The following is a 1,108,677-nucleotide window of genomic DNA, read 5'->3' on the forward strand; positions in this document are numbered from 1 at the left end:
GCGTCTGGACCTGGACCAGACCCTCGAACTGGCTCCGAATTTAATAAAGCAGCGCCAACTGGATGGACCAAATGGGGCCAACCCACAACCGACTCGGAGTGAACTTTAAGCAGGGCACAGCCAAATTGCTTGCTTATGGCCAATGAATGCAAGACGCTGCATCGAACTGCCAAAAAAGGAGGAGTGTGGGGCGAAGAGGATGGCGGACACGAAAACGCAGGGCCGGAAATTGGCGGCCGCCATTGGCTTTAAAGACTCCGATGACTCGGACTTTTGCCGGCCACTTTTTGTTCATAGCCGTACGTATAGAGTTTTCCTCTTGCCAGCTGGCGGGGCTTTCATTCAATCATCCATTTATTTTTTGACCATTTTCCAAGACAACTTGGTGGTCACGCTGCTGTGCGCAGGAGGAGATGCTGTTCGCCTTCGGTGGACCGACGGAGGAGCGGAGGAACTAAGTGCGCTAAGAAATTCTTTCAGCCGGAAGCGGAGAGATAACATTGTGTGTGTAAGTGTGTGCGCCAGTCTGACGCTTTGTATATAAATGCAAGTAATGCGGAAAATATGAAAAATGTTTGGAATCTCGTAGGGGAGGGGGAAACGCAACAGCGGAAAGAAATGCCCTCTTCAAATATAGGAAAATATTCAGTGCAAATAATAATAAAGCACCATTACAAAGTGGCATGCGTTATAATTGAAAATAAATACGACAATAGAATGCGCTCCTGCGGAGTGGGAAACCGAAGAAAGGACCTTGAAGGAAGCGGAAACAAGAAGAAAAACAAGCATCAGGGCCACTAATTGATGACTGAGCTGATCGTAGTTGCCTCTTCCCGCTTTTCTTCTTCAGGAAAAACCCATGGCAGTAGATAAACTTGGTCGGATTCGCCGGGTCATGCAGTAATCAACAGCTAGAACTACTGATTTCGACTGTTTTCGGACTGATTTTGATGCATTGAGTGCGCTAATCTTATGAACTACTATCTTATGGCTACTGCTTTAGTTGGTTGAGCTGGGTAGGTAAATTTATGCATAAGACTGTCGATTATTCTGCGATGAAGATTTTATCATTTAAGTGTTTCTAATAGAGATACTTTATTTAAAGGGGAGTAAAGGGAAGTAAAAAGGGGAGAGGTTTTTTGGCGCTACTCATTTTTAATAGTATTTGTTTGTTAATAGAATATATAGCTGTTATAAGGACATGTTTCAAACTACAAATCTTTAAAATGAACTTCTTCCAATTTGTCTTTTTGACCGCAAGTAAGTTTTATTTAAAATTAGGAAAATAATTGGTACGTGCTATCATTAAATATTTAATAAAGACAACATTTAAGAATGTCATTTTGAGAAATACAAACATTTTATATTTTATTGAATTCCATAATAAAAATGACCAACCCTCCGAGAATTTGAAGTATACAAAGTAAACATAGGTGAAATCTCGAAGCACCTCAGTTTTTTCCGTGGCGAACCATATACAATCATTATATTTTCTGCGATCCTTTCTGGACTCCAGTTGGCAATAGGAGTACTCGCTTTCTTACTCATACTCCTAGGCCTAAGCTCGTTATGAAGGTTTGGAAAACCAGGCCGAAAATGAGTTACCGCAGCTGTTATCCAATTTCAAAAGATCCTCCGCCAGGTGAGGAGGGCAGCTCGGATTTCGGATTACGCCCATCGGGCGGCTGGAGTGTAACCAATTAATTCCCTGCAGCTGTTGACGGATGGCCAACAATGCGCCGCCGCTTACCTAAGCCAACTTACATAACAAACAAATTATCCCGGTGACCAGAGCCCACATAATTATGGAGACCTGGGCCCTCGATTCACAAGGAGCCCCAACGTCCAATTTCTGGCACATAATTTACGGGGAAAAAGAAAAATCGCTTTTCAATTGGATGGGGTCTGTTTGAATTGCGATTGCTGTGGGGTGCGGGCAGGGTATAGGTATTGGTATGGGCATTGGTATGGTATGGTTATGGGTGCTCGGGGGAGAGAAGGGGCTATATTTTCTTCGATCCTGTGCCGGAGAACAACATCTGTGCTGTGTTTCGGAGGCGCAATGGCAAATGAAAATTCGAAAAATATTGCACAGCAGAAGGAGCCATGAAAAGCCGGAGGCACGGTCCCAGTCACAGTCGCAGCATCATTGAAATGTTTTTGGCACTTTCGGCGTGAAGTTGCCGATGAAAATGCCGATGCCGATGCCGATGTCGATGCCTTTGCCTTTGCCGTTATGATTATTATTATTATTGGCAGCACACCGCCCCGAATTTCCACACCCCCTGCCCGCCTGCGCCACGGACAACAATGCATGGATGAATTCAGGAGTAATTTTCCGAGTCGACAAACGACAAATTTCCTTGCCTCCTTCGACACTTTCCACCGGTCTGGGCCATACGTTCTGGCCCCGACTGCTGGTGCTGCATTTGAAATTTATGACTTTTTGACTATTGGCAACAGATTGTCGAGCGGCTTCATTATTTGGCTGGCAAACTTTTGAATTTTAATTTGAAAATTATGCCCCATTCAGCCGTTTTAATGAACTGTGCAGCGCGGCCCACTTGAATTACCCTTTTATGGCCTCGCCGCCGTGTGAGTAACGTTTTTGGGACCTAATTACGCCGAAAATACATTATACATTAGTGTGCCTGAACTCGGTATTTGTACTCGGCCGTTTATTCAACAACCTGCCGCCGAAACGTGTAAAGCAAAACACAGTACAGATAGAGAAAAAACGGCTTAGAAGGAGAGCTATCGGCTGAAGTTAAGTGCGTCCTTCAAAGCTTGTTCAAAATGTCATTGAAAATATCTTTCTGCAGTCCTTACATTACTATTACATTAACTATTCACTTTATGCTAGATTTTAAAGTAACCCTCTGCTCCAAGCAACATTGTATGTATTTTTTTCTGTGCTGTTTCCGGAGCACGCACTGGACACAGGAAACCGGACTCCTGACTCCCCGGAGGCGTTAAGTATGTGCTCTGCAATGCGTGTCGTGATTCGCCAAAAACTAGGAAGGAATTTACCTCTTCAAGTGACTCCCAAACACACTTTAAAATATATACCTGAATAAAGGCATTAACAAGTGCATACAGTATGTATGTGGTTGCCAGATCAAATCGATAGATCGTTATGGGTTAAATATGGAAAGAAGATAATGGTATGCATTAGTTTGATTACATGTAAGTCAAATTCAACATCCGATGGCTAAAATCGTCTTAGCTTAGTCATCACAAATAGGAAGTAAGTAACCAATAAGTAAAAACAATTAATCGAGGCAGAACGCTATGGTCGCTTTGCACCACTATCAGATACCCATTAGTCAGCTAGGAAATATGCCTCTTACAATGCAACTGACGTGTAATATTTTGATAAACTTAAAGGGCGAAATGTATTTCGCAGCACTGCTGACGAGTTTGGAGCAATAGTGAAATTTTGGAGTTTCCAAGAGCATTTTCCTAGCCCTCAAACAATGTAGCAACTACAGACGCGGTGCTTGGAGTGGGCGAAAAAATCGAGTTAGTTGCCAGCATTTATGCGCGTTTCCGGTTGCAATTGTCACGGGAGCCAAATACAACAGCGAAATATGGGGGCTGGGAATCGGATCGGGTTGGAGCTGGAAGTCTGGGCGATGCAGGACCGACTGTGACCCCCATAAAATATCAGGTTTATGCATTTAGCTGGCCAAGTGCACACACAAACTTTTAATTTTATTTCGGTCGTCAGCGCGAAGCCAAAAGCTAAAGGCGCCTGCCATCGACCCTGTCCGTCGGGCACTTTATGCCCCTGGCTCCTGTCCACCTGGCCAGTTGGCCACCTGGCTCATCCATATTGACTGTCGGACGCTTAAAGTCGCGGCGCAACTCTGTGCCGCAATTATGCCTGCCAATTAATTTAGCCTCGCAAGTGCATTGATATAGATATGTGTTCACCGCCGCTAAATCGCACCTGCTGCCGCATTGTGAATGAATAATGCGGAATAATGCTGGCAGTGGCTTATCTGCTCGGAAGCACAAAGCAAGTTTGTTGGCCGGCGCTTATCGCCGCGTTAGCCAAAACTTAATGCTCGGCAAGCCGGTGGCGATTAAATTGCAATAACAGAACCAGACCAGCCAGCCATTCGTTGGCACTCAATGGTCGGATGGGATATTGTTGTTCAAAAAATGTTACATCGCCGCAAATGTGTTTTTCAATTATCACCGGGATTATGTTAATTTGCGCTTCTTTCCTGCGCTTCGCAGCCGCAGCAAATCGCCGATTTATGTGCATTTAGTAAGTAGATTTTACAGATTTTACAGATTTTACACATGTTATGGCATTAATTTATGGTTATGCGAGTGGATTTTGTGTTGGATATAATGGTCACGATAAGCGCCCGACTTGATGGAGAACTCTTTCGCTTTAATGGAGTTTTAAAACGTTAGTAATTGGTGTAAGTTGGCTTGTAATTTGACGTGACTGCAGTGATATGTTGATTAAATATTTAATGAGTAGGTCTTTGAAAATCTGTTCTCTTGTGCCCATTTCTAGCATAACTTTGTTATAAGTCGAACCTTCACCACGATTGAGGGTCCATAAATAGCACTTAGTATGAACCAGAACAGATTGCTTCCCGCAAGTTTCATCCATTTGCATCGTTTTTTAGGGCGCAAGGAAGGCCACCAGTTAATACAAGTTTGATTCCACTTGTAATGAATCTTTTGAACTATTTCTTTATGCGGCACTCACAAAAGGAAACTTTCGCAGCGACACAGATTTCGTTTCGGAGCATTCTGTTCCATTTACTGACATAGTTCTGCTGGGAATTTCGGTGCTAGTTTCGCACTTTCAGCACGAAGAGCTCGTCATTTAATTACAATGGGTCCAGAAGGAGGGGAATCGGAATCGGAATGAGAATGGGATTGGCAATGGGATCGGGCATAAAAGAGACATTCCATTTGGCCGGCCAACATGAAAGTATCCAAGTTTAGGCAAATTAAATTACATACTTTAGTTTCGGGGGCCAGACACCAAATCAAAGATGCGGCAATGTGTTAACCATGCCCAACTTACGGACAATTCGGATTAGCAAACACAAAATATCTTAAATTATTTTGCCAGTCCGGTCCGCTTCGAGGGAATTCGGAACTTTGCTCCTGTTTTGCCACACTTTGACACATTTTGTTGATTTTGCTGCTGCGTGGCTGGTGACGCCCACGGGGCGCATTAGAAATGTTAGGAATGGCATGGAATGGCATGGAAAGGAATGGAATGGAAGGCCAGGCGAGCCATGTCGGGATTGTTTGATGCTTTTAGCTAAAGGGCCAATATTGATTTCGATCTTAATTAACTTTGGCACATTTGCAGCGGCCTCCAGCTGCCTCCCTCCCGCCCAGAAACACAAAAAAAGACAAAAACACCGGAGACGCTCGGACTTTTTGCCCATAGAGGTCTATTTGTGCTTGTTTTTTTTTTGGGTTGCTCCTTTTGCTAATTTGTTTGTGTGCACCTCACTGTGGCGGTCACTTGAGCACTGAAAGAAAAGACGGCTGACCAGGAGTCGTGCTTATAACTGAATTCCACGTTTAAATTTAACCATTTTGCCATTTTTTACAAACTTACAAGTTTAAATTGCAAGTTTATTTGATAAACTAACTTTTCTTTCTACCTTGTTTTTATTATTTACTGAATTTAAACTTGATTATTCGACTGACTATTTCAATAGCGGACAAGAACGAATGTAAGCAGTAAATAAAGGGTTTCCAAACCATACGTTCAATAATAGTTTACAAATACAACATGTTCGTTCTTTGTAAAAAATATTTATTTATTTAGAACTGGGCATCTCCCTTTTGTGTTTTTCCCAGTGAACTCAGTCCCCCGCTGACTCTTAAGGCATATTGATCTCGGCTCGGAGCTCTGAGACAGCATTCTTGGAGCTGAATGGGCGAGGTTTTCCTCCGTGTGCCACCCGGATCGTATCTATCCGCTATCGTGTCTATCCGTTCCATGTGCGGAATATTCTAAAGCGCAGCTCAAATGGGTGTCAACCCTTGGCAAAAGTTTCTACTGCGGCCAGGTGCTTTGGTTTACTCAGATGTATCGCTCACAGCACTGGCTCTTATTGCGTTTGGGTGGACAGAGGGAGGTCCCTGAACTTTGGCCATTATCAGTGCCTGCCACCAGGACATGCCACCCAACTCGGGCCTCGAATCCAGAAGCGAACCACAGTTGCTCCTCCCAGGTCCGCACTGATATGGTATTTTTTGATTGGTTTTACAGGGACTTCAAGTGGCGCTCGCTTTGCGTTTTAATTGCCAACTGAATTTTCGCTACAACCGTGCGGGGTGGACTGCCAACAAATTTAGGCAAATATTTTTCAAGGCTTTTGTCTGCAACTGCCAAAAGAGTGAGGAGTGAAGAGTGCTGATGTGCTCTGCTTCTGGCAAATCCAATCAAAGAATCAGCCCATTTCTCTTTTGGCAGTCGATTGATTGGTCTGAAGAGTTGTTTCTTTTATTTATATCTAAGCTCTGTTCGTTCCACTTTCCTTCGTGGCAAGGGAGCTGGAAAAACCACCACTGGTGACAGACTAAACTACTTTAAGTTTAAATCATTTCTTCAAGGCTCGAAAATTCCTAGTGCGCCCAACTTATGTAGCACACTTTTCGACTGAATTTCTGAACTCTGTGCTGCATTGAATTATGTCTTATTGCCAATATCGGTGTTGATATCGCCTTCTCACACTCCAGAGCTCAACTTTCTGACCCCAATGGAATAACTCACTTCACTTGCGCTACTTGCGCAACGGCTGCCAAGGCATTATTAATTGATAATTTGTTAATTAAACTCACTTTGGTAGGCGAGGCACATTGTTATGCGCAACATCTTAGCGCGCTGACTTTGATGTGACCTTAAGTAGGCATAATTATGATGCACACTGAAAGCCATATTCGGGCATTCAGCACTGCGTATTTATTTAATTACAATTGGGCAACTTTCAACTTGAATGGCTGCCCCCGCCTTCATGCCGCCCCTCATCGACGAGGGCACAAAAGGCCAAATGCGGACAAAAGCCCAATGAAAAGGCATTTAATAATAATATTAGTCAACCGATGGCTGAGTTGCCTAGCGTTTAATTAATGAAAGCGAAATGCTCGCTTCTTGCATGGAAATGTTTAAGGCGGCCAGGCGAAAGGGGGCGGCGAAAGTGAAACCTCCGCGGAGGCGGGAAAATAGGAAACAAGGCCAACGTCCTTCAAGCATTTCTTATTTGGCGCTTTCTCAGCTGGCTGCTCGAAAGTTTTAATTAAACAATTTCTGGCCTGGCAACGCCGAAAAAATATAAACTTCTTACGACAAATTGCATGAAAATAGAAAAACCGAGGCAGCACACTTATAGCCTCACATTAGAAAGTCCGCCCAGCATTTAGATCTAATTAAATTCTGACTTCTTCCGTTGTCATGCAAAGCCGAATAAATTTGGGCACACAGATCCCATCTATGGACTGAATTCCCCATCCCCATCCCAATCGGTCGCATCCGAGCCACATAGCCATGGCAACAGATGAGCGGAGGGCTTAAAGCCGAGAAAGAAAAGAAGTTGACAGAAAGTTTTAATAAGGCGAGCGGACTCAGGAGCGGACTCTGCCTGGAAATAAACAAATATACGAGTAAGTAGTACGAGTAGTGGAAGTGGGCAAATAGAAAACGCAACGGGGCGAGCTGCATTTTCAGGCAGGAGGCATTCATTAGAAAATTTCTGGCCAGCTATAATTAAAGTTTACTTTGCCCTGTCCGCTGCAGCAGCAACTTTCCTACTATTTTTAGCTTGACTTGTTTTTTCAGCTATTTTTTATTTTTCATTTTTCATTTTCGGAGCCAGCAGCCAGCAGCCAACAGCCAGCAGCTAGCTGCAAGAGCCCGATAAAAAACTTTCTGGGCGGGCTGAGTTCGGGCCATGATTTTCAAAAAGACATTACACATTACGAGGCTTAGAAGCGGGCGCAGCAGCCACAACAGCAACAGCAGCCATTAAATTGACATCGTTTGCATTTATTTGGTTTCACTCGGCTTTTTGCCTGACATTTTAGCATAGAAATTCGACAGGAGGTCGACACAGGACCTGGGAAAAAATTTCCATTTCCATAGCCGCGGCCGCGGCCTCGGCCGCTTCGAGCGCGTGGGCCAACCCTTTTGATGTAACCATGCTTTTGACTGGCGAAATCAACACCGCAAAATGCGAAAAAACATGGAAAACTGCCAGCTGCGGGCTATGAATCCCCGAATACCCTTGTTACCAAAGATTCCAGGACATGCTGGGGATCCATTCGGGATGAGGTGAATGGATTTTGAGCTAGTCGATATGGGGGATGTATTGACAGCTACGATTATTAAGTTATGAGGCCAATTCACACTTATGAACTTGAGTTCATATTAGGTGAGATTCTTAGAAGAGTAAAAATTGCATATAAAAATAAAACGCTGTGGGATAAAATTACACATAATAATACCTTTTGCTTGATAATAATTGTTTAAATACAAAATGGTAATGAAATATATAAATTAAATTCACCCACCAATTAAATGGAGAAACATTATCTCTACCTTTTGTCAATTAAAATAATATTAATTCGCATGGTTCAATGATAGTGTTACCTTGATTCATGTGTTGATAGGACGCTCTGGTTAAAACTCCTTTAATATATCCTTGTAATACTCCTGGTTTTCTACTTGCCCTTTGCAAGGGTATGCAAACGGAAAAGGTCTCCGGCAAGATGGTAACGCTTACGGAAAACAAAAGGCGAGAGCTGCTCCAGCTGGCAATTTGGTCCTCCTGCCTTCGCCGTCGACGTCGCCGTTCGCCTTTTGCTTTTTGTTTGCGGCCGTGTCATTTTTACAGACTAAATTAAAATATCTGGCCCGAAAAAACGGCGGTCTAATTTACATTTGCAAAGCGAGTGCCAGAAGCCTTTCTCCGCCGAGCCAAATCTTAATCACTGTCAAGTTCAAACGCCCCGAGCTCATGAATATCAATGACCATCCTGAGCAGGGACACTTTTGCTCGGGCTCAGCTTGGCGTATCAAATTTGAGAGTGGTCAAGTGTTAAATGGATTTTTATGCATATTTATTTTGGTATATGAAAACTGCGATTTCCGGGGGCTGCGCGCTGGGTGGGCTGTACTCTCCATGCCGTTTGACATTTTATTTAATAAAAATAAATTGAGTTTACTTTGTTTGGTCCGGGCACGTGGGATGAATGCGTTTGTATGTTTTGCTCTTAATTAATTTTTAATGACGTACAATTTTGTGTATTTATCAGCAATTTAATGCCCAAATGCATAACGTAAATTTGAGAACCGAGTGGTCAGCATGAGACTATCCGCCAGGACTATTTCGCCAGGATCCAGTTAGTTTAACTATTGAAAATAATTTTCCCTTTCTATAATTTGAACTATATTTGTGTATCGTGTTTGCTGAATTTGTATTTACCCCTGGGTGATGGAAGCTGCATAACAAATTTACAAGCCAAGTGAACTGTCGATCGGTACTGTTTAATTATGGCCAATATTTCCGTTTCAGATACTCCATGATATCTCAAATCAATATGTTATTCTTTTCCCCTTTTTCAGGTATCTATCTTGAATCCCAATTTAAGTGTTGTATATAATATAATATTATTCAGCACCCAGCAATGTGGAAACCTATATTAATATCGCATTCCTTTACAGAAGAAAATGTAAAAAATGCAGTGAGTTTCCACAAGATTTTCCTGTTAACAGAGGTATTAAAAGCCGTGACAAGCGAAGTGCCTCAGATCTGCAAACGGCATTCGCTGATTCTTGGTTCAATTAGTATTGCGCTAATAACTGGACGAAATCCCCGCCGGAAAAGCGACCCCGTTGCACATGTAGACCCAGTTGCAGTTGCAGGGCCAGTAGCTTTTCCATTTCCGTTTCCCCTGGCCGTTGCCAGCCGGCTATTAGAGCACAGTTTTCAAATGTGTGCTTGGCTTGCACTTTGGCTTAATGCTTTCATTCGAGTGGCCCGCATGCTCAACTTGCATTTAAGTGCAAAACTTTCTAATTATGTGCCCGGGGAGGCAACTGGCCAACGAGAATGGGCTGATGTTGATGCGATGTTGATGTTGATGTTTATGTTTATGCTGATGACGACTTGAGACGCCAGTGGCGCTGCAACGGCGACTACAACACGCTCTCGGCAAATTAATAGACTGTGAATATGTTAATGATGCAAGTTGTGAGTTCGCCTTTGAGCTGCGTGGCATTTTTGCAGACGCCCCTTCTGGGGCATTAATAATGATCTCGACAATAGGGAGTGGCAATAAAAATATTAAATTCGCCACTAAATTCAAATGCCCGACTCTGACCTTGTCCAGTTATTTATTGTGCGTACTCTGCCCTGCCTAGTACTAATTTAAATTTATTGGGCCCTAGCAGTTTGCAAGTAGCCCGCTATAAATTTCAAATGCTAAGCCGCCGCTCAAGCCGCAATCATTAATTATAATTCATTGGAGCTGGTTATGCAGCCCCTGTGCTCCTCCATTACTCCTTCCATGTCATTCGTGGCCCAAAGCCTTATGGCCCTTTGATGAAATGCGTAGCAGGGCTCCCACAATCCCGCCAACACCAATCGATTATGTCCAACAGGAAAAGGGCCATGTCTATGTATCGCACATTAACTGCTCAAACGCTGCACTTAAAGAAATGCCAAAGCAGGTAAGCAATTCATTATTTTCTGCTTAACTTGACTGCCCATAAACACTCAAGGCATCTCTTTAAACTGTTTTGAGTATGCACTATATATAATAAATAATATTTGGTAGCTTGTTTTGCTGCCTTAAACGATGTTTGTATTTTAAGGCTGGCATCAAAGCAAATGAAGCCAACAAATTACTTTTTGATTGTCCCATTGTTCCGCTTTGCAGTCATTAGCAGTAGATTGAGTTGAATAAAAATAAAATAATGCGGGCTATAATAAGATCTCATTTTATTGCCTAGCCAATTACTGTTGCCATTTTCGATTTCGAGGGGAAATTCCCATTTGCATTTGCTTCCGCAGTGTAATTTTCTATCGGACTGCAGTTCGCTTAACGAAGTTGTCGTCCAGCTGTCAGTGGGATCCTAGTCCTGCGGTCCCAACCACTGACGAGGAGCGGCAACTTTTCCAGCCCGGAACGGTCCAAAAAATTACACATGTAAATTGCAAGTGCAAACCGCAAACGAGTTGTGCCATTTGCGAGTGTGTGCGTTGCCAAATAAGGTGTCAATAAATTGCGGAGCCAGGACAACTGGGCCTTCGAGCGTTTAATTTGCAAGTGTCAAATGTCAATAGATGGCTGTTGCCGCATTAAAGTGCATTATTATGGCCCGGAGCTGCCGGCCAGGCTGCCGATGACAGCGGCGACTGAGCCAAGTCAAACAGTGCATAATGAAAATGGAAGGACGCCCACACATGCCAGCCCGAGCTGGGTGACCCCTGGAGTTGGCCACTCCTCCTTTAACTGCGGCGCCAGATGCCGAAAACTTTAATTACAACGCACCAGCCATCTAAATCTATTATTTGGCAACATTCGGGCGGCGGCGATTAAAAATTAATTTGACACTTTGCGCTTGCATGTCAAAGTATGCGATAGGTCCTGTCCCGAACTTTTGCCGGGCGCTTAGCTTGCATAGTAATTAATGAATGCTGTGGGCGGGAAACTGGGACCCGGTGGGGTTGGAAAAGTGGGGAAAACTGCAATGGCCATAATTAACGCGTTTCGTGTGCGACAAATGATGGTGCTCAAGGCGGTGGAGTGCGGAGGGGCAGAAGGGCTATGTTTTAGCTCGCATTATTTTTAATGGCGCTGTGTGTTTTGCTGTTATTGCAATTAACTTGTTGCCGCAGTCCGCCGTTTGTTTCATGGCGGTGGCCATTTCCATGCACTGCACTGAGCCAAACCGGGCTACTGAAGAATGCTCATTTTATTCCCATTATGTCAATAATAGTATTACAACAAATGCTTGTGTTATTTGTTTGCAACAATCCACTCTAAATTGTTTAATCAAAACTGCAAAACAAGTGTGCGAGTCATTCAAAAACTGCATTTGCCCTTGTAGAAGCCTTGTGGAATTTCCCTAACTGTGGTCTTGGCCACATTGGACTGGGGCCAACGCGGCGTATGATTACTCCGGCTGCCATTTATCGCGTTATGCCTTTTCGCGCCTTGGAGAGCGGAATTTGATTGCCGAAGGCGGAGGTTAATGTTAGCGGTTCCCGTTATGAAAGCCGCTTGGCAGCGGCGGGTTGAGCGGGTTGAGCGGGTTGAGCGGGCTAAGCGGGCTCAGCGGTCATAAGTCTTTCAATTTGGCTCGGCACGTGATGGCCACTGAGCCACTAAGTCGCCGACATCCCTGCCACTCACGTGCATCGATAGCCGGCTTACAGCTACTTAAGCTTTTGGCTCACGGGTTCCCATCGCAGTCACGTGTGTCCGCAGGTTCTGTCAAACTTAATTTTGGCATTTTGGCATTTTTGCTGCTCCGGAATTGGGTAACAAGCCAGCTTCGTTGGATTAAAATATGAGCTTGACATCTGCTCAGGCAATCGCAGTGCACTTGCGCAATTTTCCTATTTTTGAATTTAGTTTGCCAAGTGTCTGAGCAACTCAGTTGATATGCACTAAGCAAAATAAGAGAGCAGCAGCAGGTGCTTTTCCCGGCCAAAACGGGGGGCTTTAGATGTAAGGTGATTCGTCACCATGCCAGCTAAGCATATTTAAAGGACAAATGAAAGGTCAAAGGGGGGAATTTTTAACTCCATGCTTGGGCACTGCGAGAAAACACGACTTTTAAATTAAACAAAACTATATATCAATTTAAGTTTGAGGTTGCGGCTGCATATGCAAATAATATGAGTATATTTATATATTATATCAATTTAAGCTTTGACCTTTCCGCAAAAAAGTAAACTTTTTGCCCGTCATCTCCTTCGGTGCATTACTATCTGGATAAGAGATGTACAAAAGATGTTTTCAGCTTTCATAACCTAAGAGCGAGGTGAACCATTGCTGCTGCAGTTACCAAAAAGCGGATGACGAACTACTTTGTTGCATTATTTTTCGAGGAAGGCGATACAAAGCTGGGGCTTATTTAGGATTTGTGCTCTATTACAACGTTTTCCAAATGGGATCCAGCCAGGCAAGGTACTTGGAAGGAAGGGCAGTAATGAATAAAACAAGCGAAAATGTTAAATACATTTTATCCAGCTGCTGCCATCTGGAATTGCATAATTGTCGCGCCTGATCGATGGCGCTCATAAATCGACCGACTGGCAATGACCCAAAGCATATTTAATTATTTAATTAGCGCTATCTAAAGAGCGCATCTATAATTTTATGCATCGACAAGCATTAATGGCGTCATAATAAAATTAATATGTGGCTGACAGCCGCTGCAAGCGAGCTGCGTCCTCATAATTATATTGCCCATTCCATCCCATGGCGCAGCAGCTGGTGCTGCTTTAGATGTTGCTGCTGCAGTTGACGCTGCTGCGGCTGTTGCAGTTGCAGTTGCTCTTGCTGTTGCTGTTGCTGTTGCCACTGCAATTGCAGTTGCATCGGGTCACGAGTTCCGCGGATGCGCTTGCATTGCTGATTGAGAGCTGCGCATAGAAATTGCTTTGATTTCATGGATGATTGAAGTGCTCGGCTCTGGAATATGATTGCCATTAGTGAACAGCCAGCAGGAACTCATATAACTCATACAAATCTACCAATTAGGTTTGTACTTTCACATTTCCAATGCCATTCACCTCTTTCACTTGATCTTGTCTTAATGTTCGTTAAACAGATAACTAAGTAATTCAAAAGGATTGACATTATTAGCCTTTGGCCGACTAACTAATGCTAAATACTATATCCCGATATCTTAGCCATTCCTGAGTATTTCATATACATATGTTCAAGTAATCTAGCACTCTACGAGTAACGGGCTTAAAAATGTTTTGATTTTGTGCCCTTTATTATTGTCTTGCCAATTTCTATTGGTATATTTGACACAAATTTAAGATGTATCCGTATCTAAATGTGTACATACAAATTCACATAATAGAGCCTAGCATCAGCAATTAATATATTTGACTGAAATTAACAAGCAGCTTTTAGCTTGTCAAAAAAATGCAAGTGTTCCTTTAGTACAAAGCAATATTTATTTGCAAATCAAAAAGAGCAGGGACTGCAGATTGTGGGCTTGCCAATTGCTTAAAATAAACCGCATATATTTATTACCAAAGCAATATCCACTCACTTTTAGTTTACAACCTCAGCCAGATGTGATTGAAAAATGGTAATATATTTCCCGGCGCATCTTTGATTGATGCCACCTTTCAAAGCTCGACTTCGCGGCAATTGAGTTACGTTCGGTATTTCAAATATATCCCATTGTCTACGCGAACTTGTGGATGTCGGCGTGTCAAAAGAAGCGCAAATTGGAATTGAATCTGACATACGTTTTTTGGAAGAGCGATATTTGGCTTTTATGACATGTTTTCGCCCACACAGAGCAATCGTAATGGGTGCGTGCTGCCACGCCCACAAAAATAAAGTACTTCGAGTCCAGGGCTCGGATCGCAATAAACCAGTTGGGAGTGTTGGGGATGACACTCAAAAATTGCAGGTCCGGACACATACAATCATGGCTTAATTTGTGTGTTTCTAGTTTTTGGTTCTCCATTTGGCAGCTGGCTATCAATTGCCGCTCTGTTCGGCTGTCATTTATTCATTTGCTTTGCGTGCTGCCAAATGGATTCGCAATGCGATTCGACTGCAAATGGCAGCCAGCAATTAGTGTGCGTTTTCTAATGACAGTCATCACGGCGTTGAATATTGAAATGGAGCCCCGGTAATCTCATAAAAGGGCCCTGCCAGCCCTCCGGCGTTCATTGTAGTTTCAAAATGGCCAAATACCTGCCACTGATACTATTTACGCTTGGCTGTGCAGCTGCCCAGGAACCAAGACGCGATGGAGAGGTTTTCCCGGCTGGAACGTGAGTTTTCTATTGTGGTTTCTAATTTTCGCAATTTTTTCCAGTGGCCTCCCCCCGCGACTCTCAAGCTGGCAAAGCACTTCCATGACATTTGTGCTCCCAAAACCGGCGTTACTGACGGTAAGTTTTCACTTCTAGGACGCGGGGCTCAAAAGGCTAAACTGTTAAAAATCAAATTAATTTGCAGAGGCCATCAAGGAGTTCAGCGATGGGCAAATACACGAGGACGAGGCCCTAAAGTGCTATATGAACTGCCTCTTCCACGAGTTCGAAGTGGTCGACGACAATGGGGATGTCCACATGGAGAAGCTCTTCAACGCCATTCCGGGAGAGAAGCTGAGGAACCTTCTGATGGAGGCTTCCAAAGGATGCACGCATCCCGAGGGCGACACTCTGTGCCACAAGGCCTGGTGGTTTCACCAGTGCTGGAAGAAGGCCGATCCCGTGCACTACTTTTTAGTCTAAACGTGCTTTTTAAGACATTTTAAGACGGATATTTTCAATGCTTGTAACCCAAGACCCATGTAATCGCTTGTTGAATAATAAATGGTATAAGGACTTGCAAAATAAATGCATATGACCATAATGCAGCTGTCGTAGGAATTATTTTTGTGCAGCACAATATATTGAGTTATTTCAGCTCCTTCCATGCAATCGATTAAAGACCAACTAAATTTGTAAGTAAGCTTGAGCAGTAAATTGGCTCAGTCGCCCTGCACTTCACCAACGTCCCTGCAACTTGATTTACCTGTTGGTTGTTTAGACAAGGCAGAATCTGGCGTATTCGTAGAAGTTCGAGTGGATTTCCACCCAGAAAGGACACTCCGATATAGAGCTACTTACCGAATCTGTCCGTCTAGCCCGGATTGACAACAAAAGCCCAACTGGCCATTGGGGGATTGCTTTACCTTGATTACTTTTGCAGCCAGGAACTTTCCGTTTTGCATTTCTTTCGCTTCGTCTGCCCCGGAAGTTGATTTAGCCTGCAATGGCTGACCCACTAAGCATTTTACACTCGCAGAAGTTTGTGATAGAGGCACTGCATCATTTATAATTACTGATAAAAATTAAAAAAAATTTTACATGCATTTTGTATTTGGAAGAATTGTAAGCGATAGGACCTCCTTGCGACCCATTTGAACTGCAACTTGCTGGCCTCTAGCATTCCGAGTGTACTCTGGAATTTTCCGCCTAATGATTAGAGACACGCCAGTGGGCGTAGCCCCGAGTGGCGACCTGCACTTATATGGGCGATGCCATTACAGAGACATTCGGCTCGGCATGAAGCGTCAATTGGCCCGATAACTGAGTGTGGCAGTCAGCTGTGGTCTTGTGAACTTGGCCAAAATCAATATAAAGCCAAGCGCTGCAAACGGCAATAAAGCAAATTCAATTGTGACTGCGGTTGTCAAACAATTCTTGCGTGTCGGGTGTGTGCAGTATCGAGTTCTGGCCATAACTACTTCTGCTAAAAGCGAACGGTAGGGCAAAGGACCAGCTGCCACTTCCTGAACGGAAAAGGACCTGCCAGGGGTGGCCAGGTGGCCAGGACGAAGGCAATGGGAGGTCGAAGGTTGCCCAGGCATAGGCAAACGACGCGTTGCAACACGAAAATTGAAATGGCAATTAAAAAACCATCCATCGTTCCTGCCGCACACAACTGCGATACTCGCAGTCGCACAAACCTCCATTCATACTACAAATATGTGCTGTTGCTGTAATTTCATTCGTCCTCCATTTTTGTGCGAGTGTGTGCGTGCGAGTGTGTGCGAGTGTGTGCGAGTGTGTGCGAGTCGAGGGGCGAATGTCGTTTTGTGGCTTTGTTTCGGTTGTTGCGTTGACATTTGATGAAACAAAAGTGACAGTTGTGCACAAGTTGAAGTCTTTGTTTTGTGTTTTTCGGTTGTACAATTTCAAAAGAAGCAAGCGAATGGGAAATTTTATATTTTGATACCGCGGCATCCGGCGCAAAAGTGGGAGGATCGGTGTTGTGAATGTGGAATCCACTACTTCCAATAATTGCTTCTAACCACCAGTGTAATCTCGAAAATAATTTGTATAATTTTGTGTATTATTTTGAAAAAAACAATAACTTGAATAAAATCGTTGGAAAATCGAATATTTATCACACGGTTGACCTGGAAATATTTCAATATTCGCTTCATCCTTATTCGGATTTTACGGCTCCCTCCGATCTGTGTGAAATACGTTTATATTCATTTTAAAATTAATCAGTGCTGTATTCATCTGCATATGCATTTTTGTACAAAGTTTTCTATGTTCTCTATTACATTTTCATATTCCTAATGAAAAAGTACATGTTGCATTGGAGCCTTTAACTTTTATTAAGAAACCCGTTGAGTTCTTTTTATATTAAAAGTGAATCTCACTTGGCTTGTGAAAAATGCCAGTTGCCTCCTCATACATCATAAGCAATCCCCGAATCCTGGAATCCTTAGCTAGGCAATATATCACCGGCGACCTGGACGAGGGATTGCAAGGAGCGGTCGGGGGCATCCACGTGGCCATGTGTTTGGCAGACGGAACACGACAATTGTAGACTTGTGACGACTCGCTGACGTCTCGGGCACAGTTCCGTTTCCGTTTTGGCGGTCGCTTTTTGTTCGGCCATCAGCGGTTGGAATTAATTTGGCGTGCGCTGAGCTGGCGAGAAACAAATGATATTTTTAGGTTTAGGTTTTCCTGGCTTCCGAAAACACAAAATACAAAAAGTACAAAAGTACAAGGATACAAGGATACAGGTTCAGAAAAGGAAGCACTCCATGGCTTAGGAAAGCACGCTCTTACACTCTAACTAAACATCAAAGGAAACAAATTGTATTTTGTAGAATACTCTTCAAAATGAGTTAACAAATTATAAATATGCATTTTCCTTGAAAACGTTATTGTTCTTCCCATTTCTCAAGCCGCTCCTATAAATGAAAATATTTGTGGAGATTTGTGGTATTTTAATGGGCTTTCCTCCCAGTGTACCCACATAAAGCCACACCCATTGTCATTGTCCAGCTGTCACGCGTGGCACATCGTCGTCAACAGCAACTGCATCCTCATCCTCATCCTTACTCTGTTTCTCATTCTTGTCCTTCCGCCGCTACCCCTCCTCCCTTTGCATCGCCGCTTTTGTTTCACGTTCCACGTTTCTCGTTTCTCGTTTATTTTTTTACAGTGCTTGTTTTTGTTTTATTCAGAGCTCGCAAACAAGGCCGAGCCGGGCACAATTTTTGCTGTTTCACGGACGGACCAGGAAGGACCACGCAGCAGCGGAAAGGAGCGAAACGGAAAGAGCCACATTAAAATGGCTTTGAATGGCTTTGGTCGGCGTGTCAGTGCGTCTGTCCTTTTAATCGCCTTGTCGCTGCTCAGCGGAGCGCTGATCCTGCCGCCGGCTGCGGCGCAGCGTGACGAGAACGTGGGTTAATGAAGTGCCCGGCCGCTCTGCTGCGCCTCCGCCCTGCCACGCCCACTTAAGCAACAATTTTTAATTGCAGTATCCACCGCCGGGCATCCTCAAAATGGCCAAGCCCTTCCACGACGCGTGTGTGGAGAAGACGGGCGTCTCCGAGGGTGAGTAGCGAATGGCAATGGTCCTGCCCCGAAAGTGAGCCCATAATTGCATGGCCTTCATCCTGCACTAAGTGCTGGGTATTTAAAAGTCGCAAGAATTGAATCACTTCAAAGTTATTGCTTGATTATCCATAGGCATTTGTACCTTTCTTTTAAACTTTCCATTCAGCTGCCATCAAGGAGTTCAGCGATGGGGAGATCCACGAAGACGAGAAGCTCAAGTGCTACATGAACTGCTTCTTCCACGAGATCGAAGTGGTGGACGACAAGGGGGACGTGCACCTGGAGAAGCTCTTCGCCACCGTCCCGCTCTCCTTGCGCGACAAGCTGGTGGAGATGTCCAAGGGCTGCGTCCATCCGGAAGGCGACACGCTGTGCCACAAGGCCTGGTGGTTCCACCAGTGCTGGAAGAAGGCCGATCCCAAGGTGCGGCCGAAATCCGAGATTTGAGATTGAGACCCAATTTTAAATCCTCTCTTGCAGCACTACTTCTTGCCGTGAACACCTGGCCGAGCTCGCTCCGCGGATCACCCGTTGCCGACCCCGCTCTATTTATGTGGTAGCTTAGTTTCTGCTAGTTTTCAATAGCTGTCGAGTAATAAACGTAGGTGAGTTGTGCATGCAAGCTGAGCTTTCAATTATTTGCCGACTGCCAAAAGGGAAACGCTCAATGCGCTGAAAAGTGTGCTGCAAAAAACGGGCCGCACAAAGGACGACACACACACATGCGCTCGCTTTTGACATAATTTACACGCATTGTGAAGGAGTGTACGCTTGTGTGCCTGCGACCGTGTGTAAATAAAATTATGCGTAAACTTCGTCTGCTCGTTGACGCCGACAAGCGTGTTACATTGCGGCATTTACATGCGAGCTGCTGTTTTGCGCTTTTTGCTTTCAATTCGCTGTCAAGAGAGGCCAAGAGCTGGAAAAGCATTTAAATAAATGTTTAAGCCGGTCAGGGGCTTGGAGAGTCATTAGTTCGGCTCCGGAGTAGCAAAAAATCGCCCGGTTTAATATCTTATTGGGCATCAATCACTTTGCATCAGACAGAAAGTCAAGAGTTGTTTGCGCCCCGGCAAAAACTTCATAAACCTGTAAAAACAAATAATTCGACGCTAATTGACGTGCTTCTTGAAAAAGCTTTAATTGAGCGTGCGGATTATTACACTGAATAGATATACATACAAGCAAAAAACAGTGTCTGTCAGCAGGACAATTAAACACATTTTATTCCACATTTTATTTGTTGCAAGCAACATTTAAGTGCTTTAACTTGAAGTTACCCAGCTCGATTAGTTGCAATCAGCTAGTTTCATCAGCTTAAAGTATTCATTGTTTCCAGTTGATAGCTTTTGCACCAAATTTTGCCTGCCCTTAAAGTAGAAGTAAACTGCACTTTAAAGACTATTCCTGCGGTTATTACATTGAAACATCGAAATAAAATTCCATTTAAGGTATTCGGCTCATATTTCTGCTGCTGCGAGTTTTTCTTCCGCCGGCATTACATTTCCACAGCCATTAATTCTAATATTTTTTCAATTTAACATATATTTCATTCCTGTCGGTCAAATGTTCGCCGGCACCTTTGAACCCACAGAGTGGGGTTACCGCGCTGGATTTTGGATGGGGTTTGGTTTTTTATTGTTTCGACGACTTGTTGCGCAAAGCTTTTCATTTCAGAGTCAATGATTTATGTTTTCACTCGCGCCCTCACCCCCATAATGCTCTTTTTATTATTTATGCGTATTGGTTTCCATTTTTCTCCGCCGCCTGAGTGAAAAGTTCGCCTGGAAAAATGAGCTTTACTGCGCCGATGGTTTTCCGTATCAGCCCCCATCGCTGTAATTGTCGAAAGGAGCTTAAGGAAAGCGGTATCTTTTGTGCCGGGCAGCTCATTATTGTCAGCTGGCGATTTTCAGTTGGCGTTGTCATCATTACATTTCACTTAATACTAATTTCCTTTCCTGCCTCTGCACTGCTCAAAATCTGTGTGAGATCGAAGGCAATGCAACAATTAGGCAACAAAAGTAGCATTAAGTTGTTTAACGATTGAACCTATAGTTATAGGGGTTTCGTTATTGTAAGAAAGCTAATTGGTTCTGAAAAATGAAAAGCTCTGTTCTTTATATTGCCTTCTAAATTATTAAAAAAATATTGAGTTGAAAACTGAAAGGCATATATATTTGTACATGCTTTTAGTAGAACTTTTCGTACTGTGTGTGGGATCCTTCCGCTTCGAGCCCACACATCTGCCGGACTAATTTGGTAAATTGAAAATTTTTTGACAGCCTTCAATGAAGTGTGGAAGACGACACTTTACGCTGTGCGGTTCATTGGACTCGGAGCAGGACCCTCAATGGATTTCCACACGAGCAGCTTGAGCCATTTAGGCAGCCAATTAGCTGCCCAAATGTTGGTTAATTTCCTGGGCGCCTGTTTTTGTTCCTAATGATACAATCATCTAATTGATTCGCCCCGAGGCGCCGTTTCCACTTCCAATGCACAATTCACCGCGAATTTGCAGACTGACCTGTTTGGGCAAGCAGTCCATGCATTTGTAATTCGAAACTGACACAGTTGGCAGTGGAATGCGAATGCGATTGCGATTGGATTGGATTGGAGTGGAGTGGACTGGCTGGGGCAGCGGCAGGAGTCTGGGCCACGTGGCGCTGACCGGGCGCACAATTAATGGAAGTTTAACTGTTCAATTGAAGCTGATTTTTTGCCTTCCTCCCTTCCGGGCCTCCTCGTATTTTTTGTGAATTTTTGTGTGATTTTTTGTGTGCCTTTTTTGCGTTTTTTGTACTTCTTGAAATGAGTACAAGCGGCCGTGTGCCCTGCCATTAGGGCACTTTGTTCATTTTTCATTTCGCTGGATTTTCCGCGTTTGCGCTGGCCAAGTTCCTTTTCTTCGCTAAACGCCGTCCCGCTGCCTTTGCACTTATTTTACGCTCTATTGTTCCTTTTGCTGGCCACGTCCCGAGCAGAGCCCCATCACCACCAGCCAACAGCCACCATCCTTCAGCCCGGGTTGACCTGACCATTCGGTCGAGCCATTCATATTTTCCGTGATTCTCCTCCTTTGCAATCGCTTTTCGCTCACAACTTACTCCTGTCGTTTCCCGGGCAAAGAAATTCAAACGGAATTAAATTTTGCCATGCCGTGTTCGCGTCGCCAAAAATCGAGGTTAGTCGCAATATTCCGTATAATTAGCATATAGCTCCACAATTGGCCACAGTTTTGTCTTGTCTTCTGGGGAAGGATCCGCAAGTGCCGCCAGGACTGGCAATGCGATTTGCATAAATTGACATTGAATGCAAATTTCTGTCACCACGCCACTGCAACGGCGATCAAAATTGTTTTCGATGTAACGCGAAGGCGAAAAGTGGGGAAACTAACGCGAAAATCGCCGGGCTAAGCGTTAACAAACAAAACTCGATAACGAAATAAGAGCGGGAGTTCTCCTCGATTTGTATACAAAATTAAATTAGAGTCCTGAAATGCGGCGAAAGGCGCACTGGCAAAGAATCACTACCAATGGTACTAGCCATCTGGCAATAATTTGTGCTACTTTAATAACTTACAACTCACGGATACTAACAATTCCTTTTATATAAAGCTGCCATCACATCACATAAAATATACAAGTGTGTCAAGAATATATTCAACGCATGAGTAGATATTTCAGTAAGCTCTGTTCACATCCTGGAGGGGATTTCTCTCAGTGTTCCCTAACAGAGACACTTTCCCTCGAAAAGCGACAGCAACTGCAGCGCAGTAACTGAATTGAGGCATTACAAAAAGCTACAGATCGGTTCGGCTGGGTTTGGTATGGTCACAAGGCCGGGAGCAATCAGCTCTTACCACCATCCACCAGTTCCAAGCCAATAGTGCTACTGCAACCGGCCATGTTGCACCGATTTTTGTTATCCCTTTACACATATCTTTTATTGTTGCAGTTATCGGATTTTCGGATTTGCATGCCCGGTTTGTTGAGAAGCGAGAAGCCGAAAAATTGTTTAAAATCGAGCGCACTCTTTTGTTTGTGGCGGCTGGCAAAATATTTATGATGGCTTAAGGAGCACGGGCTTCGCTAATGATGATGGAAAAGATTACCGATTGTTTGGTCGCAAATTGGTTATCAGAAAAACACGAAAAAATGGACATTTTTAACGGCTAAGCAACTATATCAAGCTTTTTATAAAGTATTACGTTTTTACTGAAAAATAAAAAGTAAGCAAATACAAATAGACGGTGAAGCGTCTTTGGTAAATGGTAAGTGTCTTATTGACTGTCAGTTTTCAGCTTACAGCTTAGCAGAGGGTATAAACTTATTGCAGTTAACTGACTTTCTTGTTTTTCACTCCGGCTCTTTGTAAGGTTCATTTGCCGCGCATTTTTCACCCGGCACAAGTAAATGTTAATAGCTGCAACATCGACGGACAAAACATTTGGGGAGCGGGGGTGGCAATTATGCTCAGTTGCATCGTGTTGCATTGGCAAATGGCCTCATGCTGCATTTAATAATTGCGCATACGCACCGTTGCCCCCAAAGCCGGCCAGCCTGCAACTTGCAGCGGAAGACATTTTATTGCCCGACACATATAGCGCAGAGAATAGGAATACAAAGCAGCCGGACTGCTTAGATTTCAAAACATGTACTCGCACATAAGAACACATATACTTCGGCTTATCCTTTGTCTTTGTTGCAGCATTGTTGCACTGCAGCATTGTGTCCACGTCAGCCCATGGCGATTCATCTGGCAGCGGCGGCCACAAACGGCGGCCCTAGTCAAATTAACCTCCATAGTTTAATGTTTGTGTGCCCGACTTGTTACCGCCTGACATGGTAGTGTCGGCTCAACCCAATCCGAATGCAATGTACACATGTCCCAGCGGCAGGTTGATTATGTCCTTCCCGGGGGACCATCACCTCTCGATGGGGATGGATTCGTGAGGGCTCGTGCTTTTCGTTGATCAAGTCCTGTCTGGGCAGAATAATATATAAAGAAAAATATTTATTTATTTACTTTATTACCTTTAGATACTCCTTAAGCGCATGTAGCTATTTACTGAGCTGCAGTCGTCTGCAGGTCGCTCACTTGTATATTGTCCTCCAAAAGGATAATGGGAATGACCTTAGGCTTTTAAACACACAACGTTGTGATTTACTTATATATAGATTAGCTCAAAACCACCATCCCTAGTCATGTTCCCCTGCCAGAACTTGTTGCAATCGTATGCAAATTGTGTTGAGACTGCTGCCTGCTCTCATGTTCTATGTAAATAGGCCGACGGCCAAATGGAAAACAAGACGCAATCGTAAGCCTGGCCAGACCATTAGGCCTTAGATTGGCTGAAAGAGACTGGGACTTAATGTGAGTCGGAGTTTATAGAAATGCGGCGGAGTCACATTACCAAAATGTTAATGAATCAAAGGCTACGGAAAGTTTGCGGAAAACTACAAAGGTGCCGCAGGAAACGAACGCCGGAAAAGAGGCGGTGGGTGGGTGGGTGGTTGGGTGGTTGGGGGAGGACCGAAAGTGATGTGGGCGTGTTGATAACGAGCGAAGGCGCCAAAGTCATGCATAATTAATCATTTGTTAATTATAGACTTTGACCAGGTACAGGTACTCAACGGACTCACCTGTCGTCATCGCAGGAGCACCGCACACACACACCCACACCCACACACCCACAGCCACACACTGGTACGCACACACATTTGACACCTGGCAAAGTAATTGCCTTTGTCCACTTTGAAGTTGTTTAGTTTTTGCTCTGGGCTCATTACAACGTGGGCGTGGCAAACGCCCTCAGACGAACCCAAGCGCCTCCCGCCCACCAAGAAGCATTTATATAAATGAACTCGTCGCACTCGCAGCTCTCCGCCCGAGAAACACAAACTGGGTTCTGGCATCGTACACTGCGAGAAACTTCGATTTTGGCGAAAACTAAACACCAAAACACAAGACTGTTGGTTTGGCTCATAATGTTGCATTTGAACTATTTTCAATGTAAGCATTGTAACTTCTAAATAACTTTATTTGATGTTTTACAGTTAAACACTTTGCAATAATTTCACATATCCTTATTTCTTTGAAGATAGTTTTGAAATATATTCTAAAATTACTAAAACAACTCATACTGAGTATTGCATTTCTGCATTCCGGGCTGTTATTTCTGATGGCTCTTGCCCACCCGGACAAAGCGCAGTTTTTCTCAGTGTCCGAGTGTTTTGGTCATAGTTCACGTGCATGCGTCGCCCCTCCCCGCTGGCCACCCATGTCCTTTGGGCCAGGACATGGCGGGCAGCTGGTGTGCGAGTGCTTGTATGCTGACTGTACCATGTTTGCTGCGGAACAGGAAATGAGCACCTGCTGCTTATTTATATTTTCCGCTCACTTGAATGTAAAATTACATAATATTTTGTTTTCCTTTTTTCCTCTCCTGATGCGGCTGCTGCTGCTGCTGCTGCTCCTGATGCTGCTCCTGCCGCCCGGCACTTCTGCCAGTCTGAAAATTGCTGTGTGAAAATACTTCTAGTGGAACATTTGAAGACAGCTGGCCGCGGAGGAGAAGAGCAGATTCATGGTGGCCTTTTAAAGAAGTCGAATCATCAGAGCGGGCCTTCTTAATTGCAAGTGTTGTTCATAAATTTAAAAGCAATTTACTTGCAGGTAGCTGCCCCTGTGCTACATGAAAATGTGAATTGTAAGCCTTTCGGACACAAAGGTGTTGAATAGAACTGAAAGGCGAATCAGGGTCCGAGCTGAATAGCTGTAAATTGAACAGATATTTTTCCGTGCGGAAAAGGGTTTGCGCAAAGCAACATCATTCGAAATATTAGTTAACTATTTGTTCAAAATGTTTGCATACCACGGACATGGACGTGGAGGGCTCTCCCGACCGCTGCAGAAAAAGTTCACTATTTGTTGGCTGTTTCGGTTGCAATGTGGTAGCCACAATGTACGTGAAGTGGCGATGGGACAGCCAACTGGCCAACTGGCCAACTGGCCAAATGCTCATATGCGAGTTGTTTATGTTGTCGTTTTGGTTTTGGTTTTTTGGTTTTTTAGTTGCTGCTTTGCAATTTTGTTCTTTTTGGCCGCGCAGCCCGCCCGCATAAATTGTTGCCGCTTTTGAGTTTAAGCCAACAGTTTGTTCGCCGGCCACCCGACACCCGACACCCGCGCCTCACCGCCATCAGTTAATTGCCGTGGCCGCTGCAACATGATTGCACTTATTGGTCAGCTGCATAATCAAATGCGCAACTTTTTGGCATGAAAGTTTAATTAGAGAGCTCGCATGCGCAGCGCGTAATGTGATAGGGTGCGCTGCGTTTAAGCCAAACTAATTCCAACTCATAATTAAGCCACTTGCGCTGCGAGTTCCCCCGTAATCAGGCTCTTTCTCCAACTTCAGCTTCGCTCTGGCTCATTAAAATGGCAAACAAACCGCTCTCACCTTACACAGCTGCCGCTTCCTGGGCTGTTTTATATAGTTTCTTGGACCCACTCGAATGCACGGCAATGCAGCTAACTCAATTTGCAAGCCAACTTTTGTTGGCCTAATTGAGGGCATAGCCATTCGCTCAGGCTTGAGAGCGAGTTGCCCTTATTATAAGTCAAGCCTAGTTCGCCGGGAAAGATAATTTCGAGCTTAACGTTTCATTTAATATTTTGCCAAATTTACTCGGTCACATAAATCAATGCCAAACAAGGGGCCAGGGGCTTCCAATCCCATATGAATACTCAAGTGTCTCGCCGAGCAACAAATGGGACAAATTTCCATTTCAAGCCAATGCCGCATAAATGGCACATAATTTACGATATGAACAACGGCGGGGAGCGGCAGGAGCAGCTAACCAAACATGCAGCTAACTATCCAAAAGCTGGTAACAATATTAGTTAGCAAGACCGGCAACAGCAACAAAGGCTACAGCCCCACACTCGGAAAAACAAACTGTAAAATCTAAATTCTAACTTCTAAAATCTAACTTCTTAGGGCAAAAACAAATCGCATTAGATTTCTGAAGTTCCACTCTTTTAAATGGACAAAAGTATGCTGCAAAAGAAATGTATGCACACATTCCACATACGATACGTAAAAACCGCGAATTCTTCAGGATCGTACATCCTTTGCGTTTTTATGCACTTCCCTAATTGTAATACACACTATAAACACAGTGTACGAGTACGTCTAGTAAGACCAGCAATTAATGGCCACAATCCGCTGTATCGAACAACTACGAATTTTTGAATTTTTCGAATTTTTGAAGAAAGCTAACCATAGTATGGGATCAGTAATTTCCCCCGGTGCATCGGCACCATCGGAATCAGAGAGTAAACTTTACATTTGTGTAGGTCGTTGTCTGTCGGTTGTGGCTGGGAATACCAGCACCCGAAGCTGGTTGGCGTCAATGTGTGAAGTAATTAATTACAAAGCAACTGATGTGTATCTGAGTGTGGGCGTCCGTAGGAGAGGAGTGCGTGTGAGCCCTGGGTTTTGGATTATGATGCATGATCATATAGCTAGCTGCACGCACTCTGGAAACCCAAACGCTACACGCACACTCCGAAACAGATAGGTAATGCTATCTGGACATGTGCACATGTACCTAGCCCCCGTCCCCTTCTCGGCATGGATTTCCAGTGGCCAAAAACTAAATTGATTTACACCTGAGGTGAGAAAACGGATTGGATAACCCGGCCCAATGCAGTTCAGTGCTTGCACAAAGCAACCAACGATTTTCGAATCGGCTGAACTGAGTTGCCCGGCAGATGGCATCGTAATGAGTTCACTGAACGAAGTTTACCCTTTTTAGTATTGTTTAAGATACTTTAGTCTATAAAAACATACTTTATCGATCAGTGCCAACGAGCGATCGACCAAACCTACACTTCTTCTATGCAAGTATTATATATTAGATGCAAAATCAAACATGTATTAGATACATTTATTTACAATAAGTTATCCTCACTTTGATGCTTAATTTTATGCAGTGCATAGTAGTAAAAAGGAGTATCAACGAATAATTAATATGTAAAATAGAAAACCTGCTTTGCATACCCCTTACTAGTTACTGGAATCATAGTTTATGGCTGTTTGGTGTGACGCGTTTCACTTCGCTGTTCTGGCCCATAAAATTCATATATGATTACGATTCCCACATTAATTCCAGACGCACGATGATTCCGGTTCCTTGCAACCCAGCTAATCCCAACAATCAAAAGGGTATTCCCCATTAGCACGGCAACTTTAGGCGTTGTCTGCCATTGGGAGCTAATTGCGCCCTGGCCGAAAGCAAAACCCGTGTTCTCCTATGAACACTTCGATTTAAAATTGCGGCCCGGGAGCTTCCAGGATATTTATGAATCCCAAACACGTGACGGGGAATAAAAATGCCAGGAGGGACGGGAAATGGGGTGCATTTAAATTAATCACAGTAAGAGCGAATTGCCCAAAACAATGTTATATCCCGTGCAAGGACCTTTGGGAACGGAAATCTGTAAACCGTGACGAGCCCGAAAACCAGAGCATGTCACTGTATGCGTGGGTGTGTGGGTGTGTGCGTAGGTGTTGCCCTGTTTGCTTGTTTGTTTGTGTGCGTGCGGTTGCTCAAATTAAAACAAAGTGTCGTGCTTTTGATGAAATGTAACGCATTTTGCTCAGCCAGCCAGCGACGCACATAAATGCTAATTGGCTTAAATATATGCGTGTATCCCCGTCTGCGTTAGTGTGGGTGGGTGGCGGTGTTTTGGCATTTGGGAAACCGTTTTCCTTCTCTTCAGGTGTTCAAACTTAAACATTTTATAGTTCGGCTAATTGTCAAAACCGTTGCAAAAGACAACCGAGCTAAAAGGGTGTGCCAAACATTTGATGACTCAATTATTTGATGGTTTGTGGTTATCCTGTGATGATAGGGGATTACACAGCGGAACATGACCGCACAGAAAGCATTCAATAATTCGATTTTCCCAAAATCTGACCTAGATTCATTATAAATTCATTCTTTTAAGCTCCATGCCCTAGGTAATAAAATTATAAAATAAGGTCCACGATCTCCCATTTTGTTTAGAAGATTTCCTGTGGGTTTCCAAACATGTTAGACACTGTAATTATTTGGAATTATTCAAGTACCTTCGACCTACTTTTAGGCAATGCGTATTCGCTGGCAACTTGTTTCAGTGTATTGGCAGCACACTCTGATTAGCATGACCCCTACGTGATTTCAGCAACAAAAAACTGGCAGTGCTGAAAAGTGAAAAAGTTGGGCGCTGAGGAAAATTGAAAACAAGTGAAATAAAGTGATTGGCCATAACATTTGCGCGTACGCGTGCATTTTCCATTCGGCGAGTTGGCTTTCCCGTCTCCCCTCGCATTTCCCGTTCGCCTGCGCCTTTGTGTGCCCACAATTCTATGCTATTTTTATGTTTATCTGCTTCACTCCATTACGACTTTATGCTCTTTAGCAGACAATCAACATTGTTGCCGCCGCCCCCGCCCACACCGCCCGCTTTTCCACCCCACCCCGGGCGTTGGCAATGGGAATTTCCCGGAGTACCGTTGGGTACCGTTGGCTGGCTTGCTGGGCGGACGGACAATGCCCGTGCGAAAAATGCAAATTGCGAGTGGCGGAGTGGCGGCGTGGAGTGAATGGGCGCCGAATGATGGAATGAATGAGTGAGTGAGTGATTGTTGCTGGGAGCCTTGAGCCAGACATTTAGAGGGATTCGCGCGGCGCGGCGCTGCCCTGATAAATAGCAAACGCTTGGCCTAGCTTCATCTTGGACTGGCTCACATGGCATAATTTATGCAAATTAATTTATAAAAAATATATGTGGTTGGACGCGGACATATTTCATGCAAGTGCGTCAGTTTTCCCGGCAAGTACATAAACATAGTGTGCCCTAAGTAGACCCATTTATATGGCTTTATGCTTTATGCGTAATTTCAGGCGCTGACATTTATGATGAGTGCCCATTTACACCGGCCTTCAATTCACTAGACATCGCAGATGATTTTAAAACGCAACGCAAAAAATCAATGCATTTACCAAACTTAGAGTTTCCACAAAATAAGTCGAGTTATTTATTAAAAGAAACTAGTTTCGAAACATGTTTCCACAGCTAGCGATAATAAATTATTTTGAAATGCATTCCCCTAAATCCTTCGTTACGCATGTTTTTGATTCAGCCCAAATAATTACTTATTACCCTTGAGGGGCAGTAATAATAGATCATTGTCATCCGTCTGCTGCTGTGTTGTAAGTATATTTACGAGTATGAGACTTCAGCCAAGTTGCCGTGACGACTGACGAGTGAGTGGACTGCCCTATGGCCTGTGACTGGAAGTCAGACTCAAAGTCAGACAGGTATTCGTTTGCATTCTGAAAGACTTCATGTGAATCTGATTCGATTTTCGAGGCATATAGTGGGCGACCACATTAAATTCATTCGTTGGTGCTCACTAGTGATTGAAACATGTGGAAATTTACTGTCAGTAGTCTCATATAACTTTTGAAACGCGCCCTGAAAATGCCTGAAAAACCAGCAGCAAAGTCAGCTCCAAGGCCCCTGACCAGCATAAAGGGGACCAGGCCTTCCACGTCCTCGTCCAATCCCACCTCCAACAGGAACAGACCCACAGGAACTGGAGTTGCTCGACCTCCCTTGCCGAATACACACGATAGGGTAAGATATATAAGAAATATAATGGATAAATTAGCACTACATCGTAATGGTTGGACTAGATTCGAGTAACTATGCATGTGTAATTAAATTTTCATCATTATTTTAAAGTCATTTTATAGTCAATGATGTGAAATGTAATGCCTGGAAACCAAATTTTAATGGCAAACTAATTTTAATTTAGTTATTTCTGAAAAAAGTAGTTCCCAAAAAATATCCCTTATTAAAGATATTAACTTTAACAAATTTTACAGATTTGGAAGATAATGAAGATGTAATTCTAAAAATATTGGGTAAGTGATTTGAATTTGAAGGAACATTGAGCTAAGTCTTTTTATGATTTTAGGTCCGCAAATTGAATCAAAGTTTTAAATCCCGATATTCGTTATTTTTAAAAATGTACGGATTCTTCGACTTCTAGAGCGCTGAATAAAGCGAATAAATCCCAAAAGGAAATTACTCTTATAATTTCTGTTATGCTGACTGGAAGGTGGAGCAAGCGCAGGCGCTGGTTCTTGAAGAAAAGAGAAGTATTTAAATTTGTAGGGAAATTTTCTCTTTCATAGGTACTTTTTATCGCAGTTTGCCTGAAGCTGGGTTTGAGGTAAAAAATATTTAAGTCAATAAGAGTCTTAACTGGTATTATTTTTACTATAAGGGGCTTATTAAAAACGTCAAGAAACTTGTCCGCTGTCCTTTTTTATGGATGCTAAATACATACAGTAAGTTGCAGAATAACTTTAGATAAGTTGGATGTTTTTAAAATGGTTGGTGGTTGAAGAAGGTAGTTCCCGGTTGTGATGTTGATACCAGCATGCATAAAATAACAGCCAAGAATATAAATGCCATGAATATAAAACCTAATGAAGAAATGTACTACGCATATGAAGCGCTAGCTAACTTTACTTCGTTTAAACAAGGCTAAGCTGGCTTTTATTTGAAATCATCCTGCAGGCAGGACTAGAACGCAAACGAGCTTGGGATAGGCCCACTTTGGCAGTGCCTTAATGCAATTTAAACCAAAACAAACTCAAACTGCCGAGACACTCTCTTTGCCGAGCTCGGGCCATTCTTACTTTCATTCGGTAATTGAGTGAAAACGAGGTTGCTCCTCCGAAGGAACTCTTCGCGTGACGAGCCCAAAAGTCCCCGAGATGGAATCGACCGAGCCAAAGGATATTTTGGTGTTCGGCAGCGTTTTTGCCAATGCCGTGGCTCAGTTTCGTATTCGTGTCGGAACGTGGCGCTACGGTGTTCTGCTCAAGGATACGCGAAAGTCCAAAAATCCAATCCGCTGGAGGAGCAAAACGCGGCGCGTGGAACCCACAAAACAAGCAGCCAAGCCAAACGAGAAAAGAAGCAAAAGCGCAACTGATTCGGTCGAGTGTGCCTGTGTGAGAGTGTGTGAGTGCCGGAGTATCTGTGTGTGTGGTACGGTCCTGTGCCGTTTGGGCCATTTAATTTTATTAGCGCTGCGCGATGCGTCATGAAAATTGCAGGCAAAACACAGAAATACAATAAATGAAAAATTAAATATTAATTAAATTTTGTATACGAATCGAGCGGCGGGCGCTGCGATTCCGCTGATTGAAATGTTAAATAGATATTAAAAATTAATGGTGTATTCGGCCACACAGTCCTCTGTCCTGAGCCGTGGCCTCCATAATACGTACATACATAAACATCCTTACAATTATGTGTATTGGCATCTTGGCCAACGGGAGTGCGTGTATATGACTCTATTCAACTTGTAAGTCCGCACATTGTTTGTGGACTTTGCGACTGCTCCAGATTGCCACCCGATTGTGGTTGCACTTATCGCGATTGCCGCACGGATTGCTCCACCTGCAACCTGCCACCTGCCACCTGCCACCTCCTCGAAAAGTGCGTATGGAACAGCAAGTTAATTAAGTATTTGACTCTGCATATGACAAATCCCGGCTTAAGCGGAAAGCGAGCACGGGTTTCTTTAATGTTTATCGCCTTGTACCGATTAAATCGGCTGTGGCGGGCGTAATATATTCATGGAATCCTTCTGCGTGCTGCACTTAATTGCATTTAACTGGCAGTTAATTGCTTTGAGCTCAGCCACCCACTGGTCAAGGAGTCCGTGTATTTGTTTCGTCATTTTTAATGTGTTCTTATGGACATTTTTCAATTAAAAGTCTCAGGCGAACGCATAGGGTTATCGGCCACACAAATGAGTGAAAATATTCCCCAAGCCAATTGAACAAAGGGAAATAGAAGACGAATCTCGAAAATGATTACATTCGGGGAAGGCAATATGCAATAAAATTTGCCAAATCAAAATAAAAATGAATGGGCAGACTTCTACCAGCATTTGGCCGAAGTTTACGGCCTGCCTGCTGCACAGAGTGGTTCAAGCCAGTTAGCCCGGCATGAAAGCTCCTTACAACAAGCCAAAGAGCACGCCAAAAACCGGGACCAAGCTCCACCACACAGATAGGCCCGAGGACAGACAATCGGCAAGTGGCTTATTTGCAAGGGCCGGGCTAAGCATTTTGGCCAGACAGCCGGCATCTGCACTTACCTATCTGCGGCAGCAGCACGTTTTATAATATTTATGCATGTCCTGCCAACAGGAGATGTGCACTCGTAGCTGAGGGGCAGGGAGCTTAGGGGTTCATGGATCTGGAGTGTGTGTAGAGGCACTCTGACATTTGCCAAAAGTAACACTCCACTCTGAAGTGGGCCATCGCATCCCAAGCGCTGCATGCCCGAGTGGTAGGCGCATCCGAGAATTACATTTAAAATTATTTTACTTGGCAGGGGCTAGGGCAAACAAGCCAACACAAACACAAACGCAAATGCAAATACGGATACAGGAAAAACAGAAGGCAGGCAACAGATGCCTCAACAACAAAATTAACGAAATAAAAACATGCCAAGGAAAACAAAACAAGTGCAGCCAGAGCAACACGCACAAAACGTATTTTTAAGTTGATGCGGAATGGAATGGAATGCTCTTAACCCATGTTGCCTAATTTTTATTGTGCTAGAAAATGTACCAAATTCTACAACTATTCCTTATCAAAGTTTCCTTTGCCTACTATTAATTTGAGGACCTGCAGCATGGGTTTTCCTAAGCTGTTGACGGTTCTAGGCGGTCTATTCACTTTAGAAGGCTTAGATGTCGCAGGATTTCGCCAGATCCTGGGCAAATAACGGGTTAACTGCGAGAGTCTGGCAGATAGCTGAACATCCCGACGCCCACTTCGCTGTTTGCTCGTTTACACAAGCTCGACATTTTTGACAGTGGCACTCGCAGCACGAGAAACATGTGGAGCAGCTGCGGAAAAAGATTGATCCTTGGCTGCTCGGAAACGCAGAAAAAAGGACGAAGTGCCGTCCGTGGGTCCTTGACTTTTCCTTTGAACTATTGCAATGGCCGAGACCGTTTGTTTTGCTTATTCCCCATTTGTTGCATGCTTACAGCTGTCCGAATTTATTACGGCCAAAACAAATCGGTAAACTTTCTATGCCAACTTGCAGCAACTTTCACGCACTGAGGGTTTCCCTTGCACTTGCTCCTTGTGCGCATTTGTGTTGGCCTTTTGTCATAAAGCTTAACACATAAAAATGTTATTGTCCGATGTGGAGTTGTGTGGCTTATGCTGATTTGTGTTGACCTAGTGAGCTTGCAGTGCCCAGGGCAACGGAAGGAATCGGACTCAGAATAGGAATCGGAATGAGTATGGACGTTTTATGGTAGTAAGGCTGATTTAGGATTCCCAAGTGAATGCTTTAAGGACTCCAAACAAAAGCGCTGTGAGCTGGACGCCGAAAGGCGTTGCATATTCGGGCAGAAATTATAGGAATGCTCGTAAAATCCGGGCTTACCTAGAGGGAATGTAAAGAAATGTGGCTGGCACAGGTCTATCTATAAGTTTAGAGCAACTAATTCCCTTCGGTTCGGTTTGGGTTATTTTTTGTGCAGGAAAAGTGGTTTGGTATCAGCTGATAAAAGAAATACGACAGGAATTTCTTTAAGAGCCCCAAGCGGAGTTCAAAGTTAGTTTATTTAGTAAAGCAAATTGTATTTAGCTGTTAAGCAATAGTCGTTGCAAGCAAATAAATTTCACTGCAGTATAATAAAAGTAAATTATACAATTCATTGACAGAAATATAGCTCTTTTAAAATGAGCAACAAAAACTAGTGGTAATTTTAGCCTCATTTTTACTTTTAGCTTTATTGCTACCGTAATTTATACTAATAAAGATAGAAGAAACAATTTCGAAATATTAGAAAACATATTAATTTACCTCAAAAATAATGTATTGCAAACCTAAGCTTTCTAATAATAATAAAAATTAATTTTATGACTCATATTTTTGGGGAAAGTACTTCAATATAAAGTTTCACATTAGGCTTTTTTGGACGAGCTGAATCACAAGTGACTGTGTGTGGCTTCTGTATCAATATTTGAGTTGGTTGTTTTCAGTTTGCTTGATATTTTTAAAAATACGAACTATTACAGTATAGCTAGGCAAAGAATGAGTCAGTAGGTTTGCTTAAAATTGTTGGATTGAATTTTGGTTTTCTTTAAAAAGTGGCATAATAAAATTAAATGGCTCATTTGTTTTACTTACAAATTGTAAAAATTGTTCTGCTATGAATTCGGACGTATATGTACAAGTATACTTGGTTCCTGTAAGATACTACACGTTTCGGATTTATTCCCCCTCCACTTGCCTGCAACAAAATTGAAAACAATGAATTGCTAAGCCCTTTCAAACTGAAGAGTTATTCATTTAAATAATAAACAAAGCTGACGTAATGGCGGACACTTAACCCTTATCGAGTCCAAAGTTAACCTGTAATTGCGCCACTTGAGCATTTAACTCCCAGTAAGTCGGTGAAAGCATTATGGGGCTGCGCTCTCGTCGGGAATTACACTTCATTTGCCTAACCAAACTGGCCCGAACAGAGTTTTCCGCCGGAGTTTGCGCAAAGTTTTAACTCTTATCTGTTGTCTATCAGGAAATTTTATGCGATTTTGTTTACCTATTTTAATGAGAGCCGAAAAATGCTCGCACAAGAGCGGCGATGAGCGAACGGAGACGGAAAGGCAAGGAAGCACACACAAACTGGCCGTGCCTGGTGGGAAAGTGGGAAAAGTGGGAAAAGCCCTGGCGGAAAACCAGGTCAAAGCAAACAGAACGAAAGGGCCGAAAATTTATGCAAAACTCAAAAAAACAAAACAAACCGGGAGCGGCTGGGAAAAAGGCACGAAAGGACATACACACAATGCAAGGACCATGTCCGAAATGAAAGTGCGAATATGTAGTCGGTGGGCCTCGTAGGTGTGTAGAAATGGCGTGTATTGTATCAAATTTAAATGCACAGCAGTAAAATAATGAATTCTTTTGTTTGTATTTGCATCTACGCCTGTTGTTGTTGATGGGCGCGTTGGAAGCACCTAAAACAAAATACAAAACACAAACGAACCAAACCGAACCGAAAATAAAACAATGAAAGCCGACAGGACTCACACGTCACTGCTGCACTGAAAACAAATGCTGTCATTTTTCGGGTTCGGTTTTAGCACTTCAACTCATTCAGGATTTTTTATGTAGTGTTATGATAATCTTATTTTTTATCTTTAATGGGTTTTGGATAATTTGTAATCCTAATGAGTTGGCTTAAGCAAGTATTTTACGCAATTTGTTTGGTTTATCTCCAAAAAAACAAGAAAAAGCAAAGTATGGATTTAATTTTTTCACAATGCAGCAATAAATTCTTGATACAAATAAATGGAAAATTTTTTAATCTTTTCGCCATGTGTACCAAATGAAACTCAAGTTCCTGGTGAAAATGTATAATATTTACAGCGTCAGAGACGAAAGGCCAGATGGAAATTACGCTCATATGGAAATTAATGCGTGTACAATGAAAAGTTTTTTCGCTTTGCACGTGTTCGACAAACAAAAATTTACTCGCAACGGACAACACAGTTAGTGCAAAAAGTTGGTGGCCTAGTAAAAAGTGCTTCCTTATTGTCCGTTTTGCGGGTATATATAATAAACTACAAATAGATTCGTTTACTATTTTTTGTTGAACTGATAATTCAACATGGGGGTGTCAGATCCTACCTTAAAACTTGTGGTTTGAATGGGTCCATGTAGCAAATTATATAAAAAAGCATTCCTTGCCAAACTATCATATTTAATCTATCATAAAATCATATTTATAATAACTAAAATACCATTTAAGTTAATTAAATGCAACTGAATTACATGCTAAGAGAAAGATCCGCTTTACTATGTAGCATCCGCGTATTACCATTAAATTGGGCCGTCTTTCTGATGCATGATTAGATTTATACTTTTTTGAGAAACGTGAAAGGAAGATATAAGCAAGGACTTGCTCGACGTCTGTGGGATCCTTTTTCTTTGTATTTTTGCTGGCTAATTGCACGCCTTTGTGTGGAAATGCAAAAAGCAATTAAACTTGTATTCGAAGGTTGTTCGCATAATTGCATGGCTCGGACCGAAAGGCAAGGAATTCGGGGAAAATTATAATTTCAAGCCCTAATAACGCGGTAAGGTGTAAGCTAACGAAAAACGCTAAGTGAGGGCGTGGATTAGGGGGCGTGCTGTGGGTCGACTATAACTCAAGTCAAGTTGGGGTCGTGCAAAAAGGGCAGAAAATAGATCTCAGCTCGCTTGAATTTGGGGCGGAAAAATACCAGGTCTACTTATCGGGGCTGAACGGATTGCTAATATTAGCACGCGTGGCCCCACATCTAATAGCTATCAATAAAACATTGCGCAGGGCGGTTTTCCAGGTCATCATTTCAAACTACACCTCTCAGCCACTGCTTATATTTAGCTTATACTGGGCACTTTATGTGGCCGCAAGCTGCCCGCTCCCCCGCCCATTTTTATAGCACAAATAAGAGCTAAGGCAAACATTTCATTTAAACAATCAACGTCAATGATCTGTAAACAACAATGAAAAGGGTTTTTACTGCCGCCGAGCATTTCGAAGGAGGCGTGCATATGCACACTATACATCATACAAAACATCCAAGACAGCTCCAAACTCCCACTAGAGCACACACACACACACACAGAGGCGGCCATTGTGCTGGGCATAAACACACACTTTTAAAACACATCAAGCATACGCCGTGTATGGCGCAGTGGTATGTGGCATGTGCTTCTGCGGGTGTGAGCACATTTGATATGAAGGTAGCTCGCGGGTTACTTTCGGTCTGCAAACCGTGAAAATGTTTTATTCAGCAGCAACCAAACCAAACTAAATAGAACGAAAAAAATGTGAGTCTACAAGCAGACAGGCACTCTCGGCCCAGAAGCACCGAAAGAAATCGGGCTGCACATTGGAGTTTTTTAGAAATCTTAGTAATTGTGTAAGCCTTCAAGTTTATATCTTGTCTTAATAGCTTACGGCTATTACGATTCCAGACAAAGCGTTATATTACTGGTTAGTAAAATGACAATGAACTAGGAAATGCAAACATACACTTTTTCTACAAGTGCGCACAGATATCAAAGTTAACCACGAGCTACAGCAGCGGAAAACAACAGGCAAAGTTTCCGCCTTCGATGTTTTGTTGGGTTATTCATTTATTTTTTGTTTGCTGCTTGCTGTTTGCAGCTCCAACACATGCGGCTAACAAACAAGAGCGCATAAAATGTGACTTTTCCAAAAATAAATAAGCGAAAGCGCTAAAAGCATTTGCTGGCGGCATGGAGCTACGCTCTTATGGAGGTGAGAAACCGCCGAAAGTGGTTTAGAAAATGCTCCATGCTAATTTGGGAACGAGTCTGACTTGGTTTAAAGCTATATGGCCGACAAAGGTTTAATTTTAAGTGCCAGTCTAGAAGGTAATTCAGTTTGCTTCATCAGAGCAGCTGCACATGCGACTTGCAGCTACGGAAAATTGACAAGCAAGTTTTTGGGAGCTTACTTAACACCAAAGCAAACACATGTTTACAGCATGTCATTTATATATACAAACGCTCTTGGAGAAAAGATCGCAGACAAAGTCTGGCTCATATAAGTACACTGGCAGAAAAGCGAAAAATAAGTATCTTTGAAGAATAGTTGGTTCCTGAGTCCCTAAAGCATGACTATATAAGCTGTACTCTGTTAAACATTAATTGATTCGATAATTTAATATAATTTAGGTCGAGTAGGTGGCTTCCGTGTCCTGTAAAGTGTCTTACTTAATAAGCAATGTGCCTAACGCATTTCCTAAGTGTACACCACAAAATGCTCAAGTAATTATTAAGTGCTGCTCCTTGCGGCAACTGAGGAGGGCCGGGTAGCATGTTGCACTTTCCTCTACTTATGGGATGTTACCAAGAGTGTTCGAGAGCCTTGTGGAGTTTTTTGCGGAATATTTTTGAGGGCAAAAGTCGCAGCCGCATTGTCAACAAACTTGAAGGATTATCGAAGTCAACAAATGGCGAGGCAGCCTGTGTAGTTGCTTGGCTGGCAGGGCAAACAAGTCGAGTCGGCCAAGATGCCCACTAAACTATTCAAATATGCATTTGCGGCCCGAACATTTGCCTGGCTAAATTCGATTTGCAGCAGCTGCTCGCCTCCTGAGTTTATATCGAACTTGCTCCGCTGAGGCCTGCCTAATAATTTAATTTTGCTGTAAATATTTTGCGGTCATTTGTTTTAAATTCAAATTCAAATTTAATTTCATTAATTTATTTGAGGCCATAAATTGCCAGCAAAGATATTCCGGCCGAACCTTGGCCAATTCGCATTCACAATTACGTTGCATTCACATGCACAGGCATTTTAAAAAGCTTCCATTCCGGCTGAGTGTGTGCGTGGCTTGTCGGGCGGAGAGTTGGCAAAATTAGTGCTCGTTTTAATTGAGTTTGTTAATAATTCAGTAATGGCCACTACATTCCATCGGTCTCCGAGCCAGAGAGCTTTAGCCACATGCCGGGAAGTGGATGTGGACGTGGGACTTTGGCCAAATGGTTACATGGCAGCTGCCAACGAATTTCCAGCTGCCAGTCGTGTTCGAGTTCATACAGTTGCGGTTGAGCTAATGGATAGACAGTTTTGTACCTATCTTTAACTTCAAAATAAGAATACTAGGGGAAGTCGAGTACTAATAAGCTTTATTATAGTGCTAATAACATCAGATTATACAGGATATACAGTTTTGTATCTATCTTTAACTTCAAAATAAGAATACTAGGGGAAGTCGACTACTAATAAGCTTTATTATAGTGTTAATAACATCAGACTAAAGTTAAAAAGAATATAATATTTTTAAATTATTTTTTCGCTGTCTACAAATAAGAGGGATGCCTTGACTGCTATCAGAATGACCGCCGCTGTAGGGCCTTAGATAGCCTCACATGTAACTGCAACTGCCGAGCGTGTGTGTGTGCGTGAGAAAAACTAATTAACTAGTTTTGCATTTGGCTCATTTCATTTGGCTGGGCTCTCAGAGCTTTTTATGATTTTGATTAATTTCGAGCCATAAATATTTATGCAACCAGCTTTATTATTCCGCAGCAGCTGAGCTGGCTAAGGGCATTTAGCTTAGCTCCAGATCCCGATCCCGACTCCAACTCCTAGACGCACAAAGCTACCAAAGCAACCAGGCCACCCAGTCAGCCTTTAATGTTTTCCGGGTCAGTCACAGTCACTCACTTCCCTTGAGCTCGTTGTCGGCACTTTTGTTTGTCAGCATGGACGATGACACCGCCGGACAGCCGGACAGCCAGACGTTCAGCCTGCCGGACGGAGTGCGACAAAGTGGGACGATCCCGGCGGACGGATGGCGAAGGACAGAGGACAGGGGATGGGGATGGGGCTGGGGCACCGGGCCAGAACGGAACAGAGGCCAGGGAACAGGCTACAGAGAAGAGGCCATGCCAGAGCCGCTGGCTGCGCTTTTCCATGGGAAACCGGCATGGGAAAGCAGTGGCCGCTTTGGTGGCACTCAGCAGCAGAGAAAAATGTTTCCTTTGCACACAAAGTTACTTTTGCTTAATCAACAACTCTGCATGAAAATGTTCGTGAATTAACAAAGTGAATTATATTTCTGCCTGAAAACACTTTTTATCAACTATAAATTACCTAAAATTTTTCGGCCCTCCCATTTTCTCCCAGTGCAAGGCAGACAAAGAGTTCGTCGGTTCGTCCTGGTGCCATGCACTTGGTCGCCTAAGCTGCATCAGCTCACTGGGCAGCAGCTGTAGCCTCCTCTGCCGACAAATAAGCACGGGCACCAGTCTGCCGCCCACTTTTATGCGGACAAATTGAGCAGGACATTGAATTGTCGACCAGGGGCTACGCAGCAGCCCTTGACGGCCTGACGAGCATTGCACCTCCCTCGGAGTTCCACAGTCGGAACACTCTGCTTCCAGATCCCGACTTCGAACCCCCGACCACTGGCAACTGCGTTGAAAAGTCGCTGTCTCCGGCGGGGGATGATTATATTGTTGACGTTGATGTTGATGAAGCATGATTCGGATTTTCATCTTTATTGCATTATACTTAAAAACTATTAGCGGCAGTCCGACGGCTCCACTGACTGCGCGCAGTGCTACGCAGTTGGCTATTCCGCAGAAGCGGAGAATATTCACAGCACAGGGACTTTCCTTTGATAATAACTAATAATGCATTCGTTTGAATGCAGTGTGTTGGTGGAAATTCAGTCGGATGAAAACTCTGCAAGTCCCGCTTTTGTGCAGAACTATGAGCAGCTATTTTAATGGCTATTTTTAATGGCCAGATCCAGCAACTCTTTCGAATATGAAGCAGGCAAAAGTGTTCCTGACATGATTGCATTAGCCGCGAATGGACAGGAGTCTAGACCAACTACTAGCAACTAAGCCGGTCCTCCGTTTTCTGCGTGGCCGTTAAGTGATTTATGTGATTAGTCGCGTTGCCGGGCTTAATGCAGATGAATGATGCTGTTAAAAATTGAGAAATCAAATGATTCGCGGGCAGTCGCTGTAATTTACGGGCTGATAAAAAGTGGCACTTAAGTCAACTGCGAAACGCTCGTTAGCCAACATTCGGTGTGTATATAAATTTAACCAGCCAGAAAATAATGCCCGATAGACAAATGGCCAAGGGCCCTGTTCCCGAGTTTCCCTTTCCCCATTTCCCATTCCCCATTTCCCACCGACGACTTATCTGCAAGTTGCGCAGCTCGGTGCGGAAAATCTTGATAATGGAAAATTTATTAATCCCATCAACGACAACAATAACAATAAAATGTAAACAAATGACTGGCGGCGAGCAGAAGCTCCGTGGGCAAAAGGGTGGCCATAATGTGGCTAACCCTTATGGAGGTGTTGCACGTCAGGCGAGTCCATCGATACAAATCAAAATCGGCCATTTCGGAGTTTTATTGGAGCTGAGAAACTATGACTTACGAGTCGAGTGGGTTCTAATCAGGTGATCGGGGTTCTTTATATTGAAAATATACATTATTCCCGCACGCAACGGTGGCCTTTGTCTGGATTTTACTTCCATTCCGGCGAACCACTATGATGATAAAAACTGAGTTGATAGACAGTCAATGCTGTCAGTATTAACTCAATTGGCAAGATCGATGGCGTTTGATATGGGCAGCCAGGTTTCCGAGCCGTGAATTTATGTTCTATATAATGTTGGTGATTATCAAACATTTTATTGCGCCCCATAAGGGCCCATTGTTCTGATTTGTGTGTCTAATCCAAGGGCCAATTAACTGGGAAAATGCGGGCCAAATGCTTGACAACGTGCAATGGGCACGATGGCTGAAAAAAGCAATTTAGCAAGTGTCAAAAGTGGCCAATTTACTTGTTACTCTTGGCTTTTGCGCCCAGAAACTCCGACTAGCGACTGTGTCAACAATGAAATCGGTGAAATTGGCTGGAAGTCCATCAAAAACCCGCTTAGAGAGGCGAACGGAAACGGAAACAAAGTTGAAATGAAATGAAACTTTACCAACTAATAGAAATGTTATTATTTGTCTGGGGGCTCCAGTCAAATGAAATATGAGGGGCCACAAAGTTGCGAGTTCCGAAGAGCATTGAGTGCCCATTCTGTTTTTCCCTGTTTTTCCCCTGTTTTGTTTGTTAAATCAACAATTTGCTTGGCCTGAAACTTCATTAATTAAATACTGTATCCGATCGGGTTTTGATTTGTGCCTCTAACCTCGAGCAGTCGAAATTGTTCACTCGGCCGCATCATCAGCGAATCAGCCAGGAAGTCCCTTCATTAAACTCAGAAATATTGAACTTTGCCACTAATTAACATTCACGCACCTAGACCACCTAATGCCCCACTCCCCTCGGCCCGCTCATCACGCCCTTCATGTTGCGACTTAACTTTTCAGCGCTGAATTTATACAAAGTCATCTGGGGAGTTGGACCCACCGTCTTGGCCCGGCATCAAAATAATTTAGTTACCACCTTCATTCGCCTGCAATCGATGGCGGCTGTCGGAAACTTTAAAACTTTCCCCAACTGTTTGCACAATATCGCATGTTGGCAGCTCGGCAGCGCCACCTGTGGGCGGGCGGGGTCACCACCTTAGCTCCAGACGACATTCCGGACGCTATATTATTACAACAGTTCATCAAACCGGGAATCAATACACTGCGGGTATTTTGGGGTGAGTTGGGAGAAAACTCGGTTTCGTTCCAATTCAGCCAAAGGTCTTGAAATAATTGTTAAATTCGCAGGTTTCCTTTGAGTTCAACGTTTTTGAAAGCTAAACTAATTTATAGTACTCAAAGAAACATTGATATTAAAAACTAAAAAAAAAATTTTATATTTTTAGTTCAGAATTTAGCGATATGATTTTGAAACGTGCATTGGCGTCTATAAAAACTTTTCCACGATTCAACACCTACTCGTTTCGCTCAGTGCATCGAACTACATTTATAGCGAGTATCGCTGTCGATGCCGACGTCCTCGCTAATGTAGATGTAAACGGGTAGCCCCTGGGAGTCACTTTTATCAAACAGCCCATTGGGTATTTGGGCTGGAGCTTTGGTAAACTTTGCCCCGGCTCCGCAGTTCACCTCGGGCACCACATCCTCGTCCTCGTCCTCATCCTCACCTGAGCTCCAGCCGGGAGAGCTGGCAAGGGGTCTGAGTCACAGAAAGTTTTCGCTTTCGATTTGCTGCTTGCAGGCCCCTTGGCCATACCCATTTTGGTGCCAGGCCGTGGCCAAAACGCAAATTGTTGAAAGTTTGCACTAAAGTCGTTGATTTCATAGCTGAGAGGCGAGCTCAACTCGTTCAGAAAGTCTGCCAAAGTAGTTGACGTGAATCGATGAGGGGGGTGTCCTGGGCCAGGAAGCAGCCAGCAAGGCACGTAATTGAGTAAAGTTGCTGCTGCGGCGGTGCAAATGCGAGTGCGGCTCCACTTGAAAGCCGAACGCAAATGTTTCGATATATTGCGTCTGGCAGCCGTAGCGCGACAATGAAACTACAATAACTTCCATGCAGCGGCCGAGTTCCCGCTCCCAGGAGCCACAAAGCTAAAATCATGGGCCATGCCCGGAGGACCCACATCTGCGAGGCTCAAATAGTCGGCATATACTCCTGGGCTCTTTAATTGTCCGCTCTCGAGCGAGTGTGCGTGTGTGCGTGGGCTGGTACAGTTGGGGTCAAGAACGATATCAGAACGGTGGGCTTAATTAAAAAAAAATCTTGCATTTTTCGTGCATTCATTGAACATGTGTTTTAAACATATTAGTGGCCATATTAGTGGGCTTATAATCAATTGAAGCACATCACAAATCTCGAAGGAGCAGTTGTTATCCTTTTGACGAGTAATTCTAATGTTACTTTGAATTAATCCGCAAGCTACACAGCATTTTTAAGATAATTTATTCACGTTTTGCTGAAGTGCATGCCGAACACTAACTGCTGGATTTCAGCAGCTTAGATGCTACTGTTTTAGCCGCGACTGTGCGCACAGTGTGTGGCCGTGTGTGTGCGACCGCGTGTCCGTGTAAGGACTTTGATTGTTTTCTTGATGGCGATGTGTGGGTGAGTTTTGCAATGCATTGCAATGGCTTCCGCCGGGTTCAACTGGATAAGTTTGTGTGTGCGAGGCCGCTTTATTTGGCGAGTGTAGCTGCGCTTCAATTTATGACATTTTGACAGCAGTTGCTGCAGTTGAATCAGAAAGTTGCTCTCTTGAGTAATCACACAGCTTTTCACTTACAATCGCGCATTTTGTGGATTGCGCAGAAATATTCAGATATCTTATATGTACGCCTAGACAGCAGTTAGCAACGGAATGCGAATGAAATATTTATGTTTAAGCGTCAAAGGAGGTTTGTGTGTGCAAATTCTAAAGAAAATATTGAAATATTAAAATCACATACTCCTGCGGTATTTTTCTCTTTTAGCGTTATTATACATGCGATTTTAAACTTTCAATTAGTACACAGCGCATTATTGTATTTTTCTCTCAATTCTTTAGAAATGTTATTGAACAAAGCATAAATACTTTTTATGGGTTTTCTGGCACAAAAAAAGTAAATGGCTGCCATCGCCAGTGGAGCTGTCATTACTAATTTGTTAGTCGCTATTTATTGCAAGTGAAGCAGTTTTGAACCAATAAAAAGGGGAATTCCAGGCGCGATAATGCGTTATTACCGATGCGTTCGGTAAGCCGATAATTAGGGCAACAATAAATTAGGGCAATTGTAATGTAAAAGCCTTTTACCAGATGAGCTATTCAAAACATCATTTCCGACGCATACCACTACTCAACCTTAGTCACCGGAAGGCAGCTGAAATTACAAGGCACACGGCTTTGTTTGCTCCGAATGTTTGAGGAGGAAATGCTGACGCACAAATACAGCGAGTTAGCTATTAAACATATTTGACTTGCCGTCGAAGTGAGCAAAGCACACACACACATGCACTCGAATACCCCTTAGTGGTGGCTGAGATGCCAAAAAAGCTTTTCTTTGGCACAATATGACTGCTTCGAGCCCTCAAATTCGCCTGCAATCGAGTAGTCTTAAAATATTTCCAGACAATGCTATAAATTTTAATTGACCCAATCATCTGTTTGCATTAAGTGTGAGATTAATTCCGGCTTACATCTTTCAGTCTCATACCAAGGAAATAATATATACTTATATAATATATAGGAGATATAGATTTATTACAAGCTCACATGCTCTCAAAAGCACACACCAAATCTATCTATCTATCTTATCATTGTAACTATGGCTAATAACGTTCTAATAATTATTTGAAGTATGGCAAGCATGGATGGCTAATTTCATTATTAAAAAGGGAAATATATATTGATTTGCACAAAGTGTGTGCTATTTCTAGAATATTAAAAATAACTTCTGCTGACCCAATATTTTAGCTCCTTCGAAGTATAGTTGGCAGCACTGTCGGGATGCTGAAGGCTTTTCCGCAGGTCCGTGTTTGTGTGGGTGAAGGGGTGGCGGCGTATGATAATAATTCAACAAATTGTTGTTTAACAAGGAGAGACAGCCACAGTCACGCGAGGCGCTGCTGCCTGCGTTCCCCTGCTCGTCCTTCGATCCTTGAACCCCTTGAACCCCCTGAGCCCCTTGAACCCCGCCCTAATTCCCGACCCTCTCGAGCGTTCGTCGTGTTAATCGCTTTATATGCAGCGCCTTCGAGTGTGAGTGTGAGTGTGAGTGCGAGGTGATGTCTTGTTTTAATGCAATGTGTACAAGTGTGCGAGTGTGTGGGTGTGTGGGTGTGTGAGTGCCCGGGGCAATACACGCACAGCTGCCGAAATATCTTACCTCCGTTTCATGAAATGAAACAATTAGGAGAAAAAGTTGCCTCTTGCTAAGGACACTTTCCCGCCGCCCGAACTGCTCGTATTTCCGCAGGGTTTCGGGACATCCAAAACCCAACCCTTTTTATGGCTCGGCAAACATGTGTATGGCTGTAAACAAGGCTGCCTGCTTGTGTGTCTATTTGTGAGCGTGGCTCTGTGTGCGTTTAATGACAAAATAATTAGAAAACTTTTTGTGTACTTTGTAGCAGGGCCCGGAGTCTGAGTCTGAGTCTGGGTCTGGGTCTGAGTATGTCGTAGTGGCCCGGATGTCCTCCCACATTCCGCCCTGTCAATGTCACCGCCAATTTGCTACTGCTGCCTCCTTTTCGGCCCAGCTCCTCCACTGTCCGCATAAGTGTGTATCTGCTCCTGGCCGCACACATCTGGAAATTGCCAAACAAGGACGACGCCTCTGCCTCCAACGGCCTTGGTGTCTCTGGCAATTACCGAGCTGGGGTTGCGACATTGACACCTGACTGCTGGGGGTTTTTCAGGGGGAATCATGTCGAAATGTTAAAAATGTAGGCAACTAAGCGCTTAATATTTAATCAAAGGCCCTGGGGTTACGGCGCCGAGCAATTTAAAAGCTGCTAATGTTGTTATCTAATTAGGTAGCGTGTTCTGCGGGAAACTTTGCCGCTGAATTACTGGTTTAAACTGATTTTATTCATTTCCTAAAGTAAGTATAAAAAATAAATCAAAAATGTTTTCTTCATTCAAAATAAAGATCCTACAAAAGTTTTGGATACAGAACACGAAATACTTCAATATTAATCCAATAAACATTTTGTGGGGTGTTTGTCAATGGAAACATATTGCTCTTTTAAACCAGAATATAATTATTTCAAATACTCTTATATGATATACTTTATGTATATGATATATCATTATATATTCAATAAAAAATAGGCTTTTAGTTTCCGTATGAACGGGCTGAAAAACATGGCTTTTCATAGTTTAAGAATAAACAAGAGAGAACGCTATAGTCGAGTTAAACGATATCTGGTACCCATTACTTAGCTGGTGGGGAAGTACGAACGAGAAATTTCAACATTTTTCTGGCATACCGATAGAAATTGTAAGAATTAATAACAAAATTTAAAAATAAGTTTTTTTTTGCGGCTTGTGGGCGTGGCACCTTCTTTTTACATTTACATTACTACCTGGTACATACATTTTGACGAATCTAGCATACCCTTTTACTCCACGAGTAACGGACATAAATATTTGTTGTTGTCTTAAGAGAGCTTACGTACCCTTTAAAGTCTCGAAAAAAGGACATAAAATTGAACATCATTGCATTTTAATAGCTTCCGGGTGATAAGCCCTCACGTAGAATATAGAACTTTCAGGCGTGGGCGCGGATTAAATGGCTCAGAGGATATTATTATTTTAGGCGCCTGGAGGCGGCGCTGGCTTTGCTATCGGTTTTTAATTATCTTTGAATAAGTGCCATTTGTACCAAGCTGAAACCACAGCAGCCACCGCCACCAGGGTGTAAGCCACCGATTGCCCGAATATTTTATTGGATTCGGCTAGCAGCTACTTGGCATTCAGTTATTAAGCACTTGCACACATGGCGCCGCCAGAAGGAGGCCAAAACCCTCCGCCAGACAGACACCCCCACACCCACAGGGTCCGCCCACAATATATGCTGCCAACAGACTGCGCCACTTTATTCCGCCGCCGGCCCACATGGCGTATGCGTATTTCCGGAGTCGTCGTCACGAAACTAGCTGCTTACCGGCTGTGTACGTGTAGGTGTTTTTATTGAAGTGCGTGGCGAAACACTTTAACTCGTTGTCCGAATGGCACGGAGCCGGAGTTCGCGATCTGAGGAGCTCCTGGCACGACAACTCCTGGCTCCGCAGACCCACAAAACGTGCCAAATCGATGACTTGCCATGGCGCACAAAAGGCGGGAACGCGGAATGGAGAAAAACTTAGGGGAGGACCACAGCCATAAAAGAAATTACGCAGTTCGCACTGAAAAGTGGACTGTTTCTTCAAATAAATTGAGTGAAATTGAAGTAAACTGATGCTTCAGTGCAGAAGTATCTTTTACATTTCCTAAACCAGCATGGAAACAAATTATTTTTACATACAGCTTGCATTACTTACAGCTACATTACAGTTTAGGCATAAATGAATGGCTAAAGCATTTTCTATCAGACATTGTTTTTACTGCAGCTTAAATTGACTGAAATGGTTTGTTTAATTTTTTATAATAGTTCCACGACCTCTTAATGTCTAGGGGCATATTGTGCATTTCAACTTGTGCCTAATGCTTGAAATTAAACATTTCTTTTTATTAGAGAGTACGTTGCCTAATGCTCTTCAACCAGCAATACCTATAAAGTAGTCAGCCCCATCAAAGGCCAAAAATTCGGGCTGCCCTTTGCTGAGATGCCGAAAAGGTTTTCGGTCAGCACTGAGTGCTGGCCGATAAATGCTTACATGGACTCATACTGGCCAAATACTCGTATGAATACATACGGACCGAGAGCACATTCACTGCCAAGTATTTGCGCTGGCCAGGAGGAGGAGAAGGAGGAGCAGGAGGAGGAGCGCAAAAAGGAGCAGGAGTCGCCGTGCTGAGGGCAAACTTTGTGCCACGTGTTCGGCAGGATTGGGGGCAGCAGCTAGTTGATTTCCAGCAGTTGAGTCGAGTTTATTTTGCCGGCCAGGTGAGACTGTTGAGGCAGGGAGCTGGGAGGAGGAAACAGGGAACAGCAGCCGGCATTGCATACATTTTTGCTGCGTGCCTTGGCAGTTTTTCTACCGCTTTCTGCCATTTTCTATCCGAGCTGGCCAAGTCGAGCGTGAAATGTTGATGAAGTAACCGCACATGTTTGCCGTTCGCCTCCTGTCGTGCATAAGTTCCACTCAAGTGAGTGTTTAGGCGCAAACTTTTGTTCTGGCCCTCAATCTAAGCGCAAATTGGTTTGTCCTGCCAAAGGGGGCAAAGTTTGGGCCTGTGCATCAGCAAATTCGTGTTGCCCATTCCAATTCGACCACGCATTGGACGCCACTTGTCCCACATGCATATAACTAAAGCGATCACAAATAAAAAAGCACCTGGGCAAAAAGTGGAGAAGTGTACAAGTTTCGCAACTAGAGCATGTCATGATGCACGGCCACCATGGATGTGATGCACATGCAGCGCCACCGAAACAACCATCAAAAACGAGCAAGGCAGCCAGGATGCCCGGCTCCAGGACTCTCACTCTGATTCAGTTTCATTTTCAGTTGATGTGGCTGTTGCTGCTGCTGTTGCTGTTGCTGTTTCGGTTCCAAGGACAATGTAACCATGTTAAACAGCAATCAGAGTGGAAATACAAACCACTAGCTGGTAATTTTGCATGCAACGCTTAATGCTTGTGGCGAAAGTGGCGTTGATTTCGGCAGACAACTTTTTCAGTTTTCCGCCTTTTTTCCCCATTTTTTCGGTTTTTTCCAGCCCGGTGTTTTGTTCTTTCTGCATTACATTCCCCCATCCAGAACAGTGTCGCTAAAGTTTTTCCAGCGGCGGGCTGAAGGGGGGCTCTTGGCAGCGGCCAAATTAAACGAAATGTATACAAAATTCGCTGCACTCGAAATTTGAGTGAGTGGCTGCCTGCATAAAATTGGGATCGGGGAGTGACTGAAGGCTGAGCCCTGCACTGAAAGAAAGAGCTGTGCATAAGGAATGGCATCTACATTTGTATAATGCTTGAAAACCAAGCCATTTTACTACCTCTAATAATGCGCCTGCTATTAATTTGCCTGCTTTCTGAAATTCCTCTAATATTCCTCCCTTGAATAACTCGTTTTTTAAAGGAGTAGGAACTTTCTGCTTTGCATTTAAAGAACTTTAGTTTAGTTTCGGCCAGTTTCCTATTGATAATCATACATTTTCGGGAAACATGTTGTCCGAGTCTCAGTGTTTTTGGCCTGGGCGGCTGGGATGTGCAGGCAGCCATGGCGTGAGATGTTTGCCAACATGTACAACAATGTGCTGCAGCTGCTCCTGGTGCTGCCGCGTTGTCTAAAGTTTGAAGTGCGCATTGCAAGACGGGTGAAGGGAAGTGGATGTAGCCCATGCCACCATGCCAAATTAGACACTGCAGATAGTGCGCCGAAATGTAGGCACCGTTTTCGGAGGCCAAAAGAAGTGAGAAGTGGTCCGCCGAAGGAGACTGGGGTTCAATGAGCCCGTCATCATTGCGCAGCTTGTTAGCTTTCGAAAGTGAAACTAATTTCCGCTCTACGTGGATACAACTTGCGGGAAACTAGGTCAAAGAGTAAAAGTTTGTATATACTGTAGGCAGCAGTTTCTTAATGATGCCTAACGAATACAAAGTAAAATAATTTCAATGACTCTTATAGAAATGGAAGCGTTGCTACACAAATGCCGCTGAGATTTGCATGGGTTATTCTTCTAGAGAGGCTTAAATGCCTCTTAACCCTTGTAGTCCCCTAACTGTTTACTTGCTCCTAATTGATTTAGCAAGTATGCGTGCTCAGAAAATGTTTAATATAATAAGAATTTCCCAGCTCACCGCAGGCTAAGCCACTATGCACTTCCTTATTAGTTAAAAAAAAACACATTATCTCATTAGCCAACCTGCAATTAGCTTACTATTAATCCACTTAAAAGGGATTTGTGTTTCCCCCGCTAACGCCAAATTATGATTCTATTCACCTCTCTACTCTCCGACCTCTCAACCTCTTGCAGAACACTGAAATCGGAAAAACAATGCAACAATTCGAGAGCTTCGCACACCTCAGTGCAACGCAGCGGCGGCAACATCAACGGCAGCAAAATCAAAATCAACGGCAGCAGCAGCAGCAGCAGCGGAAAAGTTGTGCCCCGGGCAAAAATTGAAATGGAACAACTTAATTAGTAGTAGTCGGAGTCGAGAGCAAAAAGCCGCGCACTCCCAGAATTCGGAATCAGCCCGGCTGGAGGAAGTGAAGGAGGAAAGCAGAGGTTCGCCGAAATTTAGGGAACACTTCGACGAAGGAGCCAGCAGCTGCGATAAAAGCGCACTTTTTCGAGAAAATTAAATTGAAAACAGCATCGGCACAGAGGCGGTAAACACTCTGAAATACGATTCGGGCCTGCATATAAATGGCTACACTTTACACAATGGATTTTCCAGCGAAAAGGACTTCCACAATGCCCCTAACAACTTCCTACAACGCCAACATCAGACGAAGCTGCCTGGCTTTGTTCACGCTCTTCCTGTTCGCGGCACACATCAGCCTGACTTCCGGTCAAATCGATTGGGACGACGACGATGATCCAGGTGAGTGGATTTGCATGCACTGAGAAAATTAGGACTAATATTAGAAGCACCATAGGATAATCTCACCGAAATAAGCGAACCGCAAGGGCTTGTACACTCGCAGGAAAAATAACATGTACTCTTAATTATTATATATTATATTATAAATCTTAGAATTAAATAGCATGTATTCTTAATTATTATATACAACATAACGTTTTAAATCTAGGAACTAAATAGAGGTCCTGATGTACTAACTTTAACTAACTTAAAGAAAAGACAGCTGCCTTTTAATGAAATCTGTAGTAACAACATGGGTGTCAATAGCATTTCACAGTATTCAAATATTGCGTGAATCTGCTTTTTCTCACTGTGTCGATGCGCATTCAAATGCGATTCGAATTCAAAGTTAGGCAAAACAATCCAGTCAGCGACTAGCTACTTCTTTTATTCCCGCCCACCTGGAGCGCCGTGATTTGCATAAATTGCAAATCGCTGTCGAACGGACAGCTCAATCAACTGAAGATTCAAAGCAGTGGAAGCGAAGCATTTTCCAATCGAGTTTCGGTTATGTTTTTGTAATTACGTTTAATTGCCAATACGTATACGCCCAGGATGCCACAAACAACGGGTAACGGGAAAGCTGAGAACGGGGCTTTTAATTAATCGCAGATTTATGGCTCGAGGTGTGTGTGCGGCCATATAAATGGAATTTTAATTATTCAAAAGCTACAATTAAAATATTTAATGAATTCATAAGTCTGACAGTTTAATTGCAAGAGTTTGCCATAACTTTGGCTGCGTCGAGCAGAATATTTTATATTTATAGAAGCGGATAACTCCTGTTGTGGCGACAGGCTCAAGGAAGCACTCAGCTCCTGTGTTGCGAATACCTGTTGGACACACATTTTAATTTATTTATTTGCAGCAGCTGTGGGCGAAAAGTTCAATCTGCGGCCGCGCCATTAGCACAAATATTCATAAACTTTTGTTAGAGTTGTCAGTCTTTCTTCGGCTTTCCGCTTCTTTCTTTCCCCCGAATCAAATTTATCGGAATAATTAATTTCTGTTTGAGCAGGACGTTTTCACGGCACTTGAGCCACACCCACCGGCGCACGGATGGCCTTGTAACCCCCGCACTTTTCTATTTTGTGATCAAAATGAAAGTCCTTTGTGGCCCCGAGGGGGCAAATCACACGGTTTGTCTCATTTATCGATTTTCGCCCCATTGTGCGAGGCGCTCGGTGGCGCCCGCTTTTAAGCTAACGATGCAAACTGAAAATGTTGACAACCAACATTTTTCAAGCTGTGAGCTGTGTGAGCCGTGTGTTGTCCTTGTCGCAAGGTAGCCGAGCCTTAAACAAATACAGATAGAGCTCTATTCCCCAGCACACACGTGTGTGTATGCTGTACTTGGGGTGGAAGTAGGCACCCCGCCGTGATTCCATTTCAGCCCGGCCAACTCGGCGATGCCGGCTTTTACAGCTGGGAAATATGGTTTTGCATAAAATGGCAAATGAATGCTGCGATATGAGCCAAGGCCCAGATTAGCCAGGCATAACTTAAAGCACCGTTTTGTGCCGAAAATTACAAAAATTAATCCAAGGAGCAGTCGAAATAAAATGCCGCCATTCTGCACGACTCGCACGGAAAAGAAAATCATAAATCACAGAGCAATGCACACTGCACATTTTTGAAGAGGTCCTATTGCACTTCTTTCCGGAACAAGCTTTCAGCTATTCAGCCTTACCTTTTTTTAAACAATTTTTAAGGCTATCAGCTTTTTCGCAGTGCATAGACAACGTCGCACGCCAATGGGGCTGCGGCTATAAACAAGGAGCATTCCTCGTTGCCCCACCAACACTGTAAAATTATGAAATCATAAAAATATTTTTACGATTACATAAAAAGTTGCGAAAATGTGGGCGTCGCTACAATGTACATACGCCGTGGTCCCAGACAGAAAAGCGAAGCCCGGCAATTGCGTGATAGTGTAAAATTCAACTTGGGACATATGACTTCATTATTTATCAACGGCCAGCTTGAGAGCCCGTGTCAGAAGGACACAGTGTCCCGGAATAGTTGGCGCCCAACCGACCGCACTCCCCACATTGACCTGTGGCCGGAACCGAAACCCAGTGCCATATATTCAAATTACGTGTGTCACACGGCGCCGAAGCCAAGGACCAATTCTACTTGCAAGGGGACCGGGCCAGAACGGAAAACCACATTCGAACGATTTCATTAAAAGTGAGCCACATGTGTGGGACGCTTTTCGGGCTATTTCATTTGCTGAACTCTGCGGCTTTAACCCTATTAGCCTTTCGCCCCTGCCGGCCATAATTCATGTTGTTTTCATTTGTTTTGATTAGCAAATGCGGCCGGATTCTCGCATTTTTGGCTGCCTGGCAAATTATAACGTGCCTCGCGCGCTCGCCTAAATCGCTAAAAATCGTATTTGGCGTCGGGTATTTGGCTCTGTCTCGTGCGTGCTTGTTTCACTTGCCACACGCAATCCGCAATCCGCAATCCTCAGCCCGAGCTGTGAATTGCTGTGGCCCAAAGCACACCCATCCCAGCCCAGCCCAACCCAGCCCATCCCATCCCACAAGGAACTGGAAGGCGAACGCGTTGGACATAAAATTTTAATTTATGCCGTGTTGAGTGCGTTATGCTCCAGTTCGCCACAAGTGCGCCTACTTTAGATCTCCCCATATCACACAATGTATGCAGATAGCTGGCACACCAGCTAACAGTAACTCTGCTCCAGGAGAGGGCACAAGTATCTCGCTACTAATGAAACGATTGAGTCAATGGAATGTGAGGAGAAAGATACAAAGGTATTTGTACGCCAAACGTTAACTGATACTTTGCAGTACATTTATGCGCTCTGTATTGTTGAACCTTTTTATCCACTGATTGGTTATTCGATGACAAGGCTTTAATCAGCCAAATAATATGGGTAAAATATTCCTTTTTAACCAACCATTCTTTTTTTGGCTTGAGCAGCGCCTTTAAAAACTGGAGTACTGTGCGGCTCGAAGGCAGACCACAAATCGGCACTTCTGACGCGATTCGAATGGCTCATTTTGCTGTCGTTCGCGAGGCGCTGGAAAATGTTGGATTTGCCCGGAGCACGCGATGGATTCCACTTCCATGGCCCCAGCGGAGAACTGGCACGACGATGGCACATGGAGAAAGCAGACCGCAAATATGTAAAAATTATAATTCATGTTACTTATTTGATGAAACACATTCAATCATTCGCCCGATAATTACGCATTTCGCCTTTTTCGCAGTGTGGTTAGGTTATTTTTAATGACAAATGACCGGACCCAAAGTGTTGGAAATTTTTCGGAGCTTATGCCGCATATTTCGGCGCCCGGGTGTTTATGTGCTGGGCGTGTTTTCCCCACCCACCTTGTGTAACTAATTTTGTGTCAAAAATACTTAGCGGTAACAGCGATAACACACACTCGTGTGCGCGTGTGTGCGGCAGAGCAACAAGGAGCAGGATGTGGCAGCGCAATTTGTCATTTGTCAGAATCTAATGCAGTTAATAATTAGCTAGGCCGTCTAATGGCAAGGTGTCCCGATTCCTCCCGACCATGTAATGCTTGACTTCGCTGCCCCCTTGGCCCGGCTCCCGAAATCTCCTCTGGGCCATTAGAGCGCCAAGTTACTCCGCGTCGCGGGTCTACGGGGAAATCAATGAATGATTAATTGCGCCAGCTAGACTGGCACGCGCTGCTCTTAAAGGATTTCCTATTTTCGTACGGCTCTCTGAATACATGAGTGTACAATTTGTGTAATTATTTTGCAAGTACGGAGCTGCCAGAGTGGGACTTTGACTTTCCTTAATGTGTAATAAACAAGTTAAGCCTTGCCTGAGGTCTGTTCAAATGAATTACCTATTTAACTAGTAATTAACCTATTCGACTAATAATTTAACAATTTTTAAAGCTACCTACCTTAGGCCATTGATCGGGCTTAATTGTCAGTTGGAATGCGATCTGGAAAAAGAGTGTTATTACACTTTGCGAGAACTGTCCGCCCTTAGTTCATTTTCTTATTTTGGAAGCAACAAAATGCTGAAACCCCTAATTTGAACAGTTAAACGTCTAATCAATAAAGCCCGATTTGCATACTGGCGAGAGTCCTGGCTGTTGACAACATCAATGTGCTTATCCAGTGATTTAGCCGACTTTGGCTCAGCGGGAAACTTTGGCCAGACAAAGCAAAGGCAAAAGAAAAGCATTTCAAATGTCATGTATAAAAGCAAGGAGAAGTCAAAAAGGAGAACTAAAGCTGGTAGAACACGCGAAATCCCAGACCCCCAGACTGTCGCACAGCAGACACGCTAAAACTGTTCACTTGGCGAAACGTATAAATTTTCTATTGATTTATGCCAAGTTCGCATGCCATTTTTTTCGCTTTGCATAATTTCTGCTGCTGGCCAAATTGCACTCCGCAGAAGGACGAACGCGGCAGGACGAAGGGCGGGGCCCAAAGAGGGCGGCAGGACCACGGCAAATACAATTGTTGCGATTGCGACTGTCTCTTCGCGGTCATGGCTCGACTGCTACTTACCAACACAATGGCGAACGCATTTCCATGTGCCCTGCCACTACACGGAGAGAAATAAGCTTTTGTTTCATCTCTTCGGCATGGTGCTGCAATTAACTAGCACAACAGTGTTTAGCACCCGATAAGTTTACTTTCAGTTGGAGCTTTGTTCCTGAGGCCTGCTGTGCAGTTACCCATTTTATTTCCCAGTGCACCACTGCGGCAGTTACAGTTTCGTTACAGCAGTTACAGCAGTTACAGCGGCTGCAGCAGCCAGTGGCATGAATTGCGATGATGGAGTTATCCATTTATACTCGCATTTGCATAGAACCAGCGTCTCTGATTGCCGCTGGGCGAGAGACGCTGCGCTGACACATGACATGGAAAAATGAAACGAAGCCCGTCGTGCAGTCGGACTCCAGTCGCTCTTCCCCACTTCGAGCCCCATCCTCCAGCTATCTGGTCTGGGCCAGAACAAATGGTCAAACAGTTGCTGCTGCAAACCAGCCCCTGACAGCTCAGAAACTAGCAAAAAGGAGCAAAAAGCGGAATCCTGGAGAGAAACTGCTTTTTCAGCTACAGCTGCACGGGAAATGGTGCGATGTTGGAGAGCCTGCCAGATACATATATCTATGTATCTATATATCACATGTAAATATGATTGCCGCTGCTATGCAGACGATAATGGCCGCAACTATAGAGCTACAAATGCACCTTTCATATATCATATATCGATTCATATTGGGAAACTCATTAAATTGTATTTCCATCACTTGCTGAATAAACATATTTTTTATTTAAGATCTCGTCGCAGTTAGGGGTTCCTAGAAACAAGCTGCAGTGCCCTTCATCAACTCTTAGTCCATTTTAAAGTGATAAATGTTAAAGTAAAAATGAAGCCGGGTCCTAACTGGCGCCCTTTGGCTGTGGACCCTATCTGCAGCCTGGAAATGTCAGAAATGTGCCTTTCTGCTTAGCTTTTCACTTGCACGCTCAGTTGCAAGTCAGAAGCATGTTGCACATCCATCACTTGGAGTAAACAATTTTTGATAAATCGCCGCCACCGGACCGCGACTGCGAGTGGAAATGGGAAGTTGCACTTGGTGCAACATTTTCCAATTGCAGGAAAGAAAACAAAAAGCCGGGGCACAAAGGAAAAGCACAACAAACTGTTTGGCACGTGCGGCGCAAAAGAGTCCCTAAAGCACTGGACATGTGTATACTAATTGTGGAAGGGTGGGTGTGGCAGCCGCCCTGTTTTGGCCAATGCAAATTGTGAGGCCTGATTGCTTTCTCGAACGCCAACCAGCCAACCAGCCAACCGCCCAACCGCCCGAATGGCCAACAGCCATCAACCAACAGCCAAATAGGAGGCTGAGGCCGAAAAACCAGCATCAACGGCCTCCATTTGGCTTTTGCATATTTGACTCCGGCTCTTTCCGTGCGGCAATTTGTGCCGTCAACCGTTGTTAAGCCTTACAACTTATCAAAGTGATCGGGGCAGGCGGAGATGGGGAGTCTTGGGTCCGAGGACACCACTTAATGGTGGTTTCTTTTGTGAGTTTCAATACATATTAAACGGGTTATGCTGCAAAAGGATTACAACACTTGTCCCAAAGCATATCATTATGGTTAAACAATTTTTTCCGACAACTTTATTAGCCCGGCCGAACCGAGTGACCCGTGCGCCGAAAGGGTTTTTCCCAGAGAGGCGTGCGGAAAATTCTAAACAAATAAATAAAAGGCAAGTTTGCAACCGGCAGGGTCAGTGTGGAAAATTGCTATGCGGCATGCGTCAGTGTCGAAAACTATTTTATAGCTGATTCGTGTTGTCATTGCCATCGGAAGAGCAAAGAGGCGTAGTGGCCAAGGGGCGTGTTAACGTGGCTGCCGGCCAACAGGGCGGATGAGTGGCAAATAAGTCAACGTGGCAAAATGTGTCAAAATGTGCAATTTATTTAATTCTCCACAGCTGGACCCTTTTCCACTGGTTATTTACATCACTAAAAGAAAGTGTAGTTTCCTTTCAACAAATGTGCCTAAAGATAAGCGAAATACAACACCATTCGCCTAAAAGTACGTGCAAAGAAACGGGACTTGGAAATGTATTATTATCAATGTTAATATAAATATTAGATTTTGTGTTTTTTACCACATATTCAGAAGTACATTTTGCTCAAAATCCCAAGTCGAAGGATTTTTTCAGCATGTGCGAGTAAACTCATTTTCATACTTTGTTTTTCGATTCGACTTGGTGCTATTTAAGCGCAAAACTTTTAAGTTGTTTCACAAAGTTTCGCAAGCAACATAAATTGGATTAAACCAGAAAGATGGCACCAGCGCGGCCAAAGGGCCAAGGCGAAGTCACCCAGCTTGCTTTCTGTTTTCCAATCCTAGTTGGCTGGAAACTCAGGAAAAGCCCTTTCCAGCTTTCCCTCCGGACAGCAGACCGTTCGTTAATGGGTACGAATTTCAGGGAATGCACGTGACGACGGCTGAGGATTTAAAAGCACCCAACTAGACCCAATGGCTGGTCAACTCATTAGCCAAATGTAGCCAGAACTAAGCGTGTCGCCTAAAAACTTTCGGCGGGCAGGCCGACTGTTCCGATCGGCAAAATCGAATACGGAGCTGGGAAAACTTTGGCCAAGCCCCGGGGAAAACCATAAATGTCAAAGTCAGCTAAAAGTTTGCATAGTTTTTGACTTTCAGCAACGGCCCGAGTGCCCCGGGCTCCCCCGGATGCAGATCCTGGCCCGAGGCCCATGTGGTTGACATATTTGCTGGGGGATTATTAATTGAAACAAGTTAATTTGCCCACAGTATTCCAGGGGCCCAGGCACAGAACCAAACCAGCATCATGGGCACGGTCATGGTTGGGGAAACTACGACAATTACACAGTAGACATGGCCAAAAGCTGGGCCACGCCCCTAGACCCACCGCCCTCATTTCATGTTCGGAACGGTCGAGTATATATAATTGTGTGTGTTGGCAGGATAACAAGAAAGAGCCAAGCAAAAACGAGGAAAACAGCAAACAAAATGCTGGCAAAAAGTTATTAAGAGACATCATGTTCTTGTCCGAAGGATAAACTTTTCATATGCTTTTTGAATTAAACACTCAGTAATTTTTCTATCGCATGTGCACTTTATATGTATATTTGTGTATATGCATACATTTGTTTATTTGGCATATGCATATCTAGTTTGAATAAAGTTTCACAGTCTGTGTCTGTGCGCAAAAACAACTTATAATTAGCATTTAAAGCCAAGGAATTTGGAGACAACTTTTCCCCGCAGCTGGCAGCTCCGCCAGTTGAAGCCGAGTAATTCTCAAAGTCTGCATTTAATTCGAGGCATTCTACAATATTTTTGAGGCTCAAATCGTGGGGAAGAACGGCACACAAGAAAATTACTTTCCGACAGACTAATGATGCCTCTCTTTGTAATCAGTGCGCCTGGGTAATTCAAGATTGATTGACCTGCCAAATTAACTTGTCACGGAAAAGCAGAAGATCTTGGAACTGATGACTTCTGCCTCAAAGGGGTAACTCAAGACCCAGTCTTATTACTCAACGGAAGTTTAAAGTATGCAAGTGATTTAAAATCTAAGAAATTTCACTAGGTTCGCTCACATTTGAATCCGAACGGGTAATTCTATGTCAATCAAATGTATACATATAGAGTGCAGTTTTATATGCAGTTGAATAAATATTCATAAATAATTCCTGCAAGTTAGTTACCAAAAAATGCAGCTTAAAATAAATGCCCCCCTTAATATAAAGTTTGGGCTTTATTTAAAGGAATATGTTTGTCAATATGGCTTTATTAATTTGGCCTGGGACTGGATTTCCCTCTACCCTGTTGACTTTACGGCTTAGCCTTTGGTAGCGTAAAACTTAAAGCCGCAACCAATATCTGGTTATTGTTACTGCCAGGGCTCATTATTTATGCCCCAAGTTATGCGGCCAACAGAACATTAAATGCAAGCTGCACCATCAGCAGGAGCAAAGGACGAAGGAGCTGAATAAGGATCTTCCTCCGCACTCCATCACCGTAGTAAACTTTACCGCGCTCGTCTGTCCGTGGGTCTTTGTCTTGGACTATAATTTTTTTGCCTATTTATGCTGCAAGTGCAGTACAAAAAATAATGTAGTATAAGCCGATGCATAAACATGGTGCAAAGATACTTTCTTTTAGCTTACCTATGACTGGGTTTCATAGTCAATACTTACTATTAAAATGTGAATAAACGTCTTTAAATCGGCTATACATCTCTAATTTCTAAGAATAAAATGCTGCGCCATTTTTTTCAGTGCAGACCCAAACAAATGTTTTGTGGAATGCGCTCGAGTCATAAATTTTACAGTACATTGGCAGCGGCTGCCTTCGCCGAGGCATTGCCATTGACTTGCACTGACTGTGTTTGTCTATGTACTTGGCGTTTACTTTTATATTTACTGCAGCCCGCAGGATCTCAGTTTTTCCCCTATTTCCGCGCCCTTTCCCGGTTTTCCCCGCTTTTCCCCGCTTTTCCCGCTTTTAGCTGGGTGTAAACATAGCAGACGGGCCGCAAGCATTCCGCTTTTATAGTTTATTGATGCCAAATGGGTGAAACTCGCGCAGTATTGACGCTGAAAATATTTAAGCTGCTGGATAGCAGGGTGGCGTGGAGGCAACTTATTTGTTTTGGCTGTTTGAACTTCATCAGGCAGCTCATAATGCTCATAACGCTCATAATGCCGGCGATAATCGCCCCGCAGGGCGTTACATTTTTAAGCAGAAAACGCAGCAGAAGAACGGTCTTCTGGAGCCAAAGAAGCCCGCACATGACAGCGGAAATGAATCAAATGCACCGCACACACACCAAAAGCCCTCCAACTAATCGGATTCTAATGGCAAAATAATTATCACAGCACTTCGCACACTCGAGAACCCACACTCCGGCACAATTGTGCACATTGCATTCATAAATTTCGGAATGCCATTAGTTTTACATTTGCGGCTTGTGCTCGGGGATAACCGCAAAGTGAAAAGCCGCAAAATTTTCAAGTCATACGGAAATGAATGCCGCTTGTCCGGCGACAAAACCGAGCGGCGGGGGGTGGCCAGGAAAATGGCAAAGGAAAATCCGCACAAAGTCGCACAGACAGACTCTGCCAGACCAAAATGTGGGCAGCTCGGTTAGCCCACAACATACATATCCGAGTGTTGATTTGTGCCCTGTACAAACTGTACAAACTGTACAAACTGTATGTGTTTGCGTTCAATCAGAGTTTTCAATTAATGTTACATCTCCGCCTGGCACTCGGATTAGGTGTGCTGCATCCCGTTGAGTTCCTAGGATAAAGCCGACCTTTTAAATTTGATCGCTGCCTGCTCAAACTTATTATTAGTTTAAGGTATTAGATGGCTTAGTAAAAGGCTATATCACCGACAGCAACATTTCCCCGCCCGATACTCACATTCTGTTCTGTCAATTAAACTCGATACCAGCAAATAGAAAGCAATTGCCAGCCTGGCAAACACCGAAGTCGTGTGCATCAGCTGAACGCAGCGACCAGCAGCTTTTCCATAATATGCAATTCAATATTTGAAACCGCTACATAAATCCAAACATTTGCTCGGCCAACGACCATGGTTTCGTTTGGTAAATAACGCCAGAAAGGATGGATTTTGACAAACGTTTGAATTGGTTTGAAACTTAACCCTGCAACGACTTGTGTCACTCAATTTGGAGTTAGTCGTGCATTTTAAATGAGGTTTCGATTAATACTTTATAGAAAAGTATCGATTTCGATGAGTATTTGGTGCAACTCGGCGATTCTACATAATTATGCGGATATAGCTAATTTTGTTGTTAAAATATTTGTATTTATATTAAATATTAAATATTTGAGTATCAGGTTCCTTCCCTAAAACTAGTATTTTGTATATTTAAGCAAAAGGAAACAATAAGCCACTAAGTTGGATATAACGTTTGAATTGGTTTGAAACTTAACCCTGCAACGACTTGTGTCACTCAATTTGAGTTTAGTCGTGCATTTTAAATGAGGTTTCGATTAATACTTTATAGAAAATTATCGATTTCGATGAGTATTTGGTGCAACTCGGCGATTCTACATAATTATGCTGAAATAGCTAATTTTGTTGTTAAAATATTTGTATTTATATTGAATATTTGTGTATTAGATTCCTTCCTTAAAACTAGTATTTTGTATATTTAAACAAAAGGAAACAATAAGCCACTAAGTTGGATATAACGTTTGAATTGGTTGAAACTTAACCTTGCAACGACCTGTGTCACTAAATTTGAAGTTATTTGTGCATTTTAAATGAGGTTTCAATGCTTTATAGAAAAGTATCGATTTCAATGAGTACTTGGTGTGCATTTAAAGCAATAAATAGCAAATTTTGTTTCTAAAATATTTGTGAAATATTTCCCCAGAGCGAGTATCAGGTTCTCCCCCTAAAACTAGTATTATGTATATTTGAGCAAAAGGAAACAACAAGCCACGCAGTTGGATACACCCACCTACAGCTAGCCATCAATGGGTTAAGTGAGTGAGCATTGACGGACTAGATTGATTCATATAATGACACAACGGCAGCAGTGAATATTGTAATTATAGTTGGCCCGCCGGGGAAGGGGGAAATAATCAATAGCGCGCCAACTGAATTAAGTCAGCACTCGTGCGGAGCGAAGCCGATGAAATGCTCAGCGTCCATCTAGCATCGCTCACCAGGATGCCTCCTGGCATGGGGATGGATGTGGGGATGGCACCGATGGCGACTCCACTGGTCAGCGCTTAATGCGAAAATTCAATTAGTGGCATAATTAGTTGTGGCAAGCGTTGAAGTTCAGATTTTCGGGCGACTCGCGGCGAAGTGAAATTGAATGGATGCCACACACACACACACAATGTCCGTTGATGAACAAAAAATAAATAAAGCTGGGGCTGAATTTTACTGCCATTCTGTCTTTTATGTGATCTTGCACTGCTGTGTCTTTGCGCTTGATTAATGAGCATTAATTAATTCGGGCTAATTTACGAGCGGCCAAATCCACAGAATCCCGGTTCCCAAGTCCCGAAACCCATTTTCATTTGGCAAAACCGTAAGCCCTGCGCTGCGCAGCGCATTGGTGTTAATTAACTAAATGCAACTGCAATAAAATTGATTGTTTTCACTTTGTTTGCAATGCAAATTGCTGCGCCTAATTCCCGCCAGCAACCTGCAACCTGCAATCCCAATCCCAATCCCAATCCCCAGTCGGCGAACCAGGAAAAACGTTGAGGTCAGCCAACCAACGCCGCCACTCGGAAATGCCCCAAAAACTGTTTGGCTCCGGCAGGGATTCGTGATTCGAGTCTCGCTATTCGCTATTCGGTATTCACTATTCACCATTCGCTCGCTGCAAATGACACTTTTCGCTAACATATTCGAGGTCCTGCGGTTCCGCGCAGCCAAATTGCAGCGCCGGCAAATTTAATTAGAGTTTGAGCGGGCCCGCAGACAAATGCGTGTTTGTGCATCGGGATATCTGAAAATCTGGATATGTGGATATCTCAATATGACGGTTTCTGGGCACAGATGCACAGCGCAAATACACAGGGACAGTCGTGCAGCAAGAGACGCCGCAAGCTCGCGAAACAAGGCAAATAACAAGTCACGTTCCAGCGGCTAATGAGGTCATGTGTAAGAGCCAATGACGGATGGAACTAGCCAGGCATGCACTTAGAGAAAATAAAATGGGGCATAGTATTCTTAAGCCTGCGTAGCGACATTCAGTTGCATGAAATAAGTCGATTAAAGCCAGCCTACTGAATTACTGCAACGTGATGAAGCGGATTGCCATATGCCTGCCAACCCTTTTCTCCGAGTGTCTTCCACCATGGCAATCCATAGGCGACAGCAGCCATTGTTGGCCAGGTGGAGGCGGAGCGCCTGCAGACTGTCACTTGGCCAGGCGGGCACGTTATAATAATGACGACGTGCAGCGACGGCAACAAGAGCAGCAGCAGCTCAAATGGAGGTCGTCTGAAGTGCCACCGACGGATATCTGGCTGAATGACTAAAGTTAACACTAACTTGGCAAACAAATAAACATGGAAACAGGGCTGCGACTGGGATCGAGACAAGGAGCAGTGCCAGGACCAGGACCAGGACAATATGTCAACACACATGAGCACTTCGGCTTTATGTGCCGAGTGTGTACATAGGCATATAATTTTACCTTCCGACTGGGGCGCCCCTTAAACTGTTTGCATTATTGTTGCTGGCTGCAGGCTGCGGGTTGCGGGTTGCGGGTTGCGGGCTGTTTGCCCGTCCTGTTTGGGCGCTGCATTACAATTACAATTACAATTAGAAAAGTGTATTTTGTAATTGTATATTCAGTAATTTGCCATGCATGTGCGGCGCACAGATGATGACCCAGGCCATTAACCCGGGTAGCCACTCCTACTCCTGCCTTGGGTACGCCCCAAAAAAAACGACCCGGAAAAACGTCAAGAATGCCAAGGCTTTAACTGGGAGCTGAGGGCCATGCCCACCGTTGATATGATATGATATGATATGGTAATAAATGTTTTAGTTTGCCGCATCCAGCAGGACGTAGCTCACAACGACTTAAAGTTGTAATTCTCCGTTTTAATTCTTCGGGCGCAAGCAGGGATTTTCCAATATATTTTAAAGTTTTCCCAGAAAATGCCAGTATTGGTTGCGAATCGCACAAACAAGGAACTTTTACTATTTGAGCTTAATATGTTACGGATTTTAATTGACTCCAGCAACCTACAGCGTATAATCGTGTCCATAAGAAGAAACTTTAAGAACTTTACATGGTACTTAAAGTGCTTGGGCTAATCAATATCTATGCACACGGCATCTCAACTAACCCAAATGCAAATATGCGACCTCGGCGACCCTCGTTTCAGCAGTTACTTGAACTTAATCCGATTGTTGTGCACCTTCATAAATTTCTTATCGGGTTCCCTCTGGAAATACTTAAGATATTTTTTTGGCACGCTCAGTTTCATTATGCTAATTATGCAAAAAATGCAACTCAAAATCCAATTAATTCTCAAATACATTATTATAGATATTTTCAGCATTTAAGGAGATGGTTGACGATTTTAAATATTTGTAGAGCTTATAATACATTTAAATGGGTCAAGCGAGTTTGATTACACAGTTTTATTAAGGTGATAATGGAGTTGCTGATAGAAAATCGCTTGTAAGAGTCCTTATAACGGAGTCACGTCGCACTTCTAACAAAATTGCGATAATCCGAGCCCAAAGTAGCAGTGGCTGAAAAGCCCGGATCGGCCTTAAAAGTTTCCTATCGGCACACATGTGTGCCGCACTTGGTGTTCGACTTCAGATAGGAGTGCTGGCAATTAAGCAGCCAACTTTTTATGGGCTGGCTTTAATTTGATTGTGGGACTGGCAGCGATACATTTGCATGACAACTACCAGGTGGAAGGACTCATCCACTTGTGGAAGCACGTACGCGCGAGCCGAAAGGAAAACACGGACGCGAATCCGGGATGGGCAATAAAAACATGTGCAAAATATTGCGTATACGCACCGGTGGCAACAATAGAGGCCGGATAATCAGGAAGTGCTGGTGACAGAGCATCAAATTGATTTCTGTGCCTGCCTGGTCGGTAATCGATATCGCTACAAGTAGTAGCAACGTGACTGCTCGCTTGGGCCAAACAATAATAATTCATAGTCCTCGCAAAGGCTTAACGCTTTATCCGGCCCAAGCGACACATTTAAGCGCACTTCCTGCAGCCGTCGCTGATATGGCCCACCCCTCCTTATCCGCCCGTCGCGTCCTTGTCTCTTATCAATATGCACTCGCATTAAGTGAGTTTATATGCGATAAAAGTAGCTCTAGGATCCTCTGCTGGCATTCCCACGCTGTCTTCGTTGGAAACCCACACGATTTCGGGGCAGAGGAATATACATAAGCCGTTCGTCCTCGTCTGCCACCTCGTCTATGCGTTCCCGCCCATTTTTCTCTTTTCATAAATTTTTGAGTGACATTTTTGATGACATCAGAGCTTTATGCCATATGCCCTGCCAGACCCAACTAAAGGCACCTGTCACCGTTGCCAAATGTGGCACGGCATGCTAAAGCGGCAAGTGTTAAGATGTCAACAGGAAAGGGGCGACTCAAACGCTGCCAGTTGGCAAGTGGCATGATGCACAGGCAGCCTTGGGATGGCGTAGTAATAGATGAAAAATGAAGGTGCTATAAATACAGAATATATATGCATGTCTTAATTACAAGTATGTATTTCAAAATTCCCATCTTAGAGAAACGTATTACTAAAACATCTAGCCACATTTTCTGAGTTCCCAGAGAGTTGTAGAATACCAATTTTTTCAGCTCGTGAGCATGTCAATCATAATATTCTGTCAATTATGAACAGCACTTACCCAGAAGTGGCACAAATAAAATATCCACAATAGTTGTGCACTCAACCCTCCTAAATGAGGGCTCAGGATGAGTTGCAAACAACTTGACAAAGTCAATGGCGCTCGAGGACTAATAGGGTCTCCCTGTATCCTTTCACCTTCGCAAGTGTCTGAGGCTCCTTTGACATTGACGCAGACACAGACTCAGGCGGCAGGACGAGGGGTCGGAGGGTCGGAGGTCGCGAGTCTAACAGGATTATCTGCGAAAAGGTTACGCAATGCGTTATCACGTATCATAAAGCGTAATCTCAGGCGCGTGGTTTGTATTTACATGGCCCCTTGGATTGCTGTTTAAAATTTGATGCGTGGAAAGGCGGAGTCTTTGTCTTGCGCCAAATTAAACAAAGTCAAGTGGGTGGATGTGTATCTGTGTAGCTACGCTTAAAGCAACCTTGAAGTTGCTCGGCTGTTGGCGAAAAATCAATTGAGCCTAGGTGAGTGAATCGCGCCCAGCGATTTATTCACTTTTTCACGCGGCAAGGCTAATAAATGGATTTTCGGCGGCAGTGAGGTTTACGGATTTTCGTGGGTGCAGATTCCCAGCGAACTGGAGCTGGAGCTGTCATGTCGCGGCTTGGCAGGGAAAATGCTGCACGATTTATGCGCCTTACACGCTAAGCTCCAAAGCATGCTACATAAGCTGCAGTGGCACTGCACTTGGAATATTTGCTAGCGAGAAGCGAAGGAAGCAGAGGGTATTTATGCTCTCGAAACGATAAACCGATTCAGGCCAATAGCGAATACTAGCGGCCTATGATGAATGAAGGAACTACACACATTAAAGTGGAATCAAGCTATGGTGGATACCAGTTATAGTGGACACCATGCTTCTGTGACCAATATGTATTTATTATCCTTGTTCGAGACTGAATTGGGGTACATTATACAATTGGCAGTACAATTTTTGAATTTTTCCAAGTGCCGAAAAGCCAGCGAGCGACGTGGAAGGCGCTGCCACATATGTTTGGCTGTTTGGTAAGCTGAAATTCAAATTTTTTCACTGCCAAACGGAAAGGGCGCAAAAAGGGGTTTTGGCTTAAATGCGCCACGCCATTTGTCAGCGTAATAAAAATCAAACACACACATACTCGGCGGGGGAAACCTCAAAACCGCTCCACGCAGCTCCGGAGTAGGAATTTGGGGTGGCTTCGGGTCGGGGTGCGAAGGAAGCGCCAGCTATTGGGAATTTATATTGGCCACATTTGTAGCCCTTGGCGGCAGGGCATTACCTTGAGCGCTTTTTGAAGTTTTCGCATTTATTTCACTTCGCTGGCTCGCTTTTGGGCCACCCACTCATTGGAATTGTGTGTGCACTTTACCTTTAATGCGGCACCGTGTCAATTCGACCTTACCCGGCTCGAAGGACCTTCACTCAGCCAACCCGCGTCGATGTCGATGTGTTTTTACGGCGCAATTTATTGCGGCAATCCTCGGCGCAAATGCAAATGCAAATGCAGGAGATTGGAGATTCTACGCGACCGCTCACCGCGCTGTTTACATTAGTTATTACGCTTATTTATGGCATTTTGTGTGCCGCCACTTGACTAGAGTGCCGCGTGGCTTCAAAATTGATGCGCACTCGCGGCCCGCGATTGCCGCTATTAAATTAAGTTTACTGCGCGCGATATGGCCAAGCCTTTTGTCTTTCGTCCTGCCACCGGCAGCTCCGCCAGGAGCGTTGAGAAATCACCAAATAATTGCCGCGCTTACACTTTGTCGCTTATCTCGGGGCAGCTTTTGCAGCAGAACATCACTTGCGAAAATATAGCAAGCCGGGAAAAACTAAATATTCGCTTGCCGAATTAAAACGGAAATCGTACAGCTTCTTACACCTTTCCGTGCTATTCAATTTATTTTGGCCCAGGAAACTGATTTATACTAACATTTGTAGCTAAGTGGAAATGCCGAGTCCTGAAGGGCAGTTTTCTGCGAGTGTAGCGCCACTACAAAGCATCGCTATTCCTATGGGAACGGGGCAGGCAACAAATTACAAATTCAACAAGCGCCAAGTGGACAACCCTCATTAATTTTTGGACCCCAGCTACCCGCGCCCCTCCCTCAGCCGCAAACTTTTCTATTAAAATTAATAATGTTGCTAAAACAAGGAGGCGGCAACAACAAAGTCGCCCACTTCCCCGCGATCTCCTGGCAACGGACGATGTCACATTGAATTTATCAGCAGCGCCATCAATAGGAATTCCACGGGGTTCCCAAGGTGGTCAAAACGGATGGGTTTTATGAGTGTTGGCCAAATGGCCGCGGAAGGTGTAAGGCGATACCTTTCACAGGCGAAACGCTGCGTATTTCAGGTGTTTTACATTGTGGTCAAACTTACTAGATGTCAAATAAGTTCAAAGCCCCTCTTTATTTGTGGTCCAAGTGAAGCTTTTAATTGGGGTTGTAAATTTCCCAAAATGATTTATTTCGACTTTGCAGCGCGCTTAGTTAGAGCTTGTATTGAAATAAAACTATAGGGGCCTTAAATTATTAATTAATGAGTTTGCTTTATCATGAAATTTTTAAAATATTTTTGCTTAAAGCTAGCTTAAATGTACTTTACAGAGATTAGATTTTTGGGCATCTTTACAACTGCAAAATTTAAATTATATTTAATATTACAATTTATTGATTCAACATTTCAAAGCAAGGAAAAAGTGGTACAAAAAACCTTGAGCGGATGAACTTTGAACTATATTATAACAAACTTAACAACTAAAGAGCCAAAAATTCAGTAAAACTAACTTGGGCTACTGAGTGAAGGATAGATAGATAGATAGACGTTAATTTGAAATTAAATTTATTTTTGTTTCGTTTGCTTTATCGTGCTATTTACAAGTTGAAAAATAAAAGGGAAGATTTCCCCAAATCTCAGAACCGTAAAGAATAGTGGGTAGGAAAACTTGTTTGTAAATTAGTAATTTATTTTTAAAGGACAGCTTAGAGTTCCGATTTATAAGCGGATATAATATGCGAATGGTCTTATTTATTTTGTCAGCTGTTTTATTAATATCTTCCTTGAAGATAATCTTTTTATCAAGATGTATACCAATACCAATACCTTCTTTAACTCAATCAACATTTTTAAATGAAGTGTTATTTAACTTAAGTCCATGTGTGTCCCCATTATGTTTATTCATGATGTAATTCGATTTAACAAAAAAGTCCCACCTGCGCCCCTTTAATTCGATTTAAAAATGCAAGCTAACGCATTATGGGCCAGACAAAGTAAATGTAAATACTCTGCCATGGTTATAATATGTTAATTACATAGATGCAAAAATTTTAATGGAATAGTAATGAGCGGGTTGCAGACAGGAAACACCATTTTAATGTGTTATGAGCTCACAGCTTGATATACAAGTGCCAATGGTCTTCTGTTTAATCGAGGTGAAAACAAACAAACAACAGACTCATATAATTTTTGACAGAATGGGATTCTAATTTAAATGGCAGAAAGCACGTCAGTTGCAGGTAACAGTTGTGGCCATGCTTTTGGGGCAACTTCTTGGGAAACCAGCAGCTTGACGGGTTTCCTAGAGGGTTAATTGAGTTTTGAGCTCGAGGACCAGCTTCATGCATGCCAGCTATGCCCCAGACAATAATTCATTTTCCCCGCGGCAACACATTACCCATGTCAAAGGGCAAAAGTCAAAGGCCACCCGCCGTCGTTTGTCTAAGCTGGTAATTGAAACTTACATCCTTGGATTCCGATTCCGGCTGCCTTTGTCGCCGGTGTAAAATAATTAGCATGATGCCACAGCATTCGATGGCTGGGCTACTTCCATATCGCCAAGGTTAGTTCTAGTCTGCCAACGCGCTTTCAAGTAAAGCTAATTAATTGAGTTGCCGTGTTATGAATACTTCATGATGGCGCCCGAATCCAAGATGGGGGCTCGCCAAATAACCGCAGGTAAGCTAACGAAGCTTGCTCCGTGTATAAATATAAATATTTGAGGCAATTTTCAAGTGCGCCGAGGCCCGTGGCCTTTGTCTTTGTGCGTGAGGAGTAAATAGCGCATTGGCAAACAAGCCGGGGAAAGCGGAAAACGGAAGCCAGGCGAACAAGAAGGCCCAAACTGGTAAAGCAATCAGAGAAATTAGCAAACAAAAAATAAGAAAACCCGGCACAAAAGGTTACCAAGACGGGAGGAAGCGGAAATGGCAAGAAGGAAGAACATAACGCAGTGCAACGAATATAAATAATTCAATGTTTCCACTTCACTTGATGGCTTGCTCTTTGTTTGCGCTCTTGCCACTCTTTGTCTGTCGGAAAATAAGCAATTGAATGCTCGGTTAAATGCAAGAAAAATCAATTTTCCAAACAATTTTACGGCTGCCCCTGCCCCTCCCCATCCCATTTGGTTGTGTATTTTTATGCACTTGTCGCCGGCTGCGGGCAATGCTCTTTTTGCTGCTCCTCCAGCTCCCACGCTCCCCTTTCTGCTCTCCACCGGGCTTTGTTTTGCTGAACAACCCGGCAAACCCTGCCCCAAATCCTTCCAAAAGGGCAATCGAAAGCACGGCAAATCAATCGACGAATCACTTGAGTGCGTTCTCCTCCGCCGCCCGAGGAACTTTCTCTACTGCGAATAGGTACTCCTCTAATCGGCTGGAATATCAAAATTATATGATTTCCAGATTCCTTTCGCTATCAATTGGGTTCCCTCAAAGTGGGAATATATTCCAGATCGGGTGCAAGAAAACTCTATCGCTAGGCGCCAGAGAGTAAGCAACCTTGCAAATCTGTTGCATACTTTTGGACACTTTTATAAATCATTTACCTTAAGCTCTAACTTATTGCATCTTTTTTAATCGGTTTTTAAGTGTATAAGCCTTACAAAACCAATCGTAAATTATATATTCAAGCCTATTCAATTTGTAAATTTAAATATTCTCTGAGAAGCGCTTGTCGGGAGCTCGAATATCCGATAAAAGGGTATTTGAAAGGGAATAAGCCCAAGCTGAGCCATCCAACATCATTTCTGTTGGTCTATTGTTGGTCTATTCCCTTCCCGCTGCTCCCTCTTCTTCCCAGAGATTCGTTTTGTTTTGTTTACCCGTCAGTGCGATGCGACCAAAATGGCCGGCTAACGATTCCTCCGGGTCCGATAGCTCGACTCCGGCGGATAGAACGCAGGAGATAAGCATATTCTCTTAGCTCCGCTCAGCTCAACTCAGCTCAACTCGGTTTGGCTAGAAACTGGTTGCGGCACTCAAAAAAATGTATTACCTTTATTTAGCCACTTCATGTGCAGTGCGCTTTTTGTGGCCAACTATTGTGAGGTATGTATGTCCTTCTCTGAAGCACACCTACGTATATATCAGGATCAGGGAGACTATCTGGGAGACTGCCAAGATCCGGACTTTAAGGTGAAATTCCCTAAAAGTATCTTGTTTAGGCACCTTTGTGAAGATCTCTTGATCTTGGCACCGAATTCGTATTAATTGTTGTGATTTTTCCCTGTGTACGAGCTGATTCCTGGTTTCAGCTGCGACTTTGGCCTGAGCTTTCGGCGTTTTAGGCGCTTCAATTGTGTCACGCATGCACGCACGTTGCTTCCGCTTTTCCGGTTGCCGGGTTTGCTATTTTTCCTGCTTCCTCCCTACTTATTTTCCTGCCAGCGCTTTGGGAAAACAACGGCGCGGCCGAGAAAAGCCGGGTACCGTGCCAAAAATGAAAAACAACTGGATGGGGATGGGATGGGGAGGCAGCGACAGACTGGAAAATTTGCATGTTTGGACATGTTGAAATCTTCTTGGGAGTTGCTTGCGGTACGGAGTACGGAGTTCCGAGTTCCGAGTTCCGAGTACCGCGCTTCTGTTTTTCTTCTCGCACTCGATTTAGCCTAGCATGAAAATGAAATTTGCATTTGTCAGTGGCGCTGAAAGGCTCCCCGGGGAGCCCCGCTCGGAAAATGCTCGAAGTTTGCCGGAGTCGAATTAATTTGCGCTCAATCCTTTCTCCAGGTCCAGGTGAGCCCCTGACCACGGGTCATCCAAATGCCCATGGACAACCTACCAGCGTCCACTACGCCCATGAGTCGCCCTTTGTTTTTTGTTTGTCGGCACATTCGTCTCAAGTGTGCGCATGCATTCGACTAAGTGGACCAGTTTTCCGGGGGAAAAGCCTGGCCAAAAGCATTGTTTGCCCACTAAAAAAGCCTGAGCGGAAAAAGATGAAACAGAGCAGGAAGCAGATCACATATAGAAACACGTGTTATTGCGTTTTAAAGAGATTTGCATGCAGCACACTGGACCATAAATGGAAGAATATCAACGAATGAAAGAAACATTCAGTTTACATTTCACTGGCCACTAAGAAAATTTCCGTTTAAGAATATTGAGGCTGCTCCACCACTTTTAGATTCCATATCTAAAGCAAGAATTATTTCGAACAATTTATGTACATGCATAACATGCCAGGATATTTAATAAATATCAAGTCAAAGAGTTATTTGCTATGATGTGCATTCTACACTGAGCTTAAATTGAGGTGGCTCGTTCATGAATAATTCTAGCTGCATATGAAGGGCTGGCCCAAAAGACATTGCAGACTGCCCAGAAGCAGCTAATGCTAATAAGCAGCCAGAAGTTCTGCAATTGGTTGACATGCATCTGGGGCTATTGCCATATCGCAAGCGGAAGATGCTAAGCAAATTTAAGGCGGGCAATCGCCCGAAGGTCATGTTGTCGTTTCCTGCGGCAGCAGCAGTGCCAGAAGTGGCAGCAGCAGCAGCAACATGAGCAGCAGCAGCAGTTGGCAACGCACACAGCTGACACCGGATGCCCGGGGAAGCTCGTGCCACAGTTAAAAGTTCAATTTGCGCAATAGCGGTAAAGGCATTTCCACCCAGCCAACCACGCCCGCCCACCACCGCCCACACATCCTCGAAGGGGATCCACTGAAGCGAAAGGAAGAGGAGCTGGAACCCAGAAGCAGCATCAGCAAAGGAAATTTTTCGTTAAATTATTACTTTCCGTTTATGCAAAGCATTTGAGCGCACTCACTTTGCTTTAACGCTGCTTTGTGGTTATGTTTTCTGTTGTGCCCCAAACAGCGTCCTGCGAACAGTTGCGTCCAAGACAATAGTTCCGGGCTAGTAATAGACCCCTTAGCTCAGCGGGAGGAAAATTATGGGAGTCTGCATGGAGGAAATATTATTAAAGAAATGCCGACTATGTTACCCGTGATCAGAGCCTTAAAGGACCTTAAAGGACTCACTTGAACTTATTATTATTATTATTCCCTTACCAGACGCACCCGAGTGTGCTTAATACATGTTATATGTGGCAGAAGGCGACTGTCTATCCGGACTGTGTGCGAATTAGTATGTGCGACAAGCAGGGAAATTGCAATAGCATCTCATGATGCCACTAAATGCAACGGCGGCGCCAGCGACAGCAACAAGGAAAAAGTTCATTTGCTGCATTTGCAAAAAATGTTCTTGTAGCCGAGTTGGGCTGTCTGGGGAAATGAGGGGTGGAAAAGCGGCGGAAAAATTAAAATAGAAAAGGGGGCACGCTGAACACACAACGGCAGCTGTGGCACACTAACTGAAATGAAACGAATCGTAACGTGGAAATTGCCGGCAACGCCACTGTGTGAATGCATTTTAAAGTAAACGCCTCGCTTTTGTCATTTTAATTTTGCGGATTTTCCCGTTTTCATTTCATGCCACCGTCTTCTGCTCCTCCGCTTTTCCTCAAGGTTAGGCTGTATTTTAATTGAAAATGTTCTGGCAACTGCCAAATGACAAGCTGCTACTGATACTGCCACTTACAAAAGATGTCGCAGTAGATATTTAAATGTAATTCCAATGTACACGTATGACTGATTTACTGTAATTTTTAACAACCATTAAAGTATTCCGCAAATTGTTAAGTGCAAGCAATTTATATAAACCACAAGTAGTTTATAAACATCTTCCAAAGGCAATCATTTTTGGCTTCAAAGGATACTTTACCCGCTTTTGTAAAGAGCCCAGCTCCGAACTGAACTCCAGTCGAGTTCACCAGTTCACCAGTTCACTTGGCCCGCACATGTTGGCCATTTATCTTGCTCAAGGTAATAAAATGTCTATAATTAGTCATTTAATATACAGATTTCCGCTCTGCGTCAAGGGGCGAAAACTTTTGCAGGCTGCTACTTCCGGGAAATAGGAAAAGCAGGGGAAAAACCCAAGCAGCACCCATCGAGAATTGAGCACAAAGTTTTTCCTCCTGCTCACATGTGGGCGGTGCCTGTTTGCCGGGGTGGAGTAATTTAAGTACGGCGAATGATAAACTACTAAGCAGCGGACTAGCCGACGACTTGGGTTGAATCCCTAGTCCTGCCTCCTGACTGCACGGCGATCCTAAATAATGTGCAATTAAGAGCTGCTCGCCTTAGTGTTCGACCGCACAATTTGCTGCCAACTTCTGGCCAGTCCACTAAATACTTACAGGGCGTATGCAGGCACTGAGAAAAAAGTCGTTAAATTATTGAATGGCACGAGGAACCAGCTTTTCTTACTAGGGGAAATGTAAAAAATAAGCAGCAGTAAACTATTCAGAGTTGTGCCTCACTTAATAGAATACTAAAAAAGGTCGCAAAATTTTAATTTGAAACTGGCATTTAATGGCATTTAAATATATACAACAGAAAATATTGGTGCGAATCGTTGGTGCAATCTTAGATAAATGCATAATAGGTAAATAGTTCCGCAAGCTGAACTGAATTAAATGAAATTAAGCTAGTCCAGTGTTACACATATATTTTCTTAGTGTTGCTATTATGTGTGGATGTGTGCACGTGCAACTTTTCGAGTCTGTGTGTGTGTTGGGCACTTTTAACGTAATATGCTGCCGCTTGCCTGCCTGAGCTATGAGCATTTTTATAATAAATCTTGGTGCTTCCGTTTTTGGTTTGCAAACTTCCTGTTGGCAACGTCTTTAGTAGCCGGCGGTGGCAGACAGAAGGACAGCGGAGCAGAGGAGCAGAGGAGCAGAGGAGCAGAGGAGCAGATAGTTGAGGAGCCCAACCCATGCCGACGCTCTGCGACTTGCACGCAACATATGGACTGCGCTGTATCTGTATCTTTGGCTACGTATCTGGCTGTGGGTGTGCAGCTGCGGCTGCAGCTGCCGCAGCAACTTCGGGGAGAAATAAATCTTTAAGTTTTTGCTTTATTGCAGTTGTCCGACTCAGGATCTCACCGACAGCCAGCCTGTGCATCGATATGGCCAGAGATTGTATCTGCCACGCTTTAAGACATTTACATAATCCACTGTTTCAACCTTTTCGTAGTGACGCACGCAGTTTTATTGCCCATTGTGTGTACTTGTAGCGCGGGCACTTTAACGAGGTCCCAAATAAATTTTAATGTCCTTTAAATGATTTGCTGGGTGGCCGCAGAAAGGGCCTGATCTACGGCCCATCACTCCCGCTGACACCACTTAATGGCCAATATTCTACGTGTTTACGAGCCCGCTTTGCAGGCTCAATACCCGACTTAGTGTGGTATTCAAGTCCAACCAGGCGGTGAGAGATCCTTCATAAATACTCGGCTTGGCCAGAACATCTGCAGTTGTACATGACACGTTGAATACACTCGCTGGCTGTGAATAAAGCCTTTGGTGGGGGCGAAAAGCTGAAAGGAAACAGAAAGTACACGTGGAAAATCAACAAAAGCTAGACGAAACAGAAAAGTCGAGTTTAAATGTTTCTTTGCAACTGCGAGTGAAAAATGCAACCATGCCGTCTGTGCACAGACATATTTCTGCTGTCTGCTCTTCGACTTTTTTTTACCATTTCTTTGCACTTATTGCTTGATATTTCTGCAGCATCCGGAAAAAATGTATTCCCCGGCCCATTCAGCTTCAGATTTCCAGTGGTAACGACATTTTTCAAAGAGATGCCACCAATTGTGGACTAAAATTCTCATTTTTCCTGGCCCTCAGTCGTTCGACACCTCGAACATTCAACTGCCACTTGTCATAGGTATAAACTAACCTCGAGAGGGTCGTTAAGCAGTCTGAAAAGTTTCATTCCACAGAAGTCCTGATTATTTGTTTTAATTGTGGAGATACCCAAAACTTGGCATGGTGGGAATTTAAAGGTGCAAGTGTGTTTTCTATGATTGCATAAATAAATATTTCAAAATTTCTTTTCGGGCTTCCTATTTTAAAGCAAATTAGGTGATTAATTTGCAATAATGTATTAATGTCCTCCTCGACCATTTCACCAGGCAAAAGGGATAATAATGACGGTCATAACATATTTATCCTTTATTGTACACCTTGAGCACTTCCACTTCCTCCGCGTCGGCAGTGGATGGATCAAAGCGTAAATTATAAAATATTTTAATTCAAAAATCTGGCCCGGCTTTGAAGGTCTTTCCCTGACCAGCCGGGAGGGTCCTGGTCCGGAATATCCTGTTTGTCAACCAGCCAGCCCAGTTTCGCAGACTTTGTCTCCGCGGTGCCTGAGTTATGGCTCGTGGCTGTTTTCGAAAACAAAATTAAAGGCAACAAAAACATCGAGCGGGCGGGCGGAACAAAAATTGAAAAAATTGTAATGCAAATTTAATTAGGTTTTAAGTGCCTCGCCCAGGCAAGGACATCGCAGGCGCCGCTCTTGTTGTTTCTGCTGTGTCTTCTCAAATATTTACATGGAGCGCGGCGGAAACAACAGGCAAAAAGGTTGGCCATTCCAGGACCATTCGACCTTCGCCGAAAGGGAAGGTAATGAAATTTTTCGCGCCGAGTTTTGAAACAGTTTAAAGTTATTACGCCCGACTACGTGTCCGTTGGCGGGAAATTGATTTTCCAAGCGCCGGCTTTAAGAGGGATTCCGGATGAGCCGGCACCTGGGCACCTGGGCACCCCGCAAATATTTGAGCATTTTAGATATAATATTTACCTCAGTTCTTCGGCCTGCAAGCCGAAAGCTAATTAGCGTCACCCGCATCGCATGCAAATCGAAGCGCGAACAGAGAAATCCAATTGGCTTATTGTCTGGCGAAAGTTAGTCAATGAAGGTTTTTGGCGTCCCGGCAAATATGCAAATATTTGCTCAACTTTATTAAAATTCATTTTTGTCATTCACGGCGTGGGCGGCAACTCTTGACAATAATTTCGCCAACTTGCTACTTCCAATGTGGGCACGCAGGCATGCAAGGAATTTGTGTGCTAAGCGGCAATAATTGCAAATTCCACTGCAGCACACACCCCCACATACACACAAGCACACACACACACATGCCCAGGGAGCAGGACTCCAAGGAGGCGGTAAACTTTTGCTGTCTAACTGTCGGCAAATCGCAGAGCCGGCGAAATCTTTGCCAAAATGTTTGCCATAGGCATGCTGGCAAAAACTTTCGAGCTCTGGCATAAGTATGCTGCGGCTTTTTATATGGCCGCAGTGCATGCGGCTGTGTAAATTGCACACATTGTAATCTATGACACGCCCACAACCGCACACGCACACACAAAAGGGGGCGGCGTAATTAAAACTGATTAACAACAGCTGAAATCCCTCCATAAATGGAATAATGCCAGTTTAATGCCCATTCGCTTGGCTTCAATTAGTGCACCGAATCAGAGATATTTTTCTACCGGACGCCAGACTTTTCATATGTACAGTGAAACCTCGCACGAACGCATTTCTGCTTCCGGCAGTTCAAAATTTTTTTCTTGCAACCCCAATATGCCACTCATTATTTCGAACGCTGATAGCAAATTAAGTTAAAAGAGTGTTCTTTGAATCTTTTGGTTGCAACTGCAGGCAAGCCACAAAATGTAGTGAATTTTTAATTGTTGAACTCAGTAGTCAAGTCATAAATTTCTAACTGATAATGCATTAGGTGCATAATTAAAACAAAACAGCAGTGAAACACAGCTAATTACAATTCGAATTTAATAGGAGCATATTGCGATATAGAACGATCCTCTAATGAAGCATTACCCTCAGTGTGTTCAAAAAGTTGAATTTAGAAATAAAACGGTTTTGGAATCGACATTATAAATACTGAAGGTATACATATTATGTATATTCTGGTAAAATCTAGAGTGGAAAAGTCCTTAGAGCATGTAGAAAAACTCCCTGCCATGAAATTGTTTTTCTGCAAACAGTAAGTTGAGTTTTTTGGAGTATCCCGCATGCTCTTTTTGCGCTACATTTGTTTTTCGCGTCGCTTTTTATGAAGCCACTAAATTATGCGGTGCACAGCTTGGCCAGGACTGTCAATTGCCGCCATTATCATCGCTGGCGCGAATTCACGCGCACAAAGCGCTCTTGGCCAGAAAAAAGGAGACCGCAGTGAGTTGATAGACATTCCGCTCAGTAGTCAAGCAGCGGAAACGTTACGTATGCGACCCGTGAGCCTGCCAGCAAACATAACTAACAGTTCAGTGCACACACTTTGCTCCGACTCTCGATTTTTGGGTCTTGGAGCACCGAGCAGCTGCTCCAATTGCGACGTGGGCCAGGCGAAAAAAGGATGGCCAAAGGTGCCAATTGTTTGCTGGTATGCGGGCACGTATGTGTGAATTTATCGGTTGACATGACAATGCAGCTGCAAAATGCTGGCGTCGAACAGCACTCCAATGTGCTGCCAGCCAGTGCCGGAGTGCCAGATTGCCAGAGTGCCATGGCTTCCCAGTTCCAGGACCAGGTCCTGGCGCACGACCAGTGCCAGTGCCATTGCCGTTGCCAGCGGCCAACTACTCCGCCGGGCTGCCAACTACCTTGTCCGACCGCCTATTCCCATCCCATTCCGCACATCCGCACATGCTCACTATCCTGACTCCTTGCTATTCGATCCCTCGTGTACGAGACCACCATTAGGTGGGATGGCAGATCTGGGCGAGCTCGCTTGTACTTTATGCCTCGACTAGTTCTGGAGTCCGAAGAGTCGCTTTTCCAGCCACGGGCGTTAAAGGGGTGGATTAAGGAATTACAAATAGTTGTTTAACTACATTACAAGGGAAAAACTTTGTAAGTTGGCACAAACCCTTCCTATTTGAGTGATGGAAACCATTCCTTGAGACCAGTTAGCACCACGGCTGTTCATAATATTTTCCAAATAATTTGAAATATCTGCTCGTCAATGGACAGCCATTTGTGCCATTCGAATCAGTCGACCCTCGCCCAGGCTTTCGTCCTGGCCAAGGCAACTTTGTTGGCAGCGAGGGCGCACACCTCTAATGCGACCTCAACGTAAAATAATTGCTGACCAAAGTGCACTCAAATGCAGACACATGGCCACACGTGATGACCAATGCACTTCGGGTCAAATGTACACAGTGCAAACGAGTGGAACGACGACGACTTTTGTGGAACGAAAAAAACGAAAATGGTTGTGGGGGCCGTAAGGCGCCGGCAAGGTCCTGTTGCCCAACTCGTTATTCTTACTTTTACGGTCAGGTCGGTTTGAAGAAAAGCCGGCTCTGTAATTGATGTAATCCCTGCCATCCCGGGCATCAAACTACACAAGGCTGCGAACTGGAGGTCCTTGTTTGTGCGGTCAGGATCTGGAATCCTGCCAGTTGATTCACATGCCTCGGCACTCTGGCACTTTGGCACTCTGGCACCTGCCCTTTGACCAGGTTCCTGCAGATTCCTGCGCTTAAAGCGACGAGTTCCTTTGCCTTTAAGCACCCAGGCCACACACATATTCAAATATCGATTGGCGGGCCATGCCATGAGTGGGAAATCAATAAGCGAACACCCACTCATCTGCGACAAGGCCGAAGGTCAATAATAATGTACAAGTAAACTGGCAGCGGTGTGGCAGCCTGTCAGCTTGTTGTTTCTTTCGTTGTTTTACGGGGCCAACAAAGAAGCAAAAGTATTTGCCATTGTGCCACTTTTGTGACTGCTATCATGACTGTCACGATTGCTCTTGGCCCTGGCATTTTATTTATCATGTCGGAATTGAATTTGTGTTTGTTGACTCGGCCCGTCAATTGACATGCTAATTGCGCGCTTCCTCTGAAGGATCAGAGCGAATGAAGCGGCTCTAATTGCAGGCTATGCAAAATTTAAGCGCAGAAAAATTACTTTGCTAATTACGCGAGGAAAGTGCGAGGTGTAGTCGGAAAATGGGCTAACACTTCTCAACCAGCTGCATCAAAAATGCAGTCCTTGGCTGAGAATCTTAGGATTGTGCACTGGAAAAGATAGCTAGCAGACTGTAGGAATGTATTTAAATTCATCACTTTTTGGGCTTGGTACTAATTAAATGAGTCTTTATTATTTAGAGGAGAAATATGAAGGGCCTTCAGACATTTTTTCCTTAGTGTGGTAACCAAACTCCCCTTCCCCCCCATTGCTTGCGAATCTGAAAGGCGAAAATTGAACAAAAGACTTTGTTTGTTTTTCAACTAAATTAGTGCAAATAGTGCAAAGACACAGAAACAGCTGCACACACGCACAGTGGCACACAGTGGCGCCACAAACAAAACGAGGGCGTGGCACCTGAGAACGTGAGAACCCGAGGCTGAGAATGAAAACTGAGTGGGAAAAGTGAGGATGAGGCTGCAGCAATGCGACTTTACCTTGTGCCACTTAGGCACTACGGCAGCGGCGGCAACAATGCCACTGGGCTGTTGTTTTTAGTGGCATTCACTTGCCGCACACACACGCAGGTGCTCATGTGAGGCACGCAGACACACAGACACACCGATGTGCGTTGGCATTGTCTGCCGTTTTGCTAGCTTGCGATTTTGGCGCTCGAAAGTATGCTACGCTGGCCATTAACTTTCATCTCAATTACACACACACGCGCAGAAAGTCTTTCAGACTTGTAAAATGCAAAATGCAGGACTTACTGCGTTTTTGGTAATACCTTCAGTCTTATGAACAGCTCGTTAGCTTAAATCACATTGCTTGGAAAACTCAAAGGCATCAATTTCATTCTTTGATTGCTCGAGTTAAATAAGATCTAATTTGTTGCCGTGCACGCCTTGAAAGACGCTCACACACGCTCGTTCGTATGTGCATGCGTATTTATTTAAAGAATTTTCCTGCACCCAAGACAACAATAACAATGCAACAGCAGCGACTGACGCAATGGCACGTTTATGCCACACGTGACCTGCTTTGGCTCCAACTCGCTCCAGCTGCAGCTTTCGGCCAGGGTCGACATCAGTGGCTGCCTCACAGTCGCACGCTATTTTTACAAGTGTCTACGGTTAAGTGCTCACACACACACACACACACACACTCGTGTACACAATCACACTCACACAAGCGGCCATCCAGGACCTGCAGAAATTACCATGCTCAGGACTCGTTGTCGCTGGCATCCCTGCGGTTGTAGCGTGAAACGAGAAGAAAAACTTTGGCGCTCTCTTAAACAACAACACACGCACACACACACTCGCACACACACAAGCAGACCGCCAGCGCAAATAAGAAGAGAAAGATGAATAAGCCAAAGCGCAGCAAAAGCGTTGCCGCGAAAGTGGAACGTGGAAAAAGGCAAGCAGCCCAAGTCAAGTAAAGCTAAGAAGCTGCCGTGGTCTTACACTGAAAGCAAAGTAGCTTAGCTATGATTTAAAATTGCAATATAGGCGTTAAGGCACACCCACACACCCACATGCATGATACAACATTGAATCATCATTGCCTGCTGTTAATCCGATTTTTAAGGATTTGCCCATTTTCGAACTTTCGTTTGCTGCAATCCCCTTTGGCATCTTATTTCTTGCAGTGCACCGAAGGATTTCATTATGCGCATTTTCTACAACTTTTTGGAGCAAGGCGCGTTAGCATTGCATACTCTTAGGCGCTGATACCGCTGCCTCCTTGCGCCGCTTGCGCCGCTTGGGCTCCTTGGGTTTTGTGCCGAGCTTTTGCGCAGACACTGAAATGCAATTTGCATAAGTTTCACAGCTTCTTTCGTTTATATAGGGCGAGCGGGACGTGTTGGCAACGGCGACTTTTCTATATAAATATAAATACTATGTGCATAACCCAAGTGCGCCGAACGACGTGCCGCAGTCAGTATGTGCCATCTATCCACTCCCTGCATCTGTATCTCAGTGTTTGCCTTGGTGCGTGCTAAGTATGTGTTGCCTAGCTGTTGGCAATTTTCATAACAAAAAAGTGCGGGAAATCGTGGAAAAGGGTCGACGGGGAGAGGCGGCGTGCAGCAAAATAAAATTTGTGTTTGTTTTCTACTCTCGCCAGCATAAAAAGTGAAATGACACTGGGTGGCTGTGGCGCAGGAAAACGTTACCGAACCATATAGGATCCAGCGGAAATCACCAGGAAATTCCCATTCGCTTGTTAAGATGTTTGCTGTGCTTTGGTGTTTCTCCTCTGCTTGGGGCAAAATGTCGTTAATGTAGGTGAAGGTTCACGCTGGAAAATCACTCGATATTGCAGATACGGTACAGCTTAAACTATCTATTCTAGGTATTGTAAAAGTTCCTTAGGGTTCCTAATCAATACCTATCAATGCCAGCCTATTACACAATATTTTGCAGCATTGCAGATATTTGCTCTTCATTGTATCTTATAAATGTATGTATAACTATGAAATCTTTGAAGTTACTGTTGGTTGGCTTTTGGGCTTAGAAACAAAATACCTAATACAAAGTTCCTTTAAACTATTAATTCTATGGTATTTTTATTTGAAATTCACCATAATGAGGTAACCACAGTGACATACAAAATCAAAATAATTCCATTGGACAAGCCAAGCCAAACTAAAGACAGCAGCTACCCGTCTTGAAGAACACGAAAGGATTAAGTTGTTCGCAGTCCCTGAAATCAATTTGCTAAAAATAGCTTCGCCTTTGATTTGCACTAATAATCCCAAATTGACCTATTTCTCCGCCCGCACGAACTCAGGCACATATTAACCCGGCGGCACACACGCGACTGGATGGAGTGGCATTTGTCTATCCGAACCGAGCTGAACTGAACTGAACTTAACTGTTGCCGCTTGTGGCAGCCCAATCCGGTGACCTCAGAAGCAGCTTGCCACCTAAGCCGCAGCACGCGCCACTTTGTCCAAAACCCAGTTGGTTGGCAGTTGGTTTTGGCTGCCTGATTCGTGGTCTGCGGATGGGCCGGGATTGGAGCGCCCCAGCCATCGCATCCGCGAGTCCCCAGTGGGCGCCCCAGGCAAATCACTCATTGCACACTTACGCTTGCGCGCCGCTGACGCTGACGAGCGGCGGGATGATGGCGCTGCAAAGGAGGAGCAGCAGGAGCAGGCAGAGGAGCAGAAGGAGGCGGCGATGGGGCGCATATCACAAATTATGTCAATTTGCTGCAACAGCCCGCGCGCCTTTGGGACTCTGAGGCAGTGACAGAGCAGGACCGGTACACTGGGAGAAATGCTGTGCTGCGAGGGAAAGCGCATCAGCAACACTTGCTGATTGGCACCACCTCCAAATCGGGAAATGCCGTTGGTTCACTTAAATGCTGGTTCCCAATGCTGTCAATCAACTACGTAGCTTTCGCTCAGTGTACGGACCTCACCCAACTGAGTCTGCTCGTCGAGCATTTGACATCTTACATGGGAATTACAAACGCACGAAAATTGCTACCATGCATGGCCCACTCACCAATACAGCTGTAGCTGCCCACCAACACTCATGCACTCATACACGATGTACACGTGTATGTCTGTGTGCGTGTCTGTCTGCTTGTCCGTTTGTCATTCGGTTTTCCTGCGTGGGCGAGTGTTTTTCGGTGGGTGGCGCTGGGTCGGCGTTTTCATGTGCAAATTTCTGTAGTGTGCCATAAATTATCCGACTGGGAATTGCTTTTCTATAAAACGTGCGCATATTAAATAAATGTCAACAATTTTTGGCATCGTCTGCACTTGGAGCACTGGCTACCCTGCGCTCCTCCGGCGCCACATTTTTATTCCTTTCGCTCGTTTGGCGGCTGCCGAAATTAAATTACGCGTAACACGATTGTGGGGCTCCCTTTTGGGTATTAATGAGCACGGGGCTGCAAAATAGGTCCATGATGGATGTGCTCGAGTTTCTGGATTCTGACAGCTGGACAGGTGAGCAATTGGATTTTCAATTTTGCGCTAAGAAATCGATTCGATGAGTGTGTCGGTCGTCAAGCGCTGGAAAATATCTCTGGCAAATGTTCGCCTGATTTGCGTGGGGAATTCAAAGGATATTCAAATTTCTTGGCCATTTTATTGGGCACACACGGGAAATTTGGTGGCACCAGGCACGATTTATACTGGATATGTTTGCCTACTGTCACTTTAGTTTACTGTACGTCACAGCCCAATCCTTTCCTAATCAATTTATGGAACTTATTGGCTACTCCTCGATGGCTATTAATGTTTTATTCAGCCCGCTGATTAATGGCCATGCATTTACAGTACCAGTTTCTCGTATTAATTTACGACTTGTGGAGTCGGAACTAACTAAACATCCGACACCCGCCCACTTCCACCCGCCACCCTGCGATCCTGCTCACGCCAAAGGACAATTAGGGGCTTTAACTTGATATCAGCCGGCTGCCTTTAATCCATTGTCATTCCGCCGGATTGATTGGCCGGAGTGGGGAAATCGGCGGACCAGATTGGATTGGGAACTCCAATCCTCGCCAGCCTCAAGCGACGACGATGCCCTTAGCATTTATCTATTGCCAGCGGCATCAATTGGCAGTTTAAATGCAAAAGATGAGGCCGTTGAAGTCGGTTGAAATCGCAGACCGGCCATCGTCATCACCATTGTCGACGTCATCGTTGTCGTTAGCTCCAATTTGGCATTAATATTCCCACTCACGTACTTGGTTGTGATTATGCGAGTACAACGATGAACGTCAGCGGCTATTGCGGTCGAAAGGAGCTGTGTGGTTGAAAGGATCTGGGCGGCTCCTGGGTGGTGTGTGGTGGGTGGTGGGTGGTGGGTTGGCTGCCTTGAGGTTGTCGTGCGGCTGCCGCCTTGCGTGCTCCGCGTTGGGGACGGCAGTCTCGACGTGACACTTAAAAGGCAGCGTTTTGTTGACATTTGCTATGAAATCGACGAAGGAGTCGAGTCGCAGTAATTGTGGCAACACCCCAGAAACTCAGCCCGGGCCCACGGCAAAAAGAACATTTTCATATTGTGTTAATGACTTTGGCAATAGTTTTGTCATGACATTTCAAAGGAGCCACCCCACCTGTCGTTTCATTCAATTGCATTGGGTGGAAACGGTAATGATACACCCAGGGAAAATGAGTTAAGGATTACAAGCCAAACTTGCAGTCATTCGGACTAAAATCATTCGGACTAAAATAGCCGCTGTGATATAAGTTGCCTGCTCAATGTCATAAAGAAAATAGAGTAAAGATTAAATATGTGGTATAATTATGATAAGGTCTTAAATTAATAGTTGATAAGCAGTCCAATATAATTGTTACACGTAGGTTTTTGCCTCGAAATCTAAGCTGCACTATAAATATTCTAAAATAAATAGTTTTGTATTTAAAAACAAAAATTAATATCGTTAGTTTGTGCATTTTTAAATGACAACATCCATATGACCCGTATTATTTCTCAAAGCCTTCTATAATACGAGTAATTAAAGTATCTTCTATTTGATGGCTTTCGTACGTGCCTTTCCAGACCACATATGATTATTTTACCGCAGTGCACTCATAATTGTGTTTCCCTCCCCTTTCAGTTTCCACAGTGGCCGTGGAGGCCGTTCTGGGACGAACCGCATCCTTGCCGTGCGACATCGAGCCGGAGGCGAAGGACGACCGGGTGTACATGGTGCTCTGGTTCCGTGAGAGCGCCGGAAAGCCACTTTACAGGTAAGCAGGAGCCCCCATCCGAGGCAGTCGAATTTGAATTCAGGTTAGCAGCCACTTGCTAATTTTATAGTCTCTTTGAGATTCCAAGTAGGTGGATGTGGATGTGGAAGTGGATTTCTGTCTATGCGGTTGACAGGAGTTCCGCCCTTTTCGGGATGGCCAACTGAGTCCGTATTCCGATTACCTTTGATTTATCAGGTCCACCAAAGGCAACTCCCTCCACTTACGCGACCCGACAGCTTCATGAGAAATGGCAGCAGTTCATAATTTTCAAATAATTTATTATTTTAATAACATCATCAATATCAACACAACTGAAGTCTGCTCGGCTGGATATTACACTGGGCGGAGGATTGGACGATAAGTGATATATCAACTAAACGGGAATATCAACTTGAATAGGCCGCACGCGAAACAATCGCAGATTGCTTATGCCAAACTTAAATAATATTGAAGCTTTTCTTTTTACCCCTTTGAGTTAGAAGATATTTTTTTCGAGTGTGCTGCCGCACGAGCCTAGTGCGGGAATTCGGGCCAGGACATGGCTGCAGGAGTGGGTCAAAGCAAAACAAAGCAACGGTATGGCAGGCAGGCCAACCTGGGCGACTTTGGCTCATATATTAGCCGCAGGACCCGAGGCAAAGGACATCCTAGGTGAAAAGCGGGGCAGCAAAATAATGGTGTCCAAAGTGAAAACTGTTTTTGGTGGCAACTTTGATTGTGGGCCAGGGCGGAAGGAGCTCCACGCCCATCCACACCCACGTCCCGCGGCGACGTACTCGAACTCCTGCTGCTGTTATTTATAGAGCTCGCTGGCGAACGTGTGCTTAGGTTTAATATGTTGCACATTATAAGCAGACATCGATATCCTTTAGCCTTGTCAATTTTGCTTACATGTGCTTCCTTTTCAATATGCTGCCGGCGGGTGGACGGGGCTTTTCGGCACTAGGGACAAGGACACCAACGTCGACATGGATATGGATACATGGATACATGGATACATGGATACATGGATACATGGATTCGGATGCGGATGGGGATACGAATACAAACGCACGCGTATCTTAGGGCGAGCGCGAACTGTTCACGAACCGTGTTGCCCAGCTCCCTGATCCTGGTCGCTGTTGTTCCTGCCACTTCGTGCACTCAATTGGAAGCAATAAATTTCAGAGCAGACAAAGAGGAAAATATGAGCGAAGGAGGTGAGTGCTTGGACCCGGGGAAACAAACAGCAAAACAAGAACGGAAAACTAGAAAAATGTGGAAAACAATAATGTCGCAAAATTTCCGACTTTATAACCAAAAATATCCGAAAGTGATTCGAAGTCGATTTCCCTTGCAGGACAAGCCGGTGCACATAGAGAAAGGAAAACAAGAAATATAAATGAAATTGAAGGAAATAAATAACACTGGCGAAAGCAGGAACAACAAAAGCATCTGCGCAGCCGAAGGACAGCATTCCAAGGCAAAAACTCCAGAAAGGACTTGGCTGCGGCGCAAAATTGCCAGCTCTGCGTGAAATCGAAGGACACGGAGCGGCAGCTGAATGGGGCTTAGGAAAGAATCAAAACCAAAGGCTAAAACCTAAAAGGCGCCGAAATTGAAAGCAGCATGTGAAGGGCGGCAAAATGGGGCCGGGGTAAATAGGGCACCGAACGGGTCCCCCAAGGGTTTTCCCGATAGTACACCGAGCGAAATTCCTAGATCTAAGGCGACATGTTGCATGTCAGTCAGCACAGTACTATTTAAACAAAAATGGCAGTACTCCACATATGACGGACTGATATCCTTCAGTAGCTCGGTAAAAAATGAGCTCGGACTCAAGTTATCACTCAATTTTTAATGATGAACTGAATCCAATATGGAAAATGGAAAATATTCCCTTCATCTGATAGTTTCCAAGCCCGTAAATTGCATTACCCAGCTGATCCTGATGTTTCCCCAAGTGTCGAGCAGAGCATCCTCTTTGTGGACCAGGCTTTGCAACATTTCCAAAGGCACGTCACAGCTGGCAGCCTCACCTAAACACCCACATCCACGCCCACTCCCACACACCAAATACCCTGTGGAAAGTGCTGTCTAGCAGGTCTCTGCGTTTGACAGCTTTACACCCGGATACAAAGCAAAAGCTGAGCCCCGAACAAAACGATGTCCTGCCCAGGAGGCTAAAAGCAAAAATATTAAAAATTATAATGTTAACTTTTGCTTTGTTGTTTGACTGGCCGACAAGCAGACAGTTTTTTAGGGTTAGGCTATTTCGGGTTTCGGGTTCATTTTTATGGCCCGGATAGCTGGCCGGGATTTGTTTTTGCCGACTTTGACCCTTGAAATGCGATTTTCATAAGATTTTTATACATTTATTTGTTATGAATCGTGGGCAATATGGGGACACAGGTCAGGGGGCGGCTGCTTGCCCTTCCATTATTAAAATTAACATTTGCCATGACAGCCACCTGTAACGAGCGGCGAACGGGAACGGGAAGCTCTGTGGGTCGACAGGCCAACTGTCACGTTCAATATTGCAGGCCGTCAATGGCATTGGCATCCGCCTCCCATCCACTTCCATGCCCACGCCCACCGCCCCCGCAAAGCCCCATAACAAACAAAAGGCAGATCGAAATGGGCATGGCTGGAGCGATACAAAAGACAAGCAGGAATGATGCATCCGCCGAGTGCCTTGCGATGGGGACTCCCGCTGGGATCAAGCGAAATGAAGCAACGAAAATATATAAAATTAAATTAAATGAAATTACTGCCTGGCACTTGATGAGCGGCTCAGGTGGAAATACAAGTGTATTCATTTATTCAGGTCATTACCGGAAATTTAAATCAATAACGAGTAGTAATGAATAGTAATTCGTGAATTAAGACGACCTTGTTATGACCTGGTTATAATCTCTTCATATTCTTGGTGAAATAAACTTGAGTTCCGCTGGATATTTTTTTTCTGCTTCTGTTATCAATATATTAGGCAAGTCCAAGTGCGCGGAACAAATATGCCCCGTGCCTGGAGCAAGCATTCCACCTACGGCGACTTTAAGGGGCCACAATCAAGGTTAATTGATTTTTAAAGCTCACCTGGGCGCCCGGCTGCTGGGCGCGGGTATCCGTAGGTTCCGTGGCATGAATAATTAAATTCGCCGCGGACTGGATGGGTCCGCGTCCGCATCTGCTCCACCCGCAGCCGGCGCCACTCGGCGGAGGACTGGCTGTCAAAAGAGGATAATCTGAGTGCCACGCTAACTGCCATAATCGCCGCCAGCCGCCCATAAATACAGTCGGCGGGAAAATCCGGACGGAGGGGCCAATCGAAAGTGCATTTACTACCAAAGACCGGCTCGTGTGGATTGGGCGGCGTATCTGGCTGCTTGAGGAGCGGTCCCGCAGAAGTAATAAGCCACAAAATGGTATTCAAAATGGCTGGCAATAAAGGCCAACGGCAGCCAGCAGCGCAAGTGAAGAGAAGCTGAAGATGGCAGAATCACAGCCGAAGTAGAATACATCTACACGTGAATTTAAATCGTTTTGTGCGGTTAGCTTGGTTGTAAAATAGTTCAAATATAGTTTAGACTGGAAGCTGTTTAGATATACAATTTAGGATTGGAACTGCTATTTAATAAATGGTGGCAATCATGGTGGGACTCAATAAGTCCTTGTGAGAAAGTCATTATTGAAAAGTTCATATCGCGGAAGAGTAAAATTATAGAAATAACCAAACCAAAACCAAAAAAGCATAGGAAACATTACTCTTGCGATCGTAAAAAAATAGATGTAACTATTTTGTTGGAACGAAATATTAATATATTAATAAAGCACGCTAAATAATTTTGTCGAGTGTGCAAAGCAGGACGGAGGAGTCGTGGTCCAAAGGCAATTAAGTCGAGTGCATTTTCGGGCCATTTTACGAGCGGCAGGCGGCTCTGGAGTCGCACTTTGCGCGAATTTCAGGTTAGATGGGATATTTAAAACTGTAATTAAGTTTCAAATGTATATGCGGTCGTGTGGGTGAGCGTGTGTGTGTGGGTGTGGGTGTACTGGTGTGCGTGTGTGGCAGCGGAAATGCAAGTGGCGCATGCAAATCGATTTGGCCAACACTAAGCTCCGGTTTCCAGCGCCGACAGAGAAATGCCAGCGTGGGGATTTTCTTTGCTGGGTCGCCACTTGGTCACAGTCGGAAATGGTGGTCCAATCCTTCCCCTGATTGCGCATTCCAAGGCGGGAGGCCGATTACCAAACTTCGCTCCATTTTGTGATTAACTTTTAATGACTTCGATTTCAGTAATTGGACGGAAGGAATTCACAGTAATTGGAAAATTCTGTGAACTTAACATCGTTGTATATTTGAGCAATCTGTTCTTGTTTAAGTTCCCACAATTAAGTATTTATATTCGATTTAATGGACCGGCGAGTAAATATCTGAATTCAATTGAATTGTTGCCAAATCCGCTTTGGCCTGAATTGCCTAGTAATTAAAGTCGATGATCCAAAATAATATAGTATACCACGAGTGTAATGGAAATCGTGTTCCAGGAATAGTGTAACTCTCTTTCAATTTACTAAATGAATTCCCACAATTTTTTGTTTATATGAAACAAATAATTACTACTCATTTGCCATTCCTGACAGATCTTCTCCTTACAAGATACCAACAAAATGTGTGGTCCCTTTCCGAGCTAATTTTTAATCCCAATCAAAATATTAAAATCTGGTCTCGGACTCTCAACTGGAAGTCTGAACGGAAACCCTAACTTGCGACACAAAGTGCCGAGAACCAAATAGGCGAGCCGAGGATAAAAGTTTTATTTTGAATTTATTGCGGAATTTATTGGGCGACACTGCATAAATTTGAACTTGGCTACCGAGCGAAATGGCAACGGCGAGGTCTGCCCTTTTTGTTTCTGCAGCCCCCCGACTTTTTATTCCTGTGGTCCTTCATATATTCATATGCTACAAATTATATAGTAAAAGTTAAGAAGAAGATGGAGCGAAAACGAAAAAAACGCCAACACCAGCGGCAACAATGTGTGGAAAGATGCCAACAAATGTCAACACCGTTCGCTGGAAAAGCGAGGGGATCGGGAAAATTGGAGGGGGCTGGGGGAAAACCGTTGTTGGCAATAACAAAAGAAATTTACAGATATTACACAGCATGGCTCCATAATAATACCAATACCCCACCACCCCCCCACCCACACGCACACAAAGGACGACTCGCCTGCAAAAAAGTGGGAAAAACAAAACAAAAACAAACACAAAAACAAAGGAGCAGTAAAACCATTTGCATACTTTTGTGTGTATCTGTGTGTGTATATGGGGGCGTGTAAACAGCCCCTTTTTGGTGCTATTATTGTTTCATATTTCTCTCGGCGCTGCGTTTCTTTTGTTTGCCGCTGTGTGCGTCTGTGTGTGGAAACCAATTTTAAATTTGTTGCCACTTTTGTCGAGTTACGGAGCACACTTTTTGGCGCTGCGTCCCAAAAACCCCCGTCCCCCGCCCCTGCGATAGGGTTCTTTATGCATAATTTGATACGGGCCGCCAGACAATGTGCGGCGCCTATTCCCACCTGTCTAATTTTGTCCATACAGGTGGATGTGGATACAGCGGCCAAAGTGGTTCGCACGTTGGCTGAACCTCATGCCCTCATAGTTTATTGCCTTTTCCGAACGCTGCATGGTTGAAAGGCACAGCTAAGTACCCTGTAAGGTGCCTTGTGTGAGGGGAACCAAGCTGCCCGTTGAGGGCGAAGTTGCAATAAATTAAATACACAAATATATGTGTAAATAACAGTCCATCGCGAAGCTACTAAGAAATCCGTGACTGTAATTTAATTGGTTTTGCTTTTTATACACTTTGTGTGCTTTGCTTATTATGCTCGAGAAATTCCACAATTCCACCCATGCTTGAAACATTTATTTGTTCTCTATAAGTAACAAAGTTTAATTCATAATATTTAAAATTCTATTAGTCTATGCTTCAAATATTAAGAGAGCAATAAATATTTTAAATTAGATAAATACAAAAAAGTTGACCAATCAATTAAAAGTCCTCTGACGCCTTCGACATATTTAAGCAGAACCCATCGAATGCCATGAGTAATTCTCGGTCGGGAAAGGAATCTCGGATGAAAAGGTTCCCACGACAGCAGCATCTGTTTAAACTGTCAGAAAATACCGGCACACACGTGAGCACACACACGCACACACTCACACACTCACACTCACGCACACACCGACACGCTCTGACACATATTGTCATAAAATTATTCAATGGATATTGTGAGTGCAAAAGTTTTCGGTCCTTTTTTTATTATGTATTTTTTTTTTCGAGCTTCCCAGCCCGCCCCTTTCAGCCCTTTTGCAATCTTTTTGAATAGGATTTTGTAAGCGTTACAAACTGAGGAGCGAACAAAAAGGAGAAGCATTAAATGGCAATATGAGAAGCTTGCTCTGATATTGGATTTCGGGGCGGGGTGCTCGGCTGCGAATACTAAATTCGCAAGGACGAGGGGAAGGACGAAGGGAAGGCGGTCAAAGTTGATGCCAAGCCACCGAAAAAGCCAAAACGTAATTACCAAACCATGCAACGTCCAGTTCAAGGTCCGCCTCGTCTCGGGATTTGTTTAAAGAACGCAGCTCATTCATTCAGCCCAAGATAAAGTGCTACCAATTAACGCAAAATAAATAAAACTCAACTAATTGTTGGAAAAAAGCAGACCATCGACAAAGAAAAGCGAACGGTGGGCGAGGGCGAGGGGAGGGGAGGAAAGCCAATGTGAATGGGCCAAGTGCACTGCGAAAAAAGTGTGTAGGGCGTCAATCAAAAAGCGATATGATAATGCATTGCATTCATTAAGACTTAATATATAGCTATTTACGTTTCGGAAATTCGAAATATGCTGTTGTTGGAAGTTCTAAAATTGTAGACCAACTTCATAGCCTTTGATAAAAAAAAACTGCGCATATTATTTAAAGCTTACATAGATCTAATTACCTTCTTCATTGGAAAATGTTTTTGAGTGCAGAGCAAGCTCTTCCAACGGAAGTCGCGTGGTTGCGTCCACTTGTCTCCTACGCTCTCCCACTTTTCCCCGAACTTTCTCCGCAGCTTTCTCAATCTTCTGGCCTTATTGGTCCACTTTCTCCCCGAGCCCCCCTCCTTGCCCTGTTCCTCGACGACAGTCAACATTTCTGCAACTGCCACAATGTTGTCTTCTCTTCTTGGCTGGCCCATTTTATTTTGCTCCTTGCCACTCGTTTGCTTTCCCTGTTTTTCTGCTTTACAATTTTTACTGCCCGAGCATTTGGCGTTTATTTTTCTGTGTTTTCCGTGTCCCTTTCTTTTTGGCGCCCCCTGCTGCTGTGCTCATTGTGCAAACTCGGCATTATTGTTTCCTAAGGCCAACAACGAGAAAACACAACGTCAACAGAGGGCAAGCCGGGCTAAGACCGGCGTATTCTGGCCATATTTGGGTGACGGGCAAGGAAACTCCATTTCATTCCACTCCGTACCATGCCTTTCCACCTTTCCTTATCGCTATGGCTCCTCCGCCTTTGTTGACTATTCGGCGTTTCTCTATTGTTTGCAAATGCGCAAAATTAAAAGCGGGAAAAGCGGGAAAGCAGGGAAAAGCGAGGAAAAGCGAACCTGGAGCGCGGTTCTTTGAAGAAATTTTCGCAAGGAGTTTCCGCACTTTGCAGTCCGTTATGTTTACATTTTCGCGCATATATTTAATTAGGCTAATTAGGGAACGTGCTCTGGCTTTGGGCAAGGCTTAGGATCCGTAATTTATTCGCCGCATGGCTTACTGCACTCGGAGCACAATCGGAGGAATGGCCAAACACATGAGAAGGTGACGGAGGAGCAGCGCGGCCCCAGTGATAAGCAGAAGAAATATGAGCACCGGATATAAATTGTGTCAGCGGCAAAATGATAAAAAACCACTTAAAGGCGCAAACAATACGGCCGCCGGGAGGCCGCGAAGAATCCTGCCAGCCGGCACAATGACAAACCGCTCCGCTAACCGCAACTGTGCGGAGCAGGAGGAGGAGCAGGAGGAGCAGGAGGAGGAGGTGGAGCAGAGATAGCACAGACTGCACGACGACAGCGGAAGCAACAAAAGGACACAACTGGCGATGACTGCGCAAAGACGATGTGCGCTGGTGTGCGGGTCACTAGAAAGGAGCACTCGAAGAAAAGGATCCAAACAATCGAATGTTGTTAATAATTTACCTAGCTCAACTGTGCCACTGGCGTCGGTTTTAATTAATGACCAAACTCGCATTTTGTTAAACGATTGCTGATTAGTCAACAAATTGAAATCCCAAGCAGACGCACTTCTAACTGTTTAACTAGTCGATTTGAGGTCAGTCCAAATGCAAATGTATTGCCATTTCAGAGCAATATGTTTGCCAAACATGATTTCCCACAGAACTGATTTACCAGTACGCAAAATTTGCATTTTCTTCTTACTGCAGTAATCAGAAATAAATTATGTTTAATTGCAGACAAAAATTACTTATTAATATACTTTCAATATTGCCTCTATATTATTACCGATTATAAGCCATGTAATGGAGAGACAGTATGGACTCGACTTACTGAACAAACACGCTTTCCCGGACATATTTAAACGTATATATTTCTTTGAGTGCCATAAGGAGAATTGTGGCAGAGCTTGGCCAACGTCAAGTCATTTATGGGGTGTCGCTGGGGCGGCAGGAAGGGCAGGCGGTGGTAGGGGGCGTGGCATCCGAAGTCCTTCGACGGACATTAACAAATACAATAAAAGCGCCAAAGATAGCACGTCAGGCTTTTTAATGCGCGAAATTGCAAACGTTGCTGGTTGCTTCGCCGGGCTGCGAAAATAAGAAAATAATGCTAAACGGAAGAAATTAGTTGCGTGCAAATTTATGCTCGGGTCGTTTTGTCGACCCCTGGCTCCGCGGGTCAAAGGAGACAGGAAAAGGGTCATTTTGTAGACGCGTGAAAACCCAGGCGCAGGCCGCATTCGAGCGTGTTGGTTCTGCAATTTTCCATTCAATATTTATGGTTTGCAGGGAAAAACGGCCCAAGCTGGCCTTGTTTAGTGGCCTCTCTGGAGGCCTTAAAGCAGACTTTATAAAGAGCCTTCCCCCACCCTGTGTCCTACTAAGTTTTCAGTTTTCCAGAGTTTAGCTCAGCTTAAGTGTTAAGTGGCAAGTCTAGCTCTGCTCCCATTCCACTTTCATTTTATGGCTACTTAGCATTTGCATGGAGCGCCATAGGTGAGCTCATGTGAGTGTATTCGAGTTTATGGCATTATTCTGATTTTTATTCGACTTAGTTTGTGCTAAGCTACTAAGTCAAACGTTAGGCGCAACTACAATTGCAAAGAAAACAGAGTACTTGGCTATATTTTGTATACAAGTGAACACAAAAAGTGGCGAAAGCAGGCGAGCTCATGACAGCATCGAATTAAGTCTTTTTGCCCACAAGGACGATCCATTTGATGTGCTTAAAACATAAGGACATCCTTCGAGGTCGCACGCCGTGGAAACTTTCACATAGCATTAAAATTTACGACCTTTGGCTGACACAACTTATCGTCAATATTTTGGGCTTATTTCCCTTGTTCGCATTTATTCACATTTATTCACATTATTCACGCGTTTTTTGCGTTCCCCTGCGGCCGTTAGCTGCAGATAACGAAGGAGCAACTACTTAGGCAACTTTTAACATTTCCCCTCCGCTTTTTCGCTTTTCCGCTTTTCCAGCTTCGACGTCCGGGGACGACCCTTCGAGAAGGCCCTCTACTGGTCGGACACCAACTCATTTGGGCCACGTGCGTACTTCGTCACTGGACAGCAGCCGGCCAAGTTATCGGTGGACAACATCCAACTGGACGACGAGGGCGTAAGTGGCTCCCTTGCCCGAAAACGACGCCTTCTTATTGTTTGTTTTCCTTTGGACTCCTCAACAGGTTTATCGCTGCCGCGTCGACTTTCAGAACTCGCCCACGCGTAATCATAGAATTAACTTAACGGTTATTGGTGAGTACCCGCAGCCCAGCGCCATTAAAGGCAGCCCTCAAATACACTCTAAAAACACACCCAATCAATGTAATTTTCATATGCATATGGCTTTTGATTTGAACCCATTAATTTAAAGTTACTGTAGTCGACCAGAAAAGCGAGTAATTTAGCCGGATTAGCTACTAGCAGCTGGTGAAAGGACCGCTTAAGGTCCTTTTAGTCGAAGCCCTTGAATCCAACTTTTGCTAGTGCATCCTTTTAGCGACGACTGACCCGCTTTCTCCGCCTTCTCGCCCTCTCATCTCTTCCGACAGTTCCTCCCCATCAAATACTCGTGTACGATGCCTCCGGACGCGATGTTGCCGGAGCTGTGGGTCCATTGCTCGAGGGCGATAATATTGTGTTGACATGTGAAGTGCGTGGCGGTAAGTAAATCATGATAAACGACACCAATGCATACACGTACCCTCTGCCACATAAATGTGGCACACAGACAAAAGGTTATCAGGCTGGGGCGGCACAAAAACGCAGCTGATTCCACTCGTGCACTGTGATAAATAAGAATCAAACTGAACTGAAATTCCTGTCCATACTGAGACACTTTTTAAATAATCTCTGGCCTATACCTTTCATGCACTGAATGCCATAAGGGGGAATATCTTTTTAGAAAGACGAACCATTATTATTTAAGCAAATTCTTTATGAAAAATACTAGTTAATAGTGCAACAAATCACGAACTACTTTATTTTCCGTGCAATCCCAGCATCCTTCGCAGCCATGCCCACTCGACCCTGCCGGTCTATTTAAGGAATTAAAGATGAGGAGCCCAGATAGGCCCAGCCGTGACCGAGAACCAGTTCTGCCGGTTCGAGTGCGAGTGGGGGCAGGACTAAGTCATCGTAAATAATAAAAATAAATGTATGTCAAAGTCTGCGGTGACAGCGCCGCTGCGCCAGGACAGCCGCCAGGACATCGTCTGCGGAGGATCCTCCAGCGTCTGCGGCCCTGTCAGTGCCAGTTTGCCAGCTCGCAGGGCAAAATGCAACAATTTGAAGCGTCTGCCGTGCTTTTGTTGCGCACACACCACATCCTCAGCCACATCCTCAGCCACATCCTCATCCACATCCTCATCCACATCCATTGGCCAAGCTATGACCTGTAGGCATATGCGGCATCGTAAATCTTTAAAGAGGTCCCCAAGGTGAGGGGAGGCACATCCCTCTGCAGCTCGAAACTTTCTGCTCGTCCTTTTTCAGCTGGCAAGTGTGAAAAATTTTTGCACAAGTCGCTCGCTTCACTGGTCTGGCTTGAGGGCTCCTCCTTGCATCACTGAGCTCCATGGATACGAACCGCACCGAACCCAAGCCGGCGGTGCCGGCGATGGCGACGAATGTCCGACATCAGCATTATAAATCATTAACTTTTCTGACAACAATATTTTCGGCGCACAACCCAGACGTTTTCCATGTCAACTGGCAGCGCGATTTGCGGGCTTCATTTTCCTCCGGCCATTTAGTGTGGCTTTTCCCAGAGCTTAAAGTCTGAAATGCAGCTGATGGCGTGGAACTTGTTACTGATGCTCGTAAAAGTTTTTAAGTCTGCTAGATAGCGGAATTAGTTGATTATTACAGACAACCAGTGGCTACAGTTCATTGAACTGGCAGAATGGGCTTGCCAAGTTGGTAACAGTAATAGCACCAAAGGTACCAAGCCTTAAATAAATTGCATATATATTATAGTGCTTTCACTTTAGCTCTCCATACTGGTTAAAGCAATTGGCAGGGACTGCTTGAGCCAACTTTCCTTTTCACGAATGCCAAAGAGAAATCGCGAATAAGCTTCTTTGAGGCCGTTCTTGAACTCCATCGGGCTCAAAGGCCCGCGGTAGTGTCCCAATTTCGGCTGAAGGACCTCGTCCTTTGTGCAGCAGCCTCTTGGCAAATGCTAGCTCATTATTCGCCTCACCTCTCGAAAGGCAGGTGCCTCCGGGAGGCTCAGGGTGGCTCCGGGTGACTCCGTGCTCTGCCCAGGATTCAGCTTACGCCTTGGCATTCCGCCTCTTGGTTTGCTTGCCAGCAGTGCCTCACGTCGCCGCTTTGACTAACCGCATGTGAATGAGCTGAGCAGCAAGTTGCCAGGGAGGGGGTCCAAGTGGAACTGCGTCGACGTCGCCAACATTCCCTTTTGACACCTGCTGAGCGACACGCTTCTTGGCAGGTGGCATTGCCTCTGATTTGTATGCAACATTTCCCGCACAACCCCAAACCGCCAGCCTGCACTTAGCCAAATTGCTTATCCCATGCTGAGATACAACTTAATTCCGAACGGTAATTTAAAATACTATTAATTTGGCCTATTCTGTCTATAGACAGACAGATTGATGGTTCTCCTTTGCACCATTTTATTGTCCTTTGATACAGTGGGCACACCACCCATTATCTCAGTGTACGGGCTGGCTGCTCGAAGGACCGCAATGCAAGCTCGTATTTCATTGGGCTCCTGGCAAGGGCTCAAAGCCAAATTAACTAATATCGCAACTTCAGCGCCACATGGCGTCGACAGAGCGAAGTTGAGGGATTGCGATTGCGGACGGTGGGTGCTGGCAGCCTGATTAGGGCTAATGCAAATGCTGGCGCTATTTTTATGGCCGGCCACTAATCATAGCCCCGGGCACGATAAGCGATAAACGCCAAATGCCAAATTGCTTTATCAAGTTTATTAACTTCGACTAATAGCAATTAATACCGGCAATAAAAAGCTAATCTAGGCGGCTGCCCCATAAAAGGGCCCGGGTTACACCCTGTGTCCGGCTCCAGTTCCGCAGTCCTTTGCATATTTGGCCCCCACTCTGCAGCAGCATTGTCCGGCGGAGCAATTGTCAACAAGCGTAAGTATGGCTTAGCAAATGGCAAGCGCGCTGTCTTCATTACACAAAGGAAGTGGGTCAATGGCTGAGTTGGGTGGCAAGGAAAGAAAGTGGCCGGAGTGCGGATGGGGGAGGTGGGAGCCAGCTAAATGCCGCAGGGAAACTGTTATTTGTCTATTATCCCTGCATTCCCAGCCCATCCCAATCCATGCCATCCCATCCCATCCCATCCCATCCCATCCCGCCAAGCAATTTGGCGTGTGTGCGTTTGTCCTCGCTGGCTTATTGTCGCCGAGTATCCTTTGCAATCAGCCAGCACTCTGGCAGTAAATTCCCAAGTCCACACTCCAGCTATCAGCTACTTTCGCCCTTCAATCTCCAACCCCGAATCCAATTCGGAGTCCTCCACCCCGTGCCCAAGTCGTCGGCCAATGCCAATCCCCGCTGCTTGTTGCTATTGTTGCTCATTTCCGCCGCATTCACTTGGCTCTCTTAATGGCCCAAACCAAACCCAATGGCTATGCCGGAGGAAGGGCTTTGGGCCCGAAGCTTCGGCTTTGGGCACTTAAACGGATTAAAAATATTTTCGTACATTTGATATGTGAGCGTGGGCATGCCTTTCCCTACCACTTTCTCCGAGCGATTCCTACATTGAGCGATGGCAGCAGAGCGAAAAAGTGATTGCAGAATTTCAATTGAAATGCCGGGCTGCAGAATCACAGAACTGCATCGAGAACTCCCTCCCGACTCTCTGAAGAGTAAATCGATAGTCAATCCCACATATGGCCGAGTCATATTTTATTAATTTAATATTCGAACTCATTGGCAAATTGAGGCAGGTAGGGATTGGCTTTCGCATGGATGCTGGATAAGAGATGCTCCGTTTTCGTTGGAGCATCCTTCTTGTGGTTGATCTGCTCGAATTAACAGCTTTAGTTGGACTAACTCAGCAGGGCTTTCTTTTTTAATGTATCCTAGAGCCCAAAAGGAAGTAACTTAGTAACTAAGGTCTTTCCAAAGCGGATTGGCTTAAATGTGGCTTACTTTACATGACTAAGTTTAGAAAAATTGACCAAGGGAATGAGCAGTTGTTCTCAATCAATCTCAATCTCCTTTTTTGAAGTATTTTTGCATTTCCCATGTGAGAAACACAACTCAATTGGCCCATAAAATCGCCAGAATTAAAATAACAGATTCGGAAATTCACTTTTGCTTATTATCTATTATTTGGATCAGCCCTCTAACTTTGTGATACAATATATGCCGGTATATATGTATTAAAATGTGCCCCTTATGCGATCTTCCCTCGCGATTATTGTTTTCGTTTGGGGTCCTCCGCATGTCCCCAAAACTTTCGAGTCTCCCCGTTTGTGCCACAAACCCACTAATTCAATATTCACGCTTATGCGTTTCCTGGGTTCCCATGACCGCCTCCTGTCCTTTTTCTGTCCATCCATCCATCCATCCATTTACCCATTTGGCCATCCATCCCGGGCATCCAGTGGCCGAACTTTGCTAGTTAAGCTGGCTAAGCCTTTTTTAAAAGCCTTGGGTACACACTGCTAAATGCGCATTATCATTAAAATGTTGAAAGTTTGCTTTTTTTCGGTCATAAATTTCGAACGCGGCTCTGTGGTCACGCCGCTTCCGTTAGAAAACCACCTCGGGAAAACTCTCTCTAGACGGGCGGGTTAATAATGCATGAGTGGAAAAGTTTGCTGCCAGCGAAAAACAGTTGGCACGAAATTTAAAATTAATTTATGCATTAAACATTAATTTAAATTTGAACTGCCAGGGTATGACTGCAGCATACCCTTACTGTTGCTTATTTACTGCCTATTGCTCACTAACAATTTGGATGTTCATAGTTTCGTTCAATCAAAAGCTTCATCACAGAATAAGTGGGAAACGAATCATGTTGTGTATTCAATTTACATTTTTCTTAAAATCAAACATTCAAAACATTCGCTTTTGTTTCCATGCTCTGCCAAAGTGCTGCAAAATATAACTAGTCAAGTTTTCATAAAGTTAACAAATGCCCGTTGACTGACTTTGACTGAATAAAAGCATGATTGTGCTTAAAATGTCACATGATACAAAGGAGCAGTATTTAAAAATAAATACAAACACTACTGGTGAAGTGTGTTGAATTTGAAGAAAAGAAGATGGATAGCCTTACACACACCACAAACATGAACCAATGAAGTTAAGGTAATACCGCTCTATCAACAGGTCGACCCGAGCCGACGGTGATCTGGCTGAACGGAACACGGACCCTGGAGGCGGGCAGCGGAGTCCCGATGGGCCGCCATGTGACCGTGAACCGGCTGGAGGTGCCCCAAATCTCGCGCTCCGCCCTGAACAACACGTACCGCTGCCAGGCGTCCAACACGAAGCTGGTGGCGCCCGTGGAGCGCAGCATCCGCATCGAGATGTTACGTGAGTGAACGAGCGAGCAGTCAATATGGCCAGTCACGCCTAATCCCTAAACCTTAAACTCCCGCAGTCAAACCCACGTCAGTCAATTTAACCAATAAGTTGAAGGTCTTCGCCTCGAACACGCAGTACAATCTCACCTGTATTGTGGCCGGCTCTGTTCCGGACACGGAAATCAAATGGACGCAGAATAATCGCCCCTTCAAACGTGGCCTGGTAAGCTCCCCCTCTCTCTTTCCCAGGCGAAGGGCCCACTTATGAGTTCCTTGCCCGGTGGCCAGCGGGCACCTCTCTAATCGATTCCACCCCATCTCTCTCCCCGCCCATCTAGTTGTCCACCAGCCAGGGCAACGGCAGAGTCGTGTCCACACTGACGTTCTATCCACAGCCCGAGGACGACGGTACCATGCTCAAGTGCGAGGGCTCCAACCCACGGCTCCAGAACTCGGCCATAGAGGACTCGCTCCTGATGAATGTCATCTGTAAGTGGAACGCTTTATGAATGCACACTCAGCTTAGAGAGATTATAGGGGAAAAACTCATTTTGGCGGGTCAAGTTGAACTTAAGTGCAAAAAACTGCAATTGATAGAAACAAAGGTTCGGAAATACATTTCCTTTATTGAAACTATGATGGGTGATTCATTTTTCATTTAGATTGCCGACTCAAACACCTCAAATGTTTGGCGAGAAACCATCGTAGTTGCTATAGTCTAACTATCATGGAAATTACGGGAAAATACGAAAGCAGCATAACTTTAATTGGTTTCATATTTAGAAACACGATACGCGAAGTTTTTTTTTCAGCTGGAGCTAAAAACCTGTTTGTAATTTAAGTTTTCTCTAAATTACCACAGAAAACAACGTAGATACTTTCCAGCTCGCGTACATTTTTAAAAAGCGATTTGAGTTTTCATAAATTCCGCCAGGACACAAATCAAAGTCGCCTGTGCAAATAAGCCCAAATTATGTGACATTATTTACGCAGCCCACTGCCAATTCATTGGCATTGGCCCAGAATGAAGCAGTTCGCCTGCATGTCAATATTTATTCGGCTGACTTTTAGCGTGGCCATAAAAAGCTGGAGCCGAGTTTGTTGCCTGTTTTGCTTCGCTGCGCATATTTGCAAATGCCATAAATTGTACTTTATATGATTATCAATTTAGAATGAGCATCAATCGCGACCGCCTACTTCTTAAGGTTTTCTAGGGTTTTCCTTGGGCCAGTTATTTTGTGTTGTCACTTTGTTTTGCCAGCGGTTTTCCCTCGGATAATCATACATTTATTGGATTTAAAGCCACGCATAGATTCCCGCAAAATTCGCCCATAAATACTGAATGACCTTCGCGTAAGCTGCCAGCTGAAAGTTGCAGAAACTTTCTCTGCCCTTTGACCCGGCCAGGCGTGCAAATATGAAATTAAAAAGCGCACAAATACAGAGGGAAAAGCTGCCTTAAAGGATTAGCGCAGATGGCTTAAGCCTTTAATGGACCCGCGCTTGCGATCGGAAAATGGAGTAGGGAAAATGGGGGACCGTGATTCATGCTGCCCCCAAAGAAAATGCGAGGTAGCTACCTTTACAGTTTCCAGTCTGGTTAACCCCTTCGCAGCCATTCTCGGCCATAACAGTAACAATTTGTTGCTTTCCTTCAGGAGGGCTCCACTTTCCTTGGCGCGCAATCATGATGTTGTAAAATCGGTGGGGCGGTGGGAAAACACTAAATATTTTATATGATCCATCATTGATATTGGGGCGTTGCTCGCGGCGGCGGAACAATTTTAATTTAAAAATTCCCGTCATACCCATTGGCTAGCCAGTTTGGATACGGTTCGGCGGCTTAAAGCCCCAATTGCGTCGCTGCGTTGTTAACATTTATGGGCTGCGCTGCGGCGTTGTAGATTGATGACAACAAGGCCGCGTTTTATTATGCAATAATATTTTTCGATTTATGTTTTATATGAGCCCGCCAGCGGCAGGGTAATTTGAATATATAAAAAGCGCGCGGAGCAGTGAAATTTGCACATTAGCGCAGGCAATTAAAATGGCAGCCCAACTACTACATGTGGGTTTTTTAACGCCCTTCCAGATCCGCCCCAGGTCACCTTGTCGCTGGGCTCCACACTGCGTCCGGACGACATCAAGGAGGGCGACGACGTCTACTTCGAGTGCCACATCAAGTCCAATCCCAAGGAGCATCGCATCATGTGGTCGCACGACGTGAGTCTTGGCCAACTGAAAATGTTTAGCTTGCATAAATTAACTGCTTGATTTACCATTCTGCACTAGGGTCAACCGGTCACCCAGAATGTGTCCTGGGGCATCATCATATCCACCCGCTCCCTGGTCCTCCAGCGAGTGGGGCGCATCCACTCCGGGTTTTACGCCTGCTCGGCGGCCAATGACCGCGGGGAAACCCAGTCGGCTCCGGTCAACTTGAGGATTCGATGTAAGTAACTTGGACCTTAAGGCATTTGCCATATGCGGCGGTAGCTCAAGAGTTGCCGCCATTTTCAAATTACTGATATAATATCTTGTGGCAAAACATAGTAGCCAACTTAATTTTGCTAAATTTGCAACTCAATGTTCCGGGGGAGTGGAGAATCAACTCAAACTGTAAGGCACGCGGAGCAGCATAAAAATATACATAATTTTCCCATTTAAAACCGAGATCAGTGGAGCTCTAAAAACTTTATAAAAATCCCATTTTGTATTATTAAGCAAAAACAAAGGAAACCAACAATTTGCACAAAAATTATGCTGACAGTTGATGTCAGTGGAGCGGAGCATTAAAAATACATATGCATAAATTTATGCGCAAATTGACACACACCGAGAGAAAATGGGCAAGATGTTGTCGCATTCCCAAATCTATTTCGTTCCGCTCCCCCCGATAAGTGGGCGGGGCCACGCCCACATCGAAAATCGACAACAACAGCGGCTGTGCACTTGACAAAATCGCACAATGTCCTTGCTGGAAAGCCCCAAGCCGCCCATCCGCCCACCGAAAACACAGGATGACAACAATGTCCAAAACTAAAGTATGCTAAAATGACAGAAAATATTTTGTGCAAAAAGCCGTAATGTGCACTATGCAATGGATATACGAGTATGTACGAGCTGCTCCGCTGTCATCCGTTTACATCGCACACACTATATAGATAATGTATTTTATATACGAGTGCAGTAAATATGTGGGCTGCACTTCGAGTGTGTGTTTCATCAAACAAACGACACAAGGTTGCAGTTTTTTCGTCGGCAAATATTCCCATTTCAATGCAAATTCACAAAATTAAATCGAAACTGTATATGTATGCGGTCATGTATTTTATTCGCCTCAAATAGGCTTCCCCTATTTATTCAAGTGCATTATACAAGCCATTGGAACTTAACCTTTTTAAGCAAGTTGCTCTGTTGCTCTGAACTTTGCTCAGACTGGTAACGGGTATCTAATAGTCGCTACACTCGACTGCAGTGGCTTCGATTCACTTCTTTTTAAGTGCTAATAATTTGCACTATTGCACATGTAATAAATTTTAGTAAACAATGGCTGGCGAAGGCTGAAGCTCTTGCTCCAATAAAAACCAATCGAGTGTCATTTCACATCAAGAGCCCGGAGTAGAATGCTCCACACCTGGCATAGTTCCCAGGGCTCCATCCCACTTAATTGACACTTTTGTGGAATCACCAGCCCTTTTAATGGACGCCAATTACAGCCAGTCAGTCGGAGGCAAGCGGCTGCTTCTTGTGTTGATAACAACAGAAGCGGGCCGCAAGTGTAAATTGAAACCAATCAATTGATAACTCAATTGATTTCTAATTGTCACAGCTCCGATTTGCATGGGCCCGTTGGCAGGCAGGCCACTTTCACACTTCGGGCCCGAAAGTGTTTGTAATTATTATTTGTGGACAACAATCACAGCGCCACAAAACACAAAAATAAATGGCCGCTCGGAACCTTTGTGTGCACATATTGAAAATGTCTCAATTACCGTTATAGAGCGTTTACTTCCGTCTGTGTTTCTAAATAATTAATGATGCTTAAATACCCAGCCGTTCAAGGGTATGTGTGCATAAATATGCATATGCGCCCATAAAGTATCCCTCCGCTCTTCATTTCCACCGGGGCCAAAAGTTTTTGCCCCCGAACTGGAACTTAACGTGTCAGTTGGGGGGCGGGCGGTTCACCATGGGGGTAATAAAAATGAATGATCTGCTTTTATTATCGAAGCCCATAGTCATTATTAAACCATTTATAATTATGGGAAAGGTCAGGCGGACAGGCGGACAGGTGGACAGGTGGGTGCACACACGTTGAGCAGGTGCGGCGGGGATATGGAATTCAATTTGTATTTTGCATATTTAATGCAACTGAAAACCAGAGCAGTGCGATGCGATGCGCACAGAGGGCAGGTTAACGAATATTATTTAATTAATTGGCCGGCTAAATGAATATTTTGATGCCATTTAAGCCCGAACTTGCACGGTTAGTTAATGAAACTAAAAAATGTCATTTTCTGCGATTTGCTCGCTCCGCTGCACAGATTCTAAAATTAATTGTGTGGGACTTAAGCTTCAACAATAAGAAAGGATTTATAAACTATAAAATATTATTTTGCTCCCTGGAAAGTGAGTTTTCACAGTGAATTAGAATGCCGGAAAAACTCGTAATTATCCCCGATTTGAGCGCCTCGCTGCGCGGCTGCCAAATGGAATTGGCCGGGATGCCGACCTCCAAACTCAAATAAGTAGCTGCAACTGTTTGAGTTCGTGGAAAACAACATTTTCGCAGCATCAGCAAGGGGATGTGGAAATCAGAATCAGAAACAACGGGCTGAAAAATGGAAATCGAAAACGAAGACATCAGCAAACGTTTGCTCTGCCTTGCCATTATCGAAAACTGGGTACTGTACTGTATACCGAATACCCAATACCCGTTACCCGTTACCCTTTTTGATAATTACGATAATTGAAAGTAAATACGAGTACAATGCATAAGGATACACCGCCACCGACTGCTGTGCAAATACTACGTGGGCTATTTACACGGGCATCGCGCATACGCCACGTAAACATTTGCATACCGCTGGGTGGCGGATTGATGGTTGATTGGATATGGATGAGATAGCCTGGAACAGCATGGGCTGGCATGGGCTGGCTGGGGGAAGCTCCCTGGGGTGCCTGGGGTGGGGCTTCTTTGTTGTGGGACCGCGATTGAGATTAATTGATTTACGGCTGCCAGCAGCTCGCGCATATCTTTCCAGAAATTAATCAGCAGAGGTTACATTTGTAGTTATACGATTTCGAGATTGAAGCTGTCGTAAAAATATTATGGATGCGGCAAACTGCTCCATGTGATAATAAAACCGAGCAATCAGCTGCAGCCTTATCCCCCTAGGTGTTTATAATAATCCGAATTGCGTACTTGTGCCCCAGATCCGTGGCACTTCCTCGCAAATTTGCATAGCGAAAAAGGTAGCATGCGCTTGAGTTCATCATCTTCTGCTCTGCAAACAATGCTGTGGGTTTTGCTCCTCTTGGCCATCTAATTGGTTTGTGACCGTGCGCAGTTCTTGGCCGCAGTTTTCCCACTGAAGTGCAGCTTGTGCTCCGGGGAATCGCGCCATTCTGGAGCAGGCGACATTCAGGATGCATTGTGGAAGGGGCTTTAAAGAGTTTAAATGCGAACCATTTGATTTGGGAGTTGGTTTGAAAGCGTGAAACCCACAAATCGTATATCATGCAGAACTTTCGCTATTCAGAAGCTCATTTTTTGGCTAAATTTCTTACTCAACAGCAGTTTGCAGTTTGTTTTAAGATCTCCAGGTTGTGAAACGAAATCCCAATCCACCGATTCCAGATTAGACATTGTTTATGCAACGTGTACAAATATTTGTATACAAACTCATTACACAATTTCTGCTACAGCGGGACACACCTCAACTTTTCAAATAATTTTCAATAAAAAAAGGGCAAAAAGTGTTGCGGCCCGGGTAATAAATGCCTCCAGGTGCTTAGAGTGCTGCGTGTGTTGTCTGCCGCGTTGTTTTGGTTGTTGTCAGTTGGTTGTTGCTCTGCGTTGCCATGTTGTTTATGACAGGATTCCGTTGCCACGGGCAAACAAGGAGCCGGGTGCCACCCACATCGCACACTTGGCGCAGTTTTCAAAAGTTGATACCAAAAGTTTTTCCCTGCGTGGGAATTTTGGGGGTGGGGCGCATTTTTGGCTTGCCTTGTGTACGACATAAAATTTCAAGTTCAATCGTTTCTAGCCAAAACGCAAAATGAGTTTATTTTGAATAAATCATGAGTAAGGCAGGGATGAGTTTAAGCTGTGGCAAAACTTACGCGTTCTAAATTTTTTACTTAAATTCTCAGAAAGAATCTGCCAAGCTAAATATTTGATGTATATGCACGGAATTATGGGCAAGGGAACTAGTCATTGTTAAATTTAAGCATTCATGAAACTGATGGCCTGCCACTGCGTAGTATTTCTATTAAGCATATTCATTTATTCATTATTAGGAGCAGTGCAGTAACATAATACCCCTGTCCAAGATAGGGGCTTTAATTTAGCACCCGTACCTGAGGAAAAAGCCATCGCCAGCTGCTTTGCTTAAATTGAAAATCTGAGCTGTCAATTCGCAGAGCACTTGCGCATTCCTCCGGCTGTCAACAAAATGTTTGCAATATAAATACTTGATGTAGACAGAGCACCATTGGACAATTGCAGCTGCTCATTATTTTGCATTTTCCCCCAATCCGCTCGAGTCAGTTCCATTCTAAATTCGATCTGCCAATCGTGTCGCCAACAGATGCGCCCGTCTGCAGCAGCAGCTCCATCACCGTGATTGGAGCCTCCTTGGAGGAGGCCGTGCCCATCCCGTGTCGCGTCAACTCGGACCCGCCCGAAATCGACTTCGAGTGGACATTCTCCACCAGCGGCGAGCACTTCGAGGTGCCCTCGGGGCACTACGCCACCATCCAAGACCCCACCATGACCACCACCAGCGATGTGCGGCGCACCGTCGTCGAGTCCAACGAGACGCACTTCGAGAGCTACGGTGAGTCCATAAACAATGACTTTGTACAGCTTTCAAAAAGGTTTAAACAAGGTTCTAGTTCAGGGAGTTATTAGGTACCTGATAGGTACAGCTTATATTCTAAAGGTATAACTTAGGTACATTATTAAAGGTACAGCTTACATTTTCAGGGTATGACTTAGGTACCTGATTAAACGTACAGCTTATATTCTCAAGGTCTAACTTAGGTACCTGATTAAAGGTACAGCTTATATTCCTCAAGGTGTAACTTAGGTACACTGTTAAAGGTACAGCTTATATTCTCAAGGTGTAACGTAGGTACCTGGTTAAAGGCACAGCTTATATTCTCAATGTATAACTGAGGTACGTGGTTAAACGTACAGCCTATATTCTCAAGGTATAACTTAGGTGCCTGATAGAAGGTACAGCTTATATTCTCAAGGTGTAACTTTGTGCGTACCAAAGGTTATACCTTAGGAATATTAGCTGTATAATGGAAATGGTAAAATAGAAGCTATAAATTAACACTTGAAGTTCTGAAATGACATAAATTAGGAGGAGGGCAACGTGCACATTGTTTCCTAATAAAATAAAGATTCATTTTGAGGAAACCCATTTTTTATCAGCACCCAATTCTAGTTTCTGCCATTACATACTAGTTTAGAGCAGCCTCGGGTGAAAGTGCATTTGCATGTGCTTGCGCTTGAGCGGGCTTTAGAAATTAGCATTTCGCAGAGGCCTAAGTGCGGCCAGAGGTGGCAGAGACCTGTGTATCCGAACAATAGGAGCTGTGCTGCGGCTGTGGGCTGCAGATACTTTTATCAATTTCATGCACATACTCGCACCGCATGGTCGCAAATTGGATTATCTTCTGCCGGCCCAGTTGGCTTGACTGAGCTGCTCGGGCAAGCAGAACTTATTGCATTTAACTTTGCCGAAAAGGCCAATTTAATAAGCGCCCAAAACCAAGCCGAAGTGCAATTCACACCTGTAATCCGCTGCCTATTTTCTTACAGTGGAGACCGTCAGCGAGCTGATCTACACGCCCAAGGGCGAGAGGGACTACGGAACCCTGGCCTGTTACGGCCGGAATGCCATCGGAAAGCAGTCGGATCCATGTGTGTTCCAGGTGGTGCCAGCAGGTGAGCTAAGCTGCCTTTCAACTATTAAATAATTTGAAAACCAATTCAAATGATGCGGCGCCCACTTTGAAGCAATATTATTGGCATTTCTGCAATCATTTGGGTTGAGATGCTGCTACAAAGTATGAAATAAATACCTACTAAAGAGAAATAAAGACATATATCCCATCAATATCCTTGTCAGAGCTTTAAGCTGCTTTTTTAATCGCATTTATCCTCTGCAACATAATACGCACGCATGTTGTTTGGCATTGATTGGTTTCGCTTACTCGATCTTTGCAGCCAAGCCGGGGGCACTGCGAAACTGTACACTCCGGCCGTATGTGGTGACCTCCGCCTCGCTGAACTCATCGAATCAGACGACAATGCACGCCAATCAGCTGCCCACACAATACGGCAGACACGAGTCGAATTACCCGCACATGGAGTACGTACGTGAGCGCCATAACAGCAGTGGCAGCAGCAATGCCACTGCCCGGCACAATGTGGCCAATAAAAATATGAGGGGCAGGTCCAGCGCCCCTAACAAGCAGCTCACTCCGCAGCAACTACTGCGCCTCAAGAAGCGCACATCATTCACACCGTCGCAGACACTGGCGGCCATCGAGCGGCAGCGCCAGAGGAAGCAGCAATCGCAGCAGCAGCAGCAGCAGCGCCAGTCCACTGCCACCAAGTCCGGTGGCGATAGCAAAGCTGATGGATCGCCGGCCAAGTCGTCCCAGCAGCGAATGCGGCGTGCCAGCCGAGTTCCGCAGCAGCAGCAGCAGCAGCAGCAGCAGCATCAGCTGCATGCAGCAACATCAATAACCAGCAGCCAGCGGAAGCAGGCAGCATCAAATTTATCAACGTCGCATCTAGGCAGCAGCAGCAGCAGCAGCAGCAGCCAGAGCAACAATGGCAAACAGCCAGCAAAGTATTTTAATAAGCGACAGAAAAACATGCACAAACAGCAGCAAAGGGAAAAGCCAAAGCAACAGCAACTGAAGGGAGCAGCAAACGAGCACAACAGCAATATAATCCATCATTATGCAGCTTCGACTTCGAGTTTGAGTTCCAGTTTGAGTTTGGGGCGGAGGAAGCGCCTGGCAGCAAATGACATCTTGGCAACCGTGGCGGCGGCGTCCACATCGACATCATTATCTTCGCCAGCCTCCTCCTCGGCCGCATCTTTGGCAGCCACTGCCGCGGCGGAGGTGGAAATCGAGCAGGATGTTGCTGCGGCTGCTGCGACTGCTGCGGCTGCTGCCAGTGGCAGCAACAATAAGCGCTCCCGCAAGTCCCTGAGCAGCCTAGACAAACAGCAGCAGCAGCAACAGTTGCTGCCGCCCAATGCTCCGCAAATAAGCAACCAGCCGGTGGCAGCAATTAGCGCCAACAATGTCAAGGAAACAGTAGCGACATCGGCACAAGGTGCAGTTGCAGCGGCAGTCAAGGACAAGGCGTCGTCCTCCAAGCAGGACTCCACTGACAATGACAACGACAACGACAGCGAGGACGACGACGATGATGACGATGATGGAGCAGAGATGGATGCTGAAGCGGAGACTAATGACGAGGAGGAGGACGAGGACGAGGACGAGGATGGAGGGGCCCACGATGACGTCGCAGAGCTGGATGAAGATGTGGCCCAGCTGGCCACCGACGGCGATTACTTGGCCGACGGCCCGGGCGATCTGGAGGAGTACGAAACTGCGGAGGAGGTGGACGGGCAGCCGAAACATGTGCACATGCTGTCCCTGGAGGAGCAGTTGGATCTGGAGTCGCTGGAAGACAACGTCGAGGAGGAGGAGGCCGGCGATGACGACGGCGGCGAGGTCGATGATATGTACAATGTTAGCGATGATGACTTTGTGGCCAGTGTGGCTCTCTCCACATCCGACACCACAGCCGCCGCCCCGCTGCAAAGGACAACAGAAGGACCTCACATTAGGGAGAAAACCACCCAGGCCACCCAAACCGCCGACTCCGCCGCCGCTGAATGGCAGCTTCCTCATTTCGACTACTCACGCATGGAGTATAGTTTCAGCAACGGAGTAGTCACCCAGAGCTTGCTGGGTGGGTCGGGCACTGGTGCTGGACATGACGGCTTTGCGGGCGGCGGCACCATTAATTTCGACAACTACGACAACATCATCTACTCCACCATGGAACTCGAGTGCATGCCAGGATACGACGGCGGACTGCAGCAGCAGTTCTTCCTGGAGGCGTACGACTCCAAGACCAAGAAGCTCAGGCTCAACATGAGCAGCACCTACTTGGATGTGCCCGTCTTTCGGATCGATCTGTCAGGTGAGACTGTTTACCTAAACATTATGTTTATTAGGATTTGGTGCTTAGTAGGATGTAGTGAAGGGTATCACCTTTAGTACGCTATCAATCCAAATAGCTTATATTATATATTCAACTGTAGGCTGGGTTATTTTAAAAGATACCCGTTACCCGAAACAATAATGTAGTGAAAACAAACTAATACATTTTTGAAAAGTGTAGGCGTGATAGTTTTGGGACGTTGTGGGCGTGGTCAGAGCGGTTAAAGGTTCGTACTGCTATGCTGGGCTATTGATCCTGTCAAGAACATACATATATACTTTATAGTATACTGCTACTTTCCAACGCATCGAGTATACCCTTTGACTCTATGAGTAAAGGGTGATTTGAATTTGGCTATTAGATACTTGTGGTATCTTAGAAGTTGCTCTGTACTTGTTCAAAATTATTTATATTCCATGTCGAGGCGGCTTATACACAAGCATAGGGATGTTCCTGAATGCGAATTTATCCTGAATTTATAGCGGCAGGCTTACAATTCGGAAGATCAATTGCTTTCTGGAAATTCTTCCAAATGTGCGGCTCACATCGCAACAATCGCAACAGTCTCCGCGAAAAGAACTTGTTTAAATAGTCCGTTAAACGGTCACTAAATTGCTCGGCCTTCAATGGTTCAGGGAAATCCAATATTTCCGCAGATTCTCACTGCCCAGAGCAATGTTTTATTACACGGTGCTTATGTATTATTATATTTAAATGAGGCTGGCTTAGAAATCACGAGGCCAGGGTGTTGGTCGTACAATATTTACATTGCTGTGCGAAAGCCGCAAACTAAGGACTTGGCTTTTATGCGGCCAGCAGCAACAAGGAGCAGGGAACAAGGAGCTGGCAGCTGGGAGTTGGGAGCTGGGGGCAGAAACGCAGCAGCAGCAACAAACACTAAAACAAAAACAAATCAAAGTAACAAACTGAGCAAAAAGTTGAGCTGGCGAAATTGCGCGATGGCTTCCAGACGAGGAGGAAATCCTGCGGCTCGGCGAGGAATAGCTGCAGTGAAAGAAATTCTGGGGTTAACCCTGAACTTAGACACAATTTCTGAAAGAATGTTTAATTCAATTATTTTTAATAATATTAATATAATAGTAATAATATTAATATTAATATTTAAAAAGTTACCCAACCAAACTGAATATAATACTAATAATATAATACTAAAAAGTGGTTCAGGAACTATATTTTCAGCGAAGGATTGCTCTTGATGGCGAAATAGATTTTTGCTAGTTTTGAAGTTTCGCTGCGAAAACATTCATAAAAATGCTAGGTATTTTCAACATTCCCTAAAATGATTTACATGCTTATCCCACATCTCTGAGATGCTTTTCGCCGTGTAGCCAGCGAGCTGCTCTACGCAGATTAATTAGTTGAGGGTGCCAGGACCTCCCGCCACCTCCCCCGCCAATTCCTGGCACATGCTGTTGCCTGTTTTGTTGTAATGAATTTTAGCTAGTCAGCAAAACTTTTATGCCAATGGCGTTTTGAGGTGGGGAATTGGATGAAATAGAATGCTGCCGGGGGAACGAGGGGCTGTTGGTTGCCCCGAGGCAGAAGAAGAAACTCGAATCGAGCTGTTGAAAAAGCAAGATTTATCACGGGGTTAACAGGGAACCGAAAATTATAATATTACATTTGATTCTGCGGGTATGAGGCGAGTTAATGAGCCACATTTCGGATTATTAAAGTTGGCAACGGGCAATGGCCCGATCTGATCCCAGTTCCCAGTTGCCAGTTCAGCGCTTAGTGCTGCAGTGGCATCTTCTCCAGCCAGCTATTCCATGCCATATCGATGACTCGGGGTTAAGGGGTTTCGGCGATATTTGCAAAGTCAAACGAAGCGTAAAGTCACGATTAGTTAGACAGGCGTGTTAACGACTCTTCCGAGGATTGGAGGGGGCGGCTGTGGGTGCTGTTTTTGTTCCTGCGGCCTGCCAATGTATGCGTATTAGTCCTGCCACGCCCCCGCCTCCGGCCGAACGCCCTTGTGCACTAGTTGCCATTTTAATGAGCTGCTATCGGTGCAAGGAGCGCAGGGCGCAAACAAAACTTTTGATGCGCGCATTAAGAAAAACCAGAAAAACGGAAAAACAGAAAAGCAGAAAATCGAAAAATCAGAAAATCAGAAAAGCAGGGCCAGGGGAAAAAACACACGCAGTTTGCAACCGGGAACTTTTCATTTTATGCGACCGAAGTTTCGCACCGCGACGTGCTAATTAAATGCCTGTTTGCCTAATGAAGTTTGCACAGAGCACTACAAGTTTTAAATGAATGATCAACGATGACCTGGCCATCCCTGCACTAAAATGAAACTTAAAAATGAAGGGCTATATATTTGGAACATATTAAATGTTCCCCCAAAAAGGGAAATGTTCCCCCCTGGGAGTTTACTGTTGGCTACTTTAGTCCTTTTAGGGCAACGATCTAGAGGTTTACAATTTAAAGATAAAGTATATAAAAATATATAAAATATCATTGCATACTTTTGGACACCTTTCCATGGCATTTCAATTTATTATGCTTTGAAAGGACAGCCATGAAAAAATGTCCTCTTAGGCAATCTTTACTGTTGGCTACTTTAGTTCTATGAGGGCAACGATCTAGAGGATTAAATAATTTAAAGAGAAATTATAGAAAGTATTTATTTTGTTTTTTTTTTTGTATCAAACGAAATTATTTAACTTGACCAGCGTACTATTATCCTTCTTGGACAACTTAATCTAATCGGTATTAATTTAAACGATTCTTAATATCTAAGTTATTTGCAAAGATTATATGATTTTCATTATTAAGGAAATGGAAATAGTTTTAACATTATAATATTTAGAAATTTAATTAGGTAGGATTTAAGTCAAGTCCTTAGTTACTTAGTCGTCTAGCTAGACTATTAGGATGTATAGAAAGTATATAAATAGTAAAACTGTTGAATAATAGTCATTGCATACTTTTGGACCCCTTTCCATGGCATTTCAATTTATTATGCTTTGAAAGGACAGCAATGAAGTGCACTGCCCAAAAAAAGTCCTCTTAGGCAATCTTTGGTTCCAGGACCACCTCTTAGATTTGAAAACAGCTAATCACCTGCCGTTAATCATGGACTTAAGTAATTTTCCTCTCGCCCCGCACAGATCTGATGCCCATGGACTACTACCCCGATGCCCATCCGGCCCTGCACCTGGTCGTCTATAGCGTCAATCAGAAGGGCCGCTCGGAGCCGATTGTCCTGGAGAATGTGCCCATCAATGAGGCGGACAAGCGCTCAGGTAGGTTCAGGTTCAAAAAATGGAGTGGAAAACTACTGCAAAGTTTTCCGGCGATGGGAGGGGAAACTTTGGCTAGACCAGGAACGGAGCATTCATGGCTTTTTAAGCACCATTTCACCTTTAAAAAGTCATTCAAGTATTTGCATATTCCGCTTAACCGTTTTAGTTTCTTTCTTTCATTCATTTCTTTGTTGTGGTTGTTGTTGCTGCCGCTGTTAGTACAATTGCTCTTTTATTTAACGAGTTTTGTTTACGCTGGGGCGACACTGCAACTCCACTTGCCGCGACTCATCCCCCGAAACTGCCATCCCATTGGATCCCTTCATCCAACATCCCTGGCTAGCCGAAGTAGTGACACAGAGATTTCCTATTCATGCTTTGTTATTCAACTTTGACGCTAATTTTCTTTAAAAGTTTTTCCGCTCTCGCGACGTCGAGCACGAGAAAAGTGTGAAAGTGCTTGTTTTTCGAGAATATGTTGGGGAAATACCTGGAAAGTGCTTTTAAAAGCAGTACTAGTAGTATTTCATCTAATATGTTTAGTACAGAGGATGGAATTACTCACGGCAACATTTTGTAGGAGATATTTGCGATGCCGCATAATAATTTAATATCGACTTGAACGACTTAATTTAATATTCATCTAATGGTTGAAAACAATTGAATCCGATTAGCAGATGACGAGACCAAGCCCGAAATACGTCCGCCCAAGATTCCCGTATTCCAAGTGCACAAATTATGAAAATTTCGAGAGCATCGAGCTATCAGAACTGCAAATAATTACTCCCATTAGGCACTTATGCAATTTGCATTACCTTATAGTAAATCCTTTAATTAGCCCACCACCTTTGCCGGGCCAAAACCGATTTGCTTTGAGCAGGAGGCGGAGGTATTGATAGTTTTATTCCCCACCGTAATGGTGATATTACATCGTTTGTTGTCCCACATTAAATCAGTCGAATTATGCACCAGCATCCCAGTATTTACTGCATCAGCAATTCGAATGGCAACACTACCTGACCAGCATCGTTATTAAACGCACCGCACGGATGCGTACTTATGCTTCGAGTACTGACTGTCCGCACTTGGTCAGCCAATAATGTTTATCTGCACAATTGCATATTTGAACGCCATGGACAACAAATCCACTCAATCATCTCCTAATGCGCTCCAGACACACAGCCATGGAGGCTCGAGGAGCTTCGAGGAGGAGGCGCCATTATCCGGGGCGTGGGACGGATTGAGTGCCAACTTATCCGGCGTATTATATCACAGCTCGGTTACCCGACCAGTTACCAGTTACCAGTTACCAACGAGTTGCGAATTCTGGAAGATGGCCCTGTGTGGGCGACTTAATTTGCGAGCATGCAATCCAGCTACTCCTGCCCGCCAGGTGTCAATATTTGCACCTTGGTGGATCTGAAAGCTTTTCTGCCAACAGACGAATAAAAGCGGTCAGGTGAGCAGAGGAGCTGTGCAGGATGGGCGGCAGAAACATTTTGCAATGGCAACACTTGACGCCACATTAATGTAAATATAATCAATTTCATGTTTTAGCCAAAAAAGCGATGGCAACGCAAAACCCCAACAGAGAAAAGGAATATCTTGTTATGCTAAACTGACACACAGAGATTCCCCAGGAGTTACATTATTCCAGCAGCACACACCCGCATGCACTGGCAGAAAATGGGGGAAAATTGGAGCACAAATTATATCGTCAGAAGTATAGAGGGAAAATATTTACCGCCCACGAGTTCCCAAAGCGGCCAGAACAGAGGTAAAGACTTCGTTTTCAGTGCTCGCTGAGCACCGTACTGTACTGCACTCCGTTTCTCGCAGTGCACACACATCCACTCTGTGGTCGCAAGTATCAGAAGCGGCAAAGGAGAGCGAGCAGACACCGGAGCTATAGCTCCTGATGCAGAGCCTCGTCGAGCTCGGGCCCAAAGCCCAGGCGCACGAAATATAAGCGATTACTGTAGGACAAGGAAAAATACATTAAACATGTCTTATCTGAATACAATATCCCAAAAGACAACGGCGCGGAAAGTGAAGTAAAGTAAAATAAAATTATATGTTCGCGGATCGAAGGCGGGCGGCAGGGAAATGTGACCGCCATTGCAATAGATGACAGCCAGCTCCTCCGACTTACTTTTATTTCCTGCCATGTACCACTGTCTGCCTCGTTTTCTTGAAATGGAGCGCCAGACGCAGACACCGTTTCTTTATTTATGCTTACTTTGTGTAAACGCATTCCTGTCCTGAAACCCACATGGGCGCGTGGGCTTACACTGGCAGAAATGGGAGCACAGATTCCAAGTAGAGATGTAAATTATATTGATGAACAATATTGCATAGCGGAAATGTCTTTTGTATCTTCAGCTTCCTTCATTATATTGGTCATACATTCCAGATTGCGTAAAACTAATCTATGTAAGTGCAGCAGCTTTCTCCCAGTGCCCCGCTCGGTATTCCCAATACATTTTAACCAATCCACTTTTTCATCATCTCATCGAATCATTTATATCTCAAACGGGAGCATTAAATCGAATTAAGCTCATGAGCAGAGGCAGCCTCCTCCGGAAGGAGAACAGCCAGGTCCTGCCTGCACTCATCCAAATGAAGCCCATGCAAACAATTGGCTTATGAGCGGCACGCAGGACTTGCTGGTCCTGCAGCTCCTCTCCTGGATAGTTTGCTACCGTGCTCCGGTCGGAGCTCCTGCCTGCTCCTGCCTGCTCCTGCTTGCTCCTGGGTCGGTTGTCTGGCTTATCCGCTTAAGTCGGGGCCTGTGCATAGAGGAGGGCCCCAGTTCCAGGTGGTATTATTGGTAAATATTTGCACAAGTGTGAAAATTTCATTACGCCAGTGTGCTTATATTTAAATGAAATTTCTTTTTCCGCTGGCATCTCATCTCGCCTTGTGGGCCGAGTCGTTGGTTCGGTTTCCCTTCGGTTTGAAGTGCCCCTTCCTGGCTGCCAAATATACATTTTATTTGGCGAGCGATTGCTCGCTTCGGTTTTGTTCCTGCTGCCCTTTGTGTTGGGCTGCCTGATGCGATTGGGGATTTGGCGAGAGTAAGGATGCGGATGTATCTGAGTGTGTCCCAACTGTGTGCCCGACTGGATAATGCGCAAATGTTGCCGCCCACATGCGAAGGTGTGCCGGTTAGTGCCAATTCTTCACATTCAGCCATAAATGAGAATTGCGAATTACGTATCCGCCATGTGGTGTCGTTTGGCTGAGCATCAAACGGAATGATGAATTTATAATGAATGGTTCCCACTCCGGCCTGACATTGAATAAATGAATATATTTGGCATTTAATTCAATTCACTCGCTCGCCAATATGCGCTTCGATTCATAAATCATTTAAACGCTACATGAGCATAACCAAATTAAATAACAATTTATTTATCTGCTCGGATGAGCGTTAGGAAACTAATAGAGCACCAGCTTTTGAAATCCTATTTGCGCAGCGTAATGTCAAATGTATGCGTGCCCAATTTCGAGTTTGGCCAAACCGTTGGGATTTGGGCCATGCAAATAGGGTCCAGATTGATGCCTTTCGCTTGCTGGCTGCCATTGCCAGGCTTTTAGCCCGATCTAATTAAAATTAAAAATGCTATACGTCAGCTTGTTAGCCGTACCCCCCGCAGCCCGCACTGCCTTCGTTTTTTCTCGAGGGCAATGCAAATACAGCAAGTTTCGGAAGTTTATAACGCACTCCACGGCAAACCGCACTTGGAAATCTGAATTCTGCACACTATTCCACAAGCAAACATTCGGTTATTCGGTTAGCCCATATTTTTCAACTTGTTTGCACTATAATTAAATATACCCATACACCATACACAGTAGCACATTTTTTTAATATTTGCAGCATTGGCTAAATATCTCAGTCTGCGATTTAACTACATTGTTTCAATTCAACAAGTTACCGACAGTTCGCTGCCTTGAATGAAATGCTATAATTCGCTCAAAGTCCTGCGCTTATTCATTTAAATTACCCCGCATATTGCATGCAAAATAAAAGCGAGTTGAAGCGCTTTTAGCCGGGTAAAACTCGATAAACTATACAAATCGAAATGGCAAAAACTTTCGGTTCGCATTCTGAGCGCGGTGTATGGCTGAGCATATTTGTACTTTTTCCAAAAGTCATGTGCCAGCAATTACAACCCACCTAAAATGGCACGTAGGCGGGTGGTGGGTGGTGGTTGGTGGGTGGTGCTGGGTGGTGGGTGGTGCTGGGTAGCGGTAGTGTGTGTTTTGCACGGATGTGTTCGCTTAGAAGCAGCCATGCATAAATGAGCAATTTCGCCAGCGGCTCAGTTTCGTCAACATTTGGCACAGCAACATTCGGCAGTCAAAGAATATTTATTGATTTGTAACTTTGGCGTTTGGCTGACAACAAGACCGGGTTTATAAATTAGCAACAGTCTGCACCACCCATCCATTACCATCCCATTAGTGCCTGTTGTTAGCATGTGGTTTGGTTATTACAGTAGGCACTGCGTATGAACCGACTTTTATAAAGATTTATGGCGGCTTTGGTTTAATGACGTTGCTGTAAAAACATAAAATAGTGCCTTGCCTGTGGGTTATCCTATTCTGGTGCTATAAATTTACGTTTTATAACATCGTAATTTCATAATGAACAAAAATTTATTGAACATAGCCCAAGTTGTAGTATCAAGATTGTTCGGTAAATTTATTTCTTTTATCTAAAACTCAGAGTAAAATGGATAATTTTTGAAAATAAACCTGCAACTTTTGTGAAAAATCTTATGAAATCATTGTTTCCCGTAAGTGTGGCTACAAATTGAAATTCCCACTCGATTGTGCAGCTTTGATTCCAGGATTTTCTCAACGTATGACGTAGCTTATTGAACATCCACTGTACTTCCGCTTCCTGATTCCTGCTGCTTGGTCTGATGTTTGCCTATTGAATTTCTGCGTTGCATATCCGCAGGCGCACAATTTGTTGAATGTCGAATATACACAGTGCACAAAGGTGGGCATCGCATCGCATTACTCAGGTTGCGTATACGCAGTGTGTGCGTATCCGCAATGCATATTCAATTACGAGTGCCCGCCGAATCGCCCAAAAATCCAGCAGGCAAGCGGATTTTAATTGAAATGCTTAGCGCTGCCGTTAAAGCCATCGCAGTCGCAGTCGCAATCGCAAATACAACAAACTAAGCGAGCGATTGGCTGAAGGACCGCTGCCCGTGGCAGCCACTTGACATGCGACGTGCGTTTTATGTGCGCAAACAGGAGGGGCGGGGCGGTATGGCCGATATGGGTTATGGATATGGGGGATATGGCTCGGATGGCTCGGCTGGAAAAGAACTGGGCGAGCAGCAGTCAAGTGGCCCACGCCGCGTCCAGTTTATTGGACCCTCGCTGCCCAATGGCTATTTATCGAGTTCAGTCAGACAAAGAACTGGCATATAGCCTTCATCATCAGAAAGTGGGGAAATAACGTGCAATCGCGTGCGTTTTATTTCACAAATTGTCTCTTAAGTGCCGCATTCCAAATTACATTTGAACTTTGAAATCAATGGGAATGTCGTATGGAAAAATATACAAGTTTGTACTTTGAGATTGTACTTTTAAATAAAAAAAAAATAATAATACAAAAAAAAAAAGCCCACTTCTGGAGTAATCAAACACTTGGATTATTAATTAAAAATTAAATATATTAATATTTTTCAATGTTTTCAAGTTAAGTAAAAAACAACCTAGTTACTCAGCTAGTGGAGATTTCAACATTGTGGAATACCGGTAGAAATTGGGGATAAAATAATAATATGAAGAAATAATTGCATTTTCTACAAGTTTTCTCAACAGTTTTTGGATGTTTGTGGGCATTAGAGCTCCCTGTTATGTTACCCCTTATTATCTCAATTGTCCAGCTTTTATAGTTCATACGGGCGGACGAACAGATGGGCATGGTCAGATCGACTCGGCTATTGATCCTGATCAAGATTATATATGTATACTTTATATGGTCGGAAAGGCTTCCTTCTACCTGTTCATACCTTTCAATGAATCTAGTATATCTTTACTCTATCTTTTAGATACTTTACTAGTATCTTTTACTCTACGAGTAATACCCGTTACTAATGCGCAAAGTTCAAACGATATATTGCCGAAATGTTGTTTACATTATAATTAATTATTATTCTATTGTTTTTTTGCCAAACTTTGATTTAACAAAGCAAATAGTTTAAGCCAACAACAATTTGCAATGCTCATTAATGATTATTAATTATTGTTTTAAGGGCACAGGACAGCTTTTTAAAATAATGATAAATCGTATCGATAAAACACAAAGAGACTTCCAAAATTATGTAATCATCAGCTTGCAATTATTTTTTATTTTTGGTTAGGCTTAATAAAAGAATATTTATGTTTGATTTGCGTGAAAAATACACCACGCAATTTCTACTATAGTTTTTCTACTATAGCTTACTTTCTGTTTGCATGAGTAGCACCAAAGACAAAGAATAATTATTATTCTAGAATATTAATATATTAAATATATATTATAATTATTATTATATTATATTAATTATTATTCTAGAATATTAATATATTAAATATATATTATATTAATATTAATATTATTCTAAAATAATAATTATTCTAGTGTCTTTGGTAGCACTATTTCTATCTGCTGTATACTTTTGCTCAATATAATCAAATATATAATATACTTTATACTCAAATGTGAAAAACCCATCATTAGTGAGCCACATCTCCCGCAGCAATGTTCTAATCGCACTACCACTTGTTACCCTTTGAACTTTTTGCAGATGGTAGAATGGGCCTCTCGATCCTGCCCCTGGCTGCTCTCCTCGCCGGCACACTGTTCACCGTGGGCATAGCGGTGCTATCCGTGGTGGTCATCGCCGTTCGCAGGCGCCGTGGTCAAGGAGCCCGCAACATGTGCGATGACAAGGACAAGCACCTGGGTGAGTCACTGCAGCATGCACGGCCAAGTGGGGGGATTCAATACCCTGGCAGCGGTCAAATATTTTCCTTACATGGTTTGTCATCTGGTGTAGAGGTCTCAAGACTCTATAAGGTGAACCGATCACATTTGTAACATCCTATCCAGCTATCTGGACATCCTATCGCACTTTATGAAGTATTAATTTGATCTAAGCCTTTAATCAAATTGTATCAACTGTTTTGAAGTTGATAAATAATTACAAAAAGCATGTCCATACCTTTTGAATTAATTATCAGGCGTTACGAGTTTAAGACTATTATCTAGCCAGTGAAAAAGATCAGTTGTTAGGGTGGACCTGCTGCAAGGGTATCAAAAGTTCCGACCCCCAGTATCGACCCAATCCCATTTGCTCTTTTTGCTAATGTTTCACACTCCCGACAGGCATGGATGTGACGGTGACGGCGCCCCTGGAAACGGGAGCTGGTCACCAGCGGCTCGTGGTGGCCTACACCCTGAAGCAGGGCATCGAGAAGCAGCCGGACATATTGAGCGCCCAGAAAAGTGCTCCAACTGGCGGTGACGCCCCGTCGCCGCTGGGAAATCGGCCGAGTGGTTTGTTCGCCGGCGGAGGAGGAGGTGGTGGTGCGGGCGGTGCATCTGCCGCTCCCATGACGGGCAACACTGGTGGCCACAAAACCACGGATTATGTAAGTGCCGTTGGCCAGGAGGAGGCGTTGCCCTTTAACTATGCCATTTATGCATGTAGTCGGTACCGCAGGCGTTTATTGTAAACTGGCAGGACTTTATAGACATCCCTCAGCCTTTTGACAGGTTTTACATTGAATGTTCAGTTTGTTTCCCTCTGTTGATTGCTTCCAAAGGATTATGTATAAATCTAAATTATCTGCATCCATTTTATATAAAATATTTGCTAGAATCGATTCCCTTAATTATACCCTTTACGCGTAGAGCAAAATTCATTAAAAGTAGGTAACAGGCAGCAGGAAGTGTTTGCTACCATATAAAGTATATGATCACTATCAAGAATATATGGACCGAGTCGATCTGGCCATGTCCATCTACCTGTACGTCCGTACGAACGTCGAGATCTTAGCAAATCTGTTTCCCCGAACCCATCCTCAAGCCAACTAACCCTATTTCTATTGCAGGATGGCAATGCGCCGCACCTGAACAGCCCGCCCTCGCAGTCCAGCACCTTGAAGCTGGAGAGCGACCCGGCGGCGGGTGGTGGCCTGGTCAGTGCCCGGGGTGGAGGGAGCAACCCACCGCTGCTCTACGACGCCATGCCCACGCTGAGTCGCTACGAGCAGCTGGGCCTGAGCATGGCCAGCTACTCCGCCGGAGCGGCGGGCACGGGGGGCAGCAGCAGCACCCTCAGCTCCGCCGGCAGCACGGTGAGCAATGCGCTGGCCGCCAACGGAAACGCGGGGCCGGGTGGCTACGCCGCGCACCTGCACCACACGTTGCCCCATAACATGACTCCTCAGCGGGGTCACGATCCGCTCAACCTGGCCGACTACCTGACCACCAGCAGCCTCATAGACTACGGCCTCAACAAGCCGCCCGCTGCCCACATGACGCTGCCCAAGGGCATGGGCATGGGGCTGGGCCTGGGGATGGGGATGGGCATGGGCGTGGGCGTGGGTGGAGGAGTGGGCATGGGTCCTGGATCGGGCATGGGCATGGCGTCCGCGATGGCCGCTGGCACCAGCCTGTCGCCGTCGCAGCTCAACACCATCACGCACAAGTCGGCGGCAGGACGCAACCACATCATCACGGACACACTGCCCGGGCCAGAGAGCTGCGTCTAAGCACCATCCTGTCGTCCTGGCATGGAAACCAAAAGACTGGCGCACAGCAGTAGCCCAAACACAGCCGAATCAGAGTGACAGCGAACAACTAACTAGTCATGTGGAGCTGCGGTCAAGTTAGTTAGTGATGAATAATTTAGTTAATGCAGCTATAAGTTTATAAGTTTATAAGATTACTGATTCTGCAGATCAAGTCTGGGAGTTTAAGAGTAAGGTATACCATATCTCCCGCGGCCTTTATTCAAAAATTAAAATCTATTTCGAGGGAGATCCGTTAAAACATAAAGTACACATTTTGTTGTGAAGATATTTCAGTAAGCTTAATAAATATATTAAAAGTTAAAGTTTTACAAGCTTCACAAACAACTATAATAAATTTACGAACTAAACTAGTAGAAAAAGTAAATAATTTTTGGATTCGAAGAACTCGTTGTATTAATTTGAAAGCGTTCTGTAAACTCTATGATCTATGAACATAAGATTGTTATGAACTAGAAATGAAATGGAAACTTATTTAGCTGAAATCTGTTGTAAAATTTAAATTGCTGTAAGAAAGCAAGTTTTGAGTTAGCTCTAAAACGAGGCGGATGATAGTATTGAAATTTTCTAAAAAATCATACCTAACTGCTTTTGGGCACCCTTACCAAATTCGAACCGCGGGTACTACAAACTTGACCGCAGCTGTACATGGAATCCCTGCTCGACAACGTCGCCTAGAAGTAATTACTAGAAGTAGAGGAGTAGCTGAAGTACGAATATGTATATGTAATGCGTGTGTCTGTGTCTGTGTCTCCGTTCGTTTGTAAATGTTTAAGCTAAGTGTAACCGTAGATGTACTTGTATACTATATCCTCTGACTGGTGTAAGTCGGCGCCCCTCCCAGCTCCGCGCCTCGGGTTCAGTCTCTAATTTAAGGGGCGACCCCCAAGGTGAAACTAATCTTCCAGGCCCTGTGCCCATCGAGACGCCGAGGTGCTGGGAGCAGGGCTCTCCACGAAACCCGTTGTTGAAGCTGTTTGTCCCGGCTAGAGTAAGAAGAACATATCCCCCGGAACACATATCCCCTCCTGCCGGAGCCGCACTACTTGAGCTGCCCTCTCGCAAACGAGATCAAAGTCGGGCCGACCCGAAAAAAGGCAAAGTTATATTGGACACGTCTTGCGCCATTGCGTGCCCAGTGCTGGTCATTATTTAACTTTTAAACACGCGCCAAAAACAGCACCAGATTTGAATTTAATGGTCACAGCAGTTGCTCCCGCTCCTCCATAAGCCCCACAGTACACCCACTGCCATTAGCAGCGGGCCAGCCAACAAGTGAGCAATAAAGAAAAGTTTAGAAAAATATCCCAATCCAGACTGCCGAAGCCAGAATACCCCATCCCACCAGGAACAGCTCACGAGCGATTGAATGGGTATGGAACACAATGAACGTGGAGGAGAACAAGAACTGGGCACGGATTTGTGCGCACGATAGCGCAAAACGATGACAATAAATGGAAAAGTTTTTAATAAGCTAATAAAATGATTTATGCGGGTCGAGCAGAGGGATAAAAGGCACGGAGTTCCACTTCTAGATGGCCATTTGATGGGCCCGATTCCGGTCAGTGCCGACACCTCATTGACGGACCTTCACCAGTTGGACCTGAGTACACACAACGAATGTATTCTTGAGCATTATTTATTGGGTATTAAATGGGTCGGCCCCGCTCGGAGTTTTGGGCAGTGCAAGGGGTGCGTAAGCCCCGGTCATCTTACTTTCATTGGCAATTGTTATCAAGGCATTAGCACATCTGAAATGCTATACAACTATATCATAGACAAGGGCTAAACGACTATAAGTGTTCAAACGTTTGTCATATCAGTTAGGCCAATCTGTTCGATACACGTCTTGACTTTCTAACGAAAACCGTAATGGGAAAATAACATATTTATGCTAAATCATCGATAGCGTTTAGTGAAATCAATGTAATGTCATAATATTTAAATATAAAAGTTATAGCATCCAGTCAACTGGTAGAGCAGACCGTAAACTTCCTCCAAGTTTATACATAGGCAAAGTCCCTGCTGTAGATATCCAAAATCGAGTGCGAGTAGTAAATTTTAAAACGATCCCCCAACCTGTAGCATCACGCCCCCATTTCAAGATCAGCAGATACTATTTTATGAGCCTCAGAGAGGCCGACGATGTACATACATGCAAGCCCAAGTCCCGAAAACAGACATATACACATCATTGTAACTGACTACATATGTAAAAATGCTTAAAATATTTGTGATAAAGTAATAATGTTAATGGTAAGGAATAAAACGTAAATATATTAATGAGAATACCTTGAGTTTGAATTATTGCAAGTCGAGTTGTTTTTTCATTGCTGCGAAGCACAAGGTTGTACTAATTCCCTTTCTCCTTTCACAGATACAATCTAAAAACATTCTGGTTCCAAAGAAAAAAGTTTTGTCGCTTTAAAAAATGCAAAATGTCGCCATAGTATGAATAACCTTTAGCCACCTGCGAGATGTGGATGCAACAAAGCGACTGTTTTCGAGATTCCAAGCTAGCTCCACCTAGCGGCAAATAAATTACTTCTTCATAGCTTATTATTCTTTTTATTGGTCGTTTTTTATTATATTCGTTTAGAAAAATGCTGGCAAGGGTTTGGTTAATAAAACTTTAGTCCTTTTATACTTTCACAAAAGGACAGAGAGAATTCGGCGTTATGGGCATGACAATGAGGATTTTGGCTTATCGCTAAGTATTGGCAAGAAGAAGAATAATAGTTTGAAATAAACATTTGATCAAAACGATAAACCGCTTCCTTATTTAAGCTAACGACTAAGGGAAGATTGGAACAAGGTCCTCTGCTGACTAAATAACTTATTTGAGTAATTATTTTTCCAAAGGAAAAATAAAAAAAGTTCTCCGTTACCCGTTACGCAGCTAGTTGAAGTATGAACGAAAATCAACATTTCAACAATTTCTGGAAAGTCGGTATAAATTAAAAAAAAAAACAAGTTAGAATCAAACACATTAGAATAATAGTTATTGTAATGTCTTTGATAAAATGCTATAGGCGAGTTCCCCGATACCCGTTACTCAGCCAGTGGAGTGCAAACGAGAAATTTCAACATTTTCTGGAATATCGGTAGAGATTGGGGAAAAAATGATAAAATGGCAAATCTATAGAAATTTACCAAAAATATAAAAAAGTTTAAAAATATCACAACATTTTTGTGGACGTTAAAGTAGGCGTGGCAACATTTGTGCGCAACGTGCAACAAACGTGCGCTGCGTCTATGTCTCTGGAATCTGCATGCCTGATCTCAACATTCTAGCTTTTGTATTTCCTGAGATCGAGGCGTTCATACGGACGAACGGACATGTCCATAACGACTCGGCTATTGATCCTGATCAAGAATATTTACTTTATATGGTAGTACATATGTATATGGTCGGAAACGTTTCCTTCTGCGTGTTACATACTTTTCAACGAATATAGTATACCCTTTTACTCTACAAGTAAAATATTACATTTTCAAAAGTGTGGTCGTGATAATTTTGAGCCGTTTGTGGGCGTTAGAAGAGACGGGGTCAAAATGTTTTTGGTATACCGAAAGAAAATGGCAAGACAAATAATAAAACGAACAAATTACGGACGGACAGACCAAGGAAACGAACATGGCCATGGAAATGCTTCCTTCTACCTGTTACACGCTTTTCAACTAAGCCTTTTACTCCACGAGAAACGGGTATAAACAGGTTTTTAACGCAAAAGTACCGAAAAAGCATTTTATGAATGAGATGTGGCATAGAAAAGCGCAGGACCGCCCTCGCAGAGCGTACAAGTAATATTCTACCCGTGAAACCCTTAAATGTTAGTGATACGTTACTATTTGAATTTGAATGGTGTGCCGTTCACACTGGACGCCGCACAGGTCAGTGTTGGTAAGCGCGCGCATAGGCGAGTTGCCAAAAGGCACTAACGCGTGGCGAGCATAAACATCTGCTTGAATGAGGCACAAAATGTAGGAGGCTTATAATCGAGCTAATTGGTTGGTTTGCTGGCGCAACTTTGGCGTCCCCGAAATTTCAAGTGTGTTGAGAGTGCTCAACCAACAAATGTGCAAGCCTGGCATGGCAACGTGAATTGAATGTGCATAACAACACCCACAGCGACCATTGAAAATCTTCGCATTGTTGCATATTATTGCATCAGAAACGAGTTCCCCGAATCAACTTTATGCGTAAGTAGAGTGCAGTGACTCGGTTTTTGTTTGGCTGATGAAATCACAGTGCGAATTATGTTTCTGGTGAAATCCCACTGCTTCCTCTTCTTCTGTTTGTTGGCCCCCGCTGACACGTATGAAATCAGCAAACACGGCAGTTACTCCACGGAATTTGAACGAAAAGGAGCTTTCCCCTAAGCGTCTATCAGTTTCGAGATATATCAGTTATAGCCATACGCAGCTGACGCGATCAAAACAAAAGCGCTTGTGTAGAAAATCGGATGCGAAGCAGACGCGGCGAGGACAAGACGCGAAAAGCTGTCAAAAATACGCGCCGAAAACGAAAGGGTCTTGTGGACCCGAACATCCGCTACGCAACATAGATGTAATTTATAGTGCTTTTTATTAGGAGCTCTCTCGCAATTAGGAAGGTTTGTGTTTTTATAATACGACTTCTTAGCTCAACAACGACTCGTAGCATAAAAAACATGTGTATTTTATAGTGCAAGACTATTATCTAAGGTCACGTGTTATCGTCAAACCACTGTGAAAGTTAATTTTTAAATATCCTGTGCCATTTTAGCGTTATCTCGAAAGGTACTATATTACGTAAATAGAGTTTCTACCGCACTCTAATCGCAAATTGCAAATTGAAATCTAAGCGATTGACTCAAGCCGTATTCGATATAAGAACTCAAACGCCCTGTTGTAGGGTACGGCGAAAGCTCTTGAAGTATTCAGGTACTAGTTCTTCATTCTCTCTCGTTCGCGGGCACAAAACAAAACAAGCGGAGCAGGTTATAAACAAAATCGAAAGGCAGCCAAAAACGGAAAGCACAACTACGCACACCATTACAGAACACCAGAACCCAGAACCCAGATAGCCGAACAACAAATTCGACCTGGGCAAATGAAAAGCGCAGCCAAAATCGATATTTTGTGCCAGCGCCGCGCGCAAATAGGAGCTGCTTCATTGCTTAATATCTCGAATAAATTCGAGCGGTTTGGTTGGATAAGTGAACCAAATACAGGGATTATTTATTATCTGGTAAGATGTGTGGAACTTGTTGTTTTATTGGCTTTCTGCCCCCTCGCGAGCGCTCCAAGCAACGGCAAAGTCGTGGCAAACATAAACAAGCATTTTTCAAGGTCGCTGCAAGTCAAAGAGGACGGCCAAAAAAACAAATGGGGAAAATTTCAGTTTTGATGGATACACATAAGCAAACAAACCAACAACTAGCAGCAGAAAGATAAATTGCGGTTAAAAAAATTGTTTTTAAGTAAAACAAACTACGTGGAAAATGAAATTTAAATTCTAAAAATTATTATTCCCCAAGTCGGCACACAAACAACGAGTTAAAAAATATACATAACTGCTTGCAGTGTCGTGAAGTGAAACATTCTCTAACTAAATATAGATATACCTACATATATGAGTTAACAAATCAAACCATATTTACACTTAAATACATACATATGCTATTATTTCAACCTCGGCTGTTCAAAAATTTGTATGTAAATACATACATATGTATGTATGTACATATTTCGATTTCGCAATTGGGCCAAAAATGTTGTTTTCTTGAGACAAAGCGTTCCTTTGTTTTAGAGAATGATTAGCATTTAACCATGTAAAAGAAAGAAAGTCATGTATATTTACTTCAGGGATTTATCTTTTCCAGTAACGCAGTATGGAGTCCTTCCTGAGTTTCTTTGATCCCAATCAGGACGACGGCTTCGAGGAGGAGCCTGAGCCGAATGGCAATAGCAGCGGCGGCGGCAGCAGCAGCAGCGACTATGAGACGGACGCCAATGCCAACGAGTGCTGCCTGGTGGGCGGGATGCCCACCGAGCGGGGCAACCTAATCTTCGACTTCGAGCAGGGAATGCTGCCGCCAGAGCCGCAGCTCGGTAATGTGGAGTACAAGCTGAAGCTGGTTAACCCGTCGAAGCAGCGATTCGAGCACCTGGTGACCCAGATGAAGTGGCGTCTGCGCGAGGGAAACGGAGAGGCCATCTACGAGATTGGAGTCTCCGACGCCGGCTATCTGCAGGGCCTCAGCGACAAGGACATGAACGCCTCGCTCACCACGCTCAAGCAGATGGCCCACAGCCTGGGAGCCAGTACCTCGGTGCTGCGGCGAAAGACCATCGCCGCACGACGCGCCGTCGCCGAGGTACTGGTCCGCAAGATCCCCGACGACCAGCACAACATCGAGGTGCGGGTAGCGGTGCTCGGCGGAGCTGATGCAGGCAAATCCACCTTGCTGGGCGTGCTAACACAGGACGAGCTGGACAACGGACACGGCCGGGCGCGGCTCAATATGTTCAGGCACATGCACGAGATTCAGTCCGGTAATATGTCGTTAAATAAATATGTTAGTTTTATTCGAGGTGTCCTCATTAATAGTACGGTATTAGGGTAATGTTTGACACCCATTAAAATTGTTATTCATACAGCCCCTAAATTAAAAATGTTCTTCTTTTTTAAGGCCGCACCTCCTGCATCTCCCATGAGACCCTCGGCTTCGATGCACTGGGCAATGTGGTCAACTACAAGTATAATGAAATGATGACGGCTGAAGAGATTAGCGACAGGTCCAGCAAGCTGGTTACCTTCATGGATCTGGCCGGACACCGGCGCTACATGCGCACCACGGTGCAGGCACTGAGTGGATACTCACCCCACTACGCCATGCTGGTGGTATCGGCGGGCAGCGGCTGCAACGACACCACCGAGGAGCACTTGGCGATTGTGCGGGCACTGGACATGCCCTTCTTTGTATTGGTCACGAAAACAGATATCACATCGCCGGACCCCACGGTACAGGAGTTGTGCAACCTGCTCACCACCATTGGGTGCCGAAAGGTTCCCTTCGTGGTGACCAACACGGATGAGGCCATCTCCGCTGGATCAAACCAGATTTCCGAGAACATTGTACCCATATTTTGCGTATCGAATGTCACGGGCACGGGCCTCAACCTAGTTACAAAGTTTCTGTACGTCCTTTCGCCAGGAATCAGCAACGCCGAAAAGGATCGGCTCGAGCAGGAGTCTTGCGAGTTCCAGGTGGATGAGATCTTCCGGGTCTCTGACGTCGGACCCGTTGTGGGCGGTCTACTTGTCCAGGGCGTGCTAACCGAGAACATGCCCATGAAGATTGGTCCGCTGCCTGATGGAAGCTTCCATCCCGTTATTGTTAATACTATCCACCGAAACAAGGCTCCTTGCCGAGTCGTACGAGCTGGCCAAAGCGCTTCGCTGTCTTTCAGTTTGGATCAGTACCTGCCCACGCTACGAAGTGGCATGGTCCTTCTGGGTGATATTGGAAATAGTCTGGATGAGCCCTACGGGACCTTTTTCTTCCAAGTGAGTTGATAGTTCTCATTATCGTCGCCAACAAGTACATAAATTTCCCTTTGCAGGCAAAGGTGTCCGTGCTGTTCCACGCAACAGCCATTTACGTCGGCTTCCAAACCACAGTCCACATAGGAAGCATTCGCCAGACGGCCGTCATTCGGGGCATTATGGGCGGTGAGCGACTGGGCACAAACGATTGTGCTTCGGTGATGTTCGAGTTCGTCGGCCACCCAGAGTACGTGCGTCCTGGAATGCGCATCTTGTTTCGCGAGGGCACAAGCAAAGGAATCGGAGTTGTCACGCAGGTGTTTCCCGTCAACAAGACAGGCATAAAGTAGACAGGCGGGCAAGCTGGATAGTTCCAATGACATAACTAAATATCTCAAACAAAGATGACATGTACATATACTTAATTAGCAATTAGGAGGCGTTAAATCTTTGGCAGATCTTCTGTACACTTAGTTTCGGGTTCTGTGATTTTTCGTTTAAGCTCGGCTCACAATCGGATGTTGTGTAATCCTCCTTAATTAATCTATTTCATTAAAAACCAACCCAAATTACATACAATGTAGCTATCAATTGACGGCTGAGCAAAAGAGTTTATATAATTAACCAGGTAAAAGGTTTCCCCGTTAAAGGTTTATCCAAACCGACTGACTTTAAGCAACTTCACCATCGATTCTATGGTATGAAAGACGAAATAGTGCTCAGCAATTTGTTTATTTCGTTCTACTGCTTGTCTGCTCATCTTGACTACTGCTATCACATCTTACTGGGACACTGGCGCCACCCTCAATTTCTTCCGCCTTGGCTGGCACTTCGGATGTGAACCGGAAGAGGACGGGCACCTCTCCTATGGAGGGATTTCCGTTCGCTTCCAGCAGGCGAATCCACGAGAGCAAAGAGTCCTTAGTGGAGGTGCCTGTGGCACAGATGGCCATAATGGTTCCGTCATCCTGCTGGTGGACAGATCGCAGCTTTCCCAGCTGATTGTGGCGCCTTGGTGGAGCACGACCAAAGAAAGGTACTTCGATGTGGGAAACATCGTCCTCGTCCAGCTGCCGCTCATCTAATTGGGACAGAACTTCGGAATCTGCATCGGCGCGCAGGGTAAAGTAGTTGATTTGGCGATTCCTAAGCCATATGTGGAAGGGTCCCTCGATGTACAGAGCTTTTTGGCGAGAGTGCTCCCGCAGCAGTTTCTCTTGCTCGGGACTCACTCCGCTCACGATCCACGTATCGTCTATGGCATCCTTCAGCTCGCTGGTCTGAAAAACCGTTATTTTGGACCGCAGGTCGACCGTGCACATCCGCTCCACCGCCAGCTTGGCCATTTCCAGGGTATCATCCGGAACAGGATCGGGCAGGGGCCACGGTGAGAGGTTCTTAAACTTTGGCATCCAGTACATCATGCGCCAGTACTTGCGCAGTGGATGTCCTTGTCTACCGAAAACATTAAGCAGCATTGCCTCCATCTCGTAATCGGGCATCACCCCGCAATCCTCCATCTGCTCGAGGAGATCAATGATGCACTGCTGCTGCTTGGGGTAGTGCATGAACTCCGCCTGGAACAGGTTGGTGGGTATGAACTTGCCCTTGGGCATCACGTTGATCAGGGCCTTGTAGACCTCCAAGTCCTTTTCCACCCCGAAATCAGCCATATTCTTGAGTGCTGCGTAGATAAACTCAACATGGTTGCGCCGGTGGACGTCGCGCTCCTGGAAGATCTCCACCATGGTCAGGTAGCTGTTCTTCGTCCTGTCCTGGGCAGTGGCAAAGGGGTTCCTCACAGACGGCAGGTTTTTGGTGCCGGGTTTCTGTGCCCTGGGATTTGGATTCGGATTCTGTTTCGGGCTCCCCTCGTCCGTGGAGTAGCATCGAAGGTGGCTGAACAGTGACTGGCCTCCATAGCTGTGCAGGCGCAGCAGGCATTGTGCGCGGCGTAGCATTTTTTATTTATAAATAATTAATTGAATAATTTTGTAAATACGATTACAAAACATTGCACAAGCTGCGGAACTAGTTTGCGTTTTGCAGCACTGCTGCTGAAACATATGTTTTAATGGTGCTGGCAGCTTAGCGTATTTAGCCAAATTTAGTTAATTCTAACGGCGGGAAATTGTATTTAATTTTGGCTGTACCTAATGATTTTCGAGTTTCTACATTGCTATGAGAGTAATGCATGCATTTACAATCATACGTTTGTCACGGTATTTAAGTTAATATAACATAAGTTCACCCTGGCTTTTTTAATCCATCTCTTTCGGAGAACAGCTGTTTGTCTGGCTTAAGGCCATCATCACTGGTGACAGACTTGTTTAACACTGTATTAACTCAGTGTATCCTTTGTGCTGCTTTTTGTTGTTATTTCACCGTTTTCTGCGTTATCCTTATTCGCATAGTTTTCGGTTGTTTTTGTGTTGTTTTAGTTAGTTCCGTACCCTGAGTTATTTACGCGGGCGACCCCTCACATATGTAGAAATGCAATTCAACAAGCCGATCTCTACGGAGGAGGCCTGACCAGCAGTCAGTATCTATAACAGAAGCAAAACAATAGAATTTGGCTTGGTCTCAAAGAGCACCCAGCAGCCCAAGGTTATTTGAGACTTCCAGCCTCCAAGGATGCACTGAATGGACTCGTTAACGCAAGGATCATTTGATGTTCCCACTATGCGAAGAGGCTAAAGAGGATTCGGGCATCACATTTTACTGACATGCTGTGCTTCGACTCGGAGAGGATGAACTGGTACTACCACGTACTGGCCAGGCGTCCGTACCTGGTGGTCGTCTCCATTGCTGTCTACTGTGTCGCTTGCATCATCGTGGCCCTCATCCTGAACAAGCTGCCGGACTTCAGCGATCCCACCTTGGTTTGAAATATAAAATTTGTCCAAATTATTATTAGAGCAATATATCTTAAAATACTTTATTTACAATCAATTTATAAAATATTGAGCACACTCAAACAGTACAAAAATTAAAAATTTTTTTAACATTTTTTAATAATAAATTGCTTGTAATATATTTAATACAAGTTTTGCGAATTAAAATATTTAGAATTCTTATAGGATTGCTATAAGAAACTACAGAATGCCTTCTATACAAATAGTTTCTGTATTATCTCAATAATATTATTTTTGTTTAAAAGTTTATCAAAATTGTGGAAAATACTCTTGACTAAATAACAATAATGTTGATGACGAATTCCACACACTTTACAATATGTTCATTTGTCATGCTCACATTTTTAAGAAAATTAATTTTTTATAATTTATTCCACTACAGGGCTTTGAAACCCGTGGCACCAAGATTGGAGAACGCCTAACGGCCTGGTATAACTTACTGCAGGAGACTGACCACCATGGAGTGCTTTTCTCAAATCCATCGGATTTGTGGGAGAGGAGACGGGTGGAGCAGGGCTATGTGGAGTCCAGGCTGCATCCGAATCACAGGCGACGCAAAAACAAGCACAAAAACAAAAACAAGAACAAGCGGCGTAAAGAACAAAACCAAAGCAGTCACGAGCATCACGACGTGACCCAGAAGATGATGCAGTTCAAGAAACGGCTGAAGGCTACTAGTTCTCCCTCCCCAAATCTCGATGTTGACACCTGGATGGGGGACAGCGGAGTATTCCGTGACTACGAGATCACAAACGACAGCGCTTCCTCTTCTTTGGAACCCACCCGACGCACTGAGCAGATCGAGTATGGCCACAACACCACCTCAGTGGACGAGGACGAGCATCAGCAACGGGTCCAGACCAAGAAGAGTACGTGGCGACTTCTAAAGCAAGCCGCCACCTTGCCCACCGACGGTTGGGCAGACATGCATCGTCGCCAACCCATCGAGGGATTCTTTTGCGACTCATCACCGCGGAAGGAGTACTCTCACTTTGTGGTCCAGCGGATCGGCCCCAACGCCACCGATTCGCTATTTGATTTGAACGGCCTGCTGGCCATGTGCCAGTTACAGGACCAGATCACCGAGGTGCCCAGCTACCGTGCTTTCTGCGAGCCGGAGATGCTAACCACCGAGTGCTGCCGGCCGTGGTCACTTCCCAACTACGCCGCCATGCTGGTCAATAAAAGTTCCTGTTTCGACCTCACCACGGAAGATGTTACTTCGCTGCACACGCTGCTCCTAGGCTGCTATGAGTACTTCCACGACCTGAGGATGGACAACCACTGCAACGAAATACCGCATTGTCGTGCTCCTGAAGAGTGCAAGCGGCTAAATATCGTTTTTAACGTCCTGAATTTTCTCACCGATTTTGGTTTCATCAAGTCAAATGTGAGTGTTTGATTTTTTAAAAAAGTTTCTGTTTTGTAGATATTGTATGTTTTTGCCCGTTGCCTTTTTTTATTGCATTTAATTCGACCAAATAATATTGTTACCTTGTTTTTAGGACTCGAATATATACCTGAAATACGCCATGATATTTATACCCGTAGCGCAATCCAACCGCTTGCTCCCGCTTTTCCACGAATGGGAAGAAGTGTAAGTATGGACCGTTGTTAATATTTGCGTAGTTGATACCGGTCGATTGGTGTGGAGGGCATAACAGAATTTTTAGCTTTCATCAAGGCCGGAACACATATAGTATCAAAATAGGTGGTCAAATTGTACTTCGTGAAAAGTTTTCTTAAATCGCTGGCGATTCTGTCCAGAGTCGGGTCCTTTAACATACGATCTGGATAGAAAGAGCTCTTAAACGGTTCCGTTTCCTGCAAGCTATTATAATAGCACCCATATGTGGTCCGATAGTCCTCATCCTTGAGAGAGTAACCTTTTTTGTTCCTGTAGCGCCGTCGACTTACAAAGGAAACGAAGTCGTTTCGAGAGTAATCGCTCATGTACACCGATCTACGAAGGTCCCTCACAAAGTGCTTTAGAATTTGGAAATTCACAGGCGGGTACATAAATATTAGCTTGTAGATCTTTTCGTTGCACCACTTGTTGCGCTTGATGAACTGGGCGTAGTCCTCCCGCCAGTTCATTGATTCGGGCCATGTCTTTGTTATATTTTCTATACCAGAAACCTTCAGATTTGCGCAGTAGTGGCCACTTATTAGAGAGGGATCCTCTTGACTTTTCTTGATCGCGGGATTGTAAACAGCTTTTCCAGTATGGTCTACATAATCCGCTCTGCTGGTGCTTACGAGCACCCTCGTCCTTGGCAATTCCATTTTAATCAACTCCTCCTCCCGTTGAACTGGATCCATTTTGCAATTTTTTTTGTAATTTTTTTATTTAAATATGTTTTTGGTGTTTTCTGTTTGATATTAATTGTCTGACTGGTTTTTCAGGGAACTGAGCAACGAGCTTGTGGAAGTGGTTGCGATGGATTTGGGCCTCGAAAACGAGCTCTTCAACGAGCTGCTGCTGACGGACGTGTGGCTGGTTTCGCTGGGAGGGGCATTCGTTATGGCCAGCGTGTGGTTGTACACGGGATCGGCATTCATCACCTTTATGTCATGTGTAGCCATCTGCTTTTCGCTGGGACTAGCGTACTTTTTTTACGCCATCGTGCTGGAGTTCGAGTTCTTCCCCTATATGAATCTTTTGGCCGTGGTAGTAATAATTGGCATTGGAGCAGATGACGTATTTCTGTTTCTTAAAATCTGGCAATGTGTGCTGGCCGAGAGGTTCAGCAATCGACGTACCTTGACCACTCAGTCCCAGAGCGCTCTCCCCACGCCATTGGAAAACGGTGATCACACGGAGTCGCTGGAAAACATCATGGCGCTGACTATGCGACATGCCGCCGCATCCATGTTCGTTACCTCACTTACCACCGCCGGCGCCTTTTATGCCTCCTACAGCAGCTCTATAACAGCTATCAAGTGTTTTGGGTAAGTTAATACCTAGCGATTGAAATATCAAACAATGTAGCAAAATGTTAGTTTCTCCCTTAACCAGAACACTCATTTAGTAAACGTTATTTTCAGAATTTTTGCGGGAACTGTCGTGGTAACCAACTACCTACTTATGATAACTTGGTTGCCCGCGTCGGTATCTATCATGGAACGACTATTTGCCACCAGGATATCCTGCCATCATCCGATGTTGATGAAGCTGATCCACGCCTGCAAAAAGTCAATTAACCGGTTTTGTCAGATGTTTGAGGAGTGCATCACGCACTGCATCATGAACTATGCCTATCTATGGCTGCTGATCTTTGGGGCTCTAGGCGCGTCCAGTGCCGTCATTGTGTTCTGGTATCCAGGACTCCAGTTGCCGGAAAAATCCCACTTCCAGCTCTTTGGGTCAAAGCATCCATTTGAGGTTTACTCTAGTCTTAAGCAGCAGTTCTGGTTCGAAAAGCCATTGCAGGCGTACGAGAACTTCAAGATGCACATGCATTTCGTCTGGGGAGTTCAGGCGGTGGACGACGGAGACTATACGAACCCCAATGCATACGGCCACCTGCACTATGACAATAATTTTAACGTATCCAGCAGGCCGGCACAACTCTGGATCCTTGACTTTTGCCAGAGTGTGCGGCAGCAACCCTTTTACAAAGAGACCCTCGGCTTGCTGTTGCCCAACTGTTTCATTGAAAATCTCATCGACTACATGAAACGCAGGTGAGCACATGCAATCATATACTTACAACAGTTTCGATTCGCTCCAGACCGGAGATATAGGAACCAATACATATTGCAATACGTTATAGGAGGCTTTGTTCATTTTCCAGATGCATCGATGATATGGACAGCACCAGAAAAGACCGTTCGCCCTGCTGTGACGCACAGTTCCCCTTCGAGCCGCCCATATTTGAGTACTGCTTGCCACAAAGCATATCCAACATGTATGACACTACATTTTTCCGGCCTGGCGTGGCAGGACCCAAGTTTGCAGATGCTCCTCGACTGGAGACGGAGGATTACCTAGGAATGAGTGGAAATGAGAGTGCAGAATATAGCACCAACGGATCATTTACGCCGCTATTGGTCAAAGCCCTGGTTATCGAGTTCGAGTCCAACGTGGCCTACAGCACCATTTACGCAAATATTAGGCAGTTCTACGAGTCTGTAGAGGAGTGGTTTCAGCTGCAGTTGAAAACGGCACCTCCAGAACTTCAAGGGGGATGGTTCACGAGCGATCTGAAGTTCTACAATGTGCAGGACACCCTTTCGCATGACACCTTGGTTGCCATTTGCCTGGCCATGGCAGCATCACTTGCAGTGCTCTTATGCTTTACTGTCAACATATTGATTTCCATCTTCGCTGTTCTAACCGTATCGCTGAGCATTTTTAACACTGTGGCGGTGCTCATCCTGCTCGGTTGGCAGCTTAACATCTTGGAGAGTATTGCCGTCAGCACGGCCATCGGTCTGGCTGTGGACTTCAGCCTACATTACGGTATTCACTACCGGTTGTCCCCGGTTAAGGAGCGATTGGCAGCTACACAGTTTGTACTATCCCGCATCATTGGACCCACAGTGATGGCGGCTACCACCACTGGTCTGGCTGGCGGGATCATGATGGCATCCAACATATTGCCTTACATACAGATTGGCGTCTTCCTGGTCGTTGTCATGATCGTTAGCTGGTTCTACGCCACTTTTTTCCTGATGAGCCTACTGCGGGTTGCCGGTCCGGAGCACGGTTTTCTGGAACTCAAGTGGCCGTTGTGGAAGAAGCGAAGCAGTGGCAGCAGCAAGTTCTACGAGCGGTAAGGCTTTTATCGTATTGACCCTTTTAATTTTCGCATTACCTTGTTGAAGTGGGTAACATGTGTGGGATGGCATTTTAATATATTATAAATAGAAAAAAATAGAAAATATTATCACCATGCTGTATAGTATCTTATAGATGTCAGTTAAGTATCGGATCAGATACGTCAACATACTATTTTTTTAGGCCATTTTTTCCAATTGTCGAACTCACCTGTTATCGGTTATTAAAACCCAAATTTCTTTATGCAGGAAACCCAGCCAAGTGATCGCCAGCGAGCAGCTGCTGACCCCCACAAGCTCGGCCATCGTGGAGCTGGCGAACTCGGAGACACACGAACTGGAGTCCTTGAACTCCAACAGCCTGATCAAAACTATTTCGGGCACCGAAAGCGCCCACGCACTATCCTCGCTGCCGAGGGACTTCGAGCACTCATTCCAGATGCTGCACGAGTGCAAATATCAAACGTATCCGTCTACATCCAATTGAGTTAGTTACTATTGCCAGACAGCGCGTTGTTGTTGCCAGGGAGAATCAGGCAACTGCATTTTTATACGGGGTACGGCTGCTCTAAAGCCTACCCATGATACATTTATATATACATATACAAGCCGTGTGTCGGCATATTTGGTTTTAAAATATGCTGGCGGAGGCATATGTACGTGTTGTGCGAGTTCTACATTGATATACTCTAGATATATGTGTAATTGTACTTGGTAGGATTAAGCAAAGCGAAATCTTTTAAAATCTCCTTAGTGTGCTATTTTCAAAAGACTTCAGATGATTGCAATATGCTTTTATTATTTTGTTATTGCGCGTTTGATGCTCCAGCCAAGTGAATACGATTTGTAAACTGAAGCAATTAGCGGAGGTACTGGGTACGTCTTTGTCGGTAGGACGATCGATGTACGATGAGGGTATTATTAGTTTTTAGCCAAACGTTTCAACGCTGATTATGTTCTTAACTGTAATCAAAACTATTTATACTCTGGTTTTATATTAGGTGTTGTTGGGCCGCATTGTTGACGCCAGCAAGATATAGTTACTTTATACGATAGTTATATGCGCAGAGATATGTGTTGTCTATCCTAGTTGTATGCGTTCAAAACAGAAAAACATACACACGCTCACGTTTGTAATAACCATGTAACTGTGATACAGAAGGTGAGAAACTTAATGAAATCGGTGTTTATACAGACATAGTGTTATATCCCTAAACAATGACGTATTGTAATTACCTGCAACAAAAAGGCCCTGTACTTCCTTCATTGAACTTATGTGTTGAAGTGATTTAATAAATGTTACTTGTAAAACCGCTATAAATGCACTATCAGATAATTTTGTTGAATCTCTAATAGTCATCTGTGTAAAGTGTGCCGGTGACCACCCTGCTAAAAACTGCAGTCTTCCACGAGAAGATTCCATTGGCTCCCACTGGCGACCGGCAGACCCACTCTCGAGGCGTAGTAACCTATGCAGACATGGCTAAAGAATGCGATCAATCCAAACAGCTAAGTCAACAGGAGTCGATGCACTGCAGCACTAGCAATCCATTCTGCAGTCGCTCAACGAAAGCGTTAACTCTCTCCCATCGTTCCAAGAGAAGCAGATTGATCTAATGATGATGATGTTGAAGGAGCAGTTGCCTAGGGAAAGCTCCATTGGTAGATCGCAACGGGTTTGGTGCCGGTCTGATCTGGAACAAGCAGAAGCATTTGCCGATCACCTTGCCGCTTCCAACCTTCAATCTAGCCAGTCCGCAGCAGGCTGAAGAGACACTCATTCTGTTGTCCCAAACGATTGTCCGAATCCAAGTCGACCCTAGCAAGATAACTGAAGTCAGTGGGACACACATGCCACAATGCAATGCCACTCTAAGGCACTACCCAGTCGTGCTTTCCTCTACATAGCGTTGATTTTCAACGCCATTGTGAGGTTGCAATGATTTCCTGCCCAGTGGAAGCTCATCTCCATGATCCACAAACCTGGCAAGCCGATAGGGACCTACCGGCTTAATAAATATAAATTAAAAAAAGAAAAACTTCCACTAGCGGGTAGCGGATAGTCGGGGAACATTATTCGAATGTCTGTGGTATAACCAAAGACACTAGAATAATAAGATGCGTAACGCCATACGATTTTATTGCACACGATTTTTTCGGGCTGGCTCTAGAGCTGGCTCCAGGCTATCTCGATCTAAAGTTAAATGCCTTACAGTCTTCACTAGAACTAGTTGGGAATTATAGGGCTACAAGAAAATATGTTTCCTAAACAAATATTAAAAGCGGCAATAACTATGTGTTCCGACAGTGAGTTAAACATTCTTCAGGCTTTAATTAAGACAATTTTTACTACTTTGTGCAAGTAACACACACACTACATACATACACACATACATACATACATATATACATACATATATATATATATATACATACATACATACATGCATACATACATACATACATGCATGCATGCATGCATGCATGCATACATACATACATACATACATACATACATACATACATACATACATACATACATACATACATACATACATACATACATACATACATACATACATACATACATACATACATACATATATACATACAGCGGTACATACACTACACTCACTGCTCGTCCGGTAAGAGAGATTACTTGAAATATTTTGTGACTCTAAATTAGAAGACATGCCTTACAGTCTTCACTAGAACTAGTTGGGAATTATAGTGCTACAAGAAAATATGAAAATATGTTCCTAAACAAATGTTAAAAGCGGCAATAACTATGAGTTCCAACAGTAAGTTAAACATTCTTCAAGCATTATTTAAGACAATTTTTACTACTCACTTTAAAGACCTCACTATTTCACTCACTAATATAATTATGACAAAATAATAGATACTTATTTATATCTATTATTATATTATTTATATTATTATATATATATCCCTTTCAGTGTAGGGTAATCAATATCTTTACTGTTATGTGCATAAAATTGATACATATTTTAAACAAAATTATAAAAGTTTTACTTTTTAAGCATTTAATAAAATTTAATAAAATGAATTAAAAAAAGGAGCAAATTATATCGAAAAACAATAGTTAGAAATCTAGCTTAGTTTATGTTTAACATTTATTATTTCAAGTCGACTCGAAGGTCATATAAATGACCCCATTACAATTGTAATGTCCTCCCCGTGGTTTTCCCTGGGTACCAAAAAATACATATCTTACAGATAATTAATAATAAAAATATTTATATGTAAACGGTAGCTAATTCGAGCGGCGATTTTAACTAAAGGATATTAAAACAACTTCTTAAAAAAATAATAGTCACGGCATCAATTTTTAAATAATATTTAGCTCATATTACAACGAAATTGACCAAAACATTAATCAAATTGGTTTTTAGATCAAAATTGATTTCGGAACGAAAATCGTCTTCTAGCTCAACTTTTTTGTTTACTGTTTTCACTCACACAAGCAAGTGAATTCTATTTTTAGATTTTTATGCTCCAAAAAAGTGGCTGCATAATGAAAAACCAATGTATGGCCGTTACGCATCTTATTATCCTAGTGTCTTTGGAATAACCGTTTTAGTTCTGTAAACCATGCTATCATCTTTGATGAATAAATAGGTAAGCCTTTTTATGATATAGTAGTATTAGCGCCATAGTAGACTCCGAATGTATAATTCGTACAGCAATAAATATTAAGCTACAATCAGTATAATTTATAAATCCAACTGCATTACTGCAGTAGCTGTGTAATTGTGAACTGGTTAGCTCGATTTGATTTCGACTCAGTACTTGCGAAGTGTGTAGCGATCGATGGGTCCCGATGGCATAATACCATCCTTGGCCTTTATCAGCGCCGGCAGGCAGATGGTCTCATAGTAGGTGGTGAGATTGTACTTGGTGAACAGCTTGCGCATCTCCTTGGCAAACTTGCCTATCTCCATGCTCTTGACGTTCGATGCAGGTTCTGGGAGAAGGGACGCCTTGAACGGATCCTCCTCCTGGATACGATTGTGGTAGTTGCCATAGGTCGTCCGATAGTCAATGCCGTCAGAATCGAGTTGCACCCTATGCTTGCGCTGGCTGATAAGCGAGTGGTAATGGTTGGGCGAGTAGTCCGAGATGTAGGTGGTCTTGAGCAGGTCCTGCAGATAGTCCCTGATGAGGTAATAATCGATGGGCGGGTGCACGAAGAAGAGCTTGTAGATCTCTTCGTTGCACCACTTGTTGCGCTTGACGAACTGTGCGTACTCCTCTCGCCAGTCCATGGATCGTGGCCATGTCCGCGTCTTCAGCTCCTGCTGCCGGACTTTCAGGTTGTTAGCATAGTGGCCCGAAATCAGGGCGGGATCCGTTTGCTTCCGGAACGCAGTGACTGTTCGCTTCGGCTTATCGGCGGTGTAGTCCTTGTAGAACGCTTGCGAGGTGGTAATGTCCTTGCAGCACCTCGGCAATATGTGGTCCAGAAAGATCAAGTCCATTTCGGCCAGCATGGCGTCCTGTGTTTTTTCAGCCATTGCGGAAAAATGTTTTTTATGTTTTTTTGTGTTTCCGTTTTTATGAGTGATTCAGAAAAATCAATTCCAGTGTTAGCTCATGCAAAGCTTCTGTGTTTTTCAGTCGTGAGATTTGAAAACGCGTATAACATTGAATTGCCTACGTGACATTCTGTTGATGGTCTTGCATGCCACATTTTTTTTTTTTTTATAAATTTGTATTAAGTGAAGAATCCGCATCCTAACATCACAGGGTGGGGAAATATTCTTAAGAATTACCAAGCAATATATTAAAATAAGTGAAGTAGGGTTCCCACATACACTGTTATTGGCATTAGATTAAAATGATTTATATATATGTATATTAGAAGAATGAGAAATGCAAATCTACTATGAAATAGAAGAAACTTGATATATACTTGATATATTGATACATACACATTAAATATAATAGACTGCTGTTATCTAATACAAAGTTTAGAGATATAATATAATATACAGCTGATATACATATACATATAATATAATATAATATACATATAATATACATACGTTATATATCAGTGTTAAATCTACAGTTTTATAATATTTCATACTGTAAGGCATTGACTTAAAAGTAATTACCATAATCCGCACAAACTGTGGACACTGATGACGTTCTCGTTGCAACATACGCTGATGATACCGCAGGTCTAGTTAGATAGCCCTCCCTGGTCATTGCCGCAGAAGCCTTACAGGAATATTCATTCGAAAAATGGGAGAAGGATTGGAACATAGGCATAAACCAGATCAGACCATCCAAATGTTCTCGCTAGACGTCTCTTGAAAGTAAGGAGAAGATTAAAAAGACTCCATCCACAGGATCTATCATCTAGGACCCTGTCGTGAATAATTGTAAATATATGTTGTCAATAAATATTGAAATATATAAAATATGTATCTTAGCAAATAAGTAAACCCCGTTTACGTGATGTCCAATACAATAGTATTACTAATTCACCGCCCTCAATATATAATTGTTTAGGCTGCCTGAAGGTAAAAAAGGTAAAACTTTTAAAAATAAAGATAAAAAACCGATAAGAATTACTTGTCATTAAGCCGAATGATACAATTTATTATGTTTTTGTTAAGACGCATAGGTCATTAATTTAAAAATGTTCTTTTAAGTTTAAACAAAACTTAAATGCCAAAGTTTGAAGCCCATACCTTTAAAGCTGAGAGATGATATAGACAATCGACTTATCTAGTAAATGCTCTGATTAGTGTTTTTTAATTTTTATTAGGAATCAGCGAACATTTTGGACTACAACCTAATGGGAGTCCAACGTTAGTATGTATCCTAGCCTTTAGTTAGCTTTACCTTATAGTGCTTATAGCCAGTTATTTCAACCTTTATATATTTATATTATTTTATTTAGTTACAGAGGAGGTTCATGTGCCTTCTTTTCATGGCCTTCCTTTGGAAATTCAGCTATGTAGGTATCGGGCAAGTCTGCTTTGGAGTTACAGGAGTCTATCGTTGTATCTACTGGAATGAACGATATCTGTTCTTCGACATCAATCAGATTGAGATTGAGCAGCATAAGCTGCCGCTATGTCCCATATTTGGGCCATTAAAAAGGTTAAAAGCCCGCAAGTGTCTAAAAAATGTAATTGACAAACGTTTTTCATACGTAATTGTTGTAAACAGTGAAAAAAGTTGGTTTATAATAGTTATTATTACTAGATTTGTATTTTCTTTACGACTTAACAGGAGTAGCATGTAACAATGGAATCTGACTTACAACACTAACCAGTAAAATACTTGCAAGAGGGTCCTTATCATTATGGAACCAAGGGCACTATCACTAAGAGACCTGCTTTCTAGTTGCGCTTGCCATTGAGTCGATCCTGGATCTCCTGCAGACTGAGGCCCTTCGTCTCCATCACAATGAAGAGCACGAAGAAGAAGGCCACTACCATGCAGCCGGCGAAGAGCCAGAAGGCGTAGTAGGAGCCCAGAGCATCTAGGCTGGGATAAAAGAAGGTGACCAGGAAGCCGAGGGTCCAGCAGGTGCTTGCCACCACTGAGGAGGCCACCGACTTGATGTTCGCCGGGAACATCTCGCCGAGCACAGCCCACGGCAGCGGTCCGAAGCCCGTGCAGTACACGATATTGTAGATAATCAGGGCAGGAACTGGCATCCAAACCACGCTGGAGATGTCTCCCTTGACCAGCTGCATGTAGAAGAATGCTCCCAGGGCCGCCAGTCCAATGGACATCACACTGGAAGACGTCAGCAGCATCACCTTCCTGCCCAGGCGATCGGCCACCAGAGGCGTCAGAGCCGAGGATCCCACCTGGACACAGCCAATTATGATGGTGGCAATCGCCGGATCCAGCCCAGTGTTGGCACTGGCAAATATCGACTGGCTGTTGAAGAGCACCACGTTGATGCCGGACAGCTGCTGGAAGGAGATCAGGCCAGCGCAGATGAACAAGGCCCTGCGGTTGCCGGCGTTCTTGAACAGATCCATCACCGTGCCCTTGCTGGCCATCGCCTCCTCCACATTGGCCTGGATCTCGGCCATTTCGTCGTGCACGCCCTCGGGACTCTGGCCCCGCAGGAACTGCAGCGCCTTCAGCGCCTCCGACTTTCGACCTTTTCCGGCGAAGAAGTATGGACTCTCGGGCATGGTGTAGAAGACCACGTCGAACACCACGGGAACCACAATGCAGCACCACTGCAGAGCCTGGTATGAAACGAACGGTCCAATGGCATAGACGTACAGAATGCCACCTGAAGATTAAGAATATAGGATTAATTATTCGTCCTTCTGCTGCCTCTAATCAACAAACTTACCCACAATGAAGAGCTGCATCAGGGATCCGGTGGCTCCGCGTACATTGTCCGTGGAAATCTCACCGACGTACATGGGCTGCACGGTCATCACGAAGCCGACGCCGAATCCTTGGATGAGGCGGGACATGTAGAGGATCCACACCTCGGAGGCCACCATATTCAAGCCGAATGCCAGGACGAAGAACAGACTGCTGGAGAGGAGCACCCACTTCCTGCCAATGCGGTCGGCCATCGGACCGGCCACAAATGGAGCCACCAGAGCTCCGACGGCAATCAGGGACGAAATCCAGGCATCTTCGTCGGAAGTAATGGGCCGACTCAGCGGTGAGTCTGAGGTGTCCTCGGACTTGAGCTTGGGGCCGATGGGGGAGGTCCATCCTAGGGTGGTGCCCACCACAAAGGCGGACAAGTTGGCTAAAACAACGTAATAGATTTATTTTGGAGTAAAATGTGCTTTAAGTTTAACTTAGGTATTTAGTATGGATTTTATTTTTTAAAAACAAAAATGAATCAATATATGACAAATCGCCGACATTGCTGATTGATTGTCTCATTAGTAATGTAAATAAGATATAAATATATGTAATATGTAAGATATGATGTTTTTTAGTCACCCCTTTGGAAATTGGGGAAAACTGTTTTATTTATAGTACATTAAATGATAAAAATATTGACTCACCTGCCACGGCAGCCATAAAAATGCGACCGGACTTCACCGGTTCAGGTGACATGTTTCGAGTGTTTCCTTCGCTTATCTGGAACGTACTGACTTCCGTGTAGGAGTACTGTACTCCGCTCTCCTCCACCCGGCTTATTGAGGGCATCTGGCCGCCTGGGAGTGTACAGAAGCAGCTGCAAGAGCGCAAGAGTGGAAAAGCGAAAGTGCCTCATTAGCAATTCTGCTGACTGGGATTAATGATGCTGTCCGCATTTGTAATTCAATCGGGTGCAAGTTCAAACGGTCAGAACTCGACACTGCTCCGATTTCTTGGCGGGATGCGGAGTGCGGAATGCGAAGTGCGGAATGACGCATGCCACCATATGGGAGGGGAAGCCAGATAGCTTCCCATTGTACTCCAAACAGCTTGACACATTATGTGCAGTTTTCAAATCGTCACGTTATCAGACCATTAGCCAGTATATCTGGACTTAATAGCTCCGAAAAAGTTAGGCGGAGGCGGAACTCATTATTTAATGCGGTAAAATTACCAAATTGATTTAATTGCACTGTGGACAAATTAATGTCTGTCGCATTAATACTGATAATTAATTTATTTACTACTACTGCGTAATCACCGTTGACACTTTTAGCAGATTTTTGTAATGATTACGACACCAAGTCATTAGTGGAATTATTAGCTATGCACTTTGTAATCTTACAGAAAAAAATCCTTCGAATCGAAGTAAATCCCACGCGAGCAGGATCCGTAAATTGAATTTAAACCGACGTAGTCCCCCTGGAGAACTGTAATGTTGTTCGAATCGCCGCATTGCGCGAATTTAAAGATTTTCCGCCTTATATGGCAGGCTTTTGAAATCCATACACGTCCAATAATGCTCACTGACACTTGACTTGACGAGTGCTCTTACACGTGCATTATCTTATCGGGGAAGCGCCTCCCAAACCACGACAATCCCATTTATAGGCTATACCATACCATACTACACTATACTATCACCGGAGCTGCCATCTCCCGATCGGAACTCTCTCTGCCATGGGCATCGGTTCGAAATCTCAATATTCCGCTGTTGTTCGGTCGGAATCGCGCTTTTTGTGTGCATTTTGCACTTGAACTGGCCCATATACATTCCCGTATATATTCCTACATGTGGAATGTGATAAGGAGGTGCAGCGCAAACCATGCCCCAATCTCCAATTGTTTGCTCCGCCACCTCGCCGGAAAAGGGCGACCGGCCCACTTCGGTCCTGGTAATCTAAAAAGGCATAGCCTTGATTATATATGTACATCAGATATTAGCCCAAAAAATAATATACCGATGTCCCAAAAACTCCTTCGAGTGAAGGATTAAAAAAGCAGGGAAAGGCTTTTAAGCCGGTTGCAAAACTTGATATACAAGTGGGTTTTTCCTGAATCTTTTTCCCTAGATTCATAGTCTGCACTGAATAATTTATATACGGGAAGTAAAGCGCATAATATTATGCAAAGGCTCTAATAATTGTTGCCTGAGTATGTGGTAAATACCGGTATAGGGCTAAAAAAAAACTAAAAAGCACTAATCTACAAGTGCCTTCGGCACTTACACACCCTCCTGAATTTCTGAATAAAATCAAATGTCACCAAACGCGTAAACATGTTTTGATTACGACTGTTCATTATTGAGTAATTGCCGATGCAGTTTACGACCCTGTCCTTGGATTTATTTAGTTGGTTCCAAATCGAAGGTGGTGACACAATTTCTGCGTCTAAGGCGAGACACGTGAAGAGGGTGTGAAGGTTTTCGAAATGGAGCCGATTGTCATATCTGCTTGGGGTAGTATCTCAACAAGTTGGTGGTTAAGGAACACCTGAGCTAGCACTTCATAAAAATACTCCAACTACAAAGCTTCCATGGAAAAGTAAGCACAAAATGTTAACAAAATTATTCTTGTGACACCTAGCTAAATATGTAATATACTTGTATATGTTTAGGTTCCATTAATTTATTGACATTCTTGAAAAATCCTCCGTGGTGTTTTGGTAATAAACCATAACGTGATTTTCGTAGTTCCGATAATTCAAGTACCCAGCTTTTGATAAGCTTATAAGCTTATAGCTGTATAAGTCGAACAGCTAATTTTATTAACAATTCGCAGCCAACGGAAGTGAGTTTTTTTGTTTACGCTTGACTATGGCAAAACTTTCCGTAATTCCATTTAGCATTGGGTTTTGTTTTTACTTGCTAAATAAATGTGTTTCTGAGAGCGCTTTAGTTTATATATGGTTAAAATGTTTTTTTTTTGTAGCCCAACAGACAAATGGGGGCGTTTTTAAAATTGTTATCAGGGCGCAAATACAAAGCAACTTATTAAGCAGACTAGCTATTCAAGTATAATACTAATTACAATGTCAAAAGTGTCATTAACTATGAACACTTTCACACACATCACTATTTCACTAACGAGACACACATTTTAAAAATGCAATTAAAGCCAATTTGATAAGACAATGTTCCAGTGCCTCAGAATTCAGTGGTGTTTTCATTGATTGAGTAAGTAAAGATACGATTACAAATTTCGGCTACCTTCGCAGACATGTCTGCCATCAAAGGCTGATATGTTGGAGTTCATTGATTTTTACGTGCTTAAAGTTTCCATTGATTTTGAAGCCAACCACTCGTATATATGGAACCTTTGGAAAAATACAAACTCTAAAACTGAATCTGTGAGGGTAAAAATAGGATCTACTGATGATCGTTTTTCAAGCATACATTTACAACTTTGTTTTAAGTTCTTGCTACCTTCTTGCTTTTGTGAAAAATAATGCATATCCCTTAGACTAGCAGCAATTGAACCTATCTTTTTGGGTGCAGCTCTTACAGGTTTCATTTATATTTCTAATTAGTTTAAACTGATCGAGGAACTTACAGGTCCTTTGGAACAAGAAATCTAAGCAGGGAATGCGGACCGATCGCAGCGAAGTCAGATGAAGACTAATGAAAAGGTAACAAGCTGATTCTGGGAACTTTATCTCAACAACTCGGTTCACGTTCCGTACGATTATGCGTTAAATGTGGAGTCTAATCGGAGCACAAGTTATTATCATATTTAATACTTATAATAATTCAAGGCGACACTCGATGACCAATTTATCAGTACTCTAAAAACCAACACTCGGCGACACACTTACTAACTATGTCGTCGGACTTACCCATTTTGCAGCCGAAATTATCAATTAGTGGGCAATCAGTGAAACACGTAGTGCGGGAATTAATTCAGTTCTGGATTCAGTTCGGCACAGAGATCAGAGCTAACTGTTTGGCTGGCCTGCCGGAATGGAAATGATGTGGGATCGCGGGTGTTTTGCCGCTTTTCTGTTGGGCCTGGCAAATTATGACAGACGCATTTATACTCGTACTTAGTCGCAAGTGAGGCTAGATAATACGAATTCCACACACCACTGAGGAAGCTCACTCACACACTACGTGGATTGATCGTGGATTGTAGAGATCCAGACTTATCACACACAAGGGCAGCCACACTCGCATTATAGCGAATTAAACGCGACCGTTGAACCAAGCCTGACTGAGAGAGTTGAGCTCGGAATTTATGTGATTTTTATCAGCCCAGTCGGCAATTGGCCGATGCTCCGCAGCCTTTTTTGGCATGGCACTACAGACTAACCCATAAAAAACACATTTAGCTTCGGTTGAGGTGCTCACAGACCTCTAGTTCCGGACTGAAGTGTGGAAAACTTTGGAGCTAGTTGGCGATACAGATCGCTGTGAATCACCAGCAAGAGGAAGTTAATTAGCATGCTGCGTGCCCGGTTGGGGAACTGACGTATTCCGATGGCCTAGCGATACAGTTAGTACATACTCAATTAATTGCCTGGCTAGGCGGTCAGAATGGTGCGTGCCCCGCACATCTGCTAATTGACATGTCTCCGGTGTAGGCACTTAAGTGCCTTATATCGACGTGGCTATTCTGGTTAACACCATCCGGAACCGGCACTGCGATGGAAATACATGGGAATCGCAGGCCAGAAGTCAGTGCGTTTATTTATGACGTTCTGCTAAATTTAAATCGGGAAAGCGAGCTGCAGTTGGGGAATGAATATTGATAATGAGCATGTTTTACAAACTGGTTATCAGGTCTTGACAAACTTTTATTACAAAAAACAAACGTGATTTGTATAGAAATGGTAAACCAGGAGTTTGGGGCTGATGCCCATTTAGAGACCAGTTGCGTTTTGTTGCCTTCCATTTTTAGCAAGCAATCCTAAAAATAAAATCGAATATCTTTTAATGGCCAAACAAATAAAAGATAAAGAGTCCGTAAATGCGTAATTCCTTCGTGAGAATAGGTAGCTACCAACTTATAATGCCATTTACTGCTTCATGATAACAAAGCAAACATTATAAATACTGCAATTGTTACAATGCAATTGTTACAACAATAGTTGCGTAATGTATTGTAATGTATTAATCGGCGGATGGAACTTTTAGTGCAATCTGAAAATACATATATTATTTCAAGTGAGCCAATAGGAAGTTGCTACTCCAATTTTCGATAAGCTTTTATAGATAAATTCTATAATTATTCAATAATTAGTTACAAAACAAGTAAAAATAAGCGTAAATGATGCCACACATCAATATTCTCTTATTTACCTAAAACAAGAAAGAACGCTATAGTTTCTTCGACTATCAGGTACCAATTGCCCAGCTGGGGAAGTAAATCACTAGAAAGTGGCATGACAAATAATAAAAAAAAATATATATAAAACTATTTTCAAACGCGTGATTTTTTGGGCGTCTCCTGAAAATAAATTTCTCAATCTTAACTTTCTACCTTTTATAGTCCTCGAGATCTCAACGTCCAATCGATCAGACAGGCGGACATGACCTAGTATTGCTGATCATAAATATGCATATGTCAAACAACAAAAAATCTATTTTAGTCTTTTGATCTTCGAGTAACGGGTACAAAGAGGACCTTAGATTTGTCATGTGATGCTACATGTTACCTTGATATACGCGATTCTCGTTGAGTAAGAGGGTAACTAGATTCCTTGAAAAGTATGTATCAGATATAAAGTACATATATTTTGAATAAAAATCATCGATTTGGCCATGTCTGTCCATCCGTCCGGATGAACTTCGAGATCTCAGACCCTATAACACCTAGAAAGTTGAGATTAAGCATGCAGATTCCAAAGACAAACATGTAAAAAAAGCAACCCATGATGCTACGCCCACCCTAACGCCCACAAGCTTCGCAAAACTTCAAGCCGAAACTTAGAGGGAATACCATTTTAAATTTTTGTGCAGTTTATTTTTAAACAATATGATAACATTGTTATTTGCGCACATTGATTGATAACTGATAACCCATCAATACATTTATTTACCAAACACTTGAAATTCACACAGGAATAAAAATAATCGGCATTGCTGTAAACTACTACACCAATGCAATAACGGCAATTAAAATCCAGTTTATTAGCTGTTTGTGATACTATTTTTGTAAATTCGCCAAGTGCTGCATTTTTAAATGTTATGTGTTGTTTTTAACATAACAAATAAACAGTCTCATAATTATTTATAATCAAACTTTAACAAATTTACATATAATTTATAATCAAGGTAGTTTACATGAATACGTAAAATATGTTAGCTAATATTAAAATATGATTGCTGTAAATTTTAAATAATTCAGCTTTTGTTCAAAATAAAATATAGTATTGCAATTGTTACCTTATTTATCCATTCACAGCTAAACCGTGCACATACATACATATATAGGTTATATCCCCCCGATTTATTTGCCAGAACGCCAATTGGAATTAGCGGCAATAGCTGTAAGCCCCATCTGCCAAATGATCTCCATTTGCACCATCATCCCCACTTTTCCGCCCCCCGCGATACTTGTCATTAGTGTTTATTTTGCTGCTGATTGTCGCCAACCTGTTGAGCATGTGAGCAAATACATAAACAAATAGGGGCTTCGATGGCTTCCTGTAATTGCGTTAAATATTTGCGAAGAACGCAGTGCGCTGGCTGGCGCGATTTCAATTTGCATTTGGTCGCCGATCTGGCGATTCCGACTTCGATGTCGATCAATCAATCAACCGACGATGACCTTGACACTCACCAAGGCGCGGGGCGGTGGGCGGTGGGTGGTGGGTGGTGAGTGGAATGGGGCGCTGTTTACTGGCGCCAGGAGTGGGCGTGGCCTGTCGCCAACGTCCAGCCGCTGGACTGCAATCGCCTGATAGTGATCCAATTTCACATTTTAAGGGGCGTACCCGGGCCTGGGGCTATCGCCCCCAATCTGACCCGCAAACACTTTACAGTTCCTGTAAAGTTTACATTTTTTATTATCAAATATATGTACATATGTTAAAGCTAGCACACAGAAGTATGAATATAGGTATATGTCTGTGCAATCCCAAAGTACGTTTACACATAACTGGGTGGAAGTCCAATCGAATCTTATATGGATATTTGGCCGTGACCATGAGTGCTTAGGAACTAGTTGATCTATACTACGTAACTGAACATTGTGGAACATCAATAAGTTAAGTTGCATTTAGCGCATTATTAGCCTTAACTCCGAAACAAATTGTAATAACATTAAGACAAATTACATATACTGGCTTTCGATGGGTTTTAGTTCAGTTGTGCCTGATTCAATGGCTGCTAAATCGTTGTAATTAAAAATGAAATATAGAACATATCTTTGCAAAGGTGGCAAAAAGCTTTGGCATTGGCTGCTTATTCAACGGCATTTAGCTAGAATGAACTATGGGATGGAGTCCTCCTGCGATCCTCAGCGTCCGCTTAACCAGCTCTGGATTTGGCTGGCACTCTTGCCCTTCGTCTCCTGCAAGACGATGGCCACGTAGGCAGTGGCTACCGCCATCCAGGCGCTGAAGAACCAGAACGGCACATCAGAACCAACTGATTTGAGCAGACTGAAGACCCATGTGACCAGGAGCACGCACACCCAGTTCATCATGACACTCAGGGAGACGGCGATGCCCTTTACGTCCGGCATGAAGAGTTCGCCCATCATCATCCAGGGAATGGGGCCGTAGCCCACCGAGAAGCTCACCATGAACACCACAATGCAGAGCAGGGGCAACCAGCCAATGGACTGGGACACATCCGTGTGCCTCTGGATCGTGTTGTAGGCCCCCAGCATGGCCAGGCAGACCGTCATAATCATGCTGCTGAGGAGCAGCAAGATCTTGCGGCCGGCCTTTTCGATCAGCAGGGAGGAGGCCAGGGTCATGATCACCTGCACCACACCCACCACTATGGTGCAGACGTCAGGATCCAGGGTGCTGCTAGACTTAAAGATCTCGTTCATGAAGAAAATCACGGCGTTGATGCCGGAGAACTGCTGGAATACCATCAGCAGCACGGAGATCACCATTCCATTCCGCGAGGCTCGGTTGCTGAACAAGTCCTTTACGGAGGCATCCGCTCCAGTCTGATCCAAGTCGTTTTGGAAAGCCTGGATGGCGCTACTGGTGTTGCAGTAATCTCCCCACAGCCATTTTAGTGCGCGATTCGCCTCGGAGCGCTTGCCCTGGAATTCAAAAGGGTACCACAGTCTAAGTCAATATGGTTCATCAAATCATTAAGATATATACGTTCTAATAGTATTGCATGCCTTCATAAAAATACTTTATATTGCCGGGTTTCTCAAGTCCCTTACCCTCTTAAGTAGATATACTGGAGTTTCGGGCACGATAAACAGGCCGAAGAGGAGCAGGATGGGTATGGCTAGGCAGAGCATGCTCAGGGTTTTCCACGAGACCAAAGCTCCCACCACGTAAATGAACAGGATACCGATCGTAAGGAGCAACTGGAACAATGTGCCCAGACTGCCGCGAATGCTGGTCTCCGCGATTTCCGAGATGTACATGGGAGCCACCACGCAGAAGCTGCCAGTTGAGATACCTGAAATGCTGCACATTAAATCATGCTCCAACTATCCAGTTTCCATCACTTACCGATTAAAAATCTTCCCAAGTAGAGCCAGCCGACGGAGTTGGCGAAACTGATCGAGATCCATGCCAAGATAAAGGGTATGTCCATCACCATGGCAGTATTTCGCCGCCCGATGGTATCGGCAATGTATCCGGAGGGCAGGGCTCCGAAAAGGGCGCCCAAGGGCAACATGGACACCACCCATGTTTCTGGAAAGCAATCGCTGGTTAATAAGTCCCAGAACCAGTTGTAATCAACTTATATACTTTATCTATACTGTTCATTATCACGTAAATCCCAACCAATTGTAACCTGAGATAGCAAAATGGCCGTAATAGTTTCGGTCAACTTAATGAATTGCTAGAACCGAAGACAAAAAAAACAAGTAACTGGCTAAATTACCTTTTCCTGATATTGGAAAAGTGAAAAATTACTAAGAGGTATTTTAAAATAATTACAGATACAATGGGATTCCCAAAATGTATATGTCCACCACTTGACATGTACCCTTAACTTGAATGGGAATCAAAATGCAAGAAGATACGTTATCAATGCAATATGAACATTATAGTGGCATATAAAGCGTTATTCTGTAATCTGAAAACTTAACGTTATAAGAAAGGTACTAACTTTGCGATTCGGTCAGTCGAATGTCATCCTTGGTGGAAGTCGAGTTGGAATTCAAACTGCTTTGATTTATGGTTCCGTTTTCGACAGATAACTGCGGAAGCACAGGAGACGTCCAGGATAACGCAGTTCCTGCGGCAACCGCGCCCAAGCAAACTGTAAGATATCAATTGTTGGTCAATAAATAAATCAATCAATAAATAAATTCATTGTGCCCACTTATCAAAGCCGCCACATATTGCCGGGTCTTAGAAGTCCTCGATTCGCTTTCTTGCAGGAGGTCATAGGTCACTGGATTGCGTGAGTCCCCGTCCTCCTGACTAACAGTCTGCAAAAAGAAGAATTGTTTACAGGATTATTTCACAATCAAATAGCCTCCATTCATAATGATTACGATTGCTGCCCTGCTCAGTTTCCTCGCTGGCCTGGCAATGATAATAGGCAAAATTTTAGTGTTTCTCTGGACAGCGATGAAAACCATATACATAACTGTGAAAATTGCAAGGACCCTAAGGAAAACACCAACATTTAGCGATGTAAGGAATCAATTTAAAGAGATTTCCCTCGGAAAAGCGAAAACCATTCTAAAGGAAAAGTTAAATAAACAGTGAACACATTTACGATCCAATTCTGCAACCACTACCCCTTTAAGAAATATCAACATTACATCCTCAATAGTAAATTATCATTTGCCTTGTAAACCACTGAACCTACTAGTACTTAAAACCCTTTTCCATTTAAAAACACACATTTTTAAATAAACTCTAAAATGCAATGCTGCGCAATTTACCTGCCACCAACGGGCCATTGCGCGGACCACTTTTTCCGAATCCATTCGAGGTTCGGCCGATTTCCGGGTTCTTCAGCCACGCCTTATATAAGAAAGAACGCACTGCGCCAAATTTGACGACTCTTTGTTGGTGTAAAAAACACTGTGTTATGGCTTGTACGAGTATAGATCGGATTATGTATTTCACTTATTTCTATCGCGTCCCATTAATTATCTTAGGAGCGCGTTCGCCTATATATACACGTATTCTTGTTTTGATTTTTCCGCTAATTTTAGGGGTTGCCTCGGGGGCAGTGGTTTGTCTCGTGCGAACACCTCGAGCAGACTGAATCGGTGGTCTCTTCGAAAAAACGTATTTTCATCTCGATTCTTGGCGAAGATTCTTCTATTGTGCATAGAACTTTTATTTCGTCTGGCACGTTTGTCGGCATTTTGTTGGACTGCCAACAAATTACGCGAATCAGATGCAAATGGATTTCCTCTTGAAATGGGATGCTCACAATGTGCACAGCCGAAAATAAAAGAACAACCTGTTGGAAGTATCTGTCTAACTAGCCCACCAATCCACCCATTCCCGCTATCGATCAACCAATTCCGAATTGCATTGTCGTATTAATTGCCCATCAAATGACTTCTATTGCGAAAGCACGCAAAAATTACGTATACGCCACGGCAAGCGAGCTGAGCAAAGTCCAAGCAAACGAGTACTTCCGCCAGATAAGATCAAATGGCTAAATGAGTTTCGGTGCGTTTGAGGTGCACTAGCCAAGTTCATCAGGAACCCGATTCTCCGGCCGTAAACAGGAGGAAGCTGGACGTGGCTGTTGATTCCTTAATGGATGTGCAGGCGCCCGCTTAAAATGTTGTTAAAGTGGAATGTCTAATTATAAGGTGAAGCACGTAGGTGCCTCTTAATGGCGTCAAGTGCATGCCAAAAGAAACCTGTCGCCGCATTTGCACCCAAACAAGTCGATCAATCGCCGGCGGTGCGAGCGAGAGGGCCCAGGGTGCGAGGGAGACAGCGAGAGGGGGTCAGAGCGATGCGACTGACACACCCACCAATCAGTGAGAAAAAAGCTTTTGAAACATATTGCGAAAAGGGATTGTTATGAGTTTTTTAGTTTCGACTTTTTGTTTTTAGATATCTTGTGTATTGCTAACTTAAATTGTATTCAGCTAAATACTTTCAGCTCCAAAAATCAAATCAATTCTAGTTCACTCTTGATATGCATAATAACATGCATTTTTCTGAAATCTTAGATGTAAAAAAAATAAATTAAACTTAATAAAATTGATTGGCATAATAACATGCATTCTTCTGAAATCTTAGATGTACAAAAATAAATTAAACTGTATAGTGTTTCCTAAAACTAACAAATGCAACATTTTACATTACATATTATTAAATAATATTTAGAAGAATAAAAATTTCTAAGCGATGGAACAGCGGTCTAAAAGTATGCTATTAAAGCGACAAAAGCGACTGTCCACTCAAGACCCCACTTCAGTAAAGGTGACCGAAATTTTGCCCAGTGTACGAATAGGGCTGCCAAAACAACACATGCTAATCTGCTTGCATCGTTCGCTGTGCTCTTCACTCTGTTTCTGCCTTCTGTTGTTTTTCCGATGTCAAGTTCGGCGAGCGCCTTGTGCCATGTGCCATGTGCCATATGCACATGTTGCACTTGGGAGGCCTGTTCCCAAGCACCTGCCCCGTTTTCCGAGTCCCATACCCATCCGCGAGTGGATGCCTTGGACGCACAATGGCCCTACGCTCGATGCTTCCGCCCACATTTTGCTTGGCTTTATCGGGAACGCGCCATGGCAGCTCACTCGGTCGGTAGACAATATCTTTTATTGACGCAATTCCCTTAATTTGCTCAAGTCCGTTGCCCATGCGGTAATTAAAGCGATATTGTTTACCCATGGATGTTGCTACTGTTGCAAGGTGTGCCTGGCATTCAAATGCTTTTAAATATAGACCATGAAAACGGCAATACCGCCATAAAGATTCCTTCTTGTGGCTTTTGCACTCCTTTGGGGCGCTTATTCAATGGGATACAACTTTAACTTTAATACCCGATAGAGAAAAACTAAAATTCTGTTCTTTTCCAAATAGTGTTTTAAAAAAAAAAGTGCTTAGAATACGGTGTAAATGTGTAAATTATGACTCATAAGGAGCTACAATGAATATTTTATTAAAACATACCCTGATTATAAGGGAGTAGGAAAGCAAAATGGCCCTACGAAAAGTCGAACTTCTAACAGCTAAGTGCGGGATATTTACATCCAATACAAAAGTTTAAAGAAACATTTCGCCGGATGCGATTGGCCATGAAACGCTACAACTTATTGATATGTAAATATTATTATTTGTACCCTGCAGCTTGCCCGACAGTTCAGTGCAGGCCAGATAAACCCGGAGTAAATATGTCAGAGAGCATAAACAACAATTGATTGGCACGCGACTGGAATTATGAACATTATATTATATTGCTGCAATGATTGCTGCCTGTTTTACTAGCCGATTTGATAAAGCGTTGGCACTGTGGGGCAAGGCCAAAAACCCAATCACGACTAGCCTTATCAGCCGAAAAGTGAATCACTTGACAGGCTAGAACCCGATCTTTTGGATCTTTTTTTTTTAATCCAAAGAACCCAGCGTCACGTCCAACGGTGGACAGCTAATTGGCCATTATCGAAAGCAGTTAGTGGCTGCGTGAACCGCACGCCGATCGCAGCTGCTACTCCCTCCGAAGTCTTGACGATGTTCCAGGCTCCCCGATAAGCGCCTACTGCTCATGCTCAGTTACGGGTGTACGACTTCCCAATGGCCCATCCAATCACCTGGTTAGAACCACTTGAGAGGCCTTGTCGAGTGGCAACCGTTCGATCGGCGTAGTCTGTCCCACTGCCAAGGGCAAGATAGGTTGGTGTGCCACCCCCCAAGTACAAAGCTCTCGATCCCAGGGCCCTAAGCCCACTCTAATCAATGGTTTATTGCTCTCGATAAGAGCTGGAGAACTTGGTAACCTAGCAAACGGAACCGTAAACAAAACTGTTCAGGGGGCAGGCTTTATAAATCTTCAACTTAAAGTACACTTTTTCATGGGGAGCTTTGGTTCGATTAGATATTTTTGCTGCCCACTTGGAAATCGTTTCGCAATTAGTCCTAATAAATTAATTCTCTGATTGAGGGCAAGATTTCGACGACAAATGCAATTTTAAGTAGCTAATTAAAAAGGTTCAAACATTTTTGCCTTGGTAATTGAAAAGTAGTAAGACCTAAAAACAAAGCTCAAGAGGCTTACAAGTTTAAACCGATTTAAATTGTTAAGAAATGGTCTAATATTTTGAAAAAACGCGGTTTTCATTTTTCTATCAGTCTGCACAAGAATTTCCGGTTCTTTAAATTTAAATTAATTTGAAATGGCCCTTACTAGGCACTGATATACTGATACTCAACCAAATTTATAAAGAATAGCTAATCTTAGCCATGCGCCACTGCTTGTTTATTAATAGCTATGTTCGCTCCAAAAATACCAAATTTACTGGTCAGCATGTCGTATGCGTAATTCATTTCTTACAGTTCATATTTTCCCCTAAAGGACTTAGAACTCAGATATAGGGCTAAAGCGATCCAAAATTGGTTAGTTCAATTACCGTTTTAAGTTCCTCGGTAGCCACCATGTTTCAATAACTTTCTAAGCAGAACTCGCAAATGCGAGGTTATATGTTCGATTTATTTTTGTTTACTTTGCTACTGGCACTTTTCTGATCACTCCAGTTCTCTGAAAGCCTTAACTATCGAAACGTGTGGATGGCCGCGATGAGCGTCCGAGCTGAACTGAATTTCTCCAAGGAAATCGCTTAGCAGCTAAGCGAAATAAGCGGCAGCTGCGTCGGCGACGGCGACAGAGGCTGATACTAGAAGCCTGATATCGCGGTGGCAGAGACAGCGTCCGCGGCTGAGTTACGTAGCCCGATATAATTCCGATTCATGCCCTGGGCTTCCACTGGGTTTCCTCTGGGAGGTCGGGCATCAGAGTTCGCCTTACTCGGGCGATTGTATGCGGAGGTAATCGACTGATGGTCCTGGTAGTTCTGGAACTTCTCCACGAGTTTGTCCAAGCCCTGTTCCAGTGACGGGGAGCTGACCTTGTGGAACACCTTGAGCACATAGTCCACCAGGGCCTGGGCCAGGTGCTGAGAAGTACAACGGAAGTTTAAGTTATTTACCACGGTAATCCCTAAAAAATATTGGTTCGTATTAAAACCTGATTTTTTTAGTTCGGCATCGGAGTAAATTATATAGTAACAAAATAAAATTGTAGCCTTTAAATTTGAAAATCTGAATAACTAGATTATGAGTAACACTGTTTTTTATTCAAGACAAGTCGCGACAATTTGTGTTTTTAACTTTTATGTAAGATAAGTGATTAATCTGTAAGTTATATATTAAACAAATTTATTACACATTTGTAAACCGAAGCGTTATGAATAATGACATATGTATAAAGCAATAAAAACTTGGACTATTACAACCGAAGCAAAAGTTTTTAGAATTACGACTTATATTATTTAATAATCTGAAGATATTAGTTTGGCAAATATCTCCCTTCCGCCTTTTTGTCTTTTGAATTTCGCGGCTATGTACAAAGCGCTACAGAGCTCGTATCTGGCAATACTATACATAATTTGAAAGGTATTGACATAACCTACAAAACGACGCTATGCATGATTAGTTTGGATATTGCGTTCAACAGTTATAGACGTGTAAACATGGAGTTCACTAACGCCGAAATTCGCGCTATTTTAAAGTTTTCCTTCGTTAAAGGCAAATCCGCCAGAGAAACGTTCCGTGAGATTAATGGTGTTTTGGGGGATGGTACTCTATCACTTCGAACCGCGGAGGAATGGTTTCGACGATTCAGACCCGGTGAAAACGACACCATGGATAAGCCAGCCGGCGGAAGACCTGTGACGAGAAATACCGATCAAATCATGGAATACATCGAGTTAGACCGGCATGTGGCATCTCGTGACATCGCCCAGGAGATGGGAGTTAGTCACCAAACCATTTTAAACCATCTGCAGAAGGCTGGATACAAAAAAAAGCTTGATGTTTGGGTGCCGCATGATTTGACGCAAAAAAACCTTCTGGACCGAAATAACGCCTGCGATATGCTGCTGAAACGGAACGAACTCGACCCCTTCTTGACGCGGATGGTGACTGGCGACGAAAAATGGATCACATACGACAATATCAAGCGAAAACGGTCGTGGTCGAAGGCCGGTGAATCGTCCCAAACAGTGGCCAAGCCGGGATTGACGGCCAGGAAGGTTTTGCTGTGTGTTTGGTGGGATTGGAAGGGAATCATCCACTATGAGCTGCTCCCATATGGCCAGACGCTTAATTCTACCATCTACTGCGAACAACTGGACCGCTTGAAGCAGGCGTCCAGAATTGGCCAACAGGAAGGGTGTAGTGTTCCACCAGGACAACGCCAGACCACACACTTCGTTGATGACTCGTCAGAAGCTAAGGGAGCTCGGATGGGAGGTTTTATCGCATCCACCATATAGCCCGGACATAGCGCCAAGTGATTACCACCTGTTCCTGTCCATGGCGAATGCCCTTGGTGGTGTAAAGTTGAACTCAAAAGAGGCTTGTGAAAAGTGGCTGTCCGAGTTCTTCGCAAATAAGGAGGGGGGCTGCTACGAGAGAGGTATTATGAAGTTGCCATCTAGATGGAAACAGATTATCGAACAAAACGGCGCATATTTGAACTAAATCCGATCACTGTAACACTTTTTATAAGGCATTGAATAAAGAGCAAAAAAGCGGAAGGGAGATATTTTCCAACCTATTATAAGTTTGAAGGGATGCCTATCGGTTATAATCCCTTTATAAAAAAAATCAATACGAATTGTCGAGACTTAATCTTAATTTTAAATTCAAAGTGAATACTTATATATAGTAAATGAATATAATTTATCAATTTATTGAGTTGACATGGAAAAACAAAATGCCTGAGTAGCAACTTCCTGTTTTTAAATAAAAATATAACCGCAATTTAGTGACACATTTATGATCACATATTTATCCAGGATTAATCTTAAATTTGAGTAAATAATTGTAAATCCAACCGCACTCACCCCAATAGAAACGGAGCCCACTTTGCAGCGACTGTGGGTGTGGTTGTTCTCATTTATCATCAGCTGGAACACTACTGGATCTTTCTCCTCGATTAGAAGTCCAAAAAAGTTGATAAATCGCAAGGCATGTGAGTGCAGGGCTTTCAGGTTGAGCTCAGCTCCGTTCACGAACTTTGTAATACCCCAATAGTAATCATTTAAGAAGCTGCCAAACATAGTTTTGAGGCATTTCCCGGTCAAAAGTAAACCTACCTGTAGAATACGTCCTGACCGTAGCGCCGCTTAAAGGGTCTGATCAAGTTCCACGCCTGTCTGAGGGCCAATCTTTCGCTGAGTGTGAAGCCCATTTCGTCTTTTATAGGACCAAACTTAATATTTGGTATGCGCTTCGGGTAGATAAGGCTTGATAAGGAAGTTTTCTCTCCAATTATTTCTTCACTCATCATCAAATTTTGTTTATTTTCACCAAATTTATCGAAATAGTATACAAAAGAGGAACAAGAACGCGCAATGAAAAATATTTAAAATGTGTGGATCTACTTTACATTGTTAGAACAAGGTTTTTCATAGCATACTTAGGGGATTGGAAATTATTATTAATCATTAAAAATAAAAACAAACCATTCGACAAGATCCTCAGATTCATAGAAACATTTTACTCCAAATACTAGCAGAAGTCGTATTTTTAGGAGTATAATTTAGAGACAACTAAAATATCAATGAAGACGTATAAAAATTACTAAGTTTGATACATTATAAATTTAATGGTAAAAGGGATGACAAAACATTACTTATAACTCTTGAATTTGTTGACTCCACATTCTCGAAATGCTTCATTTTTCCATCATTCTTTCGCTGTTCCATCTAGGTTCTATTTTCACTCATTGAATTTGTATTATTTCCAGGTTTGTCGATGCTTTAATGATTCTGAGCCTTCCACATGAAAAATGAGATTGGGACAACACTGTTATGCTATGCCGTTTATTTATTGTATATGTTACATTTTTGAATTGCGTTTGGAAAAACTTCAGTATAATACTTTGGCACGCCTAGTTGGCCTAATAGAATAGGAAAAGGCGCTCATAACCGTATCCTTATAAATTATTTTCCCTACTTTAGCCTGAGAATGGTTTTCAAAAAAGATAAGTTTTTACTTCACATAAATGTATTAGGAATATTTTTGGGCGTAACTGATTACAAGATTACATTCGAAAAGATCCTCAGATTCATAGAAATATTTTACTCTGAATACTAGCAGAAGTCGTATTTTTAGGCGTATAATCCTAAAAGACAAATAAAATATCAGTCAAGACGTATACAAACTACTAAATTTGATACATTATAAATTTAATGGTCAATGGGGTATATTAATTAAAGGAACTATTAATAATTTTCGCTATTTAAGCCTGAGAATGGTTTTCAAAAAAGTCAAGTTTTTACTTCACATATATGTATTAGGAATATTTTTGGGCTTAACTGATTATATAAACACATAGAAAAATTTATTTTTTAATCACAAGAACAGACATTGCCGTCTCTAACATTGTTAAGACTATTAATTTAAGTTAAGTTCAACCTATAAAAAAGTGTGGCTCACAGAGCAACTATATTAGAAATTAGTGTAAGCAACTCACAAGTAAATGCGAAAGAATTGACGTGCAGTCAGCTTCTTGTTGCACATTGGACATTTGTGCGTAGCACTGATGGCTGTTTGAATGCATTCCCGGCAAAAGACGTGTCCACATTTTGTTGACACTGGTTCGCGCTTCGTTACACTGTCCATGCAGACGGGGCACTTGTATGAGTCCTCTTTTTGGGACAGATTTACTTCGCGACTAACGCGTTTTGGTGGCGACACAGCGTCGAGATCCACTACCGGGGAATTTTCAGTTGACTGAACAGAGACGCGCCGACGATTAGGAATGGTGAAGGAGTCGTTAGAGGGAAGATTCAGTGGACGACTTGTTGGCCTGTCGGGGGTGCATAGATCGATGACAGCATCAGGCGCACGATTCCGTGCGGATCGAACCGGTGGTACAAATTCCAAATGGGACAGATCTATTACTTCTACTGGACTCACTACAGAAAAAGTAAGAAATGGTATACTGTTTATGTATAACTCTATACGCAAAAGGTTTTTAGTTTTCACAAAATTTCCTTTTTAAGATGAGTTTATACCTTAAAAAGTTCAAACAAATTTGTTTGTAAATTGTAAGTAAGCCATGAGGGTTCTGGGAAGAACTATGTCGTTGGCTATTAACAGTATCTACAGTTATCCCCCCGTCTTAGTTATGTGAAAACCAAATCGTTTATTTCAATCTGCACTTACTGGCACTTCTGCGGCGATTTCCACGCACCACTGTTGGCGTTGACGTACTTGTGGGAAAGGGGTCCATCTGTGCCACAACTTCCTCGCAGTAGCGATTTACTGAAATATGAAACAATTAACTGATGCCTTCAAAGATTTAGAACAGGATAGACATACTGCGATCCAATTCTGCTTCCATCTGGATAACATCCTGGGTAAGTGAACTGATCTGCGAGTGAGCATCGTCATTCGAGAGCGACAAGTTAGCCAGGGAGTGCGATTCATCGTGGCTCATATTCAAGGAGCTATTGCTTTGCGGTGACTGCAGTTGGTTTGAAGCTTCTCCGACCGAAGTAGTTTCGCTGGTATTAGATGTCGAAGATGAGTCTGATAAGTCTGAGCCTGATTCCACAGATAAATCACGATCTACTGGTGATTGGTATTCAAAGGACGAATTTGAACTACCAGATGAATGAGATTCCACGGATGTATTGGATCCGGAATGGGATTCCGCAGAAGATTCAGATACACTTGAGCTCGCGCTCGAACTGGAAACGTTGCTGTCCGCTGACTGACCAACGATGGATGATTGAGCAGTTAAGTTCTACTAAACAAATAAATCGGAATTAACTGGTTTCATGTCCAGGGAATACTTACAAAAGGAAAGATAGTCGAATCCGACATTTTTCTGGCTAAAAATGGCCAATTGAGGTTTGAAATGGTTTCCTAGTAAAGACAAAGGCAGGTGATCCCAGACATATATATAATGTGGTTCGACGTAGACCGAAATGTCCGAAATAGTTTGCTCCTTTTACGCGGCCAAAGCAGCCCTTAAAGATGGCACTTTACAGTCTTTCGGGCACAACAATTCGATCGACTATCGATACCATATTTTGCATTAGAATTCAGTTAAAAGTAACAAAAAAGAAAATACCTACATAGAAAACCATATTAATAATATTAGATTATTTTACATTTTTTAAAACATATTTTTTGGCAAATATAGTTATAGGAATTATGAACTAAGGTAGAGTATTAAATTTTATTACAAAACTATACCATCACTATTTAAACGATGTTTATCAGACAAAGTGAATGCCTATCGATTTATACCGCCGCAGTAGTGTTGAAAAATCGCGTGAATTAACGTTAAATGCACGTCACCAGAGCAATATAATAGAATATTTTTAAAAACAACAAAGTTGGAGCCATGGACAAGGATACATTTACTTTGCAGTCCATCCGGCAGGACCTTATCGACAACAATCTGCAGGCCAAGGCAATAATACAGGTGAGTGTTCGCCATCTGAAGAGAAAACCTAAAGACCGAGCTTTTGTTTCTAGGACATCCTGAATAGCCGCACCTCGATCGCCGAACTAGAGGAGCTGAACGAAGCGGGCCGCTCCAAACTGTCTGCTATCCGCAAAAGCATCGAGCGGCTGGACGACTGGGCGCGGGACACAGCAGACGCGGCGCTGGCCAAGGAAGTGGACACCCACCGTGATCAATTCTCCAAAACGCTGCAGGCGTTTCGAAAGGCAAACGTGTCCACAATGCTGGAGATCGAGAAGGCCAATCGAGAGGAGTTGATGGCCATTACCGGCGAGAGTGAGCTGCGCCAACGGACCACCACACGGGCGCGGCACAACCAGGGCAGCCTGGTCTCACAGGAGAACGATGTGACCGAGAAGATGCTGGCCATATCCCGGCACCTCTCGGAGACCACCCAGAAGAGCGCCGTCACCCTGGAAACGCTGGTGGCCTCGTCGCAGAATGTGGAGGCCACCAGCGACGAGCTGCAGACCACGGCCGGCACCATTACCATGTCCGGCAAGCTGCTCAAGAAGTACGGACGACGCGAGTGCACCGACAAGATGCTCCTCTTCTTCGCCTTCTCCTTGTTCCTCGCCTGTGTCTTTTACATCGTCCAGAAGCGACTCTTCTAGAGCCCGTCCCCAAATAGCTTAAGGTTGTTGCTTCTGTTGTCTATGAATAGCTAGATTAAGCTTAGCACATGATCGTAGCTTCTAAGCACAGCTCCTATATTTATTTCCTGTATTATTTCGTGATTTGCCTAAGTTGTAAACGTGGTTTCGATAGTTTAAAATACAGTCTAGTATATTAAGGAAAATGCAATTTAGATATATTTGAAATATTTGTGTTGTAGATAAAAGTGTTCAGCAGGCTAGTAAGGGCACCTAGGCACTCCTCCAGGGTTTGTAAATCCATTGGTGTTGACCAACCTGCAGATGTCCTTGTATGACCGCGCAGATTTTGCAGGCCGTTCTGGCTGTGGCTGCGCATAACCTCTGTTGTAATAGTCAGGATAGAACTGGGGCCAATAAGGACTTTGGTAATTATAATCGGGAAAATGCTGTTTGAGCGGAGAGCTGCAGCAGAACCCGCTAAGCGCCAAAATCCCTAGCAAAATGTATTTAATCGACTTGCGCATGACCACTCTGTCAAAGATTAAGATTCCGAATAAAGCCGTACCCGATTTGCATTGTATTTGGCTGGCCCACTTATAAGACTTCTCCGACCTCGCGCACGCAGTGGGAAGGTAATTGGAATCTGAAATCTATGCGTATTTGTCTGAATAGCTGATAGCGGATTCTCGTGCCCCGGCTCAATGCTATCGTTATCAACAAAGCATTAAGCTTTTAAATTGATGTAAGATGCCAAAGCAAGTATATTCAATTTGGAGATTTTTACGCTTAATAATATTCAAAGAATAATTGCTCGCTGAGAAAAATTAAGTTTGCGAATAACATTGAATACTATTGGAATCTATAGGAATCATCCCTATTAAATACTATTGAAAAGCGAGCAAAAAGTTGTGTCTCAAAAACACGTAATGTAAAATAACAAATTCGCTGAAAAACCGAATTTAAAATCTTTAATTTCCGTCCGCCTAAAAAAATCGAGATGTCATCGATATTTTGGTATTTAAAGTATTAATTGCACCGCACTATATACTAACCAAAACAAGTTGGCAGCACTAATCGTGATGTTTTGATTGAAAAGACAAATTACTTTATTGTTTCTAGCTGTTGTCGCCACAATTAATATTTCAAGCAAAATGAACACCGCCGTAGAAGTGGCTAACACGGCTTCGGGAAAGTTGGCCAATTACTTTGAGCTACAGACGGCGTTTGAGGTAAAACATTTTAGATGCATGGCTCCGAAGCCGGCAAAGATCGGATCTGATATGAAATATAAATTTTCAGAAAGCCCTTGAATTGGCCATCGCCGACGGCAATGTGGAACTGTTGGTCAAGGAGTACAACAGCTTCCCAGGCAACACTGATCACGACAAGCGCTTACCCATGGACCATGCGTTCCGGGTTTTACTGATGAAGCGGCTGTATGACGATGTGAATCGCATTGGAGAGCTGGTGCGCCTCTCCGTGGAAGCCACGCGGGCCGAGATTGTGTCTAACACCATACCTGTGGTGCTGCTGATCGACACCTTCGACGTGGTCACGCTGGACAAGTGCTTGAAGATATTCCAGTTTGTCGAGGAGATGGTGGAGGTTTGGAAGGAGGAGATTTTTTTCGCCTCGTGCAAGAACAACATCCTACGCATGTGCAACGACCTGCTGCGGCGACTTTCGCGCACCCAGAACACCGTCTTCTGTGGCCGCATACAGCTCTTCCTCTCGAAGTTTTTTCCATTCTCGGAGCGGTCTGGCCTAAACATAGTCTCCGAGTTCAACCTGGACAACTTTACGGAATACGGCCTGGACAGTAAGGACCACGACGAAAGCGACAACAAGGAGCTGGAGGACACCGCTGAGGACATCCCCCTAAAGATAGACTACGACCTATACTGCAAGTTTTGGTCGCTGCAGGACTTTTTCCGGAATCCCAACCAGTGTTACAATAAGGCGCAGTGGAAGATGTTTCAAATGGTGAGCAGCGGCTTGGAGAGCTTCAATTTAGATTTCAGAAACCTAAATTGCAATTACAATTGTAGAGTAAACCACACTCTCTCAAAGAGAAATAGGATATTTTCCATTTAGTTTGCTCCTAAATATGGATGACATGTTGTCGAAGATTATCAATTACCTGTCCCATGTTGCTTCATGTCTCTTTATTATAAAGATAAATTTTTGCATGTCCCATTAGGGACCACTATATTGCAAATTTCCCATTTCAGCATGCTGAAAATATACTACAGTCCTTTTCGAGCTTCAAGCTGGAGGACGTGCGTCAAAGTAGCAGCGATAATGCGAGCGAGTCTGACAACGCAATGGATGTGGATGAAGAGGCTGTTGACGCTACGGCGGTGACCTCCGTCATCAAGGCGAACCACTTCTTTGCTAAGTTTCTAACCAATCCCAAGCTTTTGGCTCTGCAGCTCTCTGACGCCAATTTTCGGCGTGCCGTCCTGGTGCAGTTTCTAATTTTATTTCAGTACCTGCAAGTCAGTGTAAAGTTTAAAAGGTTAGCATAATACGAAAATCCAGGGATTACGATCAAAATTTAATGATTGTACTTTCAGTGATACTTATACCTTGACTGCAGACCAAGCAGACTTTATTAAGGAAACAGAGTCCCGTGTTTATAAATTGCTAGAGGAGACACCACCATATGGTAAGCGGTTTTCACGGACAGTGCACCATATGCTGGCCCGCGAAGAGATGTGGAACAACTGGAAGAACGAAGGTTGCAAGGAATTTAAGAAGCCAGAGGAACCAACTCCCAACGAAGAGGATTTGAAGCCAATTCCCAATAAAAGACCACGACGTGCATTGGGCGATGCACTGCGCGATGCATCCCGCAGCGGAAAGTTTTATTTGGGAAAGTACGTACCGAAAGCAGGTGAAGCTAAATCAGTGCTAATATAATTTACTTCCAGTGACAACCTAACACGTTTGTGGAACTACTCTCCAGATAACCTGCAGGCCTGCAAGAGCGAACAGCGTAACTTCCTACCGCTGTTAGAGGCATATTTAGAAACGCCGCACGAAAAGGTGGATCCTGCATTTGAGTGGCGAGCACTGCGTTTGCTTGCCCGCCAGACTCCGCACTTTTTTACGTCGCTCTCTCAACCATCGAGCAAGATCTCAGATTATCTGGAACAAGTGCGCAAACGTCTCATCCGGGACAAGGAGCCCAAACCAGCAGCCCTGTTAGGCAACAACTCTTCGGAGAATACTTTTGGCTTGTCGGCCAACAACGCTCAAACGGAGGGCGAGCAGGATGCTACAGTCGCCTTTCAGGACGGTGAACCAGAGCAGGATCTTGAAGTAGAGGACAACGAACCTGTGGTGGAAGAGGTCGATGAGTTGCCGGCGCACGAGAAGCCCCTAATGGTTACCAAAGAGCACATCCAAGAGGTAGCGCCATTGATAGGCGAGCCATGGATGAAGGTGGGAAAGAAGATTGGCTTCACCAACGACGAACTCCTCTTCTTTCAAATGGAGCATCCTGCGGCCAACGTGGCCTGCGTACAAATGCTGACAAACTGGATATCCGATGACGACGACGCCACTCTGGACAACTGGGCGTACATGCTGGAGGGATTGGAGATGAACAAGGCTGCCGAAGCGGTGAAGGCCATTATTGAGCGCGAAAAGTCTGGATCTACTGCCGTGCCAGCAGTGCCTTCTGCTTCGGATAACGACGTAGAGGTGCTCTCCGATTAGCCTCTCCATGACCTCCCTACCCACCCTAGTTATAGGCTACTTTATATTCGTTTCAATCATCAAACTTATTTATCACAAGTAAAAGAATAGGCATGTTCACCGATTCCCAATCACCACTCAACGCCTCTTTGTCGCGGGACCGTTCCGGGGCTTGTTGTGCACCATGTTAACGCACTTGGGGATATGACGCTCCGCGGCCTGTTCGTTGAATCGGCGACCGCAGTGGGGACACTGAACGTAGTCTGGATTCTCCGAAGGCGGAGGCGGGGGCAGGTCGCTCAACTTTCCGCCGCGCGCCAAATGCAACTGAACCTGCTTGGCCGCTCTAATCGACTGAATGAACTCCTCGTGCTTCTTGCGCCAGTTGTTCTTCTTCACTCCAGTGGTCAGACCCTTCTGCTGGGCAGCACTACTATACGTGGAACGGTTGCGATTGCCCTTCGACTTCTTGTTGTACGTCTCGGCTTCGGTGCCCTCGATCCGTTGCTTGGATGCGTCGAATATCTTGCGTTTGGTGGTCACCATGCGCTGGCACACCGCCTCGTGCTTTGCCAGACGATCCGTGTTGAAGTGGCGTCTGCAGTAGCGGCATAAAGCGGTGCCCTCTGGGATCGCAGACGTTGTGTCCTGCTAGCGAAGGGTTACCTTAGTATACGCCTACTACAGACAGCTATTCTACGATACTCACCATGTTGACCGTTTTAACTGGGGATTTGGGCTCAGCCTGGATGGAAACAGAGAATATATTTCCAAATATGTTTACCTTGAGACTGACACCTCCGTGCCACTTTGATGCTACTTACCCGTCGCATAAGTGGCGGAGAAAGACGAGTGGCTGGCGGGGCAGCTGCAGTTCCTCCAGCTAATCGATTGGTCGTCTGAATCTTGGGACTGCGTTGTGGCGGGGGAGAACGTTGGGGGAGCGTGACCTGCTGGGCTGGCGGCGTCTTACGCGTGACGACGGGCTTCAGGTTCCGGTTCACAGTACTCCGGGGGGTGGCGAACTTATTGTTATTGCTGTCGCTAGTAATCCTCTTGCCTGCATTGGGTGCATCCCGGATGCTCATGTCGGACACGCCCTTGACGAGACGCTGCATCGGAGGCTGCGGGCGAGATTTTGATGGCGCGGGTGGCGAGGGCAGAGTGCCGATCGGCTTGAGGGGATTACTGCGGTCAATGCCCGCTCCGCGGCGACGTTCGTCGAACATCTGCCGCACTTTCCCATTCCCGATCAACCTGGTGGTAGCGGCACTGGGCGCTCCAGTTGCCAGATTTTCGGCACTCGACTTTATACTCATCAGCTCCCGTCTGCGCACCTCCTGCTCCTGCTGTGTTCGCTGCTGGAAACGCATCTGGAAACGGATTAAATGTATAAAAAACTTAGTAACCTTTTAAGGTCTTTCTATTACACCGGCTATACAAAATTCAGTTAATTTTTCTCAGTTTTAAAATGTTCTATTTGTCATATGAATCATTATTTACTTCCAACAATTTTAATTTTTGTGAAAATTACTGTGTTCCTCCTTTTCTAATTGGTTTCTATTTGGGCTTACGGGTGCAGAATAAGTGCTGTTACTGCCACTGGGTGGCAGGTGACTCAAAGCCTCCATGAGGCGCCTGGCTGCCCAGGACTCGTTCAGCTTAAGGGGCAGGATGTGATCCTGGCCGAGCTCCGACTCGAAGTCGAACTGAACGAGCTCTCCGTTCTCGTCCCCGTCCGTCGCTTGCAACATTCCGGGCCGGAGAGCGCGTGACAACTAAGCGCAATGGACTGGGGCTGGACTAATGTCCACTTCCCCGAGTGGAGTCATTAAGTGCACAGGTTTCGGTGTGTTTGCTCGTCTATTGTAGCGATGGGGTGGTGTCACCCCCGCTTTTAGTGCCACCTCCAGGCCCTAGCGAATAAATCCGTGCCCACTTACGTGCCGCCAGTACATAAAACCCCTAGTCACCCGACCCGCCTGTGCGAAGGAAACCCTATCCTGTTCCCGGGAACGGGTCGAGGAAAGGGACATTGGTGTGGGCATGGGTGTGGGCGTGGTTGTGGGCATGCTCCTCCCGTCGTTGTCTCTCCAAATGGTGCGCTTGTCTTCTGCCTCTGGTGTCCTGGTAGTGGCCTTCGAGCTCAGCCATGGCCACCTGGCAAGTTGTCCGGGCAAAAAATGCAAGTCCTTTGTGTATATCGGACACTCGAGAAATCCTAGCTGTCTGCCCTTTTGTTTAGCTGCCCGTTTGTTTTTGTTGTTATTGGCTTGCAATAACAACAAAAAATCAATGACTGCAACGTTGCCAGGACACGGCCCACATGAGGATACATATATACGAGCACCCAACCGCCTTACAACCACCTTCCCCAAATGCTCAGCAATTGTTGAATGTCGCCGATGAAAAGCCGCTATAGGTGACAAAGGACCTTCGCATTGTCCTTTATCCGCCCGCCCCTTCGGCGATAAAAATCGCTACTATTTTCCCAGGTACATTTTATGATTGATGAATTACTATTGCTGGGTGGATGGGCACTCAAAGAAAATTCGTAACCCTCGAGATGCATATAATATAATGCAACTATAAAAGGCATCGCATTTAGGTCAATATTTAATCAAGCTACCAAGCTACTAAAAAATATACTGGAGCCTAAAAAATATATCAATCTATAAATATATTATAACGTTTAGTTGACTTTATAATCAATATTTATATTTTAATTAATCAAGCTACCATCCTAAAAATATACCGGAGCCTAAAAAAATATATAAATCTATAAATATATTATAACGTTTAGTTGACTTTATAATCAATATTTATATTTTAATTAATCAAGCTACCATCCTAAAAAATATGCTGCAGCCTAAAAAAAACGTCTATAAATATATTATAACGTTTAGTTGATTTATATTTTAGTAACTACTGCAAGTAATAATTAATGTGGTATAAATATATCGCATTTGTTGGATTTTACTCGATTTCCCAACGTGTACGTGTGCATGTTTTCGCTCTTAATGTCAACCCTTTTCGAAAATTGAGCGCTAATACTCGTACAGCGACGTAGTTTGGCTAACACTAATTACAGCTAATCGCGTGGAAATGGTCAAGCCCCTTTTGGATGCCGCCCTCTCTGTTAGCAGTAAACATATGGCACTCCAGGAGCTTATGGCATTCCTATGCTTGATGCGTAGGCGACAAAAAGCTCCCATTACCAAATATGAGCAACGGCCAATACAATTTAATTAGCTGGCATTTTGCCTGGAAACTTCATCGAAAGAGCCCGACACAGAAATTCACCGAAAGCTACTGACCATATAGGGTTCTTCGCGGAAATTAAAGTGGCTTTCTGCTTGCCATGCTCCTAAATATATTTATCTCGACTTCCTTAAGTTTGGGCAGATATGGTAAATGTTTTGTTATAATATCATATTTCGTTGAACGGGTGCATTCGTCACTATCTAGTCTTGTTTTTGTTTGACAAAATACAAGTTTTTTTCAGAATTGAATTTTTAAATGGGCGGCAAGTAAATAAAGTACTCCAAAACTACAGACCAAATGTAATACGCTTATAGGCTGGAATAATTCCAATTTTTGCGGCTTAGTACCTACCCTAATTCATATTTGGGATTGCAAAAGACTCTCACCTGCATTTGCGCCAGCCTTGAGGTTTTCATATCTCCGGAACCTTGTGACGCCATTGCCAAATGGAGTCTGTTTGATTCGATGGTAGTCGATTGAATTCGCTGCGAAGGCTGCGGAGCTCGTGTGTGGGCTTGAGCCAAGGTGATGACGCGACTGAGCTTGGCTCAGAGTGTTTGGCTACAGCAGACCCGCCTCAGACTCAGTCTCAGATTCAGTTCCAGTCGGAGACTACGGTGAGTCATCCAAGTTGGCACAAAACAAACAAACCGTCGGCAGTAGCGGCGGCAGCAGCAGGCCAGTTAATGTCGCCAGGAGGCGTCAGTGGATGTGGTTGGATGTGGTCGGACGTGGGTGGCGGTCTGGAAGTGGAAGTGGAAGCCGATGAAACCGCTGATACCACTGCGGCCGTGCCCAGATCAGGTCCCAGACTGAAGCTAACAATTGTGGGCTGATGGCCGCTCCTAATACGGTGCGATCAATGAACAAACCAATTTAATTCACTTTAACTTCGATGAAAGTCAATGGTTATCGCTACGAATGATTATAAAACTACAAATCTAGACCGAAAAAACTCGCGAAAGGTAGGAAACTGCGTTTGAAATTTGTTTAAATTTGCCAGTAGATCTTAAACACGATGTGGTGCCGAAATCTGAATCATTTGGTTTCGATTGAATGGAATTTGGGCTGACAACTGAATAAGGGTAGAGAAACCCAACTGACTGGACAAGCAAGGAGCTCCTACTGATGGAGACCTAACAAAATTACTCAACAAGTGCGGATTTACAAAATGTTTACAGATAAACCGACAAATATGGGTTTTAAAATGGGGTTTTAGTTAACTAGTGTTCGAGTTGTCTTGATAAATTATAATCATTTTTTGTAAAATATTTAAATTATAAAATGCTACTTATCTTTGGTAGTTATATGTTAGTCAAAATAAAATGTATTCCTAACAACACAACACAAAAATCAATACACGATATGGGATTTAAAAATGTTCCAAGTATAATGATATATGGCATGATGATATTAAGAGTTCGGTATCGTATACTATTTTCCATGTTTTGTAGCATATGGCATAAATTCCCATGCATTTATTTGAATAATTTTCGCCATGATGAGGTGTAAAACTAGTTGCATGATATGCTGATTCCGCTTCATTTGCTGTTTAGTTGGTCTACATTTTAAGGCTTAAGCGCTAGCTCTTCTACTTCTACGGGTTACTTGTACCACATCTTTTCTTACCAAAGCTATGTGGGTCCTGGGGTGTACAAGAGCCACCTCATCCGCGCTTCCCAAGGCTCCGCTCACTCCTACCCACACCATTAATTTATGTATATTCGGTTTTTCGGCACACGTCGTTCGCGCTGACTAATAGCCAGTTTGCGCCGGCTTTGTTTGTGTTTGGAGCTGCGATTTGCATGCCCCGCCGAATGGAACTCACCGTCTTGCCAGCTGAGTGGAGCAACGTGTGACTCCGCACTGGGCCAGCCGGTGGTTTCTCCGATGACCTGGAGCGTGGACAGCGGGCACGCGAGTTTATTGACACACAACGGAGGCACTCAAACAAGGATTGAACTTTAGAGCCGGACCGCGAATTGGGTCATCGGGGGATAGGTGGTGGCTCCTCTGTGGGCAACTGGCCAGCTGTTGATGGCCCGTAATTACGCATACGCCGAGTGCTCCTCGGCGGTCTGGGCTCGGCTTGCTGTTGCTGCTCCTTACTTTGAGGGTTCCCAGGAGCCGCGCGCTGGCGACTGTTTGCTTAGAAGTTTGCGCGCTAACTGAGACAAGATTCCGATTCCAATTCCGATTCTAAACTCACGCGCCGCACCGATGACCGACCGGCACGAGCAAGTGGCGAAGTTGGGGACATCGAGTGCTGCACCGCCAACTGATCTGTTCCGTGGCTGTGGATGAGTATGTGGCCGATGGCGTGTCGGGTGAGTCAAGTGAGTCAAGCTATCGGGTTGGAGCCCCTCCACAACGCCCCCCAGTGCACTACGTACATGTGCCGCGAAGAGAAACATGTATTTATCGCTCGATGGCTGCTTTTTGTTTCTTGCTCTCGGATGTTGTGGCTAAACTTTATTTGTTTTTGCTTTGTTTTACATTTATCAACGCTGACGCTTCGCAGATGTTTTCCGCCTTTTACTCTTCATCAACCCCTTTTGAAGTCATCGAATCAAAACATGGTGGAGGTGTATTTTTAGCACTCGATTGGCAAAAAATAATTAATCATAGTTACGGGGTTCAGTTTGGAATCTCTTAGAAATGCACATATTTCAAATTATTCATAATAATATACTGGCATATTTTGAGCCTAATAAAATTAATCACAGGCTTACAAAGTCCCGCAAAATACATATTATAACGATTACCCAATCTGCTTACAGCTGGTAATTAGGCTTAGAAAACACGAAACAGATATACAGTACACAAATACAATTATTTTTTGAGATATGCCAGAAGTAAGTAGGAAGTAGCTCTAATTCCAAACAATTATTACACATTTCATTATAAAATTAAGGTGCAAATTCATTAGGTGTATTTAGAGGTTTCGAAAGTCATAAGTAAAAATTGAGCAAAACGGATTTGTACAGGGTATTTGAGCTTCGCATTTAGCACGTTGGCTGATTCGATTAATGGCTTCTTTGCTGTTCGCTTAGCGTCTATTTGCTCATCGTTTCACAATAATTATTCGTACATTGTTCGCTTGTTTTGGGCTGCGGTTTTGAAACCATATGAGAGCGCACTGCGCCGCTCTCTTAAGTTGGCCAGCTGAGTTGGCCAGTTAGCCAGTTGGCCAAGAGAGTGGCAGCACTTGCTCCGGGCTCGAGTGGGTGTAGCCCGAACCTGAAGAGATCTTGTGCTTCTGGCTGGCCGATGGCTTCCCGGGTTGGCTGGGTGTTTGGTTTTTTCGAGCTCGGCGGCGTCTGGCGAGTGAACGTCTACAAAGTATATTTATAGACACATACACATCTATAGAATAACGAGGTTACTTCGCTAGCTTCTGACTGGGGAAACTCCAGGGATCGAGGGATCGAGGGATCGAGGGACTCGATCCGGCCAGGCTTCGCGCCGGATGCGGATTAAAAGTGGCCGACACTTGGCCGGAGGTTGGAGTTGGTTCGAGAACCCCTAGCCCAACTTATGTATATATGTGGGTACTATGCACACCTATGTATAATGCTTGTATAATTTGTATAATCTCCTGCGTGGGTCGATGAGTGCCGCCCTGCTAAGTCGCCTCGCTTGGTTCCCAATAACAGCTAACTCCGACGCCGTCGGTTTACAACTTGAATACGGTTAACAATGACACGGCAATTCAATTTCAATTTCAATTTCAATTCAACATCAACGACACTGATAACAAGCAACGCGAATTCACTAGTCTAATTGTGAGTTTTAGCTGCGACCGCCGGGGCGTATGCGCAACGTCTGCCGAGGTGGCCGGATGGCGGGAGGCCCGCTACCGCTTCCGGTTGCCCTCGGCTGCTGGCAATTCATCATTCGGTTGCATCAAGCGCGGCTGCAGCCGATGCCACCTGTGCCACCTGTACTAGGGTACCACTCGTATTCACAGTTCAGCACAATAAAAACGGGTGTATCTCGCGCGATTGGCGCTCGTAAGTGGGTGTCTGTATACTCTATACTCTATACATATGCCATATACACTATATATACGGTTGTTCAGCTAACATCGGAAATGCAGTTTACGTGTACAATTATGCTACAAAAATTGGCTCTAAAGTATACTTTGGTTTTGCGTTTTAAAACATCCATGTTTGTTATTACTATAGTTTCGCTTTGGATTTCGGTGTTCCTAATAAAGTTTACAAAAATACTTCTCGGTACAACTGAAGAGCGTGGGGATTGACATTTAATTGAAGCTTGACCTGGCTCTAGTCCTCAATCGAATGTGAATTTGTTTGGTTTGCGTATCTATACTAGTTGAGTTCACGGAGCCCTCAAGGATTCCATGCTGGACGTGCTAAGACTATGCCATACAAGCCATCCTCGGTCCTTTTTTGTTGTGCTGCCGACCCAGGGCTTAAATAATTTACATACATTATTTAATCCAGTTTGCCTACATGCGTATGCGTGATTGTCCAAGGTTGATTTACTTTACGTTTATTTTCGATTTCATTTACTTTTTCATTTGTTTTTGGTTTTGGTTTCGGCTTGCATTGGTTTGGTTATGGTTTTGGTTTCGCGTTTCCAACTCGCTCGCTAACAAATTCCGAGTTTAGGCTCCAGACTAGAACATTGTGGTGAGGATATCCGTAATATGCATCCTAACGCACGTCGCCCTCATCGCTCGGTATCTAGAACTATAAGCCAACATTCAATGCGCTCTAATTTAACGTCTAAACGACAATTGCTTAAGTCTTTTAGTCTACATATCATTACGTTACGTGGCGGGTTCTATATGTACGCTTCTAATGCTCCGATCGCCTTTCCCGCCTATAGCTATAGGTATTGTGTATTGTATACATGCAGATACATTACATATGTGTAGACTCTATAGAGGATTTGTAGCGGGTGATGGGCATGATAGCTGTGGCTGTGGGCCAGGTTTACGGTTTACGGTTTACGGCTTAACTTTGGTTTCGAGTCGTGTAGCTTGGCTTGGCTTATTGTTGTACATAAATATATAGTGGTGTATAAGTATACTCGCGCGCACAAGGACATGCAACAGATGCGCAGGGACTGGAGTGTCCTGTTACCCGTATTTTACATAATATTTGCGACGCTATGCTCTAGCTCTATGCATATTTGCGGCATGCAACATTTTGAAAACCTGCACATTCTTACGGTACGTACATCTATCATATATATCTTTAATGTGTGGCTCTAACGGGCGCCCGACTTATCCTAAGTTCTATATACCCTAACATAGTTACAATTACAGTTTTCTCAAGGTGTTCGTAGCGGCGTTTCCCTTTCGCACACGACGTGTCGAAAGTTCCTCAAAATCAAGTTCAAAACCGAATCGATGGGCGTGACAACTGGTGATTCTGCTCCCAAATGTCCGTGATCTTAAATGGGCTCTTAATCGCTAATAACATAATTACTCGTACATACACGTACAATTGTTCGCACGTCTTTGGCCTTTTGCTCCGTGCTTTTTCCTGGGTTGCTAACTTGTCTCTGTGTTTCGCTTGATTTGTTTTATAAACTTTACATCAGTACGGGTGGGTATGTCGATCTGAGTGAGTTAGTTTCAAAAACCAATCTGACAATCGGATGCCTTAGGCGCTAACACTTACACTAGGCTGTGTGGGTGTGTTGCGGGTGTGTGAGTCTTACGACTAGAGTTCGTTTTTACCTTGTCAATTACTTGTTATTTACCTGGTTTTCCTGTTTACTGTCATTTCTGTTTAACATGCTATATAAAAATTGCTATGCGCCACTTCAAAATTCCGCGGGGAATGGCTCGCTCCTCTGTTTTTGTGTTCGTCTTTTACACAATTATATTCAATTTGAATCGATTTTATGACCGACTTACTTTACGCGCGCTGTATCTGTATAAATGTTTCAAAAATTTGCACACAAAAATGGGTTTTGCTGGTAACGCGTGGTGTGGGTTTTTTCCGGATTCGGTTTGCGGTTAATACTATCGATTCCAAAAATTCTAGAAAATCATGGCAAAACAATTTGAAAAGTGTTTTCATTACAAATTGCATCAATATAAATTTCAAAAGTCTCAAAATACACAAAAGTATTTCAATCTCTTGCGGTTGTTTTCTCGTTATTAATTTAGTAGTCCCCTTGTCTGTCTGCATTATTTATTGTAATTTCTTCGCCCCTCGTTTGCGAAAATATGTCGTAGCCTACTTATATGCGCGATGCAAAAATATTTTCGCATTTCAAATGCCTGTGGTTGCAACTGCAACTGCGATGGCTGATTGCGGTTGGGTGGCTGGCTGAAAGGGGTGCTGTGGCCAGTGGGCGGTGGGCGGTGGGTGGTAGTTGGCATATGTGGGTCGGGAGTTGGCGACTGTGCGGCTTAACACACACGAGGTATATGGTAAATACACGCACACACGTGTATCAGCCACAGCTCGAGGGGAAACCACAGCGGCGGCCAGTACTGTAGTGACATTTGTAAGATATTTCATTTGTAAATACATTTCGACTCAATTCAGTCGTTTTAGGAATTGCTTTAAATTGTTTTAAGAACTTCATAAAATTTATTAGAATTTCATGAATCTTGACTCTCACTTCTTGGAATTTAATGAAACCCAGCATCCATCAGGAAATGGTGGAGTCACAGATAGTTCTCTGGCCACAGCTGTGGACACACCTACATATGCCAAACTTTATATATTTCAGCACACTTGGGAAAAAGGGGAATAATCGCGGGGATTGATAGTTGTGCAAGTACTTGCAGCGTAACTGCCTAATGCAATTAGGACAATGCACAATGTTTAGGGTACAGCGGCATAGTTGGCCCGACTGGAACAAGGACAATGGGGCGTATACGCATCGCGCGATTCCCCTACATTGAGCAACACCTAACACTCTGAGGGCAACGAAAGCACGGTTAAACATTAAATACTACCCAAGCTACTACCAGGTGCTGAGCTTCTTCCAATCGAAGACAAATTGGGCGGGCAAGGACGAATGGCTCCTGCCCGCCGGTTGGGGGTTGGGTGAAGCTTAGAATATGAAATCCCCGCAGTCCATGGCATAGTCGAAGTCCTCGCCCCCGATGTCATCGACGCCCGAGGAGTGAAAGTCGAAGCCTCCGATGTCCGTGTGGTACACTGCCCCGCTGCAGGAGGTGTCGATCAGGTTGGTGCAGTGGGTAGTGGGCAGGGCGTGCAGTGTGAAGGTGTCCTCGCACTGCGACCAGGTGAGTCCGCCGCTCCAAACCCCGTTGGGCAGCGTGGCCCAGCCCCATCCGTGGCCCCAGGGCAGGGCGCAAGCCAGCGAGGCCTTTGAGTCCGGTTTCTTGCTGAGAATGGCCACCGCCGCGTCGCTCTTCACCAGCGGATCCTGGCTCTGCCGGTACACCATCGTGGAAATCGCCGAGGAGCAGCGGTGATGTTTGCTGCCACTGGCACCGTGGGACGCCGCCTTGCGCTGCTTCACCTCCGACTGGGTGGCCGCTGCATAGAAAAATTGGAAATTTAATCAAGAATATTAGTCTTTCTATACTTCATATAAGTATGCATAATTTAAATAGTGTGTATAAAGTTTCTTCATTAACTAAAGGCTTTGCTCATGTTTCTATTAAATTTGCGTTTAATTTTGAAACTAAATGTTACTCGATTCAGACTACATACTAACGATATAGTCGACGATATGCCCCGACTATCAGATACCCGTTAATCAGTTTTGGGCGGCTTTTGTGCGTTAGAGTGGATGTGGCAACATTTGGAAAAAAACTTGCTCTGCGTCTATGTCTCTGGAACCTGCATGCCTAATTTCAAGTTTCTAGCTTTTATAGTTCCTGAGATCGAGCCGTTCATACGGACAGACGGACGGACAGACGGACATGACCAGATCGAATCGTCTATTGATCCTGATCAATAATATATACTTTATATGGTCGGAAACACTTCCTTCTGCCTGTTACATACTTTTCAACGAATCTAGTACAGCCTTTTACCAAAGACACTAGAATAATTATTCGTTTTGCTTTTACTCTACGATTGAAGTGTATTAACTTAGTGTAGAATTGTAAAATTGTATATATTTAGAGAAGTTAGAAATCAAAAGACGGAATCTCCGTGAGTAACGTAACCATAATCATACTATAAATCCATAACCAAAACATTTAATTATTATACTAACATTAAGATACTAACATGAGTGACAAAGTTCACTTAAGCTTCTATAGTCTTGTTTAAACTATTACTTCTTTGGTATGCACAGTGTACTTATTTATTTTCCAATTCTCAGCCCTAAAAAGTGGTCAATATTTATCTCAGGTGAACGACACCACCAGTGGAGGCTACTTAGGCGAAACGAGTATCCGGATGGATTAAAGTTGTTTAGGGGGATTTACTCACGTCTAATGCGCACCAGCGGACGGCGAAGCACGTTCATCAGGTGCGGCTTGTCCACCACCAGCTCGATTTGCGGTGGCGGCGGCAGGGTCTTGGTAATCGCATCGATCCAGTCGCTCACCTCCTGCTCCGACTTGGCCAGCATCCAGTAGACCTTCGACCGCTTGCGCTGCGATCCGAGGGCAATCAACTGGGACACATTCACTCCCGCCGGCAGCGGCGGACGACGAGGTATCTGGCCGGTCCAGTGGGCGATGGCCAGCATCTCGGGCGCCTCCTTCACCAGGATCTTGCCCGTCGGAGAGGAGCGTCCCGGCTCCGTGAACCAGGCCATGGTCGAGTCATCGTACAGCACCACCCATTCCTCCGCCCAGCGGTTCCAGAACATCTGCTCTGTAAGGGCAGAAGGTCACGAATTCAGGTTGGGAAACAAGCTTCGCAGTTTCAAATTGTATATGTGAAGTTATTCTGCATTTCATACTAATTGATTTTTAAAGTAATTATTCTAAGTCAAGGCGTATCCAAGTGTACGCTTTTGCAGCTTAGCTGCCATTCCTGTGTTTTATATTGTTCTCCATTAATTTGCCCCAAGGACTCAACAAATTTAGCCATGATTCTCAATCCGGCACAGCAAGCATGACAATGACACATCCATTGCGCTGCCAAATCATGAGTAATTACACTTGAATGTGACCCCGAAATGATTACACCCCATACCCCATGCAAGGAACCGCATCCATCTAACGATGCTCCACGGATGCTGCGTCATCCTGTTGAGTCTGTGTTGCGAGGATTGCTGCTGTTGTGCTGATTGGACAGATTGTCCCCTCTTCCAAGGGTTCTGGTTCTGGTCGTCCCTGGGCGACTCGAGCCTACCGTGCTGACAGCTAGAGAAAGGGTCTGAATCGTCCTGTCAAGGTCCTGCAATAGCCACAACTACTATCCTTGCCGCAGGTGAATTCCGCCTCAAACGGGCGATTATAAAATTCACTAGGAATTTAAGATTTTCTCCAACTTAATATGTAATTTTTTGAAATATTTCTTGAAAGTATACAAGGTCCTAATTCCGCTAATAGGTGTTACATCGCTTGTTCAGATATCGAAAGCTATCTAATAGTTTGATCGAAATATCTGTGGATTGTGTCATTATGTTTACCAGGTTTTAGCTCTACTGAAGTAGGGGATACTCACTTTTGTAGCGCAGTAGATAGCCTCCCTTGATTTGTTTTCCGCCAGTTCCTGCGAAAAGAAAAGAAGAAAGGATTTGTGGAGTGAGTGCCAAGTGGGGAAAGTCCAGCGAATCCGCCAGCGAATCCCAACTAGCCCGCATTCACTGGCCAGTGCCCATAACCCAATTTTCTGTACCCAGAGGCAAGTCACACGATGCCACTAATTGAACGGGAATCAAGGTCTGCAGCTGGAGCCCATTTCCCATTCACGGACTTCTTCCCTTTTCGTCGCCATTTGAAATCCGACAGCCGAGGACCCAGCGCCCACGCACCGTATCCGGAGCTGCAAGTTTCAGGTGTAGGCCAGTCCAGGTGCGACTGGCTGCACCGGATAACGAATGGCGAAAAACGAAACACGGAATTTCGTTTAGCAATTCCCCCGGATCTGCATCGCCAGCAACTCAATCAGCCAGCCTCCGCTCCTGCTGCAGTTCCTCTGCCCTGTTGGCGTGGTCTCTCATTTCAAATTCATTACCTCTGGCATACCATTTATTTGGTCAAGTATCGAGAGTCGAAAGTGGGGTTCAGGAGCAGCAGGCGGAGGAGTGGGCGGAGATTTGGGAGGCGGAGGAGAGGAGTGGACTCCTGCAGGATTTGGGGTAGTGGCAAACACGACGCTTGCGGTGGACTGAATTAATTATTTCAATACAGATGGGCAACCGATCCGAAGCCATTTCACACCTTTGCCGTCAGTGACGAGTTCATAGTGTTTTGTTTAAATTTAATTTAGACTTGTAGAATTGCTCCTCGTTGAGCTGAATAAATATATTTCATAATCAAAGTGCAAGCAGATTACAAAAGATATCCCAAAAAAGATACAAAAGTTATTACCTAATGTTATGTCACCAATTGTTAAAACTTTTGGTTAAACAGTACGTATGAGTAATAATCGGCAAAGTGGTCTTAAACTATCTATATATCTATCGTTTGAATTTGTCGCCCAATGTAAGGCGATAGTTTTGGAATAGTTTCCAATAGTTTTGGAAAAAGGATTCTTTAAAACAAGTACAAAATTCCATATTAGTGCTAAAATCCCAAGCAAGTTATGTTAGGTAAGATACAAACAAATTTTAAGCGATTTTTGGACAGTACATATTACAATGTATTGCGAGCGGATTGTAATATAAAACAAGTTGCAGTTGACTATCAGCTAGTAAAAGTGCAAACGAGAAGCTCCAACATTTCTGTGGCATATCGATAGAAATTGGGAAAAAAACAATAATAAAACGAAAATAAATCAAAAAAATTTTCAAAATTGTTGGTGGGCAAAGGGAGTTCTCAAAATATTTTCGGTATTTCGGTAGAAAATGGCATGACTAATAACAAGAGCAAAATCAAAATATTTTTCAAAAGTGTGGGCGTGTTGGCGTGGCGTCTATGTTTCTAGAATGCCTAATCTCAACTTTCTTGTATTAATAGTTCCTGAGAATAAGGCCTTCATACCACCAACTGATCAGGGATATATTAATATACACTTTTCAACGAATCTAGTATACACATTTGCTCTGCGAGTAACGGATATAAAACGCTTGTTAAAAATATCAGCAGATGTATATAGGATATATTTAATTAACCCAATACGCAAAATAATTGTTCATGATTTCATAGCAATAAGTGCAAAAGCTCTTAAATTCCCAGTATTGAACGAAGCCATTAGCATCGTTGTTCCCAGAATCCGATAGGCGATTGAATGTGCCCCGGGTGATATTCTTGTAATTTCGGAATTGAAGGACCTCTCTGGCATTTTTTCCGCACCCGACCACTCGAAATGTTGCCTTTGCAGCAAACTGATTACGACCAGAGTGGCTGGAGACAACTTGGTTCGGCTGGGAATGGGATGCAATGGGCCCGCCCAGCATTTGAAAAACGCTCTAGGCTCGGCGTGCTAGAAACCGCCGCTTGCCTCCAAAATGGTCTGCATCTGCCCATCTTTTCCCTGCGACCCATGCCATTTTCATACACATTAAGAAATGGATTGTGCAGCTTATATTTATATTATGCTATTTAATAATTAGCTTGGGCTATGAAAAAAGAAGAGGGAACGGCATAGTTGAGTTCCTCAGCTATCCGACTAGGAAAACATAGGATATCTGCATCACGTTGATGTTTTACTCTACGAGTAACGGGGTGAACAAACCAAATATGTAACTTAGGCGCACAGTTGAAACCCGTTTGACATTCTTCATTTACTTTTAGACAGTCAATCCTGGTCACAATAAAATGCTGCAAGTGTACCAGAAGCAAGCGAATTGCAGACGACTACGATAGACGCAGTCCAAGTGTCGACGGAGATGATGAAAGGATGAGCTCGCAACTGGGGCTGCCAGGGACAAGGGACAAGGGACTATGGCATATTGCATCGGGGTTGGTGAGAGAACGAGCTCGCCGAAGGACACTGCCTTGCTTGTATAAGAAGGCAAGGCAGCGGACATCATGTGCGCCACTTCAGTGCACGCACACAACCGCATGTAGCCATGCCCACGCGCACACACAGGCGTACTTGCATGTGGGTATTCTGCATGCTGGCATCCTTGCAGCCACATCCACATCCACATGACAAATCAGCTAGAATTGCCAACGAGTCCTGGCCCACTCCACTCTCGGATTCCCGCTCGCAGTAGGCCGAAGACGAATCTGCAGGCGAGGACAGCGACAAACGTGTACAGACATAATTGCTGGCCTGTCTAGATATAAAACTGAATAAGGGCTGGGATATACGAGTACACTAAAGTAACACGCACACTCGGAAAAATTCCATAGAGGAATAACAGTATTTATATGGCAAATGCATTTGTCTATGAATATTTTCAGAGTTATTAAGGTAGGACCTAGGTTTAAGTGAACTCCTTACCACAAAAATAAAATGTCCAAGTCTCTGCTTGGAAAAAGATATATAACTAGATTTGAGAGAATTTATATAACTAGTATAGGTAGAACCTTCGGAAAATCAAAGCTGAATAAACGTTTCAGTTGTGTTTCGAGTGCAACCGCATGTCTTATGCATGCGACGAACTGCATCAGCCTGGCATCCTGGACCCCGACTCGTTTCCAGAGTGCTCCATGGCACATACACACCCATATAGTACGTATGCGATGTGGGCTCTGTTGTCTCTACTTAATGATTTAATGCAGAGCACACACAGCCACACGCACACACGCTGGGTAATGGGCGTGGCACTGTCAACAATTGCAGCATCAGTATTGCAACCGCATACTGGATTCCGCTTGATAAGTTAAGCGTAGGAGTGGGTGGGATGTGGCCTGAAAGGACGCAGGATGCAGGGACTGGGGAACGGGGAACGGGGGCTGTGCAGGAGAAAGTATCAGACAGACGCGCAGCTGCGCCTGTGTGCGAATTCATTGAGAAAAATAAGCAGCTGGGAGGGGCCAAGAAGGGCGGAGAGGGGTGCTACTTTCGGGGTGGGGCAGCAAAAACGAGTTCAAGGGTTTTCCCCTAAATGAGGGCACACCGACTGCCTTTCGGTTTGGGTTTCAGTCCTGGTTCGGTTTCACTTTCTCTTCCGGCCTTCCTCCCTTCCTGCCTTCCCCACTTACCCATCGCCTGGGGCTGCTGCAGGTGCAGCTGCTGCATCTGCTGCGACTGCGACTGCGACTGCGACTGCTGCGTGAATGGGGTGTCCGGATCCGCACTCCGCGATTTCACTTTGGTGCACATGGAGAACATCTTGCTTGCGATGGGCTCGTCCTTCGTTCGGTTTCCGTGCGCTTTTGCTCGATAATTGGCTCTTGGCAGCTTTGTTGTTCTGGCGGTTGTCCTGCAGTGTTGGTAGTTTAATTGATTTTGTTGCCGTGCGGCTCGATTGGCAGATTCCCGGGCTGCAGGCTGGCTCCTCGCGTTCGCTTTCCCAGTGAAAGTGATGTCAGCAGCAGGCTCGCGTTATCAGGCACTCGCACACACACACACACACACACTCTCACGCACAGCGGCACACTAATACCACAGCACAGCGGAACACCGACACACCTACACACCAACACCTACACACAGGCACAGCGAAGGGAAAGTGCTTTCCCTTTTTTCTGCGTTAAATTTTCCCGACTCTCGTGGTCTTTTTTTGCCAGGACTTCAGCAAGGACTGTTTGTCGAAAAGTTGTTGATGTGATGGCTGGATTAATGGATTTGCAGTCCTGACACTGACGTCGCTAATTAGATTTCCGATTTTCAGATTTTCCGTTTTTCGTTGCCTACTTTCGCGCTGATGCTGTTCCGCAGCGGAATCTGCTCCCCGCATCCGCGTCCAGCAAACGGACCACGAACATGGACGCCTTATGAATAGCGATACTGTGCCGTCTGTCGGCCAGTTAATCAGTTGCAGCTGGGTCAGTTGTCAGTACAGCATGGCATTGCGTTGGCAGTTGTTGTAGTGGATGCTGCGTGTCAAAGGGCAGGGCTCCTGTTCTCTTGTGGCACAGCTATTCTGGCTGCTGCTGATGATGGTGCTGTAGGTTGCGGTGGTTCAACTGCTGTCCGCTGCACACCTCTGCTGGGTTAGACGGCCGAAACTCGACTGGCGAGCTTGGAATTTGAGCATCGAGAATACGAGCTATGGCAACATACATGCGAACTCCTCCTCCTCCGTTCGGTTCGGTTCGGTTTGGTTCGGCTTGGTTCGGCTAGGACTAGGACAACACTGGAGCGCCAGACGCAGGCGGCGATGCTCCCGACGCGGCTGCTGCTGGTGGTGTCCTTCAACGTCCTACGGCAACGGCAACGGCAGCAGCGAACCCACCAACAGATGACAGAGGACAGGCAGCGCGGCTCCTTTCACCCATCTTCCCAACTTTCTCCTCAGCTCTTTTCATACCTTTTTGCTCGCGCTCTCCCTTTTCTGATGGTGCGTCCGTGTTAGTAGGTTACCCAGCAGGTTACCCAGTAACACCCATTTCCCTGTCATCGCTGTCCATGTTTATTTGGCAACCCACTGCGACTCCAGGTGGGGTGGCAGCATCTGTTCCGCCCGGCGATAATCGGTAATAATGCGCTCTGCCACTATTCAATTGGGCGGCGAGTAAATAAACAGTACTTAGTACAGTTTGAACACTTCTGAGCTCCAAAATTTGTATAGGACGCAGCTGCCGCCGCGAGAAAAGCGGAATTCTGGCGGGAGTGGAGCTGTCGGGCAGTGGCCAATTCCCCACCCAATCCCTTGGGCTTCGTTGGTAGAGGCAGCGTTGGCGGGAAAGCTCCCGCAAGATACTGTGTGACCCAAATTGAAATATATTCAGGCTGCACGACGGCGATTTCATTATCTTAATTTGATTTTAAGTAGCGCTCAACGGGGATCCAAAGTGTCTCGTACCCCATGGCGAATGAGCGATGTATGGGATATGGTGATGCAAACCATATAACACATGCTGGTGCGACTGTTTTCTCATGTAGACTAGATATGTTCGTTCCCCATTTTGGTTAGCAAAGTTTAGTTGCCCAATCAAGCACATAAATAGTTATTCATCTCTCTTAAGAACAAAACTGACTTAAAATATGAGCAACCTTTGTCGGCGAGCGTCTTGACTAACGCATGCCCATTAGCCCGTTAACAACATTTAAATAGGTATACGATCCAGCAAAAGTATCCGTCCTTCAGAACAAATTTGTGATAATTTTCGGGACCCCATTTTGAACCAAGTTGATAAATGGTCAGAATGTTCACATTCAATTATTTGCACTCGCAAACTGTGTTAAGCCCAAAGGACTATGCTAACGGATGCCCATTAAAAATATATGAAAGGACCTTAAATGTCATTTAACAACGAGGGATTGTAGCGTTAGAGATGCAATGCTTCGTGAGGTGTTTAAATTTCTATTGTCTCAATTACATATTCAATAGCACGACATGAGTCCGTCGGCTGCAAATCGTCCTGGAAAAAATTATTCCATGCTCCCCAATAAATGGCAACTGTTGTTTGCGAGCGAGTTAACCGCATTTATAGGCCATGAGGCACAGCCTCCTTAAGAGCAATGAAGACTTTCTCGTTTTTTGCCGTCCTGGTTTCCTACGCAGCAGCAAGACTCCCGGTTTGTGGAGGGCTTTTTTCTGAGTCAGTACCTCCATTTGCTGAGAAGGGATCTGATTGCAAGGAACTGGCACCTGCCCGCAATTTCTCCGTGGTATGTGGGTATACTATGTGCCATACCATACGCCATGTGTGTATAAGTTGTGGTACATGCCTTTGTCGCCCTTCAATGCCAGCTGCCTGTTCCCAGCGCTTTGTTGACGATCTCCGGACTGCGTTCGACGTGGATGGGCTTGGAGGTGGCCGGGTCTGAACCTGAAATCACTTAATCAGTTTATGCAGCACAAATTTGCCCAGGCAAAGTGGGCTTGGTATAGGTAGAAGGTTTGATAAGTATTTTGCATTGCCTTCGCATTCGCTTCAATGCCCGCAGCTCTGTTCAAAGAGAAGGTCTTTGCTAGTGGCGTTCTTAAATGGGTTTCATATTTTGCCTAACGTTTTTACCAGATGAGATTTACCTGATGTTCTATTATTATTACCGAAACTCAACTTTTCCAGAACCAAGTCTTTCGATCTTTTAAATGAAAATCAAAGGATGTAGTTTTGTCCGGACCACATGACACAGTACTTGGATTTAATATAATTCAAATATTTCAAGTCCGCATGAAATTTTTTGTATTTTTGACATTGTAAAACATAGGTGAAAATCAACTAAATCCATTTTTCCATTAAAAGGCTTTTGATTATTTATTCCAATGAAGCTTGTTTACCTTCGCAAAAAAATAAATAAGAATTAAAAAATTGAATTTGCCTGCATTTGGCCTGAAGCACTACCACCCCTGCTAAATAAATTTCGAGTTTTTATCTGTGCGGCTCCTGTCGAGAATTTCAAGGCCTGGGCGTTTTCACTTTCGGTTTCCAATTACAAACAGTCGCTCCTCGCCAGCTCGCTCTCTCACGCTCCATGCCTCTCTATTTTCCGACACGGACACAGATACGCACACGCTTAGCCTTAAAGTGTGTCCCAGTTTCGGTTTTCCACCAGCCCAGCCCAGCCCAAGCCAAAGCCGAACCACGTCCTAACCCTGCCCAAATCCGTATGTTCACGCCCATACTCCTGGCCGTGACACAATTTCCATTGTCGGGCGTCCGCAGTAACGGCGGCAGGAGCAACAGCATCCGTGGGTACACAGCTGCCTGGTGACCTGTTCTATTTCACGGGTGCTCCATCCAGCTGGAGCGGGCGTCGGAAATTGGACACTTGTTGTTGCCCTTCCTGGTATCAGGTATCTGGTATCGGTACACATTCCGAGCATTTTTGTTAGTGATTATCGTAGGATTTATTATCATTTGGTGATTTGATTTAAGGCTCTACGTTGTACATTACAATGATATATAAATACATTGAACCACTCGTGCAGTTCAGGAATCTGCCAAATGTCTGCGAGTGATTTTCTACTTCTTATGTCTGTTCTGTGTCTTATGTATAAAATATATAAAAACATGTATCTGGGCTGTGTGTGTACAGCAGACTGCCTTGTTCAACTTGCTCCTGACTTTCGGCTAGTTGCCAATTAACATTTTGAGTAACAAATTTATGCACCATAGTGGGGGAAGTCGTCGTGTTCTCGACTCCGCAGCTGTGATGTTCCTGAATATAATAATGCTAATTAGGCGATGGTGGGGCGATGGATGTATGATAGATGGCAAGATGAAACGTCAACAAACTTAATTTCCATAGCTCCTCCATCATCCTAATTCGAATTACAGCGTACCGATTTAGTCGACAAAGAGTAATTCTTTGGTATGCTTTTGCCTCTCCTACAAGTGCGAAAAGTCGAACGTAAGCTTAGGATTACAAATAAAACTACAACAAATAAATATATATTATACATTTAAGTTTGATAAGCAACCAATATAAAATCTGCCGTCACTACACAAGATTAAAAGTATTTTATATAAAAAAGGTATACAAACTGTTTCAATCGGCCTACCTTAGTATAGCTAAACCAGGATAGGATCGAATTAAATGAAACATACAATCTGATTGAAGTCCTAGCAGGGCAATCTGATGCACACACTGACAACAACCGTATACACTCGCGTGACTTACTTAATGCGGGAATATAAAATTAGGTACGTTTACAGTATTAACTATAACATTTAAAAAATCTGTACTTTTTCACACAAACAACAAACATTTGCTAATAGCCCAAAATTATGCTACGATTTTCAATTTGTTTTGGTTGTTTTTACCGCGTAATACTCAAAGCGTATTTATCATCAAGGGATTCTCTTTCTTATTTAGTTGGTTTTACAATAAGGACACTAGTGAATTACATTCAAAACGGTTGATGGGAAAGGACCAGTTGAAAGTTTGAGGAAAAATCCAGTAGGAAAGACAACGAAAGTAGCAACGATGTTGGTGGCGGTGGTTTCCATTTCCGGTTCCGTTTAGTTCTGCAGAGCGGCTCGCAGGAGACTGTCTAGAGTGAACTGTATGGTCCCATTGGCAGCCGCCTGCAAAACGGATGGCGGCTTGGGCAAGGCCGGAAACACTGTCGAAGCTCCCGCTTGACTGCCCTTTCCACGCAGACAATCCATACCGGTGGTCGCCAGAGTTTCGGGCACGATGGCTTCGCATATGCTGGGCGGCGTTGGGAGAGGGCTCTTTGATTTTTCTGTTTCCGACTTTTCCTCTGGCTGAGCCTCATGAGTCGGCTCCTGTTCCTTCTTCTGCTGCTTCTCCTGCTGGGCAATCGCAGTGTTGACCTTGTTCCACAGGTTGCTGATGACAGCGTTATCCTTGCCAGCAGCTGCTGTTCGCTTCGCAATCTTCTCGATGAAACTCTCGGTTTCCGGAGCAGGATCCACTGTAGTTTCTACAAAATTTTGCTTTTGCTGGGATCCACTTTCGCTGCGTGAGTGCGAGACAAGACGAGGTCGTATCTGCGGTCGCTCTGAGGGCAATTCTGGTAAAGTAGCAGACACCGCCAGACCCTGGCTCACGAGTTCCAGCATGATGCGTCGTGTGATGCCCAACACAAGAGGCTTTTTCTCTTCCGTAATGTAGGCTTCGCACTGTTTGTGCTTACTTTCATCGTTGCTTACCGTCGCCGGACGACGCAGTTTGGACCGCATGGATTCTACAGCCGGCGCACCAGGAGGTTGCGGGCCTGATCCATCGGGTTTGAAACTGACCAAATCGTAGACAAAGTCCTTGTTGACCGCCTTAACGCGCTTACGAATGGGACGCTTATCCTGGGGATGTTCTCCAGATTCGGGTGAGATTTGGGTCCGAGACTTGCGGCGCTTCTTGCTGGGCGTGGGAGTGCTTTCCAATGGCTCCTGGCCAGGTTCTTCTTTGATCGCGATTGTTGGTGATTTGGGTTGCACTTCACCTACAGAATCTGTTATGGTTTTAAGACGCTTCAAGCGCCTTTCATAGGTTTTAATAGGGGGTTTAGCATCCTTCTCCATCACTGTAAGCTCATCCTCCTTATCCAGCAAAATTATATCTCCGTCAACATCGTCTCGGGAGTACTCGCACTCGTGGGTGGACACATATTGCTCCGTTAGCTGGTCTCGATCTCCTTCTATCTTATGAGTAAATCCCAAATGATTTACAATATCGTAGCGCCGAAATGCGCGATACTCGCAAAGATTACAGCCGAAACGGCGTGCGCGGTAATGGAACATGGATATGTGACGACGTAGATTTCCGAGGGCATTGAACTGCTTGTGGCAGATCTTACAGCGACATCGCAGCTGCTTCTCAACTGGAACGTTACGCTTCTTTTTGGCCTTACCCTTGATATCGTCCACATCGGCACTGGATTCAGGTCCCGCCCCTGGTGCAAGCTCGTGGTCGTCGTCGGTGTTTGAGGCCTCATCACTAGCAGAGTCACTTACATTGCCTAAATTAAGCTGGTCCAATGAGACTGTGTGCAGACCAGGTGCAAATGAGTCGTTCGGCTCTGGTAGATCAGCGAACATCTCATTTAGAGTAATTTCCTCGGTTTTGATCGTTTCACTTTTCAACAGATGTATGGGTGTAGTTGGTTCGTCATCAGCTGCATCCAGATTGGAATCATTGCTCTTTGTTTTCAGTTTTTTGACGGAAGGAGCCGGCTTGGCCAGCGCCTCCTGCTTCGCCCGACAATTGAGCAGGTGTGTTGACAACGCAGCGCGACGCTCAAATGATTTTTCGCAATAGATACACAGAGACATGATCTTACGATGCTCACCGCTGGCATCTAATGGCTCAGGGACATAGCCCACCACGTCGTCGGAGAGCTGTAGGCGCTTCAACTCCCGGCAGGGGCCCTTCGGCTGAACATCTCCTTGCTGAATGCGTCGCTTAAGGATAGTGTTCCGCATCATTCGAATGCGCCGAGTTGGTTTCCTGTAAAGTTGATTTTAAGAAGACCAATATTAAATATTAGTTCACAAATAAAAACATTTTTTTTTTTTACAAAAACTACTATCCCTATAAAAAACCTATCTATTATAATTCTCTCATTTATGTCAATAATTCATTGAATAATTATGATTTATTCATAATTCGATTCAAAGGATACAAGGGCTTAAAAAAACTGAAATTGGAGAGCTATGTTTGTACCTTGTTTTGTTGGGAGTAATTTGATTTTTTACAAATGACTAAAGTTAAGAATTGGATGGGTCGCCTAACCGAAAGCAATAACCAGTTATAAATGGATCCTGCGAAGAAATTTAATAACCTCTTGAAGTAGAAGAATAGTATCACATGGATAATAGTATGTATATACACATATTTATTTATATTTCCTGGTTGGTGTAGTTTGAGTCCAACTTACTTGTGATCCTTTGATAAATGACGAATAACAGCAGCGGCCTGAAGAAAGGTCAGCGAACAGGCTGGGCACTGAAACACAAACGCCGATGATGAGTGATGCTTCTGAATGTGCACCTCAAGTGTTTTGTGCGTCTGAAAAGTCAGATTGCCTGTAAACGAGATTAGAAAACACACCAGTCACTAATTGACTTCAAGGCCTATTCGGTTAAGTAGTCATACAGATCTCGCAGAAAATACTCGTCTCCGTTTCATCGCTGATGGATTGCTCGCCGGTTTCACCGGAGTCACTACCTCCATTGTTTTCTATCTTAACGGTCGCCAAGGCCTTTCCGTCGGGCCCCACAACGGTTCCAGATGGATTCAGCATGCGATGCACCTCGTCCAGTTCTGTCCTTATGCTGTCGTCCTGGTCCACTTTGATGGTCTGATAAACGGCCTGGCTTGAGTTCGGCACAGACTCCAGCTGCAAAACAGTGGAGGAGCTTCGATTGGCCTGTGATGGAGCCTTTTCCCGCCGCAGACGCTCAATAACACCACTCAGGTCCCTTATGCTGCCACCTCCTCCTCGTAAAGGACGCACCTCGCGCGGAACAGGGGAGCATCCCGTGCTTCTGCTGCGGAGCATATGTTCTATGTCCTGCGGCGACGGACCACCACCCGTTTGTATGATCATAGTGGAATTCTGATCCTGCGGGAGAATTAACAGCGATTAGTTGACATCCTATGGTACTAGGGACTTTGTAATGAGGTTGTCTTTACTGCCCACTCACTGTGTATCCACTGCCATTCGCGGAACGGGCGCTGACGCAGCAAAAGACGCGTTTGTGGCTGATAAAATTGGCCAGGCTGCGAAACATGTTGCGGCACACCTTGCACTCGTAGATCAGGCTGCACTCCTGGCTAAGCAGCTGGCGCACCTGTTGGAATAGCGGATTCTTATCCGAGGATTGACAAAATTGAGGAGCAGGAGCCTCCGCCATTGCGGGCTACAGTTGAGTCACGTACTCCACTCAGATGAGACTCACCTCGCTGGTGCCATCCTCATAGGCCCGACGGGCCTCCTCGAATCCCGTGTGGGCGGTGCGTAGCGGGCGCTGCAGCAGGCTGATGTCGTCACCGTTGTGGTCCATCTGCTCCTCCTTGAAAGTGTCAGAGTTACAACGCGAGCTTCGCTTCCTCATGGCGCTGGGTTGCGCGGTTGCTCCCACTGCTAATCACCAAATTTGAGACCTATCCTAGCGCGCTGCCGTTCAAAATGTTTTTAGCCACGTGCGGCTCGAAATCAGTCTCTAATTTGCGATCAAAGTGGTTTTCCAATTCGAATATGAACCTGCATCTTGCATTTTTTGTATTCAGTATGACCGTGCTGGAGCGCTGCTTCTGCTACGACACTGATCTGGTATTTTAAGAAACGTTTGCGGGCATACTTTTTCATTTCAACTTCAAATGAACAAATTTGAATGGCCAATAATATTAAATGCATTCATATTTCACTAGCTCCAACGATTGTAGTTAAATTTCACCCTACACAGCGGTCGTAACTTCCATCAATTTTTAAGAACTCAAACGGTATTTTCAACACATGATTTTGGAATATATATTGCTTATATTGAAATCTTTGAGTTCAGCTCAGAAAAAGTGCTATAAATGCTTTAAGTGTAACTGCAAATATAGAAACGTTTATTTTGGCGTTCAGCACATGGTCACACTGATGACTTGAAAAAAAACATAGTGATCTGAATTAAGCTTCACACATTTATTATTTCGAAAAAGACACGATGAGCTGCCCAGGATTTGGAGAACTAAATATACCCTCGTCGCGTGCCTTCTGGGACGACTGCGAAGAGGATGAACTGGAGAACCTGAAGCCTGTGGAGAAGTGCGTGATCTAAACATATTTAGGCAGTACTAATATCTTGGATTTGCAGGCTGCAGCTGAAGTTCGATGATGAGTCCACGGGAGAAGCTGCCCCTGTGGAGAGTGAGATCCTGGTGGTCATTGAGGGCGTAAACGTCACTGACTTCGCCACCTATCTGCTGGCAAAGGATTCAAAACGCCTATGCGCCATTCCTGCCAAGAACTCGTCCCTGCACTGGAGTCATTCGTCTAAACTGTTGCTGGCCATAATCAATGAGGACCTAACCAGTAGCGGCGAGGTTGCGGAGCTCCTACTGCCGTACGTCAAGGTGGCCAAGAAAGTGATCACACTCACGCTTAAGCCAAAGGTCGAATTCAAGAGCGAGGATATCCAGCTCTACCGGGATCACGTTGCCGTTGTCCGCGGCATAGGCGCCAACCAGAAGGATATCACTGAACTTGAGGCTCCGAACTTTATTGCTGGAGTTGCAGCAGGCGGTAAGTGGTCTTGAAGAAATCATCTCACCTTTTCATTCACCTTTTTATACAGTTGCCAGTTGGCGGGATCAGGTGGAATTGCCAGTTACCTCCTTCGTTATCTACACCGACAAGCTGCCCCTCGACGCCACAGCTGCCCAGCCAGTGATTAAGGTACTTCAAAGCGCGGGCGTGGCCTGCAGCTCAAACTACATCCCTCCGCGCAAGGAGAACTCCTATCTGTACATGTAAACTACGTTTGGCTGTGTTTTTCCTAGTTTTAATGCTTGTAAAATTGATGCGGTTGCGGAATAAAAAACGAACTACTTAAGTACTTCAAAAATACTGAGGTTCACCTCCCGACTACGTTGCTCCATGTGCGCCTTGGCAATGGCTATGAACTGTGGACGGGAAAGCATTGAATAGGCGGGTACCAGCAACGATGAGGCAAGCATGTGCAGCTCCTTGTGACCACTGCAGAACATATCGATGCCTAGTTCCAGGGCGCTGCCAAAGTCTGACTCATCAACTGCTATGTTGGCTGCGTTGGCCACCGGCTGCAGCTTCTCCAGAACCGCCTGCTTGGCGGCTCCATTATCGACGTCCTTCCGCTCCAGCATGGCCAGCATCTTCTTGAGCTCGGAATCGCTGACGGCCAGCGGCCGGTAGCCTAGTTGGGTCTTCCGGTCAAAGGGCACAACAATGCCGGCTCGGTGGAATGTCTTGGCCACAACCCGCTTGTTGCGCTCCCGCTGCAGTCGGTCCAGCTGGGCTAGTTCCAGAGAATTATCACTCAAGTATTTCGGCACCGCCTTTTTGATCCCCGCCAACTGCCCAGCTGAGAACGGGGTGGCCACAAAATCGTGCTCCAGGTAGTAGAGGAATGCATCAAAGGCATTTCCAGCCACCAATTGGAACTCGCAGCCTTTTGCAGAGTCGTTGCGGGCTATTAAGAGATTTTCCTTGTCCTGCGGTACATCACGCCAGTAACCGTAGTGAATCCCCGTGCCTCGGCGCACGAAGATAGTCTGAAACTCTGGTGGATCGTAGTAGAAACGCCAGTGGCGCAGGTAGTCTCCCGGTTCGCCTAGTTGGGCGCCGTGGAATTTGCCGGCTAGGAACTCAAAGGGACCCACCAACTGCAGTTGAAATACTTTGTCTAGGTGCTCCAAGCCAGCGTCCTTGGGCTTCGCAGGATCAATTTTTAAGCTTCCCACAAACTTCCAAAATTCATAAAAGTCTGGCGGCATTTCGACAAGGAACTTGTGTCGGATGAACTCGTTGGACTCGCACAGATTGTCGTACTCCTTCTGCACGGACAGGCGGATCCGCTTCTCCAGGATCTCCATGTAGTTCTTCCCGGATATGTTGCTCATGGCCTCTTTGTGCAGCTCCTCGGTTTCGGCTTCATAACTGCCCTTGGCCATTTCCTCGTTCACCATATCCATACTTAAGGTACTCGTATCGGGCTTATCCTTGTCCACTCGCTCGGTGTGTTTTTCCTCTTCCTTTAGTCCTGGATGCGAAGATGCACTTCTTTTTGGCGCCACTTTTTTGCCTTCCTCTTCGTTTTCTTCTTGCTTTTTTGGATGATTGTATTTGGACAAATGGGTGGGATTTCGCTGATAGCACTTGTCCCAGTATTTACAATCTTCTTTTGGCATTCTTAAGTAAAAACAATACAAATTTCAAACTGATTTGCGAAATGTGCGCTTTACTATACTACAATGAAGAAAAATAACAAGCTCCCAGTGACGCCGTCGAAAGTTTTGAGGGGATGATTGCCATCCATTTCTATAAAAGGGTTATAGAAAATACTAAAAATACAGCACAGATATTTTTCCTTGGTAAGAAGTTTATAAATTTTTATTAACTTGTATATTTTTATTGGTATTAAATATTAAATCCAATTTCATTTATGTATTTTGTTTAGATCTACGCCCATGTTGACTCCGCTAGATAAGAAGAAGCACTCTGCGCACACCCTCAAGTGTTGTGAAATGCCGCCAGAAATCACCAATGACTGGCAAAATCTGCATTGAATTGCATAAACATTTAAAGGGGGAATTCATTTAATAATTGTAGTTCAGTCAATGAATACAAACTTCACCAAGAAAATCGAAATGTAAATGGTTGGGAGGTTAGTGCAATTACAGTTGCGTGTGAGTGCGCGCTTTAGAGGGAACCACTATTCTAAGCACCTATGGAACAGGACTAATCCTCGACAGCGCACATGACGGAGTAGACGCACTCTTCCTTGTTAATCAAGTGGCAGGTCTTGTTGACCAGGGACATCAGCTGGTTCACATCTGTGGCCCAATTGTTCAGGATGTCGGAGGCGGTTTTCTTTTGGGTAAAGTAAATGATGCCAGCGGGACGGTCGATCTTTACGCGGATGGTATCGGTGTTCGCCAGCTTAGACAGATACTCCTCGCAACGGCTGGTGGGCAGGTTCAGAAGCTCACTCATTCGCGCCAAATGCAAGCGGGAGTAATACAAGGCAATGATGCGAATGTTCTATAAAATATTGATTAGCAATCAGTAGTAATTTAAAGCGACAAAACCTACATGCTCTATTAGACGATCCTTGAGCTCGGTGATACATTTCTTGCCGTGTTTTGTGCTATCCTTGAACATCTCATTTTCAGCCAGCACGAGCCCAAAGTCGGCATTAAATGTGTCGAAGTTGATCAGCTCTTTTGACATGAACAACCGCAGAATTTCCCTTATAAATTAAAAATAAAATAACTTTTTCCAATTGCGCTCGAATCAAAAATGCTTACTTGTAGACCGGTACTTCTTCCAACTTCTTGTTCTTTGAGAGGTGGGCCATCATGTCGCTCTGTTCGTTGTCGAAAGGAGCTAAGACGCAATAAAGCACGGCACAAACCAGCTTTTCCGTCAGTTCCTTCTTCTGCTCCTCGGTTAGCTCAACTTCGACATCAGGCTCTAAAGCAACCTCTGGCTTCTTATCCTTGTCATCTTCGTCCTTCTTTTTCTTGTCCTCGTCCTTCTTCTTTTGCTCATCCGTGGACGCGGCAGAGTCCACGGGTGTAAGGCCAGTCTTCTTGCGCGGAGGCTCCGCTATGGCCTGATAATGGCGCGATGTATTTAGGAAGGAGGTGTCTCTGTTCAACTGAATCATTAGATAGTAGAACTTTAGCTTGAGATCATGCTGTGCCGGATCATCGAAGAACTTTATGCTGATCTTCTTGGCAATGATCTGCGTTGATACGTAGTCCTCCTTCAGCAGGCAAAGGCGCATCTGCTCCAGGATGAGCTCCACCTTCTCGCGCTTATCCATCGAGCCATATGTCTCCACTTGTAGCTCCTCCATGACGGTGGCAGCTCCGGCGACATCGCCATCAGCCTCTTTAATGTCGGCCAGGATCTTAGTGAGACGGGCCCGCTCGATCTCAACGTAAATCTTGCCCTCGGTAACCGAGCGAAGTGTGTCGATCAGCTTCAGCTTAGTCTCCTTATCGGGCGTCTTGTCCACGTACGTGACGCACTCTTGGATCATCTTGACCACGGCCTGCTTCAGCTGGGACCGACGGCGTACAAGCAGGGAAACGTACTCGTTAAGGGCGTTCCAGTTGGACGCGTCAAAGCAGATCTGGCAGATGGCCACTAGAACTCGTGAGCAGGAAACCATGTCAGCACCCAGGCGAGTCTGCTTCTCCAGTTGTAGCATCATCTCGATGGCTTCGTGAAATGCGTCGGGGTTTTTCTTCGCCAGCTCCTTGGCCAGGGGGATTTTTTCGTTGCAGGCCGGCTCGTAGTCCACCTCCATCTTGGTGATGCGGCCGCCATCAAACAAATAGGTGTCCATTGTGCTCTACAAAACAATGTTTACTTCAATTTTTACCGCTATGACGAGGCACTTTTCTCACCTACCTAGTTCTCGCCTTTGTTCTGCTGTAGAATGTACTTGTTCTTCACTATGGGAAATGATATACGTCGTCTTCTTTCAACCTGGTGGATTTGCCTGATCCTTTTCTTAGAGTAGTTGGATGCAAAAGCGGCTTTTTTCTAATAATATTCTCCGCAGAAATTTTTGCTTACAAATGCTGTGTTAAGTTGGCTGCGGGATTTTATAGTGTTGAAAAGGGTAAATTTTGAAGTGATAGTACCGAGCGCGAGAAGTGTCACATTTAAACAAATTTTTGTAAAAACGAACGTGCTGAAGGTTTTTTAAGAATTTTAAATGAAATCGATTTCGCAATATTTGTTAGAAAAATTAAAGTCTGGAAAATCCAGAAAAAACGGTACATTTTGCATAGGGTTGTCATAGAGTTAAGTATCGACACAAGACTTGGCTACTATGTTCAACACAAATCGCGTAACTTCCAATTAGAAGATACTAATATTTGTATAAAGTGACAATGTGTGAGCTAAGTGGTCACGATGATGAATTAAAATTATGCACTTAACTATTTCATACAAAATCTAATTTTACCACATACAATAATACACATATAATATAGTTTATATATCAATTCTCATCACGGCACCGATAGTTTAATCGTCACATCTGACAGCCCTATCCGTGGTTGGTGTAGTGTAGGCTGACTTTCGTTGTCCAACACTGTTGGAAAGCCAATCACTTTGTTTAGCCGCGAAAATTGGCCTAGAACACCCGCAAAAACTGTCTGGTTTTGCAAAAAACGTGCTTTCGGATATTTTAAGCAATAAGTTAGCTGCTATCTACGTGACAGCCACAAGCAGTAAGATCCGGAAAGATCTTCTGGTCCAGCATCTGCGGAAGCAAATTGATTGGCGCCTTTTGAAGGACTACACAATGGCACAAATCGAGAAGTACCAGGACCTGGTGATCGATGCTCTCGAAGTGGTGGACTTTAAGCTGAGTAAGTATCCTTGTTTGGTACTAAGGTAGCCCTGCAATGTTTCTGCTTATAGTCCGAGACAAGGCCGACATCAACAATGACGCCCTGACTTTCCATCCCGCAATGGCCCACCAGATTTTCGGCGAGACCGAGACCATCTTCGGCTACCAGGACTTGCACGTGCGTGTAATGTACACGGCAGGACCTTTGCACATCTACCTGGGCGTCGATTACGGCAAACGGGTGAATGAGATCTCCGGCGGAGAGATCAAAGCCGACGACGTCGTCAGCACAATTGCCCAGAGTCTGCCAGACGGCTGCTACTTCATCAATCTTGATGAGTTTCTCAAGACTCTGGACAAGGCTGACAAATTCCAGCCCTTCGGAGAGAAGATTAGCGAATACAAACGGGTATCGGACGATGGCAGCGAGCGCCTTTTCGAGATCTACCAGTGCGACTACAAGAGCTTATCATTCTTAAAGTTCTTTGCCCGGCTGCAGACATTCATCTTGTGGTTCGTGGACGCTGCCTCCTACATCGACACTGATGATCCACAGTGGTGCTACTTCTTGTGGTAAGTTTTCTAGGACAAGATTGGCTTATTTTGCTATCAGTATGTAAAAGTCCTAAAGAACTTATATAGGACTAAAACTATTTAAGCAACGTCTTCTCGTTCATTCAGCTACGAAAAGTACAAGAACAACGATGGCCAGTATCAATACGCCACAGCTGGTTACACCACCGTATACGAGTACTACGCCTATCCCCAAAACAAGAGACCCAGGATAAGTCAGATGCTTATACTGCCGCCTTTCCAGAAACTCGGCTTGGCTACCCAGTTGGTCGAGAGCATTTACAAATTTTATCAGTCGCAGAAGAATGTTGTGGACATAACAGTGGAGGATCCATCTGAGGAGTTCCAGCGCTTGCGGAATTTTGTAGACGCGCGATCTTGCATGGAATTGAAGTCGTTTGCCCGAGGCGAGATAGTCAAGGGTTTTAACAAGGAGATGGTGCGGGAAGCTCGCGAGGCTCTGAAGCTCAATCCCCGCCAGGTGCGTAAAGTGTACGAGCTGTTGCGTCTATTCTACACCAATGTGAAGGATGAAAAGGAGTACCGGCCCTATCGTCTGGAAGTTAAGAAACGGCTTAACGCGGTCTATTACAAGCAGTTGAAGGATTTAAAGAAAATGGAGCGCTTCAAGATGGACACTGAAATGCTGCGTGCTCGCCTGCCAACGATTCAACAACGCATGGAGCAGCTGCAAGAGGAATACAGGGTGGTCGAGCAAGATTACCAGAGCACCATTGCCAAATTGAGGGCCTAGTAGGGTCTGTGGATCCAAAGGGTGTTGATTAATTTATTTCGTTTCTCTGTTTTCAAATATGCTGATTACAAAATACATTATGTTGCTATAAGCCTATGGTAGGATTCTTTTGAATAAATATTAAAAATTACATATGTTTTTATTGTATATATTATGTATTTATAAGATATCAGATTACCGTGTGCACGTACATAGAGGAGCAATGCTGGGCGTGGGGCACTTGAGCAAATAAGCGTATATATATACGGCTAACAAGTACGATTTATACAGGTTACAAAAAATATTGCGATCGGGACTTGGAAGTACACATGGGATAGAATCAAGGGTGCTGGGCCAACAGCCCGTACAACTAGCAAGACCCATATTCCTCCATCCACTTTTCGAAGCGGGTAACGTCGTCGGCAGACACAGACTTTTTGGTGCGCAGACGGGCGTCCTGGAAGTCCTGCAAAGTAATCGGCTGGTCCACCTCCTCGCGGCGGATCTGCTTAATCTGATCGGGAGTGCGTCCGGAAATAAGACGCCGCATGGCCATCATTGAGGCGTCACGGCATACGTTACTTATGTCCGACCCCGAGTAGCCCTGCAGTTCGTCGCCGATCATTCCTGTGTTCAGACTAGGCGACAAGCATACGTCCTTCAGACAGAGCTTGAGCAGAGCCGATCGGGTGTCCTCTGCGGAAGAATATTACTATTATTCACTGCACGAAAGGATGAACATACTTACCGTTTGGGAGAGGAATATAGATTCGCTTTTCAAAACGTCTCCGGAAGGCCTCATCGATGTCCCACGGGTGATTGGTGGCCGCCAGCACCATGATAACCTTCTCCTCCTGCATGCTCGCGTTTAGTCCGTCCATCTGGATGAGCAGCTCGGCCTTGAACCGTCGACTGGCTTCGTGCTCCGAATCACTGCCCCTGGAGGCGCATAGGGCGTCGATCTCGTCGATAAAAATGGTGCTGGGCGCATAAAAGCGAGCCATCTCAAACAGGAGCCGCACCAGCTTCTCGCTCTCTCCTCGGTACTTGGAGGTAAGGGTAGAGGACGATACGTTAAAGAAGGTGGTTCCGCATTCTGTGGCCACCGCCTTGGCCAGCATTGTTTTGCCTGTTCCCGGCGGACCGACCATCAAAACTCCACGCCACGGTCGGCGGATTCCCTTGAAGAACTCCGGCATGATTACCGGAAGCACCACTGCTTCCTGTTTGGGCGAAAAAGAAGTATGAATTTAGCTTCTATTATTTTAGGTCCTCAATTTGAATCAGTTAATTCGCATTTTCCGAGCTGCAATTTTATATTTTAGGGATTCAATTTTGAACATGTCCAAACAAACAAAAGATCCCCGACTACCAGATACCCGTTACTCAGCTTTCTGGAATATCCGTAAAAGTATTTAAAACAGTCAAAAAATATCACATTTTTCAAAAGTGTGGGCGTGACAGTTTTTTGAAACAAACTTGTGCTGCGTCCATGTCTCCGGAAGCTGCATGCTTAATCTCATTCTTAATCTTTTGTAGTTTTTGAGATCGAGGCGTTCATACGGACAGTCGGACTGACAGACGGACATGGCCAGATCGACTCGGCTATTGATCCTGATCAAGAATTTATATACTTTATATAGTCGGAAACGTTTCCTCCTGCCTGTTACATAATTTTAATCGAATCTAGTACACACTCTACGAGTAACGGGCATAAAAAATCACAGATAGATATGTATATTATAGTAAGTTGAATATCAGAAAGTTTGCAAACAGTATAATTAAATTGAAACGAGGATTTTTTCATAACATTTTTTTTTAATGTAAGATAGTACCTCGACTCGTAACATAAAAGCTCACCTGGAGTATTGTCTTGGCCTCGTTGAGCCCAGCTACATCGGTCCACTTGATGCACGGATGCCGCTGCAGGATGTCCTTCTCCAGGGTGTCCACCAGATGGACCTCGTAGCCCAAGGGCGAGAAGTGCTTGGCCTTGGTCTTGGGCGAGCACTTGGGCGTGTTGTGACTGGTGGCTAGGGACTGGGCATGCGAGTTGTCCTCCAGAGATGTAGTGGCGTCTTGGTCATCCGAGTTGGAGTTTTCGTCCAGCGAGTTCTTCTTAACCGGCTTGTGCTTCAAGTTAAGCTGGGTGTTTGTGCTCAGCTTTCTGGCCCGCAGACGCTCCACGGATCTGCTCTTCCGCAAGGCGGCGGTCATGGCGGAGGCCCTTGCTGGTCGCCCCAAGCGCATCGCGCCCATGCTGACGGCCGGTGTAGGTGCTCCTGCTCCCGCCAATCCCACGTTCCCGGCACTTCCGTGGTGGCTCTGGCTAAGGCTGCTGCTGTTCGCATTGCTGTTGATGGAGGGTAGTGTGGGCTGCAGCTCGGGATCCCGACGGCGCAGGGAGGACACCCAGCGATTATCCTGCTGCTGCGATGGAAATGGCATCTGGGCCGTCTGATTGGCTCGGGGTTGGGGTGCCACTTCTGCGGCGGAAACTGCATTTTAATGTTTATATAGGAAACCCTGCCACCCGGAGCACAAACCTTGCGTGGGTAGCCGCTGTTTGCTGCGCAACGGGACACTTCCGCCAATGCCCAATCCTCCAGGTGCATTCGAGCCCAGGTTGTTGATAGGCCGGTGGCGCTCCGCTGTCGAGGAGTGTCCGCCATCCGAGCTCTTCTTCAAGCTGGCGTTCCGAGATGGTCGACTGGTGGCCGTGATCTTTGTGAAGGCAAACGGGGACAGCGAGTCCAGGATCAGAGAGTCCATCATCCGGGCCATGTGCGAAAGGCTTGTCGGCGGTGTGGATGAGCTGGAAAGGAAAGGGTATCCATTGAAGGTCCTTCTTGACTAAATTGGCAATATTAAATCAGGAAAGAGGAATCTGCCTATCATAACTTAACATGACCAATGCCAAAAGTTCCAAGTACATACATAAAATACAAGTACATAAATATTTGGCAATTAACTTAAGTATTTATTTACATTGCACAGATGTTGCACATTGTAGAAATACTTGTTACCTGAAATACAGCGTTCCATCTTGATAACCAATGTGATCAATATTTATTCTCCCTCTGGGAGATTACATAAACATGGCCTGGTCTGTAAGGTACGTTTCGGGAAAAAAGAGTGATCATAAGGGTTCAAATACCTTTGGAAAGCTTAATTCGCTTGCTGTGGGGAACTATGCTATATGCATGAAATTACGGCACATACGGATTTTTTAAATAACTTATTATAAACATGGCATATGACTGATAGGGATACAAAAGCCCACAACAAACCAAACGAAATCCCAAGGGCTGATTTTTAAAACCCGTAGTTAACGACCCCCATAACTATTTGGTGGCTCCATGGAGCTGCCATTCAACTTGGCCATGTCGCAAAGGTCATTTGCTTTATCAGCCGCGGACAAGTGCCTCGCGTGTAGAGGTGTGTGCATACATATACCGGTTGGAATCCTCGTGTCTAGCCGTCTAATATTAGTTAGCCCTTGCGGAGGACCCTCCCATCCTGACCTGCCCCTCCGCAGACAATGCTCGGGAATTTCCGGGAAACGAAGAGTTAGTAGTGCCTCCCAAGTGGGCGCCTGTTCAAACCGCAGGTGGGGTCAATAAACTCGCTGGCTCTTGGCCAGGTTATTGACGTGCCGGCGACAATTGTTAACTTTTCTATTCGCATTTGAAATGTATTTTTGGTGTGTTTTTCGCCTTCGCATGCGTCATCCGGAGACATTAAAGCCTTTAAGGCCATTCCGGCGGCAACATTGTAAATCTCGATCTGGGAAGTGGGCCGCAATATATTTTACGCCAGGCTAATTAAGTTGCTAGCAGCAGCGCAGCCATAATTCCCGGCAACATTGCCTGACTCCTGGCACATCCGCTTGGTATTTATATTGCGAGCTGTACTCGCTCGAATTTGGGTTAATGTTTCCTATGTGCTCGCCCACGAATTCAGATTCTTGATTCCTTGTTCCTGATGGGAATGATTAGTGGAGCGAACTAGGCCACAGCCTATTTGTTCCATATACTATGCACGAATCAATGGGTCATAATCTGGGAATTACTTGCATTTTAACTGAGCATTGATTGATTGGCAAAGTGTTACAAGGCCGGCATAGGCGTGGAAAAGCACCAGCATGGCGGATTTCCTTGGACTCTTAGTCCGTGATGAGCCCCTTAAAATTCGTGTCACCAAGAGGTGTTTATGCTAATCCACTCACCACTCAGGACATTTCGTCCTATGCAAATTACAGCGAAATGGCAATTATGAAAGAAGAAATATATTCGCGGAGGAAACTGGATGGGGTCAAGAGGGCAGCTTTCTTGGAGAAAATTTGCGTCGTATGCAACAAAGGAAATACTTTGAGGTTGATAGCTTACCCACCAACGAGGTTGTTATTAACTGCCAGGTCAAGGAATTCCAATACAATTCGTTTACATTACTGTTTTACAATTCCTTTTATGGAAATCATGTGCCCCTGTCTTGTGCTTTCAAATATAGATGGATTTCTTGTGCTTCAGATCTCCGCTAGCTCTTACCACTGGTGCAGATCCCAGAGGGAGTGGTACGGGGTGTGCCGGTAGGTGGATACGAAGGGTACCGCCACCTCGTACTCAACCTGGACGTTGGGCGGCGACTGGGGCCGCGTGGCTAAAGCGTTTGAGCGCTCCAGGGCGGGATTGGAACTGGTCAGCGATCGCTGGCGCATGAAGGAATGCGGCGCCGCCTGCTGCTGCTGATTGTAGAGACTCGAAGTGTTGTTGAGCAGCTGGGCCACTCCGCCGCTCGGATCCACGGATGCCTGGCCCATGCCGAACCAATTCTGGGCACTGGTGTTGAACATGGCGCGGTCCCAGAGTCAGACACTTAAGGACGAGACAAACACTTCACTTTGAATTTGAAAACACACGCGGATATGTTCGGGCGAAAACTTTGCTCCCTGACAGTCTGCGCCCGGAGTCTTCGATTGGCTCCCACTAGGAGTTCGAAAACGCGACGCGACTAGGCGAGCTTCCACCTGACAACTCGAGGGTTGTAGACCAACTGAAACTGACCACTCGACTGGACGACGCGTCCACAACAAAGCGACTACCACTACCATTCCGGACCGGGTAGTTTTCCCAGTTGGCCGGTGTGAGTCCGTGTGAATGCGAATTGAGGTTAAAGGAAGTTTCGCTTGGGCGCTGCTGGGGGCGGTTTCAATTATGGTAAATTACGGGGAAAGGGTGCTTCTTGGTACTTGCTACTTGGGTAACAGGGAACTCGCTGATCGGAGGCGGTGAATGCGATCGAGACTTTTTCTAAAAATGTATTGAAATTCAAATATATTGCTGGGATTTCCAGTTCAATGGATTTATGCTTGTTTTTCTTGCGATGTAAACAACAATTTAGTTACACAAATTCTTATAGTGGCTATTTCAAGTGCTTTTGAAATACATATATAAAAAACAGCACATACAAAATAAAGTAAAATAAGATAACGATAACTCGTTATATTTCTACAACTGTTTACATCCTGACCACAGTTGTTTATCTAAAGTGGAAGGACATTCGTGCTTCGATTTCACCCCACAACACTTTCAGCTCCTTGTGTTACCCAACGCGGCGGACTGTGGTCAATGCACGCTAGCTTCTAACTCAAGATTCCATCGATTTTCGGGAAAAGCAAGGCGTTCCACTCACTTATGTATGCCCGAGTATTTACTCAAACAGCAGTGGTTTCCCAATAATCTGCCGGCAATGTAATTTAATGGCAGGCTTGCATGCGGGCCAAGAAAGCCGGTTCTCGAGTTGGCCCAACGGCGGGGACCAGAAACTATAGCATACGTTTGAGAGCAGCGCCATTAGTGGGCCTGGAGTGGTGTGTCAACATTTAAAGATACATATAGGCAGAATCCGACAAGCGAAGGCCGTTTCGGACACGCACACATATAGTATCTGTATCTGAAAATCAGCTGCAGCCCGAGATAAAAATCGATTCCGGGGCGACAGTCATGGAACGCTCCAATGTCTCGGCACGCCTTGCGTCTCCAACTGCCACCCCTTCGTCCATCCCCTCGCGAAGCACTCACCCCGCAGGACTCATCACGGGCAGGTATGTGGAAGTGGAGTCCACTGTGCGAATGGTGGTGTTCCCTCGCAGAACAATCTTCTCGCGCGTGGTGCGCCTGTAGGTCGCCTCCTCGCCCCGCATTCCGCTCCACTCGTTCTTCTTAATTTAATTTCAATGATTTCGTAATTTTGAATTTTGAACTTTTTAATTTTTTGTTAGTTGCCGTGTTTACTTCGTTCCGATATGGTATGTTGTAAAATTTGGCATCTGTTCCTCGCACAGGCAACGTCGAAATGGGAATTAAGTGGAGTATAGAGCGCGCCTGGGAGAAAAGGATGCTGCGGAAAAGCTTTGGCTCTCTTCCCCAGCTTTTCCTCTCTCTCAGCTTTCTGGCTCTCCGTCGGCAATTGTAAACAATTGCGCAATGTTCGCCTGCTGTTGCTCCTCCACTCGCCTCGATGCACAAATGGTCACTAAAAGCTGGATTGTTGTGGCCAACTCGGCCTGCCAGCCGCATTGCATCGGCCTGTGGGGTTGGATTGGATGGGTGGAAGGTCCTTATAGGGTGGTGTTTTTCAGAAAATAATGCTCTTTAAAAATAATTAATATATGAACATAAAAATGGGGTTTGACTTGATTTATTTTACTTTCAAAATATTAACTGACTTATGCCTAGCGATTTTTGTTTTACTTCAACCCTAACAACTTTCTAGGGGAACCCACAAGGAAATGCGATGTTTAACCCACTCAGAAGAACAAATATATATGCATCTTTATTGATCGATTTTTAAAAAACTACTTAAAAATTCGAATAATAAATTACGATTTAAAAAACGTATTACATTAAAATTCAATTCTCAGTTTAGTTTGGCGACATGCCCGTCATTACACAGTATTATTGACGATCAGAAATTGAAAGACTTTGCTTTAACACTCAAATTGCATTTGAATCCTTATTTATTGTAGTGTGTAAACAGTGACAGAAAGTTGTAAATAGTTTGGGGCAGTTTTCAAACGTTCGCCACCCGACTCACAGCATGGCACTGCGCAGTTCGATGAATAAAATTCAAAATTAATGTACTTGCAAAAATGAAACGGTTTCGAAATTTGTAGAAAAGTGAACTAATTATCAACTAAGCGAGGAAGTAACCATCCGCGGACGTAAACATAGACTGATGTACGCATATTTTCATGTGTAAATATATATAAAACGTTTCTAACAAACACGAGGCACGTCGAAATGTAAGTGAGCAAAAATGAAGTGATCTCTAGGTTGCTTTTCAGTTTTTATTCCGACTCGGGGAAATTTGGTGGCTTCAGTTGCTTCTTGTCTTTAGTTGACCTCACAAGGCTGCGTGTGTGTATATATGTCTTTGTGTATATGGATAAGAGTCTATTTAATCAATTTGAACGGTTTAACTTTCAACTAACAATAACTTTACCGCCGACGCTTGGTTAAGTTTCGACCATATGTTTCCCTTCCTGTATGACTAAGTGTGCGATACCTTAACAGCTGCATAACTTTAGATTTACCATAGTTTCATAACGCTTTTGTGCACTAGTGTTTTGAGTTAGTTTCATGTTTCCAAATTATTTACAACTAGCCCTGCTTTCCGGCGTTTACTAGTTTGGCGAGTATTTAGATTACTGGAACTTGCGCGTGGCAGTTCTGGCCTTCCAGGCCTTGACTAGGTTGTAGGCGAAGTACAGCGTAAATCCGTGCACCTGAAAGCCCACGAAGCAGAAGGCGTACCAGAAGACGCCGTAAGGGTAGCCCTGCAGGGAAACGAAGGATTAGTAAGGTTCTTAACGGGTTAACGGGCCCGGCCACTTACGCGCCACACAAAGATGTCTGTCTCGTCCAGCTCCACCGACTTGTCCAGCGTGGCGAACTCCCACACGTCCGAGAAGTAGTAGGCGAAGCAGTAAAAGAGCGGTAGGATGGAGAATAGCAGGATGGCCACCATATACTTTTGCATTTCGCGCACCTTGTTGCCCCTGGCGGCCGAAAGGCCCAGGAAGGAGGTGAGCAACGACGCGGCCCACACGTACTCCCACCACAGGGGCGGTGGGACTTCCAGCTCCTCGATCTCCAGCACGAAGATATCCAGGCGGTCCAGGATGTCCGACGTGAGCTTGGCCAGCATCACGAAGAAGAGCAGGGCGTGAAAGAAGATGCAGTACTTCAACCTGGACTTGTTCAGCAGGCTAAAAGAGCAGAGAAAGTGGTCGTTCAATGGGGACTCTGTGTGGGTGAGCCCGTTACTGGGGCGCACATGCTGCCTAGCTGGCACTTTGCCCACCCGCCTCCTGCAGCAGCAAGTGGGTGGGAGCTCCAGGGTGCTCCTCCGCCCAGCCTGGGGGCCACTTCCGATGCGGATGCGGTAGCTGCCACATGCACCTACTGTCGCAGGCGCCCCAGTAATTAGATAATTTCGTGTGTAGGAGAGAGTTGCCGATAGGACAGTGTTATTAACCTAATTTGATATGTGCCAGCTACGCGCTGCCTGAACTCGAAGTCGTTGCCATCGGTGCCCGCGACCATAGGTCCGCCGCGCGTTGCCATTTCGTTGCCTTCGTTCGTGGGTCGTGTCGTGGGCTCACGTCGTTGCTTATTTTTAATAAATAATTGCACAAAAAATAGGGCTGGAACTAGAATCAATGTTTGTTCGATACAATCGACAAGCGCTCATCGATTCGCTCCTCGCTACCATCGATTACTTTCGCAGAGCAAGCAACCGTTAAAAAGTGCCGGGGAATTTCGCCAAGTTGTAGGATACCAATATTTGGGATTTTAAGATAGCCAACTATTTTTTTATATTATTTTAGCCAAAACTTAGTCTATTATGCATAGGAAATAATATCAAGGTGGTCATTTTAAACTATTATCATTTTGAACAAATTAGCAATGCGGTCGTGGTGGCTAGCTCCGCTAAGGGAAAATTTAACAGGAGGATTACTTCGCTAGGCGAGGTGTGAAACCTCGCTAGTGCAACCTCTACTTATGTAGAACTTCAGGTTTTACTTTGTAGAATGTCATTAATGTTGACACAAGTAAAGTAAAATGTAGATATTCAAATCTCATGTGTTAATAGTTTGTATTTGAATTTCCCATTATGATAAGTTGCACGGCGGATTGGTAACAAATAAAAGCATGAACATTGTAAATTTCTTCTCCTTTTTACTATTAGATGATGAGTGCTGGCTGATATGGTTTTCCATTCAATTTTCCGTTTTTTTAATTAGAACTACAGTTTCATGCTTACAAGACTTGGACTTTTCAGCTAATCAGGCCTATTGCGTCAATCCGACGACTATCATAATTGGGTGCAAGTTTTCTTTGATAGCATTATGCAAATTGCAAGCAGCTTTGTGCCCCAATCAGTTCTCCAGAATGCAGCCAGTGGTTGTGTCCAGCGGTCTTTCGGCGCCCTGTCAACTGACCACCACCTGTTGCAGCGAAATCCATAAATCAATCTGACGAGAAACAGTAGCAACAGTAGGGAAAAGGCAAATCGACGGAGACAGAGAGGGCGACTGCGTTTAAAAATAAAATAATGAATTTCCCATTTGAACACTCTCTTTATGCTCGCCACGCTACAAAAGTCGACCATTCGGACCGGGTTTGTCATCAGTTCTACGGCGGGTTTCCTCCGATTTGGACGCGTTTCTATCGCACGCGATCGTCTCCGCCGGAAGTCGCGTCTTTCCCGCTTCGCCTTTAATGCCAGTTGATAACTTCCGCACTAATATTTATGCCGAGCTCGGTGGTTGAGCGCTATATTCGATTCGCTCCGCACGGTAAAGCTCCTATACCAAAGTACCATTCAATTGGGTGGTGCTTGCAATTGACTGCATTCAAGCACCCAGTTGATCAGCACAGTTTTTCTCTGTGTGTAATATTTTTGGCGGAATATGACAAAGTCGCGGCAGTTTTCCTGCACCAAATGATGCCCTGATACATCATTTTGGCGCGATTTGGCACGCAAGAGACAAATAATGCTATATGAACAATGAACAAATTGCTTAACCCTAAGAATAGAAACCAGCAATTGCCATGTGGGAAGGCAAGCAAGATGGCTGCTGAATAGGAACTGGTACTTGCGGATAGGTCTTGGTGTCCAAAAGCGATATCTACCGAATTTTCATATGCTTCGACTTAGGGGCTACGTGTGCCGTGTGATATTTGCTTAGTGTTTACAAACCGAAATCCATATCGATTGGGTGCCTTAGATAACAGCCTGTTTGAAGTTCTCCCTCTTTTCGTTGCAGTTGCGTGATACCGGTGATACCTGCCCCCTGTGACGTGCCGGACTTGCCCGAGATCGGGCTCCTATTATCCTGATAGTCCAGTCCCAGTTACCGATCCAAAGCCCCCAGCCCAACCATGTCCATCGCCGACAAACGCGCCTCCTTCGCGCGCCGCGCCGAATCCCTGGTGGAGCGGGTGAGAGTTATGAATACCATTTACGAGGTACCGGCATCAAGTGACCACGGATCGTGAGATCGATACTCTATTTTGTTTGTTGCTTGCTGCCTGCTTGCCCCTAATTCAGATTTATGTGGCCAGCATGGCGGGGCGTTTAATGTGCTTCACCCTTGCCGACGCTTTCCCAGTAGAAACAACAGTCCCAGTCTCCAGTCCCAGCCCAGTAGCATCGATATATATATCTGATTAGGCACAAGTGGCCGTGGGTGGCGGGCTCAGGCACCCAGTCTCACCCAGCGTTTCCCGGCTGATGGCGATGCTGTTTGGCTTGGCCGCCTGCTTTAATTAGTCGAAAACACTCGCACATTATAAACATCGCCTTAATGAGTGGGGCCAAATTGTGCTCGGATCAAGGTCGTCGGAGTGTTGCCCATCACAAGACCGATTGCCCCTTATGGCATGGGTGTGGTTCCTCGCACAGATGTGTGTTTGTGAAGGGCAGCTCTCGGGGGTCTTGAGTGCATGTATGTCTGTTCTTGAGGGGAAAGAACGGCCTCTTTGGCCCTGGGAACTATAGCTATAGGTGGCGCAGGTCACAATGGAGCATATAGCTATGTAGGATCTGGTGCATTGCATCCTATCCTTTACATTTTAGTCACTAGAATAGTTACCGATTTAATAAACGGACTACGAACTGCTGCCCTCGAATATTCCAACGACATTCGCATCCGCGGCGCATAAGAAAGTCATTGCTCGGCGATTTTGCGCTGTGTGGCTAAAAATAAGTGTCCCAAGCAAATTGCCCGAAACTGCAGAGTGCCTATGCTGCTGGCGGGATTGCCACACAATGGAATTTCAGCAGAATAGCCCCAAGCGAAGTGGTCAGTGGGTGGGAGGAGTTACATGGGAGTAGGGGAGCCGTCCACTTAATGCCATGCCGCACTGCAGCTTTAATTGAGCGCACTGGGTTCATTGGACTGCGATACATTTCAGAATGATTTATGCGCAGAGGGAAAGAAAGTGTATGGTCCATGATGATGAGGCAATGATTTGGAAATTAATAGAATTGAATGTTGGCATTAAAGTGAGAAATTTGAAGAATTCTGGTCTGACGCGAGGTTAAGCGCAGTAAGCTGATTGATAAGTAATACTGATTGATTTTAAATAGACTTTCGAAAGATCAAAGGATATTGCTAGTTGCTAAGCATGCAATTTCAAATTCGAGCACCTGTCTACTGAAATAAAGTGGACTCACCTTCTTCTCCGGAAAGAGACATTAGACTAACCTACTAATTACTTTGTGTTTTTAGCCGAACACAAAGCTTTTAATAAGGTACCCCCCTTGACAAACTGTTCCAAGGAGAGTGGAAGGGGCGTGCGGTGGGGGAGCATAAATGCTAATTCAATTTCGTTTCGGGATAGAAGGAGGGAGGAACCCGAGCTGGGCAATTCGGGCAGTGGTAGTGGGGCAGTCGGGTCCAGGTGTTAGCGGCTTTGGTTACACTTTGCATTTCAATTTGGGCGAGTGGAACCGCACGATAATGGTGGTAATGGTGATGAAGACGGCGCTTATCAATCAGCGCGGGATTTCGGTGACCCAAGCTTCATTTGCATTCCATTCCGAAGAGCTTTCACTGCAGCATGATCGATGTCCCCATAAGCCATGGGATGGATTCCCCTCAGCCTCCGTCTGCTTGGCTACAGGCATTCAATCCATGATGTGGACCCTCCTATCGCTCCCATTGCGAGTCCAAAAATAGCTGGGCGTGAATTCGCGACTGTGGGGACGCGAACGTAACGAGCAAAATAAATAGACGATAAAAAGCTAATAAAGAGCGGCGTAAATAAATGCGTAAATATCGACCGCATATATTTTATCGCTGCGGGGAGTTTCTGAAGATTACCGTCACTTGGCGCCCAGCTCAAGGGGCGTGGCAGGAGTTAGGAGGCAGGAGTAGAACGCAGCATGGAGGAGGGGCAAACGCATTTACTCAAGTGCCGCCGATGTCATCCCTGGGCTATTGGCCCTTCCAGGACGTATGTTTGGGTTGCCATTAGGGCTTAAGTGTTCCGGGCTGATCCTGCTGGAGCGGGCGGCTCCGTGGAACAGGGTGCTCATGTGAGTGTAGGCCAAAAAATACATTTTAGCTGCCAATATTTTTGTATTCAAAACGTTAGTGGCATACTTATATTCACTTTTTCCCCAACAATTCGCATGAAGTCCTTTTATTTCTTTTTGTATTTTTAGTCCCATGGCTGCCATCCCTAAATTAAATTATTGTTTATCCAGCAAAGACGCTAAGCGCCGCAAAAAAATTGATTGGATTTGTTTACCAAGAGCCATTGCTTCCTGCTTCCGCCGACTGCCGACAAGTCGCTGTTTATCTCTTGGAATTTAGCGCTTGTTTCCAGGAAAACCTTGAAGTTGAGTTTCTCCTTTCCCGCTCAACTTTGCGAATTGACATAAATAGGATGTCTGCACTTTGCCAACTCCCCAGCTACCCAGCCACCCAGCTACCCATCCACCTAACTACTCAGATCCGCAGCTTGGCCCACCTGAACTCGTGCTCCCCAGCTTTAGCCGCCTGGGGCAATCGGCTTACAGACTTTCAATTGCAGCCACCCCTTTTTGGCCCGTTCAGCCATTGTCAGCCACACCTACACCTTCAACCAACCGCTTAAGTAACGCGTATCTACCCGTGAACCGTTCGTCTTTCCTGTTCCAACGCCTTGCCGCCCACCAATCCTCCTCCTGCGCGGGTTTTGTTGTGGGTTCTGAGCACCTGCCTGGATAATTGTGGCTGACAATGGTGATTGTTGCTGCTCGTTGTTTATGTGCATGCAGCGCCTTTCCTTCGCCCGCCTTTCCGTTGATTCCTTTGTCTGGCTGCCGGCTTTATGGGCTTTCCGTTGTCATCATCCCCATTTGTTTAATTAAAGCTTGTGTCGAAATTAAAACACAAAAAATAATGACACTTATCTGCTTGTAGCCTTGGGGGAAATGCATGCAAATTTTGCGGAGATCAGCGAATTGCGGAATCGTTCGCGTAGAGCCTACAATTTATGTGGTCGATTTTCTCGTTTTCCATATATAGAGCATTTTTAAATATCTTTCTCTTTTGTTCAAATAATTTAAAATTGCAAGGACCATCAAGTTTCCAAGCTCATCCCATGTTTTTGGCTCACCCTAATTGGTTTCAGCATTCCGCACTTTTCCCATCCAACTTTAAATTACTTTGACTTTATTCAGCATTTTCGAGCTGCATCATCGGTGGTTTCGAGGCATGGCCTTCGATGTCAGCACATAATAATAATCCATTCCATCACATCAACATACCAGTCGCACCTCTGCCCTCCTTTTCCATGAATATTTATGCTCTGTGACCGCTTTCCATATCCATATCAGAAATTGTTCGGCCAGGTTGCCACGCCCACAGCCCCCCGCCCTGGGGGGCATAACCGCAGCCGGCTTGACCTAGGACACGCATATTTCTAATGCGCATTTCGCCAGAGAAGTGGGTGGAAGTGGGGTGGCCAGTATTTGCGCATTTCCCGCGCGCTGACAAATTAGCACATCAAAACAAAAAGGCAAAACGGCTCAGAGCAACAAGAGGAACGGCTGGGAACGCGAAAGCCCGCCGACAATAAAGAGGCTGCTCAACAATGCCCCGAACACAAAGTAAGACAAAAAGGATTTTTACATAAACCCACGCAAGCAACTCACACAGACGCAGGCCAGAAAAGCGCACACACTTACAGTGCCGAATGTGAGTGGGCGCCAAACTAAGCGCCCAAAAGTAGGCAACGGAATTCGCTCGGTCGAAGCTGTGGGTGCGCGTGTGTGCGTGTGTTTTGCAGTCTGAGCGTTGCCAGATGGAGCAAAGCGTATATGAATATTCCTTACGTATTGTAAGGAATCTTTAGGATTATTTAGCGTATGCTAATATTGATTAGGTAATATTTATATTTTGTGGCGGGAAATAAAATGAGTATTAGTAGCAGTCCTTAAACTCTATTTGAACTCAAACGCGCCATAGATAAATATTTTAGGTAATCATTCACATTGAAGATACAAAAAACAAATTATCCGAATGAGACAAATTTCGTAATGCGTAGTTGGTGGGCAATCATCTGGCCACGCTCTGTCCAACACCTTCCCAGCAAACTGCCCTACGGCAACATTTCAACACATGCCCCGCCCCCAGCCGCCTCTTCCTCCGCTGCAGCATCAAATGCCCGCATCCTGCGGGAGCGACAGAGACAGCGGCAGGCTGGGAGAGAGTGGGCAGAAGGCGATTTCACTTGGACATTTCACTTTCCATCATTTTGTTTTGCTACCCATTTCGCTCGGCTTCGTTTCGGCTCGGAAAAGCTCGGCTTTTTACCGGTGACGGCGATGGCGATGGCGATGGCGTCGCATTTTCCCATGATAAGCCAGTTTTCCCAGTCGTCGCCAGGCGTCCGAAGATTGCGCATCCTATAAGAAACGCGTTCACGCCCGATTCGCATCCGATTCCGGTTTCCATCGTCGAGTGCTGCTGTTCGCCTGATAGCGCACCGTTCGAGCCACGCTTGTGTGTCCCGCAGCTTCTTCGAGCAGCCTAGTAAACCCAAAGCCACCGCCAGGCAAATCCCAAACCATGTCGAAGCCGGGAACCCCTAAGCACTGCTCCGGCTCATCAGCAGCTGCTGCCCCCGAGAAGCTAAGCGTGAGTTCCGACATACCAGTTTTCCGCCAGCGCATTTGGTACCCAAGTCGGACAGCTTTTCGACCGGTGCATCTTGACTCATTTGAGATGCGGGCCAGAACACCATGTTCCGCGTCGCTTTCGCTGTCGCTCGTCGAGTGCGTTTATGCGCTTTTCCACAATTCTCTCTGTGCGTATACGTAATATTCGTAATACCCCGTGCGACGACTTCTGAGTGGTTTAATCCTTTAAAGAACGTCGGGATAAATATTTGCACGGAAATAATATATCACGGATTTAGTGATGAAATTGCAGACGAGCGAATTATTTTATTTATTTTCCACAGCGTGTTGCAAAATGTTTTCTACATACATCAATTGCGAAATGATTAAACATTTTTGAGTACTTGTACCATCTGAAAAAGGCTTTCTATCTTGTAGGTGGAACATTATTCTATCCAAACAACGTAATTTGTTAAAGGTGTAGCAATTCTCTCTGCGTATACGTAATATTCGTAATACCCCGTGCAGCAAGTGCGACGACATCTGAGTGGTTTAATCCTTTAAAGAACGTCGGGATAAATATTTGCACGGAAATAATATATCACGGATTTAGTGATGAAATTGCAGACGAGCGAATTATTTCCCACGGCGTGTTGCAAAATGTTTTCTGCATACATCAATTGCGAAATGATTAAAAATTTTTGAGGACTTGTGAGGACTCTGAAAAAGGCTTTCTAGCTTGTATGTGGAACATTATTCTATCCAAACAACGTAGCATTATATGGCTCAGGCTGAGCATTTGTAAACAAGTTACCGAGAAATTCCGTGACAGTTGGGGGGCTTTGTGGATTTGTTTGCCAAAAATGAGTCCCCTTTCTGCCTCCAATTAAAAAGGTGAAAGCCAGAAGCTAAGCCAGGCTAAGCCACCGCGATCGAACAGAGAATATAGTAGTAACACATGCTGGTGACCTCGAACTCCCCTCTGGCGAGGGGTTACCTTTTGCAGTTGGGTGCTATTTGCTTTTTATTCGCCTGCCCCTTGGTGCTCGGTGAACTGGGCTCAAAGGGCATAGCGTACTTTCTGACTTGCGCCTCATAAAAATTGCATAATTGTCGTACTGCATATCGTGTTTGTACGACTCTGTGTGGGATTCTGTGGGTGAAGCTACGGGTGTGGATGTGGTGCCTCAACCATTAGCCTGGAACTGGATGTTTCTTTTTACGTGCCATTTGCGGTCGCATCTGGCACACAGAAACTTCGTAGTGGGCCACAACGAATCTAGGTGCTCAAATGGGAAAAGTTATGGCGTTTGTTCGGTCTTTATTGCGTGCCATTTTCCCTTTTTATTAAGCAGCTAATTTTAAGGCGACAAATTGGTCCGGACTCTAAAAGAAATTTATTTTTGGTTTTCGGACAAGAATAAATCAAAATGGCACTCCGTCTCTTATTATTTTTAAAGAGTAACTACTACTCCGTGTAAAATAATTCGCAGAGAATGCTACATATGTTGCAAAAGCTTAAATACGAGTGTTGGAATACATTACTGCATTAAATCTTTAGCAAGAGTTTCGGAAATTTCCATTAAATAAATACGTGCTAGGTAGCATTTTTCACTTACTCGCTTTAACCACTAGTCTGGGTCATGATTTCCTCATTTTCCTTTTCGACTGAGCTCATCAAATCCTGTCCACAATGTGGGCTGCGCCACCTCCACCCCGACCACGTAGTGCACACTCCCGTCCTGGATTGCAATCCCAATTCAAATATGCTGACTAAAGGGCTTTGCTGGAATAAGCCTCTGCGATATATGGCTTGGTTTCTCTGTTTTCTGCAGGGCTTGCTTATCCCTTCGTTGGGATTTAATTAGGGAAAAGCATAATGGCGAGTCGGCTGTCCATATACGGGCTTGCATTATACATGATCTGCAGTGCCGGGCCCAACCTATTTCCAACGCTTTTTCCACTTCTCTCCGACGTTCGGCTAAATATTAAAGAAGGCAGCCCGCGGGCTTCCACTTGCCGCCTTGAAGAAACATCCTGTAATTTGTGCTGGTGCCACACTCACACTGGAGGACAGAAGTCCTTTTCGGGCAAGCTTATGTTCTTTGTTCCGCCCGGCAAAGTTTCTGCATCCTCTCTTTTCGTTTTGTGTCCGCTGGCCTCCAGAGGCAGGCTTGTTGACTTCGAAGTCGTCGAAAAACATGCGATTCCCAATTGTTTCCTTCAGCCGGAACCGGGATGCACTGTAAAGTGAGTGGGAAACGGCACTATCGCGTAGGAACTTTGCCGTGGGCAAAGTGTCAAAGTTTCCAAGGCAAGGTTGCGCATACGCCCTGTTGCCCGCCGGCTCAGAATTCTGCGGCTGCGGGCGCAAACTTAAAGAACATTTAATTGGTGGCTTTAAGCACCTGCCTACATGCCCGCGTGAATTGTTTGTGTCTATTAAAATTTCCCATGCAATGCCGGAAAAGTGCGCTGAAACTTTTGTTTGCCCAACTTTTCGCATCACTTGGGGGCTTTCGCCTTGATGCGAAAAGGGCCTCCCTGCGCTGTTTTCCACAAATTCAAACACTTTCATAACGGCTTCCGCAGTTGGAAAAGTGTCGGGGCATGAAAATCACATCAAGTATGCGTCAAAGTGCGGCCAACTTGTGCTCTTTGCCCAGAAAAGGCTAACAGAATGCGATTGCAAAATGCTGAGACTCATTCTGAATTTAAGTGCATTACAAATAGATACTCAATTCTTCAGAACTAGCAGAGCCATCGTGATGGGCGCTAATCAATCCTATAGATATAATATGCAACATGTTCTTATTATACCACAAAATGTTGATTCTCTGCAGCGACATTGGCTCGATTTTGCGCGAATCAACAGGCCTCACTGGGAAATCAAAAATCAAATCAATTATGTGGCCAGCTCAATGCACCTGCAAAATTCATACCTGGCAATTACTAATTGAAAGACAATTTATTTATAATTAATCGGAATATTAATAGAGATTAATAGAACGAGCTCGCAAATGACCCAAGTACGACGGACCAGAAATCAGGACCGACTCGTATCAGGAAAAGGACAGTCAAATGAGAGAAATAACATAGGTCGAATGAGCCGGGCGAGGAGCATATGGGCATCCCTCCAGAACGACACATGACAGCACTTAACCAAATACCAATAAAATCCATACGGTGGGGACTTTGGGGCATCGGTGGATCCCCAAAGTGCTTCGATGCAAGTGCGGTTATGAGCCGAAATCCATTTACACTTGACTTCGCTTTTGGTCCAAATGAAGTGGTCAAGTCGAGACCAGGACCTTCTGTCCGCCCATAAACAAACTGGGAAACGGACTGAAGCCAGCCTTTAAATACGAATGCAATAAATTTAGCCTGGGCAGCAATCCCCCGATTGAGTTAGGCATGTCCGGCGAGGAAAATGCTGATTAGCGGACAGAAAAACAGGGCGAGATCTGAGTCTGAGGTCTGGATTCAATGGCAAGCACTTTGTTAAGTAAACTTTCTGTTCAAGGGGCAAATACTTCTACGGCAGACTTGGCTTGGTCCCAGCTTTGTTTGGACACATCTTCTGCATCCCCATCCTGGCTGATGAGTTAAACGCTGATGAACCAAGTGGGGAAATCAGAGATAAATGGCGACCTATATTCGCCTGGAACTGCGAAACACTAGCTTCCAAAGGTGGTGTGCACCTGATGGGTAATTAAGTAAGCACAAAGAAATTTGGCCTGAATGGAGGGAGCACTGAGGTGCGAGCCTTTGGCCATTCCGATTTCGAAAACGTTTTGAATATCAAGCCAGATGACAAATTCTGGGTACAGCAAGTTTTCTCGTTCTTGGATAAAAATGTGCTTTGCAAAAGTTTCGTTGCCCTTCCTTTGTGCTCTTAAGCAGCCCAGAAAGATCCATATCTAATCCCATTTTAAAGCAAGGACACCTTTTGTTTTTAAACATTTCGCCCTAAGAAATCAAGTCATTGGGAAGTTCAAAATTAACAGAAGAAACGCCATAGCCGAGTTTCAAGACTATCAGATACCCGTTACTAAACTAATGGCAGAGCGAGGGAGATGTTTTAAAATAAGCTTGAAAATCACATCATATGGCGGAACACAGAGTATCAGCCATCAACCCGTCAACTGTGAAATCCATCAGCAATCCTGCACACTGAGCCCGACTGAATGACGGCTCCTGAATGCTGGGATGCGATGGGATGCGATGTAATATGATGGATGCAGGGGCTGCCGTGTGTAATGGGCACTTAGCTCGCTGCCACATGACTGCGACATTAAAGGGGAATCGGGGCAAATGGGATTGGCAAGGGGGCACGGGTTCACGGGTTCGCAGGAATCAAGAATCGGGATCGAGGCTGAACGGAAAACGTGGAAGCGCAGTCAGCCGGCAGGAAGGGGAAAATCTGTTAAAAACTGGCAACGTCGACGAAATCGGGAAAAAAGTGATACGAGGATGTGGAGGAGAGCTAGGGCAACACGGAACAGCAGCAGCAAGGAGGTCAATGAGTTGACACGTGCTCAGCACAGCGACAACGCCTCAGCTTGGTAGGACTTCCACCCACTCACTCTTCTGGGGGACCTCAGTCGGTTTGTTATCCTGCGGGGAGCAAGTGATACAGTTTTATGAATGTTTTCCGGGCCTTCAGGACATCGTTTTGGGCACACATAGCCTCTACGATGCAAAACTGAAACGCATATATTTGTATCTGTTACAGATGCCTGGAAAATGCTCGAAATGAAAACCAAACTTTGCAAACATGAAAATGCAATTCGTGTTTCGCAAAATTGTACTGTCCCATTTTGTGGATGTCAAACAAGTTGGTTATTTGCCAACAGGAAGATACATTCTTTTGTGCGGTTTTAAGAATACCTTGACGGCATGGTGAAAATGGGCGTGGCAACGTTCTGAAACAACTCAGCATTCTAGCTTATATAGCTCCCAAAATCTAAAAGTTTATGCGGACGGATAGACGGGCGTTGCCAGATCGACTCAGCTGGTGATCCTGATCAGGAATACGTGTATTTTATATGGTCGGAATTGATTCTTTCTTGCCGTTACGTACTCTTCAACGAATCAATTATACCCTTTTACTTTACCAGTAAGGGGTATACAAATTTCTTACCTCAAAGGGACTGAGAGATTGAATAACTCGCCGATGACTGTTGCCAATTGAAGAACTGACCCCAACTTGTTCTCTAAAAATCAACATCATCGCCCACACGTGTTTCCCTCACAGGAAAATCTAGTCAAAGACAAAGTCTCAATTAAGAATCCAGATGCACATGGCTGCAAAGTCGAGGCAGAGTCCAAGCATTGACCCAATCACAAGTCAATTAAAGTGCGACGAGCGGAGACTGAAAACCGGCAGAAGGGCAGGGCTAGACTTTTTCACGTAAATCAAACGATTGAGCCAAATGACTTTTTAATTGACTGATGACTCTGGCAATGGCGAGATCCACATACAAGGAGCCAAAAAGTTTTTCTGACGCAAAACGAGTAAACATTTTCGCCTTTCAATTGAAAAGAAAACTTTTGTTGGCAGTCGCATCAACTTCATTCCATTTCATTGACCTCCGAAAGTCGGGAAATCATATGAAATAACAAATAGCAAATTAAATAATTGGTTTGGTATTTTTGTATAGAAGCACGCAATTATTTATTTGAGCATTGCTGCAATATTAGTGAGTAAGATCTACATTACACAAAAATTATGCACAAATCTTTCTTTTTGAAATCAGGGAATCAATTCAAGGAATGTCAAGTCAAAGGATTTAGCCTTGGAATTTGCGACTGTTTTTCATTAGTTAAGCAAACAACACTTCATTACCCAAACTCCTTTTTTGTTAGTGTATTGTATGGACTCCATTTTGCTCAGTGCACGTCAGCGTATCAGAGGTGTTCGACTGTTAGTCAGGGAAAATTTCTGTCGCAGGACATCCGTCATCCGTGTGATCCATGGGATGTGGCGAGGATTCCGCTGGGGGACGGCAAATGGATGGGCTCGGCAGGTCGTAAAGTTCAGCCAGCCAAGCAGCAGTCCCTCACAGGTGGCACCATCCAGATCCGTCCAATCCCAATTCCGGCCACAAAGTGTGCTGAGAGCGTGCAATTTATTGGCAATTTCATTATTTATAAGCGTTTTCCAAGGCATGTATGCAGCTATATTTGATCACTCTGATGGCAAGACAGGTGCACAGAAGGCTACACTTGCCTCATCGTCAGTCCTCTACAATTGCCCAGGTCCTGGCACAGAGTTCCTCTTCTTTCGTCACCAATCACCAGTCAAAACTTTGGTTGCGAGCATTCTTGGAATGCATCAAGTAAATAATTTTCCCACGCCCTCGAGATGCTTAAACTGCACGATGGACTTATCGCAGTAAATTGTGCACAGTTAAAAATGCCCAGTTCCTATGGTTACTATTTGCTGCAATCAATATTAATTAAGACAATGAAATGAAAAAGAAGCAAACATTACCCAAAAGACTACACCCATATAACGCGAAAATTAAAAGAATTAATAATACATGGAGCATTGGGATACGTCATTCATTTATAATAATATGCAATGCGTTCGATTAGTTCGACACTGCGCACTGTTGTCCTTGGCGGAAACATGCGTCCAAGCCTTCCATTCCCCGTCCTGACCAACCCACTCACCAATTAATGCCAATCTGCTTGTTTATTGTCCATTATGCAGTGGCCCTATCCAACCACTGCGGCCAATCCCCGCCAGCCACTTCCCACAGTCGCAGCCACTGCATCTGGTTGATCCAGCCAGGATGCTGGATGCTCCGCGCTCCGCTTTTTGCACGGCCTTGGGAGGGAATACTAGCTCTGTTGGCGGAAACAGAACGCAGTTACATAAATAGCCAATTGAGAGATTTATTTAAGCACCTAATTTGAATGCACAACTTTTTACTGGCATGCCGAAGGTGAAACGAAGGCTCGCAAAAGCTGCGGCGGGCACTCAACAAATGCATTTACATAATACCCGTTCCGTTTATTTATCTATTTACTGGCTTACACAAAACCCCCCAAAAGAGCGGGTGGGCTGGAGCTTTCGGTTAAACCGAATGGACATTAAGGGGCTTAGGCAAATTCTTGGCCGGAAGAGGTTCTTGGCCCTGTTGGCCGTTTGACACTTGTATAGTTTCGCTCAATTTCAATAAGTGTTCGATGGACGTGGGTGTGTTATTCGAACCTGTCTTCGTGTGTGTGGGGATGCTTGGCACTCGCAGAACACAGGAGTATCATCCTGAGCTCCGCAGTCTCATTTGCTTCAGTCTTTAATAAATTCCGCAGGCAAGCAGAAGCGCCTGAAAGTGATAGGCCAAACACAATACACTTCTCCCCGAAAATCGAACCATTTTGTGAGTTACGCAAATCGATAATGTGAGTTCGCTTAAAGCAAGTTAAAAGAACATGCTGAATTACTGTGAATAACTGTATAGGTGCCCAGTATTAATTTAATTCACGCAGGCAAAGATGCAGAGAGCTAAATAATAAATAACAGTCTATATAAGCAAAGTTGTTTGTTATCATAGAGTGAAGGGTAGATTCGTTTCCAAGCTGATAAAATATATATTTCTATTCTTGATCTGAAAGGATAGTCGTGATTAAGCAAGTGAGATGTAATTACATTTTCTTCTTTTTAGTTGTTGCGCTGCCTTTCGAATGGTGTATCATATGCCGTAGTCGTGGTGCGCTTCGTCACTACTTGGTCTGCCGTCCACATTGGTTTAATTGCAATAGTATGATTTAAGTTCAAAGAATTTATGTACCTCCTTCCGTTGTTAACTAACTCAGTCACTTTTTAATTCCCGGACATCACATAGAATTTGGTGAATCGCGCATAGAATTTATGCGAAAAATACCCCCGAGCTTCGAAATATTCAACAGTTTGGTGTGTTTTCATGTATGTATGTGCGGGGCTCGGCATGTCCTTAAATTTTCCATTCCGAATTCCGTTGCACGACTGGGTATTTATTAAATGCACACGCACAAACATATTTACCATGCCGGGGCGAGGAGTTCAAATTCAAATTCGAATCCAAATTTACACAAGGCAGGACGAGCATGAGCCTGGTATTTAAGGGGCCAGGGACAACAGGAAGCTTCCAGGACATCAAGGACCTGCCAAAAGCAAGAGCTCACAAAGTCAAATGCAGGGAAAAACATTTCACATTTTTTGGTCATTTCATGCCCGTAATTTTTCACGCTTGAGTTTGCGCTTATGGCAACGTGAAAATGATTTTGCCTTTTACTTTGCTATGGCCAAAGTTTTTCCAGCTTTCAAGTTTCCCTCTAACAAATCACCGCATTCCGGACACACACTTCAATTTAATCACATTTCGCTTACCGCTCTTGCAGAAATACAATATCAGCACAGAGAAATGCGGGGATCTGACGGTTGTAGTGCAGGTGAGTTGCGTCCGGACACCGTCCCCTTCAAAGTGTATCACCTGACCCCACTCCATTTTTCTTGCGATTTAGGGCGACCTGTCGCAGCAGGAGAAACGCGCCGTGTTCATCACGGTTCACGACCTGGGCTGCAACCGTAAGTAGACGGCTCCCGGGAGAACTAATTGACTAATCCTGGCCATGTCCCCAGACAACTCCTTCCAGGAGTTCGTGAGCAGCCCCTGCATGACGGAGATCAAGGAGCGCTCCTGCTTTATCCACGTGGACGTGCCGGGGCACGCGGACAACGCTGAGGCCCTGGCCGACGGCTTTCCCTTCCCCTCGCTCCAATCCCTGGGCGAGGACCTGGTCACCGTGCTGGACTACCTGCACGTGAAGTACGTGATCGGCCTGGGCGAGGGTGCCGGCGCCAACGTCCTGGCTCGCTTCGGACTGGCCCATCCCAGCCGGGTGCTGGGCCTCATCCTGATCAACGCCACTGGCAGCGCCGCCAGTGTGCTGCAATCCTTCAAGAACAAGGTAAGGGAGAAGCTCGGTACTTTCATCCAGACTGAGCTCTTTTGTCCGTGCACCCTGAAATTGGCTTCCAGGTATTCGGGGCATTAGGGTTCTTAAACTTACCTGCTTCTTTCTAATAAGAAATCAAAATATATGTAAAAGTTTTAAAAAACTTTCCTATACCTAGTGTTGTTCGAAAGACAAAAAGCCTTAATCGTTGGCATTCTAAATTCGAAGAAGAGAAATTTCTTATTCATATATTATTTTAATCGCTACTCGTAGAGTTAAAGGGTATACTATATCGTTGAAAAGTATGTAACAGGCAGAAGGAAGCATCTATATTCTTGATCAGGACCAATAGTCGATCTGGCCATGTCCGTCTGTCCGTCCGTCCGTCTGTCCGTATAAACGCCTCGATCTCAGGAACTACAAAAGCTCGAGTGTTGAGATTAAGCATGCAGCTTCCCAGTCCAACGTCCACAAACCGCCCAAAACTGTCAAGCCCAAACATTTGAAAATTTTTTAAAATTCTACCGAAATTCCGGAAAATGTTGAAATTTCTCGTTCGCACTCCCGCCAGCTGAGTAACCGGTATCTGATAGTCGGAACTCGACTATAGCATTCACTCTTGTTTATTTCCTGGACTCCACTAAGTACCCTGCCTTCTACTCTCCATTGCAGTTCATCAGCTGGAAGAGCGACGAGGTGGCCCAGTCGGCTGAAAGCTTTCTGATGTACCACAAATTCGGACATGTAAGTAATGGCAGTCGGAGAGGCGAGGACGAGTTCCCTTCCTCGCCAGCTTTACCTGGCCATTGGCCTGCCGTGGAGTGCGTGTTGTCGTTGGTTTGATCTCAATGTCGTACTCACTTACCTTCTGTTCTATTTTATGTTTGAACCTAACAACCAACCGCCGAATCGAACTCTGTTCGTCTGCGCTTTCAGGTTATGGAGGTAAACAGATCTAACTTTTCTTAGACAAATCCATTCCTAATCGAAACAGTTTCGCCAGCCCCGATTAAAATCTGTGCTTCAGTGCTCGCTGAAGCTCAAACCCCCATAGTTTTAGGTCCACTTGTTTCGCGGCATGTTTATTTTTTATTTATTCGTTGAATTTCTCGTTGTTTTCTTCTAGAACTGGGTATGTACATAAATTTCCCCTCAAGAATTGGACCCAATCCACTTTGCAACCAAAATTGGAAAGAAAATATTTATCCTCAATCCGCTTCATTACATATTTGTCAACTTGTTGTCCCTACTTACATATGTATATGATTTGTGCACGACCCTACGTTTAGTAGTTTATAGCTCTGACTTGTAGATCGCTTTAACTTACCGAATATCCGTCTCATGCAAATGTTCTGCTTTCCTAAACACTGCTGCCGAAATCCGGTAAACCACCGAACCCTACAGCAAATCGTGGGCGAGAATCCGGACAAGGAGAAGATCGTGGCCGAGTACCAGAAGCGTCTTCACCGATCCCTAAATAGCAAGAACATCGGACTCTATGTCAAAGCATTTATGAAGTAGGTTTCGCAGTGCAAGAGTTGGGTTCGAACTAACCACGTATCTGTGCCCCCAGTCGCAAGGACCTCACGCTCAAGGGTTGCAAGGTGGATGTCATCCTGATCACGGGCATGCTCAGCCCCTATGCATCCATGGTCGAGAAACTGCATCGCGACGTGGAGAAGGAACGGGTCACCATTCTGAAGATCGAGCGGGCTGGTGATGTCCTCGCCGATGCTGTGAGTGTTGTATCTATGCCTAAATCAATAGAATTAGGAATGCTAATTTTCAGTCAGTTTATGAACCGTTTTGCCAGTCGTCCAAATTATTGAGTCCACAATAAAACAAAACACACAAAAATTACATACATTTTGTATGGAAAGAAAGGAAAGATAATGAATAACATATTTAAGCAACCAACCGGGTGTTTCAAATAAAACATGTTTCAAAACTTGTTTAGCGATTTAAATACATTTGCATATTAGCATATTGACGTTGGCTCTACAGTTGTAACTTTTAAAATAAATTAACACAATAATTAGACTTGGAAATCCAAAAATTTTGCAGCCCGGAAAAGTGGCCCAATCCATACTGCTGTTCTGCAAGGGCCAGGGTCTCCTCACATCGGTGGTGATGCCAGGCGTGGATCGCGGACGCGCCTTCTCCACGGCTAGCTCTGGATCGCTGGAGGGCGCCAACGGATCGCGGCGCCTGTCGCGCGGTATCTCGATGGAGGACTACGACAAGCCCAACATCCGCCGGCTCAGTATCATGAACAGTGAGTTGCCCAAGAAGGAGTAATCTAGACCACGCCACGCCCCGCCACGCCCACGGCTTTAGCTGCGAAAGTGCGCCTGCAACGTTGGTATACTCGTATTAAGCTTAATTGCGTATTGAAATTACTTATACTAGTAAAATACCTTTAGTCTGAGCAAAACCTATTTGTGTGAACCCAGAGCCAAACAATCATCCCAAATGTAACCGCTTTTCAACGTCGAGCGAGCGGGATTTTAAGCCAAATTTTAACTAGTAATGGCTTTAGGTGTTTAAAGAGCAGCAAACACAACAACACATTGGCCATCCGAATGGACGGAACTAAACCGAAAACTGTATTTACACTGAGTACTTAGGATTAGTCTTATGTATGTAACCCCAAGAAACCCACCTGAGAATCTGAAACAAAGACCAAACATCCATATCTAAATCTTCAACTCGAGCGAACTTAGCACAACTGCTAAACATGAACTATAACAACGCAATCTATTTAATACCTCCGAATAGTAAACTGTACCTAAACACGTAGAAACTAGTATGAAACAATCCCAGATGTTACTCCTCTTCTCTGTCACCCTCAACTAGCTATATTAGTAAAAAAAATAAAAGAAAAATCATATAAAAAGTTCGAATAGTGAAAGCGCGAAAGATGCTTATTCAAAGTATTTATACCGAACAAAGGTACACAAATTGCATATATGTATGTGTAAACAATCAAAAAAAAAAAGCAATTCGAAAACCAAAGAATATTTTATTGCTATGTAGGTATCATGCGTTTTTCGAAGCGAGTATTACAATTGTTTTATCGCATTGGCTTTAGCTTAACATTCAGTGAAGACATTTATGTCGACCAAGCACTCAGTTAAGTAGATGAACTACACCGTTACACAATAAAGTTAAATAAAAACGCCTATGCCTGAGTTTGAATTTGCTTCTAGATATATTATTGCTTGGCTTTCCAATTATCGGATGTTTTTGGGGTGCCTACCTTCTCACTCATTATTGGTGATTTTATTCATTTAAAGCGTTTGCAGTGCAGTCTTTTAAACCCATTAAGTAACATTTAATTTTTTTTGTATACTCGACTATAAAGAAAACCCTTTTTGGAGAATTCAAAAATAATCGAAGAGAACAGTCGTTTCTACGAAAGTCTCCATCACTAATCTTATCGATAGTTTGGCAAGCTTTGGTATTTTTAACACTGCTCGAACGTTCACTCTGGTGCCTAAGTGCTTATTCTAACAACAAATTGATCAGCAATTGCTGTAAAATAATGTTGATACTGAGCTAACCTGTGTCCCTCTTCGACCCGTCGCCCACCAACCAGCCAAGCACATCTTCAGCTTCAACAGCGTCTACATGGACGCCCCACCGCCCACGAAACCTCCTAGGGGAGTGAAGTACGGCAAGGATGAGGTAAATTTCTTCAAGCCCTCGCTGAAAATGGTGTTCCACTTGCATCACAGTTTCTCCAAGCAATAAACACATTTGGAACCGCGCCTGCATGTGTTTTCCTTCGTAGATAATGGTTTTTTTTTTTTGCCGTTGCCTGTGTGCGGGTCCAAAGTTGATGACGACACCATGTGGTTGTTGTTGCTGCAGCACGCCCTCTTTTCACTTAGCGATATTGCCTTTCATAGATTAACCATGAGTAATTCCCTGTGGCCGGCTTACTTTTGCAGTCCGCAGGATGTGGCTTCCTGGTTAACGTCATCAAGTCACTGGGATTCAGCGAGACCACCGAGGAGCGCCAGAAGGAGAAGCAGAAGATCGAGGCGGAGTTTAAGCGCTCGGACTTACGCTTAAACGAGCTGGTCTCGCGGCACGACCAGCAGCTTACCCAGGTGCTCCCCCTGTTCAGCCAGGTTTCCTCGGAGGTGACGGCCAGCCGGGAACGGATTCATGCCGTAAAGGAGAACCTTGGTGTCTGCAAGCGGCTTCTTCAGTGCCGGCGCGATGAGCTTCGAAAGATGTGGACAGATGCAGTGCAGCACAAGTACGTTCTGGAGATGCTGGAGCAAATGTAGGTCACTTTGCCTTTGTTGTTCATTGAGACGCGCTAAATAGATAATTCCTTCCCAGCCAGGAGTTGCGCAAAGTGCCTCAAAGGGTTGTGGGCTACACCGCCAAAAGACAGTATCTGCATGCCAGCAAGGCGTTAACTGATGCCCTGGCTACCCTCAATGGACCCTTACAGGCCGTCGAGGGCTTGTCAGATTTGCGGACCGACCTACAAACCCGACGCCAGCAGCTGTACCAGCGGCTTCATGAGGAACTGGTCACCCAGGTGTACACCAACTCGGCCAACGAGGCCCTCTCCTCGTTCGAACGCACCAACTCCAATCGGTTGAATTCCAGTTTTACTCGGGGAATAGGAGCTCGTCGCTCTACGGATCGCATCGAGGCCAATGCTCGAGTGCGCAAAGCGCTGGCCGAAATGGCACAGAGCTTTGATTTGGACAAGGCAGAGGTTATTGAAGACGCAGATCTCATTTACCCGGAACTGAGCATGAGCTACTTCGTTGCCATTATAGTGGAGTCGTTCGGAATGCTGCACAAGGTGCCTGACTCTCTGGAAACACTGCGCGTCCAAATCCAAACGGAGTTGCTCAATGTGGTGCGTCATACGACGCATCTACTGTCTGCGAGTGGAGCAACGGCGGATACCAATCCGCTCCTTACACTTCTAGAGGTCATATTTAAGCAGTTCAAGGCAATCGCCAAAACGCATTCCTTGTTGCTGAAGAACTATTTGTCAGTGGGACAGAAGTACTCTGTGGTTGGACCCCAACCATACGACCTAACCGATTTCTGGGCCCAAGCTCAGTCAGTGGTAAGTGTTGGATCTTCAAGCTCTTCTGAATCGCATTTCCCATTGGGTACCAACATTCTATTTAAGCTGCAACTGTTGCTCACCGACTACTTGGATATACAGAATGCTGCCTCGGACGAAAGCGCCCAGACGGGTTTTTCAGAGCCCACCAGCAACATAAATTCCTATTTTCTAAGGCGCAAGGTGCCGAGGTAAGTTACATGCCAGTTAACGGGCTGACTGTACTAAAATACTTATTTTAATAACTAGCACCAAGCGCGCAATGTTCAAGTTCGATAAGTCATCGCATGTTGACAGCAATAGCAATAGCGACTCCTTCAAGGAGCATCGTCGCAACGCCTCGGATGCCTCCGTGGATGACAACCTGGCCGCCCAGCTTGGGGGTAGTGGCAAGGGTTCCACCTCTGGCCTCTTTCGTCACGAGAAAAAGCAACGGGAAAAAATACTTATTTGTACACCCGATCAAAATATCATTACCAAAGTGTATCTACCTCTAATGGGATATATCAAGGAGATAGAGAACTTTATGAAATGCAAGCCAGGGTAAGATGATACTCTAGTAGCTTCTGGCTCGAATGCATCGAAATAATATTTCATCGTACTTTCAGGCAACCTTGCAGTCTCCATGACTTTTTAGACAACTACATTAAGGACACATTCCTATCTAAAGGACACAACCGCAACCTGCAGCTGACCATAGAGTCGCTGTCGAAAAATCAAGATGCATGGCGCACTATCATAAGTCCTGAGGAAATAAAGGCTCTTAATCTAAGCAGGCCGTTGTTGCAGTCTACTGTGATGGTCGAACGGAGGTTGATGGAAACTAAGAACCTCATTCAAGACTTGCCCTGTTACTCTGAAGATCTACTTAAGATGGTGTGTGCTTTGTTAAAGGCCTATCGAGAAATATGCCAGGCGGCCTACCGCGGAATCGTGCAGCCAGATTCAGAGGATAAGAGAATTTACAGCGTCGCATGGCTAAAAGATGAAGATATCAGCAGGTTTTTAAAGTAAGTACAAGATAATCAAAACAATATGTATTTAGAATTTCCACTTACTTTTGTTAATTGTCTAGAACGCTTCCCAACTGGACTGATTTAAAGACCTCCAGTCAGAAGTCGCGTCACAACCGAAAACTTCATCGTGGAAGCTTTGAACCGTCGGAGGAGGAGAGCCCGTTGCAGGTTCAGCAGCGCAACATCCGCGAGGCTGAAATGTTGACCAGTAATTTAGGCGAGGGTGGGATCACCCAGCAAGAGATTTTGGTCGAGATCAGTGTTCTCAAGGAGCTGGCCATACTGCAGGAGAGCATGGAGTGGTTCTCGTGCCGCGTGTCGGAATTTGCCAACGATTTGCGTCGGCCGTTGGTAAACGGACTGAACGCCGTTCCTGCTGAATGCGGTGCCGACATTGCAGTAAAGGATGGGACTATCAAAGTAATGACCAATCTAGCTTTGGAGTTTGATGAACTGGCGAACACCTGCCTGCTGGTATTGCATTTGGAGGTGCGCGTTCAATGCTTCCACTATCTACGCTCGAAGGCGAGTGTAAGGACCAACAGCTATGTGGGCTCCAAAGATGACATCCTAGAGCCTGACCGCCAGGTGCAAGTGCTGACCAAACGACTGTCTGAGATGGATGAGGCGTTTAGTGCCACTCTACATCCAAGAAAGACCAGGGTAAGGTTAATATATCTGTGCAGTTTCCTTTTGCTTTAACGTTCTTTTCTGTAGTACATTTTTGAGGGTCTGGCGCACTTGGCATCGCGCATTCTTATCCAGGCCTCCAATTATCTGGAGCACATAGATCAAATAACCGTGCAACGCATGTGCAGGAACGCGATTGCCCTGCAGCAAACATTAAGTAACATAACTGCCTCCAGGGAAGTGGCTTTGGATCAGGCGAGACACTTTTATGAGCTGCTTTGCATGGAGCCAGATGTAAGAGTGATTGACCAAAATTGTATAATTTACTTATCCACTTGGAACTTTGCTTACCCACAGGAAATACTCAATGCGTTGCTGGAGCGGGGCACTCAGTTCTCAGAGATGCAGTTGCTCAATGCCTTGCAATTGTCCTGCAAGTCCTTTGGCATAACCGACGCCAATCTCTTGGCTTCCTACCAGCAGAAGCTGTCGGACATACTGGGCGCCAAGCCCTCCAAGGGAGTAGTTGTGTAGTTAACGTGGCAGCCGGCGGGGAAACCAATTTTAATATTCATGCTTTTGTGTACATCGGCTGTAGGTGTAAGTGCAAAGTGTGTGTTAGTGTTAAGCTCAACATAATTACATTGTTCTGAACATGTTTGGCGAGCGCTTAGTGTTACGATGTAGCCGCTGTAAAGTTCATTAGCGGTACTTTAATGGCTTGTACACAATAAATGAGAATTCAACAACGATGTTTTGCCTGTATTTAATATGCCCTTTGCCTTATCTAGCCTTTAAAAGGCTTTACGTTAATTACAACTTGGGGCCTAAAGAATAATTTCAACTCAAAAACCAGTAAAACCGTTTCAGCAATGTTATTTACCAAGGTTTGAGTATGAGCTAAATTTACTTGGAAATGAGTATGGAATTTTTGTAGAGGCCAGTCACGGTCACGCTGCCTCTCTGAAAAGCCGCAAGAACATAGAATTACATATATATTTGCAGCTTTTATTATTATTTACAAAAATGTCGGAAACAGTTGATAGCGCAGAGGTAAAGTCGCCGTCGTATGAATTGTCCAAGTTTCGATTGAAGCGGATTCTAACCAACAACAGCGTTAGGAAAAGTATATCCCTTCTGGGTACTTTTCCGGATTTAGGAACCGATGATGCCATTGTTGTTTTCGAGAAAAATGGTATAAAAACGTAAATAAAAGAAGGAAATGTTCTTTGTATTATAATCCCTATTAACCGCAGCTTACCGGGAAAGCGATGTGGCCACGGCGTCATCGGAGGAGTCTCCCAAGAAGCCTAGTTATTTTACCTCGGACCTGAAGGTTGACACTGAGTTTATCAACAATATCTACGGCAGTTTTCAGGTTGTGCCCACCCGGGATTTGTGCAGTAAGTATTAAATTGATAACTCATACTGAAAATACCTTATAGATAACACTCATTAATTTCCCAGGTGTGAAAAGCACAGTCATTTATCCTGCCACCGAGAAGCACATCGAGAAGTACTCAGTTTCCCAAAAGTATCTCATTCGGGAGACTCCTGATCTCTACCAAAGAATAACCCTTCCATATCTCACCTCAAGTCAGTTCTCCCTAGAGTGGGTCTACAACATACTCGAGCACAAGCAGGAGAAGGAACGTATCGTGTACGAGGACAAGGATCCAAAGACTGGTTTTATCCTTTTGCCCGATCTCAAATGGGACGGACGTAATGTGGAAACCCTCTATCTGCTGGCCATTGTTCACAAGCGGGACATCAAGTCTCTGCGCGACTTGAATGAAAGCCATCTTGATCTTTTGCGTAACTTGCGCCAGTCGTCGAAGGACGCAATTTTCAAATTATACGGCATTAATCCCAATCAGCTGCGTATGTACTTTCATTACCAGCCGTCCTTCTATCACCTGCATGTGCACATCAATCCAGTGCGGAACGATGCGCCGGGCATATGGTGCGAGAAGTCCCACATGTTGGACACGGTCATCAACAACTTGGAGCTGATGCCGGACTACTATCAAAAAGCCACCTTGCCGTTTGTTCTGTACGAAGGCAACAAGCTGTTGGATCTCTATGAGCACGAGCTACCCATTAGAGCGCTGACGGTAGCGAGTGGTGATAAGGAGCACCCTGACACAGACTCTTTGGGAGCCGGTCCACAGGAGGGCTTTAGCGATGACGAGCCGGAGGAGCGGCAGTGCAAGCGCATAAAGTTGGCCACTCCGGAGCCCAAAGAGTCTGAGTCAGCTGTTCAGGCATGTGCCTAGGCTCTCTTTCCACAAGATCGGTGGTATTACTTAATGAGTAAGCTAATTATAGATATCACCTATCAATAATATTTCCTACTTAGGATCATTCAAATCAAAATAAAGTAATTTTGGAACACAGTATTTGTTTTTAAATATTTTACAGAATGGTCGGAGGGTTTCTTGTCGTTCTTAATCGAAAAAAACATATTAGGGAAAGAAATGTCACACCTCAAAATATTGGCGCTTAAAGGAACCCGTTTGCTTCTCTTAAACAGTATCAGTGGTAATTCATATGTTCTATGTTCGTGGATCTTAAACTTCCTAACTGACTGATTTGCACCTAGCAAGCAAATTAATTTGAATAGCTCAGAAAAAAAGAAAAAGTCTTTTAATTAGTCAGCTGGTTGCCTTCTTTATTTGTTTAATAATAGTGTAGCTATGTCTGTTGTGTATTATTTTTTGTTGCATGCACTGCTTGTGTTTTTAGTTTAATAATTTATTATTTTTCGTGGCCTTGCGTATTTGTTTATATTTGTAATACATTTAAATACATTCCACAGCGGTCTAGGGTCCTCGCGGCATGGCTAACTTATGAAATTTGATAATGTCCTAAAAAATATGATCCTTATATTGGCGTCAAGACGTTCGTTTCTCGAAATATGATGTGTCTGGTTTTTCATATTCGAATCTTTTCTATCCAGAGCTTCGAATTCCATTCGTGCTCGTGTCAGAGATGTGCTAAGCGAATGCATTGATTTTTGTTAAGCTCGTTAGCAGCTTTTTTCAAAAAAGTGTCTCGAGGTTTCAATTAGGAAATGGGACCGAAACGTGAAGTCGAAACCATTCCAAGAAATTTACCAAAGAAACGATAGGAATAATAACATTGTTTTTAGGAGGCATGAAATTAAGCAATCGTATTTAACCCTATAAGATTTTTCGTATTTTCCGGGTACGATCTAAGCTATCGAAACACCAAATTATAGTTATTTAAGACATGACGCTAATTGTTCCTGCGATTTTTAATATGCATCGTGCTCGAGCGAGTCGACCCACCTTTGTCTGCCGTGTGTCATCGAATTCTTTAGCCTGGAAGCCTGGTTCAACATCGTTTATGATACATACATACATAAATATTATTTCAAATACATACATATACATATATATAGGTATATATATAAAAATAACAAATAATAGTAGTAATAAAATCGTAATGTGTAATTTCCCATAATAATAATAAAAACAATACGCGCCGGCCTTCCCTGAATACTAAGCTGATACTTTCAATTGCTCGTCGTGCCCGACTGTTCTACGTCGACTTCCACGTTCGCGTGCTGCTGCTGCTCCTGCGGAACATACATCACGGCAGTGCCCTGCTTGTCTGTATCGGAGGATATCGACCAGTTCCGCTCCAGCTGCTCCAAGGCCGCCATGGTCGCCGTGGTCGTCACCCCCGCACTGGAGCTCTCTGCCCCGGCACCGTCGCTCATAACGCCCGCTTTGAGCGTTTCCTCCAGCAGCACCTGGATCTTGTCCTGGTCGTCGAGGTGGACGAAGCCGAGGCGCACCAGTTCGCTGGTGAGATCCGCCGCCGTATCGTTCTCGTTCACCTGGCACGTCAGTTGGCGGTTCATCTTGTCGTCCATGCGCAGCAGTATTGTCATGGTTATGTCATTGCTATCCTCCTTAATTTTAACGCTGCACATCATGTTAACGATGCGCCGCGATTCCGTGTCCACAGGCTCCGGCGTGGCAGATTTTACGGAGTCAGCCCGCTCCGGGGAGGCGGCCCGGGAACGGAAGTTGGGCGGCTTTTTGCCGCTGTACGTAATTAGCGGATACACACCATACTTGACGTCCTCGACAAACTTCTCCAGCTTATCGGCGCCCGAAACGTCTGCGAGTCGGTACTGCCGCTCCTGGCCGCCAGCCAGCCGCAGCTGGGCCATCACCACGTCCGGCTGGTAGTATCGCTGCATGAGGCCGTCGAAGGCGGTTTCCGAGAACATAGTGCGGTTGGCGGGCGAGAAGACCAGGCAATGGGCAGTCAGCAGTTTGAGGGAGTGCACCTGTAGCAGCAAAAAGTTGATTATTACCTGAATTTTTCAGTCGCTTACATTTAAAAAAGTGCTATTATGAATAACTTGCAATCTCTACTATATAAAATCAATCTCTTACTATATAAAAATATTTACTTTAAAATCAACAAGGATGCACGCAAGTTCTTCGACTATCAGATACCCGTTGCTCAGCTAGTGGGAGTCCACACGGTTTCAACATTTGTTTTGCATATAAATAGAAATAGGCAAGACGCGTGGCCAAAATCTTTGTGCTTACCGATAGATATGAAAAAGTCAAAAAATTGTTCCAAAGTTAGTCGGATACAACAAAGTTGTATAGCTCCTATAGTTCCTGTTATCTCGACGTTCATACGGACGGACAAAGGACATGGCCAGATCGACTCGGCTAGTGATTCTTCTACCTGAATACGATTCTTCTACTTTTTAACGAATAAAGTATACCCTTTACTCTACGAGTAACATGTACTCTAAGTACAACACATGTACAAAGACTAGTTACAGTAATATACGTATGTATTACGTAATATATATACGTAATATATGTATGTATGTCCGCACAATAAAAAATGTCTTATTCATTTGTAGTTGGTCTTAAGATATAAAAGCTGTTGTATAAATACTGTGAGCAATTAATCATAATATATATTACAGTCAAGATGGATTGTTGAATTATTAACTGATTAGTGCTCTTGCCATTTTGTTTGGAAAGCAAAGCATTAGAACGAAAAATTATATATGTATGTACATACATATTATATATTAAATTCTCAGATATGATGATAAAATGATTCGCCTAAAAACCCACCTACAAATCATGGGTACTTAAATAGTTTTCGGTGTATTACCTCAAAATTTAATACTTTAAATCCTTATTTAATATTTTATAAAGGCATTTCTTATATTCATAAGAGAAAGTTGATTAAATAATGCAATTCTATAATAGCGTTTTATTAAACTGAATCTCACACCCGCAAGATGAATCCGAGAATTATAATACAAGGTCTAGTTGACAAAGTAATTGTCATGCGGGATTTCAATCTAGAACACGATAACTGACTAGTTTACTCACCTCGAAAAGCAGTGGGTGAAAGAGCAGATCATTGGCGCTGGGTCGGTCCTGCGGCTGTGGGTTGAGACACTTTCGTATCAGGTCGCGCTGCAGATCATTTTCCAGGCTAAATATTGTGCGCTGGATAGTCTCCTCGTTGATGGCAGTTGACTCGCTATTGCTAGGCTGGATCTCCAGGGCGGCCATCTCCAGGGCGCACATCCCGAAGGCGTAGATGTCGAGGGCGGCGGTCAACTGGTCGGCGGCGCCGTACTCCGGCGCCTGGAAGTAGTGTGCGCCTCGCTCGCGTTCACGTTCCCGCTCTCGGCCGCGCCGGACGCTGTAGTGGACCGCGTCCGGGACCACCGAGCCGATCTTGACCAGGCCGTTGTGCTGGATGAAGATGCTATCACAGGTTAAATTGCCGTGGATGATGGGCGGCGAGCAGGAATGCAAATAGCTGAGTGCGGACAAGATCTGAGTGCACCAACGGCGCCACGACTCCAGCGGTAGCCGCTTGGCGTTGCGCTTGGTGCGCTTGAGGAACTGTTTCAGCGATCCGCTCGACATGTACTCAGTGATGAAGACCACCCTGGGCCGCTCGGCCTGCTGCGTGTCCGTCCAGTAGCGGTGGAACTTGACAATGTTCTGGTGGTCCAGCTGCAGCAGATTATCGAACACCTGCCGCATCTTGTCCTCCTGCGATTTAAGCTCCTGCAGACTGGCATATTGCACCTCGTTCCACACGACCTCTACGCCCTCCTCGGTGTCCATGGCCAGATGGACGCAGTCAATCCCGGGCACGTCGCGCTGATCCACCTCCTCACGTCGCTTCAGCCAGCGTCCGCATGGCGACTCCTCTAGAATCTCGCTCTCATCCTCAGAATCGTCCCCGGACTCGCGTGGCGACGAGTCCAGATTAACGCCCTCGCTGCCAGCGACGACGCCGACCGCAACGCTGCTGCCCGCATCAGCTGTTGAGGCACCAACTATATGCGGGGGCTGCTGTGTCGACTGCGACGGCGGCGTCGCTGCTGGGCAGGATGCACTTACGGGGGCGGCCGCCAAGGAGGGGTGGTGCTGGATCGGTTCATCCGCTACCGCGCTACCGCTGATGCCGGCATTCGCTTGGCTATTTGACATTAGGGTGCGGTCACCGACGCGGCTGCGGCTGTTGAGCAGTGCTGTTCCAGTTCCAGAAGGCCTCGTCTTCGGTTTCCAGTGTTTATTTTCTTTGTGCCTCCAAGTTGGCCTGCGTACGTTTGCGCTAGCACTTCGTGGTATCCACTACGGGGTCCGGGCAACGAGCTACATCCGTCGCTGCTCCTCTGCCGCTGCCGCTGCCTCTGCCCCACTCACTGGCGCACACATACACACGCACGCGCCCACACAGCTCCTCCACTGCACCCCTCTCCCAGTAAACACTCCGCTGCGACGGCTGGCGATTGCTGCGACGTTTTTCGGCGCCTTCAACGGCGTCTGCGGTTCCAATCCTCGACTGCGGCGCAAACGGCGATCCGTTGGTTGCACTTTCTGGCCTGACACGCTGCCGATTCGTTTATTTAGGCGTTTTTTTTCACGCTTAAACACCCAAGAAATGTGAGCAAATCGATGCTTCTGGCATATCGATAGTCACCCCCGCATATCGCTGGGCCAGCGCAACTGCAGCATGCCTATCGATAATAACGCGTTAAGCTGAGATATGCCAAAAATGACTAATTATATTGATATTGATATTAAGTTTGTTCGGTTTAATTCAATTATATGTTAACTTCTCAATAGAATATTCATTATTTTAAGCACATCAAGAGTTGACAAAAACTGGCTAGACTGTCCGGAAATATGCTGAAGTTTCAACATCATAGAGCCGTTTTCGATAGTTTCTCAATGGTACCGATAACACATTGCCACCCGTGCCGGCAGCTCTCAAAAATATCTGGAGTATCAGTAGATTTAGGCAAATTCTGCTTCAATTAACCGATCATGGATAGCATAATTGGACGCAGCCAGTTTGTCTCGGAGACGGCCAATCTGTTCACGGACGAGAAGACCGCCACGGCAAGAGCGAAGGTAGAACATAAATCTGAAAAGTCGGGCCGGACTGCTGTATTCTACCAAATATTTTCCCATTCAGGTGGTCGATTGGTGCAATGAACTGGCCATCGCATCGCCTTCGACAAAGTGCGAACTGCTGGTTAAGGTGCAGGAGACTGTGCTTGGATCCTGCGCTGAGCTCGCCGAAGAATTCCTGGAGTCCGTGCTATCCTTGGCCCACGACCCAAACATGGAGGTTCGGAAGCAAGTAGTCGCCTTCGTGGAGCAAGTTTGGTAAGGACATCATTAAAGGAAGTAACTTCTTGCTGAAACGTTTCTCTTCCATCCCAGCAAAGTGAAGGTGGAGCTACTGCCTCATGTCATTAACATCGTGTCTATGCTGCTTAGGGATAACTCGGCTCAGGTGATCAAAAGAGTGATCCAGGCCTGCGGTAGCATCTACAAAAATGGATTGCAGTACTTGTGCAACCTTATGGAGCCCGGCGACAGTGCGGAGCAAGCATGGAACATCCTCAGCTTGATCAAGGCGCAAATACTGGATATGATCGACAATGAAAACGATGGCATACGTACAAATGCCATAAAGTTCCTGGAGGGCGTCGTTGTCCTGCAAAGCTTTGCTGATGAGGACAGTCTAAAGCGAGATGGAGACTTCTCGCTGGGCGATGTCCCCGATCAATGCAAGCTATTCCGCCGTCAAAAGTTGCAAGAGGAGGGCAACAATATATTCGATATCTTGCTTCAGTTCCACGGAACAACGCATATTTCCTCAGTGAACTTGATTGCCTGCACAAGCAGCCTATGCACGGTTGCTAAAATGCGGCCTGTCTTCATGGGCTCCGTGGTGGATGCCTTTAAGCAGCTGAATGCGAACCTGCCGCCCACCCTCACCGACTCGCAAGTAAGCTCCGTGCGCAAGAGTCTTAAGATGCAGCTGCAGACATTGCTGAAGAACCGCGGTGCCTTTGAGTTTTCAGGCACCATCCGAGGTATGTTAGTTGACCTGGGCTCCTCCACAAATGAAATCCAAAAGCTTATTCCCAAGATGGACAAGCAGGAGATGGCTCGCAGACAAAAGCGCATCCTTGAAAATGCCGCGCAAAGTCTTGCAAAGCGAGCGCGCTTGGCCAGCGAGCAGCAAGATCAGCAGCAGCGGGAAATGGAACTAGACACTGAGGAATTGGAACGACAGAAGCAGAAGTCCACTCGCGTTAATGAAAAGTTTCTGGCAGAGCATTTCCGGAATCCGGAAACTGTTGTGGGGCTGGTGGTGGAGTTCTTGCCCAGTCTGCCCACTGAGGTGCCACAAAAGTTCCTTCAGGAATATACACCCATTCGCGAAATGTCTATTCAGCAGCAGGTAACCAACATCTCCAGAATGTTTGGCGAACAACTATCTGAAAAGCGTCTAGGGCCAGGTGCCGCAACATTCAGTCGAGACCCGCCAATGAGAGTTAAGAAAGTGCAAGCTATTGAATCAACACACACTGCAATGGTAGTGGACGACAATGCTGTTCAAAAACTGAGTGAGGAAGAGCTCCAACGTAAGGAGGAAGCAACTAAGAAGCTGCGCGAGACCATGGAGCGTGCTAAGGGCGAGCAGACTGTTATTGAAAAGATGAAGGAACGCGCCAAGACGCTGAAGCTGCAAGAGATCACCAAGCCCCTGTCACGCAACCTAAAAGAGAAGTTTCTTACAGAGGCAGTGCGTCGCATCCTTAACTCGGAGCGGCAGTGTATCAAGGGAGGCGTGTCAGCCAAGCGCCGCAAGTTGGTCACCGTGATCGCGGCCACCTTTCCGGATAACGTGCGTTACGGCATCATGGAGTTCATCCTGGAGGATGTAAAGCAGCGCATTGATTTAGCATTTTCCTGGCTCTTTGAGGAGTACTCTCTGCTGCAAGGATTTACAAGGCACACTTACGTTAAGACAGAGAACAGACCCGATCACGCCTACAACGAGTTGCTGAATAAGCTCATCTTTGGCATTGGAGAGCGTTGCGATCACAAGGATAAGATTATTCTGATTCGTCGTGTTTATCTAGAAGCACCCATTCTTCCGGAAGTTTCGATCGGGCATCTAGTTCAACTTAGTCTGGACGACGAGTTTTCCCAGCACGGCTTGGAGCTGATCAAAGACCTTGCAGTGCTCAGGCCGCCGCGAAAGAACCGCTTCGTAAGAGCGCTGCTCAATTTTTCTGTACACGAGCGAGTGGATCTGCGGGATCGGGCACAGGCCCACCTTGTCAGTCTGTACCACGTGCACAAAATACTTCCGTCTCGGATAGACGAATTCGCTCTGGAGTGGCTTAAATTTATAGAACAGGAGTCTCCACCGGCAGCTGTTTTCTCGCAGGATTTTGGTCGACCAACGGAGGAGTCCGCGTGGCGGGAAGACACTGGCAAGGTGTGCTTTGGCTTGGCCTTTACACTGCTGCCTTATAAACCAGAAGGTAAGTTGTTCCTGTCCTATATTAAAGGAGGAAAAACTGACTGTTTATATTAATATTCGTTTTCCTCGATAGTTTACTTAGAGAAGATTTGTCAAGTGTTTGTTTGCACCTCTGCCGAACTGAAACGCACGATCTTGCGCAGTCTAGATAATCCTATCAAGAAGATGGGTGTGGAGAGTCCGACGTTGCTTCAACTGATCGAGGATTGTCCTAAGGGCATGGAGACCTTAGTGATCCGCATAATTTATATACTCACGGAGCGAGTGCCATCTCCCCATGAAGAATTGGTGCGGCGGGTTCGGGATCTATACCAAAACAAGGTCAAGGATGTGCGAGTGATGATACCCGTACTAAGTGGCTTGACTCGCTCCGAGCTAATTGCCGTTCTACCGAAGCTGATTAAACTTAATCCCGCTGTGGTCAAGGAGGTCTTCAATCGTTTGCTTGGTATCGGCGCCGAATTCGCACATCAGACGATGGCCTTGTCCCCCACTGATATTCTCGTGGCTTTGCACACCATCGACCCGAGTGTCTGTGACCTAAAAGCCATCGTCAAGGCCACATCCCTCTGTTTGGCTGAAAGAGATTTGTACACCCAGGAGGTACTTATGGCTGTGCTGCAACAGCTTGTAGAGGTTATTCCGCTGCCCACTCTGATGATGCGCACAACAATTCAGAGTCTAACTCTGTATCCGCGTCTGGCAAACTTTGTAATGAACTTGCTGCAGCGTCTGATCATGAAGCAGGTCTGGCGACAGAAGGTTATCTGGGAGGGCTTTCTAAAGACCGTGCAGCGCCTGAAACCGCAGTCAATGCCAATCCTGCTGCATCTCCCTCCTGCCCAGTTGGTGGACGCATTGCAGCAGTGCCCCGATTTAAGACCAGCATTGTCGGAATACGCGGAGAGCATGCAGGACGAACCGATGAATGGTAGTGGCATTACCCAGCAGGTCCTGGACATCATCTCCGGGAAGTCAGTGGATGTGTTCGTGACGGTAAGTATGATTTTTTTATTTTGTGTTAAACATTGTTCGCTGGTTAACATGACCATTAAGGTTCTAAGTCCTGAAGTATATTATATAACTTACTCAACCCTATATCAACATCGTAAATGTTCCTTTACTATATAAGTGTATCTTTTTTTCAGGACGAAAGCGGCGGTTATATCAGCGCCGAGCATATTAAAAAAGAGGCAGCGGATCCATCAGAAATTGGTGTAATTTCAACAGTTCCCGTACTGACGTCTCTTGTGCCACTGCCTGTTCCCCCGCCTATTGGTAGCGATCTTAACCAGCCATTGCCACCTGGCGAGGACTAGCTGCAGTTTATTTGTTTTTTTATCATAGACATTTTCATGTTACTTAATAAGATAATGTTTATAATTCGTCGATCGCCAAGGCCTTTCCGACCGGAGCCGTTAACATTCATCTTTTCCTTGACCGCCATTAGAAAGAAAAATATTTCTGTTTGTTTACGGGTTAGTTCATTTTAGGGCACTGTCATCGACGTATTACAGGTACTTTGTTAAAGTGCTTCATTTATTTCAATAACTTTAAGTACCTTTAAAAGATTTAATATTTAATTAGAATATGGTCCATAATTACAAACAGATGTTTTTAAAGAAATGGATTTTAAAGAAAAATGGATTACTTGGCTTATAGTTTTACTTCGGCTTCCATTTTTTCGCCAGCTAAGGCAGAAAGAATATTTCTGGCTGTAATCCGAGACATTTCCTTCCGCGTTTCGATGTCTGCACTCCCAATGTGGGGTAGAATAACGACATTATCAAGTTTCAGAAGAGGATCGTCGAGGGGCAATGGCTCTGGCGTCGTAACATCCAGACCAGCAGCCAGAATTTGATTGCTTTTTAGTGCCTCATACAGGGCCTTCTGGTCTACAACTGCACCGCGCGCCGTGTTGATAAGAATGCAGTTGGACTTCATCTTTTGAAACGCCGCGGCATTGAAGATTTCCTTAGTCTCCGGTGTTAGGGCGCAACAGACTACTATGATGTCTGACTTCCGAAGCATCTCGTCAAAGTCCACGTACCGGGCATTCACAGCAGCCGCCTCCTCGGGGCGTGGCGTTCGGGTTGTGTATGTTATCTCCGCCGGTTTAAATGGCACAATGCGTGCCGCTATCTCTTGTCCGATGCGGCCGAAGCCCAGCAGGCCGACCCGAGAGCCCTTCAGTCCCTGGCCGCACATCCACATAGGGGCCCACGACTTCCAGCCACCGTTGTAGACCTGCTTGTTGGCCTCGAATAGTCGGCGGTTGGTGGCCAGAAGCAAAGCAAGCGTTAATTCTGCCGTGGCGTCCGTTAGGACGTCTGGTGTGTAGCCCACTCGAATGCCACGTTTCCTGCACTCCTCCACGTCGATGTGATCGTAACCCACCGAAATAGTGGCCACGCACTTCAACTGCGGACCGGCAGCATCCAGGACTTCCTTGTTAACTGTGTCCGTTAGGGCGCAGTAAAGGGCATCTTTTCCAGCCACCTCGCGGATCAGCTCAGAGCGGGGCACCGGATAGGTCTCATGCCAAGTACTCACTTGGCAGCTGAGCAAAGTCGTGCATACAGAAATTAGTGCGTATGCTAATAACTAAATAGCCGGTAGCAGTAACAACAAACCTCTTGCGCAGCAACTCCAGACCGCTGTCATCCACATCCGGTCTAGTTACGTACACTTTGGGTTGGGAGCTCATCCTTCGAATTACGTGTCCCTGCGGCAATAAGTTTCTGACTCGGCCGAACGGCAACCGCGGTGGCATTGATTTCAAATACTTTGAGCAAGACGGTAAAAAATGTAACAGGTTTCCGTAAGTGTGGCCGAATTCTACACTACAAATTATACCGTTAGGAAAGGAATATCGCTGACATCGTGGATCTCGACTTAAGAGTGCCCTGTACATCGGCTATTTCTCAAAGCTATTACTTACAACCGTATGTTATAATTTTATAATTTTAATTTAAAGTTGAATATTAAATATGGGCCTAATAATTTGTAATGAAAATTGTATATTTAATCAAATAACTTCTAATATTATTGGTATAACCTTATGACACCAGAGAACGAGTAAGCCTCCCACTACAGGGTATACATCACATATGGTCCCAAAGCTTTAAATGTCATTAGATCTGAAAAGTTAGACACTGTAGGCTGATTTTTAATGAAATTTCTAGAGCGTGTTCAAATCTCTCCATGAATGGCCCAAGCCTCCTCGTAAAGTTGACCAAACGTGCCTTCCTTTCATTCAACGCCCGCCGGCACAACCGCCTGATAAAGACGATGGCCAGTAGTATGGTGTGCTCACGAGACGCATCTCCGGAGTTGATTGCCCAGATGGGGAAACAACCCAGAACGCGCTCAAACCCGGCATTCCGGAAGGTGGCAACTCCTGAGTTCCAGAGCATATTTACCCCCGAGCTGAATGAGCTTGTGGCGCTCTTCAAGAAGTACGACTACGAGCTGCGGATCGCCGGCGGAGCTGTGCGCGACATCCTGATGGGCATTCCGCCGAAAGACATCGACTTGGCCACCACTGCCACTCCTGAGCAGATGAAGCAGATGTTTGAGAAGGAGGAGGTGCGAATGATCAACGCGAACGGCGAAAAGCACGGCACCATCACTCCTAGAATCAATGACAAGGAGAATTTCGAGGTGACCACATTACGCATTGACATCCGTACCGATGGACGCCATGCGGAGGTGATGTACACGACCGACTGGCAACTAGATGCAAACCGTCGCGATTTGACAATCAACTCTATGTTCTTGGGCTTTGATGGCACTGTATACGACTACTTTTATGGCTACGACGATCTCCAGGACCGCCGCGTGGTCTTTGTGGGCGAGGCAGATATTCGCATTAAGGAGGACTTTCTGCGCATCCTGCGCTATTTCCGATTCTACGGACGCATCGCGAGTGAGGAAGGGAAACACGATAACGCCACCCTGTCAGCAATAAAGGAAAACGGTAAAGGTCTTGCGAGAATAAGTGGCGAACGGATCTGGTCTGAGCTCCAAAAGATAGTGGTGGGCAATTTCGGATCTGCATTGTTTCTCGAGTTGCACCGTTGTAACCTGTTCGAGTACATTGGGCTGCCTGAAGAGCCCTACCTGAATGAGTTCGATCGTCTTTGCAAAGCCCTAGATCAATTTGAAAAGCCACATCATCCGATTTTGTACTTGACGGGAATGCTGCACTCCGTGGAAAACGCTATGGAAATGCATAAACGCCTGAAACTATCCGCCTACGAACGGGACCTGGCTAGGTTCATTACACAGGAGCGGGAGAAGGTAAAATGCCCGATCCACTCAAGTTCACATAACGTCTTCAAACACCAGTTTCCCCTTCTAGGTTGACTCACAGTACACGACCCTGCGGGACTACCAGAAGTTGTGCTTACAAAAGTACATTCAAAGAGATTTCGTAGAACAGCTACTAAAATATTCCGGCAAACTAGAACTATACAACCAGCTCAAGTCATGGGTCAAACCGGACTTCCCGATCAAGGGAAATGCTTTGGCTCAGCATGGTCTTAACGGAATGAGACTTGGTTTGGTGATGGATGAACTGAAACTTCTGTGGGCGGACAGCGACTTTCAACTAACACACGACGATTTACTGAAAAAGATTCCCAACGTGCTGGAAAAGATACCAAGCTCTTCTAGTAAAGTAAAGCGAATGAAGTAGTACTGATTACAATTGAAGCTTTCCTTCTTCGATGTAAATAAAATATGGGGTTTCCCGAATATTTTTGGATAATTTTCATTTCTTGTGTTTTTTTTTTCTATGACCTTGTGAAAATCTGGATTGGTCGCTTGAATCCTACTTCGCAGTGCTCCGGTACGCCCATAAGTTCCATTTCGGCAAAGCCCACTTCCGGGCTAAGCAGATATTCGGTGAAGTGCTCAGGTCGGAATTTAATTGCATTGTAGTTATTTCTGATTTGTTCCTAAACAAAAAAATGTATTTATAAAATATTTTCGATCGATTGCGTGTCTAATAAGGCTTACCGATAGCTTCTTGCGCCTCTTGTAGCCGTCAAAGGACTGAGGTTCCAGGATCAGCTTGCCGCCTGGGCGCAGCTGCAGGTACATGCGTCTGAAGGCCTGCTTCAGGCCGGAATCACAGAAATTAAGGTGGATCCACTTAGTGACAGACAGACAAAGTATTACGTCGAACTGCGGCCGCTCAATCTCGAGCAGGACGTCGTCCTCTAGGACGTAGTTCCCGTGCACAAATTGTATGTGGGGTATCGCTTGCCCCGGAGTTGCCTGACGCTTCATGTGACTAACAGTGTTTTGCGCATCCTTCACCAGGCCACGATCTATGTCCAGGCCGACGAGGCTTTTGACCTCGAATTTCCTGGCAATCTCTATAGACATGTGCCCAGAGTTGCAGCCGATGTCCAGCAGCTGCTTGCCCCGAAACAAATCCGGCTGCGTACCAAGCACGTCCAGGCGTATGTCGTGAAAGTCCTTGTCCAGGATGCGCTTGCCGTAGTAGTGTTTGTAGTTGCCGTACGTGAAGTTAACATCCTTGTTGTGCTTGGTCTTTCCGTTCAGTTGGAGGCGTTTTTTGGGGCTATGCGCGGGCGGACGGCTTGTGGTCTCCACATTTGGTTCCTCATTTTTCAGTCTTTTGGTTTCCCCTTGCTTTTCATCTCTGTTTACATATTTTCTTTTTTCCGCACATTTTTCGGGTTCTTTGCCGGTTAATGGCGTATTGTTGTTCTCCAAATCCATTGTGAAGTCCAAAGTATGAGAATTCATGGACATGTCGAACTTACATAGAATATCATAAAAAAACTAAATTGTTGAACGTATCTCGCGGTAATTTGTAACTTAGAGTGACCGTTTTAAATTACCAAACATATGATAAATATACCGAAAGAAATACCACGGGAAATTACTCTTGCCTTAAATAGCTTTTTTATCCATTATTCATCTATATTTTGTTGTTTATTTAATGCAAAATTGTCATTATGTAAATATTGTAACTTGATTCTTTGCCGGCACTTCCATGCCCAAGTATTATATTGTAATGTAAAATAGTATATTGTGGATGTAAAATACACATGTTTATATGATAGTTTACGCCTGTAGAAAAAAGGAATGCCTGTAAATATGCTACAAGTATAGAAAATAACACTTCAACTATAACTATAAATTTAATTGATCAGAGGATCATTAATTTAATAATCCTGCAGATTCTCAATAAACCTATAATTTTCCTGGCTGATGTTTGACATTAATTATAAATTAAATTATAATTTAATTAAATTTCTTGTATAATGAATTTGAAGAATACGCCTTAAAAAAGTAGGCTGCAGCTGTAGAAAATAATGAAACTATAATGAAAATATACGATTTATACGATTCTTGATAACATTTGTGTTTCTTTCCAAATTCTGAAATGTGTAGTTCCCAACCGAAAGGTTGTCTATTCGATGCCAAAAATTGTTTTTCACAATTGATTTTGCTCCGATTTCTGCACAGCCATTGCTATTTCGGTTGCTGGCAAATGCTTTTGCGCCATTTACATAACAAAGCGCGCGTAATGAAAGCATAATATATGTTTTTGCAAATTGAAATCCTCCTCTTTTGTTAGCCGCATCCGCTTAAAGTGTCGGCTGCAGCCACGCAGGATACAGATTCCTGACCATTTGCGCGTGCCGCCTGATGACCCTTCTCGGTGAAGGGAATGGGAATGGGGAAGTACGAACAATGCGATGATAGTTTCGGCTAGGTGAGGACCAGTGGTCAGTTGAAGTGCGGCCAAGGGTTGAACGGGAAGCGCCGGCTCGTGGCAACTTTCGGACTCGATCTTAGCCACCCTCCCTTTCGAGAACTATTATAGTTCCTTACTACTAATGCTTTACTATTCAGGAGATCCTTGAATAATGCATGCGCCCTGCATTGCCTGCGCAGTTATGAATTTCAAAATCAGTTTTAATTTTCCCAAAGGCTCTCAAGATAATCCAAAACCAAAAGGCCCATTAAGCGGCAAGAGATAAATTGTATCAAAACAAATTGTAAAATTTCTCCCAAAACAGGATGGCATAGGCCAAGACATTCCCAGGGAAAACTTTCTCGAATCAAAGGATATAAAATTAAAATAAAATTTCCGCTCGGGGAAAGGGTTGGTCTGGTTTAAGAACCAGTTTTAGCTACTTTTCCCAACAAAAGGATGCAGCGTCTATTAAAACTTCAAATGACTTGTTGTTTTTCCCCTCAGCGTCCAGGTCCGTTGATGATGGATGGACAGCCCAGCATCACGGCATAGGAAATGGGCCAGGGCATACGAAATCCAAAACCAGTTTGCCCGAGTTTGTGCATCGAAAGCTGCACAGCGTCCAACTCTTAATCTGCTGCACATGCGCGGCTCCCTGGGTGAAATTAGAAGGGATTTGTTTGGTCAAATCCTCGGGTTGGCACCGAGCTCTAATAATTTGAATACCCACATGAGGGCTGCGCGGCTAACAAGCCCGGCGGTCCACGGCCAGCTCATGGTCCTCGGTCCGGCAGAGCCCTGTAATTCGATTCGTCTGGGGGTAGCAAAGGGTTGCCCTGCCGCCGCTTTTGTAACTTTATAATTTCGGGTCAGCGTGCTGGTCCACTCCCAATTCCCGCTCACCTACCTCCTCCTCCTGTAGCATCAAATTATTTTGGAAGATCCTTCCATTGTTGCGCTCGCAAAACGGTCATTTGCATATTCACTGGCTGAGTGGAAAGTCTGTTCGAATTCGGTCCATTTCCCCTCTTTGTGTAATGAAAATTTGATGGGTAAAGTGTCTAATTTTGCGGCAGAGATTTGCTTGTTGAGATAGAAATCGTTTTTGGGCGGATTTTAATCTTTGTAGCACCAAAAGGAAACGCGCGTTCAAGCATGGAACTTGGTCGCATTGACTAGGTTTTTAATTTAAAAAAAATAAGATGGAATATTAGTCTTAAGATTGCAATGCAGCGAAGGAGACTTTTGCGACCATATTAAGTATTTACCCTCTTAGTTGATATCAACAGCCTAGTCGATATAGCCATGTCCATCTCTCGATCCGTCCTAAGACTTAGACCTTAGGCTTTCCAAAGCGAGTTTTCTTTCTTGTTCATTGTTTTATGCTTTTTATGTCCACCTCAGTACTTAATTTTGGTACAACAAACTTTTGTGAAAATTGATTGGAATTTGATTAGGAAAAAACTAGATTTTTATGTTAATTTATATTTAATATCTGAAGGGAGGTTTGACTTTCTTCAGAAATATTCTAAGAAAGAGTTCTTAATGTCTAAGTGTAAGTAAAATTAAAAATACAATAAATTCTGGGCTGTCTGCTGTATTTCAGTTTCTCCCTTCAATTTATCTTGGAATAGTTTGCAAGTGAACGTTACTTTATTCCTTCTTCTAATATTTCAAAATATGATCTTTGGTGTTTTATGGGCTCATCTTTGCGAACTATGTTATCCGAAAAGGGCAAAAGGTGCACCCCTTTGGCCTGACCCTCCAAAATCCAACAAAGAGCGAGCCTTGGATGGGTCACCTCTGAGCAGCCTTCCTCATTAATCTGCATGACTATTGGCATTCGATGGCTATAAATTCGACTTAATGCGTCAATGACCCCTAAAACCAGGCCCTAGTCGGAGCGGATGCCTCCGCTCAGATCGGAGTCTTCACGGGTGATTGCAGTTACCAGTTCAAGCTGGCATAACAGAGGCCCAGGCCAAACCAAGGCGATCTCTGAACTCACCCCGTGGTTGGGTCAATGAAAAATCGGTTCAGTTTAAGGAAAAAATCATTAGATTCGTCACAAAAAGGAGCGCACGTAAAGGGGAAGAAAGTGGGAAATGGAAAGAAAAGCGGCCTGCAAGGGTTGGAGACGATCCGTCTTTGTTTGCATTTCACCTCTGCGAGTAATTTACTGTGAACCCGGCGAGGATCGGGTCAGGATAAAGATGAGAGTGAGGCCGATTACTATCTTCGCACTGGGGTGGCTGCTGCAGCATCGCCAGCAGTGACATCATAAGACGTGACACGTTTGGGCCCGGCCCAAGGACCTCTGGCTGGATCCTGCACCCTTTGATACCTGGTGGTGCCAGTGGTGCCTCGGTTATTCGATCGCTCGTAAATTCCTTTTTCGCCGGGTCGGCTTCTTTTCCTAATCTCAATCGCAATCGCAATCCTTCGCCGATTTTTGCACTGTGGGAATTTTTTGCGGAAGGAAGCGCGATCATGATCGATGGCTGTATAGGGTTTCAGTGGGGTTAAAGGGGCGTCGATCGATTCAATTGGAAAGAGAAACTTTTAATGGCAGAAAACGAAACGAGAAATCTAAAACTGCTGTTTTTTACTACCGCAGAAAACTGCCCTTCAATCGCCTCATTAAAAGAATTTGCGGTGTTGTATGTATTTGCTTGAAATATCTCTACAAAAGACTTTAAAAAGCCTAACTAAGTAAAAGAATTTTGCATGAAAAGAATTTTGCATCTAAAATTTAAAATAATGTTCTTGCATTAAGATGTAGGGAATGTTAAGAAACAAGTGCTTTCTTGAAAGCTATTTATAATGGCATTATGAAACCCAGTACTTACGGATTCTTCACTTAATAAATATAAAAAAAAGTACTTACTACTCGTATTTAAACCTATTTTAATTTTTAGGCTTAAGTAATGAGTAATTGCAACAACAGAACAATACTTATTGTGGTCAAAAACCGCTTTATAATGCCCACATTATAGGACTCAACATTTTCCCTCGCTTAACCGCTTAATTATAGCTTAAGCTGTTGCTTTCCGCATTTTCACACAATTTTCCGGTCGTTTTTTCGGGGAAAACCCGTTTCTCCAAATCGCTTCAGGTCCCGCCCTTGACCACAGACCACTTTGATGGATTTTTATTGTGTGTTTTTGTAGAAAGTCTGGTGACGCGTGTCCGACAAAAGTTAACCCCTCGACGGACACAGCGACCGCTTGACCGACGCAGGACGGGATTTCCCTTTGTTTTGGTCGGTGCTGTCAGTCCATCCTTTTTGGAAAGCACGTGCGTGTGATTAGGAAGTCGCCTTGGGTTGGTCAGCAAGTAGACTTCGTATCGGAGATCTTGTACATAACGAATGTATACTCGTATATAGAATCGGAAAATATGGCACATGGACGCACAGCAGTAGGGCATCTCCTGCTGGACGCAGAGCAACCCTTTATTCGCATTATTTTGTTGGAAATTGTGTGATTTGAAAACGTTATAAACGCTACATTTTGGCAAAAGGCTGTCATTGTCACGGAAATCGTGGAAAGGGGTAGCTTGGGCACACAGGATAAAGGATAAAGGATGCTGTGTGCGTCGCCTGACAGCGAGTTCAATTGTTGAGGACATGGAACAGAAAAACGCCGAGCGTTTGGATGTTTGCTAAATACAGAAATTCGCTGACCTTCCCGCAGAATTTTAAAAAACGAGAGAGTAGAAAAAGGGGGAGGGCCGAGAATTTTGAAAGTTTGAGAGAGCAAAGAGATGGTTTTCGGTTCTCTTAAATTGCAAAAGTAATTGCAAAAAAGTAATAAAATCCTGCTGAAACTGAAATCCTCCTGGCAAAAGTTGGGCATTTTCAAGGACATCAAGGCATCGTTTTTCTGCTTTTACTTCCACTTTAAAAGATCAATCACAATGGGATCTATTGTTATCAAAGGTATCAGTGCCTTCATCGAACAAATGATGATCTTCATTCAAAGTCAAGGAAATCGCTGGATATTTCTATAAACTATTGATGTATACGGATTTCTACCACGTGCAGGGCTTACCAAAAACCTAAGTAGCTCCTTACTGTTGAAAACTAGTACAGTTTTCCACGTAAATACCACGTATACCTAAAAATACCTCCCAAACTGCAATTGCAATAATATTGATATCTAAAGCATCGTTTTATTTTGACAACTAATGAAATATACTAATATATATACTTATAACTTATATACTTATAACTTAATATGGCGGTATTAGCAAAATATATAGCAATATTAGCAAAATATTATGGTTTCCTGGCATTCCCATGCCTTCTATGCTATTTGTTTCCCATTTTCCGATCCTCAACTTTTCATTTCTCACACTGATTGCAATCTGGTTCGCTCAAAAAATGGAAATAAAAACTTATGCATAATAATTATATTCAGCGAACGAAAAGTAATAAACAGCAAATGCCATTGCATAAATTTCCCGAAATTCATTTCGCCAGCGAATTTTCGCACATCAATGCCGTCAAATGTAACCAAAATGATGCATATCTGAGTTTTTCGACAGATTTGCATAATTTTGGCATTTTCAATTAAGAGGGTGCCCCGAAAATGCGGCGGGGAGCTGGTACACAACATTTTTGACTTGTGCCAATGTTATGCAAATTTCCCGGATGCACCACCGAAGCCAACGGGTTACAGGGATTGCCCAGGACAAGCCCTTGATTTCATTTTGATGTTTTGTTGTTTAGCTTAACCGTGCTAAATGTTAATTCTCCTCAAGTGCCGATGGTTCCGTCTTCAGGCGGGAACTCCTTCGGCCGGAGGAGAGGTCTTGTGTTTTGGTAACTCAATTGTATCTTATTAAATATTCATAAGAGCTGTGTTTACGGACCACAAACACAAGATGCGCAAAGTCGATTGAAAATGTGCAAATATGCCTTTGGTTTGGTAATGATGCCAGGCTGCGTTCGATAAGCTGCATATGTACTTTAGAATGTTTATTAACAAAATGTAATAATAATAATATATAATATACGTATGTATATATCTTAGCTACCTATAGGAGCAAATAAAATACATAAGGGTACTGACTTCGTTAAATATCCTTAGGTATGATATTAATACATAACTTTTGATTGCTTTTTGAGTTAAGACGTTAATTTGATTTATATATTTATCTACTTATGGACGGACTTGTTTTATAAAGATCGTGGGAATTATCTATGGCAATCCATGTTATTTACAGTTTTCAAATGTAATATTATTGCAATTTTCTGAATATTTCCTTAATTATATTACAAGAGTTAAAAGATTCATTAATATTATACAGATTACATAGTGAGTTAAACCAATTTTTGGGATTTTTAGTGACTACTATTTCAATATTTATAAAGTAAGTTATTTAAAAAGAAATAATTGTTCATGTAATTGTTAATAATATTTAATTAATAAATGGTATAGATGGTACACATTCCAAAAGTTAAAAGATTCATTAATATTATACAGATTACATAGTGTGTTAAACCAATTTTTGGGCTTTTTAGTGACTACTCTTTCAATATTTATAAAGTAATTTATAAAAAAAAATTGTTCAAATAATTTAATAATATTTGTATTTAAACATATGATAATTAATAAAATATATATAATATATTATATATGTACTTATAAGTTCAAGTTAATTTCTCAAACTGTAGGTGAATTTTGGAAGAAGATCGTTTCGCAGAATGCAGATTTCTCATAAGTAGGGAAACGCTTTCCTCAACTGTGTAAGAGTACTTCCTAAATTCAGGACCTCGTCGGACTTCTCCAGAGAAAATGCTTAAAATAATAAAAGGAAAAATATACAAACGCAGGCGAGGCGTCCTGTAAGCAACAATTAATATCCGCAAAGGTGAGCTCCGGATTTTCCCAAGGCTCGGATCTGGGGCATCTATGAATGCAAAATTGAATTTTCGCGGATGCCTCAACCCTTTCCCTCTCAATCAATTCATTAATTTCCCATGCTCCGTGTTTATGCAATTTGCAGTATCGAATGTCACGGAAATGCAACAATAAAGGATTGTGCAACGAATTTGCGAGCAGCCCATCCGCAAGAAGGACGGACTCAGATGCAGGATGCAGGTTTCCCTTTTTCGCAGGAGTCTTGAGTGCGAGAGTCCTTTTGCGCAGACAGGCGGAAAACCGTAAAGCATTTTCGTTTTTTCACGTTTTGCATTAGGGAAAGGCAACCCTTTTGGCAAGGAGATCCGCGAGGCAACTTTCACATAAATCTGTAGCAGCTGACGTCATTAGGCTGGCATTTGTCATTCGACTTCCGCCCGAAGGATTGCCGTAGAAAGTATCCTTTTTGGGCGATTTTTCTTGGCTGGAAATTCGAAACTTTCGTCTTGGGCCAGGCAACCCCTTTCCGCGATGATCGATGGATTCCGATTAAGGAAAACATCCATCAATCAGTGCGGGGAATTACAGGATCGCGTTGCAGGCACATTTTCGTTGAAATGTTGCCTAAAATAGCTGACAATTTGACTAGGACCATCCCTTGTCCTCAGCCAAATGACCAGCGCAACTTGACCCCTGGCCAGCCAACTGTCAACAGATCCGCCATACATAATCCTATTAATTGCTTTATTATCAGGACTTGGACCACGGCCAGCCCAAACAGCTCAATACTTTTGGTGCCAAAATGTGAGAAATTTCCCAGGCCAGGGCAATAAAAAAGGAGTTTGGAAGATCTTGGCAAAACCAACCCCCCAGTTGCCAGAAAATAGCGCCAGCTGATCGACGCATCATCAATATCATTTAACCTAATGGACCCTGACCCTGCCGATCCAGCTAAGCTGTGGCAAAAGTGTCTTCATGCCTGGCTGGACTGCATTCTTTTTTTTACCTCAGCCTTTTCCTCTCTTCCTATGTTCCTTTAATTTTTCCTTGCAAAAAATTGGCAAAGTCAGTAGAATGGGATCGGGGTGGGTTTTCCCCTGGGTGAGCAATTCTTCCTCTTGACTGTCCAAACAAATATTAATCAAAAGTGGGACAAGGCTATTTACTTAGGCTTCCTCGATCTTAAATAGTACTTAAGCTTAACCATTTTCCCATATTCCTTATGACACTTTCTTAGTATCTGGGGAGTGGTACACGTCCCAGGTTTCTGGGAGGAGTGAGCGGCTCAATTGTCCTGTAACGTGGCTCTCGGTTCGTGCCCCTTCAACACCTTATTTGACACGCAATTTGCATAAAATTTGCAAGTCATTAGCGCACAGTTGATATCCGGAAATCGGACAGGCGGCGGGTGCAACTCTGAGTGCAACTTAATGAGTTGTGTTGACATGCGGAGGTCAGACAGCTAGTCAGCATATTATGGAGGTGAGCTGGGCAAATTATGGCTGTAAATTATTACAGAACATCTTATTACAGTTATTACAGTTACATCTGTAACTGTAAAATCGCAAAACTCCAGCAGATATGCTAATTTTAAAATAATCTGCTCAACGCTCCTTGTTTAACTACTTCTATAAGATCAAGTTCTAATTCTTTGTGTTAGCTACACTAAGTTACTTTAATATGTCTACAGTCCTAGTTTACAATAAGGTTTAAAGTCCCAGTTGAACTAAAGTACGTTACTATTAGCCAACTGTTTATAAGTTCATATTTCCCGTCAAATAATCCTGCCACTGATGTTACATGGAAATGTTTCGGAGCTCTTGCATACGATTTTTTCTATAAGATCAAGTTTCAAATACACTAAATGTCTATAGGGTTGCTTAAAAGCGGTCCAGTTTAAAGTCCTTGGGGTTCAGTTAAACTAAACTATTAGCCAACTGTTAACAATTTTATATTTCCCGTCTAATAATCCTCCCGCTGATGTTACATGGAAATATTTTCTTCGGAGCATTTGCATAAGATTTTTCTATAAGATCAAGTTTTAATTATTTTTGGAAATCTTTTCTTCGGAGCTTTGCATATACTTATCAAATAATTACTTGTATAGACCTGAACTAGTTTTTACGAACTAAATGGGAGTTATTATTATTATATAGATCAGTCATTCAACGTATTTTTGAAGGAAATAAATCCGCTGTTACATTTAATTGGAATTTCTATGCTTTTCCTAACCGCTGCGATTTTCCTGCTGCTCAGGGACCGCCCAGTTGTTGACAATGGAAACCCAATCAAGCTGCTAACGTGCTTTGATCATGATATCCTTATGCCGAGCCCGATCTCGAGCCTGATCCTGCTCCTGATCCTGTTTCCTGAAACTGTGTTGGCGTTGTTCGCCTCATTGCGCAACTGCCAAAACCGAAGTTCGAACAAAACGCGCAACAGCGTCGGAGTGTTTTCCACAAAACACGACCAGAAATGGGACGGAAAATGCAAAAAAAAAAAAACAGTGAAAAAAGGATACGAGGAAAGCAATCGAGTATCGGGCATCCACCCTCAATCCGATGGCGCTGGTGATGATGATGATGATGCTGAACATGCTGAACACAGCGCACATAACAAGATGTTCCCTCCACAGCATTTGTCTAAGCATGCTGCGTAATCCTTTTTGTAAGGACACGTCGCATTGTGTGTGTGCCTTGTGCCTTGTGCTGTGTGCTGTGTGTATGAAAGGATTGTGGGACAAATAGCAGCGTATCTCCGGCCGGTGCGCAGTTTGCAGGCATCCAAGCCCGTGAAGATGAAGGGATTCCCTGGAGGCAGCTGAGACGATCGAGGATGCCCAAAGGATAACAATCCGAAGGGGGCGCTGCTGCTGCCCTGTTTGTTGTGACGATGTAATAAGATTATAATTCCATATTTCTCCATTCGGTTTTCCTTTTCCTTTTCCGACTCTCCATTTCTCTGCTTCCAGAGTTCTTCGCGCTCTGGAGTTCAGGGAACTTTGGCAGCTGACCCCGGGGCTTGGTTTCGCAGTGAAAGAACCTTCCTCGGGGGTTGCAAAAAATCGGAAAATGAAACTTTATAGAAAGTCCTTGAAAATCGAACCCTTTTCCTTGCAATTAGAGAAATTGCGAAATTTCCTACCTAAGTTTCGTACGTTTAGGCAGCATTTCGGCAGGAAAAAGGGTAAATATTTGCAGGATACTTCGTAAAGTATCTTATAACGTCGCCCGGTTTCATTAATTTTAATATTGTCATTAGTTTTCTGGCCTAACCCTCCGAAAAAGGAAACTTTTTATCCTCAAAATGCCGAAAAACGCGTGAGAATTCTGTGCGATCTGTAACTTGAGTCATCGCTAATGATTTTCCGACAATCTTGGAGACAACTCAAGGAGTCTCATAACAATCATCAATCAGTTCGGACAGCTGCTGAAAGGGCAAATATTTTTGATAAATTATCGCCCAAGTTTCTCCTTTATTTCCCAATAAAAGCGTGAAAATCTTGAGCCGTAGTTTTCGATTACTTTTCGCCTGCGAAAATTGACAAAAGTTCATTAAATCAATCGCAGAATTCAGCTGCCGGCAAAAAATAACGACTATTTGCCTGCAACCCTCCGAGGGTTAATACCATTAATAAATTATGCAAATTTCTACCATGTGGAGCGACCTGATGCCTAAAACGCATTTAACTAATATTTGCATAATTTTGGCACAGGCGACTTTTCCACTGAGGCAGGAAACTCCCAACCAGAAACCCAGTCCCAGTACACCGCGTATGCTAATGGACCTGCACTTTTCACCAAGAGGAGGGTCTACTTCACAGATTCGGGTCTGCGCACGCGCGCAATTTGGAAACTTATGCAAATCAGTTCGAGGAGCAGAGTGCCTCGACATCGATTGATTTTGAATTTCCGTTTCTGTTCGGAAATGGGCAGAGTACGAGGACAGGCGGCAGGATCAGGCCAGGACATGGTTTGTCACTGGTTGGCGAATTGGGATTGAAGTGGATTTACCAATTGTTGCCATAATTGAGTGACATGGATAACGCAGTAAGAGCAAGCCGAGTTCGGGGCTATTGATTACAGAAAAGGTTCCATGCCACATTGTAAAATGGCAACGGAGAACGGAAATCTGCATGAAAATGCGAACAAAAGTCCATACATTCACAGTCTTCCTTCGCTTTTATGCTTTCGCATTTGGATCTACAATTTACATATGACAATTTCATATTCAGTTACAAATGTTCCGATATGGAGAACTTTTGTTAGTCGCCTTTGTTAAATGTTGTTGCTGGCTGGCTCAGTTGATTAACTCCCATCACAGGACGAGTTCAGAGTTCAGATCCTGCGACTGCCACTACGATTCCATGAAGCGGCAAAAATGGTAACTTTGGCATTAGCATCACACTGGCGAATCAATTAGCCAACTGAAGGGCATGTCACAGACTGAAGAGTGGGACTTTAATTGCAGTGGAAGTCCGTGTGCAGGAGAAGTTACTGTACGGAGGAACAAGTTATCTGTGATGTCATCAACGTGAGAAAATCCTCGAGAGCAAGACATCTCCCATCTATCTCTCTAATTACGCCAATTGCCCGTGGCCCTTCGATTTCTTTGTCCTTTTTCCCAATTTTTACAATTTTCACAATTTATGCTAAAAAGTAAACAGAAAACCTTTGAATATTCAATTCGAAAGGCTCTTCAGTGGGCAAACACACCCTATTTACCTATTTCTTTTTCTTTTCTTCTGGGATAAGGCATATTTCACGTCTTTTCTTCCTTTTTCAGAGTCTCTGTTTTGGGATGCGTTTAGCCACAGATTTATTGCCTAAGATATTTCAGTATCTCAACGTCTACCCGATGTCTCTTACCTTCGGATTTCGAATGCATATTTAGATACTTTATGCTTGTGACAGATTTCTGACCCTTGGCCAATGCACGCTGATGGTTTCATGCTAGAAATATTGCAGATACCTGAGTGGAGATGAATATTTTTTTCTGTCCATTCAATCCAAGTGGACACGTGCGGATTTGCGTGAACAATGGCGACACGAGTGAGAAGTCAGAGATTATCTCTGGAAGGACAGTGACCAATGGGAAGCACGTGTCCTCAAAGGATAATGGGCTTCTTATTGAGTGGTCAAACAGGTTTCTCGGTAGGGTCATCGGTGGTCATCTTGACTGGTCATCACATGATGGTGAACGCGTGGCCAGAAATCGAGGACTAATTGCGACGGGCAGTGGTCATGCCCTCCATTTTTCCACATTACCTCATTCGGTCTACTTCCCCACCACCGCTAATTTATAACGGTTATTCGGGAATCCTTTCAAGGATCCTAAGAAACTTGAGAAAATATTTCTCATCTCATCTTGTCCTTCGGGTCAGGACCTAATACAATGAAGCCGAAAGCTGCAATTTTATTCGCTTTGCGCATCCTTTCGGTAGCGGTCCGGAAAACACAAAAGGGTTGAAGGGTCGTTCGCTGGAAGGACCGCCTCGCCCGAAAACCGGACCGGACTCGCGACCACGAATCAAAAGTGAAAATCACAAGGAAACCGGTTTGGACATTGGCATTAGTTTTCGGAAAGGCCGCGAAGAAAATTCGACAGCATAGCAAAAAAAAAGGTCGAAAGGATTGAACCCTTGCAGGATATACGAGCCATATGGCGGTCTACAGCCGGATCTGGTCAGCCCAAAGGCAGTGAAGCGATGCTGCTGCTGCTGGATATTGGGTATCTCGTCCTGATTCTGATCCCGTTCGCGATGCTGCGAGTACTCGGTATCCTTGGGGTGGCGAACGGACGGACAGGCGGTTCAAAGGGTTCCCTTGCGGTCATGCATTCAAATTATCTCTCTACCTTGTTCTCAGCGTGTCCTGCGGAGGTCCTGTCCCGTTCGGGAAGCTCTGCGGACGGAGGTCAGCCATTTTGTTGAACCCGTGTTCCCCAATTAACGGACATTTCTCAAGGAATTCACGACGAACTTTTCATGGGAACTGAGCAGTGACAATAGATCAAGGTCTTAGTTGGGAAACGAAAAACGTAGGGCCATCAGATTCCACGTTTTTATATGCAAGATCCTTTATATGTAAGATCCTTTGTGTTTGTTAAGGAAAGATACATTTTAAGTTTGATCTCGAAGTACAGAAATATATTCTATTTCTAATACAATTTTATTACTAAGTTAATACTGCAAAGTAAAAGAAAACTTGAAAGCAACAGCAAATGAAATAATATTCCTTTAAGTTCCAATGAGTGATTAAACCAAATTTTGTATTGATTTCTTGCCTATTTTTTTAATAATAGCATTTATTATAATAAATAAATTGTGTGTGGGGATCCCTTAAATTGATAGGTCAGTTACTAAGGAGGACGCGTGCCAAACTGACCCCTGGAATGACCGTTTGACGACCACTTAATCGTTAACCCCTTCGGTACGTCCAGAAACCCGTTCTTGACCAGTTCTAACTGCTGGGATTACTCGGACGCGTGTCCATCGTGGGGTTGGTCAGTCCGAGATGCCCGGCGGGACTGCCTTAACACTTATCACATTTGCATTGTCTTCTGGGACTGCGATCGTCTTAGTCCATCCACTGCAACCCTAAGTGGCCAGGATGAATCCTCAAATAGAGTCGACAAAACGCTCGCAAATTAAGATCCTATTAGCATTGACTGTGGTCATTGATAGCCGAGATTTATGCAAAAGGGACAGCAGCCAGGGATTCTTTTCTTGGGGTCACAGGTCAGCAGTATTGCACAAACAAAGAGCGAGAATTGGCAATGAATATATTGAAATATCATCGATCTGGGGAATAGAATTTCATTGCCTTCGGGGGTAGAAGATGAGATACTCCGATGGTTTAGGCAATAAATCTGTGGCTAAACGCATCCCAAAACAAAGGATCTCAAAAAGGAAGAAACTACAGAAAATATTCCATATCCCTGGAAAATAGGGAAAATAGGTAAATAGGGTGTGCCTTCTGTTTACTTTTTAGCATAAATCGGGAAAATTGGGAAAAGGACAAAGAAATCGAAGTGCCACGGGCAATTGGCGTAATTAGAGAGATAGATGGGAGATGCCTCTCAGTTCAAAGTGTTCCCGGGATTTTCTCACGTTGATGACATCACAGATAACTTGTTCCTCCGTACAGTAACTTCTCCTGTAGACGGACTTCCACTGCAATTAAAGTCCCACTCTTCAGTCTGTGACATGCCCTTCAGTTGGCTAATTGATTCGCCAGTGTAATGCTAATGCCAAAGTTACCATTTTTGCCGCTTCATGGAATCGTAGTGGCAGTCGCAGGATCTGAACTCTGAACTCGTCCTGTGATTGGAGTTAATCAACTGAGCCAGCCAGCAACAACATTTAACAAAGGCGACTAACAAAAGTTCTCTATGTCGGAACATTTGTAACTGAATATGAGATTGTCATATGTAAATTCTAGATCCAAATGCGAAAGCATAAAAGCGAAGGAAGACTGTGAATGAACCAAATGTATGGACTTTTGTTCGCATTTTCATGCAGATTTCCGTTCTCCGTTGCCATTTTACAATGTGGCATGGAACCTTTTCTGTAATCAATAGCCCCGAACTCGGCTTGCTCTTGCTGCGTTATCCATGTCACTCAATTATGGCAACAATTGGTAAATCCACTTCCATCCCAATTCGCCAACCAAGGGACAAACCATGTCCTGGCCTGATCCTGCCGCCCGATCCCTGCGCTTCTCCCAACTTGCCCGTTGCCGAGTAAAATGCTAATTCAAAATCAATCGAACTGCGCCTCTCGTCCTACGCCAATCGATTCCTCGATGCTCGGGGATTCCCTTGCTGATTTGCATAAATTTCCAGACTGCGCGCGTGCGCAGTCGATCCGCGCACCCGAATCTGTAATGCGAGCAATCCCTCCTCCCCGAGGAAGTGCAGGTCCATTTGCATAACACTGGCTGGAGGAGCTGGTGATCCGGATGTCGAACTTCCTACCCGATCGCACGCTCCGCCTGAGGCTGATGTGCCAAAATTATGCAAATATTATACAGCAATAATTTATGCAAATTACGATCCGCAAAGTATTCGTGCTCCTGCGCAGCGGATGTTACATGTAGATGTCGCCGGCATGGAATGGAATTGTTTTTTAGGGGTTTGCTCAGGTTCAGAATTTCTGCAAACGGTTTTATATGCTAATTTTTTTGCCATGGGTCTATGAAAAATTTGGCATCTTTAATTGTGTTTTTTTGCACGATTGTAATGCAGATTTTTTGCTCGATTGTAATTTTAATTTGAAAATTTGGGTTTTTATTTTTTGCATTTGAATGGATTTCATTCGATTATTTCGAAAAGGACAGCCAGCTGCTCCAGTTTGATATCCTTTTTGCAACGCGCCAATTCCTTGAAATCATTTCGATTCTCGGTTTTGCCAAAACTCGCGCAGACAATTTGCATAGAGATGTGCTGGAAAAGGGCACAAAGATGCGGTTCTATACTTTATACGGCCTAAGATTTGATTATATTTATGGAAATAGGCGAACGGTTTGCAGATGCTCATACTTAGTGTGAGAAAGTATTTGGGAAAATCGCAATTGCAATTCATGCACAGCATTCGTTTATGGAATTGGTATTGTATAATCCTTGGGACTACGTACTTGAGATTATATTTTTCATGATAAAATAAAAAATACATATGGATAAAAAGGAAAGAATTTTTAATTATAATGGTAATGAAACTAAGAACTATTCATAAGTTTTAAGTTTACAAATGTTTTTACCAGATTTCTGCGAGTAACTCCCGTGTTCTTCATAACATTTTCGAAATTCGCCTGAGAACTTTGAAAGAAGTGGAAAAATTCCTCCGCTGATCTGTGCTCTTCTATCTGCCGCTGTCCCTTTCTGTCGCACGCTGGCCAAGCGGGATTCCTGCACATATACCCGCTCCGCTTTCGCATTCGATGGCATTTTTTAGCAAAAAACCTCTCTTTTCCAGATATATTTACATGAACGCCGGCGTTTTATTGGTCGAGAAAAGCGACCGAAAAACGGAAACCAGCTGAAAACAAGCTGAGTTTTCCCCGAGCATTTTCCGGCGAAGGTTCGTTAAAAAACTAGGGGATGAAGGTCGAACCACCACCAACGGGTTTCTCATTATGTTCGTTTTTTAAGAGAGCGACGGCGAAAGATCGGTTTTTTAAGAGAGGCGAGAGGGTTGCACTTGGGTTGGATTTGCGCAATTTTTGCTATATTAGCCGGAGGCCGCGGAAGAGTTTAAGCAGTTTGAGCCTCGCAGCCGAACTTTGAGGATCGCAGAGACGCCGTGCAAGAAAGTCGTGCAAGATCGAGGACGAGAAATCCCAAAGCCGAGATTCGAGATACGTGCTGTGATCTGTGTTGAATATATCAAAATTGAAGAAATCTTAAAGAATTTTTAAAAAGTCCAGTGCTGTGCTGAATATATACGCGAACGTGCGCCGCAGAAATGTCCAACCAAATGGAGTTTATTATGCAGCTCTACATGATGAACTTGATGAAGCAGCAGCAGCAAATGCAGCTGCAGCTTCCGCAGCAGCAGCAGCAGCAGCAGCAGCAGCTAGCTGGATACACCTACACCCAGAACGAGGATATCACCAGCAGCACATGCCTGCAGCAGCAGCAGCAGCAGCATCAACAGCCAGATCTCCGCCAGACTAGAACGCACAAGCGCATTAGCTCGCAAAACACCAACTGTAGTAGTAGCCGTAGTTGTAGTCCCAATAGTAATTTGATTGCTTTTCAACCACAACAATACCCAGGCGCTACAGCGGCAACACCTCCCACTCCTAACAGCAACCCCAGCAACCTGGTCAATCAGATGCTGCTCCAGAGCCTGCCGCCGCTGACGCAGCTGATGTTGCAGCAGCAGCAGCAGCAGCTGCAGCTGCAGCAGCACCAGCAACATTTGCTGACCACCTCCAACCTCCTACTAACACCCACCCACACCCCCAGTTCGCTGGGCAAGCAGGAGCCACTGCAGCATCAGTTGCTGCTGGGCCAGCTTGCCGGCTCCGAACAGCTAGCCACAAATAACTTTCTCCAATCCTCTACAGTGACCTCCACGCCCATCGAGAGAGAGAAGGCAGCCACACCAGCCTTCTCCGCCGGAGCAGCTGCCGGTAACCTTTCGGCGGTCCAGGTCAAGTTTGAGCAGGAGTCCGCCGACGACGAGGACGATGACAAGCCGCTTTCCAGCCTCACCAGCTGCAGCTCCTCGGGCCACACCAACGCCAGCTCCGAGAAGCTGCTCCTGACGGGCGTCCACCCGCTGGAGTCCACCACCGACAGCCTAGACTCACCCAGCATGGTAAGTGATCATCCCTAGATTAAAGGATCTTCACAGTTCATTTCATCAGTATCCCCATTAATTAATTGTCTAATCATTGCACATTTACCATTAGAATTTAAATTATAAAAATGTACCTTTCAACTCAGCCACTATTTTCCGATTTGAAATCAGAAAGCTGTATATTTGTTTCTTATTTTGCTCTGTTTTTTATTTTTATTTTGGGTATATCCCACGCTCTGTTGCTGTAATTTGAGAAACCCGATTCGTGATTTTAGATATTTAAGTGTGAGAGCAGCCAGAAATCTCGCGGTTCCACAGAAAAGAAACAGCTGTGTCGGCAACGCGTGGGTTCCCTGGGTGGCTCGATCGCTGCCCAGCTGGGCACCAGGCAGTCTGAGCTGGGTCCCACAGATGCATCCGTACTGGTATTGACTCTAAAGTTCTTCCACCCTCTTCTTCCTACTGCAGTACACGCCCGTCAAGCAGCCGGCGGACTCATCGTACCACATCACACCCGTCGAGAGCGATCTGACCCCCAACACACCCCTCCAAGCGACCCAAGCCATCTCCCTGCTGACACCACCCTCCAGTGAGCAGAGCAAGAGCCTGGTGAGCCTCTCGGCGGCCAGCGGCCTGGATGCTCTGCTGCAGAACGAGGAGGTCCTGAAGAACCTGCGCAAGGTGTCCTCCTACCTGGAGTGCGAGAACAGCCTGTGTCGGCAGGAGAACCTGCGGGAGCACTTCCACTGCCACGAGGAGCCCTGCCAGGGCAAGATCCTGAGCAAGAAGGACGACATCATCCGGCACCTGAAGTGGCACAAGAAGCGCAAGGAGAGCCTCAAGCTGGGCTTCGCCCGCTTCTCCTCCTCGGACGACTGTGCCCCAGCCTACGGAGCGGGCTGCGCCTACAACTGGAAGCAGACCCATTACCACTGCGTCTACGAGCACTGCCCCAAGGTGTACGTGAGCACCAGCGACGTCCAGATGCACGCCAACTTCCACCGCAAGGACTCCGAGATCGTGAACGAGGGCTTCCGGCGCTTCCGGGCGCACGAGAACTGCCGCATCGAGGATTGCCCCTTCTTCGGCAAGAAAATCTCCCACTACCACTGTTGCCGCGAGGGATGCAATCATACCTTCAAGAACAAGGCCGATATGGGTAAGTCCACTTGAATAAATCCAATATAAAATAAATCATTAATCATATATTTGTTTCTCGTTTAGACAAGCACAAAACTTACCATCTGAAGGACCACCAGCTGAAGATGGACGGCTTCAAAAAGATCCTGAAGACCGAAGTTTGTCCATTCGACGCCTGCAAGTTCTCCACCGTCTGCAACCACATCCACTGCGTCCGCGAGGGATGCGACTACATCCTGCACTCCAGCAGCCAGATGATCAGCCACAAGAGAAAGCATGATCGCCTGGACGGAGAGCAGGCATATCAGCAGTTTAAGATCAAGCCGGACGTGGACGAGTCCTCGTTGGATGCCACGCCCCACCAGCAGCAGCAGCAGCAGTCCACTAGCCTCAGTCAATCCCAGGGTAGCAGCTCTGTGTGTGGCAGCAACAGCTCCACTCCACTCTCCTCCTTGTCCGCCGAGCACTTTCTGGCTCGGAAACGCGGCAGGCCACCCAAGAAAATCGTAAGTTTGGGTTTATATTTTCGGAAATTTTCTACGATGTTAAAGCTATATTTTCTCAACTGACTACAGCAACTGCCAGCCGATGCTCAGCAGTCGGAAGCCAAGCGCCCGAAGCTCGAAGATGACTCCTCCAATCCCGCCATGAACTTGCCCCAGTCCCAGCCAGCCACCGCCGTGCACCCGCTGACAAGTGGACTCTTTCCCGGCCTCCTGCCCACTGGCACCGCTCCAGGAGCGGATCCCACAGCCCCCAACTTTCAGCTCACCCACCTGATGGCCCTCTTCCAGCTGCAGAATCCCCTCTTCTACCAGAACCTCTACCCCGGCATGACCCAGAATCCCTCCATACTCGGGAACCTGGCAGCACTTAGCGCCGCATCAGCGGCGGCGGCGGCGGCAGCGGCGGCGAATGGATCCGGAGTCCAGCAACCGAAATCCGAGTTTAGCTTTAAGCCGGAGTTTAAGGAGTAGGAAGGATGCGTGTCCTTAGAGTAGTTTGTAGCTAGTTAGTTCGACCGACGGACGTGGGACATTGTACATATGCGCTTCAAGCAGGTTTAGCTGTGTTTAAGTGGGTTCAGGCAGGTTCAGGACAAGGCATCCTTCCCTCCACAAAAACCAACTCAACCACACTTTGAGAAGCTGCAAGTCTTCATGCAGAGTGTAGCTGAATTGGCTTTTGCCAAACATTTTCCCCTAGCTTAGAATCTCTCAGTGCCACATTAATTTTTAAAATTTTCAGCTATTTTGAATAAAAAAATCTTCTTGAATTTTAGTTTGACTAATCTGTGATGTTTTCATTAGAGTAGCTTTTTACTTGATAGGATGTAGGATATGCAGAACTTGGGAGACTTGGGTTGTCAATAACATAGCGTCTAAGCCTTACATTGTATGTGATACCCTAGTAAATAATGACTACTTCTTTTGCTTTATCATTTAAGAGGATCATATTATAATAAATAATTATAAACTTTGGACAAGCAGCATTGTTCTAAATAAACCAACCCTACTTTAAACAAATTATATGATGTTTGAGGCTTACTTGGGGTTTACTTGTATAGACAAAAATCCAAATACATGACGTCATTTATACCCACCCACATATAAACACTTAAAATTTGATTAAATAATTTGTGAATTTATTCTGTTTTCATATAATTGTTGATTTTACTCATATGCTAACACAAATCCGCTACACAAACTCAGGACGCCTGATAAAAACCGTCCAGCTAAGCAATATTTAAGTACTTTACACAAAACCAATTGTTATTTTCTTTGCTTGTATCTTTGTATTCTGTATAGTTCATAATCGTATATATATGTAAACAATCAATACAATCCAAGTACCATAATCGTAACGAAAGAGATTTAGGAAAGTTGTATCCTAGTCAAGAACAATGTACACGCAAGTATCATCGTTTTATAAATTAGGTTTTTGCCTTTAGTTTACATTGCAAAGTGAAACCCTGCGAGAAATGTACAAATATAGGTAAATTAAAAATAACATTAAGAACTAATGGTCTAGAACTAAAGAAACACGAAAATCAACAATAAATTTCTAAGTAAATTCGTTAAATGTTATGTCAAAAGTAGGGGGAACTTCAAAACAAACTACAGACTCATTAATGCCTTTTGATTTTCTTGTTTAGGGTGATGCCTTAGGTTATAAGCTTCGATTTTGATGCGCTAGCCAAATTTATAAAACCTTGAAAAAGCATTATCCAATTTATTTCTATAAGCAGCTATACTTGTCTAATTTGTGGGGCATCAGTTTATAACGATTGCGTAACTTCCGGAGCAATATCTATGGCAACATTTTGTGAGACATCGACACATCGACACATACACACAATTTGAAAACGAAGTTTAAGTGTGATCTTATAGGTTGGGTAAATCGCATCTAAGCCGCAACAGAAAAGGTTATAAGTAGCGTTGGGTTGAAAGCTGCCCGTTCTGCCGGCGGGCCCTAATCGCGGTAAAATCCGCGCAACAGTTTGCCGATGAATCAGAACCGCTAGCTGCGACCGGTGGTTGCAGTGGCCGCTGGTGGGGTCAGCTCCACGGGCACGGGCGCCACTCGCACCGTGGGCTCCGTGCTGGATTGGTGTGGCACTCCACCCAGCGGGATCGCCCGCATGTGGTGCACCGGGCGTATGGATTTGAGCTGCGTGGTGCCCTTGAAGCGCACGTTTACATCGCCCCCGGCCATGCTGAGCGGATGCATGGGCTGCGGCTCCTCGACATCTTCCCCAGGCATTGCAGCGGGCGTCATTTCCTCCATGTGCTGAGGAGAGGCTGCCGTGGTAATTGCCACTCCGTAACTTTGTCGCTGGGCCAGCGGAGAGAGGGCTGGGGGCGTTGTCCGATAGCCCATGCGGCTGAATATGCTGCCTCCGCTGCTGTTACTCGCCGTGCTGGGCGGGCTGAGGGGCGTGCCCACGCCGGAATCCACCTCCAAGGGACTTTTGATATTTGCTACGAACTTATCCACATGCTCCGGCAGCTTCAGCTCGTCCAGTTTCACCTGCATGACGGTCCGAGCGCTGGCATTGTCCAGCAGCCGGTTGGGCCGCGAAGGTGGAGTCGGGGACACCGACTCACCGACGTTAGAGTACTGCCCGTTGAGGCGATGCTGTTGATGTTGCTGCTGCTGACGCAACTGCTCAAAAAAAGGTGTCTTCTCCTTCTTCTGCTTTTGTGGCGAACCAAGTTCGTCTCTTTCGGTCAGCTCTTCGAGCACCTTGAGTGGAAACCCCAAGTGACTGTTGACGGAAACGGATTTGCCGATCTTTCGTTCGGTGAATATGGGTTTGCGACGCTGGCGCTCCAAGTCGTCCAGCTGCTGGAGCATGCGCCGCACCTCGTTCGGCAGCTCCAGGTCGGGATTGTGTTCCACCAGTTGGCCAACGTAGCGACCGAGGGTTTGGATGGTTAACTCCAGCGACTGAACTTGCGATTGCAGCGTAGTTATCTGAGCTTGCTGTGAGGAACGGGTTGTCTCCAGCTGAGCAATCGAAGATTGAGCAAACTGCAGAAAATATAAATAGTACAATCAGTATTGAAACAAATTGAAGTTTTGCTTGCTGGCTGGATGTCAGCACAAATAAGTTTTAAAAGCACACCTGCAATTGTTGCTCCAGATGCTGGTTCTGCGTCTTCTCCTTGTTCAGCATTTCCAGGTGATGGTTGGTGGTCGTAATCTCTTCCTGAAGCACGTTGTATTCCACATTGTATTCGGCAAGCTGCTTGCCTATGTCCATGCTAAAGACCAGCTTCATAATCTGTTCCATGCAGGTGTGCTCCATCTTCGGCACCACGGTCTTCAGATAGTCCATAATCTCTTCGAAGTTATCCTTGGCCAGCAGCTGCTGCTTGTGCACGGAGAGCAAAGCAATGGCAAACTTAAAGATTACGTCGGAGGATTCCAGGAAGAGCAGATCAAAAACGCGGGCCACGAATCCCAGCGGGAACTGTGAGCTAAAGACGGTGAGGATCCATGGAGCAGCATACAAAGTAGGCGAGACATCGTTCTGATCGAGCCACACGTAAAGATCCGGCAGATGATCCTTTACCAACCGGGAGAGCTGATACAGCTGCAGTTGAAACTTCTTCATGTCAGGCAGGTATTTTGTGCGCATATTACGGCGGAACATCAAGTGCTTCAGCAGTTGAAATGCATTGGCTTCATCACACTGGAAACGATAAACACGATAATCATTTAGTGTTCTTTATGGAACTCGATTAGGAAAACTCACATGCAGGAGCAAGACGCCGCAGATGAAGCCCAGACCCTGGCAGTACCCCAATTCCGGATCTAAAATGGAGTACGCCTTCAGCAGGTTAAACAGCGACAACTGGCCGAGACCAAGCGGATCCTTGTAGAACTGGTGATTGGGAAACGTCCTGCCCAGATCGATGAAAATGGCATGTTGATGCTCAGTAAGGTGCTTCAGCAGCGTGTGATACGGTGTATTGAAGTTGGGGAATCGCTTTGTGTCCACCGGAGCCGTGTTCATGGAATGCTGCTCGGCCAGGAAGGTCCAGACATCGCCGCGCTTTGATCGCGGCACTCCGGTGCGAATGGCGTGGCCCAGGACTTTGGGATCCTTCTTGTTGCCGATCTGTGTGGAGTTGCGCTCGATGATCTGCTCCCATCGTTCGATTAGCTGCTTGTCGCAGGGCACAATCTCCTCGTAGTCCAGTTTGATGCGCTTCAGCTCGTTCTCGTTCTGACGTGCCTGCAACATTGCGTTCTCCGTCTCCATGCGGTTCAGCATTATAGTCTGCCGGATGGCAGTGCGCCACAGTTCCCTCAGCTCCGCCGCATCCCGCTTACCACGCTTGACAGCTATCACATCAATGCACAATTAATAATGAGCAAAACTTAAGGATTTAGGGATTACTTACGCTTTCGCATTGGCGACAGAAACTCGGTGGGAACCTCATTATCCAGACCCTTGGATGGTGTCACCACACTGTTAAGTATGGCCTGACGCCAGGAGCCCTGATGGGTTTCCGCCTCTTTGGGACTGTTGCCCACCTTGATGAAGCTATCCAATGGAAGATATTAGTGGACTTCAACAACACAAAGTTCTTTACTTACATATCCATCATGGGACTCTTCAGCTGCTCAGCTGTGGGCTTGCTGGTGGGACTAGCTCCTACAGTGCTCGATCGGGATCGGAAGCCCTCGGGAGGTGACTGGGTGCCCAGAGGCTCGGCGGATCCCTCCCTGATGTCCCTTAGGTTGTGCGACGGCACGGCAATGTCATCCTTGGAGGGTTTCCGCTTGAGGAGATTATCAAATGAGTTGGTAAGCGAGCGCTTGGCCTTCATGAATATGGTGCTGCCACCGAGATATTGGTTAAGGAACTCCGACCGGTTCTCTGCGGTGTCGTGGACATGCCTCTGCTGTCTGGACTCGCAGTGCGCCCTGAGCAGCATCATGAGAAACTGGTTCTGCTCGGCCACCGGAGAGTTGGTCTTCTCAGAGCCGCAGAACTTGGCCCACACAATCTCCTGCTCATCGTCACTCAGAGTCTCGATGCGGCGCAGGATCAGGGCCTGGGTCTTCTTCTCGGAGAGCCCCTCGACGTCGGTGCACAGTTTGTGGTACCACAGCATCGGGCAGTGCTCGCAGCTGAAGATTTGGGTATCCTCCTTCTTCTTCTGCTCCGCGCAGGTGTCAAAGGCCTGAGCAATGGCGGCCACTATGTCATCGCACACATGCTCCGACTGACACTTGAACACGTAGCCAATGTAGCCATCGTTGTTCAGCTCCCGGCAGATGATGCCGAAGTGGTCCAGCGACTTCTGGCCGTGCACGCAGCTGGCCACGTCCTTGAAGTCCTTGTAGAGCAGAACCTGCTTGCGATCAGGCGAGATGAGACGGAGATCACAGCGGCCCACTAGGAACACCATCGTCCGGTTCTGCTCCACATACGGCGGAATGCATCCCTGCGAGGCGGACCGATCCCTCAGCTTGGGTATGCTGAAAACAGATGCATTAGTTGATGGTTTGGAACATATTTCGATGATTCAAGTTCTGTGTGCTTCAGGCGGTGACATGCAACTATAAAAGGAGGGAAGCGATGGGTGCTACTGGGCAAGCGAAACAAACGAAAAAGGATACACTATTAGGGGATCGCAGTCAAAACTATTTTGGGACTAATTTCCCAGACAATCTTTATAGCCAAGTACTTTAGCTTTCAGATCTTAAAGAAAAAGTTTTGGGAGCAAAAACCAAGAAACGAAAACAAACATGCGACGTGATTGCTGGCACAGCTGCCACTTACTTATCCATCGCATAATTGGGATGCAGTTGACTGGGGCCCGCGGAAGCGGAAGTAGCGCCGCCATTTCCACTCCCACTCCCACTCCCGGTCCCAGTGCCCACAGCCTGCTCCCTGGGCGGCGTGGGCTGCTTGTTTACAATGACATTGGGCGCCTCCAGTTGGCTTTGGGCTGCTGATGGCTCGGAGCCGTCGGAGCTTTGGGGTTTGCGGCAAGACGGAGAAGTTGTTGGTCGAAATGTCAGGGGAAAAGGTTCTCGAATGACGGGATACTTACTGCTCCTTGTGGCCCAGTTCGATTTGACTCTGACCTCGCTGCAGCGGCCGTTTCTTCGGGGACTTGTTCTCCTTGTTGTCCTCCAGGGGTCGTGGGGATGCTCCTTCCTCTGCGCCCGTCAGCTGCAGTTGCACCAAGGGCTTTGGCTGTAAATCCTCCTGCCCCCTATGCTCCTGCTCCTCCTCGTCCTCCTCCTTCAAATCGTGACTCTTGAGGGAGCTGCTGGGTTTCGCGTCGATGCCCACACCACCCTCACTGCTGAGGGACATCTTGCGATTCTGGAGAAGTCTCAGGCGCTGAGCATCGTACGCCTTGAACTTGGGCAGGGCGTCGTCAATGAAGGTGTTGGGCACCCGCTTCTGGGACACCCGGATCTTGCCCACGTACATCACCTCGAAGAAGTGAGTGTGGTTCGGCGAGATGTCCGCCAGAAGGGAAAGATTGCTCTGGGCCGACGTGGACGTGGGAATGTTCACCGTGCCCGAGGAGCTGCTCAGGCCATGGGTGTATGACTTGGAGGCCTTCATCTTTGAGCTGACTGGATTGGGGCTGGTGTCGTGCTGAGCGTTGCGCATCGCCTCGCTCATCTTCAGGTTCGTGGCGGGCGTGGCATGGATTCCGTTCAGTGCTCCGTTGGAGTTTCCGTGGCTGCCGCCCCCTCCGCCGATCAGCGTCTGCGGAATGCTGCCCACGGAACCTCCCAGCGTGTGGGCCGGATCCCGCATCTGGTGCATCAGCTCGGCCATCTGCAAGATATTCGCATGCGGAAACACCGGTTAGACACTCAGCTTTTATTAGTCTGGGATTTGAGGGGAGAGTTGAGAACGTGCAGTCAGTACAAAACCAAAAGCGAGGTCAATTTGATGGATAGCTGGATGTCCTGAAGTGTCCTGAAGTGTCCTTCTGTCCCCTATTCACTCTTCCCTCTGGCACTATTACTACCCTTGAGTTTATGACTACTTTTGTGGTCCTGCTACTTGAGAGGTTCTGGTAGATGCTTTTGATGTGTTGCAAGGAGCAAAGTTTGGCGGGCATCCGCTCCTAATTTCAGCTATGACTGCGGTGTGGCTACATTCTTTGACAGCTTTTTGGAAAACTCATGAAAGATTCAAGTCATTTCGGGTGGATCAAGACAAACAAACAAACAAGACAGGACAAATAGTTATGGATGCTGGAGGTCTGCAATTTGCTAAATATCTGCTGGGCACACAACTATAAACTTATCTTTTCACTTGGAAAATTTTGTTTCAGTCTACCAAGTGCTACAGGGTAAATTCAATATGAACACTTCCCACTTCGCGTAGTTTAATTTGTTGCTTTAAAGTTATATTTAAAGTTCGTAACTCTCATTTCAGCCTATTTCCAATATGCTATAAGCGAACTAAAATAAGTGTTCGGAACTCGCTAAAATGGGATTTTTAAGAAAATTCTAAGAAATACACACATGTATCCCACAGATACATTAGTGTGCACCGCATCTAATTCTCATTTATCGGCATTTTAATAAGCGAAATATAAACAGAGGAGCGTCAGGCCTAAGAGGCAATAAGTCACCCGCGTAGCGAGATAAAACTGGGATACTTCGTGACTCACAGTGAACATGTTCAGTGCTCATGCCGACGCAATGTCTGCTCATCGGATGCATCAGCTGCTCCCGGCGTGATGATGATGCACTGCTCACTGGCCAGAGAGAAGCCTCTAGGGCGCTCCTTGGGCGGGAGATCGGGCATTCCGCACGTCGTCCCAGTTTTGCATTGAATAGATGCCAGAAATGACTTTGGCGGGTGCCAGCAAGTTAAAAGTCCAATGTCAACCCACTCCCAGCGGATGCAGCTGTCCGTCAGATGCGTTCTCGCACACACACAAAGATACATCCCAAAGATACATTTAATTGTCACTTATCGGCAATTTTAGGGCACAAAGTCGGGCACACGAACAAATGAAAAAGTTATCTTCCTAAATTGATTTAAATTTTCATTCTTATTTTGGGACTACCATCTTCTTCTTTTTCGTGATCAGCCTTTTGGCGAGTGATCGTGACGACATCTGAAGAACAAGTTGACCAATAGCCACATTTTGAATATATATTGCGCTACAGCTACAGCTGCGGTCGCAAAGATAGAACCGATCTAAGCGATTAGGTGTTGCGAGACTGCTGACTTCATAAATAGCCAATTAATTAGTTGTTCAATTTACTGGGTGGAAAATTAATAGAAGTATTAGAATCGACTATCTGCTAGAACGAGTTTTGGGTTGAATGATTTTTTAAGACATATAGCATTGTATAAAAATAGTGCACCAAGACTTATGGTAAATATATGTCACAAAAGATTTCAGCTTATTGGCTCTGCTGTATGTATAGCTAATGTTTTTTGCGGCACGCGTGTTTTTCAAACGCTCTGACAATATATGCATGGGTGTTTCCCTTTTTTATCATTATTGTTTAAGCGATACAAAAAAAAAAACAAGCATCATACACAAACAATGAAAACTGTTCGCAGGAATTCAATGCAACGTCACGTTCGCCTTACTTCGCGATTCACTTGATGACTCTGTTTTTTCCTCCATTTTCCCGCTACACTACTGCTGTTGTTGCACTGCTTGTTAATAACAATGTGCATACATAAGTCCGAATTGTCGAGCCCCAATCCGTCCGAGAAACAGAGCTATAGCCTCCATAGGCAGCAGAGACGACCAAGTCAAACTACACGCGATTCGCAAACAAATCGCACGCGTTTATAATCGCCAGAATTAATGGTTTTTGTTGTACACCCACTGTTTTGCATTGCACAGGTCTTAAAATTATTAACTTTGAAGTGGGGTTATACGTGATAGTATTCTCCTTTCTGTAAAGTAACTAATATTATCGTTTTGCAAATAACTTATTAATAGAATGTCTTTCTGGGTATGTATTTTTGGGAACTAATAAGCTTAATGTATCTATATCTTTTAAAACCCATTTCATTGCTAGCATCATTTGTAAATATTATTATATCCGTATATACTTGGAAATAAAAGTGCTTTTACATATTTAGAAGTACATATAAATGTAACCATGCAAATTGCAAACTAATACACCTAAAAACCATTTTATTGCTAGCATCATTTGTAAATATATCCGTATATACTTGGAAATAAATGTGCTTTTACATATTTAGAAGCACATATAAATGTAATCATGCAAATTGCTGTTTAATGACTTTTAATGCAATGGGAGCGGGAGCGGTGCTCCTCGGGAATAGTAAAGACCTGGAGTGGCAGCCAAAGCCATATGGACTGCGTTTGTTGAACGCAGCTCCTCCAAAGGACGGATCAATTCAGCCGCAATCGCCTTGGCCACCTCGTTACATCAAACTGACTTGTTTACATTCGGTTTAGACCGCTTTAAGGTCAAGACATATACGCGTTTCCCATTTCCCTGCCAATTGCTTCGATCCGGTTCGGGCTGTGGACATTAGTTCCGTCCCATTTGATGCAAAACGGTGTTTATCATCTACTAACCAACAAGCCCCCAAATCGAAGTTTATCTTGTGCTAATTCGTACTACATACGTGTATGTGGGAAAACTACGCAAAATGAATTGCATTTTAAAGCTGGCAAAATGTACGAGGGTAATAGTACTTTAGGGTATACTTAGCTTTCAGCTCAAATTACGATTTAATTCCCTTGCCAAGCCACTCGGAGCTCTAAGTTCATCGCAGATATTATACTTATTGCCCGGCAATTTGTGACCGGTTTCAGAAAGCCTCTAATTCAATTGAAATTTAACTTAATTACATACCCCTTCCTTTATAAAAGGTAGGTTTCATGAAGAGCTTGTAACGTAGTAAAGGAGAACGTAATCACCAGTTATCATTTAACATGTCTATCTAACTACATGATAGTTTAAGATCTGAAACTATATTTTGTATATAGCCAACATTCACTATAACAACCACAAATGTTCCCTTTTCTGCAGCGGCATATTAATTTCGAGCTCGTTTTATTTTCAAGATTTTAATGCAGTTGCAGTTACTTTTTAACCGGTTCACCCATTGATATAATTCTTTTTTTTACTAGAAACTTTTCTCCCGTAGTGCGTATTTTTAGCTCTCAAAACGGCCTTTGTGCAACTTTTGAAGCCCATCAAAAGTGCACAATCGACTCGCCCAAAAAGTTAAAGCCACCCAAAGTGTTTTTCCCAATGGCGGCGCCCACTTGGACACCAGAGCCAATAAAGTCGCCATGGCCATGGTCAAGCGGCCATAAAGGACGAATTCAAGAAACTTTTCCTGGCGCCTACGGCGTAAACTGGGCTCCTGGGTTCCAGCCTTCTCAGCCCTTTGGCATCCGCGCGGAATTTAATTTGACACAAAATTGAAGACTACGGAAGCACTTTATATGGTAATCCGCAGAATAGAATATCCGAGCCATTTACATGGGAATTGTGCCTGGCCGTTTAAGTTTCAGTGAAACGCCAGCTTAAGAGGTGAAAATAAATGGCACAACGAATTCATTATTGACGAGATGGGGAGACCATTTCAAGGGCAAATCAATTAGTGGTGAATGGAAGTGGGAGCTGCACGAAAAAAACGACTTTTAACTTGGTCTAAACGCTGCAATTAGTTGGAAAACAAAAGAACAAAGCAATCGCGGCAGTGCATGCATAACAAACCATTGCATAAGACGACAAACAAAAGGCAAGCAGCAAGTAAACAGTACGAGTGCATAGAAACAAATTACACAAGCTCAGAAGCAGGCAGAAAATTGAAATCAATTTAGCGGTTAGTGGTTCGATATGGGCAATACATTCGGTATACACTGGATACACTGGATACTAGATCCCAATCTCTACGTACGGCCCGACTCTTGTTGAGCACCGATGCATCGCTGACGGAGGTGGTCAGGATGGTGTCCCGATGAAACGGCACCGTGAACATCTTCAGATACTTTCCTATCCGCCGGGTAGCTCGCTTATCACAACTTACTTTCACTACTTTCTTTCACGAGCGCTGTGGCTTGTATCACAAATGTCTATTTCGGGTCTTGTACTGTAAGGTTTTGTACGACTATCACACGTTTTCCATGGCTGCTCTCGTTTTATCACAAGATAGCTGCTTGAATATGTTCACGCCGTGGTGAGCCTACATCCCAGAAGAGCACAAAGCATCTATTATCGGTTGGAATATTATTGAAGTAATTTATTTTAGCTATAACCGATTGGCACTGGTTATCTGCTTGCGTGGAACACTTATTAATGGCGTATTGTTATTAGCTGGCACTGTGCAGGTTCTGAACCGATCTTTCACTGCAATGTATCTATTTGGATATACGTGTAGTACGTTTTTCAAATGTGCATATATGTATATTCCGATTTCCGCCCGACGCCCGCAAGATCACGTAAATCACCAGCCAACAGCCAACAGAAATTTACGACCGTTCACGAGGCTCGTTTAGTGTGAAATGGCCATCGAAACCCGGCGACAAATGCGAACGTAGCGATTCTCGCGCGGCCAACGAAAGTATCTTCGAATTTCGAACGAGCATCTGCGATCAGCTGTTAGAGAGATATGGCATATAGGAATATATGATATTTTCCGATACTTAGGGGTCAAAGTACTTTCTGCTGCGCCTAATCAGGGGCTGCCCATTAATCACTACTATTATACAGATTCCCAGAGCTGCTCTTGCAGATACAACACATATCCCCAGTAGCGAAAGGAGGGAATATCGCCGTGAGTTCACAACCGTCTAAATAGTGCTATACGGTCATTTGTTTATCCGTACATCTAATTGCCGCGTTAATTGACTTTGCTTGACTCGATTTCCGAGTTGTTTGCGGTGGCACTTTGCAACTGTGTGATATTTAGGACAATGGGAGCCTATTGAGCGCCTTTGTTTATTTTGAGTGGAAAATGCTGAGATCACCTTATGTAAGCCCACCTCTTAGGCACCGAAAAGCAACTCAATTGGTTGGCCATGCCTGCCCATGATTTTTCAAATAGAACAGACAACAGATAGAACCAAACCAGACAGAAATAAACAAATTCTATATGATTTACACATGCGGGGATATATATGCACTGCTTGCTTCCATTTGGCTGGCGCGTTTAAGTAACTGATTATACCCGTTACTCGTGGAGTTAAAGGGTATACTAGATTCGTCGAAAGGTATGTACCAGGCAGAAGGAAGCGTGTCCGACCATATTAAGTGTATATACTCTTGATTAGGATCAATAGCCGAGTCGATCTGGCCAATGTCCGTCTGTCTGTCCGTCTGTCCGTCCGTCTGTCCGTCCGTATAAACGTCGAGATCTCAGGAACTACAAAAGCTAGAAAGTTGAGATTAGGCATACAGATTTCAGGGACATAGGCGCATCGCAGGTTTGTTAAATGATGTTGCCACTCCCACACTTTTGAAAATTGTTTTGATACTTTTCATATTTGTATTAGTTTTACAAATTTCTATAGATTTGCGAAACTCTACGCCACTTTTACCGCCTACAAGCCGCCAATAACTGACACGCCCACACTTTTCAGAATATTTTAAATATTTTTTTATTTCGCAATTTCTACCGATATTCCAGAAAATTATGAAATTCCTCGTTCGCATTTCCACTAGCGGAGTAACGGGTATCTGATAGTCGATACTCGACTATAGCATTCTATTTGGTTTTATTTTTGTTCGCAATTTCTACCGATATTCCAGAAAATTATGAAATTCTCGTTCGCACTTCCACTAGCAGAGTAGCGGGTATCGGATAGTCGATACTCGACTATAGCATTCTATTAGGTTTTATTTTTGTTCGCAATTTCCACCAATATTCCAGAAAATTATGAAATTTCTCGTTCGCACTTCCACTAGCGGAGTAGCGGGTATCGGATAGTCGGGGAATTAACTATAGCATTCTATTAGGTTTTATTTTTGTTCGCAATTTCCACCGATATTCCAGAAAATTATGAAATTTCTCGTTCGCACTTCCACTAGCTGAGTAACGGGTATCTGATAGTCGGGGAATTGACTAAACCATTCTCTCATGTTTTTGTTTTCGAAGCGCTCTGTTTTAATTACGTGCACGGTAACAGGTTTACTTTCTGCCCATTTCACAAATTTCTTGCTGTTCGGGTATCGACGCTCCCCGTTTAATTATGTGCGTATTGTTTTCGGGTCTGCGGATACATTGATATGTCGGTGCTATAGGTTTTTGTCACCCAAACTTGCGAGCGGAGTGCGCACGCGATTCAATTGGCGTCCGTCAGCTGACGACCAGCAGCTCGGAAACGAGAAGTGCGACTGGGAATATGGCAATATAGCCACATGCGCATGCGAAATCGAAGAAGATATATGCGGGTGCCGCCGAGAGTCGAAAGAGCGAAAGAGAGGGAGAAAGCTAGCGAGGGGAGACAGCGAGAGAGAGAGAGAGTGTCAAGCGGTCCACACGGCGCATACTTCATGTGGCAGACAAGATCATAAATTACAAACGTGCATTGGCAAACCGACCATGGTAAATACGACACATGCCGCGGCGATTTCAATTTGGAAACGACAAAATGATTAGCCAGAATCGATGCCCAGTCGGATACAATCTCAGTGTAATCGTCAAAACGAATAAAACAACGGATGTGGATTAAATGTTTTGATTAATTTGTATTGATTCCAAAACGCTGCTATTTGTGGTTTTATCCAGTTACTCTACGAGTAAGTGGTGTAAGAATTTGTTTACGATTTTATTTGCCGGGATTTTGAGAAGCAAGCTTTTTTCGAGCTGAACGAAAAATATTAACGCCAGATACAAATACACGATAACAAGTAAAAAACTGCAAAAAAATATGAATAACCACTTGACTACTAAAAGCCGACACACATGTCGTGTTTCAAAAATATTTACTTGTTTTGCAGTTTTAGTTTCTAGTATTTGTTATTAGTAAGTAAGTAATAAGTAAGTTATTAGTAGTAAGAAAATCCAATTCTTTGAGCTTTACGAAAGACCTGCACAGTTTTTGATTTCAGCAAAAAAGAATAGGTACTCTAATGAAGCCTCTAAAAACATAAGCCGTAAAGTACTGTCTAAAACAGTTTACCTATAAATAAATGAGAATAATAAACTGAAAGTAGGGCAGCATACCCTCCTTATATCTGCAGCAAACTAAAACCTGACTGTAAAATCAATTTGGAGCAGGCACAAAGGACCAAAGGAAGGGACCAACTCCAATCTAATCAAGGCAAAAAGGCTTCTTCCTTCCCCGTTGTGCGACAAATTCAATTTGTTCACCGGGTGGGCCTGCCAAGTTGTGCTTCGCAAACGGAAGGAGGCAATATTTTGCATGCGATTCGAGGAAATAAAAGTGAAAGCCAATTATCTGCCGGCGAGAGCGGCTTTCGGGGAAGCGGATACTTTAAACGCTCAATATCGTTTTCAAAAGTTCTCTAGTGCTGAAGTTTGAGCAGAATAGCATGTGTACTCGTGATGTATTGCAGTGCACTGTGTGGACACACGACAGTTGGAAAGCCGGCGATGCAGACGACCATGTCGATGGCCAGGACCACGACCGGCACTGACATTCGGCTCGAAGGACCAATTTCCATCCCACCATCCTACGGGAGCAAGGACAATAAGCTCGGTGCTTAAACGGCGAATGGCAGCCCTGCGCCATGCGTCATTTAGCAAAGGACCCACCTGCTAATGATGCACAAGGACATTTCGCAGGTGGAGCGGACAAAGGCTTTAAATATTTACGAGCTTATGATGTGGTTTAAGTGCCGCCGAGGACCACATCTGCCACTGCCCCTGAAAGAAGGCCACTCCCAACTCTTAGCGCCTCGCAATTAGCTGTTTTTTTTTAGTACTTGCGTAATGGGCTCCCTTTTGGCTTTGAAAACAGAAAGGATTTGAAATCAGAAAGGATTGCGGGGAAAAGTGCGTTTATCTCTGCGCCTAATGGTTTCAATTAGTGGCTCAATCGACGAAACGAGTTCAGCAGGATAACCACAGTGGGGCATTTTGTGGGGCCTGGCTTTCTGTGCGCTTCGCTCCATCTATTGCAGTGCCTTATTAGAGATGTAGATACGGATTTAACTTACTGCACTCAAAGGGAAAGTTTGATAACTGCTCTATAAATAGGGTTTGATCAACAGAACTTGATCGATAGAAGATTGGTTTGCTTAATTGTAATCCTTATAAACGATTGAAATAGAGTCCTGCTATTTAATGACATTTTTGATGACGCAATTATTATTTCATGAGTATTTGATCGCCTAATTGATGTTCATATTACCAAAACAAGCGTAAAAACACGCTTAATCGACACATATATGGTTTGATAAAGCATTTGGAACTTAAATAAACTAGTTCTCATTCAAAGGCAACAATTCCACGCAAATATTATATGAGAACGAGCGCATGAAAGTGTAAAATCTATTAATGGAAACCACAACAAAAGCAAATTCAAATATTTGGTTTTCATGGAGCGAGCATTTCAACTTAGTTAGGTACTTTAAAATCCTTTAATGCTTCAGTAAGCATTTCCACAAAGTTATAAATACTTTATCTATGGCGACCACCATGCCATCGGAATTTGTTGGGCGTTTAAGGCGCCCGTAATGCCGAAATGCGATCACTGACCCAGATATTGTGAATCAAACCAGCTGGAAACTGAGGCTCAATAAAACTCCCCAGCAACGCCCCTCGCCCCTCGCACCTCGCACACAAAAACGACAAAATCAACAATCAAGCCAAGTCAACATCACGGCCGAAACGCAGGGCTTAAAATGCTTTTGACATGCAATAAACCAGCAACAGCTCTCGCGAAAAATTCTCCACCGATTACATTGAAATTAAGTGGAAACGCTCCATGGAGATTTAAAACACAAAAGCTAGAAAAGCCTATGATGAGCTTTAAAAATTACTGACAGTCATTTAACTTAACCAAATTAAGTTTGCTGCCACTTTGTTTTCGATTTGCAGCACAGTTTCAGCAGCAACTTCTCTGCCAAAAACTGGAATTTAATTTTAAACCACTGTTTTCCACCGAAGGGGCGTGACTGCTCCACTTGGGAAAGCGCAGAAGTGGAATTGTTCTTGGCCCGTTGGCTCGGAATTAACCTTTTGCGTGTATTGTGCAGAAGGTCAAGCCAAGCAGTCCAAATTTAAGGCAATATTCCTTGGCACAGAGCTGCTTTTTGGTTGCCCCCTACTTGCCGAACTGTTTTAATTAGAAATGCACGGAAGTCAATTTATGGCCTGCTGGGCTCAAACATAAGTGTAACAGGAAGGTGGGTATTTGTTTAAATTTAAGGTGCTTTATGCAGCAATTCTCACTTAAGTTTGGGTTAATGCACTGGGAAAGCTCTTTAAGAGCAGATGTTAAAAATATTCTTAGCTGCATCTTTAATTGCACAAACGAAAATGAAATAATTGAATGAAAACTCTATAGGTAAGTGCTAAAATATTTCAAGGCTGTCTCATTGAGGAGCGATGTAGGTACTCCCATTTAATCAACATTTTAACCAACTTAACCTGAAAGAGCAATTAGAATTATGTCACATTTGTGCAACCGGAGGTAGTCGCTCGTTAGACGTCCAAATTTATTATGGTCGCTGCCAGAGCCGCAAAATCCTTTCGAGGCTTTTCCTGAACGTTCTCTGCCACATAATCCAAGCTGTTTTTATGTGGAAACTATTGTGCGGCAAGTTTTCTAAGCATTTCCATACGAGAGCGTTTCAAAAGGCCACAAACTGTCCGCACACACATTCGTTGCAGTTCACTTTCCCCTCAAAATGGCAGAGATTGTGAGATTGTGAGAAAAGCAAATGCCGGAGGACAGACAACTGACACAATGTCGACTAAAACTGTCGACAACTTTTCCCATCCGTCTTCTGGCCGGGAGCGGGAATTCGGGATCGGGATCGGGACCGGGAATTGGGGCCTCCACTTACCTCCTCGACGGCCTCGCACTCGAACAGATAGATGTGCAGCAGCGGGTCCTTGGGATCCTTCAGCAAGTAGACCAGCCCGGTGATGGGGCCCTGGAACTCCATGAAGTTCTGCGGCTGCTCCGCGGATGCCTCCGCCGACTGCTGCAACTGCAGCTGATAAGCACACGCCGCGCTGGAGGAGAGCGAGCCGTACGACGTGGATGCGGTCAGTGTGTGGCGCAATCCGTTTCCGGTCAGCGAGCCGCTGGCTCCGCCGGCCATCGAGGCAGCGACTGCTGAGGAGGCCGACGCCTGGCCAGCACTCGACTTCAGCTGCAGGAAGCCGTTGCCGATGCTCTTCGCCTGCGGCTTGTGGATGATGCGGCACATGCCGACGATATGCTTCAGGGGGTGGCTGAACTGCAGCTCAAAGTCCGAGTTGTACGACTCCAGGATGCCGTGCTCGATGCCCACCGACAACTGCAAGGGAGGATTTCATTTAAATGTTGTGTATTCGTTAAATATTTAGTAGGTTTAGTGCCACTACACTAGGAATGTTGCAATGAACAACAATTTCTGGTAAGCCCAGTACATAGCCTCGAATATATACATAGTTCAAAGTATATTACTATTAGTAGTTATGGTTATATTTAACCATGTTTTCGTTTACTCAGCAAAGGAAATCTCGATTGTGTAGTAAAATAAGGCTGAAATATATTACAATGGGGATAACTGCACGTTGTTCATAATTCGCTAGAATGTTTCCACTACGCGAAGCAGACTAACAATATTAAATTCCTTTTAATCAGTTTACATACTTGCTTGCACAAGGAGAAAGGGACGGCGCGCAATGAGAGCGGGACAGAAGGAGGAAGCGCGCATTGGTGACAACGAGGACAACGACAACATGACATGCCTGCCAACATGGCGGCTGCTCCATTTCCGGCCCCGGCGCACTTCCGCCTCCTGCTCATTTGCCTTCTTTTCGCTTTTTCCCTCTGTTCTTGGCCCTTTTTTATGCTAACAACTAAGGCCCGGTAACTAGGGAGTGTCGACACTACGAGCCGAATGCTTTTTCTGGGGGGAATGGGTTGACTGGGGGCGGAAATTGGGTTGTGCCCACTGTTGGGTGGGTCGTTGTTGTAGTTGCAGCTGTAGTTGGCAGAAAGCAGGTCGTTGTGTTTTTAGCCCCATTGGGCGGCAGTTCTCGTTTCACCACAAGTTTGCTGTTGCCAAAGGTTTTGCAAATTGGAAAAATAGAAATATAAAATACACTTACATACCCACGTCAGTTACAGGCTGTGTGAATTTCTAAATATAATTAATTAAAACCGAACTGCTAGCGAACAGTTTCGTTAAAGCAACCTAACAAGTAGGAGCCATCGACCTTTCGAAAGGGTGGACAAATGAAGGCGTTCATTATCGCCGGATAGCTCCAACGAAATGAAAACTTTTCCTTCGCAAATTAATTTAAAATCAAAGTAAAGTTTTCCCCGGGTTCGAGTGTGTGGGCGTGCTCATGAGATGGGCGTTAACTTAGCCAACTAAAAAAGGACGGAAAAGTTTTTAGCCAAGTGTGGGAATAACAAAACAGGATAAGTTTAACTTATGGTTTCTAAACCTAAGGCGCTGTATTGGGGTCAGATAAACATTTTATTGATTTTTCTAATTCAACATTTTTCGGGCAAGTCAATAGAAATTGGGAAGAACAATAATGAAGTGAAAGCAAATTAAACTATTTTCGAAAATTGTTGGCATGTCAGCTTTAGGCGTTTTGTGGGGGGTCAACATTTGGGAACAAAATTGGACTGCGTCTATGTCTCTGAAATCTGCATGCTTAATCTCAACATTCTAGCTATTATAGTTTCTGAGATCGAGGCGTTTATACGGACAGACCGGCGGACAGACGGACACGGACAGAACGACTCCTCTAGTGATATTCATCAATCAGATATAATATAATATAATGCATGACATTTTAAATTGAATTAATTTCCTTTGACACTTGACGAGGGATTCATGCTGTCCATCACAGGCAATGCCACTCCTCGTTTATTGAGTACCGAATTAAGTGCTGTGCAAAGCCTTTGTTGTCAGGTAAACTGTCATTTTAAAATTTATAAATCTTTCTACCATTTACCTTTTGTATCAAATTTTTAACATTTTATGCACTGTGCTACCTTGGAAAATATCTGTTAGATGCAATTTTTATGATAATTAGTTGCTATACCTTACAACACAATGGAAATCTTAAGACGTTGATCCACTATTCTCTTTCCCCCTTTTAAAAAACGAGCATTGTTCGTGCCTAACACTTTTTCGGAGTTGTCCATTATTAAGTTGCATATTCTTCATGTCTAATTGTTTTCCAAAACCTCACAGGCAAATTGTTATGTGGCACACTGCGTATACGTAATTTCTTCACTTGCTGGAACAATTAACTACTTGACCTCTTTTGGCCATTCTTTATGTACTCTTTATCTTTTTTTCCTCGATTCCTAGTTAGAATCAGCAGTATATTCATTAAAAAGTATGTAACAGGCAGCAGGAAGCGTTTCCGACCAAACAAAATATATATTCTTATCAGGATCAATAGCCTGATACATAGCTACAAGCTACATAGCTATATCAATAGTCGAACTATATGTAAACTATGTATAAACGACTCGATCGAACTATAAAAGGTATAAATGCTTTCAGATTCCAGAGGCATCGACGCACCGCAATTTTGTTTCTAAGCGACGCACCGCCCACAAACCATTTCTATCGATTTGCAAAAAAACTTTTTACCACGCCCACAAACCGCGCAAAACTGCTACGCCCACACATTTGAAACATCTTTTAGTTTATTTGTGTTTAATTGCGTTTTTCGCATATCTATAGATATGCAGAAAATGTGAAAACTTCTCGTTCGCACTTCCACAAGCTGAGTAACGGGTATCTGATAGTCGGGGAACTGAACTAAAGCGTGCTCTCTTGTTTTGCATTTGCAATTGTGTTTGCGGTTGCCTTTGCACGTTATTGTTGCATTTGCCCGACGATGATGGTTGTTTGTTGTTGTCATTAGAATCGCTGCCAGGAGCAGAAGTTGTGTGTTTTACCCAGTGATTTATACGTTTTAACTGTTTTTTAGTACCTATTCGTGCCCCAGCTGCAGTTTGTTGTTGTTCATTGCACTGCTTCATGTTGTTGTTGTTGCTGCTAACGTTGGCGCAGCTTAGCATTATAATTAGCATTAACTGCAGTAGCTGTTGTTTCTGTTGTTTTACTGCCGACGTCTTAATAACGACTCCCCAGCTCTGAAATATGGCCCTAAATACCCGCGGGGTCAGCCGAAGAACCTCTCTTTTAAGCCCGAAGGAGGGTCGGGAAATATAAGGGGAACCACTCTATCCATAGACGTTGGGTAAACCTCTCCCTATCTTTTCTTCATATAAGATCTTTTTAATATTGACCTCATGGGGAATAATTAAGTACTACACTGTAAGTATTGCACTGCTCCTTCTCCCAACTATCCTTTGAACTTCAAACTCTTTTTATTATAAGAGCACTGGTAAAAAATGTTCATAATTATAAATTCGCTAGTTTGATATTTCAAATTTACACTTCAAACTATAAATGGGTGCAGTATGTTTCTTTTCAAATAAATAGTAAAAAATAGTAAAAAAAAAATAGCACTAGTGATCAAGGAGTTTGATAATGGAGCTGAATGATTCGCTTAAATGTACGTTAAACAGTTTTTAGTTTGGGATGGCTACTGAAACAGTTGTTATAGCACTCGATTTTTAGGCACATGACAACATAGATCGACACAAATACAGACTGTAGAAACCCAAGGAGATGGAGCAGCAGAGTGAAGTGAATCCCCAGCGGGTGGCCGCCTTCTTCAGGAGAAGCAACTTGGGACCCGTGTGCCGGGTGCAGTCCACCTCGGACATTGAAGCCTGGCTAGCCTCAAGGGCGTACTCCACACTGATAACGTATTTGAACGATGTGAGCACGGAGATACAGGGAATCCGGAGCACGGACTTGTTTCCGATCGGCCAGAACATCAGGCGACTGTCGGCCATCTTCGACAAGCTGGACGCCATGATTGTGGCCAATCCTCCGGCGCCTGTCGCTCTAGGTGCTAGCTTGGATCCAGGAAACAAGGGCTACAGACGCTGGGCGCACAGCATGCTAAGGGACATATACCAGATTGTGGAGGAGGCGGTGCCCTCCAGCAAGTGCCGGCACGTGAACGAGCTGGGGGTGTATTTGTCGGGCTCCTTTGGCAGCTCTACAAAAATTGAGTACGGGACCGGGCACGAGCTGAGCTTCCTGTTCTTCATGTGCGCCCTGTTCCAGGCGGAGATCCTCAAGCAGGAAGAGGACCTGGCCGCCTCGGCCCTGGTTCTGTTCGATCGCTACCTGCAGTTCGTGCGCCGGCTCCAGGTAACCTATTCCGTGAACTCGTCCAACTGGCATGGCGGATACTCGCTGGATAAATTTCAGTTTGTGCCATTCATTTGGGGATTAGCGCAGCTGTGCTACGAGGCACCTTTCTCCCCACAGAAAATGCTGAACGAGGATACCATTGCCCAGTACAGGAAGGCGTACATGCTGATCAATTGCGTGGGACACATAGCGTCCACCAACATCGGCACCTTTGCCCGCCACTCCAGCCAACTGTGGAGTCTGGCCGCCCTGTCCTCGTGGCCGAAGATCCATCGCAGTCTGATGTTCATGTACATGGAGGACATCCTTCTGGACGTTGACAACCTGAATGCCCTGCGGTTTGGTGAAATGATGTCCTTTGAGCAGGACAAAGCTGGCCGGCATCTGGGCAACGCTCGTATGGGAGTGCAGTCTCCGCTGCGCCGCCAGATGGCCGAGGATCAGGACGACCAGGATCAGGACCAAGATGTGACTCCCAGAAGCGGCACACCCTCCATTTCCAGGTCGGAGCAGAACGAAGGTGCCAGGAAGAAGCCCAGAGTGGAAGAGCCCCTCAGCGACTGCATGTCCAACAGTGGACTTTCCCTGGGCAGCGAATGCTCATCCCTCAGCGGCGTGAGTGTCCATCTGCCCACTTGGTTGGATGATTTTCCGGGCAGCAGCAAGAACGCGTTTTAAAATTAAGGGCTGTGAATTGTCTAAATCACAACTAAATATCTAAAATCAAATGCGCAAATTGACTATGAAATTGTTCATTTGCATGTTAAACTAGTGAGCACAGAAACTGTTTGCCAATAACTAAACACACATTTATCCATTATAGCAAACAATGCTGGCCAATATTAATAGGTGCATTGTTATACCGAAATGCGGAAATATTCCAGCTGCTATTGCTCCCTGTAATGCGAATGTGATGGGTGTCATCTGCACGAATATCCGGGGACGACATCAGCAATCTGCAATCTGCAATATGCAATGTGCAGCATGGCAGAATGGCAACGACGTCAAGAGACCGCACATGGCATACATGGGTCCAAAGATCAGCAGACCACGTAACCGACTTCCATCAAATTCAAAACAGCAGCCAACTGGAATGCAGTGGGCGGCTAGGTGGCACCGGCTGAGGGTGTATCCGCCGGGATCCACGGAGGAGCTCGAGGACTGCGAGCTGGCGACGATGAAGTGCGAAGGCAGGAGGACTCTGGGGGCGTAGTGGGTGGACTGAGGGAGGGACGCGACTCAAGTGACTCGACCAAAAGCGGATTACCAACGCGACTTGAGTGACTTCCCGAGCGGGAGGCGGCAAAACAGCTATAGTGGCAACAATTGAAACGGCAGCAGCAGCAACCACCGCGTAGCAGAGGCGCGTTGGGAAAATGGAAATGAAAATGAAACAAGCGGCCTATTGATTTTTCCTCTCCAGGCCCATCGCTTAACTCGACTCCCTGGCGTTGTGACGTCAATGGGCCAACATCGCAGGCAGATGGAATGTGGGGGCCATCGGGAGGCCCACTACCTGAAATCCTCGGCAGGCCTCATTCGTGTTAATCAAATGTATCGAAGGGGAATGCTCTGGGTGAAAAAAGCGGGAATCCCTTCCATTGCTAGTGGATTAGAAGTCCGTTAAATACGTTAGAGCCTCCTTGTTGGCCAAGTGCGTATACAACTTGGTTTATAGGTGGCACACAACGTACTACAGTGGAAATTGCAACGATTTGTAATACTACTTATTATGTTAATTTGACCAACTTTCTCAGTTTTTAACACATTATATTTCTGAATCTGTTAGAATTTGAAGTCGTAAAATTGCCAGATTTAAAGCACTTACTTTGCAATAAAAAAAAAATCATGATCTTTAATTCAAGCTCAATGCAAATCCGACGATATAATGATATATTTAGATATAATTGTGGGCAAAACAGGTACAGATATGCTAATATCTTAAGTTATGTTGTTACCAAAAAAGCTCTGCAGCTACGACTTTTCGATCTACTAAACCTTATTTGCGGAAATTTAGTTCAGGCGATTGCACAATTTTCAAATAGATGGCTGCTGAATGAAAACACAAAATAATTGGGAACATGAGAAACAAATAGCAACTGACAAGTATATTTTGTTTAGAACCATGAATAGTTTCCTATTCGACACTTTTTTAGCGAATTGCAAGACAAATTCGGGGCCCAAGACGTTATCCCAAAATAGTATTAACCCGAATGGAGTTAAATTTTCCTTTTCAGGCGTTGCCGAAGCTGATAAAAATGTAAAAGTTGCGTGACGCCGCCACAATGGGCGCATTTTCCTTCTGTTTTCCACGCCTGTGGGTGGGCGTGGTGCGCCGAGCCGGCCATCCGTTCATCCAAGAAGCTTGTTATAATTTTCATGCGCTATTTAACATAATAAAGCAATAAGCCGACGCACCACGCCGACGGGGAGCGTAGGAAAGTGGAGGCAAACATTTCATTTATGCCATTCGCGGCGTCTATTTTGCTCCGGGTGCGTGTTGGTTTTGTGTCAACTTAATGCAAAATAGTGGGAGGGAAAAAACTAGCAAATATAATAAACAAGTGTGCAGGCATAAGTAAATATTTAAATAAGAGAATACGAGGCGAGCTGCTCCACTCCCGAGTTGTGGCTGCTTCATGGAGCACTGATGCTAAGTGGATTACCAGAGCTGGTACAAACTAATGGTTTGTAAAACTGATATGCGTCCTGCGCGGAAAATGAGCAAGTAGCGAAGGATAACGCACAGCTATCTAGGACCCACGATTAAATATCAGTTGACTACCGTACTTCTTAGCATTTGAAAAAGCTGATTCACTAGGGCATGTTAAAAGTGTCCTTGGAAAAACAACTCCGATTTAAGCAAATCACTCCAAAACAATAAAAAATAAAACTATCTTTTAAGAAACAAGTTTAGAGCAACTAGCTAATTACTGCCAAATATCCGTGAGTGTTTTGAAAGTTGAAATACCGTTCACCTATGACGTTAAAGATTCAAATTTTCCACGTTTTTCTCCGCAAATTTTTGAGAAATAAATAAGGTACCAAAGAAAGAAAGCTTCTTTATGTAAGAGCACAATTTTTCTGACCAGTAACTTAAGCGGATTTCAGAGAGATCCTGAGTATCTGAGATTTACTTAAGTACTTAAGTACTAGAATAAATGGACACGTCTATGTCTGCCAGGCTATTCCCTCGATAATTTCACAGCACACAAGCTTATCCAAAGTTATACTTTTAAGCATGCGAATCTCCCTGGACAGATTCAAGCCAAGTAGTTCTGTGTTGAAGTGATTGCGAAAGCTCCTTGAGGCCAGGCACATTCAATGAGCATCAACAACAATCGCCAGATTCGGGTATGATTCCCCCACAGATCCTTGGGACATGGACGCAGCACGTAGAAAGGCTTCGTTTTAATGCGAGTACGGGCACCTGGACATGAAGAGGACTCGCACGCAGACGAAACCAAAATGGGCAAATAAGGTGTCCTTGTCCCAAAAGTTGTTTGCTTAGGTATCGCAGTTTGCACAGGGAAAAAAGTGCAGCAACAATAGAGATTGTAAATATAAATTCAATAGTTAGAGAAATCTTAAACAGTTTCCATATTTAATAAAGGGTTTGCCACATTCATCTTTTCCCTGTTCTCTGGATATTCCAGTTAGGTTTATCCCCTACCTACATATGTAAGTACTGGGTTTCACTTTTTGATCCTCCCACCCATCCTGAATGTATGCCAAAGCTTCTCCAACAGTCTGCCCCCGGGAGGGAAGGTCACCCAAACACCCCCGCACCCGGCCAGCGCTGATGACTGGCTAATTGCGGACTTGCTAAAATTAATTTTCCTGCTTCTAATAATATTACTCAAGGGGCGAGCAAAGGGGTTCCGACTTGTTGTCGCACGTGTTCAACGCGGCGTATGCTTAATCTGTTTGGGTTACACCTGCTGGCGGGGGCGCCCCACAATTTGGCTTTGGGCCTCCAGTTGTATCTTTCCCTGGCGTTCGTCAGCGGTTATCTGGGTGCTATTTATAGGGCCAAGGCACCGATGAGCGGCTGCCGATGGGTCACTAATCGCAATAATTATCCTTTATGGAGCACAAACTTATTAATTAAATTCGGTTCGCTATTTTGCCAGCATCTCACTTGGCACATAATTGACTTACTCAGTCGTAATAATGGCAAATTGCTTTAATTGTTTTCGCCAAGGGCTGGCAAAGTGTGCGATCTGTGTACTGCAATCCGTGTTTGATTGGATTAACGAGAAATGTTTTTGTGGGTGAGGACTTAAATCAAATCAAACTCAATATCCTCAATGGCATGGTCGTCTATGAAATTTAATATTTTGAAATTTAATCGTTTCAGCACATTTTTTTTTCTAAGTGTTTTACCAATGTGATTTCAAGTGAGTCGTATTAACTGATTTGCCAGAAAGAAGTGGATTGGTGTAGTGGTAAATTGAAAAAAGTAAATTGGAACATTGTCTATACGAAGTCGAATCATAAGTATGACATGTTTATAGATTTATATAAGTTCTATATAAATATAAATATAAATTCTATATAAATTCTTAATTGAATATTTATGTACCTATAAAGTCAAATTGCTGTTCCTCAGTGTCTAAATTTAATTTGTCTTAATTTAAGGTAATACTGCTGGCAACCGATCAATTGTTATTATAAATCAGAGCTTCGAATTGTTTAGCCCCTCCTACTAAAATTGTCTCTTTAAAACTTTTAGCCCATTAGTTTCCAAACCAAAGTAAGTTGCAGCGACTTAGAACAGAGGTGTTTGTTTACCCATACATTATGCGTAATATTTACCTTCGTGTGGCTCTCCGTTGACCTTATATCGTTGATGGTCCACGGCAGCATGGAGGCGGAGTAGCGCGGATCAACGGATGCACTGCCGCGGAAAGTCAGCGAGACGAGGCGCGTTTTCATCTTCGCTGTTTCAATGTTGACTTTGATTTTAATTTGAGTGGGGCTTATTCGTGTGTACTTTCGCCGAACGATAAACTGTTAAAATGGCAGGCCAAATTGAGTTGTGGGCCATTTATTTACTTTGCATTTTATTGGCCGCTTGCAAATTGCTCTTTAATCGTTTTTGTATATGTTTTCCGGCAGCGTGCTGTAGTCCAGGATCGAATCAATATTTAATACGCGACCGCGTTTCCACATTCCCAGGCGGAAGGGAGTCGCTGGTGGAATTCAGAGTTCGTGCGCTGGATGAGTCACCCCAAAGGGGCGGCAAAGCGGGCGGATAGTGCGGAAAAGGGGAAAACGGGAAAATGGGAAAATGCGAAAATGGACAACCGGGGTGCTGAAGCGGACAATGACCACCTGACTGCGCTTCCTGCGGGAAGGTCTCGAGGAGCGGAGCATCCGAGAAATTACTATCAATATTGATTTTTATTCACAGCCCTTGCCGTCTTTGTTTTTCACATATTCATCGCTCACACATTCGCAAATGGACAGTGTGCCCTCGCTAGTAAACATGCGTGCATTAGTAGTCTTTCGCAGAAACAGTTCTTTGTTTTCTCAAAGGAATTTTGAAATTCCAGTTAAAGTAGTTCCACGTTTAACTATTCAAAATAACAAATAGCTAACAAATCAGATTACTTTGTGAGTCGATTAGAAGCTTAGTTAAACATTAGAGTCACAGTACCACAAAGGCAGCAATGTAAGGATTCTAAAAATAAGTAGTTCCTAGTAGTGAAAGCCCTGGCTGAAGCATGTTCCCTTTATCGAGCGCACACTGTGTTTTTTTCTTTGCCTTAGAAAGGACGGGAAGACGAGGACGAGCCACCACCAGACAGATTGCGAAAAAGAGACGGCAGTCACCCCAATGTCGGAATTTACTTTTGCACTAACTTGGCACTTTCAACTTTCTAAGGTTTCCACTACCTTTTCGCCGCCCCTCGCCACACACACACACCCGACGTAATGCAACACACACACACACACACACACACACGGATGGTGGCGAGCGATTTGCAACAATAAATACTGATTTTGGAGATTGGTGCGCCCGAAAACACGTTGAAATGCCACCAAATTCCGCTGAGCACTGAGCTCTAAAAGTCGAGTTCCGCTGCGTCTCCAATTCGCGATGGCTATCATTTCTCTACGTCTCGTCCTTCGTCCTGGCGCCCGATAAACCGCGATTGCCGCGCATGCGCGTGCTGCCAGCCAAGTGGGTTGTAAGCGGAGGCTATGACATTATAGCCCAAATCGGCCCTTACAAGACTGATGGGTAAATCTTGCGGCAACACATCTCAGTTTGCGCTTTTTGGAGGCAGCCGTCGAAAGTCAAACAAATGCGCGTCTTGTCGTTTCGATTCGCCGAACAGCTGATTGCACGGTGCTTCTTCTTCTGCGATTGCTAGTCACTGCGAAGCAGTGCTGCAAAGCGAGAGAAGAAATGGTAGAAGCCGCAACAAATTCAAAATGTAAACTATGGGCACATGAGATTTGCACCCAAACATATTAAATAGATCAAGAGCGTGTCCATGACTATGTGCGGTTGATGTTTACTGCAATAACTGAACGGTAAATATACATTTGAAAATAATTTAATATTTAAAATTTTATGATTTTTGTTTTTTTTTTATTTGACTAGTCTTCAATTCCAATAAGAAGATGTATCATTTTCAGCTTGTAAATTATTTTTTATGTTTTTACAGAAAACAAAATAGTCGAGTGCAAAGTGCAAAGAGAAATTTCACAATTTTCTGGAATATCGGTAGAAATGGGGTAAAAACATACGAAAATAAAAAAATAACTTAAAATTGTGGGCGGAAGAGTTTTGTGCGGTTTGTGGGCGTTAGATTGCGCGTGGCAAAAAGTTTCTTTGCAAACTACATTATAAAAAAATGAAAAAATATCACATTTCACAAAAGTAAGGGCGTGAGAGTTTTGAGCGGCTTGTGGGCGTTAGAGTGGGCATGGCAACAGTTGGAAACAAACTTGCGCTGCGTCTAAGTCTCTGGGAGCTGCGTGCTTAATCTCAACATTCTAGCTTTTCTAATTCCTGAGATCGAGGCGTTCATACGGACAGACGGACATGGCCAGATCGACTCGGCGTTTGATCAAGAATATATGTATATACTTTATATGGTCGGAAACGTTTCCTTCTGCCTGTTATATACTTCTCAGCGAATCTGGTATACCCTTTTACTCTACGAGTAATGGGTATAAAATAGATACAAATTGTGCTAATGTCAAGTTGACATGCAGATAAAATAAAAGTAAGCCCGTTTACGTTTACACCTGTGATTTGAAACTCCAAGCAAGCATGGTGTGACCATCGACTCCGCGGCAAACTGCCTTGTGCTCGCCACGGTCACTCTGCTCGCAAGCCAGGCTTGGCATTCAAATTTCGATCGCGACGAGCAACAGGTGCGATTTCTTGCCATTCCGGTTCCCAGTGCAGCGCATTTCTCCCACTTGGCGCCCTAAAAAGTCGGCCGGGGGCAAAAACCATACGCCATAGTGTATATCGTGTGTGCGACCAGACTTTCACTGCGGGTCAATTCAGAGGCCGGGATACCAGGCGACGTTCGTCTTTAATTAAAGCGCTTCGCACGCGTTGTCGTCGTTGTTTTAGCTCCAATTTAGCTGTTTTAGCTGCTTAGTAGTTTTGGCCAAGTAGAAGAGGGGCTCTGCTGCGAACGTGTTTACGATTTTCAGTGCGATCCCAAGCTGCGATTCGAATGCGGGCTTCGCGTTTTCGCACTCGCAACTTCTTTTCGTTCATTTCTCACCCAGAAAACACAATCGCAGTCGATTGTAGAGTTGATTTTAGTGAGAAGAGGTAGTAAAAGAGTCATGATGGTAAAATATGGCAAGACATAAAAAAAGCACAAAAACAGGAGAAGCAGAGGGCGACACTGAGCAAAGTACCGTTAGTGCGCGAGTGAATGTTTAATCATGATTTAAATAATGAGGAATTCGCGCTCTTAATTGATTTAAGTAGCGCTCGGCATTTGCATAATTTTCCCCATATGAACACACACACACATGCAAGCCTGGAAAATCCGTTTTTCCTCTGTAGCAGCAGCAGCACAACAAGTGCACATGTGTAGGTGTGTTCAGCAGTGCACGGCATGCATGCATGTGGCCGAGTGCAGGTGTATTGGTGCTGTTGTGAACGTAAATGGACAAGTTAGAATCCACATTCCACAACAATGGCCAAGAAAACGGCCGCCAATCTATCAGTTCCTTGGGCAAATTCAAAGATAATTGCAGTGCAACTGTGGAATGGATGTGCGGTGCTCCATTCTCAATTTACCCAGAGTAGCCTGTTGTTTACAGGTTCACGTCAATCTGAGTTGATTGTATCCATACATCTCGCATGCGTGGGCTTATAGAAGCATTAATATTAATATTAATATTGTGTTTAAAACAATCTGAGGAGCCGCAGATCTATACATTCGAAACTCTTTTCTTCAACAAATCTTTATGTGTACACATGGCTATTGAACTAAATCTATAACCGGTGGCCTTAATTATCATGACAATGAACTACAAAAAGGCAACGAAAATAGCATGAACCTTTTAGAAGAAGCTGTAGGAAAAGAGTCGCGGCATAATTAGAACGAGCGAAAGGTGGCACAGTGGGTTAAAGGTGGATTTTGGGTTAAGAAAGATGCAAAGAAACAGAATAGATGTAAAAAATGGAAAACACAAATCCTGTGTTACCTGTATGATTAGTGCGGAATGCCGACTGCGTTTAGAAAGCCTGCTGAGAAATAATTAATTGCCTTCGAAGGCAGATCACACTATTAAGACCAGGGAAATCTTGAGAATGCCTCCCAAATTCATTCATATAAAGCACATTTTCCACAAGAACGGTTTGTTATTTATTAAAGCATGGATAGGAAATGCTGTAGGCGTCTTCGTTGATTCCGGGGATCCGACCCATATTAATAGGGTTTTCGTTATTGATTTTTGGAACACCAAGCTTTTGATCTTTCCAAGGTTGAGAACCTATTTGCCTACGAAACGGATGACTCTCCTCCACAACACAATGTAAACAAGTGGGCTTAGCCTCTCCCCATCCGTTTGGTTAGATATACGTATATATCTACACTCCAGATATATTCAGAACCCACGTAGACGCACCGTCCGCCCACGGAGCCGCTGAAAGCAACTGTAAACGGGGGAAAGGCCAGAAGAAAGAGCACAATTTTCAAAGAATTCATAAGCACGCGCTAATGCGAATACTAATGCCATGCATGGTCCATCTCTGCTCTGTCCCCCATCCAGTGACCAGTATCTACTGGCCCCTGACGTCCCACCTAACAACCTGACCACTCCCTACCTCCATCTTCTCCAGCCTGACCACCGCCTGTTACCCGTGGGTAAGGTGTGTGGAAGCACCTGTTGTTGAACAACGTAACCGTGCGTGCCCGTGCGTTCGGGTTGCGTCTTATTAGAAGCCGCATTCGGTGGCTCCGTGGCCAGTGGGGAAAAAAAGAGAGAAACAAGGGAAACGAAAAACAGACTTGGCCAAAAGAAGCGAGAAATACAGCGCTGAAAACCGGTTAACGTGGAAATGAAAGAAAATCTTTTGCGTTCACAGTCAAACTTCAGGAAGGGAAAATAATTTTAGTCAAAATATTGGTCACTCACGTCACCTCACGTCATCTCTGGTCATCTCTTGAATTTTAAGCAAACAAATCTCCAAAAGTAAAGGTGTATAAAAATGTATGGATAGTATTTCCAATATATGCCTAAAACCTGGGAGCCCCAAACTCTTTTGTTCTTCATTATACGACAGCTGGCTGAAGCCACCTTTCTTCAGTTCAAGCTAACGAAGTTTGACTGTATAACCTGCCTTATGTTAAGTCTGATGTCGCTGAATAGTTGGTTTTTCTCTTTTTCCACAGATCAAATTTGGTGAAATCAATGCGTAGAAAGTGAATCCAGGCTTAGGTAAAGTTGGGGAAAAGTGAAAAGCTTCGGAAAACTTGGCTTAACAAACAAACACATTTGGACACACTTGCATTTGGCGGATTGAGATTTCGTGCTCCGATCTGCCCGGCCCAGAGCTGCACTTGGAGCTGGATCTGGAGCCAGAGCCAGAGCCACAGCCACAGTCCAACACCTGGGCGAGCGGCGGCCCACCTGCCGGCTTAGATGCGTCTAATCCAAACGGCAACCGGCGGTGCTGCTGCGTCCGTTCTGCAGACCCACTCCCAGTCGCAGTACAACTACACCAGCATGCGTGAAGATGATATCGAGCTGGCCATTAAAGTGGTAAGTTCCCCAGCCGGCTGCGTGAATCTCTTCCATTTGGATTATGAATGGCTGAAATGAGTGCACAGCAAGAAAAAAGGTTACTATTAAAGTAAAACCAAAAACGAAACCCAGGTTTACTATTGATTTGATATCATATCAAGAAAAGTTCTGCATATCCCAAAATACAATGCTTTCTTCCAAATTATAAATATAACAATCAACTAACATATATTAGAACATTAGCTCATCTAAAAGATTTGTTTTATTTTATATAAAAAGTTGTTTCAACATGGCAGATAAATCAAATTATCCATTCGTATCGTATAGTTTTTCTTTCAGTGCTATTTCCCCTCTTCAAATGTTGTGAATGGCACCTGTGAGATAAAATCCGATGGAAGTGCCCGATGCTAATGGCGAAACTGCACGAATTAAGATTCTAGTTCAATTAGGGTTATCCTCTCACTGAGTGGAGTTGCTTCTAATGGGTTTTCTGGAATTGTTTCAAATTGATTTATAAGGTGATTTCTGGATGTCTTTCAGCAGACAAGCCAAATTAGTTTGAAATTTACCTGCTTAATTAACTAAAATGGGTAACGGTTTAAATGCCAAGTAGAAAGTAAATAAGCATTGTGAACAGTTAATTTTATTTCCTTCTTCGTATTTATTGTGGAAATACATTGTTGATTTAAGATTTTTGTTATATATGCATTAGAAAAGTTCTACACATTTTTAAAAATATAAACTAAAAACATGACATAAATTAATGAACATAACTTTGGTCTTTTTAATAGGTCATTGTTGGAAACGGTGGCGTTGGCAAATCTTCAATGATACAGCGCTATTGCAAAGGCATTTTCACGAAGGACTACAAGAAGACGATTGGAGTGGATTTCCTAGAGCGCCAGATCGAGATCGACGGCGAGGATGTGCGCATCATGTTGTGGGACACTGCCGGCCAGGAAGAGTTCGACTGCATCACAAAGGCGTACTACCGCGGCGCCCAGGCTTCCGTCCTGGTCTTCTCGACGACGGATCGGGCATCCTTTGATGCTATCAAAGACTGGAAGCGCAAGGTGGAAAACGAGTGCAACGAGATTCCCACGGTGATCGTGCAGAACAAGATCGATCTTATCGAACAGGCGGTAGTCACGGCCGACGAGGTGGAGACGCTGGCCAAGCTGCTCAACTGCCGGCTCATTCGCACCTCCGTCAAGGAGGATATTAACGTGGCTTCCGTGTTCCGCTACCTGGCCACAAAATGCCATCAGCTAATGACCCAGAGCTACGACCAGGCGGCAGGAAACCAGCAGAACTCCAGCCATCCGCCCTACAGCAGCACGCCCACGATCAGCGCCTTCAGTCCGACCTTCACAAAGTCCAGCAGCGGTACCATCGTCCTCCGTCCGGCGAAGAAGGGCCATGGCTCCAGCGTGGCCCGAAAGCGAAAGATAGTGCTCAAGAAGTGCGGAATATTGTGAGGAGTTGTCGGATTAGCTGGATGGATGGCAGGGGCGACTGGGCGGGCAATTAATATCTGGAGCATATTTAACGCCTAATTATTTTGGAGCCTAATGATGTTGTGGCCGGGTGGCCAGCCAACCGTTGGATGCAACCACAGCCATTCACTAGTCGTGCACAGACTCCGCGTGATGTGGTTCAGACATGCTTACAGAGCAGCAGAAATAATCGGAGGCAGCAAAGTGGATCTTCTGGATCTCCACGAAGATGAGATACCCTTCAGCGGGTGCTGAGAAACTGAATATTTGATGTACACTACACAACGGAAAGTTTTTTACTACGAATTACACTCATCTTAGCACAAAAATGATAAGGACCCAAATCATTTAAAACACCATAGAATTGGCTTTTTACCCCTGCGGTTTTATAACTTCAACTTAATGCTCCTCTTTATAATTATGCTGTATACAAATTATATAGACCCAATACTCACTTGGCTATACAAGCCGTTAAACCAAAACAGTAGCACCCGATCGACAAGGGTAGATGAGTTCTCAAAACCATAGACAATATGCATGAGCACTGGCAGTTTCTCAAAAAATTGCTCCAATTAGTTTTAGATATGAAATCAAATTTGTATGTATGTATTATGCCCACTTTTCTATAACGGAGACTGAACAGCTTTGCCTTTATATTGGATATGTATGTATATAGGGGTTAGCTTGGGTATTAGCTTCCCTAACCAAGCACAATTAAAAGTCTATATATCACGCTATATATACCAAGCCCAGATATCCATGTGAAATCCCTTTGCCAATTCGCGTTGGCCAAATGTGCAATTAATTATTCAGCTTTTATAATTATTAACTAATTGCAAGTCATGTCAAAGCGCAATTTGACGCGACTCATGTAGACCAGTGTTCGCATTCTATGCAAACAAGGAATTTGTGAAGCATGTAACATGTAAGCCGAATAGGAGAATATGAGTAAATAACCCTAAGCCTATTAATATTGTATTTATACATGTAATAACCCATAAATATGTTTACGTAATAAATTATTTTGTGTAAATTAACTGGAATTTTATATAATTTGGGGGATTCACTTTTGGTAAATCAGGGGGAAGTACTTTAAGGAAGTTCACTTAAAATAGCAAACAGCTAAATAGAATAGAATAAGTTGAGAAATTATCTTGGGGGTGTAACATTTACTTCCATCATAAATTAAAACAGCCGTGGTAGTTTTGAAATGTTTACCATTTTTTATTTGATTTTTGATTTTACACTTTTTTTGTAAGCTTGACAAATTTGCGATTCGCATCTGTTACACCATTGTTTACACGTTTCCTCATTTAAATCGTTTAAACTATTTTAAATCTAATTTTTGTTTCTTTATATTTACACTTCGCGTTAAAAAATTATCGCTTTATAACGCATAAATCATTAAAGGTGTATATATCTATTTTGTTGTAATTTTCAAGTGTTTCCTTGTATTAATAAAGGCATAAATAACTATTCGTCGATTTCTGTTCTTATTTATTTACACAAAGTCGAAAAATCAAAATATCTTAGATATAGACAAGAAGATAGAGTAGAATGTTTGATTTTTGGAGGGACAGGGGAAGATAGTGGTGAGCATAAGCTGAGCATAAAACTGTGTTTTTGCAGGCTGAGCCCAAAAGATTGTGTTTCTTTGAGTGTTGTGTGAGGGTGGGTGTGTGTGTGCAAACTCTTTCTGTTATAGTCTTTTTAAAATGCCTATAAAAAATATGATTTTGTGTTCCTTGGAAATAATTTTCTTGGCACTAAATGAAGCAAATTATATCTTTAAACCGAAAACTACCGATGTAAATATTTTGATTATAAGGTAAATTTGTTAAAGTACATTATTTTTATATTAAATAAAAAATTTTGAAAATCCTAGCTGTGTCTGTGTCTCGGTGTAGTTGTGTTTGAAGTGGTAAGGACCGCTTTCGAATTTGATAAGATTATTTCATTATGCAGACATTAAAACATTCGTTTTCAGTTTCTTTTTTACGCACTTGGTTAACTTTAAATCAGTTAAGTATATAACTTTCACTTTGCTCTTTTTGTTGAAGGTTGCTTTCATGTTGTTGAGGCTACTGTATTGTGTGTGTCGGCCCTAAGGCTTATTTTCGGGTATTGTTTGTTGGTTTTGATGCGGTTCCTACATAGAGTACAAGATTTAGCCTAGATACACACTCCAGTTATGTATATAAGTAGTTATATGTGCCTCCCAATTGTGGTGCACTACCCAGAAATGGCAAAATCATCGGCATCGCCATCGTCCTTGCCCTCCAGCGAACGGTACTCGTCCGAGTCCTCGCTTATGGCCGCCGTGCCAATGGACATGGGCAGCATGGAGGCTGTGCTAATTATAGGCTCCGCACTGATGCTCGCCAGGATGCTAGCACTTGTAGAGGGTGTTGCAGTTAATACTGCTGGGGCATTGGGGGGCACATAGATGGTGATGGTTTCCGGTTCCGGATTCTCTGGTTGGATTGTTTGATTTGGACTTGTTTCAGCCACAGGCGCTGCACTTTCCACCTCAGCTGGCTGTTCAAGTTCCTGTCGCTGTTGTCCTGTATGTGGTTGTTGTGTTAGGGGTTGTGTTATTATATCAGCAGAGGCCAACAGTAGATCCAATTTAAGTTTACTTGATGACGTTGGCTGCTCTGTTATCACAGACTGTGCTTGAGTTGCAGTCGTCGGTGCAGTTGACGTCGGACCGCCTCCTACCGCTGCTGCAGTTGTAATTGGTGTTGCAGATGATGCTGCTGTCGATGTGGCTGTTGCAACAGCAGCTGTTACTGCCGGCACTATCCCACCAGCAGCATGCAACTCATCCTCCTCGCTGACGCTTATGTAGCGACAACGCTCGCTGAGCAGCGAAGCCGACTCGTCATCCTCCTCATTTACGCTCGTAATGCTCACCGTACGTTGCTTGAAGCTCTGATAGACGCTAGTGCTGCTGCTGGGAGCATCAATGACATCTCTGGGCGATGCCACGACTGCGGCGGCGGATGAACTGGCTAAAAAGGGAGATCGTAAGATAGTTTCTTGCAGTTTCTTCATAGATCCCCATGACGCTGTTAGTCTTAAAATGAACAGAAACTTAAAGTGACTTAATTAAACATGTATAAGCCACTCATTCTACCAAGCTACCTCAACATTTAATAAAATATCACCGGAAAATTGAAACATTCTATTCTATTCTAAAATTCTATTGTTTTGTACGTGTTAAAATAAGTATTTCTATCCATAAACCTTAAGAACCCTTGTCTCAAACCACTTCCCAAAAATTCCCAAAAAACTTATATGGATCCCCAGCCACATTGGCATACTAGGCAACGAATACGCCGACAAAACAGCTAAAGATGCCCCCAGATACCCCCTCGTCTACACACCAAATTATAACTGTGGCGACATTTCTCGGCACATACAAAAACACGTCAGAACTGCATAACAAAATTACTCCCTGGTACAAGCTCATCCTTCAAGCTACCACACGAAACTCCTCCCACAACACCTCATCACACAACAGGAACACACAAATCCTTATGAACAGGTTCAGGCTTGGACACACCAACCTTACCACTGCCCACTACATGAACTACATATGTCCTCTTTGCAACCATCATCAGTTAGACGTTAAAAACATCCTACTTAACTCTTCCTTCATAGAACAGCTGCCTTTCAATCAACCAACCCAATAACCGCACTTGCACACCCAACGAACGATAACATCAACAAAATTATAACCTTTTTGCTAAACTCCAACCTCATTCATAAAATATAAAACCATATTCTTCTCTCACTTTGTATAAACCATTGCCACCCTAGACGAGCGGAAGGCCTTAGCTGCTAATGCTCCTAGCTCTTAGTTACCTTATAGTTTTATACTTTCAGTTAGCTTTAAATAAATAAATAAGGTACGATGACGTTAAATGAACATTTAGAATGACCATACAGAATATGCTTTTAAATTATTCAAAGTGTTCCTAACTCCGAAAGATGCACCAGCCTCAATTGTTACTTACATTCTAAGCGCTCACGCCGCGAAGCGTTCCGAGAGGGCAAAGGGGCCAGCTTGATGCGATAGAACTTGGAGCCCCTACTGACGCGATAACGATTGTCGTCCTGCAAAGAAGCCACACTGGTGAGTACTCATCCTAGACAAATGTTTTATTATGAACACACCTTTCGCGCCTGGCAGTACTCCTTGTCGATGACCCGGCCAATGGCGTAGTAGGGCAACGGAATCTGGTTGAAATCCACAACGGCCTGCGAGGGGTCCAATGCCGGAGTGGGTGAGGTTGGAGCTGTCAACTGCAGGGTAGCCAAACTGTCGGCATGGACAAAGTACAAAGTGAGCGAGTCCTGGACGACCATAAATTGCGCGTGGCGCATGCTCCAAACGACGAAGACGAGATCGCCTCGTGCACATCCTTCCAAGGCGATAGATCGGTGACTGGAAGTTACGCCAGACTTCGATCGGGTTAGGGGCCCACCAACATTCAGATCATAGGCAGAGCTATGGATGGAAAAGCTTATAGTTAATATTCATTAAGCCGAAAAGCCTAGCAAATTACATATTAAAAAACAAGACAGAAGCCAATTGGCAAGGCAAATAAAAAAAAGAATCAAATTATCAAATCAAGCGCGTCCCTATAAACTAATAAGCTTCTGTGAACTCGACGGACTCATACGGACAAACAGACAGACCAGGTCGAATAGGCTAGTGATCCAGCATGTATATTCTTTATAGGGTCTTACTTTCTCATAGCGGTCACACTGGACTCCATCTCTTGGCGCCGACTCTTCTCCTGGCTGAGCTCCTCTTCCAGCCGGCACTTGTCCTTGTTGAGATAGTCGATCTTCTCCTTGAGCCAGCTGTTGCCATCCTCGTTGGTGATCATCTCCAGTCGGGTCTTCAGCTGGTACGTTTCTTGGGTGAGAATCTTATTCTGCTCCCGCAGCTGTTCCAGCTGCCGTTCCTTGTCGGCCAACATGTCCTTTAATATGCCCACGTTGGCCATCACAGATTCTGAGTTCAGGGGCAGGAGACGTGATTGCCATAGTGATCGTTCCGAATCAACGGCTTCGCTAATGGCACGTTCCCTTTGAGCCAGCAACTCCTGGCGCTGCTGGGCCAGCAGATGGTCTATATCCACACTAGCGTTTGCGCTGACCACGCTAGCGCTGCTTGTCGGTCGCTCTATTTTCTCAAGACTGCTGTCCGATGGCGAACGCTCCATAGAGGTCATCAGTTTGAAGCGGCATCGTAGGGACTCCAGCTCCGTTTTGTGCTCGTGGATAAGTTGCTCCCGCGCCTGGGCCACAGCAGCCTGCTGCTCCTGCTCCGCCAACTGCAGTTTCAGTCGCATCTCCTCCAACTTCTCTTGGGATTTCTGCTCGCGTGCTTCACACAGCATTTTCAGCACATTGCATTTATCCCGCAGAAGATGCAACTCGGACTGGAGTTCATCCTGGTAGTTGGCAACGTCATTGCGAAAGGTGCTTACATTGGAACGAGCTTCGGAAAGGCATGATCGGGCCAACTTGGACATATTTTCCATATCGCTACGCATCCTCTGCAAGCTGCCTGCATTTTCTTCGGTCAGGGTGCCAGCACTAAGCATTAGCAGATCCTCGGTAGCAGTACTCTGTGCCACTCGCTCCACCAAGCTGGTCGAAGTTGATGTCGCAACACACTTGAAGGTGGTGCTGAGCTTCTCGAACTCTGTTTCCGTATCGGTTTCGCAATCAGAGGCAGCTGCCTGCGTCTGTAGCTCGGCCAAACGTGGAGCCATTAGTGGCATGTCCGGTTCCTGCTCTTGGTCCCGGTCCACATTCTTGACCGACCGGAGGGCGAAAAAGTCTATCACAGGCTTCATGTCGGGCAACTGCAGCTGTCCGGCTAGTTCTGGCAACTGCGAAGCGAGCAGCTCCATGTCCGATCGGCTCAAAGAAGGGAGACGTGTGTCAAAGCTCAAGGGGTGCTCATTTGCAAAAGCTGGGGGCATGTCACCCATGCAGGGGAACAGAATATTGAGAAAATGGCCTTTGAAGCTCGCATTGAACTCCCTCCTCCGGCGCAACTCCTCGCTGTGGATGCGATCGAAGTCCGCAGAAAGTCGAGTGGCCCACTGCCGGAACTCATCCGAAAAGATCTTCCGACGCACCACCTCCGCCACGGCCAAAACATAAGTGCTCGGCGCCCGGTGGATCTGCTCGATGATGGAGATATGACGTTCAGCACGCCGTAAACAACGATGATTAAACAGCAATCTGTTGTCAAACTCACTCATCCCATTCTCAATCCACACGATCCGTCGGAGACGTGTGTGCAGATTCCAGCCCAGCTCATCCTTAGAGTTGGCTATGCAGCGGCAGTACTCTCGTATCTTAGTGTGATTATCCAGCATTACCTGTAGCTGGGAGCGATGTGAGAGACAAAGATCCGGGAGGACGGAGTTGTCGCGCAGATTCTGCGCCCGCGCCTCATTCTGCTGAAGGGCTAGTGCTTGCTCCTTTTGCTCCTGCACCATCTTCTTGATCCGGAACTTAAACTCCTCCAGCTTGCAGAGACGGTCGCCGAGGCCTTTGATCTCCTTAACATCGGCCTGGTTGGCCAACTTAATGATCTGATTGACTTCCTCCTTCAGCTTCTCGTAAATTTCGGCACTGAAGATGTCCAGTCCCTGGATACACTCATCTGACATGAGCTGCAGGGTCCTGTGGTTACCCTTAGAACTGATCCACTGTAGCAGGTTCAGGTTGGGACGACGGGCAAGCGAACTGCTGCTAGTCAAGGCCTGAACATCGCTCTCCGTCGGCTGCTCAGCAGAATCCATTTCCACCTCGTCGCCCATTTTCAGCTTCTTATTGGGGGAGTCCGCTTGTGAGGATTCGGTTAGAGCCTGCTGCTGCTGCGCTGGCTGTTGTTGGGCAGTAAACACGTCGTCGTTCTCCAACAGTTCGTCAAAGCCATGAAAATCGGCCTCGGCAAGAGACATTAGATCCGGAAGTATGGGAATCCTGCCCAGCTGCTTGAGATCATCGGGAAAGTTGCGCAGCAGCTCCAAAAAGCTCTCTCGTTTCTGGAGATGCCGATCAAAGAAGGAGCAGAAATTTTGAAAGCGGTCGCAAAACTCGTTCGTCAGATCCTCCATATTGGCCACCACAGCCGACCAGCCCTGCTGCTGAAGGTGTTGCTCGTGAACCAGACGCTCGCAAAGATCCTCCTCCTTTCTGGCCAACTCTCGCATGTGTTGAGCCAGCTGTGCGCGCTGACGCACTGTCTCCAGGGCCGGAGGTAACCGGTGACTTTCCTCTACTTGACGACGGAGCTCGTTGTCGGCGTCCGAGTTGAATATCGTAGGTGGTAGGCGCTCGTCCCCCGTGAGAAACATATAAATAGGATTGGTATCGGTGCCAGCTGAGTAGCACGACACTTGGGTGGAGTGCGTTAGCATTTCGCCTCCGCTCACTAGCAGAACAATGTTGGCGGCTGGGATATTGTGCAGCTTTTGGATCGTCTCCTTTAGATGCTCCACTGGCTGCAGTGCAACGTTCATGTCAAAGCTGAGCATGCGGCCGACGTCCACGTGGAACACGTACAGCATCATGAAGCCGTTGGTGTTTTTCTGTCTCCTCGACTTTGCTACCGCTTTCTGGAGGGGACACTCCCGCTCCCACGCCCGCTTCTCCTCCCTCTAATCCTGATCCTGTCGTCTCTCTAATGGTTTGGCAGTGCTTCAGACGATATAGTGGTATTTCCTCATCTGGTTTCCTTATACTCGTATTGTTAGTGTTTAGCTGCAAGACAAAAAAGGCAATGGGGGTGAGTAAAGATAGTCTTATCTGTGATACGCATTTAACTTATTAAGTTATTAAGTTCAAAGCAACAAACAATGCAATTCCCTTTCAAGCCCTACACAATGACGTGATTACGATTTCAGAAATTTTGTCAAAAATGGTTCGTTTTCGTCGTTTGAACCTTAAAAACCATCCACACTCAACCGCTTCCAACGATTGGATCCACTAGTAATGCACCGCATAGGCAGGGTTTAGCCTAGCTATTTTTAAGCCATTGATTGGATCACTTTTGCTGCCCAACAGCTGTTAGACAGACTGTCGCAGTTACTTTTTGCTCTCTTTGTGTCGTCAGAGGGACAAACAGGGAGGAGTAGGCGCGCGGTGGGGGTGGTTCAAATGTTAATGACTAACCGGGCCATTTCCGAGTCGCAATAAAAAATAGCAGGCCTAGCATGTGCACAGACGCTTATTCCATTTTATTTTTATAATTTTGTTTACAGTTTAGCCCCGCAGACGGCTTTTGGCGATAAGGCGCATAACAGGGAAAGCGGAAAGAGCATGGCTCCGCACTTAACACACGCGCACTAACTTTTCCCCACACTATTTATTTATTTGCGTGCCGTAAACACCAGCTCCCAGAACAACAACAGAGCGAAACGTGTTATCAACGCACCTTGATTTCAACACGTCTAGACTTGCGGGTGGTTCGAAAACAAATGATCACAGCAGAGAGCGCAGCGAAGAGCAGAGCGCACGAGGAAAGGCGGAGACACTTTGAGCGGGCGAGAGAGCGCCGCACGTGTGTGACGATGATTCAGCTATTTTGTAGCCAGATTTCACAGCTATTTGTTGTTATATGTTATTTTATTACCAAGTAAATTTAGTTGGATCAAGCAAAATCAGAACCCATTTTAAAAATACAATTCTGTAAAGCACGAGTTTAGCTCCTCATCAGAATAACAAATAAACCAAGTACTACATATATATAATTAATTTGTTGCTTTAATGAATCTTCTTGTAGCTTGTTTTAGTTTCATTTTCATCACATTCAAATTAGTCATATTTCGAACGCGAGTGTGGCATCACTGTTTCTTAGCGCGGGAGAGATGACAAGGCAGATAATGACTGAGCGATGATGCGCGCATGTGTCAATGAGATCGCGACGTGGACTACGACGTCGACGTACCAGAGTTTACCTGACTCTGCGGTCCTTTTTTTTACCTAAACGAATTTCTCGATTTCGATTAAACAAAGCTTCTAAATTTCCAAGACACGGGATATAACGGATGGTTTTCTCAAAATTTTCCACAGTTTGTGAACACGTGTAACGGAACGACGATTTTATAGCTGACGAAATACCAGGAACGATTAGCTCAGGATCATCTATAATGCCTAGGTAAAAGTGCGAGGTACACTTAAGCAAATTTATGAAATAGCCGTTGGAATTGATAGACAGAAAGCATTAATCAACCGATAGATTACAAATGGCATGCCCCAATGCAATAATCGCGGACCCTTCAACCCAAATAGATCACGATAGCGAGCGAGCCCCGAACTGATAAGACCTTGCCGGAGGGGTAGTGAGCTGTATCTGTGTTACACTAGGGGGTATGTATCAAAATATTTGTGATAAGCGAGGAAACTCCAAAAATATGATTGCCTGGATAGATCGGGAGCAGATGTTGCATTATGTAGTCTTGATTTTCCACTTTTGGGGTTTTATTGTCCCAAATTTCATATACTTCGCTTATTTAATATATAATTTAAATTTATAATTTTTTAATATATAATACATATTAATTGGGATTAATTTCATGGTTGTTTCTAGCAGATAAACTGTTCTATGTGAACAAACATACATAACTATGTACATACATCATATGTACAAATGTGATTTCGATTGTGTTACTTTAACTTATTTATGGTACAGATATGTGTGTATATTAAGTATTTTTCAAATTTATTATCTATTACTGTATATTAAGTATTTCAAATAGTCACAGCACACACTCATATTTCGAATACTATAGATAATCTAAGATTTAAAAGACAACATCTGTTGGATGTTAAATCGAATTTTAATATTTAAATAAAATGTAAGAGAATTTAGATATCTACACTTTTTTGCTACAAAAAAAAAAAAAAAAACAAATGCTATAAATAATAAACTTGATGATGACGTACTGAGCTGCTAATTAAACTTATATGGGGTTGATGTACTCCACAAACAAAGAATTCAAACTAGCAGATCTTTGTTTAGGTGGTGAGTCTAGGTGCCAAATAGCGGACTTGCAGGAGAAGAGGATGGTAGCCAGAAACCCTGAACCAAGCTGATGCTGAACTTCTCTGCCGCTGCAAACTGATTACAGTGCAGTCAGAGTTTATCAGCTTCGCCGCTTCTTTTGTTTTGTCGTTGTGGGGGGGCAGAAAAAACTCTTTCTCGCAGGGAAAACAATTAAGAGAGCGGCTGACTTACGTGTGGTTATGTGTGTCTAACTGCAATCTATGGTATGTGTCCCCAGCACTTAACTATTATGTATACATCATTTAAATGGGATTCAAAAGCATATGACTCCCGCAAAAACTCCAACTGCAGTAAACCGCGATACAGAAAAGCCGAGTAAAACAAAAGAAAGCAGACCATTAAAACGTAATTGAAAAATCTGTTGTAGAGTAAACACATGATCAGCTGATCGACTGCATCTTATCGATATTCGATAATTCGAGCCGAGCTGCAACTCATTCTATATTTCCTCTTTCCCCGCTCCTTCCCTTCGATGATTCTTGCTTGCTCACTCAGCTGTTGTTTTGCTTTATGGCCTCTCCTTTTGCACTCATTCGGGTGCAGTGCAGTTAACAGGAAAAAGCTCTCGAATGACGAACAAATGCACACAGACACCGAGTTATTCTTGTAAAATATGTAAATTATGGCAATTAATTGCAATTTGGCTCAAATGGACGCACACAACAACAAAGCGTGAGGGTTGCTGACGTTCTTCAAAAACAATAAAGAAAATGGCAGCAGGTGCATGTAGTTGAAACAGGGAAAAGGGCAATGGGGTGCAAAAAGACGGGCGCAATTTCTGCAGTTAAAAGGGCGTCGTCGGATGCACTGGCTTTGGTGTGCATAAAACTATAACTAACGGTTAATTAAACTCGTACCCTACTTACACTCACCTTATATTCTTTAATCAATTTCCGCAATGGTGTGCCAGTGTGAGTGTGTTGCGTGTGTGTGAGTGTACGTGTGTGAAGTGTTATTGTTGTCTGGTTGTGTGCGCGGGGTGTTCGTGTGTTTTGCTTTTAATCAATTGTAAACGGGAACGAAACACACAGGCTCTGCAAATTATTGTACATCAGCTGTGGCTGTATCTGTATCCAAATGTATTTGTGTGATTGTTTTTATTTGCAACAACAACAACAAAAGTTGTATTTCTTCCTCTTTATTTTCGCTCGTTTGCTGCTCCCTCTCTTTCAACAACACTGTGATGTTTTATTCTCTTCCTCGTCTTTTACGCTCTTCTTATTTATTTTGTATGGCTCTGCTCTGCTTTTTTCGCCTGCGTATTACCTATTACTTTAAAAACTATTTTCGTTGCTTATCAAATGTGCAAAAATATTTAACTCGACTTTTCTTAGTCCCAATGCCTATCAATATGTTCGACCAAAGAAATATTTTTCATATAATTTATGCTGTTTTCGTTTTTCCCCTTTTTTCTGTTCTCTTTCGCTGTTCGCCTTCCCTTTCTTAATCTATTTCTTTGTCTATCACAATTGCGTTTTTGTTGTTACTGCTGCTGCTATGAGTGTTGTTGTTGTTGTTGTTGTTAGTGCTTTCTTATGCTTTCTGTTTGCTGCTGCTTGTTGTTGTTGGCAGTTTTACTTTTCGCGTCAGTTTTTTGCCATTTACACGATAGGGGCACGGGAGCCTTCTAGGTTTTTGACGTCACACAATTTCACTCGCGCATTTTGTTGCTTTGCTTAGATTTCTAATTAAATTAAATGGTATAAAAATTAAATAACGCACTTCGTTCTCACTTTTTTTGTCTTTGCTTATGCCTTGCGATGTGAGAATGACAACAGATTTTCAAGTTGATATCGATAAAAGTGCTGGTGGGGATACGATATACAATGGTTGCCAAATTGTTTTTAAATGACCGGTCCTCTGGGACACATTTACTCAGAGTAAAATTACCATTAATGCAGGACCTTTTAAAGTTTGAAATGTCTTTTATAAACACGGTTTAAATTTCTCAGCTTAAGCTTTTGATTTTATTCTTGGCCATTGCGAATACCCCCAAATGTCAAAAGATCGCTATTTTTTTCCATCCCTGTTGGATTCGTCAATCAAACCTATCGAAAGTCGGCCGCCTCTAGTGAAAAGTGCAAATAAAATAACCAGAAAGAAATTTTCTTTTTAGCAATTAGTGCACCATCCGCACACAAAGAGTCACAGCATTTATTATACTTAAGTAGCATTAGCAGAGATCGAAAGTTAAGGTGGTCCAAGTCCCCACAACAAACCGATACGGACGCCCATCAGAACGACAATTCCCCATTAGGCCCATTCATCAAGACATACTCACACTCATGAAACACTCATCTACGCAAGGGACACGGGCGGCATTTTCCTTTGCATTAACTTGGGCGTTTCTTGGGATGTCTCCTTAGGTTATAGCTCTAGGTTTAGGTTGCTTACTCGACACACAAATATTACTTTCTGTATTTTGCCTCATTACATTGCATTGTTTCGAATCGAAAAACAATGACCCACATCCAGACTATAGAAAATGTGGCAGACTGCACTCCTCTTTACCTGCCGCACAGCTTGTACCTCAAGCCTCTGGCCAAAATGCAAATCTCCGTGTCGCTGCCGGCAATCAAGTCCGGAAAATCGGTATCTAATTTGGAAATAATGGACAAACTGGGCGCCGAGCTTAAGCCGGACAAGTTTCTCCTTCTTAAAGTAAGTACTCAACTTAGACTTTATGGTAATTTTTGTATACCAAACGTTTTTTTTACACACAAAAAGAATATTTGTTAAAAGTAAAGAAAAAAATTTACAAATTAAAAAATTTTGTAAATAATCGCAAAAGATACGCATATTATATGGATATTATAAATCCATAATATTATAATATTATAATATTATAAATATCTTAATCAAATACTCATAATCCGTATGCCCGACCAGGTCTCAAAAAGCACTGTAAACACCATCCGACTGGAAGCTGAGCTGGACGAGCGGAAACGTCTTAGGGCGGCCATCCAACGTTTAGACGGCCTTTCGTTACGCATCTCCGGCTTTAGTGAGTCGTTCCGAGTGCGTTGTGCAGAGTTTAAGGATGACTTTCCAACGCGACACGACTGGGACTCTTACTTCCGGGATGCAAGAAACATGGATGAAATGAAGGCTGGCGAACGGCCGGACACCATTCACATCAGCCATCTGCCCATGCGTTGGTTCTGTCCGCGGCATTCGGAGCATGAAGAGCATGTCAAGCCCAGCGAAAGCATCTTTAAACGAATCTTTGAAAAATTTGGACGCGTCCGGATGGTGGACATACCTATCTGTGATCCGTACCGGAAGAGCATGCAGGCGGACATTAACGGCATGCGGACGTTTAGCTTCGAGCAGGATGTTCTATTCGAAGCGTAAGTTTTGAATAACTTAAAAACATTTAGTTCGTGTAGTCAACGGTTTTCTTAACAGATATATTCAGTTTGAGGAGTACTCCAGCTTCGTCCGAGCCATGGACGAGTTCAGGGGCACTAAGTTGGTCCGGAAATTTGTGGACAAGACTCAAGCCATCAACATTTGTGTGAGTTTCGACAAACAAAAGCATCTGAGCGACTCACACATACAGCGCAGAGAACGGATGCGGAAAAAGTGCATCGCGAAAGCCCAGGCCGAGGACGAGGAGCGGGAAAAACTAAAAAAGCAGCAGGAAGAACAATTGGAACGCGAAAGGTTTGATAATTATTTAGGCCGGAAAACGAAAGCAGTAACCATAAAGCAATGTCTCTGCCAGATTAGTATTTTTACATGATTTGATTCCTGAAATCTTAATTTAACTCAGTACATACATATGTACCTAAAATTGTAAACAATTTTTAATGCGTTAGATTTACATAACATCAGTGCTAAGCTGGCATTCTTAAAGAAGATTCGAATTAAAATATCTCGCGTTGAGTCTTGCTGCCCTTCTACTGTTTTCATATCTAGCCATTTTACATTTACATATTTATGCTTCTCACCTGGCGGCCGCTGGTCGAGGCGAGCCTTTAGCCAACCGTTTTCTGTATCTTCTAGACGAACAGTTAACAAATATTTATTATGCATAACAAACATATCAAAAGCAAAACAAAAACCCGCAACATTGCAAAAAAAATTACAGGCAAAAGCAAGAAGAGTTGAAAAAAGCAGAAGCGGAAAAGCAGCGTGTACGCGAGGAAAGACGCAAAGAAAAACACATGAAAAAGATCCAGGAGCGCGGCCAAGTAGAAATCTCGCAAAAGATTCGCATCGAGGAGCGCAAGCTGATGATAGCGCAACGCAAGTTGGAAAGCATACGGACTCTGGAAAAACTGTTTGAGAGGATACAGGTAGGCCAAAGTTAACAACAATAAGTCAAAGTGGTATTTTATATCACAAGTTAAAGGATATATAAAATAATTCGAATTTGTATTAGGTACAGCAGTAATAATATCCTTTTACATTTCTTGCGATAGCTGAAACAAAAGGATAAAAACAGGCGAGCCAAACAAGATGAAGATAAAGACATCCAGCGTGGTCGTCTGGTCGAAAAGTACAAAGCTGCCACTGAGAAACTTGTTTGTGATCAGCGTAAAATCGTGCAGGAAATTAAAAGCAATACTCCTCTCATTGGCCTTCTGAAGAGCAAGTCCAAAAAGACCACGGCACCCGTAGACGCCAGCAGCGAAGACGAAGCGGCGGCCAGTAAGCGACACAAAATGGGCAATGGCGTAACGGAATCTGCAGCACCAGCCGATGTAACCTCCGCACTGAACCCTTTGAAAGCGGTGGCCGCAATGGCCGCGGGCGCTGTTCCAGGAGCAGGAGGCTACAGTGCTGAGGCTGCCAGCGAATGGATGCAGTCGCTTTCGATGTTCGGATACGGCCTACCAGGTGTATTTCCTGGAGCGCTTTATCGGCCACCTGCCCCGTTTCCAGTCTCCAGTAATTATCGTGGTTTTGCTCCGCGACCTCGTGGTCGTGGAAGAGGGCGTGGCATCGGGATAAGAGGCAGTCGTTCCGGATATGACTCCTATTACACCTCGAAGCATAATCGCTACGACGACGAAGGCGACAATGGATACTACCACAAGTCTTCACGGGGGAGGTACGTTTTCAGAACAAAATGTTTGGTACCCTTAATTTAAATGTTTATACACTTTGTGAATTTCAGAAATAGGTCGCGTTCTTCATCTTCGTATTCGAGGAGCCGAAGCCGCTCCCGGGGACGCCGGTAAGTAATGCGTACCTTATGACTATAGAGTACTACTTTTAAAAAATATAGTATTGTTTGTCGTTCCAGGCGCTCGAAGTCACGCAGTCGCTCCCACTACCGAAAGTCATCTTACTCGTCGAGATCCAGGTAAATACATAATAAAATAACACAGATATTTGTCCAGTTCTGTTGCATACTTGTTTAGATTTTAACTATTAATTTACCCGACTATTTATTTGATTTCAGGCGCAGTCACAGCAGATCCTCCCGCAGCCGCAGCAAAACGCCGTCACAACGCAAGAACCGAAAGCTGGCATCCACGCGCCGATCTCGTTCCAGCAGCTATTCCCGGTCGCGATCACGCTCACACTCCCGCAGACGATCTACTTCCCGCCGGGATCACCGGAGCCGACATCGTAGCAGTCGCAGTAACAGCAGAAGCCACAGTCATACACCGAAAGAAGTGATACTGGAGGCTGACAAGTTGGTGGCCTCTGCCGAAAAAATACAGCGCACCATCGAACAGCACACCAAGGATAGAATGCGCGTGGAGGAGCGTGAAATCAAGGAGAACTTCAGAAACCCCCGTACCAACAGCCACAACAGCAACCACATGGACGTCGAACCGCAAGAGGAGGCCAACGAAAGACGTGGCAGCATCAGTAACCGCAGCAGTCGCCGCAATTCTCTGGCTGCATGAAACATATTCAGTAGTTTCGTTGTTAGTAATAGTTCATTTAATAAATATTTAAAGTTGTTCTTCAATTTTACTTGTCTTGTGTATTTCCAGTTTTATTAAAGTTAAGATAGCAAATTGTGAAAAAAAAATATCTCATAATCTACTAAATTAAATTGTAATTATTGGAATACAAACAAATTAAAAGAACTGCCATTATAATATACAGTACAAAAATTGCAAACATCTTCCTCTGCCTAAATGGTTTAAAAGCCAGAATAAAATGTTACATCTGTCATATCTGCAAAACCCAAAGTCCAAAGAAAAAGTTTCCAAGAAAATACAAAAAATAAGACACAATACGTATAATATATTACAATCCGATTTTCTTTTCTTCTAAAGCAATATAAATTGATCTTAGCATTACAAAGCAAAAGTTGCAAAAGAGATTGAGTCAACGACAGAAAGTGGCTTATAACTGAAGAATGTGTAGATGGGTATGTTGGTGGGATAGCGATTAGTACCGCCTGTTGTTGTTGCGACCGCGATTTCGGCCGTTGCCACCGCCCCCGCCACCTCCGCCGCTGTTGCCAGCACCAGAGTTGTTGTTGCCCCGCCGACGACGTTGGCCACCTCGTTCCCGATCGTTAAAACCATCCGCGCCGTTGTTGCTAAAGCCATTGGATCCATTGCCATTGCCTCCAGGATTGCCATTGTTCGACCAGGGGGCATTGGAAGCCCAGGGATTGGGCCTGCCCCCTGGTTGGTCTCTCTCCCGTTCACGACCGCGCTCCCGCTCCCTGTCGCGATCTCCTTCTCGTTCCCGTTCGCGCTCCCTATCCCTTTGCTCCAGTGGCGGTTCGTCCACAAACTCCGTGTTGGGTTGCTGTGCTTTCGCCGCGACTAGTGACTGCAGGAAGGGCTTTTTCAGTTGCATTAATTCTCGAACGCACACCAGCTGGGCGTTATGCTGACGTGGTTCGAAGCGGGACTTCTTGGTGGGCGGGGAAACCACCTCTCCGCGTGCCTCCACCGTGGGAGATACAGATCTTGACCTATCCCTCACTGGAACTACATCATTAAGCTCCTCCAGCTTTCCAGCGTCGATGTACTTATTGAGAAACTCGGCTCCCTGACGAATAGCTGCCATTAGTCGAGAATCCGGATGCACGCGAATAAACCGGTTGTATACGAGGACCCCGACAATGGTCTGGGGATCGAGGCCGTTAAGCATGCCGCTGGCCAAGATGCCCTCCATTGTGTTCTCGCTGATTTGCTGGTGGTTCAGTCCGCTAGTGGTGTCCTTGGCCTCGCGGGCGGCCAGCTCCTCGTGAATGCTGAGCACGCTGGGATCGTCCGCTCTCCGGGGACCTGCCCAGTTCACCTGGAAGTTGCGGGGAATGGGCTTGCTGTAGGGAACCTTTTTTTCCCGGTCGCGGTCATTTATTGCTTTGCTTGGATCCAAATCCAAGCCAGGAATAAAGCCTTTGTCGGCAGTTAAGCTTTCAGTAAACTCCACCCGGTCCTCAGGTCCCATTCCGGGTATGATTGCATCATCTGTTTGGAAGAAAGGGTATATAAAAACATATTTTTTCTTTGCTAAATTGAAGGTAACAGACCGTATTCACACTCGTCCAGAGCAGCCAAGCTGGCGGGCAGTGTGTTTAGATTGTATTTGTCTCTCATTAGATCTCCCGGCCTGTTCCTCGTCCAGAATTTGATCGTGTGATCATTGGAGCCAGAGCACAGAATGTGACCCAGGGGATGCCAGGCGAGAGTCCAAACAATGCTGTCATGTGCCGTCTCCACACAGCCGATCTCCTTATCGGTACTGCAAGCGAAGAATGCCGCCATTAATCCAGTTAACTTTTAAGCAGTAAGAGGCAAAAACCCACCCAACATTCCAAAACAAAATGGAGCCATCGGAGCCGCCAGAGCAAAAGAGGCCCTCGTGAATGGGATGCCAGGACACTGAGCTGGCCTCCTTCTTGTGCCCACGGAAGACTTGAACCTCCTCCCGCAAGTTGCGAATGTCGAAGAGTTTGAGCAGATGATCTCTGGATGCGGTGACCAGCCAGTTGCCATTGTCGTTCCACTTCAGATCCATCACGGTAGATTTGTGGGCGTGTCTATGGTTATTGAAAATTTAAATTATTAAGCAATGTGCGGTAGAAACCATAATGAGATAGAGTTTAATAACAAATACTCACAGTGTAGCGAGGGCGATGCCGCTCTTGGGATCCCAAATTTTGATGGGTTGCTGGTTGTCCTTACTTCCGCTGACGATCATTCCCTTTTGTGGATGCCAATGCACGCACTTGACGTCAGCTCCGTGGCCTTATTGAAATTCATAGTTAGGCTTGGGGATCTGTCTTGGGACAACTCTCTAAATCTCACCTCGTAGCACTCGCTCCTCCTGGCACCGCATGAAGTCCCATATCCTCAGGGTTCCGTCGTCGCTGCCGCTGACAAACTTGCTGTCCGTAGGACTGAAACTGCGTTTGGTTGATTGCATTGGAGAATGTTAGAACGTAACAAAAACGAATTAAAGGATGATAATGAGTGTGCGCGAAGTTAGTTTTAATTTAACAATTTGATTGATAAAACTAGAAATCCGGGATCACGTTTCACTTGCGTGAAGTATAAGCTCACAATAATACAAAGTAGAGTGCGTAAAACATTAGGACTTAAAAAAAAACGGTCTAGAACTGAGCAGACGCCTAGTCAAATTCCATCATCGTTTAATTTTAAAAATTACATGAAACCATTTTAAATTTAAACTCCTATCCTATAATATACAAATCTTGCACCAGCCTGTTTATAACAATATTTTTTAATGGACAAACACATAGAATAAATGAAACTTTTATAAGTTACATTGCATGTTAAATAATTGAGTACATAAAAACCACCAAAATAATAGTATCTGTATTACACTGAGAAAGATTTCCGTCATAAAAAGTAAATTGTTTCCAGCGCAACTCTATAAAACTTGTATGTAATAACATGTTGCCGATTTACTTGATCTTTTGCAAGATCGGATGTCCTTACGCCAAGATTATTCGGCAGTTTTGAGAAAGAAAACACTCAAACCCCCGATTTTTCGAACAATCAGTGCAACACAATGCATTTTATTTATTGTTGATGTTGTGGCCGCGGAAATAAAATTGTGCAGAGGTTTCTTTTGTTCTCAGTCAGATGGTTTTATTGTTAGCTTTTCTCAATATTGCATTTGTATCATTTCACTTTCAGTCTTTTTATTTCTTTTCATCTTTATTGAAATATCACAGAAGAGTTCGAGGCTTACAACATATTTAAGTCTTTTTGTTCTAGTGGAGGAGAGGTTAAAACGTATATAGCCAATTAGGCGAATCTGATATCTATATGGCATGTTGCTATATTGACGGTTTTATTGATATGTATTTGCAACAGCCCTGTAAGGAACCGATCCACTAAGTTGATTAGGCAACAAAAAATACCCAAAACAGCCCAAGGGTCCCAAACTAAAGGAACTATGTGAGCAACGCGAATCTGGCTTTGGTTTTTTCTTGGTCTGCTGGCGTCGTCGGCTACAAAATGGTAAATACATTCGACAATTACAATTAAATGGCTATACCTTATTCCCCTAATCGCCTCCTTGTGCGCCTGGTACATCTTCACGTTGTTCATGTTGGACTGCCAGTACTTAACATAACCACCATGGTCTCCGGTCACCATCCAGCTGTCGTTGTGCGACCACACCATCGTTCGTACAGAAATATCGTGGGCCTGTTTGACAATATAAGATTAGACGTGATCCCACGGGATCTGCTGACGGAAACCCACCTGCAGAATTGTCTCGAAATTGAAGGTCAGTCCGTTCCATAGCGTAAACTCGCCGGAACTGGCCCCGGTAACTAAGCGTCTGCCCTCCGGCGTCCAGGCCAACGTGAAAATCGGGCATCGCATCTTATTTGTGGCCGTCTTCACGAACCTTGTAGTCACCGCGTTCGAGGGATTGTCCAAGTAAGCTGAGGGCGGCAGCATATGGGGCACATAAATGCTGTCCGGCTGTAAGGCCAAGCGGTCCCGATAATCACGCTGGAACAATCGGTTCTGCGGAAAATAAAGTATATTTTTGAAACGTTAAAAAGGGTCAACAATAAGTATAACAGCTAAGGTGACGATAAATTTTTCTTATAAATCCATATTTCTAACATAACATTTTAAGGCTATCTTGTGTAGTCGTAGGTAAGAAGCAGCAAATTTACGTCTTGAGGATTTTATAATAGAAATAAGCATTTTGTATGTCATTACTTAAGCCATGTTGATTATTTTACTTGGGGTTATTTCTTTTTTAAATACATTCTACACATTTTATTCAATAAGATTATGGAAAAACCCATATTGTTAATATTTAAATGCAGCTGTGCATTCTAGTAAATTATATTAGGCAGGAACACGAAAGGTGAGCTAGGTGATTGAGCTAGCTTGGTTGAAAATTGTGAACTTTTGCTAACTAATTTTCAGATGAATCTAGCTCATCTCCTAATGACCGAAAATAAAAAATTGTATATAACATATAGACAAAAGCCATATTAAATCTGATACCTACATATTTAGTGTATATATAAAAAAAACAGCTTTAAAACGAATTTAAAAAAAATTAAAAATGTTATCAATTGGCTTAGTTTCAAAAAAATCGTATTTAATGAGCTTTGAAACGAAAATTGTCGCCCATTTTAACCTATAAGCTTTTAATGTGAACCTATAATTATGGTTTTTGAAATTAAAGTTTTTAGTGTGGGTTAATTGGACTTTTCATTTTTCCTCTTAAATACAGATCTTCTAAAAGCGTAATACTGCATCACCTCCAGTACTCAACACTAATAACTTTACATCTGCTGATCTTATAATAATTAAAAAATATGAAGAGATAGAAAATTTTTGAAGTGCTTTCAAATTTAAGACAACGATTATTCCGAGACACCTCTCTGCTACTAATAAATCGAGACTTCACAGCCAATCTTCTTTCATTTCATTTTAAACCTATGGAATCACCTCCAGCGCCTTGATGATCGACGCGTTGTAGTCCACTGTCTTTCGCATCACGCTTTTCCGCAGCCGCTTGCCGTCGAAGTCGTCCTGTGACATTCCGAAGGGTCGCTGGAAGCCCCCGGGCATGAAGGGCTTGAACTGGTTGTAGCCGTGCTTGTTGGACCCATGGTGCAGATGGTACCGGTAGTTCTGGCCGCCCGCGTTTGGCGGGGGCAGCGATGTGAAGTTGGTGGCCAGGGCAGAGGGCGCCGTAAGTAGCTGCGGTGGCGGCTGGGATACGTCCATGTTGCTAATGTTTTGTCCACTGCCTCTTTTCCCGCTTTTCTGCAAAAAATTTCTTCACCCGCACACAGACACACACAGATGCAGGCGTAGTGAGCATATTAGTTGGCCGTTTTAACCCACGCAAAGCTTTACTTACTTGTATTTTCTAGAGTTTTCGCATTGGCGCGGTTGTGGGTGCACTAATAATTAGGCTAAATAACTTAAACGACTTGCAAACCGCCGCGTTGCAAGTAATTTGTAACTTTTGCCGAACAACGCGAATTTGAGGAGTTCACGGCGAAACGCGGACACCAACGTGTGACATCTGCGATAGATGGCTTCGATTGCAATGTTTTCGATTTCTAACAGTAGTGAAGAAGTTCTCCCAATTTTATTGTTCCTATTATTTATACTCATACATATACATATACAAATTAAATTGTTAGTTTCATGACTGCTTATGTTTTTCCTATGTTTTGATTTTTATTTCTTTTGCACACAAATTAATCATAAACGTTTCTGATAACAATTGTAAATATATGAACAGGACACATTGCGAGTTGTATTCACTATTGGTAAAATGTTTACTTAAATTTTTTGCGAGTTTATCAAAATCACCATCTGCACTAGTTATATGTTATTGAATAATTAAAAGTCATAAAATAAATAAACGCCATGTATAAACAAATTGATCAATGTGCCTTGGAACATTTATAATAAATTTTATTATTCTGTAGAATTAGATTTTACTCAATATTATTTAAAAACATGTTATTTTTTCCACCAACACGCGGTATATTTGTGGAGTCCCTCTAATATTTTTAACGAATTAGACGAAGTGCCTTACCGATAGTTGCATATCGCCGGCAATGGGTTATCGCTGGCAGGGCTATTGAATAAATTTGAAAATATCGAAAACAGGATTTTTTGTTTTGAACTAAAAATAAATTTAAATATATTACTTTGAAATATTCAATATTTTTAATTTACTAAGGAAAAATGTGCTATGCACTATATAACTTAAAAATCACCCATATTTGGTTTTTTATATGAGCATTAAGAAAAGAATACATTTTCCTATTTATACACTTACATACGCCTTCAGGCACTATTAATCATAAGTTACAAGCCCAAATATTCAATAAATATATCGCTTTCACGATATTTAGATATGTCACGATATAAATATATCGCTTGGATACCTCGATACCTTGATATATTATCAACATCCCTACTGGCAACCCTGCTCCGATTTAATGGCGACCGGACCGACTTGCTGCCTACTACGTGTTTGACATAGAAGATATTGTAGCCGATTCTAGAGCGTTCCCAAAGCCACTCAAACTTCGTGGAGAGTGGAGATTGTTGTCAAAACAATATTTGTCGATCCGTTCGCTGCCGCCATACTTCCGTCGATTCTTATCCCCGTTTCCCACACCCGGACCTCTGGAGAAAAGTGTGTGTCTGTGTCGCAAAGTGCCTGAAATTTCGTTTCGCCCATAATGGCAAGACTCACAAAGGTCTACAACACGGACGACGACGACTTAGGTTACGTTGGCCGCAGGAATTTGCCCCTGGTGGCTGGCGATAAGTTAATGGTAAGCATATATCCGCACTGATTTCCGCTATATGTATCATCCATCCAAAGAAAATGACTGCCAGGCAGAGAACCCACACACGCTCAACAGAGACGGCCGCTGTGCGTGTGTGCGTGTACTTGGTCCAAAAACTTTCATAACACGGCGGATTGTTATGTGTAAGTGGCGGATGGCGATGTGTGGGTTCGGTTCGGATTGGTGTGTAATGGTGCGTTTATTAATTGAACTTGAGCTGCGATTCTGCACCTGCCACCACCCACCAAACTCTTCTTCCTCCGCCTCCCTGGCAACGACCGCCATGTTGCTGGAAAGTGCAACAACACGAACCTGTTTGTATGCATATCACTTGCACCCCCCACGCCATCTGGTGAGGAGATCTCTCGGGCCAAGATTCTCTGTCCAAAACCGTATACTGGTTACCCGATCGCTTTTGCTATCGATACGTATGGAAGCGCATTTTTGCATTTGTCCAGAGCTCCTTTAGTTTTTCGAACGAACAGCTGTTCTTTGTTTTGTATGTTTTTTCGGATGCTTATATTTAATGTAATTAATTAATTGTTATGATAGTACTGACGGTTTTTTGACTGCAGTGTAATGTCAGTATATTGCTGTCTTTGGCTGTTCACGATACCATTTACTAGAACTGGCCCTGGTTAAATTCTCTACTTTTTCCGCAGATGCTCATGGACCTGAACAGCAAAGGACTAGTGATAGACAGCCCGCAGATCCGTGGACGTGACCTGGAGGAGTTCTCACGCAAATTTAAACTGCTCACAGAGGCCGAGCGCCGGCAGTCGCTGGAGATCGACAGCACCAGTTTCATGGAAGTCCTCAATCAGTGCGTCCAGTGCGTCGGGTGCCGTAGACGTGTAGAGCGGCTGTTTCACCAACTAACCGAGACGGGGCACCGAACACTCGATCCGCTGGAACTGCGCCCAACTGCCACCCTGGGCATTGTGGAGGAGAAGCTTAAGACTCCGCAGGCACTGGGAACGCTGCTCTACCGCCACCATGAGGTTCTCAATAACCTGCTGGACAACAAACTGCGGAACAAGACGCGCTGCGTTCTCCATTCGCTGGACGCCTTCCGTGCCAAACCCTTTTCGGAGACCTGGCGCGAGGTGTGGTCCGCCATGAAGAGTAACTGTCGCAACGAGCTAACCATCATCGAGACTAAGGAACTGCACGACGTGCTGGAGAACTACCTGAAGAAGCACAAGTTTTGCTCTGGCTGCCGTACGAAGGTGAGACACAAGATATATAAATAAGCGCCGTTATTAGTTTCAAACTCTGATAAGCCAGCCTTTTATCTTAATTTTTTTCGACCTAAACCCGATTTTCGTGCATTACCAAAATATCGATTAAATCGATCATTCAATTCCTTATTTTCATAGATTTTAATATGAGATATATATATTTTTTAATATGTAAATAAAAACCAAAATTATGGAAATAGAAGATTGCTAGTTCATGTAGCATCAGTACTGAGTTATATTAAACAAAGACTTGCAAGTTTTTAGTTTTGACAGTTATAACGCAGTTTTGGTAGCTGAAAGGCTTTCCAAAAAAAGTTGTAAAAATTGTTTGCTTGTGCTGGTCAAAATTTGCTGAAAGATTACATTATATTTATTTTTATTTTTTGCAGATTGAGCGCGCCTACAAAATACTCATTGGTGAAATATCGTCCAAGGAGAAGGGTTATGCGGCCCAGCTGTACGCTCATATTCGGAAGTGCGTGCCTGACCAGCACATCCACGTGACCACAAACAAGATAGAGTTCCTGGACGCTCTGATCAAGCGGGCCGAGCCCGAGGTTAACGGTAGCTACTCAAAACTGCGCGAGCGCCACGCTAAGACACTGGAGATTGCCCAGGAAGAGGTGCTGACTTGCGTGGGCATGATTATGTACGAAAGGCTGCGGCGCATCTACGTCAGTCTGCGGGAGGAGGAGCGCGCATGCCAGGTGCTGGCCGCTGTGGGTGTCCACGCCCTTTGCCGCAGCTTTGACACGTTCGTAGAGCAGAAGCAGGGAATCAGCAATCTGGAGCTACTCTACCAGGAGATCAGCCGGGCGGAGAAGGCCAAGCAGATCAAGCGCGAGCAGAAGAAGCTTAAAAAAAAGAAGAAGAAGGACGAGAAGAAGAACATGTTGCACCGGCAGTGCGAGGATACCGAGGCCAATGAGTCCGACGACGAGGAGGAAGACTTGCGGAAGGAGGAGCTAGACCTGGAGGAGGAGACTCAGGTGCAGCATGCGGAGCTAAGCGATCCAGGTGCGGACGATGGCATTGTTATGGAGGTACCTCAACCGGAGCCCGAACTAAAGCTCACGTCCAAGCCAACGAAATCGAAACCGAAGAAGCAATCGAAGAAAAAGAAGCAGAAGAAAGCGGCCTCCGGAAATAACGGTGACCAGAAGCAGATGAAGGCCACGACTAGGGTCCAACCGCTGGACGACGATCACGATCACCTGGACGTGGCCAGTTGCATTTCGTCAAGCATCGCCAAAACGGTTGGAGATAAGTGCGCGGAGTGCCTGGCCCCCATGCCTAACTGCCCATGCGAACAGGATGTGCGCGATTCTGGATACGGCAGTGATCCACCCTCGAACGCCGAATCTCGGACATCCAGCGCGGTTTCATCACCTGAAGGCTCGGAAGTGTCCTGCTCGGATGGGCTTTGTAATCACGACGTCCACGACGAGGACTCAGACGACTTGCTCTTCTACAGTCATCATTCGCAGTTGGATGACAAGTTTTCATTGTTGCAGATGTGGGTGAGTTGTAATATTGTCACTTCAAAGATAGGAAGTGTTTAAATACGGTAAACCAATTATAATTATGGTTAATGGAAGTTTTAAAATCAAAGTCAAGCTCAGCAGTGCGGAAAACGCTATTTTTATTATTCTTAAAAAATACTTTAAGACATTCAAAAAGCCCTCTCAAATCTTATCAACATCAAGAGCATTGGGTCGAAATTAATTATTGAATTTCGCAGTAGGCTATTCACAAACATATTCGTCATATCAAAATGAAGCTAATATTACCTAATTAATTGCAGGACGACTTCGACGAATACGACGACAAAGACGAGGAGATCTATTACATTCCCCAGGAGGTGGTTCTGGCATTCAAGTGCCATCGAGAGCAAGTGCAGCGAAAGCGCGAGGAGCTCCGTGCAAAGCTGCGTGCCAACTTCGAGCGGCTGTGCCTACAGCACGGCGTTCAGACGCAGGTGCAAAAATCGAAACGGGCGACTTCTGCACTGGTTGGCCAATAAAACGCATTGAACCGTTGTAGTTATTCAGTCGAGCGAGGCGATTTAAAAAAATCCGCCCGCATGCAAAATACATATAATTTTTTGTTTTTGAAATAAATGAAGTATACAAGTTACAACTATCGGCGTTGAATATCTAAAAATCTAGCAATTTCGGCAGTCCTCGTGAAAGGGTTCGAGAGTGCGCAAGTCTCTCCAGGTCGGAGGCAATCCATGAACCACGAATTTCCCACAACGCTTGCAGGGCTCAAGGAACAGTTTTATATGGCTGTTCAGCCAGGTCACATAGCTTTTCACTGCCAGGTCGGGTAGCGTCGGCGAAAAAAAATGCAGCATTGCTGAGTGAGCGTGCTCCTGGACTTTGCGGAACACCTCGTAACGTGACTCAGCCCACAGGTCGTCATGCTCCAGTGGCTCATCGAATCCCTTAACCGTAACCCACTCTATGAGCACTCCTTTGAAGACAATAGCCGCCTTCATTACGTTGCTTATTGTCACGATGGCGACTGCGTTTGTCCCGAAGGGACGGAAAATCCTGTACGAAGTATGCGGAGGGGTGTTGATCTCACTCAGGAGCTTATCTATGTGGCTAAGGATCAGAAGAAGAAGGAAGTAAAGATTTAAGTATCCACACGTACTACGAGTATTATTTTTTAATTGATGCAAACTTTCTAAAGGTATTTTAAAATTTTTGGGCGTTTATTTGACAGAAGAAAAACTACGCCGATGTAATATATAATAATTAGTAATCCCTCTTCATAAATTAGTCCCCTTTACCAAAAAAAACCAACTTATTAAAAGGATTCAGTCCCACTTTAGACTTACTCTGGATCGTTGTTAAAGGACGAGAAGGGCAGTCGCTGGCGCTTCTGGGAACAGTAATTATAGGATCGCCTCAGCGTGTTCTGGTTGAGATTGTTGAAGGCTAGGAAGCTGTGGTCGTGCACCTTGTCTATCCACTTGTAGCTGTTCACTAGTTGTGGGTACAGCGCCTGTCGATCCTGGGAAGTCTCCTGCGCCAGATAGGCAGTGTTCCCAAGGGAATAGGGTGTTGGGGGCACCTGCAGCCCATTGATGAGCTGCTCTACCTCACTGAAAGTGGTTTAATTCATATGTATTTCCCATTGAAATAGTTCAACTGGTCACTAACCGCAATTGCGAATTGATGGCTCCGAATCTCTCCTGGAAGTCATGTACGAACTTATTTCGGCTCTCCTCGCCTCCCTCCCCATCGGTTCCATCGGCCAAGTGCTCGAAGCACTGCCTTACGTTGGATCGCAGGTTTTTTACGGCAGTGAGAGTCGAATTTAACTTATCCATAACTTATTTCTCGTTCCGGCTTAACAAATATTTACGTTGTCTTTGCAAATGCCAATAGAGATGGAAACAGGTTCCGAGTTAGTGATGAGACGAAAAAACTCAGGACTTTGCATATAATATAGGGTACCTGTTCTAAGAAAAACAACTATATAGTAACTAAAATATATATCGGAATCGTTTAAAAATTAGTTAAATGAAATATTGTTTATAAAAATAATTGATTCCTAATTTATAGGAAAAGCATACCAAACTTTACAAAGTCCATCTCTAGTGAAACTATCGAGTCGGTTCAGTATTTTTTTGCACCCGATTTTTGGCATTTTCCAGCTACTACGCCCGCAATTTGGCTGTACACAAATCGGACTTCTGATCCAATCCAAATCCAATGCCATTCAATGCTCGACTACGATTGTTGAAAGTTTAAACACACCGATCGACGCACAACACACCATCACCATGGGCAATAAATCGTCGCTTTTCCTGCGGAACGAGGAGATCGCGCAAATCCAGGAGGAGACTGGCTGTGAGTATAATTTCTGGGCGGGATGTGATAACCTTGGGCCCTTTTACCCGGAGACGTTTAACCCGCGGTACCAAATCCAATACGCACTTGGATATAAATAAATTGGGCCACGAGCAACGCAAATAACAACATCACACTGGAGTGTTAAAAGCTTTTTAGGTCTAAGACCTAATGGATTTGATTCGATTCGTAATTTCCATAAAAATTCCAAGTCTGCACATACGTGCTTCGAAAAACTCCGTTGAAATTAAGCAGAACTGCGTCTGAACGATCTGTGCTCGCGTTATATAAGCCGTATATGCACAGATGGTTTCCAGCAACCAATTTGCATTCTAATTGCATATGCACTTCCCACATGACGTCACCGCTTGCTATATATGCACATACATATACAAATATAGGTAGTGGGTGGGGGCAAAGTCGGTGCCTATCAGCGATACTGGCTGGCAATTATTTAGTGTCCGAGACCGTGTAATTTCAATATTCCGGCGCGATAAGCGCACAATTGAAATTGCCACCGCATTGGAACTTGTATCCAATGCTCGACCACCTAGTATCAGCTAAGATGATAAGGTGCTCGGTCTTATCAGCCAGATTTTATAGCAACTAATTCCGAATGTGCTTGGACTCATTGGCACACCGTAAATAGGGTTCGTTCGATGTTTTCCATGGCAAAACAAATTTATCTGAACAGTATCGTACACAAAATTGTAATTCTGTTCCCAAGCTGTAAAACATTTTAAAGTTTATACATACCCAACTTATTATTAATTATACTTTCCGGTGATAAATTCATTTTCCAGTCACCCCCAACCAAATTGAGCGACTTTACTCCCGCTTCACCTCGTTGGATCGCAACGATTGCGGAACCCTGTCTCGGGAGGATCTGATGCGAATACCGGAACTAGCCATTAATCCGCTGTGCGAGCGGATAGTGCACTCCTTCTTTGCTGAGAGCAACGACGATCGGGTGAACTTCCGGCAGTTCATGAACGTCCTGGCCCACTTTCGCCCGCTGAGGGATAACAAGCAGAGCAAGCTCAACAGTCGAGAGGAGAAGCTGAAGTTCGCCTTCAAGATGTACGATCTGGATGACGACGGTGTGATCAGCAGAGACGAGCTGCTATCAATTCTGCACATGATGGTCGGGGCGAACATAAGCCAGGACCAGTTGGTCAGCATTGCGGAAAGGACGATCCTGGAGGCGGACCTGTGCTGCCAGGGCAAGATTTCGTTCGAGGATTTCTGCAAAGCTCTGGACCGCACCGACGTGGACCAGAAGATGTCTATACGGTTTCTCAACTAAGCTGGATTTAGGGATCACAAGGAAAGCGAGCTTCTTAGTCAGTGTGTACCAAATAGTTTAGGGTGAAGTTAGTCGAGAGGCATTCCGGCGGGTTTCTGAAACCTCTGATTTGGAAACAGTGGTTACTGTGCTTATTATACCAGTAGTGTTTTTAAGCATTTAGAAGATTCAATTTAATGAAAAGTGTCGCAATGTTTTTTAAACCTCAGAAATTTTGCATAAAGCTTATCTAAGATATTGCATTCTAGTTAAACAAAAATTTCATAGTTTTGAAGTCATTATTTGTTTTGATCACAAGTCCTACTGGAATCTTGAAAAATTGTTTGGAAATCTGATCATATATTTATGATAAAAATATAAATAAATATTTTGTTGTCTTATATTTACACTCCGAAAAATCAATTAAATATCTCTTAGGCTTCAGAAACGATCCGGATTTACTTGTATTAGTAGTTGTTATGAAGAAAGAGATGCAGATTTCATTTTGTTAAAACCTTGTTTTTATAATTACAAACTCATTCCGCTCAACGTAAATTCTAACTTAGTGTTCATCTGCTTACGAATAAAAGCAACGCGGATTAGCATAATTTGAATAGTTTATTGCGTTATCAGACGATCAATTGGAATAAGTGGATGTATATTTGTAATTGCATTTCCTGGACCACAGATTCCAGGAGACGCCTTCGCTGACTTCGCCAGAAAAGAAAGCGCCTGAAACTAGAGCCAGAGTCGATTTATGTGGTGGTGGACACAGCCAGCTTCTTAAGGTGCTCCATAAACAGTTGTAGCGAAACGTCATCCGTGAGCACTGGAGCACCGCCATCCTGTCGAGATAATGTCCAGAAAATTAGTCATATGATGGGTGGGGTGGGATCGTGCCAAGTGGGGAGAAATGAAATGAGAAGGGTCCAACACCAAAAGCCACTTATACATACATCACAACAAATGATGTGTGAGATTATTCAAATACATTAAAAACTAGGAACAGACAAAATCTTTGGTTAGATTAAACGGTTTCATTAAAGAATTTGGGAGTATTGTGTGGTCACAAAGGAGTTTTCCTTTTTTCCAATGTCTCAGAGATTCATAAATCAAAGCAAAACTCTTATTTTGTATCATGACCAGTACAAAATAAGACTGAATATAACAATACAGTTTAGACTTATAGCTTTAATTTCTCAAAGATTTTATACCCGCCCCTAATATTTCAAATATGTATATACATTTCCTAGTTTAAGTGTTGAAAGTTAAACAAAAATGTACTACCGTGACTTGACCAATAGGCGCCTGCGATTGACAAAGGAGCGGTTACGGATACGGGTACGGATTATACAATGAGAGAAACAAAACCAACATAAAACGAGATTGAGATTAAATTTTCGATGTCGCAAAACAGCGCTGCAAAGATAAATAAACTGTGGCCAGTTGATGGCGCCTGCTACGAGACTCACCTGCCCGTAGGCGTACATGTTGTTGTGCGTCTGCGAGGGGTTAACCTTGGACAGCAGGAAGCGGGCCTGGGATCCGCCGTGCTCCGTATCGATGTAGCGAGGCATGGGGAAGCGCGTCTGGAGAATCTCTTGCGCATCGTCCACCGGCGCTTGGAGCAGCTGCTTGAAGTTCTCATACTCGGGCATATCCTGGTATTTTAGGGCTCGCCACTGGGCGATAGTCTCGCCGTGGTATATCAGAATCTGAAAGAACGTGTCCATCAGGAGGATGCGATCCGCCTGGATCGAAGCCGTATCGAGTAGGACCGGTTCTGGAGGGCCGTTGAAAGAGTAGCTGTAGAGAATCGGCTGGATCATAATCAGCGATTGGGTGAGGTCCTCGCGCATCAGCATGTGTCGATAGAATGTGGTCTCGTCGGGCGAGTTGTTGAAGACCTGCAGGAACTGCGAGCGGCGCAGGTGGTACATGAATTGCGGGAAAAGGCTGAAGTTCTGCGACAGCCTAAAGCTGTTGGGATCGTCCTTTGAGTACTCGCCGAACTTTTGGCACTGCAAAAGCAGAAAAGATAAAGGAATTGTATAAGCATTTACAAGACTTATGTTTATAAAAATATCAGCTTAGTGGGAGTTTGAGTGAGAAATATTTTTTTGGGGCATATCTATAGAAGTCGGGAGGAAAAATAATAAAATAAAAAAGATCGAAACATTCTACAAAACTATGGGCGTCAAAGTTTTGGGCATTTCTATTGGGTGAGATACCCACCTACATAACTTAAAGCTGAAATGTGCACAAATTTATAAATTAAATGTGCACAAGTAATTTACCCAATTGTTACACATGAAAACTAACCAGACGAATCAACTGACGATCGACCCAGCGCAGAATATCTGGTCCTTCGTCAGTCTCCGCGCGATAGACGACCATTCGAGCCATCAGAACGGCGGCAGCCTCCTGATCGAAGCCGGCGCTGATGTGGTGCACGTTCGAGGTGGCATCGGCCCAACTAAAAAACAGATTTAAACATTTAGTAAACTCTGGGCTGATTACCGCCAAAACATACTTTCTTGCCAGTGTGGTAACGCGGATTCGACGCTGTCCACTTGGGTGCTGGTACTGCGTAATGAACTGTATGCAGCCACGCCCGCCCTGCGGAATGGGGGCTGCATGCTGGTTGACCACCTCAAAGAAGTAAGCCACCGTGGAGCTGGGATTCAGTGTGCACAGCTTCCACTGCACCGTGTTGCCCATGCCGATCTCCACATCCGACACCGACGGGCTCTTCACATTCAGCGACACACACGAGCCGATCCCACCGGAGATCTTCAGCTCGCGCGAGCACTTCACCTCCAGCGTTGCATTGAAGGCCATCTTCAAGTCGTTGCGGCCATCACGTGCGAACACGCGTTGAAATGTCTGCTTGAAGAGCGATGAGTTGAACGAATCCCCCATGACCATGTGGCCGCCAGTGGAGTTGCATAGCTGCTTCATTTCCAGCAGGCCGGTTTGATCCAGAGCACACGAGTATATGTCGACACTATGCCCGTTGGTGGCTGCCCGCAAGGCCAAGGCATCATAGTGTTTGATCGCCTTCTTCATAAACCGCACGTTGTCTTTATGGATGTCGTGATGCGAACGGATCGGGTGCTTCAGCTCGTCGTCGACCACCTGGCCGGGGCCCTGGGAGCAAGGGCCACCCACAAATGTCATGATGCGACCGCCCGTATTGGGGTAGGTGCACTCCAACAGACCAACCGCAATAGAGAGAGCAGCGCCAGTGGAGCGCAGGTAACGCTTGCCCTGCGGCACCGGCCAAGGATCGCGCTGCAACTCACTAAGCAGATCGCCCAGCGCCGCGTCGCACTGGCCGATCGGCTGCAAGAAGCGATGTGCGGGCGGCACAGGGGCCGCCGCTCCAGCCGGCTGGCCAGGCAGCTGCTGCTGTTGCTGCGGCCCCGGAGCCCCTCCACGCCCGATTCCGAGCATATCCTGCACCTGCTTGGCAGTCAGGTCCTTGGTGCCGCGGAACACGTAGCTTTTAGAGCACCCCTCGGCGCCAAGCTCGTGCACCTGTATCATTTTTCCGAAGGTTATCAAACCCACGAGAGCGTTGGATGGCAGCAGACTTAGCGACATTTGCAATGAATCCTTCAAGGCGTCCAGCTCGTCCTCGTCCATGCAGGTGTCAACCAGGAAAATGAAGACGGGCGGCATGGTGGGGGCCCGGGTAATGGTATACTCAATAGTACTGAATCCAGGAATCAGCTCCGCTGGTTGGTGTTGCTCGGATATGGCTGCATATTGAGGGGGAAACTGGAAGAATGACTGTTATTCACTGCCGCAGAGGGTCTAAAGATTACAATTGCGCTCACCGGATTGCGCTGAAAACAGAAGTTGCACACCCACAACTTGGCACGGTAGTCCACCTGGCACAGAGGATTCAGGATGGCCCTGCAGTTGCTACGGGTGCACAAGACCGGCTCATACTGAATAGGCGGCAGGTCGGGGCGCTCCTTCAAAGGCTGGTAAAGACAAGCTAGGGGCACCACCAGCCGACTGGCTTCGATGCGGCTTGAGGGCCACACATTCCACGTCAGACGCACACCGTCGCGGTCCTCGTTCTGCTGGATGAACTCCTCGTAGGTGGTCATCGCCGCAACACTTAAATGTCCTTCTTAAATAGGAAAAACCTCTGTTAAACCTCTGCCAATTGGAAAAATCGGTCGCCAGGCCACGTCACAAATTGACAGCTAGTCGTGACACACTTCGTGCTGGCGGCGGGCAAAATATTCACGCGAAAGTAAACAAATTCGCGAGAAGAGTTTAAGAGGCTTAACAAATGGAAGCACTCACTTTAGAAACAATTTATACAAACGTACAAACTGTAGAAACCAAAACTACGAACTATTACAGAATTTTAAGTGCAAACGTTGCAGGTCAGGGAAGATAGTTTTCATGCGATACTATCGCATGGGCGAGTTGGGCTTCTACTTAAAAATGAAAAATCTAAAAAAAAGAAGTAAATAAATAAGTTCAATAAAACGATAAATAAAGCAAGGTATTGGTATGGGTTGATCCATTATTTTTTCAGTTCACTTTCTTTGTGCTTTGTATTATTCAACGAGTAAATATTTCTATTAATATTGATAAATAAAAAATGCATATATTTAGGAATACCTTTTTCTATGTTTAACTATATGTTATATAAATTTTTATATATTAACATTATTTATTTTGTATTATTTTTTTATGTTAACATATTTTAACATTATATTTTACATAACACACCACTTATCGATTGCTATCGATTGCCAAACTATCGCCCCGCGGAATGCATCCCTGGTGCAGCTGTTTACTCGGCGTTGTGTGTGTGTGCGTGTATTTTTTAGAGTTGAGTTGTTTCTAAGATGGCGACGAAAAAAACGCGTCTTCTTATGTGAAAAATGCAATCATAACAACTCGAGTTTTCTGCTAATAAATGTGCGCTAATTTGGAAAAGGACCATTGAAAAACAGTGCTAAACGTGTGCCGAGTGTTTTGCATGTGAAACTTTTGGTGCGGGAGTGTAATGAAAATGGCCACAAATATGTATCGAGTCGGAGGTGAGAAAAATTTTCCCGTACTCGCTTTTCTATCATCTTTCGTTATCGGCGCCGCCGTTTCACAGTGTGCGTGTGCGCTCCTGCGTGTGTGTGTGTGTCTAGTGTGTGCATATGCGTGTGTGTTGTGTCTGAGGAGGCTTTCCAACAATAACGAAAGTGCATTTTAATTGCCGAAAACCCTTTAGTGGGAGTCCCAACGCACGTGTATATGTGTGTGTTATCAATCCCAAGAAGCATCCGCTCAAAAGGAGAGACTTTTTCTATTTTTTTTAACTTTAGTGTGGGAGGGGGCACTGCTTTTGTGTCGCAGCTGCAGCAAGTGTTTTCTACGTGTTCCAACCGATAAGCATTAGCTTATGCTCTGAGTGCTTGCGTGTGTGTGTATTTTAGGGCTGGGGAACTGAATTGCATTTTCATTTGGATTTGCCGAATTGTGATCTCTCCAGCGTGTGTGTTTGTTTAACAGTGTGCGAAAGTGTATCTCACTTTTGGGTGAGCCCACCCTCTTTGTTGTGTTTTCATATGCTAATGAGCTTTTTAGCATCTTCCCCAACCTCACGCCTCCCCATCACCCTTTTTGACGCACTTTTTGTCAGCTATCTCGTTCGCACTCGAGCAGTGACGTTATTGTGTTGTCTTCACCTGATTTTCGCAATGTGTGTGCGCTCTTTCAAAATGCTAATAAGCTCGGTCGGATACCCAAGCGTTCAATTAACGGAATCAAAATAAATAATAATGGCATATATACTTGTCGAATTATCTGCTCTTTATCGCCGAGACTTTTTGTCTTCATCGCCGTTTTTGTTTGCCGTTTTTAATGGCCACGCACACAGTTACACACCTTTGCCGATGCTTTCTCGCTGCCTCCGCACTTTCTTTTTCACCTCTCTCCATATATCTAACCATCTATCTATGTATCTGCATCCCAAAATGTATCAGAAATGCACACGATATGCATGTGTGTATGTACATACAGATATACGGAATTTCTTTTATGTTTTTTGTAATGGTCACCGACAGGTTCCGCTGCAGTTGTTGTAGTTATATGGATGGATAGCCCCATTTGTATTTAATTGCGCTTTAGGTGGTAGTGGTGGCCGCAGTTAAGTGAATCGCGTGTATGGGTGTCTGCGCGCTTACCTGTGACGTATGAATGGAGTTTCAATTCTCCCCCTCCTTGCCCCGCTTGCATCAGACACCTCTAAACTCTACTCTTTTCAGACTATGTTTACGTTGAGACAACGCCGAACAGTCCCTACTTAATACGACGCATCGAGGAGCTGAACAAAAACCAAACCGGCAATGTGGAAGCGAAGGTTATGTGCTTCTACCGCCGCAGGGATCTGCCCAATCCGCTCGTGCAATTGGCCGACAAGCACCAACGTGAGTAGAGAACCCCTGTTCCCCAGAAACTGCATCAATATTGCGTTACGTTACCCCTAAGTGTGTATATTTTTTGTCAACAAAGTGAGGTTATGTTGCCAAGAGTCGTTGTCGTGGCCTTCAAACAAGTTAAAAGTTGAAACCTGACGACCAGATCTGCTAAGCACATTCCCACCGCAAAACAAAAAAGTTAACCCAGAAGGGGCCACTGTGTGCGTGGTGTCTATGCATGAGGAAAACCAAGCCACCCACCGAACCACCCAGCCGCCCTTTGTGCGACCCAAACATAACGTAGCCCTAGCCAAACTTCCTGAGCAACAAGAACCGCAATGACAACAACTGGGAAGGCGGAGCGAAAACGGATTTCGTCCAGCATCCGACGCATCCACATAAACAGGCAGTGGAACCTTCATAACTCGACCGAAATAAACTGGCAGTAGAAGCACCCTAAGTCGAACCAGCTGCACCTATTTATTTAGGTTCCAGTAACGCCATTTAAATTGTTGGTGTCGCAAATTAGAAACAGGATTAAAAAATAGTCGAGGTTTATGTAAATGTCGAAAGGCTTAGTACTGTAATATCCGATGGGATATCGGACTAAACTAGGTGTTTAGTGTTTTTTTTTTCCGACACTGATAAGCACGCTTCATGGTGCGGAAGGACCATGAAAAAAAATAGTGGGCCTTACTGAATTATGAAGTTCAACCATAGCCATATGATATGGTGTCAGTAATTTGAACGGGCCACGGTTTGCTCTAATGATGTTACTCTGTAATGAGCTGGGCTGCACTGTACCTGTAATGCGGTTGTTGCTGTTTTCGGTGGCTGCTAGGCGGCGCCGACGTCAATGTGAATGTGATACTTGGTTCGGCTGTAGGTAGACTGGCTGTCTACCTCTGAAAAGCTGCCACACATACCCAACCCCAAACCCACTGACACTGCTGCTCTGTGTGCATGAAAATGTTCAAGTCAGAAGTTGGGATCTGGAGGGGATTGAAGCGGAGTAGGGTGTGGAGCTATGGCGATGTGGCACACGCAGGGAGGCGCGCTTTGCATTCGTGTATACATACACACAACGACTTCATCCACTGCCACTCGGTCGTTCCAAAAAATTAAAAAAAAACCATGCCCATTTGGGTTGAATTCGATACGTGACCGTCGCGAAAATGCGTTTTCCGCGGGCTGACCTCGCACAGCAACCCACCTCCTGCACTCCCATAAGCCCAACAAGCGCCACCAATTCCCATTAACACGGCCCCTTTCGTCCCTAACATCACCGGACCAGTGTCATCTTGATTAATTTCTTATTTATTTTATTCATTACGCTCCACGAGCCAGTTTTTGTATGCGTGCGTCGCCTTTTCGCAGGCCACTCGCTAATCAGGCTCTGAAAATTAGCGCAAAAATTATACATTTGGAGCACAAATATGCCGCACTTCCAACCACAAGGCTTGGACTTGGTGCAAGTGGCTTTGAGAATGTCAAGTACTTTGAGAATACTACAATGTTCAGATAAACACAAAAACTTTTAGGATAAAATCGTTACTATATTTTATAATAAACTTTCCGTCAGCGAAATAAGAATAACGAAATGTAGAAATTCAGATAGCCCACAGCCTGGAATATTCACTCTAAGGTTTTAATCGCAATGTCAATAGCAGGCCTTGAACTTTGCAGGGGAGTGGAAGGGTATAGAAAAACAGCTACGCTCGAAACCAAACAAATCCCACTGCGGCGCACCCACCCACTTGCGTGCCCTATATATGGCCACCAAATAACGCCCAAGTCTTTACCCGCCATCCACCACTCTTCGTTCTCTTCTGGGTGGTCTCACTTCGTCTTCGAAACAAACACAAAATACAAATACACGTACTCTGCTTCGGCTCTTTTCTGTGACTCCGGCGGTGCACCCATGGACTCCACGGCGTTGGACAAACGGGCGTACACCGATGAGGTGGGGTGATGCTCTTTGCCGCCCTCACCTTCCGTCCCTTGCGAAATGTCAAGCGTACATTTTTTAATCAGCCCAGCGAACTTCCCGGAAATTCACGAGGGTTATTCTCGGATTTTTCAACACACAAATTCCGTGAAAGCTTGAATGTATATTATATAGATAACGTTTATATTCAAAGTGACTCTATACTCTATTTATATAGGACATAAACTTTGTGACTGTTTTTATAATTCGTAAAACATTTTTAATTAAAAATATACAGAGATTTTAAATATTGCTTATAAAGCAATATAATATAATATTTAAATATATAATATTTAAAGTATAGGAAACGTTGTAAAACAAACACAAGAAGTCTACTTTTTGCTTGGAGGGTTCTTTGCTAATCTTTTAAATTTGTGTATATGAGGGAATTGCTTGGACTGTTGGTACATTTATGCAGCTTAACTGGCATAAGTCTTGTACTTTTGAAAATATTCTGCATTTGTTAAAATACATTTTATGTGTCGAAAGCGTGATGTCCAGTTTGGATGAATATTTTGCAAATTGCGCCCTGAAACTCTTTCTTTTTTAAGAGTTATTATATTTTAGGAGTTAGTGCCTACACTTTGACTTCAGATGCTTAGTGAGTTCTCATTAAGAAGGCATATATGGTCGTGAATCTCTTTACCAGGCCAAAGTCGTTATGGGCACATCAATTCGGCTGACGCCCATCCTATATCCCTAGTACTTTTTGGCAATCACAACGACTCTTAGGAAGTTATAACCTCAGTTGTTACCTCCTTACCTCCCGTTCAGTTTGCCATTTTTACCTTGTTATTTAAAATGCTTTGCCTTATAAACACTGTCAATAAACGCAATTCCCCAAATCGCACCAAATCATACTCCTAACCATCTTAAATATAAAATAACGCATCACATCAGTGGCCACCGCCGAGGACTCACCGTTGGCGACCAAGCTGAAGAAGACCTGGCTCCGCACACCCGTAAGCGAGGAGCAGGCGGCGCAGGCTGTGCTCGATCCCTCAATAGGTACCACTTCCAGCTGATTACTCAAATACTATCTGCCACTTTCGTATTCCCGTAGCTCAGACTCAGATTTATACCCTCATGTGTATGTTTAGCATTTTAAGTAGAGCACGATTGTAATTTCTGTAGTGTAGTTAACCTATCTTAGTTGGTAATCCATTACTTAGAGTTCTATTCTGGCTTATGGAATTGTACTTTACTCTTAATTTGAACAAATCAGAAATCAGTCTGATATGAAACTTATGGTAATTCTTTAAATTGAATTGTAAATTGCAATTGTTTTCATTTTATTGATATCAAGATTTGTAAATTGATTTTGGCTACCAGTAACCTATTAAATATTCTTAATTTTTATTATATTTAAATCGTATTTATAATTATGTAATTTAACATTTAAAAGTTAATTCAAGCTAATATAAATCAGTTATTCACTGACCAGACTAGATTGACCATTTTAAAGCTCGGAACCAGATCGACGTACCTAATGTCTTGGCTTGTTGTTTTAGCTGCCCTGGATGAGGAGCGCACCAGTCCGACGCAAACGTCCGGCGGAGGAGGCTCAGCCACCGGAAATTCCAGCGGAAACAGCAGTGGCACTTCCAACAACAACAGCAGCAGCACTGGCAGCGGAGGAGGAGCGGGTGGCGCCGGAAATGCAGGTGGCGACGCGGAGAAGGGCGAAGCGCTGACCAGCAAGCAGCGCTACCAGATCAAGCACCGCGAGCTATTTCTGTCACGCCAAGTCGAGTCGATACCCGCCACACAGATCCGAGGCAAGTGCTCGGTGACCCTGCTCAACGAGACGGAGTCCCTGCAGAGCTATCTTAATAAAGACGTAAGTTTCTCGTTCCTGAAGGAAACGTCCAGTATTTGGGTGGAAATTCTATCAATTACACATTGATCATGTTTTCCAACGGAAATTTCTTTTATTATGTGCAATTCCTTGATTTAAACGCAGACAAAATAGTTATTGCAAATGGTTCTCAATAAATCCATCCACAGGACACATTCTTCTACTGTCTGGTATTCGATCCAAATCAGAAGACGCTGCTCGCCGACAAGGGCGAGATCCGGGTCGGCAGTCGCTACCAGTGTGATATACCCGCCAAGCTCAAGGACACCGCCACCGACGACCGCAAGCTAGAGGAACTAGAATCGCTGGTGTGGACGCCGGAGCACAGTCTGACCGACCGCAAGATTGACCAGTTCCTCGTAGTCTCACGCTCCATCGGCACTTTTGCCCGCGCCCTTGACTGTAGCAGTTCGGTGAAGCAGCCCTCGCTGCACATGTCCGCCGCGGCGGCCAGCAGGGACATCACACTGGTAAGAGACAAATTTGAAGCCATGATGGGGTCTGGTGTTTAATGGATTTCACCTTTCAGTTTCACGCAATGAACATTCTGCACAAGCACGAATACTCCATTGAGGAGTCTATGTCGTCGCTAGTTCCTTCCACTGGACCGGTGCTCTGCCGCGATGAAATCGAGGACTGGAGCGCTTCGGAGGCGAATCTTTTTGAAGAGGCGCTGGAAAAATATGGCAAAGACTTTAATGACATTCGACAAGATTTCGTAAGTTATAATACTCACTGATCAAGTGTGTAAGATATAACTCCTTATTACTTTTTGAAAACAAATTTTGTTTTGAAATATTTAGATTATTATACACGTTACTCGTAGAGTAAATGGGTATACTAGACTCGTTGAAAAGTATGTAACAGACAGCAATAAGTGTTTCCGACCATATAAAGCAAATATATTCTTGATCAGGATCAATAGCCGAGTCGATCTGGTCATGTACGTCTGTCCGTCCATATGAGCGTCGAGATCTCAGGAACTATAAAAGCTAAAAAGTTAAGATTAGACATGCAGATTTCAGACGCAGCGCAAGTTTCTTAAATGATTTTGCCACGCCCACAAACCGACCAAAACTGCAACGCATATACTTTTGAAAAATGTTTTGATATTCTTTCATTTTTTTATTGGTATTGTAAATTTTCTATCGATTTGCCAAAAATCGTTTTGCAACGACCACTCTACCGCCCAGCTGTCACGCCCACACGTTTAAAAAAATGTTAATTTTTTTTTGTAATTTCTACCGATATTCCTGAAAATTTAAAAATTTCTCGTTCGCAATTCCACTAGCTGAGTAACGGGTATCTGATAGTCGGGAAACTCGACTATAGCATTCTATCTTGTTTTTAAACAAAAATGATCTTTTCAGCTGCCTTGGAAAACACTGAAACAAATCATCGAGTACTACTATATGTGGAAGACCACCGACCGCTACGTGCAGCAGAAGCGAGTGAAGGCCGTCGAGGCGGAGCTCAAGCTCAAGCAGGTCTATATACCGCAGTATAACAACAATGGCAAGGGGAATGGATCGTCTGTGAAGGCTGGCGGAGGAATCTATAATGGAACCACAAACGGGAGCACAGACCTCTCTAACAATGGCAAACCATGCGAATCGTGCGGTGCTACAAAATCATCACAGGTGAGCCACTGGTATTAAGTGGTATTATTTAAAGTTCTTATTATAATTGCCCATCCGTCCACAGTGGAACTCGGTCAGCAGTGGACACAGTACGTGCCGTCTCTGCCTGAGCTGCTGGGAGTACTGGCGGAGGTACGGCAGTATGAAGTCGGCGACCAAGGGCGATAGTGGCGATGGCGACGCTAAGAAGAAGTCATCGTCAGCAGCGTCGACGCCGACAGCAACTTCAGCGGGCTTAGCAACAACGCCCACGGCTGTGGTCGACCTGAATGATGACGAGAAAATCAGTGATCTTACCAATCGTCAGTTGCACAGGTAGGTGCATTCTGAAAGAAAATAGATCTAAATGCAAGAAAATACATTTTTCCGTTTATAGTTCTTATAAATTTTTCATTTTGTGAGGTTAGAGCTGACTTTTTGTTGTTAAATATTTCACTTTTATTTAATTTTCTTGCTTACATTTTATACATGATAGGTTTAACTTTTACACATATACAATTGTATACATATTTTATAAATGAAATTCGTATGGCAATGTAACATTCCCTTTTAATACATATTAAATCAAAGAAATGCCTGAATGTAGTGCAATTTCGAGATTAAACGAGTAAAACATGCTATTTTTATTTGCCTTTCAAGTGCTTATTATTATGGACCGAGTGTTTACTAAAATCTCTCTTCCTACAGATGTTCTATTGTCAATTGCGGCAAGGAGTTCAAGCTTAAGACCCACCTGGCCCGCCATTATGCGCAAGCGCACGGCATCGCCATCAGCTCCGGATCGCCACGGCCTATAATGAAGACGCGCACTGCCTTTTACTTGCACACCAATCCCATGACACGGGTGGCGCGTGCCATCTGCCGTAGCATCGTTAAGCCGAAGAAGGCGGCGCGACAGAGCGCGTACGCAATAAACGCCATGTTGGTGAAACAAGAATGTAAGTCTCATGAGCTTTGACAGTTGTAATGAGCCACTCTGTAATATAATATGGTTTCTTTAGTTACAAATCGTATTAGTGGAAAATCACAGGCGGAAATCAAGAAGTTGCTTTTGCTAAAGCCCAAGGATCGGGGTAGCGTCACCAAGATTGCCAACCGCCTAGGTGCGCCGGGCAGCGGACCGCATGAATGGCTAGTACTGACGCCCAAGGACAAGATGCCGCTGCCGGCTGTCGTCTCGTTCCCTAAACCTCCGAAAGCGCCCGATGGCAGCTTGGTATATGACCGAGTACCGAATAAGTCACCCGACGTCGTGGCCGTGCCGGCCGACAAGGACCTCACAATAATTCCCACGCAAGCCACGTCGACGATACGCAAGCGGGCACATGAGGAACAGCAGTTGAATGGCACTGAAGGTGGGTGTTTACGTAATGCTTTATTTTTGCGGTAGTTTTTGTTTCATATGGGATTGAGGATTAAGTTTATATTGTGCTTATATTCTGACTAATTGAGTGCCCCCTCTTGCAGTTACTATAGTTCCCAGCGGACCTCCTGCCAAGCGGCCAAATAAGGATCCAATGCCTTCGCACTGCCCCAGTCCTGAGCAGTTCGCAGCTATGATGGCGGCATCTGGACAGCCGCTCTCCAGGCATCATGTGAGTAATACTTTTATTTTAGCTGGTTTAATTTTAATCGATTTTTACATATTCGCTTATTTTAGCTCAATGGTAAACAGAAGATTGCGCAGATGGCTCGCGGGGGCAACGGACGCAAGCAGGTTATCAGTTGGATGGATGCACCGGACGATGTTTACTTTAGAGCTAACGATACACACAAGTAAGTCCTCTGAAGCTGTAACATCATTACATATTCGGTTTGAGCTTCGGTATAACTTCGTTTTTATAAATCCTGGTTATAAATATCCTCTAAATTGTTTGTTGATCGAAAATGTTGAAAAAATAGATTTGTATCACCAGAAAGAATTTCTAAATTATTTTATTTGATTAAATTCCTATAATATATTTTGTTTTTTACAGAAAAACGAGAAAAATACTCTCCGCCGTGGATCTGCGTCGCGCAGCGCGCAAACCATGGCGCACACTGCCCATTAAACCTGCGGCGACCGAGCCGAGTAGCAGGCCCATTGAATCGCAAATCGTTATACTGGACTGACCGTCGCCGGCGAGCACACTAACAGCAACATCAGCATCAGCATCGGCAACCAAGTTGTTATCGTCTTCAGCAAATAGATTCGAGCAGCAACATCCTCCATTTCCATACACCATGGATGCACTGCTCAACTAGGAGCATTCTCTGGTTTGACGGGCTTGCCATGTACATACCCCCGCAGCACAAGGCACACAGACGTGTGGACAGGCATTCGACTTAGGATCAGTGTAGTTACAGCATCACTGTATGACAACAAAAAACGATAGCAACCACAAACCACTTTATTAGCGCTTAAATAGATGTCTTTTTAACAACAAATAGTAAGATAGTAAGTGTTAAGGTCTGTAGTAACAGTATCAGAACGCGAAACAACAAAATATTTATAAATATTTTATATATTTTAAATTTAAAATCAGTACACACCGAATGCAGGCTGCACCTTCCTATGAAGGTGCAAGCTTCAACGCACGAAACTCAAAAGTTCGTTAATTCGCTTAGTACACAGCGCATTTGCAATGATTTTTTAAATATACATATGTGAATGTGAGTTCTTAGATATGTTCTGTCAAACTTTTCCTTCATTTCCTAAACCTAGCTAAAACCAGATACGTAATTATGAAATTGAATGGCCTCCGAAAGTTTTAGATATTTTTCTGTCCAGATTTGAATTTTAAGCCGAAAGATATATTTAAAATTGTTTGAGCGATTTAAATTAGGGAGTGGAGAAATTTAACATTGTTAATGAATGTGACGTGCAAAATTAAGTAATTAAAACCCATTGATTTATGCTGTAACTAAAATTGAAAAACGTCAACTACAAACTGTACAGTAAAAACTAAAATTAAAAAGATAAATTTCGAATAAAGTGTATTTTCATAATTTATGTAACAAACGAAAGTTCGGGCATTCAAGAGCTATCACACACACGCCTGCACACACCCTTCACCCACACGCCACACCCCACACCCCACACCCACATATAGCATATTATTTACGCATATAATTAGTAAGAGTCTAAGCCGCATATACATCCAAAGTGTATGGTTACACCGAGAAAACAAAGAATGTCTAGACTCTAGAGGTAGAGCAGCAGGGCAAGCTGAATCCAGCAGAACATCAACAGAAAACCAATAAAATTAAATGATTATGAAAAGTTTCGATTGTAAGCCAACATACTTTAACTTTACGACCTAAGCAATTTTGTAAAATAAAAACACTTCAATTTAAACGATTAGATAAGAAAACGGATCGAAAGCTGCAACTATTGTCAAATTCAGGCCCATGACCACAGCAGAAGCCGCGCGAAAGCTAAACCAGTCATCAGCTATTGATTTTACCTTAATTTTCCACAAACTCCATTGCTTTCAACCAGAAGGCGTCGAATTCAAGCAGCAAAACATCAATAACAAACAGAGAGACAAGCAACAGAAGCAAATCAAACAGAGCTATATACATAATTATATACCTATATATATATTATATACAGATATACAGTATAACAGTTCATACATGGCGCATTGGATAAGAACAGTACGCATAATCCTTTTTACAGAGCAAGAAACTGACGAAGACGACGACGTAACGGCCAGACAAGCAACCGAAAAAGTTTTCCAAATAAAGTTTTAAAACTAAACATTTTTCCTAAAAATATGCAAACATTCAAGGATTTTATTTACGTGGGTCTTTAAAAAATAGGTAACTCTTAGCTACTATTCAATGTAGCTAGCAATGCAAAGGGAAGCATTGGTTCCTCCGAAGCCGAATGAGTTCTTGAGGGCAACGCGCCGTTTCTGGTCCGATGACCATTCAGTAGCTTTCGTGACCACATTGACGTCCACATCGAGGTGCTCAATGTTGATGGAGGGCGGCAGCTTGTTATGCGCGCAGGCGAGCACCACAAAAAGGGCTTCCAGGTTGCCGGAGGAGCCCAGAAGGTGGCCATGTGCTCCCTTGGTGGATGAAACCCTCACCTGGGAAGTATGATTCCCAAAAACACGACCTATAGCGTGTGACTCAATGCGATCCCCAGTGGGCGTGGATGTTGCGTGGGCGTTTACATAGGTAATATCCTCTGGTGCGATCCCAGCATCCTGTATTGCCCGCTTCATGGCAAGAGTGGCTCCGGCGCCGTCATCGCTTGGCGAGGTTATGTGGTAGGCATCGCCGGACAATCCGTAGCCCAGAATCTCGGCTAGAATAGGAGCTCCCCGAGCGCGGGCGTGCTCCAGTTCTTCCAGCAGGAGCACAGCTGCGCCCTCGCCCATTACGAAGCCATCCCGAGATTTGTCAAACGGTCTGGACGCAACCGCTGGGTTATCGTTAAAAGCGGTGCTCAAAGCCCGCAGTCTGCAAAATCCAGCGATGGAGAGGGGATCTATGCAGGCCTCACCACTCCCCGCCAACATCACATCGGCATCTCCGCTGCGGATAAACCGCATGGCATCCCCCAGGGCATGGGCACCTGTGGCGCAGGCTGTGGACACCGAGTGGTTCGGTCCTCTTAAGCCATGTCGCATGCTTATGTGACCACACGCCATGCTGGGCAACAGCCTGGGCACGAAAAAGGGGCTTACTCTGTTGTAGCCCCGTTGTAGCTGATTCCAGGCTCCATAAACCTCTGCCAGGTCGAACATACCCATGCCCACGCATACTCCAAACCGCTCAAGCTGCTCCTCGCTCAATTGCTTGGGGCAGAGCTTTCCGGTGGCCAAGGCCTCCTCCGCCGCCAATACGGCCAACTGCGTGGCGGGGCTCATCAGCTTAATGTCAGACTTGGTCAGATGCTGGTCCAGCTGTAGGCTTTCCCTCGAGATTTGAGCCGCAACCTGGCAGGGCAAGCCCTTGAACTCCGGACTCAGACGAGAGATGGCCGACTCGCCGGCCAGGATGCGTCGCCAGGAATCCGGTCCATTGTTGCCTAGCGGAGTGACTGCTCCACTTCCCGTGACCACCACTCTCCGGCGGCCCGATTGCGTGGATAAGTTACGGGTTTGCCTGACCAAAATATTGCACTTCCCTAAAACTCGCATTTCGTTTACATGATCACGTAAGTGAGACCGGGTAATCCGTTAAAATATACCAAGCAAACATAAGGAAGATACCAAGATTTAACATTTAAAAAATACCAAAATTTAATTTTTTTATTTAAATGATATATATAAATAAGTAAGGATAAGTAAGCATACCAAAAGTATGTTTTTCTTATAGTAACAATCTTTGTCGTTTGCTTAAAACTACTTTTAATTAAGCTTTTTTAAATGGTGTTTACTGTTTCAATCACTCCGGTTTTTAAAAATCCTGTCAATAAAGCAATGAAATTATGGAAAAGGAGAGAAAAATAAGATTTTAACATTGTTATTCCCCATTCACATAAATTAAATTCTTTCCCAGTTAAATTTTTTGATTTTATCTAGGTGACTACCCCTATTAAAACCAGCAAGATGCGCACTAAGCTTGAGATCCCCTTACATAATTCTGGTTTGGATCATGAATTTCGTCGGTAAAGTGGTCCTAATTACGGGAGCAAGTTCTGGAATCGGAGCTGCAACCGCCATTAAGTTTGCCAAGTACGGCGCCTGCCTGGCCCTTAACGGTCGCAATGTGGAGAACCTCAAGAAGGTAGCTGCGGAGTGCAGCAAGGTGAGCCAGTCGCAGCCAGCCCTGGTGGTGGGCGATATTGCCAAGGATGCGGACACCCAGAGGATTTGGTCGGAGACCCTGAAGCAGTACGGCAAATTGGACGTGCTGATCAACAATGCCGGCATCATCGAGACGGGCACCATCGAGACCACTAGCCTGGAGCAGTACGACCGCGTGATGAGCACCAACCTGAGGGCGATCTACCACCTGACTATGCTGGCAACCCCCGAGCTGATCAAGACCAAGGGCAACATCGTGAACGTGTCCAGTGTCAATGGGATTCGCTCTTTCCCCGGCGTCCTGGCCTACAACATATCCAAAATGGGCGTGGATCAGTTCACCCGCTGCGTGGCGTTGGAGCTGGCTGCCAAGGGTGTCCGGGTGAACTGCGTGAATCCCGGGGTGACGGTCACCAACCTGCATGCCCGCGGCGGCATGGATGCGGAGACGTACAAAAAGTTCCTGGAGCACTCTAAGACCACACACGCCTTGGGTCGTCCTGGAGATGTCAAGGAGGTGGCTGCGGCCATTGCCTTCCTGGCCAGCGATCAGGCCAGCTTCAGCACTGGAGTCAGCCTGCCGGTGGACGGAGGTCGCCATGCCATGTGCCCACGCTAAATCTACTGGATATCGGCGATTGCAATTTTAGACTGTTTTAAATGCATTTAAGCGGTATCTTTATTTGTTACTCTGCTTTTTATATAAAACTGATTACCATTTATTTAGTCATCTGTGTTCAGAACTCAACTAGTTTCCCAAAAATTAGCTTTAGATTAAAGTAATATTCTTGAACGTGATTGGAATTATAAGGTAATTAATCACTTCTGTCATTTAATTTGTAATATTGAAGATTTCCTTGGACATATTCGAGCTCTTTATTCCAAATTCTTGTTTAGTTAGAAACGTACAGTTGCAGTTGTATTTTTCGATACTATTATTACTTATTGATATAAAAACAGCTTTAATCAGATTAAGAACCTAGATCACGTTTTTAATGATCAGGGTTATATTTCCTCGATAAGTCACCTACATATGGACATACATACGTATGTAGTTTGGATATCCACTTGAAACTTGGAATTTCGATTCGATGGGCAGCAAGGGCAAGGCTGGTTTGGACTTCTCCAACAAGGTGGTGCTTATCACGGGCGCAGCCTCTGGGATCGGGGCCGCCGCGGCGGAAATGTTTTCCAAGCTGGGCGCCTGCCTGGCCCTGGTGGATCGGGAGGAGGATGGCCTTATATGCGTGATGAAACGGTGCATGAAGACGGGTCTCGAGCCCTACGGCATAGCCGGAGATCTGCTCAAGCCGGCGGAGATCGAGTGCATTGCGCGGAAGACCACGGAGCGTTACGAAGGCAGGCTTGATGTGCTGATTAATGGGGCGGGCATCATGCCCACGGGAACACTGCAGAGCACGGAACTGTCCTGCTTCACCCACGTGATGGAGGCCAATGTGCGGCCTGGGTTCTACCTGACCAAGTTGTTGCTCCCCCAGTTGCTCCAGAGCAAGGGCAGCATTGTCAACGTGTCCAGCGTCTGCGGACTGCGCGCTTTTCCCAATCTGGTGGCCTACAACATGTCTAAGGCGGCGGTGGACCAGTTCACCCGCTCCCTTGCCCTGGACCTGGGTCCCCAGGGCGTCCGGGTGAATGCGGTCAATCCGGGGGTGATTCGCACCAATCTGCAAAAGGCTGGAGGTATGGACGAGCAGAGCTACGCCGAATTTCTGGAGCACTCGAAGAAGACCCACGCCTTGGGTAGGATTGGGGAGCCAACTGAGGTGGCGGCCGCCATTTGCTTCCTGGCCAGCGAGCTGGCCAGTTTCGTGACCGGCGTGACCCTTCCTGTGGACGGTGGCAAACAGGTCATGTGCCCCCGCTAGTCCCTGCTAGGATCCTGTCCAGACGAATGTGTTTCCTTTTCCCTTGTTTCCCGCCCATTCAGTCCATTACTACCAATTCAAATTTTAAGTATTAAATAAAAACTTTCGTACGTTGCTAATTTTTAAAGCGCGATTTTCTTTTAAACCCTTTTTAAAGACCCTTATTTCCCTTTAATATTTAAAAATATTCTATTTGTTCTCAAGAAGTGCTCAAATTGATTTTATCTATCACTAGCGAACTATTAATTTGCATTAAATCATATCCTTGACAAGAAAAGTATTGGAAGACAAGCTTCTTTAAATACATATATTTCTTTTCCTTTAATATTTGTAACAATTGCCACCCAAACTTTGGTGGCAGGTAAATGCATCACGAACAAACAACTCAATTCTCATCTGGGACACATGGCATGGCGACCGCCGTCCACGGGCAGACTGATTCCGGTGCTGAAGCTGGCCTCATCGCTGGCCAGGAAGGCAATGGCCGCAGCCACCTCCTTGACTTCGCCGGGGCGACCTAGGGCATGGGTGATCTTGGCGTGCTCCAGGAACTTGGCATATGCTTCCTGGTCCAGTCCACCTCGACGCTGGAGCTCGGTGATGATCACGCCGGGATTCACGGAGTTTACACGGACACCCTTGGGAGCCAGCTCTAGAGCCACGCACCTGGTGAACTGATCCACGGCAGCCTTGGAAACATTGTAAGCCAAGACCCCGGGAAAGGAACGGATGCCGTTGACACTGGACACGTTCACAATGTTGCCCTTGGTCTTGATCAGCTCCGGTGTGACCAAGTGGGTCAGCTGGTAGATCGACCGCACGTTGGTGTTCATCACGCGGTCGAACTGCTCCAGACTGGTGTTCTCGATGCTGCCCAGCTCCAAGATCCCGGCGTTGTTTACCAGCACGTCGATGCGTCCGTGCTTGGCCAACGTGGCGGATACGATGCCCTGGACGTCCGACTCGCTGTTCATGTCCGCCGCCACCTGCAGTGCAGGCGCTCCTCCAGCCGCCACTATCTGCTCCGCGGTCTCCTTCAGCTTGTCCACATTCCTGCCCACGATGGTGAGCAGGCCGCCCAGTTTGGCCAAGAGGACTGAAGTACCCGCTCCAATTCCCGAACTGGCGCCGGTCACGATGATGACTTTATCTTTGAAACTAGGCATGTTGAAGCGATCCGCTCTTCGGCTGAAGTGATAATGGCTGGTGACATTGAAGACCCAGAAGTCAACAATTTTCGGGCTGCAATCCGATTACTCTATCGATAGTCTGGTACCGCCATAAGTATTTCCAGCGGTTGTGAAATTCGAGTAAAGTTACTGGTGTTAATTAACTCTTAATTTGTTTTTTCCAAATACCATATATGTATGTATATTATGGCTGAGTGATCGCGGTGATCCTATTTATAATTGCCTTCATAATTTCTATAAATTGTGTATGTATGGCAGTTAATGTTTTATGTTGTAATATTTGGATGTCATTTGATGCGATCATTGAAGCAACATTCCTATCCTGGAATCTTTTAAACAACTTACATTTTGACATGACAATAAAACATTGTTGTTTGTGATCCCAGAACAAGATAATAATAGATTATACATATTTATGCATACATTACGTACTCACAATATTAGTTTATTATGAAAAGAAAAATCCAAAAAATTTATATTAATATAAATTAGACTTTTTTAAGATGCAGATGTATTTTATATGTATACTTTAAAAATTCGATAAATGCATGGTTTCTCTCCATTAGCTCATCCTTATCCTATCTCGGGCACATGGCGTGGCGACCTCCATCGACGGGCAGACTAATTCCAGTGGTAAAGCTGGCCTGATCGCTGGCCAGGAAGGCTATGGCGGCGGCCACCTCCTTGACATCCCCAGGACGACCCAAGGCATGGGTAATCTTGCAGTGTTCGAGGAACTTGGCATAGGTCTGTTCGTCCATGCCGCCACGCTTGTGAATGTCAGTCACAATCACGCCGGGATTTACGGCGTTTACGCGGACTCCTTTGGGGGCCAGTTCCAGGGCGACGCAGGCCGTGAACTGGTCCACCGCCGCCTTAGACACATTGTAGGCCAGGACACCAGGAAAGGCGCGCAGTCCACAGACACTGGAAACGTTCACGATGTTGCCCTTGGTCTTGACCAGCTCCGGAGTGGCCAGCATGGTTAGTTGGTACAGGGACCGCACATTAGTGTTCATCAGGCGATCGAATTGTTCCAGGCTGGTGCTTTCAATGGAGCCGGTCTCCAGGATGCCCGCATTGTTAACGAGCACATCGATGCGGCCATGCTTGGTCAGAGTGGCGTCCACTATCTGCTGCACCTGCGCCTCCTGGGTCATGTCTGCTTGCAGTTCCAAGGGCGGGGCTCCTCCGGCCGCCACAATGTTGTCAGCCGTCTCCTTCAGCTTTTCCACGTTGCGGCCCACGATGACCAGGAGCCCTCCGAGTCTGGCCAAGTAGACGGCGGCACTTGCTCCGATGCCAGAGCTGGCGCCGGTCACAATAATCACTTTGTCCTTAAAGGATGACATCGTGGGGTGTTTTGGTTACGCTTAGCGAAGGTTGATCACTGGAAACGATAGACAGATCTGAGAAGCGCCGTTCCAGGTGGCGAATGGCAGCTTTCCACATCAGCTGTGCCGGAAAAGCTTTTCAAAAAGCTCTGTAACAGTTAGGATTTTCAAAAGGTGCCGCCGGTGAAATATCATTTTTAAATTATTTAGCGGTAGTTTTACAGTTTTAATAGATATGGGAACTCGGGCTCCTTAGAATCGTACTTCGTTTTTCATTTTAATCGATTAACGAGTTCTAAGAACGTTCAAAATTCTGTTGCATGGAGAACTCTTCCCTCTTTTCTGAGTCCTGGAGTGCTGAGTCATTTTCCTCAGCAAGCCACTGCCCCACACAAATAAAAACCATTTTTAAAACGCCAATAGTATTGCTTTAAATAACGCAAGATCGAAATTTAACCAGAACGAAAGCTGAAACTATTTTAAACGAGAAAATGAAATCAACATTGTTTCTAATCCACAGCAAACCGCTGATCCTTCCATTCCCTGTAGAGGCGCTCGATGTTTTGGAGAGCGACGCATGACATTGGGTCACGCAGGTCACAGCAATTGCGAAAGAGATCCCTGATCCCGCGGAAGGAGTCACTGCTCCTGGCCAGCCGCCTCCACAACCCAAAAGTCTGCTCCTCGGAATCGCGACATATCTCGGCCAGGCGACGGCTTTGTAGTTGACGCTGTTGGTCCACCAAGTGCTTGACCTTTCGCCTCAGAGCTCGAGCACCTCGTGCAAATGCGTGGCTAGAAATCTTTTTGAGGTAAGCCGTCAACTGGACTTCCAAATTGGTAATCTTCTCCGAGAGATAGGGCGAAATCGACTCGTTGGATGTAAGCAGAGTCAACATGAGAGTCTTAAAGATTGGCCTGGGAATCAGCAATGTGGCATCGGTCTCTTGCAGATAGATCTGCTCGAGCTCTCTATTTTCTAGAGATTCATTCTCTTCCTCGGAACTCTCAATAGCATTGTCATTCTGGAATACTCTTATGACATACCTTGACACTCGCAGAACTGACTCCTGAATATATTTGTTTTTAGCTCTAGCCAGTTTTTTCTCCAGAAGACAGTTCTCCGCGCTCAATATTTCCGGACAGCAACCAAATGTCCGTGCCTGCGATAGAAGCTGTCCGAAAACCCGTCTCTGCTGCACCCGATCCTCCTTCAGCCCACAAGAATCGGGGTTGATATCGGAACGTTTGATCCGCGGAAAACGCTTCCTTCCAGTTCGTGTGCAGTAAGTCAAGCCAATGCCACTTGGTTTGCCGCCCCATCGTCCACGTTCGTCGCCCGGTTCTGCCTCGTCAGTAGAGTGGAAACTTGGTGACGTCTTCCGCCAATCGGCCACCCGGTTGAGTACATAGGAGCCATAGGCTTCTCGCTGCGCTGAGTCTTGATTTCGGATGGGTGGAGGAGTTTGGTGCTCCACCGTGTAGGTCTTCGTGAGCGGACAGTACCTGCCGACGAGGGAGTAACAGGGATCCGGAAGCGTATCGCTTCCGCTGCTAGAGAGGACGACGCAGTTTCGACCCTGACCGGGAAGATCCTCCGCTGCGGATTCCTCTTCACTTTCAATAAAGCGAGCCCATCGCTCGCTACGCGTCTTCTGGGATCTTTTCTGAAAGTACTCGTGACTGGAACTGGGTGGTCTCTGTGCATCTTTCTTTGATTGAAGCTTATTTAAAGACCTTAGAGGGTAACGCGTGCTCAAAGGATTTCGAGCTTCCAGTTTTCCTGCTTCCAGCCGCATCTTCTCAAGCACCTGAAATTTCCCCTGCACTTCCTCAATTATCCTGTTGTTCCTTTCATGGAGCTTTTTCAACCTAACTCTGGCATTCTCATAGCTGCCTTCTAGTTGCTGACAACTTCGATGGACGTTCGTCACATCTCTGCCAGTTAGCCCCAGTTCCATCGTGACTTCGGGGGAATTCTCCACAGACCCATTCTCCATCCAGCTTTTTGATTTCCTTTCGCTTGCAACTCTCTTTTGGTCCTTTTCCTTTCCCAAATGTCCCACCCCTCCTTTGTGAACTCCTAGTCGACTTACCATGTGCCTCTCCTGAATTCTTGAGTCCCCCTCCATCTCCTCCTGATTCGGGCTTTCTGGGTAACGTCGATCGCGCTCCTCTTCGTATCGTGTCCAAACGTTTTTTTGTCCGTTGACTTTTTTCGGGTTCTCTTTTTCTAACTTTTGAACTTCCTGTCTCTGCCTTGGTAATCGATCGAGTTCCTCTCGGGCCTTCTTCTCAGCCTCCTCCTGTTCCCTGTGTTTATTGCCGTCTGCAGTTATGCTTTCCATAATTATCTCTTCACGTTTCTCACGTTCTTCTCTTTCCCTGTCTTCCTGTTGCTCTTGCTTTTGAAGCCACTCTCTAAGGATCTGTTCTCTTTGCAGATCATCTTCTCTTTTCTTTCTCTCGCGTACTTCTCTTTCCACCGTGCTGCGTTTAAGCTTTTCCAGCAGCATTTCTTCTTTAAGTCTTTCTTCTTCTCTGGTGATTCTTTCGCACTCTTGCTCTTTTTTTTCGAGTTCTCGATTCAGTCGTTGCTCATTCCACTCTGCATCTCGCTCTTGTAAATCCTTGAATTTTTTTTTAAGTTCCTCAATTTTGTTCTCCTCTCGTTCACGTTCTTCGCAAGTCTTTTTTTCGAATGCTTCCCTTTCCTTTCGCTCGGCTTCTAGTTTTTCCAAAACTTGCCTTTCAAATTCTTCTCTGCTTTGGAGTGATTTCAGACACTTCAAATCCTCTTCTCGTAATTTTTTTATGTCTTCCTTCTGTTTTTGCTCAGCTTCCAGCTTTTTCTCTAATTCTTTTCTTTCAAACTCTTCTTTTTCCTGGCGTTCCCTGAGATTTTTGAGTTCTTCCTGCCTTTGTCTTTCGAACTCCTCCCGTATTTTCCGATCGGCTTCTAGTTTTTCGAAAATTTTTCTCTCCAATTCTTTATCTCGGAGTTCTTTACGCTTATCTTCTCGCTGTCTTTCCAATTCTTCCTTTTGTTTAAGATCGGCATCTAATTTTTTTTCCAATTCTCTTCGTTCAAACTCTTCATTTTCCTGACGTTCCTTGAGAATCCTGAGCTCCTCTTGCCTATTTCTTTCGAACTCTTCCCGTTCTCTTCGCTCGGTTTCTAGTTTTTTCCAAACTTTTCTTTCAAACTCTGCTCTTTCCTGCCGTTCCTTAAGGATTTTAGCGTCCCTTTCCCGCTTTCTCTCGAATTCCTCCCTATTCTTCTGATCCCGTCGATCAATTTTATCATTTTCTTTGCTATCATTTTCTGCTTTTGGGCAATTTCTTCGTTCAAACTCTTCTTTCTCCTGTCGCTTCCTTATCCTATTAAGAATATTTTTCCTTTTTTCTTTGAATTCTTTCCTTTGATCAGTTTCTAGTTCTTGCTCCGCATTTCTTTCTTTAAGCCCTTTTCTTTCTGTTGCATTAATCTGTACATTCATGGATTTTTCGTGCTGCTGCTTTTGACCATTTCCCTCCGCATTCCCGTCCAGCCGCTCCCGTTCCGCCCGCGCCCTCTCCCGATGATATTTCTTGAGCTGTTCATAGGCCAGCACTTTCCGCTTGATGTTCTCCGCCCGAAGGTGCAACTGCTGCATCCGTCTCGCACTTTGGGTAGTGCCAGTGTCCACTGGCACGGCCGTGGTCGCTTGGGGCAAGTAGCGGGGATCATGTTCGTGATCATGTCGAGCCTCTTGCTTCGACTCCAGAATCGCTCTCTGCTGAATTTTCACATCCTGGGAAGAGGATGTACTGGGTCGTCGCTGGGCCCACAAACGCTGCTCCTGCAGGCGACGCTCCTCGCGCTTTTTCAACAACAGATGACGCTCGTGGTCGCGTCGCTCCTTGACCTTCAGCTGCTGCTCCCGCAATCGTCGGTCGCGCAGTTGACGCGCCTTTTCCAGACCCTGCCTTTCCAGCATCTGCTGCTCGGCCTGCAGAGTCCTCTGCCGCTCTCGTTCCTGCTCCCTGAGCTGCCGCTGCACGCGGTCGCGTTCCCGCCGCTTCAGGATCTCGCACTGCTTTCGCTCGCGCTCGCAGAGATCACGTTCAGCCCGTGGCGAGACCACTGCGACATCCGCTTGAACCCCGACCGTCTTGACGCGTTTCCGTGGTCTGGACACTGAGGGCGGCAGCTCCGGCTTGAGACACTTCGTGGGTGTATGCTGTAGGCTCTCACACACTTCCTGCTCCTTGCGCCAGTACCGGTCTTCCAGATGGTCCAGGTGTCGCACCCTCCGTCTCCACTCAAACGAAGTCGACTTGAGCGGCCTCCTGGCCAGGCTGCTGCTCGACGGCATCGGGGCCACCAGCTGCCGTGGACTGAAGCGACGCAGGTGTTGACGTCCCTCCTCGTCCAGGAGCAGGCGCAGGTCCAGGCTGCAGTTTGCCAGGTCGGTGAAGGGCAGCGACAGGTGGCCCGTTTGCCGCAGCTGGCGAAGAATCAGCTCCACGAGGTAATCCTTCGCCCTGCGCTCCTTCTTGGTAGCTCGTCTAAACACTTTTATCCACTTGGCGCACAGCTCGAAATCCGTGGCACTCGCCTGTCGAGCAGTCAGTCCGCGAACAATCCTCACCTTCTGGCGGTAAGTACGCTCCAGGAGGTCCTCCAATCGTTTCTTCTTGCCGCGTTTTATTTCATCGCTTATTTTGGCATTGGCCATTCTAATTCAAGTCCTTTAAAATATTATTATTACTTTATTTTTGTATATCATTTTTGCACAACTCTACTGATGAAATCTAAATACTGTCACGACACAAAATTATTTATATTATTTATATATTTTCAATTGATCCTCGGCCTGCTCTGATTATAATATATAAACTTAAAACGGAACAAAAGTACCAGTGTATCATATCCATCCCTTTACTATTTAACGAATCTAATATACTCGATTCTGGTAGGGTAAAGATATGAAATAGATAAAAATGAAATACAGAAATACCTAAATGGATGGAATTAAAAATATTTGGAAAAATTGGTCATATTTTCGGCGAGTTTATCTTGTTTCGCTTGAAATTCAAATTGGCTTTTCAAAAGAATACATGCTCCTTTAATGAGTATTAATAAAAATTAAGAACTAAAATAATTCACATTCACATATCTATATAGAGATTGAAATTGGTTTTGTTTAATTTATTACAACTCCGATATATGTATATAAATATAAAACTGTTCTTCCACTGAACTCAGTGAAGCTCTTATCCTCATAAGTTACATAAACCAGCAATAGTTTATTAAGATATCTATGCATTCCCCTTTCTTTGAGTGCTTTGTGTTTTATAAAGATATACAATTAATACAGCTTAAGCTCTGAGATGGTTTGGTTTTTTCCATGATCAAAACTTTCCCTTTCTCCTACTCTAGAACTGTGGATGTGGCTGGTTTCTGATATGAAGTTATTTTCTACTGCATATTTCCCTATAAAAACAAAGGCCAGAACTACAAGCAGCACAGTAATACTTCCATCGGAGCAAAATGCATTTGTTTATAATTGCAGCAGTAGTTTTTTTGGTAAGTCCGCAACTTTAGGTGTTCAACGGATGTACGATCCTGGACGTAATTTCATTTCAGAGCTACACCTGCGGCGCCCCACTGGATTCAGGAGCTCCCACTTTAAATGAAACAAAAGCAGAGAGCCAGGGTTCCGATGGGTCCGTAGAGACCTCTCCGTCAATCGACTGGAACAGTGAGTTTTGGACGAAGACCACACCGCTGCCTCCGATCGCCACTTTGCCCGATGCGGACAAGACGATTTTGTGTCAATTCCTGAGTTCATTTCAGACATTTAGAATGTCGCTCTTCGCAGTTACCTGGGCCGCTAACATGGAGTTCCTGTCCAATGCGGAGAAACATTTCGCCACCGAGTTTCGAGAGGAAATGGACAGGCCAGGCAGCTCATCATCTGACGAAATGAACCTAGCGCAAGCGAACGCAATACTTCAAAACGCGACTGCATACGAGGAGTACGTCAAGGATAATGTCGTCAAGAAAAACACACTTCAAATGTATAAAAAAATTTTTGAAGGAATACAAATTATCCAGAAGGAAATAATGGACGCTGCGGGTAAAGTTAAAAACAGTATCAGCAAGGAAACCGCGGAATCCGAAAAGGAGTTTTTGAAATCATTTGAAAATATGGAGCCAAATAATGAAGACATAGCAAACCTTTTGAATGATTTGGAAATAAAGCTAAAACATAGGTATCAGTGTCAGAACTCGCTGATATTGTGAAAGCTATTTTAGATATTGCTCTTACAATCATTTGTACATCAGTACCTTACAATAATAAAGGCCAGTTTCCTATATGCTACATACATATATGTATATTTAAATTTAATGGAGCTCCGTAAAGTTGCGCTAATCTTTTAGATTTAACTCGTCACTCCAAACAAATTGGAACACGGCTGCTTATTACATTGTGAATGATACTAGCTTTTAATAAGTATAACCACATTAAAAAAATATACAAGCCAAACTGATCAGCAGTTTGTAAACAAATATGAGACCCTCAAAGACGAATTTGTTTTTTAAACTAGATGTTGTTTTATTCTCTTTTAAAAAACTTCTACGCATCTGAACGTATGTAATTCTGCCCTTGTTGTTGTCCTTAAACCTCGTAGCCGTAGGATTTGATGATTTTGTTGAAGGGCTCGGCGGCCTTCGCGATGTTCTCGCGCGCCTTAACCGTCAGCTTCTTCAGCTCGCGGTTGTGCTTAAGGGTAACACGGAGCTTGGCCTTGCGCTTGCGCTCCAGGCTCTTGATCACGTCCTGGTAGTGCCAGCCGACCTCGTGCGACAGGCGACCGACCTGGCAGTACTTGCGGTCGGAACGCAGGGTCAACACACGCATAGCGATGGGCACGACGACGCGGCGACGCTTGTCATAGGGCGATGGGATGCCGTCGAACACACGCAGACGGGCGAGGGCGGCTTGGCCACGCTTGGTCTTGTGTGGGATCATGCCTGGAATGGAGAAAATAAAATAGCCGCTTAGTCAGGGATTCACAATTGTGGCGGGAGGTTTAGCTAGGTGAAAGCATCAGTTGAGAGTTGGTTACACGGTTTCTCATTCAAATAATGTAGGTAAGAATGTAGTATTCATCATGTCGGATGGGGCAACTTCCAAACAGTTTTCATTGCTTACCTAAAAGAGAAAAAAGAAGGATTAGTGACTGAATTGTTGGGTATTCGAAGTTTGAGCAGCAGCAGCTTTAGCAGTATATCTCAGTAATTTTTTGTTTACACGGTTTCTTGTTCAAATAATGTAGGTAATAAGGTTTGAAAACATCATGGAACTGCGCTGAACTCAACTACACTCCTGTGGGTAGCGAAGGATGGGTGTACTCACCTCGGACTGCCTTGTAGAAGATGCGAGACGGGGCACGGAAGTGGAATGGACCACGGGCCGGGTTCACGTTGCACCGCTTGCGCAGGTATGCCAGGAACTTGATCTTGTTCCTGTAGAAGTGTCCGGAGAGGTTCAGCTCCTCGCAGCGGACCACGGCCACCTTGCCGCCCTGCAACAGGTACTTGGCCACCACAGAGGCCAGGCGGCCGAGCAAATGGCCGCGACCATCAATAACAACGGTCTGAAGTGGAAAAAAATTTAAGTTAAATTAGAAAACAATTCGAGCACTGTGGGAGGAGGTTAGAATTGCCCGCAAGCGCATTAACAAATGTGTGTGGCAAACTATTATTCCGAGACACGTTGTTTTCAGGAGCAACCAATTCATTTCACTGTTTTTTAGCCTTGGGCTACCAGCTCACTCCAGGTTTGCACAGATGCCCAGTTGTACGGCACGTGTAAGGCGAGACGCCCTTTCGAACACTCAAAACAGCACTTTCGCGCCCCTGGTTTGCTACTTTGAGCACTCGCACTGTTGGCCACTATTGCGCGCAATGCCTTTCACACATTTGCTTAAGTCTCGCACCGTTTTATTTGCCTTTTTGGGCACTTACCCTGTTCGTTAAACCAGTCATTTTTACGAACCGCACGGAAAGAAGGCGGAAGTTGCGTTGACAGTTGGACCATCACTGCGCAGGGTTGCTTTGGAGATCGGAACTAGTTCGGAGTGACGTATCTACATTGCCACATTTTTAGTTAGCCGAGACTCAAACCTACCTGTCATCGCCACCTCTTCATTTTTTCTGCTTTTCTATTCGTTCGACGTTGAAGATATATTTCTCTGGAACCCGCAATATGGCTTACTAAAAATTAGACGTTTTATCTGTAATACCCGCTTAATTTCTTTGTGCCACTAGATTAATTGCCCATGTCTGTCGATCGAAGACTCGATACATCGCTTACCATCGATATAACAAAAAAATCGATACTCGCTGCATCGGTGTTTTCATCCATCGCTAGAAACTTTTAAAGTTTAAATACATTTGTCTGCCGCAAACGTTAAACGCGCTACTTGCAACTCCTGAGACGCAGTGAATAAACGCGAGTTAAGTGCTGGCTGAATACAGCTTCACTTGACGACATTTGCTATTTGCGGGCGAGTGCAAGGCGTGTGTTTCGGTGTTCGAAAAAGTGCTGAGAACAAGAGACTGAAAAAGTTCTGAAAAGTTAGTGGGTTGTACATCTCGCTCCCCGAAAATCAACGGTGCTCAATTAATAAACAAATCGGCGGAGCAACAAGAGATTTCGACACGTGATCTGGGAGCAGGAAAGCCGTCACCTTATAAGGCAAGTTTCGAGTTGCAAGCGGCGGCACCCACGGAAATCGTATGTGCCCCGATGTTCAGCCATTAATTAATTAGCTCAGAGTTCCTGTCTCGAGGCAAGTTGTTTGCCCCTTTCCTTTTTCGCTAATTTCGAAATTGGGTCAGCGTGTGCGATGCCACATTCGGTGTTCGAGTTAATATGGCTGTATTTTTTTTTTTTGGCTGCTGCTGCTAACCAGTTTGTTGACCTTGTTTTCGGCTCTCCAAGTGCAATTGGGGCCTGACTTTTGACAATATGTAAGACTTTTCTCTTTTATGGGGGATTGGGGAACGGCATCTACGGACGGGGTGGGAAATTATGACCGGCGGACATGCAATGCATTTTCCAGCTCTTGTTTCTGTAAGCATAAATGTTTATCGCCACCTAGCAGCAAAAATATAAAATACACGCTCACAATCACGAAAACACTCCTTTCTTGGCGACATTTCCGTTTTTCCAGCAACAAAGGCGTCGTGTGTGTGGGTGTGACTGTGTGCGTGAGATGGGGGTGCCGTTTTCACATTGATTAAATTAACTGTTATTTATTCCGTCGAGCGTCGCGTTCCATGTAAACAACAAACAGCTGTTTTCATCATTATAATCTTAGTGTTGGCAAACACCACGCTTTTTAATCATATTTTTTTTACGGAGAATCAAGAATTAACAAATTCGGAAACATTTTTTCATCTAGAATTAAGCTTTAAATTGAGAAACAAACTCAAATTGAGAAACAAACAAACTTGGCCATTTGCCAAGTTTTGTAACTACCTAAACTAAACATTCAGATTAGTGTGTCTAACATAAACCATTTACTAAGTAAATCATTAAATCATTGAAGTATTGGTACATCAAATTATGAACTTGTTAAATAGTGAACATGTGTGTGGTTTTTGAAAATTGATTGCAAAGAAAGTGTTGAAGTGGCTTAAATTGTAATAAATCATACATATGAGTGATAGGAGACCTTAGACTAAAAGTAAGTATAAAGATATTTATGTTTTCAATACAAATACTTCACGCATTTCCCTTTTCAGATGCCCGACTTCTATGAACTCTTGAATGTGCCATCCACGGCCAGTTTCGAGGAGATCAAGTGCAGCTACAAACAATTGATACTACAATGTCATCCCGACAAATTGCGGCAGCTCGATGACCCAAATCCGGGATCGGAGGCCCAGAACAGTGACTTCAATGCGATAAACGCGGCGTGGAACACACTGAAAGATCCCATTAGGCGCAAACACTACGACGCTGAACTGCTGCAGTCGAAATTCCGAGCACATAGCAACATATACGCCACCGTCGTGCTGGATGAAATGCAGCGGATCCAAGTGGAAATCGAAGAAGACGACGAGGCACCGGTACCTCCACCTCCCTCCCGAGCATCTGAATCAGAATCCGATGCAAACAAAGGGCCGGCGACAATGTGGAGCTATACGTACAGCTGCCGATGCGGTGGTCAGTATCTGTTCGATGGATCAGGAGACGATGATGAGTCACCCGAAGTGATTGTGGAGTGCAACGAGTGTTCTTTAGTGATTATTGTGAAACAAGCCGCAAGTTGTAAATAAAGAAGAACTGGGGGAAACAATGGAAATGCTGCGCAGCACAATGCTTCTGATTTAAACTATTCGATTAAGAGCCCTTTGGAAATTAACTTTACACTCCGTTTATTGGTTTCTTGAACCCCGGGCTCCCTTTTCATATGCAAAGCATGTTGTCATCGACATCGACGTCGTGCATTCGACATTCGAGCATGCCCTGCCCCTTTCTTTGTCGCCTGTTGTGCCCAAAAGTGATATAACCTGATGGTGGTACATCATTTCGATGTGGTTTCCCGCTCCAGGCATTTATTCACTTTGCAGACTATTCATTTCCGCCGTGGGGGAGGAATTGCAAAAGACCCAATGACTTTGGCGCGTGTGAATCGTCGGGGATTTGCCAAATTACGAGCGACTTTCCGTTTATCTGGGGGAGTTTTTGGGTCAAGTTTCACAAATCCACGATTATGGAAGAGTGTTGATTGTATTTTTAATTCTAAATTCGAGTTTTGTGTGTTTGACTAAATTTATTACTGAAATGGTTAGCCAGGGCGAACTTTTTAATGATCTAGAAATGTGGCATTCAAAAGTATGCACATTCTTAGACGAGACTTTACCACATACGAATTGATATTTACAAAATATGATTTCTATGCAATAAAATATATAATTTGGCTTCCAATTCTAGATGTAGTTAATTTATATACATTTATTAAATAGTATTCGACTTCGGCTATTCAACGAAACGATTTCCATCTCCGAAAAGTTCCATTTTCGAGAGAGACAACGGGTCTTAAGCTCCTTAAGTGTAATTATAATTACTCGAGTTCGCCCACTTTTCGCTTTTTGTCAAGATTCAATAACCCCGCCCGATCGCAGCAACGTCGACGATGATGTCAGCACTGCAAAGGCCCAAAAAAACGAAAATGCTTATAAACGACTGCGGGAGCAGGCGAAAAAGCCGACAGCCAGCGCGGGAATCCATTTGTTTATGATTATTGCAAAGTAATTTGCAGTAGACATGGCAAATACGCACACCCAGTCTGTCGGGGTTTTTTGTTGTGATTGGCTTGTATCTATCCCCCTTGGAAAATCTCTGGCCACCGGATAAGTACGTCACCCGATCTCGATGGTTAATTAGCGCTTGTCCAGCTTTCGATTTTCAAATAGAAATGCTGTCTATAGTGAGTGAGTCTTTATGCTAGTCTGCGCATAAATGCTTCGTATTTACATATGTATGTTAAAACGGCAGACGGGTTTGATAAGCACTTGAGTTTGAGATCGAGTTCGAGTTCGGGCTAAATGAGAAAACAACAGGCGAAGGAAAACGTGCGTACCTTCAAATACAAACTGTTGCATTTGTTTGTTACACTGGAACAAATACCACCTGACTTCGATGTCGTGTGCTTAAATTAAAGTCTTTTTTACCTGCGTTGGGTTGACTAAAAAGAAAGATCTTATATCTGCATGCATGGCTATTGTATTAGTCTTTTCAAGATGTTTTTTTCGGTGCAGATATTTGGTTATCTCTTCTTTTAATAAGCTTTTGACACAGAAAATTGAAACGCTTTAGCGCATTTGGCCCTCGTCAGTCGCTCATTCATTCCCCCATTCCGTCAATTATTCCTGCGTAGCTGTGTTTGTGGCCGAGTTATTCGCATACAGAGGAAAATTAGTGGAGTACGCATTTCATTTACAATTATAGAAACATCATTTGAGTTATTCCTTCGAATTTTAATACGCATACCACACTGCAGTTTAGGATAATTGCAAGTGACATTAAGGTAGCGCCAAATATCAAATTAAACATTAATTTGAAAGCTGAAATATTAAACAATTGCTTCAGTTAGTATATAATTTAAACATGTACTTTTTGTTAGATAGAGGAAAGATTGAATGAAGATCCTTTAGATTGAATGTACCGAAATTCCCTTAGCACGGAAGAAACATATCCCCAATTAAAACCATTTACAAATTTGTCATTTTGTTGAGGGACTTGCAATCAATGTGATTCTGTTCGAGCTGCGAGATGATTTCTTACTGTGTATCCATTTAGCTGTGTGACACGCGTCGCAGCGCGATTTGAGATAATAACGTTAGCGTTCGCTCTCGGAAAGTGCAGATATGTTGGCTACAATAAGCCGGGCCGAGCTCCAGCTCCAGCTCCATCTCCATCGTCAACCGTCGCCGTGGCCACCATCAGCGTGTTCCAACTCCACATCGCTGCCCTGCCGCCTGGCACTTTCATTTCGGTTTCACTCCGCATTAAAGACGCTTGAGCAGCTTTAATTGCCCAGTGGCCAGAAGAAAGACTGCGCAACACGCGTAGAAAGCCCAAGAAGTTTGGAGCAGGCTATGCCCGTCATTGGAAGTCCGTTAGAAGGAAAGGGAAGAATCAACTTCATGTAGTTACTTTCAACTACTTACTGACTTCTACACTAAGATAGATAGTAAATAGTTTGGTTTACTTTATAAAAAAGCAGCTCAGAACATTTAATGAATGTAAAAGTCAAGGTTAGATCGTGGGCTAGAATTTAAGCATACGATATACAAATTTGAAATTGCTTCCTGGCATGTTTAATACGTTCAATAATAAAACCAATTGCCTTTTAAATTTGAGTGACGAATGCCCATATATTTTTGAAAACAGTTGCCCGTATTTTGTTTTGGATATTGTGTCGTCGAGAACAGCTGATGTAGCCATATAACTTTCGGTATTTATACAGTTGTCTTGGGGATAACAACTCTACAATTGAAGCGGATCCAGTCAGAAGACGCAAACAAGATCTTCCACAGAACCCGAACTAGTTGAGCCAGCAGACCACGAAGATCACGAGTGATAGCTTTGAAATCCCGTCTGCTTTCTGGTTCCTTCATCGGCGTCTTTTCTGTCTTTCTCTCAATCTTAATTACACAAAAGTGCCAATTAATTGTTGATTTTTTGTAGCTTTTATGCCATATTTCTTTCGCAACTCCGCGGCTTCTCAGGCGACGCCTCGGGCCTTATAATTCTGTTGTTCTGTTTCTGTTTCTGTTTTGCGAGTGAGTCTGCAAATGCCTGGCCAAGGTGGCCGCATCTGATTGTGGGTCTGTATCCGAGTCTGTAGCGAATGTGTAGCCGAGTGAAAAGCCAGGTAACAAGTGGGACAGCAAGTAGAGCAGACAACAGCATGCAGATACGGATAGTCCTCCCACACCAGTGAGAGGAACATGCCAGCAGAATGAATCGCACATCTGTGTACGCCGCTGGTTTTCTGGAGCAACGCAAATGGATGTGGGTCCATAGCTCCTCTTTGGGCTGGAACTGCATACTCATATTTCTATTTCCCATCAGTGGTGGGCGAAATTGTAATATTTATTTATTAATATAAAGTTCATCTAAGCCTAATACTGTGGTTATACGATTATGTAGTTACGTTTGTCTATATCTGCTGATTTGACTAATTGCATTATCATCCCATATGGTTATATAGGTATTTTTGTCTATATCTACAAAGAAGATTGTCTCCAACCTTGAAAGTGTAGCGATTGAGGGTTACTAATTGAATGACAACATTTATACGTAATCCTTGCCTACAGTAGCCGAATAGCTGCTCAATAGCACAATGAAAAAATATAGTATTTACTGTATGAAGTCAACTTTCTTTGGCTTACAAATGATGTCTTACATTTTATACTCAACCGCCATTTGATCGTTTTAGGAGCCGAGTTGCGTAACCCACGCCCCACAGCCACAGCCAACCTGGCTGGGAGCAGCTGCCTCACGATTGATCGCCCGCAACACCAGAATACTGAATCGCCGTCCAGCGCCAGCCAGCGAGCCAAGAGCAAGGGGAAGATGGCCAGCACCGGCGAGATCTGGCTGCAGTGGTTCTCGTGCTGCTTCCAGCAGCAGCGCTCGCCCTCCCGCCGCCCACACCAACGCCTGCGCATCGACCGGTCCATGATCGGCAATCCCACCAACTTCGTCCACACGGGCCACATCGGGTCCGCGGACGTGGAGCTGTCGGCCAACCGCCTCAACGCGATCTCAACCCAGATGCAGAGCAAGGGTGGCTACGAAACCAACTCGATACACTCGCTGCATGTGAGTTGACCTAGCCAACCAGCCAACTGGTCGCCAGTGCAGGAAAACATTCTTGGGCAGATCGCATCCCTAAAAACTTAATTCAGCAAAGCTCTATTTTTGCCCTAACTAACTGCTGCATGTAGCACAGGTTCAGGTTCTTCTTAAAGAGGACACACTGTCAGTTTGTTTCTTGAGTCATGTGTTTCGTTTGGCTCCCCGAGTATTAATGTGTGAATCACGTCCTGAGCCAATGGGTGCAATCCAAGAATCTTTTGGACATTTAGCACCTATATGGATTATAGATCTTGAGAGTCAAGGCTCAAATGGAGGCTAAAACAGTTTGGCATTTTTATTCGGGGTATATGCTCTCGAAACAGAGGGCATTTGCGATATTGGCTCAAGTGCAATTAAAAGAGGCCTTAAGTGAAACGAACAAAGAAAGCCATTCCTGCTTAATAAAGCACTAATATGTGTAAATTGTGGTGTTTAAAGTGAGCTATCGTCTTAGCAGATCACTTGTCATTTTCATATACATCTTCAGTGGCTTGTGGATGTTCTATCACGAAACGTTCAGTTCTCCATTGAAAGCAGAGTTCCATTTACTAGGGGCTTAACCCACATCCCAGCGCTTGAGCTTCCCATCGAGCTGCGAATAACACACACCCACCCTAGCCAAATTCAAATAATCGACCCCTTTTTGCCGCCCCTATCGACACACATACGTATGAGCATGCTGAAAGCCAGTTTTCTGGGACCCGATGGCCGATAAGGCCGCCCCTGTCCAATCCCCCTGTCCCACCCACGAATGCCTCTCACATGGAGCTATGGTTAATTGAGACAACGGAGCTGTTGAGCACTGTGCACTGGCCACGGTCTAGTGCGTCGCTTAAATGGTTGACAAGCAGTCCTCGACTCATGTTTCTTTCGGTTTTGCTCTTTATTTGCAGGCCTGCTGATGGAAGCCCCCATCACCTGGCAACATCTCCGCTATGAAGTGCATTTCGTGCAATTTTTACAGAGAAGGAGGACAGGAGCGAAGCAGCAGACATACATTTGACGATTCGTGCTATCGGACGAGGAGGGCCAATGGAATGGAGGGAATGGAGTGGAGGCGCACAGTGCTGGAAGTCATGAGGAGGTGCTTAGTTAGGTTCCACACAGAAAAAAAACCAGACTGCGCGACAACGGAATGCATTCCGGCTTTTATCCGCGGATCCACTTGATTTTGGGTGATTTGCTTTTTGTGAGTATTAGCTAAATGAAAAATCGCAAAGAGTGCCAAGCGACTAAAATCAACCGACAATTAAGCCTGAAACGAATATACACAGAGTCAGTTTGAGGATTAGGTATCACTTTTAGATGTACTTAATGACAAAACAAAGAAATCCAGAGGGAACTCCTGTTAAGTTCCTAACCATAATGATTACCATTTCCAAAGCCCATTTTTGAGATCATTCATTGAGCTCTTACGAAAACTGCCTTATAATCACCAGCAGCAATAAATAGTCTGACCCATGGATTTTGAAACGGTGCAACTAGCGAATCTTATTTTACAAATGCTGATATCGCACTTACACAGCGTTTATGCACTCCGATAAAAGTGTCGCACAATCATTTTCAGACACAAAGTAATTAATTTTTAGATCGTTTTTGATATCCCCCATGCGAGTACTTGGGAACCTCTCGACAGGAATAGAGCCAACGCAGACTGGATTATGTTGTTTCTGGGCCAGCGACAATTCACCTTAGATGGACGAGTACCTTTGTAGAACCCCGTTTCAAGAAACAGAAATATATAGTTGTGAAATCAGATGCCGTTGTAGATAAAAAGGGAGTTTAGAATGCGTTGGGTTTTAAGCATATAGACTAATTGTATAAACAAATATTTAAGCAATAATTTATGCAAATATATATATATATTTAAAAGCAACAACACGTAAATATCTCGTGTGTTTAAATGGGCACTTGGAAATATCTCCCGGCATCACAGTTGGACGGAAAGCTAATTGCTCAGGCTAAGTGCTTTTTGCCACTGCTCTATCGACCAAATAAGTATTGGCCATCTGGGTGCCGACTTTCGGCCAATAAACAATGGACTTGGTATGGATTTTGAGGGCCCGCCTTGGTGGCGAAAAATTACGCAGGACGCTCCGCTTTTGTTCGAATTAAAATAGCTAATTTTAAAATTAATGCTTTAAAGTATAGGGAAGCCGGTTGTTGAAAAAGTCACTTTTATGTACGAGTATTTTGGAATAATTAAACTAAATTATTTACTTGCCGTTTTTCTTTTGGTTTGAATTTTAAATTTGGTGTTCGTGGGATTTGGAAAGAAACATTAACTTAAAATCAACATTAGAGGAATTCATTTAAGTAAAGATCCATAACCCTGTCTTCACTCACTTCCCAAATACCGAACCTATCTGGATCCTCTCCAGAAACATCGGCATAGTAGGAAACAAAAACTTCGACAAAATAGTAGAAGACAATTCCTAACAAAAATACTTGGGTACGCAAACCACATAAATGCCCTCTGTAAGCTGGCTTTTTATAATTAATTAATAAAGAAAGTACCTCCGACTTTTGCAAGGCGTGAAAATTGAAAATGACTTTTATTGGTGTGATCAAGGAACGCAAATGAACTAGACAAACCTAATCATCGTTGTCACTGCCCGAACCGCTGCCGGAGCCACTGCCACTGCCGCTTCCACTGCCCGACTTGCTGCTGCCGCCGCCGCTCTTCTGGCTGCCTTCATTGTCGCTGCCGCTGGGGCTGCCTCCTCCACCGCCCTTGTTACTGTGGCCGCTCTTGACGCTGCCGGCGTCCGATTCGCTGTCGGAGTCACGCAGCGCCTTGCTGGCCTTGGCCTTGTCCACCTTCTTGCTGCGACGCGCTTCGAAGTCGGAGCCCTCGTCCTCATCCGAGGAGTAGATCGTGGATGCCTTCACCTCTGCCTGGCCGGCACCGCCACCCTTCTTGTACCGGTTCTTGATTGCACTCAAGCTGATGGCATTGTCATCATCGCTGCCATCGTCGTGCTGGTAAGACGAGGTGCCGCCTCCAAGCAGTGGTTCCCCCGCGCCCGGTTTCTTCTTCTTGGGCTGCGCCTTGTGCTGATTGCGCATCGCCTGGCGCAGCTTGGCCTCCTCCTCCTTGAGCTGCGTGGGCCTATCCGTGGTGGGATCCTTGCCCACCTGCGTCAGGATCTTAATACCACTGGTCTTGCTGGATCGATCGGCCAGCGACATGGTCATCTTCTTGTGCGTGAATGACTCCGTGGAATGAGGACGGAAAGTGAGCTTGGTCCTGAAGACTGACTGGCCTTGCAGACCCGTACCTTGGCGGACGAACAGATGGTTATGGTCACCTAGAAGCGGCTGCCTGTAGGCGTCGAAGATCTCGTTGCCCAAATGAAGGGACATGCTGCCGTCGGACCAGCGCACGAATCGCGCGTTAGACTCGCGCACCATATCGCCCTTGTTGTCCATGAACTCTCGCCATCGGATCGTGTTGCTCACTTTGAGCTTGATGCGCTGCCTGCCCTCCTCGTCCATTGTCTCCTCTTCATCAATCTCATCTTCGTAAGTTTCAGGATCAAAAGGATGCGTGACCACTGACAAAAAGTTGGGAAGCTTGATGAAGTGTTGTTCTTTTCCTAGGTCTGCAGAGATGCGCGGAATCTCTACATCGATTCGGGTCTCCGGAAGCGGTTCAGGTTCGTCCTCCTTGGGCGCCGGTTCTACCTGGCTCTCAACTTTATCCCGCGATCGCGATCTTGAGCGGGAACGTGAACGGCTTATCGAACGACTGCGGGAGCGGGACCTGCTTCGACTGCGGCTCTTGGAGCGTACCGGGGATTTTCTGGTGGCTGCTCCAGCCTCCTCCTCATCGTCACTAATATCATCGGCATCTCCAAATATGTCAGCTGCAGCCGGAGCTTTCTTGGCCTGGAAGATTAAAATGTCTGAGTAAGCAAAGTATACAAGACCAAATCAGGATTATTTTTCCATAAATATATAACTAGTTAAATAACAATATATTAAAGTAGTCCAGAGTGCGCCTTACCTCATCCTGATCAGACTCGCTGTCACTGTCGATAAGCCGTGATTTCTTAGCTTTGGTGGGTGATTCCTCCATATCGCTATCGCTGCCGCTCTTGTTCTTCCCTTGATCAGAGCCACTCGCCTTGCGTGCCTTCTTTTTGGACACACTAATATCGCTGCCGGACCCGGATCCGCTGCGACTACGGCTTCTATTAGGCGACGGCGTGCCCGTCTTGGAGCGCGATCTGGAAGTGCGACTGCCACTCCTGCTCCTACTTCTGCTGCGACTACCGCTCTTGGAATTGGCACGCTCATCGTCAATTTGCAAATTGGGCGAATTGGACCGCGATTCCTCGTTGCCACTACCCTTGTGTGTACCGCTATGAGACCTGGATCGAGAGCGGGCACTTTGTGCTGAACCAGATTTACGACTCCGAGGGGATCCCGATCTCTGGGTGTGAGGAGATCCTGATCTGCGGCTGTGTGGAGAACCCGATTTGCGACTTTGAGGAGAGCCAGATCTACGACTATGAGGCGATCCAGACTTGCGACTTTGCGGCGAACCCGATCTGTGACTTTGTGGAGATCCCGGAGTTCCAGATTTACGGCTATGGGCTGATCCCGACCTGCGACTGTGAATAGATCTTGATCTCTTACTACGAGCGGAACCAGACCGCTGGCTGTGGCGGCTTTGTGCAGACCCGGACCTGGCGCTACGCGGGGACCCTGAGCCGGACCGGGATCGGGAAGACCTGGAGCCCGAGCGGGAACGATCGCTTCCACTACCTGACTTCCGACTGCGTGGGGATCTGGAAAACAAAGAAAGCAATCAGCATTCTCTCATCGCTGTGTTCAAATATCAAAAAGTTACCCGGGTGCACTGCCTCCTTGCGGCGTGACACTTCGGCTTCCACTTCGACTCGAACCGGAGGAACCTACATATGTAAACAGTGAAAATAGTAGTTGCTCAGGACGGGAGCAAACCATTAGCCACTTACCACTGTCATCGTCCGAGTTATGGCTACCCATAATGCCAAGTTAATTCGCGTTAAAATCAGAAAATCTGCAATGAAGGTAATTCGCAGCCGGGCAACAAAGTTGAGTTTGGGAGGCCTTGGCACTTTCACACTAATCGATAACTAAAATACGCAAGGAGGTCTTTGCATAGGCACACCAGATGGCAGCCCAATAACTGTTTTTGTCTATCGATTAAAAGTAAACAACTATATTACTAATAGCAAAGGTAATTAAAATTTTAATCTACAAAGAAAATAATTCAAATATTCTTTGAAATATAAAGAAAACAATGCACCAAACCTTCTGGTTGAAGACCAGCGACTATCGATACCAGCGCTGCATCGATAGCAAATTTTTACATCCCTAATTTCTGTGTGTTTGTATTCGTGACAGCCACAAAGTTTTTTGCGGAACATTTTTTGTGTACAATTTAAAGCCATTTCGGGCGCTAAAGAATTGTCTACTGCCCCTCGATAGTAGATTGTAAGGACCCGGCTCCATTAAGTTCGAGTGCATTTGCGGGTCGGCGGCGTAAAAGACGCGCAAATCCAACAGAGAATTTGCCCAATTCGCTGCTTCGGGTGAAATTTCAATGAACTGAGAAAACAAAGACAGACACACACACAAACACACGCACAGGGTCACAGACACAGTGCTTGTGCAGCAGTGTAGAAAGAAGCAGAGACAACAGCGCAATAGCGAGCGATTATTTACTTACAAATAAAATACAAAAAGGAAACATTACCAAAAACCAAGAACCCAATCCAATCGGTAGAGTGCAACGTGCGCGACATTTGCATAAGCGTGAATATAGAAACTACAGTGGTCGCAAGAGCGGCGCAGAAAAAACGGACAGCCTCCGACAGGCATCAACATCCTTCGACTCTCCTCTCTCGCTCGCTGTCTCTTCGGCACGAAGACCACGCTGCATACAGACGAGGCACATATACATATGTACACACCTACAGCGGTATATATGCCATTTATTTAGGGACAACTCGGCGCGGAAAAGTACTAACTAACCTCGCTCCCGCTACAGTCCTAGTTCCCGTTTCTACGTTGCATCCTTCAAGCTACCAGCGAGTGAGTGCTAGAGAGCGAGATAGCCACAGCTAACCAACTGCTGCCCAGTAGGAATTAGCGGATTTTCATATTCCTGCTGCTTCGCCGATCCGTGATCCGTCACAGTTACGGTTACGGCGCCAGGACAACGACTCCCACGTCCTCGTCCCGCCGGCCGCTTTGGAATGTTAAATGCGGTGAGAACGATCCGATCAGTGTATGTTGTTGTTTCTGGACAGAGTGGAAAGCGAGCGTTAACAGTGGAAGAGCAAGAAGCGACAGTATCATCTAACGTTTATTTAGGTAAGTTGCGCAGCCCTCCTTTTAGATTCGTTGTTCTTTTTTTGTACTTGCTGAATCGCCCAAGGTTAAATGCTTTACTTGGCCCGAGAGTTTTCGCAAGCCAGTGATTTTTTTGTAAGCGCGGGCGCCAGTGTTGCGAAGCAGTCGTTGGGTCAGCTGATAAAGTTACATGCGCGCAGGTAAAACAGCGATCGAATCGGCAGCTAGACTGATAAATTCCCCACAGGGAATTATCATTACCCAGCTTTCATATTCCAGTGAGATTAGCTCCGACGAAATTAAGGGGAGCGATAATATCCTGTGCGAGTATAATTCTCCAGAGGAGTTTAGCACAATGAAGTTCCGATAAGATAAAACAAAAAAACGTATGTATATCAACATACTACTAGTGTTATTTACATATAATGGTACTAGCAAGCAGCATCAGAACCTAACTGAAAATTTTATGGCATACCATTACCACATTTATTAATCCTTAAATTGGCCGTAGTGGAAATAATGCATAAAGCTTTGCGAATTTTAAAAGTATTTTTACTGTACACATTTTTTCTCTGCACTTTACTGCACTGACCATTACCTGCATAATTGATCGAGGCACAAGTTAAGGCGTATATCCTTTTGCACTCGCCCCGCTCTTCTGCCACTCCCCCGCATCCTGGTGGCAGTCATTCTGGTTTTCTCACCCACACCATCACCATTGTCTTGGTCTCCATCTTATCCACACGGACTGGGCATGTGTGCCCACCACAAAAAGGAACGGCAATAATTACCGCAGCCTTTCTGCCTGTGTTTCTCTTTCTCCACCTTCTTGCTCTCCCTCTTAATTTACTCTTTTTTTTCTCCTTCTGCTTTGTTTGCTGTTCGAATTCGCCAATCGACAGCTGATGCATCGGCCATTTAACGGATTCACTTGGCGCGGGCAATTTTGTTTATAGCTATACTATTGATGGTCGCCCTTTTTTTGCATCCCCCCTCTTGCAGTGAAGATAACATTACCTATATATGGCTCGAAGCTCCTAACCCAAAAGGTTGCTGGATTGTTTGCTTAATACGCATATGCTCGCATTTAGTGTGCGACAATTATCTGCGGGGAGCCGATTTGTTATCATTATAGCCCCCCTCCACTGAGTCAGACAGTTTTTATTTTTATTGTAAACTATTGTTTATAGGCGTAGAATTTCCCTGAATCAGACATTTAACATCAGTTCTCTGTTTACTGCGGAGATGGCTCCGAGTAATTATGTTTGTTTCTGGATGCTATTAGTAATTGGAAATCATCCAGCGTATTCCCATGCACTTTTTTTTAACCGTAATGTTATGTAATGTGCAGCAATCTCCAAAATATAGGTATTTTTGTTTGAACTTAAAAAGCCCAAGAAGTGGAAGTATGAATAAGTTATATCAGGACTTACAATGGTTACAGATCGTTGGGAGCATTTAAAAAAAATCAGATGTTGCCAATAGGAAATCCGTTAACCATTACAAATGACTGTTTAAGTGATACTTCGATGTCGACGCAGTGCCACAGCCTAATCGACACCCCTTCCATTGCAGATTATGGCGAATTTAAATTTTCAACAACCCCCGAGAAGTATAGCGAACGCGGCGTTAGCTGGCCGGACAACAGGCGGGTTCGGTGGTAGCTCCCTGGCTGGCCATGTGACGCCCACTTCGGGAATGTTTCAAACCGGTAAGCAGTTGTAACCCAAAGCTTTTGACGGAGTACCAACGCACATTTGTTGCCATAGACTTCGCCAACTCCTATCCAGGAACGCCGAACTACGGTCAGGCGCCGCAGCAGCAGCAACAACAGCAGCAGCAGCCTCAACTGTCACCGAACCGGAATGCCCAGCTGTCGGTCGGCGGACCCGCCATCTCGAGCGGCAACCGGAACGCCAACCTCTTCGGCCAGCGACAGTTTGTGGAGCGGCGAGCCATGCAAGGATTGGGAAGTGGCCCCATGGTAAGCAGCGCAGCATTACAACCAAGTCTACCTCCTCCAACTCGGTCATGTCACAATTTCTGATTTAAAACATCTAACAATATCGATCAAGTTTGTATATAAAAAACATCAGCACAGATTATACGATACCTCCAGAGATTACAGACTCAGATTACATAAAAAATGTGTAATCTATTAGATAGAGTTGGAGATGTTAGCCATAATTAAATAACAATTTGTAGAGACTTGGCTAATAATAATTTCTTTACGCAGTCGAACATGGGCAACTTCATGCAGACGGGTCGCGGCGGCTACGGAACGGGTGGAGGCGGTGGCGGTCCTTTGAATAACTTCCACGTGTTCGGCGGCGGCGGTGGGAGCGATACCTCCACGCCTGCCCTGCTCGATCCCACGGAGTTCCCCTCGCTGACGAATGCGCGCGGCCAGAACGACCAGACACTGCCCCAATCGAATCCGCTCCAGCCGCCGGGCAGCAAACCTTATGGTAATTTCTTTACCTCTTGTGAGTTCAAATCAAAATCCACTTCTTTTTATTTATTTGTGTTTTTAAAATTACGATTAAGAATTGGTTGTGTGTGGTGTCTTGTGATCAGCTCATTGCGCCCACTTAGTTATGCTACGCTGTATTTGTGACTAATCTCGGGTGGTGGTTTGGGTATGGCAAACTTCAACTACGCTGGTCGACCAATGGAATCAGAAATGTTTTTGGAAATTCAAATTTGAAATGAAATGTGCTAAAAATGTTGGCTAATGGATACGATATCTTTATATATCCAATCATTTACTTTATAACGTACAATTTTCCAAATATTCTCTTATGATCGATGAATATAAAGAAACTGTTCACATAATGAAAGCGACTTAACCTTTTAAGTTCGTGTATAGGTAAATTTACAGTAAAATACCTAAGAACTTTGCGTTTTAAATGTGCAAATGCTTTTTAGACCTTATCATTGATTTAAATTGGTTGCTGCATCTTTTCCGCGCTTCTATTATAGAAAGAAAAACGAGTTATTTAACTGCTTTAGTACGTAATTTCTTCGCTTTACTCATTTTCCTTGGGCGACCTTCTCACTCCTCTTCTGATTTTAGTTGGCATGGTGAAGCAACCGACGTCAGAGCAATCGGAGTTCACGATGTCTAACGAGGACTTCCCTGCGTTACCGGGCACCCAAAACTCGGACGGCACAACGAACGCGGTGGGGAGCGTCGGCGGAACAGGAGGCTCCGGTGGTGCGTCAACAGAGAACCACTTGGACGGCACGGAAAAGCCGATGAATTCAATAGTGGTCAGCGGATCAGCGAGCGGTAGCAGCGGTTCCAACGTCGGCGTTGTAGGCGGCAATGGTCTCGGTGCCGTTGGTAGTGGTATTGGGGGCTTGGCAGTGGGCGGCGGCGGAGGAGCTGGTAGCTCAGGAGGCGGAGGAGTCGGCGGCAATGCAGCCAGCGGAGTTGTCGGCGGGTCCCACGTGGGACTGGTGGGCAGTAACAGTGGCATCGGCGCCGTCAACAGCGTACCCAACAGCAATGCCATGATGGGCGTGGGCGGCGGCCTGGGCAGTGGAAGCGGCTCTTCTGGGAGCGGAGCGGGCGGCGAGCATCTGAACGATAATTCCAGCAACGATAAACTTGTAAAGAGCGGCGTGCAAACTTCGCCAGATGGTGAGTGCCTGAACACTTCTTACAATAATTATTTATTAGTACCGAACGCTGAAGAGACCTTTTTGTGACTCTTTTAAAACGCTAAGATACGGATGAATAATACATTTAAACCTGATTAATTCGAATTTTATATTTTCATTTCTCCTCCATGCGCGCTTTTCAACATGTGTTGTTGTTAAATATTATATACAGACTCATTTCCATATATGTTTGCAATTTATGTTTCGGTTTGTTTTTATCGCGCCTCTGGCACATCACAAAATCTAGGGGCTTTACTTTTACCCATTTGTATCCACAAATAATACAACCATGAAATATTTTATTTATTCATTGTTAATGTAACATTATTAATGCAACAAAATTACCTTTCGAACGTTTTGTATCATTAGGCAAGGTCACAAACATACCAGCGACCATGGTGAACAACCAGTTCGGCATGGTTGGCCTGCTGACGTTCATTCGGGCTGCAGAAACGGATCCCAATCTGGTGACGCTCTCCTTGGGTACGGATCTCACGGGTTTAGGCCTGAACCTTAACTCGCAGGAGAGCTTGCATACAACCTTCGCTGGCCCCTTCGTCGCACAGCCCTGCAGGTCAGTTTACTTGTGCGTTAGTTGGTAGGCAGAAGAACATAAAGCTTGAGGGCTACAACATTGCTAAGTTACATAATAAACTCAGTTTATTGTGTATTAACTGAGGTGTACCAAAAAAGTATGCCAAAGTAGTGTAATAATATTGTATTTGTATTTATTTTTTGCAGAGCACAAGACGTTGAGTTCAACGTGCCACCCGAATATCTGATTAATTTTGCGATAAGAGACAAACTAACAGCGCCGGTACTGAAAAAGCTGCAAGAAGACCTGCTCTTTTTCCTTTTCTACACGAACATCGGCGATATGATGCAATTAATGGCAGCTGCTGAGTTGTGAGTACTTCCCACGTAACCCCATTATCTAACCTATATACTAAAACTCTGATCTGATCGCAGGCACAGTCGCGAGTGGCGGTATCACGTGGAGGAGAAAATATGGATAACTCGAATTCCTGGCATTGATCAATATGAAAAAAATGGTACAAAAGAGCGCGGCACCTTCTACTACTTTGATGCGCAAAGTTGGAAACGTTTGTCCAAGGTGTTCCAAATAGATGCCGAGAAATTAGATAAATGTCCCAATATAAGTGCGTTTATGAATGGACAGTCTGTATAAAATTAATAAAAATGAAAAAAATTGAAAAAGAACTTATGCTGTTGTTTTTGCATTGCAACAAGGACATTTAACACTAACTTGAATAATAAGTTTTATTATATAAATTAAACAATCTACTTGAGTTTTTCTTATTCCTTAACGGTGTTATACATATGTGCACATTCTGTACTACAGATGCTTACATATGCCCATATAAGATATGAACGGATTTATTTTTTCTAAGTTTTCTCTAAAATAGAATATTTTTACTGTTCGGAACTACGAATTCAATTTTTTTAAGCGGACTGCTAGTCAACTGTTGCCATTGGAATCGGAAAATTAAAGGCGTTATTTGCCTTTTTTAGATTCGCTGAAATTGTATGTATGTATGTATGTATATTATGTATATTAGCAAATCTACTGTTTTCTAAAATGCAAAGCAGCTCCACCTAGCGGTGATACTCAGTAAACTTTTGCCGAATATGTACATACAATGTATTTCATATGTACATATCATAGATAAGCAAAACAACATCTTTCAACTTGTGGACGCCAGGTTTTATTGGCGTGGCCACAATCATTTCGTGATTTCGGTACCTTTTGGCAATATTATATTTTCAAATGTAACAATTAGAGTGATTGTACTTTTACTCTACGAGTATAAAAACCGATCCACCTTCTTACTCGATTATAGTGTAAACGCAATGTTTTCTTAACAGAATCGCTTTTCGCACTTAACAGCACTCGTTGCTATGTTAACGTCCAAGGGAAGAAGAAGAAAATTAGAGTTGCCTACGAAAACAGCGCCTGCGCCTCGGAATTTATTTGAATTTGTCGCTTGTTGCGGCGTCGCTTTAGCCGAATATGAATACGCCAGGTATAAGCCTTTTTCAGGGGGCGGACACCCTCAACGTGAACTCCACACTTGACCGCCAGGAGGAGGAAGAGGCGCTTCAGGATCAGAAACGACGCGACGAAGAGGTAAGTGATCTGGGAAATCCTGGTAAACAATGTCACCAATTCCAATTCTACGCCAGCTTGGGCAGATGCTTGCGGGCGCATTCGACGACCTGGATGATCATGAGAACACAATCGACTCGACGACGAATTACCAGTCGGAACTTGAACAGCCGCCTGTCCTACCCAACTACCCACCACATCCACACCAGAAACAGCTGCAGGACGATGCTGAGCGAGCTAATGAGATCGAGATGCACCGCCTCAATATGCTGCTGGAATCCAAGGATCACCAGCTGCAGAACGTCAACCAGGAGACCAACGCTGCACACAAAAAAATTGATGACTTACAGAAGCAGCTATCTATCATGCAGGCGGAGCTGGATCGAGCCTTGCGCGAGAAGCAAAACACTCACGAGCTGCTGGTGGAGACCAAAGAGACTTGCTCCAATAAGGACAGCGACCTGAACAAGCTGCGGTCGGAAAAGAAGCAGTTGAAAGAAGATAACACGCGCCTAGTTGGTCAATTAGAGATCACCAAGACCTTGCTTTCGGAAGTCCAGTGCAAATATAATATGGTGCAGGCCAGTAAGCAACAGTGGGAAGAGCGGAGCGCCGACCTGCGTGTTAAGCATATCGAGGATACGCACCGAGCCCAGTGCGATCTCTTACAGCAGCAACTCTGTCAGATGAAGGATCAGCTTGATCGCAAGCAAAATGAGTTGGATCAGATAAACTCGCGCTACAATGCTCTGCAATCTGGTCATGAAACAATGCTCCTGGATAAAGCCGCCAAGATTAACGAACTTAGTCAAGCTTTGGATGACGCCCAAATGCGCTGCAACCAACTGAGTGCTAGACCCGATTTGCAGGATGAAAATCATCGTCAGCGACAGTGCATCAGTGACTTGAAAGCCAGCATTGCCTCTTTTGAGCAAACAGTCGCTTCGCTCCATGAGCGCCTAAACAAAACCACCGCGGAACTTGACGTAATGGATTCGCTTATTCAACAGCATCAAGCGGATGAATCGCCTACTGGTAGGCTAAGTCAAGTGGGTGGATCGCAACTTGTTGGTAGCACACCACTTAATCCTGTAGACAGAGTTGGTCACATCAAGCAGGAGTTGTATCGAGCGCTGGCCAGCCTGAAGAACAAGCGGGAAGAAGTGCGACGGCTAGATAAGCTTTTGGAGGAACGCAATCAGGAACTGCGTGTGCTGCGCAACAATGAGAACAAATCCCTGGTCCAGCTAGAAACTCTAAAGGACGTCAAAATGCGCCTCGAGAACAAAGTGAAATCCATGCAGCAGGAGTTGGAAGAGCAACAGCACAAATTACAGCAGGATTCAGGTCTGCATTCACAGCTGCATGCCATCGAAGCCGAGAGGGATGCACTAAAAGAAAAACTGCAGCAGATCGAAGAACAACTCCGGAATGTGGAGAAAGATCTGGAGCAACTAAAGCAGCAGCACGAGAGCCTTCAGAGAAATTACGATCAGCTTTCGCAGGATAACCGGCAGTTGCGAACTCGAGCAACTGCAGACAACCTGCGCTTAGAGCTGGAACGCCACAAGATTCTGTTAAGAGATTCCCAGAGCGAGGTAGAGCGACTTAAGAAACTGTACTCTGACATCGCCACAGACAAGGAGGCATTAGACTATGAATTAAGAAAGTTAAGAGAATCGGACACGCTCAAGGAGTTGCAGGATCAACTCCAAAATTTAGCCACTGTTCAGCGAAATTTACAGTTGACAGAGATGAAATCTGAGGAGCTAAAAAAGCTTCTGGAAGCGGAGAAACTCAGCCACGAACGGGATCTGCAGGCCTTGCGCCAAATGAACGAGCGGGAAAAGCGCAAAGGAGACAATGCGGTGGCGAAGGAAAGCTCCGAGAACTGCAGCAAGTGCATTGAAAGCATAGCAGAAATTACCAAGGTAAGCGAGTAAACACTCCCTCTGACATGCCAGTAAACTAAATAATCTTTAATATTACCCCACTATTAGTCGGAAATTCAGTTGTTGAAGCTCCAAAACGTAAACTCCATTCAGGCCAAGGAACTCAAAGAATTGGAACACGAACTGGAGCAGTCTAAAAATTTGCAGGCCGAGATGCAGGAAAAGATCGAGCTATCAAGCAAGCAAGACGAGCTCATAAACGATCTTAAGGAGAAGGCCAATCAATTTGAGGCATACATTAGGCAGCAAGAGGAGCATAAGCAGCAGAATAAGTGTACGCCCAGTCCGACATCAAATTTAGAATCCACGCCTGACCCATCGCCAAAAGAGCTTACCCAGAATCGAATAAGGTTGATCGAACAACGTGTTCGAGATGAGATGGCCAAACTTTTTGCAGCTGAACTCAAGAAGTTTACTACCCGACTGCAACAATCTGAAGAGCGGAGCCAATGCCTCCAAAGGGAATTCCAAGCAGTGTGTGGAGAGTTGCAACAGCGGCAAACGGAGGTGAATCTGTTAAAGCAAACTATCCTAGCAGAACGCGAGAATATCGATGAAGTGCTGGCCGGCAAGGAAGAGAAGCAAAAGGAAATGCTGCAGAAGTGCCGCCAGGAGCTACAAGCGAAGAACCAGCGAATTGCCGAACTGCTCCGAGAAGTGGAGGAGCAGCACGCCAGCATCGATTCAGAAAGGCAATCTATGAAGGCTGTGATGGCCCAGTGGGAGAAACAGCGTAAGTCAGTCGACCAGGTGGAACAGCACTGGCGCCAGCAGCTGGAAAGCCTGCGTACCACCCATGAAGAAGCGATGCGATCCGCACAGCAGCGATATCAAAGTGCCAAGCGCACCGCCCACAATTACAAGTTGTATGCTGAGGACAAGGAAGCACACATGAAACGCGAGTATGAGCGCATTAAACATGAGTACGAACTATCGCTTGCCAAGATCGAGGCTACCATGAACCAGCACCTGGAGCGGCGGAGTCGCGAGAAGCATCGCGACAAAGAAAACGTGCCGAGCAATAGCAGCAACGACCCGGTCGGCAGCTCGAATAGAAAGACCACAGGCAATAGTCACAGCTAATTCTTAGGAAAATAGGTATATTGTCTCTTTAGTGGAATACGTTATTGCATGTACTGCCAAATTGTTTAAACAAATAAAAGTCGATGTACATTCCTAACCTAAATGTCAGATTGAAAGTTTTAACTGGAATGCGGATTTTATTATTTCTCTGTTTAAGTTCGCAAGATTATCATCAATATTAAACAATTGGATTTACTCGATAGTCATTTGATGATCTATCTGATGCGTGTTTTAGTCGATTGTTTCTGGTAGGCTATTAGTTTTATTATTTTTATTTTTATAAAGCTGGTTCCAACACTTGCCGAAAATGTCAAAGAATTTGTCGATCTCCTCTCGGGTTATTCCAATTCCTGCCGCTACAGTCAGATACGGAACTTTTAGGTCGCTGCAGTGCGAGCCAAAATCTAAGCGAAATATAAATATTTTCAGAAAACAAACCTAATAAAAACAAAGCTAATATTACTTACCTACAAACTCATGCCCATCTATAGTTTTCTTTTGACCAGGAATTATTACTCTCGCTCCAGAAACTCCACGCATGTGTAGCATGGAGCCAAGCTGGGTGATTCTTTCCATCTGATCCCCAGCAATTGAAGCCAATGTTATTGCCAAGGATATAGAGTTACACTTGCTGTCTAAAACAATCTCTCCGTGAAGCTCTGCAAATTTCTTAAGGTTTTCTCTAAGGTAATTGAAGTTTTCGCTCCGCTGCTCAATAAGCAATTGAAACCCGTTGCGCCCAAGTGAGAGTAGCGTCATAAAGACGTCCAGCGACTGGGAACCACTTGCTCTCCCCGCATAAGTACTGGCCACATCGTGGAGCAGACTCTCATTAAAACTGGCCACAATGGCACTACCCACTGGCACCAACAAATTCTTGTCGCAGCTCTGGACAAAGTAATCAATGCGTCCGACTCGATTGGCACACTCCAACTTATGAACGATGTCGTTTGCCTGCAATCCGTAGGCATTGTTGACCATATGAGGAATTTGCCACTGCTTTGACAGCTTTGATACCTCTGCAATGTCATCGCTGTTTCGAGGAGCAAAGCAACTGGTAGTAGTGTACAGGCAGAGGATACTTTCCACCCCTAATGACTTGATCTTTTCTCTGAATAAATCCACGTTCGTGTCCAGGGCCTCTCCTTGAATCAGGCAGGGGATGACTACCGGCTCCAAGCCCGCTGCTGTGATGGCCTTGAAGCAAGACTTCTGATCGATGCGGGACCATAGCACATACTTCGCCGCGGGTCGCCGCTTGCGAAGACTCTGCAGGCAAAGGGTCAATGTCATGCCGGTACACATCGGCACCAAAAAGCAGCCGGCACAGCTGGGCAGTCCGATTCCCCGAAAAAGGTCCAGAACTAGGGCATTTGTGAGACGAGCGAGCAGCGTGGAGCCAGCCGCCTTGGGTTGTGCCTCTAGTAAGTCTCCAGAGCGGCCGATTCCATGACCGAAGTTATAGTGCCGGCGAGCCACGAGTTCTGTATGACAAATGCATTACGGAGGACTTTAGCTAAAACTATAACATAACATGAAGAATGATTATACTATACAGGCATTGACTGTTGAAACAATATACAATTGGTTCCGTGTAATTATGTACATACGTATTTGTTCTTATGGAGCATACGATTATATTAAATGTAGACTTCTGCCTTTTCGAAATCGTAAAAGACACACTGGCAGTTTGATATTATTTGGATCAGCTAAATTGTTGACCATTCCATATAATACAAACTTTTTAAGCTGATGGACTCAATAGATTTACTTATAATAATTCAATACAAGTTTGTGCGCAGTTACTGAATGTATGATTTTTTAAAGTAAGATGTAACGATTTTGGAAATGTATTTTTTTAACGACTCGCAAATGCTTTGGGATCATGGAACTTACTGCAGGCTATTCGCGCCTCCCGCTCTCCCAGTCCGACCTTGTGAGGGTAGTTATTGCTGTCTAAGGATGCTAGCAGATGCACCAGCTCCTCGATTTGTTTATCGGACCAACCATTTTCTGGAAGTTTTCGCTAAGAAAACCATTAGTCATTTTAGTTGGTTAAATTTCGATTTGTTTACCTTTTCAAGCAGCTCCTTAAAACTACGCTGCTTGCTGCGTTGTGCAGCCAGTCCCAGTTGCAAATAGTTATCCGGCACCAGTTTCCCTGGTATATATACATGATCAAAGTTCATTTTCCTGTTAGTTTGTATATTAACAGCAAAAATAAACAATTTCTATCGTCACCATTAGGTGCGCCAAAATAGTTTAACTTCTTTACTGAGTTAAACGGCGTTGCCATATTGTAGGTAATCTTTCTTTGAGTACGAAATAGCTAGATAAAAGACAGTTTATAGAGAAATATAATATAATATAATAGTTTATGTATATATTACGTATATATAATTAAATGTCACGAGAGATTTCTCTATGAACTAAATTAGAGCCTTATATATTATAGAATATATGTTATATATTATAAAAGGCTATAATTTGGTTTATATATTTACGTATATATTATGTAAATATATATAAATGTCACGAGAGATTTCTGTTTTATCTAGATTTCTCATTTATCTTATATATTATCTATTTTATATATAAGATATATATATATCTTATATATATTTTTTTTGATGGTAAAGGTTTTTAGAACTTCTTGATAGAAGATTAGTTACCTAATTACTTATAATAATAAAAAAAGGACATAGATCATATTTTAAATTTGTAAAAGGTTAAATTTGAATATATTGTTACTGCAAAAATGTAAAGTCCGGTAGCGCTGTACCATTTTCGGGTCCCGGTAGTGTGGCCAGCCCGCAGCGTTACCAGAACATTGCCATTTTCTGACCATTTTATTGAGCACTGTACCTTTTCGTACGGAACACGTCACGGTCATACCGCAAGTCGTCGAGAAGAAACAGCCCAACAGCTACGCAAAAAGTTACTTCTATTCGCAGCAAAACAGATTTTTTTGTTTTAATCGTAAGTACCCAAGTGCACAAAAGCGATAGAGTAGGCCTCGGTACAGATGGGCAAATAGGGCAAGAAAAATCGCGCTTCTGTTAATTTCCTTAGCAATGACGATTCCTTTGTCTGCGGTTTCGTTAATAAAAGGGGTTATGTACGAACTGTGTGTGTATTTAAGGCCAGATTAGTCATCGGACAGCCATAAATTCTGGCAAAAAAACATTCGATGACCTACGGGTCTGGTTCGACTGTACCTTGCACATTATTTAATAAGCGCGACAGCAATATGAAAACTTTGAACCCCCATTTTTTTCTCGCCGTTTTCGCCGTTTTTTTTTTCATTTTCCTCCGCCCCTCTTCCTTCGTTCGCCATGTCAATGTATCGCTTCAAAATGGCGCTGAACCACATGTCTTCGTTATCGGCTCGTCCGCTTCGGTCGTTCGGTCGTGTGTCGCCTCATTCGCTCTCCGAATTTCATTTAACAAAGTGGTGCGCGCAGAGGGGCGCTGGACTTGAGGCAAACACTACCACATACCTAGTAACCGATTGTGATAGCTGTTAAAAATAGAATTCCGGACGTAGTCTGAATTTGACTCGAGCAAAATTGTTAACGTTGATATTAAAGGCAAAAAAGTAAATTCTGTTACAAAAAATTAGATTTTTCCATTTGCTCTCCCCATTCCTTCGTTGTTGAGTGTGTGTGCGTGCGTGTCAGTTTTACAGTGCAAAAGCTCGCAAGTAAGAAGAAAAGAGGTAAGGAAAGAAGAGATCTGTCATTTGTCTCTTTGTTTTTCGTCGACCCGAGTGAGAAGTATTTGCCAGAGCTTCGTGAGCTTAAATTAAATTACAAATTCTCGCACGTTCGTCAATTGTGAAAAAGCAACAGGCGCACACGCACACACACTCAACCGAATTCAATTACTTGTAAGGACACGCGGAAGCGGCAAACACAGGGCCAGACTTATTATCGTTGGGTGAAAGTGTAAGTTGTCGTTCCTCCTAACAATGTGTACTTGAAAACAGATAATTTAATATTTGCGTTTTCACTGCTTTGGCAATTTCCCCAGCCAACCAGCCAATAGCCAGCAGCCATCGGCTCTGTTTGTATGTGTGCAACATGCACAATGACCTCGATTCCCCACCGCGCGCTACCTAGCACAGTAACCACGTCAAAATTTCACTTTATTCTGCGTTTCTTTGTCGATTTCTTGGTCGGGCTGTTCTCGCCTCGCCTCTCAATTCATTCAATTTCTTTTTTCGACTATCAAACTGTACTGTAAGTGTGTGTGTGTGTGTGGGAGAGGGAAAACGAGATGTGGAGTGTGCCCGTTCCCTGCTCCTAAATGTGTGTGTCTTAAGCACATGTACGCTGTCATTTTTAGGTTAAGGCTTCCTTAGGTTAAGTTTTCACTAGTTTCCACTTAACCGGCGGTCAAAGGTGAAAATCTAGTAGTTTCATTATAATCAGAACGAGTATACATATACAGAGAATGGTTTTCCACCGGCCACAGCTACACTGAAATTCAGAGAAATTAGAAATCGAATCGAGTGGCCATGATAATTGTGTTTTGTCACAAATATAAACACACAGGGCCATACCAAAAACGCTTACATCTCTGATCGACTTTAACCTTTGCAGCAATTTATTGTATGAGTCAAAAAACTGAAAGACCAGTGCTATCGGGTCAACGCATCAAGACCAGAAAAAGAGATGAAAGAGAAAAATATGACCCAACGGGATTCCGTGATGCGGTCATTGCTGGTCTCGAAAAAACTGAAGGCGACCTGGACCAAATCTCTAAATATCTAGACAGCGCGGGCAACAAGCTCGACTATCGTCGTTACGGTGAAGTTCTCTTTGATATATTGATTGCAGGAGGTCTACTAGGTAAGTCCCCATAGCAAAGTGAATAGTCTCTTCACTGACTGTTTGCCATCCTTGTTTCAATTGCAGTGCCTGGTGGTTCCATATCTCAGGATGGCGAAAAGCCGCGCACAAGCTACTGCATCTTCGATGCGCCCGAGAGCATGGAGAGCATGCGCAACCATGAGCAGGTTTGTAATCCTCCTTTCAGAAATTCAGATTTTAATTATGATTATGACAAAACGGAAAATAGTTTGATTGCATCGCCAGTTAAGCTCTAGTTGTTGTCCGAGCTAAAATTGATTTAGTATATAATGATTTTCTTTGGATCCACATAAAACTAGTGGTTGCATATCATTAGAGCTGATTATAAAGTTTTAAAATGTAATCGGTGTCAAGAATATGCAATATCAATTGACACATTTACTTGTCTTTGGTTTGTTCTAATCACTAACGTTCTGAAGATTTCTTATGTGTCGACAACTATTCTCTATTCAATACTAAATAACTGCATGCAAGCACTATGAAGGTCGCGCTATTGAATCAAAGTGCATATTATTAGAACCGGTTATGCATCTCAACATCTTAATCGGTGTCAAAATATGCAAAATTAAAAGCTACATTTTACTTGTCTTTATTTTGTGAAATTGCTATACCAACAATCTAAAGATTTCTAATGTTGCAACAACAATCACAAGAGCAGAAATTTGAAATACAGTAAAAGATTACAATCCGCTAACAGGGGCAAATATACTTTCTACTTTTTCTAGGTATTTGTCAAGCTTATCAGACGGTACAAGTACCTTGAGAAAATGTTCGAAGAGGAGATGGGAAAAGTTCTATTATTCGTAAAGGGCTTTACTCCAAGTGAACGCATCAAGCTTGCGCGTATGACAGCGCTCTGGTTAGGTAAGTTTTAAACGTTTAGTAAGCCCATTCGGTATTTCAATTGGTTGTTTCAATGAACACTTGTTCAACTTGAGCTGACGGGCTAAAGTAAACTTTCACTTGGTATACTGACTCTTGGATGAATTAGCCACATCCAATTGCCACGAGCCCAAGGACACGATTGCCTGCAGGACGTCTAAACTTGTTTTGCGAAACCCGTTGACCAAGCGCCTTTTTTTAATTCACAGTTAACGGCTCTGTACCGCCAAATGTTTTACTGGTACTAAACAACGAGCATCTGATCAAGGATGGCATTGCACTGGAGTTTCTACTAGAGCTGTTCCAGACGTTCAAGCAAGAGAAGGGCATTGCATATCTGATTCAGGCGCTTAAGAAGGGTGGACTGGAAAGCAAGTAAGTTTATAGATTGATTTGTTTCTAGCCCGGAATGTTCTCAGGAAGATGTCTCGATCACCCAGTTGTGCATCTTTAATTGATATTCCTAGAGTAAGAAAGTTCGTCGGATTTCTACCCAATTCGCAAATGAACTTTCGCTTCATTTGGGTGCTGATTGAATTTCGTACACCTCAATTCTTCATTTAAGGTTGATTACGGAATGCGTTTACTGAAATTATTAACAATGGTTCCATGCTTTGCCTTTATTCTAGACTTATGGACTTTTTCCCACCAAACAAACGTACTGAGGAATATTTTAAACAAGTTTTTCTTGACAAAGAACTCAACGAAATCGTCAAGCTGCATAAGGCTCAGGCTAGCCAGGAGGCAAAGCGTGAGTTGCAGCAGGCGCTCATCGATGATATCAACGATGAGAAGCCATATAATGAGATAACCTCAGACATTAAGGAATTCTCGCAACGCACCAACATTCCCGATCATGAAATAATTGTTATTGTAAGTCAATCCGTAAATATCCCGTCGGAATTTGCTCATGTATGATTTTTACCAGATTTGGTCCACCATCATGTCATTGGGCGAATGGAACAAGAAGGAAGAGCTGGTTACAGATCAGGCTGTTCGTCACCTTAAAAACTACTGCCCACTGTTGCAGGCTTTCGCTTCGACCGACCGTTCGGAGTTGGCCCTAATCTTGAAGGTGCAGGAATTCTGCTACGAGAACATGAACTTCATGAAGGCCTTCCAGAAGATTATTTTGTTGTTCTACAAGACCGAGGTTCTCTCCGAGGAGATAATCTTGCGTTGGTACAAGGAGGGCCACTCAAACAAGGGCAAAATGCATTTCCTCGAACAAATGCGAAAGTTTGTGGAATGGCTTCAGTCAGCCGAAGAAGGTTAGTATTTCTAAAAAATTATATCTGTGTGCAATTTTTGAGAATGGTCTTGACTTAAATAGCTTGATTCTGGTACGTAATTGCAAGAGAAATTTGTGTTTTTTGCTTGCCACGTTGCTTTCAATTTACTGAACAGCGTAGGCCAATGAAAACCTGGACAACATAGTATATAAATTAAACTTTAAACAGTGCACTTTTTGAGAATGGTCTTGTCCTGGATGACATTTTCATTGTACAAAATTGCAAGAGCATATTAGTTTTTTGCTTGCCTTGTTGCTTCACAAAGTCCGAGCATCAAAGGCCAATGAAAACTTGGACACAAATATTTAACTTCACCGGGCATGCTTCTTACCAAGCTTTTAAAGTGTTTCCAATATTTGAAACCAGTTTTAAAGGGTTCATGTACAGTATGCCAGAGCAAAAGAATGATTGGGTGTCCATATAACCCACTGCCGTGGTTAATTTTGGCCAATAATCATTTGGACAGCTGCATTTGTCTCAGTATGCATGCACACTCCCGTCATAAGAGCTCCGAGTGTTTGCTTCGTTCGATTGAGCTGAGAGGGATTGTGCTAGAGCATTTGAATGGTTGGGTGTCCAGATAACTTTACATAGTTAAATTTGGCCAATAATCATTTGGACAGCATAACTAGAGCTCAATACTTTTTAGTTTATACCAATTAAACCCAATACTGACATTTTGTATCCTATCGCCTTACAGAATCCGAATCTGAGGACGAACAAAAGAATGGCGAGTAACAACTTGGTTGATGGCTAAATAAGGAAGAACACAAACGGAGCCGCCCTTTACCATCCCCATCCGAAAATTCGAAAACAGCACCTGCAACAGCCAGTCGAACTATATATACAACTCACCCCTATGAATAACGTCATTTTGAAAACTCCACCTATATAACACTCAAAAAATTCCAACAATAAAGGAGAGAGTAAAACAAAATTGCAGTCCGGTCTGATATAATTCATGAATCTTTACTTAGTTCCCGTTTGAGGCAGACTTCAAGTTAAAAAGATAGGAAACCCAGCTCAAAAGTAATAAAAAAAACCTCTTACCTTTAAAAGCGTCGTCAGCAAGTCTCTTGTGCGGTGGAGTGAAGATCCGCGGAAACTGTAGCAAAAACAGGAAACCCAAAGAGGTGTCATAGAGATTCTTTATGTGAATAGGGAGATGTGTTCCGTTTGTACGTTCGCATTATCTATTTAACATTTGTCCCCACATATGCGTTTAACAAATAGTATCCAATCTCAAAGGATTTGCACCTCGACAAAAGGAAATTAACATATTATATTTGGAAGATCAAACAATGATCTAGCACGACAATGCTGGCAAAGTCGAATTAATGGATTTACGATGCCTGGAGGTACATATGTATATAACCATTAAATGAAACAACCTTAAGTATTTACTTGTAACGCTGAAAAAGAATTTTATTTAATCCTGATTGGCATATTGGGGCCTTAGATGGATCAACCGTTTTTACCATTCTACAATTTAGTCGGGATTTTGAAAGGTCAAACTTCTTAATCAGTTTAATTACATTATTTAACGGCAGGTGGTTCAATTCTGTGGTTTTGTATAAGTAGTTATCGTTGGGTATCTTAATGTTACATACACACGTTAGTCCAAAATCAATTCCAAATGCCGGGGGATCCAAGTCTGCAACTTCGAATATTTCTTACGTTTATTGTTACAGATATGGCCATATCTAGTCGTCATTCATTTGTGGCCACAACCATTATACACTTCATGTTGACAATATATTTTTTAATGATTTCTCCCGTTACTTTATGTACACACCCCTGAAATTGCTTACATTGAACAAAACGTCCGCAGAAAAGTATGCAGCATTAGTTTCATTCGGTGGATAAAACGTTTGTAAGTAAAACAAGATTCGCGATAGTTTGAGTGCAACGGGAAGGAGGGCTTGTGTGGGTGGAAATAATCTAAACCAAACGGGAGATATGTACATCCACGTCACCTGCATTTGCAGCTTACCTCAACTTTTTGCCTTTTATATACTCTAGCTTTTCATACGGACATGGCCAGATTGACACTGCTCTTGAACAAGAATATATGTATTTACATACATATATGTCGCAGTCCTCAGCATTAAGTTCTGGAAACCCTTGAGTTATTTGGCGGTTGGGTCGCTCAGTTACGCGGCTGCGTTGGAATTCCTAGAAGGTAACGAAATAGCGTGACGGTGTTGACGGCGTGACCAGTTTTAACAAAGAAAAAATGTCGAGACACTTGGATTTTAACTTTTGCCGCGATCGCGACTTGCTACTTCAGACTCTGCAGATATGAACTTTCCAATACAGATCGACTGGGCTATTGATCCTGATTAAAAGTACACATTGTACATATGTATGTCCATTTTATATGGTCTGAAACCATTCCTTCTACCTGGTACTTGCTTTTCAACAGATCTAGTATAACACTACGAGTATCGGGTGTAAAAGTGAAGACTTACGTATTTGGTTTTGAGACCAACATAAAAAATGAAGCTGTTACACAAGTAGTATGGTTTAGTTTTTGGAAATACTGTTTTTATTCAACATAAATTTTGTTTAAAAGTAATTTTTCTTGCATTTTGTATTTCATGTAATGTATATAGTACTCGATGTTATATAATAACGCATATGCTATTTGTATTTTTTGCTAAACTTGTAGTTATTCATCATCTTTGAACAATTTCGATTTACTTGGTAACGGTTAGAAAATGAGCTTGAAGAATACACTATGAACATTGGCGAACATGCAAATACAAGGTTCAAATTTGCTTTAGTTCCTGAATGCTAGTCGTGTGTATGAACATGGTGTTGTTTTAGAGCCTGATATGATGGTGCAGCGACTGTTGGAAACGGTGGCAGGTTCGGTAGTCCCCTAAATTGCAAATCTAATTTCCATTTTTTTATATTTTCTTGTATGTAGTTATATAAGGGTGTGGAAGCTGCACTTGATAGTCAACAATTTAGCTACTTGGCCCACTTGGCAATACTTAATCGTCACGGGAGTATGTGTTACGGAGTTTACGTGTCGCGTGCTAAGCAGTGTGTATTCTTTTCTTCGGTATCTCAACAACAGACATTGAAGATTTTCGGGGATTTTGTTGAGCCAGTGGCAGCTGCACACGCGTCCGTTGCCATCGAAGCAGCGAAATCGGTGGTTGATGACCATTTCGGTGTTTCGCTGGGCAACAATGCTGAGTGGTAGCATGCGCAACCTGCCAGCGGCTCTTTTCAAAGGACGATCCACTGCTGATGTTCCTCCTAAACGCTGCACTTGATAATTACAAACATAAACGACATAGACATATAAAAATGTAACAAAGACTACAGAAAATAATGTACAAAAAACGAGGGCAAAACTGAAATAAAAATTCTTGGACAGGAATGTATGCAAAATTTTAAAGTGTATGTATACAATATAAGCACATGTCTGGATCTACTGCTCAGAGATATGTGCATATGTAAAAAAACGAACAAACTTTAACAAACTCGTATTATGCTTTCATATGCTCCTAGGATCGTGTCCTCTAAACTATATAGTAAGTATTGGCATACAGACATATATATCGGAGAATATATATGCGTGTTTAGTGTGGTTGCTATTAAAACTGTTGCGTACACAAGGACCGAAATGTTCTTGAGTGTTTCAGTTTCCCTATACAAAGACAATGGCAAAAGTATTTTGAAATCGAATATAATCCTAGCTGTTGCCTGACTGCCAAAGGATGAGTTTACTTGGGTTCAATATTTAGTGGGTGGAGCTTCTGTTGTAATAACTTGAACTGTTCCTGCTGGTGTTGATGCTGGTTCTCTTTCTGGTTAGTTATGCTTTGTTTTTCACTTATAGAATTTAATCGGTGAATTTGCGATTGACGTTGCGGCCGAAAAGGGCGTTACGAATCTCGGGCACCAGCTGCTGCGAAATGAGCTCTAATCTGGACTCCAGCGTATTGGGCACCTGAAGTGGTTTACAAGATCAGTTGGGATTGCTCTTTTTCGATCGAATGGGCAGTACTTACCTTAATGCGTCCGTTAAGGGCCAGCAGCTCAACACCACCGCAGGTATCAGCAGAGAGGAAGTCTTTCTCGTCGATGAGCAGATCGACGTTCTGATGTATTGCTGCCTTGTATTGCTCCACAGCGGTAGGCAGAACGTCACGTACCAGAGGCACGTCAACCTCGCGGCAGCGCAGGATTACCTTTGGCTCCATGATCTGAAACAGGCCCTGAACGATAAGCTTGGTCAGCACAGTCTGGTACTCGGACTGCTTCTGTGTGACCTCGCCGAGACGCTTGCGGGCATCATCCAGCACGCTGCTCACATGGTCCTCGCGCACTTTCAGCACCTACAGGTGATTACGAATGAGTTATGGGTTTTTAAAAGCTTCGGACCACCAACTGGAAGAAACCCACCTTCAGACGAGCCTGGTTGAGCATGTTGGAGGACTGGATCTTCTTCTGCAGCTCCACTTGCTTCTCTTTCTTCTCGTAGTACTCCATGATCTTGAGACGCTGCTGCTGGACGAGGCGTCCCTTCTCGATGTTGAACTCCTCCTCGGCCTTGGCGTCAATCTCCTCGGCTTTCTCATTGGCCTCCTGCTCAATGAACGCCATCATGTGTTTGATCTGAAACAGTCGTCCTATTTAGTAGTTGCCGGTGTGTCACATGATAACTGCACTTAGTGGACGAGGGAGATGTCCAAGACCCTAGCCTCTATTTATTTTCGTTAAAGTTTTGATAACGTAAGGGGTCCGCTGGTCGTGTGACAGAGAGTGCGAGTGTGGGGTGCAGGGCTAGTCGTCTCGCTCCAACACATTGCCCCGTTGCGGGGGCCGTGTCACATGACCAGCACGAATTTTTACTCACTTTTTACGCAAAGTATTTGGACAAATAAATTTGTCTCTTTATTAGCCAACAAATCTTGAAATCTAGAACTCTTGCAATACCTAAATGACCTGGCCCAGTTGGAAGGATGTCAGTCTAACTGGACTAGTGGTGAAAAGTTCACATGACCTGGAAGATCCCATGACTTCGCCATCTTTATGGCAGAAGCAAACTTTGGAGAGGTCCCTGGTTTTGGTTGTTTCCCTACGACCTTGATCGCCTTCCCGTTCCCAATTGCCAATTACCTGCTTTTGTACATCAGCATCGCTCAGTGCCATTTTGACTGCTTATTTTCACTGCAGAAACCGAAAAGAAATTCAAGTGTTTCGAAGAAGCCCACGTACAACCGTGCCTGAAATAATTGAAAATTTAATTAAACTAATAAATTCACATCCGAGCTGAGTTGAAAGCCGTGGCTGAACACGAGGAGAATGGAAAACGATAAGTTACTTTTGCCTTCTGCCCAACGTCTGAAAATTTTCACTGCAAATCGATCATATGATTTCACGAAAGTGTGACCCTGCGATTGCATGGGTAAAAATGTGTATTTGTTGGAGCTGTCAGACCACCGATAGACGATGTAATTTTTATCGCACTTATAACAAATGGGGTATTCACATTAATCGATTACACAGATACCAACTAAAATTATTTTATGTTCATATAGTTTTTATTAAAAAAAATAATGCAAAATTCCTTGAAATCTTTAAATATACATTTTATGATATATTATGTTTTATTATATTCCTTTTGTCAGCCAAGATAAACATCTGCAGTCACGATTCTGTTATAAATCGACAGTGTGATTGGAGTATTACAACCCGACTAAAAATATGATGTGACAATTTTCCCATCCCTGTTTTGTGGTGAGTGTGTTTTAATATAGACACGCTAACGAAAAATTTTGTTTTCTTCGGGATTTCACTAAGCAAGAGACCTCCACTTTATATTTTCGTGCTTTTAATCCTCGCATTCAAGTGCCATGGAGACGCTCCTGGAGCAGCAGCGGCGCTTACACGAGGAGCGCGAGCGCCTGGTCAAACTGATGGTGGACGAGCATGCAACCAAAAAGCCGGGCGAAAAGGAGCGCATCCATTCGGAGCACCGGCTTAAGTACCTCATGGAACTTCACCACAATGCCACGTCCCAGCTGCGCGATCTCTACGAGGACAAGGACAATGAGCGAAAGTCGGAGATCGCCGCTCTCTCGGGGCCCAACGAGTTCAACGAGTTCTACGCCCGCCTCAAGCAAATCAAGCAGTTCTACAAGTCCCATCCGGCTGAGGTCAGCGTGCCGCTGTCCGTTGAGTTCGACGAGATGATTCGGGTGTACAACAATCCAGACGACATGAGTGCCCTGGTGGAGTTCACAGACGAGGAGGGCGGCGGTCGGTATCTGGACCTCAACGAGTGCTACGAGCTGTACCTCAACTTGCGGGCGGTGGAGAAGCTGGACTATATCACTTACCTTATGTCCTTTGACCACGTCTTCGATATTCCGCGTGAGCGCAAAAATCGCGAGTACCGCTTGTATATAGAGACCCTTAACGACTACCTGCACCACTTCATTCTGCGAATCCAGCCCCTGCTCGACTTGGAGGGTGAGTTGCTAAAGGTGGAGCTCGACTTTCAGCGCCAGTGGCTGATGGGCACGTTTCCGGGTTTTTCGATTAAGGAAACTGAGTCAGCGCTAGCCAACACCGGCGCCCACCTTGATCTATCCGCCTTCTCTAGCTGGGAGGAGCTGGCCTCGCTAGGATTGGATCGTCTTAAGTCGGCGTTGGTGGCCCTAGGTCTTAAGTGCGGTGGCACCCTGGAGGAGCGAGCACAGCGTTTGTTCTCTACCAAAGGTAAAAGCACTTTGGATCCCGCACTGATGGCCAAGAAGCCCAGCGCAAAAACTGCTAGTGCGCAGTCACGGGAACATGAACGCCAAAAGGAGATTGCCCAGCTAGAGGCGCTGCTGTATAAATACGCGGAGCTGTTGTCTGAGCAAAGAGCGGCTACCAAGGAGAATGTGCAAAGAAAGCAGGCTCGGACCGGTGGCGAGCGGGACGACAGCGACGTCGAGGCCAGTGAGTCGGACAACGAAGATGATCTCGACGCGGACGACGTTCCGTACAATCCCAAGAACCTGCCGCTCGGATGGGACGGTAAACCTATCCCCTACTGGTTGTATAAACTGCACGGCCTGAATATAAGCTATAATTGCGAGATATGCGGAAACTTCACCTACAAGGGGCCCAAGGCTTTCCAACGACACTTCGCCGAGTGGCGTCATGCGCACGGCATGCGATGCCTCGGCATTCCGAACACCGCCCATTTCGCCAATGTCACCCAGATCGAGGACGCAATCACGTTGTGGGAGAAACTGAAGTCCCAAAAGCAGAGCGAGCGCTGGATAGCCGATCAGGAGGAAGAGTTCGAGGACTCGCTGGGAAACGTTGTCAACCGAAAGACGTTCGAGGATCTAAAACGCCAGGGACTACTTTAGAGGACATATGTATAGTCGCTTAAGTACCGGTCAATTCTATGTGCCGCTTCTAAAACTTCAACCATCTTTATAATTCAAAACGGAATGACACTAAAATTGGTTTTATTTAAGGAATCTAATGTTAAGCTATAAAACCATTGGCCGCTGTTTTTATTCATTAAAAGAAGAACATGGATCATCCTACGATTCATTTTTAGAATCCTTTGTAGTTTAAAATAAAACCAACGTCGTGTAGTTTTGGATTAAATGGATAACAAGTTTACGAATATAACATTAGTTAATGATGAGAACCTCCATTTTCAGTCCCAAATCCTCCACCCTAGACAAAGGTAGAAGGGAAATGGTGCGCGGTGGTATCTGGGATTCTGTTTTTTGGGCCTGAAGCCACGGAAAGTCCTGGTACTGGGAATCATGGCTGAAGCGTATGAATGCCTCCTGGGTAGTGTGCAGATGAACCTTAAAGTGGCCACTTCCGGCGGGGAGTTTAGGAACCTGGTTCATCCGCTGAGAGATTTGGTAAATGACAGAGCGCATGTTCTGCTCGAACACCATTAAAAGATCCTCAGCCGGTAGTCCACACTCCTGGGCTTCTAGTTTTATTTTATAGCGCTCCAACTTCTCATTCTCCTTCTGATTCACTATTAGCTCTAGGCACTGCAGCTCTCGGCGGCGGAGAAGTTCTTGAGCGGATTTTAGAACGCCGGTCAGGTAGTTATTAAGAGGTGGAAATATGGACACAAAAATGGGCGAGTTATACATCCGCTTTAATTTAAAAATATGCGAGGGGTATATACCCCGCACGTATAGAATGTGATTCACTAGCACCTCCATCGCCTCTACGATGATGCTTGTTTCAATCTCCGCCTGCATTTCGAAAGATTATGATTTTTTTATATTTTTTTTTTAGATTTAAACTCTGTTTATTCTGTTTATTAGTGGTGGTACACAAAAAAAAAGCAATGAATCGATATGGCATAGATTGCAAGCTCAAAGGAATAACTTCAAACCGACAGGGCGAATCCTTTTAAAATTTCTTTTGTTTTTTTTGTAAAGCATTTTCGTTATTAAAACAGTTCGTAGCAGGCAATCCGAATGCTATCAACAAGAGAGTAGCGGACATATTTAATAATTTATTATGTCATGCCTGCTGTACAGAATTTTCATAAGTTTCATAAGCACAAGTTTCAGTTTAAATGAAAATAAAGAGTGCATAATTGGTAGTACACAAGCCAGAAGTACATATTTTTAGTTTATCTGCCAACCGATCACATATTCGTATTGAAACCGAATATTCCGTACTCTTTCAATTTAAACGCCTATCGCCGTCTAAATGGAATCGGCTGTGGCACCAAAATATCGAAAGCGCTGCTGACGTTCTCCCACCTCTAGCTGAAAAAATGGCTGAAATCCAAGTGTGTGTGTGAAGGAAACTGTTTGAGAAAAATTTGCGTTTGCTACCAATTCGGAAATAACGGCGTTGAGGCAACAAAAGAAGGGAGCATTACAAACTGGCTACCGCACCTACCCTTTACACGATTCTCCACGGAAGAGGCTAAGCGGCAAACGCCAGGCGCAGTGCCCTAAAATTGGCAATTGATGCCACTCACGGAAATCGGCACCCTGCACTCTTCGGTGATCGGCCTGCAATTACAGACAAGCCAGGCCGAAAGGCGACTTCACGGACTCCGGCTGGGAATCGTATCGAAAATGTGGCCAAGAGCAGAGATTACCAAGAGCGGATAACTAGATGCAAATCGGGCGAAAAGCACTCCCTATATGTAATATATATGTAATACACACGCGCCTGCCCCGCCGACAGTGTACACACATCAATATATCGGCTTGATACACACATACGCAGTTGCATCAGCATGTCCGACCGTGATTCCGAATCCGACGCTAGTCCGCCCCTGAGTCAGCAGCGCGGGCAGCGGAACCGGCGCATCATCATGCGGATCGAGTTCAAGGACTCGGAGGACACGGCGTCGGATCACGACCTGGATGAGCGTCCCTCCTGCTCCACGGCGACGCGCCTGAGACCAAGCTCCCGCCGACAGGAGGTGGATTCGGATTCGGCCTCCGTGCCCCGGAAGTCTACGCGGAAGCTGCGCAGTCGCTACGGACCGCGGAGCGATTGCTCATCCAGCGGTAGCGAGGTAAGGCATTGAAGTTTCAGTTACTTCCCACCGGCATTACTTTTTAATGCACTACTTTCTTGATTCCAGATCGATCAACGGCCAACGCTGTGGAGCAAACGAAAGAAGGTAGAGTCCTCCGATGAGGAGGAAACCGAGCGGACGGCCAGCACGGTTGGAAGACTCCACCCCGCGCCCGCTGATCCCGATAACGGCTTCAGTTCCGACAGCAGCAGTAACGATCTGCTGGAGAAGTGCCCCATTTGCTTGCTTACTTTCCGGCAGCAAGAGATTGGCACGCCAGCAACCTGCGAGCACATATTCTGCGCGGCCTGCATCGATGCCTGGTCCCGAAATGTCCAAACTTGTCCCATTGACCGCATTTCATTTGACCGGATTGTAGTGCGGGACTCGTACGCTAGTCGCCAGGTGGTGAGAGAAGTTAGGGTGGACTTAAGTAAGTCCAAGACCGAATTGAACGTGGATGACGAGGCTGATGCCGCTGTGGTTTCCGAAGAGGAAGTCACCAACTGCGAAATTTGCGAAAGTCCGGAGCGGGAGGATGTGATGTTGCTGTGCGACAGCTGCAATCAGGGATACCACATGGACTGCCTAGACCCGCCGCTGCACGAGATCCCTGCTGGCTCGTGGTATTGCGACAACTGTATTGACTCCGACGGCGAGGATGAGAATGAGGAGCTGGAGCTGGCTGACGACTTAAGTCAGCTATACGAGGATATTCGAGGAATGGGCTTACCGGAGACTCGTCTCAGAGTACGTGAGGTGCATGAACCGCCAAGAATCCTGCGCACCCGTCAAAACGAACGTATTAGGGCTGCTGTACTGCGACGCACTCGCTCAGGCGCTACGTCGGCTGAAGCTTCCACACTGACCCGAACTCGTACCCGCACCACCACCACTACCACAACCACTACTACAACTACTCGGCGCACCACCACAAGCACGAATAAAAGGCCTGTTCAGCGTCGGCGTCGAAGAAGGACCCGCCATCGCACCTACGTGGTCGAGTACGATCTGAACAACTTTGACGAGAAGTTTGCGCTTAAAACGAGCAAGAAAGTGATAAGACGGCGTAGGCGCCGGCGTCGTCGTGGTGTTGCAACTGCCTCTCAGGGGCCTGGTCGACGTCTTACAGCCAGCAAGCGACTTGCAGAGCAGATGGGAGTAAAATCAGAAGGAGTTCAACGTTCTCATCTCAGTGGTGGAACAGCCTCCAGTTTCTCTCTCTTTGGAAATGCGAACGACTTGGAGTATTTCTCCGATAGTGAGCCAGACGTAGGCGGCAGTATCAGTTCTGCTGGACTCGGATCGACTGCAGTGCAAACCTCAGTACGCATTGCTAGTGTTGGAGCACCGCGAATCCGAAAAGCCTTGCTGCAAGGCAAGGCACGCATAGCAGCGCCGCCCTCAGCTCCGACTTCAGCTACCGCTGGAGACATACTGTCTACCATTTTGGATCTGCAGGATCGCTGGCATGATGCTTCGCGTAACCTAGGCGAAGTGCATATTAGGGCGGATGGTACCCTCAATCTTCCCCAGAGACCTGCACTTACAACGACAGCAGCACCTGCGCCGAAGACCGGTACTTCTAAGGCCGAGGAGCATCTAACCCAGGCACCGCTTTACCAGCGGGGAGGAGGAGGACCTAACTATAACAGAGGCGGAGGGGCAGGCTCAAGTGATAGCTACAACAATCGTTATAGCGGCAATAACAGTTACCGCGGAGGTGGTGGAGGCAGCGGCGGAGGATCCAGCGGTAGCGGTGGCGTGCCCAGCAGTAGCGGCGGAGCTTCCTCGCGACAATTGACCGGTGGTGGAGACGGTCAAGGAGGCGGTGGCTTTAGCAACCAGAACTTTAGCAGCCCCAGCCCCAACAACAATAGCAACACAAATGTGTCGAGCTTTACTCCGTTTCACCTACGATTCAACACGCCCGCCCGCCAGCCGCAACCACGCCAGCAAAACGTGCTCCCAGCCAACCAACCCACTCCCCCTTTCCGTGGAAGTGCACCGCATCCAGCCCCAGTGGCGTCTTCATCAAACAGTTTTTCAGTACAGACTCCAATGTTCGCACCTCCCGTAAATCATCATGCCGCACCTGTGATGGGTATGCCAGTAGTTCTCTCCATACCACCTCCGCCTATGCCACCTGCCAGCCTCCCTTGGAACAGTCCTCTCTTTAAGATGAATCCACTTCAGCAGGAACCGATGAAACCCAATGATCGTAACAAAAATGACGATGCAGACAACTGCCCGAACTTCTCAATTTACTCGCAGGAGTCGCAGGCGGTTGCTAATGCCTCGGCGATGCCGACAGGCGTTTCACAAGGGCCCGTGGATTCTTATGATAAGGTATGATATCTTTGTGACCACTGTGCTTAAACTAGAATCTAGAGATATTTAAAATGAATGATAGGATTTAAATCTGTTAATTTGAGTAGTATTTAGTATAAGGAACTGAAGCTAAAAAGTTTAAAAACAACTCTTAGCAAGCTTTGGTGACGAAAGAGCAAAGAAAAGCAAATCGTACGTATATAATCTCTTAAGCGACCGGAAATTAGCATCGGATTTAAGCAAATTAGTTGAAAATAGCTCTTTCTCCTGAACCATATTGTTTTCTCTCTTGGCCCGCAATCTATTCAGTTTCTGCACTTTCTTTCCATTATTTTATAACTTATAATGGTACGGCAGTCACAATATTTGGATATTTTTGTGTATCTCGTGGTGCGCATTTGTACCTTCTGCCGTCCCCAGTAATACAATTTATCCGGAATAACAGGAAATAATTACTTTGTCCTTAAATGCATTTTAAACGGTGTTAATATTGTTAGGGATTCGTCTTGCAGATTGTAGTATATTTAACTCGTCAGTTTTAAAAATCGGATTTCCATTACAAATGAAACGGCTTGAAATGGGTAGTAATCATTAACGTCAATGCCAGTAGTTAAATTAAAATTTATGCAAAAAATCACCTTGAGCCATCTATATGTGCAGGTATGTTATTTTAAAGTTCTATAGGTAAGTATAGGTATTCTAGTCATTCCCAAGACAAAATGACATGTTTAAAACTTTAATTTTCAGTTTTTAAAACAATATTTAATGTTATTAAAAGCAAAGCAAGCAATATAATTAGATAAGTAAGTCAAGTTGTATAGTTTTTTCAGCCCATTTCTTATTCGACGCTTAATAATCATGATGTTTTGTTCTTTTTTCACCTTAATTTAATCCTTTCCACTGGGGCAGGATGATGACGACATGAATGAAGATTTAGTACAATTAGATGATGATGAGGATACGGATATACCATTGCCTTTGGGACCGGAGCCCGAACCCGTTCCCGAAAAAAATCATGATGACCTCTACGAGCCAGAGAATCCAACCGAAGAACCTGATGAATCCGAAGTGGTTGAAGAGTCCTGTGACGGAGATCCAAAGGAAAAGTCAGAGTCCTCCGATTACGAGCCTAGCAACTCCATCGTGGGAGCTGCACCCGCAGAGGAACACGATGCTGAGGAAGCTAAGACGCGCTGCACTCCCAGCCCACCGGTCAAAGAGGATCGCGTTGCTGATCGAGACCGGGGTAAGGGAGTACTAGAGCTTTACGATGACAGCGACTGGGAGGAATTAGACATTGACAAACCGAAAGAGTTCGAAAAGGCGCTGGTTACGGAGCCACAAGCCAGCACTAAGACAGCTCCGTCTAAGAGACAGGCTTTAAGAAAGGATGCAAGTTCAGAGAAAGATGCCAACGCAGGTGGTAGTGAGCACGAGCAGGATCGCTCTTACACGCCGTGCCTGGACGAAAAAAACTTGGCGGATGAGGAAGAGGGTGGGGCAACGCAAAAAACGAATGCTAACACGAGTCCCAAGACTCGATCCTCTAAAGTTTCCGACGACGAGGATGAGCCAGAGAAAGCTATCGGTACGGATATTCAGTCAGATGATGAATTAAACAACGAGAACGAGCCAAAGCGACGCAGTCGAAGCCGTGGCACGAGCAACAATGAAAAATCCAAGTCAAAGTCGCGTTCAAAACGCAACAAGGGCGAAACTTTCAAAAAGGTCGGAAAGCGACAAAAGGATCGCAACTACCGCGGTGACAAGCCGGAGCCAGATCGGAGCCCTCGTTCAGGCTCCAGAAGTCTCACTCCAAAGATCCGTTCCAAGAGCCCGGAAGCAAGCAAAAGCATGAGTCGCAGTAGGTGTGGAAGCGGGAGCAGAAGTAAGAGCAAGAGTAAAAGCAGAAGCAGGAGCAGAAGCCGCTCCCCAAGTAGGAACAGAAACAGGCGTCGACGTAACAGCCGCTCCAAGTCCTACTCCCGCTCTCATTCTAGGTCTCGATCGCGTTCCCACTCGCATAGCCGCCAGAGGTTTTCATTTAGAGGAAGGGACCATCAACGCGGCTTTATCCGTGGCCGTGGAGGTCTGCGTTTTAACTACCGCAACCAACAGTTTCACAACAGGCCGTTCCAGCATTACGGTCACAATTACCACCCGAACCAAAACTACCACCATCAGCACAATCAGCACCAACCTTATTTTCACTACAATCAGCATGGCCAGCATCAGCAGTTCTTTCAACGTCCCAAACGAAGAGAACTACCGCGCTATGATGTTCGAAATGTGGTGGGAGCATCGAGACATCAACAACAGACTAAGGATCGCTATGGACGAGACGCAATGCGGTCGAACAGAAGTCGTTCGGGAAGGCGGAACTCACGCAGTTTCTCTCGAAGCGTTTCACGTGACTCAAGGGGCTCCTTGCGCTCCCGATCTGGTTCGCCCAAACGACGCAGCTTTAGCATCTCGCCGACGCCACCGCCAGGAACTTCACCTTCTAATTATAAACAAGGCGGTGCCCGTCGAACCTCTCCGAGCAGACGCTATGCCGCCCGCTCGCCTTCATTAGTACCGTCTCCCCCCAATGAAAGGGTGGATAGTCCAGTTCAATCTGCTCACTCCAGAGGATCGCGCTCGCACACTCCCAACCGCATCAACGGAGATGGCAATAGATCACCCCTATATATGGGCTCGCCGCGCTACACGCCACGGTTAAGTCGTAGCAGGAGCAGAAGTCGTTCCAAGAGTCCCAAGGATCTGCCCAAGAAGAAAAAAAAGAAGTCCGATAAAAAGAAAAAGAAGAAGAGGACGGGCAGCGGCAGTCCGACGACAGCAGCGCGGATGCGCCGTATCTCGCGACAACGCGATCCCTTCGAGGATGCGGACGACTTTCTTGCTCCCCAGAGAAAACGAAAGAAGGGAGGAATGCCTACTGGTCAGTGGTCCCCATCGCCATCACCCGGTGGCTGTGATTTCCTGCACGACAGCGGCCTCCAGGACAAAAACGCGTCATGGACGCCCCCGCTAGGATCGCCCAAAGGACCAGGCGGCCATTATAATAATGATGGCGCGCTGACGCCCAAAAAAACGAAGCGCAAACGAGACAAGAGTAAAAAAAAGAAGAAACAGCATCAGCTGGAGAAGCCACGCAAAGAAAAGAAACGTAAACGTCGTACCCAGACACCAGAACCTCTGCCATCAAAGGAGGTATTTGCTTCAGGCAACAATATTCTGGTGAGCGTAAGCTTCAACAAAGAGTCGACCACAAACAATGCGAGCGCTGCGTTGGGTTCTCAGCAGCAGTCTGTGGCTACAATCCCACCCGGCAGGGAGGATCTGTTGAGCAATCGTATGGCCTCCATATCCTCCAATAGCAACGTAGTCAGTGCTGTGGGTGCAATAAAGAAAACGAAGCGCAAGCGTAAAAAGTTGGAGGCCAAGCCTGTGGCTATCATCGATCTGGAACGCTCGCCCTTCCAAGTTCATCAGGAGCCGGCAGATGTCATTGTGCTTACCGACAGCGAGGATGCGACAGACCCACTCTTATCGAGAAGGGAAAGGGAGCGGGACAGGGATCACGATCTTATGAGGGAAAACGGGCAAAGGGAAAAGACTCCCCAGGTGGGTCCCTTGGACGCAATCATGGAGACCTCGTATGAGAACATGACGCAGTCAACTGGTCCTAAGACACCACCTGAACCGCCTCTCGTCAAGTTTAGCCTGCCTACCAAAAAGATGCAGCACAAGGTGCGCAACAACCCTCTTCACGAAGACGTCGATGATATTAACTCTGCAGACGAGCTGGAGGCGTCGTGTTCTATGGCGCCTGAGGAGCAGACGCCCCAGCACGGCCACGTCAAGCACGATGGCGGTCAGAAGATTGGTCCAAATACTCCGCCAGAGTCGGGACCGTGCTCGCCAGATGCCTATGATCCCTTCGAGCCCACCAAGTCGCCCTCCCTTTCGCCACGTTCGCGGACACCAACTCCAGGGCAAAACCTAGAGCAGCAAACAGCTAGCATGCCGGCGAGTGGCTCAATCGGATCGTCATCTGGGGACAAGGGAGAGAGTGATGGCGCCCATGTTACCGTGTCCAATGCGAGCACGAGCACCCAGACCCAGACGAACGCCCTTAATCCGGTTGATCTGGTGATGGCGCTGATGAACAAACCGAACCAGAGCGGGTCCATTCAGCAGGAGAGTGAGGTGAGCTCCGCCCAGTACATCAGCAGCAGTTCCGTCAGCCTGTCCTTGGGCGTTGGGTCTAGCACGGGCGGCAGCGTAGGAGGTGCCTGCGGAGGCGATAACCATGATAAGACAGCCGATGGGAAGACCATAACCGTTCTCTCTAACGTGCTGCTCACGAGCAGCAGCGTGGTGTCCAGCTCGCAGCACATACCATCTATTTCTAGTCCGACGCCTCCTTCGAAGAAACTCACTCCGTTGCCCAAGGCCGGAGGAAGTGTGGCCAGCAGCAGCAGTGGCGTCGGCAACATGCCCACTACGAGTAGCGGAATAGGTGGCCCACGAAACGGAAGTGGCCTCGGAAATGCCGGAGGATCCAACAACGCTTTAGATGACTCCTTCAACATGGATATCGAGAGTCCTTACTCGCCGGGTTCGGCGGACTACGAAGATCTGTTCGAGCCACCCATTCCAATGGAAGGCAGCAGCAGGCGAGTGAAGAGTGGAGCAACAACCGGAGGCAAGGTAGAAATTTTCGATAACCTGTTTGGAAGCAGTTCACCCGTAGGCAACATCCGGACGTCTTCCCGGTACAACACAGCGGTGGGCAAAAAGTCGCATCGCAGCAAGGCCGACAAAAAATCGAAAGTAAAAGGTGGGTGTATAACCGAGTTAAATATATCTTACGTTAAGTCGGATTGGCCAAATATTGATAACGTATTTTTCTTCTATGATTAGGTTCAAGAAATCCTGATTTATATGACGACCTGCCGAACTCGGCAACAGATCTACAAAATAAGGATAGAGTAAGTCCAATTTAGAGAGACCTATAAGAACAGCAAATAAAATTAATTATTTATTTGTTTGGCAGCTTTTACGGAAGCTAAATCGGCAGGAACGCGTCGTTGAGGAGGTAAAACTGGTGTTGAAGCCTTACTTTAACAAGAAAGCGATTACTAAGGATGACTACAAGGACATTATGCGGAGAGCCGTGCCAAAGGTTAGTACCATAATTTGATCATTATATTTGTATATAATAATATAAAATATAATTGTAGATCTGCCACAGTCGGTCTGGTGAAATCAATCCGCACAAGATTAAAAACCTGATTGACGCCTATGTGAAGAAATTCAGGGCAAAGCACAAGAAGTTGAGTCTCCTTAACACAGGACAAGTTAGTAGTGCGGTTAAGTGTGCCGCCTATTTAAAAAAACTGTAAGCGAGCAAGCGATCGCATAGTATCTGACAGTAAGTCCAAGCTCCCAGTCGCTTGATTCAATAAATTAAACATGTTATCTGCTTTCAGCGTTGCATAGAAAAATAAATCGAATTTGCGGTCGCATGCATTCCTACAATCTACCATCAAATGAAACCAACAATATTTACCAGAAAAATAAAAGAAAAACTCATAAATTGTCATTAACTATTGGAATTAGTTATTAAGTCAATTTTAGGTCACTTTACGAATGATTTTAGAACGTAAGCAAAGTGCAGAAGTGGATATTTTTAAATGATAAGCAAAAGCAGGTTTACCACCCAATTTTCGGTTACCCAAAGCACTACAAAACTCTTTATTTATATCAAGACTAGTTCATTAGATTGTTAATTTGTACGACACCTGTAATGATAATATTATAATTGTTTTGCATGAGCACTAACCAATTGTAAGTAGTTAAGTGATGGCAAAACCAATTTGTATTTTACCTCTGATAAATTAAACACTTAAATTAAAACATCTGAAAGAAATGATTGATAGCCTCAACAAGTTGGCTTGCATTGAATAAGGAGTCAAATATTTTTCTTGAACGAAGATTGTTACTAAGCAATTGTAATTATGTATTCATAGAAATAACTGCATGGCCAGTTCAGTTCACGCAGTTCATCTATTAGGCACTTGATTTCGCATAGTCTGTCAGTCATACCTTTTTGCAACACAATTGATTACAGTATATATACATCTAGAAATTGTGCTAAATCGTTTTGTAAATATCCATATAAATATAAATAAAAGCGATCAATACCTAATTCATGTTGTCTTTATTGGTGTAATATTTATTGTTCATTTCAGTTTATATATATATTGCAGCATATATATTCGTTTCGGTTTCGTTTTTATCCTCAGGTTTTCCCTTTAGGTATTCCGTTGGAAATTGAAAGATGGAATTTTTTTTGGTAAAGTTTATTAGTTTGATCTTTGTGTTCTGCATTTGTTGTTAAATATATGTATATAAAGTATGTATTTAATATAAATAGGCTTCCAGATTTCCGGATTATAATTTTTTTATCAAAAAAATGATTGAAGTATTATTTTTAGACATCCTCAGATAAAATGCCGAATTTGCTCCCAAACGCTACTTTGTCTCACGTGGCATGATCGATGTACTCTACTTCGAAGCGGGTAATCAATAAACAATTGCAATAGTGTAATGAATTTAACTGAGTTAAATTGTGCTAAATCTCCTTGTAAATAAACAAAGTATTAAAATAAACGATTTCAACAAAAAATCCTTAAACAGCAATATCGTTTGTTTTTATGACTTCACATGCTTCAAGGCATCATAGTTGATGAATTTAACAAAAATTGTATCAACAAGAGGCAATCATTTCTAAATATAAAATTACGAAGCAGATTCTATGATACTTTCTTAATTGGTTTGTGGTTATACTCTTACTTATTTGAAATTTGGTTAGATTACGATTTTGTTTCAGGGTAAATGCCAGTTTAGTTATCGAATGAGCGCAGACTTTGGCTTACACGGTCGTCGGAGATTGTGCAATTCCGCACCCACACATTACGAAGCGACATCGGGTCTGTGATCTACCAGAATCCGGAAGACTTTCCGCCGGGTGGGTTCTTCACTTTAATGCACGCTCTAACACCAGACCTGTCAAGTTCCTCTGAAAAGAGATTTTGATATAAAATACTTTTTATAGTCAAAGTATATATGTTTGGTAAAGTCAACCTACCACTTATGGAGAAGGAAGACTCCTGCAAGTCACGCTTTCCATCGACGCGTCCTCGCACCGAGGGCGTGCTGCACAGTGATCCCTCCGCCGGCATGGCTAGGTTGCCAGCCAGCATGGCGCTGATGGGCTCCTGCACCGGAATCTGTATGTCGAGCTCAGCGAACCGCTTGGCCATGGTGCCGTTCTGCTTCTCCTCGTGCTGTTCCTCCGGCTGTGACTGCACCTTGCCCTCGATGATGTCGTAAACGAACGGTGGACGCACAGGGTTGGGAATGAACCGTCCAAAGCCCTCCGCTACCCGCACGTTTCCGCGCTCGGCACAGATCCGACCGCGCACCAGAACGAACTCGCAGACGCCGTGCACAGTCATGCCCTCAAATATGTTGAAGTCACAGGCGTGGTGGTGGGTATCCTTGGAAATGGTACGGGTGGCATTCGGATTCCAGATCACAATGTCCGCATCCGAACCGACGGCTATAGGATAAAAGAGCAGGTCGCTTAAAACACTAAGCACAGGTCGAATGTTTCCTACTGACTTACCAATGCGTCCCTTCTGGGGATAGATGTTGAATATCTTGGCTGCATTTGTGCTGGTCACGGCCACAAAGCGGCAAGGGTCCAGAAGCCCAGCGTGGACGCCCTTCTCCCAGACCAGCGACATGCGATCCTCGACTCCGTTGACTCCATTGGGAATCTTGGTGAAGTCGCCCTTTCCAAGCGCCTTGTGCTCCTTGTTGAATGTGCAATTGTCGCTGCCAGTCAGCTGCAGGTCGTCACTGTGGACGTAATGTGAATTAATGACGGAATTAAGGTAGTCCTTTTGGATGGTCAAGGTAACGAAACAAACAATCAACGGCAGGGTGGGATTCTTGGATACTTACTTCTAGAAGCATGGATATGTGGAGTCAATGAATTACTGTCCGTCTGATATTTAAAAAAATAATAATATGACCACCAGGTAACCAAATAAAAGTACGCCGCGAATTCTTTAGAATTTACATTTACAATTACTTTAAGCAACGCAAAACCAAATCAAACAAAATTAATCTGTCCTGCTAGACATCCATGGAAATTTAAAGTTGTTGTTTTTCGTTTAAAGTCTATACGATTCAGCATTTTTTGCAGCATATTTTGGCATAGACAGGCCTACGGGGTCTCCGATTCCACTAACAAAAGGCGATACTTACTAAGCCAGGGATTTCATCAGTTGCCTGGGTGTCTCGGCGGATTCCCGGATCGGGGGACTGGTGATGGCGTAAATGCGATCGCTCTTGGGCACGGCGCTCATGGAGCGGCCCAGTGAGCTGGCCAGAGTCTCCCCGAAAACGCAGTAGCCACTGCGACGGGCGCGACCCACGAGCTCGGCGGAGGATTTGCTGGTGAGGCCGGACACGAAGAGCGGCGTCTTCATCTGGACGATGTGTGAGCGTGTGAGTAAAGCAATGGCAAACATGGAAACGTCTTTGGATTAGTCAGTTAGTTCGGTAACGGGCACAGTTAGTTAGTTAGTAGAAACGATTCAGGCAGGCAAAACCAAAGACCAAGTTAGTATGCAGATTAACCAGTATCAAAAAAGAGAATTTATCCCAGGACCAGAGACCGTAATCAGCAAAAGTTGCATACTTAAGTTTGCATAGCAAAATTGACTGCTTAAAACCTTTTTTATCAAATTAAGCATACTAAAAATTTTATGTGGGGGAAATGTCAGTGCCAATCCGAAATGCCCATTTAGAATACCACTTTGTGGTTTTAGCTCTTTTTGTATTAATGAAATTTAAATTTTGTTTCCAACTCAAGTGCCTAATCCTATTCCCTTTTAAATCTACAAATATTTCTTGCCATATTTGAAAAATAAATAAAGCGGTTTTAAATACTCCTGCAGCTTTCTGTATACAAAAGGGGGGTCCTTAGCGAACTAAATAATCGTTTCCCTCTGATATTTACGGTCCCGGCCCGGAATCTGAACCCAGGCACAACTTACTTCGCCAGCAGCTTCATCAAGAACTCGGGGGTCGTCTTGTCAGGCCGCAAGGGCGGACTGAGCACATGCGCAGCCTCGGCATCGAAGCCCAGGTGCTGGCAACAGGTGGCATCCGTGCCCAGCGCCGCGGCCAGGGTCTCGCCCATTATGTACCGCCCGCGATAGCGGTGACGGGCCCTGGCCAGCTCAATACCCGCCGACTTGCTCATCACGTGGACCACGTACAGGGGGCAATCGGCCTAAATTACGTTTATTGTGGGGTTATATCGAGTGCCGCATACCGCATACCGCATAATATGTACAGGGGTGCATACATACAGAATGGAAATAATAAGAAATCAAAATCAAAAATAACATAAATAAATAGACCATGATTACAGTGCGCGGCACAGTGACTGGCACTCCACCGGCATGGACACACACCGTCTTGTTCCTCTTTTTTTCCGTCCCCACTGACTAGTGACATGGGAGTGGTCTTACCTGGTGGGCCAGGACGCAGGCGCGGTGCACCGCCTCGGCCTCGACCTCCTCGGGCCGCGACAGCTCGTGACCCTCCGGCCCATTGATGCCCTCGGCCAGCAGGCGCTGCGTGTTCTTCGCAATGATGTCGCCGTTCTCCGCGTGGACCTGTGGATACGCAGATAGTATGTTACTACAAGTGGATGGAAAATGGTTGTAAATAGTGTATACAAAAATTGGTTCATCTAAAAATCATCTCAGTGTTTTTTATTTTTTTTTTTAAATTTAAAAGACATTTTTAAATGTAATATCATATTTTTACGTTTAGTATTATCTTTACTAATTTCTCTTGATTTGCCCATATTATATTATGATGTAATCATGTAATGTAATGTAATCATAATATAATATATTAAATGTAATATCATATTTTTACTTTTAATATATTCTTTACTAATTTCTCTAGATTTACCCATATTATTATGAAATAATCGTCCAAATAGTCTTACCATAGCAACGCCATTTAAGTGCCTGATACGCTCGAACACATCCAGAAGGTCTGAATCATTCAGCTAAAATGGAGTAAAACCATTAATTACGAAGCGAGTGCATTCCTTTATAGCCGACGCACCTGGTAAAGTCCTTTGTAGGCCATGAATGTTTTGAAGGAGTTCACTCCAAGCTCTTTGCACAAAATGCCAATCTCCTCAGACACCGACTTTGACCACCAGGTGATCCCCACGTGCAATCCGTAGTCGCAGCATACCTAAATAAATAATTAGATTCATTAGGTAACAACTTGTGGTTCAGTTAAATTTACATATGTGTGTACTCATAGATTCCAATAAATGTTTCAACAAACCAATTCCAGGCTTATAAAGGAGTTCATCCCAGCCTCTCTACGCAGTGACATTTCTTGCACAGCTTTCATGGTACCATGAACATGATCTGTTGAACTAGCATGCTATAAGTAATTTTTCTTGTTGCTTACTAATTCACAGCTCCTCTTAATTGGAATTGGTTGTGTTTGAAGCAAAAGTCTATGTCTGTTCCCAATATAAACTCTTGATTTCTTACCTTAGGATCGGCCCAGCTGCGCCACTTGTCGTAGGCCTCGATCATCGACTCATGTTTGTTGGGCAGAACGAAGTCGACTAGGGAAAGGAATGAATGAGTACAGTTCTTCTGCGTCGCAATGCCTGCTTACTGATCATGGTGGTGCCACCTGCAACGGCGGCCTTGGTTCCATGGTAGAAATCGTCGACGGCCACGGCTCCGCCGAAAGGCAACTGCATGTGGGTGTGGGGGTCGATGCCTCCGGGAATGATCATCAGTCCACTGGCGTCGATGGTGCGCACTCCTCCAGGTATCGTTATTTCCGAGGAGGGTCCCACAAACCTTGAAGTAGGATAAAGGTGGATTAGTAAGGGTTTCCGTACTTTTCTTGTGAGTCATGCCAACGCCCTTGACAAATCAGAGTGTGTTAGATGGGCGCTAGAGTAACTGCGGACTGCGGTAATCCTTTTTGGTCTAGATTATATAATATATATCTCACTAACTTGAAAATGAGTATTTAATTCACTAGTTTTACAGGACAAAATGTTTAGCTCTTTGAAATTTGGAAACAAAGACATACTTGATAATTCCATCTTCGATGTAAACGTCCGCTTTAAACGACTTGTCATGGTTGACGATCTCGCCTGTAATGAAATCAGTTCTTAACTTTGTGTATTCCCGCACGGGCCCGGCTAATGAGCTTACCATTCTTAATGTAGACGCGATTCTGGGCGCTCTGCAAGTGAATCGGTACCTTCTTAACCGGTTTCGGGCTGGTAGACATAGCAACAATCTGCAATTAAATGGGTTCTGTGAGTGAATCTGAATGTTGGACACGACTGGGGAGGGTTCCCCATTTCCCACACACAGACACGCTAGCTGACGTTTTCATTCACTCGCTTGGGGTTGTTGGGCCTTTAGTGGTGGCCGTGGCCTATGACTCATCGGAGGCATCGCTCCAGGACAGGCTGGAGACACGTGCAGCACATTAAACTGCGCAAACTGAACCCAAGCCCATGCACTCGAAGAATTATCATTTCGATGAATTTGGTTTTCAATATATAATACCTCATTATTTATGATATATCCGAAGGAATTTGAATATAAAGTATACGATTTATATCTTACTGTTGTAGTATTTTTATGCAGGTTATGATTGCAGTAAAATTATTAGTGGATAGCAACTAAGTATAGTTTAGCTATAATATTTGAAATGGACTAAGACATTCCTAAAAGGGCTCAGAAATGACAATGCAGCTCCAGTGTTCATTGGGTTCGAGTGCACGCTCTCGTAATCGGTAAGTATTTGTGCAGCGGGGTGTTTTGGGATCATTTGGAAGGGTTGATGATGCTGTGACCCACAGTGCAGCGACACAAATGTCATCGCAACTCGTTTGTCTTTTCAGTAGATTGGTTCCCTCGCTCGGAGAGCGCTTTGTTCCGCCGGCAGACACGGAACACATCGAGACGTGGTGTGGTAACTGCACAACAGGCGGAATATTAATGTTGCGCCTAAGCCGTTACAAGGGCCATCTTCCGACGTCTGCGCTGCAGTCATAGCCCAGGCAGCCAGCCCAGTCAGCAGTCAACCAACCAGGCCAGCGGGCATTAACCCCCTGGTTGGCCGGTCTTCCTCTCGAGCATTATGTATTGCGTACTTGGTGTTGATGTTGGTGCTGAGTGGCGAAGTGACGTACTACGCCCTCGTCACACACTCTCCCACTTCGGATGTGGCACCACTGCGGTGGCTCCACAACGGCATTGACGCCAAGTTCGAATTATGCCACACGGGCACTTTGGCAAACTGGGAAAAGAGAGTAAGCCAGTGCGGCGCGGAAAAGGTTTGTTGTGGTGCCATGACTTGTTTTCTACACTTGCGGTCAATGGGCCAGAGCCCCGCGATTGAAATGGAATATGCATGTGGGTTAAAGAGATTTGGAAACTATATTTTTGTTCGATCCCATTGAAAATTAACTTGAGCCGCTTTTTTCATACTATTTATTCAATAAATAGACATTTATTGATTATAATTTTGTATAATTGGTATTTGTGTGTTCTGTTTCAGGTCGAAAGACCTTTCATTGTACAGCGAATTAAATCCAAGCTAGATTTTTTCTGAGTGTACTCCAGCTCCAGCACATTGAATATGATTTAGCAACTACTGCTTTTGCCGCTAGTGTGTGTCTGCAAATTCAGTTGTGGTAAAAGATTTTTGGGCTGCATTACGTGTTGGAGGATGACAACATTTCATTAATTCAATTGCGACTGGAACCACGGCAATATTGGATAAGTGAACACTTTCCCCTTTGCTGGCGCACGCTGAGTCACAAAACCCCATGTATTTGGATGAACTGATCTAGATCTAGACTATCTGTAGCATGGGTATATAGTACATACATATATGTAAAAACGCGGAACAAGTGTGTTTATACATAGTGCACACAAGGGGGCTCGTAGTTATATAATGCAATTAATGCAGCCGCATTAATGTGGGTCGCTAGATCTCTTTAATTTTGAAAAATGCAGTCGCCTTTATGTGATGTGTGTTCGCTGGTTAAATATTAGTATTTTTGCATCAGTTACTGGCACTTGCTGGTCTAATTAGGCACTCTAACGTGACTCCCAGGCCAGCTGACGATAAATAAAAATAAAGTTAAAGTCATCAAACCATGGAGTTGTTGGTAAGGCAAGTCAGTATGATTCGCACTATTTTCTTTCGATTTAGTACTGCACTTAAGTTGTGTCTATTTTTAAGCCCAAGGAGTAATTGTTTCAACTTGAAAAATTGAATATAGAATCTGTGTTTATAGACTGAATAATTACGTTGATTTTTCTTTCTGTGAGTTTAATCCCCTGATAGCACAATCGGCAGGTTTCAGTTGTTTTGTGGGCTTATTGCGGCTTTTAAGGCCGCTATAAAATCGCGACTTATCTTATCAGCAATGGCCCATCCCCCAGATGGGCAGAGACTAGTTTCGTAGCACCATTACCACCAGGGGGTGTGAATATTGACAAGCGTGCAGCACTTATCGCGAGCCAGCCAAACGAACCTGGAAATAAAGACTCGACCTCAAATATAGACGACCATGTGTACATCTGTTAAGTACGAATTCATCGGCTAAGTTCCGTTGCCATCTGAAATCTCCGATCCTGGCCAGGCATCGCGGCCAAATGCGATTGCCGGTTTTTGCAGAGTCCAACGACTCGAGGCCGTTCGTTTGTTATTAAATCGATAAAAGGCTGTGGCCCGGAAAGGAAGCAACAAGAAATGCCAGTACCCACCCATTTGGATTGGGATTCCGAATCGGAATCGATGAATGTACATATGTATGTACATTGCACCTGATTAGCGGGTTGTAAGTGCAGTTGTACAAACATGCCTATCCACATATGTACATAAATTGCTTACAAATCGGGACTGGGAAATGCCGTCACAAAACTTGCGATTGTGATGTGCAACGTTGGAGAAATTTGAATTAACGGTCAAACAAAATGTTGTACATATATATACTATTGTGCGAGAGCAATAAAATTTGAAAATAGAACGAAAACTGAGAAAATACCCACGCATTGCGCACAAGTATACACACACACACACACGCCCAGCCAAAGTCGGCCAGAAAAACAATTGCAATACAGAAAATAGAGAAGAAAAACCAGCTCGCTTTCTTCTGCATGTGGAACATTCACATTTAATCCGATCGCTCTCTTTTGGTAAATTACCGTTAAATGGCAAAAATCTCACGCGATTTAAATGCTGAACAGTTTAATTTTAACGCACGTACAAGTTCACTGTTTGAAAATCGGAAAACATTTAACTCTCTGTCCGATTGGAACTCGCCTAATGGTGGATTTATTCTTTTCGTGGTGGGTTATGGCAGCTGACTGTTAACAGCACTGTTAGACCGCGGAGCGCTCTGTTAGCCGGCATTTAGATTTAAGATTACTTGGCATCTTATTACTTGTATCAAAGTTCATATTTGGTTTATTGGAAGGTTGAATAATTTCTTGTATTTTCAACCTTTACAAATATAAAGCCAACCAACTCTTATCTAAGGTTGTTAATCAAGTTCGTCCGACCAAATGTGATATTTGAAATATTTCATTTTATTGTTAGAGTGACCAGGCGACTCATTGAGTTTATCAAAATAGTAAAGGGGCTTGATGTCAAAAATTCTGTAAAAGATTTTAAAATTACTCATATTCAGAGCCATTTAGTCCTTGCCCAGATCCTCCCAATTGATTTGATCCGTGAACCATGCTCTCCAGTATTCACAACAGTTTCGAATCTTGGTTAATCATTTCTTATAATAGGAAACACAGTAAATCCATTACAATGCAATTGTAACTGACAGCTTCCTCGTCGCACCTGTAGCTTTTGTAAATCGAGCTCTATTAATTTTATCCCACTCAAAAAGTTTGACCATAATAAAAAACCATATATTTGGAAAAATTATATTTAAATTGAAACTAAAAACAAAGTATTTGTAGAACTTTGTATATGAAATTTGTAACTGAAGTGTTGTTGTGAAAGAAGCGTACTAACTTAAACCTGTTGTGATGCGCTAAACGCGAACCACAAAACCTGCTGGGCAGCGTTAGCGGACTCATCTGAGTCGCCCGATATTGGTTACTTGCTGTGTGGTCTTAAAACTATTAGGTCTATTAGGTTTTTAGATTTTCCTGCTGCGCACAAGGGGCACGGCCTGCCCCGCCATCCATGCTGGCCTAACTGTATAGATAAGAGATAATCGATTTTCGTATTGCCATAGCGATTCGCCGTATTCCCAACAGTTCGGCCGAAGTTTTAGCTACCCAGCCGCCCTACGAAACAAGGCAACTGCTCTTCTCCTGGGGATTGCCGTTCTCGTTTTCTATGAGGATCAGCAGCTGATGAAATATATCTCCCACGGACTGCGAAGGAAATGGATTAGTAAGATTCACCTAGTTGTATTGGTCTTGGTACTTGCTTCGTTTTGTTTGGCGGACGTTTCGAGAAATGCTGCTCGCCAGGACTCGGCCAGCTTCTTGCCTTCTTCCGTGGAAACGGTTCGTTCCTGGTGTAGATCGATCTTGTTGCCGACCAACACCACAGGTACACTGAAAGGCAAGGAAGGTAAGCTTAACTATCAAGTGTAACCCACAAAGAAAAAGGCCTACTATTTCTTGCCCATCACATCCAGCAGTTTCTCGTATATAATCTTCACCACCTCAAAGGACTTTTGGCTGGTTATCGAGTATACCAGGACGTAGCCGTGGTAGTCCATGCTGTACTGGACCGGGAATATGCTGTACTCGTCCTGGCCGGCCGTGTCGATGAGCTTCACGATGTAGTCTTGCGATTTTACACGCTCGATCTTCGTGAAGGCTGCGAATGGGAATAACCGATCATTACGCATTGCTACTGCTATCGAAGCATGGAGTCATCCTGGCTTCAAAGAAATCCGGACGAAATGGAATGTGGCACTTACTGTTCTCAATAGTGGGGTCATAGGAGTCCACGAACTGGCCCTCTACGAACTGTATGCATAGCGACGATTTGCCTGCAGGTGAAGCGCAATTATTATGGGCAATTGTTCATAGTTGTTGCTGTTATCGAAATACTACGCAATTACAAGTGACAGAAGCGACAACAGCTGTGTTTCTTGTTCAATTTTCTGGGAACACTCACCCACTGATCGGTAGCCCATCATAGCAATGTTGCGCTCCTTAGTTGGCATTTTCCTGGGGCCCAGTGCTTTCAAATAAATGGAGAAATGTATTGGTTTTGTGATTTTCCGCACTTTTTTGTTGTTGCTGTCGCCCCTTCGACTTTTTGTGCGCTTGTGTGGGTATGCCTGAGCTCCAATAGCTGTTTGGGTGTGGAATATTGCTTCTGCGTTTAGTTTTCTTGCTGGGTATACTTGTTGCTATCACAGCTAGGGCTTTTTCGCCGATTTTAATTAAATTATTATTTATCAGATCGTCTAAAAGAAAACAGTAATTCTCAAGTTGAGTCAGTGATGGTGTCGACGACGCCGAAATACCACTACTAGCTTAGCTAACATAAGGCATTTACCAGCTATTGCACAACGGTCATACCGCGCATTCGTCTACTACTTTAACAGTCAACACTTGCCAAAATTATGTACGCCTTAGTTGGGTTTTGCGTAAAAAGGGATGCTCTGTTTATATAAGGCCTGTTCGGATATTCAACTGTACAAGTTCGCAGGTTTTTTTTCTTGCACAAAATATTAGAGTATTTTTATCTAGGGACTATAGCAATATGAGCTGATCTGTTTGTCGCAAATTTCGTCGAAAAACACGATTGAAAACACTGTTTTATTTATATGTGTAAAGTTGGTTAGCCGAATAGTATATGTGATGTAATCAAGCTGGAGTATAAGTATAGTAAGTAAGGAGTAAGTATAGGAGTAAGGTATATTGTAAGTAGGGGTGATGCAGATGCGGTCATGTCTAAACAGGCCTTTGAAATAAACCTTACTAAATCGATTGGGAATGAAATCGATAAATGTTTAGTACTCCAACATTTCTGCGGCATTTTTGTGAAAAGTTGTTTTGATTTGAGAATCTTCCAGTTTTCTCATAGCCCCAAACCTATGTTAAATGGGTACAAAGCGTCGCAACATCGAGGATGAGCTCTCTCGCTTCGAGGCGGAGATCTCGAAGCCTCCCGCGCGCAATCTCTTCGTGCCCAACCAGGTGCGCCCGATCATAGCCGCCAACACGTACCACAACGCGCAGCACAAGTTGCAGCATCACCAGGGCAATGGAGGATCGCGTCTGACCGTACCCCCGCCTCCGATCCCGCCACCACCCACCTTCATGTCCACCTTTGTGCCTACGGGGAGTGGAGGTGGCTCCTCTGCCAGCTCCAAGCCGATGTCGGCCACTCCCGTAGTCCTTAGCAGCGCTCCCAAGCTGTATCAGTGCCGGCAGTCTGTGCATGTGCCCACCGTGGCCGCCGCGCCCTCCATCGACATCAACGCCGTCTCTTTTGACGTGACGCAGAAGCTAAAGAAGCTGAAAGCGGAGAAGTCCGGACCCAATCCTATTGCAGAGGAGGCCATTAAGGCGGCGCGCGCATCATCGGCGCTGCAATCCTTCCAGACAACGGAGCGGAAGAAGAAGGACCGCAAGACTGTACGCATCGCTGGCGGAACCGTGTGGGAGGATACTTCGCTGGCTGACTGGCCCGACGATGACTTCCGTATATTCTGCGGAGACCTGGGAAACGACGTCAACGACGAGGTCCTGACCCGGACTTTCAACAAGTTCGCCTCATTCCAGCGGGCCCGGGTGGTGCGAGATAAGCGTACGGGCAAGAGCAAGGGATTCGGCTTTGTGAGCTTCAGAGAACCAGCCGACTTTATTCGGGCCATGAAGGAGATGGATGGTCGCTATGTGGGCAGCCGCCCTATCAAGCTGCGCAAGAGCACGTGGCGGCAACGCAGTCTTGACGTGGTTAAGAAAAAGGAGCGCGAAAAACAGGTGCTGCTGCAGGCGTTCAACTCCATGACCTGAATCTGAGTGTGCATCCTCTATCCTTTAGGCTAGTTTCGATCCCTTTCATGTAGCAAATTAGATTTGGATGTTGCTGCCAAAGATGAGCAATAAATTTACGTTTAGCGATTGACGCGCTGTTTTATTGGAGGAACTATGTACTAACAAACCCTTCCCATTACGAGTAGCACATTTGTAAACCGAAAATTAAGCGATGTCTAGATATGTTTAAAAAGCTTAAGCGGAAAAGCAAAACTAACTATATTTTAAAGCTTTTAGTACCATTTAGACTCTTCCTTGCCAGCGAGGAGAGGTCTCCGAACCGCATCGCCGCCAGCTCGATCATCATGACATACATTGTCATCCTTTCCTGACAATCGCTGGTACTTTCCCTGTCTGCTGGGCCATCTGACCAGTGGTTTGCCGGCTTCAGGGCTGAAGATGGAGGGATAGTATTGTCTGTAGCTTATGTAGCCTGCAAACAGACCAATCAGGCCGCCGATGGTCACATCCTGCCAGTGGTGGTGGTAGTCGCAGGTTCGACTAACTGCAACTAGCAGTGCGATGAACAAAGGTATCACAGCGATGCAGAGCCGCCAGGTGTGGCCGCGTCCCCGTACATCAAAAGCGTGCAGTTTGGCGCCAATGTAGTAGGCAATAAAACCGAAACTAGCAAAGGCGACTAGAGTAGGCGTATTAAAAGGGTTAACGGGCATCAAGGACTGAATTCCAGCATTCAACTTACATGAAGAGTGTCCGCTGGGGAAGCTCTTGCGGCCTTCGTTTATGTCGCCCGGAAGCCCCGTGCAATTGAAATCCAGGATGGAGGTGTCTAAGCCACTCGACGTTGTGTTAAGCACCATCACGCCATCGGGAAAGCAACGGTAGAAGTAGTCTGGCCTGGGCCGACCCACTGTTATCTTTAGTACGCTCGTCGGAATGCCGTTCAAACACAAGGCCAAGGTCCACGCCCAGCTGGCGGCTCTGAAGTCGCGTCTGTCTTTTGTGTACCAGTAGAAGGCGACAGTGACCAGAAAGGGAGCCACTATCACCCAGAAGAGCAGTTCCCCGCCCCTGACGATGTCCGGTCTCCTTGGATTCTTGTATAGCCACAACTCTTCCTCGTGGATTTCCCGCTTGAAAGCTGTCATCGTCTCCAGCTTGCTGTAGATATGAGCAATGCATGAGTGATGGGCTTCGTCATCATTTGCCATGTACACAAAACACTCACAAGAAGGTAATGACGAGGAGAACGCGGAGTAAAACATCTACGGCATCGCTGAGCCCCATATTGGAATTCCCTGTCCTGGGACTTCGTTCCTCTTGCTTTTCGGGCTGAGCGGAGCTGCTGTCCGCGTTCATAGCAAGTTCATTGCGCCACATTTCGTCGTCGTCGGTCCTGGTCATCGATCCTGTGTGCCCGACGTTCTCTGCGGAACTCTCGCTGAGTGTTCGCCTGGATTCTTGACCATCCTTGCCTGCAGGCATTTCGTTAGTCCTTTGGGAATATTTGGTTGTCAGCTTCGGTCTGCTATTTGTAGCCTAAATAATTGAAGAGATAAGCAAACGACGAGTCATTAATGATTGCACTTATGCTTGGGGGTAAGCTATGTCAGGTGTGGGATAGATCGATTAAAGGCCTATCTAACTTTGTTACTTCACTTATCATTCGCGGACTGGGAAGGCTAATGATGGAAAAGCTACTGCTCTTAGAGAGTATACCAAAATTGCTAGGCCATACCCCCTTAGTTAAGCGGTGGCAAGGTGTGAAACATACGATTTGCGCGATTAGATACAAATACTGAAAAAAAAATATGGACCCATATAAATTTTTTTAAATTAAGATAAATATTTTTCCAATCATTTTTGCGATTGTGCTAGCATTTGCTCACACTAAAACAAAAATTTGATTCGACATTTTTGTAGGTATGATGCAGTGATCCTAGAATAAATGATGACAGTTGCTTTGCTTTCAGTGCACACTTGGCCACGCTTTCCGTCAATGTTTGTCGTCAAACGCGGTTACGTATAGCCAGATACGTGTGGATGTATGTACGTGGAGTACATTGCATGGCTATATCAGCATCCGATGCCATATGCACACACTATGGATTTACTCAGCCAGGCGTCATAAATATTATTGGCTTGCTGGCGCACCTGTTCCTTGGCTGTGCCTCCGATATTGCCGTTGCGGTCAAATGGATTTTCCCGGCGCCGACTTCGTAGGTCCACTTTACAACTATCGGCCATTCTCACCCAAACCGCTGCGATCCCCTGGGATTTGGGTATATTTGAGTTGACTTTGAAACTGTTTGCACTTGGAGCATCCACTTGTTGCTGGTGCTGTTAATCCCAACGTGGTTTTAACTTGGTTGCTTTCCGACTGCTGGTGAATGCTAATAGCAGGGCTTTTTATAAACTTTCTCTAATCTCGCGACAGCATCGTAAAGCAAACAGCGAAGCAAGCCCTTCACTTCACCCCTCTGCGACAACTAATGCGCAGGAAAACAACAACAGCTGTTTGCCCTTTTGGTTAGTCGGATTCCCCGAGAGTTTGCAGCTCGCAGTTTTACCTGTTAATTGGGCATGGCCGTGTTTGTGGCGGCAGCAATTAAAAGTCATTGCGTAAAATGCGGACGCACGCGACACAAGCAAACATTTTGCAGACGTTTCTTTTCGTTTTGATTTGATTCGGTTGTTAGTTTGCAAAGCAGAATCGGGCTAGCGATACCGATTGTTATCGACAGGAGTGCCACCTCGGCGCAAAACAGCGATAAGTCAGGGTTGTTGGTCCAATCATATGATTGAAAAATCTCCGTCAGACCGAAACATAAATAAAGCTATTTTACAGCCCGCAATGAGCAACAGAAACAGCGAAAAGGAGGCCGCTGGTCAGCTGCTGGATGACTTGTATCTGGACATGTTCCACCTTGTCGAGGAGCACACCCAGTGTCGGGTTAATTTGGAGCAACGCAACGCCAGTGGGTCGATTCTCCTGGCCCGCACTAGATTTCAGCACGGAGGCAGCCATTGCGTTTCCACCGCCCAGATTCCCACGGAGAACAGTGCCGAGTTCAACGCCCTTTGTCGGGTCGTGGACTCCACGGATGGCGTCTCTATCGAGCGACAGGCGGTGGACAAGTCCAAGGGCTTCGTGGAGCCCCTTCACTGGTTCTCGTAAGCACTGATAATGCCTATATGGGTCATCGTGATAACTGTTTTACTCCTCTTTCCAGGGTTCTGCCACCGATGAGCTTGCGCAATGCTGTGTCCAAGTTCAAGGATTGCGTAGAGTTGGTTGCCGAGAGCACTAATCTGCAGCGACAGCTTGCAGTAGCGCTTGATTGGATCACAAAGCTGCGCAGGAGTACTTTGCTGAACTAGATACTTGTGGCTTACACACAATCCATACAATGTTAAGAATAAAGTAGATTTCAAAACCTTATTGAAACAGCACTCACTGACTCTAACAAAAGATACGAGGAATTATTGTTGATCTATCTTAAACGTCAATTTCATAATTACCTGACATATGATCCCACCTCATTTCCAAATAAATATAAATGACGCCCAAAAAAAACATTTTTTAAGTATCAACTAACAAATATTATTAAAATGTATTAAATAAATATATCGCAATTAAAAGTATTATAGTAATTTTTAAAAGGAAATCTATTAGTTTTTCCCAAAATAAGAATGCTAATACTAGAGCCCATTTTTCGTTCCTCTTGTCTTTAATTTTAGAAGCTAGTTTTCACTTGTAAGGTATGATTTTCTTTCGCAAGCTAGAACCAGAGCCTTTGGCACTGTCATTTAAAATAAACATAATATACACCTTCCGCAAACCTTATGGGTTCCAATAACGGATAGAGTTAAAAAAATAATAAGCAATGCTGTAAGTTATATTTTCAGTGTACGCAATTAAATTGATCAATTTCTACCGAATTCTTTCCATTTTAATTTGATATTTTAGTATTCCTCAATTTGAAATATTTCCGCCAAGTTCTTAACGCTCTTATGTGCGAGGCTGCCACTCGGGGAGCACAGAATTAGCAAGTTGGCAGCACCGCGAATTCTACTCGTCAGCTGTTTGGTTTGTCAACCATTTTTCGCTTCGTGTTCTTAGCGAAAATTAATTCGAACGCGTAATTCACTTGTTACATTTGCGGAGTGCATGGTGAGTACCTAGTTCGATGGTAATTGAGATCCTTCGCGTCTCAAGTTCCATTTCTGAAATGCAACTGGGACAGAAGCTGGGGCTCAACGCCAAAAATCGATAATTGTCGAACGAAATAGAAGCATAAAATTGAAGCACTTAACAAGTAATGTAATTAAATTGCAGTCCAAATAATAAAAGCATATTGTGCGGGAACATGCGAGCGGAGAAAAAACGGAGGAGCAGATAACAGATAGCCAAGCGACGCCCAAAATTCTCAGATAGAAGCGCAAGAAGCTGCAGCACAGCGCGGGCCTTTGTTGTTGCGTCTGTTGCGGATCCGGGGCAACGGCACCACCTATTCCTACAGCGCGCCCTCCGTACCCTCTCCCAACCACCCACGTGCCTGCCACCCACTGCAAACATGAGTAGCGCTCGGGATCAGGAGGATCCCCCGCTGCTCCAGCTCGAGGACGAAGTGGATCTCATCGGGGACTTCGTCAAGGACCAAACGCCGCCCAGAAGCCAACTGGCTCCGCTTCTAAATGGGTTCGAGTCGACTAGCAACCAGTTGACCACCAAAGTTGAGGTAAGTGCCCTCCGTTCTCAACCTCACCTGCAATACGAACTGGCTTTTCTCTTAGATCAACACTATTGGCATGGGCAAACGCAAGACCAGGAGAAGAGGCAGGAAGGGGCGGGAACCCATGCTACTGTCGGTGGACGACGAGGAGGATGAGGAAGAGGCGTCAGAGGAGAGGAGCCACTCCAATGGGCTGCCGCCAGGCGAGGAGAGTGCCGGCGGCGATGCTGTTATACAGAAACCGCAACTGGATAAGTTGGTCATGCTCCACGACGACCAGACCGACGACGAAGATGGCGAGGATGCTGTTCTGCTGAAGAGAAGCTCAAACCCGCGCAACCAGAGATTCAAAGGCCGCACTGAGGAAAGCATCGAGACCAGCAGCCAACCACCCCAGATCATTAGTCACATCGCACCCGCGAAGGTAGCATCGACATCTCCCCTAAAAACCACTGCGCACACTGCTCTCGCCCGTCATCCTAATGACGAGGCCGACGACATTTGCCTTGTGCCAGAAATCGACTTCGAGGGCATGTCCACGGACGCCGGCAGCGACAACCGGGAGTCACAGCCGCTCCTGGGTGGAGGTAGTGCCAGCCACGGAAGTCGCATCAGCGAGCTGTTGGGCGGACTAGGACGCGGGCACGATCATGTGGAGTTCGTGTCGAACACATTTGGCGGTGAGTGCGCTGCGGTTTAATGAAGTCGTACAAGTTGCATTACGTACTTACTACACCCAGACAACATTGCCCCCTTGTTTGCTTTGAGGCTTTATTTATGATGATTATCAGTTCTATGGCCGCATATAGTGGTTCTATTAAAATAAGGAGCGCCAGCCTAGAACAGATTATTTAGTGACTCGATGCTATTCGTTCAACTTGATCTCATTTGTATAATAGGGGGAGGATCTGTAGCTTTAAACTACCACATCCGCTCTGTAAAATTTATGAATATAAACGTATCGATCTAGACAATAATGTCCGTCCAAATTAACTCAAAGAATTAAGCCAATGCTTACATACAAAGTACACGTTAAATAAACATTTAGTACATTGTTTTACAATATTTTATACTCCTCAAAAAGACTTATAAATAAAAGAATCAGCAAGTCATTTCTAGCTATTACAAGTTTTAAATTCTGAGTCAAAACAATCATTCTGGTCGACCCAAGTTCGCTTAAAAGATTATTTAAATGCGATTTGCCTTTCTTGCTTAAAACCTCATGTTTTTGTATGCCCTTGCAAAGATAAATAATATTTGTATGATTCAATAGAAAAGTTATAATGAAAAAATCAAGGGGTGTAAACGAACATCCTCACAGAATCATTGCTTTGCATTAATGTCTTCACAAAGAAACCTTACGAAATTCTCAGTCAAGCTTTTAATGGTGAAACAAGATAGGAAGCTTTAGTCGAGTTCCCCGACTATCAGATACCCGTTACTCAGCTAGTGGAATTGCAAACGAGAAATTTCAACATTTTCTGCAATATCGGTAGAAATTGAGGAAAAAATAATGAAATAAAAAAAAAATTCAAAAATTTTAAAAGTGAGGGCGCGAGAGAGACAAATCTATAAAAACTTACAAGACATAAAAGTGAAATAATATCACATTTTTCAAAAGTGTGGGCGTGACAGTTTTGTGCGGCTTTGTGGGCGTGGCAACATTTGGAAATAATCTTGCGCTGCAGTTATGTCTCTGGAAGCTGCATGCTTAATCTCAACATTCTAGCTTTTGTAGTTCCTGGGATCGAGGCGTTCAAATGGACAGACAGACATGCCAGATCGAGTCGGCTATTTATCCGGATCAAGAATATATATATATGTACTTTATATCGTCAGAAACGTTTCCTTCTGCCTGTTACATACTTTTCAACGAATCTATTATACCCTCTTACTCTACGAGTAACGGGTATAAAAACACGATGTGATCACTTTATTTGTGAAATCTATATCCTAATTCTACTGATGCTTTTTTAAATATTTTTCAATTGCAAAATTGTCAGGAAAACTCTAATGAAAATCACATATAATGCTGTAAGAAAGCTTAGTGCGCTTGTACTGGTAAATGATTTGCAAATACCCAATTTCTGAGCGAATTTTTAATAACCCAATTTCTATGTGTAGGGAATTGAAGCTTAACTTATTATATGTAGAATGTGTTGTGGGAGTGATTTGCACTTCCATTGTGTATCGTCGCAATCTCGGTGACCTTTGATTTTGGTGACTCAGGTGATCGCACTGCTCTGCTGCATTTAAACAAATGATGATGAGTAATACCCCTCATTTGTTTTCGTTGCATTTCGAAATGAGTTCTGAAAGCAATTTATAATTTTTCTGTTCTTTTTGCATCAGTTCTCAATAGGTTATGTTATCAGTATATACAGATATTACCAGATATACATATTTTGCTCGCCGTAGCAGACAATCCTCCAAATTTCAAAATATTTTTTACACTTGTATGGTTTCTACTAGTCCTATTTTTTTCGACCTTAAGCATAAAAATTGTGTGTTGTAAATGTTGGTGTACTTGGATGTCATCGTGGTCGTCTGTAGCTCGGGTTTGAAGTCAGTCAGGAAGCATTTAAATAATTTCGAGGAAGGCTCTTCAAAAATGGAACTTGTTCCCTTGGCAACTGTCGCCAATTGGACATACCCCCATGCCGAAAACCAACCTAAAGACGTTTCTCAGCCAGGAGCCGTTGCCTAACAGTATATCAGCCGATGAGCAGCCCACAACAAGCAAGGATGCACTGGAGACCAGCTCCTCGGTGCCCTCCAGCACCGCGCCCTACGCCTGTATCTGTTGCGAGACCAAGTGCCAGCTGGACAAGGACTTTCTTGAGACGCAGTCCGACAAAGAGGGCGATCCCCCCTTTCTGGTGAACTCACCGTCGATGGCGCGTGACTCCAAAGACACAGTCACCGTTCAATTCGCGGCTCCTCGCTGCAATTGCGCCAACTGCCCGCTGAGGAACTTCTGTAAGTGGGGGGTTGGCCCTTATCGAAACGCTTTGGCTATGCTAATTGTGACCTGGTTCTCCTTTATCAACTGCCAGCCGACTCGAAACCTCTTAACTGCCGGCGCATTTAATTGAACTGTGCCTTCATGTCGCGCTTGTCGAGCAGTAGTCGCGAAAACTTCATCCAGCAAGTGTTCTCCATTTGCCAGGACTTGCAGGGCGATTTCAACGACAACTTTGATTTCATAGGTAGCGCCAAAGGATTTGCGTCATATGCAATTTCTTGATATGAGGGACATGCCTTCATCGCAGTCTTATAAGCGTTTACGTGCATGTTCGCTGTAATTATTTTTATCCAACAGCTGGCTCGACATTGCCTACTCATTTCGGTTTCAATCGCCTCTCTGTTGGTGTGTTAATAAATTATTAAAACCATAATTCTGAAGCAAATTCGTCCAATTTGAATGAGTAACGAACAGTCTTTACTTATACGCCGCTTGAGGCATGCGAATCTTCGTTCTACGCACAAACTTCTTCAGTAATTTCAAGCTTTAGCGCAAATGTCTATTTTTGTTTGACTTAACATAACTTTTAATCTTTTAATTACAGATGACCCGCTTTTCTCGGAGATTGTGGCGAAGGCGGAGGGGGCCATCGAGAATGGTGTGCTGCCCGAGCGCATTTACCAGGGTAGCAGTGGTTCCTATTTCGTCAAGGATGCCTCCCATGTGAGTAGGAAATCAAGGCGTTTTCCAACCGTTTTTGCGCATAAGCTAGGAGTTAGGTCGTCCAGTTCTGGGCCTAACTTTGTTAATTTGTTACTTTTCCGCGCATATATAAATAAATCAGGTAATAGGGGAAGTGCTGCAACTATAAGGCTTTTGCAAAACTTTTGGTTTTTTCCTGAAACAGTATAAAAATATTGTAATAGATGGCCGGGTTATACTAAATATATTATTTTTGTAATTTTGAGTGATTTCTTTGTATCCCCTCAGCAATGTCTGGCTGTATTTAAGCCGAAGGACGAGGAGCCCTATGGCAGACTGAATCCAAAGTGGACGAAATGGATGCATAAGCTGTGCTGCCCGTGTTGTTTTGGCCGAGCTTGTTTGATTCCCAATCAGGGGTAAGATAATACAACTTGTTATTATTATTTATCAAAAATAAATTGAGTAAATTATTTCATTTGCTCGTATACATTTGTAAATGTGTTCGTTTTGTATGTAATATAAAACAAATTATTAAAAAGTTGTTCATATCTGTTAGATACCTTTCCGAATCAGGAGCCAGCTTGGTTGATCGAAAACTTAATCTGAATGTGGTTCCAAAGACGCGAGTGGTCAGATTGGTTGCTGAGAGCTTTAACTACGCCCGCATTGATCGCCAGAAGGCCAAGCTGAAGAAGCGCATCAAGGAGCACTATCCGTCAGCTCACTTCAACCGAATGAGCCTTCCTCTAAAGGTGAACTGGGCTTAAAAACAAACCGACTAGGTATTAACCAATTTAAAATTCCTTACAGACTGGCTCCTTTCAGCTCTTCGTGGAAGGCTACAAGGATGCGGATTACTGGCTGCGGCGCTTTGACAGCGAACCGTTGCCGCCTTCAGTGGCCAAGTCATTTCAATTGCAGTTCGAGCGCCTTGTCGTTCTAGATTATATCATACGCAACACGGACCGGGGCAACGACAACTGGCTGATCAAGTACGTGGCCCCTAAGATCACGACCCAGGTGGGTGGCACCGGCGGCAGGACTATGCACGGAATCGTGAAACCCAAATTGCCCAATGCGTTGGGGGCTTTAAAAATCGTTGATTTAAACGAGCCGCAGGCTAGCCCAAAGACGACGACCGATGGTCGCCCAATAAACCAGCTGGATGGTGGAGCAGCCACCAATGCACAGCAGGACAGCAGCAGTCTGACCAGCAGCGAAGATGAACCCTCCTCGAGATCCCATTCGTCGGAACCCGATTGGAATGTGGTGAACTCGGCCTTCATTCGGATTGCTGCCATCGACAATGGCCTCGCTTTTCCTTTTAAGCATCCGGACTCTTGGCGAGCTTATCCCTACCATTGGGCATGGTTACCGCAGGCGAAAATTCCATTTAGCGAGGAAATCAAGGAGCATGTGCTGCCGCAGTTGTCAGATATGAACTTTGTAGAGGAGATCTGCACGGAGTTGTTGTACCTCTTCCAGCAGGATCGTGGCTTTGACAAGCGTCTCTTCGAGCGCCAGATGTCGGTGATGCGGGGCCAGATTCTTAATCTCACCCAGGCCCTGAGGGATGGTAAGTCGCCGGTGCAATTGGTTCAGATGCCAGCGGTGATTGTCGAGCGGTAATTATTATATTTTCCCGCGTATTGATTGGCAGTAATGTTTCCTAATATTTCAGATCAAGCGGGAGTCGTTTCTTTTCTTTTACGCAGCGCTTCCAAAATAAGAGCCCTTTCTTCTCTTGGTGGTAAATTGCCGGTTTATTGGTACTTAGTCGCATCATTTACTAGCCTCTGCTCTTTTTCAGCTAAATGGAGTAGCCCCTGCCAGGCCCACCAAAAATCAAACCGAGCAGTCGGTTAATGCCGTCTCATCGTCTTTTTCATCGTGTATATGCGCTTATTTCCAAATCGTAATTGGCTGCTGTCTGCAAGGAGCCCAGAAATGTATTTTGTTGTATATGTTAGTTTCTTTCGCCAAAAACCCCAAAATGTCATATTCAATAATTAATTACTTTTATTACGAGTTTATGGGATAACTTACCCATACCATGGTTACATATTTAGGAATTACCTTATGTTTGTGAAGTGCTTCTATAGTCAATTGTTTCCGCATAAAATATCATAAAATCAAGATATCCTGGAGTTTTGTGAGAAAAGTACTCGCCCAAGTAGATTACGCATTACTTTATTATTTAATTTAAATCATAAAGCCTATAGGTGAAATAATCAAAGCTCATTTACATTCGTTAGCACTTGAGTTAAGGATTACCATTGTTATTAGCATTAGCACATATTTAATGGTTTCCTTCTCCAAACTATAACTTAATTTAATTCTAGTTGATGGATGCAGGCAGTTAAATAATACCAAAATACATATGTGAAGTATTTAAAATTGTATGTAAAAGGCAAGCCTTAATTACAAACATTAAAAAATTATAACAGTTGAACAGCAACTAAAGCTCTTTCGATCATATGTAAATACCTAATTATTTAATAACAAAATATCTTAAAACTAGCAGCAGACGTACTTAAATCCTAAGGACTTGTTCAACAATTTATTCACTATAGGAGCCAATCGTCTGCTGCATCGGATGCCAGTCTACTAACTAAGACAACTTCGCCTTTCTGGACCTCAATAACATTGCATTCGGTACTTTGAATTTTATCCTCCATTGGAACACAAGGTATAAGGACTGCTCCAGGGTCGAGAGTTTCGTTTTTAATGTCCATTTCAACATATGGAATTTCGGATTCCATTGCATTGTTTCCAGCAACTATTTCAGAATTCGGAAACGATTCCGGTCCCAGGGGCTCGTTTTTAACTGGTATCTCGGATTCATTTCGAAAACTCTCTTCCATGGTGCTGGACATTATACTTACATGATCCGGTATCTTATCTTTGCTCCCTTTGGAAACATTCTCTTGCACGGGGCTCAAGAACATTTCAATATCTGAACTGAATGTTGCAACGCGTTTTGGCGTAGCTAGGAAAGCAGATATCGAAGGCTGATACCCTGTACTCAACATAGATGCCCGACCTTCGTACTTGTACCACTGTGTGGGCACATCTCCAGTGACAAAGAGATTGCGACCCACAGGAACGGTGCTTATGACTCGCTTCGGCTTGAGGAAGCGTACGAACCGCTCCAACTCCTTGTAGCTGGAGTGTTCCGAGTACTCGATGCCGATCGTGCTAATTCGCTTTCCGTAGGAAGGCTTGGAGTTTTTTTCCCAGCCGCTTGGTCTTATACCTAGCAACATATCATATTGGTCCTCGAATAACGTGAAATAATCAACCAGGCTCTGAAACAAATTGATATCCTTTATAAGGTGCTGCAATAGTATACACTTTAGACCTACCGGATAGCTGATTTTTCCCATTGTAACAACGTGCAAGTTTGCTTCGCGGGGATCTTCTGTTAGCACAGAATCTAGATCCGGCCATTTAAGGCATCTAACGGCAGTGCTGCGATTGCTTTCCGTCCAAACTTTCATAGTGAACTCTTTCGCTAGGGCCAGCCATATCTTCTCTTTTCCTATCACATAGGACCCGCAGACGATAAGGATTCTTTTGGATGCATTTTTCTCTATGAAAGCGCGCACCAGATAAACGGCACGGTCAACGCTCTCGCTTTGGTGGCAAAAGTCGTAGTTCTTATTCATATACGTTGTGTCCAGATAGAGCAGGTCGATGTTTGCATGGTTCCAGAAGATCGGCAGGGATTCCATGTCCGCGCTACCTCGAAAGTCTCCAGTGTGCAGTATGCATTCGCCAGAGCTCAGTTTGAAGAAGAACATGAGTGCTCCAGGACAGCTGAAAAGGGTAGAAAATAACAGTTTGGTAAGCTTAAAAAAATAGCGATTGCTCTTACTGGTTAGCTTCTAAGGCGGTTACTTGGACGCCATTTACGACCAGGGTCTGGTCCACTTCAATCTCATGAATGTATGTTGTATCGACTTTAATAAATGTTTGCACCAGGCGCGCTGTAGTAGGACTCACGTAGAGAGGATAGCAGAACTTTTTAGTTAGGCCGATGTAGTGATCCGCATGAAAGTGGGTGAGAAAGTAATGTGTGACTCCATCTATATCCCCAAACTGAAAACCGTCGACGCAGAAGGATGTACCTTCCACGACTTTATAGGGCGGACAAGGCTTTGGTTTTTTTTGTTTGCGTCCAGTTTCTTTTTTAGAGTTTTTGGGCAGCGGGCTTTCCTTTGGGATTGTTACCGTTGATGAGCGGAAAGAATTATTCGAAGGGGATTTTTTGGAATCGGGTGAGATCTCGACCCTGCATGTGCTGTTTAGATACCCATCGAGAATGGGAACTTTTTTGGGACTGTTTAGCTGCGCCTCTGGACTTCTATGCTCCGCTGCTAGTACAGGGCTACTTGTTTGACAGGGAGAGGCTACTATGGAAGACTTTTTTTCTGTGGCTTGCTCGTCCTCGGAGCACAGGTCAATTACGTCCGACTCGGTGATGGCGTTCTCCTTGCCTTTTGCACGGCGACTAGGCTGCACTCGCTTCTCTGGCGGTTTCGCATCCCGCTTGTCCGTGGAGGCGGAGAAAGTGGTTGTAGACTCCTCGAACAGGCGCTTGCGTCTCCTGGAATTTTCTTTCCGCTTGTCCAACGGAGGATCCACCGTCTTGGAGGCGGAGTTTGGCACCATGTTGACTTTGTAGTTCTTGACGGCACTTTTAAAAAAGCTATCGATGCGCATTTGTCCTGGCAACGGAGTCTTCTTGCTGGAACGCTTGAACGGAGTGCCGACTATAATTGGACATGCTTCCGCTTTTGGCTGGATTTTTTTTGCCGTGGAAGCCACACGAGCTCTTCCCGCTTTTTTCTGTTTCGGCGTGCTCTTCTCGGTCGTGGGGGGTGGGTCCGGTTCCACATTAATTCGTATAGTGGCCTGCAGATCCGCGATCGCTTTTATCTTTATTTTTCCTACATTGGACATCTTGTTTACAAATAACTCGATATCAACTTCACGCCAGGATCGCACCGGTTCAATTGCCCGATAGCCAGACAAACTGCTTCTTATATCGAAAGACGAGATGGCGATTTTGACGCAACCAAAGGTCCTACTAAAAATCGAGCGCAATATTTGAATAGCCAATCAAACAAAACAAACGTAATCCAAATAACCAATACCAATTTTAACGATGAATTTTCGGAATACCATTGACCTATTAAGTACTGTAGACTGAGCGTTAAAAATCAGCATTTTCCGTGTTGCTGTATAAAAATGGGTGTTTTCGTATTTGTTTTAAGAGGCACATTATCTAATTTATACTGTCTTCCCTTACTGTTTTATTGTTGGCTCAAAGTCTTGAAATTCGGCGCAAAAATGTTCGACCACGCAATGGTTTAAAAAATATTAACTTCGAGCATGAAGCCATTTTTTAATACCAATAACAGGATTACGCATTTATTACCAACATGGCCAAGTGTAGAAGCTTGTGATTTTTTTTTTTTTGTATTGTATATGTAATATGTATATATTTTTAAAATTATATAATATTAATATTATTATAATCCTGACTCTGAACTGACAATTAGGTTTTAGTATGAGGTGACATGTATGCAGGTGCTTTTTCAATTTATGTATTGAACTGAACTTATCGCAGCTGTTGGAAATTTCAACAGAGGAGTTGAACATACATATGCAAGCATATGACCCAAATCTTAATTTGTATCTACGCACTGCTTGAATGTATCGTTTCTTGCCAGAGTTATCGTTTTTTTGCCATCTCTGTTACATATATATTATTATAACAAAATTAAACAAAACAAAACAACAAGACGGTGGAAAAAAGGCAACTTGTTTTTGGGATTGTTAGACTGGGCTTCTTCTTTCGTGCCTTCAGCATGGCATGGCGATCCGTGGGATCCAATAATGAAGACCTCATTCGCCAACTGAAGGGTGAGCCATTAAATTCGCTCTATGTAAAGGAAAGAGTTAATAATAGAACCGAATCCCCAAGATCACGGCGTCATTGCAAGTGAAGGCGTAGCCCAGGCGATGAAGGAAACCGACCGCAAGCACTACTCTCCGCGCAACCCCTACATGGACGCCCCGCAACCCATAGGAGGAGGTGTCACCATCAGTGCTCCTCACATGGTAACTTAAAAACAAAGCTTGCTGACCATCTTTGCTATGTGAGCCAATGCCCACACTCACGATTCTTTTAGAAGGAAGCACACAGAAGTTGGTAATTTCAATCCTCTCATGGCTCTTACACTAAAGCATTTCTGTGGCTCATCATCTGATAAGAGTCGTTATAGTGACAGAGCTATCTGTTGCAAAGACGATTTGAAATGCAATGGATGTACAGTTTTATTTTGACCGCATTTCATCTTAAAAGATTTTCGGGGCACCTTGTAGTGTAAATTGTAATAGTATAATTGGCCTCTCTTTGTATGTAAAGAAGGAATAGTTATATTGTAAAATTATAACAATAATAGTTTTCGAAGTTCATTTGAAGACTAGTTCTTCATTCGCGTAGCCTTGCCCTATCTTTGATGGTCAGTAAGGCTAGGAGATTACAACGTGTCCACCTTATTATTTGCTTCTCTTGCTTAGCATGCCTTTGCCTTGGAGTATCTACGCGACCACTTGAAGCCCGGTGCACATATACTGGACGTGGGCTCTGGATCTGGTTACCTCACAGCCTGCTTCTATCGTTACATCAAAGCTAAGGGCGTCGGTGCGGAGACCCGGATCGTGGGCATAGAGCACCAGGCAGAGCTGGTACGGCTGAGCAAGTCCAACTTGAATACCGACGACCGTAGCATGCTGGACTCCGGCCAGTTGCTAATCGTCGAGGGCGACGGGCGTAAGGGATACCCCCCCAACGCACCGTATAATGCAATTCATGTAGGCGCAGCTGCTCCCGACACGCCCACCGAACTCATCAACCAACTGGCGAACGGCGGACGCCTCATAGTTCCAGTCGGTCCCGACGGCGGATCTCAATACATGCAACAGGTGGGCAGATGCTTACGAGTAACTGCTGGAATAATATGAATTAATTTTCACAGTACGACAAGGACGCCGATGGAAAGGTGCAGATGACACGTCTCATGGGCGTAATGTACGTGCCCCTTACAGATCTTCGCTCCTGATTGCACAGAGTGGGAAGCTCGCTATTTGTAGTGCTGCTGCTGGGGTTTATTCTCTATCGCGTTTTTGCTTACTAGTTAGTAAATAAATCATAATTGAAATACTTGTTTTCACGTTGAGTCCAAATACATAAGTTTCCTGAACAAGCCACCACTTCCTTATTCTTGGTTTAGAACTAACTAACTAAACTACAAAGAATCCCATTTAACTGATTAAATCTTGAGAGAAATCTTGAAAGAATATCAACACGAATAGAAATAAAAATTCGATACTTAGGGCCAACTTTCCACAGAGTTGTTATTCAAAAGTGTTATTCAAAAAAGCTTAATTTTTGGTACAAAGTATGACTTTTAAAAATGTTAACTACGTCTTTAGTATTTAGTATTCACAGCGATGAATAAGCTAATTGTAAAATATTCCTGCTTAATATTAAAAATCAATAATTAATATTACTATTATTATTTTTGAAATTCTTCGATAACATATCTGACTTTGTTTTAAGAAACTAGCTAACAATTTTATATGCATTTCCATACTGCGTCCCAAAAAGTGAGGAATAGATTTCCGAAACGGAAAAGCTGGTCAAGCCTTTTAAAAAATTAAAATAAAATCAAAATATTTTTTAAAATTGGGGAGTTAGGCACTAGTGTTTATGTCTAATAGCCACTAAAATACTTAAATAATTTTCGTTTGCTACATTGCATTAGAGAATTGTCCCTAATCATTCAAGCTCAGTATTTCAATGATAATTAAGCCAGGAGTATTTTTAAAAATTGTATTTTTAAAATCGCTCACAAGCCGAACCAAGCTAAAACGCCAAAACTATTGAATACTGGTATATTATTTATCTTTCCAACCTCCCAATAGCTAATTAACGGGTATTTGATAGTTGAGGCACTCGCTATAGCGTTACCTCTTGATTTTGAATGCGACGGCAGGGAAATATGTTGAGTAGATTTATTGATAGACATATTGTAGATAAAACTTTAAATTATGGCGTAAGACTAATCTGTCTAAGCAGTGCTTCTACTAAAGTACGAGGTATAATAGTATATGATTTTATTCCATCTACCGCGCGATATGAAACTGATTTTCCAATTCCCATTCGTACTAGGCGGTTTCTACAATTTCACTTGACATTAATGTCAAAGTCAAGTTCAGTCGGTTGTGGAAATACTATGAAGGGCAGTAGTCGAAAGGAGCTCGACCTGGGAAGTTCTCCCAGCGGTCATAAATTACACTAAAAGTCTAAAAACGCGATTTATTTAATAAACAGTTTTCATATAAAGTAAATTTGTTTGAAATCAAAAATTATTATATGCAAGAACAATAAGAATTAACCTCGATGAAGAGGTTATGTTCTTAGAGCTAATAGGGATAAATTGTTTTTTAATGTGTATTCGAAATGCTTCTTTCGGTAACCGTTGACCTTATGATTAGAAGGCTATCAAGTTGTGGGCCACGTGATGCCTAAAACATATGTATATGATTTATCTGGTTTCACTTTTTTAATTTATTTATTAATTAAATAGCGGGCAATGTTTGTGGTTAGAATTTGAGATTTGTGGGTTGAGTTTCTTTTTTTGGAAATAGTATTACTCCTCGGGTAAGTTGTGGCAAGCTGTGCCAATATCGAACTGACATTCAAAAATCAAACAAGCCGCATTTGTAACTTTCGGCTGCGATTTGAATTCTTTTTGATATTTTTGAAAATCCAATTGGCGGGTATCGAGTCACAACCCTGGCTGACCGATAACGTGCCGTGCATCGTCCACCTATCGACCAGTGCCATCACTACTGCCAAAATGTGGCAATTTGAAAAAAAAAAGGCAACTGAAATGAGAACGCCTCAGAATGAAATGCCCGACAAGGAGGAGAGCTTCAGCAAAAAGTCCTTGTCGTTGCGTTCTTTGTCCGCGATATCCTTGCACAAAACTGGTCAGCGGCTGGACGACGGAGTAGCCGAGTGGCTTTCCCTTAATATTAAGGAAGACATTAAAAACCTGCTAAACGAGGCGGGAAAATACATGCGACGCATCCGGGAGCGCCGGTTGAACCTGTCCCACATCCAGCATGCTGTCCGAATGGACGACAACCTGTGCCCTGACATTTTTTTCAGGCTGATCCATTGCGACGATTGCACAAGGCCTCTGGCCGAAAATGTACCCAGAACCGTCGGCGAGGCTGTAACTACCGAAAATGAGGATAAACCTCTCGATGTCGTGCCAGATTCCGCACCGGAGATTTCTTTGGAGCCGGCTCCCGTCCACTCCGGCTGGCTAAAAGTGGAGCAGGTGCTGCTAAATCCCTGGAAGAGCTATCCGCTGACCAAGGAACAGCAGTCCTTCTTCGAGTTGGTTACCGAGGCCTGCATGGGCATATCGGAATCCCGGCGCCAGCGGGCCCTCCAAACTCTCTCTACTGATCCGTCGCTAGAGGTGTTGCTGCCCAGGCTGATCACGTTCATCGCGGACGCAGTGGCTATCAACGTTACCCAGCAGAACTTGTCGCTGCTCCTTTACCTTATGCGCATGGTCAGAGCCGTTTTGGGAAACCATCGCTTCAGCTTGTTGCAATATGTGAGTATTCGGTTCTGAGGAATAGGATAAGCTGAAGAATGCATCTGTTGCATTGCAGCTTCACCTGCTCCTGCCGGCCGTTCTTTCCTGCCTGTTGGCTAAACAAGTGTGCGCATCTCCTGACGTGGAGGATCACTGGGCCTTGAGGGAATACTCCGGAAACATAATGGCCCATATAGGACGCCAGTTCAACGCTGCCGACAACAGCATCCTGCCCAGAGTCATTGGGCAAGTACTCATCTTGTGTGTGGGTTCCATGATCATTTTTGAATTCCGTTTATCCCTTTAAATTATTTAAGAATTCATGATCATACCATTTTATTGGCTAGAACTACATTCTTCACTATTGCCCCTTATAAAGCCAGTTAGAAAAATATAAAGATTAGTGTATTAAACACTATTTTAAAAAGTTGTTTAAATTAAAAACAACTCCGCAGTTTTAACTGGCTTCTGTGGCCACTCTTTAGAGGAATAAATTACCTTTTACTCATTACTCGTAGAAGGAAGCGCTTCCGTTCCTATAATATATATATAATCTTAATCAGGATCACAAGCTGAGTGGATCTGCTCAAATATGCCGGATTGTCGGGATTTCGGCTACCATAAGAGATAGAAAGCTGAGATTAGGCATAGGCGTAGTGACGCAAACGCAGCACAAGTTCATTTCACGCCCACTATAATAACGCCTATAGCGCTAAAGTCTCTTGCACCCACGTGCCTAATGTCCGAAAATTGTCATATATGTACATATCAATAAGTGCTTAGCTCAATGATACGCATCTACGTGCTAGAAAGTTTATTAAACAGAAGAATGCACTCCTCACCCCTCTCCTCCTTGCATGCAATCTACATCGCTTCCGCTCGTTGATTTATAAATATCCATTTATATCCTAGGGTTTACAAAAAGGCGCTGTTGATGAAGCCACTGACGACGGTCTTTGGAGCAGTCATTGGCCTGGGAAAGATGGGGAATTACGCAGTGCGCGCCTGCATTGTGCCTCAATTAAAGTATCTATCTGAACACATCCAGCCACACATGACCGCCAGTAATGGCTCTTCCAGCTCCAGCCTAGACAAACAGGCAGCTAAGTACATTCGCCATCGGGTGGTGAAGATGTGCACTCCCGTGCTGATGAGCTTACATCAACCACCGGATCTGCCGGAACAGTATTTGGACAAATATGGATCTTTGGGCCCACCGTTGAGCGATTCCGTCATCGTGACGCGTATGAAGTTACAAGCAGTGGCTGCAGCCAAGGCGGAAGCAGAAGTGGCGCTAAGAAAAATGGCTGCAGAACACCATTACTCCAGAGTGGCAGGAGCTCGACATGTCGGCTCCAACGGTCTTATCCCTGGCAGCCAGCTGCCCAGCAATGGTGTTCGTCACACGAGCCAAGCATCGCAATCAATTCTTTCTATGAATGGACAAACCGTCAATACCCCGACGAAAATTCCATGCAATCCAATGCTTCAGTATCAGAAGCAGGCCATCGTTTCCAAGCCATCGGACTTCGTGGTTCCTCAATCGGTGCAATTCAGAAACGTTGTTATCCCGCCCACTTCCCAGCGCTCCATTTCGCCATCCAGGAACGGAATAGTTTTAAAGCCAAACAACGTTTGTGTTATTCCACCCTTCATAAATGGATTTGTTCCTACGCCATGCAATAATGGCAGAATGTCCATTAATTACTTACTTCAATAGCCGATCTCTGTAAAAATACTTATAACTTTGATATTAATAAGCTTTTCATTTTAATTTTAATTTTTTTGCGGTCCTTGAAAGGCCTTGAAGCCTTAATAAAAACATCAAAACCGTACAATCAGTAAAATTTGTCTTTAAAATTAGTAATAAGAATAAACCGCGCGTATTCCGAGTTGAAATAAACTGCAATTGTAAATAATAGCTCATTGGAAAATGTAACCAAACCAACAACCATTTTTAAAATCAACGTTAACAAACCAGCAAAGCAGATTACCAAAATATCGTACGCGCCATGACCAAAAAGAACGAAGGAGCATTTTTCTGAATTTTTTTCCGATTATTTCTAATGCTATATGATATAGTGGTCTGATCCGGGCCATACGGTTTATGTTCATACTACCTGTTGATACCGATCAAAAAATGGATGTATGTACAATACATATGTACTTTAAATGGTCTGCAATTATCATCTTGTTAAAAAGACCCTTCATTCGGTTTGTTTGTCTTTCTGCAACAAAACTGTGATTTAAAATCGTAACATATTTCTTTTTAGATCAATAACGCGATATTGGGAAACCTGCTAGTCTAGCGGGGAAATTGATATAAATTGATAAATTTTCCATGCCCATAACTTCTGATCTTGTTGAGACTTGTTATATATCTAGTTGAATAGGAGGTTCAAAATAAAAAAATGCGTTAGGAGTTAATAATTTTACGTAAAAAAGTGGATATCAGTATTTTGTATGTTGGAGGTACTAGTTGTTACTAGTTTTAACCTAGTTAAGAGGTCAGTCAGTTTAATAGCCTACAAATTTGTTTTAAAATTTTTAATTTTATCAATATATTGGCATTTGCAATACAATATTTTAATATAATAATAATGTAATATAATATGTTGTAAGTTATAAATACTTAGTGCCTCATAAATAATCAACCGTACAATAAGAAAATTATACTGTAATCAAATTCGCCTCTGTTACCCCACTGTGCAGCGTAACATTTTGCAAAAATGGCGAAGTTGTAAAAAATGTACGGTATTTTCATTTGTTAGTCGTATATTTGTTTTTGTCTCCTGACATATGGGCCTATGTAGGTAACAAAATTTAAAAGGTAAAAGTGTATATTAACTCTTATTAGACTTGCGATTTCAGCCCTTGTCAACCGTCTATCGACACTGACGAGCCATCGTAGCCATCGGTCACTTGCACTCCCATCCCCAGCAAAGTGTGCCCCAGGGGTGCATTGAAAAGAGCGTATGTGTATTGTTTGTCTGGTCGCTCAATAAAGACGAGAAACGGAAAAACGAAAAAACGCCGCTCTGCGATCTCGCGAATCGCCTCTACGATGCGTACACAGTGCGAGGCTCCAGCAATTTGATATTAGTAGCGAGGTAAAAGCCAGTTGTAACTCAAAACCGACAACGACAACACAAAACTCCTTGAGGGCGCAGTGCTTATAGGTGTGCGTGTGCGTCTCGTCGCGCGTGCAAGTGTGTGTGTGCGGCAATTAAACAATAAGAATCTCTGGGACAGAGGCGTGGGGCTGGATTACTGACAGGGGCACTCCAGTACAGTGTCTACTCATGGGCGTGGAAACGCACACTTGGGGACCCCATCAACGCAAGCGAAGCGCGAAATTGGGCGCAGGTCGTGGTAGGTGGCTGAGGTGGTTGAGGTGGGCAGGTGCCTCTCCAGCAGGTGAAACTCGAGATTCCAGGCGGAACTCGTTTCGACCCTCTGCAGCTACAGCTAATTTGTAATTGGTAACTCGAAAAATTCGTTGGCGTATGTACGGGCAGATGTTCAGTGCGTGGAGCTGAAGAATCCCATGCAGTGTAGTTTTGTTTACATCTGGACTCTCCACTCTGAGTCGCTTGGAATCTAAACTATTCTCGCCATTACACATGCGCCAGTGGACTCAATTAGATCATTAATTTCAATATTGCGCGCTCTTGTGCGATTTCAATTAGCTTCGTCAGCCATTAAAGTAACCGTAGTCAAGTACTTCGTACTAGCTGATTTTAGCAAAAGAATCTTTAAAAGAATCCAAGTTTATTAGAAAAGGAATCAGCGTAAGAGTGTTTTTCTTAGCACGAGGCTTGGAAGTAATACCTTGTCAAAGGGTATAAGTATGAATTGAATAATTGAAAAAGCTTCTGAAAAAGTGTTACATTTCTTATAAAAATAGATTGATATAGAATTTCAGCATACAGTTTTTATTGATTTCGATTGAAATTCTTAATATATCTCAACTATTGAAATATTGTATAACAAATGGGATTTATAATACTTTTGATCACAAGAGTCTCTAATAGAGGCTTGTTTTTGTAGTTTTTGTAGCAAGCAAAGTGAGCAAATATAGTAGTAGTACAAACATTAGTGATTACATTTCAACTATTTATTTCCCAATGCCAATCCTAAGTAGTTCCTGTTTTTTACAGATTGTATTCATTAATATCAAAAATGGACGCAATACAAGAGTGAAAGGCGGCGCCCAACTACCATGCCGATGTCCCTTCAAACTGCCTCGATTCCACCGCCGGCTGCTGTGCCTGCCACTTTGTCGGTCAGTGCATCCGGCACTCAAATGCCGCGCCCTCAGTCTCTGGCCGGTCCCGAGCGGGAGCCTATCGAGTTTAACATCAACCTGGTGGGAGCTCCTCCAGAAGTGGAGCAGCTGGTGGAGCAGATCAAGAGCGTGGCTGAGCAGTTCCTCTACCACTGGAAGAGCTTCCCCATTGGTGAGTTTCCATAAATATTTCGGTGATCCACGATACTAACCGAGTTCTATTTCAGTTTTGCCTCAGCCGCTGGCTAGCAGTGGTCTGAATTTGACGGCGAGGAACGCCACCAATAGCGTGAGCAGCCGCAAAACGCGTCCCATTAATCTGCGCGACCTCTTTATAGCGCCTCCCTTTGACGAGCTGGACGCCGTGGCATCTGACGGGAGTGGAGAGCCCCGCCGGCTGACGAGCGCCCAGCTGAAGACTCTGCGGGAAACTGGGTGAGTTTGCGGTCACGAGACAGCGCCGTTTATTTCGATGATGGATAGATTGATGGATGACGGATGTTGGATGGAGCGACGTGCTAGCAAAATATGCAAAAAGGGCAATTGTTCAGCTAGCAATTAACAATATGCTGATTAAACGCGCTTTGGCCACATAACCACACCTGATAGTGATTACATTCGTTTTTTTGAGTTTTATTACCATTGCCAAACATTCAGCGACACTTTGCACACAGCAAACGCAAAAATCAAATTAAGGCATGCTCCAAATCTATCTCAAAATTAATACGATACTAGCTACCGTGGTCTGTTTATTTGTTTTCTAACCAATCTAAACGCATGTCCCACTACAATTGTTTTTATTTCTGTGTATCACTTGCCAATGAAACATGAAACGGTAAACAAAAATTTGTGACATATTTCTGTAAAGCTTGCAAAAGGATAAATATGGAAAGCCGAAGAAATTAACTTTGGAACAATTGGAAACAATACGTAAAAATGGGTAAATAAATACTATCAAGAAGGCATTTACAATAGCCAAGGCAAACTTCTGCCACTGCATTCAAATTTGTTTAGTCGGTGTTTTTTGTTTGTACATTTTCCTTTTATAATCGATGTTGATTGTTTAGATGTTAAGTCTTATCCAAAGCCGCTCTGATAAATTTGCATGCTCGTAAATATGAAACTAAAGCCCATAAGCGAATCTGCATGTTCAGAAACACACAAAATATTTAGGGGAAAAGAAGACAATCCATTGTTGCACATTTGGGTTGCTGATGACTATAGCTATTCTTCGAAACGAGTTCTTTGCAAGAACAAACAGCCTTACCCCAAAGCACACTCACTTTCTCACACAAACATTTAAACATATGTATAATATTCACCTAGAATCGGGCAAACCATAATTTTGAATCTGGTACACGCTTGTGCATGCCGACTATTTGTCATTAAACTAAAATCTAGATAATTTAAGTGTTTTATGTTGCTGTGACCTTCCAGTCGTGGGTAGCTCAATAGCTAATTGATTTCCCTGTTCCTCCACAGCGAGTTCGATGTGCCCAGTCTTCACTTTCCTGGTCAGGTGCATAAGTGGCGTCTGTCTCAACTACTCCAGAAGGGCAAGTTGCGGGCGCAAGACTCTTTTCTGAGCGATCTGGCGCTGGCTGCCCGGTTCGTGGTGGTAACTGCCCGGGCTCGCATACTCTCCCACTTCTTTTCGGTAGCGCAGGCTATGCACGGCTTGTTGGAGGCGTTCACCAGACTTGCAGACATGTTCATTGGTGTGCCGGCTCTTTTGGCCCATAACCTGGACTATAAGATTAAGGAGGAGCGTTGCCGATTTCTCATAGCCGAGCTGGTTTGTCGGGTAAGACACTTTTAACTGGTATTGATATTGCAGACCGGCTTTATTTATTTTATTTACTTATAAAACTATAAGGTAACTGAGAACTAAGAGCATTAGCAGCTAAGAACATTTACAGAGTGAGAGAAAAATGTAGTTTTATATCTTACGAATTAGGTTGGAGCTTAGCAAAAAGGTTATAATTTTGTTGATGTTATCGTTCGTTGGGTTAGCACGGTTATTGGTAATTGGGTATATTGATTATTAGTATATTTAAATCGTGCAATTTGTTTTAAATTCATCTTTTAATCTAGTAAGATCATGGGGAATTTTTGGCCACTATTTTTTACACATACTGACGTCACTGATTTTGTCAAATTCGTTTATCCATTATGTAAACTCTACTTAATATTGCTTTATATTAATAAATAATTATGTAAATCATAAATGATTTATTTTTAGTCCGAGTACGAGGACTGTTTGCACGGCCTGTGCTCCTATGTCCGGAAGATGCTGCGTCGCGCCACGATGGAAAAATTCGACTTCAACAGCTGCGAGGTCAGCCAGCCCGTGCCGTACCTATTCCTCACGCCCAAGGGACAGGATATCGACTTGCGCCTCTTTTGTCGCGACATTATGCGCAAGGCACTTCCAATTCTAATTGGCATTCTGGAGAGGGAGACGCGAGGCTGGTTTCTGCATTTCCGCGAGCGTTTGATTGCCGAGTTGCGGGCCAAGAAACTGAACGACAAGGAGATCGAGGAGGAGGTGAACGAAGCTGTCATGAAGGAGTATCTGCAACGCGTCTATAGCTCAATCGTATCCAATGCGAAGCTGGCAGAGCTGGGAGCCGGAGTGCCGGAACTCCTGGTGCAGCAGGCACAGTCGGTGGTAATCATGTACAAGGCTGTAGACAAGGTGGAGCAGAATATCAAGCGGATTCGTGAGGACCACAAGAAGTGTCTGGCCAACGACCATTCCGTGTTGTCGCGCGTTGCTCCCTGGTTGCGCTCCAAGCTACGCCACGCTGAAGAGAATCGCCTCCACAAAAGCGCCTGGTCAGCCCACGAGGAAGCGCTGAAAATGTGCACCCAACATAATCTGCACCAAACAGCATACTTCCTGTCCCGTGACCTGACCTTCATGAAGGAACGCGAGCCAGTACTGCTTAAGGAGCTGAAGAACGCTAAGACTCCCACGCGCAGCTTTCAATGGGCGTGTCGCATTTGGTCGCCGCAGTCGTGGATCATCCGTCGCAACTTCCAGGGGCAGTCTGACGTGATTCCCACTGTGATTAGCCAGCATGCCACTAGCATTGTCACTCCCCGCTCGGATCCTAGCCAGCCGGTGTTTCTGGTGGAAAAGGAGATACTGCGCACAACAAGCACACGCTGGCCTTTCTGGCGCCTACTAAACATGATCCAGCGAATCTGGTGCTGGTCTTGGAACATGATGTTCCTGCTTGGCATACTAGTTCCGTGGTGCAGTCCACTCGGATTGCGCGCCCTCTGCTGTGTGAAGCCTTTTATGCCCGACCTTGAGCTGTCCCAAATCAACGGCACTCTGTTTCCAAGAAAGACCAGCATAACTCAGACTCTGGCGTCACGTCTAATTGAGTTATGGCGTCATATATCAAAATCGCGTACGCACTTTGAGACAGAACCTGACACGGGTAAGCTTTCACTTTAAATGCTAAGATCATACTTCACAAAACTGAATGTTATATAATTCTTTCAAGGCTTTATTGGAAAGGGACTGACACGAAATCTGAATCGAACTTGGAACTATTTTATAAAAGGATTTCTAGGTACGATCGTCATTTTATTCGCCTTCCCCCTCATCTGTTTGGCCACTAGTTTGCTGAGCATAAGTCTGGCTGTGACTGCGCCCCTATGGATTCCAGTGTTTGTACTCCTACTCCACATCTACATGATCCTCATATATGATTTGGATGCGCCTGATAATATGAAGAATCGATACTGCATCTTACTGGAAGCCATAGTTTGGAATCTTCTCATACAGGGATTGATGCAGCCGGTGGCGGCGATTCTAATGGCCACGTTGATCTGTCCATTGGCAGCAGGAGTCGTTTTTATAGGTGCGTAGCCTTTTCATTTAGAATTTTAAATTTTAAATTAAACGCTTTCAAAATCTCTTTTAGTTGGAGTCGTTCGGTATTCCGTACGGCTGGTGTGGGACTCTCTTACCTACCATCTGTTCATCAAGAAGTGTGGACGTGTACCGGCCTCGGATAGCATTGCTGTAAAACGAATTGCTGGACCTGGACTGGCATTAGACTATTATTTTATAATCAGACCAGAGCAGGCTTTGGCTGCGCTGGAGGCGAAAATGGAACTGGACGAGTTGCAGGCCTACCAGCATGCCACGGAACGAGTGGTTCTGCAGCCACAGCAGGACTTCCTCCAGTTTGTCGAGGCTTGCTTTGGGCCGTTTTCAGCCCAAATCAGTAAAACTGGTCCATACCTATCGCTGGACCGGGAGGCGCACGATCTGATGAGTACGCTACACGAGAAGTTAGAGAAGCGACGAAGGGAGTTGCAGACCGCGCTGACCACCCAAGTCAAATCGCGCATAAAGTTAAATACCAAAGAATTAAAGGTTTGTGCTAGGAATTTGTATTGTACATCCAACTAATTTGCTTTCCTTAAGATTGCTATACAACTGGCCGCCCATATTTTAGAGAAATATTATCCGTCTCATGTCATCGGCAGACTGTCCATTAGCGAAGAAGAATTCTGGGATAATAAGGTATGAAGATCTTATCAAATCTGTTAAACTACACTGATAAATTCGGTTACTATTTCCAGGGTCTCACGGTAAACGACTGGCCGGGACTGGCTGGTCTTATATACACCGACATATTTAGTCTAGATTTTCTAACGCCATTGACTGAACACGATACACATTTTAAACTAGAACCACATGCCTCGCTCGACCTGATGCGTTATACGGAGATGGTGAAGAATGCTAACGACGTAATTGGCTCCAAGGGCTTGGATCTGCTCGGCAATGTGTACGCGCCGCGTGGCAACGTCCAGGTGCACCTGCCCTTCCTCGAAGTGACTGCATTCAATCCACGCTCCCGCATAACGCTCACTTTTCGCAAACCCGAAAAAAGGTAAGACATTTTGAATACTTATTAGATTAACCGATTATAGTGCGATTCTTAATAGGGATATGTCTGTGGGATTGACCACCCCGAGGGTCCGTGCCCACCGTGCCCAGCATGTGCCGAAGACTTTACAAGATGCCCAGAAGTCCTGGCGACCGTGGAAGCAGCAGTGCGAGGAGAAGAGCGTTACGGAAAACCTGCTCATTCCGTTGCCAGTGCCCCATCCCGTGCACATTGCTATTGCCATTTACAATCGCGACACCGAACAGCCCATCCCCTTGGACTCGGAGTTGGTCTGGGAAATCCTTAAATCGATAGAGGACTGCCAAGGCGGCGATGCCATGGTATGTTTTTGGTTCCTGGTGAAATGATTATGATTCATACAACATTATCACACTGTTCAGGCTGTCCAGGCTGTGGCGCGGTATCGAGGAGCGGTCATTGAATCGAGCAATGACTCCCTGGCTAGCAGCAGCAGCATTGGCAGTACTCGCGACTCGGGCTCAGGTTCTGTTTCGGGCTCTGCATTGGCCAACGGCACAGAAACCTTACCGTGCGGCAATCGTGAGGTAATTTTTATTTAAAATCGTATTACATTTGCATCGAAATATTAAATATTTGGGTTGGATTAATTGAATCCGCAGGTCTGCACCCAGGTCAAGGTGGATACCGAACCGGCTGCAAGCTCCTCTGGTTTCCATTGGACTCTAAGCAATTGGGGCGCTGCGCAAACGGCACGACGCCGAACCAACTCGAATGTTCGCGTGGACTTGGCCAGTCCCGAAGATATATCCTTGGATACGGATAGTTCGCGTGCCGTTTTTAATAACGCGTACGGTACAACTGTCTAAAAGGCTTCATTGGCTTGGGCACACAAGAATATATAAACCTATCAACTCATGTAGATTTTTCGTGGCTGCTCGCTGTTAAGATAAAATTGTCTAACCCGTTTTATCGAATGAAATCTCGAATATGGTCTTAGTAACGCGATGTTTTAAAAAGGGATCCGATTGTTCAGAAAATGAGTTCGAATCTTAATTTGAAAAAAAATACATCTAGAGAACTTTCGGCAGTGTACGGGAGCACTTGTGAACAAATTCCAGGGAACAATCGTAAATACTTAAAATGTTTTCCCCTTCTCAATATGAAATCCAAGGCAGCCGCGCTAAAGTGTAATAAGAACAAATTTATCTAACTATATTTACAGTATATGATATACATATATGATTCGGTAATCTACACCGCATAGGCAAGTCGAATAGTAAAAAATGCAATCTAGTCGCAAGCAAATTTTATGCAGCAATCTAATTCGTTTTCTTATGCAATTATAGGCATATTCTAATCGAAGCTTCATGACAGTTTTACATCCGAGTTTAGTTTATTGCGATATCCGTTCTAAAAGCAAATACAGAAAAATACTTATTGATTAGGTATACAACATAAGCCATGAGATTTTTCTTTGTACCTAACCAACATAAACACATTTAAGGTAAACTTCATATTAGAAATATACCACGAATTGTACCATGAGCAGTTAAACGAATATTGTTGATTAATTACTAATTTATTTATATACACGCAAACTAACAAAATACTAATGTTTTATCGACTCCAATACTTTTTCTTCCAAATCCGAAACGCAAAATAATAAAAGTGAGTAAAACAATGCAATAGAATTGCAATGTTGCAAGAAAACATCAATCGAAATCATAGATAACAGCATTAAAATATTTCAGCGTGAAGAATTTTTACAGAAATATAATAAACAAGGCCAAGGATAAAACATTTTTACATTTATATATACGTATTTAGATCACATAATCGTAACAAATAACTGTTGATACCTTTGTATCGAACATTTTCCAACCTGGCTCACCATGCTAATTTCCAATTCGACTCCATCCCCAGAGCAACATGCCCTCCAAGTATTTCTCATACATAATTGTGAACAAAATATGTTAACTGCCACAAATATAGGTATTACTTTTTCTTCAATCCACGCACTGCTCACTATCAATTCAACATTTTATATCGCATTGGCCGCCTCCAGTGTTATATTTAAGCCGTTTAACTGATTTTGTAAACTTTGTATTATTTAAATGTCGTAATGCAAGCACCAGCAATGGAATGAATCTTTACACACAATATACAAACATTTACATAAATATGTAGTTATACAAATTAACCGATGGAATCTCCGAAAACGGTAAATCTCATGAAAATGCATTCAACAATTTTATGTAAAATGTTTCTTAATATTAATGAAAAATGTATCAATGAATTATGAATGAATGTGTGCTCTCAACTTTATAAGCAATGTTTAGATGCAGGAATTTGGAAAACAAAAAGTGTTACTAACGACGCTTGTAGAGTTGCAAGCACAATAATAGTTTAATATGTAATAAAAATGTTGGCTAAAAATTATCCACATACTGTTTGTCTTTATTTGGAAGATTGTTTATATGCGGAAACCAATGAATGAATATAAATGTAAGTCAAAAATGTTAATTTGGTAATAATATATTTATTGTATTTATTTCAAAGATATATTCCATTTTACTTGTAAAGATATAAAGATTTACTTAACAATAGTGTAGTTTTGCTTAGGATGTATACTCTAACTGTTAGCTTAAAACGAATTTAACCAACACAACTCGTTTCGAGTACTAAGTAAATCATTCAGAAATTAAAAACGGAAAATATAAAAAGGTAATCACAATATTTAGATTTTTCAAGTATGCTTGTATTTTAAACTTATCAAAAGTGATTCATACAGTATTAACAATTAAATAATATATTTAATTTAATACAAGAAAAATATCCTTTAAAATTGTATTGAGGTCGCTCAGCAAACCTTTTTAAGTTAATTACATAGGTCTAGATTCTAGCTTCAGGTATTACAAAGTCATCAAGGAGAGTTAAGGTTAAGACTCTTAAGGTTGTCAAAAAATGCCTAACACGCCCACTAATTAACATGTTAACAGCCCTAAGTTCTCTGAGTCAGCTTACTACATAATAATGTACTCCATTTGTTCAAATTGTAGAATTTTATCGAGCAGGATATTTGAGAAAATGTAAGTGTGCGTTTTGGAATTCGAATCTAATACAGAATGATTTTTGGTATTTACTCGGGGTATTCTACGATTCTTGGAGATTTAGTTTTTTGAATACGTATACTTGTTCATCCCGCATTGAATATATTGAAACGGGATTACCAAATATTCCAATGGGAATGAAATGGGATATTGGGACAAATGTGGCGAGGGGAGCCATTTCTTTTGGGTTCACATTTATTTACCAAAACGATGTGCCCAAACTAGTATTCTATTCTATTTCTTACAGACTCACTGAAAAGGCAGGAGGCTGTTGGCCGTTGTGTTGAGCAACCCCAACCGCTGCTTCTGCTTCCGCTGCTCTGTCATATGATCCTTAAGTTCGTGTAGTTGGGTGGACAGGTTCTTAATGAGAAGTTGGGTGTCCAAAAGCTGTGCCTGCATGCTGCGCAGCTCGATTTGCTCCCCGTCGGCATCCACAGCTGCCAGCGACATGGCGCGCAGGCGGGGGAACCACTCCAGGATTCCGGCCTTGACCATCGCATATACATAGCTCTCGGGACCGGTGAACTCAGTGGGGTCCTTCACTTTTACAAGGACGATGAAGTACAGATAGTGCCACATGTTGTGCTCGCTCTTTATGTGCTCTTCAAAGCTAACAGTTTTGTTGTCGAACGCCGATCTATTGAGTGAGCAGATGAAACAGGTTGTCTTCAGGATGGCTTCCTTTTGCTGCTTCTCCGATCTCAGGTCGGCGAAGGTATCGATGATGACACCAAATATCAGGTTTAACACAATAATGATGACAATGAAGAAAAAAAGCAGGTCGTAAATTACACGTGCCACAAACAAGCCCTCCTAAAAATATACAAATTAGCAGTGCACTTTGAGACTTCCGGATGGATTTTACCTTGCTTGAAGGCGCCCTGAGTATGTCACCAATGCCGCCTCCATTTCGCAAACCCTGGTTAAGAGTGGTTACTATGCACATGACCAGCGAGTCGCACGAACGCTCTTTCACTTCCCCGACCCCAGAACTCGGTGGTGCCACGTCCTGGGCTGCCTGGCAGTTTCCCAAGTCATCTGGAGCAGAACAGGTATCTCCCGATAGCGGCACAGATAGAGTTAAAGGGACTGACGGAGGAGGAGGCGAATTGTCTTGCTCCTCAAAGTCCACGCTGACCAGAAAGTCATCCTTGAAGAACATGTAGCCAATGATCGAGAACAGGTAGACCAGAATCAGAGCCAGGACAGCTGTCAACACGATAGAGCGACCGTTGCGGGTTACGGATCGAATTACATTGACCAGGGTCTCCTCCCGATAGACCACATCGAAGAGCTGTAAAAGCATAGGTAATATACATTTCCTTTTGCACAAAATGGATACATCTTACCAGCAATGAGTAGAAAAAGGGATGAAATATCAGACCGCAAAAGCAAAATGCTATATAAATGCAATGGTAAAGTAACTGAAAGTCAGTTATTATTTTAATTAGCTGCTTCTCCAGAGTGCCTTTGTTGCCCATAATGCTCACTATGTGAACGCTTTTGAGGGTCACCTATTTGAAAGAATCCACGTAAAAGAGATTTGTGGGCAGATATAGTACCTTGTACATACCGTGACGACTCCCAGCAAGCAGAGTGTAGACTCCGGGCCCAGTAAAAAGATAAATCGAAGGATGACGGAGCCTATAAAGGTTCTGATTCCAGACTCCCGGGGTAGCGTCAACACAATAACAAGTGAAAATATCGTTATGATCCAGAACAACAAGGAGATATGGGAACTGAGCTCTGAAACATATGACAAAGAAGGGTTTTAAGTGGTTTTGATGAAGGCATCCAATGGTCTCACCTGGCACAGTGTTATCAAAGGGATAGAAGAAGGCCACAATCATATTGATGACGACAACACAGTTGAAGAGGATATTGCTCCAAAGAGACATGTAACTGCTTATCCAAAATAGTAAAGGTTGACCTATCCATTTACAAAAGAGCGATTATTTAACTTGTAGTTCTAGGTCAATACAAAGGTGGCTTACTTCTCAGCTTCTTTTGCCATTTCATCTCGTTAAACATTTCCTCTGCTTTGTCGAAGAAGTCCGCCACCTTGGATCCTTGGTCGTCGCGTTCTGCGGTGTTGAGGATTTTAATTTTGGTGTCTGTGGTCAGGTACTCACAGATCTCGGGAATGGGAAAGACTATCTGCTCCAGAGTGCGATCGTTTCTAACAATCTGCATATATATTAAACTTAGACGTAGGATATAGGGATAAAACCATGCCGTATCTCACCTCTATCTGGGCAGTGTGCGTGGCGTAGTACATCAAGGCCTGACTTGTCTTGGCGTCGAAGCTGGCGGACTGCGGATCCTCGGAAGCTTTGAGCAGGCTGGCCAACTCCTTATTGTGCTGAGCCAGCTGGTGGCACAGTATGTATATGTTGTGGCCCACCTCCCGCGGACTTACAGTGGCATCGTCATCGTCCGACCCGGCATCCGGCTCATCCCCATCGTCCTGCTCGTCGATCAGCTCTTCCTGGTGGTACGCCTTGCAGGCCACCTCTACCAGTTGCTTGGGATTCATGTTGTACAGAATGCGTTCCGCGTTTTCGCTGTCCCCCCGACTCTCCATAATGGCCAGCAGCAGCTTGGAGGCATTGTTCTTCAGCTCTAGGACCAGATCCATGCGGTTCTCGCCCAGCGGATTGATATTGTTCAGAATAAGCGCCGTGATGATGTCCAGCCCATTTGATTCGTGGGTGGCTATGCAGTTCTGGTTCTCGTGACACGGTCCTTGGCAGTATTCCGTGAGGGCCTCCAACGTCTGGTTGATCAAGGCCACATTGTGCTCGTTTATGTACAGGCCTAGTAATCCCAAGCCGCCCGTCGTCGAGCCACAAATGCAGTCCAGGAACATAAGCGTCTCCGATACCAGGTTGTTGTTGGTCTTGTTGTTCTGGTTCCTCAGCAGGTTCTGCATGTCCGGATTGTGGTTTTCGCAGAGCAACTGCAGGAACCGTAAGATAGGTTGCATGACCAGCACCTTGTTGGACAACTGGTTGCGCTGATCCCGACTGTCTTTGTGCTTTTCCAGCTTCTCGGCCAGTATATCCTCCAGCGGACTGTTAACAGTGATGGCGGAGCTTTCCTCGCCGGAGTGGATGTTTCGGGCATTCCCGTAGGCACGGGCAGTTGCCAGTCCGGCATTGTGTAGTTCCCGCTTTAGTTCCTCAGTGATCACCACCCCGTTGCTCTTGAGGCCGTGCTTGCGAGTGATCTTGTCTAGCTCTAGATTGGCATCCTGTTTGTGCTCGTGGGCCTTAGCCGCAATGTCCGTGGTGTTCACAGTGACAGTGGACTTGATCTCCTGCTGTGCATCCTTCATCTTCTCAAAGAAGACTTTAAAGAAGGCCTGGTTGAGGTCGTCACTGAGGAACTTCTGGAACATTCCCTTCTGTATAATGGGGTTGCCGCCTTCAAGAAGTGCGATGCCCAACTCTACAGCCTCGACAAAAATATTGGGCGAATGTACGGACTTGATAACCAGCTCGACCACAAGATCTGAGGCGCCTTCTCTGTCCAAGTGGTTCTGCATATCGTGAAGCGTTTTGCCCGCTCGCTGCAAGTACTTAGCCCCAGGTCCGTGGGTCACTAGGTGGTTTTGCTTTGCGGGATCCATCAAAGGAGCGGCCAGCAGAGCAACCTCCTCCTCCGGCAGCCTGGGCGTGTTTTTGCTCTGGAAGTAGCGCAGCAAAAGTGTTTGTCGCAGTGCATCGCCCTTCTCGCCGTAGTTCACATCAATAGCCATCATTTCACGCAGAGTGCGCAGAACCTTTACACACATGCGCTCCTCCTTCTCCTCCAGCAGCTTCTCGGTGTGCTTTATCAGCTTCCGGATGAAACCACCGCTTTCGCAGCGCTTCCGGGCCTCTGTTCCAGCGGGAAAGAGCAGCTCTGAGCGGTACAGAATATCCACTAGAAGCGATAGTTCCGCCTCAACCACCGGCTTTAGTTGATCCTCCAAAAGGGACACTATGTCCTGCAAGCCCTCGATGATTGAGCGATCCCAGCGCATCAGACTGGCCGCTTGCTGAGCCTCGTACTTGGGCTGCTTGGAGGCCAGCAGCCATTTTGTGGTCTGCCGGGTCAGCATAGCCGTCTTGCTGGACATTGTGGCCACCTGCTGCTCCAGCTCGGGGGGTATTGCGATGCTACGCATTTTGGCCGACTCTGTTAGCGTGCGGATGCAGTTTTCCACGTTGAAACGATCTCCCAGCGACAGCCAGCGGCACTGGGTGATTCTGTGCGCAGCCTGTAGCAGCTGCACGAAGATCAACTGGCGGGACTGCACGATAGCACTCTGATCCGAAAACGGACTGGCGAAGAAGCTGCCCAAGAGATTGGTTACCCCATTCAGGACGTACGCCTGGAGCGTCTTGTTGCTGGCGGCGGCGGGGTTCGTGATGAGCTGGTTGATGTCCACCAAGAAACTCTTCTCGAATAGGCTCCACATGTGCCCGGAGGAGTAGATCTCCTTCATCTCGACCTCCGTGTCAATGTAGCAGTGGTTGAGGAAGTCCACGTAGGCTTCCTTAACCTCCGGCATGCACAGCGGGTGGCAGATGATTGTCACTATGTCGTCCAGAGAGAGAAGGTTGTTGCACTTAATCTCCGTGTAGACGTTTTTGCCCATGGTGCAGCAAGCCAGGAGCTTCACCAGCTCGACGTGGTATTTCAAGGGGCTGTCGTCGCTGAGCTTTTCCATACTCAGCATCTGTTGTTGCATCATCTGAACAAAGTGGTTGAAGGAACCCTTGTCATTGTAGAAGACCAGCACATCCTCGCCGGAGTTGATGAGCTCCTGCATCACCATGTCCTGGCAGCGTCGGATGAACTGGTTCTCCGCCCGCACTATGGTCTGCAGAAACTGCAAGTAGGCTACGTGGCGACCATGAATCTCTATGCAGTGTACGAAGTGCTGCACCACCTTGTCCGTCACCTCGTTGCACAGCGCCAAGTTGTCCTTGAAGATGGCGCACACGGTCTTCGCCTCCAGAATCTGTAAGGCCATCGATATGATAAAAAGCGAACATTTCAGGTGGGGGCATGGTACACTATCAATTGCAATTTTATTTAATAAAGGCATATTATATATAATAATATTAATATATATTATATAATATTAATGTATATTAATATTTATATATATTTATATATTTTTATATTAATATTATATGTATTATTATATATATTAATAGAAAAGTTAACCTTTCTTTAGTGAACGGTGAACCGCTACTCGTAGAGGAAAGGGTATACTAGGTTCGTTGAAAAGTATGTCACAGGTAGAAGGAAGAGCTTGTGACCATATAAAGTATATATATTTTTAATCAGGGTCATTAGTCGAGACGATCTGGTTATGTCCGTTTGTCCGTCCGGCTGTCCGTTCGTCCGTATGAACGTCGAGATCTCAGGAACTAATTAAGTTATAGGTTGAGATTAGGCATGCAGTTTCCCGGGACATACCGCACCAAATCGAAAGAAATTGAATAGACTAATTATAAAATGAAAAAAAAGTGTCAGTTTTGAGGGGTTCGTGGGCGTGGCAGGAACATTTTTGGCGTACCGATTGAAATTGACGGGACAAACAATAAAATGAAAAAATTTAATTTATATTCAAAATTGTGGGCGTGAAAGTTTTCTGCGGTTTGTGGCCGTGGCAACATCTGTCCACAAGCTTGCGCTGCGTCTATGTGTCCAAAATCTGCATGCTTAATCTCAACATTTTAGCTTATATAGTTCCTGAGATCTCGACGTCCTTACGGACGGACAGACGGACATGGCCAGTTCGACTCGACTATTGATCTTGATCAAGAATATATGTACTTTATATGGTCGGAAACGCTTCCTTGCTTTTACTCTACGAGTAACGGGTATAATTATACAAATGCATAGATATTTGGAATTTGCTAGCATACCCTACTACTGCGCCTAAATAAAATATAAAATAGGCTTTTATATCGCAGCGTTCGTTCTTGTGGAATACATACATGCGAGTTTGTGATATAATAGGGAAAAAATAAGGAACTTACGCCCGGATTGAGGAACAGATCAAGGTGGTTGTGGAGCAAGGCCTGGTTCTGCTGATTGCCCAGACAGAAGTTCTGCAGGAACTCGTGGGCCAGGCACATGAGCTCCTTCATCAACTCGTCGTCCTTCTCGTCGTAAGGGTTCTGGAGGAGATCGAGGACGACGGTGTGGACGCCAACATTGCGGAGCAGTCGTTGCTCATGCTTGCGTGGCTTGACCACCGAACCCGGACCGGAGGCAGTTACGCAAAACTTGTTCATGCGTATGAGAATCTCCTTGACCTTGCGGTACTCGTTCCGCTGCTCCTGGGACAGGGCGGCATTGTACTCCAGGCTGACAGCATCTCCCCCGGCGTCGTTGGCCCCCAGTTCATCCGTGGCCTTCGCCTTGTACACCCACAGCTCCGACTTCTCCACGCTCTGGCGCAGGATATCCAGATCGGACTTGATTTGCTTATAGGACTCCACGTCGCTGTCCGACACCAGAAGTTGCACCTGAAAGCGGAGACGGAGGACATGTCCTGGTTAGTCTCGAACTGCCTGGTTAATCGAAAGTTCTTCAAAATCATGGGTACATACAAAATCAAAAGTTCGGTCGGTACGGTATGCGGTGTAAGTCCACTTTGTTAGTTGTGTTTTTTTAAACTAGATCATGAGTTCAATTGCGTGAATATACGATTATATTAGTATATATGGTATCGGATTAGTAAGCTCGAATCTCGATTTAAAAAAGAGACAGAGAGTTAGCGCATGCAAACACAAGAGAGAAGATGAGCATTAGATCAATCAGTGAGTTAGTACGAAATTATTCTACTTATTTTAGTATGTCATATTTTGTGGAAGAATGATATTTCTTTGTAAGACCTAAGAGTATCGGTTAACTAGCTTAATAATTAAATGAGCGAGCTTCCATGAATAGCCAAAAAATGTGAGTTATATACGTAAATGAGTAAGATTATTATACCTCTTGATTATTATAACTTGAATTACTATCTAACCAGGGCCACAAATATTTAAAAGCAAGCAGCTTACCTGGCGAAAGGCCTGGAGCACCTCCTGGCGCTGACTGAAGTGCCGGAAGAGAAGGTGCAGGGCACCCGAGACCAAGGGCGCGTAGTCGTGCATGATGAGGTGGAGTAGGACACGCAGAAAAGTACGTCCGCCCTGGCCGTCCAAGTCCAGATTAGCTGCGTCGCTCCGGTCGCAGTCGAAGATTCCCTCCGCCTGCACGCCGATGGACTCCAGATCGATGTTCTTCTGGCGGGCAGCGGTAGCGGCGGCTGCGGCAGCGCCAGCTGCCACGGACTCGGCATTCTCGAGGGTGTCAGTCTCGTTGGCGCTGCCAGGCGTCTGCGGTGCCTGTTGTTGGAACTGCTGCTGACCCGCCTCATTGTTAGCAGCCGAGGCGGCCACCTCGGACTCGTCAAACTCCCGCTTGAATATGGAGAGCAGGCAGCTGATCCTGTAGTCCAGGCGAACGTCCAGAATGAACTGCAGTATCTCAATTATCTTTAGTTTGGTGTCCATCACCAATGGATACTCCTTCATCAACTGGGAGACGGACTTCCGTTGCTGCAGGGAGATCGTGGGCGCAGCTATGGCCTGACCCACCGATCCCAGGGCCAAAGATGTCATAACCGTGTTGATGTCCCCAATCGAGCGTAGAACTCCACCTTCGGCTGCAAGTTATGGGGTTACATATGGAAATGGACATAATAGAAATAAAATTATGTTTTGTCCACATCATCTACAAATATGGTAAGTTTTCATAGGTAATTATTAGTAATTATTAGGCATTATTAGTGGCACCTTAAAACTAGAATATTTCCGATGTACACTGTAAAAACGTTTCGTAAAATACGCCTCATATTAAGGCGTATTAAGGGCCTTTCAAAGAATTTCAGGCAGTACAAAAGTCTTACCCTCTGTGTTATTCTCCTCTTCGACAGCTTGTTAAGAGAAAACTCTAAAGATTTCATATCTTTTAGGAATATACAGGACTTACAATCAATATCCGTGCTGGCAAAGGCACCGGATGAAGTGTCGGACACGCAGTCCAGGATGGACAGAAGCGTCTTGGTGAGTCTGAGAAGATCGCTGAAGCTGTAGAAACCGAAGTAGATCAGATCCCTTGCCAGTTTGACAACCTGAAAATGTAACTTTGGTGCTCAGTTCTAATTGATACTTCTCGCCTGAGGGCAGACTTACCTCGAAGGTGAGTTTGTTTTGCTCTTGGTCTGTGAAGAGCCACACCTTGGTGGCCACATTGCACAAATAGTTCTCCACAAAGGCGATGGTTGTGTTAAACTTGGCCCGACAGGCTTGCTTGTTTTGATCTGGCTGCTGGTTCTTGCCATCATAGCTGGATGAGAAGATAGATAGCACCTCTAGTCAAGCGAACTTCCATTTTCACTTACTCCATTATGGACATCTTTGAGGGTATCTCGCTCCAAAGGCGGGCGTACTTAACAGGTGTCACTGGTTCCTGGGGATCGCGATCCACGTGGAGGTGCAGCATCAATCGGCAGAAGGAAGCTCTCAGCTCGTATGGCATGGTTTCATCCGACATGCATCTGCAAAAAATGTAAGGTTAGTGATACCAGACGCTCCACCTGTTTCCAGATTACTTCAGGATTAAATCAATATCCAGGCGCGGTGACAGCTCATTTAGGGCCAAGTACTGACGGTTGAGGCACATGTTGGAGAATAGATTCAACTGGTGGCGATAGTAGTTCAGAATGGCCGCCTCCAGCTCGCCGCCATCGCAACTGGCCAAATCCGCCATGGACCGGGATGTCTGCAAGGCAACGATTTATATGAGTAATTGAAGGAGTTGGGTAATAACCAACCGGTTGGTTATTTCTATACGCTTTTTGCCTAGCCTGGCATAATGACGCTATATACTCGGATATTAAATTCAACACCCACCGGTTGTCCCGTCCATTTGAGGTGGATTTCGTACTTATCCCCCGCAGATGGGCTGCCATCGTCCTCGTTCAGGCTGGCGGTGTCCCAGGTGGTTGTGGTGGACGTGGACTGCACATCAGAGCGATCCTCGTCGTCGCCGGCCACCTCGGCGAGAGTTGCCAGGCACACGTCCTCGGAGGTGCCTTTGTAGCAGCGCGCTGGGCCGGATCCGCTTCGCAGTGCCTTCACCTGCGTCTCGATCAGTATGTCCTTGTTCTTGTCGCTCAGCACGCTCTTGCAAATCAACTCCTGGGTGACCGCGATGGCTTTGCGATTGGACACGCACAGATCTGAGAGGTAGTCGAGAAACCGCGAGTCCCAGTTGTGCATGTTCTTGCGCACCAGACCTACAAATGTTTCGATTTCTGCGGCTGTTATGTGCTTCTCCAGCAGCTTTCGGTTGTTGTGCAACAGGGCCGTGATAGTGTCCTCTGCCAGAATATCGTATCCGATCTGCTTCTGCATCAGGCCAAAGTGCTTGGCTATGTACTCCTGGTTCTTCCGGTAATCCTGTTGCGACAACCTCAGGATGCGGTAGCACAGACGAAAGATGTTCTTGTAAGGACTGTTCTTCGGATCGCTGAGCTCATCCAACCGAAGGAATGGACCGTCTCCGGCTGTGTGTTCCTGAAAAGGACCCTGTAGGATCTTGAACAACTGCTTAAGGATGTACTGTTCGCGCAGCAGTTTCTGTCGATCCCTGATAGGATTCTTTATGGTGAATTCCAGAGCCTTTGTCTTGTTCTGCTCATTCTCCATTCCTGCTATGAAGTACACTATGTCCTGGAGCAGCGAGATCAGCGCCCGACGCTCGTTGATGGAGATGCTGCCGTTATCCAGCTTGCTGGTCACCGTGGCAAGCACTTTGCACGCGTCGTTGGCAAAGTCCAGGTCGCGAACTTCTACCGGGGAGACGGGTATCAGCGCAAAGGCCTCCTTGTCCTCTTTGATGGGTGAGCAGCAGACCATCGACATCACCGGCTTGTCGTCGTCGGCATCGATGGGTATCGAAGTGGCATGGACCCACGTGTTGGAGCAAATGTGCTGTAGGCGCACATAACTGGACTGTGGGACCAGGCTGTCGGGGCGAGCCATTGTTGTGGCGTCCAGAACAAACACCGAGGCAATATCCGCCGAGTACGGAACGGACACGAGGCGGTATTGCTTTCCCTTGGGTTTGTCTGAAAAGATTGATAACAAATAGGAATAGTTGCACGTTCTTTGAGTTTAAGTTCAATACTGCATACCATTTATGGTGGAGTTCATGGTGGAGCAGCTGAGGCCAGAGTCTTTGCTACAGTCCCCCAAATGCAGCTCGTGTCCTGATGCAGAGGCGGCGGAAATCGCGCCGCCAGACACATCGATTTCCGCCTCGGCCGCCAGATAGTGACCCGTAGCCAGGTGCTTGAAACGGTAGAGCGAGTTCCAGTCGCCGGCGCCGCCGCGGCAGGAGTCGTGCTGAACCACCTCGATCTCCCAGAGTGCCTTGCTGCTGGTGGCAGCCGTGGCGCTGGTGCGTCCGGTGGTGCGCAGAAATACGTGGTACTGCTTCTTGTATTCGTCCATGGTGAGGAACTTCTCCTGCTCGGCGTGAAATAGACGCACCACGTCGCCGCCCTTGAGGATGTGCTCCTGATTCTCCTTGTGCTCCATGAACAGTGAGATCTTCCAGGAGGTTGACGAGTTCAAAACGTTGACCTCCTTGCAGCCGGGATTGTCGGGCAGTTCGTAATTGGCTGCCACATGGAGGTTCTGCTGATCGGCGTTCACCGGACTTAAAATGACCTTGTCACCCACCACCACGTAGTCGCCGATGGAGCGAAGCTTATAGAAGGGCTTGATGTAGAACCATGAGCCCTCGTTCCCGTTGGCGTCCAGATAAACGCGCATGGCATTCTTCTCCAGCAGCGACGGCAGTCGCTTGTTTACTGTCAAATATTTGTTGGATTTCAGATGCAGTAGCTGCACCACAGCCCGTCCATATTGGATTGAGGTTCCCAGCAGCTTCTTGTTCTCCGTCTCGTTTTGTTTCTTCTCAATCTCCGCCGCGTGCTGGGGAACACAATATATATTATTAAACAATTAAATTATATATAATCCTGAGCCTACATGCAAACGCTTGAGGAGATTGGGATCCGTATTGGAGCTGGCAGATTGCTTAGCTGCTTTCCAGAATTGCTTCTGGGCGGAATAGCGGTTCATGGGACATATTTTGATAAGGCAGTCTGAAAATGTATCATAAATATGGCGAATATTAAATCTATTAAATATCGCGACTTACCCCTGAACTTTTTAGGCGGACAGCTGAGGTCTCCGGCCTCGGGACACACCACTGTGCGATCATCGACCAGGCTGGCGAAAGAAATCAGATGTTTAGTGCAGCATTCAACAACAGGTGGCCCCAGGAGATCCTCCACCTCCTGTTCATCCTGGACAATGGTACTTACCCGAGTGTGCTCAAGAAACCGCAAACGCTGCCCTCCGCATAGAGGGACACAATGTCCCCCAAGTGCAAGAAGCTTGCCGAGCCAATTATATTGTCGCCCATGTCTGAAGCCCTCTGTGAGTTGGGGCTCGGGAAGGGAATTGGGTCCAAGTCGAGGGTGCCGTGTGTGTACAGTAGCTGATGCCAGGTGGCGCAACAAAGGGGCTCTCCACGTTCCTGCGCCTGTTGCTGTTTTTATTGCTGTAGCTGTTTCTATTGTTTGGAGGCGCAGTCGGTTACGCGAGTTAATTGCAATGATTTGTAGAACTCGTTAGGTCCTGCAGGGTTTGGCAAAGGAAAAAGCAACGTGAGTTCGCTTACATATCGTGAGAAAACAAAGAACGCTCTTAGGATGGTTATCGTATATGAACGTACGTTATATGTCAGTTGTAGCCTTATACGATGATATCTAATTAAAACAAGAGAGAATGCTATAGTCGAGTTCCCCGACTAGCAGATACCCGTTATTCAGCTAGTGGAAGTTCGAACCAGAAATTTCAACATTATCTGAAATATCGGTAGAAATGGGGGGAAAACAAATAAAATTAAAAAAACTTAAAAATGTTTAAAGCGGTGGCGTATGTTTTTTGGCAAATCTATCAAAAAAATTTAGAAAATTAACAATAGAATGAAAATATTGTAAAACATTTTGACAGCTTTGAGCGGTTTGTGGGAGTTTGACTGGGCGTGCAAACAATTCGATAGAAATTTACAAGACTACAAAAAAATTAAAAAATATTAAAACAATTTTTAAAAGTGTGGCCGTGACAGTATCATTTAACAAACTTTTACTGCTATGTCTCTGAAATCTGCATGCCCAATCTCAACTCTCTAGCTTTTATACTTCCTGAGATCTCGACGTTCATACGGACGGACAGACAGATGGACAGACAGACGGACATGGCCAGTTCGACTCGGCTATTGATCCTGATCAAGAATGTATATACTTTATATTACTTTAGAATATATTACTTTAACGCTTCCTTCTGCCTGTTATATACATTTCATCGAATCTATACCTTTAACTCTACGCGCAACGGGTATAAACATTCCTCCTGGATGTCCGCATTCAACTAAAGTCGGCACTTTTGACGATTTTTGTAGTCGCGGCTTTTATGTGTTCCATTAATATCTAGCCTTAATGGTTGTACGGGGAATGGGAACAACGAATGCGAATGTACTTTGGCATATTGAATGACAATAGGATGAGGAAAATGCTTTCATTGTTTGACAAGTTCCATGGAAGCAAGGCGAACAAGTGTGAGCTAAGATTTTTGTTTGAAGGATTCCAGAGAGTTGTTCAAAGTTCTACGTCAATGCTAGGCTTTTATTTCCCAGTTTCTTGGTTTAAATAAAACTTGTGACAGCATTTCTGCAATTAAGCTTAATATTCGGCTTTTACATTTTTTATTCCGATTATTTAATGGCTAAAGTGTTGTTCGCTTTGGAATTCCTGATTTTATGAAGCAAATAAGTTATTCACAAGAGGCATATTATTTCATGATTGCTTATTTTGAAAATGCATACATATATCAATACGTCGTACATTAACTTTGTAAATATGTTATTCATAAATTGTTGTACTGTTTGTTTTATTTAAAGATGTATCTAAATGCCGATTCAAGTTTATTTATTTGTTTATTTCTGGCGCGCCAAACTTCTTTCCGGCATGTCGCAACGACTCATTTTTATTGTTCCAATATATTTGTTTCTGGCGATTAGATCGGCTTATGGGATACTCCATGAGCATACTAATGAGCAGAACACATGCCTGATAGAAGAACCCATTTGATTGCTGTGGGGTCCCAGCTAATCAGAGTGATTGACATAACAATTACCGAAATTCCGCCCCAAGCTTCAGTTAGGACACCTCGAGCTTATAACCTCGAGAGTTCTTATGAGGAAATGAGAAATTCATAACTTCAACCCATCTGCTCAAATATGATCATCTCGTTAGTAGTGATGGAAGGAAGCAGCTGAGCGAAGGCAGGAAACGAGAACCTCCACCTTCGGCGACAAGGACCATGGAATTCGGATGGAGGGGAGGCAGCTGTGCCACCTCGTCAGCCATTCCAAGCAATTGGTTCCTGGGGCGCGGAGGGCTTCCACATTCTACGGATGACGCCTAAATCTGTTTGCCAACAAAGCAATTACGTTTAATCACAATAAACTTTTGCCTAATCCGTGGCACGCCATCGAGCACCGCTGCTCGGCAATTAAATCGAATTTATTCGAAAATAAATTTGGACAACGAGCGCTTTTATCAAATTAGGCGCTGAAATAACAATAATCCGGCAGTTACCTTAAACAAAATCACACTCAAAATGTGGATACACACACAGGGCCCTGGGTATCTGCGAGGTATTTTGCCTATTTTTCGTTTTCGTTTTCGTTTTATATTTGCGGAAGCTGGCACAGCCAGGTTTCCGTGGACTCTGTTTTTCCAGGTGCACATTTTCATTTTCATCCTCACCAAGTGGCCAAGTGGCCCACAAGCACTTACACTCTCTTTTTAATGTTTGGGCGTTGTGTAAACACAAGGAAACGTGGAACTTTAATAAATAGCGAGCTGGAATGATAAATTGTGGGGATTCTGTGGGCAGCTCTTTGACTTCGATTGCCGCAGCCCGAGAAACGAAAACGGTCTGCGAACCCCGAACGCTGGAGCGAAAATGTTGGCCAAGTTCGCCGCAATGGGACCAAAAAGCTGGCCTGAGCTTGCAGAAGCTTTTCCGCTTTTCCGCTCCCACTTCGAGTGGAATCCGGTCCACTTTCGCTCAACTTTTCTTTTCATTCATGGCTATGGCTTCTCCTCAGGCAAACCCTATGGCAAACCCTTTCCGCGACCATTCGACGGTCGATGCTTTACGCATCAGCGCTGCGAATTAGCTGGGTTAGTAGTGCGGCATTTGATAAGCCCTCCTTTGTGCCTCCACTTGAGTGCATCTGCTTTCCATGGCTTGTGCCTTCTTGGCCTGGGCATGTGCAGCTTTGATTTCCCTCTTTGGGTCAAGGTCGTCGGTGCGGCAGCGAAAGTGGAACCCCTCGACAAGTCATTGTTTGGGTAGCTATGCAAGCATTTCCTAAAATTCCTTTTACCCAGATGAGTTTGGCCTGGCTGTAAAGGATTCGCTCTGGCGAAGATAATGCGTTAGTTAGGAACACAACTTAGAAGCTACCCTGCTAAGTTAGCAGCTGGTTATTATGTTTTCTTCAGAACAAACGCCACTCATGAGCATATCTTGTCCAATTTAGAATGGGAATATCTGCGAAACCCGTCAAAACTGCTGCGTGCAAACAAATGTTCCTAGGACCGACTTCTTAATTTCATGTTAGCTTTCACTGACGGCTAAAACAACTCATAGTTATAATGTAAAATAAAAATATAAATAAATTATAAATATAAATCATAGTTATATCCGTTTCTTAATATATAAATGTATTACACGTCAATCGCAATCCTTTTTATTGGCTATGTGATTGATATTCACGCATATTTCATGATAGCATTTTTCAAATAAGAGTTTTCTGTGCAGCAGTATCAACAACACTTTCTAGCATATTTTAGTTGTAAGCCAATTAGTGTAAGGTGCTTCCATATCTGAATTTTGTGGTGATTAATTGCTCAATGTGTATGTGTTTCTCTTTTTAAATGTTCCTCAGAGTTGAGAAACGCTATGTTTCCTGTTCAAAGGGCAAAGTAAATAAATTCCTTTTGGAATAATGGTATGCAGCAGATCTAAACAAATTTTTTTTTTCTTTTTTTTGTTCTTAAGTGTGTATTAATTTAAAGTAACTGTATTTAATCTTATTCCAGCTGGTCCATTATAATTTTATTGCCAACGGACTGACCTGGCTCACATTCGAAGTCACATTTAATGTCTTACGAGGATTGTTGGCTATCGCTCCGTCAGTTTGGGCGATTTAAGCCATCATTTAACCGAATAACCGACTAGCCGACCAACGGGTGCGTTAACCAGCGGGCGACGGTCAAGCCAAAGGAAAAGCTTTGGGCACAGTCACATGCGTGGGAAAAGCCAAACAACGCGGCAGACAGCCACAAGTGGTTGGCATGCAAACAGATGCAGACGTCGAAGTCGGCGCTGGCAGCGCAGCAGCGGCGCTGCGGGCGGCGGCAGTCAGCTGACCGGAAAAGCGGACGGCGCCAAACAGCTGAGAGGCAAGGGGAGAGAGCCGCTCTCCGGGCACAATTTGTTTACATGCGACTGCGCAGGCGTGGCTCAGCTTTGGGCCAGCTTGGAAAGCTCAGTCGGGGAGCTTAAAGCGCAAAAGTTAAGGGATTTTTGGGGAGCCGAGGCGACTTTTCAGTAGTCGAGCATCACGCAAAGCGCCACGTTGTCCTTCGCAGCAGTGAAAGCGAGCAAGGAAAAGCGGAAAAGCGGAAAGCCAGGCGTCGCGTTGAGCGGGCGTCGAAAAGTAGGCAACACAGCTCTTGCTGCCTGGTGCCACGGTGCGTATGCGATATGTGATGCAGAGGCAGTGAAACCCGATAGGGAAAGCTCAGTCTGGGCGAAAATTGTCAGGGAATCGAAATTGCCAGAAACAACGCTAGTTCTACCCAATTTAAAACAACCGAAAATTGCCAGTGAAAACAGGGAAACAAAGGGATAAAAGTTCGGACCGTGTGCGTGTTATAAAAGTTCCCTCTGTGTGTGTGTCTATGTCTCTGTGTGTGTGCGCGCAAAAAGAATAGAGAAAGCAAAGCATCCCGAAGGAGTGGCACACAAAGTGTTTGCATAACTTAACTCGCCCTAACCACCCATTAATAACTTGATTAAATGCCCCGAAATCTCGACGAAGGCGAGGACTGATGAAATGGATATGCGGAAAGAACATCCACGGTGGTGAAGTAAAGCAATGAGTTTCAGGACATGACCTGAAGTCATAAAAATGACCCCAAATAGTTTTCAGTGTGGCGCCAATTGAGGCGTGGTCGCGCCAATCCATTTTGGCATGGATTCCGTCCAGACAGCACAGTGTATCGTGTGTTCCGTCGTCGTTTGCGTCCTGCTCATCATCACGGGGTTCCTCATTTTCATCCTGAGTTTGTATGCCTTTGCTCCCCTTATGGATAAGGTGCAGCACCGCCTTATAGAGATCAATGTGACCACCACAGAGACCACCATTCAGGATTACGAATATGGTTGAGCTGGAGGAAACACTTTTCTGTACTTGCTCAATTTTTGATTGAAGATTTGTCAAGATATTCTCGCCAATCAGTGACTTTGCTCTCGTTTTAAATATTCTATTTTGCATATAGGTCAATTTGTAAATGAGTTATAAATATAGAAATGCCACCTACTTAATATCTTAGCATACTTGAGTTATGGTTAATATGGTTATTCGTTACCATAAGATAATCTAGTGTAGTAGATACGATATATGCATGTTTAACACAGCTATTTCTTGAACACTTGCTTGCGTATCCTACCAATATAAAAGATATTTGTTAGGATTTCCATGTAATCCTCAATATTTCGCGAATCCTTTGTTCGAGCTACCCAAATTCAAATAGTTTTTCAAGCCAATCGAATTGTTGGCCATTAGGCACCTGACCAACAATGAACTGAAAAGGGAACTTCGTGGTAGTGAGCCACATCAATGTGCAATGCTTGAAATCATGCACAGAAAGGTCCAATCCCGCTTTGCCCCACCGCTCCCCATTTCCGGACTGCCATCTATCCGACGGATTGGGACCCAGTGGAGCAAGGCGGAATACGTACATCTGTTTGGCAATTCGTGTGTGAAAAATGCCCCCGAAAATTGCCTACGTAGAGATGCTGAAAAGTACACAAAATATAAAATGGGAATCGCCCACAATGGGCCACGAATGTCGGAGTTGCCAGGCGGAGGAGGGACATCCTCGACTTGGTTATTGGCTCAGATGGGTTTCCCATTGAATGGGAAAGTGCCAGGACTGGATGGGCATGGGCAGAAGCTAAAGGGATAAAGGTCATAGCAACAGGGCGTGAATGCGAACCAGTCGGGCGAAGGGCCACAGAGTGCGGTTCAAAGTTTCGGTTCAGAGTTTTTATCGAAGCTTTTGTCTGCGCTCGAGTCCTTGGAGAGTTTTTCTGCCTGCCGGATCGCACATAAAACAATTCCCGCCTACGGGGGGCAAATTAAATTATCTTAAATTGGCCAGCGGGAGAAATTACCCGGCCATCCGCCCTGAACTGATCGATATGGTCCCAATTGAGCTCTAACCGCTTTACGGCGGAGTCAAACAATCTGAACCCCTGTTGCTGCTTGGAACCGCTACCTGTGTGTCGCTGTATCCCAAGTTCCAAAACCACTGCAAATATTTCAACGAGGCATCATCAAATGCGAGCCGCCGTCGAGCTGGATGCTCTCATTGCTGTCAGCCTGTCAGCTCGAATTGCACTGAAGCTGGTTCCACCCACTGATCCTATCCGCTCCCCCCACCATCCCTATGCACCAGCGCCACATTTAATGGAGCCCGCAATCGGCAATCCCCGCACACGCTGCACCAACACGAAAATTGAATAAAATGCCGGCCACGGCACGTTCGCTATGTTAAATAGTTGAACAAAACTCACAAGGGAAATTCTCCAATGACTCTGCAGAAGTTGGAATGCCCTTTCAAATCGCAGGGTGTTAGGTTTCTGCACGAAGATTACTTACCCTAACCAACCACAGAACCAGCAGTTGAATGAATTGGAACATATGTCTGGTTATATTGCTAAATATTTCTATTTACATAAGCTCAAAACCTTTCAAAACTGTTATATTCGTTGATTTATAGAGCAAATATTGACCTATATTACAATTTAAACTGCACTCCATAATAAACATACCATAGTCCCACAACTCAAAGTTCATTAACTGCCGTATCAATGGACATGCAAAAATTCGAATGCGAGCAAATCGAGGTGTGAAATGCATAGGAAACCTTGTCGAAAGTATAACCCATGTCAGACGACATATTTACAACGTTTTTTATACGTAGGTGACAGTATATATTAAACGTTTGTTCGATTTCTTTCATTTGGGAATTGTGTTAGCCTCAACAAAACAGGGAGAGTAGCAAATTTCCTTGGGGAAATTCCGTGCGCTGTTCAACCATCTGGATGCTGGTGGCTTTGAAGCTGTGGAGGTCTAATCAACTATTTATGGGGATTAATAGAATATGAGTACTGGCGAACGGGGATGTGCGGGTAAGGTCCTAAAGAGAATCCTTTAAGAATCATTTAACACGAGTAATGAGTAGCAGGGCACATGTGCTGAATGCCCTTTTCAGCAATTTGGCCGAATTCATTCATTTAAGGTCTGGGCCCTGTCTGGTGGCTCAAAGCAATTGAAAAGCTAAGAGAGCTCGGCTTACCTGAGCGGAAAAACGTGCAGCACACAGACACACTGATGAGAGCACTCTGCGCCTCATTCAATCCGCTTCATTGATAACACCCGACCTCCGCATCTGAACACACATACTCTTATTAATTGCAGCCAAGTGGGCTTTGCACATCGGTAGGCGGGGGCTTATATTTTATTTACAGCTCCAGAATGTCGCTTACACAATTTGCCTGTTTATGTTAATTGCTGGCGCCTGGGCCATCGCCGCCCACTTTTCTACCCCTTGCCCACCAGCTGCTCCATTCAGCTGCAAATTATGCTCATGCTCATGCTGGGAATCCTTATGGTGTTTAATTTATCCAATTTAGTTAAGCTATAATTTATAATAGAGAGTTATCAACTTTATATGAATAACAAACATATTCTGTTCATTTTTTAACTCTTCAGATAATGATTGATCTTATCTTAAGTACTTATCGTTATTAAAGAACTAGCTTTAAATATTGAAATATTTCTATTTTCTAGCCTGTTCAACACAGAATGAAATCTCAATTGACTATTTGTTTTTAATAAACGAAACTCACTATCAATTTGTCCCATCAATTTTATAATTTAGTAATTTGTTGAACAATGCATGTGGACATAATTTCTCGTAATTGTCTGGTCATAGGCTCATTAACCCAATCTTGATTCAATGAAAATCAAGAAGTATCCAAGTGCGCCCTTATAATTGCAACAAGTATTGACCAAAGTGCAATTTTGCGTTGAAAGGACGTATTTTTACACCAGATAATTAAATGGAAATCATAGCATGCAGCAAGCTCGGCAAGTCAACATTGCAAAAAAAAAAAATTTTTTTGAAAAAGGAAAATTTGTTTTAAAAGTGTGGGCCGTTGAGAATCAAACTTGCAAATCGTAGGCGTCACTAGAATTTTTACATTCTAGCTTTTATAGTTGATGAAATCTCGGACGGACATGATCAAGAATACATACATATGTACACATATAAGCCATGTAGGGTCGGATCCGTCTTCTTCTACCTTTTACCAAAGACATTAGAATAATTCTACGAGTGAGGGGTAAGACAAGTGAAACCACTAAGAACAAATGCAAATTTAAATGATGACTATATTGCTTAGTCATTGGCTATATATTTCTTAAATACTCCAATTTGAAAAATTGTTGTATAACAGCAAACAACACTAATCACCACAAAACAATTTTTTATGCAAATGGTTTTAGTTGCAATCAAAATTAGACTTTGTGTAATTTTAAGGGATTTTTCTATGAATTTGTGCAGCTTGGCTTGTCAGTTCACTTAAGTACACCGCTTAGTAGTGTAAAGTAAATGTGGAAGTGCGAATCCCATTTTTTTTTTATTTTATTATTTTTTCCCCCAATTTCTACCGATATTCCTGAAAATGAAGAACTTTTTCGTTCGCACTTCCGCTAGCTGAGTAACGGGTATCTGATAGTCGGGCAACTCGACTATAGCATTCCTTCTTGTTTTTAGTTACAATTATCTAAAGCTAAACTCTGTATAGAAATTATATTTATTACTTCATAAGCTTTAGTGTCAAAATCAAATTTAAGGGAAAATAAAGCAATAAAAATATAAAAATAAAAAAAATTAAAAAATAAAGGAATAGAAAAAATACATTTCACTGATGCGACTCAGCTGAACTGCTTTTTAAATCCCATTTTCAAGTTAAGTCATTATCAAAACGACAATTTGTAAGGCAACTTACATTTTTACTGAACTACAACTACAGCACGAGTCTATCGTGTCTATCGTCTATTTTTCTATTCTATCTTTTATCTTTTTGTTTTATATCTTGATCTTTTTGTATTATAATTATTTTTTAATTTTTGGTATACAACAATAAAGATTGATCTATTGTGAAGCATTAGATATTATATTAAACTTCCGACATTCAGAAAATGGATTTTGGACAGAAAATGTGGGCAAATTTTCCCATAGTGCCGTGCTGCAATTGAACCTATGCCCCGATAAGCAGATGTTCAATGGGTCGGATATAAATGTTTTTTCCTTCCATTTTCTTTGCGTGTAAGAAACAAATAGTTTGTCCGCTGCCACTGCAACTTAATTGAATCTCAGCGGAATCGCAGCCCTTTAGCTTTGATTTACTTTCAATTATTCAGCGAAAGCGGAGGCAAGAGCGAAATTGAAATCAAATCGAACCGAAAAGCGAGGGCGTGACTGCTAGATAATAGCTATCGCGGTAATAAGCCTATCGGTTTGGTCACGTTAGGCTTATTGCCTTATGACCTACTTAAATTGGCGGCAAGCCCTTCGGGAAACCAGAAAAACCAGTAACTGTGCTTGATTGGCAACAGGTTACCGTGGTCGTGGGATACTCACCGCAGAATGTGAAAATATCCCTTGTAGAAATGTGCCACTGTATTTAGATACATAGGTATTGAATCATCCGCCGATAGATGACGATCGTAAATCGAATTTGACTTTAAATTTATTTTATTCAAATGCAAACACTCGTGGGCACTCGAAAGAACTTAATATATTTTCACCTTGAGTGCGCGCACTTAGCCGCGGAAAAGAGAGAATAACAATAAGTGGGAATACGGCGAGGAATACACAATAACAATAACAATAACAATGCCGGGGCAGCGACGTCGGCAGAGGCAGCGACGCGAGCAGAGGCGGTTTTGTCAATACGAAGGAGCAGTTAAAACACGCGACAAACAATTCCGGCTGCTAGACAGAGAGGCCATCATGCGAAATAACGTCAACAATCGGCCCTCCCGGCCCCGCGATCCCGTCAACCACACGCAAGCAGCGCAGTCGCAGCGCAGCGCAGCAGCAGCAGCAAAAGCAACCACAACGATTGTCGATTTCTACGCACTTTTCCAGGCACTTTTCACACTCACGCATACACCCACACCCACACAGGCCCGTGGCGTTCAGGCGAACAAATTGGCCAGCATTTCGGGCATAAATTACCCGCTCGAAGTGTACGAAAATGCAATTTTCCAGGGAGCCGCGTCATGCGCGACGTCGTGTGCCGTACCGCTCAGCTCCTCCGTCTCCCTCACTCCAACGAAGTGCCAGCGCAGCGCAGATAAGGCGGACCGACACGTAAAGACCCCAGCGAAAATACGTCCGACTGAACGCGCGGTCGAGCAACAAGTGTTCGAAAGCCGCATGACCATATGATCGATTAGTGCGACCGCGCGAAAAATACTGCCGTTAATATGAATTAATAGGGATTGGAGTTCTTTTTCAAAGATATTGCAATATTGCTTATAATTCGTCAATTGCTCTAATACCGCGTTATAAATTTGCTAGAAGTGCGGGAAAAAAATGCTAACACACAAAACACTAAATACTAACATCTTACCGTTAGCTTAGCAGCAACGAGCTTGCTATTTGAATCGAAGTATTAATTACTAATTAATTGTTGACCATCCTACCTGTCGCCTGTAGTTTGAAATACATTATATCAATTTTACTGACTAAAATTGCATATCAATTTGATGAAGCGAGTGCGGTTAAGCTCCCTCATTCAACCACTCGCATACTAAAATGTTGCTTCCAAGCTAAAAAAATACTTGTTTTAATGATGAATGGTCACCCCAACGATCGTGCTGTTAATACTCAATTTTGCGCGATCTGGCAGCACCGCAGTCTTCATAACATACCGCGCACTTAAAGTTAAGCACTAAATAAAATGCGGAAAATCAAAATCGGCTTAGGGTAACTTTAAGATTGGTCTTTGAGCAAAGGCCTTGCTTGGGCAGAAGATAATAACATTAATATTGCCATTTCCCCTTTTCTACTTGCAGAAAATGCTGGATGTTTGCTCGAGAAACCATTGAAATCGTCTTACAATACACCTCGCTTATCCTCGCCCAAAAAGTATAGACTTCCGCAGAATGGCTGTCGCTGAGTTTGTTTTTTGTTGGCCATTGTTTGAGCTCGCCATTGTTCTCCTGGTGGCGCCAATTCATGCCGCCCAGAGGCACACTGCCTCGGATAATCCCTCGACGTACAACATTGGCGGCGTACTGAGCAATTCCGACAGCGAGGAGCACTTCAGCACCACAATAAAGGCAAGCCCATTGACTAACTGGATTCTTCCAATATTTAAATGCGATAATCACTATTTCCAATCAAACCCCAGCACCTCAACTTCGATCAGCAGTATGTGCCGCGCAAGGTCACCTACTACGATAAGACCATCCGCATGGACAAGAATCCCATCAAGACGGTCTTTAATGTGTGCGACAAGCTCATCGAGAATCGGGTAAGTCGGTGGCCAAATGCAATTACCTGCTCATATCCGCTTCTCCATCCCTGTGCTACATGTTTAACCCGACCTGGTTCGATTCATTTCCATAATTCAAGGGGAAATCACTCGGAAATGGGTTGATGACGAACGGTAATAGGCCAGCAGATTCCAATATCCATAAGCTAACCAACTGGAACTCCTAAGGCGAAAGAATGCTTAAATCTGCCAATTGAAATATAAATAGCTCGCCTTGTGTTCAGTGTTCAGTGTTCAGCTATTAGCAAGCTCAGATTTATAGAGTCTTAACATTTCCAAAGGTTTATTTCCTTAAATTTATCATTGATGGTCTTATATTAAGCTTAGTGATTAATGATATTGTTTAATATTTATGTAGGAAAGTATTTACAGTATTTGCTGTTCAATTCTTTTAAGTAATATCAATGAATTAGTTTGATAACTTACAGGCTCCTGGGTAAAAATGTCAAGAACTATTCAAAGGAAATATGTTTTAATCGCACTGCACTGTGCTTTCAATGGAATCAACACCCAGGCCTTCCATCAAACTGTATTCTCGTTCAATTAATTATTCCTGTCATGCACAGAAAGTGTCCAAATATTCCTAATGACGAAGAGCATTTTAGCGTGAGACTTCGTCACTAAAGCTGAAACTTTTTTCAGCCAATTTCCGCCAAACTAGTTGGCCAGCCTTTTTGGTTATCTTTGGATTCCTTGCATCACATTTCCAATTTCTTGCCACATTTATCATGAGCGTCTGTCTCTGTGGGAGGCCATCCTAAGCAGAAGCCCACGCCCACTGGGCCAGGTCCAAATCAATGAGATGCCTGTTTCGGGGCGTCATCGTTTGTCATCATTAATGTAAGGGTGAATTTATCATGTCAGGTCACAAAATGCGCGTCCATTGCCAACCTTTCATTACCCAAAGTAAACAAATGAACTGTCATTGACCCCTTTGAATGGTGGATCTGAAAGGTGCGTTTCGAAACTGTAGGATTCGGAAATTAATTTGCATTTTATAGAAATTTGTATGGAGTCAGTCAACTATTATCTTTCTATGCTGATTCGCAGTCCACTCCTTCATTGTTTTTATTCATGTTTATATTCTTGACATTTTGCCATCGAAACGCATCTTATTTTGCTTCGGCATTTGAACGCCCTCTCGGCGCCATTTGCACTTCCGATTCCCATCCACCCATCGCCAGTAGTTCTCCCCTTTGCATCCGCCCTTCATGGCTTATTTCCACTGATTTGGTGCTCCGTCGCCCGTCTTCCGATCCCCGGCACCCACTTCTTTCCATCCGCAGGTGTACGCCGTAGTCGTTTCGCATGAGCAAACCTCAGGTGATTTGTCGCCGGCGGCTGTGAGTTATACAAGCGGATTCTATTCAATTCCCGTCATTGGCATCTCCTCGCGGGACGCAGCCTTCTCCGACAAGAACATCCACGTCTCCTTCCTGCGGACGGTGCCCCCTTATTACCACCAGGCGGACGTCTGGCTGGAGATGCTCAGCCACTTTGCCTACACGAAGGTACGTTCCAGGGTCAGCCATCTGGCATCTGCCGCCCGGACTGCTGCTCCCAAATTTGACTTATTGACTTAGTGAGTTGTTCCGTTATCTGCTCCGCTGGCGACAGGTAATCATCATCCACAGCTCCGACACGGATGGGCGGGCCATCCTGGGTCGGTTCCAGACCACATCTCAGACCTACTACGACGACGTGGATGTGCGTGCCACCGTAGAGCTGATTGTCGAGTTCGAGCCCAAGCTGGAGAGCTTCACCGAACACCTAATCGACATGAAGACCGCCCAGTCCAGGGTCTACCTCATGTACGCCAGGTGAGTTCCTCCAATGGGTTCGTAATTAGGCCGGTTGGGTGAATATCCGCCACGGATAGTGACGTTTGGAAATGGTGTTAATAATTTACCACTGCTATCGCTAAACAATGAAATAATCAAATATCATCCCGTTAGATTTTGTTGCCATTCACCCAAGGTAACCAAGAAGCGATTCTGAATTAACTCAAAAACATGTGTTAAAGCTTTCGAATTGTTAGAGTCCTAAACTATTTAGTTTCGTGTCAAAGGTATCTCTTAATATTTGCTGGGAATTATATGTAAGACCTGCCAGTTAAGTATTGCAGCTTCTTGGTGCATTTCCTACTTCGGATGACTGTTTAATTTGAATTCTGAAGCCCGTCAGTCAATTGTTGTCAATTTACAATAAAGTGATTTTATGTTGTGCTCCGTAAATTAATGTCAATGGAAAAGCGGCGTACAAAAGATTATTGAGATTGAGTTCCAGCATGGGAATTCAGAAACTGGAAAATGGAGGCAACGATGTTCTAGCTATTTACATATTTGTATTATTACTATAATCAAGTGAGTTTTATGGTCACTATCTATATAACTATAACTATTTTCAACACCACAATATAAGGTTCGGTGGTTAATTGGTGCAGCTTGTGATTTCCGGTGGATAAAATTGGTTTTTCAAATACGTAACCCGGAACATAGTTAGGGAATACCTTTAGTGAGTGGCTAGAATCTATGAAATATGAGACATTGAAAGAAAGAGATGTTTCCTGCTCTGTAGTGCAGGATACAAATTATGAAAGTAGCTTAAATATTAAATGGCAATTGTGATCTACTGAAATTCCCCGAGCCCAGACATCTGGAATTTCGACAGTATAATAACTATGCTGGCTTTTTGCGTATTTCACGTTCATCCGCAGCACGGAGGACGCCCAAGTAATCTTCCGCGATGCCGGGGAGTACAACATGACCGGGGAGGGTCACGTGTGGATTGTGACGGAGCAGGCGCTGTTCTCCAACAACACTCCGGATGGAGTTCTGGGTCTCCAGTTGGAACACGCGCACAGTGACAAGGGGCACATCAGGGTAAGCACATCTACTCCTGAGATCCTGAGTATGCAAGCTGATATTCCTTGGCAACCAACAGGACAGCGTTTACGTTTTGGCATCGGCCATCAAGGAGATGATATCCAACGAGACCATTGCTGAGGCTCCTAAGGATTGCGGCGATTCGGCTGTTAACTGGGAATCAGGTACGTAATCTTTATAATACTTTGATATGGTCATGGTGTCTTAAAATTGATATCATTCCTAACAGGCAAGCGACTGTTTCAATACCTCAAAAGCCGCAATATCACCGGGGAAACGGGTCAGGTGGCCTTCGATGACAATGGTGATCGGATCTACGCCGGCTATGATGTGATCAACATTCGGGAGCAGCAGAAGAAGCACGTGGTTGGAAAGTTCAGTTACGACAGCGTAGGTTACTTCTTCTATTTTCGAAGTTATCAAAGTCTGATCCCTCTCAAACAACTAACAGATGCGGGCCAAGATGCGGATGAGGATCAACGACAGCGAGATCATTTGGCCGGGAAAGCAGCGCCGGAAGCCAGAGGGCATCATGATTCCCACCCACCTGAAGCTGCTGACCATCGAGGAGAAGCCCTTTGTCTACGTGCGGCGCATGGGCGACGATGAGTTCCGCTGTGAGCCGGATGAGCGTCCATGTCCGCTGTTCAACAACTCGGATGCCACAGGTTGGTGCTTCAATACTATATTAATACTTGTTACCTGCTTGCTTGTTGAGTATCAGTTGCTTAAGTTAACCTTTCCGCCGACAGCCAACGAGTTCTGCTGCCGCGGCTACTGCATCGACCTGCTGATCGAGCTGTCCAAGCGGATCAACTTCACCTACGACCTGGCCCTCTCGCCGGATGGGCAGTTTGGACACTACATCCTGCGGAACAGCACGGGAGCGATGACGCTGCGCAAGGAGTGGACGGGCCTCATCGGGGAGCTGGTCAACGAACGTGCCGAGTAAGCGATGCGGGATCCGCCAGCAAGCGCCTTCTACTAATCCGGACTACTAATCCATTTAGCATGATCGTGGCACCACTAACCATCAATCCGGAGCGTGCCGAGTACATTGAATTCTCGAAGCCATTCAAATACCAAGGCATTACAATACTCGAGAAGAAACCGTCACGATCGAGTACTCTCGTGTCTTTCTTGCAGCCGTTTAGTAACACGCTATGGATCTTGGTAATGGTGTCGGTCCATGTTGTGGCGCTCGTGCTCTACCTGCTGGACAGGTGAGTGAATCCTGGGGTGAAACCCCCATCCCCCAAAAACCCACCCAAGCAAAAGTGAAGCGGAGCAGAGGGCTGCTGCATTGGACGGTTGAATGGCACCCCGACCAGCTAATCCCCGCCTGGAGTGGTCTGCAGATCCGGATCCTATTAACCACACGTTTCCAATTCCAAATTTCCGAACTCAGATTCTCGCCGTTCGGACGCTTCAAGCTCTCGCACTCAGATAGCAACGAGGAGAAGGCCCTGAACCTCAGCTCCGCGGTGTGGTTCGCCTGGGGAGTCCTGCTGAACAGCGGGATCGGCGAGGGCACGCCCCGCAGCTTCTCCGCCCGGGTGCTGGGTATGGTATGGGCCGGATTTGCCATGATCATCGTCGCCTCGTACACCGCCAACCTGGCCGCCTTCCTCGTGCTGGAGCGTCCCAAGACCAAGTTGAGCGGCATCAACGACGCCCGACTGCGGAACACCATGGAGAACCTGACCTGCGCCACCGTTAAGGGCTCATCCGTCGACATGTACTTCCGTCGCCAGGTGGAGCTCTCCAACATGTACCGCACCATGGAGGCCAACAACTACGCCACCGCCGAGCAGGCCATTCAGGATGTGAAGAAGGGGTAACGATTGCTTCAGGCCGCCGATCTTTTCGTAGCTGAGCGTAGCATCGCATGTCATGGCACCACTGTCCAGATCCAGAACCAGACTACAACTTTACTACTACTATTACTCACTCTCCAAAACGCCACCTTCAGTTCAATTCAGTCCACCTAACGCCACTGTCTCTATCTTTCTCTGTCTCTATTGCTCTCTCTCTCTTTCTCTCTGTTTCAATCTATTGTATATGATATGATATGTTTTGTAATCGTTAGCGGTATCGTGTTCCTGTTGGTCTTGCCCCCGTTCTATCCGCCCCTATACCACCTCGTATTTCCATTCGTAGCATCTCTATGTCTGAAGACCTTGCAGATCGTTTTGAAAGTGGGGTGTATCAGTATCGAATTTTTATTGGTCTGCTCGAACAAAACCTAATAATTTCATAGTGTTACAACACAAACCTATCAATTGATTTTTCATTTGTTTATTTTTTATTTTTAAATTAATTAGTTACGTATGTATGTAATTCGATGTACCCGTTACTCGTAGAGTGATTAGATTGATACAAAGTAAGTGATAGATTATAGCCGATTCCGTGTTGTGTCCGGGTTTCCACCCGTATGTCTATCCGTCCGTATGAACATCGCGATCTCGGGAACTGTAACAAACGTACATATAAGGAGATCGCAGTGTAGAAGTGTGCACAAAAAACTGTGTAATGAATAGTAGAAGACATTTCTTTATTATTTTAAGTAGTTTTATTTTAAATATTATATATTTTATAAATATTTTATATTTTTTTAATATTTTTACAAATATTTGATTTATTTTAAGAGGAATCGTAGGCACATACCTTTGAAGCATCTGCAATGGTTTCGGATTGAAGTTTCGGCCCTCGAAGCTAGCCTATCTTTTTAGTGTTTTGAACGTTTCTTCCTACATGTTGTACCCCATCTCAAGCTGAACAGTACAAGCAATAACAATAACGTCCGATTATGTCCACAGCAAGCTCATGGCATTCATCTGGGACTCATCCCGCCTGGAGTACGAAGCCTCCAAGGATTGCGAACTGGTTACTGCCGGAGAGCTGTTCGGACGCAGTGGGTATGGGATTGGACTACAAAAGGGTTCTCCCTGGACGGATGCGGTCACGCTGGCCATCTTGGAGTTCCACGAAAGTAGGAGTTACATACACATACCATTGAAAGGCATCTAACGGCATTTTTTCAGGCGGGTTTATGGAAAAACTGGACAAACAGTGGATCTTCCACGGGCACGTCCAGCAGAACTGCGAGCTCTTCGAGAAGACGCCTAACACTCTGGGGCTTAAAAACATGGCGGGAGTGTTCATACTGGTGGGTGTGGGCATTGCCGGCGGCGTGGGCCTTATCATCATCGAGGTCATCTACAAGAAGCACCAGGTGAAGAAGCAGAAGCGCCTGGACATTGCCCGACATGCGGCGGACAAGTGGCGGGGCACCATTGAGGTGGGTACTCAACACAGTCTTAAGAAGACTGACATTACATTGCATCATTGCATTCTTTCTCCAGAAACGAAAGACTATTCGTGCCTCCCTGGCGATGCAGCGTCAGTACAACGTGGGCCTGAACTCCACCCATGCGCCGGGCACCATCAGTCTGGCAGTGGACAAGCGCCGGTATCCTCGCCTCGGTCAGCGACTGGGACCGGAGAGAGCCTGGCCAGGAGACGCAGCCGACGTGCTTCGCATCCGTCGCCCCTACGAACTGGGCAAGCCTGGCCAGAGTCCGAAGGTGATGTCCGCCAACCAGCCGGGAATGCCCATGCCCATGCTGGGCAAGACACGGCCCCAACAGAGTGTCCTGCCCCCGCGCTACTCGCCCGGATATACCAGCGATGTGTCGCATCTGGTTGTTTAAGTTAACATTTTGCCAAAGCAGCTAGAACATAGAATCAAGTATTATCATTGCTCACCCCAGGCGATTGCCAGAAAAAGAGAATTTAACTGTAGCAAATTGATTGTTATCGCCGAAAGAAATGACCAGGACCAAAAGGACGATTAGCATAATCTCAGACACATTTATGCAATTTTTGCATACATTTTTGTTCGGTCGGTGGTCCTGTGCGATTGTCTGTTATATCAGAGTCTAGGTGTATTATTAGATGGTCTATTAAGTTTTCGCAGTTTTCGACGGATTTTTGTGAGGTCTGGAGGTAGTTTCATTTCAATCTGAGTTCTCGCTTTCAATGTGCATACTGTTTATCCTAACAACTATATCTCCGCTTTAGCTTTTCTCAGCTTTTTAATATAACTCCTCGGAAAGGAAGATAGATCTCTATATGGAACGTAAATCGATATGTGCATGACCAGAAACTTTTAAAACTCACAATATACCACAAAACCCACCCATTGTTGCAAGCCGTATACTAAAGTCTATTCTCATCCAAACAAATCTCAAACCCGATTTTGGATCTGGGCATAAATAAGTTTGCCTCAACTGAAAGCTCCGATAGCCTGTACAACTATACAACTTATATTTTGTCTTGGAAAGAAAGCTTAAACAACATAAATTTCATCGAGTGCAATAGTGATCCATACAACCAAGAAAGGGCAATCCCAAGAAAAGCAATTAACTAGGCAAAATAAATTAAACTGAGAAATTTGTAAGCCACAAGATTATATATATACATATATGTATACATATTATATTGATAAGATTCAGTGTGAAAGTTAACAGCATAAATGTGAAGCATAAAAAACAAAATTCAAGAACAAACAATATTTAGTAGTGGAATTTGAATTTTAAATGTTTTGCGTGTGTAAACCGTTTATGCAACTAAAATAAATATTTAAAACAAATTAGTACTTCAAATGAAAGTTCTTTTGGTAATCGAGCATTTAATGTTTATTTGTTTCGGATCTGGTCTTTTGATCTTAGTTGCACTATTTAAGTTATACGATATATGTATGTATGTATATTAAAGAAGATAGAAGGCTATAGTCGAGTTCCCCGACTATCAGATACCCGTTACTCAGCTAGTGGAAGTGCGAACGAGAAAGTTCTTTATTTTCTGAAATATCGGCAAAAAAAAATGTGGGCGTAACAGTTTTGGGCGGTTTGTGGTCGATCGATCCTGTTCAAGAATATATATACTTTATATGGTCGGAAAGGCTACCTTCTGTCTGTTACATTCTTTTCAACGAATCTAGTAATACCTTTTACTCTACGAGTAACAGGTATAAACATTAACAATAATTTATGTACTTAATTTTCCCGTAAATACGAAAGGTCCGTACAATTGTGCTCCTTGTTATACTCCGTATCCAGTGCAATACCAATAGTTCTTGTACACAAGAACACTCCGTAGGTCGTAATAGTAAATAGTAAATGTAAGACCTAATTGGCTGATAAGATAGCTTCCAATTGGCAAGATCAACTTTTCAATTACACACATTCTTTTGGAAATAACAATATTATCCATTACGGAATTTTATCTACTCCACATGAAGCCTAACATCATGTTTAAGTAACATCATTCGATTTATTAGCTTATTTTTTATTTTGATCAAGCGCCGTCCTCTGTTTACATATACCTCTTACATCGGTATAGATGTTATAAATTAATAAACTTGTTGTCAAACCCCGTTGTTGTAAGCAAACCAGTTCCAATCGAAACCCAATTTTACTGGTTATATTCGGCTTTCTGGCCATATTCTTCGTATTTGCGAAATTCAAACTTTTACGGTCGTGAATAATGTCTTCTCCACTTGTGATTGCTAAATGAAACGACTCAAAAGTTTGCCGGAACAAATAATTTTATATTCAGTTTAATGAAAATAAAGTCAAAATACGTTCCTTGCTTATAATTTAACTAAGATGGTTAAGAAACCAAATATTGCTTACGGGCTTGCCAGATACTATTGAGTTATCAAATAGTTTTGAAGTTCGTTTCGTTTTAGTTGAAATGTAATGACCCCTGATGCCTTTACTTATATGTGTACTAGCCCACAACTCAGCACATTCCTGCCATAAATCAGTGTAAATATTGACTCTTAAGACGACGGCTTGAATAATTTAGTATACACACCGAGCTTCGTTTTGGAGATGACCCTTATTCGCACTTATTTATCTTACCTGCAGTCAAGAGCGAATAAAAGAACAACGCGAATTTAGGACAACTTCTTGGTACCTTGGAAAGCGACCGCATTACGAAATGATAAATGATAAAATGATATCGACACTGCACAATCAGTGGAATCTTGCCTAATACGGAGCCTAATTAATAAATTTCCACAATTGTTACAACTAAATTTTGATAGCAAATGATTTGCCATCCGAGTGCGAATGTGTATCTGTGTGTCTATCATCAATTGTCGCACTTAAGACGGCACCCCGATCGCAAATACGCGGGTCGATCTCTGGGACTCCAGACGGACAGTCTGGACGGACAGATACAATGAGACTGGCTGGCGCTGAACAAGTTGTTACTGCCACGAAGCGGTTCGGTTCTGCCCCTTAATATTGCCTTGGCATGACGGAGCCGAATGTTTGGTGATGACTACGCTCCGGCGATGGGAGATCGAGTGAAACCCCCAAATCGGGGGCATAACTGCAGTTTGTACATTTAAGAGGGGCTCCGAGGAGTAGTGACCGGTCAACAGCGGGGAAAGAGCTCTGTACCAACGAGCATTCGTCGCAATTGACAGCTCTTCATTTATATTTTCTTGAATACCAACTCAATTCTTCAGCTGTACCACATTGCAATCAAAACAATTGGGATCGTACTCCTCTAGTTGTATTCCATCTCCCCAGAGCTTTCTCGCTATTAATAATTTAAATAATTCGAGAACAAGTGAATATAATTTGCTATTTTAACTTGTTAAGCTATACGTACCTATCACGATTTACGTGCAACGCGCAATGGCGTAATAAATAGGCAATATTTCAGGGGAAAATGAGGTTTTTAAACGGACATGTCTATATGAACTCTGATCCAACGCTCGACGTCATCCTTGTTAACCACAAGGATGTGGCTAGGATAAATAGTAACCCTATTTAGACTGATATATAATAACATGCACTCGTGACTCGAGTCGCTTTATCAAAACTTTGAGTTAAGCGGTCTAAGGCGATCAATAACAATTGACGCCAAGGAGAGGTATTTGAAAACCCGGTAACTGGCGATCAAATCTAGATTATTGTCGCTTTGTGCAAAGCTTCCTTCGCGCGATCCGAGAGAAACCTTTTTAAAGTGGTATGAAGCAGTTAATTCAATTATTAATCGAGTGTCAAATAATGTCACTGGCCACTGCGATAGCGCATGTTCGCTTGTCTTGTGTCTTCTTCATAATAAGAACCCCAGACTAGTTTAATTGTCATTGGGGAGACGTTATCGTCTCCCCATGTAAGCGGTTACACTCGTATATGGCCCCCAATAGGTTGGAATTAATTAGCAGCGCAATATTGTTATACAACAGCTTGACAAGTCTTAAATATTTAATTTTAGCTGTAAAACAATCAATTTATCTGAGCATCGCGATGTTTATTCGATCAATTAGATACAGTTCGTCCGTAGTCCAAATAGAAGCGCAGGTGTTAATGAGTGCAGTTGAGGGTTAACCAAAGCCGCTTGTAACTGGATAGGGGTAGATGTCACACATGACCATAGTCTAAGTCTCGATAAAGTAAGTGTTCACAGATAATTTTGCCTAAGGCAGAAAATATTTACAAATATACATGCACAGCTAAGAAGTCAAGAATATGTATATTTGCGTTCGAAAATCGTATTGAAAAACAAACAATAGTCAACTAAGCCATAGTTACTAAACGACCAAAACAATTTGAGGGTAATTTGAGTTTAATTGCCCCTTTTGATTGCCAGCACCTCCATAAAAATAAGCAGGAACGCTGTAGAACAGTGCTGCGACTATCCAGTACCCGTTACTGTGTTAGAAAATATTGGGTATACAAATGTGAATGGTGTTTCTGGATTCGTCAATCACATCATCACTTCATTTTTCTATCCGTTGCTTGTAGAGAAGAAGGTATAATAGATTTCTCGAAAAGTATTTCTGTCTAAAAGGACGGAAGCTCAGTATTTCTGGCACCTACGCAATAGAAGTTTGTTTGATTTGTTCTTAAAAATCTGTTCATGCGGAAACGATTTGACACTTTCCACGAAACATTTATATACTGTGTTTAGGCAATGCACTTTCACGCCGTTTGTGTCATGAAAAGTACTAATTCGTGTGTCCATAAACTGCTACCTTCTTTCAGCCATCTCCTGAGCCAAAAAACAACATAACTTTTTAGTGAGTCGCATAAACAAGGTATAATTAGATCTCGCGCTTTCAAGAAATGCTGAAACCTCATGATATAATCATAGTTATACTAGACAGTTAAGCGCATAATTTCTAGCCATTTATTCAAAAATTAAAAATTTCTTTATATTCATTGTAAAACCCACAAAATCACAATAGATTCTAAAATCTATTAGACCAGGTAGACCCTATTAAACGACGAGTAACGGGTGTAAAAACACAAGTCTAATTGCCAATTGCAGTTTTATATCCGCAAATATAAACAAATAAAACTTATTCTGGCAAGATACCCAGAAACAAAAATTTACAGGATAGATATTGAAAGATTGTTAGATAAACATCTGTAAAAATAAACTATGACTTTGACGATCGAGTGATTCTAAGATATATAACGATAATTTCGGATGTGGACTTTGATATGTTTTTTTTTTTTTGTTCGTTCCGGAATCTTTGCATTCAATCTTCAGCTTTTTTATAAATTCATTAAAGAATTCATTTTCAATCAATGGAACGGTAAACAAATTCTCTACCGCAAAGTACCAACGATCCATACAATAAACTTTAATAAACGGAGCAAACGAATTTGGAAGACGTGTGAAAAATGTATCGCAAAGTAATAAAAATCAGTTTCGCTCAAAATATATTCAACGAATTGTGGCTGTGATGGCTTGCAAAGTAATAAACAAATTTTGATAATTAAGGAATCGTAAATTACTTGCGTAATATTAGCAAAAATAAAAGTGATATCAAACAGTCATAAAGGGTAATCAACTAATTAGCTCGCGCTTAGCTTTGTGGTGATCAAAGGGTTAGTTTATACCGTGTTAGGTGCGATCGAGGGTGCTGAATTTTTAATTCGAAAATCACTCAACTGAAAATGCTTAACACTTTGGGGTTTCCCAGTAGAATATAAAAACAATGAGTCACAAAATTCGGGCTTATAATTAGATGTTCTGAATTACCGAAACAAGCCAGCTGTAACTATGATATTAACAATATTCAAGCATGTTTTGCATAATAAACTTTGGAAGGTTGATGGGCAAACTATGCCAAGAAGTAAAACCCCACAATGAGATTTAGCACCGGAGGGAACACGAGAACGTCATTAGGTTGATTCAGCCGTTCCTCGCATGTCGGAGGATGGTTCGGAGGAGGGAACCTTCACTTGGCTCAGTAAAAATAACTCTTTTCGCCGCGATCCGCTCTTCATGAAACCCCCTCCGCGACGCAGAGCAAAAGCAGCCCGACCAACCAGTCAACCAGTCAGCCAGCTATCCAACCATCCAGTCATCCAGCCAGCCGGCCAATCAAACCAGATAAAACCGAATTTAATTCGATTAAGGGGGTTATTCGCGTGCTCTTGCCCGATTGTTGTTGCTGCCTGGCTTAACTTGACTTGGCTGATAGTAAAGATGTTACGAGTGTCTAAGTTTTAGTGCGCGAACGATTGTGAATGAGTGTGGAGAGTCGCGAGAATTGTATGAATTGGGTAAACAAACGAAACAAGTTAATAGCCGCAATCGCAAGCGAATCGTACCCACGAACGTGCCAAGGTGCTAAACTCTTTGCCGAATCGAAGCGACAAAATGGTGTTGTATCAAGTGGCCAAATCTTAGGACCACAGCAACGGAGGTCCTTCGACGCTAGTTGAAGTTTGTCAGTGACCATGATTTATGGAACAAAATTGAACAAAAGTTGAACGAATTTGAATGAATACATATTTTAGTTTGATTTATAAAGGCGTACATACGTGTAAATAAAAACAAAAACAATTTTAATATTTTAAAATTGAAAATATCAGTTATAGCACAAAGAAAGTTATTAAAAGGCGTCTAAGCTGTGGCTTAAATGACAGTCAACTGAAATGGAACGACGATAATGAGATTGGATTCGCTAGTCTCGTTTGCGTTGGCGACAACAAAAATGTTAATATGGGGCAAAATCGTTGATTTTTTCACTTATCAGAACACGCTTAAATTTGCAAGCTGTTGAGATAACGAAAAAGTCTGATACATTTGTGCAAATTTTTAAGAAAATAAATATAAAATCATTGTTATAATTGTTATGCTAGTTTTGCGTTTTGACCTAATATCAAACCAAAAGGATTGTGTTTATAAAATACTCATCGGAAAGTACTTTTTTAATAATCCACAAATTTCTAAATTCTAAAAGTTCGAAATATTACCCATTGTGCACAATTTATCGCTATAAAAATGTGTTTCGAATGAGTATTATCCCATAAAATAATATTCTCTACGCAAAATCATCCAGTTAATGATCCAAACAAACAATTTTCTGTCCCTGTGTCTAGCCGCGAACTACTTTCTGCGTATGCGTAATTTTGCCCAGTGCTTATACGCCCGCTGGACGCTCTCAAGAGCGGTATCCCGCCGTCGCGACGGACCTTCTGGCCAATGGTACTTCCCCGAATCGCGCTGTGCTCCTCGTCGCTCCGCAGAGAGAGCGCTCTTGTGTTGAGTTCGCCACGAACACTTGTTGGAAACTCACCACGCGGGCGTCAGGTTGGTTCGAACTGAAGCAGCCGCTGCCAATCCGCAGCACAGCGGAAGCAGCGGAGCAGTGGAGCGGAGGAGCAGGGGAGCGGAGGAGCAGAGGAGCAGCTGACTGGCGCAAAAAGCCATAATAATCGGGCGGTAAACACTTGACAACGCTCAAACGCCGTGCGACAGTCGCCGCGATAAGTTGCAATTGCCTGCTGCCACGGATGAAATATCGGAGTGTTCTCCGCGAGAATCAGACACATATATAAGCGAGCCCGAAACCCAACCCGAAACCAAACCCGAAACACCCAAAACAACCCGACGTGGTCGATGCGTTCTGAACATCCGGACAATCGGCGTTGAGGGTCAAGCGCAGTCGGACGTAGAAACTCGGGTCCTTCGATTCGCGCTCCCTGTGATATCATCCACTCCCAGTAGGGAGCACTCGTCCTGCCAAGTGTGTGAAATGCAAATGTGCTCGGCTCGTTAGCTTACGACAAGTTGCCCGTGCAATCGATAAGAATCCGTGTCCAGCGTCCAGTTAGCAACCAAGTGCAAGGACTCCCCAGAGCCACATCATGGCCGATCGCTTCCAGATCTCAAAGGTGAACGGCACCGCGAACGCCGGCTACGATGGAGAAGCTGGATCAGCTCCATCCGACCAGGCGGATGCAGCCCACCCACTTCCGCCGACCAGCAACGAGCACCACCTGCACCCTAAGGCTCCGGGGGAAACGGGCGAGAACCGCCGCAGCTCCCGGCTCTCCTTCCGCGGATTCGGAAACTTTCTGCGGAAGTCGGACGCCGAGCGCAAGTTCAGTCTCGCCCAGCTAACAAAGTAAGTTGAATTCAAATTTAACGCATTCCCGGCTAAAATGCGAGCGATTGGCTTCAAATGTGTGTCGACACGGGGGAAACCTGAACGTCGTTTCCAATCAATGGTAGTTCGTTGTTGGTTCAAATTACGCGAAATATAAACATATTCTTAGGTTCTTGTCAGTGCAAACTAATAATATAACTATGCATTTTATTTTAATAATTTAAAACTTATCAGTGTTTTTCAATTACAAGAAGGAGTTACAAAAGCAATATTATTATTGAGATTAGCTGTGTCGCTAAAGAAAAATTAAGCAGAATGATGGAAAAGTTTTACAACTATTAATATATTTTGCGGAATGAATTGGAACAGAAAATTTATAACTCAATAATTTTTTTGATGTTTTCGCATCTGGTTTTTACGTGAAATAATAGTTCGGGAACCCTTCTGATCTTACAGTCTATATCTAGTTTGAAAACATTATTTTCGAACATGATGGAAAGGTTTCACAACTATTAATATATTTTGCGGGATGAATTAGAAAATTATACAGGAAAATTATAACTTAATAATTTATTTTATGTTTTCGTATATGGTTTTTACCTGAAATAATAGTTCAGTAGTATCTTACAGTCTATATCTAGTTTGAAAACATTATTTTCGAACAGTATGCTCTGGAAGTTATTTTTTTTGTGTTCGCCTTTTATTTAAAATTTTAATTAAAAAAACACAAGATACATTTTCTCGTTTTCTCAGCGATAAGCGCGGTTTCCTTTCCACATCCGACTTTACAAGTTGTTGAATTTTTGATAATTACAACCATTGAGGGGATTTACCCGCTAGATAAGAGTTTTTGCGATTCAGCTGATGCTGATACATTGCTTGCGATAAATTATTTCGATCCATTATCGCGCACGTGGGGTCTTCACTCGCGTCTAATACAATTTAGGAATAATACAACAATTAACTAGAGTTTTCCCAAAGCAAATTAATCATTAATTCTATTTTCCGTAATGAGTTTCAATTAAGGTGCGAACACATGTTTAAACTCAGCCCGCTTCTGTTTGCGGTGCACAATAAATAAATGCCATTGTACTGGGCCTTAAAACAGACAATAAAACACGTCAAAATTGTCTGATACACAAAAAACGAAACCAATATATTTCGTTTGTATAACCGATGCGAAGGTTACACTATGCTAATTTATTGTAATCACGTTTAGCACATAAACTGACAACAGATCGAAATCTTATCAAGAGCAACATCGTCCGAAATTGGAGTAATGTGGCCCTGGATGCACTTGATGCACTCCACATCCACTAGGTTGAATCGCAGCCTATACGTATATATTCATACCACAAAGAGATTGGTGTTTAACTATCACCTATTATAGAATATTGGGATAGGTTCGGGTAATGGGCTTCACTTGCTATTAAAAGGTAATTGTGCGATAAAAGAGGAATTGGTATTAAATATATACAGTTCATGTGAATAATTTTGAGTACATAACGACCACTCCGACCTTAAACTCTTTCAAAATAACAAGCAACACGCCCAAGAGGTCACAGATCACTTTCAAATTAACTTCTGGATTAATTCACATTTTTTCTATTTTGATTATTCAAATTTGCCACATGACAGTTGGCTGTTGGCCTAAATTAACGATTGACCCCGTCCAAACCCTCCAAGATAATTATTGTTCGCAATCACGTGCTGGAATTAAATTCAATTAAAGGCTGCCAATGATCTGTCCGAAAAATGGGAGACCTCCGGTTTAAAGACAGCAGATGATTTGTTTTTCCTGAAAAATTGCACACGGCGAGCAAGTTACATCAGCCGCCCAAATAATATTGAAATCACTGATGGAAATGCTGAGCAGTTCGGGTCACTCAAAGTCAGCCGTTTTTGGCCCAAGGATCGCTAGCGGAGATGGCGATCACTCGCACTCCGCGAGATCCGGAGCCGTCAGCTCGGGTTTTCTCTAGAGGATGAGCAAGTCAACAAATAAATTTACGGCCTGTCGTTTGGGGAGTGCGAGCGCAAATGAGTTCAATTGATCGAACTCTGCTCCACTCTGCTCGGCTCCAATTGTAGAACTAACTCGGACCAGCTGATTCCCAACGAAACCGGCCAGCAATCAATGCCCCTCGATGGACTGGACTCCATATACGCCATGATCGAGCATGCGGTCCCGTGTTTACATGCTGTACATAAACATATATTCGCAGAATGTATCTGTATCTTATGCCCAATATCCGCGTCTGGCAAATGAATTGGAAGTGAAAATGGAATCGGAGGAAAGCCACAAGACGTCCGATTCTCCGCGCCGAATGCTTGAAATTTATTTAGTAGTACAATGAAAAACGCCCTCCAGAGATTCTGTCTATAATTAATAAACACTCATAAATTTTCCCGGCCGAGCGACGACCTAAAATCGATGGGGATCGAAACGTAGGGCAAATACATGCACTTTACTGGGATTTATCAGGGGTGCTAAAAGGCGAATGAAAGGGGGTGCACTAGAAGGAGCCCTGTAAGAGTGCATCTAGAGAATTTCCGAAATTTCCGAAAGAATCTAGACTTCTAAGGAACTTGTTTTTCCATACAACACCAAAACTTCGTACAAGTATGTCGGCAAATTTACTAAATTTACATTTCCTAAATGGTAAAAGGAGTTTTGGTGTTTCAGAAATATATTTTCTGCAGATTGGGGATCCCATAATGAAGAATTCAATACAACACCGATCCAAATTTATGGTCCATTGCTTAGGCTTGCCTTAATATATTTAAGGCACACCCCTGCATTTCAGTGCACTTTCTTAATGTACATTTTAATTGTGAAATGTTTGGTTACTCAGAGTACGATGCGTATGAGTAATGCGATCGTTACTTGCGCATCCCCCAAGGGGCTGTCACTCCTGCGCCGCGCACCATGCAGCGCGCCCCTTTGAGCCCCTTGGAATCGGCGCCTCTGGGCGCTCGTGGCGCCGTACTGTGCTCAGCGATTATAGCCTGCCTCATTTCGCTTTTGCCTTTTTAAGATTTTAAATTATATTTTGGCATTGCTTTGGCTTCAGCTGGTAATGCTGTTGCTTTTGCTTCTGTTTTCGTTGGCGATCAGTAAATATACATCATGGCATACTCTCTCCCCGAGCAGAAGAATTTTCCGATAAAACTTGATTTTTCTCGATTTCGGCATGGAGCCCCTGACCTTCTGCCCGGCTACCTTTACCACTCGGCGGGGCGATTTTATTGTCTTATTATTAATGTGTATACACAAATAACTTGGTTCCTACACTTGGAATCCGGCGGAGTGGGTATTTCTGTTTGGAACGCTGCAGGCTGCGGTCATGCTGCCCGAGGCGGTGATAGTGCTGCTTCCGTTCCACCAGTAGGGACCCCAACCGTTCCGCGAAAGTGACTTGCTCTAATCGGATTCCTTCTCTTCCATCTGCTTGCAGGGAGAGTCTGCCGCGCCTGGACAACTACCGCATTTCCATGCGCAACCTGAAGCGTCCTTCCATCGGCGAGCTGCAAGGAGAGGCGGTCGATCAGGTGAGCTTTAAACCCCTAGTTGGAGTCCCTGACGTAAGCGTGTCCGAGTGCCCAGCAGTTTGCATAATCAGTCTCTGGCAGCGGATTATACAGTCGATTTGCATAGCATACAAATATAGTGCACATAAAATGGGTATTAAGAACGTTATTGCAAGTGAAACTATTTCTAAAAAAGGTTGATTTAAAACTATGAGTTCCATAAAACAAACGTTGTTTCCATATTACAACTCTGTAGAAACCTTTAGTTGTAGTAATCAGTCCCAATCGACTAGGCGTTTGATGGCCTTGTGCCTATGAACATTCGACCTTGCCCAACAATCGGACTTCGCCGAGGCCTGGAACGCACTTGAAATGGTCGGAAAATAGAAACGTTCCTCAGTTCTCCGTCGGGATTAGTGATAGGCCAAAGTGCCGTCCGTGATCGTGGAGTATCTCAATCCGCCGCAGTGTCGTGCGCGGAGATCTGCTTTCTGTTCACCATGGCATAATCCTTGCAGCGCACTTCAGTCGTGGCCTACTCAGTTCTGGAAACATTTCAAGTACCCGGCAAATAAACAAAGCACAGCGAAAATACCTTGGGCAGCATGAGGCGAACCAGAAGCAGAGTAAAAAATATGGATCCAGCCAGAAATGGAAACGTTTTCTCGCTGGCTCCCCATTTGCGCTCGTACTTTGGCCTACAAAAAACCCAGAAACATGGCCATCTACACGCGGGCATAATATTTCTATATCTGAAATTCATTAATACGTTGCCTGATTTATTTACTTGGGCAATTTTCACATTTCCGACGTGCAAATTGAGAGTTTTCCATGACGTCTTCCGGGCATCCCATCCATTGATGTGTTGTGCCAACAGATTTGGGCGCTTCTCCCGCCATGGCGTTGTGGTCCCTCAAGATAACCAGCAACCCACACATCTCGATGTCCACCACTTACTCAAACCGACCATACCCACTACCACCCACAGTCCGTCTTGGCTTATCGCTTAGGTGGAATTAAAGGGCCGGAGGCTACCTCTAATCGCTCCCAGTGTTACGCTCTTTATGTTTATCGCCGAGGTAATAAACTTGATGCGTCTATAGCTAGCTCATACATATACATCCCTCCTCCCAATATACATAGTTTCTGTGTTGTTCAATTAATTCACTTTGCGTGGCTTCTGCGGGCCACCGCGGCGTATGACAGATATCGTCAGAATTCCATTACAAGCGAGCCACGGCTCATCAAGGGGATTTCTAATTACAAAACGACTCCTAGGAGATGGATAGCAATACTATCTAACGCGTTAATCAATAAAACTTGCAAATTGCAGAAAAATGATTAAGTTTTGGCAAATGCACGAAACTATTCTGCTGAAAACTTTTTAGGCTTTAAATCAGTTTCCTTGCCAAAACCATAGCCACCTCGTCGTATAGTGCCCACTTGTATATTAATTATTCTATATTATTTAACGTTCTTAAACTTCCATCCCTGCTGGGGTAAATAACGTTAAATTCCGGAGATTCAGGAGATCGAAACCTCGAAGAACATTTGCTTTTCTTTGCCTTTCGCTCAACTTTCCTTGGGAACAACTTGGGCATAGGCTAAGTCAACACGATAAGTGGATTTTCTGCATCCATCCATGGCTCATAATGCGCATGGCGATATCGATGACAGCGCCGAAGCCAAAGCCAAAGCCAAATTAATTGTCAACAAGATGCAGCCATGCATCTGGCAGGGGCCAGCCACATGGACAGTGTTTCAAGAAGCGGGGGGCAGGAGCCGCGGAGCCTTACAAGCGTGGGTAAACAGCTCACTAGGTGGCGTCCATAGTCAGCACCACCACATGTGTGCCACAGGATGGATGGGGATGGGGATGTGGACGAGCAGAGGGTAGCGATAATGCAGACCAAGTGTGTCGCGCCATTAAAATTGACAGCAACGGCCTGCAGATGTGGCTGTTGCCATTGACGTCCCTTCTTATCATAGAGGGGTGGCTGGTGGTTCTGGTGCCCTCCAGAAACGCCGAGTCTTGAACCTGTCAAAAGCGCTGACAAGACTTCATTTTGATAAACGTCGGCCGAGCAGTGGATTATTCCCTACATTCAATCAATTAAGCTGACAGAAAACCCACTCAAGATTAATCGGACACCCAAAAACCATTTCCAGTTCTTGGCAGTTTTAAAATCGAACCTCTCAAAGCAAAAGTGATTTGTCAAACCGAGTGGCACTATCGAGCTATACCATCTGTAAAATCTTTTATCGTTCAACAGGGCGTATGAGCGTTTGCATCACTGTTTGCCACTGTTTGCATCATCAAGGGGCAGCCTGTGGCGCATTTGCCATTTTGGATTCCATTGGTATTGCACTTGTAATTACAATTCTAATTTACAATTCGCAGCCAAAGAGCTGGCTGCTATTTTTGTAACATTTATTGATTTCCTAATGAGAAAGTCTTGCTGCAAAATCTTTGTTTACCGCATTGCCATTGCCCCGGACAAGCCATTAAGTTATCGGCGCATATAACAATATGTTTACCCCATTTGTGTTGCATTTCTGATACTTAGCCGATATTGTTCGGGCGGAAAACTTGTGGAAAATCTCTCTTCTTAATGAGGAAAATGCCATTTTCTCAAATTTATTGGATAACTCATTTGGCCTTATCGATTTTCTGCGCATTTGCCTAATTGTGCTGAAATTTCCAGTTCAGACCCCGTGAGTTCACTCTAAATCAAGGAAAACATCCAGCGCCTTAAGGATGCCTTTGGGGACTTTAGGACCCCAAGCTCCTAGTCGCCATTATTAGCTCAATTGAAGCTAATAATCATTTTCCGCCGGCTGAGTTAATTTCCATCTATTTATGAACCTGAGAACATACTCTTTGGCCGCCGCATCCTTATTGCTTATCCCGACCCACATTCATCATTTTGTCTCCCTTTTGTCTATTTCGAAGCTGAAATCAGTGGCACGAGCCATCCGAGAAAGTGGCTTATCCCCCACTTCCCCCTGTCGTATAGCGCAAATAGCACAAATACCAATTCCAATTCCGATTCCAATTTCGGGTGCGAAAATTTTCCACGCATATCGACCACAACAGCAAAGACACTCAAATGGGGAAAACAACCGCAGAGCCAACTGCGTCTTCCGCTAAATAAAGTGAAATGAAATGAAATGAAATGGACAGAGCAAGGAAGCGCCAGAGGATTTGGAAACCCTTCAGCGGGCGGGGACACTTGGAGAATATATTTCGCTGTAATTACAGTAATTATAACGAGATCCTAATGCCTTCTTAAAACATTTTAATGTGCATCTGTGAGAGTTATCTATTGGTTATGCGCGTAACTAAATGAAGTCCACGCGTCAACATTGGGTCATTTTATTGAAGTGTACAAATGTTTATGTTTGCGTCTGACTGAGCTGGCGTCCGCTTGAAGCCGCCAAAAATGTGTAAGCAATCAACATTAACCACCTACCGAGGAGCGTAACTAACCAGCATTGCGTATACGCAGGGTGTGCGAACGGGCTGGGGGTTGTGTGCTCTCCCGAATCGATGTCGTCCTGCCCACCCTACCCACCCTGCCACAGGACTCGCATCTCCACCGCCACATGCCACGTGAGGCGAGTCCGACTGGTGGCGCTTTAAAAACACTCAATTATGTGGGCAAACAATAAAGTAAATAAGCCCCATTCCCCGTGCGACAAATGGCAAAACAATAACCCGGCAAGGGCATGGGAGCAATGTCTTGGTAAATCTATTAAATTATCACAGGCACAAGAAAAATTCATAAAAGGTCTCTTTTTGCCTTTTATTTAAAAATTTAATTTAATTAAAATCGAGTCAGTTGCGCTGAACGAAAAGAATGTTCTCAATTTGATTGATTGGGATTTGGGATTGTGCTATACTTCTATACTATCTATCTATACTTCTATGGATTTGCCAAAAAACTTGTTTCCACGCCCACTCTAACGCTTAAAACTGTCACGCCCACACTTTAAAAAATGTTTAAGCTTTTTTCATTTTCTCCATTGCGATACTCCAGAAAATTTCTCGTTTGCACTTCCGCTTGTGAGTGACGGGTATCTGATAGTCGGGTATCTCGCCTATTGCGTGCTTTCTTGTTTTAGTGCGATTCATAGAAAATGTAAGATCAACATACTAACCTAACATAATAAAAGGCTCAGCTGGGCTTTCAGAAGCTTCAAAATAATTTTGAGATACAATCACCGCGTCGCATGAAATGGCAAGTACTTAAAAAGATTCCAGCAACCCGCGTAATTTTCTATTTGGTAGCAAAGAGCCAAGCTAAAAACGCCACTGTAGGGCTTAATTGACACATAGCTGTCAATTACTCGGCGCAGCTAATGTGGATGAGGTCTTTGTTCCTGCATTTGCTACCCTGTTGGAACAAAGGAAAGCCTTACGATAAATAGTTAGCTTGGTGGCATCTCAGTGGTTTCAGCTTTTATGCGAACATTTTCATAATGTTTCCAACTTTAGTGCGGCTGTAAAAGTGAACTTTAATTGGAATGGCCAATTGAAGGGCAATATGAAGCTGCTCATAATCTGGTTGTTGCTGCGCCTTTGGTTGCTGCGGCTTTCGTATTTCGGCTGGCGTCGACGGGTCGTTAATTGAATCCGAGTACTAAATTGCGCACATGTCGTATGAGTAATTCCGGATAAAATCGCACCCGAACAGCTGTTGGGTGAACTGTTTACAAAATTCCGAAGTCAATTCAATCAGATATTTAGCACACATTCAATTGAATGCTTCTGATGTCAAGATCCCATTATCGGACAAATAATAATAGCCGCATTTAGCGGCCTTTTTGCTGTATTGCTAAGGCATTAGCCGGCTAGATTGAACATGGCCTATGCGAAAAGTTAATAAAACGTGGCTTACTTATGAAAGGTTTTATTAGGACAACCTTGATTAGAACTTGATTATCATGAGAGCATTTCTCCTTGCAGAGCATCACTATTCCCGAGGCCGAGCCGGAAGCCACTGGCGGACACATCAAGCTGGGATGGATCGTCGGTGTGCTGATACCTTGTCTCCTGAACATCTGGGGCGTCATGCTCTTCCTGCGCCTCAGCTGGGTGGTGGCCGAGTCGGGCATCCTGCAGTCGCTGATTATAATTACGATCTCGGCGGTGGTCTGCGTCATCACGACGCTCTCGCTGTCAGCCATTAGCACCAACGGCGAGGTCAAGGGCGGCGGGGTCTACTTCATCATTTCCCGTTCGCTGGGCCCCGAGTTTGGGGCGTCGGTGGGCGTGGTCTTCGCCTTCGCCAACGCCGTCTCGGCATCGATGAACACCATCGGCTTCTGCGAATCGCTAAATGTCTTACTGAGTGAGTATCAATTGACTTGTGCACCCAGCGGCTCTGCGATTATCCTAAATTGGGCAGCTTTAAATGTCACTGTATCTATATCGAGCATTAAATTAATAATGGTTTCCAATCGCAAAAGTTAGCAATAACTAGGAAACTATTATCACATGAGTAAATTCATAAAGGAGTAGTTAATTGGAATTACTAACTATCCAAACTGGACTAATAGAATAAGGATAGCCTAAACTAAGTTCCGGATAAATGATTTTTTATTTCTCAACAACTCACTTCCAGAGAACAACGACCTGAAGATTGTCGACAACGGGATCAATGACATCCGCATCGTTGGATCGGTGACGGTACTGGTGCTGATCCTGATCTGCTGCGTGGGTATGGAGTGGGAGACGAAGGCCCAGAACTTCCTGATCGTCACGATTGTCCTGGCCATCTTCAATTTCCTGATCGGAGCTGCCATCGGACCACAGGGCAATGAGGAGCACATTTCGAGGGGTTTCGTGGGCTTTTCATGTGAGTTCAAACGGGTTTAAAATGGTGATTGACTCATAACTGGTTATCTTTATTAGGGGCCACACTTAAGGAGAACTTCGGCTCGGACTATCGCTATGCGGAGGGCGTGAACCACGACTTCTTCAGCGTGTTCGCCATCTTCTTCCCCAGCGTAACAGGCATCCAGGCAGGAGCCAATATCTGTGGAGATCTCAAGGATGCCGGAGCAGCTATCCCGAAGGGCACTTTCTGGTCCCTGCTCATCTCCATGACCTCCTACGCCCTCTTCGTCCTCTTCGCCGGCGGCGCTGCTGTAAGGGATGCTTCCGGTATACCGGCTGACCTTGTCAACGGCACCATTGTCGCCTCGGAGCTGCCGTGCATGGCCGCAGGCAACTGCACCTGGGGTCTCTTCAACTCGTACGAGATGATGCAGGAGATGTCGCTGTGGGGACCGCTAATCTACGCCGGCTGCTTTGCGGCCACGTTGAGCACGGCCCTGACTAACCTGCTCTCCGTTCCCAGACTGGTCCAGGCCTTGGGCATTGACCAGATCTACCCAGGTCTAATCTTCTTTTCGAAGCCGTACGGCAAGCACGGGGAACCGTACCGCGGCTACGTACTGACCTTCTTCATTACCACTGGCTTCCTGCTGATCGGAGAGCTCAACCTGATTGCTCCTCTGATCTCCACCTTCTACCTGGCCTCCTACGCCCTCATCAACTTTTGCACATTCCACGCGGCCTTCGTGAAGCCATTGGGATGGCGACCTACCTTCAAGTACTACAACGCCTGGCTCAGCCTCTTCGGGTTCGCTATGTGCGTGGCCATCATGTTCCTGATCAACTACGTGGCCGCCATCATCACCTTTGGTATTATCTTCGCGCTCTATCTGGTGGTAATGTACCGCAAGCCGGAGGCCAACTGGGGATCCACCACGCAGGCGCAGCAGTACAAGGCTGCTCTTATGGCTGTCCACCGACTGCAGAACGTCTCGGACCACGTGAAGAACTACCATCCTCAGGTGCTGGTGCTCTCCGGCGATCCCAAGACCAGACCGCCACTCGTGGACTTTGGCTACCTGCTGACCAAGAACAACTCCCTCATGTTCGTGGCGAATATAATACCGGTACGTGAATGGGTTTCAGTATTATGAAAAATTAACTCGTTTTTCAAATACAATTTTAAAATTCGATGGAGTTCTGGAAACTAAGGATAGTATTGGTGAACTTTGGCTTCATGATAATACATTTGTTATAGCTACATACAGTACGTGGAACACTTTAACACTGTTACGTTCTTTCCTTGCAGGTGCGAGTGGGCTACAAGAACCGGCAGCACCTGGTGAAGGATGGACAAAAGTACCTGGATGCGCGCAAGATCAAGGCCTTCTACAATGTGATTGATGGATTCAGCCTGGAGGACGGAATAAATGCTCTGACAAAGTCAACGGGATTCGGCAAGATGTCTCCGAACATTGTGCTGGTGGGCTACAAGCCGGACTGGAACCGCTGTCGCAAGGAGGAGGTGGAGAGTTACTTTTCCATTTTGTAGTAAGTGATGATTTTCTCCCACCATGTTACTGGATGCCTGACCAACGCGACGTCTTCCGTAGCAATGCCTTTTCTCAGCGCATGGGCGTGGCCCTGCTCCGCCTGCCCAACGGATTGGATTTCTCGGAGCTGAGTTCCGAGGTTACTCTGCCGGCCAACGGAATGGGCCACATGCACACCGCCAATGCCCACGGATTCACCAACGAACTGATACCGGCGGCCAATGCCGCCTCCGAGCTACTACACATTGACTCCAACCTGAACCTAGCCAGCATGGACAGTCCCAACTCCTCGTTCACAATGCCGCAGCCAGCACCGATGCCCAACATGCAGCGCAACCCCCGCAGCTACAAGGTGACCAGCTCGGATGAGCCCGCCGTCACCTACCACACCAAGGGCGGATCGGATATACCCCAAAACCTTCTGGACGCCATGACCATATTCACTCGCAAACAGCCCAAGGGCACAATTGATGTCTTCTGGCTGTACGACGACGGAGGTGGGTACTTGGTTTTAATGCCTCTTTGCATCTAATCAACTACTCCTTGGGGTTATAGGTCTCACTATTCTCCTGCCCTACATAATCTCCATGCGCTCCCACTGGCAGAACTGCAAGCTTAGGGTGTTCGCAATGTGCCACGGAAAGGACGAGGAGCAGGAAGAGAAGAGGTAAGACTTTAAGAACACCACGTAATAGGTAAAAGACCCGATTCCGACCCTGAGGTAAGCAAAGGCCGAAGTGTGCTTGGGTTCCATTTGAGCGAAGTGAGCTCAATGGCTCAAAGCCCGTCTTCCAACCGCCTGTCTAATTCCGTAGGACCAACTTGCCCAAACGGTGCTTTTCAAAGCGAAGGACCCGAAGACCCATCCCGCCTGAAAGCAGACAAAGGATGATCATTCCAAAAATTAGTTTCTTTTTGGACGAAAGTCCATTTAGGGACGAAGCCCAAACTTTCGCGCCCACAGTTTTGAAAAATGTTCAGATTTTTAGATTTCACTATTTCCGGGTATAGTTACCGTGGAGTAAAAGGGTATACTAGATTCGTTGAAAAGTATGTAACAGGCAGAAGCAAGCGTTTCCGACCATATAAAGTACATATATTCTTGATCAGGATCAATAGCCGAGTCGAACTGCCCATGTCCGTCTGTCCGTATGAACGCCTCGATCTCAGGAAAACGCTAGAATGTTGAGATTAAGCATGCAGCTTCCATAGACAGAGACGCAGAGCAAGTTTGTTTCCAAATGTTGCCACGCTCACTTTAACGCCCACAAAGCGCAGAAAACTCTCACGACCACACGTTTAAAAAATTTTAAGTTTTTCTTCATGTTATTATTTTTTCTCCACTTTCTACCGATATTCCAGAAAATTTTGAAATTTCTCGTTTGCACTTCCACTAGCTGAGTAATGGGTATCTGATAGTCGGGGAACTCGACTATAGCATTCTCTCTTGTTTTATCTGTAAACTAGGTTTTTAAAATAATGTTAAATACACTCGACTACGAAATAAGTCAATATGTTAGTATAAATGGCATATTTTAACCCACAGCATGGCCAGCTTGCTGACCAAGTTCCGCATCAAGTACTCGGAGCTCATTATGCTGAAGGGCGTCTCCGAGCAGCCGCGGGCGGACACGCTGCTGAAGCACAAACGCCTGATCGAGCCCTTCCGCCGCGGAGCCCGCAACGAGTTCGGGATCACAGACGATGAGCTGCAGAGCATGTCGGAGAAGACGAACCGCCAGCTGCGTATCCATGAGCTGGTGGTAAAGCACTCGTCGAACGCTTCTCTGGTGGTCATGTCCCTGCCCATGCCGCGCAAGGTGAGCCATTTGGTAATGGTACCTCGAACTTGACCACTAACATATTCGTATTTATAGGAGGCCATCTCAGCACCGCTGTACATGTCTTGGCTGGAGATGCTCACGTCGGACATGAAGTGTCCGGTGGCATTGGCGCGCGGCAACCAGACGCCTGTGCTGACGCTTTACTCCTAGACTAGGCCTTGCTTTCAGTTCGAGTACAACTTAGTATTATTAGCGTTTAGGTGTTCCACCCAGTTCCCAGTAGAATCGAGACAGTCCCTGGACTGGGAGTTCTGCTATGTGTGTGGAATTCCAGAGCCCAGACTCTTGTTCTAAGAGACTCACACTACTTACTTACTCTTTTGTACGATCGAACTCCTAAACGCTTGACGGTAGTCCCTAGTGAAGATTTGTGTGGCATAGTTCTAACTGTTTTAAAACGGATCCAGATCGATTTCAAGACCTGTTTCACATGCAATAGATTTAAGTTAATTACGAACTACTTACTGAATAAACGAACCCGTAAAATATATAATGACGTCTGCTATTTAATTTAAACAAGGACATTTTATTCAGCAAAGTTGCACTTGAATAAGCGGACCTAGGATATTGGTATAGTGTCGGAGTGATCAGTTTAGGTAGTGCTAGTAGTAGGCGCGACGTGGATTGTTCTGCAAATAAATATAAAGTCATATATATACTAACTAGATATAAGAGATATACAAGATAGAGCTATACAATCAGTTGCGTCCATTTTCTCTTGGAAATTTCAAGAGATTACTTACCAAAGGGTTTGGACGAAAACGATAGGCCAACATCATGCGCTTCCTGTAGGCGTCATATTCATTGTCGCAGTCCTCTGGCTGGGCAGCGCTGCTGACCCCAAGTCCTTGGTTTCCATCGCGTTGCGGTGCCCTGTTGGCACATTATACAGTGAGATGTTTTACAGAATGGGAGTAACCTACTTGTTGACGGGGTCTACGATTCCAGCTCCGTCCTGTCCTAAGCCTTGTCCCTCTTTCCATCCGAGTTTTTGCAGCATTTGGAAGCCAATGTTGTCCTCCTTTAGTTTGTACTCCTTGTAGTCGCTAAGATCCGGCTGCCTGTTGTTCTTCTTTGCCTCGTACTGCTCCATAAACTTTTTGAGCTCCTCGGGGGGCAGGAAGTCGCCAATGTGGTGCTTGCCTTCGCTTTGCTTGGTCAGGGCGTTGGCCCACAGCGATGTGGCCTCCATTTCGGCTGTTCGCAACTTGTGTTCCCACGTTCCGCCCTCAATGTCCTCGTCCGAGTCATATTCGTACTTAAATTTACCGCCACGGGCCAGCCGATCGATCTCCTGGCGCTTGCGCATCATGTCCTGATACAGTAGGTTTACTTTGTAGTGCTCCTCGCACTGCTTCCACTGCTCCTCGCTCAGCTGAGTCGATCCGTAGTTGAGCCGAGCATACTGCAACAGCGCGGGATCTGTTCGCGTGATGCTGCTCAGGATGGGTTTATTTTGGTTACCAAAATTACCCGATGTGCCTGATAATAGTAAGGATTGATTGTCAATATCGTCATAATTGTAGCTATTACTTGTGCGCGTTAGAGTGGAAGTGTCTATCTTTTACGTCTTTCTAGAGATCAATAGCTCATACGGACGGACAGACATACACTGACAGATCAACTCGGCTGATCCAGTTCACAAATATATATACTGTAGGAGTCTGTTTCATACTTTTCAACGAATCCAGCAACTATTCTACTCCACGAAAGAGTATAAAGGGTATAGAAACTTACTTGAGGATGGCAACTGTTGCTCTTTCTCGCCCCAGCGGCTCTTGCGCTCTCGCCTCCGTCGCTGCCTCTGCGACTCCTTGTCGTCTTGATCATCCTGGTCATCGGCATCCGCAAGTTCCCCGGCTGCACCCTCCTCCCGTTCGCGCCTTTCTTCGTCACTTAGCTCATTCCGACACTCTATGCGGCGCTTGATGTTGTCCCGGTTGCGATCCATCATGCCCCGCATGTACTCATCATCCGAGTCGAAGTCCGCACTGATGGCCGACTCTGGGTCGTACTTGTCAGCCGCCGAGTTGCTGTGCTGCTCCTCGCGGTGTTGTGCTTCCTGTTCCTTCGACTGGGGCTGCTGGTCCCGACTTAGCTGCTGATTCTCCCGCTCCCGTTGTCGCTCTGCGCGCTTCCGTTTGTAGTCGAGGAGTTGGGAACGATAGCTTCGATACTGCTCGCAGCTCTTATCATAAAGAAACCTATTACCAAAATTCAAAAGAAGTGAAACGTACAATGAAAAGTGCTCGACGTTTGTCACGTGTACAAATACATTATATGAATAACTGTTTGAGGCGCCCCAATAGCGGCTTATTCAGAGATTTTTAGTTGGCATCCGCCGGCTGGCTCCTCCAGACTTTAGATGACGATCGAGGAACGACGGAACACTGTGCGCTCGATGAGTCCACGCGACTGGTCTGGCTTATCCTCCTACACTACCATCCCATCAAGTTGGTCCGTTAGTCATATATTTCAATATAATGCAAAAATAAATGCAAATACTTTGAACCCAATAACATTCCCTCTGGCTACCATTTGGTACTATTAAGCAGACAAATATCTTAAAACGCATCACAGTAAAATATTTACATGTATCGTCCAATGTTTGTGATTGTAAATTCATAATTGAGTAAGCGAAACGAATTTGGTGCGTCTAACAAGTAAATTCAAAATGTCATGTAAATATAGTATAATTGAAAAAAAAAAAAAAAACATAAATCGGACTGATTTTTAGAACTTCCTATCCTAAAGAGCTGGCAATGTACTTGAATGGATTCTACTTGTGAAAATAATAAATTAACGTGGACAATTTCCTGGTTAGGTCTCAACTAATAAAGTGCCAAGCCCAATCCCTAAGCTGTACGCCTTCAACGACCCTTTCCTTGGGTGCCAGTACTAGTCCCAGTTAAAACATGTTTAGGTCATTTACCACAAGGCCGGATGCAACTCGCTTCTATGCAAACGTATTTTATCTTCATAATCTTCACCATTTTCCGCGACCAGTGCGATTAGGTTTTCTAAGCACGTTGGCAATTGTATGCACGTTTCTGAAAAAACTACATAAATTGCTTTAAAATCGTGCTCAACGATTAAAGTTCTATACAAATTGAATGAGTGGGACGTTGCAAGTTGTTAAAATGAGGGAGAGGATAGATGTTGGATATGGATAGGGCATGGCGATGGCAAAACAAAACAGGCAACGAGGACTGTTTTGCAAGTGTTACACACCTTGAGGCGGGACAGCTGTGGGCTGAGGTGGATGTGGAGATGCCACCTGCTGGTGCTGTAGCTCCATATCCTCCACTACAGGCGGCGGCGGTGGCGGTGGGTGTGGATTTACTGGCATGGACATGCGGTCCGTTAGGAGACCAAGCTGCTCCGCCGAGTGACCGCCGATGGTGGGCATCTGTATAGCCTCCAGATTTATTTGCGGCTTAGGTATGGCATTCAAGTCAAACTCCTTTGGCGCCGGTATGGCATTCAGCTGCATAGCCTCCACTGGCGACGGTCCAAGCTGCATGTAAATCGGTCCCATGTTCGCTAAAGCGATCGGCAGCTGTGGAGGCGGTGGAGGTGGGGGAGGAGCTACTGCCGCCGGATGCAGGTGCAGAGGCAGATGGCCGTGGAAGAATGCAGCTGGCAGCTGCATCTGCGGTGGTCCCTGTTGCAAAAGCGTAGGATTGAAAAACGGCGGCGGCGGTGGTGGCTGTACTGCTTGCACGGGTAGTCCAAAGGCTAAGTGAGTTGGCGCCGAGCTGGTCACCGTGATGGAGTTAGCCATGGATGCTGCCGAGCTTATGGCGATGGCCGCCTCTAGCTGGGGACTGTTGTTCTGCTCTGATGTTTCCTTCTCCACGGCATTGTTCTCCTCGGCGCTATAATTACCGACAAATATATAAATACATATACATATATTTTCGCGTAGTACACTCACCTGGGCACAGGAACAGGCGGAACAATCAAGGACGGCGGAGGCTTTTCGTGCTTTTCTAGTATTTTCTTGAAATTCTCCAAAAAGGAACCATCGTTGCAGAAAGTATTCTTTACCTTCGGTGGTGGCTGCTCCACAGTGGGCTGCGGCAGCTGCTGACGCTTCAGGCCAAATGTGATCTTGCCCGTTTTGCCGGTGAAGCTATTGAGCGTCTTTGGGGCCACTGCTTCCTCCAACTTTCCCTTGCTGGCCATGTTCTCAATGTGAACAGCCTCTAGGCCATTACCCTCCTCGCCATCGATTAGAGAGGTGTCCTGGGGGGCGGTGTCCAGGTATCGAGCATCATCCTCCTCCTCCACCTCGTTGCCAATTGGTTTTCCTGCAGGCGTCTCGGTTTTCAGCTGCGCTGCCAAGTTCTGCGCCGCGGCCACCGCCTTCGCCAGCTGTGCCGTCTTTTGCTTCTCGAGGATCTCCTGCCGCTTCTTGGCTATAATCTCCTCCTGCTTCGTCATCTGGGCGAAGCGGTCCACTCTGTGATTTCGCTGTGACATAATTCCTAATGCCGCAGACTTCGTTTTATTCCACAATTTTCTTTTCCAGCGAAGCAACAGTGTTACCAGCTTGCATAAGTAGAATAATACTAAGTCTCTGAATCACCAGTGTTAATAATTTTATAGGAAAGTACACTGCTCATCAGTCTCAAACATTTCAGTTCAAAAACAAGAAAATGTGATTTGAATATAAAAATAGTAGATTGTTTTTCAAAAAAAAATATTTTCCTAAAATAAGGATTACGTGGATTATAAACATAAACTCATAATGAAATCTATTAAAAACCCGTGTTATTTAATGGGAAAATATAAAACTCCAGTGCTCTAAGGTCCGCAATGATCGAATACATATTTATTAAATTCAAATTTCAAAAACACCCATATGCAAAGGAATCGATGGCAATAACATTGGTAACGAACACGGTTATCTTACGAAGTAACTTCAAAACACTGGGGTATAGGGAATTATTGCCTATTATTATTAATAATTGGAGATTTCCAATAACATATAATTCTCTTTGGCAGTATTAAATTTAGTGGAATCCATATTTTTAAAGTTTTCCTCAATTCAAGCAATAGCAAATTTGGTGAAACCACTTAAGGAGAAGCACCATATAAATATTAATAACGATACACGTATTTAAGTAGTTATACATTTCCCTAAATTTTCCTAAAATAAAAAGTACAATTTGATAAAGGGTCAATTAAACTAGATGATTCGGGGAATAATATGAGTTTTCACATCTGCTTTCATTTCACTATTGGTACTTGGGTATAATTAATCCCTTCAACATGTCAAAGCTGTTTCCATCGGGCTGTACAATTTCTATGGTTCCAGTTGGTAATTTCACCTTCAAAAATCCAAAGTCATCAATTCCCACAATTTCGGCTTCTTTTTCCTGATCGTTTTGTAGGCAAATCTTAATGGATTGCCCGCTAAACATGAATAAAAATGTAAATAAATATATATTAATATGTAAATTGAATATATTTTGTATATGTTTGATTTACCTGTGTAACCAGAGCGAATAGTATAAGACATAAAAACTATCAAAGTCTCCGTTTTGTACTTCTGCCAAAAGTCTTTCGATTTCATTGAATATCATGGCAATAAGTATTTCATACTTAAGTATAGGTAACTTGTTGTTCGGGACACGGGCATTATATTCTCGTATCAAGTCATTGATGCAAACTGTTGGTTTTGAATTGTCCAAATTAATTCCACTTCCGATATTGACGATGGCCTGGGAACCTTGAAGTGTGGTATTAATGACGAGACCCCCAATTTTCTGATTTCCATTTGCATATATGTCATTCGGCCACTTTATAGAAATATCCAGCACCTGAAGGTAATTTCAATATATTAAGAAAACGACGACGAGGTTCTTAGTAATATCATAAAATATAAATAGGAAAATCAAATGTAAAATTGTTTAATGAAATATTTCTACCTTTAAAATACAAATATTATTTGGCTAATTTCTTACTTCGACTAATAAAATATAAATATTAATATGTGGCTAATTCGAACATTTTACAAATCGTACATACATATATAAATATATACACACGAAAACATTTTATAATTAAAATATTACAATATTTATATTTTATGAAATATATATATATTATATTTCTTTATTACTGTGGAGTGCCCCTAACGTACTTTTTCGGAAGTGTTTTTAGTACATTTCAATGCGCCGAGCTAAGAAGTCCTCCAGGGTACGGTCACACTTCTCTCGATGCGCTACTTGGGTGTAGAGAAATTTCAACAACAGTCGAGGAAATTGTAAAATTTTTCGTCTTTTCGCATTCCCTGAGCCGTCTCGAGTTGCGGGCCTAAGTGTGCGAAAGCCGGAGCAGCGAACGTCAAGGTCGCTTGACGAGGGCCACAATGCGGGGCGTAGTCCCAGCCGGTCCCATCGAATCGTCGAGTCCCCGAGAGGACGTCTGAAAAAATCAATCGGGCTCCACTCTGCCGCGAATGAGCAGGATGAGCAGCAACAACAACGCCCCCGCATCAGGTCCAGACACCGGCTCCACCAACGCCAACGATCCCATCTCCGGTTCGCTGTCTGTGGACAGCAATCTGGTTATCATTCAGGACATGATTGATCTCTCGGCCAACCATCTGGAGGGCCTGCGAACGCAGTGCGCGATCAGCTCCACGCTGACACAGCAGGAGATTCGTTGCCTGGAGTCTAAGCTGGTGCGTTACTTCTCCGAGCTGCTGCTGGCGAAGATGCGTCTAAACGAGCGCATCCCGGCCAATGGGCTTGTGCCCCACGCAACGGGCAACGAACTGAGGCAATGGCTCCGCGTAGTGGGCCTGAGCCAAGAGACTCTTACCGCCTGCCTCGCTCGCCTGACCACTCTTGAGCAAAGCCTGCGCCTCAGCGACGAGGAGATCCGTCAGCTCCTGGCCGACAGCCCCAGTCAGCGAGAGGAGGAGGAACTGCGACGCCTGACCAGGGCCATGCAGAACTTAAGAAAGTGCGTGGAGTCGCTGGAGAGCGGTACTGCGGCCAGCAACAACGATCCAGAGCAGTGGCACTGGGACTCCTGGGACAGGCCCATCCACATTCACCGCGGCAGTGTGGGAAATATTGGACTGGGTCACAATTCAACCGCCTCCCCAAGAACCCATCATCGCCAGCATGGTATCAAGGGAAAGAATTCCGCTTTGGCCAACTGCACTAGCTCCAAAAGTGGCCGGCAATCGCCCTCAGCGACGGAAGAGCTGAACAGCACACAGGGTTCCCAGCTGACTTTAACCCTCACGCCCTCGCCACCCAACTCGCCCTTCACACCTTCCAGTGGGTTGAGCAGCAGCCTTAACGGAACACCGCAGAGGAGTCGTGGTACCCCGCCACCAACAAGAAAGCACCAGACCTTGCTAAGCCAGAGCCATGTGCAAGTGGACGGGGATCAATTAGCCCGCAACCGTTTGCCCACTGATCCCAGCCCCGATAGCCACAGCTCAACCAGCTCGGACATCTTCGTGGACGCAAATACTAATGCCAGCTCCGGAGGAAGTTCCTCAAACGTGCTTATGGTGCCATGTTCCCCGGGCGTGGGTCACGTGGGCATGGGTCATGCAATCAAGCATCGCTTCACCAAGGCCTTGGGCTTTATGGCCACCTGCACACTATGCCAGAAGCAGGTCTTTCACCGCTGGATGAAGTGCATCGACTGCAAGTACATCTGCCACAAATCATGCGCCTCACACGTGCCGCCCTCTTGCGGACTTCCACGAGAATATGTAGACGAGTTTCGGCACATAAAAGAGCAGGGTGGATACGCCAGTCTGCCGCATGTGCACGGCGCGGCGAAAGGATCACCTTTGGTGAAGAAGAGCACCCTTGGAAAGCCGTTGCATAACCAGCACGGCGACAGCAGTTCGCCGAGTTCCAGCTGCACTAGTTCCACGCCAAGCAGTCCGGCGCTGTTCCAGCAAAGGGAGCGCGAACTGGATCAGGCTGGCAGCAGCTCTAGCGCCAATCTGTTACCTACGCCTTCGCTTGGCAAGCACCAGCCGAGTCAATTCAACTTTCCAAACGTGACGGTGACGAGAAGTGGCGGAAGCGGTGGTGTATCGCCACCAGTGGCAGACCAATTTCCCACCGCCCCTGTTACAGTCAATGGAGGACTGGATAGTCTGGTGAGCAGCTCCAATGGGCACATGAGCTCCCTTATCGGTAGCCAAACTTCAAACGCTTCTACTGCTGCCACCCTGACGGGTAGTCTGGTTAACAGCACAACCACCACCAGCACCAGCAGTTTCTTTCCGCGGAAATTAAGCACAGCCGGAGTGGATAAGAGGACGCCTTTCACCAGCGAGTACACGGACACCCACAAGTCAAATGACAGCGACAAGACAGTCTCCTTGTCTGGAAGTGCCAGCACGGACTCGGACCGAACACCCGTTCGGGTGGATTCAACGGAAGACGGAGACTCGGGACAATGGCGTCAGAACTCTATCTCACTCAAAGAATGGGACATCCCATATGATGATCTGCTTTTGCTCGAGCGGATAGGGCAGGGACGCTTTGGCACCGTGCATCGAGCCTTGTGGCACGGAGATGTGGCGGTTAAACTGCTCAACGAGGACTATCTCCAGGACGAACACATGCTGGAGACCTTTCGCAGCGAGGTAGCCAACTTCAAAAACACTCGACACGAGAATCTGGTGCTGTTCATGGGAGCCTGCATGAACCCACCATATTTGGCCATTGTGACTTCCCTGTGCAAGGGCAACACTTTGTATACGTATATTCACCAGCGTCGGGAGAAGTTTGCCATGAACCGAACTCTCCTCATTGCCCAGCAGATCGCCCAGGGTATGGGCTACCTGCACGCAAGAGAGATCATCCACAAGGATCTGCGCACCAAGAACATTTTCATAGAGAACGGCAAGGTTATTATCACGGACTTTGGGCTCTTTAGCTCCACCAAGCTGCTCTACTGTGATATGGGCCTAGGGGTGCCCCACAACTGGTTGTGCTACCTGGCGCCGGAGCTTATCCGAGCATTGCAGCCGGAAAAGCCGCGTGGAGAGTGTCTGGAGTTTACCCCATACTCGGATGTCTACTCTTTTGGAACAGTTTGGTACGAGCTAATCTGCGGTGAGTTCACGTTCAAGGATCAGCCGGCGGAATCGATTATCTGGCAGGTTGGCCGTGGGATGAAGCAGTCGCTGGCCAACCTGCAGTCTGGACGGGATGTCAAAGACTTGCTGATGCTGTGCTGGACGTACGAGAAGGAGCACCGACCGCAGTTCGCACGTCTGCTATCATTGCTGGAGCATCTTCCCAAGAAGCGTCTGGCGCGCAGTCCCTCCCACCCTGTCAACCTCTCCCGATCCGCCGAGTCTGTGTTCTGAAGGAGCTGCTTCCTGGTCACAGTCACTGTCACTGTCTAGTACAATTTCGACCTACCAACTAAGCTAGCTCACTTTGTTACCAACTCCTGAGCGAAGTTCTATCGAGCGAAGATTGTAAATACCTAAACGTAACTACCAAATTATAGCAATTGATTTTAGAACTACATATGTACGCATGTATCAGGAGCACTTCAGTTGCAGTTGTTAGCAAACAAAACTAAGGCAAATCAAATGTTAAATCGAAAAAGACAAAACGCTTAAATGTTTAAGAGCATAGGCAAACTGAAAAAACAACCAAGCACTGTGGCAAATATAAATGTAAACGTTAATCAGGTGAGCAATTTGTAAATTGTTAATTAGGTGTAAGTGAAACTCTATATATGTACATGTACATATACATAATGTATATGACGAACTAGAGTTTAACTAAATATATATTGTGAATTACGTATGATCAAGTGTATATAGTAAATGGACTTTAAATGCAAATCAAGAAAATGTCAAATAAACTTATCAAACTTAAAAACTATCGCTGTGTGCACTTTGTTGGAACTTTTCAAGATCTGAAGCTTGTCTCCTTGGACTTGATTATCCACATGCTCATAATCGAAACATAGGCTCATTAATGCCTTACCAAATGGTACAAGTTTACAATCTAAACTCACCCCGTACTGTTCATGACCCCGGAGGGAATTGACAATCGCCGTTCCAATTAGGTGCTGCAACAAAGGCAACCGAGAGCCTAAAGCGGAGTCCATGGACAGGTGCAGCTGAAGCGAGAACATGGCACAGCCCGGGGGACTAAGCCACTGAAAAGCGCAAGAGGATGATTTCAACAAGAACTGAAATCTGAAGACATCTAAAATATTTACTTGATTATTTCCACGACCCACTCCAGAGGTCTGTTGCACGGGAAGCACAGCCAGGCCGTTGATGAGCTCCAGGTTGTTTATGAGATGCATGGAGCTGCTTACTACCGGTGCATAGATAACCAGTCGTCCGATTTGTTCCGTTTTAAGATTCTTTAAAATAGTAGGATTTTTAATAGATTGAATTCTTCAATTGACTAGAATGAGCGCACATCAAAGTAATCCACGGTGGAGAAGTCCTCCGGACAGGAATGTATAAGTATGGGCAGGACATTGTTGTTGGCCACTGGAGGCTTATCGTCCTTGCCACAGAATTTCATCGTCAGGTTTGGCGTGGCTATTACGTTGTCGGATCCGCTGCAGCGCAGACGCAGCTTTTCCAGAAGCTCAAACTTGGCCTGAATAATAAACGAAAAGATGTTTGATTCTGACACCAAAACAAGTAAAAAGACGAACTGACCTCGTGCCGACCGAGAAAATATGCGTGCTTGTAGACCACTCCAGGCTGCGGCTGGTCGACGCCCTCTCCACGGCGGACCTGCACATCCAAATACTTTCCCAAGAGATCCGCAAATATCTCGAGGCGAGTTCGCTCGCTTTGCTTCAGAATGGAGTACTTAGTCTCATCAGATTCGAATTCGCTGGGATTCATTTCCAAATGAACCTGTTTATTTCAAAGGAGCGGCGTGTTTTAATTAAATTACATATTTAAGAGCAAGCACTTACTTGGGAGAAGACGGCCTTTCCTCCGCTCTGCAGGCTTTTGGCCAACATCAAGCTAGGCGTATTCCAGGTTTCCTCGGTTCCCAGCACCTGGACATCCAAATGGTGGCTGTGACCGGCCAGATCCTTCAGTTCCATGGACCTTGGACATACTAGAGCTCTGAGCAGCGTTTCGTGGTTTGATTTTGTGTTTTTACGATTTTGTTTGTTTTTGGTTTGTTTTTATTTTGGTTAATGGTAGGTAGGATTATAATAGTGATAGCACACACACATAGAAGCACACGCAGTAATTTATGGATACAGAAGGGCGAGAAAGGAATCGAGCTCGCAGATCGCAAAGTAAACGTAGTAGGAGATGTAAAGGTTTGAAAAGGATGATGTTTACAACAAGTAATTTACGTAAAATATCATTTTACATGAAATTAAAGAAAACAGTTAGTTATGCGGATAAAAAACGGGTTTTGAATGGATTACAGTGCACACCGAATCAAATAGAAATGAAGCCATATTTAGAGTAAACGAGAGCAATTTTAGCATGAAACATTTGAGAAATAAAATGAGAATTGGAATTAGTTAAAAACGGTTTAGTATAAAACGATTAATTAGAAAATGTTGGATCACACTAATTTGCTGTCTTGCTTTGATTTGGTTAACAAGCCCCATTCAGAAAAGGTAATATTAAGAGTATAACCAAAATAAGAAGGGAAGCTAGCTTCGGCAAGCCGAAACTCACATACCCTTGCAGTAATAATATATGTGTAGAAAAACAACTAATGTATATCGGAAGCCCATTGCAGTTTCATAATATTTTAATCAAGCTAAAAGTGAAATGATATATTGTAATTGCATGATGCTTTTAAATTATTTCCGTCCCTTTCCACCTTAAAAAGAACTACCTGCGATAGAAAGAAGTCTTTTGGGAAAGTTTCATGCAGACATCTTTTTAACTAAGAGGCTACTTTGCGTAGAACCGGACAAAAATTGATCAAGAATATATATACTTTTTATGGTACTGCCAACTTCTGACTGGAATGTAAAACCTTCTGCAAGGGTTATAGAAAGTAGCGTGTAATCATTTCGAAAGCCGCTTCACCGAAATTTATCCGCCGCATGTGCAATAAGCTACTTGATTAGGGCTTTCGGTTGTATAAAACATGCAAAATTTGGGATTAAAGTACACTGATACTCAGTTATGGGGTTTTGCACTATTTAATAGATCGGCAAGGTTAGCAATAAGTCTTGGACACTGCCATCCGCTGCTTCCCAGTGTGGATGGAAGCAGCAATAGCTACTTACGGTTTGCGGGAGTGCGACTTGGTTGACTCCTCGCTGTCCGTCGAGAAGTGTTTCTTCACCGGCGACGGCTGGTAGCAAAATATGTGGTGCATCATCTTGACCCGCTGCCATTTGTCATAGGAGAACTGAACCAATTCGTGCTCTCGAACCTGCGAAAAATTATATAAAACACAACCTTTAGACTGCGCATTTAAGGGTAAGGAGCAGAATAGGGTCCTACCTCCGCTGTGCGATAGTTGGGGAGTACAAAGTGCAGTATATCCGAGCACAGGCTTAACACCTTGCCGCCCTGCAGAAAGTAGTCCACCAATATCTGTCCGATTCCGGGTGCCACCGATCCGCATACGACCAGCAATGCAGTCTGTTCCGTCCAGTATTTTTGAGCCGCTTGCTGAGGCATCAGAGGATAGATGGTGTAGACATTGCGTTCTAGTAGCTGCTGCAGAGTGGCCAATGTGGATTCCCGGGCACTGGCACTGTCCGAGTAAACCAACACGTTCAGGGGTTTGGCATCCTGCAGGCTATCCTTGTTGCGTTGCAGCACAGGACGCGAGGGAGCATCTGACGGAGGAGAATTTAAAGGCTTTACCGCCTCAAAGGATTTCCTGGGCTTTATTGGCTGATCTGATGTCTTAGCAGGCGCATCAAGTTTACTTAGCATTGGTGGCTTAGTTGAGGAAGTAGCCTGCACTCCGTCTATTTCTTGCTGCTGCACTGCCTGCACTCCCGCTAGCTTCTCTAGATCGCTTGGCTTCGACTCATTCTTGGTTGGCGTTAGCTTGGAGTCCTCTTTGCTTCTGATTCGCTTGTCCTCGGTCTTGGCAGGAGTGGGTTTGGCATCGCTTTTAGTAGGAGGAGATTTTGTAGGCGGTCCCTTGGCCTCAGCTTTAAGGGAAGCTTCTGTTATCCTTGCCGGAGACAGATATGCCTTGTTGGTGGGCTCCACCACAGCCACCGCCTTGGCCACGAGCTCTGAAGTCGGGCGATGATCATGCGTGATGGGATCCGATTTCGTTCTTCCCTCAGAGCGATTCCTTTGGTACTCGAATTCGGTGGCCTGGTGCGCCAGCACCCCTACAGCTCGCAAGTCCTCCAAGTGCTTCTTCCATCCATCTTTGTCCAGACCGACGCTTATCCGAGATTGCCGCTTCAGATGCTTGGCCAGCAACTCAAAGGGCTGTGGATCTCCTTCCCGTTGCACCGCTAGGATGGAGAAACAATAAGTCAGTGGGATTCCAAGTGAAGTCAAATCCTTAAAACGATTTCAGGCGCAGCTTACACTCAATCCGCAAAAGTGGCAGCTGATCGTTAATGCATAAGTTATTTCGCAAGAAAGTCGTTATCAAAAGCTGCGTGAAGTGCTCGACGTCTGTCTCGATGAGCACCGCCAGGTGGGAGTCTATTTTCCATGCAATTAGCTTACCGTAATCTTCCAGCTGATTCATTGGCCCCCGACATGCAAGAAGAAGAGAGGACACACGAAAGGATAACCTTGGTTAGCAAACCTACATATGTATGTATGCATTGCGCCAGCGCTCTATCGATTCAACCATGTACATGTATATCTTAATAAGATCACCGCACGCACCTCCGTTCATATTGCGGCGTTTTAGCAAATTTTAGCCCTTAAGTTGAAAAGTAAAGAACCCTATCTAGTGTTTTAATGATAGTAAGTGGGTTAACTTTAATTACGAAAACCTCTTCGGCATTCTTAAGATACTTATTGAAACTAGTTAAAAGTGCATTAAAAAAACTCCCTTAAATGTATACGAGTCAATAGTGATACATCCAAATATTAATTTTTAAATATGTATGTATTCTGTGGCAGCTAATACATTTAAAACATAAATTCGCAAGCCCGCAAAATAAAGTTCTTACCCGTACTGCTGCTCTGTCCTCGGAACTGGGCGGTTGTAGTGGCTCTATGTGGGCCTCGAGGAGCAGCTGCATCCGTTCCTCACCTTGCGCAGAAAGCGAGACCCGTTGCTTGCGCGGGACGTCCGCCTCCGTGGGCGTGGACACCGGCGTTAGAGTGTCGGGGGAATAGGAAAAGGGCAGCAGACTGGGTGCCGGTGGGAAGCTGATCCAAGGCGTGATGTGTAGCGTTTGCAGCGGACGCAGGCAGCAGCCCCGCTGGTTGGCGTGCAGCCACAGGATGTCCGTGACCTTGGCCGCGTTCCGGTTGCCGCACAGCTCGGAGCTGGCCAGGGCGGGATCTGGGCAGAAAGGAGGGGCATCTTTATACATAAGCTGCATCGCTCTCCAATGACAACGTCACTTACCGAATCCGTCATCGCTGCCCGCTTGGAGAGCGTAGAAGGCGATGCTCGAGGGCTGCGCGAGGTGCTCGGCGATCTTGGAGCAGGCCTTCTGAATGCGCCAGGACTGCAGGACGGTGGCACTCACGTAATACAGAGTCAACATCGCAGATTTTGTGTGCGTACTGCTTCCTCCGCGGACTCAACGTTTTTCGGGGACTATTTGCGCCAGGGCACAAGTGACATCTTGATTGGAACCAAAATCAATGGCGGTTTCGTAATTTGCTTCGATTTCTCTCGGCTGCCGGATTTATCGGTTGCTAAGGCCGAAAGGAGCTCTTCCTGGTTCGCCGTTTTCAGCCAGTTGACACACTTTCTTCATTTCCTTGCACACTGGCTTTTATTGTTGATTACTGCATTCCACTCCAACTGGACGAAGCTTATCCATGAATGTTTCCGATAAGAAAAGCGCGGCAGGCGTTTACAGTGCTGCCGGCCAGGCGGTTTTCCGTCACGTCTGGCGGGTTTTTCTGGTAAGCTTTAGTTCTTGTATTCATTCCATTTAATGCTTAAGATTTGGAAATGAAACTTAAGTTTAACATGCAAATGCCAAAAGGCATTATTAACCCAAGTATATATTATGAAGTGATGAACTTATCAAAACAAATTATTTGGGAGACTCAATTAGTTGTGGTTGTCGATATTTTGTTTACAACGCATAGGGATGCTCTCGTGTCGTGACTGTGCGTTCTACCTGCCCATGTGCACATCACTAACTACGGGTATTTTTAGTAAATTATCGACACACGCCGCTTTAAGCTGTCTTCAATTAGCAATAAGTTTGCAAATTGATTTCCCGCGCTTAAATAAAGATATCCAGTGCATTTTCTGTGGGTCCAGTGACCAGGGAGGCGGCATGCTGTTGGGCGAATACGACACAACCCGACGACTCCTTTTCATCGTGGCCGTTCTGCTGATAGTCCTGTATGCGAAGACGTACTTGCTGCCTGGCGAGGATTTGTACTACAACTAGGGGATTACGGCGTCCCAACAGGATCCGATCCCATTAAAAAGGTTGATGCGATGACGGACCGGAGGGTATCATACTTCTACAACGCGGACGTGGGCAACTTCCACTATGGAGCCGGGCATCCAATGAAGCCGCAGCGCCTGGCGGTCACACACAGCCTGGTGATGAACTACGGACTGCACAAGAAAATGAAGATTTACAGGCCGTACAAGTAGGTTGTCAGAGAGGTGTATCCTGTAATCTATCCTAAACCGCAATCCTTTGCAGAGCCAGTGCGCAGGACATGCTTCGCTTCCACAGCGACGAGTACATTGCCTACCTACAGCAAGTGACTCCACAAAACATCCAGTGCAATTGTAAGTAGAACGCCTAATTGGAACGCAACGCAAATTTGCATGTACAGTTATTATCTATTTTCTCTCCTTCAGCGGTGGCCTACACAAAGTACCTGGCGCACTTCAGCGTAGGCGAGGACTGTCCCGTGTTCGATGGCCTTTTCGACTTCTGTGCAATGTACACGGGTGCCTCGCTGGAGGGAGCCCAGAAGCTGAACCACAACCACAGCGACATATGCATAAACTGGTCAGGTGGACTGCATCACGCCAAGAAGTTCGAGGCAAGCGGGTTCTGCTACGTGAATGACATCGTTATCGGCATTCTGGAGCTGCTGAAGTACCATCCTCGGGTGCTCTACATCGACATCGATGTGCATCATGGCGACGGGGTGCAGGAGGCCTTCTACCTTACGGACCGAGTAATGACGGCTTCGTTCCATAAATATGGAAACTACTTTTTCCCCGGCACGGGAGACATGTACGAGATAGGCGCCGAATCGGGACGATACTACAGCGTGAATGTGCCGCTAAAGGAGGGCATTGATGACCAGAGCTATTTCCAGGTGTTCAAACCAATCATATCGGCCATTATGGACTTCTACCGCCCCACGGCTATCGTTTTGCAATGTGGTGCGGATTCCCTAGCAGGAGATCGACTAGGTTGCTTCTCCCTGAGCACCAAGGGACATGGAGAGTGTGTCAAGTTTGTGAAAGAACTGAACGTACCCACATTGGTGGTCGGAGGCGGGGGCTACACCTTGCGGAACGTGGCCCGCTGCTGGACACATGAGACATCACTGCTTGTGGACCAAGACATTGAAAATGATCTCCCCGCCACCGAGTACTACGACTTCTTCGCCCCCGACTTTACGCTCCATCCTGAGATCAACTCACGCCAAGATAATGCAAACTCAAAGCAGTATCTGGAACTTATCGTAAAGCATGTGTATGAAAACCTTAAGATGTGCCAGCACTCGCCTAGCGTCCAAATGGTGCAAACCCCGCCAGATGTGGACTTGGAGGAGCTGCGCAACAACCGGGAAGAGGCGAGTGATCCCGACGTGCGAATGTCCGTGGCCGATGAAGACAAGATAGTTGATGCCAAGAACGAGTTTTACGACGGCGATCAAGACCAGGACAAGCCCGATTCGGCAGAGAGTTAGTATTGGATAATGTAGAATAAGGATTAGAGATTTGTGTAAGCAGTAAAGAGCAGAAAGTTATTTTGTAACATCGTTGGGAACAACTTTTTTGGGCGGACTTAAAAGACAAAAATCTTTCTGGGAGTAGCGTAAAAGACAATTCCTTTTAAAATCGGCAGACACACATTTATTCAAGATTTATAATGGTACTTAATAGGAGGATTACTTTAGTGACATGTTGCTGGATCAGCGGAAGATCACCAACCAGTTGTTGTATTGGCCAGTCGACGCATTCTGCGGGTGTTGCGGTCCTGGTCGCGGATTTTCTTCTCCATTTCGGCGTCGGTAAGCGTCTCTAAAAATGGGGCCCACGCGTCAGCGTCACTGGGGTTCCGGAAGGGCACATCAATCGTCGAGAGAGGGGCCTCACTGAAGGCGTATGTTCGACAGTGCCAGGATAGCTGACCCCTAATGCTGTAGGCAATGGCTGTGACAAACTCTCCTCCCAATCCCAGTTCCGCACAGAGTTTTATGGCAAACTCCTCTGGGTTGTTGTTCTTCTCGGACATGTCCCACTCCACCTGGTCGACGAGCGAGGTGTTGCCCACGTGAATGTTCAGCTTGACAATCACCCGCTGGTCGCAGCTTTCCTCGAGGATAGGGGGATCGTTGGGAAAGGCCTCGATCTGCTGTCGAATGGCCTGTGCAATAGCCGGCACAAAGGGCAGGGGATTGAGGTCCAAGTCGTCGCACAAAACCTCAGCGAACTGCTCCGGAGTAATCATGCTCTCGTTCTTGTTCCATGTGAAAGTGTCGCGCAGCTTTTGACCCTCCAACTCCATGTCTAGTCGAATGGGCACCAGGCATTCCTTCTGCGCCGCATTCTCCAGGCTGGCTGTGGGATCCGTGTCGTCGAAACACATCGGGAATGTGCGAACCTTCTTCGTGTGCACTCGGTTTCGGTTGATGGGCGTGGCCTGCGGCACTGCGTCCAGGTGGCTGGAGTTGGGCATCGTTGGCACATACTGCGGCTGCTTCTTCGACTTGCTCTCACGTGGCACAGGCGTATCGGACGTGTTCACGGAGACAGCGCGATACCTAGGACGGAGATTCATGGTTAGTTATAGCAACTATAAGCAAATTGGCTGATTGGCAATAAAGACAGGCAAAAGGGATATGGCTTTCTGAAAAGCAGTTTGTGCTTATTTGAAAATCATTGTCAATCATACATATGTATATTTGATGAAGGATTCAATTGTTACTATTGACACTAATAAGCTACTCCAGTTCACTCAGTCTGAGGTGTCTTTTAGGGTATGCATTTATTGTAGTTACATATGCATGTAAAGAGCTATATTTGCTAAACAAAGATGATTAAAAGATTCAAAACCTTTTCAGAATGTACGTTAAAATTAAGAAATTAACGACTGTTTTAGTGTTTAATGGTATTTATCGAAACTGTTCTACATAGTTATTATGTTTTGGATATTATTTAGGTAAGACTTTTGTGACTGACACCCCCGACTTACTTTTCATCGTTGCCGGCCATGATATCGTCCACCTCCACAGCGCGGAGCAGCGAGACAGAGCTGGCTAGGATGTGGGAACTGAGGCCAGACTCTGCCAGCCGCTTCCGCTCCTCGTTGGACAGGACGATGCGGGTCATGCCCGGGTACTTCTTGTACAGAATACCTCGGAAGTGGCGCATGTAGTTGCCCACTTCTGAGCCCACGTAGTAGTACTCGCCGCCCTCCTCCAGCTGGAAAGCCACTGGTTTGTCCCCGTACGTCTGTAGGGCCATGTTGGGTATGTTTTCTTCCTTGGGCTCTCAATACGCGGTTTCTCGGTGGGATTCCTTGTTAATATTCGGCGACTTAAATTTTCCTACCGCACACACAAACACAGGCATATACATACATGGCGTCTATCGCGGAAGTGTTGGAAAACGCGCGGGTGCCACCAACGCAATTCAGTGCTGCCGCCTCCTAGCTACAAACACCTAGAGAAGAAACCGAAAACATTTTGCATTGCAATTAATTTCTTAAATTTTACATTAATGTTTAAATATACAAGTATTCTATTTTGAAGTGTTTTTTTTTTGGTTCTACGAGGCTTGATTCAGAAAACTAAAAAATTCGAAAACGCGCGGGTGCCACCAACGTAATTCAGTGCTGCCGCCTCCTAGCTGCAAAAACCTAGACAAGAAACCGAAAACATTTTGCATTGCAATTAATTTGTTAAATTTTACATTAATGTTAAAATAAATAGTATTATATTTAAAAGTGTTTTTTTTTTTGGTTTTACGAGGCTTGATACAGAAAACTAAAAAATTGGTTTGGGGACTAGAATATTGATAATATAATATTTTTCCAAAGTATATACAAACTCTATTGTTGTGGATAAAATTATTAGTAGAAAGATTTAATAAAATGTAGATTACCATCCATTGAAATTAATCAGTTACATATGGGCAGTTAGCTGGCCATCACTGCCACAAAAACCCGCATGACCTGCAACACTGGCTCCCATGCGCGAAAACATATTCGTTAATTATTTCTAAGATCGCTTCAAAGATGTCATTTTTACGCAGTGCCGTTGGTCTCCTGGCTCGTGTCAAGCTCCTGGAGGGCTCCACCTCTGGTAAGTAATCTGGACTCACTTAATCCCAGTCAGTAATCGTGATTTTGGGCAGTGCAAACAAGGCGCCACATCAAACGATGGGTTTCGCCAACGTTACGTGAACTCGCCCATCGGCAAAAGAAACTAGGACCACAGAAACCAGAGCGGCGTGCGGGGTTTATCGAGTGGAACCAGCGCTCGGAGCTCTTTGCTTTCAGCAAGCGTTTGGGAGAATCCTTTGATCTATCGGAGCTGCAGCGTGCCTTTACAGAGAAATCGTTTGCTCAGCGGGAGGAGGATCGGCGTCGGCAGCTAGGCATTGAGGAGTCTGACCTCCAGATACCTCACAATAGCGACCTGGTCGAGAAGGGCCAGCGCATTGCCCGTGCCTACGTCGAGGCCTTCCTGCAGCACCAGCTACCGAAGGTCCCTAATGACGGACTCCAGGCGATCGCCAGTTTTCTTCTTAGCACCGAGACCCTTGCTCACGTCTCCTCTCACCTGGGCACAAAGGATCTGATTCAGTCCACGGAATACCCGCCCTCGGCCGAAAGTATGGCCAAATCTTTACACGCAGTTATTGGAGCACTGGCGAGTTCCAGTGGAATTGAGAAGGCTTTTCTTTTTGTACGCGATTTTATATGTACGCAGCTGAATCAAAAGGACCTGTTAGAGGTGTGGACTCCCCAAGAACCAATCCAGGTGCTGGAAAAGATCTGCCAGGAGCGAAAACTGGGCGAAGCGGAGCCCCGCCTGCTTGGAGACTGCGGAAAGAACACTGTTCTAGCCGCCTACCAAGTAGGCATCTACGCCAATCGCCAGCTGCTGGGCAAGGGATTCGGCGAGGATCTAAAAACAGCCACAGAAACTGCGGCGATCGACGCTCTGCAGAGCATTTTTGACACCCGCGACAACCGAAGACCCTTTGACTTTTCAATTCAGCTAGAACCCAAGAACGTGCGACTTGGCTGAGAAATGAAACGGGCTCTGCGTCCTTGTTGATTATTGTAATTTGCACTAAACACATGTACGCATGCATTGTCAGAAAAGATTGCGTTTTAAAATCATTTAACTACGGGTCAACAACTGTCTCTTAATCGCTATCGTCGCGCTTCTTATCGTGGGCACTGGGCGTGGCCGGTGTGGGCGGCCCCAGGTCGTCCGGTTTGCTCTCCAGTGAGAAGGGCGGAATCTTGCAATCGAAGGAGTAGCCATCCTCGCGCTCTAGCCGGAAGGTGCCCCACATATGGCCGCTGGGCGCCTGCAGACTCACATGGCTGCTGTACTGGAAGGCGGGCAACCGGGGGCTCAGAATGGGCTCCTGGCCCACCACGCCCCTTCCGCGCACCGTCTCCAAGGTTCCGGACAATGAGAATATGCGCCAGTGTCGCTCGCGCAGCTGCACGCTCAGCTCACCAAGGTTCTCCAGCCGGATGCAGTAGCGCCACTGTAAAGGTATTTTATTACGTTTTTCAAAGAAAAGCGTTTCTTATTAACGCACCCAGTAGACCGAACTAGCAGGTGTCTCGCGGCAACCCATGTAAAAAGGGATCACGGTAATGCGGACGTTCTCCGTGGTCTCCTTGTGCACATCGCTCATGTCCAGCCAGGGATGATTCTTCTCCTGCCACGCCTTCAGCGTGTCCTGGCCCACGAATGGCGGGTCCGCCTCCGGAGCGTGCGTAAGGAACTTGTCGAACAACTCGTGCTGCAGCGGACTCTTCTCGCTGGAGCTATAAGGCATGATGTCCACGTGGGCCACGTAGTCCAGCCCGGGGATGGCGTACAAGCTGCGATTGGAGTCCTGGTTGCCCAGAAAAGTGACCGCCTCGGTCTGGGCGCGCTGCAATACACAAATTGCCTAATTAGTAACCGAAGGAAGCAGGGTTCGGCATATCTTACAATGTACGGACAGTCGCGGGTGTCTATGAGAACCTGATAAAAGGTTTGCACCTTGCCTTTGACCTCCTTGGGATCCACTTGGGACGCAGTACCCACACTGGTGGTGCCTTCAGCGGCGTTCGTCTGGAAGGCGGCCGAGGTGGGGGCATCGCCGTTCTGAGCGGTAGCAGCCGTCGGGGGAGCGGAGGTGTTGGCCTTCACACGAAGCGAAGCCTCTTTGGTGCGGTGCTGCTGCGTCGTATTGGCGCTCGCAGTTGTGGCCGCGCTGATCTTGCCGGGATTGTGCAGATCCCGGTCGTAAACGCGGGCTGTCCAGGGGAAGAGTATAACGCCGCGGTAACCAAAGATGCGGTGCAGGAACAGTTGGCCCGTCTCGTAGCGCTCGTCGCGGGCCTCCACTAGACGACCCACCTCAGCAAGTCTGTACAAATAACGTGTTATGCAATTTTCAGGAAGATTCAGGACCCCACTCACTTGGTCGGATACACCGCCTGCTTCTTGACGCCACGCCGCAAAAGGATGTCCACCCGGTGGTGCAGGCGACATCGCTGGTCCCACTTGAACACTTGCACCAGCAAGCTCATCACGGCGCATCCAAAGTTCGCTCGGAATCCCGGGGAGCACCTCTTCGATTTCGGCGTGGTAGCTGCAAGGTTTATGCAACAATCTGCGGCTTCTTCTGGCGATCGGTTCTCAGGTTCGGTTCGCTCTAGCAGGGCACATGTGCTTCTCAATTTTGTAGCTGTCTCTAAAATCTCAACATTGTTATGAAAATTTTGATGTTGTTTTCGGCACTGAAAAAAAACACTACGCGATTGCGTCGAGTCGCCGATAACCACATTCGATTGTCGATAACAGTTTAGGGGCAAATCTTTCAGAATGGTAATTTAAATTTGAAAATATTTAATAATGCAATCAAAATATAAAACAAGAGAGTATAAGTATATACATACTACTAAATACTTTTATTATACTTCTTTATTACTTTATTATTATAAATACTTTTCATTCAACGAATGAAGTATGTTACGTTTTCTATTCAGCGGGGTAAATATACTATTTTAAGGGATAATTTTATTATTATTTCCTGAATCATTTCCTAGTTGTGCACACATAAAGGATAAGCAAAGTACTAAAAGATAATGCATTATCCTTTTTTTTTTTTTGTAAAAATGTAATGCATTAAAATCTAAATGCATAAAAAAATCTGAAAAATCTTTTTGAACTTAAATTATATATTTTTATAGTTTTTGCCAATAAGCGTACAGGATTTATTCGGCAAGATTTAACCCACGAGTATGGATATCTTGAGTTTAAAATATTAAACTTTGTTTAATATCTTAGTATCTTTTTTAATATATTAGTTTTATCTTATTTTTATTTAAATTTTTTTTTTTTTTTTATTATTTTTATTTTCATTTAAACTGATACTTCTATATTGACCCTAACAGCACAGTTTTGGGTAACGGCACGCTGTTACTTTTTACATAAGGCGTTTTTGTGGCGTCTAGCGACAGCCACACTATTTCCTTCTTTTCGCTTCAGTTTCCGGCGAAGTAAGTAAAATAAATTTCTGGGTTTATTTCCTTTTAATAATATATTGTTTTCATTTTTAGCGGTGTTAATTCATTCATCGAACAACAAGGTGGGTTTCCGCAAACATTAATATGGCGAACAGCACATCGGGAAAACAGCAAATAATCGTGGAATAACCTGCAAACGCCAGCCCACGTGCACAAAAATTGGCTGGCGGACTTGATCTGTGATTGTATCTCAATGTTCCTTTGGGACAATCCAGGAATGGACTATCCTACCGTGATGGCAGCTGGATGCCGCACAAAATTTCAGCGCTTCAGACTGCGCACATTATAAGATTGCAATATCCCAGCGTTCAGTTGTCTGCCCTTTTTCTTTATTTTTTAACAAGACTTAAATTTTGTGGAAAATCATAGTGTTTTAGTGAGTGGGTCACAGACTTCCAGCACGTCTTCCCTGTCATCACTTAAAGTTTATAATTTATAAAGCATTACTAGACTCCGTTTGATTTGTTTGTATTATTGTTTGCTATAAAATGATTTTTTTAGTGTCTGATACTGTTGTCCAAACAGAGCTGTGCACCTCAACATCTGAAATGTTTTAAGTATTTTTCGTCATAAAAGTGATCGAACCCCCAATACCCCAACGTACGAATAACTATGATGAATGCCTTCGATTCTAATGATTATCTTTTCTCATGTACAGCTAAGCCATGGCCGATACACAAGCCAAGTCCGCTGCTGCGCCCAAGGCCGCCAAGGCCCAGAAGGCTCCCAAGGCCGCCAAAGCTCCCAAGGCAGAGAAGCCCGCCGCCTCCGAGGCTAAAGTTTCCGCCAGGAAGTACAAGCGCCACGGACGCCTCTTTGCCAAGGCCGTCTTCACCGGCTACAAGCGTGGTCTGAGGAACCAGCACGAGAACCAGGCCATCCTCAAGGTAAGTCTGTACTTCATGCGATTAGTCAGGACTTGACAGAGTTCTTCAAAGTATATATTTAAAAGAAAACTGTATTCCAGTTTTGTAAATTAGCTCAGCCGGTCCAACAACAATGTAAAATGATTTTTGTTTAACCAACATTTAACCGATACTTTTTCGGTTACAGATTGAGGGCGCCCGCCGCAAGGAGCACGGATCCTTCTACGTTGGCAAGCGTTGTGTCTATGTCTACAAGGCCGAGACCAAGAAGTGCGTGCCACAGCATCCAGAGCGCAAGACCCGCGTCCGTGCTGTTTGGGGCAAGGTCACCCGCATCCACGGCAACACCGGCGCTGTGCGTGCCCGTTTCAACAGGAACCTGCCCGGTCATGCCATGGGTCACCGCATCCGCATTGTTAGTTTAAACCTCTTCTGGCCGACAATTGCCTTATATTAACATGCCTAAATTATTTTTACAGATGCTGTACCCATCAAGGATTTAAGTTAATACCCGACTTAAATTACTGACCTGCAGGAGTAAAAAATCCGTTTTACATTAAATGAAACACTTTAAATTTAATTAAAACCCCACTTGGCTTTTAATTAAGGCGAAATTACGTGTAAATGCAGATGACGGTTGGCTTTTTAGCTATAAAATCTATCGAATGCTGTTCGGTATAACTTTCCACACTGCACACTATTTTGATATAGGCGGGACCATCCACATCGCCCTAAAATTAATTTTCTTATGATCTTAAGTAGCTGAGTATCCGATGGAAACAGTTCAGAATACTCCTTATACGAATTCAGCTCGTTTGTATTTTTTGAGGATCTTGGTTAATGTCGATTCTTGAATTCTTGACAATGTGAGCTCAAAGAAGCTGGGTTCGGTAAAATCTAGTTTTTGAAATTTAAAAGGTGGAATCGTTTGCCCACCAATTAGTTTTTTTTGCCCACGTCGTTTTAAAGATGAAATTTTAACATTTTTCGAAAATCAAAAAATTGACTTAACAACGTTTGCCCACCCTTTAGAATTTCGAAAAAATGTTTAGAAAATATAATCCATTAAAGAATTAAGCATTTGCCCATATCTCAAAACTAAATATTTTCAAACAAAATCGTTTGCCCATCCTTTAAAAATAGTTTTTATAGTTTGCCCACCCTCAAAAAACTATTTTGGTTTGCCCACCTCTTAAAATTAAATATTTTCAATAACAAACGTTTGTACATCAGTATGTTTGTATTTTCTGTAAGTTTTGGCGCCAATTAAAAGCCTAGGTACCCGTTACTCGTAGAGTAAAAGGGTATACTAGATTCGTTGAAAATTATGTTACAGGCAAAAGGAAACGTTTCAGCTATAATGTTGACATTAAGCATGCAGCTTGTAGAGACATAGACGCAGCACATGTTTGTTTCCAAATATTGCCACGCCCACAAACCGCACAAAACTGTCACGCCCACACTTTTGAAAAATGTGATATTTTTCACTTTTTTATATATGTTGTAAATTTCTATAGATTTGCCAAAATACTTTTTGCCACGCCCACTCTAACTCCCACAAGCCGCACAAAACTTATACGCCCACACTATTCAGAAATGTTTAAATTTTTTCATTTAATTATTTTTTTCCCAATTTCTACCGATATTCCAGAAAGTTTTGAAATTTCTCGTTTGTTCTTCCACTAGCTTAGTAACGGGTATCTGATAGTCGGGGAACTCGACTATAGAATTCTATCTTGTTTTTGTACTATTCGCGGAGACACACTTGCTGTTCGCAAGTTTGCGTAAACTGAAATAAACACGATTTGTCCCTTTAGATCAGTCCACCTAATAAAATATTAGAATAATAATATAAATTATCATTTCTTTGATGAATAATCTGATTTCTAATCGTTTCTATATTACAACACCCAACAATTATCAAAGGAAGTAAGTAAATCATATTCAACTTAAAGTTCTATTTGAATTTCATATGGAACTGTCCCAATGTATTTTCCGATTACAATCTATTTTTATTTAGGTAAGAAATATGATGCAAATAATACTTTCATATAAAATATTTTAATCATTATTGTTATGTGCTTATGTATGTCAAATAAGGCCCTCAAACATTACCCGCCCAAAAATTTCAAATGGATGAATTAATACAAATTTTTAACCATTATTGTTTACCGAACCGGTTCCCACCTTGTAGTGCTCACTGTAAGGCCTACGAAGGCGGTATTTTCTTGGTATTTCCACGTAATGATGAAATAAACTAAAATGTGGTGTCATCACTGTTATTAAAAGGTACTGAAAACGCGGTCACACTGCAAACGCGCGTTTTGCGGCCCAATCGGGACAAAAACACAAACTAGCCAGTTTTAGTGAATTTAAAAGGTGTAGTTCCTATTGATTGCTGTAGGAACTACCGAGAGTGATGCGGAGATGTGCGCCATCCTTGCCGGGAGCCACTGCCGCCGCTGTTCCACCCACCGACCCCCTAAAGTGAGGTCAACACGTCACCGTTCGAGCCAATTAGAGACTTGCATTTCCGCACCGTTCCCCGCGACCGATTGCCCTCGACCAGGATTACGTTATATGCATGCACGATGGGCATGCAGGACAATTTGGATGGCATCGTGAGGCATCTTCGACGCAACCTAAGCCTTCTGCAGATCATAGCGCTCACCATGGCCGGCCTGGTGGCCATTGATCCCGTCCAGGTGCGAGCTGGGCAACCACCTACAGATTCGGAGCTCCAGACTGCAGGATCTTCTCATCCCCCTGGCCTCGTGCACTGCGTAGATCAGAAAGAGCGCAGCATTGGAAGAAGGTAGGTACTCTATCCAAAGTATCGAGAGGGACTGGTATCGAATGGATCGAAGAAGAAGAGTGCGTTATGTGTGTGTTATGTTTATATGTTCTCGAACATTCGCTAAAATGCAGTGCAAGTGGGAAAACCAGCAGCCAGTACTTAGGCAAATATTGAGAAGAACACGTTGTTGATATTTAGTTAAACTACTCGAATAGTGCTTATTTTATCAGCCAAAACTGGGAATTCAAGGAAAAGTGTGGTATTGTTGGGGTCCTTTAACTTTAAGTAGTTAATTCTGGGACTACAACTTCCGTGGCGGGCCCAATTGCCCGTCTGAAAAAGGTAATTCCGAAAGCTTCTGTTCAACTCGAAGTTTGGGACCGATATGATAATATGAGCCCAATGTTTGCACCTTGGCCAACTATGAAAACCCGTAATCAGTGGACGCGCTTATCAAGCATGCGGTGAGTCATTTGCAAGATCTTAACTGAATTTTTTTTTGTACGAGGCGTCTAGATATGTTGTTTGCCCATCTGGACTGGTTACTCCGATTGTTTTGCTTTCTTTTACGTTTGTGTATGGATTTCATCGCATTTCACCATTCGCCTCCCGTTTGCTCTATCCCCCCTTTTCGAGGACGCCATTTTCGGCTCTTCTGTTGGCAGGACAGAGATGGCGATAGGGGAAATGAAGGGGGGCCAACTGACACTTGTTGTTCCGCTAGCTCTTCTTCTTGGCGCGAAAACAGCTGAGTTTCCTCCCCGCTCCCTTTCTCCGCTGTCAGCTGCGCTAGCCAGTGTGGCCCTTTTCGTGGTTGACTATTCTTGCCCCATGCTCCGTGCACCAGGTGATGAAATTGGTTGCAAGCACAAATAAAATTATGGGTCGGTCGGCGAAAGTTGCAAACTGAAATGCGATTTCCAAGCAGACGGTTGCTTTCAAATATCTTGCAAATTTTACTTTTAGGATTAAATCTTCTGAATTGAAATATTTTAAGCAGTAGCCAGGGAACTTACATTACAAAACAAATTGTTTATTACAAAAAATTTAGAATGTTCAGAATAATAGCATAAACAGGAAAAAGGACTTACAATTTTTTATATTAATGTATGCTGTGTTATTATGTTCTTCCTTTATATGTATAACAAAAGAATTTTAAATGGTTTTTGTTTTTTAATTCGGAGTTCGTTCATGATGTTTGATTATTATCTATATTACCTGTAGTTTAAAAGGATATACTAGTATCTTTATATACATACATATATACAACGGGTGAAGGAAGCCTTCTCGACCACAGAACGCCCGCCTTCTAACGCCAACGAACCGCCCAAAACTGTCTCGCCATGTTTTATTCTATGTGTCGAAGACATGTTGACCACGGCCACTTTAAATCCTAAGTTACAAAATGCTACATTGAGACAGTAGAGACTTTTTTTGCAATAAATATGGGTCATGTATCATCAGCGAAACACTAAAATATTGCCAAATCGTTCCATAATGGACTTCTATTATCTGACATTAGCATTCTCTCCGTTTTTTCTATTAATATGAATAAGGAAATTAATGAATTCAAATTTGTAATTGTTTTGTTATTTATTTTATCCACAGACTCCTATACATTTCCACACTCGATGGACGACTAAGCGCTCTGGACATTGCCAAGTCCGGGAAACTGCGCTGGAGTGTGCCCACCGGACCAGGTTCTCTAATCTCGTCCAGCATCCATCGATTGGAGCTGACCAACAATGGGCAATTCGTACGCATGATTCCCTCTCTGAGCGGCGGCATTTACAAGTTCGACGGCGACTCTATCGATCCCATTCCAATCACGGCGGAGCACCTACTCAGTTCTAGTGCCAAATTCAGCGACGATCTGGTGATATCCGGAGGCAAGGAGACACGGTCCTACGGCGTTTCCGTTCGCACTGGCCAGCTGTTGTATGAATGTTCTCTAAACGGCTGTGTGAATTCTACGGAGGAAGGACTTGCAATTGACGACACCATTAGGGAGCCCCCTGATGAGGATCAGCTGGAGGACGGGGACCAGTTACGGGACGAGGCCGGCTACATAGTGCGCCATGATCCCCTTCTAGACGACGTTATTATCATCCGCCGCCAGACGCAGACGGTTCGGGCTGTGGAATCCCGGACCGGAATGGAGCGTTGGAACTTTAGCGTAGGTCAGCATGAGTTGGATCTGGTAAGACCTTCAGAGTGCCAACTGCAGCCGCGCGATGAGCTGGAGCTGGCTGTTTTGGATGTGGACATCAAGGTGGTAGTGCCCGAGGGAATAATCTGCGCCTTTAGCAAGAGTGAGCCACAGACTATGCTATGGAAGTACAAGGTAAATGGTAATAGCTTTAATATTAAAGACAACTTTACTTAATTCTTTCTCCTTTTTAGTTCGATCACCCAATTGTCAGTGCCTGGATTACGAATGCCGTCGACGAATTGAATCCTATTGATTTGTTTAGCTCGGCCCAGTGGCTTTGGGACCAGGACCAAAATGACAAGGAGCTGCCCAATGCGCCACAAAGCCCGCCATCCATCTACTTGGGCATGTACGATAAGCAGTTATATATTCAGGAGTCAATCCGTCTACGTCAGGAGATTATGGACCAGACAAAGGTATATCAGCAGCTTACAGGCGACACCAACCTAATGCCCAAGATTCCCTGGAAGCCGATAGCTGCCAGTAGCAACTCGTTGGTCATCTTCGGAAAAGATCAGGAGGACCCAGAAATTATTGCTGAGGGAACTGGTACCCAAGGAGGAGAACTTGTGCCATATGATGATCACAACTTCGATGTAGCAGCGCAGTCCGTATTAAATGCATCGGAGTTTGTTAATGGCAATGGTTTTTACTTCTACACCACTGGCGAACTGGAGGGCCCGCAAGAGTGCGGTACGCAGAATACTGCAACTGACCTCCCAGCAATCACAGCTCCCACATCGTCTACCAATGCCACGTCTAAAGGAACGGAAGCTACTGGCAACCATAGCATCAACGACGATTTGGGCTTTAGTTTGGACGACATCGATGCGCCTGTAAAGGTTGTGATATTGTCGTTATGGTTCTGGTGGAAAGAAATCGTGGTCATAGCATTTACCTCGGCCGTAATCCTTAATATTTTTATGGGACAACGAAACCAACGCGTGGAAACAGAGTATCTGGTCATTGAACGTCATGTTCCCGTTCAGACAGCCATCGAGGCCACCGAAGCATCCACACAGGCTTTACTTGGTCCCGTGGTTCCGATGCAGCGACCTGGAAATCGTTTTAGCTTCCCGCATGGACGTGAAAATCAACGCACCATTTCGGAGTCCACAAGTCACTCAGGCGAGCATTACACTTCCCGCTTTCAGTCCGACTTCGAGTTGATGCAGTGCCTCGGTCGCGGGGGTTTTGGAGTGGTCTTTGAAGCTAAGAACAAGCTTGATGAGAACCGGTACGCGATTAAGCGCATAACGCTACCCAATAAGGAATCTTCAAGACAGCGGGTCCTTCGTGAGGCCCGAACGTTGGCCAGTTGTGAGCACCACAACATCGTGCGATACTTTCATGTAAGTTCTTATATAAAGTTAGAAGTTGAAATTCAGTTCTTAAATATAGTCTTATTATAATACTCGTTAATTTTAAACTTCCAGTCCTGGACCGAGACTCCGCCGACTGGTTGGCAGGAAGAAGAGGATCGCAAGCTGCTCGCCCACGAACTCTCAACCTCGATCCAGATAGAGACTCCGGACGATAGTACTATGCCTTCGTTGGCGGAACAGTTAAAGCATAAACGCCATCAGGAGCTCTTGTCCTGGGCTTCGGATGCAGCTAATAGCACGGCTTGCAGTCACGACTTTCATTTACCCAGCGAATCATCACTCAGGAATATACGGGAGGAGTACGACGACGATGAGGAAGAGGACTCGCTCGTTGAATTCCGCAGCGAGTCGCAGTCAGCAGCTTTACGGGCAGAAGAGGAGGATGATACCGACGATGACGATGAAGAGGACGAAAAGCAGGGTGGAGACCATGAGAGATGCCATCGCATTGACATCCATTCGGCCTCGTTTGACCTAAAGAACATAAACTATTCACAGCACCAGCTGGTCTCCAACTCGTTTCAAATCGAATCTGTGCGCCCCAAGAGCAGTGGAAGTGACGATGCGGATGACGATAACAAAGCTAAAAGGAAGCCGCTTACCTTGGCACTGGCCCAGAACCACAATCACAACCAAAACGGAAGCCATCCGACGCCCTCCAGTGCAACGGTACTGAACGGAACGATGGTTAAGCCCAGCAAGGTGTACCTCTACATCCAGATGCAGCTTTGCCGTAAGGAGAGTCTGCGCGACTGGCTAAGGGACAACCGTTCGGAAGCTAGGGCCTCCCACATTGCTGACATTTTTCATCAGATCGTTGATGCCGTTGACTATGTACATTTAAAGGGGCTAATTCATCGGGACCTGAAACCAAGCAACATATTCTTTTCGCAAGATGGGCAGATAAAGATTGGAGACTTCGGGCTCGTCACTGATATGGCCGATATTCCCAACCTAGTGGCCAAGTGTGGGGACCAGAGTGGCCTGCCTTCCTGTGCCCGCCACACCCAGCAGGTGGGCACCCACTTATACATGTCGCCGGAGCAGCTTTTGGGCCAGCACTACGACTACAAGGTTGACATCTATTCACTGGGACTGATCTTCTTCGAGCTACACGTGTACTTCAGCACTGAAATGGAGCGGATCAAGACGCTGCGCAGTCTTCGGGACGGCCAGTATCCCAAGGATTTCGCTGTCAATCACCCGAAGCAGTACGACTTGCTCCAACAAATGCTATCCGCCCAACCAGAGCAGCGCCCGCAGACCAAGCAACTGAAAAGCCAGCTGTGCAACATCCTGCAGCTACCTCATTTCCTGTCGGAAGGACGCAGCGAGCAGGCGGAACTGGCGGAGCGGGCCAGGCGCTTGAGTCGCAGCCGCACCTTCAGCAGCTCCAGCGAGCCGCATCAATGATAGATTAGACCCTATTGACCATGAGCTTAGACACCCATTCTGTCAGCTCCAAACTCAGTCACTTATTAGCATTTCGCGTGTAAGTCATCAGTCGCCATCGTTTATTCCTCACCTGGCTATGCCTCATTCGCTGACCTCGACCCGAAAAAGTCGAAGAGTCATCAACGGCAACACTAGATTCAATAAGTCTTGTATTACGTCTACCTTTACACTTGAGCGTCGCAGATTACCAACAAATTGTCCTTTTGTTTTTAAGACTTAACCCTAGGAATTATACATACACTAAGGATGTACTCCAAAACAGTCGTTAGCTTAAGTTTATGACTTACGATGCTAAATTGTTTGTCTTACTTCGTTTCTACCCATGTAGCCAACCAACCAATGCGAGAGTTGGTTTTTAGTCGTAGTTTGATAGGAGAAAAATAAAAATGTCAAAAAAATATAAATGAAATGTTTTCTAATTGCTCATAGAGATAGTGGTAGTGGCTGTCGCTTGGCTTTTCTTGAAGCAATCGCCGTATACAAGCATTGTCTGAAGTAATGAAATTGGTTGAGTCGCTAAAATGTCTTGTATAAATCAAATACGTAATAAGCCACTAATTAATTAATCGTATACTTGTTATAGAGGGGAGTAGCAGTATTCTGAAATAAGCACTTTTTTCTGTTATCTGTTGTTTTAAAATGAATAAGCCACTTTATTTTTTTAACTTTGAGTTATCTAACAAACATCTAAGGATAAAATCTAAGGATTAAGGATAAACTTAATAAAAATCAAGGAAACATTCCACTTGTTTTGTTTTTGGTGCTTTCACAAACCAGTTTTAAATCTCTATCGATCGTGTTGATAAGCTGTGTAGATTTGTCCCCTGCCCAAGTAATTAAAAGTGCAGCGATTTTAATTTTTATATATCACTTTTTTTATTATCAGCGCCGGAGCGCATTTTCCAAAAACGTTCTCTACTTTGCTAACGGTTGTCGTCGAACTTACACCATCGTTGTGCGTTCTACACTAAGTACAATTTGTCAGCTTCCGTTTCCGGCGGCATTTTATACTCGATTGCTTAACATTTTGTTCGGTGCGTTTCTCTTGCTATTCTGTCCAATTAACAATTTGTTTCTACTTGCAATTGCGTCATGCCTTTTATTATAAAAAAAATAACAGAGATCATGAGCGGCTTACGCATTGGTAATACTTATCTAAACCTAGCGGCTTCACTTAAAATTAATTACGTTTGAATGGCATGAACAAACAACAAGCGGCTGAAGCATTTGATTCGTAATATATGTTTTATTTATTTGCTACACTACATTCTCCTGTTCTTAAACTGTCGCATCGCGTTGCTTGAATGTAAATAATTCAACAATTGTCCTTGCTCAACCATTTTGGCTAACTCCCTCAACTGTTTTGCGTTAGCATTTATTTCTCAAAAATTAACAGCCATTTTGACGAATCCGTAAATTGAAAACCAAGGTAAAACCTGAACAAAACTCGTACAATTATCGTTACATTTAAATATGTGTATATATAGGTATGTCATATAAGTATATTTCGGGCTTTCAGTTGCTTACATGCGAAGAGTTATGCAAGTTTGGAATGGGTTTTCAGTTTGGATAGAGACATGTCATAAATACATTTCTCAACTTGGTATCTGTATGGTAATGGGTGCAGGTTGAAAATTCCCGGTTTGTAAGCTGCTAATATCATTAGTGTTTAGACGGCCCATCCTTTATTAAAGAGGGGGTAAGGTTTTTCATTTATTTGTGTTTCAATATTTCAAGAACATTGTGTAAAAGTAATCGGAGTGAAGCAGCTCCACCAGCTGGGTTTTTACAAGGATGCCCGCGTTTTTATTATTTCTGAAGTCGCTGAACATCCTTGCACTAAAGGCAACCCTCAGATTGTTGTGAAATTTACAAACTTTTTTAATTCCACAAAAAGTATATAAAAATTTAAAATCTAAAAAAGGGCTGTGTGATTACCGACGTAAAGTTTATATTTTTTCTAATCCTGTAATCTCCTACGATTCTGACGCAAGCCATATTTTTTGAAGAGGCGCCAGGAGCCCTGGTGTTTACTTATGTATTTTGGGCAAAATACACCAAGTAACCGTGTGCAACCTTATTAACAAGAAGAATAACTAAAGCTTACATATTTTCAGAATAAAATCGCAAAACAAGGCCTTCTTCTGGCCTTTGAAACCTTACCCCCTCCCCTTTGGAGCCGCAAAATGTATATTAATAATAATATGTATGTATAACAATAATGGGCTAGTCCCCTCGTATTATTATCGACTTTGCATTGCTTAACCTTGAAATAATGTCGTAAAATTATTTCAAGATACTCTTTACCTCAGCTATTCTTAGAATCTTAGCCAAGCACTCAACTGAGAGTGGAACCAATCCTGGCAGTGAGCCCAGTTATCTACCTTGAATATCAGTTAGAGCTTACTTATATTGCTGTAAAAGTCGGTTTTCGTAGCTTTTCGCCAAGTTCTTCCATTGAAATCTCTATGTACAAAGTCAGCCTTGATTGCTTTTCTGTTGAGTAGTTTGAGTTGTTTTCTTGAGGTAAAGAAAGAGATCAGAATGGTATGCGCGTGTTTCGTAGCTCAGCACAGAACCTTATTAACTTGGCCATTGCCAGCGGATACTGTACCTAGCTAATAGATCGGCGATATTGATACTTCTATGCCCAGATGTTGCTTTCGACCATCAATATGGGGTCTGACAATTTCGAGGATGCGATGGTAACACAATCTCGGTTTTGTGCGCTTCGATCAAGTTGTAATCTTACTTTACTCTAAGGTGTTCTATGAAGTATTTGCTTCTGGGTTCTTAAGGCTTCTGGATCACGGCTCCTCGATTTCGTAACACTGGCAAATTATACATATGGCCTTTGTGGCTTAAGGGATGGGACATTACATTATCTTGATGTCAGATTCCGATTGTAATTAATTTCAAGTAATTTTCGAAGGTGGCTCTGGTGCGCAGAGAATATTTATGGATTATGGAGCAGGCCTGTTGAGGATTTTCATGGGATGATTGTGACTGTTTGATTTTACCGCATTCAATCGCTTTAAGTGTTTACTTAGGGCTATTTATTAAATGGCTCTTACTCGTATGTTGTCCTATAGCTAAATATTTGTGGTAATCCCGATTCGGATACTTGACTTCGCTTGACATTAGCCGACGTTCTGGGTCGGTGTGCCTTAAGAACTAATTCTTGAAATGATCACAACGTTAATGTATACATACATGCTTAAGTATATGTGTATAGCTTAGGTCGACTACTTTAGTTCCTATACGTCTTTAGTTGGTTTGATAACAAGGTTATTCGTTCGTACATAAAACGTATTGTAAATTATGGTGGGATTAATTGCCTACTTACGATCCACGACAGAAATAATAACCACAACGATGATAATAGCCGCAAAGGAATCAAACTTTCGCCGACAATTGTGGCTGCACTTTGCGGATATCGCTGCATATTCATGGCCACTACGCTTCCTGCCAGCTAACGGCATTGAATTGCAAATGCGGACGCACAAAAGCTGTCGTCAGGATCGGGATCTGGGTGCTGGGTGCTGGCCAAACGGGTCCTCCGTGTGGCGTTGCCATTGCCATTAAAATGAGCACAGCAAAAGCGTCCATGGAAACAGCCAGAAAAAGGTTGTAATAATGGCAAACAAAGGAGGAGCTGTGCGGAGTGTGGCCACTAAAAATATATGGTAAAATATGCATCAGCAAGCGTTGGCGAGGGGCAACAATGTCGTCTTTGTGCTTCCTCCCTGGAGATTGCGTATACGCCACCGCGTCCCAGCTGCAGCAGCTCGCAACGAATTCACTTGGATGTAATGCGCCAGATCAGCGCCTTTGCTTATAAAACTTATGCAACTTTTGCTACAGTATTGTACAGCGTCCTTTATTCCTAGTTGATTGTGAGTACTCAGTGCCAACCAGGCCACCGACCCCGGCCACGCCTCCGCCGGCGCCGCCTCCTCCCGCGCTGGTGCAGCCCATCAGCTCACGGAAAACGTCTCCGATTTTGTAGTTATATCTGCGGAAGAGCCCGGAGAAGAGAAGCCCCCGTTACGTTAGTCCACATATCGGATGGCAGAGGGGCTATTGATTACTCACTGCGCCGAGCACTCGACGTAGCCGCAGCGCCAATGTTTGCGCACCAGCGTGGAAATATCCTTGAGCTCCTGCCAGTCCGCCGCCAGGATGTGTGTGTGTGCGATAATGGAAAGGATTCAATATTGAGTGAAAGTCTGCTGAAAGCCAATAGCTGCCAACTGTGAATAGTCGAGTCCTTCGGCCTTTCGGCGACATAATTTCAATGGCTTTGGCGATGGAACAGATTGTCCATCTTGGGTATCAATATTTCTTACACTCAAAATACGGAAATTCACCTACCGAACGATTCGAGATCGCTTAATACCATCGAATTCATCTCTATTTACAATAAGAATTAAACCTAAAATTGTTTTACTATGATTATCTTACAAGCATTTTAGAGCTGCTCTTCAAATTGTAAATTACTTTGAAAAAACCGTGTAAGTTGCAAATATATTTAAGCTTCTAAGAAATGTAAATTGGTTTCGACTTTGAAAACTGTTAGTTCGGATAATATCTTTTGAAAGTAATATATTTCAAATGAAATAATAAAAAAAAGGGGGTTTGTCATTGAATCTATTTAGGTATTATTGACAATAACATCATAAAGTCTGCAATTAGTTGGCATGAAATATACTTTCTGGCTATTATCAAAGTCGCACGATTACCATGACTAACAGCTTTCTAGCTTAGTACCTTCTAGATGTCCAAAATAAGTTGGATGAGCTTAAGGGATTTTAGGGCTTCCAAGTCCACTCACCTGCGAGTTGGCCTGCGCCTCAGTCACATTGTCAAATTTATTGCCGACCACAATTATGCTAAAATCACGATGACTGAAACTGTCCAAGATCTGATCCCTCATCGAGCGGCAGTACTGGAATGAGAACAAGTGAGGATCGATAGGGATATCGTTAGGGTGTATGGAAGAGCGGGTCTCACTTGAAAGGTCTCCAAGTTGCCCATGTCGTAGACCAAGACATAGGCGTGAACCGTTCGCAGCCCCAGCGGATGTCCGTTGTTCCACTCGGCGAAGTTGTCAGCCGGAAATCGCTTCTGGCGGATGGCGAAGCGATTACCGTGCCAATTGGGCGGGTGTTTGTTTTTTATCAGCATATTTCCGCAAACAAACGGGCAAACAAACAAGAGGCACATGTGTCCACACGGTTGAGTTGTGTTTCCGTTTCGCATTATTTTGGCACGTGTATGAAAAGCAAATATGGAATTGGGAAAAGCGTTTCAGGCATTTAATGGGGGCTCACAACTTGCAGCAATATGACATGAAATATGGATGGAAATGGATGCAAATCGATGGATGCTGTTTCTTATTTTGGAATGCCAATCTGCCGACCACAAGGTATTATTTGCTATGGGTCACTGTCGCCTTTGTTGCCTTCGAGCAGGAAAAATGCAGTTTTGCATGTTACAATAATGTGTAGATTCACTCGTCATAGTACTTAGTACAAAGACCTGGCACCAAATTCAGTTTCAAAGTTATTTCGCAAGAGACAAATTTGCCCAAAGTTCAGCCATTAATTCATCCACTTTAGTCGGACTCCAGCCGCATTTGTCTGGCGCAAAGTTCACTGAAAAGTGCACTGAGCACACACTTTCCGCCGCTTTATCATATTTATTTAGGACTTGGTTGACCATTCTTGTGGCTTTAGCAATCTTTAGAAACCCACAGCAGTCGTATTTCAGCTCGAGAAACTGCCGCATCGCTAATCGGATTCAGCAGCTAGCACATTTATTAAATGCCGCTGAATTTCAAAGGACGCAGCACCAAGCTGTTCCCACAGTAGCCGAAAGCCGGAGCAGTTACTCCTCAGGATAATGCGTGCCAGTAAATATTTATTGTCCAATTGGTGCATTAAAATGCGTTGGTTATGGAATTGTTCTTTAGGATTGAGGTAATTTGGTTCAATGTAAAATAACTCGGACGCTTTGATTAATAAATCTTGTGAAATCTGGTTATATGTTAGCTATTCTGATTAATAAATATACGCAATAGTCAAGTATATGTATATGCATCTAGTACTGAGTAATCTATCACCAACCTAATCTTGTTTAAGAAAGATATGTAGATGCGCACAACACCTAACTAACTGATAGGTCCCTTTGGAATACAAAGCAGAAATAAAATTTCACGGAAGCTGCCCGGGATATTGCTTATATTTTTAAAAGTTTATTTTTATTCGGCAGCCATAAACAAATCCCTGAGCAGCTGCCAAACTGCTGATCCTTTAGCGCGCGGAGGCCTCGCATCGCAAATCAGCAGGCAGTTTCCACCGCAGGCAGGTGGCCACATTTTCCACTCCGGGCACTAATGACCAGGATTTGGGAGGTGGGAAGACAGTAAGTAAACGATATAATTAAATTTACGTCGCAGCGTTTTAGACGCAAACAAAAGTCAACGGCCGCCTAGACGAAAACAGCCGTCCAGACATTTCGGAGGAGCAATCCGCGAACATCTAGTGATGACTGCCTAGCTGCTTTCTATCTGTGCTCGCAGGAATATAAGGTCAGAATTCTCACAATATACTTTTATTTTAGTTACATTTACCAAAGGAAGTATGTAACATTTATACGTATACGATCATTGGGCACGAATTTAAATTGCTGTACCCAGTGCCTCAAAATAAATGGAGTGAACGCTTGTAGGTTAGCTTATTTTTAAGGCGTATCAGTCACCACTTAGATTCCTTATCTCGATTCCCGACCCTGTGCACGGTTGGGCAGCTTTGGGTCCGCATTCCTTGGCGCCTTTACGTCTGGTCCTTTGGCCTGTCAGTTTTCAAGCTCTCCAGCTCCAAGCTCCTCGGTTCATCCCCTTCGCGACCTCCTGGGTGCGGATGGTGTGTCACTCCGGCGGGCAGACAGTCGACGCCACTCCCTTCGCGCGGTAAGTTACATAGCTAGATTTACGTTTTTGATTAAATTTCATTTAATTTGCGCTTCCTCCGCTCCTCCGCTCCTCGGTCCATTGTGATTATTGTTGCTTTGTTAATTAACGGGGTGCCTTGGGAGCAGGCTTGAAATGCGAGCAGCTCTTTAGCCAGGATTCTCGACGTCTGCTGGCCCAGTTGCAATTGCTGTAACTGTAACTGCCACTCGGTTGCTCTCTTGGCTTCGATCCACGATGGCTGGGACACATGAGGGACTTGGAGGGCACCAGGCTAGTAAGCTGAGCTCCCGTCTGGCTGGCGACCCCCTTGCCTGGCTCTTATCAGTCAGAATATCTGGGTCAGCAGGTGCGATTGATTATGGTGGGGTTCAATAAATGACTACCTGGATAATGAGTTCGATAACTGAATGGGAGAGACTTTCTATCGGTTATATACCTTTAAGTAAAGCATATCGTACAACCGCATTAAAAATATATAAAATTGAAAATTGCAGCTAGTATTGTAATATGCATAATTAAACAAACGAGAGTAGGAGTCAAGATATGTAATTGGTTTAATATAAACATAGGCATTTAATAACGTATTTTTTATCCTAAAATAAAATATGTCTAGATTGTAGTATTTAGATCTTTTTTTTCAAGTCTATTATTTAAATTACACAAACTACTCGCATAATTATGTACTTTTAAGAAAAATTCGGCATACATTAATAGCTGCTCACCTATAGTGCAAGACAAAGTTTTTTTTTATCGCACCTACACTAAAAATAATGGCACATCGCCGTGGATTGTTAAAAAAAAAATTCTCTAAGCCTTTAAACAATTTGCCCTAAAACTATGGACGTTTGGTCCGAAATACAAAGAGACGGAAATAATGAAGGATATAGAAGATTTCTCGTAATTTGCCTGCTCAAATGGGATTCTATGGGATTCGCTTTGATTCTAGTTACTAGAATTTAGTGTGATGTGAACAGTGTCAAACAGCGTCATGGATGTTTTCAAAGGCCAACGATACTATCACAATACTATTGTTACATACAAAATTGCAATCTTAGAAAAATATATCAATATAAAAAATATAAAATATTATATAATTTAATAAAAGCGAGGAAATGCTCTTCACCGATAGTATCGATAGTGACATCGATGTTTTCCCAGATTTATGTTTTAACACTATGGGTAAAGAATATTGCCTTTTATAACCTTTTTGTAGGTATTTAGACTTGAGCTACTCCATTAGCTGTAGAGTTTTCCAAAGGTGCGAGAAATTTTAAGAAGTATACGTATGTTTTATTGTATTAGGTATATCAAGTTATTTATTGTTGCATGTCTGAACAATATGCATTGGATATTCTTTTTCTTCTCCAGCCACAAGTAGGATTCATAAAAACACATGTAATATTTTTTAAAGTTTTTATGTAACATAAAAGCGTTTCCGACCATATAATGTATATAATATATATCCGCCCACAAGCCGGCCAAACTGCCACGCCTACACTTTAAATAAATTTTAAAGTTTTTTCATTTTATTATTTTTTTTTTACCAATTTCTAGCGATATTCCAGAAAATGCTAAAATTTCTCGTTCGCACTTTCACTAGCTGAGTAACGGGTAGCCGATAGTCGGCGAACTCGACTATAGTAATCTCCCTTGTTAATATTTTAAAGAGTTCTAGTTTAGTATACATGTAAGTATACATGTTAGTATATAATGTAACGATGTAACGACCATAACGACCATTCCTAATGACTTCACTAACAGACTCAGTATATCATGGACTCGATATTAACTATAACATCATGCAATATAATTCATCAAGTTTGGGCCTCCCCTACTGATTCCCATAGGCCTGTGAGCCGTCTTCCCCAGATTGTCATCTCGAGTGGCTTTGAGCAGCGAAGGAAACAATGACCAACCAAATGGCCCCCACTTCGCACAGCCACACAGAGCCAAATCACCTGTTCTCCACTGGCTCTGGTGAATATGAGCGGGAATCCGTTGGAAAATAAATGTTGTTTGTACAAGTGGAAACCATTAAGGTGGACTTTGAGTTATGACTGCCAGGCAGTGCACTTGGCGATGAAAAATTCCGCACAATAAACAGGCGACAGCGAAGTGAAGGCTCCCAACCTGCGGACAACCTGGACCCCTCCATCCTACCCCAATCCTGGCCAGAAAAAACCCTGTTGGCCCGCTTTTAGACAACAGTCAGCCATTTGGTCAGCACAATGGATGAACAACAAAGAGTGTAACAAAGGGGGGCAAAAAAGCTCTGCTCGAAAACAAATTCACGCCAAAATGGACATGAATAAGTTGAAAAGCATCGAGTGGCGGCATGGGCGGCATGGGCGGCATGGGCGGCGCTGGCGAACTGTCGAAAAGGGGGCGGGCGGTATGGGTCGCTCGGCACGTAGTTATTATGACAATGGATGCGGTTGGCTGGCTGCCCGACGCTTGCTTGTCAACTCTTTTGCTCCGCTTGCCATTTCAATTCCGCCCGCTTCTCGTCCCCTGCATCCGCGAATCTGGGGGAATGCGGATTGGGTATCCATGGCGTTGCCACAGAATCCTCCCCGGGCCATATCTTTTGGCGACTTTGTCAGCTCAGCACACACTTGGCCCAGTTCTCGATTTCCTAGATCCACGACTGCCCCAAATTTATTCAGCCGCGGCACAAAGGGATGTACTCGTATGTAGGTAGATACATATGCAAAGGAACAGGCCATATTAACTGGATCGATAGCAAGTGTAGAGATTCCATTCAACTAGGCCCTAAAAATAGGTAATTACCTGATTAATATTAAAAGCTAGGCCAAGGATTACCTTGATTTCCAACGCAGGTTTTCCGCCCAATTGAAAAAGCATACTTATAATAACCAGCTTGAGTACCTGGCCTCTATAAAGTGCACTTCTTAAAGTAAAGATACTATTAGTAATCCCAAAGAAATCCTCTTCTTACTTGGGAGCTCGTGCTTTGCATATCCTAGAAGGCCCTGGGGGGAAGTCAAACAGCAACTGGCCTTGTTCGGTGTGTGTTCCATAAATATTTTATGATAGTTAAACGTGGCAGACCGAAGAACAAAAACTGGTGGTACAGGGATGTCCTGGTAGTGATATGTAAGGCAGTTCACGGCGTTGGTGTGAAATCATTTCGCCCATTTTCGTTGTCAGTTTGCGATTTGTGGCATGCAAAACTACTCCCTAATTGCCAAAGTCCTCTGCCAACTCATGGAAGCAACCAAATGGACGTTGCAAGTATGAACGGAGATATGGGGAACCCAACTTTGGGTAATTTTACTTGGGCAACTGCAATTGCCACATAAATGGACGAAAATATTGACATAGGGCCGGTCCTTATGGTAATTTGGTAATATTGTTGTTCAGGGCTAGTTTCGCCACAAAGCAGTTAAAAATTGATAATAAACAGATATCGTAACGCTGACCGCCATGCACCTGAATACTCTCTGTTGGCTATTACAGGAAAATTCATAGGGGCTTTCACAATATTTTTAAATACATTTTAAGAGAGGAAACTTTTGGAATCGCGTTGAGCCATAGAACATCTAAAGTACTAAAACCCTTTGGCATAAAATTTGACCACGTCGCTGGGCTGAGAGCTTTAGATTAAAGTCCTTCTCTCTTTAAAAGTATTAATTGGCTTAGAAAAATAAATTTTAGTCTCTGCTTCAAATTCATGTTTTCATTTTAAGATCGCTACTAAATTAATAAAATATAATCAATTAAATTGCATGTTCAGACTGAAAAGCTTTGCAGTTGATTCGTTAGACATTCCCGTGTCTAATTTCATTTCATTTAATTTCATTTTGCATTTCCCGTAAAATGTCTATATTATCCTCCCAAATTTTCAGCACATCTTTTACGATAAGGCTCTTGGTGGTTGTAAGTTTGAGCATCTAGACAACAGTAGGCAGTAGGAGTTAAATCGTACTCGGGTTAATATTTCCACTGGGCGAGGAAAGCCGGAAAATTGCAAATGGCTGTGGGTCTCTGGGGCAATTTAGATTACTTAGCAATTTATTATGGCCAGGGGGAGCATTTTCTAATATATCAGCAGCATGAAATTTACCGGAAAATTGCATAAAAATAGTTTGTACATATTTTTAGAAAATTCCTCACCACAGCCACGCTGTGACAGTGGAGAAACTTTTAACTAAATTATGGAAAGTTGGAAATTGTGGCAAGGGCTGTGGCTGGGATGGATTTATGGCAGATATGGGGCTGCCAGGTGGCAGCTGCTAACTCACCTGGGGAGGAACGTCCAGTACCATCAGCTCCCGAATGCAGGTGTCGCAGACCAGACAGTTTTTGTAAATCTTGCGATGAGTTGTCGTCTGATGAGTCCTGGGAAAGTCATGGTAGAAAAATTGCTGTAAATAAGCACGAAAGAGCGGAGTCAGTTAAGCATGAAAGTTAAATATAATTATTAATATAAAATATTTATTACTACATTATTAGAAATTAAAATTACAAATTAATAGCACTTCGCCAAATCGTTTTACTCCATAAAGTTTTCCTTGCACTGTACGCGATTCTTGCTTATCTGTTCTCTATGCCGAGCAAACATTTTAAATATGCGCCATGAGCTTTTGCATGAGGTCCTTTGGCCGGCAAAACTCACAAAAACAGCCACATATTTTCATGGACATTTCTAGCTTATTAAAATTGTAAGCGCTTAAATGTATGCTTCGGATTTTACGTTCTCCAACGTAATCATAAAAAGTACTTAAAACGGGAAATAAACAGCAATGGTAATGGGTGTATGAGCTGTGTGTCCATCGAAGCGTAGGGTAGAGCTTAGAGAAGTGTAATTAAACAAGGCTTTAGGCCAGCTAAAGATATTCTTGAAATATAAATGAAAATAATTAAATTGTTATATTGTTATATTGCAGACAGATACTACATTTTAATTTAGTTTTAATACTATACAATCATAACTCATTTATTTATATACTATTACTGTTTTTATAGTTATACTATAGGATATATATTTTTATATACATATATATACATATAGGATATAGTATATAGTATAGGATACTATATTCTTCTTAACTGGAGTATACCCTGTTTAGATTTAATATGCGACTTTTTGATACCCGTTACTCAGCCGTTAAAGGAGCGAGAGAGAGATATGCTGGCTGGCTACATCATATGAGTGATGTAGCAAGCAGACACAGCCTGCGTTTACATCCATTATACCTTTGCATAAAGTAATAGATTCTTAATCATTTCTTAATCATTTTTACATTGGATACTGCCATGTCCGTCTGTCCCTTTCTGCGCAAACTGAATTTTCAGTTTTTAAGCTATCTGCATGAAAATTTCCCAAAAGTCTTCATGATATTGCAGGTAGTTTATAAGTCGAAGGGGCCGTAACGGTAAGAAATAAAATTACATTTTATCTTAAGATGTTAGATTTCAGTATACATCAGTCTATGGTCATATAGCTGTATATATAATTCGGCTTTCCGAAGTCTTACTTTTGTTTATACCCGTTACTCGTAGAGTAAAAGGGGATACTTGAAAATTATGTAACATATAGAAGGAAGCGCTTCCGACCATATAAAGTATATATATTCTGTTTATGTTCGTCTGTCTGTCCGTCCGTATGAACGTCGATAACTCAGGAACTAAAACAGCTAGAAAATTGAAGATTCTAGGGACATAAACGCAGAGCAAGTTTGTTGTTTCGGAGAACTCGACTATAGCGATCTATCTTGTTTTTCTATATACATATTCCAAATTTTTTTCAATCAAGTTCACGCTTTAACTTGTTAATACATTTTTAGTTACCTAATGCTCAGTGTCGCCATCCCCAGGAAGGACTTTTAGACTTTTTTTGGATTTCACTTGGCGCCGTTGTCGTAATGACCCTTACCCGCGGCCTTTTCTTTTACTTACTCTCTTATTGGGTCTTTATCTGGGATTCGGAGTTGCGAAGGCGAATCGCAGAGTTTTAAAATAAAGCCAAGGCCATCGGACACATAAAATACAGTTTGTAAAGACATTTAATAATGAAAGCGGGGAAATGTCACAATGGGAAAATGGGCCTGGGGATGCTTGGGACTGGCAATGGGTATCAATGCATGAGGAGCGTTAAGATATTCAACGCCTGATTTCACTTTAAAGTGATGCCTTGCCGCTTCAAGAAGCCATAAAAAAATCAATAAAAAAAAAATTTGAGGAATTTGTAGAATGGAAATTCATAGGTTTCTCGAAAACCCTTGAATGATAAACTTATGAAAAGTGTTTCTCGGTGCTACTGTTCAAGGGGTGGCTAATAGGAAAGTCAATAAAAGAGAGCGATCCCCGCTCGTCTAATAAAAATGCAAATTATCTTCTGCCAATCAGCACACCCATTGTTGTCGCTGCAATTAAATCAGATGCAATTTATGCGCACTATATTCAATTATGGGCACCGAAAAGGAAGCAGCAAGGCAGCAAGGCAGCAAGGTCACCGGAAGCGGAAGTGGCTGCGTTAGGAAGATGCCACGGCTGGCTGGCCCAAAACGGGTATGTTAGATTCCTTGAAAAGTATGTAACACGTTTGCGTCGCTTTAGTCTTGCAAATTTCCATCGATTTGCCAAACAATTTTTCGACTTTTTTTTAAAAGTTTTTTTTTTCCATTTTATTATGATTTTCCCCAATTTCTACCGATATGCAAGAAAAATGTTAAAATTTCGCGTCAGCATTTCCATTTGCTGAACTACCGGTATCTGATAGTCGTGGAACTCGACTATAGCTTTCTACCTTGTGTTTTTTCAAATCATACGCTGCACAGACGGGCAATTCACCTCCTGAACACGGAGGCGGGGGCGTGGCAAAGGGGTCAGACATCGATTCGATTCGCATCGCGTCGCTTTTATGTGTCAACGCCGCATATCATTGACTCTTATTTTCATTGAACTGGTAATTGAATAAGAAATGACATTGATGTTGGCTCTGTGGTCTCCTGGCCCGTTTCCATGTCCCAGTTTTGAGCTTCGTGCTCCGTGCTCCGTGCTCCGTGCACCGTGCACCTTGCTCCAAGCTGCTAAGGTCGTTGGGGCTTCGTAGCTTTCCGTCCTTTATGCTGCCTCCTTGCTGCCTCATAAAAAACGGTACATTATCTGCCACATAAATAAGCTCGCCGGGATCCTAGCTGCTTTTCTAAATGTACTCTAATAGATATTCATGGCGCACGCTTTATTAATATGACTGCGTTTTATTGCTCCCTTGTAAGCCAGGGAGAAATATGTATAAGTTTAAGTTCTTGTTCTTTCTAAATTGAATATCTAAATATATATATTTGTTTATAAATAAGCAACAATCCGTGCAGTGTTAAATAAGGTATTTTTTTACATTTCTTATGTAGGTAATTATATTTCGAGATATTTAAGAAGTATTTTAATGGTAAAATCCCTTCCGTTTCTCGATTCGCGTTATCCTGTTGGAACAATTACGTTATTTGATTTCGCGTTTTTTTTACGCGGCTATTACATTCACGAGTCTATAAACATTTCGGATGCCTGGTGTGCGAGATTAACATCGTCTCATTCCGAAAAGGATTTTCTTGGCCAGCTTGACCGCAAACGGCCATTAAACAGGGCGTAATTGATTTTGCAGTGCTTAAAATGCCATAAAAATGCACAAATCTCGCATTACAAGCAATAAAAGGCACCCAACGGGAATTGAGCAAGCAGTTCGGAAAAGCGATCCTAAAAGCTGATGCATACATGCTCCCAATCGCAGTCGTGGAAATTAAACGCAGAATGGAAAATAATGGACCACGTAGCGGAAAAGCGGAAAGCAAATGGCAAAGCGGCCAACTCGCAACTGCCAACTGCAGTTAATTGAATTTACCAAGCGAGAGGTGAAAAGCGAGGGCGTGGAGGTCGGCCGTGGCCGGAATACGGACCGTTTTTCACAACTAGGATAATACTCTTTTCCCCCTGGCGTGCCAAAATCCTAGTGACTTAGAAAAAGATTGCATTTCAAGCAAATTGTATATTCGACATTTTGAAATATGCTGCTTTAACCTTTTTTAAATATTGTTTTAAAAGCCTAGGCACTTAAGTGGGAAAATCGAAAATTTTCTAGTTATTTATCAAAACAAATTGAATTATGAAAGGGTAATCATCGAGACTGTCACTAAGCAAAAGGTATACAGAATCGAATTTATTTTACTTTTCTGAGTTTAATTGAAAAACTTTTTGTTTACTGTTGCAGCTTAATTAAAGTTGTATTTTTTCAAATAAATCTTTAATTTTTTGTTTAGAAAATGTAATTAAAACTGACAGATTGTTTGGTAGTCCAACTATCCAAAACCATTTGTACCCCTACTCGTAGAAACCAGAAAGACGGTAGCATAAGGCGTTTCGTTTTCGTGGGAACTACATACGTTAAATTGAAACTGAGATTGAGCTAAATTCTAGTTATTAGAATAATTATTCTAGTGTCTTTGGTCAAAAGTTATTAAAAGCTCATTGGCGAGAGCCGTCTTCATACTGTAAGGCGAGGCATTCAATTTCTGCTTGCTACACCACTCGCTGTGGTGCTCATCGCACTCTCTCTCTCGCACTCCATTAGCTGAGTAACGATATTTACTGGTCATAATAATGGTAAAAAAAAGAAACAACTTAATTTCTCAGTTTTCTAATAAAAAAAAACCTAATAAATATTTTCCCCATATGGTAACGAATTTGACTTTTTCCATTGACAGTACAGCATATAAATATAAAAAGATTGAGAAATGGACAGTACTTGATTAAACTTTTGAATATAAGTTAACAGATAGATTCTGTTGATTTTGACTTTTCGAGTCATGAAATCCAATGAACTCTTCTCCTTGGTGCCACAGTGACCATAATTGCTGATGGACCCCCACAGCAGCAGGCAGCCACGGTAAACACATGTGAGGCATTCAAGCTCTGTGGCTTGCCATTGTCTAATTACAAAAGATAAGCCACAAAAGATACTATGCGATGCGAATCGCAAATCAAATTAACGGGACTCCCACACGCACACAAATGCCATTAGAGGACCGGGAGGGGAGGAGACGATGTGAGGATGCGAATCCTGGATGGGATGGAGGTGGCAATGTAGGTAGATGGTGCGCTAAACATCGCCGATGAGGGCCAGCTGTCGTGGGATGGTCTATTAAAAAGTTTGCCCCAAACTTTTCAGCTTTCAGCATTCAGCTTTGCACGGGGTCGCCCGTGGGCCATTAATAATTTAAAGCCAAGTTGGGGCATCAAAAGTGCAGCGTTGCACTCCATGCATCCCCTCGCAATTTAACGTTTTGCTTGCGTGGGGGACACTTAAATCGGGAATTCTGCTAATTGAAAATGCAATTTATTGTTGAGCAACTGATTAATACGAGCGGTCAACAAGCTGCCATCTACGCGATGATTGGATGGGATTCGACCAACGTTTTAATTGCAAATAGGAAACAGTCAAATTAACATTGGATTTCCATATTAATTGCCACAGTTTGGAAGCAATGTTTGTTTTGACAGCTATTGAAATAAGGACAACATATTGAAATAAGAATAATATTGGATAAGGATATTGAAATAAGAAATAACAATAACTTTTGGGTTCTACCCGATGTCAGTTCGCAAAGCTGCTCCCAATTGTTAATCGCAATCTGACTTGTGGATTGGCTTCTACGTGAATAATATTTAATCGTATTTAATCATTTTTAATTATGCAGCTTGTGCACTCAGAAAGAAACGCACATTATCTTGAAAGCCTTTGCTTTTAGGTGAGGGAAATAACTATATAGAATAATTATCATTATAAATATATAAGTAAATACATATAAATAAATATTATTCCAGTGTCTTTGCTCGTACATATGTAGGTTGGACTCACCTGTAGTATGCTTGTTTTGCCGACCCCAGTAGCCCCCAAAAACGCGGCTTTAAGGGGGCCCTGCAGCCATGGCGGCTCCGCACCACCCTCCAGAGTGATGCGCTATGCCGAGATGCACTTATTCTGTATGTGGAGCTCCATTTCGATTGAGATCTTGGTTGTGGGGGTTGTGACTGCGATGGCGGTGGCTTTGGCTTTTGTTCCTTTGGCTCCTGCGGCTGCTGCTGCTCCTGTTTTGATATTGCCTGCTGCTGTCCTCGCACTATCACCGACATAATCAACGCTTCGTGTGCTTCCGATCAAGAGTTTCTTAGAGTTGGTTGGCGATATAGTACTACTCCACATTATATTGTTGTTGTAATTGCTTATGGTGTTCTTGTTATCCTTCTGCTTGAACGACGCCAGCTTGCCGGATTTTGTTGATCGGTTGGGAGGAAGGACTCGTTGGATAGGAGCGAAAGTGAAGCCAGGCAGCAGAGTTTGAAATTAGATATGCAGTTTTGTGATAGTGCTGGATGGTTAGTTTGTATTTCCTGAAAGAGCAGAACGGTTATAAAATTAATTGGTATCTAAAAACTGATAAGGCAAGCTTTATAAATTTGGCTCTTATCTTTATCATAGCTATTTCCCGCAGGACTTCGCAAGATGGGTCGTAAAATTATAATTTAAGTGGCGTTTTCCATTAATCGGAAAGCTGAACAGAAATGAAAACAAATCAAAGGCATAAAATCAATGGCAAAATTGACGGAAAAAATCGCACAATGATTCCGAGTCAAGCAGCTCGAATTCGGCTGACTAAATTTATTGAGTCGCCAGCGGATATTGCACATTGATTTCAGTTTAAAAACATAAATATTGTTTGGGGCCCCGCCCTTCGCCTTCTGGTTTTTTTTGCGTGATGCTCCTTGGGGTCTCTTTGCATTGCCAATAATAAATTTCAAATTTCACATTTCACTTCCGCTACATAACGGAAGTTGATTTCTGGCTCTCGCTTTTGCCAAGGGCGCCAATTTGTACTGCCTATTTTTTGAATTCGAGGATAACAGCAAGTGGGGCGTGAAAAGTGCTTTCCAATTCTGTTCCCTGTCCCCAGTATTTCTCGTTTTGGGTGGACCGCTTATAAATTTCACGAGAACAGATTTATAATTAGAAAAGTTTTGGAAAACGAGTTTGGGCTTTGATTAACGCCACTTCTGCGTCTTAAATGCTTGTTAAAGCCAGTTTAAATTGCAGAAAAGCGTTTAGTCAGCAACAGAATTTCGGGCCTACTCTTAATTAGTTAGACATCTGCCAACAGCTTCATCCATCATCACTCGGAGCAGGGAAACTTAATAAATTTAATAACCACAAAATCGCTCGGAGCGATGAGCTTGGTGCCAGGGTGCTAAAAATGCCAGACAGCCCTAGCCTTCGCCATATTTATAGCCCACATCTCCATAAGAATCAGCACCAGCCTTCGTCGCATCCCTGCCTAGTCACCTTCCCGCAAATCACGCGTCATCGAGGCGACGCCCACAACTAACTGGAGCCGTATTGTGGGCTATTGTGGGCATGCCAGGAGCACAGATGCCGCGCCGGCGGATTTGATTTGATCAGATATGAGTGAGAGCGTCTTAAGCGGCGCCCATACGGGAAAACCGTTGCTTAGCGTTTTCGAGGGTGAGCGCTCAAGGTCGAATAGTCGATACCCTATGGTATCAAGCCCCTCATCTGCATGGCCTTAAGTTGACTCAAATTTCTATCCCAGGATGGAGCTGCCGACTCAATTGTCAGTAACACAAACCCGGCTGTACTTTTGCATATTCCTCGTAAATAGGGAAGCTATTCTCTCATCGAACCTTCATTCATGACGGCAGCCCTGCAGGCTAGCACTTTGATTAGATTTTGGAGGCCGGAGTAAATTGAATTTGGAAAACAACACATTTGGTCGGGCATGTTATGGCACTTGGCGCGGATTGGTGGCCTTTTGTCTCCGATCTCAGGACCCAATTCATACACCCCGTGGCCCAGTTCATTGATACGCTCTCGGCGAAGGTCGAAGTACGTAGAGCACAAGTGCCTGCGGCTGAGGTGGATGTGGATGTGGCTGTTTAGGCCGAGGTTGGTGGGCGTGCCGTGGCCCGAGGCACAAATCATGGCAATTGAAAACTTTCCACTCCAAGGCTTAGGCCACATCCCCATCCCCGTGCTCATTCCCAGCCGCGGCTTCGATGCCAGACAATTGTAGCCCAGTTATTGTGTATATATTTGAGCTGTGTGTAATGTAATGCTTTTAGCCTTCTCCCCACTCGAAAATTTGCTGCGGTCTTTATGCTGACAGGCTCTGGCAAACTGTTCGCCCCAAGAGTTCCGACTTTTCCGAGTAGGAGTGCGAATTCGACTTCCGACCATTTGGTGGCTTTTGTTTAAGTCACACCTTAGCTTTTTATGCGACGTGCCACTAAAATGTTACAGGGTATTTATTGTTGGCATAGCCACTTGCTACAGTTGTTTTTCGACCAGCTTCGTTGTATATCAAGCGTTACAAATTCTAGCCAATTTAATAACGGCCTTGTAGTCTCAGCTTCTCAGCGAGTAATAAAAGCAAGGACAGAAAAAGGTCCGGAAAAGGGAATGCCAAAGGAACTATCCTTAGATCCCTTTTTTCCAATTTGGGGCAACATCCTGCAGCTTTCGGCGACTAAAGAACTGAAGCTGCAGGAAAAGGGCCACCAAGGACACGTAAATCTGCATATGAGGATGTGTCCTGTCGACAGGCGGAAATGAAATGCAGGTAGCGAATGTCAGCTCCAGGCGGATATTGATTTTGTTGTATGTTCGCGAGCTGTGCCAAGAACTGGAGGCATTCTTATTCAATCCGGCTTACAAAAATGCAGGTTCCATGTTGGATAAATAGAGGATTGCCTACTATATCCAACACAACCTACCCATGGTGATATTTTCGTAAGGCTCAGCATTCTAAGGGCTTCCTTCTTTACAAAGTGTTGTAAGCTGAATCGAAGGCCGTACCTCTAATTGAGGCTACAGTCCTAATGGATTGCCAAGCCTTTCTTAATGACGAGAATTTGCTTCGCTCCTGCCAAACTAGTTAAACAAAGCATTCTGCGCCCCAAGCTGCGACATTATTTCAAATTATGACGAGAATAAAGCAAAACAGGCTTAAGTGAATTTCCGGCAAAGAGTGGATGGGTCCAAGGCGATGACTCGACTCCCTGGAAGGGCAGACAGTACGCCTTATGTCATTTGCATTTTAAGTACAGCACTCCTATCCCTCCTGCCAACTAAACGCAAGTTTCACTGCGTATTTCATACAAGCTAATTTTTTTACGATTATATGCGCTTAATAAACGCCATCGCCCGTGGAGCTGCGATGAGGGATGCCAAGGAATCCAAGCTCGGAGACTCAGCATCTGGGTTCCATCATCGTCTCCATTCCCATCCCCATCCCCATCCGCATCCTTGATCTCCCGTCACGTGCTGTGCCCACTGCTTAGCTGGGGCATCATCTAAGCTAGCGCACCGGAAACGATGGCAGCGCCATTACCACCAACACCACCACAGCGCACAGCGCGGCGGAAGTTCATTCACACACACGCACACATTTACTGGACCCACTGACACACATGCATCCTGGGGGCAAGAAAAGCAGATAGTGGCAGCGCCTCTGGACGCGGATTTCTCCTTTGTTAAGTGTGTCCACACGGGCTAACAGGGATTCCCCGACGCGAATTCCAATCAGATCAAGTTGAAACTATAAAAGACAGTTTTCAATGTTTATCCTGGCTCCATATAAGTCGCTTGTAGCCTAGTCTACATATATAATCTTTTAATCTGCCTTATGTAATCAGGTAACCACTCTTTGGGGCTAAAAAAGGTTTTAGGCTTTGTTCAAATTGAGTTCAAAATTACTCCTTCGATCTAATGATTAGGAAAAACAATATCGAAATGTAATAAAACGAAGTAGTAAACAGTTGGTTTAATTTAATTAAACAGTTAATTAGTTTAGTTTACCAATTAGCCACATTAATGAAATGCAGTAAATTGGCTATTTGTTATATCCTGCAGATTTTGAAAAGTATGGTTTATTAAGAGGTTTATTTAGCAGTTTGATATCATTTTACTTTTCAGAGCTGAGTGGAGTCGATATGTCGACCGGTAGTGCATAATGGGCATCGAAAGTTTATTGGTTTAGAGAAGCCATATTCGTGTGACCCGCCAAAATGTGATGATGTTCAAAAGAACACTTTTAGGTACGTGGATGGGTGCCCATAAAAATGTATGGAGTGTGTTTGATGAGTGAGCCCCGGACCTCAGATATTTATAAAGGTTGCTATTAATAAATTGTATTGCTTTCAACGTCGAGAAAAGGTTTATGGAAACGTAACTTTCCTTATGTTCCATCTGCTGTTTTTATAGCTTCCAGAATAGCAATAGCCTTTTGCCGTGAAAACCGAAGAATAGTTAGGTGGATAGCTTGCTTGAACACCTATTCTTCTGGGATAACTACAAGACCAGTTATTTCCTGGCTTCTGATCCATTAGTAAAAATTAGTTAAAAGTTCTGATCGGTACGGCGATCCAGGAACTGTTTAGTGTAGGTGTCCTTGTTCCTGTTCGATTTTGTATTACTGTGTGCTTATAAGGATGTTATCCATGAACCAAGAGTTTTGCAGGATTGTGTTTTTGTGGATGCAGGATAAACATTTCGACAGTTATTAATACATTTGCTGACCGGTTCTTTTTATTTTTGTTTTTTTTTTAATTCATTTGATTGTATTCAGGGGGTCATTATGTTTCAGATGAGTGTGAATTAAACCAATTAAAATACCCTTGTTTTAAATAGGCGAGGACTGAGGAAAATGTATCTGAAAGATGCAATCAAAGTTTTGTCACTACCTGTTTGCTGTGTTAACTTCTTGTATTATGGGATTGAGGAATATGCGATATAAAAATATGATTGACATATAAAAACGTATTTATGTTGTATTATCATTGGATAAACTATCTTGACCAGGCGTGGGATCTTTTCGGCAATTTACAGGTATTTTTCATCGATGAAGCTGGATGTTGTTGCTACAAATCTTTTAGATGCTATCTTTCATATCTTATGAACTTGTATGTTTATCACTGGATATTCGAAGCGATCGTAGGTCACAAAGGCGGGCAACTACATTCTAGAAGAATGTGTGCCTGAGGTAAAGTTAGGTAATTAAACATGACATATTTCAAGCACTCTATACTCCTAAACCCTTGTGAAGTCTTCCCTCTTTAGAGATGTATTGTGTTCGTTTCTTTTCCCCTTCCTTGCGTGTACTTCGGATCACTACTTGAATGTCCTTGAATAGCAGGTGGCTGAGGGACCTTTTCCCTGGATTTCCTGCTCATTGTCATTTAAGGCGTAAACCTGGTGGGTATTTTCCGTGCCTCATCCCGGATCTGTATTCATAGTTGCCTGAGTTAAACACTCAAGCGGTCTCAATGTGTTTGGATTTTGCCGATTTCGGCTGCACGTGTAATAAGAGCTCTTCGCATGAAAATCTACATACTCGTATACGCCATTTGGTTTGGCTGTGTGGCAGCTAAAGCTTTCCGCCGTTTGACTGCCTTTGCATACATACATATATGTATCCTGGCGTCCTTGTGAGGTGGCTCCTGTCGCCGTAAGAGCGCGTTTTAAGTGTTGAGCAAATATGCGCGTGCTTGGCAGGGCTTACCGCATGGAGAAGTATCCAGCTCCACCCCACATGGCCACAACCACCCTGAGCTCTTCTCGGATTTATCTTACTCGCCTGCCCCATTTCGGTTAGCTTCCAGTTGGCTGGGTGGGGGATCTGAGCACTGTCCGATTCGGACTCAACTTCCGTTCGAAGTGCACCGCCAAATGGATTCGCATTCGGTTTACTTTACCACCTCCTCCACTTGATCTTGGTGCGGGCAAAACTTTTTCAATACTTCAAGAGATTCCGTGTTTTATTTAACCCCCCTCCTCGCCAGCTGCAGCTTTATATAATTGAGTGGAAGGAAGCAGCTTTAACCGCACGAGTTAACCGAGAAGAGGCGATTGCGAGGATTTTGAGTGGAAGCCTTTCGATCCGGCATCTCAAGGAGGGCTACGAAAAATATCTCCTCTTTTCACTGTTCGCCGGGAATGGGAATCATATTTAATTATGGGTTTCTCTCTTAAACATGGCAGCTTAAGCAGGTTACTTTCGTTTGTTCGTGGTATTAAGGTACTTAAAGGCATTTGAGTGTATGAAAAGTGCTTTAAAATCTCAACAGCAGTCGCCCTTCTTCAATAATTAAATTTGACAAAAATCTATTACTTAACATTGAATTTGCGCCAAGAGTAAACACCGTCAATAAGCTAATAATAACTCTACGATCCAATTAAGCATAACTATGTTAGCGGACTTTTCCCTGGAAACTGATGGCTATTATCCCATCGCTTTCGCTGGGAAACTGAAACGACCTCACCAACGAGACGATGGAGTAACCATAAAGGTGCAGGACCAACATAAAACCTGTTCCACGCTGCGGACCAGCCACCAAATACGGTCCCCCAACTTTACACGGTCCCAAAGGATGGCGACAAGTGGGCACATGTGGACGTGAGACCCGAATAAAAGGCCCAATTCTCGCCTTGGACACGCACCGGGAAAATCAATGGAAAGGGGCCATGGAAACGGGAGAGGTGAGGCAGAAGTCAGCAGAGAATTTCCACGTTGATGAGCTGGATTCATTTCGGTTGCGTGCCAAAGTCAACGGAAGGTGCGAATTGGGATCGCGTGGGTGGCTGAACCTTTGAGTCCGGCCGCAAAATGGGAGGCGAACGGAAGCAATCCGAAACTTACAGTTGACATGGAGGACATCATTAGCAGGAGCAGGCAGCTGTCACTTGGGTCGGAAATTACGCATATCCTTTGATAAATTGTAGCGGAAAACGAAATAATGAACTGCTTGCTAACTTTGCGACAAACTATATCAACACTTGAAGATTGTGCGTTGTGTACACCGGAATGGCAAACTTTGCTGCACAGTGGGAAAGCGTAACCTGATTGCAAGGCCTTAATTGGAGCAGTACCAGGACTCAGACTTCCTCGAGCTAGCCCTAACCCATGTCGGTTAGACGCCAGCCGGCTTTGGCTAATGTCATCAAATGACGTGTCACTCAATCGGGCAGCCGAGGAAACCTGATATCCTGGAGCACATCCTTGTGCTGATGTGCGACGATATGCGCTTATGCAAAATTAAATCATTAAAATGCGAGGCGGATGAAATTTTCTTAAACTGTTTTGCGCACGAGTTGATGCCAAGTCACACATGCCCATGCAAACAGCGCCCATACACAAACACGCCCAATGTCCTTAAACACACACACACTCGTGCTTGTGCCTAAGTAGATATTTCATCGGATTTTCACAGCGGCTGAGATAAAAAAGCGGGAACAGCACAGCGAGTCTGGGAAAAACATACGGGACAGCAACAAATTTAAAACGTTTTTGGGACAAGTTCCCCTCGCTAATGGCTGGGGTCATGTTCTGACCTGGTTGACACAAAGGTAAAAAGCAGGAGCGGGAAAACATCGCCAGTCACGTGTGTAAGGCGAGGGACATTAAAATTAAAGGCAGCCACGCGGGAGAAAATTCATTGATAAACCACGAAGTAGGAAAACCGGAAAACTCGCGAAAACTCGTACAAATGTATGCCAAGAAAGGCATGGAGTCCATAAAACCCAAGCATATTTAATTATGAGTATTTAGTAGGGCTAAATAACTACTGCCTCTGTCAATTTAAGATTAATTATAAAATTTACTTACTGTCATACTTGCCTAAGACAGATTGTAAATAAAAAGCCTGTCCTGTAAAAATGGGTTGTCATCGGTGAAAGTATAAATAAAATAGTTTTATAGAAATACATGCGACCCGCATTATTAACGGTGTATTAATAACAGGATATCGAGCCGCCGCTACTCCGATGCGATAAATGTCTGTTTTTCGGCTTAGCTACGTTCTGAGATGTGTCTAACTGAACAGATCCCCACTGCCTAAGCATCTCAGCCCATTCCGGCCACTCCTTCCACAGAACCTGGGGATTGGGGAGCAAGTGGGTGTACGTGCTCCAAAGCCACGACTAGGCAGTTGGGAAATTAAATTCTAGTTACGCCCCTGGAATTTAAAAATAGCAAACAATCGGCGAATTGTTCGGTGGGTGGATGGGAGGCTTTTGGACTGGGAAGAGGGTGGAAGGATGGGGGCTAGAGGCTGAAGGACGCTTGGATGCGGTTGTTGAACGTGTTCAAATTGCCGAAACGCGTCGAAATTATGTTAATGCTGTAAGTACGTGTCCCGAAGGCGGCCAACAAATTGAATATGTATTTAAGCTTTAATGTTGCAAGTGGGCGGCTATCGGGAACGCGTCATTGTTTAATCTGTAATTTGGCAGCTATATCTTTATTGTGCGGGAGCAGGGAGGTGGAAAGAAGTGAATCCTAAAAATTCGGCATCCCCTCGTTCTGTTTGTCTCCCCCGATGTTTGATGTTCTCGTATGTGCATGAATTCTGAAGGAGAGGACTGCTTAACAATTCCTGTTCATCTCCCTGTCACTTTTAATGAGTTCTTGTGCCCGAATTTTCGTTCCCTTGCATTCCGGCTGGAACTTGTTGGCAACAATGTGGGCGAAATTGTCGCCGCCCCCGAAAATCAGGCGAACGCCCTTCGAAGTCGTCGTGGTCGTGGCCATGACGCATTGTCACCATGATTATAATTTCCATCAAGGCGATTTTGTAGGGCTGCGGGAGGATGAGATGGGCAGGTGGCGCCGAGCAAGTCATATTGAACTAATTTGCATCACCAGCGAGGGGCAGTTATTTTTTGATCGGAGAAGAAATTTGGCAATAAGCCGTACACTTAATATTTTAATTTTAAGTAGAAGAAGAGAAAGGTTACAAAATGTGTCCACAAAATGTGCCATAAGCCTACGCCAAGGAAAGTTATTTTGAATTATTTTAGATATTTATAGATTGCGGACCACGTTCCTTTTGATGAAGCGCTCTAGAAACTTGTCAAAACATTTAAAAAGACGGCAAATGGTACATACAATAAATCAAGATGGGCGGCAAACGAGCATGTGCGTAAAGGATTTGGGTTTCCGAAAAGTTTTAAATTTAAAAATTTAGCAACGAACAAGCGAAAACTGTGCAGACTATTTGGTCATAACCTGTGGCAGGCCATCAAAAAGGATTGTGGGGGCGTGGCCCGTGTAGGGATACATTTTGACAGGACCTTTGTTTTCAACTGAAAAACGATGAATTAGTGGGACACTCTCTAGTTAACAACAAGATGTGATAAAGAGCAAAAAGTGCTCAGTCACTTTAAATGGCTAATCATTCGCAGCTCCATGATGAATGGGGGAAGTGGTGTGTATAAGATAGTTTACCACAGCGTTTTAGTGCTGCTAGCTACTGGGACAGTGTTTTAATTAAAATTAATGTGCCATAAGCTTTAAATAAATGCCACTTCTTTGTCCCAGAGCCTCTTGCCGCGCATCCATAAAAGGAGCATTATTGCATGCGCGTGGGAGGTCCTTGTGGGCTGTTGGCTGTAACTGCTCCTCCAGGATGGGAAAATACCCATCCCATATAGTCGGGACTTACTCGGCATTGCGGGCCATAATACATCCCCTCGTTCCGCCCACTCGCCTCGCATAAATAAGGGATTATGCATGGATCCACGCATTTAGTTCTCGGGATTGTCACTGCTCCAAGCCCCAAAAGAAACCGCGCAAGTTAGATCGACATTACAACTTTTCACTGAGCTCTGTTCATTTATTTAATAGTAGGATATGCAAACGGACTTAATGTGCCATCTAGTTTAGCTACCTGTACAGCAGGAAAACACAATTTAGCTAATGTGTATGTTTATATAAAAACTAGGAAATACTCGGAAATTCCACTTAGCGAATGAGTTTATTGGAATTTGCCATATGCCACATTTATGCACTTTTACATATAGGAATTAAAATAAAATGATGTCAATCAAATTTCCGCTGAAACAGGTCCTATTACATGCAGTACAAATACGTTTAGCATACATATTTTGCATATCATTATCCGTCGTTTTCATTTTACATAATGCCTACTAAACGTTTTTCAGCGCAATCTGGCACGCAAATTAATTATGATTGTATAAATTCGCTTTGTTCATAAATTTTTGATCAAGTGGGAAACAATCTCGTACTGCAAAAGGCGGATTTTTGGCCAGGATGCGATTAAATGGCATGGAAGGAGCAATTGCAGAGCCCAACTGACAGCTATTCCCGGTCGAACCTAAAACCGGAATTCTGGAAACGCGAGTGATTGACAGCCCAATGATGATGCCAATGTATAAGGAGGATGTGAAGATGATAGAGCCAGCCAGGTTACGTAATGAATTTACTAAATTAATCCACTTCCGTGGTGTAAATCCGCGCAACTGGTACTTATGTGGAGAAAATCGATTCAACAGCCATGTGGACACATAACTTTGCCAGCACCGAAACGGCGGAAATTGGAAAGTAAGTGCACAGGTTTCTTAAGCAGCCAACAAATGATGAAGGCTAACTGGAAAGGGGAAAACTTGCTGAAAAACTATTTAAATTGATGTGTGGCCCAATTTTTAAGCTGACAGAAGAGACTGGAAATGGTTGCGATATGCTGGGTATGAACAGTAATGTCCGCTTATAATCATTCATTTATATTAACAAAACTGTTAATATAAAATATATGTTCCATTGGGGGTATGTTTTTGGTGTTATTGTATGAACTAGATCGAAGAACTCGGAAAATTCAGTCATTCTCCACATCATACTTATCGAAGGTGGCAACAATAGATCGCCGGAAACATTATATTTCTGCCTGCGTAGAAGTTTGGCAAACTCCCACATCGCATGGCGGAACCGGAACCGGAAGAGGGGCGTGCAAAGGACGAGAGGCGTTGGCAAGGCCGTTCCGATGCTCACCAATCGAAGCCTCAGGTCCGCAAGGAGCGGCGACATCCACCACAGCCTAATCAGCCTCATGGGGGTCTTCCCCATGATGATCGTCGCTTCATGGAAACTCGGAGCTGCACGGAGGCGGAGCAATCTCTACCGGAAATTATAGTTGCGGGAAAGTACCGCTTACTGAAGCGCATTGGAAACGGATCATTTGGAGAACTTTTCCAGGCCGAGAGCCTCAAGTACCACGAGAAGGTGGCCATTAAACTGGAGAGCTCCACGGTCAAGTACCCACTGCTGCCCCGCGAGGCCAGGATCTATGGCATCCTGCAGGGCGGGCTGGGAATCCCGCATGTGCGGCATTTTGCCACCGAGGGCGCGTACAATGTCATGGTGATGGACCTCCTGGGCCCCACTCTGGAGGATCTGCTCAACCTCTGCTCACGCTCCTTCAGCATGAAGACCACACTGGTGCTGGCCGACCAGATCCTGGCCCGCGTGGAGCTGCTCCACCGCAAGTGCTTCATTCACCGAGACATCAAGCCGGACAACTTCCTGATGGGCCTGAACCGCCACCAAACCCAGGTGTATATGATCGACTTCGGACTGGCCAAGAAGTTTTACAGCCTACGCTCCCAGAAGCACATTGGCTACACGGAGAACAGGGATCTTGTAGGTACGGCCCGGTACGCCAGTGTGCGGGCCCATTACGCGGAGCAGAGTCGTCGGGATGACCTGGAGTCCGTGGGCTACTTGCTCCTCTACTTCCAGCGCGGTCGTCTTCCCTGGCAGGGAATCCGGGCGCAGTCGCAGGCCCAGAAGTACGAGAAGATAGCTGAGTACAAGTCCAACATCCCACTGCAGCAACTCTGTTCCGGATTGCCCATTGAGTTCTTCATGTACCTGAAGTACTGCCGGAAGCTGCACTTCGCCGAGAAGCCGGACTACGTGTATCTCCAGCAGCTGTTTAAGGTGCTCTTCCGGAACCAGTACAAGTTGGCTGACTTCCTATTCGACTGGGTTGTTTTGAAGCGAGGATCTGAGGAACAACAAGCGGAGCAAAAGGGTACGGAAAGGGGGAGAGGTGGGAAAAGACATAGGCTGGTGCAGAAGGAGAGGCATCGCAGTAAGGATAAGGGCAGGAATTGTTACACGCAGAGGGATCGAAAAAAGAGCGGGGAAAATCTGCCCGAGATCGAGCCAAATGAATGTACCAATGAGGTAGCCCCAAATGAAGATCAGCCCCGGAAGAAGAATGACAAGGCCTGCTCTTGCAGCTACCACCTCCAGAAAATGCGCCTCCAGGATCGGGATAAGATGGCGCCTCTGATGACCGAGCGAAGGATCCTTGCGGAGGAGCAGGAGCAGGAGCAACCGGAGTCCCATCAGATGCCGCCCTGCCTTTAGTATAACGCTGCTTGTAAATGTCTCGCTTGTTAATTAACTGCCGAGCAACTATATTTAGCATGACTTAATCATTTAGCCAGCTCAGATCCTTTGTTCGCCGAATCAACGTCTTGGGTAATTAGGAAAGCTCTCGGGCGGCCGCAGAAGTCAACTGGCAGCTTAGCCAACCATGGGAACAAACTTTGCGAGGCGTCCTACACGGCGAAATCGATACCGTGGCAACTCGCTTTAAAGGATAGTGGAGACTATGCTAGCGACATATCCTACACAAAAATGAGAAATGCATTTTTATACAAAATTTAAATAGTCCTAAAAAATATTTTTGTCTACGTTCGTTATTAAGTCGTAGTAGTTTGTGAAATAAACATTTCTTAAGAGTTGGCAAGGTATGTTACAAGGTATCTTACTGTATCATTAAATAAGTTCGTTCTATTGCCCTTTCTCTAGCTTTTCCTTTGCTGGCACCATTTGCAGAAAGAAATGAAAAAGTTTCCTCGAAGTGTAACAGCACACATTCGATAGCTGTATATTAATAAAGGGGTTAATTATTGGCCCAGCCAGGATGCCTTACGAGATTTCTGGCACGACTTAAGGATGCGACGCTGGGGCGGATGGCGATGGCTCAGACCAGAGGACATATAAATGACTCCCCCAGTGGCTTATAAGAAATAGGGTCATCGCAGCCGAGGCAAAGTAGTTTGCTCAGTCGCGCAGCAATAATGCGGACTTATGGGTCCAAGATATCCAGACCTACTATTTTCTGCCCGAAATCATTTTGGCCCAAACCACCAAACCAATTATGACTTTGGGCTGGGTGTGAGGGTGCATAAATCTATAAATAGCTCTCCTCGCCGGGATTTACACTAAGCGGAAAGCGAAGAACCATAATTATATCATATATATATAAAAATATTTATATATATTATATAATCTTTTTCTTAAAGCTCAAGATTTTAATGCATTTGGAAAGATTTTAGTATGAGCAAGATAGACCGCTATAGTCCAGTTCCCCGACTATCAGATACCCGTTAATCAGTGCAAACGAAATATGTCCAAATTTCTGGCCTATCGATAGAAATTGGCAAGACTAATAAAATAATTGACTTTATGGGGAGTCGCTTCCTTCTGGCTGTTACATACTTTTCAAGGAATCTTGTATACCCTTTTACTTTACGAGTAATGGGTATAATAAATAAATGTCCTTCGATTACACTCAAGCTAGAATAATTTCAAGCTGGACAAATTTCGCGGGCTAAGTCAATAAGCAAGTACAATTCAAGTCCATTTAAACCACCTTTGCAGGTTTTGATATTAAGTGCTTTTCTAAAAATAGTCGGGTTTTCCCGTGTACGTAGCGCAGACGCTGCCACGCCCATTTAGCATCCCTAGCTCTGCGATATGAGGTGAGTCTGGGTTGTTGGGACTTCCACCCACGAAACAACTTTCCCAAGAAGTTGAAATCCCCACACCACAAAGAACACACCCACACACGCAGCTCACGCATACTCATGAAAACCAAGGACACGCACTCATACGCTTTTCCGTACACGTACACAACGCGGTGAAGCGTAAAAATATTTGCAAGCTTGGGCTTCGGCTTTCTCCTTTCTCCATTCCCCATTCCCCATTCACCATTCTCTTTGGCGCGCCGCATTTCAAATGAAGTTAATTTTTTTCGTTGAACAAAATGGCTACAAATCTGTGTTTTATTTATAAGTGGCACTAGCCGGGCCAGCAGACACACTACAGAAGGCAGTGAACTCGGTCATCCTACACTGATGGGTCCCGAATGAACTTCGGTGACATTCAAATTGGGCAGTTAACGAAATTGTGCAATTTGTGGGTCAATGGCAAATGGCGATGGCAATTCGAATATCAAGTGGATGCGAGTGGCCATCTGAGTGGGTCCAGTGGGGCTATCTTACTTATGGGTGTCTAATGGGCATAACTGAGACTGTGGCAACGTTGCGTATAAGCAATATTGCCACTTTATGGTGTTGTGCGCTTGATTCTTCCATTTCTGTGGCTAAGGCTTGGAATTATTATTCAACACTGGAAGGTTTTCTAATACAATTGTGTTATTATCTAAAAAAAAAAAAAAAGGATTCTCCGGCTTTCAGATACCCATTACTCAGCTAGTGGGAATGCAAATAAGAAATTAGAACATTAAACAACATTTGCCAAACCAAAAACAAAAACACATTTTTTTTTAAGTTAGGGCGTACCAGTTTAATGGCGTAATGGGAGTTAGATTGGGCCAAAATGTTGTTGGTATTCCGATAGAAATGGGCCAGATATGGTAGGCGTGGCAGCATTATTAAATAAATTTGCTTCTATGTCTTTAGAATCTGCATGCTTAATCTCAACTTTCTAGCTTTTATAGTTCCTGAGATCTCGACGTTCATACGGACGGACAAAGGGACATGGCCAGATCGACTCGGCTATTCATCCTGATCAAGAATCTATATATTTTATAGGGTCGTTATAGGGTAGACTCGCTTCCTTCTACCTGTTACATACTTTTCAACGAACCTAACTTTGATATGAATTCTGTTTTTAACGAACCAATAACTTTGCATGCTCACTTTAAGTCAAATATGTCTTTGCAATTAATTTTCAGTACGTTTGGTTCATTAAATTAGTCTCAAACGATTGCCATTTATAACAATTATTATTTAATCAGCGTTTCAAACATCTAGCAGCGCATTGATGCTGGAAAAAATGTGTGCCTTGTGGCAAAAATAAATGAGACGACAAAGTAATTAAAATGTTGCACGAGTGGCAAACATTAATTATGCAGATGTGTATTTTAAAACGTATGGCTTCAGTAAAGTTTGTTTACCAGAAATTAAGGAAACTGCGCTATTTCTTAGGCATTCCATTTTAAATGCTTTAAGCGTCACTACGTTTTCGAGATAAAGCGCCGACGTTATTTTCTTTAAATAGTAGAGCAGGAAATACAGAAAAATTAAATACGGTAATTTACGACCGATAAATAAACAAAAAAGGGCGAAATACTAAAATAACTTCATATCTAACAGAATAACTTAATACTTTTCAGTACACAGATGTGCAGCTCATGAAGACTAACATTATTTTATTTATTTCTAATATATTTCTATATTTATTTCTATATTGAAAATTATGTGACAGGTAGATAAAAACTAATTCCAACCATTAATGTATATATCCTTGATGAGGATTACTGGCTGAGTCGATCTATAAATGTCAGTCTGTCTTGTCTGTTTAGATTGAGTCGTGTGCTAATTTTTTTTTGCTTCTTTTACACTCCCAATTTTGAAGCATTATTATACCCGTTACTCGTAGAGTAAAAGGGTATACTAGATTCGTTGAAAAGTGTGTAACAGGCAGAAGGATGCCTTGATCTCAGGAACTGTAAAAGCTAGAATATTGAGATTAGGTTTTCAGCTTCCAGAGCCATAGACGCAGCGATTTATCAATCTTGTAAAGTTCTATTGATTTGCCAAAACACTTTTTGTGCGCCTACTCTATCGCCCACAAATCCCGCAAAACTGTTACGCCTACACTTTTAAAACTGTTGTAGTTTTTAGCTGAGGAACGGGTATCTGATAGTCGGGGAACTCGACTACAGCGTTCTCTCTTGCTCCATTAAGAAAAGTAACTATAGCTTATAATAGCCCAAATTGACCAGCTAATATACCTATAGCAGACCCAGAACTTTGCCATCCACCGCTGAAGGCTGTTCTGGTGGTCATAAATTATTCAATTGAAAATATGTTAAAAATGCACAGTAAATTATTTACGCCACAGACCCTGTTCAGTGTACACGGACATTTACTCGAATGTACAGAGTACCATATACGGTCGTGCACTCAAGGGGCCCGTTGTTAACCTCGGAGGGGTTGCGTCCACATACATTTAGCCATAAATTTGCCTTCCCTCACCAACAGACACGAATACAAAAACCGCGGGTACACACGACCAGTCCCACACACAAACGCACTCTCAGTTTGCAAGTTTCATTGCATAACTTAGTGTGACTTTATGGCATTGCCTCGGAGTGCACAGTGGTCAGGATCATGTTTTTTATATCAATTTGTATTTCGAAGGGTAATCATACTCGGCCCGTGGGTAAGGGACTATAAGGACTATTTTCATTGTGTACAGTTATACTTTTGAGCACTGTCTGCAGCAGATGTCCAGATGATGTGCTGCAGCAAATCAGTCAGCATGGAAAATGAATACCCAGGCCACGAGGCGAGTCAAGTCGGCAGGGCACACGTGGCGTATGATTAATGCGTCTGGTGCGCGCTTAATGCTTTTAGGTGAACATAAATGATTGCAGTTTACCTCGCCCTGTTAATGCATCTAAAATCGCATTACGTGCAATCGGCATCAGCCAGAGAATTGCCCAATCGAGTTGAGGCCCAGGCACTGAACCCATTTATATGATTATATGACCACGTTATTGTGTGGTGCAACTGCAAATTTAAATGGATCTTGGTTTTCTATGAACAATGAATATCAGATAGTGGATAAATCACACATTAAAAAATACATGTGCAAGATTCTTAAATAGGAATACAACTAAATTGGATTATCGTCTGCTCAACCGTAAGCATTGCCTTGAATTTAATGGGATATTATAAATCGATTATTTACACCTTTTGTAATGGTTAAATTGTTTTGGCCCTATTTTGTTGTATTTTAATTTGATAACTAACCAATAACCAATTTTAACTAAAGCCATCATTAAATATTAGGAACATCCAAAAAGGGCAGACCAACAGCACCACAAAAATAACAAGGTAGAATGCTATAAAAATGGAAAAAATATTTTTAAAAGTGGTGCCGTGACAGTTTTGTGCGGCAAGATTTGTCCGTTCATACGGACAGACGGAAGGACGGACGGAAGGACGGACGGACAGACGGACGGACAGACGGACGGACAGACGGACGTGTCCAGATCTACTCGGCTTTAGATCCTGATCGAGAATATATATACTTTATATGGTCGGAAACGTTTGCTTCTGCCTGTTACATACTTTTCAACGAATCTAGCATACCCTTTTACTCTACGAGTAACGGGTATAATAAGAAAGAACTCTATAGTCGAGTTCCTCGACTATCAGATACCCGTTACTTATCTTGTGGGAGTGCTAGGGAAAAAATTTAAAATTCGTTTGAAATATCGATTAAATGATAAAAAAAATAAAACACACAGTGGACGTCACAGTTTTGGGCGGCTATTAGAGTGGGCGTGTCAATATTCTGAAACAAACTCTCACAAATTCAGTTTTTCTAGAATTTTCTAGAATTATTTAATTTTAGTTTCAGTGATCCCCACGATAATAACAGATGGACAGACGGTCATGGGATCGATTCGGCTACTGATCCCAATCAAAAATGTATGTACTTAACAGCGTCGGAAGCGCTACCTATTACAGCAATTTGTAGTTTCCTCACTTTAGTTAAAGAATAAATTACATTTATGAAAAGTTAATAGGTTAATTAGCCCTCACTTACCCGTCATTGAGAGTTGTGAATATTTAAAATAGAAAATGGGGCAGTTCGACAAGTTGCTCTGTCCAATTGCTTCCCTATTGACTTTTTATAAATTTGGTTGTAATTGTGAGTTCCATCTTGGGTTTCAAGAGCTTAACTTGACGCGTTCAGATCTACTTACCCCGCTAGCCACAGATTTTGTGTACCGAACTGAATCCAATTTACTGTATTTTGTGGCCTTAACTTATTAGCTAATTAGTCAAATATTTGCGCTCTAATCGCACAGTTGATATACACTACTAAATCATTGCATAAGCCCGGTCTAAGTGGCCCAAAATACGCAGCGAGTTCCCATTTGATTCGCTCAAGCGTCTTTGATTGATGCGCTAATTGAACATTTAGCCGCAAAGGCAAGGCAAATATTGATTTTATTGACACATCTATCAGGCTCATCGGACAACAGCCAACGACAAGTGCAACAACAGGGGCAAGTTTGTGTAAAGTTTCCATGTTGTTGCTGAGCTTGTTTTGTTTTATTTATTATTTTACTCAGTGCCGCCGCTCATTTGCTCTTTGATGGAAAACTGCCACATCCCGCGTTTCCCACGGAATAGCGCCAGTATGTGTATGTGTGGGTGTTTGCCAAAGCGCTGGGCCATTAAACCAATTTTCAGGCTAACAAAAAGTGGACAAAAGGGAAAGCGTAAAAAAGGCTGGAAGCGGCCGAGGAAAAACTGAATTTTTTCCTAACTTCGCTGAAAAGGGTACAGGGGCACTCCAAAAGAGAACTTTGAAAAGTTTGTGCACTTTGTAGTTTGAAATCCAAAATGATTTGTTCAACTTCTTTGCATTTACTCCAAATATTTCAACAAGTTAAGCGAATAAAATATATTGAAATAAACACATATCACATTTTCCCTAAACCATTTTAGAAAACAGTACTAAATTAAGAAATTAAAAAGTTTTCTTTTGACAACATCACTCAGTAATATTTGAAGCAAAAATAATTGTTACACTTCGAATATATTGAAGGATACTCGTATAATATATAGCACCCATTTAATTCAATTTGTTGTACTGTTGACTAGGTTCTTTTTAAGTTTTCCTAACAAAAAATGTACGAGTACAAGGGCTTCATTTTCTTTTGCAAGGGATGACCCTTTTTAATTGCCCAAACATTTAGGCAGTTTCACTTTGTAGGGACGCATAGCTTAAATTAGTTAGGTTTTAAGGGAAAGGGTAATAACAGGATAGGTGGGAGTGGAAGGATCTGGAACCCTGTCATTTCCTTGGCTGCTTTGGGTTCTTTGTCCTGTTAATTGCCTCTGATTGCCAACATAGCGATATCTTGGACAAATAATTCTTAGTTGGCTTTTGGAAAGAATGTGGCTTAGCGACAGCTGTTGTTGTTTCCCAGTGCCTACAGTATTTATTTTAAAAATTGATAGGGCGCTTGTCCTTGGCTGCTGTTTAATAACTTCATTCGATGCAAGGTGAAAAATAGAATCATCCGATTCAAGCAGCTTGCAATTAATTAACTTTTTAGCCCAATCCACCATTATTCAAAGCTGCCGTACCCATTTTGGCAAGCTGCATTGTTTGCATTGTCAAAGAGCTCGGAATAAGATTTAGTTGCCAAAAGACATTATCCGAGTAATGAGCTTGCCAGCCAAGCCGGAACTCGGGTCAATTGCATTGAAATTGAACGCATTGAATCAGCTTAAAATGTTCTACCATCCTAAGCTCCTAAGAGGCTTTGGTTTAGCATACAAAGGCCTTTGGATACCAATTATTTCGCTCAGTTCGGCTGAGTTTTGCTGGAGCTGTGCATACATAGAATATGTATTCAGGACTACCACATACTATCTTTTCGGCTAATAGAGAGCATGAAAGTTTGAAGAGAGTCGTTTTCCACTTAACTTTATGCACTTGCTCTTGCGCTCCATTTGCTAATGTACTTTTTGGCCCGCCTCACATTTGGCCGGGCTCCAGCCCATTTTTGGCCAAACTGTCTGCCTTTTTGGGAATTAATAACATTAAGAGCTCCACCTGGCCTCGACAAACAGATACAAATGCATCCAAAGGATGCGGCCTCAAAGGGCGTGACATGCTGGCTATGTGGGGTCTACCACTTTGCATGTCTATATAATTTCAAACAAAAGAGTCTGACAAAAAGTGTTATTTGCGAGACAACAGGAATTACAGATATTAATACCTCTCCACGTACTCTTTCTAATGGGATTTAAAAGATGTTTGCGGCTGTGAGATGGGAAAATCCATTGCATTTGCGTGCCAAACTCCCACATTCAGGGAATTCCCCTTGCGAACAGCACGGTTCTGAATCAATTGCACTTTAATTGCAGGGGTTTTCCTGCTTGCAGGTGGATGTCAGCCAAAGTAAATTATACACACCGGTAGATAATAACCAACCACTTAAATGCTGTTGCCTAGTAACTCCTTTCTGCGATTGCTTCTTGGAGTTAAGAGGCCTACTTGAAGTACTCTTACGGTGGTGACTTAGCTTGAGACAAATGCTTGGAAAGCACAATACATCTCGCTGTAAGGATACCTCACACTCTTCTCTAGTGGAAAAGTTGCGGCTCAAATTGTATCTGCAGTCGCATGTGTGGGCTTCGTGTTTGAATTGCTGATCAAAAAGGCAAACTCAGAGCGTGTTTTTATCATACATTTCATTCTCATCTATTCGATTTCATCTGGGGCGAGGAACTTTGGCTTGGAAAGTGCAGAAAACGAAACATTCGCAAAGAAGTTTCTAGTGTAGTTGGACAAGTTTCTTCTTTCTGGAAAACTTTTTGGTGTCCTGCAGCGACTACATTCTGCTCCAGAGCTGCCAAGAGGAGGACGTCGGGTGAAGGATGTGGGTGGCGCTCAGGACTCGAGCTTGGCTAACTAATGAGATTAGAATGAAATGGACATAAACTAAATTGCATTAAGATATTGTTCGCAAGGATCGAAGATCGCAGCGGCCTTAAGAAATTCATAGAAGTTCATTTGCCTTGGGTTACCAACTAAACCCTTGTACATTTCTCATCAATGTCAACTTTTAGTGAAAGTACATTACAAATAGTTTGATATCTTGTCTACCAATTACTTACTACCTTTCAGCATTTACACGTTGAGTAAGTGAACAGTAACTGCTGCAAATTCTGCATCAGATTCGTAATGACAATTCATTAGGAGGCCTCTTCAAATAATCAATATTTCCAGCTTGGGGCAACCAGGACTTTGGAATTCCCAGATGAAAGAGGTTGGAAGAATTTGGGGCTGAATTTGGAATGGCCACACAGCTTTTTTCAATTCCAGTTGAATCCGGCCAAAGTTTTTGGAATTCGCATTCCTCATGTCAATTAGAATTTCTATTTCGACAAGAGATTCTGCGAGTGGCAAGCAGCCTTGCCAGCTCACCAACTTTCAATTAAATGGGCGCAGAAGCGGATGCCTCCCAGTCGATGCCCACGTCAGTTCTTTGGCCACGTACCCAATTCGGTCATCATTTTCCATGTACTGACCGCCAGAAACTCCGCGTAAGCCGTTTAAGATTAATGACCTTTCCCACTCGTCGACGGCAGCAGTCTGTGCTGATATTTTTATGTGTGTTTATTTTAATTATTAATGCATAAATTAGGATTTAAGCAGACTGCGGTCCACAACGCCAGAAAAAACGATATACAACCACCAAAAGGAAAACCGGGAAAAGTTGGCCAAAACTAGCCTCTACTAACCTGATTTCACCTTTGCCGTTGCTGTTGCTGCAATGTTGCTGCGGTGCTGCTGCTGCTGCTGCTGCTGCTGCTGCCACTTCCGGTGCTCCTCCCACACTCTCGCTGTCTCACGCGCTCAACACAGTTAATCCATCATCATTATGATTTTCATATTTTGGTGCTGCTCTTGGTTAAGTTTAGTAGATGAAAACACTTTTCCAGTTTACTTTTTGGGCTGTGCTGTTGGCTTATTTTCGGGGTGATTCTTTTGCAGAGTTTCTACTCATTTTGGCAGCAACATAATATCCTTTAGGTTTGTTCTAGCCTTCCTTTACTTTATGTACATGTGTTTCCGGCACTTTTTAAAAGGCATTTAAGTCCTGGTATATCTACTGCGGTTCTACCATCCCGCTCTGCTCGACTACTGCAAAAATCTCGTAATTAGTTGCTGCGACTACAGTGAGCACAACAACAAGTGGCCACTCCGCCTGTCTTTATGGCCTAATGCAAATTTAATTGCGGTATTTCGCCCAACTCCTCGCCCACAATGGAAATGTGCTGTACTTCCCAATGTATTTTTGCGGTTATATTTTGAGACCTTGTCATGTTTCTGCTGCCCCAATTTGCCACGCCCAGCGCGCACACACAGCCGCCCGCTGCGCCAGACTATCCTCATTTGCTTCACTTTTCCGACCGCTTTCCTTCTGCTGGAAAACGTTCAGCTTATTTCTGGAATTGCCGCTGTTGCTGCTGGCTTTAATGAGCTTCCTCCTGATTGTGGCTGAAATGGGAAAGCCATGCAGCTTCCGACTCCAAGTGACGCTGCTTAGAGCAGCAGTGCCACTTGCCACCTGCGGGAATCGGGTGCACTGGCATTATATAAGTGAAATGAATCACATCTGACTATCTGGGCTTTAGGGTTTCCGTAGCTGCTAAAGAAATGCAGATTAGCAGATGTATTGCTACACATGTGCAATAATTGTGGCAACTTATGCAATACATAATCAGATGCATAATCAGTGAAAAACACCAAAAATTGTTCGCCTAGAATTTTTTAATTTCTGTGTGCTACTTTTACCTAATTTAAAAAGTTATTTCCTTTATTTTTCGACCTTCAAATGTATGTTTATTCAAAAGGCTTAGTCACTAGAACTAGTTAGTTAATGATTAGTTTGATCTGATTAGTTAGTTTGATTTGATATGATTAGTTAATCAAATTAGTGCCTAAAAACTTTCAAACATAAGCTGAGTGCGTACTCCTTCAAGAAAGCGGTGCCTCAATGTCTCATTGGACATTGGACATTCCACACTTCTTGGATAACCCTTGGCAACCAATGAGAACCGTTGGACCCAGCCTTCGAGAAGCCTCCTAACTCGGGTGCATCAGTGCGAATGCGTTCTCCAAAGTTTGAACAGCAGTTGTGGCCCTGGCGATTGCGGGGAAACCGAGTGCTGTTGTCCTTGCCAGCTGATGGACGCCTAGCAGCTGTTATCACAGCCTAATGCTAATGCGATTTTCATCGCTGGCTCTGTATCGGCGTCATTACACCTCCCCGCTCCCCTTGCGAGGAGCAATGCTCCCACCTTATTTCTCGCCACCATGAGAGCGAGATTCATGGCATTCTGATGGCAGCTGGCTGGCGCTAACGATGCCGAAGCCTTTGGCCGTCTTCAGATGCTGCTGCCGATGATGAGGAAGTTGGCTTATGTAACTAGTGCTGCATGAATCCGAGAACACACACAAGCACACGCACACGCACACGCACAAGCACACGCACACGCACACGCAAATCGGGCAGAGGCCCACGAAATCCTTGTGCCTTGTGTTTTGCCTATGTCCTGGCTGCTTCTTAGCCACTCAAACCGAAGCTTTTGTGTTTTTTCGTTCGCCCCAGACATATCCCCACTGTTCGCGTGTGTATGTGGGGCAGTTGTGTGTCTGCAGCAGTGGTAATTCTTTGGCTGCGAGCTGCTGCGTGCCTTCAACACTAACAAGCAGCAGCAAAAGAGCTGGAACCGAAGGAGTGGACCTTTGTCCATGTCTGACTTCAAGTGGGCGCAGGGAGATGGTGCGGTCCTTGGACCACCAGCACTCACACTCACACTCACACTCACAGTCACATCCACGTCTGTTTCACTTCACTACCACACTCGCGTTTCCTTAGAACTGGCCCGGTTCGGTTGGCTTTGCCTTGGGTTTTGGCTTCTGGCAGCGAACGGACTTGCGAATCTGCTGGCGGATGCTGCTCTCGGTGCTGTTCATCTCCCGTCGATGGACCATGTTTGACTGGCTCCCAATCGAAGCCATTGGCTGCCATTCGGCGTCACGCTCGCTTCGTCCTGGCCTAAACGCGGATCCCGTAACAGTGGCTGTGGTTGCTGCTGTGCTGCTCTCCTCCGCTCTGCTCTGCTCCGCTCACTTCTTATACTAATCTCTGCAAAGAGCAAGGAGCAAGGACCTGAGAGAGAGAGCATTCAGCTGGCGAGGCACTGCTCTTGTTGCATTTCACAGGCTCGACGAGTCGAAGATAATGCACGTGAGTGGCTGGGACTGCCAGATAGTTTCGGATTGTGATGCTTACCAAAATGGATGAAATGGGAAATGCTCCTGAAAATGAAAATACATCGCATCCTTAATTCAATATGCACTCAAGCGAGAATCCAGCAGGGTATTCAATCAAAAATAAGCAGCAATATTTAAAATAGATGTGGAACAATTTCGGAAATCGAGAGCTGATCGTAGGTTAATTTGTAGTTTATCGGAAAATGGTGTCATATATTTTTGACTAATCAATCCTAGATTAAAACAAACATTTTAAGAAGGATCACTAGCCGAGTCCATCTGGACATGTCCGTCTGTTCCGTCCGTCCGTCTGTCCGTCCAAATCAAGCTAGAAACTTAATATTAAGCGGGCAAAAGTCACACGTCCACTAATTGATTTCTTTTTATTTTATTTTAATATGATTCTTTTGGATTGTACCAAAGATTGTTTCTTGCCAACAGAATTAGAAATTAATTCCTAGCTGAGGAAACGCTTGTTTGTTTTTTTATCCATTCACACGGAACGTAGGCATATTTCCTGCACCCATTCTTTTACATAATTCCCAAAATAGTGGCAACGTCAAGCGCTTGCCACATCGTCTCTTATATTTTATTTTAAAGCACAGACTCGCTCTCCCTCTCACTCAATTTTACTCTCCCTGCGCATGCTCTTTCGTGGGAAAACAACTTCGAATTTCGGCAGAAGGATAACAAAGAAAGCCCTCCAACAAAAAGAACACCCTACATACTAATATAGAACACCACAAGACCAAAACTCGTTTAGTTGCCGCGTTGACAACTTTGTGGCAGGCGGCAAGCAAACAAACCTCACACTTGTCCTGAATGTCCTTAATGTGGGGTCGGCTGCAGGGTGGGGATCCTGCTGCAATTGCATTGTGAAAGGCAAATGCAGTGTCTTGGTGTCTTGGTGGGCATGTTGCCTGAGCATTGACCTGCTTAGACAGCTGAGAGATTTATAACTCCGCTACAACTCGTGGGAGTACTGCAGGTCTGCGAATGGGACCGACGGCATTAAATGGCAAATAAATCTAAAGTTAAAGTTTTGACACTGTCTCGGCGAGGAGCCACGCAGGCATTTCCTTCCGCCTCCCTCGACTTCCGGTTGGAATCTGTCGCCCTGTCAGCGGCAACAGAAGAAGTGACACTGGCACACAGACACAAGTCTGCACAGTGCACTGAGGGAAATCGTTTCAGTCACTCTTATTAATTCATTGAAATAGATGGAACAGGGAAATATTGACAGTTTTAAATATGAGTGATTAAATTATGTGCAAGCTTCAACTTACTGATATACTTCGACGTACCTATCAAACATTTTTGTATGAACAACTGATGCTAACGGCTTGTAATTTTTTAAGGGCTGGATTTAATATACTGGCAAAGCTAAATTCACAAAATACAATAGTTTTCCTTCTGTTTATTAAAATTTATATATTTATTTATTTATATAGAGCTAAGTTACAAAGTGAATTTATAACTTAACTTAAAGCTATAGCACTGGCTGCATAGGCCTTTGGCTAGGAGGTTTTTAATCGTAGGTAGTTGTGTTTATATAATATAATTCTGAGATGAGTTTTATTTTGTGGAACATTAATAACTTAATATATATTTTTATATTTGCTTTTTTTTTAAATATGGTGAAGGAGTTTAGTTGATTTAAAAAAGTTAATAATTTTTAATATATTTGAGTTTGTTGGGTTGGTAAGGAGCGTGTTTATTAAAGTTATATTTTCAGTTATCTCCTAAAATGAAACTGGTTAGCCATAGATGTACAAATTTGATGGCTCGAAATTCCTTCTCAAATTGACCCCAAATTGTCCATGTGTACTATTGTGCGCCCAGCACCTCTTCCGAAATCTTATAAAACTCGGGAATAAATAATAATAATTCTTGCGCTTTTCGCGCCAGTCCGCTGTTCGCATTTCCCGCATCCCCCGCATTTCCCTGCCATCCTTATGGCAATGTCAACATTTCTTTTGCTCCCCTAATGGCCTGAAGAAAGCACACACACAGGCACACACAGCCCACGTACGGGTATATGTGTTTTCGATCGGTTGTTGTTTTTCCGTGTCGGTTATGCATAGCCATAAATTCTGGTAAAAGCTTCTGTAGGTCGAGGGCTACGGCGGTCCGAAAATAAAGGAATTGTCCATGATGCTGGCACTTACGCACACAGCCAAGCAGAAGGATGGGAACGAAAGGACCTAGCACACACACACAGTTGCCAATTGTTGTGCTCGCCGTTTTTGTTTGTCACTTAACAGATTTTGCTGTCCTTGTTGGTATTGATTTCTAATTTTTCCTTCGTCGGCTTAATAAAAATCCTTGCGCCATATGAACGTGCCGGTTTCGTGTATCTGTGTGCGTGTATCTGTGTGCGTGGGCCCGACAGCGGTTTTTATTATGTGTGCGTGTGTGTCGCATTGATTTCGTAATTTATGGGCGATTTGATGGATTGCTCGAATAACTTTTTATGTTTATTTTTGAGTTTTTATTGTTTTACTGTATTTGTGGTATTTCATGCGGAGATCCTTTGGCAGCCGCAATGGAAATCATTTGGTTTTGGCCAAAATGCGGCCGTAAAGGTGTGAAGTAAAATAATGTTGCCTATACTCGTACATCGGGCTTATCATGCCCGCTGTCTATAAAAAGCTCTTAATTTAACAAAACTCGTCTTCTGTGGGCTATATAATTTCGAATCATTTTGTGACTTTTTAGTCCATTTGTGCTAATCATTTTAATGGTTTAATTTGGCATCATAATTGATCAAAGTAATGGGCACAAAAACGGATTGGTAATATGAAAAACCCGATTTGATTAAATTGTAAATTAAATTAAGCAAGTGACACTTTCCACTTAAATGTTGCCTTACATTGGTAAAGGATGCAGGGCTTACGATCCTCCGCGGTTAGCTAATTAAACCAAACGCATCCGCGTAATTAAACAAGCCCATAAACTAAATCAACTACATTTGGGATGGAACTCGGTTAACTCGGTTAGATTACGAGTTAAATCAATATTGTTAAATCCCCGCTCACAAAAAACAAATTCACAAGCCGAGTGTTCACGTATTAATTGGTGTTCGTGAGTGTCCTGCATTTAAATAATCCATGAACTGGCACATCTGTGTCTGAGTTCCCATCCATGTATGTGAGTATCAGCCATCTGAGCGGCGGAAGCTAGCTGCTTGAAGATACAGATACATTCCGGCACATACACGTGTAGTTCCAAGTGTGATTCGGTAATTCGGTGCTTTCTGTTCCTGCCACGTTTGCCACATTTTAGCATTGCTACAACTAGTTTCGAATAACATGATTGAATTATGTGATTTCATGAACCCATTTGTGCCATTTTAATCATTTAATTTGGCATCAGAATGGATTAAACCCATTTAAGACTACTGTTGAAAACCTCGCCTATCGAAATTCGGTGCTGATGCACTTAGAACGAAAAATTGAGCAAGGACCAACTAGCCATCAGGACACTCACATGCAAATGGGTATATGTGTTATTTTTTGGGTCAGCGATTCGCCGAGGGATCCGTTGCCTGAGGAATGGCCTATCCCCATTGCTCTGCGGCACTTAAGGCCAACAAATACAAGCGGGCATAATAAAATAATCGATGCCTTTAAAATTTGCATAAGTTTGGATACCGCAGATGCCACGCAAGGGGATGCCAGATGAGCCCATCGCCAATCCCATTCCTCCAGTGCGCACACGCCGCGTGGACGGCACAGGACTGGGCCATGGCCCAAAACCGGAGTCCTAGACCTGGAGACGGCGGCAGTGGCGGTGGACAAGTTCGTGGGCGTTCTATTTAATTGTGGGAATTCGGCGTCTGCCACGCACCCTTCACATGGATGGACGTGGCTGAAGAGCTGAATTTTTAAGCGCTTCAAGGCGGCCCCAGACCCATATGTATATTTTCATTAACATGTGTGGGTCGGAGTGAAAGTTACGGGCGCGGATTCAATGTGGCCTTGCTGCAGCCGTGGGAACTCGTCCTTAAAGTACACGTCCTTATGTACAGCGGAGCAAGTACCTAGCCGACAGAAGAAGCAGGCACTTGTCGACAGAGCTTGTTAACCTTCCGGATTTCACATTTCATTACCGTCGACGACGCGCTGCTGGCTGGTTAACTGTTTCCTGGTTCCAGGTTCCTTTGTATCTTAAATATCCCGGTATAGCCTTATAGAGTGAAATGAGTGCCTAGAAGTGCATTTATTGGGACTCAATTAACCCGACAATAACCAGACAAAAATTACATCTGTATTTCTAAAGTTCAACAGGAAGGTAATCACGAGGACTTTAAATATCACACTAAAATAATAATTGGTCACCAATTGTCCAGCTCCAAATTCCGAACTAAATATTTCACTAAATATTTCACAACATTTCACAATAAATAGCCGGTTTAATATGAATTTGTGAAAAGACCACCTGAATATTTAATATTGGCCTAATGCTTATTCCCTCCATGAATAAAACAAGCCAAATCGATTCATTTCGAAGAGCAAAATTCCAAACAATCCGAGGACTAATCACGCACACGGAATATTGAACAGATTACCACGGCAATAATAGCTGATTAAATTTGGCGAAACCCACTGATTTTGTCGTGCACTTTTCACAGGATGACAACCTCGATGCAGCCGAGCAAGTATACGGGCCTGGTCGCTGACCTGATGCCCAACATCCGGGCGATGAAGTACTCCGGCCTGTTCATGCACAACTTCACGGGCGGCAGTGGCTTCATGAAGAAGGTGTACTCCTCCGCACACCTGGTGTTCCTCCTCATGCAGTTCACCTTCATCCTGGTCAACATGGCCCTGAATGCCGAGGAGGTCAACGAGCTGTCGGGCAACACGATCACGACCCTCTTCTTCACCCACTGCATCACGAAGTTCATCTACCTGGCGGTGAACCAGAAGAATTTCTACAGGTGCGCAGAATGTCACGAGTGAATTCACGCAATGAGTGAATAAATTATTAATTAATTACAAAAATAATGTTACTTTTGCAGAACCTTGAATATATGGAACCAGGTGAACACGCATCCCTTGTTCGCCGAGTCGGATGCTCGGTACCACTCGATTGCACTGGCGAAGATGAGGAAGCTGTTCTTTCTGGTGATGCTGACCACAGTGGCCTCGGCCACCGCCTGGACCACGATCACCTTCTTCGGGGACAGTGTGAAGATGGTGGTGGACCATGAGACGAACTCGAGCATTCCGGTGGAGATACCCCGGCTGCCGATCAAGTCCTTCTACCCGTGGAACGCCAGCCACGGCATGTTCTACATGATCAGTTTCGCCTTTCAAATCTACTACGTGCTCTTCTCGATGATCCACTCCAACCTCTGCGACGTGATGTTCTGCTCCTGGCTGATCTTCGCCTGCGAGCAGCTGCAGCACCTGAAGGGCATCATGAAGCCGCTGATGGAGCTCTCCGCCTCATTGGACACCTACAGACCCAACTCGGCGGCCCTCTTCAGGTCCCTGTCGGCCAACTCCAAGTCGGAGCTGATTCACAATGAAGGTGATGTGATAATTATAATACATTGATTAAAATCAAATATTAAAGTCAATAGACAGACTTCAATACGATTCGTAAAGCCCTAACTATAAGTTATTAATTGCCTTCAACACATTTAACCATTTATTCAATGAAGCTATCCCCCTTATGGTGTAACTATCTGAAAGTAGTTTTCATCACTGCATTGAAAAGTGCCATGACGGCTGTTCCTCTATTACAGAAAAGGATCCCGCCACCGACATGGACATGTCGGGCATCTACAGCTCGAAGGCGGATTGGGGCGCCCAGTTTCGAGCACCCTCCACGCTGCAGTCATTCGGCGGGAACGGGGGCGGCGGCAACGGGATGGTGAACGGGGCTAATCCCAACGGGCTGACCAAAAAGCAGGAGATGATGGTGCGCAGTGCCATCAAGTACTGGGTCGAGCGGCACAAGCACGTGGTGCGGTGAGTTCAAATCCAGCCATTTCAAGAGGACTTGGGCCGCCAATGATTGCATTTGGGTGATTCGGGATGGGTGCTCAGAAAATTCCGCTAATTGCATAATACAAGTATTTTGGAAGACACTTTATCGCATTTTAGGCGATTGGATTCTCACCTTAAACAGAGCACCGATGTAAACACACTTTCCCTCGCTTTTTTACAACTTAATGTAGCTTCATCAGAACATGTGTTCCCATTTATTAGGAGCTCAACAGATCCCCGCAGCTTGTTTGAACTACTTGATTACTTCCTCAATTGCAATCATTGTTTGGGGCCCTAGAGTGATGTCCTTGTTTGTCCTGTCCGCCAGTTGGCTCAGCTATGTGTGTGCAGTTGTTGATCCACATTGACTAGAGTTCTGCCTGCAATCCTTCATCCTTTTCCCGTTGCCCTTTCCCGGCAGACTGGTGGCTGCCATCGGCGATACTTACGGAGCTGCCCTCCTGCTGCACATGTTGACCTCGACCATCAAGCTGACCCTTCTGGCGTACCAGGCAACCAAAATCAACGGAGTGAATGTCTACGCCTTCACAGTCGTCGGATACCTAGGATATGCCCTGGCCCAGGTGTTCCACTTTTGCATCTTTGGCAATCGCCTGATTGAAGAGGTGAGCTTGGGCAGAGATATTAAATGGGCAACTACGTGTTGGGCACAGATAAATATACTCGTATATTATAAATATATAAGTACGTCAGACATTTTTAACATATGCACAATCCCATTAGGTTAAATTGTCCCAAGACATTATATACATACACTGAAAATCATTTTTAACATCAATACCGATGTGTTAGAAGATGTGTGAAGATACATTTTTATAAAGCGGCAAAAAGATTCTTCGCCATATTTGTATTTATATTAAGTCTTATCTTCAGCTGAAACTGTAATGTTAAATGCTCCCTTTTATATAATCATCATTTCAGCTATACACTTTGATTGATAAACAAGACTTTTCTGTATTTGAACGAAGAGACATTTATTGTGCGACTTGATTAAAATTGAATCCGTTGTATATTAAGAGGTATCGACAGATCGGTCCGCTCACTATAATCTAATCCGTACCTTTTTTGTATGCGGTAGATATTAAAGAGTTAAATTTATCCAGTTTACAGACTGGGAAGCATAGTTTTTGAAACGACTCAATGAACTTAGTTATCTGGAACATCCTAATAATACATTCATTCCGCAGAGCTCATCTGTCATGGAGGCGGCCTACTCGTGCCACTGGTATGACGGCTCCGAGGAGGCCAAGACCTTCGTCCAGATCGTGTGCCAGCAGTGCCAGAAGGCAATGAGCATATCGGGCGCGAAGTTCTTCACCGTTTCCCTGGACTTGTTTGCCTCGGTGCGTGGTATTTGATTTACTGAGGGCGGGAAAACCGAAACTAAGTCCGCTCGAACTTTCCCGCTTCGCAGGTTCTCGGCGCCGTCGTCACCTACTTCATGGTGCTGGTGCAGCTCAAGTAAGCTGCCGAGGAGCTGGCGGACTTTTGTACCAGGAAAGCGATTGCCAAGGAGCCGCCGTGCCAGCCACGCCCCCAACCGCCCAGCCATAGCGCCCGCCCACCGCCCACCGCCCCCGCACTGTGCAACTGGAGCAATTATAACGCAAATTATATATTTTATACCAGCGACAAGCGCGCCTCGTGGGGCATCAAGGAGACATTCTGGGGCAGTAGAAGCCTGCAAATACCTATCGATTTTGTACACGTGTAGAGCTTTCAATGTCAACCCAAGATGCAACTAAATAAATGTGTAGTGAAACTCGAGAGTTTAATGGGCGAGGTCATGGGCGAAACAGTGAAAGTTCCTTGCAGATAATTTTTTTAAGTTCCTAAATCGTTCGTATTCTAATACTTCTAATAATTATCGAATCCCATTTCTCGAGATGGGAACGATTTCTCGTATACAATTTAAAAGGCAGTCATTTAAGTTTATCTATTTAACATTTTCATTTCAAATGTAATATTATTACTATTCCAAATCCATCGAAAATCTAAATAATTTGTCATATTTTCATTACAATACAATATATTGAATGAAATTGCTTCTTAAATATTTTTTATTGGTGAAGCTAATCTAATTCCAATATTAATATCTAATATCCAATATATTTCTAATTCACAATATTATGATGTAGAGATTCATGGAAAGCACAGAACTGTTTCCAAATTATTTTAATCTGCGTAATGAACTTTAATTGCCTGTACTCTAAATTGTTACTTTAAATTCAAGTTAAATCAATTAGTTTTAATTCCTTAATTATCGGGTTGTTCACATGATAAGCGTGGAATTTAATGGGCTAGACGCCGTGTTTAACGCATCACTGGCTTGCATGCCGCAATTTTCCAGGCATATGTGCAAAACGAACTAAATTTAGGATTTAATTCGGACCATATTCACAATCTTTTGGGCAGTACTACAGTACGTTTTTGCCACATTTTTGGCAGCTGTTGGCGCAACAGCAGAAGCAGTGGAAACGGCCAGCCATCGTCCACAGTTGCAGCGGGCAATTAAAAGTGGCAAAAGTGTAATTCCGAATCACACTCTCGAACGTGAATCTCCACACACTTAGCTCCACTTACCTCTCCTATATTTGTGCCGTTTTGAAAGCGCACTTTATGGTTTTCCAAATTGCCCAACTGGGCTGTCTGACTCCGCGGCGGGTTAACACAACAAGAAAACGCTCCACAGCGCGAACTTTTAATGCGGCCACGCTCTGTACATTCGGCCAAGTTTTTATTTCTCGAAGCTTTCATAAAACAAAAGCGAACGAAAAGTGACTACAACTAAAATTGCGCCAAGATGGGGTAAGACGAGGTGGAGCGTAGTATCTGTATCTGCCGTATGCCCCTGGATACCCCTGGATACCCCCTTTCAGCCAACTGCTTCTTACTGTTAATTTCTTTATTGCCCACACTTTCGTCTGCCAATGAAAGTTTCTTGACTTTGGATTTGGGAATGCAGCAACAGCGGCTGCTGAAACTACTTAATTTATAAGTCTACGGTTTAATTAGTTTTCTTTCTTTCGAGCTTGTTTGTGTCTAGGGGCCACGGAGGTACATCTTCCTGTTCTTGTCTGCAGTTTTCGGTAATTTATGCGAATTTTTCAGCCTCATTTGCGGTTTTCCAGTTGCCAGTGCGATTTCTTTTCGGATTTTAAATATAACGTTACACGCATAGAGTCATTAACATGCCAGTACACCATTCATTGTGAATAAGCCACTCTGTTAATGACACTTTTATTGAGTCCTAAACCAGCTACCTGTTTGGCTTACATAACTCTTCTAATTTTCAGCATGCGCGGTATCTTGGTGTCAATGAGTAGTGTAGAAATTAATGCACATAAGAATTAATAATTAAATGCTATTTCAATTTCATATGGACGCGTTCGGATAAGAAGAGGAATTTGATATTAAGTTCGATCACTTACATGGATGTCCAGTACTTAGCCAAAATAACCTGCTACTAAAATGTCTTAAATATAATCCATTTCACATTGGTTCAAGGTATAAAAACGATTCTGGCTCAAACGAACAATATTAAAATATTCACAATTTTGTACAATATCAAAGGTTAAATACGAGTATATTTAATTTTGAATTACTATTAATAGTTCGCCGTCGACACATACATTTATGAATTATACCCAATAAAGCTAAAACAAACCATTTCCGAATGGTGAAACCAAGTTTAATAATCCAGAGCTTTATGCAATTTATACAATTTATCGCATAGCTTTCCTTGTAGTTCTGGTAGTTTTCGAGAACAAGTAGCATCAAAAATAATTACTGTATCTTACTGTTTAGTGTATCTAGTGAACTATTTACCATAATCGACTTTATGGGAACCGCAAGAACCAGTGATATCAGTGTTTTTACTGTTCAAGTTGGTTGGTAACTTTTTGCGTTCGGATCGATTTTTATTGCCACATTGGCCGCGTCTCGCATTGTTTGGTTTAGGAAAAGGGCAAGTCAAGTTCAATGCATGCAAAGTCAAAGTCGGAATCCCCCGGCCCCTCCGGCAGCCCCTTCCCCCGCACCGGGCGACGATAATTGCTAGCAATCAGCTAGCTGGAACAATAAAAATCGACAAAAAAGGCACAAGGAAAATAAAAGCAGCACGGGCAAAACGCAATGCAAGCCAAGACAAAGTTATGGAAAATGTTCATTTTCATTTAGATGAAAATGAGGAAACGGCCGACAAGTTCAACGACTCGCGGCTGCTTAGTAAGAGGCACCGCGGCGAATCCAGCGCCAATTCCATGTGCACTAAATTGCTTAATTGTGAAATGTCGAAAAGTATAAAGAAACAATTATGACCGAAATCATTTCAACAAAGCGGCGACTAATGCAATTCCCAGGCAAAAGATTGGCCCACACACGCGTTCGAAAGTTAATAACTAACTTGTTGCACGCACCACGATAAGTGACTGATGGCGTTCAGGGGGCGTGCCACAACCGGCTTTTCACCCGGCTGCAGCAGGACGAAAGACTGAAGGCACGAACACTACATTCGCATGGATTTGTGGGTGGCAAGCAAAAGACTTAGGACACGAACTTAAATAGTGGATAGCTTCGCGGTGGTTGAATGGGCCCACCAAGGACCGAGTACAACAACCCGCCAATCAGAGAATTAGGGGTCAAGTGTTTGGGACTTGGTACTCATTCCTGGTAATGCCTATCGGGAATATCCATAGCTGGCCGCTCGGCAGTGGAGCGTGGATAGACCGCGCCGCTCATTGAACCCATCTTGCGCAAATGGCCAGCCGACTTCCTTTCCGCTCCCCCCGTCCGAGGAACCGGCGCGTGCATTTTTCTTTCTGACCGATTTTCATGGCATGATCTGTTTTACGGCTTTCGGTTTTCTTTAATCGCGTTTCCCGACGAGCGAGCCGCGAGCCGCGAGCCGCGATCTTCGGATCTTTTCGTTTTCGGAGTCGGTGGGTATTTAAGTGGCTGGAAACGTGTTTGCAGACATTCAGTTTCTGTTATCGTCTTGAGCGCTTCGGTTGTGTGCTATTCATCATACGCCGCGTTGTCCGTTGGATACACTGACTAAAGGATTATCTCTGACCAACTAATCATCTCATTCTAACCAAGGTGAGCATTCCCATCCGAAATGCACCTCTGCTCAGCTGCAGAGCTCACAATTCGCGGGACAATGCCCCGAATTTAAATTAGTGCGCCGAAATATTCACGATAAAGTGTGCAAATCATGTGTTGCATTCCAGAAACACAAAAGAAGTTGTGGGTTTCTGTGATCCAACGACGATGAATTGACAAGGAGACAATAACTTCACTTGAAATTGTGCGAATAACTCAATTTGAATGGCAGCGAATAATGAAGAAGGCCAAACAATTTTTGATTAAAATAATTCAGAAGAAGAACTCAGTAATTCAGAAATAATAAAAGCGGTATGCGTAGAATATATTAAAGTAAAAAGAATGCCACTAAAGTGACAGAAGTGACATAAATGATTTCGGTTATTTCCTTGGCACGGTGCTTTATATTTTAAATAAGTGTACATGTTCATCAAGTACAGATTACTTTCCTTAACTATGCTCAAAGTTATTAGATGATAAAGCGGATACTTAGAGATAAGCGAAATCGAAACAAGTATAAGCTACTATTCGTCACAAGATCGACCTATAATGCCTGGTCATTATATTTAATTGTCACAAACAAATATATATCACACATACTTCAAATGTCATAATACTGTTTTGAACACTTAGAGCTCATCTCTTTTTCCTGTAAGTCGCTTGTGTACAAGCCATCTCCAAAACCACTTAATGCTACCCGCAATTAAAAAAACACATTTCAAAACAAACAGGCAAACAGAATATTGTAATGTCAGACTTTAGACCGAGATGAGGAGCAGAAGACAAGGGCCGAAAGAGTAAGAAAGCGCTTAAAGCGATGCCAAACGACCAAAAGACAGAAAAATAAGTTTACAAAACCCGTTTTTGTTATTTTTCTCGCGACTTGGTCGTTTATTCTCGGATCACTCTATTTCGCGCTGTTTTGTTTTGCCGAAGCTTTTCGCAATATTTGCAATAGAGGTGCAGGCCAGAAGAAAAATTTGCAATAGCCGCAGCGGCCATTAGCGCAACAAAAAATGTAAGAAACCGAGGAAAACCATACGAGTGTGCACACACAGCAATTTGAGTGTGGTCGAGCCTGGTCCAATCCACCGCTGGTAATTGCAATTCTAACAGGTTGCACGTTGCAACTGCAGCAGGCGCTGCGGTTGCATTTCCAGCTGGTTGCGGCATGTGCAGCGCACGGACGCCAAATCAAATCCCCTTCAGCTTTTCGAGAGCTTTTCCTCCACCAGCTGCAATTGACCCCAATGAGCTCTGTGTGCGGCGGTGTTGCAAGTTGGGACTCAAAATGGCCCCTTGGCTGCAGTGGAGTATTCTGTGCAACTCCCAAAGTCGCTTGATTTAACTATTCGGCCACACTTTAAATGTCAGTTACCTCGCGTTTACGCATCAGTAGGAAAGGCTGAAAAAGAAGAAAATCAAGCTGAGCAAAAAGTATGCCCCAATGGAGGCAAACAAAGCAGCGAGGCTTGGGCCAAAATATTACTATTGACTACCTCCAAGTCACTTTTCTCTATTTGCATAAACTTACATTTTCATTACTCATTCCCCACAAAAGGCCAGGCAGATGACCAAACCCAAAGCAGAAGGGCCCTCGAATTTTGAGGTCGATGTCAGCTGATTGATTTTGCTTTGGACATTACGCAAACTCCCTAAGTTAGCCAAGTATCTATGTCTATTTGGGGCTAAGGGGCGGGCCAAAAGTAATGCATATTTGGCCACAGCCCATGCTAATGAGTCCGGGCACTGACGTGTGACCGCAAGACCCACGAAAATCCAACGTTTTGAAAGCGCGCAATTAAAATGTCAAAAATATCTGCTAATTGCGAATGGCTTATTAAAAAGTGTGTCGAAATGGCCAGCGAAGAATGGGGGGTTGCAATTTCATTGTCTGTGCCACAGAGCTCGCCTTTTATCTTTATCTTAAATCATCGGGCATGAGCTAATGAAAAAACGTTTTATTTTTTAATACATGCTTACGAAATTCGCCTGGTAGTTGATGATCGCAACGTTTGGCATTTCTTAAGTTAAGTTTAACATTGAAATAATTATTTGACGATCAATTAATTTAGATAAATTATAATAGAATTCAATTTAGAAATAGTAAGCATACAAAAGCATTCAATACTCCCTACCTTCCTCCAGATGATGATGCTACACCCCACACCCGACCAGCGCGTGAGCATCCGCGAGGAGCTCCGAGAGCCGGAGGATCCCGCAGACATTGAGCGCGACATCAAGCTGATCCGCGAGTGGCTGGAGACGCAGCCCCACTTGCCCAAGGACATGGACGACATGCGCCTCACTACCTTTCTGCGCGGCTGCAAGTTCAGCCTGGAGAAGGTGAAGAAGAAGCTGGACATGTACTACACCATGCGCAATGCGGTGCCAGAGTTCTTCTCCAACCGGGACATCAACCGGGAGGAGCTCAACATTGTACTGGACTATGTGTAAGTATCCCACAGAAAACAAGTAAGCATAACTAATACATGTCTCTCTAATATCCTTTGTAATATCCTTACAGGCACTGCCCCACTCTCCCGGGGATCACGCCCAATGGACGCCGCATCACGTTCATCCGGGGCATCGATTGCGACTTCCAGCCCCACCACATCCTGGACGCCATGAAGGTGGCCCTGATGATCGGGGATGTGCGCCTGGCGGAGGAGAGCGTCGGCATCGCCGGCGACATCTTCATCCTGGACGCCTCGGTGGCCAGCGCCGCCCACTTCGCCAAGTTCTCGCCCACCGTGGTGAAGAAGTTCCTGATCGCCGTGCAAGAGGCGTATCCGGTGAAGGTGAAGGAGGTGCACGTGATCAACATCTCGCCGCTGGTGGACACCATCTTCAACTTTGTCAAGCCGTTCGTGAAAGAGAAGATCCGCAGCCGCATCACCTTCCACAACGACGTGGAGAGCCTCTACAAGGTGGTGCCCCGCGACCTTCTGCCCAACGAGTACGGCGGCAAGGCCGGCGCCGTCGTCGAGCTGAACCAGTGGTGGAAGCAGAAGCTGGTCGACAACACACAGTGGTTCAAGGACCAGGAGGACAAGAAGGCCAACGAGGCCCTGCGCCCCGGCGCACCCAAGACCAGCGACGACCTCTTCGGCATGGAGGGCACCTTCCGGCAGCTTAACATCGACTAGGGACTAGGATCCTCCTGGACCCAGGTCCTGCGACCTCAACCCAGCTTGTCTAACCGCTCATTTTAGCCGCTCATTTGATTAGTCCAAGCTCGTGTGCATGACCCTTGCTTAGTTGCTTCACTCTTTCGCCAGAACCCATTGTAAATCTATCTTATTTCACCAGTACATTGCAGTAATTACAATAATAAAGAACCAGCATATTAAGGAATGAATAAATAATTTCAAATTGCGTCTTTATTGTGGTACCTTCTGGACGAAATGACTTAGTCTGCAACGGATGATCCACATCTCAAATAGAAAAGACTCCCAAATACTGAGTTAAACCAAGGTTAAGATTTGAAACCCCTCAAAGTTTAATTTAATATTTCGGCCAAAATACACACAACCCATTCTGCAACTTAATCTATATTAAAAGGGGAAAATAAAAGTTATTTACCATGAATTGGATGTTGGGTTATTTAGTGAAAATGAAAGCTAAGCATTGAAGACTAATATGTAACTCCATATGTAGTACGTAGAACTAGTTCCGCAAATGGGAATGGAACAGGAAATGGGAATGGGAATGCATCAAATTAAGGAATAAATTAATCAGGCAAACTGTCCCCATCTGTTCGCCGTACAACAAAGTAGGTGAGGACTGGGTGCCAAGGAAGGAAAGCATTTCCCCACGAACGCGCCATTAAAATAATGAACGAGCGAGGGATGAGGGCACAGACCAGGACTCGCTGCCGATGCCTGATGGCGTGTGCCACAGTGCACAATGCCACCCATATATTTCACTCGTCGCATGTCGCCACTTTGTGCAACATGCACATTGATCAACGGAAAGGAAAGTATGTCGCATTCAGTGGGAGGATGGAAAGCCCAGGACGGCTTCCTCCCGGCTGAGTTATTCCTCCGACATATTGGGTCCGTCCATTGTTGTGTGCGCATTTCGGCGTACGAAATCAAGTGATGCCAACATATCGCAGTCACGACTCCTCGGACATGGTCAACTGGGCTTTGATGGGCAGCGCTTTCCTTCCTCGATGGCAGGGTTTATTTGGAATTGATGGCCCGATGGCCGTCCGGCTAGGGAATGGCACAGAACCCGTCTGAATGGCTGGGTTGGTAAGTGGCGTTATGACTTGTGAAACCCAGTTGCCAAACTGTGCAATACGTACATCACATTGCCGTTGGCCAACTGAGTAAACTGCTCTTGGCCAAAATCAGTGAAGCCGTTACTAAGCAATTCAGTTGATACTCATTCATGTTTTGTAAGTGAAAAGGAGAGGAGGATTTGCTTAGTGCAAATAAGTGCTTTCATGTTTATGTCTATATAATTTATTTGTAAAATAAGTCCTTTTCAAATAGTAATAAATCCTTTAAAAAGTTCCTATTTAAAAAAAAGTTTGCCAACCAAGCTTATCATTTATTCATATTATAACAATGAACATTTATTTTTTGGGTGTGGCTGCAACATATAATTTAAAGTTTATTCAGCTTAGAACATATAATTGAAAAGTTTATAGGAATTCATGAAGCAATAAACCTATAAAAGGGTTGGACTAAAGCCTTAGATCTAAATAACATTTCTGTTCAGAATGAAAAGCACAACCAAGAAAGAAAGGATTACAGCCGACTCCAGGCGTCGCGACCTGTTCGTATTTGTGAGGCAAACCATGTGCATAGCGGCCATGTATCCCTTCGGGTATTACGTGAGGGGCACTGGAGTCCTGGCCGATCTGGCGCGAGTCTGTGACTTGGCCTATGAACTCCTTAACTACTTCGTATCGGTGCATATAGCCGGCCTGTACATCTGCACCATATACATCAACTACGGCCAAGGCGACTTGGACTTTTTCGTAAACTGTTTGATACAAACTATTATTTACCTGTGGACCATAGCGATGAAGCTCTATTTTCGGAGGCTCAGACCTGGACTGTTGAATGCAATTTTGTCCAAAATCAATGATGAGTACGAGCCACGTTCTGCTGTGGGATTCAGTTTCGTCACCATGGCGGGTTCTTATCGGATATCCAAGCTATGGATCAAAACCTACGTGTATTGTTGCTACATCGGCACTATTTTCTGGCTGGCACTTCCGATTGCTTACAGGGATGGGAGCCTTCCTCTCGCTTGCTGGTATCCCTTTGACTACACGGTGAGTTAAGGATATGTATACACGTATAAACAAGGAATACTGAGTTAAGGGACACCATCCGCAGCAACCGATTGTCTACGAGGTAGTGTTCCTTCTTCAGGCGATGGGACAGATCCAAGTGGCCGCGTCCTTCGCCTCCTCCAGTGGTCTGCATATGGTACTTTGCGTCCTGATATCAGGACAATACGATATACTCTTTTGCAGTCTCAAGAACGTGTTGGCCAGCAGCTATGTGCTAATGGGAGCCAATATGGCGGAACTGAAGTAATTTCATTTATAAAGGTTTTATTATATATGAATTCATTTAATTCCTTAAATCCGTTTATGCTTGCAGTCAGTTGCGGGCTGAGCAATCTGCGGCCGATGCCGAGCCAGGTCAATATACCTACTCCGTGGAAGAGGAGACTCCTCTGCAGGAACTTTTAAACGCCGGAAGCCCAATGGACTTCTACTCAGCATTCCGGCTGTCTTTTGTACGGTGCATTCAGCACCACCGATATATAGTGGCGGCACTGAAAAAAATTGAGCATTTCTACAGTCCCATTTGGTTTGTGAAGATTGGTGAGGTCACTTTCCTCATGTGCCTGGTGGCCTTCGTCTCGACGAAGAGCACCTCGGCCAACTCCTTCATGCGGATGGTCTCCTTGGGACAGTACCTGCTCCTAGTTCTCTACGAGCTCTTTATCATCTGCTATTTCGCGGACATCGTTTTCCAGAACAGTCAGCGGTGTGGTGAAGCCCTGTGGAGAAGTCCATGGCAGCGACATCTGAAGGAGGTTCGCAGTGATTACATATTTTTCATGTTGAATTCCCGCAGGCAGTTTCAACTAACTGCCGGGAAAATAAGCAATCTAAACGTGGATCGGTTCAGAGGGGTCGGTATCCTTGCATAGAGTTTAATTACAATCAAGCTAAAAATACGTGTATTTTCTTTATTTTATTTAAGACTATTACTACTGCCTTCTCGTTTCTCACCTTGCTGCAAAAGATGGATTCGCGAGAATAAAAATAGACTTTACTGGTTTATCATAATAGTGAAATATTGATGGTTTTCAATAAAATCATTGAAAACGATTTGACGATTTGCCCATCTGAATACCTAAGTATTCAATCATTTTTACTTGCCCCCATCTTATTTATTTCAACTTTGGCATTACACTTTCGCGCAGTGTGTTACAGAAATAGTTTAAATAGCGGATGTCTCATAGCATTGAAAATTATTTAAATAAGGCCTTTAGTGGAGTATATAATGAAAAAAAAAAAATGGTTGAATCCAAATACTTAATAATTGGCTAGTTTATTATAACAATTAAAAAAGAAAGCGTTTGAAGTAAAACACATTAGCCTTAACTTTTCCAGTGCACGTATTATTATTATTATTAATGTGGACCACACATTTAATATACCGCCGCAGTAAATGCTTATGCTAGCACACTTAAAACGGAAATTTTTTTAAAAATTATACAAGAAATTCATGTGCTTCAGAGATAAGTTATTGACCCTAAACGCAAATTAAATCATATACATTTATAAGGTACTTGGGTTAACTCTCCTACTCCCTACCTCGCTTTCACTGCACTCCCTTCTCACGATGTGTTTCCTTCATTCTTGTTAACTACATTTGAGCAAGTTATTTGCTTAACAATCTGTGTGCTCTCTGTGTTTGGTCACAATTATGATCATTCTCATAGTGTTGCGCTTGGCATTTTGTACAGTATCAAAAAATGTTTGTTGCATGCTTTCTATTGCGGCCAAATACTACATTTCTCGTTTATTTTTACATTACATATACATCGGGCAAATGCTCAAACACTTGCTTACAATTAGTTAATAGAGGCCTTCTATGTTGGTTTTATAAAATTGTACACATTTTCAGTTTTCAATAGACAAGTGGCCAAGATCTTAGTTACTGTTCTCTATGTAGTTGCTTTCATATACAGTTGACAGTATATGCATTTTGAACTGCCTAAATCAGTTTCTTTATAATGTAATTATCATCAAAAAAATATATATAAGTTTATGATTTATGTATCTCATTCTCATTCCGATTTCCCTTTCTCAGCGACTCAGTTTCCATCTTTTGTTTTACAATTTATATATAGACATATTAAACAAAGCGTAACAAGACGAGCAGCCACAACAAAAGCAACAGCAACAAGGCAGACAGGGCCACACAATTTGCAATTGTTGCTTGTTTTGATAAATGCTATGAGTATGCTGTTGCTATTGTACCCGTTGATGCTCTGTTGTTTTCTGTACATTCCCCTTATGGTTCCTTGAGCCATGAACTGAGTATATGACAATCGTCCTCCTCCGGATGCCGTTGCCCGTATTGGCCAAAAGTTGCTGCTGCTGATGATGCTGATCCTGCGGCTGCTGCCGTGGCTCCTTGCTGATGCGGTTGACTAGTGGGAGTAGACTGCGCCGCTAGCTGGCGTGCGCTGTACTCGTGCTGTTGTCGTGGTTGTAGTGCTCCGTGTTGACAATCACCTGCACCACATATCCCGGGTGTATGCTGCACTCGTCGATTGGCACCTTGTCGCCCAGCAGCTTGCCGCTGTAGAACCATCGCTGACAGCAGGCGTCGACACCCTCGGCGGCCTAAAAAGTTTAAGTTTAGGGAAAGATTAGAACTCCAGGAATCTTAGGCGGCTGACTAAATATTAATAATGCTGCTAATTACTGCACAGTAAAATAAATATCTTTTAATCGTGCTAGTCCTGATCCTATGGATTAGATATTTAATAAAAATAAAAATATAATAGATAAAAAAATTCCTTCGTACTGTAACTGCACTAGTGATAATCGATAAATGGTTGACTGCTGCACTCACCTGAAGCTTTTTCTTGCACTGCCCTACGGTGTCCTTGGAGTAAACCGGAAGTTTAACATCCGTCATGGTCGATGATATGCGCAGCTTCAAAAAGATCTCGGTGCCACCATCCACGGGCTCAGAGTATTCGGCAGGCGAGTCGCGCCCATTCTCCTCCTTTACGATATTAATGGGATATGACAGACAGTAAATCGGCACTTTGTACTGGGTGCCCAGCTCATCGTAGCATTCTGTAAGGTAGCTGTGGAAAAGCAGAACAGTGATCAGTAACCAGGCGGGCTCACTATTATTATCTTATCGTAAATCCCCATGCAGCCCAAAAATGATTCACTCAATGAAGCCAAATGCTAATGATTTAATGCCAAATAGGCCAAGTCTGATAAGGGAGTAGATAGTAGCGGAATTACGTAGGGAGCTCCCTTCAAGTACACTGATACATGCAATGCCGAAAGTGGTGGAAAGGTCAGCGCTGCATTTAAATAAATGTGTTCGACAGTCCGAGGCGAGTGCCAGAGTGTCAGTCAAAAATCGATGTGTAATATAAACGTTTGCGCGGCGAAGTTCAGTCGAGGGGTCGAAGGGTCAAATACTCTAGGCAGGAATTACTTAATAATAAACGTGGAATTCGGTAACGAAAGCAGCCTAATGAGTAATTCCCCACCAACCCGTTCTCTTAATAAGCAATATAACATTCATTTTGGATCAATATAACATTCATTTCAGTAGTGCGAACTTTGTATTTCCGTTCCGTTTCCTATTCTCCTGACGGGGTTCATCACTAATTTACGACACCCCTGTGGTGTCCGGCAAAGGACACTTGCAAATCGCTGTCATGCATTAATGGAGTTATGGCCATGTGAAATCACTGTATACATTATTGATTTTCTGGGCGATGGCAATTAGCATTAGAAACTTGTCGGATTTGTAGTACAAATTGTTTGTACATGAGTGTCAGGTCTTCAATCTTACTACATAACTTACTACATGATTTTTTGGTTACCAAAAAAAGTAACATCTATTTGTCCAGTGGTCATATCATATAATATTAGCAACTCACCCATTCGGAACCGATACGTTAGCCCCGTCCAGGATGGCCTGGGCCATCTGGAAGTCAAGACCCTCGGCCGCGGTAGTGGCCGCCCGCAGCGCATCCCAGATCTCCTTTCGGCCGTCGAAGGCGGGCGCAGTATCCCAGAACTCGTCCCGCTTGGACCTCAGTTGACCCTCGGTCAGTGGCACGTCGGATCGCCACCGGATGGTCTCGTGGCAGAGCGGTCGGTTCTTGCGCGCAGCACCCATGGCAATGCCTGAATTGACGCTATATAGAAGGTGTCAATGCATGTGTCGAAGGCCACTCACCTGCGCTGGCCGGACGCGAGATGCTCGCCGAGGAGACGCTCATCGTCTCGTTGTCGGGGTTCATGCGACACACACAGGCGCCCATTGTCACGCTCAGCAGCACTGCACTGCACTCCAATCCACGCCGCTCCGGTAAGAAGGATCTACGGGCATACGACATATATACATGACACATAGTGTACATGCACTCATCAGAGGGTCACGTTCGTACGCCAGTTCCGGAAGGTCGGAATCTGGGATTCTCGGAAGCTGACAATATCCGATACTCACCTCTGTCCCGCACAGCCGCCTTGTTCGTCTGCTCCTCTATACTAGGTGCGCCTTATTTTGGGACTGAGTTATCGGTCGGTCGGCTGTTTATTTTTATTATTGTTGGTTAAATTGCCCTCTGCCTTTTATTTTATGCACACTACCAGTGTGACCGCAGCCCCAGCGACAAAATACCAAGCGCCGCCGGCAAATAGCACTAAAATACTTCACCGGATATAATAAGTTATTGGTATTTGGCCTCATTTGGATTAAGGATATTTTTTTTTGGATGGAGCCGTGGCAATACTACATATCGATATATTTCTCATTTAATGGCTTTTAAATTTTTTATTTGAATATTAGGTTTTTTACTTATTCATGGCAATATTTATTTAAAGATACAATTGGTATGGTCTAGTATATTACCTAGTTTATTTCAAGTAGTATTTTTTCGATAAAAGTGTTCGTCGATTAATCGATATTTTACAATTTTTAAAAAGCTTACACCATAGGCGGATTATAAATAATTCAAGGCATGATTAACTTAAATACATCTTAAAAAAAGCCATGAAAATCAAATAAAAGACATTAGAAGAATATGTTTTCCAAACCAAAAGCAAGTTGTTCCAGCCAATTATTACCGTTTTAAGGTCCTCCGATGTTGCGCATGCTCCGAACGGCTTTCCAGCCAACAACAACGGTAAATGCAACTGAATGCAATCGTCAAGTGTTTCCAGCTCCAGAGCGCCTCTCAGCTTCTGAGATCTTTGCGCTCTTTGATCGGAATATTAGAGTGGCTTTAATAAGAAACGCCTGCAGAAAGCAGCTAAGAGGTACAAAAACAAGACGACCTCGAACAAAGTTGTCGCAAAAACAAAAGAAATAAAGGCATGCAAACTAAAATCCAGCACTCTGCATGAGCTGCAAAAAAGGTGGAGAAAATTCGAGAGAAATATATGGTTGAATCGAATTTTTAGAATAATATTAATATAAATTAAAAAGCTAATTTAGAAATTCCGGTTTTACTTTTAATATATTTTTTTTAAAAATCATTTGCTTCTTAGATAAACTTTCTCTTCTTACGAGAAAGAATATGCACTAGCAAATGCGCAATAATTTCGAGGACACGTTTCCGAAACGGTAAAAAACAGGCGGCGGTAGTGACAAAAACAGAATAACAAGCTTAAGCGCTCATAAAATATTCACTTCCAGCGGCAGCGCAGCGAGTGCGACTCCGGCAGCGGACGCTTCCAGTGGCAAAAACGAAAGACTTCAACTCAGTTTGGCGAAGACAACGAACCCGAAAAGAGCTGCGCGGACGGCGGCGAAAAAGAGAGAAACGTCTTACAAAGCGGTACGTGCGCGCATGCGTGTGTTTGTGTGAGGCCAAATGCGAGTGTGTGCGTGTTTGGGCCAAAAGTTTAGTGCAGCAACAGCAACAATTACCAACACACGGGCGAAGAAAAAAAGTTAATGAAAAGAAATCAAATAAGATATTAAGTTTTCAAATCAGTGGGCCACGCAAGCGAATCCGCTACCAGAAAAGGTAGAGAAAGGAAGTTGGCCAAATCCATAATCCTCGTATGAAAAGTGCTTCTGTTTTGAATTCGAATGTCTTTATAGCCAACAAATCGTAGACACCTTCACCTGGCCAAGTGGCTTACTCTCGCTATCTGCAGAAGACAATCGCCCATTTCTTTGACGTTTCCATTGTGCCATTTCATCGCCGTCATCCGATCGCAAGAAAGCAACGGTATAATTCTCATACCACAACAACACACTCGTTCACAGACATATCTGCATGTGAAAGTTACGGATCTCTTTCTATTCCGCTGCCAGCCGCTCGCTTTTCATTTATTTCATCTGCGGCTGCTTCTGCTGCTAACGGGTTTTGCTAGCAACACTTTTGCTTTTACAGGCTGCATTCAATCTGGCTACTTAGCATTTCGGAGCTGGAAACAATTTGCGTTGTTTGCGGATCAGAAAACCCGTTCGCCGAAATAAAGCAACACACCCAAAATCTCGCAACTTGTTCTATAACTTAGATTAAATTAGTCAGCAAAAGAGAACCAGCGCCCATATTTCTTTGCAACACAGTGGTGTTTGGAGGCTTTCACAGGGAATTACGAGCGGGAAAGGTCACCTGGCGACGGTTTTCACCTGGCTAAGCTCTTTACTGCCAAGTACATCCACTCATCCGCTTGGCATTTCCAGCGAGATGCGCTCCGTCTTTAAGATTCTGTCTTCAAGGCTCGAGGTCTCTTCTCATGATTCTTCTCCCGCTACTTGCTCATTTAAATTTCGCTCACATTTTTCGAGTGGAGCGCTGCCAAATAAAAGCCTCTGCAAATTGTCAATGTTTATTTGTTTTCTATCCATATAGCAGGTAACTGTTGTTTGGAGTTAGTAAACGAAGAGAATGTCAAAGTCAATGCTAAAGGGGTAGATTCAAATTGTTTATAAAACTAGTCTAAAATATTTAAAAAGTACTTTTTGCATTGAGCAGGATATAACTTTTGTTTTACATATCTTACTTCAGATTCAAAATCCAAACCACACAATGTCCCAAGCTGAAGCCAAAAAAGAAAATGTGTGTCATTAAACATGACAACTCATCGGTGAATGGCTAAGTCTTCCAAAACCCAAAATAAAACCAGCAATTGGTGCTCAAATTAAAGCCCGAACAAAAGACAAATCATTCTCAGGTCTGAAAAGAAACCAAAAAAACCCAAAAATGAAGTGTCAGTCCCTTTATCTCACTCGTTACGTAAAATCCAAATATTAACCTCTACTGTGACTCATTTCACATAATCAAAATACCTTGATTCAACCTTCTACATCATTATTGAAAACATTTAAGTTGTCTGCAATTGAATGCCTTTTAATTATTTAGGTCGGGTAGAGCAGAAAACGGCAAAATTTACATACAAAAATCAGAGTGATTTAAACTGAAATTTTTTTAAAACAGTTTACAGACAAAGAGGAACCCAAAAGGCGAAAGAACTAAAAATTAAATTAAACGAGACATACAAAGCTGGAATGTGATTCAACTAATCTTATAAAGAAGTATGCTGAATGTTCGTTGAAAAATATTAAAAACTTCAAAATTTCGAATGTTTCATCATTTTAGTATAGCGGTTACGTGAAGTATTTTGTTTTTAAGTTTTGGTAAAGGGTTTTTAAAAGTGGTGTTTTATATATACACTGCAACTTAGCATATATTATCGGTTTTATGTTAATTGCAAATTGTTAAACAATGAAAATGTGATAACTAAAACTTTACAAATTATCCAGAGCTTAAATCAGCGGAGTAAGCTCTCCAAAGCATGGTAGGCGATCTCTTGAGTTGGGTGAATCGTCTGGCATCAGCAACCATGAATCATCCGGGGCGATAGCAACTGGTATTCCTGCAATCGGATTGCAGGCAACCTTCAAGCAATTGTGGCTCTCCGTTGAGGCAAGCATAAATCAGTGGCTTAAGTAACCAATAGCCAATCCCAGCCAGCTGACCACTGCGCCTCGAACCCACACCGATGGATGCCCCTTCCCGGATCCCCACCCCAAAACTTGCCCCGTCTTGGCCATGTCACCAATTCACTCGCCGTTCGTTCCGGCTTGGTTCGCCTGCAATTTTGCGCATAATGCCTGCTATTTCAGTCATATTGGCGCATATTTCTTGGCCGCAGCTCGCTGGCTTTCCTGTTGTCCGCCGAAAACTGGTTGTCCGGCAATCGTCGATCGGCAATAGCAGTAGGCAGCTGGTTGGCGTGGCCGCTGCGACTGCCGCGTTCCCGTTTTGACTAGTTGGCTTAAGTGTAGCAATCAATTTGTGCGCCACTCCAAGCAGCAACTCGAGTTTGTATCTGAACCACATCGGTATCTGAGCCCCAGTATCGCATAGACTGTGTTCGCTTATTTCTATAACATTTTTACAAGTATCTGACTTTCACTTTTTATGTGTGCCTGGCTGGTAGGTTTTAATTGTTCGCCTTCTTTGGCGGCTTCTGACTAAGCTGGCCAGCAAAACCAAAACATTCGGGCGGATACATACCTTCATCGGTGCACAGAAAAATCAGTTTATGCGGTACATGCTTAATTACCTTTCAAAGGAGGTGGGGTTTTAAATAAAAACCGAAAATTAAACTTAGGACCGTTCTTTCCAGCCAATTCCGTGTTGCTATATGATCTTATTTACCTGAACTCAGGAATTATTTGAAGATACCCAAGTGGACCGTAACATTGGAAAAATAATGGAACAGTTTAAATAAATTGATTTTTATAGTCTTAAACATACATAATATTTAAACGACAAGACAGAAAAGATTGGATACGATGTATACATCAAATTTTATTGAACTGAATTTAAAATCTTTGGACTTTCTGCGTTTTCTTTATTAGTGTATTTCGGCATTACCCTTTATCTACGGAATGTATTTATTCTTCCGCAGCTAGTGCCTTTTATTTGGTCGAATGGGCAATCATTTGGACCTTCTCCCCTTACCTCGAACGCCCCCCAGTTATTACATCAGACAAAATTATGAAATCGCCAAACGCCCGCAGCTGTGTCCCATTGTCTACTTCGGTTGTTCTCCAGACCTCCAGTTGGCCCGCTCCAGATTGCCTTCCTGTCCGACCGGTTGGCTATCTGAGATCTTTGGCAGCAAACGAGAATATACGAGAATGTATACTTTTTCGGCTCTGAAACTCAATAATCCTTTTTGCGCTCGATCTCTGGCCCTATGCGTTGGTTCACGCGTCGACATGAATGCCTAATGGGATTGGAAATTCGTATTTTCTTCCACTTGGGTAGTATTTGGTATGGGGAGCACGTTTTGTGTGTAGGTTAAAGTACTAGAATGTTGAGGTTGGCTAGGGTCAACTAGGTTCATATCTTTTGGGGGCTTGAATACATGTTTCCTTTAACTGCAGCCTTGCTCTTTTCTGACTAGCGCGCTCTATAGAACGGACACCTTCAATCATCATATCAGACTTAGTTGTTGATAAGTTTATAGGTTGGTGTTTTTCGTTATTTAAGTTTGCTGTCCTCAAATGAAACATATTGGTATTCAGTTTTCAGAGAAAAAACACACAGTCGCACAGAACAATTGTTGGATTGATGGTACGATCTTTTATCCAACCCCTAATATAATATAATATGTTAAAAGATGTTCATTAGGAGAAATAAATGTTTACTGATACGCATTTACCTAAGCTGCTACGTTTAAATAAAATTGAGGCTACCGTACTATTCAGCTTCAACCAAGTAAGTCAGCTTACGGAATGAATGACACATATTTGAGTTAATTAACAAGTTCAACTGGCTCAAAAAATCACTTCTAGCGGACATTTGATATTTTGAAGAATCAGAGAAGACGAGATTTCATTTTGATATTCATTGGTCGGTCCAATCGGTTTCTGCTGAGTTGAGTCCGATGGCTGCTCAATTGCCTTTTCCATACTAAATGGATTTTGCATTTTGCGATTCCAAAGTTAAAGAAACTGGTTTTTATTGTGTTTCAAAATACACAAGTTGAGTTTTGAGTACCTAAGCCATGCAAAAGTAGTATCTAATAAAAAAGTTAGCTTATAATCGACCGTGACAGGACTCGAACCTGCAATCTTCGGATTCGAAGTCCGACGCCTTATCCTTTAGGCCACACGGTCCCGTTGAAACGTCACGTTTGTCCCTGCCCAATAAAGCACAAAATGCGCACTCCGAGGACACACTTTCACCACACTTTCGCATCCTGACACCTCCACCTCCCAGGATGTGTCAGTAAAAACCACCCTTGCCGGCATACGCTTAAAATTGTGCGTTCCTCCTTTTGTGAGGGAGTGGAAAGGGGTGCGTGGTTCCTCCTATGACGCCATGGTCGCCTTGTGCGCAGAATCCTCCACACGGGCACAGATGCAGTCCACAGCATCCCACATCAGTGCAAGCACTTTAGCTGGTTGTGATTTGGAAAATAACGTCACTAAAACTTCAGAACAATCCACTCCCCAGTGTCCTCTCATGTTATTTAATATACATTTGGAACCACTATCCTTATCCAACGTGGTCTTGATTGTAATCACCGATTGCATACTAGCGATGGTTTAATACAAAATTGCGTTTTTAAGCATTCTACTTCATTAATTCATTCATAACACAATCTTTTTTTTAGTGCAACATACATATTTATTAAAACGTTAATCAACCAACTTAATGGCTGTAATACGTTGAGTAAAAGAAAATGGGAAAATATATCGCGAATACATTACAGAACAGGAAAAACTCTTTTTTTATAACAATTCTAAAAAATAATTACTTTGACTTCTTACCCCAAGATCGCCAGGATATCTTCGTTTAAGCCTTCTTCTGGTCATTTCTCAATGTCAACCAACACTTAGTTGCCAGGGTGAGCCTGCCGTTGGTTTGAGCAGCCAGTTGAGATTCCTTTGGTTAGCACGACACTGCTATTTTCAGGTTTTTAGGTGAGCCGCTTAAATTAGAAATCACACAGGATATCTTTTCGTTAGTCTTCTTCTTGGTTTCCTTCCCTTAAACTTTTAACTTTGTAAAATTTGTCAAGTCAACTGTACAGATTCCGTGTAGCATTGCAATGCAATAACAGGATCCAAATTTGCTGTCTTGTTCTTGAGACTCCGTAGGATCATCATGCAAATCGCCAGTTCTGTCACTCTATCCAATAAAGCCATGGTTGGGGGCACTGTGAAGAGGACACCAGCAGTAGAACCCACCTTCGAGATCACCCAGCTGAACAGCTCCAAACTGTCCACCAACCGGGGCGTTCAGCTGCCGCCGCTGATGATGAAGGGTCTGGTCCGTCCGGATCAGGTGGAGAACGCCAGATTCCGGGTAGTCCAGGCCGATCGTCGTCCCGTCAGCGATCAGCACTTCAACGCGCTGATAAAGCGGCTGGTCAAGTGCTTCATGTCGGAGGTGGAGATCACAAAGCGGCTACGGAAGGTTACCTTCAAGCGGCCCATCAATTCGGAGGAGTTGCAGCTCATCCGGCACCTGGAGGCCCTGCGTCGGAACTACGAGACGGAGCGATCCGTTTTGGTGGTGAAGCTCAGTCTGGACAGCCGATTTAATCTGTGTGCTCCTCATGCCGCTCCTCTTGCGGACGCCCAGCCAAGCAAGTCCAGAAAATCACGGAAGACCAATCCTCCAGCAACTCCTACAAGGAGCGACAAAGCTGTACAAAAAAACACGAGTCGCAAAATCGAGCAGGACATTCGAACAAGGCAACGCCAAAGTGGAGGGTCCCTTCCCAAAGGGTCGATCACGAGCGCCATAGTGTGCAACCAGATCGCAACTCCTGGAAATCTGACCAAGCGACTCAGGGAGAAGCTCCACAGATTGCAGGAAACCTTTGCATCTTATTTGGAACGTCCCCAAGCTCAAGAATCCCCTCCTTCTCACAACAGATTGGTGTCAGTCAACAACGATCTATCTGCTCAAGTGTCGCCGAGTTCGTCTGACGTATTCTACGACTTTCCAGATATAGTTGAATTTTAAAAGCGAAATATGATAATATTTTCCTCTGCCAATTTCTATCGATATGCCGAAACCATTTTGGCCCACCAACTCTTGGTATTCACCAATGGGGCATGTATTTTTTTAGATTTTTATTTTGCTTGGCAACTTCTATCTTGCAACTTCTACTAGCTAAGTAACGGGTATGTGATAGTGCAGGAACTCGACCCTCTTGTTACACCCGTTATATATATTCTTGATCAGGATCACTAGCCCAGTCGATCTGGCCACGTCCATCTGTCTGTCCGTCCGTATGAACGACAAAATATCAGGAGCCATAGAATAAAACCGGTCAAAAGTGTTTAAATGTTTTCATTTTTATCGCTAAGCCAAAATAATGTTGCACTTTCTCGTTCGCACTCCCCCTAGCTGAGTAACGGGTATCTGATAGTTGATAGTTCTCTCTTGCTTTAAGTAAATACCATTGGGTTTTCCTGTACCAATACCAATTGAGTAACGCCGCCGATTTGCCTCTAGCCATAAATATTGCGATCGGACGAGAATCTGGTACAAGGCCTTCCATTGGCAGAACAATACGAGGAGTGCTGCAAACTGCGACGGCAATTCAAAGTACTCGCACCTAATTACCATAAAAAGAGAAGACCCGGGCAACATCGGTCTCAGTTCCGTGCCACATGTGGCACAAGTGAAGCGAATCTCGGGCGAAGCATGCAACTTGCAAAGCTCCAGCCATTTCTTAAATAACTCCATACCGAAAGTTAGAGAAGTGAAAGTGAAAAGTTGATGAGAATATTTCAGAAGCGCACGAAGGCATGTGAACATGTACATAAATTTAATCGTCTAGATGCACAAGCCATTAGTCACTATATTCAGGCTACACTGAAGAGAAATATCACTTAGATCCACTTTCAAATTAGTCAAATTGTCATTTACACAATCCATACATTACTTGCAGAACGCAAATCACATCGATAAAGAAATATTTAGGAAATGCGTAAGATTTTAAAACTGAAAGAAAGTTGTGGAGATGTTTCGAAAACGTTGATTTTTTGCCTGTTCATGTAAGAGAAGCGTTCAAGGTCCCTCTGGGACTTGAAAACATAAACCTAAACCGGTCTAGGGGCGGAGTCAAAGGACGCCTGTCCTTGGGAGCCGAGTTCCATGGCCATAAATTGCATTCCGTTCCATTAAAACCGGCTTATCGAACAATCGCATCGCAGGCTCAATTACTTACCTCTCTGCTCTCCGCCGACTCTTTGCAGCCGATCATTGGCCACCCAATCCAAGATTGGGGCTAGCACCAACCGTGGGAGATGTCTGCGATGCGGCATCGCCCGATGGCCCCTCCGGGCCAAGGAGCCGGAGCGGCAGCCGCCGGAGAGCACGGCGACAGCGATGACAACAACTTTACCGACGACGAGAGCTCGCCCCTTACGCACGACATCTATGGCGGCAGGTAAGACTTTTTTTCAAGTGTATTGTGGTGGCCAACTGCCGCGCAAGACAACCAAAACGGCGGTGTACAGTGTATAAGCCAAAAGCTGTAATTAAACCAGCTGCGACCGCTATGCTGCACAACCACTTTCGGTTCGATTCGGGCGGAGTCGGGTCTATAAAGTGCCGGAAGTCGAGATCATCTAGTCGAGTGGACAACGCCAATGCAGTGCTATGTGATCTGATCCGGTCACTTAAATGCAAGCGGCTAATATAATATATTATATCATTTATATTTGACTAATATTAAATATATCTTTTAATTCGAATGTAAAATATTATAATTTCTATTGCATTCTTACTGCCACTTTAAGCAACTTGCTATAGAATATATCATTTAAATTATATAATATTATATCATATCATATTATATCACTTCACTGACCTTATTGGGCATAGAAAACATACAAAATCAGATGATGTGACGTAATTACTAACATAAAATATGTAATTGGGTGAACAAATCCTTCAGACACAATTTAATGAACCCCATACAATCCTCAGCCAACGCACCATACAAGAGACGAAGGGTTGGGATGTTTTCCGGGATCCGCCGATCAAGATTGAGACCGGATCGACGGCGAACCAGGAGTGCTTAGAATTAACCGTAAAGATCTTGAAGATCTTCGCCTATGTGATTACGTTTATCATAGTTTTAACCGGCGGCGTCATCGCCAAGGGCACAATGCTCTTCATGACCTCGCAGGTGCGCAAGGATAAGAAGATGGAGTACTGCAACAAAGACTTGGTAAGAGCACCACTCCTATCTATCAAAAACATAACATTTTAACTGACCTTTTTATGTGTTTCCCATTAGGGTCGGGACAAAAGCTTCGTGGTGCGGCTCCCGGAAGAGGAGCGAGTGGCCTGGATCTGGGCGCTGCTGATAGCCTACGCCCTGCCCGAGATCGGAGCGCTGATCCGATCCGCCCGCATCTGCTTCTTCAAGACCTTCAAGGTGCCGAAGACGGGTCACTTCCTGTTCGTCTGGCTAATGGAAAGCTTAAGTGCCGTGGGCATGGCCCTGCTGATGTTCGTGGTTCTGCCCCAGATCGACGCTATCCAGGGCGCCATGCTGACCAACTGCCTGTGCGTGGTGCCGGGCATCTTCGGCCTCTTGTCGCGCACCTCCAAGGAGGGCAAGCGGTTCGTGAAGGTGATCATCGACCTGGCAGCGGTGGCGGCCCAGGTTACTGGCCTGGTGATCTGGCCGCTGCTGGAGAACCGCCGGGAGCTGTGGGTCATCCCGGTGGCCTGTGTCATGATCTCGTGCGGCTGGTGGGAGAATTACGTGTCGCCACTGTCCCCGCTCGGCCTAGTTCGTGCTCTGGGGCGCATCAAGGAGGAGATGAAGTACACTCGCTACTTCTGCCACATATTCCTCTCCATCTGGAAGATCCTACTTTTCTTCACCGTCACACTGCTTATCTACTGGGCGCAGGGCGAGGAGCCCGGCAATCTGTTCGCCATGTACGGAGACGCCTTCGGACCCCACAAGATCATAGTTTACGAACTGCCAGCTGGACTGGGCGGCGTGCTTCCAGATACCCTGGAATCGGCCAACATTGACACCGTGGATGTAGATGCCGACTACAATACGGTGGTGTATGTCCTGCTCCTACAGATCTTCGGCGCCTACTTGTGCTACATCTTCGGAAAGTTCGCCTGCAAGATCCTTATCCAAGGATTCAGCTACGCGTTTCCGGTCAGTCTAACTGTTCCGCTCTCTGTCACGTTCCTGATCGCAGCCTGTGGAATCCGCATCGACGATCCCTGCTTCTTCCATGACACCATTCCGGACTACCTGTTCTTTACGAGCCCCTCGAACTTCCGGTTTAACAACTTCGTTACCGAGCAAATGGCGTGGGCCTGGATCCTTTGGCTCCTGAGTCAGACCTGGATAGCACTGCACATCTGGACTCCGAAGTGCGAGCGTCTGGCCACCACCGAAAAGCTGTTTGTCCAGCCCATGTACTCCTCCCTGCTGATCGATCAGTCGATGGCCCTCAACCGCAGGCGCGATGACCAGGCGGATGTGAAAACAGAGGTAAGTTTTCAACAGAGAACCTCGTTTAATCCGAAAAATACCTAACTTCTCTTTTGCAGGATCTCTCGGAGATCGAGAAGGAAAAGGGCGATGAGTACTACGAGACCATTTCTGTGCACACGGATCGTTCCTCGGCACCCAACAAGCCCTCGATTAAGTCCTCCGATAACATCACAAGAATCTACTCCTGCGCGACCATGTGGCATGAGACGAAAGACGAGATGATAGAGTTCTTGAAGAGCATCATGCGGATGGACGAGGACCAGTGTGCTCGTCGTGTGGCTCAAAAGTATCTGAGGGTGCTCGATCCGGATTATTACGAATTTGAGAGTGAGTAGTAGTTAGTTAGTTAGTCAGGCAGTTAGAGTCCCAACAACCACAACTTCCGTTGCAGCCCACATATTTTTCGACGACGCTTTCGAAATCTCCGACCACAGCGACGATGATATCCAGTGCAATCGCTTCGTCAAGCTTTTAATAGCTACCATGGACGAGGCTGCCTCCGAGATCCATCAGACGACCATCAGACTGCGTCCGCCCAAGAAGTACCCCACTCCGTACGGAGGCCGCCTGGTGTGGACGCTTCCGGGAAAGACCAAGTTCATCACGCATCTGAAGGACAAGGACCGCATTCGGCACAGAAAGCGTTGGTCTCAGGTGATGTACATGTACTATCTGCTAGGACATCGCCTAATGGAGCTGCCCATTTCGGTGGATCGCAAGGATGCGATCGCGGAGAACACCTACCTGCTGACCCTGGACGGAGACATTGACTTCAAGCCGAATGCGGTGACTCTCCTAGTGGATCTGATGAAGAAGAACAAGAACCTGGGTGCTGCCTGTGGTCGCATTCATCCCGTGGGATCGGGACCCATGGTGTGGTACCAGCTGTTCGAGTACGCAATTGGTCATTGGCTGCAAAAGGCCACGGAACACATGATTGGTTGTGTGCTCTGTTCACCTGGCTGCTTCTCCCTGTTCAGGGGCAAGGCCCTCATGGACGACAACGTAATGAAGAAATACACCACCCGGTCGGATGAGGCTCGTCACTATGTGCAGTACGATCAGGGCGAAGATCGTTGGTTGTGCACATTGCTCCTACAGAGGGGATACCGCGTGGAGTATTCGGCTGCCAGTGATGCGTACACCCACTGTCCCGAGGGATTTAATGAGTTCTACAACCAGCGGCGCAGATGGGTGCCCTCGACCATAGCCAATATCATGGATCTGCTGGCGGATGCGAAGCGCACGATCAAGATCAACGATAACATCTCCCTGCTGTACATTTTCTACCAGATGATGTTGATGGGCGGAACCATCCTGGGACCCGGCACCATTTTCCTTATGTTGGTGGGTGCATTCGTCGCAGCCTTTCGCATCGACAACTGGACCTCCTTTCACTACAACATCGTGCCCATCCTGGCCTTCATGGTTATCTGCTTCACCTGTAAATCGAATATCCAGTTGTTCGTGGCCCAAGTCCTTTCGACGGCATATGCCCTGATCATGATGGCGGTGATTGTGGGTACGGCCTTGCAGTTGGGAGAGGACGGAATAGGCTCCCCTTCGGCCATTTTCCTGATATCCATGGTGGGCTCATTCTTCATAGCCGCATGTTTGCATCCACAAGAGTTCTGGTGCATTACATGCGGCCTAATCTATTTGCTGTCCATCCCGTCCATGTACCTGCTGCTCATCTTGTACTCGATCATCAACCTGAACGTCGTCTCCTGGGGAACCCGCGAAGTGGTGGCTAAGAAAACCAAGAAGGAACTGGAGGCGGAGAAGAAGGCCGCCGAGGAGGCCAAGAAGAGAGTGAAGCAGAAGAGCATGCTGAGCTTTCTTCAGAGTGGCATTGGCGATAATGGCGACGAGGAGGGCTCCGTGGAGTTCTCCCTTGCTGGGCTCTTCCGCTGCATATTCTGCACCCACGGCAAAACCTCCGATGAGAAGCAGCAGCTGACCTCCATCGCGGAATCGCTGGACACGATCAAGCATAGAATGGACACCATCGAGAGTGCTGTGGATCCGCACGGTCACCATGCCTCCCGACATGGAAGGAGGAGAACCACATCCAGTGGCTCCAAGGATCACCACTTGCTGACCTCGGTGGCGGAGAAATCAGGCGATGAATCGGACGAGTCGGACTCAGACACTTCGGCGGAACCGAAGCAGGAGCGAGATTTTCTTACCAACCCCTACTGGATCGAGGATCCAGATGTGCGCAAGGGCGAGGTGGACTTCCTCTCCAGCACCGAGATCCAGTTCTGGAAGGATCTCATCGACCAGTATCTCTACCCTATCGACAACGATCCCGTGGAACAGGTGAGACACCCCTATACTCGTATATTATTCATTTTAAGCTACACATTCTTTGTTGTTATGTGATGTGTTATAGGTAATATGTAATATTTTAAGCTATAGTCAGTTTTCCTACAGATTGATAGATAGATAGATAGAAAGATAGATAGAAAGATAGATAGAAATCAATTAATATCTCGAATCTTGTTTCGAATTTCACCGAATAAGTTAGATAGATATGGCTTTCAGAGAGAAAGGGTCTATTAAGAACGTAATAACTAGATAGTAAACGTCCTTGAACAATAATAAACGTTAATTAGATCGTTAATTAGTATACCAGATATAAAGATAGATATATTTATGTAGAGTTATCCATAATGAGTATTTTAACTTCGGCTCGCCGAAGCCAGCTTTATGGTTCGCCGAGATCACTTTCTCCGGAAAAGCCCTCATCTCGAAGAAACCAAACATAACTTAACCCCATCGCCGGATCGGATAACACTCTTGTAGGCCCGCATAGCCAAGGATCTGAAGGAGCTGCGCGACTCGTCGGTGTTCGCGTTCTTCATGATCAACGCCCTGTTCGTGCTAATCGTGTTCCTGCTGCAGCTGAACAAGGACAACATCCACGTGAAGTGGCCTTTCGGAGTGCGGACGAACATCACCTACGACGAGACCACCCAGGAGGTAATTGCTGCTTTCAAGCCGAACTAACACAACTCCTTTGGTTTATTTCTTTTCTGGCGCCACGATCTGAACCGAACTGAAACCAAATGAAGGCCCGCATTGCCTCCGACCTGATTGAGCTGCGAAACAAGTCGGTCTTTGCTTTTTTCATGGCCAACGCCTTGTTCGTGCTGATTGTCTTCTTGTTGCAACTGAACAAGGACAAGCTACACATTATTTGGCCGTTGGGCGTCAAAACCAACATTACCTATATCGAAGAGACATCCGAGGTTTATAAACAAGCTTTATTCGATGTTATACTACCACAACTGTGCTCTCAGTGTTTGTCTTACCCTAAACCTCCGGAGGGGTCTTCTAACTTCCTGCCTGTCCTCTGTTTCACTCTAAATGTTTACTACCCTACCCGTCCAACATGTCACATCACCAAACAGCTAATGATGTTCTGTGTTCTCGGTACTCCCGTTTATTGTGTTAGCCCCATCCTAATGGTTCAGGCTGTATCATACGAATACATCATGTAAAAACAACAGAACAACATCTTGGCATTCTTGGCATTCGCGGGTCTAACAGTTAGCCCTAAAACGAAAACACGGTAAACTATAAGCAACACTCTTAAGTATTCCCTTCTGAGTAATCACGGTCTGTACACATGCCAAGAGTTGCGGCAAGCATGTTCATTGTTCCTCCGACATCAATATGTTCAACAAATATATAAATACAAACCAACCCGACATATACATTTATAACCTCCCAAATGGTATCACACCTCAACCTCAACATGCCACAATCAATCACCGACAACTGGTATCAAGATCAGCCATTATCCAAGCCCAAACCGTCGTTCAGTGTCACTAACCCTAACCCAGTCCTTCAGAGCCCCGCTAATCCATCCTATTCTTATCCCTTAGGTGCACATATCCAAGGAGTACCTTCAGCTAGAGCCGATTGGACTGGTATTCGTGTTCTTTTTCGCTCTTATTCTGATAATCCAGTTTACGGCCATGCTGTTCCATCGATTCGGAACCATTTCGCACATCTTGGCCTCAACGGAACTCAACTTCTGCAAGAAGAAGTCCGAGGATCTAACACAGGATCAACTAATAGATAAAGTAGGTAGCAAGTGTTAGGAACTTATGATATATACTTGTAAATTAATGTTCTATTATACAGCATGCTGTGGAGATCGTGAAAAACTTGCAGAGGCTGCAGGGCATCGATGGGGACTACGACAATGACTCCGGTTCCGGGCCAGATCGCATAGCCAGACGGAAGACCATTCAAAACCTGGAGAAAGCGCGACAGCCGCGTCGCCAAATTGGCACCCTGGATGTGGCTTTCAAGAAGCGCTTCCTGAAACTCACTGCCGACGCGGAGAACAATCCGGCCACGCCCATCCTCACCCGCCGCCTCACAATGCGGGCGGAGACCATCCGGGCACTGGAGGTGCGCAAGAACTCGGTGATGGCCGAAAGGCGGAAGTCCGCCATGCAAACTCTGGGAGCAAAGAACGAGTACGGGATTACGACTGGGGCACCGGTGAGATTACAAAACGTTTGGACAAATCTTAGAGAATGGGATATGACTTCATACTCTATATAGATCAACAACAATGGAGCTCTGCCGAATCAGCGAAGCGGACGCGTCTCAAATGCAGGAATCAGCATCAAGGATGTATTCAATGTAAACAACGGTGCCGCAGAGGTAGAAGCCAATTTATACGGAAATGTGTTCATGGAATGATCATAACGCTTAATATTTTTATACCCGCTACTTTTAGAGGAAAAGGGTATACTAGATTCGTTGAAAAGTATGTAATGGACAGAAGGAAGCGTTTCCGACCATATAAAGTATATATATTCTTGATCAGGATCGATGGCCGAGTCGAACTGGCCATGTCCGTCTGTCCATTTGAACCCCTCGTTTGTGTCCCCTCGTAGTTTGTCCAAATGTACACCTTTGAAAAGTGCGATATTTTTAAATTTCTTTAAATAACGTTTTGACACCCACACTTTTAAAGAATTTTCATAAATTGTATAATTCTTTTCTCCAATTCTCACAGATATTCCGCAAAAGGTTGAAATTTCTCGTTCGCACTTCCACTAACTGAGTAACGGGTATCTGATAGTCGGTCAACTCGACTATAGCACTCTCCTGTCTTTATTTGATTTGCTTACATTTCCCATCGTATTCCCAAATTGCAGCAAATTTATGGGTCCAATGGGGGCGGCACGATCAACCAGGGTTATGAGCACGTGATCGACGAGGACGGCGACGGCAACTCCCTGCGGCTCACCACTAGGAACCCCCATCCCCACCCGCATCACCAGGTCTCCTGGGGGCAGAACACCAATGGCGGCGGCAACGGCACAGGTCGCCTTTGAAGAAACCGTACATCCTAGACGTAGTGCTAAGTTAGACCTAGAGAACTTGTTAACGAATTCCGCCTCTTTCCATAAACTGCCTAAACTTAAGATTAAGCCAATGCCTAAAGTTGTAGTCAGGAGGGCTTGTGTTGTAGAGTATATATAGGGACGCGAGAGAGATCCAGGACACACTGGCGGTATCCTGTCAGGAGGCATCCTGTCGACACAACGAACATTATACTTAGCTAATCACACTGCCAGTGCCGACGTGTGCATGTGCGTGGGAGATCGCCCATTGTGGCAGCAACATTCATACGTTGTACTATACTATCATTTGTAGGTTACGTTTAAGTCAATCCCCGCGTGGATCCTTCAGGATCAGGCACGCGCCAGTGCATGCTGACACAAAATACTCAACGTGGAGCTGATTTGCAGCAGAGAGATATTGTTATATTTATGCACTCGACATATAGAGAATAGTTCTTTAAATAAATAATGATTGATGATTTGATGGAATGTGAATATTTTGATACAAGAATAAATAGCGCCAGATACAGAACTATGAATATGCAAAGGATATTCACCCTTCCCAGTTAAGAGGAATTCCCATGTGTTTTCGGCTTAGAGCCCTGGTACTATACGAATAATTTTATTTGCGGGAAAGGGGTAGAAACATTACTAGACTCCGCTTGCGGGACAACATTGATAACCAGCTATGATAGGTAATAGTATAGACACCCATTTGGAAAACGATGTATGTATGGTCGTGTAGGCTCGAATTATCAGCTTATCGGGCCAGCTTAGTGGAATAGAAGGTTGCCCTTCTTGGCGGCTATAGGCAAGCGATCGCCCTGGAGGAACGGGTTCAAAACCGCGTCATCCAGGCGAGGATCGGGCATCACTGGATATCCGGCCTTCTTCACCAGGCTGTTCACGTTGTTCAGGCTGTTCTCCTGGCCCATCTGCAGGATGTACTGCTCCACGGCGGAGTGCAGGTCACCCTTCTCGGCGCCGGTATCGGCACTATCCTGTTCCGAGCAGTCGAACATATGCTCGTTGTCGCAGGTGCAGTCCTGTGCGGCCTGGAACTCCCGGCTAAAGATGGCCGTGTTTTCGAAGTCTACGATGCAGCTGCCACCTTGGGTCTCCATGTCATAGCCCTCGGGGCATGGATTAGGAGGGTTGCAGTAGGCTGGCAGACCGGCGTCGTTCTTCACTATGGCAGGATACCTATTGGGACCCTCTCCCATTCCGCCGGAGATGAACTGGTGACCCCACAGCGAGCTGTGCTGCACGAACTCGTGGTCCCTCAACGAAGGATGGGAGGCTGCTCCCGATCCCGATTGCAAGATGCAGTCGCTTCCCCCCTCACACAGCCTCGCGTACTCCGATCGGGAGACCAGGTCCACATTGTCCTTGGAGTCAGCAGCTGCCTCGTTGCCCACGTCGTAGTAGCCCACCTGCATGTCGTTGTCCATGCGATTGAGCAGATCCGTCAGCAGGACATCGGCCAAAATATCCTTGGAGCCATAGGACTGCACCTGGTAGCCACTTGAGGCCACCACCAGCATCGCAACCATCATGTGCACACCTTGAAAAACAGGTTATTCGCCGGAACCACCTATAACTATTGCGTCGTAGACTTACTTTGCGAACGGAACAACATATTGCGCGATTCCAAGCGATTTCAACCGTCCACGTAGTTTGGTAAGTATTGATTTTTCTGCGGCAGCTGCTCCGATTCCGTGTGTATACCAATGTGACGTAGGGCGCTGTGGCTCGTGCGGCGGCTACCAGTTGAATTCGCAGAATATGCAGAACCCCAATCGAATCCCTCTATATAAGGCAGCCACAGCTGAAAGGACGCATGCGCCGTGCATAAAAGCTCTTTTAAATTGGAGCCGTCCATTAGAGGCCGAGAATTAGATTAGCGCCAAACGGTTAGAGCTGGTTTTTTCAGATTTCTTTTAACAATATAAGTATAAAATGTGTCAGAAAATAAGGAAATCGGATCGCTTAGGGAAACATTATTTTCTTGAATTTAATTTTTCAGAGCGTTTTACAGGTTAGTCTTCCAAGAAATACAGCACTTTTCAAATTTCATTCCCTCCTTAATCTAAAAGTATTAATATTTAACTAAATTTAACTTACTTCAAAGTAGAAAAAAGGAATTTATTTCAAATAAATTAAAACTAAAATGTTAAACACTTATAAAAATATAACGTTTAGCTGGTACTCCATTATTAAATATTGTAATTGTAATTATGATTTACAATTTAATAACTTAGGAGTAGGTTAACAATTCGTTCAACTCGAATTCATCCTGCATATACTTAGCAAAACGCTTGTGCGGTGCTGTTTTTGTATGGGCCACCAGATCCCTGCGAGTTATAAAATCCTTGTTGCAAGGCTCACACCTTAACGAAAAAACATATTAGCCATATTAAGATATAAGACTGCGCAAGCTGAGGGCTTACCTGAACTTCCGGTTTTCCTCGGAGTGTATCAAACAGTGATTCTGCAATTCGGAAACGCTGCTGAAGATCATTCCGCATTCTAGGCATGGATAAGGTCTTTCGTTCTCATGGGCTCTGAAATGAAATTTCGGATTTGCAGATAGAGCTGCAAGTGCTTAGCATACAACTCAGAGCATCCTTACTTGTCGTGACGCAGCTTGGCCCCCATAGCCGCGAAAACCTCGTTGCAGATGGTGCACTTGAACTTGCGCTGGGTTGAGTGAAACTGGGCACGGTGAAGCTTCAGAAGGGCCTTCTTTTTGAAAGTCTCTGGGCACTCCGGGCAAGGGAAGAACTGGTTCATCTCCCGCCTGTTTTGGTGCCCATTCAGATGCTCGTTGTACAGGTACTCATCATGGAACAGGGTCCCACACTCGTCGCAAATAAAGAAGTTCCTGCGCCTCTTGGCGGCCCGTTCTATTTGCTGCTCATGTAGATCCGCTTGGTGCGTCGCCTCTGCTGCCGCGATCACCGAGGACGAGGGTTCTTCATCCGGCTGGAATTCCTCCAGATCTTGGGGGTCCTCTTCAGTGTCTTGATAACACACAAACTGCTCGTCGTCGTCCACCTCCAACTGATCCGCATCAATCAGTTGCTCGTCCAGCGGTTCGGGACTAAGGTCGATGTGAACAATGCTCTGATCTTTTGATTTCTTCCTAATCTCCAGGAGGTACTTTTGCGAAAAGATGCACCGCTCGCGGAACTTTGTGGCCAGGTCCAGCTCGGAGAAGCAGCGCTCACAAACGAACTCCGGCAGCCCCTGGTTCGTTGTTAACTGCAGAAATCAAAGTTGATAACAAATGGTTCCAAAGTCGGAAGCTGATTCAAAGCCACTTACCTCCACTCCCGTGATTAGCTTCAGTTGCTCCAGCAATCTTCCCCGCATGTACTTGAATATGTTGCGATCCCGCTTGTGGCCCTTGATTTTGTTGGCGCAAATGCGGCAGACATCGGTAAGGCTCATTGTTTATAAATTGATTTGTTTACTTATTGCATAAAACGCAACGACGGCCAGTGTTACCAGAGGCTGAAAGAACTTTTTACCATAATGTCTTCGACCATCCCTGGACCAACATACCAATAAAAGCTAAATCTGCTAGAATCTGCTAAGTGTTATTTTTATTTATCGGCGTAGTTTTTTTATTTTATTAAGCCTGGGGTTGTGCATCCCAATAAGTTAAATTTTTTAAGTAAGCTTAACTTGAAGTTTAAAGCTATCACCTTAAAACCCAACAGATTATATTTAAGTTTGCTGTGGAAAAGTATAGTGTATAAAGTAATAGTATATAAAAAAGTATACCTAACTTAGCTCAAACTTAACGGCTTAGAAGGTTACAGAAAATCTAGAATTCGAATGTCTTTGGTTAAAGGTAACTACTTTACATTATTCGACAGATTAAAAAAAATGCATAGGAAAACAAAGGGAACTTATAGCTTCTTTAATATACGATTTTCTTCGAATGTAATTTAAGAATTTAAAAATTTATTGTGGTATACTGAAAAAAAACTAAATCTAACATCAATTGTGTTCTCTTACTATTTAATTTAATATTGTTGCTTTTATTTTTTAATATTTAATATTGTTGAATAATACATTTTAAGTGGCTAAATAACGGAGCCATTAAAAATGGGAATTATTTTATTTGTCGACTAACGATATTTTTGGGTGCTGAACATTGGCGAAAATAGCAAATAACAGGCTAATCAATCGAAAAATTTCACATCCCTAATTGCGCGCCTTAATTTTTGTGATATTTGCAAACGTTTCGAAGATTTTTTTGATTCCGCAAAGTGCTTTTCGGGAAAACAGTGTTCGGGTAAATAAGCCATTGAGAATGTCCAGCGAAGCAGGAGTAGCTTCCAAATGGACGCGGCCAGATGACGTGGGTATGGATTCGGAGGAGCACCTGCCCGCCACTGATATCATTGTTTCGTTTTCCAGTTCATCAAACTGCAGCGGCTTAAGCAGAAAAAGAACAAATTGGCCGCCCGCGTGAGCAACAACAACAATAGGCGGCCAGGACTTCAAGTGGATGAGACGGATAAGAGCAAGCTACTAGAGGCTAAGCTCGCCCAGAAGCGAAAGAATCCATTTGCGAAGTGAGTTCCTCTCTCTCCCAAAGACCTAATTCCTCACTGCCTCCTCCAGATCCACAGACGATGCCAAGAAATTCTGCATTGATCCGCACCTGCCGGACCTCGGACCGGTGGTCACTGCCTCCTCCTGCTTTGTGCGGGAAACGCCCACGCGCCCGCCGCCCACGAAGTTCGTGCTCCAAAAATACGACCCCCAAGCCTTTGCCAAGCTCTTTCAGCAGCCCCAAATCAAAGCTGAGGACGAGGAGGATGCGGAGTTGGCCGCCCGGCAGAAGCACACCCCACACCTACCTGTGGACTGGTCCCTGAAGACTCGGGCCCGCTTCTTTTGTCCCACGGAGCTACCGGCCATCCAACTGAAGACCTCGCAGCTGGCCAGCGGACTTACCAGCTTCGTGCGCTGCATGGATCCGCAGCGTACGGACAGCACGCTGGATATCTCGGACGCCACGCGGTTCAACCAATGCAACTACTACTGGCAGCATCCGCACCTGCCCTGGCTGACTCTCTTTCCGCGCACAGCCAAGGAGAACGTGGGTGTGGTGGTGGGCGAGCGGGAACGCAAGGCTTTGGCCGAGGAGTGGGACTACAGCTTCCGGGGACTATTCCAGCTGCTACGTGCCCGTCAGTGCCCTTACTTCTACCTGTGTGCCAACACCTTTACGGTGTTGTTCCGAGCTGCTGGAGTGGGCGGTCGGGCGGAGAGCCACGCCTTGGTCACGCCCTCGACTCGGGGTATGCGACAAGCTCTCCGACAGGAGGGCATCGAGTTCAGCATGCCTCTTAAGAGCGAGACCTCTGGAAACGCGCACGACAACAGTTTTACCGAGGAGAGCACTACCAGCTCCTTGGGGCCAGATGCGGGGGAAGATGCTCCTCCGCAGGCCCAGGAAGATGAAGACGACGACGAGGACTGGCTGGAGAGCTTGGGCGTGGATGAGCGCGAGCTGCGACGTATTCAGTCCTCTCACGCCAGGAAGCAACAAGCTGCCGAAATGCGAGAGGACTTTAGCGACAATTCTCTGCTGCTGGTCGACGGCGTGGAGTGCCAGGGCTTCTTTAGCTATCTCCTAAATGCCAAGAGTGCCATCAGCACAGTGGGCCGTCTGGCCGGAGTGCCTCCCACTCTGCTGTCGCCAGTTGCCTTCCCCAAGGCCACCATGCAGCACTTGGTTCCGCGGTCCAAGAAGGTGCGCCTGGACGGCGTCGACTACTTCAGCATAGACATAAAGGGCCTGATCCTACCTACATTCCTGCCTAGCGTTGCGGAGCTGCTGTCCGAGACGCGTCAGATGTTTAGCTCCACGCTGGCCAGTAGCACCAATACGCTGGCCTTTAGCAAGGCCACCCAAAAGCTGCTCGAGAGTCCGGAAAAGCCACAGTCAAATGCAGAAGGAGAAGATGCCGCCGGGCAGGTCTTTGGCGAGCAGAATCTTTCGGAGTGCGGTCTGCTACCAGGAGTAGTGGGCTCCATCTGCCGCACTGGCCAACATGCCGTCGGTCTTCTGGAGCGCGTTTGCTATCAAAAGGATGAGGGATATGCTTGGAGCTAAAGACCAAGTGTTCAAGGGCAGCTGTTTTCTTAATCTGTACATTTGTTACGTGAAATAAAATATTTTACTAGAAAAACGTTTATAGCAAAACCGTGGTGATATTATTTCTGGTACCAAACGCATGGCAGCAAGTATCTATATTATAGCAAGTAAATTATATTATTATACTATAGGTGCAGGGAAAGTGGAATCTGTCGTCACATTGATAGACATCCTCCCTTACGTTAGTTCCCCGGGAAGGCAACAACCACATGAATTGTACTTAATCTTAGTCGGTTTGTTTTATTATGAATAAATGGGTTGAGTACTAGTTGTCCACCATGATAAGCTCGTCGATGCTCCAGTCCTCGTACGAGTGATCCGGCAGGTATCGGCGGATGATAATGGGGATTTTCTTTTGCTTGAGCTCCTTCATGGCTATCTGCAGAGGATCCGTTTCACCGTCCAGCTCCACCATGATAGGTGCGCACATGGCGATCTGGAGCGCTCGTGTGCCCAGAACTCTGGCGCGCTCGTATTTCGTCATGTACTTGGTGGTGATTCGTTTGGACTTGGGCACACCTCCGCCACCCGCTCCTCCGGGGGCTATGATTTCGATGTTGTCCGCCTCCTCCTCCTGGTTAATGTCCTCGTCCACGTCCTCGTCGACATCGTCGAAGTCATCCCCGCCAACGCTGCAATTGGTGGAGTGGTCGTTAATGGGTACGGTTATCAAATATGTTACGCCTGCACTAACTCGTCGTTGTCGTAGTCTGCATCATCCATTTCTATTATTTATAATCTATTTATTTTATTATAATCGAAATAAAACAATACAATGCGGCGTGTTTTGCACGCGTGGTCTTCTTCTTCGGCACTGCGGCCTGCGCTTTCCAACACTAAAGAGCAGTGCGCAGCACTATCAGTGACTCTCAAACTTTCAGGGCTGCATTTCTACTAAATGGGCACTTGAATATGTATACATCAAATAGAATAATATCGAATATTTGATATTTGAACGATTGTAGTGAAGCGTAGAACATTACATATAAAATGAGTTTACAGTTTTCGAGCTCATAAAATGCAAGAATACCTTAAGCCACACATTTGTATGGCATTTTATAGACAAATGAAACACTTACCTCATAGTTCGATATATGTTTGACCATCATCTATACGGACACTTAACGTACTCGATCTCAGTATTTTCTGAATGGAAAATGGGAAAATTAATCGCACGAGCTCGGATAATCTGGAGAATACAAACCATATGATCCCGGAGAAGACCTGGGATGATATTGCCGCTGGAATGCTGCGGGTGGGCGGGTTCTTGGTATGAATGCTGCGGGAGGGGACGAACAACCATGAGGGTTCGATTCATATAAAGGCTGGTATGCCGGAGGGGGTCGGGATCTTGAAGGTAAATATACGGGGGGAGGCTGAGGACGTGCACGTCCGGAGTGAGCTTGTGGATGTCGATTTCCTGGCTGAGAATTTGCAGCTGAATATGTGTTCTCTCGAGCTGAATATCCCGGCTCGTAGTCGTAGTCGACGCAGGTGCGAATGGAGACGTTCCTTCTTCTGCCTGCGGCACCTCGATGGGTAGCATCCCTATCGAAGCGATTCAGATCGAAGTTGACTAGAGGATCCACTTCCTGCAGGCGCCTGCTTCTAGGGGGATACGGATAATAGGGATCGTTGGGATCCTGACAGTTTTCATTTATCGCGTGAACAGCGGGCTGAAAGGATCGTATGGAGTCGCTGTATGGAATCTCAGACTGTGGATCTGGCTGTAAGAGAATTGGCTCCTCCGTCCTGGGCTGCTCCACTCTCCGATCCTCACCGTTGCATCTAGCACCCAACGGATGAAGGTACATCTGCTTCGTCTTCAGAACCTCAGGCACGGGGTATGCATCCGGATGGCACACCTTTATCCTCCGCTCCGCTGGTCCGCCATGCCCGCTGCCAGGGCAGTTGCAAATGCATCCCTGCGCCTTGTTCCCGGAGGAGCAGCAAACCCTTTGCCTTCCAGGCTCCGTTGGTGAGGCACAGCAGCATCGCTGGCGGGGCTTAGTGGGCGGACATGGACAAGGGCTTACCGTCGGTGGCGGAGTGCAGCAGCACCGAGTTTCCCCATCTATGACAGGCACGCCCTTCGGAGGCCTTTGTGAGCGAATCACGAAGCAGTGGCGGCTGCGTTTCCGCGCCGTATTCCGATGGCTTCCGTGGAAGATGTCCTCCTCGTAGTAGGGTTGCGATGTCATTCTACCCACTTGACGGGCTCTCGGTCTGTTCCCTATCCGGAAAGAGACACTGATGTATTAAACGGACACACTGCTATCTGTTTTACTTGCCCATTAGCGGTCACATTGGCTTTATTGACCCGGAAATCTGGGCAAAACTGGTAATTTGGCTATCCCGAAATTCGGGAGGTCTGTCATGTTGTGAGTGGTGTAATCTGTGTAGCCTGCTCCGTAGCGCCTGCTGGGATCTCAACGTTCTCCTGTAGCTCCACCCCAACGTCACTGAATGACGCACTTCTTCTGCTTCTTCTGCGATCGGCAGTGACCGCAGGAGTTCTGGTTCTGGCTGTGGTGGCCATGGTGTGGGCGATAGGGCTGCGGACCTCTGGGCAGGCTCTGGCCACAGGTCACGTTGGCGTAGGTGGGCTGGGCCATCGCCTGCTGCTGTTGGTTAGGGGGCGGGGCCACCGGCGGGGCACAGTGGCACTCCATCTTGGCGGGCTTCTCGCGACAAGTGCAGCGGGTCTCTAGGGGAGGCGGCTGCTCCCGCGGACCCCGGCTGCACGTGATGTGATCCGCCTGGACGGAGGGCGGAGGGGGCCGGCTGCGGTTTTGGGTGCACGTGCACTCGACGGTGGGGGCTCCTCGGCTCTGATACAGGCTGCATGCTGCGGGTTCGCCTGACGGCTGGGTCGAGTTGACTTGGCAGCCGCCTGCTCCTTTCCCCTGGGGACCCGGATAGGGACAGCTGTCTGGCTGCTGCTGTGGCTGGTGAGCGTAAGAGGGGGGTGGACGGTGGGGCGGCTGCTGAGGGGGTGGAGCTCCGCCGCTGGTGCCGCATGGACAGTTGTTGCACTTGCCACACGGAGACGCTGCCGGCGGAAGGATTAGCGTTCTGTGGTTTGCAATCTACAGTCCATTTGATACTCACACATTTTCTGAATGTAAAGGTTTAGATGTAATTGTCCCTACAGGCTTTCCTACAAGCAGGTAAATCTAAACTGACAATTCCGGAACGAGATCTCTAATCGGGTTTTACTGGTATACCTTACATAAGTGTATAGCTTGCATTCTATGCATTCCTTTATGCTTAACGAATTTATAATAACCAAATATGTCTATAGCAATACAATTTACTGCCTAAAGGCTTACAATATAATATAATGAAAATATATAATATAAGGAAAATAATAGATTCCCTTAAATCCATACTTGTAGCTGGAGAAGTGGAGAGGGCAATCCTCTTAGGGGCTCCACCTGCCTGTACAAAGGTTATTGATGATGCAGTCCGAACGAGCTTTTAATATTACTAAGAAATCCAGAAGAAAGAGTCCGCAGGAATCCTCGAGAATTCCTAGGGAATTTCCCAAAGCGGCGAGTAACTTTCATGGAACAGACATTCGAAGTTGCCTAAGAAGTCCTCGGAAATAGCCTCAGGAATTCCCGAGGAATTACTGGGAATATCGAAAAAGGAAGGTATTTTCTAGAGCAAATCCCGATGAATTCCTTGAGGTATTTTGAAAAGAAGAAGAAACGTCCTCGGGAATTTATGTATAGATGTATGTGTAACAATTATTATTCCGCCAAACGGATTTTAACAAAAGTAACTGGACTGGACTTAACCAAAAAGCGCTTTCCGTTAATTGACAATGTCTATAGTATGGCTTTTTTGGCAGGTCCGTCGGCGTTCCACCCACCTATGGCCGTTACGCATCTGGTTATTCTAGTGCCATTGGACCAACAGTCTCCCATTGGATTAGTGACCGTTGAGCATTCGTTGTTGTTGGTGTTGACTGTTGGCGTTCCTGGCTTTGCTCCAGTTGTTGTTGCCCAGCCGGGAAAACTGTTGACTCTAAAGGAGCGTCATGGGATGTCGTTGATGCTGGGAGGACTAAAGTGATCGTGGCGAAAACCACCGACGGCGTAAGCGTATGGAGCCACAATGAGTGGCCGCGCACTTGATCTGGACAAAGTTGACAGTTGGGGACGAACAAACTTTTAGCTTTTGTTTTATTTGTGTGTTTTATTATTTCATATTAAAAAAACTGTAAATTAATTTTTAAATTTAACGGTTGTTTGAAATTTTAAAAAAGAATATCTCAGCTGAAAAAATCTACAACTTTTTTATTCCTACTTATTTTCTGAGGTAAACAAAAATTGTACAAAAGTATCGCGTACAGTGATTAAGTTGAGTTGCCAGGAATTTTAATTCAGCCCTGGTTTTCAGCGGATTTGAGAATACCCCAGACCCGAATGTGAGGTATTTTATTGAAGTCGGTGCTCAGATTTGTATTTCCTACAGTTATCAGTGCGGTCACACTGGCGAGCGGACGTCCACTTCGCTTCGATTTGTACGCTTGTGTTTCTTGTAACGGCACGGAAGTGCATTTCTGGTGTTCTCGTGAATTCTTTCTGCTCCAGCGGAAAGGAGGTTGAAAGTATGGCTGAATAGCGGGAAATTGGGAGATGCCGAAACGCCATTAGCTCCAATTGCATGTCGCCGATTTTCTAATTGTGTGTGTGTGTTTGTGTGTAATCGAAAAATACTGCAATGCACATCCGTATCGAGTTTCCTTGATTTCCCCACAAAAAGAAGGAAAAAGAGTGCAACTGCTTCGAGTGCTGCTGCACTTGTATGGAACAACGTACCTACTTGTCTACCAGGTGAGTTTTCCAACCAGACCGACCAATCCAGTCCGGACCGCCAATTGGAACAACGAGAATAGGGCTTAAGTGCACGGGCACCTAAGTTGGAATTAAACGCAGAAACTCAAGCCAGACGCACATACCCCTACATTCACGCACACACCCTTACGCTTGTATACACACATTCATGTATTCTTGTCAACAGCTGAGTTGTTGCTGCTCCACAGCTGTATTGCGTTCTGATAACGGCACTCAGAGTATGGAAATGACAGCTGTCCCTGTCTGCCCCCTTTGCTCTGTACAGCAGAAGAACCGGACTTTTCGGTGTATAGGTGAATTGTTATTGTTTCGGGGGTGCGTGGTGCCACCCACGCAAAGTATCGATGTCGATGCCGATGCTGCCATACTCTTAGCTATTTTAACATAAAAACAAAGTCTACTAAGTTCACACTTCTAACCACAATGATCTTCTATTTTATTTTAAATGTGACTTAATAGCAGCTGAGAATTGGATGCCCCAGGCTCTGAGATTGCAGTGCTTTTATTTTCCCCGCGCGTTTTGCGTTGCATATTTTTATTCACGTCGGCAATTAGAAGTGGAAAATTGCTGAATATGCGACAGACAATACAAAAATCAGCAAAAGTGTTACGCACTTTGTGGGAAGTGCAGTGCCAGTTAATAAAACTTAAACGAGAACAAGATCTGTTCAAAAACATACAGAAAATACTCGCCGAGTATTGAAGCAAGTCACATTTAAACTGTAATAGCAGTATTTACTTATTTTTAATTTTGTTCTCATACAATAATAATTTATTTTGATATACTAAAAGGACTTAAGCCCGATTTCAAATTTTCAAAACATTTTCAGAACTATAACATTTTTTTCTGTCGAGTATCTACTGTACCGTTTTTCTCCTTGTACAAATCCATTGCACTTTAAGGAAATTTCTTTCTGGAATATCGAATAGGCATGCAATTTAGCAGAAAGCCTGTTCGTTTACGTCTATTTTGATCTTGGCAGAGCATCTGCCCTTTTGCGCTGAATAATGACCCTTTCGTGTCAGAAGGAACTCGCCCCACGTTATTTATAATATTTTGTAGCTCTGCTTTTGCTATTTTGGCTGTGGCTTGCGTGCACCGTCGAAAAGTTCAGACGTGGGTTGATATATGGCAGCGACAAAGCGGGTCAAGATTGGATAACGAAAAAAGGGCTGAAACAAGGTTCAATGTGTGGGACTGCCGGTACTACAGGAAACTCAATATTAACAGTACTTCTTGAATTTAAGATTGACGTATTTGTTTGTTTGATATATACACCGAGAACATTCTCCTTCCATTCCATCCAAACTTTTTGTCTGCTTATCAATTTACTCGCTGAATGTAGTTTCCGCTATGTGGCTGTTAGTCACATATTGTCAAGCGCCAAATGAATTTAGATACATCTGTATTAGTGCTGTATATGGCAAAGTTCCCATTGTACAAGCATTTAAATGATAAACAACCCGGTCTATAGATAAACGAAAATATTGATTAGACCTTTCAAGTTAACCGAGGCTTGATATTATCAATCTTATAGCATATACTAAAAAAATGATCGTACGTGTCTATACATAGGGTACTAAAGCACTCGATTGTTATTGTTTGTTTCTGATAAGCCAGTGTAGATTAAAGGGCGAAAAACGAGTAAGTACAAAATACAAATCGTTGTCCACTTAGCACTAATTTACGGTGACACTTAGTCGCAACAGATCGCTTTCGTGTTAGGCAATTAGCAGCATGCGAGTAGTTGAGGGTAATCATAATGCATCATTAAAACAAAAGGGTCTATTATTAATTGTTATATTATCAGCATTTATTACAACTTACAGTGTTGTGCATGAAAACACCGTCGCAGCTAAGGGGAAAACGATTCAGTTCCCCGGTTCCGATTCTTTATAGCATTTATAACATTTATGTACATATAATGTATAATATGCTCATATTTTATTAAATTTATAAATCAACACATTGCCCGAGGGGCTTCATGTCTTCTGCCTGCTATTCTGTTCTCGGGTGAGTGGCATTTGGGGCGTATGAATGATTTGTTCTGAGAAGTTGGAGATGAGTATATGTGTTTATTTTGCTGTTAATTTGTTTTTAATTTACATTTATGAAGAACGTGTTTGGGTTATTCGAGTGTGTCAAATACAGCATGCCGGTAAGCAAGTTCTATAAATGTTAAGGGGAATTATCATTGCGTTGAACATAAACCAAATTCAAGAGGTGAGGTACCTTTTGTTCTAGTTATAAAAATAACATTTAGTACTATATAAAGCTCAAGTTTTAAACGCTCACAAATAAGCAAATATATAATTTATTGTCAAGAGAAGCCAGCTAATTGCCAGACAGAAAAGAAAACGAATAAAACTATAAGTATACAACTATGGCTAAATGCAATTATTTTCAATGTCAAGGCTAATTTATTATTACAGCCTAGCTTCTGTTTTTGCAAGCAATATATCAGGCACCTACCCAAAATTAATTAAACAAACAATTTGGCTAGCAAACTAGCAAACCCAAAAGCCGTTCTCCTCCGCCAATGTCAAGATATAAAGGTAGGAAATGCGACTTAGACCAGCATGCAGCTCGGGTACAAGTGTGGGCAAGGTCCAAGGTGGTTTTAATGCCAGATTTTAACCAACAGCCGGTTATCGCAGGCTGGCCAATATCACTCGAGCGTTTCAAGGCGAAGGTCGCCGGCTGCATGCAACCCGCCTGAGCAGAACCCGTTTTCCAACTGCCTCGGAATCGACTACAGCTTCTCCGGTACGCTTTCTTCACTCAGATTCTGAAACCAATTTTGCGTGTTTTGGGTGCCGTCGATCGCCGTTGACCTTGAGACGCTTCGTTGCTTTTTGGTGCGAGTTCAGCTTTCGGCGTGCGACTCTCTAATTAGCAACAACACAGTCTGCTGTGCTAGTAGCTAACCAAAGACTAATTTGCATACATAAGTCATGTTTGAAGGTGTTGGGACTGTTCTCCGCGGTTGTGAAATATAGAGATTCATTGTTAAACGCTGGTCGAAGATGTTTATCCCATTTGCTATATGATGGGAATATTGAATTCTCTTTGGCCAAGTTCAAAGCAATCGTTTACGATCGGAACAGGAATATAAATCGGAACCTGTTTGGTTCTGACTAAGTGTGCTATGATTCACACTGGAACTTTTAAGTACATACTTTAAGTAGTATTTTATAGCTTTAGCTTCTGACACGTTTTCTTGATCTTTGTTTACTTATACCTATCGAAAGCTTTTTCTCTGCCCAAAACCTCGAAAACTGCAATCAAGAGTTCGTTCAACTCATTTTCTGCTGGTACCTGCATTGTACTTTTTGTTTTCCCTTCCCACTGAGTGGCATACAATTTAAACCAGTTTTTTACACTTTTTTCTGCACATTTTTCCTGATTGCTCAGTTCAGCGAGCTGTGAACAAGAATCGCGCAATGTTCGTGCATATAGCTATAAATATAGCGATACATTTTTGAACATGTGCAATTATCTGCCACTGAAAACCTATTTGCAAAGGCAAATAGAACCCTTTGAAAAGTATTTCAAAAGCTATTTTGCATGAGAATGGTCCGTTGCTTATCACAAAGCGCCGATTTAATTGAGGTTAATCCTAAAAATATTTGTCGTTAAATTGTTGTATGATTGCATATTGTATAAACACATTCATTGGAGTGTTATCGTAATCACTGACATTTTTTATTCTTAGCGATTGTGAATCATAAGTGGACTTAGCATTTAAAATACTTTAATATTTGTGTAATCAGATGCGACATTTTGCCGCCTAGTGCAATTATACTTTTCTAATGGCATAATCAATTACTCGTCATTATCATCGTCATATTTATCATTATTATCGTCATAACAACGAATTAAAATCTCTGAAATATTTACGAGTCTATGCTAATGACAAAAGCCATCAGGTGCAGAGGACCGTGGCAGAGCTTTGAATATGACTCCGTGGAGTTGACTGAGGCTGTCCCAGTCCCCTCTGCGTTTTCCGTCCTATTGTCATTATCAACACCTCTCAGTAAGTAATTAAGAGTTGAAAAGCCCACCTTTACGTGAGCTGAAAAAGTCACAAAGGTCGAACATCGAACGGAAAGAGAATGGAGCGTCGTAACTGAGATTTATTGCGAGGAGTAACTAACAACCCCCAGCTTCACTGCCTCTTACTGCGATTTAAAATACAGTCAGACATTTCTTAAACCAATACTGCCACTTTAGCTTTAACTTCTTTAACTTGAACTAAACAATATGAAAGGGTCTTTAACTCGAGAGCATATTTTTTCACCCTGGGAAATTTTTTGTTTAATTTTAACATTTTTTTTAATTATTGAAGTTTCACGGTATTTCTAACTGAAACCCGTTTTCTTCTCTTAGTACCGACAAAGCCGACGACATAGCGGGAGACGGAGACGAAGAGCAGTCAAGATGACGCAGACCAAGCAGCCAGCAGGGCGGTCGTCCACCTCGGTCGGGGACTTAGTGGCCCCTGTTAGCTCCACGAGTGCCTCCAAGTTCACACCCTGCTCCGCCTCCGCCCACGATGTCCTGCTGAACAACTTCCAGCTAAAGAAGAAGAGCTACAGAGTACTGCTACATGGGCAGCAGTTGGTTTGGGAGCGGCTGCAGAAGATAAAGCATTCGCCCCAAGGAAACGAGACCAAGGCACCGTTGCCGCCGGACTCGCCTTCTCAACCAGGCGGAATCTGCTCTTATGGCCCACAAAGCAACGTGCTTCACCTGGACGATGTGGTTAGCATAAGGAGCGGGGATACCAAGGCGAGCTCCCTGAAACCGCCTTCGCCACCAGTCTCGGAACGCAGTTCCAGATGCAGTGGCGATGTTGCGCCAGGAAAGCCCACCAGTCAGTACCTGACCATCAACTATGCCATGAGGCTGAGCAAGTCTCAAACGGATTGCAATCGGTGGGAGCTAAGGAGACTCACATTCTTTAACTCGGACCCATACATAGTGAGGCAGTGGGACCAGGAGCTGCAAATCCGTCTGCATAGCTCTTCCCCCGCACGGATGCGAGTGCGCCGCCTGTTGGTTTTTATAAACCCCTATGGAGGTCGCAAGGCGGGAGCTCAGACCTATGAGCGCCATGTAAGACCTATTTTCCAGCTTGCTGGGGTGGACGCCACGTGCATCACCACTCAGAGGGCAAACCAAGTGAAAGACATTCTTCTGAGCCATGATCTCGGAGTATACGATGCGGTTTGCTGTGTCGGAGGCGATGGCACCGTGGCAGAAGTCATAAACGGATTGATATTTCGGCAAATGCGGGAGCTTGGACTGGACGAACAGCGGCCACCTTACATTCCAAGGCCGGCACTGCCAGTGGGCGTGATCCCCGCTGGCAGCACCGACACCATAGCTTATAGTATGCACGGCACGGCGGATGTGAGGACAGCGGCCATCCATGTGATTCTGGGCCAGCATCGGGGCCTAGATGTGTGCAGTGTGAGCAATGGCCAGTCCCTGCTTAGATTCTGTGCCAGTGTCTTGAGCTACGGGTACCTGGGCGATGTGGCAGCCCAGAGCGAGAACTACCGCTGGATGGGACCGCGTCGGTACGAGTATAGTGGCGTCAAGGCCTTTCTGAATAATCGTGGCTATGACGCCGAACTGAGAATGTTGGAGGAGCCCGATCTCCCGCTGACCACGCCGCTGGAGGTCGTTCCGCAGAGTCCGGACAGCGTGTGCTCGCTGGGAGAGTCAGTGCCCTCCATCTGCTATGCCAATTGCCAGCGCTGCAGCTTCGCTAGCAGCATACAGGAGCAGCGATCTTCATTGTACATACAGGAGGAATCCGCAGAGGCGGAGCGCAGTCAGCAGGAGGAAACGGAGGACTCTCATCTCGCCGCAAGAGAAGATGCATTGCTGAGGCCTCGTCCACATCCAGGAAATCTTCGATTGCCCACTGGCTCCATTTCCTCAATGAGAAATCTCGGCAACGATCAATGGAAGGTTGTGCGGGGCAATTTCTTTATGATCTGCGGAGCGAACATCACATGTGCCTGCGCCAGGAGTCCCAATGGCATCTCCCGCTACAGTCACCTGGGTGATGGTTGCCTGGACCTGATTCTGGTGAAAAAGACCTCGCTGCTTAACAACGTGCGTTTTCTGCTCAACACAGCGGGCAGAAGCGGCGATATAGTAAGTACTATTTTAAATAGGCATGAAAGTCCTCAGACTTTTACACCCTAGCATTTCTCCAAACTAAAATAAATGAGCTGCCAGCTTTACCACAAAAAGAAGAAAGGAAATCATTATCCGAAACGCGTATTTACCCTTACACCAAATCACTACACCTTCTAATTAAATGAATTACAATTAAAACAAGAGTATAAAACGGGTATAAATAAATTAAAAAACATCTACCCATTCCAGCGCAATTTGCCGTTTGTGGAGGTATATCGGACAAGGGAATTCCAGTTCAGAACGTTTTCCGCTGGCGAGGAAGACTACAGCTTGGCAGGGTCTTGCCAGCCGATAACTCCGCCTGAAGAAATGGCTGCCAACTCCTCCTCGACGGAGTTTTCCAGCTGGAACTGTGACGGAGAGGTGGTTACTGACCTGGACATAACCATGCGGTGAGTTAGGTGCACATTTAACTCCAAAAAATCGCTATTTAACACTCCCGTACCTTGCAGATCACATTGTCAGCTCATCGAGGTCTTCATGCGGGGCCCCCATTCCTACAGCAAGCCCCTCAAGGGCGGCATCATGCCGGCAACCCCAACTAGCTCTAGCGATAATGTTTACTGCTGCTGCAAAGACTAGAAGTTTTAAGCAAATAGAATTAGCATCAATCATTGGCCGTGACATGTAGCTCTTAGTTTTGCGTAGGGTATTCTTGTTCGTATATGACCCGTGTTAAAGAGCGGAAATCCCCGTCATTGTTTTTAGCATAGCTCAATAAAGCAACTGATATTAGCGACTGTATTATGGCATCTAAAAGATGCGACAGCAACCGAAGCATTCCCCTCGGAAGCATTACTTACATACCTATATATTTACAAATTGTGTACTGGTATACTGGCAATAAAAATATGTTTTTATGAATTAAAATTCATAATTATTTATTATTCATTTATAAGGTCTGATCAAAACATTTTCGTTGGGTTCTTAAAAACTATTTTCACCCGTATCGTGGGGGTTCCTTCCTCCAATATGAATAAATAGGGATATTACTTGGCATTTGAGGTATCAGTGAGACAACTTTATTCCTTTTTAAAAATTGTGGGAGATCGATATGCGAAGGTAATGGAGATATTGATTTCCTAGATCGACCAGCAGCACTACTAAGTTCATTGCTCATGACTCTGTAACTGCATTGACCATGGCCTTGGATTAAATGAACGTTTTTGATGTTTCATCATTTCAAAGAGTAGTAACTACTCTTCATGTAAGAGTATACATGAAAAGGCTATACTTAAAAAGATCTCGGATCGAACTCATATTAAAGTTAACAGTCTCTGGAGTCTGCATGCTTAATCTCAACTTTCTAGCGGACGGACAGACGGACATGGCCAGATCAACTCCGCTATAGATCTTGGTCAAGACTATATATACTTTATATAGTCGGAAACGTTTCCTTTCTGCTGTTCCATACTTTTCAACGAATCTAGTATACTCTTTTAAAACGATGTGACCAGGCTAGTATTAGGTCAAACTTTGGTATGTCCGGTATTTTTAGGTACCGTTTGCCGACAGTGGTATTGGCGGCCGTCAAAGTCTGTCCACACTGCGCTGACTCTGGATTTTATTTGTGCCCGTCATTCTCTGGCAGCGACAAACATTTCAAAGTTTTCGATTAAGCCAGTCTCCGAATAAATTACCATGTTGAACAACTACAACAGCCTGGCGCAGCCCCTGTGGCAAAACGGACCCGCTCCCGGCGCGTTCTACAACTTCACGGGCGGACAGACGCCGGTCCAGCAGCTGCCGCGGGAACTGACCACAGTGGGACCCTATGGAACCCAGCACAGCACGTAGGAACTGAGGATATGTTCCAGTTGTGCCACTTGCTTATACACCATTTTCTATTCCGCAGTGCTGCCATCACCACGGGCTCCTCCGTTTTGGGCATTCGCTACGATGCAGGCGTGATGCTCGCCGCCGACACCCTGGTGTCCTACGGATCCCTGGCCCGCTACCAAAACATTGAGCGCGTCTTCAAGATCAACAAGAACATCCTGCTCGGCGGTAGCGGCGACTTCGCTGACATCCAGTCCATCAAGCGCAACATCGACCAGAAGATGATCGAGGACCAATGCTACGACGACAACATTGAGATGAAGCCTAAGTCCCTGGCCAGTTGGATGACCCGTGTGCTCTATAACCGTCGATCCCGCATGAACCCCCTCTACATTGACGTGGTTGTCGGGGGCGTGGACAACGAGGGAACTCCGTACCTGGCCAACGTGGATCTTCGTGGACGCTCCCACGAGGACTACGTGGTGGCCACTGGTTTCGCCCGCCATCTGGCCATTCCGCTGGTCCGTGAGAAGAAGCCCAAGGACAGGGACTTTACCGCCGTAGAAGCTTCCGAACTGGTAAGTAACTTCGAACTCTGATGGGGACTATTATTTGAATAGACATAACATATAACATGGACATAAACATTTAAAAAAAGGAAAAAACACAGTTATGGGATTCCAAGCGTTAAAAGAAAATATGTACGAGTATGATATATAATTAGAAATTGATTTCATTGATCATTGTCTTTCTATTTTAGATCCGCACATGCATGGAGGTGCTATACTACCGCGATACTCGTAACATTTCCCAATTCACAGTGGGCGTGTGCAGCGCCAAAGGATGCGACGTGGAGGGACCCTTCCAGGTTAACGAAAACTGGACGTTCGCCGAAACCATAAAAGGATACTAGAACCTCCGATTCTGAATGAACTTAGTTTAGGTCTAGCTCGGCGGTTTTGCATAAAAAACCACTTCTCTAAGGATATGTGGTTACATGATTTATTAAAAATAAATGTGGCTGAAAATAATATATTTGATATATTAATTATATGCGGAAGGCGGTGTGATAGAAACTATTTGCGAATCAATCTATCGTTTTGATAGAAATAAGCAGTAGCTGTTAGGCTAAGAAGCCGTAATCCAAATCCTTTTGACCTACCATTAAAACCAGACGAGCCCAAAGCTTGAGTTCTACGACAGGTTCTTTCTGTCACTTATAGTCTTGCGTCTCAACCGTCAAAATTTTAGACCTCAAATAAAAAGCGCGATGTTTTAAGAGTAATGCAGATTAAAATGAATAGTCCTTGTTTTCCTTAACGCATCTATTAGTATCATTTATAGGTTTTATTCGAAACATATTTCTAGTTCTTTCTTCCCACCAACTTGTTAACTAAAATACAAAGACACGCCTTCCAAACTTATTTTCGGGAATAATTTAATTAACATAAAATCTGGGTAAATATACAGATATTCAATTTAATCCAAAGTGGAATTTTGCAAGGATAACTGCTTGGAATACGTGTCTTAAGTCGCCCATGCTCCTTCTAATCTCCTCCAGCTGCAAACTGACGCCTTGTTAGTTTAGCATGGTGTGCCTGTCGTAGATGTGGCGTCTTTGCTCGCGCACCTGCCGCTTCCACTTGTCCTGCTGGTGGCCCACACGATTGAGTACATTGGCTCTGGCACTGAGCTCCTGGTTGTTAACGGATGGCAAAGGCGGGGTCGGTTCGTCCTGGTTAGAAAGGGGTGGAGAAATTTGGGATTAGTCGAGGTGATCCAAGATCTGGCTATGCGGTTAGTGTCTTAATGAATTGGCGGTGTGGGTTAAGAAGTCAACAAAATCTAAAACATAAAATGAAACAAAGGGGGTTGTCGAAATTAAAATCTATTCAAAAGAGTGGTGCTTCTTTATTGCCAACTAGTTGAGCCGCATCGGCATCAACATCTTCATCATCATCATCTGCGCCTTGGGCTGTAACTAGAAGGCTATACTGAATGCCCTTGTATCTAGAATGCTTGTTATGTACATCTTCGTTGGTGTGCTCCTGGTAGTTCGCCTTCACTCGCTTGTTCAGCAACGGGTCCAGGCACATCAGGAAGAGCATGTATATCACTAAAATGGAGATGATCCAAATCACAATAATGACCACGACCTGGATAGAGGAGAGAGCTAGTTAAGTACGGAAGGCTTTTGCACATTCGAATGGCCAACCTTTATCAGCGTCGTATTTCTGGCCACATGGGAGCACTTGCACTCTGCGCAGATGGGCAGTTCCTTGCCATTGGCATCCAAGCGTGGCAGCAGTGCACCGGCACAGACGCTAAAATGGTAATGTGTAGCAGATGATTAAGGGAAATGAACTCCATATTAATAGTAGAACAAATAAAGGTTAGCTCATTGCTAGGAATCATGGCCATTTATACATTTATCAATGTTAATTAATTTTTAAAGTTCTATGCCAACTAATTTTTAAAGTTTTTAATGTAAATGAAATTTTAAAGTATGGATTCAACAGTTTCAGTAACATGAAAGACAAAAATAAAATATATATGTACATTCATGGGCGAAAATGTAAGTAGAAAACCACATCTTTAATTATTAATTTGCAAAACACTAATCATATCGCAAAGTAGAAAAACCAACTGCGATGAAAGGGATTGCACTTTTAAAACTACATTTTATATTGGACCACAGCAAATATTAATATGGACTAGGCTTTAAGTTTCTAGACTCGCTACTATGGCGTTTTCTGCTGGTGCACCACCACTTACCACTCGGTTGTCTTGCTTGAATTGGAAGAACTCTGGCCAGGAGTACTGGGCACAGGCTGCCCGATGACCTTGAGCGGAGGCGCCGCAGTGGGGGCTGGAACCTGCTTTGCAGGTGTCGCTGCAGCCACTGGAGCAGGTGGAGCGCCCATCTGGCTGGCATTACTGTTGTTGTTGGTGCCGATCGCTGGCAATGCCTGCGCCGCAGTCTCAGCCTTTGTTGATTTTTGAAGGGAATACAACCGGATTAGTGGCAATCGTGGGATGTGGCCAATCATCTTACCCATGTCACGCCAACCAAATAACATATCGCCAGTAGCACAGCGTAGACGAACAGGCGCTTGTGTGCCATTAATTTTTCTTTAATTTCAATTTTCCTCAGTTTTCTTGCCTTTTATTGGATAAAATTTCCCTGCAATTTCGCAGAGTGACCGCACTTGACTGGTGCATAGAAAATACTGACGAATTATCTTATTCTGAACTAGTTCCTTTTGATGCATTAAGTTTTAAAATTACTTTTAAAAACATATATAGTAAAGATTTGCTTGACGATAAAACATTTATTAAATTTAAATAATTAATCAAGAAATAAGTTTAAGTGGCTGAATAGGATCGAAATTGATATTTAAAATTTATAAACTGTTTTTTGAAAAGACTACCATTACTTTTTCCTATTTCAAACATTTATAGCTACTTAAAACTTAAAGGGTTAATGGAAAAAGTTACAGCAATGCGCAATGTATTACAGTATTTTTATTTATTTTTTTTGTGGTTGATCCGTAAAACGGATTTTACCGCCGCCTGGTCACACTAGTACTGTCAAAAAACCAATTGTTTGCGTGTTCAACCCAGATTTCAACCGCAATTGCCGGCACACATTGGCTGACTTAAGTCCACGAGTTAGGATAGGATAGCTAGAACGGGACACGATGCAGCACGCAATACTTCTCACTGGACTTTTGCTGGTGGTCAGCATTCGCAGGGGTGCCGGTAAGTTTCGACCTCGAAGAAAGTCGCGTCTATGTGGTCTTCTGTGATTGGCCGCCACTCTTTCGGAGCCTTTTGTGGCTATCATTAATGTTTATCTTTGTATTACATCTTTTCCCTGCTAAATACAGCCACGGAATCCAACGTGGTCACCTGTGGCTCCATCCTGAAGCTCCTCAACTCGGACTACTCCTTCCGCCTGCACTCCCACGACGTCAAGTACGGATCCGGATCCGGCCAGCAGTCGGTGACGGGCGTGGAGCAGAAGGAGGACGTAAACAGCCACTGGGTGATCAAGGCGCAGACCGGGGAGCTGTGCGAAAGGGGCGAACCCATCGCCTGCGGATCCACCGTGAGGCTAGAGCACCTGTCCACTAAGAAGAACCTGCACTCACACCACTTTTCGTCGCCGCTATCCGGCGAGCAGGAGGTGTCCGCCTACGGAACGGACGGACTCGGGGACACCGGCGACCACTGGGAGGTGGTCTGCTCCAACGAGAACTGGATGCGCAGTGCCCACGTTAGGCTGCGCCACATCGACACTGGAATGTACCTAGGCATGTCCGGCCGCTCCTACGGCAGACCCATCTCCGGCCAAATGGAAATCGTTGGCGTCCACAAACCGCAGCACGGAACACGCTGGACCACGGCGGAGGGACTCTTCATCGTGCCCAAGGAAAAGAGCTCAACGCACGAAGAGTATGCCCACTCGGAGCTGTAGTGCTCTTAAGGGTCTTGACTGCTGCAGTTTCGTACTACTATTAGTTTTGTAATTTATAACTTAGTTGAATTCTGATTGAGAGCCCAAACAGCAAACCATCAAATTAAAATTATTTAAACTCAGGGTACTTCGAAACTTTCAGATTTGGTTTGTATGCTATAGTAAGTACTAGTCAGGTTTAATGCACTGCAACAACGGAGCTATGGGGGGCGTATATAAAGCCGTTTTAATGTGATGCAAACTCAGTTGCAATCTAACGTTTCTCCCGCTTTTAAGGGCTTATAGCGTGCTCTTGCCACTTTTATACTAAGAAACTACTTTTTCTAAGTCATTGATCATTAAGATTGATTGTAATTTGCAGAATGCACTCAACCTGAGTGTGGAAGGCCGATATCTTTGAACTCCCATCCAAAAGAAGGCAACCCATGCTACTTTTGCAGACTTTTAGCTGGCAGCTCGGAAAGTATTCTTGCAGATGCAGCCGCAGAGCGTCACTCGCATTTCACGAAAGGTGCTCCCCAGTCCTTTGGCTTGCTTTTGTTTGCATGCATAAGACAATGGAGCTTATCCCGACCATGCAAGCTATGTAAATACATTTTGACATTGCTCGCGGTTTCCGCTCCCTTGCTTCAACGATATCGTCACGTCCATTATCTGCTAGTCTGTTTTGTGTTTCTTTTGTTTGGAGCACTGTCAACGCTTTGTCTGCTCATCCTCCGGGCCATGTCCTCATCCTCCGCCTCCTTCCCCCCGAACCTTCCCCGTAACCCGAACTGATTGTGGGCCCAGTAAGGTCAAAGTGTTAGCAGACCCAACCCAGCGCACAGTCGTTTATAGGTTCTCATAATCGGGTTGTCCTTGTAACCATTTTGCACAAATAAGAAATAAAAACAAGGTTACTCGTTCTTCTGATGAGCGATGATGTCCCAGCAGGAAATCTTTGGTAAGATCCACCATCTCTTCAGATGACTCATTTCAGTCACTTTATGTAAACAATGATTTACGGTGCAAATAAACGATGCGGTTCAATTTTTGCTGGTGTCAACTATTCCTGATTGGAAGTTTAGAATTTATTTGTACAGCAATCTTTTAAGACCCGTCTGTGTAAATAAATTGTCATAAATAGCATATGGAATATGGAGAGCACATAGCTGTCATATTACAACGTAATTTTTTGCAAAAGTACGTATCAGAGGGTATAAAACACTATAGTTATACCCGTTACTCGTAGAGTAACGCCATGTTCGTCTATCCGTTCGTCTATTTTTGTTAATTTTTTTTATTTTTGTTCACAATTTCTACCGATATTTTAGAACTTCCGCTTCCACTAGCTAAATAACGGGTATCTGATAGTCGCTGAACTCGACTATAGCATTCTCTCTTGTTTTCGATTATGATTTGAGCAAAAAACCTGAACTTTGGATAGTGAACCAAATGTTTTTCCAGTGCTTAGTCTTATTGTTTATAATGTTAAAGAAATGAACGTCCTACAATTTTATATAATCCTTCGAAGATAGCCGCGCCATTTAATGTTTAATGATATTGGCATTCCTGCCACCTGCTGTGGCAACATACGATTTAATTTCATGTCAATTATCTCTTACATGTGTTGATAATTTCCGTTCCGTGCGATTATTGATTTACCCTTAACGCGTTAACGCCAAACTCACTCCGCGCATAACAAATACCCATACAATCTTGTACATGGAAGGGCTTCCCTTTGCGGATTCCATTGTCAGGCGCTGGCACATCCGTGTATTCATCGTATCCCTTTGTATTGTACTTCCTATGTGACAAATGATAACCAGAACTCGTCGCCGAAAGAACATTTTGGGGCGAAGCTACACTATATTATATATATATCAGAGATCTATATAAATCCGGATCCTATATAGGAAAAAAAGCTCTCTAATCTATTGCAAGCCAATACGCATTTTATATTGTTGGGATTTACTGCAAATAAAACTAAGAATTAATTATATTGGATGTTTTTTAAGGCAAATCTTATTTTATGCATGCATTAATGTGAGTGTGTATAGTAGAGTAATCGTACGATAAAACATATAATATGATAAAAACGGAAACATTCGCGTCCGTTAGCCCTTATCGATTTTTTAAATCGACAATGCCCAAAGTTTAATGCGTCAGTGACTGACAGATTGACACAAAATGTTTGAATGCTCCGATGTTTGTTTGTTTGCGAGTGTGTCGCCTTTCCCCTTTTCAGCGCAATTCCAATCGAAAAGTACGTTGTCTACACGCACGAGTGGCTGGAAAGCGTAAAACGCCAAACAAAACGCCCTGCATACTAGCCGGCTCACCATGACCTACGTCGTGGCCAAATTTCACTAAGTAACTTGTGGTACGATTAGAAATCTATTGATTTCTTGATTATATCTATTTAATATTCGGAAAAAGATAATGATTTGACTTTAACTAGAAGTTGCACTGCTTAATATATGAAAGAACTATTAGCTATCAAGATTAAGTTATAGAAATTGAACATCTTAAAATCTATGAGTACATATAGTGATAAAAATGCATTATGACAAAAAAAAAAAAAAAAATAAATAAATAAATAAAAAAAAAAAGGAAAGGAAAGGAAAGGAAAAAAATAAATATAAAGCCAATTTGTATCTCTTCCTAAAGTTCTTTAGTTCTTAAAAATTAGAAAATATGTTGACAAACCCAAAGCGGATCTTCAGCGAGCTTAAAACAAATTTGCCTGGATGGCAACTGTAGGGTATTGCAAAAGGCCAGAATTGTCGACTTGAACAGAGGGCCCGCTCAGCTTTGGCACACGCTTTTTAAGCCTTCTTTCCCCTTTCCCCCTTTTCGCCTGTCTGTCTCTCTGTTGTCGTCTCCGATGGCCGTTATCGCTTGCGTTGCGCATTCGCCCCGTTGCTCCTGGTCCGCGCGACCCCTCCCATCCCGTCCGTCCCGTCCCGCGCCCGCCACCCCCTGGCTACCACTCTGCTACTCTCACTCGTGGCGCCTCCTACGCACTTAACATTGAAAACCGAAAACAAGCCCCCCAGTGGCCAGAAAGGCATGCCATCCGCCAAAAAGAAGAATTCCAGCCGTCTCTCTGCGTCCGCGCACTGCGTAAGTTCACGGGGCAAGGCGAGCAAGAGAGCCTTAAATTTATGGCGCATACCTATAGAATTGTGATAGTGAAAGTTGGCAACAACAATGGTCCCCGAGTTTTGAAGTTTACAGCGGGCCTTCTAAACACGATAGGCGCCCCTAACAGTATGCAATACTCGTTTACAGACACTGTTGGAAAAGGCTAAAAAATGGGGCACATATTTGAAAGTGCTGCTTTATATCAAATTCCCATTTAAAATAAATATTTGTAAATAAAAAGAATATGTAAATAACTAAAGAATGTGTACAATACATAATTGTCATTCTGAGCCTTAACATCTGTAGCTGAATCAAACGAAATGTAAGAAAATCGAAATCTAAAGATACGTTTCGTAACAATTACGGATTGCTCATGAATTTGTGAGTCAAATATTGAAAAACTTGTTAAAACTTTTAAAAAAGAAGCAGGAGCTCTGTTAAAACCGCCGGACTAAAAAGTGGTTGCCACCAAAGAGCGAAAAAGAGAGAGCTCCCGCACTCTCTCTTTTGGCCATGTATTTCGGCCCTGTTGGCTGGAGCGACGTAAATACCGTTAGCACAGTACATCGTGGACAGTTGAGCGTGCAAGTTTGGGCTACCAGAAAAGCCTGCCGATTATATCAGAAAGGCCAACAAATACAAATCAAAACAGAAAAAACAAAGAACTAAAGTCCGAGGCTTTTTCCAAAAAAAAATCAAAATGGCAGCTCAATAAGCCCAAAAAACGCTTAGTGGAGAATACGGAATTTCAGTGTTGGCGAGTTCGCAAGGTTTTTTCGGTTCCCCAGCTGTGCGTTACATAAATCTCAGTGATTGTATGAGTGTGCGAGAGAGAGTGCTCATGTGTGTGTGTGCGACTAATAGCAACAGCAGCTAAAATAAAAAGCTGTTCGAAATTATAGAAAAGCAACTCCCGAATTGATCTATACTTTGTGTGCTTAGTCAATTGGGTCCGAGTCCAAAAGCTGTTTCGGTGTCAATTACGAGAAAGTTACTACTCAAAAGAATTACGCATACGCAGCGGTGTCTGAGGAACAACCACTTAGAAATCAGCCAAGCAACCAGTCGAAGCAATGTAAGCCGAATAAAATGTACAATCTTGTTATTTTCTCTAATACACAGAACACAGATAGACGACAGTAAAATGCCTAGAAGTTCTCGTTTCCCCACTTAATCACTGGCTTAATGGTTAGCAAGTAACCACCACCGTATTTTATAGAAATCCATCTGCTTATGGGCCTGACCTCGACCAATCGACTGCCATTGAAACCTGAACTGCTTCGTCTGTTCACTTTCAGTAAATATTTGCCATCAGCTGCAACATGTGCAGCAATTTCCCAGCGCTACAATTTCCACAACATTTATTGATTATTGGCGCCCACCCACCCACCAACTTACCACCACCTCCCATTTTATTTCGGTCAAGTCAATTGCTTGCCAAATTTAATAACGCCAAAGGTGCCGTTTTGCTTTTTGTTTTGTGCCCCAACTTTATTAATTTCCTTTTGGCCCTTTCTTCGGCTCCCCCGTTTTATTGCTATTTTTCTTGCGCGCCGCCCACGCAGTTGCTCGTTATTTTCCTTCTTTTTATATATTTCCCATACTTGCCAATCCCACTTTCCTCTCGGTATCTCTGGCTCCGCTTTTTGCCACCTTTGTGACCCGAAATGGCCAATATCATCTTGTCGCGCACCGGATTGAATATCTTATTGTTGAAGGCGAAATTGTATCCCAAAAGAGTTTGATTGATTTGTGGAGCGCTCCCAAAGATTCTTTACAAACGTGTTTTTCTTTTCATTGCTGTTAAAAGCGTAAGGTAATAGAGATATTATTTTACATTTTGTTTGTTCACCTTATAACTGTAACGTAAAAGTTAAATTTAATGTGTTTAGATAATGAACGAATGAATCAGTCTTTAATTTTTGTACGATATAAATCAGGAGAAAACGCTATGATCGATTTCCTTGACTATTAGATACCCTTTACTCGGCTAGCGGGAGTGCGAGGAAGATACTTATCGACAGAAATTATCAATCCAGGCTGCCAAATAAAAAGAGGCAAATCAAAACCTTTTTAACACCTTTTCGGTTTGGATGAATTTAATAGTAATCGCACCAATTCATTACATTTTGCGTCGAAAAGTATGCTATTTAATTTCCAAATTTTCTATCAGCTTGAGTTGACTGATTGATGGCTGAAAATATGAGCATATCCGATTTAGCCGCAAGCCCGTGGAGATATTTTCCGTCTGCACTTTTTCCGTCCCGATTTTTCGCTGCACACTTTGTTGGTGGCCATTGTTATTACGTATACTGTTCTGCGTCTAAGCGCGCTTTTCCGAGAGCTTTGTCCACCGCCCACGACGAAGGCGAAGACAAAGTCGCCGTCATTTCCAGCTGTGGCTTTCGTCCTGCCATTGTCCTTGTTGTTCCTCGCCTGCTGCAGGACTTCAGCCTGAAGTATTTTAGCCTTTTTCCAGCCAGCCATCGCCATTTGACCGGTCTCGTGGGGAAAGCGAGGGAAATGGAAGCACTTTCCTCGAGTGTTGCTTCAGTTGGAGCTATTGCAAGCCATTACATTACCGTTTGCAAAAAGCTAAGAGTTATGTAGGAACTGCTGCGTAAGGAGGTGTAGATATGGGACTTTTATCTGTGCAATAAATACCAACAAATAACGCTATACTTCATCCGGATCTCTGTATAGAAATGATCTTTAAAGCTATTTTCTGAATGCCTGGCTTCCTCAAAAAGTTTAGGTCTTTTCAATTCTCTCAGATCTCTTGAAGCTTTGAAATATAATATCTGTTATTTTTCAGAGTAGATATTCTGTCAGACTCAATGTTAAAAGTTGGAAGGGTTAAGTGATTGAACTTCCATTAAATTTTCGCATTTCCTAGCCATTTGATTTCCTTGCGTCTTTCATTTTTTTTTTTACATTTTAAGCTTGTTAAGCGAATTGATGTATGTATATATATAAGGTATTGCTGCTGGTCAAAGCGGAACATTCAAATTGCAGTGCGGTGGTTTTCGTGTTTGCATGAGGTTTCCATTTGCACATTTAACTTTGCACATTGATTTGCACATTGTGTAGACATTGCTTTAGCATTGGAAGATACATATATCGGGCTTTGAAATTTAAATAAATAAGTAATTAAAGCCAAGGGAGTTCGCCAATCGAAATGCCACGTCCTTATAATTTTTGTGTTATATTAGTCTTGCAATTCCGACTTACTTGTCATTTCCCGAACATTTCATGAAGGGGAGGAATAAAAGAGGATTTATTTATGACCAAATATATTTCCCAAATTATCTATCTCCATGGCGTCTTTGGATCAAGGACTCCTCAGATTTTAAGAAGCCATGTGCTAGAGCTGAAAATCGTCGACTGGCTCATAAAGCCAACTAGTCCACTTATACTTTACTAGCCTTTGCATGATGGAAGTGGGGCGAAAGGTCTGACACGAGCGCCCGTTAAATTTGGCCAAAAAGTCAGAGCCAATAAAAAGTTTGTTGACATTGTAGTGGGGAAATTGTGCTCCTGCTGCAATGATTTCAGAAATCGTTTTAAGCTTGGATTCCCTTAAAATTGCTCCCCATTGCTTTGCGTATCTGTATTATACCCGTTGAAAAGTATGTAACAGGCAGAAGGACCATATAAAGTATATATATTCTTGATCAGGATCAAAAGCCGAGTCCGTCTGGCTATGTCCGTCAGTATGAACTTCGAGATATCACGAACTATAGGAGCAAACAAGTTGAGATAAGATATGCAGATTCCAGAGACACAGAGACGCAGCGCAAGTTTGTTGACACATACTGTCACGCCCACTCCAACGCTTACAAGCCGCCCAAAACTGCCACGCCCACACTTTTGAAAAATGTTTGGTATTTTTTCAGTTTTGTATTGGTCTAACGTATTGGGCACGCCCACTCTAACGCCTACAAACCGCCCAAAACTGCCACGCCCACAGTTTTGAAAAATGGCTAGACATATTTCCATTTTTCTATTTGGCTTTCAACTTTTTATCGGTACGGCAAACATTTTAGCCGCCCAAAACCACCACTTCCACAGCTTTGAGCAATGTATTAAAACTTTTTCATTTTATTATTTGTCGCCCTAATCAATGAAAACGTGGAAACGAGCAGGCTAGCAGCAACAGCGGCGGAAAACACAGCGCGTTAACAGCTTAGGGAAAACCTTTTAGGTTAACATGCGCAGGCCCTACAGTTCATTTTAGTACAAAGCAGGGCGAGAGAGAGAGAGAGAGAGAGAGAGAGCGAGCGGGAAAGAGAGCACGCACACAGCAACAAAGTGCAGCTCAGCTGTTTGCTGGTCGTGCCGAGTGCTTTGTCCTTGACAAGGTTTTGTTTTTCCAGCATTTTTCATATTTTCCGAGTGGGCGGGAGCGAGACAGCGCGCCAGGGAGCGGAGAACGGAGAAAGCGATAGATAGAGAAGGAAATGAAAGCCGTGGGCGAGAATACAGCTTTTCGCTGGCTGCGCCATTTTCATTCAGAAAAAAGGAGAGCCGAACTTTTCCAAGGCAAAGACGCTCCTGTGTGTTTCGTTGTGAGACTCATTCTTCTTCGCTTCTTTTGGGGCTTCAAAAGTTCGCAGTCATTTCGATATTTTGAAAACGTTTTCGAGCAATATGTGTTAGGAATCGCAGATCCCGCAATACTTCTCTTTTTATTTGCAATTTCTATCCATCCCGGCGTTATTTGGACAAGAACCGATCAGCTCAAACTTGTTGCGACTTGTAAATAAACCTTTTAGGTGCACATCTTAATTGTAAAGCGATTGAACACAACAGTAATTATTATTTTTATAGTAAAAGATACAATCTTACATTGAGTGCGTAACGCACCTGCTGACATCAATTGGTCCTGCAATGTATGAAAATGCGAATATCTTAGCCAATTTTTTTCAGTGCACCTGTTCACTTGTCCAAAGACCTATTCTTGTACACATTCGCACTCGCGCTTTTAGTTGTCATCGTTGGCGTTTTAATTACGCGGCACTTGGCCTTTTCGTGGACTGTAATATTCTAAACCCCATTCTCATTCTAAGGCAGTTTGAGGCAGTCCCCGTCGTAATATTTTATTATTATGTGTGTTAAAAGGCTGATTAATTGTCGCATCAACACGCGGCCCAAGGTAATGATAGAATTATGCTGGCAGATGACTGAAGGAAAATGTAGAACCGCCTATGTTTATGACTGTGATTATTCCGATCACATACAAATTAGCTGGCAAAGGAAAGAACCCACGTACTTAATCCGCATAAATGTGTGTATAAAGTAGACTAGAATTAATCAATGCTCGCTCTCAAGTTGTCAACCTTTCTCCTGCAATTTCCCACCCATGTGTGTAATGCAGTGATGACCTACCTTGAAATGTTGAGCCTGTGCTGATAGCCGTGGATAATTTCCTCACCTGGCAATGCATAGCGAACTAACTAGCTGGCAGACAAACACTCGCCTCAGATAGATACATAGTCGCAGGGCAAACAGTGCGTATAAGTAATTTGCCGAGCAGGGCCATCTAATTTGCCATCTAAGCCTGCAATTAAGCCCACTGGTAATGCGCTTTTGTTATGGCTTAATCCATTTGTGCGTGGCTCAAGCAGCCAGCGCTTCTTTCTCAATTCCACTTACAAAGTGCAGTACATAGTTGACAAGACCAAATGTGCACATGCAGATGGAAATGGAAATGCAAATGCAAATTCAAATGCAAATCCAGGGAGAGTCATGCCAACATTAGCTAAGTCTGTCAATGTCAGTGCTTTATTTCTTTGTTTGGCTTGTGGCAAGGCTGGCATTAATGCAAGAGAAGTGGCCAGTGGGCGAGGGGATGCTCCATTATCCTGCAGCCGATTGTTTTCCTTCCTTTTGTCCCCTAAATCCCCCAAATCCTCCTGCCAGGTAAATTGAGGGTCCTGCATCAGTAGAGAATAATGAGCTGAGCTCCGCAGCTACGTAACTTTGTTGCTAATCCTTCAGACACGGATCATCCATTCGCTCCACTGTTGGCCTAGTCTTCTGGCAAACATTTTGATTACGCCGTGTTTCCGACACCCTAATTGGCCAGAATTCCGTGTTTTCTCCTTAGCTGCTGGGCAATTCATTATGTCACGAGAATCACTAACTCCTCGAAATTTACCAACAAACTGTCTCTTCAAAGCAGCATTTCGCTTGAAAACATATTTAGCTGGCAGCCTTTAAAATATTCGCGGACCGCTGTATGAAAACTTACGTTTGGATATTGCATTATCCAGTATGAATACCCAAAAACACCAGTTTCCTTTTGGACTTTCGAGAACTGCACATGTGACATATATACGCGTACATATTATTTTGAGTGGTCATAGTAAAAAGCTTAAAAGGAGCATAAGCTGACTAATCGTCGCTATTCATGTGGCATTTGCTCCCTTCCTCCCTGCAGGGGAAACCATTTAAGGCATAAATGACATTGGTGGCATGCATAGATAGCCACATCGAGGCACACGTATGTAGATAGATACTAGTTCAGCTTGCCCGCGTGTCAATTTAATTACGTATGCGCCCCGTGGACCGAAGGGCGTTTAAAGTGTGCGAACGCAATTTGCATTCGCAGGACAGTGGACACTGCGCAGTCTGGGCCAAGAGTAACCAAATTAAGTGCCGCACATAGCCGGGCATTCTGCGTTGGGATTTCGTGAGAGGACGACAAGTGGCCAGGCACACCAAGCTCGGGCAAATAAAACAGCTGGGCTAGCGCAAATGTTTTTTCAGTGCCAACTCAAGGATATCCTTGCCGCGAAGGAATGGCTCTTTGGGTGGTGCTAAGAGAACTAAAACAAAATGCATCCTGCAATTATGTATGAATGCCGGCGGATGAGTTTGCGGAAGTGGCACGCGGCTCGCCATGCAAATGCTCTTTTTGTGACGACACCCTGGAAAACCCTGTATTTGGGGTATAATAGGAATATGAAATCATTAGATATGTTTTAAAGCTAAAAAGCAAATAGTTCCTCTATGTCCCTTGGTGTGCAACGTTATTTCCAGTGCCAGCAAGTCACGGTGTATGTTTTCTTCCTTTAAAGCCGTTCGCTTAAAGCTGGCTAACACACTTTACATAACATTTTAGCACTCTCCCCTTCGTTCCGGCACCCCCTTACCCCGCGCCGCATAAGTTTGACCTCGCCTGCGAACACAGCCTTCAGAGCGAACGGACGACTGTCTGTGTAAGGACATTGGAGCGCGCTGCCAATGCTGAAATGTTCCACTGCTGAAATGCTGAAACGCGCTGACTGAAGGCAGTCATTACTCATTCCACACCCACCCCACACACTCACACATGTGCAGAGTGCCGCTGGAGACATGCACACACACTTAAACGTGTGTCCTGCGAGGACTCTGTGTGTGTGCTCGTTTTCCTGCTGCTAACGGATACATGCATGCAAGAGCAAAGGACTGCGAAGTCCATAGAACTAGTAACAACTAGTAACTAGTAACTAGTAAAAAGTAACTAGTAAGAACTAGAACTAGTAAGGGAAGGAAATACTTGTAGGGAGAAGATGAACGCAGGCTTTTATTCTACGTATCCATTTTTAATTTTATTTTTTAGTTTTATTAACATTATGCGTTCTTACTTAGAGCGGTTCTTGCTGAAAACCAATCACATGGGCAAACAGTCCATCCCGTAATTTGATTTGATAAGATTTCTGAAATTCCATTCATTACTTTGGGGTGTAAAGGTGTTACAATGCGTGGAAGTATATTTCTTTGACTGTACTCACCATGTACTGCACCCAGCATGCTCAACAACTTTAAGTACTACAATTAAATTTGGTTCCATGTTCATTTTATGGCCCCCTCTATTCTCTGGCACTTTTTAAACGGCATGCACCAGAATGCAGCATTTCGGCAGACACATAATAATCATATTGGCGTGTGTGCGAGTGCAGACAACTGAATCCTTCAGGCAGGACTGCCAGTTCCGCTCCTCCTCCGCTCTTAGCCGTGTGTCCGCGTTTAAGCCAAAGCTCATTTCTGGAGCGTACGCAGTGACGTTGATGGGGGCGTAATTACAACCGAAGGACAGCAGACCAAAAGCCGTTATTTTCCCGGCAGCACATCAAATATTAAACAGCCGGCTGACATTGAGGTTTCTTAACAACGCCATTAAATCGACTACAGAAAATGAAATCGCAACTCCTTCTAAAGTGGCACAAATGCAGTCCCACAATTATAGAGTATATCCTTATTATCAACTCTGTAAATGTGATACTTTGGTAGGTTGCATTCGTGTCAAGTTGAAATTAATATGTTGATATGTTGATAATAATTGTAGATAAGCAAAAATGCTCTGTCAAAAAATAAAACATTTACTCTGCTCCACAAGGAGCAACTCAAGCCAAAATGTTTTCTGATTGAACTTTTCGTCTTAAGTGGCGGCAGAACAAGCAGTCACCTTTGAATGAATATACAATTTCAAACTTTTTCCATCCAATGCCAAGCTATTTGGTCTTCCTGCAACTGCACCGTCGCAATCTTGAATCCGTTCAACATTTTCTAGCGCATAATGTGGCAGAAAAGCCACATCCTTACTTCTGCACCCCCTGCATGCATAATTCATTTGGCGGCTTCCGTATATTTCGAGAGCCAGTACGCCGTAATGCGATTTGGCATTGGGTCTATGGCCACGTGCAGGCTCAGCGGATTTTGGGGGCTTGTTCCCCGCTTCCGCTCAACTGCTCCTCCTGTTACATTTCAAACAAAAAGTGAGTGGGGAATGTGGAAATCGTCGGGTTTTTCGAACAAGCCCATTTTGGGATGGCATTGAGTGCGTTTATATCGATGGCTTAAATGCATTTCTGTCCATCAAGCAGTGAGCATTTATAAAGACATCTTTCGAGCTCTCTGGCAATCGATGTTGTTGTGTCGGGTGGCTGAATGTCCTTGCAGGAATTCGGATTTCATTTTTATGCATTTTAGCCGTTTTCTGTTTGCACGCGTCCGCTTCGCAATCAACATTAAGTGCTGGGAATGGTACTTGGTAGTCAAAACACCTGAGGTGTATATGGACTACACTATGGCACAAAAATTATTTTTTATTGTAATGTGTTTAAATTATCATAAGGATGTCCGTGTAGATACAAAAAAGCTGACATTTATATTTTGCGCTTTAGTAGTGAGATCTGTAGTAACGAATGGTTGCTGACATTTTCGAAGATGCCTGTCACTTACTTGCCCGTTTTTCTTGGAAATATTTAGTTATTATCTTTGAGATTTCTACCGAAATACAAACAATAACCTATTTTCTCTATTTTTCTTTGCAGGTTCGTCTCCCATCAGATACCCAATATCTAATTCACTTAAAAAAAAAATTGATAAGAATACAAATTTACGATAATGCTATTAATAAGACTATATAGCGCACACAAATAACCAGAACCCAACTCGAACATGCCACAGAGACAACACCGGACCCAGAACTCGAAACAAAAACAAATTGCGGCACTATCACATCAGAATAAGAACACAAATACAGATCCACACTGAACAAATATCAAATAGAACGAATGTGCATATTGCTAATTAAATTACGAGTATCTAAAGCTAATTAAGCAACAATACAGCAGACACACACATGGCTAGCCCATATCCAGTCCTACATTCGAATAGCGTCTGCCTCTAGCTACCTAACATAGATAAACTGGCAGTATACGCCACTTTAAGCCGCAAAGACAGCAAGCCCACAACACTGAACAAAACACACTTAGCAAACACGGGGAGAACATCAATATTAAATCCCAAATACCAATATCAAACTAGATTGCCTTGCTCCCCGTATAAATGTCTACCTAGATGTACTGTTTGATCGTTCCAACCCGTAATGAAAGTAATGAACACCCAATCCTGCTATCTGTGTGCCTTCGAATGTGCAGTAAATGCAGCTTCTGCATCGGCCGCGCACGCTATGCCCAATATCTTCTATGCCACCTATAGCTAACCCGACTGCAACTACTCGACCAGGCAGACACATGTAAATACAGACTACACCCACCCGAACAGATCAGATCACAGGTCACAGATCACAGATCAGTTTTCAGTTCCTGAGTTCTCAGCCATTGGATTTCCCGACACCGATACACTCACACATTCCGAGCCCAGAATCCTGAACTCCCGCGAAAGGCGACGTCACACGAGCTGAAATGTGCGTTTTTCCCTCCTTCAAAAGTTGAATCATTTTCCACCACCTATCTGAACTTTCAGTCTTCCGCATTTCAAAATATTCCAAAATATTCTCCTCCTAATTCCCCAAGAAATATACTAATCTATAGCTGTAGAAGGCATGCTGCTTGCGATCGCTTATGATTCCTATTCGGCTCTTGTAAACTCAGATTAAAGTCTATCTAGAGCTTAAAAAAACATAATATACAAGTTCATATACTTTCGTATTTTGTTCCTTTGGGCTTTGAACATACAAGTGCCTAAGCTACTCACCTTAAAACATTTATTTAGTTTAGTCATACACCTTATACAGATATTTAATACAGATATATTCCTTATACCTTTTAATACTTCTTACAACCTCTAAGTGTTATATTTCCAACTCTCCTCTTGCCCTCCTACTATGCCATTTGCTTTTGATTCCATACAAAACCTATTACTGCCCTACACCGAACAAAATTTATGCTAATAAATATAATTCCCCAGCACCACTTCCCCATCCCAAAAGCGAAAATCCCAACGAATGTTTATCTCTAAGTGTCGCGTATGCCAAGTCCATATTTAAGAATCGTTTTTCTCTACTGTTTTCAACTGTGCTCTTTTTAATACTTTTCTTTGGTACATGCCTAGACCCTCGAATAGCCAACTTTTACACACCGTTAATACTTTTTGGCTCTATGTGCAATTTAAACCTCAATAAACTCACCACCTAAGCAACAAAGTTAAACTAAAACCAAGGTATCAAAGCAAGTTCAACACGCTCGCTCGTTTTCTTCATCTAATACCCAACCGAAAGCAAAAAGAGCAAGCTTCAGATAATTGGCTCCAATTGAACTAATTGTTTTATGCTTCTAATTGTTTTATGCGAAATTTCTATCGATAACTAACCGCCAAACCAAACCGCTCAATCCAAATTGAAACCGATTCGTAATGTCGCGCGAAAACTCGCCTCGCCACGGCTCCTTTCGCCGCACTCTCAACAGCAGAGATCCGTCGGCAGGGACGCCCGGCTCAGGATCCGGATCGGGACCGGGATCGCCACATCACCAGCAGTCCAACCACCAGCACTACCACCACCACCACCAGCCGCCGATCATGGAGCACGCCGGCGCGCCGATCTCCACGTCCGCCTCGAACATAGCCACCGTGCTGGAGGACGGCGAAGGCCAGCAGATGCCGCCCTTGACAGGATCGGGGCCCAGTCGCCAGAGATCTCTGAGGGATCGGCTCAAGGACGGCATCACCGGCAGCTTTTCCTGGCAGTAAGTCCCGCCAAATCGTTTACAGTTTCGATGCTTCTTCCTTACCACTTTTGTTCGAAATGTATTACCACTTTTTTCAACGCTCCCGATTTTGAAATCCTTTGAATTCTATTCCGTAGACCTTTCTTCCCGTAGTCCAATCCCCACTGTATGTTACAGCCTTCTTTCTAGACATGAATTCGATTTAGTTAGTACCCACACGATTTATAATGCACAACGTACGAGTTAAGTAAGCAATTAAAATCCAAATGGACTCTTGCAAGAGTGGAGGATTGATCAATTAGACTGCACAGCACCTTTCGTATAAATCCATCAACTAAAATCTCAAACAGACGGACGGACTTGGCCGGATCAAGAACATATATACCTGCACTTTGGGTAGCGGGTATAAAAAGGTGTTACTTTGAGTTAAGTGGTAAAAAAAGTAATTTAACTTGTTTGGTATTTTATTCGGTAGATATTGTGCCACTTTATTTGAAAAAATACTGTTGGGACTTTTTTTTGAAATTAAAATAAAATTAATAAACTAAAATAAAAAATAAGCATAAAAATTTAAATAAAAATTAATTAAAATAAAATTTATATGATGATTTCATAAATGCGTATGCCATTCAGTTTCTTTTCATTATTACAGCAGTTACTTATTCATCAATTACTGCAACCCAGTAAGGAATTAAAACCATTTTTTTTTTATAATTTTTTTCTGATAGGCATAAGCAAAAATACAACAAAATTGAAAGCAAAAGCTGAACTACAGTATTCCTGACATTAAAAGAAAATCTGTAGCCGAAACAAAGCAAGTGTGAGCTTTTAACAGACAAAATGAATAACTGATCATAAATCATTTAAACCTGGCAATTTAATTCGCAAGCCTCCTTCGCCGGGCCAAAGGGAACAAACGATCTCCCAAAGAGGCTCAAAATTGCATAATTCATTTAAAAATAAATACAAAAGTGTATACTAAGGAAGGCAGCGGACAGAGAAAGCGAGAAATCAAGAGCAGGTTGCTCGGTGACGGATTGCAGGGGTGACATAATCAAAGGTATATTCACTTCCCAATTGAGGTGGAAACACAGCACATGGATATTTAAATTTACAAACAGGAAATTCAAATTAAAATACTAGGTGTTGTGTGAAATCCGCGCTACTATATTAATAATCTTAAGTGGCAAATCGATTTATGAGTTAAATATAAAGCCTTATTTATTAACTTTCGCAAACTAATATGCTGCACACTTTACTATTCTTATAGTTTTAATAGACCTTCTGTCTTTCAAAAGTGCAAGGAACTTTTTAAAGATTTTTCAAATTTTTTCCATAAGTCAAAACAGCGCAGAACAAAAGGAAACTTGCAGTTTATTTGCAAGCACGCGCGATGGACCTTGAGGTCATCATAAATGCCCTTCCCCCTTTGCGGAACCTTTCGATCCCCCGAAAAAGTTGTTATTAAGTCAGCTCAAAAGTTGGGCTAACAACAATGATTGGGCAAACTTTTTGGACATTTCATTTGGCGGGTTGACAAGGGAAGTAGGTTGGCAACTTTTCCGTTGGCCAAGTAAAAGGAACGGTTCGCAACGAGACGAGTTATTTTCCACCCGGCGTATGAGTAATATTTATTGTTCTAAAAACTTTCACTTAATGTTCGCCACCAGCTCGGCTGTGTCATTCTCATAATATAGCATTTTTATGTAGACACTAGTAGTTATCGTCGCCAACGTCGCCAGAGCAATTTGACCTTCAAAGTTTTGCCAGCAACTTGCATTTCCACTCCACCCCCCAGCCACTGTGCATACCCACTTGTATCTTGTATCTGGCACTCCTCAAACTCGTTCTTCGCGCAGACAGCTGCAACTTCAGATTGGATCTGAGCAGTTCCTTTAACCACTTTGAGCTGGTAATTTACAACCTTGAAACCCTTTTTAGCTGGCCTTGTTTCTTTGTTTACCTGCTGCCCTGCGGCTTCCTCTCCCGACTCCTTTCCGTTTTTATGTCAGGTAAAGCCGTCAACCTTTGTTGATTTAAGGATGTTTTTAGCAATATATTCTAGCCTGTATTTATAGACTTTTTTTGAAAGTATAAAAGTATAAATGTAGAAAACTCCCACTTATAAATACACGCTTTTTTGGAAAGAATTTGCATAAACTAAAATGTAGAATCCCTAGAATTAAAAACTGTTCCCATACCGAAATACACAAAAATTCTATGCGACGTATCGCACAGTCTGCACATTTGACTACATATTTAAGCCATCCCAAATAGACAGAGTGCTGTATTTATTATTCTTTTGTAACCGAAGATTAAGATCCATTTACACCTCCTTCTACCTTTGTTTTTTCCGCTTCGGAAAACTGAAGGCGTTACTTCTAGTTAATCGTGTGTGTTTCCTTCATCTTTCGCTATGGATGGTACGATGACATTTGGAATATAAGCTTATGTTTCAAAATTCGTCTTGAGTAGCGTATATTACTCAACCTTGACCTGGTCTTTAAGTTCGCATGACTGACTGTCGGACCGAAACTCGATCTGGTCTTGAATTCAGATTCGCCCACACACGATCGATTCGCTCAAACGCTAATTAAAATTTCAGGAGCTTGTGGCTTTTGTTTCGCCACAAGCCAAAGTGGGAAAAGAGAACAATGCCAATAAAATCATAAAGAACCGAGACAGTCGCACTGCTTGTTCGCCTTTTGCCCGAGCAAATACTTCCGACGGGCCCCCGTGGATCGTCCATAAAGTCGGGCCAAAACGGCAAGCGGATCAGCCAACTTTCGGATGTGTAAACAATTTTTATGCGCCGGCATTAGGAACTATGGAGATGCCGGGCACGTCCCGGAGCGCAGTGTTGGTGACTGATAATAACGATAATGGTCAAAATGATGTTGGTAATGGATGGGTGGGCGTTTCCCCGAAAGCTGCTGACTGACTGCCATTCTGTCAGCTTTACGATATCCTTTGCACAGGCTTATGACACAACCCTCCAAATATGCCACGAACTCTCTTTTGAAAAATTGTTGCTCAATTTCTGTCGATTTGCCAGAAAGAATTGAAATTTCTCGTTCGAAATTCCGCTAGCTGGCTAAGGGGTATCTGATAGTCGGGGATTAGCTCTAGTCCTTCTGTGTTTCTGGGCTATCGTATTTCTTGCCAGCTCCAAGTAATTTTTGAAATGGAGCAATCGTTTTTGGGTGTAACTTGCGCTGACATTGACTGCTAATAGCAGTTGACCCTGAAACTATGCACAAGAGAATTTCCGCCCCCTTTGCACCCCTAAATAGCTGGCAAATTGTGTGCCCATGTGTGTGCTTCTGGCCGAGTGCAGGGTTGTGTGGCGGAGTCCAAAAGCGTTTCGTGTTTGACTTTCACTTGCAGTTGTGCCGAGCTACACTATGCAACACAACAGCGACAGCAACGGCAACAAATGACAAATGCCCGACATTATTTTGCACAGTGCTCGAAAGTTTGAGGTGGAAGGCTCTGGAATTAGAGGAGTTTGTCGAAATAGTCATTAGTTGCTAATGTCGATTCGAACTCACAGAGCTTTAGGTGAAAAATAGTTTCAAAAATATTCGGAACACACCAGATAATTTTCAAGTCGCTCAATTGTATTGTAGGAAACTTCATAAATAGATAGATTACATAGAATAAACAAAATTATCCTGGCTTTGGTAATCTTTAGAAGAAATGTGCTTTGATACTTGCGGCAGCAACTCAGTTAAAGACAATAGTCAGTCCTCAATGTCGCTCTATAATGAAACTGAATGTGTGACGCGTTCGACCTTGGGTGATATTATATCTAATCCACAAAACCTGCGTCCTTCACCACAGTGCCTGCCGATGGAGCACTCATCCGATGGGCATTTCCAGCACGCTCGTGTTGGGGTTGTTGCTGTGGTCTTGTCTTCGCCGAGGATAAAATGCAACGTCAATGTTGTCCACTGCTGCACCCTTCCCCTGGACATCCTGCTCCGCCTGCTCATAAATTTTCATTAGTGTTATGTCGACGCTGTTGTTGTCACTGATGTGGTGGCCTGTCGTTGGCAGCTGACTGCTCCTGCTCCTGCAACTGCTCCTCGTCCTCGGCCAGCTCATCCTGAGGGGCAAATGCGACGTGGGCGTTGCCGAAGTTTGGCAAACGCTTAGGGTGCTAGCCTTTTTCATAACGATTATGAAATGACGCCTCATGAATGTTATGGCGTCAAGTCAAACAGAAGCTGAGCTGCCGCCTGTGCCACGCGAATCCATTTAACGTGGCTTTTTAATATGCCATTATTGCTTGAATTAATTGCCATCGTGCAAGTTGTGCCGAATTAGCCGACATGTTGGGGGAGGAGTATTTTGTTTTAAGTGGACAATGCAGCTGCAGCCTACGGCTAAAAATAAAAACGTTAGTGAAACACCTCAAGCCGAAAACTTTAAGCAGTCATTTGGCACAACCCCCTGATTTCCTTTAGACTCGAGCTATCACCTCGTAAGTCAAACGCAGCACGCGGTGTTAGGTTGCACACTGAATGACGCTCGTGGCATTATAATCGCCTCCGACAGTCAATAATCGCCGAATGACAGTCCCAGTCTACAGCCCCTAATAACAACTGTAAGGTGCGCTTATTGCTTATTTACGATCAAAGAAGAATTGTTTCTCTTCTTTAATTTACAAGCCCCAAGTCGCTAATTATAGCTATCAACTGTACTTATATTACCATATCCAACACTATAAATATTTCAGTGCACAAGAGTGCAAGTGGGGCGCAAAATTTCACAATTTCAATTTCTCTGCCTTCGGTTTCCTCGGAATTGTTTTAATAATAAGTCCCATTACCGAAAGACTTGTCTGGCCTTTGGCTCCCTAGAAGCGCCACAAATTCTACAGGAAGTTCTGGCATGCACATGGCATACGAGTATATATGACGTTCAGATACTGTGTCTGTGCCGAAATTTGCCAACACTTTGTAAACAAACAGTTCTCGTATTCTTTCATAAATTGCGACGAATTAAATTGGTGATCCAAGCACCAGACATGCAAATGTACGCGCCGAAGGAATGTAAATGCACTTAGCCAAATTGCGCGCATTTCTTTTTTAATAAAAAATTAGCAATAAGTGCATGATTAACGAACTCATGAAGGCTTTTCAGCCTGAAACGCCATAAATGGCTATAAAAATAATTTACCTCAAAGGAACGGCCACTAATTTGTCCAGCAGTCGGGTCTGAATTCAGCATGTGTTTGAAATTGTTTCATCGATTTTCACACCCTTTCCACTAGCGATTTCAATGCCAGCAATCTATTTGGCATTCAATCTACGAAATTGCTCATTTATATCAATATAATTATCTGTCATTATTGCTCGCCGAGCACATTATGCTATCGATTGTCTCGGATCTGTGTTCAGGCTGTTGTTCGAGCTGTCGTCCTTGCTAATCGAAATCAGCATTATGATTTGCTTTACAAATTTATTGCTTTTGAAATTGGCCTAAACATGTGAAATTAAGCACGGCGCGGCAAGGCAGTGGAGCAATAACTAGGATGTGGGCAACAGCGCACACGGGGATTGACACTTGAGCCCCAGATCAAGGAGCCCGAAAATGGCTAAGTAGCTCAATTAGTTGGTGGACAGAATGATTTATTGACAGGCGACCTCAAATACATGTTCTATTTGAAAAAATGCTGCGCTTTCCGCTTGGATCGCGCAAAGATTGCCGCCTGATTTTGGGATCGCTGTTTATAATCTTCTACTCTGTTTCTGTTGACTTTATTTAATTATAAATCCACCGCTTATCGCGCTGGCTACCTGATACTCGCCAGTATTTATAATGAGCCACCCATTCAAAGCAAAGAAGGCCGCCGATAAGAAAACCAATCCTCCTCACTCTGCGAAATCTCCTTTGTAAGTGCGGGGAAAATTTCAACTAAGACACTAATAGCTCATAAAATCGTTTGTGCGAGGCTGACCTTTTCGAGAATAGAGTGAAGATAGTTAGGTAGAAGATGTTTCTTTGTTTTCAGTGCTTGCACACCAAACATATTTGGTTTGCTAGTCAGTAATGGAAAATTAACGAGATTTGACATAAAATTTTTGACAAATTTCTTGAGAACTCCATTGCAATTGAATCTGAAATGTGTTCTCATCACTAACTTAAGTTAGTTTTAATTAAATTAAATTTTTATTAAATTAATTCATCTCCGACATATAAGTTGTGCTGAAACAACCATTTAAACTTCAAATTACTACCTTATCTCTCCCCATTTGCCCTCCTAGGCATTTCCATTTGGCCATTTAGGTGATACATCATCTTATAAGTCTTGTGATTCCATGATGGGCCATTTATAACAATTCGATTGCATGCTAGCGGAATCCTTGTTGTTCTGCTAATTGATCTTTCGTTGCGACTCGTAAATAAAAATCCAATATTTTATTAAAAACGAAATGTTTACCTTGTCTTCAGCCTGTCCAAGTTCTTGCCATATAAACACAAAAACAGGCTAGATTAAATAAGCAAGAAAGAGTATACCGCGCCTGACATTGACCCCAATTACGGCGCCTCATGCAAAACCGTTGGAAAAATTCGAAAAGTATTGATGCCCAATAACAACCATTTCTAAGATTTTTATTTACCATGTAAATAACTTATTCATATGCCACCCAGGGGTAAAACAGCAGTTTGGGTTTTTTGTTTGCGTTTTTGGCGCGCAAACTTTATGTGCAAAACAAATTGATTGACTGCATAATTGGAATTGAAATTGAATTTTCCACCAGGCGGACAATAATGGATGAATATTTAAATGTTCTATGACAAATGTTTTAGCACGACCCCCATCCTTTCCCCCATCCTCCCCAATGGCAAATGTCAATGGGTCTGTCACTCCTTTGGCAACTCGAATTCAGTATCGGTTTAGGTCTAGAATTTATGGCTAGACGGCAGCCTTTGACATTGGTTTCGATAGAACAGATTCAATAATTAGAATCTGGTTTTGTTATTGTAAAATTGAATGCAAAATGAAGCACTTTTTCACTTGAGTAACGAGCTTACTGACAGCCGCAGATTTAATAATTATAATATTCATTCTGTTGGGCCTATAAATATATTAAATACGCTTTCAAAAAAAGGGTTCGATATAAAACATATGTTCAAGCAAAAAATACGCCGAATGACTTGGGAATACAAATATAATAATCTAACGCTATGCAATTATATTGAAATCAAAACAATTGCGGAACTCGATGCCCATTGCAATTTAAGCCACAATAATTCAGTCAATTGATTGTTTTGTTTTTGAATATTCTGTGCCGCAAGTTGAATACAGGGCATTTAAGAATTCAAGCGAATTCCGGCACGTTTTGCAATTGCTTTGCGAATTTTAAGGCCCATTTATTTATATGAAAATTCAAATGGCGCGCCCCAAGCTACTGATTTGATTGAAAAAACCGAATCGAAAAATAAAGCCGAGTAAACAAATATAAATTTCATTCATAGCAACAGAATAGCCGTTAGTGCATCCATATAAATTCGATTTTAATGCATGAGATAATTAAGTGTCAATACGAAAAGTAAGCAGTGGAAAACCAAAGGACCCATTCATTAAGACGGGAGTTTAACGGTCTTTTTCGGGTTAGTAGGTGGGGGCGATGATGGAGATACTTTTAAGAGACCAGGTCTGAGGCCCAAAAATGTGAGTTTTTCAACTGCCGACGGCGACAACGAAATCGTTTGAATTTTTCCTCATTTAAACGAAATTCGCATTTTCCTGTCAAGCCGGTTTCCCAGCCTTTTTCTTCGCTTTGCCGCCGACTTTTCATTATTGGACCACACCAGCACACACATGCCGTTGCCATTTGGCAAGACAAACCACTTGCAACTTGGCTATTTTTAGCAGCTTCAACAAAAAGCCGTCGAAGCATTGTGGCCAGATACTTTGCCATTCGGATTTGGCACTACCTTCCGTCAAGTGGGGAGTGGAAAACTCTGCGAAAATTAAGAAGTACATGTTTCTCACTTTCCTCCGGCTTTGCACATTCAACAGCTCAGCGACAACTGGACATTCCGCCTGTTTGATGGACACAATATTTTAAGCTTCAATCGGTTCGCAAAGCGAAGAAACGAAACTGTCATTCGTTACTAAAGAAGCTGCTTAAGAGGGAATATTTTCGGTACTTTATTTTTAGTTCAACAGCCAAAGGGAATTGACGATCACTTTATTTTTTATGGAAATTACTAGGGGGAAACATAACCCCTGAATGCTTATTAAGGATATAAATAAAAAAAGATATTTATTAGCACAATGACGAGAAAAATTAAAGACAAGCTTAAAGTTTTTCAACAAGACGCAAAGTTACATTACTCTTCATAATAAATTCGGAGTGGCATTAGTTGGCTTATTGTAGTTTAATAGCACCAATGGCTAATTACAGGTTTGTCTTTACTTGGGCCAATAGCGAAACCAAAACTCTATACCATAAATTCTTTATGGCTATTGAGCTAATTAACATTTGGAGTTGATTCGCGTCGGAAGCAATGAGTTAGTGTGTAAAGTCAAGATTCTTTGAACAGGTTTATTGACCCTTGATTGTCAATGTACTGTTAACATTGGTTACTTCGATAATTCAGTTCGTAAACTTCAGTCATTAGAAATATAAACTAAAGAACTGTTTCTACATTTTTCGTAAGTGGTGTTGTATGACTCTCACTTCACCTGGGGCTGGTATGATTAGAGGCCCATAGCCATAGCCATAGTCTAAACCATGTTCATAATAATAGTCATATTTTAGCCATAGCGCTGGCTATACATGCAAGTGCGTTTTTTAGTGGCCCCCAAGGGGCAGTCGAAACATTTACATTTTAGTTCAGACAATTTATGATTGTGTAATAATATTGAAGGCTAAAATTATAATCGTCCGAGTCCGAAAAACTGTAAATAGGCGGACGGGGAGGGAGGATGGAGGGTGCGAACGGGACGGAGAACGAACGGCAGCCAAATGATGTTGCACTTTTGTGATTTCGACAAGTTGCCTACTTTGAAATTTGCATAATTCGCAATTCGAGCCCAGTCATGCGTCTTAAATGAGCCAAAGAAGGAGGAAAAACTCAGAGGTTGCCAGCAAAATGGAAGAAATTCCCAAGGTCGGATTGGAAATTCTATTTTTTCTGTTTCTCCGCGCTGAAATGCAGTTCACCTTAGGGCGACTCTCTGCGCAATTGCTGCGGCCTTGGCGGTAATTTCCTTGTCAGGTGAAAAACACAGGTGGCAGGGGGCTGTCCAGATAATTGCAGCACTTTCACCCCCTCAACAGTGACCTACATTAAAGTTGAGGAAATGCATTTGCCGCCGAGGAGCTTCAAGCGAAATCAAATAATTGCAGCGGCGTCACATGGCGTATGAGTAATTTAAATGAAATTACAAAGTCGCCGCAACTGACTAACCTCCAAAAAATAATAGCAACAATAAGTGTATCGCAATTGCAATTCAAAACAAGTTCATTGCACATGCGCCCCAACATTAGAATCAACACATCCAATGGAGCACTTACCGAAGCTTTGATACACTTCTTAGACTAGAACCGACCGTAACTATAGATGGCACTTAACACTGCTACAGAGTAAGAATCGAACTAAACCTGAATTTGAAAGATTATAATTTGTTTGTAGATTTTATTTGTAACACATGTATATATTAACTAAGATAAAGATAAAGCAACTTCAAGCTTCTCTGAGAACCTCTGAAAGGGTATTAAATGCGCCACCCAAACTTCAACTTCAAGAGGCAGTCTTAGGTTTCGCCGGCAACATGTATCTAAACATCGCTAAGCAGACGCACACTTGGAAGTGGAAATAAACGGAAATAAGCCGAGCTCAAGCAGGTTCAGGTTTTTGGCCTGCAACAAAAGCAAAAACGAGTTTGTTGCAGCACATGTTGTGGCTGTGAGTGTGGATGTGGATGTGGTCGTCGATGCTGCCCCGCGAGACACGACATATGGACATATTATTTGTAACATATGTACTCTGTCCGCTTCAACTGTGATAAAGTTAGAGTATCGTTCATGTTGCCCCGCTACACGTTCTCTCGCTGGCAACATGAGTCTAAACATCGCCAAGCATTTGTATTGAGAGACGCAAGCGTAGAAATTTCGTTCGATCCGATCAGTTTAAGTTTTTCATTTGCACCGAACGCAACGCGCGCTCGAAGTCAGTGCTTGATACAAAGATATACCTTATACTACATATGTGGAGCATCGGCGATAAATATTGTAAAATTATTTTTAAAAATATGTTCGACTCGTGTGCGACTGTTTGTGCGACGCCGACCAATGCAGTCCGCTAATTATTTTTCTGCACTCATTCTGCGATTGTCCATTGCAATTCGGCCTGACGAAAGAATTATATTAAGTTGTTTAAATTAACATCCGTACCGCGAATAATTTTCGAATTTTTTAAAGGAAGGCACATTTTTCTAGGAAAATCTTGCTGCAACTGTAAATAACATTTTTAAATTGTTTCAATTTAACGCCTTGTCAAAATTGAGTTATGCGTTCCTGAACCAATCAATTAATTAAAAGCATACATTTTTCGTTGAATTCTTGACTGCCCATAATTGCGAGTGCATAAAAGTAATTTTAGTGTTGATGTATCTTGATGTATCTAAATGTCCACAGAATATACAAATCGAATAAAAATTATAATTCTACGCGAGTGCTGTTTTGAGAGCAAACAAGTGTGAATACTGTGAAATCAATACGAATGAGAAATGTGACTAACCAACCAAAGGAAATCAATTGTGCCAAACCTCGCTGAAAGACAACAAATTAAAAAAGGTAGAGAAATATACAAATGCAACTATGTGATGCAATTAATGGCTGCGCTTGCAATTTCATTTTTTGGCCAAGCTTGATTTAATTTCTTCTCTCTGCTTCTTTCATTCGCCATTCTGTTTTGCGATTGTTTTAGGCGCGGCTTGCGGTTTTTTTTCGGATTCTTGGTGAAGCGAACGGTTTTTTTTTAGTCGCTTGGCTTTAGTAAACCGTTTCATCGGCATTATTCTCAGATTCTTTTGGCTTTTTCTTTGTTTGTGGCTTCTCTGGCTTGCCTTTCGAGATGCGAGATAGAAACAACTTATTTTATTATACTCGTATTGCTCAGCTGCAGGTCATGACATTCGAGTAATATCTTTTTGTTATCGTTTATTACAACGACTGAAGCAGCAAAGAAGACAAACATAAAAAACAGCTGACCACATCAAAAGAAACCAACGAAAAAACTTGGCCAACAATGACGAATACAGCGAACACAAGAAGCAAAGACCTACGCCTAATTTAAGGTCATCAGCACAGTAAAACAACAACAATGACAATAGGCCGAGGAAGAAGCAGCATTTACTGCTTATTTCTACAAAAAAAACAAAAGTCGCCGGTTTCTCTGATTTTTTTCCTCGCATTTTCTCACTCTGTCTACGGCCCTTCCATGCCATTTGAGTGGAGAATTAACAGGCAACGGCACAAAAAGCAACGATCGCACACACACCCATGTATGTACATACATATGCGTATGCACATAGTTGTTCGTACATCCCAAAAACGGTTGCTCCCCTCCAAAAGCTCATTTGCCTTTTCGCCTTGACTAGCAAAAAGTTGCCATACTCGCAATGCAAAGGAAACCCGTAGAAAAGCAGCGGAAAACAGTTGGGTCCCAAGTGAAATCAGTGTTGATGGCACAGCCGTTGAATTAGGTTAGGATCTATGTAATTATATAAATTATTATTCCAGAATTTAGCTATTTAAAGGTGCTCTATGTGGCAGATCTAAATCGGCACAGAAAATCCGGCAGAAAAGGCGGCTTTAGTTGGCCGACGAGAAAAGTGGCAGCTATCCACATCCAACGAGATAATCGATGGCTTCGGTCTTCTCACTTGCGCGCTTGTTTATGTTTTATAAATAGATCAACAAATGCGTAAAATGAGCAGGCAAAAAGAAAGTATAATTAGAATGAATGTTAGGCCCAACCATTGACATAAGCATATTAAAAATGGGCATGTATCTCGTTCTAGGCAAGTCGTGGAGTTGCGATGCATTTCCTATTAAATGCGCCGCAAAATAAATATATACGAGTACGGTGTGATACGCTCCATCAACACTTGATAGCATAATTGAAGCGGATTAACTTTTCAGTTTCTATTTCGACGCAACTCAGCACAAAGCGTTCGCACAATATTTATTGACAAAGCCATTTATCACGATGCCCGGTGTGCATAAATTTTGGGCCACGTGATGTCGCCCGACTTATAGATAGTGGAACCAAAGGAGTACAAAATTCTGTACCGACTTGGTTAGTAGTATCTAATGTTAGGTGGGGTGCAAACCAATTGAAAGTGCCAGGAAGCGGTGAGGAGAAATTGGAATTGGAAAATTCATCGAGAGGAAAGGGGGTATTGGAAACGAAACGCAGGCGCAATGACTTAATAATTTAAAAAACCAACACGGAAATGCAAATTTCCATTGGGTATCTACGCATAGCCGCATCTGGTTTTAACTTTTATTGATTTTAAGTGTCACGTCCACATCCACGCGACTTGAACGAGGAAGTCTCTGAGTCACTTAGCCGTTGTATTGTTGCAGGAGGAGGCTTGTCACAGGACCGAATACTTAAATGTGCCGGCTCAATAATTTAATGTGCTCGTACTCGTATGTGTACTTTTATGAGGTACTTTTTGCCGTGTTGTCTTCTCATCTGATTTATTTATGATCTTTTGTTTGCCCCTGCCCACGGTACCTGAATTCTACTTGGCCCGGACAAAGAGCCTTACTGCTATTTGTTTGCTCAAGTTGGCGTGAAAACAGTGTCATAATTACACAAATAAATATAAGTCTATATATATTTCATACCTGTCGGTGCGCCGAAACTCGAACAAAGACACTCGAGATGTCCATCCAATCTATTTCAGATATTCGAGACCAAGAGTACTCTCGATTATCAAATTATATTTTGGGATTTGTTGCCGACAATCGATCGTTTAATAAATTCCCAGCTTAAGTACTGAGAAGAGTGTCTATAAAATGTTTATTACACACTTACGATTCGGTCGCCCAAAGTGTGCCAAATTTTCAGAAGCAGCTGCCAAGAAATTTTTCCGGCAATATGCTCAATAAATTCTTATGTATATATTTTAGACTTGGGCAGATAAGACCAATTAAATAAAATACGCCTTACGATTTGGTCAGTAAACACAATCTTGGGCATTAAATGAAATGTACAAAGTTTTTTAGTTTTGAGAGGGACAATTTCGGCACTTTGTAGGCAATATGTTAAATTATGAAATGAGCTTTACCCAGCTGTTTTAAAGATTTACTATTCACACGGCTTAGCTCCGCTGTTAATACATAAATCAGAAGGTGTTAGTTGTAAATAGTTGCCAAATCTCACTTCCACTTCCTGTGCGTCACGCCCACGTTTCTACGTAGAATCAAGACTCAGGTCTCCGCCGATCATTAATCAATATACCGCACTCATAACCCATTCAAATCACCGCTTGTTGCGTTATTATGGCCGATTCGGATTTGCATATTGATCGGCGCAGGCAGGTGACTGTATTTTTATAGTCTTCCCAGTCTATGCGGTTCTGGGCGTGGGGACCACCCAATGCTTGTGATTCGGTTCCGTCTTGGTTTGATTCGGAGCACTTGTAATTTGTTTTCTAAGCTGTTCACATTTTGCGGAAAACAAAGTTGACGATTGATTGGGTTTGATTGAGCGGGTAGTTGCGCGGGAGACAGTGGACTCCAAGCCAGAACTGGTTTCCCACAAAGGCGGCGCTACTTCCGCCATGGAAAGACACTTTGTTTTGTTGCCATTGCGGCCAGTAATTATCGAGCCGAGACACCCGAGAAACCAAACCACTTTCGTCAGAATACTTTGATTGCTAGGCCACAGATACCGGGCAAGAGCCGGACTCGGATGCCCGGACCATGTCCGCCGTCCCTCTGCGGTTCACACACATATCGGCTCGGCTGTCACGGTTACGGATTATATTATGTCACTTCAAGTCGCCCCATCTGATGCTCTCCAGTTACATTCACCGATGTTAGTGTTTATTTAGCTCGCTGATTCTAAGCCGGAATTATACGTCGTTTGGTCGTTCGATCGTTTGTTTATCAATGTTTATAGGCTGAGCAGAGGTACAGGTGTGATGGGATTCTTAGAAGAAATCTGAACATATGTTGTTTACTGTTTATAATACTCAATTATCAGCAGCTATAAGTCATACCTGCTTGATGGTCTTTAAGTTTTAAACTTATCGCAGGGCTATGCGTTTTACCTTTTATATGGCTTACGTGGTCTGTTTAGCCAAGTGGCTGGGTTTTATTCCAAACATTCCGAAAGATTGTTTTCTTGTGTCATCGAACTGGGCGTCTTTTTTGTTTGCAAACAACTTTAATTTCGTTGTTTTCTTTTATACGTGTTCATATTGAATTACTGCTGGGAGCGGAGGTATCTGTAACTCGAAAATGAGTTTCGTATTTCTGGGAATGCTTATCTGAGCCACAGTTTTGGGCGAGCACAATATATTTTTATGATAGAAACGGAACTTGCTCCGGAAAAGGCAGGAAATATCTAGAATAAGTCAAATAAGTCGTTTATCGTAACTAAAAAATATCTTGTTTCCAAGCTGTACCAATCCTTCTAAGGTTTGAATATATTACTCTTCATATCGTGCACAACCCCACTACCTCCACAACGGAGTGTCTTTAAATAAACAAAAAAAACAAATAAGGAGGTATAAGAAATCGTTTCTCGATGACCATGGGACACCCGCTCTAAGTCCGGACCAACCCATTTCCCGCACTCCTGCCAGCACGCACTTATACTTATACAGAACACTCCCATGCCCTCGTCTGCAATACGGTCATGTTGGTACAGATCGACCCCACCCAGCGCCCTGCATTAGGTGTGCAAGTCGGCCAGGTGGAAACTGGTTAGTTAATGATCGAATGGACAGGCAGCAATTCGCCAGTGAGCAAACACGTATGGGCAATGCGAGCAGAGTCTATTAATAAAGCCGCAGGCCATCTTGTCATGTGAAACTGGGCTTAAAAAAACGGGCGGGCCCGCTGCAATTGTTGTTGCCGTCTAGCGGCTCTGTTTTTAGTGGCTGTTCCGAAAAGGAAACTCGATATATTGGGTAAACAGAACCTAGACGCAGTAATATCTTGCAGATACGTCGACGACTTGACACTTTGGCTGGTGGCAACGCCCGCTGAAACGGTAGCCCGGTAGCAGACCAATTGTATCTTTGTCTCGCACGTAGATACATGTATTACCACTCGTCGGTTCAACGACTCCCGGCGACCAGTTTTGTTTTCGTTCCGAAAAAGACCACAAGCAAGGGAATTAATTATTTCAATTTGTGATTTATTGACTCGAACTCGCGGCAGCTGACAACCCATGCACTACTGATGAAGAGCGTTAGACAATTGACTTGGCATTAGCTTGACATACAAGTTTATGAATTTAGGACGATTATTTGGTCACCGGCTTGCTAAAAAGAAGGAAACCCTGCTTTATTTCAAGCCTCGTGCATTTCCGATACATGTTTACAAACTGTAATTTCTGCTCGTTTTCCCTTTCATCTGCTTTACTGTACATCGGCTTTACTGCTGCAACACAACGTCAGACATATCGTTTACATGCCATGCACACGCGACGTATCCGCCAATCGTCGTGTGTAGATACATTTGTATCTCACAGTGACCATTGTTGCGACGTCTGAGTGGTTTATTTATATCATGTTGCTCTTGTTTCGCTTCTGTTTCTGTTCGGTTGTGTGTTGTCTCTTCTGCCTTTTCGCATTTCATTTCGTTTGGCCCCATAACGTGTCTGCACGGTCAACGTGTGTATCTGCAAGATACATTTGCTGCCGGTCGGTTTCTATCGAAATCGAAAGTGCAGTTTTACTTGCTCGCAGGCCAATCGAGATGCATTGCCTTCAAGGTTATCGTTCTTGGAACTTACACAGATTAAAATTCCTGAAATTGGTTTCGATCCTAGTAATATAAACGACAAATATTATATACGATTTCTCTATTCTAATTCGATTCGAAAATAAATCAATGACTTATTACAAAAGAGGTCACTTCTGCTTTTATATCCTAAGGAAAGAATTCTATAATGTTTTCAAATGGCGTTATAATGTTTTCACAAATTATTGTCAATAACATAAAAAGGTCATCTCATGACCCGAGAACTTCCTACTGATAGAGCTAGTCCTATTGCATCCATAAATGAATTATATTTCAAACTGCACTCGAAAGCAAATGTTAGGTTGAGCATATTATCAATTCCGTATTATCGCTGTTATTATTCCTATGATTTCCCAATCGTAAAGCCAAATCCTCAAGATTAGTCCCATCAAGTGGGCCATAAATCAATGTCGGTGGACACTTTAACCGTCCAAAGTTTCGCTTCAAGCCAATCGTGTTTCCCACACTTTGCTCCCTCAAACTTCCTGAGATGCTATAATCTATTCTCAGAGCATGTTTTATTTACCACTGCGTTTTCCATAGACTATGGAAAATTTTCACACTTGAGCACATCAATGTTTATCAACGTTTTCACTGGACCTCGCCATGCACTGCAAATTGTAGCTGCAGCCTCTGCCATGTGACAGTTGGCCTCGTCATCGTGTGTTTAATGGGCCCTTGTCTGCGGAGTTTCCATCTGAGCAGCCAGAACCAATGCGAAACCTCAATGGGGTATTTATAGGTCTATGCTCTCGTGCGAGGAGGTTTGCCGCCTTATCAGGCGCAGCTCCCGCTTATCACGTGCTGTAGTTTTCCGTTCTTCTGCGTTTTCCATGGAAAGTTTCGTTTCACGCAGATTGCACTTTGCAGAAAAACCGAATAACACAATATTTAAAACAAATACATAGGAAAATCTTGAACTGCTAGATTTCTATGCTTTCGATATCAACACATAGCTACCTGAAGATCAACTATTCTGGCTTATAGAACTAGGTCGGTAGAAATCGAATTTAAAATGTTGTTCTTGGAATTGCTCTACCTCTATTTTACCCCTTTTTACCTAAACTTTGGAAGAACCTTTTTTCACTTTCTAATTTTTGACGATTCTTATCACAAAAACAAATCGAATTCCTCCACTGACAAATTTAAATAAAAATCCAATTTTAGATGCTTAAAAATGGCGAAAATTTTAAAAAGATCGACATAACTAGTTTTTAATTTTTTGTAAGTCCCTTCATTATCTACCTATTTAAATTTATTAAGGGATCCGCTACGCGCAACCAGTTTTTTCGCTTGACTAGCCATGACATTGACACAGTAAGACTTTGAATTCGGACTTTGGCTGCAGCTCTTTGTGTTTATTTATTTATGCGAGCATTGCACAATTGATCAGGCGACAACCACATAAATAATAGACTCCCCAAATGTTATTAATGTGGGCCATAGGTTGCGGAGTGGATCCCACCTTCGCGGCTCGCTGGAGACCTAGACCTAGACCTAGACCCAATCATAAGCCCCAGCCCCGATCCCGACCAAAACCGAAACCGAGACCGAGACCGCGACCGAGACTGAGTCCGAGACCTAGACCCGTGACTTGAGTACGTGCCCGGCCGTGAAGTGTGAACTCCAGTCCACTCCGCTCCAGCGGAACCTGCACTTGATTCGACTCGACTGAAGTCGGCTTGGACTTACATGTAAGCGCCTTGAGCTCGACCGGTTGTGGTCAGTTTGAGTTCCCGCTCCGCTCACTTGTCAAGCGTACAAGGTTGGCTTTTTCCAGCAAAAGCCACCCGTATATTCAAATTGCTCTCTTCCTATATAATCGGGCCGATAAGGCCGCGCGTATTTGCGCCCTGTGAAGTGTTTGCGCACGAACACCTGGACTCCCGGCCAACAGCTCTTCCAGAGATAACGGCAGGGACACATGTAGGCAGTCTGGCCCACTTCAGTGATCTAATCATCCGGAATGGGGATCACTTCAGACCCCCTGCTTAGAAAGTGCGAGGAAGGTATCGTGGCAAAGGACACTTGACTCAATTGGTAGGGCAAGGTCAGCTAGCTCTGTGACTACAATCTGTGAATTGTCCTTTGAATGTATTATCCTTTTTGACACCATGCCTTAAATCACTTGGACTTCAGGCTGTTCCATTTGATATATTTGATATATTGATATTTCTAGGTGCAGGGCCTGGCACGATTCACAATCGCGTGGGGTCTAATGACCCACTTCAATTAGCCCCCCTGTGCCCCCAGGCATTAACTATATTTTGTGCGACCGGGTGAGAATTGGAAGTCTAAACAGCCTCACACGACTTGATCTGGCGTTAAATTGCAAAGTCTGTCAGTTTACAGAAACAGATGCCGGGGGCTCCCGCCCCCTAAATTGCCGTCTGCCATCCATTGTGCCGACCAGAATCGTGTGATAGCGGCAGTTGTAAGGCAAGTCGAGCTAAACTTTAGGCACTTTCGATTTCACAGTCAAGTGGCGTATCTTCCCCCTGGGTACCGCAGTCCACGTACCCCTCCATCACCCGATTCTAGTCAGTCATCATCATCATCGCAGCGCCCGTCGTCATCATGGGATTTTTGTGCTGGTTTCTGTAATAGCCCATGCTGTATGGGCTGCTGTTTTGTTGTCGTAGGTTGTTGCCCATTGTTACTCGCCATGATGTCATGAAGTTGAGAGTTAATTTGCATTATTAACCGCTTTGCTTGCTGCTGCGATGTAAGTACGAGTGCTATTGTGAGATGGGCAGCCAAGCGGGCTAAAAGTGATAGGACGCTAAGTAAGCGATCAGTGACAGACTAGCTACACTTGGTCAATATTTAAGCAAATAAAAGTGCAAATGTAAAGTTATTGTCAAGGGATTCGGAATTGCTCTTTCACTCCAAATGGTCCAACATATCCCTTGAACTACCTAATTTAACGTTGTACGATGAATTAAATGATTTCAATTGGTCTAGCTGCGAATTTACTTTGGCTTTAAGTTTATTTAAATTTATTGATATTCTGTTGTCGTGTGCCGATCTTGCCTTGTTCTTCGGACGATCCCTAGTCGTCCTAGTCGCTGGATACAGCTTTGCACAGCCTTTGCCCAACGCAGTGAAAAACAGGCGATAATTCCAGCGCAGGCTGGGTTATTGCCTGGTTTTCATTGCGGCTGCTGGCGGAGTGACGTCGGCGACAGCGTTCCGCTCAACCGACAACGGCCTGCTAATTACCACGCTGATGCCGGTTCAATAGAGTTCACTGAAAGTAAAAGTTTCGCAAGCGCAGGGAAATCGGAAAGAGAGAGATAGAGAGAGAGAGAAAGAGACGGGGCAACGCTTGGAAGTAATTGGAGCGCGGCAATTAAGAGCCAAAAAGCCACAGCCATGTTTTCGACGTTAATTAATCGGTTGGAGTACTTGCAGCGTCTAACGGCTAACGGTTCAAGTTAGCAGTTAGTACCCAGTTACCAATTTATCCGCCCGAGAACCGATCGCCACGCCATGAGCATCATCGACAGCGGCAAGTACCGCTTGCGCAAGGACTGGGCCAGCGCATCCATCCCGTCCTTGGTGAACATCGACGAGCACGACGGCGACTCCGGGGACACGGAGGGCAGCCTCAATGCCACGGCCCCACTGCCTCCACAGAAGCCCCCGCGGCGCAGCTCCCTGGCCCTCGGACTGTTCTCCAGCAAATCCGACAAGAGCCAGAAGCGCCGCAGCTCCATAGCCGTCTCCTTCCTGCGGCGGGATAGTAGTAAGGTGAGTGCAGCTGCTCTTAAAGTAATGCTATTAAATCCATTAAAAGAACAAATATACATTGAATAAATATTCCGATGTGCTATTTGGTAAAAGATAAAAAAGATTATTCCCCGGTTGATACTAAAAAGGGGCTGAATATGGATTTGTAAAATCCCTATTTGCCACTGCAATCTTTGGTAGATTTGCCACCTCAACTAACCCTTGCCTTCATCCCTTGCAGAACTCCACCAAAGACTCGTACGAATCGGCCGTGCGCAGCGAGAAGTCCGATGGCTCCGGCACACCCACCAGCCCGGAGATCGTGTACAGCTCCGAGGAGAATATCCGGGCCAGCTCCCCGAACGATCCGGGCAAGCAGACCTACTTCGAGGACGGCAGCCAGTCGCCGCGCCCAGTGCTCCAGGGGCTGAACACCTCGTACGAGGGAACCCAGAATGATCGCCAGAGGCGCAGGCGCAGCTCGCTGCAGACCAAGCTGGACCGGCATCGCCGCAAGAAGATGGAGTACATCAACCAGAGGAGCCTGGACTCCGGCATGATGTGCAGCGAGTCCCAGAGCGACCTGACCAACGACAGCTTGGTCGAGGCGTCCGGCAGCTTTGCCAACGGAAACGGCAACGACGACGAGGACGAGGACGACATCATCGATCCCAGCCACGGGGAGTACTTCCCCCGCGAGAAGCGCCACTCCTGGTGGAACATCTTTGTGCCCGACAATTTCAAGAACAGGTGCGCCTCTCCGTTCGTTTGACTCTAACCAAACCGTCTGCGTGTTTAACAAGCGCCTTGCCAAGTGACTAAAATGCATCGGTTGCGTAGGATTGCCCCCGAACCAACCAACCCGCCCATCCAATCTGCTCCCGCTGCGAATGTTGAACTAACACCCGTCGAAAGTGTGATTAATTGCCGGCATGAAACACTCCCACCCCCGAAACTCACTCTTTCAGATACATTTCCGGTGCCCCTGGGCCTCACTTTAATTTATGCGATGCGTCCGAAGGGGAGGCATTTCCTCAGATGAGCTCCTCCTCGCCGAAACCCTCGATTCGGCAATTGAACATAACGATTCACTCACGCTCCGAAAGTCATTCATCACCCTCGAGGGTTCTAATTAAAGATTTCTGATTCGAACTTTTCGAACGGGTTTTGATGGCTCAAAGCAGCCACAGCTCGCCACTGACCAACGAACCAATTGCACAGCTAATTCGCATTCAAAATTACCAAACGCGAAAAAATGGGTAGATACTATCAACCAGTTTCCTAATAGTTTTTAAAATCAGCAAATCTTGGCTCTAAATCTAACTGCCACTCAATTCCACCGCAATTGTTCCACTATATAGTACAGCATAATAGATTCGACTTTTGAGTTTGGAATCAAAAATAGATAGAAAAGATAGTAAAATCGAATATACAAGAAGTGTGCGTGGGAGCCATACCATTTTGGTGAAATAGGTAGCTCCTGGCACCTGATATTCTGCCCCTGTAAAAAGGCCGTCTCTTGGAGACCTTAACTCGGTCGCAGTAGGGTTCATTCACTGACCCCGAGCCGTCGACCAGGTCAAGTCATTGCCGTTGCTAGACCCCAATGGGGTCTTTGGATCCGCTTAGAATTCAGCCTTCGGACCGCCATTAGGTTGTCCATCGGGCGGGTCGGAGTATGTGCCTCATTATGCGCATTATTATGAAACTCGTAATTATTATTTTAAAGCCGCTTGAGTCTTGGCCGCCGGCGAGGCAATTAGAGTCGGAATCTCCTGATCTAAATCGGCTGATGATCGGCGATTGAACCATAATAAGGCTTATAAATATTGCACATCGATATCGGTATTTTTGGGGTAATTGGTGCTTCATTGAAAGTACACCATTTTCTGGTTGTTCTCGTCATATCTCGCTTTTAATTACCCAGCATTTTGTTTTCCGTTCCTTGCCACACTTTGCTCACATCTCGATTTCGATTTGAGACTTTGCTTCTGGCTTGCTTTGCATTTTAATTATTTTTGATTATTTGTGATTGTTTTGTTGTTTCATTTTCTTTAATTAAAAACGAGAAACAATGAAAATTATTGCCCGAAAGGCCCTGTAAACAACAAACCTTTTCGTGAAAATATTGATGAGCAAACGATACGGAATTGGAAGCATTTTCTTTGTTGCCAAAGTGACAAAGATATTACTTTTTCCTATGAATGAGAACTTTGCCACCCAGCCATGCAAATTAGTTACAGAACATCCGCGTGGATCAGGCTTATGTATTTTGTATATTTTGTATTTTTTCCATTTCGCGTAAGCCCCCGAGAAAAACAAAAGGCGGCATTTTACAATTTGCAATGTCAATTAAACTTGTAAAGAGAATTAATGGAGCGCACAAATTTAGCGAATTGTCCAACGGAATGTAAACAAAGGCAATAACATTAATTGGCCATATTTGCCGTATCGGTTGCCTCTGTTCCCATATCACATTGGTACATATATTTATATCTATAGTAGCACGTTTTTATTGCACGCGATATAGATCTAATTGATATAAAGTTTTCATTTGAAAAGACGTTCAATTTAAGCAAAGACCCAATGGCATACGCTTTTCGAATACTATGTTTCGTTGAAATACATTCGATTTATTCATATTTTTTCGAGAGAGTATTATAAGCTACCGCACTTCATAAATATATGATGGTCATATCAATCCCCTCAGAAACTGAGAAATCTGTTGTAAGCCAATAGATGAAGGCTTGGTCGCTCGAAACTTTAAGGCTGAAAAGTATCCAATCATGCCAATCGACAGACTGGTACTTTTGTGGATTTTTTCATCCCACAAGCTGCCCACTCGAAATAGTTAATTAAGGCCTGGTCCAAACGAATCCCACTGCCTCCAGTCAAAGCCAGAATTCGGCTCACGTGAATATTTGCGCAGCTTGGAGACTGAGTGTCTCGGCACTTATCTCTGCGATGCCAAATTGGCTTCTGTTTCAGCCCGCTGTTGATACAAGTACGAATTCCATCGGTCGGGCTATCACTCAATCGTGGACTGAGTCTTTCCGAGCCCAAGTCCGCATAATGCCCACACAGTAGTTAGCTAAATATCAGAAAAATATCAGCAAATATTTGATCAGCTTATATGCTTGTGCGACTGTGTGCAAAGGCCAAAAGATATAGATACACTCGTATGGAGGTTCTTCTGAATCTATCTTTAGAGTGCAGTGTGTTTTAGAAAACCGAGCAATAAAATTAAAACGTCTGCATAATAACGACAGTAGAGCTGTGATTTCACATCACTGAATTTAGAGATTTTTGTTTGTTTCTCCAAGTGACCGTTTGGTGTTTGGTGTGACATACTCGCATTTGCCCAGCCCTTTTCAAACCATAAAGTTGTCACAGTAAATCGTGTTTGTTTTTGTCTCACAAATTAAGTAATAAATCACACCAAGTACCAAAAAATGAAGCCATAAAAACACATAACTTAAACAGCACTTTGCAAAACCCTTTATTACAAGCGTGCGCTAAACGTTTTACACCTTCTCATGAATTCAAACCCGTGACTCATATTAGCAGTCGATTGCTTACAGATGGTATTCCACCTTTGCTCTGATTCACTGCGCAATCTAAAGACCCCACGCATAAGATTGCCTGACTCAGTTCTCTAGGAGGTAGATAGATCAAACTTTCCGTCCATTCCGCACTTGAAAGTGTCTCAGTATCAGATTTGAAGAGGCCAACCCATTCTCAAACCGAAGGTACTTCAGCTTATCAAATTAGCACAAAAACAACCGGCAATAAAACCCTTTAGCACCATGTTTACTTAATGTATAAATCCACGTCAAGGGTTTTACGGAAGAACACAAACAAAACTAAAGGAATTAGTAAAACTAAATGAAAATACTAGAGTCGTACGAGAAAGTTGACTCGAATTTGTGACAGGTACTTGGCAAACACGATGCCTCGAAAATACACTTTATTATGTGGTTTATAATCGAACGATTTATGGGGGCTGGCCAAAGAGGCCATTCGGGTTCGGCATTCGGCTGGCCTGACATTTTGGTATCAGTATATCTCTCTTTATAAACGCCCAATATAAACCCAATTGGGTCGTAATTCATTTTTAGACCTGCAATACACATTCTATATGCCGTGTAAGGTACATATGTACATATGTGTTGTCCAAAACCGAATTTGATACGGCCCCATGTCATTGGTTTACTCTGTGGATTTAAGCCTCTGCCTATACGAGTATATAAGATCTAAACAAGTGAATGTTATCCGATAAACTGATTTGCTCAGAGCTAATCGATGATCTCTGGGATATTAATTACCCAACTCCCGGACTGAGAAGTTCTTCCAGATAATTGATATTGCAACTAGGTAATACATTCAAGTTCAAATGAGGGCCCAGACAGCTCGACGTTGTCAGGTGGGTTCCAGGGATGATCAGGTGGGATGGGATGATTGATCAGAAAGAACCGCTTGGGTTACTTGACGTACGAGTATATGCTAATTTGCTTTAAATGCCGTAAACGTGGTCATTAAAATGTAAAATTACAATCCAGCTGTGGGTTATTTAAGCAGGGGGTCATAATGATTGGAACTAAGCCGCTGTGACCAAAGAACTATTATTCTAGCCTTTAGCTAGGAAGACAACTGGCAACTTAATAAAACCGACTAGTCAAACTATTCTCCAAGATAGAATGGTATAGTCGAGTTTCCCGACTATCAGATACCCCTTACTCAGCTAGTGGAAACGAGAAATTTGTTCATTTTCTGGAATACCGATAGAAATTCCGTAAAAGATAAAAGAATCAAATCAACTTTAAAACATTTTTCAAAAGTGACAGTATTGGGCGGCTTGTGGGCGTGGCAACGTCATTTAAGAAACTTGCGCTGCGTCTATGTTATGGAATCTGTATTCCTAATCTTAAGCTAGAAAGCTTCTATATTATTTTGCTCTACGAGTAGCGAGTCTAACTAGTTAAAGTTACATGAGTATTTCAAGTTTATATCTACATCCTAGTTCATATCTCTATTTGCCATTGTAAAACGAAATTCCCTTCTCACGTTTTGTTTGCCCAACTACTTAGCGAGCGTTCTGAATTAGTTTCGCAAATGTTTACTTATATTAAACATATGGTAACATAACGCAAACGTAACCTAATATTATTTGCGAAACTGCCGCAATATCAACTTGAAAGTCATGTACTAACTGAAGTCACATCTGTTCTTTCGATCGGATAGACTACATAGGTTATTGTCCCCTCCTATCAAGCACAACAATTAACACGAAATTCAGATACTTGTAGGAAGTCCACAAGTAATCGATGCTTTAGCTGCGGTTGATTGAGACCTCTGAATAATTGTGTATTTATAGATATTTTGTATGGATATCCGCGAGGCTTTTGTATTTTTCCCCAACTTGAATTCCCGCGTGAATGGAACCAAAGTGGGGATCTGGGGATCTGGGGATCGCTTGGGTCGAGTGATTACGTGCGTGTGTGCACAAAGTCCGCGGATGGAGAGGCCTTTATTGCGCTCCGCTGGCTGTTGATTTGATAAACGATGGGGTACTCGTATGTCGGAACACTGGTCTCCATCCAAAATGATAACATCCAGAGCTCATGCCATTAACAATGACAGAGCCAGAGCAATGGGATAATTTTTATTTTGCGTCTGTCAGTTGGAAATGAAACTCGCGACGCGAGACATTTGAACCGATCTCGCCAGAATTCGCGGCTATATCGGAGCGCATTCGAAATATCGAAAAATCGTAATTTTATGCAAATGCAAAGTGGCAAAGTGTTAAACTGGATTCTCAGTGGCTTCGCGAGAGTGTGTTGAGTTAATTATAATTCATAATTTATTTACAATACAAATTGCTATGTACTTATTTGAGATGAGCAAAGCAATTAGGTTTTATGACACAATTGTTTTGTGCCAATATTCATTACACTAAACGACGCTCTTTAAAACCAATTAAATGCAATTTCTTCGTATCCCTCGCTCAAGATGGAAGCCCAAAGTGAAAATCATTCCCATCCAACCCGTTCATATTTGAATTCATTGTTGATTTGAATTCATTGTTGAATTTGTTCCATTCGGATCGGCTTTTGCATTCGCTTCAATTAGATTCTCTCTTTGTTCGATTCCTTGTTTATTTACTGCTCGTTTTTTCCCCATGATAACGCAGTTCTTATCTTAATTTACGCAGAGCAAGTTTCAATTTAAATGAAAGATAACAAACAGTTCTCAGCCCTGTTGTTGCCGCGTCAGTTTGTGTAAATATTTTGAGTTTTGGCCAAACTGGTTTATTGGAATTTGAGAATGTGCTTCTAGCTCTGTATTTTGCTCGTGGAATTTACAAAAGTGAAGGTCAGTTAAGTCAGTCGGATAGCAAACAACTTCTGGTGTTCAGACTCTCTTTCTGAATTTCCCCCATCAAGGGGCTCGTCTGTCCATCCAGTTTTGTTGGAAGTCTTTGGCCAGGTGTCCGTAGGAATCGCCTAAATGAGCCGCTAATGAAAACGGGCTGACGATTCTCCCAGTTTGTCCAGCGAAATTATGGCTCTCATGCTAAATGGCTGGCAAACACTGCTCATCCAAACTAGATTTATTTGAATAAAGTGGATCAAGTGGAGCAGAAGTATAGCCAGCTACAAAAAAGTGCCAAACGAGTTGCCGATGTTTTCATTTACGATGCCTCTGGCGCCGAGAAATTAAAGGCAACTGACCACAATCAGCCGTACTCACAGCCGTGGGTATTACAAAAGTGATATAAAAGGCAATTAATTGTTTCAATTAAGGCCAGTCCAAAAGCGCTGGCGTGCAATATACTCGTAAATGTGCGACGAATGTTTCCTCTTCTGCGCATGACTAAGAACCCGCCGGCTAATTTAAATATTTGCAAAATTCTTTTTATATCCAAATAAGATAAGGCCAACGGCAGAGGCCTCGTCGTTGACTTTCTGACTTTCTGACTTTCTGACTTTCTTGCTCCCTGGCAGCTGGTGAAGGCCAACCTTAACCCAAATCCGCGTGATTCGTGTTTATTTTGCGGAGGAGGATTCATTTCAAGAGCAGATTGCATGAGCACTGACCTTGTCCGGGGTTTCGCAAGGGGTACACATTGTGTAATGGATCTGCTGATCATAATCAGATTAGGTCTTTGGATATCTTAAGGCACTAAAACTATCAGCATCGTCGTACCACCATACCTCCACTCTCAGTCCATTACGCAATCCTCACGTGCTGACTTGCCCTCGAAAATGACACATTTTCTGATGCCAAAAGAATAACAGAGACAACAGCAAAAAGTGTCAAAAAATCTAATTAACCTTTTTCTTCGCCGTTGAGTTGGTAGCAACAGACGGGCAAATACAAACAACATTTCACTCGTTTTGTTTTTCCAGAGCAGCCGAAAGCCAAGGCAAACAGAGATAACAATGCGGCATAAAAATTCTAATTATGAGGTGGGCGTGGGAGGTGGCTGGAGCCCAAAGGGGCACTTTAAATATGACTATCAAAAGTTGGACTGTGGGCAAAGCGCAGTATGGAGTAATGTGAAAATCAAAGACGGAATTTATACACGTGACACTGTTTGGAAGACAGCCGCTGCAGTTTATGTCAGCTGTGTTTGGTTGCTGATAAGGGCCGACTTTGGGGTATTTGTATTATACGAGTGTTTGTGCTTCCCTGCCGACGGCTCCTCGGACAAGCTAATTAATTTTGTCATCAATATTTTCCAGCTCCCATAGCCGTGACAGCCAAATTGAATCATTAAAAGTCAACAGTGTCAAGTGAATTTATCTTTTGCTTGTTCTAGCCACCTTCCCCTTTTCTCTAACTCATCTGTCAAATGGCGTGGCTATGATTGATCGACCAGCTAATCGGTATCCGATATTTTCACAAAACATTCATCAATTTCCTGTAATTATTTTAGCCCTAGTCTACAGAAATTGCATTTAGTTTGGTCTGGATACGGTTTCTACCTCAGTGTAAGCAAGTAATGAACTCAGCGCGAAATCCTAAAGACATTTAAATACACAATGCAAAACATTATACTCACATCGCAATACTATTGGTAAGCCAAACAGTTATATTAAAGATCTTAAAAGGGGTTAAGTTCAAAGATAGTATGACCAGCAATTGCCTGGTATCGCGAACCTATAGCGGCCTTTCCTCTGAATTCGTATCTTTATGATGACTGTTTCGATAAGACGCCGATCTTTCGATTAGATGCCAAACATTTCAGTCAGCCGAGTTTGCCAAACTATTTGAGGTCATCTGTAAATGCGGACTACACAATTTAATTCAGGGATCATTATACCATATCGTAAGGTCCAGAAGCAAGCCCAAAACTACATCTTACGATAAAATAAATCTGTTGAGCCAACTTCCGGTGCATAAAAGACCGGGGACCATTACAATTAGGCAGCACGAACATGATCTTGAACACGTACTCATATTCCCCACCATGCCATCTTGGGATTCCTTTTGTTTGCCCATTGAGCTTCGCTTTTCTGGCGTTGTGGGTCAATGTTGGGCCCATCAAACGAGTTTTGGAATTTTTCCAAGTGGCTGATTATTACTTACAAACAATAACAAGCTTAGGACCAACCTATTAATCGACTGTTCATTTTGTAGTATTTATGTTTTCGTTTGACTGAAGTGTCTGGCCATTTCACTGCCCCATTTAGCAATGACCTTCGTGAAGAGTTCCCATTAATTTACAGTGCCTAAAATTGCCCCAAATTTAGATAAACTATGTCATCGACTTTTTGGCGTTTTCGCGAAACCTTGAGTTCTGGCAATCGCAACTGAAATAGTCGCGAATCGTGGGATATTTCTATGCACTCATATCATATCGGTCTATAAACTGTTCACCCTTGACAAGCTTAAGTATATTTGCACGTTGAGCTGGACATTTCGAGTGCGTAGAACCAAGCTGATAGTATCAATTGAGTGCATATAAATGGTAATTCTCGAAAAGCACTTTCCTGAGTACTAATTCTAGCATTTCTGATAGATAGCTTTCCAGGGAAAATGCCAAAAAGAGGCTCAAGTGAGATGGTGTTAAAAATATATAAGAAATAAAACAAGTGAGCCAAGTGTCCCTCCATTCCTATTTATTTCTACGACCTCAGCCGACTCTTTTCTGGACGTGACGATTACAAAACATTTATCCATGAAATATCCAGTGGCAGAAAGCAATTCGCCAGGAGGGCTTTAGTTCCCAATACTACGTGTGCATTCCGTGAATTGGCGTTTGTTAAACCCGCGCGATTAGGCGAGATACACTCTCTTGCAGCAGTGTGGGTGTATTTTGAATTAACCATTTCGTAATTACACATTTTTATTTACATTATTGTTTCTCCGCTTATTTCTTTGGACCTCCCGTTTTGTTTTGGCACAATTTGCCATTTAATTGGTTTTGTTCGCCTGCCCCGATGTGCTCCTTATGATTTGCGAACGTGCCAGGTCACGTAGGGCTAGTCAAGATGTTTCCAGTTTGTCACGCAGCGTTGACAATTTGGCGATACCCGTGCGCAGGTAAGTTGCAACTAACACCTAACTATTCCACCTAGTCCGCCTCTCCCCATCCAAAACACCCATCCATACAAATGCAAATGAGCCAGAGCCGCATCAGCACATAGCATGCATGTATGTAGACGCAGCTGCATGCCATAACTGTAAAGCCCACTGCCTCCTTATGTTATGTGAATGTGTGTATCTATGTTGAATGTTGCATGGACCGACTGAACTTAACCCACATGTGATAACCATTCGTAGATCTAAGAATTAACGATTTATTTGACTTTCAGCGAATTGTAACCATAACTGGGCAGCCCAATTTATGAACTTTCAAACAAACGATTGCCACAGTAAATTAGTTTTGCCGTGCAAAAAACCCAATCGAAAACGGCAGGCCGCAAATATTGATAATTTATAAGGCGAGCGATCAGTGTTCAAATTACAGATTGTTTATAGATTATCTTATAGCCCGCTGTCGTCTTATTAACGAATTTTGATAATTTATAAGTCGCGTATAAGCGTAAATAAATGGCTGATGTTCAAGTGATGTCGACAGATAAAATCCGCGGTTTGAAGGGTGTGAGATAAGCCAGTTCTCGAAACACATGGAGTATGTATTTTATTTTGATAATTTAGAATTGCTAGGATGGTATACTCAAGGCCTATCCCAAGTTACGTAGTCCAATAAGACCTAAACATTGAGTACAATTGAGTACACTTTATGTTCAATTTCACAACTGCACTAATCGCCAATAATTCATGTTTTGTGCCTCGCACATTACGTATACGTAGCCAAACTGAGTCACCCGCTAGTTCAACGTGGTTTGTCAGCCATTCGATGCGTGGGGAAAATAAAAGTAAAACAAACACTCTAGGTAACACCCCCGTGGGTTGTTGACACTTGGCCCGGTGGAATTGTGCCAGTAAAATGCTACTGCCACTTCTGTTTTCCGTGCTCTTGCCACGATCGCAGCCCAGGGCCACATTCCCGAAGGTAAACAATGCTCAAGAGCGATAAGATACACGTATGACCCAGCGATCGAGCCCTGAATTACTCCATTCGGCGGACTTGGCCGAATATGACTCGTCGCATTGCAAGTCCAAGTGCACATGGTTATGGGAAATATGGAAAACATCAGAAGATTACTCAAAGCACCCACTTTGTGTGTCCAACTGGTTTATGCGGAAGCGTGTCTGTAGCACTTTAACTACTAGCTGGCAATTAGTTGCAGTGATTAGTAAAGGTAGATGTTGGGATTTGCTCAGTGACACAACGCGCATTCGCAGAAAACGATGTCTTACCTTACAATTATTATTTTTTCTATTTTATTCCGACGAGTCCCTGAAATTGGTGCGGCTTGCATTCGCCAATCTGCTCTCCAGAAATTTAGTGGATTGCACAAGTATTGTTTCGCTTAAATACTTCTTGATAGGCTGTTGTTTAAGTAAAAGAAAAAATTTTATTCTCATAGAAGTATTAGTGTATTTGAAATATTTCCCTCGCCTTAATTTGGCTGACCTTGCGGCAGAGAAATAGAAGAACGCGAAAAATAAATTCGGCCTCCGAAAATATTTGTGTCATTTACAATTATTTAATAATTATTCATGTTTACTTGCCGAACAACAGCGAAATACCTATCCATTCCATTTGAGCGCGAAAGCCAACTGTGCAAATGGATTCCATTGCCATTTCGCCGTCTGAACTCAATTATTAAAAACAGCCAAACCGCTCGGAACGTCAACGAATGTGGATAACTTAAATCAAACACAGTTGTTCCAACCAGGCTCTTGTTTTTGCAATGGTTTTCCACGCGAAAAGGCCTATTCTTGGCGTAGGAACGATAGGTTTTTGCAGCTGCGCAGCTACTTAGCGACTTTCCATGGAAAATTGTCATTGGCGAACGTGGGTAAATATGGTTAGGAATTAGAAATGTGGAAGGCAAATATCGAGTGGCGACAAATATGCGTTAAATAATTATTTAGTATTTGCCGCCGCTGTTTATCTGCGAACAAAGGTACTTTGCATGCGCCTGCTGCCAGCTGAAAACTTCAGTCCACAATTATTTTACGCGCTCGCGTATTTATTTTTTATCATTGATATTCAATTATGGTTATCGCCAATCGCGCTAATTGGCAGCGCAGTGAAAGACACGCGCAAATAAATTTTTATTACTTTCAGGGGGAAGGAAGAGAGGGGCCCATGATCGGCAGAAGGAAGGTTTCATATACTCATACTTATGAATATCGCACCCTGTCAATTCGGGCATTTGGTTGTCATTGACTTTGCGGTGATGCAACTATCTTGGCAGCGGAAAACCTATTTTCCCGCCCGAAATCGCAACGGAAATTAGTTTTCCCAATCAAACGGGAACGCAATAATAGAAAAAACTGGTCATGTGTGAGAGCAGGAAAAGGAAAGTAGTGCAGAAAATGTGTAAGAAAAATGAGTCCTTCCAACAATTTAAAACAGGAACGATTAAATTTTAAATTTAAACAAGATAGAATGCTATAGTCGAGTTCCTCAACTATCAGCTACCCGATTACTAGTTTACCCTTTTACTCCACGGTATAAAAATGTAATTTTATATAGTTGAGTAGGTTTTTTTCGGCATGACAATAGATAACAACAAGAGCGAACTCTATAGTCGAGTTTCTCGACTATCAGATACCAGTGACTTATCTGATGGGAGTGTGGGGCAATAATTTCAAAATGTTGGCATATCGATTGTAGGCAAGACAAATAAGAAATGTATATGCGGGAAACGCTTCTTTTTACCTTTTATCTGTTATGAAGGGTATTAGAAATTTCAGTTTGAGGTTTGGGTGCGAACACCGTGCTCATCTATGTAAGAGCCAATCTGATCATTTATCGAGGCGGTACTGAAATAATTCCTGCTGGCCAACTACATTAACCTTCCGGCTTGATTCAAAATAAATATGGAATTTCAATTATGGAGCTACCAAGCACACGCGCCTCTCAAAAAGCCGCAACACTTCGGCTGGACTTCAGTCTGTGGGTATAAATATGCCGAGCCAAACAAGAAACGAAAAGGAAAATATATTAATGATTCTAAAACTTGCACTGTACGACAATTGAATTTAAATTGAAATGGGAATGCCGCCAGTATCAGATTTGAACAATCAAAGCAATCTTTTATAAATTGGTATGCAATCGTCGATCCACGTTCGCGGATGGCTAGCGACGACCAGGCGATGACGCAGCGAGGAATTCTACAATGCCGAAGAATCAATCTGGAATTAAAGAGTGCGAGTGGCGCAAAAATAGATACTATTGCGCAGGAGATTCACTTACCCCTTCATAAGGAGAAACGCCCTTTTGCTGCCGTAAAAGCTCCTGCTTATAAAAGTCCTGCCGCTCGACGGGCGACACCTGGCGGTAGGAATCCGCCGAGTAACGGGACACCGCAATGCCCACGCCCTCTATAAGGGCCAGAAGAGCTCCGCCCACCAAAGCACTACTGAGCATGGAGGTTAGTCCTGGGGAAGAGAGATTCAAATATATCTACACTAGCTATTTCCGAATGACAAAACAAAGAAAACTTTTATACTACCTCTCGAGATGATTATAATGCCGGTTTGAGAACAATTAATAGCAAAAAAGTTCATCAGAAATAAAAACAAGACAAAAAAGTAGGAAGGGATTAATGAAATGTCGAAAACTCACCAGTTCGAGCAGCTAGAATGCCCCCGGTGACTGCCCCACTAATTATGGAGTTCCACGGGTCCTCCTTCTTCCGGAAGTGAACCAGGGAACAGTCGATGGCGCTATAAGTGGCGCCCCATACCGCAAAGTTACCGCCCACCAGGCCGGATCGAGCCCGTACCGCCGAAAGTCCTCCGCTCAATCGGTGTTTTAGGCCGGAGGGAGCGTTTCGAAACCCCTTTATCGCCTGGAAGGCTCCTCCGCCCAAGGCGCCCATTGCGAAGGCTCCACCACAATCCTCGACTATGCGAAAGGGACAAGGCTCCCGATTGTACTCCGCCATTTTAGTTTATTATAGGATTCAGGATAGATTGCCCAGTCTAAGCCTGCTTCAAAGCGTATTTTTTTGAGATGAGATCAGAAATTAGAAACACTCGACAAATGGGTTTTCCTTCACAACAAATATTTTTATGCTTTTCTGAGATAATTCTATCAACACTTAAGGACAAGTCACATGAAAAATCGTGACTTCTCGCCAAACGTTTAAAGGCTAATCTAAAAAAAAAACATCTAAAGAATCGTTTAAAAAAACATTTGTAATGCGTCGTTTTGCCGTATTTGGACACTAGCTGATCGTCAAGATAATCATTACAAAACGATAGCAAATGCACAACAAAAAGGTTGCATAAAAAAGGCAAACGGGCCGCCAATAAATAAATTGTTATTACCCGGTTATGGTCACAATTCGAGCTGGAAATTTGTAAGTGATAAGGATCGCAACAGATTGCGGTCCGATCGCCACAAGCCCAAATATTCCGTTCTCCACCGATTTTACAACCGATTTCTGACTTTTTCCAGGAGCAAATCGCGCAGCGTGGATCACGGCCTTGCGGCTCCATTCGACTTGGACTCGCTGCGCTCCAAAGTAGAGCAGCGCTTTGAGAGCGTCGACAAACTATCAAGTAAGTGTTTCACGAGTCCTCCAACAAACACTTAATTAGAACGCGTTGAACCGATGAGGCTCGGTGGGAATTAAAATGGTTAGGGAACAACAGACGTATGCAGATGTAAGGCGACCCTCCCGAATTGTATAATAATCTTGTTGTACTTCTCAAAACTAATACTTATTACCTTGCCCGACCTAAGCCCTTGTATCCGCAATTTTCAATTTAAATAGTTCGTCAAACTTATCTAATAAGTCAGAATGTAAAATTTGTGTCGATTTATCAAGTTTACGCTAGAGGTCTCTCAATGAATTGGGTCGGGTATTCTGCCGCCAGGTGCCGCTGAAGTTCCTACTCTGTGTAAAATTTGTGTATGATTGCGAAGGAAGACAACATTTTGATTTAAATCAAAAGCAACTAGGCAAGATAGCTCTTTACCAAATATCATTTACATTTCTCATCAAAATATAATACAGTTTTAATTAATTCTAAAATTATTAATATTTTAATCGCAAATCTACAGAATCCCAAATCTGATTTATTAAAACAGTTTATATTTTTCGCAATACAGTTCATTAGGCACTAAGCCAACCATTTGACTACAAATAAAACAAAATTTATCTACTACGCTAAAGCTAAACATAAGGGCTAAGGGGCAACATCGATTGATGACCTTTGCGGTTATCGATCGTTATCTGAGTCACTGCAGAATATTGAGCGCCAAACGGGTTTGTTTACCTATAAACTTATTCTTATCGCTCCTTTCCATATCAAAGTGAATCGTTAGCTTGATAACACCGTGTTTTGGCCGCGATTGTCTTTTTGTCTTTTGGCCTTTGAGTTCCGCTCGGCTCGGTTGCAGAATTTTAGTGTTTGAAAATGCGCGCAGATTGCTGTGACAGTTAGAAAAAGAGATGAACCAGCACTTTGAGGGATAGAATAAACTTGTGATGCCAGGCCAGAAATGGTGGAAGAGATTGAGATATACTGGCACCTGCCAACCAAGGAGTTTTCGGTTATCTACCTCTACCGGCAGCACGTATCGCCCACAGGTGTGATCTACTCGCACCTGCGGCCCGATGACGCCCTTTTCGAGGTCTTCCAGCAGCGTGTCCGTAAAGAGCCAGATCCTCCGAGTAAACAGCTGCAAAGACGTGGCTCCAGCGCTACCCTTATTAATTATTATTTCTTTTCGTTCCACAGGGCAAAAGTCTTCATTGCCCACCATACCCACCATTTCCTACACCGTGGGCAATCGCGACACCCTGACCTCCGTGGCCGCCCGGTTCGACACCACGCCCTCGGAGCTGACCCACCTAAACCGGCTGAACAGCTCCTTCATCTACCCGGGCCAGCAGCTGCTGGTGCCGGACAAGAGCGCCAAGGACGACGCCTCCAGCAGCTCCACCCACGACGCAGACGGGGCCAGCCTGTCCGGCAAATCGAGTCCGGTCGAGCGCAAGTTGTCCGGGGACGAGAGCCGCGAGAAAGGTAAGAACGGAAGCTAACCAGGCGCTGCTCCGTGGAAATGGTGCAATTGGTGCGTCGATAGTGAAGCGTTTGCCATCATCGCCGCTTGAGTTTTTTGTTGCGCGAGCTTTCCATGGCTGTGCCTATTTTGAGAAACTCTGCATTGCGTTCTTTTACTGCTTTTTGGATCGCCTTTAGAAGTCCACATTTGCATACATTTATGTATATACCTCAACGCTCGATTAGTTGCATTTCGCGTATTTTATTTTATTTTATTTATTGAAACTACGTCTTTTTCCTAATAATGTCTGGAAAAATTGAACAAATTTGAGTCATCTGCAAAAACTCAGCAAACAATTCCATATAATTTACATTTAAAAGTAAAATACTTTAAAAAACTATTTCACCCTCGAAGATCTCAAAAAATTGTATTAGTTAGTTAATAGTTAATTGCTATAGAAGTAATTATAGAAAGAAGGGCTAGGTGTAACATGGAAGTAACCACATTCAATTGTTTATATTTATTATTAGTAAACAAAAAAATGTGCATGTGTTAATTGATGAATTTCAGATGGCAAATTAATGTTTAACATCATATTGTAATCTTCACGAATTTCGGTTGCTACTTTTCCCAAGAGCAAAGATATGCACTTTCAGGAATACCCCTACTACTAACGAGAATATTTCAGTATATTCCCGTGACGTGAGGTATATATGAAGAACCGAGCTGCGGTCACACTGCTGGCCAATGTTTTCTATTTCATAGAACGTGTTTTTCGCTGTTTTTCACATTGAAAAGACGATAAAATCGAATCGGTCGAGTGCCGAAAGCCACGTACTGAAAGCCGGATAATCCACGACGTAGAGTGCGCGGGGACGTACTCAAGATCCTAAGCTTCAGCATGCACACTGCTGTCTTCTGGCGCAATGGAGGTTATTGTTTGTTTTTCCTACATTTGTTGTCGTTCCGATCTGCGAATAAGTGCTAATTGCGGTTGACAAACTTTTGGCCTTGAAGTTGAAGGTGTTCCGGAAAAAAATCTGCGGTCAAGCAAGGATCGCGTTGTCATTCTGTATCCCTGAAAACCGCATCTCTGTTGTGGGTGATGGAGCAGTTGTACCTGAAAGCTGGGCGCCCATGCCACTAAAAGATTCAAAGGATTGCACGACGTTTAGTTAGAATTAGTTAGAACCAGCTATACAAATTAGTTGTACTACACCGTAACCATGAATGTTAAATCTTACTACCAAGTTAGTCTTAGCTATTTTGAAACCCCTTTTTCTAAAATCGTTTCAATCCGGTGACACTGTGTTAAAGCTGCACCCTTTAGGCATTATTTTTACGGCATCACCTTACACACCCAACTAACTAGGAAAAGCGTTAAAATGCCGTTCCCATGCACTGTTCGTAACAGTTACAACAACAAAGAAGGTCACAAGGCGTAGATTTAGTTTAAACTATCCCATATATCAATTTTGCTTTCACAATCTTATCGCGGCAACGGGTGTCGTTGATAAAATCACAGTCCAGCAAAAGCACCCGAAACCCACTTGCGCCCAATATACATAATATAATAACTAAATGCCGTTTTTCTGCATAACCAGTAAATATAACTAAATGCCGCTCCTTGCAGACATACTCGAGGGCCTGCGCCCTGGATCCCCAAAACCGGGACACATCGAGCGCGTGGGCGGCAGTAGCCAGCAGCAGGCGGAGGAGGAGGCCAACAAAAGTGACGACCCGGTGATCACCCAGCGCTTCCTCAAGATCAATGTGCGCCACATCACGGACGGACAAGGCGTGGTGGGAGGCGTTCTCCTGGTCACGCCCAACGCCGTTATGTTTGATCCCAACGTCAGTGATCCCCTGGTCATCGAGCACGGCCCGGAGAGCTACGGCGTCATTGCGCCAATGGAGCTGGTGGTCAACGCCGCCATCTTCCACGACATTGCGCACATGAGAGTGGCCGGAGGAGCAGGACAGGGCCTGAACTCCGGCCCGGGTGACGCAGATAAGCCGGAGATCTACTATCCCAAACCAGTATTAGTCGAAGAAGACTCTAAGGAGCTATCCGAGCAGCAGCCGCTGCTGGGCGAAGACGGTAATAAGCGCTTGGACGGTAAGTTCGGGTCATTCCTATAATCAAGTTTCTTTCACTCCAATACAAATTCGTGTAAGAAGATAAACTGCATAGCTTGTCTAAGATCGATCGGAAACAGAAGTATAGAAACAGTGATAAATTTCTCTTCTTCAGCAAAAATTCGCTTACTAATGTTTTTCTTATCTAATAACTGTAGAACTAGGATCGCTGGAGATTGCAGACGACCAAGAGTCGCTTTGCTCCAGCACTGGACGCGATGGGGACGCGTTTCCCAAAGCCTTCGACCGCGAACGTGTGGAGGTAAGGCATTTTAATCATATTATTCGTGGGTTCCAACTAATTCCCCATCGATTTTCTTCAGGACTCTTCTACGGAAGCCAAAGATAGCGCTAAGACTGACGCTCTAGACGATGAAGACAAGAAGGCCGACCTGGGCCTCTCCAGCACTCGCTCCACCCTTGAGGAGCGACGCAAGAGTTTGTTGGATCACCACTGGGCCATTCCGAGCAAAGACCGGTTAGTGTTTGCGCAACTGCCTTACACTTGTGTTCACACATTATCCAAACATTTTTGTTTGGTGATCCATTTTTAGAAGTTCTCACATCGCAAAATAATGTTAATTGTGTGTATAATTGTACAGTTGCATCACACGCTTTTATTTAAATTTATTTTTAATTTTTTATGAACGTTCCATTTAAAAGTTACATTCTAAATGCTTCTTCATACTAGACTCTTTAAAAACAAAACAAATTTTATCGGATAATTCTTTTTACCTAAACGAATCTCGGAATTATAAGTTAATTATTTGTACATATCGTTTCTAATGATACCCTTTAATTGAAATGCGATATAAATCTGTTTACTGCTGCTGGTGATTACCATAAAACTCATTAATTTGATAACTCAGGGCTATAAACGCATTTTTTTCAATACAATCAATAGCTACGCTTCAAGAAAATATAATCTCAAGTAGCTTTCATAAAGTGAAGTACTTGGAACACAACTCGCTGAACTATTCAATCACTGAAAATCATTTAGATAAGACTTTGGCTTGCCAGAGACACTTTTTAATTGTTTTAATAACTTGCTGTTTTTTTTTTACGTTTTTATTTTCATATTTTGTCCACGCCACGCCAAAAACCCTACCCATAAATGCAATTTGTGTTAATAAACCAACCGCTTTACACCAAACACCTATTACATCACACCCCCAAAACCACTTACTTGTACATAAATCTGTATGGTCCGCGCACCCAAATATTACTCAGCTATTGTTTGTCTAATTCCCGAAGATCCTCGGAAGATGAGGGCGACAACGAGTCTAACGTAACCGTGGACAGCGGTGCCCGAGCCCAGGATCCGCACTCGGCCAATAGCTCGGTCAGCGGCGTACCGCTTAGCCAGCCCCTTGTGGCTGCTGTTGCAGCTGCCGCCGCCGTTGGACCCGCCTCCGTCGTCGCTCCCCTGCCCCCTTCGGGCATCGATCTGGAGCACTTGGAGCAGCTATCCAAGCAGTCGTGCTACGACTCGGGCATCGATATCCGCGAGCCCGTTCCCAACTTACAGCCGATACCAAAGAAAACCGTTTACAGCGACGCGGACATTGTCCTCAGCTCCGACTGGGTACCACCGAAAACCATTGTGCCGACGCACTTCAGCGAGTCCCCGCCGCGCAGCACCATCCTCGGGCAGAGTCTTGACGCCGGCACAGGAGGCGCAGGCGGCGTCCGTAAGAAGACCTCAAGCGTGAGCTTCAGCGTCGACGACGAGGCCGCCCAGCAGGCGCAGGCCCAGGCGGCTGCACTGGCTGCCACTGACAAGCAGGCGGAGAAAAAGAACAAGGTAGGTGTTTATTTATCCGGATTTCGTAGTTGTACTCCAATAAATGTAACAATTAAACAATTAATTCACCACGTAGAGTATAGAAATATTGATATTGATATTGATATATATATACTATATATTACTAATACATTCCTTCCATTGCAGATGCTAAAACGTCTCTCATACCCCTTGACCTGGGTGGAAGGCTTGACTGGGGAGGGTGGGGCCGTGCCACCCGGAGGCGTGGGTATTGGCAGCCTGAACAAGTCAGGAGACACAGACTCGGCACCCAACACGGGTGACTCCAACCAAAGTGTATTTTCGAAAGTATTCTCAAGGTGAGTCCAACCCGAAATCAATGAGTTCACATTTAGCAATCTCTGACTATAATTGGTACCAAATTTTGTTTATTTCGTTTCGAAAACTAAAAAACCGAAAACGCAAATGCTTACCTTCGTTTTGTGCGGATCGGCTGCTTTGCTAAACATACATACTCCACTTGTTCTCGCTCATGCCTCCACACCCCACACCTCACAACCTCAACTACACCACACGGCACAACAAAACACGACATACCACACCCGATACCCGCCTACATATACTTTACATACCTATGTACCATATAGCTCGCCCATCACTCTGGTCTCAGAGCTGGGCGGGAATCTATTTTCGAAAACACCGTCCGAGGACTCTGGTGGCTCACCTGTGCCGCCATTGACTCCGCATTCGACTCATTCCGAGGGTCACATGACCTATGGGTAAGGACGGATCTGCGAACAGCTGTCACCACTTTCTTGATGTGTTCCATTCGTTGTCGTTGTTGTTGCTCTTGTCGTTGCTAGTGACGTTGATGTTGTAGTGTTGAATCGCAAAGAGTACCTAAGTCCACCTAGCACATTTACGCATTTTTGGTTTAAATTGACTCATTAGCTTCATTCCTAAGTTCTGAGTGTAAATTCTAATCATCGTTCCCTAGTCCTGACTTGTTATGGATCTATGCTAATACATTTATGTTGTACCTCCCCAGACGTTCCTCAATCGGTACCTTTATTCGTCCTCACTCCTCAGAAGGCACTTCGTCCAGCACCAAGCTGAAGGAGGCCAAGCAGGCGCCCAAGCTGGACTACCGCTCCATGGTCTCCATGGACGACAAGCCGGAACTATTTATCAGTGTGGACAGTAAGATGAACACGATGTCCAACCGATGAGACGCTTACTAATGTTGTATCCTCCACAGAACTCATCCCACGACCGGCTCGAGCCTGCCTTGACCCACCATTGTATCTACGCCTGCGCATGGGCAAGCCCATCGGCAAGGCCATTCCGCTGCCAACCTCTGTCATGTCCTACGGGAAGAACAAGTTGCGCGCTGAGTACTGGTTCAGTGTGCCAAAGAATCGGTGAGTTGGAGTTCTTTCACATTGGGAACGCATTCCTGGCATGTCCATCAGTGTACTTAATATTACATTTATGCAATTGCAGCGTTGATGAGCTCTATCGCTTCATAAACACCTGGGTGAAACACCTGTACGGTGAGCTGGACGAAGAGCAGATCAAGGCACGTGGCTTCGAGCTGATTCAAGAGGACACCGAGTGGACCAAGAGCGGCACCACCAAAGCCGGCATGGGAGGCGGCAGCCAGGATGGCGAGGAGATCAGCGACCTGACCCGCGAGTCCTGGGAGGTGAGTCGCAATCCATTCACTGACGGCCTGACCCGAGGCTACCCAGGCGCGACTATGTCTTTATCTACCATTGCATATCGTTTAACTCTTTGCTCTGAGTTTTTTCCTCGACTTGTTCTACATATATTTTCCAAAGATTCTATCGAGCTCTCCCACGATATTTTTGAATTACGAACCGAATCGATATTACATCTGCTTCTTTAGGTTATGCCTCAGAAAACGATTTAATGATTACTAATTAAGGAAATTTATACGCAAAATTTGTTCTATACATACTTATATAATCGTAAATCTTGTTTACATTTTTCCCCACGTGTTTTGTACATGCGTTTTCTCTCCTTCTTTTCCTGTTTTCTTCTTCCTTTCTTGTATTGAAATTTCATTTGCATTTAATTTCCAATCGCAATAATATCGAACAAAATCGAACCGAAAACCAAACCTACAATCTCCATCGAAATGAGTCCCCCATTCGCCCTAATGCAAATCTGCAAATCTGTACCATATGATATTTAACCTCCTACGACTACGACAGCTTATAAAGGCGCCGTTCGCCAAGACCTACAAGATCATTAAAACGGCATCGCATGCCGCATCGCATGACCTGGAAATGCTGGGCGGCGAGGTTAGGACCAGAACCCTTTTATAAGAATTCTTCACCTAAACCTAACTGTGTTGTCCGCACTAAACTAAACCAAAAAAAAAAACATAAAACCAAAAATACTTTTGGAAATTGTCTGAAAATGTTGAATTTTTGCTAACTTCCTTTAATTTTTCGTTTAGTGTTGATTTCAATAGTTTGTGCTCGCTGGTCTTTATGTTTCTGTTTTTGTAGTTTCGAAAACTAAGCACTGTTGCACTTTTCTTTAGTTGTGTTTTATCAACCCACCTAAAAATGAATATTACATTTTCCACGAAAAATCTCTGGCACACTTGTTTGCTGCACTCGTCACTTTTGGCATCATTGATTTATTACCCATCGGGAACTTAACATAAATTGCATTGGCTCATTTCTCTATCGAGCGAGTATTTTATATTCTCATTTGCTAAAACGTCAACCAATTATCGTTTCTGGATTGCAAACTTTAAATACCCATATTTTCAGTGAGCATCTTAAATTCAAGCATTTTCATTCCATCGAAATTTCAATCGAATGCATATGGAAAATTTAAATGAAGGACTAAAAATGCGGTGGTGAAGGACCAACGATAATCATTACCTTTAGCTTTAACTGCCCTAAAAAAGAGTAACAGCTTGAAATAACAAATGTGTAAGGGATTGTATGTTACAAAGCTGCCAATACAAAGAACTCTTGAACGCAATGTACATTTAACCAATTAAATTTGAACACAAAGCTAGCAACAAGGAAGTAACAATGCCTGTTTCATCTTTACATAACATTTAAGACTGATTACCATGACAAACATCTCGACTGTATGCGATAACCTTTTGGTTCACTTCCACCGTAAGCAAATATTTTGTCTACTAACCAGTCTAAAGCCATTCATGGACTCCCATGTTAGTTCAAGAAACTCTATTTTTCCGACGCTTCTGGGGCTTCAGTCACCCAAATGCAGGGCAACCACAACCAATCGCTGCGGGGCTTTATCATTGCAGATACATGGCCGTATTACCTAACCTAGCCCAACAGCCACGTAACCCATTTCCACGCGTAATATATACGACCACAGCCAAGTCCAACCTTGCCTGCGATCGACAAGTATCACCTGGGAGCCAATCTAGACCCCTTGATGTTCTGCCCCTTTGGAGCTAACCACATTCTTCTGGTTTCTATTCGAAGCTCCAAATTGATATGCTAATTAGACTGATTCGAAGGGGCTCCGATTCGCGATATTTAACATTTTAAAAGGCACCTGCTATATGCAGACACATTTAATTTCATCGGCGTTTTACAACAATTAGCGCCTTTGGTGTATTTGTTTGCGCAATATTGACGGGCACGTTTTCACATTCCCGAAAGCGTGCCAACTGCAGTTTTGGGATCACGATGGATGAGTAACTGCAGTGATTTGAGGGCCTGGCAGTCGGCTTTCAGTAGCCACTGTCCAAGTCCGAATCCGAATCCGAGTCCGAATTGAGTTTTCCTTTATCGCCGGAATGGTTAATTTCCCCATCTTATCAGCCGCCAGTGTAGCATTGCAACGGCAAATTGTTTCCTCATTAGCGTCGCATCAAAACATCAATAATCGTAAAAACAGAGCTATCAATAGATCTTTGCACTCAAGGGTTATCTCTAGTAAGCACTCTAGTGAAACACCCGTGGTGGCCATGAGTGACCGCAAATCGCTTCCGATGCAAACTCGGCTTATAAAACTTCCGCCGAGCCGAATTGGCCCCAAGCCATTGATGTTCCAAAAGGTAAGACCCAAAGAATGGGATCTCTTGATTGTTGAATCCGCTGAGTGCTTTGCGTCATGTTTGGTTAATCAAAAGTGACCAATTGCGTAATACTTAGGCTTATCTTGCAGCGTGTTGGACGGATGAGCTCAGTCGGAATTAAGCCCGCACTCAAGATTAAATTTGAAAGTATATATGTAAGTGTTCAGTGTATTTCGTCTGACTTTTTACTGCATTACTTATGGCAAATTAATGCTCCAATTAAAAATGTAATCAACATGATTCATTTGCGGCCTGCATACATTCATAGCAAATTCGGCATGACTTTATGAATGGACTTCTGCACAAACAAGAGTCTAGTTCTACACTTTCCCTAACCGGTTGGGTTAGTTTATTAGTTAGCATACATCGTTTATTAGGCGTATCGTTAGATGTTTCAATTATAAATCCATTCAATCAAACACAGTTCGATCATACGAGTATGTCGCATCAGGGGAGCTAATTCAAGTGGCTAACTGCCAACTACATTTAACTATATTCTAATTAAATACGTACTAATAGCGCTCTACAGCGATTGTCATTTAGCCGGTTTTGGTTTTTGTTTTATTTTGTTTGCTGAGCGAGCTGATCATCATCTAATTTTTCGATGCTAAATCCGGTTCGGATGTTTAAAAATAGCAGAATGAAACAAAGTGAAAATGAAAATGAAAGCAATTGATGCGCCTTGCTAAACGCTCAATTAGCGGACAAGATCGTCTACCCCATTTTGGAGGTGCCAAATCCTAGGCACTGGTGGTCCCAGCCCAATTCCCATGGGTCGGTGACGACAGCCAAATCAACATCGCCTCCAATCGCCTGGCGCCTCATGCTCACGAGTATATACTATGAATAAACCCGTGTAGGTCGGCAGAGCCCCGGGTATTCGCACATACTCGTATGTAGGCCTGGTAGTGTACTTGTGCCATCAATTGGCTCAATGAATTTGTACGAACGAGCTGGGAGGACAATTGGAATTGTATTGCCCAGAGGCCTCCTCGCATCCCCACCTCCAACCCATCGGCATCATCTTCGCAATTTGCCATCTCTCGCCCAGCGTTTTCCCTCTATCTCCGGGTTATCAAAAGATGGTTCATCGTAGGTGCACTTTATTACTGCGGACCCATAAACACTTATTTAATGCTGCATTAATGCGCCTTCGGAGGTGGGCGGGTAAAGGTAAAGTGGGCGCGGTAGAGGGTGTTTAGTATTCCTGCCATTTGATTTCCCGGTCTCCTAAGTTACGAATCGTGGGTGAGGCTTTGAATAATTAAGAGCTGTGCTCGTTTGAAAGTTCATCCGTTTATTAAGAAGATGCTGAAATGGATTTGTTTGTTCGACGCCAGTACTTGTGACATTTAGGCATTTATTAGGCTGGTAATCGCAGTGGCGCCCTTGAAATGAATGATTTTAATAAGGTATCTGCGGTGTTGATTCAATTCACACTGATAAGAACCCGAATTAATTGGTAATCATCATAAATATCAATTTATCTTTGCTCTTCCAATAGAAACGTTTAATACACATAGTATATCAAATAATAATACTACTAGTACTTTTTATTATCTCTCACTTAATTAACGCTGTTAAATTATTGGACGATTCCTATAAGCACAAAATAATGGACGCAACTGAAATGATTGTTAACTCGTTTGCTCACAAAGTAGTATTCGCTTAAATCAGAGGTTTTATTAGATTGCAACGAGATTAATCTCAGCTATAAATAAGTAAATAACATTTAAAACACAAAAAGGATCTTTAACCTGTTCTTGATCTTGATGCTCTTGATCTTGATTATTTCCAATGACCCAATACACGTTGTATCTGCGACTCAATCTAGAATTTTCCCTTTGTTACGGGGTGTGTCGTAAGTCTTTGGCAGGTGCATCGGAAAATTTGTGCAGATTTGATTGCCTCTCAAGGAATGCATACAAAAGCTGTACGCACACACTTAGTAAGCCGCTAAAATGCTTCGTTTGAAGGCGCGCATAGCAAACAAATCGCTCGGAAGCAATAAATACACTCATATAGGCGGTGTGCAATCGATTGATTAGCATGACAGTTAATATGTTTGCATAGCTGTAAAGCACAGCGCAGCAAACACCTGAAAAGCAATTACCGAGCCACTCTAAAAAAGAGCGACTCTATAACGATATGGATAGCATTTTGCAATGCTACGTAGCTATACTTTTAAATCACAGAAAATGGCATTTATAATTTAATTATAATTCCTCCTATTCGTCTAAGCGTCAGTCAAGACCAGAATGGATCCAGGAACTACTCATGCTAATACTCTCAATAGTTCTTAATGCTTGCCATTGACTTGGCCGCCAAACCGCAAGTTCTTTAGCCTCAAAACATATGATGACAGAAAACTGAGTTAAAGAGCAGAATAAACCATAGAACAAACCAGAGCACAGAACTAAAAGGAACCACTAAAAGAACAAACTCTCTATTTTGCCTGTAATGACAAATTGTGTCCACAAATAGACGAGAGTCGTCGGAAAGCGCAAGTGTAGCCCCTGTGGCACTGGAACCCCTTCAAGTGATCAGCATTTCAAGTGTAATATCACCCGTGCCACCCACAGTCGCGTCTCCCGCATCGTCACAGTCCACGGAGCACAGTCACAGCCACAGCTTGGTATATCAGCTGAAAAGCAGCAGCAACGACGAGCCCGCGAGCAGCTGAGCCACGTTTTGCTGCTGTTGATATGGTTATTGTTTCTACTGTTGCTTATTTGTTGCTGCTGCTGCGGCGCTGCTGCGGCGCCTGCTGCGACTGCGACTGAGTCGACTGAGCCAGCCAAGTCGTATTTTTTAGTTTTCGCAACACTTCCAAGCCGCACAGTCGCCGTCGCGTCCCGTTCTGAATATTTAAAATCGAATTGCCGCCTTACAGACCGCCTTACGCACCGCGAGCGATCCAGATGATAGAAGGCTAGCGGTCTACCGAAGATGTGACTCTGTTCAAGCTCAAAATAGAGCAATATTTGAGTAACTGCACTTGGGCAAACGCAAACAGCTTTCGGGGTTTTCCGCGCAGAGCAGCGTGTCCAAAATTAGATACGGCGAAAAATAGAAGAAGAAAGTGTGAGAGGAAGCGGCGCGCTCTTCTCCCGATCATCGGCTGTCCACGATTCTGAGATCCACGATTCTTCTGGGGCCGCCGGCTAAAAACGCTGCCAGAATGAGCGCCAAAACAATCAAAGTTTCAAAAATAGCGAAATACATCAAGAAAAGGGTAAATACTAATGAATCAGCGAGGGCCAGCAAAATATTAGTCTTCTGCGGGACGTGAAACACTTCTGCCCGGGGTGAAAGTCTGCGCAGAAAATAAAAATAGCTAAACCGAAACCGAAAGCGACATCGCATCAAAAACAAAGAAAATTGTCTCCCAAAATGCATTTAGATTTGTAATCCGCGCGCGTCTCAACCGAAAGCCAAGTGTATTCAATGCCTCGGCCATAAACAGAGGCCATATCGATCGAAAAGGTGCCCAATTGCCGCCCAAAAGGTCGGATTCCACCGAAAATGTCCAGCCCCGACAATAACGATCATGTAAATACCGCTGCCACGAAGGTGGAATGTGAATCGATGCCCCAGTAGCCACTATATTGCATACCAGATGATCTGGGCAATCCTTTTGTGTGCTCGTAATTTGTCTGAGAATTAAATGTGAATTGTTAGCGAAATTGGTAAAATTGCTCGGCAGTTCATGTCTGCCAAGCAGTCGTTTAAATAAACTTATTCTGTACGGCTGAGCGAGGATTGTTGTCCAAGGCAGTGAAAACTTTTTGGAATTCAGAGATCGACAGCCTCAATGGAGCCTCAAAAACAGATCGAGTTCTTCGCCTTCACTTGGGCACATACAACACGGTTCTGATAACTTATCTCTTGTATCTCCTACCTCCCACTCTCGATCGATTTGAGTGTTTCGATTGTGCGCGGCATCTTCCCTTCGAATTTCATATTACGGAGAAATTTAAACGGCAGATTACGGGTAGTACCGTGGTACTATTGTTAGCCTGGGCAAACAGCTTTTCTCTTTGCATAAGCACATATTTCAAGGCATTTTATGGTCTAGAAATTCCCAATTTTTTCAACCCGAGACCCGTTTAGCCGGTCTAGAAAACTCCACAATATTTTCGGTTTCATTTCAATTGGCATTACAAGCTAGCGTTCATTTCGGCCACTATATCGCGGCACATTTGACATTTCTGTCACCTTTCGTCATTGTTTTTGGGGATCGTGGGTCGCCTCTCTTTAATTACCCACCTTTGCCTGTAATTAGGTTTAATTTAGAATGCATTGCCCAGGTCGGCTTCACATATTCAATAGGGCTTTTCATCGAAAAAAGAAAAAAGTACTGAGTATACGAACATTTTTTGTGTTTGCGCGAATCGAAATTCAATGCGACAACGGCTTCTGTTTGGGGAAAGAAATCAGCCAGTTGTGAAGAGCCATATAACCATACAAGCTTTGTTTATATCCCTCTTGGGTTTCAAATGGTTGACTGGAATTATACAGTCTGTCTCGTATTTATTTCATTGAAAAGTGGCTAAAAATCTAAACAAAAAAGACGATTACGAGGATAGTGTTGATCAAATGGTATATTTATAGTTATTTTTCTGTTCCCAATTTGAATGCTGTCTTATTGCTTGAATAAAACGCATTTTATGAATTATGAAGTGGAACTGCAGCGCCGAGTGCTTTCACAGACTTTCAAGTTCCTGTTTCTGGCCCCTTAGCCAAGATATTGGATTACCAGCATCTAGCTACAGTTGTTGCCTCATTATGGACATGTATGTTGCTGGTAACACAATACCAACTACCTGGCCATTGTCGAGAGGGCGTTGCACGTAGTCTCGTATTAACAAACATGCGACAAGCGGCCACACATCGAGCCAAACAAATCAAAACGCACACATCCACGGCAGCAGACGCAGACACGTGATTGTTTCATCATTTAGGTCGCCAAAAAGTAATTGCGTGCTGTCAATTTCATTGTAGTACACAAATTGAGGAGCAAAAAGAGGTCAGGCAACTGGTAACTATGTTTTGGCTAGACCCAAATATACATCTTTAAAATTTCTTCATTCAAATTAATCGGATAGAGAAGAAAGAAGAAGAGGAAATAAAGAAATTGAAAGGAACCTAAATTTTGATAGGCACAAATATTAACCGGTTAGGACTAATTGCGAGTGGCTAAGACGCAGGCTCGGAATTAGAGGCCATATTTCAGACAGCTATGGGTGATGCAAGCTTCGGTACGATAATGTGATCAAAACCATCTGCGGACTCTGAGACCAGAGCAATTTAAAGAGTTATCCGTTTTCAACCGGTTCGCAGCTGATTGGTCTCTTTAAAATATCGCTTGCATTCCAGAGTAGAGCAATGTTCCGGTTCCAGTTTATTTTTAAGTACCCTCTACTCCAACGGTTTGAGGGGCTTGCTTACGCGATTTGAAAAACATACTTTAACCGGTTTGCTGCGTAACTAATTAGAATACGAACTGCATGGGGGTAATGTGGCTCAAGTTGTTTTCATCTTTGCGTTTTGTTGGCCTGCTGCCGTTGTCGCCGCGATTAACACGCCCACAAATCCGTTTAGTTATGGCCGCTTGTCCTCTTCTTCCTCGGCTTGCGTAAGGCGTTTACTACAGTCAAACTTCCGAAAATTAAACCACTAACCCAAAACATAATTGATATTTATTAGGTTCATCAGTATCTTTTTAAAAATACAACCTATCCAGCTTAAATTTGAATGCTCGTCATCCAAACTGCAGACATTTTTATTTACGCAAAACCTGTTAGTAAAATTACGCATTTAACCCAAAAAAAAGGTAAACACATTGGTCAAACCACCAATGCATAAAACCTAAAAGAAAAACAAAACAAAATGAGTAAAAAAAACTTTGGCACGTGATTGCAAAAAAAGAAAAGAAAAGAAAAGACAGTTCATGCATTTATTTCTAGCTAAACATTTTGCAGCCTCAAAAAAATTATTGCACAAAAATAAATATTACGTATACGCAACTTCGCTCCTAGCAACATGTTGAGAAACATGGTGTCTCAACACTAGGTCTGTTTAACAGCGCTGCTAACATAATGTACAAACAGTGGCTAACATATTATATCGACCTGCTGTAATATACTGTAAAACTAGACTGTAAAAACTGGACTAAACATATTTACAAAATTATGTGCTGTCACAAACACTTGCATTACTAAATTCAAGATGGAAAAGCTTCCCTGTTCCAAAGAATTTAATAAATATTCTCGTAAAAAATAATAATAAGCAGAACCACACAAGGCGTAAAATATTAGCGTCATTTCGGCACAGTGACTCCACCACACAAAGAGGAAGCGCTTAAATAGGGCTGATAAGTTCAGTTCTGCTTTTATGGGCTATAAAATTTGCGGCGGTGGGATGGCCGAAGTGTGACGTGACTCACTGTAGGTGGCGTGTTAGCAGAGGCCCGTTTTTTTCGAGGCTCCAAAGAGAGTCCAATAAGTTTCAGTCGGTCGAGCAACTTGTTTGAAAACACACAGAGCAGCCCCCAAATGTAGCTTTTAATGTGAAAGAAAAGAAATAAATATTTAAAAAAAAAAACATCCGCGGAGAACACGTTGAAAAGTAAACAAATTTGAATGTTCTAACTAGGAACAAAGTGTTTACGTGTAACAAAGATAGGCCAAAAGCAGCACTGCAAAGGCGGAGAGCGGAAGGCGTAGAGCGTGATAAAAGCGGTGGCGACAACAGAAACACGAATAATCGGAGAAAAAAGCTGAAGCAAATATCGTGGGTCACAAGACCATTCAGAAAAGCGAAAGAGAGAGACCGAGAGGCAGAGAGGCGATATGTGGAGCGCCAGAGCTTTCGCACAGTGCTAGCCCAAAAAGTGGGACACCCCACACACGAAAGCTTTTGCAGCTGCTACCGCTGCTCTCCCACTGAAAACCGCCACTGTCGTCCACCAGCAACATGTGGTTCGCAATTTCTGTGTTCGCCATTTTGGCCGTTTGCGGGCTGGCCGGCCGCAGGTGGGGCCGCTACCTCTACCTGCACTACGGCCGCCACCTGCTGCCGCGCTCCCTCCTCTCGGCCAAGAACCGCGCGCCCACTCCCCCACTCTCGCCCACCAAGGACGACCAGAGCCTGGAGGCTCTCCTCGACGAGAGCGGCGAAATGCACGAAACGGTGAGTGGCGACAAGGATCGGCGCGGCAAGGGATCTCTCCTTGGATTCAGTGTGAACGTACCAACTTAAGAAGCAGGGTTCCACTTCGTTTTTCAAAAATTGCTGACGCGTATCAGCAATCAAAACTTTTTTATAGGAAGAGTAAATGAATTCATAGTGAAAGGCCTTACGAAACAAGAACCGTTTTTTAATTAATTTTGGCACCTAATTTTCATAAATCAAAATCCCCGTTTCCTTGGCTAGACTTTGTTGCTCAGTGCGGTTAGTCATTAGTGCCTAGAATATTAGGGTTACGTCAATTATACAGCCATTATCGCACACGTTTCTCCTTTTAATTGCTCGAACTGATTTGTAACTAATAGGCATCATTATAAGCCTCAAATGTGGCTAAGACTCGCATCATCCCGAGCGAACGCCATTCGCCTGCCTGTCAGGTGTCTTGAACTTTGGTGTTTGCCTCGGGTCAACGATCTTTCCGGAGGAACCTCATCCCCAAGCAGCACAGGTAATGGGTTGTCACCCCTCAAAGCCGCGCGGCTGCCCACAAAGATTTGCTAGTTGCTATTTAGCTTTGACAAGCACTTATCTTGTTTTGGTTGGACTATGTGACCTCACAACACATGATAACTAACCTAAGCTATTCTGTGCGGCCAACCAAATATTTGCTTAGACATATGAATTACAAGGCACAGAGTGAAATGCATATGCAAAAACTAAGCAAACCTACAAAATGATAATTGCGCAAAAAATGCTGTCTTGCTATTTTAATGCGTTTAGGCAACAAAAAATGAGAAACTTAAAGGAATACATAAGTGCAAATGGCATGGTTGAAGTAAAATGAACTGATAATGAAGACGGAAAACCCGGAAAAATAGGAACACTAGGAACACTAATAGAACAAGTGTAAAACTACAACAAACTATTTAGATAGAGATATGATAGGTTTCCTTTTAAATTTCTGTACTTGATTCTTAGGAGCTCTCATGTGCGATTTATTAACAAGCCTTTCCTTCGCACCTCTGCCAAGCCAAGCCTCTCACACACCTTAATTACCACCCAATCCCTCCGCCAGTCCCACGAAACCCCACTACCCCTGCGCTTTTAAGCCAAGAATTCCTCACCCGTATATGCTTTTGCATACCTATCAGCTTTTTGCCATGCCTGCTGTTCTTTGTTTTAGACCCTTTGTTTTGCCGGCTCTTTCGCGGCTATCAGGTCTCAATACCCGTTTGCCCAGTAAGCTCTTTTCTGCTGCTTTTGCTGCTTTTACCTCTTTTTGTTTTGAGGCCGGTTCTGTGGATTTGACTGTCTGCCATACACTTTTAAATTGTTCGGGCCAGAGAAACCAGTTGATGCATAGCCGTTGCGGAATATGTTCGCCGCCGTTCCCCCAGCCAAAGTACGCGGGCTTAATAATTCTATATGTTCGAAAAGTGCTTTTAAATCGAGCTAGCCAATAAACGAATAAACAAACATATCTAGCAAATATATCACAAAATAATCGCATATCAAGTGGTGCACTGAGCCCTTATATGATCAGAATTTCGCTGCTTAAATGATGAGCTATCTGCTACCTGCTTCTTACCTTTGCTGCGCATACCGTGCCAAAATATAATGATAAGATATTCAAAGACCATCGTGCCAACACAACAACAGGCTACTGCGATAGCCTCACTTTCACAAGAAGCGATGGAAATAACTCAGGCTCCTGCCATTTAACTACTAATTTTAAGAAACAGATAGCTGATTGCTATCTTGAAATCGAAAACAAATTGTAGATCTTGTTATGCATATAATTCTGGTCAACTGAAACTCAAACCTGTGTCGTGACTGAATGGCCGAGGGAAACTCCCTTGGGAACTATTTTCTTTCCTGGCCGATTGTGTTTTCGACTCGAGTAAACAAGAGGTCGTCAACATTAATTGCTTGTATATGGCTGCCATATAGATCTTATCCGGAGTGCTACCGTTTCTGGGATGCAGAGGGTTGCAATGCCTTCCTGCAAACATCGTAAAGATAGATTTAGATTTATGTTCCATATGTCTGAACGGTCTTATCAGTCCAATGCTCAGTAACAGAATGACACTGATAATAAGCTAAACCAATTATTAGAAACTCATCGCAGTGCAGATATTGCGGCGATTCCGTGGTTAAGTTCTTATTTTACGAAGCCAAAGTGGAGTGGAGTGCAGTTCAGCACAATTTTTATGCAAACTGGTTAAAAACTATAAGCTACACGAAACTTTTGCGCATGAAATGAAATAATCCAGCGTGAGCAGTTTGTCACAGTCTACTATTTTTAATATTTTTATTATAATCGCTACTCCGATCTCGAAAAGCGCAAACCCGATATAAGCCCTCTCTGCGTAGTTATAATATAATAGCCTGGCTCTCTCTTTCGCCGAGCAAACTCACGACTTGAGCTGAGTTAATTTGAGCGAACGCAAATAAATATATTTTCGCTGACGGCCAATAAAAACGGTTGGCCTGAACCCGCGGGCAGTTGGCTTCTGAACGCGCTACGCCAAGTCGGTCAAGTCGGCGGAGTTCATCTCCTCAGCATCTCTGTTCAGCCAGAGCAACGAACGATAAAGATACTGATACCGATTCTGATACCGATTCTGATTCTGATTCTGATCCACAATTGTGCCCAGCACGTGCCCAAGTGGCGTATACTTGATATTGTCGTGTGTGCAAAAACTTTGAAGGCAGAAGAAATTGAACAACCCAGTGCCAGACTAGATGAAGATGTGCGAATTGATTGTCAGTCATGGACTCGACCGCGAGGTAAAAACATCATTAACGCGGCACGAACACATGATTCATGTGATTTCCCAGCTGTTCAATATGGCCAAATGGGTTTTCATTAATTTCGAAAGAGTTTTTACGCTCACAGTTCAGCGCAACTCAGGCTTAACTGAGCTCGTGCTTTGAAGTGCTCGGCAAATATATAAACCTATGTGCAATGTACCAGCCAGACTGTCATTGGCGTTTGACTTTGGGCCTCTCCTTCAAAAAACACGCTCTGATCTGCGATTGAGTGCTGACCCTCGTTGAGGTGCGTTGAAAATCGCTTTTTACTTTATTGCGGAGTCTGTGAAATTGCATTCTGCCTTTTAATTTGTGGGGGTCCTCTGAAAATCGCAGTCACGCCCCAATTACTGGACTCTTGTGCCCACTGAGTCGCAAATGTCACAAAAATGAGCTGATCAAAATGAGTTTCCGATCCGTTTCACTGACCCAAATTGATCTGAAAGCACACAGTTGAGCTGCCATTCAGATCTCGCGACCTTTCATGCGGCTTAGCTGTCTGCGACTATCTGACTATCGCAGATTTCATATCAGACTAATTACCGGCAAGGCCGTCTGTGGCCGAGATTGCTCGGCAGTTCCTGCCTAATTCAATTTGGATGGAGCCCTAGTACTTCGGCAATCGAAATCATGGCGCAATACTCGCGGAGCGCCACTCAGGGGTTCTTCAACTCGAGTGGTGGCGAAAAGCTAATCAATCATCCGCAGATTATCAAGATTTAATCAAGCCACCAACTGCGACGCCGAATTACATACGACTACAGCTGCTGTTGTGACATACGCGGTGTAGTATTTGGCGAGCTGGTTTTGTTTTTTGGCCTTATCAAGACTTGCTAATGGCTGAATCACGGCCGTCAAAGACCGAGAGACGAGCGAGAAACTGCCTTGAATTTGAGATGGCTGTGATGCCAGTGATCTCACGTCTGAATGGCAGCAGCTGTGGGTTGGTAACTGAAGTGTGGGTGCTGTCTCCTGATAACTCCTATCCCAGCCATAAGTAATGCTATGTGTGCAAAACCTATGAAAATGCCTGCAATGAGGCAGAGCCTCATACAATTAACACAATCATTGACGTCACCAGCAAAAGGTTCACACGCTGGTAAGACGACGTTGTCACACCCAGCAGCAATTCAAAACAAATGCTATATTAAGTAAAACAAAGTCCGCACGCTAAATTGGCCAGTGATCCGAAATGAATTTCACATGAAGTTCTAGCTCCTCTGCTATCAATCAGAAACTGCGATTTCTGGCGGATAAGATTGCGGTGAACTTAAAGAAGGGAGCACTAGCACCCAGTTATGCGGTGATATGGCTCAGTTCCTTGAAGAAGCCCCAATCGATCGGTTGTCCATCATGGGATTGCACGAAAAGCTGCGAAAGTTTCACCATCACCAGCAAATTTTAGGGGTGAGCTCAGGGGATCTGGATGGTTCTCTCCAAATGCTAGCATTTTTCAATTTCCACATTGAATGATCACGAAGAGATACTTATCGGCAGCGATTATTCGCTATTGTGGTTCTAGGACCTACGTACATTTACTAAATATCCCCTACTACAATATCCCCTAGCTGAAAATCCTAAATCCTAAATGGCTTGCGATCGAGCAGGCGTTGTGTTTGCCTTCATCGGTTTTCATCTGGGGGTTCGTTGAGCAGCTTCATTTCGTTGCCAGTCGTTGTTTTATTTCGTTTCGTACAGAGCTCTCCAAAGTAGAAAATTCGAATTTACATACCCAATTGGGGTTTATTCCGTGTTTTGTTGGTCTTGCGAGTCCGTGAAAGTGAGTTCTTAGTCCGTAAAGAAGCGTGCTTCGTTTTCGCAAGGTTCTTGCTAAATTGTGCGTGTATCTATTGGTTCCCACGATGAGTACCCACCAGTGCAGCCTGGGAAAGCTCGCCCGCCGAGGCGCCAGCCTACAGATCACCCAGCTGGCCGCCACGATGCGGAGTCTATACCACACCCGGAGCAGGCCATGTGTGGCCCAGAGCATGGGTCAGTTGTGCCAACGGTCCAAGCCAGCGGCGCAGCCCTGCAACTTCGAGCGAGGTCGGGTGCGAAAGATCGCCGGGGTGAAGAAGACGGTGGCCAACCAGATGCAGGGCATGGGCCCCAGCCTGGGACATGCCAAGGTGGCGCCGTACAAGATCTACGGCAAGACGCGACTGTTTTCCTCCGCAAGCAGCCTCAACAGTCGCTTGCAGCACCTGGCGCAAGAGGAGGACGGGGAGGAGTACTCGGTCCAGGAGGCCCAGCCCCCGCACACCACGGCTTCATTGTCGGCCACCCAGCGGCGGTACAACCAGGCGGCAGGACTCGGCAAGGGCATGGCCATGCAGACGGCCAAAGACATCAGCCAGTCCATCCAGGAGGAGCTAATGGTGGTGGACGCCGACACGCGCGACATGCTTAACTGCGATCCCAGTCGCAAGGCGCTGCGGGACTACCACGACCAGATGGCCCAGCGCTCAAAGAACTCCGTCGACCCCATGCAGGGTTGGAAGCATCCAAAGAACCTGAAGTATCTTTCCAATCTGCCGGCCGAGAGCAGTGCCAGTAGCCCAGCAGCCCAGCCCGAGGAGGAAGCCCAACGGCAGGTGAGGCCACGTCGCCGCCAGATGGTCATGGGTCATGCCATTCGCAATCTCGACGCCATATCCAATCCCCCGCTTCAGCTCGGTTCCGGACCCGGACCCAGGTTCGAGATGTACACCTCCAATGCTAAGGAGATGTTCTCGGAGCAGCGCAGCGAGCTGCGTCCACAGACCAGTTGGCACAGCCCAAAGCCAGCCGCCGAGGACAGTTCCGAGGATCAGCTTATGGACGTGTCGATGGTGCGACCAGAGCGCCCAGATATCACAGTGGCCAGGGCTACCTGGAAGCCCGTGCAGGACGCACCCGAATCGGACTCGTGGTACGAGCAGCCCAAAGCCGAGCGGGAGTTCCTAAAGCAGACTTTCCTCGGCGGAGCCAAGAGTCGCCGGAAGATGGGACAATCCCAGTTGGACGAGCTCCACTACGAGGCGACCGACAATGCGGCCCAGATCAGTGCCTCCCAGCAGGTGATCAACCAGAAGTACGCCGGCTTCCGCAAGTCGGCCAGGGGCAATCAGAAGCAAATTATAGAGTCGGTAAACCCGACGCCGCAGCTCAAGCCTCATCAACGGGCCATGTCGGAGCCCCGGGACACGCGCCGAAGGCGTGGAACTGCGAAACAGGGCGTCGAACGACAGGCTGCACCTCGGTTTTTCGGGGGGAACCGTAAGCCAGCTGCGGAAGATCAGGACGATGAAGAGGATTCCAGGGAGTCCAACTGGCCATCGCCTAGTAACTCGCTGCTCCCCACATCCTCGCGAAGCGATCCTCGCCTACAAACGGAGAGCAGGACGCGTGGCCGGAGTGTCATGGGCGAGAAGCGGGGCCCGAAGAAGTCGCCGGCCGCTGAAGCCGCCGTGGAGCACGACGAGATCGCGATGCCGCCGGGCTACAAAAAGCAGTCGGCCGTCCAACGCCTGGGAAGTGCTTCTTCCAAGTACAACAGCCGCGCCTTCAACAGCTACTAAGTAGCAGTTGTGCCGCACCTTCTGCCTTTCCGAAAGTTCACTCTAATTTCCTACGATAGATGGTCTAGCCATTCGGAAACTCACATTCGCTGTCAAAATCCCTGAAAGTCGACCAAATTGAGGCCTGCATATTGTGTTCGCCAAGTGTAGTATTTTCAACGCAAACTTTAGGCAATTTAAATAAAATTGATTGCAGTTGCGTAAACTGATTGCCAGGCACGAGTTTTAATGGAGCGACGATGGTAATATATGGGTGCTATCTGGAAAGTTGTCGTCTCTGGATTGAATTTCGTTTTCTCGAGCCAATCTCTTCTCTTCAATTTTCACAAGCATCTTTCAGCATTGTAAAATACACATATTTCCCCCTGTAATTGTGTTCTCTTTCACTTTTGTTCACGCAGCTAGTGCCTTGGCATCGGCGAGCCGTTTTCATTTGTAGTTAGATTTTAAACCACGACAAAAGACACCCACAAAGTCTGCAAACTCGAAAACTAGCACTGCACTCCAAGTATGAAAGTATATTACTCTCAATTGAAAACCCAACAGCCAAAGCAAAGCACCGAACTTAAAATGCTAAATCCCGAAAACCCCCTCCCAAAAAACAGCTGAAACGTATTTAGATATGTATATTTTGATTTGGAATTGATTACATGTACCACTTACTTGATTATGTTTAATAGTTGTACATCCAAGTCCTGCTTGTTTGCTAATATCTGCTGTTTTCATCAATCGTTCTTCAGGTGCTGTCAATGAGCACAGATGAATATCGCAAGACCTCACTCTTTGCCACCGGTTCCTTCGACCTGGACTTCCCCATACCAGACCTGATCGGCAAGACAGAAATCCTTACAGAGGAGCATCGGTAAGTTGTCCCTGGCTGAGCTTAAGCCCTTTGATTGATGGTTTTTTGCCTTGCAGAGAGAAGCTCTGCTCACATCTGCCGGCTAGAGCCGAGGGATACTCCTGGTCCCTGATCTTCAGCACCTCACAACATGGTTTCGCACTGAACTCCCTGTACCGCAAAATGGCGCGTCTGGAGAGTCCAGTTCTGATTGTCATCGAGGATACGGAGCATAACGTAAGTTGGATTCCTCCTAAACAATTAACAGATATTCCACCTCATTGAAGGAGGACATTTTAAAAGGTTAGGAAGTTTATTGGCCCGGTTGCAAAGAACAAGTATAACATTTTAGCCAAGTCCCACTGTTCAAAGTGGGCTAGATCATAAATGGGTGGGTAAAACTAGTACTTTCCTTTCGCCTTGAGAAGTCTATCTATCTACGGCGGCGCTGTGGTTTGTCGCTAATAAGTTTGTTTTTATTATTCAATCTGAAGTAGTATTGAGTTCAAGCTAAGTGCAGTGAAGATGAGAGCGCCTAAGAAATGTTACACAAAGCAAGTCAAATCGATTTCACAATTCTTATTGCTCATTTAGGTATTTGGTGCCCTGACCTCCTGCTCACTGCATGTGTCGGACCACTTTTACGGCACCGGCGAGTCCCTGCTCTACAAGTTTAACCCCAGCTTCAAGGTGTTCCACTGGACTGGTGAGAATATGTACTTCATCAAAGGCAACATGGAGAGCCTTTCGATTGGCGCTGGAGAGTGAGTTTGATGCACTTGCTTATGCCGGCACTTGCTCATTTGGACTTGAATCTATTTTCAGCGGTCGTTTTGGCCTGTGGCTGGATGGCGACCTGAACCAGGGACGATCGCAGCAGTGCAGCACATACGGCAATGAGCCTCTGGCGCCACAAGAAGACTTTGTTATCAAAACACTCGAATGCTGGGCATTTGTTTAAGTGAATTTCTGTTGTCGACAACAAACCAATTTAAGGATGGGAGCAGAGCCTCCTGCCGACCTATCTATCTTAACTAATTATATGTACTTGTACTAAAACCAACAACCTGAGAAAGATGTCAAAAGCTGGTGTGCGTCCAAGGATCTTTCGGAACGGTCCACACAGCCCGAACCCTGAATCACTTGAATACACCAAAACCACATGAAGAAGGGATCTGATCTGGAGAAAAATGCGAAAATTCGGTTCTCGGAGGCAAATGCGAGTTAGCTATGCGTTGGAACGTATTAATTATTTAGTTTTTATATCATATATTATTAAACAAAGGCAACTAAATTATGTGTTAGGCTTAAACAAAACAAAACATGAGAAAACCCAAAAGCAGAGTAGCGACACGGAAACCTAAGCGAAAACAGTTGAAGATAACTTTAGAGGTCATCACACATCTACATTAATAATATGGTACACGCCTACACCCACATACGCCCACACAAACACACATTAAGTTTAGTTCTTATTATCGAAAATTATAAACACCAAATTGTGAGAAGAAACATACAGCAAAAAGACAGGTTTTTAATTTATCGTGTCTAGTTCTCTTGTTCGATTTCAGTTTGAATTTAGTTTCGATTGTATGAGTTACTAAAGTTATTGAGAACATTGTGAAGGAGCGAGCTGAGATGAGAAAAATAAAAAGAATGTCGATATAATTTTTAGTGCAAAAGTGCTGATTGCAAGTAAAACTAAAGCGAAGATAACTTTAAACGATTTGACTTTTATGTATATGTAAAGAAGGAGCCGCAAAGAGCTGAGAGCGAGCGTTTTATTTTTTAGTTTTACACGATATACATATATTTAATTATGATTATTTTAATGCTAATGATGTTGACTTTTATGCAATTATACTAAAACAAAAATAGAAACAACACCAGAATCAAATACACAATACTATACAACCAAACTGGCCAAACAGAGGTTTTACTTCCTCCAGACCCACAAATCGGGTTCCCAATTGATCGCTTCAAGCTAATTGCATCGCCCCACCCCGTGGTGTGCCATAAGGCACACCTGTGCTATAAGGGTCACACATTTGTTTTGTAGTTGTAAGTTTGCTTCGCAGATATCGGTCACACCCACACATGTATGTACACATACACAGATACTTCCGCAGCAGAATCAGAATCAGCAGCAGGAGCGGTGGAAAAGGTTTTGAGGAAATCAAACCAACAAACTTAAATGGCTTTATATCCCTTTTGAGATACAATTTCAGTATAATTATAAATAAATAAATTATATACATATATGTATACACATACGCTAATATATAAATGTACAATGGTAGAACGAATATAGGTATATGTAAGTGTAATTTTTGTAGTGTATTTGCGCCCCAAAACAAAACCCAGACCCCCTAGCCCCAGCTCCCCCAATCGATTGTATTGTGACCTCCCAAGAATCTTACGGCCACGCGCCGACTCAGAAACATATTCTAAATATTCGAAAACACACGAGACGCTGGGAGATACATTTCAAAAAACAAACGAAACAAAATTGCTGATATTTTACACAGAACAGAGTTCGAAACTAACGAGGAGTAAGGTATTAAAAACATTTCATTTCATCGGAGTTCAAGTGAAACAACGCACACAAGCCAATATAAAATTTTGAAACTGTAAAGAGATTGAAGATATTAAATGTAAAGATAATCCCAAACCGAAACCCAGAGAACATCTAAGCATGCAACACTTTAGAGAAATTTAGCTGACAATTTGCACGCACCTCTGCCCCTGCCCAAAAATGGAAATATACGAGTACATATGTATGAAAATTAAGAAAATGGTGAGCCATGGCGACTCACGCCCGTGAAGATGTTTTAGATGTTATTTAAACGACCTTGGCAGACAATTTTTGTGTAGTTCCCATGCCTAACCACACACATCCCTTTAAGGGTGGCATATAAGCCAGTCCCTCAGCACGCATTAAACCAAATGAAAATCAAGTTGAATTCCTGTTACATTGTGAAGACGGAAGACTTTCTTTTGAGGACTTTAGAGAGAATCCAATTCGAGCAATGGAAAGGCTCGTTTACTGAGCACAAGTTATGATAACCAGAAATCGAGAGATCGGATCGATCATCTTAGAATCAATTCGACTACACGCAAGCTTCATTTAAAAACTTGAGACCAAAATACGTTTACTACAAAATATACCATGCGACAACTCCCCGCTGAGACTTTCGTACTGGGTCGAGCATGATATCACTAAATATCGATACGTATACCGCAGAATAGTTTGTTGACAACCAGTCAATTATGTCCCAAAACAAAAGTCACACACGCGACCTAAAAAAAAATTGAATATATGAAGTCAAGAAGTGTTTATTTCCGTAGACTATGAACTATGTTGTTGAATTCGTAGCTATGTATTTTGTTGTGCGTTGAGCAGTAATAAAGTGAATATGCAAATCATACGGAGCCGAAATTAATGGAGATAATTTTATATTGTAACTTCTGTCAATTAAATTGTAGACTGGTGCATATTCCAAGCGAAACTGCGTTACTTATGCCGCACATATAGATGTTGCAGCAGGCACTTGTTTAAGCCATCAATGCATGATTTATTGATGACGATAGTTCTGCTCCCCTAAGTTTTGTTGTGAGTTCAATAAGCGCTTAATATTGGTGTAATATGTAATTCAGGCACACATAAGTACCAGATGTATATCAAACCAGCCCATGCGAGTACTTTTTGCACTCAGTGTCCGCATTTCCAGTGCGCTTGCCCATTACAATGTTGAGTAGTTTGCAAACGTTTCTAATTGTTGTGCACTTAAAATTAAACACAATGTAATTCGCACAATTCGAGGCAGAGTTTTAGGCAATGCCGGCATTACGTTGGCTAGTCTTACGTCAGATATGCATACAATATACACCATCTTAGAGATAGATTTGCTATTACTAGATGCTGCAGACGACCTACGCTTTTTCAGTTCCTCCTTATAGAATGCTGACTGTAGAACCGAGCGATTGTATAAACTCCACTTAGAAGAGAGCACCACTCTATCCAGGCCACAACTTAAGGTCCATGCTATAAAGCTACAATGTTAAGTGGGAGACTTGAGAGGGAGGATTTTACAAACTATATTGACAGATCGGGAGAAAGAGGGAGATGTGGATGCAGCAGGTGGTTTATTTTTCTACCGACAGATTGCAAGCAATTGAGAACATAGTTGCTTACTACACGAACAGCAGCCATTACCTAAGGCGTGGTATATATACGAGAGGCATATATCTACTTAAATGCATACATATATATATATTTTTGGAAAGCGAATCTAACGTGTCTCAATGATATCGGCTAGCTGTATTCAGGTCGCGGCCAAATACTAAGCATATTTGCAATGGATCGTGATCAGAGTAAATGTTACAAGGAATTCGAGAGTTCGAAAGTTTGCCTTGGTTGTTTGATTTGAATGGAATGCATTCGTTTTTCTTCAGTTACTCTAAACACATTATGCAGATATCGGATTAATTTATGTGTGCAACTTGTATCGTACCTATAATATTGCATTCCAACAAAAGCAAACTCAATAAGAACAAAAAACACATGAGCAGAACGCAAGAGAATATATATAAATATATCCTATATGTAAATGTAAAGTCATTAAAAAATGAACAAATTTTCTGAAAAATAAAATGTATATTCAAAAATTAACTTTGTGTACACTTTGGAAGATACTTGCGGGGTCGTTTTACTATTACAATTCGCATTATACATTATCCGCATTATCTCTCCGTGTGAACGTCGGGATTTCAGGAACTATAAGTCAAATGAGATTAGGCATTCAGATTCCAGAGACATAGACGCAGCCCAAGTTTGTTGCTACGCCCACTCTTACGTCCAGAAATCTTTCAAAACTGCTACGGCCAAAATTTTAAGATATGACAAAAAAGGTTTGGCCACGACTACTCTAACGCCCAAAAAATTAGTTTCGTCTTACAATTTTTGTTTACCAATTTGGATCGATGTGCCAAAAAGAAATTTTGACCTTTCTCGTTCGCACTCCCACTGGCGGAGAATCGGGTATCTGATAGTCGACGAACTCGACTATAGCGTTGTCTAGTTGTATAACTTATTTCAATGAACCAGTGGAAAGGTCTCCTATAGGTCACAACTGAAGATGACCCATCTTGGATATTGATCGATAAAGAACTATTCCTGCGAGCTTGGTAAGAATTTAAGGGTTTAAATATTTTGATAACCATATCATTGTCCATCTGACGCCAAATACATATAAGTGGCATATATTTAGTAAATGCTGGACATAAAATGTTTACTTCCAAGGAACAATAGAAACAGTTTCTCGGTGCTGTTGCAGGGTCGACCATTCAGCTCCTTTCAAAGTCTCCTTTGAGTATAAATTATGTAGTTCGCCTTCCCGCGTCCGCTGCTGGACAGTCACTTGGTGAACGTGGCTAAATTTCCTGTTTACATGGCTACCGTGGGCGGTTGACCTACGGTCTTGTAGGTTTAATAGGGTCAAGTAAGTCAGAAACAGAATTATTTTGATGAAGGTCTTCTGCATGGAGCACTGGAGAACACTGGAGAACGCGTTGGTAGTAATTTCATGGATTTATGTCTTAACTGCAATGCTAAAAAAACAGAGAACGCTGTAGTCGAGTTGCCCGACCATCAAATACCCGTTACTCAGCTAGTGGAAGAGCGAACGAGAAATTGTAACATTTTTCTGTCATAACAATTGGGAACCAAAATAATAAAATTAAATTTGTCGTGGCCAAAAAGTTTTTTAGATATAAATTATAAATTTACAAAAAAACTAATAAAAAAAATCAAAACATTTTTCAAAAGTGTAGGCGTGGCAGTTTTGAGCTGTTTATGGGTGTTAGAGTGGGTGTGGAAACACCTCTGAAATCTGCACGCCTATTTTCAAGTTTCCAGCTTTTATAGTTTCTGAGATCTCGACGTTCGTACGGACGGACGGAAATGATTAGATCAACTCGGCTCAAGAATATAAATACTTTGAATTATAAATACTATTTTAATTATGGTCGGAATCGCTTCCTTCTGTTCCATACATACTGTTACATACTTTTCAACGAATCTAGTACAACCTTTTACTCTATGAGTATCGGGTCTAAAAAAATATGAAATCAAAATATAACATTTATCAAATCGACTCCTTTTTGTAGACATTTGAAAAGTTATCAAAACACTTACTCAAGAACTAAAATAATTTTCTTGTTGAAAACTTATTTATGAATCAAACCACCAGGCAGTTTCATTAGCGTTTACAGTCCAGAATGCTAGAATCAAGGAACCATTGCTGTTCCAAGTATCGTTTTCTAAAGTCTAGCATACTTTCAGGCAAGAAATACTACAAACTATTTAAAACACGTCTTTTCGGCGGTGTATGTATGTATACATACATTCATTAAAGATTTGGAAGTTTAAAAAAATAAAATACTCTTTTAATATTAGCGGGGCAGCTTCAAAAATGGTGTGTTTAAAACTCGAAAGGTTTAACTTCCCTCCAACCATATACAAAAAATGTAGGCCACACGTAATTCATGAGCTCAGGCTTTCGTTTAATATAAAAAATATACAAACAATATGTATATATGTCGTAAATGTAAATATTTCATGATTTACAGATAACAAGAGAACGTATTCCGGACAAACATTTATTTCAGTTTGCTATTAGATGTAAGCCATATCAAAAATATGTCTAACAAGTTGCATAAGAGTTGAAAGATTGAGTGGTAGCCAGTAGCCGCATTTCCCCACGATATACTGGCTTGTTAAATAATTTTGAGATAAGATGCAATGAGACAGTTGCTTATGTTATTGAATCTAGTTAACTTCTTTTTAGGTATAATACTTTGGCAGCCAAAAACTAAGAATGAGCTAGGCAAAAGGTCCTGACAAAGATGCAACAAACTAAAATTAATAAACAACCAACTCGGACGCTGACATGGCAGTAAGCTAATGGTTAATGCGAGAATGACTAAGGGTACGACTTAGAACTAAACTACTTGTAGAAGGCTTAACGACTAAAGGAGCTTTGAATAACTTTCGCAATGCGGGCTTGGGCTGCCGCCCGTGCAGAGCTATAAATAGTTTTTAACTAGCTTTATACATGTGTGTTTGGTTGAAAATAATTTACACTTTTTGGTTGCCCTATAGCTGAGCTACCGGCTTGGGTTACGTGCATATTTCGCTGTTGGTGGCACAGGTATTACTCGACACATTCGCGTTCAGCGCTCCCGTTCCCGTGGACATGCTAGCTGGCAGACTGGATGAGGATGAAGCTATTGCTGCGGGTGGTGTGGTGGTGGAGTCTGGTTCAGCCTGTTGGGCTTGGGCTTGAGCTGCCAGATTGTTCGTCTTGCTGTTTTCCAGCTTGGCCCTAATCAGGGCCTCCTCGCGCTCCTTGGCATCGAAGTACCAGACGGTGATGGCATAGCGGGTACGGTGAGCGGGCTGCACTTCGTGGGGATTTCGAATGTCAGACCAGAAGAAAATAAGGCGATCAAATTTCGGCTCAATATCCGCCACTGTGGTTCCAGGTGTTGGTCGAATTCTGGTCATAGATAAAAGTTAAGTTGATGTTCATGGCACACATAAGTTTTTAAACCTACCGCAGAATGCCGCCACTTTCCCTCGCATCCCAATTGATATTCAGGTAGTATATTGCCGTTATAACGCGGCCATCCTTTTGGGGATTGTCGACGTGCATGACGTAGTGAGTTCCTGATCCTGGATAACAGGCAACCATTGCCTAAGATCAAGAAATCATATATTAACTTAATCCCAGATGTATTTCCTCATCTTACGCTTACCCTCGTGCGCTCCCTGATATGGTAGTTGCCCAAAATGCCATTATCCTTCATCGTGTTGACACGGTACACCACAGAGTCAATCTGAAAAGTAAAATTAAATTAGACGTCTTTGGGTATTCACAGTTATTAATAAAAAAGCCAGCTCTTGTAGCTGTTAAGCACGAGTAAGTAAGAACCACAGCAGTATTTTATCTTGTTCGTTGCTCACCTGATTGGTCAGATACCAGACATTGCTGCAGCCCGGCTCATTGCCACCAACCCACTTGATCTTATCGCCTCGGATCTTGTCACCGCGCACCGCGGGAGCATCGGGCGTCTGGTTGGTCACAACTTGGCCATCTTGGAAGGCTCCTGCGTTATACATGCTTCGAACCTCGTTGAGGATCTTCAGACCCGTCTCCATGCCCAGGAAGTCGTCCACAACGGATAAGCCATACTGATTCATGTCACTGATGATGTTGCGGCACAGATCCTCATAGCGGCGCTCACTGCGAAAAATCGGAAACGAAGATCTTAAGTCAGTCGGATCATTTAAACTGCGTTCCCTTTTAGTAGAAAGACGAAAGAAAAAAAATTTATTAACTATTCAAGGCCGTTATTCTGTAATTGAATTAGAGATGCCGATGTGAGTGAGGTCACCTTGGGGAAACCCCTGCATCTAATTAATCTAGACGCTTTTCTTCGCTATTATTAGCACAAAAGTTCTATTGCGCCCAAGCTTTTTTACAGGCGTTTTGAGCAACTGGTACTGCAATGCATACAACTTTACGACTTTTTTATGATGCGCCCATAAAAGCAATATTTTCCTACATGTCGGTGGGTCCCAGTCACGTAGGCCACCCAGAACTGAACTAGCCCACTCCGCCGATTGGCCAGACGATCGCGAAATTCTGGATAAGCAGAGCAATACTAAACATTCCTAAAAAATAAAACAGAGATGAAACATTTTCGCACAAGTTGACAGGCGCCATTAAAAGTCATAAAGTCAAATCGTTGTCGCAAAAATACAAATATTTCTGAAACGTGCGACGCTGCTGATCGAATTCCCGGAATGGGAAAGAGGAGAACTTTAAGCACCCAAAGCTACAAAGCAGATTCAGTCTCACCAACATATTAATTTAAAAATTCCAAATCAATGCCTGTCTGAAGATTAAGATACATGAAAGACGCCACAAACAGAAACTGTTAACCGGTTTTATTGGCATTCGCAGTGCCCAGGTTAATGCAAATGATAATTAACAGATTATAAGAGGTGTGAAATCCAGAAGAAAAGGGTTGGTACACAACCCGAAAAACAATTATTCTATGAAAAGTTTATGACCTTAGATTTGAATGTATCAAACAAGTGCAACAACGTTTTCAGCCAACCGCAACAAGCCAATAACTAATATGATGTGCATTGAGGAGCAATTTTTTAGGGATTCTAAAATATTATACAATGAGTATTGAAAAGTTTTATTGTATTAGAAAAATCGTTTTCATTTTTAAAATTTAAAACGAATTAATTTTTTCAATTTGATTACCTAAGGGAAATAAACATTAATATCCTTCACTATGGCCACAGTTATTTCTCTCATTAAGGGCTTCCATAAATTTTAGCCTCATTATAGGCTAAAGTTCTTAGGAACTTTATTTCAATATTCTAAAGATCATTACCGCTTGTCAAGAAGTTCCCGGAAGTACTGCTCAGCATTGGCAGGATGTGCCGAGTGTTTAAAAAAGTTTTTATAGTCCGTGGTCGTGGAGGTGATCATTTTTCCCTTATTAGTCAGCTTGCTTTTCACTGTTATACACTCTTGAAGCACCTTTAAGTCTGAAGTCTTTTTTTGTATCTTTACAGATGACTCAGAGAAAGGGTAGTAAATTAAGTTTTTGGCATTTGAATTGTTCCAGGATCCCTTTTCGATAACCCGAATTGGTTGGTGGCTGATTTTTGGGAGAACCCGAGCGACTTCTTCAGAAATTGACGCACAACTGATGAAAGTTTGAAACCACCCGCGAGTTTTATGCGAGTGGGAGCCTCGATTACAAGAGGGAAAGAGACCGAGTTAGAGAAACACCGGCGGTTATATCGTATGCAATCGTGTATGTGGGCAGGTACGAATAATTGCAGTTTGCATTTGTTGGGGCCAGCTGCCTGTATATTTCACTTTTCGCTTTTGTTTTGGTAGATGTTTGTTTTGATTTGCCTTTGTTTATGCACCGTTAGTCACGTTTGTTTATTGGTTGGCTTCGGTTAACTAATATGTATAGGAAAAAATTTGAAGCAGCTAAAACGAACCACACTCGTCGCCGTTTGTTTTCCGAATGCGGCAGCACCGCAGGCCGCTCTCGCTCGATACCGTTGGTCAGGAAAGAGAGAGATTTGAGAGCAGGTGAAAACTATTTAGCTATTTTATGGCTATAGCTAGAATCATGTGCGCGATTTCTGCTGTGTAGTTAACGTTCCATAAATTGTGCAAGCAATATTTTTCGGCGTTTTTAAAACACAGTTCAGAATTTGGAAAGGAGAACTATACATTAAATTTGCATTAATATCTAAAAACTAAACTAAACTACAAAATTGTTAGTTAGTTTATAGGTTTCAGATGGAAAATACAATTTTTATAATACTTGACACTTTTTTGTAACTTTATTCCCCCATATATTAAGAGCAAAGGATTTCAGAATACGATAATTTAATATGATAAAATCGAGACTGATAGAAAAGGCTAAAATTGGGCTTAAGATTGAAGTTTCTTTGCTCAAGCCAAATTTTGTTTAGCTATTTTCTATCCGCCCACAAATCCGTTCATCACTATATCAGAGCGTCCATGAAACTACGAGTGAATGAGAAGACTGGGGGCCAGGGAAGCAGCTAAAAACCGAAGGAGAAGCAGGAGAATGCGATAAGCAGTACCTTGGTAGCTCTGAGCAAATAGTGAAAAATACTTACATATGTAGGTAAAAGGCAGCTGCAGATAGCGAAAACCGAGCTAAACGTGCAAATTAGGGGATCCGACCCGCAAGGTTCCAGGAAGCGGGAGGAAGCTACTCGTCCCGCTTGCCCTTCAAGAGAGTTCAAACACACTCTGCCAACCCAAAGCAAATGCAAGCGAAAAAGCGGGGAAAAGCGGAGGCAAACAATAAGGCAGAAAGACAAGCGCAACAATCGTCACGTAGCCCAGCACACACACCAACGCACCATTGGCACACGCACATGCGAGCAAGCACACAAACGCAAAGAAGCCACACGCACAGGCGTTAATGCGATAGCCAAGTGAGTCAGAAAGAGATGGTCGCCAGCTGAGGGAGTGCGAGGAGGTAAGAGATACTGTGGATATTTCAATTGTTTGATACAAATATCTGCTAAAAATGCCTTAAAGAAACACTAAGAAAGATGAGCTACAGAACGGCGGAAGCACGCGGAAGCTAGGCGAATGTACAACCACAAAATTGGGTCAACGGCCCAGTTCAAAGTCGGTGCCCAGCAACGTGCACGCAGAGAAAATGGGTAGCCTTTGATAGCACCACGAAATAAATAAACTACTCAGAAATCTGACCAACCAATATAAACTCGACCAAGACGTGCAAAAATCAGTCATGAAATTGGTGACGATAAAAGTTAAAATGAAATGTATCTTATGGAATACTATATTATACTAATATTATTATACTATAATACTACTAATATCATTATTTGGTTAGCCATAACCATAAGACCATAAGTTAGCTCCTATGCGAGGAGTGCATCATTTATGCTGTTTCACTCACACAACCCAGTTTGAAGCACAATGGCCACTAAACTGATTTCTTTTAGAGCATACATATGTATTTATGTACATTTTCCGTGTACATTGTAATGATCGATTGGCGCCCGTTTCCTCTGTGATGTATTACGTGCGACAACGTCGACTGCGGCACGTGTACCACACCAGCTCGCAGCCCTTTTGGTGGCCGGAGAAACAGCTGGGCGAGGGGCGTGGCGTAACACACGCACTGAGTGGCAGTCGACCTTGGTGACGTGCGTCTGCCTACGTAGCTCGCTCGGGCTCGCCTTGGGTTCGAGATTCATCGCTAGACATTGATACCGCCGATGGAGACTAGAGGCATAAGTTTCCACCCAATTGGAATTGGATAACATAGATAGAAGAGATTGCAACCATCAGTTCCTTTACTTGGATAGTTGGATAATCGCTAGAATTTGCTTTGTTCTGAGTACACATGATTTGATTTAAAGTGGAAAATACTCTCATGTCCCTTAAAAACAACATTAAACATCCAAGTTAAAAAAAAAACCGTCGGTGGCGAGTAGATTTGGTTTTCAACAATCACTGTTCATCGAGTTTTGCGCAAACGTATTGTTTATTTTTCCTAGAGAGTTGCTTGACAGGCAGACCAGCAAATTTAGCACATTTATAAACAGTGCCGGAATTTTGCAAACTCTCAAAATGAGATCACGTCGGGCTGATTGCGTTAATTGTTTGATAAAGAACAACACATCCCACCGCAGATTGAAATCTAAGAGCTAAGACAAGCGCTAAACTCTGATAACACGATCTGAACGATCCGCTTGCGTATTCCCGGCACGTAGGCAAAACGCTCCGGACCTCCCTGCTGAACGGACCACCCACTTCGGGCGATAAGAAGGTAGAAATTAAAGCGACTACACTACACCTGACAAAATCGATTTGAAATAATAGGGCAAAAAAATGAAGGATACAAGTAGAAAGAAAATATCGTAACTTATATCATATTCTTAGGAAGCCGTCAGAAATATGACATTCATTAATGTTGCTTTTATTCACTACAACTTATACACGAACACCAAATTTTACAGAACAGTGTTATTGATGACTCAGCCGGATTGACTGAAAGCTAAAATTACGAAAAAATTTCTATATTTATTTCTATTATACCTGTTGAATAAATGGGTATAATAGATCAGTTGAAAAGTATGTAACAGGCAGAAATGCTTCCTTTTTCCGACCACATAAAGTACATATGTACATATATTCTTGATCCGGATTAATAGCCAAGTCGATCTTGCCATGTCCCTCTTTCTGTATAAACGCCTCGATCGCAGAAACTAGGTAGCTAGAATGTTGAGATTAAGCATACTTCCAGAGACATAGACGCAGTGATAGTTTGTTTCTAAATGTTGCCACGCCCACAAACCGCGCAAAACTGCCACGCCCACAAGCCGCGCAAAACTGCCACGCCCACACTTTTAAAAAATGTTTTGATATTTTTGTCTTTATTTTATTAGTCGTGCAAATTTCTATCGATTTGCCAAATAATCGTTTTGGCACGCCTATTCTACCGCCCACAAACAAATTAATTTTTTTTTTTATTATTTATTGTTTATGTAATTTCTACCGATATTCAAGAAAATGAAGACATTTCTCGTTCTCACTTCCACTAGCTGAGTAACGGGTATCTGATAGTCGGGGAACTCGTCTATAGCATTCTCTCTTGTTTTTATTGTATTCGTTAATTCCGGGGTGCAAAGAAAAAATAAATAATCGAGTATCAAAGATTTAGACGAAACAAACTGCGCAACAGAATAATTACAAAGTCAGCACCCTCCGCCCGAAGAATGCTACTCCGACTGCGATTGCAGGTGCTATCAGATCGGGCATGGGCGCCATATGCACTATGCGGCTGGGCACGTAATGCCGAAGGTAAATACTCGACTTGAGAGGTGCCATCTCAATCAAGCCGCAGGGCAATTACGACTCATCTGACAAAGATCTGACAAATGCTTACAGAGTTGAATAAGGAATTCTAAAACATTTTCGTTTAAGAATATAGAGACAGGCAAATACACAGCATGTACATATGTACATTTATCTGATATTAATCTAAGACCAACACCAAGTGTTTGTCTACTAAAGCGTCCTTCTCAAGTTCCCAATTAGACGTTAAGCTTACCTTAAACACCCATAGTACATAATATAATTTGTATTATTATTTCAACCGCAGTTCCGACAACGGGAGAATATTAATATTTTCACCGAAAATAAGAAAAGAAGCATTTACTATCATACCAGTCTACCCAGACGATCTAATCCGATTGTGAAAATTTTTAAACTATTTGAATGAGGACGCAAACGTGGTTACATCGGATAGTGATGTTTAATGAGTGAACACTTCTGATTTACGTTATTAGACCTTTTGCTGTACATCAACAAATAATAAATTAGGCTCCATGAAGCTTGAGGATCACAAAAGCAATAAACTTCAACACCATATGAACGCTGCCATCAGCTTTATCACGTTTTGCTTTTGAATCGTGAGGCTTTTCAGGAGTGGGCACGTAACCGCTTTTCATTAATTGACTTGATATGCAAGTGAAGACGGCGAGGGGCGGAACGGGGCAGGGCAGGGCGAAAGTAATAATGCACATGCTAGAGTCTAATCGGGGCTATAGATTTCGTTTCGGTACTATTTCCACAAATGGCAAACACAACTTCAAGTGCACATGTGTGTACATATGCTGGCTCAAAATAGCTTCTATGAAAAATATATTTCTTTCAGCCTGCTACGGATAGCAGTATTATAGGAGTCTTCTTTTATTTCTAATTGTATTTGATCGTGTTTAATTTTTAAATATGTCGCAGTGGTCAAAATTGATCAACTTCAAGCTGCATTGCAATTCCCAGAAGGTAACGAATTAGCGTGACGGTACTGCCAGCTCTAAAAAAAGAGAGGCATAATCCTCGATAATGGCGAGGGAATTGCTTCTCTAATAATATGGCAAACTCTGAAAATATGAACTCTCCGAAAAATATTTGTTTAATTTTTACACTAGAACATCTAACCCGTCCACTGACGACCCACATATGTACCTTCCTGATCCCATGAAGCTGGCATCCGCAAATCCGATTTGATAGCTGGAGCTCTTTTCGCCATGATGGTGATGCTGCTGCTGCCTTTGACCCGCTTCCGTTTCTGCAGCTGCCGCCTTCTCCTGAATGCCCGGCTGTCCGAGGAAATTCAGCAGGTTGTCTACCTCGGTGGGCCAACTCTGCGCCTGGTGGGCAGGCGTCATCATCTGGGCGGTGGAGCAGTTGGCGCCGGCGCCGCTGCCTTCCAAATTAGCAGATGCCACCGCTTGTTGCAGTTGCTGGATCTGCTGCCGCTGCTGGAGTTGCTGCTGCTTGTTGTTGTTGCTACTGTTGAGCTTTTGGCGGGTTAGGAGGCGGCACTCGGTGCGGTGGTCGGGCCAATGGAGGTGCTGGTGAGCGGGGGAGCAGTAGTAGACGGCCTTGCACTTGGCGCAGCGCAGCAGCTGCTGCTGAGTGCCGCAAATGGAGCAGCGCGGCGGGTCCATGGCCGATTTGGATCCGGAATGGCTAGCTGAATCCCTGACCTTTCCGCGACCCCTGCTCATTGCATTTTGTGGGAGAGGAGTGCCAAAGGCGACGACCGATTTTAACCTTGACAGCTCTCCCAGCTTGTTTTACTCCACCTCTCCTTCAGGCAATGAGGCAATCACACACACACGCTCTCAGATTATGTATAATTGTTATCAATGCGAATTACGGCACTTGAACGTTTTAGCCAACATTTCACTTAAGTCCGCTTGCGCTTATTTTAATCACGTAGGCCACCGAATTTGCCAAATAAACAAAAAAAAACGCACATACAACGCACACACACAGACGCACGGGCAGCTATATGTACGTTGTTGTGTTTTTTCTGCGAATATTATAGTTTGTAAGACGTTTTTGGTTGGGAACTTTTCACTCTCTTAACACTACTTAATCCCCTGAGCTCGATCATCCCATTTTTTAATAAAAAAACTGTTAAAAAATGGAAAATTCTTAGCTCAGCACTAAAATTTCTATTTGATAGCGATGGGCGTCAACCGATACTCATCGTGGAACCATTAAAATAAAATCGTTGTACCGCACTGTTAACGGCTGACTATCGGTATCGATTACTCAACGAACCAACGCTAGTGGTGATAATTTTATACCGACACTTAAATGCCCGCCAAAGGAAATCAAAGCAAATTTTATCATTATTATTATCATTTTCTAGCTTAAATATTTAATTACATAGGTTTTAGGAAACAAAAACGTTAGCGAGAAACTCAACACCCGCTTATATATTTCAGGGATCTATTCGTTTTTCTATCGATAGTGACTTATGTGCCATCTCTATTATCAAACCCAAACAGATGCTGCGCTGGGAAATCAACTGGTTCCGCGTGATAACTTAATCCAACTGATAAGCGCAATGACCTCCAGTGAACGAATGGCTAAAGTAGTCCTGGTGGACATAGAGGGCACCACCACTTCCATTAGCTTTGTGCACGATATACTGTTTCCCTATGCCAAGCAGAATGTGGAGAAGTTCCTAAGGAATTCCTGGGAAGAAGATGATATACAGCATATTGTCCAGGATCTGCAGCAAGTGCCCCAGTTTGCGGATTACAAGGCCCTGTTAAGTGCTCCACCGGCGGAAGTGGATTTTGAACTGATTGCAGGCTTTGTGCGCTATCTAATTGATCAGGATCTGAAGGTCACGCCAATGAAAACGCTTCAGGGTTTAATTTGGGCGCAGGGCTACACTAATGGAGAGCTGAAGGGCCAGTAAGTTCACTATAATCATTCGAAATTTTCCTATCATGACTATTGTATATTAGTGTATACGAAGATGTCCCAACAGCGTTTAAAGCCTGGCGTGCTGCTGGACTACAGATTGCCGTCTACTCCAGCGGCAGCGTGGCTGCCCAAAAGCTGATATTCGGACATAGTTTAGTGGGGAACCTGCAGCCGTACTTGAGTGCATATTTCGACACCCATGTGGGCCACAAACAGGAACAACAATCCTATGAAACCATTGCCAAACTATTAAAGGAGGACCCGAAGCATATACTTTTTCTCACGGATATTCCAGGAGGTGAGTGGCTGATCCACACAAATGTAACCCTATTCCTAACTTTTTTAATATAAAATTATATTTCAGAAGCGGCTGCCGCTCGCTCTGCGGGGTTGCAAGCCATAATTCTGCAGCGTCCTGGAAACGCCGCCTTAGCAGACGATCAAAAAGCTAGCTTTGAGTTGATTCCGGACTTTAAACCACTTCAAAACCTGAAACTGCCGCTCAATAAATACCAGGCTTAGGTCATTCCAAAAAGTATACATATATTGTGACTATGTGCTTGGAAATTAGGTGAATGTCTAGAGGAAAGCTCGATCTACGCTGCACAGATCGTCACCGCTATCATGGCTGGGTGTCTCGGTAGTCAGCCCCTGCGGTCGTCGTCCGGACCGCTTGCTTCTTTGAGACTGCCTCGAACAAGACTTTTCTGTGCCATAGATCTTGCGTAGCTGCTGCAGCTTAGTATCCGCATCTGGAGCTGAACGCTCGGACTTTTTCTTTCTTCGTTGCCGGCTTTCCTCACAGGAATGACGTAATTCCTCGCTCCGGCAGGTGTGGGTGAGCTTGCCCACTTCCGGGCCCCAGAACGTAGGACCTTCAAGAAGAAGCGGAGCGGATTTGACCCGTTGACGCATCATTTCCATATGCAGTTCGTACTGGCGCTCCTGAAAAGCCTGTTCTGCCTTCCGAGTGGCCAGCCGAATGGATAACAACGCCTTGTGGGATTCGCTACAGAAAAAACAATGAAATTGTGCGCAACTTAATATTTTGTGAACTACTTACTTCAAGGACAGCGATTTCCAAGCAGGCGTTTTTCTTACCTCCCAATCGAATTGCGGACGGGGATCATGATAAGTGCAGTTGTTCTTCAGTTCCTTAACCTTTTTCCTAGAGACTTCAGCCCGCAAAGTTGCCGCTAGATTAGGACGAGATACCGGGTGCAGCGGTGACACACTGGGCGTTCTTCTCTGGACCGGTTCTTCTGGCAACTCATAGATGCACAGCGGAGGTAGTGGTTTCTCATCCTTTGCGTTAGATCCTGGCTTTGGTTTCCTTACTCTGCCGCGTCTTCCTCGACCTTTTGCTGCGGTTGAAGCACTACTACTTCGCTTCGATGAGGTGGTGGGCGATTGAATCTGTATCTTAGGCACTTCCTCCTGATTGCTGAGTGGAAAATAGTTGCTTCGCGCAGGTTGAGCTAGTTTGGAAGGCTTCGAATGAGCCTCTAAGGTAATTCCTTGAAGATCATTGACACTGAAGCACCTGCGCAGCATTTCCCTCCGGCATTTGGCTCGTTCTGCCGTATGCTGGCCAGGATTGGCAGTCTTCTGACAGCGGTTTTGTGTCTGACTCGGCTTGTTGGTTTCTGTTTCAGTCCCTTTGCTGCTTGTGGACTTTGGCCTGCGGAACTCCTCTTCAAAGCTTTTAAGGGACCTCTTGAAATCCGCAACCTCCACAGCAAAGTCTTCCTTAAAGCTTTTTAGGCGACTCAAGTCCCTAAGGCACTTGTCGTACTCGTCGCTTAGACAACTGGAATTGGGAGTATGCACAACTGGGTGGGTAGCGCATCTATCCTCTTGATCGGGGATCACTAAGATTGCTGGCGGAGGAACAGGATCCAGTACCAAAGGACGTTTTTTTATTTTTTTCCCTTTGGAAAGCCGCTTTTTAGACTTTCCATGGCCCACAGAACTTCTGCTGACACCAGCACTTCGCTCTGGGGTTGGAGCAGTTGCTGCCTGAGATCGCAGTTCACGGCTGGTACTACGCAGGCTCTGCAGAGTTGAATAGAACTCTGCTTGGTGCAGGTGCTTAACATCACAGTAGTCTTGAAAAACCAAAAAGAAATTAGGAATTTGGGCGGTTTGTGGTCGATAGAGTGGGCGTAGCATAAAAAAAGTTGGCAATACTGATAGGAACTGGCAAGACAAATAATAAAATTATATAATTTCAATACAATTTTCAAAAGTGTGGCCGTGAAAGTTTTGGACGGTTTGTGGGCGTCAGTTAACAAATTTGAGTTAGTCAGTTAACATATTATCACGACATTCTAGCCTTTAGCCTGATATCTCAACGTTCGTACGTACGGATAGACGGACATTTCCAGATCGAAAATCGGCTGTTGATCCTGATCAAGAATGTATATACTTTTAATAGTCGGAAAGGCACCCTTCTACATGTTACATACCTACATACCATAATAAGTGCACAAAGCTTCTTTTTTATTCCATTAATATTTACTTTTATATTGATTCAAAGACTAATACTCAATCAAATTATCAAATTCACACATTTTGTGAAATGGAAGTCTATAAATTCCTTCAAATATTAACAATGACGATTAATTTCAATACGCAGGTATTAGCCCTTGCGCACTTTGTAAGCAGAACTCACCAGGTATACTGTCGTAGAATTTAGCTAAGGACCTGACCCCCATCTGGCTGCTCCAAGCAGGTGACTCCTCCTCCGGCTGTGAAGTTGGAGGCTTTTCAGGCGGCTTCTTTCCACCAAGGGAGCAGAGCTTGGGGCGATTGTATACCGGAGCCGGACAGTTGTTGCACGGATCGATGGGCACTTTCACACAAGAATTCAGATAGTGCGAGCTCATGCTGCGCGAAGTGTTCCTACTGGAAAATATTTAATTGTTGCAAACGCGCTTTATCAATACCAAGCACAACATGCAGTTGTTGCCAGCGGTAACCTTCCACTGTTTGTTTTTGTGCACTTCCGTTTTGGGCACACCATTCGCCAGGTCACGCACCGCATTGCTGTCCTGATTTCAGATGCACTTCGTCTGCGCAGTCGCAAGGGCTGGGAAAAACTCATTTAATGTCCCAGTAAGTTAGATACCCTTCCCTAGAATGTATTCATTGATCGATATATTAATGTTTTTATTGTTTCAATGTTTAATCTTTCCACGGGATAAGAAATTTATCCATCTAGACGGCAGACCAAGTTGTAAAGAACAGCACATGGAGCGATCGATTTTAGTATATATGAAATGAAAATCTGTTGTGGTCCTACCGAGTGATACACCAATCCAGGCTATGATATGGTTCAGAAATAAAAAAATTGATAAAAGGTGCCAAAATGAGTGAGCTTTAGATGGTCTATTTATTTATCCAAATCCTAAATAAGTTTTGTCGCAAAAGTTGATATCAGAAGTTGTCGAATTTAAAGCGAACGTTTTCAGGTATTAAATAAGGTTTTTTATTATTTGTTGTGGCGCTTTTAACACTTACCCATACATTTTGACCAATTTAAATCTATTACTGTTGAATTACTGGCTATGATCCACGCTAAGACCACCTTTGAAGATTTTCATAAACGTATGTATATACAGTGGGCTCACTACTTATTTCAACCAGAATCTATCTGAAACTTCAACGGTCTGTTAAAGCTGAACTAAAAATTGTATCAAACAAATTTAAACGCAACATATTTCTTGTATGTTTTAAGATATTATTTACTAAGTTATTTTATTTGTAATAATTTTGGTAGTATTTTTTAAGAATTATAATGAAAATGTACCTCAAAACAATATGTTCTTATGCTTAAAACATATGTACATATGTACGTATGTATGTATAGATATGTACATATGTATAGTAGGATTGTACTAAGTGGTCTAGAGAAATCCCTTATGCATTTAAGCTTAAAATTTATGGTTCAATAATTGCAAAGTTAATTATTTTTATATATCTTATCTCCATCCAAAGGAGTTTTGAGTTTTATTGAGTTTTACCTGTAGAATAGAGTATACCCTACTAGATTCGTTGAAATGTATGTAACAGATTTTGTTTTTTATCTCTCCCATACCAATAGAATTTGTTTCGGTGATCTTAGAGCTAAGTGAATTATTGGGGCAGTGCTAATGTACAAAAAACACATATACATATATATAATAAATAAATATAAACACGCAAGCAAAATATGTATTTAAATATACTCTGCGCTCCGAATTTTATGGTTGCTTTTGCCAAAACCGACGGTGGCTTAATGCTTATTTTTTATTTGTTAATAAAAGTTGTTAGGTTTTTATACCCGGTATAAAAGAGTATACTAGAATCGTTGAAAAATATGTAACAGGGAGAAGGAAACGTTTCCGACTATATAAAGTATGTATATATATTCTTGATCAGGATCAATACCCGAGTCGAACTAGCGTCGAACTAGAGTCGAACGCCTCGATCTCAGGGACTACAAAAGCTAGAAGTTGAGCATGCAGCCTAATGTTGCCACGCCCACTTTAACACCTACAAACCGCACAAAACTGTCACGGCCACACTTTTGAAATATGTGACATTTTTTAATTTTTGTATATATTTTGTAAATTTCTACAGATTCGCCAACAAAATTTTTGCCACGCTCACTAAAACGTCCACATAACGCCCAAAACGGTCACGTCCACACTTTTAAAAAACTTTTTTAGTTTTTTTTCATTTTATATTTTATTCCCCCAATTTCTTCCACTAGCTGAGTAACGGGTATCTATAGCATTCTATCTTGTTTGTTTATGTTTTTTGCTTACTTTCTAGTTCGTGATTTTTCCGTAGGCTGTTCGCTGTTTTTGTATCCACATTAATTGCGCTATGCACCCACTCTCTCGCTCTCCCACACATCATTCAAGTCAAAAATATTATTGTGCTTGGTATTGTGATTACCCACAGCTGACCAGCTGGCAATTGCAGCAAATTCTAATGCAAAATGTTGCTAGGATCAGCTAAAAAGGATTCGGAGCAATTGATCAATCCAATGTCCAGTTTAAGATTGATAGAGATTCCGATTTTTCGGTTTCACAACCAGTGATCCACCTGTACCCGATTAGTTTACCACCACAAAGGAATATTGAGTTCGGACTACCGGCACAAGTTGGTTCTTAAGAAACACAATCTAAGAGAATTAGGTGTTTTTTTATACCTTATGAATCTTCATATAATCTTCATCCTTCCAATGTAGCTAGCCATCTTCATAGGAAAAATGTGAAACAATTACTGCCTTAAGTTTCGAGCAACAGACGACTAGATGCCAGAGATCCCCTGGGTGCCTTAGCTTGTCTGCTACAGCTTATATAATTCCCAATATGAACATTTCCATATCGCTCCCCTTATAAAAAAAACACCAAATCAAATTAGGGCGCTGGAAATATCGATTATTCAATCGAAAATCGAATTCTAAGACCAAAAGTAGCAATCATAAAATCCAAGGCAATCGATACTTGCAGAGAAGATAGCGATTCTCAAGAAATCGACACTTTGAGTAACAATCGACATCGGTCCACCCCTGACTCGCATAAAACAAAGACCAAAAACCACCAAACAGCAAAGGCGGCGTATTTAGTTAGCGGAACGTGAAACAACCGACTTCACCTGTGCGCGTGATTTGTGCTACCGTCATCGTGAAACGAGCGCACCGAAAATCGGCGAGTTTTCTGGCAGATATTTTGGAGGCCCCCACCGCAGCAACTCATACAAGCAAAGATGAGGCTGTTAGCGGCAGCAACAGTTGCGCTTGTATTGCTTCTGGGACAAGCAGCTGGCGAGGAGCTCGCGGAGGAGCGAGCGGGACAGGCACAGGGCGATGCAGAGGTGAGTGTGCGTGTGTTGTTTTGTTATGATTCAGCAACGCGGCCATTTCCACATCAAAACGCTTTCGCGATGCAAAAAATAACGTAATTCCCTTCAAAGTGACTAAGGCTTGGGGGCAGGTATAACAGTTCGACAATAAGCGGAAAACATGCAACTTTACAGTTAACTCTCACTCGCTCTCACCCGCTTGCCCAAAATCACATACACAGAAGTTTACCTGCTCACCCACACCGAACAAACCCATACTCACACACTTTCGCCATATTGGCTGATGTCCCTTGTTTTTTCCTCTTTAAGTACACGGACAAAAAAGAAGGTCAACTGTCCAGTCTCAGTGGATTAATTGCAATTTAAACAATGATTTTCATGTTTTGAAATCTATGATATAATTCAAATTTTAAACAACTGTTTAATTTCGAGTTTTTAAGTATTATTTATCCCATCCATGCTACTGTATTCTCTGAGAGGTCTATTTTTCCCGGTTTCTATTCAGTTCTCCACTTTCATTGTTCCGCTTATCTTTGCCTTTGTTTATTCTGCGACATGTCAGCTGTTTGCTTATTTTTGACCGATAGAAACCCATTGATCCCCAGACTGCGTTGTTTTTGCAACTGCTTCTTATCGGGGTATTTTAATCGGCCACACCAGTCCGTTTTAAATTGCTTTGTGCCAGAAACTGCGTTTTAATTTCTGCCTTTAAGTGAACTTTTGCACAAACGGAAAAGGAATTTCAATTAGCAAGGCGGTTTTACGTCCCGTTTAATCCCAGGGGGCTGGGTTTTTTGCGGAAGAGCCTTGCATATAAAATCGAACGATTGGTAGCAAGTAACTCAATAGAGAGTTATGAGGCTAAAGAAAGGAAACAGGATTCATCCCTCTATCAAGCACTAACCCCAATTTTAAGTTTGTCCCAAACCTTCTCTTGTATATACGATTTGCAATGCTTTAGCACATTTACTGATTCAATTGAGTTATTTGAAAGTTTGCACCCAAGGAGCATATTTGATATATTTTTTTAAAAGTCCGGGGCTTCTACAGTGCTTACACTATTAGCTACAGCAAACAATTGCCCACTTAGTAGAGAGATTTTTATGCAGTAAATTGTTACGCAAACAAATTTATTAAGAAAGCGATGAGTATCTCAACGAACAATAGCCTATTTTATGTACTCTAGCAAGGTGAGCTACTAGAAGTGTTTTTTGTTTGCATTATTACATACATTGAAAATACAGGTAGCCTAAATTCTAGAAATGAAATAAAATATATTATTAGAAAACACTTTGATTTAGGTAGATAAATACCAATATTTTTTGCATTGTAAGATGATATGATACTTATGTTTTATGTAAATTTGAATAAATTTTTTTGAATATTTTTTCTGCCTGTAACAATGGAACTTTAGTATTATTTCATTTTGAATGTACACGTTTTTTTGTATGAATTGAAATAGGAGGGTAACTATTATTAGGCAGACTGAACGACAAAGCTATTGACTGCTATTAGGGTACTAAATATGATCAAATTCTTCAGCGAGTAATACCTGATTGATGATATCAACTGAGCACACCACTGTGAGAACGTGAACAGATTTCGAATTGTGATTAAGCGATCCATGATTCAGATGGGGAACAGATTTCAATTTAAATAAATTAAATTTTCTGTTTGTGGTACTCCAAAATGACCGCTTCCCCGCCCCTGTGCCATCAAGTATTGGGCTAGATTAATGACTGAGAGAGCACCGCATGGTGCCCCCTTATCTTCGGAGGAAAGCTGGCCGGGCTTTGGGGTGATGCCATTTGGAGCAGCGTCATCAATATCAATTAAATCACCGGTTGCCAGCAGGGCGAGAACGAGAACCAGAAAAAAATCGCGCAGCATTCATCATACTCCGGCAACCAAAATATTTGTATATGCAAATAATTTAATATAACGTAAAAAGGGTTCAACGAGTTAAAGCCACATCATTGTGGGTGGGAGGGGTTGCAATAGTCCGGCTACTTGAATTATTTATAGCGTCGCATTTAAAATGTTGAATTTTAATTTGACGCATGCCTCAATGAAGGCAAAAAGAAGTTTAAATAAACAGAATTCGAGAGCTGGTTGTGTAAGGTCAACAGAGTATTACCCATCGCTAAACTATACGCCCATGTTAGAAACTATGTCAATCCAAAAGATGTACGAAAACTGGTCTAGGAACAAGTGATTTACAAGCATAAGTTTCCTGAAAAAATTGTCTTGTCTTGAATGTTGACTATGTTTCATTCTCAGCACTAGAACTAAATATTCATTACGGTTTTGGCAGTCGTTCAAGATGCCCCGTGTGCTGAAATCAAAAGGTATACGCGATGAAGCACAGAAACGCACGCACAGGAACTAGAAAGAATGCATGGAAAAATTTGCATAAATGAATATTATTGCGGAACTATATGCGCGGATAAAGCCACACACATAACACATTCGCGCAAATATTTATGGGTACACACGAGTTTAATATGCGAGTATAATATACATATTCATTCAGTCAAGTCAGCGGTAAGATTCGCACAAAACATACTAACTTACTCACGGGCCACTATTGGCTAACAAATCCCTGCAAGCGGCCTAGAGTGGTTGGAGTGGTTTGTGGCTGTCATTTAGAAAATCAAATCGGATGATTCACAAACCACAAAAACAAGCCAAAAAGAACAAGAAGCGATGGACGAATCTATCGACGACTCTGCCAGCAAATTGTCGGCGGTTGTCAAATACGACTCTTCTTTTTGGCGTTTGGCTTTATGCAAATTAGCCCTGGAAGTGCCGACCCGTCGACGACTCCATCCATTGATCTATTTATTTGCCGGGGCGTCCTTCGTATAATTTTGAGCATGATTTGTCTAATCGAAATGCCAAAGAACATTACGGCACTGGACCCAGTAAATGGTTCGCCCAGCCCAAGACAACGAGAGCCAATCCCTCCCACTATAGCAACCCAGCCTCCAATCCCAATCCCAATACCCCACTCCCGGACACAGAGAACGCAAATTAGCACCCAGGGGAGCTGTGAAGGCAAAGTTTATAATGGGCTTGGCCAGGGGGGTCCATCTTTGGGTAAATAGCGGCGAGTGCGGCATGTGTGCGTGTGTGTCTCCATTGTGTGATTGGAAATTTAAGCAGGCATCCCTAGTGCTGTTACATAAGCTATATTATTGAATATATAGAATCGTAACCAAATTAAGATACTTCTCGTATATAGATCAATTTATTTGCCTGATAGACTCGTCAAAAACGTATACATATAAGAATAGGCTTCCAACGAGCTCCTTTTGTTTATATCTGCTTATATAACTTTAATGTTGGGTTACTATATAAGCTATTTTCACCTCTAGATTTCTGTCAGCACTGTGCCATTGTGTCGGAGTGAAGCGACTCGGATTGCGATGGTTAATGCATAAGCTTAGAACTATGAGTTGAGCGGGGTCGGAGGTCAGGGGGCTGTCTATTGACTGTGGGTTGGGTTGCCGTGCCATCATGCCGATGGGGGGCGATTGGGTTGGGGCTGAATCTGCAGGTGTCCTGATGCCAGATAGCTCCCAATAATGCCAATATCATTTCATAGATGCTTTCGTGAAGCGTGGATGGAATTTAAAATTTCACCATCGGTTATTAGTTTGTGCAAGCTTGGGATTCCCGAAATCAGTACATAAAGTGCACGCTCGAATGTGGTAAGCATTAAAAAACTCGATTTAAACCCCAACATGTTAATACCAAGGCAGAATAAATCAATTTCTGGCGGAACTGACTGGAGAAAATGAGCAGGCACACAGGGTGGCTGTTTAATCCATTTTCGAAACGAATGATTTATGGTCATATTTTGGTATCTATCAGCTGGGAAGTAATAGATGTACATAAACTACACTATAAGGACCCACTGCATCCAACATGTATTCAGATCTCAGCACAAGGAGCAAAAAACTTGATTTTATTAAAAAATCGCGTCTTCGCACAATATTATGTAAATTCAGATTCACAGCAGGTTGCCCAAGAAAGCCACTTCCAAGGTTAATGTCTTTATTAACACTAAAACACGCCCAAAACGTGCGCATCTCATCAAAGCCCAAAAGCGTGGCATCTTCACCTTGGACTCAAGTGTGTTGCACAACGCAGATACTCAGATTCCGACTCAGATTCGGATTCAGTGAGCTAACCTAACCCCCCGAAAGTTTTAATCTCATACCGGTTTCTCGACTTGTGCATAGGTGGGGTGGCGTTGGGAGCCCGGTCGTGCATAAGTAGATTTCAAAATGTTAATGGGCTGCGTGAAAAAATTATGTCGCCGAAGACAGAATATCGCCGCATTGATGATGGTGGCGTGCATTTATTTGCACGCCGAGCGGGCCAATCGCTTTAATTAAACTTTAATTAAAAACAACACAAGCCAAATTGCCAATTTGCAGCGACTGCGCCGCTACTGCGACGTAACGTTTGTTCGTTGATGTTTGCGATGATTCAATTAAAGTTTTTCAACACTGGCTTAATGCCCAGCCCCCTCGGTTCGAGGGCATTACGTTTAATATTCCCCGGAACCGTTTACACTGGCAGATTTTGTGTTTACACGCGAGTTCAGTAAGCCACGGACTAAAGAAGGAGCTTATGGCGTTGGCGCGTTGTGTTTGCCCAGATCGGGGAATTCAATTGGCTGATTGATGGAAAGTGTTCCGGAAAGTAAGCGCGCCAAAATACACACATTAAGTACATATGCAGCTTATGGCGCTTGGGGAGTTAAGCAGCACTTCTCAGTTAAATCAATTTAGCGTAATTTAAGTTTATGGCCATTCCGTATCACACGATTTATTGCACTATATATGAGTTACTGAATAACTGAATAAAGTGATATGAAACTTGCAGTTTTAAGAACACCTTAAGTTACACTGGACTGCATAGGAGCACCGCTCCCTTCCCTTTTATCCATTATACCATTACTAAATGAGGTACTTTGAACACTTTCTGGCACTCTAAAAGACACTTTACATATCATCCAGAATGGTTGGGTGACAGTAACCACTGTGTATAATCCCTAGATGCGCTCAGTGCACAAGAGTCTACTAAAAGATGGCAACAGGCTTACGCCCGACTGAGTATTGCATAAATTGGTTGCTCTTTTGCCAAGGAGTTGCCAGGACAACAAACGGAGCGAAGTTACCAGTGGGCGCGGCGCAGAACTTAAAAAGCCATCATAGTGTTTTGGTATGGCTTGTGATGTTGTTTAAAATGCCATAAAGTTTAATTGAAAAACAAGCTCCGGCAGCACAGTACATAGCTCCAATCTTCCATGGCTCCAGTTCTCTATCGTCCCATTGCTCTACCCCGCTCCCTCGATCCGCCCACTCAACATAATCAGCTTGAGCATCAGGCGGGCATCAACGTCACTTGCAGTGACGCAACCGCTGTCAAAAGTTTTTATGCATTTTTCGGTTTTTTGTCACGACGTCAGCGGCAATGAGGATGAACGACCAAAATGTCAACAAGACGCCAAGTATTCCAGTCCCCCAAACTACCCGATGACCCCATCCCGTCCCACAGCTCATCCTCATATTCTGCCGGCTGCTGTCAACTGCACTGTTTCAGCAGCAATAGCAGAAATACACTAAGGAAATTAGGGGTTTTCACAGAATTAGTGAGCATAATTTATTCTAAGAACATGGTGTACGAATTTATCCACTACTCTCTTACTTTTCTCCTTAGTAACGTTGTCAACCAATGATGAAATCCATAAGGAATGAATGTCACTATACTTCAAGATATTTTATTTTTCCAAGTGGTCCAACCGAAGCAACACGCAAAGATAGTGTTGCCTGTTCGCCTTTTTGCGATTCCGACTTTTTTAAATTATTCACCAAAATCTGTCTGCAGTGTTCCACTGACTGTCTGTCAACGGCTTTCTGCGTTTGTGTCTCATCATTTATCGATGGATTGTGCTGCAATGCTCCACCAACCGGTTCGGCGTGGCTCGCATCGTTTCTGTTTCGTTACGGCGGTTAATTAGTTTTTGTGGCCTGAAAAGCCCAGTCAAGCGTTTGCCAGTGATTGACTTGATTGGTCGTCTGATGTCCCGATCCATTGCCGCAGTTTGACCGCAATTGCAGTTGCAATTATGCGGAGTTCATTAGGCTTTAGGACCGGCTGACCAAGCAGGTGAATATGGGGCGGTACATCGATTAACTGAGCCTTTGCGGGAGGAGGTCATGCTTCCAATGCTTTCATTTAAAATTAGCCTTAAACCCCCATGTGCCACAATGCTTTCCTAAATTGGAAATTGAGGGGATTTTCTCGCATTCTCGCCTATGGATGCTTATTAGTTGTTACATGCATTGCAAAAGTTTTAGTCAATTAGACAACCATTCCCAGAATACCTTTCCTATTAATAAGAAGGGTAGGATAAGCTATCATAATTATGATAGAACAGAATCGATTTAAATATAAATCTTTATGTTATTCATTTTGCATCACAAATCACAATGCAATGCGTTCAATTTAACAAAAACCATGCGTGTTTTATTCTGTGTTTCAATTAATAACTAATTTGGTTTGACTGGTATAATAACCTGGAATCATTCGTGGGATTAACCATGTTGGTGAACTGGCTTAAGCTTGTTAGCCCAACTGTATAGCACAATCACACAATCACCACACGGCTTGGCTTACACCATTGAAACACACCCACTCCCCTACAAAGACGCACTAACTCCAATTTGGCATCTGCATCACCAACGACTGCTTCAAATCCAACCGAATTCTCTATGTGTGTATCCTCATATGTGTTTTGCCTTTTGTTTCGTCCACAACACACACCAAACCGCAAACACCCCAATCCGTTAAAACCCTCGAAACCCGAATAAATAGAGCACGGAAACTCCTGAAACGACAACGGATCAGGCAGTGAGTGAGCCCCCGATCACGCTGGTCCACGTTCTGAATCCCGGCGAGCGGGAGTATTTGTCGCCCAACCTGATTGGTGTCCAGAACATTGCGATGACCTTCCTGCCCCTGTCGATGAACTTTGTGAATATCATCGATGCCTTTCGGGAAATCACCGCCGGTGTGCGCTATGAGATCCTGCTAAATGCGCTAAACACGAAGGCAAAGGAGCCGACGGAAGCGGACATAATCTGCCGGCTGGTTATCCTGGAAAAGCCTTGGCTGCGCACCCAATGGGGCGACAAGCACCGCGAACTGGTCACCTCCAATTGCACTGACGCGGCGGAGAACGCGGTGGTCGGAGATCCGGCAGAGAAGGCACGACTGCTTAACGAGAAATACGTGAGTAATAGCATCTTTAATGGCGGTCAGAGGAAAGAACTGAGCGACGCAGAAATGGTCCATCTGGAGTCCCAGATATTCACTAACCTGGGACCTATGAAGCGGAAAGTCAGTCTGACCAAATCCGCTCCAACGGCTCCTGTTCCTGAGCCTTCTCCTGCTGCCCCTTCTCCTGCTGCGCCTTCTCCTGCTGAGGCTGCCCCTGTGAATTCCGCAGCTCCTGTTGCCATAACCGCATCCATAACAGTCACCAAGCTTAGTTCAGCTGACGCCCCTAATGAGATGGCCACGGCAATTAGCATTGATGATGTGGAAAAAAAGACAAAAGACGTGGCGGACAAGCCCGAAGATGAGGTTGTAGCCACCACCGCAATCGCCACGGAGCTAAACGAAAATGAGAAGCGTTGGCTCGACGATTTCCTATCGGTGGGTGCGTATAATTTCGAGAAGAGCCAGGAGAAGGGGCAGCAACAGGAGGAGACCGCCCGGGAGCAGAAGGATCCTGAGGTGGAGGCTACTACTACTACCATACCAACAGCATTATCATGAATATTCACATTATCATCCCAGACACACACAGCCCCATCGTTCAGAGTCTCTGTCTTTTACACGTAAATACCCACTCTTTATACATACTCACCCTTATGCGAACAATAAAAAAGGAAAATGTTATTTAATTGAATTTATTTAAGCTTGCCTTTTCACCTGATGACGATGATGCTGAGGGTTGGGTTCGTCGGCATTGCGCGTTTTAGCTCCCCGCATAACACTTATTTCACCTTAATAATCAAATGAGTTTTCGCTCTCAAATTACGGCCGCAATCTGTTTAACCCGCCGTATCTTAGCCGTATTCGTAGCCCCTGTGTAGGGGCCATCTGCACCTGTCTATATGTCTTGGCTAGGGGCAGGGATCCCAAGTGCCGCTATGTATGAGAGGTTAAGTGTGTGGGGGCTCGGGAATCCCCTCCTGCTCGTCGTGGGGTGCCCAAGGTGTCGACAGAAGCAGAAATACACAGAGTGCGAGGCAAGTGTTCTCATTATCCTCGTGCTCTACTTTTTACAGCGGTTGACTCTGTGGTGCCACGCACAGTGGGTCTGGGCGATTTGTACCCGGCGGTGGCCACTTTCCACTTTCCACACGACTTGACGACGAGAGCATAAGGGGTTAAATAATCAATGACACAATCTGCAATTTTAATAGTAGCGACACCACTCTAGAGTGTGTTTTTTATGTGTGAGCCATTTCATCGCAATCAGATGATTGGAAAAATGTAAGCAAAAGTATCTACATTGTAGCATATTGAATTTAAACTAAAATGGCATTTGGTCATTACCAGATTTAAGAATGTAATGGCCGCTGGTGCACTTGAACTTTTTATTTCTAATTAATATATCCATAATTTAATTACTTAGTTTAAATTCACCTACCGAAGGGGAAATAAATTATATCTGAACGCGTAATTCGCTTCAATCTGTGTTGGACATGTTCAACAATCGGAAATTCCTTTACCAACATTATTTCCAACCCATATGAGTGCCTAATGAGCTCATGGAAAAGTCATCGCGGAATAAATTAATTAAGTGCTTTGAAAACGAGAACCATTCAGTCGCATTGCTGATTTACGGCAACTGTCAGAAAGTATAGAGTCGCGTTCACCACTTGACTGTCTACATCCAAATGGATTTCACGGACCATTGCACACTGCTTCCACCCACAGGAGTCACCTACTACCCACCTATTATCCCCAGGCCCTCTGTGGTCCCAGGGCCGTGGTTACATCATTTACGATATAATTCTTATTGAAATACACATTTGAATTAACAGTTCCCGTGGCGATGCTGGGATGGGATGGACTGGAACGGGATGGACAGTAGGCCAGGCCAGTTGAATTGAGATGAGGCTGGAAAAGGGAGTGCTGAGCAGGCAGCTTAATGAATTCATGTTTGGGCACAGTCTGCACACATCGAAAAGGATGGCCAGGGACTCCCAACGACTGCTTCTTTTTGTGTTCCTGTATTTTTAATTATACACACGTCGTAGCTATTACATTCCATTCGGTATTGTTGTCACATTCGGTATTGTTGTGACCTGCACTCCCAAAATAGTTCCACTGCATTCTAGTTTGAAAGTTTCTAAGGTCGCAGTAAAATTGACGCAGGCGGGCGTTTGCTCACCACTTTGTGTTCGCTCTGAAACCCAGAGAGTTTCCTTATATGTATGTACTAGACTGTACTTCTCTAGCAATTCTACAGCATCGTAATATATTAAAAAAAACTATTTTGGAATTTTGAATAAATAAGTGTATCTGAATCACTGCCTCTAAGAACAAACAGTAGTGTAGAAAATATAATTCCACCTTTTCCCTACTTACATGTTTTTCTAGGCCTTGTAGGCCATAAAATGTTTGAGTGTGGTTCCACCTGCAGTCCTCATTCGCATTCGCCATGCCCGTCGCTCGGGTGCGTCAGCAGGAGCAGACATTTGGCTCCTGGCTGTGGATGTGGATGTGGATGTGGATGTGGCAGAGACTGGGGGGCTCCGGATCCTCAGAAACCAACTCCCATCAACGGCATCAACATATTACCATCATCGATGCAAGCCGGCAAACGAATATCCAGCAAAAATGTTTGGTTTAATTGGTTTTGTGTTCGACATTGAATGCTTTATGGGCCGCATGTGTCTGTCGATGTTATTGTTGCCGTGTTCCACAATTCTGGGGGATGCCTTTGGACCGTTATGTTCCTTGCCACAACTCTTCCAGCCACGTGCACTAGAACGATGTGTCGTTTTGCCAGATTCGGTAATGTAAATTCAGACATGTCCTTGTTTCAGCTACATTCGTATATAAATTATGTTTCCTTCACAACCCCACTCCTCTGGGTGTCGCAGGACTGATGTGGTGACAGCTGTGTGTCTGTTTGTAATGGATAAGTGTTTCCGTGTTCCGTAATTAGCACAAGATTAACGAACTCTCAGACAGCAAACAAAGGGCTGATTTGGCCTGTCTTTTGCCTTGATGCGCGGAATGCCTGTGTAGAGAATCTCATCTGCTTCTTATCGAAGATTAAAGAAATAATAATAGGGTATAAAGGATTAATATGTTGCTTTGGTACACCCCTCATAGTAAAAGCAGTTTTCACACCCTAGAAGTAAGGACTCCCTCATTTCGATATAGCAAAATATTCCAAAAATAGTAGTCTAAGTAGTGCGGAAACAAAGTTGTCAATAGCGTTTACGTCCAGTCCAAATTCAGACCACATTACTTGGTAAACTCAATTCGAAGCCACTAGACATATATTTTTGTATTATTTTATAAGGTGGGTAAATAAGTAATTTTTAAGAAGTTAATATATTGATAAGCGCGGTTTGTGCAGAGATTCCTTCCGTGATGAAGCAATTCGCACTGACAACATGCATTCGTCGTATCTGGATCATGTCCGGATGGCTGCGCCAGGAGGCGGCAATAGCAGCCGGCATGTTGGTGATGCAGCGACATCAGGTCGAGCTGAGGGAGGAGGAGGAGCTCAAGGTCGAACAGCAGGCTGCACCCAGTGGCGGCGACGTGGGTGTCGACTCGCAAGGAAGAGTCCGGAGTGTGCGGCTGCTGGACGACTACATCCTGCCCCTTGAATGCGGTCTTTGACTTTTGATCCGCAACTTCTGTTCACCGATCTGGTTCTGAGCTGGAGGGCAGTTAATTAATTACGCATTCGGAGTAGTTCGACGTGGTCTGATTTGTGGAACCAGATCTCCAAATTTTGGTTGGGCCAACGGAGTCATCACTGATTTAATTTTGGGGTCGTATGCTCTATGTGGACGGAGAACGAAAACTTAACAAATATTTGAATCAAAAAAATAGTCCCAAAAGGCGATCTTGTTAATGTAAAATTTTATATTTTCAAAAGTAGTTCGCGTTAGTCTCGACGTTTTAGCGAATTTCAAATAAACAATAGTAACTATAGTAAACAATAGTAAAAGGTCAATATTTTTTAAAAAGTGTGATTCAAATACTTCCGATATTCCATTTTCAAAGTTGGAACTAGTGCGGAATTAAATGTCATCTTTTGAACTAAAATCAGTTAAAAACGCTGTAGTCAATGCCCTTGTTTATCAGACTCCCATTGTTCATCTAGTGGAAATGCAACCGTGAAATAGTCAAAAAAAAAAATATATATATACAAGTATATATAAAAATGAATAAAAAATACTCTCTTTTTAACCTGGAGGCGTTCACATTTATTGTAATTGTAATGTGTAAGCAAGGTTAAAATCCTGTTGTACGTCGATAGGATGTGCATGCCTTAACTAAACTTTCTAGCTCTTATTGTTCCCAAGATTTCAACGCTCAGACGGACAGATGGACTGACGGACATAGCCAGATCGAATCGACTAGTGATTATACTACTAGTGACTATACTACACTAGTAAATAACATGTATGAAAAGAAACCCAGCAAGCTTTGAGCTTATGCTCATAGAATAGAAGGGTATACTAGAAAAAGTCGGAAAATAATAAAATCTATGAATGTCATATCGCTGTAATTTAATAGTTTATTATGAATTGAAAATTGTATACTGTTAAATAACTAAGCTGAATAATTAATATGTTTACAATATTAACCAAAAACGGTATACATTTTTTTTGCAGGTCCATCGCAGCAGACGCAGTGCAAACGATATCTTGGGCGGGCATAAGCCTTACGATGAAGAGGCGGCGAAGGCGCAGCTGCAAAAATCTCTCGACAAACTGACCGCGGGAGAGGGTCCCCATTACAAGTAAGTCACCATCCTAAATGTTTGTATTCATTAATTTTAGTAGAGTAATTACTTGTAGCGTAATAGGGTATGATATTTTGTTGCAAACAGCGTTAAAGAAAGCGTTTCCGATCATTACTAGCTGATCACTAGCTGAGAAAGGGGTATCTGGTAGTCGGGGAATTGGACTATAGCATTCTACCTTGTTTTTATTATATTTGACTCGCCTGTTTTCTGTACTTTAGAATCGTGAAAGTATACTCAGCCTCACGGCAAGTGGCTTCGGGCATCCTGACACGTATCGATGCGGATCTAATCGATGGGTCGGAAGAGCAGCACCGCTGCATCGTGGATATCTGGACAAAGGTCTGGGTAAGGAAGGATGAACACGAAATTACCTTCAAGTGCCGCAACCAACCGGTGGTGCAGGCCCGACACACGCGATCCGTGGAGTGGGCCGAGAAGAAGACACACAAAAAGCACAGCCATCGTGGTCTTGACAAGGTGGACCACCTATTTCACAAGTTCCAGGTGCGATTTGGACGTCGCTACGTGAGCACCGCCGAGCGCCAGATGCGCCTGCGCATTTTCCGTCAGAACCTAAAGACCATCGAGGAGCTAAACACCAACGAGATGGGCAGCGCCAAGTATGGCATCACGGAGTTTGCTGACCTGACAAGCTCGGAATATAAGGAACGCACGGGTCTCTGGCAGCGTGATGAGGCCAAGGCCACTGGCGGATCGGCGGCTGTCGTACCGGCTTATCATGGTGAACTGCCAAAGGAATTTGACTGGAGGCAGAAGAATGCTGTCACCCCGGTGAAAAACCAGGGATCCTGCGGTTCATGCTGGGCCTTTAGTGTGACGGGCAACATCGAAGGCCTGTACGCCGTGAAAACAGGCGAATTGAAAGAGTTCTCCGAGCAGGAGCTGCTCGACTGTGATACCACGGATAGTGCCTGCAACGGCGGCCTCATGGACAATGCTTACAAGTAAGTAACGCGGAAATGGACATTATGATGTACTACTTATGCAATACTTCTTCCGCAGAGCCATTAAGGATATTGGCGGCCTAGAGTACGAGGCTGAGTATCCATACAAGGCCAAAAAGAATCAGTGCCACTTCAACAGGACTTTGTCCCACGTGCAGGTTGCCGGTTTCGTAGATCTGCCCAAAGGAAATGAGACCGCCATGCAGGAGTGGCTGCTTACCAAGGGTCCCATTTCGATCGGTAAAACGATAACAAAAAACTAAACTCCTAAGCCCACTTAACCTGATGATATTTCTAGGCATTAATGCGAATGCTATGCAGTTCTATCGCGGCGGAGTGTCCCATCCGTGGAAGGCGCTGTGTTCCAAGAAAAACCTCGACCACGGTGTTTTGGTTGTGGGGTATGGCGTCTCCGACTATCCGAACTTCCACAAGACCCTGCCCTACTGGATTGTGAAGAACTCGTGGGGCCCGCGCTGGGGAGAGCAGGGCTATTATCGCGTTTATCGTGGTGACAACACATGCGGCGTCAGCGAAATGGCCACTTCAGCTGTGCTGGCCTAGACTTGATTTGAGTCCAATTATATACATACATACGACTATATCTAGGTTAATAATTCAGCTAGTAACTTTGTGTACAATTCCGTTTCCATGTTCTTCAACCGACACGATGACGGTGTCGGGAAGTTTCAAGGCTTCGCCGATATAGTATAATCATTTCGGGCATCTGTAATCTCACGAAAAAGTCTGCATCCACATATTCCGCTTTAAACTGAAATAATAAATTGTACAAGAATTGAAACCTGGTAGGGGTTAATTATTCGCACAGAAGAGATTGAATCGAAGGCAGCCTTGGTCACAGCAACAGTTGGTCATAGAACAGTGGAACCAAAAATGTTTTGCATGTTTATTCGATTGTAAAGGTTTTACGGCTTACTGTATGATTGGCTGTTAAGAAATAATTATATATTCTCCAATTACTGGCACAATTGGGCTGGTGTTTTTGGTGATATATTTTTGTACCCTTTTTTCAGTGTGCAGAAGTGCAATATGTTAATTAGATTTAGAACAGGGCCGTCGCACCGTTGGAAGCCATACAATGTGTGGGTTTCTGGTACAGAATAAGCAAGCTCAGTAGCAGCTTGAGGCGCATCGCGGGCGGTAGCGGAGCAATGGCCATGGACGACTACGACGATGACAGTAAGTGAACAAAGGACGAAAGGATGCAGATAGAAACTTGCGTAAAAATCATTACCCAGTGAGCAGCGTGGGCGTGACCACGGCCCGAATCGAAAACCAGCATCAGCAGCACCAGCACCAGCAGGGTCAGCATGGACACCACCAACAGGGCCAGGGTCAAAGCCAGTACAGCGCAGGGGCAGTAAAAGTGGGAGGATGGCGCTACGAGGACGCCAGTCGCTACATCGGCGAGTGGAACCAGCGTGGCCAAAAACATGGCATCGGACATCTGCAGTTTGCCGATGGCACCCGCTACGATGGCCAGTTCCAGGAGGGTCTTAGCCAAGGAGTGGGCTGCCTCTGGTTCGCGGATGGAGCAAAGTCAGTTTCAACAATATTATTGATGCAAGCCTTAAGGAAATATCCTAGTATTTGCTTTCATTGAGAACTATTATTATAGCTTTTACTAGTACAGTAAAAGGGTAAGCTAGTTTACATATATATTCTTGATCAGAATAACTTATCGAGTCGTTCCATCTGTCCGTCATTCCGTCCTAAGAACGTCAAGATCTCGGGAACTTTAAGACTTGACTATAGCGTTCTCCTTGTTTTTTAAAATTGTCTTTGCCCAAACAAATGTGTTACCTATAATTTACCTATGGTTTGCATCCAATCAAGAAAATTGTATATGATTGTATAATTTTCAACATTTTTAAGACAGATACGAAGGCGAGTTTCATCAGGGCTGGTTCCATGGTAATGGGATCTTCTGGAGAGCTGATGGAATGAAGTACGAGGGTGAGTTTAGAGGCGGCAAGATCTGGGGCCTGGGATTGCTGACGTTCCAAGACTTCACGCACGGCTTTCCCAGAAACGAGGGATTCTTTCAAGACTGTCGCTTTATGAGGCGACGTCGATGTCCCGAGGTGGTGCAGCGTGCTCAAAAGTGCGCTCTTATGGCCCGTTCCCAGTGCGAACACCCATACTGAACAGAGAGTTTAGAGCGGTTACCAGTTGGAATAAATGAACACACATTAGCAATCTATGAAGAAATGTACGGAAAAATAATAATATAAGCCCACTTAACTGTATAAAGTTTAAAAATACAAAATTCAGTAACCGACACTTGCGTCTCAAGTCTGAGAAAAGGAATAAGGTGTCTTAGCTTTCTTTAAAAAAAGAACCAGTATTTAAAAATGGATATATTCTCCAAAGCATTTCTTTCCAAAATTCTTAATCATAGATACATTTGAGTAAGAACGTTTGTAAATGTATTTAAGTAATACAATTACGCGTTTACTATATAATTTTGTTAGACCTTAATCATCTAGTGCTGTTCAAAACTGTTATGCGCCTCCCTAATAAAAACAACAAGGAAATTATGCAGAATTTGTGCGTTGGCTTATTGGATTTAAAATATTAACAAGAAAGGGATTTTTACTTTGCTAGTTCGGACTAGGCGCACCGACCAGGTACCACGCATTCCTGGCCTTCACCGCAGTGTTCCGCACCAGTCTCTTGGGATCGTCCAAGGCGGCGGCCAGGGCCAGAGTAACATCTACTTTGTGGGGCAACAGGACGAAGGTAGGATACTTGGTAACGTCGTAGAGCAACTGCAGCGCCGCAATTCGCACTTGCTATAAGAAAGAAAATGAGCTTAAGTTTCGTTTCCTAAATTTTTTGTTTTAAAAGTAGAGTAGCTCTTCAATTAAATAACGAACCTTAAAGACAATAGTTGTGATACATTTAACTTACCATTGTATGCTGAGCCTTGTATTTTGACAGCTCCAGACAGCTGGGTATGAGGTGGGTCAAGTGCCCTTGGAAGTACGTGTCCTGCTGCGCCACAAACTTTTCGCAGATGCCCAGTGCAATGCACAGCGACTGCGCCTCGTTGTGCTCCTCTAAGCTCTTGAAAAGCAGCGGACCGAGCTGCTCAATGTTTAGTTTAATAACCGCCTGTGGCGTGGCTTTAAGTACGTAGACAAAAGCCTTTAAATGGTGCACACAGTAGTTGGCCAGTTTACTGCCCATTTTTCCCATGATAGTGTGGAAAAGCTTCTGCTTGTAGAGGAATTTAACGACGGGCAAATCGAGTTCTGGGTACTCGGCGGCAATGATGTCAAATCCCAAGGCAGCGGCAGTGCTCAAAGTGGGATGTTTCAGTAGATCCGAGAGCTTTAATGAGACAATGTTATTTCACGTATAGAATCGAGACAAGTTTATACATACATCGCCAACAATATCGGCGGCCTCATCGAATCCTGCGACTACTAGGCCCTTTCCTACCCAGGCAAGGATCTCCACCGCCCGCACATCGCCCTTTTTAATTGCTACCTTCAGCTGCTCCGTAATTTTTTTCACCTTGCCTAGGTTAGCTGGGTTACGCTCCATCTTGTTGACCATGCTACAGAGCAGGTGGTGAGCGATTACACGCAACTGTTCGTTATCCGTATTAAGAGAGAGCTGTGTCAAATCGGTCAGAAGCCGCTCAAAATGGTCATCGAGGGTTATGTCTTTATGAAGGTAGCCGAGGAGTCCCTTGGTAATGTACAAATCGGCAGATTGACTCAGGTTGAGTCCAGGTAGGTACTCGCTTACGATAGCGCTCTGTTCGGAGAGTGGAAGCTGTTGGATAATACGGCTCAAAGCGCCCGCAATCTGTTCTAGCGACTGCAGCGACAGACCCTCGGTCCTCTGGCCCAGTTCGATGAGCTTGTGAAGAAGGTTGGACTGCTGCTGCAGGTCCACGATAAAGCGCTGATCCTGTAGCAGGAGAAGTTTGTTTAAAGCTTCCAGGGCCAATAAACGCACGGGCTCTGCAGTAGTATCGTTAAACGTCTGAGTCATAACTAAATCTAGAATGCGTTGAGTAAACGCTATTTGAGGCATGAGCGGCAACAAATTGGTGTATATCTTTCGTTTGACAAATGTGGAGAAAATCTCGAAATTCCGCACACAGACATCAATGAAATTTGACTGCACTTCCACCGGTTGCAGGGCTCCAAGACTGACCGTCAGTGTGGTGAAATCCAAGTCGATGGACGGATGGCTGATAAGCTGAACCAGAGCTTTGTAAATTAAAGCGCGTTGTTTCTCACTAAGAACGGGAGCACTTTCATTAAGCACAGAAAGGGCCGCCTTCTGCAACTCTAAGTCCTCCTTCTCGGCATCGAACTCTTCCTGTTCAATTAGGCGCAAGGAGGCGATTACATCGTCCTGCACAGCCTCACGTATAGTGGTATCCAATTTCTGCAGAGAGTCACGCAGCGCAGACAGCTTATAGACTTGGCTAACTATGTAATAGATCTTGATCCGCTGTTCAGAACTGGCATCTGCGGCCTGCAGCTTGAGCAAAAAGCTGTTGAGGATTTTGTCCGCGGCATAGGGCGCATCTCCCGATACACAAACTAAGGCAATGCCGGTGGCAGGATGAAAGAGCCGCTGATTGACATCGCTGAGATGTGGCAGGATTACTCCCAGAATAGAGCTCTGATAGCTGTGGCTTATATCGGGTATGTGAGAAGCCCTCTCCAGGAGCGCAGACAAAGCCTTAAGGGACGCCTTTAATACCTCCTCATTGTCATTTCCAGGAAATGTCTCTGCTTTTATAGCCTGCCAGATCTGATCGAAGTGCGGCTCCAGAACGGAAGGCGGGAACTTCAAGCCAGCTTGACGCTGTAACAATAAATAGCAATTATAAAAAAACGTCGTTTAAAAATTTTATATTTTCTTGCCAGCAGTTCTATGGAGTCCAGTTTGGCAACCAGTAGCTCACTCTCCAGCTTTTCTATAGCCAGAACCACTGTGCCCTCAGCGAATTCGTTGTTGGCTACCAGGCAGTTAGTCAGCTTAATTGCCAATTCATCGCGGGTTATGGACGCCGGATCCTGTTTGCTGGGATTAAAGTCGATTGGAAAATAACACGCGAAGATCTCAAACATCTCCTCGGCCAAATGCAGCAGCGGATACGTAGACAAGAACTTGGGCATGAAACTGAAAATGATGTCAAGGTTGCGGGGATCACGCTCGCCGTCAATGGAATTGATCAGACCGTAGACGAAGTCACCGGCCATCGCTTGGAGCTCTGTATGGAAAGGAACATTTTTTTAAGTTGTAGTATTAGTTCTAGAAGTTTGCCTATATGATTCGTATGGCAACAACAATTACTTCCAGTTTCTAATTTTTTTTCATTTAAATAAATTGAATACATCAACGCATCGACTAAGTGGGTGACAGTAAAAATGTACAGATATTTATACAAATTTTAAGCTCAATCATGATTACCTAACATTGTTGCAAATATCTCTGCTACGAGTTACTATCATCTAATTACTAATTTTTTGAATACTAAAATAAATGCGCTCATAGATAAAATCAGATAAAAGCAAATTATGTGGTTGGCAAGCAAAGTATCTTTCCTACTAAGAGGAAGCCGAGGCTCACCGTCTTTAAAGTTTTCCGTTAGGTACTGGAAAATGTAGAACATCTTGGTGCGGTCGCCCCGCGTCTGCGACTGGCAGGTGGTGTGCTCGAAGAATGACTGCAGAATCAGGGAAATCTGTGCGTGCGGTATATTTTTCATATGGACCAGGGCGTCGATTCCATCGATGATTGCTGGCATTACGTTGTGATGGTCGCGCAGTCGGTCCATGTAAAAGGAGCTGAGGAACTCCAGCTGCCGCTCCGGAAGCAAATCCTGCGGTAGTGCTATCAGTACGGCGGAGAGCAGGTTGGTCCCGGCCACCCGCTCCACCATGTCCGGAGAGGACAAGGCGAAGCCCAGAGCGAGGCACAGATCAGATATGTCGTACGCCTTGGAAGTCAGATCTGGAGGAAACAAAGAAATCTCTGTGAGAAGGGTAGTTTCGACACGGATGCGGGTGTAAATCTGCCTTTGGCTATCTGTGTGGCGGCCTTTACAAGCTTCTGGTCGCTCTTTAGAGCCTTCTCCAGGGTGGCACGCGTGGGCGTTGTCATTGCGGGCACCGTCGCTTGCGTGGTGTCTAAATTTAAATGGGTTTAAGCACGTTAAGCCGAAATGTTAAGAACCGATAACCGATGACTTGTCGTACTAGCCTTATCTTTATTGCAGCGATACCAGACTGCTGCTAAAGTATTGCAAATGTTATAGCTATTAATTGGAAGTTCGCTGAGGGATGGCAACGTCCTTTCATTTTATGGAAATTTAGTAATGTCCACTGCGGAAAGTTTTTTTTTATTTCATGTCCTTGAATGTAATTAACTGATCAAAGACTTACACATTTGTTTTATTTTTTCTGTTGATTTACCAGTTTATTTTCCCAGAACAGGACAAAATATTAAGAAAACCAAAGAAAACGATTTAGAATGATAAATCCAAACAGTTGGAAATTGGTAAGTCACTAAGTGGAAATATACGTTTGGGCAATACCTACATATATATTTATTTTACAGAAATAAGACATGCAATCATATTCTAATTCATTTTATTTTGATGCCTGAGCAGTTTAAAATGTTTTTAAGCCATCTATAATTATTTTAAGTCTTTTGAAATTAATCAACAAAAATGAACATGATATGAACTGTATTTAAAGAATTATAAAACAGAAGTTTATTCACTGATGTAATATCAATCAATAATATCAATATATGTGGCGTATTTTGATATAAGCTGGTTAGCAGAATGTGGGGTATCTGATAGTCGAGGGACGCGTTTATTTTTTGTAGTTCGTCTTAAAAATTATTATTTTAATTATTTTCAGCACCCCTGGAAACTATCGATAACCACCGACTGTTGCACCTACCGAACGCAACAGGGTGGTCAAGTTTCCGGGCCGATGTATCGATAATCCGCTCAACACCAGAGCATGCACATCGCTAGTATTACAAAAACAGGCAGGCAGCAGTTTATTTTAGTTAACGCAGTGCTCTAAACTGTGAATTAAATAGCTTACGCATTTGTTTTGCGCTCGGAACGCCGCGTAACAAAGCTAGTACACTAATGTCCATAACCGTAAGTCGCCCGCAAATCGCTCAGTTGCAGTTGTAGTTGTGCGGCGGCGAGGCGTCAGCGCTGCTGTTGTTGTTGCTGCATTTGCAGACGCCCCCACGTAGCTGGAATTAAAATAGGAAAAATAAAACTGTGTTGAAGTGCCGAATGCAAAGTGCAGTTTGCGGTTTCCCAAGGAATGCAATTAACTCTAAATATATTTAGATCGCATTAATTCCCCTCATTGTTCGCTCGTGTGCGTGTGTACGAGTGTGTTGTGTGCCGCTGAAACCTGAGCTGCGTGTGCGTGTGTTTGTGCGAGCGTTAAATTTGTTGTTTTTTACTTTTGTGTTTTTGTTTTTTGCATACGACGATTCGAGTTGAAAGAATTATTCAAAGCCAACAAGGTCGAGCGCCTTATTTGGCTCATAACTACTTAATACATTTTCCAATCGACATTTGGCCCACGTCCCGCCTCGAAGGCGGAATTGAAAATGGGAGCGCGTTGCGTTTAAATTTGGTGACACCTCGGCGGCTGTGCGCTTGATAATTTATAATTAGCAGCGCACTTGGGTCGTTGCCACTGGTATCTTCTATTATTCGCAACTGTCGCCCGGTTTTCCACTTTATTCGTTTCTTGCTCGGAGACGCACTTTCCATTTTTACCTCCAAGGCAAGCCAACGAATGACGAAGTCGCTTCCGTTCTATTGTTCCCCTTCCCACCCAGAAACACTTGGAGAAACTCACGCACTCGAACGCTTTAATTGGAACTAATCTCTGTCTCTCGTTTTTGGCCACAATGACGACAACCTGTTCCGATCGCCAGTTACTGCGAGGTGGCAAGCAAAAGACAACCACTTGCGTAGGAATGACCGTAATGGCCAAGACTACGTTCGAAGAAATATGCGAGAATGCCAAATTAGCACGGGACATGGCTCTGACGGGCAACTACGACTCGGCCTGCATCTACTACGAGGGCCTCCAGGGGCTGCTCGCCCGCCAGCTAAAGGCCACCGCGGATCCGCTGCGCAAGGGCAAGTGGAGCATGGTAAGACATTCCTATCACCACCTCCAACAAGTACTGCCAACTACCCTCCCAATAAGTGCAAATGATGTCTGTTAACACAAACAAAGGACTTAGTCATAGCATCTTATTAACGCAACTCGGCGTTTTTGTATGTTTTGTGTAAACGAGTTATCTAGATCGTTAACATGCGTATAAAGATATTATAAATATACATAAATGACAACACTGTATCAGAACACTAAATCTTATCGAATGACTAAAATAGGTACTGAGCAGGAAGCATATACATAGCAATTACTTTTACTAAACTGGGTAAAACTCCATTGAATCTGAATAAAAATCCCAATAGCAGTTTACAAATTTATAAATATTTATGCCATACTGAACTTTTGTAACAAGTGGGTTCAAAAAGTTTTTGTATTTGTCAATTTGCCACCCCTAACTATTCATTGACACCTTTAACTATCGATTTGCAGATCAACCAGCAGATTAGCCAGGAACACGCCAAAATCAAGGCTATTCAGAGAACCCTACAAGACATCTCGCTGGACCTGCAGTCAACCAAATTTGCTCATAAGCTGCGACACCAGCTCAGCGAAGAAAGCACCACCAGTAAAGATCCTTCCGCCTGGTTCAAACCGGACCCCGACATTTGGACGCCTCCGCCCAAGGATCCCGATGTGTGGGGTCCGCCGAAACCACCACCCACCACACAGGCCGTTGGTCGACGAGGCGCACCGAACAACCGCCGCACCACTCCGGCAACGCAAAACAGCCGCCCCAGCAGCACAATCCCGCAGAGCACTGCCCGGAACGGCCCGTCCTCTACACGAAATTCCCGCAACTCAACGTCCACCACAGCACCGAACAGCGGAGCACGCACGACCAATGGAAGGGCTGGCGGTCGCAAGCTGTCCACATCGAACACCAACGAGGCTAGGGACGACGACTCCACCGCCGCAGGCATCAATGGTGGAGTGCCCGGCGAGGGAGAAAACGGCGATCCGCAGGCCGCCCAGGAGGAAGAGCGCAAGTTTCAGCCCAACAACCACATCGAAGCCGAGCTAGTCGACATTCTTGGTAATATATAATAATAATATTTATAACGAAATCGTTGCCGCAAATTTCCTTAAAATGTGTGGAGATTTCGAAAACTGTAGTACTAAAGAAAATGTGGGTCTGGAAAAGTACACTTAGCATAACATTTTCTACATGTCCCCGTTCCTTTTCCAGAACGTGATATTCTTCAAAAGGACCCCAAAGTGCGCTGGAGCGACATTGCCGACCTGCACGACGCCAAGCGGTTGCTGGAGGAGGCCGTTGTGCTGCCAATGCTCATGCCGGACTACTTCAAGGTGCGTCACCCCCGCCATTTGTTTGCTGTGAATCACATTTTGCCAACCGCTTATCTCGTTCGGCGATGGGTCAACAAACGTACGATATTGTAGTGGCTGCGTCTGCTAGGCTCAGGGCAATAAGTATTTGATCAACTGTTCTAAGCTGTCACGAAGCGCATCGCCTTGTCAGCCTTGGCTCTTGTCAGCCCATTCTACTATTCCTAGGGGCATTTTGAAAAGTTCCATTGATTATAATGTACCAATACTTTTGTTATCTTATACAACTTGTTTATTCTACCCAGCCTACGCCAAATTAAGGTAATTTCTATACTTATTTTAAATTGGAATGCTGGCCATATGTTTCTAGCACCATTAAAAATCAATGATCCAAGCATCTCAGGCTGCGTTCGACTGCTATGTCGACCGTTTACAAATATTTGTGGTATTCCGATATTTCCGGACAACAACTATTTTCCCCATATAACAAGTGTTTTTTTTTAATTTTGCGTAGGTGTTGTACGAGGTGGGCATCAGAGAAGCATACAGCAACATTTTTGATTTACCACTTCACTGAATAAGCCATTGCAACAAAAATAGATGGAACATGGATGGTAGCGTTAAGAAACCTAGATATTTTTATTTGATTTGAAGAAATGTTACCTGCATCTCCAATATAGGTTATTAAATTCATTAAATAATAAATATATGAACAGGCAAATGGGTTCAATGAGGAAAATCAAAAACCTAAAGTGCTGCTGCAGATCAAAACAATTAGAATGTATAACATTAGAGTATTATTTGCAAACTTTGTCTAGCAATTGTACATTATCACTTTTTCTATTATAAAAACAGGGTATCCGGCGACCATGGAAGGGTGTGTTAATGGTGGGTCCGCCAGGTACAGGCAAGACAATGCTCGCCAAGGCGGTGGCAACCGAATGCGGAACTACCTTCTTCAACGTGAGCTCGGCCACGCTAACATCCAAGTACCGCGGTGAGTCAGAAAAGATGGTGCGGCTTCTGTTTGAGATGGCCAGGTTCTACGCGCCCAGCACAATTTTTATCGACGAGATCGACTCCCTGTGCTCTCGCAGAGGATCGGAATCGGAGCACGAGGCCTCGCGACGAGTCAAGTCGGAGCTGCTGGTGCAAATGGACGGCGTGGGCGGCGGAGAGGAACAGGCCAAGGTGGTGATGGTGCTGGCCGCCACCAACTTTCCCTGGGACATCGATGAAGCGCTTCGGCGTCGTTTGGAAAAACGCATTTACATCCCACTGCCATCGGATGAAGGTCGCGAGGCCCTGCTTAAGATCAATCTCCGCGAGGTCAAGGTGGATGATAGCGTTGATCTTACCTACGTAGCCAATGAGCTGAAGGGCTATTCCGGCGCCGACATCACAAACGTGTGCAGGTGAGTTCAGCATGCTCTCATTTAAAATGGCTTAGTCAATTGCAGGTTTCTAGCAACCTTATGTATGCCATTTCCAATTAATAAAATGCGTCTTCTTAATTTCCAAGGGAGGCCAGCATGATGTCGATGCGGAGAAAGATAGCAGGGCTCACCCCAGAGCAGATTCGACAGTTGGCTACGGAAGAGGTGGATTTGCCCGTATCAAACAAGGATTTCAACGAGGCCATGAGTCGCTGCAATAAGAGCGTGTCCCGCGCGGACCTGGACAAGTACGAGAAGTGGATGAAGGAGTTTGGATCGTCATGATGGCGTTGCCCACGCGAATGGCTAGCGATTGTAGGAATATATTTTTGAATAGCCTTAAACACGCGCTTAAGTCATTAAGCTTTTAAAGTGAGAACCAAACCGATCCAAGCCGAACGGAGAGTTCAACATATTTTATATATAACATTTTGCAAACACGATACAATCTATATATTTACATATATACATTGACCGGAGGCCGTTGGAATTAGAAAAGACTAACCGTTCTCAAAGAGGAAACACAAATGCAAAACTAAAATTGAACCGAAGTCGAGAGATAGGCAATACGTTTATGTATACATAACAAAAACCCACACACTCCATGAGCACAATCCTTCCAACTAATCGTTAACCCACAATCACACTATGCAATAAGAAATCGCTTTAATCGCCGCCTAGCCTTGGCCTCATACTCCCACTATATGCACACTCCAATCCGTTTCATTTTTTATCCAAAAAGTTTTTATTTTAACAAGAAATGTCCACTGTCTAATAGAAATGTTAATTTTCTCTTAATTTATACATATACATATATATCATAGTTGGGTGCAGGCTGAAATGTGTGCACCAGAAAGTTCCCTCTGATTTGCAATTCACCCACTGTAATCAGAAGATGAAACTGAAGCAATATGTACTTAAAGTGAGGATTCTTAAATTTTAAACAATAAAGCAGTTTTTAACTATAGGACATAAAGTTTTGTTAGTTATTTGGGTGCGCCCTGCAAGGATAAATAAGACAAAAGTCTTGACAATGATGCTGATAATCAAAAATGGCTGAGTGAGAATATTAACCTCCCTTTTAAGTAAACCATAATTTGAAGTTACAATAAAATCGCTGTTTCGAAAATGGACTAATGCCAGTTATGTGGATTCTATTGGTCAAATAAAAATAAAGAATTACGGCATAATTTAATCTTTTCTAGAAATGGCGAAACAATCATTACTTTAACCAATGGAAAAACGCTATTATAAAATCCCAGAACAATTATCTGATAAAAGCACCCTTTGTTCACAGTTTACTAAATGTAAAAACTTGCCTGCTGCAGACTGATGAGCCATGGCAGTAATTCGCTTAGGACAAAGGGCCGAGAACTCAGTAGGGTCTGGATGGCGGTGGCATGGGCATCAGGGGTCCCATCTTTGGGTAGGGCACCGAACCTCCAGCCATGGGATAGAATCCGCCGGAGGGCACGTTTCCGTAGGCTGGCAGGGATGTATTTGGCGGACCCTGGCGCTGTTTGCGCATCAGCTCCTGCATTTTCTCGGCCTTGAGGCGACGCAGGTGCATGGTTCGCCGGCTGGCGAGGAACTCCTCCAGAAAGGCCTCCACCCCAGTATCGCTGTCGTTGAACTTCTTGACCATCTCCTCGGTCTGCTCCTCGCTCTCGGAGGCAGCTGTCTGCAGCAGGGCCAGCGCCGTTTCCGGACCCATTCCGCCCGACTTCTCCTTGAGCTGGGAAAGTTTTTCCTGGACAGAGGAGCACCTGGTGCGTCCCTCCTCCGAGAGTTCCGCCAGCCGGCTCCGCAGCTCGATGATCTGGGGCTCCCGCTCGATGTTGCGCTCCGCCCGACTCCTGTTGTCCTCGAAAACACTAACCTTCTGTGTTCGGAGCACCTGGAGCACTTCGTCAACCTTCTCGTCCAGCTTGTCATCGTTGTTCAGCAGCTCCTTCAGCTCCTCGGAGCCCATGGGAGCGATGGAGGCCTGCAATTGGTTTAGATATTCCTGGTACATCTTCGCTGAATCTCGGAACCTCTCAACAAGACTTTGTGTTGTGCGACTTTATTTTCATTCAATTCTATGACTATTACTTGGCAGTGTGGCCAGATGATCAAATGTTCCCTTCAAATTATCACTAAATAATGCAGTTTTTAGCGCACATTCAAAAGTGGGTTTAAAATATAAATGTTTAGGGAATTCCTAAAGTGTTAATTTGCTACGTTGAAATTCAACGAAAAACGACAAGGTATGGTTGCCTCTCGGATCATCTGAAATCAGGCAAACTTCAATTACGTTTTCTGATAAGACCGGCTGCATTTTATCCCATGGAAGATCCATTTCATCTCTTAACTTAGGCTAATGCTAGCAAGGAACTGATCGCCTTACGGCGAGTATCAGCACAGTTAGCTGAGCTATTAGGATTTCAAATCCCGTCCTCACTTATAACCTGGGCCATTCTCTCCGCATATTTCGAATCAAGCACTCCAAGTTTCCGACTTTATCGAATGCTGATCTGCGCTGTCGGGAATGGTTGACCAAATCATTTCCTGACTGTAACTCAGCATATATTGATGCAAGTCTTACAAGAATATTCCGGTCTGGTTGTCTTCCCTTCGTATTTCAGAAACCTTAGCCATGGGATTACTAAATTACTGGTCCCGGATTAGCACACATTGTTGGGAATATTTTGTTTTCATTTAAAAAAGTGTTTCTTTCCGATGATTTAACACTTTTCAATTCATTTCTAACAATTTTTACTCCATAAAATACTCCATACAAAGTTCATAGGTTAGAATTCGAGTTAATGGCATAAAAATCAAAACATGTGATGTATAAATATTCGCTTATCAAAAGCTATCACACGATGGCTTTTGGTCTTTAATAATAAATTACAAATTTGGGAGGCTGGTTTGGGGAGCAGCACCACTAATTAAGGGTTTGGCCAGCGTAGTGAATCGCCTGCTGAATTGATCCTTTACCAGCTCAGGTGTGACTGTTGATGCCGCATCCAGGTACTGCACTACTCGAATCTGGCCTTGTTCAAGCACGGGAATCTGTCGAACACGAAGTCCCGGGAGGAGTACTTGGGATTGAACTGTAATCACCGTCAGGAGCCCAGCCAGTAGTATAAGGTGCAGCCTCATTTTGAGTTGATGCAGCAGAATGCTTGAGCCTGACTTGTAACTACACATTTTATACCTATACGAAACTTCCGGATGTCCCTTGCTTCCCCCAAATATCGGGTGATTGATCTGCCTCAACCGGTTAGGCAGTGTCGTTATTTTAAATAACTGGATTTGGCAAACGTAATGTTAATGGCCACAATCTTCAGCTCAGACCTCACACTTTGGAAATATGATAACAGTGCGTTAATTTTATTCCCGTTATTCGTGATTTAGGGTTTTACTATTCGTAATCTAGTCGTTCAAGTAATTGAGAAGTAAAAAGACTAGGACGAAAGTGTATTAAATTTAAGTTCGAATCCCCAACCCCCCCCAAGAGTTTCCTGTCCCTAGTGATCTGGAAAATCACATGCCTTGATCATCGATCTAGCGTTATCAGTCGCAATTGCAACAATTAATCTACCTTAATCTTAATTAATTAAAGCTTGTAGTTTTTTGAATGTTTTGCGCTGTGTGGTTTGTTTCGCAAATTAACTTTTTAGTTGAGAAGACAGCAGTGTGTTATTTGGAATTACTAGATACGAATGTGCATGGCACAGTAATAAAATATTCATTGCCTAAATATGCATTAGCTAATTTTTATTGCTCCGCCATGAAATCTTTTTGCAATGTCCTACAAGATGGTAGTTAAAATCGCGGATGAAAAGCTGTTGGCATGTCGCGAAATCCAGTGTTTCCACAACTCAGACACTGAGAAACTGATGAAGACACCGCCAAATCTTCAACGTTTAATGTTGGATGCATAGGCTTTAAATGGTCGAATAGGTTCGATGTGTTTCTGCTTGTACGGTAAACTTTTCCGCTTGATACACATTTCGTCTTATTGGATCTTACAAATAAGTCCACACTTCACATTTTCCAACTCTGGGTCAGTTTTATCAGGAAAGCTTTATTATATAATTTTAATTGTTTCTTACCCAAATTTCCTAACCTCGTGTCCTGTGCTGTAGTCAGGAATGTGCAAATTTCTCACAGCACCATCAATAGCGACAAAAAACAATCGATAGTTTCCCAGCTCTAGCTTCGACTTTGGCCGGTTGGGTTTTCCATCCATGTATGTATTTGAATATATATGGAGTAAAAACGCCAATAAACAGCTCAGTAGGCGGAACCAGTAGACAGCGATTCAGGTGAGCAAGTCGATCTATCCCACGCAGGGCGTTAAATCACACCTGTAATTCCAGAGGGCAATATCGCGCAATCTGGTAACGAATCTTTGGAGGCGACTTACTGCGAAATGTCAGGCGATCGACTGGATGTGATAATCTTTGGGGCCAGTGGCTTCACCGGCAAGTACACGGTTTTCGAGGCGGTCACCGTGCTGCGAGGCTTGCGATGGGGAATCGCGGGCAGAAACCGCGAGAAGCTGGAGGCGGTGTTGAAGGAGATGGGCGCCAAGGCCAAAAAGGACCTGTCGCAGGTGCCTATCTTCATCGCGGACGTCAACGACGAGGCCTCCCTGCTGGAGATGGCCAGAAAGTGCCGGATTGTGGTAAACACAGCAGGACCCTACCGGTTTCACGGCGAAAACGTCGTGAAGTGCTGCATCGAATCGGGCACGCACCATGTGGACGTCAGCGGAGAGCCCCAGTACATGGAGACAATGCAACTGAAGTACGACCAGCGGGCAAAGGAAAAGGGCGTATACGTGGTCAGTGCCTGTGGTTTTGACTCTATCCCCGCCGACATGGGGGTCATCTTTGTGGAAAAGAACTTCGACGGCGTGGTGAACTCCGTGGAGACCTTCCTAGAGAGCGGAATCAAAGAGGGAGAGAGTGGCGGAGGCACTGCCGGACTTAACTACGGAACCTGGGAGAGCGCTGTCTACGGGCTGGCTCATTCCGACGAGTTGCGCGGCATCCGGAAGCAGCTGTACTCCCAGAGAATGCCCAAGTTTTATCCCATCCTCCAGCCGCGACCGCTGATCTTCCGCTCCGCCGAGGTAGACAAAGTGTGTTTACCTTTCCCCGGCTCCGACCGCTCGGTGGTGATGAGGTCGCAGCGCTTCCTCTACGAGCAGAACCAAAAGAGGCCGGTCCAGATGCAGGCCTATGTGGGATTTCCCTCTTGGCTGGTCGCTGGCGCTGTTATCCTCTTTGCTAGCATCTTTGGTCTGCTGTCAAAGTTTCAGCTGGGACGCACGCTGCTGCTTAATTACCCTGGCCTATTTTCAGGAGGACTGGCCTCCCGTTCCGGACCAAGCGAGGAGTCCATGGAGCGCACCTATTTTAAGATGACTTTCAAGGCCACTGGCTGGCCCAAAAGCGATCGTCTGGCCGAAAGTTCAGACCAGTACACGGAGTCCCCGACCAAGACGCTAATGGTCCGTGTGTCGGGCATGAATCCTGGCTACGGAGCCACCTGCGTGGCCCTGCTCTCCACGGCACTGACCATTCTTCGTGAGTCAGACAAGATGCCCAGCACAGGCGGAGTGCTGACTCCAGCTGCCGCCTTTTCTAAGACGGGCCTAATTAGCGAGTTGGAGAAGCACGACCACGGCATCAAGTTTGAGATTCTGGCCAACAAGTGAATTCCAGAACACACCTTCACACAATGGCTCTCTTTTAATCGATTTTCTTGGCTGTTACTCGCGGTTTCAACTGTAATTACATAAGCACTTATTAAATTTACCTACACATCCGCTGTTGTGTACCCTTATAATATTTGCCGATTTCAAAGTTCAGAGGCAACAATTACCTGTTGCCTCTGTGAATTTTGCACCTCAGAATAAATTGAGATGCGGAAAACTGATTCTCTGACCGTTCAAGGTAAATATTGTCATGATTAACATCGTTAGTTGCGAGTCTAGTCCAAGCATTTTGCTTGATGAATGTTCAGCGGCTACTCGCAGGCTGATTACTTTCTATACCCATTATTTTTAGAGTAAGAGGGTATACTAGATTCGTTGAAAAGAATGTAACAGGAAGAAAGAAGCCTGAACATTATTGATCAGGATCAGTAGCCGAGGAGATCTGGCCATGTCCGTTCGTATGAACGTCGTGATCTCAGGAACTATGAAAGCTATGAGGTTGAGATGGAGATTCCACTCAAACGGAAAATTTCCCAATTCATTATTTGTCTTTCCAATTTCTATCGATATGCTAAACAAAAATTTTGTCACGCCCACAAACTGTCCAAAACTCCCACGCGCACACCTTTGAACATCTTTTTTGATATTTTTCTTTTTATTTATTTTTTTTTTTCAATTTCTATCGATATGCCAAAAAAAAATCTTGAACCTTGTTAAGCTTTAATAATTTTGGGTCAACCAAATCTGAAATGCCTTTCAATCACTTTATAAGCAGGTTAAATGTCTGGTTTGGAGCATAAATCTGGAGGGGATTCGCAGCGTAGACGGTCACGGGCAGGTTCCACACCATCGTCTCCACAGGCATTTCGGCCGGTGCTTTTAGCTCCCCGAACTCCGGATTTGGAATGCCAAAGTCCATCAAAGTGGTGGTCACAAACTCGAAATGCAATCGCCATCGGACGTCGACGAGGTCAGTGCGGAATGTGGGTGTTACATGCAGCGGAATAGGCACCACGACCTGGGTCTGGAGTGTGGCGTAGCACACTTGGTGGGAGGTGGAAGTGGTCGAAAGTTTCCCGATTGGCTCAGGCGCCTCCTTATCCCGAGAACTCGCCGATGTGGCCGACTTGTGGAGGTTGTCGGCGACCACTCCGCTGGCTATGCTAGCCATATCAAAAGAGTTAATCGAGGAAACATCATCGCCCGTCGGGGATTGGGATTGCAGCTGGCTATGCACTGGCTGCGGCCGGATGGAAAGTTCCTGCTGCTGCAGCTTAACCGAGAACTGGACGCAGCGCACCTGGTAAGATGCCAAAAGATAAATATTAATATAAATATATATAAATAATAAAAATAGTAATCAAAATATTTTCCGAAATATACAACTTAAATAGTCGGGCAATACCACAGAAAATCAATTTTGGAAATATCACCAACCTTTTGGGGGTTCACACCGGGATCAAAGTCCAGGCTGCCCACAATGTCCTCGCCGAGCTTATAGGCAGGCTTAAACAGACAAAAGCGGCCCACGAAGCCACGCTTGTTCGAGATGCGATAGAACTTCGGTGCCCGACGAGCGGTTACGTTCTGAAAGACACAGAGCAGCGGATATAAAAAGGGTATAGCTTATTAAAGCTAGATTTGAATGACTTTCTAACCTTAAGGTGGTGCCAGGATATCTCCAGTTCGCTGATCTCTCGCTTCTCCAGGAATGGATTGGTGGGCGCCAGCTCCTCGTTGGTCTCAACGGTTACGGGAAGCTCATCGGGCCGGGAAATTATGGGAATGGGCAACACGCGGATGGGAACGGTCAGCGTTTGCACCTTGGACTTGACACGTTGGGTAGCAATGGTGATCTTGTAGAAGTACCGGATGTTGTGACCTCTGTATGTGGGTGGGCCATCGCGCGGAACAAATTCATTAAAGAAGTCTGCAAGGTTACATACTCGTAAATAAAACCAAATAACTAAACATAAACACAGTTCTTGTAGGGCAAACCGCTCACTCATCTTGGCTTACTCACACATCTTGGTCTCTCCGGGCTGTAGGCGGAGATCGCAGAAGAGGATCTTGGGCTTCGTGGCCACAATCACTTCGCCCGGCGCCTGGGTCACCGCATCTAAGGCCGTCCTGCCGATCATCTCGGTGAGCTCCGCGGCTCTGTCCCCAGCGGAAGTGGAGTAGCTGGTTTTCCGGTAGCAGTGCAGCTGTGCCGAGGCCCAGGCCAGGTTCTCCGGGCTCCTGATCGGATTTGTAAGGTGAATCAAGGGAGTAAACAAGGTAACAGCTCGGCTTACCTTGCTTCGTTGGCATCGCGGGCCTGGGACGCGGTTTGCTCGTCGGAGAACACTTTGTGGGTGAACTCGATCAGGCACTCGACTCTTTCGCCAGTGGCGTAGATGGCCGAGTCCGCCCGCAGCAGTTTTGCCTTAATTTCAATCATTTATTTACGTTTATTTTGTCGAGACTCCCGTAGAGTGACCGTTCGGGGAAATAGTGTTAATGTTGCGCAGGCACAGTTCGAAAGTCCGCCGATAGGGCGCGTTCCCCAACCGTTTTTCAAATGTCCCATCTCTGATAATGGATTTTTTCTAACTTGGTTTTATATTCAAATTTATTTTAGCACTTTAAACGAATCCCAAATAGGCCTGGGGCTTGAACTCGAAAGACTGTCATTCGAGCACGAGTCTCCCCAGAATCCAGATATATTTTATATTCTGCAGAGATCATGTTCAACGGAATACCCACCCTGATGAAATGCCCTGCACGATCGCCCTATCTGTGCGGTCCCAGCGGGTTTAGTTTCGACAATTGTTTGCGGTGAGTTGCACCTACGTACTTCCCACTTACTTTGCTCAAAGGCAGTCGGAACACAAACTTATATACGTATCCACATTCAAGAGTCAAGCATCCGCAAGCCAACCTCCCTCAACCAAATAGAAATCGAAAACATTTAGTTGGAACAACTAGCACAAGTTTGTTATCCATATTTTTCCTGATTCCGTACTCCTCCCACAGCAACAAAAGACTTATGGAGAGTGGCCTTTCGGAGCCGGATCGCATTGCCACTGGCACCACCATAGTGGGCATCGTTTTCGATGGCGGCGTGATCATTGGCGCCGAATCCAGGGCGACCAGCGCCAACATAATACCCTCGAATAGAAGCCGCAAAATTTCCCAGCTGCAGACCAACATTTTGTAAGTATGCAATGGACATACTAGACCTTGGAACGTCCTTCGACTTCCTTTCATCAATTTAATTTCAAATTTCAAAACTTGGGCTTAAAGTAAATGTATTATGGATCAACCCCCCAGTGCCGGTGGTGCTGGAGTCGCTGGAGACACGACCGCCCTGATGCAACTGATGCGTGCGCAGCTGGAGCTGCACCGGATGAACACTGGCTTCCGGAGGGTGCCTGTGCGCTGTGCCAACCAGATGATGCGGCAGCTGCTGTTCCGCTTCAACGGGAACATGCAGGCGAACGTGGTCATAGGCGGCGTGGACGCAAGCGGAGCCCACCTATTCTGCACCCGGTTCGATGGCACCACGGACTCAGCGCCATTCACGTCACTCGGGTCCGGCGACCAGTCGGCCATGTCCATACTGGAGTCGCGGTGGTCGGAGGATATCTCCGAGGAGTCCGCCTGCGCCCTGGTGTGCGATGCCGTGGCCGCGGGCACGAAGAACGACCTAAACTCCGGCGGAATGGTCCGCCTCTGCATCGTGCGCTGCGACTTCTCTGTGCAATGGAAGGAGCAGCACCCCCTCAAGGACCCCCCGAGTCGCACCTACCGCCTGGCTATCAAGCCGGGCTGCACCACCGTTCTGTCCACCATCGTGCACCAGGTGGTTCCCTGGAGAGGCGCCCCGGCTGGGCCCGCGCCAGCAGGCAGCCAGGGTCCGGTGCCAGGGAGTAGCAGAGCCTCCAGAGAGGAGGAGGCCCGGCGCAGGCCCCACAGTCTGTCGCCCCCTGGGGCCAAAAGGTGGAAAGGAGACAGACAATGTCCTTGACGAGGCTCTGGTTGGAGGACTCATCCGGACGGTTCAGGGATTTAGCATTCCAATATCTGCACTTGAAAGGAGTTTGTACTTAGTTGGATTACTTGGAGAATACGTTGCTGCTAAAGTGGTTAAATGTTAGGCATTTTATTCGTCCTCATAAATAACAATAACAATCCACAAATTGGATTGTTAAGTAAGCCAAGAACAATTTTAAAAATCTCTGGAACCAGTTGGATTTATTATAAATAAGTGGATTGGCACTTTCCGCCTTTTCAACCTGTTGCTATTGAATTAAAAGCCAATGCAGATGGCGGTAAAGTGGCAAATTTGTACCAAAACGGCCGCTGAATAGCTCCAAACGACTTTGTTATACAAACGACTTTGTTATACAAAAATAAACGAAACAAATCCCGTGGAAAAGTCTTAAAAATTGTTTGTGTAGTTGTGGTAATGGCTTAGATCGGTGGGTTGGAGTCTTTGCTAACTACTCAGCAAAAGTGCTATCCCGTCTTTGTGGCAAATTTAGGGTATGCAGCCTTTGGCATTTATCGCAAGTGGCAATGTGGTCACACTGCGTGCATTCTGCGCAAGCCTAGTTGCGGTCATACCGCGGAAAAATGTCGAAGGCGCGCGTCGCTCGCGTTTCTTGAGTTCTGATTCCAAACGAAAACGAATTGGCAACAAGTGCGGTGATCTTTATTATTCTCTGCGCATCGCCCGCGTTGAAATCGCAGTCTGTGAAAAGTGCGTTTTGTTTTTCGATTCGATTTGGGCAGCCTCGCGCTTTCTCCGCGATATTCGCATTCCCCTGCGCACTTGGCTCGCTTTGACGCCGACGTCGACTGCGCAGCCGTCGCGACGCGAAATGTGCAACAACAAGTTAAACAGCAACTACAACACAGCAACAACAACACATCGACAAAGTTAACAAATATTTAATTGCGGGCTTAATTAAATTAGCAGCCCCACAGTGCAGTGCAAAAACACGCAATAAGGAAAAGGAAAAAGGAGGAAAACGCTGGTCATTCTGCGCTCCCACCTGGAATTCAAAGCTGGATAAATTGGATTAAACCGGGCGACAAGGAATTAAAGGTACACAAAGCCCCCTTGATATTTATGAGCTCCGCCACCCCTCTCGAAAACAGAAGCAACAATTGCCATGTCCGGCTTAACAACAATAAAAACAACGACGGCATTCCAACGGCGTCTGCTTTGTTTTCCACATACTGGAAGCCACCCGCTCCTCTTTAAGCTGCCTTTCCTTCCAACGGGGGAAAGGGACGCTTGCAGCGGGATGTGGTTTTGCGCTTCTTCTCCATTCCCTTGTTCTTTGCGAGAAAAAGAAAAGGGTGCGTCGACATATCTATTGTTGTTTTTTTCGTGACGGTATACTTTACTTTTCTTATACTTTATTTTGTTGCTCACCTTCACACGTTATCAGAGTGTTCATTTTGATCGTTTGTTTCGCTGGCGAAGAGGAGAAGTCTCCACTCCACTGCTCCCTCACGCCAAACAGTTATACCTGTTTCCAAAAGAGCGCGCGAGCGAGAGAGATTGAGAGAGGGTGATAAAACGAAGCAACAGAAAAATCTCCAGTGGAGAGCGCCACTGGAAGATCGGAATTTTTAGAGCTCTGCTCCGACCAACAGGTTTCAGTAGTAGTAGTGCTTACTTTTCTACTACGATTTTTGTCGCGGCAGAATTCTGTTTTTCCACTCCCTCTCTGTTTTTGCATGGCAACTTTCGGTCATTGTACTGTTGTTGTCTTGCCCACCGCAAGAGAACAACAACAATTGGAGAAGCACTGATAGCGATGTACAGTGGGGCAGTCCAAACTAGAACCTATAAATGTAATTTGTCTTCCAGTTGTGATTTAGCCTTTCAGGTATACTAAATTGATAATTTAAATGTTTTGTTATTTTCGGTCATAAAAGTGTTGTTTCAAAGAATCTTATTTTTCGGGTTAGCAATTTGTATACGGTATTATTTTGACTTTGATATAGTGATAAGTAAATATAACTTTTTAAAATTATTGAATTATTATTATTTAAATAAATGAAAACTGGAAGTCGAGGGAAAAAGCGACCACTGTGGCTCCATAAGCTCGTTTCTCTTTTTCTCTGTTTCTCATTCGCGCCAGCTCCATTTTCGCCTTTTTCGCACACCTCACTGCATGCGACTGCAAATTTGTGCAGCTGAACTTTGTACTTCTTTTTTTCACATGACTCATGAGCTCGCTTTATTTTGGTTCTTGTTACCGTTTTACGAGTTTGGACGAGCAATATTTGTCGGTGTAAACAGTGTTACCTGTTACCATTTACCAATTTTATCAATGGGCACGCTCCACATTCCAATGAACTTATCGCGGGCTCCATTGCCCCAAAAACAACCGAGCGAGATAAACCAAAATTTAATGGCACAATGCAGTTGCATTGACATCAGCTGATAAGGGACCCAAGGAAAGCAGGCATCTGATTACCACTCCCCAGAAAATGGACTAAACCAATACCAAGGGCCAAGTAAACAAGGTAAATAAATATAAAAACTGAAAAAAAGTGCGGGGAGAAACGGAATGTGCGGCGACATTACCCAAACGTCCATGCAGCGCGAAAGAGATGGGGAAATTTGGCCCACGAGCACAGGTGCAAGATAATCTAATTACGCCACGGCAAACGAGCTGCAATCCAAACAGTCGAATATTGGGCCGCCGATAATAGCGGTTTTAAAATTAACGTAGATCAGGAGTTTTGCAATGGGCTATGACTCAGTCTTTCTAGTTTCCAATTGGTTCAGTTTGAAATGCTATTCGTTCTCTAAATATGGCTCATACAGGCTTTTATGTTTTAATAGTGATCAATGAAATAGTGAAAATTAAACTACTCCCGAACTCAAAATTCAAATTTATGTAATTTTTATTTATTATAAATAATAGATACAATTTCTTTTAAATATATTGATTACAAACCTTATAATGTGTGTCAGCTAATAGGTAGGCACATAGTATTTGACCCACATACGTTATATCTAAAAGCCACACTTGATGGGAAATCTTTAAGTAGCTTAGGAAATTGTTGAAGTAGGAGTTTTGAAAGCTGATTACAAATGTCTTGGGTATTTCTTTCTGTGTGGGAAGTGGGCAATCAAAGTCCGAACTGGTCAGAGTTCTGTCTTGGATAATCTGCATTCTCAGTCCTCTGGCTCAGCTGCAATTTAACGCCCCACAATCCCCCAACTCCCGTCTCACGTCTCCACTCAAATTCCCCTCCGATCTTTTATTTGCGCCTATTTGGCAATTCCTCATTTGCCGCTTGGCGCGTAATTGGACTCCTTTGTGATTCTGGGTTTCCAAATGCAAATTGTTTATTTTTGGCTGTGGCTTTATGTTCGCACGATCGCCACCCCCTTCTCCGCCTTTTGTTTACTTTTGCTTTCGGCGCTCCAGCGATACTTTCGGAATTCTGCCCGGCGGATTTGCTTTGCGCACATTTCTAGTTCGTTTCGTGGTGATTTTGGGGGAGTTTTATCTGGAAACCCGAGCATTTGTCCGTGCAGCTGTTTTGGAGTTGTTTTCTTGAGGCTCGGATATAATGCGTTATTAAAGCTCTTGTAGATGTGCTTATGCTAATTCCAGGAACTCACAAAAAGAAGGCGTGAAAAAGTAATAATCTAATTAATCGGAACAAAAGAAAATCATAATTGCAATGATAATGTTATCTCTTAACGGAGAAAATAGAAATCCGATAAACTTTGGAAATGGAAATTAATGGCAAGCTTTGAAATTTAAAAATATCGATTTCATTCATTATCTACGAACTGTTTTATATAATTCTCATGTTTCATTTTAGATTAGGTAGTCTATAATCTTGATTTGCATCTGCAGCAAAATTTTAATTGTTGCTCAGGACCGAGAATAAGATCCGATGTTTGCAATCCTTAATTGTTGTTCCCAAATTACAAATAAGATTCTCAAATAAAACTGTGACTAGACCAGGTTTCCCGCTGATCGGTCGGGTGCGGGTCGGCCACGCCCACCTTTGGGCCGCGGCAAATTCCGCCCCTTCGAGGCTCAAACGTGCCCAAACCCGTTTCGAAAATCAAATACCGCGCCAGTCACTCACTATTGCCGTGTAGTGGGCTACGGCTCACTCGCCCGATCGGCCAAGAAACTCGTTTTCTTCTCCGCCTGACCGTGATTTTATTTTGGTTTTGTGTGCTTTTTGCTGCCGTTTCTGCAGCGTGCTCTTTTTCTGTTTGGTTTTGTGCTTTTGTTATTTTTGCGAGTGAGTTATTGTTATTGTAGATCAAACTTGACTGCTGGTGTGTGTGTGTGTGTGCCGAGGAGAGTATGGTCCACTTTGTTTGCATTTCATGTGCGCGGTTTCATGTGAGAAAGTTTATAGATCAGTTGTGGCTCGAATTTCGCGCTGGCCAACGCCCGTATACTGCCCATAGTAGCTGCAGGTTTCCTACTCCTCGCCCATTTACTGTAGTTGAATAATTCGAAAAGGAAATGTAGGGAGAAAAAAGTATTTTGCTTGCAGAGTGAATCTATCAAGAACCGTCAGATGAATCGCTCAGACCGCTTGTTCCCTGGGCAATAAAAGTGTATGCTGATTTATCTGAATATTAAGTGATATTGCGCCGACTCTGCGTTATCGCTATCATAATAAAAATAAACTTTAAAGGCATGCCAATCCGTCCACATCATCCATGAAGTCACTGAAGCACCCTTCCTCCAGGTCGCGGAGGAATCTCCAGCGCAGGCATTCCTCTATTACATGTCATCTGACAGTTGGCTTAATGGAAACGTCTACACGTGGTAATCTGCATTTGGTGATCGCTACCAGATGTCGTCAACCCGACAAACCAACCGTTTGTGCATTCCTATCGCATAATAGCCCGACATGGGAACCTGCGTGCAAAACAAAGGAGACGCATTTGCCCACATCCCAGAACTCGTTGACTTCTCCTCTCCAGATCAAGGAGTTCCATTATCCTGGCCCTTTTTCTTCTCGACGCTGATTGACGGGCGACCCTTGCAATTGATGGACAGAAATGCGACAAACAGGCTAGAGGTGCAACAATGGGCCGTCCTCCGCGAGCTGACTGTACTTCTTCTGCATTTCCCTCGCGGCTTGAATGAACCCCGATCCAGGAATTCGGCCTGGAAATGCCAATTGGTGTAACTCGTAGGGGAAAACTGTTTTCCAACCACGTTCTGGGCCAGTGCACAACGCTGTCCCCCGTTGCATACACTGAGAACATTTTGCTCAATTTGAACAAATTAACGATATGAGAGGAAAATGGTTCACGTAAAAGCAAATCTTTCGGTCTTGCAAATACATCAATAATGAATTTTTTAAGAATCAACAATATGTTTTAGTTTCAGTCTTAAGATTCAAAGCAAAAGTGGGGAGGAAGAATTAAAATTATGCTTAAATCAAATTAAATTATTCTTATAGATCAGAATTACTTTTTTTGCTGTGTACCCTTGTGATCCTTTTTATATCTCTTATTTCGAGGCTTAGTGATTCGAAACGTGTGCGTGTGTTGCCTTTAGCTAGCTACCTGCTTTGCATGATCTCGATTTTGTTACCTGGTCTGGACTGTTAGCCCTTTGTCTCTATGGGAATATGAGAATCGGGAATGCTCTCGAATCCGCCGTGGTATGTCTGTATGTATGAGGGATGTTGGTGCAACACAATTCCACCCCTGACGTAAACACGCAGAGGAATACCATTAGAATGCGCTTGGCAACAAGTTTGGCAGAGTGTACTCGGTTCCAGAGATACTTATTTGAGGGTACGAAATATTTGCGCGGATTATGCGGGTATATGATTAGGAAGATTTATGGGATCGAATTGTTTCTCTTTAACTGTTGAACATTCAAGCTAAAAAACAATAACGCTTTTTAGAAGATTTCTTTTCAGCTTTACAAAAATCACTAAATGTTCCTCCAGTGGCACTTGAAAGTCTAGAGAAAACAGATGCTTTTTTTGGTGCACGAAGATTATGCGGAATTCGGTATTGTTTCAGTTTTGTCAGCGCCCTTTGATTGGTGGATTGTCAAATTCATTTCACTATTTGAGCAGGATCGGCGTCGCAGGCACTCAGACTTCTCCGACTGTCACACAAATGAATGCATAATGATGTCTTAATGTGTCTACGACGGTCTGCCATTACGTCTGTCTGCTTGTCTGAATATCTAAAAATTTGAAAGAAAATGCTTCTCTACGTTTTTTCAAGTACCGCCTCATTGAAACTAATTATTTGTCCGTATTCGAGTCTCTGAGCCGAGACAGCTTACTACCAGCTATTTGTTTTGGTTTTCACCTAGCGGCGGTCTTTTGGCCTTGTCTGTGCCCTATTTGAACAGCTGCAAATTCAACGCCTTTCTACCTCGGTTGCGTTTGCCCGTAATTACAAAGATGTAAGATCTTGTCGAGCATTTTATGGGACGCCATCAGCAGATGCTCAATTTATCCACAGTTTAGTTGTTTTCTTGTCCCGACATGTTGGCATCATTTCGCAATATTCCAGTTAAAATAAGATGTGTATTCGAATATTTCTGATATAGTCATGAAATAACTCATTAAACCCAAAAGCAAGCAGTTGAATAAAGGTAAAAACCTTACAATTAGAGCTCAACTTTTAGCTAATACAGACAACTATCTGAAACACTTTACTTTTTTATAATTACAAAATGTAATTGGAGCTTTATTAATTAATTATACCGATTCACTTCAGATATCCAAAATACCTGTGTATGTGATTAAGTAGGGAAAGTCTCAAAATCTGTTCAAAGGGAAGGGAAGTGAAGGTTTACAAATGTAAATTGAATGTTAATTGCTAGGCTACGTAATTTCTATTAACCAAACGCAGGTCAACACGGTCAGAAGCATTTGCAAAAAGTTAGAAAGGGGAGTGTCTTGTGAAAGAGCACCTCCAAATGACCCAAACCACATTAATTGGCCAAACTCAGATAATTGAATGGCAATCGCTGAGAGTTGACAGCTGGCCTGCGCAATGGACAACGCAGCACGATTAATAAATAGACATGCCAATCGTCGAATCCATGTGGCATTCCACACTGCCAACCGGTTGTGATTAGGAATATCTTCCCTATCCCCGTGAAACATCTTGCCTCCCTGTACTCCCAGATTTTCTTCCACAATATATCTGCATTTATGAGTGACATGACGGATTGCGTCTGTTGGTGATTAACCAAGCGACCGGCTTACAAATTGCTTATGGCATTTAATTAAGATTCCCGAGCAACTGTGGGACTGTTAGGAAATTCAGTATGCGGCTGGGTTATAATATTCAAAGCTATGGGTGAAACTAGATTTAGGACCGGATTGAAGAATGGAACATGGATGGTATTCATAGAATGCAATTTATTATTGAAAAATATTTTTAATGAAAATTTTGAGTTTGTTTTGATATGGCTTAAACTATTAGATATGTATGTATGTTAAACTGATTTTTTCGATATAGTCAGTTCTCTTGGTGCATTTCTGGAATCGAATTCCATCTTAGAAAGTTGGCGAAAGATTGTAAAGCAATTTCCCTTTCCACTTTTATGAGTTTTATTTCCTTTCTCGACACGACGTTTTTCACGATAATTGGAATTATACTGCAAATTGTCAATTGCCGATGTCGCCTGCGTCTTTATCGTCATCTTTAATGTCTCCTCTTTGTGGTTTGTATCGTGTTTATCGTTTATGGGCGTTGTTCGGTCGAGTGAAAGTTTCAAATTCCAAGAAGTATGCCCTGAAATATGTCTCTGAGTCGTTCAGTTCTTGCCATTAGAAGTAAGTACACGATCATTTAGCAACCGCAATTGTTGCTACTTTACCTATTCCTCAGATGAGGGCAATCAGCGGCTTCAAAGCGAGGAACAAGTTCCCGGCATTATTTTCCCACATTAAATGAGTACCCAAAGCTGACTTACTTCACGTAGAGAATGAGTCTGTACAGTGCGATTCAAAATCTTCAGACTGTGCTTGCTTACAATTTTGGTGAGTGGCTTTTCTTGGAATTACCCATTCCTGAGGACTTATACTTTTAAATGTTTATGAATGTAATAGTACTTTCACATAAAATCTCTTGCATTGGGTTTTTAAGATACATGGCCTACACTTCTGTCGCGCACTGTAGGTCACCCTGCATATCGGATGCATTAAACAAAGCGCTGGCAGTCGCGTCTGTTAACCGGTTAATTGCTTCCTGGCCTAATTAGGCACCGGTAGTCACAACAAACTCAACAGCATGCAAAATGGCAACATCAGATATAGCCACACTCGAGGCAAGTTAACAGCTCGAGTGCTGCCCAAAGCCGGACGGCTCGGACCACACCTGACCACCTGGGAGGAAGGCTTTTTCCCATTCGGCCACTTTTCACACTTTTTAATTACGCAGAGAGAGACGAAATCTTCTTTCTTTTGTTTGTTTTCACCTGACCAAACGTTTTTGAATATTCATAAAATCTATATTACTGCACACTTCAGCTGGTGATGTCGTAATCAGTGTATGCGGAGAAATCTCTTAGTCCAAACGCGATCAAGATAGGTTCCGTAATTTTATCTTGTTGTATGAACTAAATTGTATCGTAACTTAGCGTCTATATAACTCGAATTAGCATTTATCTTTACGTCGTTACTGAGGCGTCCATCAAATTTGCAATCAGGGCGCTGTGGATTCACTCGTTGTGGCTTAATATAAATTACCAAGTTAAGCCTATCCAATCCGTAGGCGGTGTGGATATAGTACCCATTTCTCAGATCCCTAAGATTCTCTGCATTCTCCAGATACAGGAAGTCATAAATTTGTATGCCAGATCGTCCATAGTCTACCTATATTGCCGCGCCCCACACTATGATCAATGCATACTTAATTAGTTAATTTTTCATAAATTTCTGCTTAGGAGGGTGTGCCGGTTTCGTCAGTGAGGTACTAAAAATGTAGAAAGATGTTACCCAGAACTTCGAAATATGTTACCTTGAACGTAATGCTTATATCCAATCTTGAATCAAGTGTTTTATTTGACGAAAATAATTTTAAAATAAATTATCATCAGCATATCCCAAAAATGTTGTTTGTTAAGTTTCTTCAATTCTTACATCAAGTTAAAAGATATTTTTGTTCGTAACCATAACCTATATTTTGCCACCACCCATGTACGTTCTGTACTCACCATATAAGTAAGAAAGAATACAAACACAAATATTTATGAATTTTAAACAATGAATAACTTGATTATGCGCACATGCAAAAATGCACAAATGTGGGGAAGAACCCTCCTTTCCTTTTCCCCTTTGTAAAGTTATTATTTGCATGCATAACTCATTCGATTTTCAAGTCGAGTTGGGTGCTCGTTGTGCTAATTACGAGAAAAAATATTTGGTAGATGTGTAGAAACAGAAAACGTGAGACGAAAAATCACTGAAATTGTGATAAAGAAATCGATTCACCAAAGCGGAAACTATTAATAAACTTTCACTTGTTGTGGTTTATCTGCAGATATTTTTCCCACTCAATCAATGACTGTTGATGCAGCTATTAGGAATAATAATGAAGTGATTTTGCCTTTTTATCATACAACATTTTGAGGCCTCCGCCCTGTTTGTGTGTTAATTAGTGGAGTTTGCCCACACTGGTCCAAATATTTACTATGCAAATATTTACTATCAGGCAACAGGTTATTGACTGACATTACGGAAATGTAGACTTATCTTGATCTGGCTTATCTTTGTGCTTATCTTGATTGCTGCGGCACTTCATTGAAGGTTTTTTGGGCAATCGGAATTTAAAACCATAGTCAAGTATTCGATTACGAAAATAAATAACCCCATGATCCAAGTCAAAATGATTATCTTGTAGAAATTTCATGAACAATGAGAAATATTGGATGGTATCCCTGATTATGATACACTTTCTTTATTATTTACCATGGCTGACTGTCTTTACTTGATTTCGCAACTAACCCAAGAGTTAGTCATGCCATCAGTAACTTCGACAGAGCTTCCTATGGAATGGCTGTGATCTCGAGATCTATTTCTGTGTGCTCTTGTACACCTACGCTGACTCAGCCGGTCGATCCCTCGCCACACTTCGTCTAGCAGCGATTCGGAGCTCATTAAAAATTGCGTTCAACCGAATTCCACCAAGCAATTAAGCGTGGCCCAGCAGCGGAGAAAATTCAGGCACAACAATGACAACCAGCTTGACTCATAGTGGCTGTGTTTGGACTTTTGTGTCCCATACTGTTTGGTCACATCACTCGCTTCCTGCTCAGTTCGGCGGTCAACAAGCCCGACCCAACGCAAAAGCGTTAAGCAAATAATAACAATAACAGAAGTCGCAAAAAAGAGAAGAAACAGTCAATAACCACGTTGGTATGCCTTTTGAAGCCGTTTGCCGGTTTATTGTTTTCTTCCCCACTCTCGGGGAAAACTGTTTTCGTATTTTTTGCCAAAACACTTACAATAAATTTCTAAGCATATCTTATTAAAAGCTAGAAAGTCCCAACATTAGAAGAGGTACATTGTGAAATTCTCTAATTCAGATTTTGAGTAATGTTTTTAAGATATGTGTGCAATTATAAATATGACACTCTGTTTTATTTCACTAAATAAAAAGTAGAGCAATAAAAGGGGCTCGACATACTAATGGCGCCAAACCTTTTTGTAACTACTTCCGATTTTAAAACGTATTTTTTTATAAGCTAGAACGCATGAATTTTTATACTTTTCGTGATTTGTGTCTGGTAAAAGTGACGCCGTCTTAAGAGGCAAAACCAAGTCAGAAGCAGAAAGTAGGAAGCCCTAAAAGGGCAGATCAAAGGGACCCGTGGAAAAGGGCTAGCAAGAGCAATCGACCGAAAGACAAACAAGACGGACAAATACTATGTAGTCAGATTTCCGACTTAAAAGTATGTTTAAGTGTCATGAGTTTCTTTATAACCCAGAAGAGGGTATTTTAAATTTGCCAAAGCAAAGAAAATATTAATGCAATGCCATAATTTTCTTATTGACTATATACCTGGGCTTAGGCAAATTAAAAATGTGCGACTTTGCCTATTAAATTAGGATAAACCCCTCAAAGAAGTTGGGTTTTGGAAGCTAAAAATTGGAAAGCTGGAATTGTTTTCAAAAATATATTTTCAAAAATATTTTTCAAAAATTATTTTTATTTGCCCACGTCCAGTTTTAAGCTTAAAAAATCTGGGTTCGGTAAAATCGAATTTTTCAAATTTGAAAACTGGAATCGTTCGCCAATGTTTGCCCACCAAAAGTTGACCTTTTTTAATTTTTTTTTTAATCACAATAACATTGTTTGCCCACGTTTGACCACCCTTTAGAATTTTGAAAAAACTTTTAGTTTGGAAAATATAAGCCCTTAAAGAAATAGACATTTGCCCATATCTCAAACTAAATATGTTCAAACTAAATAGTTGCCCATCCTTCAAAAATGGGTTTTATCATTTGCCCACCCTTTAAAATAGTTTTTATCGTTTTTCCAAGCTTAAAAGTAATTCATTTCGTTTGCCCAATTTCTAATTTCGTGAATTGGAATTGGGAAAAATAAATCCCTCTTTTTATATAGAGAGTAAAAGAAGAGAGAACGCTCCAATCGATTTCCTCAACTATCAGATACTCATTACTCACCTAGTGAGAGTTCGAGGGAGAAATTTCAATAATATGTTATGTCGTATCGGAGAAAATTTAGAAGATAAATGGAAAATGGAAGCAGCACAATTATTTTGAACAGATTGATTCAGCTACTGATCCTGACTATGAATATTTATACTTTATAGGGTCGAAAACGCTTTCTTCTACCTGTTACGTTTAACGAGTCTTGAGTACTCTTCAAATTACGGGTATAATTACTTGTATTCTACCTAGTCTCCATAACTATCTCGTCTTACTCTGCACAGTATTTTCTAAAATTAATGGCATTATTTTTATATTGTTCATACACATACCTTTGTGCAGACTCTGTTTCGGGTGTTTCCGTTGGGGAACTACAGATTAGCAATTTCCCCACATAGTCTTTATTAAAATTGTCCATCCTCCGGCTGTTTCCGTTTGTTTTACAAACCCACTGACCCCGAAATTAATTGAAACACAAAGAAACACGAGCACACACACACACACACTCTCTGATCGAAAACTGCAACCGGCAACAAGTTTTGCAAACATGCACTTTGCAAGCAGAAGGGGTGTCGAAGGGGAGGCGCAAGTCATGTGAGGTGGGTCTATTGCCGCGCTGCAGGTGCCAAAGCGACAGCTGCATAAAAAACGAAAAGCAGCGAGAAAGAAAAAACTTTTAGTTATGCCTAGGCCAGCAACAATTTTACATGTCCCAGACCCACTTTGTGAGGCTTGGAGCTTCTCAGAAACTGCATCTGTATCCGAAACGCGCATATGTATGTGGCTGAAGTGGTAGCATTACAGTAATTGAAAAGATACTCGTTAAAAATTACATTTTGTGCTTATAATATGGACAAGAATACAAGCATTTTCAGTAGTTAATATTAAGGAAAAATCGCCTAACATTATTTAATACATACGGGTCTGTTGCTATCTTAACCTCAGCTGTTCGGCATCTGAGCATGTAAATGTATCTCGGTTTTGTAGTTTGTTGTCTTCGTACACGTACATTCACCTCTTCTTCTGTTGATGGACTTTGTTTTGCTCATTCGCCTTGTATTGCGGTACTTCTATTTTAGCCTTTTCACTGTTTGTCTCTTTTTAGCCATCAAACGACACTTTTATTTCCCTGCGGTTTCCGACTCGTTTTTTTATTATCTCTCCTCTTGCGATCTTTTCGACGGCATTTTCCCTCCCAAATCAGTAGCACAGAAATTCCATCCTCTTGAAATGTAACCTTTATGTCTTTTTAATAATGTTGTTCAGCGACTATATAGTTAGTTTCTTATTCATCAACATAAAAAGCCACCCCACTTCTTGTAAGAGCAATTTATATTTATTTATTTGTCCGTCAGTTGGAACTGATTGTTTGTTCCGCATGCTTATCATTTCGTGGAACTAGTCAGGAAAACAAGATAATATATTTATTATGTAATTATTTAACGATAAGCTAGACCATTATTGAAGAAACAGGAGTAAGTTTAAATTATTGTTCGTTAATAAATAAATGAAAATTCGCTTCAAACTTACGAAACGAAGCATAGTACACTTACTAGCAGAATAATAAGTTATCAGCTAAAATTACTTATAGTATAAGTATAAAATGTGCACATTGCTTTTATATTAAATGGACAAAAGGTATTATTTATAAAGGATGATTATCCAACCAATATTACACCAAACTTATTTTGTACAAATTATACTCTTGTTTCCGGATATACATAGTTTGCATGCGTTTGATTTTCCCTCTATAATAGTAAATTCCTATATCGACACAACCCTTACCGCTATTGCCGAATCAACCCTGAAAACCAAAAAGGGCCATAGCAACCATTAAAATGCAATTTTTAAAACAAACACCGAAAAATTCCCGAGCACTTTAATACAACCCTTTTTTGGACATGCCTGAATGCACCGAGGACCTTCCTACACACACATTCAATGAAAACTCTAGAAGCACAAAAACATTGCGAAATGTAATTTCAGCTGACGACACACGCCCTCGCGAAATTGTTGAAATAGCTTTACTTAAATGGTTACCATTCTGTAGGCCTCCTTTTAGAGCGAGTGGTCTGTAAATCGACAAGTTTCAGTGCTCAACGACGTGTTTCCCCAGGCGGAACCTCTGACGGTTATTAAACTGCCCATATAAGACGAAACAAAAACACAGAAACAGAACCAGAACTGGGGGGAACATAATGCCAACAGATAGCGAAAAGTTTAAAGAACTGAAGAAGAAAAGAGGGTTGGAATAGTTTAGTTCAGGCATAGTTCCGCTCTTTGACATCATTTCTCTTCGAAATAACTTTGCTGAACTCCAAACGTTTCCTTCCACCCGTCACAAACCAACAATGAACACGCCCTAAATAACGTCTTCAGGTTATTTGTACAAATACCCTGAAATTTTATGCTTTGATGAAGTTATTTGTTTAGGGTCGCTGAGCGCAGAAAGCTGGTGTGGGAAATTCTGCTTAGATATGATCATGTAATGGAACTTTTAATTGACTTGAAGAGGAGCAGGGTATTGTCATATACTTACGTGGTAGATACATGTGGCCACCTCTCCGGAAATGTTGATCCGAGCGATCATAAATCAAAACGGTCTTTTCCATTTGATATAATTGAAAGTTGTGTGAAGAAATGAAAAAGCATTACCAAGAGATGTTGTTTGCCGCGCACACTTTAACGCCTACAAACCACCCAAAACTGCCACGCCTACCGTTTCGAAAAATGTGTTGAAATTTTGTATGTTCCTATTTGTCTTTAAAATTTGTATCCGTATGCCAAACGTTTATTTGCAACGCCCACTCTAACGCCCACAAACCTCCCAAAACTGCCATGCGAACACTTATAAAAAATGTTTTAGGTTTTGTTTTCATTTTATTATTTTTTCCCCAATTTCTACCGATATTAAAGAAAATTTTGAAATTTCTCGTTAGCACTTCCACTATTTGCGTAACGGGTATCTGATAGTCGAGGAACTCGTCTATAGCATTCTATCTTGTTATACCCGTAGATTAAAAGGGTAGTATATAAGATTCGTTAAAAAGTATGTAACAGGCAGAAGAAAGCGTTTCCGACCATGTAAAGTATATTCATACACGTATATTTTTGATCAGGATCAATGGGATCAAAATTTGTACCGATATTCCAGAAATTTTTGAAATTTCTTGTTTGCAGTTCCACTCGCTGAGTAACGGGTATCTAGTTTTTAATTAAACTTACAGTGAAAATTCATTTTAAGCACTACTTGCTATTATTTTTTGTTTCAAAACATATTTTAAAATAAGATACAATTATACATATGTAGCTCACATTTCACATTCAAAATATTTTGTATTTCCTCATCAAAGTAGGTAAATAGGCCTCTATACTATATACTCTATATTATATTGCCTAATAGTATTCTACCCTCTTGATCCATCAATGTTTATATTTGGCAACGAAAAGTTCATTTCTGCCACATCTGCGCCAAGTTCTTACTTTTCGCTTCTGATTCCGCCTTCGTTTACGATGCTTTCATGGAAGTTGTAAACCCAGAATCTAATTTTATCAAAAATGTATGCTTTATTGTTTACAGATAGCTCATAGCCCCAACAAAACGAAACCTAAACGACGTCACACTGGAGTCACAACACGATCTATTTTCCCAGAACTGAGACGTGACTTCCCGCACCCCGATTACAACCTGTACAGTATGTCACATGATAAGAAGATGTTGGATCGCGAGGCAGTACGTTCAGTGATACAGCAATGGAATGCCAATCGATTGGATCTGTTTGCGCTCTCCGAGCCAGACGAGGTGAGTTATGAATAAATAAATAAGTTCATTTAATTGACATTTTAATTACTCTAACTACAGAACCTGCTCTTCCATGGCGTTATGCGCTTCTACTTCCAAGATGCTGGCCAGAAAGTGGCCACTAAATGCATTCGCGTAGCTTCCGACGCCACCGTCACAGATGTCATAGGTATGATATTTTGAGCAATATTTAATGTTTAATATTTTTTAATATTAGGAGAATTTAATTTAAAAAACTTGAAATTCTTTTGTTAAAGATTTTAAGCTTGATTTAATATAATATAATAAAAATATAATTGCTGATTATTTAATAAAAATAAAGATTTCAAGAAGGTTTTAAATAAATTCCTAATTCTAAATTTAGATATCTAAATCTATTACTCTTCCTTAGACACACTCATTGAAAAATTCCGTCCCGATATGCGGATGCTATCCGTGCCCAACTACGCCCTTTACGAAGTGCATGCTAATGGTGAGGAGCGTCGTCTTAATGCTGATGAGAAGCCACTACTGGTGCAGCTGAATTGGCATATTGACGATCGCGAAGGTCGATTCCTGCTCAAAAACATAGACCAGAAGACCACTGTGAGTAATTTCGAATAATTTACACCAAGATTTATTCAATACAAGTACTAATATAATAATACTACCATCCACAGCCCATCGAGCAGACAGATCTAAACTTTAAAAGAAAACTTTCGAAGCGAGAAAAAAAAGAACAGAAGAAAAAGGAGAAGATGGCAAAGCTGAGCTCCGATCCGCCCACCTCCAATGGCAGTCATCTGGGCTTGGGAAATGGAGTTGGAGCATCCTCGGGATCTGCCCACATGAATGGCAACGCCGGTGAAAGTGGCGGCGACGGCAGCGATGCCGTGGCAGGAAAACTGTACACGGAACTACCAGAAACCTCGTTCACCCGATCGATCTCAAACCCGGAAGCCGTGATGCGACGGCGTCGACAGCAAAAGCTCGAAAAGAAGCTGCAGCAGTTCCGTTCTAGGGATGGTGGTCCGGATACCGGTGGCACGTTGAAGATTTACGGCGAGAGCCTCTGTCAGGACGTGCCCTACAAGACGCTGCTGCTTTCCATCCGGGACTGTGCGCAGGCTGTTGTTCGGGAAATGCTCGCAAAATACGGTCTAGAAAAGGCCGATCCTCTGCACTATTGCCTGGTTCAGGTGGGATGAGTAAAATAAGTTTAAGGGATTGATGTGAAGCTGTATTCTGACGGAGAATAGTTTTATACCCCAATTTGGGTTATCAAATGTTTTTTTTCTGAAGATCTTTGTAATCTTTGATTGAGTCAACTAGCATGTGTTCTCTTATAGTTTATTAACTATTGTTAAAAAATGGCCAATATGGTTTACTTATAAAACATCTGTCACATTTCAAATCATAATCCCCTAAGTAACCCCTAGCCTTAATGGGTATTACAGTAACGTTTAATACTCCTCAAGGATCGACCCTAGAAGCTCAGCATCGCAACCCTATTATTATGTATCGTTGAAAGTCAGTTTAATATTGTTCTTTTCGAAATGCAGGTCAACAGCGACGGAACAGAATATATACTCGACGACGACGAGTGCCCGCTATCGATACTCATGAACCATCCAACGTCGCGGGGTAAGTGCTATTTTATATTACCTGATTTGTAACCATTTAAAATCAATTTTCTTTGGTGGGGAATTGCCACTTCTTCCATAAATATTCACGCAATTGTCTAGGCATAACGTAAGCCTTGTTTTATCAATAACTATGCTACCTCACTCACTTGTTTAACAAACTGACTGACAGCAACAAGAGAGGCACCATAATAGAACGTTGACTGTTGATATTTTGTTATTTCATATATTCGATGTGGCTCAGTATTGGTTGGCATTTCTTATCGTCGCAACGGAATTTTTTTTGGCCGGCTGTGTTTTTTCAGTTTAAATTGTTATTAGAAAAACTTATTTTTTCAATGAAAAAATAAATAAATGCATTTAATGAATAAAAGTTGCATCGTATGTATACAAAAATCTTTAAACAATATTTAAGATGAAAGACAATTTTTGTAAGAAGCTAAGTAAGTTTGTATGTAATATATATTCACTCTCACTTAAGTTAAATATTTTTAAATTTGTCAATGTCACTAAAGTGCAAAAATCAAAAAATTCCAAACTCCTTCCAATCAAAATTTTAATCTTGGCGTTAACGAAAGCCGTTTCAAACGTAACTAAACCGCGTAAAATCAATTATCAAGTCTTAAAACAAGAGAGAACTCTATAGTCGCGTTCCTCGGCGTTACTTAGTTAGTGGAAGAGTGAACCAGAAAGTTCAACAATCTTAAGATCGATAGAGATTGGCAATCAAAATTAAAATAAAAAATAAATCAACAAAATCTCAAAAGTGTTTTAGGATATAGACAAGAATTGGAAAGACAATTCTGGAAAGACAAATTCAACATATTTTTCAAAACTGTGGGCGTGCGAGTTTTGTTGGCGTTAGAGTGGTCGTTTTTCTGCAAATTGATAGAAAAATATTAAGAAATGTTTCAAAAGTGTGGACGCGTTGGAGTGGGTGTGGAAACATGGATCAACAAACTTGCGGTTCGTCTATGTGTCTGCTTAATCTCTTTCTAGTTTTTATAGTTCCTGAGATCTCGACGTTTATACGGACGGACGGCCAGATCGACTGGGCTATTGATCCTAATCAAGAGCGGAAACGCTTCCTTCCTCCTGTTACGAATCTACGAATCTAGTATATATCCTACCTACTCTAAAAATCCAAACACCAATGCAATTCTATTACGCATGAAGAACTACAAACTATACACAACTAACATATTTTGAATTACTCATCACCTCCCGTTTATTCTAAAAAATATATTTTTCTAACAAAACTCTCCATATAGCTTATTAGCGTAATACTCGTTCGGTCGCAAACTTTCCTTCATATTCGCGAAGCAAAGCATTTAGCATATTCATCAACCATGTTAGCAAGGACAACAATCAAAGGACTAATGAGGTGGATTGTGTATTTTAGATCATTGAATTGAGTTTTTTATATTGCCTATTCTTGCGAAGGGTATTATAGTTTTAATCAGGCGTTTTAATAAGCTTTTAATATTTTGACCAGACGATCCGGCGTGTCGGTTTTTGTTTGGAACTTAGCCAGTTGGCCACAGGTCTCATTGGAAGTATAAAACCCATAGCTGTAACGGAAACATTCTCAGCACTTGCTGAAACTTAAATGTAGTAGTCTATTAATCAATTGAGCAGTTTAAGTTAATCAATAGCTCGATGACATGAAACTTAATATCGATATATGTTAAAATATTTATATCTACAGAGGGTGCCATGTTACAATACAGTGGTTCTCTGATGTGATCAAAAATTCATATACAATTTAAATAATTTTTGCTTTGCCTTTCATTCAGTGCCTATGTTTTTTGTCAGTGTAAATACGAGTATATCCCATCCCTAATCGCTTATGATGATGACATTGGCAGGGGTTCCTTTTCGGGAGTTCCTGTTGCTTGGCGTTAGTTTTGGGATGCAAGCTTCCCGACCCCTTGGTAGCTACATTAGTGTGCTTCTCGTTCTGTCCTTTTCTGTTTGTATACCTGTCTCTTTTCAAAGTCCCCTGGGCCATTCGAGAGGTGTAAAATGTAAATAACTACCGCACTTTACTCTCATCATTGTAGGATGACGTTACCTTTTGGAGTTTCTAATTGTTGGTCGCTTTTTCCCTGCTGCCTTGTTTAAGCAAAGGCTTACTTAAAAAGAGCATGTGAATTGTTTACGGCCGTAGATTATGGTTTATTTTTACTTTTTTTGGGGGAAATCAATGTGGGTCACAATACAATCGCTTTTTTTTTTAACTTTCTTATCACTATATGAGATGTAACGTCCACAGCTTTTAATGTTTCGTAATGCACTTTATAGGTTGTATCTCTTTTTTCAGATAAACAAAACACGCGCGACTGAATGTTGAGTGAAGAAAATACTTCGTTCTCCATAACTTAATTTCCTCTACCCGTATAGAGAGTAAAAGTGTTTCCCGCTTTTGTTTATTTTTGTCTTTAATATCAGCCAAATTTTGATGCCTTTGGCAATGTGATGCTGGATTTCTCTTTTGCCGAAAGTCGGCCATTACGCTCTCTTAATTCACTTTCGATACTTATCGCTAAAAGAGAAATTGGAAATTTGGACTCTCTGTTGTGGAGTCTATCCCGCTCGTATCCTTTGTGTCTCGCTTTTTTCGTTTTGAGTTTTGCTTTCGATTTTCCTTTTTGTTTATTTGTCTGGGCTTCCATTGCACAGTGGGTGATAATAATAATAATAATTTAACAAATAACTCAACACCAGGTATGACCATAATACTTTGAAATTAATAAGAATAACATATTTAGGAACAAATTCGATACAAAAATTTGACGGAACTGTAATAATTCATTAATTAATTACTGATTATTTAATTATATTTACAGAGAATATACTAACTTGTCTGAAGTAAGGAATATATTTCATTTAATCTATTATGAAGATTCTTTGCAAGTGCTCATTCTCATGAACGGACGTTTATCAAATTTTATTGCCCTTTGAGGTTGTAGCACATAAACTTCAAACTGTTCCGTTGCGTGTCTGTAAGGAGTTCCCTGCAGGATGACTTAACCCATTCCAGCCTTTTCGTTTTGTTTTGGTGTCTCTGGCGTGCGTCTTTTTCCGTAGGTTTGTCCTGTCAAGGATAATGACATACCTTTTGGTGGGTATTCCAACAGGAATACGAGCCTGGCCACCTCGAATCCCACAGTCTTAAGCACCTCGACCGTTTGCCAATGGTAAACGCGAATGTGCTTTCCATACAAATTCGATGTACGGTGCAGCATCGATAGCCGATAACCTAAAATTAATTCAGTTACCATTCTAGCCTTTGATTTGAATTATATTTGGCAAGAGAAATTAATCAGTTAATTTAAGAATAGATTCCTGCAACAAGTGAAATTAAGTGAAATTGTGCTTAGCCTGATAAGTTTGACTGTTGTTGGTTGAGGCTCGATTCTGTTGATTCATTTTACTGTTGTTTCTACACCCGCTGTCAGCGTCCTTTGCAATGTCGACCTACTGCCGGTAGAGGTGGCAAAGGTGGCCAAGGGAGGAGATGGGCGTAATGGGGATTCCCCACCAACATGCATCCCATTGTCCATTATCTACGCCGTGCACTTTACAGTCACACGCCAAAGGACTCACGCAGACATAGGCACATGCACTCGAAAAAGGGCTTAGTGAGTTTTATGCTTTCAAAAAAATATATCTATTGATTTTACTTGACAAGAGTTTTTAAAAAGGACACTGTCGATGAAGTTGAGCAACCCTGTTTGGGGCTTCCCCAATGGTTTATTGCTGTGGCGGCTTTCAGTCCCAAATTTTATTCTCTCTGGACATACTCAAACCGAGCTGCCATCGGCATGACCGACAGAGTTTTCCGACGAAAAGCCGAATTCCGTATTGTGTTTGGGCCAGGGAAGGCTGGGTTCACATCCAGCGCTAGGTTTAGTCATGAAGTAATGCTGCTCGGGAAAGCACGACGCTGCTCTTTCGGGAAACCCGCGACCCATCGCAGTTGTATTTGAGGCGAGAAAAGTTCACCGGCAACCAGCGACGGCGGCAACAGTTTTTCCCAAAGATAAAACGATGGTAGGGTGATGGCTGGGCGCCCATCGTTGGGTGCCGACGCGCTTCCTCCTCTACCGCCCACCATGCATACAGAAAATTGTCAAAATTAGAAGCCGTTCAATTGAATTTGCTGTCTGCTAGCAAAGTGATTTTGTCCCGAGAAGGAGGAGTCTATGTGGTCCAATTAAAAATAGTAGTAGTTGTAATAATCAGCGAAGAGATCGCCGCGGGAAGCCTGCAAGATGATGGATTGGGGCATAAGACGTGAGTTATTTTTCCAGGGGGATCCACCTATTTATTTATATTTCCACCTCACCGGCAATGAGTGGTGGTCCAAGTAGTCCCAGAGCGCCCTGAAAAGTATGCCATGGTATCTGTCACAGAAAGTTTCCGCTTGAACTTTGTTGGCAGCATTTTGCAAATACTTTTGTCGCAACTTTTTCGATTTTCGTGTTTGGTCACTGTGAGTTATTAAGCGGTTGCGGTCTCTGGATTTTTTCGTGTAAATTGAGCTGGCAATTTTACGGCTCTCACCAGCGTTCAACTTGATTGTCAGATTGAGTGTGCTTGGCATTAAAGACTTGAGACCGTCAAAACGATAATTTTTAATGGCGTGAGTGTCGCTTTATAAACTCTTCGAGAAGGGGGACCATCCCTTGTTTTAAAATAGCATTTTAAACGTGTTATTAATTGTAATTGGAACTATGGTAATTCAAAATTTATCGATTTCCTTTATAGATAGGTTGAAAGAAATAAAACATTAGTCTATAATCCCCTTATAAAAACGGCGAATTACTGTAATTAAAAATAATTTTAAATTTACTCACAGCCCAAACATGAAAAGTTGAAAAAGTATTACAACTCTCACAGACCAGCAAAGTCATTTAAATTATTAATCGTGCATCACTGTGAAGGGCCTTTTTCTGTATACAAGTGAAAACGTTTTGTTAAAATATATGCTATATACATTCAAGACCCTATTGCTTTGTGTAGGTATCGATAGAAAAACATTTGTAAAAGATAATTATTTAATGTAAAAGACAACAAGTACCATATTCAAACGTACGTGTAAAGTTTTTCTTGTAGTGCCAGAAAATTTTACTCGTATATGCTGCTCAATTGATCAGAATAGAAAATGGGACCTGCTAGGCTTTTATGACGTGTTTAAGATGTCCTCCTGCGATTATTAATTTTGGGAGTTACCTAATGATTCGATTACAGCCAAATGGCCGAATTCCTCGAACTAATGCTTATATTATTCACGGACCCCGAACACGACATTGACCACACACTGATGATTGTCTTGATGACATTTCCTTTTGGAGCGGCACAGAATTAACGCTACATTTGTTTTTCCAATAAAAAAGAGGAGGAAAATGTCGACAGGAACAATAATCATTTGGAAAAGGACGCAGAGAAGCAATCTCGGTCAGAAAAGGTCAAACCTAATGAAGCTCAAAGGGCTTCTTGGTAGACTTTGGTCCATGGCTGCTCATAAATAATTGTGCCCCGCCCGCTGACACGACATCCACTATATTTCCCTTCATTTCCCATCTCTCTGTGAAGCTGCCTCATAAAGTTTGCAAAATGCAGAGCATAATTTGCTGCTTGAATCTTTCTGGGAACTTGGGAGCTGTCGACTTTATTTTACGCCACGTCCTCCACGGCTTCGACGGAAGCCCGAGAAGTGCAGTTTATTTCGAGGCGAACGCCGCCGCCAGATACTAGAAGCTTGAAGGTCATCTCTGCTCCTGGTTGTTGTCCTTTCCCTCCCACATGAGTGGGAGGGCCAAAAAGCGCTTAGACATTGGGGAAACGTCACTCGAAATTGGGTTAGCAATTTGTTCGCTTTTTGTTTTATTGCTGGCCCGACTCTTTCCTGGGCACTTTAAAGCGATCGCTCAATTTCATTAGGGAATTTGGTTGTCTGAAATTAGGGCTAGAAGTTTTATGTAATAGAACGGTGAGCTTTAAAGCTATACTTTTAAGTATTAACCTATCTTTCATACTCTCAATAATATTATAAATAATATGAAATTTTTGATTTTTGGAAGGAAGCCAGGATATAATGAGAAATTCACAGGGAAATACCTGGCTATCTTTTTCGACTGTACGTCGTTTATTACACTTTATTTACAAACGATCAATATTTTAATTGCAAACAAAAAACAAGTCTGCCAAGCGATTTTCATTTCCAGTTCGATTTTTCCTATTTCTGTTGACATTTTCAATCTGCAGCGTAGGGCGACACTGCGAAAGCCCAATCACTGCGAAATCAATCACCCACAGGCATCAGAAGCAAAGCCCGAAGCAGTAATCATCATTATTTACATGATACCGCCTCTGAATTGCCTTACCAGACTTTTCACTTTGCCCAGCCATTTGCCTCGCAAGTTGGCAGATAGTCAGCCAGTCAGCCGAAGATGACTAAACGAAATTGTCACAATGCGCACGGAAAATGCTAGTGAGCTCTCCTCTCAGGGCAGGAGTTCTCCTAAAAATCAGAGACAAAGGCAGCAGTCAGAAGCAGAGACACATGTCACAGTGCTTGGGTAGAGGAACTGGCTCCTGGCTCCTTGACAGGATGAATTGAATTGAATTATTCTGCCTCGTGATTTTACTTCAGCTTCTTACGGGCGTCCATGAGGTTTTCACTAAAAGGAAATTGCCTATTTATTTATGACTCGAATCCGATTTGGATCCGAAACAACGCCAGAACGGAAATTAATCATATTAACATGAGTCGCCAAGCATCACAGCTAAATGAGAAGTTCGTGAATTCCTCAACTAGTCGTTGTCATAAATCCTCCAGAGATAAGGGTTGCACTCGAAATTACTCAACTTCCGCGAAAAACGGGTATAGCAGGAAACCTGTTAGAAACCCTTGCAGCTCGCTTTTGCGATCGCTAGATTTGCTTTTGCAGATTTTCGACTTGGTGCTCCTATAATTCCCAACTAGTACTGTCCACATTTGCTAGGGGTGAGCGTGCATTCCAGCACTCGACCTTCCTTGTCTTGGGGAGCAGAAATGTTCAATGAACGTCTAGTGAGGACATTGCTGCTGACACCAATGATATTACCCCCGCTCGCCGATCGTTCGCGATTGGAGTTCGGAATTTTTGGACCAGGCGCCCTTACTTTACAGGGCGCCGCCTCTTAAATGCATATAAAACTAGTTCTTTTCGTCAACTGATAATGGAGTTGAATGCTTAAAATCTGCTATAAAATATATAGACATAAAAGCAGCATTTGATGGATACTCGTGGGCTCTGTAGGATTTTGAAAACGCTGATTCAGCTGATGTTGCAGGCTTAAGGATGCGTTTCGGTTTTACGGCATCTCTTTTTCCATTTCCCAGCCAAGCATCTATTCAGACCAAAACCAACCCGCGAGAACCCCAAACCCAAGAAAGAAAAGGCAAGAAATCGCAAGTGGGGCAACAATAAAGACGTTGACTGCGCTATGCTCGTTAGCCGAAAAGTAGCTTCAAGTATATCTCATGTTTTTATGTGCTCACAGGAACACATATATCCTTTGTCTTACACTTGTGCTCTTTTTGCACCCGGTGCGCGGCGGTTGGGCATATTGATTGCCTCAATAAGAGGAATAGAGGGGCAGGAGATGATGTCTGGGGCCCGATTGATGGAGTGGATTTGTGCGGTAATGCGTATGGAAATAAAAGTGGAAATGGGAAGAAAATGATTGACAGGCGTTTGTGGTTTACCCGCTAAAAGCCCATTATTTCTGTTTTGCTTTCGTAATTCGATAGGTATTTTTAAGATGGGTTACTTAGCTTATTTTACTAATAACTTCTGTTCAAAACTTGGCCATAGCACATACAAATCAGGTTATTTGCTGCACATTGTAAATAGTGAAATTTTTGGTAGTACCTGATTTTTGTATTGTTTGTTTTCAATCTTTTCCGGAGTGCAGTACTTTAAATTAGGTATCCTTAAAATCCAAACCAATCCAAAACGTTCTTCATACCGCGTTTCTTCCGAAATCCATACACTTTCAGCACGGTAAGCAGTTGGTTGATACTTTTTAAATTGTAATTAAGCGTAAATACATTTTCGACAACAGTGCATCCTCACAAAGCTCTTGAGCTCCGCCATTCAAATCAGCTTATCGCACCCCACTGAATCGGACAGCGAACCATGACCTTGTCCGGTTTTCGTGCCGGCTCTTCGGCAGGGCAACAGCGCATCTATTTGGTTGGGCTAGCCGCATCTCGCTACCGGATGGCAATCGAAAGGATGTGTGTGCCAGTCCCTTCCTCGTTCTGTATCCTGTGTGCCAAAGTTGGCACTGCCACTGGTGGCGTGTTGGTAATGGTGCTGGTGTGCTGATGTGCTGGTGTGTCATGCAAGGACCAAAGAGCAAACGCACTTAGACACACCAGCACCAACACCAGTGCCGAGCTCAAACACTTGCAGGCGCACACACACACGCACAGCCGTTGAAAACATTGTAAACTAAATGTTGTTTTATACACCACTCACTCACCCACACAGCCATAATTTACTCTGCTTGCTTTATGGGGGCTTTAGGGTGTGTGTTTGTAGTTTTACCGCGCAGAAAAAGGATATATTCGACTTGAAAACAACGAAAATGGTTGATGGCGAAAAAGTAAAAGTGCACAAAAAGTGCTTGCTTGAAAATGAAAATAGGGAGCAGACAAACAATGTGTATATTTGTTATTGTATAGACTTAAGATAATATTGTAAAATATGCATTTTCTGCCACGGTTTACTTTTTAAAGGCCTGTTCTTTATGTGATTTTTTATTTCTAAAGCAAAAACAGAGGGTATCTGTTAGTGGCAAGACCAAAGCACAGTGTTCTTACTGGATTTTTCGTGTCTTATTCATTCATTCACGCACCCAGTCCGACAGTGAGCTAGTCAGCGAAGGACTCGCCTTTGCGGCATTGCTCATACGCTCAGTGTGCTCTCAGTTATCCTTGCGCGCTGCCAAAGCATTGTTGTGGGCACCCGGCGCCTGTCAGCTGCGGCCCAGAGCTGACTTCCTCGGTGGCCATACGGTTAGTTGGTTAAAAAATATTATTGGGAAAAATGAATTTAATCTGTGCCTTTTTTCGGACGATTTTCATCGCCCGACGCGTTTGCGGTTATTCCGGAGTGTGGTGTGTGGTGTGTGTCCTTGTGCGTGTGAGTTCTGCCTTTCAATTTGATGGCAATTTATTTAATTTCATTATTTACGCAGTCTGCCGTACTTTGATTTCAATTTGTACTTTGTTGCCGCATTACCAAGCGCGCAAATTGAATTTTCACACGTAGCTGGCTTTACCATTTTTGTTGTCCTTTTTTTGAGGACTGAGCCTTGAAAAACATAATTTTTTGTAGAAAAAATATATATATCAATATAAAATAAGTGTATATGTATTTCCAAAGGACAAATTTCGGTCTCACCGGTGGTTGCTGAGTTCCTGAGGACCCGGCCAAAACAAACAGACAAAAATCGATAAATTTCAGGAGTTATTTACAAAAGCTAAACGTTTTTTCCCCGTGGTCCCATGTGTGTCTGTGCGCTGGTGTGTGTTGGCCAATGTGGGCTTTAATTTCAATGGTCATGACAAGGACACTGATGCAAGGTAAAAAAGGACACGAAGTCCTGCCTTGTCTGTCGTCATCAAGGGTGCACAACATATAAAATAAATGGAAGCGTGTAAGCCCGCAAAATCAGTTAAGCCAACCCAAGCATTGGGTGTACCCATAAGATTTCTGCGATTACAAGAAAGTGTCGTCAGTGTATTTATCACACATTTGATATGTTTTAGTTAGTGGTCCTAACCTCATACACAAATATACCCCAAACATCACAACATGTTTAATATTCATTGTAACTCATTTAAAACGCTCCTCAAGGAATAGAACTTCACGTAGAAGGACTCACTGGCAGTCACGGATAGCCTGGAAAATCCAATCAAGCTATCAGCTCATCTGACTTTCCATTTCCACTTCCATCCTCGACTCTTCACAGCCCCCGATTTCCTGCTGTGATTTTATATTCCTCGTATTTCCCTTTCCCCTCGTATTTTATTTTCCTCGCTTAGAGGAAAATCGTCTGCAAAACGAAAACCCCGCTCGCACTTTAAACTTGAGTGTGGCAATTATATTTTTATTGTTTCTGTTGCCAAATTGTCTAGCAAAAAAGTTGATAACCGCCTTGGGCAGCACTTGACTTGAATGGTGGCTGCCGCTCAGCTGGAATGGAGTTGTTAAGGGGCACAAGGACTTTGACGTTTGGGAGGAGCCACTTAATAATTCGATTTTGTGCATCGTTTACGATTACTTCTCCATTACTCCCCAGTTTGGGCCGCTGACAGAGACTGAAATTGTGTTAATAAACATATTTGTTCTTGGCTGAATTGCACTTGAGGTTGCAGAAAAATAAAAGTAGACCAATCAAAAGCTGCTTTCTAGGATAGTCACTAAAAAATTATTCCGTGATTTAGATGCTTATTTGCATTTGTTTAAGTTAAATACTATGTTTATATGCCAATTTGTACATCCCATTTAAACTTCGAGTCGCCACCTTGTTTAACTCCAGCGCAGAAGCGACCTCTTCAAATAATTTTTATGGTAAAATGGCCGGCAGATGAGTGAAGTTTACACAATGTTCGTTGAGACTTACACGAGCATTAAACTATTCTTGGTTCCGCCTGTTTATTGTAGGCGTCCGAATCTGGTCAAAGGAGGAAACTTCTTGCACGAGAGGAAAACTTGGATCATTAAATTTTCATTGTTTTAATTTGCACAACGTGAAAAGCTCCCTCCTGCTCCTGCGCGCTCTTTGTGGGATAGAAAAAGGGAGGTGAGGCGGTGGAGGAGGTGGTGCGGTTAGGTAGCTGGAGTGCTCTATGTGGACGTGCATTGGCGGAGATGTGGCAGCATAGGTTCCTTCGGCTTCCAGAGTCAAAGCCACCACGTTTTACGACTAATTTGGCCAATTTGAGAGCTCAGGCTGCTGCTGGTAAAATCAATCTCAGTCAATTAGGCCAAGCAAAGGAGTCCCTGTGCCCTGCATTTCAGAATCTAGTTCGAGGAAACTGTGAAGAGTTTGTTTTTCTAAAGTATCTTTTAACTAAATGCTTGGTTGTGTTCTGTTCGCTTTCTGGCATGCCCTGCTGCGAAGTTTGAGGAGAAAGTTTCATTTCCTGCCGCTTGTTTGGCTAATTGAAAACAGCATTATGAAAGGAGACACTGAACATGAAATACCCTATAAAAGAAAACATGGGTCTTAAAAGAGAATAGACAGCCACAGAAAATGGTGGGTTTAAAATATTTAGTGGTGGTATATTAATTAGAAACAGCTCACTAAAGCCATCACTGCGTTTAGGGTATGACCATTCCTCTGATTTATGCCTGCAAAATGCCTTTCTAACCAACCCGAATGGGAATGGGACACTCCGCCACCCACTTTCCTCTTTCTAATCGCTTCGGCCATTAGAGCACAAGCTGCGCTAATAAAAATTAATGCGCCCAGCGCTTGGTGGCCCCAGATTCCGCATTTTGTGGATTACCCAAAGGGCGGCGTTGGGTGGTGATACCTGGTGCAGATTCTGCCCCAGTCACTCAACTCGTTATGCAATTTCCCTGCATTGTTTTTCAGTCTGTAAAATGCCCCCCACCTTTCGTCCTTTGTGCTCTGTTGCCAATTTATTCGCACTTATGCACGTGCATACAGCCGCACACAAGGACAGTCGGAGGCAACACACATGATCCTGGCACGTTGTTGGCCGAATCAATTTCATGGCTCGTTCGTCTGCGCCCGAACCGTCCTCCCATACGCCACCCATAGCCATCCACCTAACTGCCGCTCCAGCCGGCCACCTTCTGTTCCCTCACCACCTGTTTTTGATGGCTTTTGCAATTTGCCCGTTTTCTTGTGTCAACAATGGAGCCGGTGGTGAGTGGGCGAGTGGATGGGTGGTGGGTGCTACCTTTGGCCCGGCCAAGCTGTTGACCAAGTAGGAACAATTAAAACGATTTTTCTGGCATCCGTTTGGCACTGCACTTTATCAATGTGCTCCTCGTTTCTGCTTTCCAAATGTCAGCTGCCAAGGACGAAACGATGTTGGCTTTCGTTCTCTGGCTAGAAATAAAGTTACAAGTGCACTTAAAGAAAGCTGTATTAAGTTTGCAATCTACATATTTTGTTTATTATTTAAACGTTTTACCTCTGTACGATTATAATTATATTGTTTAATTTGTATTGCTGTACACAAGAGGGTAAGACCTGATCTTTTTTGTGTACGAGTATGTTTCTATATGCATACTTCAATTGGCCGTCTCGCTGCTGAGTGTCGAACTTGTCCATTTACTGATTGATTTACAATTGTATGTCGTGCATGGTTGGGTTATAAATTACCTGGTCTGGTGAACACGGCTATTAGGAACTGTCATCTGCAGTTGGAAATACAGTTTGTTGTTAAAAAGAACTGGGGAAACTGACGACCTTCTTGGCCACGGGCGTCTACAAATCGTTTGGTCTCAAATGCGAAATATAATTAACATAGCTACGATATGGATCCAAGAAAACGTATTTCCTGCTAAGTTATTGAACTAAATTGAAGGCCAATCCCCAAGCGGAATTTGAACTCCAGTTCATAATAGTCAACCCCTTCATAATCCCTACTCAACTCCTTCGCCTGACCGGCTTTCAACTAACCCTCGGCTCAACTCTAAAAAGCTGATTTCCAAACAAGGAGATTATGCAGTCATCCGACTCAAGGCTTCATCTACATCGAGTACATGAAGCGTGTTCATGTTTTGGCTTTTTTCCTTAAGCTTCTGCTGCCTTATTGTTTGCTTTTTGTTTGGTGGCAGCATGCATTTTCGAGTTGATTATTCTGAGAAAAGTTTTGCCCAACGCCATCAAAACGATGTTCGCACTTTAAATCCATGTGTGTGAGCCATATATTAATAATTCTTGTGTATCCACAATGCCGGCAAATACACAGAAATACAGCTGGCGTTTCTTCGGCTCGCAGAAAAGGTATTAGCACACTGAAATACAATTCATAGGGCTCACTTCCCATTTTTTCCAGAAAGCGTGGCTAGATTTCCCTGGGGGCTCCCCCTCCCCCCTGCATACCAATATGTTGCACATGCCACGCCCTGCATTGGCGTATTTAGCAGGCACTGCCCAAATGCCTTTGGCAGATGCCAAGTCTGGTGTTGCATCTCGCCCTCATCTGCTGCAATTTGCCCCGAAACCATCGGCCAAAAGTGGGTTATGTCGCAGCAGGGGGAGGTGTGCGCTGTAGCTGCCATCGCATTTTGCATGCTTCGTTAAGCATTCTGTACAATAAACAGCAGCTGCAGAAGCATCTTCCGGATATGACGGGAGTGTTGCCGGGAAAGTATAGTTCGGCCAGGCAGCATATGACGGTAACTAGTCCATTCATAGCTCGAATCTTGATAATAATGTATTAAATGATATTAGAATCACCAGCAAAATGTAGCTAACTCAATGTAGCTAGCTCGCAAACCATTAAACCACTTCATGGTAACAAGTTTCAGTGTAAAAATTGTGTGTGCACGCTGTCGCTTTGCTGTTGCAGTTGTCGTCTATGAACAGTTACGAAATGTGTATACATTTTCACATCAAAGAACCAGCAAGCGAAATTTTTCCACTGAGCTGTCTGCCGTCTGCCATCGCTCAGATATTCAGGCAGCTAGTCAGCTAGTCAGTCGGTTCAGTCTGGCTTCAGGAATGCTATTTGGGTTTGCATATTGCACATTGCACATATATTCCCCGCTTGACCCCCGCCTGTGAAGTAGATTGTTTTCGCTGGCTCGCGAAATGAACATCTAATATCGAAATGAAATTGATGATGCAGCCAGAAGTGGATTTCGTTTTCGGAATTACTTCCGACGCGAACTGATGGGATGCGATTGCACAGCGCGTTTCGAGGTTCCAACACTAGTGGTCCCCATATTGGATATGGAACAACTACAAGCTTTTCAACCCATATCATACCTCTAGGTTTCCGTGGGAGATTTATAAGTATAACAGTATGGAAAGAATTTTAATTCAGAATTTTGAATTAAATAAAATTAAGCACGAAAAAATAAAAATAATATTGAAATAAGTTTTACAAATTAATAATACAACACGGGCGCACGTCATCAATTTTTGCCTCGACTGTCATGGCAGTCATCATTCCTTTTCGTGGCAGAGATTTACAATTTTGCCTCATTCAGCCTAAACTGCATTTCCCAGCGAGACACAAAAGACAAAAGGCGGTTAAAAAAGCTGCGGTTGCATATTATTCGCCTTGCATCGTTGTTTATGTATTTGAATACCATTTCAAACTATGAATTTAACGAGTAAATTGAAACGAATCTATAGCCTCTATTCATTGTACTACTAACTTATGTGTTATATTTTCAGGCTCCATTATGTTCCATGTGCGGAGACGTCCAGCGGACTCACAGCCCCGAAGACGAAAGAAAAAACCACTGGGGGCGGCCAATGGGGCCAACCACATATCCGGAGATCGAGAGGGACCCGTCCTGGTGGAAGTGACGCACAGTGGCGACGGCGGTCGGCGGATTAAGTTGGGCAGTGACCCGGTGGAGGTGGGGTCGGCCAACACTAACTGCCTGCAGCTATTCGGACCCTCGATCCAGCCGAGGCACTGTCTCATTTCGCTGCTGGAGGGCGTTTGCACCGTGACCCCGCTGCACACCGATGCCCTGACTTTTGTTAACGGCCACCACATTAGTCAGCCGACCATTCTGCATGTAAGTCTAAGGAGCAGTTCGAAACATGGACCTATTTCGAATTGTACAGTGCGATGAAATCAACGTATCCCGAAATCATCGAACTCGGGAATTTATCCTTTCATTTAAGGCACACGATATATAATGCTAACATTCTTACAGTGCCTAGGGATTATACATATTCAGCTCCTACTATGAACCACTAATATGCTTGTTCTAATTTCTAAAATGGCTTCGTTCGCGCACATGTAAAATGTTGTGCTTCCAGCAGATCTTCGCCGACTCCCTGCAATATACGTGTGCTGTTCTGGGGGTGACCTTTGACGTACCCCTTCATTGCCTAATTGCGAATAATTCGTTTTAATTAGTTGAATTTTCGTGCCCATCACCCGCGTGTGCTCAATTTGACAGCAGCTGGCAGTGCGGCAAGAAAAGTGCCACCATCGACCTTGACCCGGCTGAAGTTTAAAGGGCTTAAAAGCTGCCCATTCCCATCCGGCTATTTTTGTTCTTGCCATTGGGAAGTTTGAAATTTGTGGCTCCAGCCGTCTGAGCGGATTCAATCGCTCTGGCTTAGCCAAAAGTTTATGGGGACAACTTTCGCTTGGAGTCAACTGAAAGATAAATGACAATCGAGATTGACTTGCGCTTCAGGGGTGGCTGAAAAATGAACGCACATTTAAAGTTTAATTATATATAGAAAATCTAGTCAGCTGTATATATTTAATAATGTCTTTTCTGGGTGTAAATGTCGCCATGGGACGTTCGGTTTCGACAGCGAGCTCGGCTTTTCAATTCCCATTCATTTGCACTTCAAGTTCATTATCAGCTTTGAATTTGAGTTCGGAAGGCAATAAAACCGCAGATACCAAAGTGACGGGTGTGTGTGCACATCCCGCTGGCTTTGAGTCGCCGCTGATTTATCTTTTGTTTTGACAACTTTTCGACACACAACGGAAACACAAACAAAAAGCTAGCGACAAGTACAGCAGCTGGGGAAATGAATCCAATTGGGGCTCCAAACTCTCACGCATTAACGGAAAAGCCAAAGGGAACGCCACCAAAAAAAAAACTGAAATTTCGCAGGGTTATGTATTCTGTCATCTGTTGTTTTTGGCTTTCCGCTTGATGAAACTGAAGCGAAACGAACAGAGACAACTTCTGCAGTTGCCCAATATTCTAAAGACTAAAGCAAAGTTAAACTCCCAGGTCGGCAATAAACTCAAAGAGTGTTTGGGGAATTTTCGGGAAAAAGAAAGAAATTCAAGAGCCCAATTTTTCTTCTTTATTTTGGTCTTTGGCCTTGTTACTTTTAGTTTTCCAATTGGCAAATTGGGGTTGGCTGCGGTCCGATGAACCTGAACAAAAATAATGCAAAGCGAGTTTTCTCTTTGGGCTGTGTGTCAAAGATTTGTTCAGCGAGCTAATCAGCATTAGAGAAAAACGCAAACAAACCCAGAAAGAGATAGGCAGTAACAAAAACATAAAAAAATTAACACAGTCCTCCACTCGAATTTCCCCCCAGAGAGGGGCGTCTGTTTGCCAGCTTTGATTTCAAAACGCCCCGAAATTTTCCAGTCGCGGACTTAGTGCCCCAGAATCCGTCAGCCGACGTGCTTCACTCCTCTCTGGCAATGTAAATATTTAAGTAATAGCCGCATTTAATTAAAATTAGTATCCAGTCACCTGAATGCGCCTTAACACTTTAACCCTTGTCACCGATCCGCAAATATAATTAATTCATGTGTTTCGCGCTTTCCTTCCGCAGAACGGATCGGTTGTAATGTTCGGACGGGTGGCCTCGTACCGCTTCCTCGATTCTCCCACCGACGGGCGTTATAACCTGGCTCTGTCGCAATCCCAGCTGGACTCGGCATGTCTTTACGAAAGGTGAGTAATCCGGCTAATATAGAGAATTTCCTAATTTAAGAGCAAACATTTTTGCTAAGCCACAGCTTATATCGCCAATGCTTTGTCAGCAATTGTTTAGTAAGTGTGTTATCGAGTTCCCTTGCAACTAAATCTGATTGAGTTCGAGTAATCATAGTGGAATTATAGATATTATTTTGACTGCATTTTTCAAAGCAGCTTACAAGTGTAAATGACTTTGAACATTTCTATTCTGATAAGTGGGGAGGTTTCGGACACTCACCATTGAAATGCAATACTCTTTATCTATATTGAAATGCAGAACGTTAACTGTGTACTTTTGACTACAACGAGTTAGGAGGATTCACATCTGAAAAGTGGAGTAATCAGTATACATATTTTCCCACCAACGTTCAGAACAGAAGTCAACCCCTGAAGAATTCTCTTTATGAGTGTCCTAATATACGACGTTAGGATTTGCATACTTAGGTGACAGCGGTTGTAAATTTAAAACGTTGTAATTCGCGTTAGGTGGAACATTCAAATTGCTTGAAATCATTCTTAATATGCTGCTATTTATTTATATTATTTTTTTGTTTTATTTACACGCCTTATTGTGCTGTTCATTTATGTCTCGTTATGTGTTGTTTGTGTTTATTGTTTGTGTAAAACATTAATCTCATGCACTCACCAAACCGAACAAATTACCCAACAAATATGCAAAACAATTTGCACAAACCCACACACCCACCTGAACACCACCATCCACCGACCGACGATGCAAATGCCTCCTGGACGATGACAGCCGCTCGCCCACTTCCCCGGGATCCTGGAATGACGAGGATGGAGCCTTGAGTTCGGTGTGTACTTTAGCGAAGCGCTTTTTCTAATTTGTACTTAAATAGGTACTATATTCGTAGACACACAAAAGCGACTACGACCACCACCAGCAAGCGAATCATTCCAGCGCCTACCACAATAATAACAACAACTCCAGTGATCATCACCTGAGCAGCACGCTGCGGGACGTGGTGGACAGCAAGGCAGGACAGGATCAGGGGGCCAGTTCTGGCAACTACGACGGTCAAAGCCTGGAGGGTAACCTGGAGAACGAAACCAAGTCGATTTCCAGCTTGAAGTCAGGTGGTTCCAACAGCCAAGATCGGTAAGATTCGGAGTCGATCGCTCTACCTACTTTAAATTCAAAATTCTGTCTTCAAACCAAACAGGAAAGCCAACACAACTTCCCTACACTTAACTTACACCATCGAGCAATCGACTACGCATATTTGCATTCACTCACTGTCTAATTAATTTTCATTTTGTTTAGTATTCGTGTGTGCTTTAAAGTTGTGCCATAGTATACTTTCCCCTTGCACTGTCCCAACTGCTTTTCGAACTCCTAAATTATCTGTCTTTCTGTTGTACTGCGCTTGACTAATCGATTAACCCTCTTCGATATATAGGTCGCCCAAAATGACCGGCTCAGGCATTTTGGCCGGAGGTGGCAGCGGTTCTGGCGACACCCAGGGACAGGAGCCCATCCTGCCGGCTGTCCTAGAGTTCCCCGAAACTCACCAGGAACTTTTTCTGCGTCACATTATCAGCGAACTGGACGTGAACGTTCCGCACTTTAAGCTGGCACCCGTCTACTCGCTGTACCTGTGTGCCAGGTGGGTAATTCACTATGGGCCATTGGAGTGGGGGCAGCATGAAAGCAGCAGCGACTGCGCTTGTTCGGCTTTTGTTGTTTGAATGTTTGGGTGTACCTGTTTAATTAGAATACTAAAATTTGAATACCGTTTACAATAGAATGCGTTGGCTGGAATACAAAACATGTTCAGATACAGAACTACCAGAATCTGCCAATAACCTAAAAGAAGTAAAGAACTAAATATACCTTTTATAGGATACAACCTTTGGTAATCGGCTAAGTACATTTAAGGTAACTTAAAGTAAGAACAAGGTAGTTACTGAGGTAGGATTTGAGTTAATTTATTTGCTCACATATAATTTGAAATTGATGTGACTGCAGCAATCCGTTTTCACCTGCCTATACATCTACATCTACCGATGCTGAGATGTAAAATGTGCCACATTTCAAGAGCATACTGGCCTCCGACTAATCCATTTATATTTCAATCCCAAAGTCAGGGCTTTATTAAGCAAGACCCCCGGACATGGCAAATTACTGATGAATTGCGACCAGCTAACACCAGCTGACAAATGTCCGGACATAGAGTGGAAAGACATGTAGTAGAGGGCAGTAGTTCAATTCCTCATGCCGCTCAAACAGAACCTTCCCGAGCAGCAGCCAGTATCAACAATTCATTATCAATTATGATGATTTATCTTGGCTGCTGACCCAATTTGTGAGCTATTAATATTAATGTATTCTGACAGCGGGATGTGGAGTAAGCGGAAGGGGCCTAGCAGAAAAAGCTGGAGCAGGAAACCTGGCAATCATTTGGGGAAATCATTTGGGGAGCTTTGACATTTGACGCGTTTGAAAATCAATAGATACAATCAAGTGGGGCTAAAGCGCTCTTTAATAGTGACTGATTAAACAATATCATATTTTCCCTCAGATATCGAGCGTCCACACACTACCGCCCGGAGTTACAGCCCACGGAGCGTGCCCACAAGCTGACCATGTTCCTGCACCATGTGGCTAATCTGGTCTACAGCGTAGTCCAGGAACAGTACACAGATCCCCGGATCCTAGCCTTTTGGATGGCCAACAGCTCGGAGTTCCTGCACTTTCTTAAATCAGATCGCCACATAAGCGCATTTAGTGTTCAGGCTCAAGAGGTTTTGGCCGAGGCCGTGCAGACTGCGTTTCGCAACCTGGTCAACTGCTTCCGATTGGAACTCTCGCAAACCCTCAACCAGTTTCTCTCCGAGAACATTGATCACGACTCCGCGGCGGGTCTCGTACTGACTGTCCTGGGATCGGCGATGGCACTTCTTAGACGATGCCGTGTAAATGCGGCCCTAACGATCCAGTTGTTTTCGCAGCTATTCCACTACATCAATGTCATATGTTTCAATACGGTGAGCGGCCTAAAATGGCCAGGTTATGTTCATACAGAGGTGCCAATATGGCTTGTTAAATAGATTGAAGTATTTTGATGTGAGCAAATAAGGCTGTTTTAAAAAAAATTATATATCTGCATTAATCAACTAGTTTTATGTTGTTTTCAAATATGTAAGATTAATATTAAGTATATTCGAAAAATGACTAGTCCTAAAAAATCTAAAGCATTTAAGAAAGAAATTTATAAAGAACTTGAATATTTGTTTACCCGTTACTTTTGAGTAAATGGGATATAGTAGATTAATTGAAAAGTATGGAAGCGTTTCCGCTCTTGATCAGCATCAATAGCCGAGTCGATCTGGCCAGGTCCGTCTGTCCGTATGAACGCCTCCATCTCAGGAATTATAAAAGCTAGAAAGTTGAGATTAGACATGCAGATTCCAGAGGCTTAGATCAAGTTTGTTTCCGAATGTTACCACGCCCACAAACTGCACAAAACTGCAACGCCAACATTTTCCGAAAATGTTTTGAAATTTTCTTAGTTACAAAATTAGTCTTGTACATTTCTATTGACTTGCCAAAATTTCTTGCCAATTTTTGACAATTTCTATCAGTATACCAAGAACACTCTTTTAACGCCCACAAACCGCCCAAAACTGTGAAGACCACACTTTTGAAACATTTTTTAATATTTTTCAAAAATAGTTTTCCCAATTTCTATCGATATACCACAAAAATGTTGAAATTTCTCCTTCGCACATCTACTAGCTGATGTCAGGTTTTTGTTGTTTTTAACAAGGTTTCTCATCCATTTTTATGAAATCGCATAGTTTGATTGTTATTTTTTTAATAGCAGTTGTTTTCCTATAAAAATCATATACCTCTTTCGTATACCTCTATTGGCACTTCTGTTTTACAACTTACTCGTCCACATCCACTTATTTGTTGTTCCTATTTTCCCAGATTGTGGCAAACTCTCAAATGTGCACAGCTGACTGGGGCAAGGTAATGACGGAGCGGCTTCAGTTGCTGGAACTGTGGGCAGAACGGCAAGGATTGGAATTGGCGGCGGATTGCCATTTGGCCAAAATCAATCAGTGTGCTCAGTTTTTGCAAGCACCAAAATCCTCCGTGGAGGAGATCCAGCAGTTAGCCTGCTCTTGCTTCCGTTTAAACTCTCTTCAAATGGCTGCACTGCTGCAGCAGGAAAAGCTTCCCCGAAACCTGGTTGATACGGCCATTAGGATGGCGGAATCTGTGGCTGATGAACTTACCCGTGCCGATGGACGAGAGGTGCGTTTGGAAGAATCACCAGAGCTTCATTTAGCGCTTCTGCTTCCCGACGATGGATTCAGCTGTGATGTGGTGCGAGGCATTCCGACCGGTCTCGTCGACTTCCTCAATCCCCTCCAGCAGCAGGGCATGTGCCGTCTGGCGGCCCAGCCCACCTCCATTGGCCTTTGGACGGTCTATATGCATCAGTTCAATGTGAGTTACTCGTAAATCACTCAATAATTTAGGGTAAATAATATTAAACATAAAACCATTGCAGGCTCGCAGTTCCAGTGCCATGTCTAACAAACTTCCGCAACCGGAATTGCAACTCATCAAGCTACACAAAAACAGCAACGGCATGGGCTTATCCATCGTCGCTGCCAAGGGAGCTGGTCAGGAGAAGCTGGGTATCTACATCAAGAGTGTGGTGCCTGGCGGAGCGGCAGATGCAGATGGACGTCTGCAAGCTGGCGATCAGCTGCTGCGCGTAGATGGGCAGAGTTTGATTGGCATCACCCAAGAGAGGTATGTATATTAGTATCTTAAAGTAAGATCAGGTTATATTTCCGCATTTCTTGACTTAGGGCGGCGGACTACCTGGTGCGAACGGGTCCTGTGGTCAGCTTGGAAGTGGCCAAGCAGGGAGCCATCTATCACGGGCTGGCTACACTGCTGCAGCAGCCTAGTCCGGTCATCCAGCGTGGTGAGTAGCTCCCAAAGGAGCCCACAATTAGACACATACATATCAATACAAAACACACATATTAGAGCGACTCCAGGTGCTGGGTAGGACGCTAAGAACACTCAACTCACTCAATCATCCAAGATACTTACCCACTACTCTACTCTACCGTACTCACGTTGTGTAAGCTAACCAAGTAACCAACCCATCCCCCATGCTGCTCCGCTCGAATCGCTAGAAGCCTCTCCCAGCAACTTTCTGCAGCATCTGAATACTGGCCAGCAGCGTCGTCACTCCTCGTTCCAACAGCAGGCTCGGTACTACAACAACTCAATCTCGGACGATAGTCTCAATCGCAGTCGTCGTGAATCCTTTGCCTGCATGCGGGCTTCCTCGCCGCCGGTGAGACGTTTAAGTGCCTCATGTCTGCAGGAGGAACTGTGTGCGCTGGGTCACCAGTTGCACATTGACCCGAGGTATCGGGATACAAGACCCATTGCTCGATCTGCCAGCAGTTTGTACTTGGGTAACGATCAGGGTGGTTACTATCATCCGCCTCCCATGGCACCCTCTGTTACCCACTTCAGTCCTATGAGACCGTTGAGGAAAACTCCACCACCTTCCATCTATATTGAGGAGTACCAGGATGAGCCGCCCAAGGATTCGCAGGAATCGTTTGGAAACTTTGCCGCCTACAGTGATGCGCATCAGCCACTGAATGAGGAAGGTATAGCGTCCATGGCGCTATCAGATGAGATTCCTTTTATAGATGACGAAGAGGAGGAGAAACAGCACCAGCAGCGACCATGCATGTCCACATCTAGTTGCTCCTCCACCGTGAAAAGAAATCCTGCGGCGGGATATCGAAAAACAGTAAGTTTTGACCTGGAACAAGCAGAAGACGCTGAACCAGGTGCCATTGGAATCGACAGAAAGTACCATACCCACGACGCCATCAGCCATTTCGCGGCCAGTGCCTCCTCGACGGAATCTCTGATGGCAGAGCAATCCGAAAAGATTCCTTTGATACAAAAAATACGCAGGGAGTTAAATAGCAAGAGAGCAACAAATTGCTCAGCTGATGGCTTTAGTTCCGGAGGATCGGGGTCCAATAGCCAGCGTTCATCCAGCGAATCCATCGAGCGCATGCCGTTGCTCCGGCAGAATCATTCACCTTGTCAGCGGCAACTGAACACCCAGCGTTCGCACAAAAGGTCAGGAGGCGGTACAGCTGCCCCAATTGTCAGCATCCAAGTTCCTAGTGTGTGTGAAATCGAAAGTTCCTTCACCCGTTCTCCTACTGTAAATACAAGCAATCAATATTGTGCCAGCACCACCTTCCAAACCAAAACCATTCCCAGCACTACTATGGAAGAAAAGAGTCGAAGGGCCTCGAGTCAGGTCAATCTCAATCCCCACTTTTTGTTGCCCCTGGGTCAGGGAAAAGTCCGCGAGATGGCAGAGTACTTCAATGCCAACAAGAATTTCCCGTCTGGCATTAATAAGTCACGATCCACCTCGGCACTGGATGATCCGGGTAGCAAGCCGTGTGCAAAGCTTTCACAGGCGGAACAGAGCCGGATCCTCAAGCAGCTGAAGGAGTGGAGTCTGCATGGCAGTGCAGGAAAGGACTTCGACGAAGCGGAAGAGCTCGGCGATAAAGTTAGTTGCAAGTGCCCATGCTGCGCTCATTGTCGTGGCCAGCGAGAGCAACATCATGGGAAAGAGGAGCAACACCAGGTAGTTGCTACCTTTAAATGCTACGACAGTTGCCAGGACGACGAGGCGGAGACGACCCAACAGAAGCCGGAATTATCCCGATATGCCAGCTACCGACAAAGTGTCATGTGCAGCAATCGCCAGGCTCACAGCGTGCGCCAGCTGAAGCGCAACAAACAAGAGAAGCATGTGCAACCCAGGGCCCAGCCTAGCTCTCAATCTCGCCATCATTATCATCACTGTCATAAGCAGCCACGTTCTCGGGCGCCTGGCACACCGCCATCCAAACACAACACCAAGAGCAACAGCAGCCACACCAAGCCCAGCGGCGCCAACGTGCGGAATGCACAGAGCTATTCAAAGTGCGGAGATGCCACTGATGATTGCCACTCCTGCAACTGCAGCGAAGTCGAGTCCTGTTCCTCGGCTGGCGAATCCTCCTCTAGCTGTTGTGCTGCTCATTGCGAAGTGCTCGAAATTCGTGGCCATTCCCTGAGGGGTGGTAATGATGACAATGAGGGCGGCGGGGGGCGCAGCGTCAAAATACCATTACCCGGCAACACCATTGCAACGGGAACAACATCTACAACAGTGTTTCCGACACACAGATGACAACCCAACCCAGCTGCACCGAGGTTCATGTTGTTCTCTTCGTTGTTGTACTTATGTTACTAGCCATTTTGCCAGCTATTTGTATTTATTTAGGCTTCTTCGTTGAAACATTGCGTTGAGCTGTTTGTTGATCAGGTTTAATTTGTTACTAGGGTAACTTAGGTTACCTAAAGTTTTTCGGTTGTATATTATACTTGTTTTCTTCTGCCCTTTTTTATAAACACGTTGTGACTCAATTGCTGCTCTTCTGTTCTTGAATCCGGTTTAAATACGTTGTATTAGCATTTTTAAACTTAAAGATGTAATAATTTTATTAAACCGTATTAGACTATGCAGTTACAGGCTAAGGAAAACCTGTAAAAATATTCACACTTATTTAGCTATTCAACTTATTAGGACACTTAGCTGCCGCCTTGTATTTTAGTTGTTACGTATTTGCTTCCTATTTAATTTGATAGCAGCTGCGTTGCCCTACTCGATTGCTTATCTTTTCTCCTTTATTTTTAATAAAATACAAATATGTAAAGAGCACGAGCAATGTTTGTTGTTTTTGTGGATATTTATGTGTGTAAATACAATTCATAGTTGCATCCCCTGGTTTTATATCTCCGTTTTTAATTTGTTGTAGTTTTAGATTAATTAGATTTTGAAGGCGTATACTAATATTATACTGAACACCATATGCCTATATGCCTACTTATCAACCTTTCACCATGCCTATTAACATTACACTGGACACAATATCAACTATTTATTAACTTTTCTCTCCCCCTATGCGCACCAATCAACCTAAACTCCACCACCAACTCTTAAACCCCAAACTATGCACTCAATTCGCTGACGATGATGACTATGTTGCTGGGAATATGGAAACTGCAGGTAATCGCCGAATGTCCGAACGCGATTTGACGCGGATGGGCGGTGCCGACTCGACCAAATCCTTGGGCCCACTGATAGCCAACAGTCACTCGAATCATAGCCTTAGTCTTAGCCAACATCTGAACAACAGCCACAACAACACCATAGGCAATTGCAACAATAGTAGCATCATCAATCCCCTAGCTGCACACCTGCCCAACAGCAAATCGGTGCCGGCTCTGCATCACCACACTGGATCGGGTACCATATGTAAGTGAACTGCACACCCCTTATCCTTGCCTCCTTTCCCTGTAATCGAAGCACAATCCAATCGATTTGAAAGCCCGAGACTAATTCACTTTGTTCAATCCGCATCCTTCTCGTTTTCAACATAGCCCTGGCCAATTCCAAGTCACGCAGCACTCACAGTTTGCATAACAATACATCTGGCATGGGCGGAATCGGAGGAGCATCAGCAGGAGGAATGCTGGGTCAGCCAAATGGCAGCCACAACAACACAAATGGCAACAACAACGGCAACGAGCAGGGGTTCTACCAGAATCTCAGCGTGTATCGGGCGCAAAATCAGAGCCAACCGATTTTAAATGAGAGGTAAGACTGTCAGTCTCGTATGTGGACGATTTTTGGAACGCTAGAACCCAACATAATATGTTGAGGATTGCAGTAACTTTTATATTATTTTTTGCTACTGATTGGATCGCTACTGTTGTTTATTTGGCTAATGCATATATATTTACTTAAAATGTAATTCCACCCTTTACTTGTACAGTAAAAGGTTATACTAGATTCGTTAAAAAGCATGTAGCAGGCAGAAGGAAGCGTTTCCGACCATATAAAGTATACATATTCTTGATCAGGATCAATAACCGAGTCGACCTGGCCATGGCCGTCTGTCCGTCCGTATGAACGTCGAGATCTCAGGATCTATACAAGCTAGAAAGCTGATTTTAAGTATGCAGTTTTCAGAGAAAGAGACGCAGCGCAAGTCTGCCACGCCCACACTTTTGAAAAGTGTGTTGAATTTTTTTTAAATTTTTTATTAGTATTGTAAATTTATATCTTTTTGCCACGCCCACTCTATCGCCCACAAACCACTCAAAACTGTCACACTTTTTAAATTTTTTCATATTATTTCTAGTTCGCACTTCTCCCTTGTTTTTAATTTATTTTATCAAAGCTTTAAAAAAGCTTTTTGTGGGTAGCAGTGAGTTAAGGTGTGTAATATCGCAACCATTAAGAGCAAACAATCTGCAAAGAGGCATCAAGCAAAGGGTATTAATAATTTACAACAATTTACGTTCTTTTGGAGGTGTTGCTTGCACACCTAGGTGTTTAGGTGTGGCCACAGAAATGTGTGTAGCTGGCTTACAATATTTCTAACTCTCGTGTGTGTAATTCTAGGGTGACATTGCGTTTCAAGAAATTGCTTTATGGCTTTATACCCATTAAAAAAGAATATGAACTTGTAGAAATGTCCCAAGTACGTGAGTAATTAGCTCCTTTCGTTCCTTATCAAACGTTGCTGCTGTACAGAGCACGCACCTTTGCAATAAACACAAACTAATTGCTCAGGAGGAGGAAAGAGCGTAAGCAAGTGTTCTTGAAGCACTCGACACGTTTCAGTTAATAAGTGTAAACGATGTAGTTCGCGCACATTAAAAGCAATTCCTAACCACCAAAAATACTTTGCTCTCAATTATATTAATTGCCTTTTTTTAGACCCCCGATCGCCGCACATGCCGCTATGAACGCCTACAATGGCAGTTCCCCGCTTGCACCGCAGCAGCAACCACAGCAGCAACAGCAACAGCAATCGCCATACCAGCAGCAGCAACATATGCAAGCCAATGCTAACATCCCGCCCACGCGACCCGTCTCAGCCTATTACCACAGTCAGCAGTCGGCACAGCAGCAGCAGCAGCTGCAACAACAACAACAACACTCCCTGCAGCAGCAGCAGCAGCAGCAGTTCGCACTCAGCAGCAGCAATGGCCAGCAGCAACAGCACCAGCTCACCTTAAACAACCGCACCAAGAGCCAGCAGAATTTCCAGCACACTCTTCGCATGCAGCAGATGATGGCTCCATCTATGCCGAACATCAGCAACATGTTCCATCACCAGCAGCAACAACAGCCACAGCTGCCCCTGCAGCAACAGCAGCAGCAACCGCTAATGAGCAGCAGTCAGAGCATGCAGAATGTCAACGATTTCACAGGTGGCTATCCGAATGGTAGTCTGGAGTACAGGCGCAGTCAGCTCCACGATCCATCCACGCTCTACGAAATTCAGCAGCAACAGCAGCAGCAGCAGCAGCAACAGCAGCAACAGCAGCAGGCATCACCGAATTTTATAGCCCTGCCCCCCAAACCATTGGGTAGCTTACAGTCTCCCAATAAACCAAATGTTCCACCAAATACAGCACCAAAACCGCAGCACTCTGCACCGCAGCGATATCTAGGACAATCCCTGCAGGCAGAGGACAAACCTCCTCTACCGCCCACCGCAACACATCCGCTGTTCAAAGCAACGCAGCAGATTGCTCCGGGAATGAATTACGTAGCCAGTACATTGGAGCCGCCAAAGGGCAGCTATGTGGCGTCTAATCAAGCGAACAATCGTCCTCTTCACAGCGGTAGCAATCCATGGGAAAGAGAGGAGCGTGAAAAGGATCTAGAGATGCGGCGCGAACACATACGCCAGTGGCGGGAGCAGCAGATATCAGATCTTTCCCAAATCTTATCCCGTTCCCCTATGCAAGAGGAGCAATTAAAAACACTGATTCTCGAGCGCGATTTTGAGCGAAGAGCGCAGGAACTACAAGAGCAAGAGGAGCAGGATCAGGAACAGCAGTACGACAAGGAGAACGTCCAAGAGTTGTTCAGACTGGCTGGCGGCGGTCAGGTCAGTGCCATACAAACACCCATTACTAGTTACCGACAAACGGATATAAAACTGACGGAGATGACGGACAGCAACAGTCTGGTGGACTCAGTGCCACCACAGCCACTAGCACCAACTACTCAGCCGCTGAGCAGCAACAGCCAGCAGCCGAAGAGCATACTTAAGCATAATCGGTATTCCGAAGCCGGGGCTGGTCCCAGTGGGGCACCCTCGTCGCCATCAAAGTCACAGAAATCCGCAAGTTTTGCGGACGAACGACATCTGCACACTGAGCATTCGATACCCAATCTAGCAAAAGATCTTAATCAGCTCACAATGCTCGATAAGGATAACAACAACGAGACTCTGGATGCTGTTGTGCCTCCACCGCCTCCCCCAGAAAGGAACAGCTCCTATTTAATCATGTCACAGCAGAAACTACGGGGCAGTACTGGAAACGCAACCTCGTCCATGGGCCTACTGAAAACGGCCACTAGTAATCAGGCCGCAGCTGCCGTGGAGATTAAAAAGGCATCGCTTCTGAGCACCCAAACCAATAAAAACAACAACTTGAGTGGCAGCTTGAACAACAATACCATGCAAGGATCACCACTCAGCGCCATGGAACTAAATGCTGCCTATGTTTCGGCCACGGGAACGGGAACAATCGGAGGATTGGGCACACCACCTCCGCCGCCACCGTTGATGCAAAGGGACAACAAACGGGTGAGCTTCCATGATGAAGAGAATAATTTTGTGAGCGGGAATAGCCAGCAACAACAGCTGCAGCAGCAATATATCATAGAAAATTACGGTATGGAGCATCAGGATTTGGACACCATCAGAGAAGATACGAGTGTAAGTAACTTGGTTCTTTAGAAGCTGTCATGCGTAAGTTCTGAAATAAATTAAATCAATATTTTTTATCATGTAGTATCTGCAACACAACCTCGATTCCTCCATGCTGCCATCAATGCCAGCCACTCCAGATGCTGCCCTCTGGAACACCTCAGTGCAATCCACTCCAGGCGTCATTGGAGCTCAAGAAGTGTACAGGTATGATGCCATACAATTTGGAGGTCCTAAAGCTTTCACTTATAAATTTTATTCGCTTACGCAGAGATCCTCGTACGCGTCGACTGGCGGAGAAACAGCAGCAGCAACAGCAGCAACGTGCTGGAGATGCGGTGCCCGAAAAGCTATCGTTCAAGGAGAAAATGAAGATGTTTGCCTTGGAGTCGGGGGAAGATAACACGCCGAAGGACAAACTGAAAATATCACGAGCCCAACGAGATATAGACGCGGTGCACTAAGCAGAAGAGATCGTTGCTTAATGCTATGTATATACACACCAGAACCCACAAAGCTTACACTTCAATATATTGGGGGCCAAGTTGTTACGTTAGCTCTACATAACACAACACACGTATAGATATATAGGTAATGTTACATATGTCGGAAATCTTTAGAAACAAACAAACCTAACGAATTTGCTAAGCAAGGCAATAACAATCCATAGTTATCGCGTTTCAGAGTTAATTACGATACACAAAATGTTAACTGATTTCAATTATTGAGAAATGTCAGTGTATATCATTATAGTCTATATATACTATGTTTATATATACAAAACTGTAACGAGCCTAGACAGGGCAACGAAAGCAAGGCGAGCCACATTTGTAAAGCGTTTTAAACAAGTAACTTTAAACTTAACCCTACGATTAACAATTTGTTACATCAGATTACGGCATAAAATTAATGATTAATCGGCAGTGTAAATGAGCAAAGTTAGTTTAGATATTCATAAACTTACCTGGGAACCGTGCGGAACAAGAAACGTTATATATATATATACTGTATCCATTAGAGAACTTAAAGCCACCACAACGGTAAAACAAATGGTCCAATTATTCAATTATTAAAATTATATTTACAACCAAGAACTAACAAGTAACGAAAAATTTAGAGCACACTTATATATTTTTAATTACTGCAACCATTTTAAACACCTTTTGAATGCAACAATGACAAACAGAGAAGCGAGTAAGGTTTGAATACGCATAGAGAATAACCAATTTAAATTAAATAGGATTTGACTACACGATACCCTAATGGCTTTAAAATTATAACAAAAGAGTATCTTCGGCAGGCCGAGGAGTATATACGCTTGCAACAAAATCAGATGAATTTATGATGTAGGAGTCCGATATGTCCAAAACTCAGGACAATTTCTTTGCTTACCCTTTTAAAATTACAACAGAAAATATATTTACTAAATGTACTGAAATAAGCACTGCAAGGGTATAACAAATTATATATTCGAAAACCGACCACAGAGGTGACAAAATATTTTTGTGCATTCCAAGTATTTCAAATCGAAACTAAATTCTAATTTTTAAGAAGAGATTTATTTAAAACAAAAACCGATAATATTTTTTAAATAAATATAAAAGTATAACAATAAAAGCAATCGATGTTCGAATAAATTCTATAAAAAGAACTGCGTTTAGTTCTATGTTGAGCGCATTTAGGGTTACATAATTCAATTACATATGTATATCAAATCCGAAACAAATTCTGCAACGCAATTGTGCATACTTATGAGAAATAAAAAGTTAATTATATCAAAATCAAACACTCCGAGTTACCCAGTAGTTTTAAACGCAAATGTATTTTGTTGTTGAATATTAAGTTGTAGTGTTTGCAAATATTTTTAAAAGATGGATATATTTTGGACAAATGTTGTAGAGCATTTTGGCAACCAAAACCAACTTCAAACAATCCGTTTATTAGTATTTTTATTTCCTCTCAATTTGTAAAACCAGCTGTTTCATGGGAACACTTTTAGTTTCGCGCCCAGGAAAATTTCAATTTAACAGTCCTGCGCACTACGCACCTACTCAGCTGTTCCCGGCCATCAACAGGTTCAAAAATTGACCTACCTAAATATATTTTCCAGGAAGCTGGCAGAAGGCGGTAAAGCGGCTGACAAGTTGTTTGCCTTTGCCACGGAAAACGTTAAATCAAAGTTTGCGCGGTGCAAAAAATGCGGACAAGTTGAAGAATGCCTTTTGCGATTTATGCTTCCACTGAAACAAAACGAGTTCGTTTGAACTGCCCTCACTGGCAACTTTTGCTTTGATTTTCAAAATACTTGCTCAAATTTTGAGACTGCACTGAGGAAAATCTTATATAACTTACTTAGTGTCTGGTAACGGGATTCATTGAATAGAAGCTCCTTAAAACTGCACAGGGTATGTATTAGCAGGCACTACATGAAATGTCATACATAGTATTCTATTTGAAGAAACAGTAAGCTTTTACGTTATCTATAGCTAAAAGGTGACTCCTCTCTAAAATGCAGGAAGGAAAAGCAATGCGGTAAGTTGTAGTATTAAAATAAAGTTAATAAGTTATTAGTGTAAACTTTAAATTACGCTGGTTCAGTCATTAGACTTAGGATCGAGTATTTTTCTAGTACATAACTACCTCAGCAATGGTTAGAAACATTTTACTTCGGCGATACCCAGGCTTTAGGCCACTTTTAAAAGTCAGCTGGCCAACTTTAACTACTTGCTCCAACAGGAAGCACTGGGCCAGGACCCGAAATCCGAAGTCTGTGCCCACGGCAAGGTGAATCGACGATATAAAGGCGTGGGCCTTAAAGCGCATCCGAAGGAAAACCCCCTCGGCGTCGCGTGCGCGGGCGAAATTTATATTTCAGCAGTTTGCCATGTGAATTATTAAAATGCGCCAATCTCTTTGATACAGCACCACCAGTGGGGACTGGGGATTGGGCCATAATCAGTTGGCTGGGCGGAATGAACTTTAAGAAATTGTTGACAGTTTGCTGCAAGGCATTCGGATTGCCAACCGCGGAATTTTTCAATATTCGCGAGAGCTAATCCCCCGCAGACTCCCGATCCGCCGCTGTCAATATCCCCCAGCTGGCAGTGGCCACACCGCAGAAGCAACAGGGAAAGCTGCAGGAAAAATGCGGGACAGCACAGAGTGAAAAGAAAAATATGAACTGTGGGGAAAAGTTTCAGGATGCGGCAGCCACGGCGAATAAATCAAAAAGTGATTAGCCCAGTCTCCTGTGCCGCCTATCCCTTTGCCAGCCTCACAGCTCCACAGCTCCACAGCTCCTCCTGGCTTTCTCACACCATCTGTCCAGTTGTAAATTGTCTGTTGAGTGGCCGATGGCGAAGGGCGAGGCAGGAGACCAAGGTGTGGGAGCTTGAAATGTGGGCCAGCTTGGGCAAAAGGATTCAAACTTGGCCATAAAACTTTCGCCGCATCTTGGCCATGGTTCCTGAGGCTCTCTTTTCTGGTCAGTGGCGGCTTGATAAATGAGCAGCGTAAAGTGCGCGGGCAATCAGAAATATCGCAAAAAATTATAGTTGGCTAGGCCATAAAACAATGGCCAAGGCGAAACAATGACGAAGACAATGGTCGTTTTTCTCAATTGCTCCTCTTTTCTTGGTTTTTATTTGCGTGCGGCTTAGTAAACGCCTTCACACTCTTCCACTTTCCTATAAGTTATGACAAGTTCTCGTATTTGCATTTCAAAATATACACACCGTTTTCCGCAAGAGTTTAACTTCGTAGGGTGAGAATCTCATTTAAACAAATGAGGATTGGGAAGCTTAGTTCGAAAGGGTAAGAGAATAAGCCAAGAACTTAGAGGCTCATTTTATAAGACTGCAAATGATCATTAGTAGGCCCATGCAAAATGTTGCGAGGTCAACAGTAAAACTAAGCTTATGCAGAAATGATAAAAAGTCTTTTAGCTGAAACAAAAAAAAAAAATAAAATGAAAAAAAACAAATTTTTAACAATTAGTTTTTTATTAAGTATCAGTTGCTTTACATCCTAAAAAGTTCAAATAATATGTACTAAAATAATTTACATTTATTCAAGTTTTGTTCTTTTTACAAGTGAATTAGGAAAATTAATATGTAAATAGAGCTGTGTTTTTTTATGAAAATTTTATATGTGATCAATTGGTTTTTACGACATATAGGATTCCTTAATAAATAGGTTGATATATAAATATTGAGAAATCCTACAAAGAAATTAAATCTGTAAACAAGATGAAAATAATACGCTTCTGGATTTTTTATGTAAATAACAAATAAATGTTGCTCGGAATTTAATGCTTATTATAATACTTAGTGAAGTAGACCTATTACTAGAGTAAAGGAAACATGTTAAGTCTAGAATTTGTATAAAAAAGTTGTTTTTTCGGAAAGTTCGGCTTAGACTTTAAGAAGTATCAGCAGAATAAACAATGTAATCGCTTGAGTGTAAGTGCATTTTACCTAGAGATTAAACTAATGTCTTAGACAAAACACCCGATCGTATGATATATCCAGCGCTCTGCATGGCAGGACTTCTCCCAGCATTATTCATGTCTTGTTTAGGGCCACCAAAAGGAAGATTAGCCACTGGTGTAGACTGGTGTATCCGTGGCCCAGTCTATGTGGCCCGGCAGCAGTCGACTTTATGGCGGAGGCGGAGTACTCCCCTGAAAATAGATATATTTAATTACTTTATGATAAGTCGAGCTAGTATGGCGATTGTATTAATGAAATACCCGTTACTCGTTGCTTAGAAGGATATTTTAAACTTGTTAAAAAGTGTGCATCGCAGTATGGTCTAGATTATGAATATTTTCTTTCATTTATTATAACGCCGATCAGTCGCAAAAGGCCTAGAACTTCTTATTCGCATATGCCCACCTCCCACTAGCTGAGTAACCGGTATCTGATAGTCGACGATCTCGAGTACAGCGTTCTCCCTCGTATTAGACAGCCAAACGGAAGGACCAGATCGACTCGCCTAGTTATTTGACTACGAATAAATACTTTATAGCATCTGCGAACCAGGTATACCCAAGAACGAGTAACTGGTATGGGAAGATGTATGTCCTGTATAAGATTTTTTTTTGAACCCTTCCATAAACCATTTCCGGACCCATAGTAAGAGTAGACCCGCAATAATTGGCGTCACCTACCACTGAGGACGTGCAATTGCATAGAAGCTGCCGCACTGTTTTCCGGCTCACACGTGTAGTTGCCGGAGTGGATCTTGCGCACCAGAGGAATGACCAGGGAACCAATCTGTAAAATCGATATCGTGAGGAATCCGCTTAGGAATTCTGGATCTGCCCAATCCGCTCACCGTGTTCCGATTGTGCTCGGTGCTGCCGAAGATATTCCGGTCGATTTGCGTGTACCATCCGCTCTGGGTGCCGCTGGCCTCGTTTTCGGCAGTCACTTGTTGGTCGCCGCGGTACCAGAATATGTACTTGGGGGCCTCCAGGGTGCCACGTACGATGCAGTGCAGCTCCACCCTGCTGCCGGCCTTCACGAAGCGTTGCCGATCCCCGATTAGCTCGGTTCGGGGTGCTGTGGGTGGGGATAGAAATAGGATATTGGTGCGCAGGAAATTCTTTCAGCCAAATGTCAAATTGTCTATTGAGCTTCGGTTGAAATTTATAGGCTACTCAATGTAAGATGTTCAGAAAATTTACAATGAGTTGAGAAACAACCTTTCGTAATTGCTGAAAATGTAATATTCAGATGCAAAACCACACAGAAATAATTTCTTAGGACCTAAAATATCTTTTACTTTAAGTATAACTTTTTCGACCTACTCCTATTTTTTGCGGTGCATGAGAATTTGTGGGTTAGCAGTCGTTTCACTTACTTATCACAAACAGCTGCACCTTGGCGCTCATTTTGGGCTCCGTTGCCAGCTGGCACTCGTACCAGCCGGCATCCTCCAGCCTTACATACTTGATTTGCAGCGTCCAGCTGAGGCTGCTGCTATTGCCCCTCTCCTGACCCCCAGGACTGGCGTGGGCAGAGGAGTTTCCCAGTACAGCCGAGGGCGTCGAGGTGGTGGAAAGGACGCCTCCGGATGCAAGTGTCACAGAGGTGGAAGACTGGAGTAGCGAGCCGAACCGAGCGTCGTTGATGAAGGTTGTGTGATCCACCGCAATGATATGTTCATCCCGCAACCGAACCCAGGAGAGCGGCTTCCCGGAGTGCTGGTTGAGCTGCAAGGAGCGAATTTCAAGGATGTTATTTGTATATTGCTTGTGATGCATTCATTACAAGATTAACAATTATGCAGTTCAGAAACCAGTGTGTCCTCTGAACCCATCCCCATTTCCTATCCCCCACTCACCTTGCACGGCAAATAGGCATGTTGGCCAGCTTGGACGGTGGCGTTCAGCGGGGGCAGGCTGAGCTGGCGCCGGGGCAGGAGCTCCCGCTCCTTGGCCAGCTCCTTCTCGCGCCGCAGCTGCTGGGCCTTTTGTTCGCTGTCGTAGGCGTGGAGACGGGACTGCTCGTTGGGCTTAGATGGCATCGGATTGCCGGACGGGCCGTTGTCCTCGGTAAGGGGAGTGCCTCCAGAGGAGGCATTCCGCAGCAGGTGCGGCAAATCGGCTGGTATGAATTCCGGAAAGGGCGGCAAGTACGTGGGAATCGAGAAGCCTTTTGTCAGCGTCGCAGTGTCGGGCCTGTCGCTCCAGGAATCCACTACCGTTGTGTCGTCCTCCTGCTGCTGTTGGTCATCCGCCAGCATCAGGACAGGAGATCCTGCCGATCCCATTGTGGTTGTCCCCCTTGCAGGCGAGGCAATTAGGGAGGCGTTCTCCATCGGAGTGGCCGTTGCTGCCAGCGCTGCAAAATAGGTCAAGAATGATGGACACATCAGTTGACCTTATTGAATTATCGAAGTTTTTGCTGGACAAATAATTATTTCAGGCTTTTGACAAGCTGACAAACGACTGAAATGCAGCTGTCAATTGAGTTATATAGGCAGTTTTTCGGAATTAAGACTAATAAAATACTCTTTGCATCTACGATATGCATTTATATGGACTTCTTATCGAATGGGAATATTTATTTAATTTCAAGTTGCGACTTAACCTGAGAAACATACATACATTCATTAATAGTTTATTTATTAATAGTTTATTCTTCAACTGATTGCTTGGATTAGTTGGAAAAGTTAATTAAGTTATGCTAAATAAAATCGAAATCGCTTCTTCCTACCTTTTGCACACTTTTTCGAGCGCAATAAAATCTTGTTAAAGTCTAAAATGTACTGATATACATGTACTATCTTCAAATAAAGCATTTTTAGTATTAAAAACTAATATTCAGGCCAATGCAAAGGGTCAAGTTGTTTTGCAGATAACACAACGAAAAATGTTTGTTTGTCTCCTACCATAATTGACACACATTTGTGTGTTAATTGACAAATTGCGAGATATTTTAGAAAATATTAATTTTCCAGCAGCGTACTGCAATATATCATGGAAAATGCAAATTTATTTACTCTGGGCATCTGTTCAATTGTATTTAGGTCAAGTTGTATATTCTTTTTGTAAGGTGCAAAACAAATCAGCAATTGATGGAATAATTTCGTGTGAAATTCTCATTTTCCGAGCTGTCCATCTCTGATATTCGAATGATATTCGCGCCATAATAATGAAAGAAGAACTATAAAACTACATTTAATTTTGATGGTTGTGCCTGTGTAGAGAAAAGTTATTTGGAACCCTCACAGTTGACAATGCTGTGGGTTATAATACAAAACTACTTCTTCAAAGTATGCTGCATTATTAATTTAAATTAAATATTAAGAAATGCTCGCCTAAACACAATGCTAGTAAGCCATTTTTTCTTTGATAATGATAAAATATGTATGCCAATAAGGCAGCAACGCATTACGAAATGAAATGCCCCAAACGACAGCTGTGCCCGGAACAGGACGACTCCTGCCACAGACTACAGCCAGACCGTAGCGATTACTCAGCCTGGCGTGGGCCGTTTGTTATCAGTGCCACGACTGTCGTACTCATAGCTTGAAGTAGACTTGCGGCTTGGATCCGGAATCTCAAGACAAGCTCCTGCGGCAGGCGGGGACTTACTTTCTAGAACAGGCGGTGGACTTGGCGAAGGAGGTCACCCGACGGCCCGGCTCTGCCTGGTGGCCACATTCTTCGAGGGCGCGATGCGCCTGTGGTTCCAGTGGGAGGAACAGTTGGCCTCTTTGTGCAGGACCAGCTCCAGTGCTTCACCGGCCTTGTGGTGGCCATAGTCCTGCTCATTTTGGTTGGTCAGCTGCTGGACTGTGGCCTGGTCTCAGTCCGACTGTTCACCAATTTTGCGGTCACCTTGCTGGCCCGCATAGTGCTTCTCCAGGTAAATTTGGATTAACAAAGTTAGTATTACTCAGGCTCACAGATGCGAAGTAACACTGCAGCTGAAGCTGCTGCTTGGAATTTCTCGCTCCTTGCGGGTTGCTGCTCCTGCATGTGGAGGACAGGGACAAGGAGGCTGTGGCCTGCCGCATCCACGGGACAGGAGCAACTGATGCCGCTCGCTGGACGGATCCTCCTGGCCATTAGAAGGCCAAAAAGAAGAGTACAATAAAGTACCGTTATGAGTGGCTTATGTGCTAACGGTTTATCCATACTTCCACACACTTCGTACATAATTAGTAATTTTGTTTTACATGCAGGAGCGATTCTTGTTTCTATTATTTTTTCCAACACTGTATGTATCTGACCTTGTTCCAGCAGTACTTTTCAGATTGTCCTGTACTCCTTTGGGCACGTCCCTATGTTCTTCGCACCTGACTGGCTGTCTTGTGCTAGTCAGTTCTGACCGTATGGAATATGTCCATCAATCCATCCTCAGTTTCACTTTCACATTTAAGGAAGGCTCTGAAGCCCTCTAGATTTTTGGATGGTTTATAGGGTGAATAGCAGGAAATAATCATATAATAAACAGTGGTTTCAACTTCCTGCAGCACAGACTGTTGTCAATGAGTATTTCTTCTTTGGCGTATTTACTCCACTCGACTCTTCTGGGAGTCCTAATGAAACAATGGTGGACTGGTCACTGTCCCACGTCTGCCTCCTGATCCAATCAAGCTTTAAGCTTGCGGCCACATTGCGATTTTATTGGAGCATAAAATGACGCAGATGGGCCTGGAATTACGGAGTCATGCCGCCCACATCGAACTCCCAGTGAGGACTGGGGCACCCAACCAACATCCACCTTTCCACCCATCCTCCAAACAGCCACCTTCCACCCCATCCGCGGGTTGCCTACTTTCGGGCGTTGTCTCGCAGTTCCACTGTCGCGCCTCGGGCTGCAAATTTACGCGCAGCACAACAAACAACAACTAAGTATTTATTATGTAAATAATATTATGCCAAATGCGAGCATAAAGTGAGCGGAGACTGCAGTGGAGTTCCACTCAAGCTTACATTTTTATTAAACGCTTCGCTCGAAAACAATTTGCAGAAATAGTTTTCCTCCTTCCACTCGCGAGCTGCACAGCTGCAGGCAGTTGCTCCGCCTAAGTAGCCGCTGCAGTTGGCTTTAAGTAACATAATTTTCTGCAAAGTTGCGGACGTGGCCCATTGCATGTATAAGATTCGCCGTAAGTTTTAACTCGATTATGCCCAGCTAAAGTGGGGTATGCCTCTCTGCTTATTCTACGTTCACTTGGAAATATTTAAATGTTTCTCCGAAATGTATATGCCCCAAGAAGTCTAGTTTAAACACTGAGAGAACGTTATAGCCGAGTTCCTCGACTATCAGATACCCGTTACTCAGCTAGAGGGAGTGCGAACGAGAAAGTTCATCAATTTTTTGGCATATCGATAGAAATTGGCAAACAAAAATAAAACAATCAAAAATAAATAAAAAAAATTGTAAAAGTGTGGGCGTGTGCGTTAGAGTAGTCTTGGCGAAATTTGTTTGTAGCATATCGATAAAAACTGGAAAGACAAAAAATAAAATTAAAAAATTTTAACATATTTTTCAAAGCTGTGCGCTTTGTAGGCGTTAGAGTAGGCGTGGAAAAAAAATGTTCGGAAGTATGATAGAAATTTGAAAACCAAATAGAAAAATAAAAAATTGCAACACATTTTTCAAAACTGTGGGCGTGGTCAGCTTGTAGGCGTTAGAGTAGGCGTGGCAAATAGTCTCGACTCGGCTATTGATCGTGATCAAGAATATATACTCTTTAAATGGTCGGAAACGCTTTTTTCTGCCTGTTACAGACTTTTTAACGTATCTTGTATACTACCCTTTTACTATACGAGTAACGGGTACATACAAATACGACTTATGCATTCGTTATTGAGTGTGGTGCTTATTAAAATTAGTTTGCGATTCTAAACTAACTTATTCCCTTATTAGAGTCACAGATTTAAGGCAAAATCACTTCAATAGTATTAGGCAAAATGGTGGCATCACAGGCAAATTAACGTATTTTAGAAACTTGTTCATTCAACATTTCAGATTTACTCCTTATTTTTGAAGCTGTGCTTTGTAATGTTGTTCTTTTATATTATGTCGTAACTATAATAACACTATGTTATTATTCAATAAAAGGAAACTACTTCAATTGCAGTAGTCAACACTATTTCATATTTCTGAATAGAAAGCCGGTTACACCTTTCATTCACCAACACTTCCAAGGAGCCAAGTTCCGAAAAGAACTGGGGCCAATCCGTCACTGGGTATCGGGGTTCCGCAACGAATCCAGCAAATGAGTCAAGCAGCTTCAAACTTTTTTCCTCGTTAGGTTTTCAATTGTTTTTCTTGCTGCCAGCATTCTCCTATCTATGTAATTAAAAACTATTTGCACACAAAAGTTTATAAAAACAGCAGCCGACAACAACCAGCAGCACAACAAGTGCAAGAACAACACCGGTAAATGAGAGCCGCAGTTTTGTTGTGCGGTAATTAGTGTAACTGTTCAGTAAACCACATAAACTGATTTCGGTTTTTGGGTTTCTGCCATGGCACTGACTACCTCCTCCACCCCTTCGGCCTTCCGGCACTCGTCACACACTTTGGGCACCTAATTGAAACCATTTAAAGGGTCTTGAATTATTACTTTGTTAATGTTATTGTTTGCTGTCGCATTGTTTGGGCAATAAATTTAAAATTTGTGCTCAAATGGCTGAGCAATAATGGGTGCAAACTCTTCGGCTTCGGAACACACACAGAGCCCACAGCTCAGAACTCAGAGCCTAAACCCCCCAATATAGTATGTAGAGTATGGAGCGCCCCACCCAGAAGCTATAACATGATAATTCAAGTGGGCGCCTTTGGGCGTGGGGCTGCTCTGCCCCAGCTTTATCTTTGTCGTGGGTTCTGTCATGGAATTTCGCGTGAATTTCGTATTCATTCGAGTGCAAAGTTGAAAAAGGCCACACCCAGTCAGGGGGTCGTGTCTAATCGGACTGCTGCCATGAGATGATGCATGGATTATATCGTTTGGAAACTGAACAACCATTGCAAGTCTGCAGGAATTAAAACCAAATGTTGCGGGGCTTAACATTTTGGGGATTACGTCGGAACGTTTAACACGATTTCTCCTCTTCTTGTTATAAATTCAGATGGCGGCCGTTTGATATTTTTTAAACTTCTAAATCACCTCTATATACCTTTAATTCAATAAACTCATTACTGAGAAAAATATTCGTGCTTATTAAATGACTAAATAGTATTAAAAAAGTTTCCTTTATTTAAATTGGATATGGCTGTGCTAAGTTTCTATCTAGACACAAGGGTACATTTAATAAAATATACATTATCATATATAATAACTACCATATATTATGATACATACTTGGCAGTCTTAAAGTTTCGAAATTAGTTCAATTTAAAAGCTCTAACTATTTGAGCGATAGTTACAAAACATTGGAATAGCCTAAGATTCGTGTTTTGTTGATTGGCCCATAGGATTGGATTAGATTATGCCTACGAAAATAAATTGAAGAATTAAATCATGGACATTTTTAAACGGAAAGGGCAGATAGCGAACCAATCTCAATGGAATCCACAGCCCATCAATACCATCTACGATCTGTGCCTTGCGTCATCACCTGTCCTCCACTCCACCTGTCCGTTTCAATTTCCTTCGCCCAGGTAACACCCAAGCCTGCTGGTTAGCATTGCTGCTGTGATTGGTTAACCTTATTAGCCGGTGCACTGCTGCTCGGACCCAATTAAGCTGGCTCAAACATAAAGTTAGTGAGTTGGGGGAATGGGGGAGCGGGGATTTGGCTAATTAAGCGCCGTTCTGGACGGGCTAACAAGCAAGTTAAACACACACAGAACCATTTAATTCGTTTGCGCGATTTCTTTTATTATTAATTACATGCGGTACACATAAATTTCACTTTCCTCCTTGTTTTTGGCAACTTTTTCGTTATTTATGTGCTCGCTGATAAACAAAACTCATCCGACTGGAAAAATGGCGATCCTAATGCAAATATGGGGCTCACATGGCGAAGCCTTTCGAGTTTAGATTTGATATGTTGAATATGTGGTGTGCCACTTGAAGTGAATGGGGGCATCTGTCGACTGAAGGTATTTTGCGTAGGAGTTGTATTCATTAAATTGTGGGAGTAAAGAAATGTGTTATAAGTAGAGAGGATGGGTTTTAAGTGCTTTCCTCAGAAATTCCCAATTAAATTGCAAAATTCCATTATGAATTTGCAGTACTGCATTCCATTGTAACTTCCCTTATAACTTGATAATTTAAATATAATGAGACAGTTTGTTACACACGATATTGTTAAATAAAAGACCTCATAAACACTCTTTAGTTGATTATAGAACAAAGTATATTTAAAAAAAATGTCAACATTTTTAAATCTTTTTCAAGTGATGCACACACAGCTTAAGGTGGCTTATGCTAAAAACTTAAAATATTTTTGTAATTATTATTCCTTATAAGGAACCCAGCATCCTGACCACATCAGCGGCACTCGGGATACTCTCCTCTGGGAGCTGGAGACTGGGCACATCATTTATGGAGTGAGCAAACTTCATGGAAACCGTGCCTACTTGTAGGCGCCATGTATCCGCCTGGTGTGGCTCCAGTTCCTTCACTAGCAGCCACTCGCTGTGGACACGCACATCCTCATGGGACCACTTCGTGAACTCATATCGTAGTCTTGTGGACTGGCTAAAGGTGAACAGGAGTGGTCCGTCGACGGGTTGGTGCCTCCTCACGTTCAAGATGTGACGTAGAATGGGAACTTCAGACAATATCCGGCAGTCAAACAGCTCTAGTTTCTTTAAAAGCGGATGGGTCCCTTTGTAACCAAGGGGCATGCCCATAGAGCATCGCCGGAAGCTGATCCTTTGGCAGGACAAGGGCAATAGTGGGCTGTTCTCTCCCAGATTGCAGTTACTCAATCTCAGGTCGGTCAGGGCTGTGCATTGAGCCAGCTGAAGGTGGGACAGATTCAGAGGAGCGGTCAGCCAGGAGCCATCAAAGCTGAGTGCTTGCAGATTGAACCGCTTGGCATGGATGATAGCCCGGACGGTACGCATCCAGTCCGTTCCCTGACTGAGTTCCTGGCGCTGAAGGGTCAAATGGGTGAGGTTCGCCAGAGAGCAGATGGCCAGTGGCGTCCCTACATTCAGGGGCAGCATCAACACCTTCAACATACAGCAGAGCCCTATGCTCCGTATATCATAAAGGACACCTGAGCCCATCCTGTCGCACAGAAGTAGGCTCTCCAGCTGACTGCAGTTCGCAAAGATCTCCTCCAGAGCCGCTTGGGATATGCGCCCAATGGAGAGGGAACGCAGGCTTTGCATAGCTTGGGTGTTGGGCAGCAGTTGACTGAGGAGATCCGTCTGCTTCAAATGAAGCATGTGGCACTGCGTCGTTGCGTCATTCCTCTGGCGAATATTCAGTTTATTGGCCATTCTGCGTTCTGCCATTCTTTCTTTATCAGCGGTTTATAGCCACTTCGAAAAATTTCAAAGTGCTTACTTTAAAACCCAAATCAGCCTATTTAATTGTCCAGCCTTACGTACCTACGATAAAATTAATAACTTGCACCAAATAATCTTACACATAATACCTGTAATAGCGCTTATTAAACTTCTAGTAATTATCCAGGACTTTAGGCTTAGGTGCAAACTTGCAAGTGTGTGCAGCCGATTAAAGTTGATTCTTAATATCGAATAATAACTACATAATCGAGTAATAATCACTATATTGAGATGAGTGTTATAAAAAGGTCTTCTTAATATTAACATTTTTAGACCACACTAGTGCGGATTTTTGTAAACAAAATAGGTGTCAAGTTTAACGATCTAGATCAGATTCGGAACCAATTAGCGATAACTCTTATCGATACTCATGACTGTGCTTTCTTGATTAATAACTGTTTGGGGTATTGCCAGTCTGATTCAAAGTATTCCTTTGAATATTTATTTGAGAGTAAATATTCAAAAGATAACCTACATATATGTAGCAGCTATATAAGCCGAATACCCAAAAAGTTAACAGAAACACAAAAAAGGGGGTTTTGATACACTTTGTCTTCACTTGGGGACTTCAGACTGTAAAATTCACTTCGCTCTCCCTACCTTTGGCCGCCCTGCTACCCTGTAAATAAATTCACTTATCATTTTTTTGGGCGGCCCCTTCTGGGTCCAGGAGTCTCAAGGGTCCATGTCACTGTGGGTCAAGGGATTTTTGAAAATTATAATATAAAATTTATTTTAACGCTACAATAATATATTGATAATCCAAGGTTTTTCGCTTAATATAATAATAATTATAATAATAAATAAATATCTTTTAACAAATCCTAACAAATATATTAACAACTTTTATATAGCTTTGCATGTGAATTTAAAAGAAAATGAAATTAATTTGAATAAGACTCATTTTTTTTTTTTAAGAATCAGGCCTTTTGCTTGGCAAAAATATCACACCGTAAATTATAACGATATTCAAGTATTGGTGAGACAGATAAGGTGAGGTAGAATAATCAAATTTTTAAACTTGTCTTCGGCTGCACTAAAATGTTCGGGTTAAAGTTCTGTTTTCTTTTATCTATCGCATTCTTCTTTATCTTTCTTTTCTTTTGCTTAAGTTAGCTTTTTTTCACTTTGATTCGTGGATGGATTTATAAATGATTTATAAATAGAGTCATATAAACAAAAATCAAATTTTTCGCTCACCATACTTAGTTCAACTGCGATCCTCGAAGAAAACGCTTTCCTTGACACTTTTTTTTTTTTAAACAAATAAAAAAAAAAATCGATCAAAGAGAAAAAATAATTATCCCCCGAGATAGACAACCAAAACACTCAAACTAACAAAACCCACTCAATCATTTTCACTCAACTCTACATCGCGTAATTCTTACGTAACTAAAAAAATTCACAATCGCATAACTCTATACACTTAACTAAATTAATTTTTCCGGCTTTTCACTGTTAGTAGGTCACTGTTAACATTTTCCGTAGATTTCTTTTTTCCTTTGATTCACGACCTTTTTCCTTGACGCCTAAGTGAGACCTATGAGTTGGACTTTAAAAATAACACTTGGGTTTTCCTAATGTTCCTGGGTCTCGACGGCACTTTTCCGGTTATTTCATTTCATAATTTCTGCGCTCAAATTATACTGCCAATTTAGGCAAAAGAACGACAACGACGCAGCAAATTGGCTCAAGACGGCGGCTTTACGGCGACTTCATTGCTCCGCAAAAAAACTTAGACGCCTCTGAAACTCCGTCCCGCTGCAGCTACAATCTCCACTCCAATTCCATAAATAAAATTCTCGCTTATAGACTCGCTTATCCCTTTATGTTCACCTTTTTAACTGGGATACTGGCTGAACCGTACCCGATGACGGCTGGATTTGAGAATCTTTAGATAAGGTTGACAGTAACCCATGTTAGGACTGCCGCCCCTTTCCTTATGCCACACTTTCACCCAGAACCTCCCTCCTAGATGGCGCCACCAGACCTACGATATTCGGCCACCTACAGGCGCTAAAAATATATTAAGTATATGACAAGCTATTGTAAATATTTAAGAGAAAATATTCGAAAAGGTGGGCAAAGCATTTTACAAGATTTCGATACGCGTTAAGCCAACAAAGTTCAAATCTCCATTTTTACACTCCATATAAATATTAATTCCAGTTCAATGCTGAAACCATATTTCTACTCTGATTGACTGGGTCGAAGTTTGAGAAAATACAGTCAGTCGACCCAAGTTGCTGTTGGATGTTGGGCCTCACTGATTTGACCTCGTTTGCCTTATGCTCAGATTTTAATCGCCCTTGATTTATTATAAACTGTAAGGAATCCGTGCCTTTCGTTGCCCGGAGCTGGTGTCCGTTAAAGATAAAATGTCACAGTTTCTTTCACAAAATTAAATCTGAAAAAATATGGGAACCCGTCGCTTCTTTCGCCCGCCTGACCTAACGTCCTCTTAATTTCCATGTATGTATTCACGCCCAAAGCGCCTCCAGATGACCCCTTCTGCACCACCTTCATGTTCTTCCGGGGAATCGAAAGTGTCACTGGCTTTGTGGTAGTATGACAGTTGAAAAATGAAACGCCGGGCCGGCCATGATGTGGCCACAAAAACTGGCTCCGCACCAGGTTCCTCCTCCGGCTTCCTGGCGAAGGCGCCTGCGGGGTGTGGCCCATTGGTATTTATGTGCAAAAATTAGGCCGAGAGCTGCTGGCTTGGGAGGTGCGGGAGGATCGGGTTGGGTCAAGACCCAGAAGAGACGCCCATTAGGACAGGCCAGAATCACTCGGCCAGAAGCAGCACACGCGTGTCGCATGTCGAGGCGCATTAATTAGAGGGCATAACTTGTCATTTATTGGTTCGCAGCATTCAGCAAATATTAGCAACTCCCAATCCCCTTATGTCCTCCAGGCGCTCAAAACACGCATAATCGAACTATTCAAATGGATGTCACACGCACGCACTGAAAGGTACAGAGCGAGAAAAAGGGGCGAGTGTGCTACGGAAATTCATTCAAAATAAGTTGACATGCCATGTTGCAACGTGCTTGACAATGCCGGAGAATGAAGTGCTTCACATGCGCCTTATTCAAGTCGACTTTACGTTCATATATGCGGCCTAAAATTCCATGGACCAAGTGATCATTTAAAACCTTCTATCTGAATGCATGTGTATGTGGACAGTTAGCATGGGCGCAGCTGGAGGGGTTCTGCCAGGGGCTCCGGCCACTGGGAGCATTTCTCATTGTTGCGAGAGAAACTCACATGCCACAACCATTTGCATTCCCCACACAGAGTTTCCCCGCATTCCCAAGGAAACTCTTCACATGGTCGGCGGCTGTTTGCCAGAACGAGCAGAGAAGTAAAAATGGAATCATAAATTCCAGGTCCTGCGTATCCCACATCCCACAGCCCACATCCCACATCCCTTACCCGTGCCACACCCAACGCCGTCTCCAATCCGGCACAATGCGTCTGGATCCGACCTACATCAGCAGCCGTCGCACATTTTATCACTGGTGGCACGTTTTGTTGTGGTTACCCTTTAACTGCGACTGGCCATCTTGGGTCTGCCGTGATCTTGGCATCTCGCCATCTCGCCATCTTAGCCGTGTTGTCTCGATAACAGCTGATTTCTGACGAGGGTGAAGGTTCTGATGGATGGTCCACGGCGATGAGTACGTAGAAGAAGTCTGTTTCTTATCCGGTGTGCCTGTCTGTAAGTTCAATACTCTTGGTTTTCCCTGAACAATTACTAATATACGATATTTAACACAAGCCTGCACACTTTACATTGGTGGAACCTAATGACTCCGACGACAGTGAATGGCAGTGTCGCATACCAATCCTTGCTTCACACACCACCACCTTATGTTTCATTTTTTGTTTAAGCCAAATGGCGACGCGCCGTATCGCTCACTTGGCCGACAGTGGGCGCCTCGGCTTTTTGCGGTATTCAGCTCTCGCACACAGCAATTACACGGCTTAAATGGAGATTGTGGGGCGGGGCAGTGGGCGGTGGGCGGTGAGGCGTGGCAGGGCGCGCCCATTTAGCACTCGACTGACTTCGATTGCTTTAAAGCGCTTCCCTCGGACTTTCCCAGCACTTCGCCGCCGCGTCTCCTGATTGGCGATTGTTTCTCTCGCATTGTTATTGCTCATAATTTGCACACATGAATAAGCAATTACTTGACAACATGCAACGCGGAAAGTTGAGTTAGGCCTAAAAGTGATGCCGGGCGAGCATTACTGACTTGTGCCCATTAAAGGACCCATGTCCGCCACCCAATTTAGTGTCTCAGTAAATATTCGAATTAGGCGGGGTGTTTACTATCAAAACGAGCAAAAGAGGATCCAATAGCAGGCGCATTTCAGCCATAATGTAATTAAGCCTTGGATGCTGTTACTGAAACTCGAAATGAATATAGCCAATTTTGTATATGCTGCAAGGAAATAGTAGTACTTGTCAGGAAAGGCACTTTTTTACAGATTTAACTTCAGTGAACTGCGACGTTGCTGGATAATAAATGGAATGCCTCCACATATTCTATTATGATGCATAAACTGTTGGCTTATTTAAAGCCCATGTTCCAGCCGAAAATGTGTGTGGGCAACCTCTAGCGTAAAACATATGGCTTGCATATGAAAACCGAGGCAGGACAACAATCCAGAGTTCATTAATTACCGCCAACAGCCATTTATGTGTCTGAAGTATCGCCTTGCCGCGCATTGGAAAAGCCGGAATTAATTCTAGGGCACAGAGTACAGAGTTCAGAGTTCAGAGCTCGGGAATTATTTTGTGATTCCTGAGTTGGAGCGTGAAATTTATGGGCTCTCGGCGAATTTAGCTAATGTCTGTATTAGCGACGCCAACTCTTTGGCTCCACTTAGCGCAGTTATTTAATTAAAGCCCGCTCCCTGCGCCACGCCCATCTACCTCCGCCCAACGCCCACCGCCCACCGGCCATCGGGCGAGTGCCTATTTTTTCTCCCCTTCCGTTGGCCCCGCCAACGGTTATGTGTTTTGGCCATAAATAAATTAAACGTGACATTTGACCGCCATTTGTCTTGGCAGCCGCGTCCTTTGGTAAATACTTGTATCTCTTATATAAAACATAGTTGATTCGCCCGCTGCTGTTTTGTATGCGGCATGGTCGTGGCATAATTAACGGAGATGGACATGGGCGTGGCTGGGCTTCTGACCTTGGCTAGTGCGCTGATTGATGGCTTAAGTGTTATTTGAGTGTCTACTTATTTCCGCTCTCGCTTTGTCCCACTGCTTTCCACAAATTTCACCCTCTATCGGTCATTGAGTGTGCGGGTCCTGCGCGTTTTTGCTGGTGCCCAATTTAATTATATCACATATGAGCGCGAATGCGGGACTGGGTCATGTGTTGTTAATGATATTGCCTTCGCATTGCCAGCAGTTCAACTGTGATTGATTAGAAGTGGCAGCAGGAGCAGGAGGAGGAGATAAGCACAAAAAATATGATAAATACTATTTAACAATTACTCAGCCACAGGAACTCAAAGCTGAAGTAGGAAGGAGAAGTTCTATCAGTAAATATTTTGCGAAATACTGTTTGTCGCTGCTCGTGAATAAATAAACGAGCCGGAATATTAAAGGATTTCCGCGGAAGTGGAATCAGTTTGAGGCTGAAATAGAAAACTCTGATAATTTATTCCATCCGAACCTCGGGAAAATGCCTCGAAAATCAAGGTCAGACCAAGCCATTAATTAGACAATTTGATGAAAGCTATTTGCACAGACGGCCAGGAGCAGTTGTAATTTCACAGCGGGAACGAGATCCATGACGCATCCGACCTGTTGAACGGACAACCCACCCCACACACGCATGGAATTTAATCAACTCGAGACTCAGAAACAGAGACGGGTTAGCCGACCCCTTCCAATTAGGCTGGCCTAGAAAATATGCCAGGCATTTTCATAGACCAAGCAAAAAACAAAAGACAGAGCGGAGTCAAAATCTCCATACGCTGCGTATGCGTAATGAGTTCCTGGCGAGAAAGCGAGATTTCCTTTCGCGTGACAGGTGTCTGGAAATCGTTGGAGCGCGTGTGTGAGCTCTGCTAAATGAAAATTCGCACTGCACGATTAAATTAACTCGACAAGCTTATAAAAATCGTGCCAACGAGTTGCCAACGACAATGCAGCCAAGCAAATCTCATCATGTAAATTAAATTTGGCAAACGCTTCACTCGACACTTGCACAAAAATGTGCGAAATTGAATTAACTATGCATACAAAAACAAAAGCTTAGCGCCACACGGAACAGCACAGCCATGAAACATGGAGCTCGACGCAACTCCACCCAGCAGTTGGGAAGGGGCCGAGCACGTAGCCAAAAGTTGGACACGGGTGCAGGGACTCGGTGCTCGGTGCTCAGTGTCTGGGATTTGGAACTTACTGCCATGGTAAACACAAGTTCTCTAGGGATCAACCGATACCGGTTAGTTGCTGGCAGTCAGGTGTTTCATAACATCGATTTGGGTGTTACGATCGATTATAATTAGTTCCTTGAAAAATTAATGTGAGAGCATAAGGAGATTGCTTCTCAATTGAAAATCTCATGATTTTTACGGTCTTAATTGTTGATTAGCCCAATGCTATTATTATAACACACATAACACGTTGATTTATTTGGTTACTACTATAAACTGAATACATGTTTTATTTTGTAATATATGAAAACCCAACACTTCCCCAAGTAAAAGAAGTTTCCACTTACGCGCTCGCATGCCGCGAAAGCTGACAGCTGCCAGAAACGCCAGCACTATGATGGCAGTTCCCGAACTCCGCCCGGTTCCGGCCAGGATGCCTGCCCCGCGTCCCACGCTACGCTCCTTCTGCCGCCAGGACATTCCGCTGGGCGAGGGCATCTGTCGGATGTCGCACCTGGACGGAACGGAGCTGGGATTGGTTTGGGATTAACGTTCGGCTTTCGTATTTGGTACTTGGTCCTGGGTCCTGGTACTGGGTATTTCGTATTTATTTCGCGCAGCTAGTTAATCCAAGCTCCGCCGGTTCAAGTAGCATGTCATGCTGCTGCGTGCTGTTTGCTCCCGCGCTGTTATTTAATTATTTGCATTGCTTTTATGAAGTCTTGTCGGTTGAATTTGCATACGGCAGGGTGCCGGAGGAGCCGTAGTTGTGGTGCTGCGGACGTGACTGGGGCCGCTCCGACAGCTGGCCAGGATTTGTTTTATTCGACCAAGTCAGACCGCACAGAACGTATGTTTTAACTTATTCTTGCTTTATTTGGCAGGCCAACCGCAGCAGCCAGGCTAGAAAGGCGAAAAATAAGTTTGGTCCGAGAAGCAGAGAGAGCAGAAGAGGGAAAACCGGCAGGATTCAGTACTGTTAGCATTCTATTTATGTGATAAATGGATATTTATCCGCTTCTGGCTCTGGGCGTAAGTTTCGGGCTGGCTTGATTATAAGTCAATAAATTAATGAATTGCAAGGCCCCAATGCTTTCCCTTTGCACTCTGTCCATTAGTTCTAGTTCCTTCACTTCTGCTGAGTTCGGCAAATTTTTAATGGCTTGCTCGTTATTTTTTGTCGGCCAAATAGTCGTTTTGCCCACAAATCTGTGTCGACTCCTCCAAATGAATGCCAGAGCCCCATTTATCCGGCTCAGAGTCCCACGAGCTGCCGAAACTAAGTCCACAAATGGCAAAAAAGGGGAAATCCTAATGCATTATTGCACTCCATAACACGGGACGATTAGAATGATGTAAGGCGATGCTGACCATCGTGTAATTAGCGTAGCTAGGCAACAAATTGATATTTATTTTTCGACCGAGGAAACCGGCCAATTAACTCCGAGATTTCCCTAATTCACCAATGGACAGACGGAGATTAGTGGGAAAGGCGAGTAATCAAGTTGGCGAACAGCAGTACATCTCTACTGAACTTTGTTTATCCATTTTATGTACATATATAAAATATATATAATGATGGGTTTTGGTTGCCTGTTATAAGAAGCGGACAAAAAATCGTAATGCTTTCGAAGAATCCCAATAACATATATTCAACGGGCTAAAATGAAATATGTGAACTCTAAACAAGTTCTGAACCATATAAAGCCTTTAATATACATTTAATGCTAAGCAGCTTTGCTCTAAACTAAATATAGTTACAACTGCTAGGTTAAACGTCGAGATCTTTGCTTAATTTCCCTGAGAAGAACTCTACCACTTAATGAGCTTACGCTTTGGTTTATTCTTGTTTTGGTAGGCTAATTAAAGTGCAATTGGGGCGTTAACAATCCTTCAGGAAATATAATTTGAACAAATTTCACAGCATGAGTAAGCAAATATATTTGTTTAAATTATTAGATTTACCAACGTGTGCAAAATGCCAGCAGGACGGACTTAAATCCTAATAAAATGTACATGTATTTTAAGCCGTTTTTTCGTGCTCAACGAAATAGGATCCTAAGACGCTTATTTACTCAATGAATACTGAAAAACTGAGGCACCTGGCATCGAACTTTTTGGCCATTGTCCTTTAAACGGTACTAAACTGTCTTTCCTTCGAGCAAAGTGCTCTTTCACACACTTGATAGCTGAATTCCTAGAGAACTGCTTAAGTGTTGTTGATATTTCACCTCGTGATATTTGATACTCTTGCGAATTTTTTGCGTTTTCAACGTTTGAGAGTTTTTGGAACAGATATCCAGTATTTTGGCCAATACTGGCACCTGTATCAACACCCTATTGAGTTGCCGGCAGACTTCACCCTTCCTTGGATTTCCACCTTCTGCCTGCCTGAGTCATTACTCAATGATACCCGAGATGCGAGGACTAAGGTCTTTGCACATTAATGAGTTTTTAAATCGATGGAGAAGCACGATTCCAGGATGAGGCTCAGCTTAGCCAGCCTCTAATCAGATTACATTTCCATATATTACATCATATGCTCTCCAATGTAATCAAATTGAAATATATGGGGGCAGACAATAGCACGAGCCACCATGGGAGGGAAGGGGAAGGGGTGGGACCGCGGCCAGGTCCCATCTTTCACTCCATTCACATCAGTCAAATCCTTCACGTCCTCCTCGTTCTTTTTCATTTCCCACGTTTCGTGGATAGACGACGGCGCAATCAATGTTTGACGGCGTTTGACTTTCGATCTTGCCTGGCTGCCTCCTTGTGGCCCTGCCTTTGTATCTGTATCCGTTCTAATGCGCAGCAATTTAAAATGTGATTTTCCTTGATTTACAAAAGACACATTGCACTCACAATCTCACAAAGCGCACAGGATTTCACAGCACTCTTTCGGGTTTCGGGAATCGGGGGCGGGCATCCTCGCACTTCACTTCACGGCACTTTACTCTATGGCGCGGCGGGGGCGGACACGCCCACATTCTGGCACAAACAAAGACCGGCCGGCGGTAAATCAAAATCTGCTTAGGAAGCCGATATTGAATGCGGAGGCGCCAAGTGCATTCACTTTCGGAGCCCGCAATCACGCGCCCGTTAAGTGATCCAAACTTATGCTTCCTTTTTTGAATGTTTTGCGAATTTCGAATTTCGCGCTTTTTCCCGCTCTACGTCCGCCGCTATGCCATGCAAATTTGAAACTGAATGCGGACTATTCCGCGATTCGAAGTGTGCATGTGCCAAGTGGTCCGTTTCAACTGGCATGATTACTCCCCTCCTGTTTCAGGACGCTTCGTTTCGCGATTCGTTCGTTCCGTTCCTCATAGTTCCGATTGCCAGTGTCCCACCTTCCCCTGTGGACCTATTCCCACATGTCTCCTGTCTTCTCGTTTTCGGCAGGCCGAAGGACGATGTGGGAATAGGAACAGGGGAGTTGCCTGTGTACCTTTTCCCACATGTCTCCAGTGTTCTCGTTTTCGGCATGCCGAAGGACGATGTGGGAATTGGAACAGGGGAGTTGCCTGCGAACCTATACCCACATGTCTTCTGTTACTTACTTCGAGTTCGACTCGGTTTGCTAAACCATTCCCTCAGATCTGTTCCATATTCTCATTTTCGGCAGGGGAGCATCACGAAGCACCATGTGTGGGAAGGACGAAGGGGAGTCTGGTCGCTGTTCTCAGTCTGCTGTTGAGGGAATCTGTTAACCGTTTCGAATCAACAGGCCGTTAAAACCAGTATTTACTGGTTTTTAGTAATGAACCGCGCCTTAAGGATAAAATGTCTAGTAATGTCTACTAAAAAGAAACTCAATGAAATGGGTTGTAGATTGATGTATCAACTGAATGTTTAATGAAATCTGACAGCTTGCAATTCCACATTCTTCTTTATAAATAAACCAAGATGTGTGGTAACTGAGATGTTTGATCTCATTGACCGTGAAATCACGACCACATATGAATCGCAGAAACTTAATTATTCTTGCTAAACTTTTAGATCCGCTCGTACAGTTTGTCAATTAAATGACTAATGTATTTAATGTATAGTATAGGTATTGCTTACGTAAAAGACATCTTGACCAATTATGTTATTGAACATTAACTACTTCATTGATTTTTTTCGTTTTACATAGAAGTACTTGAGGAACGGAATGTATGTAATTTGTTTCAATTGATAAAAGCGATACATAAATTTTTGTAAAGAGGTGAATTGGATTGGATTATCTATAACAGATTAAATACTTTACATCAGCGGAACTGAATTAATTGAACTCCACATGCAAAGCCTAAATGTGGGAGATCCTAGAAACGTTTGTATACTACGTTTGTTGTAAAGTTTGTTACAAATATAAGCAGATGTATATCTTCTTGATTGGGATATCATAAACGTCCCGATTTCAGAAACTAATCAAGAGAGAATGCTATTCCTGGATCTGACGTATCTGGAACTGGAAAAAATCGACAATAGCGTCCTCTCTTGTTTTCCTAGGGTCCATAAACTATTAACAATTGATTTTAATATTATCTAATCATTTTCAATGGAGGGGATTGAGCCATGCGAAGTACCGAGTAACATAGTGGTAGTAAAGTATTGCCGTTTAATAGTTAACAATTATTTATGCGTGAATATAAATTGCGCACGGCTAAAATTGTTTCCTTTTAATATTCGCTCTATACGTGGCACAATCGTTTCACTGAATAACCTTAAACTGATATTCGTCGAGCAATCTCGGGCTGGCTCCTTCCAATTCCTTTGCATATTAAATTCGCATTTATTTCCGCAATTCCGCAACTCGATTGTATTGCCGGCCCGAACAAACAAAGCCATCTCTTCATCCTCCTGGGCCGCAGTTATTATGTTTCGTAGTGTCGGTAGGCAAAAGGTAATAAGAAACAAGTAACGACCAAATAATTGAGTGCACGCTGCACAAAGGATCCTCGCGTTGCGATAGGAAGGATGCTTTTGTGATACGTCCTGCCACGCCCCTGGAATCCCACCGTTCGCCATTGTTTGCCAACGGTTGGGTTGAAAGTGAAATGCATGTTTTATTGGCATCACAAAACAAAACTGAAATGGCAGACGGAGAAACTTAAGCCAACAAAGAGGTTTTGCATAACTTCGCAAAGGGTATTGCCGTTCCAGTGAGTACTATACTCGTACGTTCTTTGGATAGTCTTTTTTTTTTACCCGCTATCTAGCATGTAAGTTGAATTAGCAAAGCATTATCTGATTTTCTTTTTACAACTCTGAGGGTGCTGTGGATGGCATTCAAAAATGCGACGAACAGACATCAAAATCAAGACATACATACATAGTTGAAGTTTCATAAAGTTGCAAAAAACAGGTAAGAGAGTATGCCTTAAGTTTTAGACACATCTCACATTTGATTAAAAATTTATTAGTTTGATTCTTGTCATTTCGGTGATCTGATTGATCACTCAGTGTTAAAACAATCTAAAAGTAAGAAGGAAAGGGCATTTCGCGCAAGCAACAATCACGAAGTTTTGCCAAAGCGATTTTCATATTACAAGGTAGATACAATGACTCAATTGATGCGCAGCAGAGGAAGGAGCAGGAGCCATTAAAAAAATGCACCAAGTGGGGGGAAATTGAAGGTAGCAACTGTTCTGCTGAAGCTGCAGCTCGGCGCCTTCGCCCAGCCCCTGATTATATATGCACTATAAGTCCGGATCATGTTCTGTTTGATTGTCGGCTGCCAACCAGTGACTCACCCAGTCAGTGACTCACTTCGCAACGTCCCGCGCCGTCATTAAACGCAGTTTAAATAGGTCGCGTTGCACGCTGCGTATACGCAATGTTCTGAGCCATTGCCTTTTATGATGAGCCATATGAGCGAGTCGATCCCCCCGCGCGCCTGTCGCACCTGGCCAGTTAAGACGGCCAAATGGCAGTGCATTTCCGTTTAATTTAAACAATTGGAGCCCTGCAATTGCCATAACTTTTGATGAGACTGCTGCTGAAATATTGCATGCAAATTTAATTAAAACTCCTGACTTTGCTCGTAGTGTACCATCGGCATAAGGAAAAAGTTCGGGGAAACATCGTAAATTCCATATTTACTTCAAAATGCCTATCGATGATTGCTGGACACAACAAAGGATGTGCGTTGCGAATTCTGCTTTAACCCTAAGGGATTGTAGCCAAAGCAATCATAAGAAAAATATATTTTTGCAGGTAATAATGAAAGATATCTCTTAAAATTGGCAAAAATTTGGAAAACTGTAGTATTGTTTTTATACCCGTTACTCGTAGAGTAAAAGGGTATACTAGATTCGTTGATAGCTATGTAACAGGCAGAAGAAAGCGTTTCCGACCATATAAAGTACATACATACATATATTCTTGATCATATTCTAATATACATTTAATGCTAAGCAGCTTTGCACTAAACTAAATATAGTTACAACTCTTAGGTTAAACGTTTTTGCAGGTAATAATGAAAGATATCTCTGAAAATTGGCAAAAATTTGAAAAAACTGTAGTATTGTTTTTATACCCGTTACTCGTAGAGTAAAAGGGTATACTAGATTCGTTGGTAGGTACATATGTAACAGGCAGAATAAAGCGTTTCCGACCATATAAAGTACATACATATATTCTTGACATAGGCGCATGTTTGTTAAATGATGTTGCCACACCCACTCTAGCGCTCACAAGCCACACAAAACTGGCACGCCCATACTTTTGAAAATTTTTTTGAATTCTTTCATTTTGATTGATTTCCACAAAACTTCTACCGATAATCCAGAAAATGTTGAAATTCCCGTTCTCACTATCACTAGCTGGGTAGAGGGTATCTGATAGTCGGGGAACTCTACTATAACATTCTTGTTTTATTTGCATTTGCTGGCTTTCAGCTAACAAACAAATCTCGAGTGTCGACAACTATTTCGGCTCTTTCTATTTTGGTTTTCTTGTGGCCTAGCGGCTGATTCAAACTTTGGTCTGCGATTTTTCGCTTTTCCTTGCTAGTTCTACTTTGTTTTCATGTGGATTTTATTTGATTTACTGACAGAGCTCGAGCGCTGATTGAATTTTGTTTTCGTTTTCCGCCAGACAGACATGCGTTTAAATAAGTATACGAGTATGTATATACATACACATGTGGATGGCGATGACAGTGCGTGTCAAAATATTGTTAAAGGCAATCCTTTAAAAGCCAATTTCCCTTTTTAAATTGTGATTGTTCGCAAAGGGTAACTAATCTTGACTGATTACCATTACTGATGAGTGAATTGTATTAGATTTTTTTTGTGTAACTTATTTGGGCGTGTTGCCTAAAATAATAATTTAAAATAACCTATTGCTTAAGCATAAGGACAGCTAATGACTTTGAAACGGGTCATCAGAAACTTGGTATGGATTCAGTTTGCCATCAGCAGAAATGAAAGTATGCAGTGCCTGGAGATATTCGCTTTTAACTAATAACCGCACTTAGCATTAGTGATTATTTTTATGAACTTACCATTAACTTAACCCCGTCTTTAACGCTCTTTGCGTCGTCGAATGTTTGCTCCCCGTGACGGCTTTGCAATTCAAATTTCCGCGGCATTTTGTTTTATTTTTGGGTTACTGGCTTGCTGCAGTGCACCATGCTGAAGCCGCGACGCTCGCTGAAATGTTGTGCAAACACAATCAAGTGGTAAAATGAGTAGACAATGGCTGGCGAAAGGAGCTGCCAGGAGCAGGAGCAGGAGCAGCGCTCGGGACTACTTCGCAGCTGTCGATACAGCGGGGTCCTTGAAACCGTATCCCGAATCCAGTATCCAGTATCCAGCTCCTGCATCCTTTTCCGGTGCTTAAGCTCGTGCTCTGCTGCGGGCATATAAATTGAATTGTGTGAAAATGTATATTTGTTTTGGCACTTTATGACACACTCCAGAGTGTTGCGGGTGGCCAGATTTCCGGTTCCCGATCCTGGTTACCTTTTGACCAGACCCCGTTTCTGCTGTCGACTGTATTTGATTTGGAGGGTGCTTCGCTTGGAGCCTCTCAAAATGGGTTCGAAATGATTTAAGGTGCGATGCGGAATTTAAAATAGCACGACAAGGCTATACACTCTCCAGCAATTCATTTTTCGATGATTTTTTAGTTAATCTATTTTGTATATTGATGTGTCGAAAACTCATTAACATACTTGTTTGAATATTTAAAAAATATGTTTCCTATGCTGGTTTTCCTTCTGGCTGCAATCCACTTTACTCGACTTTTCTGCCGGTGCAGCCAATCAAATGTTGCGGAAATTGTGGCCAACTCTTAAAGACTCCTGATTGGGTTGCTCTGTGTCAGGCTTGTTTCAACACAAAAGCCCTTCTCGCCCAGACACAGAGTTGGCTTGGAGCGACTTCTGGGATGGGGCGGCAATAAATTCGCTTGAGCCACCTCTGGCACTCCATCCCATCCGCAGCTGATCCCCATCCCCTCCTGCCCCGCTCCTGCCACTGCTCCAGCCTGGTGATGCTTGAATATTACGGCCATTTGTGGCAGGGCCAGGCACTTAGTGAGTTGTGGCCAAGTGGCGAGCGTCGAGCTGCTAAATCATACATACCGCAGATGAACGAACAGTCAGTTACGTGTAACATGTGTATCCAGTAGGTGAAACCATAACACATATAAAACATATAATACAATGTTGTTACCGCTCGTGTTTAAAACCTGTGCCAGGCCCACTTTGCCCGGGCTTTGTTATAAATGAGACGATTATCAATTGCGACCCCTGCCACATTTCCGAGGACTCCATCGCCTGGCATGCGTATGAATCCCCAAATTCAGGGGAATCCGTTCGAATGCCCCACAGGGAGTCGGAATTCAAAGGCTTTCAATGCGGCTGTTTGAATGCCCCACTTGAATAGTTGGCACTAATTATATCCCCGTCATTGGAGTTGGATGAGCAATATGGTGGTGTCCATTGGCATGGGCCAAGGAAAATGGTTAATTGGCTCCGTTTTGGGGCCCAAAGGTGCAGTTACAGGGGAATGTGTTCGGAAAATGGGAATAAAATGACGCGCCCTGCGCACATGTAAATTAATATTAATGCATTTTTTATTTGCTCCCCCGCGAATATGCGCGGATTAAATAAATAAATTACAAATCGGGTCAATTGCAATTAATTATACTTGGAATTGCTTTAGTTTTGATTTCACTGGCTATAACTATTTACACAGCCACTCCCCTCTCCCCGGATTCTAGCTGCAGTGCGGCGGCCTGTGCAGCTGAAAATTTGCATAAATAAATTATAAACAACAACACGAGAATTGCCCATTATAAATAACGCGAATTTTCCGAGCGCAGCGAAGCGCAGAGGGCCAAAGGCGAGCCATGACAATTTGCATATATGTTTTTATAAACACATGTAGCCCGTGTGTATGTTAAATATGTTTACCTACTTCGGATCCGATGGGTCGAGGTCCCGATGTCCAATGTCCGATGGTCGATGGTCGATGGTCGATAGCCTCCTGTTTGCCGCCGCATAAATAGCGGGCAAATTTGTCGTCCTGTCAGTGTCTTTTTTTCGGCAGCTCCCCAAATGATAAATCGGCGAAGAGGACAAATAGACAGGACAAACAGCAGCACATTTAAATAAAATATTACACTGTTCAGCATGAATTGCGGCTGATAGTAGGTGACACGAGGCACTGTGTGCATAACACCTTTTCACTCTGCAGCATTTGAAATAAAATAAAATGTTTAATTGTTCATTTGGCGTTTTTTAGAGGAGTCATAATGTTGCCAAAGAGTTTCGATCTCATTTAAATGATAATCTCTTATCTTTTGCCGAACTTTGTTTCCAGGTGTCGACTTGTTTCCGCTGTTTTTGTGCGTTTTTTAAAGCGCTTACTGACTGCTCACTAACTGACATAAAACATTTTTCCAGGAAAATTAAAATATAATATAATTTTCTATTAATTTTAATAGCTGCAATAAATTTATTTATGGAAATCTTTTCAACAATTTTTGATGAAATGCGTCTGACCGTTTTTACGGCGCATGCAATTTTTGATAAAACTAATTTTGGAAATTGATTGAACATTTAAAGATCGGAGACACTTTCTAAATTAAGAATTTCAGAGGAAACAAACTTAATTTGTATGACGGACTTATAATATTTATTGTTTCAAAATGTGAAAGTCAAAGACAATAAAGTTAACCTTTACAGGATGTCTTGCTTGCAGTTAGTTTTCAATTGCAGTTGGAAATTTCAAGTAAGACTTTTCTTCAAAAATGCAAGGCATATTATCTGACTCCTTAGGCGGGAGTTGTATGAATGCAATTTTAATCCAGATGATTATTAATCTGGGTCAAGCCTCCCACTTCGTGTACAATTAACAGTTCACGTAATTACTTGGAATGTCCCCGGGTTAAAAAGGGCGTCCACATGGGCTGATAAGTCCAATGGCCCTATAATCATTTATTTGTTATGGAAATGAGGTCCTGCTCGACCTCGTCCTGCTTCAATTATTCGAATAACGCGCAATTTTCCCTCGGAACGGCTTCGATATGCGTTGGGTCAGCAAGGGGCCGATATTTAAAAGAAATTTAAACAATTAAATAAAGGAGGCGAAGAAATCAGTATAATTGCATTAAGAACGGTCGAGTTCGCTGCAAAATACTGATTAAATATTGCATCAATAAAGGATTGAAACGCTGAGGGTGCGACACAGAGGGCAAGGACCTGCAATAAGTGCTGCGATACGGCATTAATATGAATCATAATTTTCCGATTGCGTAACGAAAGTATCGCATTAATGAGATTCCGGCGAGCTGCCAAAGAGCAAGCTGACGAAAGGAAGTACAAAGTGGTTAATTAAAATCATATTGAATGTGTAAGCGTGCTAGATGTCCAATCCTGAACAACACGACAGTATTACAATTCTTCTTAAATTTCGCAAATTCAAAAAAAAAAAAAAAAAACACCTACTTGGTTTCCCTACCGTGTTTTCTTTAATGCGACTCTTAATAAAATGGAAAATTCTTCCCTATGCGTTGCATATTGGATAAGATTGAAAAGTCCGTAATAGAATATTTGGTGCGTTTGGCACACGTACTCCATCGCGGGCTTCTTTCGCACACTTTCCGGTGGTCCGTGCTCGGCGAACTCATTATCCTCCCCGGTCGCAGGAATCTCATTGTTTATGCCCAACCAATTTTCTTCGCCCATTAAGAATTTTCCCATTACTCATACGCAGCGTGCGCGCATTTCCCATCCTGGTCCGCAGCTCCGTATTCTCTCGCGTGCCGCCGCCCTTCCGGCGGGGAAAAATCAATGGGACTCGTTAGTGCAGCAGCTCTGCGCTTGCAGTTTCCGCTTTCCAGTTTCCTCGGCTGCCTGACAGCCGCGTGTCTGCGCCGTCAGCCGTCGACGTCAGCCGTCGACGGGCTCGCGAATTGCAAAAATGTTTTAATGCGCTTATTGACAGCCGCCGATAATGGCCAACAATTTTAAACACTTCGGCTTAAAGTCGCAGCCCAAGACGCGTCCTTGCGAGGAGTGGCGAGAAGTGGCGTGGTGGCAGATAATCGACTGAAGAGGCATTGTCCTCGCCGTTCAATCAGTCGTCCTGTGCACTTTGCACCTGTCTGTCCTCGCCCAGTGGCCCTCGAGAACAGGCGGCTGTCGTCGGTGTTTGCTCTCACCTGGTTTGTTCGTTGGCTGGTTTGTTGGTATGTCGGTTTGTCGGCTTGTCGGTTTGTTTGAGGCTTCAGGCGGACGTGACGACAGTTGCTGTTACTCGGGGCGATGATGATGTTTGTCCTGCCGGAAACCGAGGGGATTAATCTTGTAATAGGAACCCAATGTAAGTAACTTTGCGTTCAGCGGACGCCTAGGGCCCAGTCCTTAGCCGAATCATTGGGACAGTTAAGCTGAAACAGCTCAGTTGGTATAAACTAGACATGGCTATTATAAGTGCCGCCTATTATTTCTAGTATTCATTTAGCCAGACTATTGACTACATTTCGGGGTTATAGTGAAATATCTTCCCACTGCATTTTTTTTATAAAGTCACTCCCTAATTGAATTTTAATTGGCCACAAATGACATGTTATTAATCGTGTTAATTGGCAACTATATGCTGCTGAAGTGTGCGCTTCAAAGTCCGTGGAAAACCACATCTAATAACCTCGCACATAGCAACCACACACGAAAATCACTTTCTTCTCCGAGCAGCTTTTCCAGAAACATAACAAGGTGAAGGGATGAGCTATTCTTTCTATTGAACAGGCGGGTCTTTTCAGAAAACTTACGAAGAAATAATTTCTATGCTCGGAGTGTCACAATGCGCATAAAGGGAATGAAAATACGTAATTTGATGCGCTCTGAAATATGGTTACTATATAGTAAATAGTATGGGTTATTTAAATGGGGTAAAAATAAATAATAATAGTTGCTGCAATATAATTCTACCAATAAGGGGGAGCCCAGTACAACATTCGCTGTTTAAGTTTACACACCTGGGTACGGCAAAGTGTGCCTCTTTCAAAGTCGATTTGTGCTAGAGAGTATTTTTAGGTCGAACCCCTTGAAGGGAAGCACCCTCGACTTGCCTGATGTGCTCGGGAATTGTGCTAGTCCGCATGTCGCACACACTTGACATTACCAGCATCTGACTCCATGTTGACAGTGGTTTTCATGTCGTGTATCTTTATGTCTGTTTACTTATACAGCCAAGTATCTTTGTATCTCTCCGTGCGGGCTGCTTCACTGCGGCTACGGTTCACAGTTTACTGCCACTTCCGCTGCTTGACCCGCTAAGGCCAGATTACGTGATTTGTCCCGTGCCCGCCGGAAGCACATCCGTGCAGGAGCTCCAGGCGGGAAGAGAGCTGGCTGCATCCACGCAGCGATAAGCGGAGCAAGATTTCAAAGGGCATACAAATTTAAATCACGTCACTTAGGACGGGCGATTGGAAGGGGAACCAGGCTGACGACATCACAAAGAAGCAGCTACAAGTCCGGACATAATGGGTGCCATGTAAATAGTTTGCTCAGACAGAGGCGCACATTTTGGCCCATTTCCGGATGCGGATTCCAGCCCGTGCACTGGGGAAAACGTTTTGAACTGGTGCTTGCTTTTGGCTCTCAATATGAGCAAAGCTATATTAATGCATTTGGTTGTTCTGGGGTATCAGGATATCACAGAATACTACCAAGTGTTCAAAGATTTCAAATGTAATATTTAAACATGGCAAAAATAGTAGCAGGAATAAAACATCGCCTCTTTTCCTCGAGTGCGCGCCGCTTTGTGGCTGCATGTTGGTCCGTGTGAGTTTGTTAAGCCGCTTTTGAGGCAGGCACTCAGGTACAGACCCACCACACACAGGGGCATCCTGAGTCCCCTAGTCCCGTAGTCCGGACTGCAGAGCCCATAGTCACAGGACGAATTCACGTGCGCGTTTGTCCCGCTTCCTTGTGAGCGGGAGCGGGATCGGGTGAGAGTGTGTCCAGGACGACGAGCATGTTGCTGGGGCGCGGCAAATGCCTGTTACGCTTTTGAGCCACCGCCTGCGGTTGACAGAGCACGTTGAACCACCCGTTCCGTTTGGGTTCGGGCCGTGCACTTAGCCACCCGCCGCCCATCCAGCCATCCACCCATCCACCCATCCAACCATCGAGGAACCACCCAAACTGGCAGCTTTTCTGCGGCCTGATGCACATTAAAACGCAATTAAAGTTGCAGGCGTTAATTGTGCCGCCTGTGTAGAATTTTTTCCGCTTTTTTGCAGGCGCCGGGTGCTCTTTTGAGTTAGCTGCCGAAAATTAATTACTTTCGCCCAGTCAAAGCTGCCAAAGTCATTGGAAAGGGGGAGCGCTGGCACATATTACGCGAGAATATGAAAAACTGGTCAACTACGAGAAGATGTGTTCTGGAAATCAATTTGTTTTGAAATATCATCAAATTTGTTGATCTTTGAATTGGTTATAAAGCAGAGGTTATACAGAGTTTATAAAGAGATTATAAAGCTCACTTAATAATCTTAAAACAACGCTTAAATATCCATGTCATCCTGAAATATCCTGAAACCATCCTCCTTAAATTGTGAATAGGGTTTTGTGGAAGCTCCACTGTACGTAAATGGGAATGCTCGCATTCATGTCTCTTAATGAATAAAGTCCATGAATAAAGCCGCATGTGGGTCTTTTTTCGACTTTTGCTGTGGCATAACACTATGCGGTGGGCAGGAAGTAAGTGGGCGTGGCAGAAGTCGGTTGCTGCTAATGGGGAGCCGCACAGATACACACAGACACATATACAAACAATCGTTCGCTGAGTTTTTCTCGCGCTCTTTCCTTGGCCAGTTGTGCAGTTAAATCCTTTGGCTGGCAACTTTATCCTTCGGCGCGGATTCCCAGAAGCAGCTGTTGTTCTTCTTCCCCTTCACTGACGTTCATTCCGAAAGCTGTTTATTCGTAGTCTTTCTTATTCGTTTTTTACTTCGAGAGGCTTGGCTAAAACGCCAGTTGCCGGCGACGTGCCGCTGAAATAATTAAGTTGCCAATCGCGGCAGTCAGACTATCAACAGCGATCCAGATAGCTGGTAATGGAGAAGGGTTGCAGGCTTTTCAATTGTCAGGATGAGCAGCAGGCGTTGTTTTACTGTGCTCGATTTTTAAAATTTGTTTCAAAAGCTGTTTGCTAAATTGTTGAAAGTCAAAGGTGAGAAATGAGCCACCACGCTTCCTCAATCAGCATTAAAATTAGGCTTCATCCGTCGCCCTGACAACGTGGCGAATGCGTAATATCCAGAAATAGCCAAGTGCCTGCACCACAAATAGAAAACAAACAGCAAGCCCATTCGCCAGGAAATAGACAGCTTGTCGAACTTTTTGGTTGGCAGGAAATGCGAGGCATTCCTCGAATATTACGCATACGCACGGCTGGCAGCCGCAACAGAGGTCTTCTGTGCATTAGATGCTTTGCAGTCTGGTGAGCCGAGTAAAATAAGAGTGAAAACTGCTCCAGTTTCCACCGGCATGCCGCCCTGTTGACATTCTTTTGACAAAAGCCACTGGCCTTGTCTCTCGATGAGATGCTCGATCATTAGCATCACAGTCATGGCGGAGTCGCAGCCAATTGCTGTGCAATGCCAGACACACTTGGCGAAATCCATTGATACGCAGTATACTTGGGTATATGCCTATACTTTTTGCGAAGTGCTTTAATGCCTTCAGATATCTTAGAATATCATTATGTTTGGGAAGTTTCTTCGAACACACTCTTGTCAGCCTTAAAGTGAATGCATCTTTATATAAATGCATCCATATATTTTTGCCGTGTAGAACGTGCTTTCAATTTGCGATTCAGAGGGCGCTGCGTTGCCCGAAAAAAAACCCCAAACGATGCAACTGTGCAACTGTGCCGTTCGGGTGCAATGCAACTTGTACAAAGGAAACAAAGGCACTAAGTTGCGGCGACATGTAGCGCTTAAAGCTGTGGCAAGTGAGCAAGGCCAATGAATACCAAGCGAATCGATAGTGCGAAATCGAACTCCGAGGGCAACGTCAGCAGGGCAGGCATTTTTCTGCTTGGTCGAACCAGGGAGCGGAAAAGCAATTTCGGTCTGGGCCACCTCAAGTAGCTGCCGCTTTCCTGCCTTTCCCGCTTTTTTCTTTCCCGCTTTCAACTAGGCCAAACGATTTGCAAATTTTACCAACGCACCACTGGGTATTGCTCACAGCCAGTCGAGGGAATTAGCTGGGCAAAAAATAAGACGTTTTAACCAAACACGGAGCAAATGTTCAATTTTTAAGTCAATCAACTAGAAAAAAGTTTCACTCACTCGCTGGAATCCAATGCTGGATTCTGGCCTAAAGTTCCTGCGCCGAATTAAGCGATTAGATGGAAGTTTGCCACCCAGTTGACACGCATAAATTATTCCAAGTTTCCGCTTCTGTCGCCTGCAGATTCACACACTGGAAAAAATTAGACACGCACAGCTCTATTTTCAACATACGATTACATTCATGTCCTTAAAATGTATCAAAAATATTTTTATACCCGGTTTTTATTTTCTTCGCAATTTTTACCGATATTCCAGAAAATGAAACATTTTCTCGTTCGCACTTCTACTAGCTGAGTAACGGGTATCTGATAGTTGGGAACTCGACTATAGCATTCTATCTTGTTTTCATTTGACCTAAGTACAATGTGTTACATTATTTTGTCTACTAATTTGCCTTTACTGTGTAGCACCAGTCGGTTGCACAATGGACGCGCACTCCACAGCCGTCGCCATTAAAGATATGGAACTGGATTTCGCCGAGTATATGGATGAGCACGGAAAATTGGAGAAAGTGGGTCAGCCTGAGTACTTGGTGGCGATGGTGCGGCGCCTGCAGGCGAACCACGTGTGGATCCGGGAGCAGCTGACTCACCTGCAGCGCCGCCTGGTGACTCGTCGGTTGGACAGGCAAAGAAGCCTCTACGAGGGAAAGGAGCGGCTGCAGCGACTGCTCCTGAGCCTGCAGGTAAAATACGGACGCCACTGGGCGCTGTAGGGGAATCGAAGGATGTGGAGCTCGGAATTGGAGCGACAGCTCTTCAGGATGATGTGACGAACGGTTTAAAGTACAAACGAAGTTCTCAAATTCGGTTGCGTTCACACGTCTTAATTAGTGAATCTTTTAAGGATGAATATTTGTATGACGCAAATGAGATTAGGTTCTTGAAATGATACCTTAGCAAGATAAATAATAAAATAATTTTAAATTTAGAAACATTAATTAAACTTAAGACCATTCCACGGAATTCACTGAAGAATAGTTTTATAAAGTTTTTATAGTATACAAGGAAATAGTATATAAATATGAAATATGTATAAATCTAAATTTGTATATTCCTGATCAGCATCAACAGCCAAGTCGATATAGCCATGTCCGTTTATTCGTTTCCACGCAAACGAGTCGCTTAGTTTGAAAGCTATCTGCATAAAACATTCCAAGAAGATTTCTGTTTATTGTTGGTAGTATACAAAGCAGAACGGCCCTGATGTATATAAAAAAGTTTGGTCGACAATATAGGATATCTGTTTTAATTTGATAAACATCGGTCGGCTATATCTATATCATATGCCATAGAAAAGCAAGAAAGAATCCTATAGTCGAGTTCCCCGACTATCAGATACCCGTTACTCAGCACTCAGCTACTGAAAGTTCGATCAAGAAATTTCAACAGTTTCCGGAATATCGGTAGAAAGCGGGAAAAAATAATAAAATTTAAAAAAATGTATTTAAATTGTTTTCAAACGTGTGGGCGTTAGAGTTTGACACGCCAAAAGTTTTTTGGCAAATCGCTAAAAATTTACCAAACTAATAAAACAACGAATGTATATTAAAGAAAGTTTCAAAAGTGTGGGCGTGGCAGTTTTGGGCGGTTAGTTAACAAACCTATGTCGCTGGAATCTGCATGCCTAATCTCACCTTTTTTAAGGTTCTTGCAAACTCGACGTTCATATGGACGGGCAGACGGACATAGCCAGATCGACTTTACCTGGTCGGAAATGCTTTTCAACGAGTCTAGTAAGCCCTTTTGCTCTACGAGTGACGAGAATAATTATTAAAAACTGAATAGCAGAATTCATAGGTTCCCTGGTTTTGATTCGTTATATACTTAGTATTTTCTCAGGATAAGATAAGGGTGTATAAGCTCTGGCCTGCCGAAGCTAGCCAGCTTTCTTCTTAAGTTTAATGTGAACATTGAAAAGTTCTCTTAAGGCACTTCGATGAGTCCTTTCAATTACCTAACCAGCCTGAAGACGGCCTCCGCCAAACATGAATGTCAGATGAGTGGTCACCACAATCATAATTGTTGAACAGACTTGTGCCCGAGTGCGTGCATTAGTCATGCAACTAACTCACACCACGCTGAGCACATTGCACGGCATAGTCCCATAGCCCGAGAACAAATAGAACAAAGCCCTGGGGCAATGGCAATCAAAGCTCGCCTTGCACTGCGCCGCTCTGCTTAACTCAATTAACCAGACACCAGCGGAGGTCGAGTGCATCACTTAGCTCGAGATTTACCCTTGTCTGGCCCTGTCCTCGTCCTGTCCCCTCCAATCAGGGGCGGCGCCTGGGGATGAACCCACTCGCTCCTCCTCGCATCAGCCACTTACACGCGCCCATTGCTGTTTAGCAACTATTTATGGCGGCAAGTAGTTGCCACTTGCCACCTACATGCTTTACTGTACACCGGGAGAAACTGGGATGGATAGCAACAGGTGCCGTTCGAAAATCCCCACACATCCAATTTGTGTGGCACCCTTAAAGGCAGTTGTCCGCACAACTGTTTCGTAATTATTCAGCACTCCATGAGTTTGTTTTCCAGTGTACCCACAACCCAACTGGAACTGCAACGGCCCACAGTCGCCGCATTGTAATGATATGCCTTCCGGGCTGCTGCTGCTGTTCTACACAGTTCTGTTCAGCTCAGTTCAGTTGTGTCCTGGCCTGGAGGGTCCTTGCCTGCGGATGACACCTAGCGTGTTATCATTAAACACTTGGAAAGTGGACCGCAGGGGGAGAGCGGGGAAAGTGTGGTCAGCTGACATCACTTGAGTGGACCATAAACGGCAACAAATGCAAATGCAAATGAAATTATTGCCGCCGCAGCTCCATTTCTCCGAATGACCAACGACCCCGACTCCGCGCCGGAAAACTGTTTGCATATGCAGGCGCACGCCCACAGATAGGCCACGCCCCCGTTACTCCGCCCCAGCACCGGCCACGCCCTTCAAACGGGCGGCGCGAAACGTAAAGCCATTGGCGACCGACTGCATTTCAGCGATATAAATATTTATATAAGTTAATCGGTTTATGGTGCACGAGTAATTGAATTTCGCGACGGCGCCTGGTAAATGAAACCAGGTAGCATGTAACTCGGACTCCCGTTCCCGTTATCGGGTGTCACGCGGCCCGACCGATGTTGCAAATGGCAGGGGCACTTTAAACTTGATTTCTTACTTTGCGCATCCGTTTCCGGTCGGCCCATTCAGTCTAGGATTTGGGGTATCTACGACGCATACGGCGATCTCATGCTTTGCTATGCTATTTTTTATTAACTGTGACTTAATGACAAACACCACACATTTTAATACTTTAAACAATCGCTGTTATGTAGTGCAATAGGTCAGTTACTACGTGTATAACATAGTTAGGCATCTGAATGTATAAAATAAGTTGTGTCGAAATTGTGTTCATCGCAGCCAACTGCATGTAAGCTGGTTTTAAGACTGAAATAATAATTAAGGAAATAATTGTGACTCAGAAGTGAAAGAGAGCTGTCGATTGTTAAATTAAATAGATATATGAAATGAAAATAAAGGGTATTAACCATAGTTACATATTCAAATTAGCTAAACTCATTAAACTTCAAAGCCATTTAGCTCAATTTTGGCGCAGTGATTGCTCTTGACCATTTTATTTTCTTTTCAAAAATCACTGTTTTTGCAGAAACAATGTGCCTTGTTTTTATACAAATAGGCAAGAGTCTTAGTGCAGCTTTTAATAAATATTTGCTTTAGCAACCCAGTAAACACAATCTCGAACTATTTTTTAATGCTTAGTTGCAATATTTTTGAAAAGGAATCTATTAGTACACACTAATTGTGCTGCTTAACTGATTTGGTGTCGTTTTAATCATGAACTTTAACCTTCACTGGAGACGCCATATATGGTATTTGTTAAAAACAAAATATGAAAAACTAGCGCTGGAATAACCTAAAAAGAACTCTTCTGTTTTCAGCTTAAAATAGGTTCTTTTGTTTTATTCGAATTAGGCTCAAGGCTGAAGTAGTTCTCGGTTGAGATATATAAATAGGAAGTACTGTATAGCTCCCACTGAGCTCATTACTCATTAGTTTAATCTCTGGTGCTGAACCAAGAAGAGAATTATTTTTTACGCATTGGGCTTAGCACCCGGCTCCACTTGAAGCCACCCGGCTCCAAGATGGCGCCAACCGGAAGTGCCGGCCGCGCAGCATGGACGCGCTGCCCTGTTTCTATGGCACTTCCGCTTCACTGCCCATTAATTGAAATTAAATTTGGCATTACTTTCCCGCCCCGCCCAAAACCCCGTTTGCATTCCGTCTTCCTGTTTTCCCGCCGCCTATGCAAGTTTAACGACGGCTGCAATTTTTGTGCGCTGCTCTTTACTACGAGTATATCTTGCATAATTTAAAGCTGTTTGCTGTGCTGCCGCTGTTGCATTATGGCCAAGAGGGGCGGGATGGGGCGTGTGATGTGGCCACTGCCTCTGCTGCGCAGCCTTGTTATTGTTGTTTTCAATTAACTATGCGTCTAGCTAAATGGCAAGTGAATTAATGTTTATAGCGCATAAATATGCAATTTATAAGCCCCGCCCCTCCTCCTTCCGTGCTTTCTTGTGCGTGGTGACGTCAATGGACTCAGTCTATGATGCAGAAATTCTGCTTGAACTGAGCCTAAATATTAAAAAGTTAATATAATTCGGGCCATGTGCCGTACATCAATAAAATGCATTCGCAGATCCTCAATCGCCAGATCTTCTTTAGAGTCACAAGTCATCTTCGGGATAAGCCAGTACTAGATATTTGAAAAATATCCGAAAGATTTATTTCCACTCCTCTATTCCGAACAGCATAATTATTTTGCCCAGTGCACAACTTCCTTTCTGTCATCCTGTTGTGTCGGTGCCAAAACTTTAATTGCCTTTCGGGCCGAAAACTTTAGCAGAATCTGTGCTGCTATGCATTTTGTTAACGTTTCCGGTGACTTCGCGCTGCAGACCGCCTCTTCCACAACAAAACACCACACCACACCACAACACAGAACTGTTGTTGTCCCCGGTTTGTGTGCCCTTTTAATTGCCCATTGAAAGTTGTTCACTTGTTAAAGCGAACTTTCGATCTGCCAAGTTGCCGGCAGTGAAGTGAAGTGTAAGCAAGAAGCGTGAAACTATGTGTTAAGCAATTAAAAGTGCAGGCGACCCTAAGCCCAATCGATGCGGATATTCAATTGGCCGCCGGCAGGCCAATTTGCGCAACTTATTTAAGGATCAACCACTCGCCCGGGAGACACTGGTGGGAAAATCGGATGGGAAACTCGGGTGACCACAGCTGCAGCCGCTCGTAATGAGTTTTTCATGCATGCCGGGCCGCCGAGACAGAGCTCCAAGTTAACATTATGTGACAGCTGCAGACAGAAATCATGCCGAGCCCTTCTTCTATGTGGCATCCAGCCCATCCATCCCATCCCAATGAGGCGAACGGCCCGGAGGAATCCATCATGCTGCATTTGCTTTCGGGTTGGCCAAAGACCCGAAGCCACACTAAACGCGATTTTAAATTTTTTGATAGTGCCACATATGCAAAAACAAATAATTCGTTTTAAAGTGATTCAGAATATGGCTGAGTTCCAAGTTTTACCTTTTCTAATATCGATATTTTTGTTTTTCTTAAATGTAATCTCCAGAAGGCCTGATTCTTTAGAAATATTTGTGTATAATGAACACCTTTTTTCGATTGAGTCAGTAGCCAAAGTGGTATAAACTTCCCCATTCCCGGTTGGGCAAAATTGTTGCAGGTGTATTTATGCTACATGTGGCACTCTGCTCCTCGCATTGGACTCCTTTGTTTTCCACTCTGCGATGTCTACTGCTGGTGACTGGTGAGGCAGTCACATGATATTTTTCTGATTTTCCACTTGCATTATCACGTCTAAAAACTGTCTACTACTGAAACATGTGGATTGTGTGCACTGTCTGGACTTAAGGCCATTTCTAGAGCGTGGCAATATATAAACATAATTTAGGAGCAAAACAGGGTAGGAAGATTCCATTAGCTGCCACGGTAGGCGAATAAATTATGAGAGCAGTGGCGCCGCTCCACATGACTTGGTCGAATATACATATGTGGCACAGTTTGCCAAATCAAGTTACGTGGGGCAGGGTCCAAATTTGGTAAACAAATACACATTTTGAGCCAATTTCAGTTGGACGAGAGCGTGTTGTTACGGACGCAGAAGCCTGATAACTCCTGGTTAGATGGAAATCCCATATTTGCCACAAGTGCTTATGAGTACCTGGTTTTGATTTAGTGTCTGGGCCCCCAAAGTGGCAACTTTCGGCCGAAACTTGCTGCTGCAACATAAAGGGTTTTTGTGCTCTCATCAAGATCTTATTTATTTTATGCCAAATGTTCTACATTTCCATAGATATCGCAATCAAGAACAGAACTTGTCGGTTATTTAAAGGGAGTATTGTGTGTGTAGAATTGATTCAGTGAGAACAAAATATATTTTTATATATTATATATACCATATTCGTTGACAAGTGTGTAACAGGTTAGCAAAGCGTTTATATATTCTTGATCAGGATCAATGCCGAGTCGATCTGGCCTTGTCCGTCCGTCAATCCGTCCTTCTGTCCGTCCGTATGAACGTCTCGGAAACTATAAAAGCTAGAAAGTTGAGTTAGACTGATAGGTTTTCGAGATTTTAGGTTTTTTCATTTTATTATTTTATTTCTATCGATATGCCAAAAAGAATGTTGAACTTTCTCGTTCACAATCCCACTAGTTGAGTAACGGGTATCTTATAGTCGAGCAACTCTTGCCCTCTCAGGAACTATTTAAAAAGATACTACAACGAAAAAATAAGAGCTTGAAAGTTGAGGTTAGGCATACAGATTCCAGGGACATAGACACAGCGCCCACTCTAACGCCCAATACTGCCACGACTTGTGAAAAATGCTTTTTGTATTTTTTTTTCTACCGATATTTCAAATTATGAAGTTTCTCGTTCGCACTTCCACTAGCTGAGTAGCAGGTATGCGATAGTAGGAGAACTCGACTATAGCATTCTCTCTTGTTTTTTTATAACTTATGAAAGTACACAGCGGCTCCCAAGATTATTTAATTGATATCAACTACAGTTTCATAAGTACTGGCAACAATAAATACCGATATTAATGTTTCTAAAATGTCATCATACCATTTTCTTGTTGTTGAATGCGTTTAACTTTTATTATACTTCATTGAAAAGCCATAAAACAGAGAACACGACATGTCGAATATCTAAACAACTAAACCATATTATGCAGTATATAGTACTACACAACCATAAACTATACAACTATAAATTTGCATATTATCTGATATAATTCTGATGATGTTATTAAATGCACTGTGAGTTTCGGCTCGCAAAGTCATCTATTAGGTCATCACAGAGTTTACATCTTGACGGGCATCTATCTGTTCACTCCTTTCCGCCGCCATGTTTCCTGATCTTTCTCATTGACTTGTCCCATTAATTAAGTTTGCGACTCTGGCGTTCAGATAAGATGCAGCTGCATTTGCACCCCTCCCAGTTGCCACCCCTACCCCTCTAGTCATGCCATTGGCCCAGTAATTGGCCCCGAACATTTTAATGAGCAGCATCTTGCCAGCGTCACGTTTTCCGGAGTCGTCGCAAAATATTTGCAAGAAATGGCAGTGGCATAATTAAGATTATGTCGGCATACGGGCTGCTGCCGAGTGGAGTGGTGTCTACTGGTAAGGCGGAAATTTGAATGCCAAGGCGTCTCCTAATGTTAATATGATGGCAGGATATAACCATCCACCCGACTGGCTGCATTAAATTCCCATGCCCAAACATTGCGCATTCGACATGTGTGCTGGTGTGGCCTGCCAGCTGACAGCTGCAACTCCATCCCCTCACACCTGCTCGAGCACCTGAAAGCGGGTACGACGCCTCCCAGGAGCTTAGCTCCAGGCACGTCTGGCGGCCTTTCACATGCCTGTCAAGCGCCTCTCCGCCTGGAAGCCCCTGCTAGCCCACTTTGCTGCGCGATGCACCTAACAAAAGTGCGGTGAAACCAAAAATTGCATTCGGTTTTGATGAATCAAAACGTCATCTTGTGTATATAACAAACTTCTCATTCAACTATTGCTGAAAACCCAATGTTTCCAGCTGGGAAACAAACTTACTTTTGCGAAGCGTAAGCCAATGGTAGTTGGTTATATGAACTACTTTACCTGGCAAAAGGCTTAAACGCTTTGTGATGATCCCTCATAACGATCTGGATTTCTGAAATTTATAAGGGCAAAAACCTTTACCTTAAACATTGTTATTTAACGGCCTAATTATTTTGGAATAATATTATTTCAAGTCAAAATTCTTTGCGACTCCAAAGTTCCTGATTTTCCTTTCAGTGAGTCTCCTCGTGCATCTGCGGCACGTAATGACATGCGGCTGCCAATGTTGTGGACGCACATTGAGCTCCTCGCATCGCCATCCCGTCGCAGAGCATCTCCATCTCGAGGGTCTTGCATAATTTAAATAACCACGAGCACCGCCAAAAAACCGCAAATCTCGCAGCTCCGCGATGCACACACGAGGCAACATCAGTGGCAGCAGGAGCAGCAACAGAAGCAGCAGCAACTGCAACGTCACAGCATGGTGGCAATGTCAAAGAAACCCTCAGCATTGTGGCAGATTCTGGACCGCTTAAAGTAGCCAGCAGTTCCATGCAGCAGTATTGATGGTTTTCCCATTTAACGCGTCAAACATTCGGTAATGGATGGCTGCGGATGTCAGCGATTTCACTTAGCGACCCGCTGCGAGCAGATGCAAACATGTGTTGCGAATTTCGGCTGAAAGCTTTTTACAAAGGTTTCCTAAGATTCATGATCATTTCATTTCATTGATAAGCGGACTTCGTTTAGTTCCAATAGTTCCATTATGATGAACATGGAAGTAGATAAAAAGGAACACTCATTTTCAATGAAATCGATCTCGATTTGCTTAATTCCTTATCAGTAGGTAACAATTTACTAAAAAAATAAACATGGATATTTTTACTATTTGTATAATTTCACAGCGATACACAAATTGCGTAATAATAGTAATGTACATAACATTTCTTCTCATACAAAGGAATAGGAATAATTGCAAAATTGAATTTAGCGATTGGTTTAACCCTTTTAAGTTTTAAAGCACCCAATCGCCAAAAACGGTCAATCGCCAAAATGTATATTATATCTTAACTTATGGAAACTGGTTCACCGATGGTCTATGACAGCAACTTCAAGTCTGCAAACGTTTTGGGCACTGAATCCCCCAATTTCTCTTTCAGTTTGTTGGGAATGCTTATTTCATCAGCGATGACTAGGTATTGACCATAAGGAAGCGATTCCAGAAGTACTTTGTCCGCTATGTCGAAACTCTTTGGAAATCCGGAAGTTTGAGGCCACTTGTCCAGCTCCGACTCCATGGTCCACCTGGCAGCGAGGTCCTTGTAGTAACCCTCCCTTAGAGAATCCACCTTTTCCAGCTTGGCCAGGTTCAACAAACTCGTTTCGTGATTGGCTGAAAAATCGATAGCACGCATTAGAAGGGCACTTGTTAGTAGGGTCCACTTGCTGTCCGGCTCAAACTCCAGAAGATCTAGGCAGGATTGCAGCTGCGTTTGCAGCTCTGCCAAAAGATCCTTGCTGCAACTCGCGGTGCCATGTGGTGGTGCAAAGTAATAGGCTCCGTTTTCCGATCCAGACATAGGCGAGAGGTTAACGTTCTGGTCGGAAAGCCTAAAGGAGTAAGCTGAGTTTCTTTGGTAATCGAAGTTCTGCTGACACTTCCAACTGGTTCCGAGCTTGTCCACTGGTAGCCAGGATTCTAGTAAAATGGTTTCCTCTCCACCAATTAGCTCAGTCCTCAATTGTTTGATATCTGGGTAGGGCTTGTCTAGCGCGAGGACTGCTCCGTGTGAATCCAGTCGAAAAGCAGCTATTCTTGGAGCCCGATCCAACTGAGCGCCGCTGCCCAGCAACCACCGCTGGTAGAACCAAGCACTGCTGTCATTGGGATCCGTGAAAGCAGCCGTCAGCACCATTTCAAGTTCTTTTTGCAACTTCTCCTCACTCATGGGTCGGTCTTTTTGCTGGTTGGGATAGAGCCCCGGAAGCAGGAGACTTCGGTGGTGCCAGCTGGAGTAGTTTGAGAAGTTAACCTTGATCTTCTCTGTGCAGAAGTCTAGCTCCTGGACAGCTGGCACCATGGCCTTTCCGGTCACATAGCGCCTGTAGTCCCAGGTGTGGAAGTTGCGCTCGTCGAACTTGAGGTACTTGTTGCACAGCTGCACCTCCCGCTGCCAGTCCGCTTGGGGATTCTGTTCCAGGGTCCAGCAGCGGTGGTGCCAGGCGTTGTAGGACTTTGGGTTGACCATTAGGCACTGCTCGGTGAGGTCCAGTTCGTGGGTGAAAACGGAATGGGCGTTGTCCTCGGGAAGGGTCTTCTTTTCACTCGCCTCGGTTTGTTTTTCCTCCTCGGACTTCTCCTCGGTGGGCGTCTCGTAAGTGGCTTCCCCTTCCTTCAGCTTGGACAGCTTCTCCAGGACGCACTCCCTGCGGATATTCCACAGGGTGCTCACATCCGGATTCCGCAGCAAAATCTGAACCGTCAGGCTGAGCATTTCGTTGTCCAGCTCCCCCGCTTCCCTCTTTTTCTGAATCCTTCCCATGGCTGCACGGTACGCCCGGACTTTCAGAGCCTGCTCCTTCTTCTTCCGCTCGCGCTCCTCCTCTGTGGTCCTGACCTTTACGCGTCCGTGCATTGCCTTGAATTGTATCAAAGTGCAATATTTACAAAATACGAAAATTATTAGTCAGCAGTGTGGCCGCGCCGGGAACGATAAAAATACCAGCCGGCCTAAAAATAAATACCGTCCTATGCCAATTCAGTTTAAATAAATCCGTTTCTATACTTTGCAAATAGGAAATTCATTTTCTCTGTCCTTACTCAAACAAATTCGTGTAATTCATAGCGTAGCAACAAGCTTGTGAATAGCGTGGTGAGATTCGAAATTTGTATACAAAATGAACAGAATATTGAGGACTCTCTTTTTCAGTATTTTTACATCTACTTTCTACATATACGGGTTCTGTTTCCCCGGTTTCTACACCATTGTATCGACTTACATTCTTAGAATTCAGGATGGCAGCTTGGAAATAACTGAAAAAAGCGAAGTACTTTATTTTTAAATTCCGTGGTGGAAATGAGAAGCTGCGAACAAAATAGTAGCACCACTTAAGGTGCATATGTAAGAAGCATATATTTAATCTGATTTTAATGAAGCTCACATTTCCTGACCGCCAGATACAAAGTAATAATATGGGCTTTTCAGGGAAAAAAAAATAAATAATACAAAAAATAGACTTTGACATGATTCTTATTTACAATTTATTCGACATTTTGTTACATATGACGTTTTAAGTGGAGCGATTTATGTAGTTTCTGGCTTATTTTCCAATTAGCACTCAGCACTCCAATAGCACCGAGACATTGACAGGATCTGTTCAACCTGACACAAGTTCGCTGCTCCAATACCCCTAAACATTCGGAAGTGCGCCTAACTTGCTGGCAACATCAAGAAAAAAGTGCTTTGAATGCACGGCGGCCATTTATTTGTTGTCAATTAATAGTAAAAGGTGGCGCATCTGTGTACCCGATCCAAATTATTGCATTTAATTTATTTTTTTCGTTACTTGTGCAGTTAAAGCAAAGACATTACAATAATAAGATGAGCAACGACCATATATTGGACGCAAAAAGTTGAGAGCGGTAAAATCTAAACATTTTTCTCACTTGCTTGAGTGAGCTAAAAACATAAGAAAGAAATTTCGTTTTAAATGATCTTTTGCAACATTTATTACAATTACTGATGGCACTAAAACTTGCAAAATTTTAGCTATCGAAGAGGTCTATGTCATAGTCATAAGTAGTAACAAAACTAACAAAAAGTAATGTATGAAAAGTATTATGTATTATTCTATGTATTATGTATGTATGTATGTACATGCGTACATATATTCGTTCATAGATTGCAAATCTGAGAACTTGCAGTACAAAAAATTGTGTGCTGAAAATCGTATGGCGTTACGCATCTTGTTATTCTAATGCCTTTGGTAAAAGTATGTATATACTAGGATATACTACGTTGAAAAGCATATAACAGGTAAAAGTAAGCGTTTCTGACCCTATAAACTATATACATTCTTGATCAGGATCAATGGCCGAGTCGATCTGTCCATGTCCGTCCGTCCGTATGAACGTCGCGATCTCAGGAACTACAAAAGCTAGAATGTTGAGATTAAGCATTTAGCTTCCAGATACATAGACGCAGCGCAAGTTTGTTTCCAAATTGTGACACGCCCACTCCAACGCCCACAAGTCGCCCAAAACTCTTACGTGCACACATATGAACATTTTCCATTTTATTATTTGTTTCCAAATTTCTGCCGATGTTCCAAATGTGTTAATTTCTTGCTTGCACTTGCACTTGCTGAGTAACGGGTATATGATAGTCGGGGAACTGGACTCTCTAGTTTTTTATTTTATTGGGGTACAGACCCTACACCGAGACTTAATTTTTATTTTAATTTAATTTAATTTTATTTTCTAATACTTATTATTTCCTAACCTTGGGTGCTCCTCAGAAATCGTATTTCTTGGTAAAACTATAGAAAAATAGACCATTGAACCAAGATATGTGCAAATTTTTGTCACTTGTCTGCCAGTTACAGTGGTGGAATGAAAACATTCCTCATGAAGGACAATAATGCTGATATATAGTTTAAATCAATTCAATGTTGTACCTCCTAAAAATCATGTATAATACAAACGTGCATTTGTAGATTTTGAACTGCTCCGTGTTCTTTGTTTGTCAACTGGCACAGCTTGGTTTTCCCGATTAGTGCTACGGATGTCGCTCACGGAAGGGAATAATCCAACCCTGGATGTCCTTCAAATCGGCGCTGTTGTTTGATTTTGCAGTAAAAATAGAAATCTCGCTTCATTGAGCTCCTTTGTGCTGGCGCAGCCACTATCTACTCCAATTTACTTAGCGAGTCGTGCGAGTGATATCCGAGGGTGCTGCCAGGCTTCCACCTAACAACCCCTGTGCATGGCTCATCCTGACCTGTCGGCCAGATTAGGACCGAACCCACACACTCGTACAAGCCGCATTTGAGACGCCCGAAATCAGTCATAATATTTCAAATTCATAAATTGATGCGTATCACATTAGGAGCGACAGCAGGATCCGCCGTCTAACGGCAACGATGCCCGGACCTGCCACGCCCCTCCTCCTCCTTCTTGGCTGCTAATCCACCCTCGGGAACAGATTTTGATAAACGCGTTCTTGCCAGGGGTCCACGACACGCCCACGTTTCAGTGCGTTGCGCAAATTTGGTGTTAAATGAAAAAACACCTCGGAAAGGAGCGAAAAATAAGAAGCACACTGGGAAAATGATTTAAAATGTCTTAAAGCGGTTACTATGTTTATTCCAGTCTGAAAATAAAATGTATATAGAGGTTGGTGGCTTCTTAATTTTAGTATGTCAAGATGGCCAGAATAAAATCATTCCATTTTCGAGCAAAACTGCACAAATCTGCTGAGCAGTGCACACCGCTTTATTGAGGGGCGGCGATGTACAACTTCTTTGATTTTGCTGCTCGATTGATTTTCCCACTCCAAGAGTCCTTGGTCCTTGGCAGAGTCCTTTTCATTTGCACCTGCTGCCAGCCAAGCCGTTGCCCGAGTAGGAACTACTCGGATTCAGAGGACCCTGGCCATTTGCAGGATATCCCTCCGCAGGCCCAGCCGTCGTTCATTTTATTTCGCTCTGCTCCTCTTCGCAAAGCCATAAAACAATAAAGGAGGTTTTGTATTTGAGTTCCCACTTCGAGTCACTCTCGCTGGAGAAATGCTTTTCTAATTAAATTTTATGACTTGCCTGATGAAGTTTCCGCTGGCTCTTCGTGATTGGAATTGAACTATTGATTGGTCACGAATGGGAGATTACCCCGGGGCGTCTAGCAGGGGATGATCCTTCGGTGGAGATAGCAGGCACAGTTAAGTAATAACGGCTGCACTTTAAATTATACTTTATCACTGCCAGGCGAGTCTGGCCGGGGATACACGAGACTTTGATGTTGAAATCAAATTTATATCCGCTTACATCAATTCGTTCCGTTATATGCGACGGTTTTTAGTGGAAAGAAATGCAATACCTTATTGATCTTTTCTTGTATTTGTTTAAAACCAATAATATAAAACGATAAAACCAATAAAAATAATACCGATAATGTTTTTTTTTCTTTTTATTTACAATCTGTCTTAAGCAAGTATGACAATAAGTAAATATGAAAATTCCGAAACAGATTTAAGTAAAATGTAATACAATTTTCGTTACTAACCGTCCCGTAATTGCTCACTAAAATTTAATAGTATGTGAATGTAATTAATTTCGAACACAATATTGGATACGAAAGTTCGCCAGATTAATTTGCCGGCATGAAATGCCATTTATAAACTTTCATTTCACGAGGTGCCGAATTTCAAGTGGTAATCCAAGTGGAGCCCAGCGAGATTCAGTGGTTCCTTGGCCTACCACCTTCCCCAAAACCTCTCCCCTTCGCCTTTATTCAGTCCATCGAGTTGGCTGCCATGAAAATTTCAGAAATTTCTCGAGCCACGCTGAAAATTGACACCTAATGCCCACGCAGGAGGAAAACTCTCGCATTCAGTGGCGCATCTCCTTGGTGGCTTTTCACACCCACACCCACACCCACTCTCTAGCCCCATTTTCCATCTCCGCGCTGCCTGACACAATAAGAAAATCTTTGCAGTCCGAACAGCAAGGAGTATCCAGAACTTCAAAAGGACTTTCACATATTTGCACCCGCTGTTGGGCTCGAAAGAGAAGATTCAATACTGAACGATCGAGATACTTAGGCGTATTTCTAATCACTCGGGCCTTTAATTTCAGTGAAATCTGCACCAGAAAGAACTACTTTCGCGTACATCCGCTGAGTGTAGCTGAATAAGAGCCAAACGAATGAGCAAGCAATTGACGTAAATAAGAAGCAGTCTGCGCAACGTCAGCGCCACGATGACGACGCCTGTAACCGGAGATGGCCGCAGGATGAGGACGAGGACGACGGTCGTGGGGCGGCGAACACACATAGATATAAAAATATATAGCATACGTATGCCCTGGCCACAGCTTGAGCTTTGAAATTGGAAAAAGTTATGCAAATCTGCTGACGACGGGACAGGAAACGAGAGCACTGCCAAGCGCCAGAAGTGAATTAGTTTTTATTTCCAGGCAGGCTCCCCTCCCGTTGGCACTGCCACTTTGGCACTTTTGCGTGCAACTTGCGTGTGACAGCGCCAGTGTGTGTGGGCAGGACTCTGGAGGACTCGGCAGGACGACGTCGAACTGTCGATGGCTATGTGTGCGCAATTATAATAATTGCAATAATAATAACAGAGGCATCTCAGCACTTGGTTGGCCTGCACCGTGGCAGCAGCAGCCGGAGTAGCTGCTTGGAAGAGGACCAGTACACTCAGCAAATCCAAGTGGCATTCAATAGGAAATTAGCTGTTTTCAATTCCTTTTTTCAATAAGTGCTATGGCCTAATGAAAGTAGTGAGCCTTGAATGAGTTGGACTTGCGTTCAATGCAATTCACTACACTCACTTTGATTTTCTCGCAGTGCCGTGGGATGGGCGAGTTCCGGCCAGCAGTTGTGTGCGCAAATCGCTCCGTTGTTTACCGAGGGCATTAAAGGCTTTCCTGCCGCACGGCCCCAGGCTGCAGGCCCGAGGACGAAGGACCTCGATTCAGGACTCGAACAACGCGCCTAAGTAAATAGCCAGGACACCAGCAGATAGAAAGAATAGCAGCTCAGGCGGGCTCAGACTCAGCCGCATGGATTTAAATTCCCCGCGCGCCGTTGTCCTAATTACAACTGCCAGCGCTTTGCTGCCCCTGACAGCACTCACCACCCCACAGGACCGGGGATTCCCCTCCTAACGTGCTTAATGCCAATTAAGCGTTTGCCAAGCACCCTTCCCCGCCCCTCCAGACCCCTTTGTCAATGTCACCCTCTGGAACTCGCACTCCGCCTTTGATATTTCGCCTCGCATTGATTTTGTTTTTAATATTTTGATTCTTGCTGGATTACTGCTCGCCAACTTCTACGATTTGCGAGCGGTGTGCTGTCTCTTTTCCGTTAGCCTCGTAAGTAGTTCCAGTTAATTGGATTTATGTCGGCGATTCGGTCGGCGGGACTTGTGTACCCAGTACTTCTAAGGTTAAATGGCATATTGGATTAGTGCAAGGGGATGGAACAGGAAAATGTCTTGTGGCCATGATGTGCTCAAATCTTCAAACTGTGATAACGAATATACATAATAGTTATATGCAAATTACTAGCTTAGCTTATGCATATGAAATAGGAGTGTATGTAATAAAATTAGGAAAATAAATTAATTAGAGAAGTAATATCATTCAAAACGATAACCATTTAACTGATAAATTATACGTTAACGTATTTCCATTAAATAACAAATGTATTTGAGTCCGAATGATTAAAACTTCGGAAAACCATCACATTAGCCACAAGTCTTAGAACACAAGTAATTTGGAATTTCTAACTATTGTGACTATTTCAGAGATATTTTGTGGAACAGACTTTCAGCCAGTGCCTTCGGTCAGGTAATCCAAGGTATCCGAGCTCAATAAGCCTCTGAGATCCTCGGTTAGCCCTTTTGCCTCCCCATATCAAAACCCGAGGATCGGCTGTAGGACCCTGCTAATTGATATGAGCAGTCTGGAGCCAGGCCTACTTAATTCCCCTCTTTATCTCGCCCCAACTTATCTCGCACTGCCGCATCCACTGACTGATTAAACTCCTGTGCGAATTACCGCATCTGCGAGAACTGGACAGCATATGCTGGAAACCCGAGACAAAAGCTGAGCCAAGTCAGCCGTCCTGTGAAAAGTATGGAAGTAGAAACGTGTACAAAGCAAAAATGAGGTAGAAACCAGTGATGCCATGCCGGCAGCCAAAGATCACATGCCGCAAATCTTGCAGATACAAAGATACTTTTGGACTGCGGTTTGCGAATTGGGCTGGGCCTCGACTTCGGCTTCGGCTTCGGCTTCGGCTTCTTCTCCAGCTGGACGGGATGGGTTGCCCGGGCAACTAACCGCAGCCCAGGGGTCGCACCTGCGTTCCAGCCAGCCAAGTTCAAATTCAAACCACATCATGGCCACGTTATGCGGCACATAATTTGAACTTAAAGCTGCCTAACAACTGGTTGGAGGGATGGACGCGGCTGCCTTTCGTAAAGAATAATAATAGTACGAAATTATAAATGGTTTGCTCAGGGTCGGGGTGTCTGATCCCCAGTCTTTTGGGCATGTTCTAGAAACTGTCCCTGGTTACTTGCCAGCCCGGTCTCTCAGTCTTTCCTGCTTCTTTCTTCCCTTTGTTTGCTTTATGATACGGCTTTTCTAGCTACACAAAATGTACACTGGGGAAAATTGCGGGCTTGCACGGCACTGTGCGAGAGATCTTAGCAGGATCTCATGGAAAGAGCACTTCCTTTAGCAGGATTATTTCCTTTCACTGATACTTTGTTCCTGGTACACTGACTTAGTAACCCTGTAAATTATAATAAATAATGGTGTTGGAATTCTATACTCAATTTGTTCTTTGCCATAATCAAAGCGCGGCTTAATATAGAATTCAAAATGGAAATTGTGATAAAATTCGCTTTAATTACGCATTTGCCCAAGTCTTTCCAATTTAGTTACTAAATCGCATTGAACATAAGATGTTTCTAAATGAATCCGCCTCTTGGCTCTGTGCCTACGCCTCCTTTCTCCCAGTGTACCCAATATGGGTAAGCTTCTGCCCCTGGCCACGCAAGAAGACGTCTGCTCCTTGGGCATGTCGGTGATTATTATGTATGCTTGAATTCTATGCACGTACCGGCAGTGAAGCTTATCTGTATCGAATATGATTAAGTGCGCTGCGCTGAGCTGCGCTGCTCTCGACCCTCTGCTGGAGTCGCAGGCCTCGAACTCGTCTAGGCAGGAACCACATTCAGAGCCAGAACCAGACAAATCAAGAACTCGGAGCTGGCCCAGTCGAACGCACAAGACCCGGAGCTGAACGTGCATTTAAAAGGGCACAAAGGAGCGGAGCGAGCGCTAAGTAAATACAAACAATTGCTGGCAGCAGCGCACCAGCATTTTCCATTCAGCATTCAACACTCGGCATTCAACTGCAGTGCACAGCTTCAGCGTCAGCTTCAGCTTCAGATACTGATTCTGATTCCGATTCTGAATCCGCCTGGCAGGCATCCAGATCAAGACGCGGCCTGCAAATCCTCACAGTCATCTTCCACTTGGCATTTGCATTTTCTGGATAATTCATTAAATGCAGGGCTGCTTCTTGGCTGCCTGCTTTTTACTTCTCGAATTGAATAACCCACAGAGCGAAATTTGCATTTCTTTTGAATTAAATGGAAGCGAGGCTTCCTAGTATACTAAACATTTCTGGGGAATTCCAACAATTGCTTTCATTCATCGCTTCAAAAGCCAGTTATTCACGGGCTCACCCGTGTGTTTTCATTCGAATATTCAAATTATGCTTATCGATTTTCATCTCCGTTGAAAAGTCACAAGTGACTTCAATAATTAATTTCAATAATTTCCAGCCGCCTAGATAGGAAGTTCGATTACATTTAATGTGATGTGATTACTTGGAAGGGGCATCTGCCGTTCTTTTGTTGACTGGGCAAGTAAAGTCAAAGCTCAAAGATATTTAAGAAAAATGTAACGAGTAGTAGTAACGATTATACTTTGCGAGTAACCTCTAAATGCAATTTATAAGAGGTTCGAATACATGAGTTTATATGAGTCCAGAGTTATGTATGCAGCCAATTAATTCATCCCCTAGTAATTACTTTCGATTGACATCACAATCCTTATTTATTATGCAGCTCATTCAACATCTGCTGCTGATGCAGCATCGTTTTACGACAATTCGTAATCGAACTAATTAGTATGCAGGTATCGCAAGTGGGGCCCATAAATCGGAGTGGTCGAGTCTGGCAGATAAATAAGAACGAAACATGTTTGTTAATCCCCACAACTCGATTTCATTTTATTGATGTGATCTCTGAATTTATGCACTCTATGAAAGTGTGTTTCGATTCGGTTCTCGAGCGGGTTCAAAAGCCAGCTGAATCGGAGCTGGTCGAGTGAGGAGTGGAGTTCCCAGGGATCTTGGCCCTCAAGTAGTCTCGAATCATTCCCAGCATGTGCAAATACGCTCCACTCTACGGCTGAGCTTCCCATGATTTATTTGATTTACGAGTATAGCAATTGCTTTTCATATTGTTTGTTGTTCAACGTTTTTCAATTCAGATTCCGATTCCGAATCCGATTCCTTGGGCACTTTAGCTTCTTTGCGTTTTCATTTTTGTGTGCGCCTCTTGAGATCGCCGCATTAAAATTCAACTCGTACTCAAGTCGTGAAATGCTTAATACTTGAGATACTTTTGCACTCGTTGTATTTGCATTTTTGGAGACACTCGACTGTGAGCAATTTTCTAAAGGCTCTCCTCGTTCCCCGCCCTTCCATTAGGGGTTGTTCCTCCGGAACGAAGTGCATATATTAAATTGCTTCGTATGGCGCATTAATGATTCTGGGGAAGGTCGCGTCTTTCAACCTGTCATTAAGCAACCAGATACCTCGTGTTTATTGCCATATACTCGCTTTCAGGGATGCTCCCATCCATCCATCCATCCATCCATCCGTCCGTGCATCCTAACTGTGAAAAGGTGCAAACATCCCGAACTCTCGGCTGCATGCAAAAAATTGCAAATAAACGGAGGAGGAACCCTCTGCTCGAGCTCCTGGGAAGTTCACACGCTGCCGAGGAGAAGTCCTTGCGGACGAACAATGCCGGGCAGCGGAACGGTAAATGTTTGTCGGGCCAGATAAAAACCAGGTCCCAACGAACTCGGCTGCTGTGCAAACAATCAGAGTGACGACGATGACTACGACGACTACGACGACTAGGGGGCGGACATCAGCAAGGTGCAGCTTGCATCTTCTCGTCGCAGTGGCAGTTCCGCAGAAAATACAGAGAGCAGTTGCACAGTTGCAGCTACATGGAAAAGTATTTCAAGCGCTTCTTATGCACGCAGATATCGACCGGATGGTTTAGGTAGCAGCTCTAGATACTGAGCATGTATCTGAGCGAAGACGTACAATTTAAATATTTAGAGCCACAGACTTAAGTCCAAATAAAATTTCATGCAGTTTGTAATATTAATATTCGAGTGACAATTTGTTATCCAAGAACTCAAAATTATCTTAAGTCTGAAAACTCTACCTTGGTGCTGGGTATCCAAAGTGAGAGCCTCGCACAGCAGTAAAAGATACATATGCGGACCTTGCAGTGCCGAAAATAAAACGCAGCCCGAGATTCCTCCTTTGATGTGAGAGCTCTGAAATATTATTTTGATTGATGGGCGCGAGAGGAAAACGAAACCAGAACATCGGGCGCAACAAAATCGAAGTTGAAGAACCCGAACGGAACACTCATAAGTTATGTTCACTGGAAATGAGGCATCAAAATTAGTGGGGATTGTTCCATCCTCAAGGATGCGGACTGGGCCTCGATGAGTCTGCCTCGGTCATCGTGCATTGTTGAGTCCGCTCCTTTCCGCTCTATTCCTCCACTTTTTGTTCGGGACAGCATGCGTATAGAATTTCATTTGATTGAGCGCTTAATCAAGCAAACATTAATGTGCACTTATTAATAAAAAGTGTTCGGGCACCGTTTCATTTATCGTTTATCTGCTCAGTCGTGGCTGAGTGAAGCCCGTGGATTGCCGGACTGCTGGTCACGACGATAATGACTGGGCCCAGGATCGATCGGTGGTTGTAAATTAAAAAATGTATAGCAGAACGCTATCTGGAACTCGGGGACGCGGGCGCTTAGCAGGGGTATGAATCTATTACATTTTTATGGGGGAAGAAACTCATTTGAGCCGCTTATCTTCAAAAACGAATGGGTAAATGGCTAACGACCCAGCACTGCTTTATATACATGATATATATGATAAATATCATGTTTTACGTATTATGTATTTTATAAGTTCTAACATTTAATTGGCTAAGATATATATTTCGACCTGGTTAGCTATGGTTACCTATCCAATGGCTCCGCTGAAAGCCCGTAACTCTGTGCGGCTGACTAACCACAGGGCCAATTTCATCCGCATCCAGCCGCTTAGGCGGCAGTTCATCCGGGAACCGACCACCCATTGATATCGCCTCATAATCATGGACCCGTTTACAAGCAGAGTTGTGTCATGCCCAACCAGATCCAACAAAGGCCCGTTCCTCCCATTCAACCCATTCCAGAACGCAAAAGAGACTCCGCTTTTTCTAAAACCTCCATTGTGTGGCCCAATGTTGATTGTTTCATTTGCATTGTTGATGCTGCATGGCGGCTTTTTTATTACCGGCGTTATTATTTTGCGTGTTATTAAAGCGCAGGCACTCTCTACTGATATGTGCGGATGTATCTGAACGATTTTGTTGTTCCTCCGCTGGAGCCTCAAAAACAGTCGGCGGATGTCTAGCGATGGAGGGGACTTTAAGCTTCTTTCCGTCTGACTGAATCGAACGGCTTTTGCAGTACTGAACCGCTCTTTTATATCTTCAGGTCCACAAAAGGCACCACAGACTTGCCTATAGAATTTGTATGAAATTTAAATACCTATTCAGCATTCAAAATGCGAGGCAACTGCGCAGAGACCTAAATACTTAAGTAGTTTCCGAGTGCTGCCAAAGACACACGGAGAAGGGCGACACAAGGCGGCGCCTTCATATGCAGACACACGTTTTCTCGGTGGAGGAGTCCCCAGATACAGATTCGAGATTCGGATTCGAAGTCGAATGCAGATGCCAGCAGGCAGATAGAGATACTCGGACCCCTCAGATACTCAGATACGCAGATACAAGCGGGCATAGCGAGCCGGATTATGCCTCCAAACTAAGAGCACTTCAAATTGTGCTTGCCCCACGTAAGATTTAATCTTTATTGATTTATTTTGTTTGGCTTTAATTTATGACGCCCGAGTAGGCAGCCATTTTTTCTATGCACAAGCTGAATTCAGGAGTGCTACGGGGTATCGGTCGTCGGTAGTTTGCCATGGCTTACCCAGCTGTGTCATATTTCACCGGATGGGACAGCAGTGCAATTTGCATTGTGGGCCTACTAATTAATCAAGACATTGTTGCGGGTCCTATCATGAGCTAATCAGTGGTGGTTTTCTTTTGGGGAAAGTTGTGGTTCTACACTCTTAAAACTCGAGTGAAATGCTTCCTTTGTCCATTATTATTAAAGATTTAGGAACTGTTTCAGTTCGCTTCTTATGAGTGCACCTGCTCCAATATGTTATTTAAAGAGAGCACCTTTGATTAAATCCGCAGCAATGTCGTCGAGCTGCAAACTTTTCAGCTTGGCTTCCTGCCGCATGTGCCCCTGATTTTCGGATTACAGCCTGTGGCAACTTAGCAGCTCCTCCCCCGTCGTCATGGCTGACAACCCTTGCAGGTAACCTTTCATTTAACATTAACCACCAAATCCCAGCAGCCGACTACTCACTTCCCCCTTCGCTCGGCTTCCTGCCAGAAACTTTAGACGGGCAAAAGGAACATGTAACGCACCGAAACGCTCTTGTAACTCGCTATCCAGTTAAGTTAAAAGTTTTCGCCGAAGCAGAAACCGTTAATCAAAATTAATTACACATAACCAGTGCCACTCCGCCCCCCGCTGCCGTCCGGAAAAGTACGTGCCACGCCCACATGCGACATGCAAACGAAGACAAGAAAAACGCCGAGGCAGCAATTGTAATTTACTTAATGAGCAACATTTAGTCATCCGACAAGTCCAGATGGCCATAATATAAGAGCATCGGCGGCGGAGGAGGAACTACTATTGGATCTAGGGGTGGCAAATAGTATCGGGGTTGCTAGGTAGTCAGATAATGTCGGGTTTTTCAACTATGAAATATGTAAGTTGGCTAGCTAGTGTTTAAATTCGGCGAATCAGTAGCAGGTTATGTACTTTAAGCTAACTCTTAGCTATACGAGATATTTTTGCATTATAATATTTGACTTAAATATAATAATATAATATTTATATATATAGTAATATAATATAATATAATAAGATAACATTCAAATTTTTATACTTTAAGCTAACTCTTAGCTATACGAAATATTTTTGCATTATAATATTTGACTTAAAAATATTAATATAATATTTATATATATAGTAATATAATATAATAAGATAACCTTCAATTTTCAAACCACTGCTCGGAATCAAAAAGTACACAAAATACATTTAAGATCCGATGTATCGTGTAACTTTTCCTTCAGCTTCGACTGTATCGTTTAGTCTGATCAGATTTTCTAATTCGATTTTAATAAAACGTTGGCAGTCAAATGAAGGGTAGGCGTATACCTAATGAAGGACTTGTCACCTCCAACTTGAAAGGATTTGAGCCAGATGACCCCGCATGATGGACATGGGGCAACCGATGTCGCCAGTTGGCCACGGCGCAGTTGTGTAATTAAAGTTCGCACGACCGGCATTGCATTTTGAATTTGAAATGGGACGACGGAGGTGCGTGGACACCCCCATCCGCCAGGGTGTTTACGACCTCGAAGACATCTACATACCAACCCCAACCCGCACTCACATGTCGCATGTTCTTGGCATTTAATGAGTGCTACGCACACGGAGAAAACTAGTGGCAAGTATCGATTTTCTAATCGTTTGCGGTCAATTTATTGAGCTCCCCAATTATACGGCACTAACTTGATTATAATTGGACTCCGCGAAGCGTTTAGTTGGAATAGTATATACATATGAAAAATACATTGTATATGGATCAAATGTGCATGGATCCAAATGTTCCTATTCCTCAGATATGACAAATATTTAAATGAACATTAGCGCACACGTTATTTGATTACCTATTTCAAGGGCTATTCCAGCACCTTTTCTCTGAGTGCACCTCTCAATTCTTCCACTCCCAAAGTCGCTTTCCTCGAACTCAAACTCGAAGTTTTCCTAGGCCGACTTCTGTGTCCGCTTCTGATATCCGCAGGCCAAGTTTGTGGATCGATCGACTGCCATTTTCGTGGGTACGGCGTGTTCTTAAGTGGGCTGCTGGTAAGTGGACATTAGGGGCATTCCGCGGATGCTATGTAGGCATATGTGAGACCTTATATAGAGCACGATTGACAGCCACTTGCCATTGCCATTCTCCTCGAGTGGCCGTCGAGGAGAAATCGCAGAGAACTCTGCTGAAAATAGCTTTTGCTATTGACGGATGTGTTGGACGCTCCGCAAATGTACATAAGATGTTTGTTGTGCAAATGGGATCTTTCTAGGTAGAAAGCGCGGTCAGTGTAGAATCTTCACTGCGCTGAATGACGACCTTTGTACGGGACGAGCTAAAATTGCACAAGATACAATTGACAACCTAATAGAACCTTAGAATAGAAGTGACCGTTTTAAACTAATAGCTACAGTGGTGGAAAAAATAATAGAAACACGTTGGTTGAATCATTTATTTTAAATTTTTTGCGTAGAACGAAAGTAATATTTAAATCTTTTTTGAATTCATATATAAGTATATTTCACAATAAGGAACAAAAATATTTTTTTCATCTTTATATTAACTAAAAATAATTAACTTCATTTTGGGCGCTTGGAAAAAATAATAGAAACAAAACTCTTAAAACTAAGAAAAACTTCATTTTTATGAATTATCTTATAAAAATTGTTGTAATATTAATATTTAGTGGTATTTCCTTTATTTTTTATAACTGCTGATCGATGGGGCATTGAATTCACTAAATTGGCGCAAATTTCGGGGTTAATGGCATACCACTCTGACTTACCTTTTTCCCACAGCTCTTCCTTATTTTTTGATTTAAAACCTCCAATTCTTCTTTTTAATATTCCCCATAAATGTTCTATGGGGTTATGGGGTACAGTAGCGGCGCATTTCATGAATAGTAGTGCTAAAATAACAACTAACTTTATTTAATGATTGCGGGACTATGCAAGTTATTCAACTAGCACTTTGCTACGTTTTGCACTATGTTATTCAAATACTTGGAATATTTTATCTTAGAACTGAGTAGTACTGGGAAATGAGCGATATTCCCAATGGCAATAGCCAAATGGCACTCTGGGGACTCTTGAGTGTCCGTATGGTATTATATCTGGAGTACGGGTGTCCACCTTCCTCGGCATCTGCATCTGCATCTGCATCCGTATCCGTATCCGCGGCGCAATCGTAATCATCATCATCTATTTACAAGTATTTGCTGCTGCTACAATTTTCAAACATTTTTAACGACTTGCGGTTTATGGCGGGTCTGTCGTTTTGGCTGCTCTTGGCTGGGGAATAGGCATGGGTATGGGTGTGGGTCTGCAGTTTCTACAGTTTCTACAGTTTCGTGTGGTATGCCACACATGGCATCCTCTTCCCCGACCCCTCCTGCCGCTGATGCATTCATGTGGAAATGAGTGTAGCCAGCGCACAAAGTTGCATGTGCAGAGGGAAAAATGGTTTGGCTCGAAAATAAATGTTATAATGCTCTTAAATCGCATGCACTATGATTGGCTGGTGAGTTAGTGGGGCAAGTACGCCGAAGTACGATTTTTCTCAGTGCACAGATGCGGGAAAAGCAAAGCGAAATAAAAAAGAGAAAAACCAAGCCAAACCAAGCCTCGCAGTGGGAAAACAATGCCAGTGTGCGCCGCTTCTGCCGGCGATGGCGACTACATAAGTGGTAATAATAATTCCGCTCAAGAGGCGTCGCCTGGCGTTTCATTTCAATGACACACAAACCAGCAACGACGACCGCCTCTGCTGCTGATGACGACGACAACGACGATGACGTCGAGGGGCGCAGGAGTGGGTTCAATGGGCGGCTGGGTGGCTGGGTGGAAGACGAGGAAGGGGACACACTGGAGACGACAATGACGGGGCTGCTGCCCGATGATGCCGCTGACGTGAGCGGAGAATTACTAGGAGAATGCTAGGTGCAGTGGCAGCGGCAGCTAAATCCGTGTTTTTGTCATCGGACGACCCGCATCGCCTAAGCCGCACATAGTACATGTGATCCGATATGAACCGCTTTCGGAGGAGGCAGCACCACAAGCGGCAGTTGCCCTGAATCACAACGAATGCCTATTGTCCTTCCATTGCAGAACGTGTTCTGAGATACATTTAGGCTGCAAGCTTTAGATCCTATTTTCCCACGCAGCGGATGAGGCATTTATAAGGAGCTCTAAACAGCGAGTGTTAGTTGGGCAGATAGAGTGAGCCATAGATGGCGAATTTGTTAGGAGCGTGTTCATCAGCAAGGGCGGAACCACTCCCCTTTCCGCAGCTTTGCGATGGCTTAATATTGCATATGCACGACTTGTCACTCATTCATTGCCCCAACCGACTGTCTATTAGGGGAAACAATTCAACGTCTGCTGGTGGCTCCTTTGATTGCATTGTCTCGTCATGGTCTCGGGTTCGAGTGGTTACGGGCATCGCCTGCCCCATCCTTCTTTTCATAGTTCTCAGGGAGCCCTGCCCCTTTCCAGGGGCTTGTTGCGGGGGCACCGAACTGCGGCGAATTATACAGAATTCCCCGCCAGATCGGACCCATAGAAAGGGTTGTGTGGCTGGCCTGCTGAATTCGTAGACCCGTATAATCACTCGATCCCCACATGCTGTTCTGGTACCCGCCCATGTCCCGCTTTCGACGCTTCTTGCTGCCACTCACTTGACATACAATTATGTTGATGACATTGTTGTTTATACTCGTGCGCTTCTTTTTCTTGTTTCTGCCTTCCTTCACTGCAGTGGCAGCAACAATGCAAGCCATTTTTATGGGCATTCTGGGTCTGCGGAATATGTATACCTCGCAAATCTGTCGTGGGCATAGCTAAATTTCCTGCACCCGGTCGTTGATGCCCCACACCCAGCACACCCAGGAGAAATTGCTTTTGATGTGGGATTGAAAGTAGCGTTGCTGCGCTACAATATCTACACAATCATCCCTTAGCAGGTTACCTTATGCGGAATAATTAATGCATCGAAATGCCTGTATTGTAGTGCCTAACTGGGACTCACGGTCCCATTTAAAAATTCGACTGATGTGTTCCCCAACGACGGAGCATAAATATATGGGTATATATGCCCACTTCCAGGCCCTTGTCCTGCCATCGCAGTCTTAGTCTCATTTATCCATTCCGAGAAGCAGCCGCATAAATTACTGCCTCGGCATGGGACTTCTAAGGATTCCACTCCTGCGAGATGATCAAATGCGTTTGATTGGACAAGCGAATGGAGCAGAGCGGGGAGGCTGGGCGGCAATTAACTGGTTTTTCCGCTCCCGCTCCGCGAGGTTGACCCGCTGGAGAATGACCTCAGATTACGCCTAATGAAGAAAAATGAATTGCACCGATGATTCGACAGATTCAAGTTTCCCTCCAAAGGGAGCTTTATCTAGTGGATACTCACACAGCACGTAACACGAACTATGCGTGTAAATTTCATTTATTGATTTATGGCGAGGCACGTAGCCACATGCGTATGTGCCCGTGTGCGGAAAAGCATTTGTATAAATACGCAAAATAATGGCATCTCCAATGTGCGAACTTCCCCGGCCATAAATCAAGATGAGCCCGGCAAACAAAACGATTTTCATGCCTTCGTTTCGCCACTCCGCGCGAAAACCCATACACATATAACACATATACTCGCATTCGGCTGGAAAAGTTCTATTTGATTTCGTACTTTCGTATTAGGAGCAAAACTGCTGAGCTCACCGCTCACATAAATTCCGCTTTTAAACGAAAATTAGTGGGGGCGGGTGGAGTCGAGTGGAACGGAATCAGCTCGAGAGATTAAAGTTGGCAACGTGCCGCAGTACGTGGCTGGGAAATCATTTCTGGGCGGCGTTTCTGCCATCTCAGCTCAGTGGAAGTTTTTGGACCGAAAATTACTTGCGCAAATATTGCTTTGTTCAATCGACGCCGCAGCTTGGAAATTATGAGGCAAAACTTGCGGGCGGAGCAATTAGAAAAGTTTTCCCTGGACAACTGTCTCAGATGACTCGAGGAACTTCTAGACATTCTAGACAGCACACGGAAAATATTCCTTGTGGGAAGGGATACTCAGAGTACACCACTTAAATGTCGAACTACGAGAATGCTCAAATGCTTAAGTTATGGAAAATAATACGAATCACCTTGGGTTAAAAGCTGCTCATAGCTGAAGACACTTGTAATAATGATGTTGTACTACGACGTAGCCTCGCCAATATTTTACCTTTAAACTTGTTACAGAATTATTCGTTATACATTTCCTCCGAATTCCAGCAGTGGAATTATCATATAATCCCAGCAAGGGCACTTCTTCAACGAAATTCAATTAAATTTCGCCCGAAGACAACCCGTCCCTTTATTGACTTTGAGCCCACATAAGATTCCCTGTCAAGGCTGAGCGCATGTCCAACGCCCTTCCCGAAATTGTTTAATTGCACACGCGGTCCGTGAAGGGCCCTGGATCTGGGACCACATATCCAGCTCTACCTGCCTCTCCCCGGCCAGTTCCCAACCCGAACATATGGCGTGCGGGCACATCGCAGTCCGGCGAGTGGCTCGTAAAAAATTATCTCCTGCATTGTTCCGCCGCGCGGTCGGGGTGCCCATAAAATCGCAGTCCCAGTACGGGACGGCGGACGCCGATCCGATCGGAACAGAGCCCAACCCAAACCATTCCAAACCATCGCAACCCAACTGACGACCCAGAACCAACCCAAGCGAACGGCGACGTCGGCATAAATCACTGGGAACTTGTTAATTGTGCGCCTATTTATTAGATGCATTCGGTTTTCGGGAAATTGAGGTGGTAAGTGATGGCCAGACACATGCCGCTAAAAGGGGAAAACAGACATCGAACAGGTGACTGTGTGTACCACACTTCGATAAGGTCGGGAAATCAAAGGGACCGTTCGCAGAACGCTCTTCAATCGGTCTCCAATAAACACTGAAGCCTATCCCCCACTCAACACCTTCGGGCTGTCGGAGCAATTAATAAGATCTCCTTGGGGATATATATCCCAAAAATATTGCGTAGAGTTTATGTCTTGCAGAACAAACATGAACATGGTCAGGACAAGACTGAAAATATATCATATCTGCGACCAAACTTGAAAATAATCGCAAGTGTAATCAAAGACTCGAGCCACCTACCTGGATGGCTGTTCTGGGGCTGGTTCTACCACTTTTTATCTGAATTCAAATGGTTTTGCATTAAAACTTGTTTTGGGCGATTCATTTGTCGATTATTTAGAGCTTTTGGGCACTTCTTGGCTAGTTGCAAGCCGATGTCAGTAGGTACAACACCATGTCTTTCAGATTAGCAACTCTGGTGAGTTCGCACGTCATCATGAATTATTCCTTATAGAGTGACTATTCCCAGTGGATTATCGTGCTGAGCTTGAGTTACTCAAAAGTTAGACCAGCAAACGGCGGTGGATACCAGCTGGAGATCAATCATCCAGATGGATCGGCGTTTCGACGGGAATCGCTGATGGAAGATACTGACGGAAATTCCGAGATCGATGGAGAGGTTCGGCAAAAGTATTCTGCTCCGCTTGAAGGATGGCTAGTGCTCTTCTACAGAATCGGATCCAAGGGATTCCACATACGATACTCCTACCAGGCAGGCAGTGACTTTTCCGTGGTGCCGAAGTTGGCCAAAAACGAAACACTCTCAATAAAACGAATCGGAGTAAATGCTCTGAAGTCGACAGCAGGTTGAACAATAATTGTGTATAAAGTAAGGACAATAAACGACACTTATAATCAGCAAAAACAGTAATCGAGTTGTACGAAAGAAAAATGAATATGGGTTTATATTGATATGGTAAATGTGGTAACCACATGTCAAACTATAGGAATGTTTTATTTATTTAATTTAAATTTATTTTTCTTATATCCAACATCACTAAGTAGGTACCTCCGTCGTTTACTGCATGAACAGGAATTCGTGAATATCTAATATATTTGAACACCATTTGGATTTGAGTATTCAAATGCCACTGGATGCCATCCCAAGTTAACTGCAGTAGTGCTTGTGGTTTCTTCCATCTTCATTTTATACATTTTTATAAATTATGTAGTTTGGGTGACAATTAAGTGCCCAGTCCTGCTTCTCCACCCATCGTAACCATTTATCAGTTGACAATCCGAACCATTTGAATCAACATAAGCGGTAACAAATATTTATGGGCAATGGAGCGAATGTTTCCATTCCGAAGCGCTTATTTATTTGAGAAACAACTTTTCCATGCAAATACAGACCCACACAATAAATAGTACGAATAGTCCACAAATACACAAAATTCTGAACACAGTTTTGTGTATTTGCTGTGTACTTTTATGCCATGGCAGCTAACATTTAATGTTTTTATTTGGTTTCGTTAATGACAATGCTTTGTCTGGCCCTCTTTCAGTTGGAGTGGTATAGGTACAGATGAGGTCGAGACATGCCAAAGAAAGTCAATGGCGTTAAATTCTGTGGTTGATGTGGACCAGAAATGCCAGCTACGGATTGTTGTAACTGCTATAGTCAGTCTACTTGGCAAAAGTACGAGTGGTGTCACTAAGAAAATAATTTCAGAGAAATAAGAGACTAGTTTAAACATTAGAATATTAAATCACAGAAGAAAATTATTGCAAAACTGCATCAAAATTAAATTGAAGCTCAATGTTGTGGAAGTCGAGTCAATGATATACCTTTTCAATCTTTTTCTCCATTGGTAAGTATTTGGGATCTACTGTTTCTTAGATGAAAATCGCATTAGAAAATTCAGAAACAAGAACCAGAAAATAGAAAAACCTAAGATCTAGCTTTAAAAAAACTAAGTTCATCTTTCAGTTCAGTTGGCTTACATGACATTCATAACTAGCATAGAATTCAAAACTTTGTCAATTACACCGTGAACAAATTTCTATTAAAGTATTACTCCAAAAACCTCGTTAAAAGAGTCTCACAACGAAAAAATAATTTAATGATCTGAACGAAGACATGATGATGAAAATATGTTTATTGCATTCTAGCGTTTTAAAATAAATAAATAACAGACCTAAGCCCCAAACACTAAAATCTCCCGAAGGACTTGCTTAAACTCTAATTATTTAAGCGAACTAGCTAAGCTTTTTACTAAGAATACTTATTTTCTTTGCCATGCAGTTACCATTAACCCGACTTTGCCGAGAAAACCCCAAGGTATCGGTTGCTTTGGCAACTTAGTTGGCCTTCCCAGCCGCTGTTTGTGTTTGCCTAGTTGGTTTATGATGATGATTGCCAACTGTCGACAAGGGCCGCTGTTGTTGTCTATTTATAAGAATTGTATCTGCACTCGATGGGCCCTGCTGTGCTCATTTGTGTTTTCAGCCAGCAAACACAGATATAGATACAGATACTCGCACAAGCCCCGTGGAGGGCAAGACATCCGCCCAAGCGATGTGGCGTTCAATTACTTTCATAAATTATCGATAATTGCCTAATGCGGTTATCAGCAACAAAGGCGCGGAACTATCTCCCAAGGAGTACCTACCGAGCTTCCAACCTCCATCTGAAATTCATAAGCTCATTAACTTTTCAGCAAGCAGACTGGCAATCAGTAGTCGGCAGCCAGCAATTTCCCAGGCTGGGCAAATACAATTAAAATGCCATAAAGCAAATTAGCCACGACAAACTTTTCATATTTAGCCGCGAGCTGTGCAAATTAGATGCGACAAAATGGTCTGAAATGGGAGCCCCGCCTTTCAGGAGGCAGGGCGGCACTAAAACACATCCTGTGCCTTCGTAATTGCCAGGCGGAGCACTCGTGGCAGGCAACTTCAACGAATTGTGGCAATTTTGTGGCACAAAGTAAAGTAGAACTTACTGCGACTGCCTCGAGATACTGGGGGAGGGATTTCCCTCCCCGGGAAATCTGCAATCAAGGAGGTGAGGAAAATCTCTTTGATGACCGGATTGTCGCTGACTTGCCTCCTCGCAGCTGCGAGTATACGGCTGCATTATCGAATCCAATCTGTACAGTGTATATTTGCAATAACCAATTTTGTCAGCAGTTCCGCGAGAAGCAGCTGTTAGATCTGACGCTGTGAATTCGACTATCAGATACCTATTACAAGCTTGTCTCGCTTCAGCGTTCCTAACGCACCAGATGGCCAGATGACTTGGCTAGTGATCTTTCTGTTCCATACTTTACATAGGATACAGTATTGCATAAAACTCATGCGATAAAAAACTGAAACCAGGTTCTGCAGTCTAAGTATAGATTAATGAGTAATAAAAATGCTGCACTTTCCTGCGCTGTTCAGCAACAACGCTATAGCTATTACAATTAATTTAGGTAATTCCCCTTTTTACCGCTGCAAACCTGGCATTACAATCGCCCAAAGAGGGGTACGGGTAAGGCTATCTTAAAATCTGAACTAACCCCTGTGTAACCTCATCCCCCTGCCTTCTGCGACCTGCCGCAAGTGTATTAAATTATAATTATCTGTGCATGACATAGGGTCATGAAACATGCCTAATGACACATTTTCCCCAGCCTGGAACAAAACGCGGACTGCCACCACAGGAACAAACTGCGAGGGGTGGTTGGGAGGGGTTCGAGGGGCGGGAAGACTCAGGGGCAGACTCTGCGTGTCTCCCTCTTGTCAGGATAACGACTCCGACTCCGACTCCAAGCCAGAGCTCTTGTACATGGCTACAATTAACTACGCTCGTTATGTTGCAGGCGTGCGCCAGCCGAAAAGAAATTAAACTAATTTGCTGCCAAACTGAAATTTTCACTTGTAATGCAACACTGGGAACACCGAGGCCGAGGTCACGTCGAGGGGGCAGACTGATGTCGGGCTATATATACCCTTAAAGTTGCAAGCTTATATATATTACAATATTATTACATATATTATATATATATTTGATTACTAAGCCACAGGCTTAGTGGCCTATCAAAAGGTTTTTATTTACCCATGCGAGTTTATATTGAATCATTATTAATGTGATGCAACTTAAATCATTATTAATGTGATGCAACTTATATATTCCTCCCTTTAAGAAGCAAGTTGGCAACCTGAATTAGTCGACGCATTGGATTAAATATAAATACACACTCTAAACTAATATCATATCAAATATTTCCCGCAATACAATAAGGCTTCTAATAAAACCGCATTTGGGAACTCCAGCCAATTCGTAGAGTATGAGGGCAATGTCCAAAACCAGAGCAGCCTACGCAATCAGGTTTTGGCTAATGTCTATTAGGCTCTGCTGGAAGTTTTCCGCCCTCCTTCCCGGCTTTTCCGACCGCTTCCACGCCAAAAACTTTTCACTTGCTGCACAGTGGAATGGCCAAAGTTGCGGAGTCAAGAAGCGCGATAAGAGCACTCGGGAATGTTTCATGTTTTTGCTAAGGGCCTGCAGATAAGATCCGTAATGGTGCTCGCCACATTTAGTTGGCAGCACAGTTTCGGCTGGGTTTAGTGACCATTAAAGAAATGTTCCAGGAATGTGAACTCCCGAGCATTGGAATACGGGGTACCCATCTCTTCAGTTCCTGTGGTGATCAAGTGAAAGACGATTATATTTAAAGCAGAATTAATAACCCTGGAATCATTGGAATTATTAAGCATATCCCCTACCAGCTTGGCAGCAACCAGCTGTCCCAGCGACCTTCTCAGTTCCATTTGAGCCTCGCTCTATGCTGCAATCAAACACCGAGGTCTTAAGTGCACCATGCCTCTCGGATTACAGTTATCGTATCTTTTTCGATACTCCATGGATCTGAACCACGGTGACTGCTGGAGGAAATTTGAGTCGTGGTCATGTCGCATTCGGTTTTTTGAGCTCAGCTTGACGTCCTCCTGCTCGTTGATCTTCCTCTTTTGGCCCTACGTGTTGCGGACAAACAAAACACGGCAACGAAGTCCAAAAACAACACAAACGCGGCACATAAACTAGACAAACATCGACAAGAGCAAACGAAGTCCACTCAAGTGGGCTAAAAACAGGGAGGGGGATTTATTCTTTCGTAGGTAAATAGGATTTTCGGAGCAAAACGCGCTTATGGACATGTTTTGGACGAACTCGGGTATGTAAAGTGGTCGACAGGACAGTTTATGGAGATTCTTGGCGGGTTTCTAATTAAGCGGAAGTGCTTCGAATTCAAAGAGCAGAAATCACACAATGCAGCAGTACGAAGTATGATTCCCTCGAGGTTATTACTCATGTTTCCAACAAAACTCTTTTTCCGTTGGCAAAAACCTCTTTTATTCATGAAGGAACAGTGAAGCTTGATAGATAAATAAATCATCGAATGGGTCATATCGCTATGATATTACTACACCGTAGTAAAGCTCATTTGCATCGTATTTCTGCTCGACTTTTCATTTCTTTATCGAAATCAGCTCCAAATGGGTCGAAATTATTTGTATCTTGAATGCTAAAACGAGTTCTCACCTAGCCCTTAAATGGCTGCCATGTGCATGAATAACCCAGTGTTATGACCCTGCCCTTTTGCCGCTTCCCTCGACTTTGATTGCTTCTAAGGATAATCAGCTTCCCTTTCGAGGGTTCACTTCCCGCCTGGACATGGGTGCTTGGATGGTGGCCAATCCATATGCGCCAGGCTGTGGCTCCGGCGGCAATTGCTGCCATCTGCGCTCATAATTTGATATGCGCCGAATTTGATTCGAGTTCTGCTCAGACGTCGCTTTAATTAGCTACAGTTTGGCTTTTTAATGGACAGCCCGGGGAAAAAGGTTGGGCGAGCACCGAAACAGGGCTTCATTTATACGTCAGCCCCATCCGATCTGCACTCTGGCTGCTTATCAATTGCACTAAAAACGGGCAGCGGGCACATCAATTACGCGTCTGGCACGTTGCCCCGCAGGCCTATCAATAAAATTTCAGGTTTTGTTTCGTTTTCCGAGGCGATTTAATTGAAATACAAGCCGGCCAGGCGAACAGTGAAAACCGAAGGGTCAAGTCGCCGCGTTCGCTTTAAGCCTAAGCCGTAAAACTAGACGGCGACCGCATGGAAATTAATACGACGACTGCGATGCTCTTTCGCTGCGGACTTAGCCCGATCCCGTGGTATCAGTGGAATTGGAGCTTAAGCTGGCTGGGGAAAGGAAGGCTTTGTGGCAGTCCCCTTTCTGCGGGTTTCGATTTACACCACACAACTGGATCCCTGGATTGTGGCAATTATCCGTGAATGTCAAGGAAAACGACGGTTTAAAAGTAACAGCTTGTGAGTCGCGATGACTGCGAGTTGTATTGATTCTGGCCGCTTTAATCATGCTCGCTTCAGTTGGTTTCTCCACTTACTTTGTGCGTTAGCAAAAACAAATATTTACACACTTGATGCATTTTTCCTAGCCTAATCATCCCAAAATATCCCATCATATTACTACCCAATAGCCCAGTCTTCTAATCTCATATAATCTCATCCACCCCAAACGTGTTGCCCAGTGTTGCTGTTGCAGGCACGGCTTTCCCTCTGCTCATTACCCTCATTTCCTTTTTCTCGCCGTTTAGCTCAACCTCTGCCCTCGTTTTCCCATTTTCCATTTTACCATTTTCCCCCACCAATCGCTCCCACTCATTACTCGATCCGTTATCGGCTACAAGAACGACGTGAAAGATTTACGCTTCAACTGGTTTTATTTAAGCGCAAAATGCAGGCCTCCGGACGAACTGGAAACCATCTCAGCTCCTCGGAGCGCCAGAAATGGAAATGGTTTTGAGGAGCGATGCGCGCCAGTTGCATTGATTTACATGACAATTGCGAGGGCGACGGCGAGGGCCTGAGAAAATGCATACGGGACTCAAAGACGAGGTGGGGAGATTCCTTATCGCCAGTGGCAACCCCTCTGCATGATTTATAAGGCGGGTCTGCTCGGAGTACAGGAAGCAGCCCGATATCTCTATCTGCAGGGCGGCTAAAGGCAAATCATAAGCGACTACATACGGAAGTCGAAGTTGCTCAGCCCTTTTTTCCCCTTGCTCGTCAAAATTTGGGCCCAAAACTTGGCTGCAACCCTTCGGACTTCAGCTTCTGCCGGGCTGCTTGGCTGCCGGAATTTCCGCCTCCATTCGAGTAAATAATTTCCAGCGCCATCCCCGCCCGAAGAGAATAAAACGGAAAAGTAAGTTGTAATAATTTGCATTTGGCTGCCAAATGAATTTAGCCACTCAGGCGAGCGGAGGGTGGTGCGCTGCAGACAGATAACTTTTAACTTCAATTCCGGATAAGTTCGGCCCCGGGGAGAACTCTCCAGTCAGCCAGCCAACCCGTCAGCCAGTCAGTCAGCTCGTCAGCCAGCCACCTGCTGTCAGCCCAGTCTGATTTTCCCATTGAGCTTCCTGCCCGTGGTGGGTTGATGGGCTTCTGCACGATCTTTGAGGGTTTCTGAAGGGCAGGGCTCCTTGGTATTTCTGCATAAAGTTACGGCTGACTTGCCGGACTGAATTCACTTAATTAGAGGCAGCGTTTCCGGGCGGAATCTCGCACATGCTTCGGAGATCTAAGGAGGCTGCTGCGAAATGGCTTTTAATTAAATTTGCAACGAAGGCAGGGAATCGATACTTTTTCAGTTGCTTGTTGCATGGCTACAAATCGCAGTTTGCACAGCTTCTAGTCAGCAAATTTTTGGATGGTAATTTGGCATGGCTAGTGCATGCTCTAAGCTGTAATTTGTATTTTCTCTTCGTTTGCAGTTAGCTAATTACTACCATTAAAAAATGCTTAGGTCATACTTATTTCTTTAGTGAAATTGCTGTGTTCCTGCAGCAATGTGCGCTGAAATAGTCACGCTCAATTATGTTTTTCCCCATATTCAATACAGATGTGCAGCCTCGAAAGTCCTGCAAATAAGACAGCGCTCGTGCATTTCTCAGTTTATGGATCTCTTCTTTGGGAACTGGCACTCCCAGACTGAAACTACTAAAACGTGGCCAACCAGGAGTCTAGGGCCTGGCTGAAAGGAAAGGTAAAAGGTAAAAAGGCTGCCACACGTACATATTCTATAAATTTTTATGTGCTGCCAGGCTGGCCGATAGTTCCCATAGTGTTAGTTGTGCCAAGTGTGTTGCACCTGCCCCGCCGCTTCCTGTCCGTACAGAGTCTTGTCCTTTCCGTTTGTCCGTATGTCCGTGTGTCCGTATGTCCGTATGTCCGTATGTCCGTACGGGCCATGTTCGATTGTCTGCCGTCTGTTCAAATATTTTAAACGCCTGCCAATGACTGGGCTGCGCAGGAGGAGAGGGGTGGGACCTAAGCCAACTTTCGTTCACGTAATTGCCATTCTCGTTCGGTTTCAGTTGCGAGTGTAGTTTGTACCGAGTTCTGGACGAGTGGGTTGGTGCGGCATTCACTTGGTGTAAACACCTTGTCTGAGCCTTGCCTTGAGGCAAGCATTTCGTAATTCGGCGCTTCTCGGCTCCCGTAGCCGGGCCCCAAAAGTATGGATACCGATGCTCAGGCTGCGCCCAAAATGCCATGGCAATTAGGCACAAGAGCACTGAGCACGGCAGCATGATATCTCGATAATACACTGGAAAAAAGAGCCTCTTTCAATGGTATATTTTAAACTTTTTAGCATTTATTTATTTAAAACAGTATTAAAATGCTATTTGCCAACTATATGGCTATGGTTCTGTAGCATAAATAACAAAATTGAGATTGCCATAAGGCATTTTCATATGTATGTGGTTTTTATTTCTCAGTGCTTTTTGTCCGATGGCAGAGGGCCATGTCCCAGTCCCTCCGCTGCTCTGGCCAAACTGCCACGAGATGAAAGGCAGCACGATTCGGGATGAAATTTCTTAGGTGCGTCTAATGAAAGATTCAAACAAATCGAGATGAATGAGAATGGGCGGAGTGGGGCGGGATGGGAAGAGAAGGGAAGGGAAGGAGGAGGCGCCGCGGGTGCAGCCCCAGATCAAAGACTTATCGATTAAAATTCTTAAAGGGAGTTTTCGAAAATCAAATATTTTCAATTTCCTGTCCGTGCGGCAAAAGGTCTATGCTCAAGCGTAATTTACTTTGGTCGGGAATGAAAGGGCAGGCTGCCAGCTATGAGCACGTTCAAATCAGTTTTCGTAGCCAGGTCTTAATTAAGTTTGGATACCTTAAGGATGTTGTATGATAAAATCCAATTTGAACTTAATAAAAAACTTCAATCTGCCCGTTTGTTAAAATTGCCCAAATAAAATAGTAATATCCACATATGTTGATTAATTATTTATCTACCAATATAATTTGGAATTCATTTGAGCTGAATAATTTCAATGATTCCCCCAAAATTAAACTATTTTGTTCAATAGGTTCATATGCATCGGAAGCCCCTGAAGCTCTACATATTTACCAGCCGCATCCATTGCAAGTGCCTCGGGAAGAGTAGACTGAAAAGTCTGTGAATCTTTTATCCCGTAATTATAAATGGCGCTGCCAAAGAACGGCTTTGAATTTAGAGCCATTATTGCGTTCAAAAGACGCCTCCTCCCGCGGTTTGGCTTCCGTTTATGTAAGTGCCGAAACTGCAGCAATGGAAATGCATATTGCCAATGGCAACAGAGAGGCAGAGCCAGAAATTTAATTACATTTTACTACCAAGAGGCGGAGCCAGGGCCAAAAAACCCACCAAGCCGGAGGGGATGAAGGCAGACTGTCAGGCCATTCAAGTTCACTCCCCCCAGCGCTCACTAAAAACTTTTGATTTGGCTTCGTGCATATTTAATAAGACGTCAGGAGGCCATGTCAAACTTTCGTTTCGTTTGCCGTAACTCGCTGCTGCCGTGTAATATAATAATACACGCTCCAAATTAATATAAATCAGCAGGTCAGGGGTGGAAAAGCTCGCTGAAGGGTGGTTTGTCCACAAAACTAAGACAGCAGTTTATGGTAAGATAACGCCAAATGCCGCTTGGATACAGGATACCGTTCTGGGCATGCTCCATTTACACCCGAATTTACGGCACGTGCCAGTTGCCACCCAAGTCCGCCCAAAGGGGCGTTGGCCAGGACTTTAATGAGCAACTAGCCCCGGCCGAAGTAATAGGTGGGCGGGCATACTTTCCCCAATGTCACCGCAAGTTCTCTATCAGATCGTCCATTTGTTGGACTACCAGACGTGGTCCCCTTATCTTTTCCTGACCGTCCAATACACGGAGTTCGTCTGGCTCATAGGATGGATGGAGCTAATGCATCCAGATCTTACGAAAGTATTCATTTATACAGGAACATATTTACCAATTCATTTACCAATTCGGCGTTGCGCTCTGTACTGCAATTGTCTTACAGTTTCCTAACTTCACATATGAGATATATGAAATCTGGGTAAAAGAGAGGATTTTTAGAACAAAGTGGAAATGGGGGCACTGTGTGATGTATTTCATTAGTTGCGCCCAGCAACTTTTCACTTCTCTATGTTCTCAGCGCACCAGACTTCTCCCTTTCAGCCCCTATTTATCTCAGATGTATCCTTTGTGGTCGCTTTGTGCCAGACGTCGCTGTTTGCCAGTGACATGTTTCGCAATTTCTTAGGCTTCCTTTGCTGCGGCTCTTTATTGTCTGCATATTGCGACTGCCTCCTTTTTGTGCCCCCGGCCCTGTCCATTCTGCCCCGTTCAAACGGTCTCAAAGGGGCAAGAAAGTGGGGCAGGGATTCAAGGATGCACTACTACAAAAAAGTGCTCCTAAAGAACTTGATCTTCGGATATTGATCTGTGATGTTATTTAAAAATAAATTGGAATGGACTGTCATGCTGATGTACGCAACAATATGCAAGAGGAATACTATCAATTCCCTATTTCAGCTTATGAAATCCATTGCACTGTCTGGACTCTCGAAATTCCCATTTACGTGCTATATCTTACTTAAGGTCGACAGAAAATTGTTGTCATAAGAGACGGTTTCATTTCGCCTGTAGGGAAAGGTGGCAGGACGGGAGAGGCAAACATGTGACCAAGGCAGCGCACAATAGAACTTAAGTAGTGACGGGATCGAATAGATATGAAAATACAATACACGAGCCTAATAACAATAAAACCAGAAACACACAATGGCAAACGCAGTTTGCGAAATGGTGGGAAAAGACTGCGATATGATAGAATAGAGTCCGGGAAAACAAGGCGAGGAATGAAGGGATGGATATCTGCTCGCGAGTTGTACAGATAGCCTCCCTTGGTATTTGGTAGATACTCGCTGTGCACCATGGAAATTTCTTCAGATCATCCGGGTGACCTTTTCTGTTATCCTAATTGAAACTCTGAAGCTGTAAAAAACCGTTGAACTCTAAATTTCACAAGTGAAGTCTGAAGAGTTTACAGTGACGGAGCTTAAATGAAAGGTTTAGGCATTTATTATATCCGTTACTCGTAGAATGAAAGGGTATACTAAATTCGTTATGTAACAGGTAAAAGGAAGCGTTTCCATGTTAATTATATATTCTTAGTCAGGATCAGTCTATCTGGCCGTCCTACCGTCTTCCCGTCTATAACGAGAGATCTTACGAACTATAAAAGCTGGAAGTTTAAGATTCATAGGAAAGTAGATTTTTCTAATATAAATTTTTTTATTATATATTATATTCTATTATATATTTTTTTGCTAATCCTGTGAATTTATATTGACTTGACAAACAAATTTTTCCACTCCAAAGCTCACAAACCGCCCAAAATTGCAACGAACACTCTTTTTGAAATTTTTTAAAAGTTTTATCATTTTTTTTATTAGACTTGTACATTATTACCGATTTCTCAAAAAAACGTAACTCTAAGGGAATGCTATAGTCGAGTCCCACGACTATCAGAAACCCGTTATTAAAAATTTTGTTCTTTGTGAGCGTTCATACGGACAGACGGACGGTCGGACGGACAGAAGGACATGGCCAGTTCGACTCGGCTTTTGATCCTGATTAAGAGTATACATACTTTATTTGGTCAGAAATGCCTCCTTCTGCCTCTAATACAATTTTCAACGAATATAGTATACCCTTTTATTCTACGAGTAACGGGTATAATTAGAGCTGCGAATCAGTTATCCTCGGGCTTTCCTATCACCAAGTGCTTCTGACTCCAAGCCCTTCGTATGCGATAGCCGAGTTCCATTGTTAAACTGTCGAATTTTGGCCCAAGCACATACCATTTCCATAGTCGGCACATAGTAAGGCACATTTTTTAGAACTTTCCGTTGGGAAGTTTTGCGTGTTATCAAACGATTTACAGCCCGCTAGTGAGACTGCATAAATAATCAATAAAAAGCAGAGTCGGGGAAATACATGCACATAATAAAGCTTACCGCCAGCAAAAAATGCTAATGAGCCTTGCAACTCCTCCCGCCGCCCCGGGCAACTGTTCCAGCACCCCTCGCGCCCTCGTCCGCTTCCACTTCCCTCCCCAAACCTTCCCTTTGCCGATGGCCTGCGGTCTGCAGTCGGAGATATAGCAACGGGGTGAGGGGTGGGGCGACAGCGGCGGCCAAGTCACTTCGATTCGCTTGATTTTCAACAACTTCCTGGCAACATTACTTAACCCACCCCTCCCGCAGTCCACAGGTGAGCAATTAGCGACAGTTGCAGTGGCGGCAGCTCGCGACAGCTACTGCCAAAATATTAGCAACACACGGCTTGCAAGTTTACGCGATAGCAGATGATGCTTGCTATGATGAGCTGCTTTAGAGTTCGAAATAACACACATTTCCTTTTGCATGGATCATGGAGATGGAGATTGAGAATTGAGATTGAAAAATTTATAATTATGATATACAATTCCTATTTAAATCCAGCATGTATATGCAAAACATTAATTTTAATCTTTGAAGACTTTTTACAGGATGGATGCGGAAATACTAAAGCAGATAGTAAAAGTTACACAATTTACGTATTTTATATACGTAATATACCATATACCACCCTACGTATAAAGTACAGTTAAAGGCTTATGAGCCCTCATCTAAAACGTAATCTGAAAATCACTAAGTTGCCATCAACACTACTGAATTTCTGACGAACTCATTTCCTTGCTAATTCTGTATAAGCTACATATTTTTGTTAGCTTACCTTCACAGTATTGAAAGATGAATAGTATTGATTAGATGACAGGGTTGCACCGAAAACTGCACTGATTTAATAACGGTCATAATATTCGGCTCTATTACGTTTGTGGCAGGTGTGGCGATTCCAATTTTACCTTGCCACGTCGTCCTTTTCGAGTATTTGCGGTTGTCGGTCTGCTGGCTTGGCCATCTTGCACTCGCTCCGTTGCCATTTCTTTATCGACGGGTTTTGCTTGGTAGTTTGTTGAGTTTTGTTGCCCTGGCGTTTGTCATTGCATCGGTTAATTTGAAAACTGTCGACTTTCATTTACTCACTTCCGGCCCCTGCTCCCACTACCCTGTCCCGTCCCCGTCGCCATCCCTATCCACAAAACTTAATGGAGCGTGACAGCTGGCCAGAGTTCCTGAGATAGATTCTGGAACCGCCCAGAAATTATCCATGGAGTGCGCATAATCAAGCGGTAAACCAGCCCAAATGGATCGGTACTGGGTGTCCTGGGAGTATGCGTTGGGAACAGTAGAGGCAATAAAAGTAATACCCATCCCAAACCACCCCGGGCATATCCGTTCGAATCGATTTCAGCTTTTTATGCTGAAAAAGCGTAATTAATGCGTTTTCCCTTTCAACAATTCCCGTTTTGTTTTTCGCTCCTTATTTTCTTTGTTGTTCATTCCTGTTTTTTCGCTGAGCGTGCAAAAACGCACAGTACCGACCCCGAGGGCGGCAGGGCAAGGGCGTGGCAGCGATGAACAATGCCAAACACACACTCGACTGCGGGCAGGGTGCTGGACGGGTGGAGGGCTGGAGGGGTGGCGGAATGGAAAGGGGCAAACTTTATCATTAAACATCCAAGAGATACTTTTATGTTTTATTTCCGCTCGCAAAATGAAAAGCTCAAGGCTTCCCCGCCGTCGCACTTGAGCTGCAATATCGCACTCAAGGGCTTAATACATAAATGGCAAGAAAAAGCGAGATACATGTTCGCATATAGGGGAACTCGGACCTCGGAAAGGGTAGCAAGATAAATAGATGCAGCTCAGCGGCAGCAGCTGCGTGTGGAAATTATCGCCGCCATCGATTTGTTATTGGATCAGAACAGGAAGTGATGGGGAGCAGGGGTGCGCAAAAGATAGAATTAAATTCGGATTGTTACACTGGGAGATCTCCCTTGCTTAGGAAGCGTAAACATTTTTAGCTCAAAGGGCAAAGTTATTTAGACACCAGTCAAATGTATTGCCTAAGCCCTCCATCTTCCATTGAAAAAAATTAGTAACCAACTTAAAATTATGAAGAAGAAACAATTTAATTGAGTAAGCTCAAATTCGATGCTTTCCCAAGTGCATTTTTCAGTGTATTTTTTCGAGCTGAGCTGTCGACCGACAGCCGTCAAAGGCGTTTCAAGGCGTCTCAAGTGGCCGTGCAATGAGTTTTATTCCCATTTTCATTCGATTTCCATTCGTTTCGTTTCCACTCAATGCGATTCGATTCGATTTGGTTCACTTGGGATTGGGGTCTCTGTAAGCGGAGATCCAGCCCCGTCCCATCCCGCCCCTTTTCCCCTTTGCCGCTTGAATGTGCAGCGGGAATGCGAATGAAGCCGACTGATTGAGCGCCAAATTGTGGCTGATAGGTTGGCTAAGCCTAAGAAATGATTCAAGAAATCCACTTATCCCGTTCGATATGCCACAATTATGTTGATAACATACCTCTTTCTTTATATACAGCTCATTAGGAGGATGCCCTTTATTCCAGGACTCCCTTTCTCTGAAAGGTAACGTCACGAACAAAGATTGAAAATAAAATGAGGGTTAGTTCCTTAATTTATCTACTTTGTTTGGTATAAAATCTCTCCTTTGTGAAAATTTAATGACCAATTATTAGTGACCCAAGCTGCTTAAGATGTTTCAGTAAGAGGCCTATAAAGCAAGGACACCTCTAAATCATCTCTATATTTAAACTGCTTTCAAGTCGGAGGTTAGTGGAAAATGCGTACTATGCGTAGCAAACCCATCATTAGAATAGAAAAGCCCGAAGAAGTGCTCGGTCATCGAAGGAGCAAGCCATAAAAACTCCTATTGGACGCATGATTAATGGCTGGAAATTCATTTCCGCCGAAGAGGCCAAGCGGAGGGTATCGCAGATACTTGTATCCCAGAGATTCGTGGATCTCTTATCTCGGATTCAAATGCGGATGCGGGACGGTCGATTCGCAGACGTATCTTTCGTGTATCTGGTGCACACTTCCTGGAAACCAGCCGCAAAATGTATCTGCAGGTAGCAAGGGTACGCTAAGAACCAACATGTGAAAACCACTCAATGTGTGTGTGTCGGCAATTCTCCGGCGCGCCATAAGCTGGAAATTACTGTAAATCAGCAAATCAGGTCATTAGATACATTAATCTCGACAGCATGGACAATTTATGCTAAGTTATAGCGTGCCAGGCGAAACGCAGGCGTTGCCAGATACATTTCATTCACAGCCTGTAATCCCTTGGATACTTTAGCCCAACGAGCGCACCATCTGCAAAGAGCATTTCGTACGTTTGCATTGGAGGTGCATGCAAAGAAATTGTACGTCTAGTACGGAGAAATACTCGTCCAGATAAGTTATAGTACATTTAAAACTGTTACTGAGTTGGCCATAGGAAAAGGCAAAACAAAAATGAACCCGCTCACTTAGGTGTGTAGCTTAAAAGTATTGTAATTGCACAATCACTAAGATTTAAATTTTCAGTAAGCGTTTGGTTCGTAGAGTACCAGTTTAAACGTTATACATATGTGTCTGTAACTAAACATAACTAGTTTTTGCAAGTGTGGTTTGGTCGACAGGTGCTACCCTCATAATGATATCGAGGCAAAACAAGAACGAAAACAATTTGTTTAAATATATTGCGCCCGCATCGGCGGCAACTAAATATGGATATGGACACGAGGGCAACGGCGCAAAACAACCCCCATATGTCACCGGAGTAGAGGTTACCGCTTTTCAAACCCTGCCCGCTCCCGCCCGCGATTATTTATGAACTTTAATTCGAAACTGCAATCAAATTGGCCAAATGCTGCTCAACGGGAAAACTTTGAGTCGCAGCATATTAAATGTCTCGAAAGTATGTTGCTATGTTTGATATTTACACTAGGTATAATGGTTCAAAAACTAATTAAGCACGTTTCCGGCTTTTCCATTATGATGCACTTTAAAACCCGTTTTCGTCAGATCAGGTCAATAAGGATTCCCTTCTGTTCGCAATCTGCTTTTGAAAGCATCACATTTAACACGACCCCATGTCCCTCTGCTCTAAACCTAAATAATAGGGCCACCGCCTTACGTCCTTTAAGAAAGTTCCCTTGAATTAATGGTGTGCTTTTGATCAAAATAGACTTTTAGCATAGAGAATGATCATGATTCATGTTCTGAACACCAAATTCTTGAATTCTGAACTCTTGGGAATACTTGGCAAGCATTCACGTTAAATTACAATGCATGTGATTCAGGACTTCCAAAAGTAAAACTCATTAGTTTGTTCTCCAGATAAGGGCTCCCCTCTTCTTTCTCAATCCAAAAAAATAACAAGATAGAAGCTATAGTCGAGTTCCTCGACTATCAGATACCCGTTACTGAGATAGAGTTGGCGTAGCAAAACGATTTTTGGCAAAATAATAAACATTTACAAGACTCATTTTTTTATTTATTTTTTTTAAATACCGAAACATTTATTAGTGTGGGCGTGGCAGTTTTGAGCGTTATTGCGTTTTTTAACAAACTTGGCTGCGTCTATTTGCATGCCTTATCTCAATTTTCTAGCTTTTATAGTTCCTAAGATCTCGACGTTTATACGGACGGACAAACGAACGGACAAACGGACGGACAAACGGACGGACAGACGGTCATGGCCAGATCGACCTGGCTATTGATCCTGATCAAGAACATATATACTTTATATGGTCGGAAACGCTTCCTTCTGCCTGTTACAATCTTTTTAACGAATCTATTGTACCCTTTTGCTCCACGAGTAACGGGTATAAAGTCTGCAGTCATACCCTCAGCACAAACAAAGTGCATATAAATTGCTTCCTAATTGGATCCGTGGAGCTCCTTCATGAGACAAGACCTGAATACGCTTTTGATGGTTTTTTTCGCCACTTTCCGCCGGCGGCATTTTCAAGTCAACGTTTCGTTTCTTTTTTAATATTTTTATCGCCTCGACGTAAGAATATCATAATAGTTGCAAAATGCTGGCTTTATAATGTGAGTACTGGCAACAGACTGGGGAGTCTTTCAAGTGGATCTGTTATTATTTGCGAATTATTTAAAATATATGCTCTGAAGTGCCCTAACTCAGTGGGTCGCTTCGGGCTCCGAAATCGCGTGCATTTTTGGTTGCACTTTTATTAGTTTGGGGAGTGGCTAGGATAATGGGCCTTTGTAGTCTTATCACGACTGACATAAACCATTGGTATCGTAAATTATTTAGGGCAGACATCAAAAGGGCGATTCGGAATTAGGGAATTGGAAGACTGAAAATCGGAAGGCAGCTTATTCAGGTTCTAGACTTATTGGTAAGAGTTAAAACTTATTATTTTCGTTAGAAATATTTCTTATGAAATTAAACCATCTTATTCCAAATTCATCTATATAATACAAAACAGTAAATTTAAAACTAAAAAGATGTTACCCACTTAGTAAAATATCAAAAAACTCTCCAACTGAAACCCATTATCGAAACCGTTATGACGAACTCATTTTCTCTGAAGTTGTGATTACGATCTGCAAATTGGCCGCCGACAAATTTGAAGATCATTTTTGGCTGGCACAAAAGGCAACTCGATTGAATATATGGTATTTATACGTGGAATTCCTGAAATGCCCAGGGACATAACTATAATTGTTTGCCGAAATGGTCGCTGTAGGTTTTTGCCTCGCAGAATTTTGCTTTGCTTTTAAGAACCCAAACTTGAACGACATTCCGGGTCCAGTTCATCATGTTTTTTATTGGAAATGCTATTAAGCGGATTCCGCTGCAATAGCATTTCCAATAAAAAACATGATGCGAGAATTCAACGGTAGAAACGAGAAGGTGGAGAAACAAGAGAACTATAATAAAATACCGAGTCGTATAACTGCTATTTATCGACCCCTGGCCTACCCCCTTTGAGTTCCATTCATGGCCATCCCTTCCGGCGATCAAAGGTCAGGTTAATAATGCATTTGCCAGCTGACTACCAACTGGAGATGGGAAAGGGAACGCATCGTTTCGGGAGTCAAATGCTCCGCATTCCCGGCAATTAGTTGCATAATTTCGAGCGATGGAAGAGGAGACAAGAAAAATAATTGAAATTGTTTATAACTCGATGGCAATCGAAATTGGACGGCAGCGAGACAATGGAAATGAATAATTCCCGAAGGCCTATTAAAAACATGCCAAAGGAGGAACTTCCAAAAGCGGCAACAGCCCCATGATGAATCACAGAAATGGGCAGGCCGTTCGCTTTCAGGGAAAATCAAAATGCATACAATACATTATGAAGCCACTATGGATCGCTTCTGCGAAAGCCTTCGATACCAAGATACATTTTAAAATGTTAAACCGATTCTCCGCAGCAGGGCAGTGCTACAGTGCGACCAGTGTGCCAGCAACCATAAAAAGGTATTTAGCAATTTAGATTCGCTCCGACGTGCACGCCGTCCCCATTCCCCATTCCCCGTCCGCCATCGCCATCGCCATTGCCATTGCCAGGCGAAGTCCAAGTCTCAAGACGCTTCTGCTGGTGCTGCTGCTGTTGCGCAGTGGATGTTGCTGCGGTTAATGCTGCTGCTGCTTCTGCAGAGTATCGCTCTCCAGATTCAGCTGATTGCAGCTGGAGGGGATTCGATCAGTGATGGCCGCTGAGATCTATTAACACGCTACGAATCATGATGCGCAAAGGAGTTTCGGCTGTCAGATCCAAGTATATAGCTTGATTATTTTCATCCCAACAGCACTCAATGAAAGCTCTTCAGAAGATACTTTACTTACTTTCTAAAAGAAGACAGATCTAAGAATGACATATGAAGCCAAATTTGAAATAGCTTCCCACCAATGTATACAATTCAGTCCAATTGCCATAACTTGAGCTACCTACCATCATGGAATCGTAAAAAACATACCCCTAGGTTTTGCAAATTTGATTGAAGCTAGCTTCTGCCAACTGGACCTCAAAAATCCTATTGACACAAGTTTGCAAACAATTTTAAATAATAGTGAATTTAATAATAAATTTTAGCGGCAAAGACGCCGAGTGGGCAGCTCTGCGCGGATTGAGGCACATGTGTACATCCGAGGAGGGCAGCAAGGACCGCTAGTCGAAAAAAATGAATTGCTCAGCGCTTGTCCAAATGGTCCATGGCATAAATTCCGAATGGGAAACGCATCAATCAACGGGCAGGCTCTCGCACCGAGAAGCTGGTGAACTGGTGAGCTGTTGAGCTGGTGAGCCGGGTATCCAGCGGTCGTGATGATATTGCCGGGGAGATTAGACGGCGACAGCACAGCAACTCCGGCAATGGCAGCCAAAATTAAATAAGAATAGATAACAACTAGGCACGGCCCGAGAATTCGAGAGTCGAGAGTACGTGGAACCGCAAGCAGAACAGGATGGACGGCGGGACAAGGGAACAGAAGGAGAGGAGGTGCGAGAGGCAGAGATCCGGCCCCAGAACAAATAGTCATCGTTGTCATGCCCAAGCGGATTAGCCTACCTCGCCGGGCTGAACCCTGCCTCTTAGCCTGCCTCGCCGGCAGCCTCGTCTTACCTGCGAAACTGGACATGGAACAGCCACATTGGAACAGGCACACCAACTGCCGCTCCCCTGAGCCGGCTGAAAATGTACGATTTTTGCACAGATTGTAAAGTACATTTTCCTGTTTTTATTTCGAATTAACAAGCGGCCCAGACAAACAGACAACCAACTGCAGCGGCGCAAGAGGGACACACAAAATGGGCGGCCTAATCCGCTCGATCAAGAGATACCCTACACTCAGATGCCTTAAAAAGGATCATCCTTGGGTCTTAGAAGGGATTTCGTCAAAGACCCACTGCCACGTTATAAGAAATTATGCCCAAGCCCATTTCTTTTCAGAAACTTATTGATGTACTGCACTTGTTTCATTTCACATTTTCATTGGAGCACTGGAGTAGTGAATAAAGTGATATAATGACAAGGCAATCTCAGCTTCTGCATACATTATGTAGAATTGGAACAGATGGACACCTAAACTCGGATTTCTATGAGATATATTGTGAATACTTTGTAGGAACGCCATCTGTATAATGCACAGCTCTGAGAAAAGGCACCGTCCGGTGGAAAAAAACCCAGAAAATGGTCGGCAAAATGTAATTTTAGAATGGCATATACCCATAACCCCCATCGAGTACCGGGTATAAAAAACGAAAGTTTCGTGCAGACTCGTAGATGCGACGAAACACAGAACAAAATCGTCTTAGGAAGAAGCCATGCAGCGCAACCGGTCGCTCTTGGGATCAGTTGCCGCCTAGCGGTTACTTAATAATGCAAACAGGTTTCACCGTACAGGCCGACCGGGCAGGGAGAACGGATCGGAGGACCGTGACTGCGACTTCAGCAGGAGAAAGGCGGTTGAGTTATGGATTCGGTGTGCCAGAAGAGAAGAACAGGAGGCAGCACGGGAAGCAGGGCGGCAGCAGCAGGCCAAAATAAAAGGAGACGATGATAGAGATTAGAGCAACAATAAATGTTTGCTGGACCGATATAATGAGTGAATGCCAGATCCCAAAACGATACCAGACGATCAAACGAATAACCTGGGACAGGCAAGCATGCTACCACACAGAGCTGCCCTAAGATTGTATAAAATTATATATTTCCTTACTCCCGAATGCGCTACTCGATCATAACCACCGGTACAAAGAGCTGGATTTTGGGACCAACTTGCTTCAACAGTAACGGACTGTGAAGACTATGATAACTACAACCTAGAACTTACTTGTATTCATACTCCTCTCAAAGTATAATACTTTCAAGTTGCAAGATCAGTGGAAATGCCAAGTTTTTGAGCAGTTTTGAGAATACAGACGGCGAATAGCCCGCCCTTGAAGGTATTTAAACGCCTCTTTCAAGCTACAATTCAAGAAACCCCTCTTGAGTCTGTCTGGAATTTCTAATTTCGTAGTTTCTATGCCACTCTGGAGTTGTCGTCGTCTTGGCGGTTGTTGTTTTTTCTGGTGCCCCTCTTGGCCAATTTTCTGCTGCCGTTTTCGTTCGTTCTTTCCGTTCGCTTGGGCTGGGGTCTAGCCATGAGCTCAACAGCAGAGCGACTGCCCCGCTAATTCGAGCAGTTCGGTAATTTCCAAATTGGCGGCCCGTAATCAAACTGTAATGCGGCCGACTCGTCATTAAGCACGCAAGCAGCAACATCAAGTCAGAAGGCAACTAAAGGCAGCAAAAAGATACAAAAAGAAGCACTCAATACACCAGAGCAAAAATAAGCACACAAAGGGCGGCACGAGTGCAAAGCTGCTACCAACAGCAACAACATCAGATCCAAAAACCACATAAACAATACGGCGGAAGAGCCAATAAAAAAAGGCTTAAAAATGTGACAACCAGACTGCCAACAGCATCCACATTTCCAGATGCAATGAACACTACTCATTAGCAAAAACATGGCAACAACGGGAAAATATTCAGGCTCTTAAACAATAGTACATATATACGACTGTGTACATATTTATTAACTTGTCTCCACGTCTCATACACCGTTTACGTTCCACTAAAAGAGTAAAATTACTCGAAGTCATTAATATACTATATTATAGTATTTAATTTATTAAGTAAAACTTTAGAGGTATTACTTTTACTTTTAAAAGATGATTTATTAAAAGATGATTGAATATTAGTACCGCCACATGAGTTTTCATTTTGCTGGTGCATCAAATAGCAACAACACCCAAATGCAATGGCAACTTGGCAGCAGCAACTTCCAGCCCCACAACAACAACAGCTGCAGCAGCAATTCCAACCAACATATGCTTTGAGAAAAAAAAAACAACAAATGTGTACCAAGAGAGGCAGCCAGACTCACCAACACACTCGCGCACGGACACACCTCCCCAAACAACAGCTGATTTGTTATCAGCAGTTGCTGAATGAGCCCCACAGAGCGAAGCACTCTCTCGCAGCAACAATATTGAGGGAAAAAACGACGCCAACGGCGGCTGCTATGGCAACGACCTTCCTTATTTATTACAATGTGTGTAATTCCCAGCCGCTTTCTCACTCTCTTTCTCTCTCGCGCAGTGTGTGTGTGCGAGCGGGACAGGGCCCTTTCCTGACTTAAATTGCCCATTTTTTAGTGCAGCAATGTTTAATATCGCTGTCTGTTTGAGTTTTTGCAATTCGTTTTCCTTTTTTGGCTGCAGAAAGTCTCTCAGTGCGCAGTTTAGCTTTTCGTATTCCAAAACTGGGGAGGTTCTTGGGGTTTTTGATGTATTGTTATATTTAGGAACTAGGTGTGTTCGAAGGTGCGTTGCAGAGGATTTTGTGGCAATTGTTCTCTTATGTTGATTTAACTTGGTTATAATTTTCAGGGCTAAAATCAAAGAGCTAAGAAATGAGTTGAATCAGTCCCATTTCCTCCAGGTGCCGCTGATAGATTTATTCAACGCCTCGTTTTTAGTGCAACTCAATTAGCTCTCAACTCGCCGTTAACCCCTTTAAGACCCATCTGCTTTTACGAGCCCATAAAGCTGCTCCCAAAAAAGCGTTTGCCGTAAAAAATTAAAGCATTAAAGAAATCGTATTACAAAATAATGTGCGCTCTCGCTCTTTTTCTCGCCTCTCTGTCTCGCTCTCTCTCGCCCAAAGCAGTTGTAAAGATGGCCGCCGTGTAGTAACATGGCTGAATGTGTACCACACACACGCACGCACTCACACAGAGAGCGGGCACAGAGAGAGCGGCCATTGAATGCAATTTATATAGGAAAGCAACAATAACAATGCCCCTGCGCTTGCTCCTGCAACAGTGTGCGCGCTGAATACGTCACGGAACATCAGCTGTGCCGAACAGCAGGTAGGCGTCAGCAGAGTGGTGGCAGAGCGGCGGCAGAATGGTGGCAGAAGGGCGGCAGCGCAGCGACTGCGGAGCCAAGCGACGTTTCGAGTCAGTCGCTTTAAAGAGCTCGATTCGTGCGGACATCGGCAGAGGTATAGCGTGGTCTGGTGCACGTAATTAACCAAGCGGAGAGCCAAGAAGAGTAAACGTCGGGTCGAAGGCGGACTCGCAGTGAAAAGCCCAAAAACAAACACAACTGTGGCAAATTGTGATCGAACATATAAGCAAATCGCCCCGACAAGCAACAAAAACAATAAAAGTAAAGCCTACACACAGGCGTAGGCGTCTGGCCAACAGCTGTTTTTCGTGCGCGCTCCGTATTCAGCAAACTCGCAGCGCTTACAAACGTCGGCAGAGACAGAGGCAGCGAAACAAGCGGCGGCAGCAGAACTCACATTCAATTCAGATCGCGTTTTTCTTCGGAGTGGATGAGACGTTCGTTCGGCAGTTCTATTGCTCATAGAACTAACAAGTTACCTACTCCGCGAACTCACCCCCGCGAGAACAAAAAGAACAGAACATAACCGAATGGAAAGACAAGGAGTAGCTGAGAAGCAACGGTTAAGTTAGCCAGCGAAAACGGGCAAAAAGACTGAAAACACACGTGGATTGTTCACTCACCCCGACACGCGCACCCACTCGCACCCACACTCACCCAGCAGCTCCAACTGTTCGCTGCATTTATGTAAAACCAAACAAAGACTGATTAAAACGCTAATAAATATACAATAAACGTAACGAAACAAAGTTAAACACGCGAACAGCAGCTAATATTATACGGGTTAAAGCGAATTCCAAAGCAAAGCAAAGCAAACAACACACATATGGATTAAGGTTCCTCCTATCTCAAAACACAAATACAAAAGCAAAAGCAACAACCAACTCACGGATTACCTGCAGCGGCAATTTACCGTTAGCCGCTCTTTTTGGATTACCAGTGCCAATAAAACCACAAAAGTGAATTTTTTCGAAAGTGAAGAAAGCGAAAAACGCCCGCAAAATGCTAAAAATCTGAATCAAAGTAAATAAGCAAACCAAAAGCGAATTCTGTGTTACCGAAACGAGAGCAAAAGCTAAAAGAGCCCCTGAAAACAGCAATGACGATGGCCGCCTGTTATGCCAACTACGACATGTCGTCCCTGTCGCACGGCATGTCGGCCCTGTCCGCCCTGCAGCAGCAACAGCAGCAGCAGCAGCCACAGCAGCATAGCCAGACGCAGCAGCAGCAGCATCATCACCAGCAGCAGCAGCAGCAGCACATGTACCACGCCGCCGTGGCTGCCCACCAGCAGCAGTTGCTGCAGCAGCAGCAGCAGCAACACCACCGCCATCACCACCAGCCCGCCAACACCAACACCAGCAGCAACTCGCGCCACAGCCATGCGGCGGCGACCCAAACGCAGGTCGCCGCCGCCGTTGCCAACAGCAGACAACAACAACAGCAACAACAGCAGCAGCAGCAGCAGCAACAACAGCAGCAGCAACAGACGGCAAGCAGCAACAGCAACGCAGCGCCCGCTCCATCGCCGCAGAAGGACTACAGCATCCCGTTGCACGTGGACTGCAGCGTGGAGTACGAGCTGCCCAACCAGCCCAAGCCGCCGGCGGGCCAGAGGGTGGAGCCCCTGCTGATGATCCACCCGTGCTACTTCCGGAAGATGGAGTCGCAGCGGCGCAGTCCGTTCGTGAACAACATGCATGCGACCGCGCGGGCGGTGAGCAGCAGCTCACTGAGCAGCGGAGCGGCCCTGGGCGGAGGCGGAAGCGGTGCGGCGGTGGCCACGGCGCCCAGCAGCAGTGCCGCGCGACGTGGAGCCCGGGCGGCCTCGAGCGCCCAGCAGCAGCAACAGCAGCAGCAACGCTACCAGCAGCAGCTGCGACAACAGCACCAGCAAATGTCGCAGATGTCGCAGCAGGCCCATTATCCGCAGCAACAGTCTAGTCTGGTCCGCCAGCAGCAGCAGCACCAGCAGCAGCAACAGCAGCAGCAGCAGCAACAGCAGCACCAGCAACGTGCCAGCAGCAACCAAAGCCAACGCCAAAGCCAAAGTCAGAGCCAGAGTCATGCAGCCAACTCAGCGGCGGCAGCTGCGGCCCAAGCCTCGATAGCCGCCGCAGCCGCCGGCCAGTGGGATCAGCTGGCGGCGCTGGCCGCCCGCACCGCCCTCACGCCGCACCACATGCTGCACCCCCACAGCCACTACGCGGCCAAGGGCAGTGGCGGCGGGGCAGGGGGCGGCAAGCGGGACGCCATGATCTCCGGCAGCTACGGGCAGACGGCAGTCGCCTCGGGGAAGCTGCAGCAGTCGCAGGTGCAGCAGCAGCAGCAACAGCAGCACTGCTTGCCTCCGCCGCCGTGGGACGCGACGTCCATGCTAATGGACCGCTCGCCGATGGCCACAGTTCCTAGCAATTATCAGGCCGGCCCTGACACCAATCCCATGCGCCTCTACTCGGCCACGCCCACCTCCGGAGCGGCCTCGGTCGGGTCGGCGTCGGTGGGCGGCGGCGGAGGCGGGGCGGTGAGCGGTGCGGGGGCGACGGGAGCAGTGAACACGGCCACCGACAAGTTGAGCGGAAAGTACCGCCAGTACTTGCGGTCTCAGCGGATGCACCCGTACGCGGCGGCCGCCTCGCTCAACTTGGCAGCCGCCGCCGCTGCCGCCGGACAGACCTCGTTTGTGCCGTTCAGTTCGGCGGCCACGGCGGTGGCGGCCACGCCCACATTCCAGCACCTGCCGCAGATCTCCTGCTACAACGTGTGATGCAGCACCAGCAGCAGCAACCAGGACAACGGCAACATCAGCAGCAGCAGCAGCAACAGCAGCAGCAACAAGCAACTTGCAACACATGAGACAGGCGCCTACCAAGTACGCGTCGATGAAATAGCCGCCTCAAGGAATAACCAATAGATCCTCCCCTAAACAGTACTATATATACACACCCCTCAAAGCTTTTAGAATCAAAAGTAATTAACTCTAAAAATATTAAGAGAAGAAACTAAATTCTGTCTAGCTGCTATGAGAAATTGTTGTCCGACGGTGAGAAAAGAGGAAATGAGCGATCTTTTTTTCTTTTAGTAATGGTAGTAATTGATAAACGATACAAAAGCAAACAACAAAAAAATGCAAACTATTGTAGTGATATTTGTTATAAAATAATTTTAGTAATTAATTTAATTTAAATTAAACAACCAACAAGAAACAACAGCAACCGCTCTGTGTAAACCAACAACATAAACAATAACAACTACAACAACAACAACTGCAACAACAACAACAAGAAGGGCAGCAACATCCAACCAAACAATTGCTAAAAGTTACACATATGCATATTTAATTACAAATCAACAAAATGTTATAACAACCATTTACCGAAAGAATACGAAAATATGAAAATATGAAAGCAAAAATTATTACCGAACGATGGAGAGAGGAGAGTAAAGCAGAAAAAAGCAACACAAAAAATACGAATAAAAATTATTCAAAATTATGCAACGTAATTTGAAGCGAGATATGCAAAAATTAAGTAAATTGTGTTTTCAATTAAAGTAGAGAGCGAGAAAAGCGTAGTTCAAGTGATTCGGCTGCGGCGAGGAAAACTCCTCTTGCCGTCGGCTTTTGTGGCCAACTTTTCACATTCCCACCACCGACCGACTCCTCTTTCTGTTCTTTCTGTGCCTTGATTTGATTTTCACCTTCGCTGTTCCCTCATTCTGCTCCACCTCATGGTTTCCTCCTCTGCGGTGAGCCGTGATTGATTATTGTCATTGATGGAGGACCAGGCAGCGGGTTGGGGTGACCTCCGCGCACAGGGGTCCCTCGCTAATGGGAAACCGTTGAGCCGAGACGAATTTCGAAAACTTGCTGGGCTCCGATTTATGGCTAGTCATGAGTCCCCGCCTCGTCTTTTGAAATTATCAGCAGACATTGCTCTGACTGGTGGGTAATAAGATATTGAACTCGGACCAAATGGGCAATATGTGTGATCATTTTCAATATATCAATGTATTTAAGCCAGCTGCTGAAGGCAATACTCGTATCTGGCAACACAATACGAAATCGAAAAATGATCATTACCACTGTAGAGTTATCCCACGACGCCGGTTTACTTCGCTTGATCGCTTTGTCCCCGATGGAGGCTAGGAAATTCTTGTTCTCGCCATGAGCAAAACCTTTAGGATCCACTGTACTTAATTTCAAAGACCACCATTCGCCAAGTTCATTCATTACAGTGGTATAATCACTGCCATCGCTGTGGATCTGGTTGAATTTCCCCGGCTTCCGCCACATATCAGTGCTTAGGGCTCTACATTTTGTCTTTGTTGCGAGGTAGAAACGCAGAAAAATCTAATGGGTTCGAGTTGCCAGGAAACGCGAGATGTTATCAGCTGAAATTGTTTTAGCTCGGCCCCAAGGTCCCCCGGGAAAGTGTGTGTTTTTATGGATTTTTATAGATTGCACGCCGAAGCGATTGGCACGGTTCCATGGGAGTTGCTTGGTTCCGGGAAGCAAATAGCTGATTAATTTATGCATGGCCAGGGAAACCCGCTGAGGATTCAGCGCGGCAATCGTCGAATTAATTGAGCCAAAGAGAGCTTTCAACTAAAATGAACAACATCTGATGCCGGGGACCAGCACTGACTCATCTGACCGCTTTAGGCTGCCCTACATCAAAACAAGTTCGACTCTACTCTACGACCAAGCGGTTGCATCCACTCGAGATTCAGCAAGAAGACGTCAGACCCAAGTGGAGCACGACGGAATCATTGCGGGAACTTGTGGACCAGTTAGACGCCTCGGAAATATCGGGGAAATAGCCAGACCACATATTTATCCATACCTCACTCAACTGACAGACCATTTCCTGTGGTTTCTTAGTACCATTATTTGATGTACTTATGAGAGATTGTACTTAGAGAAATTTATAAATTTTTTACTAAAACAATTCAATCTGGATTTTGAGCACATTGAGCCATAGGTAATAACCTTATTTTTGAAACCCCCTCAAAGGCGTCTGGTACAAGAAACCTTAGTAATCAGCACTTTCCGTAGAAAGTAATCTAAACCAGGCACCGCTTCCTGAATGGTGCCGCACTCTCCGCGGGATCCATCCATTCAACTTATTCAATTCATATCAAATTGGCCGTAGATTAGAGACGGAAAAATATTTCAATTGCCGTCGGCGGTATTCACACAAGTGTAATTAAAATATACTAGAGATCGCTTCCCCAGCTGACAGTGTCGGTTGTTTGTTTTCATTTCGTTTGAGCAATCAACTATCAGCTGCTGGGGCCATTTGCATGCGGCTCGGTGAGTGATGGCCGCTCTAGCCCCTCCGCCCCAACGCCCCACCGCCCCAATTCGAATGCGAGGTCATCGCCATTGTCGTCACTCATCCGCCCCGTTGCCGCGTTGCGCAGGTGCCGCTCAGCTCGTCTTGTCTCGTCTGGATTACTAAGCTGCACTTTGGATTCACATTCGCATCTGATTTAATTACCGTTCCATGTGTGGGCACCGCAGATAAACCTCGAGTGCCAAACTTGAGTGCTTTCGTTACTCGACACATTTCCCCTGGTCTAAAATGAGCTCAGTTATCAAGTGGCTACTTCGAGGGCGGCTATTTTTGTGTTTTTTGTGGATAATCTTACTAAAGGAATCTAGATTCCCCAATTATTTTTCAACAAAGTCGGACGACGCCCATATGCGTCGATTCAAGTTGGCAATACGGGCTTACTGTATTGCCATTGCATACAATAATTACATAGGGAACTGGATTGTAATCCTCGACTTCCTTATCAGCAATTCCCACATAAAGATTTGATTAGAACTTAAAAAACCATTCGAGTGAATTCCAAGGAGTTAGCGGAGTTCCGATGTCCATATTCGATTAGCCGCTTGGTCTGACTGAATGCAGGCTTCATGGAGCGGGAAAGGTCAGCTAAAAGGTTGTCTCCTCTAATTGACTTTACTTAGAAGGGTTTTTTGCAGTCGAGCGCCATTTAAAAGTCATCAACGGATAAATAAACCCAATAGTGGCCGGCAATGCAAACAAAAAGCCGAGAAATACATAAACCGAAGCGGCAGGGGAAAACATGCAAATAAAAGGCATGAAGAAACAGAATCACCCAGTTGCGTAGTGGCTTATTTTTAAATTCCACTCGTACTGCTACACAAAAGTAACCAACTGCTCGAACTGAAATGACGCAAAGCGCATCAAACGAAGTCCACGCCGGACAAAAAGAGTAACCCAAGACCAAAATAAATATAAAATAATTCGGGGCGGAAAACAGCGTCGGAAGCTGTCTAACCAGACATTGTATGTGGGCGGAGGCGCTGGTGGGCGTGGCAGGGGCTAAGTGGCAGCCACAAAAGAAGCAGAAGAGGTGGAAAAGAGCGGAGGACACTCTCGTTGAGGCTGGTCATAAAGCTGATAGAATGGAGAATGGAGGAGACTCCACTCCCAGACTTCAGACCTCAGTGGATCAGACCTCAGACATCAGATGCTTCGGAGCACCGGACTCCGATTTCAAACCCAGGCAACCGGTTTTGTCGTCATCGCGTTTTTATGCCTCGTCGTTTTGCTCGCATTTTTGGGTCAAACTCAATCTGCTGCCATGCGCGCTACATCATTTCTGACATAATTAAAACATTTTAAGCGGGCAAAAGCAGAAAGAGGAGAAAAGGGAGAAAAATACAGAAAAAGGCATTTAAATATTTTCTAGGCCTTTCGTAATTATCATGCCTGTTGGCCAGCGCAGCGCGGTGGTAGCTACAGCCATAGTTTTAAGTGCAAAAGTAATTATACGAGTATATACCTATTTATGCCAAATGATGGGCCGCAGGATGGGGCTGGGGAGGTCCGCCAGCGACAGTATTAATAAGCCTTAATTAAAAAATATAACAGATCAGATAAAAACGAATGCAAATATATGTATTAAATTGTCAGGCCGTAGCTGTAACTAATTAGCATAATTTATATGCATGAATGCGCAGCGCGGAGTGAGATAGACGGCGGGATTTGAGCTCCGGCTTTAAATAAATTAAAAAATAAATTATTAATTAAAAAGGCAAATTAATGGCATTTAATTTACCCTCTCTCTCCACTTCCTCCTGAGTGCGACGACTACAAGCCCAAATACGATATTAAACGAATTGTTGTGCGCGGAAATATGCAAATGCAAATGGCAAGCCCGAAAACAGCTTACCAAACTATAAATAATTAAGCTCACAAAATGGGAATTTCGACTTTTTTCCATCTCCGCTTAGCTAGTAGATTTCAGCTGAATTGCGCTGAGTCAGCGGACTGGATGATGTCAAAAGCGATTTGTCATTGATTTCTAATTCCATATTATAGAGGCATTTGGCCTACGGCTCACATAATCCCGCTTAAACCCCCACTTTAGCGCAATTGTGAAAGCTTTTGGCTGGCCCAGAAGTAGCTAAAAAGTCATTGCGAGCCGCAGCCAAATCACTTGGCCGGCTAGGAACTGGCCAAGAGCGTGGAAGGAGGCAGTTGGCAACAGAGAGGAAGGTCAAATGGCCTATGAAACACGAAAGCCAACTTGAACTACAAACTTTAGACTTGGCCAAGCGACAAACAAACATGACAACGTGTAAAACTAGTTAGCTAGCGCAAAATATCTAAAAATAAACAACTAAAAAGCACTTACACACAGAAAACAATTAAAAGCATTAACGCTTACAGCTGCCTTAGTGCAGCGCCACCTCGGTACAGTGCGTTTCAAGGCTGTAGGGAAGTTTCACTAGCTGGCAGTGGCTGGGAGTTGAAAATAAAACGGCCTACAGCAACCAGCTTCCCCACACATACTTTAAGTACCCTGTAATTACATTAAAGTTTTCTTTTTTTCATTTTGAAACGTACTGCTCCGCCTTGATTTGAGTGGTACATAAGGAAACTATTGGGTAAAACCAACTCGAAAAACAATGTAACAGTTGGAACTATGAATTAGATGGCAAGCCTCGTGTGTTGGCGCAGATTGAGATTGTACATATGGGGGAAGTGGTTCGGAGGAAGAGGCCATCCGACGTGTCTGGGTAGTTAAACTTCACTCGAAACTGGGTCTCAGACGAGACACGAACAGACCTCAATAAGTGGTGAATGAGCTGCCATCGCACGTACGAATTCCATTATATATTTAACTACACTAAGTACTCAAACTTGCATTAGCCAGCCGTATTGTGACTTACAACAAACAAAAGCCAAAACAAAGAGCCAGCGAGTACGCGAAATTAGCCAGCTAAACAAATTGATTCCAAGATCTATATAGCATACCATATTCGCAAGTGCCGCAGCGTAACCACTATCTAGGCCATCAGCAAATTAAATATGTACCGAAATAAATATGCAATCCATCCGTATTTGGTGGGGATGGCTAGTCGTAGCTGCATCTGATTACATATGAATGATTACATACGAGTATGAAAAACAGTTTTCAGCAGTTGGGTGCTGATTTAACATGATTTCGAGCGTGAAAATCGCCATCCGCATACAGATCTATATTTGTTTTGCTGTGAATACATTGAATACAGCATTTCCGATGCTTTTAAACGCCGCAAAGTATGGTCAGCATAGTATAAACTGCCAAGACTTCGAATTTCCAAGCCAGGCGAATCGCACCTGCTGAAATTTAGTCAGAGAACCGTTTTATGGCATTAGAATCGGACTTAAATTAGCTCAGTTTTCGCCTTGCGTGTGTAGATATTCAGTAAGCAACTATTATTGTTTCCCTGCAGGTGTCATACATGTGTGTTTCAATGTGATAGTAGTTTTATTCATAATTATTGCGCATCATACGAAATCAACCCAAATACAAGATGACTAGCCACTTTTTTGCACAACACACACATCGCTAGCTAAACATTTGCAATAATTATGATATTTTTTAGGAACCCAAACAACTCACACAGCCTCTAATGGAAATTAACATTTCAGTTCCGATTGAGCCAAACAACTTTCATGTAAATTATTTAGATCCCCTAACAAATGGAAACCCCAAAAACAACGTATAAATATAATATAGCGATGTACGAGTAAAGCAGTAGAAGCGCAATAAATTTGTAGCATATTATGGATATAAAGGAATTATAATACTGGGCTGCATGCGTAAGCAAACCCAAAGAACAACTGAACCGAACACAATAAAAATGCAAATTAATTGAATATTAATTTGAGCAACTTGAATAAACTCGAGAGCGTTTTGCTGGCATGGGGGTTTGTAATTTCGATCAGGGGACTTCGCCCAGGCACTTCCCTCCACGGAGATGGCATGAAATATCACCTCGCGTATTTGTCATTGTTCCGCGGCCTTCGGCCCGACTTTTCCACTATTCCCAATCCCCGCCTATTTGTGCCACACTATCAGCACTCACGGGGCTCATGTTTCCAATATGGATTTCCAGGGCTCATAATTCAACGCTGCAGTGAAGTGCTTTTCACAATCATCAGGGCCCAGATGATGGGGCAAGTTGCGGCGCCCGAAGAGCGGACGTCAATTGGTCTCAGGCGAGGCAATTAAAAGCGCCTTAAAAAATAATTCAAAATAAGCGGCTACACCCACGAAAGCGCAAATACACCGGCACATGTGTGTGCGAGTGGAAAATAATTAAAATATTTCAAATAGTTGTGCGTGCCGCGTCTTTTAATGAGCCAGCCAGCTGAAATGCTTTTCCTTGAATTTTTCATTGAATTTCCGCCGAATAAAATGAGTCCGACGAGCCAAAGCAGACAAATAATAAACAAACGAATTGGAAACGAGCATTGAGAATTAAATGAAACAAAGTGCAAAAGTTAAATAAATTATAATTTATGTTTATTGAGCGATGTGTCAGTCGATTTTTGTGTTTTTTATGGCCTGCGCAACAACAAAAGTATCCGTATTTGTGTTTGTGTTTGTATCTGTTGCTGTTTCTTTTGCTGTAACTGCGTCCATGAGGTTGAGGCATTTATGACTTGTCATATACATATTTGCTTTTTTTGGGGCCACAGTGTGTCTGCGTAGGAAGCCATAAATTGTGGCATATACTTAGAGATACTTTCTCACTTGTGTGTATACAAATAGTTTGTAGCCCGTAGCCTGTAGCTTGCATTTGTGTCTGTATCTGATGGCTGTGCCATATCTGTATCTCGGCCGTATCTGTGTCTCCTATCTGCCGTTTGCCCCCCGCTAGCTGCGCTGCATTTGTATGCCGGCCGCCTGTTCATTGTTTTGCCATTGACAATAGTCGAATGCGAGGAAACCCTAGAGCCTCGGATGAGTAATGATTGCAGGCCGCTTAATGGCCGGCCCTCTCCCTTTTCCGACTGCCTGCAGGCAGCTTAGAGGTCTGGAAACCAGCAGATCCCAACTGAGACGCACCAATCCAATCCAATCCGCATCCCAAACACTCCGCCCCATGCCCATGCCATCTTCATTGCCGAGTCGCCTGTTGTGCCAGGAATACACGGCAAGAAACTAGCACTGATAACTTAGTCTAGCACTTTATAGTAGTAGTATACGTAGACTTTTGCCAGGTTAGAAGATACATGTATTTGTTACATGTAATTGTGTTACATATTAATTATAATTTGAAATGTCTGCAGTTTGCTGTAGTATTTGCTGGCTTGGTCCTCCACCCTTCCGAAGAACACACTCCCAATTTCGCCCTGTGTAAACACCAAAAAGTGCACCCAGCGATCGCTCGTATCTACGACCAAATTATACACATCGAAAGATTTATTACACGGCGACTGAATGGGCGACCCGTCAAATGAGTTTTTCAGCGTAATTACCGCGCGTCACAAAAATGTTTATATGGCCAAATTCGAATAAAAAAATGGGAAACCAAAGAAAATTAAGCGCACTCGCACATGTGGGCACAAGTATTGTTATTATTATTATTATATGGATTTTATGGCCGCATAAAGTCTGAGTTTTTGTTGGGTTGTTTTTGATTATCGGCCGATAAAGCGGCAGCGGGGAAATGTGAAAAGAGTCTGTGGGGTCCGGGCCAGGCCTTCGTTCTCTGCCTCCTCGGGACTGGGCCCAGTTTGCAATGTTAATTGCACTTCGGCCACGTTAATCATTTATGAATGGTTTGCCGACCCAAAAAATAACAATTACGATGATACTGAAGGAAAAGCCACCTTAATGGCTAAAAAAGACGATGAGAGACTGACAGAAGTTAGATAGATTGCCGCAACAGAACATAATGAGATACGCGTTAATTGTTTATGCTTTAATTAAGATTTCTTTCATTCGGATGCGTCTGATGTGTACGAATGCGTAACGCTCGACGGCGCCGGATTTTGGTAATTAAGGAACGAGGCAGCTCCACTGAATCGACTGCTGATTGACTGGACAAAGGCGTCCAGCTGGTGCTTAGGTGTAGATATTTCAAGCCCATAAAAATGATCCAGATATCTTGAAACCATCTCGTGGGTTCCCGCGCTCCGTTTCCACGAACTTTCCCATCGCGAGCTGATAATCCGCATTTAATGATTTCAATTTATCGAATACAGCTATTATAGCATGATTTATAGGAATTCTCCATGCCCGCACATCGTTTCGGATCCTAGAAATTTCATTTCAAGCTATTTTATGGCAATCCCCAGTCATTGACTGCTGCTTTTTATATCCGCCTTCGGAACGAGCTGTCTACGCCAGAATTCCCAGTGTGTATGTTTTATTAGTGAAAAGATGTAGTTCAGCACTTTGTGCCCAATAAGAATGCACGGAAAAGGCTTGCAATCACTTATTGGTGGATACATTTCCATTTATACATTTTTGAAATACATTTAAAACTATTCGCCACCTTTTTTGTTGCAATATTCCAAATCAATTTCCACTCAATATTCCAGTTAAAAGCGCTGTCGGGGTCCAATTCTTCCAATGGAAGCGGAGCGTTGGAAAAGTAAGAAATTTCAACCGAATCAAGTTCGTCCACAATTACAACACGATCCGATTGCTATCGGATTAGCATCATCTTGTCACGATTCCCAGACCGCGGCTCGATTCGCTCGAATGCAAAACTCACACTTCCAGTCCGGAGCTGAAGCCAATTTAGTGTCAAATCTGGCCATGTGTCATTATCCGCGAGTGTGTGCGTTGGCTTTAATGGAACGTGTTTTTCTTGTAATCGTTAATCTGGCATTTGCACTTAATTAAAAACATTTTAGCTATTATTAACGCCGTTTGTTTTTGTTTCCATTATTTCCTGGCATGTGTATTTGCTCATGGCTGTGGACCCTCCAGGCTCTGAATTTGATATCCCGTCCCGTCCCGTCTCGTGGTTTTCCAGTTTGGCATATCCACACTGCGAACGCAAAACGCAAGGCGCTTGGGTTTTGTTTGAGTTGTTATTTCGAGAACTCGTTAATATCAATTTGCCCGAAACCGTTAATTGGTTTTGCAATGAACAAAAATTGCGCCACTCCCCCTCCCACCCAGAGCCCTCGTATTGATGTTATTCGCATTCGCTCAGATGGAATTTCGTTAGAAAGACGCAAATGTTTCGCGGCTTCACAGTTTCATTTCGGGCCAATTAATACGCTTACTTAATTATTTACAGCGCTGTTCGGTAAGTTTTATCGTCTTCGAACGACTTTCACGAAATCAGCGAAATGGCTCACGTCTCTGGATCAGCTGGGATCGCCTAAGTGCGTTAATAAAATCGCGTGACGCGCGATCAGCACTCCCCGAGGTATTTGAGCCCAGACTGATGAGTTTGGCCAACACTTGGCACCCCGAAAACGAATAAATAACTCGGCATTAGCGCACACGTCATGCTGCCCGCGCCCGAAAATCGCAAAACGCTGGGGGACTGAATGAATTCATAAACAACATTTACCTGCACTGCAAGAAGCTATCCGCAGCTGGTTTAGCTTATCTCGCCGATGGCCGGAGCACGTGAGTTATTATCGACACTATTCTGGCTTTTGACGTGACTTATGGGCGGCGGTGGGTGGGACCAAGCTGCTGACCGCATGCAAAGATCGGGGCGAAAGAATTCCGCGATAGGGAACCTTGTGACACGATCGCAGAGCTATTTGTTCTCCGAAGCACCAGATACAGATACAGTATCTGGCCAGTCACGTATTGCAATTCAAATTGGCGTGCTGCGTGGGAGGAAAGTACTTGCATAGGGTTCTGTTCTCTAATTACGATCGGGTTTCCTGATTCACAGAACTTGTTTGTAATGGTTTTAATATTTATTGCCCAGTTAAGAACTCTCCTGCTTATAGGAGAATATGAACCCAATAGTGAAACTAATCCTCAAAATGATCGTAGTCTGATAAATCAATCAAGTGGTATCACACATGTACGAGTAGGTAGGTGTTTCATCCATACGACGTTTTTTAAAGCTAATGGCATTAACAATATGGCAATTTGAGCCTAAGTAAGTAGCCCATTGTTCCGACTAGCCGTCGGATGCAGCTAAAATGCAGCTCAATCCTAAAAAAGATTGCTCCCATCGCGGAGCCATTGTTCCACCTGCGTCATTGAAGAAACTCTGCCGGGCGGATACATATTCCATTCGAAACCTATTACATCAAATTAAAACCGATATTTTCTAAAGAATTAGCCCCTTTGTGTATGGGGGTCTATATAATTAAATTATGAATGCTTTATGTGGCAAGTTTATTGTTCGCCTTTAAAGCGCGCCTCGCATAAATAAGGCGCTTTGTTGGCTGTGTTCTTGAGCGGATCCGCTCCCCTCCCAACCAAACTGGTTTGGGCAACTGCGAAAACACACAAATTTTAGACTTAATTCCAAAGTGAATGAATCCAATCCATACTCATACGCACACACAACAAGCAAGCTCTAATGAATGCCAACGAACATGAAAATAAAAATATTTTTAGGCATTGCATTATCTGGGCACGGGGAAAACAATATAATATAATCATAAAAGTGATACGTTGAACTGGGGCCAGCCAGGCCGGCAAATGAATCGAGTACATAAAAAATTTATTAAATTACAAAAACGTTTTCGGAATTGCTCGCTGCGGCCAGGCCCAGTCGGAATTCGGCCATTATGCCTTAAATTATGGCCCCATTGTTCGCCTCCAGTTATACAAACCCTGATTACATTTATATGTGCTGCAGCTTACATTTTTTTCGGGCTGCCCAGTTTCGCTTGCTAATCTAATTTATGGCACGTTTCTAACGATTAATTGTAGTTTCGCCCAGCCTCAAAAGGGCCAGTGCATCAAATTACGCATGCCGGGCGAGAATAAACCTTCGAGTGTATATAATGCAAATCCCGCGACCCAAACGACAAAACGGCGTAAAATCGTAAAAACATCAGGAGTCCGAGCCACCTTTCCCGACCGAGCTGCCTGAGTGGATGACTTGACTGACTTGGCTGAGTTGGGTCTTTTGATATGCTAATTTGGCCCGCAAACGTTTGTTTTAATTGCGTTTCCCAGTTGTCGCCGGCGTGCCCAGGCATACAAAGAAATCCGCTTGGGCCAGACTCGGAGGCAGGCCCAAAGGGCCTCGACTGCGCTTCGATTTGAATTTCTAAAATGAGTTTTCGTCATTTATTCCGGTATTGTTTCCCGCTACCCCGCCCCCTGCTCTTGGACTAATCATTATGCGCGCGCCAGTACCACATTGTGGGCCACTGGGCCGCTCTGGGCCTGGTCCAAAGCCACTGCGGCCAGAGGGCTTAGAGTATGCAAAATCATAATCATTAATGAAAGCCATTTGATGTGGTCTTCTGTGAAGTCGCGACTTTTCGGCTTGCTCACTTTGGGTTGGCAATCACGACTGCCTAATGAAGTCGCCTTGGAGGATAGAGTTTTCGTGGTTCGTTTGACTTTCCTTGACGCCGCTGTTGAATTTGTAAAACATTTCGGCTGATAATTCAATTAGTTCTGGTGTTAACGATTTAATTATTCCGATTTCCGTTTCCAACTACTATCCAGTTACTGATGCTATGCGAATTTCTGTCGAGTTTACTTTGGTATGACCAAAATGGCAACCCTGAAAGAACCATCTACAATACATGCAGTGGGTATTTAAGTGCTATACGATCCGTAATGCTATTTCGCATTGAAACCAGTTCCCTCCGGGTCTTGACCAATTCCAGGATTGGGCTCCACTGTCATGCCAGTGAAACGGTGTTACTGCGATCGCCGCTGTTTGCTGCTGCTCTTTAATTGATTTGCCACCCAATGAGCGGCCGTAATTAACCCACGGCGGCCCCAAAGGCCACTTCAAAGGTCCTCCGTCCGCTGGGTGATTAAGCACAAAGGCCGTGACCACCTGATTCTCCGATTTGGGTACGGGCGCTGGAATCGATAGCGATAGCAGGCGCCTTTGTTGCAGCCGGGGAGATTGAGATCTCGCGCTGCTGGCGATTGTATTTGTTCCCGACTTATTAAGAGCAATGTAGGAATATGGAGTTCATAAATTAGGCGAGCATTGGGTGCGCCAGCAGCAGAACCTTCCGATAGGCGTGTACATGGACCCTATAGAGTTCCCAATCTGATCATGAGCTGGCCCATAAGTCTAGGCATTACCAAGCGGCTAAGTGAAACGGCGGAGCGGTAAAAACTGAAATACAACTGACGCGGGACAAGCAAACACAATTAAGCCGGCCCCTCAGCTCGTTAATCTGATACACCCCAACCGACCACGCCCGTCATTCGCCGCCCACCCACTCAGCCTCCCGTCCGTGTAACGTGATTTTCAAATCAGCTCGCCTTCCTGTCGAAATTATCAACTGAAAAGTATCTTAATTAATTACTGATTACAGGGGAGCAGCAACGAGACCCACGATTGAATGGCGCTTTGCGGTTTCGACTGGCTAAACACCCTCGCGATATATTCAATTTCTAACTACTGTGTTTGATAGGCAATATATGCCTCTAAATATAGAATAGCTCTAATATAAATAGCGTAAGAGTCAAGGGTGCAATCTGCGCCGGATTCATTCATTCATTTTGTAAAACATATGGAGTTTCACCAAAACTTATCGAGGGTATGAAAACTGCCACTATCTCGACCCGCTGACGCAGCAGTCTACGTGAATGGCGACTTAGTCGAGTGGTTCGTAATATCGGTCAAAAGCCGCAATTGCGCTCAAGTGTGATTAAGCAAAGGAACTTGCTCCGCCTCCTCCCGCCCAGCTCGTTTATAACTGGGCCTAGTAAACCCGAAGTATTTCCCGCCGCTTATCGCTATTTTCGTTTGTGGGCTTTTTAACTCATTTATTTTACTTAGCAGCGACAGCATTTCGGGCTCGACTTGTTCGCGTTCGTTTGCGGCATTTCAGTTTCAAGTGGATTGTTTAGGGATTTATGACGCTGATAACTGGTCAAGTGTTCCAATCCCGTCCTCCTTCCCCTGTCCTCTTCCCTGGGCTGTCTGGTATCTGTAGCCTCAACTCTACTGCATTTTTTTCTCTGAGGCACATCACAGCTTGGATTGATTGGGCCGCGATTGACGTGGGCCGAAAAATCGTGTGGCCATTGAAGGTGGGCAAATCCGCGGTACAATGAAACGCTGCTTTTGGCTGTATCTTTGTATTTATATCTTTTCTATGGCAGCTGAATTTCCACACGTTCGCCAGAAACAATACAGTAAAAGACTCCATTTGTTCTGCCAAAGATGTGAATCGAAGAAACTTTTGATGCCTCAAATTTGTCTTTAGATCAACTTCACATCTATTTTGGGAAAGAACGTCCAATTTCCACTGACATTTTAGATAGTTTGTGATAGTTCGAAATCACTCAACGTCACTAATGTTGTTTTAATTTTGATCTACAAATTTTAAAATATTTATTTCTCAGTTCCTAATCACTTCACAGTTAATAACGTGTACCTCTTAATCCCAGTTTTAGCTAATTGTTGTATTATATTATTATCTGAGCGATTTATAATTATTTGTTACATTAAGAATGAGGTCTAACTTAAAAAATATAGTTTCTATCCACAAGATTTTTTGTACCCTTGCATTTTTGAGTCGAATTCGATATTCGCAATGTATCAAAAGAGGTAGTTGTGACCATAGAAAGTAGTTATACATATTCTTAATCAGTACCAATATAGCCATGTCCGGCTGCCTGTCCGTCCGTTCCTATGCAAGATAGTCATTCACTATTATGAGACTCTTCCAAAAGTCTTCTATGCTTTTTCAATATCCATCGGAACTGTGGAAAAATTAATTGAAAACATGAGATATTGCTATGGTCGAGTTCCCCGACTATCAGATACCCGTTACTCAGCTAGTGGAAGTGCGAACGAGAAGTTTCAACATTTTCTAGAATATCGGTAGAAATTGGGGAAAAAAATAACGTAATGAAAAAGAACTGTAAATTTGTTATAAGTGTGGGCGTGACATTTTTGTGAGGTTTGTGGGCGTTAGAGTGGCCGTAGCAACAGTTGGAAACAAATTTTCCTGCTTAATCTCAACATTCTAGCTTTTGTAGTTCCTGAGATCCAGGCGTTCATACGGACAGACGGACGGACAGACGGACGGACAGACGGACATGGCTAGATCGACTCGCGGCTATTGATCCTTATCTAAAATGTATATATGGTTTAGTCTAGTATCTAGTATAGCCTTCTTCTTTACGAGTAACGGGTATAATAATCAAAGAAAATCACACATCACAATATACATAATTGAATAAATATATAAGCTGCAAGCTAGGTTCTTTCCTGTTTAGATTGTACCTGGACCGGAATTTGAGTTTCAAAATGCCAAATAAAATTGCCAAATCTAGAGGGCTCCTCGACTTGGAGAGCTCCACGTTGAGCACTTCCCCGGGGAACTGGCCAACAACCGCCCAATTCAGAGTTTCTAAAGTCCATATATGTACGTTGTGCCAGGGGATCAAATGCGCGGCCCCAATAAAATGATTCGGGAGAAGTTTGACACTCCGCAGTCTCATGGCCATAATCGTAATTGTTTACTGCCCCACAGATGCCAGTTGGACCTGATTATTTGCCAGCTGCCATAATTTATGGAATAACAGGCACATGGAGCCGAAAGAACGGATCCGATCGGAACGGAAAGGAACGAACCGACCGAAATGGAAGCCTATCCCATGATTACGCATCGCGTTTGGGGAAATCTACAAATGCTCTTCGTCTGTCTTATTTCGCGCCATGACTGATGATTGTACCAGACACTTGAGGAGCTATAGTTGTTGCTGGTTTTCCTTTTCTTACCACTCGAGCACTTTTGTCAATATCATTTGGTGGGCATCGTAAAGATTGCAAAAGCCCACTTCAGACTGTGGAGAGCCATTGTGCCCTCATCTTGAGGTTTTCGCCTTTTTTCCGTTTTAGGGCCGCTTCTTTGGTTTATTTCTGTGTTGCTGCCCGTCAAGTAGTCAATTTGTTTTGTGTTGAGTGTTTTATTAATTAAAGTGCTTAGCTCACTATGGCTATGGCGATGGCGATGGCGATGGCGATGGGCTGCAGTTGTTGTTTGCGTTTTGGTGCCATCCATAAATCATGATGCCCGTCCCTGGCTGCTAATTAAAAAATAAAACAAGCAAGTAACTTTGGCGCGACATTTAAGCCCTTTAATGAAAATTAATGCGGCTTAGTTTCGGGCCCATGCACCCTGTGTTTAAACCCCTGCTGCCCGCGTCCTGCCCCAAGCGCCTGCCCGCCGAAGGTCGCCGCTCCATAAATAAAAGTTTCCGCCGGCGACAGCTCTGCTTGGGCCCCGAAATGGAGGCCTAATGATTTATGCAGGAGCACAGCTTCGAGCGGCTCCACCCCGCCCACTCCACTGACCACTTCAGCTGTTTGCATTAAGATTTCATTCGAACTGCGCCTCGCCGCTGCGCTTATCAGGCAGCGGGTTAAGTCGCCTGTTTTATGTTTTTGTTGCTTTGTTTTTATGACACATTTTCCCAAGGGGCTGATAAGGGGCTTATAGTTGCCCACGGGGGAGTCGGATATTTGGCAATGTTTGTTTAAGGTCGTAAAGCGAAACCCGACTGCAAGCCCTTAAATATTTTAATTACCTTTAATTTATGGCAGAGCGGTCCCCCTTCGCCGCTCCAGTGACTCAATGGGCCCGGCTCTCCTCGCCCCGTGGACAGTACTTTTCCTTTCCAATGCTTCCTGGCCCGAAAGCCAGAAAGGCGGCCAGCCGGCTGGAAACTGGCATCGGATCTCCTGGAAGTTCGACTTCGCGTACTGCCGCCTCTTTTTCATTTGCTTTTTAATCAATAGTTTGTCCGCCGCAGCGGGCATGAATATTTATTAGGCTTCCCCTCTTTTCGGGGGCGTGGTTCATTTTAATAAATCAAAGAAATGGGAATTTATGCGATGCTCTAAAATTCGCTGGGGAATCGCCATCCGCCATCCGCCTCCCCATTTTCCCCCTTTCAGGTGGGGCCGGGAAATGTTTGTTAGCAGGTAAAATTGAATGTCAAATGGAATTACTGAGTGAGCAGTTGAACTGCTGGGAAACCGGCTCTCCAGCACGGCGACTGTGAATTCCGGCATCTGGCCTGGTATCCTGGTTGGTATGATTTGAACTCGGACTGCGTGCGGTAAACCAAGCGCAAGGTATTAGAAAAGGTGTAATATGGGTATGATCTTCGTACCCTCATTACTTACATCATTTCCTATTTATTCGTATTGACTTCGGCCGTATTAACTGTGCTGACACAATAACATTAGATCGCATATCTCCAAACTAAACAGTTTTCCACAAAAGTGAAAGTTTCTGCATTCATACTGATTATATTTCCATCAATGCCGCGCAAGTAGATAGGATAGTTGGCCAGTGTATAAGGAGCTCTAGTCGAGGTGAGATGTATCTGGCAGCGAACGTATCTGGATAGTTTGGGGCTGCGTCAAATGCAAAGTAGTGTGACACATGCGGCAGTGGTGGGGAGGTGGGGGAGGTGGCAAGCAGTGTGACCGCATTTTAGTCACAGTCACACTCAGGCAGACAGACGTTACATTTAATTCAGAGATTTCCGAGACGAGCCGCGTGCCTCCACGTGAAGTGCGAGATGAGACCGGAGTGGAAGTGGCAGTGGAAGTGGCAGTGGAAGCGGTTAGTGGGGAGGACTCCTCCGTAACTGGATGCTGGATGCTGTATGCTGGATGTCGGTTGCTGGTTGTGTGCTCTGCAGCGGTAATAATTGAGTTTGTTTCAAATGCTTTTTACGAAGCACGACCATCGAGCGCAAATACACACTGAAAACCCATTTACCAAAGCTGGACGTTTGTGCAGCACAAAATAATAATAGTAGTCTAACTAACACTGTTGTTATCGAGTAACTTACATTTTCACTGGGAAAACATTTCCTCGAAGCTACCTAATAAGATTCGTCTAAATATTCCACACTATTAAAACCATATAACTTGCGCCAAAAAATGTACATAATGTACATAAGTACTGGGATTTAAGAATACATACTCAGATACATATACGATTTTCAGAATTTTTGGATCCGAGGCACCGCTTGTTTCTCCCAGTGCACATCTGCTGTTGCTGCTGGCATCTCTGGTCTTGTGGGTCGTTTCGGTTGCCGCTTGTTGGCTCTGCTCTTGGCACTTTTCGACATCAGCAACGTTGCCGTTGCCGTCGTCGTCGTCGTTGTCGTTGTCGTTGTTGTTGCCAGTCACTGGTTGGCATCGGCAACGGATTCTTAATGAATTTTACGAATTTAACATGCTGTGCACTTCAAAAGGAACACACACACATCCGTTCACTGCGGGGTGGTGGTGAGCGAGTCGGGGGGAGGGGGCACGCATGTCGCCGATAAGTGTGTTTGTCGTGCCATATATAAAATTATAACTTTCGACATGCAACTGCAGCAGAAAGAGCGACTTGGGCCTCGACTCTCCAACTTACATCGCACATCTCGCATTTCTGGACAGGAAGAGCCGCTTTGCATCCGATGCCCGAATGACAAATCCCCTGATCATTTTCAGGGGCCACACAGATAATTTGTCTTTGAGTTTCACACACAGAAAAAGATTTGTGTGATGTCTGGCCGAATTGTTGAACCGGTTTCCCCACTTTGTGCTTCGATTGACGAGCATACAAACATCAAATTTTCATAAAACAATTTTATTGATTATTATGATAACGATTTATGGAAAAATATTCCGCTTAGTCAAAGTTCAGAGTCTCTTAAGGTGAAAATTAGCATGTTCTCGGAATCGACGGACGCCACTGAGTGTGAGCACTTAATTAGCCTGAATTTAAATTTTTAGGAATTTGTTCTTTCCTATAAAATTGAAATAGTTTTAGTTGAGAAACTGTCAAGTGATAATGATCGATTTTCTGGGAATAAAAGCTAGTTTGTATGAGTGCGCTTGGTATAAATCCAGCTAAATGAAGTAGCGAGTGACTGAACTTACTAGTAATTTCAAATAAAGTTAGTTCAAAATATTGCTCACACCAAAACCAGCTACGATGCAGCAGCTTCTCATTTTTCAGTTCGCAGCCCAAGGCTGAAGTTACTGGCGATTGCCTGCCGAAGCCAGCAGATGATTGAAGTAGAAAGGTCTGGCCAGCAGGCCATTCACCCAAGGAGCTGCATTTGACATCTGATTGATTCTAATTGAAAGCGGCAATTGAAGGCGGCCGAAGGTTGCCGACTGCTCGGCAGCTGACAATGATTGCTGTGGTAACGAAACGCTGTGCTTTTTATGGGGCACATGTCCACGAAATGGAAAGTAGCTCACTCTGAATTCGCCTTTTCGAGTGATGACTTCAGTGCTGTTGACACGATTAGATTCTTTGGGCCTGTGACTAATGGCGGGCACCTCCACTTGAAATTCTGGACACTTGGCCGTGGGGTCTTTGGGCAGTCAACTCGCCTTTGGAGAGTCGTACTTATCAATCATGCGATATACGCGTCGAAGCATATGTACACACATCTGGCATTACAATCGCATTAGTCGCTGGACGACCTTAGGGCGCAGGAAACACAATGCCGCATTACTAATAAAATAAACAACAAATAAAGTTAATAGCATTAAAGAAAACCCGCTAATGAGCAAAGCCAATTAACGCTTGAATACAAATTTCAAAATCAACACACAAACACAAATACCGTGGCGGAAACAACTTTTTCCAGGCATTCATCGTATAGGTCCACTTCCAGTGGCCCCAATCATTTCCAGCCCAGAGTCCGAGATTTCTTTATTCATATCCCAATAATATCATGTGTTCCGCTCGAGTTCAGTAGTGTTACAAGGGCCTAACTCTTGGAGAGTGTTACAAGTTTTAATTGCTCTAAATAAATTATTTCCAATTAGACACTTTCCAGCTTTAGACTTTTTTTAAAACTTCTGCGGCTAACGCTTACACAACTTCGCTTTCTGAGAGCTATCTTATCTTTGTAGTTTTAAAAGGGCTTCTCTTTTCCAGTTGTGAGCGTCACGAAGGTAACAGCGGTGGAAAACTAATGAAACCAAATCATTATTTTTACCCGATGTGCTTCATTAATTTTCAGGCTTGTGTGATATTTAGAAGAGGAATAATTCAATGTGCATGCATTTGAGCCGGACTTTATTTTTATGAAATACTCGTATATACATACGTGTACTTTTAAAGTGCCCTAAATGAAGTGAACAACTGTGTTGATAAGTTTTATTAGCTACGCGGCACAAAGACCTGCTTAATTATACGCTGAAAATGTTTTATAATTGGGCTGCAAAAGTAAAAACAAAATCGAAACCGAAACCGAAAAACAAGGCGCAAACCCGCAGAAAAGGCAAGTTATTAATTTTATGCTGAGCATAAATTTTCTGCAACGTCGCTTAATGCGATTTTGTTTCGTATATTTTCTGCTAATTGCTTGGCGGTTTTGTTTTCCTTCGTTTCTTTCTTGATAATCACAAAATATTTATTTAATTATAAATCATTTGCGTTCGATTTTCGCCTTGCCTCATTTTTGGAGGTCTCGCACGCATGGCGAAGGTGAATACAAATTCCGAACCCGAATCGAAATCGCAATCGGAATCCGATACAATCCCACCCCAAAACGCTTACGTTTCATAAAAAGCTGGCTCAAGCGGCTTTAATGTAAAATTATACATTTTGTTTTACGATATGTATGCAAAAATGCAAATATTTTGAAAGTATTTCGAAAAGCCACCTGACTAAAACGTATTTCGAGAGCGAATTGATTTCGAAAAGTGCGCATTAAATGCGTTTCAGTTGATTCCCATGACTGGCAATATCAGCAATTTTTATTTACGAGTATTGCAAATTAGATTGCAATTCGGTTCAGATGTGGAATGATTTAAATCTAAATGATCTAAATCAATGTTAAATCTAGCTCGTGTCAGTTTCAACCTACGCGATTGCCCCCTCAGCCTATTTAGCTTTCAAAGAATAACGCCCTTTGTTAAACGTACAATATAAGGAAGGTATAAAGAAGCGTTTTCGACCTTGTACGGTATATATTCGTATGTATGTACAAATATTCTTGATCAGCATCACTAGACTAGCCGATCTGGCGAGCCACTACAGCTAGATGGCTTAGATTAGGTGATTCTAGTGACATTGATGCAGCGCAATTTCGTATCAGAAGTCTGTCACGTCCACTCTAATGACAAAAACGACTCTTTTGAAATATTTTTTTTATGATTTTGGTTCGTCTTTCCAATTTCTATCGGTATGCTAAGTTTTTGCCACGCCCACTTTCTCGCACGCTCACTAGCTGAGTAATGGGTATCTGAAAGTCAAGGAAATTTACTATAGCGATGTCTCTTGTTATACTTGTTATACTTTTTATTAAACCAATTTGTACTATGAACAAATAAATACGTAATACGTAAATAGTTTTCATCTTTAGTTTATGAAAACATCTCTGAATGCCACTCCCAAAAACCCGTTTACACAATCTGCCAAATCGACACGCATGATCAATTTCTACAATCCCAACCTATTTACACGTTCTTTGACTTCGTTCGAGCATCACACAATCTACAGATATTCCTTATCCGCCAGAACGTTGCGTGCGCCTTGCAGCCCGTTCTAATGCTCTCTGGGGGGTTTTGGTTTTGGCCCGGCTTTCTGTTTCTGTCTTTTGGCACTTGAAAATGATTTGTAGCGGCGGCGAGTGGCGAATGGCGAATTGCGAATGGCGCTGCCTGTCCGAAATGTTGCGACTGCCGGGGGCCAAAAAGCCAAAGTGGAAATGCCGGACAAAGAAAAAGCGGTCAGCGTGTAGGCGGCACGGCTACATACATATACATATCAGGGGTGTCTGGCCTGGCTGAAAACGGCGGCCCACACGGGAAGATCTCGTTTATGTCTAGCACAATTTCATTTCATCTTCGCTGCTGATAACCAAGCAGCCCGAATCCAACGAGACAGGAACGTGGGCAGCGTTCTGTCCGTCCGTTTGTCATGTCAGTCCGTCTTTGGGAGCCCCATCTGCGACAAATGCGTGCGAAATAAATAAATAAATTCCAATGGATTGGAGAATCGACGCGGACACACCCTGAAGAAAAACACTGGCGGAAAATAGATCTAAAAATAATTTGAAAGTGTTTGAGCTTTTATAAGATTGGTTTTGACAGTACACAATGACATATCTTGGATGGATATTTCTGTAGTTTTTTGCTGACTGGCACTTATAACTTATGAGTCATAACTCTAAGTTCAGCTTTTAGGTTTCATGCATCATGATGACCTCAGGAATGCGTTCTTCAAACATCTTTTGCTCTCTGTGCAAATGCAGATAGATTTCCAGAAGACGGTCGGCGGCAGGGTCAGTGGCATCTTTCTTGGGCTCCGACTGTTTTAATTGCACTGCGCTTAATTTGTCATTAGCCTCTAGCTTTGGCCTCCGACTCCAAAGGGCAGGAGGTGGGGGAAGGCATCGCCAGCGAGGCGGAGTCATTCATCTTTTGTCATTTAAGTTTTCTATGGTCTGCGTACTGGTCTATTGTATCTGGCAGGCACTTTGTGCAGCGGCGTTTTTGCCGCTTTCCTTTCGGTATCCTGGGGTTGTTCGATTTTAGCAGGGCAATTAGTCAGGCCAAGTAAATGATTTGCCCAGCGAAGTTGTCCGATCCTGGTCCGCAGCTCCTGACAACCCTGCCGACCACTTAGCTCGGTTCGCTGTGTGTATCTGGCAGATACTTACGGGTAATGCGGATGTATTTATCACACGTCTGCATGCCATGCGAACTGGTATCTGCAAGATACTTTAATCGTCCGCCGCCGCTGGCTTGCCATGAAAAACATTCTCGGCAGTTGTTTTATTCCGTGTGTGTTTGGTCAAAAGTTTTTCATGAGTAATTTTCAAAAGCCATAAAAATGCCACAGACAAAGTCATCCAAAGTCTCGGACGGAAAAAAACAGCAGTCGCTACAGATTTACCACAAAGGTTTCGTTCCGAGGCGAAATGAATGCACGAATGCCAGGCATCGCTTCAGTTTCGGCTTTTATTTCCAGCTGCTGGCTGCAGCTACCTGGCGAACACACAGGTGATTGATAATGCAACCTAAGCTCGGGACAAAGCCTCTATCGCATCTGGGTATCTTTATATCTGCGTCCATGTATCTGCATCCGACAGATACGCGCGACACTCTGTTTTTCGCTACCTGGACTGCGCTTCGTGTGAAAAGTACCTGATTTTCCGGCTCACTGGAGCACCCTGAGTACCCTGAGCAGCAGGAGCACCCGGCACTCGGCACTCGGCATTCCGCATTCAATAAGCCGTGATCCGTCCGCATATTTCTCGACGACTCCTCGACAATTGCGTCCATTGTGCAAGAGTCCTTGTCAGCAATTGCTGTTATTCAAAGCTGCGGCCCCTTTGTGCTGCCATCATATTTAAATTACTTTATTTCCACTTGGCGTGCCCGAACCCTCCGCTCCAGACCACCAGTCTACTGGTGGCCATTCCCAGGCCTTCGTTCTGTTCGGTCTTCGTTCGGTCTGGTGTCTGTTGTCTGGTGCACAAGCTCCGGACTCGAAATCAGGCCCGGCTCATTCGCCATGCACACACAATGAAGATATTTAAAACTTGAAGCAGCTGGAACGCAGATCTCCGTATCTGGCTCTCTGGCTGCCTGCATGCCACATTTTAGTTACACGCATAATTTTCTTGGATTCACATTTATTATAATAGCCGCACATCCGACGAGTTTTCTTGTATTGCCTGCGGAACAGTCGGCTCCATTCAAATGAATTCCCGGGGATTACAAAGGAACGACTGACAAAACTTAGATTGTGAAATGGAAATAACGCAACCCAGGGAAATTCACCGAGCTGCAAAAATGTTTTCCTATTGCACGAAGTTTAAGCGGAGCGGAGTTAAATATACTTATTTCCATATCGATACAAAGACAAGCAAAAAAAAAAAAATATTGTGGGTTTGTTAATTTTTCTTTATCTTAATTAGTATGTTTCCCAACGTTTAGGTGGAAAAAATGATATGTAGAAAGTTTAATGGTTTAACAGAATGACGAATTGCAGTTGTAAAAAATTGTAATGGCGATATTTAGAATGAGCCAGGGATTGTGCATTTTTGTATAACTTTATTTTTATATTTAATTTTTTTTTAATAGGTCAAAAGTTGTGGAAACTGAAATATCAAGGGAAACTATAGGTTCGGCCCTGGCTGTTCCCTGTACACAAATATATGGAAATTCGTAACCCGTCCAGTGTGCGATGAGCTTTTCGCATAAGCCCATAAATTCTGTGTGTTCTTTCTTTGGTTTTGTATTTGTTTGTTCCACATTTTGCCATATTTTTTCGGCTCATTTTCATTTGCCTGCGCTCCGCTGATGAATGACACGCCACTGAGGGGGTTCACCGCTACCCCTGTGCCTATATTATGCCACATTTAATGTGCGAAATTAAGTGTTTTTATATCTGCAGGAATTATTTCATCAAAATTAAGTAGCACATCAATAATTTGGCCATGACGCTGCTCAAGCGAGTGCCCCGTTGTGTGGGCTTCCAAGGCCAGAGTGAGGCAGCAATTGGCCGGAGGAACCTGGAGGCGGAGGTCAGCTCCCAGCAACGTCTCAAAGCCTCCAACGAGTGAAAATAAAAGCGCCTAGCAGGAGAAATCCATGCTGCCCCGACCAACAGAATTGATGACCTCCAGATGCACTGAGAAATAGCTCAAAACAGCAGGTAAATGTACACCTTAACTCTGCGAACGGAACACGATTTGATTCCAATGAATCGACATGCAGATGCAAATGTGTCTCCTCATTTAGGCCACCTCAAGAAGCCCGAGCTGGATCAAGTGTAACAGGATACGTAAGCCGGAGAGACAGCGATGGATGCAAAAGAAAATGTGGAAAACGTCGATAAGATAAATAGTGCACCTAAAGAAGTTCAATCAGCACGTAATTCAAATAAATGTCGATCTCAGTATTATGACATACGATAAGGTGACACCAAGTATGGCATTTTGTTCTACTAGACACCTGACAAGATAGTTGTTGAAGTAATCTTGTACCTTCGTAGTTCTCAGGGACGCTCAAGAAGATAGTTTCAGTTCAACTGACTCAGGTAAGGGTCGCACCAAAGATGACCAGGTCAATAGGACCTGGAAGTGGACCTTCGTGTGGAGTTATCCGTTAATGGCAGAGCCGCAGATTGCATGTTCCGAACCCATAATCCTCTCTACTTGGAAACATGTAGTATGACGTGAGCTATAAGAACGAACGATTTCGAGTGTTTTGTTGCTAAATCTATCAGAGAACGCCTAGGGCCATAAACTATAAATAAACAAGACAAGCGACGGAGGCGCTGGGTCGGTGGAAGGGGCAAGTTCTGGGCGGCGAGCCCATTTTCTTTATCTGCAGCGGCACAGAAACGCTCGGGAATTATCAATTAAATGTGGCAGCCAGAGCCAGGCGCGGAGTGCAATGTCAATACACGTAATCGCTCGGAAATAAAAGTAAATACGAGGCGACGGGAAAGGAGAAGCCATCGCGGATGAGGAAAGCACTCCAGGAACTCTGAGAGCTGGGTGCGGACTAATTGCCGCACAACACACTTAATTGACCTCTGGCCCGGTAGATGGCGCTGCAGCCGGAGCTGGCCGAGGAATACAGTAAGGTGAATTAATTATGCAGCCGGAGATGCGCCGACTGCAGTCGGTCCAAATGGCCATTGCGTGTGTTTAATGCCCTGTTTTTATTATGATTGTTTCTTAGGGTCCACTGGCACCGAGGAGCACTGGAGCACTGCGCATAGTAGAGTGTCATAAAGAAATTGCTAACGTCGGCTGCGGCATCTGGCAACTGGGGCAATGTCGTGACAGATAAGAAACCGCAAGCCACAACTGAAGTGTCGTCTCTGCTCGTCCCATTCTCCGTCCTCCGTCCTCCGTCCTCAGCCTCCTGCCCCGAGGCCCGAGCCCCGAGCCCCTTAACCCCTTGGTGCCGGTGCCATCCATGTGGATAACGTGACCAACATGTGCGTGGCAAAGAAGCGGAGAGCTCCAGTCGCAGATGCCTGCAAATAAAGTGACTGCATTTGTGTCTACCCATGTATGTGGCAGGCCCTGACTACGGATTCACTGGAAAGAATTTGAGAAGGGAATATTGGTTTTGTTGTTTTCCCAGCTATCTGATAAATTGTTTGCAGCTGTAATACTTGTATTTATTTTTATTTAATAATTGAAGATAGTTTTTTTCCATATTGCGGTTAGTATACCCCGCAGTGTGAGCCGTAAAACTTGTGCCCAGTTTGTCATTATCACACACTTATTGATTATAGTTATGACTTTTAAAATCAATAAAGCTTGAGCCTTATAAAATGTGGCTTTGAGAGTCACTCATTACATTTTCCAGTGCACCGCTCTCCCCAAAGCGTTTGTTCATGGTCTTCCTATGGCTGCATCTATGGCATGGATAGGGCTTTCGTGCTCGAACCCAGAGTCAGACTGCAGCTCCAACTGCAACTCAGACGCAGAGTCATACTCCGACTCCCCGACTCCTCGGCTGGTGAAATTGACGGCTGCTGCACGCTCTTGTGTAACCTTTTAATCCGTTTTGTAAGCAGAACGTAACGCACGTTCGCATAAAAAGCAGCAGCAACAAAAAAGGAACAGCGATTGCGGGAACGGCGGCGGAAACAAGCTGCACACAATGGATCCATGCCCGAGCTGAAGCCCAATACCCATACCCAATCCCAATCCCAATCCCAATCCCATGCACATGGCAATCCGCATTGGAGATGCGAAAAACGCAAATGGGATTCATTTAAATATTTTCGATAACTAACTCATTCTTTTTTACTTACTACGAAGTATTGTAATAATTTTATCTGCAGGTATTGTTCCATGAATCGATCTTTTGTAACTCCATATTAATAGACGTGGAACTGCGAACGCAGAAAACTCTGCTCTACAGAACTTAGCTATACATACATCCCCTCAATGTGTATATATAAAATAATAATCAATCACCGTATTGAACGTTGATTGAAAAACGCTAAATTGGTGGCACCGCCAGAGGCAGACAAGGGTGAATTCGAACGAAGCCCAGATCAGACTGTGTCAGTTGTTATTTTTTGCAGGCTGTTTGCGGATAAATGGCGAAATTGGTATAAGTGATGGAATTACATTGTTTGGGGTCGAAACCCCATCGGGCCGAAGGCAAAAGAGCCGCATGCAGTTGCATTCGGGCCCGAAAACTGGAGCCGGTCCTCTGGTTAAACATCGAATCACCCAATTGAATCTATTAGCCGACCAGCTCATAACTGCTCCATGAGCGTGCAGCTTTCAGTTGGCTTTTTAGCCTATTCTCCTCAGTTATTCGCTCCACATTTTGCGATGCGATGGCTTCCAAAGAGTGATAGAATCTGGACCAAAGCGGTGGAAGACTGTAGAGAAGCAGCCGCTAAGGTAAGCTCTTCCGTTAGACTAGAGTAAGCCCATAAAAATATACTTATGTAGGCCCTCTTAGGAGCAGCGGAAATTAACGATCCGAACAATAGATTCATTTAGGTACCAGCCATTCCAAGTCGAGAAAGAAATTGGTCGGGGCGCAGACAGGAAGGGGTCAATTGGAGATGGCTCTATCAACAGATACTTTTCGGGAAAGTTCATCTAGTAGACCTGAACGTGTGCTCCTTTCCGAATTAAAAAAAAATAAAAATAGTTACTTGTTTTAAAACACCGCTGTTAGTTAGATCGCATAAAGCGATATTTGTATGCAGGCAGTTGTTGATTAAAATAATCCGATTAAATCAGAGTGCACGGTGTTTATTCTTAAATAAGAATAATAATGGCTTTAATCCAACCATAAAATGATTCACCACAATAGAACGATGGCCTTCGCGCGCAATGCGTCCTCTTACCCACCAGACAGCATCAATGTTTAATTTATGCCGCCAATGTTAATCAATTAGTGTGTGGACAGCAAACAGCACTTATGGTCGTCTGATTGGCAGCGAATAGAGAGGGGGAACGGCAAAAGGGGGTGAAACACCCCCAATGACGGGCTTCAACGCCCTCCAAAGACCAAAGGGTCGGCCCGGTGGGTCTAGACCGCGTGTATCGCATCGTTGTGGCACAAAGGCAGCAAGCAAATCCAATAATAGAATTTATTATCAATGCCAGTCCTCGGAGCCACCCCCGAATGCCAAGGATCGGGGATGGAGGCTTCATAAATAACGACAAAAAGCCAGGCCAGGACCAGTGTAGCGCAATATATTTTCAGACGGTCGGAATGTCTTTGCCACATGCAACACAATACAATTAAAACCTAATTAAGTTTTAATTAGGGCTTATTAATTAAATTAAAACGCCAGGCGTAAATAATACGCGATTCGTTTTAATTAAAATGCGAAGTGGCGGAATGTAAGGTAGGACCCCCCCTGAATGGTGCCTTGGATTAGTCGCAGTCAGCTGCATCTGACGGATGCAGATACTCGCACTCGCACTCGCACTCGCTGTTGTGCAAGCACCGAAAAAAAACTGGCACAAATGTCACGCAGCCAGATACGGCTACAGCTACAGCTTCAGCTACGGATACGGATACAGCCACAGATACTGGCACAAGCACAAATAACGCGACTTATGGGCCGTCTTCTGGGTCATATCTGTAGCTAGAGAAGATTACGTTAGCGCAGTTGCCAGTTGCGGTTTCGCTGTCTTTTGGCGCAGTGCTAACAGAAATTAAATCCGACACGAGAAGGAGAGGCAAATAAGAAATAAATATCTTGTGCTAAAAAGCAAACAGATACGATTACGGTTACGGCTCTGGCTCTGGCTCTGGCTGTGCTGCCCGTTCAAGACTATCTGTGGCTCCGTATCTGTATCCGAGAGATACGCATAAGGCATAAGGCTGGCCGACCGACCGGCCAGCTATTAAGGGGCGTTTCATTTTATGTTTCATTTGCGCCGACGTCGCTGATGACGACAAAATGATAATGACTCCAACAAAAGCCTCATGACGGAGACGTTGGCAGTGGCTATGGATGTAGCTACCTGTATGAATGAGCCGCTCGCTTTGTGGGCCATCACGGGGGTATCTGCCGGGGCCCACATGTATTTATAGTGGGACTGGCTGCAATGAATGGCCGGTCTGGTCTGCTTCCTCCGCGGAGCCCTCTCTCTCCTGGCCGGCGATTGGACCAAGTTAGGCGCATGACCACCTCAGCCGGCTCTACAACAACCAACTCGGCAACAACTATAAAAACAAGCAAAACTACGACATCGCAGCGCAGCTTGTCGTGTCATCGGCGACGTTGTTGTCGTGCAACTGTAAGCAAAAAAGATATAAGGCAAAAAACAGGCGTAGCACGAGGGCGAAGTTAGAATACTCTACGAAATACTTTTGAGAGTTTGCGAAAACTGAAGAATTCCTTTTGTTCACTAAGAAGCTTCAAAATGCAGATAAATTAAATAAACGGCCTGAATTTTTATTCCGACATTTTGCAGTATATAATTCTCAATGTTATGTTGACGTAGCTTAAATGCCACCTGCCGAAAGGGTATCCAAAAAAGTTACATCTGACAGAGGGTTATAATCTGATAAGACAAACGAGTTTGACGCTTCAAATAAATGTTCGCCAGTCTTCTGTGTCCTTCCCCCAGCAAAGTAATCTTTTTTTGTGTGCTCATGCTCGGATCCATCTCTATTTATGGTGCGACGCTCGATGCTTCTGCTTCCCATGTTGAGCGCAATTTCATCTAGCCGCTGGAATCTCGAGGATGCGAAAGAGTATCCGAAGTTGCCAAGTGGGATTCGGTCTGCAGTTTGCGGCCGGGGTTTTTCGCATTTATTTGCAATTAATTTTATCTCAACGTCGACAAAAGTGTCCCCAAACCAGGACGCCTCCACACTGACACGTGCTGCGGATGCCAATATTCCTGCCGCTCGTCGGATGGGAAAATGTTTCGGATAGTGCGACGTCCCTGGCAACAGCAAAAAAGTCGTGAGGCAGCGGTGTCCTTGTCTATGCAACGTGGATGCAGCTAATTTCAGTTAACAATCGCTCAGTTTTGGTGGGGCAGATGAGTTCTTGTATGTAAGTGCAAAAACATGTTTCCAAGAACTTCACTCGAAAACCGAGTCAAGTCGAGTCGAGGGGCAACCACTACAGAGTGGTGGCGATGATGTCGTTCTGCGACTGTGATTACACCAAACTGATAATCAGCCAGTGCATTGAATGGTCTCGCAGTTGGAGGTCGTTCCACCCCAAAAGTGCCTCCCCGCCCTCAGCTTCATTACCCGAACACCCGAACATTAATGGACAGTAGGCGGGCTAAAGCCCAACGGGAACGAAGATAAAAGACTGGGACATGACTGACATGTAGTAGAGAAGGGCGGGGCTCACGATTGATAAAACTCCGGAGCGGAACGCCAAGCCAGAGTGCGCGGTATGCATTCTACGGGCCAGATTGACTTTAAAGAAAGGAATCAAACATGTTTAGATGAAAATGTGAATGTTCCGAAGTAAGGAGCTGTATAAGCAGTCCATTTAGGTAGTTAATTTACAGCCGGTTAAGACTAGTATCCGACTGAAACCTAATTCACCTTGCCCTCCAATCAGACAGATTCGAAAACTTATAAAATAGATGAAACATAGCTGGTAAGATAAAAATCTGAACAGCTGGAATGACTTTCAACTAAAATGGGCAATAGTTCAAACAAAGAAAACCAGAAATTCTATACAGCCACGTTGATATTAAATTTTATTGTGTTTATTTCTCTGTGTTCGCTGTAGCATTTCAGATGCGAGAAATCTTGAAATTACAAGCTGAGCAATTAACAAACACAGCTCATACGTGTTTCCTGAATTTCAAAAACAAAAAAATGACTTCGGCGAAAAGGCCCGACATAAACAAACAAATTTATGTATTGTGTTGGGCAGAGTTTGAGATACAAATGGCAAGCCAGAACTAAATGAGGCTCGACTTGCGGCGAACGACTTGATATTTGAATCATAAAAGCCACATACACAGGGAAGTTGCCATAATAATGGCATAATGGCTCAAAGCTAATGATTGTTATACAGCGATAAGACCGAAAACTGGAAAAGCCAATGAGCGAGTCAGAGGAAAAAACCGAGCACCAGCCGCAAAAACACCGTGGAAAACTTTGATTGGCAGTGGGTGGGCGCCCCTTCAATCATTAAAAATGGTTAGGCATTCTGCGGCCATCACTGGCCCCGTACTTTTGATAAATGAACTCCAATTAAATGCCAAAATACGCTGATGGCCCTCCATCCTCCATATTCATGACGAGCTGCAGAGTGGGCGGCTGGTCGAGTGGGTAGCTCGGTTAGATATGCCTGGTGCTCACTATGTAAATGCTATTTTAATTATGCCCATAAGTAATCACGCCTGAGTCTGTGCACGGGCATTAATTGGGACCGACTGGGCTTCTTACCTCTGACTAATCCCATTTTTCGTGCCATTGTTCGGAAAACGTCTGAAATATTCCTTAAATTTTCGCACTACTATACTGGGTCGCTCTAATTTGCTGGCTTTGCCGTTGACACTCAAGTCATATTCACAAGTAAATGACTAAGGGCTGAACTGTGTGCATTGTTTAGTAAATACAGCTCAACATAGTAATCCGATTTAAAGGATTTATTACATTACATTTACATTAGATTTGTAGGGTACTTCAAATCGAGCATTTCTTGAACCACTGCCATTGCAATTTGCGAAAACACATGACGCCCCTAATTATACGAATTTGGCGCCTTATCTGAAGGCAAACACGACATATGGGCGGCAATGTGACGCGGTTGTTTCACGAGCAACATGCCATATAAACGGACCAATGCTCTTCGCCAACCAGACTATTTTCACCTCCACTCCACGACCAAATCAAGAGACAATTATCCGAAAGACGCTTTTGGCTAGGCGAGCACCACATGAAGCGTTAGTTTCCTTACAGTGCGACTAGTAATGGCCAACAGCGCATGGCGAATAGACGAATCTAAAGCCCCTACGACGAAAACTACTTGACTATAGCCAAATATGCAGTTTGTTTTGCCGCATTTGGACTTGGGCGGATCATTTGAAAGGCGCGATTTGCTCCATGGCTATTCCAGACAGATATCTCGAACGCCGGCTTCATGATACACACCGAAAAATCAGTGAAGCTGCTGCTTATTAATAACAACACCAAGGCTTAGTTTAATGTGCTATGAAAACGCACTAATTTACTTGGTCGTATTTAGTTAGTTCGTCACTAAGCTGGACATCAGTCTCTGTGGCTGTCAGAAATCCTTGCGCATTCTGAAACAGTTAAAGGTAGTTATCAAGGACTTGGGAATATTCCTATAAAATGAATGGATGAATTAGATAATAAATGTATTTTCCCTCGAAATGTTCACTGATGCTTTCGCATTTCCCTGCCTGTAGAGGCAATAGTAGTACTAGGTTTAGTGCCTTGGGTCTGACTATGGTTACCTACTGCTAGGGGCATTAAAGCCATATAATATTTAATCCGTGTAATTAAGTCCAAGGAGAAAGAGTATCAAGGGAGAACCGCCCGGCTTTGGGTCTTGGCGCATAAAAATGAAATTGCAGGTTGATTGTGCCGGCTGTTAATGCTGTTGTTGCCTTTAATTACCACCACGAACTCACTGGGCCACAGGTACACACACATGCTGTGTTGCCATTACTATTTGTGTCCGTTTGTCCGTCCGTCCGGTTGTCTCCGGCTTTGTCCGTTTGGGCTGTCCGTCCGGGTTTTCGGGCTCTTGCGAGTGACAAACATGTTGAGGTCACGGAGCGGCATTGTCGAGGAAATAAGAAATGGAAATGGGAAATGTACGAGCAGGGAAACAAATAAAACGAAAAACCCCGTGGAAAACCTGATACCAGCGACCCCTCGAAGGCCCCTCTTCACCGAGATCGAAATACGTAGATTGCGCAGCGGAAAGTGCGACTTGAGCCAGTGCCAAATGAGCTGATTAGGGCTTGATCTTATTGTTCCCGAGAACCGGGCTGCGAAAGGAAGATATCCCGAGATAACGCGAGAACATCTCTGAAAATGTATGACAAAGCTGAAAACTGCATGTCATCGTTCTGCAAGAGGTGCATTCAAGATGTCTTATGTCCCAGATAACCTTTTTAGATACAGGGTCTTATTTAGAATTGTGTAACATTGCACACTTTTGGAAAGTAGCTGACTTACAATGGTAACGAAACACAATCTTTCATGTGTGTTCATATAGGGCTTTCCCCTAAAGATAGAAGGATTTAACCTTTTTTTTCGGCTAAAACTCTGTGTTCCAAATTGAAATGGGTAGCCGTAATATTTCAAATTCTTTTACTTATTCATGAGTTTTATAACTGAATCTATCTGAAATGACCTCAATAAAGAGCATCACTGTGCTTGATAACTGCAAGAAGCCCATACCGAAGGCCATCGCCTGCCATCTTCGATGTCTGGGGCTAAAAATGGAGATACGGCTGGGGAATGCTGGCAAATGTATATGACTCTGCTATTTGGTGCGTGTAAGATTACACTTCTCCGCGGCTGACACCACTTTCCCCCAAGCGCCTCTTTGCGCCCCTCTACGCCCCTGGCAAAGTCGAAGACGTGTCACTAAGCCGCAGTTCTACGTTTCTCCGTTTGTATTTCTCCATCTAGTTGCGGTTAGGAGCGTTGTCAGCTTTCCACTCCGAGCTGGCAGCTTAATACCCATTACACCTTAATATTTCGTGCAAGTGTCATACAAAATTCACTTTAACTCTGAGCGCTTTGTGCTACCGAGCACGTAACCCAATCCCGGGATGGTGGCTACACTGTAAGTAAACCTTCGGACTCCAAACTTCAATCGCAGCTAGGGGAACTTTGTAAGCGGCTTAATTGGAAAACATTTTATAATCTGGTCGGTTTATTTAACGAATGAAGTGTTCCAAAATAGGCAGTTGGTTTTGCCAAGTTCATGAAATCAAAGGTTTTGACTGGTTTTGACAAAAATTGTGCCTGATTTCTTGTGATAGAAAATAACATGAAAAAGTAAATAAAAGTGTGACCCATTTCGTCGAGTTGTTTTGATAGAAACTAACATTATTCTTAAATATATTTGCTATTATTTATGTGAGCTCTGTCTGTAATAAGAAAAAATTTAAGTGGTATAAATATGTACATATCGTACACACAAGTATGTAAGTGATAGTTTTTTTCAGTGCAGGCCTGAAGGCTGAAACTAAAGTGTAGGGCCGAAAGCTGACATCGGGGTCCACTTCGCAGCGGTGCGGTTCGATATTATCAGTTTCTTAAAATATTAAATTGCTTAATGACCTCGTTTCGAATTTGTGCTCCTGGTCCTGGCCAAATGACCACGTAAGCGCTAATCCGGGCGATGGCCTGGCCCAATGGCAACCCCGAGCCTGGGAACTGGGACGGCGGGCGTTCCTCCTTCGTCCTTTCGTCCTTCGTCCTTAGAGCTCACCCCCGATGGAGAGTATGACTGGCTGATTGACGTGTGTCGCGGACAGAACGGCGCTTAATTACAAGCTCCTGGCGACCCCTGTAATTTCATGCGCCCGTTAAAATAGGAACTCATTTAAGTTTTATACTCGGCCGAGCGGGGCATCGACGAAAGTTACTACGTGATGGTGCAAATTATGGCAAATATAAAAGTCAGCCGGCAGATCTGATGAATAATGCAAAAACGGCCGCGTGGGAGAGGCACTGTAATTATATACATATGTATGTATGTAGGGGCTTGGATAATAAATGGCCTGATTACCTGTGACTAAGCCACCGCACATTCGGCCTATAGTTATTTTCCGATCATTGGTGGTAGGTGGTGGGTTGGTTTGTGATGGGTGGCCGGTGGTCGGCGGGTGGTATTACTACTAGTGGTTTTAAAGTGGCCAATTACAGGAGGTCAGAAGTCTCCATTACAATGCTATTAGGTTCGATATGAAAGCGGCTGTTGTTTATTCAGCGCGCCCAAGTGTATCAATGGGGTATTTGCTGATCTACTTGTTTAATTAAGTGTGGCGTTCTTAAAAGCCATTAAATAGTTGGATTAAAGGACTGAGTTCTGAGTACGGAGTTGCTAATAAATATGTATTAATAAAACCTTTAGCTGGTACCATAGTATGTCACTCGTGGAGTAAAAGGAAACACTAGATTCGTTGAAAAGTACGTAACACGAAGGAAGCGTTTCCGACGATATAAAATACATATTCTTGATCAGGATCAATAGCCGTCTGTCTAACTCAAACTGTTCATTTACAATAGTTTATACGGGAGAAGCCATTTATAGAATGCTGTTTATAGATGATATATTATGCAATCAACGGCCATATGTTCCTTACCAAAGCCGAGCTTCAGATCCAGTGTCGTGAAACGAATTCCCTGTGGTCATTAGTTTATCCCCTGCAATCTGCTGTTCTTCCGCCTGGGTTCACCATCAAGCCCGCAAGAAATCCCAGGAGGCATTCATAAGTAATCCATCAACTTCATGCATAAAATTGAAAGGCGAAGCGCACAAAACGCCCACATATGTGATTCTGTTTGCATACAATTAGATACAAATCGGAATCAGCTGCCGCCGAAGTCAACCCAGTTGAACCTGGCTGGGAAACTCTATCCCAGTTCCGCTCGCCGACTGTTTGTCAAATGCTCCTGTGACAAAAGACAAGAAAAGGGCTGAAACCTTGTGCTTCCACTTTGTTTGCCCGATACCGTGAGCAAATAAAATTGCATTCCATTTCGCCCCTATAGAATATCGACAAACCGCACACACGCAAAAAGTTTTAAAATTCGAATTTCTGTTTGCATTTGGCACACAATGTGAGCCCGTTGCGGACCCCAATCCCAATCCCCATTCCAATCTCAATCCGAACCCGACCCCGAACCCAAACCGGAATCCGCATCCGAAAGCCGAGAACCAAAACAGCTAGCTTCCCTGCGTTTTCGTATCTTTATCTGCTGGATGCGCATCCTCGCCCGGGCCACCCACCTCGGCTCTGAATCATCCTGACCCCTCGGCGGCATTGGCGCTTTAAAAAGCAAACACTGGATTGTGGGGGCCATTGGCGAATTGTTTGCTCTGCACTGTGACGCCGTTTTGTTTAAATAATGAGAGGGGAAATGGGCAAAATGCGAATGTTTTGCGCCGCCTTTAATGTAAAATTCAAATGTTTACCCAACGCGGCTTCCTCAGCGGGGGGAGGGGGGCAGGGGCGCAGGGGGAAACTTATACAAACTTATACAAGGGGTCGGCATTTGCATGGCTTTCCTTGTTGCTCGCCATAAGAAAGAAATTTAAATAAACCAAAAACATTGTTTGAGTAACGTGTTCAAAATAAACGAAGCCATTCATGGGCACCACTGAGAATTGCAACCAGAAGCGCACACACTGCACAGTGGAGCCTCCCTAAGAAGAACCAAACCAAATCGAAGTTTTAACAAGAGGGAACGCTATTGTGAGTTCCCCGACTATCGCATACCCGTTACTCAAGTCGAATTTAGAAATTTTTCTGGCATATCGACAGAAATTGGGAAAAGCGTTCGGATTGCAGGGGCTCCCCGGTATAGGTACATATATACAGATATAACAGCGGGTTGTGCAATTTGCAGACTGAAAGCGAGGCCCTTAATAATGCTCAATCATGTATTGTGGCGCCTCTTTCGGCCAAGTTGAAGCGGAAATTGAAGCTGAACTCAACTAAACCCTTCTCCATTTGGGCCACGACGCCACTGGCTCTGCCGCGGGCACTCAACGCAGCTCAAAAGAAATGAAGTGAAATGAAATGAATGGCGACAAACTCTGCGGTAAGTGGCATGCATTCATTTCTGGGCACGAAACACGACCAAAGTCCCATTCGATTCGCACAGGAATCGCTCGTTTCCGTGTAAATCTTGCGCCAAATGTCTGAGGCCCCGGCACGTTTGTGTTTCCCTTCCTTGTACGTATGCGAATATTTGCTCGGGACCAGCGAAAATATTTATTGAGCACGATTTTGAAATATGAACGTTTTCCAGCCGCGCGTCCCTCGCTTCGCCTCAGGTTACGCAAGCAATTAGAAGGGACGCCAACTCATGGCAAGGGTTGTCACTCATGCTATGCAGGCGAAAAAAGGCCATCCGCAGTAGTCGTCCTGTGCACCGAAGAGGAAGTAAGCCGGACTACCGTCGAGGGCACCCCGATCCCTACTATACTATCAAAGCAATCAAGTGAACAAAGGACAAGGCCTCTGGCACTGGAGGACAATCGCAGAGGGGCAAAAGCCTCAAAGGGGGCTAACGACTTATGGGGAAACGTGACCCTTCTCAAAATATGTGGGAAATTAAGCTCACAGGCTCAACAACTTGGCCTGCTAATAATAACTGCTATGCCAAGCGAACCCACTCGAAAATATGGTTTCCTTGGGAGCTTCGCGGATAATTGAGCTGGCACCTAGGGCTGCCTGCCCCTTCTATTTTAAGGAGTATGGAGAACGGAGATAGGACTAAAAACACTCCAGTTCTATTTGAAAAAGTTGTCCACTGCTTCATTACTTTCGCGTGGTATCAACGTCGTTATGAATGGACCCTCAAATGTTATCAATCAATACCAAAATATCCAACAGTCCAAACATGTGAGGCTTTTAGCTAAATGCCAAGACCTTTTAATAACCCCACCCGGTTCTGCGCTGGTTTCTATAAGGCTGTATCCTTTCTCGGGGCTACAACTTTGTCCCCTTCGCCCCCCTGCCCACATCCCCATGGGGTCTTCACATGCAAACTGCACATAAAGCTCCGCCCAGGCCGACTTGGCTATCTCCTACGAATGGGCTTAGCTCGTCGCGTGCGTGTCTGGGGCCATCAGGAAAGATATATCACTACCACACTGCGCAGACATTGTTGCATATGGGAGTACATGTGGACATGTGTACGCGGGTATGGGGCAACAAGCATTCGGCATTCAACAACTAGCACGGGCGCGGCCCCTCTAAATTCATTAAAAAGTCTGATAATCAACAAATTTATAGGCGTATGCCAACACATCAGAGTCCGGGGGACGCGGAGTGTGGGTTCGAAGCCCGGGGCAGGTCTCTCGAGTAATTTGCGCACGCTTATCAAATTGTAAAATCAACTTTCAGTTCGAGACAAGAGACTTGCCGCAACCCGAGACGTGAGCAATAACGAGCCGAGTGATATTTCGCGTTCTCCATAATAATTCTGATTATGGGAAATCGATAAAAATCAATTTGCAATTTGTGGACTGCGCCCTGTCGATGGTCGGTCCAAAATCGCATGAGGTTGCGCACCTCAAAACTTATTTGTAACCGACTGTCGATGAGTTAATTCACAGAACAGTTAAGCAGAGATACAAGGAAAAATGTAGTATTAATCAATTGTTACATCGCTATTTGTTTATACCACCCTGTGATGTTAAAATACCATTATGATACATGATACATTATACCATTATGATGTACAGATTCTTCACTTAATAAATATATATGAACAAAAATAAACTTTTTCCTTATCAAAACCCATATGCAGGTTGAATCGATCCATGAAACAATCATTTGCGGTTAAGCCTTTAATTACGCGCGCCTCGAATTAGATGCAATTACCTTATATATGAAAAATGTCCGATGATTGAGCCAATTTAACCAACCCCGTTGAAGGAAAGCGCCCCTCCCCCACCGCCCACTACTCTACCTGCCAGCAAAACTAATTAGATGGCGTGTGAACGGATACACCTGAGCTGATGTGGCTTTTGTCGACGGAGCCAGCGGCGAAAAAATCAATTTTAAAATGTCAAAGACGAACGCGCATGGGACAGCAGACCCAACCCCCAGTCCCCAGCCCCAATCCCGTCCCAACCAACACTCGTCCTGAGCAACAGACCGTGTGAAATGACAAGGGCGACAAGCGGCAACGCCACCCAAACCACCCAAACCACCCAGCCCGCCCACACGCGGCTAAAGCAATTTGTATATTTTAATAGATGAAAGTCAGCCCGCCTTCGAGGGCCCCGAACGGAGAGATACTTTGGGCGCCCTGCCATCCGACCAACGGAAATCGGTTGGGTTCTCGTTCTCGGTTCGGGCCAAAAGCTCTTCCAATGTTCTGCCGCTAATTGAATTAAGCGCCGGGTTCTTCTGGTGGCCTGGGGTTTGTTTTTGGCTCAATGCGCCAAGTCAAGTCGACTGGCGTTGAGAAACCTCTAAGAGCTCTGAACACTTTCCAATGCCGTCCATTTGCTTATTTGGCTTTTAGTTCGGGAACCGAACCCAATCCACAAGCCAGAGGAGTACAACTTCTTCACATTCGATCGCATGGCATATGGGGCGCCTGCTACACGAAGTTGTCTGCGAGCTCGTTGTTTGAATTTAATTTTGTGGAAACAAGCAAACAATGAGGGCACAATAAACCAAGGCTCGGAAGTTATGATGAGGGTTGCTAGGAGATGTCGTGGCAAGCTGCCAAATGAAGAGAAATCAAAATAAGATACAGGCCATTTGTGAGATACTTTCGAGTTCAATTGAAAGATGGCCCATTGTGCGCTCATTTAAAATCCATAATCCCTGCGTGTCACATTCAAAATCTCTACGCAGTTTGCAGTTTCACGAATTAGTCTTGTGGATATTTATTAAACACAATGGCTAGATGTTTGCTAGGACTGTGATGGGAATATTGGCATCCAGTTCTAACGACTTTAAAATGAATTTCAATTAACTTATAAGCGAATAATACACCTAAATGCAGGTTGATGGTGAAAAGAGAGACTAGAGCTGGATAATTTCTGATTGAAGACCCGAGCTGACTCACTCACTTCCGAAATAAATGGCTAGGTCACGAGTAGTTTAGGCCATAAAAAGTATTACGCATTTCGAGTGCACGCATGAATTTAATCTCCCCACTGACGCAATGCCCACATTGATTTCCAAAGTCTTTTTGCGATAGGATAGGATACCCAACCCAGACAATGAGCTTACTAGAGCAGGCCCCGTTCTCAAACTACGGGCTTATGAATTTATTTTGAAAAGTCATACGCATTGTTTGGGCAATAATTTATCACCGCCGGAGTCTCGGATCAGTTTGGAAGCCGGCTTTGTGCGCCGAATACGGCAGAAAATCCAAAGTCGGCAGCCAGCAGGCAGCAGGCAGCAGCCACATCAATCACCGGCTGACAAGCCACCTAAATACAATATAAATATATTGTGCTACCAGGGAGGTCAGTCGCAGTCCGCAGTCGCTATAATCTTGGATAGGCTAAGCCCGCCGACTTATCGCATATGTGCATTACATTAAGCTTAATTAGTATTTCAGTGAGCTGACTGGTCGAGGATTTTATGCACAGGAAGAACAAAGGGTTAACATGTCTTTGCTGCACAAATTATTATATTTACATTACTAATATCATACCAATATCAACTTTAGATCCATATTAGCCAGACATATCCCCCAATCATATTCACTTCATTGATACTCGTATGTATGGTTTTCGTCAAACATTTCGTTCGATGTATCTCGTAGTTTTGGAGCTGTGGGAAAGCTCAGACTCTGATTAATGAAGCGTTGTGTTCAGCATTTTGAGCATAAATTGCGGCATGTACAATAAATTATGCCGAATAATAAATTATAAATTATGCAAAGCGAAATGAAAAGTTCCTGAGTAATCGGCGGGGAAGGTCGTCGGGGGAGAATATCTATGTGTCGTTCAAGCGAAAGATATTTGCAAACCTGATTCGCTTGAAGCCGCTGAGGCGATTGTACGGAACCCGATTCCTTTGAATGGTTCAACCGCAGCCAGGGAGACAACTCCGTGGAAATATAAATTCAAAATTCGAATGAAAATCCAATTCGCTCTTCTGAATGGCTCGAGTGGCCGAACGGCGAATCGGATTGTGGATGAAGCGACTTTCGAGCATTTCCCTTGAATTATGGCGACCTTTTCGCTGTGCCTTTCGCTGTGTTTCTCATTTCCCCCTGCAATTTATCGTAATGAGTTTTATTTTTATTTCGCCAACGTGTCGAGTGTCTTCAAGAGCCAGATGAAAGGAGATCCAGAGGGTGCAAGTGGCGTGAGTCGGAGTCAGAAATTAATTTCCAAAGTGCCAGTCGCTTGATGAGGTTGAAAGTTGTTGATAACGCAGAAGATACTGACTCCCCGCCCGATGTGCATTTCAATTAGAAATGGGTAAATTACATTCAAAATGCATACGACACAATTAAAAGACTCCCGCAAAACATATTAAACTCACTCCCGAGCCTCGCAAATCGCCAATATGTAAGGGGTAATTGGGCGTGCGTTACCATACAGGATGCAGTACAGACAGGGTACTTTTGCAGCTGAGTGTTGTAGCACCTTAAGTCCGGCAATCATCTATCGAAGTCAATTTCATCAGCTAACCAATTTCAAGTAATATGATCAGAATGCCAGTTAAAAGCAAGAACGCTATAGTCGAGTTTCCCGACTATCAGATACCCGCTACTCAGAAGAAGGAACCGTTACCGAACATACAGAGTATGATTTTTGATTACCACTAAAGAGCTAAATAAATTATCACTTGTTACAACAGTGATTCGATAATTATAATTGTCCCAGAATGAACAAATTCCAACTTAGGTAGAGCTAACGTTTTACTCGATTTCGAATGTGCCTGTAGGAATTGCGGTTCCATTACTACATCAGTTCTTCAGCAATCTTGAAGAATATCAGTTCCTTCCTCACCGCTCTCTGAAATTCGCAAATGAGGAGCTTTGGACACTGTAAATTACTGAATACGAAGCTCTTAAGCGCTTCAAACTCTACTGCTGCGATGAATGGCCATTCGCAATAAGTTCACACCACATCTTGCAGCAAAACACCCACCCTCCCTCCACAGCCTATCCATTTGGCACCTCCATCCCAGAAGTCGGTGTGTGTGTGGATTGCACATGCATGGGACCGTTTCGTAATGCAACATCGGGCGCGAATGAGTTCGCAAACACACGCCCGCGTAAGTAGCAACATTTAAGCCCCTTACTCGCGGGCCAACGACCTTCCCCCACCCGTCCTTTCAACAATGGCTCATTTGCAGACGCGTCGGAAACTAAAAACAATTTACCAGACACATCTCGTGCGCCACGTTTTATCGGGGCTCTGCCCCAATGTGGGGCAACGCGATTGCTGTCCGTTGTCCGTTGTCCGTATATCTGTCCGTTGGTCCGTGGTCCGTGGTCCGCGTGTCCGTGTGTCCGTGGGCAAGTGTGATTTACAGTTCTCCCGATGCACGCTGGCAGGCGGCGGTATCGTAAAACGCCAAATATGCCGGCATCGAAACGGAGCCTCTCCACTTTCGTTAGCTCGTAAAATTGTCTATAAAAGCAATGACAATAAAAACCCAGCACGGACGACTCATTTACGTACTATACGCGCGGCAGACCTGAGAGCTCGTCCTCATCCGCGTCTGAGTTTTGACGCTTCGACCTGCTCCTCGTCCTTTGCAGGCACTTAGAGCCCGCTGTCCGGATGCCCGAGATTCGTGTATTGCCTTTCACGATGCCTTGGTAAATTGCTTTTTGAATTTCGTAAAAGCGCACACTCACACGGGGAGGGAAAATTGACAGACGGGGAGCGGTAGCGGGGAAAATCTTTTATGGTTTTCTCTTGGCTGGACTCATTTTTATTGTTGGCCCGTTTTGTTGTCACCAACTGTTCGGCGTTTCTTGCCCTCGGATCCTTTGACATTTGAATAGTTCATTAATTTCGCAAGAGAAAGAAAAATGTGTATAAAATACACTCACATTGTCGCGTTGGAAACTTTGAAAGTCGCTTTTCTATGCCCGGTTTTCTTTTGTCCCCGCAGCCTTTGTTGCTGTTCATCAATGTGAAAGGTAAGGTAAGCCGGCAGTTCCTCCAGTTCCACGTCCACTTCCAAAACCCACTTTGAAGCCCGAAATCCCGTTCCGTGCAACAGTTTCAATTGAATTGTGCGTCGCTCCATGGAGCGAAGTGCTCTCCTTCATTCATTCACTCATTCACTCAGTCGGTCAGTCAGGCATTCAGTTGGCAGTCAGCAACACTGGAAAAAAATGAAGAAGAAACGTTTAGGACATGGCTTGGACTGGAATAAAATACTTGAAATACCACTAATGCTTTGCTGCAATGAATATTTCCTTGTTTGCAAAGACATTGGGTACTTTTCCTCTCAGTGTCTTCGCCTTAGTTACTAGTCACTCAACAATGGACGTGCAGTTTTCGTTTGTTCGCCGCTCATTAGCATTTCTTTTTGGACCACTAAACTGCTTTTCTTGCCAATTTTGGGCGACAGGAACTGGACGCTTGTCTCGTCCCTAGCTTTGGCTAATGGGATCGGATCGGATCGGATGTGCTGCGGTGTTTGGTGTACCTTCGGCTAATTGTGAGGTGCTCTCAGATTACCGGAAGTGAATTGCATTGCACCATGATTGCTAATTAACATAAAAGGACATGGGATAAAAAGCAATGAAGGCTGTTTGTTCCCTATACATATGTACATAAATATAATCAGCTAATAGTAAATACATCACAACTGGATGAGGTATTAATGTTTCATTCGGTGACAGCGTGCAGTCAAATAGTTTTGGATATCCAAAAACACTTAGAATTGATTACTGAATTGATTATAATGGTGCAATCTTTTATTAAGACTTATTTCTATAGCATAACCGTGTTGAGAAAAAGCTATTAGAAATCAAAACGGAAAAGTTTATATATTGCACAGACCTCGCGGTTGATTTGCTTCTAAGCTGTATTGAAGTTAGCAATAATGAATACTTTCCGAGGGTCCCTGAATTGCGCTGGCAGATGTTTGTGCATTCTGTGAAAACCCTGCGATTATGAAAGATATGTTTCAGAGATATGTTTACTGCATATTCAAGACAAGTTCGAAAAGATGATCCTCCCCCTGAGGATTGCCGGCCTCCATCTGTAGTGTCAGCTCGTTCCGTAACTAATTCCCAGATTAATGCATTCGAAAGAAAATGTTTATCAGCAGGCTCATACGAAACCCGGCATTTCGTACTTGCAACATACACAACTCATTTCGGGGAAGCGGGACTCAATTCTTCTAGTAACTCGGAGGCAACGTGAACAAATTACACTTATTCGAGTAATCGGCCTTTCTGCACAACTAAGCAAACAGCTCGAACAAAAACAGCCCGAAAGTAAAAACGCAGCCGGGGAGAATAACAAAAAACACATATTCTGGGGCGGTCAGCTCGAGTTTACCAACTAGGTTGGGTTTCCCAGAACCCGATCCGAGCATCACGTACAACAACGACGACAATAGACCGCAGGCTCGAGATAGGAGCTCTCATATCTATTACGGTTTTACTGCTTCATTTTTTAATGGGCGAGAACAGGGAACACAGGGTTGTCCGTGGGGACCTTCGAGGGCCAATCTCCAGTCTGCCATCTCCATGTGGCCGGTTCTCATGTTGCCGCTGCTCAACAACAAAGATGATTATGTATTAATAAATGTACAATATTCGCCCGGGCTCGCGGGGAGCAGCGCCATAAAAAGCCGAAATGTAGTTAAAATAACATTTTTGGGGCCGGGGGCGTGGCAGTGCGTGAGCTTAGCCCATTCACTTCGAGTCCCAATGCCCCAGCCCAAAATCGCTCCCTCTCCGTCCGGCGCATTCCGAGAATCTTCTGGTTTCGCTGACGATTCGGCATGAACACCAAACTGGGCAATGAATGAGTTTCGGCTCTACTTGGGTTTTGGCTCCTTGCCGTCCTGGGTTGGGTTTGCTTCTGTCGCCGCACATCTCTTTGTTTCAGTTTTCAGTTTAGTTGCGTTTTTTAGTTCTTGTTTTGTTTCGCCATGACCGAAAAACACACAAAAAGCGCACGTATCTGGAAGATACCTCTGACTTGTATTGCTCTTTCCAAATATAACTAATGTTCTTTTACTAATTTTATTTTTATACTAAATTTGAAAGCCAGCAGGATCTCAGGTCATGTATATAAAAGAGTAAAAATTAACTCTTTAAAGAATTAAACTTTCCAGTCACATCCGTATTTTTCTAATATTCAAAACCAGGGCATAGTGACCTACCTAAGATGTTGTCTCGAATTATTCCTGCTTCGATCGAAGAACATGATTTCCTGCCATTCTCTGAGGATCGCCGAAAGATCTAGGGGAAATCCCTAAAGAGCATATCCAATTCGATGACATCCCCGTGAGCGGCTATTCATCTTGTTTTCGACTTTATTGTTCTCAATGTTGACAAGAACGTACCGAGGACGAGGACGAGGACGAGAATGGGAATGAGAATGGGAATGTGGATGAAGAGTAGGTTGAGGATGAGGACAGGACGTGCTCTGGCTCCTCTGGCTGGTGGTGATGTTGTTGTTCAGGGGAAAAATGTTCCAAGTTTTCTTTGAACAATCCACTTTGAAGGCATAAATTATGCCTTCAGTTTTCACTGTGCATGAGCTGTTGGCTGTCAGCTGTCGCCTTGTCCCTTGTCCCTCTTACCCCCTCACCGCGGATAGCCACCCCCTGTGCAGTCACAAAAGCTTAACTCGCTTTTGTGCAAAAAGTTTTCGGGCTGGCAGAAGAAAACAATCTTCAAGGGTTGTCTGACAGACCGGCAGACAGGCTGGTCGGGTATGCCCCGCTCTTACCCCTCCTTTGGGGCCTCGCTCTGTAATTAATTTGATATGCAACGAAGCGTTTTTGAAGTTTATATTGTTTGTCTTACTCGAATACGCCCGAGTGTGCGTTTGAGCCGGACTGCGAGTCCTCGACCCGGAGAACGGGTTGAAGTGCCTTTCGGTACTCGAAAATTGCTCCGCGGACACCAATCTACACGGAGAACAATCGGCGGCACAGACAAAAGAACCGCTTTGGAAGTGATATATCTGGAATGTTTGGGGTTCCTGGTTACATTTTCCCACCATGGATTTTTCTTCAGTGCAAGCTGCCTCTGCGATAATGCTCAACTCATCTTGGGCTCAGAAATATTTATATGCTTTGATTTATGCATGCTGAACTATTTTCGTGCCTGGCCAGACAATAGTTGTCCATCCATAGCCATAATCCCAGCCCGGTTTTTGAGTTCAGTTCGGCTGAGTCTGTTTCAGTTGGGCTTCTGTCGAGTTGGTCTCAACCGGAACACTTGTGTTCTTTGTTGTGCCCAGACTTTGATGAGGCTCGGTGTATTGAAACTGGAACTCGTCATTGTTATGCATATTGTACAATTGTTATGTGAAATTTATATTGTGCACACACAATACATTCGATTGTCTGAGCTACTTCTTAGAAACGTGGTTTACGAGTATTTTTCATGACACAAATTTTCAATTAAGGCCCTCCAAATGCCACAATCGAGGGGAGAAAGATGTGTGCCTTTATCGCAGAGGTGTGGCTGAACCTCGGTTGGTGGAGTTGGCTATGCCATGTGGAGGAGCGTTTGATTGATTCGAATTCTGATAGATGATTCAAAGTAGTCAGCAGGTAAAGTTTTGCCCAGGTAAAAGCTTTCCTAAGGGCTTGTTTAGCGGGAAGGTGCTCACGACCTGCTGCTTTAAGGGATCGAATGAGACTAATAATTTTAGGCGAATAAATTGAGATTATCTAATTCAAGATCTGCAAGAAGTTAAAGTGATTGGGCCAGTATTTTACCTGTCTTGATTTTATTGTAAAATTGATTATTTTGTAAGCGACTAATATATTCTTTAATAACAATTAAACATAAAATCATTCTGCATTTACTTTGATTTATGTATATAGTACATACTATATGCTATATACTATATATATATACTATATACATACACTTTCTAACTGGCCCGCTGTTTTCTGCTGTTTAACTGCTTAAATTTTTAGCAGAACTTTCAGACGAACAACCATTGTTTTAAGTTTGAGTTACTTCATTGAAGTAACCCCATTAATTTGCCTCAATATCTAAATTTCGTCATGTTGCAGGCTAATGGAATTCCTCCTTAGTTTCGTCATCATTGCCGTAAAATATTCATGCGCTCGTGACTCCGTCACTTTGGCCGTGTCGAAAAAGGCTTGCAAAGTTTCCGGAGCTATGTATGTACACACACATGGCGATGGCGATGGCGATGAATAAGAGGAAGGCAGTGCCCAGGGCCAAGAAAACTTCCCGGCCCTTGGTTCCTGGCCAGCATTGTTGTACCAAGTGTTTCATACTCCTGCCTTGTGGCAGCACAATCATCCATGCAGCATATTCTACAACAATAAAGCAGCTACAGCAGCGGCAACAAGGTGAAAATGTGCCTGGCACTTTTGTATTCCTTGCGGAAACTCACACAAATGTGGCTAAAATAATACATTCCACAGTAAGCCATTATTACGGAGGGGGCACGCATGCTGATTTAAAATCCTATATACATAAGCTCGAATAGTTCGTAAGGCCATGAGGCTAAAAGTGACACTTCAGTTTGAGCAAGCCGATAGCTAAGTTAATGAGCTGTGTGCGCAGGAATTTAGAATTAACCTTAGTGGAGCACATACTTTCATGATTCCAGCCTCCATGCTCCCCCCTGCCTTTTGAATTCCACGTAGGCCCCGACAGTTCCCCATACCTATGGGTATATACCTTGGTGGGTGCTCTGCCCCATTTGTTTGAGCAAGTGCCGGCAAACGACCTCGAGCTGCACATAGCACACTTGTGCCGAATCCAGCGTACATACGTACTCGTACTACCACCCAGACTCGCCGGCTCCTCGTCTTTGTCTGGGTGTTTCAGCCGGAGTCTCGGTATGCGCATAACGAGCTTCAAACTATCCACAGCCCACCCCATGCCACCCACACCCACACCCATTCCCACTCCCACTCCCACTCCCACTCCCAATCCCACCGATGTCATCGGGATGGCTCGGCTTAAGTTAATTACATGCCGGTCGACGCCTCGTTGCATAAATGTGTGACCCTCTTCTGCGGGCGAGCTGCCGTCTCTTTCGCCGAACTAGCCCCGTCTCTCTCGGCTCGCCCGTCCAGCTGAGCGGCTTGGGCCGCTTTACAACTGTTGGCCATCGAAACGACCTTCCCAAAATGCGGCGATTGTTGCTGTTGCTGCAGCGGCTTCCTTTGTTTTCCGGCTGCTCCTGTGACACGCCTTTCTGCTGCGCAGGCGCTGGCCATTCAGCGGAGAGCCGAGAGAAAATCGGGAAAAGCGGTGTGAAAGTGCGCAGAATCGCTCCCTACGGCACTGGCGAGACTTCTGCGGGGAGGGGTGAACCCACGGGAGCCGTCGCTGGCTTCCAGTGAACCTGAAACCGAAACGCCGACTGTCTGCGCTGGAAGTGAAAAGCAGGAAAACTCCGGCAAGGCGTGGCGGTGGGCGGTGGGTGGTGGGTTGGTGGGGTCGGAAGGTAGGTGGGCGGGGGCTGACGGTCTGGTCTGGCTCATGAAGTTACTCAGACATGCATAAAAATGCCGGTTTTATTATGTCGTTAGGTTCAGTTGAGCGTCTGCATGTGTGGGTGCTCTATAAGTATCCGTGAGGTTGTGCCTGTATCCGTATCTGCATTAGTATCTGTATAAGTTGGTCGCTGTGTAGCTGTGTAGGACTCCTTTAAAGGCGCGACCTGAAAATAAAAGAAAACGGGAATAAGAAAAGCTGCTTTTATGTGCATGCCCCTCGTTTGGCGAGGCAATTTGACTGAACTTCAGGCTGCCTGCTATATAGACAGATATACTCGTACGTATAGATAGTTAGTTGCAGCTCTGGCAAGCAGGGCATCGTAACATTTTCGGACCCAACCCTTTTGGCCATAAACGAGCTTTATGTAACACTCGCCCACGGCATACATAAAATGATATATAAAAACGTCTCCCACTCCGAGTTCTCCTGGTTTTATTTGCTGGCCTGCATCCTTGGCCCCGTCGAAAAGAGAGGGCACGATTTATGTACACGTAGATCGTGGATGAGCCTGTTCTTGTGTATGTACAATTTTGAAATATGCTTGTGACTAATTTAATTTATTTGCCATTGTTGTTCGTGAATTGCGGGACTTCCTCTGCTCCTCTAGGTTTTCATTGTGCTCAAAATTCCTCGCAGCACTTTGTGTCGCTGCTGTTTGGGAATTGCCCTGCCATTGATTTCATTTCATTTTTCTTTCCGTCGTTTTTATTGGCCTAACGAGCTACCAAAGAGCTGTGTGGGTGGTGGGTGGTGGGTGGTGGGTCGCGTCTACGATGAATCTCCGCCCGTAATATATTGGTATAATTTTGTCATAAAAATGAAAACTTTTACAATTAGGATTTCTGGCGTTTTATTTATGAGCCCTAGCTCGCAGCGCGTGGGATGCTCTACGCTTGGCAATTTGTTCAATTGCCGGCGCCCTCGCAAAGGCGACTGAGATATATATTCGAACATATTCGTACATAAGCGGACCTTCGAGTGAATGCGATGCGCTCGAAGGAGCTGAGCAGAAAAGCTACGGATGACGTCCATGACGCTACGGAAATCTTGACAAATTGTCAACTTGCCAGACAGTGAAGAATGGAGAACACCACAATTCCACTTATAGGCAAACTTCCAGAGTGCAGAACCATTTAGCACATTTTAATTAATATCTATATCTAAAAATCGTGACTTAAGTCGAAAAGCACAAATGATATAACAAATTATTACTGCGGGAATCCATTTAAAATGTGGGATACAGCTCACACAGATGTATAAATAATTCGATTGCGTTCTTAAGCTGATTTTGAAACTGCGCATGATACATAACATGCATAACAGGCCAAAGAGATTCGTTCTGGCCATGTCAGGCAACCATTGAAGTGGCCATTGAAATTCCGGCCGGAGGCAGCAGCGACTTCTATAAGCATCGGGCTTATATAATTCAATTTGGTTTTATTGTCCTACCGAATTATTGTATCACAAAATATTTTCAAACGGCATTTATCAAAATTTCCAATCTCTGGCCCCCACAACTGGGTGTGTGTGTGTGTGTGTTGGTCCATTGATTTTGGCCGTAGTGCATATCCAATTGCCCCACCCCGCGCGGAAACACCCACACGACCTTCACAGTTTGTGCGGCCAAAAGCGGCGAAATATATGGCCGATAATTTAGTGTGCGCCAATGCCAAATATGCAAGCTGCAAAAACCGGCCAAACTATACGGCAAAAGTCAAATCTAATCCAAAACCCGTGGGCAAGACCAAGCCAACGTGATAAATTCAATTGAACCGGGGGGAAAGGTGCCATTGAAGTGAACATGGCAGAAAAAGGAGAAAAAGCCGAAAGCATTGAAATAAAATAAGAAGTGCACATATAAGTAAAATGCAATTTTTAATTCCGCTCCGCTATGTCTGTTGACACAAACTAATTTATGGCATTTACACGACAACAACAACGCAACAACGCAACAACAACAAAGCGGCGCAGCAACATTTTTGCACATCAACAATTTCCATTGCCCGCCGCGGCAAATTAGCCAGCAACAGCCAGTAATGTTTTTCTCCTTTTAACTTTATTTTACTTTTGTTTTTTGCTGCGGCAGCCGCGCGTATAAATTTCGCAACTGCAGCAAAGGAAAGAAACTGCAAGAGATTTGCCTGCAGTTGCAGTTGCAGTTGCGCTGCTGCATGTATCTGTCGCTTGTTTTCTGCTTAAATTATAGACATTTGACTTGGCTGCGACTGCACAAACAACCAAACAGCATTTGGCATGCAATTTTTCTTGCTAATTTGCATGACAGTCGCTGGCGCATATTTTTCTCTCACAGCGCCTGGGAAGTTCTGGGGACAACTTCCTTGCAACTCGGCTGCGATGCTGCCCCCCGTACTTGTAATTAAGCAATTTATTTGCCACCGCCTGCTGTGGACGAGCAACATTTCCGGCTTGACTAAGCTCGAGTGGAAGGGAAAAAACAAATTCTGAAAAATATTTTCGATTGATCGCAGAGCAGGGCGACTGCAGCGGAAGGGAGCACTGTGCAGCGGATGTGACCATTTGGGCTCTGCCACATGGCAGCAATTAGCTACTTGTGAACAGGGCGTATGCGCAATGTCTTGTAGATAATAGTTGATTATATCCTGAGAGTGCGCAAACTAAAATTATTAAATATAAATTAAATTTAAAAATAAACTTATAAATGAAATATATGTCGGATTATATGGAACTCCATTCTTTTTTGCTGTAGCTAAGCGTGAATACATTAAAAATTTAATTTCATTCGTATACCATGCTATACTATACCACAAAAATTATATATCACGGGTGTCACAGAAAGCACCGGGCTTGTTTATATCCTTTATAAGTTGTGTGCTGCACAGAAGTAGGTTTTCAATTTTGTTTGGCTTCAGTTATTATAGAACAATTGATTTGTACAAGAAATGTTTCTTATAGCAACTCTCTGACTGACACTCAACGCTTGAAAAGTCAATTGGGAAATGTTGAATTCAAATCGCCAAATTTCGAAAACGATTCCTTAACCAGACTGTCAGCTATTGAGGAGCTCTAGGCACACAAACTTAGAAAAGAGATTATATTAAGGTTTATCTGGTACATTATGCTAAGCTATTCATTAAAAGAAAAACAGTCATAGACACAAGTACTTCTGCTGTATAGCAGCTCATTTGAAACAAACTGAAGAAAATAAGATCCCTTTGAACCTATTTTTTGAGCACCAACACAGTGTTGTTGATTACCAAATAGTTGGTGTAGAGCACGGTGTTTTGGGATTTTCTGTGTACGTAATAATTCTCTTATCGGAATGGAACTTCAAAGCTGATATTATCCGTGGATTTTGCCCGTTTTGTAGGCTTTCAAGCTAATAGCAAACTCAAGTTCGCATAAATTAAGTTGTCTGGAAATATCCTGACCAGCCAAGACACCAAGTATCCAGCTGCGGAACTTTTCCTCCCCGGGATGTTAGTAGCAGCTGCAGTTGCAGGACTCGCTCAAAGGACTGCACATGGAAAATGGAAGGAAGTGTGCGTTCGGGGAAACTTCTTGTGGCCACTCCCAGGATGACGACATGGGCTTGTTTGCCAAGAGCCAAGACATGGCTGTAACTTTGTCGTGGCTGCCACTTCCACTTCCTCCTCCACCTTCCGTCTTGGCAGCCATGTCCTCATTGAGCTGTTCGCCTAAGTGGGCGACTGTGTGAGTGGCAGAATTCAGATTCCTCCGGCTCCAGTCAACATTCATGTCAATATTGATTTTTCATTGCTCTTGCCAGCGACAGCAGCAATGGCAACAGCAACAGCAACTACAACAGCAATAATAATAATAAAAAGCGTAGAGCAATATAATTGGAATTTGAAATTGGAAATTGGATATTTGCAACAAAAAAGAGAGCAGCAATGCGAAGAAGTCGCACAGCAGCAGCATATTTTATTCGATTATTTATTCAATGAGCGTCGCTCTGTTTGGATTTTATTGTGTGGACGAATGGACGATGGGGAATGGGGAATGGGAATGGGCACATGTATGCCATACATGAGTGCCCGAGTGTCCGCACAAAGGCCAATTCAATTTAAAGCAGAAACAGCACGCGGACAGACTCCATGGACTGCTGGGTACACTTGAACCAAGGTGCACCTGCAACGCTCAGATATTGTTCGCAAATTACAGATTGCTTAGTGGTAGTTCCTATTGCTCCAAAAAATAGTTGCATACCTAGGTATATCCAACCAAAATTAAACTCTATCTTAAACTAATAAATATACTGCATCAATAGCTGCAATGCAATGTATGTAGCATGCTACTTTAGCCCCAAAACTAATTGTGCATTATTTCTCTGCGTGTAAATAGTCCGTCAAGAGACAGAGAGAGAGAGAGAGATAGGCAAGAACTTTGACCAGACAAAACGCAAATAGCTCAATTTAATTGCACAAAAACTGGGCTCGAACTGAAACTAACAGCCAAGTCTCTGGCCGGCCAAGTTAGCGCTGCTCGTCGGCCAAGTAAAGCATGGAAATAAATTGGAAAAACATTTACCATCGCCTGATCGATGGCCACTGACGAGTGCCTGTCCCACCGCCCACTGCCCACTTGGCTGAGTAAGCTGGAAATGGTCGAGTGACCAACTGGTTTGGTCTTTGAATGATGGCGAGTTGGACAAACATCAATAAGCGGCAGTGGCAGCAGCAGCAGCAGCAGGAGCACAAGCAGCCGAGTGTTTATATGGAAAATATAAATCAAATAATGGCGCAGACATTAACAAACAACGCATGTGGCACGGCAGACATCCAGATGATTATCGGCTCACAAAGGTCTCGATGTGTATTTAATTGCAGACATTCCACGTCCGGTGTTGCGGTTCGGGGATCGGAGGGCTTGTAAGTGCCTAGAGTATCTACCAGGTTGCCGTTTCCACAGATCTCCTTTTCAACGAGGGTGCAACGTCAATTCGATTTAATTGCACACAACTATGTATTGTGCTTGGTACGAGGAAAGCTTAAAGCCGGCGAAAGAGGCTATAACCAATAATGCTTCGAGCAAATCAAGCCAGATTGTCTTGTAGGTATGCCTTGGTCTACATTATTATGCATCTTTAAGTAATAGGCTTGCTGACCTCAAATCGCAACAGTTTTTCAGCAGACTAAGAATATAAATTTAAGTATTTCTGCTTAAGTTTTTTATTTCAGTCTTCCGTGCTTATGTTGCAAGCCACCATTAAGATAGAAATAAAAAGCAAACTTCCAAGTTACGGCCTTAAACATCTATTTTTTGGCAGCTCAAAATTCCTTGCAGCACAGTGAGTCCATTTAGAGAGAAAATGACTGCACATCGCGGTTGCCTTATTGATTACCCCATATGAGTTGCACACATTTTAATCAGAAATTTACATCAGTTTTAGGCGCAACCTAAAAAGCACCCGGGATGGCTGCGAAAGTCTGGGATCAATTGCAGCACGAAATGCCCGATAATTGGCCAATTGCACTGGGATTGGGACACCGCGCCGATGAAAGACAATGCGGCGTAATGCTAATGCTTGCAGCGCCGGCCCACATGGGTTCGCCATGGTTACAGATGTAGCTGCAGCCATGGTGGGTTGTGGATCAGTGGATCGGCGGATCGGCGGATCGGCGGATCGGCGGATCGGTGGATTGGCGGATCGCAGCACAAGCCACTTAACGAGGTCGGACCCATAGCAGCACGTAGCCATTAGCCATATAATGCGGCGGGCAGCCAGCCGAACATTTGGATTACAACGAAACCTCGAAAACGAGACCAAGCTAATATCAAGTATACGGGCTGTTCGCCGCTTATCGGCCCGTTGTTGCGGTAATTATAATGCGCCATAGTCACGCCAGACACGCTGCATAAATATTTAAATGAAATAATAACAAATGCTAGAAGTAAATAAGGCAGCAACTGTAAAAATAATACGTAATGCCACAAAGGCGCACACGGGCAAATATGAGCCGCCGTCGAATTCCAATTCCAATTCCAATACCCCAATCGACTTTTGTTGCTGTGGGGAATTTGGAAACGAGTGGCTGCCGTGTCTGGGTTTTTGAGTGGCTCTCCGTGGATCTGGCCGTACTCCCTTGTCCTGGCCATCCTCCGCATCTGATACTCCGCTGCGGACGCCACTCCCCTTCGCATTTTATTTTAATTTCTGTCCCGGCTCGAGTTTCAAAAACCAATAATGCGGCTGCCATCAGCAACATCAACAGCAATGGCAAAGCGGCTACGACGACAGCAACATGGTGCACAACAAGCAATAAAAACGGCATAAAATTCAAAATGAAAGCTAAACGTCCACGCCGACCTCCCCGACACATATATATGGCCCCGTTCCCCGATGATCTGCTGTGAGCTGCATAAAAGTAAGTAATATCGTAAAATTACAGGAAATAAAATCGCAACGTAAATACGTGTAAGTGCGACAGTCAGCCAACTTTCCCAGCTGCTGAAATTGGCAGAAAAATTATGGCAAGAGCGGGGGGAGCGAAGGGACCTTTCTGGGGAGGGCAGCCCATTAAAGTTCAAGTTGGACATTACAGGGCCATATTCTGGGCCAATGTTTTGGAAAATACTCGTATATAATGCCCGTTGCCATAAATGTGTTTTCGGGGGCTGTTGGCCCGCAGAGCTTCCTCCTCCGATAAAAACAAATGAGATAACTTTGCCGAGCCACCCGAGCGGAATACGCAAGTTCAGAGTTGCAAAGTGGCAGATATAAAAGCGTTTTCTCCCAGCACCTTTCTATCAACTCACAATTTCAAACAATAAGAAACTAAGGATTTCCCATTTGGAATTATAATGTTGTAGTACTCTATGGACAGCCGACTCTTATCGAACATGTCAGCCAGGCTTAGGCTCTTAAACGTGGCTTAAACAAGCCAGCCTACTTTTTGCGCTGGTCCAACACCCCTAAGCCCATAAAGTTCGTTGCCAATTAAAGTTTTGAATGTTTTAATACATGTGGAGCGAGTCTGCGGACCAATAAGATAAACAACTGCATGTTGTGCATGGATATTTCTTCTGAAGCAACTATGAACATCTGCACAATCGGCAGTTGCAGTTACCGAGTGTGTAGCCCCATAATCATTTCAAACGGCAAATTACGACGGCGGGGAGGGGTTGCAACAATTGCAACAGCAGTTACAGTGGCAACAACAATTGCTGCCACATGAGCGTACAGCAGGCAATGAAATGGGCTTTTAATCAATTTCCGGTATTAAAGTCTAGCCAAACCAAGCGACCAGCCAGCCAAACAATCCCACAGTTGTGTGCCCATTGTTGGTCCTGCTGGCCGTCATTGTTGTTGTATTTAATTAACAAACAATTTATATTCATAAGCCCCAATCGCTCACATGCAAATGCACAGACGACTTGGGAGTGGAGCAATCACTCCGCCGAGTTGTGATATGCGAAGTGCAGATACCCTTTGTGGTACTGTACAGAGGCGGAAAATAAAAAAGCACCACCTATGATGATTTATACACTTCGATTAGGTAAATACCATTAACGATAAGCGGAGTTAAACATGAGCCCTGTAGTTCGACGAAATAATGTGATATTATACTGTCATGCATTTTGAAATATTACGTGTTCGATTGAACTTCGCGATGTGGCTGCAATAAATATGGCAAGAAACCTAAATGTGCATGCTACAGTCGCAGTCACATATGTGATTGTTTAGTAAGCTCTCACATCCGTAAGTCAATGCTTTCTTGACCCTCGGAGTAACTGGGCCCTTGTGTAACGCAACGTGGCAGTGGAAAGGAGCACTTGCCACAACAGAAGCGCCAGTGCAACGCAACAATATGGAGCTGATTGGGGCGCCCCGCCTTCTGACTGCACATTTCAGATTTGACGCCGCCACGTGTTGGCACAACACACTCGATTGGATTGCACACGTCGTGCATCCTGACCACCACTGAACGCTGGCCACGGGATGTGTGAATGCACCGTGAAAAACATATTTTAATTGGCTTGAGCAATGCACCGTACTTTGTTGAACTAGACTGGTCTCTTGCCCCCGAATAACGCGTACCTGGAAACATTGAGTTATAATTTTGTGTGATCTTCCTCCTCCGTCGCCCTGACACCCAATTAACCCCTGCATGCGCATCAGCGATTCTGGAGCGGCACCTGGCAGCTTGGCAGCTTGGAAAATCATTAATTAGGCGCGGCCAAACACAGGAACCAGAGAAACGCACGAGAAATATTATAATGAACACGCAGGTGGGGGGGTGTGCGCAAAACGGCGCCCCCCAACTAATTAGCAATCTTGGCTAAGAAGTGCTTGGCGGAAAAGACCAGTCAGGGGCACTGAAAAGACATTAGGAGGCAAAGACATGCATCAGCAAAGCGACAAGGTCGGTAGAAGGCTCGAAAAAGGCTTAAGTGAACAACAAAATAGTTTTTATATATATTTTGGCCAACTTCTTGTGCCGCATTTACATGGCAGCTGACATTTGTGTCAGTGGAATATTTAAATGGCGATTATGAACGTCCATAATCGGTGACGCAAAGCACTCACCGAGTGGAAAGCAGCCAACATTGTATGGCTGCAAATTGCACGAGAACGAATATAAATACGAGTGCTTACACATTATGCTCTGCGGCAGATTCAGTCTAACCACAAACTCATTACGGCCCATTCTCTCCGGCCCGCCCCTCCACCGCCCCTACTCCTCCTCTTTCCGCTTTAATGACAGACGAATATTCCGCATAATATAGACATTTTCTACGGCCCCGACTTGGCCAAGTTGAAGAACCGATGAGGAGACAAAACCGAGCCAGCTGAATTGCGACCTGGCAGAAACCACAAAAACTTGCCTTTGGTTATTTTGTGTCTGGCATTGTCATTGCGGCTGCTGCTGCTGCTGCTGCTGCTGCTGCTGCGGCGATGTTGCTGCTGTCACGGCTGTTTTGCTGGCCAAAACGTGCAATTAAATGCTGTATAGCTTCTATAGCTGCCGCTGCCATAAGCCATGGTCCGTACACAGAGAATTACTATTTGAAAGGCTGCCAATTAATTAGGAAAAATTCAAAGAAACGATCATTACCTCAAATACTTATACATTGTACTCGGCAGTCGAGAAGAGCAATTGCAAAGTAGCTCGCTTACAGAGGGATTTCAAACACCATACTATACTTCGAAGAATCACTCCTTCTAGATCCACGAAAATCGAAATCATATTTACTTCGAGATTAAGCAAAGCTCTTAAAATTATACTCGCCTGAATGACCTTAGCAATTTCCAAAGCAGACATTTATGTTCTCTAAACACCTCCATTAAATTGTTTGAAATTCTCAGAAAAAAACCGGAAGATATATATTAAAAATAAAGATCCGTTCTGTCGTTTTTAATGGGCTTGAACCCAGACATAGCTCTTTGTTTTCTAGTTGAGTGGAAGTCCATTTGACTCGTTCGAAAGATTATTCATAGGCTTGATAGATCTAATAGGAATAGACCCATGATAAATATTCAGAAGTTTAAATAAATGCTTCACATTTTCAGTTTCTCTCTCTGTAGGACAGTGGATGCAACTTATTGGCAGTTGCTTGCCAAATGCAATGAATGAAAATTGCACAAAAACAAAGGCAGAGGCCAGAACACAATTACAGCCAGCGGAGGCATTCACCAGGCAAATTATTGATTGGCAACCACAGAGATGCATTCCGCCGAGAAACCGAGAAAGATACGAAGATACACAGATGCAGAAGTGCAGCATCGGTCGGCACTCACTAATGATGATGACGCCGACCACTGGCCGACCATATTGGCCATTGGCCACTATTCACTCTCTTTTGGCCGCCATTGACATTGAAATCTGGCAATTTGCAGTCTTTGCAATTAGTTTTTATTTCTTGGCCGAAGCAAACACCTCGCGCATCGTCGCGAGCATTTTCGAATAAATTTCTGTTCAGGATCGGAGCACGAGGAATTTCCGCGGAAATCATCCGGTATGACAAACGGTGGCAGGTTGCATAAGTTCCTATAAAATGTTCAACTTTCCCATACCTCGAGAGCCAGCTTCAACTGCAGGCAGTGGATTGCACTAATGGCCAGTGGATTATTTATACGCGTGCATTTCTAAAGTTCAAATTTGCCATTCGTCGAAAGTGTATTCTGTGCATTTGTGTATTTTGCCCATTTAGCACGTCTATAAATAGCACCCGCTCCTCACTCGCCGGCGATCATCGAGTTGGGGCTTTGGGTTTCTGGGCCCCGACCCCTCCTGCTCTCCTTCATGCAACTGCGACTGTCATTCGCCCCACAAGTGGGTCACATCGTCATCGCCGCAGAGAAGCCTTGCTCCACATTGCCCACTGTTCTCGCTTCCGCTAATCTCGAGCCAAACTGCGGCAAGCGAATGTATTTATATATATATGCATGCAGGGCATGAATGCGGCACAAGTGGCTGGCGGTCTGCCTGTGGCTAATACCCAAGGCATATGGCTGCACTGAGAGAAATCGTGGCATGCAATAATCAATGATCACCTCAGAAATCCAAACTCAAAGCCTGCGAGAGCTTCATAAAGATTTAATCGTAAATTTTAAATTTTCGTGGGGCTGCCGCATTTATTTTCGGTGTAAAGCGATGGTAGATCTTATTTTCATGCTACAAGCTACGTCTTTTCAGTTTTCCAGCCGAGTTCATGCAAAAGCCAACAGCACTGATAATGAACAGGTTTATGCTGATTGCTCGCCTTCCTTTTCCACCTTTTGCCGCTTTCTGAGACTCTTTGGAGTGTTTTGAGTGTCTGTGCGTAGGCACAAACTTTGGTGCCCGTCCCCGGCCAAGTTCCATTCCCAATCCCTGTCACATTAATCACGGCAACATTTGCCATGCAATTAACCAAATGAAGCCTGCATTTAAGTGCTGACAATGATGATTATGATGGGGACTTCGAGTTGGACTCGAACTGGGAATGAACTGGGAATGGGAATGGGACTGGGAGTGGGTCTGGGTCTGGGTCTGGGGAAATCGGCGAAATCATTAGGCTAATGTGGTTAGTTGAACATCGATAAGTGAGTGTGCCCCATGGGCAGGCGGCGATGTGACTCCGCTTAATGCGCATTTAATACCCCTTTGAGTCATTAGAAATTCAATCGAGCCGCTCAAAATAATTGACCCCCCCTCGGTTTCGATTCGCGACAGTCGTTTCTGGCTATTCATCAAACCCGAATCACAATCGAAATGCAATTTGCTGATTTTGTGATGGCAAATTGAAAAAAAAAACACTGCTACAAAAAGTATTGACGCAGACATTCATTGTCGGCGTGGCTTTTTTCCAGCTTGTCTTCTTGGCCAAACAGCCGTGAACAGGTTAACGAGGAAAAAGGACAAACCGTCAAAAGCATTCCGCCATAATTGAATTACAAAACTAATATCATACGCTGTTGTTGCCATCTTCGCGCAACAACAAAGCTGCACATCGCACTTTGAGCGCAAGTCACAGTAAAATATAACGCATACGCCACGTTGCGCGGCCAAGCGAAATTGAATGAATGGTGACGAAAGCTTCCTTGGAAGCGAGCACATTAGTCACTTTCTTTGCTATATTTAAACAAAAAAAAATTTAAGAGCTGCGCCTAATTCCAACATTTATATTTTCTACGAATTATTATATAAATATATAATTATAATTCTATTTTCCTACGAACTTTATTTTATGCTTTTGCATACTTCGTCATTCAGATTTCCGAATCTACTAAAAACTAAAATAGACAACTGTGATTCATATACTTACTTCTGTGTAGCCGTGATGTTTTGCAAGTTAACTGATATGCAGCAGTCATTAAAGAGCCAGAAAATGTGATTCTGCAAAGCTCGTGCCACTCAGTTGCGGCATTCGCTTTCAGGAACGGAACATGGTGGGTTCTTAAACAGCTTTTCAGCGCTTTTCGACCTGCGTTCGCCGCTTTTCCGGCGCCCCTTAACCCCACAGTGGCCATGCCGTCGGTTGGCTCGCCAATCACGCGTCGCAAACATGATTTATTTCGTCAATTTATGCCCAGAGTGTAAAACGATTTGCTGCCGTGTGTCAAACGAAATATTATGACGTGCACTATCACTTACGTGTGCTGTGCAGCCCTGGCAAGTGTGTGTGATGTGGGGGAGCAGTGGGCGTGGCACTGCACTTGGGGGAAGGTGCCCCACTGGACGCCAGACTCACTGAATTGGCATTCGCAATTTAGCAAAAAGGGAAATTACATTTAAATTGAATTGTAAACCGAATAAATTGAGGGTTTTTGGGTAGGCGATGGGAGGAAGTTTGTGCGCATTTGAATTGCCAGATATTCACGATTACCATTACCATTGAACGCAAATGGCATTCAACTCTTTCTGCGGGCTACTGTCTGTATAATTTTCCATATATGCATGTATTTGGGAAGTTATCAACCGTTACACAACCTTCCTGAATGCCTAACTGCATGCGCTTTCTCAAAAGTGAGCACGGCTGATAAGTTCCAGTCAATTAACTACGTTTTTACCACTGGACTTGAAAATTCGCACTTTTTGAACCACAATCACATTAAGGGTATATGATGATATAGTCGTCAGGTGTGTTGAGTGTATAATATATGGGGGCATAATCAACTTTTGCGATAAAGGACAATTGCCATTTGATTTGAGTTGTGTGTGCTGAATGCGGGCAGTCAATGCTGAATTTGTGTTTATTGTGACCACATCAAGTCCGGCAAACAATGTATTGGGGAGAACAATAAATAAAATTTTAATTTATTTAGGAGATGGAATATCCGACACAAAGCGGGCGGAAAACCAAACACAAAATTAAACCCGTATTTGTACTGCACACCGGCCAATCGCTGGGCAACGGGGAAGGCCAAGGGAAATTAAACATTTCTATTTAATCCCGTCATTAAAATTATTGAGCTGTGATGGGGCCTTTAAGGGAGCTGAAAACTGGAAATGTCGAGCGGATTGCGCAACCGCAAAATGCCGACTAATTAAATTAACTGGAAACATATGCAAAATTAGTGCAATCAGTCCGTTTCTGCAGAGCCGATTAATGATGTCTGAACTAACGGTGATTTAGGTGCAATTAAAGTGCAAATTCTCAAATATTTTTCTGCTGAGACGCCGCTCCCGTGCGATATGCAAATTAAGCAAGTGCCAACTAAGCTATCTATGGCCGAGTGCAGATACAGATACCCGTACCCACAAGACACCAGACACCAGATACCGAATTGCGAATCGCGAATTGCGAATAGCGACTACAAGATACCAGATACCAGACACCAGAAGCCAAAAGCCAGAAATCAGACGTTGCAATAGCCATCGCAACAATTTTTATCGCATGTGCATTTTCTTGGCCCACGACGCCAACGACGATAAATGCAAATCTTGACAGTTTTCTCTGAAACATTTTTATTTATTTGGGTTGCAGTTTTTCTGCCTGTGCTTTCATCCCCGTCTATTTTCTTGGCTTTAGTTTTCATTGTCTGCCCGTCTGGGTTTGCTATGGTTTTGGCAATTTCGCCATTTGGCCATTCGGAAAGCACGTTTCGTGCTCGCACATCCGCCGCGTTTGAATGACCATTTGTTGGTAGTTGCCGCTCTTAAAGATACAAATGTATCTAACCCACAGAGGAGAGCAGTATGCTAACTTCAGGCGTTTATCAGTACTAGCTCTAGTACTGCACCATGTTATTACTAAATAAATTAAGCAATTTCTTAACTTGCAACGAATGTTTATATAACCTAACAGATTTATTTTAAGGCTAATTTAAAAGCACTGAATTGTTACATGCACACCCAGATTTATATAGAATATTGGAGACTCAACTAGTCCTCGGAATTCATTATTGCGGAATGTTTATTAATCCATTATATCCATTTCACGGTGGACCACAGTTTCCGGTTTCGATCCGTGTACCCACCATGAAAGGTAGGGCGACTGGGGTTTTCTCGTCCGAGGCTACGGAATCACAATATCGATTGCTACTTGCCTTCTCATACATAATTCATTGAGGCCTGGTCGGGTCGTTTAATATGAAAGCCAATTAATTAAACTCTCAACAGTAAGCGTCACGACTAAAAGCTTAGAAATTACTTAATAAATTACTTTCATTAAAGCCACAAAGGAAAAGTCAGCGGACAGGGCACCCACTTCCCATTCCCCTTCCCTTCCCTTTCCGCAGCCCCAGCCACAACCTTACCCCTCAACTTCCCCTGGACGACACCGTCAGGCGTTGATTTATATTAATCGACCCGCTTGCAGAGCTCCAGGCATTATTTATTTCAGGCAGCAGCAAAAACAAAGCAGCGGCAAAAAAATATGCCAAGTAATAAATTGAATGAATCTACACATCACATGGGGGCTCGCTAAATGCACGGAAAGAAAAAGGGGTTCCGACACTAACTCTTTTCCTAAAATATCGAAATAGGTTATTATTAGGCTGGTAATGTTGTATCAGGTAATTGACACGGTAAGTTGGGACACAAAGATAAAAATACAATTACTTATAAATAACTAATTTGGTTAGCAATACATTTTCTTAGTGTATTCTTTCGATGTGGTATTTGGAAATTGATAAAGTATTAGTCTTGTAAATTTCTATCGACTTACCGAAATCTTTTTGGCACGCCCACAAACCGCCCAAAACTGCCACGACCGCTCTTTTGAAATATGAGTTGAAATCTTTTCATTTTATTATTTGTTTCTTCAATTTCTATCGATATACTAAACAAAATTTTGTCCCGGCCTAATCTAACTCCCACAAGCCGCCCATAACCCCCACGCCCACACTTTTATTGTACCCGTTACTCGTAGAGTAAAGGGTATACTAGATTCGTTGAAAAGTATGTAACTGGCAGAAGGAAACGTTTCCGACTACATAAAGCATATAATATATATAATGTATATAATATATTATATATTCTTGATCACAATCCATAGCCTTGTCGATCTGGCCATATCCGACTGTCCGTCCGTCTGTCCGTCCGCCCGTATGAACGTCGAGATCTCAGAACCTATAGAAGCTAGAAAGTTGAGATTAGGCATGCAGATTCCAGAGACATTGACACAGCGCAGGTTTGTTAAATGATGTTGCCACGCCCACTCTAACGCCCACAAAACACATAAAATTCTCACGCCCACACTTAAAAATTTTTTTTTAGATTTTTTTTATTTTATTATATTTTTTCCCCCACTTTTTACCGATATTCCAGAACATTTTGAAATGTTTTGTTTGCACTTCCACTAACTGAGTAACGGGTATCTGATAGTCGGGGAACTCGACTTTAGCATTCTCTCTTGTTACTAATATTTTGTTGCCCACATCTATCAATATGCCAAAAAGAATGTTGAACAATCTCGTTCGCACTCCAACTAGCTGAGTATCTGATAGTAAAGGAACTCGACTATAGCGTTCTCCCTTGTTATACCCGTTACTGGTAGATTAAAAGGGTATACTAGATTCGTTGAAAAGTATGTAACAGGCAGAAGGAAACGTTTCCGACTATATAAAGTTTATATATTCTTGATAAGAATCCATAGCCGGGTCGATCTGACCATGTCCGTCTATCCGTCCGTCAGTTCGAACGTCGAGATCTTAGGAACTATAGAAGGTAGAAAGTTGAGCTTAGGCATGCAGATACCAGAGACATTGACACAGCGCAGGTTTGTTAAATGAAAAAATTCTTCAAAAATTCTCTCGCCCACAATTTTAAAAATTTGTTTATTTTTTTTCATTGTAATATTTTTTTCCCCCCTTTTTATCGATATTCCAGAAAATTTTGAAATTCCTCGCTTGCACTTTCACTAGCTGAGTAACGGGTATCTGATAGTCGGGGAACTCAACTATAGCACTCTATTTTGTTTTTTATTTTAATTGCGTATGCCAAACCAACGATTCGAAACTGAGGGCAAACAAAAGAATCTCAAAGAAAAGAAAATAAAAGAGCATACACAATGTGCCACAAGATTTATTGGCCAAAAAAAAGGCCAAGGAAAATATTGGTATTCTTGCAGCCTAAGTGGGTTGGAGCATCTCCAGTGGGTCACCGGAAAAACACTCCAAATCAGCTGTCCCAAACCAGCTCGGGGTTAATTCGGGAGGTGAGCTTGATGTTGAAATGGCTCAGCGGAGTGGGCCAGGAAACTGCTGACTACAAAATGCAGTTGCCAGCCGGGCCCAGAAGAAATTGCCTCATGATTACGTCGAGCGTCTGCCTCTCCGTCCGTCTGTCCGTCCGTCAGTTCGCTTGACGGTCTGGGTCCGGGTCCGTCACGTCCATGTCGTCTAGCTGTCTCTTTGGGTCTCTGAGGAAACACAAAAGTTTCAAAATTTCTGCGCTATAAGCACGTGCCCGACTCTTTGCCAAAATTTCCCACCGCCCCCGGCATTTTACCGACTGTCCGTCCGTCCGTGTGCGTCCGCCCCCTTTTTGAAATTCACTTCATGTTAATTTTCTTTTCTTTGATTTTTCGCTTCCATTTTGGCTTGCCACTCGGTGTTTAATGTAATTCTTTAGTATTTGCCTTCGAAATGGGGTTAAGCTGACACAATACTGAATAGCCAATGGTGAATGCTAAATAGCAGGCACTGTGCAACCGAAATGGGTCAGCTCAAGCAGATATATCAGTGTAGCGGAAAATGTGCGCCCGGCAAGATCTGCAAAGTAGATCTGCAAAATAATATCTAAAAAATATATTAAAAGTACAATCTTTTGAAATAGTTATCTTGCCGCTTGCCTGTAGTATATTTTAAGGACGGCGCTGCCCCCATGAGAATTTTCCCCAATGTCGCTTCAAAAGCTAGTAATTACTATATAATTCCTGCTGAATTCACTAACACTCGGAATCTGCTTCATTGGTAAGCAGTTAATAATACTAAGGGACCGCCCATAAATTCTAATCGCAGTCCAGGAACGGAAACGGAAAAAAGGGCTCGGAAATTGGGTAGCTGCTCCAGTAAATGCACCAAATGCTCATACTTGTAATTTGAGAGATCCAGCAGACAAAGTCTGGACCCTACCCGCCATCAATGTAATTACGAAAACGGCACGCAGTCGGCCAGCCACACCCCTTCGCCCAGTTCCCCTTCGCCCAGTAATGACTACACCTCAAATTGCACAGGGGTTCACAAAATATAAATTTAAGCCCGAGGTTTTTTCCAGCGAGATATCAAAACGAAACAAGGAAACGATGACGTACCGAAAAAGACTCGTGGCTGGAAAACAATAACCTGAAATGGGAAAAAAGAAAATCGGACAAACAACCGAATTAACAGAACGCAGCAAAAAATATCTGGGAGGGAGGAACATAATGCGAGTTTAAGTGCATGAAATTACTGCCTGGGGTTTTGCTCATGAACGGATGGTTGCTTCGTTGGGATCAGGGGCGTACGGAGGTGTATTTGAAAAGGGGACTCGAAGCTGATTAAAAAATTAAATTTGGTGCATTTCTTACGATAATACAATATTTTAGGCATTAAAATGCTTTACCAATCTCTTGTACGCCTTGCGGAGTGCACATTTCAGCAGAGTGTGCCACTTAGTAACTCAGTCGAATATGAAGTATATATATTCTTGATCAGTATTCGTCCTACTTTCCGTTTCTTCCAGTCCGTTAAACGAGTCTATATATATGTACCTTCTTCGTTTTTTAGCTTTGTCTCATTTTATTCCCATTACTTTATACATATTATGTGCAATTATATATTATATTATATTATATATTATATTATGCAATATAAAACCCCTCTCAAGTAAACGCAGTACGTTCCTAGTTGGGACTTTCCTGGGTGCGGGGTCCTGCGGTCCTTCAAAACTGGCTGCACCCCTTGCCTCCCCATTTGTCCCACTAACTTTGAGTGCCGCGCCAGCTTGGTGACGATCTGAAATGAGGCATAGAACGCTGCACTTCATGGGCATTGTAGATAAATGCGGAAGTGTGTTGAGCCTGACATTTAAATCGCAGATGTGGTCGAACTTCTGATACTCGTGGTGAATTGGGCTCGCTGCCGGCCGTTCGCTTATCTGGTAATTGTTGATTTAGTGCTCGCTTTTTATTTCTGTGCGGTTCAGGTTCGATGCAGTGGAAAGGTGCCAGGGGCGGAGGGGTTGTTTGTTTGCCCGCCCGGTTCATTGTTCGCTCATTGACATCGCCCGTGGTTGTTGTCGTTCCCGGCGCGTGACAAATGACTCCGCCGTTGCATTCCACATTTTCGTATCCACATACATACACTCCCGAAAACTACGAACTCCCAAAGAAAACTAGTGTTGAAAAACAATAATTACTCATTCTGCGTAGTTTCCGGATGACAGTCTTTTTGAGACCCGAACAATTCTTCATTTAATTATTAAAAATGATTTCTATGCTCTTGCACTTCAGTTTACTATTTTGGGTAGAAGTTTGTTATCCATAAAGTTTCCAAGGCCAACGATTTTAAAAATTGTTTAAGCTTGTCGCACTTGCCTATATATCATGTCGTAGGGTGAACAAATAGTGTCATTCTGCCCTTTTTGGCGCTTTTTGAAAGATTCTACTAACTATTAGTGTGCACGTCACCAATTCAAATTTTGTTGCTTCGTTTTCAAATGATTAATGGCACAAGAAGTGCCGCAAGTCCCTATAGTCCGTATCCTATACCTAAGTATCCGATCAAAAATTAGGTTAGTAGCGAAAGGGTTGTTTCGATACCGTCCTATACAAAAATTAACCAAGAAGATACAAATATGGCAGTTAATTTCTGGCTGTGTGTCGCAGTATCCTCTTTCAAGAATTTAATTAAGCTAACTTCCTATCCAATTTACGGCGCGATTCGTTACATCACTTTCTCCAAGTGTATGGACTAAGTTGGGTGCCGCATATGGCTCTTTCAATGGGTGTCCGGGTCGCTCCGTGTCCCTGCCCTGTCCACGTCCTACGTTGCCATCAATCGAAAGTCAAGCGGCCTCCGAGCGGGCGGCGAATCAACAAATTGAACTGCCGCTGTTTATATAAAATATCTACATACTCGCATCTATCTATTGTTGCCGTTGGTCGTGGATGTGCGAGTAAGGCCTCAGTCGGAGTCGATCCCACGAACAGCACGACCATAATTGACAGTTGTGTCGGCATTTATTTATTTCCATTTTTTTAGACGAACTCAAAGGCAAACAAACACAGGCCAAGTGCAGTGAACCGGCCGCTAAATTTGGGCACAGCTTTTACTGTTTTACAGGGTTCAACGGAACCCCACGGGCTTCCACTCATCCGATGGTGCCGGTCACCAGATTGCCGTGAATTCATGGTGTTCCTCGGAGCTGCGGGGTTATTTGCCAGTGTAGGATGACTAGGTAGGCGCCCCAAACCTAAATGGATCGGGGAATGGGAATGGAGAGTGATTGAAGCTGTTTAAGCAATCTGGGAGTGCTGTCGACAAGCCCGCGGGACTTACATTCTTAAGTGAACTTGGCACAGATCTGGGCTGACTACCATGTTCAAGGTTCACCCGCTTTCCTGTCACAAAGACGGAGGTAACATAACTTATTTAGCTTTCTACTTAGAATTTATTTCCATTTCTCGATGGACCTTACTTAAGTTTCTAATCAGTTTATATACCGTCGTTATAAGAATATTTCATAAGAATAATAATTATTTATTTTTATCGATTTTAAAAGAGTTAATATGTGGGTATACTAAAGCATTATTAGCAATTTTGGATAAAGGATGAGAATTTCGTAAGGGTTTAGACATAGATTATGAGATAAATAACATTTATTATTTTTAAAATGCATTTTATAGCTTATCCCTTAAAATATTAAAATTATTAAAAATTTAATTAAATAATATAATTTAATAATTACATTTATTTCTGATAAAATAAATAAAATTATTCCTCATCGTAAACCAATAGTTACTGCGTAAGTGTGAAGTCCTTGGTATGTTCCTTCACGAGCTACATCTCGTCATCATTGATAAACTGTTAGAATAGTAATAATATTACCTAATAAAAATAATGATATATCATATTGATGAAATAATCTTACAATAATATAGGTACAGAAAACCGAACGCTTTTATAAGAAGCCGTAGTGTTTCTGACCTGAACAATCAAATTCTATTTCAATTTTGAATGAGTTTCCAAACTGTTTTGTTTTGGAAACTAAGTTATAATAGTGTGTGAGTGGTGAGTTGAATCTCACTACCTGAGCGCTCTTCTCGATTATAGTCGCGGCCACTTCGAATTTCATAGAACCATAGTAGAATAGAACCGTTGCACATTCCGCCCACCCGCATTCAGTTCGTCGGCCAAACTGCCTGGAAAGAGATGGGTAGATGGGTAGGAAAGAGACAGCGGCACACACAGAGGGAGAAGCAGCAGCGGAAACCCACTAAATTGTCATGCACGTTTGATGGCCAACTAATAACCCAGAGCCGTGTCAGTCGTGTCAGCTGCAATTGACACTTGTGCGTCGGATGGCATACAAGTATTTACGAATCCGATGAACTCGGTTTCTGCCTTTAATTTCAATGGCAATCTGCTCCCTGGCAATCTGTCGCCCTTCTGACCGTCCGTCTACTTTGTATACACAGTGCACAGTGAGTCGGCATGGAAACAAAGCGAGAAATAGGGATTCCGAATGGATGGGCTTAAAAGGATATCCTGAACAGAGTCCTCTATTTCTGCGTTCTGTTGCTTAATGCTAGATATTCTGAAAGACTTGTTTATATGTTTTTTGGAACTTCAAACCGAAATTCTAAAGGTTTTCCTTATTGCCTCGACCCCTTAAATTATCTTGTATGTACCCAGACGCCTTAGAAAACAGCCAAACTCGCAACACTGATGGTCCTGCCCCACGTTTGTAGGCTTCTCGTCATTCAGTTGACAATCAAATTCTGCGAAATTGGATTCTCTAGTTGCACGGCACGCTCTGGCGAGCTCGAAATTCACCCTCCTGCTGGCCAAAGAAAAACAATACAGTGTTCGAAAAGGGAAAATCAAGCCAATTGCCTGCCAATGGCAATTGTGTTCGCTGCGCGTATGTATTTTATGTTTTCCAGTTTTCGTTTGTGCGGCCTCGCGTTTTTAATGCGAAACTGATTTCATAAATTGTTTGCGAGCCTTGTTTACTCCCAGACTTAGGTTGCCGCTGGGCCCCCAGGGATGGCCAGCACCCGAAAGAAGGAGATGCGCACCCATTTCCATTCTATTATTTCAGCTGTCGGACATTTCGACACTTGAAATTGAGCGTGTGTTATGTTTTCATTCCTGCAAAGGGTAGGGGTCGTAGGTGGATAAAAAACGCGACTTACCCGGAATAGGAGAGTCCAACACATAGGGAAAAGTGGGAATACTTAGGAAGGCGGCACACGTGCGATAGTATCGCATTATTTTCGCTTCTCTAAGTGTACAAAAAAGCAAGGGGAACTAAGGAAATTCGCACAACAGGAAGCTGTAATTGGCCAGGAGCACTCGAGCAAACAGCAAACATCGCCAAAGCAACCGTCTGCGGAGGGGAATAGCTGCTTTATTGGAACGGCAGCTGTTGCCCGATAAGGTGGCACCCAGACTTCAGACACCAGGCTTCAGAACAAGGTCCCGTATACCGTACCCCATATTCCATATTCCGTATCCCATATCCCATATGCGAAGACCCAGCACAATGCCAACTGATTGCCGTCTTGCGTGTTGGCTTCCCCTCGAATTTCCACCCGAGCCTTATTAATTATGACGGGACATGAATTGATAATGGCCAGAGCTCAGCCCCCGAGGAACTGCCGATGAGCAGCGATAGATAAGCGCTGTCCGGGAGGAGGGCTTCCTCAATGACTGCGCTTGATTGGGTTTGGAGTCGTCGGAATCGGGTCTGGGATCCGAGTCGGGACTGCAATTGGGGTAATGGACTGGTAATGGCGCCCAAGCCAAATGAGGCGTAATTACGGAGTTTACGGATCGCTTGAAAAACGCACGATCCAGAGGAAGTGGACTGGCCCAGAAGCTTTTTTTAATGATGAGACAGGATGAATCTGCCTTCAGTTACTTTTGTATTTATCAGGCGCACAAACTAAAAAAAGCGCCAGATCAAACTAATGTTGGCATATCCCTTCCCTTTAATTTTCTTTACTTTTTGTCGGGAATGCACTATAATCTATTATATTTGACTTTCGGATCACTTGAACAAGTTTTAGTTGGCAACAGCAGAAAATTTGTTCCTCCAGACGAAGCACACTACCCAAGTTTTGCAAGTCAGATGAAATATATTTAAAATGCATACTTTCCTTAAAAAATCTAACCTGTACAATTGAGTTCAAGTCATAGCATAAAAACCCTTAATCTATATTCAACATTGTATATAAAAGGAGATAAATCGATGGCCTCGTAGCTAGAATGAGTAGCATTAGCATTAGTTTTATAAACTATACTATCATCACTAATAAATAAATAAATAAAATACATTCTTTCTGAGAAACATTTCACACATTAATTGGGAAACACCATGAAGTATTATCGAACAATATAAAATATATCGAAAATATATAAAAAATATAAAATTAAGCCCAGCGATTTGTATATATAGACAGGGGTGAGCCTTTTCCGCTACGAGAATCAACGAGATGGCCTGCATGCCCCTTTTTGCCCCCCAATGAGCATTCAGTTGCAGACATGTAAATATCATAAAACGGTGTACAAATAAATCAAATCACGGTGCAGGGCGCTGAGAACAAAACAGCCCGCATCAGGCGGCAACAAATACACATGTTCCGATGTGTTCGAAAAACTGTGGCATCGTCATAACCTCCCCACTCCCCTGAAAATGCCCATCCGCCAGCTATTAGTCAGCCAAAGTTCAACAAACACAAACCAAAAACTAGCAGGGAGTGCCGGAGGAACTCACTAAAACTACATAACTTGAAATCAAATAAAGCGCCTTTCTGTCCGTCTGCTTGACAGAGTGAACGCAATCAAAACTCGCACCTCAGATACGGCCATTGATACACTACAGATACAGATACGTGCATAGGCGGACTGGGATACAGCTACAGTTGGATTCCTTCCTAGGCAATGCCCTTTGATGTAGGCCCTTTGATATTAATAGCCTGAAAAAACGGCGGAGTGTGAAGTATTCTGATGCCAGGGGAATGGGACTCAAACACGAAAGCAATTGAAAGCGAGAAAAGCAAAGCTGCGCCACATTTGCATAATCAGATTTAATAAAGGAATCACTTGATTGATCCGAAAAGGGGTGTTAAATTAAAGGCACACCAATAATATGGGATAATACATAATAATATAAAACGGGAGGAAATGAAATGAAATATTACAATTCATTGCCAATGCAGGAAAGTATTCACATCATTTCACATATTTGCACATATCTTAAGGTGGCGTTGCAGCAAAAGGGTAGCGATGGGTTGCCATTCCCTAGGTGAGATCGACAGCAGCTGGCTTCATTCTGGGACTCCGCTCCATTCAGTGCCTCCGTGGCTACGTGGCAGTTCCCTTGGCCAACTTCAAAAGCCGTCCGAGTGGCGGCTGCCACTTTTCAAGAGTGCGAAATTAAAACAAAATGTTGCAAGATGCTGTGGGCAGTGGACGTCCAACTCCACCATCTCCTCCGACTTCGACTTCTGGGCCGTTTGATTTCTCTGGGCTGATAAGCCGAGTTGCCGGGGCTCCTCACATCATGCGTAAAACGGCGTCCAAATGCAAATGCCACGCAGGAAACAGCCGGCGAGCTTGCCCCTTTCTCCCCATTTCCCTCCTACTGGCCGCAGCGTAAATAAACATTTTGCGACTGAATTTATGTTGCAAGGTTTGTTGCTGTGTGCATTTTATTGCAAATTCGCCCCGGGCCACATTGCAGAATTTATCATCAACGGCGAACTAAATGGGCCAAATGGGCCAAATGGGCCGGGGGGGGCAACATCATCGCCAGCAAATAAGTTTTTCGCCCTTGTGAACTACGTAGATTTATGCAGCCGGGCACAGCATTTTAGAAAATATCGGAGGAATTATTGTGTACTTAAGACCTATACTTTTTCGGTGATCGAAGACCATGAAAAAACACTGAGCAGCGATCGAAAAGTAATGACATAAAAATGAGAGGCTACACAGTAAGCCAACACGAACTTATAGCTATAAACGTCTTTTAAGTAATGGCATTAGCAAGCTCGTCTGGCTTAAAAGAATTAATTAGTATGAGGACTTTAATTACCGCTCTCCAGAGCGGGCTTCCTTCCTCTTTTAGGGGTTCCTTTTAGAAGTAGGAAACTAATGGTTCCATATAAACCTTGTGAATCGGAGATACGTTTAAGCACTGACCAAATATGGGCACCTCTATGCAATGCTGAGATGGGTTCTGGTCAGAAATGTATCTCTGGCGAATAGCTATGTATAAGTATAACGTTCTGTAAGAACGATAGCCGGCGGTGGCTGAATGAAAATCATTCGAAATGAAACCTTCAGAGCCGTGCCCCAATTAGTCGTGGCACTTCAGCTCTACATGCCCCAACTTCTCCACCTGTTTCTGCCCCGGCAGAGTGCAACTCCAGCAGGCTGCACTCGCTTAAAAGTTAAATGTGAAAATAATGCAAATTAATGCGGAGGCAGCGCTTTGTTACCCGCTGACGACGAACAACAACCGGGCAGCCTGTTTGGACAATTGCGCTGGAACAGGCCGGCTTCCCGGATCCCTGGCTACGGACAAGGACAACGTCGGCTACATGTTAATTACTTGTGAAAATATGCAACAGACGGCAACAACAAGGCCAGTTGCCAAGGGGCGGGCTTTTCACACCAACCCGAATCGGCAGGTCGCTTGTTTTCGGATCGGAACGCGGATAGTATAGCCTCTCCTACTCCTCCTTTGCTTTCTGCTGACGAGTGCCCTTCAAACTGAACCTGCCTTTCTCCGTCCCAAAGGGCCAACTGTTCGCCGGGTCCTCCGCTTCCGTTTCCAATTCGGAGGGCTTGGCGTGTGTGCGGGCATACTAATTACAAGGGCAACGTGCACTCAGAGAAACGGTTCCACTTACATCTTGCATTTACCATTTCCTCATGGGCATCACAAAGTTGGTCTGACTTTTGGTCTAAAACATCATGAAAGTATCACCTCCATTATCACTAAAGGAAGACGAAAATGAGTTATTTTTTGGCCAAATACCAGTTTTCTAAGCAAATAGGTCTCGACGACAAAGAGTAAGCGAACGATGAGAAGACGAAGAATTTAAAATAATATTTATATTATTTTTTAATAATTATGTAAATCGATTTCTTTTACATGGACAACTTATTGAAATAATTTGAACTATTTTACCAGCTATTCTTTTATTATTTATTGCTTGAATGGTTGGACGAAATATTAACAGTTTCATTTAAAATTATTATAGAATTGATTATAGAATTACACAGTGTCAATAGTGGTTTCAGTTAGTAGTTTGTTATATTTCTGTCTGTCCTGTAGTCATCATCAAAAGGCGGGAAGCCAATGGCAGTTTTGAAAACTCCTTGAATTTAAATTCACTGAGAAGTCGTGCTCAATATCCAAAAGCTGGTATCTGGTATCTTTTTCCGGTAGCATAGAAGGAAATTATTTTTTCGGGTGCAGGACCGTCAGCTACAAAAGCAAGCAACCCCGACGTGCCGCACTGGATGTGGATCTTTAATCGCTTTCCTCGAAGCGGCTTTTTGTGCGGCAAACTCATTAAGCGAAACCGAAAACCAGAAACAACTTCAAATCACACATCGTTTCTTTCTTCTTTCTCTGCGCCCCTCTGTGTATTTTGTTATTTTTTATTATAGTACATTTCGGGACTGCCGGTCGTGTATTTTTCGCCCGGGCCTAATTGCTTTTTATGACAGTCGAGTGAATATGATAAATCTTTGGCCGTGGCCGGCATTATTTCGACATTTGTTTGGCTAGCAACATTCTTGGCAATTAAATGTATGCTCGTATTTCGTTTGTAGTTGCTCGATAATAATGCTTGACATGTGTTCCTGGATGGCGGGCCCACCACCTTTCAGTCCTCCAGCCCTCCAGCGCTCCATCAGTTCAGAGGAGCGTCCAAAAGTGTCAGCTGTGCATGGCTGACAATCTTGGGCACTTTTGCCAGAAGACGTAGCTCGCAATTCCATAACTTTGTAGGTCGAGTGAGGAAAAGCCGCACTTTCTGCAAGAGGGAACTACCCCAAGACAAACATGGCACCGAATAAACCCACTGAAGCGAACTCAGCCGTATTGATCTGAAACCATTTCTCTTTCAGCGTGTCTATAGCACTTTTGTGGAAGTGAAACTGCCTCTGACATTCGAAAAGATTATCACACGAGAGCGTCGAAAATGTTCCGCAACTTCGTCAATATTACAAGCAAATACAAAGTCCTCCGCGGCATGATATCGTATGGCACCCTCTGGCCCTGTGGCTCCCTCATCGAACAGACCATGATCGAGAAGAAGACATTCCGAACGTACGACTGGATGAAGTGTCTCAGGTGATGACGATGTGCCGCGCATCTTCGATTGCTGCGTTTCCAATTCCAATTTCAATTCCAATCCATTACAGGTTCAGTTTATTCGGCTTCTTCTTCATGGGGCCCACCATTTATGTGTGGATCAGATTGGCGGGCGTTATGTGGCCGCGTACCGACATTAAGTCATCGCTCTGCAAGGCGATCACCGAGCAGACCGCCTACGATCCGATGGCCATCAGCTCGTTCCTCTTCTTCATGACCTTGATGGAGGGCAACTCGTACGCGGAGGCCAAGCGGGAGGTGAGTAACTTCCCATTCCGATCCTTAGCCCAACGAATTCCCTTCCATTTCCAAGAACTTCATTGTGTAGGGGCTAGCGAGATCTATTTCATACAAATGACGTTATTACTCGGGACCCCAAGTCCTGCATTCACTTTTAACGATTTCCTTTAGCTTTACTTTTAAATAAAATATTGACTGTTTGTATTGATTTGGCCAAGCAGCCCGATGTGCTCATTACTACATGTGCGCCCAGTATGCATTGCTATTTATTTGGAAATCGGGCCTCGGTCTCTTGTTTCTGATTTCGGAATCCATTTTCTCACGACACATCCAGCAGTCCCCATCTTTGTATCTGTTTCTATGAATCTGCATCTGAGACGGGCACAGAGGCTGCAATGTAAGCATGCATAAATATCACCTGTCTGTCGCTCACCTCCATCCGTTCCCAATTTTTGCGCCTGGTCCTCCGTTCCGAGCTGTCAACATTGATTTGTTGGCTCTGCGGCCATACTGCGAGATACTTTCAGGCACTGTGCTCCAGGGCCATGCTCGGTTCGATGGCTGACTTCCATATCATTAGAAACCATTTATCTTGATAAATGTAAATGTTTTACCATATATTTGTGTCAAGCGTGCGTCGTCTCATTTGCTTTGCTTGCGTGCTCCAAAGATAGATAGCTCGACTTTTCTGAGCGATTTGGTCGAGATAGGCTCAACCAAAGAGTTAGGCCGTAAAAGAGTTGTGTGCGTGGCCGATAGAGACGTTGGTCTCTGGACCCTCACCTAAAAGTTTCAAATCGGGAGCGAGTCAAAGGCAGAACCAGTCACAAAATCGCTCTTAGACCAAATATTCCTTATTTTATGTACATGTAGATCCACAAGAAGGTTCTTAATATAACATTACATCCATTTTATAGGCATTGTTCGTCTTTGAAAAATAAATCATTAGTTAGAAGCATAACAAAATGGTTTGAATTAACATTTTACCGAATTACCCTTCTACATATATTAGATACTTTAATTCTCTGTTTGTTAGCTTAGGAAAACACTAGCTTGCTTTCATCCAATTCGAAGTTTTTACACAATTATCATTTATTCACGCATTAAAACCATCGCTAAATAATTTGATATGCAAATTCGCTGACACTTATGTACAAGGATAGTCTTGGTAGTTTTTTGCAAATTTCCTTGCCAGTGAAAAATGTGCCAAAAAATTTGCAATATCGTGTGCAAATTTAAACACAGTTTGCGCGTGGATGATAATTTTTCGAGCCAGGCGCTGCCTTTTAATTAACAACATTAACCGAATGCCACGCCCCAGTCTAGCGCCCCTCAAATGAGGAGGGGAGATCGGACAATAAATAAAATTTTAAACGGCTCCTACCGCCGCCAGCCGGCGGCACTTAATTACAATTTTCCGCGCTGGCATTTTCCATTTTCCGACCGCCGCCGGGGGCATTATGTCACTGCACTCACTCACCCCGATGCCTCCCTCCTCTGTTCCCAGGTCAGCGATAAATTCCTGGACGCCTACAAGGTGGGCGTTATTTATTGGCCCTGCGTGCAGACGGTGAACTTCGCCTTCGTGCCGGCGCGAAACCAGGTCGTGTTTACCTCCTTCTTCAGCATGTGCTGGACCACCTTCCTGGCCTACGTCAAGTTCCTGCAGCTGCATCCCCCCGTGGATGTGGACCACCACGCCCTGGACATCCACTTCCTGGAGATGTGATTCTGGGTCGGACCCGCCACTAGTTGCCCCGAAATGCGATGGCACCGAAAGCACGCCCTTGGCCGGAGCTAATGACATGTCATTTCTTTTGTATATATTTATTATTATTTATTTTTTCCTGATAAATAAGTTTAGATAAGTTGGTAGTTGGTGCTTTTCTCAGCACTGAATTGCAGTTGGGCGTTTAGAAATAAAAACGGGGGACGACTCTTGACAGTTCGAGAGATCTTCAAAACATGCGCATCAATTATTTCACATCAAATATTTTTGAATGTTAGTTACAATACAATTTACTGAAAACTACTGGCATACGTATAGAAATACTAGGCGAAAGTGTTTGCCCCGTGAGACACAGTGACGTGCATACATTTGACACCAGTTGACCTCCATCAGCATTTGTTAAAATTAATATTTATTATCTGAGGTCTCTTTTGGCCGAGGGAATTGTGGCTCATTCAAATGCATACGTTTCATCTGTGCATACTAAATGCACGAAGGTACGTATGTATATACTCGTATTGTGTATCTGTGGGTTCGTTGAAGTGGAACCGCTAAGTGGTTGTGATGAATGCTAGAACTGAATGCATAACTGAATGCCGATTTAGATTATTCTGAACCAGAAACATCATCGGCGAAGTGCGGTCTGCACTCAAATATTCGCATTCGGAATTGGACAAAACTGCAGGGAACAGAACGCAGACGATGACGATGCCATAATCAGGGGAATTAATATGGAAATATATGCAGAGCAAAACAAAACCGCAAAAGTAAACGCAGAACACCAAACTCAACCCACGGAATCCGATTGCATGTAAGCTATTTTATCAGTTGGGGAAAACGTGGCAAACTTCGTGGCCAAAAGGGGTGTTTGTGCTGCACAGAGAAAATATAAGCAACGTACATCTCACATTTTGTATTTATTCAGATATATTGAAATACGCTGCTGTATTTTATTTTTATACCCGCTACCTGCGGTGAAAAGGAAAACTGGAGTCGTTGCAAAGTATAAGTAGTATACGGACGGACATAAGGACGGACATACGGACGGACATACGGACGGACATACGGACGGACATACGGACGGACATACGGACGGATATTCGGACGGAAAGGAATGCCGACAGACAGACGTATACAATAACATACGGTCGGGTGATCCTGATCAAGAATACACATATAGACTTTATAGGCTTGGAAACGCTTTCTTCCATCTGATCAGCACTTTTGGACGAATCTTGATACTTTTTATTCTTGGAGTAACGAGTAACTGACCAAATTAAGTTGTATTTCAACTGTATCAGGGAAGGTTTTATGCCGCTTCATAAGGATTATTTGTATACTACCCTTACATGGCAATACTTAAGAATACATACATTCAGCCGGTATATCTAAAAAGCCAGTTGAGAACAATGTTGCAAAACTCAATTGTCGAACTCTTTGTTTTCTGTGTATCCCAACTGGGCAAAAGCAATTGAAAGGAGAGTTTCATTTAATTCTGCGTCGGCTGGCAGGCCAATCCGCCCAGGGCCCATTTCTCAGTGTCTTGGCGGGTCTTACATTGCTGTTTTATAGCGCATTAATTTCGAAAGTAGCGCTACGTGTGCCAAAAATCATTAGCAACGGAATTACGCTCAATGAAATGCAGTCGGCGTCGCCGCCATACAAACGCCGTCCGAGGGGAGGCAATACAGCGTGGCCAGGCCAGACCCAAACCAAGCCGTCCTCCGTCCTCCGTCGATTTCGGTGGCGATGTTGAAGTCGATCCCGGAACAGGGAAACCCAGAATGGTTCGGGGGTGGGTCTGGGAATGGGCGGAGGGGAAAGTCGACAGCCTCTAACGACACGCTAAATGCTGAATACGAAATGCTTTAAACGGAAGACTTCCCATTCCAAGTCCCTCGGATACATTTGAATACAAGTCGCTGAATCTGCCGTCGAGATGATGGATGGGCTTGGTGGGCTTCATACTCGAATTCAAGTACATGGGAACTGATTAAACCCATATTTGGAGGACACAGTAAAATCTTGAACGAAATATGTAGCTTTTTCAATCAATCCTTTTTGTACTGGCAATACCAGTCATTTCTTAATTTAATGTACTTATTGGCACAGATAGGTAAACTAGAATGTACAATATTCGATCTAATTAGTGGAACTCAACTATAAAAAAATACGATATCAAACCAAATATTCTGATATTTCTGAATTTAATGCGTTAATGGCAACTTGAATGTATAATTATTCGATTTAATTAGCAACTAGAATTACGACAGCAACCCCTTCAATGCCCCTACGTTTGGAAAACAGTGCACATACCGCTTATCCGACTTTAGTTCGTATCAATGGCAATCTTATCACTGGGGAATAAACCATTATCAGATAATAGGCGGAACTAATTCGCCTAATGAAATTATGCAAATGGCAGTCAGTTTAATTTCGACACGGCAGGTGCGAGCACTCCAGATTGCTGAAAACATACACCCATAGTATGTTCAAGTCCAAGTCCTTTGATTTGGTTATTGAGGAAAAGACAAAGAAACCGGAACGGCTGTACCAGCCGCGTCGAATGCGATGGCTAAAATATATCATCCTGCCGGCCGTTTTCTCATTTGCCCTTCTGCTGATCCTGGTCAATGTGGACTTCTCCGATAACAATGAGGATTCGACGCATCTGGGAAATAGATGTGACACATCGCTCCTCATATCTAACTATGGACTCGAAAATAACACACTTTCCCAGAGCTTTTTCGCCGAAAGAGTTGCATTGCAAAGCCTTTTCAGCGAGAATGGCACTATGATTCACATCAACGATATGGTTTTTAATCAGGAAAGCACGATGAACATAACAAGCCTGCAGCTCATAAATGTGCAGTTGGAAAATTTAACTGACTCTGCCCTCCAAGGCCTTCAAAAGCTTCAGAACTTTACTCTAGTCAATGAAAGTAATCACCTTAGGCCATTGGGATTCCTCTCAGCTGTGGCTGAATCGCTAATCAGTGCGGAAGTACACCAGTCATTAGCCGCAAAAATAACGAATTCAGTGTGCGACTTGTTGGGATCCCTGAATTTCACCCAGTTGAAATATTCAGATCTGAGTGGGACACACTTAGAGAAAGAGTCCTTTGACAATCTGCCCGCCTTGGAACAGCTAATTCTGAAAAACTGCGGGTTGGACCACATCGAGCGGGAAATCCTGAAACCAAGACATAAATCGTTGCGTCATTTGGACTTGGGTGGAGCTCGGCAGAAACACAACTATGAATATCAGTTGGACGAAGCCGGGTATTCTTCTGAGTCAACGACAAGTGCTGAGGATATATATACTATCGCGGCTGAACGAGCGATGGCTCCAGAATTAGTGGGCACCACTACACCACTATCTACGTCCATAGGAACTTTATCACCATCAACCTCAACAGCGAGTATATCAACAACCACCGCATCCGAATCGACGGTATCAACAACACCATCGTCAAAATGCGAAGAGGAACTTTGCCAGGACCTAGTATGCTCGAGAATTTCAACCGATTCGGTTGCATCTGCAGATCCAGGAAGTTCTGCGTGCCAGGACGGCTTACTGGTGGAGATCTGCGAGTCGGATTGCACCACACCCACATTTTTCTGTGTCATATTGGGCGAGAGCTTTACCTTCCCATCCAACTGTTGTTCCCATCAGAGCATGAGATGTGTGGTAGAGACCACACAGGTCTCCTGGTTCGAGGACCACGGCGGACTGGTCATTGGACTGGGAGTGGGTCTGCTCTTGCTCGGCAGCTTCCTCGGGATGCTCATCGTGTTTGGAACCCTGCGCCTGAAGCCCTCCTGGTTGGGCGGCAGTGGGCGGCGTGAGTCGAGCACGAAGGGGCTGATTCAAGGAAGATTCGAAAAGGACCCGTATGTGCAAGTGGAGTACGTATTTTATAGAGCCCACATTTATTATCCTTAATCCCAATCATTATTTCGCCTGAAATTGCGTTCCCTTTGAGGGGAATGACCAATCAACATGTCTAATCTTTTACAAGTAGCCCTTTAGTCCTTTCCAAAATTCTAACTTGTGCAAATTTTGAAACTAGTTTTAAAAACCACTCATCTCTTCCTCTTCCCCAGTGGTGCGATTGCGACTATCGACAATAACGAATATGTCACAGCCTATCACCGCTACCTGGAGCAGGCGAACCACAGCCCCACGGAGTCGAACAAGTACATTTGCCCACCCAGGGATAGGGCTCCGTCTGTTCCGCCCTCCAGCGATTATCCCTTGCCACTTCCGGCAAGGAATTGCAACGTGTACGAGAGCTGCGAGCTGTACGAGGAACTTCCGTAGCAGTACTTTCTTCACCGATGCTTACATCCCTTTTACTTTGAAGAAATTGTGGGAACATAGTCCTCTAAATCAATGAATGCTTATGAATTGAATTATGCTTACAGCTGAAATACAACTACAATCACTGCTGGAGCTATACCAAATTACATCCAAAAAAAATTCAAAAAAAAAAAAAAAAAAAAAAAAATTCAACTGAGTTTGAGAGCATGAGCTATGAGATCTGCGGCATGATGACACACCCAATTATACTTGTTTGTTCTGCTCCGCATCTTGTTGCAGCACTGGGCCCCTTGTCTGGATTCTGCTGAAGTTCACATTGGAGCACAGTTCAATGCTTTTATTTAGCTTTAATGAGCTCCAGTTGGCGAGGAGGGCGCAAAAACGCCATCTGAATGCGCCCCATTGTGGAAGCAGAGATACACTCGTAGTGCTCAGTTTGTGGACTTGCCACATGCACAATAAAATATTTTTGCAAGCGCTTTTTATGGCTGACATGTCACTTAATACACACACACACACACACACACAGCGCAGAGATCTTTTTTGCGAGCGCTTGCCAATTTATTTGTGCCCCTCGTTTCGGCTTGGATATTTGTTTTTTGGTGCCCTGCAGGCTGTCGCTGCCATAATTTCCCAGGCACATCCCATCCCCGGAACCGAAAGGGAGGCGGGGGGCGGGGGCCCTGTCAAAGTCCGGCCAAGTCTCTCGACCATATGTTGCACACATTATGCTTACTTAACAATTAGAGACGCTCTTGTAATTCCACAAAATTGCTTTGTTCGCCTGGATTTTTTCGCTCCGGGGAGGGGGGCTGAGGTCTGTACTGCAAGCTGTACTATGAGCGGCATACAAGGGGGCATATAAGGGGGAGCAGGCGGAGGGAAGGAAGTGCCGCAGAGTGGCTTTGTGCTCCTGCTTTTCAGAGCTCCTTGGGCACTGAGCTGTGAATCGTTATGAGCTTTAAGTCCGAGGAAAATGCTTTGATATCCAGACTGTTGTGTGTGCGAACCGAAACTAGTTAGGGGTGGGTCAGAGGGGAAGGCGGGAATAGGCTCCGCATTGCCGAAGAAATATTTTCAAAAACTCAGAAAATCGTGCTAGAACCAAGCATAGGCGTTGGTAAGCTTTCAATCCCTTTGGTGCTAAGCCTCTACCCCAAAACAATATCAAATTTAAACAACAATTGAACAAAAAATGCAAATGAAGAATTGAATGAATGCAACAAATGGAAAATAGTCCTGAACAGGCGATACCACGTGGTTTATGGCGTCATGCACGACCCAATTCTCAGATTGCCGATGAAAACAACTTCGTTAAACTACGTTAAATTAGATCATTGTGCGAAAATACCTTTCAAGTTCAGAAAGCTAAATTCCCAGCAGCAGAAGCCCTTCAGAGCCAACCCTGTGCACACTTCACTGGTGGCAGGAAAAAGAGACCTGGATGGCTATCATCTCCAGTGGAAACCCCAGACGAAGTCACAGCCGAGTGCATCTGGACAATCCCACGTGTGGGGAAACGGATCGATACTGTGCGAGTATCTGTCCCGATTGATATTAATGATTTGCCGCAAATGCCATTAGGCCGTTTGTACCTTTCCATCAGGCCGCACATGATAACATGATAACTCAGCGTGAAGAGTGGAAAGAGAGGAAAACAGGGAAAACAGGGAAAACTAGGAAAACTCTCCGATTGCATGACGCAGAGCGAAGGCGTTGCTCCAGACAGATACAGTGTACGAGTATCTACCCTCGCAGGGAAGCCCCGTGACTCGGGCAAGGAAACCAAGGACCTTCTGCTCGTCTCCCATTTTCCATTTCCTTGCCGATAACGAACTCGTAACGTGGCATTTGTTTAATGGATTAAAAATAATAGGCACGAGGGAAGGGCGGAAAAGCAGTTCGGGTGCGGATAAAAATCATAGCACGTTTTGTATGTGCTCGGAAAATGGAAAATGTGCCGTGGCGTGTCATAAATTAATTTTTGTAAATTCTGCAGGCTGTCTGATTCGGTTACGGATCGCTATCGGCTTAAGCCGGGCTCGAGACTGGGATTTTGATTAATAATAATAATGCCACACGGCTTTGATGGGCAGACAAAGGAGCTCCTCGGACGGAAACCACTTTCATTTCGCGGCCCACAAGGGTTGAAAGCCTTTCAACTACGTTCGGCGGGCGGAGAAGCTTTTAAAAAATTATGCAAAAATCATGATTAGGCAATTTCCCAATGCGATGCTGGAGTCGGTTTTGTCTCCCAGCAACTAATTAGCCATTCATGGAGTGTGGTCTGTCTGCCCGGGGAATGTTTAAGCAGTTGGATGGTTCCCAGAAACGGCGACGAAGTTTAATTAGTCCGACGAACGAATGCGCCCTATGAATATGAACTGCGCACACAAATCTATTCAGCCCCGATCAGGCTCACTCGCACTCGTATCCTTGAGATACCAGCTCAGCTCGGCTCGACTGGATTGGGTTGAGTTGATTTGAGTCGCGACTAATGAGCCCGAGCAGAAACAGCACACAAAATGTAGCAGTTATGGGGCGGGACGGGAAAAACTGGCATTAATGACAAAGGCCAGAAAAGTACTCGGCGCATGGGGACGGGCTGCTTAAGACCCGCAACAAACGAGGTGCACTAAAAAGATGAAACATAAAACGGAGCCCCAGAAGCCCGTAAAAAACACATTGTGCCGGGCCGCACTTGAAAGGCAACTTCTTGCTCGCTCGCCTTGCGCCTCCACTGAGAGAAACCTGCAATGACTTATCATTGTCTTCGATATCAAAACTTCGATATCAACATTTGTGACAATCTACAATATGGGCAAGAAGTAATAAAATGAAACGACTTCGACAAACGATTCAACGTTGCCTGTGAAACAAACTTCTGCTATCTATATGTTGTAATACCCTAGATCTCAACGTTCATACGGATTTTATTTTAGCATTAAGCTCTTTTTACAAAAAATGTGACTGTTAGTTATGGATTTTTACGATCTACGTATATATTTAGGCAACAAACCTTCTGAAATACGAACGTGCAACTACATATCTCATATAATACACACCCCCAGCGTGCCCCACAATTTCCCTCAGTGTGGGTTTGTCATATGGGGCATTTGGAAGGGCTGCCATTAAGCTGCACCATAAAATAAAAATTAAACCACTAAACGCAGCAGAACGCGACCGCATTGAGTCCAGACGCAGACTTTCAAGTTTGCCCGCCCCTCCCAGATTGATTTGACTTGAGCTGGCTGACAGTTCGGGAGTCGACTCAAAAGCAGAACCTCACGTACGCAAGGATACGGATAAGGGTGGGGGTGCGTTCGAGTGCCCCTAATGGTATTCAATAATAATACATGCGCATAAAAACCACTTGCGACCCGCCGCCCGAGAGTCGTCAACATTTCAGACATGCCCCGGCTGCGCCTTCAGAATTTAATGTGCTTATAATGCCGCCCGCTGGCTCTTCGCCATAAACAGATGCAGTCCTCACTGCCGGATAATCCCCATGCCCGCCCATCCGCCCATCCGCCCGCCATCCCGCCATCCCGCTCCCAACTCCAATGCGAATCGGATACGCACACACGTAATGGCAGCGCAGCACCCTCGACACATTTTTAACAGCAAATGATGTCAATTTCCATGCCCACCAAGGGCAGCACATTCCCAGATGGATCCGGATGGGCGCTGGGTCGGGGATGCAGAGCGCGCTTTGTTATTCTATCGAAAATTGAACTTAATTGGTGCGTGAAGTGTGCTCGGAGTGGATTCGATGGCCGGGCTGCCAGGCAACTATTGTAGTACGGCTGCAAATTTGTCCCCTACCCACCCACCATGCCTCATTATAATTTGCCAGTCAACAGGCAACTGTAGCGATCAGATGGGATAGGCGTCTCGGGTCGCGGGTCACGAGGGTGAGTCCAAGAGATAGCACGGAAAAGTCCTACTAAATGTTTCCAAAGAAAGCAAGAGAGAACTCTCTAGTCCAGTTTCTCGACTATCAGGTACCTGTTACTAGCTAGTGGGAGTGCAAGCGAGAAACATTATTCGTGACATAACGATACAAGCTGGCAAGAAAAAGAATAAAATCAAAGAAATCCAAACAAAAAAAAACAAAAAACGTTACAAAGCTTTCGACGAATCTAGCTACCCTTTTACCCTGCGAGTAAGGGGTGTGACAAGCTGTTTTACCAGAAATTCACGTTCAATAATACATTATAAAGTCTGGCAGTAAAACTTTGTAATAAAACGACGGAGCGTTTTGCAATTTAATATCTATCTTATCTAGCGTGGCGAATCGTTCTTTGTTGCCTGCATGCTGCGCTCCTATTTTAGTAATTGCGCTGCACCGGAACCGGAAGTTAATGCCACACAAACCCAACCCCTTCGCCCGTAGGTAAGCCGTCTGTGGGCGTCTGGGTAATCTCATCAGGCCCGACAATCAAATTAATTTGCCATGCCCCAGTTTACCACGAAATGGCCGAGCAACCCTCGTGGCCAAAATCCAGAAGGACTGACATTCAAGGCTTGGAGCTCTAGGGCATCGAAGCTGATTAGCATAAATTCGTCTATGTCGTCGCTGGCAACGTTGTCGTCTTTTGTCAACGTGTCTGGCATGCCAAGCTGGGAAACTGGCAAAGTTTTCCGCAAGGTGAGGGAAACTCAAACAAGCTACGAAAGGAAAGCAGCAGAGGCAGGATCAGTCACGGACCTCGGCTGGGAAACATGTGTCACTGGGGCCTGTCTGCTTATTGCACGACTAATGTCACTCGCAGGCGGCCTCCGCCTGCCAACAAAAGGTGGCCATGGCAAACTTCCTGGCGCAAGGACTGCCTTTTCAGGCGGCAAATGCAAGTGCTGGCATTCCTCGGCCTCTCCGGGAATGCGAAATTATTTCCGAGCCACTGAGCCATTGTTTCCAAGAAGTTTTCCGTCTTGAGCCGCATGCCTCCACTGAAAACAATTCAATTGCAATTTCAATAACAGCTGACGATCCCTTGTGTAACACTGCATCGCAAATTGTCGTTTGTTGCAAATTTCTCTGTTTACATAACGTACAGCTCAAGAAAACGTTCCATAAAATTACACCAATAATCCTAGTTCGGTCTTCGGTTATCGTGTACATACCTTTTATACATGTATGTATATACCTTATACCTTATAACTTTACATACATGTAAAGTGTAAGTGTATTTACGGTGGGTGATCTGTAAAATTTTGATAGGAAATATGTAAGAAATAAATAGAATTTATTAGAAAAGAATGAATTTATTATTTAATTTATTTTATTTAACTTTATTTTATTTAATGTACAGGGAATTACGCTTTGGATGTCAGTTGTTATTTGCTGTACTCCTAATATCTTTGAACAAAATAACAATTTTCGAGACAACAGTATCGAAGTGAAATGGTTATCCTTTTATTAAATTCATATTTTCATATGTTCACATTGTCTACTTTCTACCTTTCTTTTCGCTTTTGCTATCTACATATGTACGTGGGCATCATTTTGTGGCGGAGCTGAGCTCGACAAACAAACTCGACGTCCAAAGAAGGAATTAATGGGAGGAGATGTACGAGTGGGTACTAATCATATTTTAGTGCGGTGCAACTAATTGCGGTCGCAGCACGAAATTCTCGCTTCTCCCACACAAAGGCGCCCAGGGACACAGATACTCACACGGACACACACAGGTTCACCCAGGAACAATGGTGCGGTCAAGGATGCGGCGAGAGAGGGGAGAAACAATTTACACCTGAGATCTGTAAAATCCACAAGGTATTGCTGAAACTAAGGAGAATAGACTTACACATACCGTGCTGACAGATTTTTAATCTCATATGTAGATAGCACGACCATGAAACCATTTAGTATTATAATATATTTTATGATATTATATGATATATGATATATTTATGTAAGTGTTGATGGCATGGCGTACTTAATAAAACTGGCTAGAACTTAATTAAATTCTAGGCAAGTGGCCTTGAACAATTCTCTTGAAATTACTAACATTCTCACAGAAAACCAATTGAAATTTGATTAACGTTGCCACTCTAACACACATAAAACGCCCGAAACTGTCGGGCCCACATTTAAACAAACTATTTTATTTTATTGTTTTATTTTTCTTGTAACGTTAACAATATTAATAAACCTTTTTTTGGAAACATTTTAAAATCCATATTTTTTAAGTGACTAAATTGTTTAATCTTTTAACCACCGCCGAAGTTCTACCCACGCAAACGCCGAACCCCAACGGCTTGTCGCAAACTCTCAGAGGGACGTGCATTCTTCGCTAGCACCGATAAGACAGGGTATACATTACAGGGGTCCGAGAATCGCAGTCTGGCTTTAAAGACGTGTTAATGAAGCAGACAAGCGGGCCAGAACGAAGTCGTGGTCTTCGTCACAGTCTTGCTTTGGCTTCGGCTTAGGTTTTCGTCGGCGCTGAATGAATTTGTGTATCTTGCAAATCATGTTGACTGAAGAAGAACGTCGTGATGGGGTGTGTGGAGTTGGGTATTGGTGTTTGGAGACCGAGCTCGGAGCCGCTGACGTTTACTTTGGCCCGGCAAAATTTGTGAAGTGTTGAGCGCAGAGCACAACACCCAATCATATTGTGCCATACATATTATGAAAATACCAGGCGACAGAGAGGCGATCGGGGTTGTCTGTTCTACTAAATCAACATCATTAAGTTTTCTGTTTATAAAGAAAACACTCGAGCTTCGTTGCGCGCTCTTCTTTATACCCTTTGGTCGAAGCGTAAAAGGGTATACTTGATTCGGAAGCGTTTCCGACCCTATGAAGTATATATATTCTCGATCACTAGCAGGCAGATCTTGCCATGTACGTAGCGAACAATTTTGTATCAGAAGCTAGACTAGCCGCCGAAAACTTTGACCCCCAAACTTCTTAAAAATGTTTTGAATTTGTTTTCTTCCGAAAACTTGCATACTTCCATCGATATGACAAAAACATTTTGGCCACGCCCACTCTAGAGTCCACAAACCGCAAAATAACTTTTCCCCAGTTCTATAGATATGCCAAGAAAATTCAAATTTCTCCGTCGCACACCCGCTAGCTGAGTGACGGGTATCTGATAGTCGAGGCAATCAACAACAGCGATCTCTTTTGTTTATTTTTGCCTTCCCAGGGGTTCGGTCCTCGGTTTTCGGCTTTTGCTGCGCCGCAGTATTTACACAAACCGAAGATGCGTTCAGTGTTTTTTTAGGCTGGTTCCATCACGAACAGCGCGAAGACTTCAAAAACGATACAGCCAAGTGCCAAACACAAATTAGTAGTAGGCAGTCCGAGCACAAAGTGCAGGAAAGTGAAGTTTCCTGCATATTTGCCTGGCCATTTTACAAATCTCCCAAATGCCAAGTCTTCAGGGTTCCGTACACTGGTATGGTATTTCGGTTCCTAAAGAGTTTTGCGAATTACATTTATATATTATCGAAATGTTCCAACCTTTCATTAACATTTTTTGAAAAAAACTGAACTAATTCGGATCAAAAGTTTCAAAAAACGGAGCCATCCCTTAAGAGCTCCCTTTCTTACGTTTTAAGCCCAATGGTTTAAAACTTAAAATTAAAAATCTATTAAAAAACTAACCCAACTACCCTATTAAAAAAAAATCCAATGTAAATATTATATGTACATTTTATTTATCTCTGTATCTAACAACTGATGGCCGCAGACATCCATTATGTGTGTCGAACGAGCGGTGCAACAAAATACGAGGAAAAGTATACAACAAAGTCACGAAATGGTATATACAATAAATAAAGTGTGTGCGGAGCGCAGCGTCTGCGAACGAACAGCAAAAGTATCTTAAAGATACAAACAAGCACGCATGCCGAACATGCCATCTCCCAGGACGTTGTACATCGCCCTGATACGGAGATTCAAAGGCATTCTCTCAGATGCGCGTATCTGCACTTGCATGCGGCTCGAATTACGAGCGGGCAAATGTTTAAATACTTGAGTGCCGTACACGAGCATATTAACTTTTACTCAGCGCTCAGTGTTCGATTGTCAACACGACAATTCACTTAGATCTGCACTTCCTTCGGCCGCCAGACAGTTTTCCCTTCAATGGCAGATGCATCATGCCATTAGGAGCTGGTTCCCCTCTCGCGCAGATTTCTTGGCGCCGCGTTTAAAGCTGGCAGTCAGAAAAGGCTCGGATTGCTGCGGGAATGTCTAAGAGGTGTGGGTGGAAAACTAATTGACAATTCTCTTCTTCTCAAAAATAAAAATATAAAAAAAAAATCAAATATAAATCACCGCGAGCTTTAACTAACCAAATGCCTATAATAGAAAGGGATGAAATCATTCATTTCTTCGTATTCAAATGGAATGTCATACGTAAAATGTAAAAAAAAATCCAAATATAAAAAATCGAAGAACCCGTACTGATTGAGTAATGCGACTATCTTTATATAAAACTGAGGTATACGTTTGGGCGCAATGAATATGCATTTCGAAGCATTTACTGAAATAGCATACAAGTATGCTATGCAGTTTTTATTAGGCAAGTAACTTGTGAGAGATCAAATCAAACTTTCGTTCAGATCGTGGAATGTCATGAGGCAAGTTCCAGTCGATTTATCCACTTTTCCGCACATGAGGAATGTACAGGCACGACGTGCATCGGGACTACCGTGGTACGTCACCAACTCCGCTATCCTAAGGGATCTCCGGATAACTCCGGTTGGTGACGAGATCAATCACCACAGCAGCCGATACGCCGACAAGCTGACTGCGCACCCAAACATATTGGCAAGCAGTCTCGAGATCAAATAAAACCTTTCGTTCAGATCGTGCAATCTCATGAGGCAAGTTCCAGGCGTAGCAGATTTATCCGCTCTTCCGCACACGACACTCAACTTCTGGGTGACAATCAGCAGTGCCACAAACAGCAGTGTTACCTGCACCCTTTCAATTGCAATCCAGGGCCACATCCTGCCGACTGGCCAATAAGCCTGCAAACGCAAAATGATTATTTATAAATGATCATGGTCGTAATGTCGACAGGAATCGAAGGGCGTCTTCAGTCTTCCTTTCCTATTCCCACTCTGATAGTCGAGGAACTTCTTGTTTTATGTTATGATAGCAAAAATGCAACCTAAATCTATTTTGTTATACTCTCTTAATCTATCAGGATCCCTAACCCAGTTTAAATTACTCCCCAAGCAACGGGTATTTATAAACTTTCCAAATATTCTTATTCTATTAAGTATTTAAATATATAGACGACATGTTTCGTGCAGTAGGCTGAAACGGCCTTGCCGTTTGCTTGCCTAAAAAATCAACCAGATCGACTGATCAATAATAACTATATGGAAAGGATTCCTTCTACCAGCTTAACCTTTTTAATCGAATATAGCATACCATTTTACTCTACAAATAACGCGTATAATTATAATGTGCTACACCTTTCTGCACCATGTTTTTCAATTCGAGATACTGACACCTAGTAATCTTAGTTGGTTTAAATGGTAATTTTACGCCAGGCTCGTTCGAAATGTAACAAAAATTCATTTCGCTGAGAATGTCAATTACAAGCAGTCATAATATATTTAGTGCTTCACGCAATTTATGGTTATTAAAGCAGTCAACCCGAGTTTTCGACCAAAATAAAAACCAAGCAGTATCAGCACGCTTCCCAACCATTATTCCGAGGACGAAAAGTTGTAATTATCACAGCCCAACTCAACGCCATCTATGGCAGATAACGTGAATCACTGACTTACGGAGCCCTGATATATGTAATATTTTACGCCATCTATTTCACGTTATCTATCTAACATAACATTAGGCACGATAGTTTTGAATAATGTTAGAAACATACATAAATAACATTATCTTTCTACAGAAATTTTAATCCCAGTACTTGCACTGCTTTCAATTCAAAATATCAAAATGTTATTGAAAAAATGCTGGAATCAGAAAAAAAAAACATTTACCTATCTTAGTTTTATTCCCAGTATTTGAACTGCTTTCATTTCAAAATATGAAATTGTCGGTAAAGAATAGCAAACCATATTTCTCTTAAAAAACTTAATTTGCATTATTAAAATTCAAATGCCAATGAATGTTGAACCAATTTTTCAGTTTAATAAGCAAGTCAACAAATTAGCATTTGCTGAATTTTTAAATTTATTTTCAAATGAAAACAAGGAAGCAAGGAGATCCATGAAGCAAGGAGATATGAACCTCCAAGTTAGACAAAAAAAGAAGTCAATGCCAAAAAATTTTCCAAAAATATTGGCATTTATGTTTTTTTATGCGTATCTCAGTCATTTGTAGAAATATTTAATAACCATTAAACAAAAAACACAAAAAGTCCTTTTTTTACTGTGTTTGCTTTTTGCCGCATATCCGAAAAGTATGCTAGCGAAATGAATGTAAGTTATAAATATTCATTTTTTAAGGCACGAAAAATGTATCAATAAAATAATATATTGTGTATAACAAAATGTTTTTTACCAAAAAGCGAAATGGCTACAGTTTGTTGTATGTATTTACTTAGAAGTTGAAGGATAGGCAAAATAGTATTCATATTTAAGTTTAAAAATCAAGTTTTAGTTTGTGCGTTCGAAGAGGTTCATTCCATCTACTCTGTACTACTACTTACTATTCAGCCCTGAAATCCATTACCATATAATGCGTTTAACGCCATCTACAGTTCATATTTCAAACTTCCATCACATTATTTACAAATAAAGAAATTTAATCAAATTTTGATATAGATATTTTATTGATGGTTGGTGCTTCAATCAGGGATTTATTTTATTGAACCTTATTAAATCCAAACTCCTTCTCATCCCGCAACAACTTTCCTTTCAATTTCATTGCAGATAAAAGTCATATATTTAGTTTTAACACGGAAAACTAGCAAATTTGTTTAGCACATTTTTTAAGGCACGAAAAATGTATCAATAAAATATCAGTATATTGCTTCGAACTTTTTAGGTTTCAACCCTGTTTTTAATTTTCGGAGTCGAGGTTCAATCCGTGCTTAAAACCTATTTAATTAAATATTTCACCACCTTTCACATTTTTAGTCAACCTATAATCCGCAGCCAGCTGTGGATGACTACACCGCCACCTATGTTAGGAAGAACAGAAAGAAATTCAAAAGGTACTCCTAACTTCTTGGACAAATGAAAGAATAAATTGGTCTTGATTTCCAAGTTTTCATATTTTTATTTTTTTTCGCCATTTCTACCGATACTCCAGGAAATGATAAAATATCTCGTTCCACTAGCTCAGCAACGGGAATCTGATAGCTTTATTAATTGAAACAAATAATTCATAATAAAATAATAAAATAAATAAAAATAATAATTAACAAAATAATAAAATAATAAAAAGTAAACTTTATATGCAAAGGTAAAACATTTGTATCACTTTGAAGGGTTGGACCATCCTTTAATATAAAGTTTGTATTTTTATATTGTTGTATACTTTTTTGTATACCCTGAACAATAACTACGAAACTATTACTTATTTTCTATTATTTACATATATGTATGTATTTTGTTATATATAAATATAACAAAACTCAAGCAAACTTGCTATTTACGCAAATAATACTGCTGAAACACAAAAACCTAAAATAACTAATGGAAAAGCTAATCCGTTTCAACAAAATTGGGACTTCTGTTCATCAGGTAGCCGTCAGCACCATAAACCCATTTTTCTGAGGCAGATACTCAAATTTTCCGAAAGAGCTAATAGACGACAGAAGAAGAGTAGGACCGACCGGAAAATTTGAATTTGTTCTTATATGCAAAAATTTCCGATGAAGTTGGTGAAAAGTTGGATACGGAAATGGAGGATTAGCAAGAGAAGTATGTAAATCTGTTATCTCCATTTGATCTATTGTGGGGTCTTAAAAAACATTCTCCCATTCATAATTCTTCAGATATGCATTCTAATAAAAGCATTCTCCCATTCATAATTCTTCAGATATGCATTCTAAGCCCTATTCCCCCACACAAATGCGCAGAGCTTACACCATATACAATTTAATACTTGGTTCATAGCATTGGAGTGTAATTTACAATTAAATACATATTTCCTAGGACTAACGAACTACCATATAAAGGATTGAAGCCTAATCCACGTAGAATTGCTCTACAGGAACGTTCTTCAGGAGCTGGTTGGCTAGCTTGCCGAACTCGCTAGCCAATTTCTTTTGCAATTGAGCCTGCATTGCCTCCAAAACGACTTGGGAGTTTTCCCGTAGAAACAGATTGGTGGCCTCCACTGTAAAATAGAAAGCGATCTTGTAATCACACAGCTTGGCAGAGAATGAAGGGGACACCTACACAGAATTCGGTTGTTGTTGAAGGCACCCGAAATGCTCATTTTCACATCCTTCACATCCAGAACCAAGCTGAGAGCATCGATGTGGAGGTAGTTTGCTCCCTTGGAAGCGTGGATGGATGTCTTTCCTGTGAGATCCGCACTCACACCCTCGAAGTTGGCGTGGAAGTCTCCACCTCCGGAGGCTGGCAGGATCAGCAGGACTCCGGAGCTCGTGTACTTAGCCTCGATTTTCAGCTTGGGCATTACGATCTTCGCTTTGAAGGGCTCGCTTCCCTCGCTCAGTTTTAGGGATGTCACCTTGAAGTTGCTCGCCCCGAAGGCCTCCATGTTCTTCAGCGTGATCTTATACCCCTGGGGACCCTCTGTTAACTGCAGGGCCAGGGTGTCCATCTTGAAGGGCTCCACGGAGGGCAGCTGGTAAGGGCGAAAGTGGAATTATTGCTAGCGCTATTCAGTTTGGGACAACGTAACGTAACGTAAGAAACGTATTGGTAAAATTGTTTAATTTGGGCGTCTTGTTGACCCATATAGTTCACTTAGATCAGAAAGTATTTGAATATTATAATTGCGAGGTATGACCTTCAACTGGCACAACTTTGTTCGTTGCACCACTGTGCCGAAAGTGAACACTTCCGTCAGGTTTTCCCGCGAAAACACTCATTATGCAAGTGCGAAAGTCACAGTGACTTTCATTCAAGTGGCTCTGTGCTCTTATGCAACTTCAAACACGTTTTCAAACAAATCAAACAGCACTCATAGGAGCAAAGTCACTCACCTGAATTTCAGGAATGCCATTGGCCAAGTATGGCTTGAGGTGCTCAATAGCTCCAATGAAGCAATCCACCAGTTTTGGGTCATTCCTATGACATTGCTTGATATAGGGTGCTGGAAATCATAAGGAAAAAATTGTAACTGCCAGGTTATATATTTAATATATATTGAAATATTTATATATACTTATATTTAACTGGTATATTCATGTATATATATTATTGAATCACCCCCAAATGTACTTTGTTAGGAGAAAATGCCAATGAAGTGCCAAAACCATCCGCCGCTTTAATTCCTGTAAAGTTCATCGACTTTGCCGAGGGGCTCAGTGCAAACGCGATGCCACAGTGACCTCCAAATCCGATCGAGATCAATCCGATCGACCTCAAGATCTCGACGCGGCTCAGTTTCGATGGCAAGGCTGCCAAGAAGTGCACGTCTAGAACCTGTTGGGGCCGCAATTCTGTGGCACATGACACACATTCGTGGCCACAGCGGCTATTAGTTATAGCTGGTTTATCATTAACGCTGACTTTATGCCTGGCCAGTTTCATTAGCGCCAGTCTCAATCGTCGGCAAGGCGAGCTGCAGCGGGAGCGATTAAGATTTCAAGTTGAAGGCCATCCAACGGCCACGGCGAGCCGTCCATTAAGCATGGATTTGGTTCACAGTCCGCATTTTGAGTGCTTACATTTGGGTATTCAGCACTTCGAGTGCGATGCGGAAGCAAACTTTGGCTGAGACTCATCCCCATTCCGATTTTCCTTGTTTTGCTTCTGCATTTGCCTAACAAAACCGTGTCGCCCCACGCAATTAGCACCTCGTTGGGTGCCTCGAATGGGGAAGGCGGCAAACTTGACATTTGACATTTGCCAGATGATGTGATTTGAATTCCACTCTACTGAATGACTTTAAGGCTGACTGCTAACTAAGCCCGGCAAAAATCTTGCAGCTAGGTTCAATAGTTCAACACAAGCAATAAATTGGGCAAGTATACACTTTAAATAGAGACCCTTTAAAATGTCCACGCAAATCTAAGCAGAAAGTTCGAGGAAGAGGTATTCACAAATTTCTGTTACGTTGGCCAAATATCACGGGCGGCTTATTTCATGAGCCATGGGTCATGAATTATATAAAAAGCTGAGGGCAAATTTCAGTTCACCTTGCAATTTGCATTTTTAAATACGAGTCTTCGCCTAATTCGTAATCATTTCCCTCATTTATTTTCCGTTTCTCATTACATTACCTCGAAAGATTTACTGCACTTTGCTAGATAAAACGTAGTCATTCATCTCCAAACTAATAACAATAAATCAAAGTTTCCTTTCCATCGACAGGACAATCATCGCAGCACTATTAAGTAGTGGAAACTAATTGCCAAACGGACTCACTATATTTTTCCACTAATCATGTTCACCACCACCGCTTAAGGGAGGCAACTTACGGGTCTCAGCCTGCACTATCCACAGCGCTTGGATCACAATTACGAGGAACGCCGCCTTATTCATGTCTCTCATGGGCAATCCGCAATTTCCGGAATATGTATCTCAATCTGCAGCTACACGCAACGGAGTCGGAAACTGAAGCTATCAACTTTCTGCGGGTGGAGTGCTCGAACGTCCGTCAACGCGAAGCTGAGAACTTAAACTGCGAGCTGCCTGCCGGTCGATAGCCGATTTAAAGCCCCAAAGCTGCAAATCGCAGATAGCAGATCGCTGATCGCAGCTCGCAGAAACGAGATGCAAACCAAGCCGATCTCCAATCCCGTCGTCGCCGTCGGCAGAGAACTTAGACTCTGCCGATCTGCGTATATAAAGATACAGCTGGTATCTGCATGTGTGACTGACTGCCCGAATGCAATGCTGCCTCTAGGCGCCTGACTTCTTGACTTCTGTGCAAGATTTTGGTTTGTTTGCCCACTTCTCGAGCGGCATAAAGCAATTAGGCAACTCTATTTTCGCAATCACTTGCTCAGAAACGATCGCTGGGCCTAAACTGCACAGGAATCTTCATTGTGGTTTGCGAAAGAAATTTATAACTTCTAATTACCAGTGAGCAGAACCCATTGGACAACAAAATAGCCGCGGCACAAACTTATTTGTCTTTAAGATACAGCACTTTGAGTGCACGCATCCAGCGCGCACTTCCTTTCATTCCAAAAACCTTGGGATACATCGAACTCGAGTCTTCTTAAAACCGTAACGAGGCGAGCTGGCAAGTGAGCGATACTTGTTTTCGTCGAAATGTCTCCGCCTCTAATTAAAAATGTGCGGCGCCTTAATTGTCCATTGGAGTGAGATAATAGTTATGTGCTTATACGGTGAGCACAGAAATCAGATAGCACATTTTTGAGAACTAATGTCGCGCGAGAATAATCATAAGCGCTAAACACGGGCTTCTTTCAACCAGAATTCTTTCATGTCCGCCGATTCAACTCATATCCAAAGTGATTGGCTGTCTACCTGCCTTACTCAGCTGGCAGTGATCGCATGGATTTAAATGTATTTAAGCAGTGGGCTTAAATGCATAGTTCAGATGGGGAACTAAAAATACTTTTACCTGTTGTCATCGGAACACTTTCCTCGCGCCTAATATGAATTATTAATGAACCACCCAACTGAACGGGTTCCAGCATAGATCTACTGGGTTCTTGATAACCAGTCTGGATGGGATTCCATCGAAAGTTCACCAGGAAGAGCAACCAGCTCGCACTCAGCAGTACAGCTTCGGTGTAGTGTGAGTGGTTTCCGAGCTCATCCACATTTTTTCTCTGTGTGCCAGGTACTTTGTTTTGCGGAGAACTATGGCACCACACTTTGCACTGTGATCGGAACATACTGAACTCTTAAACTGTTTACAATGGCCCTGAACACAAACAAATAGAGTAATGGGGAAGTATCGGGGAACTCGATGGGAACTCTTATTTGTCATACAAAGGCCTATGCGCCGATTCTAAAGCCCGTTGTCACGTCTATGAATGCGGGTAGATGAGGTTATAAATACATCTCAATCTGTAAATGTGTCTTCACAAAAGACGGCTGAGAATAATGACAGCGCTTAGTGAAATGCGAAAAGGCGGATGAAAAATACATTCGAAGTCTCATTGCCTCACTAATTATTCCACGTGGCTATAGGTTTGCCTTAATTATCCCAGTGACCAAGCATATATAGTGAAGTGTAAGCGTGAGCACAGAAGATGCCACCAAAATCCATGGCAAATTCCACTATCTAGATCTTCTATAATAAATACACTTTTCGGGAATTTAAATCAAGGCAATCCATTAGCAAACCAGTTATCCCAGACACTTCCATACTCGACTCGGAACCACTTTCAATTCGCACCTGATTAAATTCGCTGGACTCCAGCTTCCTTGTGACCCAGAAACGTGTCATTCAACCGACCAGAGCAGAGGGATCAGACTCATCAGCTCACCAACTCTTGCGACTGCATTCACAGTCGAGTGGTTTTCGCTTGGCGGTGACCCAGTCACCACTCCACCTTGACCTTGACCTTGAGTGCGAATCTCCACACGCAGCCCAGTGGAGCTGGGCAGCTGGTGGGGTCTGCTGTGCTGGATCTACCCTGCTTTCTTGAACTATAAGCTGATTGTATTACCGATATATTATGATGATTCGCTTTTATATTTGTATGTTATGATAGAATTACGCAACAGTTTCCTGACAATTTTGGTATGACACATTCTTACTTTGCGCTAAACAAAAAACACGATTAAGATAAATACGGAATACAATTATTTTAGTTTATATAAAATTCTTGACGAGGCCAGTTTCGTTTTAACGGTGAATAATATTGAAAAGAAATCTGGAATATTGTATTCTTGTACCTTATTGTAGCGAGCAGTGTGTGCAAACTAGTTCTCTAGAAATATTAGCCAATCATATACATCTCCTATATTTTGAACGGCCTAACTTTTGAGTATACAAACTACCTAGTGTAAAATGTGTAAATTAAGACAAATTCTTATTCTTTCAAACAACTCATTTCGCACGGCATACTTTTAGGCGCCAGACACACAGTAAAGGGCGGACTAAGTTGGTATACTACCACCACTGTTCACGTTTATGGACATTTCTGTGCTTGAGTCTTTTTTTTTGCGTTGTATTTACTTTGATCAAAAATCAATGTTATTTAAATGTCTGTGTTACTTTACAAAACCTGTAACCTTGTCTCTGAAGATTACAGAAGAAAACAAAATTTTAAAATCAGTGTGGCAACGTAAGGACTGAACAAATCTCTGAACTTTTTTTAATGTCATTATAAGTGCATAATTCTGTTGAGGAAGAAACTATTACTTACGGTGCTCGATGTTGGCATAAAACTATTAAACTATAATATTATTACAATATAATATATTGTATACAAAAACGATACAGCTCCTTTTCATCAATAGGCTTTATTACGCGGCGTAAAATACTTCGTGTCAACTACTCTTCCAGTAGATAATTATCTACATTTAAATTAGTTGATCGCACATTTTTGAAAGAAAAGGTTTTTTCGAAAAGGTTTAGCACATAAAATTAAAATCTTTTTTATTTATAAGATACCAGAATTTATAGATCAATATGAAAACTAAGTTTAGCTTAATAACCTCTAAATGGTTTAAGCACACTATCATATTCAACTTCTTATTTGTTCACGCCCTCACGGATCACGAGAACTTCCACCTCCAGCTTTCAATTTAAATGCAAAACAGACAATGGTCAATGATCGGAATTGTTCCCAACTCTCCATAAAGATCCCCGAAAAGTTTTGAAAGACAATTGCATTTTGTTTCGGGGAATGTCTCCACACCATCAATACCTCGACGCGCTGAGCAAAGAAACGATACTGGATTATTAGGGTTAACACACTGTATGACTGGCTCAGGTTTTGTTATCTGCAGGCTGAATAGAGGGATGAGTGCCCATTACCGCCTTACCACTCGACTCTTGGAGAGCTCGTGGTTCTAATCGCACGGCTTGACCTTTATGCCACAAGTGGAAGTGCGGCCCACAAAGGGCTGGAAGGCAGCAGGCACGAAAGAGATACAGCGCAATACTGGGCTAATCCCGGCTTGGAGAACCGCTAATGATGGCAAGTCGCTCGCATGATTCATGACAGCCTCATTACCAGGCTGCAATCGCGGCTGTGGGAGGTTGGGCTCCGAGTCAGGGAACCTTTACACTTAACCTTCAGCAAAATGTACACAGAGAAAAATCGCAATCATCCGTAGTTTGCTTAAGGGTATAGTAAGATATTATATACATAGCCATGGTTCGTTTCTAGTGATCCAGAACATCCAGAAGTGCTCTACAAAAGCGATCCAATCCTTTCAAGTAGACCTTGCCCTACCTTAGGGTAGATAGAATATCTTTCAGACCTAAATCCAGACTCTGATGGCTAATATTTATTTCATACGGGTTACCTGAAGCTAAAGCTCCAAAGATTTTGCAGCGTACATCGATGACAGCGCCGACTGACTGTCTGCCCCACCGACTTCTGGGGTGTGGCAAGAAGGCCTTTTGCTCGGTTTCCCTTCGCCAGCTCTTTCGCTGCATTTTCGCCGGCGCTTTCGAGCTTCTTGCTGGTTAAAATGGCTTGGACCAACGCAGCCCGAGCTCATTCCTCAGCCGAGTCGCGTGAAAGTTGGACGCAAAGTAAGCGTAGAGCGAAGAAAGCAAAAGACAGCAGAAGGCAGCAGTCGGATTCTTTATTCAAGAACAAACAGTGAACTGGTTGGGGACTGGGCGCTTGACCCACTTCCACCCGGAAGCCAAAGAGAAGAATTTCGGCACTAAAGTGAAACCCAACCAGAGCCCGCACTTCTTTGAATTCTATCCCGACTTTTTCACTTTCCCTCGTAAAGAGCGCGTGGTGCGTCATCTAGGCGAAATTAGCATATGCATATCCATATCCATGTCCATAAGCTGCAGAGAGCAGCCCAAACGTGCTAATCAGTTACGAAACTAGAAAAGTGAAACACAAAAGCGAAGCGCCCATCTAAAGCCCAGTTCCATTTACTTGTACTTTCATGCAGACGAACCGAAAAATGTGCGGAAATATTGGCTTCATTGTGCTCGTCGCCGTGTTGGGCGCCACTTTTGGCCAGGAGCAGCGTAAGTAGTGATCAAACAGTGTCATAAGTGATGCCTATTTGGCCGCGCTTTCTAAGTTACATCAGGCGCAGCGCCGACTTTGACTTTCCAGCCGGTCCTTAGACACGTCCACCGACCAACTTGGCCCAAATGGCCCACATGGCCCATGCATTTGGCACTGGCTAATTGCCCACCCCCAAGACGTGCCCCGGCAACAAAGAAAGTCGACTTGTGCCGGATCTCGTCGAGTAGGTTCCAGAATGGCCAGTAATGGCCACGATAACCTCGGTTTATAGTTCTGGCTTGGCAGTCGCTTGCCCGGTTCCATAAAGATTCCGCTGGATTGGACTGACCTTGATCTGGTACTTTGCCGGCTAGGCTCCTAAAAATCTACTTCCAAAGTCCGCCGTTTTTATTACAATTTCTGAGAAACTTTCATACATACGTGTGTACGTACATAATATCAAAGTTTGGGAAGTCTTCCCCGAAACCCGCAATTATTATTAGTTTTCACACACTCCCTGCCCGCCGCAACTACGACCATTAACCTGGCCATAAATCCATCGCCAGTTTTGTCCCACCCCAGCGCATCCCAGCAATTTATAGTTCAGCCCGAACATGTTCGCAACAATCGCTGTGAGATCGGCGAGGTAATTGTGTACTTGAACCCACGTCAACTGACGCATTCACCTGGGAATCGCAATTACGGGAGGGGGCGCATCTTCATTTTCATAGAAAGCGGCGGCGGCGGCGGAGAGACAATGACATCCACGAACAGGCGAACATGACATCTACAGACCACTGCATTCGCACCCAATGCCACCCATTGTCTCACCCCTCGAAATGACCTTTCCAGCCTACTACCTGCAACAATGCCCCCGGGACGAGGCCCAGATCAACGACTGCCTTCGGGATAGTGGCAACAAGCTGGTGAGCTACCTGCAGAAGGGAGTTCCGGAGCTGGACATCCATGAGGTGAGCTAAACATATATTAGGACTTCAGAAAACACGTCGCTCCATGTTGAGAATATTATACTAAGATCAAATAGAAGTAAGCGTTGTTATATCGTTACCCTATAAATCCGATAGCTTGGATCTTCAATAGCACATAGCTCACTTCTTAGGGTATTTACTCAGATTGCCCAGTAAATCATTTCCCCCAACAGATCGAGCCCGTGATGATTGATGAAATCGGCATTGTTCTGGGCAGTGGTCCAGATGGCTACCGCGCACTTTTCCGGAACATTCAGGCCTACGGTGTGAGCAACATTACGGTGACCAACATCCGGTAAGTCGTGCTCATCCTTAGAGCTAACAGGTAATGAGGTTCTTCAAAAATTGCCTTTTGATTGGGTGCAACATAGCGTTATGAATTGATTTGCTATACACTCGTATATTATCTTATCTAATTGCATTAATCGCCTACGAAATTTGACTAAGCTAATCGATTTGGGAATTGGGTTGGATGCACATGTGGTGCCTTCACTGCCTGACCCCACTGCACTCAAACATCTCACCAGTTTCCGATTCCCTGTAATTATAATTTAATTTGCCGCTCATTTGTCAGCCAGTTGACCACTCAAACAGCGTCCCAGCACGCAATCTCCACTTGGCATTTTGTCCACATTATGGGAGCTCATTTGAATGAGCGCAGCTTGCAATGATTCCACGGGGTTTGCCAAAGCCCGTGAATACCTCGTAGCTCATGGTCTTGATTTATGGACAAAACGTTTGGCACACGATGGGAAATCGATTGAGCAATCACCGATTTGCATGAGCACTTATGTTTGTCCAGACAAATTTGCATTTGCGCGGGTTTTTTATTAAAGTATATTTTAGACGCGTAATCATTCGCGACAAGGTGTTCGCCCACTCTAGCTGATTCCACTTATTCTGGGCCTAAATGAGAAGTCAGGGAACTGGGCTCGTGGCTTATCTGGAAAAGGTGAGATGTGTTATTCGATTAAAATGGTTCGCTGGAAATTCGTTGTCCATGGTGATTGGTTATTCATATAGTTTAGAGTGGGGAAATTCACACAGAAGCTGCCATGGGTCGGGAAATTTGATTCGTGCTAACTAATAGAAGTATTTTCAGCTACTCGTATTACTTGTGCAAATACTCTTCACTCCACCATAGGTTTCTCGGTTTCATAAGAAGCACAATTAGACAAATGCCAACAGCAATTAAAATGTTTGTAAAATGTTTATAGATTATATCTTACAAACTGGCTTAGGTCTGCATTTAAACCATCCAAGCGTAACCCACGTTTCCCACACACAAGAGAGGCTACTCTCTAACAAGTTGACCCACTCTCCTCGGTGGCCTCTGATTTTTAAGTGCCCCGCATTATGCAACACCCAAAGCCAAGAACACTGCAGCTATGCTTCCCGGTATTTGGAACGCCAGCTCCGCCGACAATAGCAACTACAGCAGCCGTTAAGCCGGCGACCATCAATCTGGCTATAGACACTTGGCTCTCCATTGGCGAAAATAAAAGAATCCGAGTGGCAGAGACATAAACACGGCGCGGGCAAAGACGACTGGCCCGCAGATCGTTGACCAAGAAACGAGCTGGAAAAGTGTGCCAACGCTAGATTCTCTAAGTGGAGAGCATTGTTTGGGCCGGTTTCAGTATAGGTTTCGTTTTCTATGGTCACTTACCCTGACTTAGGGTACTCGAATGGATTCCTGCAATCTGCTCGAGACTCCATTAATAGTCTTCAAATATTTTGCAATTGTGTTTCGTACGCACATGCATTCCATTATTGGATCTTGGGATACCTAAGTTTTTAAGTCTTGGCAACTTTTAATGGAAGGGTAGAAGGAATTTGGTGTCGGAAATCGCTGGTTCTCGTATCGATTTCGATTTGGACATCGAGAAGTCCACGAAGCCCTACTGGTCTAGCCCATTCACTCGGATCTCTTTGGTATCGAATATAGGACTTAAGAGAGCTCCAAGGCTGAAAAGTACGACAAAATAGTCGGCTCATCTTCGCATGAAACCAATGAAAAGGCATTTTTCGCTAAGCTCATTACTTCGCAGATTGTCACTGTCATTGCCATTAGAGGCGTCCATTAATATCCATATCTCAACTTGTCTTTTTGCAGCTCCGACTTGGACTCGCTGCAGTTCCAGCTGACGTGCGAAATACCCCGCATTCGCGTCAAGGCGCAGTACCGGTCCACAGGTGTTCTGATCTTGGTGAAGGCCTCCGGAGCCGGCGACTACTGGGGGGAGTACGGTGGGTACCGGGTTTCTGGGTTGGGATGACGCACTCCATCGACTAACGACTCTCGATCACGCAGAGGGAGTGAAGGCCAAGATCTACTTCAAGGCGGTGGCCAATGAGGGTCCCGACGGCCGCACCTACCTGACGACGGACTCCGTGAAGATGGACTTCAACGTGAAGGAGATCCAAATGGGCGTGGACAACATCGCCAATGGCAACTCGGTGATACGTACGTAGCAGTAGTCGATATATCAGCATTATCAAGATAAAATACTTTCCTCCACAGAGGCTGCTCTCAACCTGTTCATCAACTCCAACTCCCAGGAGCTGCTCAAGGAAATGAAGCCGGCGCTCAGGACCAAACTTACTCTGGTCATCCGCAACTTCATGGATCGCATTTTCGCGAAGATCCCACTGGACGAGTGGATCAACCTAAATTAGAATGTAGTTTCCCTAGTCTAAGTCCTAATTTATTGCACACAATTCCGCGAAATATAACAAGTAAAGATGATGGCTCCTTCTTTGAATGACACATGCGCAACTCAAGTCACATCCCCAAAGTCATCAGTGCAGCAATGGCAGGGATATCTGAGTTACTACTATGTCGACCTTAATTGGCCTCGCCCGTTAAGTTTTAAGGTCTTTGGATGCATTAATAAGAATCTGGGTAAAGGTTTCGAAGGAAACGGGAGGTGTCCAGTATGGGTTTTCACACCTGTTACTTGGCGGTAACGACGTTGAATAGGCATATTTTTTGCAAATTCATATTTATCTAAAGCCGAATGGATCGAACCGGACTATTCATTGAAAGGTTTTGGGCAATAATGTAATCACCGCTAGGAAACATACCAGCATCTCTTTTACAAAAAGACCGAGATACTAATGGTCGAGTGATTATAAAACTAAACAGTAGATATCAATAAATATCTTTTAGCTATGCCATCTGACTAACCACGAATGCATTCTCAATTCTTCCCCTTGGATTGAAGTGTTATGCAAACTTAACTTACAGTCCCCCTCGATTATCCATCAAAACGCCTACACGTGCTGAATACCCAAATGCCTGGCAGTACAAATCTCCATGTCCAACGCGAAGCTTACCACATCCGATTGAATAATAAACTATGAATGAGCAACAAACATCTCAGCACTCCGCACTTATCTAACGCAGCTATCACTGGGATAAGGCTGGGAGATGATCTCTGAGTTGCGTGCTCCTCCACAATTTTCCACCGCAATCAGCATCCCCATCGAACCGTGTCATAGGCAGCCAGCCACCGCTTTCCTCACAGAACTGAAGACAGGGAAAGCTTTTCGCCAGGCGATCGCCATTATGCAATCCGCCAGCACAATTTTCAGAGTTAACAGGTTGTCAACACACGACTCCCCATCTAAGATGTTCGCGTGGCGTAATTACGTCAGGCACGGTAGCGACTAGAACGATCTTCCTGGCCCCTGCCCCACGTTCCGACCTCTCACCCCTCGCTAACTGCGACCCCACACTCGGAAGAAAACCTCTCAAAATGTTCAGATTGCCAGCTAGATATCTAGTGCAAGTTTGCATATGCATATAGGAAAATGAAGTATTTAAATGAGTCCTGTCGACAAACCAGGAGAAATTTGGGAGATTTGCTTTGACGACAAAACCACATAGGCCGAAGTAGCGACTTGCACCCTCAATCGGCTTTTTTCCCAGTGCGGATTCTGGGAGATCCACTGGGATCTGACCAGATCTGGGAGATACTGGTCTCCATTTCCGGCTTGACCTGCGGTCTGCATTTTCCCGGCCAACTGGCAATTTTCCCGGTCGACTGACTCCGTAAGCGTTTGTGCTTGGGCTGGTCGCCGAAATACATTAATGGAACCCACAACCTTTATTATAATTATTAAGCTGTAGCTGCTTAGCGTCTTGCTCGCTCTCTCTCTGTTGCTCTCTCTCTCTACAAACAGTTGGCCATCTCTTTCTAGTTGCTCGAGCTTACCTGTCGATTTATGGGGGAGGGGGCGTCGAGGGGCGTGGCAGGGGCCGGCGAGTTCTACGTCGTGTGTTTTCCAATCTACAGCTTGGCCAAGCTCTCATGTAAATCGTAGCGTAATTTTTGCTATAAAACACGCCGGTCTCAACAATTTAGCATTCAGTACAATCCGTTGACGGTTACTAAAACAACACCTGACTTCGACAGCTCGAGAACGTTAAAAAGCCTTCGACTGATTTAAAAAAATAACAAATCAGTGCCAAAACAAATAATTGCGAATACAATTGAAATCTCTTCTGAATTGTGTAAGTTTAACGTCGGTTGGTTAATAATGGTGAATCCTCTATAACTCGGGAACGCGAAATCATCCCTAATTCCTAATTGGGTAAACCATTTAGAAAATCTATTAAGGATTTAGCGAAAGGTTTACCAGTATCCATAAATAGTGTCGATAAAATATAAACAGTCTAATACCAATCAAATTAATTTAAATACATTTTTTTTACGTTTTTAAGTGACCTTTTATTTAATTGAGAGTATTTCATGGACGAGAAAAATAGTGCTAAGCTCTACGATAAAAATAGTTTTCCGTTGGTTATTATATCGTCCATGTATTTATTATCAATAATACTGTACAAATAGGTGTATCTTTCAGATATAATTTATTCGAGGAACCCAGACCCAGCAATTTAAAATTATTCATTAGAGCAAAATGACCCACTTTAAGGTATTAATAGGGTTTACCAAACGTATTCCAGTTCAATAGCTAGAATACTCCTTAGCATTATTTATAACCCTACGCTCAATCACAAAAATTTAAAATTATTCATTAGAGCAAAATGACCCACATTATTGTATTCATGGGGCTTACCAAAGGTATTCCAGTTTAATAGCTGAATACTCCTTAGCATTATTTATAGCCCTACGCTCAAACACAAAACCTATTAGGCCCCAATCAAATTCAATTACAGTCTTGACAACAAAACAGGTAGCAAATGACAGTAATTGAGCATTCTGGAGATCCTCCCATTTATTAGACTGAGTCCCAGCTTCGTAATGCCTACAATCAACCACTTCAGATGATAATAGGTATGGGTGGTGGATCATTTTAGGGGTGGACCTGGTGGTTAATGAACGCCTGCTGACGAACTTTGACGTCAATAAAATGTATATCTCTGCTTAATAGTAAACCTTTTTTACAGAAATCAATTGAGCAAAATGCAGTTGCAACTCACCGTAGCCTCCCTGTTGATCTGTTTTGTAGCATGCATCTCAGCTGGCAATATGCGTAAGTAAAGAAGGCAACTTACTCGTATTTCCTGGTTACTTATCAAGTTTGTCCCTTAGCTGACTACATCCAGGTGTGCCATCGCAATGAACCCGAGCTGTCAAAGTGCCTGAAGAGCAGTGTTCACAACTTGCGCCCCTACCTGGCCAAGGGCATCAAGGAATTGAACGTACCGCCGCTAGAACCCCTCTACATTGGAGATCTGAGCATTCTGGATGGCTCCGCTGGACTCACAGTTAAGGCCAAAAAGCTGAACATCCTGGGCGCCTCCAACTTTGAAATAACCAAGCTGCGGGCTTCCACCCAAAACCGCCGCTTTGATTTCGAGTTGATTCTCCCCCATCTCCATGGAGATGGGCTCTACGAGATCAACGGCAACATTCTGGCACTACCTATTAAGGGCAGTGGACCATTCACTGGCAACTTCACCAACTTCGTGGCTTATGTGCGTGTCCAATACGACATTAAGAGCGTTAATGATCTGGAATACCTGCATGTCAAGGAGTTCGCCTTAAAAATCCGCACTGGCAAGGGAAACCTGAAGCTGGAGAACCTCTTTAATGGAGATAAAGTTCTGGGCGATGTCATCAATGACACGATCAACCAAAACTTCGAGGTCTTCACCAACGACTTGATTGCACCGATTGCCCGCGCTCTGGAGGCCAAATTTCTGGTCATCACGACCAAAATCCTGGAGAACTTCACCTACAGCGAGCTTTTCCCCGTCTAATCCTGTAGCCAACTGTAATTAGGCTAAATCTAAGCTTGTGATACACTCGATTTGCTATAATTAGTGCTTAAATAATCAATAAACTTTAGAAATTTATGCTGACAGATTTGAAATTGAATGGAAAAAGGAAACCATCTCTTGACAAAGATACCTGAGAGAGTTTCTCGACTAGCAGATACCCCTTTCTCAGAAAAAAGGCGTGCGTGCGGTTTTAAAAATATATAAATAGGAAATGTATTTGCCGTCGCAATGGTCTGGCAACCCCATACTCTTATTCTCGATTGCGTGCTGGCTGGGTGGCAGCTCTAGGCGATGGTATCGAGCTGGCATCGATTTCTGCTCCAGCTCTAAGCGATAGTATCGGGAAAACATCGATTTTTGTTCCAGCTCTATACCACTGCTGCCCGAGTTGTCCTCAATTAAAAATAAATTACAAAATTTCATCGTTTCCGTTTGCTAACCGCAGCGCATCGCCAAGGCGTCCGAGTTCCCATCCAACACAACACGAGTGGTAGTATCGTTGTGAAACATGTCAACACCCGCACGCAGACGTCTTATGAGAGATTTTAAAAGGTGAGAAGAAACTAAGGAATGGAGTCGAATGCGAAAAAAAAAACAAAACAGAGATGGGCGAAAGCAAAGGAAAGCAGGAAAACGAGGATCGAGTCTCAAAGTACACACAATCGTCTGATTTTTCGGATTCGTGTTCCGCGGTGCGAAAAAATGTTGGAGAAAAGAAACCTGGGGGCTGCCTAATACATATAAGCAAACACACGGGCGCACATATGAGTGTGCTCCACGTCTGTATGTAGTGGAAAAGTTTGCGCAGCCAAAATATGTACGTGTGCATGTACCCGTGCTCGTGTGTGTGTGTGAGTGGTTGATTATTTTTGCTGCTTTGCTCTTGCGAAAAACAACAATTCGCTTGTCTTTGACACTTGACTTTGATCTGTGTGTGTGTGGTGCGGTGCGGGGAAAGGCAAGGAAACAAAGGGGAAAATTGGGAAAACCAAACAAAATTCTTCTTCGCCGTTCCGCCGAAATTGCGTCGCAGCGAAACATTAACAACAATTTTCGTTTTTGTATCCGCCTGACTCGGCAGCTGCATCCTGCCCGCTAGCCTCCTCTCGCTCGCACTTAACGTTGTTGACTCACGCGAAAGAGACGAAGCTCTCCCATGGAATTTCATTCGGATTCGAAACTTTCATCATCTCCGAAATGTTGGCGCGGCAGTGCAGATTGCAGTTGGGGAATACGAAACCAAATGTCAAGGCTGTTCGCGTGGGCGCGGGGTCCTGCCCCACGCTGGACGGAAAAGTACCACCCCCAAGAGGCAAACGCAACTGCACAGAAGCATATCTAGCAACATACACAGGGAAAAACAAGACAGAAAGCTGTAGTCCTATAGGAAATCCTCACATACCCGTTAATCAGCTATTGGCACATCGATAGAAGTTGGCAATCAAAATAAACAAATAACTTTGGAAATTGTGCACGTGACAGCTCCTGATCAAGAACATTCTCTTATATTCTATATTCCATATAGTAAAGTTATCGAGTACTCTGATTAGTTGGTGAAACACAAATTCTTATTACGAAAATGTTTCATCAGGAATGCAATATTTCAATCTTAATGCAAATTGAAACACCATTGTAAGTATAGTTTTTCATTAGAAAAAACTATTGTTTCACATAACCTATTTATAAATCATGCTCGTCTTCAACAAGTTATTTGAATAGCACATATCTTATTATCGCTCAGAATTTATCTTTCAAGTTGATACATTTCTATTTGTGTTAGAAACTTGGATATTGCATATCTTATTTCCCTGTGCACTCGGGTTTCTTTGTCTGTTTAATCGATGATTTCACTTGGCTCGCGTATCGATTTAAGCCGATTTGAAGGGCGCGGTTAAACGGGTTGCGCCGCCCGCTTGTTGACCTAAATTGCAGCCAATCCCGTCCAGTTTACTTTTAGATCTCTACCTGTTATTGTCTGGCCATTGTTATTAATCTCTTCTGTGTTGCGGAATACGTAAACAAATATTTTAACGGCAATGTACCTTTAATACGCATATTATGGTGTTCACGGGACATTATCATTATCAAACTAGAACATCTCCTAACCAGTTGTGATAAAAGCATAAAAAGCTGGAACATGATTATTTCATTATGATCTTTGAGGTAGAAATGTTTATATTCGCCTCAAGTAGAATTTATACAACAAGTGTATCTGGCAAAACAAGTTTGGTTTTTCTTATATTTGCATAAGCTTATTTATTTACAAAAAGCATACAGAAAAGATTCCCCTTTTAATTTTATGACTTACTTGCAGACTTCAGGAGGATCCACCCACGGGTGTCTCGGGCGCGCCAACAGATAATAATATTATGATATGGAATGCTGTGATTTTTGGTCCACACGATACACCATTCGAGGACGGAACCTTTAAGTTAACCATAGAATTTACGGAAGAGTATCCAAACAAACCGCCAACAGTTCGATTCGTATCGAAAGTATTTCATCCCAATGTGTACGCAGATGGCGGAATATGCTTGGACATATTGCAGAACCGCTGGAGTCCCACGTACGATGTGTCAGCCATATTAACATCCATACAGGTGAGTTGCGTTTCTGAAGCCAGTAGCCCAATATTGTTCATTGTTTCTTTGTGATATCTAGTCACTGCTGAGCGATCCCAATCCCAACTCACCGGCTAACTCCACCGCCGCCCAGCTGTATAAAGAAAATCGGCGCGAGTACGAGAAGCGTGTGAAAGCCTGCGTGGAGCAGAGTTTCATCGATTAGCCATGCGCCCACTCTTGGAACAGCAGCAGCATCAGAAGCAGGAGCCACAACACGAGCAGCAGCAGATTTGGGGGCGGCCGCAGCTTAAAGCATCAGCAAACTACAGTAACAGAAATATGCAATACCATAAAGAAGTTTAAATTAAATAATAACATAAATATTTATGATAATTGTAATGCTATGAAATTGTAACACCGCCAATGACACGGCACTGCAGCATATATACGCCCTGCGCACACCATTCGCAACCCATCAATACTGGGCAGTTTTGAGTTATAATTGTTTGGTCGATAGTTCTACCTTGTCCCTAGCTTGCTCACCCGAATTCAGACGCAGTTCACTTTAAAAATCAGGAAGTCCTTCTATGGCTGCAGCCGCTATTTACGCCCGCAGCCAGAAATAAGACTCTCATAAGCTAACAAATCCAATGTTCTTATTTAAATAGCAGCGGCAATAATGATTATTAATAAAACAAAAATTTTAAAAACCATTTCAAGCAATTGCAAAGCCAAATAGTTTCATTTTAGATGCGCGCAAGCCCAGTCCTGAAAACTAAACCCAACCAAAGCCTAAACAGAAATTAATACTTGTAGTAAGTAGTTCGTGTCTCAGCAAACACTTACAGGAAATATAAATTTAGAATCTGCTTGAAACCTAGTAGACAGTGTCCAGTGGTTACAAATTGTGAAATTACTATAAATTGATAATTAAATGTTAGTTGTTAGCAATGTAAACCAATCCACACGGTATAAGTTGGGAACGAGCCCGCAAATATATATGAATGTATGCCTCTGTAGCATCCAGATACCAATGCGCTATGTATTTTGCACGATAGTTTCGGTGGTGGACCCACGCATTACATTTATCCTATCTCTAAGATTTGGTATCTGGTCTGATTCATGTTTACACCCTGTTTTGGTCTGTTATGATGACCCAAGAAGGGAAAAGCGGGATCTTTTTCAAGTGTATAGTTGGATGGAAACACCTCATAACTGCCATTTGCCACGCTATGTACTCTCTAGGTTCCACTGTGTCTTGGCTGCGGCAATTGATTTAGTTAGTTCTTAAGCGTTTACAATCGACTCTTAATCTTGTTTTCTGTTGAATGCGAATTGCTGTTCCTTTTGCTACGAACCCTCCACTTTTTGGCACTTTGTGTTGGATGGATTGCGGAGATGATGCTCTGAGCATCATGTTAATCTTATATATGATAAACGTACCATATAGCAGCATATTGTTTTATTAACTATGAACCAACTAAAGCAGAGAAAGCCAGTAATCCCAATATAATTCACAGTAATAGTAAATCAAAGGATGAGGATTAGCAACACATTCAGACAATGTGGAATTTCAAATTACCTTACTGTAATTAACATTATTATTATTAATAAAGTTTAAGATTTCAAATATCAATAAATGAAAGTAACACGAATAAACCTTGTTTAAATTTCATTTTAAGGGTATTTTATACTTGTTTTACAAAATCTGGAGTTGGAGCTGGCATGGTTTTCTCAAATTCCTCCATTGTAATTAGCAGGAAAGGGACAGTGATGCTCTGAAAAATTTCAACTATAGTGTGCTCCTGAATTCGTACAAACTTAAAGATAATCGTGAAAGTTTTGTGCCTATTTATAATATTAAAAAATAACTAACGTGGAAGCAACTTTCTGAAACAAACTTACACAGCGTAGGTGTCCCTAAAATTGTGTGGTTAATCCTCACGTTCTAAGCATGTTCAACTTTTAATAGTTTCATAACAATTTTGAAACCAAGGCGTATTGGCTGTTCGGATTCTCCAAGTCTATTATTCATTGTACAAAACAACGTCGTTCTACGAATCCTCTGTAAAAATAAATCAGTATAACCACAGGAAAAGTAATAACAAATTTGATATCAGTTTTTTGGGGAACAAAAATGGTTCTAAAATCAAAAATCATGTCCAAATTAAAATACATTTAAGAGAACTGCAGGAATTGCTTTTAGGTGTATACACAATTTCTCCAGTGTAATTCAGTCCTGGGGTGACTTTTTGTTCATATCCAGCACTATAATTCCTAACTAGTTCTAGGTGCGCCCTCATGGAAACCTCCTTGCCAAGCTGAGTAAGGCATACTTACCTGGCGTAGAGGTTAACCGTGATCATGAAGGCGGTTCCTCCGGAGTGAGGCTTGGCCATTGCACCTCGGCTGAGTTGACCTCTGCGATTATTCCTAATGTGAATAACTCGTGCGTGTAATTTTTGGTAGCCGGGAATGGCGTTCGCGCCGTCCCGACATTTGAAAATGAATAGCAGATATGGTATGGTATAGTAAATAGTACTTTTTCTGGACAGTAGTGATTTAGTTCGACTTTAGTTCGATAATTAGATCGGTTTGGAAGAAAGTAAAGGGAAAGGAGATGGCTATACTAGCTCGAAACGCGTTAACTAAACCATTTGCAAAGTATTTAAAAATATCAATGCATCGATTAATGAGGAATTGTTTTAACGTAATATTGCTATTTTGTAACAATTTTTGTATATTTTTTCTCACACTTATCTAAGCAATGTAAATAATCCGTTTTACAATAAATGGCAGTAATATAAAGGCACCCTTAAATTGTTGCTTGGGAAATGGCAACTTAATTTGTTCAGTCCATTTTCTTAGGGGTTGATGATGTGGAAATGATGTCTTTAATTTTAACTATAAGCACTGGAGGCATTTAAGCATTACAGGAAGACAAAGGCATAGCAAGTGGGATTTGGTCACTTGTGCAATCTGTTCGCATAAGATGGAATCCTTATCTCGATATGCTAATTTCTTTTTTAAATCTGGCAAATAAAGAGGGAATCAATGAGTATACTTCTGTTAGAGATGCTGACATCCAAGGATATGTACATACATATATGCATATGAAACGGTAAAGGATTTTAGTTTGAACTGTCGAAAAACACCGCAAAGGAAGTGTACTTACGTTGTAATTATGTTATAAGCACCACTAACACCCTTTTAATAATGTATACATTAATCTTAATAGTTAAATATAATAGTGCTATATTAAATAATAACATTAATGGGGACAGTTAAACGGGTAAAAAATTCCGTGACTCAATGATTCAGAGACATAGTCCTTTAATGTTGGGAAAACAATTTTTTTGTGCAATTTTGAAAGCCAACGAACAGCAATTAGTCAATTGGTTAGTCACTTTTCCATAAATGCAGGCCATGTAAAAAACGTTGATCCCAATTCTTTTTTTTTACATTGCGTCACTCTTAGCATTAGATAATTTGAAGTTGGCTGCGATCAATATACATTTTGACAGGCTTCCCAAATTAGATACTTTACAACAGCTGATCATTTTTAAAAGCCAACGAATATTAAGCACTTAACTTACGATAAAATAAAAGTTAAAGGTGTATATGCAATTATATCATGTGATTATATATTCATATACATATCCATGTTAGGCTACATATAGTTTTACTTGCAACAATAATAACAATATAAGAAACGTCGTTTGATAGATACAAATTACGTGGATTTTTTTTTATAAACACAATAAATTATAAATCTTATGCAGAACGGAAGTTAAACAAATTAATTATTAAAACACACACATTAAACATTAAACCACATTAATTTACATATTTTCACAAACCTAGATGCTTCTTTTCCATAGACGAACCACTTTCTACACATATGTACATTCACATTTATTTACAATGTCGGGACGGCGCGAACGCCATTCCCGGCTACCAAAAATTACACGCACGAGTTATTCACATTAGGAATAATCGCAGAGGTCAACTCAGCCGAGGTGCAATGGCCAAGCCTCACTCCGGAGGAACCGCCTTCATGATCACGGTTAACCTCTACGCCAGGTAAGTATGCCTTACTCAGCTTGGCAAGGGGGTTTCCATGAGGGCGCACCTAGAACTAGTTGAGAATTATAATGTGACTACGCGTGTGAAGTCGAATTGTGCTGCAGGAGCCTAAGAAATGTGACAGCGGGCAGCAATGCTTTATTCTGTAATGTGCTAAGCAATTTCAAATCTTTAATTGTTAAAAAGGTATTTTTTTAATTCTTTAATGCATCTTTTATTGTCCAGATATAAATAAAAAATCACAACGTTCGAGAAAAAATATTTTCTTAGACTCGTTTTCGGAAAATCCACCAAATAAATAAGTTTTATTGTCAAGTTTCTTGTGATTTATTTAGAAAAATTACGTTTGAAAAGCATATATACATTTTTAACAGGTTTTTTAACAAATATAGCATTAGTTGTATAAAAGTTATAGGAGTAGGAAACTGAGCTGTTTATGTTTTTCTGCTTAACTTGTGGGTTTTTAAAAAAGTGGTGAAACTTAAGTTTCTTATATCGAACACAAAAAAAATATATTTTTTGACCCTATAAAGTATATACATATCTATATATTCGTGATCAGTCACACTAGGCAAGTCGAAAAGCCATTCCCGTGGGTACGTCCGCCTGCTGCCCGTATGAGCGTTGTGATCTCGGGAACTATAAAAGCTAGGAATCTAAATTGCAGTCTGCAAATTCTAGAGACGTGAACGCATCGTGAATTTGTTTTAGAAGATTGTCACGCCCACACTTTTATCTTGCTAACTTCTATCGATGCGCCAAGGTGGTAGCGCCCACAAACCGATCAAAAGGTTTTGATTTTTTTTATTCAAACCACTCCAATCCGAATAAAAAGACATTGATTGTAATGCACAAAAAATCTGTTGTATCGTGTGTATTAACTTTTTATTTTTATTAAAAGTAATGACTTAAGCTTATGATTATACATTTTATAATTTACGTTAGAAAATACAATTTCAATTACACAGGCTTTTTATAAAATTTTTATTTGATTTTGGAATCAATTTGCTTTTATACATTTCTTCCACAATGTAACTCAATTAAAAAATGGATACGACTGGTAACATAGTTTGGAGTTCTTAAACACTTAAATCCAGCTATAAGCACAAATTGGTACACTTGCAGGAAAATGCAAAATATTTGCCCAAAGAAACAAAGAACAAAACACACCGACAAAGTCATTATATACACATTTACTATAAAACGTCCGTAAGAGGACAAAGAATACATCGAAAAAGTAGTGTTGAAGATAAAGTAGACATACATAAAATGGAAATATTGGTTGTGGTGTATACGGTGTATAAAAAAGAATACTAAAAGGCGTCTGATTTTTTTGAGTGCCTCCTTTAAGGAATTGCACAACTATGTGGGACCAGCGCGTCCATCCTGGAAACACTGAGTTATGTTAGTTGCCTAACACAGCATGGCTGTGTATGTTCTTGAAGTCCTGGGTTTGGGTCGTGCTGCGCAGTACCTCCAGCCATCTATGAATATAAAATTTGAAGTTATTATTACATGCGTTTCTATTTACATTGAAATATGAAACAAGAGCGAGCGATATAGTTTCGTCTAGTATACACAAAACGTTTTAAAACATCGAAAGAAATTTGCAAGAAAAATAATAAAATTGAAAAAAATATCAACAAATTAAACATAGGTTTAGAATATGCGTGCAAGATCTCGACGTTCATACGGGCGGACAGGCACTTAATGTCGGAAACGCCTCTCTATTCTATTCACGAAGTTGTAAGAGTTTTAATTCCTCATTAAACCTTTTGCGTAAATTCGAGTATTTGTTTAAATGTGCCTTTGTTTTGATTTGATCGAAATATGCTTTATAGGAACTATGGCGCAGGTTTACTAATAGTAATAATTAAAAAAAAACAAAGTGTGGGTGACAGAAAAACACGAAGTTGTGCACAAGTTCTCGTCGAAACAAACTAACGATTAACTATTTGTTTTTTGATACGTATAAAATAGGGGTATTTTACGGGATTGAAATAATATTTTAATATCGTTTACATTAATTGGTTTCGGCATTTTAATACCTGCCCTTTCCTAGCATCTCAGCGCTCCTAGCCTTACCTGTTGTAGGTGTGGGCACTCTCCGCGCGGAAGAAGTACACGTGGTTCTTAAAGGAAAGCTTGAAGACGAACTCCTTCTGAACGGCATCTTGGTGGCCAGGAGGACCCACCGTGTAGCCCAATAGCGGCAGACTAGCCAGGGCGAACTCGTCCTGGTAGCTCTTGTAAAAGTACAGACAAAAGGACGTGAAGACCACCCAGAGCTTCTGCCAGCCTGAGCTATTCTTGAACTTGCGCAGCAGATAGCCGGACAACTGGTGCTCGGCGGCAATCAGGTGATCGCCCAGTCCTACGGTGGCGCCACGATGCCAACAGACGTGCAGAGCGGTATTGCTTCGTGATGGCTGCGTCCTGTTTTGCTGCTGTTGCTGCAGCTGCAACTTTTGCTGCTGCGGAGTCAGCGGACCGCCACCGTTCACACTGCTGTTCAGGCTGCTGTTGTTCCCGTTGCTCAGACCGAACAGGTCCAGACCTTCCTCCGAGGAGCCTAAAAATAAAACGGAAAATACATTACTGGGTGCTTTGTAGTTGAAGGATTTTGGGATTTGGGTGTATCTTCTTCCTTACGAAGCCATGCAGCGTGCTTTTCTTGCCAGCAAAAAACAAAATGGAGAAAAAAAGGAAATTTAACGAAAGGTAATGTTAAATACAGCATTGGAAACCCTACCTCAGAAACCACTTTTTATTACCATAATTAACAAAAAAGATTTCTTTGATGGAGGAACAACCGTCGCGCAACGAGGGCTTAATTGCAATCCATGCTTAGTCTGCTTAAGTTTAAATTTCTAGCTTTTATAGTCCCCGAGATCTCGATATTCATGCAGACGGACAGAAGGACGGACAGGAGAACATGGCGAGATTGAATTCATACTTAATATCATTTCAATAATGAAATGGCATCAGTTATTCTATCAAGTGTAATTAATTTTTAATTTTTATTTAAGTGGTAAGGTAACAAATTACCACATTTTATAAAGCTAAACATTCTTTTTCTGCTTTACTTGTTGAGTCTAAGTGTATAAGTATTTGCATGGATTATATCTATTAGCGGCGACTTTATGTAGGAAACTACTTTTTCATACATAAACGTACTTGCAAGGAAAATCTGCATTGTAAACACAATCCATCAAGTCGTATTTCTACAAATATACTTACTGCAGTTCTTAAGCGTCGTTAGCTGGAGTTGCATGTTGGGGGGTCGGTTCTTAATATCCGCGGCCGCCTTGGAGAGCTCGGCCAGCCAAAGAGTCTTTTCAGCGGTGGTGCCCGCACTCACTGTAATGGCACACTGACCGCCGAAGATGGAGAAGGTGTTGTGCTCGGCGTTTTCGGTGAGTAATGAGCGCACAGGAACGTGTCCTAAAATGCGGAAGCTTTGATCCAGCGGTGACTTGGACCCGTAGAGAAGCAGGTCCGAGAACAAGAAGAACATCCTCTGCTGCAGACCGCGCTTTGAGTGCTTTAAAAGGCATCCCTGGCGGATAAGGCGGCGATGGGGCTGAACCAACTGCTCGAAGTTGATGTCGCGTTGTAGCTCACACAGCTCCACAAAGTTCGCAGAGTCGGGAAGCTGGGACCTAATCCCCTTGGTGCTGCGAACGAGCAAGTGGTGCACAGCCATAGCATCGGCATAGTCGAGATGCTCTTCCCCATAGTAATCGCAAAGCCGCTCTAGGATCAGTTGGTAGTGCAAAAGGCGGTTGAGGGGCTTCAGCAGAAGCTCACCGATAGGTAGATAGCACACCTTCTGCTGCTCAAACTCCTTGTACACCTGGCGGAAGCGTTCATCGCCTTCGTACATGTCGTTCATACAGTGCAGAATGTCCAGGTGCGTCTGCACGTACTCGTCGTAGATGGGCAGAGCCGCCATGTGCTTCATCATTACGTCCCCGATGCGGTGGGCTTCGTGGCCTCCTCGTCCCTCCCACTGCACCATGCGGTGTTCGATGTCCCGCAGGAAGAGATTGTGGTGCTGGGCCAGGGAGTCGAGCAGCTCGAACAGCGGCTGCAGTTGTTCCACATCCTCGAGACTCAGGACCTGTCGGAAGGTTGTGTTCAGCACATCCAGATCCTTCTTGTACGTACGTTCTGTCATCAACAGCTCCTTGGCTAAAAAGTAGCTTGGCTCGGTGGGCCATTTCCGCTTTTTCACTTCTGCCTCAATATCGTGTTGGGTGCTCAGGGGATGCACATTTCCGTTTCCGTTCCCATTCTGGTGCGAGGCGGTGGCAACGCCGGTAGCTAACTCCTGTCGCTTGGCGTGCTGGATTTCTGCCTGGATTACGTCATACGTTCCAGCCTCGGATCGGGATAGTGACGAAGACTTATCCGATCCTAAGGTGAGGTCGTACCGCGTTGGTGGAGTGGTAATTTCACCACGCCTGTCCAAAGACATATTTCCATTGATGCCATAGTACCCATCTAATAATGAAACAAAAAAGAATGAAAATCAAAATATTCAATCATAAAATAATATATTCAATAATATATTCAATACATAAAATATTCAATCACCAAACGCAAAACTTTAAGCACAAGTAGATTAGCATAGTAGATTATTTAGATTATCTCCAAATTTTATTGGATGTATTTGTAAATCAATTTTTTTTGCTGCATCACGAAGGTATTCCAAAATTTATGTGTACTCATTACATTACAAGCCAAGTATTTAAGAAATTAACATTGCATCAACAATAAAAACATGAATAAATAAGAATTGTGTTTAAATATTACAATTAAAAAAAAATATAAGTAATTATTTCAATCAATATCAATATTCAAAGTCTGATAATTTTTATTGATTAATGAAGTTTTATTTATTACGTTTGTTTCTATATAATTTTAATTTAATGCTTGTTAAATCGATTGCTCGTGTACATTTCATTGGCTTTCGTTACTATAATACTTTCAACATTTTTTCTGTTCGTTATTGTGATCTTGATTTATGCGAGAAAAAGATTTTAATTTAACTTAAACCTCGTTTTCACTTTGTGTTGAGTTTGTTTTTTGTAACTTCTAATAATTCAGCTATGATTTCTTGTAGGTTCCTTTTTCCTAGACAAATTTACCATCAAAGTTTTGATTCAAACTAGAAAGGAAACTAGCTTCGGCATGCCGAAGCTTTTATACCCTTGCAGTAAAACTATATTAAAACAAGAAGAGAGAATGCTATAGTCGAGATCCCCGACTATCAGATACCCGTTACTTTATCTAGTGGAAGTGCGAGCGAGAACGAAAACTGATGTCTGTATACCGAGTAAAAACACTTTATGATCGAAAACAACGAAACTATGATTTATTTTGTAATATTTTCAATAAATTTTTCTAGAGTTCCGAGCTAAATTAAAATCAAAATTATATTTGGTCGAAAAACTGCAGAATACCGAATTGGATAATTTTACGGTCAAAAACAACGAATTTATTTCCATATTTTAAAATTATATAGACGTATGTATATCCAGCCTGTTCCGACTTATAGACTACCTGCATAGGATAAGTATTTCATGCAGATAGGTTTAAGCTGAGAGACTTGTTTGCGTAGAAAGAAACGGACGGGCACCCGCACATGGCTATATCGACTGGACATTTGTTATTAATCTAGTATATGTATACCTTATATGGTCGCAAATGTCTCGTTTACTGTTTTGCAATTCCCTGCAAGGGCAAAAAAAAAAAAATGGAAGCTGGATAAAAGTAAATTGTTTCCTAACTAAAGATCATTTGATTGTAGTAATTGGATATAAGAATTATTCAACTAACGTATATGCTATCTTTTTCGCAATAACCAATTTTAGAACCCATTTTATTTTACGTTAATTCTAAACACAAATAGATATTTTGATTTCAATACTTTTGATCTGGGTTAAATTAGTAAAATTATTGTACGACCCTTACATTGTCTAGTACCAATCATGGTGCAATCATTTTAACAACTATAAAATAACCTTTTCCATCTTTTGTAATAATAAAGAGAAAACATATATTAGTTTCTTATACTTATTGGTATATAAGTTTTTAAATGGTTATAAAACTTAACAGGGTCTCAACGTATTCTGCGTTATGCTCCTATTAAAATTACATCTATATAATACTTTTGGTATATGGATTTCCACTTCCGGATTTCCAGTTTGGCACATTTATGTACTAAGCAGAACTAATTCCTAAAACAACGTTATTACACTTATGACAGTTTTAGGTAATAGTCAACGTGCTAATTGGCGTCTAAAAACGATTGCAGTAAAATTAAAATCGTATATAGCACAATGACTATATAAAATATACGTGACTAAAAAACCGCATAATAGCGCGAGTAAATGCCCTTATTATACCGTGTGTTCTGGTCAAAGAAACGTTGGATCATTAATTATAGGACCTCTATTGAGAATTATTAAAATCTTTTCCAATAATCTCCCTAGGATAAGATATTCAAAGCAAAAGCAGTTGGTTGATTTGTCACTTCATCATGTGAGATTACTAAAATTAGATTATAGTGTACGTAACTAGCTTAGAGGTTTGAATCCGGATATTCCGATTTAGGTATGCCGGGCTTTGACACTTGGATTGGAAATCAGATGGATAGGACAACCTACCATTACTGACAAAATACCGTAACAGCACAGTGTTTGTGGCAACTTGAATTAATCATATAATTTAATAACTTTAATCTTAAGTATGTGTCTTGGTTTGTGTTGGATTAGCTAAATAACAATTAAACATTTGTATTTTTGTATTCTATTATTCGATGATTAAACAGTGCTTTAAAATTTCTTCAACTGGTTTAACGTTTTCGCTCAATATACCCATATCTATATTAATGTTAAATTGCTCTATAACATTATTATATTTAGATACTGCTCAAAGGCAACTCAATCTACACCGACCTACGGGCTTTTGCCATCATCTCGATTTTTTTGATTTTTTACGCTTGGTAATGTTTGATAAAAATGGTTTTCACTTGAATTTGATTTGTATTTCTAACGCTTCAGGGAGAGTTATAATTGTTTCAAGTCGTTAAGCAGCTTTGGTTTTCTTGGGTTTTTATATTTTGTTTTGTTTGTTAGTCGTAAATCAGTCTCAGTTACAAATAAGTTGGTATAAGTATTTGGATAGTATGTAAAAGTCAAAGAGCGTTCTAAAATTTCCAAGGCAACGTAACAAATAAAAAGACTGCATTCGTTAAGCACACGCATTGGGAATTCTTGGTTCTATTGCTTCCCGTTCTTCGCTTTCTTTGGAGAACTTAATTCACTGGTCACTTAGCTCATCAGAATCATGAAATTTGGGTGGGGGATCCACACGTATGTCCAGACCGCAGGCATATCGCTCATATTCAATGGGTTCGGATTCGTAGTCTGACAAAAAATCGGGATATGGCGGCACATGTCGAGCCTGGGCTCCAGTTCCTTGCTGCTGAGCCTGTCCCGGTCCCTTGGTCGTACCCCTTCTTATAGTACCCGATCCTGTTGCTCCCGCGCCACCCCCGAATCCACTACAGCTATCTTCGCTGGAGTTAGCCAACTCATCGGACAATCCGCCACCTCTGGTTTCGTACTCGCTTTCCTCCGGGTTGCAGTAACTACGCCCATGATAGGGTCGAACCTGAGGTACTACTGTCGAATGTCCTGATGTTCCCGCCGCAGTGGAATCCTCCCGCTTAAACTGCCTTTTCTTGGTCCGAGCTGGTTTCACCGGCTGACCCGAGGCCGGTGGCATTGGATGATTAGCGGGGGCTGGAAGCTGCACCGGATTAGGGCGCTCCATTACAAGGGCCTGGTGATACATGGGCTTGGTGATGTGACCCAAGCGGTCGTAGCGGGGAAAACCCATCTCGTCCACATTGTCGCTCATATCTAGACTTTCAAATTTGCCACTATATTGGGGAAAGTCCTCATAGTCGTCTGTTTGCTCCTGATCCCTCTCCAGTTCCTCGTCGAACTCCAGGTATTGGTCGTCCCGCTGGCAGGACGAATACTCAGAGCTACCTGAATCAACTTCCGGTACGTAACCTTCGGAGCACTCGGAACTCTCCGCTTGCTCCAGCAGAGCTGCAGCTGTTAAATTGGCCCTCATTCTTTTGGCGGGCAACTGACGCTTCTTGCGGTAGCCTCTGCTTCTCATTTTGGCCTCCTGACCTCGCACGTCCAGCGAGCTGTCTGTGTCGTTGCCACTGGGGGGACTTTTTAAGGAAGCCGCAACGGCTCCAGCGCTTAGCTGGCTTGTCGCTTTCCTAGGGGGCTTCTGTAGCAACTGATTGGGCGGTGATTCCGAGCTTAAGCTGCTGGAATAGTACGGTGAGCAGCGGACCAACTTGTCGGCTCGCTGAGACATTTGCGGAGAATTCGGCTCCGTACTCTCGCTGTTCAGAGTGTTGGTGGTGGTGGTTGTATTGGTGGCTGAAGACGTGGAGTGCGGATCCCTCTCTTCGTCGATTCTTATGGGCAGCTCCTGGGACGACTGCTGCGATTTGCTGAGCATATGCTCATGGAAGGAGCTTGACTGACGTAGCTGCTTGCTAGTGGTCTTGAACTCACGGATCTGGGTCTTAGACATGGTTCTGTCATCGTAGCTGTGGTGCTTCGCCAGCGGTTTAGGTGGGGGAGCCACTGCGTCGCCAGGTAAATCGCTGGGCGTCACAATGGGCGGCACAGTGGGCACTGGCGGTGGTGGGGGCTTCGCCGCTACACCGGATTCAGAAATCATTGCCTTTTTCTCCTGTGCCTCAGCAGCTTCGGCTGCTTGCTCCGCCAGTCCTGGTTGCTTCATCTTGTTGAGCAAAGCCTGCATGATAGGGCGCGTGACCGCAGGTTTGGGTTTCGTAGGTGGCTGAGGCGCTCTTGGCTTTTGGCGCACCTGTTGGGGTTGCTGGGTTTGAATCTGACTAGGGGTTGATGAGGGAAGGTGGGACGCTGGAGGTCCACCGTGCAGCGGCACAAACTCCTGGCTCTGATAGCGCTCAGTTAACTTTTCGCTGTGCGCATACAAACGCTCGACAAACGGCGACTCTGACTCAGAGCATATTTCCTGGCTCTGATACAACTTAGACATCATCTCCAGCGACCGACGTTTCCGGGCAGCTGCACTTGTCTCCGGACCAGTTTGAGTATCAGTATGCTCCTGTGGAGCTCTCGCCTGATTGCCATTGCTGCCACTTCTTCGGTGAACTTGTGGGAGCGCGCAACGCTTTTCTTCGCTGGGCGAGCTCAAACTAGTCTTATTTCCCGACATTGCCTGTTTGAGAGGAAGATACTCTCCAGGTGCCACGCCAACAAGTGTGCGGCTACTAGATGTTGACCACTCACTGATAGTGTGAGCCATTTCGGTAAGAGTCAATGTAGTGTCATCACTCCGAGTGGCTGAGGTGGCCTCACTTAGCTTATCAGTCTCGGAATTGGAGAGCATATCATATCGCAGGCCATCGGATGAACCATTTTCCCCGCTAAACTTGTGCGAGAAGCTACTTCCACCACTCTGCTCATTTAGGCTTTCAGCTGATTTATTAATCGAGCTTATACTCGATTTAGTCTGATTAGATTTCTCGCTCTTAGCACACGAGTGTGTGGACACGGCGGAAAGGCTGTCCGATCCGGATAGATTGGCATACTGTCGTACTGTGTTGGTTCCCGTCGACCATTCTGAGATGCTTAGTCCAATCGAGGTGTCCTCCGAGTGAGAGCTATGTGTGCACTTCTTCTGCTGCAATCCACCCATTCTGACAGTCCCATCTAGATCTGTACCAAGGGAACTCGTTTCCTCCTCGGAGTGGCTGGAATGACTGCATTTCTTGCAGCTTGCTCCCCCTCCACCGCTGCTTAAACGAGGTTCGTAGTTTTTCCGCACTGTGGTCTGATCCTCTAGATAAGTGGTACTGCCAGAAAGAATGTCGTCAATGGAAGTGTCCGAGTTGTTAGACCCTTTCGAAAGCTTCCTTAATTGGGCATCTGGGGAGAGCTGCACTTTAATAGTGCCCGGCATGAATACATCATCACTGGAAAACAGCTCTTCCTCTGAGAGAGGGCTTCGAGGGGCTGGTGATCTTGTCGGCTGAGCGACAATCACCTCGGGGCTGGAGTTCTTCCGCTGAGCTCTAGCTGTAGCTTGGGTGGAGGAAGTAGTACAGCTCACATTTAACGAGGACGAAAGGCAAGAGGCTGCACTTAGCGTAGAGCTAAGGCAGCTCACCGTATCAGGTTGTAACTGCTCGTTGCCAAAGTCATTATCATCAAAGGCTGCAGACATAAGATAGGCGGTGTCTTCGTATGGTAGTACCTTAGCTATATCGGGAGGACCTACTGCCATTTCCTCGTCCAAAATCACCTTATCAGCACTTTGAACTTCGCTTGCATAGTATGTTTCAATGTTTTCCACAATAATGGGAGCCCCGACGGCGCTTGATGGAGGCGACGGCCAGTCAAGGGAGTCCTGAGACTGCTGGAACGACAAGCTTGCCTTCCAACAGAAAGACTTCGGCACCGGTTTGTCCAAATCCGGCATGGCATACAACGATTCAGCCGGCTTTACCGGCACATGGTCAAATGGAATCTCCGGAAGAGGCCAGTCCTCCGAGTCCTGACTGCCCGCATTGGAAAGGCACATAAGTGTGTGCCGCTCGACATCGTCTCCCTGCAGTTCGTCTACATGGGTAACAGAAAAACGTCCCGTGACCAGGGTTGGTGATTTGGGTTCATTAAGACTACCGAAACTGGAGAGGCGATCCCCAGTGGCAGAGTCGCAGGGAATTTCCGGCATCTCTGCCGAAGTTCGTCGGTCAGCATCCGAAATATAAGCAAGATTTGTATTGCTTCTCGAATCTGAGCTCAGACTGGGCTGGTGATCTGTTGACCCCACTGATTCATCCCGCATGCTAACGGAATGGGTCGACGCTTTGCTAACATCATCCTCCATACTTGACTTTTCAGAAGCAGTGCTACGTTCCGAGATTCTTGAGAGAGTTCTTCCCAAAGTGAAGCCAGTACTGTATCCAATGATATCAGTGGGGTTGACACCGATTCCACCTAAGCTACTAGTCATGGCTGGATAGCCGAACGTAGCCGGAAAGTCGTTCAGTTCGTCTTGATAGCTAGCATCGCTCGCGTCCTTCTGATCATCGGGCGATGCCTCCTTTACGTCGCTGTCGGAGGAGTCGCGCAATGGATTTTGTGCATCATACCGTTCATAACCACCGTCTGTTTCTACATGATGCCAAGGATCATCTGTACTAGAGCTGTTTGAGCTCTCGATGGGAAATGGGCGCCAGGTGCTTTGCTGCTCTTTTTGGGCCAGTTCCCCGCGCCTTTGCGCCGCCCCCAGAGAACCAGAACTGCTTTCCGTTTCAAAGGAACCACGCGACTCTACGCTTAGAGAACCTTTGGAGTCGAAGCTTGATTTTGACTCCTGGGAACTGCGATCGCTGCCCGATTTTCCCGCATCCGCACGAGTTACCGATAATTTCTTTCCCGCGTTAGCCCTCGCTGGCTTCTCAATCCGTGGCGGTTTACGGGATCCAGAGCTGGATTCACTGTCCTCAGTGCGTGCACCTCCCCGATCCAATATTTTAGCGATACGCTCCTCAATGGGTTCCAGATAGGACTCTGTGCTGGTACCCAAGTCGATCGGGCTCTGCTTTTCTAGGGTCGGTGTGCTCGGTTTCTTGCCTACCAAGACTTTCGGCTCGTTGGTTGGCGTCTGCTCGTTGGATCGTGTAGGTGAGATCTCATCCTTACCGACATCCAGCTGGAGCATGCGCTGCTTAAGTTCCTGGCACTTGCGCGCTTCTTCCTTTCCAAAATCCTGTGATATTCCAAGAGGGCGGGCAATGGAGCAGCTCACACTGGACTCCTCCTCAACTGAACTCTTTTCCTTACCCACTGACAGACTCCAATCTTGTTGTCTCTGTGGGCTTGTGTCCTTTTCTCCGCTTGTCCAGGAGTCTGAGCTCTTGGAACGGTCGCTTTGCTTATCCAGAGTGCTTTTTTTCTTGCTGGTGTCCGAAGAACCAGTGTACTTCTCAAAGGTCTCCAGTACAGACTTCTCGATTTGGGGACTTGCGTTGGGTGGCGTTAAAATAATATTTAAATCTGATGTAGGAGTGGCACAGTTCGAGTACTCAAGCGGGTTGGCATCTTCTAATGTTGCTTGCGTTTCAAGGACATTACGATCTGGTTCCAGGGTACGTGGTTCATTATCAGAAGTATCCGATCCTATGAACTCATCACATTCAACTGTCATCCAGGAGCCAGTTTCATCGCTCCGACTGCGATCCAGACTCAGTCTGTTTGTATCTTGCCTACCAACTTTTAGATGTCTTTCGGAAGAATTGTCATCCTCTTCGATGGATGGTTCTTCACATTCTATGGTGGGCACTCGGTGTGGGTACCCCTCTGTTCCGCCGCCTGCCCCTGGAATTGGGGACTTGCTTGCGGGTGAGTGGCTGTCATCGACGGAGACAAATGAGTCAAGGCTTTCAGCTGTAGATGGTTTACGACTAAAGGCTCCCTCGCTGTCGCGCGCATCTTCCGAAGGTAGAGAACGTTTGAGTATCTCCAGGGATCTACGCTCTGATATCACCGCTTGCATGTCGATATCTTCCTGATGGGGCTGAAACAATAATATTTTATTATAAAACCCATTCTGTCGCTTAGCCAATAGTTTTATTCAATTTTTGCTCAATCGTTGCTCTAACAATAAATAAAATCAAAGCAACGCTACACAAAAATCAATTAAAATAAAATTGTTGCTTACCTCTTGAACTTGATATTGGTGGGCGAACATTCGACGATCCCCAATTGCACTCCGAACCACTGGCACAGGCTTCTCCTCATTCTTTTTTGCCGCCTCGGTCGCCTGTCTTTTGTCATCGAGACTACGAGCCTTGACATCGGGACCTAGGTAGTGATGTTCAGCTGGTCTCTCCAAGCTACTCGACTTTCCATCTATCTTTTTGTGTACAACACTGCCCTCGATCTTCTGCTTTAGCTCCTGCGCCTTGGCAATTTTCTTTGGCGATTTGATGAGCATGTCTTCCGGAGCGTCTGACTTCTCGGAGTCTTCAAAGGACTTGTTGCGATCCTCGAAGCTGCGATTTGCTTTGTCCAACTTGTCGGGGCTTCGCCCTTCGTCAAAGCTGCGGCTAAATTTCACAAGCGAATTATCAAGCTTTCTGGGACTCTTGGCTATCAGAACGTGATCCTCCGCCTTAGACTTAAACTCTGTTTCAATGATGATCTTGTCCCCATCAGTCTTTACGAGAATTTTATCTCCGGGAGCGGGGAAAGCCGGCAACGTGTCCTTCACTGGACTCAACATAGTGATGGTTTGTTTCATGGCTGATTCGTATAGCTTCTGTTGGCGCTCCTTGCGCTTGGCAATGTCTGCCTCAGTTTCTTCTTGGGATTTGCTCTTGTCTTTGCTCAGGCGACGCATCTCGATGGATCGGGGGCGCTCTTTCGGACTGGATTTCTTACTACCCCTCCCATCTCGTGCTTTAATATCATCGGCACTGGTCCGCCGCGATTCGGGTCGGCTTCTGGACACTGGTTTGCCCTTATATGGTTCAGAAGTTTTTAGTTTACCTTTTCCAGTACTTTCAATGCTACTGGCTCTGGAGACCCCCGGCGAGGTCTTTCGGGAACTATTAGCTGAGCTGTAGGGTGACCAGTCAGTGAATCGGTATTTTGGTATATTTAGGATGAGATGATCACCGCTCCTAAGCTTCATCTTTGACTTCTTCTTATCCTTGATTTTGACGCCCTGTAAGGCAATCTTTTCTATGTACCGCAGTTGGTTAAGCAGTTCGGCCTCCTCGTTGTCGATTGATACTGCACTTAGCAGGGAGTCCCTACCATTTGTTTGATAACTACTTTGCGTAGGTATGGATCCTGCACAAGAGTGTACGCTGTCTGCGGTATCTTCGTCCTGCGCGGTCGTTTGATTCTCTCGTTCCAACGACTTCTCCTCGAGGATCTCCGCCTCCTCCTCAAAGCCCACGGTATCGTCCTTTGAAGAAAACGCGTTCATGGGAGGCAGACGATGAAGCGAAATAACTGGAGTGTCTAGACTCTTGGTTCGTCTCTCTGTTGTTGGAGATTGCTGCTGTGTGGCCTTCTGGCGCTGCAGGGACACTGATCCCTCGGAGAGATTCAGGCGTGCATGAGCGAACAAAATGGGAGCATGACCTTTGGAACGCATTACAATCGAAGAGTCGATAATCTCTTCGATTAACTTTACTTTGGATTTGGAACCGCTGGCTGTCTGCTTTTTCAAGGTATAATCAATGTCGGAGGCAGTAATTCGTTCTTCGTGGCAAGTTTCATATATGTCGTCGTTACTACGGAAAAACTCAGCATGCTCCAATATGGGTGAAGGAATATTTTCGTTCCTCTGATAGTCATTCGTGCACTCGTCAATACGTCCTCGCATGGGCATATGGGGTTCATCCTCTGACGAAGGTATAGAAATAGAGCGCTCGGAGATTCGTCGTAATTCAGAAGCATTGGCATACTGAGGGTCCAGTTTTTGGGTTTGGTACCGACTCTCCAGATCAGCAAGGCGCCTACACTGCGGAGGAGACCCCTCAATCTCTGTGGAGCTCATTGTTTGTCCACGACCCCAAGCCGCCGATATTAGCCTGCTTTGCTCAATGCGGAGAATAGACTCGATCTCCTTGCGGGACTGCGGCGGCGAGAACTCCAAGCGATCGGGAATGGCCTCCGCTGAACCAAATACATCATCAGAGTCCAAGCTTTCGTCATCGGAGGAGAAGGAGGTAATACGAGTCTTGCCTTTCTTTGACTTCCCAGCCGACTTGGTCTTCGGAATAACCCTTGGCTTATTTGCCTTTCGAGCGTTGGCCTGCAGCTCCTTTCGAAGACTCTGGATGAGCTCCATCTGTTTTTGCTCCAGCTTCTGCTGCTGCATGCTCTCCGTTCGCGAACTGGTGGCCGAATCGCTTTCAATCTGACTGAGCTTTTTATTTAGTTTCTCCAGCGTTGAGGCATCCATCTGCTTTGTGATGTCCCGTTTCGGCGAGGACAAATGTATTGTTGGTATGGTCTTGTCAATTTCCAAGGTGATTGGGTCCACCTTCGAGAGGTCAATGTTTTGGGTGAAAAGAAATTCTTTGGTGTCTGGAGGCAAGAGACTGTCAAGAATATCAGGCAGAAAGTCTGTAGCGCCAGGTCCCGGACCTCCTGAACTAGCCTTTGGTGACTTAGGCGATTTGGGAGATTTAGGTGACTTGGGGGACTTTGGGGATTTTGGAGACTTGGGCTTAGCGTGTTTCTTTTCGCTGGGCGAAGGAGCTGTTCCATTCATGATGTGGCGCTTGTGGAGCACATAAGGAATATCTTCCTTTAGAACTTTTGTAAAACGCCTTTCGTAATCCCTAAAGAAGCTCTTTGGAAGTTCAAAGCCTGTCTTTGGCAGTTCTTGAGCGATTTGCGATGCAGGACTTCCATCGTAGCATTTGGGAATCTCGAAATTGCCGTGCGCTTTACAAAGAGGTGGTGCACTTGGTATCTGTTTGTAGATGTAATCCTCATCGCTGGAGTTCGAGTCCGCTGGGGTAAGATCAATGGACTTCTGATGCATGAGTACATGTCGGCGAGAATTACTTCCTAAACGAGCACGATTGGCCAGCGAGTTAGGATCGCTTTTGGTGCGCTCCACCGTTGCATGAGAGGAGTAATTTAGTGGCACCATAATGGGATTATACTCCTCAAAGTGCGTCTTAGCAATTAGCTCCTCCTTACGTGTTATCTTTTGGTGGGCCATTAGGCGCGCCTGCTGCTTCTCAAACTCCGACACAAGTTCGGGAGTGAGTGGATACTCCGGACTCTGCTTGCTCTTTTCGTCCTTGGGCTGCTGACCCTCCCATTGTTTGGTGTACTTCTGAATGCACTCAATGCGATCCTGGTCGAAGCTGAAGATATTCTCACTATCAGATCGCCGACGGAAAGCAGAAATCTTACATGATTGTGAGTTACCCCTTTTAATAGGAGCCATCTGGTCAAGAGAGTCTCCTGTCTGTATATCCTTTTCTCGGCATCGTTTACCCGAGGCCGGAGTCGATACGGATTCCGGGGACTTGCTGCCAAAGGATTTAGCGTTGCGTTCGATCTCCACATTTTGCAGACTAATGGAGTGCACCTTAGAGGTCTTGTGTGTTTTATTGCTGGGAAACGTAGAGTAAGTGTCACGACTGTCATAGAACGAACTATTTGCAGTGGAGCTATGCGTGTCAGAAAGCAAGCAATCGTGACTTTTGACTTTTGGCCTTGAGTATAGCCCTTCGGGTGTTTGTTCTTGGCCGGTTTCAACGGCATCATAGTAATCACTTTTTGATTCCTGGCTGGACTGAGCAAACTTCTCGTAGATCTCTTTCTTGGTAAACTGCTTCACTTTCTTGCCAGTGGTGGTTGGCATCTCGTAGTTCCGACCAAAGCAGTCACCCACCAAGGATTCCTTGGAGTCCTGACTGGAAGCTACCGATGTTTTGCTTTTCGTTGTCTCTCGCGATTTTTTACTGTCCGTATGGTAGAGACTATCTCTAGACTTTTTGCTGGAGTCTGAACTGCGTGAAATCTTTGTTTCGAACATTTCGCTCTGGCTCTCCAGGCTTGATGTGCGGATCAGAGTCTCCTGAATCATCTTGTAGAAGTTCCCATCTGACTTGACAGACAGTTTCTCGCGCGGCAGATAGCGCGGATCCTCAGCATCCCAAATTTCATTCATAATATCCGCTGCTGACTTTGATTTGACGTCGATTTCCGAGCGGTACTTGTGCTGCTGATGTCCCTCGGACACCGACTCGTCATCGCTTGGTATGTAGTTGCCCGAATCGAGCGAACAAGAGCGCATGTGGTCCTCGGAGCGGCCACGTCCTCCAAAGAAGTCAATATCGTACTTCTCCAGTAGTTCGTAACTGTCCTGCGAGATGTCATCTTGCGAGCCTGAGTAGTCCATATGCTGGCCATGCTGGCGCTTGTGCTCCTGGGTATTGTAAGTACTGCCCGGATAACTGGAGGAGTACACCTTGCTCTGGGGTAATGGAGAGAAGTCTTGGTGCGCATCAATCGAGTGGTTTTTGGTCACGTACAAGGAGTGACGGGAGTCGTCGTATCGTGTCACTGGCGAGTCAATGCGATTAGAGGAAAGAAACTCCTTGTCAAATGCAGTCATTGGCTTTGAAAGCTCCCGATCGTAGTAGGTGCTACTGTAGCGCTCGAAGAGATCTTTGCAAGAGCTACTCTTCAGCCACGAATCGCGCTCCACCTGGTCGTAAATATTTCCGCCCTCATCCTCCTCTTCTTCCTCTTCATCTTCCATGTAGTGGGCGGAAGCTTCTTCGGGTTTCACAAACTGAGTCGTTGAATAGAGATGGCCAGAAGGCAGCTGGAAATCAAGTTTCTCTGACGAAGAAGAAGGACGACCTGGGGGAAGAATTCCCACCGAATGATGGGTGATGTAGTGGCTGTCGTAAGAATCTACTGAATCAACTCCGGACAGCTCCGAGTTTCGGGGAAGGGAGTGAGTGTGCCGGGAACTTTGCGAGTCTAGAGAAGGCGTCAGGTAATTTTCAGATTGGGCAAGCTTGGTTCGCTCACTCTGACCATACCGCTTAGTGCCGAATCCAGTGCCAAAGTAGGAGGAGGACGAGGACTCTGAGGGGTGATTAAGATCGTTATGATACTGGTAACTTCCGCTGTTGTAACTTCTTTCTTGAAGGGCAGCCGCATAGGCAGAGGTGCTTGGTTGCTGCAGGAGAACAGGAACTTGACCTAGTCCCATTTGCTTGGCCCTCGTGTACTGTAGTATAGACTGATCGATGAACTCATCGCTGAAATGTTTCTCCCGAATCTTCGACTTGGCTTTGCGATTTACAGTGGCATATATGTCGTTGCGTTCGTTGAGATTAAGGTGCTCGCTATTCGAGATCTTGTGCTCCTGGTGTGCAGAGCTGTGAAAGTCCGGATACTTATAGTGGCCCATGTCGTTGATATCGGTGTAGATTATGTTGTCCGTTTCAGTTTCGGTCGAGTTGGCATTGGCGTTGTTGAGCATGCACTGCTTAGACATCGAATAATTGGTACTGCTATAATGGACTGGCGTGGCAGTTAGCGACTGGGACTCCTGTGACTGAAGCTGCGGACGATGGGCACTGGCCAAGCCCGAGCCCAAAGCCGAGGCCGATGCTCCCGCCGCTGAGGCTGCCCCCATAGTCTCCCGATTGATGGTAGATGCCGTCAAGTCCGAGTCCGCTTCCTCCCCGACTAATTCCTCCTCCTCCTCCCCCATAGGCTCCCCCTCCTCCTCCGTGTCCGCAGTTCCCGGATCCTCCCCCTCCGCCTCCACCTCCTCCTCCAACTCCATAGAGCTGTTGAGATCCACCGAACGAACCACTGTGCTGGTGTTGTGCATAGTGTTGTGCTTGGTGCTGCTGCTGTGCGTGTTGATGCTGATGAGCTGCGGCGACACAGGGACAAACGCTTGGGATCCCACTGAGACTCGACGAGGGGTGCTGCTGCTGTACAAGTGGGACAAGTGGCTCAGACCTTAACGCGCCGGATGAAACAACAATTCCGATAATTAGGAAATCAACGCGAATCAGGTACATAGTTATGGAAACAAAACCATACCGAAATAAAATCGAGCTCAACTGATCAAACTGCAAAACAAAGTCTGAACACTGAAAAAGAAATCATTAGGTTACGAAACCCCACGAGGAGCGGGAGAAAACAATACGCTATTGCTAAATGGTAAGACCAACTAAAATATTTAGAGGGAGATAATCATAGGCGACCTTGATTCGAAATAAAGTAATCACTTAAAATATAAGTCTCTTAAATGAATATATTATATTAAATTATATGTTATATCACACTTGTAACGAGAGAAACACTACTTTCAATTACAGATTCATATAAACGATAACTTGAACTTAAATAATATGTTAAAAACTAACGCAATAGTCATAGACCGTAAATTCGACGGAGACTCACCTGAATTGTGATCGCCTGGATGCACACGAGCCGGATCGGGACCGCGCTGTTGGAGGAGGCTGCTGTGACTGGGCGAAGTCCACGACTGCGGTCCCTGGGGCGAAAGTGAGCGGTTCGAATTCAGTTGGTCCATAGCCACTGCCGAGTGGTGTTGCCGTTCCGCCGCCGCCGCCGAGCACTCCGCTTCCTCCTGGGAGGTTGGCGAGTCCGCTGCATAGTTCTTCGTCTGATAGATCTCCACCTGGGCTGCTGTGACCTGAAGCGCCAGCTTAATCGGTTATTGGCTGAGATGCAGAATGTGCCGTCACAAGAACTTACTTGAGAACGCATGTGGTCGATAGGATTGTCGCGTCGGCGATCCAAGGTATCCGCTGCCTTCTTCGTCAGAGAAGGGGTCATCGAGTCGCTGCATTGATTGCGATAGTCCCATGCCGCTGCAGCGTGCAAAAGAAGGTAATGAAGAATTAAAACCAAAAACGTTGCAAATTGAGCATACACCATCAAAACACAATAACTCGACTCGACTATACATTCTTCATTTATCATCAGCTAGCAACTTAAGGCCGAACTCAAAAGTGAAATCAAAGCGAATAAAATGATATCGAATCGAATACATATATTCATCAGAACTAGTAACGAAATAAATACAAACCAGTGTCAATTGGGAGAAGGGGATTGGCTGAAATGCTGGAATTCACATACGTATGCGATTGACTCCGGCTACTAGCATTCAGTGGCCCTTGCCGGAATGACTGAGACCTGCAGCAAAAGAAAAGACAAGAGGATACCACGTTTTATATTTTCACATGCTCAGGTATTGGTTTTTCGGTTTCGTAATTTGTTATTCCTTTTAGGTTTAGCGTTTTCTCTAAAGTTTTAGTTTAGCGTTTTCTCAAGGGAATATTTTATTTGGAATTTTCTTTTTTTATTTGGGACAAATTGATTAGAAGTTTTTATTTTTGTATTAGAATTAAGCTTTAAACCAAGTCATTTCAGTGAAAATTATAAGGAAAGTAAATGGTAACGGAGGAGGAAAAACAACTATAACGTAGAGAATGTAACGCAATACATATTCAATATCCTAGGGTACTACTGGGGCTCGTATCTATCCATTCTACGAACGAAATGTAGCTCGGATAACTTAAATAAACAATAAACTTCTTCTCTGAATATGCACAAACAAATATTCGTTAAATCGACCGCGAAAGTGTTTTTTTCATTTATTTGTCTAGGTTTTGGGGATATGTATAGTAGAAGCAACCGACTAACTTACTACACACTTTGGGGAGCAGTGGGATAGGGTTATAAACGTGTTTAACTGGCTTACCATCAACGATATGCTTGTGGTATAAACAACAGTATCAACAACACACAGAAACGTACGACAATAGGAGCTTTTGGGGAGTTTATATTAATGATTACTTAAAATGATAAATTTTAGTTGAAAGCCAAACTGCGTATGAGGTTTTCCCACGATCCGTGATTTGCAGTGGATTAGTTTTTAATGAGGCTTAGGACGGGAAGGAAGCTGAATCGGGTGGATGGAAAGAAAACAGAATGCTTTGGAGTATCATATAATGAGTTCCAATTCGGTTGCAAGTTTGGGTCACAAAATCAAACTCTATCTACATCTACATTTGTTTTAAAAATAAACTGAATTACGGGCAACACACACACTGACATATGGTTAAGCACCCCCACATTGGAACGTGAAGTAAATCAAGAATGAATATTTAAATGTTTATAAGGAAAATAAATGTCAAATCAATAGCGATAGTAATTGAAATGCTTGTCGTTCTTTGTTGTACATTTAACTAGATTTGGGGTTTTGTTTTGGGGGTTTCTTTAATTTTTAATTGAACTATTTTAAGTTTAAGTGCTATTTTTATTTGTTGGAGTTACTGTTTTTGTACCAATTGTTTTTAAAATCCTCTTCTCTTTTCTAAGGCGCAATTATGACCTTGTTAGTTTTTCTTTTTTCATGTGGTGTTCTTTGGAATTTTTGTATAAGTTGGATGGGTAGGAAGAAATTTGCTTGAAAATTATAAACAAAAACGATACATTGCAAGTGTAATAAAAAGTGTAAGAAATAACAAACATACGAGTCGAGTTAAATGAGAACGAAGTAAAGATGATTAAGCTATGTAGGCTGATGAATATATTATTTGTATTTGCTTAAAATTAAAATTGTGTATGAATATAGAGATTATTTATATTTAATGCTCGTACAAAACTGGTTTAGAAATTTGAGGCGAAATGGGTATTGTTTTAGAAATATACGCTGCATAGCCAAAGCTCATATATTTATTTTTCAACAATAAATGTAAGGAAAATAAATATTTTCAGGAACTCAAGCAATTTGTCAGCAATATTTTAAGATGGTAACACTAAAAAAATTACGAGTTTTGGTAAAAGCTTTTGAAGGTCAAATCTGAAACTAAAAGGTAATGCTCGGCGGGAATTTGTTGTATACTCGTACCTTTGAAAGTTTTGACGCTTCACATAGTTTTCTCGAACAAACTCGATTATCTGCTTCTGGGTTTTTCCGCTATAGCTGCAATGCAATGTGAATATAATAGTTACCTAGTAATTCATACCTTTATTTCAATAAAAAAAGACATACCGGAATGAGCTGCCCCGTGAGAGAACGCGAGTTTTCCGCCTGGGCGTATTTTGTACGGCAGTGCATCGGAAGAATCCGTGATTCTCGACGCATTTTTTCCAGAAGTTTTTGCACTCATTGCGACCCTCGAAGAAGAACTCCACGGTGTCCTTGTAATATCCCTAAAAAATTACACAAATTATTCATTTCAACGGAAACCCCATTAAAGCAACTGCTTACATATCCCTCGGGATGCAGTTTGACCAGAAATCGCTTGCGCTTGAAGGAAATCTTGCGTATTTTAGCCCACGAGAAGGTGTTGATGCGCGTGATGTTCTGGAACACTGTGATTCCCATGTGGGCCACAGCTAGATTAAGTGGCACCCCTTCCACATCCTTAGCCGGATGCATTTTCATGCCATACAGCTCACACCTCCGAGCCGTCTCCAAGAGGTTAAGATCCGCCTCCGCCGGGGATTGACCACTGGTTACAAAAACCGGACAATTAGAGGAACTCTGAACTATTTGACATAGTAATATTTAACATACACATGCTTTTTGTGGTTCTCCATAATCTTTCGCTGCATGGCGGCATTCTGGTGGGGCACAAAGCGGTAGGAGGACAGATAGGTATGGTCGGGATAGTCCTCAGGAACGAAGTCGCCGCAGGACGCCTGGACAATGTAGCTGGCCATCAAGGACGCCGTGTTGTCGTTGCACTGCAGACTGCCTGTGGCCAAGTCCCGTTTGATTTGCAAGCAGAACAAATATCTGAAGAATACAAAAAAACGTTTGAAAATATATGGTATAACAAAACGAAAAGATAGTCATTGATATGTTTTGTATGGGACTACCACAGTTTTGTGTCGGTTCTCGAGTCTTCATTAGACTTTTCTCCTTATCTCACCTGGTGTACTCCTCCTCCAATTGCGCTGGATCGGGTGTATAGAACTTGATGCAGAAGCGCAGCACTGGATCGATAAGTGAGAGGCCCACCTGGCGATTCATTGGCTTCTCCAGATCCAGCCAGTATTTGGTATGTGTGGAAACTTCCTGGTATTCCAAGCCAAAGTAGTCGGCCTCAAGTAAGTTCAGCTGACGGCATACTTGTTCAAATAGCACACGCCCCAGAGCTTTGGCCTTTAAAAATGAAGTAGAGAAATGGCACTTAGAGAAATGGAACTCACACTAGCACTAGATGGAGATCTCATGAAGAAATCTTTGAGGGGAGAACACGGGTTGACAACTGAGCTGGTAGGTTCCATAAGAAAGCTCGTTGAGATCGTGAATATATAACTTAACTTGCAGTTTGCGGCCCATCGCAGATGAGGCCCCAAGCCAAATGCTTTGTGGGCGTTGCGCCTGATTGCATTTGAATAAATTTCAATTGGGTCGACGGCAGCAATTAAGTTAAATAAAGCATCAGTGGCGACGGCTATATGAGCAGACCTCGCTGCGGTTACTTAGAGCGAATATAGGTCTAGCACTTTATATACATATGAGTGCTTCAAACTATAATTGTATTTTGCAATCAAGAAGCAACCACTTAGTATTATTCGGATGGAAAATACACCTTTATAATTAAATCACTAGCATTCAGAGGCACTTCCAATTCGGACTTAAATGTTTTAATGTCTTAAAAGCTTTTACCTAATTGCCTTTAACTATTAACAAATTAGCTTCACGAAAATTCACAAACGAGCCACATCGAAAACACCAATTGGGTTCCGCATAGCACCTAACAGAAACCACATTCCAATTTGCAAAATACATTGTTTCGGGATCAGGAAACAATCCTTGGCAGATGTTGCGGCATTTGGCAAATAAGGGGATTCGCCTAGCCCCTATCAACCAATCAGGCAGAGTGCTGTGTCAGTTCGATTTTGTTGCCAGCGCCATAAAAGCAGGCAACAATCTATCAGGGTGTGAAATGTGTGGAAGGGCGTGCCATATTTATGAAGCCCGCCATTGCCCATTTTGTGTGATATTTCAATATGTTATGCTCCAAAATGTATGTAAGCCCTGATATAGGGCGCATAAAATTCGTTGGCTGACATCCAAGCTGCTATTGCGGCTCTTTATCGCAAGGGTCGAAAGAAATTAGTAGTAGCTGGTCAGCGTATTAAATAAAAACAGGACAGAATGCTATAGTTGAGTTCCCCGACTATCAGATACCCGTTACTCAGCTAGTGAAAATGCAAAGAAGAAATTTCAAAATTATCTGGCATATCGGTAAAAATTAAATATAAAAATTTTCTAAAAGTGTGGGAGTGAGAGTTTTGCGCCGTTTGTAGGCGTGACAAAAAGGTTTTTGGCAAATCTAAAAATTTACAATATATATAAAAAAGTGGAGTGGGGGTGGCAACGCCATTTTTGGCGTACCGATAGAAATTGGCAAAAAAAAAAAAAAAGTATCATCTAAAAAGTAAATCATCTACGTGGCAGCTCGGAGATGGCCAGATCAACTCGGCTATTGATCCTGATCAGGAATAATGAGCAAGCAATAATGAACAACACTCAATTCTCGGTTATAAACAAAAACTTATCTAAAGAGTAACCATTGCATAGCAATATCTTATTTTAATTATATTATATGAATTATATATTATTATTATAATTATTATAATTATATTATTATAACCCTATATTGTAAAACTAGAGAGACAGGTCTAGTTGTCAACAAAAATTTGATTGACACCATTTTAAAAACCGCTCCTATTCCCTTCCGGGGAGGTTTAAATTAATTTGGCACACAAGGGCGGGTGAATATGTGACAAAGTTCTTCCAAAAGTCGCCCCATACTCCTGTTCCTCCGGCAACCGCACTCATTGTTTTCTGGTCTCCAGCCAGAAGCCACAATGGGGCTACAGCCACGCCCAAGCTCTGACATTTTCATGGCCCAGGTATACGGGCTCAAACGCATATATCTACGGGGCATTCATTGGGAGCGGCTTGGTGGCCCACAGCCCTTTGTCTTTTTAAGCCAATTTCAGGACCAATTTCCAACTACGCAACACACCAATTAACTTTGGCGACTTCTGGAGGCACTGCGAATGGAAATGGCAAAGCGACAGGAAGCTTTTCAATGCAATCAACCCTTCCACCGGCTCCAATATGCCCACATACACCCATGCAGATGCGATAAGTTGGCCCTCTTTTCTCGGTTATTCCATTTGTAGCCATCGAAAGACGGAAGCGGGACAAGGAGCATTAGCCACTGCACGAGAGCCTCTGCAGGCAGGTGCCGCATATGCACTGGAAAAAACCGCCCATTGCTCCAATTTCACTCTGACCAAATTCGAGGAGTCGAGCACTTTGCTTTATCGCTTTGATAGGGTTACAATTGTTAATCCGGAAACCTTCATATTCTTCTAGTTAGGTGTACTTTTGTATTTCATTACCAATCATATTTATCATATATTATATATATTAAACCATATATATTTTGTCAGTGCATGCGAGGCTATGGCAATCGAAAAAGAGAGGCGGGGAAGGGCGTCACCTCTCATCTCGTTCTACTTGTATTGTCCTTGCCCATCGAAAGTCCTCCGCTAACCCCATTGAGCTGGGTCAACTAGCTAATGACAAGCTTCTCCCAAAAAAGAAGGCAATTCACGTAAGCAGAATTTCATATCTGAAGTTTTAAAAACACATTGTAGATTGGTACAATAGTTTGCGTCATAGCTTTATACATTTTCAAATGGGCTTACATTATTCTGCGCTATCAGCAAAAAACGCTCATTGAGATACGTATTTCAACATTTTTTGTAGACAAAACACACTATTTGGCAGTGGAAAAACACTTTTGGTAGCAAAATAAAAGAAGTCGTAAAAAGAACAATTCTTTAAACTAATCCAACTGCATTTAATTAAATCGTTGTAAAGCAAACGGTCATAAACTGCTTTCATTTTACAATTTGTTCACAATGTATCACAGTTTTATAGAGATCTCGTTCGTCTGCAGGTAATTGTGATATTTTGACTTCAAAATGTATTCAGTAGGTCAAGAGGTAGCCACAAACTTGACTACATCCTCATCGCCCTCGGGCTATTTCCCTACATCATTCGCATTCAAAGCCATATAACCATTTACAAGCCACAAAATCCATTAGAAGCCCTTATTAATAATGCAACCGACCGACCATGCAACAATATGAATTTCGACACACAAGCATAAACTGGCAAAAAGCAGTCCTGCAATTGGTAAAACAGATCTAGAGGCTTGGGTTTAAAAAAAAAATGGAACCATGTCAATACATATAGTAGGTTACACCTCTTGCTTACAAGGATTTCTGTGCACTGTATAAATTGCAAATTGATTGAATTTTTAATGCGAACAAAGTAACAAGGATTTGTGTATTGAAATTTGGTAGTGCTTTAAATTGCCTTCTTATAGTACATGTTGAAGGAACAATGATATATAGAAATAGTTTAATACTTTAAGTATTGTGAGTGTAATAATAATGTTATACTTTACTTGATATGATTTTGATGTTTTGACTTTTTAATATTATTTATATTATTGTTTTAAATTTATTTATCCCGATAGTTAAACAGATATCTGGTAGTCGAAAAACTCGGCTATTGCGTTCACTCTTGTGGCGTTATAAGGTGTGTAGTAAAATGATATAAAAAGTAAAGCGACACCCCTTTAATCATTGACCTTAAATGGCGAGAACAACTGTCGACTGTCTACAATTTCCCCTTTCGTATAAAAAGTTTAGTTTGCCACAGGCAAATATAAATATGGCAGCAGAAGAATGCAGATAGAGTACTGGTACTCGCGCAACGTTTACAACGTTTAGAGAGCTGGGGCATTGCCTCAAGTGCCACTGTTTGAAGAAAAGGTTAGGCCAGAAGCCCAACGAGGACGACGGGGTAGTCCACCCCCAGCGAAAAACCACAGCCCCAGCCACTCCACTGGCCCAAGGAAAACCACCCGAGCAATGGCAAGCATTGTGATGTTGCCCTAAAACAGTTCCACTTCTTGCTGGATTTCCGGCCTGCCTGTTGAAGCCTTTAGAATTTTGGAATGTCTACAGTTTCAGGCAAACTGGGGGCTACACTGAGACAGCAGTTTTATGAAAAGAAAAATTTAAATAAAAAAATTTAATATAATTGTCCTTTTTTTATATGCACAACTTATAACTCCAACGTACACAACTAGTTTAGGTAGCTAAATTTCACAAAGAGTAAACTACGTTTTCGTTTCGATCATTTTTGAGGTACACATTTGGGCGTGGCCACTTGAGCTTCGCAACAAAAAGTTGTAAGCCTTTCAATAGGCCGGGCTAGTGGAGCCAGGAAGTGGCGCAAAAACACCGGCAGAATGAGCAAACAGCGAGAACTCAAATCCATTAACCAGCCCAAAGTGTCTGACAACAGGCCAAACACGAATGCGAATTCTTATGCTCTTGCAAGGAGAAGGGAAAAATATGCATCCTTAAACCATATCTGAAAGTATGGTGATTCAGTTGCATAAAGCCGATTTGTGGCGACACTCAGACAAGGGTCAGGCACTCAGACAGTTTCGAGTCGGATTCCGTATAAAATAGAATCTGGTTATAAGGGAGTTCCTTCCCGAAAAATCTATGCCGAGCTCTTGAAATGGCCACATTAAGCGGATGGACCGAGGAACGGATTTCTGCATCTACAGCAGCCCTACCCACGTTTCCTGTTGAGCGCAGCCTGTTCGCCACTGGAGAACAGCGAAAAGAATTTTCCATTTTCTGGCCCTGTGCCAACTGAACTGGGTGCCACGCCTACCAAAACCTGAGGACCTTTGTGGCAAATACCAGATACAGCCTCTCCCTTCCTTACTTTTTCGAGTTCACATTTAATTAAAACTAGCTTCTCATATATTTTACCCATTTCCACGTCAACTCGTTTGCTTCGAGGCAGTGCTCTACATTCATGAAAAGTTGTGCACAAATGGAGATACACTTATACAATTTTCATTTGACGGATTACTTCCGTTCCGACAGGAGCATCCTGGGTGATGTTTTTATAAAGTGAAGCAGCAATGAAAGAAACTTTTTATACATTATACCCTTCGCTCGTAGAAAACAAGGGTACCTTTTACGTTAATTCGTTAAAAATTATATCGTTTTTTAATAGATATAGAAATAGTAAAAACATACCTGCACTTGGAACATGGTGATCGAGTCGTCCAGCATCTGGATGCGAACAGTCAACTTTTTTCCGCCGCGATGTCGGGGAGTGGAGGGCGTGCCATCCACCCCAGAAGGAGTGCTGAGGGAGTGCGTCATGCGGCCTCCGGGTAGACCTCCACCTGCGCCTCCGCCCGTGGCCATATCGTAGTGTCGACCGCCTCCGCCGCCGCCGGCGGATCGCGAGGCTGTGCCCATGTCGGCCAGGGACATTTTGTAGACGAGAATCTTGCTTACCGCTGGCGGGGGACTTGCTAAGGATGTGGCATAGAACGAGCAGGATTGGTTTCCAGTTCGCGTCTTGTGGGCCCTTTGTCTTCGTAGAGGCTTGGGCTAAATGCTTTAACTTGGAATGGTACTGGGTTCGATTCGTTTGTCTTCTAAATTGTATTGCTCAGCTGGTTTGGATTGTTCCTCGTATTGTCTCTGCGAGTGGTTAATTCAATTTCAGTTCGTGGCCAGAAGAGAACAATAACCAAAAATGTAACGCCGCAACTCCACACACGCACGCTCGCACATATGTTTCACATTTGCCTCAATTTCTTGGGTCAAAAAGTTCCCCCTGAGTTTCTGGGTCCGATCAAAAGCGCTTCTGGCATATTCTATCTTGGGTAGGCAGAACTGGGTCGTTGTTCTCAAGTTTTCTAGGCGCATTAACATTTACAACACGCATCTGTGGCACTGAATTGCTTCATAGTAGATCATCGGGACTTGGCATCGGGTTCCTACAAAGTTTGGAAGAAGAACATTGAGTTAGACATCATCTTAAGTGATTGCAAGAATATTTAGCACTGGCTTGAAAAGAACAAAAGGGCGTTTTATTTACAAGAATCAAACTTATTCACTTAGCAGGCTATTCATAGTAAAACGGAATCAAATTAAACGCTACAATGTTTTATAGGTTACAAAACAAACAAGTACGAGTATTGCTGATATCTGAATATAAAACGCCCTTAGTTCTACTATGTAATAACATAGTAGTTGCCAATAGGCAATCTGAGTAATCGTCTGCGAAATGCACATACAGCCTGGCAAAATCGTAGGCGCTATCTAGCTATCTAGGCATCTGAGGGTTTGTCGAAACCATTTCTACAGTGGGCGACAATCTCAGCCATTGAAAAATTAAAACAGAAAAGCCAAGCATAAACAAATTAAACGACTAGCTGGTAATAAGTAAAAATTTTGTATGCTTAATCACAATATAAGCATAATAAAAGAGACCTAAATAGAAATGTGGTGGGAAAAAATTAGTGGGCCACCTTGAAAATAAATAAGCTTATCAAAGCGACCCACGGGGCATAAACAAGAGAAATTGTTCTGGCTGGACAGGCGGCAAATCAAATGGAACTTCGTTTTCTCCATCTGCTTCCAGGCCGATCGGGTTTGACGGGCCCCGAAAAGCCTACCCACGTGGACAGCCTACGTTCCAAAAAGAAAATGCACAAGGGGAGTACAACTCCAAAGCTCGAAGTCATCGCCAGCCTACATACGAGTTTTTTGATGAAGCAGAAAAGAAGTTTGGCGCCTACTATGGTGTGGGCAGGCACAGCAGATAGGCACAGAAAAATAATAGGTGGACAAAGTGTAAAGAAACCGCCGTACGCCAAGAAGCATTTATTTATGCCTTGCTTCATATATCGTAAATTTCGTAAATTTGAAAGCTGTCAATTTGCTAGATACAGGATGCCAGCCGCGTCCACAGAGCTGAATGGGGCGTGAAATGTGTGAATTTACGATGCTATTCGAGTCCCTCGTACATTTAAGCATAGTTAGGTTGAAGGAGACACTTCGAGTGTAAAGCATGTGTGTTGGCCTGATAACCAAGCCCCATGGCGTTCAATGAACCGCACGCTTTTCGGACAGCCATTCATGGGAAGGGGTTGCTGCGATAACGAAGCACTATCTGCAGTGAGTCAAGGAACTCTTTCTCATACGAGCATATGCATTTAGCATGACCAAACAAACTGAAGTAGCAGATATGCTCCTTAGCTCGAGGTCTCAGTTCGCATAAGTCACGAATGGCCATAAATAATGCAAATGATTAGCATGTGCTCATATGGAACATGTGCTTAGAAAATAAATTCACGTTATTTTTAACTTTGCTAACTGTGGGAAACAAAACGGAATGTACTCATAGAAATTTGGGTGGCCGGTAAAAAGTTTTCGTTGGAGTTCAATTCTGAGACTCCAGTTGTCAATTCAATAATTTTGATTCTAGCTTATCGCATGAAAAACCTCAAAAGAAGTGTTCATCACTTACACAATGGCACAGTATTAGCGATCTGGGGATATCGAAAGAATATGAAAACTATGGAGTTGTCCTGGGTGACCACTACAAAGAATGGGGTTGAAGTACCGCTATGTGAGACAAGTTGGCTCTGACCAAAGCCGCTTCTCCAAGAGCCGCCTATTTATGCCCCAAGTGCTAGGCCTTATTGGCTGCATACCGCTCCGCATTCCGGGCCAAAGTTGGCGAATGATGCCACATGTGCTGCAAATCTGTCCGTCTTAATCACTGGCAGCCAAGTTGAGCACTGAAGAGTTTGTCGTTTGTCAAGCAAAGTTTAACAAGTTTCTAATTACAGGAGATGGAAGTTTCTGCCACCAGTCCATGCATCTTTCCCGCTTCTTCGTATCAGTACCTATATAAAGCATTGTGCGATAGTGTGTGACCCAGAAAGTTGAGCGAGCTGGTAACCCATTAAAGTTTTATGACCTTTATATGCTGTCGAGTGACATAAATTCATGGTTTATTAATTAAGTTTCGTTCGCCATTCTAGGCGTGTAGGAGAATGTCGGCAATGGGGCGTGGTTTCTTGTTTAATATTTCAGGGAAAACGTCAACGTCACAAATGTATCCCTCCTGTAGCTACACTGTAAACTAACTAACTGCATAAGAATCGCCACAAGCAACAAGGTATACTACTTTTAAAATAAATGTATGCTGCTAATCTGCTATAATAGGTATCTCATGTTTACACAACCCTCTAGGTGAGACAAGTTGGCTCTAACCAAATCCGCTCTCCAATCCGCTTTCTCCACTATTGACAGGTCCACTTGGCGACATAAATACATTTTTCCTTTCAATTGGGCCCTGGTCCCCAGATCTGCTTAAATATATTGAGCATGTCAACTTTCAATTCAAGCCTGAGCAATCTTGAGCTCAATTTTATTGATCTATTTGGCGTGCATCTCAATTAAAATGTATCTCCAGCATCTTTCATAATTCCCGCACGACTTGTCCGGGTGAAAGAGATGAATCACTAGGAGATTTCTTCGAAAAATAAGCCAGTTTGCCGGGGAAGAACAACAATTGCAGCTGGGTGTTGGCAGAGAGGCAAAGAAAGAAAAATTAAAACTTCAACGAAAAAATCTCTTTTACATCCCACATGGTAGATATGGACGGCCTCCACTTCCCATTTTTTCCACGTTCTACAGTGGTCTAAAAATAAAATGCACACACAGAATTAATGTGCGAGTATGTGAGTATAAAAGGATGCACTCCGCTTGTCTGTCAGCCAGGCGGACTTTCTTTTATTTGTTGCTACTGGCAGCCAGTCAGTGCGTTTCAAAGTCAACTCTTTTTAGGCGTCGGTCGGCACAGCCTTTAGTGCAGTTCATTAAAATATTTATTTAAAGTCCCCCGCCCTACGCATACCCACACCATACCCTACAACCACAGCCAGTTGCTCTTTTATATGACTCGGCTCTTTGTTTACTGCGCGGTGTACAGCCTTTCCTTATGGCACACACTTGGAGGCATAGGGGTACAGCATCTGAGCAATATACGTTCAGGGGGACATGTGTGTGGCAAATTTTTCCTGAGCCAGCCCTTCCTCGTCTGCATTTCTACTAGTCAGCATGTGATGTTCCTTAGAATAGCCAGAATCGCTTAATTGCTATCTGTGCGCCATGAGCCAAAGCCTTCAATCTTGTTATATTTATAACGATGTGGTGCCTTGAGATACTTTACTGGAAAAGGGTTTCTCTTTGCTATTCTATCAGCAGCAAAAACTATTTTCCCAAGGTACGCAACGCCTTTCACGAATTATTTGCTAGTTTGCAAGACAGCAATAATGCAATAAAGAAGAAACTTATGAACGAACACAAACTGCAGAAGAAAACTCGAAAGGGACTGTGCCTGTGTGGAAATCAATTAGTATTGTCGCGGGTAGCTCGCAGATACCCCGACATCCACAGATATAGTCGCATGTGAACAAGACCCCTGCTCAGTACGAAGTGACAGCTGGACAAGACTTCGACAGAACAAACAAGTGGCTCTGGGTATTGATTAGACAGCCCGAACCACCTCACCCGCCGAGCGGACCACTAGTGGCAACACTAGTTGGAATTTACAGCAAATTATGGCAATTTGTTGAACAAAGCACGATAAAAGCCACCTAAAGATTGCAAAATCGTGTGCATGGAGAAGAAATGATAAAAGTTCTTGAGGGACTTGTGTTATCTTGACACGAGCGTCTCGTATGAGACAGTTGAGTAGAACGCTCTACAAACGGTTTTTGAAGCCTCTTCTCCAAAGGATTCCCAACAATGTTAAAGCAATCTTTTAAATGAATGCAATGCAAAAGTTTTTAGCACTAGATGAAATCTTGATTTATGTGGGACAGGAATCAATTAAGCAAATTGTAGGAAGAGAATTCCAAAATACTTTATTGGTGATTATTTATTGCGAAGCACTGTTGGTTGTTTTCCAGAGTCCACTGTACCGGGATCAACCACATTGACTGTGCTTAATTTATATTCAGCACATGACAGAGAGGCCGTGACACCAGATACATTTCGATACTCAGGCAGCTGAAAACGGAAATGTTAATGGTTTTATGCTTTGACCAAAACAAGAAAACCTGCTAACGAGTGTAAATCACTGGCGAGACAACAAATTTCAATTAAACCGCCGAAAAACAAAGGAGAACAGGGGTGGAACGCACATCAACGACCACCCCCATTGTGATATTTGTTCTCCGCTTTTCGCTGGCTTACACGAAAGGGAAAAATGCCCAGAAAGCTGCAAAGCGAATTGAGATCGCGAATTAAATATTTATGTATATGGCCTGAAAGCGGGCTTGCAACTTTATTTAGCCGGGCCAATGCGGCCACCAGCACACAAAGGTGTGTTGTATCTGTGTATCTCTGGGATTCAACGACAAATAGACCAAATAGTCTTCAGAGTCTCAGAGTCACTGTTAACCCATTTCGTCTGCACGAATAACGCGTTCTCTTTTGGACAACAAGCTAAGACAAGTTGTTCCTGTTTCGGCCTCTATTTTCGAAATGCATCCGTGTAATGGCCTAGACATTGCCATAAGAGGAATAGATATCCCAACTGAAACGCTTTGGGTCTTAGTAATAATTAAGATTTCTGTTGACAGTGTAGCAAATAAATATATTATTTTAGACTGCAATTCCTGCTTCTGTAAATGCATTCATTTGTCAGTTACCCCTATGTAATACGCACTAAACATGACGAAAGCCACTAGTTTTCTACATTGCAAACGCTTAGGCAGCGACTTTGATCGATGTTAAAAGCGGTCCAATGGTGATGTCACAGGGGCTGTTGACTTGCCAAAAACAAACGGGTATTTTTGACGGCTTCGGTTCCGCTCTCTTCAGTGAAGTGTGTTGTCGCTGGCTTATCTCTGCCGCACCCCGCCCCAAGCAGTTCTCCCACACACACCGCGTTCTGCTGATAAGAAACCGTGTAACCAGAGTGCATAAGTATGGCGCACAGTGAAAACTACTGTAGGGCGAACTATACTATGTTTTCACAGACGGAATATCTTGCATTTAGTCAAAATATGTACATACAGATGCGCAAAGGCCATTTTACTGTCGTTCCCCCATGGCTTATCTATTTGATTTCTGGGTGTTGTTTCTGCAGCCTTGATAAAGATATTGAACCCGTTAGGAGTTACCAGCTGTAGCTGTGTTCCTTGTTCTGCCCTATCGCGAACCATTTATCGGAAGGTCTCTGATATCAGTTTCGGTCTTTTTGCGGAGCCTTTTTATTGGAGAGCTTCGTCACTATGCAAATAGGGACGAAAAATGCGCTGACCTCATAAGGCGATAAAAATGAGAAGTTCCATAAGGTGGAAAATAACAAAAACTTGTCTTATTACAGACTTTCGAGTCAACGAAAGCGAAATCTATTGAAAAGTAAACATCACATGTAGGAGGAACGTAGAAGTGGGGGGTGGTCGAAAAGTGGGCGTTTGGATGGGTGGCTCGTCGAACAAATGGAATGACCTGAATTCGGAGCGCTGTGTGCAGAGAAATGTGAAAAGGGCGATAAAAAATGAGGAAGGATGCGTGTAGATGAAAAGAAAAACGCAAGGAAATTGGAATCAGCTTGAAAATATAAATAAGGGGAAAATTGGTGCTCCAACTAAGAGTAATAAAAAAATTTAATCCGTTTCTAAATTTTTACATAGCGTTAAAGATATCCCAAATCAAACAAAAACAAACTCTATCTTACATGTAGGTATGTATTTTACAATATATACATATGACAACATCCAAAGTAAATTTAACAACATTTGTTACAACTGGCGTCACACACGTATAAAATCTATCTAAAAGCCAAAAACCATATTTACACCACTAGTACTCTTTTCAACTTGTTTGAACTTGTTTGCTATAAGCAGAAATAAGAAATGGTGGGCGAAAAATGCATTACGAGTACTTATGTTAATGCCAGTGCTGTTTACTTTTTCACTGTGCATGCAGCGTGAAAGGGATATTGGCGACAGCGATGAGCTGAAAGATTCGTTTACCCGAATCCCTCATTCACAACACTCCCCCCACTTGACCCCTGTATTCACCCTTACTATAATGACGTTTGGACGAGTGCTAAAAGGTAAACATGTGCTGCCAAAACACGGAGCACGAAGCCCTCCGAAGGCAGGCAAAGTAACGGCACTAGGCGCGGCACCTGTTTACCGAGAAGAGGTGACGGCCGTAAGACTCTGGCTCTCGGGCGTGAGCATGTGTGCGTGAGCTGGGAGGCAGAGAGTGTCCTTGTGCCTGGCCCAACAACAACAGAAATGGGGTGGCTGGTGCGGCAGGGGTGTGGGAGGGGAGCAGAGTCTGCACTTGCCTGCTCTATCGCGCGCTCGCTCTCGCTCTCGCTTGCGGTCGCCCAGCTCAGCAGCGTTGTATGTGTGTGCGTGCGCGGCTGAGGTCGTATGTGTGTGCTGGAATTTACGTGCTTATTGAATTTTCAGCACAGCGAGTTGCGCAAAAAACAAAGAAAAGCAGACGAGCACGACGCTTTGAACTACAATTAATTTCAATTTGATTAAAAGCGCGACGCCAGGATGAAATCGCTCATTTCTGGGTGTTGTTTTTCGCCGAGCTGCGCCCTTTACACGGATACAGATACACACTCACACACACAGGCGCGCGTAAGCCGAGAATTTTCAATGCGAAAAATATAGAACGCGAAACCCGTCGAACGTGGCAGGCAATCACGGAAAATCAAGTGGATGATCGCGCACTCTCGCAGTGAATCAAATGCTTCGGTTGGATTTGCCCGCACATGATGTCCCCTAACTTTTCTGGCAATTTTCACTGCTTTTTCCGCTGCCCAGTACGTGCATCCGTTCGCGTTGACATCGGGGAAAAAACTCAGATACGATACTCTTTGGCGCTACTACGAGATAGCAGGGCTGTCGAAACATCGATTACCACAATATCGGCTGGTGGCACCATCGATTGTTTTCAGGCAAACACGTTAGAAGAAATAAATAAGTCTTACGACAGTCAACCATATGATTAACTTTACCTATGCATTATTTAACAGGCTAACTAATTCACAATTCAATCGTTTCCGAACATTTTTTCTTATTAAATGGATCCCAGTTATAGACATTTGAGATTCTACAAGATAGCATATCAAAATGGGAACAGCTCTTATATATAACATTAATACAAATTATTAACTTAAATTTGAAACATTGTTTTATAAAAATATTGATCAAAAAAGCCTTTCCAAATACGATAGTATCGATTATTTTTGTTATTTAAATTCTTTATCTCGCGGCTCAGTATCTTGATCATAACACAATTAAAGCAAATGAAATTACCATTTTAAAAAGCAGTTTGCAGTATCATTGGCCCAACAGACAATTGTTTTATTACCCAGGTCATTTTCAGTTTAAAGAGTAAAAGACAATATATGTACTTACATTTTTCTTGTTCACGCTCTCAATTTATAGCACTATCCAGGTAAAAATAATATGCCACTGTTATAGTAAATGGGTACATGTCCTTGGATAAGTTTTGTAATTTAAGCACGTATTTTATTGGTACATTTATATTTTTATAGCCAGTGCTGGCAAGAATCTAAACAAAAATTACTACTAAATGAGAAATTTTATGGCAAAAAAAATCATATAATATACGAAATCTTTAGTGCGTTTACTTTTTGGCCTTGGCCTTAGGCTTTGAAGCCGTAGAAGATGATGCCTTTTTGGATCCACCAGCTGATTTTGACGTAGTTGTCTTTCTTTTAGCTTTGATCAAAGCATCCAGCTCGATGTTGTCCTTGTCTTCGTCTTCCTCTGAAGATATGTGAGTTCCGTCCTCTTCGCCCGAATTTTCGGCCAAGTCATCCGCGCCACCAGCCTCTGATTTTTTCTTCTTAATGCCAGCTTGAGCGGAATAGGAGTATGCCATAACCTCTTTGTTGTAGGATCGCGTTAAAGCAGCTTTTACCCTCCCATCCACTGCATCTAGGGGGGATTTCTTGCCCGGCCAGGAGGTAAGCTCGACCAGCAAGTCCAGATCCTCGCGGAGTAGATGGTAATCCTTCATAGCCTCTAAAGCAGCGGGCACTCCCTCCTGCCCATCCTTTGCCAAAGGTCGCACAATATTATTGAGCAGGAAGGGGGCGTAATCCAGCCTCACCGATAGTCTTGAAGCCGAGGTGCAGACCCTAGTGTGATCGTGCAGCTCCTGGGCAAGCCTGGCACGTTTTCCAGACTTGGAATTCTTGCCCAGCCACCCAGGAAAGTTGATCTGTCCAGTAAAGTGACCACACATGTGCTCGCCAGGAAGGACAGAGCTAAAAAAGGCCTGAGTGGGCAGAAGACTCCAAGCAGAGTTCGCACGAATTCGCTTATCAACAAGGTCGCCCAAGCTTAGGGCATCTGCCGTAGCTGCCACCTTGGCCAGGACATCGCTCCTGCAAAGAACGGAGTTGGTTAATGGGCACGCCGTTGGATAAACTAGATTTACTTGTTCCCCTGCGGTAGGACCTGGAGATAGTTTTGCTGCACGAAGAGAGGCGCCAGGCTGTAGTCGTGAAAGAAAAGGTCGCTCTTGTCGCCGAGGGTCATATGTTTGTGCTCGTCTGCTGTAAAGACTTTTCGCACCACCTCCCAGGGCCCCAGCTTCAGATCCTTGGTGGCAACCTGTTGCCCGGATTTTTGGGAACCATCTTCCTTGGCGCTCAGCAGAGCAATGTGGTTAATGGATTGCCGAATATCGTTGTTGGTAGCCGCTATAATTTCTTCCACTTTTGCGGGTGATATCTTAACTTTCTCCTTGAAGCAGATGCTCATTATTTTTCCTTTGATTTGCTCGAGACGAGGTCTCTGGAATCGCAGATCATAGCAGTAGTTTACCAGGGACCGAATCTTCGGATGGTTGCGATCATTACACATGCAAATAATCGGAATAGAGCTATCCTTAATCAAGGCGATCAGCTCCTGCATTCCACCACGGTCCTCGTTACCGGCCATTCCATCAACTTCGTCCATAATGAGCACGTGCTTTCGGGAGACCGCTTGTCCTTGCCCTGTAAAGTATCCAGAGAGAGATTTGTTGCTTAGCAGCGTGGATACTTCATCCTTGAGCAAGCGTTTGCTGCGTGTGTCAGAGGCGTTGAACTCCACCGCATCGAAGCCAAGCTCCTTCACTACTAGAGTCGCCGTCGTGGTCTTTCCTATTCCAGGGGGTCCCGAAAGCAGGGCCGCCTTGTAGAAGCTGCCATCGTCGTTCTTGGCCCAAGGATTGGGTCGTTGGGGCTTCTTGTTTCCATCATGGTTTACGTACCACTTGGACAGCCAGTTCATCAGCCTAGGGAAATTTAATTTATGTAATTAACAAAGTAAGAAATACGTTAATTATTATTAAGGGCGTTTAGCTTCCAGCTTCAACACGTGACTGTTCCGTGTTTTGTTGTAAAAATTTTATTTTGGTAAGTTCTAAACCGCCCTTAAATATAATCTTTAAGTTATTTATACATTTGGGTTACTTACTTGGTCACGTTGCTGGCGGCTCCTGCCTGGCCAACTATTTCTTTTATGTTCGTAGGCTTGTGCTTGTCCACCCAGGCCATCCCGACCACATCCTGAGTCTTCAGTTCGGCAGTTCTTGGCGATGGATAGTTTTCTTTCTGGGAGCTGGGCTCCTTTTTTACTTTCAATGTAACAGCCGGCACATTATTCAGCTTTTCCATCATCTCCTTGGGAGAAGTGTGTTCTTTCTTGACTTTATGTTTGGCGACATCATGCATCTCACCACTTCTATGTTTAGTGACCTCCTTCTCCTTTTTATCATTGGACCTTCTAGAAGTCTTGACCTCCTTCCTCTCTTTCTCCTCGGAGCCATGCTCCTCCTTGGGGCTCTTTTTCTCCTCCTTTACTTGCTTAGCCATTCCTGATTTCTCCCTGATTAGATCGAAGAGCCCGTCCTCGCTGAGAATGGGTATATTGAGTTCCTCAGCCACAGCCAATTTCTTTGGCCCAGCTTCTTCTCCTACGACCAGATACTTAAGTTTTTTTCCGACCACGGTCATAACCCTTCCGCCATACTCCTTGATCACAGACTCCGCCTCCTCCCGTTCCATGGACTCAAGGACTCCGGTTACCACAAATGTTAAGCCACTCAGACAATCCGGGGATCCCTTTGGGATTTCCTTGCTGCCTGGGTTCAGGCACGAACTGCGGTTTTTGTACTTTTGGTAGAGCACGGCGGAAACACGTTTACGCTCGTGGCGTTCTTCGTCTGTTAGGACACTGGATTCCAGATCTGCCGCAGGTTTCTCCTTCTTCACTCGCGGAGTGGTGGCTTTCGATTTAATTGACTTGGGTTTAGGCGGTTCCGGACTGCTTCTTTTTGCTTTTTTTGGGGAGGGAGAGCTCCTTGTATGCGACTGACGCTTTTTTACCGGCGCAGTCTCTTTGATACTCTCGTCCAGATCAACTTCCATTAAACTCCGGTCAATGTCCTCGTTTTCGAACTCGAGAACTGCTTTGGTCTTCGGTTTGGGTACAACCACCCGCTTGGTTTCTCCGCCGAAAAGCTCAGTAGGATCCACGTGCCTCTTAAGCTTGGACAGCGCTGGTTTCTGTCTGTTCCCGACTGTCTTCGCTTCCGGCTCTGAGGCGGACACCACTTCACACTCGCTGGATGCTGCCTTCGTAGCCTTACGTTTCTTGGTCTCCGGCGGACTAACCACCTCGTCCTCATCGCTGGAAATGATCAAGGCCTTCCTGCGTTTTGGCGCCTTGGACGGCGTCTCTCCATTTTCGTCCTCGGCACTTTTCGGCTTGGCCGGCAGTCGTTTGAAGAAGGTGTCAATGCCCTGGAACGAATGATTTTGTTAAGTTGAAGTTTTACGTTGAACGTGACTGGCTCCACAACACTTACGCGTTGCATTACGGCAAGAATTGTTTATTTTAAATGTAATGCTGCGAGTTTCAGCGTACGGAACAGTGTTACCAGATCACAGATCCCTAGTGTCAAAGCGCTGCTGTCGGTTAAAAATAATTAGTATTTTACACAACCAAAAACACTGAATGTTATCGATTGCTTTTGTAAATATATAAAAATATAAAATATATAAATATATATAAACAAAAAATAATAGGGTTGTCTGGACAGCAACAGAAATCCAATAACGGGGAAGCAAGTGCAAGTGAAATAACAATATAATGTATTACTTAAGGCCCAGTACTCAGCCAACAGAAGCTGGCCCAAAAATAATATATATGTTCAGCCATATATTTCTTGGGGACCAAGTAATATGGTATAATTTTTGTTTACAGATATGGTCTCACCGGCTAAACCAAAATACATAACTATTAAGAACTGACAATGTAAATAAACAAAAAATATAAATTAATGCTATAGTTGATGAATGATAAAAACTCATTTACAGATTTGATTCAATGCAAGTAAAACCTTGCGGTCTATCGACAGTGCGATCATAGAATATATAAAATTACTGTCCAAAATTGTATATGAAGTGGCCTGAATACTAGGCCGTAGTCATTGGTCAGCCCACTCTAATGCCCATTAGCTCAATTATTACATTTTTTTGATTATTTTGAACACGCAAGCCATTTCATAATACTTCGTCCTTTGAACGTAATTACTGAAAATAAACCAGGGATTTTAATATAGTTCGTTTTAAATGACTAAATTTTATAAAGTGTATATATTTTCATTTCTTTTTTGAAGGCCAGAGGGCACGTGAAATGCGAAACAAATTAAGAAAAAGGCGTCAACGGTAAGATTCAAATCGCATGCGATTTTTGCTGTATTCAGCGAATACACCTTCCAGATTAGCGGAGACATCTGCCGTTTATATAAATATGTATATTTCGTTTTAGCGAATGCAGCCCTGAAAAAGGTTAATGTCTTTGCTAGAAATCAAGCGTGGCTGTATAATTTTCAAAAGCGGCGCTTATTTTTTGTTTTTTTTAACTGTTTTTATCTAATACGCGAGCTTCAACATCTATTCCCTCAAGACAATTCGCTGTACAAAAAGCTTTAAGCTTCTTTAGGCTTCTGATGCTGGTTACACTAAAAGAAAAGTTCACGTCCGGATGGAAACAAAAATAAACAGAAGTAAATTAAAAGAGTAAATTGAAAGAAAGTTATCTCTATAGCTTAATAGCTTAACGTGCTGAATTTAGTAACTCCCATCTCTGACTTACACAGTCACATCTTTAAAGCATTTCATAGAATTCATGCATGTTTTAGGAGAGTAATTAAAATAGCCACAGGAAAACAGAGTGTCCCACGTAACCCCCAAAACATGGCAATGAAATGCAAAGCTTGTTAGTCCGACGCAGCAAATTGCATTTCACAATAAATTTGAAGCGAAGTACGCAACTTATCTGCCCACATGCTTTTCATTTTACATGTTATTTGACATATGCCCCATCAATCTTTCGCTAATGCAAGCAATCTAATCAAATCAAATCAAATCGGAATCACATAATCAACGCCACTTTACGCCGCCCCGAAGTCAAATCCCTCGGCACTCCTCGCCCTAATGCTTCGCACAAGCTGTTTAGTTGCATTTACAGGGCATTAGTCCGCCTCCTCCGATTTTCCCGTGCTCCGCGGTGGGCAACCCCTTGTCCAACTGATTACACGCGCAATTAAGGGTTGCGGCCGAACCACCCCCTCCACCGCCGCCCACCAAACGGCCTTGCTGGCGGCGGTTGCACGTGCTAAACGCCACCGAATGTCACCCTTGGGGCCTATGTGAATAAACACGGCTTAACACCGATTTTGATTAAATTTCGCATAAACAAACAAGTCTGCGGAAGAGGGCAAGAAAAAAGACGTCCATGAATAGTAAAAATGTACGCTCTTTGCATTTGCAACGATTCTATATATTCATTTCATTGATCAGGTTGGAAAATCAGCTGTTCTTTGTTCTCTTTGAGCTGGTTGCATCGTGTCCTTGCACCTTGCACCTTACTCACATCGAGTGGAAAAGTGGTTGGGAAAGCGTGGAGAAGGGATCGATTTCTCACCCAACTAACTGATCCTGACTGATGCAAGACCGCATGCTAAAGTTCCCACACAAGGGAACTCAATGAAGGTCCTGAATACGGGTATAAATACACTTTGGGGGATTCCCTTAGCAGGACCTTAACTTATGCGTAAATAAATTCCAATCGGGGTGGTGCAGGGATCTAATACATTTGCATTTGACTTCTGCGATTATGTGACGTTTTTGGTTTTTGGGCAGGAGAGTTTTAGCCATGAGGGGTGATCTGGAGGCGGAAGGGCAGGGGCCTTACTCCTTCTTGCTGCTGGCCACTAATTCGAGAATGGCGTGTGACGGCGAGCACTTGTTCTCCGACTCCAGCCTGCCGCCTCATTTATTGATCATTAACACTGGCTAATTCCCCCACCTACGCCTCTGACCACCCTAATCATGATTAATTGTATGCGCGCATTATTCTGATTCGATATTTATCAAAACGTCGCAAAATGCCGCTTAGCCTTTTATTATGCTTGCTTAGCTGATTAATCTTTTGGCGCAGTTCATGTGGAGGTCGTTGATTTCACTTTGGCCCTTGTGCCTTTGTTTACTGAGTGGGTGGGAGTGGGAGTGGGAGAATCGCTTTTTGGTTTGGCTTTTTATGCAAATCAACCTCTTTCGGGCTTAGCCAATAAAAAATGGTCACTTCCTCTGCCCGAGAGTGTCACTCCTTGGGGGGGGGAATTAAATACCTTCAGTGGAAAGTGATTGGGCAAAGTTCACAGCAACATTTCTACCTACGCTGTTGTGTAAATCCAAAAAACTTCTTCGACAATTACCATTAACTGCCTGCCAAACCGTCCACAGAAACCCTATTAGGTGGAGACCATTCCACAGCAGTCGACACTGGAAACTGTGCATCATCCCGAAGCGTCGAGCCAAGCCCAATCCTAGTCGAGCAGAACCGCACACGGAGCGCGTTCGCTGGGGAACGAGTTTCCCATGGGCAGGAATTAATAAAATTTGCAATTTACAATTTGGAAGCGACTTATGTATATATCAGTGGGAAAACACGGCGGAGAAAACATGTTCAACAGTTAATAAAACAAATAATTGCATCGTGTGTGCAATAAAAAGAAGGTTGAACGCGGACGCACCATAGAAAGCCGCTGCAGACCAGACAGAGAGGGCCATACGGGCTTGTGGGCAGAGCGAGAGGGCGATGGAGCGCGGCGGTCCCAGAGCCAACAACTAATCATCAGCAGCAGGAGCAGACATCGCGCCAATTGGAATTGCAAATCTTGCAGGAGTGCAAGCGAGAAAGGCACACATGTCTATGTGGGGGAGCAGGAGGCACATGGACGCGGAGGAGCTTCCACAAGGAGTCCGAAGATCAGTAGCGGATCTAAAGGGCCAGGGGTGGCCAGAATATTGTAAGGAGTTGTAAGGACAAACCTACATTTTCGAAGCGGGCTCTACAATTTCTAAATTTCACTAGCCGACCTTCGAACTTCACCGAATTTCACTAAACTAAATATTTTAAACAAACTTTTTAAAATATACATCCCGCAACTTTCTCGGCGCTCCTGTGCACACATGCTGGCCCCCGTATAAGACAAAATGGTGGAGCTAAGACATGGACGCTGACGGACGAGGACGAGGAGGAGGAGGTTGGGATTGGGGCGGTGGGAACTGGGAAGGGAAATGGGATGGGTAGGACGGGGCGCACAGGTTCATTCTCCCATAAATACGCTCAGCGGGTGTTAAATATTTTGTACGACTTCTGCAAGTCCTCGACTTCAAGCTCGGCAAAAAGACTGTCCAGGACCCAGACATCGCAGGGCTATCTCTTAAACAAACGCAAAACTTTTGGCCCGAACGCCTTTGTTCATCAATTAAGCTGTCTGTCCAGTGTCCTCCGCCCATCGCCCTTCGCCCGCCCAGCCAGGGAGAAAGAGAGGGGCATAGCGCCCGAGAAAGAGATGGTCGCATGAATGGCTGGGCCAGAGTTGGAGACACATGCTATGGCTTGTAAATTGTGTGTCGGTCAGAAATTGAAATATGGCGTCGCAACGCAGGCAAATTGAAATCAATGAAAATGCTGTATTTCTTGGGCAGGGCTTATCGAGGGTTTCGAAGGAGCAGGAAGCGCTGCGTCCAGCTGGCTTTAACTGACCTAAAGGAAATAGGTTGGGTCTGCCGCTCAATAGGTTGGCGACGTCCTCAGGAGATAGTTGCTTCATTTGCTTGCAACTTTCTTTTAACTCTTGCAACAGTTCTAAGGAAAGAAATGCCTACAAATATTTCCAAGCACTGGGAGTTTTCATAAGCACCACTTGCTTTTTATATAATGCCGCGATCTCGGAGGCATTTATGATGGGGATGTATCCGATTACCGACTTGCCACCGAACTGTTCTAAGCCGATTTGCCGAACGGCGCCCCAGGTTGATGGAATCTCCGCTGCTCGACCGTTTATAGATTATTTTAAAGGTCGATAAAAGCGCATGTATGACAAGCAGCCAAACAAAGGACAGAACATGCCGTCATTACCGCCGCCCGATCGCGATCCCAGCTGGCCGCGCTGAAGATCCGAGGCTGCGCCATGTTTGATGATTAAATCTCGAAATGCTAATGACGCCGCAGCGGAGGCAGCCGTAAAAGAGGCCGAGCAGCATCCAACAAAGATGGATCCCAGACTCAGACATGGAAATTAGCTGCCGATCGCCGGGGCACAAAATCCGGCAGATCGATCGATCGATCGATCGTTAAACGAACGCCAAGGATCATCGCCACTTCGCCCTGCGCCATTCGTCGCATCGGTATCGGTTTTCATTTGACGCGCTCCGCCGAGGCGGCATTTCCACAATGATTAAACAACTGAACGGAACAACCCTCGGCGGCCAGAACGGTCACCGATCAAAATACCTATTAGCAATTAAAAGTCGAAAAACCTTATGACAAGTTCGGAGAGCCTGCGATCGTTCGCATTCGAAGTCGAAAATTATGGGACATTAATTGACTGCAGGTTAACAACCAACGAAAAAATGGATGAAGAGACTGGGAAAATTATGAAAAATATTATTGCATTGTGTGAGCGAGGGGAGAGGGACTGGGGGTTTCTTCTTTATGGGCCCTCCTCTGATTCTGATTCTTCCCCGTTTGGGCTCCTTTATGTAACTGGTTTTATGTAACTTGGCTAAAGGGCTTTGTTATTGGCGGCACTCTGAATGCAGCGGGCATTGCTTTATGGTCGGGAAGTCTTACAAAATCAGCATCAGATGTCAGCCTCTTAGAAGATCTGCGCTGGAATATAATTGTAATGTTAGTATATAAAATATTTAAACCGACTTGCAGTTCGAGTTCCCCCCGAAAGAACGGGTAAAAACAAACACACTTGCCCCGTTCTTGTCAGGTTTTCAGAAGATTAATTGAACAATCAATTTAAATTTTTATAGGTTTTCAACTTTTCATTTCCCTCCACGACTTTCTGTGCCTTCGGACTCCCTTCCAGACTCAGTTGCTGTTGTTGGGTTATAAATTTGGTTTCTTTGTGGCACTGGAATCGGTCTTCAGATTGTTTCTCCGCAGTCCGGCTTATTTTGAAATTATGAAACAGTGTCATTAATGAAAGATGAACTTAATGCATGTTGGTGTTTTTCTGTACCCCAAAATAGATGACGTTGGGGTTAAGGAACCTACGAACTTATGCCACATCTGTAAAACCACTCCTCACTTTCTGGCTCCGCAAATATTTTGATGTCTTAACATTAAATAGCCATAAACTGGATCGTATAAAAATATATTACTTTCACAAGAAGCATAGGAGAGAAAAATAACATGCATTGGTATGTTTGCAATTATCAATAATGTTCATATACTCGTTTCTACCCGATTTTATGGCAAAGAAATTACCACTAATCGTAGTCCATGCCAGCGGTCTATTTGCTTTAGTTTTATTATTTCCTCCCAAAGTCGGGTAATCGAATTTTTAATACATATTTATCGATACTGGCGCCATTTTTAATGAAATTATAAATTTGATAGCATGTTAGGCCGACTTTTATTGGTCTTCTAATGTTGGATTCGTTCAGTTTATCTCCCTCCAATGGAGAACAGACTGTGACAATGGCAACACCTACGGATTTTTAGTGCATCACTTTTTAAGTTTTCCTCTCGCAGCCCTTCCTTCATTTTCATTTCCATTTCCAATCCCATTTCCCCTTAATTTATGTGCATTTTAAATGCTTTTTATTCGGTTTCTATGGCGCATGCGCTTTGGTTCTTGAGGGACAATACTTTTCAAGCCTTTGGCTGCGCAAGCAAATCACATTTTTATGGCTCACACACGTCAGCGTTTTTATAGCTCAGTTGACGTGGCTCGAAACGCAGTCCTCTCATCTCAGCCCAAAACCGTCACAGATTTTTTTGGGAGGTGCGTCTCTTATTTCGCTCCCCAAATCATTGAAGTCGGCCAAATAACATTGAAATTGAATTCAGCCACCCAAAATACCTGATTTTATTATTTATAATTATTAATTGCGAATATCTGTTGCTTGTTAGTATTTTAGGAAAGATTCTCACCGCGAAGATGCATCATAGCCAAGTTCTTAGTTTAGATTTCAACTTTGTAAGAACAAAGGAAATGTCATACCCAAGTAATATTTTCATTTCGTATTATACGTAACAACTTTCGCTGATTGATGGAGCTTTTCCCCATTGTTGACCCCATTGGTTCGAATTGGTCTCAGTTTTCGCTTGAAAACATCTCTCCTTTCCTAACGAAAGTATGGGATAATCGTCCCATGAATTGCTATGCAAATTTCCACTTCCCAAAGTGAACAAACCAAAGAACAAAAGGCCAAATGAAAACTTTTACCTTTGAATTTTCCACTCTGTCACCCCAGCGAGGTGGCTCCTTCGCTAATGCCCCTCTAATTAATGAAAGTAAATTAATTTATACGTAAATTGTTTTGCTTAGAGACGGTCCGCCTACCCTACATTCGGGGTATGGGTCTTATCAATGGCTTTGTCCAACGCTTCTTGAATGCCTAATTAGGCAGCGGGGTGAGGAGTTCAATGCTGCTGGCTCCGAGTTGACTTGGCTTAATTCGCTGTGTAATTGCTGACTTGGTTTCGTTGGGTGGCTCAGTGGAACGTGGGAGATTTCCCGCTTATCAAGTTCAGGGGAATATGGCCTGGTACCATCCAATCTGCTTAGAACTCAATCCAATATCCGAAAGAACACTGTTTGCATTGTTGCTGGTGGATAGCCTAGGAGAGGAGGTATTTGTTTGTTTCCTAGCCACCTCGGGCATATTAATACTTGATAGTGCCAGAACTGGTTCGCATACCTGTTGTCATTACACGAAACCTACTTGAGTTCCTGGCCAGTGGGCCAAAATAAACGACCATATGAGCCTGCAATGTGGTAATGAGGCTTAGAAAACTCTATTAAACGCATCTCCATTCTGCCGGCTAGCGAACAAATGCCGCAATTGCTGTTCAATTATGTTTTTGGCAAGCCGCAGAAATCCACTTTACTTAGTTTGCGGTGAAAGCGCCGCCAATCGAGTGAAAGCTCATTAAGTTGCGTCAGGAGTCGTCCTTCCGAGGGCCAGGGGAGGGAGGGGCGGCTTATAACGAGCGGACTGAACAAGGACATAAAGCAATTATTTGCATAGCCCGAAATCGGCAGACAAAGAGCGCAAATTGCAACGAACGAACAAAGAGCGGCACTAGAAGTGGGGTGTGGGGTGTGGGGTTTGGGGTAGTAGGTCCTGCAATTCAGAAAGCGTTGAAGAGCGTAATGAGCGCCGCAGTCACCTGAAGCATGCCCACTGTGCAGCTCGGACGCCAGGCGGCCCACTGTCGCTCAGACGCCCATTGTCAGCAGCCCACTTGTTTGTGCATTCATTTATTCAATTGTGGCCACTTGCTAGGACAAAAGCCCCTTGGCTTCCAGGACACACACAATGGACAGCAAATTTCCCTGCACTGGAATAAACATCTAGTAAAAGTATTTCGAATTCGTGCCTGAATTCTTGGAAGAGAGACACCGACAAGGCTTAAAACGCCTTGGAAGCGCCAGAACGCATGGCTTGCTCCTAATTTTCTGATTAGATACTCTTTCTGCGAGTGTACACCCCTCCTTGAACACCAACTTGTTTGTTTGGCGCTGATTGTCGTCATCATCCATCCTTACATCGCCATCATCCACGTTGTCTTCTTCTGCTGATTTGTGTTGCTCTGCCAGGAGACGGGAGGCGGGAGGCGGGAGGCGGGAGGCGGGAGGCGGGCATTTTCGGGCGATAAAATCGTGGGGGAGTGGGTCGCAGTGGAGTAGCTGATGACGGACTGGCGCTGTCAGGCGCATTGAAATTGAAATTGTTGCAGGACGCGGGAGACGGGCGAGTCGGGCAGACCCGGCTCGTGTCTTGTGCCGGTGACACATCGCCTTTTGTGCACCAAATCCAGATACAGATCCAGATTCAGGTCCAGATTCGGAGCCCCACTGAATGCGAAATGTTGTTATGATTCCTCTAACTTGTTGCCATGATTGCACATAATTGGGTCACATGCTTGTCACAAAAATACTCCCCGCACCACCGGTGGCCGCCCTTCCTCCTCCTAATCTTCAAGATTTTTCATTAAAATTGTCACATTTTCTTTTATTTTCGTGGCCCCTGCCCCATGGCTTCTCTAAATTGCTTTCTTGTGTGGCAGCAAAAACAATTTTTCTCAAATGTCCCATGTATGGCTTAGGAAATACTCTACCAATACAGGAAAATTGGGTGCGCGTTCGAAATTAAATGTATCACTTGCAATTTAGATTAATAATTCAGCCGCTATTTAGGCGAGCAATAGGTTAGGACACTTTGCAAAATATTGCATTTCATGGGCTTAAATTGGAAAGACACTTGAATATAATTATTATCCCACCTTTCTTAGACCCACCTTTTTTAAAAAGCTTGTTATTAATACAATAAAATATTTTTTATAGCCAGCAACATGTAATGATAGTAAATAAAGTGAAATCAAGCCCTATATTCAAATAAAGGTAGAGGGTATTTCCACTTCGATTGCAGTTTCTTCTAGGGATTTTCTTGTTGCCATTTCATCCCTTTGATTGCGTACACAGTTTTTTCACGATTTTTATTATGTGCCTCGTCGTTTATTTTGCAGTGCATAATTTATGCCTGGTCCTCGTACTCCCGTCTCCTCCGCTCATCTGCCTCCGCTCCACTGTCCTCCGTTGGCGTCGCCATATTTTTTTGCTTCCTGAGCCAGAATCTGTCCCCTTTCCAGGCCCCGGTTCCCGATTTCTGGCTACTGCTCCGCTGTCCTTCTGTGCGATGTCCAATGTCCGATGTCGCTCGGCGGAAATGTATTTACACCAAAACGTCCGTAAAATGGCGGCCATAAAATAAAGTTTTAACGGATGTTTACGCAATGCGCATGAATTGTCCGATATTGACAAGAGACAAGACGGCAAACGATTGGTCGGGCGCAGGAAGAAAGACCTCCGCGTCCGCGGGGAAAGCTTTTGAAATTTTAATGGTCCGGCCAGTCGCCCAGTCGCCCAGTCGACGGTTTCAATGGCTTTCGGGCTGGCGGAGCTCAACAGGGGCAGAGGAACCTTTAAGAACGACGTCTGTAGCAGGCGTGAATGGAGATTTATTCAAGACAGGCTTGCATGATTATCCCTGGCCATTTGGGGAAGGAACGCCTTACTAAAAACTTATTGAACAGACATTCCATTACTTTGTAGGAATATGTGGCTTAAGTTTTAAGTTAAGTTTTAAGTTAAAACTAATTTCCAATTAGCATGACGCTTCTGATGACGTTGGCGTTTCTGAATAAGCTGTATTTCATTACGCGGAACATGAAACTCTGGAAGGATAGTAATAAAACTTTAGTATTTGCTTGCCCTTCTATTAAAATTCCCAATATTTGTAATTTGTATTTAGTAAGAGATATTAATAAAAAGGTTTTTATTTATTTCTGTTGACAAAAACAAAGCCCTTATTTACTTTAAGGGCACTATATTTATTAAATAGAACAAAATCAGATACACGTTACTCAGCTAGTGAGCGTGCCAACGAGAAAGTTCAACAATCTTTTTGGCACATCAATAGAAATTTGCAAAAAATAAAAGAAATAGAAGGAAATCCCAAAAGTATCAAAATCGATATCTATCGATAGAAGTTGGAAAGAAAAAAAAATGCAATACAAATTTGAAAACTGTGGGTGTGGCATGCAGTTTTTTGGCAAATCGATAGAAATTTACAAGACCAATTCAAAACCGAAAAAATATCAAAACGTTTTCCAAAAGTCTGGGCGTGACAACATTGCGCTGTGTCTAGGTCTCTGGAATCTGCATGGCTCATCTCAACTTTCTAGCTTCATAGTTCCTGAGATCTCGACGTTCATACGGACGGACAGATGGACCTATAGACTCGGCTATTGATCCCGATCAAGAATATATACTTTATATAGTCGGAAACTCTCCCTTCTACCTGTTGCATACTATTCAACGAATCGAGTTTACCTTTACGGATAAAATTAGAATTTCAAGGGCTCCGGGCTTCTCAAAAATCCTATGTTAGGGCTTTTTCACAATCGCAAATTCGGCACGTTGTCGTCAAGTTTGAACTTTGGGTGCAAGTCAGGGCGTTTTGCAATTGACAACATAATTAAGGATCGCCGCACAACGGCAAATGGGGCACGCCCACATAGTTATGACATTGACAGGACCTGCTATCTGTCCAACCCATCTCTGTCCGCCCCCTTCCTGCCTTCCAATAGAACAAGTATATCCTTAAGCGGGGGTTGCAAAAAGAAGGCCTCTGCTGGCTAATCGCGTTGAAATGTCGTTGCCAATTTATCCGGCGACCCTCCAGCGAGAAGAAACTTCACGCACAATAAATTTTTCATTCGCTGTCATTAAATCATTTCGCAGTGCCCCCGAAAGTGTACGCAAAAAAGAGAAAATACAAACACGAAGCGCGGAAGAAGAAAGGAGCCAAGGATAATGACAGGCAACATGCTGCAAGTGTCAGGCAGACAGGAAAACGGAAACGTATTGGCGCAGTGAATTCGCAATGGCTGCCAGACAGAAAAGGAAGTTCGGAAAATGTGTTGGGAAACTCATGGTCGAGTCCGAAAGATTTTTGTTGAGCAAATTACAAATGGATCTGCGAATCTTTAAATGTAGAATGTAATGCACAATGGAATAATTTCCTATATTTTATCAATTTTCATGTTGTGTTTGAAATGCTCCACAATTTTACCTATAGCAATTTATAAATCTGTTAATGGGGCCCTTTGAATAGGGCAACATTTGCTGTGAAAAAAATGAGTGCAGGGTATGTCGTATTCATGGCATCGCTTAGAATATATCCTTATTTGGAACTGCGGAAACGGATGCGGGTGCGGACAAGCAGAAAACGCCTGCCAAAAATAGACATGCAAAGTACTTTGAGCGATGCGACAAATACCCATGAATATCATAAATTATGCAAAACATATTTGATTAAAATTCATTTACTGCCAAGAGGCAGGAGCAAGCGGGAGAATGATAAATGCCAGACAAGAAAATCAAAGCAAATCACTTGCAGTTGCCGAAGAGCGCCCCAAATGTTTAATAATGGAAATCCCCAGAGCACGCCCAGAACTCAAATGCAGGACTCGGCACACGTGTGCTTGCACACGCCACACTTCATAAATTTTCCCTCGCCGGCGGCTCCCGAGCATTTACAGTAACAGTTACAGTTATGATTGCCCGAAAGTCAACTGGGGGACGACCCGCCCGTCGGACATCCGCCCATCCACCCATTCGCCCGTCCGGAGCTAAGCCTCGAAAAAGAAAACCGCAACAAAGTAAACACACGGAGGCCGAAGGAAGAGGGCTTCCCTTCGACGGATGTAAGCCTCTGAACCATTCAAACAGCCGCAGCTACACAGAGAGAAAATGGATGTGATGCTAGAATGCCAGAATCTGATTACTCTTTGTATAACCAAAGTATTAAGACTATAAAGACTATTACTATGCGTTTACCTTCACGGCAGACGATCTATTTTGCAGATATTGCTCCACCATTATTACTCACTTTCCCAGAAAACTCGAAAAATATTTCCTGTGCAAAAGTCACCCCCAGTGAGAAAAGTGGGAATACACAGACGCATTGCGGCCCAATGGCTGAGCTACGAATCCTGCGCCGCAATCAAATCATCTGCCAAGTTTATGATTTATTTAACTTTTTTAATTGACTTTTTCCGAAAGCGCTCGCTTTCCTCCGAAAATAAGGACTGCGTGTGAAAGGATAATGGTGGGTCTTCAAACGGGGAACTTCACTGCCAGTTCCTTGTTATTGTGGGCCAGAGGAAATGCGTCATAGAAGCGGATGTGGATGCGGATGCGAATGCGGATGCTGCTGCGGATGCGGAGGTGTAAGTCGTGTGTGCGTGGGCGGCTAAGCACAGAACTCGGCTTGTTGCAAATCCGGCTGAGTCTATTTATTTGAATGCCTACTTTTATGCTCATCCGGCAGCCGCTCACGCTCACTCCTGAGCAAAAAACGATTTCCAACTGATTTTGTACTTTTTATCCTACGGGTTTGCCACGTTCTTGTATGTATGAAGCGATTAAATTAAATGACAAATTTCGATTTCGATTTGTCCTCGTTTCTGCCCTTAGTTTCTGCAAGGGGCAATCAAGAATGTACCCCAATGGCCGTCCTTTCCCATTGCCGCACATGCAACCCACACGCATTGTGGCGACTTGAGTCACCCAGCGGATCGGTCACCGTGAAACCGAACTAATTTGACAGGCAACTAGCGCCGGACCCTCCACAAATGAATGGTTGCTTGGAGAAGGACAGGCAGCAGGATCACTTGTCAGTCCCGGGCGAAGTCTAACTTTCAACTTCTTTGGCCGAACATAAGCCGAAAACACACCCAAAAAATTATACCCCAAACGGCCCATGACTGGTAGAAATATAATTTATGAGCTAACCGAAAAATGAAGCAGGGCAGGACATTTGATGTATACATTTTGAGAGCTGTGGAGACACAAAACTGAGTTTGATGGACACTTAACAAAACGACACCAACTGGTGCCCGGGACCGCCCCTCGGAAACCTTCAGGTGGGGTTCCGTTCCCGAAACCGCAGATCTTCTCTACCTCGAGCGAAGTACGACATATTTCATATTTTATTTATTATTTAGAAAGGGTATGCTGCATAAATCAAAAGCGAAATGAGTACGACATAACAACACCAGAAAGCTGCGACCAGACCCAGATGATGGTGGTGGTGGTCGGGGATCTGGGATCTGGGACTTGGTGATGTGGGGGAGGACCAGAGTGGCAGACGCAATCGCAGGGATCGAAGTTGTCCAATGCAACCAGCCAAACAACCAAACTGCCGAGCAGCCAGCCAGCCAGCCAATGAACCAACCAGCATATGAAACGAGCTCAAAATAAAAGCAATCTCCAAACTCAAACCGAAACTGAAACGCGAAAAAGTTCCCACATGTTCACAATTCCGTACACATTACGTTTATGGGCATTCGGCGAACCGAGGCGAAGGAGCTAAAAAAATATATAAAATCAACAAACAAAAACAATCATCGACAAACCCACAGATTTGCAAGTAAGGCATAAAATATCATTCATTCAAAATTCGACATAATGCGATTTCATCGTCTGTCCGTTGTTCGTTTGGCGAGGTATGCTCATTTAATTGCAATCGGGGTAGGGAAACTTTATAGAATATCGCTTACTTCTGCACTTGAGTTGTCCATGGGTTGGAAAATCGTAGCCACTTAAATTAAAGATCTTGACAGTTCATAAAATAAAAATATTAATTGGAATGTAGGTGCCTAAAAATGTTCATGTTAAAATGTGTCAATTAGTTGAATCTGTCCGTATGCCTACCTATCTGTCCGTCCGTATGAACGTCGAGATCTGGGAAACTGCAGATGAGCAAGGAGTAACTAGTAACTAGTAACTAGTAACTAGTAACTAGTAACTAGTAACTAGTAACTAGTAACTAGTAACTAGTAACTAGTAACTAGTAACTAGTAACTAGTAACTAGTAGGAGTAACTATCGCGGCATTCGACTATATACATATATATAATTTAAATATGTTTAAAGTGTCAGAGTATATTTATAAGATTAATATTCCTTCGTAAGTTTATTAATATTTTTATTTTTTCCATTACACTCAACAATAAGTATATAAATAAATATCCCCCAGTCTTTTGTCCAGATGAGGCACACAGCTTGGTTGACAAAGTGTTTTGGGGCGAAAATAAACTTTCTTCTGCCAATGTTGCTGCGAACCTATTTCGCTCAGTGCACGCCAGTGGCATAAAGGGTAACCAGAACAACAGGCAACAGTCAAATGTTATGTGTTTGGTATTTTCGCGTCACGCGTTGTTCCACCTCGGTTTTGTTGTTTAGCTCCTTGTTGGTGGTGCAGGGGCATGGATCGGAGGGTGGAGGAGGGGGCGAGGGTGAATCGATTCGCGGATTGCGGCTGCGCACACGCCTGAATGCGAAATAAGGGCCTTTGTGGGCGGAGGGACAGGAGCTGCTCGCAGGGGCGGGGCATATCAGCGAAATGATCGCAATCTCAACGCAAAATTTGTGTTTGGCGTAGACCTTTTTTTACTGTGCCGAGGGACCCGCAAGGATAACCAAAAGATGATGAAGATGAAGCAGCAGCAAATCTGCAAAAAGCTGGGGAATGTGTGACCCCCCGCTCGTACCTGTCTGATGGGTTTGTGCCAGGTTCTTGTCCACACATGGCAAAATTAGCTATTTGAATATTTTATGTCAACTTAAAAACTAATTTAATTTATCCGCTCGTCTTAGAAGAGCCCACACACAAATTTGTAGATCAAGAAGAAGTTCACTTAATAACAAACTTAGTATCTACGTCTAATAGACTTTTCCCACGTGAAAGCTGCTATTTCTGAAATGCGAATCAACACGTTTCTCCCAGTGCATCTTCGGCGTGTTCAGGTCCTCGGTGCTCGATCCTCGGCCAACGTCGTGTTGTCATAATGAATGGTGCAGCTTAAGTCATTTCATTTTGGAGCTTGGAGCTGGACTCCAGGCTGCTGCGTTTTTATAGTGCTGCTGGCGCCATGAAATATTAAATTACGAGCTGCTGTTTGCGATCACCCGTGTCCCCTGGACCGCAACCGCTCCCCCGCTCCCCCGCCCCTCACTCGTCCTGCTCATTAGGCGCTGAGACATTCCACATACGCCGAGTGTGTTTGGCTCGGTTCGCGAGTGAAATTAATAACTAAAACGTTGCAGCCCATAAAAAGGGCAGGCGAAATCGATCCACGCATCGGGAAAATTGAAATTCCGACTTGCAGAATTAATAAGTTAATTTCTGCAAACGCCCCTTGATGCCCAATCCATCTGTCCGTATCGCTGTAGGCTGTATGCTATGCATAATTACACCCGGCTCTTCCACAGTTTACGACTCTGGCTAATTTGCCAGGTATTCCAAGGGGGCGATGGGGCGCCGAGCGCCTTTATGATGCGGTCTGCCATTAAAAAGGTTAAAGTTGAGGCTCAGCCGCTTAATGACTATCCTGGGGCCACTTGGGCATATGGGGCATATGGGCCTTGCCACTTGGGGCGCTTGTTAATTGTTCGGACATTTATGGCAATGGGTTGACACATGTTTGCGGGCATCTTCATGAGGTTTATGGGGCGAGGAGTTTATAGGACATCATAGGTTGGCTATATGGGATGCTCAGCATTAATTGAAATAACTTCCTGTCTTGTGAGTATCAGCACATACAGGTAGTAGAATTTCCATATTTTTCGTAGCAATAAAGCCGTAAAGCGTGATTACTACCACCAAGCATAATTAAAAACATGCAATCGCGCTCCACATTACGCTGCAACTCACATATCGAAATTTAAGCATTAGCAATGTGATGTACTCGTATGTATGTATAACTTTAATATTGCGTACTAAAGGCCAGTCCACGCAGGTAATTGGTATCATACTTCGTTGGCTTTAGGAGGAATCGCTGGTTTTCGCCACTTGCAATCGCACGACAATTTCGACTGCAACTCCGCTGCGAACGGTCAGTAAATTTGGGCGAAATCAAATAACGATAAAATATCACACGAATATTAATTCGCGGAACTGCAAAGGTCTTCAGCCAAAGGCAAAGCTGTTTATGAAATTTATAGTTGCGGTCTAGGACAAAAGACCCCAATCGTTGAGTCCCAGTTCCAGTTCAGGTCGAGCCCGAGCTTCTCCTCGCCATTCCACAGCTGGTCGTGTGAGAATGTCTGGGCCACATGTGCCCCAGTCCTCATCTTCAGCAGCAGCCTCCTCCAAAGCAGCGTCCTGATCTCGACTGCAAAGGCCGACCTGCAAAAAACACATTTAGCCGAATCCAATCCAAGCCACTACCAAGTCCGAGGATCGCCTCTAATGCCTTCGCAAAGCTGGAGTCTTTGTTTCTGGCCTCTCCGATCTGGCCTCCATGCGATCCACTTCGCTGGAAGTGGGAGCCCAAGCCCGACGATGAAAATATCCATATATATAAGTATTTGAGCGCGGACTTATCGCCATACAAGATCAATGAGCACGATATCAATGAGCTCTGGTGTTGTTCCAGGCCGAGCAACAAGAGCCGCAGATCTTACCAATGTCCACGGGGTCAGGTGGGGCTATCAATGGGTTAGGCGGTGGGCTGGGGGAGTATGTTTCTACACTCCAGTGGGTGTGCTAAACAAACTGTTTTTAGGCTGTGTTGCACTCAAGTGTGCTGCTTTTTCTTACATAAATTTCACTTCTATTTGTAATGAGGTATAGGACAAACTTGCCCTTACTAACTCAAAGCGAAAGGAGCTTATTCTTATTTTAAATTATCAAGTACAAATGCGCAGTCAAGTGGACGCTTCTTTGTGTGACTGAATCAAGCGGTGTTTTCCCATCCAAGTAGCCACCTAATTGGAAAGGAATTTGGCCAGAATTAGTCAGAATCTGTGCCGCCTGTCACTATCTTGGGACAGATTACATTTGAGTTCTTATAATTTCAGCCAGGTTCCGCGGAACAGCGGCAAGCGGCAAGCGGCAGAGGAAATCTATGCCACGAGCAGACCCAGCGTCGACCGACTCCAGATGAGGGGCTAGGATTGGACCGCTCGGATTCCAAGTGGCAGCCAGTATCTGCTTGTGTATGCTGCGCCGTTTGTTTGCCCTTGTGGCATTTGCATCTTGCGAATGTTCGCGGGCGACTCGTGGCACGTTTTGCAGAAAACCGCGGGGAAAACGCGGCGAAAACTTCATCGATGATTGTGTGGGCGAGTCATGCGGCCCAGCCGCTTGACGACCTTTTCATAGTTGGCCATGTCTTTTGTGCCCGTTCTGCGGCCGTTGTTGTCAAGCGATTGTCACAACGTGTCGGCATTCACACGAACTTTGTGTTTTATCCAACACCTTGGCGCAAATCTCCCAGGGGTTAAAGTTTGCGGCTGGCCGAAGCCCCCACTTTATAGGGATTCACATGCACACTCACACTCACATTCACAGGTGGCCGAATGGGGGATGTGGGGTTGTTGCGGCGCCGGATCGATCGGTGATCCATTGCCCTACCGCATTGCAGGGCGTCGGTCATCAGTAACCGTCTGCGGCGGTGTTCCATCAAAAGTCGCCAGCGATCGCACAAAAAGCAACACTCCGGCTGAAGGGTCCTTCGATTCCCGGCTAATAATGAGCGGAACCTCAGCGGTTCCATTGTGCTGGCCCCTCCGCGCCTCCAAGTGCATGTATTCATTATATTTATGGCACATTTCTACCCTCAAAGGGAGGAACAAAAGAAACACTTGTGCCCAGGCCCGACTGACAAGCGGAATATCTTTTTTCTCGCGATCGGTTCGATCGGTTCGATCGATGGATTGGATGCTTCCCTGAATAGATCACTCAGTCGAAATGAATTATTAATGGGTTCCGATCGCGGAAAGGGCAGGGGGCATCACACACAAAAACGCACTTGGATCTGCGCCGAGAGATGACATGTAACCAGAGCTTTGACTTAATGTGGCATCTCAACCAGATCGATGTGTCCATGCAGCCCCACGAGCGAAACCGCTCAAGTTTTGCGACTTTGTCAAGTCCTCCTCCTGCTCGGCGAATCACTTGTGATATATTGTTTCGGTAGCAGTTTGTTAAACGTGATCAATTTTTAATTACCCATCATCATCATCCTCCATCCGAGGCATCCATCGCTCGATTGTCGTATCAATCGCACCGCACATAATGTAACTCGGACGTTTGTCGCATGTCACTCAACGATTTATGCCCCGAGCGACTTTAATAAATGTGTGCTGGCCGCTTTTGGTCCCAGTATCTGGGGATCCTTCGCAGTGCCTCTGCCCCCTTCCTCGCAATCGAGGCGACTTTGTACCTGGCCATGTGGCGCCGTTGTCGGCTGACCAATCCCACTCCTTCTCCTCATTTGGAGCGTGTGCGCGCAAAATGTTTAATCAGTTTTTGTCTAATTAACACTTGGAACATGGCGAAAGCGACTGGAGTCGTGTGCCACCAAAGGCGTGAAGATCAAAGGTAAACTTGCTCCCTGGATAGAGCAATCCATGATTTTCTGCATTAAGCTAACTTCCCTTGAGGATCCCTAGACTTGTTTAGAGCAGTGTTGCAGGAAACGGTTATTAGTTGCAGTTTGCAAAAAGTTACTCTTCCCAGCCTGACCATGGCCCTTGGTCGAGCCACATCATTTCTGTGTCGGCACACGCCCATTTTGCCACCAGAATTCCACGGCGTCCGAGTCTCGAGGGTTCCGAGGATGCGAGCCCTTGGGCAGCGCGCAAATTAAGGTGAACGCCCACAGCACGCGCCGCCAGAAAGAGTGTGGATGGGATTGGGATACGGATAGGGAGCGGGATAGGTAGCCAAGAGTCCATGTCGGAGAGTGGAGAACGGAGAACGGAGGACAGGAACCGAGGCAGCCAAGCTGGCTGCCAAAACTGCTGTGGAAAAATGTGCCACTTGAGTTTCGGTGGCTGCCCTCCGCTCCTCCTGCCTAAGAACCACTTGAAGTTCTTGGCGCGCGCGTTATTTATTTTGGTGCGGGGCACAGAGCAACAAATTAAAAAGTAATTCTCGGGCGCAGCATAATTAGCTGCTAAGTGACACTAATGGGCCGCAGTTGCATGCCCCCAAAAACCGCCCTCTTCCAGCCCATCTTCGTGTGCCTCTCCAGAACTTGATGCACTTCTATTTTTCGGCGGCTCGTTGTGTGTGGGCAATGTGAAGTTCTCGAGATGGTGAGTGAGTCTTCGCTGGTTTAGCTAATTGAGTTCTGTTTTCGGGCCACTTGGCTCCCTTGTGGCTGCCAAGTTGAGTTGGCCCGGAAATTAATGGGCGTGCTGAAAGCAAGCCCTTTTCAGTGGGGAAACCTGGAAACCTGGAAGCTCTAGAGATCGCAGTTGCCCGGCAATAGATGCCAGGCAACCAGTTCGGGCCCCCATTGCCCACGCAGCTACACCCAAGAACATATTCGATTAGAAATGGTAAGTAGGCTGCCCAATTTGCTTGTCCCACTATCGTAAAACCACCACAAGTCCCGCCACGATCATCACTACATAAGCGCCAGGAGCATGTTGACCAAGGACCAGGACGACCCTGATCGTAACAGCAAGGACCTAAACTTAGTTCCTGGGAAGACGTACCACGAACCGAACGTCCCAGATTCTCCAGCAATGATGAACCTTTCTCCCAGGACGGAAGAATACAGCAAACATTCGAAGGAAAATCTAATTTCGGAAAATGGTTTGGAAGGTATACCCAAGGACACAGAGTGTATGTCCAGCGATCACGATGACACACAGTCTTGGTCTCAACAAAGCCTGCTATCCACGGATCGTTCCAAAAGCTACAGCCAGATATATAGCGAAATCCTGGAAGAGTCTAAGGAACGACAAGAGAAGGCGGAGCGCGCTTTTCGGGTCTACCACATCAACAGATCTAAACTGCGGCGGTCCAATCAACTGTCTTTGTCCAGGGGTCCGGGCAGTGGGAGTTATGGAAGCAGCATGGGCTCGGGGTATTCCAGCAAATCGGAAGAAGGCTTCGAGGAATACGACAGTCCATCGACAGACCCTTCCTTGAGCTGCTTGGAAGAAGCTCCCAACCCGGTGTCAAACACAGATAAGAGGATTAGACCAAGGCATTCCAAGGGCGAGTCCTATAAAACAGAACTTACAGAAAGGTGCTGTTACCAAACAACTCAGGAAGCAGTCCACTCGTATTCCTGTCCATTGGAAAGCAGGGTTTCAAAGGGTTCTTCAATTACCAGGCACAGAGAAAGATCATGCGTCTGCGCTCAAGAGTCTTCGGCTTGTAGTCTTTGCACTGCCCTCTCCAGATCAGGAAAGTTTCAATCCGAAGCCAGCGACGCCGAGATGACTGATGGACCCGATTACCCTGTAGATTGCAGAAGTGACATTCCAACCACTGCTACATCCCAATCTCGCTCACAACAAGATTATCTTTCGAGCTGCAGCACACGCCGTCGTCATCGTCCTCATTATCATTGCCAAAGGAGTGTGCCAAAGACGTATCAAGATCGTGGAAATAGTCCCATTAACATAAAGACGAGGCGCAGGACGCACGACTACCAGGAACCTCACTCCGAATTTGGCAGCGGGAGAGTGAAGGCGCTGCAGCGTGGGAGATCAGGTGCCTCCATGGGGGTGCAATGTCCCAGTCAAGATGACTGGACTGACGCGGACTGGACTGATTGGACTCTAGACTCGAACACGCATGGTGACCCACAGCTCAAAGGTCGTGAAGACGATTGGCTGAGTTCAACAGAAGAAGAACGGGCTATCCCTAATAAGCAAAGTGTGCACCACCATGAAAGCCCCATAATGCGAAGGGATACCAATGCAAAGGAGGTCGACATACCTAATTCTTTTGGAGCATTTACCTGTGAGAAGCATCGCAGTGTCATCACCGCGCACGCATCTCAACGCCACAAGGATCTAGGTCAAATTATGACCGATAGTCATCATAGTTTCGAGGCTGACGACAAAAGTGAACAATATGCATATAATCATCAGCACAGCTACGAGGAGGAGGTGTGCGATAATAACATACATGTTTCCGATAAATCTGACAATAAGGGTTCAAGAGAGGAAGGGTATCAACTTGATCAGGTAAGACCTTTTCTTAACACTTAAATCTTAACACTTCGTATACCCTTACAGAGGGCAATGCGACCATACGAGGTATCTAATACAAGATATCGTCCAAGGTATCGTCCATCCGATAGGAATGGAATCTATTACCTATAGGATTAATAGAAAAACATTCGTGGTCTTTAATCACAAAACATTAATCCGTTTTTGACAATATACAAATTTCGGTTTTAATTTGATTAATATTGAAAAATCGCAATAGCAAAGTAATAATTGAAAACAATGGAAAAGTTTTGGTTAAAGGTATACATCCTTATTTTTGAAAAAAAAAACTGTAACTGTAAGCTTCCTTTCCATTTTTTTTTTTTTTAATGCTCTTCAGGACTGTGCAACACATGAACACGACTTGATCCACGAAACTGGGCCAGATGCATCTTCAAGTGAAGTGGCCAAGTCGAGGAGCTTCCTCAGCCTTAAGATATACAATGCTGACGAAGCCCTAATGGAAATTCCAGAGGATTTCGAGGGTCCTGCAATAGTACTGGATGATGATGCCGACTTTTTGGACATCACACTGACCGACGACGAGGAGAAGATTCGCGCCAAGTTGATGGCAGCAGCACTCACCACCAGAAAGAGCAGCTCCTCCATCAGCCCCAAAAGCTGTCCCAAGACCCGTCCGTCCACAGAGCCGTGCAGCTTGAGCTACAAGCCCAGTGTTATCTTCACTCGTCGATCGGAGGTGATCGAAGACAACTATGCTCCCCGTCCGGACGATCGTGTTGCCCTCCTGGCTGAGAAGTTCCTGCAAAGCTTCAGCGAATCTGCCTCTGATGACTCTGGACGGAGGTCCTCCACACAGGAGGTGAGCTCTGCAGGCTCTACAGGCTCCACAGACTCTTTGCACTTCCTTGGCGAGAAAGGGGTCACCAAAATGGGAGGCGATACTCCACTTTGCGGGGACCGGCAGCTGCTGTCCGAGGAATTCAACAGGAAACTGGAACGCCAGCTCAAGGATATTGTAGAGAGCTTTCAGTGAATTTTCCTGGAGCATTCGAGTATATTTTCTATTTGCAACTGCGTGTCATAAGTAAAATGCGCCTTTCGTTCATCGCAGATGGAAGTTGTGAATATATTTGAATTTCTTTTTTGCAGGTAACGAAACACACCCCGGGCCAATTTAAAGAGTGTACACTTTTAACAAAAATTTATTTTTTGGAAACCGCAGTTAATAATTCTGCCTATGCAACCATTTCCCTGAATCGAATTGCTCTGATTCTGGTTTTCTGGTTGTGCAGGTGACGAAGCACACAGAGACTTTGCCAATTTACGGAGTTTTTTACACTTTTATCAAAAAATGTATTTTTTGAAACCCACAGTTAGTAGTTCTTCCTGTGCAACCCTTCCCTGGATCGAATTGCTCTGAATCGAGTCTGATTCTGGTTGTCTGGTTGTGGAAACCACTTGAAAATCCCAGCGGGCTGGCGCGGTCGCCTGGCAGTCTGCTGGTTCGGTACTCTTCGGATGGCTCTGGTCCTATGCCGAGGAGCATAAATCAAGTTCAGTGCTGGCCAAGTGTCTTGCTGAAGGGCGCAGCCATCGAGTGCTGCTGGAGCGGGGGCTGGAGGGGGAAGAGGTTGCTCCGCTTTCCCGAGCATAATTAGCCCGTGGCTACTGTTAGTCTAGTCGCGCACTTGCCACACCGCCTCGCCGCCCTGCGCCTCGCCGCCCCTCGGGCTGGCCATTCATTTTCCTGACACGTACTAAATATGCTGGAATTGTTTACATGATCGACCAGGCATCGGATCTCCATCCCGGGCTTATGCTCGCCTGCAGGCTCGGGATGCACCTAATTGCTAACCAAACACAACTGCAGGCGCGCAAATATTGTTTTAAGGCACATCAACGTATTTCACCTGCTAATGCCTGATCCACGAACTGCTGGATGGATTGGGATGAGTACCCACCCGATTATTTTGGGAACCTGCTTCTGTGTTCATTCCCTACTTTTCCTTATAACGAGGTGCGCTAGATATGTTTATAATTTACGATACTGTGCATAGCTTGTTTGTATGCTTGCTTGGAATGAAATAGAAGGCTTGGCTGGTTTGGCTGCGTGACGAAACTACTGCACCTCTATTGGCCGATGAGATTGCCTCTTTTAAAATTCGCTGTCACTGCGGTTCGAATGAATATTAGTTCTTACTTTAAGGTAACTATACAATTTACTTATTGTCATACTTGCTTAAGGCAGATTGTAAAAAAGAAAAAAAAAAAAAAAAAAAAAAACGTAAGTAAGTTAGTTCTTATAATACACCGCGCTATTAAATGAAATATGCTTGATGTCCACTTTCCAAGGGCTTTAAATAGTTCTGCCTGGTCCAGGGAGTATTAGGAAATTAGTAGTATTCAAGCGGTAGTGGTTTCTGATTCTCGGCTAATCGAATTTAATCCCCCGGTCATCCAATCCCGGTCAGTCCCAGCTAATTTCCCACACGCACTGCCCACATGACTTTTCGTGGTCATCAGGTGAGCGCACACGGCATAATTTAGACAATTTAGACAATTTATTGTGAAAAATGCACTCAATTTATATGACTTGATTATATTTGCCTTCCCTTTTGCGAGTGGCTGTCGAACGGCTGTGTTTGCCGAAGTCGCCGCATGCCGCACAGATCCATGACATTGGCTTGGACACGGACATGGCCTAAACAAGCCTGCGACAACAGCACCCAGAGGATTGGATGACGCTGACGGCGATGGCGATGGTCAGATGGGGGATAAGGAATGGGGGATGGACTGCTCAAGGCGCACCCCACGCCAATTTATTAAAGCCAACACCAGGGAAAGATTGGCCAAGCAGCACAGGTTCTCTTCGTCGGCCTGGATGGCTGACTGGTTGGCTGGCTGGCTGAATGGCTGGATGGCTGGATGGCTCACGGGGTCCATGCCTATTGGATATGAAAAATTGCACGATGCTGCAAAGACGCATATGCAAAATTCATAATTCATTTAACATTTTGTATATCATTTGTTTGAATAGCACGATGACGGTGATGCGCGGCTAGCTCCCATGGCCCTGCTCCAACTCCGCGATCCTGCGATCGGCGCAGCAACAACCTGCTCCTCCTGGCCAACAGTTAAGCTATCCGTCTGCCCTGACAAATCGAGAGTTGAGGCGGCCCGGGACTCTGGCGGGAATCTGGCTCCAGTGCCCAGGCCTCGGATCCAGTCCAATCCTGCTGCAGCAACACAATGGCCGTGACGGTGCGCAAATATAATTTCACAACTGTCTGCACATGCCCCAAACGAAACGAGGCACTCCACCAAGGCGAAACTTCATCGGGAGAAATGGGTGAGGAATATGGGTTGTTGAGGCAACAAAGTAAGGATTTATCCAAATGCTTACCATATTGCTTGATATTTATTGTCAGCAAAAAAATGGGCATTAATCAGTCCAAAACTCCGTATTGGATCGTTAAGTCCAATGTAATTGGCCATCGGCAATTGGCTATTCGATATCACTGGTCGCTTTTGTTTCTCTCAGTGCAGCAGCGAGACGAAAGCAACAGTGTCCAGGGCATAAAAAAAATCAGCCATAAGTCACAACGCCACAACGATTTTCAGCTCGGCATAAGCCTTTTTATTATTATTTGTATTTGCCTCATCTTTTGCCTTTGATTCCTGTGAAATTTGCATGCGTTGGGACTGCGATACCGATTCCACCCCGATCCCGATCCCTATCCCTATCCCGATCCCGATCTCGATCCCGATGCCTATCCCTTTCCAATCCCAATGCCAATCCAAGTTCGGATCCCGATGCTCCGACGAGCTAATTTCGTTTTGTGTGCGAATATTGAAAAATTACAAACTTTTTAAGCGAGCGGGAGGGGAATTTGAGTGGCGAGGATGCAGTTGGTCCCTCCATTGAATTTCTTGGGAACTCAGATTCTGGTCGGTACTGTCTGTAATTTTAATGATCCTCCGCTGACATCGTAACTCAATAGGCCCGTCCAGTCCCGATCGCTCCAGACAACCAGTCTGGGATCTGCCTGGCTTTCCCAGCCCAACAATTTATCATCTTTGGTTGCACTTCGAAAACTAATTAAGGTTTCTCCCAGCTCGCGTGTGGTCAGTGGCTGGGAAATTCGGCATGGGTGTGCTGCCTCAAAAACTATTGTAAGTCGAGTGTGGCGTTAAATTTTGATTAAAAAACTATTAGCCAAGTGTACAAATTATCTTTAATGTGCTGCGTGGTGGTGCCAATGCGTCTGCGCCGCGTCCAAGCTGTTCCAATACCCATACCCCTTACTCGTAGCGTAGAAGGGTATACTAGATTCGTTGAAAAGTATGTAACTTGTAGAAGCTTTTACCACCATCTTAATCAGGATCAATAGCCGGTCAATCTGGCCTTGTCCGTTTATTCCGGAGACATAGATGCAGCAAGTTTGTTGGCTCATGTGGCCACGCCCACTCTAACGCCCACAAACCAACCATAACCCCCATGACCACACTTTTGCATTTTATTTTTATTTTTTTAAACTTATTATTTTTGGTTAATTTGTATCGATATGCCAAAAGGATTGCTAAACTTTCTCGTTCGCACTCCCACTAGCTGAGTAACGGGTATCAAATAGTTGATAGATTATAGCGTTCGCTATAGCTTATCGCTTTTTATTTATAGTTTTCCCCATTTCTTGTTGTTTGGCAAATTTATTGTGGCATTTAAGAAATACATTTTTTTACTTGCTAACTTTTATTTACAAAGTTTATATGAAAATGCAGAAACTTTTGGTTAAAAATAACAATACATTAAACACTGACTAGAAAATATCTGGTCATCTAAATGCATTATTTTACTAATAGTTGTACATTAAAATTGTATTAGAATTTTTTTTAATTTATTAGGGTGCTTAACTGCACCATGACATCTTGCATCACATTTTTGTTCATCAAGATTTTTAAATACGAGACTTCTGATATTATATTCTTAAATTTAACATTTATAGCAGTATTGCAAAACGATTGATTTATCGTTAAGTTAAAATGTTAGACATAACATAGTGAAGCATTAGTATTTCCCAACTTTATTGCCGTTGAAAGTACCATTACAAAACATGTTAAATATACAAAAATTGTCCAAAATAGAACCCACTAACTGCGCGTATATTTATTGACGGCTCTATGAAAATGAGACATTAATTGTTTCAGACAGGCTTCAAAAATGCTGTTTAGCCGACTTTTACTCTCATTATCGACCGCAACAGTTTGCCAGATACTCGTACTATGGAAATAATTCAATTAAAAATGACAACCGCAAACATTAGTTAGCCACAAAATCCGGCAGAGCACGCCGAAAAAAGGTATAATACTGTACCGCGAATGAAAACAAACAAAAAAGCGCACAAATCTGTATAGGAGCCATGGCTAGTATAAATTAATTTAAGTAATTTAAGTGTCAGGCCGAATTCACTGTTGTGCAAAAACGGAAATTTGGACTTTGCATTGGGAACTGTGAGCGGCATGTGTACGTTCGTTGGTCCAATTTAAACGTCCGGGGGCCCTGTCACTCGTTGGGTCTCTACCTGCCCATTTCCCAGTTGGATGCAGTGCCCCACCCCCTTCCAGCCCCTGCCAGCCCCTGGCAGCCCCTTTTCCCGCCTGCGGTTTCCACGCCGCTGTCTATGAGTCTATGAGCAGTCGACGGCAGTTTCCTCCGTCAATTTATAAACGCGTTCGGCTTAAATTGCAACAAATAGTCGCCTATTGAAACTTAAATTGTACCGACACAGAAAGTGAGCGCACCATTTGTGCGAGGGAGAGGGGCGCACTTAGCCAGAAAGAGACTGGCTGAAAAAGAGACCGGTGTCAACAAGTTTTGCCCTCTCTCCGTCTCGCTTTTGGCCATTTTTGTACTTTCGGCTGTTGTTTGGTGCCAGTTGCTGACGTTGTTTGCCGACTGTGTGGTCGTGGCTTGATTTGTTTAAAGGTTTCTGATTCTGGGCAGCGCTTGGCTCATTCGCCTCGGTCATGGGAATGTTGCCAATGTTTCGATGTGTTTTCCGGATAAGGTTTGCTAGATGGGGCAGATCACAATGGCAGTGGCGCAGTATACAAGTATGTGGGTATTTTGATGTCTAATCAAGGGAGTCTTCTCTCCCATTGCCGACGGCCGCGTCCTAACATCTCGTATATTTATATTTAATTTTATGTTTATATTTATCTCCATTTATCTACTATACTGTACTATAAAATACAGCAGATACATACAAGACATCAATTGAAACTCCTGGCACTGCCAATTAACTCTGGCAGCCATTTCCTTGGCTATTTCTCCCAATCAAAAGCTTGTATGTTCTGGCCGTAATCCAGCCGAAATCAAGCCAAGCCAAACTCGTTTACGGCCACCATCGGACATCCAGCCGGAATCCAGGTAAAATTTTAATTGCACGCCACAACATTTTTCTGGCTGATTTCATCCTTTAATTTCAAACCTCAGAGGCTTTTGCTGACAGGAGAGGTCGGTAGAGGCTGTGGAGGCTGTAGAAAGCCGCAACAGGCAGAGCAAATTTCGCCGACAGCCGGCCGCTGCAATATAATTTCTTTCGATTAATCCAATCGATTTCTATTCAATAAATCAAAATATGAATTCGTTACGGCTCCGATCCTAGACACTCGGCAGATGTGTGTATGTGCGACTGAGTTCGTTTGAGGCACGTAACAAATTGTTGGGTTAATTAAAAAAGCATAAATCGTTTTATTCTTTATCCACACTCTTTGCGCCCCTCGGCGGCTAAATTACCGTGGCAGGTATTTGACGGCCCTTTCATCAGCTGAAATCATTCAAAGTTCCCTGCGCCAAAGAAATTTTTGGATATAAATCATGCTCTTTTCGCCAGAAATAATTTCACTTTGGCCACTTTTTCCCACTGCCTGCCTCACTGCCCATAATTTATGCTGAAAGACCTCTGTTTTGATAATGCAAATTAAACCGCTTAGCCAAGCGAATGGTGGGCCATAAGGTGTTTTGATGGCTTTCAGCCCCTGGAAACTTGATCTGCCCATCACACACTTCAAATTGGTTCGCCAGCTTCCGCTGAACCAATCAAAACAAATTAACAAACTTTAGCTGTACTCGTAAATATGTATGACAAAGTTCCAAAGCTTAAGATTCCATCCCAATCGGCTGGAGGGTCCGTGAAAAATGCGTTTAATTAGTTAATCAAAATTCAGCGAATTTCATTTGCATTTCAAAGCGTGTGGGAACCATATCAATTGAGACGGATATGAGTCCATGGTTTTGAAATTGGTTTTCAAAACTTGGTAAAGTAATGGCCAAACTGTGCATTCGATGGCATTGGTGAGTTGGAGATCAGGGTTTCGAAATTTCTAAGCAATGTGTTCTATTTTACACATACATATATATAGTCTGCAGTAATCTGAATGTACAGTGTAAGTTGAAGGGAACGACTAAAAACCAATGCGTGCTGTCAAAATTGTCGGCAAATGTTGAAAATAATGAAAACATTTAGTCAATGGACTCCTCAAACAATCTCTAAAGTCACCACGACCTTCCAAAAATAATTACAACACTTGTTTATAGGGCTTTTTTCAGTTTATTTTGCGGGTTTTGTTGCTGGTTGCTGTGATAACTTTTAAATTTACTCTGCGTACTTAAGCTTGAAAAAATCTAAGGCCGAAAATGTATGTACGTATATGCGACGAAGCTTCCAATCCCTCGATGTTTTTACAGTGTATTAGTCGATTTTTGTACTAGAAAGCTGGCAGATGGGAGGGGATGATGAGAATGAAAGCGTTTCGACAAAAAATTAGCTAAGTCTTAACGGCTAGGTAGTCAATATGCTTAAGTAACGTCGTTTAAAGTTAAGGTTACGAGTGCGTTTTTACATGTATGCGATATTTACCTCATATTTTATACATTTACGGTAAGTTTACGTCGAAGTTCGTTATTTTTAGTTCGTTTTGTTTTGCAACTAGAAAACTACGTTTAAGTTTACATAACAGTTAAATAGCAAGAAATATGTCAATATTTCGATCGTACATCTTTTTGTAATGGTAATATTTAAAATACATAATAGTCGTGTTCAAAGACGAATCCTAAATGAGAGCTTTCGACTTTCGCCTTTCGGTTCAACAGCAAATTTTCAATTATCAGGTAAAAAGTTCAAAGTGCTTTCCTCAACTTTCAGAAATATTTGGTTTTCACATTGCGCCACAAGGGCCAGGTTCTGCAGCCGCTGGCAGCAGATCCAGTCCAGCGAGGAGGCCGACTCCTCCAGGCTTCCTTGGGCTGGTCCAGTTCCCCCAGCAGTGGTGGTGGGCGTGGCCACGGGTGGGGCGGGCGGCGGTGGTGGCGGCTCCTCGGGCCACCAGTTCTCCCACTCTCAATACGCCGTCGCTGCGCCGGGGTGCATCAGGTGGTGGTGGTGGTGGTGGTGCCCAAAGTGGTTCAGCGGGTTCATGGCCTCCGCACTGCCGCTCGGCGCCGTCGTGTGGTACCAATCGCTGGGTGGGTGGTGCTGGGCCGCCGGGTGATACAGTAGGTGGTGGTTGTGGTGCAGCATCGAGGCGGAGGCGGCCGCGGCCCCCGGGGAAGGCGCCGCCTGGTGGTGATGGGGGTGGTGGTGGTGCGACGGCGGCGGTCCCAGCGGGGGTGGCAGGTAGGCGGAGGCGGAGGCGGCCATCAGCTGGAGGGCGGGCGAGGACTTCGGGTCGCTGGGATGGGCGGTCAGCTGCTGCTGCTGTGCCTGTTGCTGCTGCTGGTGCTGCTGCTGTTGCTGCTGCTGCTGTTGCTGCTGCTGCTGCTGCAGCAAGTGGGAGGCACTGCTGCTGGCCGTGCTGCTGCTGCCACTGCTCGAGGCTCCCAGGTGGACACTGTGCATCGGATTGGGCTCCGACTTGATCGAGTGCGGAGAGGACTTGATGCCGCTTCCGCCGCTCAGGCTGCTCACCCCGCTGCTGCTTCCTGCACTGCCATCCAGGCGGGTGGAGGGCGGTGTCTGGGCTCCACCGGTGATAATGCTCGAGCTGGAGCTCTCCTCACCCTCGCTGTCGTAGCCGTGGGAGGGACTCTTCTCGTCCACGTTGCCGTGCACCTGGTGGGAAAGGCAGAAGTAAGAGCGAGTTAGTTGGCGTCTAGAAGTGACATTGATGAAGCTCCAGTTGTGCTCTTTTAATAATAATAATCTAACTGCAGTCGAGCTCAGCTTACCTTCATGTGCTTCCGCAGCGAAGAGGGATGCGTGTAGGACTTATCACAGCCATTGATGCGGCAATTGTAGGGCTTGTCCGATGTGTGGACGTGGGAGTGCTTCTTGCGGTCCGAGGAGTTGGCGAACCGGCGATCGCAGCCCTCGTGCTCGCACTTGAAGGGCTTCTCGCCTGGAAGTAGGCAGGAAAACAGAGGTTTCAATCAGTTGCAGTGGGTGAAAATACTAATACTAATACTTAAACTGTATACGATTATACTTGCTACACTGTGGCAATAAATGTGTTATTTATGTGACACGCATAAAATAAATAATGGCAGCAGCAAGAGCACAACATCGAGAAGACGACGACCATTTATGGGCTCAACATTTTTATGAACTGTCCTGCACACACACACAAACAATTTAATAAAGGTGGGAAACGCGAGAGTCCAACATATTTACGGGAAAAACAATAACAAAATACAAGACATACAACGGGGGAAAATCATATAAATTATGCGGGATCAAGGGGCCCATTGTTCGAGGCATCCCGACCCTGCGACCCGTCCACGAAGTTCACCTGTGCCCATGCCGATTGTCCTTTTTGTTATGTCCCTGGGATGCACAAGAACAAAGCGGCAAGGGCAAGGGGAAAGGGAAAGGTCAGCAGGTTATCGTTATTATTTGATTGCAGTGCGCAACACCTTTTCAATCGAAGAGACAAGAGAGTTCCCCTTTGGCCCGAAGTGATATTTTATTGCTTATTAGAAAATTATTTTTGACGGCGGCGGCGGAGTAGGAATCTTGACGGTAAGGGAGAGAGATTAAATCGGGGCTAAACATAAATAATATGCGGCAGCCTAGAATTTGGCAGGGAATTCAGGGAAATAACCGATGGAACCCTACTTCAAATCTAAACATAATTTTGTGCCTGCCCTATCAACTTCAATCACTTGCCACATTAAGCGCCATTCGAAGCCTGTAAGCAAGTATACGGATACATATGCCCGTATGTATCCGCGGCTAAGTCCACTTAGCATATGGCATTTATGTCGCAGATAAGCGGCCATTACATGCACCACAAGCTTTATGACAATTGCGGCTAAGCGGCTCAGACCCCGATCCCCATCCCGCAAATAAACCCACGCGGATCCGCTGACGATGACAACAATCGAACATTTTCACACCTCGAGCTTAAAGCGGACAATCGCTGGGGGCGGGGGCAGTAGTGGGTTAAAGAAAAGCTGCCAGCTGGGGTCCAGGTGGGGTTTCGGGGTTTCGGGGTTTCGGGGTAGGGCTTTGTGAGCCCGCGTTTCAAAAGACATCCAGCGGCGACTTCGCAGTCGGCTCGGGCTCAACAAGTTTCAGCTCTTTTCTCGCCTTCGTATTTCACTTTATGTAATTTAATACTAATTTATGTGCTTTATTATCCGCATTTGAATACGCTTTTTATTTTGGGGCTCATAATAAGTCAGAGACACACACTTGTGTGTAAATAAACAGAAATCGGACAGACGCTCTTCGATTTGAATGGCGTGTCGCATTGTGATTGCCTTTGTCTTTTCTATTAATTTGTCAAAATGTAAAACTCATAAATAAGCATTACGAAAGTGCCATCGGGAACCCAGTTATTTTGACAGCTCCCAAGGGTCTCGAGGCAGAACAGGCGTGACGAATGCAGTTCGATCTGCTTTTTGATTGAGTTCAATGAGGGAGTGTGGCGCCAGAAGAATGGTTATGGGTCGGTTACATCAAGGAATTTACGATTTCAAAGTCCTAAAGCATAATATCCAAATGTTATTTGGATAAAGTTAGCATTACTATGGAATCTTGCATCCTGAAGATACTCAGATACTAAGAGCATACAATCTTAGCAAGCTGATGCGTTACACGCTTTATCTCCTCAATCATCGCACGCGGCTTTTAGGTGGCTGTGGGAAATGCTATCTAAAACGCTAATTAGTCATAAATGGGACAGGCAGCTGCCTTGGTTCCGCCAACCCGCTGGGCTCCTAGCCGTGTTATCAGTCTTATCACCTTATTTTCGGGGAACCCAGCGGCGCTTCGGTGCCCGACTGAGGCCATATCCCATATCCCGACTGAACTCGGAAAGCAGAACGAGTCCTCATATCCACATATCCATCTCCTGGAGCGCTGCGGTCTAAACTCAGCGGGGGAGAGATGGCTGAATGCGGCACGCGCTGCGGCCAAGGACATTAAAGGGTTCGGGTCCCGGCTAAGTGCAGCGCAGGATGCGCATAATTTTCACATTCCACTGCGAACTGGCGGGCATTGAAAGTGGAATTTAAATATGTTTTATTGCTTTAAGTTTCGGGGTCCGATGGCTCGGTCCACGGCAAAATAACCGAAATATCGTCGCCCATTTATAAAATGTCAATTTCAGACGACGTTTCCCGACTTCCCCTTCCACTTCTCCTTTCCCTTCCGATGGGGCGACATGAAAGACATCCTTGGCGCACCCTTTTCGGTCCTGGCAAGGCGCCATAAGTACAGTGGGCCCCGTCCCGAAAGACCCTCCTTCCGCCCGCAAATCCCACTTAGGCTGTGCGAATCGACAAACTTATTTAAATATTTCAATAAAGTAAATCCGGGCATATAATGTAGGCGTAGCGGCAAAATAGGCCCGCTGCCTTGTGATTTGCATATTTAGCGTGAGCTGCTGTTCTCCTTTCCTGCTTCTTTTCCGCGGAAAGCCCCAAAATGGTTAATTTCCTTAAAACGGGAAAAAAGCTGCCGCTCCTCGCGGTCGGAACGATTGGAGCGATTGGAACGATTGGAATCGGCACAGACTGCCTGTCATGGCGTTTTGTGTACAGCTGCAAAGTTGTTTGCTTGTTTTTTGGGGTGGTTCTTATATTTTTGGGGTTGCTTTGTAATCTCCTCCCTGCGGATGTGAGTGTGCGTGTGTGTGTGTGTGCGCTCGTGTCTGTGTGTGCGTGGGTTAAGCCAAGAAAGTTGTATATGCCCAAATATATATGTATGTGTAAAATATATGTACCGCATTGTTTGTCGGTGTATATGGCACATGTTTTGGCTTTATGTAACTGCTGCAAAGCTGGCTGTCATTTGCAGACGAGTGCCGAGCCGACGGCCTTTCCTCCCCCATTTTCCCCCCTCTCTCGCCCGCCCACCCCCATTTCCGTCTGAAATTGTTGTTGCTGCGGCTATTATGGAGCGTTGTTTCTTTTTCGACGGGTAATGGGGCTCTCTGATGTTTGGGCCGCAGTCGGCGCAGAGGAGGAAAAACAGAAATGAGTATGGCCAAACTGATTCCATTTAGGCTCGAGGATTTGCTTGGATGTTATTAAAATATGTACGGATGGTAATGACAACAATAAGTTGTTGGTTTCTCGTATTTGGTCAGGGAAATGGGTGGATTTAGTCGCGACTCGAAGAGTTAACCTATACAATAGATACTTCTTAAGGCGTAAGAGTGACTGTGCCACAACCACGGAGTTATTACACGGAGTGTAGTAATGGGAAATATACAAAGGAAATTATTCGAACAAATTTCCTTCGAAATGAACATGCTACGTGGCCTGAAGAGTCTACCAAATCGGTTGCCCAACTCATTACTTATTTATCGCCAGCAAATTCCGTCAGTACAACGATGTCCAGAAATACCCAGACCTGTCATGAGGAAGCAACAGGAGATGTGGAACCGCCCGCCTCCGCGCTTTACCCATATGTGCATATACTCGCACAATACCCTGTTTCTGGACGTGATCGCTGCTAACCAGGCGATGCAAATTAAGCATCATTGACATTCGCTGATTAATTGGAGTGAATCAGGTTTTTAATTTTCAGCAACAAACAACAGATGAAATTAAAAATACACACTGCTCAAATAAAACATATTTTCCGCCCGTCAGAGTGACAGTCGCTTATTAACGGCATTTCGCAGTGGAATTAATTAAAAGCGTTGGGCAAAAAACGCTAAACAGTCTGATTCCAGGGCTCTTCCATCGGGCACCTCCGTCTTAATTGCCGCTAAATAATTGCCCTGGTAAATATTTATTGCCTGCTTATGGACCTCTCAGCACTCGTCCTCGAAGGGCACAATAGAGGGATCCTGGCCGACGCCCTTGCCATCGCCTCTTTTACGTAACAACGAGTGCGCCGAGGGATGAGGATGAGCATCATCATCGCTCATGTGTCAACAGCATGCAATGCGATATGATTATTATTATCTAACAATACAATAACAAAACTGCTACTTTTTGCCTGCCCGTCTCCGTCGCCATCCCTTTCTGCCCTGCAGCTCCGCCTGGGTTGTTGACACTCCTCGTGCTTGAAAATCCTGAGCTCATTGTGTATCTGTATCTGTATCTGTATCTATATCTGTGTTTGGGTTTTGTGCTGTATCTGTGTCTGTTTGTTTATTTGCAGCACATTTTTTCCGCTGCTGTCGCTTCTTTTTTCTCCTCTATGCCCCTTTTGTTCCTACGGCTAAAGCCGGAAAAGCCAAACCCCGATTTCCTGGCGGTTTACATTTCAATGGGCAATTTTCCATCGCCCCCCCCTTTGTCTCACTGAGCCCACTGAGAGGGGGGTTATTAGGGGCAGCGGCTATTTATTGGAATATTGCTTAGATGCAACGACTTTATAAGTTCTTTATGAGCAGGTGACTTTGAGAGTAGCTCCTGGTCGCCAGGATTCACTATGCCACTAGTTATCTGGGCATACACATTTCCCTGTCGCCTAATCCTGCACATCCCAGCACATTTTCCCACACGCCGCTTACTTTGAATATTTATAACAGTTGCCTGCATTTGATGACCAAATTAATGGCCAACAATTCCGCTCCATTCCATAATAATAATAATAAAATCATAATTTAAGTGCAATGAATGCCGCTTGTCAACGGCCAAATGCAAAATCCTCAGGCTCATCATCGGGGCGACTATGATCATTATCATCGTCGTGGATGAGGATGTGCACCCCTCGGCCGGAGAAGTTACCTATGGGTCTGGTCTGCCACACAGTCGGTCCATTGTTTGTTTGACAAAAACCATCGTTGAGTGAATTCGGTCATGATTTATGATTTCTGCATCCCTCCCCGACGACGCGTTGGCCTAGGAAGACCCCATCCCCGATTTCCAGGGCTAAGCAGCTCGGTCCTCACATAATTTTCGCTATTTGTTTGCAGCTTTGCCGTTGCCGATTGCCGTTTGCTGTCAAGTGATACGTTAATAATTGACACTGGGGTCAGTGGCTGGACGCGCAGTCTCTGGGTTTTCCTGCGGTTTTCTAGTCACCAGATACTTTTGGAAAATGTTACGAAACAAAAACACCGAATTTTCCACTTCGCTGGCGGCCTGTGCCTAATGAGGAAATGAGAGGATATTACATTGGGCAGACCAAGGAAGAGGAGTGTTAGGGAGGCTTAGCCTACACCAGAACCACAACTTGCTTGTCCTTCGTGTCTTTAGCTCTTTCAGTACCACATATTTTGAACGAATCAAGAGCATGAAAATCCCACCCTGCCTAGCATAAAAGCCCATGTTCAGTGCTCGACTCGAAAATAGTGTTTTGTGAACAAATTTTTGTTATTACACAAGGCTGCCACATGCAGACGCCAGACGTCTTAGTCAGCCAGGTCTGGAAAAGTTTTTCCGGCTGCCCCAGTCGAATGTGCAGCTCCAATGCATTAGATGCAAGCCGCACTCCCATGTGGGCAAAACCCGGCATTTGCATATATGCACGTTAGAGGCGTTAGTTGCATGGCAAACTTGTCCAAAATTTGCTCCATTGGCTGGCTCCGTCGGGGCCAGAAAAAAGCAGCGCCCGCCGAAGGAGACACTGAAGTCGGAGCCAGACGAACTGGCCATGTTGGGTCTTGTACTCGTGTTCAGCAAGGCTGTTGCTGTCATTGTTTTACTAATAGCTTTCTGGCTGTCTATCTGCGGATGGAATTCATATATGCCTCATGTCGGGTGTGTTAAATAAGTTTGGACTAAGGGGAGCTGCACAGTCGCATCAATTGGTGGAGAGACCTAAAAAGCGGGCTTGATTCCGAATTTTGGTAGCTGCTAACCAAGTGGACACTGTTCGCAGGAGAAGTAGAGCTTAGCTTCCTTTTAAAGACAGACAGAGCTAATTGACTGGTTCGGTTTCTATGTTGTCAAGTATCCCTTTGGATTCCAGGGCTCAAGCACACTCGAATGAGAAACGGAGCGAAACAATAAGCAAAAGTAGCACTAAGCCCATTGTGTGAACCCGAACTGGGTGCAAACAAGGGCATGGCTGAAATGGGAAGAGCGCAAATGATGCCTTGGAGAAAATGGTAACCCTAGTCGCACCGTTTGACAAAGAAGCATCGGGCCGGGATTAGCCCAAGAAGCAGCTGATGTGCCAACCGCCTGATGAATGAAATGCCGCAAAAAGAAAGCAGAGAGAGAGGAAGTGCCCCTACTGGAGCAGAAGTGGAAGGCCAAAATCCTGAAGAAAGGCGGCCTGGCCGACGCTCTCAAGGATGAGAGGTGTCGCTTTGTCTGGACTCGGTCACGGATCGGTGTCTGTATCTGTTTGGTATCTCCTCGGCCTGATTTTTGCTGCTTAGCCCTCTTTAAGATCTTAATCTTCTCAGCCCACTCACCCTGCTCCGCGCACCCCGATCCCCTTCTGTTTGTTTGTTTTTTTGGGTGCCATCAAGTAGAAAATCTCCTCGGTTGTTTGTCAGAAATTAAAATGTCATCAAGATTGTCATCGCTGGAATATGCGATGTGACAACTCCGGCAACTGGAGGAGGATGAGTCTTCGGTGCGGTTTCGAGTTCGGATTCCTTATCTCAAATGGCTTGTTCAAGTTTAATTGTTGTCAATTCTAACAAGATCCGTGTGCTGATAAGGCCCATCAATGACATAGGGCGATAAATACTTGGGAGGAGTGATTGGAACGAGGTTAGCAGGCGTTGCTAGCGGATTCGCAGTCAGAGTAGTAACGAAAGACCACTGTGCGAAGGCGTTGGATGGGAATTTAACGCGTTAAATACCCTGTTCTCCCCACTTCATAAACGTTTCAATCGCACGTTCTTCAATACCCTTCGCACTTCGCCACCTTCGCATATCTCATCGATACTGCCTAATGAACACATCAAAACATCAACTAAAATTGCATTTGTGTTCGCAACAGTCGAGTAACGAAGCACATCCATATTTCGGGGCAAACGAATACCGAAAGTCGAGGGGCAGAGTATCACATCGCATGGCCCACATCCCGGTGGCTTACACTTGGCTGAGCCCCGAGTCCTGCCGGGCTGCAAGGAAATTCGATCATGCTGAGAACGGGACGCAATTCGAGTGCGGGAATTGGCAATGCGGACCGCATACCTATAGACCTATTTTTACAGTAGCCGTCGGCAGTGCGTCATGGAGTCCATGGATCCATTAGGCCATTAGATATTTTTGGCGGTTGGCGGTTGTAATATTAGCCAAGAACTCAGGCCGCTGTCGTTCCGGCTGACAGGCGGTTGTCACACAAACTCTGTGTACGTTCTGCCTCTAATTACAACTGACAATGTTTTTACAATAAATTGCGTGCCCGGCGAGGCTGTTACTTGCCTGCGACTTTTTGGGTTAAACAATCACACTACGCGTTTGTGGCCCAGCCAACTTGGAGGCGTTCGAGTGGTACAAATTCGGCTGAACGAAGGCGACAGGCGATCCGAAATGTCCCAAAGCCAACAAATATGCATAAATGTGGACCTAAGCTGATTTGACAAGCACGCTTATAGCGCTTTTTTAGCGATCGCAATTTTGTGTGTTTCTGTTTTCTTTTTTCTAAGCGTAAATAATGGGATTTATTTTTTGGTGCTATACTCTGTTCGCAGAGAGTACATTTGCTTGCTGTCACCAGTTCCTGCACTTCTATAACACTTGCAATTTTTGTGGCTCTTTCCCTGATTTCTAATTCAGAACCAAATAGCCAAAACCCTTCCTTTCGAGCAAGCCAAGCAAAACCACTCGGTTTTGGCAAGAGCATACCCAGGTTCACGCAAAAATGCCTGGTCGCTCTGCTCGTTTTGGCTGTTTAACATTTTTGCCCACATGAATAATGATTTCGTTTTTCCCATCAGCTAATTTATACAAGTGGGGCAAGCGCGGGGCCCTTGGCGCGATTTAGGGGATTAGTCAGGCTTTACTTTTCCATAATTCTCGAAAGGCTGAATCAGAATCAGAAACAGAAACAGACACAGACACAGAAACAGAATACCGATGCCCGGGTGCCGGGTGCCGGGTGCCAGTCCCAGATCGAGACCCAGTTCAGGTTGCGAGCTCCATCTCCTACCTGCACCCCAACCCGAACGTGTGCAGATATAAAAAATATGCAAGATGACAGTTTAATTTTATGGTTTGTCTGCTGCTGATCAGTTCTTTATGCGCTGAAATTGTATTCCTACTCCGAGTGGGGCTCCGTCTCCGTCTCCATCTGGGATCCGAGGGCATCTCTTTCGGGGATCCGCTGGAATGCGAATGGAGTCTGGTGCGTGGCTACTTTCGGCTCCTTTCGGGTGAGGAATTTAATTAATTTGAGCGCGACTTCTAATGACAAAGTGGGCGTGACCAGGGCTTAGGAATTGGAACGAAAACTTGCCAAAATGAAAGAGAACCGAGGACAGGAATTTATAGTAGATAAGCCTCATTTATTAACTAGCCGGGCTAAGCAGCTTACGTGCGACCAGCCATGGAAGTGAAACATCCGAGGGTTAGCTCTGCGACTCAGTTATTATGCAACAGCCCAACAAAATGGCTACTTAACTAATAGACTCGAATGGAGGGCCGAAACAATGGCACTGCCAAAGGGTTGGGAGCACAGGACAAACCCCTGCCGCGCTTTAGCCCGTTTTCTACGTCTCTCGCTTTTCGCTAAATGAAATTATAATTCCGGCTCTTTGGCAGCCAGGGGTTAAGCAGCACACACACCTATTCCCGCAAGCATATACTCATATACTCATTTACTCCATACACAAAACTGTTTTGACATTTTAAAAATGCATGGCAAATAGAGAGGATGCAGCAACCCCTCCTGCTCAGGAGCGTGACGGGTGGATGTCCATCGACTAGCATTGTTAGTTCCTTGTTAGGGTGCCACGAAGGGATTCCGGATCGGGGTTGTCACTAATTAGAATGGGTGCGTATGCTCAATTACCATGGATGTGTCATGTGGATGGGCGCTCTGGCCAGAGCTTTGATCCTGCAATAAGCCTTGAAAAATAACTGCTTTTCCATTAAATAGTAACGAGGCCTTCTCGATGCAATTTTCAAGAGTACCACTCAGTTGTTTCATTCCCGCCGTTCCCGCATTCGAAAAATACATTTCAAATGAACAGTGCACGCATGTCGCCAGTACAGGATCGAATTTGGTGTTCTAGAACCATTTACACTAATGTTAAAGACGCCCATAAATTTGCTCGGCACAAGAAAGTTTCGCACTAGTGTCCAGTCGATAAATCTGCCAACTTTGCTTACATTCAGCTGTCAAAGGCTTGGACCACACCAAAAATTTATACACTTTTACTTCCAGAACCCCATAAATCGCCAAAATGCGAGGAGCGAACTTTGCAGCTTGTCAAACTTTTAGCAGATTGCGATCGTGTGTCTCGTTTGACACTTCAAATTAAGCGTAACGAATGCAAGCATGATGTCCTTGTAGATGGTAGATGGTTTCAGTTGTTAGCTGCAAGGGTCTCCGGCGGGTGTGGTGCTAATTAAATGACGAATTTCCCTCGCTGGCCGTTCTGGCCTCCAAATGCATTCTTCATTAGAATGAGTGAGCAGACCCGAGAATTGCTCCTAGAGAGCGTGGCTAATTGATTTTCAGTCGTCAGTTGCCCGGCCAGCGGGAGGCAGGAGGCAGGAGGCAGGAGATCCTTGCCCAAAACTGGGACCAGGTAGTGACGCTAGGGTAATCAGCTCGAGCACATCGCAGGTTTTTTCCACCGCCTCCTCCCGCTGACTCTTCCTCGTCCGCTGGCCATTGTTCTGCCAACAGTCGAATTCTGAGAAGACAAAACACCCAGTTTATCCGCAAAATAAAAAGTGATTTTGACTCTCGCCTCGATGTTTGTATCTGTAGCTGTATCCGCATCTGAGGCTGTTTGGTGTGTGTTTTTGTGAAAACCATTGAACCCGCAATAAAGTCATCAATCATTGACATTTGCCAGCGCTTTGGTTTTCTTGAATTTTGTGTTTTGAAAAATTATTGAATTGGCGCCGAGCGGGCAAAAAATGCATTGAGAAGTGAACTGTGCAAATTATTTGGCATTTCTTTAGGAATCTGTGTTTTGGTCCTGCTAAATATATTACCTCGATTTATATAGAACTGAACAGAGTTTCTATCACTCGCACCTCAGTTACCCCAGAGCTTTCTAAAAGTGTATATAATTGCATAATTCACTTCATCGTTCAGAGCTGAACAAGTCCATAAAAGACTCATTAAAAAAACCTTGCACTCAATTAAATGGAGCCGAGTTGGGGCCGAAAGGGTGTCCTGGCGAGAGGGGGAGCTAATCAAACAACGGTCCCAGCTACCAGGACAATGTTGAATGCTAAACTTTGCCCGCGGCATAATTGCACAACAACAAGGCGCCTGGCGAAGCGGAAGTGAGAGGTTGCACTTGAAAAGCGAGGAAAAGCGGGGAAAGCCAGAGGTGGGTGTTGGATGGGGGAAGCTGGGAGGTTGGAGCTGGTCGGCAGCAGCTTAATGAGCTTGGAAAGAGCGGATCGGGGCTGCGAATAAAAACTAACCACAAAGTTGTTGAATGCTCTTGTGGCAGTCGGATCCTGTGGCCGTTGTAGGTGTTAATGAATAAAGTTGTTTGTGGTCCGCAGGGCGGAGCGGAGCGGAGTGGAGTGGAAAGAGTCGTGTAAAAGACGGCTATGTGTGTGCAAGCCGCACAGCGTGATAAACGCCATCTATCCAGACACACAGACTCTCGGGCCGGTCAACAGAGCCCCAAACAACAAAAAACAACGGCCACAGAGCAGACAAACCTTGATTGTTTGCCGGGCTTTTTTCCCAGTTTCGGGGGCGGAGTCCGGTGCTGGAAGGGCGATACAGGACGGACAGGAGGCTGGACAAAATTGCAGATGGTGACGGTGACAAGTGCAAAAGTTAACACAGTGAAGTCAGTGGAGGGAACGGTGGGAAAGAAACAAAAAGGGAGAACAAGAGACATCGCCACGTGGAGGTTTGTATCAGTTTGGGATCTAGACTCTAAAAGGATCTAGACTCTTCCCACAGCACATAGCAAATGGTTTTATGTTGCTGAGATATAATATTACTCATATATCGTTTGATTCGAATGATTACTAGATTAGAACTTAGTAACTAGTGGTAACTCAAGGTAATACAATCTTTGTTTTAAATAATATGAAAATAGGGGAAGTTCATACTTCATAAAAGTGATTATTAAGCTGAAAGAAACGCGCAAAATATGAAGAACTGACGAAAAACTGAGTAAACACACAGGTTACATTCTCTAATGCTTACATTATGAATTTACCAGCACTAACCATTGGAATATCCACTTTTATCGTTCATGAACACTAGCTAGCACAAAGAATTTCAGCATTTGACTACACTCCAATCTTAAAGTCCACTTCTGCCGCGGTGTATTGACCCCTTCGATCAGTTGGAGCGGCTTCAGTGGCACCACTTGGGGCAGATCTATATCGCCTGGATTCATAAACACGTACTTGACTGGCCCGCTCCCCCTGACGACCCACTGCCCAGCGGCGGGGAGTGGAAGCCAGGTCGTAAATAACCTTTGCATAATCTAAATCAAAAGCTTAATGTAGCATGGAAGGAACCCAAACAGAACAGCGCAGAAACAATCGCAGCGCAAATAAAATAAAGCTAGAGAAGTGGAATGTGTGCGAATGCGTCCAGTAATCCGGCGAGTGTTACCCCAATTTCGGGTTTCGATGGCTTTTTTGAGAGGCCAGCACGGAGTGCCTCGGAAGCATTTCCGAGCCATTTCAAACGGAAGTTTTGACACGTGTCAACACAGTGCTAGAGTGCTGGAGTGTGGAGAGTGTGTGTTTGTTTTCCCTGGTGTCGGTGTCAATGCAATAAAAACAAACACCAATGCCAAGGGACATTTAGCCCAGCCAGCGATGCTGATTGAATTTTTGATTTATGCGATGCGGAGGATGGTACTTCAAGTGCCGGGTGCCATGGAAAGGTTAAAGGCCCCGATCCCAGCTCGATCCCGATCCCGATCCGTAATGAAGTTGTGCGCCGGCCACTTGAAAGCCAATCAATACGAGCATGTTGGCTATCTGCGGCAATTTGTAGCCAGGTCAACCAATCATAGGCACACACAAATCAGTCAGAGGCCCCAAAACGCACTTTTCTGCTGCATCACGGCGGAGAAAAGAAATATGAAATTAGTCAAAAATATCATCATACAGCAACCAACTCACAGCGTCCCCGAGATCATTATAATGCCACATGATTGTTCCAAAATCGAACACAATATGGCGGCGTCTCGAAATCAAATCGAAACATTTTAATTACCTTTCGATGAGTGTGCAAAAGAAAATACTGTTGTCTGAACGGACTTACAGAAATAGCTTTTTTGTGCGGCTAATTTTGTGATTAATGATTCTCTTTGATAGTTTATACTCGCCGAATCTATAAGATGAGGAGCCCGAAAAAGGAGGCCCGACGACTTATTTAAATTCACTTTAGAAAGATTAAAGCCTAATAATCCCCAGAAAAAACGTTTAAAGCCCACGCCAAGCAAAATAATAAAAATGAAGAGCCAAATCAAAAAATACGCGAAACAAAATATATCTCTTCTGGGTATTTCGGAGTATTGACCATATTTTCTTTCCTCTTCTCCAACTTTCAGTATATTAAGCCAAGGCAGAGACCAATAACGGATAATCCAGGACCAACGATATTTACTGGAAGGTTTATTAAACTGAGTGGCGCGTTTTTCAACAATTAAGCGAAACTTTGCTCTGCGCTTTCGAGTTTCATATCCGCTTTCCCAATTTCGCCCTGTTAATTGATTTTAATGGCTGTGTTTCGCCGCTTCTAATGAGCCCTACATGCTCAGCCATAAATTTCAATGGAACAAGTTCAACAGCCACTGGAATCAAAGTCATTAATTTGCGCTAAGCTCCGTTTCTGGCTTTATAGTCCGACTTCTCATAGATCACGACTATACCGCATAAATTGTATTTTTAAACCTCAGAAAAAAAGTAATAAAACCCGGGCATTTGTTTGTGATTATGTTTTTGAAAAGTGTTGAGGCATGGACTTTAAATTCACAATTGAAAGACAATTGAAAGAGAAATTGCATCATTAAAATTGGCATGATTAATGATGGATATAGGAAAAATTTATTATATTCAGAATTCGCATTAAAGTAAGGGTAAGCCCGATAATATCGATTTTAAACCAGCCACAGCGTGCTAGTCGGTTCCTCGACTATCAGATACCCGTTACCTAGCTAGCGGGAGTGAGAGGGCGTAATTTTCAAGCTTTTTTGACACGTCGATAAAATTAGCACCAAAAATACTGTGACAGCACGCAAAGTTCTGAAGGCGACAAAGTAAAGGCTTAAAGTATAAAAATCAAGGAGTTCCTAAACTACATTTTAAAATTGGCATGATTAATGATGGAAAAATGTATTATATTGAGAATTCGCATAAAAGTAAGCCTGATAAATATTTATTAGTTAAGATCGATTTTAAGCCAGTTTAAGTCGGTTCCTCGACTATCAGATACCCGTTACTTAGCTAGCGGGAGTAGGAGGGGGAAATTTTCAAGCTTTTTTGACACGTCGATAAAATTAGCACCAAAAATACTGCGACAGCACGCAAAGTTCTGAAAGCGACAGAGTAAAGGCTGAAAGTATAAAAATGAAGGAGTTCCTAAACTACATTTTCCAACTAAACTACTTTGCCAGTCGAAATCCAAAGTCAAGAGGTGTTAGCTGTTCGCAGGCGGTGGGAAATACTAAGAGCAAAAGTCGAAGTCAACCTAAAGCCGAAGAGTAATCCTTGCCGTGAGGACAACATCTTTGATGGATTTTCTGGGGCAGGAAGGGCTTTAGACGCAGGTTTTACAGGTGTCATAAAAGAGGGCCCGACCGATGGCCAGTGGCGGGTTAAGCCAGGTAGTGGGCGTATCACCGACTTTTGCCGACGGCAACACGCCCACATCGACAACGTGCGGGATTTGCCCAGTCGGGCAAGGGATATGCCCACACAAGGTGTATATCAAGAGTTTCCAGCCCTAGACTGTCCTATTCTGAATATAAATGGTTTAAGTCAGCATACACTTTATACTTTCTATAAGTAATAAGTTCTTTACAAAAACTAAAAACTAAAATTAAATTTAAACTGTCAAAACAGTCATGACCCTGGTATGAATTACTACACATGGCTTAATTAATCCCATAGTAGCATTAGTTTGCCCAAAAAGTTGAAAAGTAATTGTAGGGTCTACATAGAAACTTAAAGTCTTAAGTTGACTTAAAGTCTTGAGTTAACTTAAAGTCTTAAGTTAACTTAAAGTCTAATGCAAAGTCACAGCAGAAAAAAAGAGGTTTCATTGCACCTCCACCGCAGCGTACATTTCAATGGAGAGCTGAATGCTCTGCCGCACTTACCCGTATGCGTCCGCTTGTGGATCTTGAGGTTCTCGCTCCGGGCAAAGACCTTGCCGCACCCCGGGTGCGGGCAGGCGAAAGGCTTCTCGCCAGTGTGGACGCGGATGTGGTTGACCAGCTTGTACTTGGCCTTGAAAGGGCGTCCGTTGCGTGAGCAGCCCACCCAGAAGCAGGCGTGGGTGGTGCACTCGGGTCCGCCGACGTGCTCCACGGTTAGGTGGGTCACGATCTCGTGCATCGAGTGGAAGACCTTGTTGCAGGTCTTTCTGCCGCCCGGGGGCACCAGGCCCGGCTGGTCGGGGTCTATCCAGAGGCACTGCATCTCCTGCTTCACGCTGGAGGCGGCCGAGGCAGGCTGATGGCGCATGTAGCGGAGGAAGGCCCCGGCTCCGGCGGGGTGCATCGCGGACATGGCGTGGTGGGACGGGTGGTGCACCACTGGGTGATGCACTGCCGCCGTCGGGAAGTTGCCGTGATGGTTGTACGGGTGGCCGGCGGCGTAGGCATCCGCCATGCCCATTCGCATCTGGTGGTGGTGGTGGTGACTGTGAAAGGGGTGCTGTCCGAACCCGGAGCCCAGCTCCGCGGCCTGGGCGGGAAAGCCGGAGAAGAGCATGGAGTCGGCTGCGGCGGAGGCCTGTCCGGCGGATCCCGCCACTCCGTAGTCGGCCTCCCTCCTGCCCAGCAGAAAGTCCCGGGAGGCGTAGCTGTTGAAGTGCCCGTATCCGGAATTCTGGTAGGCTGCAGCCGTGGCCGCCGCGGATTCCTGTTCCTGATGCTGCTGCTGTTGCTGTTGCTGCTGCTGCTGCTGTTGCTGCTGCTGCTGTTGGGTCATCTCGAGCTGTTGCTGCTGTTGCTGCTGCGCGTTGCTGTTGCTAGCGGTGGTGTTGGGCGACATTCGCAGCCCGTAGCTGGCCAAGTGGTGCTGAGCCGGCTCAATAAAGGCGTTCATCATCATGGTCACAGTGTTTTTGCTCGTTTATATGTTTTTAATATTGATTCAAGAAGAACTGTACTACAAGCTTTCGATTCGCACTTTGTTAGGCCAACGAGCCCATCACGCACTGAGGTCACCTCACTTAGCTGTATATACTGTGCGCTTGTTTCGCTCTTAGATATTTCTCATGCGACTTGATGCTTATTTACGTAATGCACTCGCGCGCGTTGCGTTTCTGGGGCGTTCGAATCGCAGCAAGACTTGACGCTAACCGAATGCCAAGACTTGACGTTTCAAGATGCGCAGCAGGACTGAAATGCTCCTGAAATTCTAACTCGCTGCTGTTGCCTCGTGAAAATATCTGCCGCCGATCGCGTGTGTGCGAGTGGGAACGACGTATGTACGACGCAAAATGGCTAGAGGGCACGGATAGCACGAGTGCGAGCAGGCCAGCCGTATGCCTTGCCTGTGGTGAATTGCGCTTGCCATGGTGTGTTTCGCACAAGCCACCACTCTGTCGGATAGGCCTTTGCCGTTGGTGCGAGCGTGACAGCTCCAAGAAAATGGCCGCCTCCTCGCATGCTCGAGCATCGGTTAGAAGAGTACAGAGTCTGCGCACTCAGTCCAATTGGAACCCACCCGGGCATAGCGCCCTCTCGCTCTGCAAACTGGTTTCGCGCAAATTAACACCCACTGCGGTTGGCCAGTGGGTGGTGGGCCGACTGCGCGCTGCGTGCGCCTGTGCAGGGGGCCCAAATGCTGATTGGACCGACGGGCAGCCAATTGAAAGCTCGCGGGGATGCATTTTCCAGCCCGCTCCTCATTGTCACGTCGGACGAATAGCCCGCCACTTCGGATCGCCCAGCTGTCAGCTTATCAAATTAGTTGTTTATTTTATTGATTTTAATGATATTAAGCACATTCCGCGCTCGGACATCAGAAATTTCTAGCTGCTTTGTTTGGGTTGCACCATAAAGACGTACGAGATTTCATTAGCGCCAAATCCTCTGTTTTTCATTTGCTACTTTATGGAATTTTCAACAAGCAGTAGTCGAATCAATACATAATCTTGTATCAATCGGCTTGATTGGATTCTGCTGAGTGTGGGGGCATTTGGGGCAGACTGTGAAGTGATATTTCGACTGGGTTGGGCGAAAATCTCTAAATTTATTTGCATACAAAACATATTTATTAAACATATTTATTAAATTTCTAAATGCTTCTAATTTGTATACCTATACCGAATGTATTGCAATTAAAACATAGTTCATTTTTCCCATTTACTTTTTATTGGCAGTGACAACTTTTAAATCTTTTCCTATAAATTGAAATAATTTTTTTAATAGACAGTTTCATTACTTACACAGAGTAAAGCAAGTTATTATTCGTATTTTGCTCTTATTTAATCTTAAGAAGATAATGTCATTCCTTGCTAAATACCTCGTTTTGGTCAACTTGAGCTTACTTATGATGAAAGCATCACATTCCACAATGCATTAAAGTATTGGGGCAAATTGTGACATAAAGCGTCACCGCCAAGCGGTTCGACTATTAAATTGTCAAAACAACTCGGCGGCATTCAGCAATCAGCGAACGGCAATCGACAGTCCACAGTCGTCCGAATGTCATGCCGACCCCAATGCCATTTTAGGACGCGGGCAAGACCATAAAGCAGTGAGAAGTGCACCGAGCTGGCAGGCACCCAGTCCCGCAGAGCTCCAGCGACAAGTGTCACTCGAAATGAAGCCATTGCTCCACATCGAGGATGGAGGATAGAGGATGGGGACGGGGTCGCCGGGGTGGAGCAGATGATGGGCTGCAAATGGAGAAGTCGGCTGAAGTGGCTATCTAGAACCACTCCCATAAATGATGCCTTGCGAGCCACTTGAAAATGGAAGAGCCAAATGGAATAACAATCACATCTTAATAACAAAAACGGAGTGGCGGAGAAAAATCAATCTCAGGGGCTAGCAAACAACAAATTATAAATTTAAAAAACCTAGATACACAAATTGAATGTATGGCCAGCAGGTTGCGGCTTCTGTTGTTGCCTGTGATGCAATTGACCCATTTTGGATTAAGCCAAATTGCACTTTGCAATGCGCTTCAAAGCGCATTTATTATAGACTTAATCCATGATTTGAAGTTCTAAGATGCTTTTTGTGCAATATTCTAAACATCACCATCCATTGTCCATCATTGCCAACATAGCTTGTATATACAAGTTTTATAAAAGCTTGATAATTTTTAAGTATTAGCCATCCGTCGTGTTAATTTAACAATTTTCGTGTGGATTTCACCCCCAAAGGCGGCGGACTCAACCCTCGGCTGTGGCCACAACCAAGCCAAGTGGGCAACCAACCGGTGGGCGTTGGCCCGAGGACATGGCCTCGTGCCATGGGCACGGACTCATCGAACTCGGAGCCGTAACCTGGCGTGGTCGTCTTTGGCACATGTCGCGATCACAGCGGTGAGCACTGTACTGGTCTTTCGCCTGGGGTTCGCATGCGACCCGGGATTCCAGAGCCGGGACTCAAGACTCCAGTTCCAGTTCCAGTTCGGGCTCAGAGTGAATCCCACGGAGCGAGGAGGCAGGGAGGGGTGCAAAGGAGTGAAGTGGGAGCGTGGGAGTTTCCTGTCCAACTGGTTTTCCCCACGATTTCCTTTTACTACTTCTGTGCCGCTGAATGCGCTTCCACAAATGGAAGTAAATCATATCCTGGGAAATGGAAGTAAATCATATGCTGGAAAATATTGTGGAACGCAATAATTATTTGGAACTTGATGAAGTAAATACTCCTTTTAATTCCGCAGAAAGTAAATGCTAAAAATTGTATGAAATCTATATCTAAGAATGACTGCACCTCTTGTGTGTAATGAAACATAAATGCGTTGCCACAAAATTCAGTTATTCATTTCAAGAAATATCCTTTCATAACACATGTATGTATATGTATGGAGTATGATGATGATGAGTCTGGCTATTATTTTGAAAGAGCTTGGAAAACTATGGATAATCGAGAAGGAGGAGAAGGAGGCCCTTGTCATTACAGCACGTGGTGAGCACGCTCCACCCGCCACCTCAACCACCCACTTCCCGTTGCACAACCAAGAAGGCAGACAGGTAGGAAGACCTTGGCCAATTCCGAAGGGGAAGTTCGCGAATCTCGGAAAAGGCGAGGACATCAGCATGCTTGATCCCGGGCGTGATGAACTGGCGATGCCCAGGAAGGTAGTACAGCGATTAGGGAACTGAGACAGCTTAGGAAAGTCAATTTTTTTACGACCATGCCATGAAGGCACCGGAACAAGGCAGCTCATCCAGCCCACACATCGCTTCGGGAATCTCCAGATAGAGGGAAAATGAAAATCGGGAAAAGCGACATGCCCCATAAATATTTCGCCGGAGAGCGGACACGGCAGTTTTGCTTCGGGCGAATCATAAAAAAGTACGTGCCGGGCGAAGTGCGGATCGGAGGACACGGAGCGGCAAGGTCATGTCAACCATAAATATTTACATGCCATAAACACCAAGGTGAGGGTCTGGCCATCCTGGCCATCCTGGCTCACATCCTTTTTCCGCAATGCGTTTTCCATTGAACAGCAAAAAACAAAGGCGATCGGAAACCAGGAGACCTTGAGCGGAATTTATGATCGGTTGCAGCCCGCAGTTTGCATTCGCAGGTAAGTCCACTGCCAAGTCAAGCAGTCAGTCAACTTTCCGGCCGGAATCTGTGATTTACGAGCCATCCCGGTACCGTTTTCATGGATTTTCATTTGAATTGTGACTGCGATTGTCCCGCTTGTCCGAGGTTTTCTCGGCCATCAGCCACTTTTGGCAGGCATAAATTATGCCCTTGCTCGAGTCAAGTTGTTATGGTGGGCGTTGGTCCTGCACAAGCAGCTCGTCCTACCTGGCCAGGATGCGGGCTTGGTTCAGCCTGGAATCCGTATCGGCATCGCTTTCCATCGCTGTGGCATTGCGACTTAGGTAGGCGTTACAGTTTGCCAAGCCTTAACTCTTTTGAGCCAATTACGGTGACCACTTCTGGTTAAATAGTTTAGTTTTCATTAGGGCTCATGTCCTGACTTTGTTGTTAAAAAAGGAAAAGGAAAAGGATTGGCACATTTGGACACAGTTTTTCGGGGTGAGCTGCATTGTTCTGCCCGACATGTCCTGGAAATTGTTTGGTGGGAGGAACACTACACACTTGCCGTGAACGGATTTGTTTTAATACTAGTTTATGGCGGTTACCTTAATTATATTATTTCATGGACTTGATCCATCTCAATACTGTACCAATTGCATTGTTCGTTTTAATATATATCTCTGTGCTGGATTTGGATCTAATCACAATATCCTACACTAGTTATTCAGCGAAAGTTTGTGTAATCGGAGCCTTTTGAAAACTTGTGTCAAAATGTTCCATAATTTAATAAAATGCATACATATATGTATTCTGTATGAAACATATTGTATTTTTGTTGCTCATATAAAAACCATTTCCATTTCTAACAAGCCAAACATTACATACATAAGATATTATATAGTGTACATATGTGCTCACATTATTTTCATTACCAAAAACGATCATTACTTTCACAAATCAATATTAATTTATTTTTTAACAGGATCGCTTATTTCCTATAAAGCTCTTCTACAAATTGTGCAATGTGGCAACTTCTGACCACTTTGATCCTTTTTGTCCTGTCATGTTTCCAGCGCTGAATTACATTCGTTAATATGCCGGAAAGGACCTCAAAGTTTTAATTGGTACACCGCTCCTATTTTCTCTTTCGCAGAATGTTCCATTTTGGGACCCAACATTAAAATTTATGGGCGTACAAGGTTGTGATTGCAACAAACTCTTTTTATTCTCGCTGCTTGTGGGTTGCTCAGTCGGCACTTTTAATTAATCGTTAATTATGGCCCATGGAAAAAGGCGCTCTGGCGCACGGAGAGCGGTGCCACGCCCCCATCAGCCGCCCAACTCCCAGGATGCGCAATGCCAGTTCCGCCGACGCCACCTCCTTCCCCCCGCTGCGCGTAGTTACATGTACACAGAAGCGTTAATTAAATTTCTGTTTGCCTTTTGGCTCTCCTTTTGGCTCCTTTGGATGGCAAGCATCTTTTGGCCTGGCCAAGAGGGGGGTTGGGCAGGGAAATGCCACGGCGCAGTAAATAAATATTCATTTAATTTATGGTTTTAATTTTTATGACTACACAACTTCGGGGCAGACAATTTAGTAGTTTGGCGGAGCGTGGATGGAAATTTAATAACTTTGTTTATGCGCACACTAAATCATAACTAATGAGCGGCCCAAAGAGCTGGAGCAGGAGGGAGCTGGACCTGGAGCTGGAGCTGGAGATTGAGATGGAGCTGGAGCTGGAGCTGGAGCTGGGTTGGCCAAATGAGAGCGCAACTGGAAGCGGAGTGCAGCTGCCCCAATGACAGGGCACAACTATTGATAGCACAAGCCACTAATTTGGGTTGAGCAGCAGCAAGGAGACGGAGGAGGCCCGTTCCGAAATCGAGGACCTCCAGCTGGTTTGGGTGAGGGCAAATTGCATCCTCGCAGCGGGAGGATGGTCAGGAGAAGCCGGTGAAAAGGTCCTTTGACATGGGCCCGAATGCAATGCTTCACAAATTGTCAAGTTCATTTCATCCTGGAACTGGCCAGGACATCCCAGCCCATTGTCCTGGTCGACAGGCGGCGCAGAAGGTTCTGGAACCACCAAAGCTCCCCATCAGCATATTGAATTGTTTGCATAATGTTCCGTCATTTTCCGCTTTCATTTCCGCCGCTCAGCTTGCTTATCTTCGATTTTTCATCTTCCACATCAAGTTATCTGACCGGAGATCGCCCCACTCAAAAGTTATCTCGTTTCATCTATTAAATGGAGCTTGGAAAACGTTCTGCCAGCCCACAACCAACGAATGTCAAGAGGCCATTTGCATATATTCGTCCAGAAAGGGTTATGATAAATGTTACGGCCAATTAATAATTGTTAACTAAGCCAGACGCTGCGGATCCCAGGCGAGACAGGCCGCCACAAAACGTATAATTAATCGGGCTATCCAAATGAGCCGCTCTTACTCACGACGACTCGTGGGTGCTCTTACACGACCTTTATTTCTGCATGTGGCCTTTAATAAAGAGTAATTTCTGATTGTATGCTAGAGGATTTTACAACCATCACATTTGCAAGAGCATCAACACTTAATATTAATTAATTATAATTATATTATTCAATATGTAATTATATTATTCATATTACTTGCAATTACTTTCAATTACTTCAAGTCAACTACCAATACTCTTCAGATCTTCACATGCTGCAGTACCACAAAAGATAGGGTATCCCAGCGTCGTCAGCGACGATGCTTGCCTAATAAAATTGTTAGACTGAGAAACTGACATTGATATTGATGCCGCTTCGCCGCAGTGCCGCGAGACATAATTTGTTATCAATAAAATAAATTAAGCCGGTCCCAAGGCGACGCCAGGAGATCGGCCCTTTGATACATCGGCCAGATACATGGCAGTATCCAAATCCAATTGAATCGAAACCAAAACAGAGCCCAAGCCATCGACCACAATCAGCGGCAAGTGTAAACACGAGGTCCTGTTGGCGGCCGGGGAGAAGGGCAGCCGGAATCCTGGAAGGACATCGAGAAGGTCCCTCGGGGCGATTGTCCTGCGGCACACGCAGTAGGTGGCTGAAACCCACTGACCTGTGCGCTCTTCCTCTCGAGAACCGGGCTAATTAAGTTTTAACGGCACTTGTTAGCATTCGACCTGTTTTGGCCCGCAGGCCGGCCTCTCAATTTCGTGTTTTGCTCAAAGGACTCCAGGGGGCGTGTGCAAAGGACCTCTGCACTTGGCAGTTCCTTGCTTGGCTTTAAAATGGGATTAAATTGATTTCTCGCTACACGACGAGCCGCCTCACGAACTACCTGGATCAGTAGTGCTCCATGCCGTAGGTGTGATGAGGTAAGCACTTTCCAGTAATTACTCACGATTGGCCAGGCAGATGCGCCTTGAAGATTGAAATGTTCCATGAAATTGTCCAAGTTAGCTGTCAAAGAAAGGCTAAGTGGCAGAAAGAAGCGTAACTCGAAGTTTGGAAGAAGGATTTAACGTCTTCGTTTGGTTTTTAGTCAATAAAAAATGATGCACATGCAATTACAAATAGAAAGTGTTATTGTATTTAATATGATATGAACTGTCAGCTATATTATATATATAAATAATCTGAAAAGTGCCAGATTAAGTTACTTAACTTCTGCACAACTTTATAAATTCAGCATGGGCTTCCTTGCCAGCAACTCAAAATGCGATGGATCGATCTACCCCCGGAACTTATTGAAGTTTTTGCTTCAGTGCATAAATATTTATGCGCTTTTGAAAACGCTCTTGGAACGACGTCTTGGAAGGCCTGAAGCGCTCGCAAATATTTGAGGAAACATAAAGGAAATGTCAATGGCGGGGAAGGAGCTGCCAAGGACCCTCATTAGTGCAGGAGCTGAGCAAAAGAACAAGGACCCAGTTGGCCCAAGAAAGCGGAACAAAGCGGAACTCTAGCACTCCCATCCACGCCCCCTTGGAGGGGCGGGTCGGCTGACTGAGCAATTAGGAAGGGAAAGGTGCGGGAAAGGTGCGGGAATGGTGCGGGAATGGTGCGGGAATGGTGCGGGATTGTGGGCTCGAGGACGGGGTGGATCGGTTGGGAGGGTCGAGTCGGCGAAATAATTGCCGGCGGCGACTGGAGGCTAAAGGCAAGTCAAAGGAAGTTCGGGGTCGGGTCACAAGGACGCTGACATTTACTTGACTTTAAATGCGCGGAATCTGGTAATCTGATACGCCCGGAAGTTGGACAATTGGCCCGACTTCCTAATGGGGGTCGACCTCTAAGTCGAGGTCTTGCAACTCCTACTTCTCGAGACTAGAGGAAGGTGTGCAATTTTGCTCGGCTTCTTCATTGCCGTTTTGACTTGCAATCCCTACATCCAGCCTTCCCGAAAAGCGCGCCAGAAACTTTCCCACGCTCCATTTGACAACATCCCGAGGTCGCGTTCCGTAGTCCTGGAGTCCCGGAGTCCTGGAGTTAGTAATTACACGAATGATGCGGACTATGGTTTTTGGCAGCTCTGCTTTCGCTCAGTTGCAAATGCGCATTCGGTTGCACATTTCTTGTGGTGGCTTTTCATTGAAAAGTGTTCAAGTGGAAGTCGTTGGGCTTTTCTACTCGCTTTCTGGCTGACTGACAACAGTTTGGCTCCTGCCTTCAACACTTTTCGATCAAGTGTTGCTCCTTGGCGATGGAAATAAAAGCAGTTACAATCGTCAAGTACTTCACTTCTTCATAGTGGATTCAAGAGCCCCTTGAGATCCTGGAACTGAAGCCCATGGAGTCGAAATGAATGCTCCGAAATTAAAGGGCATGCTTACAAAGGATGGCTTATTTGTAATTTGAAATTGCTTAGCGAGAAAAAAATAAATAAACTATGTTTTAGTACTTTGTAATTTGAAATTGCTTAGCGAGAAATATATTTTATTTAATAAACTATTTTTAATAATAAACTATGATTTAAAAACTGATTTACCAAATTATGGAATACCTCACTGCAAGGTATCTACTTCACGGTGTAATTGTTTAGAAACAAGAGGGTATGCTGTAGTCGAGTTCCGCGACTATCTAGCTGTTCATTACCCAGCTAGAGGTAGTGCTTTCTTTTTGGCACATGGATACATTTTTCCAAGATAAATAATTTAAAAAAATATTGATATATCGATAGAAATTGTAGAATAATAAAATGTAAGAACAGAACTGAACTGAACAAAGCAAAACTTTTCAATGGCGTAACTTTTAAGTGTAACAGGAAGATCATATAAAGTATAAATGTATATTCTTCATCAGGATTTATAGGCGAGATGATCTGCCTATTTTGGGAGCTTTAAAAGTTAGAAAGGTAAGATTAGCATGTAGAAGACTGCGATCGAAACCAGAAGACATCTTTTAATAGGTATCAATCTAGCCTTACAATTTAATACTCGTAGATCCATAGGCTATCGTACTTTTGGAAAGTTATATACGATATAAGTCGATAACCATTATTTTAAACAGAACCAGCGTAGAAATGTAGTATCATATACGGAAGCCAAACTTCCGCCATTGATGGATAAGATTAGGGTTTTATTGAACACCCCCTTTACTGATTATAAACACATTCCGACTAATTGAGTTGCCAAAATGCGACAGAAGCCGAAAAACAAACAGATTAGAAGAGAGGGCCCTGACTCAAAGGGAAGGACAAAGCCGAAACTTAAACACAGACAGGAATCCGAGGGAAGCGAATTCCCAATCCGGTTGGACTGGGCTCGGCAGGATATCCGTGTCACTTAATTGTGCGACACTTTATTGGATTTTAAAAAGGACTTTGCTTCTGTCGCCACGCCAACGACAACGAAAACAACCATGTACGTGGGTAATTAAATTTCCCGTGGAGCCGAATTGGATCAAGGCGATGACGACGACGACGACGACGACGATGACGGTGACGCACTTCGTCGAGAGGGGGACACCAAATGGATTTGATTGAATTAAGGACGTGGTGAAAGCTGCACAGAGAAAACCGCAAATTAATTGGAAAAATATTGGGCGATCGAAAACTTTCGCATTTCTTCAAGACAATCCAAAAAAAGGTTTTTGAAATATTTTTCAAAATTTACGCAATGCTTCAGCGTAAGGAAAGTGTGTAACCCAAATGATATAGGGAACTAACTAAGCTTTATCCAACCTTTTCCAAGGAGAGTAACAACAATAGAGGTTAACCTCCTCAGTGAGTCCCAACACGAAGAACTCCACCAATCCTTTCTCCCTGTG

At 44.0% G+C, this 1,108,677-nt stretch overlaps 137 protein-coding genes, 6 long non-coding RNA genes, 4 other non-coding genes and 1 pseudogene across 257 annotated transcripts; 81 read left to right on the top strand and 67 right to left on the bottom strand.

The window, feature by feature from the left end:
- Positions 1-14,913: 14,913 nt before the first annotated feature.
- LOC6552701 (pheromone-binding protein-related protein 6) lies at positions 14,914-15,603 on the top strand. Its single transcript, XM_001978984.3, has 3 exons — positions 14,914-15,015; positions 15,077-15,152; positions 15,220-15,603. The coding sequence occupies exons 1-3, from the start codon at positions 14,941-14,943 to the stop codon at positions 15,495-15,497; spliced, it is 429 nt and encodes a 142-aa protein (XP_001979020.1). The 5' UTR covers positions 14,914-14,940; the 3' UTR covers positions 15,498-15,603.
- Positions 15,604-16,390: 787 nt separating this feature from the next.
- On the top strand, positions 16,391-19,242 carry LOC6552700 (general odorant-binding protein 83a). Its single transcript, XM_026984074.1, has 5 exons — positions 16,391-16,513; positions 18,242-18,462; positions 18,542-18,617; positions 18,787-19,043; positions 19,101-19,242. The coding sequence occupies exons 2-5, from the start codon at positions 18,349-18,351 to the stop codon at positions 19,116-19,118; spliced, it is 465 nt and encodes a 154-aa protein (XP_026839875.1). The 5' UTR covers positions 16,391-16,513; positions 18,242-18,348; the 3' UTR covers positions 19,119-19,242.
- A 10,788-nt stretch (positions 19,243-30,030) lies between these two features.
- Positions 30,031-30,779, top strand: LOC6552699. The gene is made up of 3 exons (XM_001978982.3): positions 30,031-30,314; positions 30,566-30,604; positions 30,658-30,779. Exons 1-2 carry the CDS (start codon positions 30,159-30,161, stop codon positions 30,587-30,589), a joined length of 180 nt encoding a protein of 59 aa, XP_001979018.1. The 5' UTR covers positions 30,031-30,158; the 3' UTR covers positions 30,590-30,604; positions 30,658-30,779.
- Positions 30,780-51,288: 20,509 nt separating this feature from the next.
- On the top strand, positions 51,289-110,808 carry LOC6552572 (hemicentin-1). Its single transcript, XM_026976161.1, has 14 exons — positions 51,289-51,418; positions 86,085-86,217; positions 95,971-96,109; positions 96,177-96,246; positions 96,543-96,653; positions 101,328-101,534; positions 101,602-101,747; positions 101,863-102,013; positions 103,617-103,747; positions 103,817-103,976; positions 108,343-108,591; positions 109,587-109,712; positions 109,995-110,295; positions 110,745-110,808. The coding sequence occupies exons 1-14, from the start codon at positions 51,289-51,291 to the stop codon at positions 110,806-110,808; spliced, it is 2,118 nt and encodes a 705-aa protein (XP_026831962.1).
- A 17,238-nt stretch (positions 110,809-128,046) lies between these two features.
- LOC6552569 (GTP-binding protein 2) lies at positions 128,047-132,239 on the top strand. 3 transcript variants are annotated; one of them, XM_001978974.3, is made up of 4 exons: positions 128,047-128,329; positions 129,994-130,666; positions 130,804-131,681; positions 131,738-132,239. In XM_001978974.3, exons 2-4 carry the CDS (start codon positions 130,003-130,005, stop codon positions 132,008-132,010), a joined length of 1,815 nt encoding a protein of 604 aa, XP_001979010.1. In that variant the 5' UTR covers positions 128,047-128,329; positions 129,994-130,002; the 3' UTR covers positions 132,011-132,239. The 3 variants fall into 3 exon arrangements, with proteins under 3 accessions (XP_001979010.1, XP_026839778.1, XP_026839779.1); XM_026983977.1 differs by lacking the exon at positions 128,047-128,329 and adding an exon at positions 128,347-128,742; XM_026983978.1 differs by lacking the exon at positions 128,047-128,329 and adding an exon at positions 129,005-129,359.
- A 144-nt stretch (positions 132,240-132,383) lies between these two features.
- Positions 132,384-133,722, bottom strand: LOC6552568 (evolutionarily conserved signaling intermediate in Toll pathway, mitochondrial). The gene has a single exon (XM_001978973.3). The coding sequence runs from the start codon at positions 133,619-133,621 to the stop codon at positions 132,392-132,394; it is 1,230 nt and encodes a 409-aa protein (XP_001979009.1). The 5' UTR covers positions 133,622-133,722; the 3' UTR covers positions 132,384-132,391.
- A 236-nt stretch (positions 133,723-133,958) lies between these two features.
- Positions 133,959-140,678, top strand: LOC6552566 (protein dispatched). Its single transcript, XM_001978971.3, has 7 exons — positions 133,959-134,542; positions 134,958-135,965; positions 136,081-136,172; positions 136,982-137,527; positions 137,624-138,262; positions 138,373-139,353; positions 139,607-140,678. The coding sequence occupies exons 1-7, from the start codon at positions 134,387-134,389 to the stop codon at positions 139,842-139,844; spliced, it is 3,660 nt and encodes a 1,219-aa protein (XP_001979007.1). The 5' UTR covers positions 133,959-134,386; the 3' UTR covers positions 139,845-140,678.
- On the bottom strand, positions 136,017-136,962 carry LOC6552567. Its single transcript, XM_001978972.3, has one exon. It carries the CDS (start codon positions 136,895-136,897, stop codon positions 136,190-136,192), a length of 708 nt encoding a protein of 235 aa, XP_001979008.1. The 5' UTR covers positions 136,898-136,962; the 3' UTR covers positions 136,017-136,189.
- Positions 140,679-143,014: 2,336 nt separating the features above from the next.
- LOC6552714 lies at positions 143,015-143,982 on the bottom strand. Its single transcript, XM_001978970.3, has one exon. The coding sequence runs from the start codon at positions 143,893-143,895 to the stop codon at positions 143,164-143,166; it is 732 nt and encodes a 243-aa protein (XP_001979006.1). The 5' UTR covers positions 143,896-143,982; the 3' UTR covers positions 143,015-143,163.
- A 1,151-nt stretch (positions 143,983-145,133) lies between these two features.
- LOC6552713 (facilitated trehalose transporter Tret1) lies at positions 145,134-150,974 on the bottom strand. 3 transcript variants are annotated; one of them, XM_015154084.2, is made up of 4 exons: positions 150,587-150,974; positions 147,397-147,569; positions 146,718-147,131; positions 145,134-146,654 (listed from the first exon to the last, which is right to left on the bottom strand). In XM_015154084.2, exons 2-4 carry the CDS (start codon positions 147,539-147,541, stop codon positions 145,738-145,740), a joined length of 1,476 nt encoding a protein of 491 aa, XP_015009570.1. In that variant the 5' UTR covers positions 147,542-147,569; positions 150,587-150,974; the 3' UTR covers positions 145,134-145,737. The 3 variants fall into 3 exon arrangements, with proteins under 3 accessions (XP_015009570.1, XP_026831440.1, XP_001979005.1); XM_026975639.1 differs by lacking the exon at positions 150,587-150,974 and adding an exon at positions 150,304-150,544; XM_001978969.3 differs by lacking the exon at positions 150,587-150,974 and adding an exon at positions 148,098-148,228.
- A 2,755-nt stretch (positions 150,975-153,729) lies between these two features.
- Positions 153,730-160,699, bottom strand: LOC6552712 (facilitated trehalose transporter Tret1). The gene is made up of 6 exons (XM_026975802.1): positions 160,459-160,699; positions 156,225-156,333; positions 156,009-156,161; positions 155,402-155,587; positions 155,104-155,348; positions 153,730-154,974 (listed from the first exon to the last, which is right to left on the bottom strand). Exons 1-6 carry the CDS (start codon positions 160,483-160,485, stop codon positions 154,210-154,212), a joined length of 1,485 nt encoding a protein of 494 aa, XP_026831603.1. The 5' UTR covers positions 160,486-160,699; the 3' UTR covers positions 153,730-154,209.
- A 23-nt stretch (positions 160,700-160,722) lies between these two features.
- LOC6552711 lies at positions 160,723-163,533 on the bottom strand. Its single transcript, XM_001978967.3, has 3 exons — positions 163,207-163,533; positions 162,955-163,159; positions 160,723-161,001 (listed from the first exon to the last, which is right to left on the bottom strand). The coding sequence occupies exons 1-3, from the start codon at positions 163,398-163,400 to the stop codon at positions 160,723-160,725; spliced, it is 678 nt and encodes a 225-aa protein (XP_001979003.1). The 5' UTR covers positions 163,401-163,533.
- An 84-nt stretch (positions 163,534-163,617) lies between these two features.
- Positions 163,618-166,137, bottom strand: LOC6552710 (E3 ubiquitin-protein ligase RNF4). Of its 5 annotated transcripts, none has more exons than XM_015154083.2 (5): positions 165,920-166,137; positions 165,440-165,869; positions 165,284-165,382; positions 164,589-165,033; positions 163,618-163,887 (listed from the first exon to the last, which is right to left on the bottom strand). In XM_015154083.2, exons 2-5 carry the CDS (start codon positions 165,555-165,557, stop codon positions 163,836-163,838), a joined length of 714 nt encoding a protein of 237 aa, XP_015009569.2. In that variant the 5' UTR covers positions 165,558-165,869; positions 165,920-166,137; the 3' UTR covers positions 163,618-163,835. The 5 variants fall into 5 exon arrangements, with proteins under 5 accessions (XP_015009569.2, XP_026831518.1, XP_026831517.1 ...); XM_026975717.1 differs by having other exon boundaries at positions 163,637-163,887; positions 165,440-165,833; XM_026975716.1 differs by having other exon boundaries at positions 163,637-163,887; positions 165,440-165,866.
- A 204-nt stretch (positions 166,138-166,341) lies between these two features.
- On the top strand, positions 166,342-167,399 carry LOC6552709 (vesicle transport protein SEC20). The gene is made up of 2 exons (XM_001978965.3): positions 166,342-166,553; positions 166,607-167,399. Exons 1-2 carry the CDS (start codon positions 166,473-166,475, stop codon positions 167,207-167,209), a joined length of 684 nt encoding a protein of 227 aa, XP_001979001.1. The 5' UTR covers positions 166,342-166,472; the 3' UTR covers positions 167,210-167,399.
- Positions 167,285-167,830, bottom strand: LOC113564119. The gene has a single exon (XM_026979238.1). It carries the CDS (start codon positions 167,713-167,715, stop codon positions 167,449-167,451), a length of 267 nt encoding a protein of 88 aa, XP_026835039.1. The 5' UTR covers positions 167,716-167,830; the 3' UTR covers positions 167,285-167,448.
- Positions 167,831-168,214: 384 nt separating this feature from the next.
- On the top strand, positions 168,215-171,030 carry LOC6552708 (THO complex subunit 1). The gene is made up of 5 exons (XM_001978964.3): positions 168,215-168,420; positions 168,491-169,174; positions 169,423-169,709; positions 169,768-170,070; positions 170,125-171,030. Exons 1-5 carry the CDS (start codon positions 168,343-168,345, stop codon positions 170,912-170,914), a joined length of 2,142 nt encoding a protein of 713 aa, XP_001979000.1. The 5' UTR covers positions 168,215-168,342; the 3' UTR covers positions 170,915-171,030.
- Positions 170,965-176,446, bottom strand: LOC6552707 (serine/arginine repetitive matrix protein 1). 7 transcript variants are annotated; one of them, XM_026983666.1, is made up of 5 exons: positions 175,986-176,446; positions 174,544-174,900; positions 171,718-172,266; positions 171,603-171,638; positions 170,965-171,544 (listed from the first exon to the last, which is right to left on the bottom strand). In XM_026983666.1, the coding sequence occupies exons 2-5, from the start codon at positions 174,595-174,597 to the stop codon at positions 171,032-171,034; spliced, it is 1,152 nt and encodes a 383-aa protein (XP_026839467.1). In that variant the 5' UTR covers positions 174,598-174,900; positions 175,986-176,446; the 3' UTR covers positions 170,965-171,031. The 7 variants fall into 7 exon arrangements, with proteins under 7 accessions (XP_026839467.1, XP_026839468.1, XP_001978999.1 ...); XM_026983667.1 differs by having other exon boundaries at positions 175,787-176,446; XM_001978963.3 differs by having other exon boundaries at positions 170,965-171,541; positions 175,986-176,445.
- Positions 176,447-181,193: 4,747 nt separating this feature from the next.
- LOC6552605 lies at positions 181,194-187,684 on the bottom strand. Its single transcript, XM_001978962.3, has 4 exons — positions 187,347-187,684; positions 183,754-183,801; positions 182,566-182,955; positions 181,194-181,659 (listed from the first exon to the last, which is right to left on the bottom strand). Exons 1-4 carry the CDS (start codon positions 187,474-187,476, stop codon positions 181,208-181,210), a joined length of 1,020 nt encoding a protein of 339 aa, XP_001978998.2. The 5' UTR covers positions 187,477-187,684; the 3' UTR covers positions 181,194-181,207.
- Positions 187,685-191,644: 3,960 nt separating this feature from the next.
- LOC6552604 (zinc finger protein 800) lies at positions 191,645-196,005 on the bottom strand. The gene is made up of 5 exons (XM_001978961.3): positions 195,627-196,005; positions 195,372-195,518; positions 194,821-195,289; positions 194,603-194,750; positions 191,645-194,172 (listed from the first exon to the last, which is right to left on the bottom strand). Exons 1-5 carry the CDS (start codon positions 195,780-195,782, stop codon positions 192,222-192,224), a joined length of 2,871 nt encoding a protein of 956 aa, XP_001978997.1. The 5' UTR covers positions 195,783-196,005; the 3' UTR covers positions 191,645-192,221.
- A 255-nt stretch (positions 196,006-196,260) lies between these two features.
- LOC6552603 lies at positions 196,261-197,279 on the top strand. The gene is made up of 3 exons (XM_001978960.3): positions 196,261-196,480; positions 196,530-196,957; positions 197,010-197,279. Exons 1-3 carry the CDS (start codon positions 196,380-196,382, stop codon positions 197,186-197,188), a joined length of 708 nt encoding a protein of 235 aa, XP_001978996.1. The 5' UTR covers positions 196,261-196,379; the 3' UTR covers positions 197,189-197,279.
- On the bottom strand, positions 197,201-198,745 carry LOC6552602 (histone PARylation factor 1-like). Its single transcript, XM_001978959.3, has one exon. It carries the CDS (start codon positions 198,598-198,600, stop codon positions 197,260-197,262), a length of 1,341 nt encoding a protein of 446 aa, XP_001978995.1. The 5' UTR covers positions 198,601-198,745; the 3' UTR covers positions 197,201-197,259.
- A 245-nt stretch (positions 198,746-198,990) lies between these two features.
- On the bottom strand, positions 198,991-201,232 carry LOC6552601 (26S proteasome non-ATPase regulatory subunit 12). 2 transcript variants are annotated; one of them, XM_015154081.2, is made up of 4 exons: positions 200,834-201,232; positions 199,720-200,774; positions 199,505-199,661; positions 198,991-199,453 (listed from the first exon to the last, which is right to left on the bottom strand). In XM_015154081.2, exons 2-4 carry the CDS (start codon positions 200,766-200,768, stop codon positions 199,151-199,153), a joined length of 1,509 nt encoding a protein of 502 aa, XP_015009567.1. In that variant the 5' UTR covers positions 200,769-200,774; positions 200,834-201,232; the 3' UTR covers positions 198,991-199,150. The 2 variants fall into 2 exon arrangements, with proteins under 2 accessions (XP_015009567.1, XP_001978994.1); XM_001978958.3 differs by having other exon boundaries at positions 200,830-201,232.
- Positions 201,233-201,478: 246 nt separating this feature from the next.
- On the top strand, positions 201,479-203,242 carry LOC6552600 (histone acetyltransferase type B catalytic subunit). Its single transcript, XM_001978957.3, has 3 exons — positions 201,479-201,804; positions 201,857-202,358; positions 202,467-203,242. The coding sequence occupies exons 1-3, from the start codon at positions 201,738-201,740 to the stop codon at positions 203,110-203,112; spliced, it is 1,215 nt and encodes a 404-aa protein (XP_001978993.1). The 5' UTR covers positions 201,479-201,737; the 3' UTR covers positions 203,113-203,242.
- LOC6552599 (katanin p60 ATPase-containing subunit A1) lies at positions 203,119-209,621 on the bottom strand. 4 transcript variants are annotated; one of them, XM_015154080.2, is made up of 5 exons: positions 209,172-209,621; positions 205,638-205,906; positions 204,952-205,577; positions 203,840-204,314; positions 203,119-203,787 (listed from the first exon to the last, which is right to left on the bottom strand). In XM_015154080.2, exons 1-5 carry the CDS (start codon positions 209,291-209,293, stop codon positions 203,462-203,464), a joined length of 1,818 nt encoding a protein of 605 aa, XP_015009566.1. In that variant the 5' UTR covers positions 209,294-209,621; the 3' UTR covers positions 203,119-203,461. The 4 variants fall into 4 exon arrangements, with proteins under 4 accessions (XP_015009566.1, XP_015009565.1, XP_001978992.1 ...); XM_015154079.2 differs by having other exon boundaries at positions 204,952-205,589; XM_001978956.3 differs by lacking the exon at positions 209,172-209,621 and adding an exon at positions 207,639-208,164.
- A 285-nt stretch (positions 209,622-209,906) lies between these two features.
- Positions 209,907-211,871, bottom strand: LOC6552746 (protein jagunal). The gene is made up of 3 exons (XM_001978954.3): positions 211,630-211,871; positions 210,988-211,360; positions 209,907-210,928 (listed from the first exon to the last, which is right to left on the bottom strand). The coding sequence occupies exons 1-3, from the start codon at positions 211,716-211,718 to the stop codon at positions 210,797-210,799; spliced, it is 594 nt and encodes a 197-aa protein (XP_001978990.1). The 5' UTR covers positions 211,719-211,871; the 3' UTR covers positions 209,907-210,796.
- Positions 209,943-234,722, top strand: LOC6552745 (exocyst complex component 4). 5 transcript variants are annotated; one of them, XM_026975849.1, is made up of 19 exons: positions 209,943-210,394; positions 213,425-213,599; positions 226,663-226,713; positions 226,786-226,849; positions 226,904-227,232; positions 227,893-227,964; positions 228,157-228,165; positions 228,625-228,737; positions 228,794-228,956; positions 229,285-229,495; positions 230,819-230,907; positions 231,174-231,514; positions 231,574-232,324; positions 232,391-232,515; positions 232,574-232,867; positions 232,933-233,334; positions 233,400-234,003; positions 234,058-234,264; positions 234,328-234,722. In XM_026975849.1, exons 2-19 carry the CDS (start codon positions 213,540-213,542, stop codon positions 234,502-234,504), a joined length of 4,062 nt encoding a protein of 1,353 aa, XP_026831650.1. In that variant the 5' UTR covers positions 209,943-210,394; positions 213,425-213,539; the 3' UTR covers positions 234,505-234,722. The 5 variants fall into 5 exon arrangements, with proteins under 5 accessions (XP_026831650.1, XP_001978989.2, XP_026831658.1 ...); XM_001978953.3 differs by lacking the exons at positions 209,943-210,394; positions 228,157-228,165; positions 230,819-230,907; ... (6 more) ...; positions 234,058-234,264; positions 234,328-234,722 and adding exons at positions 212,749-212,953; positions 228,347-228,352 and having other exon boundaries at positions 229,285-230,205; XM_026975857.1 differs by lacking the exons at positions 209,943-210,394; positions 228,157-228,165; positions 230,819-230,907; ... (6 more) ...; positions 234,058-234,264; positions 234,328-234,722 and adding an exon at positions 212,749-212,953 and having other exon boundaries at positions 229,285-230,205.
- A 159-nt stretch (positions 234,723-234,881) lies between these two features.
- Positions 234,882-236,366, top strand: LOC6552743 (m7GpppX diphosphatase). The gene is made up of 3 exons (XM_001978951.3): positions 234,882-235,165; positions 235,227-235,373; positions 235,438-236,366. The coding sequence occupies exons 1-3, from the start codon at positions 234,997-234,999 to the stop codon at positions 236,244-236,246; spliced, it is 1,125 nt and encodes a 374-aa protein (XP_001978987.1). The 5' UTR covers positions 234,882-234,996; the 3' UTR covers positions 236,247-236,366.
- A 955-nt stretch (positions 236,367-237,321) lies between these two features.
- Positions 237,322-241,010, bottom strand: LOC6552742 (nuclear receptor-binding protein homolog). The gene is made up of 2 exons (XM_001978950.3): positions 239,376-241,010; positions 237,322-238,294 (listed from the first exon to the last, which is right to left on the bottom strand). The coding sequence occupies exons 1-2, from the start codon at positions 240,495-240,497 to the stop codon at positions 237,509-237,511; spliced, it is 1,908 nt and encodes a 635-aa protein (XP_001978986.1). The 5' UTR covers positions 240,498-241,010; the 3' UTR covers positions 237,322-237,508.
- An 11-nt stretch (positions 241,011-241,021) lies between these two features.
- On the top strand, positions 241,022-245,508 carry LOC6552741 (symplekin). The gene is made up of 5 exons (XM_001978949.3): positions 241,022-241,424; positions 241,489-241,682; positions 241,740-243,862; positions 243,935-244,857; positions 245,010-245,508. The coding sequence occupies exons 1-5, from the start codon at positions 241,338-241,340 to the stop codon at positions 245,178-245,180; spliced, it is 3,498 nt and encodes a 1,165-aa protein (XP_001978985.1). The 5' UTR covers positions 241,022-241,337; the 3' UTR covers positions 245,181-245,508.
- Positions 245,247-246,798, bottom strand: LOC6552740 (glyoxylate reductase/hydroxypyruvate reductase). 2 transcript variants are annotated; one of them, XM_026976360.1, is made up of 3 exons: positions 246,495-246,798; positions 245,513-246,421; positions 245,247-245,422 (listed from the first exon to the last, which is right to left on the bottom strand). In XM_026976360.1, exons 1-2 carry the CDS (start codon positions 246,773-246,775, stop codon positions 245,518-245,520), a joined length of 1,185 nt encoding a protein of 394 aa, XP_026832161.1. In that variant the 5' UTR covers positions 246,776-246,798; the 3' UTR covers positions 245,247-245,422; positions 245,513-245,517. The 2 variants fall into 2 exon arrangements, with proteins under 2 accessions (XP_026832161.1, XP_001978984.3); XM_001978948.3 differs by having other exon boundaries at positions 245,247-246,421.
- A 132-nt stretch (positions 246,799-246,930) lies between these two features.
- LOC6552739 (CCA tRNA nucleotidyltransferase 1, mitochondrial) lies at positions 246,931-248,632 on the top strand. Its single transcript, XM_001978947.3, has 2 exons — positions 246,931-248,163; positions 248,225-248,632. The coding sequence occupies exons 1-2, from the start codon at positions 247,066-247,068 to the stop codon at positions 248,558-248,560; spliced, it is 1,434 nt and encodes a 477-aa protein (XP_001978983.1). The 5' UTR covers positions 246,931-247,065; the 3' UTR covers positions 248,561-248,632.
- On the bottom strand, positions 248,633-249,743 carry LOC6552738 (probable RNA methyltransferase CG1239). Its single transcript, XM_001978946.3, has 2 exons — positions 248,884-249,743; positions 248,633-248,822 (listed from the first exon to the last, which is right to left on the bottom strand). The coding sequence occupies exons 1-2, from the start codon at positions 249,646-249,648 to the stop codon at positions 248,658-248,660; spliced, it is 930 nt and encodes a 309-aa protein (XP_001978982.2). The 5' UTR covers positions 249,649-249,743; the 3' UTR covers positions 248,633-248,657.
- Positions 249,744-265,688: 15,945 nt separating this feature from the next.
- Positions 265,689-269,442, top strand: LOC6552836 (transcription factor castor). Of its 2 annotated transcripts, XM_015153977.2 has the most exons (5): positions 265,689-266,210; positions 266,541-266,794; positions 267,245-267,935; positions 268,001-268,422; positions 268,492-269,442. In XM_015153977.2, the coding sequence occupies exons 1-5, from the start codon at positions 265,934-265,936 to the stop codon at positions 268,891-268,893; spliced, it is 2,046 nt and encodes a 681-aa protein (XP_015009463.1). In that variant the 5' UTR covers positions 265,689-265,933; the 3' UTR covers positions 268,894-269,442. The 2 variants fall into 2 exon arrangements, with proteins under 2 accessions (XP_015009463.1, XP_001978981.2); XM_001978945.3 differs by having other exon boundaries at positions 265,689-266,794.
- Positions 269,443-269,539: 97 nt separating this feature from the next.
- LOC6552835 (TBC1 domain family member 4) lies at positions 269,540-296,224 on the bottom strand. 8 transcript variants are annotated; one of them, XM_026976266.1, is made up of 10 exons: positions 296,062-296,224; positions 294,641-294,947; positions 285,407-285,865; positions 274,492-275,237; positions 274,218-274,412; positions 273,026-273,913; positions 272,830-272,972; positions 272,178-272,770; positions 271,545-272,114; positions 269,540-271,450 (listed from the first exon to the last, which is right to left on the bottom strand). In XM_026976266.1, the coding sequence occupies exons 2-10, from the start codon at positions 294,758-294,760 to the stop codon at positions 270,437-270,439; spliced, it is 4,728 nt and encodes a 1,575-aa protein (XP_026832067.1). In that variant the 5' UTR covers positions 294,761-294,947; positions 296,062-296,224; the 3' UTR covers positions 269,540-270,436. The 8 variants fall into 8 exon arrangements, with proteins under 8 accessions (XP_026832067.1, XP_026832066.1, XP_015009562.1 ...); XM_026976265.1 differs by lacking the exon at positions 296,062-296,224 and adding an exon at positions 295,827-296,054; XM_015154076.2 differs by lacking the exon at positions 296,062-296,224 and adding an exon at positions 295,691-296,054.
- Positions 289,069-290,570, top strand: LOC6552834 (serine/threonine-protein phosphatase 2A activator). The gene has a single exon (XM_001978943.3). The coding sequence runs from the start codon at positions 289,226-289,228 to the stop codon at positions 290,498-290,500; it is 1,275 nt and encodes a 424-aa protein (XP_001978979.2). The 5' UTR covers positions 289,069-289,225; the 3' UTR covers positions 290,501-290,570.
- Positions 296,225-297,143: 919 nt separating the features above from the next.
- LOC6552832 (ras-related protein Rab-23) lies at positions 297,144-302,587 on the top strand. Of its 3 annotated transcripts, none has more exons than XM_001978941.3 (3): positions 297,144-297,217; positions 299,710-300,079; positions 300,853-302,587. In XM_001978941.3, exons 2-3 carry the CDS (start codon positions 299,960-299,962, stop codon positions 301,537-301,539), a joined length of 807 nt encoding a protein of 268 aa, XP_001978977.1. In that variant the 5' UTR covers positions 297,144-297,217; positions 299,710-299,959; the 3' UTR covers positions 301,540-302,587. The 3 variants fall into 3 exon arrangements, with proteins under 3 accessions (XP_001978977.1, XP_026831547.1, XP_026831548.1); XM_026975746.1 differs by having other exon boundaries at positions 297,159-297,376; XM_026975747.1 differs by lacking the exon at positions 297,144-297,217 and adding an exon at positions 297,393-297,632.
- Positions 302,588-302,757: 170 nt separating this feature from the next.
- Positions 302,758-313,491, bottom strand: LOC6552831 (RB1-inducible coiled-coil protein 1). 7 transcript variants are annotated; one of them, XM_026975733.1, is made up of 6 exons: positions 313,244-313,491; positions 312,538-312,699; positions 306,316-309,360; positions 305,740-306,073; positions 305,580-305,679; positions 302,758-304,571 (listed from the first exon to the last, which is right to left on the bottom strand). In XM_026975733.1, the coding sequence occupies exons 3-6, from the start codon at positions 309,168-309,170 to the stop codon at positions 303,790-303,792; spliced, it is 4,071 nt and encodes a 1,356-aa protein (XP_026831534.1). In that variant the 5' UTR covers positions 309,171-309,360; positions 312,538-312,699; positions 313,244-313,491; the 3' UTR covers positions 302,758-303,789. The 7 variants fall into 7 exon arrangements, with proteins under 7 accessions (XP_026831534.1, XP_026831535.1, XP_026831536.1 ...); XM_026975734.1 differs by having other exon boundaries at positions 312,538-312,732; positions 313,388-313,482; XM_026975735.1 differs by having other exon boundaries at positions 313,388-313,476.
- Positions 310,411-311,025, top strand: LOC113563709. The gene is made up of 2 exons (XR_003407587.1): positions 310,411-310,756; positions 310,813-311,025. It is a non-coding gene; the product is annotated as an uncharacterized LOC113563709 (long non-coding RNA).
- On the top strand, positions 312,332-317,866 carry LOC6552830 (A-kinase anchor protein 17A). Of its 5 annotated transcripts, none has more exons than XM_026975741.1 (9): positions 312,332-312,481; positions 314,141-314,326; positions 314,555-315,015; positions 315,074-315,331; positions 315,759-315,966; positions 316,093-316,724; positions 316,791-316,850; positions 316,920-316,979; positions 317,079-317,866. In XM_026975741.1, the coding sequence occupies exons 1-9, from the start codon at positions 312,416-312,418 to the stop codon at positions 317,530-317,532; spliced, it is 2,385 nt and encodes a 794-aa protein (XP_026831542.1). In that variant the 5' UTR covers positions 312,332-312,415; the 3' UTR covers positions 317,533-317,866. The 5 variants fall into 5 exon arrangements, with proteins under 5 accessions (XP_026831542.1, XP_026831541.1, XP_015009465.1 ...); XM_026975740.1 differs by having other exon boundaries at positions 312,333-312,481; positions 316,902-316,979; positions 317,079-317,745; XM_015153979.2 differs by lacking the exon at positions 312,332-312,481 and having other exon boundaries at positions 313,666-314,326; positions 316,902-316,979.
- LOC6552788 (pre-mRNA 3' end processing protein WDR33) lies at positions 317,859-323,684 on the bottom strand. The gene is made up of 9 exons (XM_001978938.3): positions 322,967-323,684; positions 322,549-322,882; positions 321,334-321,603; positions 321,125-321,276; positions 319,906-320,003; positions 319,719-319,845; positions 319,404-319,637; positions 319,128-319,339; positions 317,859-319,065 (listed from the first exon to the last, which is right to left on the bottom strand). The coding sequence occupies exons 2-9, from the start codon at positions 322,828-322,830 to the stop codon at positions 318,026-318,028; spliced, it is 2,415 nt and encodes an 804-aa protein (XP_001978974.1). The 5' UTR covers positions 322,831-322,882; positions 322,967-323,684; the 3' UTR covers positions 317,859-318,025.
- Positions 323,685-323,986: 302 nt separating this feature from the next.
- Positions 323,987-327,691, top strand: LOC6552787 (gametogenetin-binding protein 2-like). The gene is made up of 4 exons (XM_001978937.3): positions 323,987-324,407; positions 325,085-325,651; positions 326,053-327,183; positions 327,468-327,691. The coding sequence occupies exons 1-4, from the start codon at positions 324,312-324,314 to the stop codon at positions 327,684-327,686; spliced, it is 2,013 nt and encodes a 670-aa protein (XP_001978973.1). The 5' UTR covers positions 323,987-324,311; the 3' UTR covers positions 327,687-327,691.
- Positions 327,692-327,700: 9 nt separating this feature from the next.
- Positions 327,701-329,100, bottom strand: LOC6552786 (mediator of RNA polymerase II transcription subunit 27). The gene is made up of 3 exons (XM_001978936.3): positions 328,834-329,100; positions 328,509-328,775; positions 327,701-328,272 (listed from the first exon to the last, which is right to left on the bottom strand). Exons 1-3 carry the CDS (start codon positions 329,001-329,003, stop codon positions 327,828-327,830), a joined length of 882 nt encoding a protein of 293 aa, XP_001978972.1. The 5' UTR covers positions 329,004-329,100; the 3' UTR covers positions 327,701-327,827.
- Positions 329,101-329,311: 211 nt separating this feature from the next.
- LOC6552785 (calcineurin B homologous protein 1) lies at positions 329,312-331,419 on the top strand. Its single transcript, XM_001978935.3, has 2 exons — positions 329,312-329,526; positions 330,330-331,419. Exons 1-2 carry the CDS (start codon positions 329,460-329,462, stop codon positions 330,830-330,832), a joined length of 570 nt encoding a protein of 189 aa, XP_001978971.1. The 5' UTR covers positions 329,312-329,459; the 3' UTR covers positions 330,833-331,419.
- Positions 331,411-335,272, bottom strand: LOC6552784 (protein transport protein Sec23A). Of its 5 annotated transcripts, none has more exons than XM_026975743.1 (7): positions 335,135-335,272; positions 334,654-334,952; positions 333,345-334,594; positions 333,134-333,287; positions 332,284-332,832; positions 332,099-332,119; positions 331,411-331,656 (listed from the first exon to the last, which is right to left on the bottom strand). In XM_026975743.1, the coding sequence occupies exons 2-7, from the start codon at positions 334,930-334,932 to the stop codon at positions 331,567-331,569; spliced, it is 2,343 nt and encodes a 780-aa protein (XP_026831544.1). In that variant the 5' UTR covers positions 334,933-334,952; positions 335,135-335,272; the 3' UTR covers positions 331,411-331,566. The 5 variants fall into 5 exon arrangements, with proteins under 5 accessions (XP_026831544.1, XP_015009560.1, XP_026831546.1 ...); XM_015154074.2 differs by having other exon boundaries at positions 334,654-334,955; XM_026975745.1 differs by having other exon boundaries at positions 335,161-335,267.
- A 340-nt stretch (positions 335,273-335,612) lies between these two features.
- Positions 335,613-345,734, top strand: LOC6552783 (metastasis-associated protein MTA3). Of its 2 annotated transcripts, XM_001978933.3 has the most exons (13): positions 335,613-335,883; positions 337,105-337,266; positions 340,145-340,252; positions 340,756-341,084; positions 341,252-341,572; positions 341,632-341,820; positions 342,473-342,742; positions 342,807-343,057; positions 343,430-343,680; positions 343,744-344,097; positions 344,210-344,337; positions 344,403-344,518; positions 344,719-345,734. In XM_001978933.3, the coding sequence occupies exons 1-13, from the start codon at positions 335,850-335,852 to the stop codon at positions 344,852-344,854; spliced, it is 2,649 nt and encodes an 882-aa protein (XP_001978969.3). In that variant the 5' UTR covers positions 335,613-335,849; the 3' UTR covers positions 344,855-345,734. The 2 variants fall into 2 exon arrangements, with proteins under 2 accessions (XP_001978969.3, XP_026836255.1); XM_026980454.1 differs by lacking the exon at positions 340,145-340,252.
- Positions 345,735-346,501: 767 nt separating this feature from the next.
- LOC6552782 (3-oxoacyl-[acyl-carrier-protein] synthase, mitochondrial) lies at positions 346,502-347,927 on the bottom strand. Its single transcript, XM_001978932.3, has one exon. The coding sequence runs from the start codon at positions 347,878-347,880 to the stop codon at positions 346,561-346,563; it is 1,320 nt and encodes a 439-aa protein (XP_001978968.1). The 5' UTR covers positions 347,881-347,927; the 3' UTR covers positions 346,502-346,560.
- A 322-nt stretch (positions 347,928-348,249) lies between these two features.
- LOC6552781 (glucose 1-dehydrogenase) lies at positions 348,250-349,467 on the top strand. Its single transcript, XM_001978931.3, has one exon. The coding sequence runs from the start codon at positions 348,338-348,340 to the stop codon at positions 349,106-349,108; it is 771 nt and encodes a 256-aa protein (XP_001978967.1). The 5' UTR covers positions 348,250-348,337; the 3' UTR covers positions 349,109-349,467.
- A 41-nt stretch (positions 349,468-349,508) lies between these two features.
- LOC6552780 (uncharacterized oxidoreductase TM_0325) lies at positions 349,509-350,502 on the top strand. The gene has a single exon (XM_001978930.3). It carries the CDS (start codon positions 349,581-349,583, stop codon positions 350,373-350,375), a length of 795 nt encoding a protein of 264 aa, XP_001978966.1. The 5' UTR covers positions 349,509-349,580; the 3' UTR covers positions 350,376-350,502.
- Positions 350,503-350,668: 166 nt separating this feature from the next.
- On the bottom strand, positions 350,669-351,647 carry LOC6552779 (cyclopentanol dehydrogenase). The gene has a single exon (XM_001978929.3). It carries the CDS (start codon positions 351,539-351,541, stop codon positions 350,768-350,770), a length of 774 nt encoding a protein of 257 aa, XP_001978965.1. The 5' UTR covers positions 351,542-351,647; the 3' UTR covers positions 350,669-350,767.
- A 344-nt stretch (positions 351,648-351,991) lies between these two features.
- Positions 351,992-353,100, bottom strand: LOC6552556 (uncharacterized oxidoreductase MexAM1_META1p0182). The gene has a single exon (XM_001978928.3). It carries the CDS (start codon positions 352,915-352,917, stop codon positions 352,144-352,146), a length of 774 nt encoding a protein of 257 aa, XP_001978964.1. The 5' UTR covers positions 352,918-353,100; the 3' UTR covers positions 351,992-352,143.
- Positions 353,101-353,396: 296 nt separating this feature from the next.
- LOC6552555 (trichohyalin) lies at positions 353,397-357,620 on the bottom strand. The gene is given in 1 exon segment (XM_001978927.2): positions 353,397-357,620. A coding segment is annotated over 1 exon segment (4,224 nt).
- A 696-nt stretch (positions 357,621-358,316) lies between these two features.
- Positions 358,317-359,274, top strand: LOC113564850 (annotated as a pseudogene).
- A 205-nt stretch (positions 359,275-359,479) lies between these two features.
- On the bottom strand, positions 359,480-361,013 carry LOC6552551 (60S ribosomal protein L13a). Its single transcript, XM_001978925.3, has 3 exons — positions 360,920-361,013; positions 360,309-360,549; positions 359,480-359,923 (listed from the first exon to the last, which is right to left on the bottom strand). Exons 1-3 carry the CDS (start codon positions 360,938-360,940, stop codon positions 359,568-359,570), a joined length of 618 nt encoding a protein of 205 aa, XP_001978961.1. The 5' UTR covers positions 360,941-361,013; the 3' UTR covers positions 359,480-359,567.
- A 250-nt stretch (positions 361,014-361,263) lies between these two features.
- On the top strand, positions 361,264-368,815 carry LOC6552549 (CDC42 small effector protein homolog). The gene is made up of 3 exons (XM_001978923.3): positions 361,264-361,652; positions 366,913-367,298; positions 368,228-368,815. Exons 2-3 carry the CDS (start codon positions 367,050-367,052, stop codon positions 368,234-368,236), a joined length of 258 nt encoding a protein of 85 aa, XP_001978959.2. The 5' UTR covers positions 361,264-361,652; positions 366,913-367,049; the 3' UTR covers positions 368,237-368,815.
- Positions 362,179-363,267, top strand: LOC6552550 (DPH4 homolog). The gene is made up of 2 exons (XM_001978924.3): positions 362,179-362,646; positions 362,705-363,267. Exon 2 carries the CDS (start codon positions 362,705-362,707, stop codon positions 363,239-363,241), a length of 537 nt encoding a protein of 178 aa, XP_001978960.1. The 5' UTR covers positions 362,179-362,646; the 3' UTR covers positions 363,242-363,267.
- Positions 368,816-369,867: 1,052 nt separating the features above from the next.
- LOC6552548 (another transcription unit protein) lies at positions 369,868-372,697 on the bottom strand. The gene is made up of 5 exons (XM_001978922.3): positions 372,639-372,697; positions 372,320-372,523; positions 372,193-372,256; positions 371,344-372,130; positions 369,868-371,225 (listed from the first exon to the last, which is right to left on the bottom strand). The coding sequence occupies exons 2-5, from the start codon at positions 372,348-372,350 to the stop codon at positions 369,930-369,932; spliced, it is 2,178 nt and encodes a 725-aa protein (XP_001978958.1). The 5' UTR covers positions 372,351-372,523; positions 372,639-372,697; the 3' UTR covers positions 369,868-369,929.
- A 2-nt stretch (positions 372,698-372,699) lies between these two features.
- LOC6552547 (regulator of gene activity) lies at positions 372,700-378,569 on the top strand. Of its 3 annotated transcripts, none has more exons than XM_015153982.2 (8): positions 372,700-373,703; positions 375,258-375,393; positions 375,452-375,666; positions 375,919-376,150; positions 376,759-377,328; positions 377,718-377,922; positions 378,090-378,254; positions 378,318-378,569. In XM_015153982.2, exons 2-8 carry the CDS (start codon positions 375,261-375,263, stop codon positions 378,535-378,537), a joined length of 1,740 nt encoding a protein of 579 aa, XP_015009468.1. In that variant the 5' UTR covers positions 372,700-373,703; positions 375,258-375,260; the 3' UTR covers positions 378,538-378,569. The 3 variants fall into 3 exon arrangements, with proteins under 3 accessions (XP_015009468.1, XP_001978957.1, XP_026831758.1); XM_001978921.3 differs by having other exon boundaries at positions 373,617-373,703; positions 375,919-376,168; XM_026975957.1 differs by lacking the exon at positions 372,700-373,703 and adding an exon at positions 373,848-374,068 and having other exon boundaries at positions 375,919-376,168.
- A 695-nt stretch (positions 378,570-379,264) lies between these two features.
- Positions 379,265-382,614, top strand: LOC6552737 (putative leucine-rich repeat-containing protein DDB_G0290503). The gene is made up of 3 exons (XM_001978920.3): positions 379,265-379,497; positions 379,554-381,407; positions 381,477-382,614. Exons 1-3 carry the CDS (start codon positions 379,381-379,383, stop codon positions 382,509-382,511), a joined length of 3,006 nt encoding a protein of 1,001 aa, XP_001978956.1. The 5' UTR covers positions 379,265-379,380; the 3' UTR covers positions 382,512-382,614.
- A 14-nt stretch (positions 382,615-382,628) lies between these two features.
- Positions 382,629-384,827, bottom strand: LOC6552736 (O-phosphoseryl-tRNA(Sec) selenium transferase). Its single transcript, XM_001978919.3, has 4 exons — positions 384,587-384,827; positions 384,408-384,537; positions 382,979-383,995; positions 382,629-382,915 (listed from the first exon to the last, which is right to left on the bottom strand). Exons 1-4 carry the CDS (start codon positions 384,698-384,700, stop codon positions 382,743-382,745), a joined length of 1,434 nt encoding a protein of 477 aa, XP_001978955.2. The 5' UTR covers positions 384,701-384,827; the 3' UTR covers positions 382,629-382,742.
- Positions 384,828-385,339: 512 nt separating this feature from the next.
- Positions 385,340-390,505, top strand: LOC6552727 (protein krasavietz). 5 transcript variants are annotated; one of them, XM_026976587.1, is made up of 9 exons: positions 386,116-386,229; positions 386,357-386,458; positions 387,116-387,364; positions 387,431-387,531; positions 388,111-388,249; positions 388,477-388,642; positions 388,897-389,140; positions 389,196-389,538; positions 390,260-390,505. In XM_026976587.1, exons 3-9 carry the CDS (start codon positions 387,127-387,129, stop codon positions 390,295-390,297), a joined length of 1,269 nt encoding a protein of 422 aa, XP_026832388.1. In that variant the 5' UTR covers positions 386,116-386,229; positions 386,357-386,458; positions 387,116-387,126; the 3' UTR covers positions 390,298-390,505. The 5 variants fall into 5 exon arrangements, with proteins under 5 accessions (XP_015009469.1, XP_026832392.1, XP_026832388.1 ...); XM_026976582.1 differs by having other exon boundaries at positions 386,406-386,458; XM_015153983.2 differs by lacking the exons at positions 386,116-386,229; positions 386,357-386,458 and adding an exon at positions 385,340-385,490.
- Positions 390,506-392,079: 1,574 nt separating this feature from the next.
- LOC6552726 (V-type proton ATPase subunit E) lies at positions 392,080-395,010 on the bottom strand. The gene is made up of 5 exons (XM_001978917.3): positions 394,904-395,010; positions 394,699-394,805; positions 393,982-394,194; positions 393,588-393,914; positions 392,080-393,526 (listed from the first exon to the last, which is right to left on the bottom strand). The coding sequence occupies exons 2-5, from the start codon at positions 394,729-394,731 to the stop codon at positions 393,419-393,421; spliced, it is 681 nt and encodes a 226-aa protein (XP_001978953.1). The 5' UTR covers positions 394,732-394,805; positions 394,904-395,010; the 3' UTR covers positions 392,080-393,418.
- A 249-nt stretch (positions 395,011-395,259) lies between these two features.
- Positions 395,260-397,061, top strand: LOC6552725 (splicing factor 3A subunit 3). Its single transcript, XM_026983822.1, has 2 exons — positions 395,260-395,319; positions 395,432-397,061. The coding sequence occupies exon 2, from the start codon at positions 395,436-395,438 to the stop codon at positions 396,945-396,947; it is 1,512 nt and encodes a 503-aa protein (XP_026839623.1). The 5' UTR covers positions 395,260-395,319; positions 395,432-395,435; the 3' UTR covers positions 396,948-397,061.
- Positions 397,033-397,968, bottom strand: LOC6552688 (mitotic spindle assembly checkpoint protein MAD2B). Its single transcript, XM_001978915.3, has one exon. The coding sequence runs from the start codon at positions 397,815-397,817 to the stop codon at positions 397,221-397,223; it is 597 nt and encodes a 198-aa protein (XP_001978951.1). The 5' UTR covers positions 397,818-397,968; the 3' UTR covers positions 397,033-397,220.
- A 292-nt stretch (positions 397,969-398,260) lies between these two features.
- Positions 398,261-407,654, top strand: LOC6552687 (serine/arginine repetitive matrix protein 2). The gene is made up of 7 exons (XM_001978914.3): positions 398,261-399,103; positions 399,173-401,455; positions 402,347-406,283; positions 406,367-406,434; positions 406,500-406,628; positions 406,687-406,877; positions 406,936-407,654. Exons 1-6 carry the CDS (start codon positions 398,819-398,821, stop codon positions 406,846-406,848), a joined length of 6,864 nt encoding a protein of 2,287 aa, XP_001978950.1. The 5' UTR covers positions 398,261-398,818; the 3' UTR covers positions 406,849-406,877; positions 406,936-407,654.
- A 127-nt stretch (positions 407,655-407,781) lies between these two features.
- Positions 407,782-415,976, bottom strand: LOC6552686 (dihydropyrimidinase). Of its 4 annotated transcripts, none has more exons than XM_015154071.2 (12): positions 415,816-415,976; positions 412,798-412,885; positions 412,673-412,736; positions 412,244-412,434; positions 412,114-412,190; positions 411,668-411,802; positions 411,546-411,608; positions 411,058-411,204; positions 410,578-410,816; positions 409,137-409,372; positions 408,597-409,070; positions 407,782-408,527 (listed from the first exon to the last, which is right to left on the bottom strand). In XM_015154071.2, exons 2-12 carry the CDS (start codon positions 412,874-412,876, stop codon positions 408,448-408,450), a joined length of 1,785 nt encoding a protein of 594 aa, XP_015009557.1. In that variant the 5' UTR covers positions 412,877-412,885; positions 415,816-415,976; the 3' UTR covers positions 407,782-408,447. The 4 variants fall into 4 exon arrangements, with proteins under 4 accessions (XP_015009557.1, XP_001978949.1, XP_026835679.1 ...); XM_001978913.3 differs by lacking the exon at positions 410,578-410,816 and adding an exon at positions 409,784-410,007 and having other exon boundaries at positions 407,783-408,527; XM_026979878.1 differs by having other exon boundaries at positions 407,903-408,527; positions 415,878-415,972.
- Positions 415,977-416,533: 557 nt separating this feature from the next.
- Positions 416,534-418,117, bottom strand: LOC6552685 (GTP-binding protein Rheb homolog). Its single transcript, XM_001978912.3, has 5 exons — positions 417,764-418,117; positions 417,564-417,635; positions 417,253-417,460; positions 417,063-417,192; positions 416,534-417,006 (listed from the first exon to the last, which is right to left on the bottom strand). The coding sequence occupies exons 1-5, from the start codon at positions 417,810-417,812 to the stop codon at positions 416,917-416,919; spliced, it is 549 nt and encodes a 182-aa protein (XP_001978948.1). The 5' UTR covers positions 417,813-418,117; the 3' UTR covers positions 416,534-416,916.
- A 373-nt stretch (positions 418,118-418,490) lies between these two features.
- On the top strand, positions 418,491-419,725 carry LOC6552684 (RNA-binding protein 42). The gene has a single exon (XM_001978911.3). The coding sequence runs from the start codon at positions 418,699-418,701 to the stop codon at positions 419,614-419,616; it is 918 nt and encodes a 305-aa protein (XP_001978947.1). The 5' UTR covers positions 418,491-418,698; the 3' UTR covers positions 419,617-419,725.
- Positions 419,711-422,369, bottom strand: LOC6552683 (phospholipid phosphatase 5). Of its 2 annotated transcripts, none has more exons than XM_015154070.2 (4): positions 422,169-422,369; positions 420,827-421,137; positions 420,341-420,759; positions 419,711-420,277 (listed from the first exon to the last, which is right to left on the bottom strand). In XM_015154070.2, the coding sequence occupies exons 2-4, from the start codon at positions 421,081-421,083 to the stop codon at positions 419,871-419,873; spliced, it is 1,083 nt and encodes a 360-aa protein (XP_015009556.1). In that variant the 5' UTR covers positions 421,084-421,137; positions 422,169-422,369; the 3' UTR covers positions 419,711-419,870. The 2 variants fall into 2 exon arrangements, with proteins under 2 accessions (XP_015009556.1, XP_001978946.1); XM_001978910.3 differs by lacking the exon at positions 422,169-422,369 and adding an exon at positions 421,753-422,118.
- Positions 422,336-423,175, top strand: LOC6552682. The gene is made up of 2 exons (XM_001978909.3): positions 422,336-422,772; positions 422,832-423,175. Exons 1-2 carry the CDS (start codon positions 422,396-422,398, stop codon positions 422,977-422,979), a joined length of 525 nt encoding a protein of 174 aa, XP_001978945.2. The 5' UTR covers positions 422,336-422,395; the 3' UTR covers positions 422,980-423,175.
- Positions 423,176-423,615: 440 nt separating this feature from the next.
- Positions 423,616-430,462, top strand: LOC6552681 (phosphatidylinositol 4-kinase type 2-beta). 3 transcript variants are annotated; one of them, XM_015153984.2, is made up of 9 exons: positions 423,616-423,772; positions 423,938-424,340; positions 424,396-425,014; positions 427,904-428,022; positions 428,290-428,420; positions 428,561-428,756; positions 428,815-429,629; positions 429,686-429,754; positions 429,815-430,462. In XM_015153984.2, exons 2-9 carry the CDS (start codon positions 424,176-424,178, stop codon positions 429,816-429,818), a joined length of 2,118 nt encoding a protein of 705 aa, XP_015009470.1. In that variant the 5' UTR covers positions 423,616-423,772; positions 423,938-424,175; the 3' UTR covers positions 429,819-430,462. The 3 variants fall into 3 exon arrangements, with proteins under 3 accessions (XP_015009470.1, XP_015009471.1, XP_026836715.1); XM_015153985.2 differs by lacking the exons at positions 423,616-423,772; positions 423,938-424,340; positions 424,396-425,014 and adding an exon at positions 426,781-427,313; XM_026980914.1 differs by lacking the exons at positions 423,616-423,772; positions 423,938-424,340; positions 424,396-425,014 and adding an exon at positions 427,792-427,832.
- A 36-nt stretch (positions 430,463-430,498) lies between these two features.
- LOC6552812 (DNA ligase 6) lies at positions 430,499-433,050 on the bottom strand. Its single transcript, XM_001978907.3, has 3 exons — positions 431,882-433,050; positions 431,370-431,823; positions 430,499-431,312 (listed from the first exon to the last, which is right to left on the bottom strand). Exons 1-3 carry the CDS (start codon positions 432,967-432,969, stop codon positions 430,572-430,574), a joined length of 2,283 nt encoding a protein of 760 aa, XP_001978943.2. The 5' UTR covers positions 432,970-433,050; the 3' UTR covers positions 430,499-430,571.
- Positions 433,051-433,695: 645 nt separating this feature from the next.
- On the top strand, positions 433,696-435,281 carry LOC6552811 (protein-L-isoaspartate(D-aspartate) O-methyltransferase). The gene is made up of 4 exons (XM_001978906.3): positions 433,696-433,935; positions 433,997-434,133; positions 434,596-435,000; positions 435,054-435,281. Exons 1-4 carry the CDS (start codon positions 433,881-433,883, stop codon positions 435,135-435,137), a joined length of 681 nt encoding a protein of 226 aa, XP_001978942.1. The 5' UTR covers positions 433,696-433,880; the 3' UTR covers positions 435,138-435,281.
- A 1,644-nt stretch (positions 435,282-436,925) lies between these two features.
- On the top strand, positions 436,926-439,524 carry LOC6552810 (transcription initiation factor TFIID subunit 6). The gene is given in 4 exon segments (XM_001978905.3): positions 436,926-437,714; positions 437,773-437,942; positions 438,609-439,329; positions 439,331-439,524. Coding segments are annotated over 4 exon segments (1,764 nt in total). The 5' UTR covers positions 436,926-436,940; the 3' UTR covers positions 439,430-439,524.
- A 1,065-nt stretch (positions 439,525-440,589) lies between these two features.
- LOC6552809 lies at positions 440,590-449,384 on the top strand. 2 transcript variants are annotated; one of them, XM_001978904.3, is made up of 13 exons: positions 440,590-440,806; positions 441,857-442,156; positions 442,212-442,419; positions 442,853-442,924; positions 443,467-443,788; positions 444,227-445,436; positions 445,503-445,862; positions 445,926-446,383; positions 446,435-446,533; positions 446,593-446,903; positions 446,959-447,241; positions 447,302-447,466; positions 447,542-449,384. In XM_001978904.3, exons 2-13 carry the CDS (start codon positions 441,919-441,921, stop codon positions 447,746-447,748), a joined length of 3,933 nt encoding a protein of 1,310 aa, XP_001978940.1. In that variant the 5' UTR covers positions 440,590-440,806; positions 441,857-441,918; the 3' UTR covers positions 447,749-449,384. The 2 variants fall into 2 exon arrangements, with proteins under 2 accessions (XP_001978940.1, XP_026839868.1); XM_026984067.1 differs by lacking the exon at positions 442,853-442,924 and having other exon boundaries at positions 440,591-440,806; positions 447,542-449,383.
- A 30-nt stretch (positions 449,385-449,414) lies between these two features.
- On the bottom strand, positions 449,415-472,208 carry LOC6552808 (inositol 1,4,5-trisphosphate receptor). Of its 2 annotated transcripts, XM_001978903.3 has the most exons (20): positions 472,130-472,208; positions 471,204-471,384; positions 461,448-461,763; positions 461,282-461,352; positions 461,110-461,225; positions 460,248-461,052; positions 458,962-460,181; positions 458,661-458,830; positions 458,451-458,606; positions 458,242-458,395; positions 458,039-458,180; positions 457,066-457,712; positions 456,037-456,528; positions 452,241-455,006; positions 451,990-452,182; positions 451,803-451,925; positions 451,569-451,741; positions 451,345-451,509; positions 450,861-451,289; positions 449,415-450,808 (listed from the first exon to the last, which is right to left on the bottom strand). In XM_001978903.3, the coding sequence occupies exons 3-20, from the start codon at positions 461,546-461,548 to the stop codon at positions 450,242-450,244; spliced, it is 8,490 nt and encodes a 2,829-aa protein (XP_001978939.2). In that variant the 5' UTR covers positions 461,549-461,763; positions 471,204-471,384; positions 472,130-472,208; the 3' UTR covers positions 449,415-450,241. The 2 variants fall into 2 exon arrangements, with proteins under 2 accessions (XP_001978939.2, XP_026839869.1); XM_026984068.1 differs by lacking the exons at positions 471,204-471,384; positions 472,130-472,208 and adding an exon at positions 463,989-464,165.
- On the top strand, positions 465,799-480,679 carry LOC6552207 (glutamate [NMDA] receptor subunit 1). The gene is made up of 15 exons (XM_015153986.2): positions 465,799-465,956; positions 472,646-472,912; positions 472,984-473,106; positions 474,414-474,638; positions 474,745-474,947; positions 475,844-476,009; positions 476,071-476,176; positions 476,242-476,402; positions 476,464-476,680; positions 476,765-476,960; positions 477,023-477,235; positions 477,421-477,849; positions 478,832-479,004; positions 479,057-479,313; positions 479,378-480,679. The coding sequence occupies exons 2-15, from the start codon at positions 472,736-472,738 to the stop codon at positions 479,723-479,725; spliced, it is 2,994 nt and encodes a 997-aa protein (XP_015009472.1). The 5' UTR covers positions 465,799-465,956; positions 472,646-472,735; the 3' UTR covers positions 479,726-480,679.
- LOC113564869 lies at positions 465,971-466,797 on the top strand. The gene is made up of 2 exons (XM_026984069.1): positions 465,971-466,355; positions 466,411-466,797. The coding sequence occupies exon 2, from the start codon at positions 466,460-466,462 to the stop codon at positions 466,652-466,654; it is 195 nt and encodes a 64-aa protein (XP_026839870.1). The 5' UTR covers positions 465,971-466,355; positions 466,411-466,459; the 3' UTR covers positions 466,655-466,797.
- Positions 480,680-486,662: 5,983 nt separating the features above from the next.
- LOC6552206 (bumetanide-sensitive sodium-(potassium)-chloride cotransporter) lies at positions 486,663-500,709 on the top strand. 2 transcript variants are annotated; one of them, XM_001978900.3, is made up of 10 exons: positions 486,663-487,467; positions 490,908-491,001; positions 495,950-496,334; positions 496,608-496,841; positions 496,898-497,949; positions 498,132-498,373; positions 498,436-498,872; positions 498,931-499,042; positions 499,922-500,195; positions 500,253-500,709. In XM_001978900.3, exons 1-10 carry the CDS (start codon positions 487,208-487,210, stop codon positions 500,367-500,369), a joined length of 3,207 nt encoding a protein of 1,068 aa, XP_001978936.1. In that variant the 5' UTR covers positions 486,663-487,207; the 3' UTR covers positions 500,370-500,709. The 2 variants fall into 2 exon arrangements, with proteins under 2 accessions (XP_001978936.1, XP_026835181.1); XM_026979380.1 differs by lacking the exon at positions 486,663-487,467 and adding an exon at positions 490,768-490,837.
- A 15-nt stretch (positions 500,710-500,724) lies between these two features.
- LOC6552205 (SURP and G-patch domain-containing protein 1) lies at positions 500,725-504,805 on the bottom strand. 3 transcript variants are annotated; one of them, XM_001978899.3, is made up of 7 exons: positions 504,157-504,805; positions 503,451-504,097; positions 503,152-503,278; positions 501,957-502,423; positions 501,143-501,701; positions 500,963-501,092; positions 500,725-500,848 (listed from the first exon to the last, which is right to left on the bottom strand). In XM_001978899.3, the coding sequence occupies exons 1-7, from the start codon at positions 504,702-504,704 to the stop codon at positions 500,822-500,824; spliced, it is 2,505 nt and encodes an 834-aa protein (XP_001978935.2). In that variant the 5' UTR covers positions 504,705-504,805; the 3' UTR covers positions 500,725-500,821. The 3 variants fall into 3 exon arrangements, with proteins under 3 accessions (XP_001978935.2, XP_026835189.1, XP_026835187.1); XM_026979388.1 differs by lacking the exons at positions 503,152-503,278; positions 503,451-504,097; positions 504,157-504,805 and adding an exon at positions 502,495-503,145; XM_026979386.1 differs by lacking the exons at positions 500,725-500,848; positions 500,963-501,092; positions 501,143-501,701; positions 503,152-503,278 and having other exon boundaries at positions 502,252-502,423.
- A 536-nt stretch (positions 504,806-505,341) lies between these two features.
- Positions 505,342-515,256, bottom strand: LOC6552203 (biotin--protein ligase). 4 transcript variants are annotated; one of them, XM_026976603.1, is made up of 12 exons: positions 514,757-515,256; positions 514,353-514,690; positions 513,898-513,910; positions 512,695-513,677; positions 512,475-512,623; positions 511,182-511,320; positions 510,916-511,119; positions 510,668-510,853; positions 510,459-510,608; positions 510,252-510,395; positions 505,716-506,047; positions 505,342-505,640 (listed from the first exon to the last, which is right to left on the bottom strand). In XM_026976603.1, the coding sequence occupies exons 1-12, from the start codon at positions 514,896-514,898 to the stop codon at positions 505,463-505,465; spliced, it is 2,958 nt and encodes a 985-aa protein (XP_026832404.1). In that variant the 5' UTR covers positions 514,899-515,256; the 3' UTR covers positions 505,342-505,462. The 4 variants fall into 4 exon arrangements, with proteins under 4 accessions (XP_026832404.1, XP_026832398.1, XP_001978933.1 ...); XM_026976597.1 differs by having other exon boundaries at positions 511,182-511,338; XM_001978897.3 differs by having other exon boundaries at positions 513,754-513,910.
- LOC6552204 (kinase suppressor of Ras 1) lies at positions 506,372-510,112 on the top strand. Its single transcript, XM_001978898.3, has one exon. It carries the CDS (start codon positions 506,689-506,691, stop codon positions 509,584-509,586), a length of 2,898 nt encoding a protein of 965 aa, XP_001978934.2. The 5' UTR covers positions 506,372-506,688; the 3' UTR covers positions 509,587-510,112.
- Positions 515,257-515,508: 252 nt separating the features above from the next.
- LOC113563711 lies at positions 515,509-515,967 on the top strand. The gene has a single exon (XM_026975757.1). The coding sequence runs from the start codon at positions 515,649-515,651 to the stop codon at positions 515,763-515,765; it is 117 nt and encodes a 38-aa protein (XP_026831558.1). The 5' UTR covers positions 515,509-515,648; the 3' UTR covers positions 515,766-515,967.
- LOC6552202 (histone deacetylase 3) lies at positions 515,521-517,328 on the top strand. The gene is made up of 3 exons (XM_001978896.3): positions 515,521-515,973; positions 516,030-516,118; positions 516,191-517,328. The coding sequence occupies exons 1-3, from the start codon at positions 515,816-515,818 to the stop codon at positions 517,258-517,260; spliced, it is 1,317 nt and encodes a 438-aa protein (XP_001978932.1). The 5' UTR covers positions 515,521-515,815; the 3' UTR covers positions 517,261-517,328.
- A 75-nt stretch (positions 517,329-517,403) lies between these two features.
- On the bottom strand, positions 517,404-519,196 carry LOC6552201 (SWI/SNF-related matrix-associated actin-dependent regulator of chromatin subfamily B member 1). The gene is made up of 2 exons (XM_001978895.3): positions 518,769-519,196; positions 517,404-518,337 (listed from the first exon to the last, which is right to left on the bottom strand). Exons 1-2 carry the CDS (start codon positions 519,038-519,040, stop codon positions 517,497-517,499), a joined length of 1,113 nt encoding a protein of 370 aa, XP_001978931.1. The 5' UTR covers positions 519,041-519,196; the 3' UTR covers positions 517,404-517,496.
- A 508-nt stretch (positions 519,197-519,704) lies between these two features.
- LOC6552404 (39S ribosomal protein L44, mitochondrial) lies at positions 519,705-520,928 on the top strand. The gene is made up of 2 exons (XM_001978894.3): positions 519,705-519,879; positions 519,932-520,928. The coding sequence occupies exons 1-2, from the start codon at positions 519,813-519,815 to the stop codon at positions 520,828-520,830; spliced, it is 966 nt and encodes a 321-aa protein (XP_001978930.1). The 5' UTR covers positions 519,705-519,812; the 3' UTR covers positions 520,831-520,928.
- On the bottom strand, positions 520,851-522,616 carry LOC6552403 (polymerase delta-interacting protein 2). Of its 2 annotated transcripts, XM_001978893.3 has the most exons (4): positions 522,235-522,616; positions 521,761-522,181; positions 521,360-521,701; positions 520,851-521,305 (listed from the first exon to the last, which is right to left on the bottom strand). In XM_001978893.3, the coding sequence occupies exons 1-4, from the start codon at positions 522,342-522,344 to the stop codon at positions 520,952-520,954; spliced, it is 1,227 nt and encodes a 408-aa protein (XP_001978929.1). In that variant the 5' UTR covers positions 522,345-522,616; the 3' UTR covers positions 520,851-520,951. The 2 variants fall into 2 exon arrangements, with proteins under 2 accessions (XP_001978929.1, XP_015009554.1); XM_015154068.2 differs by having other exon boundaries at positions 521,761-522,616.
- A 625-nt stretch (positions 522,617-523,241) lies between these two features.
- On the top strand, positions 523,242-524,795 carry LOC6552402 (60S ribosomal protein L35a). The gene is made up of 5 exons (XM_001978892.3): positions 523,242-523,316; positions 523,377-523,405; positions 524,002-524,230; positions 524,397-524,624; positions 524,689-524,795. Exons 3-5 carry the CDS (start codon positions 524,009-524,011, stop codon positions 524,710-524,712), a joined length of 474 nt encoding a protein of 157 aa, XP_001978928.1. The 5' UTR covers positions 523,242-523,316; positions 523,377-523,405; positions 524,002-524,008; the 3' UTR covers positions 524,713-524,795.
- A 1,684-nt stretch (positions 524,796-526,479) lies between these two features.
- On the top strand, positions 526,480-532,190 carry LOC6552401 (eukaryotic translation initiation factor 2-alpha kinase). Of its 2 annotated transcripts, none has more exons than XM_001978891.3 (4): positions 526,480-527,024; positions 528,615-529,350; positions 529,410-530,570; positions 530,655-532,190. In XM_001978891.3, the coding sequence occupies exons 1-4, from the start codon at positions 526,801-526,803 to the stop codon at positions 532,014-532,016; spliced, it is 3,483 nt and encodes a 1,160-aa protein (XP_001978927.1). In that variant the 5' UTR covers positions 526,480-526,800; the 3' UTR covers positions 532,017-532,190. The 2 variants fall into 2 exon arrangements, with proteins under 2 accessions (XP_001978927.1, XP_015009473.1); XM_015153987.2 differs by lacking the exon at positions 526,480-527,024 and adding an exon at positions 527,036-527,470.
- Positions 532,191-533,987: 1,797 nt separating this feature from the next.
- On the bottom strand, positions 533,988-572,914 carry LOC6552400 (ras-like protein family member 10B). Its single transcript, XM_001978890.3, is given in 8 exon segments — positions 533,988-536,073; positions 536,154-536,221; positions 536,893-537,006; positions 537,072-537,185; positions 543,300-543,422; positions 548,912-549,444; positions 570,521-570,923; positions 572,615-572,914. Coding segments are annotated over 6 exon segments (921 nt in total). The 5' UTR covers positions 549,257-549,444; positions 570,521-570,923; positions 572,615-572,914; the 3' UTR covers positions 533,988-535,916.
- Positions 559,762-561,601, top strand: LOC6552399 (casein kinase I). Its single transcript, XM_001978889.3, has one exon. It carries the CDS (start codon positions 559,836-559,838, stop codon positions 561,288-561,290), a length of 1,455 nt encoding a protein of 484 aa, XP_001978925.3. The 5' UTR covers positions 559,762-559,835; the 3' UTR covers positions 561,291-561,601.
- A 4,204-nt stretch (positions 572,915-577,118) lies between the features above and the next one.
- LOC6552398 (odorant receptor coreceptor) lies at positions 577,119-580,629 on the top strand. Its single transcript, XM_001978888.3, has 7 exons — positions 577,119-577,355; positions 577,696-578,004; positions 578,086-578,600; positions 578,818-579,043; positions 579,483-579,687; positions 580,270-580,425; positions 580,497-580,629. The coding sequence occupies exons 2-7, from the start codon at positions 577,697-577,699 to the stop codon at positions 580,545-580,547; spliced, it is 1,461 nt and encodes a 486-aa protein (XP_001978924.1). The 5' UTR covers positions 577,119-577,355; position 577,696; the 3' UTR covers positions 580,548-580,629.
- Positions 580,630-584,045: 3,416 nt separating this feature from the next.
- Positions 584,046-587,554, top strand: LOC6552397 (alpha-tocopherol transfer protein-like). Its single transcript, XM_001978887.3, has 3 exons — positions 584,046-584,182; positions 586,334-586,638; positions 586,713-587,554. Exons 2-3 carry the CDS (start codon positions 586,334-586,336, stop codon positions 587,332-587,334), a joined length of 927 nt encoding a protein of 308 aa, XP_001978923.1. The 5' UTR covers positions 584,046-584,182; the 3' UTR covers positions 587,335-587,554.
- A 1,363-nt stretch (positions 587,555-588,917) lies between these two features.
- Positions 588,918-590,696, top strand: LOC6552396 (odorant receptor 83a). The gene is made up of 4 exons (XM_001978886.2): positions 588,918-589,478; positions 589,543-589,742; positions 589,813-590,353; positions 590,425-590,696. Exons 1-4 carry the CDS (start codon positions 588,918-588,920, stop codon positions 590,482-590,484), a joined length of 1,362 nt encoding a protein of 453 aa, XP_001978922.1. The 3' UTR covers positions 590,485-590,696.
- An 844-nt stretch (positions 590,697-591,540) lies between these two features.
- LOC6552485 (ubiquitin domain-containing protein 1) lies at positions 591,541-594,088 on the bottom strand. The gene is made up of 5 exons (XM_026983879.1): positions 593,941-594,088; positions 593,671-593,813; positions 593,369-593,618; positions 592,312-592,552; positions 591,541-592,079 (listed from the first exon to the last, which is right to left on the bottom strand). Exons 2-5 carry the CDS (start codon positions 593,753-593,755, stop codon positions 591,906-591,908), a joined length of 750 nt encoding a protein of 249 aa, XP_026839680.1. The 5' UTR covers positions 593,756-593,813; positions 593,941-594,088; the 3' UTR covers positions 591,541-591,905.
- A 1,049-nt stretch (positions 594,089-595,137) lies between these two features.
- On the top strand, positions 595,138-610,881 carry LOC6552482 (chitin synthase chs-2). Of its 4 annotated transcripts, XM_026981729.1 has the most exons (12): positions 595,138-595,273; positions 595,543-595,672; positions 602,686-602,879; positions 603,422-603,665; positions 603,735-604,964; positions 605,024-605,294; positions 605,359-607,289; positions 607,776-607,952; positions 608,861-609,061; positions 609,123-609,488; positions 609,552-609,653; positions 610,154-610,881. In XM_026981729.1, the coding sequence occupies exons 3-12, from the start codon at positions 602,737-602,739 to the stop codon at positions 610,331-610,333; spliced, it is 4,845 nt and encodes a 1,614-aa protein (XP_026837530.1). In that variant the 5' UTR covers positions 595,138-595,273; positions 595,543-595,672; positions 602,686-602,736; the 3' UTR covers positions 610,334-610,881. The 4 variants fall into 4 exon arrangements, with proteins under 4 accessions (XP_026837530.1, XP_015009475.1, XP_001978919.2 ...); XM_015153989.2 differs by lacking the exons at positions 595,543-595,672; positions 607,776-607,952 and adding an exon at positions 608,045-608,221; XM_001978883.3 differs by lacking the exon at positions 595,543-595,672 and having other exon boundaries at positions 595,139-595,273.
- On the bottom strand, positions 599,511-599,583 carry Trnar-ucg. Its single transcript has one exon. It is a non-coding gene; the product is annotated as a tRNA-Arg (tRNA).
- LOC6552483 lies at positions 600,044-601,476 on the top strand. Its single transcript, XM_026982506.1, has one exon. It carries the CDS (start codon positions 600,578-600,580, stop codon positions 601,442-601,444), a length of 867 nt encoding a protein of 288 aa, XP_026838307.1. The 5' UTR covers positions 600,044-600,577; the 3' UTR covers positions 601,445-601,476.
- Positions 610,882-610,924: 43 nt separating the features above from the next.
- On the bottom strand, positions 610,925-612,140 carry LOC6552481 (neuroendocrine protein 7B2). Its single transcript, XM_001978882.3, has 2 exons — positions 611,963-612,140; positions 610,925-611,906 (listed from the first exon to the last, which is right to left on the bottom strand). The coding sequence occupies exons 1-2, from the start codon at positions 611,979-611,981 to the stop codon at positions 611,116-611,118; spliced, it is 810 nt and encodes a 269-aa protein (XP_001978918.1). The 5' UTR covers positions 611,982-612,140; the 3' UTR covers positions 610,925-611,115.
- A 439-nt stretch (positions 612,141-612,579) lies between these two features.
- Positions 612,580-613,896, bottom strand: LOC6552480 (transcription factor Ouib). Its single transcript, XM_001978881.3, has 4 exons — positions 613,670-613,896; positions 612,975-613,606; positions 612,793-612,906; positions 612,580-612,732 (listed from the first exon to the last, which is right to left on the bottom strand). Exons 1-4 carry the CDS (start codon positions 613,793-613,795, stop codon positions 612,600-612,602), a joined length of 1,005 nt encoding a protein of 334 aa, XP_001978917.1. The 5' UTR covers positions 613,796-613,896; the 3' UTR covers positions 612,580-612,599.
- A 563-nt stretch (positions 613,897-614,459) lies between these two features.
- On the top strand, positions 614,460-616,549 carry LOC6552479 (protein downstream neighbor of son homolog). Its single transcript, XM_001978880.3, has 3 exons — positions 614,460-614,714; positions 614,774-614,931; positions 614,981-616,549. The coding sequence occupies exons 1-3, from the start codon at positions 614,667-614,669 to the stop codon at positions 616,479-616,481; spliced, it is 1,707 nt and encodes a 568-aa protein (XP_001978916.1). The 5' UTR covers positions 614,460-614,666; the 3' UTR covers positions 616,482-616,549.
- Positions 616,550-616,737: 188 nt separating this feature from the next.
- Positions 616,738-617,379, bottom strand: LOC6552478 (DNA-directed RNA polymerases I, II, and III subunit RPABC2). Its single transcript, XM_001978879.3, has 2 exons — positions 617,218-617,379; positions 616,738-617,155 (listed from the first exon to the last, which is right to left on the bottom strand). The coding sequence occupies exons 1-2, from the start codon at positions 617,244-617,246 to the stop codon at positions 616,789-616,791; spliced, it is 396 nt and encodes a 131-aa protein (XP_001978915.1). The 5' UTR covers positions 617,247-617,379; the 3' UTR covers positions 616,738-616,788.
- On the bottom strand, positions 617,253-618,901 carry LOC26527076. Its single transcript, XM_026976163.1, has 4 exons — positions 618,844-618,901; positions 617,728-618,756; positions 617,603-617,669; positions 617,253-617,428 (listed from the first exon to the last, which is right to left on the bottom strand). The coding sequence occupies exons 1-3, from the start codon at positions 618,899-618,901 to the stop codon at positions 617,629-617,631; spliced, it is 1,128 nt and encodes a 375-aa protein (XP_026831964.1). The 3' UTR covers positions 617,253-617,428; positions 617,603-617,628.
- LOC6552395 (proline-rich protein 2) lies at positions 618,801-619,721 on the bottom strand. Its single transcript, XM_001978877.3, has 2 exons — positions 619,635-619,721; positions 618,801-619,575 (listed from the first exon to the last, which is right to left on the bottom strand). The coding sequence occupies exons 1-2, from the start codon at positions 619,636-619,638 to the stop codon at positions 618,983-618,985; spliced, it is 597 nt and encodes a 198-aa protein (XP_001978913.1). The 5' UTR covers positions 619,639-619,721; the 3' UTR covers positions 618,801-618,982.
- Positions 619,722-620,985: 1,264 nt separating this feature from the next.
- LOC6552394 (ceramide kinase) lies at positions 620,986-628,467 on the top strand. Its single transcript, XM_001978876.3, has 4 exons — positions 620,986-621,367; positions 625,779-627,560; positions 627,795-627,997; positions 628,058-628,467. Exons 2-4 carry the CDS (start codon positions 625,830-625,832, stop codon positions 628,185-628,187), a joined length of 2,064 nt encoding a protein of 687 aa, XP_001978912.1. The 5' UTR covers positions 620,986-621,367; positions 625,779-625,829; the 3' UTR covers positions 628,188-628,467.
- Positions 628,468-629,043: 576 nt separating this feature from the next.
- Positions 629,044-630,417, top strand: LOC6552393 (proteasome subunit beta type-4). The gene is made up of 3 exons (XM_001978875.3): positions 629,044-629,398; positions 629,461-629,962; positions 630,145-630,417. Exons 1-3 carry the CDS (start codon positions 629,247-629,249, stop codon positions 630,295-630,297), a joined length of 807 nt encoding a protein of 268 aa, XP_001978911.1. The 5' UTR covers positions 629,044-629,246; the 3' UTR covers positions 630,298-630,417.
- Positions 630,418-630,797: 380 nt separating this feature from the next.
- LOC6552392 (uncharacterized protein CG1161) lies at positions 630,798-632,613 on the bottom strand. Its single transcript, XM_001978874.3, has 5 exons — positions 632,440-632,613; positions 632,160-632,371; positions 631,600-631,708; positions 631,415-631,540; positions 630,798-631,119 (listed from the first exon to the last, which is right to left on the bottom strand). The coding sequence occupies exons 1-5, from the start codon at positions 632,506-632,508 to the stop codon at positions 630,964-630,966; spliced, it is 672 nt and encodes a 223-aa protein (XP_001978910.2). The 5' UTR covers positions 632,509-632,613; the 3' UTR covers positions 630,798-630,963.
- Positions 632,614-632,927: 314 nt separating this feature from the next.
- Positions 632,928-633,991, top strand: LOC6552391 (stromal cell-derived factor 2). The gene is made up of 2 exons (XM_001978873.3): positions 632,928-633,146; positions 633,275-633,991. Exons 1-2 carry the CDS (start codon positions 633,086-633,088, stop codon positions 633,862-633,864), a joined length of 651 nt encoding a protein of 216 aa, XP_001978909.1. The 5' UTR covers positions 632,928-633,085; the 3' UTR covers positions 633,865-633,991.
- A 3,554-nt stretch (positions 633,992-637,545) lies between these two features.
- On the top strand, positions 637,546-708,138 carry LOC6552388 (TLD domain-containing protein 2). Of its 22 annotated transcripts, XM_015153992.2 has the most exons (21): positions 658,579-658,705; positions 659,111-659,269; positions 667,880-668,218; positions 668,439-668,947; positions 677,675-677,746; positions 682,251-682,354; positions 683,540-683,827; positions 685,441-685,926; positions 686,105-686,208; positions 686,270-686,424; positions 687,201-687,750; positions 687,898-688,070; positions 688,359-688,490; positions 688,760-688,911; positions 688,970-689,132; positions 689,215-689,416; positions 689,949-690,038; positions 706,119-706,240; positions 706,297-706,456; positions 706,814-706,983; positions 707,045-708,138. In XM_015153992.2, exons 3-21 carry the CDS (start codon positions 667,958-667,960, stop codon positions 707,178-707,180), a joined length of 4,029 nt encoding a protein of 1,342 aa, XP_015009478.1. In that variant the 5' UTR covers positions 658,579-658,705; positions 659,111-659,269; positions 667,880-667,957; the 3' UTR covers positions 707,181-708,138. The 22 variants fall into 22 exon arrangements, with proteins under 22 accessions (XP_026833076.1, XP_026833084.1, XP_026833080.1 ...); XM_026977257.1 differs by lacking the exon at positions 688,359-688,490 and having other exon boundaries at positions 687,177-687,750; XM_026977259.1 differs by lacking the exon at positions 688,359-688,490 and having other exon boundaries at positions 707,045-707,818.
- Positions 680,778-681,783, bottom strand: LOC6552389 (probable mitochondrial import inner membrane translocase subunit Tim17 1). The gene is made up of 3 exons (XM_001978871.3): positions 681,414-681,783; positions 681,042-681,226; positions 680,778-680,980 (listed from the first exon to the last, which is right to left on the bottom strand). Exons 1-3 carry the CDS (start codon positions 681,733-681,735, stop codon positions 680,960-680,962), a joined length of 528 nt encoding a protein of 175 aa, XP_001978907.1. The 5' UTR covers positions 681,736-681,783; the 3' UTR covers positions 680,778-680,959.
- Positions 702,072-705,593, top strand: LOC6552385. Its single transcript, XM_001978867.3, has one exon. It carries the CDS (start codon positions 703,681-703,683, stop codon positions 705,376-705,378), a length of 1,698 nt encoding a protein of 565 aa, XP_001978903.1. The 5' UTR covers positions 702,072-703,680; the 3' UTR covers positions 705,379-705,593.
- A 4,619-nt stretch (positions 708,139-712,757) lies between the features above and the next one.
- Positions 712,758-721,931, bottom strand: LOC6552383 (egl nine homolog 1). Of its 2 annotated transcripts, none has more exons than XM_001978865.3 (5): positions 715,694-716,376; positions 714,246-714,525; positions 714,038-714,118; positions 713,837-713,976; positions 712,758-713,778 (listed from the first exon to the last, which is right to left on the bottom strand). In XM_001978865.3, the coding sequence occupies exons 1-5, from the start codon at positions 715,789-715,791 to the stop codon at positions 713,400-713,402; spliced, it is 978 nt and encodes a 325-aa protein (XP_001978901.1). In that variant the 5' UTR covers positions 715,792-716,376; the 3' UTR covers positions 712,758-713,399. The 2 variants fall into 2 exon arrangements, with proteins under 2 accessions (XP_001978901.1, XP_015009551.1); XM_015154065.2 differs by lacking the exon at positions 715,694-716,376 and adding an exon at positions 720,868-721,931 and having other exon boundaries at positions 712,763-713,778.
- Positions 716,643-717,050, bottom strand: LOC113564349. The gene is made up of 2 exons (XR_003407937.1): positions 716,973-717,050; positions 716,643-716,894 (listed from the first exon to the last, which is right to left on the bottom strand). It is a non-coding gene; the product is annotated as an uncharacterized LOC113564349 (long non-coding RNA).
- LOC113564348 lies at positions 717,216-717,698 on the top strand. The gene is made up of 2 exons (XR_003407936.1): positions 717,216-717,340; positions 717,403-717,698. It is a non-coding gene; the product is annotated as an uncharacterized LOC113564348 (long non-coding RNA).
- Positions 721,932-722,168: 237 nt separating the features above from the next.
- On the top strand, positions 722,169-723,173 carry LOC6552381 (enolase-phosphatase E1). The gene is made up of 3 exons (XM_001978863.3): positions 722,169-722,619; positions 722,673-722,929; positions 722,996-723,173. Exons 1-3 carry the CDS (start codon positions 722,174-722,176, stop codon positions 723,151-723,153), a joined length of 861 nt encoding a protein of 286 aa, XP_001978899.2. The 5' UTR covers positions 722,169-722,173; the 3' UTR covers positions 723,154-723,173.
- Positions 723,174-723,185: 12 nt separating this feature from the next.
- On the bottom strand, positions 723,186-725,700 carry LOC6552380. Of its 2 annotated transcripts, none has more exons than XM_001978862.3 (3): positions 725,306-725,700; positions 723,695-724,739; positions 723,186-723,640 (listed from the first exon to the last, which is right to left on the bottom strand). In XM_001978862.3, exons 1-3 carry the CDS (start codon positions 725,517-725,519, stop codon positions 723,211-723,213), a joined length of 1,689 nt encoding a protein of 562 aa, XP_001978898.1. In that variant the 5' UTR covers positions 725,520-725,700; the 3' UTR covers positions 723,186-723,210. The 2 variants fall into 2 exon arrangements, with proteins under 2 accessions (XP_001978898.1, XP_026831555.1); XM_026975754.1 differs by having other exon boundaries at positions 723,470-723,640; positions 723,733-724,739; positions 725,306-725,699.
- A 2,425-nt stretch (positions 725,701-728,125) lies between these two features.
- LOC6552379 (putative cysteine proteinase CG12163) lies at positions 728,126-742,383 on the top strand. 2 transcript variants are annotated; one of them, XM_001978861.3, is made up of 6 exons: positions 728,126-728,499; positions 735,379-735,795; positions 740,445-740,572; positions 740,797-741,543; positions 741,602-741,783; positions 741,842-742,383. In XM_001978861.3, the coding sequence occupies exons 1-6, from the start codon at positions 728,392-728,394 to the stop codon at positions 742,105-742,107; spliced, it is 1,848 nt and encodes a 615-aa protein (XP_001978897.1). In that variant the 5' UTR covers positions 728,126-728,391; the 3' UTR covers positions 742,108-742,383. The 2 variants fall into 2 exon arrangements, with proteins under 2 accessions (XP_001978897.1, XP_015009494.1); XM_015154008.2 differs by lacking the exon at positions 735,379-735,795 and having other exon boundaries at positions 728,128-728,499.
- LOC26526873 lies at positions 739,012-739,768 on the top strand. The gene is made up of 2 exons (XM_015155048.2): positions 739,012-739,114; positions 739,172-739,768. The coding sequence occupies exon 2, from the start codon at positions 739,186-739,188 to the stop codon at positions 739,438-739,440; it is 255 nt and encodes an 84-aa protein (XP_015010534.1). The 5' UTR covers positions 739,012-739,114; positions 739,172-739,185; the 3' UTR covers positions 739,441-739,768.
- A 243-nt stretch (positions 742,384-742,626) lies between the features above and the next one.
- Positions 742,627-743,872, top strand: LOC6552299 (MORN repeat-containing protein 4 homolog). Its single transcript, XM_001978860.3, has 3 exons — positions 742,627-742,743; positions 742,803-743,103; positions 743,444-743,872. Exons 1-3 carry the CDS (start codon positions 742,716-742,718, stop codon positions 743,709-743,711), a joined length of 597 nt encoding a protein of 198 aa, XP_001978896.1. The 5' UTR covers positions 742,627-742,715; the 3' UTR covers positions 743,712-743,872.
- A 229-nt stretch (positions 743,873-744,101) lies between these two features.
- On the bottom strand, positions 744,102-747,861 carry LOC6552298 (MMS19 nucleotide excision repair protein homolog). The gene is made up of 6 exons (XM_001978859.3): positions 747,618-747,861; positions 747,169-747,552; positions 746,460-746,809; positions 744,955-746,400; positions 744,478-744,900; positions 744,102-744,359 (listed from the first exon to the last, which is right to left on the bottom strand). Exons 1-6 carry the CDS (start codon positions 747,700-747,702, stop codon positions 744,168-744,170), a joined length of 2,880 nt encoding a protein of 959 aa, XP_001978895.1. The 5' UTR covers positions 747,703-747,861; the 3' UTR covers positions 744,102-744,167.
- A 653-nt stretch (positions 747,862-748,514) lies between these two features.
- On the top strand, positions 748,515-753,026 carry LOC6552297 (katanin p60 ATPase-containing subunit A-like 1). 2 transcript variants are annotated; one of them, XM_026979085.1, is made up of 6 exons: positions 748,515-748,717; positions 749,422-749,742; positions 750,198-750,801; positions 750,955-751,076; positions 751,911-752,470; positions 752,578-753,026. In XM_026979085.1, exons 1-6 carry the CDS (start codon positions 748,706-748,708, stop codon positions 752,774-752,776), a joined length of 1,818 nt encoding a protein of 605 aa, XP_026834886.1. In that variant the 5' UTR covers positions 748,515-748,705; the 3' UTR covers positions 752,777-753,026. The 2 variants fall into 2 exon arrangements, with proteins under 2 accessions (XP_026834886.1, XP_001978894.1); XM_001978858.3 differs by having other exon boundaries at positions 749,521-749,742.
- A 320-nt stretch (positions 753,027-753,346) lies between these two features.
- Positions 753,347-754,638, bottom strand: LOC6552296 (vacuolar protein sorting-associated protein 37B). Its single transcript, XM_001978857.3, has 2 exons — positions 753,811-754,638; positions 753,347-753,373 (listed from the first exon to the last, which is right to left on the bottom strand). The coding sequence occupies exon 1, from the start codon at positions 754,506-754,508 to the stop codon at positions 753,867-753,869; it is 642 nt and encodes a 213-aa protein (XP_001978893.1). The 5' UTR covers positions 754,509-754,638; the 3' UTR covers positions 753,347-753,373; positions 753,811-753,866.
- Positions 754,639-755,333: 695 nt separating this feature from the next.
- Positions 755,334-755,647, bottom strand: LOC6552295. Its single transcript, XM_001978856.3, has one exon. It carries the CDS (start codon positions 755,636-755,638, stop codon positions 755,384-755,386), a length of 255 nt encoding a protein of 84 aa, XP_001978892.1. The 5' UTR covers positions 755,639-755,647; the 3' UTR covers positions 755,334-755,383.
- A 1,038-nt stretch (positions 755,648-756,685) lies between these two features.
- On the top strand, positions 756,686-758,338 carry LOC6552294 (saccharopine dehydrogenase-like oxidoreductase). The gene is made up of 2 exons (XM_026975729.1): positions 756,686-756,807; positions 756,862-758,338. The coding sequence occupies exon 2, from the start codon at positions 756,915-756,917 to the stop codon at positions 758,205-758,207; it is 1,293 nt and encodes a 430-aa protein (XP_026831530.1). The 5' UTR covers positions 756,686-756,807; positions 756,862-756,914; the 3' UTR covers positions 758,208-758,338.
- Positions 758,339-758,915: 577 nt separating this feature from the next.
- LOC6552293 (RAB6A-GEF complex partner protein 2) lies at positions 758,916-760,724 on the bottom strand. The gene is made up of 5 exons (XM_001978854.3): positions 760,505-760,724; positions 760,231-760,448; positions 759,866-760,137; positions 759,645-759,794; positions 758,916-759,507 (listed from the first exon to the last, which is right to left on the bottom strand). The coding sequence occupies exons 1-5, from the start codon at positions 760,648-760,650 to the stop codon at positions 758,968-758,970; spliced, it is 1,326 nt and encodes a 441-aa protein (XP_001978890.1). The 5' UTR covers positions 760,651-760,724; the 3' UTR covers positions 758,916-758,967.
- A 129-nt stretch (positions 760,725-760,853) lies between these two features.
- Positions 760,854-762,417, top strand: LOC6552292 (proteasome subunit beta type-2). Its single transcript, XM_001978853.3, has 3 exons — positions 760,854-761,027; positions 761,226-761,405; positions 761,523-762,417. Exons 1-3 carry the CDS (start codon positions 760,936-760,938, stop codon positions 762,217-762,219), a joined length of 969 nt encoding a protein of 322 aa, XP_001978889.1. The 5' UTR covers positions 760,854-760,935; the 3' UTR covers positions 762,220-762,417.
- Positions 762,418-762,740: 323 nt separating this feature from the next.
- On the top strand, positions 762,741-808,982 carry LOC6552377 (afadin). Of its 10 annotated transcripts, XM_001978852.3 has the most exons (20): positions 762,741-763,302; positions 777,445-777,666; positions 777,727-777,835; positions 778,058-778,251; positions 778,326-778,844; positions 779,208-779,289; positions 793,743-794,095; positions 795,843-795,964; positions 796,749-796,803; positions 796,864-797,108; positions 797,410-797,616; positions 798,532-798,997; positions 799,944-800,468; positions 800,533-800,780; positions 800,840-800,958; positions 804,148-804,396; positions 804,522-804,738; positions 805,867-807,886; positions 807,963-808,084; positions 808,149-808,982. In XM_001978852.3, the coding sequence occupies exons 2-20, from the start codon at positions 777,562-777,564 to the stop codon at positions 808,339-808,341; spliced, it is 6,150 nt and encodes a 2,049-aa protein (XP_001978888.2). In that variant the 5' UTR covers positions 762,741-763,302; positions 777,445-777,561; the 3' UTR covers positions 808,342-808,982. The 10 variants fall into 10 exon arrangements, with proteins under 10 accessions (XP_001978888.2, XP_026839876.1, XP_015009497.1 ...); XM_026984075.1 differs by lacking the exon at positions 804,148-804,396; XM_015154011.2 differs by lacking the exons at positions 796,749-796,803; positions 796,864-797,108.
- LOC6552378 lies at positions 786,327-786,450 on the top strand. The gene has a single exon (XR_046808.2). It is a non-coding gene; the product is annotated as a U4atac minor spliceosomal RNA (small nuclear RNA).
- A 3,168-nt stretch (positions 808,983-812,150) lies between the features above and the next one.
- On the bottom strand, positions 812,151-814,756 carry LOC6552376. Its single transcript, XM_001978851.3, has 5 exons — positions 814,226-814,756; positions 813,743-814,094; positions 813,215-813,441; positions 813,048-813,153; positions 812,151-812,558 (listed from the first exon to the last, which is right to left on the bottom strand). Exons 1-5 carry the CDS (start codon positions 814,754-814,756, stop codon positions 812,440-812,442), a joined length of 1,335 nt encoding a protein of 444 aa, XP_001978887.2. The 3' UTR covers positions 812,151-812,439.
- Positions 814,757-820,815: 6,059 nt separating this feature from the next.
- Positions 820,816-821,805, bottom strand: LOC6552375. The gene has a single exon (XM_001978850.1). The coding sequence runs from the start codon at positions 821,803-821,805 to the stop codon at positions 820,816-820,818; it is 990 nt and encodes a 329-aa protein (XP_001978886.1).
- A 22,708-nt stretch (positions 821,806-844,513) lies between these two features.
- LOC6552374 lies at positions 844,514-844,804 on the top strand. Its single transcript, XM_026975874.1, has one exon. It carries the CDS (start codon positions 844,514-844,516, stop codon positions 844,802-844,804), a length of 291 nt encoding a protein of 96 aa, XP_026831675.1.
- An 8,328-nt stretch (positions 844,805-853,132) lies between these two features.
- On the bottom strand, positions 853,133-855,116 carry LOC6552373 (geranylgeranyl transferase type-2 subunit alpha). Its single transcript, XM_001978848.3, has one exon. The coding sequence runs from the start codon at positions 854,889-854,891 to the stop codon at positions 853,353-853,355; it is 1,539 nt and encodes a 512-aa protein (XP_001978884.1). The 5' UTR covers positions 854,892-855,116; the 3' UTR covers positions 853,133-853,352.
- An 11,540-nt stretch (positions 855,117-866,656) lies between these two features.
- LOC113564640 lies at positions 866,657-867,028 on the top strand. The gene is made up of 3 exons (XR_003408173.1): positions 866,657-866,774; positions 866,853-866,914; positions 866,977-867,028. It is a non-coding gene; the product is annotated as an uncharacterized LOC113564640 (long non-coding RNA).
- A 6,370-nt stretch (positions 867,029-873,398) lies between these two features.
- On the top strand, positions 873,399-874,118 carry LOC6552372. Its single transcript, XM_001978847.3, has 2 exons — positions 873,399-873,681; positions 873,733-874,118. The coding sequence occupies exons 1-2, from the start codon at positions 873,658-873,660 to the stop codon at positions 874,072-874,074; spliced, it is 366 nt and encodes a 121-aa protein (XP_001978883.2). The 5' UTR covers positions 873,399-873,657; the 3' UTR covers positions 874,075-874,118.
- A 22,392-nt stretch (positions 874,119-896,510) lies between these two features.
- Positions 896,511-899,954, top strand: LOC6552371 (centrosomal and chromosomal factor). Its single transcript, XM_001978846.3, has one exon. It carries the CDS (start codon positions 897,620-897,622, stop codon positions 899,285-899,287), a length of 1,668 nt encoding a protein of 555 aa, XP_001978882.1. The 5' UTR covers positions 896,511-897,619; the 3' UTR covers positions 899,288-899,954.
- A 23,995-nt stretch (positions 899,955-923,949) lies between these two features.
- LOC113564665 lies at positions 923,950-924,813 on the top strand. The gene is made up of 2 exons (XR_003408218.1): positions 923,950-924,563; positions 924,662-924,813. It is a non-coding gene; the product is annotated as an uncharacterized LOC113564665 (long non-coding RNA).
- A 32,371-nt stretch (positions 924,814-957,184) lies between these two features.
- On the top strand, positions 957,185-975,983 carry LOC6552369 (mpv17-like protein). The gene is made up of 4 exons (XM_001978844.3): positions 957,185-957,271; positions 973,533-973,758; positions 973,830-974,037; positions 975,527-975,983. The coding sequence occupies exons 2-4, from the start codon at positions 973,607-973,609 to the stop codon at positions 975,746-975,748; spliced, it is 582 nt and encodes a 193-aa protein (XP_001978880.1). The 5' UTR covers positions 957,185-957,271; positions 973,533-973,606; the 3' UTR covers positions 975,749-975,983.
- LOC113563729 lies at positions 974,170-974,596 on the bottom strand. The gene is made up of 2 exons (XR_003407596.1): positions 974,453-974,596; positions 974,170-974,391 (listed from the first exon to the last, which is right to left on the bottom strand). It is a non-coding gene; the product is annotated as an uncharacterized LOC113563729 (long non-coding RNA).
- Positions 975,984-978,236: 2,253 nt separating the features above from the next.
- LOC6552344 lies at positions 978,237-980,202 on the top strand. Its single transcript, XM_001978843.2, has 2 exons — positions 978,237-979,657; positions 979,856-980,202. Exons 1-2 carry the CDS (start codon positions 978,237-978,239, stop codon positions 980,070-980,072), a joined length of 1,638 nt encoding a protein of 545 aa, XP_001978879.1. The 3' UTR covers positions 980,073-980,202.
- An 11,899-nt stretch (positions 980,203-992,101) lies between these two features.
- LOC6552343 lies at positions 992,102-995,032 on the bottom strand. Its single transcript, XM_001978842.3, has 4 exons — positions 994,637-995,032; positions 993,197-993,306; positions 992,421-992,835; positions 992,102-992,358 (listed from the first exon to the last, which is right to left on the bottom strand). The coding sequence occupies exons 1-4, from the start codon at positions 994,707-994,709 to the stop codon at positions 992,207-992,209; spliced, it is 750 nt and encodes a 249-aa protein (XP_001978878.2). The 5' UTR covers positions 994,710-995,032; the 3' UTR covers positions 992,102-992,206.
- Positions 995,033-998,813: 3,781 nt separating this feature from the next.
- On the top strand, positions 998,814-1,003,030 carry LOC6552342 (protein takeout). 2 transcript variants are annotated; one of them, XM_015154012.2, is made up of 7 exons: positions 998,814-998,850; positions 999,231-999,309; positions 1,000,145-1,000,263; positions 1,000,455-1,000,576; positions 1,002,398-1,002,531; positions 1,002,596-1,002,748; positions 1,002,806-1,003,030. In XM_015154012.2, exons 2-7 carry the CDS (start codon positions 999,243-999,245, stop codon positions 1,002,958-1,002,960), a joined length of 750 nt encoding a protein of 249 aa, XP_015009498.1. In that variant the 5' UTR covers positions 998,814-998,850; positions 999,231-999,242; the 3' UTR covers positions 1,002,961-1,003,030. The 2 variants fall into 2 exon arrangements, with proteins under 2 accessions (XP_015009498.1, XP_026831441.1); XM_026975640.1 differs by lacking the exon at positions 998,814-998,850 and adding an exon at positions 998,886-999,067.
- A 1,610-nt stretch (positions 1,003,031-1,004,640) lies between these two features.
- LOC6552341 (protein takeout) lies at positions 1,004,641-1,006,609 on the top strand. The gene is made up of 3 exons (XM_001978840.3): positions 1,004,641-1,004,800; positions 1,005,698-1,005,783; positions 1,005,843-1,006,609. Exons 2-3 carry the CDS (start codon positions 1,005,714-1,005,716, stop codon positions 1,006,511-1,006,513), a joined length of 741 nt encoding a protein of 246 aa, XP_001978876.1. The 5' UTR covers positions 1,004,641-1,004,800; positions 1,005,698-1,005,713; the 3' UTR covers positions 1,006,514-1,006,609.
- A 229-nt stretch (positions 1,006,610-1,006,838) lies between these two features.
- LOC6552340 (ubiquitin-conjugating enzyme E2-17 kDa) lies at positions 1,006,839-1,010,126 on the top strand. The gene is made up of 3 exons (XM_001978839.3): positions 1,006,839-1,007,086; positions 1,008,849-1,009,134; positions 1,009,196-1,010,126. Exons 1-3 carry the CDS (start codon positions 1,007,043-1,007,045, stop codon positions 1,009,319-1,009,321), a joined length of 456 nt encoding a protein of 151 aa, XP_001978875.1. The 5' UTR covers positions 1,006,839-1,007,042; the 3' UTR covers positions 1,009,322-1,010,126.
- A 1,304-nt stretch (positions 1,010,127-1,011,430) lies between these two features.
- On the top strand, positions 1,011,431-1,011,595 carry LOC6552339. The gene has a single exon (XR_046807.2). It is a non-coding gene; the product is annotated as a U1 spliceosomal RNA (small nuclear RNA).
- Positions 1,011,596-1,013,024: 1,429 nt separating this feature from the next.
- LOC6552338 lies at positions 1,013,025-1,013,189 on the bottom strand. Its single transcript, XR_046806.2, has one exon. It is a non-coding gene; the product is annotated as a U1 spliceosomal RNA (small nuclear RNA).
- An 871-nt stretch (positions 1,013,190-1,014,060) lies between these two features.
- Positions 1,014,061-1,048,726, bottom strand: LOC6552337 (FERM, ARHGEF and pleckstrin domain-containing protein 2). 3 transcript variants are annotated; one of them, XM_001978838.3, is made up of 13 exons: positions 1,048,150-1,048,726; positions 1,041,006-1,041,760; positions 1,035,773-1,036,005; positions 1,035,415-1,035,636; positions 1,035,106-1,035,349; positions 1,034,887-1,035,047; positions 1,034,743-1,034,817; positions 1,032,916-1,033,022; positions 1,032,582-1,032,697; positions 1,032,264-1,032,519; positions 1,016,425-1,017,690; positions 1,015,270-1,015,756; positions 1,014,061-1,014,668 (listed from the first exon to the last, which is right to left on the bottom strand). In XM_001978838.3, the coding sequence occupies exons 2-13, from the start codon at positions 1,041,246-1,041,248 to the stop codon at positions 1,014,590-1,014,592; spliced, it is 3,489 nt and encodes a 1,162-aa protein (XP_001978874.2). In that variant the 5' UTR covers positions 1,041,249-1,041,760; positions 1,048,150-1,048,726; the 3' UTR covers positions 1,014,061-1,014,589. The 3 variants fall into 3 exon arrangements, with proteins under 3 accessions (XP_001978874.2, XP_026831996.1, XP_015009549.1); XM_015154063.2 differs by lacking the exons at positions 1,014,061-1,014,668; positions 1,015,270-1,015,756; positions 1,016,425-1,017,690; positions 1,048,150-1,048,726 and adding exons at positions 1,019,525-1,025,862; positions 1,026,007-1,031,816; XM_026976195.1 differs by lacking the exons at positions 1,014,061-1,014,668; positions 1,015,270-1,015,756; positions 1,032,916-1,033,022; positions 1,048,150-1,048,726 and having other exon boundaries at positions 1,017,592-1,017,690.
- Positions 1,048,727-1,049,327: 601 nt separating this feature from the next.
- Positions 1,049,328-1,052,814, bottom strand: LOC6552336 (replication factor C subunit 1). Its single transcript, XM_001978837.3, has 4 exons — positions 1,052,709-1,052,814; positions 1,051,316-1,052,643; positions 1,050,291-1,051,133; positions 1,049,328-1,050,237 (listed from the first exon to the last, which is right to left on the bottom strand). Exons 1-4 carry the CDS (start codon positions 1,052,715-1,052,717, stop codon positions 1,049,472-1,049,474), a joined length of 2,946 nt encoding a protein of 981 aa, XP_001978873.1. The 5' UTR covers positions 1,052,718-1,052,814; the 3' UTR covers positions 1,049,328-1,049,471.
- A 19,508-nt stretch (positions 1,052,815-1,072,322) lies between these two features.
- On the top strand, positions 1,072,323-1,075,099 carry LOC6552335. The gene is made up of 3 exons (XM_026981764.1): positions 1,072,323-1,072,360; positions 1,072,412-1,074,007; positions 1,074,372-1,075,099. Exons 1-3 carry the CDS (start codon positions 1,072,358-1,072,360, stop codon positions 1,075,026-1,075,028), a joined length of 2,256 nt encoding a protein of 751 aa, XP_026837565.1. The 5' UTR covers positions 1,072,323-1,072,357; the 3' UTR covers positions 1,075,029-1,075,099.
- Positions 1,075,100-1,081,588: 6,489 nt separating this feature from the next.
- Positions 1,081,589-1,099,139, bottom strand: LOC6552101 (pair-rule protein odd-paired). The gene is made up of 3 exons (XM_001978835.3): positions 1,097,852-1,099,139; positions 1,083,222-1,083,391; positions 1,081,589-1,083,105 (listed from the first exon to the last, which is right to left on the bottom strand). The coding sequence occupies exons 1-3, from the start codon at positions 1,098,807-1,098,809 to the stop codon at positions 1,082,395-1,082,397; spliced, it is 1,839 nt and encodes a 612-aa protein (XP_001978871.1). The 5' UTR covers positions 1,098,810-1,099,139; the 3' UTR covers positions 1,081,589-1,082,394.
- Between the last annotated feature and the right edge of the window lie 9,538 nt (positions 1,099,140-1,108,677).

The sequence above is a fragment of the Drosophila erecta genome, unplaced genomic scaffold (assembly GCF_003286155.1).
Source record: "Drosophila erecta strain 14021-0224.00,06,07 unplaced genomic scaffold, DereRS2 tig00000000-arrow-pilon, whole genome shotgun sequence".
Classification (NCBI taxonomy): Eukaryota; Metazoa; Arthropoda; class Insecta; order Diptera; family Drosophilidae; genus Drosophila; species Drosophila erecta.

Bases quoted from the DNA above. Each gene is read 5' to 3' on its own strand.
- LOC6552684 (XM_001978911.3), top strand. From the start codon at position 418,699: ATGGGTACAAAGCGTCGCAACATCGAGGATGAGCTCTCTCGCTTCGAG.
- LOC6552743 (XM_001978951.3), top strand. From the start codon at position 234,997: ATGTCGGAAACAGTTGATAGCGCAGAGGTAAAGTCGCCGTCGTATGAA. The intron at 235,166-235,226 runs GTATAAAAACGT...TATTAACCGCAG, and splicing joins TGTTGTTTTCGAGAAAAATG to CTTACCGGGAAAGCGATGTG. The intron at 235,374-235,437 runs GTAAGTATTAAA...TTAATTTCCCAG, and splicing joins GCCCACCCGGGATTTGTGCA to GTGTGAAAAGCACAGTCATT.
- LOC6552207 (XM_015153986.2), top strand. From the start codon at position 472,736: ATGGCTGTCGCTGAGTTTGTTTTTTGTTGGCCATTGTTTGAGCTCGCC. The intron at 472,913-472,983 runs GCAAGCCCATTG...ATCAAACCCCAG, and splicing joins ACTTCAGCACCACAATAAAG to CACCTCAACTTCGATCAGCA. The intron at 474,639-474,744 runs GTACGTTCCAGG...CGCTGGCGACAG, and splicing joins GCCACTTTGCCTACACGAAG to GTAATCATCATCCACAGCTC.
- LOC6552700 (XM_026984074.1), top strand. From the start codon at position 18,349: ATGGCTTTGAATGGCTTTGGTCGGCGTGTCAGTGCGTCTGTCCTTTTA. The intron at 18,463-18,541 runs GTGGGTTAATGA...TTTTAATTGCAG, and splicing joins CGGCGCAGCGTGACGAGAAC to TATCCACCGCCGGGCATCCT. The intron at 18,618-18,786 runs GTGAGTAGCGAA...CTTTCCATTCAG, and splicing joins GAAGACGGGCGTCTCCGAGG to CTGCCATCAAGGAGTTCAGC.
- LOC6552547 (XM_001978921.3), top strand. From the start codon at position 375,261: ATGGCGAATTTAAATTTTCAACAACCCCCGAGAAGTATAGCGAACGCG. The intron at 375,394-375,451 runs GTAAGCAGTTGT...TTGTTGCCATAG, and splicing joins TTCGGGAATGTTTCAAACCG to ACTTCGCCAACTCCTATCCA. The intron at 377,329-377,717 runs GTGAGTGCCTGA...TTGTATCATTAG, and splicing joins CGTGCAAACTTCGCCAGATG to GCAAGGTCACAAACATACCA.
- LOC6552780 (XM_001978930.3), top strand. From the start codon at position 349,581: ATGGGCAGCAAGGGCAAGGCTGGTTTGGACTTCTCCAACAAGGTGGTG.
- LOC6552781 (XM_001978931.3), top strand. From the start codon at position 348,338: ATGAATTTCGTCGGTAAAGTGGTCCTAATTACGGGAGCAAGTTCTGGA.
- LOC6552741 (XM_001978949.3), top strand. From the start codon at position 241,338: ATGGATAGCATAATTGGACGCAGCCAGTTTGTCTCGGAGACGGCCAAT. The intron at 241,425-241,488 runs GTAGAACATAAA...TTTCCCATTCAG, and splicing joins CCGCCACGGCAAGAGCGAAG to GTGGTCGATTGGTGCAATGA. The intron at 241,683-241,739 runs GTAAGGACATCA...CTTCCATCCCAG, and splicing joins GCCTTCGTGGAGCAAGTTTG to CAAAGTGAAGGTGGAGCTAC.
- LOC26526873 (XM_015155048.2), top strand. From the start codon at position 739,186: ATGAAGCAATTCGCACTGACAACATGCATTCGTCGTATCTGGATCATG.
- LOC6552711 (XM_001978967.3), bottom strand. From the start codon at position 163,400: ATGATGAGTGAAGAAATAATTGGAGAGAAAACTTCCTTATCAAGCCTT. The intron at 163,160-163,206 runs GTAGGTTTACTT...TATGTTTGGCAG, and splicing joins GGTCAGGACGTATTCTACAG to CTTCTTAAATGATTACTATT. The intron at 161,002-162,954 runs GTGAGTGCGGTT...TGTACTTCTCAG, and splicing joins TGGGCTCCGTTTCTATTGGG to CACCTGGCCCAGGCCCTGGT.
- LOC6552709 (XM_001978965.3), top strand. From the start codon at position 166,473: ATGGACAAGGATACATTTACTTTGCAGTCCATCCGGCAGGACCTTATC. The intron at 166,554-166,606 runs GTGAGTGTTCGC...TTTTGTTTCTAG, and splicing joins AGGCCAAGGCAATAATACAG to GACATCCTGAATAGCCGCAC.
- LOC6552809 (XM_001978904.3), top strand. From the start codon at position 441,919: ATGCCGATGTCCCTTCAAACTGCCTCGATTCCACCGCCGGCTGCTGTG. The intron at 442,157-442,211 runs GTGAGTTTCCAT...GTTCTATTTCAG, and splicing joins CTGGAAGAGCTTCCCCATTG to TTTTGCCTCAGCCGCTGGCT. The intron at 442,925-443,466 runs GTAAATAAATAC...GTTCCTCCACAG, and splicing joins GAAACAATACGTAAAAATGG to CGAGTTCGATGTGCCCAGTC.
- LOC6552373 (XM_001978848.3), bottom strand. From the start codon at position 854,891: ATGCACGGACGCGTAAAGGTCAGGACCACAGAGGAGGAGCGCGAGCGG.
- LOC6552556 (XM_001978928.3), bottom strand. From the start codon at position 352,917: ATGTCATCCTTTAAGGACAAAGTGATTATTGTGACCGGCGCCAGCTCT.
- LOC6552343 (XM_001978842.3), bottom strand. From the start codon at position 994,709: ATGAGAGACATGAATAAGGCGGCGTTCCTCGTAATTGTGATCCAAGCG. The intron at 993,307-994,636 runs GTAAGTTGCCTC...TATGATTTCCAG, and splicing joins GATAGTGCAGGCTGAGACCC to CACCCTATATCAAGCAATGT. The intron at 992,836-993,196 runs GTGAGTGACTTT...CGCCCTTACCAG, and splicing joins ATGGCATTCCTGAAATTCAG to CTGCCCTCCGTGGAGCCCTT.
- LOC6552745 (XM_026975849.1), top strand. From the start codon at position 213,540: ATGTCCATCGCCGACAAACGCGCCTCCTTCGCGCGCCGCGCCGAATCC. The intron at 229,496-230,818 runs GTGAGTTGCCCA...CCCACCAACCAG, and splicing joins CCGGCTCAGTATCATGAACA to CCAAGCACATCTTCAGCTTC. The intron at 232,325-232,390 runs GTAAGTGTTGGA...ATTCTATTTAAG, and splicing joins GGGCCCAAGCTCAGTCAGTG to CTGCAACTGTTGCTCACCGA.
- LOC6552375 (XM_001978850.1), bottom strand. From the start codon at position 821,805: ATGGCCAATAAACTGAATATTCGCCAGAGGAATGACGCAACGACGCAG.
- LOC6552376 (XM_001978851.3), bottom strand. From the start codon at position 814,756: ATGTGTCCATCATTCTTGACCTATTTTGCAGCGCTGGCAGCAACGGCC. The intron at 814,095-814,225 runs GTGAGTGGGGGA...CGCTCCTTGCAG, and splicing joins ATGCCTATTTGCCGTGCAAG to CTCAACCAGCACTCCGGGAA. The intron at 812,559-813,047 runs GTAGGTGACGCC...ATCTATTTTCAG, and splicing joins GCAATTGCACGTCCTCAGTG to GGGAGTACTCCGCCTCCGCC.
- LOC6552202 (XM_001978896.3), top strand. From the start codon at position 515,816: ATGACGGACCGGAGGGTATCATACTTCTACAACGCGGACGTGGGCAAC. The intron at 515,974-516,029 runs GTAGGTTGTCAG...AATCCTTTGCAG, and splicing joins AAGATTTACAGGCCGTACAA to AGCCAGTGCGCAGGACATGC. The intron at 516,119-516,190 runs GTAAGTAGAACG...TCTCTCCTTCAG, and splicing joins ACAAAACATCCAGTGCAATT to CGGTGGCCTACACAAAGTAC.
- LOC6552736 (XM_001978919.3), bottom strand. From the start codon at position 384,700: ATGAACTTTGATCATGTATATATACCAGGGAAACTGGTGCCGGATAAC. The intron at 384,538-384,586 runs GTAAACAAATCG...TGGTTTTCTTAG, and splicing joins TTAAGGAGCTGCTTGAAAAG to CGAAAACTTCCAGAAAATGG. The intron at 382,916-382,978 runs GTAAGTAATATT...TATTTCGCTTAG, and splicing joins AGATGGGCATGAGTTTGTAG to ATTTTGGCTCGCACTGCAGC.
- LOC6552783 (XM_001978933.3), top strand. From the start codon at position 335,850: ATGAAAATGGCCACAAATATGTATCGAGTCGGAG. The intron at 342,743-342,806 runs GTGAGCCACTGG...ATCCGTCCACAG, and splicing joins GTGCTACAAAATCATCACAG to TGGAACTCGGTCAGCAGTGG. The intron at 344,338-344,402 runs GTGAGTAATACT...CGCTTATTTTAG, and splicing joins AGCCGCTCTCCAGGCATCAT to CTCAATGGTAAACAGAAGAT.
- LOC6552737 (XM_001978920.3), top strand. From the start codon at position 379,381: ATGAATACGCCAGGTATAAGCCTTTTTCAGGGGGCGGACACCCTCAAC. The intron at 379,498-379,553 runs GTAAGTGATCTG...ATTCTACGCCAG, and splicing joins AGAAACGACGCGACGAAGAG to CTTGGGCAGATGCTTGCGGG. The intron at 381,408-381,476 runs GTAAGCGAGTAA...CCCCACTATTAG, and splicing joins GCATAGCAGAAATTACCAAG to TCGGAAATTCAGTTGTTGAA.
- LOC6552832 (XM_001978941.3), top strand. From the start codon at position 299,960: ATGCGTCTAATCCAAACGGCAACCGGCGGTGCTGCTGCGTCCGTTCTG. The intron at 300,080-300,852 runs GTAAGTTCCCCA...TCTTTTTAATAG, and splicing joins TCGAGCTGGCCATTAAAGTG to GTCATTGTTGGAAACGGTGG.
- LOC6552341 (XM_001978840.3), top strand. From the start codon at position 1,005,714: ATGCAGTTGCAACTCACCGTAGCCTCCCTGTTGATCTGTTTTGTAGCA. The intron at 1,005,784-1,005,842 runs GTAAGTAAAGAA...TTTGTCCCTTAG, and splicing joins CATCTCAGCTGGCAATATGC to CTGACTACATCCAGGTGTGC.
- LOC6552391 (XM_001978873.3), top strand. From the start codon at position 633,086: ATGCAGCACGCAATACTTCTCACTGGACTTTTGCTGGTGGTCAGCATT. The intron at 633,147-633,274 runs GTAAGTTTCGAC...TGCTAAATACAG, and splicing joins CAGCATTCGCAGGGGTGCCG to CCACGGAATCCAACGTGGTC.
- LOC6552478 (XM_001978879.3), bottom strand. From the start codon at position 617,246: ATGGATGATGCAGACTACGACAACGACGA. The intron at 617,156-617,217 runs GTTAGTGCAGGC...CACCAATTGCAG, and splicing joins GCAGACTACGACAACGACGA to CGTTGGCGGGGATGACTTCG.
- LOC6552566 (XM_001978971.3), top strand. From the start codon at position 134,387: ATGCTGTGCTTCGACTCGGAGAGGATGAACTGGTACTACCACGTACTG. The intron at 138,263-138,372 runs GTGAGCACATGC...TTCATTTTCCAG, and splicing joins ATCGACTACATGAAACGCAG to ATGCATCGATGATATGGACA. The intron at 139,354-139,606 runs GTAAGGCTTTTA...TTCTTTATGCAG, and splicing joins AGCAGCAAGTTCTACGAGCG to GAAACCCAGCCAAGTGATCG.
- LOC6552786 (XM_001978936.3), bottom strand. From the start codon at position 329,003: ATGGATAAGTTAAATTCGACTCTCACTGCCGTAAAAAACCTGCGATCC. The intron at 328,776-328,833 runs GTTAGTGACCAG...AACCACTTTCAG, and splicing joins GCCATCAATTCGCAATTGCG to TGAGGTAGAGCAGCTCATCA. The intron at 328,273-328,508 runs GTAAGTCTAAAG...TCTGATCCTTAG, and splicing joins TCCTTTAACAACGATCCAGA to CCACATAGATAAGCTCCTGA.
- LOC6552738 (XM_001978946.3), bottom strand. From the start codon at position 249,648: ATGTCCATGAATTCTCATACTTTGGACTTCACAATGGATTTGGAGAAC. The intron at 248,823-248,883 runs GTAAGCCTTATT...TTTTTTGTTTAG, and splicing joins AGAGGCGCAAGAAGCTATCG to GAACAAATCAGAAATAACTA.
- LOC6552682 (XM_001978909.3), top strand. From the start codon at position 422,396: ATGATTGAAAAATCTCCGTCAGACCGAAACATAAATAAAGCTATTTTA. The intron at 422,773-422,831 runs GTAAGCACTGAT...TCCTCTTTCCAG, and splicing joins GAGCCCCTTCACTGGTTCTC to GGTTCTGCCACCGATGAGCT.
- LOC6552342 (XM_015154012.2), top strand. From the start codon at position 999,243: ATGTGCGGAAATATTGGCTTCATTGTGCTCGTCGCCGTGTTGGGCGCC. The intron at 1,000,264-1,000,454 runs GTGAGCTAAACA...TTCCCCCAACAG, and splicing joins CGGAGCTGGACATCCATGAG to ATCGAGCCCGTGATGATTGA. The intron at 1,000,577-1,002,397 runs GTAAGTCGTGCT...GTCTTTTTGCAG, and splicing joins ATTACGGTGACCAACATCCG to CTCCGACTTGGACTCGCTGC.
- LOC6552787 (XM_001978937.3), top strand. From the start codon at position 324,312: ATGGCAAGACTCACAAAGGTCTACAACACGGACGACGACGACTTAGGT. The intron at 324,408-325,084 runs GTAAGCATATAT...CTTTTTCCGCAG, and splicing joins TGGCTGGCGATAAGTTAATG to ATGCTCATGGACCTGAACAG. The intron at 327,184-327,467 runs GTGAGTTGTAAT...AATTAATTGCAG, and splicing joins TTTCATTGTTGCAGATGTGG to GACGACTTCGACGAATACGA.
- LOC6552687 (XM_001978914.3), top strand. From the start codon at position 398,819: ATGTCCGACCGTGATTCCGAATCCGACGCTAGTCCGCCCCTGAGTCAG. The intron at 401,456-402,346 runs GTATGATATCTT...CCACTGGGGCAG, and splicing joins CCGTGGATTCTTATGATAAG to GATGATGACGACATGAATGA. The intron at 406,435-406,499 runs GTAAGTCCAATT...TTTGTTTGGCAG, and splicing joins ATCTACAAAATAAGGATAGA to CTTTTACGGAAGCTAAATCG.
- LOC6552550 (XM_001978924.3), top strand. From the start codon at position 362,705: ATGCCCGACTTCTATGAACTCTTGAATGTGCCATCCACGGCCAGTTTC.
- LOC6552601 (XM_015154081.2), bottom strand. From the start codon at position 200,768: ATGGACACCTATTTGTTTGATGGCGGCCGCATCACCAAGATGGAGGTG. The intron at 199,662-199,719 runs GTAAGCATTTTT...TTAATTTATAAG, and splicing joins GAAGAAGTACCGGTCTACAA to GGAAATTCTGCGGTTGTTCA. The intron at 199,454-199,504 runs GTAGGTTTTGTC...AATATTTTATAG, and splicing joins AGGATCGTCTAATAGAGCAT to AACATTCGCATCATTGCCTT.
- LOC6552482 (XM_026981729.1), top strand. From the start codon at position 602,737: ATGTCTGCGATGCGGCATCGCCCGATGGCCCCTCCGGGCCAAGGAGCC. The intron at 602,880-603,421 runs GTAAGACTTTTT...TACAATCCTCAG, and splicing joins CACGACATCTATGGCGGCAG to CCAACGCACCATACAAGAGA. The intron at 609,489-609,551 runs GTGAGATTACAA...TACTCTATATAG, and splicing joins GGATTACGACTGGGGCACCG to ATCAACAACAATGGAGCTCT.
- LOC6552742 (XM_001978950.3), bottom strand. From the start codon at position 240,497: ATGTCAAATAGCCAAGCGAATGCCGGCATCAGCGGTAGCGCGGTAGCG. The intron at 238,295-239,375 runs GTGAGTAAACTA...TTGCTGCTACAG, and splicing joins TTCACCCACTGCTTTTCGAG to GTGCACTCCCTCAAACTGCT.
- LOC6552393 (XM_001978875.3), top strand. From the start codon at position 629,247: ATGTTGAACAACTACAACAGCCTGGCGCAGCCCCTGTGGCAAAACGGA. The intron at 629,399-629,460 runs GTAGGAACTGAG...TCTATTCCGCAG, and splicing joins TATGGAACCCAGCACAGCAC to TGCTGCCATCACCACGGGCT. The intron at 629,963-630,144 runs GTAAGTAACTTC...TTTCTATTTTAG, and splicing joins CCGTAGAAGCTTCCGAACTG to ATCCGCACATGCATGGAGGT.
- LOC6552204 (XM_001978898.3), top strand. From the start codon at position 506,689: ATGAGCAGGATGAGCAGCAACAACAACGCCCCCGCATCAGGTCCAGAC.
- LOC6552296 (XM_001978857.3), bottom strand. From the start codon at position 754,508: ATGTACCAGGAATATCTAAACCAATTGCAGGCCTCCATCGCTCCCATG.
- LOC6552726 (XM_001978917.3), bottom strand. From the start codon at position 394,731: ATGGCACTGAGCGATGCTGATGTACAAAAGCAG. The intron at 394,195-394,698 runs GTAATTGGCAAT...CGACTGTTTCAG, and splicing joins ATGCTGATGTACAAAAGCAG to ATCAAACACATGATGGCGTT. The intron at 393,915-393,981 runs GTGGGTTTCTTC...AATCACCTGTAG, and splicing joins TCAACCAGGCTCGTCTGAAG to GTGCTGAAAGTGCGCGAGGA.
- LOC6552203 (XM_026976593.1), bottom strand. From the start codon at position 514,898: ATGTTGACTCTGTATTACGTGAGTGCCACCGTCCTGCAGTCCTGGCGC. The intron at 510,396-510,458 runs GTAAATATTTTA...TGCGCTTTTCAG, and splicing joins TGGGTCGTGGAAATAATCAA to TGGCTTAGTCCCCCGGGCTG. The intron at 505,641-505,715 runs GTAAATCAAACA...ATTCATGTTTAG, and splicing joins TATTCGCTCTGGTTACACAG to CGGGCAATCCATTAAGATTT.
- LOC6552298 (XM_001978859.3), bottom strand. From the start codon at position 747,702: ATGACAACGCCCACGCGTGCCACCCTGGAGAAGGCTCTAAAGAGCGAC. The intron at 746,401-746,459 runs GCAAGAAAATAT...TTATTGTTACAG, and splicing joins TGGACTCCATAGAACTGCTG to CGTCAAGCTGGCTTGAAGTT. The intron at 744,901-744,954 runs GTATGTATAAAC...GTCTCATTAAAG, and splicing joins CCGCCGATATTGTTGGCGAT to CTCTCGGATCTACTGAAACA.
- LOC6552685 (XM_001978912.3), bottom strand. From the start codon at position 417,812: ATGCCAACTAAGGAGCGCAACATTGCTATGATGGGCTACCGATCAGTG. The intron at 417,461-417,563 runs GTAAGTGCCACA...TCCCATTCGCAG, and splicing joins TGACCCCACTATTGAGAACA to CCTTCACGAAGATCGAGCGT. The intron at 417,007-417,062 runs GCAAGTACCAAG...TTTCCTTCGCAG, and splicing joins CGTCCGCCAAACAAAACGAA to TCCGTGGGAGATATATTTCA.
- LOC6552294 (XM_026975729.1), top strand. From the start codon at position 756,915: ATGTCAGGCGATCGACTGGATGTGATAATCTTTGGGGCCAGTGGCTTC.
- LOC6552714 (XM_001978970.3), bottom strand. From the start codon at position 143,895: ATGGCTGAAAAAACACAGGACGCCATGCTGGCCGAAATGGACTTGATC.
- LOC6552297 (XM_026979085.1), top strand. The intron at 749,743-750,197 runs GTAAGACATTCC...ATCGATTTGCAG, and splicing joins GCAAGGGCAAGTGGAGCATG to ATCAACCAGCAGATTAGCCA. The intron at 750,802-750,954 runs GTAATATATAAT...TTCCTTTTCCAG, and splicing joins CGAGCTAGTCGACATTCTTG to AACGTGATATTCTTCAAAAG.
- LOC6552404 (XM_001978894.3), top strand. From the start codon at position 519,813: ATGTCATTTTTACGCAGTGCCGTTGGTCTCCTGGCTCGTGTCAAGCTC. The intron at 519,880-519,931 runs GTAAGTAATCTG...GATTTTGGGCAG, and splicing joins CCTGGAGGGCTCCACCTCTG to TGCAAACAAGGCGCCACATC.
- LOC6552686 (XM_015154071.2), bottom strand. From the start codon at position 412,876: ATGTCTACCAGCCCGAAACCGGTTAAGAAGGTACCGATTCACTTGCAG. The intron at 412,435-412,672 runs GTATGTCTTTGT...TCCTACTTCAAG, and splicing joins ATCGAAGATGGAATTATCAA to GTTTGTGGGACCCTCCTCGG. The intron at 410,817-411,057 runs GTAAGACCACTC...AACGTAATTTAG, and splicing joins CCTGCGTCCTGGCCCACCAG to GCCGATTGCCCCCTGTACGT.
- LOC6552569 (XM_001978974.3), top strand. From the start codon at position 130,003: ATGGAGTCCTTCCTGAGTTTCTTTGATCCCAATCAGGACGACGGCTTC. The intron at 130,667-130,803 runs GTAATATGTCGT...TTCTTTTTTAAG, and splicing joins CATGCACGAGATTCAGTCCG to GCCGCACCTCCTGCATCTCC. The intron at 131,682-131,737 runs GTGAGTTGATAG...TTCCCTTTGCAG, and splicing joins ACGGGACCTTTTTCTTCCAA to GCAAAGGTGTCCGTGCTGTT.
- LOC6552385 (XM_001978867.3), top strand. From the start codon at position 703,681: ATGAGTACCCACCAGTGCAGCCTGGGAAAGCTCGCCCGCCGAGGCGCC.
- LOC6552479 (XM_001978880.3), top strand. From the start codon at position 614,667: ATGTCCAGCGAAGCAGGAGTAGCTTCCAAATGGACGCGGCCAGATGAC. The intron at 614,715-614,773 runs GTGGGTATGGAT...TTCGTTTTCCAG, and splicing joins AATGGACGCGGCCAGATGAC to TTCATCAAACTGCAGCGGCT. The intron at 614,932-614,980 runs GTGAGTTCCTCT...TGCCTCCTCCAG, and splicing joins CGAAAGAATCCATTTGCGAA to ATCCACAGACGATGCCAAGA.
- LOC6552401 (XM_001978891.3), top strand. From the start codon at position 526,801: ATGGGCATGCAGGACAATTTGGATGGCATCGTGAGGCATCTTCGACGC. The intron at 529,351-529,409 runs GTAAATGGTAAT...TCTCCTTTTTAG, and splicing joins CTATGCTATGGAAGTACAAG to TTCGATCACCCAATTGTCAG. The intron at 530,571-530,654 runs GTAAGTTCTTAT...TTAAACTTCCAG, and splicing joins ACATCGTGCGATACTTTCAT to TCCTGGACCGAGACTCCGCC.
- LOC6552551 (XM_001978925.3), bottom strand. From the start codon at position 360,940: ATGACTGGTTTAACGAACAGG. The intron at 360,550-360,919 runs GTAAGTGCCCAA...TTTCCACTTCAG, and splicing joins TGACTGGTTTAACGAACAGG to ACCGTTGTTATTGATGGTCG. The intron at 359,924-360,308 runs GTGAGTACACCC...TCTCCATTCCAG, and splicing joins CTTCTACAAGGCAGTCCGAG to GCATGATCCCACACAAGACC.
- LOC6552568 (XM_001978973.3), bottom strand. From the start codon at position 133,621: ATGCTACGCCGCGCACAATGCCTGCTGCGCCTGCACAGCTATGGAGGC.
- LOC6552372 (XM_001978847.3), top strand. From the start codon at position 873,658: ATGTCTTTCAGATTAGCAACTCTG. The intron at 873,682-873,732 runs GTGAGTTCGCAC...GACTATTCCCAG, and splicing joins CTTTCAGATTAGCAACTCTG to TGGATTATCGTGCTGAGCTT.
- LOC6552710 (XM_026975716.1), bottom strand. From the start codon at position 165,946: ATGTCGGATTCGACTATCTTTCCTTTT. The intron at 165,034-165,283 runs GTAAGTGCAGAT...CTTTTTCTGTAG, and splicing joins AAATCGCCGCAGAAGTGCCA to TGAGTCCAGTAGAAGTAATA. The intron at 163,888-164,588 runs GTGAGTTGCTTA...TTCATGTGGAAG, and splicing joins CAATTCTTTCGCATTTACTT to GCTCAGAATCATTAAAGCAT.
- LOC6552344 (XM_001978843.2), top strand. From the start codon at position 978,237: ATGTTCAAGTCCAAGTCCTTTGATTTGGTTATTGAGGAAAAGACAAAG. The intron at 979,658-979,855 runs GTACGTATTTTA...CCTCTTCCCCAG, and splicing joins GACCCGTATGTGCAAGTGGA to TGGTGCGATTGCGACTATCG.
- LOC6552485 (XM_026983879.1), bottom strand. From the start codon at position 593,755: ATGGGCGCCTGTGTGTGTCGCATGAACCCCGACAACGAGACGATGAGC. The intron at 592,553-593,368 runs GTGAGTTGCTAA...GCTTTTCCACAG, and splicing joins AACGTATCGGTTCCGAATGG to CTACCTTACAGAATGCTACG. The intron at 592,080-592,311 runs GTGAGTGCAGCA...TAAACTTTTTAG, and splicing joins AGTGCAAGAAAAAGCTTCAG to GCCGCCGAGGGTGTCGACGC.
- LOC6552549 (XM_001978923.3), top strand. From the start codon at position 367,050: ATGGCCAGCACCGGCGAGATCTGGCTGCAGTGGTTCTCGTGCTGCTTC.
- LOC113564869 (XM_026984069.1), top strand. From the start codon at position 466,460: ATGGATTCCGTCCAGACAGCACAGTGTATCGTGTGTTCCGTCGTCGTT.
- LOC6552335 (XM_026981764.1), top strand. The intron at 1,074,008-1,074,371 runs GTAAGACCTTTT...AATGCTCTTCAG, and splicing joins AAGGGTATCAACTTGATCAG to GACTGTGCAACACATGAACA.
- LOC6552812 (XM_001978907.3), bottom strand. From the start codon at position 432,969: ATGTCCAATGTAGGAAAAATAAAGATAAAAGCGATCGCGGATCTGCAG. The intron at 431,824-431,881 runs GTAAGAGCAATC...TACCCTTTTCAG, and splicing joins ACCGCCTTAGAAGCTAACCA to CTGTCCTGGAGCACTCATGT. The intron at 431,313-431,369 runs GTAGGTCTAAAG...AATTTGTTTCAG, and splicing joins TGGGAAAAATCAGCTATCCG to AGCCTGGTTGATTATTTCAC.
- LOC6552599 (XM_015154078.2), bottom strand. From the start codon at position 207,943: ATGTTCAACACCAGTGCCCAGAATTGGTTCGGCATGGGCCAGGCATCC. The intron at 205,590-205,637 runs GTTTGTGCTCCG...ATTAAAATGCAG, and splicing joins ACAGCGGCTACCCACGCAAG to TTTCCGCCGCAGAAGTGGCA. The intron at 203,788-203,839 runs GTAAGTATGTTC...ATTCTTCCGCAG, and splicing joins CTATATTCCTCTCCCAAACG to AGGACACCCGATCGGCTCTG.
- LOC6552688 (XM_001978915.3), bottom strand. From the start codon at position 397,817: ATGCAGGCGGAGATTGAAACAAGCATCATCGTAGAGGCGATGGAGGTG.
- LOC6552701 (XM_001978984.3), top strand. From the start codon at position 14,941: ATGGCCAAATACCTGCCACTGATACTATTTACGCTTGGCTGTGCAGCT. The intron at 15,016-15,076 runs GTTTTCCCGGCT...AATTTTTTCCAG, and splicing joins AACCAAGACGCGATGGAGAG to TGGCCTCCCCCCGCGACTCT. The intron at 15,153-15,219 runs GTAAGTTTTCAC...ATTAATTTGCAG, and splicing joins CAAAACCGGCGTTACTGACG to AGGCCATCAAGGAGTTCAGC.
- LOC6552480 (XM_001978881.3), bottom strand. From the start codon at position 613,795: ATGAGCCTTACCGATGTCTGCCGCATTTGCGCCAACAAAATCAAGGGC. The intron at 613,607-613,669 runs GTAAGTGGCTTT...TGATTTCTGCAG, and splicing joins AGCTAATCACGGGAGTGGAG to TTAACAACGAACCAGGGGCT. The intron at 612,733-612,792 runs GTAAGCCCTCAG...TTTTTCGTTAAG, and splicing joins GAGGAAAACCGGAAGTTCAG to GTGTGAGCCTTGCAACAAGG.
- LOC6552746 (XM_001978954.3), bottom strand. From the start codon at position 211,718: ATGGCAACGCGCGGCGGACCTATGGTCGCGGGCACCGATGGCAACGAC. The intron at 211,361-211,629 runs GTTAATAACACT...CTGCTCTTTTAG, and splicing joins GCTGGCACATATCAAATTAG to CCTGCTGAACAAGTCCAGGT. The intron at 210,929-210,987 runs GTAAGTGGCCGG...GTTTCCCTGCAG, and splicing joins CAGACATCTTTGTGTGGCGC to GGCTACCCTTACGGCGTCTT.
- LOC6552834 (XM_001978943.3), top strand. From the start codon at position 289,226: ATGGAGCAGCAGAGTGAAGTGAATCCCCAGCGGGTGGCCGCCTTCTTC.
- LOC6552785 (XM_001978935.3), top strand. From the start codon at position 329,460: ATGGGCAATAAATCGTCGCTTTTCCTGCGGAACGAGGAGATCGCGCAA. The intron at 329,527-330,329 runs GTGAGTATAATT...TTCATTTTCCAG, and splicing joins AATCCAGGAGGAGACTGGCT to TCACCCCCAACCAAATTGAG.
- LOC6552600 (XM_001978957.3), top strand. From the start codon at position 201,738: ATGGCACAAATCGAGAAGTACCAGGACCTGGTGATCGATGCTCTCGAA. The intron at 201,805-201,856 runs GTAAGTATCCTT...TTCTGCTTATAG, and splicing joins AGTGGTGGACTTTAAGCTGA to TCCGAGACAAGGCCGACATC. The intron at 202,359-202,466 runs GTAAGTTTTCTA...TCGTTCATTCAG, and splicing joins CAGTGGTGCTACTTCTTGTG to CTACGAAAAGTACAAGAACA.
- LOC6552205 (XM_001978899.3), bottom strand. From the start codon at position 504,704: ATGTCACAGCGAAATCACAGAGTGGACCGCTTCGCCCAGATGACGAAG. The intron at 504,098-504,156 runs GTGAGTGTACTA...CGGTAATTATAG, and splicing joins CCGCCTGTTCCTGTGCCCAG to CGCCGAGGAGAACAATGCCG. The intron at 503,279-503,450 runs GTGTGTAACACT...CAATTTATGTAG, and splicing joins CACAGCTGTCCCGCCTCAAG to TTTTTTCAGAAACGTGCATA.
- LOC6552605 (XM_001978962.3), bottom strand. From the start codon at position 187,476: ATGTTCTCCATGTGCACCAAAGTGAAATCGCGGAGTGCGGATCCGGAC. The intron at 182,956-183,753 runs GTGAGTATCCCC...CTGCCCTTACAG, and splicing joins CTATCTACTGCGCTACAAAA to AGCAGATGTTCTGGAACCGC. The intron at 181,660-182,565 runs GTGAGTAAATCC...TTTTCTATGCAG, and splicing joins TCCGCTGGTGCGCATTAGAC to CGGCCACCCAGTCGGAGGTG.
- LOC6552779 (XM_001978929.3), bottom strand. From the start codon at position 351,541: ATGCCTAGTTTCAAAGATAAAGTCATCATCGTGACCGGCGCCAGTTCG.
- LOC6552831 (XM_026975733.1), bottom strand. From the start codon at position 309,170: ATGATGCTGTACGTGTTCCACGTGGACGTCGGCCGCATGCTCAGCTTT. The intron at 306,074-306,315 runs GTAAGACCCTAT...TTCCATCCATAG, and splicing joins AGTGTGACCGCTATGAGAAA to CTCTGCCTATGATCTGAATG. The intron at 305,680-305,739 runs GTGTGTTCATAA...GCTTCTTTGCAG, and splicing joins AGTACTGCCAGGCGCGAAAG to GACGACAATCGTTATCGCGT.
- LOC6552381 (XM_001978863.3), top strand. From the start codon at position 722,174: ATGTGCCATCTCTATTATCAAACCCAAACAGATGCTGCGCTGGGAAAT. The intron at 722,620-722,672 runs GTAAGTTCACTA...ATTGTATATTAG, and splicing joins AATGGAGAGCTGAAGGGCCA to TGTATACGAAGATGTCCCAA. The intron at 722,930-722,995 runs GTGAGTGGCTGA...ATTATATTTCAG, and splicing joins TCTCACGGATATTCCAGGAG to AAGCGGCTGCCGCTCGCTCT.
- LOC6552836 (XM_001978945.3), top strand. From the start codon at position 265,934: ATGTCCAACCAAATGGAGTTTATTATGCAGCTCTACATGATGAACTTG. The intron at 267,936-268,000 runs GTAAGTCCACTT...TTTCTCGTTTAG, and splicing joins CAAGAACAAGGCCGATATGG to ACAAGCACAAAACTTACCAT. The intron at 268,423-268,491 runs GTAAGTTTGGGT...AACTGACTACAG, and splicing joins GCAGGCCACCCAAGAAAATC to CAACTGCCAGCCGATGCTCA.
- LOC6552374 (XM_026975874.1), top strand. From the start codon at position 844,514: ATGGACGCGCACTCCACAGCCGTCGCCATTAAAGATATGGAACTGGAT.
- LOC6552725 (XM_026983822.1), top strand. From the start codon at position 395,436: ATGGAGACGCTCCTGGAGCAGCAGCGGCGCTTACACGAGGAGCGCGAG.
- LOC6552201 (XM_001978895.3), bottom strand. From the start codon at position 519,040: ATGGCCCTACAGACGTACGGGGACAAACCAGTGGCTTTCCAGCTGGAG. The intron at 518,338-518,768 runs GTAAGTCGGGGG...TCTCCGTCCTAG, and splicing joins ATGGCCGGCAACGATGAAAA to GTATCGCGCTGTCTCCGTGA.
- LOC6552206 (XM_001978900.3), top strand. From the start codon at position 487,208: ATGGCCGATCGCTTCCAGATCTCAAAGGTGAACGGCACCGCGAACGCC. The intron at 491,002-495,949 runs GTGAGCTTTAAA...TTCTCCTTGCAG, and splicing joins AAGGAGAGGCGGTCGATCAG to AGCATCACTATTCCCGAGGC. The intron at 498,374-498,435 runs GTAAGTGATGAT...CGTCTTCCGTAG, and splicing joins AGTTACTTTTCCATTTTGTA to CAATGCCTTTTCTCAGCGCA.
- LOC6552402 (XM_001978892.3), top strand. From the start codon at position 524,009: ATGGCCGATACACAAGCCAAGTCCGCTGCTGCGCCCAAGGCCGCCAAG. The intron at 524,231-524,396 runs GTAAGTCTGTAC...TTTCGGTTACAG, and splicing joins AGAACCAGGCCATCCTCAAG to ATTGAGGGCGCCCGCCGCAA. The intron at 524,625-524,688 runs GTTAGTTTAAAC...TTATTTTTACAG, and splicing joins TGGGTCACCGCATCCGCATT to ATGCTGTACCCATCAAGGAT.
- LOC6552699 (XM_001978982.3), top strand. From the start codon at position 30,159: ATGCCTGAAAAACCAGCAGCAAAGTCAGCTCCAAGGCCCCTGACCAGC. The intron at 30,315-30,565 runs GTAAGATATATA...CAAATTTTACAG, and splicing joins TGCCGAATACACACGATAGG to ATTTGGAAGATAATGAAGAT.
- LOC6552602 (XM_001978959.3), bottom strand. From the start codon at position 198,600: ATGCCAAAAGAAGATTGTAAATACTGGGACAAGTGCTATCAGCGAAAT.
- LOC6552293 (XM_001978854.3), bottom strand. From the start codon at position 760,650: ATGATTGAAATTAAGGCAAAACTGCTGCGGGCGGACTCGGCCATCTAC. The intron at 759,795-759,865 runs GTTAGAAAGTCA...TGTGTCTTTCAG, and splicing joins TATCCTGGCACCACCTTAAG to AACGTAACCGCTCGTCGGGC. The intron at 759,508-759,644 runs GTTGGTGATATT...GCATCTTACCAG, and splicing joins CCGGTGTGAACCCCCAAAAG to GTGCGCTGCGTCCAGTTCTC.
- LOC6552397 (XM_001978887.3), top strand. From the start codon at position 586,334: ATGATGATGCTACACCCCACACCCGACCAGCGCGTGAGCATCCGCGAG. The intron at 586,639-586,712 runs GTAAGTATCCCA...ATATCCTTACAG, and splicing joins AACATTGTACTGGACTATGT to GCACTGCCCCACTCTCCCGG.
- LOC6552396 (XM_001978886.2), top strand. From the start codon at position 588,918: ATGAAAAGCACAACCAAGAAAGAAAGGATTACAGCCGACTCCAGGCGT. The intron at 589,743-589,812 runs GTAATTTCATTT...TTATGCTTGCAG, and splicing joins GCCAATATGGCGGAACTGAA to TCAGTTGCGGGCTGAGCAAT. The intron at 590,354-590,424 runs GTCGGTATCCTT...ATTTTATTTAAG, and splicing joins ACGTGGATCGGTTCAGAGGG to ACTATTACTACTGCCTTCTC.
- LOC6552398 (XM_001978888.3), top strand. From the start codon at position 577,697: ATGACAACCTCGATGCAGCCGAGCAAGTATACGGGCCTGGTCGCTGAC. The intron at 578,005-578,085 runs GTGCGCAGAATG...TTACTTTTGCAG, and splicing joins AACCAGAAGAATTTCTACAG to AACCTTGAATATATGGAACC. The intron at 578,601-578,817 runs GTGATGTGATAA...CCTCTATTACAG, and splicing joins GGAGCTGATTCACAATGAAG to AAAAGGATCCCGCCACCGAC.
- LOC6552380 (XM_001978862.3), bottom strand. From the start codon at position 725,519: ATGAGCTCGCACTATCTGAATTCTTGTGTGAAAGTGCCCATCGATCCG. The intron at 724,740-725,305 runs GTGAGTTCTGCT...TGGTTTTTCAAG, and splicing joins ATTCTACGACAGTATACCTG to ACTACTGTGATGTTAAGCAC. The intron at 723,641-723,694 runs GTAAGTAGTTCA...TTTTTTCTGTAG, and splicing joins TGGAAATCGCTGTCCTTGAA to CGAATCCCACAAGGCGTTGT.
- LOC26527076 (XM_026976163.1), bottom strand. From the start codon at position 618,901: ATGACAGACCTCCCGAATTTCGGGATAGCCAAATTACCAGTTTTGCCC. The intron at 618,757-618,843 runs GTCAATAAAGCC...CTTTCCGGATAG, and splicing joins AGTTTTGCCCAGATTTCCGG to GGAACAGACCGAGAGCCCGT. The intron at 617,670-617,727 runs GTTTGTATTCTC...TTTTCCATTCAG, and splicing joins GTCTTCTCCGGGATCATATG to AAAATACTGAGATCGAGTAC.
- LOC6552712 (XM_026975802.1), bottom strand. From the start codon at position 160,485: ATGGTGGCTACCGAGGAACTTAAAACG. The intron at 155,349-155,401 runs GTAAGTGATGGA...GCAGCATTTCAG, and splicing joins CTTGGGAAGATTTTTAATCG to GTATCTCAACTGGCAGCTTC. The intron at 154,975-155,103 runs GTAAGGGACTTG...TTTGAATTCCAG, and splicing joins CAGTATATCTACTTAAGAGG to GGCAAGCGCTCCGAGGCGAA.
- LOC6552336 (XM_001978837.3), bottom strand. The intron at 1,051,134-1,051,315 runs GTAAGTAACCCA...AAATTTCCCTAG, and splicing joins GCCGCCAGCAACGTGACCAA to GCTGATGAACTGGCTGTCCA. The intron at 1,050,238-1,050,290 runs GTAAATCTAGTT...CGTTCTTTGCAG, and splicing joins GTCCTACCGCAGGGGAACAA to GAGCGATGTCCTGGCCAAGG.
- LOC6552388 (XM_015153992.2), top strand. From the start codon at position 667,958: ATGAGCATCATCGACAGCGGCAAGTACCGCTTGCGCAAGGACTGGGCC. The intron at 688,491-688,759 runs GTAAGGACGGAT...GTACCTCCCCAG, and splicing joins GAGGGTCACATGACCTATGG to ACGTTCCTCAATCGGTACCT. The intron at 689,133-689,214 runs GTGAGTTGGAGT...ATGCAATTGCAG, and splicing joins TTCAGTGTGCCAAAGAATCG to CGTTGATGAGCTCTATCGCT.
- LOC6552299 (XM_001978860.3), top strand. From the start codon at position 742,716: ATGGCCATGGACGACTACGACGATGACA. The intron at 742,744-742,802 runs GTAAGTGAACAA...ATCATTACCCAG, and splicing joins GGACGACTACGACGATGACA to TGAGCAGCGTGGGCGTGACC. The intron at 743,104-743,443 runs GTCAGTTTCAAC...TTTTTAAGACAG, and splicing joins TGGTTCGCGGATGGAGCAAA to ATACGAAGGCGAGTTTCATC.
- LOC6552713 (XM_015154084.2), bottom strand. From the start codon at position 147,541: ATGCCCTCAATAAGCCGGGTGGAGGAGAGCGGAGTACAGTACTCCTAC. The intron at 147,132-147,396 runs GTGAGTCAATAT...ACGTTGTTTTAG, and splicing joins TTTTATGGCTGCCGTGGCAG to CCAACTTGTCCGCCTTTGTG. The intron at 146,655-146,717 runs GTAAGTTTGTTG...CTTAATCTTCAG, and splicing joins GATGCAGCTCTTCATTGTGG to GTGGCATTCTGTACGTCTAT.
- LOC6552708 (XM_001978964.3), top strand. From the start codon at position 168,343: ATGAACACCGCCGTAGAAGTGGCTAACACGGCTTCGGGAAAGTTGGCC. The intron at 168,421-168,490 runs GTAAAACATTTT...ATAAATTTTCAG, and splicing joins AGCTACAGACGGCGTTTGAG to AAAGCCCTTGAATTGGCCAT. The intron at 169,710-169,767 runs GTTAGCATAATA...TTGTACTTTCAG, and splicing joins GTCAGTGTAAAGTTTAAAAG to TGATACTTATACCTTGACTG.
- LOC6552808 (XM_001978903.3), bottom strand. From the start codon at position 461,548: ATGGGCGACAATATAATTGGCTCGGCAAGCTTCTTGCACTTGGGGGAC. The intron at 460,182-460,247 runs GTATGCAGTATT...CAATCTTTTCAG, and splicing joins CATGAACTCCACCATAAATG to ACAAACCCAAGGGAAAGCAA. The intron at 458,607-458,660 runs GTAATCTGGAAA...CATTTTTTGCAG, and splicing joins GATATTGATTTAATCCTGAA to ATGCATGTCGGATGAAACCA.
- LOC6552399 (XM_001978889.3), top strand. From the start codon at position 559,836: ATGGCGGAACCGGAACCGGAAGAGGGGCGTGCAAAGGACGAGAGGCGT.
- LOC6552603 (XM_001978960.3), top strand. From the start codon at position 196,380: ATGAGCTGCCCAGGATTTGGAGAACTAAATATACCCTCGTCGCGTGCC. The intron at 196,481-196,529 runs GTGCGTGATCTA...TTGGATTTGCAG, and splicing joins AACCTGAAGCCTGTGGAGAA to GCTGCAGCTGAAGTTCGATG. The intron at 196,958-197,009 runs GTAAGTGGTCTT...CTTTTTATACAG, and splicing joins TGCTGGAGTTGCAGCAGGCG to TTGCCAGTTGGCGGGATCAG.
- LOC6552830 (XM_026975740.1), top strand. From the start codon at position 312,416: ATGGGGTGCAAAAAGACGGGCGCAATTTCTGCAGTTAAAAGGGCGTCG. The intron at 312,482-314,140 runs GTGTGCATAAAA...ACCCACATCCAG, and splicing joins CGTCGGATGCACTGGCTTTG to ACTATAGAAAATGTGGCAGA. The intron at 316,980-317,078 runs GTAAATACATAA...ATTTGATTTCAG, and splicing joins TCTTACTCGTCGAGATCCAG to GCGCAGTCACAGCAGATCCT.
- LOC6552337 (XM_015154063.2), bottom strand. From the start codon at position 1,041,248: ATGTCCCTGGCCGACATGGGCACAGCCTCGCGATCCGCCGGCGGCGGC. The intron at 1,031,817-1,032,263 runs GTGAGTCTCCGT...CGGCGCGTTAAG, and splicing joins TCCAGGCGATCACAATTCAG to GTCTGAGCCACTTGTCCCAC. The intron at 1,025,863-1,026,006 runs GTAAGCAACAAT...TTATTGTTTCAG, and splicing joins ACCAATATCAAGTTCAAGAG to CCCCATCAGGAAGATATCGA.
- LOC6552379 (XM_001978861.3), top strand. From the start codon at position 728,392: ATGAGGCTGTTAGCGGCAGCAACAGTTGCGCTTGTATTGCTTCTGGGA. The intron at 741,544-741,601 runs GTAAGTAACGCG...CTTCTTCCGCAG, and splicing joins CTCATGGACAATGCTTACAA to AGCCATTAAGGATATTGGCG. The intron at 741,784-741,841 runs GTAAAACGATAA...TGATATTTCTAG, and splicing joins CAAGGGTCCCATTTCGATCG to GCATTAATGCGAATGCTATG.
- LOC6552740 (XM_026976360.1), bottom strand. From the start codon at position 246,775: ATGTACAGGGCACTCTTAAGTCGAGATCCACGATGTCAGCGATATTCC. The intron at 246,422-246,494 runs GTTTGTTGTTAC...GACTTTGCTCAG, and splicing joins CTGGAGTTGCTGCGCAAGAG to CTGCCAAGTGAGTACTTGGC.
- LOC6552604 (XM_001978961.3), bottom strand. From the start codon at position 195,782: ATGAGGAAGCGAAGCTCGCGTTGTAACTCTGACACTTTCAAGGAGGAG. The intron at 195,519-195,626 runs GTGAGTCTCATC...CTATTCCAACAG, and splicing joins ATGAGGATGGCACCAGCGAG to GTGCGCCAGCTGCTTAGCCA. The intron at 195,290-195,371 runs GTGAGTGGGCAG...ATTCTCCCGCAG, and splicing joins CGAATGGCAGTGGATACACA to GATCAGAATTCCACTATGAT.
- LOC6552788 (XM_001978938.3), bottom strand. From the start codon at position 322,830: ATGGACGTATCCCAGCCGCCACCGCAGCTACTTACGGCGCCCTCTGCC. The intron at 320,004-321,124 runs GTATAGCCATTT...AACCAAACGCAG, and splicing joins GAGGCGATTAGGGGAATAAG to TTTCAGTCCTACGGACAGCA. The intron at 319,846-319,905 runs GTGAGATTTAGA...AATTTCAATAAG, and splicing joins GGAGGAGCGAGTGCTACGAG to GCCACGGAGCTGACGTCAAG.
- LOC6552483 (XM_026982506.1), top strand. From the start codon at position 600,578: ATGCAAATCGCCAGTTCTGTCACTCTATCCAATAAAGCCATGGTTGGG.
- LOC6552340 (XM_001978839.3), top strand. From the start codon at position 1,007,043: ATGTCAACACCCGCACGCAGACGTCTTATGAGAGATTTTAAAAG. The intron at 1,007,087-1,008,848 runs GTGAGAAGAAAC...ACTTACTTGCAG, and splicing joins CTTATGAGAGATTTTAAAAG to ACTTCAGGAGGATCCACCCA. The intron at 1,009,135-1,009,195 runs GTGAGTTGCGTT...TGTGATATCTAG, and splicing joins CCATATTAACATCCATACAG to TCACTGCTGAGCGATCCCAA.
- LOC6552567 (XM_001978972.3), bottom strand. From the start codon at position 136,897: ATGGATCCAGTTCAACGGGAGGAGGAGTTGATTAAAATGGAATTGCCA.
- LOC6552707 (XM_026983663.1), bottom strand. From the start codon at position 172,647: ATGTTGCAAGCGACGGACGGGGACGAGAACGGAGAGCTCGTTCAGTTC. The intron at 172,267-172,467 runs GTAAGCCCAAAT...ATCCGTTTCCAG, and splicing joins ACAGCACTTATTCTGCACCC to ATGCGTTTCCAGCAGCGAAC. The intron at 171,639-171,717 runs GTAAGTAGCATC...GTTTCCATCCAG, and splicing joins CTCCGCCACTTATGCGACGG to GCTGAGCCCAAATCCCCAGT.
- LOC6552727 (XM_015153983.2), top strand. From the start codon at position 387,127: ATGAGTCAAAAAACTGAAAGACCAGTGCTATCGGGTCAACGCATCAAG. The intron at 388,643-388,896 runs GTAAGTTTATAG...CCTTTATTCTAG, and splicing joins AAGGGTGGACTGGAAAGCAA to ACTTATGGACTTTTTCCCAC. The intron at 389,141-389,195 runs GTAAGTCAATCC...GATTTTTACCAG, and splicing joins ATCATGAAATAATTGTTATT to ATTTGGTCCACCATCATGTC.
- LOC6552782 (XM_001978932.3), bottom strand. From the start codon at position 347,880: ATGCGAGTTTTAGGGAAGTGCAATATTTTGGTCAGGCAAACCCGTAAC.
- LOC6552371 (XM_001978846.3), top strand. From the start codon at position 897,620: ATGACGATGGCCGCCTGTTATGCCAACTACGACATGTCGTCCCTGTCG.
- LOC6552548 (XM_001978922.3), bottom strand. From the start codon at position 372,350: ATGGGTAGCCATAACTCGGACGATGACAGTG. The intron at 372,131-372,192 runs GTAACTTTTTGA...TTTGTTTTCCAG, and splicing joins CAAGGAGGCAGTGCACCCGG to ATCCCCACGCAGTCGGAAGT. The intron at 371,226-371,343 runs GTAAGGCGCACT...TTAATCTTCCAG, and splicing joins GCGAGTCTGATCAGGATGAG to GCCAAGAAAGCTCCGGCTGC.
- LOC6552383 (XM_015154065.2), bottom strand. From the start codon at position 721,412: ATGAGCAGGGGTCGCGGAAAGGTCAGGGATTCAGCTAGCCATTCCGGA. The intron at 713,977-714,037 runs GTAAGCGTAAGA...TCTTGATCTTAG, and splicing joins ATATCAGGGAGCGCACGAGG to GCAATGGTTGCCTGTTATCC. The intron at 713,779-713,836 runs GTAGGTTTAAAA...ATCTATGACCAG, and splicing joins GAAAGTGGCGGCATTCTGCG to AATTCGACCAACACCTGGAA.
- LOC6552811 (XM_001978906.3), top strand. From the start codon at position 433,881: ATGGCATGGCGATCCGTGGGATCCAATAATGAAGACCTCATTCGCCAA. The intron at 434,134-434,595 runs GTAACTTAAAAA...TCTCTTGCTTAG, and splicing joins CCATCAGTGCTCCTCACATG to CATGCCTTTGCCTTGGAGTA. The intron at 435,001-435,053 runs GTGGGCAGATGC...TAATTTTCACAG, and splicing joins GATCTCAATACATGCAACAG to TACGACAAGGACGCCGATGG.
- LOC6552392 (XM_001978874.3), bottom strand. From the start codon at position 632,508: ATGGCACACAAGCGCCTGTTCGTCTACGCTGTGCTACTGGCGATATGT. The intron at 631,709-632,159 runs GTAAGTGGTGGT...TTACCATTTTAG, and splicing joins TCAAGCAAGACAACCGAGTG to CGTCTGTGCCGGTGCACTGC. The intron at 631,120-631,414 runs GTACATAACAAG...CTTTCTAACCAG, and splicing joins AGGAGCACACCAACGAAGAT to GACGAACCGACCCCGCCTTT.
- LOC6552292 (XM_001978853.3), top strand. From the start codon at position 760,936: ATGTTCAACGGAATACCCACCCTGATGAAATGCCCTGCACGATCGCCC. The intron at 761,028-761,225 runs GTGAGTTGCACC...CTCCTCCCACAG, and splicing joins AGTTTCGACAATTGTTTGCG to CAACAAAAGACTTATGGAGA. The intron at 761,406-761,522 runs GTAAGTATGCAA...TCAACCCCCCAG, and splicing joins CAGCTGCAGACCAACATTTT to TGCCGGTGGTGCTGGAGTCG.
- LOC113564119 (XM_026979238.1), bottom strand. From the start codon at position 167,715: ATGCGCAAGTCGATTAAATACATTTTGCTAGGGATTTTGGCGCTTAGC.
- LOC6552784 (XM_026975743.1), bottom strand. From the start codon at position 334,932: ATGACCACCTACGAGGAGTTCATCCAGCAGAACGAGGACCGCGACGGT. The intron at 334,595-334,653 runs GTGAGCGCAATT...TCATTCTTCCAG, and splicing joins TCTGTTTTCAGCGCAATCCG to TTTCCCCCTCAATATGCAGC. The intron at 333,288-333,344 runs GTATGTTTTGGC...TCTGTTTTTTAG, and splicing joins GTTACCACACTGGCAAGAAA to TTGGGCCGATGCCACCTCGA.
- LOC6552295 (XM_001978856.3), bottom strand. From the start codon at position 755,638: ATGAGGCTGCACCTTATACTACTGGCTGGGCTCCTGACGGTGATTACA.
- LOC6552389 (XM_001978871.3), bottom strand. From the start codon at position 681,735: ATGGCGGAGTACAATCGGGAGCCTTGTCCCTTTCGCATAGTCGAGGAT. The intron at 681,227-681,413 runs GTGAGTTTTCGA...TCTCTTCCCCAG, and splicing joins CATTCTAGCTGCTCGAACTG to GACTAACCTCCATGCTCAGT. The intron at 680,981-681,041 runs GTAAGTGAATCT...CTTTAATTCCAG, and splicing joins GCGTTTCTCCTTATGAAGGG to ATTGATTCTTCGGCATTGTA.
- LOC113563711 (XM_026975757.1), top strand. From the start codon at position 515,649: ATGCTGTTGGGCGAATACGACACAACCCGACGACTCCTTTTCATCGTG.
- LOC6552683 (XM_001978910.3), bottom strand. From the start codon at position 421,845: ATGGCCGATAGTTGTAAAGTGGACCTACGAAGTCGGCGCCGGGAAAAT. The intron at 420,760-420,826 runs GTGAGTGTTTTG...TCATATCTACAG, and splicing joins CTCCTCGTCATTACCTTCTT to CAAGCTGGAGACGATGACAG. The intron at 420,278-420,340 runs GTAAGTTGAATG...CGCCTACTCTAG, and splicing joins CCCCAGCGGACACTCTTCAT to TCGCCTTTGCTAGTTTCGGT.
- LOC6552572 (XM_026976161.1), top strand. From the start codon at position 51,289: ATGCCCCTAACAACTTCCTACAACGCCAACATCAGACGAAGCTGCCTG. The intron at 51,419-86,084 runs GTGAGTGGATTT...CTCCCCTTTCAG, and splicing joins GGACGACGACGATGATCCAG to TTTCCACAGTGGCCGTGGAG. The intron at 103,977-108,342 runs GTAAGTAACTTG...TGTCGCCAACAG, and splicing joins GGTCAACTTGAGGATTCGAT to ATGCGCCCGTCTGCAGCAGC.
- LOC6552394 (XM_001978876.3), top strand. From the start codon at position 625,830: ATGACGCAGACCAAGCAGCCAGCAGGGCGGTCGTCCACCTCGGTCGGG. The intron at 627,561-627,794 runs GTAAGTACTATT...TACCCATTCCAG, and splicing joins CGGGCAGAAGCGGCGATATA to CGCAATTTGCCGTTTGTGGA. The intron at 627,998-628,057 runs GTGAGTTAGGTG...CGTACCTTGCAG, and splicing joins GACCTGGACATAACCATGCG to ATCACATTGTCAGCTCATCG.
- LOC6552835 (XM_026976266.1), bottom strand. From the start codon at position 294,760: ATGAAAACGCGCCTCGTCTCGCTGACTTTCCGCGGCAGTGCATCCGTT. The intron at 285,866-294,640 runs GTAAATATTACG...CCTCCCTTGCAG, and splicing joins CAACGGAGAGCCACACGAAG to TTGTCGGTGGGCATCGAGCA. The intron at 272,115-272,177 runs GTGAGTTTTCCT...TATCGTTTCCAG, and splicing joins GCGGCGTCTTGCTCCTGCAT to TGTGATGAAGCCAATGCATT.
- LOC6552369 (XM_001978844.3), top strand. From the start codon at position 973,607: ATGTTCCGCAACTTCGTCAATATTACAAGCAAATACAAAGTCCTCCGC. The intron at 973,759-973,829 runs GTGATGACGATG...AATCCATTACAG, and splicing joins GACTGGATGAAGTGTCTCAG to GTTCAGTTTATTCGGCTTCT. The intron at 974,038-975,526 runs GTGAGTAACTTC...CTCTGTTCCCAG, and splicing joins ACGCGGAGGCCAAGCGGGAG to GTCAGCGATAAATTCCTGGA.
- LOC6552101 (XM_001978835.3), bottom strand. From the start codon at position 1,098,809: ATGATGATGAACGCCTTTATTGAGCCGGCTCAGCACCACTTGGCCAGC. The intron at 1,083,392-1,097,851 runs GTAAGTGCGGCA...GCCTACTTCCAG, and splicing joins CCACAAGCGGACGCATACGG to GCGAGAAGCCCTTCAAGTGC. The intron at 1,083,106-1,083,221 runs GTAAGCTGAGCT...CTTTCCCACCAG, and splicing joins CGCTGCGGAAGCACATGAAG to GTGCACGGCAACGTGGACGA.
- LOC6552403 (XM_015154068.2), bottom strand. From the start codon at position 522,354: ATGCGCCGTGATGAGCTTGCTGGTGCAAGTGTTCAAGTGGGACCAGCG. The intron at 521,702-521,760 runs GTAAGATATGCC...TGTGTATTGCAG, and splicing joins CCCGCGACTGTCCGTACATT to CGCGCCCAGACCGAGGCGGT. The intron at 521,306-521,359 runs GTGCGTTAATAA...ATACCTTTACAG, and splicing joins CTGCTAGTTCGGTCTACTGG to TGGCGCTACTGCATCCGGCT.
- LOC6552739 (XM_001978947.3), top strand. From the start codon at position 247,066: ATGAATGGCCCAAGCCTCCTCGTAAAGTTGACCAAACGTGCCTTCCTT. The intron at 248,164-248,224 runs GTAAAATGCCCG...TTCCCCTTCTAG, and splicing joins TTACACAGGAGCGGGAGAAG to GTTGACTCACAGTACACGAC.
- LOC6552377 (XM_001978852.3), top strand. From the start codon at position 777,562: ATGTCACATGATAAGAAGATGTTGGATCGCGAGGCAGTACGTTCAGTG. The intron at 777,836-778,057 runs GTATGATATTTT...ACTCTTCCTTAG, and splicing joins CACCGTCACAGATGTCATAG to ACACACTCATTGAAAAATTC. The intron at 795,965-796,748 runs GTGAGTAATCCG...GGACGATGACAG, and splicing joins TCGGCATGTCTTTACGAAAG to CCGCTCGCCCACTTCCCCGG.
- LOC6552681 (XM_015153984.2), top strand. From the start codon at position 424,176: ATGAGTAGCGCTCGGGATCAGGAGGATCCCCCGCTGCTCCAGCTCGAG. The intron at 424,341-424,395 runs GTAAGTGCCCTC...CTTTTCTCTTAG, and splicing joins AGTTGACCACCAAAGTTGAG to ATCAACACTATTGGCATGGG. The intron at 429,630-429,685 runs GTAATTATTATA...CTAATATTTCAG, and splicing joins CCAGCGGTGATTGTCGAGCG to ATCAAGCGGGAGTCGTTTCT.